The following is a 1,115,410-nucleotide window of genomic DNA, read 5'->3' on the forward strand; positions in this document are numbered from 1 at the left end:
CTGTTCTGCCACCAATCATCCATTCCAAATAAGCAACTTGTATTGTATTCTAAAGAGAATTATGTGCTAACTTTAATAATGTAAAAAGGCCTTCAAACAGACAATTTTTGGTGGAAAGCAATAACTGACAAGTTACGTTTGCCAGACCTCACCCGGCTTCGGCTGTCAAATGAGGGTGCGTGTACTTTTACACCCAAGTGTTTGTAGCGTGCAAGTAACGCACCCACTAGGTAGACGTGAACTCACTTCAAAGCGTTTCCAGCTAATTTTGCAAGTTTTTGAGAGACTGCCATCCAGAAGCAGCCTCCCCACTACCTGCCCTGTGGCCCTCTCCGCCAGCTTCTCCTGTCACCTGTGTCTGCTTCAGTGACTAATGGCTCTCTGACTGCTTCTGTTCTGCTCCCGGCTGTGAGCCCAGGGGCCAGTGTGGTCCCACAGAAACTCAAATGGCATATCTCTCTGCCGTAGGTGACAAATGTGTGTCTTTTCTTTTTAAATTTTTTTTTTTTTAATCTTTATTTTTGAGAGAGAGAGAGAGAGAGAGAGCAAGCAGGGGAGCAACAGAGAGAGAGGGAGACACAGAATCCGAAGCAGGCTCCAGGCTCTGAGCTGTCAGCACAGAGCCCGACGTGGGGCTCCAACTAACGATCTGTGAGATCATGAGCTGAGCCGAAGTCGGACACTCAACAGACTGAGCCACCCAGGCGCCCCCTAACGTGTGTCTTTATTGCCATGTCAATTGCACGAAGCTAGCTGTTCAGCACTCAGCTGTGGGCAACCCAAGGCTGGGAGTCTCCTCCACTGTTGCCTGCACCCCGCCGTCCTCCACGATGCCCGGCTCGCAGAGCTGCCTGTACAGGTCCCAGCTAATGCCTACAGCAGCAGCACGGTCCTGGGCCTAGCACTTACCCCCAGTCGGAGCCACAACGTCGGGCAAAACACTCCAAAACACCCCACGGCTTCCCTCGTTTCCTACTGAGAAATTGTCACAAATTTTTAGAACCACTGAGCAAGACGCTTTGACCCTGAGTACAGAATGTTATTAAATTGCACGTTTTGCCAAGCGCCATCGGCACGCTGCAGGAGCACTTCCTGTGATCAGGGAAGTGTCCTGTGTCTGCACTGTCCAGTGCGAGGACAGCTAGCCACGTGTGGACACTGAATGCTCGAAATGTGGCAAGTGTGGCCGACAAACCGTTTTAATTCAATTTAATTTTAATTTATTGAAATTTAAATGTCCTCCAGTGGCTAGTGGCTGCTACACCGACAGCTCAGGCCTAGACTTTTCCACGATCACCTTTTCACAGGCAGCTTATTTGCCTTTTATAACATCAGGATCATCAGATCAAACCCATCATGCAAACATGTGCTAGAACGGTCTCTCTAAACCCTGGATCTGATTATCATCAGATTGCCTTCATAGTTTTCCTCACCTTCTGCACTGGGCCCTCCTCTGTGTCATCCAAATGTCCTGGCTGGACTGTCAAGGCCTCCTCGGGCTGGCCCCAGCCCTTCTCACCCACCTCACTTCCCAAGATTCATCTACACAACACTGCAAATGAAATTGTTGCGTGAGTGGACCCTGAGTTACGGCGAATCATCTTCCATCCGTCTGTTTCCTGGGGGTAAGTTCATAATAATTCCCTCTTATTGAGCTATCTTCCTGTGCCAGACACTGGACTAAGCAAGTCACTATGTTCTTTCTTGAGATCCTCATAGGAACTGTACAAACTATGCACTCACAGCCCTCTCTTACTGCTAAGGAAACTGACCCTCAGAAAAACAACATTCTTCTAATTTCCACCTTGGATTGATGGGCCCACTAGACGGTAGAGAGGAAGTCCCGCCTTGCCCACACTGTCATCTCATACCTGGAGTAGAACCTGACCGAGTGGACACCGCATTGATGTTCGTTGAATGAATCCATGAGTCAGCTTTTATATCCAGGTCCGTCTACCTCCGACGCATGCACACCTTCCTGACCACAGCTATGCTGCCCGGCAATCGATTATTCCAAACCATTTGGAATTGAAGTCTCAGAGAACGTGGGTGGGCAAAACTTTTCTGTGAAGGGGCCAGACACCAAATGTTGCCTGTGGACTTGGCACCTGGTAAGGTCTCCGTCGCGAATGGGCAGCTGTACTGTGTGTGCCCGGCTGGCACGCACAGCAGGTCAGTGAGTGGGGAAGGTGGCATTGCCACAAAACGTTACTTGCAGAAACAGGCAGTGGCCAGATTTGACCCACAGACCCAAGTTTTTGGACTCCCACTAACTATCAGCAAGTAGTAAATTTTCACCATTTAATTACCACAGAGCTGCTCACGTGCTTTGGAAAGTCACATCCAATAATCTCGTGTGGCAGCTTTAGCTCGAATTTCTTCCCCAGTTGTCATCAAAATGTCAGTAAAGTACTCTGTATTATTTCTTCTTCATTTGGATTACTAGAATAAGGATATTTTTTCTCCTTCACAATTCCCTTGCCATCCCGTTAGTGATAAATACCCCAGAGGCCAGGCTGAAAGTCACATCCACTAATAAGGGTAATCATGTCAAAGAGAAGCTCTGATTCATCTCCCAGATGCAGGCACATAAACGGAATTTCTGCTTCCTCCAGCTCTCAGATGCATGCACTCAACAGTGCGAAAGTATTTTGCCAGCGAGAGAAATAAATGATACCCAGGCTTTAGAAATATAGAATCCAAGGGTGACTTTAAGGTTAATTGGCAAATGAATAAAGACCCAAAGTCTACCCTGGATATAGGCGAGAGCAAGGGGCGTGTTTCCCAGTGTGGTTCGATGCTGAGATCATATCAACTAGGTCTTACAATAATACTCCGGAGCGAACATTCCGTTCCTGTGTTATTTTATTTGTGCTGTTAGGGTTGACTCTGTGCTTGACGGGAAGTAAGTTCAGGTTTTGAAAATAAATTCAGTTGTTAGCATGCTTTTGTTGCAGCCCCGTGAACTCTGCCAGGATCTGTCCACATGTCTGAGTAACTATGCACGTGTTGTCTACACATGTGTATCGTCACCGTCCAGGAATCAGGCAGAAATCATAGAATTCCAGCTGAAGGACCCCAGGCACAGAGGCCAGGTTGCCCAGAGGCCACTCTCCCGCCACCTCGCTCCGTGTCTAGTCTGTGCGTGCAAGCTTGGATGTCCCGGTCAGGCAGCAGATGTGAGTAACCCAGCCTTCGAAGAACAACCAAAGAAGAAAGGCCATGAAGGGCCACTGCCTCGGTCTCTGGGATAAGGGAGCAGTGGGGTCCTGGAGGTACGACAGCCTTCGTGTCTGACAGAGGCTACTTGCCAAGGTTGCCTTGAAGAAATGCAGGCCCTGGGGTTTCAGATCTAATTTCGGGGAGCCGGTGAGCACATTCCCAATGTGTAAATATCAGCGACTCCTAGTTTTTCCCTCCATGAGGAAGGGGCCAAGCTTCCCATATATGTCAGTTGCACTTGGTCAGACGGTCATCACTTATGACCTCTGCTTTGGTGCTCTGAAGACTGTTGAAGTTTTAAGGATCTCCCTCAATAACAAATTAAATAATCTGGAGGGGTACTAAGGTCATTGTCAACCGTTGCCTTCGTGGAAAAGCGAGTCGAGAGTTTCTACTAGCAAACACTGGAGGCAGACAGGTAGGGAAGCCCCAGTGATGAACATCACTGTCCTCACAGGTCGGCCTTGCTGATCCAGGGCAAACAGACCAATGGGCCCATGTTTCCTATGTCTCGATATCGGCAAGTTCTGCACCAAAAAGGCATCAAATGAAAAGTGTTCCATCCCTGCTGCTTCCCTCACAGATGTACCTGCGTGATGACAACATAAACAACGCGTGCAGATTTTTGGTGTAAGGATGGAATGTCAGCAAGCTATGAAAAAGGAGGTGGTTCATATTGAGAATGTCTGGGTGTGCTCTTCACGGTCAGCAATACTTAGGGGAGTGCTAAAATATGAACGCGGAACATGATGATCAGGCAGAGATTTTAAGTTTTTAATACTGCAGAAATATTCTTCTGCAGCTGTTGTGGGCGCCAAGCTGCCTTCAGACCCACAAATGGACAGGAAGGGAGCCGGAGGACAGAGGGCCTGCGCTCCTGGAAAGGAGAACTTGGCCACACCCAGGCTACCCACCACCCCCCCCCACCCCCCCCCCCCCCCCCGCCTCCAAGAGAGGGCTGCATGGCATGCTGACTTGCCCTTTCTCTTGCCACCGAAATTATTCTGCCCATCTGGCAGAGCCCGTCTCTTACACCACACTGGCTCAACCCAAAATCTTCTTTGCATTTGGACACAGTAGGTTGCCATTTTAAAGATATTAGGGAAAGAGCTGTGGAAATATTTTGCTTCGGGTCTGAGGGCCTTGGTCATGAGAACAATGTTTCAGGTAATGGAAAATGTATGCCAGCACAGGGTGCTGGGTCTTGAGTGACCCAGGGACCCACGCACTCTTAAAAAATTTCCATGCATGAGAGAGAGAGAGAGAGATGGGAGGTGCTTTGAAACGCAGGGTCCAAAGCACTCCATCTGCTTGGATTCTTAGAGTATTTCCTGACTCAGACCACGTTTGTCCTATGAGGGTTAAGAAATCTGAACCCACCATCCTGCTTCTTTTCTTGGCTTATAGTATTAGGCTTATCCCACATAAAGTCTACAAAACAGAGGACACTTTTTACTACACATGGGACCTGACCGGTGTCAGGGAAAAACATCCTCTGTTCCGTGGCTGGGGCCCACGGAACAAACTGGTGGAAAGATTCACTGGAGAAAAAACAATTCAAGGAGAGTTTTACAAAGACAGAGGAAGCCAGATGGTCCAGGCCTGTATACACGTGAGGCCACACAAAGGGAGAGGGGCTTTGAGCTTCCGGGAAGGGTCACAAGTCATGGGAAGGTGAGGGACAAAAGATGGGAAAAATAAGGATTATTTTGCCACCTAGCAGAGAGCCTCTCAGGCCATCAGACTTGTTTCCCAGAGTAACTTCCTTCCTCGTATGGAAACACCTTGACCAGTGGAAATTTCCTTTACACAAGGGGAAATTTATTCTCTGTTTTGCGGCAGTTGGCGGGAGGTAAGTAGCTTTTCTTGTGTCTGCCTTTAATGTAAAGTACTCCAGAAGCCGGAGAAGCACATTTTGGGGTGGCGTCTTCTGATACCCATGAGTGACGTCAGCCCAGGTTGTTTTGGGGGGCAGAATATGGCCCTAACAGACTCCTTCAAATCATTATAACTGAAGGGTTAAGGGTGGTTTACAGCAAGATTCTAAATAGAGCAGTCAACGGGGCGTGTGGGTGGCTTGGTCGGTTAAGCGTCCGACTTCGGCTCAGGTCATGATCTCATGGTCCGTGAGTTCGAGCCCCGCGTCGGGCTCTGTGCTGACAGCTCAGAGCCTGGGGCCTGTTTCGGATTCTGTGTCTCCCTCTCTCTCTGCCCCTCCCCCGTTCATGCTCTGTCTCTCTCTGTCTCAAAAAATAAATAAACGTTAAAAAAAATTTTAATAGAGCAGTCAATACAGTTTAATGTTAAAGCACTGCTCTCTAACTATTATACCTGCAAAGGATAAAGTAAGTAGGAGTGGGAGATGTGGAGGGCGTGGTAGAGTTTTGGGGTGTGCCTAACTGGGCGCCACGGCCCCCCATGTGGTGTCACAGTGGTGCATTTACCGCAGCGGATTCCTTCCAGTCGGAGCACTGGCTACTGTTTGCCGGGGGCCCGAAGAGGGAGTCTGGTGACACACACACACTCACAAAACTGACTGCCATGCTTTGTCGGCGGAGGGGGCCCTTGCTGGTGGGGAGACTGAGGGAAATGAAAAGTGCTCCCTTTGTCGGATTTTGGCACTTGATGAGTTAATTGTCTATTTTATGAGTAACTAATGGACAGAGTGGAAAAGTGGCTGAATGAGAGCAGGCCCAACAAAGACAACGAGGCACAGCAAGAAGCCTATTTATTGTCCGGCCTGGAGGCCCAGAAGCCACACCCAGGTAACCGCATCCCACGTGCCCCCTTGCAGTCACAGGAGACACCCTTGTCAGCAACTTCCACTAATAGATCCTCCTCCTTCTTAGACCTGCGGCCTGACGCCGCCGTGATCACCTCTGAGCTGGTCTTCTGGTCAGTGCGCACGCCCAGCGCTTCCTGGTCCCCCGGCCAGCGGGCGCGACTTCGGGAAATCAGGTGTCCACCCCTCACCATCAGACTGCTTTCCCGGCAATTTCAACTGTGGAATTTAATGGGCTATTGTGAGATTTAATACAGTGAAATAGAAGCATAACTAGATCATCACGTCTATGAAAATCGAAAGTTACCTGGAAGAATTCGATAAAAGCAACTTTGTGTTTTACTTTGTTTTGAAATCACTTTTCCGAACGGTTGTAGATAAGGTAGCTGTAAATTTCAAGGCAAAAACTCAAGGCTAAGTTATCTGAATTTAACTGCTGCATAGGGGTTAATAAGTTCTTGCTCTGACATCAAGAAATACAAACCAGAGGAGACAATCCATTATTTATCCTCTGCGTGTATTAATGCAAGAAATACCATGGCAAGTCTGATTAGCAGAAGCATTAGCAAGAACATCAACATGGGTGAATGGGTATTTATATATTTTAAGACATTCAACCAAAATATTTAAGACGTGTATGGTTCATTTGTGTATTTCTGTGCATTAATCTTTTCTTTTTTTCCCTATTAACCAGCAGCCAGTCCTCATCACGGAGGGTAGTAGGATTTCTTTTTCTCTTTTTTAATGTTTATTTATTTTTGAGAAAGAGATGGGGTTGGGGTGGGGGAGAGGCAGAGGAGGGGCAGAGAAAGAGGGAGACACAGAATCCGAAGCAGGCTCCAGGCTCTGAGCTGTCAGCACACAGCCCGATGCCAGGCTTGAACCCATGAGCCGTGAGATCATGACCTGAGCTGAAGTCGGACGCTCAACCCGCTGAGCCACCCAGGAGCCACAGGTAGTAAGACTTCTACTGGGTAATCTTAAGCTTGTGTAGTGAGCACTTAATTGGAAAAGAAGCCTCTGCTAGACCACTCCAGATGTTGAAAGGGACAAGCTTCCCACATAGGAAATGAACTTGTTCCCCAGATGGGGCCGGGCCAGTCACACAGGGCCACTCTGCCTTTCTACTTTTCTTTCATTCCTGCATTCTCTCCCTTTTTGAAAAGACACATTCTTTCGCCAGATAATCGAATTCTTTCCATGAAGTCAGTTAAGTGTAAAGTTAGCCTGTGAGCTCTTCCATTTTCTTAGAGTAACCTTGCACTGATTCTGCTCTGAACCATTCAGTTGGTTTATGATTTCACTCCCAACTGACAGTCTTAGCCTCATTCGTTGGTTGCGTTCCTGGAGACGAACCTCAAACAAGCTTTCATGCATCCCACGGGCGCCAGTCAGTGCACGGAATGACAGGCAGATGTCGGTAGCTTGTTGTGAAGATGTCCTTCATGCTGCCTTTCCTATATATTTCACTTCTCTTTTCCTAGCCTAATTTTTTGAGTTTAACAGCACAATTATCTTAATCTTAAAAAACCACCAATATCCAATATGTTAGACCTTACCTTCAGAAATCTTGCAAGACTTAGGACTCTATGTGACGCTTGGGCCTGATTTCAAAGCTGTAGAGGAAAGAAAGCGAACAGACCTGTATCAACCAAATAGCTTTCTATTGTCATCATCAGAACAGGGTGCTTCCTGTTACAAAGCCTTCTCAGATGCTGAACCCCTTTTCTGAGCCTGTGACAGTGCAGAATTCCTCCTCAGCCCCGTGTTCCTGGTCACGAGTGACGGTTAAAATTTACCCCGTGCTTGGGATTCTCTCTCTCCCTTTCTCTCTCCCTCCCACAGGCCCACACTCTTGCCCTCTGCCTGTCAAAGTAAATAAATAAACATTAAAAAAAAACAAAAACAAAAACAAAAACCCTATTCCCATCTTTTTTTGTTCTGGAAAACCACTAACTGCAAATGACCACCCATTCTTACTGGTCTGGGGTAAGACTCAGCTTCACACTTCCGCAATGACCAGAGAAGACCTTCTCCTTCCTTCTACAGACCCATGGGAGACTCTGTGGTCCACTTGCCCTCGTAGACTGGCCCCTATGAAACCCCAGGCCCCTCCCTTTTCTCCGAGGTATTAGTCATCAGTGAAGGTCCCCCCTATTGCAATCACCTGAAGGAACTTATCTCTGATGCACATTGTCTTCCACGTCTGTCCATGTTTCCATATGTTAAGTGTTAATTTGACAACAACTACTACTCGCTTCCTTACCGGGTTGTTGTAAGGTTTAAATGCAGTTAGCACTTAAGTGCTTAGCAAGATATTTACACACAATCACAGTTATTTTTACCGGTAGCAATACATCGCATTGCAATAACTACTTATATATCATTGCAATATAATCATTGCAATAACTACTGTCAAGACAGGCATTATTTATTCCCATTCTACAGATTAGGAAACTGAGAAACGTCCGTCCATTCATCCAAATCCCTCACCTAAGGGCCAAACCTGGGATTCAAACCCATAGCGTTTTCAATAGTAAGCAGCCTAGAGACAGAACTGAGTAGTCAAATCTGACGTCGCGGAAAAGATAGACTGCCATGCTGATTTGCCCTGTTCCTCCTCCCAGGGCACTGTCACACGTGCTTGGCACCCTGGGCGGCTGTTCCTGAACAGGCCACGGCGTCTCTGACCCCCCACTAATCTCAATCTCGCAAAACCCCTGAGTAGTGGAATCATCTTTGCTGAACCCCGGGAGCTGGCCTGGCAAGTTGCCCCACAACTGAGCTGCCTCCAGTGTATCCACGTGGAACAGAAAGGCTGCCTGCCTCCCGCAGGAAGCTGGGTGCCCCTTGCAATGCTGCCGGTCCCTTGCCTCCACCTCCAAAATGTTCCTGGAGTTTAGACTATTGAGTGACAAAAATAACTAGCCATCAGAATGGATTTGAAAACTTCCTTTTCACAAAATCAATTCATTGAAGGGATTTATTTATGAGCATGTCTACCCTGGCATTCTTTTTTTTTTTTTTTTTACTATAATATCAATTTCAATCCATTGTTAATCCAATGAGCACTAAAAAACGTACTCAATTGAGCAGACGTTTTATTGATGACTTTGCTCTCTGCCGGCGGGCTGCAGGTGCTGCACAGAACGGCAGGATCTTTCAAACAGCAGCCAGTCTAGTGTGGGAGGTGTGGGAAGTGTCATTGGGTAAGGGCGCTAATTCCTCCCTCCTTCTCTCCTCCCTCCCTCCTTCCCGCCCTCCTTCCCCTTCTCCTCCCTCTCCACCCTCTCCTCCTTCCTTCAGCTATTGGCTTAGTATCTGCTGTGCAGCAAACACAGAGTATATACTGCTGAATATATTAGACATCCCTTCTGTTTCCTGGAGTTTACAATAAGAAGAGACAAATGGTAAGTGAACAACATTTAAAAGGGCATTTTCAGGCTCTCACACACAGGGAGAGTATTGAATGGTGGCAGAACAACGCTATATCTGCATGGCCCATACGGCCCGCACAGGAGCTGAACGTCACATGTGTCCCCTTCACCTTTGTGAGCTGGCCTCGGATCCCTCTTAGGCTGAAGCGTGGCCCATCACCATGTCTCCTTGGTGTGGCTCCCTCGACACTTTCTCTTACATACTCTGTGGCTTCAAACAGAAACACTATCTTTCTCGCCCCCTTGGGAGGGAGTTCTTTTCTCATCTGACCCTCCAAGGCATTCTATTCTGTGCAGATGTTGGTGGCAGAGGGTGTTAGAGAGTCAGTCCCCTGGCAGACGAACAAGTCTGTCTTTCTAACAAAAATAAACAGACAGCCAAATGTGACGGAGCGGCAGGGTTGAAAATAGCTTGAGATATTAGGCTTTCTGGCTTTTATTAGAAACACAGCCTTGCTCTGGGAGTGGAGTCCTGGTTGTGACACGTTGGAACGCAGCAAGGAAGTGGCCTTTCTCTTTGGGCTGTCACAGCTCTGGGGGCACAACAACTTTTCCCTGGGACACGGGGGCCCTCGGGGGCCTTTCAACAGTGTGAGGCAGAAACGGGCACAATCTGAGAACCAATCCTGGATGTTAGACTCTACAAGGCTGTTCTAGTTGGTTTTTCTCTGAGTGACAACCTCAGAAACCACGCAAATCCAGACGCCGATCCAGAAGAGATTTGGCAAGCCGTATGAAAATGCTCACCCCCTTCCACTTCGATAGGAAAGAGAAACACACGCAGCCGTGCTCATTGAAACCGCAATGACATACGAGCCCAAGATGTATTCGGAACGAGCCAGGTCTTAAGGGGCGGGGCAAGGGAGCCATCCTGCTATCACCTGTCATCACAGGGAAACCAAGAGATCTTTGGCACTTGCTTCCTAGAGTTAGCATATGGGCTATTTCATCATGTGCTGCGACGTGAATTTAGACAGGTGTTGTTGGTGAAATATATTCACAATTCACATTCAATTTAAGAGACAATCCAGGCTGAACCTCCCTGGCAGATAGGGCCCCTCTCTTTGCTCACCCACTCTTTCTTCTTCTCTCCCCTCCTTCTTTTTCAAGTGATGACACTGTTACCTTCTTTTAGGACAAACCAATAGTCAATAGTAGGGTGAGGGCTCTGGGACCTGGGGCTAACGCCATCTCTCCAGACCACACTGAACTGGGCGATAACGTCAGGACAGGGGAGGCACGGTGAAAGGTAGACCCTGAGTTTTCCAAGGTGAAAAGAGCTTATTTCATTACATATATGATAATATGACCACTGGGGGAAAACTGATAATACTATAAGTGACAAAGAAGAGAAAATCTCTAGTAATCCTTTAGGGAAAACCACCGCTGCTATTTAGATATTTATTCCCAGAAGTTTCTCCGTGTTTGCATATTTGTGTGTATAATTTTTGAAAGGTTGCATTATATGGTTTCGTCCTTTGTAACAGACACATGTTGCATGTATGTGCCATAACATATTTAATAATTCCCCTATTAATGGTCATTGGTTTCTGACACCTGTTCATGAAAAGCAATGCTCTGAACATTCTCTACGTGTATCTGTGCATCTGTCTCTATTTTATCAGATCAATTTCTGCCAGTAAGTTTGCTGGGTCAAAGTTGCTGGCATCTGAATGTTGATTCCTATGCTCAGAGGGCCATGGGAGAAGTTGACAACATAGAACCCCATAACAAGAGCCTGCCCTGTGTTGACCCCAGGCAGAAGGGAGAAGACGGCACGGATTGAAGCTGAAAGATGGAAAAAGGAAGATGAGAAAAGGAAAGATGAAAAAAGGAAGTGCCCTTTTGACTCAGTGGCCCTTCTTCCGCACTCCCGAAAACATCTCGAACAAGTTTCCCTTCAAGACCAGCTTCACTCAGAGTTGTCACCATTGAAAGAAGTCCACTCTACAGCCCCCAAATGTCCCAGATTTCATAATTAATGAGAAGAGACTGCCGAGAGAGACAAAGGTGGCAGAGAGGTAGGCAAGACACTTGCCCGTGTGTGCATATGAGCAGGGAGAGGGTCATGGGAGGGATGAGGTTAAAATGGGAAGTCAAGAGGGGAGAAGTCAGGACAGGGACTTGGGGGTGTGAGACTGAGCAACCACTGGTCAGACAGGATTTAGTCCTTTTTGTGTGTGAAATCGTTCATTTCATTTCAAGCAACAGTCACAATCATCTCTCAAACAACCACTCTTTTGTTCGGCTCATACTATTTGCACCAAAAAAGAAATCTGGAAAGATCCACCCTGAGCATAATGATTTTCTTCTGGAGGGTGGAACTGGAGGGGCAAGGGTAAAATATCTTACGTTGTATAGTTTTGAAAGTATTTTCTGAAGCATCTGAACATTTATTTTGAATTTTATGGTTTCTACATATCAAAATAAATAGGTGCTGGTTGAATAGGTGGAATTTTAGATGGTGGGTTTTTTCTAAGTCTACCACAGGGAAACTGTGTTGGAAAGAAGAGGAATACAGACGCAAAGAATCGCTTTTGTTGAAAAGATCAGGAATAAAAATAAGTCAGCGAGGTAGGGATGAGCACGCTGTGCCTATTTTCTCCCTCACCTATTCCACACGAACAAAGACATGATAAGCGCCAGGCCAGGCCAGGTATTATGCTGAGCACTAGGGACAAAGGGAACAACAGATGTGGTTCTTGCGGGATGGCTAGGAATACTGGCCAATGCCTGTGTGCCAGACACCCCTGTTTCCAGTGCTTTGTGTGATCATCTTTCCTGATTTATCACAAGGGCCAAAGCTTTGGGTATGGCCACACTGCACAGATGAAAGAGCTTGGGCAGTGCAAGGTTAAGTAATTTGCCCAAGGTCACATGATGCTGTTCATCAAATTGGAGATATTATCAAGTGCGAGATAATACCATGATTTTATGTGCTATAAAAAAGAGTTGGGGCTGGGGCGCCTGGGTGGCTCAGTCCCTTAGGCTTCTGACTTCAGACCTCTTGGTTTGTGGGTTGAGCCCCACATCGGGCTCGGTGCTGACAGCTCTGAGGGGGGAACCTGCTTCGGATTCTGTCTGTCTGTCTCTCTCTCTCTGATCCTCACCTGCTCACGCTCTGTCTCTCTTTCTCTCTCACAAATAAACATTAAAAAGAAAAGGTGTGGCTTATTAACAATATAAAATGCCTTTGAATAAATGCCAATATGAACAGGACTGCAAGACTGATTTTAGGGATATTAACCTGTGAAAAATGTGCATCTTTTGTTTATGAAATGTGGGAGTTAGCAGTTGGAACACCAGGACTTCCCCCTGCACTATACAGGCTCTGACAGTATGCTGTTGGACAGGGGACAGCCACCCTGGGAGTGCCTAGTAGGGTTCTTGTACAGAAACACACCCTGACGGTGGGGCAGGGAGGGGGCGCGGCTCAGAGAGGGACAGACACCTGCCAGGATCGAGCTCCACCTAAAAGCCACAGATTGGGTACAGTGCACCAGGAAGAAAGATAAACAGTGTTCTTTTTACGGATGGGACATGGTGCTTTAGAAGAAACGTGTAATCCAGAAAGGGGAAAGCTGACAAATGGGGTGGGGGTGAGGCGGCCAGTGGCCGCCAGAGGAGCAACGAAGGATCTTGCAACCGTCAGAAGACGAAAGTGACGCGCTCAGTTTGCTTCGCATGGTGATGGACTGTCCGGGCCCTGGGCTTCCCGTTAAGTGGAAATCACTGCGTCTATGCGGCAATTGGCTTACTCGGGTTTCTGCTCTTGTCAGCCCAGCTCCGCCCTCAGCGAGGCCCTCACCTTAGGGAGCCCTGCTCTGTTGTGTGCAGGAGGCCTGCCTGGCCGACTGAAGGGTGGGCCCCAGGAGAGTACATGTTCACGGCGCGAGGGTCACAAAGAAAGAGCTGGGCGACCGAGGAGCCAAGGCAGCCTTGGGAGGATTCTTTCGTTTTAATCAAAAAGACGGGTGTATTGACATAGTGCAAAGGGCCCAGGAGTGAGTCAAAGGCCGGACACGGACGAGAGAACTGAAGGCATAGTCTGTGGTTTCTAGCCAGGTGACATGAGAGGTCCCCCCAGCCCCCGGGGAGAAGATGTGACTTTCAAGTCAGTAGGGCAGTTCTGGAAAGGGGAGAGAAGGAGGAGTGGGCACAGTGCCTACAGCGGCCTCCGTGAGCTCGTGGCACATCAGGAGCACCCCGGGAGCAGGGGGGGACGCGAGGTCACGGGCGGCGCTCTGCGCAGGGAGGCCCTCAGGTCCGGTGGCGGTGGTCCAGAGGCAGAGGAGTTCCTGCAGGCAGCAGGTGGTAGGTAAGCGCCCGGACCAGCGTGATCTGGGAGCGGCCAGAGAGGCGGTTAAAATGGAATTTTAAGAAATTGTAACTTTATGACCTACTTCTGGTGACCTCCTTCTTCACCCCCCCGAAACTCAGCCGAAAGCGACCGCTCGTGGCTCTCTCCCCCTTCTTGCGCTCTGTGCACGGGGTCCGCCCCTTGCTCTGTCGGTTCTGAGTCTGGCCGGTTCCGGCTCCCAGGCTGCCTCCTTCTGTCTCAGCCACTTGGAGGTGAGCGTGTGCTGCTCGGAGAACCCTCACCAGGTCAGCAAGGATCTGAGTTACGTTCCCTCTCTCGTGTCCCTGTCATTTCTTACCTTGACTCCTAATGATCTACGTCCTGGTTTCATCTCCATGAGATTATAAAACCATCACATCTGGACATTCCTGCTCTTCCCGTCACGGTGCCCGCAGGTCAAAGAGCAGTGTGGTCTGGCCAGATTAGCGCTGTTCCCCCCTTGCACGTTGCCTTCCAAAGGACATGGCTGGAGCCTGGCTTCGATGGGAGAGCGAGAGAGAAATGACCAAAGATGACTGCTAGGTGTTGAAACCGGGAGACCAGAACGCAGGGGGGCACCACTGGCAAGGTGGGAAGAGTTGAGAGGGGTGGGTTGTGGAGGGAAGATCATGAATTTCTTTTTGGCTTGCCTGAGTTTGGGAAGACACCAAGCAGGAGACCGGATTTCTGACACCGTGTTGGGTGATGCAGGCTGCGGACCTCGCCCCGGCGGGCAGAGCACCCAGTAGCAGCCAGACATCACCCCTGCAAACGCGGGCGAGGCCAGGCTGGCCCTTCACCTCTCCCTGGCTGCTCTCCCTCATCCCAACGCTGGTGATAGTGCAGATGGGAGGAGAAAGGACATCTCATCTCACAGGCGGTGATGAAGGGGAAACGAGAGGAGTTCTGTGGAAACACTTTTTAAGGCTTCCTAGGACGTTTTGTGGTGTATGTCAGTTGTTATTATTCTGACATGTCCCAAACAATGCTTTCTCATGGGAAACAGAGTGAGCTCTGAAGCCAGATGACATCTGGAGAGCCTACCTCCTAGGGTCGTTGTTAAGATTAGATTAAGTTAACGCATGGAAATTTCTCAAGCAGTCTCTGGTCCATGGTGAATGCTTGATAAGTCAGAATAAAACACTTCCTATCAGGGTCACCGTTACTCTTCTGTGTGCCTGGAAACAGGTGAGAACACAGGGGAGGGTCATCTGTATGAAGTCTTTCTGATAACGTAAGACAGGAGTGGAGAACTGACTGGGGACATTTCCTCAGCTGGGTTATTTGGGAGGAAACAGACTTTGCCCCACAGGAGCCACAGCTCTAGGCGGAGTTCAGACACTCCCATTACCATCTTGCTGGGGAAGATCAGGGAAATATGGCCCCGTTGTCTCTCTCTGGAAGCTAAGGACGAAGTTCTTCTCAATCTCCAAAGAAGGCAAAGAAAACAAAGCCTGGAGTGTGTCAGATGCTCTCCAACCGTTCAACCTCCTCGTTTCTCATCGAGGACAGAGTTTAGGGGAAAGGGCTTTGCTTTTGAGTTCTGACTGTATTCTCCAGAATGGATTTCTTTTACCATAGGCAGCTTCCGAGGACACCTTGTAGGGGCTGTGAGCCTCGTGGGCACGGGCAGAGGACCGGAGAGGAGGCTGCCGGAAAGCGAACACGGGGATTATTGGCCGGCCCTGAGCTCACCAAGCCCCGTCCCCAGGCGACATTTAATCCACAGAAAGCTTCTGTCTTCACATGGAGGGTTTCTGCAGATTCTAAATCATCAAAATAATAATATTTAGATGCCTTCACCATGAAGTCTCTTGGAGGGATACAGTCGTCAAAGTCAACCTGGACTAAGGCTTTCTGCGTGGGCTCTCACCTTCACACAGGAGGGCTGGCTGAGCTAAATTTAGCCTTTGGAGGGAAGGCCAACCAAGTGCCTCTGTGGCCAAACGAGTAAGAGTTGGCTATGGTGACTTGTTGTCTGTAGCAATCCAGAGAGACTTCAGATTTCAGTAGGCTCCAGAGCGCCTGCCCTTTCAAACTCACTACTTTTCCCTCACAGCCATTCCGTTATGAGCAGGAGATAAAAGAAATAGTAACCTGTGCTTCCTTTCATCTGAGAATCAGTGTTGTAAAAGAAGAAGGAGGAGAAGGAGGAAGGAGGAAGGATGAAGGTGGAAGGAAGAAGGAGAAAGGGAGGAAGGAAGGAAGGAAGGAAGGAAGGAAGGAAAGAAAAAGGGGAAGAAGAAGAGGAAGGAGAAGGAAAAGAAGAAGAAGAAGGAGAAGAAAAAGGCAAAACAAAACGGAACATCTCTAGGTGACCAACTGTTAAAGAAAGATTTCTTCAGACAGATGCCCAGAACCCTTCTGATAGTTGTGGTGTATGTGTTCGCTGTTTTGCTTTATGACTCAACACTTCTGGGATTAGATTCCCATGAATGTGTCGTTAATTGCTTCAAATTCGCTAGATTTTCAAATACAGTGTTCAGTTGGCTGTCTTCGTATCATGATAATTATTTTGTGCCCAACTTAGCTGTGCTACACTGCCCAGATCTTTGGTCAAACATTATTCTAGATGTGTCTATGAAGGTACTTTTTAGATGAGATTAGCATTTGAATTAGTAGACTTTGAGGAAAGCAGGTTACCTTCCATGAGGTGGGTGGGCCTTGTCTAATCAGTAGAAGGCCCTAACAGGAAAAAAAGCCTAACCTCTCCAGAGGAGGAAGGAATTCTGCCAGCAGGCGGCATTTGGACTCAAGTTGGAACATCAGCAGCTGTGGGACACGCCCACCCCACAGGATCACAATCTCTCTCAAGCTCTCAGGGTTGATGGTAACACGTCAGGGTTCTCCAGGGACACAGAGCTAATTGCATGGTGTAAGTACCCCACATGCTTACACTAAAAACTCATTGGTTGTGCATCTGAAACTCACACTTACGTGGCTGTCCTCTATTTTACCTAGCGGCCTTCATAGGAGGGGCCAGCTCATTCCTTCCTGGGGTTCTCTAAGCCCTGCTCTTTCCTCCACTCGTGCGATCCTTTCTCCAGCCTTCAGCCCTGGTTTGTGAAGCCATCCCTCGCTCGTCACCCCTCAGTGCCCATCCCATCCACCCTGGTCACGGCAACAGAACGAAGCTTTGAAAACCTTTCATCACACGTTTCATAAATTACATCCTTTGCAAGATCAGGGCCACATCCCTTCTGATGCGGTTGGGGACCAGCCGTCACCATATTACTCAACCTGGGGAACACGGCCCTCTGCGGTATCACTCTGCTTTCTCTGTTTGACAGTCCACCCTAGCTAGTCCTGCCTCGTCTGACTGACTGGTCTGTTTCCTGTCTCTAGGAGCATCCGGGATGTTTTCCTGGTAGCAAAGTAATAACACAAGAGAAAATAGGACCAAGATCCATCAGTACAGTCAACCCTTCTCATCCTAAACACCCACTGTTTGCAGAATGAATAAACAATGGTATTACTTAATACCATAGGTCAAGACAATGCTAAAATCTTACAGATAAAAAGTCCTGGATCACCGTTTGTAACTACTTGTCTAACGTTCTGCCCTTTGACTATCCTGTCATCTGAGTGGTAGGGAGCCATTAAGGATAATTAGTAATGATGGCAGTTAATGTCAGTTCGTACTTACCACGTTCGAGGCACAGCAACATTAAGAAGGAGGTACTGATGTCCTCCCTGGCACCTCGGTAGCGGCTACGTTGGTTAAGTGTCCGACTCTCGATTTCAGCTCAGATCGTGATCTCAAGGTTCGTGAGTTCGAGCCCCACATCAGGCTCTGTGCTGACATACAGATCCTGCTTGGGATTCTCTCTCTCTTTCTCTCTCTCTGCCCCACCCCCGCTCATGCTCTGCTCCCCTCACCAAAATAAATAAATAAGTAAACTTTAAAAAAAAAAAGGAGGTACTGATGTCAATGCAAGTTTACAGATGAACAAACTGGTGTGCACATGACTCAGACTTTTGGGGGCGCACTTAGGGAGTCTTGGGCACTGGGCCCGGGCCATTTGGGCTCCAAGTCACCTGCTCAAACACTTTTGGACCTGAGAAATCCTTATTCATGGGCAACGTTTTTCGTTTTTACAGGTCTTTATGAAAAGTGGCTCTCAGATTTTCCTTATTCACAGAGTGGAGCCTGGAGAGCTGAAACAGAGTTTTCTCCAGTGTGCGCATAGGGGAGGGGACAGCGCCCAACAGCACCACACGGAGGGGACAGCATCCAGCAACGCATACACGGGAGGGGACAGAGTCTAGCAGCATGTACACGAAGGGACAGTGTCCAGTGTCTAGAGCAGGACATGGCAATGTTTTCCTCGACCCTGTTGGGGGCCTGGCTGACAAAGACAGACTCACCGGAAAAGCACACACACTTATTTCTCAAGCATTTCATATGAAGTAAAGGGGGCCTTCCTGGGGGAAGGAGGAGGTGAGGCAGCGGAGGGAGTGCTTAGCTGGGTCAGATGAGGGGCAGGCGGTCCCGGAGAAACAGGACAGGCCCAGGGCAGGAGGGGCAGGTGCAAACAGCACAGCCGGCTTGTTCTGATTCTTCCGGAGCCCTTGTGTCTTCCAAGATAAGGACGTGCCTTCCCTCTGGGAACAGGAAGACCACCTTCCGGGGGAAGTTCTGCACCTGTCTCAGGGCCGGGCGGGGGGGTGGGGGGGCGGGGTGGTGTCAGAATGACCATCCTGCTTCAAACACCTTCAGTAGCCTCAGGGCCATATTTGAAATGGGTATCAAGTCAGAGACTTGCCGCTGCTTGGATGTGGGAGGATTCTGTTTCCCTTTTCCCATTGTTGCTGGTCTGCAACCGGCCAGGGAGAAAAGGGAAGACATGGAAGGAGGCTAGAGAGCAGAAAAGAGAAGTCCAGGGGGATAGGATCCAGAGACCCTGGGAGGGCCTGGCCGCTGTCGAAGCCCAGAGGACTCTTGTGTTTGCATCGGCACCCCACTCGCTGACCCATTCGACGCGGCTTCCTCGAGAGTTTTGTTGTTGTTGTGTAAATCTTCAAATCTGTATTCTCTGGTCTGGCTGAGCTGGAAGGAGAGAGGGAACACTGAAATGTGGCTTCAGATCCTCTCTTGGAAAGTCAACCCTCCCTCAGGAATCTCTGCAGGGTGGGGGGCGCTTCCTGTGGGCTGGTCTGGCAAGGGCTCCTTTACCCTAAACAGGCAGGTGCACCTCCCTCCTCGCCCCCAACCCCTGACAGGCTTTGGCAGCCCAAGACTGGAAAATTCCAGGATGAGAGAGAGAAAGCCAAGCAACCCCCAGCTCTGTGTTCTTACTGCCAGTGGTAGTAGTCCTGAAAAGTGAGACTTTTCTCTCAGGAGAGCTTTCCGGTGTGAACAGACAATGTTCCCCCTGGAGAGGGTAGTGTCAGGACCAGGGTCTAGGCCTCCAGAGATCTGTCCATCCTTACCGCAGTGTGTGTCTTCCCCGTGGGGACGGTGGAATAATGCACATCTACAAGGAGCTGCCTTCTGGGACCAGAGTCGCTGGATAAATGGATAGAAAATGTCACACTTCCGTTCTGGACCGGGCTTCTCCCCATGTATTCTCCAGCCCGGCTTCAGGGATGGCTTGCCCTTGCCTTCCTCTGACCATGTGGTCCTTCCTTCCCTAGGAAGGGGCATGCTGGACTGCAGGGCTCTCTCAGGGTGAGCCATGCCAGGAATATGCTTCTCACACCCCTGTCTGTACTGAGCACCGTTCAAACAGGCTGTTCCGTAGACACTGGTCTGGATTTTAAGTGCATCTGACCACCTTCCCACTCTGGGCTCCCCTGGGGAGGGAGGTGGGAGCCTGCCCAGGGTTGCCGTGCTCTGGACCTTTATCCCCCTAGTCACCGTGGAGAAATCCACCCTCCAAAGATACCTGCCTTCGATAAAAAGACAAACATCTCATTTCCATCCATAACTTTCCCCACTGGTTTGTATTCCTCTGGGCTTCTCTTGCAAAGCTGGCTGTGCTTTGAAAATTCCAGAAGATCTGCTTCATTCTTCTCTGTGCCCTTTCACAGCTGCCCCTTCCCTGGCCGGCCCAGGACTCCTCTAGGATGCTCCCAGGGCCTTGTTCTTTTGGTTTCCTGTGAGACTCCTTATTTGAGTGTGTCTGAGTGTGAGTTAGTGTGTGTGAGGATGTGAGCATGTGGGTGTGCGTGTGAACGAGTGAGTGCACATGTGAGTGTGTGTGTGTGTGTGTGTGTGTGTGTGTGTGACTGAGGGCTCACCATCCACCGCGGCTTGAGCACCAGACAGATCCTTTCCACGAAAAGATTACCGAAGGAGCGCTAATTAACTTGTTCTCTTCCTTTTTGATTATGTTTTTTAAAGAATTTTTGTGTCTGACATAGCAAGAATTGGAAGATTTCATTTTTCGTTGGAAAAGAGGTTATGCAAGCTCCAAACTCCTCGCTTCCGGTTTCCAAAAGGTGCCAGAAAGGGCCCCCGAGAGTTAGGCTGGCGCTTCGGGAGCCCAGCCCTCCTTCGGAACAAAGGAGCCCTCGATTTACTCCTCTCAAGGCCGATTTGAGCAAGTTCAATCTTTCCATTAACCCCCGGTAGCCAAAATGACTTCCTAATACCAGTTAATTAACAAATGCTGGTGTGCCAGCAAATGGATTCCCGCGAGGGTCTTTGGTGTGGTCCCGGCCTGCTACAATGAAGTGTGAGCCCCCCTTTGTTCTCCAGTCACTCTTCCAGTGGGCTCACAGCACTCAGAATCTCAAATGAGCTGCCTAATTAATCCCGGGGACTCTCCTGGGGGAGGGAAGGGCCTGTCCATTATCGCCACTTTGCAGATAGTAACAATTTATAGGGCTTGGCGGAGGTCACGGGAGAATTAGCATCTGAGCCGGAATAAAATTCCCAGGTCCCAAACCCCTCTCCTCTCATCCCGTTCCCAAGACAACACGGCTTCCTCCTCTTGCGGTGAAACTTGTAAATGTGCAGGCAGGCCTCCTTGCGTCCAAACGAACGACTGTTCCGTACGTGCGGCCTGGCTGGCATCCCACGGTCAGAAAAGGTACGGAAACGTCGTTAGTTTTGGCACGTATCTTACTGAAGGGCTTTTAGGCCCCACGCGCGAATCTGTGGCCACGAAAGCAAGGCCGCTCACGTGAGCCGGGGAGCCTCTCCTGCTCGGGTATTCCCGTGCGGGGTCCCCGAGAACAGGGGCTCCCGGGTGCCTCCTGCCCACGACGGGTGGGTGGCGTGTTTCCGTCTCTCTCTCCGCGTGGGTCACGGTTGTGCTATGGCCACAGCCACCTCCCGCCACAGCAGAGGAGGAAACGTCTTAACGGCATTGCAGGGCAGAAGTGCAGGCCTCTGCTTTTCCAGAACCAGATGTCTGACTGGAAGGAATAGACACCGAGTTGAATTCATTCAATTCAACAAGCATTCATTACGCACCGTCTAAGGAGGAGCCAGTGCCGGGAGCCGTGAATGGGATCACAGGCAGGCAAATTTCCCAGAGTGACTTTGGGGCGACCTTTCCGATGTGCTCCTGTGGAAAGTCAGAAAGGCCTTGATGATCTCTTGATTCCCTCCAGCTCAAGTGTTCGGGAACACTGTGGTCACGTCAGACATGTTTATCTTAGTTTGGAGGTTCAATTGTCAGAGATTCCTAAGGCTGGACTCCCCACCCTCTCCGTTAACATAAACAAGTTCTTAAAGAGATTGTGGGAACTAACTAATGAGTAATTAGATGCCTTCCGTAAAGTCACTAGGATGAAATTCCAGCAGGGACCCTTTGGTAAAGCAGAGTTCTTTGATAATGCAAACACATTCTTTGCATTCCAGATTCCAGCTGGCCTTTAGGGTGGCTGAGGGGGGGTGCTTGCTTTGGGGAGCTGACGGGAGGAGGGCCTGTCTGACCCTGCTAGCTGTTATTCGGAGGACTCTGGGGAGGGTGGCTGGAAGCAGGAGGATAATTCTGGGTTTTGTTGTATCTGCTTCGAGAATGAAAAAGAAAAAAAAAAACCAACCTTGAATATAGAGATCATACTATTCTACACTCACAGGTTATTACCAACCTGCTGTGCTGAAAAGCTTTACAGTTATTATTAATGTATTTGAGGTGATTATCAAAGAAATAGGCATTCTTTACATTTAGAAAATTGCAACCAATAAGAGGCATGCCATTGGTCATGCATTTAACTTCTGAGATAATGAATCATTCTCCTGATCGTTATCAAAACTGAATGTTTATGGAAGAAACACCCTCTCCATAAATCTTAAAAATTGCATGCCCTTATAAGCGCGTCACATCTCAAAATTTGGAAGTCATTACAAACATTTATGGACTATTTAAAGTTGACAAATGGTAAACAGAAATGTCATTTCCTTCATTAGCACCGAAAAAGCACCTTCTTCCCACCTCCCGCCCCTCCCCAAGTCTGCTGTTCCCTTTGATGAATTGGTCGATTATTTCAAACAATATCGTTGCACAAATAGACATTAACAGGATTGATGGCGGCCTGCCGCTTCTTCCGAATTGCATTCCGGAGGAACACGAATGACAGCTCACACGTGGTCCGCAGGCCCGTATTTATGCAATGAGGAAGGACTTGTTCCGTGGATCACCTCACCACAGGTGGCTCACCTAACTGAGAGACATCTTAGCCTCAGAACTGGCAGGCTTTCTCATGCATAACTCACCTATATTTCCATGGCAACTGAAAGATGACTAATCAGATGGAAAGAGTTAATTTGTTTAGTTTGTCAAACTCAAGAACAAGCCTCAAGGTTTAAGTTTTACAGGAGGCTGCGACTTTTGACATTGGAAAGAAAACCAAGAAAGTGAAGAGAGAGAGAAGAAAGTCAGTGAGAGTCTCAACAAAGAGACTCAGAGATGATGAAGTCTGAGAAATTCAAGGGTAACCCACTCTTTGACATACTGTCAAAGCCCAGCCCAGAGGTGACACAACTTGGCAAGTTTAAAGAAGCGGGGGGAAGGCATCTGGTAGACCTCAGTACAGCTTGCTGGTGCCCGGGACCCTCTGGTGGGGGGTACATGGTCACCCCCGCAGCCTTGAGGCATCAGAGGGTGTCTTGATTTTGTTAGAATACGACAATGTTGAAGGATGTTGCTGGAAAAAGACACCACTGCCCTGTACTGGGAAATGTCATAAATATGCTGGTCGGAATACAAACTGTCCCTGCAACCTGTCCCCAGAGCTGTGGTCCCTCAGTGGCCGCTCAGCCCTGAGCCTGCTCCCAGCCGGAAGCTATAAGGGTAGGACCTGCCCAGCCCCCAAGGCCACAAGCCCCTATGGCAGGCTGGCCTAGGATTCCTGGTGGTGGCTACCCAGAGGCAAAGAGCTTCTGCAAGTTATTCGGTGGGTTGTACTTTCTTCCACATGTGATTTCTCGGTTATGGCTGTCGAGGCATCTTACCAAAGATGTAAGTAAAATACTTTAAAACTGACCTTACCTTGGAGTAATTTTCAGCGACCTAGACTTACTGCTTTCCTCACTTTTTAAAACTCTGTACAAGTACTGAAAAAGTTTGTGTATTGGCCATAGTTTTCTTTTTCCCTTCCTTCCTTCCTTCCTTCCTTCCTTCCTTCCTTCCTTCCTCCATCCCTCCCTCCCTTCCTTCCTTCTTTCCTCCCTCCCTCCCTTCCTTCCATCCATCCTTCCTCCCTCCCTCCTTTCCTCCCTTCTTTCCTTCCTTCCTTCTTTTCTTCCTTTTCTCCCTCCCTCCCTTCCTTCCTTCCTCCCTCCCTCCTTTCCTCCCTTCTTTCCTTCCTTCCTTCTTTTCTTCCTTCTTTTCTCCCTCCCTCCCTCCCTTCCTTCCTCCCTCCCTTCTTTCCTTCCTTCCTATCTTCCTTCATTCCTTCCTCCCTCCCTCCCTCCCTCCCTTCCTTCTTTCCTCCCTCTCCCCCTTCCCTCTTCCTTCCTTCCTTCCTTCCTTCCTTCCTTCCTTCCTTCCCTCCTTCCTTCCTTCCTGCCTTCCTTCCTTCTTTCCTCCCTCCTTTCCTCCCTTCTTTCCTTCCTTCCTTCTTTTCTTCCTTCTTTTCTCCCTCCCTCCCTTCCTTCCTTCCTCCCTCCCTTCTTTCCCTCCTTCCTATCTTCCTTCATTCCTTCCTTCCTCCCTCCCTCCCTTCCTTCTTTCCTCCCTCCCTCCCTTCCCTCTTCCTTCCTTCCTTCCTTCCTTCCTTCCTTCCTTCCTTCCTTTCTTCCTTCTGGAATTTAGAGAATGTTAACTTTTGACTATCTTTTTACCACCAAGAGATCTATTATATTTCTATAGATATAAAACTTTTTTTCTTTAAACTAGTATCAGTGATAAAGCATTTTTAAAGACATTACTTTAAAATTTTTATGGTGGAAATTTCAAACCTGTAGGAATTAGAGGATAATATAAGTTTATGTACTAATTACCCAGCTTCAAAAGTTCACTTGAAGACAGTTTTGCTCCATCTATAATCCTACCTTGTGCCCCTCCCCCCTGAGAATCTTGAAGCAAATTCCACAGGTCATATTGAAACCGTTTAAAAGTATAAAGTTGAAGAAAAATCAAAACAGCTGCACGAATGCTTCAGTGAAGCTCGATTTTAAAGTAACCTTTATAAGGGGCACCTGTGTGGCTCAGTGGGTTAAGTGTTGGACTTTGGTTCAGGTCATGATCTCATAGTTTGTGAGTTAGAACCCCAGGTCGGGCTCTGTGATGACAGCTTGGAGCCTGGAGCCTGCTTCGGATTCTGAGTCTCCCTCCCTCTCTGTCCCTCCCGTGCTCATGCTCTGTGTCTCTCTGTCTCTCAAAAATAAATATTAAAAAACATTTTAAATAAAGTAACTTTATAACATAAAATAAAGTAAAATAAGGTAATAAAAGAAAAGTAAAATAAAGTAACCGGTTTCCTCTCTTCCTCATACCTCCCCTCTTCCCTTCTTAACCTTCTGTTTCAGGAACTTGGTACCACCCTGAAAACACGTTCAGGGAGGCTGTCAGCACATACACAACCCCTGTGGAAACCGTCTGGATCCTGTATTTCCTGTAAAACCCCTCAGCCCCTTCCTTGGGGGTATGGCGGGGGTGGGGGAGGGGGTCACAGTTTTCTGAAAACCATTGTCTGCCCAACAAAGCAACAAAACCTCTGTTCCTCTTTATCCCAAACTCTGTCTTCATGGCATATTTTGTCACGAAGGATGGTTTTCAGGAACAATATCATTTCTTCCATAAATATTTTAATGCCTCTCTGAAAGATAAGGCTTCCTCCCACATGTAACCTCAATACCATTATCACACTCCGAGATTAACAATCATTCCTCACTATTACTAAATATCCACTCAGTGTGACATTTTCCTGATCTTCTTTTCATTTCTTCTGGTTTGCTTGATTCGGGAATCTCATAGAGGTCCGTTCGCTGCAGATGGCTGACCTGTCTCTCGAATCTCTTTTAATAAATACGTAGCTTCTGTTGTTTTCCTTACAGTTTCTTTGTTGAAGGAATTTGGTTGTTTGTTCACATTTTGCTGTGTGCCTGTTGTGTAATTCCTTTGCGTCCTGTATTTTCTGTAAATTGGTAGCTAGATCTAAAGATTTGATGAGATTTGAGTTATAATTTTATTTTATTTTATTTTATTTTATTTTACTTTTTATGTAAAAATTCCTTATAAGCAGTATAAGGGTTTCTATTAGGAAGTGCATGATGTCTGGCCATCCTTCTCTTTGTAAAGATAGCTTCCATTATTAATAATAGGCCCAGAATAGATTAAACATAATTTAGGGCTTGTGAAATGGTGACATATTAATCTGATCATTCCTCTTTAATTTATTGTCTATAATGTGCCTATAAAGAATATCTTTCCCTCACATATTATTGAATTACCCTGAGGTAGAATTCTTTTTTATTTATTTATTTTAATGTTTATTTATTTTTGAGAGAGAGACAGACAGAGCACAAGTTGGGGATGGTCAGAGAGAGAGGGAGACACAGAATCCAAAGCAGGCTCCAGGCTCTGAGCTGTCAGCACAGAGCCCGATGTGGGGCTCCAAAGCACAAACTGTGAGATCGTGACCTGAGCTGAAGTCGTTGCTCAACCCACTGAGCCACCCAGGTGCCCCCCTGAGGTAGAATTCTAACAGAAAATTTACAGAAAATATTATATGTGCTTGATTATACCTTATTATTTACTAGTTTTCAAAACAGCGAGCTGTTTTCCTAGTATGCTCTAAATATGATTTATGAGATGTAAGTATCATGATAAACACATAAATTAGCATCTTTGATGTACTTCAGTTCATTGTATTTATTAACCTTAAATTTCTCCATTGTCGGCTAGCGGGAGTCTCTCGAAAGTGGTTCCTGAATTCTAGTGGTCTTTGCTAGCTCCCTGCTTTCCAGAATGACTGGATATTGTGGACTCACCTTGACCATTTTCTTCCTCAAGCTGGAAGCAGTCGTGTCACCAAGTGTCCTGGTTCCTTTTAGTGGGAAATAGGATTTAGAGACCATAGTCTTGGTACTAGGGTTGCTAATCCCTAGAATCACTAGACGTTTTCAGAGGTCAGAGCTAAACACACACACATCCATAAAGATGAGATACAATGTGAGTTCATACTAATTGATAAAAGCACATTACATTCAGGACTACAGTCATAGTCATCTCAACAGCCTTAATTCTGTACCTTTCTCCATGTTCAATGACAACATAATTGCTCATTTGAGTTATCTCGCACTAGCTACTCATTACACACACAGTGTGATAGTATTGTCTCAGAACGGCTACCTCAATATAGTCACTAGCAATTTGATTATTTAAGAATATAATACCTCCCTCCAGTTCTGTTTTAGCATCCAAACCACTAGGGAAGCACAGATAATTAATATTCTTTAAAGTTACTCGGAATTTTTCCTCTCCGTGTGGATATGCCCTTAACTTGATAAACAGTTAGGGTCATTGTTTTTATTTTGCTTTTGCTTTTTAAAAATCACCTATCTGACATGACTTTTGTTTAAGTATTTGTGTGGGCTTTGTGTTAAATATACAAAATGAACCACATTGAGGGAAGACTGGCTTCTATGGTTGTCTCTCCTACTTTTTCTCTTCTCTACTGCTCATACTGAACACTTCTATGACCAGATGTGAGTAAGCTTTTCTTCATACCAGTCAGTTCTCCAACTCTGCAGCCGACACTGACTGGGTGTCCTTCCTACATTAGCTCATTTCTGACACTATCTCCCAGGAGATGGGCTCAGATCCTACAGGTAAGGAGCTCAATCCTACAAGGTTTGTTAACTCCTTCACTTATCCAGTCATCAAGTTTTGAGTTCCTGTTATGGGCCAGTGTTGTGGGCATCATGTTAATTGGCAGAGAGACAGGAGTTAACAAAGTGGATGCAGTTCCTACCCACACAAAGCTTATGATCTGAGTGGGGAGAGGGCCATTAAAGAGAAAATACACAATACTTTTGTCACAATTGTGATAAGCATTGCTGACCTTGGATCTTCTAGTGTTTTGTATTCAGAAACCTGTATAAAAGTAGATGAGTCCAGCACTATTTTAAGTACTTACAAACATTAACTCTAAGGAATACTGTCTGAATTAAGTTATAGATAACCAATCAATAAGGAAGGAAGATTAATGCATCTTCTCAAGTCAGGTTCTGTCTTTTCTTCTTTGTTAGTCTCTTATATGCACTGACTCATTTCTTTCTTCCATTTATGCCCCAGTACTCTGAAAACTCAGTTCTGCTTTCTCTGCTATTACTGAACATACTTTTTCTAAGAGGCCTCATGAGATTTCTGACTCAGAACAAACTGTAGTAGCTCGTACTGGACTAGCCTTCTAGCAATAGACAGCTAGAAAAATGTTATAAAATATACATTTGCAGATATCAACAAAAGAAAGATATAACAAAAGAAAGTATGGGAACATAATCCACAACAGGAAAGACACAAATGAGGTGATCCCTCGATGCCTTGGCTTTCTGCCTGACTTATTCTTCTGGATTATGGCCCAGGAAGTGGGGGCCCAAGCAGAGCCTGGGGCCTCACTGAGATGAGGTGATAGAGATCAGAACTCAGGGAGGCTGAGATTTCTGGTTCAAAGGTAACTTCACAGGGAATGTACATTTGGAATTTGGGGGGCGGAGTACTTGAGAGCAAGGGGCCACACAGAGAAAGAAATCCAGAGTCTACTGTGAATTTCCTTTGAGTCTTGGTCTGAACATTCTGAAATAGCAGTAAAGTCAAGAACAACTATCAAGGAAAGATAACTACCAGGGGAGTACAAGCTAACACAAAACAAAACAAAACAAAACAAAATAAGCAACAACAACAACAACAAAAATGACTGAGGTTCATATAGAGCTGGGAGACACTTGCCTTCTATCTAGCTTGAACATCCAGGGCATTCAGTAGAGCTTCTAGAAAGGCCATACTGCAAAAGTAAGACTAAACTAGCCTTACCCCAAGTCTACTCTAACAGAGCATAAAAACAACCCATCAAAGAATTATAAAGGGGGAGCTGATGTTCAAATAAATTAGCAGGCTTCCAGAACAAAGCCCAGTGCTCTGAAAGGAAGGCAGGAATCCAGACACTGAATGATACGGATGATGTCAAGTGTCCAGCTGAAATTACTAGACGTAAGGAGAAGCAAGACACGTGGCCCACGACCAGGAGAAAAATCAGGTAATAGAAGCAGAGCTGTGCCATGCTTTCCTCATGATCATATTTAAAGATTTCAGTTTCATTGTGATCTTCCTACTTGCCTGTTGCATGATGCCTGGGACTGCTTCTCTGGGTCTGTGTCTTCTATAACCAGACACGCCTGTCGGTCATTTCCAGCATCCCTGCTGGCTCTCCTTTGCCTGCTCTTGGGCAGGCCTTCTTCCTAAGCATTAGTCTCCATCACAGCTCTTATTTCTTTGGTCTCTTCCTGACTGGCCCTGCAGGTTTTCTTGGACAGTTTTATTTACTCCTATATCTTCAACTAAAACTTTATTCAGAGTAAATTTCAACAGCCACTGCTTTTATTATAATAAAATATGATCGGAACTATTATCTTGTTTCTGTGCGTGAGACTTCATCAGATGTTACACTCATTATTTTCTTTTCATTGTCACGTAACTCCGGTGTGATGAAAAGCTTGGGCACTCCTTAACAAAGAAGGAAAGGACAGCTCAGTGAGATTAAGGTACTTGCTCAAGGTCACCTGTCTGGGAAGTGGTTTGGCACAATCTAGAATCTAGGATTTCTGCCCTTTGTAACATGCTCTTTCCAGATCTGTAGTTTCCTAGAGGAGAAGTTTCATATCCCACGAAGGCTGAACCCATGGTAGATTATCTCATATTCAGTACTCGTGACACCTGCCGCTGAGAAATTAGCTGCGGGTTTCCTTGCATTTTGAAAGGGAAAAGTCTCCTTTTTGGGCAGTGATGTGTAGACGGAGTTCCTTTGAATAATGTCTTTAAATGGACTGAGGCAAAGCCTCTCAGGTGATTCATGCATCACACTGACATTCCAAAGAGTCGGATTGCACAACGCACTTTTGACTTTCTCCCTCTGAGCAATTTCAACTATGTGTGCTCACATGTCCTGTCGTGGAGTTCTGTGCCGATGTGGATGTTTGGTTTCATTCTAGACTAGGATTCTTATCTGTGTGGAAACAGGCAGGAAAGTCCAGGCTAACTCCAATAACAGGCCTTGGGTTGCTTACATTTTTAATTCATTGGTATTCGCTTTCTTTATGGGGTGTTCAGTGCCTTACATAACAAGCATCTGTCAGTGGTGATGATGGCTTCCTTATATAGTTCATGCCCCATCACAGCAGTGAGGAATGCTACACACAGTTTCTTCCCTTAACTCAGGCATCTCTAATATGCTCTTTGATGTAATCCCATAGCATTTGGTTTGATAGCTGACCTGGAAAGTCAAGTGGTTGGACACATTTTGACTTTTCGCAGTTTGCCTTAGCACATTCAAGTATGGGTCAAACTCAGTAGCCCGTAGGAAACAACTGTCTTTCCCCCACCTACCATGCACCCCCACACAGACCCGCCCACACATACACAGTCAAGCAACAACAGAAACTAAAGCACAAACACACAGATAAACAAAAACACTCTGAGAAAACCAAATTTTCACTGAAGCTCTTTTCTGTCCAGATCCATGTTACCATTCAAAATTTAAAGTATTAAAGCAAAACTTCTTCTAAAATAAGCTAACCGTGTTTTAAATTAGTGCCTTTGTTCGATGTGTGCCTCTAACATGTATCTCTTATATTCCTCAGAATTGCACATATGATTGCATATCTAAACTCTGCATACTAACAAAGCTAAACTTGTGTTGTTCTCAAAGAGGAAACAAATTTCATATTTATAGGCATTAGCATTTTCAAATGCTCTAAGATTTATGTCTTAGTGCCCCGTGCGTATAGAGTCTCTTTCAGTGGGGGGATGCAGTAGTATTTTGTAGCTTTGTATTTTTCTTTCTATCTAACACATACGTGCTTGTCAGTAGAAGGTGGAAGTGAGGATTAAATGAGTAGGGTCAGAGAGAGAGTTCACGGTGTGCTTTCTGAGCCCCTTTGCCCAAGTGCCCATGTCTGTGCGACAGGGAAGTGTTGGTTTCTCTTGGTTGTTGAGTTCTGTGTTGAATTCGTCTCACACTTCATCATACCGGGGGTATGCTCGATGCTACACAATTTGAAGCGTTTCTGTTTCCCGAAAGTGCAGCCACACATCACATCCACAGAATGTGCTTGGCAACCAACTGTATTTCCTCTCGCAAATAGCCTAAACAAATAAAGTTCTAGACACTTCTTGCCACCTTGAAGCAATCAGGTTTAAAATGGAATTGTAGAGCTAGCTAGCTGTGGCAATTAAATTGGCATGGGAGCAAGAAAGGGTTTTGTTGACTTGTGTTTCTAGGAAATATACAGTGTAGATGTCACTGGAAAATGTATTTACACCAGTGGTTTAATAAATAGAGGATTGCGGGACTGTTGGCCAGGGTGCACACAATTTAAAGTTGAAACAGGTGATAAAATAGCACTATGTGAGCCCCCAGATCTTAAATTGAGGGCTTGCAAGACTTTTAGCAGCACCAACGTGCACGGAACCTTGATTCTGCTATACACTAAGGACTGTACTGTTTGGTAGAGACTGCTTAGAGCTAAGGACTGATGGCTGCCCCAGGAACTCTGCAGGGATTCGTTATTACCCCATTTTATAAGCAAGGAAACTGAGGTTCATATCATGTCAGAAATTTAGCCAAAGTCAGAAAGGTAGAAAGCAGTAGAGACGAGATTTGAACCAAATCTTCAAAATCCATTCTATATTTTAATAATCCCTCTCTCATTAGGTTATTCTACATTTTAAAAAAAAAAGATGTTTTCCTTTGTTCATTAGTGACTAGAATGCATAGTCTAAGTCCCATAAGTATCGACATCAGATTTCTAATAAGTCAGTTTCTTTAAAATATGCAAATTGTATTCAGATGATGTTCCTTTCAAAGGCAGACAAGAAGGGCTCAGAACCAGGACTCGGAAAACTGGGCACAGAGCTGCAGTGGCCTGTGTTCTGTCTTCGGACTTCTTGGGTTTTTTGTGACTTAGTTCCTTCATCTGTGCAAAAAAGGACTCAGCTCTCTATCTTTATGATCTCCCATTGCTCAGTTTCTGTGATTCTGTGATTCTATGTTGTATCATTGGGCGAAAAAGCATGTTCCCCTTCAATCTCTATGGCTCTTCTACTCCGTAACCAACGAGATAGACTAGAAACAGGTTTGGGTTCAATCATGTAACATGGTCTGTGGGGACTGGCCCCTGGTAGGCATGAGAACTGACCTTTAATGGTGGCCCCAGAGAGAATGCTACCTGTCCCACACAATTCCTTTAGAGATGACAAATGGCCCTGGGTCATAAGGGGGTCGGCCTGTTGCCTCTCAAATCCACCAAAGTGGATTACGTGACTTCTTTCTGATTTGGGGGAGAACTTGTAGAATGAAAAGTTGGTGTTAGCCGTTTGGGTCAGCGTGCAGATTATTTGGCTGAAAACTCCCCTCAATGCGGGAAAATAAGTACACTCAAATCAAACATTGAGCTAAGCTGTATTCTTCTCTGCTGATTTGGTACCAGCCAAAAGAGTGGTGGCCTCTCTTTCCAGTACCCATTTTATTTCCTTTCGGTATATTGATGTCCAATAAATACGTAGGTTTTTTTTAAGGTTTATTTATATTTGAGATGGGGGCGGGGGCGGAGAGCAGAGGAGAGGCAGAGAGAGACAGAGACAGAATCCGAAGCCGACTCCAGGCTCCAGGCTCTGAACTGTCAGCACAGAGCCCGACACAGGGCCCGAACTCACAAGCAGGGAGATCACGACCTGAGCCGAAGTTGGACGCTTGACCAACTGAGCCACCCAGGCACCCCTAAATACGTAGGTTTTAAAGTAAATATGACTGAAAATACTTAAGTATTTCATTGTTTTCTTTAAAAAAATGTGCAACCTTATAGCCTCTATATATTGTTCAATCTCAAAATCTGTTTTGATTCACTTATTTAACAAATATATGAATAAATAAGTGAATATATTATGAAAGTGGGAGTCTCACCGAGTTAGGTTTTGTAGTGTTCTCATCTAGACTGCAAACAATGTACAGGCACAGCTCACAGATATTCCGCTTCCGGACTGCTGCGATAAAGCAAATATCACAAGAAAGCAAGCTGAATTAATGTTTTTGTTTCCCAGTGCATATAAAAGTTATGTCTACACTATGCTGTAGTCTATTAAGTGGGCAATAGCATTGTGTCCACAAAGGCAATGTACATACCTAAACCAAAAAATACATCATTGCTAAAAAATGCTAACCATCACCTGAACTTTTAGCAAGCCATAACCACGGATCACGGATCACCATAACAAATGCAAGAATGATGAAAAATCTCTAAAATATGTGACAATTACTAAAGCATGACCCCGAGACACAAAGTGAGCAGACTATTGGTAACCACAAAACCTCCCGTTTGTGAAAAACACAACATCGGCGAAACCTAGTAACGCCAAGTGCAATAAAACGAGGTCTGCCTGCACTTAACCTCTGGGTCCCCAAATTCTGGTGAGGACAGATGAAGCTAGACTGTGCTCTGGTGATGGACCCCCAAATCTCAGTGGGCGTGACACAAAGTTCTACGTCCCACTTATGGCCCAGACTTAGGTGGGTCAGGCGGCTGTCTCCCGAGTGTAGATGAGAGACCCGGGATCCTGCCATTTTAAACACGTGGCAGAGGGATCACAGAAAAACGCACACAAGTTTGGGTTTTTTTCGGTCATGAGATGAGATTTGGTGGCAACACAGCATCATGTCTGTCACGATCCCTGACGCACCTTTAGCGTGATACTTTCTTCTTTTGAGAAATCGGGCAAATCCATTTCCACACGCCTCAACACCAAAGGAAAGCAACAGACTTGAAATTGTCTAATAGGATGGCAAGAATTCCCTAAAACATACTCATTCGATGACAGTGAAAATTGGTTTGAAATATTTACTCTTCGTGAACACAAACAGATCTGGCTCCTACGATTCCACAGAGGGCGTGAACGCTGATTCCTCAGGCTTGCTACTTGAAGAAAAAGGTTATGCTTCAGACAAGGGGAAACTTGAGAAGGCACACGACTTATTTCCTTCAAAATACAGCTTACAAGGAAAAACGAACAGACAGAGGGGAACCGATATGTCATAAAATGCTTAAGTGATTTATCAACCAATTGCAGTAGTGAGCCTTATTTGGATTCCGATTCAAACAAACCAGAAAAAAATAATGGGACGTTTATGAGACAATTAGAAGTTTGTACACTAACCAGGTATTTGATCACATAAGAAATTATTAATTTTTAGATGTGATAATAAGATTGTGATTCTTTCATTTAAATAAGCTTTCGTACATTTTAGAGATACCTACTGAAACATTTAAAAATTAAATAATGTGATGTCTGGGATTTTTTTTTTCTCTCAAAATAATGAGGGAAGGGAGTGAATGGGGTAGGAATATAACCAAACTAACTTCTTTGGTTTGGTGGTCTTTTTGTAATTTTTTTAAGTTTATTTATTTATTTTGAGAGAGAGAGAGAGGGAGTGAGAGGGAGAATCCCAAGCAGGCTCCACACTGTGAGTGCAGAGCCCAAAGGGAGGCTCAAACTCATGAACCATGAGCTTATGACCTGAGCTGAAGTTGGATTCTCAACCGATTGAGCCACCCAGGCGCCCTTGGGTTGCTAAATTTTGAAGCTGGGGTCTGGGTACATACAGATTTGTTTTATCATTCTGTCTACTTTGCTTATGTGTATTATAACTCACAATAAAAATTTTACAACTCCCCATAACACAGTATTTTATTTAGGGGATTAATTTTTTCACTCTTGATTAATTGTCTCTTTTTTAATATCTCAATTTCTCTTCCTGCTTCCTTCTTTATTTTACAAAAAGCATTCACCTGCTTCACCTCGTCTGTGACTCTGTGTGATCAGAGTCATCTTTAACTGTCTGGGCAGAGAACGAAGATGTGGGTGCTTGAGCAGAACACAAAGATAGGTTTCGCCCATCCTACAGCTGTCCTGGGTATGGATTCGATGCCATCCTGGGCACCTCGGGATGTAGAAGTGGTGTGTGAGATCCTTGCCACAATCGCATTCTGTAGAAGTGGCCGGTGAAGGAATCTTTCCTGCTTTCATCATTTCCCAAGCATCTGCCTTGAATTTGAACAATGGCTCGAAAAAGATTATGTTCCCGAAGAAATTGACAGAGCATTGGTACCAAAAAACAAATGAAAACCCCTTTTATTCCTGACCTAACAAATTGTGCTGATTCAGTAGTGCTGAAAAATATTCTTCTCAAGACATTTGGGGTCTTGTTTCCAGTCCTGAAGCTCTTGAGATTCAGCTACTGACTATTACCTAGAATGTTCTCAGTACAGAATTCAGGGATCTCGGGAGTAAGCTCTGTGGTTCCAGTTAGGACCAACTATTGACTTTCTAGAGAAATAACATTGCTTTTTAATTTTTTTCCTTTGTCTTCAGCACTCTTTATCAAAGGAATGAAGCTTTATTTTTAGTACTTGGAGTAAACAAGGAAGGAAAAAGATTTATAAAGTTACAGTTCATAGTTTAAAATAAGACCAAATGCCACCCATTTTCCTTGCCAAGCTGAGAACTGGATCCCTCTTAAACCTGATCAGGTTCCTGATAGAGAGCACCTAATCATCGTATTGCATTTCAGGCCCTTTAATTGAACTTCAAATTACACATTTAATATGATGACACTTATTCTGATGACACTTCAGTATAGAGAATATGTCTTTCAGTGTTCTTCGATCCTTTCCAACTGGGTTTCCATTGTATCTTCAATATGATTAAAAAAAAAAAAAACCTGTTGTCAGAGAAGAAAATCTCCATGATCTGTTCATTTGGAATGTTCTGGCTCTTCTTGTTACACCCCTACACTCATCTAAAAGACCTTGAATGTGGTACACTTATTTGATGTCATGTAATGGGCTCATTAAATGCCTTTCTGAACTATTAAGGTTAGGGTTTCACTTGGAAAATGTCAGTATTAATTCAAGGAACTTAGAAGAAACCAATTAGCTTCCTCAAATCAACAATTCAGACTTCCAGGTGGTGTTCAGGGGATTCTTGATAATGAACACTTAGCAATATCGATCTAGAAAACACCCTCTATTACTTTAAATAAATCCCATTGGCTCCATAGATAGGGAAGTCAAACTAAATTTGGGTATTGCTCAAATGACAATAGGGAAGAAGGTTGCTCTGTAAACCCAACTAGACTTTTCAGAACCTTTGCCAATCAGTAAGACAAAAAAGTGTCTCTGAGCTTTCACCTAAACAAACACCGGAAATAAAAAGATATAGTTCTAGCTCCACAGTTCTAGCCCCATAAGCATTGCTATATAGCATCTAAAAATTTGCCAAATCATTACAGTGTGCCTGGTTCTTTCCATGCTCAGGGAGCATTAAAGCTTGCCTCTGGAAGAGCTGCGAATAATCAGTGATGAGAAAATGAGTGGAGTAGAAGACACAAGCTGGGTAGTAATAAGATAGACATTTTGATGGATGAGAACATTTTTTACAACTTTTCAAGTGCCACCAAAATGAATGTGTGTTGAAGACCATCTTTATCACCTTTCTTTTTTTTTTTCTGTACGACAAAGGGGTGAGTTTCTCTCAAAGGACACCTGCATCATTAAAGCTGGAGGATTGGAGGCCGTGAGAAAGGGAAAGGTTCCAGCCTGCCCTTGTGGGGTTTCCCGCTCTGGCTGAGTCAGTACGTCCTGTCTTCCCCACTCCATTGCCTTTCCTGTCCGCTCTGTTGACCTCAAGCTGCAGCCCCAGAACTCAGGGAGATAGTTTCCCACTGAGTGTTCCCCCAGCTCCTACAGCTGCCTGAGGTTAAATATCTCAAACAAACCCTTTGTTAAATATGATGGTCTATCACATCTTAGCGACTCTGCCTCCTTGACCGAACACATACTCAGTGAATCCTCTGCTCTGTTCACAGCCCTGCATTTGTTGTCTACCTGGCATTGTCTCATGACCTTGGAGACCACTGGAGACGAAGCACTGATTTATTGGGCCAATCAGTCAGTTAAAAGAGTTAACCGAGGAACTGTCATGTGATAGCCACTCTACAAGCCATAGGGGTACAAACTTGCATCGTTAAAGGGCTCTAGTGAGAGAGACCGACATAAAGAAGACTATTTACTCTGAAGCCCCTAAAGCTTGAGCATTTGACTCAAAGGGCCTCTTCCAAAGCCCCATGGCTAATGCTTCTCCTTTCTTGTTGAAACAGCTTTTCTTAGGTAAAACTGACATGTATTAAATTGTATATATTCGGTGTATAACCTGATAAGTGCTGACGTGTGTGGATGCCTGTGAAACAATCAAAACCAACATAACAACAAGTACATCCGTCAGCCCTCCAAGTACCCTCATGTTCCGTTGCATGGCTTTGTCACTGTGGATTAGTTTGCATTTTCTAAAAACGTATATAAATAGGATCACATGCTTTGTACTATTCTGTCCATCTTCCTCCCCAGCATAGTTACGTTGAGAGTCACCCATGTGGTAGGTAGCGTGTGTCCCGTTCACCCGTCATGATTGCTGAGCAGCTTTTCCTGGTACAGATGCCCCGCGTTGTGTGTATCCATTCATGTGTTGATGGACATTTGGATGGTGTCCAGTTTGGGTCTATCACAAATAACGCTACCGTGAATACCCATCTAGAAGTCTCTGTGTGGACCTCTGCTCTCATTTCTCCTGGGCAGACAGAGAGGATTGGAATGGTTGGATCTTATGAGAAACCTACATCCCCAATTTTCAGAAACGTGTTGATTGTTTTCCAAACTGGTTATATCATTCCACATCCTCACCAGCACTTGTCATTATCAGTCTTTGGCATTTTAGCTATGGAAATTGGGATGTAGTAGCATTCATACCGTGGTTTCACTTTTCCACATGACTGGTGATGCGGAGCATCTTTTCACGTGCTCATTTGTCATTCATACACCTTCTTTGGTGCAGCGTCTGGGTAAATACTTTTTGTCTGTTTTTTGTATTGAGGTGTTTGGTTTCTGATGACTGAGTAAAAGACATCCTGTCTTAGACATTCTGGATATACATCCTTTATCAGTATGTGATTTGTGCCTCTTGTGTATTTATAATCTCTAATGTTATGTGCATAAACTTTTAGAATTATTATATACACTTTTTTAAAAAAAATTTTACTTTAGGTAACCTCTACGCTTCACGTGAGGCTCGAACTTACAACCCCAAGATCAAGAGTCACACGCTCCACTGACTGAGCCAGCCAGGTACTCCAAGAATTATTAGATACTCTTAATGAAATGAGTCTTTCATGAAATGACTTTATCTTTGGTATTTTTTGCTCTATTTTGTGTGATATTCATGCAGTAACTCTAGTTTTACTTCTATTAGTTTTAGCATAATGTACTTCCATAGTTTTAACTTTTTTGTGTGACTACTTTTTTTAATTGTTTTCATGTTTATTAATTTTTGAAAGAGAGAGAGAGAGAGAGAGACAGAGCACAAGTGGGGGAGGGACAGAGAGAGAGTGAGGCAGGCTCCAGGCCCTGAGCTGTCAGCACAGAGCCCCGCACGAGCTGAAACTCACAGCCCATGAGATCATGACCTCAGCCGAAGTCAGACACTTAGCTGACTGAGCCACCCAGGTGCCCCTTGTGTGACTACTTTTAAAGTGAATTTTTTTCAAATGCAGTATAAGTTTGAGTCTCAGTTTTTTATCTAATGTGACAATCTTCCTCCTTTAATTCGGGTATTTAGAGCATTTACATGTAGTATGATTATTGACAGGGTAAGGTTAAGGTAACCATCCCTCTATTTTCTGTTTGTCTCATCTGTTCTTTTTTTCATTTCTCCTTTTTTCCCTGCCTTCTTTTGAGTGGGGTATTTTTTATACTTCTACTTCATCTCTTATGTTGGCCTATTGGGTGTAACCTTTATCTATTTTGTTTGTTTTTTTTTTTTAGATTTTTGGATATAACATTTATATCTAATTTGTTATTTTAGTGGTTTCCTTAGTGTGTATAGCATACATTTTAACCTTAAAGTCAAATGTCCATGGTATTATTATGCCATTTTACAAGTAGTACAAGAATCTCACAATAATATACTTCTAAATAAACGTAGTCATGTATGGGTCGGCATCTTTGTCGGGTCAAAGGGAAGGGGAGAGGAGACAGTCCATTTTAATTCAATGTGAATTAATGCAACTACATTAATTATGAATTACTTATTTTATTATTCTATATTATATACAATATGTTAATTGCACTAGTAAAACTATTCATATCTTATGGTAGTATATGTTATTATTCATTGTTACACATTGAATTCACTCATTGAATTCAAATCTTGAAATTGGAAAGGTTATCTTGAATTAATGTTATGCAGCAGGTGACGACCACTTAACTCCTATCTCATAGCAGTGAGAGGAAAAAAAAGAGGAGAATAGGAGAAAGATGAAGAAGAGAAGGATGAGAAGGAGAGGAATCTAGAGCACAATCATGAAAGTCCATTTTAAGAGATTTTTTTTAAATGTTTATTTATTTTTGAGAGACAGAGAGAAAGTGAGTAAGCAGGGAGGGGGCAGAGAGAGAAGGAGACAGAGAATCCCAAGCAGGCTCCATGCTGTCAGCACAGAGCCCAACTCTGGGGTCAGTCTCAGGAGCCATGAGATCTGAAACCAAGAGTGGGACGCTTAACTGACTGAGCCACCCGGCTGTCCCAGAAACTCCTTTTTAAATATGAGAAGTATTTTTCTCGAAAACCAGCTTTCCCACAGCCCTTCTCTGAGTTGTGAACACACACCAGGCTTGCTTCCCTCGGCCTTACCTGTCTGCTGGCTCATCCCCGGATTCCACCTGGGCTGCTGTCAGGAGCATTATTTATTCTCCCCGTCATGCTCTCCCTCTCAAGACTCTGCGCATGTTCCCTGAGCTCGAAATCGGACCCCCTGCAACAAGTTCCCATCGACTGCCCACGTTCTCTTCCTCACTCCCGTTGCTGTAACTGATCTATGGCTGCGACAGATTTTCACTTTCCTCTTGATGGCCAAATTCTTCTTGTTCTCCTGATGCTGATTTAGGCGATGCTTGCTGTGTGCTCACTCTTTTTATAGAAGCAGAAACAGAAGGAAACGGGGGGTGGGGGTGGGGGGTGGAGACTGGTAGGGAAGAAACTCCCAGGAGGGTGCGATCACCTGGCCCCTCTCCATGCTGTCTCCTCTTCGTGCTCCTGGTCTCCTGGTATCTAAGGTCCAGAGGAAAACGCAGACACAGATGTCTCAGCCTTCCTCACTTCAGAAAAAAAGTCTCAGGGAGTCACAGAGAAATACTAGGTCTTATTTTTCCGTAACATGAAGAAGGCCCACGGTGAGAGATCCTGAATGTAAAATAGATTCGGGTGGTGGCTGCTTTTTGAAAAGCTGAAACTCAAAAGATAGGTTAGAGTAGGCAAATGGTACAGATGGACAAAGGATGGAAGAAAATAGGAGGGAAGGGGACAGACAGATGGCCAACTCCACGCTTCCTGTCTGCTTTTCCTCCAAGATGATTCTTCTGGGTAAGGACCCCAGGGCATTCTAGAAGGGATTTCTCTCTCTTGTTTTGCTTCCATTAGCTTGTTTGTATTTAATCAGGGTTTGCTGTAAACAGTATAGCCAAGTTTCTCTTAATCATGCCTGCCATTCGGGGGGTTAAATACGAAACTCCTACTTAAAATTACAGCTACACTTTGATGAAAAACCTTGCCAACCCACCCCGTTTTACATTCTTCCCATTGGTTTTCTAAAACAGGACTAGAAAGTGCTAGTAGAGTGTTTTGGAACTCCGCGTTCTTTGTGGTTTTCTAAGTCACTTAAAATTTGGTTCTACTTACTGCCTTATCACCACTAATCAGGGCTTATGTGCGACTGGAAAATTAGAACCTTCACACGTGGCAGGCAGGAGACAGAGGCAATGGCCTCAGAAAGCAAACATCTAAACACCGATGTGATTACTAAGGACAGAATATCCCCCTGTGCCTGAGCGGTTCTGGAAGCCACCCAAGTTATTAATAGCTATGGTGACAGGCCCGTACATTATATTGTTTCCTCATCGTCGAGAACGGAATGTCAGGCTGTGGGGAGTGTGACTATGTGCGCTGGCCCTGTTGGGGCTGATTTTCTCCTTTTGAGGGCTTTCTGTCCTTTGTGCTCTGCCCACTGCTGGCAGGCAGTCATCTCCGTGGACGATGAACAAGAAATGACCTCACAGAACCAGTCCAGTGATGACCCACCACCCGTTCCAAGTAGGGGCAGGCACCGGGGCCACCATCCAATGTATACAGAGGGGCATGAAGCCACGTGGTTTGTCCCCGTGCCGGGAAGATCCACTGCACGGGATAATTCTGCACCTGTTACCTGAGTCCCCGCACCACAGTGCTTGCCCCCTCCTAGGCTGGCCCCAGGTTCCCATCCAGTGTTTTTGTGGCTTTGCAGGCACACAGATTGGGGTGACCGCGGGCACCCCCCCCCCCCGGGTGGCTCAGACAAAAACCAGGTCTGGGCACAGATACGTAGTTGGTGCCCGGGGGTGGGGGGGTGGGGGTAAAAGGAAGAAGTGGCTGGAAACTCCCAAGGGGACATTAAAAACAAAAAAGCCCAAGATGATGCCCCCCCCATCAGTTAATGTTAATGCATTTCCTCAGTTGCTTATTCAGAGGGGCGTATTTTACATCCACCGTACAACATCTCACGAGTTTTGCAGGCTTTCCACAGGGCCCTTTACGCTGAGGGATGACATCAGTTCTCATTCATTCCTGCCCCCTCCCAGTTTTGATGGCACATGGTGAATTGGGGAGACACCCTCCCCTGCTCCAGCTTTTATAATGAATTTCCTATCCTCTCCAATCAACCTGTTCTCGTAACGGCGAGATTGTGATGCTTTAAAAGCATTATTGCTGCTGTTCTTTTACTCAACCATCCAGATTTTTATATACTTGAGAACCTGGGGCTCTGGAATTTGTGCACAATTTTTTTTTTTTTTTTTTTTTTTTTTTTTTGGTAAGCCCTGGGACCACTGTAAGCCTACTCCTTCACAGGTGCTCAGAAATATTTGTTGGTCATATCAATGAGCTAAGGTACTCCCTTTGGAAATCTGACATGGGAACCCATTCACTTCGGTTTCTGCCCCTTCAGGATAATCGGTGGGGGGTGGGAGGAGAGATTACCCAGACCAAACAAACACGCAACAGATTAATCTGAAAAAACAAGGTGTACCGTCTGTCTAGTTCAGTGTCGGTTTTGGTGGTATTCTATGTATTTAACACGTGCAAGGGGACAGCAGCTTGGAGCCTTTTGAGCTGCTTTGGTTTCAGGATCCTCCTGGATTCTCTGCAGACCCACACACCAATTCTTTCCATTTTCACTTTACGGTTCTTGCCAGTTTTAGGTTCCGTGTCCTTTGGCACCATCAAATGCGAAAGAAGTGTGCAATTAGGAGTTTTTCGCGTTGCTCCTGAATCCTCCACTTGGTCAGGTTAGATGCTCTTTCCTATGAAATCATTCTTGCAACCTTCCTTGCTATTTTGAAAAGATACTGTTTTGACTTTGATAAGCTTTGGCACCCTGAATTCCTTGTGTTTCTTTGTCTTTTTCCTTGGGCTTGCCCAAGGCAAGGTCTAACACTGTCACGTCAGTAGGGGAGGGCTTGATTTCCAATTCCAAATCATTTTTATTTTTACCACTCAAAAAGAAACGCCATGTCTGGGGGATAAGTGTCAGTGGCCACTTTGAAGACAGTGGGCTCATGTTTCTAGCACAGTTAATCCTTGAAGTCATTTTTCTGGTTTTTTTTTTTTTTTTGTAACATGTATATATTCTTAAAATTTACTTTGTTGCCTTGAATGAGTCTCTAACTAGAGATATGCCTTCCCTTCCTTTGGGATCTATCATTGTTTTTATACTTACTGGTTGGGGCAAAGGAATCTCTTAGCTATTCTCTCTCTCTCTCTTTTTTTTTTTTTTTCAAAATGTCCGTTATCTTATGATACAAATCATAGCATCTTAGAATAATCACTTAGGAATTTGTTATACATCCTTTTCCTTCCCTGTCCCCAACAGATACACACACACACACACACACACACACCTCCTATTAAAAAAAAAAATGCAAGCTAGGGTGCCTGGGTGGCTCAGTCAGTTGAACGTCCGACTCTTGATTTCAGCTCAAGTCATGATCTCACAGTTCATGGGATCAAACCCTGCATCAGGCTCTGCGCTGACAGCACAGAGCCTGCTTAGGATTCTGTCTCTCTGCCACTCCACCCTCCCTCAAAATAAATAAGTAAACTTAAAAAAAAAAAAATGGCAAAAAAATGGCAGGCTAACTACTAAGCTATGACAGAACCTAGATTCCTAAGTCCTGCCCAGTGCTCTCTGTGGGTGATGAATGGATACCGGGCTCCTACGCTCAGCACATTATGGTAGCTGGCCATTAGTTTTGTCTTTCCTGAGGCAAAAATAGAATAACTAATAGGACACATATTTATTCTTTTTCTTCCTTTACCTCAGGGCTTTGTGAGATCAACTAAGAAAAGCAAAAGTCAAGTATTCTTTTGCTATTTAAACATCCACAGAGAGTTAACTAATAAAGCAGTAACTCTAGATAACCAATGTTAGCCCAGTTCACAAAGGACCTTCATGCGTATCATCTCATTTAATAGTTGACTGTATATGGTAGACGTAAATGTTACACCTCTTCTATTTTTGAGCATGTGGAGGTTCAGGTGAATGAAATTTTTTACGTTCTAATACTCATCCGTAGGAAGGCAATATATTCTGACACCAAATCCATTTTTTGTCCATTGTAGGCTGTGGGTTCCTTTCCAAATTCCATTGTCAGTCTGTCCTACACGTCAATAATTTTCTCACTTGGCGCAAGTCTTATATCATGGTTTAAGTATTAAAATGTTTATATGTTATTCTGGGGGATTTAGGAAGGAGCAGAAGGATATCAGGGGCTACAGGCTGACACCCTGAAAAACAGCCTCATTGGCATTCTTTCATTCGTGCATCATTTCGTTTATTGATCCATTAGTAGTGGGTTGCTGCCTCCTCTGCGCCAAAGACAATTGTAGAGTCTGAGGAATACCAATGTCTCTTAAACTTCACAGTTTAGAGGGAAGGTTAGAAATTGTGATACCAGCTGGCAGGTGCCAGAGTGAAGGTATGCCCAGAGGACGTTGAGCACTTGGACAGGAAGAGTCACTTAGCAGGAAGCCGCCATCTTGTCTCTACTTTCCAGGTGGTGTCTGACTGACGCACTCTTCTTCTCATCCTCTGGCTGCCCAGTTAGGTTCCAATATAAGTACTATTTTCAAAAATAATTCCATCACTCCTTTACATAAATTAGATTTTCCTTTAGAGTTTTGTGATGCTCCTCACTTTGCCTTCACAGAACTTGACAACATTGGTTTTAAATAGTTATATGCGGAATTACTTGTCTGCCTTTCTTCCCCAAACTGTAACCTCCTAGGAGGAGGAACTGTATGTTTGATTTGAAAAGGACATTCGAGGCCAAATATGCAGAGGAGAAATTTTAGAAATATGTTTTACTTTCAATAAGTGAACTTGCTTCAGGTGTACCATATGTAAAATTAAAGCATCTTCATAGAGAAAATTTCAATGGGCTTCTTGATGAATTTGGTACCAAAATGTAAGTTCTGCTTCCCAGTTAAAAATGTAGGTGGAGTTCATTAACTACCCCGTGTCTTTCTCACGCTCCACCCCCCTGCCCCCCTACTAACCCAAGACGAGAGTGCAATGACACTCCCTTTCCACAGCTCCTGGATCCCTCTCCCCCCACCCCCCCTCTTGCTCCAGAAGAACAAGGAACCCAGGCTTCTGCCCAGCAGGTCCCAGCCTGTCCTACCCGCCCCGTGGCAGGGGGCGAGGATGTTACTGGCCACACACTATAGCCACTGCTGTCAAATGAAGGACCCACTCCACAGTTTGGACGAGTGACCTGTCCTCTCATATAGAGAGTAAAGTGGGGAGACTACAAAGAGGCCATAGGTTGAGGCAAACTAAGAAACCATAGAACATGAGAAAATATTCAAGAAGTAAAATTTCGAAGGGTCTGCTATTTGGAAAGCCAGTTAAAAATGTTTGGAACATTTCTCACATTGACTTATTTTCCGGGGGCACCCGTCTCCGGGTAAAAGAGTCTAGTATGTTTTCCTATTTAGAGATGATACAGAAAGCATAGACCACACATGAATTGGAATCATCGAGAGCAAATTTGTTTTTGCTTCATTTCACCTGGCGTTAATGGCTCGGCAGGAGCCATGGGAAGGCTTATTCTTGATTTAAGATATGGAAATCCAAACCAATTCAATGTTAAGTATGATGTAAAAACCTATAAACAAATTGCAGATGGAAACTTTGAAACAGGAATAGTTATAAATGAAAATATCAGTGTGACTCAAAGCATAAAGCCAACTCTAGTTGACCCGTGAAGAACACAGGTTTGAACTGTGTGGCCCCCTTGTGTGCAGATGGTTTTTGATAAATAGAGTACAGTATTATTAATGGATTTTCTCTTAGGATTTTCTTTTTTTTAAAAAGTTTATTTATTTTTGAGAGAGAGAGAGAGAGACAGTGCACAAGGGGGGAGGGGCAGAGAGAGAGGGAGACACAGCATCTGAAGCAGGCTACAGGCTCCGAGCTGTCAGCACAGAGCCTGGCACAGGGCTCGAACCCACGAACTGCTGGATTCTGACCTGAGCTGAAGTCGGATGCTTAACCAACTGAGCCACACAAGTGCCCTTCTAATGATTTTCTTAATAACATTTTCTTTTCTCTACTTAATTGTAAGAATACAGTATATAATACATATGACATACAAGATATGTTCATTGACTGTTATCGGTAAGGCTTCTGGTCAACAGCAGGGTTCAGTTTTTGGCAAATCAAGAATTATGCATGGAGGGGTGGGTCCTTAGCCTCTTTGTTGTTCAGCTGTACTATCTGAACATTGAAATTGTGCTAAAAACCCAAAACTCTTGACCTGAGTTATACCCGTAAGAATCAGCTGTGAGGGTGTCATGGCACCCCAGATCGGAGTGGAAGTGCAGGCATAAGGGACAGATGACAGGAAACACTCCTACAACAAATAATCAATTTGGAACCTCTCCTCTTGTTACTGACCCTCTCCAAAGCCAGACTTGAACGAGCACATTTGTAGAAAGTTTTGGTGAGTACTTGCACCTCCAAAGACACGTGGAGTTAAGAATGGTGTGCTTCCTAGGATGGCAGAGGGAGTGAGTTATGGGGTTGGATTCTTAGTCTAGCACAAATTATAACTCTCAGCGCTCAGTTTTACCTGGAGGAAACCTTTGGTGACATCACTCTTCCAATGAGTATAGAAGATGGTTTGATGTGTGTGAGTCACGATTTCCTTAGCTTCAGAATGATAAAAATGGAGATGGTCCCACAGAGGGAGCCAGCGTAAGGAGTCCAGGGCATGTGGTCAGCCTTTCCGGACCACACAAATCACCTGCAGGTCTTGTTAAAATGCAGACTCCGATTCAGCGGGTCTGGGGGTAGTGCTCCTGGTGATGTCATCGCTTGCTGATCCTTAGACAGACACCTTGAGAGGCCAAGAGCACCATCTGATGGGAGTCTCTTGTGGAGATGAGGGGGACCTCAGAGAAGAGAGGCATTTCTCCCAATGCCCATGGGCTCAGCAGGTGTTGTCGGCAGCACTGGGAGTAGAATTGCATCAATGTGCCCAGGACTCAGTGAGAGAGAACATCCGCTGGGAATCGCCTGTAAGAGAAAGGTGGCTTTGTCCACAGCCAGACCCAGAGCGGGAGCCACCGGGCCAGCAAGAATGTTCCCATCTCTTCTCTCAACTCTGACCCATCCTCACTACGTGAGCTTCCAGGGTGGCCAAGGACAAGTTACTCTGGGACATTGGGAAAGGTGGGTGGGTGGCAGCTGGATGTAGGTGGGTCCTGCACTCATGGCTGGTGGAAGGTGAGCTGCCCTAGGCACCTATTGCACGCAAAAGGCAATAGAAAACAGATTTGAAGATATTTGTTCCAGGAGTTCCCTGCCTCATGTAGTGTGACAGATACTGGCTAATTGTTCAACTGGTGACTTCCCCTTCCTCTGGGTCATAGAGCAGGCCCATTTCCCACCTTGCCTTCCAGTTGTGTCATCACACAACCGAGTCCTGGCCATTGCGATACGAGAAGTGACACGAGCCAGTCTTAGGCAGGCTGTGATTCCCCCCTGCCCCGTCTTCTGCGCTCCAGTCCCCACCTGCTGGCTGAACGGGGGAGCCCTCCACAGACCATGAGGAGGTTGGAGACATGAGAAAGGAGGACCGTTGGTCCCTGGATGACTGGGGTCAACAGACTGTGTCATAAGGGAGAAAACTAGAATAGGAGCACAGGTTTATTGTGTGTAGCTACTAGCTCCTGTGATCGTTGGCTAAAATGTTTAGCCTACTCGAGGATAAACACGGGTGGGGTTGGAGACTCACTAGGGCCAAACACCAACCCCTGGGAGTAAAACTGGGTGATGTAGCAGCTTGTACCTTTAGCGAGGTCTTTCTTTGAGTCACTGTGGGCAAACGTTTGGCTTGTGACTGCCCTTGGCACCGAGTCTTCTGTCTTTGTAGGGTTTGCCTTTTCATCCGGGGCTGAAAGGGGTAATGGTCCCTGGCAATCAGCAATGAGACAATGTCACTCCAAATTCCCTACTTTCCGACGCTTGACAACCTTCAGGAGCTGAGGCCATTTACTATATTGGATTTCCCAAGGCTTCTCTTCTCTTCGTCCAGGGAACTTCTCTTGCTTTTTAAAATATGGGATGTTATCTTTTTATAACAGCTTCTAAGCCCAAGAGAATGACAACTGTCCACCAATTGCAAAGTTGTCCGGAGAACTATTTTCCCCGACAATGCACATGTATGTACAACCTACTTACCTACAAAGGTATCCAAAAAGTCACTTTTGTAATACTAGGATTGGTTATTTTATTCAACAGTAATGTTGATGAACCACAATAGGGACCATTGGGTGAAGTGGTTTTTCTTGTTATCACACAAGACCCAGTTAGACTGAAATCAGTTTAACAGATTCCCAAAAATAGGTTCAGCAAAGAAAACCGTTCTCCAGCATGTGACAGAATTTATACACGTTTCAACCAATCGTTTGAGATCATGGACCTCCAGCCCCTTTGTTTGCTGAAATCTTAAAAGATCAAAACCTCAAATTGAATTTGGTTTCATTTCATTTTTCTCCAGAGCTTTGATCTCCCCCTTGGAATTCATCAATAGTTTCATTCTCTTTCATTTTCTTTAGACTTTGGACACTAAGTGGTGACATCAGGAAAATGTTACCTGGGCAGGCTCACGCACCTTTCTTTGAAGCAGTGCATGTTCCCTGGGGCTGTCGGAAAGGCGAGCCCGCAGGTATGCCAGCGATCTGCTCAGGACTAATTCAAAGCAAAGCAAAGGCACATTTGAGGCATTCCTATTGTGAAACAGCAATGGAAATGAATGCATAGATTTATTCGCCTTTACTATTTTCTATGAGAAGACACCTAGATCTGCTTCTGCCATTGTAACAATCAGGGAAACCACAGAAAATCCAGATTGCATTGTGCTGAAGTCAAAGCATACAAAAAAACGTGATTGGTATAAGCAGGCTTTTTAAAAATCTCAAAATGATCTGAGAAATTAGAACAGGGAATAGGGATGTATTATAGGCATCTAATGAGACCTAGCCTTTGAAAAGCTCATCTTTAAAGTTTTACAAAGCATCTTGAATTTTAGAGAAACTTCCTGGGTCCACAATAATGGAGCAGCCCGGGGGGCTACAGTACTTAGGGAAAGTGAACGAACTACAAAGGTAATTCTTTCCAGTCTGTAACCGCGCAGGCTACAACCCGGTGCTATATGGGGATCTTTGTAACTCACATGGGTAGAACATTGTACTAGAATTTGTTTGATAAAGTCATTGCTTATGAATAAGATGTAAAGGGAGTAGAATGGGGGGAGAGAATATATTTTTAGTTTTTGAAAGCAGTGCTACTGTGTTGGGAAACCATGAGCGTTCCAGAGAATTTACCATTGCACCATAAATAGAAATATAATTGCTTTCATCTTCATTACATGGATTTTTATGTGCAGCTAAAAACAATTTGAAAACTGTAATGAAATTATACTAAACTTTTACTTGGAACAGCGTTGTTGTTTTTCCAGCTAATTTGATGATTTTTTTTTGTTGTTGTTGTTATTGTTGTTGTTGAAAATTTCCTGATGAGACTAAAAATAAAAATAAATCCTATTAACTTCTAGATAAAGATATACATTTAAAAGTTGGGGGGGGGGAATCAGTAGTGCAGAGTAATAGCCAGGGGTGAAATATGTCCCACTGCAGAATGTTATTATAAAATAACCTTATGCTCTTTATTGTGACATGAGTTGAGTTTGTTGCTGGAAACTGACGGCAATAGAATTTTGACAGAAACTTATCCCTCTTTGTAGATCGTGGGATTTGTAACATACTTTTTGTCCAACTTATGTAATGTTCATATGTGATACTCATTTACAAATGTCAGATTTTAATTGGTTGTTGCTTTTATTGGGTAGATTTATGTAAGCATAATTCTGCTAAATTAGGTACCACAATTTGAGAATAGTAATAATATATTTTTCCACTCGAGAAAATACATTTTAAATCATTTTAACCCACTATAAACATTTTGATAGTAGTTTTTAGAGACCACTTGTCAAGCATTTTTTAAAAAAGCAATAATATTGGGCAGTGTTTGAACACAGAGTAATAATTCATACCAATTACTTTGCTAAACATAAGGTCTCAGGCCCAATAATATATCATAATTCATACCTTATGGGCTGATAGCAATTAAAATACCGTCATGAAGTATATTGCAAACATACGTAACTGTTGAAATCTTGCTTATGTGGAATAACATTTGGTGTTTTATTAACCAGAATAGTACCTCTGTTTATTTTGTTGACAATGTTGTAATCATTAGAGAACCATTCCGGGAGTGCCTTTAATATACACACAGACTCGGACTTTATGTCATATTATTATGACTCTTAATACTGTTTCTATTGTCACGGCTATTAACGCCTTTGAGTCTGCTGACTATCCAGTCATGTCAGAACAGGTACAATGAGATGGTTCTAAAGTGAGGTCAACACACACCCGAACGCTCCCTCCAACTGTGAAGAAAACAAACCAACTGAACAGAAAGGCCTACTTACTGACTTGGGAAAATGTGTTCTAGAAAGTCTCCGAGGGGTTTGGCCTCTGCCTCTAGAAAGTCAACAAACATTAGATGAGACAAAAGGGATTACTAGATTGAGTACATATAAACTATCCCGGGATGCCCACGGTACCTCTAGCAGGTGGCAGTTGGGTCACCTTACACCTACGCAAGCCCTAACATGAGACCAGTTTAACAGAATAGACAGTGGTGTCGTCTGGACCCACACGTGTTCGGGACGGCCAACTTCCCGTAAGCTTTCCCTTGAGGTCTTACCTCACAGTTTCATACAACACCGTATCCCCAGTCATTGAGTTGGAAGGTTGTAAAGACACATTTTGATATAATAAATAGAAAATTTCTGCACCTCAAGTTAAAATGATGTAGACCTTGGAACCGTAAAGTTGAGGGTTTATGGTTTGACAGCCCACTTAAGGCTCTGAGCTTCAGATCCAGGATGAGTGTGTGTACGTGAGACTTGCCACGCGGTATGTATATATCCGTGTTAGGAATAGTGTGCGCGAAGCACCCAGAGCTGTCATAGCAAGTGTTAGGTGCACATTTGAAACAGGTTCTGGAAAGGTGCAATGCTTGAACAGTTTACTTTTCACTCTAGTCCAAATAAATGTACTGTGTGTGTGTGTGTGGGGGGGGGATCAGTTCAAACTTTTGATCCAGTGTAGACATTAAGCGTCTACAGTATGCAAGGAATGGGCAAGGAACCATGTACATCAAGGAAAGGTGGCTTCTTTCGGTTGCTTGGTGGCTGATATTAAGAAGTCAGGCATCAGGGAGTGAGGGGAGAGAGGCAGCATGTGGGGCTTGGTTGCCGTTAAGCTGGAGGTCAAGCAGAATGCTTCCCTGTTAGGTACATCTGTAACGTTATTCGCTTAACTGCAGGTTAACTTTGCCTTTCCGGTTTTCTGTCTTCTGATGCTTTAACCCCTGCGCCTTGCCAATCCTGGAGGACCTGCCCCTGGGGACTAGTCACATTTTACAGAAAGTAAGCAACTCCCACCACTGCAGAGCCCACACTCAACAACCTCCCTCTCCAGCCACTGATCCTTCCTCCCTTTGCCCCTGCCTGGGGCCAGGTACCAGATAACTAGGGACCACCCTGCACATGAAGCCCTCCAAAATGATTCAAACTTACCAGATTCTATGCCTGCATACCCTGCATCGCCCAGCCCTTCCCAAGGGCATCATAATAAAAGCTTTGGCTCCGAAGTTCCGTGGCCCCCTTCGCTGCCTAGCCGACCCTGAGCTTCTCCCCCTGGCAGGTAAGAAACTATCTGTTTTAATGGAAACTGTCTCCGGATCTGGCGGCCTCATTATTATTCCTAAATGACAATTATTCTTAAAAACTGACATATGCCTACATGGCAGTTACGTCTGAGTAATCCATAAAATCCTTATTGTAAACCACTAGGGCCTGTAGCCTGCAAAACGCCGTAAGAGCAGAAGAAGGTGGGCAGCAGAGACGGGATGGCCTGTCACTGCCCCTGCTGATCGCGCCAGGGAGACAGCAGTAGCAACAAATAAACACAACCAGAAGAACACAGCTGCACCTTTTATTGGTACGGTGACTTCGCAGAGGCTGGTCTGAATACAGAGTTCCTAGTAGCGACACAGCGCGGTCTGACGGCACGGCTGAGGACGTCCCCTCAGCCACAGAAGCACATGGATAAACGGGGTGGTCGTGTTACAGGGGGGTTGAGCACATACAGCAGGTGAGCCATGCAGCGCAGCTCCGAGGGGACGGCCACCCGGGGACGCAGCATCTCTGCCCCAGGCAGCAAGTCTCAGCGAGCTCCTCTGGATCGCGTAGACCTCTCACTGGAGCGACCCTGTCACCCCACCAGCTACGGATGTGAAGCCACACGTGTCTGAGCTCCTGTGACCGATGGTGGCGCCAGGAGAGGCCACGACGGATGGAAGGAGCTCGCGAGGCACGTAAGCAGAAACACAGGGAGGAGCGGCCTCCTCATCAGGGAAATGAAAAACTCGGGACTCCGTGCATGCGTGTACAGGCTTGGCGCTGGCGGGGCTGAAGCAGGGGCACAGTCTCGAGGGCTTTAGGTCCTCTAGGAAAAACAAAGAAAAGCATGTGGAGGAAAGAAAATTCTAGAAACGAGCTCTTTCGAACGGGTGTTTTGAAGGGAGCACCACCAATTGCATAAAGTTATAAAACAGGGTAATAAACATGTACATCGTGATCAGGTTTGTAAAGTCCAAGGAAACACGACACCTACAAAGAAACGGAACGTGTGTCCCGCACAGCGTGTTCTAGAAAAGCGACGGGCCAGCGAGGAACACGTGGGCGGCGCTACTGTACGGCGGGCGCGCCCTTCCTCCCCCCACGCTTTTCCAGGCCCTTCTCCCGCCACGTAGGGGAAACACGGCCCCAGGGCCGCGGAGCCCAGGAGCCAGAACGGACGGATTCCGCCGGAACCGGCGAGAAAGAATGCGCACACGCACGGCGCACGCACGCCCGTGCGCGCATGCGCACAAGCACAGGCGGGCCCTGGTGGCCTCTGCTGGCGCGTCCGGGGTGGCTCTGCGTCCATGCCGCGGGAAGCACCGGGGACGGGGCAGCCTCGGCGGCGGCCACCACCGCGCAGCGTCGCTGGGTCCACCTGCTGTGCGGCCCTCACATGGTGGAGTCCCACAGCTCGGAAGGCAGCCGGCCGCAGGAGGCCCCGTCGGGCTTCTTCACCAGCGTGGGCTTCTTGCAGGGAGGAGGGGGCGGCGCCCTGGGCTCCGAGGGCTGCAGGAGGTGCTGCCAGTCTCCTCTCCCCTCGCAGAGCTTCCGCCTCCAGTCCAGGAGCTCCTGCAGGGCCACGCTTTCGTTCTCCGAGAGCCTCAGCTGATGGATGACCTGGGGTGTGGGGGGAGGGGAGGAACAGCAAACACAGTGAGCGAGTGGAGAGAGGAGAAGAGCCACACCGGGGCCGGGCTGGGTGTGAGGGGGGCTCAGGCGCTGCTTGGAGGCCTCCATGCACTGCTGTCAAGAAACTATACGGCCGCTGGGCAGGGGGCCGCTGAAGTAAGATGGCAGACAATGGTATGTACGACAGGTGCACCAGCCTAGGAGATGAACCTCCAGGCGATTCCAGAAACACTCAAACGTGTGTATGCCCTTCGCCCTCTGTCATTATACATGTTCTTACGACATCTCACACTTTCCCCTCATTTATCACAATTGTAACCCTGTTTGTAATGGGTGATTTTGGGTTCTTCGAGGCTTGCCAGATGCTAGGGTTCAGCCCTCCCATCTGTGGGAACGTGACCCTACTCCTGACTACAGCAGGATAACCCAAGGATGGAGCCCTGCTCCAGAGGGCCCCTTCATGGTCCGTGTTAACAGAGGACCACACTAATATAGAACTGGTTTCCAAGAGTTGGGTGTGGCAAGGGACAGCCACCGCAATATCCAATGGGCTAGTATGACCCGGGCACCTGCAACCCCAATGGAGAATCAGCACATACTCCTTTGCAGCAGCAACTCAAAGCAGTGATCTCAACTAGCAGCTATGTACTCTCTGACCTTGCGCCTACAGAGACAGACTAGGAGAGCATCGTGCGGTGCAATTCCCTCTTGCTTCCTCAGGATACAATTTTTTTCTGGCCATTCTAAAGTGAGTATGCCAGACATCACAGTGGGAACACAGGAAAATTCAGAAGAAACAAGATGTCTCAACCCACTTCCAAAATACCTACTGCTCTGTTCTGGTGCCCCTTCCAGCCTCCCCAACAAAACAAAAGAGAATACAGGAAAGCAGGACATGGCAGTTGGCCCCTGGGTAGAAGCAGTCACTCAAAAGCAGCAAGCACAGTCGGTGCTCCAGGATGGTTCTAGAGCGAACACCTTTAACCTGGACACGTGAGCCTACTGTCTACCCGCAAAAGAAGAATTAAAGCTAGAATAATAAAAAAAGATGGCAGAAGGTGGAGATGTGGTGGTAAACCACAGAAGCCGGGAATTCAAACCCATACTGGGAGTGCAGAACTAGATTTCTGGAGCTGCTTACTAGCAAAAATAGATCCCTCAGACTGGATGTACATATAATCAGAAAAAAACACAACCCCTCCCCCCAAAAAAACCCTAAGTGTGGGAAACAGGACTGTGATGGTCTGATCCCTGAAGCCACCTCCAGGAATCAATGCCGAAGTAGTATCCCCCCGCCCCTTAAAAGGGTATTTTTCTCCAGTGTCCAGGATTGCACCAGAACAACCTGGAAATGAGGCATTCTCCTGCTGGGAAGGCTTTTGTGGAAGCCAGACTGACCCTACAGTCACAAAAGTGAGCCAAGAAAGAGAGGATGTAAAAATTATTATTATTGTTTATTTTGAGAGAGAGAGAGTAAGCTGGGAGGGGCAGAGAGAGAGAGAGAGAGAGAGAGAATCCCATGCAGGCCCCATGCTTTCAGTGCAGAGCCTGATGCGGGGCTCGAACTCACAAACTGTGAGATCATGACCTGAGCAGAAACCAAGAGCTGGATGCTTCACCGACTGAGCCACCCAGGTGCCCCCAAATTATTTTTCAGTAATTATTTAGGGTGCTAAATATGTACCAGGTCCTTTTCTAAGCACCTTAGAAACATTAACTCAGCAGTCGTCCTGAGAATTCTATAAAGCAGTGCCACCCTTTTGCAGATGAGGAAATTGAGGCCTAAAAATGTAAAGTGTAATTTACCCGAAGTTCCATGGGAAATGGTGTAACCAACCAGTCAAGCTCTAGAGTCTGTCTTTTTAAGTATTACTTTATGCTGCTTATCACTGACTGAATAGCTGTGGGGCAGAGTTTGATGTATGCTAACGACCAGCATCCCTATGCTATGTTCTTCTTTGTTCCTTTCCTCAGTGGGGTTCATGTGGAATCTGTATGCTTCCTCCACCAATGTATTTTAACCCCTCTATTCCCTCCACCAGTGTATGCTCAGCGATTGCATTTAGCCTCAATCCTGTTCACTCTATGGTTTTTAAGCATTGTATACATGTTCCTTGACCCATGGTTAGCACATAGTAGCGATCTCTGGAAAATACTGTCATGGGATTTATTCTTGTGAGAGAACATTTAATTCTACCAGTCTCAGCTGATTCCCCCCCCCCCCCCCCCCCGCCAAATGTCCTTGAGAGATCATCTTTCTTAAGTAACTTAGCTTCAGGATGATCTAATTAGAAACAAAATAAAACTTTCATATCTGCATGGGATTTGATAGGTCATGGCAGTTTACTTACTGGAAGGAAAAAAAAAAAAAGAGATAAATTACCCAAATAATATATTTAAAGCATCAGATAGCTCTGGCAAACTGAGAACCAGAAAAACTGAAATTCTGGATGGGGAGACTCTTTCTGAACAGATCATTACCAGCTGCTTCCCCCCCCCCCCCCGCCCCTCCTGGGACATTTGCCAATTCTGAGTTCTTTTGTAGGTCTAGAGAGCCTTTTCTAGAAGAGAGAGGAACCATACAATGTGTTGCAGTTGTATGAGACTAGAGGCACAAATTGGGAAATTGAGGACCCTCAAAGGATGGCCATTTTCCCCAAGGGACATCTGTTACATTCTTCAGCTGTACGCACACGTGGTGACTTAGGCCAAAGGCTTATGAAAAGCAGCGTGAAATTCCCCTGCATGGTTGGAGGCGCTTCCGAAGCAAGTATCTGACCGGGGAGATAGGAGCCTCAAGCCCCTGACTGGTCTGCAGATTTTGCAGCTGAGTGGGGCACGTGGGCCCGGGAGCTCTGAAATGCACAGCTGGAACACATCTGCACTCCATCGGGGCTAAGGAGCACAGACACCTGGCAGGCTCTGGGCCAAAGCATGGCAGGCGGTGCTGCCTGGAGATCAGGGATGGAGTAGACGCAGGCTGGTTCTCTGCTGCAGCTCTATCTGAGACTGGATTCTGGAGGTCCTCCCTGCCTCAGCTTCCTAGCGCGATGGTGGAATCTCTGGGGTAGAAAACATCGTCTGCAGGGGCGCCTGGGCGGCTCAGTCCGTTAGGTGCCCAGGGCATGATCTCACAGTGTGTGAGTTCGAGCCCTGTGTCGGGCTCTGTGCTGACAGCTCAGAGCCTGCTTGGGATTCTCTGTCTCCCTCCCTCTCTCCTTCTCCACCCCTTGTGCTTTCTCTCTCTGTCTCAAAAGGAAATAAGCCAAAAAATAATAATAAACATAAGTAAATAAATAAAACCACGGTCCACAGCATCTACAGTTTGTTAACACACATGCTTACTGTGCGATCAGAAATTACATGCAGAGACAAGGAAATTTACCCGAGAGTCAAAAGATAAAATGGATTCACAGATGATCCAGATGTAGGGCTAGCTGATAACAACTTTAAAGTACTTACGATGAAATGCCTAGGGGAGAGGAAAAGATGGACAAATTGAGGAGATAGCGGAATATACCCACATAAAAGGAGCCCCAGAAGGAAGAGGTGTACAAAGAACGTGGCAAAGCGATATCCCAACAGATAAGTCCCCCAACTTGCAAATGGAATCAATGCACACACTTCAGAGGCTCAGCAAACCACACAGAAGGCAGACCACACGCAGGCCACCACCACCAATAAGAAAACACAAGGCGGATCCTAGGGAAGCAAAGGCAAAGCAGAAAAGCTTTAAAACCTTAAAAAAAGACACATTGCCTTCAGAGGAACAACAGCGAGAGGCAAAACGAACTTCTAAGCAGAAGCCAGGAAACCGCAAATCACAGGTGACGGTACCGGGAGAAAGGAATTCAGCCCAAGACTCTGTTCTCCAATAAAAATACCCCTCAGAAATAAAAATGAAGTAAAGTTGTTTTTAGACAACAAAAAGGAGGATATTTGCCGTCAGAAGTCTTTAATTTTTTTTTTTTTTTAAAGTGAAAGAAAATGATCCCGGACAGAAAAATGGAAATTTAAGAGAGAATTAAAGACACCAGAATTAAATCCAGGGGTAAATAGGAGTAACATGCTTGGAACGTCTTGCAGACTATAAATTTTCTGCGGAACAAGAATGCATGCCAACAGCAACGGCGGGAGCCCCGAGGGGTTACGTGGAGTTTAGAGGTTCTAAGGTTCTAGCAATATGAGGAAAATAGCCAAAGTAACAGAATCCCTTAAGAGTCAGTAAGTCAAAAATGCAGGCTTTCTTCTCTAGTGAGACTACAGGAACGACAGGGGAAGAATGTATAATGAGCCAGTTACATACAGAAAATGTGAAATAAGAAATACTGCGTTAATTAAAAGAAATCAAGGAGGGTACAGAAAGAATATAAAAATGGAGGCCCAGTCTAACAAAACAGAGAAGAGCCTGAAAACTAGACAAACAGAATCCAAATCTCTACCCAGCTGCTGGCATCGCTCTTCCGTGGCGTGAGGGCCCCAGCTAGATCATGTCCTTGCCAGTGCATCTGATAAGCATCCAGCCCTGTCCACTCACCAGAAGCAGAGTACCACCCCTCTGCATGTCTTCTCAGTCCTAGACTCTCTCTAGCAGAGCCCTTCCTAATGACCAAAGATATATGCGAGATGCGACGCTCCGCAAAGACCTTCATGATAGGAACACATTTGCAGATTGAGCCACTGGATGGCAGTCTGTGGAGAGTGCCTTTTCGTGGCCGCCGATCTGAGGCTTGTGGGGAGGGGTCTTGACATAAAATGCCCCAATCCCCCGAGTTACTGCTTCCCTCTTTTGAAAAAATAAAAAACGCACTTTCTCAGAGCTTCTCAGTGTTTACTAAAAATATCTGTATTCCCAAGTATATTATAAAAGGTGAAACTCCTATGCCCAAACCATTAGAAAGCATTTTCTTAATGAGGATATTGATGTCTTGAATAATGGAGTAAGTAAAAAAGACAGCCATCTTTGAATCAACAACCAAGAGCTTTCTGTGCTTCCTTGATAAGCAAAAATTTGACTGATGTTTGCAATAATCAACTAATGCTCAGAATAAACCCTTTCATTGAGAGATCCCATGGAACTGTATTGTCTATTATGGAGATTAATAGGTATTGAGTAAAGTCTAATAGGCACATAAGGATAGTTGCCAGAATGGTATAAATGAGATGTTAAAATACTAACATTATTGATCGTCGTTTAAGAAAGAAAAACAAAGAATTTTCACAGCTTATTCCTTAGATGAAGGTTAAAATTCCAGGTAAGGATACACGATAGGTCACTACTTTCAATGTAACAAAGCTCAGAGGGCATTTTAAAATTACCATCTGTGAGACAATACATAGAAGATCTGCAGATGAGCGTAGTATGCCCGGATGAATGATGTTCAATCTGCTTTACTTAGATTTATTACATTTATTAGACTGTGAGGCAAAAAATCATATTTGTTACAGGCAGAAAAAGAGCTTTAATATTTTAGAATAGCAAACAAATGCAACTACGGATGTCCCAAGGAGGGACACCCGGGTGGCTCAGTCGGTTAAGCGTCCGACTCTTGTTTTCAGCTCAGGTCATGGTCCCGAGGTTCGTGGGTTTGAGCCCTGTGTCGGGCTCTGTGCTAACAGCATGGAGCCTGCTTGGGATGCTCTCTCTCTCTCCCTCTTTGCCCCTCCCCTGCTCTCTCTTTAAAAATAAATAAATAAACTTAAAAAAAATGGTGGTCAGCGCGCCTGGGTGGCTCAGGGAGTTAAGCGTCTGACTCTTGCTTTGGGCTCAGGTCATGATCTCAAGGCTTCATGGGTTCGAGCCCCACATCGGGCTCTGTGCTGGCAGCATGGAGCCTGCCTGGGATTCTCTCTCTTCCTCTCTCTCTGCCCCTCCCCTGCTCAACTCGTCTCTGTCTCTCTCAAAATAAATAAATAAACTTTAAGAATAATGGTGGTCAAGTACTATATAAGCACCACAAAGTATTCACCATATTATTCAGCACTATAAACACATCTGAGTCAATGTTTCTCTATTCTTTAAATTTCCTGCCCTCTTGGTAACAACAATAACCCTCTTCCTCTACCATTATTTCGAGTTTCCTGATAAATTAAGTATTCTCATGAAAAAAAGAAATAATGACTTTTTAAGAAAAACTTTAGTTTTGGAAACAGACTTGTAACTACAGAGAACACACTGATGGCTTCCAGAAAGGGAAGGGGGTAGGGGGAAGGGAGAAATAGGGGCTGGGAATTAAAGAGAACACTATCATGATGAAAATAATTGTTTGAATTTAGTTTTGGTATGGGGGGGGAACCATTTCTTTTCAGGAAGAGAAGAAATGATGCCAGGGATCAGGGATGCAACTGGAAATGAGTGCCTAGCATCTGCTGGCTTGACACCCAGGTCTCACTTACTCTGATTTGTTGTTTGGCTAAAGGATGCCATATGGCTATCTTTTAACTTCAAGCTTGTTTACCGTTGCTTCAAAGATTTATCTCCACCCCATGTCACTTCAGACAGCTAGTCACTTATTTATTTTCTTTTCTGGCATGTTTTATATTATAGTGTTTGGACACAAAATCATCATCTTTCAGAACCAGGAAGCAAGTGTTATAACTGGGAACTTAGAAATTGTCCCATACCTATGATGCTGGATGCCCACACTCTATCACCTCTGTGCCACGCGAATATTACAAATGCTCTACTGTTTAAAATTTTTTTAAAAAATATTTATTTATTTTTGAGAGAGAGGAAGAGAGAGATTGCAAACTGGGGAGGGGCAGAGAGAGAGGGAAACACAGAATCTGAAGCAGGCTCCAGGCTCTGAGCCATCAGCACAGAGCCTGATGCAGGGCTTGAACTCACAAACTGTGAGATCATGACCTGAGCCACCCAGGCGCCCCGCAAATGCCCTGCTTTTAAAGGAACCATGCTTAAAAGTGTATTAACGTGTTGCACATGGCATAGAGATGGAGTTGCTCAAAAAGAAGGAGTTTTTTTAAAACCTTATTTCTCCCATTTACCTGGGAAAGGGGACTTATGGAGGACGGTCTGGAGAAACTTCACAGAGGAGGAAGTACCATTTGATATGAATGTTGAAAGTTGAGGTTGCCACCATTTGGAAAAGGGGGAAAGAACAGGCAAGAAGAGGCATCTCCACAGGACCTGAGGTAGACAAGTGTCAGTAGTGACCCTGGACTCCCATCCTTTCTCAGAGGACCACCAGTCCATGAGCAGATGGTGCTGGCTGGAGGCAGCATGGTGGAAGACCCAGGGTCTACAGCAGTGCTTGATTCAAATCTGAAATCTGCCACCCAGTGACAGTCTGTGACCCAACTCATCATCCTCATCTGTAAAGTGGGACCACAGTAACAATCTACCTCCCCAAAACGTGTGAGGATTTACATGAGTAATGTGTGTGGGCCACATAAAAGAGTATGTGAAAATAGTGAGTGCCCTATAAATGTAGGGCATTATGATCTCATCATCATTCGCTCTTTGACTTGAGAAAATCCTTAAACATTGCTGAATGATGATTATCCTGACGAGTCAATTGGACAACATTAAGTGAAAACTCTTCTCACAACTTAGGGCCTTAAATAAAGATAAAGATAAAAATTAAAATTAAAATTAAAATAGGGCACCTGGGTGGCTCAGTCGGTTAAGCAACTGACTTCGGCTCAGGTCATAATCTCACGGTTTGTGGGTTTGAGCTCTGTGTCGGGCTCTGTGCTGATGGCTCAGAGCCTGGAGCCTGTTTCAGATTCTGTCTCCCTCTCTCTCTGCCCCTCCCCTGCTTATGCTCTGTCTCTCAAAAATAAATAAAAACTTCAAAAAAAAATTTAAAAAATAAGTAAAAATAAATACAAATACAAATAAGTCTCTTCCTTAGCAACACGAAGCTCTCAAAATACTGAGCAACATACTGCATTTATAAAATAACTATGATTTCTGCATATATGATTTAAAACTAAAGAAAGTTGTACAGAAAGAAATGAAAGGTCCGGAGGTCCTTTGAATTTCAGGAGTAAGATAAAAAAGGGTATAAATAGATTTTAGTGAGTAATTTAAACTGCTAAGCGTAATGTTGTGGAAATTGAGATTTGTATATGTACTTTTTCAGGGGTCCTCAAGTTCTCTGGATGATCTAATATATTTCCCATTTTTATTTTCATATTTTTTCAAAAGTAATACAATCATGCCTTGGATCATTTGAATGTCTACTTTTAAAGCCAGTGCTCAGCGAGACTTTATTCTCTAACTTCTTATTTTATTTACAAGCAGGATGCCACAAGGAATATCACTGATATTGTTGCAGGCTAACCAGAAGAGAGTAGATGCATTTAATATGCAAATAAGGCATCTCCCCCAAGAAAGCACGAAGTGATATTTCAGCATGGGTGAGATTAATAGTTTCCCAGCAGTTCAAGCAGAGAAAAGTGGTAGGGCCTTGGGTTAACCAACAGCACAAGACAGTAGAAATGTAGTTCTTGGAATCTGAGTCAACACCACGTCCATATTTTCACCAGGACTCTCATTCTAGCTAAACGCACTCATACCTACCATGAATGTTATAAATTTTAATTGTTGGCTTTTGTAGGTTTTTGCCATGTTGAATTTATAAATTTGCTTCGGTTTTATAGCTGTAATGAGAACAAAGAGGATGAAGACATTTTATGGAACAATGTGTGTGTCTACATTTAATCACCATTATAATAAGTTAACTTCAGAAATGTTAAGGGTTTAGGGGGATTTTTTTTTTTTTTTCGTTTAAAAAGGGTCATATGTAATATGTAAGTGAGAAAATGTTGATCTATGTGGGTAGAATTCCCTGGAGGTAGAATCTGTTGCTTGATCAGATCACGGGTGTCCTTTAGGGTCCCAAATGACTCCCAAATGAGTAAATTAATCTCTGCTCAGCAAGCACAATGCATCCAATGTACTTTGAGAGCTTAAACAGAGTTCGAGTCTGAATGTCTGCATGCAAAGGTTTAAGGGAAGGGAGAGAGTTTTTATCATAATTGACAACCAAGAAAGAATTTACTAAAAATCCAAGCAAACGGGCATGTAGTTGGGCAATTTGAATTGCAATGTGGGAGACAGATTCACGTGGAAACCTGACTCATGCTCCCAGGAAGACAGGGCAGTTACAAAGGCGGAAGGGTGTGAGTGCAGTTCTCAGGTCCTCCAGATAAAAGAGGGGTGGAGAGGAGCGTAACTCAGGTTGGTTGGGTTAAGATGCAAATTAGGGGCTGAAACTTGTCCAACAAATCGCACTGGCTCCTCTGAAAGTGAAGGCGAACAGCTCCTGGTGTCCTGGTGAGGAAGGACTCAAGTCCGGGGGAGGGCTTGCAGCTGGCAAAGAGCTCAGAGGCCCATGAGAACGTGCAGCAATTCCCCCTCCCTGGTGGCCTCCTGATGCTGTTTTCAGAGACGCTTGCAGCCAGGCTTACTTGCTCTATATTGAAATCTTCTTTCACACAGTCTATCAGATTTGTGTTTTCATTTTTTTAAAAAATAAACTTAGGGCCAATTGGGCACCTCACCCCCATCAGGGACAGGGAAGGAAAGGAGGAGAGTGCCTTCAAGCAATGGCGGACTGACCCCGATCTTACACTTGAGATGTAGTTCACATGTCACAGATTCAGATAAGACCCTTTCAAACACCATACAGCCCTGGGAACTTATTCAAAATGCTCTGTTGCTCTGAAGTCACATAGGGTGTGGGTGGTCCCAGACCCATTAGTTACTCGGAATTCAGACATGGCTAGATGGCTCTGAATGGCTAGTGAGTGGGGCCATTGAAAGACAGTGGGACAGTCACTGCAGACTTCAGGGTGGCCAGAGAGTGCAATGCCTTAGACGATCAGACAAGCTTACCCTATGCAGTGATCGGAGAGTTTGTGTTTCCCCCACCCCAGATTCTCATGTTGGGATCCTAACCCTCAGTGTGGTGCTATCTATAGCTGGGGTTTTGGGGAGGTGATGAGGTCATGAGCGTAGAGCCACAGTGAATGGGATTAATGGTTTTATAAAAGAGACGTCACAGAGCCCCCTCACCCCTTCTGCCTCTGAGGACACAGAGAGAAGTCTGCGACCTGGAAGAGACCCCTCTCCTGACCGTGCAGGCACCCCGACCTTGGACTTCTGGCCTCAGAACAGTGAGAAATACATTTCTGTTGTTTATAAGCCACCCAGTCTGTGACATTTTGTTATAGCGGCCCGAGCAGACTAAGACATCCCATGCCCAGAATTATTATTTTTGGATGGCGTGGGGAAAAAAATGATACTATGGTGTAAGAGGTACAACTCCCAGACTTCTAGAAAATGGAGCAGGCCATCTGTCCATTTAAATGCCTTTGAAAACAAAGTCAGTACAGGATCTAATAATATACCTGGAAATTATTCTGTGATTTTTATTTTAAAATTTGACATTCGAAAGAAGTAGGAAAGCTTCAAAGCTTAGGGGCCAGTTGTTATTTGGAGTGGGAAAGCCGAAAGTCACAGTTCATGGGGAGTTGGGACAATCTGGCCCTCAAAGGAACAGACAGATGGAGCCACCTCGCAGCCATGCAAGGCCTGGCAGCATCATCGGAGTGTCCCAACCTCCCCCCACCCCCCCCACCAAGTGGGCTGCACGGGCTGGGGTGGTGTTTGTGATCTACAACCGCTGGTCAGTTTCGACCTCCTCAAACCTGTAGCCTCACGTTCTCCTCTCTGTTCTCAAGGACAGATCAGGGAAGGCAAAGACAAGCCATCCACACTCAATAAACAGGTGCCTCGGAACACCTCCTTTCGAGCTCCCAGCGGGCGCGAGCAGATATACATGAACCACATGGTCCAGGCGTTTCCCTGTGGGCTGCAATACTCATCCTCAAGCAAAATCCCCTCCTTTCTGCAGGGTCTTAACAGGAAGATTACTTCATCGATAGTGTAATCCTTAGAAAATAGTGCCACTTATAACACCTGCTATTACTACATCAACGACTCACTATAGGAATTAAAAAAAAGGGTTTCATCCTGTTTTTGAGAAAATCTTGCCAATTTGATATTTCGAAGTTCAAGACATGAATCTAGTTCTCATTTCCCCGCCTGGACTTGTAAAGTATTTTGTGTCTTCTAAAGTCCAGAGGGTATCAGGGACACATGAAGACAGAATTTGCTAAAAGGATGTAAAGACTGAGTTCATGGAAGGTCTACATCTCAAATGGGTCATTTTCACTAGGTTCCTCCCTTTCCAGGGTCAATGACTCTCTCACAAGCCAGAGAAAACCACAACGTGGTGTAAAGGCTTAATGAGGTTTATTACTTGTATATCTTTTTCATTAATTTTCAATAGATTTCTATTGTGTCATTAATAGAATTCTCGGAGATGAACTAATTAAAAAATGAGATATAAATTTCTTTACTTCCTGTGGATATGCACTTCTATGAATAATATTAATAAATGTAAATTAATAATTTGCTACTGATGTTTTACCTTAAGTCTTTCCCTTCCAGGATAAAAATAGACTTTGTTAAATAATTCATATGTAAAATCATGTTGCTGTTCATTTGTCGCAGAATTGATTTTTCTATTGACTATTCACCCAAAGGTGAAAAGAGGCATTTACTGACATTTATGGAAATTAAAACAAGGAAGCTTCTTGGCTGACTGCATAGTGAATATTAGTGTTTCAAATGCAAATCCCATTCCTACTTGATGCTAACAAGATGTTGGAGGAGAAACCATTAAAAAGTGAAATTTGAAAATCACAGTTTCCAAAGCCAGAGTCTACCTAAATAGAACTGAAAGATGTGGCATAAAATAGCATGTGATTCCAAAAAAACTTTGATGAAAGGGTTGTATATTTTCATTCTTTGAAAAAAAAATTAAGAAAACGATCTGAACGTGAAAGTAGCATTTCTGGTTTAGGCAAAAAAGAGTTGATCCTTGTAACTCAGAAATAGGTATTTATACAAGATTTCAATTGAGTTCATTCTTGCTCCTTTGTTTCTTCTGTTGCCATTTTGTTTCCTTTGTCGCCAAGGGGCCAAATAAAGGGGAAAATATCTTTTTAAAGGCACTTTACGAATTCTATTGTAAGCAATGGGCAACCGGGCAGTGAGGTTGGAGAGAGAGAATTTGAGCTTTTTACCTTATCTTTCAGTTTGATTTCTTAAAAAAGTTACTAACTGTTCTTGACTTTTATAAGTAGTATTATACTGGAACGCATTTAATATCATTGAAATGGACATTTATTTGCATTTGGTAGATGATTTTAGGTTAATAGCTATGAATGAAAACGGACTCTGATAAGTGAATGTATAGTTCTTCCTATTAATGGACAGTTATAAAATAGAAATTTATGATTGTACTATACATCATGCAATGTAATTAATTTGTGACATGCTGGGATATGGATTTTATATGAGCTCTGGTCTTTCACCTCAATTCATTAGAAAAAAAAAACCATGGCAGCATCAGTATGAGTGACTAGATTATAACAAATTGATAACCTATATTTAGGGTATGTTTGTAGTAATGACGTATGATAGTAATGGGGTTGGAATCCAGAGAATATACAGAAAAACATAAATCTATTATATTGGAAACATGGAAAGTAAGAACATTACAATTTTTTTTTAAAAACGTGTTTCTTGGGATTATATGGGAGACTCACCGCCAACAACAGGAGGTATTATTGAGGATAATTAATCTATTAGGTTTGATCTCTCCAAAGAATAAATCTATTCATGTAATTGCTGTGTTCAAAACACTGCAGTGCCGCCATTTTGCCTGGCCTAAACCATCAAGTCTCCGCTCTTTAGCAGGTTATGGAAAGTCCAGTATTTTCTGGCCACGCTGATTATTACTGCTTCGTCACCATCCATTCTCACACGGACTCTCTCTGTCAGCCCATCAGATGTAGCCAGAATACACCTGAAGTTCTGTTTCTCTGCAGTGATCCCATCTGTACACCCAAACATGGGATCCTTTGAGGCTTCTAAGGCCCTATGTCTAACATCGTCTTCATGCTATTATTTTATATTCTTAAAGCATTTTTCACATGTGATTATTCTAGTAGTTTCTCATAACCATGTGAAGTAAGCAGGTTCCGTATTATTAGCCTCATTTCAGAGATGCTGAAACTCATCTTTAGAGCCCAAACTCACTTGGCTAGTACCTGATGCATGCAAGTTCAAGCACACTGAGTTTAGCTGGTCTTCTCGGGTACAAACAAAAGGTCGTCCTTGTGTGTGAACCAGCAGGTCAAACCATGGTAGTGAAGTCTCCAGAGCCTTTGGAGGCTGCATGTAGAAGGATCCTCTCTCTTGTTTGGTTGTTCCGCTCGCCAGGATCCTCATTTGCGTTAGTATGTAGGACACAGTCTATCTGTTAATTTATTGATATCACAATTTTTTTTTTCTGGAAACAACCACAATCTGTGTGTTATGGCAATAAATATAATTAAACAAGAATGAGAAAAGACACTTCAGGAAACTGGATATTAATAAAATAACCTAATCCGAGTTGATTTTTGAAAATCAGATAATTAGGAGAAGGGCATAGTTTAGCAACTCCATTAGCCATGGGATACACTGTGTTGGGGAAAGTTATTCTCTGTCATCAACCTTGATCTTTCCATCCAAAATGGAGTTACTGGAGTTCAAGTTTCCACTTGAAAACTGGAGGTAAGAGAGGCCCTTCTTTACAATCATTACATGCACAAAAAGGTCCTATAAGTATTAAGACATTTCTCAAGGTGCCCAAGTTGTTATACAGGATTAACTTTGTGCCTGGGAAAAATTAAGTCCACAGGTTTTAAGGAATTTCTGAGAGACCAGTTGTCAAGAGTTATAAGCTTTCCTCTCTCTCTCTCTCTCTCTCTCTATTCATTTAAATATATTGGAATATTGCTTACATCCATATATATATATGTATACGTATATATATATGGATGTAAGCAATATTCCAATAATTCTATCATCAGAAGATATAATTTTTGATATCATAAATACTACAGGGGCACCTGGGTGGTTCAGTTAGTTAAGCGTCTGACTCCTGATTTCCACTCAGGTCATGATCTCACTGTTCGTGAGTTCGAGCCCATGTCAGGCTCTCTGCTGGAGGCACGAAGCCTGCTTGGGATTCTCTCTCTCCTCTCTCCTCTCATTGCCCTTCCCCCTGCTCATGTGCACATGCTCTCTCTCTCTCTCAAAATAAATACTTAAACTTTGAAAAACAGACTTCTTTCCAAAAATATATAATAAAAATCACCTGGAAGTGTATAAAATTAATTTGAATCCACTTGGGCTTTAAGATCCAGGCTTTCTATATCATTGACTTCATGAAACTTCTTCCCAATATCACAGTTCAGTTGCTTTAGAACCTATTTCTGACAGAGTCAGTTTTTTTTCCATAAAATAAATTCTTTCACCATAATTAGCTGATTACAATTTCAGCACAATTGAAAACTTTCTGTTCTTTCAGTCTGAATTTTGCATTTAAAAAATGTTAGGCCACTTTCGTGTCCAGAGCACCACATGTAACAAGTCAGGGAATGAGCGACACAGGTTCCCAAGTGACTCTCTTCCAGTTCTCTTTACCTTGAGCGGAAATAGAGCTGTTTGTCTACATTTTCTCCTTACAGAAAAGGCAAGCGATTACCTTTCACTTAGATTCAGAGCAGACCCAAGTTTTCAAACCTGGCAAATGGTTCTCAAGAAAGACAGTACAATAAGAGTCCTAATTGATATTTTACATTTAGCCCCTAGCTGTAGTTTACAATGAGAAAGTCTCCCTTTTCTAGACTTAACACTTATCACGGATGCCGATTCCAACTTGTCTTCATTTAAACATCTAGTAATACGTAGAGTTCGCGCCCCTTCAGCCACACTGGCCACCTTGCAACTCAGGCAAGGTCCTATTTCAGGGCCTTTGCTCTCCCCCCACCTAGAATGTTCCACCCTGACATCAGCATGGCACACTCCCTACTTCTTTGCTCTGTCTTTGCTCAATGAAGCTTTTGTTGACTCTCTTAGAACTCGCTACTCAACCCAACCTCCTTCCATACCTGCTCTTGTCACTCCCAAGCTTGCTTATCCTGTTTACCTTTCCTCATATGTTTTATTACCTTTTAGCATTTTATACATCTGACTTAAATATCATTCATTGTTTGCTTTCCAATGCTAGAATTTAACTCCCAGGAGGGCAAGGATGTTTGTTTTATAGACCAAGGTGCCTAGATCTGTGCTGGACACAAGTTGGTACCCAGTAAATATTTGTGGAATGAATAAATGAACCTCTGAAAATTCAGTTCTGTGCCACCCACTTCCTTAGAATCCAAAACACTATATGTATCTTATTATATGCTTTAAGTTGTTTTATGCATTATGCATAAATATATGCATATGATTGTGCAGAGTTGCATACAAGAAAAGCACATTGTTTTATACATAAAACATATAAAGGTATATTGTTCTTTATAGCCAATATAAGGGATGTTCCAGAGTCTTTTCTGTTCTATGTGACTTTTACATAACACGCCAGCTTTAGAGCCTAATCACCATATAAAATGTGACTTTAATATCCTCCAACCAGTAATGCAACTGCCTGTGATTCTATTTACCAAGTTTATTGGTACATTTTTAACATGAGACTGAATTTAAATATTTGAATAAATTTAGGAAATATTCTATCAGTCTGCTTCTCTTAATTCATCGAAAGCTGCTACCAGATGACAATTACACCGAGTTGGCAATTTATTGAGCGTTTGTGTTGGAATGCAAAAATGATTAGGATACATTCAATGCATTCTCTATATGCTCAAAGTCCCAGGGTCTACACACATGTGCATAATTATAATACAACAAAATAGGTCATATAAAGGAGATATGCACTGTAGAATTACAGGGACCAATTTATAAAGGCAAATGATGACTCTGCTTAGAAGGAGTGCTCAAGGAAAGCCATCAGGAGGCAAGTAATATTAAAGAAGAGTCTAGAAGGTCAGAGATGAATACAGAAAACAGTCCATTTCAGGCAATGTACTCAGCATTGAGAGGAAGTGGGAAACATGGCCTTATATTGTAAAAGGCAGGGGAGAATCGTTATTGGCACAGAAAAATGTAAAACTACATTGTCAATTTACACCATTCTCAAAAATAAAGTCCAGGTAGTTTAAATTCCTAAATGCAAAAAAAAAAAAAAAGAAAAAAAATGTAAAAACAACAACAAACCACACACACACACACACACACACACACACACACCCTAAACTTTAAAACATATATGGAGAGAGAGATCTTTATGGCCGCAGGGTAAGAGAACTTTTGGGGGAGGGCTTTCTCAATGAGAAAGATTTTTTAAACAGTACAACAAAAGCACGATCTATAAAGATAAGGGTTAATCAGTTTGACTATATTAACACTATAAATTTATGTGTGGTAAATGCGTCAGCTGGGCCACAATGAAAGAAGCCCACCTCTGCCTATTTCTCTCAGTAATTATAACTAAACTTTGGACAAAATGCACATCTATCTGAGGACCAGAAAAGTAAACCAAAACAAGTGAACTGTGGAGGGAAATCCAAATTTGGAGAATGCACGCAGAATAAAGACACACTCGGATTAAGGAAAACTAGGAAGTTCTTGAGTCTGATGGAAATGGAACTAGAAGGAGTGAAGCTATAGAAATGGTAAGTACTGGGATAATAAAAAGAAGATTTTTCTCTACTGAAGTTGTCTGAAGCGTGCATGACAGTTTAAGGCAAAACTTACAACACCTCCTAGGAGAATGTGTTCAATGTATGCAGATATAATGTTTCTGACAACAATTAAGTAGATGTAAAATATGTGACAACTATAAGGAATGTAGATGTAATATATTTATAACTGTGTAGACGTATGTAGATGTAGCACATGTGGTGACTATAAAGTAAAGATCAGCGAAAGAGGTTAAAAGGAACAATACGGTTGACTGCAAATAGAGTGACAGGTGTGTATATATTACAATTGCTAAATCAACTACCAAGAAAACACATACAAAGACATATAGCTGAAATGCCAACAGATAAATTAAAATAGAGAGCTTAAAAATACTCAAATAATCTGAAAGAAAGCATCATTGGGAAACAGAAGAACAAAAACGGTGGTGAAAAACAGAAAAACATAAAATGGACAGAGCAAAATCCAATCACATCCATAATTACATTAAATGTAAATGGTCTGAACACACCAAATAAAATACAAAGACTATCAGACTGGATAAAAATAAATAAGACCCATCTATATATTGTTTATAAAAATCACAAGTTAAATATAGAGACATAAATAGGTTAAAAGTAAAGGCATGGATTTTCATTGGGATGGTGAGGAGGTTAATAGTTGTGATAATAGTTGCAGAACCCTAAGAGCTTACTAAAAAACCCTGAATTGTATAGTTTAAAGGTGTGAACTGTATGGTATGTGAATTATATCTTAATAAAGCTGTTTAAAAGTAATTAAATGAATGGAAAAACATACCTTGCACACAATGATCAAAAGAATGGTTATTTTAATTTCGGTCAAAGAAGACCTCAGGAAAATGAATATTAATTATCAGAAGTACAAATGATAAACAGATTTATTCATCAAAAAGATGCAATACTCTTCAAGGTCTACACACCTAATGACAAAACTTCCAAAAATATAAGGTAAAAACTGATTAGCCTGAAAGGAAAAGTAGCCAAAATCTCAATTATAGTTGGAGACTCAGGGTGCTCTTCTCTCAGTATTCAGTGGACAGAAAATCAGTCACGATACAGAAGCCCCACACAACACTGTCAATCAACTTGACCCAATAGACATTTCCAGATCACTATATGACAATAGCAGGATACTCCTTTTCATGGAAATTCCACCCAGATAGCGCCTATTCTGGGCCATAGAGTAATTCCTGATAAATTGAAGAGAACTGAAATTATGCAAAGTATATATTCTGAGATCATAATGCAACTAAACTAGAAATAAAAAACCAGAAAGATATCTGGAAAGTCCTCAAATGTTTGGAAGGCAACAACATTAGTTAAAGAGGAAACCCTAAGAGAAATCAGAAAGCATGAATTGAATGAAAATAAAAGCAAAACTATCAGAATTTTCAGAACACAGGTAACATAGCCAGAGATGGGAGTGTACTACATTAAATACTATTAGAAAAAACAGAAGGCATGAAATCAATGTTCTACACTTGCTAAGAAACTAGAAATAGAACAATTATACCCAAAGCAAGCAAAAGGAAGGAAATATTAAAGAGCACAGAAATCAATGAAGCAGAAAAATAATAGAGAATATCAATACAATCAAAAGCTGTTTTTAAAAGATCAATGAAGTTGACAAACTTCTGATCAGACTAAGAAAACACTATAACCAGGGGTGCCTGGGTGGCTCAGTCGGTTAAGAGTCCGACTTTGGCTCAGGTCATGATCTCACAGTCTGTGGGTTCGAGTCCCGCATCGGGCTCTGTGCTGACAGCTCAGAGCCTGGAGCCTGCTTCCGATTCTGTGTCTCCCTCCCTCTCTCTGCCCCTCCCCTGCTCATGCTCTGTCTCTCTCTGTCACAAAAATAAATAAAAAATATTTTAAAAAATTAAAAAAAAAAAAGAAAACACTATAACCAAAGTGTTTGTCATGCAAGCGACTGATGAGGAATATTATTCAGAATATGTAAAGAATTCTTTCAAGTCATCTAGAAACTCATGCAAACCAGTTCCGAAATAGGAAAAGGATATCTTTGGGCTACTAGGTCTGAGGACATATGAAAACGCTCGACGGCAACCAGGGAAATGTAAAACAAAGCCATAATAAGATCTGTTTTACACTTACCACATCATTAAAAAAATAAAATTAAATTGAAAAATTAAAAAAGAAAGATTAATTAAACCAAGCGACTTTCAGGAAAAAAGGCGGGGGGAGAAACATTCCCTTTTAGAGGTGTGTTCAACTATTTTGGGGAATTATTAGCAGTAACTCCTATGGTTGAAAATGTGCACCCTCAGAAATGCAGTATTTCCATTTCTAGGGGAAACCTTTGGATTTTTTTCCCCCCTAAATTACAAGTTAGGGACACATTCTATGATCTTCACCGTAGCACTGTTTGTAACAGTAATAATTTGGAAACTTGCTTTTGATCAAGTTTTCCACTCCACTTTGTCAAACTGCAAACATGTTGTTTTTAAGAAATGTCATGAATATATCTATGGAAACCCTCTTTCTGGGAAAAGTTTAAAGTGGAGGAGGCATATTGACACCTACAGTTATGTTTTTAATTAAAAAAAAAATTTTTGGTGTTGAAAGGGAGCTTCTAGAGGCACCAGTAAGGATCTGTGCCAAAGCCTTGGTTGTAGCCCTCTGGCAAATGTTTGTGCATCTAAGTCCGTGCTGCCATATTGTCACTGGACATTCAGTACATCCCCGTGCATCTTTCATAGAGCTCACTGGATTAAGATTCTCAGGACCCCCAGAGACACATCCAACCACCTTGTGACGATCTGGAGGAAGACAGTCTGGCTGCCAGAGGCACGGCTGTCCCCTGAGGCTGGAGGCGGCAGCAAGGCGAGACCCACCCTTCCCGCTGGGGCCGGGTGTTCCTAAGGCCTTGTCTCTTCCAATGGACTTGCTCTCTCCCGAGCTTGCTGAGGGAACTTGAATGCAATGTTGTGCTCAGAGCCTGTGAGTGTGTCCCCTGTAATCTCCCTTCCTACTGCCTCCCGCCTACCGCTCCACGTTAAGGCTTTACATTTAACCTTGAGCTAATACTCAGAATGAAACAGCAAATGAGAGCACCATGCATCCAAATGGGGGAAAAAAACACCTCAACAACTAGAAAATAATCTGCAAATCAGTTCAGAGTGACACCTTTATGTACACTGTAAAAGCATACGAATCATCCATTTTTACTTACGGACATGATATAATTTATGGGTACATTCATATTAGTAAAAGTACAAACATGGATGGAGGGTTATGCCCTAATTTCCGGATGGGATTCACCCCGGCGTGGCAGGCGGGGATGGGCTATAGATTTCTCTAAAATATATGGTGCCAGAGCAGATATGGTGAAATGTTACGATTTATTGAAGTTGGGTGTTTTACTCATCACTGTGCTCCCCCCCCCAAATATATAGTATTCCATAGCAAAATGTTTTTGAAAATCACATACATGCCAGCCACATTTTATCAAAATCCCAGAGAAGTGCTGTGTCATGCTGATTCTGTCTAACCCCCTATATATTTTAGATAGCATCTACTATGTTAGAATCAGAATTGATGTTCAGAATACTGACCTTGAAAAAAAAAAAAAGAACACCAAGATAATATAGCAAACATTGTTTATACGCATATATTGTTATATGGCAGGCTGCAGGCTTGACATGTTACATATATTTTCTTTAATCAATTTGAAAACTAACTGCTACTTTCTGTACCTACCTGCTAAATAACAGTTATGGGATTTATACCCATAAATTTTGTTTTTTCTTTTTCTTTTTAGTTTTGTTTTTCTTTTTCTTTTAGTTTTTTCTTTTCTTTTAATTTTAAAAATTAAATCTTTTTAAGGGAATATTGCAGTTCCTAAGTTAACTCGAATTTGTTCTCAACCGCATTTTCTCAGATGCAATGTTACTCCCTCCCTCATACAATGGTATTGACTCACTACAGCCTTCCCATCTGTAAGGTGAGCATGCAGAGATATCACAAGACCTTCTTATTTTGCATTCTTCTCATATTTCTTAAAACTGAATGATCTCCTCATTGATAATAGTCAACGTGTTCACTAGAAAAATATGCATTTGAATGCATTTGGGATAGACACAGGGTGCAATTTTATGGAGGAAAAATACAAAATAGGAGATTTGCTTTTGTCTTTTATTTCGCAAGTTTCTCTGTAACTATACAGGATTCTTCCCTTCTCTTTTGAAAATGCTGCCACTCAACTCATACCATCAAATTAATTTACTGCCTTCATTTCTGGCACGTACTATGGAAGTCATGAGGGGTGCGTGCTGATTCCCTGAAACCTCAGCTGTGTGAACGAGCCTCCCATGCTACGTCTCGTCTCGTGTTTGCAGCTTATAAATGAAATACTTATACCTTGCCTTTTGAAACACTTATCTAATTTCTATTTCCCACCATGTGCTTTAGAATCCTCCCTTAATGATTGAGTGTGTCTACATTTTGTTATTTTATCTAGCACTGTTTCTCTGCCATGATACCTATCAGGCATTCACGTGACAAATACGATGAAATACTGAGAAGGCACTGGCTTTATTTAGTGCCCCCACAAGTCTTCACTTTGTTGATATGTGACATTACAAAAAGGTTTCTTTGCTGGTTCAGTAAAACAAACCACATAACAATTTGTCTCTTGACTGTGGATCAATTGACATTGATTACGTTTCTGCTTTCTTTGGTGGCGGTGGTCTGAGTGGGCTAAATACTCATGCAGCTCTTGGGTGCTGGACTGCCACTCTTTTATCCGAGACCACCAATGATTTCTTACGATGGATATTTGAATATGACAGATATTAATGATAACTTTTTATGCTCTTTAAAAAATCATAACAAAAAGTTTGGTAAATAATATGATAACTGCCCACAATGAAACTCAAAGATCATGAACCACACAATGTCGTCGAGGAGAGCAAAACCTGAGAGGAATCAATGGCGAGAAGTGGACGGTGGTAAAGGTAAAATGAAAATGTACATACATAAGGTACGCTCAAGTGAAAAAAGAAAGTGGCCCATTTGTCAATAGCAAGTGTAGAGCCCTAAACAGGTGTATAAATCGACTTCAGGCTGAGGGCAAGAACTGAGAATTTTATTTTATCCCTTCCCTCCTTGTACCCTCCTGCCTTTGGGTCCCTCCCCCACGGGGTTCATGATTTTGCTCTATTTATAATCCACGGGGTTCCTGTGTCAGGTTACCCGGCCTTCTGAGTCAGCAGAGGATTGCAATCACAGCGAAAAGAGCTAAGTCACTCTGGGTTGGAAGGTGCTCTCAGTGTTTCCCTCACTGCTGAGTCTCCTACCGCTGCGTTACTTCGGACGGATCTTTTCATGCCAAATGGCACACACTCTTTTAAAAAAGCTACTATACATCTCATAAAATAGCCAGTAGATAAATGGCATATTATTTTTATAAACACCATCTAATTTCAAAACCGACCTGGATCTCTGGGATTGCAGAGTTGAGCGCTGGGAAGTGCCACAAAGCCCCCATCAGGGCCAGCGTGCGGGATTGCAAGGTATCACGCACTCACTGCTGGCTGTGTAAGGTCATGGCTATTCTATTTTGCTCCACAGCAAGGACCCACAGAGCCTTCGCTATAAGGAGCAACAACGAACACAGCCACATTCACGATATGGCTAAGGTCCCAGCTTTCATTATTTTCAAATATTTCAAGGGCAATATATTTTCACTACTTTTTAAAAATTGTTGAAGTTTATTTTTGAGAAAGAGAGAGAGACAGAATGCGAGCAAGGGAGGGGTAGAGAGAGGGGGAGAGGCAGAATCTGAAACAGGCTCCAGGCTCTGAGCTGTCAGCACAGAGCACAACGTGGGGCTCGAACCCACGAAGCGTGAGATCATGACCTGAGCTGAAGTTGGATGCTTACCCGACGGAGCCACCCAGGCGCCCCTATTTTTACTACATTTCTGTGAAGTCATTATGTTTTGCAAAGTGTAAGAAATGTTATGATGGAAAAGAACATAAACTACATTGTCTCTCCTCTGCACCTTGAGGAAAGAGACTACTAGTCTTTGCTGAGGCGCTACCCTCATGAGAAAACGTTCCACGTCTATATCGGTGTCAGTGAAAATTCTTATTTGCGAGCCATGAAAAGTAATTCTGGACATCTGAACAGGTGGGACCTTCATTGGAAGGTGAGAGAGAGAGACCGGAGCGAGAAGGAAATTGTGTGGCAAGTGGGCAGGAATCCAAGTGGATTCAATGCCCGGAGGTCATCGTAACACTGCCTAACAGCTGCCCCAGAGGGAAGTCACCTCTGCCACATGTCACCTCCTTGGTGACATCTACTCTTCTCGTCCCTTCCATCATATGTCTCTCACGCCATAATCCACGGTTGACAGATTGGCTGAGCCCCCCTCACACGTATCGTCTACCTCACAAAGGAAGGAAGGAAGGATGAGCCTCTCCCTTTCTGTTTTCATCGTGAGAAATCTCAGCATGTGACTGGCAGCTAAAAAGCCAAGTCATAAATGTCCACCATGGCTATTTAGGTTTTTGTCCTGACCAAAAAGTCTTCAAACTGTGTGAAAAAGTTGGATGACTCCTGCAGTGCTTTTAATGGGGTTTGGTCACGTTCATTCTCAGGAATAGGACATATGATCTTGATATCCATTCAAACCATGCACTCCGAATTTTCCCTATGATCTTTGGCAAATGACCCAATCTGTTTCCTGTTTTCTTTATCTACAATAATGCACATGCATTTTATCTTTCTTAAAGGGATTTCACTAAAATCCTTGATGATGCCAATTAAACTCTAGACCTCCACCAAGAGAAATTCAATTTGTAGTCAACATTTAATTTTACTGCTACATACCCAATCAGTCGAGGGCTGATTTTATAGAATTCTTATCTAATTGCATTAGTAGAAAATTTAAAATGCGATATGCCTGTATGTGTCCATATTTCCTGTGGAATATGTCACACAAGAGTCATTTTCGCAGAAAGACGTGTGGCCATTAAAGGCGCAATTTCACATAACTCTTACAGCTTTTCAACAGCAAGAAACGTGTCCTAGCATGAGAATCCTCACACTTTACAGGGAAGAAAATGAGCCTGGTTTCCTGCTCCCTTGAAGAAAGGCACTGTGAGATGACTGCAAGCCAAGACTGTTCGCATCTGAACAAAAAGTCCCCGCTGACAGGTAGGAATGGACACTAATTCCTCATGATCTTTCCCATCTCTATTTGCTTCTTAGCCGAACCCATGCAAGACCAGGGAAAAAGTTACAGAGAAGCCTGTTTTATGCACCTTCTTTCAAAATTAACCCTTTCTCTATGAACCACGTTATAGTGGGAGCCCCGGAAAGGGTGTCAGGTGGCCGGCATCTGTGCTCTGAAGTGTAGGAGTCAGTCTTCTAATAAAAATCAAACCGGTGTTCCTTACAAGTAGGCTCCCCTGTGAATTCTCTCAGATAAAGCATCTGTAAGGCTTACAAAGTAAAGTCAATACATCTCTAAGGACCAGAGGGGAGATAGGGCGATCCGTTATTGTAGTCTATCAGCATTTTCTTTCTATTTCAGTCCCTATACATCAGTGCAAGTGATTTGAACCTACTGCATACTGTAAGATTTATTTTTAAGATTAAAGTTATTGATTTTTCTCACTACCTCACCAGTGTTATTTGGAAAAAATCTCAGCTGATGCCAATAGACTAATCTATATAATGCCAAGTATGCAGAGGAAAACAGATCAGTGGCTGGGTTGTCGACTTTATGGAAGCATCTGGATACTCCACTGAGTTTTTTAAAAAGATTTTGATGTAGATATTTGACATCATCAAAATGGTACTATAGCTCCATACAAAATAAGAACCCTGTTGCTAAAGCAATAATTTTGACCCTGTTGATAACAAGCTCTTTGATACATTGTTGGGTGTGTTTCACCTTGAAATGCAAAGTCATCTTTTTGAAGATCATGACCAAAAACAGTATTTTAAATATTTTGAAATTCAGCATTAAAAGAACACTAAATTATATGATATAAATCCTTTTTCTTTCTAAACACACTAGTGGTGTCGTTGGTTTTTTGTTTGCTTTTTTCTTGAAGCAATAATCTTCTTTAGTGTGGTGAACTTTTTAAAGCCAAACACATTAAGCATATACACAAAATCACTGAAACATGTCAAAAACGGCTTTGTGAACTGTAATCTCATTTTGGCTTTATAGTGTCCTGATCATACGATACATTTTCTTTACCTATTTTTTTACGTTTATGCATTTTGAGAGAGAGAGACAGAGAGACAGACAGAGAGAGAGAGAGAGAGAGAGAGAGAGAGGGAGAAAACACAAGTGGGGGATGGGCAGAGAGAGAAAGAGGGAGAATCCCAAGCAGTATCCCTGCGGTCAGTGCACAGCCCGATGTGGGGCTTGATCCCAGGAACTGTGAGATCATGATCTGAGTCGGAATCAAGAGTCGAACGCTTAACCAACTGAGCCACCCGGGTGCCCCTAAAGTAAGCTCTATGCCCACGTGGGGCCTGACCTCACGACCCCAAGATCCAGAGTCATGTGCCCCCATATGCTATATTTTAAATCAGTCTGGGCTATGTGGAATTTAGAGGCAGTCAACGAGATAGGATGGCGTGCCGTAACACCACAGGTGCCTCCAGCATTTTATTTCTGTGCGCTTTGCCCTCAGAGTCCTATTTTAGCCGAGGTCAAATGCGGAAACTATGTTAGCATCACTCGGTGGACGTAACATCGTCTTCATCTGACAGTGATTTTTTAAAGACCACAACATAAATTATGTCTACAATATTCAATTTAAAAGTATTACATTTTGTTTGTTTTGGGCATTCTTCTTCTTCCCCTTCTAACCAGCAGAGAGCTAGAGTCTGCTGACAGAGAGAGAGAGGGATGTTGAGCTGGAGATAACTTAGGGACGGAGTGAGAGCAACCGTGTGGTCTAGTCCAGGAGGAATGTACATTCTTGGTCACGCCACACCAAGTCTCTGGTCGTAACTTATTTCCAGCTGTCACTCCAAATGTGAATATCTGAGGGTCCTTACCTGAGTGGTGTGGGTCTCTCTCTGTCTCTGAAACGATGAGGTCGTGAAGGTGCTCACAGAAAATCTGGGGAACCCCTCTTCTTCAGGTAAACCTGTTGAGGTCAACACCAAGTCGAGGTTAAGTTGGGTGTCCTTCCCCCAAATAAAAAAAGCTGTGTACTTACTGCCAAAAAGTCGACTTTTTACATCTCATGGATGGAAATGATGGTCAGCAAATACTCATTGGATAAAAATTTCCTAAGGAAACATGGGAACACAAAATACTGTTGCAATTCCATTAAATAAAAGAGGCAGGATGTTGAAAAAAGCAATGAAGGGATGGTGAGGAAATGTTCCATAATGGCACAAAGTGAGCAGAGAAGTACTGTAGGGGAAACTGAGGATAGTTTGGTGAAGCAGGGACAGCAGTGGGAGGAGCCTAAGGGCCTCAGAGAGTGAACGGGTACCTTGGGCCACTACAGTGGAAAGTTGGCATCTCATTTGGGCCGCAGGGAGGCGAAGAGGGGAGTAGAGGACAGACCAGACATTATCGAGTCTACGTGTCACACGAACTCCATTGGCTAGTGTTCACACACAATGGGGAGGAAGGGGTTGGTGGACTCCTATGAGGAAAAGGCCACGGTAGCTGCCCACCCCCAGCAGACCAATTCATCACCAGCCTTGCAGGACAAATAGAGGGTTCAAGGACATGGAAAGCCCCCACTGAAATACTACAGAAGTCCCCATAGGCACCAAAGGATTTTATCAGTGATCCCTCACGATAGAAACAGGGTTTCTCCACCTCAGCGCAGCTGGCGCTTTGGGCTGGAAGTTTGTCTGTTGTGGGGCTGCCCTGTGCACTGTGGGATGGTTAGCAGCATCTCTGGTCTCTGCCCTATATGGTAGTAACACCTCACAACTGAGAGAGCCAAAAAATGTCCCCCTGGTGGCAAAACCACCGCTGACTCAGCACCAACAGGAGACAGGGGTTGAGAGTCACCACAAGTGACTTGTTCATAAAGATAAAAGCAAAAATGAATGACTGGGACCTCATGAAGATAAAAGGCTTCTGCACTGCAAAGGAAACAATCAACAAAACTAAAAGGCAACCGAAAGAATGGGAAAAGGTGTTTGCAAATGACATATCAGACAAAGGGCTAGTATCCAAAATTTATAAAGAACTCACCAAACTCCACACCCAAAAAACAAATAATCCAGTGAAGAAATGGGCAGAAGACATGAATAGACACTTCTCTAAAGAAGACATCCAGATAGCCAATAGGCACACGAAAAGATGCTCAATGTCACTCCTTATCAGGGAAATACAAATCAAAGCCAGACTCAGATACCACCTCACACTAGTCAGAGTGGCTAAAATGAAGAAATCAGGAGACTATAGATGATGGAGAGGATGTGGAGAAACGGGAACCCTCTTGCACTCTTGGTGGGAATGCAAACTGGTGCAGACACTCTGGAAAACAGTGTGGAGGTTCCTCAAAAAATTAAAAATATATCTACCCTATGACCCAGCAATAGCACTGCTAAGAATTTACCCAAGGGATACAGGAGTGTTGATGCATAGGGGCACTTGTACCCCAGTGTTTATAGCAGCACTTTCAACAATAGCCAAATTATGGAAAGAGCCTAAATGTCCAACTGACAAATGGAGAAAGAAGATGTGGTTTATATACACAAAGGAATACTACTTGGCAATGAGAAAGAATGACCATTTGCAGCAACGTGGATAGAACTAGAAGGTATTACGCTAAGCGAAATAAGTCAGGCAGAGAAAGACAGACACCATATGTTTTCACTCTTATGTGGATCCTGAGAAACTTAACAGAAGACCATGGGGGAGGGGAAGGAAAAAAAAAAGTTGGAGAGGGAGGGAGCCAAACCATAAAAGACTCTTTAAAACTGAGAACAAACTGAGGGTTGATGGGGGGTGGGAGGGAGGGGAAAGTGGGTGATGGGCATTGAGGAGGGCACCTGTTGGGATGAGCACTGGGTGTTGCATGGAAACCAATTTGACAATAAATTTCATATTAAAAAAAAAAAGATGGAAACATGAAAAGAAGAAAATTACCTGATGGAATGAGCTCAATCCAGGGGCCTTAAATTATGAAGTGATAGCTGCTCTTCTCTAAAATTGTAATTAACTAGTATGGTATAATTGATCAGACATATACAGGCTTCCCAAATTCAAGATCATTAGGAAATCACTGCACGCCTTTTCAGATCAGGAGTGAGTGAGCTCCCCAGGAAGTCCACAGAACCCTATCAGCACATAACAAGCCCCCCTACCCCCAGTCAATCTTCCTGTTACAGATACAAAGGCCTTGGCATGGAAAGGTTAGCTTCATCGACACCAGGCACACTGGGGCCAGCACCTGGAAAGGGATAGGCCTACACATGGAAGTCATGGGGCAAGATGGGCCCTGGCCACAAGCAACAGCAATGTCTGAAGTTGGCCAGGGGAAATTATATTAGAGACTGGCATAGCAGGTGTGGGAAAGGGGCCAATCAATCAGTGTTTGAGTGATCTGGAAACTAAACCAGGAGGGAGGAATGATGGACATCTGAGATCAGTCACAAATTGGAATCCCAGGCATCCAAATAAGCAGGGAGTCAGCAAAAACTGGGTGTCCAGGCAGGAAGGCACAGCCGAGTCCGGGATTCATGTGTAGCAGGAGTGTCAGAGGTGTGGGGGCTGGTGGGGGAAACAGAGAGCTTACTGACGAGCAAGGACAGACGTCCACCTTCTGGAGCACTGGGTTCCAGGAATTGGACGGTGGGGGAGAAAGCTGTCATCCATTTTTCAAAACTAAATTATAAATCAGAAGTTTACGCCCCAAATAAAACAGAAACTCAGTGTGCCGAGGATACAGACTCAGAGCCAAATCAATAGCATAATGTGCTATATATCACGTCATAAAGAAAGTTAAGAAGTATTTGTGGTCATTGTCTGAGTAAGGCACTGGGAAATACAATGACTAAAGGAAAGTCCTGCCATTGCACAGGAGTGGCCTTCCACCAGAACACACGGCAGGGTGATTTGTGGGTTAGTCAGCATCCTGGAGAGAGCAGGGGTGAATTCTGATGGAGGGGATTAGGGGAATGTGATGGTGGGGACGCCAAAGGGTCTGGGCATTCCGGGACGAGAAGGCTCCGAATGGTCAAGAAGGTGAGATGGGCCTCCTTGGGAGACCTCCAGGGAAGAAGTTCCAGATGGTTCCATGCCTCAAGAAAGGACCACTGAGAGGGTGCGGCCAGCGGGGGCCCCTGCAGAATGTGCTGGAAGGTAGAGAGATCAAGGGCAAGCACTTCACATGCCATCTCACAGACGTCTGACAGTAGCCTGTAAGCCACGGACAACACTGTGGGTTTCCAGAGGGGATGGGATGTGATGCCATTTTACCTGAGTGGTGAGTGAAGAGGCATTTCTTACCTGTTGACTAAAGAAATCACTGATCCCAGAACCTGTGGCAGGGTCACCAGGGTAGGGACAGAGGGTGTCATTGTGGGGCAGGTGAATGTGTGGGGACCCCGGTGTGGGGGGGTGGTTCAGGGAGAAGAAAGCGGTGCTGGAAAGCTTGCCGTGGATGGTATCTCCTCCCCTTGGGCAGGTGCAGGTTGGGGGAGGAGCTGAGACTGACCAGCCTGGGGTGCAGAAAACCCTGCCTGGATGTCTGTAGCAAACAGGTGGGAGAACCCCACTTGGGCCAATATACCCAGCAAATGGAAGCAGCAGATAAAGTAATAGCCAGGCAGCCCTGGAGGTGCAGAGGATGTTAGAAGGCAGAGTTTTGTTCCGCTTTGTTTTTGACCCAAAAGATTTCTATCTTATTGTCATATTGGAAGCAGCACGTGTTAAAGGCAAATAATCTAACAGTGACACCAGAAGAAAAAAAAATGTGGAGGAAAAATGTATTACTATCTCTATTTGAACATTTAAAAATAAACATATGCCAAAAATAAAAATTTATACATATATAAAAATATTTTACATAAATTATATATATATATATATATTTTATAAAATATTAAAAAATGAAAAAGAATACAGAATATTTAAATACACTAAATAAAAGGCTCTACTGTTCTTAAAACATCCTACAAATCAAAATAAAGGACCTACTGGCAGATTTTAAAATATGGGAAAAGAATATGTATAGAGAGGAAAGAGAGTATATGGCCCCTAAATGATAAACATGTTCATTTTCATTAAGTACCCAAAGAAATGCACATAAAGGTAACAATAGCTTAGCCACCTTATTGGTCAAGATAACAAATATTTCAAAACTTTTTGTTACTGAAATTTCATACACATATAAGAGTCAAGAGAATACGCAAGGAAAGTCCACGTGCCCATGACCAAGCTTTGGGATGTTTGTTATTTCAATTTTGTTTCATTTACTTCTCATTAGCTTTGAAAAAAAGAAAGAAAAGAAAAGATGTAGCAATTGTGTCATTTCACCTGTCAGCTAGCCAAAGACCCCAGAAAAGGCCCCAAGTCTTGGGGTAAAGAATTCTACTGTGTTCCTACCAAGTTAAAGGTTCTTGATCAGTGCTGGGGGCCATCGAAGGTCAATCTGGAACCTTTATTTGTCGACTTCCATTGAAGGCTTCTACCACGGACAATTGCTCGCACATACTCATGAACGTGCTTTCGTTTTCTTGCAGCCACAGCCTTGTCCCCAGACCCCATTCTGTGGTGATAATTCCCAGTGGATGTAGTTCTGTGTCCTCAACACATTCTTACTACAGCGGCAACAGTGGGCCTCAAAATGCTAAGCATGTCCATTTGATATGAAACCATCCGTTTAAGGAGCCATGCTTGTCCAAATTAGAGCAAGGGCTAAGATCTTCTGAAACTGTCCCTGTCCTACCCCCCAGATACCCAGCTCTTCTGTTCAAAGAAAGCATGCAGAGGCTTCGAGAAGGCATTCCCCACCTGCTGATCTGGGCCACGTAACAGATGGCAGCACTCTGTACAACATGCTGTTTGGCACTGGGGCTTGGCAGGGGGGAGTCAGGAAGTCATCAGCCTTGATCCAGGGGCCAGGTAGAGGGAGGAGGCTCCCTGCTCCTCTCCCTGAGCAGTGGGTGCTGCTCAGAGCTTTGTCAATTCATCCTTCCCCGGGATGCTCAGGGGAAGTGGTATTTAGGACACTCTCCTCATCATGTGTGGTGTGGATCCAGGCCCTGGACTTCCCTGAGTTTGTAAGGTGATTTTGCAAAGGGGGAGACTCTGCGGCGGTGAAGTCTACGCATAAAACCCTCGGGGTTTATGTAGAGCCTTCTAAGAAGAGAAGAATAGGGCAGGCTGGAGAGGGTGGTGTGGCTCTGAGTCTTAAGTAATGAACCCCTTAGAATCTTCCAGTCACAATCCCTGAGGCTCTGTTGGGACCCAAGTGTGTTTAGTTGATAGCAATATATGATTCTCCTTGTGTGTCCTCCCAGCTTACCAAATACCTCCGATCTCGAAGTCATGATTCTCCTGGTTTTTGTGAAACTGCATGCTGGCGTTCCCGTCTCTGATCATTTATTCCGTATCTCCACGCCTGTCCTTCTCAAAGTACGTTTCTCAAAGCTTGGCACTCCACATGGTTTTGTGGTCAGATTTTCTCCTCGTTTCTCTTTAAAACTTTTCCTCTGATGCTGCAAATGATCCCCATTTCTCCAGCTCCCGTGAAAATCCTGCCTTCCCTATCTTTCCCTCCTGGAGCTCCCCTTAGACTCCCGAATTATCACCAGCATTTATGTCACGACTGTCTACCACCAGAAGTCCTTCTCATCGCTTGAACTCCAAACCCAACCCACAGGATAAACCTCTCAGAACTCCGCTTCTTCTGTGAAAGAGTGCGCTGTTCTCTCCCTCCTATCCCAGTCCATCCTGGAACATTCTCCTTGGTGTTAATAGGATCAACACACACCTGCTGTTCCCAACCTCGGGTTTTGTTCCACTCTTCACCCTGAGTAACACAATCAGGGAAGTTCCTCCAAAACAGCCAATGTATGGTACCCCACCCTCTCCAAGCAAAGACCAGTCTTCCAGAGACACTCTTTGAACTGGCATTCAACGCCATCTTATTCACTGACCTACGCCATCAAAGTAGCTCACTCCCATCCCGCCACGGAGATATATTTTCTTCCCTGGAAGGTGTGCCCTTCTAGTCTGAATCTCATTCATTTTGAAAATCCCAATCCTCACCAGGAGCATCTGTAAAATCCCAGCCCTCGTGAATCTCTTCCTCCACGTGGTGGCCACACGAGAGCACTCCTTTTTTGTGTGGTTGACCTGACACTTGTCACTGGCTGCCCTGTTCTGTGATCTCTCTTGACACATAATGCTAATGCCCTACATATGCTCTGCTTATACCCAAAGAGCACCCCGTGATTCGCTTAGACTCCCCACTGCTCTGCACGCATTGCACAGTGCCTGCATGCAACTGGTGCTTAATAAATGCTTTGTGACTGATGTGCACCTGCCTCTCACTAGGCTTCTTCAGGCCATTCTGTCCTTTATATTATTTTGAATCTTCGAACCCTCCAAGGGATAAAACAGAACCTTTCCTGGAACGCTCCCATAAATCCCGACGTCCATTCATTCCTCCAAAATGATATGCGAGTTTGACTCTATGCATGTGTGTATTGGGGTCGATGTCATTACCATAGATTCTAGCATTACAGTCTGTCTGGTCTTGGACAAATTAATTCGTGGCCTTGTGCCTTATCGACATCATGCATTTTTGTTTTTATTGGACACATTTTTCAGTGATCTAGCTCCAAGAAACCTAAGCTTTTCTGATATCTGTGTAGTAGGTAATGTATATAGAGCATTATTTGGGGTGGCATCATTGTACCAGATCCTCATAACAATCCCATACGGCAGGTCCCTTGATTATCCCCATTTTTAAGATGAGAAAACAGAGGACCAGAAAGGTTAAGTAATTTGCTCACAGCCATGGAATCAATGAACCTCAGAGCTGGGGCCTGAGCACAGGCAAACAGGAACAATGCAGCGTTGCCAGGAAAGAACAGTCAGCCTTTGAATCCAGCTGTTTTTAATCGGGGCTTCTTAACTACAGTGGAGGAGATTTAATTAAATGGAGTCCAAATTAGCAATTATTCAATATGACTTCAAAATATTTTTAGCCAGAAGGAGTGGGGCAGGGCTTTCTACATGCCCGAGAAGCTGGCTTTCTTTGCAAAGCTACCTTCTGCTGCTGAAAATAGATAATTGCACAATATTCCAGATTGTCAAGTGAAGGCTTGCTTCCTCTGGCAGTCAGCTTTTGAGTCAGACAACAGTATGAGTTCCAAAGAATCTATACAATTCCCATAAACAAAGTGATGTTGTAAAACGTATATGTGAATGTTTTTCACGGGCTCCAACCAGAGGAGCCCTGCCAGCATTCCACATCTACCTCGAGCAGGGCTGACGAAAAGCCGTTTTTAGATGTTTCCAGAATCACTGGGGTTTGGTGCTCCAGTGGCGCTCGATTCAATACGGAATCTACAAAAAATGCAGAGTTCCAGGTCCCAGAGCGTCCTATCCAGTCTGTCCCTACGGAAAGCCCTTTACACCGCAGATAACCCTTACTGCACACCGACGATAAACATAACCCAAATAAAAAGAGAGACAGTCCTCACAGAATGATAAATGTAAAATCAAGTGTAATGACTGTGTTCTTTAGTTGCCATTTGTTTCCTGATGCCCAGCAATAAAATGTATATTCACTGAGCAGCAAGCAAGCAAATCGTACTGAACATAAAATGGCCTGGCTGGAATTTCTTTATGTCTTTATTTCCCCCCACGAAATAAACATCTTTATACTCACAATATTTTGTGTGATACAACGAAAATGTCCTAACACTGAAAACTGTTCTTTAATCTAATGATAAATAACCACAAGTCCAGGGAATAATTAAGTATACCAAAAAAGATCTAAGTCTGTGTTCACATCAGTAAAAGGATGGCAATTAAAGTAAATGATAGCTATAATTACCCACACATAACTATATTTCAGCAAACGAACAAACAGAGAATTATTTCTGGGAAGCAGAGGTAGCATGCAGATCCTGGCATTCAAGATAAATCATTTCCTAGAAAAATAACACTATTTCTGATTCAATTAGAATTCCAAGTTATTTTAAACATTTATTTCCATCTTGTGCCTTTATTTAGAAAGCACACTGACTATCCCTGGTGAATTAGGAATCGGTACCAGTAACCGCTTTCAGAGCGAGGATGGGTCACACCTACATCAGGCGTGGCACAGGTGTAATATCGGGTCAGTTCTTATACTGATGGGCAGAAGTTTTCTGACTCCACACCCTGCACAGAACTTACTGGTCCCTGCGTAACATGCAACATGGCCCCGGTCGGTAAGTGCTTACCCAGTGCTAAGCACTGTGCCCGATGCTGTAATGATGATGGGAAGGTGGCAGGAGACGGGACATCCATGGTGTTCACGAAAGTAGAACCACATAAACGTGGCAAGTGGCTTTGAAAGACTGAAATCCCAACTGAAATAATTTTCCTTTTGTGCGTGTGGCTCCTGATTATTTCCAAGGGATCATCAATTAATGACAACTCAGAACTAGCTTTATTTTAAACTCTGGTCCCTATGAGATTTAAGGGGTAGTGTGTTCTAGGGCCTGAACATTTGCCAGATGCTGAAGGTGAGAAGCCCGAGAGCCCTACATATTTAATGTGATATTATTAATTTCAGGCAATGTATTCCAAAAAAATTTCCATCTGGGGCTAGAGGATTTCTTGTCTGTTCCATTGGTTTTTGACTTTACTTTGATTTTTAGAGTAAAACTCACAGATTTTTGTATGAGGTTTTCCAGGATTATTGTCCAAGCCATAACGTTTGGCTTTTGACTCAAGACACAGACAAATTAAATAATTTGGTGACAAGAAGTTTCTATTTTCTCTTTCTTTATGGTAGGATAAACTTCACCCAAGGAGCTAGGGAGAAGGACACTGGGTGAAATTTTAGCAAAAATGAATGAGAATAAGGTCATCTTTCTTAAATAGATGTGTATTCAGTTTTGGTCATTCTAACATATTTTAAATTCCTTTTTTTGTTGTTTTTTTTTTTTTGTTTAGTGGTGATCTTTAAATCCTCCAAAATTGCAAGGAAAACAGGTATTAATTACTTTCTTAATAGGTACGTGTAGTCCTTGTGAAATATACTTCTATCGCATACTTGCTGGCTATTATTGTCACTCAAATTCCATTTTTATTATATTAAGACTATTTAAGTTCAATATAAGGGTATACAATTGTTTTTGTTATCTTTACCTCCTCACAAAGGAATTACTTCTCACATCAGAGATTTCAGAAAGTAACCATCTTAATTTTTTTTTAATTTAAAAAATTTTTACTTTACGTATGTATGTATGTATTAATTTATTCAGAGAGAGTGAGTGCATGTGCGGTCGGGGGTGGGGCCAGAGAAAGAGGAAAAGACAGAATCTTAAACAGGATTCACACCCAGTGTGCCTGATGTACGGCTAAATCTCAGGACTGTGAGATCATGACCTGAGAGGAAATCAAGAGGTGAATGCTTCACAGAGCCACTCTAACTCCCCAGAAATTCACCATCTTAAAAGAAAGATTGTATCTCAAAAAAAAAAAAAAAAAAAGGAAGATCGTATCTGTATACGTCCAGCTAAACAGATGCACATAGATGTGAACGTCAAACATTGACATGGGGAGTTTTACAAAACTCCTCTTTTAATTAAGATGTTGTCTCAAGGGTGGAAAGGTGGGAGATAATCTTGCTGTCTGACAGCTTATTTACTGTAAATCCTGGCAGCCCTAAAGGATGGAGTGTCATGTACTGAACACACGTATGGCTATCTGTAATCAACTCAGATTTGTAGTTGTTGACAGAGATAGACCACGGTATTCCAAATGGGGGGAGCAGAACAGTAAAACTACATCCATGTATAACTCAAACTTTATAAAAATAAAGCCAAATATACAATGTAGATACACGCATTTGTGTGAAAAAATAAAACTCAACACAATGGAACAATAGACATTTTTGGAGTATTTCTAGGTAATAGGATTGATGGTAGTTTTTATTCTTTATTATTCTTCCCTAAAAGAATTGTTCTTCGCACTGCTCTAAAACATGTAAAATTTTCATAACATGCATGAAATTATAAATGCCACATTAATAATATGTTATTTTTAAAAGCTGTGAAATTCAGTCAGGAGACGATGTTTAGAAAGGTCAAAACTGGGGCACCTGGGTGTCTCAGCTGGTTAAGTGTTTGACTCTTGGCTTCAGCTCAGGTCATGATCTCCCAGGATCAGGATCGAGCCCTGCGTTGGGCTCTGTGCTGACAGGGCAGAGCCTGCTTGGGATTCTGTCTCTCCCTCTTTCTCTGCCCCCTCTCCCCCACGTTGCTTGTGCTGTCCCTCTCTCAAAATAAATAAACATTTTTTTTTTAAAGGCAGGACAATACTATGGAGTCCGAGAGCCTGCATCATTCTTTGCTGAACTTTGGTCTGTTCGCGGTGGCAATACAATTCGGTCAGTGGTTTCCTTTTTCTAGCGGTCTTTCTTGCTGGTAGAAAAATCCTTCTCTATCTTACTGATGTAAGATACTGCCACCCCCCACCCCACACCCCCATTGCACCAAAAAGCCTCTGCCTTGTGATCTGCCTACTTTTGATCATTATTCATTATTCTTGCTTAACATGGTGGGTGAGATTCCTAAACACATTTGGGTTTTTCTCCTTGCATGGATTCCAATGATCTTTTTTCCGAGTGTCAACAGAGAATCCCCACAATGCTCTGGAGACCTTAATGCTCTGTCCCCACCGACTACCTGCCTCTGGTCCCTCCAGGTAACCTGTGACTTGTCACTGCAATGCCCTGCCTGGTTTTCATCCTACACTCGCTGTCCTCCTCCCGCTCTGGACCCTGGCGGAGAGCACACGTGGGTGGGCAATGTACTAGGCCTAGAAGCTGTACCCCCAGCCTCCCTATGTTCTTCTGGACCTAGAGGGACTTCTGACACAGGATGGGGACATCCCTATGGGGGATGCATACAGTCCCTCCCTTCTGGAGCCCCTCCCCCCAGCCCCTCCCTCGCCAAACCCCCTCCTCCTTTCCAGAGTCCCACCCCCCTGGAACCCCTCCTCCCCAGCACCCCCCTCCCAGAGCCTCTCCTCCCGGAGCCCCTCTTCCTCAGAGCCCCTCCCCTATCTCTCAACCTCGCTCCCCTCCCCCAGCTCCCCTTCCTAGGAGCCCCACCTCCCGCAGCCTCTCCTCCCCTGTGCTCAGTGCTCCCATTCTGCAGGTTGTGTTGTGTTGTGTGTCGCTCTCCTGCGCTTTTCATGTGCATTTTCTCTAATTACCAATGAAGCTGGGCTCTGAAAAATGTTTGTGCTTATTAATGTCCAAAAACAATTTCCTATTCAATAGTCTTGTTTATAAGTAAACTCTGAATATGAGTCTTCATTAGTTAAATGTGTTGAATACATGTGTATACTTATACACACACACACACACACACACACACACACACACACACACACAGTTTTTCCCCTTTGTGGTTAGCACTCTTTTGTGGCCTGTGTAAGAAGTTCTTCTTTCTTTTCCTACCTCTGAAGTTAAAAAAAAATCATCCTATATTTTCTACTACAAATTTTATTTTATGTTTGACACTTGGATGTCTAATCCACCAGAAATCTTTTGTGTGTAGGGCACCAAGTAGGGGTCAAGTTCACTGTTTTCCTCACATGGGTAGCCATCGATTATCCTTCCCCCAGCGCCCTGCAATGCCAAGTTCGTCATAAATTAAGTGGTTTTTATGCAAGCTGGGAAGCTTTTCTTTATTTCCCCCTTCTTCTGTATCCCTAGCCTCTGGAAGAGTTTGTGTAATATTGGCATTGTTTCGTCCTTTTTAAAATTTTGAGGCAACTCACTGGAAAAGTCATTTGGGCCTAGTGTTTTCCTCATAGAAAAGTGTTCAATTACAAATTCAATTAATTTAATATTTACGTTACCGTTTAGCCTTTTTTATTTTTTTTTTTGGTCCATTTTGGTTAGTTGTATTTGTTTTTTAATGTGTCTCCTCATCTAAATCCACAAATTAAAAATAAATAAGTAAATTCGCAAAACTGTCTTGGCACAAACTGTTTGTACAATACTCAGTATTATTTTTTCATTTCTGTAAGATCTGTGGCAGGCCCCCTCTTTGTCCCCAGAGTTGGCCTTCTGGGTCCCCTTCTTTATTTCCCTGCCACCCTTGCAGGAAACTTGGCAATTTTATTCATGCTGCAAAGATTGTTTTTGTTTGAAAACTTTTGGGTTTGTTATTTGTTACCTATTTGTTATAAATTTCAGTGACACAGTTCTTACCTTTGTCACATCTTTCCTCCTACTTGCTTAGTGTTTAATTTGTGGTTCGGTTTCCAACTTGTTGACATTTAAAAAACCCAATTTTTGGCCTTTCTTCTTTTGTAATGTATGGGTTTAAAGACATACATTTCCACTGATGAAGACATTAGCAGTATCCTGTGCATTCTGTTATGTTTTCATTGGCATTCGTTACAATATTCTGTATTTTCCCTCACATTTAAATGTTAAGCATCATGTTTTACATGGTTTTCAGAAATTTTAGGCTTTAAAATATTGTATTAATCAATTCACTTTTTAAAAAAAGTATAGCATGTTTTTTAAAAAATATTTAATATTTATTTATTTTTAAGAGACAGAGAGAGACAGAGCATGAGTGGGGCAGGGGCAGAAAGAGAGGGAGACAGAATCCGAAGCAGGTTCCAGGCTCTGAGCTGTCAGCACAGACCCTGACGGAGGGCTCAAACCCATGAACTGGTAGATCATGACCTGAGCCGAAGTCAGATGCTTAACCGACTGAGCCACCCAGGCACCGCAATCAACTCATCTATAATGGAAATTCACATTAAACGGGTCTCTTAAAATTTCATGGATTTCGAGTTCAGTTATTTTCAAAGGTGCTTTTGTGTCTACCATCCACGACCTTTCTATCTGGCCTGTTTTCCAGAAATCTCTGGTTTACCTCTTTTTCGCCAACTTTTGGGTGGACTGGCTTTTATTATTGTTTTACCCTCTCTATTAGTTTGGAAATCATATACTCCACTATTATTCCTTCTGTGGTGGCCTTTGAAATTACAGCTAGTTTGAGTTATCTGTGCGTAATCAGAAACGCTGTTTTACCATCTCAACTTCACTTGGTTTTTTCATTATTTTCCTATTTGTATCTCTGAGAATCTGGGTATGCCTGGGCTTCATCTTCCAGTTCTTACCTTTTTCTAAAACTATCTTTAGCTCCTTTTCATTCTTACAGAAGTTTTTTTATTGCTTATAAAAATCTAGGGACACTAGGGTGGCTCAGTCCATTAAGCAGCCGACTCTGGCTCAGGTCATGATCTCAGGGTTCGTGGGTTCAAGCTCCGTGTGGGGCTCTGTGCTGACAGTTCGGACCCTGGAGCTGCTTTGGATTCTGCGTCCCCCCCACCCCCACCCCTCTCCTGCTTGCACTCTGTCTCTCTCAAAAATAAACAAACATTAATTTTTTTTTTTTAATTCTAGCTTGGCAATTATTTTATTTGAGCACATGACATACGTGACTTTGGTGTCTTTGGGCTTCCATTGTTGCTCTTTGGAACTTGTCTTTTTTTTAACTTCTGGCTGCTTTTAAGATTCACTCTTAGTTACCCGTGGTTCACTATGATATGCCTAGGAGCAGTTTTGTTTTTATTTATTCTACTCAGGCTTTCTTTGTTTCAAGAAAAGTCACATTTATAGACAGAAAGATGTCTATAAATTTCGAGGAACATGTACATTCTTGTTTGTCAACAGCAATTCATGGCCCTCTGCAGTCTGCTATGGTCTGAGTGTCTGTCCCCCCTTCTCCCAAATGTTTATTTTGGAATCCCAGCCTTCAAGGTGATGGCTTTAGGAGGGAGGGCCTCTCGGAGGATGTTAGGTCATGAGGCTGGAGCCCTCACGACTGGGGTTCGTGCACTTCTGAAAGAGACCCTAGAGCACAGGCTCATTCCTTCCAATCTTGTGAGGACACAGGGAGACTGGCAATCAGCCAGGTGGAGGAGGGCCCAGGTCGGCACCGACCGCACCGGCCCCGCTGATCGTGATCGTGGACATCCGGGACTGTGAGCAAATACTTCTGCTGTTGATGAGCCGCCCGGTCTGGGTATTTTGCTACAGCTGCCTGGACGGAACTAGACAGCAGACCATCCCCTGCCACTCATGCAGCCTTGGGCAATGTTGGATTCTTTTTGCACTTAGCGCAACGTGCTTGAGAGGCACCCGTTTCGTGGCGTGTAAGGTTAGTGCCCCCCCCAAACTTTTTTGGCTGTTTATCCACGTGCCAGGCAGCCTATACAATGGCCCCCAGTGAGCCCACCACCAGGCACTCACAACTCATCTAACCCCCTCCCATCGGGTAGACGGCATGGATGACCTACAGACAGAATGTGGCAGACGTGCTGCGTGTCGCTTGCAGGGGTGGGCTAGGTAAGGACCGCGGCCCCCACCCAGACGCTCTTTCTTGGTCTCTCATGGCCAGCTGCCCTGGTTCGAGGCCACCCTTATGGCAAAGGCCATGTGAGTGGGCTGGTGAGGCCTGCCAGTGGCCATGTAAGTGATCCTGAAATTGGGCCACCTTTTCATCAAGCGTCAAGATATCTAGGGTTTTGGCCAACAGTCAGTTGACAGCCGCCTCACAGGGGACCTTGCAACAAAGGCACTCCCCTCAGCCACAGCCAGATTCCTGACCCACAGAAGGTATGAAAACATAGCCTTTTGTTGAATTAAGCCTCTGAGTTCTGGGAGGCGGTAGTTTTTACACAGGAGTAGATAACGAACATGACTCGGTCACCAGTTGAAGGTATCCATTTTAAATATGTGTATTTTTTAATGCTGATTTATTCTTGAGAGAGAGAGAACACAAGTGGTGGAGGGGCAGAGAGAGGGGGAGACACAGAATCCAAAGCAGCATCCAGGCTCTGAGCTGTCAGCACAGAGCCCAACGCAGGGCTCCATCCCATGGACCGTGAGATCATGACCTGAGCCGAAGTTGGACACTTAACCAACTGAGCCCCCCCAGGCTCCTGGAAGGATATCCATTGTAGGTGATTATCAATAATCATTTGCACACAGGCATTCACATGGGCACAGTCTTCTCTGCTGCCTGCATAATCTCTTTCTCTAGAATTCCAATGACTCTCTCACCAAGACTTCCATGTCTCCAAACACTTTCTGGAATCCTTAATCTTCTCTTCGCTTCTTTGTGTTTCATTCCAGATATCCTCTGATTTATCTCCCACTTCCCCAGGTTGTTTTTTTTTTTTTTCCCTTCTCCCAAATGACTGTGTCTAATTAACTTTAAACCCATCCTCTGTTGTACTTAATTTTATGACTATTTCTCAATTTCAGAATTTCCATTTGACACGTTTTTATAGTTTCCCATTGTTTCTGCTGATTCCTTCTTTTATCTCCTTGGACAGAGTGTAAACATACTTATTTTAAAGTATGTGCGTTTGAACTCCAATCTTTCGGGACACCATGGATGTAACTGCAATTGACGGCTATTTCTGCTTGTTCATTTTTCATCTTGCTTTCTGTCCTCATGTGCTCGGGTTTTTTTGACTATGTTTTGAATTATTTGAAAAATGGTCTGTTAGAGCAGTTTGAAGCCTCAGATGCTGTAATTGTCCTTTGGGACACACACACACACACACACACACACACACACTGTCTCCCAGGTACCGGTGGGCCCTGTCAGTCCGGGAGGACCTCCGTCCAACATCAGGGATTGAGATGATCCATAACTGTGCTGTGGCTTCTAGTTGGGTCCACCTGACCTTTGGACACTTCAAAGCTCCAGCCCATGACCTTGGCAGGCCCTGGACTTAGTCTCCCCACAATCCTTGGAGGCAGTCAGTAGTCCCTCCCAGCTTCTGAGTTGCCTTCTGGGGACGAGGAAAGTGCCCTGGACGTCCCTCAGAGAAAAGTCTAGAATGTTGGCCTCCTTGCTTGGCCTCTATACATTCCTTACCGCCTTCCTCAGTGTCTTCCCAGGATCTCACTGTCTTAATAGTTTCCTAGTGCCTTTAATCAGATTAAACAACAAAGAAAGTTTTGGCCAGCTTTTCTGCATGTTCTCAGGAAAAGATTGGTCTGAATCTTCCCAAGATTCAAGTGGCTTTGTCTAAGCCACTATTTTGGATACACACAGTCTAGCCAAGTTCTAGATGATGCATTCATTGATACACTCCAATTAAATGCTTAAGTCCTGTTTGGTGTTTACCATGACTTCAATATTATTTCCCTTCACACCATTCAGAGATGAGAAGAAAAAGGTATGTTTTTTTAAAATTAAAACTTTGTGGGGCGCCTGGGTGGCGCAGTCGGTTGAGCGTCCGACTTCAGCCAGGTCACGATCTCGCGGTCCGTGAGTTCGAGCCCCGCGTCAGGCTCTGGGCTGATGGCTCGGAGCCTGGAGCCTGTTTCCGATTCTGTGTCTCCCTCTCTCTCTGCCCCTCCCCCGTTCATGCTCTGTCTCTCTCTGTCCCAAAAATAAATAAAAAACGTTGAAAAAAAAAAAATTTTAAATTAAAACTTTGTTAAAGCACCTATCTCCTCCTTTGGTCCTGTATAATCTCATTTTATATTGGTTCCCACATATGAGATACTCTGTAACAATCTCTGAAAAGTCAACTAACACCAAATGCAACTGTAATTCTTTAACTTAACCAATAAAATGCTACAATACACCCTACAGTAAAGTTTATGATCTATGTTCCAGTTTTTAAGCCTACTTCATTTTTATGTCTCAAATCCATTCTCCCTAGAAAGTTGATAGAGCTTAATACTTTCATCTATTTACTTCCGAGTTTAAAAAGCACTTACCATTTGAGACAGAATTCCCATTTTCAGCCGTGATAGCGCTTGAGAGTGAATTAGATAATTGAATTCCATGGTTATTTGCATTTCTATCTTGAGTCTCGGATACAATTTCTGCTCTACCAGGATCATCTCGGCCAGTTAGGTTCATGTTAGTCTCAAAACCTAAAACAAATTTCGGAAAAGATTATTCTTTACTGATAAAATGGACTGAATAATTTAATAAAATAGTAGAAGGAAATAATAAAACTTATCAAATGAAACCTTAATTGTATGGTAAATTCATAATCACCGTTAATTAATTTTACAGCCTACAAAATATTCACCGAATTTTGCCACAACACTCTAACACATCATAGGAAATATTAAGTGGTGATAATGAATTTCATAATTTGTTATTTTCAAGCATATCTGTACAGAAAGTTTGATGTCGTAGTCTAATAACCTGTCACTGTAGCCCTGTCTGTCTTGAGAGCACTATTTCCTAAAAGAAGCATGGAAATAAATTCAGAAGTTTTCTCAATTATTAAATTAAGCAGAGCTGAGCCAACCCTCTAGGTTGCAAAAAAATCACAAATATATTTTCAGCATCATTACAAAATTAGTTATTATCCATTTAGGAAGATTAAACTTTACAACCCCACTTCTGGATTCTGTACACTAACCACATTACCTAATTGTTCACTGTCCGTCCCCTATCGGGGGCTTGGAGATCTATGAACATGGAAACTGTTGTCCATATTAGGCCAAAGAGCCAAATGAAGATTTTTTTTTAATTATGTAGGAATAATAAAGTGAAACACAGCAAGTGCCATAGACCAGAGCATGTCAAGCAAGCACAATTGTCCACCACGGGGTCAGGTGTGGCCCTCGCCACCTCCCATTCCCCCAATCGGGACCCCTCTGTTGGACTGGCCAGGTGAGCCGTGATTGGCTCTTGCTTCCCCAGGGACCTCAAAAAGCTCCAACGTACTGGGGGATTTTTGTTCACCCCAGAATAAGCATGCTGCTTCTGATCTTTGTTTGCTGGGACACAGTGGATTGTGACTGCTGTTAGGTTGGCCTTTCTCAAGTTTTAGGCTAACAAATTATTCTAAAGGGATAAAAAGCATAATTCGCTTTATTGTACTTTACATGTGGCAGAACAGTTCATCTCCAGTGATCCCAAAAGAGGGAGGGAGGAAGGGAAGAAGGGGAAAGTTTGGATGGAAGAAGGAAGGATGGGGGGAGGGAGAAAAGGAAGGAGGGAGAAGGATGGAGGGAGGGAGGGAAAGAAAAAAGGGAGAAGGCCAGCAGTCCAGAGCTGTGCCTCCAGGCTGCACCTGCCATGACCCTTTTTAACTCTTCCCTCTAGACATGATGTCCCTTTGCCCTTGACCTTACATTCAAGGGGCGCTGCATATCCAGGCATATCCAGAGCTCCTTACTGACCCGTGTTTCTGTGCTTTGCTCTTTGCACTCCCTGGACCTAGAGCACCCAGTCCTCACCAGCCCTGCCTATTCCTGCCCACCAGTGGGACTCCTGGTCAGAGGGCCCACAGTGACCTGTCATTTACAAGTGGAGTCTGGCCCCAAAGCACAGAGAGGAGCTAGGTCTGCCCAGATGGGAAGGGGTTTTTAGGTAGCAAATGCTGGAAGAAGGCAAAATGGACAGAGCTTTGAAAACCGTGCAGGGGAGTTGAGATTCCAGGGACCGAGGGAGCCACTGCAGCTCCTGACAGGTCGCATTTAGGAACCAGGCAGAAAGGCTTTGGCCCAGCCAGTGTGCATAAGAACAGTGGTGAACGTGACGTCCGGGGGTCAGAACCATGTGAGGTCGCAACAATGAGCAGTTATCGAACAGGCTGGCACTAAATGAGTATCTATTTCATTCGGTTGACTGGAGTTTGCCATTTAAAAAAATCTGAAAGCCAGTAAAACTGGTTTGGATTTAAAGCCATCTCCAGGGTGCCTGGGTGGTTGAGCATCTGACTTCAGCTCAGGTCACGATCTTGTGGACTGAGGTCGAGCCCTGCGATGGGCTCTGTGCTGACAGCTCGCAGCCTGGAACCTGCTTCGGATTGTGTCTCCCTCTCTCTCTGCCTCTCCCCTGCTTGAGCTCTGTCTCTCAAAAATAAATAAACGTTAAAAAAAAATTTTAAAGCCATCTCAAGACATATTTATCTGCCTCTCTTCAAGCTATTTTTTTTTTTTTTCATTATTTAATTCACTTGCCTGCTGAATGCCTACTAGGTGACACTCTTCGGATGCTCCAGATGCGATTATGATGCTCACCTCCCAGTAGGACAACCAAGAAGTAAACGAGCAGATCATTAAAAGTGGCAGCCTCCAGGCTGGGTACAAAGCTGAAGGGCAGCGGGGGTGAGAGTCACCGTGTCAGGCAGTTTGGTCAGGGAAGCATATTTAGGGGGTCACACTGGGGCTCAGAGAAGGAGGGAAAAAAGTGACTGTGGAGAAAGAAGATGTCCCTTGCGCGTGAACACGTAAGGCAGGAACCAGGTTGTAGGGTCCTAATGGGTTGGGCATGTGGAAGGAAGGGGCAGGTGGGACCGGGGACATGCATATGGCCCGGGGCCTGGGAGGCCACTGCAGGAAGGAGCTTACGAAGGGTGTGAGCCAGAAAGCCCCTCACTGGGTAACTCGGGACAGTCCCCTTCCATCTGGCGGGACAAAACTCAACCCTCCAAGATACTGCTTACACTCTTGGTACCAACGCTCAATGCTAGTTTCCCTCATAACTGATTCCCAGCTCGTAAACAACCCACGTATTTGTAGTCAACACCTCCCATTTTGCTATGAGTGTTTTAAAAATATTTCCAATCAGGTTAAACTGTAGCCAAGGACTGATTTTAAATTTGTCCTACACGTGAGGCTGGGATCCTTACACGACCTACTAAAATTTTCTTTATAGTTTTACCTTAAAAGCATATGTCTACCCAAGGATGGCTTTGGACTGGAAAGAGGATTTAAGTTCTTCTTCATGTAAAAGGCAAGCGCTCACGGCCAATCTGATGGTGATCATTCACTTTGCTCTGACAAGAATTAACGTGGCCTGGGGGTTTATGCTGGGCCACCGCTCTGCTAGAGGTGACATCTGGTTTTTCTGATTCTGAGCAGCTGTCTCTTCCACGCCCGTTTTCAAGATGAGCTCACTGAGGTTTGGGGAGGTTACCCACACGCAAACCTTTCTCAATTAGTAGGTGTTGCAGCCGGGTTCAGACCGGGGCGGGCCAGCTCCGCCATCCGCCCACATTCACTCCTCTGCTTGGCCCTTCTATGCAAAGTCTTCCATCATTTCATTTGCTGATCGAAAGGATAAGGCAGCTGTTTTCCTGTGGCTTTATTGGATCACCGTGCCTCGGTGGTAATGAACTGGGAACCGTAGGGTAAGCATTATATTCCAGCCACTGAAAGAGTTGCAACATCGATATAGACGTCTCCACTTTGGCGTTATCCAATATTCATTAATATTAATTGCGGGGATGGTTCTTGGCTTACTAAATTCTGTGTCAGCCTCTGCTCATAAACGCCTTTGCTCCAAGTTAAATCCAAACACGCAAAGGCGTCTGTGCCCCAACTTGTTAATGCCTGATTCAACTACAGTGAGGGTCAAACGCAGAAACGCTCAACACTTTGATTTTGCTGTAAAGGGGCAGTTCGGTACACGAGTGATTACAACATTCCTCATGGAGAGTGTGCCTGGACCCTGCACTTAGGCAGTGAAGGAACTCCAGCAGCGAAAAATCAAGAGGACAGCGGCATGAAGCCTGGAGAAGCCTTACTTATAATTGTGCAAATACGAGTGCATCCTTTATGGAGAATTCTAAGAGGAATCATCCAGAGCAAACCAAGCCACGAAGCCTGTTCACGCCTTCAAGCGGTGGCCGCTGGGGTTTCGAGGGTGAGGAAAAGGCGGTCACAGTCACAGCAAAAGAAAATATCTGAGACTCTCAGGAAATCTAAGCAAACAAATACAGGAGTGTGTGCTGTAAAATCCTGTATAACGATTCGAGGTATGTCTGAATCACTTTTGTATCTGCGCGTGTTGTGTAATCAGTGGTTTATGCAATTCAGTGGCACCTCTGGTTGGCTGCTTCACCACACGAGTTAATTTGAATACCTGTGCTGTTTTCTCCCAGCCTGTAAACAGGACTGCTCTGTGACCCCTGCCTGGTGCTGTTGTTACAGGTACGGGAGAAATGAATCACCCTGGGATCTGACTCAAAGATAAAGCCTTGGCCTTTCCACTGGGATACGATTGTTAAACACAAGCATGCAACGTGGACACAGTTGAGTTGAATCTTAATCTAGGGGGAGAGTTCTAGCAAATCTCAGAAAACAAAAATTCAGTTTTGCTGTGTTCGTTTTTATGTAATGAAAATATCACACTGGGTGGGTGTGATCCTTTGAACACTGGGTTTCAAGAGAAGGTGATATTGCCCACCAGGAGACACGTGGCAGTGTCTGGAGACGTTTCTAGTCCTCACACTGGAGGAGGGGGTGGCTGCTGGTATCTAGTAGGTAGAGGTCAGCGATGCTGCAACGCCCCCAGCAATGCACAGCCAGCCAGCCCACCCCCGCGGTGAGGAATGGTCCTGCCCAGGATGTCCGTGGGGCTGAGGCTGAGAAGCCTAGGTCAGACGGTGCCATTTGCCCAGTCGAGTCTCTCCACTCATTTCTTATTTCATTTAGATTGAGATCCAAAGGCTTCCTGTGGCTGAGACCATCCACCACCTGATTCCCGGCTCATCCTGGACCTCATTTCCAACTACGTCTTTGCCACTTAGGCCTGGGGCCCCTCCGCTAATGCATCCCCCTGTCCGGAGAGAGCATGGACGGAGCTCTGTGTGTAGCTTAGGCTCTGCTCAAATCTGCCCCGAGCGGACAGGTTTTCTGGACCACCTTCTAGAAGATAGCACCTCTCTCCGCCTCAGGTCAGTTTCTTTCCTTACTCCCGGCTTTAGTGCCCTGGGTGGTCCTTCTCACGGCAGGCACATTCCACTCCCTTCATTTGTTTTCCGCCTGCCCCTTGTGGAGTGCAAGTACGGGCACAGAGTAGGTGCTCGATAAAATATTTGCTGAAAGAAAGAAAAAATAGATGGGACGCCTGGGTGGCTCAGACGGGTAAGTGTCTGACTTTGGCTCAGGTCGTGATCTCACGGTTCGTGGGTTCGAGCCCCGCGTTGGGCTCTGTGCTGACGGCTCGGAGCCTGGAGCCTGCTTCAGATTCTGTGTCTCCCTCCCTCTCTCTCTGCCCCTCCCCTGCTCGCACTCTGTCTCTCAAAATAAATAAACGTTAAATTTTTTTTTAAAAAAAAGAAAGAAAAAATAGAATAAAGAATAAACGAATTGCTATGACAAAATTGCTATAGAGACTTTGTTTTCTAAAAGGAAACTACGTGTTGTGTAATTGGAAGAACTGACGAAGTTACTGGCTGAAGAATTCATGTGAACGATGAGGGAGAAAAGTCAGGAACAGTTTCTCCTCGTTCATAAGAGATTACTGGAATTGTGAAAAGACTTCCACTGTTTTTACACGTTTGAGTTCCAATCTCTACTTATTTAAAATTACGAGGTGAAGAAAATTTCACGTTGTGCGAGGGGGACGTTTTCTCCATATTCAAAGGGCCAGAGCTGGTTGTTTTCCACCTGCTTGTTAACTTGAGTGGAGGAAAGGGCTTTGGGATCTTTGAAATCTGTTCCTGACCCACAGTAAGCATTCAGGTTTCCACTACTGTGCTACCAATCAGCAAGGTTTATGCGTGGTCAGGTTTTTAAGACCTTAGTTTACATGGTTTTAGGAACTTTAATGTCAGAGAACTGCAAGGAGCGTGACAGATGTTGGCTCTGGAATCTTGGTGCCTGGACAGGGGCAGAGGGGGGTTGACCAGGAGTCTCGGCCGTGAGGGTCCCAGACTCACACTCACTTGCAAAGGCCAAGTCAGAAACCCAAGGGTCAGTCGGTCAATGCATGTAGTTATCGCTTGCATGAGACAGCTTTGCTTTATTTCCTCATTTTAAATAAACCTTCAATTCACTCCCTAAATTGTTGTCATTTTTATTCTTTTTCTTTTAAAAAAAAAATTTTAGTGCTTATTTATTTTTGAGAGAGAGAGAGAGAGAGAGAGACAGAGCGTGATCAGGGGAGGGGCAGAGAGAGAGGGAGACACAGAATCCGAAGCAGGCTCCAGGCTCCGAGCCGTCAGCACAGAGCCCAAAGCGGGGCTCGAACTCTTCAACTGTGAGATCGTGACCTGAGCTGAAGTCAGACACTCAACCAACTGAGCCACCAGGTGCCCCATCATATTTATTTTTTTTCTTAAAGACACTTCCACACCTGTCCCCCACCATGGTATAATCTTCAATGTCTGGAAAAAATGACTGTCTGGAAAGCCTTTCTGCCCACAGATGAGGGGAAAGGAGGGGAGGGAGGAGAGAAGAGAGAGGAGAGGGGAAGGGCAGAGAGAAGTGGGCATAAGTTTGCAACTTACGCACCGTCACCAGAGTGGGGTCTAGCATGTTCTTAGGTAAGGAAGGGCATAACATAAAGACTGTATTGGGGGGGGGGGGCAGAGGGAGGAAGAGAGAATCTTAAGCTGTCTCCAAGCTCAGCACAGAGCCCAACACCAGGCTTGATCCCATGACCCTGGGATCATGACTGGAGCCGAAATTGAGAGTCGGACCGTCAATGGACTGAGCCATCCAGGTGCCCCAAGACTGTAATTTTTAAATGTTATTAATCTAGCAAAAATGTGTCCAGCTGGATGAGGCTGGAGGAAAGTTCAGAGAAGAGCACAGAGCATTTAGGCTTGGGCAGGGTCAGAAGGACCGGTTGGGCAGGGAGGTCCGAGTTACAGGTCCCTTGGAGCTGAGGGACCTCAGTAAGTCAGCACCAGCCGAGGTGAGTGGACACAGGACAAGTCTGGGGCTGTGCACGTCGACCTTCAAGGGACAGCCACATGCCCAAGGCCTAAACAGAGTGGCAATGATTTGAAGCAGAGCATTTATTAGGACTGAGAAGACCGTGTGTGGGAGAGACTCCAGCATCCCTCAGCAGGGAGGGTCTCTTGCAGGAGAGCGATGCCACCCCCCGCCGATGGGCAGCAGAAGGTGAGGCCCAGTGACGGTGGACACAAGCAGGCAGGTGTGGGCTGGGAGACAGGGCGGAGGGACAAAGGGGGGCTGAGGGCACCCATGCCACTGAAAGGTCGTACAGAACAAGTAAGGAATGAGCCACGGTGTGTTTCTTTAAGATGAATGCTAAGCACGTCATTTCGTTCTTAGTTACCTGAACTCGAGATAATTTTAGAGTGTATTTTGGAAACATAGGAGACAGGATCCAGGTTTCAGTAACGCAGGAGAGAAAAACAAACTATAGCCGTTTGACTGATTTAATACCGAGAGTGCTATGCAAGGCAGAAAAAATGTGAAAATACATTTTCAACTCATTACTCATGCTGGCTGGGATTCATTCCGCAACTCTATAGGAAAATTCCTCTTCTAGAAAGGCTATGCGCAAAGGGAATGTGCTTGCTTTTTCCTCTTTGGCATTAAGGAAAGGTACAAACGGCGAGAGACGTGGCTGGCATAGTCCTGCTACTTCTCGAGTTCTCGTTCCTAAAATTTAGGAGTTACGGCTGGACTGTGCTTACAGATACACATAGATGGTGTGTAATTAAATTTGGATGGGATCACTTAGCCCAAGTCGGCATCTAGTTTGTATTACAAGGAACAATGTCTTTTACGCCTCTGATTTTTCTAAAATCTTAGAGGAAGAAATACAAATAAGGGTTTAGCACTCCCAAATTGCCCTGCGTTCTGCTATAACAAGTTTCTAGGAAGTGAATTAAACTCTAAAAAAAAAAAAAAATACACGATAGCACAACCCAAACATATGGCTTATTGCCTCAGAGAAAGACAAATGTCAAGTGTAAGGATTCCCACAGACAGTGTCTGATCCTAACCTCAAATAAGCAGACAGACCTCATGTGCAGGCTTGCGTAACGAGACGTGAGATGTATGCAGACTGGGGTCTTCCCTACAGGGGGTGTGTCTGCTCACACTGAGGGGTGCACGCTCAGTCTCTATAGCTTTTGTACAGCACAGGTGTAACGGACCCTAAGCCATGTGAATCTGACTTTATCGCCCCTTTGCTCATATTTGCAGAAAGGTGCCAAGGGAGGGCTGCAGGGTCTAACAGTATCAGGGCACTGGAGACGGAAAACCGGACTCCCATGCGATTACCCTTGGGACGCACCTGCGTCCCACAATCCAGTTGTATTTCCATAGGAACTTGATTGCTTAGGAAAACAGAAAACAAAAAATAGAGCACTGTAGCAGTTGCAAAGGCTGCGTGGGTTGAGAAAACATAATTTCCCGACGCTACTGATCTTAAAAGGCTAACTCCGGCCCCCAGTGCACCTTCCTACTCTTTAACAACCCTTATGAAATCGCTGTTCTTGAGTAGATCAAAATCCCCCCTTGAACTTATGTTTTAAGCATTCTTCTGTGCCAGCAAGTGCCACAGACACTGACCCTCCAGGCTAAGTAGGTTGGAACGGCAATGCTTCCTCGTCCCCCGCTCCGAACTCCTGCCACCCTCTCCCCTGCTAAGTGCAAGGAGGGGGTTGCACTAGAAAACACCAACTGAGTCAGGAAATAGAGTGGTATCTTCAACAACATATGTGCTGAGCCGGGGAAGAATAGTAAAGCTAAAAAATGCCTGTGGGTATAAATAGGGCTTTTAGAACCCAGAAATGCACAGAAAATTATGTCGTGCCAATTTTCCTTTAAATTTAACTAGCTGGATCCTTTTGTGCCCATCTATCCATTCTGTCCCTGCCATAATGGGAAACAAATCACGCCAATCCCTTCCCTTTCCGTGTGCTTGGGTAGCTCGCCTCTCCTATAATTAGCTGAATATGCAACATCTAAACAACACGCTGGCCTGGCCCGGAGACCCATTCCTCATGTGTAATTTCATAGGTCATGCGGTTATTTATATTGCTGTTATTTTTACATTTCCCAAGTGCCAGGTGGTAATGTAAATCCAGGAGTCATGGAATGCAGCTCTGTGGGCCCTGGCAGGGGGGGCGCTTTGGTTTAGGGAAATGGGTCCCCCTCACTTTCCAAGGCGAGGAGGATAATATTCTGCTCTTTTATCAGGAACATGTGGTATTTGGGACACCCGTGGGGCATCGTGTGATGGTACACAGAGGAGTCCCATGCCCTTCTACCAGCACACGCATCCTTTCCTACGTCAATGCCCATCCCTGGATCTGATAGAACCTCGGAGGGCATTTATTTAATTTTTGTGAGAACTGTATGGAGTCTATGTTGTCTCCTGGTATTTGCTCGCTTTTATATGTAGCTAGTAATAGAGCCCTTCTTGGATCTTTAATAGATAATCTGCTTTAAGAATAACTACTTTGGGGGCACCCGGGTGGCTCAGTAGGTTAAGCGTCCAACTCTTGATCTGGGCTCAGGTCATGATCTCACGGTTTGTGGGATGGAGCCCTGCGTCGGGCTCTGTGCTGAAAGCACGGAGTCTTCTTGGGATTCTCTGTCTCTCTCTTTCTCTGCCCGTTCCCCACTTGCTCTCTATCTCTCTCTCAAAATAAATAAATAAGCATTAAAAAGAAGTTCATATACATAAAAAAAAGGATAACAGCTTTGGTCCTTAAGAATAATATAATCTATGTTCCTCCATTTCAGGGACATTGGCTCACATTCCAGTCCTACCCTGATGTTCCGAGCCCTCCAGCCAGCCCCGATCTCCATCACATAGACTTAAGCATGACTAGAGGTTTACTGATCCATATGCCTATCATTCCGGACAGGAGAGCTCTCTACTTGCGGACATTAATTTCAACCGTGTGACTGCGGCAGGTGAGAGAGAACCAGTAAAATCAGCAAGAGTTAAAAAAAAAATCGCAGTGATGTATGCTGAGTCTTTTCAAACTCCTTGTTCAGGAGTAATCACAAAATTTGCCCACCTCAACTATTTAAACCCAAAGGGCACGGGCCAACACCAACCGAATAAGCACAAACCATTTACCTCAAGCCCGTTGTGTCAACATCTAACCGAGAAGAAACTGGACAGGCCTGGGGCCAGGACACCCAAGGCGGGATGGGGCGGGTGCTGGGCTTGGGGACCCCACAGGCCCTGAACGACAGTCACTTCCAACTGGTAGGGAGATACTTCGATGTTTCAACAACAGCAACGTGGCACCGTGCTCATCTCTTGAGGAACAGCCCCACCTGCCCACATTGGCTGGTTGGCATTGCTAATTCCTTAGGCCTCTAAAATCATGTGCTCCTGTGCTTGGATTTCCCTTGAGCAGCCGCAATGACATGTCAGAGTGTAGATGTCAGTTACTCAGCGGGAGGACACTGGGACCCTGTAGGGCAAGGCTGCCCCTGTGTCTCAAATGGGTTCTCCTTTCTTCCAGGAGAGCAGGAAGAAACCACCCAATGGCCGGTTGGCAGGTGGGATCCCCTTTCCGCATGCCCCACAACTAAGCATTTCTCATGAATCCTTGCTAAAGTTATATGTTTACATTTACATGAATGTAGAGAAATCAGAGAGAGAGAGACATCTATCCAACCCACACGGCCTCGTGTAGGTACCCCCAAACTTAACTTGACCATGTCACCATGCCCTTGTATAAAACCCTATGACCATAGTGTGCGACAGAGCACACACTGGCCCCTAGCATGAGGGCTGGGGTCCACCTGTCCTGGAGCTACCTCTCCTCATGTTTGGTCTAACACCTCCCCCCCCCCCCACTCCTGTCCCTCCGTATAAACCCCACTTTCTAGACCAGGGCTCCAAAAGACATATTTACAGGTTGGGGAATCAACTTAATGGGTCGTGGTAAGCACCTAAAGATGAAGAAGAATGGAATGAACTGAATAAAAATGCTGCATTGCACACGCATGGAGGGGAAGCGGCGTTCTGTGACACCCAAATGGTGTTTTCACGCAAACCGTTTCCCACCGCCTGGATCCATTGGATTTTTCATGTTTCCCTGCTGTCTGCTGCTTCTGAACAGTCCCCACATTTGACCTGAACAATCCATACAACTTAGCACAATGCCTGACACAAAACAGATCCTCAATGCATTTTTTAAATAAATGAACAAAACTTGGGGCAAATGGCAATACAAAATATCATTGCCAGTTTAATCATTTTGCCCGGTGTTAGTGTCTATTTTTTTTTTTGGGGGGGGGGGCCTGAAAAGAACTGCGTGTTTTGGGGCCATGTCATAGAATTATTTTGTTACCTGAATTAAAAAAAAAAAAAAAAAAAAAGGACATTTCTCCTAAAATCGTTACAAAGGGTTCCTAGGATGGATTCAATCCTCACAGCAATGAAAATGCTCTCTGACTAGCAGCTGGACCACATCACTGGGTTTTCTAACGATCATCAGATTAAAAAGACATTTTTATGATCCCTCATCACCATACATAAGCCCAGAGCCTCTTGCGTTGTGCTGCTCTTTAGTCTCTGTAAATTAGGCACGATTTCAAGGATCGGTAACCGAACGGAGACCCCTGCACATCACAACTGCACCAGTGAAATTCATGTTAACAATTAGAGTTTTACTGTCTTGTATGACACATAAGTGATTCAATCAGCCTCTAGTTGGGCTAAGGTTTATGTGGACACGAGGGGTGGCCAGAAGGCGCTCGAACAGCATGGTAACACCGGAAGGCGAGCCAACGTCTGGGAAATGGAGCATCGTAGAATATTTTTTTCCTTAAGGATTGCAGTCGTTATTTTGAAAGCAATTTATCCATTAAAAAATCTGAGAAGGACTCCATCACCGGATATATGTAAAGGTACAGAAATACCAGGAGACGAAACAGAGTCAATGCAATTCTCATGAAAATAAAATACATTAAAAAATACTCTTTTGCTGCACAGTGTCTTGGGGCTGGGCGCTGGCTGAGTACCTAAGAAAGGACGTGGGAGGGGGCTCCCCCATATCACAGCAGTTGTTTGCACATTGCTGCGTCCCCTCCATTCTGCTGCGAAAACCAGCCTGCCTCCATCCAACCAGTGATCTCACCTGAGAACAAGATCAAGTAAACGTAGCTCCAGTGAATGGATCTGGCGTGACGTCAGAAGGTAATTTAAAAGCTGGGAGCTCAGCTTCACTTTCTGGTAGCGTGGAAATGCCTTTTTGGGGATCCTAGTTTTCCCCCGATGCTTTGTCTCCATCTTCTCTCTCAGACTTACTTCTTCCTGGATTGTCCATCTTTCCACATCAAAGAATAGTAAGACCAAAATCCAAAACATGCACATTTGCCTGGGAAATTCTCTCACGTACCCACTGTGTATACGTCAGTTCTCTGATTCTTTAAAAGGAAACTTTCCTTGGCAAAATTAGGTTTGGTGATGAGCTAGACTTTTGGGTGTGAGGAAGCTGTTTTGTAGGTTTCTCAGCAATTCCGGGGAATGCACCAATTCTCAGGCATCATGGTACAGGGCGGGTTTTACTGTAAAGCTGTGTAATGTCAGATCCAGCCCATGCCTGCCATTGTCTGGGCCCTGCATCCTTGAGGACCCAGTCACCTGAGTGCGGACCAAAAGAAACGAGATTGTTGTTTACTGTCTTATTACAATTACCATGTGTGACTGCAATAGGCCAGTGATTGCAAATGTACAGAGGACGGGTACGAACGTTACAGATTTCAAGGAGAAACCAGAAAAAAGATGGAAGTAAAGCCAGAGCAGAAAGCACCCCGTGAAGCTTCGCACACAGCGGATGCCAGGTGACTGTTGTGGATCCATGGAACCGAGCGCTGGATAAAGTGATATTGGATAGAGCCGGCTTTCAGGTAGTGTGAGATTTTCTAGGCTAATCTGAGGATTAATCATAAAAATGATTCAAGTCGGCATAAAGGACCTGAACGCTGGTAGGCAATTAAGAAATAGGTTTTCCTCTGCCAACACTCTTAAGGAGAGAGATACCATGGCACCGATCCAGCCCGTCTTTAGGAAAACATTCCATGCACCGTGTTGCTTTTAAGCATTTCTTCACAGAAGGAAGAAAACCCCAGGATGTTGTATTATGTGGCAATAATGAGATGCAGATTGTCAGGAAGGTCTTTATTAACTTGCTTAAGGAGAGCTGCTGAGAGCCTCCGAAGATAAAGCCCTGGGCTTCTCTTTGGAGCCCCCAGTGGGAGTTTAATTCACAATCCAGTAGAGAGACCCACAATTCACAATAGCTGCTTGCTTTAACGGGTTGATAGCATGAAAAATATTTACTGGTTATGAAAGATAATCCACTTCTGAAAAGACGACCTCTTTTTTTTTTTTTCTTCAGAATTCCAGGTACAATAGATTCTTCTCCCGCTGACAGTGCATCACAGAACATCCCAGTGGTGATGGCTGCTCAGCTGCCTTTGGCTCATTGCAGAAGTGACGAGCTGTTCATGCAAGATACATGTCTCTGGGAAGACTGGTGGCTACAGACCCACAGCCAATATGTTCATGTAATTTCCCATGATTCCCACTACTCAAAGGTAACTTCTTGATTGGGTTGATCTACATATTTAATTGCCACACCTCTCTTCTTGGTTTTGCTACCGGGTTTCAAAGGATAACGAAACACCACGGTCTAGTGAGCATACCATGGCTGTGAGATCTGTGAGCTTAATATTTCCCCAACAAATCCTTACTGAGGAGCCCTGAATGGAAGCCTGACGCTAGATTTTTGTCCAGACCTATTTCTAACTTCCGGCCATTACCTTCACCTGTTTCTAGGTTGCCATAATTCAGAAACTACTGAATTGCTGCTGCTTGTTTTCATTTCTTTTGTCTAGAACGGCACCAAGAGGTGAGTGATGGAGGCTTTTCTGGGTGTCTTTCTCCTATCCCAATCATGGGGGCAGCTGAAAAAAAATCACCGGAAAGGAAAAGTATTCCCGTCTCTTTTCCTGGTCATGAGTTCCTGTGTAACTTTCGAAAGTAATTATCCTCTCGGACGGGGACTCCACATCTTTTCAAAATCTCAATTGGTTTTCGAGGCTGACAATGGCCTCACAGAACAGAAATAGAAATCTCTCCCTGGTTTTGGAGAAAGGAGCCTTGTTTGATTCCTGACTCTGGGGCCCGTTAGTTCCTGTGATTATGGGAGAATCACTTAATCCCTCCAGGTCTCGGATTGCTCATTAGCAGAGGGGAATGCTGACACCTGCTTCACTGGCCTCACACAGGGCTGAGGATCTGGGGACAGAAGAGACTGTGCGTGCTCGGGGCAACAGGAAAGAACCGTCCACAAACATTGGCTATTAATATTATTAGCAGAATACCATTAACAGATGTTCCACAGCATTTCTGAGTATTTCCAGTTATACGAGGTCACATGCCCATACCTAGAACTGCTATTATCCGTCTGGTTCCTTTCCCTCCCCTGGCTCTTTGCACTCTTGTGGGGAAGGTCCTAAGCGTTCCTGCTGAACTGCCACGTGACCAAGAGAGATGATGGAGACCGTTCAGGACCTTGTCACACAACTTCCAGGTGGAAAGCTCATCCTGCCTTCATCCCAGGCAAGGCGACTAGTGCTTGCTGTTCCATCTCTGTACATTCTTTGCCCTTCACGACTACGCTCTGATGGGACCATGTACCCCAGGCTCACGTGTCTCCGCACACAGCGGGCCCCCTGGCTGCCATGCCTACTCCCCCACTTGTGCACCTGGATGGCCCCATCCTCTCCGGGCTGGGTACCACTCTCCCTGTTCGCAGGGCAGCCCTGGGGTGAGGCTCTCGCACCCTCTCCGGCAGCCACTCACCAAGCACACCGTGCGACGTGTCGTGAGAATCTGAGGAGGTCCAGGACCTCTCTCCACCAACAAGGTACGAGCACAACCCTGGGGCTCACGGGCCACTGGGAGCTCAGTTAATGACCCACCCATGGTTTATGACCTTCAGGCTAAAGCCTCTCTCTTCTCCTAGACTTTGACTCACTGAATTGGATGGGCCTGCCTGCCTCCGACAGTTGGTGAGAGGGCAGGGGCCGGATTTCTCCATTTCTTGACTCCCCGTAGCAAGCCCTGTACTTGCATTAAGTAAATGGGTTAGGGAATTAGCTCTACAAGTTAATGCAAGTCCCTTACGGGCCCCCGGTTGCACAATTTCCCTGTGTGAATTCTCGGGCATTTATAAAGAGAAGGTGCTCTAAATGGTGCGAAGAATGTCACAGCCATTCACAACACACATCAGGCTTTTTAAAAAGTGTACAATTGATACAGAGGACAAACTGCTCTGTGCTCGTCACACAGGTGAGTTGGCTGCTGACCAATTTATTAACACTGAAAGCTCATTTTTAAGCGGAGGTGAACCAAGTATTATCCGGGAAATTAGAAACACTACAAACATGTCCCAAACACAGAGGCCACCTGTTCCTGCAGAAGGGCCAAGAACTTGGTGAAAAACATCCTTTTCTCCCAGAGAGGGATCTTCTTCTTATGTCAAAGCTTGGCTCCCCGGCACTGGGAGAAACCTAGATGGCTCTTCCTCGCCTAATATCCACTCGCTTCTTGGGGATGCTAAGCTCATCTTTCCAAAGGACTTACTCATTTGGAAAATCAGGGACATTTAGTGTTAACTCCAGATGGTTCCAGAACACGGAGGAATGCCTTGTTTCACGGGAAGGAGGCTCTTACGTGATGCAGGAAGGCAGACAGCAACGCATCAGTAAACTATGTGCCTGTCTGTCCACGCCCTTCATGGCTGTCAGGATGCCTCAGGCCACTCCCCTGCCCCCAGGAAGTCACCACAGAGAGAAAGCGTGCAGGGAGGGAGGAAGGCGAATGGCCCTGCACTGGACTGTGCTAGAAGTGTCTGCGTAGAGGCAGGAAGCCTAGAGGAGGCCAAGCCCTGCATCCCGTCACGGGAGGCAGAGACGTGCATAAGGCGCACCCATTTCTTGTGCTGTGATCTCACCAGAATGCGTCAGAGATGAAATGAAGAAAGTGTCCCCAAATGGCAGCTCACAGACACCGTCCTCGAGCAAGTCACAGATCTCTGCCAGGAAGTGCACATTTCTGTGATTTCAAAACATTCTTCTTGTTACTAAACAATGACTGAGTAGCTGTCCCTAACGTGGCATAGAAGCATCGAAACCTCATAAAATATTGATTTCAGAAGCACCTGTAGCTTGTCTTTTGGAACGTTGGTCTTTCACCCTTAGTCTGGGTATAATATTTAGAGATCCACATGTGTGTGTGTGTGTGTGTGTGTGTGGTAGTAGAAGGGGCTCCCTGAGCCAGCTGCCCATCTCAGGGGTTTCCCTCGAAGCTCCTGGGGAAGATCTCACAGGCCAGTAGTGTATTTTCGGTGGAAATCTAACCCCAGAGAATTGTTCTGTCTCTGTCATGAAAACTGATGCCATGCTTTCCGGAAGCAGGTTTCTCTTACTCTTAGGAGCAGTGGATCATGTCTGTGAAGGCTGAAGTGGACGAAGTGGTCCGTACTAATTAAAGTGATTTAAGAATACATCTTTCTTTTTTTTCTAAAGCACTTTCTAGAATAAATCTTTTAGTTTTTCTAAAGGACTTCAATAATAAAATATTTATAAATATTTATTGATAAATTGATTTGACATTGGAATGCACTTCAAAATCATCCAGTAGGGGTGGAGGGGCCCCGGGCGGGATTAGAGACGAAGCGAGACTGGCCGTGGAGAGATTCCATTAATCTGTTCCCTCTGCTTTTGCATATGCTTGATGCCTTCCATACGGCCAACTTTAAAAAGAACTCCTTTTCAAACAAATGGCCCAATGGGATAATATATTAAACGGTGAAAATTCAGCTAACACTCTGATCGGAAAACTCAAAATACTCTTTACTCAGAATGTTCCTGCAGGAAAATAAAGTATTTGAGATGAACAAGAATTTCCATTTGGCTTAGGTGATTCTTTTTAAGTAAAACTGCCTCGAGGGCTGCTTTTTTTCAGGGAGGCTTTTCACCAAATAGGTATTTAATAAACACCGACTATATGCAAAGAGATGTACAGTTTTTGTTGTTCTTTACATCATTTTTGACTACCTATTTATATCTTATAAACTATGGATGCACTATATCAAAAGTAATAAAACAATTTTTGTAAGAACATTCTGCAGATCGGACCCTTCCTTATTCAGCCTGGCTCTCCTCCTTTCTTCTCCAGATATGCTACATTTTTGCCCAACTCCTATCATCCTGGTCTTTTCAATGGGTGGAGAGAACAGCGTGCTGACTTTATTTCACGTTCTAAAATAAACCCAACTAGACGCTGGACACCATTTGGCGCAATGGAGCACCCTAGTGGCCTACACCAGCCGATGACTCTCTCCCTTCATTTGAATTTGGTCTCATAATTTTTGAAACTGAGCAACTAGAAATAATTGGCATAATAATATTAGTCATATTATGACATCAGATGAAAACATTTTGGGACCAAATGGGATAATTGCGTATAGAAAGGCACAGATAATTAAAATCCAGTTTTTCTCAACGTCAAGGGCCAAGTGGCCCACATATGGTATTCCAAAATTGTATATACACCCCAATAGCCGTAAAGTGCATGTTTGGCATTTTTAAATTTACGTAACCCCTTTCTCTACCCCAACCATATGGCTCCCACCTGCTGCGCCTCAGGTAAGCAAATGTGAACTTTCAAAACCTTGTCTTAAAGACAAGAGGTAGGTAAGAGAATTGCCCTGGCGGATGATGGGGGGTTGGGGGGGGGGCAGAATCGTTGTGTGCTCAAGGCATGTCGATGTCTGTCTCCCAGATGGATGGGCGCAGGGCAAGGGGGTTCCTCTCTGTGCCTTAAGTTTCCCATCTGTGCAATGGGGATAATAGCAGCAGACATCTCTTCATCTCCGGAAAATTAACTGGGTTATTAAAACGGTAACTACAGGGCAAGCACTACAACCACTCACTGCTAATATCATTCCTCTCGGGCTACGGGCTCATCGCCACCCCCACCCTTCCGTCTGGATGTGCATCCTGCTCTCTTAGCATCTGAGTGACTTTGCACATCTCAGATCGCACGCCCACTAGTCAACAGAACGTGAACTGTTTTGAGGAAGATCATGTTTGTGAAATCCTACATCTAAGTCTGCGGAGCAGTGACGGAGCAGAATTATACACGGTAGGACTTCGTTACTACACAAGACTCATTGTACTTGATATTTTAACTGGAGATGCCCAGAGCGGGGTACTAATGATTACTAATGTAATCTCCTCAAGGTCACTTTCCACAGAAGCGAGGGGAATATTTCCAACGCTTCTGCAAAATCGGCGGAACAATTTCCCCAGACCACAACCGCAAGAGATGAGGGTAATTAATTCAGGTGCCTGGAGGGCGAATTAGCCACCCACTGGATTATTTGGTAAGAAAGCCATTTCAGGTGAAAATACGGATATCTTTAAATATAAAGAGGGTAAAGGAAAAGATTTAAAACCTTAAAGGGAAGAAGTCCCAAGACTATAGTAAATCATTAATAACAGCCATTCAATTCATTCAGAAGAAAATGGATTACTGACTTCAGGATCAAATTGTGTAAACCTTAATCATCACGTAGCAGCTCTAGTGATTAGTGCCAGCACGAAAAACTTTTCTCTTCTGCATCTTATCTTTCGTCTCTTTTATTCTGCAAGAATAACCTGTAAGATCCCATGAGGACATGCCATGCAAACGTGCCAAGCTATTTCCCACATCACAGACCATCGAGAACTACCCAGTTCTCAACCGTGTAGGTGGAACTCCTGGAATCTGGTGTGGGGGGATGACCTGGTCTCATATTGCTAAGTTTTCGGTTATGAAAACTATGGTGTTTGCACAGAAGCTGCCAATTCATGTGTTTATGAGAAAGTAGTAAATGGCTCAAGCTATTTTTTTTTCAAATTAAGAGTGTTTTGTAAAAGCACACAGTAGAAAAATAGATATTTCCTAATTTTAGGCTTGCACTAACAGTGTTGTACTTGAAGGTTTTTGAATTTTTTTAAATGCTTTTATTTTTGAGAGAGAGAGAGAGACAGAGAGAGGGAGACCACAGAATCCAGAGCAGGCTCCAGACTTCGAGCTGTCGGCACAGAGGCTGACGTGGGGCTCAAACCCACAAGCCGTGAGATCATGACTTGAGCTGACGTCGGACACTTAACCGACTGAGCCACCCAGGCGCCCCATACTTGAGGTTTTGATACGTGTTCTCAAATACTGGTTCATGCCACCGCAGGGAAATGTAATTAGCAAATTCACACACCACGCCGGAGGCCTCACTATACCTCTCACTATGCTGAGTCCTCAGCTCAGAGATTTCCAGAAGACCAAGTGTGTCTAGAAATCCATTCACTTCACTTTCGTCAATAAAGTCAAGAAGAATTCACCCAATTCCTAACTCCAGTAAAATGAGCTGTATGCGGTTTTAATTAACTTTTACTTCTAAAAGCAAATATTAATTTTTTCCTTTAATGCTTTGCTCTTAGATTCCATTTTGTTCCTTTGAATACAATATATGACTCGTGAAATTCAAACATCCCTCTACCTACAAGGATAATTTCATTTTTTAATGGGCCTATCTTTAAAATGTTAGCAAAACAATTCGCATATTTTTTTTTGAAAAATGAAGAGGGAGTAAGTTATTGAGTCATTTGCTAAGTATTCCTACCTTGATCTACTTGTCACTTACTCAGACTGCTTTCTAAATATTTTAGAGTTTTTGTAATTTTCCTGAACAAAAAAGTAATTTTCCTAATCAAATGATGAAAGCTAACATGTTTATATATTTTCTTTTGGAGACACAGCAGGTTCGCGTGTCCATAAAATGTCCACATTTTATTCCCACTCCTTCCACTTGACCTGAAGAAGGCATTTAACCTCTTCACCTTGAAGTTTCCCATCTCAGTCTATAAAGCTAGGATGTTAATGGTTTGCCATTTACCTGGAGGAGTGGGTATCAATGGCATTATGACAAAAGGGACCTGTTACAACTTCCTTAGACAGAAGATATGAATGTATTTCTTCCTTAAGATACAACACATTGGGAAATATTTTGGTTTTGTATAAAAGCCTTAGAATGTCTTTTGGAAGATGAATACATTAGTTGTGATTATTATGAGAATCTGTGCCCGGGGGGGCCTGGGTGGCTCAGTCCTTTAAACATCCAACTTTCGACTTGGGCTCAGGTCAGGTGTTGTGCCCGCCTGAGTGGATGGTCAGTGCAAACCCCCCTCTAGGCTGAGTTACTCAATGAGAAGATACAGGTGTTAACAGAACTGCGTTAAGATGTCCCTGGGGTGGTACCCGAACCCAAGAAAAATCATTCATCCGAAGCAATACAAAGGTGAGCAGTATGCAGTCTAAGGTTGTGAAGGGACAGGTGGTCACGTGGAGTCACCTCCGCCCAGGACACTCGGGCACTCATGGTGAGCTGTGAATGCAGCAGGAATCGGCAATGTGATGCTACAAAACACCACTTCTGGGTTATCACGAAGCATATTATTAAAGAAAAGAGCACCAGCTCAAGCTCAGTCTTGCTCTAACACGTTGAAGTCACTAGACTTTGCTGGGCCCAGTTTTGGCACTATGTATTTTCATATCACGAGGCTTTATGTGCAGAATGGAAATATTCTTACCCCCTTGACCACATTGGTTGCACAAGATGTTTTTAAGTGGGCATCTGCTCGGAATGGCCACTCGGTCCCCCGAAGCCGTGTTTAAGCATCAGACAAGGATGTGTGCGTGTGCAGGCACACGGGCCCCGAGGCGGAGATGCACACCCGTGTGCTATGCACCCCCGCGCGGGTTTCCTCTTTTGCCTGCTTTCGGGGTCCCCGATTCTCCTCCCTGCGGGTGCCTCTCCGCCTACCTCCGGGGTCCCCGATTCTCCTCCCCGCCTACCTCCGGGGTCCCCAATTCTCCTCTCCGCCTACCTTCGGGGTCCCTGATTCTCCTCCCGGCCGCCGACTTGCGTAGCAAGCTCCTTCCGGAGTTGAAGAGGCTGGTCAGCTCGTCCAGGGGGCTGCTGAGGGCTCTGCAGTTCGGGGGGCTGTAGGGCACCGGGGAGGACGGGCTGGCGCTGGCCTTGCGGTGCTCGGGTCTGGCGGCCCTCCCGGGGGAGTAGGGGGCCTTGGGGAGAGAGCTGCACGCGCCCCCCGCGGGCGCAGAGTGGGGCGGCTGGTGCGCCCTGGGCGCATCGGGGCCGGCTGTCGCTCGGGCCGCGGCACCCACGGGCTCCGGGGGGAAGGCGAAGTGCGTGGGCGGCCGGGGGGTCGGGGGCGCGGGGTGAGGCGGCGGCGTGGGGGGCGAGCCGCCGGGCGCGGGCGGGCCGGGGGACGCGAGCCCATCCCCGTCGCTCTTGGGGTTCCTGGCGTGCTGCGGGGAGAGCGGGCTGGAGCCTTCAGCCTGCACGGGGTACTTGAGGTTGGTCTCCAGCACCGGCAGCTTCTTCACCTCCAGCGGCGTCAAGGGCGACTCGTCGGACGCCGGGGAGCAGGTGACGGGGGTCGGGGGGAACACCAGGAGCGGGGGGCGGTGAGGGAGCAGGTTGGGGAAAGGGGCCGGGATGTCGCACGCGTCTCTGCAGGACCCGGCGGCCGGGCAGCCCCTGTCGCCCTCCTCCCCGGGGACGGGGTTCCGACTGTCACTGGGCAGAGCTGGGGGCGACGCGGACGCCTCGGGGGGCGCGAAGTACTTCATCTCCTCGTACACGGCCTCGGCCTGCTCAGGGCTGCCGGCGCGGCCCAGCATCTCGATGTACACGGGCTCGGGCTCGGACTCGGGCTCCGGCGGGGCGCGCGCGGGGGGCGCGGGGGGCGCGGGGACCCCGAGCGCGCACCTCGGGCCGCCTCTGCGCCGCGCGCCCGCGATCTCCTCGGAGGAGCCGCTGAGCTTGGTGTTGGGGCTGCGCTTGGGCTTGCGGGGAGGAATCTTCTTCATGGTGCTGTAGTCGTCGCTGTGCGGCCTGGGCCGGGTCAGAGCTGGAGGGGGCACAGGGGAGGGACGCAGGTGTCAGCCAGGCCCCCTCCTTACCCCCGGGGTCCAACAGCGAGCACCCCGCCTGCCTCCCTCTGCCCTCCAGAGCCCCGGACTCCCAGCGAGAAGACCTATCCAGACGCTGCAGCTGGAGGCCAAGTGTACCGGTTGAGGAAGGCGTCAGGTGGGCAGCGAGGTGGCCCGGGATGGTCAGCCACCTGCACAGGGGAAGGGCGAAGCCCTGGGGAGGGCCTTTCAGATCTGCTTTCTGGAACATACTCTGCCTGCACTCCTGGGGCCTGATACAGCTGTGAAGTAAGTGTGGACTGAACCGACCCTCCCCAGGGCGGGCAGGGACCTTGGCTAGTTAGTGGCATATGGATGCTTCCTGTAGGAAAGGCCTCGGCTCCTTGTGAATGGTATACGGGCGACAAAACACCAACATGTCCTGGGGAGATCACTTTCTTAGAAAGGACTTTCTAAAAAAGATGCCAAGGGTGAGTTTTACAATTAACCAGTATATTTGAATCCTTAACAGAAGCACATATTTAACGGGAATCAAGATACAACATGTCACTAGGAACTTCTAAGTGGAAGGGGGTGCTGGGCTGGCTCAAGAAGAGCCTGGGCAGCTTGATCTCAGGGGTCAGGGTTTGGGCCCCACGCTGGGCTTAGAGATCACTTAAAAAAAAAAAAAAAAACAGAAGGTAAAAACACAAAAACAAAAACAACGTCTAAGATGGAAACTTCTTATTTTTTTAAAGTATTTCAAATTTTTTTAACATTTATTTTTGAGGGGCAAGGGGAGACAGCATGAGCAGGCGAGGGGCAGAGAGAGAGAGGGAGACACAGAATCCAAAGCAGGTTCCGGGCTCTGAGCTGTCAGCACAGAGCCCTACACGGGGCTCAAACCCACGAACTGCAAGATCATGACCTGAGCCCAAGTCCTAAGCCCAACCAACTGAGCCACCCAGGCGCCCCGCCCCCTGAGGCGGAAACTTCTTGTTGAAACAGGAGATATTTAGAAAAACAATGAAAGAAGAAGAAAAACTATTTAAATATGACCCCAACATTTATTAAAGGCTAATTTTTAAAAATTCCAGGGGTGCCTGGGTGGCTCAGTCAGTTCAGCACCCGTCTGGATCTTGCTTCAGATTTGTGAGTTCTCACAGTTTGTGAGTTCCAGGCTCACATCTGCCTCTGTACTAACGGCGTGGAGCCTGTTTGGGATTCTGTCCCTCCTCTCTGCCCCTCCCCCCCTTATGCGTGCATGTGTGTGTGCGCCCGCTCTCTCTCTCTCAGAAAAAGTAAATGAACCTAAAAGAAATGAAAAACTTCCAAAAAAAACTTCTTAAAACGTATTTTTGCTATACATTGTAATCGTGTTCTTGTTCACTATAATGGCTCTGGAAACCGAGATGTTAATTTTAAAAAAACCGCAGAAAGTGTTGCTGAAATAGCAAAAGTTCTCAAAAATCTGGAACTATTTGATTAATGTGGTCTTTTATTCCTCTGAAGGAATCCTTCATAGAAGCACAGCTAATTCTGCTGAGTTCCTGAGCTGTTCAAAGCAGCCAGGTTTTCTGTCACATGCACGTATGGACAGTGGATTTAGGTCCCGGTGTGTTCTCTCCTTCCTGCAGTCATTCGTTTTGTCCTGCACTGACTGAGACACATTTGTGAACACAGACAAAATGTTCCCTACCTTCTTCTGCCCTGGTGGGAGGTGCAGACAATACAGAGTAAAAACAGACAAGTAAATATGCTCACACGTTGGAATGTGCTACATGCCAGGACCAGGAACAACAGGTCACAATAAGTGGTCAGAGAACTGTGTGTGTGTGTGTGTGTGTGTGTGTGTGCATGTGCATGTGTGTGTACATGTGTATGTGTGTGGGGGGGGGATGGCAAGGTGCCAGCTGTGAACTTGAAGGAGGTCATGGGCAAGTCTCTCTAAGCTCCAGTAGAGTCACACACAAAATGATGATGTCAGTAACTATCTCAGAGGAATAAAAAGGAGAGATATTGTATGTAAAGTGGCCAGCTCGTGCTCTGGCACACTGTAATCATGGACCAAATTGGGGGGGGGAATCCAAATGAGAAAGGAAAAGAACAAAATTAATTTTCCAACCCACTGGACATCTTTGTAAGCCAGTATTATACAGGGTTCCCCAAAGCAGCCAACTTTTAACAGCAGAAAATACCAAACATGCATAACTCCGTAATTCATGAGCATTATTCCAAAGGCTTTCAATGTGCTAAAACACAGCAGCTCATAAGCTTCTAGAAAGCTAATGAACCAAACACATTTTTAACATTAGTATTACAGAATTGTTCCGAAGATTTGAATAATTTAAAGGATTTGTGGCAGATTGTATTTGCCAAAACTGGCTTCAGTGGTATTTTCAACCCCACATGCTCTTCCAGAACCTGGAAGCCAGGAGGCCCTCTGTGACTGCCTGCCCCTGATGAATAAACTATGACAAAGGGGAAGCCACCTGCCTTCTGAGGCTGGATCATGGGCAGTACAGCTTCTGTCTGGCTCTTGCACCCTTGGGACACATCTTGGGGGCCCTGATCTTTATGCATGACATCTGTCTACCCTGGAGCAGCCCTGCTGTGAAGCACATGTGTGGAGAGGCCACAGAGATGAAAGAAATACCGGGGGACCCCATCCGCTGTGGCCCTCAGCTGTCTGGGTTTCCCCAGCCTAGACACCAGAAATATCTAGTGAACTGAGTCTTCTGATGATTCCACACCAGCCACCATCTCACCACAGCTGTGGCAGAACCAGGAGGTGGCTTTGCTGAGCCCAGCCAGCTGCTGAGAGAGAACAACATCATGCTTGTTATTTTAAGCCACTGGATTTTGGAGAGGTTTGTTATATGGCAATAGAAAGCTAATGTAGATATCGGTACCTGGAGGGTGCTACTATGAAATTACTTGAAAAGTGTGCCAGTGGCTTTGGAAAATTGGAGGATCCTTGAAGAGCATGTTAGCAGAAGCGTGGTGATCCTTAGGAGTGCTCTTAGTGAGGCTTCAAGGGGAGGGAGAAGATTCTAGAACCTGGAGGAAGCACAGCCCTTTTTATGCCACCACGGAAGGGTCAGCAGCACTGTCACCTGTGGTGGTGTGGAAAATAGAAACCATGCTCTGGGAGGTGGGTGATCTAGTGAAGGAGGGTTGCAGGCAGAGTGCGAAAACTGCCTTCTGGATTATTCTAGCTTCCTCTAGTAAAATGTGAGAGTAAAGACATAAGCTAAAGAAAGAACTAGTAACTATAAAGGAGCCAGGGCTTTCTGGGCTTGAAAATAACATGGCTCTTCACTGCCAGGCTGTCCAGATGGCAAATAATTCCCAAGTGAAGAAGTAACTTCCAAGCAGAGATGAAATCTGGGCCGTTTCCAGGAAAAACAAACATGGGGCCAAGATCATGGCTTTGCGACCCTTTGTTAAGACCTCAGAAAGATTTAAATTAGGGCCTCACGCACCCTTCCAAAGCAGCAAGACCACAGGACTTGTAAGAACATTGAGAGCTTTGCCCCGCAGAACTCCTGGAGAGAGCCCAGAGTAGAGAAGAGATTGTCTCAAAAAAGTTAGTGGCTGTGGCTTTTCACTAGTGGAGTGGATTAGAAACCGACTCACAAGAAACTCACAAAGCTTTTAAGGGAATTGTATCAGCATGCACTGAAAGGAGCAGAGGCGTTACAAAATGGAAAGTTCTGGTGCCTCAAAATTTTATGAGCAGAAAGCAGGCTGAGAGCCCCAAATAAGATGCCTCTTGTGGATCAGGAATTATAAATCGAAGGTGAGCCAAGACTGCAGAACATGGACCTAAGAGTCACAAAAAATCATTTCCAGGCATAGGACTAAATTCTATAGGCACATCACATGCCCAGGTGTCGTACAGAAGTGCCTCGTGCCTCCCAAACTCCCCGCTCCGGTCAAGGGCATCCAAACCCATCCCTCCAGGTATTCCCCGTAAGGAATAGAGAACCTGTCTTCAGATAGAAGGGGGCATCCTGGAAGAGCTGCCTGGCTAAGCAGCTGTCCCTGAGCCCGGGACACCAGGGTCTGGCAGAGATGGATGAGGTGGGGACTTTGGGTCTGGCCCTGGTAGGGGTGAGGGGATGAGGCTTTGGGGAGTTTGGAGGAGGAGTGAGTGTATTTCAGATGCGGGAAGGGTGTGAATTGTTTTGTCCAGTGGGTGGGATGGAACTGAGTTTCCCCCAAATTGGCCACAATAGTGTTTCTAGTCCTATTAAGACTCGGAGTCTGTTTCTCCTTCTTCAACCCAGATGCACCCTTGGGACCGCCTGACAGGTGGAAGCTGGTGAACACGAGATGCACGGCCACTGGGGCTGCCTGGCGCTCTCTTCCTGGAGCCTATGAGCCTTTGCCACACTGATTCTCTACATATGACATCCAGGTACCCCGAAGCCGTCATGCTGCACACACCATGTGGAGAGACCATCTCAAGACAGAGATGCCCAAGGAGTCCTAGTCCTTAACACGGCGGAGGCACGGCGGAGTGCAAGTGACTGGCTTTCGGGTGATTCCAGCCACCAGCCATGGCCTGTAGCTTCACAAGGGACCTTGACTGAGAACCACCCAGAGGAGCCCAGTGAACACCCACAATCCAAGTACTAGCATTAAATGACTGCATTGTATCTAAATCCCTATGTTTTGGATGAGCTGTTAAACAACAACAGGTAACTGATACATTCCCTCAAGGTTTGCTTTTGATGCAGATAGAATGTTGGGTTTTTTTTGTTTCATTTTGTTTTTGTATTAAACTGTTATAAATAGAAGTAGCATGGCTTATTTGGAGGCAATAGAAAGGCTGGCCTCCAAGGCCCCACTGCCTGGGTCCAGAGCATGGATGTGTGACAAGGGACAGGTTATATTACCACCGCTCCCCGACTCAATGTTCTCAACCACAAAAGGGTCACAGTGATGGCACCACTCCACTGGGTAGCTGTAAAGATTGAAGATGCTTAGAATAATGCCCAGCACCTAATAGACACTGAGTAAGGGCCAGATTCTATGGTCATCGTCTTCTTACTTGCTACACAACTGGAAATTAACCATGAGTGACCGGCCGGCTTCCGTGGAGTGTGGGCTGGGCTTCGGCAGCACCAGACGACCTGGGGTGCTTTACTGAGAATGCAGACAATGCATTTGCCCGCCCCACCCCATAACTACTGAATTCGATTCTTTGGGGGTGAGACCTGGAAAGCTTTGGTCTTCATAAACTAAAATTAGAAATCCACAGTTGGAATATTAAAGTCTCATTTGATTTTATGGCTGTGTGTGTGTGTGTGTGTGCGCGCGTGTTCACACAAATGCTTGCTAATAGTTCGTTTGCAAATATGGATGTAAGGGTTATGAAAAGTGAATTTCTGTTAAGAATTTTGTTTAAAAAAAGAATTTTCTTAACAATTGTTTAGTCATAAGATTTATGGAGAAAACACCTGTGACTCCATCAAGATGCGGTCAGGGAGTAATATTTCACGGTCAAAGGACACCTCTAGGGCAAGTCCTGGTGTCCTAACAGTAGCTTAAGTGTTAAACCCTGCATTCTCAAACTTGACTCTTATCTGAGCTACTGTGCAGTAATCTAGGGACTTATGTCATTTTTAGGTTCCGTTAGGAGATAAGAATGTTCTTAGAATACTTGCCCTTTGAAGGTTTGCTAAGGCATGTCAGTGGCTTTGAAGTTGCCATTTTGCTCAGGACACAAGTTATTTGGCTCTATTCTCACTGAAAGCCAGGGACCTACATATTTAATCTATGAGAAAAAATGAACGAGAAGCTTGTTCATCAAGAAAATATTTGCCTCTGTGTGTGTGTATTCCAATCCTTCCAGTGTGATTTTGCCTAGTGTCAGAGGAAACTTAATGCTTAGTTTGGGACCTTGGACATAAAAGATGTCCAGACTAGCTGCATACATGAGTGAATGTAGCATCAATTTACAACCAGCTACAAATTGGAAAAAGGAAAAACAAAAAACAAAAACAAACGGGGCCTCCCCTGAGCCGTGATATATTGTGACCTTGTTATAACATTTTTTTCAGTGGGAGGAGTCTGTAACCTTTGCCATTAACCCATCTTACCCATTGGACTGCACCCCACATGCATAATGTCACTTAATGTCCTTCCCGACCCCTCCCCACTCTCCAGCAAGGGTCAGCCCCTTTGCTTTGCGCTCCACACCATCTGCTGTTTTTGCTGTTACTCTATCTCATAATCTGTTTGTCCACTTATCTCCCCCACTGGTCTCTGTGGCCCTCTGGGGGAGCCAGATCATGGAATATACTGAATTACTATGTGTTGAATGGACAAATGTGTCCATAAGTTGTGAAATCTGCAATCCCGTTCTTCTATATCCAGTGACATATTCTCAGGATGGCGTTCACGGAAGACCTGATTTCTGTCAAATATCATGGAACAGCAAAACAGAATCAAGGGGCTTCTGTGAAAAATACACTGACAGTCCCAATTCAACAAATCCCAAGGGTAAAATTTGAACCTGGCCAAATTGTGCTCATTTTGATTTATCGATAAGAATCAAATTGTTCACTGAGTACGTATTCAGTGCCTACTGTGTGCCAAGGGCTATTCTAGAATAAAGATGTAAACAAGATAGTGAAAAAAGAAAACTGATAACATGTTACTTCCAAGTTAAGTCAAAGATGAACTCTTATATCTATGCATATAAGTTGCCTTGTTGAGAATGGAGTTAGGCAGGATTTGCTTTTAAAAATTATGGATTCCTTTTAAGCTGTTTTCCTTCCTAGTTACTGTTTGCAAAGAACAACCCCAGGCTTTTAAAAAATAGCACAGTTGAACAATGCAGGCAGGTAGGACTACCACACCCCCTCACCCCCCACCCCCCGTGCAGTTGAAAATCTGCATATAACTTTTGACTGTCCCTAAACTTTACTCCTAAATAGCATACTGTTGCAGCCGCCTTACCGATAACATAAACATTCGACTAACACATATTTTGCAAATGTATTAGGCGTACTGTAGTCTTACAATAAAGCAAGCTAGCGAAAAGGAAACATTACTAAGCAGTTTGAATTTTATACCAATGTTAATCTTATCCTCTTGTTATAAAATAATCTGAGAATTCAGCCTAATGGTTTTCCTTCACCTAAAGTAAGCTAATAAAATTTTTCTCTATTACGACTACTTAAAAGAAAAGTGAAAAAAAAAACGTTAGTGAGAAAATCAGAAGGAAGAGAAAATACATTTTCAGGATTGTACTGTACGGAAAAACATTCCACGCATAAGTGGACCCACGCAGCTCCAAACTGCGTTGTTTCAAGGTCAACTAGACTTGCAAATAGTTGGCTCGAGCTTGCTAATAGCTTGTGCACAGGTGTCAACATTTTCTGGCTTATCAAACTGCTTCATGCTTTCCAGGCACAAAGGTGGTGAAAAGAGTGAGCCCTCTCCAGTGCCTCCCTGTATACTGGCTGTGGTGACTGGGGGCAAACCTATAGGAGAGGCATGTGTTAATAAGAACAGGCCTGGGCACAACTTGAATGTAACCTGATCATTGGTTTCTCTAAGATTCTTGGCTCTCATTTTCCAGCAGTTCCCCTTTACCAAAGGACCCTCTGAGCTGACTCGTCGAGTTTTTGGTAGGCCAAAAGGAATGACTCGGGTAAGAACATGACCAGTTGTGGTCCTTTTCTTGTGAAACCAAGGTTCACAGAGCGTTTTATATAGCAATCCGAGTTCCTTCCTGTCTTCTGCAGAAAGATGATTTTGTGACATATTACTAGGTGCCAAAGAACCCAGCGTTGTCCTCATGGTACACACACGAGGCGCGTGGAATCAATGCTGTCTGACAGAAGTTTCTATGATGATGGGAGAATCCACACCCTTGCAGTGTGACTCATGACTGAGGAACTGAGTTTGAAATTTCACTGAATTTAAATGGAAAGAGCCACAAAGAGCTAGAGGCGTCTGGACTGGCCCCCTCCAGCTCCTGTCACAAATGCATAAACGGGGCCAGAACCCCTGTGTGAGGCAGGTTTATCTCTGGAGGGTGTGGCCACCATTGCAGTTACGGACTGGAGACCCATGCCTGGGCCCCGCACTGGCCCCTGACTCCTGATCCTACAAAAACCAGCCGGCACACCTGGCCAATCCAATCAGCAGGTTCAATGAAAGGAGTTCATCTTCAACCGCAGGAGATGAGCGGCGGTCGTAAAGTCCACATTAAGAATCTTGTAAGAGGGGACAAATAATGTGATAGCCATCAAAACACTGCTTTAGGGGGTGGCCTCCAAAATGCCAGTTCATGGGGATGTGATCAGCGGGGGAGACCCTGACAAGTGCCTTAATCACATGCCCGCTGGAATTGGGATCCAAGGACTTATGTTTTACATAAAAATCCTGCCATCTCTTAAGTGAGACTTAAGAGCCTGGTGACTCCCACAGTAGTAGGAATTTCAGAGGCTGACTGTGTGGCCTTTCTCTTTCCTCTTCATTAATCTTTTATTCTGTCATCTTCTTTTTTATATATTTTTCTCTCCTATGGTTCTTGAGTAACCATTTTTTAATAGACATTTTTTTACTCCATCCCCAACATTTCCTCACCCTTCATGGCGATGTGCCTAGTGAGCACCTGACGACTCCAGACCCTGAAGCGCAGAGCAGTGGTTTGTAATGTGCACGCACAGAACTTTCTAGAGGTTACAGACTACTCTGCAGCTGACTTACTCAGAGTCACAGAACCTGTGTGCGGTGTTGGAATCTGGGCAGGGAGCCGTCTCACATACACGGCAGCGTTCAACCTCGTTTCATGTTGCTTTGAACTTCTGAAGCTATCCTAGTCTATTTCCCTTTCTCCTTGTCTTGTTAGTGTTAGCTTGTTGGGCGCTAATCTTCCTCTTCCAATAAAGCCAAAGGGATCCTTCTTCTCATCTCACCACACCTGTTTCAGCTCCACCCTGTAAATCCCGCGCAGAGGTCCCCAAGTAAGGACGGAAACGGGATGTGTTCCCCTTTTCCAGGGAATGCGTTCACGATGTGCTCAGTCTACGGCCACTTCCAGCCTGTGGGCTACATCAGAGGCCAGTGGCCCTTCACCTCCTGTTCTAACACCGTGTCTGCGCTCACATCTGCATCCACCGAAGCCTGACCTCCCGAGGCCCTCTGGAGCGCTATTTTCACCTTTTGTGGCTGTTCTTGCTGCACGGACGTGAGAAACACACCTGCACTCCTCTCCCCAGACTTAGGAATTTCTCCCACATTGCTGACGCCTACGTAGGATCATGGCATGACTCATACAGTACAATAGTAATGGGATTAGGCTTTAATAAAAATTCTCTTAAAGATCTATTCTTTCTTAAAGCGACCAAAAAAAAAAAAAAAAGGCATCTGGGAAGATAACTGGGGCCTTCTCATTGCTCGTGGCCGCCGACCCACGGTCTTCCCACCATGGCATCACCCACCTGCTCCCACACATGAGCGTGTGGTTTTGCTGTGCCTTTGAATCCTGGGCTCATTTGTTAACAGAAGGAATTGTGATCCATCCTGTGTTCAGGTGATACTTCTTAGTGAAATCTAACTCGCTATTTCATGCAGAATCTCACACCCCACCCCACCCCGGCACTATCACCCCTTACCCTGTTTATTTTTCTCGGCAGCAGTGATCTGCTAACAGACTTTATCTATTTACTTGTTTATTGCGCTGAGCATGTGTCTTCCCATGCTAGAACATAAACCTCACAAGGAAAGATAATTGTTTGTTTCCTTTCTTACGTACCCCCATGGGCCTACGACAGGCCTAACTTTCGGTAGGTGATACATAAACTCTGTGGAATTAGTGCCTGTTCTGTCAAGGGGTGCTGCCTCGATGCTTCGCTATTGTAAAAATTAATCATCAGGCAATACTAAGCCCAGGAACTAGTCGACGAGAGATTTCACTGAGAAAAGACCGTGACTTCCTCCTTTCTTTGCATAAATATTTCTAGGCCACCAACGTAGAAACTTCCCTCAGCTAGACCCCCCAAGTTCTGCCTACTGAATTCTGCCGTGGTGGGATTCTCCTCTGCCTGAATGTTTCACTTTCCACATGATAAAACAGACTTAATTTTTGATTAGATTGTGGTCATAGGGAAGCCTGATGCATTTTTTGAGGATTGTGGTCAGCGAACATCTACGCAGACTAGGACAGACACTCCGGTCAGAGCCCCGACGTCGAGGATGCTGACGTGGGGCCGGGAAGTAAGGAAATGATATCTAAGTGGCTTTTCCCTAAGACGCTTAGAGAACTGAATACATATTATTTATATTTAATGATGAAGAAGCTGCTGGCAAGCCAACAGCTGGACGGATTTCTATTAAAAATATATTAGGGCAATGATACTGCTGTGGGCACTCAGACACCGGAAGGCAGAACATCGGGGCCCCAAACAGGCACTCCCCTCCTCTTCTCCACTGACCTTCACTGGCCGACTCCCTTGCCGCTGCCCATAGGCAGGCGCTCACGGCCTCGTAGGAGGCGCTCAGCCGTGTGGTGGGGTCCCTCTTTGGCTTGGGTGGAGGCTGTTTCCGCGGCGACGGGAGGCCACTGCTGTCATCCAGGCTGGACACCGAGTGCAGGGAAGGAGACCGGGTGGATGGGCCGGCCAGAGACTGGATCAGGCCATCCACCGCCATGGGTACCGGGATGGAGGTGTACTGGAAATGCCTGGGTCCACCCTTGTCTTCAGCTCTTGGGGGAACAACACACAAACAGCACCCCACCAGAGGGGCCCAGATGCATTATTCAGATGGTAACAATGAACCCGCTCAAGCAGACACAATCACACCGCGGCCGGAGGATTCATGGGTAGCACTCTGGTTAACCCGGCATCCAGAGAGAGCGGCCCAGCCTTCTGGCCCCAGCTCTATGATGAATGAGCACGGGGGAGATGCATCACGGTGACTTTTTCAAAATCTCACACAAACGCAACCCTTCTGAAGGAGCGCCCCGTTTTCTATCAGGCACTCCCTGAATGAATTTTTCACACTCTGATTATTAAGCAAGTCAGAAAACCAGAATTTCAATCTGAATGATAATTTCGGGGATGATAATATCCATCTTAATAGAGAGTTACTGATGCATCAAACGCAAGGAGTTCATCATTGCCCGTTGGCAAAGAGCAGATACTTGACTTAAAACTGTCAAAAGTTTACATTCCTCTCGCGCGCCCTCTCTCCCCTTCCTTCTTCTCCCCTCATGTAAACTCCGTGAACAAATCATTTCATTATGCGCAGAATTATTATTTTTGTTCTGTTACTTCATCTGGTTGTCCAATGCCAAGCGAACCGCCGCTGGGATCCAGTAACTAAATAGAAAAACATTCCTTCTTCCCTTAATTTTACATCAGGCAAATGAACACGTAATCAAATTGGGAAATTGGGGTGGCGGTTTAGTGCCTGCCGTGAAAATAATAAATATTATTCTGGGAGTCAGATAAAATGAATAGTTATCCGGTCTAAAAAAAAAAAAAAAAATTCCTTCTGGCTTCACATGTCAATGTAATCATGTACTAGTGAGATGTCAATGCATTCATTTTACAAGGAGTCTCCGAGCATTTGTTCTTGTAATTATATCTTTGTGTGGCAGAGCACCAGCCGGGCTGGGATCTACCACAAGGCAGAGCCAGACACCCATGTAGAAAATGAACTAGCTGAAGATGAAAGCGTGGCACTCAGTGAATAATTTGTTTTCCCTGTAATGTTTAATTACAGTTTTCCGTACAAAGGGAATTTTTTTCAGTATTTAATCACCGAGATATTTGAAGCTAATTAGCGAGAGACACATCACCATTTCATCTTTAATAAAAAATCATTTGACATAGGCATTGAAGACGAAGGGGAGTCGTTTTCAATGGGAAACAACCAGATAGCGCCAAGTTCCTGCGGAAAAACAAACATCTGCCCGACGGCGAGTTAGGACCCAGGTCCCTGCCCTCCCAGGGAGGGCGACTGAGGGCCACGGGTGTCCTCGTCATTCACAGACAGGCAAGAGTGACAAACTGGAGGAGGACCAGGTTGCCTCCACATTTCTATTTCGAGCTCAGCATCCGAAGTGAACTTTAAAATCAAAAGCTTTCCCCCAAACCTTCCGTATTGGCGAAGAAAATGTGACAGATTACTAAGGGCAATATAATACATACAACCATTGATTTCACTACTTTTCTGCTTTCAAAAAACAGAATATACCATTATGCCCATTTGGGGAGTCAGATTTCCAGAAGTTTCTACGAGTCACCCTTATATACATAAGATTTGTATAGGGGCACCTGGGTGGCTCAGTCGGTTAAGCGTCCGACTTCAGCTCAGGTCATGATCTCACAGTCTCAAAGTCCACGAGTTCAAGCCCTGCATCAGGCTCTGTGCTGACAGCTCAGGGCCTGGAACCTGCTTCGGATTCTGTGTCTCCTTCTCTCTCTGCCCCTCCCCCACTCACACTGTGTTTCTCTCTGCCTCTCAAAAATGAATAAATGTTAAAAAGAAATTTAAAAAAATGGACTTATATGAAGATGTCAAGCACCAAGTTATATATTTTTGCTACGACAGAAATGTTAGCTGCCTTGAAACTTTGGCCTTGAGATGGTAAGTGATACAAGCATCATAGGGGAAGCGGTGATTATTTCCTCTGGCAAAACTAACACATATAGCACCTATTGCAAGAAAAGAAACCACAAGAGGGGACCCTTTTAGATCGCGAGGAGGTTTCAGATAGCAAACTGTGCATGTATCCACTCTTCTTCCCGTAACCGCTGTCATGTTTGACTGAACTTTGCATTAAGGGCTATCGGAATTTTCTTGGCTCCACGGATCAATTACAAAGGTAATTAAAGTTGCATTCTATCTGCCTTTACCTTTTGGCTCCTTCCTCTGGCTTGTTTCTGGCTTCCGCCTTCTCTTGATGGTGAGTAGCCTTCATTTCGTTCCGGAGCCGGTCATTTTCACGTGCAATGTCGGAAGCGTTCTGAATGACCAGGGCATCGTAGGTCTTCAACCCCATGTCCTCTGTGATCTGCAGGAAGCTGTTGATGGACGTGACCTCTCGCTGTCTGATGCTCCTTTTCTGAAGCAAGTGCTGGCGTGCTAGAAATCCTCTTATAACTTCCATAAAATAACACAATCAGGGGTCAGCCAGAGGAGCAGAAGTGAAACCCCAGACGTGCAACAAACAAAAGTCACAACACATTTATGTTTGAGCAGCTATAAAATAAGACCCGTTTGACTCAGAATAAGAGTTCACAAAACATTCTAATCTCGTATTTGAAAAGATATCGAAACCCAGCAATGATAACACTAGACGCAAATTCCTTAACTCGAGTCCTGACACATCCACACTTCTTTCCCTAACACAGGCTGGATGTGATGGACTGGATTAAAGTCAGAGGGCAGGAAGTAGGTTCAAACCCCAGAGAATTCTGCAGTGGGGCTCCAACTGGACCATTTTAGGACCATTATGTCAGAAATGTCTGAGGCTTATGGAAGTAGTCTTCTGACATATCACGTGATGTGTTAACCAGGCCGTGATTAAACTCCTAGAAAAGCTAACACTGCATTTAAGACATTGGTTTTCCCTTGAAATTATAGATCTTAGAATTCAAGCAGCTCCTTCTAACCATAGAAACTTAGAATTGGAAAGGACAGCATCCTAAGGTCACAGGGCCCACACGGGAATCCCTGCACCTGTCCATAGCACCCAGGGGAAGGGGTCATCTAAATCCTCCCAAGCACACAGGCTCCCTCTCTCACTTAAATGCAGAGTCTGTATTTAAGACTCTGGAAAGATATTATGTAGAAATTTAGGATGTCCTTTCTGCTTTCCGGGGATATGGAGCTAGAAAAATGTGTGAGAACCGGGAGGAATAAGTGGGCGAACATACTTTGAAATCGTTAGCCTGTCACTAACTAATGGTAAGACTTGCAAATAAAGGTAGTCATGCCCACCATTTTAAAGGTACTTTTCATGTGTTAGACCTTCCATCATCAAATGCCAAACCCCGGTGATAATTAATACGCCATTAGGTCCATTTTGCACCCAAAGAAAGAGCTTAGTGAAGTCAAGAAAACTTCTCTGGGTAAACACGACCAATGAACGGGAGAGCCAGGATTCAGCTCTCCGTGCTTACATGACAAACTCACTCCTCTCCCTTTGACCATACAGACGCTGCCTTAGCTCTCCAGAGAGCAGAGCCCCAACGGAGGAGTCATACATAGCAAAGCATGTTTGTGATTCATGTGAGAAGGTGCGTTCTAGCAATGGGCACAGGGTGTAAATGGAGAAGGGCGTCTCGTGAGAGAGGGAGCCCGTGTGCTTGGGAGGATTTAGATGACCCCTTCCCCTGGATGCTGTGGACAGGTGCAGGGATTCCCGTGTGGGCCTTGTGACCTTAGGACGCTGTCCCTTCCAATTCTAAGTTTCTACAGTTAGAAGGAGCTGCTTGAATTCTAAGATCTATAATTTCAAGGGAAAACCAATGTATGTAACAAAGATGCTTTATTTTTCTTTATAATGCGTGTCGGGAGCGGGGAAGGCCATAAAACATGAAGTGTTTTAAAATATTCCCTGGCCATAGAAGAATAAATGTGAGGGTTTTTTATGATACTCATTTTGATGCCTTTACTTGATTAGAAGGTGGAAGGAAAGCTGGACACGACTTTCCACAATTATAGCTGCAGAGGCAAATAATGATCAGACATCCAAAGTGCTTAAGGTAGGGCTCCTGGGTGGCTCAGTCGGTTAAGCGTCTGACTTCAGCTTAGGTCATGATCTCACAGTCTGTGAGTTTGAGCCCTGCATCGGGCTCTGTGCCGACAGTTCAGAGCCTGGAGCCTGCTTCTGATTCCGTGTCTCCCACTCTCTCTGCTTCTCCCCTGCTTGCACTCTGTCTCTTTCTCTCAAAAATAAATAAACATTAAAGAAAAGTAAAATGCTTAAGGCTTTTTTTTTCTCCCCCAAATGGCAATACTAAATGTTTACCTACTCTGGAATGCAGTTGTATTAAGTGCAAAACAGTCATGCTGAACTAATCTAAAGGGGAAAAATATTAAGCCATAAAAGGTACTATCAGACTTTCAGGATTATAAAATGCACAAGTGTTAACCACGCGATGGGCACGTTGAGAGAGAGAAGGATAAGAATTCAAACTGGTCAGTTTGCTCGCTCATTCCTGTTCCATTAAAACAATTTGAGACATTGACTTTGGAAGGGTGAAGGTGAGAGTATATTCCAGATGTTTAATCTTGTGGAATAAAGGGAAGAATTAATGTGGCTCGGCTAGACTTCTTCTGCCCCAGGGAACAGCAGCACTATTCTCTGCACGCTCATTCACCGGGGGTCTATCACTCTGCCTCCGGGGGACACCATGTTCTCACACTTCATACTGGCGGCCTTTAAAAACCCTTTAAACATGATATAACAGTTGCTCAAAATTGGTGTCTTTAATAAGAGGCAACTAGGAAAAATGAATTTGCCACAAATCAATATTGGTCCTCTTGCTGACAATTTAAAAGACTGCTTTTATACACTTAACAGCATGGAGATCCTCACAGACAGCTTTCCTCCAGGACAGAAGGAACACAGAGGGTCCAAAAGAAGCTTCCATGAGGAATAATTTAATATTAAAATGATTAACGTTACAGCTTTCTCCCCAACGCCCCCCCTCCCCCGCAACATTTACAAAAGAAAAATGAGAACGCTTGAAAAACTGGAAATAACTCCAAATTACATACATTTCGAGTAAATTTCACACTAGCAAAAAGTATGGAAGGGGCTGTTCCAAGAGATGTAAAAGTAAAAATCAATAATTAATGCTTTGCATTTAAGAGCCTGTAATTTTAAAGCTGCTTTTATATCCATTATTTCATTTATGTAATCTGGAATTACAGTTTTTATCTTGGTGCCATTTTTTTTTAAAGACCTGTCTCAATTTTGATCCCTAAAGGTGAAGGAGTGTCTAGATTTCTGCTTGTTTCTTCAGTTTTGGGTCAGGGGGGTCAGCTTAATCTTTGCCGTTAAATACAGGAGACCTTTCTAGTGAGCATCCCTGATGGAGGAAGATGCATGTTCTTCTAATTGTGATGTAGGAAACTTTCCAGGAGAATCTGAGACCCTGCTCTATGGACGAATAACATGCCAGCATAGGGACCTCCATTGGCTCCACAGCTCAGGTGTTAGGGCACTGGTCTGGTCCATGGGACCTCCCCAGCCCGGTTCTAGCTGAGGCTGCAAATGCAGATTCCGATTCTCGAGGTGGTGGGGGCCCGAGCCTCTGCATTTCTAACCGGCTCGCAGGTGATGCTGATGCTGCAGGGGCTCAGATCGCCCGGCAGGTGGCCATGTGGGGCTCACTGGCCTGGGGCCCCAGCCTTTCCCTACACAGATGAAGGATGACCAGACTGTCATAACCGAGAGAGGAGCCAGACTTGTCCAGAGCTGGGGGGAGGGTCTGCCTCCGTCAGCTGGGGCTCCCCACGCCGCCCGGCTGACCTCCAGGCTGGTGAAAGTGGCTTCAGGAGACCACGCAGAGAACCAGCCACTCGACCCTGCGGTTTGGAGGACACGGGGGCCGTGGGCCTGAGGTGGGTGCTGGCAGGCACTGACTGCCTGATGGCTCTGCTGGGAGGGGACGTACCTGTCGGGGTCCCAGCCTGTGTTTCTCAAGCACCAGCCTGCTTGTCAAGAAAGAGATGCCTGCTTGGAGTCCTCTAGAGAGGCTTGTTTTAAAGCACTGTCTGTGGTGGCTGGGGCTAAGGGAGAATTACAAGTGACTGTCCCAAGGGGAGCTCATGTCACTTCTCAGGGAGGCAGTGCACAGGAGTGCTGAGGTGCTCCCCTGGGCTCCAACAGCCTTTCAACGCCTGCAGCCCTTCCAGAGAGACCCTGTGCCGGACCGCACAGGTGCCGTTCGGACAGAAGAGCAGCCCCATCCCCTCACTCCTCCCTCTCTGTCGTCAGCCCCAAGGGTCCACACACACCTGCACGGACAGGCTGAGAGCCATGCCCACGCCCCACCTGCGGGGCCTGAGCTGGCCAAGAGGGATGGTTTCACCTGGAAGGGAATTCTGAGCTTCGAACGTTACTTGGACTCGACCTGCCAAACTCTGATAGTTCAGGGCACCAGCGTGTGGCAGGGCTTTCTCTCATCAGAAAATGATGGGACCCCTTGGAGATTTCAAGCAGGGGCTCCATGGACAGAGGCTCAGAGAGAATAAAACCAGTTTCGGACTGAGTTATGCTTGTGCTGGACATTTCCAAAGATAGCAGGGAGCCAAGCTCATGTCAGCAGGTCCACCAAATCTAGCATGTCATTTCTCCTTCTTCAGCCTTTCTTTAAATATTTATTCATGATATATAGTATAATATAATCATTAAGCAAATTAAAAACTAGTTATCTAGTAAGTACATATGCTTTATGGAAAGCATAGTGAAGATTTTTCGAATGTACCCATTTTCAATGGTCACTTGGGTTTTTATAGGAAAAAAAAATCTTTTAAGTTTTTAAAATTAAGTTTATTTATTTGTTTTGAGGGAGAGGGAGAGAGGGCGAGCACAAGCGGGGGGCAGAGAGCAGGAGAGACAGAATTCCAAGCAGACTCTGAACCGTCAGCGCAGAGCTTGAACTCACGAACTCATGAGATCACGACCTGGGCCGAGATCAAAAGTTGGACGCTCAACCCAGTAGGCCACCCAAGCGCCCCTATAGGTACAAAATTCTACATGGAATCTCCCCTACAGCTAAAACGATGCTGTCTGCTATCAAAGGTAACACTCCAATATCCTTGTCACTTCCTAAAGGAAGCTAAGTGTCAGGGATTTCACCAAGGCATATGTAGAATTATGTAAAATGTGGTTTGGTGAATTTGTCTGTTCTGGTCCTCCAAACTCCAGCAGCATATACCAGTGGTGCTGACGGAAATGAGCTAGGACTGTGCCTCATATCTGCGCCTAAGTGCCACACGGCGGATCCCAGTGTGGATTCAAAGGTACATCTTCCTGTCCTGTGCTTTTTGAACAGATCAACAAGCATGAATATTGGCCAGGGGGCGGACATGTACATTGCAAGAAATGAATACTCTCTCTTCCAAATTCCGATTGAGGTGAAAATTTGCTGTAAGATTTCAGATGAAATGACCACCACATAAAGTATGTGCAGTGCGTGCTGGTAGAGAGCTGCCTGAGCCTGAGTGTTTGCCCGGCTCCTCGAAACTGCCCACGCACAGTGTCACGGAAGGGGCCCGCTACCGTGTGGATCCCACCGACATTTAACTCGAGGCGCACTAAATGATTCTGTATCTCACGACTCAAAGACATTCAGAAAGGTAGTGTGTAATTGTTACCTTTTTGGCAGGTTATAATTTTCCTCTGCAGCTGTAGGCACAAATCATTGAGCTGGCCGGCGTGCCAGTATTTTAGAAACACTTTTCGGACTCCCATCTGAAACACAAACAGCAGGGAGACATTAAACAGCATGAAGATGCCAAAAATAATGATGGAAAACAGTCAGGCAAGAGATTTTTCCAGGAGAGGATTAGAAGGAACAAAGCTAACAAAATTAATGCCAGTACATCTTCCTTAATTTTTTTTTTAATGCGATTGCATTCACTCGCAATCCCAAAGGTTTTATTCTAATAAGTGTGTTTGCTGTGTGCACACAGGGTCGCTAATGTTTCCCAATGGCCGCACACTGGAGTTGGGACGGCTGCCCCACGCAGTGCCGGTGAGAAACACTGGCCTCGGTTCCAGCAGGAGAGAAGACCGTTCCTGTCAATGGTCGATGAACGCTCAGATCACAGAGTCAGAGACTTGTCCTCCCTTTACGATTATTTTCCTTTTTCAACTCAAAGCAGGTTGAGTCCATGAAAAAGGAAAACAATAAAACAAAAAGACCAAAACAAACCCAAAAAACAAACAAAAAAACCCAAAACCCCGTAACACTGACATACAGAATTGTTGCCACTCTTTGTTTCCACCACCCCCTATGTGATTATAAAGTGGGTGTGTAGATGACCACGGTTGTAGAGATGTAGCACAAAGGCAAAAGTCTCCACAAAGCCATCGATTGGCGAGAATCTTCTAGGTGATCGTGTGAACAGTAACACAACGAACACTTCTCGCCAGAGCTTTGAAAAAGCATGTCGCCAAGTCGGCTTCTACAAAAGCCTTAGTGGTCTGCAAGCTGGTCTGGATGCGCTGCGATGGAGGAAGGCAGCTGTCAGAGAAAAGTCTTTAAAACCACAGAACAATCGACCACATCCATCCATTTTTAAAGACATCTTCTTGTGTGTTGTGCATGTTTTCTACAAATTCGCAGAATTGAGGTAGGTGTGAGGAATCCCTTCACGACGTAAATTCCCACAGCCTCTTAGGGGAAGCAGGCGTGAATAATTGCAGAAGAGCCCAGTAAGGGCTAACATGAAACGCCGCAGAAGCTTGGAGGGGATCTTCTGCTAGATTAAGACAAAAACACCGCTTAGGCAAACCTTGTGATATGTTCATAATCACATTCTCAGCACTGGAGACAAACACCGGCGCGATGAGAAGACTAACACGTGTGCTCCCAAGCATGAGCTGGGGACATTAAAATGCTAACACCCTCCAGCCCCAGCATACATCACAATGACACCCGAGGCTTGCACGTATGCACACACCATTAGGTACTGGAAGGGTTTATAGGTCAGACTTGTCTCCAGAACGCTTGGCCAGAGGTGGTTTGCGAAGCTTTTCATATGGAAACGGAGTTATTCCAAACAGATGTTGTCACCCGCCCCCCCCCCATCCTTCCATCTAGCTGTCCCCTTCGCCATGATCTGTTGTCTTAATGAAACACGCAGTTGTGCAAGAGATTGGGGCCTGAATCTTGCATTGTGGCGGTCAGGGGGGTTATCAGATCAATGGGGAAAGTTCTCAACTACTGTCTGGCTTCAGAGGCTTCTGGTTGACTGGGTGCTATTCTTTGTTTAGTTTTCTTTTAGTTGGTTGAAATCTGAGACAGTCACCTGGGTGGGGAGCTACAGAGAGTTGTTACTTCCCCCCCTCCCTCCCATTGTATTGCCATTCTCTCTCCCTAGTTATTTTCCATAATTCATCATCTTTTTTTTCCCCCTTCCCAACTGCTGACTTATTTTGGCAGTCAAGAGGAAAAGCAGTTGGTACTGTCTGTGGGCACTGCGGAACAAATCTGTGAGACAGGCACTGGGAAGGAGGGAGCATGGCAGCTTTCCGTTCAGCGCTGACTGCGGTATGCAACTCATTGTGGGAAACTTCATCGCAAAGGCAAAATTCATGCAAACCTGGGTCCCCGAATGAAACTCCAAAAGACTGATAGCCTGCAATACTACGCAATGGCGGGGGCGGGGGAGTCAGTAATGATCACTGGGGGGACTAATCTATGGTGGGGGGGGTTCAACATGGGCAAAAGACCTATGGAATGGAATTAAGAGAACTGGATTCCACTCTCTTCACTAAAAGGAGACCCCGGCTGGACAGGAAGGGAGTTGGGTGGGATGACAAAGATCTCTTAGAGTGACATTTCTAATAGCCATTCAAAACACCAAAGGAGGTTTATTTTAAGATTTATGCTAGATTGGGGGGGGGCGCAAAGGAGGATGGTCTCAAGGGGCTCACAGCGAAGCTTTTGGGGAAGATCAGAAGTAAGAAAAAATGACAGAGTTGTGTCCCAAGGACACCAAAGAGGAAGAAGTGATCATGAATGGTATTAGGTGGGATTCAATGAGAACCAAGTTATCTAAGCCATGTAGTCCTGAAGGATGGGCAGGTACTCTCCAGGGTGTCTAGGGATAGTGGGAGAAGATGAATGTGGGACAGAAAAACCAGCTGTTCCTTTCCTGTGAACAGCAAGGGTCAGAAAACTATCTTGGGGTACAGCTGCATTTATGGTGATAAGGGAAGAGGCCATGCATTGTAAACAGTGGCCACCTCATGAAGAGTCTTCCAGGGAAAATTGGACATTTTCCTAGGAACAGTGAGGATGCACTGGGAGATTTACAGAGGTTCCTAGCTAAATTTCATCAAAACATATTTTTTAAATTTTTTAAAAATGTTTTTATTTATTTTTGAGACAGAGAGAGACAGAGCATGAGCACAGGAGGGACAGAGAGAGAGGGAGACACAGAATCCGAAGCAGGCTCCAGGCTCTGAACTGTTAGCACAGAGCCCGACGCGGGGCGCGAACTCATGGACTGTGAGATCACGACCTGAGTTGAAGTTGGATGCTTAACCGACTGAGCCACCCAGGTGCCCCTCATAAAAATAATTTTTCAGATTGTATTAGAAATTTATAAAGTTCCTTCTTAAAACTGTCTGGAGAATGGGTTGTCAGACTTGGCTTTGGGAGGTCCCTGGTGAAGTGGGGCAATATAAGGTCATCAACGATTTGGATTTGTTGTGGGTCTGTTGGCCAACTCTTACTTATCCTTCACGACTGAAATCAAACCCCACCTCCATTTTGATATCCATGCATCCACTTCTAGTAGGGCTTTGATGACTTCCATTTGCATTCCCATAATATCCTACAGATGATTCTTTGTTTCTCTTATTATATTGCATTGCATATTTGCCATTATGCACATATATTTAATCTCCTGAAGAATATGAAGATATATTCTTGAACTTCACAAGTGGTAAGGATGTGGGGAGGGTTAGATTCAGATTAGAAACAGAACATAAGGAATTGTGAAGTCTTGGTATAAGATGAGTCATAGCAATGGATGATAATGTCTTCAAGGATGAAAATAAGGTATGATGGACAATGAAGGCAGAAGCCGACCCAAAGTTATTGAGTAAGCTGGAAATAAGTCATGGAAGCCAGTAGGTGACAGAACACATGATGGGCGGGGGGGGGGGAGGGATAAAAGGAAAAAGAAAAGTGGGGTGAAAGCTGTCCACAAATGGTTTAGATGTAAGACAGAAGGTTGGGGAGCAATGAGTCAGCTGGCCCCGTTCCTCCACTGAGACAAAGGAAGTGAAGAAAAACTGAATCCTTGTAACAGAGTATTTTCAGGAATGTCCAGGTGTCAGTTCACACAAGGAGGCTAAATTGGAAGAGGAGTAAATATGGATGCGGTAGGCTTTTCTCTCAATGTATTAGAGACGTCCCAGGACCCGACAGTGGCTAGTTAAAGAGGGGTCTGAGTGCTTCACATGGCAGATCTGCATGTCTCCAGGCAGAACAAAAGGAGTCCTTGTTGAGATCCACGGATTGGGATGATGGCAAGGGAGGAACTGGGCGGGAATGCGAGCACGGGGCATGTGAGAGGAGCAATGCTAGACAGACAGATGCTCCTCTGGGAGCCAGAAGGACAGTCCAGCCCCCAAAGCTCCTGGTGAGTGGGTATAGTTATGCCCATGAAAATTCTCCAGAGGTAGAGCCAAGGGCTTTGTAAGTGAGGGAAGCTTCTGTGCTTTCGGTTCAGTGGGAGGAGGCGAGGACGGAAGGCTGAATTCACATCACAAGTATCCCGCTAAGGCAGAGCTGAAGACTTGTGAACGTGGCTGTGTACTGTGCTACCATCACATTTAGATGGGCTAGAAAATTCTTCTTTCAGCTGTTTGGGTACACTTTACACATATCCAATGGGACCACCCGCCCACCCGCCCTTCCTTCCTTCCTTTCCTTCCTTCCTTCCTTCCTTGTCCTTCCCTCCTTCCTTCCCTTCTTTCCTTCTTTCTTTCTTCCCTTCCTCCCATCCTTTCTTTTTTCCTTTCTTTCTCTCTTTTTCCCTATATATATATATTTTTTACCATGTAATTTATTTGTGGTTTGGCATTATTTAGAGACACTCATTGGTATTTTAGTATTTGTTTGAATTTGCTGGTCTTTTAGAGATATCACGTTTATAGTAAATGCCTCTTCTCTCCTTAAAGAATGAAATTAGCCATTTAGTAGTATTTTGGATTTCTTTGTCAGAAACTGTTTTGAATAACACATTTTAGTATTAAGTCCTCTGCTATCGCTGATGCTAAGAATTAGTAGGACATACATCTAGGATTCTTTTTTTTTTTTTAATCAGGAATGAATCTAGACAAGATCACATGAGTTCTAAACCTTCATTGTCTATTAATGATGTTGACTAGGAGAAAAGCGTTGGTCTTTTTTATTTTTTCTATGGAATAAGTTCACGTAAAGTTACTCTGTGATCAGCGCATTAGTGTGCTATACCAAATCCAACAAATTAGGCTTCATTTGAATGCAACCGAATGTCCAGATCACCTACATTTTAAATTTTGGTTACATTCTCTTAAAAGAAGGTGTTTCTTAGAGAACCAGAGAAACAGAGAGGTTAAAACATTCTCCTACAGAGCCCTTTCCCTGTGTGCTCCCCAGACACAGACTGTTCTGATCTGAGATTAAAATGTTAATGTCATTCTGACTCCTGTAAAAGTAAACCATCTGTGAATTATAGTCATTGCTATTTTTATTAGAAAACCATTAGGTTTTTTCTTTTTCTTTTTGAAGTGACAGATTTTCAAAGATTAAGCACAATTGTCATTGATGACTTCGAAAGCTTCAATTACTGTTACTGTTCTCAGGGAGTTTTTAGAGGTGTTGGCTGTGGGAGCTCAGACAGCTGCTGGAATGGCATTTCCATGGAGTGTGGGTGGCCTTGAGGCTGCACGGAGAGAGGTCAAGGGAACCTCCGAGGATGGCCTTCCCCCTTTTCTCCTTGTCCTCCTTCTCCTCATCACTGAATGCTGCCTCCTAGCACAGAGGTGCGGGAAAGCAGAGAGGAGCCAAGCTTGGTGGCAGAGGCTGCCCTCCAGTGTAGTAGAGGGACAGGCACCCACGGTTTCCATGGCAACCCTGCATCCTACTGGCCTTGCCCTTTTAGGAATGTCCCGCATTCACTGACTGGGAGACCCACCGGCAAAACTATCTTCAGAGCGATCTTTCTACACATCAAGCTCATGTTACATTCATGCTTATAATTACTTAAGAGTAGGTCATGATTTTCAGGATAACGTTCAAACTCTCGAAATGCTTATTAAACTTCTCATAGTATGGCTTTACTCAACGCATTCAGATTTGTCTACTCTCAAACTACATCCTGTTGCTTGCTGTTTCAAAACGGGAACGTGTTTTTCTGCTCTGGTTTCACGTATATGATTTCTTTTTCCTTCAATGCGTTTCTCTAAAGCGTCTACTGGATAAGCCCCTATTCATCCTTTAAAACACAGATGACTTGGTGAACTCTAAGTTTAGTGTGTCCCTTACAACAATGAACTCATTCTAACAGCGATCCACATCACTAATGCACCTTGTATACATCTCTGTAATACTACCGAGTTCCTGTTTTTGTCATTATTTGTATACCTGTCTGAATATTCCACGTGACTGTGAGATATGGGTGGGCTAGGACAATGTTGGAAAAATGTAAAGGTCATGAGTTACATCTATTAAGGCGAAAGAGATAAAAGTAAATGGAATACGAAAATGAAGAAAGTAGAATTTCAAGAGTGATTTTAATGGACACTAACTGTACCATGAACTCAGATATTAAAAATATAGTTCATTTTAAATACGTTAAAAAAACCTAAGTCCATTTAAACTATTTAAATGCATTCATTTTGTAAAAACGCATCTACCGCAAAGAGCGAGACACAAAGACGCTACCTTGCACATTTCTGGTGCCACCACATTTCTCATACATGATTATCTTAAGCCGAAATCTAGATTTTATCTCATAATTCTAGATTCAGTAGTAGTTTATAAATAAATAGTAGGTCGGGGCTTCCGGGTGGCTCAGTTGGTTAAACATCCCACTTCGTCTCAGGTCATGATCTCGCAGTTCGTGAGTTTGAGCTCCGTGTCCAGCTCTGTGCTGACAGCCCAGAGCCTGGAGCCTGCTTCGGATTCTCTGTCTCCATCGCTCTGCCCCTCCCCCACTCACCCTCTGTCTCTCTCTCTCTCTCAAAAATAAAATGAAACGTTAAAAAAATTAAATAAATAAATAAAGTAGCTGTTTATCAATAGAGAATTAATTATTTCCCTGCCTTCTGGCCACCTTCCTGACTGTCTCCCATTTATTAATCTTCCAGAAGCCTTCAATGACTCCATATTGCCTAGAAACTAAAATGCGTATCTTTGGGTTTGGCATTCAAAGTCCTCCATAATATGATATTTGTTCATCTCTGAAGAGCTCACACTTTTTACTCTTCTACAACAGATGTTACTGACAGTTATTTTAACTTCTCACACACTCTGTGAGAGCAGAAATCCAACGGGAGACTTCTGTAGACACTATCAAGGGCCAATAGCATTCTTATGCTTGGAATTTGTATTGAATAATGTTACTACTGCTGTCAGCATTATGGCAGACACTGTCCCTCTACATCTATGTCTATAATTATTGAAACAGCTTTATTAATAATTACATAAATTATTTTTTAATAATAGTTTATGTGAATGCTTATTTTTTTGCTACAAACACGCTTTATTTTCATTATTACTGACAAAGAATTAATCCTTAAAAATTTTAATCTCCCTTACTTTAAAAGCATTAGCATTATTCTAATAAATATTTGTCCCATTTAAAGACAAGACATATAATGTTATAGTTGCATCAACAGTGGTCATCTTTCACTGTAATATTAGCATTCCCAAAAAAAAATGCCTGGTATCTCTCCAAGTGCCTACCAAGTAGGTCTGTTCCCAGACTTAAAACGGGTTTCTAGACAGCAGGATGAACACCACACTCTTCCTTTTATGTGTTTTGATGTCTGCATCACTCTCCCATCAGCCTGGTTTTCCTTCCTGCCGATCTGAGGATGTCATTGTGTTCCTCTGAAACACACTTCTTCCTACTTTTACCATGCAAAGCACTTTCTGTGCCTACCACGTAATCCCTTTCAAACAGAAACAGCTTCAAACTCCAACACCTCCACATGCACACCATGACCAGTCCTGCACACATTCGTGGTTTTGTGTCATTTTCACATACTCTCAGGCACATGGTATCTTGTAGCTTTCCCAATTTTTCTTTCTCTTATTTATTCATCCGTCCTACCAAGTGTCTGTCCTCCCCATCTATTTAATCATTTATTCATCCATCCCTAACTCCATCACCCATCCACACATCCATCCGTCCCTCCATCCAATCACCCACCCACTTATCTATCCCTCTGTTCATCCATCCAGCCACCCATCTATCCATCCATCCACCCATCCACCCATCCATCCATCCATCTACCCATCCATCCATCCATCCACCCATCCACCTACCCATCTATCCTTCCTTCCTTCCTTCCTTCCATCCATCCATTCATCCACCCATCCTTCCATCTGTCCATCCGAACATTTGCCAGGGGCTTTCCCGATAGCAGTCACCTTGCCAGGCTCCAGGACCACAAGGACAAATAGAATATAGTCTATCCTTTCAAGAAGTTCAGTAAAACAACCATTTAACTAAAATTCATCTTCTCCAGGCTAAATTCACACATTTCCCTGATTTGCTTCTTGGATTCATTATATTTATAAGGATGGGCATTATTTTATGTGTGTATATTTTATTATTAATATTTCAGTATTTTACATTTTTCATGGTAGCTTTGAACAACTACCAAATGGAAATATTCTAATGTTCAGCCTGGCTCTGAATGTATTTTTAAACATCCTCAGAGGATACATTTATACTAAAATACAAGTTCTCTTTGTTATAAATAGACTATTCTTGAAGTTTAACTTCAACACAGAGAAGATAATTACAGCCACACACATCTAACAGAGTACTGTATCTTCTGGTATTTGAGGAAGGTGGTTTGGCTCGAATTACACATAATTACAGGCTAAGAAAATTAATTACTCTCACCTAGAACAGTATGACCTGTACAGCAAGCAGTGATGAATAAAAACTACTATTTTGAGCTTCCTGGTGAATAACTTACTATGCGATCCTGTATATTATTTCATTACAGAAAGCATGTCGACGTGGTCAAGAGCACTTACAAAAATAAACCTCTTCGTCTCAAAGTCACACATGGTGAAAAGCAAACCAAAGCCAAACCCAAACAAAGCAGACCAGCTTCAAAAGCAGAGAGGAAAGTGCATCGGATAAGTTAATGTATTCATTTCAAGAGCGCCGCCGGTCTTCCTTTGTAACAAGATGGCCTCAAGAACATCACTAGGAATTACCCACCTCATGGAACATACACGTTATAAACGACTAAGAGCAGCAGATACAGTCACAGCCCGTCATGCCGCCTGCGGCACAGACGCCCTGGCAGGGGCCTCCGCCACCAGTGTCCAACAAGGCACTGCCCTTTGCATCTTCTGATGCTTGCTTTACTTCCAAAACACAGGAACCCTCCCGGTCCTTCATCGCGGGCACCGGCTCTTATCTTGCTCATCCTTAAGAGTGTTTTTAGATATAATAAAAAATACATAGCTTTCCTAATTGTCCCAAAAACGTGTTCTGTGGTTGTGTTCACGGGTTCCTTGAGATTCACCTGCATGTATTCTTTCAGCCCCTGGAGGGCCGCGGGCTTCCATCGTTCAGAGCTCCGCACGTATTTTGTGCAGCAAATTCACGCTTGTTAGAGATGCCGGTTTGAAAAGAGATCTCGCTCTTCAAGTGATTTAACAGGCCTATCTGTGGAAGGTCACCGTGAGTCCTCTCCCGCCCCTTCTCCCCTCTTTGTCTCGCCCACCACAGCTCCATGTGCACGGGCTATGACACCCGTTTGTTAACTGGCTTCCTGGCTCTGCGCTTGCCGTCCAACAACACATTTTTTTCACGTTTAAAGCATAAATCATGTCACGTTACCACCCTCTTTGAAGCTCATCGGTGGTTTCAAAGGGAACTTAAAACAGAATGCTGTGTTTTGATGCAACCAAGGTCCCAGGGGCTTGGCCACCGCTCACCGCTAAGCACCGACCTCAAGATGGTGAAACTGCTTCCTGATCTGCAGAAAAACCCTTTGCTATTACAAGGCTTGGGGCATGTAGCAGGTGCTTAATAAAGGCTTACTGCAGGACTAAATAAACCTGGAGCTGGGGAAAATTAGATCGACACACACGAGATGGAACTGGATTAGGCACGGTCGAAACTGCCACGTTTTAGAAGCTGTCAAGCAGTTGTCAATTACCGTCCAGGAAGACTGAGCTTTGGAGGGCCACCAACCAGTGTAATCGCTACGATTTTCTACCCTTCCCAGCAATAAATTCGTCAGTCACTCACATTCATTTTCCTCCCTAGGGCGGCAATAATGAAACAAAGGAGGCTGAGAAAACACTGCCCCAATGCACCGTTCTCTCCCCTCGTCTCCTTGTTCCTGGGGCTCTGTCACCTGCCCCAGCAGCTCTCAGCCGGCACCCTCTGTCACCGCCCCGCCCCTACCTCCTGCTCCTCAGCCTTCAGATCTCAGCCCCCGAGTGTTCTTCTTACAGATGCCCTTCATGACACCTGGCCTGTCTATACCGGGTCCTCACGGGTTGCCCCCCCAGAGTGGATCCCAGCCTGTGCTTATTCGTTAGTTTAGTGTTGTTCCCCCTTAGCCAGTAAGCCCACAGAAGAGGGATATCGCAGTCCTTCTTTACATCACACCCCCTTCTTTATAATCACCCTGATGCAACTACAGGGACATCAGTGGTGCTCTATAAATGCTCCTTGACTGACCAACCAGGAAGTCTGAGCTAGAGGAAATTCGGTTGGTCTCCAGGAGATGAAAGCTGGGTCAGGAACAGACACAACTAGCTCTCACTTGGCAATTATTAAGTGCCTGATTTTGGACTTAGTCTTTTGTGTAAAGAAGTTGAGAGAACAATATGAAATTACTTCCAAGGAGAAACTATCACACATGTCAGTAAGGCTTGACGGTGGATGCCTTCATTTCCAAAGACAGAATGTCGCAGTAAGTAGGTTCGTTCATTCAGTCGACAAATACCGGTTCCGTGTCGACTCTGTGCCAGACCCTGTAGGGGATGTAACAGTGAACCACAAACACACATGCACACGGTGCCTGAGGATATACATGAAAAAAGAGAGACATACTATGTTTCCTCAATGGAGTGCAGAGTGAAATAGGAGAGAGAGGCACTGACCGAGAATCCAATTTTGTAATATTATTTTTAAAAACTGAGTCGGTGAAGACACAGAAGACATTTGGGGGCAGTTATCTCTAGGTAGTTCAGTTGCAGGTGATCTGTACTTTCTTCTTTAATTTTCTCTATTTTTCAAGTTTCTTATCAGAAATAAATACTACTTTCATAATAAAAATGTGTCTGTATATATGTATGCGTGTGTATTTAGTACAAGAGAAAAAGGGAAATAAATATATGTGCATATATATAGTAATTCCCAGTTTATAATGCACACAGTACCAAGAGATACACTAGGATCCCTAACGCTTATTATTTTCAACATTAATAATTCTAGAGGAAGGGAAGGGATATGAGAGAAAGAATAATTTTATGGGCTATTTTCTGGCTTGTACTTACAGTTGATTTATGAAGTGCTCCTTGAGTAATAAAACAAAGGTTATAAACCATTAATTTATTGTGCTAATAAGAGCCAAGGGCTCCAAAACCATTGTCTTGTCTTAGAAGATGTAAAAAAAAAGTGGAAGGTGCTTAAAACTTTAACAGTTTCTTGCTTTTACTTTTATTATCTTTTCTCTACCGTACTATTTTAGATTAATGAAATAATAAATCCTTCATCCAACTGATTTTATTTAATGTTATGGTAAAATGTTAATCTTGCAATTCTCAGCACCGTTAAGAGTGGCTCCTTCAAAGATCATATATTTTACAAAGACACACCACGAAATCTAGGCCATTCCTTGAAAATTACATTAGAAGATGACGATAAAGAACATAATTACTGTAATTTTTTTTGGTTAGTGAGCGCACACAAATAGGAAAAGTGCATTTCGTTAAGATTTGGGGTTTGCCCTTTGTGACAGCCCTTTGTGACTTCTTTCAGAATCTCAGTGCCTCTCGCTCTCTCTCATACACACACACACACACACACACACACACACACAGACATGTACATGCGCACACACACGTACACACATCACACAGGAGAACGAGCAAGTATCATCTCATCTGGGTAGTTGGGACGGAGCTGATGCTCTCATTTTGTGGCTCACTTTCTGTCTGTAGGATCTTGAATAAGTCACCGGAAGTCTTCCTGGGTCTGACTTCTCGTCCTCAATATGTCTGAGGCCATGTAAAATCTGTCTCAATTTCTCCTTCCACAGTTTCCAGTCACAGTGACCATGAGCACCTGCTTCAAGGGAACCTCACCTCACAGGACTCTTTTCTTTGCCTGTCCACAAAGCTACCCCCACCCCAAAGTTTCAAAATCCGTTTGAAAGGACAATGACACTTCTCTGGGAAGGCTCCCCTACATGGGGGCCAGCCAGTCCCCGGCGCTGACTTCCCCTGCGCTCTGAGCTTCTGTGTTCTGAAGCAGCACCCCTGGCGCCGCGTGGACCGACTCTGACAGATTTGTTTCTCCCTTCGTCATCCCACCAGATGGCTTTAAAATGAATATAGCATTCAAATAACTACACAGAAAAAAATCGTCCTATAACCAGTTGATTCATATAAAATGTGTGAAAATCAGATTATACCATTTATTTTTCCACTTAGAATTAGTAGTTTCAAAAGTTTTCACTTTACATAAATGACATAACATTGCAAAACAAGCATGTTCTGCATTGGGGCTGAGTGCCTGCCAGTCACTGTCGCATGGCTTGGGGAAATCAGGGCAGAAAGCGGTTGATTAAACATGCAGATTTTGAGGGATTATTTTCAAAGGCACCTTAAAGTAGGACGGAACTAAAACTGTATCTATTTGGATAGAGAAAATATCTGAACAATTTTGAAAAACAAACAACAGGTTAATAACTAGTGGCTTCGTTTAACTTGTTTCCAAACTATGACTTAATTCAAACTATCTGTATTTTCCCCCCCCACAAATGAAGTAATCTGAAGACTCTGTTTCATAAGGAAAAATACATCTGGTGAGACACAGAAAACACTACTGGAAGTGGGCCATAGTGAGTCTGCTCAGATTAGCTCAAGAACCCTCCATATTCCCCCTTAAACAACTGACTTAAATTCTGCCATGAAATGTGGATCAACCTCTGACTGGTCCACCATGTTTTTCAAACATATCATTTAATTGGAAACAGGGCCAAAAAACCGCGAGCAAGGAGGACTCCTTTGCGGCCGATGCTATATCCTGAGTTTTCTTCCCTTTTGTTCAAAATAAAAGCACCTTACGTGAAAGCGGCGATGTTGACGATGTTGAGAGAATAGGATCATGAATGAGTTTGTCAAAACTCATGGTTACTGCTTGGAGTCATGGGAAAGAAGGCTGGCGTGAGGGTCAGTGATGTAACATACACAATAGGTCATTTTTTGTTTCAAGGCCAAAACGCTTTAGAGCAAAACATGGTCAATGGGACTACATGTTTTCATAAATGCTTAAAATCATTAATTTGGCCCTATGCATTATTCTACCTAAATTGTATTTATGAGGTGGCAACCCGTTTGAAAAATACTTTTTAATTACAGAAGGACTTTATGAACATACTGATCTTCTAATCATAGATCCAAGCTAAAATTCTACTTGGCCATCGTCTCAAAACAATTCCCTAGATATGAACATTGTCAGGTTTGGGTTGTGAATTATTCCAGATTGTAAAAACTCTTGCACGTCTGTGGCATCTGTATAAGATGTATCCTATGGTTTGGCCACTTCTTATGGACAAAGACTCATCCGCTGGCCACGCGCAAAGGCGTGGATGTCTACCCCGTGCCCGCTCCTTCACCATGTGGCGGGGACGTGGGGGCAGACTCAGCATCCCTTCTGATGGAGACGCAGTCAGCAACCCCATAGAAGGTGTGCGGCCTGAGTGGCAAGAGGAAAGCAGAGAAGAGAAAGCAAATGTCACGGAGAGGTGCAGAATGCTGGGAAGTTAATATATGGCCCAGCCAACTACAAACTGGGTAGATTTACCAAAATGGCTTATTATGACCGTTCCCAGACTGCCTTTGCTCTGCTCCAGTCGTGAACTGGAAACCAGTGTTACCCTGACGCCCATCTCCAGGACCATCACCCACAAGCATCTGCCCCCCGGGACCACCCAGGGAATGGCCAGCTCAGCAGCCGGGTCTCAGCTCAGAGCCGGGACTGATTAGAGTCACGCCCTTCCTGAGAGTTCTCTCTTGATTCCAGTCCTTCTCCATCTTCCACTTCTTTTCTTTCTCTCCCCTTTCTCCTTCTTCTCCTTTTCTGTCCAAGATGCAGTTAGGAACGAGAGTCCAAAAGCACCGGGTCTTGAGGGTCACTGGCTGATGGTTTGCATAAGAAAGATTGGGATCAGAATCGGCCCGCGACGGGACGCACTCCGTGTGGTTCTCCTTCATCTACCAGGTGAATGATCAACATAAAAAAGACACGAACCGCAAGAAACAATCTGCTCAGACTAATAAAGGAATCTGTAAGTGCCTTTGATCAAAGCTCACACTACGGTGCATAATCTATGCCTTTCAAGTTCTCTAATCTGAATAAAAGGGCTTCAGATGGTTACATTGAAAGATATAGATCGAGTTCAATGCAGTGGAAAGAACACAGCATCATAGCAAGACTTAGATGCTGGGCTCGGCAAAGCAGCCTTGCCACTGAAACTAAGCACGAACCGCACCGAATGCCTTGATGAGTATGTTGACCCTCAAGACTCTATTTCCTTGTGTCCCACACGAGGCCATTACCGTTCACCCTGGTGACTTTCCTTTTTCTGCGTACAGTTGTTCTTCGGAGTTGTTACTACTTTTAGATCAAATGGAGTCAAAGCTCTGAATAGTTGTAGCACATTCTGTGGATGGGAGGAATCATTGCGTGTGAAACATTAAAAATTCCCATGCCTCACGCACTGATCCCAGACCCCCAACTACATAGGGAATAAACATGCGTGGATCGGTGAACAAACCCAGCAGCTCCGAAAGGAAGATGTGTCCACCGCACCGGAAACAGAAGGAGGTGCTGGGGTTCACGCCACGGAGGCGGTCCCGGGGGTGGGAGCCAATGTTCAATGGGAGAAAATGGAGCTAGAAGCCCCCTACTGATGCCTCTGAGACTTTCCTGCACAGAGTCTGGTTAATGTAAAGGACTGAAGCAATCTCACAATGTCTCCAAGACAAATCAGAGCGACAATAAGGGGATCGTCGTATTTTTAGTTAAGAGAATTGAATTTCTGGCGAATATTCTATGCAGTTTCACGCAGCAAAAGATGGCTCTGATCTCTGTTGTCTGCTAGCGTTGCTTTTAAAACTATGGAAAAGAACGGCGATTAATTCCTGGTAACTGTTCACAGCCAAACGATGAACACTGACTTCTTAATAGAAACATACGCTGTGACTCTTAGCGATTTGGGAACCGTGCCACGGAAACAACAGCCATCCATTAGGAACTTACTGTTGTTTCAACAGCTCCTCATTCGATTTGTCCTGATTAACCACCCGAAAGAGAGACAGGCCAACCCTTCCTGCAACTACCAACACATTTCAAACCAATGCTTTGCTTCTGAAACTGAGGAGTCTGGCTTTCCAGGTCAGGAATAAACGATGGTTTAAAAACCCTTTTGCTCTCTGACCAGCATGAAAGGGAAGTATGAATGTGCTTTATTGCAAGGGAGTTAAAGATTGGTCTTCTGGTATAAAGTATACGAAAAGTTCCATCTTGGAGAAGCTGAAGAAAGCGGTCTGTCCGGACGATTCAATATGCAACACACAAGCAAGCATGCAGGGAATAAATGAATTCATTTATTTTTTCGTCCTGTATTTTTAGCCTCCTTTGGGGAGTTAAAGAGTGAGGAAAATAGACCGGTGTGATGCGATGGGAACCCGTTCCCATTTTGTCTTCGGATGCACTTCTTCCAAAGTCCCAACATGTGCTCCGATTTAAGAGCCTCCCTGCTGCAATGTCAAGAGTCCCGGCACACGCATGAGTGTAGGAGGAACAGTGGCTGCAGGTGAGCCACCAGGTGAGCCACCTGCCTCCCGGGCACCGCCACTCGTCACCCCAGGCTCTCCGCATGCGTATCAGAGGACCGGCGCTCATCACCCACCGTGGTTACCATCTGCTGGTAAAATAACTGTTCTGGATTCCCTCACCTGTTCTCTACGACTCCCAGCTTCTTTTCGCCACCAATAAAACACGTTATACTTATCTGCGAGTGTTTGTGAAGGGAAAAAAATACAGAAAATCTCAGTGACATATTCCTGAACCACTACTACCCAAGTACTTAAGCTTAAAGATGCCGGCAATGATTCAGCGGAAACGACCTCCGTTACCCGTGAGTCTGTCGGACAATTCCATATGGGCGCCCACATCTCCTGTCGAGGTGCCTGTGATCAGTGCCACCGTGGTGAGCAGACACCCCCTGTGTTAGTGATTCCTCCTTGCTCCCTTTCTAATCCGGTCTCCTGGCACGGATGTGTGTCCATGACTACTACAGACTGTGTGTGCTGCCTCCTTCAGACTCTATTTAAGGTTCATCTCCATTATTAGTTTAAGACAAAGAAAAGGGAAAGGACGATGATAAAGGAAGAGACCGGGTGGTACAGTTAAGTCATCACTCACGAATGCTCAAATTCTAGGCTCCTTGTCCTTTGCCACGGGTGACGCGTGCGCCTCCGTTAGCCCAGCAGGGCTCCTCCTGTGTCCCGGAGAGTGGGCGCTTCCGGACACATCTAGCAATTCTGAACCGTCTGAAGGAAGGTCCTCCTCTTTGGCCTGGTCCACGATCTGACGTTGCCTCTTGGAAATGCTCCACTACGTTTTTGTTTTTTTTTTTTTTTTAAGTTCATTTATTTACTTTGAGGAGAGAGACAGTGAGAATGAGCAGGGGAGGGACAGAGAGAGGGAGAGAGAATCCCAAGCAGGCTACACACACTCAGCGCACAGCCCTGTGCGGGGCTCGAATTCTCTAACCATGAGATCACGTCCTGAGCTGAAACCAAGAGTTGGAATCTTAAGCAACTGAGCCCCCCAGACCCACTACTATTTAAAAATGAGATTTATGTCAGGGCACCTGGGGGGCTCAGTTGGGTGACTGACTTCGGCTCAGGTCATGATCTCGCGGTTCGTGGGTTCAAGCCCCACGTCGGGCTCTGTGCTGAACACTTGCTTGGAGTCTGGAGCCTGTTTTGGATTCTGTGTCTCCTTGTCTCTCTGCCCCTCCCCTGCTTGTACTCTATCTCGCTCTGTCTCTTAAAAATAAATAAATGTAAAAAAAAAATCACATTTAAAAAAACAAGACTTGTGCCTGCTTTTTGGTAATTGTTGGGTTTTGCCAAAGCCGCTAGCTGCCATGATCTTTGCTGCCCATGCAAACCTTTGGTTGTTTTATAGCTAGAAACATCCAGGAACTCCTGGTGTCTTGGGCTTTATTCTGTTTCCTACTCCTGCATCACAACGACCTTCTCAATTCTTTTAAGTTTCAAACCTCCTGTTCTCAACACTCGTCACGGATGGCATTCTGATGTTTAATACCTTACAGCGTGTCCCACTGCTTCTGGGGAGCCCCTCCTGGGCTATTCTCTCTCCCTAATGTTCCCCCTTCTGGAAGGAGGGGCTGGGTCCCCACCGTGCCCTGGGACTCTGCCAACTCAGAGGGTCACAGAAAAGAATTAAACGTTTCCAGTTATGTATGAAGCTTCTGCCAAGAAGCGAGGTTGAAGGGACAGTGACATTGTCAGTGTGTGGCAGTTGAGAAGCAGCAAAGAGAAGCAGTAAACAGACACTGGACGACCCCAGAGGGGCCAGGAAGTGGGTCTCCAGAATGCGGATGACCTACCCACCAGAAGCCGAGAAATCAAGGTCCTCAAACTGCCTTCTCTGACTTCTGCTCTCTTTCTGATCCCTCAGGAAGCCTGAATGACAAGGCTGCACCCGAGACACAGGCAAACAAGGAGGCTTCAGGAATCCCACGCCACGCACCCCCCTCCAAGAGGAGCCCGCTGGCTCCCCTCCTGTTCCTTGCCATGCTGCTGACACCAGTAAATCAGAAAGAGTGATGTGTTTCCAGGGAAGACGCTTAGTGTCCCCTCTTGCCAAACACATCAGAGTTCATGCCACTGAGACCGGTGGCTCCCACAATGACTCAGCTCCCTTATTTAAAAGTCCTGAACTGGGACGTTAGTAGCTTGCTGGTCACTAACCTGCCAGCCTTGTAATTTACACTGTTGGAGAACAAGGCGACATTTCTCCTCGGCAGACAGCTGTTTCTTCTCGACCGGGAGCGTGTCGGCCAATGGCTTGTACCTGTGAAAAAGCAGCAGGAACACTGAGAGCCATGACTGAGTTCGTCAAGCAAGTGCTTCTGTTCAACAGGATTGTCTTTGTCACACTGTTTCTTAAATTCTCCCCGGTTCTTACTTTACCCTACGAGTCCCCAAATCTCCGTCCGCCGTGCACGTAACACTGTACAACCGTGAAATAACCCTCATCTGTTGCGTGGAGAATGAGTTTTAAAATGAGCCAAATATGTATTTCAATCCTTTAATGTGTGCTCAACACTATGATCAAGGGTGGATGAAAACCACTTAACAAGAGAAAATTGGAGAGAGAGAAAATGAATGGTTTTCACTGAAATAGTTAGAATGCTCTTAAAAACATACCTTTTAAGAAATCTCAGAATTCTTTATCCCCATTTGAAAGCGAATCTAGATGTAGTTGGAATCCGTAAGAAAGGAATATCAAAACCTCCAGAAGTTTTATCTCAGCGAGAGGTAGAGAAGCTCTTTCCCCACTTACTACATATCGAGCACTTTCCATCTTCTAGAAGGATATTTATTTATTTATTTATTTACTTATTTATTTATTTGCAGCTTCCTCTGAATCACTGGCTGTCATTCCCTAGCCGAAATCCATGGCAACATAATGCTTTTCTATGGATTTTTTTAAAATGCCTTTCAAAATTACATAAGCCACTTAAAAAATCTATATGAAATTTCCGTTGCATGCAGGGTATCTAACCTGATGTGTAAGTAAAACTGTATTAAGGGAAGATGGAGGGGGAGGAAGAGGAGGAAGAAATAGGCAAGGATTTGCGTAACTGCATCTAGTTGCGTGGGTTTACGATTCCCGTGTCGAGCTGCTCTGGGAACTTAATGCCAAGAGGTAAATCACGGAAGTTCCCTGTTATTTCCTGCAAAATATCTTAGCTTTCCATCAAAGTTGGTTGCAGCAAATCTGGCAACTTCTAAAATGAGTTCTTTGTTTCCTTAGAGCAACGGAGGAAGGAAGTGCCTTGCCTCCGGGTCTTTATTCACCGGGCGCCCTCGAGCAAGCTCTGAGAGGCGTGCCCCCCACACACCCCCCGCCCCCGACACCACACCAGAGGGGCCCACACGTCTTTCTGTCTGCAGGTGCTTCGGCGCAGGGAGGTGCCCTGCATCACGGGGGCAATGCTGCAGTCACGGCGGGGCTCGCTCGTGTGGAACGCACACTGAGAAACCATACCTAGTTTGGATTTTTTGGTAGCAGACATTTAATTCCTTTCTTACATCCTTAGCACTGTCACTGAAAACGGAGTTATACTGGTTGCCCTGGGTGGTAGCCATGCGTCAGACAAAATAAATACATCAACATCAGCAACAACCCTTCCTTCTCGTAATACAGATTTTTGCTCGTGCATCAAACTCACGGTGCAGGAGGGTGCAAAAATAGCGGGTAACAGAGACGGAACGTAAAAATCGTAGTGCCAGAGGCAAGGATATGAAAAATCTCGCACATCATTTTGATCCCACTGAATGCACTGAAATGGTCTGTGGAAGAAGTCGACCATTTTTGTTTTGTTTTGTTTTTCTTTTACTGGTCATAGTGTGGTTGCTGCAGAAGAGACAAGGTACCTCCAGGATAGAACAGAACAGAGAAAACGGGTAAAATGAGGTATGTGTGGGGAGGGCCGGGATTGGCAGTCAAGTGTGAGGCAGGTAGCCGGGGAGACCCTCTAAAAGGGATGGCCATCTCTCCACGTGCTGGGGTATGTCGTCTGCACAGCAGTGAGCAAACACGGGTTACGTCGCACCCAGTCTGAACGGGTCAAAAGCGACAGATGATGACCCACACGATGTGTCTTAACAGGAGACAAACTGGAGGGGAGACTAAACACAGCCTCGGGTTCTAACTCTGCAGGGAGTTGCTAGGAGACCCTTGGGCAGCCATCTCACCGGTAATCCCCCCTCTTGGGTCTGCCTGCGTGTGTTTTCAGGACGCGGCAGAAATTCTATACTGCATTTAAAGCATCAGTCTAGGGGCGCCCGGGTGGCTCAGTCAGGGAAGCGTCCGGCTTCAGCTCAGGTCATGGTCTCACGGTTCGTGGGTTTGAGCCCCGCGTCGGGCTCTGTGCTGACAGCTCAGAGCCTGGAGCCTGCTTTGGATTCTGTGTCTCCCCCTCTCTCTGCCCCTCCCCTGCTCATGCTCTGTCTCTCTCTCTCTCTAAAATAAACAGTAAAAAAAACTTAAAATAAACAAATAAATAAAAGCTTCAGTCTAATCCCTGTGTGTTGTGTCCTCAAAGTGTGCGAGCTTCCCCAGGGGATGGGCCATCTTTGTGCATTCCCTCGTGTGTTAAATTGCCTTTGTATGCACCAAGCACAAATAATGATGAGGGGTCAAGAACATGGGCTGGGGGATGGGGGGTGGCAAGGGACATTTCTCCTGCATGGAAAGAGAGCAGGGGGCTTTTCGTATGTTGCCTCTCCTACTCCCCACAGAGGCAGGAGGCCTGCATGGTCATCTTTTGACACTGAGAAAGCTTACGATCACAGTAATCCAGCCACTCCCCTGGGTTCACACAGATGATCTTATGGGTGGAACTGCGCCCCCCCCAAAAGGTGATGTGACTTTATTTGAAAATAGAGTCTTTGCGGGGCGCCTGGGTGGCTCAGTCGGTGAAGCGTCAGACTTTGGCTCAGGTCACCAGCTCACAGTTCATGAGTTTAAGCCCTGCATCAGGCTCTGTGCTGACAGCTCAGAGCCTGGAGCCTGCTTCAGATTCTGTGTCTCCCTCTCTCTCTCTGTTCCTCCCCGGTTCACACTCTCTCTCTCTCTCTCTCAAAAATAAACATTAAAAATTAAAAAAAAAATAAAAAGAAAAATAGAGTCTTTGCAGATGTCACACGGTTAGGATGAGGTCGTTAAGGTGGGCCAGGATCCAATATGGCGGGTGTCCTGATAGAGAGAGGAGGATGCCACGTGAAGACAGGGATAGGCAAGGAGAAGGTCGTGTGACGAGGGGGCGTAGGTTGAGGGGATGTGGCTACAAGTCAAGAGCGCTAAGGGTTGCCGACCGCACCGGCAGCTGGAAAGAGGCCAGGAAGGATTCCACTCAAAGTCTCAGAAGGGCATTGCCCTGCTGACACCTTAATGTGGGACTTCCTGGCCTCAGGAACTGCGAGAGAATGGATTTCTGCTGCTTTAGCCACCTGGTTTGTGGAACTTTGTCACGACAGCCCCAGGACACTGACAGAGGTGGTAACCATGGCTGAGCGGGGATCTGAACCCAGGGCAGCACGACTCCAGAGCAGTCCCTCTGCTGCCACTGCCACACTTTCGGCAGGAACTTACAAGCCCCCAGCCCCAGAGGGCTCTAGGGTGGAAACTTGGAGCAGGAGAGACAGAAAAGATGGACCCCGGCATAGCAGCAGCACACTGCACACCCAGAGACGAGAACTCTCGTTTCTCTGACCTTTGGGTGACTGGGCCTCTTTGATGGTAAACTCGAGCTCATAATGAAATACAGACCCATTCAAGCACTCAGGAAAGCCGGCACGTCCCTACCATTTAGCCAGAGTCACACAATGAAATGAAATCACTCAAATTATCTTTTTATTCCCTTACAATTGTCTCATTCTGGAGCTCTGCTAATTATCGCTGAGAACTGAATTGACATAATTCAAGTATCTGAATACAGTATTAACAAGTCAGAACAAAGATCTTACACTGGGTGCTTTTTCTCCCCTCCTTTTCTATTGTTCTTTTGACACCTAAAATGGTATAATTCTGACATTTCGACTGAAAAGACAAAGACGTCATCTCAGACACGGCGAGGTACTCTATTTTAGTGTAATTAAAAACATCTTGTCTTTTGGAATGTTGAGCGTCATCTATAGGTGGTGTCACTGGTCTATCTCACAGAAACTTCAACCTGAGACCAAGTGGTAATAATGAGCCTGGGGACAGAGCATGAGTCCTGAGCACAGGTGTGATGGAGCTGGGACTTCCATTCCCTAAACCCTCCTCTGCCTCTGTGGTCCCAGGCAAGGTCACCTCGACCCACTGAAGAGCTCTGTATTCAGGCTGGCACCTTTCCTGGGTCCGAGGTAATAAGTTGGCTCTAAGAGGCCAATGTCCAGTCTCCTAAACGACCCACTCTTGTCTCGTCCTTCCTGGTTCAGGTTGAGGTGAATGACAGGGATCTAATTCTAGTCCAGAGTCCAAGCCCCAGGGCTCATTCATTCGGGCTCATTCAGTCAATCAACCAATACTAACAGCAATATTGACTGAATACAAAATTTGGACATGGAACGCAGCAGGGAGCAAATCAGATGAAAATTCTCAACATTTCCTGAGAAAGAAAGAACAGAAACATACATGAGGAAGGAAGGCAGATATGATGAGACAGATGGAGAAAAATGGGGCAGAAAAGGTTTCGCAGAGAGCAAGTACCTGACAGTGAGCTGGGGAGCTCTCTGGGAAAGAGGAATCCAAGTTGAGGGGCAAAGCAGCAAATCCAGATGCCCTGAACGGGGTCATGCATGTGTCTGTTGAAGGAACACCAGGGCAGCGAACGTGGCTGGGGCAGAGCATATAGAGGAAAGGTGCAGGAGACAGGCTCACAGAGGCAAGGATGCGACCATGTAGAGGACTCTGGCTTGCACTCTGAGAGCCCTGGGGAGCGGCAGTTTGGGCAGATGGGTCCTGCCATTTGACCCCGGAAGGGTCACTGAAGCTGCTGGCCTGGGAGGGGGGGGAGCCAGGGAGACTAATTAGAGACTCTTCTCACAGCCCGGGAGGGAAGCAGCATACGTGGGAGGAAGTGGCTGAGCCTTGTCTAGGGTGGGGGGACGCGGGAGGGGTTCCTGATGGATGGATGTGGGTGCAAAGGGAGGAGCGGACCACCCAGACTCGGGGAGGAAACTGACATCCACAGCAGGGGAGCAGGCGGACAAGAGTAGCTGTCTGCCCGACATAGCACAAACAGGAAGGAGCTGGTCAGCACACCCGAGGGGGACCACAAGAAGCATTCTTCTGGAACGAAGGATGGGGGGACCAAACCTCAGTCAACACCCCGAAACACGCCCACTGCCTCCCGGCTGCCAGTTGTTCAGCTGTTGTCAGTTTCATGTGTCACGACCCTCTGCCTGACTGGTGGGGACGGTGCTGACCATCTAGTCGATGGTCGTCACAGTGCTGAGTGCTCCTGTGCCCGTGTGCCTGCAGCCGAAAGCTGTGTTCAATGCCCCGTTTGCCTCAGGAACATGACTGCTGACCTTCGATGTCCCTTCTTCTAGCCAGCCCATAGCCTGAATGGTCAATATTCAAGTATGGGGTTTCACGGCAAGTTCTATCACAGTGACCGAAAAATTCTCCAACTTGCACACTATTCATTGAGTGCTTTCTCTACTTCAAGGATTCGAGTACAAGAGGCTCCCAACACACTCGCACCATCGGACACAGGGTGACACCGAAAAAATACCAGGCGTCACGATGCCTGCCAAAATCGTCGGTGGAAGAACCACCTAGTAGGTTGTATTCACTGGGGGGGTCTCTGTATTCTAAGAGGGATACCCTGAAGTCAGAGAGGCAGACAAGAGCCAACTAATTAGAGGCATACAGCAAACCCTCAGGAATGAGGTATCTACTTGTCTTTTCCAAAGTGATTGTTCCTTCCCCGTTTAAGGAGAACTTTCACATCCTATGTCTTGTGAACCTGGTGACAAAAGAGAGCTTATAGAGTGATCACAGAGGTCAGGTTAAACCAAGTAGTGACTCTCAATTGACTACTTTAGGAAAGGTACCATGAAATCCTAGAACTGTTTCCTCAGAAAAATACAAAGTATGTGTATCAAAGCTAATGCTTAACAAACAAACAAACAAACAAACAAACAAACAAACACCTCAGGTGCAATTTCTCTGAAACTGATTGTCTGCTTTATATCAACTTCATCTCGTCATTGCCAAGCACAATTCTGTTGTGAAAGTTTCGGTCCCCAAATATTTAATTCTATTCAGCAAATATTTATTGAGCACCTATTATGAACAAGATACTCTGCCAAGAAATGCATAGGTTAACAAGACGGGCAAAGCAATGTTCTCATATTACAGCCTATGCTCCAATATAAAGCATGATGTTTGGGGCCAAAATTATATATCAGAAAAGATGTGGTTTTGTTATTTCAAGACCTCATGAAATTTTCTACTAATGGACATATTTTACTAACTTAATCAGGAACAACAAAATAACGTTTGGGGAGCGCCATTAACCTCATCCCTCAAGAATGGGCTGGATAATCCACAGAGAGAGGAACGGGGTGTTTTGGGAGCCCTGGAGTGGAGGTTGGTAGAAAGAGGCAGCTGGCAAGGTGCAGAGGAGGGAGGGGAGGGGCAGGAAGCAAGGCTGGGGCCACGTAATTTCAGGGGAGCCCAGGGAAGGCAGAGTTGGAACTGCGGTCAGAGTGTAAATGTTAAAGCATGTCAACACTGAGAAAGCGTGTGGGTGGGTGACCGGGGAATCCGGGGCCCTGCCAGAGACACGGAAGAAGACTGAGAGGGTACCAGACATGAGCAGATGGCGGGGGGAACACAAGTGCTGGTTCGCAGCGAAAATAGAAGAAAAGGTCAGTAACTTGAGGGTGAAATAGAACCAAGCGAAGTTTCTTGGGCGTTTTGTTTCTCAGGGGGCAAGGAAGAACAGCAGAGCTCGCAGGCAACATTTACAGAAATATACAAAGCCTGCATCCTATTCATGCTTATTTTGGGGTCCGGCTGTTTTGCTCCAGATCATTTTGGTCATTCATTTTTAGCTCTGATGGGACAAGGGTTGCGGTTTCTTCTGGAACCACTCCCTTGATGTTTCCCCACAGTGCACTCCACCTCGCAGGTGCTCCAGACGCGTGGCTCTGTCTGTGGCTACGTAGGGATGCATTTTGCTTGTTCCCCGCACTTGCTGGGACCGTTCATTTTGTTCTACATATGCATGCTCTCACAGCAAACACAGTGCAGGTGCGGAGGGGTGATTTTCTAGCTATTTGGGGCTAATTTCCAGCATTCAGAATGCTGAGTGGTGGGTTGAGTGTAACAGCTGCCTAGCAACGGGCTTGGGGGAGAAATAAAATCTATCTCAGCGTGGGGGGAGCAGACCAGAGAGCAAAATGAGACAGACCGGGACTGGGTTTGCAGAGGTGCTTTTCAACCAAAGAGGAACACTTTTTTTTTCTCTCTCTCTCTCTCTAAAACACATGAAAGCAAATAGATAAAGTTGTTAAAAATCGTCGTTCACACAAAAACGTATGGTGCTCCCTAAGCGGGCACATTCTGTCTCACCTTCCCATGACTTGGGGTCTAATAGCCCTATCTCCCATCGCAGGCTTGTCCAGGCTCTGCCCACCCCCCTGCACTGTCCGTCCTGAGCTGTCCGTCCTGTGCTCACACGACTGTACAGCAAGGGCCCTGCTCAGCAGCCCCAACGGATCCTTTATCACGTGCACCTGCCCGTCACTCTGTCTTCTCCCAGCTCCTCTCAGGGCCTTTGTGTCAAGGCTTATCACAACGCTTCCAGTCCTCCCACATTTCTCTGCACTTGCTGTGCCCTCTGCCTGATCTGTGCCCCAGTGCGTCCGTCACCTATCTCCACCCCTCAGTACCCACGGCTCTTCCTGTATATTTACCAGAAGGACAGGAAGGGGTTAGTAGTTGTGCTTGGCAACAGCTTTTGGGTCTCTTGGATTGTGCAGGCCGGGCATTTGGACTTGAGCTTATTTTTACATCTACTGGGGTCCACTCTGGGGTTATCAGTGCACATCATGATCTGCATACGACTTGATGAAGAGAAAAAGACACTATGACAATCCCGGGCCTCCTGTTGATGCCACTGGTGAAGACTGACTTCCCTTTTCTTTCCAAATTATGGTGAAGAGGCCACTGTCACCTTTAGAAACATGGGTACACCATTCAAAGGCATGGTGGCATTTCACATCCCCATGTGCCTCCAGGCTCAAGAGTCCCCAGGAATGAAGTCCTTGGGAAGAGTGGGGAGGCTATGGGAGGAGCTGCCCCCAGACGTCACCCCACACCCACCCTGGCTCTGGCTGGCAGGATTAGGGGCATCCCTCCCTCCCATGCCTGGTTCTCCAGGATTGGAGATGGAGCAGCGGGGAGGGAGAGACGGAGGGAGGGAGGCAGGGAGATTAACAAAGTGCCTATAAATTCCCGGTGTGATGACAGGTTACCGCACGCCAACACTGAATTCTCACAACAACCCCAGGGTGACATTTAAAGAGGCTGCGGGACACCTTCAGAGTTCGTTTATAGCAGAGCTAAGGGCTAATCTGGCTTCCACGAAGTTTCTGTGGGAGATGAGATAAAAGCAAACACATGCCCCTTTTGTTTCTGAGCTTGAAAGGTCAAAGGTGACCATCGTACAGGATAATGTATAAATGAGGAGTTTTAATAGGACACGACGTGGAAAAGCAAGACTTTAGGCTATAGTCCCTTCAATTCCAAGACGTTGTTCTCTCTCTCCCGACTCACTGCGCAGGTGGCTGTTGCTTCGGTTACTATTATTTTAACAACACGATTATGTTATTATTTTCATGTCATCACATCCATGACAAGGAGGCACTTATCTGTCACAATCCTAAAACACAGCACCGCAAATTCACACGCAACGTCTGGCTTCTACACCACTGCTGGTAGAGACCCTGGGAAGAGGGAGGGGGCAGCATGGAGGAGGGAGGGAGGCCTGGATTCCTGAGTGTTTACTGGACCAGCCCAGAGGCTTCCATGGAGCCCCCCCTTCACCCCCAAGTCCCCAAGCTGACTGCAGCTCTCAGGCTGTGAGTTCTACCAAAGGTTTTTTTGTTTTTTGTTTTTTGTTTTTGCTACACCTGCTGCTGTGTGAACTAGTGTGATGCATTGCTGGCCGGCGGGGCAAAGGTGGTGACTGTGAATGACCACGGCGAGACCCATCCACTTCTACTGTCACCTCGTCCTGGAAAGCATCCCGTGCCAAAGCAGACCGCCCTCCCAGAGACGTGGCCTCATCCCAGGGCACTCATTTATGCCCTGTAATCAAGCCAGGGGGCTCTCCCCTCCAGACAATATGGAGGTGAGTAATAAAAAAGAATGCTAAACTCGACCTCAGCTCCTGGGATTCGCCAGTGCTGCTAGGCAGATAAAAAAAATGAATTCAGAGCATCTGCTAAGAATTTCCATGACAATACTCTCAAGTTCTCTTACTTAAAGCCGGTCTCACCGTTTCATTTTAATTGTGCGATGTAACAACGTTCTGTGTGTTCAATAAACGGATGAAAGGGAAACACTACATTAGAAGTGGCCCGGTGTGAAACATACACCACGTTCCGTTTCCCCCGCAGCCGTCGCAGCCGGTGACATTTACCTTAGCCAGGTTTGTACTCGCTTCGGATACAGCCCTTGGGATTTTCCTGCACACAGGCCCCATCCGGGCACGCACAGCACTCCAGAGCCATCTACCACAGGGGACCCTGAAGACTGCGCCCTTCTGGTGGACTGAGGTTGCAAAGGGGCTGAAATAAATGGTCACAGGCAAACCACCTGATCCTGCGGCTTCTGCTCTCATGACACACGCCCAGGAGGCTGAGCGCCCCCAGTGCCTACACTGAAACTGATGTGCTGGCGTCTTTCCCCTTCTGGGCTTTGCAGAATTTACTGGCTCAGTCAGAGCTTGTATTTATCAGGTACAAGAACAGCTTGTGTAGTTAAACTGAAAAGAACAGATGTTCATTGGTTGTTCAAGCCTTTAAATGAGAGACCTCTTCAAGCTATGTGGTTTAAGTAAAATTATCCTATTTCTAAAGCAATTTGCTTCTTCACCGAATATTCGCCAGGGTCAGTCTGACCACCTAGCTTCCGAGTAGGGACACGAAACCAAGGCAGGTCATTTGTTGGAAATGTTTGTTATTCCAGTGTTTTCTCTCCCTACGAAACAGAAGGCAATTCTTTTCCTTGGGAATGGCTGAAACATTTTATGGAGATCAGTAGCTGATGCCAGTTTTATTATTTCAATAAGTTTATGCCTATTTCGGACATCGAACTGAGGTGCTTACTACCATATGAATCTGCTGTGGAGAATGTCATTGTCGTTATGACTGGTTAGCAGATCATGAAGAAGTAGTATGATCGTCACAGGAACAGTCTGGTCCTGCAACTAGATCTGACTATTTCAATAGTAATGAAACTTTCTTTCAAATATCTGCTCTGAAAGCGTGTGACAGGCTTGAATGATGATTTGGAGATCAGTGTCTGAACCTAACTGCGTTTGTTAATTTCAGAGAGCACCACAATTACCCAGAACAACATGGGTTTGAACTGAGTGGATCCACTTCTATGTGGATTTTTTACAACACACCACATAAATGTTTGTTCTCTTCCTTACGGTTTTTTATTTATTTTTTTTAAATTTTTTTTAACGTTTATTTTTGAGACAGAGAGAGACAGAGCATGAACGGGGGAGGGGCAGAGAGAGAGAGGGAGACACAGAATCAGAAGCAGGCTCCAGGCTCTGAGCCATCAGCCCAGAGCCCGACGCGGGGCTCGAACTCACGGACCGTGAGATCGTGACCTGAGCTGAAGTCGGACGCTTAACTGACTGAGCCACCCAGGCACCCCTTTCCTTACGGTTTTTTAAATAACATTTTCTTTTCTCTGGCTTACTTCATCCTAAGAATATAGTATATAATACATGTAACGTACAAAATATGTGTTAATCAACTGTTCATGTTGTCAGCAAGGCTTCCAGTCAACAGAAGGGTCCTAGTGGTTATGTTTTTGGGGAGTTGAAAGTTATACTCTGATTTTCAACTGCAGGGGGGTTCCAGGCCTATAACCCCCACCCTGAGCATGTTCAAGGGTGAACTATAGTTATATTTTTAGAAACCACTTTGCTGAGGTATGGTTGACAAAAGTTGTATGTATTTAATATATTGAACTGGATGAGTTTGGAAATAAAGGAAAACCTGTGAACTCATCCCCACGATCAATGCCATAAACATACCCATCGCCTCTGAAAGTTCCTCCCACCCTCTTTGGTTTTATTTGTTTGTTTATTTATTTGTGGTAAGAACATGTAATATAAGATCTATCCTCTTAGAAAAATTTTAAGTAGACAGTACAGTGTTGTCATCTGCGGGCACAATGATGTACAGTAGATCTCTGGGACCTATTCATCTTATAGAACTGAAACTTTGTACCCTTTGACCTTCACCTCCCTATTCCTCGCACCCTCAGCCCCAGGCAGCCCCCATTCTGCTCCTGCTTCTATGCATCTGACTTATTTTGCATTCCACATATAAGTCAGCTCATACAGTATCTGTCTTTTTGTGTTTCTATGAACCTCCAGGTTCATCCATGTTGTTACAAACGGCGGAATTTCCTTCACTTTTAAGGCTGAATAATATTCCATTGTATGCTGATACTGCATGGAAAGTATTAACTTTAAAATACAGCCAACCAATACTTATATAAAAGCCAAAACAGATATTCCTGTGGTGAGTCATCAAAAATGAGCAGTAATAAATTCTAACATTAATTGACTGAATTAAGTCATCTTGAGCCAAGAAATGCTAGAAGCATACAGTTTTTTAATTTTTATTTATTTTTTTAATTAATTTTTTTATGTTTGTTTATTTTTGAGAGAGAGAGAGAGACAGAGTATGAGCAGGGGAGGAGCAGAGAGAGAGGGAGACACAGAACGCCTGAGCTGTCAGCACGGAGCCTGATGCGGGGCTTGAACCCACGAACTGTGAGATCATGACCTGAGCCAAAGTCGACGCTCAACAGACTAAACCACCCAGGTGCCCCAAGAAGCATACAGTTTTAAGAGCATATGATCAAAATGATAAATTTAAAATAAGGAACAGAAGTTTTGTTTCTTTTCCGTGAGACACTTTAAATTGACGTGACTTTTAAACAAAATAACAGAGATGCTTTGGTAAGAGTGAGGGGTAAAACGCTAAGCATTAGGATCCAGTACTCTTATATTTTGAGGGAAAATTAAATGAGCACCTAGTTGTCATATCAAATCTTAATTACTTATCGTCACTTATTGTCAGTTTGCAATTATTTCCTGGATAGGTTCAAATGATAAAAGATGCATGATATTTGAGGTAGCTTAATAATGTATGTTTATTATCATTCACTGATAGGTAGTAATATTCCTAATTAAAATTTTAAATAAAAAAAGACATGATTAAAATTGGCATTAACTAGAACCCTAAGGGAATTGGTAACACACAAAATGCCCTGACTCTTCATGTCCATTAACATATCGCACACCTTTGACATAGCACACACTTAAAAGTGTTGGTGTGTATGGTTTTTACCTCTTACATTACTTCCTTTGATAATTACCCATTAAAATGAACACACTGGGTGGCTCCGTTGGTTAAGTGTCTAATTCTTGATTTTGGCTCAGGTCATAATATCATCGTTCATGAATTCAAGCCCTGCATCGGGCTCCTCCCGGATGTCACAGAGCCCGCTTGGGATTCTCTCTCTCCCTCTCTCTCTGTCCCTCCCCCGCTTGTGCACGCGCATGTGTGTGCATATACACACCCCCTCTCTCTCTCAAAAGTAAATAAAAACTTAAAAATTAATAAGTAAATAAAAAATAATACAAAAAAATTGACACATTGTACAACATTCTGCTTGATACTGGGGGCAATGGTGAATAAGACATTGCCTTGCCTTTGGGTATCGTCTCAATAAGATGCTGGACATTGTCCACTGGACCCCTGGAAATCACTTAACTTTACGGAGGTGTGATTTCATTGCTTTTGACTAAGCTATTGTACAACTCTGCAGGACTAGGACGTAAGCTGTGAGAAACTGATCCCGAGGCAGATGGTTCCCCTCCAAAGCAACGCAAATGGTGTTTGCCTGGGCAGCGCAGACAAAATTTGTCAGGAGAGAAGATAGATCTCTGTAAATCAGATTTTCATTCGAACTAGTTTTTAACATCTTATTAGTTTCCTCTTTTCATATGGAGCTCAACAAATTCTGATATGCTTTATATTTGTAGGATAGTCATGATTTCGCCGTTTTGAAAAATGATGCTTAACCACAATACGTCCGGGGGTTAAGGATCGGCAGGGATGGGTGTGCATTCTAGCAACAGTCAAATCCAAGTCAGCTCTTCATCCCCGCATACTCTCCAATGTCTGCAATTCACGTTCCATTCGCATACACATCACTTTATCGAAACATCGTGTGTCAAGATAGCGAACATCTTCTATGTCAAATCCAGTAACTATTTCTGGGCTTTTCCTCCCGCCACACTTTTCTGTTTTCATTACAACCTGATCGCTCTGCAGAGCGTGACACCACCGACTTCGCCCTCCTTGAAACGGCCTCCCCGGCTGCCGTGCCACCAGAGTGTCCCTCCCATGGTCCGGCCACACCCCAGTGTCCCTTTACAGCCAGTTCCTCCAACCCGTTGGTCTGTTTTTCAGCACTCGCTTCTGGCTGTCCTGGAAAAGTCTTCCCCGAGCAATCTCAAACACACTCAAGGCTGTAACCAGCACTTAGGAACTAATGATCTGAAATGTGTGCGTCTGTAAAACACAATAGTCACTTTCCTGAGCTGCAAACCAGTCTGTGGAACTGCCTGCTAGGCGGCACGACATGGATCCCCCAAGTACTCCGGAAGCCTTACGCAGTCCACACCCCACTCCTCCCACAGACTCCCCATTGATCCAACTCCACGGGATCCACCATGTGTCCCCCTCCCCACTTGCCACCAGGAGTCTGCTGAGTCTGCTGAGATGTTGGTCTTGCTTGTGTTACATCCTAAACATCTCTGATGTTTATGCCCTCTCTTTCATCTCATTTAAATTCTCTCTGTAAAGCCTCAACTGCTCCTTTCTCAATTACTGTAATCAACAGTGCTCTGAGACACCTGCCTTGCCCTGTCTACTCAAGTTTTCACACTGTTTTGGCCAACATCCTTTAGGGACCTCCCACCTTCATCATTCACACTACGGGGTCCTTCACGATGCCTTCCTTACTCTATCTTTGTCTAGTTAAACACCTCCCAGCCGTTAGGATCTTGCACTCCAGCCACACTAGACTGTACTGAACTCACTCTTCTTCCTCATTGTGGTGCTTCCACATATGCTTATGTGAACAACTGACCCTTTGATTCTTCTTCTGGTTCATTCTAAGTGGTCTTCAAACCTCAGCTCAATGCCATCTACTCCAGATGAATCCCTTCCCTGGAAACCTACACTGCCTGGTCCACACACTGTCTGCATTCCCTTGTATCACATCGCTCCACATTGTCATTTTCTATGCCCCTGGCTTCTGAGACAGAATGTTCTATGCATTCCATATGTTGACCTCTAAAGTACCCTGCAGTGCCTGGCATGTTGAAAACATTCAACAAGCTGTTGTTGAGTGAGTAGACAAAGGAACAAGAAGAAGAAAAGAGAAATGAGGTAGAATTTTAATGATTATTTAAATATTGTTTTATATAGCAATATAATTAAACCTATAACATTCATGCATAAATAAGTATATTTATCTATAAGGCAAATATAATTAAATACTTTCTAAAATATTTACTATTATCGTAATGATCACTCAGGGATATATTTCTTTCTGGTGACCATCCCCTTCTACCAACATATAAAAACCAGTGACCACACTATCGCACAGTGGATTTTATGAGTCACCAAGATAAAGTGCAGAGTTCCAGAGCCAGCCACTTTTTACTTGTATTTCTAACATATTGAGGGGTTTGACCACTTTTGTCTATCTGGCGCCTGGTCACCCTCTGCAGCTGGAGGTGACTATCTGGTTTGTCGCCTGCTGTCCCGGAGGCGGTGAGGAGGCGTGGCTGTGTGGGCTCCAGCAGCACAAGGAGCAGGTGCGGCCACAAGGAGGGATCTGCAATGCAGACCTTCTTTCCCCCCCGGCCCCGGTGTCCCGCCAGCTCTTCCCTCCCAGGACTCTCTTCTCTTATTCACTGCTTAAAAAGTTTTTTAGAGATTCCTTTTTCTTCAGATGCTACACATGCATATTGAATGCTATTTTTTTAAAAGTCTGTGGCCAATCCATCAAAGAAACCATTTTAAACCGTCTACAGCCAGGACTGCCGAGTAGGTGAACTTCAGTGAAAGTGACAGAACAGACCAACTTCAAGCCTACGTTGACAGGTAGCGGGTAACATGTATGCTGCTCAGAATGGTATATCCTGTGTGACAGCAGGGGTCTCTATTAGAGACAGGAAAAGATGAAGGGTTCAGCTTCACGGATTCAATCCTAGACCCTCCACTTCTTTCACAGATTGATGCAAATATTTGCTGTAATGACGGTGCCCTCGGAAACTCCTGCTGCCTGAATCACCACCTCCCAGGCACGACGTCCACACAGGCACAGGGTTTACAAGAAACCTGCCCTTGTGAAACATTTAAGCTAAGTATCTTGCTCACCTGTGCTATTCTTGGAAATGTTTCTGGCCAGCATTAAGTGCTGACTGTCCTTACAGCATTCTTCAGAGGGCACGGAGTTCTTGACCGCAGTCTCTTCTCTTCCTCTTTTCCCTCATCTCATTATATCTTTCAAAAGTTCTTCATTAGCAACATGCCTTGATCTACACGGATTTTTCTTCTCCCCAGCACCCTCGGTGAGTCAGTCCCTAATTTAGAGATACAGTGGACAATCTGTACTCCTTATGTCTGGCTCTCTCTTCTGCAGAAAACTCTTTTGGTCCCAGTTTCCATCGACTTCATATTCCTGTGGCTTTTCTGACGCTGCGCTCTTTGGTTTGCATCCACAGACCCGGTTATAAGCCGCTGACATTCAAATATACATATTCAGTAACCATCAGCTCTCAGTACCTGAACCCACCACATCCAAACCAGCCACATTCTCTTCCCTCTGACACCTGCTTCTCCTCTGCTATTCCTTACTTCAGTTACGGGTGCCGTTACCCAGTCTGTAACCCAAGCTAGACCTCTAGAAGCCATCCCCAGTCCTCATCTGTCTGAAGCCCCGTGCTCATAGTCACTAAGGGATGCTACCTTCGTGTTCACAATATCTGGTTTCTTACATCTGTCTTTCCAGTCCATTCAGTGTTCCACTCTTTTGATTTCAGCTATGATCACATTCACTTAAAACCAACCCCCACATAGCTGCTCGATGTAGTTCTTAACCAGGGGCGGGAGGGGGAGTATTTTTCCCTCCTGGGGAACATCTTGGCAGTGTCTGGAGACACTGTGGGGCATCATGATGGGAATGGGGGTGCTCCTAGAATCTGGCGGGTAGACCCTAGGTATGCTGCTGATATTCTACAATGCAGAGGTCAGCCCACCCCAACAGAAAATTATCTGTCCCAGAGCATTAAGGGTCAAGGTTGAGAAATGCTCTGCTCACAGATCTAGCTCAGCCGTTAGCAAATTTTTTTTTCTATAAAGAGCCAGATACTACATGTTTTAGGCTTTCTTAGCCATAAATTCTGCATCATAACGACTCAACTCTGCCTTTGTAACATCGAAGTGGCCAAGGACAAGGTGCAAATGAGTAGGTGTGCTCCATACCAGTGACACTCTATTTAATAAACAAGCAGCTAATTGGGTTTGGTCTCTGAACCACAGTCTGTTGTCCCCTGATTTCGCTTAAAGGAAAATAAAACTACATTGTTTTACTGCTTTTAAACACTTAATGCTTATTAGCTGCAGGATAAGTGCCCCATTTTGGATCCTAAAATACAGGTCTTGGCTTTCTTTCTGCTCTCATTTTCTTGGCTTGTTCCTACGTTACTGCAGTAAGAATGTCTTTCCTCATACACCTTATGATGTTTCTCATCTCTTTCCTTTATTGATATTAACTTTACCCAATCTCACCCTGAGGTATCATTCCAAGTCTGAGGTTTCCCCCCATCACCCCCTTCAACAAGCTTACTTCTCATCATTGCTCAAGACCCTTCTAGAAGAGTCTTTTAGACTCTTCTAGAAACTTCTTAGGATCACTGCTCTCCGGTGAGACAACAGGCTTCACTTCCAGGCTCTGATGACACACCACAGCACCCTGAGGAGTCCATCCCCCCAACTCAACAGGGAGATACTCTAGACTTAGGCAACACTTACTCATCTTTGTATCCCCAAACTCAGATCTGCTGCAGGTAGTCTGCAGGAGCTTAGTCTTAAATCGAGCGCATAACTTTTATAAGCAACTTTTTGAGCTTTCAAGCTTCCAGGGTTTTAGAAACACTTGAGCAAGATTTAGGGCAAGAAATAAAATAACTTTTTGAGGGTAACAAAGTACCCTATGCATAATATAACATCTAACTTAATTCAATTTTATTTATGATTGCAACTTTTCTTAATATTAAATACTTGAATAAATAAGTAATGTGTGTGAATCCCCAGGAGAGAATGTAGAATAAATAAAATGGAATGGAATGGCAATAAAATGTAGTAAGGGCCAGAGGTATTTGCTTAAATCTTAATTTTTGAGTCTGATTCTTATAAATGTCTGATTAAACGGCTATAGCAATATTTGCATGTAATGCTTGCTGTAAAGATTTCTGAGATAAAGGTACTTTTAAAAAAAGCATATCCCCCTATTGTCATTACTTATTAATTTATTGGAATGTCTTAAGAATTTGTTGAAGTCTCAGGGTTTAACTGTGTTAAAGCACTAGTATATTATCAATAAGAGAACAGGAGATTTCCTGCTAAGTCTTAAAATTCTACTGTGGGCAAGGCAGGTGGCACTTTTTTCTTGAGCCAAAGCATTTTTTTGGCATGGGATTGAGGGCAGAATGTTCATAAGCCTGTTCAGAATCCCATACATAAATATGCATTTCTGACCATTTTGGTCATAGAAACGTCCAACCCATGAATTCCCTAAGAATAAGAATGAAAGTCATCAGCTTCCTGGACAATTTCTAACGTGCTTAATTTTAGCTTAATTAAAATCCCATGCACGTTCAAACAAATATAGTATTCGCCTCCACTTCCTATCCAAAACTCTTGTCTAGCATCATCATTTCATAAAATACCAGCTGCTCTATGTTAATTTTTATACAGAGATACAAGTCTGTTTAGAAAAAATTAGTATACATAATCTGAATAATCAAGGGAGAAAAGTGTGCCATTATCTAAACTATCAAAATTATCTTTAAAAAAATACAAGTTTTCAAATTATACCATCATTTCAGGAAGTTCTCTGTTTTAAGAATAGATTATAGGTGCTCACAAGATAGCCTAGGAACAACTTAATAGATAAAATTCCCATCTCGTAGGAACCCAACATAAAAAAAACCAAATTTACAGATATCTGCTTTCACGTCTGGATAGGGGAATAGTGCCTGGTCTTACCCTCCATCCACAAACAACTTAAAACCTGATAACACATGTGAGGCAATGGTTCTCAGAGCACTGAGAACCACACAGCAAAGGTAGTGATCCCTGAGAGACAAGAAACAAAGGAGGTAAGCCTTAAGGCCTCCCAGATTACTTCATGAGGGAAGATTCCAGACTGTGGCTTAAAGAGTGATCCCAAGTGAAGCTTGATGATGTCCTCGAATTGAGGAGATGGCCTGGGAAGATCAGGTATACCAAGGTAGCTTGAGTTCACAGAGAAGATAGTCTGAGAAGAGAGAGCTACACCAAGAGAAGATTCCACAGACCTTCAGAGTCCCACTCAAGTCTCCAACAGAATACTGTTAGCACATGCATGTGAATAAACTATCTAAGTCCCATAAAAGACTTATCCAAATGGAAGAGAGGGAACCATCCCAGGGCAAAGATAAAAAGAAGTAAGGCTGTTCCCATCAGCCAGAGTGAAAAATCCCATAATTTATGAGGCACGGGATAGAGAAGGCAATTATTTTGCATAATTAGTATGAAATAATGAGCCCTAGGCTATGTACTGGCCTGGTCCCCCCTAGAAAAACATGAGAGCAAACCGTCAAAACAAAAAACTGTTTCCAAGCAATTTCATTATTTTCCAGACCAGATTCAAAAATATTTGTAGAAATACAAAAATACGTACCATTTGAAAAAGTAACATTCATAATGTCTGGTATTCAATAAAAAATTACCAGGCAGGCAAAGAAGCAGAACTATGTGATCTATAATAAAGAAAAAAATGAATCAACCAACACTGGCCCAGAAATGGCAGAGAATGGAATTAGTAGACAAATAGATACTAAAAGAAAGGCAAAATATGATAAAGATTGAAGGATTTTTGAAAAATCCAAACTTCTATAGGTGAAAGCTATAGTATCTGAGGCAAAAGATGCATTGGGTTGGATTAAGTGTGGATTAGACATCGCAGAAGAAAGGCTTAGTGAACCTGAAGACATAGCAATAGAAACTATCCAAATTGAAACTGAGAAACAAGGCTAAAAAAATGATGAGCATCAGTGATCTGCACTCATCAGTGATGTCCCAAGTGATGGGACAACTTTATGTATCTAATAAACATGTAATTAATTGTAGTATCTAAATTAGAGGAGATAAAAGGGTAGACAGAAAAAATACTTGAGGGAATTATGGACACAAATTTTCCAGATTTGATGAAAACTGTAAACTCATAGACCCAAGAAACTTATAGATCCAGGAAACTCATAGATCCAAGCACCCTGATGAACCCTAAGCACAAGAAAACATGAAGAAACATGCACCACAATGCATCATAGTCAAATTACTCAAAAGTAGTAAAAAAGAGAAAATCCTAAAAGCACACAAAAAGAAAAAAGGCAAATCTTGTACAGAACAGCAAAATTATGAATGACAGCCAATTTCTTCTTGGAAAGAGTACAACACAGAGAAGTAATATCTTCAAAATACTAGAAGAAAAACGTGTCAACCTAAAATACTTTACCTCATATAAATACCTTTCAGAAATGAAGGTCAAAATGTACCATGTTAAGAATGAACTGTCATGTAAACTACGGAATATGAATGACGATGAAGTGTCAATGCAGGTTCATTGATTGTGACAAGAAATGTGCCAATAAATTATATTCACACGCAAGAATTCAGAGAAACTTAACAAAACTCTGCTGGGGGCTGTTGATAATGGAGAAGGCTGTCCCGGTGTGGGGGCAGGTGTGTGGGGGAGAAACTCTCTTTATTTTCTAATCAGTTTTGCTGTAAACTTAAGAGTACTATAAAATATGGTGTATAAAAATAAATTAAACTGTAAAAAATGAAGGTGAAATCTGTATAGCATCCATGTACATACAGCTTGGAGGTGAGCTGTGGGTTCATATAAAATTTTATCGTGTCTCTTTCCAGAACTCCTCCTCCTACCCAGCCTCACTAGGGCTTTTGTGTTGCCCGGACATCCTGTTTCCTGCCCTCTAGCCTGATGTCTGGGGCTTTCTTTACCCCTCTTCTCTGGGCACTCCTGTGAGTGAGTCTGCATCTGGGGCCGAGCTGCAGGTGCCAGGAAGGGGGGATCAATAGGGGTTCACCCTGGCTTCTTGGGACCACTAGTCTTTTGACTGGGGAAGAAGGCTCCCTTCATCAGAGGCCCCTGCCATGGGACTACTCAGGATGGGGTGCAAGAGAAGGGAGGAAATTAAAAACACTGTATTTCCACACATTTGGAGCCTTATGAGTTTTATATCCTGTCTCTTGAGCCTGAAGTAGGGCTTCTCCTGGAGCTGTTTCTGTTTGTGCCAGTGCTGACTTCTGGGTTTAGAGATGCCTGGATTTAAGTCCAGGGGATACTGGGGAAAAATGGTAAACTCAAAATCAGCTTGAAGGTGCTGTTTAGATAAAGGTAAGTTTATATTAATTGCTTATAATTAGAAAAGAAAAAAAAGTTTCATATTGCTAATCTAGAACTTCCACCTTAGAAATGGGAAAAGAAGATCTAACTAAACCTAAAGCAAGCAGAAGGAAAGACACAATAAAGATAAGAACTGAAATCGGGAAGGTGCCCGGATGTCTGAGTCAGTTAAATGTCTGACTCTTGATTTCAGCTGAGGTCATGATTTCATGATCTTGAGACCCAATCCCTGCTTGGGATTCTTTCCCTCACTTTCTTTGCCCCTCCTCCACTCTCTCTCTCTCTCTCTCTGTCAAAATAAATAAATGAACCTCAAAAAAAGAAGATAAATCAATGAAATTACTTGAACATAAAGCGATAGAGATAATCAGAATCAAAACCTGGCTTCTTGAATAAACGAATAAAATTGATAAAACCCTAGACTCGTAAAGAAAAAAAAAAAAAACCAAACAAACCCAGAACATACAATTATCAGTATCAGGAGCAAAGGAAAGGATGTTGTCACGGACACTGTAGATATTAAAAGTATATAAGAGAATGATATAAACAACTCCATATAGATAAATTTGTCAATTTGGATGAAATAGAACTATCCCTCAAAACCCACAAATTACTAAAATCCAACCAAGATAAAATAGGTAACATGAAGAGCCCTAGAATAATATTTTAATTTTTTTAATGTTTATTTTTGAGAGAGAGAGAGAGAGAGAGAGAGAGAGAGGGTGTGAGGCAGGGACAGAGAGAGAGAGAGAAAGAGAGAGAGAGAGAGAGAGAGAGAGAGAGAGAGAGAGAGACAGTGTGAGCAGGAAAGGGGCAGAGAGAGAAGGGAGACATAGAATCTGAAGCAGATTCCAGGCTCTAAGCTGTCAGCACAGAGCCTGATGTGGGGCTTGAACTCACAAACTATGAGATCATGACCTGAGCCAAAGTCGGATGCTTAACAGACTGAGCCACCCAGGTGCCCCAAATAGCCCTGGAATATTAAAGAAATTGAATTCAGACTTAAAATCTCTCAAAATAAGAAATCTCCACACTTAAATGGCATCACTAAGCAAATTCTACCAAATACGGAAAGAAAAATTAATGCCTATTCTACACAATCTTTTCCACAACATAGAGGATAGGACACAATCTTGGGAAAAGTGTTTGCCAGTTAGATATTTAATTCATATGTGTCTTCAGAATCTACAAAGAACTCTAAAAAACAATTAAGCCCAATGAAATGTTAGGCAAGATATTTGAATAGGAACTTCAGCAAAGAAGACCTATGGATGGTAAATAAGCCTATGGAAAGATGCTCAATATCATTAGTCACTAGAAAAAAGCAAAATGAGGCACCTGGGTGGCTCAGTCAGTTGAGTGTGTGACTCCTGATTTCGACTCAGGTCACGATCTTAGCGTTGTGGGATCAAATACCGCATCTGGCTCTACACTGAGCGTAAAGCCTTAGGATTCTCCCTCTCTCTCCCTCTGCCCCTATCTCCCCTGAGTGTGTGTGCTCTCTCTCTCTCTCTCTCTCTCTCTCTCTCTCTCTCTCTCTCTATCAAAAAAGAAAGAAAGAAAGAAAGAAAGAAAGAAAGAAAGAAAGAAAGAAGAAAGAAGAAAAGAAAAGAAAAGAAAAGAAAAGAAAAGAAAAGAAAAGAAAAGAAAAGTAAAGTCACGATGAGATATCAGCACATATCCAGTAGAACGCCAAAACTGAAATGGCTGATAAAACCAAGTGCTAAAGACTGTGTGAGTAATTGAGTTCCCGTACCCTACCAGCAGGAATGCAAAATGCTATGCCCACTTTGGAAGGCAGTTTGGCAGTTTCTTAAAAAGTTAAATGTATACTAACCATATGTCTCAGCCATTCCACTCTTATATTTTCACCCTTGACTCCACCCCCAAAATGAAAACATGACCGTACAAAGACTTGTACACAAAATGTCATACTGGCTCCACTTGTCATCACCAAATGCTGGGGACGACCTAACTATCTGTCAACAGGTGCATAACATACAAAAGCAACACCACTCTGTGAACTACGGATACATGCAACTCTATGTCTGAACATCAACATTACTGTGCTGAGTGAAAGAAGCTAGAGCAAAAAAAGTACATACTTTATGACTGTGTTTGTATGATATCTCAGAAAATGAAACTAATTGATAGTAAACAAAAGCAATGCTTGTTTGGGGCTGGAGAAGCAGGGGTGGGTGGGAAGGCCAGAGTACCAAGGACGACGAGTAATCTTTAGTGGGACGTCAGGTTTGTGGAATGGTTTCCAGGATGTAGGTTGATATCAAAACCTGTCATTTTTTAAAAACCAAAAAAACAGGGGCGCCTGGGTGGTTCAGTCTGTTAAGCATCCAACTTCAGCTCAGGTCATGATCTCGCTGTTCGTGGGTTGGAGCCCCACGTCAGGCTCTGTGCTGACACCTCAGAGCCTGGAGCCTGCTTCAGATTCTGTGTCTCCCTCTCTCTCTGCCCCTCCCCTGCTCACACTCTGTCTCTCAAAAATAAATAAATGTTAAAAAAATTTAAAAAAAAACAGATGTATTTGATCGCATGTCAGTTGTATTTCATTAAAACTGTTAAAAATTTTAGAAATGAATGAACATCCATGCAAAGAACTCAGAGAAATGTAACAAAAAAATATGTTCTGGATGTTTACAATAGGGACCAAAGTACTCACTCCTTTTGATGTTCAGTTTGCATGTAAGTAAACGCCAGAAGAATATCTCCTCTGGGTGGAAGAAAGCAAGGAAAATGGATTCAGAGGAAGTGAGTGGTCTGAGATGTTGATGAAAAGGTAGCTCACGTAACTGCTGGAGGAGTAGCGTACATAACACACGTTCTGACAGTGTGATCAACAGCAAAACCATTAGATGTCAGTCACTGGTATCTGATGTGTTGCATTTTTGATGTTATAAGTGTATTTAATGGATAAGGATTATTCCCAATGGGATATGCTGAAAGGTAGAAAAAAAAAACAGGTTATTTTTTCATGTGCCTGTAAGTTTTACAGAGTAATTTGGTCATAATACGGTTTAGTCCGTTAGTGAGAGTTAATGGACTATCCACATCCTCAATGGCCACATTTACTGTATATGACTGCAGTTGTGCTAAAAGTATATGGAAATACATATCTGTCTAGGAAAATATGTATCTCTATATTTTTCTGTTGGTGTAAGTGGATACCTCTTCTCTCAGAAGAAGAGGACCCAGTTTAAAATGTACACTAAAGAAAATAATTTTTTTCTTAGTATTTTTGAATAAGTGGAGTAGAGATCATCAAATTTAGACTCCATAGTGTGATATAAAGATGTCCCATTCTTTCACTCAACACTCTTACTCAATATTTAGCAATCATTAATGTGAAACAAATAGAAAATGGAAACCTATCTTATACAAATAATGGATTTGAATATCATAGTCTACAAGAATTGCAAAAGCCTTCAATTAGCTAGTGTGGCTAAAAGTTTCCTCTATAAAGGAGATGATCCATAGCTATCTATGAAAGGAAAGAAGGTCAGAGTATGGAGAGAAGGTAAGGGGAGGGAGAAGAGAGAGTAGTGTTTAAAACTATGATCCTGGGAACATGGCATCCCTAAGACGTCAACATTTTTGTCAATTTTCAACATTTGTTGTTTATCTGAAATTTTAATTTAACTAGGTATCCTGTGTCTTACCTGGCAATCCTCCTTACTGCCCAGGCCTCAACCCAGCCATCCAAAAAATTTTTTTAAACTGAGTTTACTGAGCTAGCATGGTTGAGAGGCACTGATTTAAAGAATTTGCTCTAGGGATGCCTGGATGGCTCAGTTGGCTAAGCATCTGACTCTTGATTTCAGCTCAGGTCATGATTTTAGGGTCTTGTGATCAAGCCCCACATCAAGCTCCTCACTGGGTGTGGAGCCTGCTTGAGACTCTCTCTTTCTCTCTTTGCTCCTCCACCCCCTTAAAAAAAAGAATTTGGTCTGAAAAATGTTTGGTGTGTGTGTGTGAATGCCCGAGTGCACGTGTGTGCTCTTAATAATAGGTCTACACACATTAGGAGAGGCGTAAGGAGTTAAGAGCATTCCCTGGAAAATTCCCAGCGATAACCTGAATATTTTGTAATTATTTCAAAAATAGCAACGTAATTATTAGGCCTTGTACCAGGCCCCATGTTAGGTGTTGGGGACACGGTCTAAAATAGGAGACTGGTATGTGTCACTAAGGTGGTATCTAAATAAGACCATGAGAATATATTATGGTATAATGGGAAGAGAAAACTCTTCTTTATTTCAAATCTTTCTATTCCAAGAATAAAGAGCCAGAATAGGAAAAATGCCTTTAACACTGCATTTCTAAGGTACACTGTAGCATGTCTTGTAGAAACTAACCATTCTCAGTGCACACGCATCACAAGAGTATTCACTAAGATTGGTTCACTAAGAGGAACCAATCTGTAGTGTAACGCTAGAGCAACTGTGAAGCAGGACACATGACTGGGACACAGATCTGCAATCAACCACCATGAATAAGGGCACTGGGTTGGGGCTAGGGATGATGCATGTCCTGTATCAGAATGTTTACGCTTCATTTGGAACAATGGCCAAAGCATAATAAAGAACTAGAAGTCAACACATAAAAGTATCTAATGACACAGTGCTGAACTATTTAATTCTGGAGTGGAAAGATGATTATGGCGTCAATGTTGATCTTGACTGTGGGGAGTAGCGGGCATAGAGAACAGATTATTCTGAATCTACACTTGTTCCAAATACACCTCTCTCTCACTGGGACGAGACCAGTCAAATTTTTAATAGACCATGTAATGACTCCTTTTAAAAGGTTTTTTCTTGACAATTCTATAAAAGCCAAGCTTGAAATGATGTGTAGGACATCTCTCATGGATGTCATGATGATCAGATTGGGAAAAAAGTCACATCGCCCCTTATCTCTAACCATCTGTCTGCTGAGATACTTCAAATTATTCCTATTAATGTATTTTCCTCTTGAATCCCTCGCTAGGCGCATTGATAATTTTCAGGTCATTCTGTAGGGCTCCTTTTTCTGCAGATTTCATTGTTTTGAATTTATTATGAGTTCTTTCCTAATATAACTTATCCTATCTCTCCGGTTATGGAGAGAGTAGACGACGCACTATACAGAAATATGTTGGGACTTTGTGTCATAAATGGAGAGATTTGTAAGAATACTGAAGTTTAAAAATATGTTATCATCACCATATTTTGAAAACTATTAATTCCTTAAAACTATGGGTTTCCGAACAATAAGACAAATTGCTTTCATTCTAAAGTTAAATCCATTCTGCTCAAGGTAGAAATATTTATTTCATACAATATAAATATTTGCTTACCGAAATGCCACAAAAGTAAGTTTTCAAGTTTAGTAATTGGGTCTTGCAATAACATAGGTATAGTATATTCAAGTGAGTATATTGTGGAAAGACCACAAAGTGGGTCAGCTCTAACTGTAAGTTACTTCGTTAAAAATAGCGTCTCCCCTAAACATAGATCATCTGTAGAGTCTACTGTGATTTGGTATTTTTATTCCTAAATACATTCCTACTGCATAAATTGATTCTCCACCCGTATGGTATCGCAGAAATTGCCTTTAGTTAAAGCATTTCAAAGAACAGGAAAAAAAAAAAATCAAATGAAGCTATTTCTTAAATCAATATGGGAGTACAAATCCAGTCACTGTTGTATAGTTATCAAATAACTCGAAATTTTGGAGAATGGCTCATGGTATTTTGGAGGGAGTGAGAGAGAATATTATTATACTGTGGCCAAGGCAAGCCGGAATCACTGTCTCATACTAAAGTCTGTAAGGTTGCCCTAAAATGGAAATATCTTGGCATAATTGAAACACGCATTTTCAGCTGGTTAGATACTGACAACTCTTTCGGCCCGCTAATCAATCTTGTATAGGATACCATTGAATACTACAACTTGGACACAAAATTCAGAGCTCAAGTATAAAACTATACAGAAAACTAAAACAGTATTCATTCATGTCTTAGTTTATTCAACGCCTAGTGGCTGGCCACCTGTTACGTGCACACAATAAAAGGTTTTCCTTAAGAGAGCTTGTATCTCCTGGGCACGGCAGAGGTTAAAGCATCCTGGCAATGTGCCGAGACTCATGAAAAGGTGGGTGCAGGGGTGTTAGGGGGGCAGCGTCCTGGTTTGCCAGGGGGCAGTCCCAGTTTATACCTGTATTCCTGTCAAAATTATTAATTGTTCCCCATTTCACTATAAAACATGCCTAGGTTTAATCAAGAGGCTATGCGGTCACCCTTGTCATTGGCAACAGCAAATACTAGATTTTAGAATGATTCTGCCTGTGGTATCCTGCTCCATAGACTAGGGTTAGGTTTCTACATTTAGTGTGTATGATGACGTTCAAATAACCTCATGTCCGCTATTTACTCATCAGACCCTCAATGTGAAGGTGAGAGGAGTCATGGTGCTGAGTCAACACAACATTTGAGGTTGAATTACTCATATCCAGAAGGATGACTACTTATGGACTGAATGTGTTGCCCCGCCCTCCAAAATTCACATTTTCAATCCCTGATACCCAGTATTTGATGACTGTATTTGTCAAGAGAGTCTTTAGGAAGGAATTAAGGTTAGACGAGGTCATAAGGGTGGAGTCCTAATTCAATAGGATTTGTGTCCTTATAAGTAAAGACACCAGAGAGCATTCTTCCTGTTTCTTTTTCTCTGTGCCTGATTCTCACTGTCTCGTTCTGTTTGTGTACACGCTTCCCGGAAAGGCATTGGGAGTTCACAGCAAGAAGGCAGCTGTCTGCCATCTTAGGGAAGAGCCCTCACCAGACACCCCCCCGCCCCCGCTGCCATCTTGATCTTGGATTTCCAGTCTCTGGGACTGTGAGAAAATCAATATCTGTCGTTTAAGCCACCAGCCTGTGGTGTTCTGTGATGGGAGCTCTACAGACCACTGCAGTGACCGACTGCTTGCACGGTTATGCTGAAGGGTCCCCAGCTCAACCAGGGTATCTGGAATCTCTTTAGCTAGTCTCAGCCAAGCAAGAAAATGGAAAGAATCGTTGAGAAATAGAAATTTAACTTATGCATATGAAATTCTGGGCATTTAACTCAGCAAGGCAAGATAATCAGATTTGGGATTTCAATTCCTTTGGAATTGAGTATCTCTGGACTTCAATTTACAGGACGCATTAATCTTTGAACTTTTATTTCTCCCTGGGAACTTAATAATGGAAGAAAATGTAGAGTCAAATTTGGGGAATATCTAGGCTACTGGGGTTTTATTGTCTGAGTTACTCTTTTGTTTTATTTTGATATTTTCATCTAGTCCAGTTGTAGCATCTCTGGGAGACTCAGTTGGACACCGTGTCTAGACAGGGTTTGCAACAGAAAATAAAACGCACTTACAGCCATGAATGTAGAGTGCCCTTGAAGTCAATTAAAGTAATGCACTCTTGGCCCACTTCAGAATCTTTGGGTGCAAAATCTATACTGCTTATCAGGTGCCCCAGAAGTGGACCCAGAGAACCAGTGGGGTGCTCATGATGATGGGAGAGAAGATGGGTTGAAGGACTGGATGTCCCCTCAGGGGAACAGCCACACCCCAGGTTGGTGACAGGCTCACTGGAGGAGTCTAATGTCCCAGCACACAAAATGCCACAGAGATTCACAGAGGAAGCTTCCTCTTCTTTTCTGCTGTCTCCTTACGGTTCGAGGTGGGATGATCCTCTGGCCACCCAATCCTGCACACTTCCTGAGGGAGGTGCAGTGACAGACCAATCGGACTGGCAATTTTGGTGAGAAAAACACATAGCATCCTCAGCTGCTAACGAGCAAACTGCTCGCAAAGACCGTTGGTGGTTTTCCTCAGTTTCTCCAAGCAGCCAGCCTTCCCTGAACAGCCTCCTTCATGGGAGAGTCCAACTGGGCCCACGCTGTCTCTAACTGAGGGGTCAGGCTGCTAATCCTGGGTTGGCCCTATTAGTGGGCACGTCTGTCTCTTTCACCCAGCGCCGTCTACGAAAAGTGATATTTTGACCATTTTCTCTTCTCATCTCAGTCAAAAATTGGATAAGGAAAACGATGCTATTGATTGGGTCCCCTCAAAGATCCCAATGATGCCCTGAGGTTCTCTGTAGACTCCTGAATTGTTGAGGTCGCTCAGATATAATCAGTGAAAACTATACATACTAATGGTCACATTAAAAACCACTGTTGTTGTATAAACAGAATTAAATAGTTTATTAAGTAATGTAACAAGCACCTTGTAAGTAAATATTTAAAACTGGTTTGGCCCTGGAAAGCAACGTCACCTTGTGATTATGTTCTGCCTGACATCACTTACAACTAAAAACATTAAGATATATCAGTGGAGGGAACTGGGGAAGCCCAGGTAAATCAAGTCATAAATAACAAGATTCAGAATTCTGGGACTGAATTTTTTACTGCACTCCCCAAATTGTATTAGAGATGCAACAGAATTGTCAAAACATTGAATGCATGCCGAATGTAGCTTCGTGTCTATTTTCCCGAAGCAGCAATAATGACTCTGATCCCATCAGTTTCTTATTGGATGCTTCCTCAAGTGGAAATGTTTGGTAGATTATTTTAGGCTGGTCGGTTGGGGGTATTGTTTCCAAGGTCTTGTTAGAAAGTTGTAAAATGTTCCTGTTTTTGCTTTCTTGCTATTTTATTTACTTGCTTATTTATTTGTTATTTATTTATATTTGTGAGAGAGAGAGAGAGAGCGCGCACACGAGAAGGGGAGGGGGGCAGAGGGAGTGAGAGAGAGTCTCAAGCAGGCTCTATGCTCAGTGCAGACCCCCGCTCAGGGCTTGATCCCACGACCCTGGGATCATGACCTGGGAAGAAACCAAGAGTCAGATGCTAAACTGATTGTGCCACCCGGGTGCCCCACTCTTTTGTTATTTTAAGTGAAACTGTGCAGTTCTCTGTTTCCAAGGAGAAACGGAGCTTCCAAGGAGCTTTCCTACTGTCTCGGAGCTCCTTTTCCAGAGGCCCTGACTGATGCTCCCATACTGCCTCCACCAGCCTCATGCTGCCATTGCATGGATACACAAGGTCGCTGGGGAGGGTGGGAAACTCGGTGAAATTAACTGGATCAGTTTTCAGGAAACAGAGCAAAGAAAATCCAGAGTGCAGGGCTCTCTGCAGGGCTGAAATTTAGAAATCTCCAGGGATTTACTCTCCCTACTGAGGTAGAGGTGCTTCTGCCTGTGACTGCTGATGACAATGAAGCACGAAGAGGATGCACAGCACGCGGTAGTGGAAGACGTGGATGGGAACACGGCCAATGTCAGTACAAGACCGGTACCGGGGAGAGGCTAAAAACAGTGTCAGGGATGAGAGGTGCGAGCCGGTCCCTAACTCTTGGGACCTGAATTTTCTGGGCTACAAATCAGGATGCGACCACCAGTGCGAGTCATAGGGGTGTGGTGAGGATGTGCTTGGTGATGGCCCGTGCCTACTCAGGGCTGATAAACGCCCTCCAGGCACATTTACATCAAAGCCGGAAATTAGCAATGGCATAATGACTAATATCTGTGTGATGAGAGGAGTTGTCTCAAAAGGTTATTATGAGGAGCAGAATAATGAGTGCAAAGTGTAGATCTGGAGCTTGACCCATTGGGCACCAGTCACACACGGGGAGGATGTCCATGCTGCCACTGGTGACAGTGACTTCCCATCCTGATGACATCGATACAGTAAAATGCTCCAATAACACAAAAATGGGAGGTTATATAAGGAAGAGATAAAAATGAATGAATGGGTGAATGAATGCTGTCCTGGGAGAACACGTGATGCACAAGAGCAGAATTACAGATCTGAGCCAGGTTACAGAAGCAGCAAAGCAAACATCAGTCACCTCTCCCTACCTGCTCCCTTTCTATGGAAACTTTCCCCCAGCTCCACCGGAAGGGGGTGCATGGGACTAGATAAAGGGTCAGCTGCCTTTGGGCACAAGCCACTCACCCCATTTCCTGCCAGCACAGTTGTCTGGAACAGCCCCCCTCACCCATTTGTGCCCACGCAGTCTGGGGCTGTGTGGGGCCACATGCAGGGCTGAGCTATCACAGCAGTGACCGTGTGGCCCGCATGCCTACGACAGTTACCATTTGGTTCCTTATAGAAAAAGTCTTCAGGTGCCCAGAGTAGATTACGGGAGACGTTACGATTCATAATCCACTGAGGAGCACAACAGACTCCCCGCAAGAATATAAACTGAAATGGCTTCTAGAACCTGTGACTTCCGCTTCCCTTTCCTGATTCACATTTCATTGAAGAACAACACATCCCCTCCTCCCAAACTCCACAAAGCCAACCCTGTGGATCGGCTTTAGCAGAAAGAACACAGTAAGCCTTGGCAAAATTAAGCCTGAAGAAAAGATGTCTTTTTCCAGTTAAAGCTTTGGGAACATTGAATAGCTCACGTTTCTATTAAAGACCATCGACAGTAACTGGCAGCACTTGGCGGAAAGAGGGGAACTTTTACAAGATTCCCGACTCAGACCCACAGTTCTTGTGACTGTTCACTGGGCAGCCGCCACCCGTGAATTTAATCCAAGAAACTGAAGTGTGGCTCGCTTCATCCCTCTCCCTGCGCCCGATTTCGTATCACGGCCGTGTTCCTTCACAGCCTGACTGTTGGGCAACGACGGGGTCATTTAAACAAGTAGATGATTCAGACTATTTCTAAGAGGGATCTCATCCAGCCCCAGTGTCAGAGCACAGATCCGAGGGCGTGCTTCTCGCCGACAAGTCCTTCTGAGTCTTTTCCAAATAAAGTCACCTCTTCAAACGGCCAACCCTGGAGTGATGCCGTCCCACTGTCCCCTGCTGACCACAAATGAGTCCACAGATGAATGAGGGGCTACAGCCCTCAAGCTTGCCACCCCACAACCAGAGCTAGATTCCAACACATTTCCCTCCTGTATCTGGAAGAAGATGAAAACATAGAGGCTAGTGCTCCGAGGAGGGCAGAGATTCATGCCACTAAAGTCTGGCACGCGCCTGGATTTCTGCTGGACAGCGGGATTAGTTGCAATGTCCCAAGCACACAGGGCATTAAAGAAAGCTCTGGAGAATGATGGCAGGGCACCTGAGAAGGTACAAGGTACCATTGCTCTAAGGACTCCTCAAAACAATTTCCTCAGCATTGCCTCATACTATTCTTCCCTTGATTCTAGAATTTGGAAAATAAAAATGATGGTATTATATTATTCAACGCACTGAACTCACATATACTTACTGGGGAGAGAGGAGATAATAGAAGTTTATATGCACAGGCATAGCTATGAAAGATTCTTTTTTTTAGCTTTTTAATTAATTTTTAAATGTTTATTTCTGAGGGGGGGGGGGCGCATGAGCTGGGGAGGGAGAGATGGAGAGGGAGACACAGTATCTGAAGGAGGCTCCAGGCTCTGAGCTGTCAGCACAGACCGCGACGCGGGGTCTGAACCCACAGACAGGTGGGATCATGACCTGAGCTGGAGCCGGATCCTTGCACGTTCTCCCTTTAAGAGTATATGGGCGTCGTTCTGGTACTGGCTACTATCAATGGCTTCTCCTAGGGGGAAAGATCTGGGTTGGTTGGCAACTGTTTGACCAAAAAAATGCAAGGGCTGGGATGTGCCCTTAGTTCCAGGCCCCACTGCTAGGACAACTTCAAGCTTCCTTTCTTGCCCCAGGAAGTGTGAGCTGTTGACTAAGAGGTCTGAATGGTTCTGCTGGAGAAGCAGCGAGGCCCTAGACATGTGAGCGAAGAAGCTGTCAGCCTGGCTAACATGATCATCTTCTACCTGGCAGTAGCTTCTAGAAAGACCCCTAGCAAGAACTGCCCAACTGAGCCCAGTTAACTCACAGAACCAGGAGAAATAATGAATTGTCGTTCTATTCCATGAAGCTTTGGAGTGGTCTGATACACCGCAACAGATAAACCGAGCAGGAAGTGCACACATTCGGGGCGCCTGGGTGGCTCAGTCGGTTAAGCGTCTGACTTCGGCCCAGGTCATGATCGCACGGCTTGTGAATTCGAGCCCCACGTCAGGCTCCAGAGTCTGGAGCCTGCTTCAGAATCTGTGTCTCCCTCTCTCTCTGCCCCTCCCCTGCTCACGTTGTCTCTCAAAAATAAATAAGTGTTAAAAAAATTTTTTTTAATAAAAAAAAAAAGTAGACACATTCCCACTCTTTGTTGTGTGTTGTATAGTACCTCCTATGAGCAGAACAATTCTCCACCGTATTCCTTGCTCCACCTTGGCTTTGGCCAAGGGACTGCCTGAAAGCAAGGAATATAAGGTAGTGACAAAAACCACAGCTGGACAGAAGTTGTAACAGCCACTTAGACCTTTTCTCTTCCTCCTCTGACACAGAAAGGGCACGTCCTATGTCTCAGCTCTTCCTGGGCCCATCATGAAAAGGAGCCCCCGGTCAGAGCTGGTCGGAGCTCAGGTGTGCTACGTCTAAATCACAGTCAGAAGAGGGCAAGCGAGAGATAAACCTTTGCTGTTGCAAGCCATGGACGTGGGGTTATATGCTCATGAGAGCGAGCCCTTTGTAATGCCATCTGAACAGTCTCACAAACCAGAGAACCAGACCAACATCAGGGAAAGTCACTGAGACAGAAAAGCACACGAGATCTTTCCCGTTCAGTTTCACAGAGGGTGACTGGCATTCTGTTAGAGCCCAGGCACGCAGTGACACTGGTGCCCCATCCAAGGAGCCTATGGCCCGGGGAGGGCTCACTACTTAAGTATTTTCTGTAAAGGGTCAGAGAGTAAATGTTTTAGGCTGTTGTTTGCCAAGAGACAAGATTGAGGATAGTACGTGGCTATGCATGGAACCATTTAAAATGTAAAGGACACTTTTAGCTGTCAGGCCATATGAAAGTAGGGGACACGATCTGGCCTAGGAGCTGTAGTTTGCTGGCCTCTGGTCTAGTGGTTGACGTTGGTTACATGAGGGGCTATTTCCAGGGTGCATATAATAAGTGTATTACACGAGCCCTTCCTGAAGCTTAGAGTAAGAGACACAAACCAATCTGAGATTTTATGAAGCATTTTCTGAAGGAAAGAAAGCCTGAGTGGATCTTGAATATCCACTAAATGCTGCTGAGTAAATGTACAAAAAGGTAGAAAGGATGAGTTTTTGAAACCACAGGTTATGTGCACATAAACTGTATTTCCTTCCATTAACACAAGAGTATTTTATAAGAAGAACAAGCACCCAAAACTTCCCAATATAACTTGTCCAGGTTTGCTACATATAGACACCGTAGGGACACTCTACAAACACAGATATCCTAGCCAGCCTCGACTGCCATCACAAAATACCACAGACTGGGCAGCTAACCAAAAAAAAAAAACAAAACAAAGTTTATTTTCTCATAGTTCTAGAGTCTGGGAAGTCCAAGATCAAGGTATCAGCCAACTTAGTTTCTACTGAGGTCTCCTCTTGGCTTGCAGAAAGCCGCCTTCTTACTGTGTCCACCAAGAGTATCCTCTCTGATGACTCTTCTTATAAGGACACACCAATCCTATCAGATCAGGGCCCCAATGCCAGTTTCATTCTGAAAACACTGATTAGATACTTGTAATGCACAGGAACTGTTACTGAATATGAGATGGTCCCTACCTAGAAGCCCTGGGACATGTGAAATGCTGTACTTTATTTTAATTTTTTTAATGTTTTTATTTATTTTTGAGAAAGAGAGACAGAGCATGAGCAGGGGACGAGCAGAGAGACAGGGAGGCACAGAATTTGAAGCAGATTCCTGGCTGTGAGCTGTCAGCATAGAGCCTGACGCGGGCTCAAACTCACAGACTGTGAGATCGTGACCTGAGCCAAAGTCAGATGCCCAACCAACTAAGCCACCCATGTGCCCCTGTACTTAATTTTAAAAGATATTCATCTCCTTTGCTTTTATGCTCTTTTCATAGAGATAAACTCAATTCCTGGTTGAGTCTATATGTCAAACTAGACTTGGGAGAATACAAAGAACAAAGGTAAAAACCATTTTCCAATCATTCTATTATATGCTATAGTCTACACACACACTCACGCGCACACGCATGCACAGACTCATGCACACACACATTCACACACACACACAGCCATGGTCACCACCCTCCTCTGGGGGGTAGGGCAATTCAAATAGCCGCTTATTTTAGTCAGCAGCCTCCTCACGCTGGTGGCTCAAGTGGAAATTCTAGACAACAAAGTGTTACATCGCTTTTCTTAAATGAATGTTTTGTCAAATGGATTTTCCATACTAGTTAATTGGTTGGTTTAAAACATAAATGCTAGATTTTATTCTTGTAATATTGATAATATTTTATGCCAATGTCATTTAAAAATTTCACCTTTTTTATACAGGATTACCAATTTCCCTTCCTTCCTTCCTTCCTTCCTTCCTTCCTTCCTTCCTTCCTTCCTGTCTTTATTTCTTTCTCTCTCTCTCCCTTTCTTTTCTTCTCTTTCCTTTTCTTTCTTTCTTTTTCTTTCTTTCTTTCTTTCTTTCCCTCTATTATTTTTTAACTGCCTAAAAAACAAGCATAGTCCTTATTTCACCAGTGGCTGTGTTCCAATAAAACTATATTTACAAAAATAGGTGGTGGGCTAGATTTGTCCCATGAGTGTAGTCGGCCAACCCCTGATCTAAAAAATATTTTGTTCATAGACATAGAGGAGAAAATAATCACACATATATGTTCTTTTAAGTAAAAATTGTTAGGTAAACATTATACACACCAATTTTAGAAATCTTTAACGGCAAGGAAATCCCCTAATTTAAGGTTTGTGGTTTGTGGAAACCATGAAAATGGTTTCCAAGGTATCAAAGTTTAGTAACTTTTGTTTACTCAAGCTGGAAGAATATACTTAAACCTTGAACAAGACAGGTTTGACCTGTGTGGGTCCACTTACATGCAGATTGTTTTAGATAAATACGGTACAGAAATGTAAATGTGTTTTCCCTTCCTTATGGTTTTTCTCAATAACATTTTCTTTTTGCTACCTTACCTTATTGTAAGAATATATTATATAATGCACATAACTAACAAAATACGTGTTAATCCACTGTTTCTGTTATCAGTAAGGCTTCTGGTCAACAGTAGGCTGTTAGTAGGTAGGTTGTGGAGGAATCAAAAGTTACATGTGGGGTTCCAAGTGCTTGGGTAGAGGTGTTCCTAACCCAATCCCCCACTGTTCAAAGAGTCAACTTATATCAGGGCGCCTGGGTGGCTCAGTCAGTTAAGCGTCTGACTTCGGCTCAGGTCACGATCTCACGGTCCGTGAGTTCAAGCCCCGCATCGGGCTCTTTGCTGACAGATCAGAGCCTGGAGCCTGCGTCAGATTCTGTGTCTCCCTCTCTTTCTGCCCCTCCTCTGCTCATACTCTATCTCTCTCTGTCTCTCAAAAATAAATAAAAAAAAAAAAAAAAAAGAGTCAGGGGCGCCTGGGTGGCGCAGTCGGTTAAGCGTCCGACTTCAGCCAGGTCACGATCTCGCGGTCCGTGAGTTCGAGCCCCACGTCAGGCTCTGGGCTGATGGCTCGGAGCCTGGAGCCTGTTTCCGATTCTGTGTCTCCCTCTCTCTCTGCCCCTCCCCCGTTCATGCTCTGTCTCTCTCTGTCCCAAAAATAAATAAAAAACGTTGAAAAAAAAATTAAAAAAAAAAAAAAAGAGTCAATTGTATAAACAGTAAAATCAACGCCCGAAAGAGAGAACAAAACAGAAGATCCTTGCGACAGTCTGGTCAGAATGCAGGGCTAAGCAGTACATACAATGTCTCAAGAGCAGAATTTACCTTGACAGGAAATCCGAGAAGGAAAGGCGAACAGGGTATCCATATCGGATAATCTTCACCATGTCCAGGACTCCGATATATTGTAGTTGAGCAGATACATAAAAATTATCAAAGGTATCTGGCAGCCTTGAGTTATTGGGCTTGATGCAATGAACAAAGTGGGGCGTGCGCTTCTGAAGTTTTCCGATAATATCTGCTAGAGATTTCTAAGGAGAGAAGCAAAACACAACTGATTCTCCAAAGAAGACACTGCCTGAAAATATAAAGAGTTTATCTTCAACCCACAACTCTTTTATTTAGTCTGAATTCTCCGTGGTGTGTGTGTCCGTGTGTGAGTGCTTACTGGTTTCCAAGCGGTCAAAAATGGGGGGGGGGAATGATGCAGAAACCCTCTACAGTTGACAAGATCTAAATCTAAATTTTGGAAAACCGAAAAGTCCACTAACCCTGAGTTGTGATGCAATCGTGACTGGACCTCCCCATTCTAGTCTTTGAAGAAACGAAGAAGTTCCTTTCTTTTTTAATAACTGTAATGAAAATAAAAAGAAAGAAAGGGTGAGCGGATTTATTTACGTAAGTATGTATTGACTGATTTTTAATTGTAGTTGACATTAGTTTCAGGTGTACAACATAGGGAGCGATCTTAGTAGTATTTAACTAAATTGCATTTACAAGAAAAAATTTACCCTCCCATCCACGTAAATTCACTCAGACTGTAAAAATCAGTACCAAATGAGTTTTCTGCGACGGTACTGTGAATTGGGGAAATTGAAACTGCACGTAAAAGAACACCATTCCTGCCAGCCTTTCAAGTACACAGAAGTTGTCGTCCTGTATCTATTTTAATTTTGAGAGTAAACATCGACCCTGCCTTGCTGGGTAGCACAGTCCGCGCACCTGGGAGCCCTGGGTGTATCATCACTATGCGTGTTCATCACGAAGCAGCAGGCTTACCACCAAGCCAAAGGATACTATTTTATGCTATAAAGGTTTGATGTTCTAACAAGCGCTGGTTTATTCCCTTAAGTTTAACCACAATCAATTTCTTCCCATTCCTCCTCTTTTTTTTTTAACTACTAAAAGGAGTTAGTAAATTATCTGTCTGAAAAATGGCAACAATTTGTGTTTTCCTGGATGAGTAATTATATATGGCTCTTAAAAGAAAAAAAAATCATATGTAGCAAAGATTAAATGATAATGGAGATAAAAGAAGTCAGTGGAAATGGAGCCAGTGGGTAAAGAAATAAAGGGCAGAAGGTAATTAATTAAACTCCACCAGGGGTTAAAAGGAACCGCAGCCACTAATGTACCATTTGCATTTCACAAAATCACGCAGACTCAGACCAACGTATCTATACATCCCAAATCATTTATGTTACAATAAAGAGGTCTTGGTAGGAGAAGAGAGCCTGATAAAAGACTCTTGTCAATGTGGTGCTATTGCTACCATGACAGCAGCTGATTTCCTCCCGTTGACATGAACTGTCAGGCTGGAATGACCCATTGTAACTGACAAGGGAATGTAAAAGGAAGCAATTGGTCCAAAACCAACTGGTTTTCTCCAAACACAAAGCCAAGTGTGATGCTCAGTTAAACAGTGGTAGAGCCCTACGCTGCCAGTCACAGGGCTGGCCGTGCAGAGATGCAGCCAGTATGAAGGGAAGTGAGGAATGGAACACTTAAGGAAGAATCGTAATAAATAAATCTCCATCCCTTGAAACTGAACGCTCAATTTCCCTTTCTGGGTGGAGGAACCACTGTGAATTATCTTCGTTTTGCAGTCCTTTAGGGAAAAGACTAATGGCATCTATGCCTGGTAATGTTTAATAATTAAGGTTAAAAATTACAGTGTAGAGGTGGGTGGTGATTTCTTGCTCTCGATTTCCAGCATGATTGAGGAAGGAAGGGCCAGAAGGTTCAGTGAAACCCTCAGGAGTAGAGATCTTCCTTACAAAGAGTAACCCTTTGTCTTTTTTATGTAAAAAATGCTATTTTGTATGCAGTGAGATTGAATTCCTGTGATCACACAGGGCAGAAATGACTATATCAGAGGATCTCTAATTGTAGGGTCCATTGGCTAAACACACACACACACACACACACACACACTTATTTCTAATATGTTATATACATCTTGCCAATCTTCTAAAATAGAGCTGATTCTAATTATGGTTTCATTTTAATTGGTAAGTTAAGTGTATTCTAACAATCTACAACAACCGAATTTCTAAAACCGATTGTCCTGGACAGCTTCCCAAACAGATTTCCCCTCTCTGCAGTTTTGATGGAGACAAGCAAAACAAACCAGGCTACCGTCAGGCACTGAGTCCTTAAAGATGCCACATTTCCTACCTGTTTCCTATCCATTTGAAACACCCCTGCTTAATTTTTACTTCCATGGTACAAACAGAACCTCTATGTTGTGAGTGTAACTGCACGTGTGGAGGGCAAGTCCACACTGGAAGTGAGGATGATAAGAAAGTACGTTTGAAATCTACAAAGTCTACAAATATTCCAGCACCTGAGAAATACACAAGGTCTGTAAGAGAAACCACAATGTACTGTTTGGAGACCTGAAGCCTCAGCAGTGATTAATGTCAACAGAATAAGGTAGCTAAGTTTCTTCCCCGGAAGGCTAACGTTGCTACAGTCACTCCCCATTCGTCAGAGGGACAGTCACAGAGACGAGGCATAAACAGGATGTTGCAGAGACAACCAATACAATTACTAACGCTCTACTTGCTATCGAACTTTCCCTCTGCTGGACTCTCCCATCATGTTTCCTCTGTCTGCTGGTTCTATGTCAGGCAGGCAACCTGTCTTTCATTTTAAAAATCAAATGATTTATTTCCATCAGTTTTCAAGACTGCATTAAAAAAAAGAAGAAATAAACATACTGAGCAAACTTCAAAACAACCAAACAAGAATCATAGAAACTCCTACCTTACTAAGTTCTAGATAATTCCTGTTTTCTCCAATAACTGAAGAAGCCGTCATCTTCTTACTGAGCAGGGCACATTTATGTCCTCTGAACTTAAAAGAAGGATAGGAAGATACGAGGGATCCTGTCTGTGACAGTTTCGACTGGAACAAGTGATTGATCACGACATTTTCACTGGCTAGGAAATAAATAAAAGCATATCATGAGTGGCATTAAAATCAGTATTTTTTTAAAAAAATTTGTTAACGTTTGTTTTTGAGACAGAGAGAGACAGAGCGTGAGTGGGGGAGGGGCGCAGAGAGAAGGAGACACAGAATCCAAAGCAGGCTCCAGGCTCTGAGCTGTCAGCACAGAGCCCCACGCGGGGCTCGAACTCACGGGCCGTGAGATCATGACCTGAGCCGAAGCCGGACGCCCAACCGACTGAGCCCCCCAGGGGCCCCCAAATCAGCATTTACATGAGCAGTAAACACCCCAGTGCTGCTGCCACTACAACTTTCCAAGTGCAAGATGTCACTGAGGGGGTCTGTCTTCCCCTTTGCCCCTATTTTGTTTTCCCCACCGTTCATCGTAACACTTGATGAATTCTGATCTTCCTCTTGCCCTTGGCCAGGAGTCTTAATCCCGGGTCTCCTGTCCTGTACTTGAGCACCTGGCCCTTGGTTCTCTAACTGAGCAACACTCGCTGCTCTCGTAGCCGTGGGAGCCACACCTCACCTTCTAGGGTCTCCGGGCCTTCGGTGCCCTTGGCCAAGTCCTGAAGACCTGTGGCTTCGGCCAGCCGCTCCCCATCCCCAGAAACACACTTCCTCGGATGTAACCCGTCTCCGGGTGGTATTTAAACACCTGTGGGAGACCCTGTCTCATTTGGTTGTATCAGGTGTCAGGGGAAAGAAATGCCCTCTTTTTTCTGATCCAGTTAAGCTACACATGTAAAAAGCTGATATATTTCAGATGTTACGTTATACAAATTCTAATACATTTTGGCTACAAATTGGAATAGCACAGTGAAAACTGTATGCGGCGATTGGAAATCTAGAAGGCACGTTTCTCATGTCCCCTATGTCTGTATGTAGATAATCCTCACGCTTTAGTTTCCTTTTCTACAAAGTGACCATCACATACCCACCTTGAGGATTATACAGGATTAAAGTGTGAAATAATGTGCATATCATTTGGCATCCTGCTTACCTATCAGCTAGTGAGCAGTGGTCAGTGGCAAAGCAGTGTTCCTAACTTTTCCACATCCAGATTATTCTGCTTGCTCAGGCTAACATACTTAGTGGCAATTCGTACAAAGGAAAGTCACCACATTAATAAACAAACAGGGAACCAGGGAGAAGTGTCAGAGAGGAGGGAGAAACAATTATGGAATGCAGGAAGCAAAAAGGGGCTCTGTGGTACTGGATGAAAATTAGAGCTCTCAGGATAAATTCATGATTGTTAAAAAATTTTTTAAAAATGTTTATTTATTTTTGAGAGAGACAGAGACAGAATGTGAGTGCGTTAGGGGGAGAGAGAGAGGGAGACACAGAATCCGAAGCAGGCTCCAGGCTCTGAGCTGTCAGCACAGGGCCCGATGCGGGGCTCGAACTCACCAGCCGTGAGATCATGACCTGAGCCAAAGTTGGACGTTCAACCAACTGAGTCACCCAGGCACCCCAAAATTCATGATTTTTAATATAGGGCTGCATCTCTGTCTGTTACCTGTATATCTTTAATTGTCTAGTTCAGAAGGGGCCTAAAAGCAAGGACAATCCAGTAGCAATGAGCTCACAAGCCCCCAGCCTTCAGTGTTCCTTAATACCATTCTTCTCTATGATAAACCTAAGCGTGTCAGGCACACAGCTGATTCTGAGGCGTAGAAGATGATCCCAGAACATTTTGGAAGGCAGGACTATAAGACAGTGCTAATAAAGATCATGAGAACCTGAAAAAGAACGTAGGGGCTGGCTTGAGGGGATTCTCACTGGCCACGTCTTGAGCAATTTTAGCATCAAAATAAAGATAGTCATAGACTGTGATTCACTGAATGAAAAAGAATCCATGAGTCCATACTGATAGCAGTCTAATTCATCAATGAATGACCAAGGGGAGATCGTACAGTTGAATGTTACTATTGATGGGAAAATTGGTGGGGGGAGCAGAAAATCACAATAGCGCGACCATAAGAGGCATCATTGATTTAGGCAAGAATCATTCTTGCACCCCAGCCAGCAGATGATGGTCTGACAATATTTCCTTGCCTCACCTCCCTCACAAGCTACTTATCAACTACAGAGTAAAACAGCAGCTTTCAATTACGGAAGCCGGAAGGATGCCCCCTTAACAAGGCCGTGCCACCAGTAGGGTCTCAGACTGTCACTGTGTTCTCCAAACAGGAGGGGCTGAGGACCCTCCAGCACCTCTGTGGGGTTCCCACCGAGCAGGGACGGGCTGACACCCACGTGAGGAAACTGCAAATAAATCCAGATTGAGGGACAGCCTTCAAAATAACTGGCCTTTAGGTTTTAAATGTTAGTCACGAAAGAAGAAGAAAAGCAGAGAAAATGTCCCCGATGAAAGAAGACAGGAGGGAAATGGCACTCAGTGCAGTGACTGGCCTTGAACTGGGGGGAAATCATTGTGAAAGACATGGCAGGGGTAAGCGACACAGAGATAGGAACTGGGGGTTAGACATTAGGATCGTGTCAAGGTTCAGAACTCTGATAGTACTGATGTTTTGTAACATACTGTCCTTGATCTCAGGATGCATACCAAGGTGTGTCGGCAGAAAGATGCCTGTGGCTTACTCTCAAATGGTTCAGAAAATACATGTACACACACACGCACACACACATGCACAGGCACACAGAGGGAAGGGACGGGGGAGTAGAAGACAGGGTGGGAAGATGGGAGAAGATAGAGGAAGAGAAATGAAGAGAGGAAAGTAAATCTGGGGAAGGGCATTTGGGTGTTCTTGGTACTAATTTTGTAATTTTAAACTTGAAATCGTTTCAACATCACCAGTTTATGTTGGACTGGGAAGCATCCCCTGCAGGGGTCTACAGACATTATCACATCGAGTGTCTTCCTGCCAGCAAATCGGGATAAGCTAACTTTGGTGTGCCGTTTATGAGCAGGTTTGTGGAGACGCTCAGAGGTAAAAGACACAATAGCTGTTGACCAGGTATCACACAAACAAAGGTATGTTTGTTCAGATCCCGCAACAGACCCTACCACCTTCCCCATGTGTGAGTTTTTGATAATATGAAGACTGAATTAGATACTACAAACAAAGTACCTTGCAAGGTACTCGAAAATAAAAAAAATAAAAAAAAACAGTATCTATAAATTACACTTGCTTTTAACAATTACTTACAACATCAAAACATTTTACAGATTAATAAAATACTATCATAACCATGCCTCTTTTGTTTACATGATAGAATAGGTGAGCAATCATGGCCTGTGGGTCAAATCTGGCTCATGGCCTGTTTCTGTAAACAAAGTTTTACTGGAACGCAGACCTGTCCAATTGTGCTGTCTACACCTGCTCCCTCATTATAACAGCAGAGTTGAGTAGTTGCAACAGAGACCTACAGCTTGCAAAGCCTAAAGTGTTTATTCTCTTGTCCTTTATAGAAAACATCTCCCATTTACCTATAACAAGACACTGTAAATTTCATCCTCTTGTTCAGACGTACCTGCAGCTGAAGGCACTTGGAATACAACAAGACTCACTTCCTTTTTCTTGGAGCTTATTAGCAAGTGTACACAAAAGAATGACTTTAAAATATAGGGACGGTGTTAAGATAAGCAGATAATCACAATATCACTAACCGCCAGGGGCGCCCGGGTGGCTCAGTCAGTTGAGCCTCCGAATTCAGCTCAGGTCATGATCTCACAGTTTGTGAGTCTGAGCCCCCTGTGGGGCTCTGTGCTGATCGCTCAGAGCCTGAAGCCTGCTTCTCATTCTTCTGTCTCCCCCTCTCTCTGCCCCTTCCCTGCTCATCCTCAGTGTCTGTCTCTCAATAATAAATAAATGTTAAAAAAAATAAAAATAATCTGATATCACTAACCACCACATTCTCTTTCAAAATATATATTCTATTGCCTGAAATACAAAAATAAAGAAGGCACGGCACCGACTTCAAAAAACACGCTATAGATTAGATCTTCAAAAAATATATGACTTGAAAGGTCATTTATTTATATGACTCCAAATGGAAGTTGACATCATTAAAAACTAGAAGGAATATATTTGCAATGGTAATTAGTAGGGTCAACTATTTCAATTCTCTCTTTCTACATGATACTCTTTCAATCTCACGCCTGCCTTCCCCACCCGTCTCCGTTTCAGGAGAGCTCGGTAAGCAAAGGTCTGAGAGACAAGCAGAGTAATTCCCTGTGAAAAACTACATTGTGCATCCGCTCTGCTTGATTGGAGGTAAGTATGTGCCTCAAACCAGCGGTGACACGGATGTCTTGTTTCCAGCTCGGAGTCACTTAACTATCTCATGAAGGTCTATCGCTCTCAGGGACCCCGTTCATTTAGAGCAACTTACAGCACAAAAGAGGATATATTTTGATCCACTGAACAGGTTGTTTGGAAAATGAGAAGCCCTGCAGAACTGCTAATAAGAAAAGAATTGCTAGAGGAGGCAGAAGATACATACTGGTTCACACAAACGCACCACATGTAAATGCCATATAGTAACTTACATGTTGCATAGAAACATACATGCGCCTAAAGTGCTAAGATGCACTGAGTAGAGGGGCCTATAAATTTGCACTGATACATGCATCCACGCACGTATGTGTGTGTATATAAATTTGTACACTCCCTCTGCTCCGTGGGCTTTAATTCTTTATAACTGAAAGTACGTAAGAATAAAATACCACCCTTAGGTGTGCTCCAGAGTCATCTTAAGTAATGGAATTCACCCTGCTGTGGCCTAAATAATTTTGGAAGCTGTATTCGTCTTCATTAGTCGTCACAAAAGAGCTTTTTTATATTCATATCGCTAGAGTGGTAAAGGTATTTTATATTTCTATCTGCTAAAAGCTTTGTTAAATTATGGTTTCTACTAGACTCCAAATTAAATTGTAGCCAATGTCCAGTGTGGCAAGATCCATTCTTTAATATTCTGGGCTTTAGGATGTAAGAGATATTTCAATTATTCCGTAGCTGGTGGCATATTACCAAGGACAATGTTCAGAGACGGAGAGACGGAGAAATAAAGAATGTGTGGCATTTTAACCATAGGGGGAAAACTTACTTTTCATTACAAATAGAAGATTCTGTGAAAGGGAGTCTTTATTTTTTTCAATTGCTCCGACAATTTCATACGTTACCTATAATAAAAGAAAATGGCATAGTTACTAATGTTTAAACATGGCCACCAAAATAATTTCCTTTAAAGAATAATTTGACTCAGAGGATGTTTTCAATTATTCATTAGAGAGGCGTGTCAGGTCTTCAAGTTCACGTTACACACAAGTTCAAAGCTCCCATCCAGGTGCCGTCTTTCTGCACATGAAAAAAGGGACACCCCTCCTGCTCTAATTTTCCAACTCCCCCTTCTGACTGCGAGTTCAAGAGAACATGGTGGTGGCTCCCATTCATGCAGGCCCCCTTTATTCTCGAGGACCCTACCCTACTCAGAAAACTCACTAAACCAGGAAGGAGGACTCCGCCATGCCTGGGGAAGGAGGAGTGATTTCGGTTTGGTAAATTCAATGGTCTCTTTATTGAAAAGGTCATTTTGGATCATTTAAACACTTAATCTGAAGTCTTTAAAATCAAGAAAACATGGGGCACCTGGCTGGCCAGGTCAGTAGAGCACGAGACTCTAGATCTCTGGATTGTGAGTTTGAGCCCCATGTTGGATGTAGACATTATTCAAAAATAAAGTCTCTTAAAAAAATGAAGAAAACGTAATGATTCTGAATTAAACATATAAACACAGACCCTCCCCCCCGCCCACACACACACACACACACACGACTACCTGATTTTCTCTAACAACATTCCTTGCTGTTTTTGCTCCTGTTCTGGCCTTGTTTTGTAATGGCCATTTCTACATCCTGCAGTAAAATTCCTGCCGTACCTTAAGGGTAGTTACTATAGACTGTTCAGCTCTGTCTGCCCCCCATACTTAGCAAAATGCCCTGTCCATTGGGCACATTTATTTATTTGTTTTTGTTTCAAGTTTTTATTTAAATTCACGTTAGTTAACACACAGTGTAGTATCGGTTTCCGGAGTAGAAGTGATTCATCAATTCATCAGTGATTCATCACATCCATACGACACCCAGTGCTCACCCAACAGGTGCCCTCCTTAGTGCCCATCCCCCATCTAGCCCATCCCCCACCCACCTTCCCTCCAGCAGCCCTCGGTTTGTTCTCTACAGTTAATAGTTTCTTATGGTTTGCCTCCCTTTTTTTTCTCTTCCTCCCCCTACGTTCATCTGTTTTGTTTCTTAAATTCCACATATGAGTGAAATCATAGGATATTTGTCTTTCTCTGACTGATCTATTTCACTTAGCATAATACACTCTAGCTCCATCCATGTCATTGCAAATGGCAAGATTTGAGAAGATATTTTCAAATGACATATCTGATAAGGGGTTAGTATCCAAAATCTATAAATAATTTTTCAAACTCAACATCCAAATAATAAACAATCCAGTTAAGAAATGGGCAGAAGACATGAATAGACATTTTTCCAAAGAAGACATCCAGATGGCCAACAGACACGTGAAAAGATGCTCAACATCACGGACCATCAGGGAAATACAAATCAAAACTATGATAAGATACCACCTCACACCTGTGAGAATGGCTAAAATTAACAACTCAGGCAACAACAGATGTTGGCGAGGATACAGAGAAAGAGGATCTCTTTTGCATTGTTGGTGGGAATGCAAACGGATGCAGTCACTCTGGAAAACAGTATGGAAGCTCCTCAAAAAGTTAAAGATAAGGGTGCCTGGGTGGCTCAGTTGATTAAGTTCAGGTCATGATCTGACGGTTCATGAGTTCAAGCCCCACGTCAGGCTCTGTGCTGACAGCTCAGAGCCTGGAGCCTGCTTCAGATTCTGTGTCTCTCTCTGCCCCTGCCCCGCTCGCGCTCTGTCTCTCTGTCTCTGTCTCTCTCAAAAATAAATATTAAAAAAAATTTTTAAGTTAAAAATAGAACTACCCTACGATCCAGGATGGGACACATTTATTTTTTTTTATTTTTTATTTTTTTAAACATTTATTTATTTTTGAGACAGAGAGAGACAGAGCATGAACAGGGGAGGGTCAGAGAGAGGGAGACACAGAATCTGAAACAGGCTCCAGGCTCTGAGCTGTCAGCACAGAGCCCGACGTGGGGCTCGAACTCACAGCCCTCACGGACCGCGAGATCATGACCTGAGCTGAAGTCGGCCGCTTAACCGACTGAGCCACCCAGGCGCCCCCAGGATGGGACACATTTAATAAATATTTGGTGAAATGAACAAAAAGGTTGTGTTATATTATGACCAACTATAGCAAAACAGGGTGCTGTCCATTTCATTCAAGATTGTGCTGTTGAGTCTTTCATTTTCACAAGATCATGTGCTTTGGAAAGTTTTCACGAATGGCCCCGGGATGTGGAGACATGGAGAAAAAGATAAAGGCCTCCTGTTAAAACTAAAGTTCAAAATTTCTCAGTTGGGAGACTCCAGCTGGTCAAGTTCCCTGGAAAACAACATCTAGTACACACATCCAAGTACAAATAAATGCTCAGCGAGGGCAGTCTGACGCTCGTAGGAAGCGTGGGGTTTAGCACAACTTCATACTTTGTGTAACATTAGCAAATCTTGAATTACTTTGTGCTATTTTGTGACGATGTCACTCTCAGGGTCTTTCTTCGTGTATGAAATAATACTCTGAAGGGCACTCCAAGTCTGAGAGCATCTGACTAGGGTTGGTTGACCACATATGGACAGGATTTCGATGTACAGCTCAACACAAGTATTAGACACTTCCCACAACAGCATATTTCTTTATCATCACAATATAATAATGCAAATGACTGAGAACACGTAACGTAAAATTGGCATTACTGGAGTGTTAACGTATCGTTCTAAACAATATTTTTTTCTGGGTCCCAAGTCTGGAACGAGATACTTCCTCAAGAAGCCCTTGCGTACTTGAGGAGAAAATCAAATGAGACTCCCTCCTGAACCCTGGAGGTGATTAGCAGCACATTATTGGGGGGGGGGGACTCAATGTTTCTAGTTTTCAGTGGATGGATCCAAGAAGTATACACACCCAACAAACACATAGGTGAGTGTTTAATTTTTTTTCTTTAATCTCAACAATAAAATACAACCAGATTCCAAATTTGGTCTCTGAACCATGACAATTTCTTTACATCAGTGACATTTACTATTGGCTTTGTCAAAGGCAATCTGAAAATCTAAATAAATGATACCCACTCGTGCCCATTTATCACGTCCATATATAACCTGCTACAAACAGCTTAAAATATTTCTGACTTAAGCTTTTAATTTTGAGATACTTGCAGATCCCCATGCGGTTGTAAGAAATAAAACAGACAGATCCTGTAGACCTCTCACCCAGTTTCCTCCAATGGTGACATCTTGCAGAACTATCACGACCAGGGTAGTGGCATTAATGCAATGACATTAATGCAGGACATTTACCTCAGCGCACAGATCCCACGTGCTGCCCATTTATGGCACACTTACCTCCCCCAAATCTGTTGAACATGTTGGTATGAGTCTGCTTCTGGGCCCTTTACTCTGTTTCATTGATCTGTGTGTCAATCCCCCCCCACCACTGTCTTGATTACTGAAGTTTTATAATAAGACACTAAATTAAATGGATGAATTCTTCCCCAATTATTCTTTATAAAAATTGTGTAACCTATTCTAATTTAGTCACCATTCCATATAAACTTCAGAATAACACTGCCTATCTCTATCTCTATGCCTCGACAAATTTTTGCTATGATTTTGATCGGCATTGCATTAAACCTGGGTTGCGATTTGGGGAGAAGGGTTACTATGTTGACTACTATGTAAGTTACTATGTAACTTACATACTATGTATGTTACTATGTAAGACTACTGCCCATACTGTCTTCTAAGCCGTGAACATGATGCGCCTCCTTCTATGCAGCTCTCTGGGTTCTTTCATCAGTGTTTTGTGGGTTTCAGCAAACATATCGTCTGCATGCTTTGTTAGATTTATACCTCTTCACATTTTTTAATGAGCGATTGTAACTGTTATTGTATTTTTAATTTCAGTGCTCCTTATTAGAATATAAAAGTACAATTGATTATTTTGTGTTTATGCTGTATCCTGTGACCTTGCTGAACTCACTTATCGGTTCTATAAGGCTTTTTTCCTTTTTTAGTAGATTCCTTGGGATTTCATACACAGACAACCACATCATCTATAAAGAGGGACAGAGTTATTTCTTCCTTTCCAATATATCTGCCTTTTCTTCCATTTCTTGCCTTACTGAACTTGCTAGGACTTCCAGCATTGTGTTTAATAACAGTGGTGAGAACGGGCATCCCTCCCTTCTTTCTGATCTTGTGAGCAAAACACTCAGCTTTTCACCATCAAATACTATGTTAACTGTAGGATATTCGTAGATGTTCTTTATCAAATTGAGGTTGTGTGTCCTCTATCCCTATTTTCTGAGTGTTTTTATCATGAATGAATGCTGAATTGCCAAATGCTTTTTCTGCATCAAATTGATATGATCATGTGACTCTTCTCTTGTTTAGCCTATTAACATGGTGGGTTATCTTGACCGATTTCAAATATCAGACCAGCTTTGCATCTCCAGAAAAAGAAACAAATTATTCACAGTGGATCATTCTTTTCATACATTGTTACTTGCAGTTGTTAATAATAATAGTCTTTTTGCATATGTGTTCATGAGGGATACTGGTCTTCAGTTTCCTGTGTCTGTGTGGGTGTGGGTGTGGTTGTGTGTACTGTCTTTGTCTGGGTTTAGTACTGGCCACTACTAGCTTCATAAGATGAACTTAGAAGTGCTCTCTCTTCTATTTTCTAGATAAGACTATGTAGTTACTGTTAATTTTCCTTTAAACGTTTGGTAGAATTCTCCTGTGAAACCACCAGGGATTCCAACTTTCCTTTGGGGAAGATTTAAATTACAAATTCATTTCCTTGATGCTTATGGGGACATTCAGTGATCTCTTGCATTGGGTCAAATGAGGTGGTTTGTGCTTTTTGAGAAATTGGTCCATTTCATCTAAGTCGTTTGTGACAGTTGGGTGTCGTATCCCTTCTGATCTTTCTGATGTCTGCAGGGTGTGTGGTGACATTTCTGATACATTGCAGCTTGTGTCTTTTCTCCTTTTTCTTTGTCATTCTTTCTACAGGCTTGCCATTATTTTGGTTATCTTCAAACAACCAGCTCTTTGTTTCATTGATTTCCTTTAACTTGTTTCAATTTCATTGATCCCTGGTCTTGTTACTGCCTTCTCTTTGCTTGCTTTGGGTTTACTTTGCTCTCACTTCTCCAGGTTCTTGAGGTAGGAGCTTAGATCACTAAGACTTTCCTCTTCTCTCACATGTGCATTTAGTGATATAAATTTTCCTCTCGGCAATGTTCCTGCCGTGTCTCACACAGTCGGTACGTAGTGCATATTTTCATTTTCATTCAGTTCAGCACATTTTTTTCCATTACCTGGAGACTTCCTTTTTGATCCATGGATTATACAGAAGGGCACTGTTTGGCTTCCAAGTATTTGGAAATTCTCGTGGCATCTTTCTGGTATTGGTTTTTTAATTTGGTTCTATTGTGGGAGGTAAGCCCACTCTATATAATTCCATTCTTTCTGAACTTCTTTATTTTTTATTTACGACCCTGCATGTGGTCTTTCTTGATACACCACCCTGAATGTGGTCTTTCTTGATACATGTTCTGTTGGAACTTAAAAAGCAGGCATATGCTGCTCTCATCGTCGTAAACGTTCTGTAAACTAGTAGAACCTGTTGGCTGACTGTGCTGCTGAGTTCTTCTCTGTCCTTTCGGAGATCCTACGTAGATGTCCGGGCACGTGTCCAGAGCAGGGCGTCAAAGTCTCTAGCTTAAACTTCTGTTTCAGCTGGCTTCCTTTCATGCCACTCAACAGCCTTGTTGCTGCCACGTGGGAGAAGTCAAGCTCTCCATTCAACCACCTCTGACAAAGAAGAGGAGGGCACTCTCGTCACTGCTGGGCAGAGAGGTGCTCTGGTCTCTTGTGCCCCTCGTCCTCCCTCCCTGGCTTCAGGGTGAGCAGGTGGGAGGGGCTGGCATGCCCCTTCACTGCTTCCTATGTGGGCTCCACCGAGGGGGTTTGGGAGAGGGGAGCTGTGGCCAGGTTAGCTCTGGGTGGTGGCGAAAGTCCCGGCCCCCGACAAGGCCTCCTCTGACATCCCCCTCCAGTAGGGAGGTGGGGGGATAACACAAATTCAGAAACTTAGCACAATACTAACATCTGACCTATGCCTAGCCACCTCAGAATTGCATGCCCTACAAGGAAACTGTATTTTAACAAATGTAACTAAATGGCTGTGTTTGTTTTTGCTTCAAAAAAAAATCAAAGAAAACAAGGTGGTCACAATGAAAAATATATAATCGAGACTAAAACAACACACATTTACTTTACTTTTGTCCTAAATGGACACGAGAATGTGAAGTTAATTTTGAGAACAAATGGAATATAAGAACAATGATCACTCACATCGGATCCTAATCAATCCTCACCATCTGCAGGAAGACGTCCATGTCATCGAACAGTATCTCTGATCAATCCTCACCGTCTACAGGAAGATGTCCACCTCGCCCAACAAGATCACCAGTCGGTATTCACCATCTGCAGGAAGACATCCATCTCACCCGATGAGATCTCCAATCAATCCTCACTGTCTACAGGAAGACGTTCACCTCATCCAACGAGATCTCCAATCAATGCTCTCCATCTGCAGGAAGACGTGCACTTTGCCCAAGGAGATCCCCGATCAATCTTCACCGTCTACAGGAAGATGTCCACCTCGCCCAACAAGATCACCAATCGGTATTCACCATCTGCAGGAAGACATCCATCTCACCGGATGAGATCTCCAATCAATCCTCACTGTATACAGGAAGACATTCACCTCATCCAACGAGATCCCCGATCAATCCTCACCGTCTACAGGAAGACATTCACCTCATCCAACGAGATTTCCAATCAATGCTCACCATCTGCAGGAAGACGTGCACTTTGCCCAAGGAGATCCCCGATCAATCTTCACCGTCTACAGGAAGCTGTCCCCTCATCCAGCAAGATCCTCCCACATGTGACACATTTTCTTTGCACTGTCCTCCTTTCGGCCACACTGCTGCCAAATCCCTCCCTTGGCGCCCATCCTGCCTTTCCCTTTAGCAAACTCTCCAGCTCCTCCAGCTGCCAACGGCCAGTCTGGTGCTCAGGCCCGACGCCTGGCATGCTGCAGGGGAGAAAGCCGCAGTCTTCCGGGACAGCATGCCTGCTGAGTTCCAGCTTCCACAAGTCACGACGCCTGGAGGGTAAGCAGGTCAAGACGCTGGGCCTTCACGACTTCTCATCTATAGAACACGGGCGGTAACGTCAACCTCTCTCCGCGTCCTTCTCCATCTCTGTCTGGCTCTCTCAAGGTGATTTTGAAGACAAGTGAAAGAGGTTGTTTGCACTTAGCTTTGTACCATATCTATGGTTTTCTAGACAACACCCCCCATACCTCCTTCTAATGATCACCTGTGCCTTCTTCTCAGACCCGTTCCAGAACTTTTTACCATATTGACCTGAGAAAAACTCATGAGTCCTGGATGTTATCTGCTCAGTGGGCTGTCCATCCCATAGCTGTAATTTCGTCAGCCAGCATCCGCGTATCACTTCACAAAGGAATTGCTTCCAAACATAGCAAGAGTGTGTGGAGCACGTCAGCCACGTACAGCTGGGCATCTGGGCCTCTAGGAGGCAGAGGGGCAACAAGGGCATAGAAGAGAAACCACAGAAACCGGAAGATCTTAGTGGGACAAACACCCCTGGCTCCCAGAATCCAAAGGGAGGCGAGTCTCCAAGTCTGGTTAAATGGACAGAGAAATGTCTATGAGAGGTAAACGACCAAGGAGAGACTCAATCTGTCCTGGAAATCACACATGGCTTTGTGAGATTGTGATGTCACAAGGACAGATCAAGGTCTGCCCTCTCAGCTGTGTCCCCGAGGCGGAGGGACTGATGGACAGGTGCTGCGGGGGCTGCAGAAAGCAGGTGGGAGGCAGAGGCCTTTCTAGGTCACTCAGGATGGGTGGCTGTCTCTCAGCCATGCCTTGCCTTTCCTTGCTGGTTTATTATTCGGGGATGAAAAGAGAAAAACATCAAAGTAGCAAAAGATAGAGGCCAGTCTACCCTTTCAAATACATTTTTTTTTCCTTTTTCCCCTCTGTCTTTACATAACTGGACCTCCGACTTTTTTTTTTTTTTTCCTCTTAAGGATTGGGAGATAGGATTCATGCTTTAAGTGGCGGCGTCCCTCATGCATGTAATAGAGACATTTATATGCATACGGCACAATACAAATCTTTAAGGAAGCTGTCACGTCTTTAAAGATCTCCTTTGGAAGGAGTCCACTCAATGAAACGACTCCAGAAGACCTAGCATTTTGCTTCTGTTTCAGCAGTGAGCAAGGCTCCTGCAAATGCTTCGGTGTGGGGGGCTGAAGGAGGGGATGCGGTGGGAACCAGGGAGCAGGGGCCGTGCGCCGCTCTCTGGAAAGTACTTGCTGTAACACTCCGGCACTACACTACACACAATTAAGAGACAGATTACGTTAGCTATATATGTAAAAAAATAAAGCTTTCACCATGGCTACGAATCACGCCTCATCCAGCTACCTCGTTTCCTGGGTCCACAAAGAAGACTTAGGAAATGCCAACCACATGCACTCTCTTCCCGACTGAAGGCTGCCATGCTCATTGCTTGGTGAAATCGCCAAGGAACCCGAAGCCAAAGGTGGGAGGGCTCCTGAGCACCTACCATGCACTAATACCCCCAGTGCCTCTGCAAACATGCTTCGCAGATTGCCCACCGGAGGACATTCTCTGGGGCTGAATACACACCACATACTTTAGACTCCCTCCCGGGCCTCTTTACTCATCACTTGTGGGAGTGGAACCAAGGAACCTGCATTTCTCACTCGCTCCCAGTTGATTTCTGGTGCACCTTCAAGTAGGAGAATCACGGCTCCGGGGATCGGTGGCCTAGGCTGCTCTGGGAATTTCCATGCGATGCTGGCAACGAGCAAGGGGGCCCAGGGATGGGGTTTGCAGAGAAGTGTTTCCTGGGCATTTTAGATATAGAACAGTGATTCCAGTAGATATTGGCATATTTTAAAATTGCCGATCAGTTGAAAATGAGACTTACACTATAATTATATGCAATGCCAACCTTTCCCCTCCCCCCCGCCCCCCACTTAGGATAGTTAGCATTTTGTAAACAGCTGTGAGCTCCAGAGACAGGAGTTTCAATTATTTTTATCTGAGACAGTAGTGAGAGAACTCGGTGCTTTTCAACTGATTGTCGTGGTACCCGACTGAAGCCACAGCCCGTGCTGGCAGTTTGGGGAAATGAGAATAAAAAGGGCGTGCTACCGCAGAAGGGGGGGACGGACCCAGGGTCCTAAAGAAGACTTCTCACTCTAGTTTCTACCCACCGACCTAAAACACACTTATGGGATGCCCGGATCCTTCGCTGCAGGCACGGCAGCTTCTCTGAAAATCAGTTCCTTCTTTATTCAATTTAATGTTCACTGGGGCCAGTTCACACTGAAGTTTGGTGATTTTACCAGCATAGCCCACGATACAGGAAATTATTTTAAGGGAATGGGAACGGGCTATGCATGAACAGAGTAAATGGGCACAAGTAGATAGCATCTACTTACACGTTCAGATTGCCTCCGATGTGGCTAAGGGCCAAGGTGACCACATGCAGTCTCCATCAGATTGAGGACATTGTCAGGGTTCAAAGACTGCATTTGGAAAAACAAATCAAGGAAAACAGCTAGGGGCAAGTTTTTTTATAATCTTTTATATTTTACAAACACCTTATAAAATGCAACACACGTGTGTTTATAAAATTGGGAAAATGATAAAAATAATCAAGTGAAAATAAAGTAAAAAATCCCTTTTCTCAGAGAAAGCCAATATTAATCTGTCATCTAGCAAATTGATTCTTGTCTATGCACGCTCTTCAAGAAAAAAAAGGACTGGCCACACATTGTGATGTGATTGGGGATGCCCTGTCCTATTTACTTGCACAGTCTGCTGGCCGGGGAACTGCCCTCGTCTGCCCAGCAATGGTCAGACCCAGGCCTGTAGCCAGGCTGCAGCAGGAGCCACAGGCTGGAGAAAAAAGAGGGGAGAACCCTCAGAGAGACCGTTCTGTCCCAGCACAGTCATTCCGTTCTTAACCCCAGAACCCTCTCTCCCAGGCCCCAGTTCTCCTGGGGCACGCTGCCCTCAGCGACAGCATCCGGGGTATCTCCTCTTCCCTTCTTTTTCTGGTCTCAGAGGTGGTAGTCACTTCCCCTGGGACAAGTCTCTGGTCACCTCGATGTCACTTGTCTGTCTCCATGTTGCCTATGGAAGCTATTCTCCGTACTCTGCTCCTTCTCCTTGACTATTTGGTGCAGTTTCCCCTCCAGACTGCACCCCGACTGACTCCCTGCCCCCAGCCCCCCTGTTCCCAGGTGCTCACTCTGGCTATTCCTGTTTTGGTGCTAATGGCTCAGATGCGCCCACCTGTTCTGAAGCTCAGGAAACGACAGGGATAGATAACCATGTTCATCACTGTGCAAAGCACCTGAAGAAAGAGAACAAAACTTCGAAGGTGAAAAGAAAAGCAAAGAGAATGATGCAGGGCCTGGCAGGGCTGAGAGAAGGCAGTGGAACAAAGCGCTAAGAACTAGTCATTCCCGAAGGACCGTGTGTGCCAGGGCATCTCATGTGTGCCCTTACGTGAACCCTGTGGAGTGAGCACAGTGGACCTCAGCACCCGGACAGGGATGTGCAGCCTCACGGGTGAGAGGAGGAGGAATGAACACAAGCAGACACTGCACTGTAGGCTGGACACGTAACTGTGACAACTCCCAGGCTTTACTGCAGGCGGGATCAGGAGTGAGCAGACAAGCATCTAGGCACCAGGCCACCGTGGAAAATTCTCGGGGGACCTTTCAGGGCCTCGCTCAGAGGTTCGCTACTGAGACTGCTGGTGTGTTCATTTCCCTCCACTTTCACTCTTATCTAGCTAAGACATCGTCCACAGCCTGCACAAAACACACGGCATTAGAATGGGGCAGTTTTCAACAGCAAGCACATTCTCCTTAGGAAGGCAGTGAGCTAAGGACAGACCAAACTGTTAATTAGATTATCATATAAATAAAGCATTTCTTTTTAAATTTTTTAATGTTTATTTATTTGAGAGAGAGAGACAGAGACAGAGACAGAACACAAGTGGGAAAAGGGCAGAGAGAGAGAGACACGGAATCCGAAGCAGGCTCCAGGCTCCGAGCTGTCAGCACAGAGCCCGACGCAGGGCTTGAACTCACAAACCGCGAGATCATGACCTGAGCTGAAGTCGGATGCTCAACTGACTGAGCCACCCAGGCGTCCTGAAACAATGTATTTCTAATATGGAAATCTGCATTCCCACAAAGTTGAAGTGTTAGAAGCTAAAGTTTCTGTAAGGGAGCCACCTTCAGTGACAATTCAGGCATTCCAGGATACCCAGATTAGAGCATGGACAGCTTTTGTGAGTTTCTGGCGGCACTGGTATTCGATTTATGTGTATGTGTGCATTTACTTTGTCTGTCTATCTATCTATGTATCTATCTATCACCATCTATCTAGTGTAACTGATTTATATATCTAGGTCTACCTCTATGGATGTATTGATCTCTGGCTCTCATACCTAGTTCGAGATCTCTTGCTCTCGTACACAGTAGTAATTGCATTAGCCCCATGCAAATATGGCCGTAAATGCTTTTACAGTTTCTCCCCCTGCCCGCTAAGCTTCAGGGGAGAAGCACAAAAACAGAAATGGGCAGGTGATGGGGGCGAAGGAACAGCCCCTGCTTCGGGGACAGGAGCTCTTGTCTGCTCTCGAACGTGGAGAGCACAGAACATATTATATATATTTTTTAATTTTTTAATATTTATTTATTTTGGGGAGACAGACAGAGTGCAAGCAGGGGAGGGGCAGAGAGAGAGAGAGAGAGAGAGAGAGAGAGATACAGAATTTGAAGCAGGCTCCAGGCTCCGAGCTGTCAGCACGGAGCCCAATGCGGGGCTCAAACCCACAAAGTGCAGGATCATGACCTGAGCCAAAGTCGGACGCTTAACCAACTGAGCCACCCAGGCACCCCAAACATATTATATTTCTGATGATCTACAAAGGACTTGTGGTCCATAAGCCCAAGTCACATGACATCCTGGCCAAGGGGACGCGAGCTGGGGCTGGAAATCATGGAGCCCAGGGCAGACAGCCTGTGTGAATGAACACCAGAGAGCAGGGCCAGGTGGGGGCAGGCAGCCCAAGGGCTCAGCGGCACCTAGTGCCCAGGGAGGGTGTCAGAGGTCCCCAGCGTCCCAGCATCTCAGAGACACGTGAAAGCACGGGGGCAGGGCTAGTCCCGAACCCTGAAAGGTGTGGTGACTGTAGGAGACCACGCAGCACAAGGAAGGAGACAAGACAGGACTCCCGTGGCGGCCACTGCACAAACCGTCCTCTGTGGCCGAGGCTGGAGGGGTCTAACCTTTCTAATTACGATAACTAAAAAGGACTACCAGTTCTTCGTTATTGAACCTGGTCTGTGGGTGCCAGTGAAAGCTAATGAAGGGCGTCCTGTTACTGGACAGAGACCAGAAATCTCCCTGGAGCTGCCTGGGTTTTTATCTGCTTCCAAGGAAAAGACCGTTTCTGCTGAACATATTTTCAAATGTGGCCTGAGCCAGACATCAGATGGAATCTGATCACATCCCGACTTGCGTGTGCTCAACTACGAGGTACAGGAAGAGCAAGAGTGGTAGAATGATCGGGAAGATCTGGTTTTTTAAAGGAAAAGCAGACTTTCTTCTTCCAGCAGGGAGACATCAGCTCGGTGGTGAAAAGGCTTACAACACCAGTTTAGGGAAAGCTGATGAGGACGAGCAGCCGTCACTGCCACGAGCCTGTCTGTTATTAACACGAGGAAGAAGAGGAACCACATTTAGCTCTGAAGAGTGCCACCAGAGGAACAGAGAGAGGAACGAAATAGCAGCCGTGAACCCACTTTTAAGGAAAACTCCTCATTCAGTGCTTTATTGGTAAACTAGAGCGTCTCCCGTCAGTCGGTGGCAGGGGATGGGGGCAGTGGGTACGTACGTGGCCGTGAACCAGGGTATTGGAGCAAGAAGGGATTTGGATCCACATTTGGATTCTAGAGTGAGCAGTGGAGACAGGGGCGGGGGGCTCTGTATTTGGCAATTAAATGGGCTTCTGATTTTACCATGAGTTGACAAGTGAGGCAAATATGGAAAATCAGTTTTACTGTGTTATGTTTTTGAAGTGGGTTGAGAGGGAGGGGGGTGTGGGAGGTGGCTAGGGAATCTAGTGCCGTCGCTTCTGGATCAGCTCAACTGAAGACGCCAGCCAAGGAGAGGTCTTAACTAGCACATACGCAGGCGTGAAGCCCGCAGACAAACAGACGGGAGTTTCGGGAGTCACCTCATGCACGACACTGAATCATGAGGGTGTATAAAGTCCTAGAAGGAGACAGAAAATACTCTCCTGGGAAACACTGGTATTTGCGGAATGCAAGCAAATTCACTTCTCAAATTTACAATCCCTTTCTCTACCATGTTATTTACATGATGCAAAATGTAATTTCCAGAGAAGACGTGGTTGGGATTACCAAGTGACAAAAATGCGCAACCTTGGAATATGCTCTTGAAAACAGTACATCACATCAGAATGGACGTAAAGATTGGGTTTTAGGAAAAGAAAGTAAAGATCATCTTCAGGCAGATACAAATGGGTCTGATAATTTCTCATGTGTGGTTTCAGCTTTCTATCTGAGGTTTGCTGAAAAGAGTCTCGATTTCACGTGTAGCGGTAAATTGATCTCTCTATGGCCATCAATATTTATAGGCAGAGGCTTCTGTTTTTTACTTTTCCATTAAGTGATTCTCTCTAACAGTAATGCTTGCTTACATTCTGATTGACTTTAAGTCATAAATACTAATAAAGAAAGTTAGGAGCACATAGTATAATTGTTAAGGGTCCTTATCTGGAATCTGAATATAGACATTGCCTTGAAATTTCTATACCTGAAACTTACAAATAAGCCTCAATGGCTTCTTTCAAGGAAAAAAAAAAACAACAATCAACTAATGATTAGACATCAATAGTCTAGGAAACCTAAAGTTACTTATTTATAACTTTCTGTCAGTCCAGGAAGATAGCAAAACCTATTAAATCTTTGAAGAAACAGTAAGATTCCCTAAATGAGATCCTGCATTTTCTCTTCCAGACAAAACCCTGGATTAGGAAACGTTTCTCATGTCTCCTACAAAAATTTATGCCAAAGGCAAAACTGATACGAGCAACAGAGCACCGGGAGTCTTGTGGAGTTAATTTTTATTTTTCCACAAGGCTGCCCCAGAGGTGAACAAACACAGATGTAAATTACGTTCATCCTGTGTCGGTCAAGATATCTTTGTCAAATATCCTTCAATAGCACTAGTTTGGCTTGGACCAGACAGATTTCATTGTTATGTCTGGGGATTCTGCCTGGAGAAAAGAAAGGGAGATGAATGGATGGCTCCCTATTGATTAGTTCACCTCCTTTTTCTTTTGATTTAAAGGTTCACTTTCCAAGTCTTCTGGGGCACATTGTGTCTCCCACAAATCTCTGGGGTGAAGGCCAGCTGACAAGCTACAGAAGGTGTTCCTGGTACAGGTGGAATGGGAAAATCGAACAGGCTAAGATTTCCCCTGCATACATGTTACGTAAATATGTCTAAGGGCAAGGAGGCTGGCTGTCAGTCTCCTGCAGTGTCCCTGAGACAAAGATCTTGACTTCCCAGAGATCTGAGTAACAGCATCCATTTACCTGATACATTTCAATTTTAGTTTATTCAATGACAGGGGTAGCTCTTCTTCAAGGAGAAGGAAAAAAAAGAAAACACTCAGATGCTTTATAGACTGGCCACAAATCAGTAACATCATCATTCCCTCACATCACTCCTATCAGCAATGTTTTAGTAATATGGTTCTCATAAAGCTTCTCATAAAGGCCTGTAGAAATCAGTGACACGAACACTAATGATCAAGGACTACGTGTCTGGGATTACAATTTTACCTGCAGGGATGCAGTTTAGGGGATGGAAAAAGAATCCGGATGAAAACAATCAAAATCTACCCACAGAAAGACACATCTGCCAGCACATTATATAAGGGGGCAATATATTTTCAATCTTTCATAAAATTACATCCTATAATATGTAGCATACAAGTTGCAGAGCATGCTTTAATTCCCTTAAGGCAGATAATATGGAAAGGATCTTCTAACATCTGTAGTAAAACTTCACATGCCTCTTTGCTCCATTAAAATATTAGTCATAAAGCTAAATGATAAAGAACACAATTTTTTACAAAAATTCTTAGATCAAAGTAGAGCTACTTATGAAAATAACCTGTATATTCGGTGAAAAACAGGATGTCGCTTTAATGTAAGTGAAAACATTATCTAGGGGCTCAGTTGGTTAAGCATCCGACTTCAGCTCAGGTCACGATCTCACAGTTCGTGAGTTCAAGGCCCACGTTGGGCTCTGTGCTGACGGCTCAGAGCCTGGAGCCTGCTTCGGGTTCTGTGTCTCCCTCTCTCTCTGCCCCTCCCCCGCCCATGTTCTGTCTCTCTGTCAAAAGTAAATAAACATTAAAAAAAATTAAAAAATAAAATGAACATTAAACAAATTAAAAAACATTATCTAAAAGTTTTCTCTTCTACTACAATTTTCACAGATAGAGAAATAGCTCTATTTCTGCACTTACTTGCCACTAAAGTTTTTCAAGCACGATAGGAAGAGCAAGAAAATACCATAATAGAATTTTGGTTACATTTTTCCCTATCATCTGCTGAGGTGATACTAATTACACTATAATAAATAAAAATAAATAATCTAACATGACTTGCAAAACATTGCTTTATGCACCGAGTACATTACTAAGATATAAAAATTAACAAATGTACTTTTTAACCACTGGAAGACATTTTATCATTCACTTTATTTGAGCCAGTCAGTTGGGCTCCTAACAGTCTCATCTGAAAATATACCCAGTTGATGAGAAGATCCAGGAAATATTTTCTCTTCTTTATCTGTTATTGAGGAGTTCAAAGTTCTGCTAAATACAGTGGCACTCTTTCATGGAGAGACCTTCAGCTATTGGTGGGGAAATATGACTCATGTTTGATGCAACATCTCAAAGTAATCACACGTGCATTGATTTCTTGCCCAACACGTGACCTTCAGAACAGGTTTATGAGATTAACAGTGATATTCTCTTTTATTTTTAATTTTTTTTTAACGTTTATTTATTTTTGAGACAGAGAGAGACAAAGCATGAACAGGGGAGGGGCAGAGAGAGAGGGAGACACAGAACAGGAAGCAGGCTCCAGGCTCTGAGCCATCAGCCCAGACCCCGACGCGGGGCTCAAACTCACGGACCGCAAGATTGTGACCTCAGCCGAAGTCGGATGCTCAACCGACTGAGCCACCCAGGCGCCCCGTACAGTGATATTCTCTTTAATTACAAACTTTGTGAATGTGGCAGCTGAGGGTCGGTGTCTGTCCTCCTCAAAGTCCTGGCCACAGAGTCCCCATGTACCTTGTGTATCTTCTCTACCACACCACATGGATTCTATGACTACAGAAAACGAACACTTTAAGAAATCCATACACACCATGGTGGAGACGGGGAAACACATGGTCCTGGAAATGGGAAGTGAAATACGGTGTTATGACCCCCACCCCATGGTGGGTTGAGTCGTGTACCCTCAAAACCTGTGTCCACCCAGAACCCCACAATGTGACCTTGATTGGAAATAAGGTCTTTCAAAGGTGTGATTACATCATAAGATGGGGTGGGCCCTAAATCCAACACCTGGCATCTTTAAAGAAGAGGAGAGGAAGCCACGTGAAGACAGAGGCAGAGATTGGGAGTTGTGTCTACAAGCCAAGCCCCGTTGACTGCTGGCAACCACCAGAAGCCAGGAGAGAAGCCTGGAACATATTTCTCTTGGACCCTGCCAAAGGAGCCAACCCTGCTGACCCTTGATTTTGGATTCTGGCCTCTGGAACAGTGGGGATCAATTTCTGCTGCGTCAGGCCACCCTGCGTGTAGGACTTTGCTAAGGAAACCCCAGGAGACTCATGCAAAGTTGTTCAACCCTTGATGAACCTCTGAACTTCACCAAGGCTTACTTACCTCGAAAACTGACACAGCAATGTTTATACACGAGGTTGTGGTGATAATGTCTCAGGAGCACGTTATCATCAGAAAATGCTACGCAAGCATCAGACATCACTATTGATTAGGGAAGGGAGAGATCAATGACATCTGGATTAGGCTAAGAACTTGCTCCTAAGACCGATAAGGTTTGGAAAGATAGGAAAGGGGCATCTCAGGTGAAGAAAACCGCACGAGCAAAAAGAGAGGTGGAGAAAGGTAGGGCTCACTTTCAAATGAATCAAATGTGGTAAAGAAATTTCACCTTTTCTAGCTTCTGATGGCCCTGAAGTTCCCAGCCCTGTGCTGGCAACTCTCCATTCCCTGCCTCCACATCTACATGGCCTCCTTTTCTCTCTCAAGTCTCTCTGCCTCATAAGCATACTTGTCCTTGGACTTAGAGTTCCCCCAGATAATCCAGGTTAATTTCCTCACCTCAAGATCCTGTATTTCATTACATAAGCAAAGATCTTTTTTTTCCAAATAAGATTCCATTCACAGATCCTAGGGATGAGCACATGGCCATATCTTTTGGGGGCTGCTGTTCAGCCCACCACAATATTTAAGGAAGAGAAGGAGGCTGAAACGCAGACACATCATCTCAGGCAAGAACAGTATCACCAACTTGATTTGTATAAACCAGGCCACTCACATAATGGGACACTTATCTGGGATCCAAAGACAATCACTTTGTCATACAATAAATTATCACAATAAACAACTTTCAGACAGAGGCCTTATGAGCAGACAACAAACGTCAGATAGGCAGGTATCATACATTTATAACTATTGCTTTGACCTGTATTTTCATTAATTTAATTTTTATTACTTCAGATTGCTTTAGTATCTCCTAATCTATTCACTTTTCTTACATTAAAATTTAGGACCTTCAAAATACTATTTCCCATTAGAGTTAGTTCAGAATCACCTTAATGGAAATTCAAATTTCCTGAGAGCCAATGTCTTCTTCCAAATCATAATTCTTCTTTCTTTCAAGATTCTTAATTTTAAAAGCCAATAAAATTAGACACACTTCTGGATTTAATGCTTATCCATCATTTAAATCACCAGTGGAAATTCAAGAGCAATTCCTAAAACAGCTAATCCATATATGATTTAAAATTTGCTAAAACAAATAACAACAAAAAACCCCTCTGCCTTCTTTAATTCAGATTCATGCTCCTTAATGAGACCCTGTTAATATTTCATGCACAACCTCTTCCCATTTACTTTAAAATATTTCTGTAATGGAGATTGGAAAATACACCAGGCTCCTATGAGTAATGAAAAATTCAAATGTGTTTAGGAAAGATCTTCAGCTATAATTCAAATAGTGTTTCTTAAACATTTCTAAAAGGACCTATGAGCCTCTGCTCCAGACAAGATTCAGAAGCATGGCAGCAACTTGTACTTAAAAGTAGAACAGTCAGATGGGTGAGTCCACCCTGGGGGGCTAGATGTCAATATCATTACCAGCCTTAATGATCATCCTTCTCGTGAGGGGCAAGTTTCCACTAACAAAACCAGGTAAACCAGTCATGGAAGGGCAGGTAGTGATGGGAGAGACGCTCTAGCCCACCCATCTGGCCAGAGAAGAGGCCACAAAGAAATTCAAGACCCCAGAACCATTGAGCTCTTCCTTGGGGTCAGCTTGATCACCAAAGGGCTATTTAGGAACGCTCATACTACCGTCCAAAACAGACCTTGCGTATGGTCTCTAAACCAATGAGCTCTTTGCTACGTCTCTTGATTTATAAAATGTAGAATATGCTGCTTTTCTTGAAAATGCAATAGCTCAAAATTAAGTATATGTAGCTACATCTGATGATTAGAATGGCATATGGCTTGACATATTGCCACAAATTACATATAATCTATACTGCAACATGTGAACAAGTCCTTAGGGAGTCCTTGGGCTAAGACTCATTAGGAGATCTCAGTGAAATGAGAGATTTTTATAAAACCACAAAATTGACTCCAATTGTGGAAAATCCTGCTTAAAACATAAAGGCACTTTTACAGAAAAATTCATGATTCCACGGGGTTTGGCCCTGTGGCGGCTAATCGATTGATTTGCTCTGCTTTGCTTTATTGGTATCAGAGCTCGAAATAACTGTACTTACTCAAGCTATTCATTGTTTGTTCCCCCAATTTTTAAAACACAATTGAAACTGAAATTCTATTAAGAGCTTGTAGAATAATATTTAGAGGCAAACATAAAATAATTAACAAAATATTATTCCAAAGCTTGGTCTTGTTCAGTCTAATGCAGTTGGCATTTATCAAACAATCTAATACATTTCCAAGATTCTATACATACAGACTTAGGAGGCTGGTCAGGTATAGACTGACTTAAGATAGGTTCCATGACACTTGGAAGAAAACAGGAAAATAATTTTCCAAAATCACTAGTTATATCTTATTGTAGCATTTCATTTAAAGCTTATGAATTCAATAAATGCTAGATATGAAGAAAATATATATTAGAGAATTCATATACAGGACTAGAAGATTGCTACTGTTCTAAAAAAAAAATTAGGGCCGCCTGGTGGCTCAGTCGGTTGAGTATCCGACGTTTGATTTCGGCCCAGGTCATGATCCCAGTGTTGTGGGATCAAGCCCTGCGTCAAGCTCCACACCGAGCAAGGATCCTGCTTGGGATTCTCTCTCTCCACCTGCCCCTTCCCTGCTTGTGCCTGTGTGCATGCATACACGCACTCTTTCTCTCTCCAAAAAAATAAAATAAAATAAATTTTAAAGGCTAACTCTCTCAAATATAAAAGATAGTGAATAAGTTAATAACACTCTGGGAATGTGTGTCTGTGTGTGTGTGTGTGTGTGTGTGTGTGTGTGTGTGTGTAAAATCTCGGTTCATCACACCTCGCCATGCTGCTACAACGTCCCCCCAGGGTGCTCCTGGCCCACCTGGCCTGTTCACGTCTATTTCCTGCTGACCCCATTCCCCCTCCTTTTCTCTCGGTCTTCAGGATTCTCTTTCCTACTACATTTCTTCTTTTCCATACTCTTCTTGAGTGAAATTTTCAAGATACACATTTCCAAAACTATGTCTAGGTTTCTAAAAACAGCCAACCCCTCTTATTTTATTTGTTGCATCCTATTGACATTGCTATTAAAAACCTCAAATTCGAAACATCTGCACTGAATAGCTTTCCTTCCAGGCTGCCCCTTGATTCCCCAGGGTTTCCTCTCGTGGTCAGCACTAGACCTGTCCATGCATCAGTCGGGGGAGAGACCTCTGTCACTTCAAGCGATGGCTCCTCTCCTGCCTTGGACATCTTGTCAGTCAGCATCCCGCTGTCCCCTAGAGAACACCACCTGTGTGTGCCTCTGCTGTCATCCGAATGCAGTCCTTGCTTGAGCGTTTCCATAGCCCCCTTCCTTTCCCCCCAAAATCTGTCGCGTATCGTGTCCTCTGTTGTCCTTTCTTCATCCCCCACGCTGTCTGAAAGTATCTGGGGAGTTAACACTGCCAAGAGGACAGAGTCCTGAGAAGTACATGCATGTTTTTTCATGATTTGGCTAAAAGCGGCCAATCTCTACAGACCTAACTGCACTTCCTATACCATTTCCCAAATGCAGCATGTGTGGACATGGCAGAATGGCCCCCGGCACTCTCGGGAATAGCTTCCTTCTTGTACTGCACACATTAGAAGGCGGGAAAATTCCCAGACTTCTTTGCAGCTAGTGTCTGATTGCTCGTTAGCCTCCCCCGGCCTGGCACAGCATGGTTCCAACAGACTCAGAAAGTAGACATGCTGGGGCTCATGCTTCCTCTCTGTTGTGCCCGATGAGCATATCACGGAGCGTGGAGATCTCCAGGCCTGGTCCCTGGGTCACCGGATTCTTCCACGTTCAAGTGCCAGAGGACGGGCACTTGACTGGTGTCGGCGGTAGCAGGAACTGAGAGTCAGTTCCCATAGCAGCAGGTTCTCAGTTTGGCTGGAAGCTTCCTGATCAAAGACGAGGCCACGGCCATGCTGGAAGGCCCGTCCTGTGCCGGGGTTTTGAGTCATTCCTCAAGGTCCCACTGGGAGTCTCATGACAACTGTCTTCCTACACCACATTATTTTCCACTTGAGCGCTACAGTGGGTTCTGCCCCTCTGCCACCGAATCCTGGGGGGACGCACCTGTCATCCTCCTTTGATAGTCTGTGTCTCCACTGCAATCCTCCTTTCTGTTATCCTTACTGAACTGTAACTCATCCCCGAAGGCCTGGGTCACATTTTCCCTCCTCCGGGAAATATTTCTGCACTTTCTTTGGGAGCCAAATGATTACTTCCTCCTCCAGGGTAATGCAGAACGTTGTTACTGTTACCAGGGTTGTTATAAGCAAATTCTATCATAATTATTGGTTACTTTACCTTCTCCTTATTTATGGAGACTAAGATGTTTGGGGGCAAGGAATATGGTTTATTCGTCTTTGTTTCTCTAATGTTCTAGGTTTAGCACATAGTAGCATCTCAGTAAAGGCACTGAAATGATCCGAAATACACTGTGGTTACTGAAATAGTAACCACAGATGGGGGCTGGATCAGAGGTAAGGGGAAGTAGATTTAAGTTTCAAAAGGTGGCTACAATGTAACCTTGTGAAGAAGACAAGGAGGATAGTTCAAGCTTGTGCAGAAGAAGTGTAAGCCGGGAGGCACACGGAGGAAACAGTGAGTGGATTGGAGAAAGTCAACTGAACAGAGGTTTTGCACAGGGGGGTTGTGACGGATAAGCCATGGCTCAAATCACTGGCATCAGCTCAGAGAAGCCTGGGATATTAGCTCAGCCTAAGGGGGGAGGTTTTTCTAGACAGGTAAGAGGAGGTCCTTGAAGGTGTTTAAGAGAGAAGAGCGTGAGGGCAGCTTTCTTTACTCAGGGTGATGCGTGCTTTAAGAAAAATAATACAATGCTAAAAACTATATTGAAGATAAGTCAACTCAGAAAACCAATATTTGTTTGGATAATGAAAGGATCCCACAGTTCAGAGCAGACCTCTCTGTATTGAATCCAAGGCCCTTGTGCTCACATTATGTTACAGTCTGGGGAACATTACGGAAGGATCTGACTGCCTGCTTTATCACCCACATTCTGAAGACGCAACGTCCTCATCAGGTTAAAATAAAATAGCTTAGAAGAGTAAAACTGTGTGGGTTGTTCACCCAACTTTCATTCCTTGAAATAATAAACTCTAAAATATCTAAAACTTTAAAGCTTGTCCTCAAGACGTTTGGTCCATTACCGCATGTGATAACATCGTGCCTCCACTCGACTTACCCTTCCCGCATAGTGCGTGACTCTGAACGCTGCACCCCGATCTTTGAGCGCAACGTTACCGTTTCCGTCCTTCATGGGGGAATAGACTGCATTTGTGTTTGAAGATTCTAGGAGACTTTGTAGCTTCTTGGGAAGATTTGGTTCCATCGACCACATCATTTGACTTTCTTCATCCAACAAAGAGAGAAATCCAGATGGCTTCTGGAAATCAAGAAGAGATAGTTATGTTTTGTCTTTTACTCAATTTTATGATTTTGTTATTGTTCACGTACGCTCGTTTGGATTTTCATTACGTTCATATAAACTTTTAATACACACTTGTGTTTGCTCACTATTGTAACCCTGACGCCTAACAAAACTCTTGATGTAATGTAGGCCCTAAACAGTATTGATTGATTAGTAATTGATTGATACTGAATAAATAAATTAAAAAGTGTGTTATAATGTCCTTAAAACACTGAAGTTATTAAAAAGTATTTCTCATCTCAATAAGAAACATAAAATTACTAACTAAAGGAGAGGTATTTTTTCTTGACCTATGCCCCATATCCACCACTTCATATTTATGGTGGGTCAGGTAACTTATCCAGAAACAGAACCTACAATCATGTTGAGTCATAAAAATTGTAGAAAACTCCTACTCAGCAGGAACTAGAAGTGACTATAATATTAAGACCTAGAAAAAGTAAATATGGAAGCTGTAACTCGTAAAATTCAAATTAGAAGTCTGATAGCTCGTTAGCTGTCAAACAAGGAAGCTAAAGTCATGCCTAAGCAACCACTTAAAATTAATCTCACGTGAAGGAAAAGGCTGCTTGAAAGAACTTCTTAAGCCCTAACAGTTTGTTCCCTGCACAACAGAACACGGTTGTGCCCACATGGTTTACACATCAGGTGAAGAACTTTTATCCTGGGCTGTGCTGTTTATCTCTTCTTTCCTAGGAGAGTTTTCTGTTCACGTGTCAAATCTACCTTTAAAAACACGGCAATTTACGTTGTTTATTTACCTTATTCTGTCATATATTTTAATACTTCACATCAACTCAGTGTGCTCTTGGAAACGTGAATACCATAAAAATAATTCTTCCCAGGAAGTGAAGGGATCAATACTGACCCCTCTAGCGATTCAGTTTGCGTTTTTACCTGAGGTCACCAAACAGTAGCATCACAGGCCTTTCGTGATGCTATTGATTTGGCCAACAGAAAGCCATTTCTTTGTAGCTGGAATAGTTTAGTTGTCCTAAGCCTCTTAGAGTTGCCTGTTCATGGTAAAGGAAATGTAAAAACTATATATAGATATCTGAGGGCTGCAAAAGTTGAGATCCTTCCAAGGCCACCTAGAGAAGAAAGTTTGGAAGTGGCAGCCATAAGGAGGCTCGGTGGGGGCTCACACACCAGGGGGAACCTTCGGGAACCCTTTGGCAACTAAAGCACCATCTCTGGAACAAGCAGATAGATAGCTTCCCTGGGAAAGGAGGAGAGGAAGAACTGATTGAGAAAGAGGCCTGGGAAGGAACTAGGAAGGCGAACTCCCTGGGTCACTAACACCTTGAGAGACTTTTGTTACCAACAGAAAAATGTATTTGATGAGGAGATTTGGAGAAGGAAGTCCACTGTGTGGTACATGACGAGATTCTCAGAGAGCCAGCGACCCCAGCCAAGAGCCCCGAGATGACAAAAATACACAGGTACACAAAGTGGATGGATAGACACCCTAAAAGAAAAGTCAACATGGAGTTGGCAGAGGACTGGACCTGCCCGGGATGTACTAAGAAGATCAGAGATTCTCCATTTCAATTTATTTGCTGAAGAGTAAGATGTTCATATGTAAGATCAGAAGCTGTTTCTTTACCTATGCTTCTGAGCATCACGCCATGATTCCCCTCCACGTGCTGTTACACTCCCCTCCTTGTTCCCCACCCCCAACCCCCGCCACGAGTCCATACGGACACACAGCGGGAGTGTAAATGGACTAGCTAAGGATGTTGCAAGTGCATGCATATTTCAGGGCCAGTGACAGACCTTCTCTTTGGAGGCTAGAATTTAAAGCTTTAATGGGTGTTTCAGCAACTCAAGAGTCAAGGCCCCAAGGGAAGTGATCAATTCCCAAAGAGCCAGACCACTCTATTTCAAAAGCAAGATGATATTTTCCAAGGATAAGACGATTGGATACCAAGATAATTTGTATTGTCGCCAGAAATTTTAAAATGTGTATGTGTTATGTTTTCTGAACGTTTAATATAAAACCATGAAAGAATGGTGGTAAACAAACTTACAGACTTGGAAACTTGCTCAAGTGTCTGAAGAAGAAAATAGAACATGGAGAAAAAGTCCTAAAAACGACCCTCAATTCCTTCAGCAGTGAGGGTTCAGGAGAGACTGAACTGTTCTCCTGAAGGATATGCCATTTTGCCTCAACAACAGAAGGTGTCGAGCACGGACAGTGTGGTAAAATGCACCTGACTCGTGGAGAGTTGGGTAAGAATCTGGATCTACCCCCACACTTCCTGGATACAAGACAAATACATGTTTGTTGAAATATGAATATGGTCTATGCAAATATTTCAGATATTTGTGAGCAGTAAAGGATTATGGGTACTAAGAAGGAAACAATAAGCTTCCTTGGTATTATCGTAGGGTATGCTTGTCTGCCACACAGACCTGCATATTTGTAGGTAAACACCCAAGTTTCACCCTATACTTGCTATGTCTTTTCATTTTTATGGGCATCAAAGAGAAGTAGCAGTCAGAAATGTCCCTTCTCATTTCCCCCTCATACTGATGAGGGTCCTCCTGTTGAAATAATCACTCCAAGGTGAAATCTCAAGGATGGTCGTCAAAGAGACAGAATTAACGTCATTCTGCCGACCACTGGTTAGCAGTCAAGGATACAGAAGCGAGAAGGAGGGTGGCGGGTACCTGCAGCTTCCCATACATGGTTCACTACATGTTACTGTCACTTTGAAGACATTCTTTAACCTTACATACAGAAGTTATGTACTTTATGTGTCATGATGAGGGAGGGCTTTCTGGAAGAAGAGGGCTTCTTCTATAATTAAAAAAAATGTTGACAGGTTGGTAATAGAAACGAGAATATTTTACATATTAGGCAGATGTATAAATTTGTAAGTCTCCGTTTATACAAATAAAGAGTAGAAAATCACATCCTATGCTCTCCAATAGCTGAATGGTATCAGTTTTCAACAAAGTTTGAGTGTCTTAGAGATATTATTTATAGATGTATATAATATCTTCTTATATTAGTAGGTAGGATATGGTAGATTTTTGTTAGGCAAAGATCCACACCTGCGTAGATCCTGAGGATATGTGGATATATACTTTTTCTTCCAGTGTTTTTCCATATTTTAATTTAGAATCTTTGAAGATAAGCTGAAAAGATTCTATTGAATTTGTTTCATGATCTCGTTAGTCTTAGTATTGTTTTATAAAATACTAATTTTGAACATTGGGCATTTGTAACTGTGCCACAGGAGAGTTTTGGTGACATAACCAAGGCTGAATATCTTCATAACAATACAATCTGGTATTTCCAGTCCTTTCAATGAATTGAGAATCCTTCAAATACCTCTTCAGAAAAAGCTAACTTGTGCTCCTCATTTGACTGAAAAATCATAAATACAATGAAGCCTCATATACAAAGAGATCTCAAAAATAAGGCCCACTGAAAGAAAATTCTTTGTCTCTAGCATATTTAAATCCTGTAAAGTATCTAATTATATTATGTGAATACCTGGAAAAAAAAATCCAAAACTCCAGTCTGGTTACCAGGAGAATAAGCTGTTTCCATGGCAACTCCCTCTTGTACACATTCTGTTTGCTCGTGTAGAAAAAGCACTTCATTGATATAGTGGTGCATCTTCTCATTGGTCATGTTGACACAAAGCTATTGTGGGGAAGAAGAAAACAATTCACAAGATAAGTATGGCCATGCAGATCCACTCCTTCTGTGACCATTTCAGATCGGTGGCATATTGACTCACGAACGTTCCACACCAATCAGTCTATTGCAATAAAGCATTAGGGCACGGCTTGAGAAGCCAAAGCAGAAAGTTTCACTTCATATTGTTGACTTCATACGGTCTGATTATTCCATTTTGAATACATTAAAAAACACAAGAAGTATAATGTACAACACTAACTAACAAGTTGGGGGGTTATATTTGAGTATTTAAAAAAAAATTCCAATTGCCTCTAGTCAACAACTGAGGATAAAAGTTGGATTTACCATGAAAGCCCAGAGAGGGGAGCAACATCTCCTGCCTCCTCATTTCTGTTCCGTACCCACGATGGGCAAGAGAACGTGAGTCTCCTTCAGAAAGAAGAACTTCTCTAAGCATTGTTGCCGAAACTATTTTCTTTACCAGAAAGTTTTTTATATTCCTCCAACTGTCAATTCTTCTGTCCATCGAGAAACAAATATGTTACTTCTTAATCTGAAAAATTATCTTAAGAACTAAAAAGACACAAAATACCACAAATCTTACAAAAATGAAGGCTTACTTCCTCTCTAGGCTATCCTGTCACTTCTCTGCTTTCTTTTATAACAAGAAAACCTCCAAAGAGTTGTCTTTCCTTATTATCTCAAATTCTTCTCCAGCACCCCCCCCCACCACTGTTGAAGCTACTCCGATAAACTTTTGTCCCCAGCGTTCCACCAGAACACCACCAGAACCACGTGAGCATTCCAAAATCCAATGTTCAATTCTTGGTGTTCATTTTCCTTGACCTCCCAGTGATATCTCACACGGATTCCTCTGCCTCTGCTCTCTTCCAGGACACTACAGGCTTGTGGCCTCCTGCCCCCTGGGCCACTGCTTCTCTACCTTCTTTTCTACCTCTACCTGGAGTGGCCCAGGGCTCAGTCTTCTCTGTCTACACCCACATCCTTCATGAGCTCATTTAGTCTCGCAGACCATGTGCATGCGAGCAATTACATTACATCAGATAAAATCCAGAAATCACTGGAACTATTTAGAATTGAGTAAGTCATTGAAAATAATGACAGATGAACAATTTACATAAATCAAAGTAACTGGGAAAAAAAGCTTTTGAAAGAAAATCAGAGGTGCCTGGGTAGCTCAGTCGGCTGAGCATCCAACTTTGGTTCAGGTCATGGTCTTGTGATTCACGAGTTTGAGTCCCATATCAGGCTCTGTGCTGACCGCTCAGAGCCTGGAGCCTGCTTCAGATTCTGTGTCTCCCTCTCTCTCTCTCTCTGCCCTCCCTCTCTCTCTCTCTCTCTCTCTCTCTCTCTCAAAAATAAGTAAACATTAAAAAATTTTTAAAGTTAAAAAATAAAAGAAAATCAGATCTCATCTTCAAAGGAAATAATATCTAGGATTATATTTAATATGAATGTGCTATAGTTATATAGTGAAAATGTCAAAGATTTTGTAGGCCATAGAGACTGAAATAGTCACTGGAGAAAAGAAAGACCACCCTATGTCCCTCTTTCCACATATTCACATTCTTCTGCAAGTCTGGTATCATCATAACACCTGCTAAGTGGGAACTCCTCCTAAACATTCCTGTCCCTCTACTGGGAGCTCATGGCTTCTCTCCTAGACATATAGGAACAATCCTTATGTTTCAGCTTCCTTCCTATCAGCAGGCCAAACCTCCTCTGCAAATGACCAACACCAAGAATTCTTTAATTCTCCATATGGGTGTCTACACATGCAGATAAAGGTGTGGGTATTCATGAATTAAGAATAACCTGAGAATAGGGGTGCCTGGGTGGCTCAGTTGGTTGAGCATCCAACTCTTGATTTCAGCTCAGGTCATGATCACATGGCCATGAGATCGAGTCCCAAGCTGAGCTCCATACTGAGAATGGAGCCTGCTTAAGATTCTCTCTCTCCCTCTCTCTCTACCCCTCCTTGACTCATGCTCTCTTGCTTTCTCTCTCTCTCTCTCTCTCTCTCTCTCTCTCTCTCTCTCAAACAAAAAGAAGAAGAAGGACAACAACAACAACAACATGAACATAGAAAAGAAAAAGCCGTTTTCTCACAAATCCAGCTATTGGGGAGGCTGGGAATTTAAGGGATTCTATAGACATGGAATCTCAGAGGAAGAGGTTTCAGGGAAGAAACAAACCAATCAGTACAGGGCATTGGTCAGAACACACAGTTTGTCCTGAGACCAATGGTTTGCTGCCGGGTTCCATCCTTACTTCTTACCCAGACCAGAATTTCGCGAGTAGACACAGCTCAAATGTCTTTAGGGACAGTGACATGGTGACAGGACTGAAGGCATGGGGCTAGGCTGACCAAAGTGTGTTTGGAGAGCTGAAAATGGGGAGGCTCAGACCTAATCCAGTCCAATTACTTCAATGATGAATGTACATCAGCGTTTTGTTAGAAATGTACCAGGTGGAGAATAATCGACACAGAATTATACCAAATAAAATGTTTAACTAATAATAATTACATTAACAATAAGATCTAAATGCCATGCATTGACACTCGGAGAACAAAAGCAATTCCTATTAACTCCGGGCCAGAAAACGATGGTCCCGGACTACTGCCCTCATTTCCAGTCGCTGTTCTTGCAGCTCTGACTTCACAGTAAAAACAAAAAATCGTTTTTGTAAACTTGGCCATCAGATGAGTGTCTTTAGACTGAAAACGTTTTCCTATTGCATTCTACCACAAAACAAGATGTAGGTTAAAAGGAAAATAACCATGCCGCATCGCTGCTGTGTTGAAATTACTTCAAAACCTAAAGAACTGAGACCATTTGTTTAAACTTAGACTTGACCTTTGCATCGTCTTCTTCCTCCCGCTACCCCTGCCGTGGTCTCTGGGATTTCTTGAGTTTTCTCCCTTCTATCTGATTTGGCCAGTAGTTGCTAGGACTTCTTCTCTCTGTGCCTTTACAACTAGAGTTCCTGAGATACATGCGAGGTTGGAAGTTCTTTGTAAAGTACAAGTATCTTAGATAAAGCCTCACTGCCACCCATCAATTCTCTGAATGTATATAAAAAAAATTACAACCACAGTCACTTGGGGTGACAACATACCGCATAAGACATCTCACGTTTCATGTTTGGTTGTTAAGGGAAAAACAAAACAAGTATGGACACAGACCTATCAGGTTAGCACATTATCGTTGGCAAAGGGAGAGATGGAACTCATTATTTAAAGGCCGGATGAAAAATATTTCCTTCCTTGGTGCTGACACAGCCTAGCACACCCTTCCGCTTGCTGTCCTCCATCAAAACTGCCACCAGCCGACCAAGATCTGTGCCTTTCTTACCCTCCAGTATATGAATCTCCAGAAGTGATTCTGGAAACACAAACCCTTCTCTAACATTGCATAGCATCTGTCCACAGTAGGGGCCCCACTAGGAAAGTCATACATTTATTTGTCTCTCTCATTTGACCATAAAAAAGAAACAGAAATCTCTGAAAATTGTTGTTAGAGAAGAAAAATGAAGAAAGAAAAAAATCGTTCTAAAAACGATTTCACTTTGTTTAAAAAAATAAGATTTTGAGATGTTCCCCAATCTAATAATGTGTTATACTCCTGTAATACTGAAGTAATTTTGTTACTAAAGACGAATAAATGCTATAAAAGGTTATTAAAATTTGAAACAGTTGCAGTAAGTGAACAGAAAATAAATGACTCCATTATGGAATGAGAGCGTTGGAAAATATTCTCTTTAATTATATGATATACACAATTGTAATGTTTCAAACATTTTGATATTAAAACAGACATTAAACCATTTAAGAAAATACAAATAGGTTCTGTATCTCAGCAGTCTGATGTTATGCCAAAGAAGTGGTTTAAAAGTGGGGAGTGTGCCTCGATGCAATATATTTTAGGAAACAGATTGCTCAGGAAACAAATATTGAGGCCATAAAAAATAAGATGATGTCTGTTACCGTGTGAAATGGTAAAAAGAAGTCTGATAGAGGATATCAAAGTATAACATCAGTGGCTGATTCTCTCTTGTGCAAGAAATACCCAAGTTATACGATGTTTACCTTTCCCCTCATTTTGAGACCCTCTAATTGAAAATACTTGGATGTGGCTGTCTCAAACACACAGAAGAGAATTCTCTTATCATTTTGTGATCATGATGGACGGCAGGTCTGTGGTTGCAAAAATTACTTTGGATGACAATCTGACTAAATCCTCGTGCCCCTGACTGTCTCATGGCTGATCATCTCTCTATATACCTGGCTGTTGTCACTGATGTAAGCTTTTTTATAATACGAACAGATATTTCATTTGCTACTATTTAACTAATATTTTATTGAGTGTATTAACTAATATTTTATTGAGTATTGGCTTCACCGAATCGGTCCACTGTTCCGGTCAAAATGGTGATACCAAGTGGGAATGTGGTCGAAGCCAGGGTAAAATTGGAAAGAGCTGGAGGGGGTCCAAGTACAAGTTTTTATTCCTTTTTTTTTTTTTTTTTTTTTTTTGCCCCAAGGAAGGCCTGAAGCAACCTGCCAAACTTCAGCTAACAGAAAAAGGATTTGGCCAGTGCTTCTGGATACAACTCAATTTCTCAGTATCCTGGTCAAGACGACTCATAAAACATACAGCTTCTGTACCCAGCTTCAGCATTCAGAAGCTGCAGTACCAGATGGGGTTTTGTGACATGGGGTGATCCGAACAATAAATCTGAACCTTTTATTGTACATCATGTTCTTTGTATTTGCGGGGGGGGGGGGGGGGGGAGAAGTAATTTATGAAAATCCCATAGGGAAAATTCCAGCTCGGTGTGGAAAACTGAGTAGGCTGGGGAGTGATTTTTGACTTGTAGTCTTTATTACAGTGGCATTTTCTGAACTGGAATATATTTGTATTTCGAACAGAGGAGAGCAGTCCTCAGCGGTAAAGCGTATCACTGAGAGCGCGCACGGTCCAAAGCAGAACGGTTTTCAAACTCACTTTCAAGTAATGCGGACATGATAGTTTTTTACCAAGACAGTTTGCCTGTCCCTATTCTATATTGTTTAAAGCACTCACTGTTTGAGCCAAAGCTAAAATATGAAAGAATTGCTGTAGCATGAACTTCCAAACGGCCAGCAAACATAGCTAAGGGCGCTGATATGAATATACCAGCCTGTGTCAGATACCCAGCTGACACCTGAAAAAAATGCATCCTCCCCACCAAAAGGTGGCCCCAATCCTGGCCAGAACCTGCTTATTCCGGATTTATCTTCGCTAAACTGTCTTTGTTGTCTGTACGTTATGTGGGTACGTATTAAACACAATGAGAGAAATACACAGTGAAAGATTTTTATAGGCAAAGTAGTTTACGTATTGGTCTGCATCAATAATTGAGAATACGATCGTCTTCAATGCAAAGCAATCATTTTTACTTTTTGACTTCATCCATCAGAATCGTAATTGGGTCCCTTTAAATTTCCGGGTATTCCTTAGAGTAGCCTGCATGCGAGTGCAGGTGAGTATTCATAGATGAAAATGAGCAATTATTAAGTACTGCTTAATTAGCACGCACCCTTCTCTGATTAAAATACAGCCTTTGTACATTAAGTGCCGTTGCTAACTGGTTTAATAATAAAAATTATGCACCCCTTGAAAACACTCTTTGGTAACAGAACATTATTGCTTATCCAGATGGCCTATCATTTGTATTAATGACAAACTTAATTTCTTGAGTAAATTTTCACCAACTGTTCTCCCTTTATTTTCATTACTCAGTGAAATATCTCTGAAGCAAAAATATAATAGAGCATGACATTTACATCACAGAATTAAAGTAGGAGGTTAATTAAAGCCGACTCCAGTTGAAGGCACAGCCCCAGGCATTAGACGCAAGTCACATCCCTAACTGCACACTGGAAATGACCAGAAGCTTTCATAAAATGCTGATGTCTGGGCCTGACCCCAAACCAATGAAGTCAGAGTGAGGCTTGATACATTTTAAAAGCCCTCCAGGTGATTTTTTTAATGCTTATTTATTTTTGAAGGAGAGAGAGACAGAGTGTGAGTGGAGGAGGGGCAGAGAGAGAGGGAGACACAGAATCCAAAGCAGGCTCCAGGCTCCAAGCTGTCAGCACAGAGCCCGATGCGGGGCTCGAACCCATGAACCGCGAGATCATGACCTGAGCCGAAGTTGGACACCTAACTGACTGAGCAACCCAGGCGCCCCAGGTGATTTTAATATGCAGACCTGCCTGGTGAACACACTGAAATAGAAGAGGGCACGGAGCATACACTATCTATTAACTGGTTTGTTCATCAATTAGCATAGATACGAACATATAATACACTTACAGAATGCAGTTAGATTGTGCAGGAGCGATGTTAGATTTCAGATATTCTGCATTTTCTGTATGTGCTTAGCGGAACACTAATCGAAGGAAATGTCAATTTATATTATCTAAAAAACGCTAAATCAGAACCCTGTTGGAGAAACCTTGAGTTAAGCTAAGTTAATGAGCTTCTCTGCAGGACTTCTCAGGGCCTTTCCTGTCCCGGGTATACCGTGAATCTCTACCTTCCTTTTTGGAAGAATGCCTCGGGGCTTTCCAGATATGTTCTTTCCCCAATAAATCAATCATTTCTGATGTTGACACGTTATCTGTAAACCAGCAGGTGCAGGGGTTGGTGAGGGAGTAGCATGTCTCTGTTTCAGCTTTTAAATTCTGTAATTTATTTTGCCTTTTTGAATGTCATGCAGGGGCCTTTCTTCTCTCTGTCCTTGTCTGGGAAGGCCTGTTTCCTTTCTCTCAGCCCCATCTGTCTCAACCTGATAGACAGACAACAGTGGCTTGGCCAACACTGATGTCACGTAAATCTAGGAGCGTAAAACACCGTGTAGACGCGGTGTGCTGGGCCCCTTCCCCCAGGAGCTTCAGGCAGCAAGCAGGAGCTGGGCACCCACCCACACCAGGTGCCCGATGCTGCTGTGCAATCTTCCCTGGAATTGCCTGGCTTTTGCCTCTCCCGTCGCCCCGGCCGTCCGCCCCTCTCTGGTGGATTACTCTTTCCTAAACCAAACCTCCTTGCCTCCTCCACTGTCCTCTGAGATTTCAAAGTCAAACTCTGCAGACTAGGTTTTAAGCAAATGGAGATGGAAGTTACTTCTAGGCACAAAAATATAGTTTTTATACAGGCGAAAAACACGTTCTCTCCCAACATTTATTTTAGTGACTCTCTCACTTAGAGCAACACACTTCTAATATATATATTATATATATGTAATATATATATATATATAATTAATAATTTTAATGGGCCTAATTCATACCTGTGTTCTCCTTTAATAGGAATAATTACCACTTGGGGATTTGAGCGAAGGACTGAAAGGGTCAGCCAATAATAAACCTATTGGCTATACTGACTGCCATATTCTACATAATAATCTTCTAACATCACAACTGGAAAATACAAGTGAAAGGAAAAAAATATTTTTAGATATTTTGTATGATACCTTGTCCATAAAATATACCCTTCTGTTTGCACACAAGCCATGCCCAGGTGTTGGAAACATAACTTCTGGTAAAAATTCTCATATTTTAAACCTTCGGGCACTGCACTTTTCATCAGTTTTCAACAAAACGTGTGTGTGTGTGTGTGTGTGTGTGTGTGTGTGTGTGTGTGTGTGAGTGTGTGTGTGTTTGGCAACAAATCTCAGCTTAATCAATATGCCCTCCCTTTTCAGAGCACCTGGGTGACTCAGTCAGTTAAGTTTCCAACTCTTGGCTTCGGCTCAGGTCATGATCTCTTGGTTTGTGAGCTCGAAGCCCCACACTGGGCTCTGTCCTGACAGTGCGGAGCCTGCTTGGGATTCTCTCTCTCTCTCTCTCTCTCTCTCTCTTTTTCTCTTTCTCTTTTTCTCTCTGAGGGCTCTTTCCCATAAAGCTGTCTCAGGAGTTAGAGATCACACAGGAGAAGCGGCTGACACAGTGGGGGGTCGAGAACTTGTAGTCATTATTGATTATTAACAGGAACGTAACTGAATCTATATTCCTGGCTAGCACATCTGGACGTTATATCTAAACAGCCACTATTGTAAATTGAAGCATTTTCTTGGTTAGTCATCACTAAAAAAAACCCTCAATTCACTCTTGTCTGGAGGGACCTGATGTATATTTCCAAACCCATTCATTCTTCTCACTACGTCTTGTAACATTTCCTCTTGATCACGCTGGGATTCTCCAATAAAGAAGACGTGCCTGCATTCTCTAAATTACGTACGCGTGGTAAAAGAATGGGGAGAAACACTCCACTATGGGAAAAAATGATGGCAAATAAAATTTATTGAACGTTTCTTGTTTGGGTTCATTCCCCAGCACCTCCACCAAAAAAGCCAACCAAACAAAAACAAAAACAGAAAAACAAGTTCTTGTTTCTACATTTAATAGAGTAAATAATGTTTTGTCCTAAGAGAAATACAAACAAATATACTCCTGAGCAGGCAGTAGCTTCCAAAAGGTACACCAATACCACACAGTTAAGTCTAGCCTCAAAGAACCTTTGGACCTGGAAACAGCACAGATCATGACTCCTGAATCCAGAGTTTCATGCTGTGACCTTCTTTTTTTTTTCAATTTTTTTAATGTTTTATTTATTCTTGAGAGAAAGACAGAACATGAGTGAGGGAGGGGCACAGCGAGAGAGGGACACGGAATCCGAAGCAGGCTCCAGGCTCTGAGCTGTCAGCACAGAGCCCAAGGTGGGGCTCAAACTCATGAGCCATGAGATCATGACCTGAGCCGCAAGTGGGACGCTCAACCGACTGAGCCACCAGGCGCCCCTCATGCTGTGATCTTCTATGAGTTACTTAAATTATCTGAGCTTGCTTCCGTTAATGCTAACATGGCGACATTATTTAAGGGATAGGTTTGGAGGGGAAAAAAGGTCATTAAATGTACTACACTTCACACAATTAAAACTGCTTTTCCCTGACTCATTTTGTTTCCTCAGAATAACTTTTCTAAAAGTGTTACCTGAAGAAGACTTACTTTTTAAGCTTTATTTTCTGTTTATTTATTTTAAGCAGGCTCCACGTCCACAGTGGGGCTTGAACTCTGAGACCAAGAGTCACATGCTCCACTCACTGAGCCAGCTGGGCGCCCCCACCCCTGCCAACGACTTCTAACCGTACCATTTTTTAAAAGCATAAGAGACTGGGGCGCCTGGGTGGCTTGGTCGGTTGAGCGTCCGACTTCGGCTCAGGTCATGATCTCACGGTCCGTGAGTTCGAGCCCCGCGTCGGGCTCTGTGCTGACAGCTCGGAGCCTGGAGCCTGTTTCAGATTGTCTCCCTCTCTTTCTGCCCCTCCCCTGTTCATGCTCTGTCTCTCTTTGTCTCAAAAATAAATAAACGTTAAAAAAAATTTTTTTAAAGCATAAGAGACTGTTAAAAACTGAGAACAAACTGAGGGTTGATCGGGGGTGGGAGGGAGGGGAGGGTGGGTGATGGGTATTGAGGAGGGCACCTTTTGGGATGAGCACTGGGTGTTGTATGGAAACCAATTTGACAATAAATTTCATATATTGAAAAATAAATAAATAAATAAAAGTAGGACCCAATATTATTGCAAGAAGTACATTAAAATAACATCTCGTTATTTAATTGCTCTTTGCTTCTCTATAGAAACTGAGTGGCCTGCCCTATACCAGCATTCTGCTATGTAAGGAAACTAAACTTTCTTAAATTGTGTTGTATCAGTAGCTTGGTGAGTTGTTGAAATGATTTCGGAAAACTCAACATCCTAGAGCAGAAAATGGTTTAAGATAGAGTTTGATATTTAACGTATGCATGATTTTGGAATCTAAATGTGACACAATGTAACGATAAAATATTTTTTGTTTTTATAGATCCATTGGGTAGTAAGAGGATCAATACTGAAGCCTAATAGCTATCAGGACATTCGACAGGATGAGGATTACACAGGTACTGTCAGACTTGGAGCTAAAATAGCAACGTGTTGCTCACGAAGCTTCCCAGTCTTTCTCCCCTGGTGTCTGATTAGAATTGGCCCTTCTTGGGGTGCCTGGGTGGCTCGGTTGGTTAAGCATCTGACTTCGGCTCAGGTCATGATCTCGCGGCTCGTGGGTTGGAGCCCCGCGTCGGGCTCTGTGCTGACGGCTCAGAGCCTGGAGCCTGTTCTGATTCTGTGTCTCCCTCTCTCTCTGCCCCGCCCTGCTCACTCTCTCTCTCTCTCTCTCTCTCTCTCTCTCTCAAAAATAAATAAAACATAAAACAAAATTAAAAAAATAAAGGATTGGCCCTTCTTCTATTTGCATCCTGTTGACCACACCATGGCACCTGTGTCTGGAACAGGACCTAGAACTTCATTCACATGCCAGCACTGCTGAATGAATGAACTGTAAACTTCATGCACATGAACCAGAAAAAAATTCCCTGCAGGTAATGCTAATACTCTGTCGCAGAGCAGAAACTGTATCACCCACAGGTATCCCTTCTGTAAAATGGGATACTCCACGTGAAGGGTGATAATTTTATCTTAGTATCATTTCTAGGACAGCGATTCCACAACTAAGGATTTTATGGAATTCTTTTTTTTTTTTTTTTTTTTTTTTTTTGAGGTCGACGTTGCCAAACTATGTAATCTCATTTCATAAAATTTTAGAAGTCAAGGTATCTGGCATTTTCCAAAGTCTTTAAACACTTAGCCCAAGCCGGGTTGAATTATTGTTCATCCAGTAAATCTCACCTTTTAGAAAGGAGTTTGTAAGCCGGGAAACGTTTCAAATCTTTGACAACCCTTCTGAAATCAGCTTAGATGGAGCCTGACATAAAGATAGGTCATATATCATAATTTTATCTTCTGCCACAGAAGCTTTAAGTTTCACAAATGTATTCTCTCTTCAAATTCTCTATGTTTGTACAGTAGGTTGTTGCTATGCAATTTTACTAGACTCCATAGCTGTAAGTGTTTCATTATATATAGTTGCATGTTATGAGTGTAGTGGGAAATTTAGGAAAATTATTGAACGTTAAATCATTAGTTTCCACAACTTTGTTCTTTGTGCCTCTGGTAAAGTTTTATAGCATGTAGAGCTTTGCAATACCATTTGTTAGGTGTGGAAATATTCTAGCATTTATGAAAATAATATTTATATAATCTCAAAATATTCTCATTTCTTAGAATACTATGTTATGGACAGTTTTATTTTATTTTTATTTTATTTTTTTTAACGTTTTATTTTTGAGACAGAGAGAGATAGAGCATGAACGGGGGAGGGTCAGAGAGAGGGAGACACAGAATCCGAAACAGGCTCCAGGCTCTGAGCTGTCAGCACAGAGCCCAACGCGGGGCCTGAACTCACTGTGAGATCATGACCTGAGCCGAAGTCGGCCGCTTAACCGACTGAGCCACCCAGGCACCCCTGTTATGGACAGTTTTAAACATAGTCAACAGCAACCAACATAATGAACCCCCATCTGCCATCAATAAGCCTGAAGAATTATCAACAATGACCAACTCATGACCAATTCTGCTTTACATTTTTCTATTACCCTCAAAACTAGACCCATTTAAAGTAATTCTTAGGGTGTCTGGGTGGCTCAGTAGGTTAGGCATCTGACTTTGGCTCAGGTCATGATCTCATAGTTCATGAGTTCGAGCCCTGTGTTGAGCTCTGTGCTGACAGCTCAGAGCCTGGAGCCTGTTTCGGATTCCGTGTCTGCCTCTCTCTCTCTGCTCCTTCCCAAATCATGCTCGCTCTCTCTCTCTCTCTCTCTCTCTCTCTCAAAAATAAATAAACATTAAAAAAAAGAAAAAATACTAAAGTAACTCTCAGACACCATGTCATTTAATTGGCAAGTATTTTAGTATAATTCTCTAAGATATAAGAACTTAAAAACACATCCACAGTACCTTTATCACACATAATTTTTATCAATAATAACTCCTTCATTTCATCAGCTATCCAGATTTTAAGTTATATTAGTTAAGTGGCAATTTTTAGACTTCGTTAAACAAATAAGGATCCACGCCATGTCCATATATTTAACTGATTTCTATGTCTCTTACATCTCTTTGAATCTGCAGGCTACCCTTGCATTTTTATATGCTGAAGAAATCAGGCCATTTGCTCCGCACGGTTTCCCGCACGCTGGATCTTGCAGAGCGTATCCCCATGGTTTGCTTCATCATGTTCCTCGGTCCCCCGTCCCTGTTAATTAGCGGTTGGCTCGGGAAACTTCATTACATTAAGGTTTTCTCTCTCTCTTCCCCTCCCCCCTCCTTCCCCATCTTTCCTTCTTGGCAAGAACACTCGACGGGCATCTTGCCTGTGTCTCTTTCTGCAGCGTTAGCAGATACTCCCTGCCTTGATTCATTACTTCCCAGGAGCTGCGGGAAGGGGCTGCTCTAATTCTGCCATCTGTCTTCCCAGTTATTTGTAGCGGGACCGCTCTCGCCTCCGCGAGTCGGGCGGCCTAGGCAGGACCCGCATCTCGAGACACCAAGCCCTTGTGGCTGAGCGTCCAGCAAGTCTCGCTACCTGCTTATGTGTAATCGTGTGACTTTAGGAGCCCTCTACCCACTCCCTCGCCTAGGCGACCTGCTTCATTTCGACACACTTTGTCTTCCTTTCCATCATGCTCTGGCAAGCTACTTTTAAAGCACCTAAGCGTTATTGGTTTTGTGTGTTCGTGTTGCCCCCTGGCTTCTCCGTCAAGTTCTCTCATTGTTGGTGGCGAGGTTCTCGTTCGCTCTTCTCCCTTTTCCAAACACACAACTGCATCTGGAAGGAGCAATGTCTTTGCCTCTCTCTTCCACTTTCCACAGTCAGGAAGGGGACTGCTTTCTCCTCTCCGACATCACTGGCGCTGTGATGTGCAAGGGACAGCCTTGTCTGGCTCACTACCTTTCTGTTTATTGAGCATTCCACACTTGGGATTGACTGACTGCGTGATGTCGAAGAGTCGCCTGGAGGGGCTTCTTCCCCGGTGTGTGAGGAGATATTTTTACAGAGCGAGAGAGGAATTTCACATGATAAAGGAGAGGGAGGGTTTATAAAATTCAGGATTACATAACAGAGAGTGAGCTGGCAATACTGTAATTACTTAAATAATGAGGGTGGTAGATTCAGATCCTCCTGAATTATACTTCGGGACTCCAATTATTTATACGACCCCCTTCTCCTGATGCATCAAACTACTGCCGAGTTTCTATACATATTATGCCGTATGTATATAATTTTGTATATATAGTACATATATAATACATAAATATATAAATGGATAACCATGCAGAGTATAGAGTTTATATGTATATATATATATATATATATATATATATATATATATATAAGAACATACACATATGTTCTATTTTTTACTCTATATATGGTCTTTATTATAATATATAAAATAGTTCTAGTAGAAACGATTCATTAAAAGTCAAAGAAAACAGGATTAGCATTTCCTATTAACTGAAATAAATTCGTATCTAAGGAACCACAAAGGCCCATCTTTTAGAGTTGCTTGGGGACACTGAGATTGGAGATGCTGAGGTTTTGAAATGCTTTTTAGTTATCTCCTCCGATTGTCCCTGTTCTAAACATTTGTCAGGCTGCTTATGGAGGAACAATTGACATACATACATTTATTCCTGAGTAAGAAAATCGCTAGGAGATCCACTCTGAAGATGTCTTCTTTTGAATTTATTCTTAGGATTTCAACTGAAAACATATTTACTAAGTTTCTGTTATATACAAAACGCGGGTACCAGACACAATTTCAATGCTGCAGGAATTGACATTCTAGCAAATAGCTGATAGATGGGTCAAAACGTTCAAAAGAGAATAAAATACACAGTTATAAAGGCACTAATATTCTTCCGGGTTTGATTCTGAACACAATATTGATTTGTTAAACATTTTGTTGAAAGTTTGCAATGGAATATAAAATGAAGAAGTTCACGTTGTCTTAGCAACTCAAGAATCTAGAATGTAGCATTCAAACCAAAGCTTTTAATATAAGTTCACATTCAGATTTAGAAATCTGCTAAATCCACTATGAGAAGAGATTTGAAATCATCACAAAGAAAATAATTTTATTCTTCTGAATGGCTCCTAGTTGCAATTGTATACCACAGCCCAACAAACTTAGGAAAAAGGTACATTTTTCTAAAGAAAGAAATATTTTTTTTCCCTAACTTAAATCTAAGAATTGGTTTTGAGATTTTACCCAGCCGTGCCTCAAACTACCTCTTGGTATTTAATAGAGACTCATTCTTTAGATCTGAAAACATGCCATGTCTTGCGATATGAAAATATCAGGCTACGAATACGTTCTAAAATATGTAATTAAAATAGCTACCAGAAAGAAAGCATAAGGGGTACATATAATTGTAATAAAACAAATTAAGTTTTAATAAGGAAACAACTTAAATACTTTGTACATCTCGGTCATCAGCACAGACTGGATGGATAACTATGTGGGGTGTAGAGAAGGGGGTTGGGAGTGTGGCCCCACAGAGACTGTGAGAGGACACCGCCCCACCTGTGGTTTCTGCATGTTGCTTACCAGGAGGTGGAGAAACCAGGGAGTGTCATTAAGGGACATGGCAGCTTGTATGTTTTCTAAGGCAAAAATGTCGAGAATCAATACCACCTCCAGACGGCGGTCAACTACTCGTGTTGAGAGATGCATCCCAGTCATGGCCTGCGGACCCACTATCTTACCAGTCAGTCCTTCAACTGCCCTGTACCCCTGTGCATCGCTAGTCTCCTTAGAGTAAGTGACGAATAAATAAAACCACAGTCCCCCTCTCCCTGCTTAGCCGTGGATACAGAAGTCCGAAAGGACAAGAAGTCTATGGTCTTATTTCATAGCAGACTTTTGTAAAGTTTTGTAAAGAACATGATTCATGGTGACTCACCCTGGATTAGGTGAGTCAACATGATTTAGTCTCTATTCACAAGATGCCGCACCAGTGTTTCGGGGGGGGAAAAATAAGGCTGAATTTTAAAAGGTTTTCAAGTGTTCCCATTTACAACAGTTAACAGTGGCCCTCCGCTATTTCTTACACATGGACATGAGTTAGAAGAATGATGCCAGAACTTCTATGCCAGTAACCAGCTTAAACCCCACAGCTCTGTAAGTCTCTTGTAAAGGAGACCAAGGTTCGTTATAGATTTCTTCCTCTTGACCAAGAAAGCTCACAGAATGGGGTTTCAAATTCACATCTGGTGTCATTAACCACCACATCATCTGCCTTGAGAAAATAAACCCAGGGGCACCTGGGTGGCTCAGTCAGTTGAGCGTCTGACTCTCGGTTTCGGCTCAGGTCGTGATCTCAGGGTTCGTGAGTTTGAGCCCCGAATGGGGTTCTATGCTGACAGTGCGGAGCCTGCTTGGGATTCTCTCTCTCCCTCTCTCTGTCCCTCCCTGACTCATGCACTCTCTCTCTAAATAAAGAAAGAAAGAAAGAAAGAAAAATAAACCTGAACAAATGACATAATTATTCAAAGCTCTCCCTAAACACGGCCCACTTGTGATTCTTCCCATGATGTAGCACAGCCTGGTTTTCTCTCTTTCCACCAATACCTCTTTATTGGTTTATCTCTCCTTCCCTGCTGCCCTGGACAAGTTCTCTTTCTACTCTCTTCTTTAACAACTAAAGTTTAGATATGCTTACTTTGATTTCATGAATCATACATTACTAAGGAGATACTTAAAAAACAAGAAAAGACACTAGCACTTTTCAAAGTGCCCTAAATTGTAAGTGGATTAAAAACAATCAGTGCTTCTTTAATCTGTTTTTTTTTTTTTTTTTTTTACGACTTTCCGACAGGCATATGTATGAATGCCACACAGAGCCGAACCTACAAGTAACAGTATTTAGCATGATGGAGTATTTCCATTCTGATTTTTGGCCAAGGTTTTTGAAGACCTTTGCCTTGATTCCACAAAGCGACACCCTCTGTCTCTCAAACCTTGTTGAAACAACATCTCTGTAAGTACAACTCAGCTCAACACTGTCTTTTAAAACAAGTACTTCAGTTTAAAAAAAAAAAAAAAATTATGCCCGTTGTTTACAGGCCACGTAAAGAGGATGGATACGCCCATGAACTAGGGATACAAATTTTAAAACAGGATAGCAAAGGACTTATTTTAATTCTGTATTTGCAAGTAATCATGCAGATAGTCTCTACTGAATAAAGGAGTCAATTTATTAGCTGAAAAAAAAAACCACATTAAAGTGATAAAGTTTCAAAAGAAATGCACTTACTTGTTCAAATTCATTCTTTTGAAATTCTTCAAAACCAAAGATGTCCAATATTCCAATATCCAACGTCTGTGTGCTGAAAGGAAACAGTGAATCAGTGACCAAGCACACACAGAGCCCTTACGTGACCCCTGGCCCCATCCCCTCTTCAGGTCAAAGACATCGGAACACTTTGCATATCACTTTCCAGTAGAACTAAAAACAGCCAACAATTATCTCAGAGTCTCATACAAAAGCTCCGAAAAAGAAAAGTGTTCTTTTAAGGCTTTAATTTAAACACAGATACGGGAGTACAACACACTGATTTCTAAGCTTAGAATGTGACGGTATATGGGTGGCCCCGTATTTGCTCCTCTGAAACAGTCTTTGTGTCTCTACTTCAACTGCACGTGCTTTCCCTGGAAAGAATGTCAACCTGCTGACATGCCCTCAGCAGCTCCTCCTTCTCCTCCTTGTCTCTTGTTAGACCACACGGGCAGTAAGTCCCGCAGTTTCTTCATCACGTGTCAATGCGGTACAAGCCACGATGAAGCTGTGGGCACCTTCTCTGATAGACCGAACTGTGCCACGTCAAAAAGCACAGAGCGACCTTCCTAAAGAAATCCTCATAAACAGAGAAGAACAAAGGAGATGATCCGTGGGCGTACAACTGGAAGAAAGCGGCGTGAGCACCTTACAATACTGCTGTTTTCGGTGAAAACTCTCTCCTGGAGTTTGCTAGCATCTTGGAAGGTCCAGCCACAGATGAGGAACCTCACGTGAGTGAAGAAAGCGGGGAGGAGAACCTAGGGGTGGTGGGAGCCCCGACATCCTGGACTCTGCGGGGAGCGGGGGCACCACAGGGACAGGGCATGAGGTGGCTTCTTACACAGAAAGCCCCAGATGATTCTGGAATGCTGGTCAGCAGGCGGGCACATACCCAGCCTTCCCACTGCCCTGCTCTGGAGTATCATCAGGAGGACCGCTGTCCTGATTCTCTGCCAATGGCTGTGATATTTGATCATCGTGGATTGTTTCAATCCCTTAGTTGATGCACCTTCAACCACCTTAGTTGATACACACGCTGGTGTTGTTTTCTGTCCACTTGACTGGTCCAAACCGCACAACTGGAAACTAACTTTCTTTTTGTGCCTGTATTTTTTTTGCACAATCCGTGCAGAACTGTCATGCTTTAGGGTCTGTAAGATGTCACTTAAATGACTAATTTCTCATAAAAAGGCAAGGTAATGATTCTATGATATCTTGTCACAGAGTAATGATTCTATGATATCTTGTCTCTAGGCTTGGTTCTTGTAGACGGTACAAATATGAGCTTCGTAAGCAGGAAAGACAGTATTTTAAAAGCCCTTAACACAAATTTCACACGGCAGAGAATATAAAGCAGCGAGGGAAAGAGACAGTCATTAAATGGATGTAACCAGGTCACTGATTTAACTTTTCAGAGGGAAAAATAGTTGGCTTTGTACCTCACCCTGTGTGTCCAGATAAACTCTACCTGGATTAGAGAGATAAACGTTAGAGCAAAGAAGCTCTGAAAATGTGCAAGTAAACAAAGGTGATCGTTTTTTCTGCTTTCGGTTCTGAGAGAAATCAAAAGAAAATGGTTAAAAGGACGATGACACAAATACCAGATTCTTTTGTATTTGTAGAAATAAAATTAAAAATGATTAGAGGAAAGTGTTATTTTCAAACGTGTTTTCTCATTTATCTTCATAGATTTTTTTTTTCCTGATTGGTTGACCCACGTGTCCAGTCACACGTCATCCTGCCTCCTTCCACCCTGATGACTTTACAGTGTGACGGGGGACACCAGGGTGACGCTCACTCAGTGGTGGTGGTGCTGAGGTGTAAGATGAGCTGCTGTGTTAGGGGTGTGTGTGTGTGTGTGTGCGCGTGTACGTTTCACATAATGAGTTGCACTGTTTCCGTTGTAGGCACTGGGTGACAAGGGTGACAAAGCTTGCCAGTTTTGGAGATGTTCAGCCTTGGGTAGGAATCCTGGTTCAGACACTTGTTAGTTGGACAACTGTAGGCAAGTTACTAGAATTTTCTGTGCCACAGGCTCATCATCTATGAAACTAAGGCAGCGAGTATTATCTGTCCACCCAGATGGTTGTTACAATTGTCAATAAAATTCTAGGACAAGAGCCTGTAGACAGTGTGTCTCTAATCACTGCAAGTTGCTTTTAAAAAAACATTTCGGGGTGCCTGGGTGGCTCAGTCGGTTGAGCATCTGACTCTTGATCTCGGCTCAGGTCGTGATCTCACAGTTTGTGAGTTTGAGCCCTGTGTCAGGCTCTGCATTGATGCCACTGAGCCTGCCTGGGATTCTCTCTCTCCCTCTCTCTTTGCCCCTTCCCTGATTGTGCTTGTGTATGCTCTCACTCTCTCTCAAAATAAATAAAGTTAAAAAGAAAAAAAAAACATTTCCACCTGCTATAAAAATGAACAGGAGGGCTCACAGAAGAAACATAAAGGGCTAATAGGTAGATCACAAATGTCAATCTCATTACAATTACAAAAGAAATAAAATTTTCAAAATTAGGATGAGAACGATATTCCCACACACTTTTGTTGGGAGCTTAAATTGGTAGAGTCTTCTTAAATAACAATTTGGTTATGAGGCATAAAGCTTTGACACCCTCGTATCATTTGAACCAGAATTTCCATAGACTGGAGCCTATACTCAGATGATTATCAGAAATGCAACTAAAGACCTACAAACAAGGGTGCCCACCATTATCTTCATTATAGTAACAACAACAAAAAGAAGTAACAAAGACCCCACATAGAGACATGATTAATTAAACAGCATGCATCCTCTCATGGGTTAATTTAGTGAATCTATCAAGTTAATAGAAAGCACTATGTAAGTTCTACGTAAAGAATAAGGCCAATTATATATTCAGAAGACCTATGACCTCTTCAGCCCAAGAAGAGAAATAGACATGCTTTTGTTTACTTCTTTTTATTGTTCTGCATTTTCTAAGGTTTCTATACTGAAATACTATATTTTTATGACCAGTTAATATTTGATGTTTACAAAGACACTGCAAAAACACAGAAATGTTCTTGAACAGCAATAAGCTATAAAACTAAAACTAAAACTAAAAAAAAAAAAAAAAAAACCTAAGCTGGAAACAGAATTTATACCATTTGTATACTGAGCGCATTGTAGTATAATTTCACCCATGTTAAAAAGTAAATCTGTGGCACAAAACAAGTAAAGCACCTGTTAGCAATAGATGTCTTCACTGGTAGGCCTACAGGTGGTGTCTTAATTTCAAAATGTTTACTGGGGCTGCCTGGGGGGCTCCGTTGATTAAGCATCCCACGTTTTGATTTCAGCTCAGGTCATGATCTCACGGTTCATGAGTTCAAGCCTTGTGTTGGGCTCTGTGCTGACAGCATGGAGCCTGCTTGGGATTCTCTCATTTTCCCTCTCTCTCTCTGCCCTTCCTCCTCTCTCTCTCTCTCTCTCTCAAAATAAATAAACTAAAATAAATAAATAGAATGTTCTATACTGGATATTAGATTACTCATTATCATCAACTTTTATTAAAAATATATATCTGATGGAACCCATTTTGGGCATTTTATGAGTTGGTGGAGGAAAGAACAACAATTACCTCAGGGCAGAGAGAGGGGTGGAGCCCAACAGTGAGGGCAGAGAAGGGCATCTGGCTTCCCAGGATGGGGAGAAGCAGCAGGGACCCCAGGGTCAGGGAAAGAGAGCAGGGAGTGTTGGTCTCCAGTGTGGATATTTCATGCCAACTTATACCAGAATCTCCCACTCAGGCCTTGACTCCTTGCCCGATTCCCCACTGGCTTTGGCAACAGCGGTACCATATTTATAGTGCATGGTGTTGAGGGAGACTGGGAAAAAGGGAGAGAGCTATCAGTGACCCCATGTCACCACGTATGTCCTTCCCCTTCTCATAAGGAAGGTGACTTCCTGTTGGCATGCAGAGGAAGGATGTGGGGGCCACCCAGGTGTGTTTGGGCGAGCAAAACGTGTTAGAGATTCCAATTCAGCTTCGGGTTGGTAGATGATTAATTCGCAACTTAGAGTAGCATAGATGTGGTTGAAAGAGCACTCCTTCTATAGGGTTTTTCCCCATACTTCATAGATACTGGATTCCAAACTAAATTTGGCCGCAAAAGAAAAACATTATGAAAGAAAAAGATGGGAAGGAAGAAAAAAACCCAACTCGGGGCAGCGAATTAATGCATCTTAAGGATCCATTTTGCAACTACTGACAGACCTAATGTGTTCATTTTTTTTCAAAAATCTATTTCAACCTTTATGATTGAATGAAATATGGGTCTGTTACTGCAATAGCAACGCAGGCAGAAAGGTCACAAGAACTTGTAGCCAGCAAAGTGCCCACGCCGCGTGGCAGTCAGCATTACTGTCATTTCTCTTATTGATATCTTGACTCATATTACACAGGCATTTAACCCAACATCCTATTTCTAGCCGGGAGGGGCAGACAGAGGTCATCTGATCCACCAGGATTCGATCCCACAGGCAGAATTAACATATTAATGAGATGGTCTCTTCACATTCAGCCTTAGGATTCTACTGAAGGCTTTCCCTACGGTTAACAAAACTGCCTCGCTTGCAGTAATTTATTAGTAAAATACAATCCCTTTTATATCAGAGGTGATATCAAACGCCAAGGCAATTGTCTGGTTTCGTTCTTGCCTTTCACGTGTGCAAGAATAGGAAGGGGGGGAAGGTCCGGATTCAAGAAAATGTCTGCCCTGAGACATGGATGAACTAAGTTTATTTGGGCAGAGAGGTCCAGTGGTTTGCATGTCAGGTGCTGTCCTCGATCGTCCCTTGAAAGGTTAACTACAGAGTGATCTTAGGTATTTAGCCATTTTAGGAAACAGCTCAATCCTGCCTGATGCAAAACCCTTAGATGCAGCCAGAACCGAATCAGTCTCTTTGGCTGATCTTTGATCTATAGGACCCCAGACGGAGGGGGGGAAGACTGAATCTAAAATCACTGCAGACTAGAGCAATCCGCCTGTCCAGACACCCCACCCTGGGAATCAGATGCACTTACACGGAGGGGATGGGTGCGAAGTTCCTGAAGATGCTGGGCCAGGATCTGGCCTTCCCCAAGTCTACCACCCAAATGCTAGAGAATTTAGTTAACCTAACCCGCAAGGTGCCTCATTGTGGAGGCCAGTCACTAGTCCTGCAGCCTATCTGAATCTCGAAAGGTGTTCGCTCATCCGTGCCAGGAGGCAAGGGTGGGACTCCAGGGTGCTTGCTTTGGGGAGTCCTTCCTTTTTATTCTTTGACCGAAGCAAAGTACATGAGGTTTATTGTTTTCTGAAAACATGTCAGAAATTAGGGAAAGAGTGTGCAGTTGCTGACAAGCTGAACTGGAACCGGGTGATGGGTGGGGACACTGTCACCAAAGCAGCTGTCTGCCTCCTACTAGCCCACGGATATCACACACGCCTACATGGTTCCAGTCCTTCTTTGCACTCCTTCCACTAGAAAGAGAAGTTAGGGAGTCAAAAGCTGAGACCTCTTGAGATGAAAATGGCAGTTAATTAGCCTGGATATACAAGAAAATCTTGGGCGGGGAGTAAAAATCTGAGCTACCATTTTATGGAGTCGTGTTTGTCAAGCACCGTTAAAACATTTAAAATGCTTTATTTCATTTGGCCTTAATGACTAGCCTGTGAGGTAAGTACAGTGATCACCCCATTCTACAGAAAAGAATACTGAGACAGGGGACAGTGAAGGTCTAAGTTGCCCAACGGCACCCATCAGGATTAGACGGACCCAGAACTTCAACCCAGGCTGTCCAAGACTAGCCCTGCCTCCCAGACTAGCCCTGTGAATTACCGCAGAAATCGACTGCCAGCTGCTGGTCCTAGAACCCAGCCTGATTCTGGCCTACAGGAGCTGGGAAAGGAACCCTCCCCACATATAAGAAGAGCAGAAATAATAAAAGATCACTTAAACCCTCCCTCTCAGTGAAAACTACAACTCACAGCTGGAAAGCATTAACTAGGAGAGGTGAGAAGGGACTCCAGAACACTGCTTTGCAGATGGAAGGAAAAGTCTGGATAGTTCTTCACGATTTCAATCTGTAATTGACAAGTACAGGGAAGCCTCGCCGCATCCTTCAGCCCATCAACAGCTCAGAGTAGAGGACTTGGTGGTGCCCATCCCCAAGCAGCTTGCAGCGAATCTGCGGAACAATGAGCCGGGAGAGGTCAGCCTCAATTTCAGACCACGGTGACTTCTTTGCGTACTAACACCTCCCGAAGATCGGTGTCTGTGAAGGCAGGTAGCTTCGGGCTCTAGGGCTCCCTCCGTTTCTTAAATGAGCCGTTGAGGAGATTCTCCAGTGTGTCCTCTGTCCTGTGGCCATCTGAACCTGCACACTCTTAGCTCGAGTTCAGAGCTCTCCAGCTCACTGTGCTCTCTGCCTCCCCAAGAGAATGGGTAACTCTTTCTTGACCATAAAAACAAAAACAAAAACAAAAACAACCCTTTCTTGAAAAATTGTATTTGTTTTATGAGCTTCTCGGACACTGTCCTAGTGTGAATTTCCTGGTTCTTCCGGTGGTTCTGATCTAAGTAAGGCTCAGGTGGAGACAGAAGATGCAGGGAGATGGAGGAGGAAGGAGAGAGGCAGAATGGAGAAAACAAGCCAACGGTGTATCTGATGCCTGTTTCCATCCTTCAAACCAGGTTAGATCATCACAAATTAGGTAATTAGAATTGTTGTGATGTAGTCTTTGGTCTTGAGATACACACAGTTTTAATAAAAGTGCAACTATTACATAAGCCATCTATACAGGGCTATCCATGGAAAAGTGTTTGTTTTTAATTGTCAAAACAAAAATCAAATAACATGTGACATAAAATCATTTTGACTTTAGCCACCCCAGTCAGGAAACAGTGTGTCCCGAGGTCCTGCAACTCACGGATGGCTGCAATCTATCCAGCAAAACATATTTTAAGAGCTACCAAATATTTGGGTGTAACTGTTGTTTGCCAACTCACCCTGACTGGGAATCACAGACTCAGAGGTCTTGAAACCAAAAACAAACCAGAGGCTTGCAAAGGCCAAGCCTCCATGTACAGGCAAATGGAATATGAACCTTACAATTTTGGGGACTGACACAATTAAGTTTCACAAGGCATAAGTGTCTTACTAGAGCTTTCTTTAAAGTTAAGTGTCAGGCTCAGAATAGAAATCCTGGTCTCTTGCTTCCTTTAACACTTTAAAAAAAAAATTAAAACCCAGATAAAAAGATAAAATTACTGTACTCAACGTAACACTTCAATCCACTGGCTACAGACCACAGGAAAAAGCGATGTTCCATTTTCTCCTTTCCACGCTTTCCTGTTTTCCGCTGGTTCACCGAGATGTAACTGACACACAGCACTGCACCTTTAATGGGTCCCACGTGCTGATCTGATACACACATATACCGCAAAATGATCGTGCTCTTTTAACAGAGCTCCTTTTCTCCCTTAAGAGTGATTCTCTTTGCACCCATGCCCTCCTGTTTATGAGAGCTGGCTTGTTAAGGTTTTAAAGAGCACATCTGGATGTTTCTGGGAAATTTAATAGGAAGTTTTGAGGAACCTAAGTCTTCCTCACCCCAAGGTTTGGGATTTGGGTACCCAGATGAGGGAACCAAGCGTTTGGGAACACTGGGAAGTGGAGAGGTATCTCCGCATCTGTCACATCATCCCTAAGATAGCTGTCTTTCCAACAATCGCCTTCGAATGAATCAAATACAATCTGTGGCTCAAAGTAGGCGCTGTGAAAATTAAATTGATTAGACAGTGATTTGTAGCAAGCAGCTGTTCCTGGATAACCGTCTGTCCCAAAACTCAGTAAACGAAAACATTAAGTATTTATTATGACCCCTCAGCCCTGCCATCAGGTTGAGGCTGATCTCACCCGAGGGCCTGAGGTTGGCTGGGGACTGGCTGGCTAACAGACTATTTCTTATTTTCCACAAGCAACCCCCCAGATGTAGGCACATAGCAGTGACAGGGATCTGAGAAAACAGATCTGCATAAGGGCTCAGAATTGGAATATAGTTATCTTTGCTGTATTCTTTTTTTTAAATTTTTTCAAAAATTTTTTGACATTTATTTATTTTTGAGAGAGACGGAGCATGAATGGGGGAGGAGCAGAGAGAGAGGGAGACACAGAATCGAAAGCAGGCTCCAGGCTCTGAGCTGTCAGCACAGAACCGGATGTGAGGCTCCAACCCACTAGCCGTGAGATCATGACCTGAGCCTAAATCGGACACCCAACCGACTGAGCCACCCAGGCGCCCCAGTTTTAAAATTTTTTTAATGTTTGTATTTATTCTTGAGACAGAAAGAGACAGAGCTTGAGCAGGGGAGGGGCAAAGAGAGAGGGAGACACAGAATCCAAAGCAGGCTCCAGGCTCTGAGCTGTCAGCACAGAGTCCGTCGCGGGGCTTGAACTCATCAACCACAAGATCATGACCTGAGCCGAAGTTGGACACTCAACCGACTGAGCCACCAGGCTCCTCTTTGCTGTATTGTCTTGGCTGGAGCAAGTCACAAGTGCAGCTCAAGTTCAAAGAGAGGGGAAATAGACGTAACTCTTGATAAGAGAAGTGTTGAAAGTCCTACTATATTCCCCACACAGATGCAGAGAAATGAAGGACTGGGACCACTCAATCTACCAAAGCCTCTTCTCTTGAGAGGGGCTTCTAACTAATTCATTTTTTAGTTCATTCACCTTTTCAGTGAATATACACAGAACACTTAGTTTTGCAAAGCCCTGTTCAAGATGTCAGAAGTCCACCTACAAAAAAAGCAGAGAACAACCCTGCTCTCGGGGTCATGTCCATATAAAAATATCTGAAACTTTACATAACGATTTTCTGGGAAATGAAGACAACATCTATATTTGAAAAGGTTAATTTAAAATTTTAGTTTTAAAACTATGCTTTCTTATCATTCTTCTGGCAGTCTTCAATGTGGGAGGTGTTTGGGGGAAAACTTGGGTTTCGATCCCAACATACTTGGGGTTCGTACGTGAAATCCATCATTGCCAGACTGTGTGACTAAGGCCCCTTACTAAACCTGAATTCCAGTTTCTTTATTTAAAACAGGCCCCTTACTAAACCTGAATTCCAGTTTCTTTATTTAAAACAGGCCCCTTACTAAACCTGAATTCCAGTTTCTTTATTTAAAACAGGGAGTCCGCAATACTCACCTCATGGCTAATGTCAATATTAACTTCAGTAATCCTTGGCACAAAGCCCAGCTCATTTATAGGTAATGTCTAATAAATGATAACCACGATAATTGCATCTTTTTTTATAAGTACACCTTTATCACGTATTAACATCTGCACAGTAGCCAGGCTTAGAAATGTATTTTTAATTTTTTTTTAACGTTTATTTGTTACTGAGAGACAGAGAGACACAGAGCGTGAGCAGGGGAGGGGTAGAAAGAGGGTGAGACATAGAATCTGAAGTAGGCTCCAGGCTCCAAGCTGTCAGCACAGAGCCCGATGCGGGGCTCAAACTCACAAACTGTGAGATCATGACCTGAGCCAAAGTCGGTCACCCAACCAACCGAGCCACCCAGGCGCCCCGGAAATGTATTTTTAATGAGATGGTATATGAAGCAAAAAAAAGTTGAAAAACCTGGAGCTGACAGAACCCAAAAATGTTGAAAAGCACATCCTCCTCAATTAGAAAATTGTAATAGAAACAGGCAAACAATATTTAAACTTGCGGTACTGACATTTCCTCCCTGGTGTTTTCTTCAGGGAGAGACAGGGTCACCAAGAGCCAGATTGGGACATTGTGCTCTCATTTCTGAACGGCACTGCAGCATTATTTATTCTGGCAGAACAGCCACTGTGCTCAAATGACAGGCACAGAGGAGCATAATAAATACAGATTTGGTTAACTCTATTGAGCAGGACAGGTTATCAAGGGGTGGAAAAGAGGCCAAATGCATTTCCCGAGTTAGAAGTAAAACAAGAGAGTGGGCATGGCCAGCAGTGCGATGAATTTTATCCTTTGGATAAAATATACAAGCTCTAACCTCTGCAAGCTGGGCTCAAAAAAGAAATGGAGAAGGAGAAGGCTGGGAGGTTTTTCATTAGCCTTCTAAATCACCGAGTTTCTTACACATTTTGTTGAATCTGTTTGAGTCTCCAAAAATATTTGCAAATTATATGATGGTCGTTACCGAAAACGAAAAGCAACCCCTGTTTGATACGAAAAATGTCATACTCTCATAGTTATGACAAATCTCTTTTTCCATCTCCTGAAAACATGTACTTAAGGAAAAGTACATGGTTATTTATTGGTTCAATAATCCGCACTGTTCTTCAAACAATTTATCACACAATCATGATTAATATTTAAATGTATCCATTATTGTGTCCATAGTATTTGGTAACGTTTATAACAAGGGTGGTAAAATTTTAACCATTATTTTGTATGTATTATGTGGCAATTTAAAATTTTGTCTGAGCATTACAATAAATGCTGCTTTGGTAAAACTCTAATATTTTTCATTCCTCTCGATCTTTCTATTGGAAAAAAAAAAATGGATCTCCCAAAATAATGAAAAACAAATGTACAATTACAGAGAAAAGGTTCTTAGCTCTTCAGGAAATCATTACACATATGGGTGTTTTGGTAAGGAAACGGAGCAGAAGGAGAATTATTTAGAAAGCAGGTTTGTCTCAGATAGTTTGCTAAATTGTGTAGTTCTGGTTGTCATGGCGATAGCACCATGATTTAAATAAGTCTACACAGAAATAGAAGTCACTCATACTATATTCATAAGAATCAAAGAAATCTCATTATTTAATGGGGAAAAAACTTCCCAGTTTGGGTGAAGGGAGGGAAAAACATGGTGTGTCAAATTTATTTTTCTGACAAACTGTTTGTTATTTTATCTCTGAAACAGCATAAAGACAAAATATTTAGAACTAAACAACAAAGGGAGCGCTACATGGTAAGCGTCTGGAAGGCACTAGGTCCTTGGGAGATACTTTACAGACTCAGGGTCAACAAAATCATTGAAAAATAGGAGACAAACATTCCACTTAGGAAGTAGGGGGAAAAAAAAACAAAAACAAAAAAGCAACATTCAAAGGAAGTGAAACAGGGATATAATGAAACTGCAGGACCTAATAAAAGGAATAACATTAACATGAAAAATGAAAACAAAAAAGATGTTTTAAGACAAATAATTTTCAGAGGCAGGTTTCAAGCAAGATTCTTCAGTGATATTGGGGCAAAGGCATAAATAAATAACCAGGAATGTCAATGTTGTCAAACTACAGCTACAGGAGAGATTGAAGGACTGTAAAACAAAGCTATGATTTAGTTGGTGAATACATTTAAAATTAAAGTGGACAGTTTTCTACAAAATATGAATGACTTAAAAAAGAAACAAAACCATCTGATTAGACCTATAAACTTTAAAATAATGAGTAGTTGGGGCACCTGGGTGGCTCAGTTGGTTAAGCGTCCAACTTTGGCTCAGGTCGTGATCTCACAGTTCAAGCCCCACGTCGGGCTCTGTGCTGACAGCTCAGAGCCTGGAGCCTGCTTCGGAATCTGTATCTTCCCGTATCTCCACCTCTCCCCTGTTCATGCTCTGTCTCTCTCTGTCTCCCAAAACTAAATAAATGTTAAAAAATAAATTAAATAAAATCATAAAATAATTAGTATTCAAAAGGCAATCCACCCTCCACCACCCGAAAAGATTTTAGAAAGACTTTCACCAGGCATTCAGGGCACATACCATCTTCCTTTAGCACACACCGTTTTAGAGAGGCGAGAAACAGAGAAAGCTATGCAATTTTCTCTTTCACATAAACCTGAGAGCAAAGGATTGGATAAGAAGGAAAAAAAATAGAATCTCTTCTCACTAGTGAAAATAAATGTAAACATCTTTAATAGACACTAGAAAATTGAATCTAGGACATTATGACCAAACATAATTCACACTCTAAATGAAGAATTTTTCAACATAAAAAATATATATATACGTCAACATAGCTTGCTATGTGAGCAAAGAAAAGGAGAGAGTCACAGTACTCTCAATGTGTACAGGAAAAAAGCTTTACATTAAGCTTTACATTGAAAACACTTAGGAAAGATTATCTCTGAAATCCTAAGTAAGCAGATTACTTAAAGGCAGATATTTAGAGGTATTACATTAATTTGGAAACAAGAGAAGAATATCTACTATCACCACAAATTATCAACATTATACTGGCCGTGCTAGCCAATGCAATAAAGGAAGAAGAAATAAAAGACATAAGACACAAAGAAGAGAAAAAAAAGTAATTATGATCATTTACATTAGAAAATATTAAGCTATTCCACAGGAAAATTATTAGAACTAATAAGAAAAGTCAGCAGGGTTTCTAGATAGAAGATCAACATATGAAATGCAAGATTGAGAGTTCCCAATAAACAAATTAAAACGTAATAGAAAAATGGCAACAAAAAGTACAAGAGCATAGAAAAAAATCAAGATGTGCAAGAAATTGACAAAAAAACAAAGATATTTAAGAAAAAATACATGAACAAATAGAAATAAAGATCATATTTATGGCAGAAAAGAATCTAAACAAACCAATTCTCCCCATATTAATCTATAAATGTATTTCTAGTTGAAATCCCCAAAGAATTTTTTTTATGGACTGAGTCAAAGTGATTGTAAAATTCATATGCAAACGTAAAGATCCAGGGATAACCAAAACAGAGAGGAAAATAAAAAGTTATTATATGATGACTTACTTATTAAAACAATATGTTATTGATACAGTTTTAGTGAAACATTAAAAATCAGGAGGGGAAAAAAAGCATTTCAAATAATTGGGGATAAGTGGGGGAGGGATCGTGGAAAATTTGACTAAAAATATAAAATTTTATCAATCCTTCATATGAACAGAAGTAAATTCCTGATGTTTTGAAAATCTAAGGGTTTTAGGAACAAATGGAAGGGGACTTTGAGGTAGGAAAAGGCTGTCTACTAGGGGCCTGAAGTCAGACCACCGCATCCCGGCACAAGATAGCATTTCTTCTTCTTCTTTTTTTTTTTTTTTTAACATTTATTCATTTTTGAGAGACAGAGAGAGGCAGGACATGAGTGGGGCAAGGGCAGATAGAGAGGGAGACACAGAGTCCAAAGCAGGCTCCAGGCTCCAAGCTGTCAGCATGGAGCCCGACACGGGGCTTGAACTCACAAACCGTAAGATCATGACCTGAGCAGAAGTCAGACGCTTAACCAACTGAACCACCCAGACGCCCCAGCATGTCTTCAATTCTTAATGTCTCACAATGTTATACAGATTTGCAACAACAACATCTAAACAAAAAAAAAAAAAAAAAAAAAAAAAAAAACTGTGGGAAATTTACCCAGGATTGATGATATTGCTGTATCTGGGGCGGAAGAGGAAGAAGAAAGGATCTTTGTCAGCAAACAAAAGGAACTTGAGCTTTTACTTGTAATCTCCCTTCTTCTATGTGAAAAGTCTGAAGCGGAAGTGGTGAGTGTTGGCAGTGTTCCTTCTAGATAGGAGGTGAGTGACTGACCTGGCCACACCCTCCATACCCTTCCTGATGCGTACATCTCCCCCCACCTCCACAAAAAGACCCTTCATGAAGACAGATATCATAAAAAACTGGGTAAGTCTATTTTCTTTTTCCCACAAATGCACAGCAGGTGTTTGAGTATTTCTATGAGGCAATTGGGAATGAATAATATAAATTCATTTATTAAAGAATTAAGTACATTATAATTGATAAAGTCATGTACAAAATAACATTTTGCCAACTCTTAATGACTTAGGAACCGATGGTCTGGATTTTTAGATTATCTCTCTTGCAGATGTCTTTTTGATTTGTACTATCCATCAAAGAGTTTAAATCTTGATAATCATTTTAATAAACTGTTAAGGGAGAAAATTAAAACTAATAAGTAAATATTTGGTTTTTAATTGGATTCATTTACACCTTCGATCCTTACTTCAGAAGCAAGTTTCACTTCGTTCCCAGTTTTGTGTCTCTAATTGAGGACAGATAATGTCTCTGACCGTTTTTGAACTTTTAACCAGAATTTATAAAATTCATATCAAATGAGACAGAGACAGAGAGAGAGAGAGAGAGGGATAAGAGAATGAGATTTTACTTAGGATTTTCAAGTGAGGTTCAATACATCATACGGTCAGACGTTTTCTTGGGGAAATTAATTACCAATTTATCAGAATAACAGTGAAAAAGCGTTTAATATCTAGACATTTTTTTCTTACTCCACTTGCCTATCACTTAGCTTACCATTTAGATTGCTACTTCACTTATTTCATCCCCAAAAAGATGGGGGGGGCGTATTTCAAATTCTCTAATCCTTAAGTGTTATGGGGAAGATGTGTGTGATTTGGCAAAAAGATACTTTTAAGTTTATTTACTTATTTTGAGAGAGTGAGCACGCAAGCATGGGAGGGGCAGAGAGAGAAGAGAGAATCCCAAGTAGGCTCCAAGCTGTCAGCCCAGAGCCCCACACGGGGCTCCAACTCATGAACCCTGACATCGTGACCTGAGGCGAAACCAGCTGTCAGATGCTCAGCCGACTGAGCCACCCAGGCGCCCCACCGGCAAAAAGATTTAAGTTATTTTTAATATCCCTTGGCTTTGTGATGGTCACCAAGCCCTGCCCTACCCCACACTGTTGACAATCACTACAGATTGTCCAATCAGCGACGTGGGTAGTTCCCAAGGAGAAGAAGACACTTAAAACTGGAGTCAGGAGATAATCGTACAAGTTCTCTCCCTACTTGGGAGGATGATGGAGCACAGATATTCTGAAAAATCACATTCCTCCTTTTCAAGAAAATCTTTCCTCCTCATCTGGCTCAGGAAGGAGTAAAACACAGCCCACTTAAAGCCTCCAGCTGGAGGGAATGATGGCAAGCCCTCAGCTAACACAGAGGCGACGCATCTGTGGGTAGCATTTGGCAGGGTAATGATGCTGTTGCACCGTTTTGAGATATTCAAGTCACAGTGATGGACCATTCTCATCCCCAGGGACGCTCCCAATGGCTGCCACCTTGGAGCAGACGAAACAGCAAACTTGTAGCTCAAAGACTTAACCTGCCCAAACTGGCCTCGTTTCTTGGCAAAAGATAAAACAAATGGTACTTTCTTAAGAACGTGTATAAATGTTATGGCCACATTGCATAGCCTTTTACAAGTCTTTTTAAAAAGTCAGAGGTTGCACCTGACTTTTCAAAGAAAAAAGAAGAGCCTTCTGGTTAAATAATTTAAGAACAATATAATCACACATACACACACACACGCACACACACACACACCCGATTTGGATTAAGGTCTATGCATCCTGTGGAACCCAAGAAGTAGGTGTATAAGTAATGACAAATCCCCCTCAAGAAGGCAAACAAACAGCCTGGAGACGGGATTTGACACAGTCATAAGGCGGTGGGTAAAGTAGAGATGATCTGTGCAAACAGTCCAGGTATGAACCGTAATCCAAAAGATATTTTTAATGGCTGCTGGAAGTACAGCACAAAGATGCTGTCTCCTTAGCACCACCAGGCCCCCCAGCGCATTATAAACCACCTTTCTGACTTCCTGGCCCTGACAGACAAGATCCTTGCCCCATACTCGGTTATAGCTAAAAATCTAACCTACCAAATATAATCTCACAGACTAGGTCAACATGCTTACTGCCCTATTAGTGTTTGAAAAATCGTTATTCACCTACTAGAAGGTATGTCAGGGTATGTTGTTAAAAATCACAGAGGTTTTCTGAAACTGTTGACGATAATTTTTTAATTAAAAAACATCTCGAGATAGCCACAAAATCATTACCAAAAATACTTTGACTTAGAAATCCTCAAGAACTATCAGGACCCCATCAACCACACTGACAGTGTAAGTTCAGAAGTACTAAATTCATTAATAAACAAATTTAAAGAGCGTTACAGCCCAGGTACATGGATTTTGTTCGGGTGGGTTTGGTCTATTCATCCCCAGAAATTACGCGAGGGACTCTATGTGCAAGTCTGTGTTTATGCCCTTCACCGGATTCTCAAACTAAACTCTGACCTAACAAAAGACACTATAACATTTCGTAAGTACATTAAGCCCTACATGATTGCCTCAAGGAGAGATAAATGGGTGATCACAACAAACTGGCCTACATAATCCAATATAAACGGGAAAAATATTACTTTCTACTTAAAATCCTTGGAACTCCCACAAACGTGTGCCTATGTGCAAGTAAATATTCAAAATGATTAGTATATGAACTGAATTCACAACAGAATAAAACTGAGGAGACTTCCCAGATCAAGGTAAGCCACATATCCGGCTGACCCGGTTAATCCGCTGTATTTTCATTTCGGAGCACCAAGGTCGAGATAGGCCCCCTCCCCCATTCAGCGAGATAGTCTTCAGACCAAATACACATTACCCAAAGTGCTGACACAGGTTCCTTTTGTAACCCAGCCTGCAGAGCTCTCCAAAGCTATGCTTCCATTTTCCCTCCAGGAAATATTTGTTCTCTCTAATTAAGAGAAAAGAGCAAGTCTCATCTAAGGAAGGAGGGCAATTTTTCTGAGGTCTGAACATTAACTTGCTTCTTCCAATCCTACCACGAAATCTCCACGTTCATTTAGACACTCACAACCCTTCCAGGGGTGTCAGATGCTGAGCAGGAGTGGGTTCACCTGCCTCGGTGACAGCACCTGAAATTTATGTCCCCCGGGACGTGTTTCTGTTTTCTCGTTTCAGCGAGTGAGTCATCGGCTGTGGCACGCGGGGTGACACCGCCGTCCCCTGCCAAGACCCCAGCCAGACTGCTGGTTGCCATTTGGTGACTATGCCGATGGGAATCTTTCTGGATATCTAGGATGTTCCATGCTAACTTGCAAAATGATTTTTCTTTATTATCAGAATATATGCATTCAGAAGCAGGGCCAAATACAGAAAACATCCTGCTGATGATTTCAGGAACCAAATCACTGAATTGATATGTGAATTAAAAGAAAAAGAAAAAAAAAAAACAAGAAAAGAACTGAAGAAAACTTCAACTCCTCTCTAAAACAGTCTGGCTCTCTTTCTCACTGGTGTATCTGTTTAACACTTCTGTCTGTTATTTATTTAAAAAAATTTTAACGTTTATTCATTTTTGAGAGAGAGAGACAGACTGTGAGTGTGGGAGGGGCAGAGAGAGAGAGAGAGAGAGAGAGAGAGAGAGAATCCAAAGCAGGTTCCAGGCTCTAAGCTGTCAGCACAGAGCCCAATGTGGGGCTTAAATTCACGAACCATGAGATCATGACCTGAGCCAAAGTCAGATGCTCAACCGACTGAGTCACCCAGGTGGCCCTTCTGTCTGTTATTTTAACCCCACACTACAGTTTTCCTGGGTAGGAGAGGCAGCATTGAAGAGTGAGAAATTTCACAAGTGATATCTTTTCAACAGCCTTCTTTTCTCTTTCCATAATCAATCTTAGTCTGCAGATTGAAGGACAGAGACTCTAGACATTTGCTGGGGTGGTGACCCCCTACCTCCCATGAAAGACAGCATCACTTTCATATTGAAAACCTGGAGCCTTCATTCCAATTTGACCTCATTCTCCCACCTGTCTCCAGGTGCTCAGAGGGCCCCCCACCCTTGAGAGCACCAGCTCTCTACTCAAGTCACAGCCAAAACATAGTCCAGGCACTGCTACTCACCTGTCCACAGCTAGGAGCTGGCATCCCGCCACGTGAGTTTTTCCTCAAGGACCCCCTAACTGAGTGGGAAATATCATGGTTTCTAGCCCACGTAGACCTTATCTGCACAATAATCAAGGACCACACACTGCGCTCTGGACTAGTCGGGCAAGCGAGTCATGGGCGTGTCCAAACAGAAAGGACAGAATATGGAAACTGATCAGGGCAAATCCATTGTCATTGCTTACTGCAAAGACAACGGAACAAACAGAAAACATCCCTCCCATCCGGGAGTGTACGTGAACAGCGACATCCCTATTTCTAGGGAGCAACACAGTTCCCTTACTTGCCACTCCCCAAAACAAACAAGGTCACCAAATCAAAATTCGGTGGAAAAGACTGGACTGCATCTCAGGTTTTCAACATGCCGCCCATCTGCATTTCTTCAGAACCTTCCCTCTCCACAGACAGACTGCCATAAACCAGGAACATTCTTTCCAGCCACTCCCGCCACATCAGGTGCCACGCGGACAACTTTGTATGTGTCCTCTCATTATCCTCAGATCACCCTGGGCACCAACCGAGGTTCTTGGAGGAACCAGGGGGAACGGGTGTGGATACACGAGGACTCAGGATGAAAATGAGGAAGATGAACTGTCAGCTTTGGTGTCTGAAGACACTTTTGGGGAACTCGTCCAAAGTTTCTATAAGTCACTGAAGCCGAATGTAATTAATCATAAAGTTTTTAAATGTTTATGTTTAGCTCAACTAAAATATTGTAAGAACGTAATACAGTGTAAGCATATTTAAGAAACCGAAGGCTCAGTACAAACCCCCAAATCTCCATATGTATGCTTGAAACTCAAGTTTATTTACCGCATACATTTGCATGCCAAATCGTGCTGCCCAAAAAATGTGGATTTCAGAACAGGCAGACAGAAATGAATGAGTGCACAAAGGAATGAAGGGATGAACAAATAAGTAAGTTCGTAAATAAATCAAGCATATGGTCGATCTCACTCTACCTCGTTGGTCTCTTAACCTCCGTATGCTAACCTTCTATAACTTTCAGTCTATTTATTCTTAGGGTGTGTTTAATGGTGAAACAGAAAATGTTGCACAGGTTCGACTTCTCAGGTGTCCTCAGGAATGTAAACCATTGTACTCAGAACACATGAAGAACGTGAGTGAAATTTGGGGAACATTTGGGGGACTCTCCCAAGGTTCCCACAACCCCTCTGAGGTTCAAGAACCTCCTGGCCCATGGGGGGGTCTCTGCAGGGGCCAAGTTTGCACCAGAACTCTGGGGAAGGTGTCACTTTAGGGAAAAGTGATCATTTACAAAAAAAATGTTTTTTAATGTTTATTTATTTTTGACAGAGAGAGAGAGACAGAGACAGACAGAGCATGTGCAGGGGAGGGGCAGGGAGAGAAGGAGACACAGAATCTGAAGACACAGGCTCTGAGCTGTCAGCACAAAGCCCAACACGGGGCTTGAACTCACAGACTGTGACATCGTGACCTGAGCTCAACTAACTGAGCCACCCAGGCGCCCCGAAAAGTGATCATTTTAAATGTAACATTGCCAATTCAGCCGCCAGGATGGAAGTGTTGTACTGTGAGACGGGTCCAAGTTTAGGAGTGGCAAAAATTATTTTATCATTTTTTTTAAATTATGCTATTCATGATACTTTCATTAGGCTCTCCGACATTTATCTCATTTTAGAATCACATGCATGATCCTTTAGAAAAAGTTCATTGCAGTTCAGAGCATGTATTTTGTTTACAAGTTATAAAAAGTGAATAATGAAAATGCTTGTGACTTCTCAAGGTGCTGTCCCATTCCCAAGCCCTCCTCTACCTTCGACCCAGAGAAACCCAAGATGCACACCTGGGGAAGTGTGGGGGCTAGATCGTCTGTGCTGTGAGCCTGCCCTGAGGGGGCTGCCCCAGCACGGGTGGCATGTGGGCAATGAAGGAAGGAAGAAATGCCCTTCTCACACCTTGAGGACTACAGGGGGAAACCTGTGAGCCGCCAGGAAAAGGTCAACCGTAACCATTGTCCAGCTACAGGAAAGTACATCTCCCATGGGAGCCCTTCCCTTCCTAGAAGGCCGTCAGCTACCACACAGAGAGGACTCCCACCTTGGGACACTTTTAATTCCTGTCTCAACACTGGATATTTGGGGACACAAAGAGTTCACAGAACAGTGATTTGGGAGCAGAGCAGCCTTGGGACCTACCTCTGTATTCCCCAGGGTCATAAACATTGTCCTCAGACCAGTCTTTAAAGGAAGGTGAGGCATAAGAACACATGTTTTCATTACGCCACAAATAACACTTATTTACTAGAATGGTTACACCAAGACACGTAGTACTACCACAGATTTGAAGAGCTGTGGACAAGTCTACTTACGTTGACACAATAGAAAAAACATTTTCTCGTGGCCAACATAGTGTGGTCCATCATGCTGCCTTTTCCGATCAGAGATAAACTTAATGTCTCCCTAGTATCTTTTTCAAAAGGTTTGTAATTTTATTAAGTAAAAGAACAACAAATACTTAAGAGCAAGACTTTCTCTTGTGACTGTTACACTAAAAATAGCCAACCAATATCACGAAATGGAGAAGGATTTCTCCAATGATGAGGGAAAATAAATCATGGAAGTAGGGAGGTATTAAGGAAATGTATCCAGAATCCTCTCTATGTCACAAACTTTGTTCATAAGATGATGTTCTGGAACACAGCGGGTGGGGCCCGGAAAGAAACCTACTTAGAGCTACAGGAAGACTCGTGGACAGGAATATAGGAGATGACAGTCCCCAAGTGTTTGCACATCACATCTGCTATCACAAGGCAGACAGGTGATTGAGTCCACTTGGGAAGCGGGGAATCTTCAAGCTGCTGGATACTGCTGTTTCCCAGTCAGGTAAGCTACCTCCGTGGGGAAAAGAGACCCTGGAAATCATCTTAAAGACTCCTGAGAAGAGTAAGCAGACCTCAACGTTGGTCTGACTGCAGTGAACAAAGTGTCCGAGGGAAGACTTCTCTTTGGGGACAAGGGCTATTTCCCCAGGAAGGACCTGGACAATACAGCTTCGGATTTGCTGAGAAAAAACCGGCCAGTGAAGAACGGACTAGAAGGCCAGTGTTTCCAGTATTCTTGGTGGTGGCCAATTGTCTACATACGAAGTTATCGGAATCCACATATGGATGCCCAAGTGGTTTCAACATGGAATTTGTCTATGGCTCCATCAGTCACTAGATGTCAGCTGACAACATGCAGTAGAGTCGAGGCCAAGTAATACTAGAAAAGTCACATACAAGGTAACTACTTTATCAGTGTTTCTATAGAAACTATTCTATATTACTTTAAAATCACACTTTCATTGTTGAAGATTGTCAACTCAATGTGAACAAGCAGCAAGTTATGAGTAAACTGTAAGGGCCTCCTGCATATCTAGTGACCACACCTTGAGGCCTGCAGGAGCACAGGCCCGTCACACCGTAAGACAGATGGGTTCAGCTGTATCCTTTGGGAAATCCAAGGAAAAGCGACCCAGCTCACTCAGCACAGGAGTCCCAAAGCCTACGTGCCTTCTGGCATCAGATCGGCCTTCGGTCTTTCAAGCCGATCAGCTCCTAAATGAGCACTCACATCTTGTTAAGTAGAGATGCTTCCTCCTGGTCCTGGGGTTTCCTCTCACGGGGAGACGTTCCACCGGCTGTAAGTCTCCTGGGCTCTGCGGGAGCACCATCCCCCACCGCGACGTGAAGGAGGAGGCCCTGGCAGGAGGCTGGGGACTCTCCTCCCGGGGTCCCTGCTGGTCTGCTCCCAGCGCTACCTCCGAAAGGCCAACCGGACCACCGGGCAAGCCGGGCCTCGTGAGGGCAGAGGTCAGAAGCAGCTTGCTCACCGTCGGCAGGCATCTCTCGCCTCTCTTGTCTCCTTCACAGACTCCGTGTCTTGGCTCTTAATGCCCTACTCGACTGTCTTACTTCTTGGTTGAGGATCAGACATGAAGGTGAGTGCTATTATATCCTAATGCCCTCCAAAGACCATGAAAGCACTGAGTGAAGAGCTGACATTCTCACAGATTGACAGGCTATAGGACTCCCTTCACTCTACAGGTCAAAGTTATAGTTTAGAAAAAGAAATGTCTTGGAAAGTGGATTAAACACCGACACTCTGATCTGTGTAGAGTGATCTGCCATCTCAAAGGCAGGTGCATTGGAAGGGGGGATAAAGAAGCTGGCCGTCCACGCATCACAACTTTCCAGAGCTGACATTGCTTCCACAATAACATGTTGGTCTTGCCTATTTCACGGGATTTCTTCTTTTTCCTTTTTTTAAGTGTGTATTTATTTTTGAGAGAGAGACTGCGCGAGCAGGGGAGGTGTTGGGGGAGGGCGTTGACAGAGGATCCAAAGCAGGCTCTGTGCTGACAGCAGAGAGCCCAATGTGGGGCTCGAACTCATGAACCGTGAGTTCATGATCTGAGCCAAAGTCAGGCGTTTAACTGACTGAGCCACCCAAGCGCCCCGACAGGATTTCTGCTGAAGCTGATTGATACATAATGCACCTTGTGAACATAAAAGTTTTAAACTGACAGAGGTATTATATTATTACACCATATGTCATACTATATCATATGTAATAATATATATGTCATCTAATAACATATATAATACATCATGTATATAGTCTTTGTTGCTATTTTTATCATTATTCCTTTTTGCCTACTTGAACCAAATCATTTTCAACTAATCCCAATAAATAAAGCTTTAGCGTGTTTCAGTTTCTGGAGTGCCCTGACCACAGAGTGTGACCCCTGGACGAAAGCTGCCCCAGCCGGGTGGGTCCCTGGTGCGGGTAGCCTACGAAGACATGAATACCATAGCGCCCCGCAGGTGGGGAGGGGTCTTTGCTGTGATCTCACTGGCGCGATACTAGCCAATCAGGTACTGCAAAGGCTGCTGTTCATCCTAATTAACTAATCATCAGCATCTCCCACATCATACCCCAGGATTTCAACGTAGAAGCGGCGCTATTTTGAATCTGGGTAGAGAAAGTAATTTTTTTGCTGTTCTGCTGTAATCCAGGAAATGGGTCCAGCATTCCAAGAACAAAAATGTCATCTGCTTCAATTTTGCTTGACTTCTCTTAATAACTTGTTACAGTACATCTTATTTACAGGGATTCTTTCTTGCAGAATTCACCAAAAAAAAAAAAAAAATGTGGTGTGAAAGATACTCCCCTTCAGCTTGAAGGGCACTCACCAACTTTAACCATGGGATACACATTTCTTATATGTTTCTGACATGATTACACATTTCCAAAAAGTGGGGGATTCATAAATAATTGAAACCTAAGTTTATCCTAGTGTTGAGACCTCTCTGAGACTTAGGAAATGGGTCTGTAAATCTACAAATCCTTAAGCTTTCCATGAATTTCAATGAGTTAGAAACACTGCAAACATAACCTTTCTTTGCAGTGTTTTGAGATTTAAATTTAGGTTTGGGTGACCCAGGGGAGAAATGAGAGGGAAAAAAATGAGAAATTTGACTCATCTGAGAATAGTATGTCTTCTAAGTTAAACTTGTAATACATTAAATCACTTCTAATTTCCCACTAATCCCTGTCTTCATTCACTTGCTTAGTAAAGAATTTTAAAAGACAGCACTAACCCCACAAATTTACATATTGACACAGCAGCAATATTCCCACTGAAAGGGAAATATTATGCTTTCCAAGGTTCGTGTGTATATATTTTTCTGTGTGTGTGTATGTAGTCAAACATCAAGACTACGTATAAGTTTTTCCAACTATATACATTTAAGGCTCTGTTAGATTTAAATGTCAAATGGAAATTTTCTAGAAGTTTCTTTGTGCAGCCGGATTGATAATATTAATTTTTTCAATGTCAATTTCAGCAGCGTTGCCAATAATCTTATACAAGATTAATTTGCAAGACTTAGCATATTAGTATCATGCTGTGAATAATCTCCATATTTAAAGGAAAGTTACAAATTAACTGATAATAAATAATTACAAAACCAAGAATCCTCACCATACCAAACCGTAAGGTACAGCCGCTAAAATACAGATGATAACAACCCCCACCCTGCACTCCCACACTGTGCTGTGCACGTGCGGATCAGTGTGCGGTGGGATTTCTAAGTGTACATTTTAACGAGGACTTCGGTACCCCTTTGTCCGTGACTCTTCTGAGAGGTCCATGTTTCTTTAAGAAGCATCCATAATACATGTTGGTTCTAGTGTTTTCCAAGAAACCGCTAAAGGCAGCAATTTTTAGAAAACTGGTGGAGAACTCTATATGGGCAACAAAGACATTCTCAAGGGGTTTCATTCAAAGACGAGCACACGTGTGAATTCTGCTTTCAATGTTGCTCAAAGTCATTGTTAGTGACAAGAATATTAACCAAGTATGCCATGGATGACTATAATTTTTAGACCATAAATAGTTCTGAAAAGCTATCGCTTACGGGCGAGTAAGGCTATGAGTCAAAATGATAACCAGAGAGACGTTTCGTCAAATAATCCACAAAGTGAAGAAAATAGGAAGCATCACTAATCTGAAACACATCATCTAACTGGTCCTAAGACAGACAGGAACTCCTCAACAAATGTAAGTGCTTTATATATTCCTTAACAATATTCTTGCCAGATTTATCTTTTTTTTTTTTTTTTTTACATTTCTCGTGCTCAAAAGGCCATAATATACCTTCAGTCCAGAGAGAATGCATTTGTATCTCTATGCATGAGATATGATTTGATTAATTCATCAATGGGTGCCAGTCCGGGGAGAGGGTTTAAATCTCTAAGAAAGAGTCAATAAAACCCTTTAGGTAAAGTCACTTGTTCAAACGAAATGTTTTAATGATAGTGTAACTTGGGTGTCATGCTGGGTTACAAAGCATCTGTAAGAGGGGAGCCTTTTAAGTCGGTTCAGGACTAAGAGTGCAGACCTGTGTCCGTCCATCCTACCTGCTGTGCTCCTCTTGGCTCTGGAGGCAACAGTTCATGGTATTCACCAAAAAGCTAAACAAACGACCGAACAGGGATTTGGCCAAGAGATCTCGGTAAAATTCAGCCATCTGTACTGTGTGTCGTCGAATGATGGTGTCTCCTAGGACAGCAGAAAGGAGAGGAGAGAGAAGAACGAGGTTCCCCTCATTTAGAAGTAAACAACACCGTGCATGTCACATAGCCTCACACACCAAAAGATGTTCGAAACATGTGATAACTCTAATGAATGAGGTCTCTTAAAATGTTTCCCCAAATGAGTGCCATGTACGTTGCAATCGTACTTGCTACAAACACTGAGCACAGCTTCTGACCCCCATGCAGGCTGTGTAATTTCCTTTCGGTTAGGGAACCAAGGGTTGGCAGGGCCCCTCTTAACAAGCATTCTGATAACAGCTCACTGGTTTGACTATGAATCCTCCCCAAGGCATCTGGAAACCTGGCCATCGGGGAAATCAGTCCTATTTTAAATATTTTCAAAGACATGGTCCAGCTGACCACAATGCGAGTGTGGAGTTTGGGAACAAGTTTGGGCCTTCGGGCAGAAACGTTTATGTTATTCTCTAAGATGTGGGGATCCAAATCTTGAGTGATAAGGCTTTTAGAAGAGAGTAGACTAGAGAAGAAACCAAGAAAAAAAGGAATCAGTGAGGAAGATGTGGAGCTGAGACTATGATAGCTGCTGTGCTCCAGCGCAGAGAGCAGCAGGGGGTCCAGCATTCAGACCGTGTGGCTGCGGCCAGCCTGGCTAACCTGTGCCACTAGTCTGATCAGGGAGTTAAGTAATAGGACGAGGGCTGTGTGAAATGACACCCGAGAGTTTGATCGGTGGAGATGCAGACTCAGGAGGAAAGCTGCTTCTGAGATAGGCTGAGATAAAAGGAAAAAAAGGGAGGGGGGCCCTGGGTGGCTCAGTTGGTTAAGCGTCCGACTTCGGCTCAGGTCATGATCTCACAGTTGGTGAGTTCAAGCCCCGCATGAGGCTCAGCTTTCGGCGCAGAGCCTGCTTGTGCTTCTCTCTCTCCCCTTCTCTCTGCCCCTGCCCTACTCACGCTCTCTCTTTCCCTCAAAAGTAAATAAACTTTCAAAAAATTTACAAAAGAAAAAAAAGAAACAAAACAGCAGGTAAGGAAGACTCCAGGACCTACAGGTTCAAGGCCACCAAGATCAACAAACTAAGTGGCTACGAGAGCAGGTGTGCCCTTGCTGATATCATAGAATTAAGGTCCCTGGAGTCAACATGATGGAGGGTGCTGGAAGGTGAGTAAGGACAGGAGGACAGTGTAAGCAGAAAAACCTGCCTGTAGTAAATTCTAGATATTAATGGTGAGTTCAAGTTTTCTTTAGAAAGTCATGAGAAATGATGAATTTGGAGAAGTGCAAGAAACTTAATATAATTGGATGCAAGGGCTGGTACAAAATGGCTCAGAATACAGCCTAAGTTTGGTGGGCCCGAATCATAAAGGGCCTCCTGGGCCAACCCAAAGAGATGAGGTTCACTCTGGAAGGCCTGGGAGCATCTTTGAAGGGCTGATGTCCATGGATGAAAATCCTACTTGCAGAATATGATTCAGAAAGACTATTCTTGAAGCAGTGTGGAAGGAAGCCAAATGAGATGAGACCAGACAAAAGATGAGAGACAATGCCATTCGGTGATCAAGGGAAGGAATGATATATTGAGGCAGCGGTGATAGAAATAAAGAGAAGGCAATGAGAACAGGAGGTATTTGTGGAGTAGAGCCGGCTTGTGTCTGGTCTAGTCGGTGGAGGAGGAGAAGGAAGAGGTAACTGAGTGAACAATGGGCAGATCCATACAGTTCCGGAACATGGGGGAACTCTCTGAAGACAAGGCACAAATGATAAGCCACATACCTAAATACCTCCAAGGTAGGTCCAAGAGGAGAAGCAGATAAAGACAGTGGTGATTAGAGGAAAAAAAAAGACCAACTGGAGGGTGAGTCCTTAAACTTTCGATACGAGGAAGGGGGGGAAGGTGCTGATGTATGGGGAATAACCAAAGGGCATATAGGAAGACCACTGTGTTTGCCCACTGCATAGACACACGTACGGCATGGAGATTCCCCGTGTCCACACGTGACACGTAGGCGTGACAGCACTGGGTGCTAATTCCCAACAGGCCGTTTACTAGTGATTTGACGTGCAAAGCTATTCATCCTCTTTGGATCTCAGTTTTCTCATCTGTTAAAGAAGCAAACGGCTAGGACCCCTTGGCAGCCATTTGTGAGGATTTTAAAAGTCTGGCATTTACGGCCTGTGGCACATTCCCATCAGTTTTTAAGTGTCCCATAAATGGGAGCGATGATTAGGACTTAAAACGTAGAGGGTATCGTGGCATGACATACACAAATGGTTCTGACGACTCAACTGAATAGATCCTCTTGGGCTAATGACTGGATTTGTCTAAAATGACTGACTGGATAGAAAGGTGACTGTTTCATCAGAATGGTTTCTCAAGAGCTTCACGAGCTTACAAGGCAGAGTCATAATTGCGTGAACAGATGAGTTCATAAGGCTTTCCGCGTTTGCCATTCAGTCCATGGGGGCAGTCACCGGAGGTGGGGAAAGGCAAGGCGGCATTGACTTTCCGTGCCTCCAAGATGGCCACAAACTGGACAGAATGAACGATCAGAGGAGGGTAAAGCTTACCTTTAAAATACTGGATATCCGTTGTTAAAGCAGATACCAATTCATCAGGTGACACTTGCAACAAACCAGCCACTGAAATGAAAGCCGCGTTGAAAAAAATCAAGTTAGAATGTATATATTTTTGATGGTGAGAACACCGTACTTTAGGGCCATCGTTGATAAGTTTTACATATGAGGAACTGTGGGTATTAAAGAAAACTGAACGGCCACTTTAATTATCAAAGTAAATGAGAGCAATCGCTTGGAGTTATCAAAACATTACTGAGTTGGTTGGGCTCCTGTATTAAATCACAACAGGTTTTTTTTTGTTTCCCTCCTCGCCCTCACAGATGGCCCTGAATCGTTCTCCCAGTCCCTGGTTAAATTACTTTGATATGAGGTGAAGATACGATGTTCACTGACAATCTGTGGTTTTAAGGTATTTTGAAAAAATCTGGGAGTGACTAACAAGGCTACTTCAAAGGGGAGAGAGAGGTTTTTGGCAAGACCTCTGAAGGGAAGTAATTATATTGTTTAAAATGTGTGGTTAATAACATGCCCCCAAAATACACTGGGCGGCAGGGTGGGGGTGGAAAATATTCAGAACGACATAAATAAACCCCAGGATGCACCTAAAAATCAGCTCTGTAAACATGGTGGGAAGCCTGAGAACATAATGTGCCCACTGCTCTTCATTCCCAAAACCATTGAAAAGAAAGAACAAAGTGGATACAGCTCTTTTATGATTTTTTTTATTATTATTTTTTTTTCCTGCTCTATTCTACTCCCGAAGAAAGCCTTCTTCCCCCTGCTTTTCTGTACTGTGTCTCCATCTACTGGCCGGTCTGCAAAACTGCACACCCACGAGGTTAGAGAGAGATGTGCTCCACTGACCTTGTTCCAGAAGCTGGAGGTCAGAGACAAACGCGGAGTTGGCCTCGGTCAGAGCAGTGAATCGAATGTCTCCAATATGCAATATTGCTGCTAGGATCACAAACAGATTCTCTACCTCCTACGCGTTTTAGAAAAACAGAAAGCGGAGAGAATTGCTTAGAAGAAAAGATAAGACAAATCCTTGAAAAACCTAATAGGTTAAAAAAAAAAAAAAAATCAATGCTGTGAACTCCGTTAGTGGAGCTGGGATTTTTCAGATCCCGGGGGTCTGGCGAGAGAACTACCAACCTTCCGCTCAAAACCAAAACCTCACAATTCAGTGCACATTTTGTCTACATCAATGTCTCTGTTCCTTAAACAAAAAAAAAGGCGGGGGGGAGGAAGTGACGTTCTGATATAAATCAACAGCTTCTTGACAAATCTCATAATGAAAACTGGATCACCGTGTCCTGAGTCTGGCTGGCTGGACCTCACCGGGGCCAGATCGCCCGCATCCTCCCAGAGCTGGACGCGGAGGCGGCTTCCTTCCAGGATGCCTGCTATATGGTGCGTATCTCTCCCAGTTACCTCCCCTCTGAGATGGACCGAGGCTATGATGACAGAACTTTTCACTCCTGCTGGAAAATTCAGGAAGGCACAATACAAATATCTATGCCTAGATTAAAAAAAATGCTAATTGTGTTTTTAAGGTATTTTGAGGAAAACAGAAAGAAATGGATGTTTGGCCAGAGCCACCTTTGAGCAGAAGGTAGAAGGAAGTAAGAGAACATTTGTTGAAAGACGGTATCTGAGAACGTGGAACTCTGCATAAAGAAAGAAATCAGACCTTAAATCTGGCTCGTGGACCGCCATTCCGTGGCAAGCATGAAAAATCAAGGGAAAGCTGTAGGCTAAAAAATACACTTCTCTAGAAGAACAAATATTTAGTATAACGACATCAATAGTAAAGCTGCGGGGCGCCTGGGTGGCTCAGTCGGTTGGGCGTCCGACTTCGGCTCAGGTCATGATCTCGCGGTCCGTGAGTTCAAGCCCCGTGTCGGGCTCTGTGCTGACAGCTCAGAGCCTGGAGCCTGTTTCAGATTCTGTGTCTCCCTCTCTCTCTGACCCTCCCCCGTTCATGCTCTCTCTCTGTCTCAAAAATAAATAAATGTTAAAAAAAAAAAAAAAAAAAAGAATAGTAAAGCTGGTTAGGTTCCACATTGGGCAAGTGACATAGTCTTCAAATCCTCATTTTCAAAATTTTTTTTTTTTTTTAACGTTTATTTATTTTTGAGACAGAGAGAGACAGAGCATGAACGGGGGAGGGTCAGAGAGAGGGAGACACAGAATCTGAAACAAGCTCCAGGCTCCGAGCTGTCAGCACAGAGCCCGACGCGGGGCTCGAACTCACGGACCGCGAGATCATGACCTGAGCCGAAGTCGGCCGCTTAACCGACTGAGCCACCCAGGCGCCCCAATTCAAATCCTCATTTTCCTAGTCTGCAATTTCGAAATAAAGAGCTGCTCCCTGTGAAAAGTTACTAAGAATAGGTCCTATTCACTTTATAAATACATAGGTGAACATACAGCCCTGGGGACTTCCATGAATTTCCTCCAGATCTTCTGGTTTTCACCACAAAGTATAATTCTATCATCTTGAAAGTGAGAACACGGACAAGGACGGTCTCTAAGTAATTTTTCGGGTATGATACCGTAGGATTGTGGCAATACTTAAAAATGGGCTTGGTAACCCACAAATTACAGATGACGGTCTCGAGTTTTATTCAGTTATGCTCGTTACAATAACATTTTACTTCTTACGCGACCTGACAACTGCTTCCTCCCTTTTCTAATAAATCCAGTAACTTCTCAGTAGCTTTTCCAGCGCCTTGTGAGGTAGGGGCTCTGCAGATGGGGACAGGAAGGCTTTGTCCTGACCTCAAGGATCTCACAGCTCAGCAGTGGAGACATAGTGTGACAGTCGGCCACACTACGGATTACCGTGTGTGGAATCTTCTGCCCTGTGAGCAGAGGCCAGGGACGCTGCCCCGTGTCTGCCAGGACCCAACACCAATCCCCCGCCGTCCCGCTGGCCGGCGATGGCAGTGATGACAGAGGTCGCAGGTGGAGGCACCTTAAAGGACAAGTCTGGATTCAAGGACCAGAAATACCTTTCTTCTAGCCTTACTGAACATGATCTATCCTCATAAGTGCACTAAAATGTCCCCATACCAGACATCCTAAAGGATCACAGTGAAACAATTACTTTCATGTCTTTGTTAAAAGGCACACATTTCTTTCACCAAAGAGGCTGTTAAATTCTCTCTTAGCTACCTCAGGTGGAAAGCACATTTTGGTTGCCCTTCCTTTGAGAATCAATCATGGATTTTTAAAGCCCTGTTTCCAGGCAACGGGCACTTTGGTAGAATGGTTCCTTACCCACCTGTCTATGCCAGTTTCCTATAAGGAAGCAGACATTTTAGGCACAGAAGAAGGGGAAAAAATAACCTAAAAGTACAACTGTAGCAAGTCCAAGGACAGAAACCTGCAAATAGGTTAGGACTTGCTAAAAGAAATATACAGATCATATAATTAGGAAAAAACAAAAAACAAAAAAGAGCAACAAAAAGATACCATATGATTTATGTTGCTAGAATTCCCATCTCTGAAAGGGGCAAGGGTGAAGTGGCCAGAGCTGTTTCATTTAGGGAGAGTCCCCATTTCCTTATCCCTCCCTCCCCACCCCTTCCTAGACCTCCGTGCCCTGTGGGCTGTGTCTATGTGGACTAAGGTGAAAAAGAAAAGAAGCAAAGACCCAAAGCCATCAACTTACTGCCCTAAGAAAAAGGACATATTTAAATCTATGACTAAATCTGGGTTTGGCCACTCCAAAGTTACCCATGCAATCTTACATTCCTTGCTAGTGAGGAAGTCCCCATAATTCAAAATTACACCAAACTGAACGAGGAGGGAACAGGTACTGTGTAAGGGAAAGACAACTTTGAGGGAATTTTGAGGGCACTCCAGGCTTAGCTCGTTTCACATCTCTTGTCCAGGAGACCTGTGGTGTCCAATTCGGTTAACCACACCACACAGGCTACTTAAATTTAAATGAATTAAAACCAAGAAAAATTAAAAATCCGTTTCCTCATTCACACTAGCCACATTTCAAATGCCCACTGGCCACACATGCACCTGCCCTATATTGTGAAGCACAGATCAAGAACATTTCCATGACTACAGAAATTTCTACTGTAGAGTGGCGGTTTGAACCTTTTAAATTGTATTTTTCAGCTTCATAATACCTGCAGGTGTAACTCTTTAAGAATAAGAACAAGCTTTACGTTGCACAGAAAACTTTAATGAGAGATTAGGTTACTGTTCAAAGTGATTCTTAGTAGCAAACAGTTCCTTGCCTTTGTTTTCTCTAGAACTGGTCAATGCAAAGTTCTTTGATCTGTTTTGCTCTCAGGGTTCATCTGGTCAAAGGTCTCCTTGACCACCTTCTTGAAAACAGACGCTCCTCCTCTATTTGTCTAAACAGTACCTATGACCCTGGACCCCGCGTTCATGTCTACCCCCCCCACCACCACCCCGAGAATGTACATTCTAGGAGGCACAGACTGAGTTCTGTCCTCTGCTGAATCATGAGTATTTGCAACAATATCCGGAATATAATAGGGACTCAGTAAATGTTTTTGAATGAAAGACTTGTGTAAATTAGGACAAGGTCGGTTTTCTCAGTGAAATATTTTATGATACGACTCACCATGTTACTGAAGCCAACTACATTCAGGGCTTGTTTCAAAAGAGCAAATTTCTCCCTGTTCACAGAATGCTCTGCTGTTGATACGTCTTCTGGTAGGGACTGGTTCAAATACCTGTTAGGATAAAAAAAGCACACAGCCTTATAGCTTGGCTTGTGGTCAAACTCCAGTGGTTAAAAGTCACTTCCGCCATATTTGGTCTCCAGAATAATAGAAGTCACCTGGACGTTGCGTGCCCTGTGTTTACAAGGCTTTGATACATAATAGCACATGATGTTTCAGGAAGGAAAAAAAAAGTTCTTGCTGTACCAGAACGTATTTACACTGTTTTACTTGGTTCTCACCTTACCTGCACCCTTCCTACCGAAAGGAGAAGGTCACAGGTGTTTTAGGCATTTCATATAGAAACCTGGTGGATCCTATCACAGGCTTTGTAATTAATACTTTTATTAAAGATTTTTAATTTCGAGTAATTTATTATTTCTTCTGGCCAATATCCTTTAATCATGCAGTGGCTGAGTAATTTGTTGATTTATTGCTCTCATGCAACAAACACATAGGGATCATTTCCCAAATACACAGCTGCGGGGGATATAGGTATAAAGGACACGTATAAAGTTAAAGGGCTCATCCTTGGCCACTCAGCAACAACAAAAGCAAATGCATCCCTGTGCTCAGGAAAGAGAGAATATAATATACAATATACAGTATGCAAGCAGAATAATGGAGCTGAACAAGAGGTGTTTGTAAGTGTTCAGAAAAAGGACGGAACCCAGAGTGGATAAAAGTCTACAAGACAGGAAGAGGCTTCCTTTCCAAGAGCCAATACCTGAATAAGAATTTTCCAAGCAAATTCAGGACGTAAGGGTGCCCCTGGAATACTCAGCAACATGTACAAAGGTACCCAGCGTTGACTGTGCCTGTGGTGTATACAGGAGCTCAGGTATGTTGGCAAAATGGTAGCCACGGGTGAGAGAAGCCGAAATTGGTGAGGTTGGAGAAGTAGTCAGAGTTTTGTCTCTCTTGCAAAAGAGCTTCCCTTAGGTCTTAGAAATGATGGGCAGTCCTAAACGTCTTAAAACGAAGAAATGGCACGATCAGATCAGTGTTTGAAAAAGTGTTCTGACAGCCCAGGAAAGATTACCTGGAAAGGGCAAGGGTGCTGGGTGATCCAGGGAGACCAGCAGTGGTGAAGAGGAGGGGAGACAGGTGCCCTGGAGGCAGGACTGGCAGGATGAAGGGACAGACTGGAGACAGAGGAAAGAGAAGAGAGAGGCATTAACGAGGTTTTGCAAGATTATGTCTCAGGAAACAAGGTAGAGCGTGAGCTCATTGAACTAGAGTGTTCTCAGCAAGAAGGATATGTTTTTGAGAAAGCCTTATATTTTATATTGGTCAGGTTGACTTTGAACACCTTGTTGAGATTCCAGTAGGATTCCAAAAAATAATTGGCTGTAAGGATCTGACATTCAGAAGAGACTAGAAAATAAGATCTGGAAGTCATCAACATGCAGATGACCAAACCCTTGTGACTGGATGAGCTCACCCCAAAGAAGATGCTAACATTTTCGGGATGAAGAAAGAACTGAATGTTCAGGAAGGGAGTAGGAAAATTAAAACAAGCCAGAGCCGTCCAAACAAAAGGGTAACATTTTCAAGAATGATTGATAGTGACAGAAAAGAGACCGTAGACACAAGGAAATGGGTGGTGGTGTGGGGAAAGACACAGACTGCTGTTGATGGTGGGGCTGTGAAGACTTCTCTTCCCTCAGTGCTAGCTCTGAAGCATGCAAGTGAGGGAGTCCAGCCTCCTGGGGTGGGGACTGGGAGAGCCTTCAGAAGATTTCCATGCTGAGTTGGAAGCCCACAGAAGATCCTGGATGGAAGGCTGACAGAAAGGGAGGTGTAGGGGGTCTGAGAGCAGAAAGTTGCTAGAAGAGGGGCGCCTGGGTGGCTCAGTCAGTTGAGCATCCGACTCCGGGTTTTGGCTCTGGTCATGATCTCACGGTCATGAGATCGAGCCCCAGATTGGGATCTACTCTGATGGAGTTGGCTTGGGGTTCTCTCTCTCCCTCTATTTCTCTCTCTCCCCACCCCCCTCTCTCTCTCAACATAAATACATAAAAACATTAAAAATAAAGTTGCTAGAAGGGAAGAGGGTTTGGGAATGCAGCACGGTGGAGGGCATGCCTTCCACCACAGAAGGGACACGGCCTCTCGATATGCCAGCTGAGGTGACAAATATGGGTCCAAAGGCTGCTGGCGTCTCAGAGCAGCAAAGAAACCAGCGCTTTGAGGCTTCAGTGTTTCGAGGAAAGGAAGAGGTTGGGTCTAGATGACTAGGCGCCGCTGGCTGGCGGAAGCTGTAAGAATCTGAGGTATTTGCTGTGGAGACAGACATGACTGCCAAGCTGGGAGGCCCCGGAAGCCGAGTGGACGCTGTGCCGGGCCCGGAGGGAGCTGGAGCCCAGCTCACATGGTGCACGCCCCTTCTCCAGGGGTTTCCTCCGCTGTCTGACCTGGGATGGCTGGGTTGGGGCTAAGGCAGTAGAACAAAGGTCAAGGTCAAGGTCATCAATACTAGTGAGGAATTGGGTGGGATGGTCAGTCATTTTGCCCAAAATGTGCAAAACTTTAGTGACTATAAAGGCTTGATTAAAGATAGGAAATTGCAACCGCTGTCGACTCTTCTGGTTCCCACCACAGTTTTCCATCCATCTTCCTGATGCCCTCTTTTCTCTCCCACTTACTTGTTGATCATCACAGAGGCTACTACTCCACTGTTCCATAAAAGAGACCAATGAACCTCCTTCAGAGGACTATGGGCTCCTGCTGACATTATAGAGTCAAATGTGTGAAATAACACCATTTTAAAATTCTTAAAAAATAATCAGTTAACAAGCCCTACCTATGGGCATTTCAATATTTCTTTAAGCCACCCCATCCCCCATTTTTCGTGTCCTTATGGTAGAGAATTTACAGCGGCTACGACCTGCTCCATGAAGCAGTGAGAAGAACCAGCATTTTCACTTCTGCTGAATTCTGGATGGAGGAAGCCAAGTGAAATTAATCTTAGTAGTTGCAGACTGGGCTGTTAAGAATGCAATGGTCCAGGAGAAACTCAATCAAAATCGGATTGTAGAGGACAGTTTGCCTGATGGAGGAATGATGCTTTAAGTTCGGTTGTATGTTCCTCTGTGGCTTGAAAACTTGATGGCATGAAAATGACCAAAAGAAAACTAGAACTCAGTGTCTTCTATATGACTTCAAAATTTCTCCCACTATTCAATCATGTCCAGGATGATTTCACCAGAAATATAGTTCTTAGCTGTTTACAAAACTGTATCTTAAAATGGAAAAGTACAGGGTGGCTCAGTCGGTTGAGTGTCCAACTCTTGATTTCGACTCAGGTCATGATCTCAGGGTTCATGGGATGGAGCCCCACATAGGGCTCTGCACTCACAGCACAGAGCTTGCTTGGCATTCTCTATCCTTCGCACTATGCCCCTCCCCCACCCTCTCTCTCTCTCACACACACACACACACACTCTCTCTCTCTCTCTTTCTCAAAATAAATAAACTTTATTTTTTTAAGTTTATTTATTTTGAAAGAGAGCTCAAGCATGAGTAGGGGAGGGGCAGAGAGAGAGGGAGAGACAGAATCTTCTGTCAGCACAGAGCCTGATACGGGGCTCAAACCCACAAACCATGGGATCATGACCTGAGTCTAAATCAAGAGTTGGACGCTCAACCGACTGAGCCACTGAGGCGCCCCTCGAAATAAATATACTTTAAAAGATTAAATAAAATAAAACGGAAATGTCACTATCAGAAAAAAATTAAGGTTTATTTTTTGAAGATTAAAAGTACTCACCTTCCCTTTGACATGATTTGTTAATGAAACCACACACAAGCAAAGAGAAATAATTGAAAAATACGTCCAGGAATATATTACAACCAAGAATCTGGAGGTTTAGAATCAACTCTTATTTGACCTTTTATGATAACATTTTTTTTTAAGTTTTTGTTTATTTATTTTGAGAGACAAAGAGAGGAGGTGGGGAAGGGCAGCTCCTTCACACTGTCAACACAGAGCCCGATGTGGCACGCCATGAAAGCGTCTGATTCAACTTTTTGTGCTCGGACTCCAGGCACGATATGTGTGTGCACACGCACACATCTGTTTGACACACATGTGCACACGCCTAAACCATATTTGACTTTAATTTATGAAACGTCATGAATACATACGAAAACTCTGTACTCATGAGAACACATTTAGCTCTCAATAGGACTGCAGATAATTCTACTAACAGTCCCGCAGAAAGGCAAATGACTAAATGAGGCCAAGTTAGAGGTTACACATCTTGAGTAACACTCTATGCTAGTTCCACTGTTCAATGGTGGGGGAAAGAAGTGAAAAGACATATTAAACAAGGGAGATGAGGGAAAACAGGAAAAGATTACCCTTATTTTTACCATGTGTTTAAATGTGGATTATTTAGTAGATAACTCCATTGTCTCTGAAGCAGGTAGGGACAAGCTGATTTAGCAGGTCAGTTATGTCCAAAAGTATATTAAGTTATATGGCAGGCAAGTTGTATCCAGCCTGATTTCTGGAAATAGCAGAAATATCCCGCCAAGGAACAGATCAAGGCACCAAGTTTTTCTGAAGATGCACTTCCTCAGAAAAGTCTGTCTTTACTAAATGCACTTAGGTTTCATTAACAACAAAAGGACAAAAGCACTGCGGAAATTAGGTAGTCCCATTTTGTGGAAATTTTGAAAACACTGTTATCAACTATATGAAGTGATATTTTTCAATAACTTTAGATCCTTGATCATAGGTGTTGTCTGAATTGGTAACTACAAGGAGACTTGTGAACTACTGCTTCTCAGCAGACCTTGACTCTGCCACTGTCCCTATTCATTTCTTCCCCCCAAATTTCTTTTAAATGTTTGAGAGAGTGAGAGAGAGCGAGAGCACTCAAGTGAGAGGAGCGACAGAGAAAGAGGGAGAAAGAGAATCCCAAGCAGGCTCTGAGCTAATCAGCCCAGAGCCCAAAGCGAGGCTCGATTCCACACACCAGGAGGTCATGACCCCAGACACAATCAAGAGCTGGGCGCTTAACCAACAGAACCACCCAGGCGCCCCCCTTCTCTCCGAATTTTAATAGCTAGTTAAGCGTGGCCAATCCTTCTCAAGGCAAATTCTAGGAAAACTAACTTTCTAGGTTCCTCATTGACGAATCATACAAAAGTCCTAATTGGTGTGAAATGTGTTACTTGATAATGTTCCATTAAACAGGACTTTAAAAGTAGGTCAGGTACCATATGTTTTCACTGTTATGTGGATGCTGAGAAACTTAACAGGAACTCATGGGGGCGGGGAAGGAAAAAAAAAGAGGTTAGAGAGGGAGAGAACCAAAGCATAAGAGACTCTTAAAAACTGAGAACAAACTGAGGGCTGATGGGGGCTGGGAGGGAGGGGAGGGTGGGTGATGGGTATTGAAGAGGGCATCTTTTGGGATGAGCACTGGGTGTTGTATGGAAACAACAATAAATTTCATATATTTAAAAAAATAAATTAAAAAAAATAATAAAAGTAGGTCAGGACAGAGAAGCAAGCAACCCCAGTTCTTGTCTTCACAAAGCTCAGCATCCAGACCCCAATGCCATTGCGTGCTCCATAACTGCCACGACCGATACGCAATTTTACTTTCCCTTGGATAACTTTAAATCACGAAGATGTATTTTTTTCTCTCTCCACTAGTTTAATAGCCTCAGGAAAACAAAGTGGAAAGACAGAGGGAGAGATGGCAGATTGGAGGTATATTTTCTCTCTCTTTTTTTGTTTGTTTCATATTCTCCAGTTTTCCAAGAATCAATGGCTGTTACGTGTCACCAGGAAAAAATATCTCTATAAAACCATGAATTAAAAAAAAAAAAGGAGCATAATTCTGTAGGGATTCATCCAGTTTGTTGTGTATATCAATAATTTGCTTCATTTTATTGCTGAGTAGTATTCCACAGTATGAATGTACCACAGTCTGCCAGACCAGTTGGTCATTTGAGGAAAATCCAGGTTGTTTCTAGTTTGGAACTATTATGAATAAAGCTGCAATGAACATTCCCATGCAGGTTTTGGGGTAAATGTAAGTCTTTGTTTTTCTAGGCTAAATGCCAACGAGTCCAAGAGCTCAGTCATAGGGTAGTTTCGTCTTTAGACTTACAGGAGAGTGTCAACGGCATCGCTCTGACACGGAGACCACGAATTCAAGGTGGTGGTGACGTGATCTGAATATCAAATACAAACAGTGACTGTTTGCAAACAACCCACCATGGAATTTCAAGGGCCTGTGTCCCCGCTCTGGGACCCGGTACCTCCTGTCTCCCGCTGGTGCCAGGCACATTAAAATAGCAAATGTGCAACTCGTAAATGAAAGCATTCTGGAGATGCCATGCAGGGCATAGTGATCACGGAACTTCAAAACTTCACAGTTGCTAAGAGACTAGATGTTAATTGTTTTCACCCCAGAAAAGAAATACGTAGATGACAGAACACAGGTATTACTATATAATATATATAACGTATATGTTACATACATATATATGGACATGTACACATATGTACATGTATACATACATATATTTGTATGTACATAATATATACATTACATACGTTATACAGTAATATGTAGTACCATATATATTTAATATATATGTATACACATACAGTACATATATACATATACACATACACACACACACACACGTATTAAACCAACACTTGGTACACCTTAAACTTACACAACGTTATATGTCAATCATATCTCAATATAAATTTAACAAACTAACAAACAAAACACAGCTGTCCTGCCAGTGCTCCACCATTCCTTGACACAAAATAACTCTGTGGCTGCATGTGTCCCCAGGATACACTGGGAGGGAAGACTCGAATACAAATAAAAGATATTACTACTTAAAGCCACATGCAAAGATATCGCTACCTAAAGCCACGTGCACAGCCCATTCACCAAGTCAGAAGCTCACAGACTACAAACATGATGTTTTGCTCAGGGTTTTATCTGCCCCTTAAATACAAAAGAACAATGTCTTCTCTATTGTGGGCAGAGCTGCTTTTTACTTGGGGATGTTTAATAAGTAAACAGAAACCAGGTAAGGCAAAAGCAAATACTTGGCATCAGCACAGACAACACTGCTTACGAGGTTTTTTTTTTCTCTTTTTTAATTTTTTTAATGTTTATTTATTGACAGAGAGAGAGGGAGGGAGGGAGGGAGCGGAGACTGAACAGGGGAGGGGCAGAGAGAGAGAGGGAGACACAGAATCCGAAGCAGGCTCCAGGCTCCGAGCTGTCAGCACAGAGCCTGACGCGGGGCTCGAACACACGGACTGTGAGATCATGACCTGAGCCAAAGTCAACGCTCAACTGACTGAACCCCCAGGCACCCCCTGTTTACTAGTTTTCTAGTGAAGGTGGTAAACAACACCTTCTCGCCCACACACCCCCACCTTGCTCCTAAAAAGGAAATTCTTTTCTTTATTGTTTCTAAGCTATCTGGAAAGTATTAATGAATTTTAAATCCCGCCCCCCCTTCAACGGGATATGAATAAAGTTTTTATTAACCACAGGTTCGGACACATAAATCTCCAGCAATGAAAATATTAATATATTAGCCTCAAACTATTTTGTTTGGAAAGAGGAAACCCTGGCCAGTGGTCTTCAGGAAAAAAACAGAATCCATTTAATAAATTATGTATTCAGAAAGACTCTGGGTCTTGTGACATTCCCAGAATAGTTTGCCCATATTTTTCTAATCAGTCAGAGTATTTCTTCAAAACATCTGGTGAAACAAATTCTCAACTCTTACCATCTTTCAAATAGTGAATGCTTATGGGTCATCTCACTTGTTTCTTGAAACCATCTAATTCGAAGAGCTGGGGGTGGAGACCCTAGAACAGAGCGGCCCCACCTCTTGCACAAAGCCTCAGGGCCAGTGTCTGGGGGGCCCGAGCCCCAGTGTGCAGCCAGTCCCCCAGCCTTGTGACCAGCACGGGCCCTTCTGCCAGAGGAGGGGGCGTCTTTCCTTTGCCCTGAAGCCCTCACAGAGAACCATCAATATTAAAATGGTGAGATGAAGGGGGCGCCTGGGTGGCTCGGTCCGTTGAGCGTCTGACATCGGCTCCAGTCGTGATATCACGGTTCGTGAGATTGAGTCCTGCATCGGGTTCTGTGCTGACAGCTCAGAGCCTGGAGCCTGCTTCGGATTCTGTGTCTCCCTCTCTCTCTGCCCCTCCCCTGCTCATATTCTGTCTCCCTCTCTGTGTCAAAAATAAATAAATATTTTTTAAAAATTAAAAAATGTGAGATGGGGAGAGACAGAAGTTGCTGCTCAGAACAGGGCCTTGGTCTGGCCTTCACGAATGGCCAAGGGGCTGCATCTGTGGGGGGTGGAGGAGGGGCTCTCTGCGGTTCATGTCGTCTCCCCCGACCCCGGCCTGCCCAGGATGGCCCCAGCCGCACAGGAGGGCAGTGCAGAGATCTATATAAATACACAAATATGCTTCGGGCAAGGCTGAACGGGCGCTGAGATCCTCCTCGGGGAAAAATGGTCATGGAAAAGCACTGTGCAAGGTCATGGCCATGACGCTGTTGTGCAGGACCCAGTGCACCATAACCCTGGGTTTGAAACACTGACCAGGTAGCATCTGCAGTGACACTCCTCTCACATGTCAGTGTGACAGAACGTGCGACGCAGACACGTTATCGTTGAGCAACACGCTTGTTCGGGGTCTCCACGGGGACCTACCCGCGAACTTGCCTCAAGTGTTCCCTCGGTACTAACTCCGTGAAAGCATCCTGCTGACCATGGCTCACAAACACATCAAGCAACCGCTTCAGACTTCGTAGATCCAACAGGGAGTCCTGCTTTCCTCTCAAATGAATTACAGGAAAACCCAGGATCGCCAGCAACTTGTTCTGTGAGGCTTCCACAAGATGAGCAAACGTCTCTAATACATTGTGACTTGATACATGAGCGATGTCTTGCAATATGAGTCGTACGTGATGCTGAAAGTCACATGATCACAACTGAGCCTATGGTTCTCCTCTCTCTCTCTCTCTCTCTCTCTGCAGGATTGTGGGTGATCGTCTCGCATGCTTGGATGCTCGGTCTCAGGCCACAGTGTTCGGCAGAAATCCGTGATTTTTCAGGACATTGGAGGGTGCCCCCAACTGGCACTGGTGTATTTTTTGTCACTTCAGAGCACCCAGGGACAGTCCTTTGCTTTTCCAGACAAGAGTGAGCTAAGAATGCTTTGCTCCATTCTAGGTCATTGGATAGGTGCCTTGTTAAACTTGCACAAAAAGAAAGATTCCATGGAGTCAATACATAGCAGTGATTCCATTAGTGATCCTGAAAGCCTCCCTACACAATAACCCTCCTCTCTCTTGTCTCCCTCGCACCAGCCGTAAGGGTTTTCAAAGGGAAGTGCAGCTTAATTTCTTTATTTTTCTTTAGATTTTGTACTTTCTTTATTATTTCATATTATATAACAGTATTGTAATCATTTTCATATGAATATTTTTGGGTTGAACGAATCATCTGAGTTTCTATTACTCCTTACGGGGAAATTCGCTTTGATATGCAAGTGCTTTGGATTACAAGTGTGTTTCTGAAATGAATTACGCTCACAAACCAAGGTTTTATTGTACTTCTTTTATATATATATATATATATTTTTAATTTTAATATTTATTTTTGAGAGAGAAAGAGAGACAGAGCACGATTGGGGGAGGGTCAAAGAGAGAAGGAGACACAGAATCCGAAGCAAGCTCCAGGCCCCGAGCTGTCAGCACTGAGCCTGACACGGGACTCAAACCCATGGACTGTCAGATCATGACCTGAGCCAAAGTCGGACACTTAAGCAACTGAGCCACCCAGGCACCCCTACTGTACTTCTGTTACCCACCCTAATTCAGTCTCCCAGGCTGACGGGTAAGAACATTTGCAACATTCAAACTTCTTTCTCCTCCTATACTGTGTAGAACTTCCCTTAGCCAGGTTGATTCTTCATGCACCGTGAATCCAACAGGAGGACCTACATGTTCCCTGTTCCCCACAGCCATCAGTCTCTCAATGGACACCCAGGGACTGTAGTATTCTCTGTCTCCCGCTGTTCAAATCTCCCCAAACACTACAGAAGCTGGTCTCCTGGAATCCATGCCTGCTCACCCCCAACCTAGTTTCTGCACTAAAGGCAAAGTTCTCTTTTCAGAATGTAAATTTAGTGAATGCACTTCCCAAGTCCAAACCTTAAATCCTTCCCATTGCTCTTATTTTTTTAATGTTCATTTATTTTTGAAAGAGAGAGAGAGAGAATGAGCAGAAGAGGGGCAGAGAGAGGGAGACACAGAATCCGAAGCAGGCTCCAGGCCCTGAGCTGTCAGCACAGAGCCCAACATGGCGCTTGAACCCATGAACTGTGAGGTCGTGACCTGAGCCGAAGTCAGACGCTTTACCGACTGAGCCCCGCGGCGCCCCTTTCCATTGCTCTTAAAACACGAATTCCCTAGCGTGGTTCCCAAAGGCCCACCCCATCGGATGCCATCTGTTCCCCAAGCCTCTTCATTCCCTCTGAGCTCTTGCTGCATGGAACTTCCTTTGGTCCCTCAGACAGACCTAAGTCTAGTCCACCTCTGGGCCCTCACTCATCCTGCTTTCTCCACTGGGAACATAACCCACACATACTCCCCATGGAACATTCTGGATGAATTCTATTGCTCTTGGCAACCCACTTTCTCTGGGAAGTCTTGTAGGTTTGGATGTCCTCTGTACGAACTCCCCAAAACTGTGTGTTTCCTCCACAAGAGTGCTTTATCAGACTCCTATCAAAATTGCCTGGACATGTATCCCCATAACAAAGCAAGACGGGCCTTGACAAGTAGTTTTCATTCTGGATCAAAGAGAATGAGTGTGTGTCCAAGCCTCTATCTGATTCATCTTCCCAATGTGTACAGCCATCTAATCACTGTCCTACTCATAAACATTTCACCCAAACAATAAATTCTCTTACATGTTTTGCAAGACTCCCCACAACACGGCTCTCCCCCATCAAACTATTCTTATTTGGTTGTAGTCTGCACATGTCATTGCCCTCCCCGCTGTGGCTGCCACCATGTGACTTCATACTGACCCCTGTTCTTTCTCACTCTCTCACCAGGATTCTCTTCCTGACCAGCCAGACCTGGCACCAGACCAGAAGCAGCTCTCCTGGGTCTCCAGCTTGTGGGTGTAGATCTCGGGACTTCTCAGCCTCCATCATGTGAGTCAATTCTGTAAATGCACATGTACATGCATATGTATATGTATACCACGAATATGTATATGTATGTGTATGTGTATATGTATATGTATATGTATGTGTATATATGTGTGTATATGCATGTGTATGCATATGCATATGTATGCATATGTGTATACGTACATGTATATGTGTATATGCATATGTGTATATGCATATGCACATGTGTATATGTGTGTATGCACATGCATATGTGTGTATATGTACGCGTATATGTATGTATATGCATGTGCATATATGTGTGTACGTGTATGCATATATGTATGCGTGTGTATATGTGTGTATGCACATGCATATGTGTGTACATGTATGCATATATGTATGTATATGCATGTGCATATATGTGTGTACGTGTATGCATATATGTATGCGTGTGCATATGCATGTGTATGTGTATGTATATGTATATATGTATATACACATACCTGCATCTATATTTCTCCTCTTGGTTTTCTCTAGAGAATCCCAATACACTCTCCTTTCTCCACTTTATTTATTCATATATTTAAATATTTACTAGTTCTTATTTAATATATAGAAATTAAAGATCACCAATATTATTCTTTTTAGAGGTCATGCCTTAAAGTTTCCCATGGATTTTCATAAAACCTAAGTCATTACTGATTAAATAGTAGGTTTTATAAACACCTGAAAGCTTCCAAATGTATCTCAAAGTTTCCATATATACCTGGTCAGTTCCATTTATACCTGGTAGGTTCTCAATATACCTGGAAGGTGCCATATGCAGCTGGCTGATATATAAACAGTGAACATAAGCTCTACCCTTCTCCCTGGGCCAAAGATTGGCAAAAGGAAATGAAAATCCGATGTCATAAAAAATCAATCATTCTTTTGTCAAAGCAAACAAAAACCCATAAATGCTACAGTGAAGAATTAATTTAGAAAAGGTTTTAGTGAAGAAAGGTTAGTATAAGAAACAAATATTCAGTAAATCATCAGAGGCAGAAACTTGCCTAAGTCTTATTAGAAGTACTAGGAGAGAAGTATGACAATATGGGAGGCGGGTGAGGAAACCAGAAACGAGCTTTAAAAAGAAATAAACATAGTTCACCAGATAGTTTAATGGCCTTTACTGATAAGATACTTACACAACCAGCAACCTTAACCTTCAGCAAGAAAACTGCATGTGCACACACTTGTGCAAAGACGTGCATCCCACGTACAAAACCTTAAGGCCTGGCTTCGTGATAGCACCCAAATTATGTTAAAAATGTTTGTCATGTGACTAAGAAACATCAGCCCCTCCATTTTAACAAATGGGGAATTTTATGGAGAAGTTGAGATGATTAAAATAAAAATGTACTACATTATTTTTAAAAGATTTTAAAAATACATTAAGGAAAACCTTTTCAAGCACAAGAGCTTATTAAAATGTAGGCTGTCCCTGGGGTGCCTGGGTGACTCAGTCAGTTGAGCTTCTGACTCCTGGTTGCAGCTCAGGTCATGATCTCTCGGCTCGTGAGTTCGAGCCCCGCATCTGGCTCTGAGCTGACAGCACAGAGCCTGCTTGGGATTCTCTCTCTCCTTCTCTTTCTGCTCTTCTCTTGCGGGTTCTCTCCCTCTTCTCTCTCACAAAAATAAATAAATAAACTTAAAAAATATATAGATTGTCCCTAGTAAAGCAATGTAGCCCCAAACCAAGTATCTAACAAGATGATGTCAGACATGGAATATAAGAACTGGCTGTTTCAGGATAGATTCATGAAGTCAACTAAATACTTTATTTCTCATTTTTGCTAAATCTCAGTTATTTTCTTAAAAAATAATATATTTTTAATGTTTCTTTTATTTTTGAGAGAGAGAGAGTTGGGGGGGGGAAGCAGAGAGAGAGAGGGGGGCAGAGGATCTGAAGTGGGCTCCATATGACATCAGAGAGCCTGATGTGATGCTCAAACTCATGAGCCATGAGATCATGCCCTGAGCTGAAGTCAGACACTTAACCGACTGAGCCACCCAGGCACCACAGCTAAATATCAGTTCTCATGTAAAACCTGAATAAAAATGATTATGTTAGCACAGACAAAAACACTCGTTGCCCATAACTGTTCCTAATAAAATCAAGAAGACAAGGATGGAACATGTGAGCTCTACTTTGACACTTTCTATCTACTGTACCCGTTTTTGCTCCTATTTTCTTAAGTTTATTTATTTATTTTGGTGAGGGGAGGGGCAGAGAGAAAGGGGGAGAGAGAATCCCAAGGAGGCTCTGCACTGTCAGCACAGAGCTTGATGTGGGGCTCGGTCTCAGGAGCTGTGAGACCATGACTTGAGCCGAAATCAAGAGTCAGGTGTTCAACTGCCTGAGCCACCCAGGTGCCCCTTGCACCTGTTTTTAATAATTTCTAGTAAGGAATGGCTGTGGACTTATCGTTATCTTTATAAATATGCTACATATGTTCAATAAAATTATACAGAAATATCATCCACAGATGATATTACTATATAGAATATTTCAAAATAGAGCCGGGGTAATCTAAAAGACAAATGATAGAAGGAGGTTGTCAGCACTCAAAGTAAGCTCTGCTGCTCTTGGTTTTGTTCCAAACTTTGAAATAATACAGTGTTCACACCTCAGTGCCAAAGGCAAGCTACTTACTAATAACAAGAAAACACTTTTCATGAAGTAAAAATCCTGTTGTATTGTGCATTTACGTCAAAATCCTTCTACACAGGGGAGCCCGGGTGGCTCAGTCAGTTAAGCATCTGACTCTTGATCTCTGCTCAGGTCTTGATCCCCAGGGTCGTGGGATCGAGCCCCAGGCTGGGCTCTGCACTGAGCTCTCTCTCTCTCCCCCTCTGGCCCTCTCCTATACTTGCACACACACACACACACACACACACACACTCTCTCTCTCTCTCTCTCTCTCTCTAAAATAAAAAAAGAAAAATCATAATATGCGAGAGAATATTTGGAGAAAAGACTCAAGCATGTTGCCTAAAAGTCATTATCTAGACATTTAAAAACTAACTGAAAGGCAAAAAAGTCTAAAAACTTACTCATATCCAAATGATGTGTTTTCACTCCAGATGTGATCTCCAACTTTCAGATGTTCATATGAGAAAAGCAGGTAAGTTACACAAGAATATTAAAAAGTAATCACTTAGCTAGAAAGGTACTAAATCAAGAAAAGACTAGTTTTTCCAAGGATGGGTTCTGGAGCCTTCAAGACCAATAGACATAGCTATTCTGGGCTTAAAATGTTTGTCAGTCCCGAGGAATAATTAGCGTTCTGCCTTAATTTGCCTTCAGACCCTGAGGTAGTGAAATGACATTCCAACCTAGAAGAATCGGTCACCCGTTTACTAATACCTACTACTGTTATCACAACGTGATTCTGTATGGAAATAACTTCATAGTGTCTCTAAACCAGTTCTACCCATTAGAAATGTTTATAAAATAAAATTATAAAGATAAATACAATGAAACTCAGAAGCATCTTCACGGTCAAAAAAAAAAAAACCAAAGAAATTTAAATGGATTTTGGGTGGGGGAGTGTGCTGTAGATTCTTTAAACTTGATAGAAATCCCTCTTTGCTTCTTTCAGCCCAATCTGCTGCTCTAATAACTGCAGTATTTATATTTAAGGTATCACATGCTTCAAAGAGTTAACCTTGAATCTCAACTTTGATGAAAATAAAAGCTCCTAAAATTAGAAAGGCTAAAATCAGGAGATATTTACGTCTGATTTGTTAGGGAATCTGAGGCTTAGAACTGAATTACACATGTAAACTGATAAAGTTAAAAACCATAGACCATAATGATAAAGAAATGACCGCTCATGCCTTATTTCCATTTCCTCCCTGGCTCAACAGATGATGGTCTCAGGAAAGTTTTATTTAAGAATACGAGGTGGGGGGCTGGCCCCCTTGCACCCTCGATCTCTGTCTCCTCCCCGGGAATGGTGCTTTTGCCAGGAGCACTGATGCATGCAGGAGCCTTCTGTGTGGTGGCAGGGGAGGGAGGAGAAATCCAGAGCAGGTGGGGGACGAAGAGGAGTGGTTACATCGCATCCTTGGTCCTGCTTTATTTTCATTACCCGGGCTCGGAGCCTTCTGCAGCTGATTCGCTAACACCAGCTACTCCAAATGTCCTTTTCAGTCTCCTCTAATTTACATTTTCACATAGGAAATCTCTTCCTGTCAAAACTGAAAATACCTCCTAAATGGAGTCAATCACACATTTTAGCCAAAGAGAAAAGAAGATCCATTTAAAAATGTCTGATAATGGAGGACGTTGAAAATGTTGATGAAAGGACATTTATTTAAACAACTGTACTACATCTATATAAGCATCTAGATAGGGAAACTGATGTAGGGTTTAATATGTTAGTAAGTTATTTTGCATTTCAGCACCCACTATGTACTATGATGTGATGCTGGTAAACAGTATTCTTGTAGGTAAAGCAGATACTGGAAAGAAGCACATTAACAGCCATCGTTGGGTTTTCCCAGCGTATGGTGCTTATGTTTGAACAATAAATGCTTTCAAATTTTTCCTCTTTGGGGACAGAATATTCATTTATCTCATTGGATTAGCATTCTTTAAAAAATTTTTTTAATGTTTATTTATTTTAAGAGATGGGGTGGGGGCAGGCAGAGAGAGAGAGAGAATCCCAAGCAGGCTCCGCACTGTCAGCACAGAGCCCAACATGGGGCTCGATCCCATGAACCATGAGATCACGACCTGAGTCAAAACCAAGAGTTGGATGCTCCAACGACTGAGCCACCAGGCACCCCATTGGATGATCATTCTTATCCTCACATTGATAAGCCAAGTTCCATTCATGGATCAATTCATCCACTGTATCTTAAAATGTCTAATTTTAAATGAACCATACTTCACACAGGCCTCAGTCCTGAGTGAAGCAGGGCTCCCACCCTCTCATTACTCACTAGTAGGGAAGATTGTAAGCAAAACTATAAAATATGAAATTTGTTCTAAGAGAAGTGACCACATCACATGAGGTCTGTACTGCTTGAGAGAATCCGAGAGGCTTCTAAAGACAGATCTGGACAAAGTATATGTTGGTGATAGCCTGCCATGCTTTTGTTATCATCAACTGCCAACACAGTAAGGCTTAGGTCAAATAAATGAAATACTGAGTTTCCACATGTGCCTAGAATTGTGATTACTGAGGGTTCCAAGATGAACAAGACACAGTGTTTGTCCAGAGACATCGCACAAGTCAGCACGGGAGACAGATGTGCTAAGACAAAATTATACTATTATGATAACACGCTATTGTATTGCAAACAATACTAATATATATTGTAGCAATGAATACTTGTTAATTATGAGAAAGAAAAGTGATATTTTGTAAGGTCAATTTTGGGTTTTTTTTTGAAACTTATTTTTTATAATTTCATTTTATTTTATTTTATTTTAATATAATTTCTTGTCAAGTTAGCTAACATAGCTAACATAGAGGGTATATAGTGTGCTCTTTGCTTTGGGAGTGAATTCCCATGATTCATCATTTACATACATTTCAGAGAGAGAGAGAGAGAGAGCGCAGGGGGAGGAGCAGATGGAGACAGAGAGAGAGAGAGAGAGAGAGAGAGAGAGAGAGAGAGAGAAACTCAAGCAGGCTCCACACTTGCTGCAGAGCCCAACATGGGGCTCAATCCCACAACTGTGGGATCACGAACTGAGTCGAAATCAAAAGCTGGATGCTCAACCGACTGAGACTGTTTTTTATTTATTTATTTACTTACTTACTTTTAAATACTAAAATTCTGGTGCCTGTTTCCATCAACAACTGGCTTGATCAGAAACTCTAGATGTGCATTTCAATGAGTTAACAGAATAAAATGTTACCGATTCCATAAACGCACTCCCTCTCATCAGCATATTGTCTAAGAGGCTTTATGATCTTGGGGACTCTTCAAATATCACACAAACTCCCTTGTCTAAGGGAAGTGAACGTAGAAGTCATGCAGATATGTAGAGGAAATATGTCTGTAACCGTAACTATAGTGTTTAAGACAGAGAAGCGATAATCAAATAAAAGAGTTATTATTTAAAACAATGAACTGGAACTTAAAACCCAAGATCTAATCAAACAAGAGGTGAAATGAAGTGCCTTCCCTGACATGCAGATCTTTTGGCCTCTCTGGTACTTTCTGGAAGTGAAAAATTGAGTATGTTAACAAACTCAAAATGTGGTACATTTATGCCAATTAAGTCATATAATAGATTGTTAAATGTATGCATAATGAAACTGGCTTCTAGATATTAAAAAAAATTCAAAGTTAATTAAGCAAAACGAGTTCTCTTTGCAACCAGGAGGGGAACGTGTCTGTAGTACCCAAAACAGTAAAACATGACAGTGAACTTCCCTTGCTGCAGTGAGCTTTTCGTTCGGATACCAAAAGGAAGGGACGTTTCTTTCAATTAATCAGTGTCCGGGGAACACTGTCTAAGAAAACAAAGGAACAAAGGGTCATGGAGGTCTATTTTCTGGTTCCTTCGTGCATTTTCATAGCTCATCTTTTCAAGGTGATGCTGTCACATCTGGTAAGATCCTTCTCCCCAGGACTCTATGAAACAGGGAGGAACAGGGAGCCCAGACTCAAGCGGAGGGGAGGGGAGGGCAGGGCGGGGCAGGGCTCCACAGGCAGAGCCCTGCACTGATGCACAGTGACCTCTCCTTGCTGGCTTCTTCTTCCTTGAAGTGGCTCCATCCTGCAGATCCCACCAGGCGTGTTCACCAGGCACCGTCCGCAGGCTCATCCAGAGCCTGTTCTACCGGGAAGCTGAGTGCTTCCAGCCCACCATCCCCGTGGGGGCAGAAACACGACAGCAGGTGGCCCAAGTTCAGCAAAACGTACTACGAGTACGCCTTCTGATGAAATCGAAGTAGAAGCAGTCTACTGTGCCACACAGGACAAAACACCTTATTCTTAAGGGCTTCTCTGTGAAGAACTACTGAGTGTGGTATCAGAACCTTGTCGCCTTGCAGGTGTCCTCTGCTGTTTATGGTGTTTAGGGTCTCTTTTTATTACTAATTTGTTTTGCAGAGGTCATCAGTCGGCAGGGATTTCACAGTGAGGGTTTATAGGTACAACAGGGGAACTATTGTACCAAGCTCATGCATCTGGTGTAAGAGACAATTGAGAAATAAAGTCAGTCATCACCGCGTGATGTGCTGTTTACCATGAAATATTTAAACAGGTGAGATACTTCGATGGAACTGGAGGGTGTGATGCCGAGTGAAGTAAGTCAGGCAGAGAAGGACAGATACCGTATGTTTTCACTCATATGTGGAACTTGAGAAACTCAACGGAAGACCAGGGGGGAGGGGAAGGGGAAAAATAGTTACAAACAGAGAGGGAGGCAAACCATAAGAGACTCTTAAATATAAAGAACAAACAGGGTGGATGGGGGGTGGGGGGGAGGAGAAAGTGGGTGATGGGCACTGAGGAGAGCACCTGTTGGGATGAGCACTGGGTGTTGTATGGAAGCGATGAACCATGGGAATCTACCCCCAAAACAAAGAACACACTGTCTACACTGTATGTTATCCAACTTGACAATAAATTACATAAAAAAATAAAGTAGAAATAAAATAAACAGGTGAGATACTGTAGTGTGCCTAGGACAAACCATTTTGTGCCTGGATATTGTGTTCTCCCTCTCTCTCTCTCTCTCTCTCTCTCTCTCACACACACACTCACACTCACACACACACACACACACACACACACACATACACACACACACGCATACACACACACACACACAATGCATGACCCAACAGGACATTAACAACAGCATGACCTCACTGTGCATAACATCACCCAGTCCCTTCCATTGATACTGATATTTTGAGCGCATTATTTCAGATAAAGGGTGGGATTCATCTAAGTATCTAACAGCTAAGGCTCTGGATTAGCTCTCTCGAATACTATTCCCAAAATAAGTACAGAACTGTTTAGAATTGATTTTTTTAGAAATGTTTAGAATTTGTCAAAATATCGAGCTGTAATCACATTTAGTAACATCCATTTCCTGGGTGGATGTAGAGATGCTTAATTACACACACGTGCACACACACACACACACACACACACACACACACACCCATCATGATCTACCCTACATATATAGATAGCTGATGTATCTGAAAATAGCTTAAGACTACTATTTATTCTGGATTTACAATGAAGAGAAACAATCTCTTCATTTCTTTAAACGGGAAACGTTATCATTAGTGAAGAATACCTTGCTTATTAGTAAACTTCTGTGGACCAAGTAGACCATGCCTTTCAAAGGAGAAGCTGGATCCCGCTGAGTAGGGAACAGTCCCGGTGCCATCCAGAGGGACATCGGGCTAAATCTCGCAGTTAGTGGGAACTTAGACTTATTCTATTAACCAAGGCTCTAAGGGCCACAGGGAAGTAGAACACTCTGTTGGCCTGGAAATTACATAAAGCCAGACAATCACAAGGCTACCACCTCGGTGGAGGGAACACCCTAAAGTCTCTGCCTACAGACGGACAGGCCACAGGGAAACTTATCTGGGCAGATTCTGGGTGGGCAAGTGTCTCCCCTCAGAGAAATCATAATCCTAGCCAGTCTTCTCTTGGTTTTAGTGGTTTAAAGTTAGACTCTGTATATGCCCTTAGGATATTTTAACTAAAGAATTAACCTAAAAATGGCCCCAGGCTGGTAATACTCCTGGAGCATTTCACCAAAGCAAAAAGACAACACATGTCTCTACAAGACTAAGCCTCCATTCGGGCCACTCAGGAGTCTCCCAGCCTGGCCACCACAGGACACCAAATCAACACCCCAATGGACAAAGACACAGAGAAATCATTATCTCTGGGCAGACATAATAAATACCACTAGCAGAGCCTTGAGACCTTCAGATGATGCAACGATCGGTTATGTGTGGCATAAGGAGCATGTTTAAAACAGCGAAAAGAAAGGGACATATAATAGGAGAAAAGAACAAGAAACAATATTTAAGAAGAAGCAGATGTGAAACAGAACAAAGAACTCTTAGACATGGAAAAACAGGTCATTGAAATTCAAATGCAACGCACGCGTTAAATATCACATTAATCACTGCTCAAAAACGGGTTAGTAAATTATAAGAAAGCAGTGGAGAAATTGCCCGGAATGAACCACAGAGAGACAGAGATGGAAAACATAAAAGAGAAGTTAGGAGAGGAAACAGAAGGAACAGCAGGCACCCGAACGAGTTCTGGAAGAAAAGAAAAGGGGTAAGAAAGAGGAAGTAGGAACATTCACAGGGATAACGGCCGAACAATTTTCAAATTTCAATGAACTTTTCAGGTTTGGTGACATAAAGGCAGCTGATGATTTGCAGATGAAAGTCTCAAGCAGAATAAATAAAACAGAATTCATATGTAGAATCATTGTAGCAAAACTACAAATCTATACGGATGCACATGTGCTCACACATAGAACAATGTTTGTTTATTGATCCGTTTTATCCCATAACTCCCATGTGCTAATGATGGTGCCAGGGTCTAGGGCATTAAGTTCAATGAGTCATTGAGTCATGGTCTCAAATCTTAAGATACTTGCTCTCTGAATGAAGACAGTACCATAAATAAACACTACATAGGCCATGATGAGTTCCACAGTAGAGAGATACACAGAGCACATGGGAGTTAGGAACATGGACAGACTCCCGGTGACGATAAAGGACAGAGGAAGGAGTCAGGAAAGCGTCAAAGGACAGAGGAACCCTAAGACGAACTTTTAGAATGAAAATGTTTTCTAGGTGGAGGAGAATCCATGCAAAAGGAAAAGTGTGAAGGCATTCATTCATTCATTCATTCATCCATTCATTCATTGAACATGTTTGACCACATTCATGATGTGTGTTCTTACTGGAGGACAGAGGGCTGGGGGGATTTGATAGGAGGTTAGCTTGGACAAGAGAAGCCAGACCTATGGATAAATAGCTTTTAGGCAGGCTGGAATGCCTGAGAGCAATGGTTTCAGAACTTTTTCCATCATGAAAACTTTGAATCTGAACCTTCAGTAATTCCAGTACATAAAACAGGTTAGAAAAAACAAAAACAAAAACAGACGCTCACATGGAAGGGGAGATGTGTTTGCAAACGTGTCTGTGTGTATAAGTGCATGTGTGCTCATGGCTGGAGCCCTGTGAGTCACAAGTCCTCTCCTGACTGCATATAATTTGTGAGTGTCTTTGTTAGGTCCATCCCATGCACAGATATTTCATATGTTAGCAGCACTGACCAAAGAACCAGTGTCTCCATTTGTCTAGTCTAAGCGGCTTTGGCTGGTGCACACGTCATCTTTCTGTTTTTGCACACATTTGTTTTCTAATTCAAAACGTTATTGAAATATAATATTAGAGAAAATATTTTGCTACTGATGTGTCAGATTTTCTAGGTGGATAATCATTATCTATCAATAATAGTGATTTTGTGTAATCCTTCTCGATACTGTTTATTCTTTTTTATTTTTTTCCCTTATCACGATCCTTCCAGCTTTAAGGTCAATGTTTAAAAAAAGCCTGAATCTATTTCACAACTAAATATCATGTCCACTTAGGACTTAAGATAATTTGTGTGTGTGTGTGTGTGTGTGTGTGTGTGTGTGTGTGTGTGTGTGTGTAAGACTCCTTTAAGTTTGGGGCTCCCACAGACTTGGGAGTTGGGATTTGGGAGTTGACCATTACTGTCTTTTGACACCTTCTAAAATAGTCAATTGATTTTTCTCTTTTTTCTTAATGATGTGATGTATACTAATAATTAAAAGCTCTTAATCTTGATCATTGAGTATCTTTTAATGGAGTGCTAGCTTCTACTTTAATTTTTTTTAATTTTAACATTTATTTATTTTTGAGAGACAGAGAGATACAGAGTGCAAGCCAGGGAGGGGCAGAGAGGGAGGGAGACACAGAATCTGAAGCAGGCTCCAGGCTCTGAGCTGTCAGCACAGAGCCTGATGCAGGGCTCGAACTCGTGAACTGTGAGATCATGACCTGAGCTGAAGTGGTACACTTTGACTGAGCCACCCAGGCGCCCCTGTACAAAGGATTCTTATTCACATAGTGTTACTACCTCTGTGTTTACACATACTTCTTTTTTTGTCACGAAGGATCAATACTTTGTTTTCTAGTAAAGTTTCTATTTGCCTTTACTTCTGGATTTAATGTCTAAATTTATTACATTGTTTACAGAGAATATAGTCTGTACATTTTCTTAATTTGAGAATTTATTCAAGTTTAATTCTATGGCCTAAGACAGGATCAAAATTTTTTTTATCATTTTGTTTATTGTATCCATCGTAAGTGTACTTTTCAATCTTTATTCCTTATTCCCCCCATCCCCCCACCCACCTCCCCCCTGCGAACATCAGCTTGTTCTCTACAGTTAAGCCTGTTTCTTCGTTTGTCTCTCTCTTTTTTTCCCCTTTACTCATTTATTTTGTTTCTTAAATTCCACAGATGAGTGAGATCATATAGTATTTGTCTTTCTCAGACTTATTGCACTCAGAATTATACTCTTTAGCTCCTTCCAAGCCATTGCAAAGAGCAAGATGTCACTCTTTTTTATGGCTGAATACTTTTCCATTGGGCACTTGGGCTGCTCCCATTATGTTGGCTATTGTAAATAATGCTGCAATAAACATAGGGGTGCATATATATTTTCAAATTAGTGTTTTCATATTCTTTGGGCAAACACCCAGCAGTGGAATTACTGGACCCTATGGTAATTCTATTTTTAACTTTTTGAGGAACCTCCGTGCTGTTTTCCACAGTGGCTGCACCAGTTTGCATTCCCACCAACAGTACACGAGAGAACCTTTTCTCCACATCCTCGTGAACACTTACTGTTTCTTGTGTTTTTTATTTTAGCCATTCTTACAGGTGTGAGGTGGCATCTCATTGTGGTTTTGATTTGCATTTCCCTGGTGATGAGTGATGTTGAGCATATTTTCATGTGTCTCCTGGCCATCTGGATGTCTTCTCTGGAGAAATGCCTGTTCATGTCTTCTGCCCATTTTTAATTGGGTCATTTGGGGTTTGGGTGCTGAACTGTATAAGTTCTTTATATATTTTGAACACTAACCTTTTCTTGGATATGTCGTTTGCAAATATCTTCTCCCATTCAGTAGGATGATTTTTAGTTTTGTTGGTTGTTCCCTTTGCTGTGCAGAAGCTCTTTATTCTGATACAGTCCCAGTAGTTTATTTCTGCTTTTATTTCCCTTGCCTCAGGGGTTCATATCTAGAAAGATGTTGCTACAGCTCATGTCAGAGAGATCATTGCCTATGTTCTTGTCAATGATTTTTATGGTTTCAGGCCTCACATTTTGCTGTTTAATCCATTTTGAATTTATTTTTAGATATGGTCAATTTTTTAGTAAGTCTCTGAAATGCAGTATTGATATGGAAAGCTATCATTTGCTTAGCTGACATACCTTTGCTCATTATCTTGCTTATAGGAAATTTCAGCTCAAAAGCAAATACACCTTTAGGCCCGTTCACTTTCTATGACTTTTACTTTAGGGCACTACTATTTGTGAGGCCTCTCGCGTTACACATCTGCCTACATACACTCCTTCTCCCTAACAAATTACTCCATTCTCCTTTTCAGTTATTCGTATGTTCATGTCTTTATATGGATCACAAGTTTTTCTTGTATGTTAACGTCCACTCAAGGTGACCTGCCCAAATGCAAGACTTCCCCTATTTCTGGGTGAGTGCCACATGGCTGCTCAGATATAAAACATGTGGGAGTAGGTCTATTAATAATATAGTATGTGTAATAATATGTAGTGCTTCCTGTAACATTTATACGGAAGATGGTATGCAATATAGCACATGATGGAATCATGTAGTAATATAGCTTGTTATTAATAACTACATGACTGCATTTATTTTGTTTTTAATTTTTTACTAATGTTTATTTTTGAGACAGAGAGAGACAGAGCGTGGGCGGGGGAGGGGCAGAGAGAGAGGGAGCCACAGAATCCGAAGCAGGCTCCAGGCTCCGAGCTGTCAGCACAGAGCCCGACCCAGGGCTCGGACCCAGGAACGTGAGATCATGACCTGAGCCAAAGTCGGACACTCAACCAACTGAGCCACCCCAGCGCATTTTTGATGCATTTATTGATGTGCATTTATTGCATTGCATTTATTCATGCATTTATTTACTGCATTTATTGATGTGACATACAAGGAAGCGTCTGGCTCCTGCCCTTCTGCCTTTGCCCTCAGACTCTTCCAGGTTGGTCCCATCATGTTGTCACTTGTTGTCCTGAAAGCCTCAGGAATTCATCCTCATTTCCTCTCCTTTGCAAGCTCTCTGTCCTCCCCGCCATCCCTGCCTTCCAAGACCAGGGAGAGGAGAAAGCCTGGAGGGCAGGCTCACGATACCTGTCTGCAAGAGTTGGGCTGAACACAGCTGAGAAGAGATGGGCTGGAGGACTAGCAGGGGGATGTCTAAAACACATGTGGGAGGATAGAAAGTTCTAGAAATCTCACAGAGATGTTTCAGGCAGAGCCCCTCCAGAGCAAGTCTTGGCCACTGGACCGAAAATGGGTCTGGTGGAAAGCAGCATGGCGTGGAAAGATAGCATAGCATTGAGAGCTCGTTGGGTTCTGAGTCTCACTGATGCCTTCGGACATTCCAGAACTTAGTTCTCTCTGCATTCTGTTTGTTTCTTATCAGTGGAGATGGCAGGAAAGGCAGCCTTGTGGGGCAGCTGTGAGGACTCAGGTTGGCTGGAATTTCCATGATGTGCTCAACACTTGGCCATCGTGGCTCCAGGGAAATGTTCTGTCCATCTCTTAGGTCTGTTTCCGCACAGCACAACATTTGCCCTGCCTGACTGTACCTTGTCCCAGAGGAAAATCTGCAAACTTTCAAAAATCTTGTAAAGTACAAATACATTTCCAGGTCAAAAGGCCTTATCTGAGAATCATTCAATGAGCTGGGGTTCTCTTTAGGGGTCTCGGGGAACCTCTGAAGGTCGGCGCCTGCAGGGACCACACCATATGACCCGCCAGAGACCGTGGTTCTCATTAGAGCATGTCAGAATCCTGCATAGGTGAGTCCCGATGCCCAGGTCGTGCCCTCGTCCCATTACACCGCAATCTCTGGGAAGTGGGAGGCACCAATGGGCTCAACAGTCCCTGAGAGATGTTGGAAATCACTAACTCAGAGAGAGTTCTCTTGCTGCTCTCTGGAGGAAGGCATAAGACAGAGAAGATGCTAAAATGCAAATCTAACTCATCATAGCTACCTCCGCAGCCAGGAATACTGTGGGTATTTGGACACAACGCTCATTTTCTCCAAGTGTCCTGTTGCTCTGTCCCCTCTCCATCTGGAACATTCTTCATACTTGGTGAACACCTTCCCCTGCAGGCAAGGGTGGACACTAAAGCGACTGAGCCCCCCAGGGCCCCCCCCCCCGAGTGTTTCTCTCAGCGGGACCCTGGAAACTCAGCCCGGGTTATCTTGCACCCTGGTGGTGGTTGCTGCTGACACAGTGCCCTTCACCTAAACAGAGCTGCAATCTGAAATAACTTATTTCCGTGGGGGCTATGTGCTTATCTTACTTATCACCAGCAGTTCACAAGGCGTACTGATGACGAGCCGGGTACGGTGCGTTAGCATTCGTCACTGTGAAGTGCTCATTCTCCAGGGAGGAGGGAGCCCGCCATCAACGTGCGTCACTTATGGCTTTGCTCCTACAGCTCTCCATCTCCAGAAACTACATTAGAAAGCACAACTCCTGTTTCTCTCTGGTGTGGCTGGTGGCCTCTGGGTACTTGCTGCACGTGCGCCCCCCTATCCCCGTGGACGCTGACGCTCAGCTGGTGTCTCTGCTTCTCTAGTCCTGATGCCTTTGCCTATGTGGCATTCAACTGTCTGCTAGGGCTCCTGCCTCTCCCCTCCACTGCAGCACAAAGTCTTCTCACCTGCTCCTGGGGCCCCTAGTCAGATGTTCAGGACACTTCTCACACTGTAACTGAGAAGGCTACCTGCTGATCGCCCAGATTTTGAACATTTTGAGCGGCTTCCGAGTAACGACCGTCTCTTTTTCTACAGCCTTGCAAAAGCGCACTGTGTCTGGGGTAAAGGAGATAATGCCTCCTTTTGAATGAGGGAAGGACAAGGGCAGACTTGAGGACTTGAGTCTCCTGGCTGCCCACAGCCTCTGGATGGCTGGTCTTCCAGGGTCCCCCTTGTCTGCCCAGCAGGCCGTCAGACTCCTTGGCCCATTTCAGCTTGCAAGACCTCGACCATGTGTTGCCACGGTTTAGGCCGGGGTGACAAGAAGGACTGAGGGATGAGCTTTCCAAGCAGGTGGCTGAGTGTGGGCTTCAGAGCATGGGTCCTGTAGCGGCCCAGCCACAGCGGCAGGGACTGGACTAGACATCACGCAGGCGAAGCCAGGAGATCGGAACCTGCTCTGTGCGCTGGGGGCGGTTTAGGCAGGGTGGACAGCGAGAATCTGACTTTTCTTTAGAAAGAGCACCTGACTGTGGAGCAGGGTGTGGGTTGTAGTGGGGCCAGTCAGTGGTGGGAAACCCAGAAGGAAGGCTTGAAGGATTTCAGGTGGGTGACGATGGGCACCCAGCCCAGGACTGTAGTAGGAAGATGGGGAGAGGGGGCCGGATCTGCTGTGTAGGCAGCAGGCATGGCCGGGACGTGTCCACAGACGAGCGTGGGAAGGGGGAGAGTTAAGGACAACGTTTCAGGTGGTGTCATGGGAGGGGAGACTTGGAGGGGGGTTAGATGTGTTGGGGAGAGAAGCAAAATGATGACCCCAAAGCTATTAGAAACTCACAATCACAGTTTTAACACTATTTTTATGATTCCTGTGTGTAAGTCACCTTGTATACGCCCAATCCCTGTCCCCACCAACCACTGGTCAAAGTGATTAATACCACCTCTACATATAAGCAAAAGGCAGGGTTCGGAGAGAGGCCATAACGACCCACGGAGTGCCCACGGCCAGTGAATGGTTTAACTCCGGTGCATGCGTCCACCATACTCTCCCTTCACTGCATCGTTATTTCGGAAAACAGATGCCCAGTAAGAACTTCATTGTTTTAAAGATGGGTCAAACACTTTAGAAGATACCACAGAAAGTCCGGTACTGGTGGGGGCACTGCCATTTCAGAATCGAGGGCACCCCGTTCATCATATGTTAAATGTCCTTAAGCTCTGGGGAACTTCTCTCCGGCTGATGCCCAGCTAACTCTCGCAAAGGACACTGTGCACTTAATTCTGAACAACACGATGTCAGGAGGACACGGGAACTCAAACCCCCTTGCTGGAATGAGCTTTCTTAGACGCCAAGAGTCAAGAGAAGAGATCTCGCATTCAGTGCAACAGAACTCGGGAATCATTCACTTGCTGCTAAGAGCAAACATGCAAAAGTTAAGCTGAACACCTCAGGGTGTGACAACTAGATTAAAATAGACTCGAGGCGCTGAGCAAGATCCCACCAGCCCTCATGCGCGGCAGAAGGTGTGAAACCAGAAGCCCACTCGCGCGCTGTGCCACACTGCTGGAGACGACCCACTGACCCACCTATGTGGCGCCCACTGACTGCTTTTGTGCGACGAGGAAACATTGGAGGTTCTGCGATGCAGAACACTGAAACGATGGGAGAAATGCAGCAGCTGTAAACCAGTAAGTGAGGACAGTTTGGAATATCCCTCCACGAAATGTGACTCCATGGGATTCTGCTGAGACACAGCTGACCCGAACAAGGAGACTCTCGCCCTAGAAAGTTCAGCACCATCGACCCGCAGACAAGGGGGTGAGCAACGCTGTGAGGCAGTGGTTAGGAATCATCACTGGGCAGTTTGTATTTGCAAAGAGGGAGACATCTGTGGAGCTGGGGTGACAGCCCGATGAATGGCCTTCCCCAGGCCTCAGCCAAAGCACAGGCTGGGCTCTGCTGTGTTTCTGGAGCTCTGTTGAGATCGGTGTTGCTGGAAGGAGCCATACAATGGAGGGGACACAGCTCACAGCATCTGAGGTCGGTCCACCCGACCAGGAGTTCCCATGACTCTCCCCAGTCTCATCTCTGGGCAGGTTAACGCAGCCAACAGAAGTAGCCAGACGAAGTAGGTTTTTGTTTTTGTTTTTGTTTTTTAACGATTTTATTTATTTCTGAGAGACAGAGAGCGACAGAGTGCGAGTAGGGGAGGGGCAGAGAGAGAGGGAGACACAGAATCTGAAGCAGGTTCCCAACATGGGGCTTGAACTCGTGAACCGTGAGATCGAGACCTGAGCCAAAGTCAGACGCTCAATGGACTGCACCGTCCAGGCGCCCCAGAAGAAGTTTTCATGTGTATACACACAGATGTTACTGGGTATATTTTAACATATGTTTTGACTCGATGGCCCTAATCTAACAGTGGAAGGCAACAGAAACCCTGCTTCTTCCAGGATTCCGTAAGAAGTTTCACATGGTTGTCAGAGTTCAGTAACAAAGAGAGCTCAGAACAGATAAAACTGGCCAACTCTGAAAATAAACACCCCCAGAGCAACGCTGGAAAGCCCCAGGTTATGGCAAATAATAAACAAGGAACCTCGTGACATTATCCTGAAGGTTTTGTTTTTCTCTTCGGCACAAGCAATGCTTTGGGGAGATAAGAGTAAACATAGCCCATCGTCAATGTGTATTTACTCAGAAGCTATTTTGTGCTGAGAATGATTCCAGTCGTTTCCAAGTTACCAGTGATCCAGACAAGTAAGTATCCATGACCTCGTGCAGCTTAACTTCCCACTGCGGGGACACACAAGGTGCAGCAGGGGCATTCAACCAGTAAATTCCAGAGCCTGTTAAGGTGCTGCGTGCTCTGGACAGAAGCAGAGCCTGCTAAGAGTGACTGGGAATGCGGTGTTTGGGGTTCAGGTGGGGGTTCTACTGGGGGCTCACTGAGACGGGCACAAGTGAGCAAACTCTTGAAGAAGTAAGGAGGTTAGCCAAGGCGGAGTGGGAGGAAGAACATTCCAGGAGGAGGGAAGGGCTAGAGCAAACCTAGGATGGGAAGCTACCCGGGTGCCCCTGGAGCAACATGGGAGGCCTTAGCGGCTGAGTGGGGAGCCACGGAGGACTAGAAGGGAGGTCAGCGCCAAGAGGGACCAGATCACACAGAGCCTTGGAGGCTGTCAAGGGTTGCGACCCTCAGGGAAATGAGGAAAAAGTGCAGGGTCGGCAGAACAGTGCATTGAAGAATGGTTCTGACCATTGCATTGAGTACTGGTTACTTGTGGGGACAAAGGGAGCCCAGCGGGACAGGGACAGGTGGGTGATCGCCCCAGGGCGGTGGCAGAGCATGGCAGGTCACCCGTGGCTCAGGAAGGAAGGCATGTGGAGGCTCAGGGGCGCTCTGGCTGGGGCGGTGGGAGGCTGGGGAGGATGGGGCAGGTGTGGGTGGGGCGGGCCGAGCAGGAGCCCAGGCTGGGGGCGGTCAGGGACAGGGTTCTGCTATTTAGGAAGTGCCTCGGGGGCTGCACAAATGCATCTTCACAGAGGCAGTCGCTTTAAGTATGAGCCCAGCATGCACCTGTCTTGGCAAGCTAACTCCTCCCAAGGCCACTTAAGGGGCCGTAAGTTGCCAGCAGAAGGAAGAAGGCGGGATCACTTTACTTCCCCCAACAGCCCATGGGGAAGCCTCCGAGGCCGAGAGAGCTCGCTCACAGAGATGCCGCTGTCAGAACAAAGCCAACAAAATGACCTGTGACCACACAGCAGTGCCCACACCTACGTCCCCAAGCCGTAGCACAAATGCAGGCGGGGAAAGATCTGGCTGAGGAGGAATTCATGAAAAACACCAGGTCTCTGTGTGTCCATCCACGATAATGTGAACGGGAAGTCCTGCTGTGGCAGAATCCCCAAACAAGAGAAAAACAAAGAAGCCCAAAGTGCCTGGCCCGAATTCTGAAAGTTCCGAATCTACAGGAAAGCAGGGGTGAAGAGGGCAGGGGGTGAGGGAAAGTGTGTGGGCAGAAGGCTTGCAGCAAGAAGGCGAAGTGAAAGTGGGGCAGTTTCGGGTCACGATATGGGGAGAGGGGCCAGATGGTGGGGGCAGCGGAGCAAGGTGAGGGGTGGAGAGAGGTAGGAGGGCAGGGGTGGGTGGAGTGGGAGGTTGAAGAGGGGTGGGGGTGGGGAGGGGTGAAGTGGGGGATGGATAATGGGGGAGGGGGAGGGGTGGGTGGAGGGGAGGGAGAAGGGGTGGGAGGCAGAGAGGGGTACAGTGGGGGGTAGAGTAAAGTGGGGAGGAAGGGGTGGGTGGAGGGGGCTGAAGAGGGGCCGGGGAGAGGTGAAGTGGGGGGTGGAGTGAGGTGGGGGACAGGGGTGGGTGGGGTGGGAAGTGACGAGGGAGGAGAGCAGGGGTGGGTGGAGTGAGGGTGGGGGGCAGGGGGTGGGGCGGGGGCGTGGAGAGGGACCGGCTAGTGGTCAGGCTCTGTCTCCTTTCCATCCTCACCGTAAGTGACCTGAACCAGAACGTGAGATGAACAGCTGACATCGGTGCCCTTGGGCTCCAGCCTCTCCTTGTGTGCGGGGACATTTCTCTGTGAGCTGCCATCACCGTGTGGCTCTTTTTCAAACACTTCCCTGAAATCTTCCGCCTGTCATTTGGAGACCAGGGTTTGAGAGGCAGACGTGGGGTGTATCTAGGGCCTGGCCACGGCCGTGGCTCCTGAGCCACCAGCACGTGCCATTGGGTAACTCAGTCAACCCTGGCTTGTGTCAGGCCAAGCCGCGGATGAGGGGAGGTGACATATGTCAAGTTCTCAGCACAAACGAATGTTGGTTGTTAGGGTTTTAACTGCACTGACGGGCTGCAGATTTACAGGAGCAAACGGCATTCGCTTCAAAGAGCCCAGGGAACGTCACTTTGGGTCTGCGTGCACACACGTGAACACATGTGTCATCACAGGGGTCTACATAAATCCCTCATCATGTTATCGGTTTCAGAACCCAGCCTGTAAGATACACAGTGTGTGTCTGGTTCACACCGGACACAATCCTCTTGAGGAGAACACACGATCGGTAACAAATCATGCATTCCAGAATCTTACTGAGGTCATCATCTCTTGTGATTAAGTGAATGCAGGTTTAGACTTAAAGGAAATCTTTACTTTTTTTTAATGTTTATTTATTATTGAGAGACAGAGAGACAAAAAGCGTCAGAAGGGGAGGGGCAGAGAGAGAGAGAAAGACACAGAATCTGAAGCTGGCTCCAGGCTCTGAGCCGTCAGCACAGAGCCCGACGTGGGGCTCGAACCCAGGAACTGTGAGATCATGACCTGAGCCGAAGTCGGACGCTCAACGGACTGAGCCACCAGGCGCCACCCCTCCCTTTTCTTTTTCCCACTCTGGCTGATAGACAATGACAAAGCATTTGAAGCATTCAAATTGATTTTTTGCCCCGGGGAAAACATGAAACAGGAAGTTTTCCAGAAGTGTACAGGTTCTGCTTTAGGTTGTAATACGACATGCTCTGTTCGCCTGCTGTAAGGGGGTACCCGTGGAGAAGCCAGCGTGGGGTCCTGAGAGCCAGCCCCGCCTGTCACCACCCGGCCACCCTCCTCTCCGCACCTACTCTCATCACCCTCACTGCCTCAAAGGGCTGTGCTGATTGTCATCCAAAGATCCGACTAAATTTCCACCGCGGAGAGATGTCACAGTGACACGTTCCTGTGTGGCACTGCCCCGAGGTCACACCTACACGAAGAGAAGCCTTGCCAAGGTTGCAATTATTCCACGTGAGCTAAAGCTCTAACAGGAACTCATGGTCTTTGGCATCACGGTGATTAGTTATTCACATATGGCTCCGATGGAAAAGAGCCTTCCATTCTAGCAGTAACGACAGAACTGACTCTTCTCTAGGCTCCGGCAGCCGGCCACCCACTCCAACCACATGCACGACAGCGCTGAGGCCAGTCCCGCTTCATGGAGGACCGAGGGGAGGCATGGAGAGGTTGCGCGATTTCCCAAAACGACCTAGGCAAGGAGAGGAGGGTCCCACGGAAGCTGTGTGCTTTCCGCTGATAAGCTCACTGCTGTCAGCAGCCCACATGCCTTTGTCATCGAATACTGACAAGGTAAAAAGCGGTCAGCCCACTGCAAGGACAAAAGCCCCTTAAATGTCAGCAAGAGCAGAAGCGGACTTGACAGGCCACGTCGACGTGCGGTTTTGCTAACAGTTATTCATGGGCCTTGATTTCAGGACCAGGAAGAGCACCGTGTCTTCCCCTGTACTGTGTCCGTCCGATGGCTCCCGCGAACCGCAATCGGGGACCGAAGACCATCGGGGAAAGAGCATGTGGAAAACAAGCAGAAGGAGTATGTGTACGTGTCATAGTCATTGACTCGGCAAGGGGATGAAACGACGCTGGGGCAGACGTGGGCTGGGGTGATGGGGACGGCTCACCCAGGCTCGCCTGTCGCAGGGAGATGGCCACTCTACCTCTGCCCCAGGGGAAGGCCATATGGGGCTGCTGGGTGCCCGCAGTGGAGGACACTGGCAAGCAGGGCTGGGAGATAGAGAAGTGGCACCCACTGCATTAGCCTGACATATATGGTGGGTGGCACACACGTTAGCATGGGATGCTGTTGCTACAGCTGCATGGGTAGGTTTTGTGAAGGAGACCAACTCTCTCTGTCTCTCTCTCTCTCACACACACACACGGAACTGTGAGAGTCTTTCTAAAGTAATAGGGAGTCACCAAGCCAACCCCTGAGCATGCTCTGTGGTTCTTCTCTACAAGCTTCAGGAGCCTACCTGAGCCTCACGTCCAAAACAGATGATATCACCCCCACTGGCGGAGGGGCTCCTGCCTGCCATCTTGATATAGCATGATTTAGAATGCAATAAAATAATTTTTATTCATAAAGGGGAAATAATTCAAACGGAGAGAGACAGAGATGAGAGAGACAAAGAGAGATCGAGAGGGAAGGAGGCTCTTGGAAATGGAAGGGACCCTGCTGTGAGACACCGAGGCAGATGTGGAGGTCATTTTCAGTGAGTGTCTGCCTTAGGTAGGTAAGGTGGGGCTTCCCTTTGGCGAGAAACATCATGACTACCACGGTTCACACCTACACAAACTGGGGGACGCCAGCCACAACTCTTTATCCTAAACTTTTGGACCCAGACATGGTCTGTTATGCAGATGATTTTTCTTTACTTTTGTAAGTTAATGTAGTGTTTATATTCCCAGCAAGATTGGCAGGATGCTTTAATCAAACATTTTAATTCTGGGAAAAACCATACAAATATTCCTAACAAGTGAGAGATACGTGTCAATTCAGGTTTAGATTCTGCTTCAGATAAGTTCAGGTTGTGTCAGTCCTTTTACCAGCATGAGTCAGAAATAAACGGTCGGTTTTCAGAACAATTTTGTCTTTGGGGACTATGAAGAATCAATTGGAGATCTATAGTCCAGATTATTACATCTAATTTGCTGACCGGAAAAGCGAGACTCAGAACATTGAGCTCTCCTAACACAAGAGTGGATTTCTTTTTTCATAACCGAACGGTAAACATGGTCACTGCTCATCGAATGTCACCCGAGTTTATTTCCTCACTCGCCTGATGCTCAGCTCCATTCTGAGGCTCTCGGAGACAGAAGTAGAGGGAATCTCCAAGTACATGTTAATAATCCCTTCCTTCAAATTCCTTAAGGCCTCACCAGCTCTGTTTCCTTGTATCATCAAGAAGATTTTATCTGATATGACAGAAAAGCAATATTTATTGGATACTTCGGAGCTAGGAGGTTTCCAATTTGCTAAATTGGAGTGTACCAAATATTATTCTGACATGAATGTAAAGAGCAAGAATTAAAGAGGCGGGAAAACAATAATCTGTGTAGACGGGATGGGGGGTAGGCCAGGCCTGGCCAAGCAAGAGTGAGGACATCAAATCAGCACTTGGTGATGCATTTAAAGAATGAAGATGTGAGGATATGTGGGTATCTCCTTTCCCATTGGTGCCTGGGAAAATAAAGACAACCAAAGTGGAATTTCAAGGAACAGAAGCAGAACTCTGAAAAGAGTTATAGTAAGAGTAATAGTCTGGTGATGCTGAGAAAAGGTATATTTTCATCGGTTTTCTCCAAATCATGAAGGTGCAGACAATGGAATTAATGTCTGTATGTCAGGACAGAGTGTCAGTTTCCAAGTTCTAAGGCTGGCCATCACACTTGCCCAGGGGACAAACAGCAATCAGGGGCAACCAGTTGAGTCCTTGGGTCCTGGGGGACAGATCACTGGGTTTGAAATCAGGGTGCCCCCATTTCCTTCCTGCACAGCCCTGGGCAAGTTACATATCTGGTAGGTCTCAGTGTGCCCGTTTGTAAAACAGGAGGAGTATTAAGAGCCATCTCATAGAGATGCTAAAAGATTTAAATGATGGGGCACCTGGGTGGCTCAGTCAATTAAACATCTGACTTCAGCTCAGATCATGATCTCATGGTTCGTGACTTCGAGCCCCACGTCGGGCTCTGTGCTGACAGCTCAGAGCCTGGATCCTGCTTTGGATTCTGTGTCTCTCCTTTTTTCTGCCCCTCCCCTGCTCACGCTCTGTCTCTCTCAAAATAAATAAATGTTAAAATTTTTTTTAAAAAAAAGAGAAAAAGATAAAAAATAATACTGTCGATCAGATGGATCACAGAATCGCTTCACCTTCAACCCGAAAAACTATTTTTAGGGGGAAACAGACATAACACAGAAATTACATGGAAACGTGCCACAATTTGTATCTGCAGTTCTCCTGAAATACATTTGCATTATTAATGGTCCTGTATATGGGTAGCCGTGGGGCCCAGCTACCTGGCAAATCAGCAGGGTGAGCTGTGCCTGCCCCCCAGGCCTCCCACAGCTGCGTCTTCACACTGGGGCTGGCACCCTTCTGGGTGGCTGGGGATCAGCCTGGCTGTTGGAGCAGAACAGAGTGGAAGGAACCTGCTTCACGTGGCTGTTTACTTGTGCCCAGCTCCCCTGTCCTCCTCTTTGGTTAAACAGCTCCCATCCTCCACCCTTTTGGAATGACTCAGGGACCAGGGAGGGCCTGAGACCTAAGCTGGGCTGCCAAGGTGGCCTCTTGGAGAGGAAAAGAGGAACTTTGGCTTCCTCTCCAGGGTTCCTAAGATGTGGAAGGTTAGGGCTCTGTGTGTTATGTTCCTCCCCATGTTGGAAAACACAAGCAAAGTAAAACAGAGGGGTGTGTGTGTGTGTGTGTGTGAGAGAGAGAGAGACAGAGAGACAGAGAGACAGAGAGACAGAGACAGACAGACAGCATCTAGTTCCAGGATCTAGTTATATAAGACTTCTTTCTTCTCCAATTAGTTATGTGATTCTCTGAATCCTTCCTCTTTTTCTTTTCTTCTCTTTTTCTTCTTAAATGTGTTCATGTTGGGTATCTGACACCAGCAATCAAAGAGTGCTAATGAACATAAAACTTGAAGCCACACATACCTGGGTTTGGATTCTGGCTTTTTCATTAACTAAACTTACTAGCTAAATGTCTTTGATTAAGTTATGTATCTGTGCTTCAGTCTCATTATAAAAACAATTTAGGGGCGCCTGGGTGGCTCAGTCGGTTGAGCATCCACCTTCGGCTCAGGTCATGATCTCACGGTTTGTGGGTCTGAGCCCCGTGTCGGGCTCTGTGCTGACAGCTCAGGGCCTGGAACCTGCTTCGGATTCTGTATCTCCCTCTCTCTGCCCCTTCCTTGCTCACGTTCTGTCTGTCTGTCTCTGTCTCTCTGTCTCTCTCTCTCAAAAATAAAAATAAAAACATTTAAAAACAATTTTTAGATAAAAAAATAAAAACAATTTAGAATGCTCACAACTCTCCCATAGGATTCTGAAGACTAATTAAAGAGGTAGAACATGTCCCTCATACCAGTGTGGTTTGTTGTTTTCTTTTCCCCTCTCTCTCCTCATCTAGGTGCACGGGACTCAAAAATGGAAAGAAGGAAGAAACCCCTGACTCTGAATCCTCGCTACTGGCTTTTCACAAGTGAAATTTACCTGGCCATTTACAGAGGTTACCCAACCCTTTCCATTATTTTCAATATTCTAACCTCCAGTGAGGATAATGCAATCTCTTATGGCTTAAAATTTTAATTTTTCTACCTGAGAAAGAAGTAACCCAGAATTGCTTTTTATGATAGAGGTGACAGACTCCACAATGTCCGGACTTAGTTTTGCTTAACTAATTCTAAATAAAAACGTGTACGCAAACATCGACCTCGTGCTTTCACTTTCATTTTCCTTAAAGATGTCCCTGACGCAAAGTGGCAAAGCCCGTGGTTGCCAATTTACAGGCCACATTGCTGTGGGCACAATACAGAGGGTGAAGGGTGAGAGTCAGTAGGACTTAGACTCCAGTCTGGCTCCTGGAGGACCTCTCCCTCTTCATGCCCTGGTCTCTCTGATGCAGGAGCGGTCCTTTGCTCAGGTCCAGGTGAGGATTCAAAGAGACAGGGAAGAGAATAGTAGGACGGGGTCTGGAGGATGATGGGCGCTGCTCTCTAAGTTGTCGGTATCACAATTGTGATTATCATGTAGATAACTAATAATAGAGACAGGTAGAGATGCATTTTGATTCCTCTTATCTTGAAACTGTGTCTTGGGAGCACCTTCAAGATTTGCTTGCCTAAAATATGTAGCCAAATGAAGAGTCATCCTCAAATAATAACTTAAGTTTACCCTTACCTATTTTTCAATTATGTGAAACTTTTTCAAGCCAAATTAAATGTGCATAAGAAACCCTGAGCGAAAGAAATGAAGTCTCAGTGAGCGTTAACTGCCACAGCGTCCTCGGTGACAGGTGCACTCCCAGGCAGCAATCACAAGTTCAAATACTGGATGAGTCAGAGTTTCCTAACACACAAGGTTGGAAACAGGTCACAAGCTCTGTCTGAGTCAAGGGCTGCTTGCTCTCAGCTTGTAATTCACAATCTGACCTTTTCTGAAAATGTTACCGTGCAGTGCGGCAATAATTTACGACGCTCATCAGAATGAAGGCAGATTAGGAATAACTTCTTTGCATTTTGGAGCCCAACTGTTCTGGGATGAAAACCTGTAAACGCTGTTTAAAGCACACCGAAGATAAACAATTAACGACTGTGTCTAACTTTCATTAAAGCCCAATCCCACGAACGTGGACTATATTTATCCTGAGATGCAAGGTTAGGAATACGTACAAAGGAGTTTGAAATAGAACTTGAAAAACGAACAAACAGGAAAAAGAAGTAAATCATAGGAAGAACCATAAATCAAAAAGAAACCTTTACTGATGAGCCTTTTTTTTTTTTTTAGCTCCTGACTTTGTGGAGATGGTACCATCTAGTGGAAATCCTTGGTAAATGCAATCTTATTTTCCCTGCTTTAAATGTTAGTGACCCAGAGACTTGTTTTTCCTTGACATCATTGTTGTTGTTGTTTTAACAATCTGTACAGAAAAATCCTTATGCAAAGTGTTATAAATATTGTCTCCATGCATTTCAGCTATAGGAACTCATGGCTGTACCATTTTTATTCCATGGTTAAGCAACAGTGCTATCTGCTTGTTTTAGGTATTGTTCCAATTTTACAAGCAGGAAAGTATTTTTAGGGGCATTTAACACTGAAATAAACCTTCATAAATTTTCATGTGAGACTCTGAAAACTTTTAATTCCAAAAACAGAGTCAAAGTTTAAAAAAAGACACTTATGTAGCTTTAATTATAAAGCATTAGCTCCAGCAATGTTTCCTTCTCTTTGGAGTTCAATTACATAAGAACATATGACGGATACCGAGTATGTCTGCAGCCCCCAGTTACTGTTCCATGTCTATTTTATGTTCCACGCAGGCAATGAGTTGTTATTAAAGAAGGAAAGAGGTACATTTGCAGGAAGCAGGCTCGCAATTCTTGGTATTATTTGCCTTAAGACTCAACATACTTCATCAACATTTCAGTTCAAGCTGCACTGTGGGATGAACATTGAGTAAGCAAAGGCATATCTGGATAGTCTATTTTTTAAAAATTTTTTTAATGTTTATTTTTGAGAGAGAAAGAGTGCTCAAGCAGGGGAGGGGCAGAAAGAGAGGGAGACACAGAATCCGAAGCAGGCTCCAGGCTCTGAGCTGTCAGCACAGAGCCCGATGTGGGGCTCGAACCCATGGACCGTGAGATCATGACCTGAGCCGAAGTCTGACACTTAACCAACTGAGCCACCCAGGTGCCCCTGGATGGTCTATTTAACAGATACCTCAACATCTCTGTAAACAAAATCAAATCAGTAGATGTGATGGTAACAACAGCACTCTTCCTAATAGTCTATTTATACATCGTGATTTTTCCCATACCTGTTGGGTGCTGATTTTAAGGGGGAAACTCAGAAGGGTCACTGGTCTGTGAAAGGTCAGAAAGCTAGCAAGTTGAGATTTACACCGCCGATTGCAAATGACCCAAACAATTTCAAAAATTATGGTCCTTGAGATACATCATTACTCCATAAAGATTAGACCCCAACCCCAATTCAAACGTCAGACAAATACAAACTCCCCGAGCCTTGCCAGCACCATAAAAGGGAGAAGACCCACGCCACAGAAACCCCAGAAACAATGCGATGCACATGATGCATTGTAACTTGCAAAACACCCTGTTTTATTATTAAAGAACATTATGTCTGTGTTATTCTCATTGTACAAACGTCCCAACTGATATTTTTATGAATCTGGAGTGGTGGTGTGTATTTTTATTGAGGAATGTTGTTTTGTTCCCATTAGATATTTATCATACATTTTAATAAAATAACCTCTTTGTTCAGGGGAATTGAATGATTCATGATTTTGCTGACTTCTTTCCTGTTGGAGCTTCTCACAAAGGAACCCCTGACTGTTTGACTTTCTAAATAGCCTGAGTGATTCCAAACTCTCTTTTGCAAAGAGGGATGAATGCCGGGGCGGGCTCCCCCATAAAGGAGACCTTGTTTTCTCTCCCCCACGCCCACACGTTCGGAAAGACGGGTCCAAACCCCAGACCCAGAAGTTAAATTGTTTCTTTGAATGGTAGAAAAGATTCCGGTCCTTTACTCTTCAGTGGCTCTAAGTCCGAAATGCCAGGCACACACATGCAAATAGATACAGACAACCCCCTAAACCAATTATCTGCTGTCTACATTGACTCTGTACTCGTAAGCATGATTTGGAACACAGAAATCCGTAAGACTTTTCTCCCTCGCTTCTACTCCTGAACACCTGACGTGGGGTTGCCCATCCGATGCGTTTCCTCCCAAGGACAACGTCTGCCATTAGAGACACTCAATGTAGCAAAACAAAGGCTCGTTCCAGGGAACAGGTCTTTCAGTGCTGCTGATACATGACATATTCCCTTTGGCACAAGCCTCCTTATGGTTCTGGGTTTGAGTTCCTTCTTCACGAAATGAGGAGATTTGGTAAAAAAAAACATTTTCAGTGCCGTAGGAGCTTAACATTTCCATATTTTTTTTTAAAAATCACTTTTACCTAGGCTACCATGCTCCAAAAGGAGTATTTTTTTTTCTTTTTCTTCTGAATTTCTGTTGTTTGGGAACACAGTAAACCCCCAAAGTCCTTCAGTAAATAAAACACAATTCTGATAAGGCCTTAACTTTTTGATTACTTCTCTCCTGCTCTGCATGACCCATTGTGCCTATACTCCTGGATGTAATATTTTCAAAGAAATTGACTGACAGTGGTTGGTAATGTCATGGTAAGTTAGGACAGGGCCGTTCATCCCCTTCAAGTGGCCCTGTGCCCCACTCTCAGTAACGCCTCACGGCAGTGGCCACGACAGAGGCTGCCCCATTGTCCCTCCAATCCATTCCAGGAGCCCCGTAGACCCCATCACCCCGGAAAAGCCCCATCTCTCACACTTGGCATCTCGACCCTGCAGCCCCAGAGGCTTCTCTGCCTTCATGCCTCAACCAGCAAGACAGGTCCTCCTCCTCAGGCATTCTTTCACTTTTCTTGCAAGGGTTCTCAAAAATTATGAAACACACACCACTCTTCTTGAATCCAATAACAAACACCCAGTAACTCCAAGTCAGATGTTAGCAGGCATCTGAAATAAATCCGTATCTCTTTCGGAGTCTAGTGCCTCTGCCCTGTCCCAGATTTACTAGTGAGCTTGGTCGGTACGCCCAGCTCCCTCTGCTCCCTTCTTGCACCTGTTTTTCTCCCCTCAACGGGGCTCACTCTGCCCACTGTTTTCTTCTCATCCCGATCCAAATCTGGACCAATCCGCATGGGGAGACACATCGGATCTGGCAGGTGGCAGAAATACCCTCAGCGTGAAGACATTCCTCAGCTCCTATCTTTAGGAGTCCCTCACCTCCATCCTGTCCTATGGCCAATGCATCTACATTTGAACAAATGCTTTCTGCCTCCAGGGCAGAAAATGAGCTCCTTGGTTTATGTGCTGTTTGTCTTCATCCCTTATGCAATTTCATCTGTTACTAATGAACGGTGATTGCCACGTAATACTGCCCATTATTTCAAAAGACTGCCAAAGATTAGGAATGCATAACTAATGTTATATCCAAAATACCCAAAGGAACAGAAAGGTTTATATAGACACTCACTTATTAATTCTGATCTGAAAATTAGGAAAACAGAAACACAAGTTAATACATACACAAACCTCAAGACTCTAAAAAAAAAAACAAAAAACTGTTACAATCCTGTTACAGATAGTTGTGACCTAACAGTACCCAATTTTTTTCTTTGACCCACTCTCTGAAAAATCAGGAGAAAATTTAAGACTGCTTAAATGCCACCACGACTTCAGGACGGAATTACCACGTAGAAAATATGCAGTCACTTACCGGTGCGCACATAAATTATTAAGGTGAAGCCCGTATTTTTCTTCAGCAGATAACCCATCCATCAACAGGTAGAAAATGAGAAAATTGCTCTGGCCAAGAGGTTGTGAAACAAGTCTGGATTTCTCGAGCATGTATGTATAAATTCTGGCTGGTTAAGAAAAAAAAAAGGGGGAGATTCTGTTAAATGACATTACTAGTTTCATTCTCATAGATTTACACGCGTTAATGAATTGCACGAGATAATAACGTAACTGTTTCCAAATACAGACCTTTTGAAAAATATCTGAGGCTTTATTTTCTAGGGTGCTTTGTACGTTTCCAGGAAGATTAAGCAGAAAATACCAAGAGCTCCATCATACCTTCTCTCTCCTACCCAGCACACCGCATCCCCTATCATTAACCTCTCGTGTTAGTCTCGTAAATTGGTTAGAATTGATGAGCCAATATTGATGCTTAATATTAATTAAGTATATAAATGTGTGTTGGTATTCACTCTTTGTACACTCCACCGGTGTTAAGACATTCCTAATACCATGTTCTACCAGCACAGTAACAAACAGAGTGGTTTCACTGCCCTAAAAAGCCCATGCTCCAGTATTTATCCCTTCCTCTCTCCCTAACCCCTGATGCCCACTGCTCTTAGTACTGTCTCTACAGATTCACCTTGCCCAGAATGTCATATCGTTGGAATCATACAGTATGCAAACTTCTCAGGTTGTAATCACTTCAGTTTCCTTCATTCAAAGATATACATTTAAGGTTCTTTGTCTTTTCATGGCTTGAGAGCTCACTTCCTAAATCATCGGATAAGAGCCCACCCTACGAATGCACCAGCTGATTTATCCACTCACCTATTAAAGGACATCTTGGTTGCTTACGGTTTTTGCAATTACGAATAAAGCTGCTATAAACATTTGTATCCACATTATGTGTGGACATAAGTTTTCAGCTCAGTTGGGTAAATACTGAGGAGTGTGATTCCTGGATCGTATGGTAAGACTATGTTTAGCTTTGTAAAATATCACCAAACTGTCTTCCAAAGTGGCCATGCCATTTTGCATTCCCACAAGCAATTAATCAGAGTTCCTGGTGCTCCACGTCCTTGCCAGTATTTGGCATTGTCAGTGTTTTGAATTTTAGACATTCTACTGCGTTTGCAGTGGTATTTCATTTTTGTTTTAATTCACGTTTCTTACGTGACCTATAATGTGTAGCATCTTTTCATTTTTGTATTTTCCAGTTGTGTATCTTCTTTCATGAGGTGTCCAGATATTTTGTCCATTTTGTAAATTGGGTTGTTTTCCTATTGCCGAGTATTAAGTGTTCATTGCATGTTTTAGTTAGCAGTCCGTTATCAGATGTGTTTTTCTTGTTTTGCAAAAATTTACCTCTATCTGTGGCTCATCATTTCATTCTCTTAATGGTGTCTTTCATAGGACAGTCATTTTTAATTTTAATGAAGTCCAGCTTATCAATTATTTATTTCATGGATTGCTGTTTTTAGTGTTATATTAAAAACTCACTGCCAAACCCAAGGTCACCTACAATTTCTCTTATGTTATTGTTTAAAAAGTTTTATACTTTTTTTTAAAGTTTATTTATTTTGAGAGAGAGAGAGAGAGCAAGTAGGGGAGGGGCAGAGAGAGAGGGGGAGAGAAAGAATCCCAAGCAGGCTCCACACCACCAGTGCAGAGCCTGATGCGGGGGTAGAACTCAACAAACAGCAAGATCATCACCTGAGCCAAAGTCGGATGCTTAACCAACTAAGCCACTCAGGAGTTCCTATAGTTTTGTTTTTACATGTAGATTTATGATCTATTTCAAGTCATTTTTTTTTTTTTTGCATGAGGAAGTCCTGCTATTTTAGTATAATTTGTTGAAAGAACTGTCATTTCTCTATCAAACTTTGCTCTTTGTCAAAAATCAGTTAACTATATTTACCTGGGTCTACCTGGGCTCTCTATTCTGTTCCATTGATCTCCTGGTCTGTTCTTTCACAGTACCACTGTTCCTGCCACTTTAGAGGAAGTCTTGAATTTGGGTAGCACCAATCCTCCAACTTTGTTCTTCTTTTTAAACGTTGTGTTGGCTTTTCTGGATCTTTTAACTCTCCACATAAACTTTATGTCAATATCCACAAAGTAACCTGCTGGGATTTCTATTAGGATTGTATTGAATCTATAGATCAAATTGGGAAAAACTGACATTTTAACAATATCGAACCTTCCTATCTGCAAACATTGAATATCTTTCCATCTATTTATATCTTCTTTGATTTTTTTCATCAGGGTTTTTATAGTTTTCCTCACAAATATCTTGTAAATATTTTGTTAGATTTATACCTAAGTGTTTTATTTTTTGGTAGTGGTGGAAATAATATTGTGTTTTTAATGTCAAATTCCAATTGTTCATTGCTGATATTTGGAAAGCAATTGACTTTTGTATATTAAGCATGTGTCCTACAACATTGCTATAATGGCTTACTACTTCCAGGAAATTTTTGTTGCTGATTCTTTCCAATTTTCTACAGAGATAATCATGTCATCTGTTAACAAAGACAGTTTCATTTCTTTCTTTCCAATCTGTATATATTTTTTCTTGTCTTATTGCATTAGCTAGGGCTTCCAGTACAATGTTGAAAGCAAGTGATGAGAGGAGACATTCTTATTTTGTTCTTGACCCAACACAGAACTTTCATGCACAAATACAATCTGAAACAAGACGTGTCCCTGGGTATAACAAAGGCACCAAAGTAAGTTTTAGAACTTTCTTCATTAATGTCTTACAATTTGAAAGCACAAGTCATATTGCTATGGTATATATAAACAGATACTGATTATAAAGAGCTCTGCTGTAGACCCTAGCAAGTATTACTATCAACCAGATCAGAAGTATATACAGCTACACTATACAAAGACCAGATACATAGACAATAGTGTCTCACTGCTGAAAATCGTGGAAGAAACCCACTGTAGCAAAGGCAAATATAACTTGAATTTATGCAGATACAATTTGATATACAGAAAGTATACTGGGCAAGTTTCAACATCTATATCAAAATTATAAAAAGGAGCCAAACGATGCTTTATAGCTTAATGGTAAGATAATGAAACAGATGCTTCAATAATAAAGTTTACTTCCCAGTTAAAGAGGAAGACAGGTGATGTGTCTATAAAAAGCGCATGCCTGGATTGAAGAGTGTCTAGCCATCTGCCTAGTTCATTGTGACCTCACATGTCCAGTAGCAAAATACCTAATATTCATTATTTGGAGCTTCTGCTGCTAAAGATTACAAAAATACAAACAAAAACAACCCACATCACAAAAACATGTTGTTGGACAATGGTGGGAGAATGCAGCATGGAGATCACAATCCCGATTTTGCTTCCAGACAGGACTGGCAATACAGAAGTTACTGTCAATCAACATTTATGGCTGGGGCGCCTGGGTGGCTCAGTCAGTTAAGTGTCCGACTTCAGCTCAGGTCATGATCTCGTGGTTCGCGAGTTTGAGCCCCATACCAGGCTCTTGCCGACAGCTCGGAGCCTGGAACCTGCTTCAGATTCTGTGTCTCCCTCTCTCTCTGGCCCTCCCCTGCTCATGCTCGCGTGCGCTCTCTCTCTCTCTCTCAAAAATAAAATTAAAAGATAAACATTAAAAAAAATTAAAAAAACATTTATGACTATATGTTTGGCAGGCTGAAACTTGTAGTTTTTCTGAACTATTCTTTTTATTGGAATTTAGGTTTATTCTTATCATTATGAATGGTCAGTAAACAATGAAGCGTTTCAATTTCAAATGCACTTGTGAATTATTGTAGTTTTCCACTTTGAAGTAAAGATTCACGGTCAATAATTGTTTTGGATCAAAAGGTGACAGTTGTTAGGGAGTCAAATGGACATAGTTATTTCCTACATTTGAACTAGAAACATCATCTTGTATAATGAGTCTGTGTATAATTATTCTAGAGTCCAGCCTCTAAAAGTAAAAAAAAAAAAATGTGAGGTCTCCTGATTTTGGTTTTATATAGCAAATCTACTTGAACCAATGGAAAGACTATTACGTGCTTTCCCTCTAGTAAAGTTCAGTTAAGTGGCCCATTCAGCCTGTCATAATGGTTATAAATGCAAAAAGAAAAAAAAACCCTCAAAATTAGTACTTCTTATTAAGAAAAGTTGTCTTATTAGAAACCTTTTAGAAAAGTTGTCATAAGTGCATAAAGGCTCTTTCAAAATATCCCTTTAATTAGTTGCCGAAAGGTGATGCTAAAGTTAGAACAGGGAAGTGTCGTTTCTTTTCCATTTCTCTTGGAGTATTAAATCAGGTGATAATTTCAAGAAGAGATCTTAATTACTACACTTTATTTCCTCTCTTTTTTCCCTCTCTTAAATTATTTGCTAAGAACATTTTCCACTTAACATTAGCAACATTAACTCTGCTCACGAGGATATTTTTAAAAATCTGTGTATGTAGGGAATAAGCTTCTATAGTTGTTCCTTTGCATTATTTTTTAGTCATCAACTACAGGAATATCAGAGGGCATGGAGTACTGGCCATCACGCTTCTGTATTCAGAGAAAAGGGTGACCCTACGCCCATTTGTCCCAGCCAACATCCAAGCTTCGTTTAGAGGAGCATTCAAAACTAATCAAATTCCACCTCACAGAGTGATTTCAATACCTTTAATCTAAATTCAAAAACAGTGTAATTAGCAATCATCCCAGTTAGCTCATCTCCCGCAGAGAATAAAATTGCTGTGGGTTAGCAGGATTCTGATCGGTAGGATTTTGAAAAAAAAGTATCTTAAAAGAGGCTCTTAGTTAGAAGAAAACACAGAACAACCAAAAATTCTAATTTCTCTGAGACTCTCATATCCTTCCAAATGGAGAAAATGTCAGCCTTTCGTTGTGTCTGAAGTGACACTAAAATAATGGAAGGAAAACGATAGGTGTGGAGTTAACGGGGTTTGGCTCATTCATATAAATGTCCACACACAGAAAGAGGCTTCCTGCTAATTGGTTTTTTGACTTCTCAAGACCTGTATGTTTTAAAAGATATTTTATTTCAGCAACATTCCTGACTAAATAAAATACACCTGTGATCCTCTGTCTTACCAGAAATCTATATATGAATGTGTTTCTCAGAAAGTTCTGGCACAAATGTAGATGTTTGTTGATTATATATGACATAGTACTCAGTAAAATATTTTATAGAGCTATACTAACTTCTGTTCAATTATAAAAGAAAATGGAGGAAATAAATATCTTCTCCTTCAAAAAAGACAAATACCTGCCCTCGATGCCCTTCCACTGACTTCCAGAAACTTCCAGCACTCACTGTCACCATGCCCCGCCCTTCTAGTTATAAATCATGACCAGTTAGGATCTCTTCCCAGAGGCATGTCATGTCTTCATGACCATCATGTCTTCAATTAAAGGTCACCAAAAGCACACTCTTGCTTAATTAAAATATCCAAATATTCTCTTTCCTAAGAAACGCTTATGCGTTTCTTTTGACTTCATTATTCAAGGTTAATACAAGGGGTGGTATAAGGAAAGGTGCCTCAACTAGGAGCCCAAGTGTGGCTCCTGGTCCTGACTCTGGCTTTGTCAATTTCCACGTTTCTCTTTACCCCATACGAATGTGGGGACGAGGAGGTATAAAGGTCCCGGGCTTCCTGTGGCCTCCAAGAGGAAGGGATTACTATTCCATGTACCTGTGGTGCACCAGGCTCTGTGCTGGGGCTTTTCAGACGGTGCCTCATTTAAATCCTCTTGGAGGCCTTGTCACGTTGAAACCCAAGTGGCTGATCACCACGAAAAGATGCTGCTCCTCAACGGAGCTAAGATCACTTAAAGCACTCTGAAACTTCTAAAAGAATGTCCAGTTGACAGGACAAGCCTAAGGCTCACTTAAGGCTCACTTATGATGGAGACGGTCTTCTGGTTCGTTTTCCAAAGGACACAAGCAAAAGCCCTAACAGACTGTCCATTTCATTTGTTTCAAGTGCAAGTTTAAAAGTTTCCCAAGCAGATACTATGGCCCTGGAATATATATTGGGAGACATTTCTGATTGTTAGAAAATTCCAGTTTCCATTTTTTTAACCTTTATTTATTATTAGAGAGAGAGAGAGAGAGAGAGAGAGAGCGCACACAGGGATGGGGTAGGGGCAGAGAGACACAGTTCCAAGCAAGTGCCGTGCTCTCAGCACAGAGCCCGACTCGGGGCTCGATCCCTCAAACCGTGAGATCATGACCTGAGCCGAAACCAAGAGGCAGACGCTTAACCCACTGAGCCCCCCAGGAGTCCCGATTTCGGTTTCCACTTATGTGGATGTGGGTGTCTTCAGGATGCAGGCGGGACAGGAGCCAAATGCCCTTTACGCCGCACATGTGGATTCTGAGTCCCCCTCCCACCCCCCGCAGATCCTTCTCCAATCCCTCCAGGATGGAGTGGGCACTAAGAAGCAGAATGTGGTTCCGTCCTTACCGGACACAAACTGTCCTCATGAAGAAAAACAATCTCTAATTAAAAAAAGAGCCAGAGTTAAGTGTCGGTAACTTCTGCTATCGATTTACGTTCTCAATAATACGCATTCTCTGTGGTCATGAATGAGTTCATGTGGCCTTCACACCACGTCTTCCCTGAAAGGAGGAAAACAGCTGCTGCTTCGTTTTATTGGCTCTTTACATCCATTCCTTAGATTCAGCAACCCAACAAAAGGCAGGGACTGCCGACTCAGCCCGACAGACCAGAGCAGTGCCACCAACAGGCTCATATCCCAACAGGAGACACAGACAGCAACCAACCAGACAGACCAAGAAAAGGACACTTCCAGATATCGACAGGTGCTATGAAAGAAATGAGGAAAGAGCCAGATCCACAGTGAACAGAGCTGGGACCCAGCGGACACATTAGAAAGAGAGTTTGGGGAAGAAGTGACCCGAAAGGACACCAGTGCAGTAAGAATTGCCTACACTTTCCAGGAGAGGGAAGCATCCCCATCCCCTAGGCAGCAAAGAGGAGAAACCAAGCCGTGGCCTCACCACCAAGGAACTTAAATAGTCCAGTGAGGCTGGAGGATGTGAATGGGGTGGGAGGACCCGGGCACAGGGGGTCCCGTGGGCTGTCCTCTGAGAGCCCAGAGTCCAGTCCTGGACTTCACGTTTGATGAGACCAGCGAGGGGCTACGCAGATTCAGAGGGAAATGGCTGAGGCCTCCTCACAGCCTGACGGTAATGGCTGATTTCAATTTCCACTGAGCCACAAAGTGGGCTATCTTCTTAATTCACATTTATGCATTTAAATGAGGCAGTGACTTAGAAAAAAAGAAAAACGAGGCTGAAAACCACAAAGCGGGCTGGCTTTGTGTCTTTAGAAGGGACGGGTGTCCTAAACAAGGTTAAATCGAGAAAACATGGGACAAAGAACCTCGGTGGGGGCACCCAGGCAGTAGAAGCCAGAGTGGAAAGGCTCTCTGCTCACTGACAAGCAGGAAGTTACCACTGCGGAGCCACCGAAGGCCACCAGGATGGGAGACCATCTGGGCAACAGCTCCGGACCCGGAGAGACGGCTGGGAATACCAAGGTGGGTGTCAGAAGTGGGGCGAGGCAGGAACGAGCCAGCATATCCCACTTCTATGACAGTGACTCACCTGCGCGCACAGACCGGGGTGTCCTGGGACAGCCTGAATATATTGCAACACGCAAACAGTCATATTGGTTTGTGCTGGGTTATAAATGACCAAATGACAGGATAGGTGAAGCGGGTTGAAACTATTGGCAAAACGGGAAGAGGCAGACTTTATGGGGAGCTATAGCACATCAAAGCGAAATCAGACCATGTGTTGCAAAGAAAACGTTAATTTATACGAAGCATGCAGAAGAAAGCACTAGAGATAGGTAAAAGCTTACTTCAAAAGAAATCACAACAGAAAAATAATCTGCCTGAATTTCAATGTAATAAGGCTTAAACATTTTAAAAAAAGAGAAAAAGCAGACGAAATCACAACAGAAAAATAATTTGCCTGAATTTCAACATAATAAGGCTTAAACATTTTAAAAAAGAGAAAAAACAGACGAAATCACAACAGAAAAATAATTTGCCTGAATTTCAATGTAGTAAGGCTTAAAAATTTAAAAAAAGAGAAAGAAGCAGACGAAATCACAACAGAAAAATAATTTGCCTGAATTTCAATGTAATAAGGCTTAAACATTTTAAAAAAGAGAAAAAGCAGACGAAATCACAACAGAAAAATAATTTGCCTGAATTTCAATGTAATAAGGCTTAAACATTTTAAAAAAGAGAAAAAACAGACGAAATCACAACAGAAAAATAATTTGCCTGAATTTCAATGTAATAAGGCTTAAACATTTTAAAAAAGAGAAAGAAGCAGACGAAATCACAACAGAAAAATAATTTGCCTGAATTTCAATGTAATAAGGCTTAAACATTTTAAAAAAGAGAAAAAACAGACGAAATCACAACAGAAAAATAATTTGCCTGAATTTCAATGTAATAAGGCTTAAACATTTTAAAAAAAGAGAAAGAAGCAGACGAAATCACAAGAGAAAAATAATTTGCCTGAATTTCAATGTAATAAGGCTTAAACATTTTAAAAAAGAGAAAAAGCAGACGAAATCACAACAGAAAAATAATTTGCCTGAATTTCAACATAATAAGGCTTAAACATTTTAAAAAAGAGAAAAAACAGACGAAATCACAACAGAAAAATAATTTGCCTGAATTTCAATGTAGTAAGGCTTAAAAATTTAAAAAGAGAGAAAAAGCAGACCTCAGGAGTCTCCAAAGTTTCCAAGTTTAAGCTCATACTCCTCTTATTAGACAGCCTGATACTTTGCAAACCACAGCTTGTTTTGTTATCCTGATGAGTGTGCAATTCCACAAGGAAGCGGTTAGGAAATGCACCAGAACCCCGTGTTTCCTCGGATGTGTGAACTTCCAAAAGTCTTCCCGTCAGCGTTTACCCACCAGCATCCTCCTCAATCGTGAATGTCCCAGAGGAAGAGACCACCTCATCACCCAAAGAAGCATCTGGTGGGTAGATAGGTTTGCCCGGGACAGGTGGACCGTTTCGGCTTTGAATGTCTAGTTGCCGGAGGAGGTCTGAGCCTGCGAGCTGGGCTCCAATGCGTCACCTGCAGCAGGGACCAGGCGCACTGCCCACTGACTGAGCTGAGCGCAGGGGTGTGGTGGTGCTCACCCAGCTCCCCACCGCGGTCTCAGCTCAGCTTGCCCTTTCCACGGTGACCAGCAGTGACTGCAAACCGTTTGTAGCCTCCATTGGAAGCCTTAGAAATGTTCAACTTCACAAGGAGTTTCTCTCTAATTAAGTGAAACAAAGCTGGGGACACCTAGGGGGAGCTCAGTGTATTAAGTGTCTGACTTTTGGTTCCGACTCAGGTCATGATCTCACAGTTCGTGGGTTCGAGCCCTGAGTCGGGCTCTGGGCTGACAGCCCAGAGCCTGCTTGGGATTCTCTCTCTCTCTCTCTCTCTCTCTCTCTCTGCTCCCCCCCCCCCTCCCCCAGCTCACTTGCTCTCTCACAAAATAAATAAACAATTTTTTAAAAAGTGAAACAGTGCTGAAAGGAACACAGGAGAGAATGGTCTGGTGTCTAATTTTATAGTTGGGGAAAAAGGGTAAGGACACTCGCCCCATGTGCACACACAGATCCAGCCTGGAGCCCCCTGCACTGTGCCAAGCGGCCCCACTGAAAAATGCTGTGTGCTTTGTGACCTGTACTTCCAAAGACGGCAGAGGTCTGTATCACATTTTTTTAAAATGTTTGTTTACTTATTTTGAGAGACACAGAGGTAGGGGGGAGCGGGGAGAGAGAGAGAGAGAGAGAGAGAGAGAGAGAGAGAGAGAAACAGAGAGAGAGAGAGAGAGAAAGAATCCCAAGGAGGCTCCAAGGGCAGCGCAGAGCCCAATGTGGGGCTCATTCCCACGAACCATGAGATCATGACATGAGCCGAAATCAAGAGTCAGATGGTCAACCAACTGACCCACCCAGGTGCCCAGGTATCGTGTAATTTTGAAGATTTATAAACCAGAAAATGATCCACTGGGGAAAAGATTGAAAGGATACCTTATCATATGTCAAAAGATGGCACATACTTTAAAATGAATGGCAACTTTAAAAGTTGCCCTAAAAAATCTTTAAAAGACCCTAAAAAAAGACCAGCTATGATCTTGATCATGAGAGAAAAGCTGGGAATATGGCATCAATATATTCTCCGCCATTATTTTCATTGGTGCCTTTGAACCTCACACCCGGAAAACCTCTCTGCACTCTTGAATGAAAAATATAAATCATTAGGGATTCAGCAACTACCTCAAGTCCCAAGTGAAAGGTACTGGATGAGTGAAAACAAACCATCACTGACAAAGTTTTCCCAATATTTGTAGGTTACATCCTTACCTATGGGACGACGGTAAGAGGTTTTACACATCACTTCGTCCCGAGCATGCCGATGCATATACCAGGGAACCCAGAATAATTGTATTGTTAAATAAGTAATCAGACGGGAGAAAATATTGGGCTGAAAGCCAGACCACAATGCTATTCATTAATTAAATCTTCTTCAAAACAAGAAACATTCCCTACTTTTCTATAGCTGGTGTTTCATAAAACTAAGCATCATACTTTCTGTTATATATGTATATATATATACGTATATATATATATATACGTATATATATATATATTTCAGATTAGGAAGCTGGCATTAAACTACAAAAGCATGGGGCGACTGGGTGGCTCAGTCAGTTAAACGACTTCGTTAGGCTCAGGTCATGTTCTCACAGTTCATGGGTTCGAGCCCCACACTGGGCTCTGTGCTGATGGCTCACAGCCTGGAGCCTGCTTTGGATTCTGTCTTTGTCTCTCTCTTCCCCTCCCCTGCTCACACACTCTCTCTCAAAAATAAACATTAAAAAAATTTAAAAGGGGCGCCTGGGTGGCTCAGTCGGTTGAGCGGCCGACTTCGGCTCAGGTCATGATCTCTCAGTCCGTGAGTTCCAGCCCCGAGTTGGGCTCTGTGCTGACAGCTCGGAGCCTGGAGCTTGTTTCGGATTCCGTGTCTCCCTCTCTCTGACCCTCCCCCGTTCATGCTCTGTCTCTGTCTCAAAAATAAATAAACGTTAAAAAAATTTTTAAAAGAAAAAATTAAAAAAAAAATAAACTAGGACCAATAGTATCAATGAAGGAAACATGCAACGTCCACTCCACCTTAAAATTTGTAAGATAATGCTTCCTGTCCAATAAAACCCTCACCATTCTTTTAGAAATGTTGATAATTCAAGGGAACCCAGACTACCATAAAGAACAAAATCAACCTGTAGCCTACATTTATTTGACCTAGTTTGAGGTGCAATAGCCTTACTCAAATTTGATTTACTATTTTAGTGAACACTTAAAATTCAGAAGGCTTTTCCAGGGAACCCATTTGAATGATTCAACTCTCTTTAAAATTTGTGTAAAGTAGTTTCAATTAATATGTCTTTTATTTTTCTTTCAGAAAAGGAGTCTGGATAACAGATGTAATTGTTCAAAGGTATCACACTGGCTAGTAGCTTCTTCAAGTGCTTGGTGCCTCCTGTTTGGAGGTAACAATGAGGTTCCTTTTTTTTTTTTAAGTTTATTTATTTATCTTGAGAGAGAGAGTGTGTGTGAGCAGGAGAGGGGCAGACAGAGAAGGAGAGAAAGAGAGAATCCCAAGCAAGCTCTGCACTGTCAGCACAGACCCTGATTTGGGGGTTGATCTCACAGACCATGAGATCGTGACCCGAGCCAAAATCAAGAGTCGGGAGCTTAACCGACTAAGCCACCCAGGCACTCCAACCATAAGGTTCGTAACCTGAAAATAAGTTTAAGAAGTAAAGACAACATAACAGATCCCCTCTAAGGTGGTCTGGATTGTGCCCCACAGACGATACGCCTATGTCCTAACCCCAGGACTCGGGGACACGACCTTGCCTGAAAGCGGGGTACCCGTCCATAGTCTTCAAGTTCAGGTGAGGTCCTGCTGGAGGGCACGGTGCTTCCAGACTGGCATGGCTCCCACTGTCTTGCACATCCTGCTTCATTCAGGTACATGTTCTGCTGGTCTCCGTGGTCTACACTTTCTAGTTTACAAATAAGCCTTAGAGAGCCTCCGTGATTCGATCAAGGTCATAGGGGCAGTGCTAAGGTTGGACCGAAGACCCAGGACTTCTGGAGTCTGAGCTCAGTGTGGAAACATCAGTTGCATGGGCTCTTTGGAGTCAGTGGCCCCTTTACAGTTCTTACTACTTCTTCCCCCCCCCCCCATAGAGTTAGTTAGAGTTAGAGTTACTCCCCTAGAATCAGCCAGCCCTTCATCCATTTATTCTCTTGGCATTTATTGAACATTAACTCCACCAGACACTGTGCCGGACCCTGGAGATATAGCAGGGAATGCAGATTTACACTCTGGTGGGGAAGAGAGGCAGACAGACAGGTCTTAGCTCCTCGACTATCCTGCAAGCCTTCAGCGGCAGGACCCAGTCGAATTTACTTCTGAACTAACAACACAGCAGTATGGACACCTATATGTCCAATAAAACATCAAATAGATTTTTTAGAAAAGATGAAATCGTACTGGAGCAGCACAGGTCCCACTTCATTAAGACTGGTGTTTATCAGGGGAAGAGGAGACAGGCGGGGCCAGAGCGCCTGTGACCAGCCAGGCAGAGACCCGAGTGCGGGAGCCAGGAGCCAGCAAACACCAAGATCTGGCAGGAACCGTCAGCGGCTGGCCAAGGCGAGGAAGGACAGACTCCTAGCGACATCCGAGAGAGTACCATCCTGCAGATCCCAGACTTCCGTTCCAAGTCACCGAGCCTGTCATGTTTTGTTAGAGTGGGTCCTGCCTGCACGGTCACGCACTCTACAGAACCCCTTCCATGCTGACAGGCACCAGGAGATGACACACACTATGAAGTCACTCCTCGGGGTGCCAGAACCCTGCTCATCAGTTAGCAGGTCCTTCGTGGGCAGGCTCTAGAACGTGCAGAATCAGGCAGTGTCTCTAGAACAACGTCGCCCAGGTCCCCTCGAGACTGACTGTTGGGAGCTCTGGAGGGGTCTGCGCCTTCCCCTCCTGGAGCACCCCCAGCATGGGGCGAGAAGGTGGGGTGCATCACGAGGAAGGCGGGTGCGAGGGCCTCGTGATCAGGAAACGTACTTCCTCTCTGTCACATCCACCAACTCTGCGGAGCTCGCATACAGACCTTTGTTCTCCAGACCCTCTCCACCTGGTAGCAAATATCTGAAGGCACTTGGCCACGCTTCCCGAGACTTCTTTTTAGTCTTGCATTTCTTCGCGTGCGCCCCAAAGGGCTTGAACTTTCTGTCTCCCGAGGCACATCCTCTGCACACATGGCTCACCGTTCCCCTTCCACACAGGGAACAAGGAGCTGAGCTCCCATCTGCCCGCTCCGAGCCTCCCTGCTCCTTGTCATGCAGTCTCAGCCGGCACTGGCCCTGTTTGTCTAGCAGTACATGTTGTGTCCTTAAAATCAATCAAAAAAGGAACATAGAACCTTCAGAACAATCATTCTGTCAGATTTTTAAAGGAACAGAGCAGGAAGCTACCAGACTAACAAGCTGGGGCACCAGGGAGCAAATCAAGGATGCTAATGAGAAGTGGATGAGTGGGAAAACAAAACGGGGGTGCAGAGAGGAGGGGGTGCACCTCCTTCCGCGGAGGTCTGGCCTGCTGCTTTCCCAGGGGGTACCACATCCGGGCACCATTCTGCCGAAGGCACCCCACGTCTGCACGCGCAGTCCTGCACCATGCAGAGGACTTTTGGGTCGGGGAGGGCCCCGGTTCCCCCTGTGAATCGCACTCCGGCCACGTCACTGCTGCCTCCAAGAAGCCCTGAGAGTGGTGCCGTGGATGTGACGATGCTGGAGCGTCCTGGGACCCCCGCTAACAGGCGGCCGGTTAGTGCACTGCAGCGGTCCTGCTTCCCCTGCACATGCGCATATATATAGAATGATTTTCTAAACTAACACTCCTGAAGGGGACATATTAGATTCCAACCAGAAAAAAAAAAAAAAAAGCCAACAAAATTAGTAATGGGCAACACCTGCAAAAGCCCCTTAGTGCCTCTCTGCTTTGGCAAGGGGAATGCCGAATCCAGAAAACACAAGGTCATGGGAGTGATGTCCGGACAAGTGGTTTCTCCTCCAAGCCCCATGTGCATAAAAGCATGGCCAGCTCGACTCAGGCTGGAAGAAATGCCTCTCAAACTTGGGTGTTCATACACACCACTGGGAATCTTGTTAAATACAGAACCCCAGTCGGTAGGCCTGTGTTTACGACGAGCTCCCAAGTACCCTGGAGTCACACACAGAGTGGACAGGGGCCGCCTGCAGCACCGGGGACTTCCTCCACCCCCAGCCCCAACCGCTGGGCCCCGAAAGCTCAGGGTTTACGCTCAGAATTGAAGAGGTCAGGCTGAGGGGCGGGGGGACACTCTCACTGCGGTGTGATAAAACCAAGACCTGAAAACCAGACTTTGAGGCTCAAGATATTTCTTGGCTGAGGTCTTCCTCAAATGGTGGACCTTCAAATATAGCTCTTTGTCACAGATTTTTCAAGACATAACATTCCTATTGCAGAAATGAAGCTGCTAACTTCAACATCTAAAGTTATCTTTTGTTACGTCTTTTATACATTTTTTTCTTACCAAATTTCATTTACTAATAATGGATTTTGGCACTTACTGCAAAATGCAGGCTTTTTCTTTCTTTTTAAAAAATGTTTATTTTTGAGAGAGAGAGAGACAGAGCACAAGCAGGGGAGGGGCAGAGAGAGAGGGAGACACAGAATCCGAAGCAGGCTCCAGGCTCCGAGCTGTCAGCACGGAGCCCGATGCGGGGCTCTAACCCAGGAAGGGCGAGATCATGACCTGAGCCGAAGTTGGAGGCTTAACCGACTGAGCCCCCCAGGCGCCCGAGCTTTTTGTTTCTAAGTCATGGTCCAAACCAACTTTTGTTTCTTGAAGCATACTTGAAAACACCAAATAGGACTGATCTCTTTCTAAAATGATTACACTTAGCAATTAATTGGTTGCTAACGGCTGTTATTAATGTTTTTACAATACTTGATTCTTCCAAGTGCATGGGCTCCCCACCTACAATTCTCTTAATTTGCCTGGATAATCTGTTTTAATTAGAAAACTGTAACATCTCAGGTGAATTCTAAATTGGTTTAATTTTAAATAAGGGCTTTTCATCAAGTACACATTAAATATTGAAGCCAAAAAATAGTGTTCTTTGGCTTTAGTTGGGTGCTTATTTTGATGTTTTGATTTAATCCACTCATTTTAAAAATATACATTCACTTTTATTTAAAATAGACTTAAGTGTCTGTTTTATGAAGGAATTATTTACTCCAGTCATAATTTATTGTAATTGGGTGTGTGAGTCATTTCTGTGTTCAACAATTATGATCCATTTCAGCTGTTTTTCGTTGGGTTCCCGATTAGATAGTTTACACAAGAATCATCTTCAAAAAGTTCCCCTCACATTTCTGATATCCCTCAATTCACAAGAAGTTTTGAACTCATAACTTGACATCTCAGGTGTGCAGATAGCCACACACACGCACACACACACATGTGCACGCACACGCACACTGTTGTCACCATGCCTGGAGTTTCTCTGCCCCCTGCTGGCAGCTCCTGAGATCTGCCTTTGTTAATGTTCTACTTACCTCCTGTTAGGTGTTTTTTCCTCTCGCAGAATTGTAGTTCAAAATACTTTATGAAACAACTGGACAGATCATTCAGAGTTGTCCTGGCGTGCCCAAAGGCTTCCAAGATGCATATGACCTGTAGCAAAATGGAAACATTTACTGAGAAACTCGTTTTTAAAAATAAAACAGGAATAGTAGCAAAGATCCAGGAATAGTCCATCATCCAGGAGGTTCTCTGTTGTTGGTATGATACTGTGTTGAATTTTTAAAGTCACTCTTCCTTCAACTGCAAACTACTGCCTCCTTCTGTCTCAGAATACAGCTAATGTTAAGAAGGTAATGATACACAGAGGGTTTCATTTGGCTTTGCTATCTCTTCACACAAACATAATCAACTCAACACATGTTATTTGAGCTTTGAGACTTAATAAAACAGTAGAAATGCTTTTGTGGTTTTTGAGGGAAGGAATTGGATTTAATATTGGTTCTTTTAAAACCAACAAATTAGGGGTGCCTGGCTGGCTCAGTTGTTTAAGTGTCTGACTTCGGCTCAGGTCATGATCTCACAGTTCATGAGTTCGAGCCCCATGTCGGCTCTGTGCTGACAGCTCAGAGCCTGGAGCCTGCTTGGGATTCTGTGTCTCCCTATCTCTGCCCCTCCCCTTCTCTCTCTCTCTCTCTCCCAAAAATGAATAAACTTAAAAAAATGTTTAATGCTGTTAACAAAGATCTTCAGATCAACCCTAACATCTGAAATTCTTAACATGTTTCCTTAAACCTTGGCTATAGGAAAATAAAACACCATTTCTTCTCGCAATTGATTGTGTCTATGATAATGATGATGACCAAGTAATCCTCTAAAAAGTATGAAAATTTGGAAGTTTCCAAGGTATTTTTCTGTATCTTTCAAGTCATGGATGTTAAAAGCAGTTTCTGCATCAGCCGTATGAAGGAGCACACTAATTAATTCATTACTTTATTGATACAGGGGGTTCTTTATAGTTTCTGGTGATTGTGTTTTTTGAGAATTGTATTCTAAGTTAAAAAAAAAACCCAACTTTGCTGCTACTTTTTAACTTTCTGAATGCTGATCTACTAATGCATTCGGTTCACCTGGAAGCATTTCATATACTGAAAAATTATAAAATAATACTTTGAGCCTAATCACAAATCCAAAGTGCTAAAAGTTGTGGTACTAGTAAAATCTTCCAAAATATCTACCAAATATTGAACTTTTGGAGGAAACATGTTGATTTCGGTCTCTTAGTAATAACCTAGTTTTAAAGATCATAACAGTTAATTGATAGTAGTGATGCCAGAAATGTATTCTGAAAAATAATCTGAAATGGTATTTATAAAGGTCCTGTTTTGTTTTGTTTGCTGCTTTTCCAGTAATTCAATACTAAACAAGCATATCATGGAATTGATAGTGTAAGTAAATCGCATTTTCCACATGTATGTTATATCTAGTTTCTCTTCAGATTGAATAAATCTTTCACCCTTTACATTAAATAATTATTTAAAAATTCATAAAGAGGGTTAAAATGAATTTTTAAAAGTATTCTGGATTCTAGTTATTTTGGTGCTATAACTGAAAATAAACTGCTTTTTTGGTATTCTTACAGAGACATAAAAGATAATAACATTGGCCCAAACAGGAAATACAGGGTAATGGTTCAATACACGTTCTTTGTAGTAACAAGTAGATGTGTCCCCATTTCACCTCTGCTAATGATAAATTATATGACATTAAGCAAGTTTCACAAACTCCCAAGAACTGCATTTTCCTTTATTCCACCACAGGAATAACTCCTTCAGTGCTTATCAATGTCGGGTATACAAAGTTCTCAGCATTCAACAAATAACAAAGATGAATTTTATTTTTGCTGATAGTAGTAGAAAACATTCATTTTGTGCCAAGAATTATCCTAAAGTTTTATATATATAACATGTAATATATAATATAAATAAAGTTATATATAAAATTATGTATACCATATATGCACACATACAAGTACACGTGTATGTTTATGCAGATATTTCTTTTAATGCTCATAACTATTGTCTCAGTGAGCCACCCAGGTGGCTCGGTTGGTTAAGTGTCCAACTTTAGCTCAGGTCAGGGTCTCACAGTTCTTGAGTTCGAGCCCTGCGTCAGGCTCTGTGCTGACAGCTCAGGGCCTGGAGCCTGCTTCAGATTCTGTGTCCCCCTCTCTTTCTGTCCCTCCCCGACTTGTGCTCTGTCTTTCTTGCTCTCAAAAATAAATAAAACATACAAAAAAAAAATCTAGTGTCCCCATTTTATATAGAAGGACATTGAGAGATTAAATAACTTCCCCAAGGTTCAGAGATTACAGATAGTGGAGCTGGAATTCGAACCCAGGCAATCTCTCTGCAAAATCAACATGCTTAATCAGTGCATCACCAGGCTATGAGTGCTGGAATAACAATAAGGGAATATAAGGCATAATGTTATATAAATCTAAAACTATTGAACAAAATGCAAAAGCTCATATGGCAATCTTTCATTGTGTGCTGTTGGTCCATAATTCAAGCCTAAGATATTATTGGTTACACTGAAAAATTTTTTTTTATTCTCAAATTAGTTAACATGGAGTGTAGTCTTGGCTTCAGGAGTAGAAGCCAGTGATTCATCAGTTAAATATGACACCCAGTGCTCATCCCAACAAGTGCCCTCCTTCATGCCTGTCACCCACTTAGCCCATCCCCCACCCCTTCCCCTCCAGGTACCCTTGGTTTGTTCTCTATATTTAAGAGTCTCCTATGGTTTGCCTCCCTCCTTGTTTTTATCTTATTTTTCCTTCCCTTCCACTATGTTCTTCTGTTAAGTTTCTCAGTTTTCACATGAGTGAAAACATAGGATACCTGTCCTTCTCTGACTGACTTATTTCACTTAGCATAATACCCTCCAGTTCTATCCACGTCCTTGGAAGTGGCACGATTTCATTCTTTTTCATCCCTGAGGAGTAAATAACGCTTTTTATCTTCAATTATCCACTTGGCCAATAGGTGGCACTAAGTAAATGTGTTAAGAGAAATACCAAAAAAAAAAAAAAAACAAAAAACAAAAAACAAAAAACAAACAAACAAACAAAAAAAACCCCAGCAAGACTGATTATTGTTCCACTGCTCACCTTAACTCTCAAAGAAAATCATAAGAATATGGTACAATACCAAAACTTTAAACAAAAATATAGGCAAAAGGAAGTATGTATATATTTCCTCAGTGGTCACTGATTCAAATTTTACTGGTATGATTTTTTTCGACTTAGGACTGTGTGGGTTTTTTGTTTTTTTTCTTTAAGATTTTAATAGCTTTGCCACTAAAAGTTATGCACTATTATTATGATAGTAGTTAACCTATTGTATTTTCTAAGAGTAAAAACCTGTGTCTTCCTCAATAAAAAAAAAAAAAAAAACCAGCTTACTCATGTGCACCACACCACTGTGCTCTGTAAAAAGCAGTTATTCAATAAATGTGTATTTAAACAACGTAAATGGAATTGAATGTTCCTTAAAGCTGAAAGTCATTTGGGGCAGAATTGGTGAAAAGTCCCAGGCAGTTGTTTTTTTCCCCCCAAACATGATTTTTACATTCCAAAAACCTATTGCCAGGGAAAAAATCTCCTGCTTGTACAGCTTGAAATTCAAATACAGGGATTAAAAACAACAGTCTGAACTGATGGTAGCTGTTTTGAAGCTGTACAGGGGAACCAGAGCAATCTCCATGGTTGTAGGGTTCAAACCCGTTGCGTAAAACACAACCCGAACCGTGTTGCCAGGGCAGAAGGTAAACCCGCGTAGACCTTTCAGGCAGGACAACTGAAGGAGGAGATTAAAACTCAGAAACATGACAGCTGTGTGTCCCTTACAAACACGTGCATGGCCTGTATGAAAGTATCCAGTCCTCTCTGGAGCTCAGTGCCAGCTCTCTAGCTCTCTGGACCCCACCTAAACCTGGTTCTTCCCTCTGTGCCCTCATGGGTCAGCAGGGAGCCAGCTCAGACCCCTTCACTTTGCTCTCTTCCTCCCCATATTCCAGGTTCTAATCTTCAATTATGTCATCGATGGAAACCACAAGGAAGATGCTCTCTTTTCTTCAGCTTTACATGACTCTGCTGACACCACCCCCCTGCGCCCTTCTTTTTACGTCCCGTGTTCCCTATTTTTCAGTAACTGCTGATCCGAATAACCTCTAGTGACTGCTTTTCTTTCACAGTATACTGCGATCCAGGGCAAAATTGTGTGGGCTAGACTCCCCAGGGGAGATGCCCTGTGTGTGTCTGTTGCACACGCAGCCCCACGTGGCCACGTCGTGGATAGTGGTTGCCGGCGTGGGAACCCACAACAACGTCACACCACCCAGTGTGGCCGAACTGCTTTCCTATTCAACTCACCCACCTCTCTCCTTTCAGGCCTCCTAAGGAAGTTTCCTTTCATCCCACCTTGGATTGAACTTTAAGCCTTCTACTGAATCTCAGCTCCACAATCAAGGATGCTCTTTTCTATTCATCTCCTTAATCAGACTTTTCTTTCCCACAAGAAGTACTGGCCCATCCCTGAAATGTACAAAGTTTCACTGAACCCCTGTGATGTTATATTTACCGTCGATTCATATACATTCATTAAATACTTGTATTTAATTCCCACTTGTACACCAGGGTGCTGTGCAAGAACTGTGGGTAAGTTTTGAGAATGCTTTGAACACCAAATGATACTCATCCGGATTGTAATTTAAAGGAAGCCAAAAACAAGAAACAAACAAACAAAAAAAAAAAAACACCCAGCATAACTGATATAAGTTTAAGCCACACTTAATCCTGGGCGATGTTACCTTATGAGGCTAGGAATCACTTATTTATGACATCCTTAATTTGCATGAGAAATGAATAAAACAACAAACAAGTGAATTAGAAATGGTTTTCCTTGAAATTTGCATGGATATCATAATATTGATTCCCAGACGCTAACTGATTTGGAAGAGTTATATCTATCTAAAGAAATGCAACTTAGAATGTATTTACTTAAGCTAAACTGCGAAGCCAATTTACATAAAGTAATCTAGAATGCACTTTAGAAATTGCACAGCCTGCTCTTTCCAGAAGGATCATTTTAATAAATGATTGCTTTAGTCTATAACTTACAGTGAGGACCACTGTTCCTTGTCATTACACTTAGGCCAACAGCTCCTGGTATTCTGTTAGTTAACCTGAGTCTATTTGATAACTGTTCTTTAGAAATTCTCTAACTCTGCTGTCTGTAGCAGTATAGTACAATATGTGAACATAGATAATTATGGTATCCTACCCAAGTCAACCCAAAATGTTAAATTATTTTGAGCTGTGCTGTACAATTATGCAGGTTCTCAGTATATGGTTTGAGCTTAATAAATGGTTATGAGTTAGTCATTAATGAACACATATGTCACCATAGATATTCTTCACAAAGAAAGAAATCTCCAGAATCAGGTGCAGGTTTGGGAATCCGTAAGAGCAGATTTAATTTCTTAAGGACATCTTTTTCAAAAGTCGAAAATAGGAAAAAAATTACATTGACCTATCAATTAAATATACATTCTTCTCATTTCTTTTAAAACTATTTTTTTTAATTTATTTGTTTTGAGATATAGAGAGCAAGGAGGGAGACGCAGAGAGAGAGGGACAGAGAATCCCAAGCAGGCTCTCCGCTGTCAGTGCAGAGCCTGATGCGGGGCTTGATCTCAGGAACCACGAGATCATGATCCTGACCTGAGCCAAGATCAAGACTTGGGTGCTTAACCAACTGAGCCACCCTGGCAACCCAAGTTCCTCTCATTTCTAAATGAGGAATCAGATACTAAAATTTCTAGAATATTGGGGCACCTGGGTGGCTCAGATGGTTAAGTGTCTGACTCTTGATCTCAGTCAGCTCAGATCTTGATCTCAGAGTCATGAGTTCAAGCCCCACATTGGGTTCTGCGCTGGATGTGGAGTGTACTCAAAATAATCAATCAATAAATAAATAATAGATAGATAGATAGATAGATAGATAGATAGATAGATAGATAGATTTTTAAAAATATTTAATGTTTTATCTATTTTTGAGCAAGCACAAGCAGGGAGGGGCAGAGAGAAAGGGGAAAGAGGATCCAAATCGGGCTCTGCACTGACAGAAGTGAGACCGATGTGGGGACTTGAACTCTTGAACAGCAAGATCATGACCTGAGCTCAAGTCAGGTGCTCAACCGACTGAGCCACCCAGGTGGTCCAAAACAAAAATTTATTTAACAAATAAGATTTCCAGAGTATTTTCACGTGCATGGCACCATGGCAGATATCCCTTGGCCCACAGCGATAAGTTGAAAGGGAATGACAGAAAACCAAATACAAACAGCACAATTCTCACAGGGTGATGGGTTTCTACATCTTTATATAATGTGTGAACTTTTTATTTATTTATTTTAAATGTTTATTTATTTTTTAAGAGAAAGAGAGTGGGAGAGAGGCACAGAAGGAGGGAGATACAGAATCCGAAGCAGGCTCCAGGCTCTGAGCTGTCAGCACAGAGCCTGACACGGGGCTCAAACTCACAAACCGTGAGATCATGACCTGAGCCGAAGTTGGATGCTTAACCGACTGAGCCACCCAGGCGCCCCAAACGTTTCAACTTTCAGATGGCTTTGTTTTAGGGAATAATCTAAGATAACAGCAGCTAAGTTTTTGCTCCGATTTAATCAGACACTTTCAATATAAAGTCGCAGAATGAACAGGCAGGTGTCTTTCTGCAAATACATGCCTGGCAAGGCCGGTGCAGGGGTGATTGTGGAGGGGGAGGCGTGCACCTGTCAGGTGACACCAGCACACTTCCCACACCTTGCTATGAAATGTGCACCAAGAGAGAGGGGACTGGAACCACACTGTCTGTCATGTGCATGACGCACAGCACACGCAGCAAAACCTACGGGGTCCCGATGATGGACAAATGGTTTATCCATGTTAAATTCATTTGCTATGTTTAAGTAAATGAATTGAGGTGACTTGGGATAATTAACTGTGTCTTAGGTATGCTGAAAATAACTTCTAGATATCTTAAGCATGTACTCTTTCACGTGCCACATAGTACTTGAGCTCCAACTGTGTGGCGGGCTCTAAGACGCTGTCTCTGAATTCAAGGGACATGCGCATGTCAGCCACTTAAGACATTGTTGAATAAATGAATGAGGGACAGAGGCCACATGGCCCAGCCTGGGGGGATACGTGTTCAAAGGTGGCTCTGGCAAGAATAGGAACAGGGAAACTCTATGAGGCTGGAGAACAGTGTTACCAGGTCAGATTGTCGGGATACTGTGATCATGGGTGAAGCAGGGAGAGGCTGGCATTGAGGCCAAAGCCAGGTTTCCAGTGGGGCAATGAGAAAGTGATTGTGCCACTTATTTGATGGGTGGCCTGGGAGGAGAATGCTGGAGAAACCTGGGAGCCCCTGCGTCCAGCTCTGGCCGTCTTAGGGACGCACACTGTGGGATATCCAGGAGGGCTGCTGGGCAGGGGTCTATGTGGAAAGAAGGGGAGCTGGTGGGGTTAGGATGAGGCGTGACAGCACATGGAGGGGACAGAATCATGGGATCGGACAGCATGAGGAAGTGCAGAGCATAAGACCCCAAGGCCCCTAAAGTAACAGGGCACACATAAGGGAGTCTTATTTTTGTCTCAAGCATAGAATAATCATCATGAACTTGGGTTATTCTAGTTATTTCCTCTACAGTAATGAAATCGGAAGGCTAGCCCTGCAGGTGGAGACCCCCAGGGCAGCACACTTTTGGGTTCTGATCATGTCCCAATTGGTTATTGATGGGCTGTCTTTCCACCCACTAGGGCGTCTGCCTAGCATACGTGTTCCCTGCAGGATCCTTCTAGCAACTCTTGAGTTTGCACTTCCCCTCTACTGTGGCCAGGGAAAACCTGCTAAAAATACCTACCAGGACTGTGTAAAAACAAGACACAGTCAGTGGTGAGCACCCTACAGGTGTATCCTTGGGTAAAATTCCCGAGCTTTATTGTGTGAAATTTCTGACCTTTATCTTCGCGGCTAATAGGCCTTTCTGGTTCCTCCTTGAACCCTGGAGATATTTTAGGCGGATGAAGTATCACCACAAGGAGTCTTCAAATAAAAGCAGGTGTTACTGAATATAACTTAAAATCAGTTTTAATTGCGTGAAGGGAGTCAAAAGTACAAACTCCCAGTTACAAGGTAAGTCAGTCCTGCAGCTGTAACGCACAGCATGGTGGCCACAGTTGGGAAAACTGCAGATTTGAAAGATGCCAAGCAAGGAAATCTTAAAAGTTCTCATCACAAGAGAAAAAAATTTAACTATGTGGAGCGATGGATGTTAATTAAAAAATTATAGTGATGATCGTTTCGCAATACATGCACATATCAAGTCACTACGTTGCATACCTAAAAATACCACAACGTACATCAAACAAGTCAATATTGGAGATGAACTTTTATTACCTGCCCCTCAATAGCATTAAGCTTTCTTGTTATCAGTTCTTTTTTTAAAAATGTCTACTTATTCTTGTAAGAGAGAGAGAGACAGAGACAGAACATGAGCAGGGGAGGGGCAGAGAGAGAGAGGCAGACACAGAATCGGAAGCAGGCTCCAGGCTCCGAGCTGTCAGCCCAGAGCCCGACGTGGGGCTTGAACTCACGAGCCGTGAGATCATGACCTGAGCTGAAGTCAGACGCTTAACTGACTGAGCCACCCAGGTGCCCCTCTTGTTATCAATTCTTTTACATACTTTGAAACTTCACTATCACCTCTCAATAGTCCCCCACAAAATGTGCTAATCGGGCCAATCCCCCAAAAGTGTCTACACACCGAGTGGCACTTTCTATGTGAACAACAGTAATCTCTAAGTATATTACATGTTTTCAATCCAACTATTCTGAGCAACTATAAAAAAAGAATATGTATGTTCAAAATATTTTAAAATAAATCTCGAATGGCATTAATTTGCACCAGGCCTCAATCTTCTTTTTCTTTCCTTTATTTCCACCAACTTGGACCAATTAATAGTCAAGCTTATGGTCTATTATGATGTTCCCTTTTATTCACAAACTACAGGTGTCCCAGCTCAACATATTCTCTGACCCAAACAAGAAACTTACGTGCTTAAATTTGGAATCAAACATAGGCCTGCTGAAGCCAGATCTGCACATCAGGTGTCTCGTTATTTGTTTGCTGGCTTCAGACTTCCCCGATCCTCTCTCTCCACTGCCAGAAAACAGAGAGAAAACTCAAGTTTAGCATCTTGGAGAATGTAGCCAACAATTCAATGAGCAGCCATAATCCTGATACAAAGGTGGTGAGGGAAGGACGGAAGAACCTTTCCTGAGTGCTTGGTATCATCTAACTCTTAGCTTTGATTTGCTCATCCGAAATATTTAGTACATGTGTACTCGGTCACGTGCCCTCTGTCGTTCCGGACGCTGAGGCAGCATATGAATTTGATGAACGTCTGCCATCCAATGTTTTGTGCTCAGCTTTGTAAATGAACGTAAGTGAGCGGGACCCCAAGGGACGGCCTCTACAGTGAGGATGCATGTGTCCTGGAGCAAATGGCCTTGTAAAAGCTTTCTGAGCCTCCCAGGAAAGACATTACACCTTCCTTGGCCAGAGTTGACCAGGAGAGTAAGGTGCCTGGCACACGGCAGATCCTAAAACGGCCACTTGCCTCTTGAGGCTTCTGTCAGTCTGACGTTTCACGTTCTCCATTTTCCTTGAATCCAGGAAATAATAGTAACCAAACTTGTTATCTGTAGTGACATTTTTGATGTTTCTCAAAACTCATCCAATTTCTATAAATAATTGTACTATATTCCTGACATGAGAGGATAGAGGATTATATAAAATTCCAATACAGTTATTACTTACTAAATACCAAATGGTCTAATACAAAATAAAGTGGTTAGTGCTTCCAGATAGAATGCTCAGGAAAAGTCTTTACTCATCTGATAGCTTAAAAATTAAAATATATATATACATATATATATAGCTCTTTACTAGTGCTTTTTTGGGCTTCTCCCCTGATTATTTGTACTAATGAATTGGAGGAAAGGGTGTTTGCCAGAAAAGAAGCTGAAATGTATTTTTTTATCCAAGTCTCCAGCTGCTAACAAAATACTTCCCTTCCCCGCATCCGCGCCGACCATAAATATTTTAATGACTTTCAGAACCACCACTCTGGCAGCCTGAGGGGAGCAGGTGCCAGAGACCCACACAAGATAAGGAGCTCCTTTCTAGGTTCAAGGACATTTGCTTGGAACCTTCTAATTTCAGAGCAGAAACAATTTAGATCACTTGTGATTGAAATTTCACTTCTACCCTTGTATTTGCTGTTATAAATTGGATGGTTTATAAACCTTGATTTTGTAGAGATTCTGCTCACATTTACGCAGGGTTGGATCTTGAAAACACCATTTTCCTTTTAAAAATGGCGCTCGTTCTTTCAGATGAAATTTACTAAGGGCCTACTATGTGCCGGAGTCTATGCCAGGCTGCAGAGCTCAAGAGGTGCATCCGTGGGCAATCTGGGGGCCGTCATCCATCATCCGGAATGCTCTCCAATGAACACCAAGCACATCACGAATGCATACTCAAACTGCAATGGAGCACAGCAAACAATGTGCCAGCAGGTGGAAGAAACCAGGGAGGACTTTCGGGGGTAGGCTCATTCTTGGAGAAAGGGTAGCGGAAGGCAGCCTTCACCCAACATGAAACACTCAACTGGTTCTTCCGCAGCATCTATTCTGAAAGCGGCAACAGGTGGTGCATGGACGATGGTGAACGCAGCTGGCAGTCTGCACAGCTGGGAGGGTGTGCGGCTGCACTGGAGGTCACGTGAGTGCCTTCCCCGCTCTCGCCATTGCGCATGCTCTGTCACTCCACGTGGGGGTAGAGAGAATGATCAATTCTCTTACCTGGCCAAAATCACTAGCAATTTCAACCATCTCATAAAATCTCAAAATGGGCATATTTTATTGAAACGCTGAGTAAAATACAAGGAAGTTTAAAAAAAAGGATACAGCACAGGGCAGGGTAGGATATCATATTGCAACTAAAAATTCTAGCATGATGTGTTCAAGAAATATCCCTTGATCTGAAAACCCAGTATATGATTAAACTAGAAACTTGATGGAGGATTTTGGGTGGTGCCAATCACGGACCCATAGAAATCTGAAAGCTTATTTGAACAGCCTTGTCTGCAAAACCAGCACATGACAGAGGCAGACCTTATTCTGCTAACTTCACAAGTTACTTCTATGTTCAGCTTATAACATTAATTTGGATTTGCTCAACACACTGTTAGGATAATGGATTTTTGTCACATGTGCTCTGATAATTAATTAAAACCATCTATCAAGACTTCAGAAAATTGAAGATAAGATTGATTATGGTGAACACCAGACTCTCAGTTATAACCCACGACAAAGATCTGAAAATTATTAAAAACTGTTTCTCAAGATGAAGCTTTGTGTGCTAGAGAGGCTTATAATTATCAATCAAGTGAAAAATAAAATTGAAATTTGAAAATAAAAGTTAGAAATTCCTGCTCTAGTCCTAAGTTATAGGACATGTATTCCAGGAATATTTGCATTTTAATCTCCAAATCTTAAATTATCCTTTGTAAATGCTGGTTATGAGACACAATAGACTCTTGGCTGTGATCTTTTCTTTCTTTTTTAATTTATTGTCAAGTTAGCTAACATACAGTGTAGTCTTGGCTTCAGGAGTAGATTCTCATGATTCATCACTTACATACAACACCCAGTGCTCATCCCAACAAGTGCCCTCCTCAATTCCCATCACCCATTTTCCCCACCCCGCCAACCCTTCCACCCACACCAACCCTGCTTGTTCTCTGTATTTAAGGGTCTCTAATGGTTTGTCTTCCTCTCTGTTTGCATCTTATTTTTCCTTCCCTTTCCCTATGGTCTTCTGTTAGGTTTCTCAAACTCCACATATGACTGAAATCATGTGATATCTGTCTTTCTCCAGCTGACTTATTTCACTTAGCCTAATACTCTCCAGTTCTATCCAAGATGTTGCAAAGGGCAACATTTCATTCTTTTTCATTGCTGAGTAGTATTCCATTGTGTGTGTGTGTGTGTGTGTGTGTGTGTGTGTGTGTGTGTGTATGCCACATCTTTATTCATTCATCAGTTGATGGACATTTGGGCTCTTTCCATAATTTGGCTATTATTCATAGTGCTTCCCTGCTCTTCTAAACAATGTATTTAGTTGAGTTCTAAACTTACTAATTTTAATGAATTAGTATAATAAATGCAGAAAGCCTTTATCGTAGTCAAGACAATCAAGGAGGTAGAGAAGCCATATAAAAACATCAATCCTGAAAGAAGAAGATGACTAAAATAGTAAGTCCCTGTGATCACACATTTGTTCTTCACTTCTTAAAACCTGAACAGGAGTGCCTGGGTGGCTCCGTTGGTTGTGTGTCCAACTTTTGATTTTGGCTCAGGTCATGATCTCATGGTTCATGAGCTTGAGCCCTGCATTGACCATGGTGGACCCTGCTTGGGATTCTCTCTCTCCCTCCCTGTCTGCCCCTCCTCTGCTCTCTCTCTCTCTCTCTCTGAAAAATAAATAAATAAATAACCAAACAAACATTAAAAAAGAAAAAAACCTGAACGAGGAAAAAAAGTTTTTTCAGAAAGACTGAAATACACATGGCATTATTAGCCTTTAAAAATGTCCCAAAGAGGGGCACCTGGGTGGCTCAGTCGGTTAAGCATCCGACTTCGGCTCAGGTCATGATCTTGCAGTCCGTGAGTTCGAGCCCCGTGTCGGGCTCTGTGCAGACAGCTCAGAGCCTGGAGCCTGTTTCAGATTCTGTGTCTCCCTCTCTCTCTCTGCCCCTCGCCTGCTCATGCTCTGTCTCTCTCTCTCTCTCTCTGTCTCAGAAATAAATAAACGCTAGAAATTTTTTTTAAAAAATAAATAAAAAATAAAAATAAATAAATAAATAAAAATGTCCCAAAGAAATACTAATTCTGCAGAATATTAGCAAGTCCAACTGGAAAAGCAATCCCATGAGGAAATTCATGTAGAAAGCACTGGGTTAAAGATAAATGGGTTTTTATTGAGAAGGGCACCTTTTGGGATGAGCACTGGGTGTTGTATGGAAACCAATTTGACAATAAATTTCATATTAAAAAAACGATAAACGGGTTTCTTTACTAAAAGAATTTGCTAGATATTATGAAATCTGTAGCAGGCAGACTCCCTAAGGATATGATTCTTTGGCTCCTCAGAGCTTCACTAAGACCTATGCGTTTCAAAAGAATTAAGCAGATTCAATAAGAACTTAGGAAAACCCACGGATTTGTGCCCGGTATTTTAGGGAAGGCTAGGTGGGCTGTCAGAAGCCTCCTTGAGCAGGCTGCAGGGGGCAAGCCACGCACTGGTGTCTGGCTGGGAAAGTGGGGAAGCTTCGTTCATGCCCAGAAGCCAGACTATGGGCTCACATCCCACATACAGCATCCACTGGACCCTAGACTAATTAATCACCATTTACTAATTCACACTATTGGGCTCACATCCCAGATTCACTATTTACTGATCACGAGGCCCTAGACTAGTTACTTCTTATAATACACAGTCACCTGACCCATAAAATAGTGATGCTAAAGCTATGGGTAAGGCGATACATGGAAAGTACCCAATGGAGGTCTGGCACTATGTTCTCAATACGTATCAGTTGTTACTACTGCCCACACTATTATATACTCCCCATAATCTAATGGGTTTTTAAAAGTGTTCCCCTTTTCATCAAAGTTACACTAGAAAACCCAACAGAGCAGATAAAAATAGAGTTGCTTGATTGGAGGATGGCGGAGGCCTCCCCTGCTGCCGGTGCCCCTCCCATCTGGGGACACTTCAGCACAAGTGTGAAAAAACTACTTGCATGCTACTTTGAAAATCAGAACATTGAAGTTTGCAACCACCAATCATACACTCCACTGAACTTTTGACCAAAGTGATAATGTAAAAGTATATAAATAAGTGCTTATTTAAGTATTTAGGTGTCTTTTGGGTTCTATGCAGTTGTCCATCTTTACTCACTTCCATTTCACTTTGAGGAGTTATGGAAAGCTTTACCCACACATTTGTTTCCAGTCAACACTACTGATTATAACTCACGCAAAGCCATGAAGGTTACAGAAGTCCCCTCTGGTAGAATTTTCTCCTAATAAGAAACGTATTTCTTGGGACACCTGGGCAGCTCAGTCAGTTGAGCAACCGACTTTGGCTCAGGTCATGATCTCAAGGTTCATGAGTTTGAGCCCTGCATCGGGCTCTGTGCTGACAGCTCAGAGCCTGGAGCCTGCTTCCGATTCTGTGTCTCCCTCTCTCTCTGTTCCTCCCCCACTCACACTCTGTCTCTCTCACTCTCAAAAATAAATAAAGGTTAAAAAATTTTTAAAAAGAAATATAATTCTCAATGCAGATCTTGTTTTAATACCTAAATAATTTTTAATCATTTATCAGTACATAATCACATTTCACCTCTACTCTCTACTTCTTGTGGTACTTGTGTGTATGGAGGAGTGGGGGGAAGAATTTTTGCTCTGATGTAAATTACTGTCATGAGCATCTGGTAATTTATGAGCTAATGCTACCATTATGTTTCAGTATAAAATACTTCCGGGTATATACTTTGGGTAAAATACAAGCAAACATAAATACCCATATGCTTTTCCCAAATGTGGGAAAGCCCACATTTGTAAGGTAATAATTTGTGTTTTGTATTTGAGCAGCACCACATTTTGTGAACCATGGTTTGCTTACAGCAGGTGCCTTTCCTTCCCCAGGGTTTCTAAGGCCTGAAAGCAAAAACACTCTGGTTCTAAGTAGTAAATCTTCCAAATGAATTGAGTTTCAGGTTAAGTTTGTTGGTATTGATTCAGCCACACTTGGGGCTATTTCTAATAACAACAAGGTCTCTCCTTTGTAACGAGTCAAATGTACTTATTGCCAAGACATACTGGACTGCCGGGTGCCGAGGAAGTAAATAAACAGAAACCACGAGAAATGAGGACAGCTTGACCGCCAAGCCTCCAGCATGACGCCGAGCATCCATTCGGCCAGGCGCGGGGTGCACTCACCTGAGAATGAAGCACTGGGACCGCTGCTCCTGGAAAAGCTGGTGGAAGGCCCTTTCTGCACAGGAGAAGATGTGAGGCGGCAGGGAGGAGCAGGGCTGCCCTGAGCTGCTAAGATAAAGCTGGGAGACCTGCAAAATGTGTGGGACACAGATGTCTGTGAGAAGGCTCCAGCTCGTCTACCTCAGGACACAGTGGACTTCTTTCCAATACACAAATGTGACACAGTCTATTTTTGAATCTCATTTGTAACTACAAAACGTCTGGGAAATTATGCTCTTTCAGCACGTTTTAAGGGTTCACCATGATAAAACAGGGGCATATCCTTGATCCTGAATTACTTGGTTCACAGGCTTGAAATTATTCTGCTGTCCTTAAGCAGAGCAACTGACACAAATCCAGTTTAATAGACACCCACGGAGTAAGCTGAACCTGGGCTAATTTACATCAAATGCAATGTCTCTCGGCGACATTTCATTTCCATAACATAAGATAGAAAGGGTTTTTAATCCGAATAGAAAGCAGTTGCAGTTGAAACACAGAAGAATCTACAAATTTCTCAGAAAAACAAAAATTAACTTAATTTCAGTGACACAGTGATTGATGAGGATTGCCATGGTTCCAGTGTTTTTAGTCCTTTTGAGTTTCTAGTAAATTCTGCTACATTAGAATTAATCATTAAATGACAGGGAGGTGTCTGAGCTATGAAGAAATAGCATACTTATTTTTTTTTTATTTATTTTTTTACAAAGTAACTTCCCTGTAGCCTCAAGGATATCAAGGTTGGGAAGTTCAGGAGAAGATAGAGGGATGAATCCAGACAAGACAAAAGGGCCTAGAGGCTCAGTGTGCCTGTCCTGTGATGGTGGCCTGGGTCTTGGACTCTGTGGGCATTATGTGGTGATGGGAAAGACCTGAATGAGGCACCCTGACTCGATGGTCACACTGCATCAGGAGCAATTTCCCGATTCCAATGGTGGTATGCGGGTTACACAGGTGAATGCCTTGGTTTGCACAATGTTTGGAAATGCACAAGGCATATACTCAAGGTTGATGGGACCCCATGCCAGCAAATCATTTGAAAATGGTTGGGGAGAAAAAGTTGTTTGTGCTATTTATCTGCAAATTTTTCATATGTTTGAAGTTATTTAAAACCATAAGGGAAATAATTTTTTTAAATGGACTAAATGATCTACAGCTCTAAGAAATAATTGGATGAATCGCACAAACATGATGTTGAGTGCAATCTATCAGACACAGAGAGAACACTCTCGATGATAAAGTATAAAAACAGGTGGAACTAATCTACACTGTTAAGAAGTCACATGCCCTTGGCAAGCTACTAGTGATTGCAGAAGAGTGAGAGTGTGGCTTCGGGAGAGCCAGAAATGTTCTGGATCTGAGGGCTCATGAAAATGTATCCATCTGGACACTTATAAATCCATGAGTACTATATCTCAATAAAAACTCCAAAAAACCCAAAATCTGTAAACACTCTGGTTCGGGTGCAGAGACCAGAAAAAGAGATCAGTGGAACAGACTAGAGAACTCAACCCAAGCCCTACACATGGGTGGGGATTTGGGGCACAAAATGGGCTGTTTCATGCATCAGTCATATAGGATAGTGTTCAAAAAACCGATATTAGTAAAGGAAAAAAAACACTGATCTCTAGCTCATGTGATATGTAAACATGAATTCCAAATGCATTTAAGTCCCAAATATAAACAGCAAAACATAAAACATTTACACAAGTAAAGAGAATAATACTGTCATGATTTTGGAATAAGTAAATACAGTTCCCAAATACAAATTATAATGGGAAGGATGACTTAATATCACAACAGTACATGTGACAACTGCTTTTCTACCACAAACATCAAACATACAGTAATGATGATAAAAGTCAAAGACAGAGAGGAGATTAAGCTGTGCATAGAATCCATATATTATCCATGTCTTATAAATGACTCCTACAAATATATGCCTACAAAGAAAAACTGGAAATAAAATTGAAAATTGGACAAAGAATATGAACAGAAGAGAATAACTAATAAACATGAGAAAAGATGAGTAACTCTGTTATCCAAGGAAATCTCATTTCAAACAGCAGGGTAATAGATACAAAATACTGGTAACTTTATCAATGGCACAGTAATAATAATAATAATAATAATAATAATAGGGGTGTCTAAGTGTCTCAGTCAGTTAAGCCTCCAACTCTTGATTTTGGCTCAGGTCACTATCTCTCAGTTGTGAATTCGAGCCCTGCTTTGGGCTCTGTACTGACACCTTAGCAGAACCTGCTTGGAACTCCCTCTCCCTCTATCTTCTCACCCCCCCCCCAAATAAATAAATAAACATTCAAAACAATAATCATAATAATAACAGTAATAATGGCTTACACTTGATGTGTGCTTGCTACTGTTCTACTAAGCACTTCATACTTATTCATCTAATTCTTGTAGAAATTACAAGTGGGGTATGAGAATCCTCTCCCTTTTTACAGGTGAGGAAACTGAAGCAAAGAAGTTAGCGACTGGTGCAAGGTCACATGTCTAATTAGCGGTGGGGTTGGTTTCAAAAGGAAGTTTTCGCCAGCACTAGAAAAATGCATCTGCAGTACTGAGGGTTGTTGTTGCTAACTGGAACAGTGATTTAGCAACAACTTCTAAACTGAAGAAGGTAGGCTTGACCGTGAATCTCTCTGAAGAAACTCTTGCACGTCAGCAAAAAAGCACACACAAAACAGTTGTTAGCACTCTTTGTAAAAGCAGAAAACATGGCAATAATTAAAAATTGGTATAGGGTTTAATGGATGAATATAAGTGATTGTGTTTTTAATATGATAAAATACTATAGGACATTGAGAATAAATTATCTAGGTCTAAAACTATCAATATAAAATATTTTTGAAAGCACAGTGGCTAATGAAAATTTTCTTTCTTTCTTTCTTCCTTTCTTTTTTTTTTGGTAAATGGATATGGTTTGATGGTTTGTATGTCCTCTGAATGAATTAAAACAGAAAATAATGAAAAAAATAAAAAATGAAAAATGAAACAGAAAAAAATGGTATATGCAGTTTTTTCTTGCCTGTGTACAGTAGGACCCCCCTTATCCACCAGTTATATGTTCCAGGACCCCCAGGGGACACCAAAAACCACAGAGAATACCAAACCCTATATACACTTTTTTTTTTCCTCTATGGACAGAACTATGATAAGGTTTAATGTATAAATTAGGCACAGTAAGATTACCAACAACAACTAAGAATGAAATGGAACACTTATAACAATATGCTATAATAAAAGTTGGTGGGCGCCTGGATAGCTCAGTCAGTTAAGCTTCCAAGTTTGACTGAGGTCATGATCTTGCAGTTTGTGGGTTCAAGCCCCGTGTCGGGCTCTGTGCTGACATCTCAGAGCCTGGAGCCTGTTCTGGGTTCTGTGTCTCCCTCTCTGCCCCTCTCCCACTCCTGCTCTCTCTCTCTCTCAAAATAAATAAACATTTAAAAATTTTAAATAAATAAATAAATAAATAAATAAATAAATAAATAAATAAATGTTGTATGGGTATGGTCCCTCTCTCAAAATAACTTCTTGTACTCACGCTTCTTCTTGGGATGATGAGAGATGATCAAATGCCTATGTGATGAGACAAACTGCAGTGAGTATCGCAGGCACGTGATGTAGCATCAGGCCACTACTGACTTTCTTTTTTTTTTTTTTAATTTTTTAATATGTTTTTATTTACTTTTGAAGGAGAAAGAGAGAGAGACAGAGCATGAGTGGGGGAGGAGCAGAGAGAGAGGGAGACACAGAATGGGAAGCAGGCTCCAACCTCTGAGCTGTCAGCACAGAGCCCGACGTGGGGCTCGAACCCAGGAACTGCGAGATCGTGACCTGAGCCCAAGTCGGACGCCCAACCGACTGAGCCACCCAGGCGCCCAAGGCCACTACTGACTTTCTGATGCTACATTAGAAGGAAGATCAGTCCCTGGCTGACCGTGGGTAAGTGAGACCATGGAAAGTGAAAGCTCAGATAAGAGGGGGTGATTATATGTGTTTACGTATAAAGATTAGATGAAAGGATAATAGTTTCAGGGAAGTGGTTGTCATTGCTCATGAAAAGGAATTTGCCTCTGTTGATAGCACACCACACCATCTGATCTAAGACACCATATAATTAAAACATAGCTTTATTTTCTGTACTGCACAGAAAATAAATGTTACAGTTAAACCAAGGCACGATGTGTTCTTACCACTTCTTTATAGCTGCATCCCAATCTCAGGAGAGCATTTGAACAAATACGACTTCTTTATTTGAAACAGTTTTGAAATTTTTGTATTTTTGGTTATTCCAGAATTTCAAATGGCTATCAAAATAGTTGATGATAGCGATGTATACACTAAAACTCATAAACTGACCAGGGAGTATTAGCCTAGCTGTGTTTTCTTGTAGGACAAATATCTGTTCTTTTTGAACATTTGTACTAACACCATTTCACATCCCAAGTCCAACATTGGCTTGATCAAACTCTAACAGAATGCTTCCAAACTCAATCTGTAAAATCTTGCTGAGAATTTCATTAAATGTTACAAACAAGGCCAGACAGAAGAGAGCCAGGAGCATATATGACTCCTACGCCATTTCTTCAAACTACTTAGTGTCACATCTTCTATTTAGGCAAAGTTTTACCAGGCATTAAAGGCGTAATGGATCTTGGGTATCTAAGTTTTTTCATGATTAACTAATAACCTTTCTCAGATCTCTTTTCTTATAAGCCTTCTCCTTTCCATGCAGTGTTAGAGTTTACATTGTAGAATACTCCACCGCTACCACCTGGTAAGACTTAGCTTGATGCTGATTCTATGCTTTATATGTAATGTCAGTACAAAATAATAATGTCAATAATAATAATACCAATAATTTAATAATAATATTAAATAGATAATAATTAATTCTATTTTTTCCTAGTGAAGCTTGAAGATTTTCACTGACACGGTTCTCGTTTTCTGACAAGCCATGTAACCTTTAGATTGGCTACCATTGCCTTTAGCATTATTAACATTATTGTGTATTCTCATGTGGTCCAGCAAATATCATCAGCGTCAGCCACTCTCTTTTGCGCGTGCCTTCTCTCTCCGCTTCACCTCATTCTCTCCCCGTCTGCATCATCTGGAAACCAGAGGATTCTGGTCGGCGGAAATTTTAAGTGCTCTGTTGTAGCTCATGGGGGACATGGCATCACGTCAGCCTCACTCATGGGTACCTCCCTGTGCTGGACTCTCTAGTTCCAATAAATAAGGTCTTTCTTTTTTAAAGAAGCTTCCCTCCCTCTTTCCACCACACACGACCCCTCTCAATAAACTGCTGGGAGACTGCAGAATCCTGCCCCATTCAGATGTTTGAAGCCAACCACGCAGTCCCACAGCAGATGAAAGGGCCAGGCCCAGGCCCCCCAGATGTCCGGATCCCATAACCCGTGGAACCTTCCTGACGTCAACAGCGTGACTCACAGGGGCTCTCGGCGTCACAGTATGGTATGAATAGGTCACTCTACTTGTGTGAGTGGGTTACCTACTCATTGTCTACATATCTATATATAGATGACATATTCTGAAAAAAAGGTGTTTTACAAAGGAGCACATATAATAATTAAAAAATTGCCTGAGGGCTTGGCATTTGTGCTGAGAGAAGAGTCTGTCACGCATTTTGCTCTGGGGTTAGGTGACGTGGATTTAAATTCTGTCCCTACCATCGTGGAAGTCTTTCGAAAATTTGCTAAATCCACATGAGGCTTTTATCACCTCCAAATGGAAATAATAATTCTTATACTGATTGCGTTGCCTTTTGTGATTATGTGACGACATATGTGATGACTTTTGCAGCAGGCCTGCCACGTGATGAGCCCTAGACAGCACCAGGTCTCTTTCCAGCCCCACTCGTCCAGAGGCAATGAGCTCTGCTCAGTCCCTCCAGCTCCGCGCCAAACTCGAACATGCAATGGGAATATTAGGAGACCAACGGTAATCAGAATCTGAAAGCTAATGAAGCCCCAAGCCAGGCATCCCACACTAATGTCACTTTACACAGTGGGACAGCTTAATCTCACTGCCAGTAGCAGCTGAAAAGAAAACGGGTACAATCATTTTTGTGCCCTTGTGTATGCAAAACCATAATTTTGAGAGATAATCTCCAGGTAGTTTATCTGGAATGGTGTCATCATTTCGTACATGGGAGATGTCCAGGTGGTAGATCTTTGGTTTATGAAGTCCATGGTAAAGGTAATGGTGAGGAATACCTGAGAAAAGCCTGATGTTGTTGCTTGAGGGGATAATTGTGTATCTGTTGCTGACGTGTTCCCCCTCAGGACGTTCACTTGTTCGCTGGTTTCCGCAATGATACAAACACCAAGATGTTCATCCTTTCTGATTACTACCTCGACAATGTGTTAGATCTGGTTCTTTAGTGGCCGCCATCTGTCTCGTCACTGTTGTCTCTCCATCCCTCCTCCCTCCTGTTCCTCCTCCCCCTTTAACTCTCCTCCTTCTTCATTGCCTTCTATTATTTTTCTACTTCATTCCTTTTTAAAAATGTTTATCATTTTGAGAGAGAGGGAGAGAGCACAAGCAGGGGAGGATCAGAGAGGGAGGGAAAGAGAGAATCCCAAGCAGGTTCCGCACGGTCAGAGAGCTTGCCACGGGGCTCAAACTCACAAACCATGAGGTCATAACCTGAGCCAAAATCAAGAGTTGCTTAACCAACTGAGCCACCCAGGTGCCCCTCCACCCCATTCTTAAATGTGGTGTGAGTCTTAGAAATCTTACAAAATGAAATACTCATGTGAATTATTCCTAGTCTTGCATCCGATGTCAAATCTCAACATTATTTCAATTTAACCTCCAAAAACTTCACATATTCACCTGAATCTGGTTTTTCCTCAAAAATTTTTCTTTTCTTTCATGTTCTTTTTTGTTATGCATCCTCCTAGGCCCACAAATTAAAAACCTGTGTCTCCAACAGATGCCCTTCTCTTTATTTTTTCCTCAAGCTTTTTATCAGTGCATATTTTACCTAAATATATTTATTTTCCTCTTACTTTCTATGCCAGCGTCTGTTGGAAATGATAGATATAAAGGATAATACATACAAGTTATATGTTGCATTCACCATTTTAAGTTTTAATGAACTGTTCCTGCAAAAATCTCAATATATCATATCTTGTTCCTACAACAATATAGAAATATGTTTCTTGATGTGTCTCTCCTTTCTCTATTAATGTGTATTTCTGAAAGAACTGAAAATACAGCATGATATTTGAAGGTGTAAAACTGCCACACTATTAACACCCTAAAAACAAACAAACCACAAAGTCACAGGTTTGTTTCATTTGAGATACACTATATATTATAACATGATAAGTAATGCCATACTAAAATAATTTATTATGTTAAATTTTCCCTAATACTTACAATTTGACCTCTAGGTCTATAGAAGCATTTAAATAAAATATATATATGTATATATATATATATTTTTTAATTTTTTTAAACGTTTTTTTATTTTTTATTTTTGAGACAGAGAGAGACAGAGCATGAATGGGGGAGGGGCAGAGAGAGAGGGAGACACAGAATCGGAAACAGGCTCCAGGCTCTGCGCCATCAGCCCAGAGCCCGACGCGGGGCTCGAACTCACGGAGTGCGAGATCGTGACCTGAGCTGAAGTCGGATGCTTAACCAACTGAGCCACCCAGGCGCCCCTATATGTATATATTTTATTCAATTAGTTAAAACTAGCTTTTGTCTCACCAGAAGATTCTTACTGAGTCTAAGATCAAATGTAAAAACATAAATATAAGCCAGGAACAACACACTAAGTGTCAAGTTTAAATAGCAGGGGTTCTCTCTCTCTCTCTCTCTCTCTTAAATTGAATAATAATGAACTTATGAAATACCAAAGATGAAGAATTCTGTAAAGCTTGTGTAAGGCAAAATAAAAAGCCCCAAATACTTATAAAAGGCAAAAATTCAAAATATAATGTTATAACTTAAAACAACTATCCAAATTAAACTCCAAGAACTTAGAAAGAAGGAGACAACAAAAATAAAGAAGCAGAAATCAATTATATAGAGAATAAATATACACTAGAAAAAAATTAAAAGTCAAGAGATGCTTTTCTTTGAAAAGAGTAATACAATCAATAAATTCCTAGCAAATGGATTTTACAAAGTCAGAGAAGGCCCAAATTACCAACATATGGAATGAAAGTAAATCACTCACATTCTACACACATTAAAAAAATAGGATCATGAATAATTATGTGCCAAAAACTTTTGAAGATTAAATGTAAGAAACAGAATCCTTGAAAAACAAAATTACTAAAAAATGACATCAAAAGAAATAAAAATATGAGTAGTCCATATGTCTATCTAATAATCACAGGTTAATGTTACTCCTCTGGCAGAACTGCTGATCCCTCTTGTCCTGGGCTATCAGACTGCCCAGGGCTACGGCTGGGATTGGGCCGAGTGGAATAAGGACAGTAGGCAAGGGGCAGTGGTTTCAAAGCAACAGTGGAAGGGACTTTGGGAAGAAGGGTGGAGGTTGGAGTAGTTAGGGTGCACTCTTTCTCAGGAGGTGTTTCTGTAAGAATTCTTCAATGATTCCTTGGGAGCTTCAAGAAGGTGATGTCTCTATCCCTTCCCCTCTCCCTCTCCCTCTTCTCCACACTTCCTCTTGCCACCTCCCTCTCCAACTTCTCTGAGCATGTCCCTGTTTCAAGAACCTGTGTCTACTCCTCTCTCCTGTTTGTTATGTTCCTGCTCCCTACGAGGGATTCTGCTTTAACTGGAAACAGCCTTGTGAACAAAAGAGAGAGAGAGAGAGAGAGCTTGCACAATGATATTTTTGATCTCTTACTACTCAAAAATCATACTGTGTTTTCAGTTGCCTGGAATAATTTTCCAAAAGCAATTGCTCTTTTAATTTTGAAAGTCTCATAATTTAAAGTGGAAAGTCATTTGGAAAAAATGTATATATGCAATAATATCATTTCTTATTCTCATGGTTCTATAACATCATAGAACTTTTTTGAAAGAGGTCATGATGTTAAAATAAATACTTTACACCAACTGACCTTGAATTAGTCAGGAAGGAATGGAAAACAGAGTAACGCATTATTTAATTTTAGAAGTCTGTCTAGTGACTACAATTATAGGAAAATTACACATTATAAGTGCAAAGGAATCTTTTGATAAAAATAACATCCCGTTCCATTTTTGTCTCAGGACAAATTAAAGTCACTATTATGCAAATATTCAGTTTAGAATTTTCTGAGAAGTTTCTGACTTTACTTATTGTTTGCAGGTTTCTTCTCAATCGATCATTTGATACGGATAGGTACGTCTAGTGGGTGTTACCCTACATTATTAAATGGCATCCAAAATTTTATACTCACCATGGTGGAATAAATTGGAAGCTCTTTGAATGGGTTAACAAGCAAGAGGATGTCTCCAATAAAAGTCTGTTAAAAGAAAAGGATACAAGTGGTCAGTGGACTATATAAATAGGACACTTAAAATTAAAAATTATAGAATTTTTTAATCATTGTGCAAAATACAGAGAACAAATAAAAGCCGTATTTTAACATTTTGTGATCCTATGGAGAGTTTGTAAATAAAGAAACACAAAAATATAATTCAAATAAAATAAAATTGATAGGCTTGTTCCACCGACCACATAACAACTCAAATAACTGGATTCTAAGAATTTCTTTTCTTAAAGGGGCTTTGTGAGAATCAGAGTGAATAAAAAATATAACATTAAAACACATGGCAAAAAATGCTGAAGGTAATAAAGTAATGAGTTCTATGCTGCTGCAGAACAATAATAAGATGCATAACGCAAATTTAAAGTACAAAAAAGCAAATATAAATACTTTTGCGATTAAAAAAGGACAAGTAATGAGATATAAAGGCACAAAGAACAGATGGAATAAATAGAAACCAAATAATAAAATGACAGATTTAAACCCCAAAACATCAGTAATTACATCAAATGCAAAACTACTGAATACTCTAATTAAACGACAAAGATTATGAACTGGATTAAAGTACTTTAAATATATAGATTAAGAAAATTAGAAAGTAAAAAGATAAAACAAGATACACCTGCAAACAATAATAACAAAAATGTGATTTAGCAATACTCAATTCATGAAAAAAAAAAAATAAAAGTGATGAAAAGGGACATTGCACAATGATAACATGTTAAACCAATCAGGAATATATGGCAATTTAAAATTTCTATGAGACTAAAATTTAGCACAAAATGCATGAAGCAAAAACAGCTGGAAGGAGAAAAATTCAACACAGTAGTGGGGATTTGTAACAATTTGGTTTAGTAACTCATGGAATAAGCAGACAGAATGTTGAAATAATTACCACATTGACTGACTTATACACAACACTGTTAGCAAACAACTGCAGAATATACATTCTTTGAAATTGATCACAGACCAGTTCCATTGTATTTAAAGGACTTGAATCACACAGAGTGTGATTATGGCAGAAATAAGACAGAGATTATCAACCGATATCTAGAAAATTACAAAATGTCTAGGAATTATACAATACATCTGCAAATAACCTATGAGCCTAAAAAGGAGCTACAATGAAAATGAGAAAATATTTTGGTTATCTCCTAATTTGTGAGATGCAACTGAAGGTATATTTAGTATGGAAATTATTGCCTGATATGATATTTATAATGCTAGAAAAGAAGAAAAGCTGGTAATTAACGATCTAATTGTCCTTTTCAAGGAGCACATCCGATCACATCAAATTATACAGAAATAAATAATCAGTATAACAGTAGAAATTAAAAGAATAGAAACAAAAGTCAGAAGGTGGCCTTTTGAACAATGTAATGAAATGGTGAGTACCCTAACAAGACTTTGGAAACAAGAGAAAATGCATAAGCTAGTAGTATCCAAAATATGACATTACTACAGACAGTATAGACACGAAAACAGATGAAGAGATATTAGGAATCATACTTTAGTCACTGTGGCTGGATATTTAGATAATGTGATAATGTGACAACAATCCACCATCTTACCAAAACGAACACAAGAAGATACAGAATGTCTCACGACTTTGTTTTTCTGAAAAAGAACTTTGAATCTCTAAGAAACCTTTGCACCAAGAAAATTTAAACTTCACTGGTGAATTCTTCCCAACATCAATGAACAAGATAAATGTTACACAAATTATTTTAGAATATAACAGAAAAGGAACGCCGTTACATTTTAAGAGGCCTACATAGACTTGGTATTACACGCCTAACTCGTATATTCAAAGAAAGAAAAGTTATAGGTTTCTCTCTTTCGTTAAGTACGTGCAAAAATCGTGAACAAAATATTGACAATTTAAATCCAGTAATACATTCAGCAGATAATCTGTTTCAACCAAGTAGGCTTTATTCTAGTAATGCAAGGTTGGCTTCATATTAGAAAACCAACTGTTACAATTTATAATGCTAAAGAGTAGGGATGCCTGGGTGGCTCAGTCAGTTGGGCAGCTGAATTCAGCTCGGGTCATGATCTCACAGTCTGAGTTTGAGCCTTGCATCGGGCTCTGTGCTGACAGCTTGGAGCCTGGAGCCTGCTTCAGATTCTGTGTCTCCCTCTCTCTCTGACCCTCCCCTGCTTATTCTCTGTCTCTTTCTTAAAAAATAATACATACTAAAAAAAATTTTCCAATACTAAAGAGTAAAGAATAAAAGCCATATGATCATCTCAATAAATGTCAGAAAACATTTAATAGTATTCGATGCCCACTCCTGCCTGAAAATAATAATAACTTTGAAAAGTATTAATATAAGGAAGTTAATCAAATAACATTCAACTAGATCTATGGCAGGGTTACTGCAAACAACGTGCTTAATGATAAAACATTGAAAGCTTTGCCCTGGGATCCAAAACGAGGTAGGGATGCCTAATGTTGTCACTTCCAGTCATCTTTCTATTAAGAGTACCATCCGATGAAATAAAATAAGAAAAGAAAGTAAGGACGCTATCAAGATTTAAAAGAAAAAAATAAAAGCCATTATCTACATACCATATAACGGTATGTGCTGAAAATCCCAAAGAATCTCCATATAAATCCATGTTTACATATGAATTTAGCAAGATTGGCAGATAAAATATGCATATTACAATTGAATTATATCTCCATATTTGTCATAAACAATAAGAAAATGAAATTCCCTTATTTTCAATAAGAAAATAACATTTATTATAGCATTATAGCATCAAAACTTGAAAAATGCCCAGAAACAGATAATATAAAGGGTCAAGAGTTCTACACCAAAAATTTAAAAATGTTCCAGAGAAATGAAACACAACCAAAAGAGGAATATTAACCTTCCATGATATATAGAAGAATTCCATGTGTTAAGATCTATCATACTGCCATAGTGATTAAGATCTTTCAGTCCTGGTTTAGACACAAATGGATCCATCCATACAACAGAATATGGATTCTCCTCCCCATGGTCATCTTGTTATGGCAGTGGGGAAACACTACTCTGGACACTTCTCTTGCACCACTGTGAAATCACTTCCACCCTAGTAACATACCTTAAATGTTAAAGTTAAAACAATCAAACTGCCATAAGAAATACAGGAAACTAGCCTCAGCCAAATTTTATGACCAAGGCCAAATTTTCTTAAGTGGGACACAAAAAACACTCAACGTAAAGAATTTTGTGAAAATTGCAAACTTCTATTCTACACACCTATTCTACAGACTTATACGCAGACGAAAATGGAAGCCGCCAACTGGGAGAAAATGCTCACAACATGTACATCTAACAAAGAAAGAATATTCTGAATGTATACAAATCCCTACATATTGATAAGAAAAAGTAACACGATCTATTCATTTTTAAATGCCAGTATAACTGAACGGTCATGTCCTGAGCCAAAATGGCCAAGTGAGCAACACACACCTACAGGTCACCATCATCAGAGAGTGGGAAGACGTGAGCTCAAACCACAATGAGATAGCAGACACCTGCCAAGATGGCCGGAATCCGTAAAAACTAACAGTACAACAGATAAGACTGAGTATGCTGTGGGTGGGCAGGGTGTGGAATCCTGAGCTGTGTGGTGGGTAAGCACTCTGAAAAAGTATTTGGGTGTGTCTACGAGGCTGAATGTCCCTGTGATGCTGCCATTCCCGTGCTGGGTTAATGCCCTGCAAACAAAGCTCTACATGGCCCCCACAGAAATACGTACTCATATTCGCACGTTGCCAAAAAAGGGCATCAGGATGGTTTCTAACAGTATGATCCACCCAAGTCACATAATTGTAATGGTATATTTCGAAACCAAAAAGCGGAGACAACTCAAGGGTTCCTCAACCGTAGAGTAAATACATAAATTAGGATATATTCATACAGCAGCTTATTTTACAGAAAAATGGGTAGCTATTGCTGCCAGCAACAAGATAGATGATTATCGGAAATATAACAATGAATGAAATTGACAGAGGCAGAAGAGAACACCCCGGATGATTCCCTTTAGAGAAAGAGAGAAAAAAAATACAAAATGAATCTGTAGCTACATATACGCCGAAATCTTTTTTTTTTAATTTTTTTAATGTTTATTTACTCTTGAGAGAGAGAGAGAGACAGAGCGTGAGCGGGGGAGGGGAAGAGAGAGAGAGGGAGACACAGAATCTGAAGCAGGCTCCAGGCTCCAAGCTGTCAGCACAGAGCCCGACGCGGGGCTTGAACTCACAAACCGTGAGATCATGACTTGAGCCGATGTCAGACGCTTAACCAACTGAGCCACCCAGGAGCCCCGATACACACTAAAACCTTTTTAATGATAAGGGTCAACTGGGGAAGGTGCTGCTTATATTTCATTTCTTTATGAAGCTGCTGGTTACTTGAGCCTGTTCACCAGCTGAAAATTCATGATGCCATACACCCGTCACAAGTTGTGCCCTATTCTCTCTACGTGCTGTGATGCAATCCAACATTGACTTAGAAGGCTTGGCCACTGTGTTACAGCCACGTACAGGAGAAAAGAAAAGGGAAGTGATTGCCCCAAAGGGGAAGCTTTACAGTGAAGTATCTGAAAATTGCTCAGAAAAATGAAGAATAAGAGATCGAGGGAGAATTGGGAAATGTGCTAGGGAAGGAAAAATGAGGAACTAAAAAAAAATCAAAACACTTCTAAGTTGCATTTTTCTATTGATATATAATTTTTACTTTGGTCTGATTATTGAAAGCATTTGAGACTGCCTTTGCAAATATATTTTGTGATAAACAAAAACATTGTTCAGAAAAATGTGATCTGAATGTCAGCGATAGATTCCCAGAGTATGAGCTTGTATAAACCTATGCCATATTCTCAAGAGGCTCTGTTGATGGAAGGGAACGTTATAAAATGGTTTTTTTAATTTAGAAACCTACAGATTTCCTTTACCTCACCTTTCTAAAATATCACTTTTTTTTTTAAGAGAAAGAATGTGAGCAGGGGAGAGGGGCAGAGGGAGAAGAGAAGAGAGAATCTAAAGCAGGGTCCAGGCTCAGCACAGAGCCCAACAGGGGCTTGATCCCATAACCTTGGGATCACGGCCTGAGCTGAAATCGAGAGTCGGATGCTCAACCTACTGAGCCACACAGGTGTCCCTTACTTTTTTTTTTTTAATAGCTCACTTCTAGTGCACCTGAGTGGCTCAGTTGGATAAGCGTCCAACTTCGGCTCAGGTCATGATCTCACGGTTTGTGGGTTCGAGTCCCGCGTCGGGCTCTGTGCTGACAGCTCAGAGTCTGGTTCCTGCTTCAGATTCTGTGTCTCCCTCTCTCTCTGCCCTTCCCCTGGCTCATGCTCTGTCTCTGTCTGTCTCAAAAATAAATAAAACATTAAAATAATAAAAAAATAAATAGGTCACTTCTATTAAGTGTTCACAAGGGTCTATAATAGATTGAATGGAGGGACATGGAACGACACGGTAGGTACTGCATATGGTGGGTGAGGCTTCAGATATAGGCTAGGGGGCAGTGCCAGCTTGGGGAAAACGAGTCTGTCTACAGAATTTCCAATGTTCTCCAAGCTAGACAGACTTCAACTTCTGACACAAGCTAGCCTCTTGAGCTGCTCTTAACAAAAAAAAACCTGCTACATCCCACGGGGTTGCCTAGAGGGGAATGTTCAGTCAGTGGCTCAGGTGAGCCAGGCCGCCTACCTGGCTAACCAGATATTATAGGAGCCTGTGTTTATTTTGTGGGGTTCTTTCATTATGAGTCTTGAGTCCTACCAGTGTGTTTATAAAAAGAATAAAGAGAATATTTCTTCCATGTTTATCTGCCATCCACAAAGAAATATGATTGCACAGTCTATTCTCTCTGTTCCAGTTGACCGTAATCATTCAGAGAATGAAATGCCTTTATTCTCTGCATTTCCTAGCAAGCAAACACCTCATCTCTTGCAATTAATTTTGTTTGGTGGTTTGGGCACGTCCTACTGCTACGGGCTATATGGAAACTTCCCAATCTGATATCCAAATGGAATGCTATGCACTTAGTTAAAAGAGTCAGTTACGTTTGCTCCTGGGTTTTGGCACACACATTCACACACACACACACACACACAAAAGACAAAGAAAGAGAAAAAGAAAGAAAGAAAGAAAGAAAGAAAGAAAGAAAGAGAGAGAGAGAGAGAGAAAGAAAGAAAGAAAGAAAGAAAGAAAGAAAGAAAGAAAGAAAGAAAAAAGAAAAGAGAAACCTACAGATTGTTTTGAAAGATCACCTTATATAACCAGTCAGACTACAGCAAAAAGAGGAAACTCCTGGTTAAACAATTAATTCTGCTGACATGTGTTATGTTGGCACTGATGGGCCAGTGGTAGCAGTGGGGGTCCATTCTGCATATATTTTGAAAGGAAGGTTGCTAAGATTTGCATTGAAAACGTGACTTGGGACATGGAAGAAAGACTAGTACCAACACCGAAACTAGGCACTTTGGGCTGAAAGCTGGGGGAGGAATAAAAGGGGCAGGGAGGAGGGAGGCATGCAGGGAGCGTGGTGGGGGGGTGTGCGGGGGGGGGGAGGTCACATGACCAACTCTGAATACAACATCCGCTGAAACCAGGGTTTCTGTATTTGTGGCAAGGAAACTTCCATTTCCAATTCATCATGGACTGATACTTTTGTAAAACGTAATAAAAATGAGTTCCTGTAAATGTGACATTGGAAAAGACAAAGACATACAAAGCACAAGCCTGGATTCTTTTCAGATTCAACAGAAGGAAATGAAACCATCAAATTGCCAGAAGAGGTTCTAAATGCTTACTCTCCCTGCAGAACGGTAATAAAAAGCTCATACACCCAATGGTTCACAGGATACTTTGAAAATCACTTGTTATTATTCAATCAATAATGTTGAAATTGCTTGTCTACCCATTAAAGGAGAGTTCCAATAACATAACTTAGAGCACTCATCACAAAATTGATCCCAGACGATTTAGCTCTTCAATATTTCAGGTATGGAAAGGAAGAAAATCACGTCTCACACGGTGGCAAATTTATATTTTATGTGAGCTTGAACAAAGCAGGGAATATTAATTCTGATGGTCCAGAGAGAAAGAGAAACCCAGTGAGCAGAGAGAGTCTAAGAAGAGGGTCCCGTGTCGGGAGGAGCTGATAAACAGCAGGAAATACCTGTCACTTGCGATTGTAAAGTGCTTGACCAGGCCTCACGGTAAGTAAAATCAGCATGGGTCCTATTCTCACTGAGCCAGAGCCCCGAACAGCACCCAAAGATCAAACAAGGGACCGGTAAGGTATAAAATCACAAGCAGTCACAAGAAAGATCCATCACAACTTTATCTGGGGAGGTTTCCTTGAAGACTGAAGAACTTTTGAGGGGGAGTTTGTGAAGCTAAGTGTTTATTTCATGGGGTAGAAAGAGAAACTTAGGGGAAAGCAAAACAGGCTGAGAAAAACCCTGGTGTAGACAGGAAGGCAGCTGCCGGAGGCCGAGAGCATCAACGCTTAGTGTCCGGGGGCCGGATCGTGAATGAAGATTGTGGCTGTCCTCCCATGAAAAACGAGAAGCCACAGAGAAGTCAAAGAACGGGGGTTTCAAGATTACACTGGTTCATTACAAAAATTACTCTAGCTCCTTGTGAGGTCAGGTGGAGAGGGAACAAGTTTGTCTCTGGACGGCTGGGAGGCGGTTGGGGAAGAGAGGACAGTGGACTTGATGAGAACGGTGACCGCCAAGAAGTAGACTAAGTGGGTATCGGGGAGACAGAGGCACTTGAGAAGCATGAAGGAAACACAGAAATCCAAAACAGTTCAAGCAATGGTCTTCTGGCAATATAATTAAGAAGTCAAAAGGAGGAAGTTGTGGTAGAAGAGAAGAAATCAGCACAATGCTAGAAAAGGTGAGGGAACAGAATAACAACAATACACAAATCACAAGAGTAACAGGGGCCAAGGTCATCAGGTTTCCCCACTTTATGCCAATGACGTAATTCCCTTCATTTTGATAGAAACATTTAATTTTACGTGTATTTGCAGAGGCGGCCAATTCATCCAAGCGTTAAGAGGCTGTGCTGAATTTGCGTAGGTTAATCAGCACCTGGCTATTTATGACTGGTAAGGAAATCTCAGGCTTCACATTTACATGAAAATTACTTAATCAATTTCTCGGTAGACCAGGAGAAAAAGGGGGTTATCAAAAAGGGATAGCAGATATGGGCATAATCAGATTTCCCTACAGACATTCTGATTGAATTGCTATGAGTTGAACATAACAAATTCAAGGACAGAGAGAGTCGGACAGAGCCAGAGACTGAGATTACATGGGGTCTAAATTGTTCTGTGCATTGGAAGAAATAACACATATAAACCAGGGCAGAACCACAGCAAATTAATTCTCCATGCCGTTTGTCAACTGTGTCATATATTCATATCCTGTTATCAGCGATGGGCGTATAAAGTATTTACTTTACAGACAAAGCGTTTCCTGATAACTGAGAGGGACAATAGTTTCTCTTTTCACGCACACTGACCTGAGGAGTCAACTCTACTTCCTCAGCTTTCTTTTCCAGATCGGGCAGGCTATGTAGAACACAGGAAACAAACAGCATTTTGATAAGTGACTTGAAGATCCTTCTGTTTCTAGCAAGATCTTCTTCCACAGCAAACGTGACAACCGGAAAGCTGTCTACCCACAGGGTATTACCTTTCACTTAACAACTCTGAAATTTGGATCTCTGCTGAACCTGCCTTGGAACTCAATCAGAATGAACCCGAACTCCGAGAAATCCACCTTAAGCTGTCAGCATGCCCAGAGACAACACTAAGCCCTTTACCTGTAATATCTGCAGCACTGAAGGGTAAACACTGGCAGCAAGACAAAGGCAGTGCAAAAGGCAATTTCAAGGGCACTTACATATATCTGATTGTTCCCAAAGCGCTTCTGAATTTCATAAAGCAGGCTGCCATCAGTCAGCTCACTGAGAGTTGCTAGGTCATCACTGGGAGCAGGAGGCATCAGCTTGACCTGGGGAAAAACATAAGTGAGATCAATTCTAATTGCTTTCCAATCAACTTTCTTCACAGCTGGATGTCCCAGTTTCAATTACATGTCAAAGGTTTAAAGGCCACGTGAGCCTGAAACCGCTATTAAAAGATGAAATGGTTCACTTCCAAGGAACAAAAAATTCAACAGCCACAGAGAAACGTATTCAGATGAGAATTTCGGTCCTGTGCCCGTGAGTGTGCATGCACGCTCACACACACGCACTGATACGAACACCCCCCGTGTTAACCTTACGTCCCGCAAAGGCATTAGTCTGTCAAAATTATTTCAGCATGTTGATTTTAAATGTAGACACCTGAGTCCTCTGTAAGACAAGCAGCTGAAAAGCTCACATATTTGCAGCGTTTTCCAAAGCTAAAGCAAAAATTTTCATATAACCCTTGTTGGCGTGGTGAAGGAAGCAGTGTGCCTGGAATTTACTTTCTGCATGCATGTAGGAGGAGGCCAGATTTTGAAAGAAGACTCCAGAATCTTGGCTTGGGATCTTTATTCTTTTCAACATTACACTTACAAGGAAAGTAGCTGTGAGATTAAGATAATTCTGCCATCAAGAAAAAAATGCCTCCCTATTCTATTTCATGGAAAGTGACAGAGTTAAAAAAAAAACAAAAAACACCTGGGAAACATTTCAATTAAAAAAGAGATGAATTTGAATTTGGATTAAATGTAAATCTATCATTTACGAGTTAAGAATGGACAATTTTTTTTTGTAATGTTTATTTATTTACTTTAAGAGATAGGGACAAGGGGCCTGTGTGAACAGCGGAGAGGCAGAGAGAGAGAGAATCCCGAGCAAGCTCCACACTCAGTGGGAAGCCCAGCACAGGGCTTGATCTCAGGACTGTGAGATCGCGACCTGAGCCGAGATCAAGAGTCAGACCCTCAAGTGACTGAGCCACCCAGGTGCCCCACGAATGGACAATGTTTAATTTTACATACACAAGATAATGTTGTGCAAACTAGACACTCAATCTACTATGACAGCTTTGGTTTTCTTATGTCAAAACACAGGAGAGCCAAAGAACAAGAATATTGTGATTAACGCCTCTGTGGGCTCGTGGGTGCCCATAGCGAATTTTTAACAGCAGCAAGTTTACTTCTCTTATTTGTGTTCGTGTTTGCATTCTCTACTTGCATTTGCAGTTTGTATTTATAGTTGCATTACAAATTTTATTATCGTACGCACCACTGTTACATAATTTGAAATTAAATATTACTGCTGATCAGCTAAATGTCTATGGCACTGACAATTACAAGTCACTGCCCTCCCAGACTGTTTATAATCCTAATGTATTAATAATGGAAACTCAAATTCTTTACTGGGAATCTCAAATGGTCAGAAGAGTGGTTTGTTTTTTCTTCCAGTTAGGAGGGTGTCATGGCCGTGGGCTCTGGTATTTGAGACACCACCATTTGGGAAAATAGCAAATACCATATTTCAATATGTATTAAAAATGTATTAAAAATTAATTTGTGGGGCGCCTGGGTGGCTCAGTCGGTTAAGCATCCGACTTCAGCTCGGGTCATGATCTCACGGTGTGTGAGTTCGAGCCCCACGTCGGGCTCTGTGCTGACAGCTCAGAGCCTGGAGCCTGCTTCGGATTCTGTGTCTCCTTCTCTCTCTGCCCCTCCCCCACTTGTGCTCTGTCTCTTTCTGTCTCTCAAAACTAAATAAATGTAAAAAAAATAATTTGTAAAATATTCCAGACCTCATAAATGTCAAGAACAAGCCTCTCCCTGCCCCCCAATATTCCCAACAGAGCCAACACTTTGGGTTTATTTTCTCTGCTTTTCTAGCATTTAAAGGAAATATGCCTCAAAATACCTTTCAGAATTAACCTGAAATTAAGGTGCATATAACGTAGTCTTATTCAACTTAGTTGACTAGTTAATTTTAATTAGTTAGAGGCATAGCTTTAAGACGTTGATACTTTCACAAATACTTACTTAAATAGTTGAGCAGCATCCAAAAGCTGGTACTTGTTGCTGACAAAAATAGAAGTCATAATGTTCCACAACCCCCAGTATTTTCTGGGTTGTCAAAATCAGTTTTGGGATTGTGTGATATCTATGTGTGTTTTGTTTTGTTTTTTAACACGATACACTTACTTCTACTTTGAAGAGTCTCATAATCCGAAAATGCTGCCAGGTAAGTAACTAGAAACGTGCTTGACGTACGCTGTGTTTGATTCGGTATTTCGTATCAGTCAGGCTCATTTGGGTAAAAATCTTACATACTGATTTGAGCTTCCCCACCTTAAATGCTAGAAACTGAAGCACATTAAGAGATCGACTGTGTGTGTGTGTGTGTGTGTGTGTGTTGCCTTAAGTTTTTATTTATTTTGAGAGAGAGAGAGAGCACGCACAAGCTGGGGAGGGACAGAGAGAGAAGAAGAGACAGAGGATCACAAGCAGGCGCCTTGCTGTCTCTGCAGAGCCTGACGTGGGGCTCAGACTCACGAATCATGAGCTTGTGACCTGAGTTGAAACCAAGAGTTGGCTGCTTAACCAACTGAGCCACCCAGGCTCCCTTACATTGATTATTTTTGTATTCAATGGGATGAATGGGTTGAAATCTCAGTGGTGTATCTTCCTGGTTGTGGGAATGTGAACATTTTTCTTCCCTAACATTACTAAGTCACTTTCAATCCTCTTTCATACTAGGAAAGATAATGATGAGTCCCTCATTGGACGCTGTGAGAATTAGTTTGCATGAAGGCCCAGCAAGGTGCCTGCTCTGTGGATAAGTGGGGGTGGGGGGTACATTGTTACACAGTTAGTAAAACATCTAGAGAGGGCCGGTGAGCACCAAAGATAAACTTTCTGCCAACTTCCCTGAGGACTGCCTTTGGAGGGAAGAGGGAGGAGGCATTTGTAGAGGGCTCTGGGCCAATCTCTGTGGCTCTCAGCAAAGGCACTCATCTTTCACCTGCTTTAAAAATTGGAGTTCTTTTTCATATATCCCTTTAAGGGGAAGGATCTGCTGTGAAATAATAATTTTAAAAAGTCTGAAATTCAGTGATGTGGTCCTTAATCGGTAGACGTAGAACTTAAGGCCCAGAGAAGCCACACGGTTTCCCTGGGGTCACACAGCTGAGCGGTCAGAAGTGGAAGCCAGGACAATAACCATTAGGTAACAGCGGAGAAAGTCTAGCAGATAATGAATCAATCTGACAACGTATATTCAATAGTTTGCCTTTCGTTTTCTTGCTCCCTGGCCCGTAGCCAGGCACCTTGCTCAAGGTTTAGTACAAAGAGGGAGATAAGGGATGAGGTCTTTTACCTCAGTGTTTACACTTTGCAGGGGAAAAGTGAGGATGGTAAGTAAGAAATCACAATGAGGAAAAGCGCTAGGAGGGAAAACAGGATGCTCTGAAAAGTGACCAAGTGCACTTTGGCTCGGATGGTCTCAGAAGTCCTCTCTGAGGAAAGCGCAGCAAAGCTGAAACAGGACATAACTGCGGGAGGCCGTCCCATGGGGTGTGGGAGAAGACGGACAGGGAGAGGGGAGAAGGGGGTAAGAGTCATAACGTCAGAAAGCCCCCTGGAAGGCGCCCGTGGGCTGCAGGGTGGGAGGAAACAGGGCAGGTGGTGGTGCAGGAGGAGAGGGGGGCATGGGACAGGGATGGGTGGCAGAGGAGGGGAGCCCCCAAACTGCACTGGATTTATTACCTGGGACCCATGTACAAAAGATCAAAGGCTTAGGGGCGCCTGGGTGGCACAGTTGGTTAAGTGTCCGACTTCGGCTCAGGTCATGATCTCATGGTTCACGGGTTTGAGCCCCGTGTCAGGCTCTGTGCAGACAGCTCAGAGCCTGGAACCAGAGACACAGATTCTGTGTCTCCCTCTTTCTCCGGACCTCCCTGCTCACACTCTGTCTCTCTGTCTCAAAAATAAACACTAAAAAAAAAAAAAAAACAAATTTCAAAAGATCAAAGGTTTGCTTATACTGAAAGATACCTGCACTGGGCTACAGGGTCACCGGCTCAAGTGTTTGCCCTTAGACATGAAAGGAACTCAGAAAATAACTACAAATGGACAAGTACGTGTTTCCAAGAAATAAAGACTCCTGGCAAAAGTCTTTATATAGAGAGAAGCATAAAAGAAAACTTTCATTATCAATTTAGGGATGGATGTACATATCTTTTCTTTCCAGTGATTTTGCAATCATTTCCTAAAAGTATCATAATGCACACATGTACATAGACACAGATATTCACCCCCCAAAACAGGTATGTATGTGTGTGTATATAGACACACTTTATACACACACACGAACACACACATATATACATATTCATGCATCTACATGATATGATACAAGACAATAATGGGTTGCAATAAGTTTGAACAATGCAAAAATAAGACAAAAGTCTCCATCAAGTTAGCATCCATATTTAACTCCCACACCATCATAAAAAGGAGACAAATCAAAAGCGAGATTTTTTTTCTTTAGAAGAAATGGTTTATGTTTCTAAGATAAGAAACTTCCTCTTACAGCCATAGCTCTAACAAGCTCAATGTGGACTTCTGGGTGTATGTTTAGAAAGCGCATGCAGAGTATGAACGGAAGCCCGACATTTGTTCTGACAAGCCCGAAAGAGCTATTGCAGACATCCGTTGGTATTTTTGTGGATTTCCATCCACAGTGGCACAGCTGTTTCACAGGGTTAGGGAAAGTACTAGGCTGACAGTAAAAATGTGGAGACGCCTGAGCCTGTCTGCGGTAATGAAATGTGACAAATACAGTGTGAGAGCAGATCAAGGGAAGAATTCCTTGCATTCATCACATCAGGAGCCCAAAATGATCAGGAAGGAGGCTTTGATGATGGATTGTAAGCAAGGTTGTCAGAGGGACACATTCTTTATAAAGATTTCAAAGGCACCGGGGCAGCTGCAAGTAGAAAGAACCAGAAAAACACATCTCCGAATATTTTTATGTTACAGTGGCAGGCTTGATAAGGTCTACTGTCGAAGTCTGCCAAACAATTATAACACAAGATAAAAGCGAGGTGGGATAAATACGTAAAAAAAAAAAATCCTCTCTGAGATTGGCCACTATGATTTCTATGAAGATATATATCCCTATCTATCTGTGTAAAAGGGGAAATCTAGAACATAAAGTAAATAGAGCTCAGGATAGATGGTCAGGAAGAACTTCAGAGAAACACTTTGAGAAATGTTTCGAGATCCAAAGGGAACTTAAGTTTGGGAAACACTCTGATTTCCCTGACTCCAGGTCATCCACACTTGCTTGGAGTGGCATCAGCTTTCCTGTTTTGTTTGTTTGTTTGTGACTTTTCATCCCTGGGAGATTAGCAGTACATGTGCAGAAACCATAAAAGTCCAGAGGACAGAGGAGGTGGTTTGACAAACGGGAGAAAACCATCAGGATCTTGAGGAGGGGAAAAGGACCGAGTATTCATGAATGAAGAGGAGAGAGGAAGTTAGGAAAAAAACGAGGTGGCCAAGAGGTCATAACAGGGAAAAGGGTGATAATCTGACAAAATACTAAGTTTTCCAAAGCTTAAGCCCACCACCGTGCCTAGATAGCATTTTAATTATTTCCCCTTGTTTTCGCTATTCTGTCAGATGTTTCTTTTAATTTTCTTAATGTTTTTATTCATTTTTGAGAGAGATTGAGACAGTGAATGAGCTGGGGAGGGGCAGAGAGAGAGGGAGAGACACAGAATCCAAAGCAGGCTCCAGGCTCCGAGCTGTCAGCACAGAGCCTGATGCGGGGCTCGAACCCACGAACTATGACATCACAACTTGAGCTGAAGTCAGACGCTGAACCGACTGAGCCACTCAGGTGCCCCTGTTAGATGTTTCTAAGACAACAAAATGTATCAGGTTCTTTCACTTCCTATTGCTTCACCTGGCCAAGGGTTTACATTTTTGCGTATGTGAATATGGGTATTTCTTGGACCACAGAAAGAGAATTCTTGCCAACCGTCAAAAGCCCTGTAACGCACAGGCAGCCGTGGCATGCCGACCCCTCGCCTATTGATGGAACCATCGCAAGTCGACAGGGTTCTGCCAGGTGAACGGGGAGCTCCTTGGGGGTGTCCCCGATGAAGAACCAGATCCAGAGTAAAGAAGTACTTGTGACTCTCGGCAATTTGCTTCAGGTTCTGGAATTTGGTCATTTTCAAACTGAATCTGTAACATGAGTGTAAGTTAAGTAATGAAAAGGGATAATGACTTGTCCATGGTGGGATTTTGAGGATTAGGATAATGCAGGTGAATGCATGGTTAAGCACTGAAATGTTAATACAAAGTATGATTTTGTGTTATTATTATCTAAAGTAATCTACATTTGCATTGAAAAAAAATAAAGCGTGGTGGATGTGTTGACTGGAATTAGATCAATTAAGAGCAGATACATTTAGGGGTAGAGAACTCAGCCATTCTGGCAAAACCTAACATACAGTGAATCTATACAAATAATAACAATAAAAATATAAATACATCTTACTGCATTTTTTAAATTTAATGTTTATTTATTTATTTTGAGAGAAAGAGAGCAGGAGAGGGGCAGAGAGGGGGTGGGGGAGAGGATCCCAAGCAGGCTCCGTGTGGTCAGTACAGAGCCCTACGCGGGGCTCGATCCCAGAACTGTGGGATCACTACCTGAGCTGAAATCAAGAGCTGGACACTCAGCCGACGAAGCCAGCCAGGTGCCCCCATCTTACTGCATTTTTACTCTGTTCTTGGTAATTGTGTTATAACCTTTATAGCCCTCTTCTTTTGTCAGCTCTGTAAAAACCCTGTGAGGACTATACTATGTACCCATTTTATAGATGGGTCTTATGAGCTCAAGGAACCTAGAGTCTAAGCAGCAGACCTGAACCAGAGCATCAGTCTTTCTCTGCACTCCCAGGCTACCATGCCTTCACTAAGTGGAATAAAAATTGGACCCAAATTTCAAGTGTGAACTAAATTTTTACGAATATATTCAGAAAGGAAGGAAGCAGAAGAAGGGAGAGAGGGTAAAGTTAGGAAGTCAGGAAGTTAGAGAAGGACAGAAGGAGGCAGGGAGAGGAGAAAGGGAGGGAAAGGCAGAATGAAAAGGAAAGAAAAGGAAGAATGTATAACACACTTCGAAGGAACTTAAGAGGAATTCTCTCTCCATTCTCAGAGATAATACATGTTCGTTTTGGTGATTATCAGAACCGAAAAAGTTTCAATCAAGCCTTGAATATTCATTCACACAGTTACCATTTGATAAAACCTACATTTTAGAAAAACCAAGAAGGAGAGATATAGTGGTTTTGTTTCAATTTGTAAAGAAATTTTCCACATTCCACATTTCCCTTTAAAATGCTATTCAGAAGGCTCTTGCTTCCACAAGCCTTTTCTGAAGCTCTCCTGTGAAACGTGAAAGTATAATTCAGCCAGTGGGTAACGTCGATCTTCCTCTGGAGAGAATCAGGGCCAAGGAGGGATGACAGCGGTGCCTTAAATCTTACCTAACATTCAATCTGTCTACTGTTATGAACTGAATTGCCTTCCTCCAAATTCATATGTTGAGGCTCTCAATGTGAGCATTTGGCGATGGGGTCTTAAGGAGGTAATAAAAGTTAAATGAGGTCACAGGGGTGGGGCCCTGATCCTATAGGATTGGTGTCCTTATAAGAGACACCAGACAGTTCTTTCCTTCTCTCTGTCTCTTTCCTCCCCACCACGACCACCTCCCAGATGAGGACACAGGGAGAAAGCAGCCAGGATGAGGACCTTTATCAGAAGAAACCTCATCAGTTGGTACCTTGATCTTGTACTTCAAGTCTCTAGGACTGTGAAAAATAAATTTCTGTTGCTTAAGCCACCCAGTTTGTAGTATTTTGTCATGGCAGCCTAAGCTGACAAATACACCTTCTAAAATTTAAAAGTATTGGGGCTCCCAGGTGGCTCAGTTGGTTAAGTGTCTGACTTCGGCTCAGGTCATGATCTCACCATTCATGCGTGGGTTCAAGCCCCGCATCGGGCTCTGTGCTGACATCTCAGAGCCTGGAGCCTGCTTCCAATTCCGTGTCTCTCTGTCTGCCCCTCCCCCACTCACTCTTTGTCTCTCTCTCTCTCTCTCTCTCTCTCTCAAAAGCAAATAAATAATAATTTTTAAAGTATCTCAAAATTACAAAAATCATTTATTAGTTATTTTGACATAACAAAAATTAATGAAACTAAAATTAAATTTTGAAAAGATGGCCTTTGGAAAACCTAGCTAAGATGTCTTTAAATTATCCGAAATTAGAGAGAAATAAAACAGTTTCAAGGATTACTCTGACATTTATAAAATTACTCTGCCACTTATAAAACATGAAGCATGTAAAAATCATTTATTTCTGTAGGAATGGTAACAGAAAATACACTAATTTCTATATCTCCCAGCTCATCAGAGTGATCGCCCATAACCTAGGCACTGCAGGACACACACACATACACACACACACACACACACACACACAAAGTACACCACCACAGTTACTTTCCATAAATGACTCTTAGTGGTTGATTTTTCTTTCTTCTTATTATATAAAATAGTTGGATCTTTGAAGGAAACAAAAAGCATACTCCATGTAATAATCAAAATGACGACCAAACACATAACTGGAAGTATTCAGGAATCAGCATACTGGCTGAGCTTATGTTCCTGGTATAGAAGTCAAGGGTATAAAATTAAATCCTTCTAGGGGCGCCTGGGTGGCGCAGTCGGTTAAGCGTCCGACTTCAGCCAGGTCACGATCTCGCAGTCCGTGAGTTCGAGTCCCGCGTCAGGCTCTGGGCTGATGGCTCGGAGCCTGGAGCCTGTTTCCGATTCTGTGTCTCCCTCTCTCTCTGCCCCTCCCCCGTTCATGCTCTGTCTCTCTCTGTCCCAAAAATAAATAAAAAATGTTGAAAAAAAAAATTAAAAAAAAAAATTAAATCCTTCTACAACACAAAAGCAGCTATGTTTAATGGTCAGTATAATGCCATGACAGTGTGTATATGGGAATTTTAAACCAAGTATTAACCTTTAGGTCATGAATTTTTCTTTGAATGGAAATTTGTGGGTGTTTGGTTTTGAAACGTTGGATTTTAAAGCATGATGCACTAAGCAGACCCACAGTAAAGACGTGTTACCTGTTCAGGTTTGGTGGGGACGTTCACTGTGGCATCTTCAGGGACGCTGTCCTGAGACTGTCGCTTGCATAGACCTTTTCTTGCATCTTTGAACATAATGTCTTTTTCCAACATACTGTCTTGCTTGGCAATCGGCAACACCAGGGGACTGCTACAGAAAATAATCAACATTGTAATTAGTCTTCTCTGGACACTGTCGTATTAATCAAAAAAGACCATAACAAAACTGGGCAGTTATAGAAAGGTGTTTTACTCAAATAAGAAACTGCTTCTCGACACGGAGGGGAAAAAAACAATCAACGGGAAATCTGTAAACTTTTCTATTCTAAATTTCACTCAATTTCAACCTTAAAAGAAAAAAATATATTCAACTTGAGAAGAAAATGTTTACAAATGTATATATGACATAAAAGAAAATCAATAAGCAATTTATAAGCAAATTATAAGCTAAGGTTGATACATGGTTGAACTAAGCAAGAGATTTAAGTGGGAAAGTGAATTGCAAACATGTAAAGGCCAAAATTACACAATTAATTAAAATATTGTTCATATACAATTTAAAATATGTTATAGAGGGGCGCCTTGGTGGCTCAGTTGGTTGAGCGTCCAACGCGGCTCAGGTCATGATCTCACACGGTCTGTGAGTTGGAGCCCCATGTCGGGCTCTGTGCTGATGGCTCAGAGCCCGGAGCCTGCTTCAGATTTTGTGTCTCCCTCTCTCTCTGCCCCTCCCCTGCTCATGCTCTGTCTCTCAAAAATAAACAAACATTGAAAAAAAATTAAAATATGTTATAGAATCATGGGCAATATTTAGAGTTTGTAATGAAATATTAATAGGGGAATCAGAGAAGAATGATGTGCTCAAAGGTTGAAATATTACAAACAATAAGTTTCATTACTTCATATGGCTCAAACTAGGCAAAAAAAGAAAATAAAAGCCACTTCATTTTTTTTTGTTCCAAAGACATCATTGCCAAAAGAAAGCCATTATTATATAATGTTCATTAAAAATTAACACAATCTAAATGTTTAATTTGCATTGTAACATTTTATGATAACGAGATTTAAAACTGCATTTCCCTAAATGTTACCATACAAGCAAAAATATATACCTATTTAATCAAGCGCAATATATAAAAACATATTTATTTCATGTATTCTGTTATAGCACTTGTAATTCTAATTAACGCTTAAATGCACTTTTTGGTTTGCAAAAAATTCAGGTTTATTGAGGTATTATTTACATAGAGTAAAACTGACTATGACTCACGTTTTGTAGATGTACATGCATTTGCAGATGTATGTGTCGAATACATATATAGTTGTAAATGGTTAAATATATGTATTTGTGTAGCCCACATAACCAGTGCTATATAGGATTTTTATCATTCCCAACCATCTCTTTGTGCCTGTTCTTTGTTTGTTTGTGTTTTAATTTCTTTAAGTAATCTCTACACCCCGTTGGGACTTGAACTCACAACCCTGAGATCAAGAGTCACACTCTCCTCCGACTGGGCCAGCCAGGTGCCCATATTTGTGCTTGTTCTTTGGAGCCAGTCATGTCCACTCACCTCCTGCCCCTTGCAACCACTGATAATTATTTCTTTCACTATAGTTTTGCCTTTTCTAAAATGTCAGAAAGGGATCATAGAGCACGTAGCTGCCTGCGTCTGCCTTCACTTACTTAGCATAATGTTTTTGAGGTTGGTCAGTGGCTTGTTTTTAGTGCCGACTGGTAGTCTGCTGTGGAACATGCGACACTCGGGCTATCCATGCACCAAACGTTTGGGTTTGTCCAGATGTTGTCAAGTGTAAACGAAGCTTCTACACGCAGCTGTGTACAGGTGTTTGGGCAGACACATGCTCTCATTTATCTTGGTTAAAAACCTAGATGAAACTCCACAAACTGTTTCTGACGTGGTGCTCCCCCCAGCAGTGCCTTGGCAATTCCTTTGCCTCACGGTCTTGCCAATGCTTCTCTCTCTTTTTATTTTTTTTAATTAAAAACTTTTTTTAATGTTTTATTTTTGAGAGACAGAGAGAGACAGCATGATTTGGGGAGGAGCAGAGAGACAGGGAGACACAGAATCTGAAGCAGGCTCCAGGCTCTGAGCTGTCAGCACAGAGCCCTCCGCGGGGCTCAAACCCACAAACTGTGAGATCGTGACCTGAGCCAAAGTTGGACGCCTAACTGACTGAGCCACCCAGGCGCCCCACTTCTCTCTCTTTTTAAAATCCACTCTAGTAGGTTTCTCGCTGTGGTTTCAATCTATATCTTAATGTGCTTATTCAATATAAAAAGCTCTTCTCTGGTAAAGTGGGTGTTCAAATCTTTGTTGCCTGAGTACTGGCTTTATATATTCTGGTTCCCAGTCCTTTATCAGATGCATACATGGCAAGTATTTTCTCCCAGTCTGGGTCTTATCTTTTCATTTTCTTTATAGTGTGTTTCAAAATATGTTGTTCCTTTTTTTTTTTTTTTTCCCTCTTATGACTTGGGTTTCTTGTATCTTATCTAAGAATTCTTTTCTTAACCCAAGATCAAAAAGGTTTTCTCCCAGGTTATATTCCAGAAACGTTATAGTTTTGTGCTTTACATTTGAGTCTATAATCCATCGTGAGTGGGTTTCGTATATGGCGTTGTACACGCATCAAGTTTCATTATTTTTTTCCTATGGCTGGCTGTCCAAGTGTTCCAGCCAATTATCTGGATACCTTTGTTAAGATTCAGTTGACCATATATGTGTGGGTCTATCTGGGGGTACTCCAGTGTGTTCCACTGATATAACAGTCTAGTCTCACACCAATATTGCATTGTCTTGCTTTATTAAAAACTTTTTTTTAATGTTTATTTACTTTTGAGACAGAGAGAGACAAAGCATGAATGGGGGAGGGGCAGAGAGAGAGGGAGACACAGAATCGGAAGGAGGCTCCAGGCTCTGAGCCTTCAGCCCAGAGCCTGACACGGGGCTCGAACTCACGAACCGTGAGATCGTGACCTGAGCTGAAGTCGGACGCTCAACCGACTGAGCCACCCAGGCGCCCCTGCATTGTCTTGCTTTAATACACCTTCACAGTAAGACTCAAAAATCAAGTACTAGGTTCATCCAACTTTGCTCTTTTGTTTTGGCTATTCAAGATCATTAACATTTTCATATAGACTTTATAATCTATTTGTCAATGTTTATAAACACGCCCATTGGGACTTTGATTAGCATTGTGCTCAACCGGTAAATCAATTTGGGGGAGGGTTTACATATTAACGGTGTTGAATTCTGTCACCCATAAGCACAGTATCTTTATTTATTCTGATCATTACTTTTCCTCAGTATTCTTGTAACTTTTGGTATTAAAACCTTCCAAATATCTGTTAGATTTATTCTGTTGTATTGCATGTTTTCGCGCCATTACAAGTGAATTTTTTATTTCAATCTCCTCTTGCTGTATAGAGAAATGCAAATGATTTTGTAGATTAACAGTGCTAGGGGTGGAGGAAAGCATCCTGAAGGGCTTCTTTTAGTAACCACAACGTCTCATTGTTTTACAGCCTGTCTCTGTGCCCTATCTTCCAAACGTACAACAGAGTCTAGCAAAGTGTGGAAAAACAACAACAGTAAATGGGCTGCATTAATGCCAGGCCTTAGAGAAAGGCCCGAGGAACACTTTTACAGAAATGTGAGGTCAGTTATGCATCCATTGAGCTCTGGATGATGATGGTTTACTCAATGAAGACATATTTAAGTAGGTGAGGCGACAGGGGAGCACACTAACGAGGCAGCCTGGTGCAGAACAGTGACAAGTGTACTGTGTCTGTGTCATAAAAGCACAACGTTTGATGCTCACTCTGCCATCCTGGGCAAGCTATATACACATTCTCTAAAACCAATCTGTAAAAAAAGACCGGTGTTGGATTTCCAACATAATGCATACAAAGGGCTTAGCACAATGACTACAGGAATAAGCAGGCAGTGAAATTAGCTATTGTTAGTTGCATGTGCCCAGCGCTGTGAAGTTTGCTCTGCTTACAAACTAACAGGTCAGCTTGGCACTATTTCATGGAGAAGCGTGGGAGACAAGAGATTCCCAGATCTGGGATGGAGGATGTTGTTACTCACAGATGGCACACACACAGTTTCGTGTTTGCACCATGTCCCATGATGGGCCCACACAGGTGGACCTCCACGGACACCTGCACCCACAGTGTGTTGTGTTGTAGGACAGAGTCCCGGCCAAGAGTCAAATACTTTTTGAGTGAGCAGCGAACACTGCACCAAGTAGCTGGTAAGCCAGTGCCACTCCCCTCAAGTGAGTTCTGTGGTCTCCTTGAGCTACTTGGTGGCCTGCACACCAAGTGCTCAAAGCCCATGGCAGACTATTCTTTCCAAGAGTACAGTTATTAATTTTAAAAATTCTTGGGGCGCCTGGGTGGCCTAGTCGGTTAAGCATCTGACTTCGGCTCAGATCATAATCTCCTAGTTCGTGGGTTCAAGCCTTGTGTTGGCCTCTGTGCTGACAGCTCAGAGTCTGGAGCCTGCTTCGGATTCTGTGTCTCCCTCTCTCTTTGCCCCTCCCCTGCTTGCACTCTGTCTCTCAAAAATGAATAAACGTTAAACATTTTTTTTTAAATTCACTATATGATGGGGATGATTTTAATGCTTATAAAAATTTCATATCCAGATCTGCTTGAATACCATCAAGTGGTAAGGTATCCACAACTGCAAAGGGGCCCTATTTCTTCCGTGAACAACTGGGCAACACTGCCCGCTGCCCTAACTGCTATTCATCCTCCCTGAGCTTCCGAGGTGTGTCCCATGCTTCTCTGACATGAGAACCCTTCAGGTATTTGAAGACCATTGCAGCTTCCCTATATTTTCTTTAATCTGAGTGGACCACCCACAAAACATTTTAATAATTACATGGGATTTAAGGCATGGTCATCTCCATTCTAAGTACTCCATCCATACTAACTCTTTATGGAACAACAACATTATAAAGACACATCTACTATTCCACCTATTTTATAGATGAGTACACTGGGGGACAGAGAGACGGACTGGCTGTGGACACACAGTGAGGCAGGACTACAGCTGGGACCTGAGGTCCAGAGCTTGTGTTCTTAGCCACCAGTCACACGGGCCACACCCACAATCCACCCTCACACTTACCAAAATATGTCCTTACTTATCTGGCCTTGTATATCAGCCATCTCTTTCTTTCTGCTTTGTCAGGAAGTTTTAAAAGAAAAAGAGAAAAGAAAAAAAAAAAACTAAAGAGAGGTTTTGCCTATACTGTGCCAAGTGTTTTGAGTATAAAGTGATGAATAAAGCAGTGGTTTGACTAGTCAGGTAGAAACCACAGAAAATCACCAGTTAGAAAGGATTTCTATGTTCCTGTTGTAAAATGTATTTATTTATTTTGGGCACAGAGAGAGAGAATCCCAGGCAGGCTCCAGACTGTCAGTGCAGAGCCCAGTGCGGGGCTCAAACTCAGGAACCGTGAGATCAAGACCTGAGCCAAAGTCAGCCACTGAACCGACTGAGCCACCCAAGCGCCCCACAAAGGATTTCTGAAAGGGAGAAACAGTGAGTTTACTAAAACAGCCAAACAACCCCTTTCCTATCTCAAATCTAATCACAGTGTTACTAGCGGGTTCTATCATATTTCCAACTGAGAGGTATACTCAGAAAGAAGATTGATCCAGGAATACAGTGACCTCTTTCTAAGTCGGTTTCTGCCTCACGTTGGCAATCACCTGACCTTCTAAGCCTTCACAATCTCTGGGCCACAGCTGCGCCTTTGCAAATGCAGGAGTTAGACGAGGCAGTATCTAAGTGTATGCTAAGCCCTACAGTTCTGTGATGCTAACACGTGCTCCCTCCTCCGACGCGTTTTCATCTACGTCTTTAAAAATCACTTCCACACTCAATAACTTAATATCATAGGTCTACTACTAACAATAATTGTAAGTAACTAGTTAAAAATACTCTTATTCATATAAGAAAAACAATGATTCTAAATAATACAGTTGGATCACATGGTAACATATTTGTCATATGCATATTTTCTATAAGAAACTGCAAAGCATGAGGCACGTGGGTGGCTCTGTGGGTTAAGGGTCTGACTCTTGATTTCAGCTCAGGTCATGATCTCACGGTTTGTGGGTTCCAGCCCCGTGTTGGCCTCTGAGCAGAAAACTCAGAGCCTGCTTAGGATTTTCTCTCTACTCTCTCTCTGCTCTTCCTTTGATTGCATGCTCGCTCTCTCTGTCTCTCTCAAAATAAATAAATAAACATTAAATAAATGTAAAGCATGTACCTTGGCTGCCGGCATATGGTAATTTTTTGAATGCCCATGGAACAACTCTTCTTTAAGTTTCCATTCCACTTGTAAAATGAAGGATATTTCATCCATAATCATTTGATTACCTACAGCATTCATCTAAGTTCACTTCTATATATTTAAATTTTCACTGATTATCCATTTGTACACTGTGAAAATGTATGAAAATGCTCTTTTTCTAGAAAAAGGAGTAATAATGTTTAAGTACTCACTGCGGTTTGTTTCAATACATGTTAAATTTTTATCAATCCAAAATATTTATGATATGAGATTGATTTTTAGAAAAATAAGATGTAATTATATAGACAGAACAAGAATTCAATAAAGAAAAAGAAACACATAAAGGATAAGAAGGAATGGACCAAATTAATAGGAGTTTCATTAAAAAGGTAGACTACTGTGGGGGGTGCCTGGGTAGCTCAGTCAATTAAGTGTCTGACAAGATCTCACTGTGGTGAGATCGAGCTCCATGTGGGGCTCCACACTGGGCATGGGGCCTGCTTGGGGTTCTCTCTCTCTCTCTCTCTCTCTCTCTCTCTCTCTCTCTCTCTCAAAGGTGGACTACTGATGCAGATGGACTTCACAGTCTCCTCTCTCAGCTCACGTTCAGAACAGCTTCTCTCCAGCTCTAGACTGCCTCCCTCCCTTTTCTTAGAGCTCTTACCTTAGAGAACGTTCCACTGTAAATTCGCCCTTTGTCCCTCTGAGCTGTAAATATTCTACAACTGGCAACATCCTCCCCCAGGACCTGGGAGCTATTCTCTAGAAATGTAACCATGAGGCTCGTTGAGGGAAGGAGCCCCAATCTCCTGGTCTCTGTGGGAGGGTAGGAGCCTCACTTCCTTAAGCACTAACCAGTGAACTGTGGATGGCCTCCTCACAAGGACCAGCCTTTCTGCTTTTCCAGGCTTTTCCACACACTCATCCCAGTGCTTAAAAGCTCTCTGACCTTTTGTATCAAGAGTCAAGTTCAGTCTCCTTCCCTCTAGTGCAAGAGTCTTGAATAAGTTCTTCCTTTCACCTTTAACTTCTCTGGTATCAATTTTTCTTTTGACATTAATGAGTGAATTTTTTCATGCTTCTATATGCTTTCCTGGACTTTCCAATTTTTCCTCCGTGAGAAAATTTTAATTTTATAAAAAAGGTGTCAGGAATAGAAGTCTATCAGTGAAAACCAGAAAAAATAGGAAGGAAAATAGTAAAAGAAGGCTTAAGTAAGGCAGATTCCACAAACGTAAAGAAAATGAAACAGCTACTATCCAAGAGAAGTTTAGATTAAAAGGGCGAGAGATCACTTTAACCTGACCGTAGAAAAAACCACATGACACTATTCCGGCAATCAATTTCTGAACTCTATTGGATTTAGTCAAGACTTACTTATTTCTAGAAACATAAAAGGCATTTCATGCAGAGCAAATGTGCCTGTAGCAACTGGGATTTTGTTTCTGAAAATGGAAACAGGAAGGTAATAAAACAAAACTAACAAAAGCAACAATCATTGCCCATTCTGACACCAGCAATTTTAGAAAACTATAGAAAACAAACAAAATTGCCAAATGGAGATATAGTAGGCCAACAAAAAAAATCTCATCAAAATAAATGTAAAGAAATGGCATATATGGGGTGCCTGGGTGGCTCAGTCGGTTAAGCATCCTACTCCAGCTCAGGTCATGTGTTCATGAGTTCGAGCCCCACATCGGGCTCTGTGCTGACAGCTCGGAGCCTGGAGCCTGCTTCGGATTCTGTGCCTCCCTCTCTCTCTCTGCCCCTACCCCCACTCTCAAAAATAAATAAACATTAAAAAAAAAAAGGAAATGGCATATGTGACTCGGTTATTGTGGTGGTGATGTACTGAATAGATCTCAATTTTAATCCTAACAACACAGCTACATGAATGACTTACCACAGGGAATTTGGGTTTTTCTGCATCTACAAAATAATTATCTAAAGGTTAATTTTGAAGGAAACAGTTCCTGGACAGCTTTGAATTAACTGCTATCTTTGCCCAACACCATCCCCCTCCAAATAACTTTAGTTTGTGTCGTTAAAAAACTACAATGAAAAAAAAACCACTTTGATAAAATATTCCTTGTGTTTAGGAAACAAAAATGTCAATGTGTCTCATGGTTAAACGGGAAATGACGCTGTTGTTAAGATATTTGATATTCACCTTGTAGTTCTCAACCGATACCTGCAAAGAAATTTTCAGACTCTAAAATAAAGTGAGTCGAATGCGTCCACTCTGGGAATACATGAAGGGAATTTCTGGATAGGCCATGTTATACTGTTATGCTGTCTAGCATGTGTTTATGTTTCTGAGTAGGTATTTAATGAATGATATTTATACGAAACAACATGACTATCGTTCACTTGAATCAAGGAAACACTTAATAATCTGCATTTCTCCATCATTTTTAGCAAGTACATTTGATAGAATGTGGTAAAACTTAAGCCACCAGCATGGGTGTGCCGAGTGAGTGAGAGTATACACACGGCGTATAATATAAAAAGAGAAGAGAATGAGGTGTGTGTGTGTGTGGTAGCTTATGGAATAAATGCTCTGAAAGGTAGTGAGCCCCATCTCTGGGGCAGTTTCAGGTGTAGGGGAAAGAACTGACTAGAAAGGGAAATGCTGATCCCGTCCCTCTACCTTCATGAGTTAGGCAATGTGTCTTCTAGACCTCAGTAAAACCAGAGACTCACGACAGTGTGGTTTGCAACCAACTGTAGAAGACTGACTAGTTATCCAACCATGTTTGAGGGATAGTGTAAATGGTTTAAACTTGGAAATCAGATTAAATAATTCTCCATGTTTCATCGTGTCCCTGGATTGTGTGACATTTCTCTCCATCCCCCACTAGACCATGGAAGCCATTCCTACCTGTAAGTTCATGTGGAACTGACCGACAGCTTTGTCAAGACTGTGTGATGCAAAGCTTCCAAAGACTCCGAAGAATCCAGGGCTGGGAGTGTGGTCTGACTTTATCTCAGGTGAACTTATTTTACTGCAAAATGGTCACAGAAATTGCGCTGATTTTGAAAATGTTCAGGTCATTCAGGGTCAGTAGTAAATGTACAACAACAACCGCCCCACAGGAGAAACCAGAGATGTGGTGTTCCCCCATCGGGGCAAGGCCATTCATTAATGGCTGTAGCACAGGTGTGTCTAAGGATCGAAGAGTAAAAATGCACTTTTCAGTATTGCTTATCCTGAATTACTCGGAGACATTTCTGCAAAGAAAGCCCCATGTGTGGTGTTGAGACATGGGTCGAAGGCTATGTCCTTCATTTGCAACATAATTTTTCTTTTTTTTTTTTTTTTTTTTTTTTAAATTTTTTTTTTCAACGTTTTTTTATTTATTTGTGGGACAGAGAGAGACAGAGCATGAATGGGGGAGGGACAGAGAGAGAGGGAGACACAGAATCGGAAACAGGCTCCAGGCTCTGAGCCATCAGCCCAGAGCCTGACGCGGGGCTCGAACTCACGGACCGTGAGATCGTGACCTGGCTGAAGTCGGACGCTTAACCGACTGCGCCACCCAGGCGCCCCTGCAACATAATTTTTCTAATACACTGCATGACAAGACCGCAACCATGAGCCCAGGGAGATACTCAAGGCAATCTTCTTGAGCCTGTTCCCAGTCAGGCTCAATGATTATTGAAACTGCTTTGATATGCAAATCGTATTTACTGTCCACTGAGCAAGAAAAGGCTGTAGAAGAAATCTTGTGTGGCCACAGTTGGCCTGCTTTTGAATGAATGCATGATGGGCCTCTCTCAGAAAATGTGGCCTCTTCAAGGCTTTCTGTAACATCTACTCTAAGACCGTCGTGGGTCTCAGGTTTTATTGAGGTCAAAGACACATTGCAAAACCCATACTCTGCCCTTTGAAAAATCACCACAGGGTATTTCTTCTCATCAACGGCCACTTGGCTGATGCACCCTGGGGCCCGCGCACCCCCAGCCCCTTGTGCTTTTTTCGTCCTTGGCCCTGCTCAGGTCTGCCTCTTTCCAGACTTCTCCCTGTCACATCTTTTCTCCATCCCAAGTGCTACATGACTCAGAAACCCTGCAGACCCAGCCCCGAAGCAACCTAATCAGAGGACGCACCCGCCCAAAGCTGGTCTTCTCTGAGATTGGATGTTTCTTTCCAGCTTCTTAGAAAACAAGTCTTTCTCTAAATGGTTCATATTCAGTTCGACAGCACCAAACGGCAAGCTGAATTCTATTGTCTCCGCGTATAGCTACAAGGCCTTTCTTCTTTAGATGATTATGCTGACAATTCACAGACGGATGGAAAAACATCTGGTTTTCCTTTCATCGTTTCTCAAGCATGTATGTCGAATCACAGTGAGCCAGAGACGCTGCGCTCTAAGTGTTTCAGAAAGATTGTCACTGAGTTATCAAGAGCACGTTCAAGAGACATCTGTCTCTTGACATCACTGGGTGGCCTCCTGCAGTGCAGTTCTGACACTGACTGTCCACAGCACAGACCCCACAAATGAAGGGCACTGTTTCCAGCAAGGCTGCTGCCCTTACATCAGACACGGCCACGAGTTTGGGGGTCTCCATGCCCACCCACACTTCTGACCAAGTGCCTACCAATGTACAACTCCCTGGGGTTTGATGACTCACTAGAACAACTCACAGCGCTCAGGGATGCACCATATTTACTACTAAGGCTTTATTGCGGAGGGCACAGGTCAGGACCCGCAGTGCGCACAGACACTCTCCCTGGGTGCAGTCCGGAGGGCCCTCCCCGTGGAATCAGGGCATATCACCCGCCAAGCCTACAGAGGTGCTCCCCAATCAGCAAGCTCCACCGGGTCCTCCCTGAGGTTTTGTTACGTAAGCTTGATGGACTCCATCACCGGACTCAGAGTCCAGGCCTCCTCCCGTCCGGGAGCCCAGGCTGACTCAGTGCTCAGTCACTTACTCCCATCGCTGGATATTCCGGTGTGACCAGCCCCCCGCCCTGCGGCGCCCTGGCGGCATAAATTCAAGTGTGACCCCCGGGATCTTAGACATCGGAGACAGTCAGTCCCATGACTTGGGAATTTCAAGCTCCTAGCATCTCTCCTCCCAAGAAGCAGGGAGAAAGGCATGGACAAAGTCTTAACTAAACAACACCCACATTTTACACTTGAGGAGAAAGGTGGCAAAGACTTTGACCAAACTGCCTGAGTCACAGAGCCAGCAGGTGCCAAGCCAGCACCGGAACCAGGATGTATGGCTCTGGGGTCTCTGTCCATAATGGCCACACAGCGCAGGGCCTCACAGGCCGCCTCCGGGAGTCAGTGTAGACGTTCAGACCAAGCAAGACCAAGGGTGTGATAGATAACACGGTAGACAGAGGTAATGGCCCCATGTTGTTCCATTTCACCGGTAGCTTTATCTTGAAAGCAGATCAGGTATCGCAAGGGGCCTTCACGCTTATGGTTTCTGCGGACGAGAAAGGTCTCCCCAGTCGCAGACTATCTTTTAAGCGGTCACACGAAACGCTTCTGCTAAACTGGCAGTGGCCCACAGCCAAAGCAGACTGACCACAACAGCCAAATTCACATCAGCAATTTCCTCTTTCAAGCCAAATCAGAGGTTTTAGCGTTGCCAATAAAAATGACCTCCTCCCTGAACCAGTAGAAGACTGAGTACCTGTGTATGACACGGGTCACCTCCCTTAAGTTCTGAGCGTCAGACTGGGATTTATAACGTGGGGATACAGGAGGAAGAATTTGTGTTGTGTGTGTCAGTACATTCAAACTAAAGACATTTAGCAATCAAGATAAAAAAAACGTCATGGGAATACAAGACAGCACAGGGAAGGCAGCCAATGATATTGCAATGGTGTTGTAGGGTGATGCACGGGAGCTACTCTTGCGGTGAGGACAGCACACAGTGATGCCGAATCACTACGCTGTCCGCCCGAGACTAATGCACCATTGTGTGTCATCAGTACTCAAATTTAAAAATTAACAACAAAAGGGGCGCCTGTGCGGCTCAGCCAATTAAGTGTCTGACTCTTGGATTTGGCTCAGGACATCATCCTACGGCCGTGAGATCGAGCCCCATGCTGGGCTCTGTGCTGACTGCAAAGCCTGCTTGGGATTCTCTCTCTTTCTCTCTGCCCCTCTTGTTCTCTCTCTCTCTCTCTCTCTCTCTCTCTCAAAATACATAAGCTTCTAAAAAAAAATAAAACCAAGTAAATAAAACCTAACAACAACAAATGAGGGACAGTACTTGTGCTCTTCTGAGGATCAAATGCAGTGACCCACACAAACCACTCTGCACAAGTCCTGATGTCCGGCGGCTGCACATGAACTGTCAGCTGTTGTCACTGTTGTTACTGCTTGGTGAAAACCCACAACTGGTTGGCGAACCACTCCGCCCACTAGGTACTATGCAGAATTGTTGCGAATTCGAACTCAAGGACCCCGTGAAATAGCATATTAGAAGCAAACGTTGGCACGTATCAAACTTTTCAGTGATTAAAGACCCTAGGAGAGGGGCGTCTGGGCGGCTCAGTCGGTTGAGCGTCTGACTTCAGCTCAGGTCATGATCTCGCGATTCGTGAGTCTGAGCCCAGCATCAGGCTCTGTACTGCCTGCTTGGAGCCTGGAGCTGCTTCAGATCTGTGTCTCCCTCTCTCTCTGCCCCTCCCCTGCTCACGCTCTGTCTGCCTCTCTCTTTCTCAAAAATAAATAAGCACTAAAATTGTTTTTAAATACCCCAGGAGAGCACTTCCATGTTCAAACACCAAAGGGTGCGTTCTGGCCACGGCTGTTCCATTAGTGGCCATAACTGGACATGAGACCCTGGGATCCATCTCAGGACAGGAAAGACAACACAGGGAGGAGGCACCCAGTCAGAAGTCAAGAAAGAACAGAGGGGGAATAGCAGTCGAGTATGATAACAGTGGTTGCGAATTTCAGGCAGAGAGGAAGCCTGCAAGTTAAACAGATAAGGAACATCGTAGCTGGGAAGGCTTCTGAGTTCAATCTAACACGCTCATTTTGAGACATGCACTTGAAAGTCAGGCAACAAATATACACTTCATCATGTTCACTTAAATAGGAGATATCTTAGAAACGTCGAATGTGGAACAGTTCAACAGTATAGGAATTTCCTATTGATTAAATGTTTCACCACCATTAGGGGTCCAGCTAACAGTGAACCACAGCAGAAGTGTCATTCTTATCCTATCCGTGGGTGAGCACACAAATCCTCATGAGACGGTCAACAAGATCTGACATTTGGAAAGGGAATTTGACTTATGTGCAGAGGTAGCAGATTAAACCGCTCAATCGTTTTCTTAAAATTTTAAGTAAAACATATCCTAGGAAAATGTAAAAGGAGCCAGTCAACTGTAGAACGCAAAGGAATAGGAAGCGGGATTTAAAACCAAAAGATGGGCCATGATAATTCAGAGGAGGTAATGCGTCATAAGTTCTCAGAATGAGGGCTGCTGATAAAAGGTGGGTGAAGAGACTTTCTGAAGAAAAACAACAGATTACACGGAGGAGAGAAGAAGGCTGTTGTAGTTTTTTTTTTCTAATTGTACGCTTCTCATACCAATGAATACGCACTATCTTTTCTGGGGCAAAATAAGGAAATGAAAGGAGCAGTGAGCTTTATTCATTCGAATGCTTGTTCTTGCCTGGAGCAGAGGAAAACTGACCACGAGGCCCCCCTTTGCTCTTTCCCCTTCTTCCTGGATTTTCATTTTGTTCTAATTCCTTCTTCACCTCCCTAAAGCTGAGGGACTTTGGAAATACCTGAAGATCAGGCTTCACAATTAAAATTCAGGTTATCAAACCACTCGAGGATGAGCTTGGTTTAAATGAGGGAAACTTGGATTGTCACAGAACAATGGCGTTTGTTTATTTTAATGGAGGGAACAGCTAGAAAGCGTTTGCAGAAAACTCAGCAATGCTGAGGCAGGAGAGAGAGACACAAGATCAAACCCTCCCGGACACCAGGGCTAAACCACGGACACTCCAACATCTGGTATGTGAACAAATGCTGCTTTGTAAATGACACATAAGAGATCTGCAAAAGAATTACACTTATATTTTCTGTGACTCACACCAATGCTCTGATCCTTTTCCTATATGTTCTCTATCACAAGAGCAGTGTGTTAAAAATATCCTACACATTTCAGTAAGTTTCTTGTCCCAATCAATCACTTGTGCTATAAAATACACTCAAAGCAACAAATGCTTTTTTTCCCTCAACAATGCACACATTTACCACTTTAGAAAAAGTTTTGACCTATACAATGTATGTGAATTTATTTATGGAAGAAATTTGAGTGTCTATATTTGTCCTGCTCATACAAAAGCATAGCTCAGAAGAGCAGTTATAGAAAGTAAAGTTTCAGGGTGCCTGGGTGGCTCAGTCGGTTAAGTGTCTGACTTCGGCTGAGGTCATGACCTCATGGTCTGTGAGTTCCAGCCCCACATCAGCCTCTGTGCTGACAGCTCGGAGCCTGGAGCCTTCTTCGGATTCTGTGTCTCCCTCTCTCTCTGCCTCTCCCTGCTCGTGCTCTGTCTTTCTCTCTCAAAAATAAGTAACCATTTAAAAATTAAGAAAAAAAAGAAAGTAAAATTTCTGCACTAAAATATAACTGTACCTAGTTGGTATACTATCTCATCTATTTGCTGCTGGTTCGTATTTATTAATAACACTACAAAGACAATGAAAAACAGATAACATGTATCACAATCATAAATTATAAAAGACAATTTAAAAATGTACTTAATTATTACCCTTAAACTAGTCAAGTCTATTTGCGATTTTTTTCAGATTAAAAAAAAAGTAAAACTATGATTGATTTGTTCTTTGATTTAATTTTCAATTCTCTCTCTGAACAAAAAGAACAGTGGATTGCAGTGAAAACATAGGTCGAAATTCAATATAAACTTATTGCAAAGTTTCCAAGCTCCAAGTCAGTAAGAAACAATGTAATCAAAACAATTATATTGAATTGGGTAGAATAAATAGGCCGCTTAATAATCTGTTCAAAACGTGTTGCTGAATCAACAATATAAAAAAATATATAGAAGTATCTTTGGGGGCAAATTGGCTGTTATCAGTTCTTTTATTTTTTTAAAGGGAGAAGACATAAACAAAGCTATAGCTGCATGGATAAGTTGATATTTATCCCAAATAACTTATTATGAAAGAATTTGGTTTTAATGCAAACTTGGGATCTGCTTACAGTTTAACAACTCTTTAACTGGAAAGCCCATACATGATTCTAATAGTAAAACAGAATCTGTTGGGTATGGATTTTACTCTCACCATATGAAAAGAAAAATTCTTCCAAAGCAAATGTTTGTATTACTCCTCTCATTCCAGGGCTATCAGTGGTATAATCACGTAAACATGATGTCAAACCATTCCACCTGTTCATTTGGGGTCACTTGATATTTATCCTCTTAACCGTTCCTAACTGGACTCTAACTTCTAGTTCTATGACTTTTTTTGTCCTTTTTTCTCCCACATCCATGTCATGGTATTTTTCTTCCACCTGTGAAAACAGGGTGCGGAAGATCTAGGGTAGGAATGCTGGGCTGTAAATCCTGATGTGTCCTATCCCAGCTCTGTGATCTTGGGAAAATAAGAGACGCTTAATTGCTCTTTGAAGATGGAAGAAGAGAATCCATGAAATTCTTAGCAGAGCGTCTGATATAAAAACAAGCTCTTTTCTAACACAGTTAAAAAGTCCAATCCAATGATGAATATGTGCCAGCATTAAGTGGAGAATTAAGTAAACGTATGCATTCGCACACAACTGTAGCCTCTTGAATTATCAAGAGTAACTTGAAATTAAAAGTATTATTGAATGGCTGTGCTGAAATGCGTGTTTCCCTCTGAGCTTTCTTATTCAGCACAGCCCCCCCTTGTGAGGAGGCAATTGGAAGCATCTCCTCTATTCCCCGGGAAAGGAGATCAAGTCATGCTAAGTCTGGGCATCCATCATCTCTGATGGATGAATCTGGGAAGAGCATCTCCTTAGCTCCCTTCTCTTTATTTGTAGAGCGAGCCTGCTTGTCCCATCCTGTTATAAGCTTTGTCTGGAAGCTCCTCATTTGGGAGATCTGATCTAGTTCACAGGTGCCTTGGACGTGGTCGGTAAAGCTGCCCAATAATGGGATCCATTTAGGGGTGCACAGGTGGCTCAGTCGGTTGAGCGCCTGACTCTTGATTTCGGCTCAGGTCATGATCCCCGGGTTGTGAAATTGAGCCCCACGCCATGCTCCACGCTGAGTATGGAGCCTGCTTAAGATTTCAGTTATCCCCTCCAAAGCATCCCCTATCAGTGATCAGGTGTAATTTGGTCTCCATCATTACAGCTGGATTACTTTTCAGTCTGTCTGAACCCAAACTGTGTTATTTATTCAGGGCACCCTCAAATATTCCAGTAGGAGACAGATTCGCTATTGCCAGAAAAGAAACAATTTCATAGAAAGAACTTTCCCAAGGTCCCGCTGCTTGTATATACCAGATTTTGTTTTTCAAAGCGAAATATTTTTTCCTTACGTAGTTTCTTCTTTTGTTGAGATATGATTCACATAGCACAAAATCCACACTTTTAAAGTGTACAATTCAGCACTTTTTTTTAGCCTATTCATAAATTTGTGTAACCATCACATCTGCTTCTAGAACATTTTCCACTATCCCCAAAAGGAAACTCCATATCAATTAAGAGTCATTCCCCTTTACCCCGTCCCCACTCCTGTAATCCACTAATACACTTTCTGCTTCTATGGATTAGCCAATTCTGGATGTCTTATCTAAATGAGATTATACAATACACAGTTTTTTGTGCCTGGCTTCACTCACTTCACATAACATTTTTGAGGTCCATCCTTGCTATAGTATGTATCAGTATTTAGGAGATATTTTAGACAACAAGAAATCATTAAGCTTTGTACTTTAGAGAGAAAAAGTGAACATCTCTATTTCCTACTTTAGGAATTCAGTCATTTTAACAGTCACAGGAAATCTTACAAATCAGTTCAGCTAAAAATGTGGAGTGTGTTTAAAATCTTACCTTTGGTCCCATGGTGACAAATTGAAACACTAACTAAAATAATAATGTTTAAGAGAATCAGCCAGTTTTCCAAAAATTATGCTAAACTCACGACTGTCAACAGTATTTTGTGGTATGTTGACAGATAGCTTCAATTTTCTAATTCTTTTCATTAAAAGTCCTCTTGACATGGACTGTAAAATGGTGGTTAACAGGGATGGCAAACAAAATAATCAATCTTCAGCGAGCAAGAGCTAGGACATCAGCATTCTACACTAAAGGCACTTACAGCTTGCTGGAAAGTGCTGGAAGGTCGTGGAGAATCTCCTCATATGGCTCCTCAGAGGCCAAGGCAGGAACAGATAAACGTTCTTTAACCCTTTCTTCCCAGGCGATTTCAGCTTTCAGCAGCATTTCCTCAATAAACTCAGAGGCAGCAATATCTACAAAAAACAATACAAGACACAGAAGAAGTAGGAGGCAAGATCACAGAAAACGATTCACTTGGAATAATTCTGATGTGCTTAAAATGCTAAAATTTATCAACACATAGAGCAAAATGAAAAACATTAAAAGTTTATGGTAGGAATAAAATTGCAGTATTGCCATTTTATTTATTTATTTATTTATTTATTCATTTATTTATTTATTTTTAAAACTTTAAAGTTTGTTTATTTATTTTGAGAGAGACAGAGTCAGCATGAGCAGGGGAGGGGCAGAGAGAGAGAGAGAGAGAGAGAGAGAGAGAAAAGCCCAAGCAGGCTCTGCACCGTCAGAGCAGAGCCCAACATGGGGCTTGAACTCACAAAACTATGAGATCATGACCTGAGCTGAAACTAAGAGTTGGACACTTAACTGACTGAGCCACCCAGGCGCCCCATGCCATTTTAAAAGGCTATCTTGTTTTATATCAGTGACGTATTTAATTACAAATGAAATGAAAAATATAAAAACAATAGTCACCAAGTGGTGATGCATAAGATGTAAAATCACGGAGAAGCTAAGCTTGAAGGAACTTAATGTCATTTTATTCTCTGCAACTCTTCCTTCAGCTCGATGAATGAAAAAGATGAAAATAGTTATACCTTCCCGAAGACTGGGTTAGTATAAAACTTGTCGTAGGCGTTCTACAAACATCCTACTAAATGGGTAGATGGACAATAGTCGTGTTATGAGAACAGTAAGTCTAGCCTTTCTCTGTGATCTGTGTTTTTCAATCTGAAATATAATTACATTATAAGTTACAGGTTGACAGTAATATCTGAATATCTTTAGGTGGGCATATCGATGTGCCTTAATCAAATTCGCACTTACTAACAATCAAAACCGGAAGTCAGTCAATCCTGAAGAAAAGTTTGCATTCATAACAATTAGGAATCTAATGGGTACAACTCCTCTTTTTCAATCCTCATGACTGAACTTCCTGGGATCATGACCTGAGCTGACATCAAGAGTTGGATGTTCAACTGACTGAGCCACCCAGGTGCCCCAAGAAAGAAGTATTTTCATTCAATCAACAAAGATTACTGAGAGTCTTTTATCGGCCCATCACTGTGTCACTCATGACCAATAAAGTATGGAAAATGGATTCTATTGATGGTAGACTCAGCATGACCCACATGGGCAAAACTGTGTAAGACAGCCATCATATCCTGAGGTAGCCAGAGTTGAGGCCAGACCAGACATTTAGTCATGCCCCGGGCTCTAGGGCTGTGGGTTGCCTTGGGTGTCTATTTGGGCACATTTAGGTCTAGCTGACACTAGACCTAAAAGGTAGAAGTGTGACAGATGGGAGTCTAGATACTCAAGGGTCAATCATATATTCTCTTCTCTGGGAAAGAAGCCAGGGATATAAACTTGAAAAATGTGATCTGTTGGAACTACAGTAAACAGAGGATGTGACATATTTCACAATACGTATTTTAAAGAATAGGGAAAAAAAACTATGAATTTCTATTTACTCTTTACCATTTTGATTTTTTTTATGTTTAGTTTTGACAGAGAGAGAGAGCACAAGGGAGGAGGGGCAGAGATAGAGGGAGACATAGAATCCAAAGCAGGCTCCAGGCTCCACGCTGTCAGCACAGAGCTCGACGTGGGGCTTGAACTCATGAACTGCATCCTCATGACCTGAGTCGAAGTCAGATGCTTAACCGACTGAGCCACCCAGGTGCTCCCTTTTTAAAAAACAAAACAAAACAAAACACATGCTTTTGTAGTTAATGGTAAGATTACTACACTATCATTAATATTAGCCTGATTCTAAAGTTAGAAACTATAAAGCAATCTTAGAGTTTTGTTCGTTAAATCTTCAGTTTATTTGAGTAGATAAGATGGACTAGGGGTGCCTGGGTGGCTCAGTTGGTTAAGCATCTGACTCTGGATTTTGGCTCAGGTCATGATCTCACAGTTCCTGGGATCGAGCCCCACCTTGGTCTCCACACTAATGATGGGGAGCCTGCTTGGGATTCTCTCTCTCCCTCTCTCTCTGTCACTCTCCAGCTTATGCTCTCTATCTCTCAAAAAATAAAAAAATAAACATTAAAAAAAGATGGATACACTTAAACAACATTTAACTCCAAAAAAATAAGAAATAGAGAAAAACTCTCATTTTGTCATAAGCTGGCAGTTAGTCATGTAATCATACACCTGTAAGTATATCCACTGACAAATCTCAGGCATAAAGTGCTTTTAGATTGTTAAAGTATAGCAATAAGAAGAAACTGAATTAAGTTATTTAGATCAATTACTACCTTCAAAATTTTATATCATTTTATTACTTATGCTATACTTTTCCTAGATTTTTATTTTTATTTTTTATTTTATTTTATTTTTTTAATTTTTTTAAATGTTTATTTTTGAGACAGAGAGAGACAGAGCATGAACGGGGGAGGGTCAGAGAGAGAGGGAGACACAGAATCTGAAACGGGCTCCAGGCTCTGAGCGGTCAGCACAGAGCCCCGACGCGGGGCTCGAACTCACGGACCCCAAGATCGTGACCTGAGCCGAAGTCAGCCGCCTAACCGACTGAGCCACCCAGGCGCCCCCCCTAGATTTTTATTTTTAATAAACAAATAACTGATTAGTATATTTGTCAAATTTTAAAAGCTAGAAAATGAATAAGCGTCTATTTTTTAAATTAGTGTATGTACATATGCAATAACAGTGGTAAAAAGAACTCTAGAAATATTCAAAAAGATACTTATTAAAAATAGTAACATTAAGATTTTCAAAGTTTTAAATTAGCTTGAGAAAGTCCGTCTTGATTTCTACAGTATACCTATCTGTGCAGAAGAAAATATTATTATTGTTTTAAATTACTCTAGCAAGGGGACACCTGGGTGGCACAGTCGGTTAAGCGTCCGGGACTTTTGATCTTGGCTCAGGTCATGATATCACAGTTCGTGAGTTTGAGCCCCACGTCAGACTCTGCACTGACCACAGGGAGCCTGCTTAGGAATTTCTGTCTCCCTCTCTCACTGCCTCTCCCCTGCTGTCTCTCTCTCTCTCTCAAAATAAATAAATAAGCATTTTTCAAATATTACTCTAGTGAACAAGTGCATATTTGAAACAATAAGAAACTAGTTAAATAACAGCAAAATATTTTAAAGTAATTGACATTGAAGGAATCACTGCCTAGGAAATTAAAGCTCAAAAGCAGATTGCACCCAAGTCCAAGGGCACCCTATACACGGAGCCCCTCTGGAATGTCTTCTTGTAAAGGTGTGGGGGGGGGGGGCGGGGCACAGGGGTTTGTGAACAGTGCTTGGACCCGAGCGTGTGCACAGAACTTGCCAGGAGAAGCTGACTCTGGTGATGGTGGATGAACAACTCTGGTAGGAAAGGAAGGAGACGGTAACTGCGGGTGGTCCCAGGATGCTGATCACCTACCTGAGGCCTTCTCTTCATTGCAGTTCAGAAGGTTTGGATTCGCCTGATGCATCAGAAGAAGTTTCACCAGGTTTGTCTGAAACATTAAAGATCATGGAAATAAGAAACAGTGTAGTGGATACTGAGGATTCGTGAGTAGGTGCTATGCAGTCCTGGCCTCCAGGGCACTTAGAGTCTGGTGGTGTGAGAAGGTATAAATATATCCTACGCTAAACGTTTCTTACCCCCTCCACTGCCAGTTTTTTTCCGTTTCTAATATAAAAAAAGTAACAGACACTCCAACAAAAAATTACCTATCAAATGAGGTATAAATCGCTGAGGCTTTGAAAAGGCTCACTTAACGCCTTTCAGGTTTATTTTAGGGCATCTTTTGGGAGGAATCGCATATTCTTGCACGTTTTAAGTCTTTGTTTTAATTTAGCAACTCTAAATTAAAGTCTCACCAGTACGGCCTAATCACGGCAGCCCCACAGGTAATATGAACTAAAGTCACGTGGGAAGATAGGGAAACGTACTCCCAGGCTTTAAGAAGGAAACAACTTGATGAGAGACTAATCTATGTTTTAAATCTTATTATAAAATAGAAATTCAAAGAATACATATAATGTACATGTATCACTGACAGAGGGGAAATGAAATAATTTCCAGTGGGTCCAACTTTTTAAAATGGGTCATTCATGGTATCTTTCTGTGTTTCTTGCCCAAATTATCCCTATTTCCTGGAGTTGACCACTGTCGTGAATTTTGGGCTATTGCTATGTTTTCCTTATAGGTTTAACCCCTACGAACAGAAGTATGTCCAAACTACATACTGCCCGGTTGTATCTGTTTGTGACATTTATAGAAGTGAAATCCTAGTGTCTATATTCATAGATGCCCTGCTCTCGTGACTTAACACTGCGTTTTGGAGAATCACCAGAGGCAATGAATGTGAACAAGATTTTTCCATTTTCTTGGCTGCATGTAACTGCACTGTACAAATGTATCACGATTGGTCTGCCCTCCTCAGTGGACATTCAAGTCATTTGCGGTCACTTACTTTCACAAATAATGTTGCTACAGACACTCTCATTTATTTCTTTTGGGACACAGGTGCAAGGATCTCTTCTGGATACAGCATTTTAGGGGACAGAAATTGCAAGGAAAAGGTCTGGACATCATCAAAGTGGTCAGAGAGCTCCAATTTTTTTTTTTTTTTTTTTGCCGAGAGCTCAAATTTACACTCCCATCCCCAACAAGAGTTCCTGTTGCCCCATATTCTATGTAATAATTTTGTAATTGTACATCTACATATTGCTAGATTCACATGCTCTCCAACACTTGTTTTTGTCATTTTTTTTTAAGCTTAGCTATCATACTGGGAATGAAGTCATATTTTGGTCTAGTTTTACTGATTTCCATGGCAGCGAAGGACAATGAACACCTTTTCATGCATTTAGTAGCCAATCTTAGATTTTCTTTTGTGGAGTGTCCATTCAAGACTTTTTCACCCACTTATTACTGGAGTGTTTGTCTTTTTATTAGTGATCTGTGTTCTTTGTATGTTCTAGATACACTTGTCAGATATGCATATCCCAAATATTTCCTCCCATTCTATGGCTCGCCTATTCATATTCTTGAAAATGTTTTTTTTTTTAAGAACTGAAGGTTATTTTCACTTTGTTTTGCTTTTGTTAAAGTGCAACATCTCTATTTTTTCTCTCTAGAGGTTAGCACTCTTTATGTTCAATAGCTCTTTGCCTAATCGAAGGTCATGACAATATCATGCTATATTTTCTTCTAAAGGCTCTATCATTTTAATGTTTATACTTATGGGCCACCTCAAGTGAGTTTTCACAAATGGCACATAAAAGCTCAAATTTATTTTGGTCCAGCACAAATGGTTGTTTTTCAGCCATATTTCTTAAAAAAACAAAACAAAAAACAAAACAAACAAAAAAACCTTTTTTTCCTCTCATACAGAATTACTTTGCTACCTTTGTAGAAAATTAATGGAATACATATGTCCCTGCCCACTTTTGGACTCTGGTCTATGTTTCATTGATCTATTTGTCTGCCCTTATCTCATTCCCTAACTACCTTGATTAGTGTAGCTTTATAGCCAGTATTGAAATCACATAAGTGAAAGACTTACAGTAAGTCTTGAAAAAAATCTGTCATTTTCTTACTTCTTAAGATAAGTTTGTCCGTGTGGGTACTTTGTGTCGCCATATAAATTTTAGAATGAACTTTTCAATTTCTAAAAGAAAGGGTTTAGGATTTTGATGGGAATGGCTTTAAATAGATACTGTATTCATTTTCTATGGCTGTTAGAAATATCACAAAGGTAGTGCTTTAAACAAAAAGAAATTATCTTACAATTCAGCAGCCTGACACACGTCTCACAAGGTTGAAATAAGGGTAGTGGCAACAGGATGTTCCCTCGTGGCTCTCGGGGAAGATCTGTTTCTTGACTTTTACAGCCTCTACAGGCAACTCATTCCTTGGCTTGTGGCCCCTTCCCTCACCTTTGAACCTGCATCTCTCTGACCATCTTTGCAGAGCCACACCTCTCGCAGACCCTCAGCCAGGAAGAAATGCTTCTCTGCTTTTAAGGACCCATCTGGGTAATCCCCGAAAATCTTTCCATCTCAAAATCCTTAATCAACCACAACGGCAAAGTTCTTCCGCCTTGCCAGGTAACAAATGTATACCTGTAATCCAGGTAACAGGAACTGGGTTATTAGGGTGTGGACATCTTTGGGGGATAATATTCAGCCTTCCACAGCTAGCGCAAAAATATTCACTGTCGCTACACATGAATGTGGCTTTGCCTCTCCATTTATTTAGCTCTTTTCTCATTTCTCACTGCAGTGTTTCATTGTCGTCAGTGTAGAAATCTTTTGTTAAAATATTTTATTAAATATATTATTACATATTTTGTGTTTTCAATGCTGCTGTGAACAACTTGACGTATGCACTTAATGGTTCTAGTTTTTCCATTTTTTCCTGATTCCTTTGGCATTCTTACCTTCCTTTCTCCTTTCCCATCTGTGTCTTTTGTTTCCATTTCTTGCTTTATACTGATTCAAATGAGACTGGCTTTTCCAGTCTTGGGTTTTGCTTTTGTAACATGTGCTGTGATGTTCTCCCCACATGGGGAGCTTCACATCCAGGCACACTGAGGCATCTCCCCACCCACCAATGATAGCTCCTCTTAGCACTCTCATTAAAAAATTAATTAGATTTTAAATAGTCTGCTCATTGTTCGCTTTCCCAAAGCCAATTCAAAAATCAGTGTTTGGTTTTCCAGGACACAAATTACATCAATAACATTTAAATTACGTTACAGTAGAGAGATTATATTTAGAAGTTTATTTTTACTTCCAAGTACACAGTTTACTAAAGAAAGAATCTCTTGAAATCTGAAAGATAAAATACATACAGCAGATGCCCAGGACATTAAAATATGTACAGAAGAGAGTTTGGTTATATTAAAGATCAGAGAGATTTGCTTGCGTTTAAACCAAATGGAAGGGGAGAAGGAGAAGAAAGACGAAGAGCAGGAGAGAGGGAAGGACAAAGGAAGAAAAGGAAGGAGAAAAGACAGAAGAAAAAGGGAAAAATCCAAAATTTAGCTAAGATTGCCTTTGGTTTCCACAAATCTGAAAAAACAGTTAATAAACCTAAAAGCTTTCATATGTCTGCAAAAACGTCAGACAATCACAGAGTCTAACAATTAACTTTACATTTCTAAATTCAATTCACGGCTTCCAGAACTCCAGAGAGAAACTTGCGCAATCTCTCAGCAAACCACTCCTCATCCCCAGCTTCAACTAGAACTACAGAAAGCATTTAAGAAATCAAAGCAAAACGCTTCCTACATAAAAATCTGCAACAATAAAAGTAACTCCATTTTATTTCGGGCCCATAAAAATAAGCATTTGTGTGTGGAAGGAGGAAGCTGTTCTCATTCGGGAAATTTCTTTATTTTTTTAGAGATGGTATTTCCCATGCACTTCCAATTAGAAATCAGGGAAGCACATCACAGAACTAAATTAAACAGGCCAGTGCTAATTTCAATTACTCTCCTCCAAAACATTTGTTGTATCCTCACAAAAGATCTTTAGGTAAATTGCTTCATGTGTGAATAGGTCGAGCGTGCAACCCAATAAGAATTCATCTACACTAGTACAAGACCGTTATAATCACCAAAGGCACCAGAGGATAAGGTGACTGTGCGTGTATTGGGGTGGGGTGGGGGGTGAGTGTGTAAAAGGAGACCATAATGGCTAATAGAAAATACACATTTAAGCTGAGATTTAAATCCATCCAAGATTCACTGGATATGGACTTCATTCGTTGGAGAGTTGTCCTTCGGATTGGATGAATTTAGGAAAATTAATTGCTTGATGGTCATTTAAATTCCCTCTTTGAAGAGTCAAACAGTAGCAATCAGTGGCTATAGCTGGTTTCTGTCTGAGACGCTAAAAGGGATCGTTTCACAACCTAAGGAGAAGACACTGAAACCTTAAAGGTCCGGAACGCACAGTGTGTGCCTCCTACCTCACTGGTGTCTGCTCTACACTGTAATGAGCCACTGCCTCCCACTCAGAACCCCCTGGAGGATTTCAGATCCAACAAACAAAACCAGTTAATAAATGGTTGCCCCCTGCCCCCTGCCATGTGTGGTCCCGCTACGATTTCACATGAAGCACAGATCCTGTGTCCGTTCTTCAGAACACAAGCTCTCCAACTGCTCCAGTTATCTGCGCATCCTTCCCGAGTGGGTCCCTTCTCCCCCCATGTGGCAGCCTCCTTGCCCCATGACCTTCCTGGTCCTGCTCCTTGATTAATGCCTATGCTACCCCACAGGTGTTGCCCATGCCATCTACCCCTGGCTGGACTCCCTTTGCCCGCGCGCTGTTTTCCTGGGGTGCCCATCACAGACGTGTGCGCCCGGTCCCTGCTGCCCCCAGGGCGTCCCTCCCGCAGCCCACTGCCCAGGTGCATGCACAGAGGGCTGGAAGGACAAGCACCTGCCACCCGAGGACCATTGCGGGCCCCCTCATTTGTGGGCGGAACTGCGCGTTCCGGGTCAGGCCCTGTGCTGATGAGAAACATCCCTGTCTGCCCACCCCATTGGCACGCATTAGGCATCGGAGGGCAGTGGGGACAGATGCAACCCGCCATGGTAAGTGACATGGTTCAGAGATACGGGTGCCAGAGCCAATGCAGCCACTGAAGCATCATCTCCTCATGGGCTACCATGTCAGTAAGATAGAACCACTTAACAATCTCAGGAAAAGCAAAGAACATGAGAGGATGCACATGGTGGCATGTTCCAGAAAGTGGAAGTGGCTGGGTATGGTCACCTGTTCCAACCTGGTGGGGGAGGCTGGGAGAACAAAGCGGACTCCCAGGCACAGGGGCTTGCAAAGTGCACTGTGGAGTGGTGTTTCCTGTCCGGGCACAGCAAAGGATGCTATGTGCTGACACTGGATGATACCTGCGTTGACAAGGCTTACATGTGCAGAAGGGGTGGGACAGTGCTGGTGGGCTGGTGGGCCAGGCCCCGCGTAAGGATACTGCTCCTGGACAGGGTGGGGGCAGCGGTTACATCTCACATAGCCTCACACCATTCCCAGGTGGGAACTCATGGACTCGGGTTTATTAGGCACCAGAGATGGGGGCGGAGGGAGGAAGGATGATGCCCAGTTTTGTGGTCAATAAATGATGACCCATAGAAAGAGCAACTCATTGGGGCTGGAGAAAGGAGCTGATGATTCCCTTCCCATATGAGTGGAGGTGGAGGGCAGGTTGGTAGAGATTACCCAGTGGGCACTGGTCCTTGGGGGGTGTGCACAGTGAGAGGGAAACAAGGCAGTTTGGGGAGCCATAGACAGGTAGAGCACTGGGAGCTTCAGGTGAGGAGATTCCCTAAAGACGTATAAACATTCTTTATATAGCCTGCATGGAGCACTGAGCCTGTCAATACTGAGTGCTCAGAGGGGTGGGAGGAAAACCAGGGAGTGACTTTATGTTTTCCCACAGCAAAGAAGAAATATCTGAAAAACAAACACAACAAAAACAAAACTCTCTGAGAATATCTTAATTCTTATGAACCTGGGAAAAAATGTTTCTGGCAATACAAACGACTCCTTTGAACATCAATATACACAGGCTGTGTGATACAAAGTACTTTGGAAGGGAAGGATATTTAGGATGTAGCATTTGTGTGGTTACTTTCTGATGATTTGCTGTAGCATCACCAATCCTACTGTGGGCACTAAAAATACATCAAGGCTAGAATCAAATTTTACTTTATGTACGACTCGTAAAAGAACTATAAAACCAAAAGACATCAGTCACATAAACGATTCAGTTCCCAGTTTTAGACAAGAACAAGCCATCTCTTTTTTTCTCACTGGAAAGTTCATATAAAGGGGAGTTTTAAAATATATATGCCATCCTAGGGGTGCCTGGGTGGCTCAGTCGGTTAAGCATCCGACTTCGGCTCAGGTCGTATCTCACACTCTGTGAGTTCGAGCCCCACATCGGGCTCTGTGCTGACAGCTCGGAGCCTGGAGCCTGCTTCAGATTCTGTGTCTCCCTCTCTCTGGCCCTCCCCCGTTCACACTCTTTCTCTGTCTCAAAAGGAAATAAACATTAAAAAAAAATTTTTTTAAATATATCCCATCCCAGTATAAATTTCAATAAGAAAAACTGTTACAAATTATGAGTTACCTTCTCCAGAAAGGTATTTATATTTGTAAGGTATTTATAAGAAAGTGAAAGTGCTATGAATGTCTCTAAAAATGCCATCAGTCTTTAAAAATGTTAGCATTTCTAAAGCTTTTTTCTTTTCCTGAATGGAAATACATTTACAGTAAATTCCTTTACAGTTCTAAATCTCCCATACACATAACTTGATATTCAAATAAAACCTATTTCTAAAATATTATCTCCAAAATGAATATTAAGTGGTATTTTTACAGATGAACACATTTTAAATATAATCCTCTATATTGTACGGTATTTTCTTGACAAAATAAAAGAAACACAATTTATCCAAAATCTATTAATATAAATCTCTTAGTTGTTGTTTTTTTTTTCCTCTGGTCTGAATCAAGGCACACATTTTGGTTTTGATGTCATGCATTCTAACAGAAAAGCCCCCCTCTGCCTCTGAGTGTTAGTGCTTTGCTTCAAGTTCTTGGTTGATTGATCTGTCTTTCAATTCCTTGGGTTAGTCTGCTGGACACAGAGATAGCATGGAGGGCAAGCAAAAGTCTTCACTGCTTGGAGCTTACATTTGGGTGGAGACCCCACCTGGATAGGTATAAGGGAGCAAAATGGAAAAGCCACCTAGGATCTTTAGATCTATCCTTGGTGCTGAAATGTGTAAGGGTTTAGAAAATAGTGAATTAATGACTAGTCATTTTCTAGAGAAGCTGAGGATAAATGTCACATTACTTTTTAAACCTGCCTCATTTGAAGACTATAACTGGGCAATTCTGGAAACCTTTGTGTCGGATGTCTGTCTGTACAAATTTAGCAACTGAATCAATTGACTAGGACACACCCCAAGTGCTGTCTCATGCATTTGCCTCTGCCATTCCCAAGAATCTCCTGAGCTACAGAAAAATCCCCATTTTAACTGAGGTTGATGGTTCCCATTGATTGAAGACCTTGGGGCCAGACTCTATGGAAGAAAAATTAGTGAGGCTTGTTATGTTCACACAGCCAGTGAGTGGTTGAGCTGGGTTCAGAGCCAGGGAGGAGGCCAGGGGAGTCCTCAGATCAAAACTGGCTTAATCGCTTGGATGGGAAGAATGAAATATAGGTGCTTGTGCGGGGAAGTGTCCAGGAAATAAAGGCAAGAACAAAAAACATATACATCTTTTTTTTAAAAGTTGGGGTCAAATATTTTTCAGCTGGTTTTGAAAGAATAAATTGAGCAATTGGAAACTGTTTCTCCATTCATTTATCACTAGTAAATGATGAGTGTTGGGAAAATCACTGGGGCACCAGAGAAGTAGGAATAAAAACATCAAGCTGAATTACTCTGCATCTTGCAAAGGAAACATAGCTTTGAATCATATTTCCCACATTAAGTTCATAACTGTTTCTCTAGGCTGAAAACAAAGACTCAGAAAACCCGAAGTTTGACAAATTGTTCAAATATGGCAGATAATGGGGTGAGAGTACTAATACCCATGAACTCTCCCTGCTTTATTCGCCAGCCATCCCGTTATCTTACAGCTTGCATGTGACAGGAATCACCGGCAAGCTTTATGAAGGCAGCGGTAATTGTGCCGGGCTCGTGTTTCTTAAATCACCAAGGCACACAAGGTATCATGCTATGTATCTTATACCGAACATATGTATATAGGTTAATCATTATTTTGTATATATGTTGATATATACCAAATGGTATATCTGTTAGCCATTATTTCTTTCTGTTAAAGGTAACTGTGTAAATTAACATTTAAAAGAATCTACTTTCAATTACTAAAACCAAATGCCAATCTGTTTACCATATAGCCAACCTGTTTTATCAGCTTAATATATTCACTAGTCTTGTATCAAGGTTATAGAAAACATGTCTTTCTCCATGATACAAATTTTATCTGACTCTTATCCTGTTTTTTTTTAATTTTTTTTTAACACTTATTTATTTTTGAGACAGAGAGAGACAGAGCATGAACAGGGGAGGGGCAGAGAGAGAGGGAGACACAGAATCTGAAACGGGCTCCAGGCTCTGAGCTGTCAGCACAGAGCCCGACGCTGGGCTTGAACTCACGGACCGTGAGATCATGACCTGAGCCGAAGTCGGATGCTTAACTGACTGAGCCACCCAGGCGCCCCTCTTATCCTGTTTTTTACCACCTAATCATCAAATAGAGCTTAATTGTAGGCCCTTTAAAAATGTAGTTTCTTGGGGTGCCTGGGTGGCTCAGTTGTTTAAGCGACCGACTCTTGATTTCAGCTCAGGTCATGATCTCACAGTTCATGAGTTCAAGCCCCACATTGGGCTCTGTGCTGAGAGCACAGAGCCTGCTTGGGATTCTCTCTCTCTCTCCTTCTCTGCCCCTCTGCTCATGCTCTCTCTCTCTCTCTCTCAAAATAAAGAAATAAACTTTTTAAAAAAATGTAGTTTCTTGGGGGGTGCCTAGGTGGCTCAGTCGGTTGGGCGTCCGACTTCGGCTCAGGTCATGATCTCACAGTCCGTGAGTTCGAGTCCCACATCAGTCTCTGGGCTGACAGCTCGGAGCCTGGAGCCTGCTTCAGATTCTGTGTCTCCCTCTCTCTCTGCCCCTCCCCTGCTCATGCTCTGTCTCTCTCTCAAAATTAAATAAGCACATTAAAAATTTTTTTTAAAAAAAGGAGTTTCTTGGGCAGAACTTCCCCTTTCTGCAGTGGAGGGTTTCCCATGAACCCCTGAAATGTCAGTTCCTTATTTTCATACAAACTCTTGGCCTCTGAAATTGCAGGCCCATAACTGAGAAAAGTATCAGGAGCTACATCTGATTGCCTGAGGGATATAATTTCTGAAAGCTACGCATTCTTTCTGCCTTAATCATATAGCTTCCAGGAAGTGGAACAGAAATGTCTAGATGTTCTTACCAAATAGATCTTGGAGTCAGAAATTGGTCACATTGAGACATACTCAACATGTAGAACCAAAGATCCCCACAGACACCTTATAATGGAAGTTATACAAATGCACCTTCATTTCTCTTCTGCCCACAGATGGGTTTCATGTGAAAACAATAATAAATTAACTTCTTCATCGCTTTAAAACATACCAATTTAGGGGCACCTGGGTGGCTCAGTCGGTTAAGCGCTTGATGCCTGGTTTCAGCTCCGGTCGTGGTCTCACAGTTCCATGAATTCAAGCCCCACATCAGGCTTCCTGTGGACACTGTGGAGCCTGCCTGGGATTCTCTCTCTGTTTCTTTGTCTCTCACTGCCCCTCTCACTCTCTCTCTCTCTCTCACTCAAAATCAATAAATTTTAAAAAAAGAATTAAAAAAAGATTAAAAAAATACCAACTTAGCCTGGTTTCTTCCACATCCTCCCTCCCAATTACAATAACCCCTGGGAGGGGCGCCTGGGTGGCCCAGTCAGTTGAGCATCCGACTCTTGATTTAGGCTCACATCATGATCTCACAATTCATGGGGGCTCCGTGCTGACAGTGTGGAGTATGCTTGGGATTCTCTCTCTCTCTCTCTCTCTCTCTCTCTCTCTCTCTCTCAGATAAATAAACATTAAAAAATTTTAAAAAAATAACCCCTGGAAATAACAAGCAACCCAGGAAGAGGTCTGAATAGGCAAGGAGACAGGGAAACTGGCTCAGGGTCTGCGGAAGGGAGGAATCCCAGGTAACTGAAGGCTAGCCCAGACCCAGTGTTTCCCAGCCCGACTTAGGGACAGAGAGGAGCCTGGGTAGATGCATCCCTCCCACATTCCAACTGTGTTGCTCCAGCAATGGCAGGTGAGTCCAGAACCATGATCTGCTAACATGTAGTGCCAGATCAAGCACTTTTTCTTCCAACCTGCTGAGATTCCCCTCCCCAACGAGAGGCAAACACAGCTGGGAGGGGGTACCTGCAAGAGGGAGAATGCCCCAACAGGCCCCCAGTCCTGAAAGTCTTTTGTCCCTGTGGACATCCACCTACCTCACCCAGAGACATGGGGTAGCCCGGCTTGGGCTTCCACCCTTTGGGAGAATTAGAAGAAAGCGGTGAGAACACCAGGGGCGTCAGATAAGCCAAGTGGACTAAAATGACAACTCAAGGGGTCTGAAAATGAAACTGTCACTGGAACCACAACCCACTCAAGTAGACCAGGCCTTGCAGGCTGAACTTAAACAGGCTGACTAAAACAGAAGATTTACGTAGGACCAAGATTCTCCTAACATAATAGCTGAAGTGTCCAAAATGCAATTAAAAACCCCTCACCATGCCAAGATCAGGACATCACAACTTGAAAGAGACAAGATGATGAATTGGCAACAAGAGCAAGGTGGATGGTGTGGGAACCATCTGATGATGATGGCAAGGCAGCTCTCATAAGAATGCTTCAACAGGCAACTACAAATCCTCTTGAAACAAACTGAAGTCCATCAAAGACACGGAAGTTACAATGAAAAAAAAAAAGCCAAATGGAAATCACAGAACCGAGAAATACAATAACAAATAAAATACCCCAACTCCTACCAAATATTTCATTTGACCCGCAATGCAGTAAAACAAAAACCACACACTGGGTTCTGATAAAAACGATTTAAATGTCCAATAACAGAAGAGGTGATGTAGTTAGTCCGAGGCATGTCTTTAAGAAAAAAAACTTGCTAATTGGGCACCTGGGTGGCTCAGTCGGTGAAGCATCTGACTCTTGATTTCAACACAGGTTTCCTGAGATTCAGCCCTGTGCCGACAGCAGGGAGCCTGCTTGGGATTCATTTTCTCTCTCTGTCTCTCTGCCCCTCCCCCACTTGCTCGCTGTCTAAATAAAGAAACTATATGGGGTGCCTGGGTGGCTCAGTCGGTTGAGCGGCCGACTTCGGCTCAGGTCATGATCTCACGGTCCGTGAGTTCGAGCCCCGCGTTGGGCTCTATGCTGACAGCTCGGAGCCTGGAGCCTGTTTCAGATTCTGTGTCTCCCTCTCTCTGACCCTCCCTACTCATGCTCTGTCTCTCTCTGTCTCAAAAATAAATAAACGTTAAAAAAAAATTAAAAATAAAGAAACTATAAATAAATAAATAAATAAACTTGTTAAATCTAGTCCTATTGCCCCAGAGTACGTTATCCAATAAAAGCAGTTGAAGGAAAACAATTTATTATTCCTTGAAATGATACCTGATCTAAATGCCCAATCAGAAAAGTTGAAAAATTGGGTAAAATGAAAGCCTTAATTAATTAAGTTGTGGTAGCATTCTGTTACATTTTACCAAGCTATCAATCCCTCACTTCTGGATTTAGCTCCTTCCAGAGGGATCCCTGACTACAATAAGCACGTTTTGATAATTCACTGATTACCACTTCTTCAGCTCAGAGCAACAGGTAGTGTTCTAGGAAGTAGCACTTGCTTATATGTTTGCTTCTCTACGTTTTACTAAAGACAAAACCTCTCACCCAGCGTTTTCCAGTGTGCCGCGGTGCTAGAAATGAAGCACGGGTGTATTCATGGTGTACTGAGGTTATTGATCCCCCAGTGCTCCTATGATCTACAGGGGGATCTAGGGGACCTGGGGCCCCTGGGCCCAATGGCTTCACCATCTACAGCCTCGGGTTCCTTAATCTATCCATTTATTTACACATTCACTTGCTAAAAGCACAGTTTGAAGTACTTAATAAATAGCCTGTTAGAAATATTTATTGAATGAATGAACCTTTTCATACAGGAAATGTTGTCAAAGCAAATGATGTTTTCATTAATTTGAAAGACTTTCCCTAAGCAATGTGCTTTTTCTAAAATGATTGAAATGCAAATGTTTTCCATTATTTCAATAACTGCAGTACTCAAATTTTATGATCGCTATTTTTCATAACCTTTAGGATCCAAGAGACTCAACTTGGTATGAACTTAACTTAAGGGGTGTGACTGTCACCCTAGACCAATGTTTGGGAATCAACAAGTTTAACCTCAACTTCCCTATTTATGTAAAATTGAATTATCTTCCCAAATAGTAGTACTCAGGCTTTCTCTAACACAAAATATGGCGTATTTTATAAATAGATTTTGATATTATTATGAACACTGCTGTCATATTCACCCACATAAGTCATTTAAAAGTCAGTTTGCTTCATGATATAATGGTACCTGGTGAGAAAGTAATTTGTGCACTAGTGGCTGAGGTTGTATTAGCTGTAGCCAAAAATCAATTCAAAGAAAAAATATCTGATAATCTTTCTTCATTCATTAAGATGAAATATAATTTATATGAAAAATAAAAACCAAAATGCAAATCTGCTGTACTTCTAACTGTAGAGAACAAATAGAATTTTTAACGACTCATGAAACTGTGAGCTATTAAAAGGACTATGAAATGTTAAGAAAATAACAAGTCCACTCTATGCAAAATGTTTACAATTGTGCATCATTTATCCAACAGTTTTGACTACAACACGCAGAATCCCGAGAATGTATGTTTTATGTATCCTTCCAAAAGACGATGTTTTCTTTGAACCGTAAAACTATTCGTCTCCTAATATGATGCCATTAAAAGTCACATACTTAGCAGACAATTTGAAATGAAAAAATTACATATGAAATGATACATTAATTATAGGTTTTTTCAAAGTAATTTAGGAAATCACTTCACCTGGCCATACTTTGCTGCCAAATGGAGTGGGGTCCAGTACTGATTGTCTACTATATTGAGGTCCCCGCCATGTTCGAGGAGAAGAGACACCACTTCCTTGTAGCCACTGGCACATGCCATATGTAACTGCAATGAAGAAATATTTTGTTATGCCACTTTAAAAAAAAAGCAATGACATCAAAACAATTTATTCAGTGGCTTGAAGAGAGCTAATAAAATACCAGATCCAAAATACCTTTTTAAAAAGAACATACATGCGGTTTTATTTACTTGATATCAGCGGACATCAACCTTCTTTGCAAAACGGCTTACAGGTGAGTTATTTATTCTTTACCTTCTGATACGGACAATGTGCGCTTTTTCATATAATTCCCATTTCCCCTTTTAGTGTCACCTTCTTCTATAATCTGAATACTTTTATTTTTTTTTATTACTTATTTTTGACAGAGACAGAGCACAAGTGGGGGAGGGGCAGAGAGAGAAGGAGACACAGAATCCGAAGCAGGCTTCAGGCTCCGAGCTGTCAGCACAGAGCCCGACGCGGGGCTCAAAGTCACAAACCATGAGATCATAACCTGAGCCGAAGTCAGACGCCCAACCGACTGAGCCACCCAGGCACCCCTGAATACTTTTAAATATAACATACAATCTTTGAACGCTTTAATACTTCCTGCCCATAAGTCACACTCGCTCTGAAATTCAACCCCTGTACTTGGTGTGACCAGAGGAGATTCGAAGATATAAACGACAATAGGAAATGTGACGGGATCATTTTAATGCTTATGAGCAGGTAAAAGGGGTGGGGACACCAGAAAGGATGAGTTAATCCTGACAGACCTTAAAATGATGATGCAGCTCTCATCTGAACATGCTCCCCATTTAGTTTCTGAAAGCAACCTGATTTAGAAATGAAGGCTCAGGAGCCACAATGAGGAGATCAGGGTTTGCAGAAGGATTCAAACTTCCAGATGCGGTAAGTCCTGTTTCCAATGCTGCAGGCTTTATTTATAAGCCAACTATCATCACACTCCAATTTATTCCTTTTTTAAAAATTTTTAAATGTTTATTTATTTTTGAGAAAGAGAGAGAGCACACAAGCAAGGGAGGGCAGAGAGAGAGGGAGATCTAAAGCGGGCTCCATGCTAACCACCCAGACCCTGATGAGGGGCTTGAACCCATGAACTGTGAGATCATGCCCTGAGCCGAAGTTGGAATAACAAACTGAACCACCCAGGCGCCCCCAATTCTTTTTTTAATGTTTATTTTTATTTTTGAGAGAGATAGCATGAGCAGGGGAGGTGCAGAGAGAGAGAGGGTCAGAGGATGTGAAGCAGGCTCTAAGGTGTCATCACAGAGCCGGACACAGGGCTTGAACTCACAAACTGCGAGATCATGACCTCAGTCAAAGTCAGATGCTCAACTGACTTAAACTGGTTCTCAATTTAAATGAGGTTATTAAGTAACCACGTGACTGATTTCCTGAACGTAATATTAAGGAACTATGAGGGAAGGAAAAATAAAAGTAATATAAAAGTAGTAAAAACAGTGAGTTCTTCCTGTTTTTGTAGCATGGGATTTTGTGGCTGTTTTTATTACAAAAACAAAATTACAATAAAGTCAAAAGGACTTATTAAATACACGTACATATATATTAATAAAATCCAGCAAAAACATTTGCTTTTCTACCTCTGGTCCTAGTTATGCTCTTTAACGTACAGTATGTAGTTATATGCTTATTTCTTGTACTTGACTGTACCAAAAGAGCAAATATATCCATCCAATTTAAAACATGAACATTAAGAGATCACATTTCACATCAATCTTCCCATACTTTATTATATATAGAACTTACCTCATTAATATTCTAGCAAACAGTCCCCCAAATAAAATATCCACAAGTATTTTAGAGAAACATAATTTTATATATTTGTTCTCCAAAAAATATCAATCTTTCACCTGCCCCTAAATTTATTCTACATTATTGAATAATCAGTTAATTCGAAGGTTACTCTGAACTATGTACACTAAGATCTGGATCTCAGAAGGTTTTCATTTTTAATACAAAATGAACCAAGAACTATCCATTTGTTGGTCAGCACCTGATACTAACGATGTCAAGTTCACAGGATGAACTGCTTACGAGTAGATTTGCTTTCGACTCAGCAAAACTGGGTTCTGCCATTTCAAACTCAGCCCAGCTCTCAGCCTGTCACGTCAGGCACTGCTCTCAAGGAAAAGACTAGAAGGAAAGTCTTGGCTCACTCGGCAGAAACACTATCCAAAGCATGAGCTCCCAGTGACCTCTCTGGAGACAGACAAATTTAATCCTAGGCAATCTCAAAATGGAAGTAAAAAAACCGTGACTTTGAATACTTTCACACCATCACAAGAGATAACAGAATTTTAAAAATTCATCATAGTAAAATATCAAGAGCTTAGAGCCTTTACCTCAATTCTCCTGGCAACCAAATTCTGAATCCATAAGCAAGCCTACAGACCCTACAGGGACACTCTCATCATTAAGTTAGAGTGTAAAAAATGGCTATTTTCTGAAATGGAAGTTATACCCCTACCTTGCCGCTATTGCTGGAAGCCGTCAGGTGCCAAAATGTGAAAGTGTTTACCACTATGGCGTCTCAGAATATTCCTCTCCCGCTATTATATGGGGTCTTAGGAGAGACACAGAGGTGGTTGTTGTTTCGGTTGACAACTGGCAACAGCCTCTTGGCAGGACTGGAAAAGGACGATCTTGGAAAATTATGGCAAGTTGGAAATTACTCTTCTAACAGACTGCTCTTCAGGAAAGCACAGTGCGCCGTCACCTGGAGCATATAATACGCCTGACCAATCCCTAATTAGCGGGCATTTCTGTATTTGCCACACTTCCGATCTTATACAAGATTGTTCTGTTGATAATCACTATGTTTGCATCTCTGACCATTTCCTTCTGACACATTCCCAGAAATAGAATTGGAATTCTAAAATAATGAACGTTTTTTCAAGTTATTTCTGTAGGCTGTCACACTGAGTTCCAGAATGTTGGTGCCAACTCACACCCCAACCAGGGCTGTAGGCAGGGACGCAGCTTTCTGTGTGCACAGACCCTGTGTGCATAGATCTGTGTGTGCATAGACCCTATGTGCATAGACCTGTGTGTGTGCAGACTCCGTGTACATAGACCTGCATGTGCATAGACCTGCATGTGCATAGACCTGTGTGTGCACAGACCTGTGGGTGCACAGACCTGTGTGTGCACAGCCCCTGTGCGCATAGACCTGTGTGTGCATAGACTCTATGTGCACAGACCTGTGTGTGCAGACCCTGTGTGCACAGACCTGTGTGTGCATAGACCTGTGTGTGCACAGCCCCTGTGTACACAGACCTGTGTGTGCGTAGACCCTATGTGCATAGACCTGTGTGTGTGCAGACCCCGTGTACAGAGGCCTGTGTGTGCATAGACCTGTGTGTGCACAGACCCTGTGTGCACAGACCCTATGTGCATAGACCTGTGTGTGCATAAACCTGTGTGTATGCAGACCCCATGTACATAGACCTACATATGCATAGACCTGTGTGTGCACAGACCTGTGTGTGCACAGACCCTGTGTGCATAGACCTGTGTGTGCATAGACCTGTGTGTGTGCAGACCCCGTGTACTCAGACCTGTATGTGCATAGACCTGTGTTTGCACAGACCTGTGTGTGCATAGACCTGTGTGTCCACAGACCCTGTGTGCATACCTGTGTGTGCACAGACCCTGTGTGCATAGACCTGTGTGTGCATAGACCCTATGTGCATAGACATGTGTGTGCATAGATCTGTGTGTGCACAGACCCCATGTGTGCACAGTCCCTATGTGCATAGACCGTGTGCATAGACATGTGTATGCATAGACCTGTGTGTGCACAGACCGTGTGTACACAGACCCTGTGTGCATAGACCTGTGTGTGCATAGACCCTGTGTGCATAGACCTGTGTGTGTGCATACCTCGTGTACATAGGCCTGTGTGTGCACAAACCTGTGTGTGCACAGACCCTATGTGTACATAGACCTGTGTGCGCATAGATCTGTGTGTGCACAGACCCCATGTGCGCACAGTCCCTATGTGCATAGACTGTGCGCATAGACCTGTGTGTGCATAGATTCTTACTTAGCTTTCTGGTCTTTGCTGTTAATTTCTAAAACAACTATAAATAATTCCAGTGTACTCAATTTCTAACAATGGGTCTCTTTTAATATATTTACAGGATAGTTGTATTTCCTTTAGTGAAATGACTCTCTTACTTGTTTCACTACTGAGAGAGGGTCATCTTTTTCATTCATTTCTATGAACACTGCATATTTGAGAAATATCAACACTTTGGAAGAGCCATTGTAAGCATTATTCCTGGTTTATTATCTGCCTCTTAATTCTGCTCTTGTTTGATGCATAAATTTTCACTTTAATTTTTGTCGTAGTCAATGATATCAGGATTTCCCTTTGTGTTTTCTCCCCCTATTTGTATAGCGGAAAGGATTCCACCACTTAGAATTAAGTCTTTTTTATTGCATAACATGGAAAATGGGCATCATGTTGTCTCTCAGTCTTGTATTTGTGCACTTAATTTTTAAAAAGAAGCTATGTGTGAAATTTGAAATATATGCCCACTGAATGTGGTCTTATTTAAGGTCTGTGACCTCTGCCGCCCTACATCGGGAAGGTCACTCTAAGGTTAATGCCAAATTTTGATGAACATGATGTTGGGAGTAAATAAAAATCAGTCTTGAGGAATAGCTATCCAAACACCTACAGAAATGAGTCCAGGTTTTGAACCAATAATTTCACATCTTCTCCTATTCTACTTTTATGTCAGAATATTAACAGAGGATTATTCCTACCATAGTTTTGACTGAGTGTGAATATAATATATATCCTATCTCAAACTAAGACCATATATATATACATATATATGTGTGTATATATATACATATATATATATGTGTGTGTGTGTGTATATATACATATATATATGTGTGTGTATATATATTTGAAAATAGTTGTCCAAAAACTGCCTAGATTACTTTTGACCTCAACCTCAAGAGATAAAAGGACAGCGTACATGTGGGTGTACCTGTGCTGGGGGGGGGGGGCCTGGGTTCCTTCCTAATTCACGTCAGGAGAGCCTGGCTATGGTGACCGCCCACGGAAGCCATGTGTCCTCAGCGGCACGGTAAAGACACTGTCACTTAGGTTTTGATTCCTGCCTAGAAAAAGTAAAGGGCAGCGATGGGCTGGCTCTCCGCTCGGTGGGCTGCAAGGGGAGGTCGCAGACACCCTGGCATCCACTGGCCCTCATGAGTTCACAGGGGCAAAAACAAATGCGGGCAGATTTTTCCAGGGACGAGCTGTGTTCGTTTTTGGTTCTGTATCAGGGGGATGCCTGAGGGGGCGAGAGAGACAAGCTGGAGCACCTCAGATTCCCTAGAACTGAGGCAGGTGTCAAGGACCATCTGGAGATCCCCAGTGATGGTGGTGAGGAGGTGATATCTGAAGAACCTCCACATCCTCACAAAGGAAGGGGTCCGCTTCTAGCCCAGAGAGCAGGACATTCTCTCAAGGAAGATCAAGTCAAAGCCCTCCAGCCCCCACTGCATCACCTCCTGCCCATCTGTCTCCTCCCATCCTCTCCCGCAACTTCTGCGACACTGAAGAGAAGGCAGTGGCAGAAAGGGAAACAGGTGATCACGTCTACCCTCCCTTCTACGGACTTCCTGATATACCAGGAACAGGTTCAAGATGTAGCTGAACTTGAGGTCCTTAATGCCTGAACCCACCAGCCCCTGTAGGAACTGTGCATAGATTCAGGGGGTTTGCAAACTTGGTGGGAAAACAGTTTTATTTTTTTCTAACCCCAACTGAAATTTAGCAAATTCTTCAACGGTGAACATAGGGTACACAGCTGTGATGCTCTCTACCATCACAAGAAATATTGTCATATCACACTGCTGTCCTAGCAGAAATGTCCAAGTATCACCCCGGTTCAAATCTACTCTAAAATCATGGTAATGGTTAAAGCTGTTACTCGGTGCATTAATAATGGAGGATGTGCATTAATATCACAAAGTTAATTTTAATATTATGATTATGATGTTTTGATAGAACTGTCTTTCCTTGTAATTCTGGGTACCATTTTTATTACATTAAAAGCACAATTTTGACAAGGAATCCACAGCTACACCAGGGGGGTTAGAAGGTAATAGGACATAAAAAGACCAGGGAGCCCTGACTTCATGCCAGCAGGGAGTTTTCACTGTCATAAAGGACCACACATTCTAATCTCTAAATTGAGGCTACGCATCGTGATATAAACTGCGGCCAGAAAGCTGATAGCATTGGCTAAGTCCTCACCCAGAAGTAAGGGATAAACCAGCACTACTGACATAACAAAGGGAGTCAGAAATAAAATTGTTTGATGTTTGCATCTCATGAATAATTCTTTTCCAACAGACCAAGTAAATACGTCCCAAGGCCAGATGTTATATATCAAAGTCTGGGACAAAAGAGTGAAGAACCAGCATCTTTATAATGTATCTGAAAGTCATTACTGTAGATGTTCAAAGAGCATCTATGCACTCAAACTCAGGAATGCATTTCCATATCCTCTGTAACAAGGCTTTTCTTGGGGGGCGGATTGTATCCTTTTCTCAGGTTTTGTTTTCTTTTAAAAAGGGTATCCTTGTACAGCAAGAGATCTTTTTAAGAGAGCTACAGTAAGTTTGGTAATTTTGTCGCATGTTCTAACAAAGGAGAAAAAGGTATTGAGCCTTTCACTGATAGCTTCGTCTTCTTTTGCACAATTTGACAGTGTGGGAAATGATTCTGAACCACAAGCGACAGTCCAACTCAGGATGTGGAAATCTGTGGACTGGCGTCTTCTTACTGTCGACCAACAACAGACAGGAACACACAATCCAGAGGAGAGCTCTGGGAAGGCAGTAATTAACATGATAGACTGATTGATTCCAACCAAAGAATCAAACTACATTACCGCTTGCTAAACACTGTGATCTTCAAGGGACAACTTCCTAGCCTCCCGATCACTACTAATTTCCTTGTGAAAAGCTCAATGATCAAAGATGACCATTTAGTTATTATACAACAATGATTTGCAATGTTTATGCTCTCTGCTCAATAGAATAAAGTCACAAAGAATGTCAAAATTGAAGATGGTGGAACTCGATCACAATTTATTGTTCTGTGTTGATTGATTCTTCCAATAGCTTCACTTCCAAAGTACGTGGGTCCTTTGATTTGGCGATATTTGAAACACTTATGCAATTTTTATTTAGCAGTGATTTTTTTAGAGGCATATAATTCTGCAATATCTTAAGCCAAACAAAGACACAAAGGTCTACTGGGTTTCTGCGCTGTGTTAGGCATTGGTGCGTTACACGCATTAAAAGAACTATTACCCACTACAGTTTGGATTTTGAGCCCACCACTCCACTGCATTTTTCCTCGGTGAAAAGACCAGTGACCTCCCAGTACACAGTCCAAAGGTCAATTCACCACCTCCAGTCATTTGACCTCTCAGTGGTTATCTGATAGTCAACCGTTCCCCCCCAACACACCCCCTCCTTCTCCCCCCCCCCTCCTCCTCATCATCATCATCATACTTCCTTTCCTTGGCTCCTGGGACATCTCATTCTCTTGGTTTTCCTCCTACCTTGAGAATTTCTCCTTCCAGTCTTATTTCTGGATCTTCCTCTCCTTCCTAAGCATCGTGGCTCGGTCCTCAATTCTCTCTTCTTCTTCTGTGTCAGAAGTGTGATTTTATCCAGGGTCAAGGCTTTCAACGTCACGTATATGCTAGTGTTCCCAAAAGTGATTCTGCAGTCCAGACGCCTCCTGAGTCCCAGACTCCAATATCCAACCACAAACCCAGCGTCTCCATGAAGAAGGTTCAGAGTCACATCTAGCTCTGTGTTTCCCAAGCTGTCCTTGTCTTTTCTGCTCCAAGCTCATTTGGTCCTCAGCCCTCTCGGTCTCACCGGACGCCAACTCCATCGCTGCAGGTGCTGAGGCTAAAAGTACGTGGAGTCCTTCTGCAATCGTCCTTTCTCCTACACCACCTGGCCATCAGGAAAACGCAGTGGATCTTCTTTTCACACGGACACAAGTCAGCCACTTCCCACAGCTTCGGCTTCCTGTAGCTTCGAGCTCCACCACCAACCACACCTCTCACCTGAACTCTCAGTGTCAGCCCTGCCCTTTGACAGTCCATCCATAACACAGCAGTCAGAGTGAGTGATGCTTTTAGAAGTGAAGCAGGGCTGTGCTCTCCTCAGGGCCCTCCCATGTGTTTCCGTCTCACTCAGAGTAAGTGCAGAGTCTTCACACAGGCACACAAACCCTGCAGGATCTGGTCCAGCTACCTCACTCCTTTCCTTTACTCTGCTTAGCTTCACAGGGCTCTGTGCTGTTTCTAAATCTTAATACACCCACTCCGGCCTCAGGGCCTTTGCACGTACCACTGTTCAGCCTGGAATGCTCCTAGGCACCCCTGCAGTGTGTGCAGACTTCTCTCAGGTCATTACTCAAACTTCCTCGTCAGTGAGATCTTACCTGTGTAACTCCCAGCACGTCCTTATCTTATTCTTTTCTCCTTTGTGTTTGTCATTATTAGCATGTTACACATTTAGCTCATTTATATGGTATATTATGTATCTTCCCCAAAGAAATGTAAGCCCATGATAAAAGGGCTTTTGTGGCTTTGTTCATTATTATTTTGTTCACAGGTTGGGGTTAATAAATTACTTCCTCAATAGATTAATTCGAGTATTTTTCCACTTGAATGTGATTTTTCAATAAACTGTAAACACGCTTTGTTCTCTTTGCTTATAACTTGGAGTTACGTTCTTGACAGTCTTTAGAAAACCTACAGTCCAAAGTCCGAAATCAGTATCTAGGAAGATTATTCTATCCAGAGGTCTCAGGGTGTTCGATTTGCATTTAATAAATCTAAAACCGTATCGGGTCTCACACAAATTTTATCCATTTAGACTAGCCATTTCTCCCATCACTGTGTTCAACCTCACACCTCCGGAAAAATGCAGAGTAGAACCTGAATCACTGGCTCCAGAGGCTTCTACGCATCCCACGCTCTGAGCGTCATACCCCCTTCTGCTAATCTACCTTCTCTCAGTGCTTCCCCCTGAGCCTCAGTACATTTACTTCCACGACAGTTAACTTTAACACAGGCATGCTCAGTGCAAGTCAATAGTGCCCAATGTTTCTTATTTTCATGACTAGACATTATGCTTATATGAGAATTAATCCACATTTAATTGTACTGGTTTTTCATTACTGCCACTGTGCCCAATAGCTGTGGAAAAAAAGCAGTGACAGGATTTCACTTGGATTTAGAAAGTCATTCCCCAGAGTGACCCGTAATTTGTTTTACGTAAAATGAAAAACGAAAACATTCTCCCATAAGTTCCATTTCAACAAATCACACTGACAAAGTAATGCCTAAAAATTATTCCAAGGGTGCCTGGGTGGCTCAGTCAGTTAAGCGTCCGATTCTTGATTTTGGCTCAGGTCGTGATCTCACAGGTTCGTAAGTTCCAGCCCCAAGTGAGACTCCAAGGTGACAGTGAGGTGCCTCCTTGGGATTCTCTGCATCTCCTTCTCTCTCTGTCCCTCTCCCGCTCTCTCAAAATAAATAAATACACTTTAAAAAATTACTGTAAATTTTTTAACAAAATGGAAGGGAGGCTTGAAGAAAATACATCAGCCTACAAACACTGGTTTTTCTCTGAGTGGCGACATAAGTGATTTCTGTTTCCGTCTTTGCGCACTTAACGTGTTTTCACGATTTTTACAATAAATATGCAGAACTTTTATGATCAGAAAAAAGGACATTTGTAAATGTTAATTGCATCCAATTCCAGGCTTTAGAAATCAACTTAAGTCCTCTACATCAGCAATATTTCTGAGTCAGTTATATTAACTTACCAGCGTCACCCCGTCATCATTTTTCTCATTGACATTTCCGCCATCGGACAAGAAGTGTTTGACATCTGTTAGCATGCTCACGGGTCTCTGCACCTTCAGCTGGCACAGTGAGGTCAGGTCCACGCCTACGGGGAAAACAGCCTTTGAAACAGAAGGCAGAGATGCTTCTCAGCCGCTGAGGGTCAAGCCTTAATTTTATCTCACTGTTCTTCCAACGTGTTCCTCTCTGAAGCCCCTCTTCTGCTTTGAATTCAAAGTCTGCATAATGGTTTCTCTCGGCACGCCTTCTATTTACCGCTAGAAAATAGTCTGGAATCATTTTCCTCTGATTCTATCCCAAAGATGTGACATGACACCTTATCCATGGTAGGCTCTCAACGTTCGCCTGTCTTAGTATGGATCATCAATGTGCACTGCCCTAAGTAGTTTAAACCATTTGAATGGAACTGAAATGAGTTCTAAAACATGGTTTTTGCTCTCTATAATTTTCAGGCCAGAATAGTTGCTCCTAAAAGCAATAGAATAGAATAGAATAGAAAGAATAGAATAGAATAGAATAGAAATCTCTGGAATAGAAAACCACCTTTGGTGGGAAACGGAAAAATGTGAACAAAGTCTGTAGTTTAGTGAGTAGCATCATACCTGAGCTAACTCCGTACTCTGGATAAACGTACCATGTCTGTGTGGGGTGTTGGCGTGGGGGAGCAGGGAGAAGGTGTACGGGAACTCTCAGGGATGTTTTGACAACTTCCCTGCAGATCTCAAATGTTTTCAAATTAAATGTAAAAAGATTCTCCAATCAAACATTTCATGGCTGTTCGCGTTAATAAAGAGAAATGAACTGAAGCTGAGGGAAGTCTGGAAGTCAGCCTTGTTGAGGAGGGGGATGGGCCATGGAAAGGTCAGGTCTGCTCCCCTCCTGTTGGTACCTGTTGTCAGCATTTATTCTCACCCAGGCTTTCGTGTGAATCTCCATGGTAGCTCAGACCTTCACATTTATGCATCCCGTTCCCAGGATTGGTTCCTGGACATAACAGGTGTTTACCAAGGGGAAATAATCCACCTTATTCTCAGTGAAAGTATGATGATGATGATGATGATGATGATGATGGTGGTGATGATTAACACCTGCCTCTCAGCCAGTGGCTGCTAGAAATCAGCCACCTCCCTGATTCTCTCTCTCTCTCTCTCTCTCATGTGACTCAGTCCTTGCCACAAACAGGGAGGCTGGGTCGGCACAGGGGACCCAAGCACCAATGCCAGAGTGTTCCTTCTGGCCATGCCAGTCTGTGCCTGACCTCTCCGGGCTGACTTTGGGAAAGGTATGTAACCTCTCTGGTCTTCTGCATCCACGGTCACTCAGGGAATGATATATATCCCAAAGAAGTGCAGCTACACTCACTACTTACGAGATCTGTCCACGGGGCAGAGATCATTCAACCCGTTGCACATCTGCCTTCATTTTCCCCTTAGAGCCTGGAACCTCCGCCCCCTGGTCCAGCTCTCTCTCAAATCCCGGATGAACACTGGGTGTCAGGCTTCCTGGATTTTAGTGTCGTGTCTTCTATTACTACTAGTAATAATAGTAGTAATAAGTATAATATATTATATATTCCACATATATTATGCATATTTTATTAACATAATATAATAAGTATAAGAATATAATAGGTCTATTTTATACTAGTGCCAATGGGAACAGGTAACTCATCTTCTGCCTCAGTTCCTCCATCTGCAAAATGGGGCTGCTAGTTTTTGCTTCACCAATGGTTATGAGGACAAACGACAACACATCGAGCACCTAACACAGTATTCGGCTTGCTGAATCGAGCAAGTACTCGCTAGATGTGAGCTGTCCTTTATAGTCAGCTTTCTATTACATGGGCTGTACGCCATGCATTTGTTGTTTTTCTTTGCAATAAGGAGGCAGGCAAGACCCAAACAGAATAAAGCAAAATGCGCTATTTGAATAATGTGGTTTGTTTCAAATACTCTGTCCAAAGCAAACCCATTTCACTAGGAGGATGGGAGGGGGGAACCAATTACCAGCTTTGAAATTTCCACACGCCATTTCAGAAGAACTAACAGATTTCCCTAAGAGTTGCTTTGAGGTTTGTTAAGAACCAACTAAAACTATCACTCTATTCTCATTTTTAGGATTGTCGAATTTGACGTGTGAGTTAATTTTGGAAAATACTATTTCTCAAATGTCAGTGTTCAATTTTGCACACTGAAGTCGAAGAATCTGATGGCTACGTTATTCTAAGTTCTATAACATTGCAGTGTTTACTGGAGTGGTACGTATCTTTTAGAGAATCATTTGCACACATCATTAAAACTGAGCTGTAAAAGAATAGAGGTCAGTGATAAAAGACACATTAAAGCAGATTAGAGATCACTCATTTACCACATGTCATGAGAAAACAATCTATTTCAGCCACTGTTGTGAAGGTATCAGAGGGGAATATTATGATATTGTATCTTATTATTTTCAAACTTCATTTTGAGTCAAATATGATACCATGTAAGATGCGATTTTAGATTTTTGATATATGTTCAGGAAACAAGCAGAAGTCTATTTTCAGCAAGACAATGGAACAGAATTTCCCTCTCTTCTTGCTCAAAAGTCTTAAGCTACTCCAGGAAAAATATAACCAACAGACCATAATAAGCCTATTTTATAATGGATAATAGGCCAAGCCTGTCTTTTTTAAAAGAAATTAAGTTTTATTTTCATCCTGTTCTCTGAAAAAGAAAAAAAAAACTAATACAGGTCGTGATTGGATTTATTATTTTGACAGGAATTCATTAATTTTTTTTCAAAATGAACACATTTAGGAAATATTTAGGAAATAAGAAAAACATCATTTGCTTGAAATTTACAAGTTATTACATGTGATACTAATTACTATTGCCTGAGTACATTTGATAACATCAGGTGATATGTAAAACTGAAATCACATTGACACGTCAAGTCAGTCTAAACCCTATCTTAACTTTCCTTAACTGTCTCTCTCAAGACAATATTGTTTTTTTGTAACAATTCAACTTTTCTTTTTCTCCATTACCCATTTTGTATTGGGGGTAGTCTGTCACTCTGATGTGACCCGCCCTGTGACTATAGCACATCATTTTCTTAGTTTCTAGAATTGGAACTAAGGATGCTCTGAGCAAGCAAATAAAGGGAGATGATTCTAGAAAAAAGAAACAAACATGCTCAAGCCAAAAGGCTGTTATAACCCTCTACCCCATCCCTCCCATCAGTCCTACCAGATGCACAACGTAGGACCGTCCCCAGCAAACTGGGATACACTCCCACCTTGACGATGGGTGACTCTGAAGAGGGTGGTGCAGGATTGGCATTTCAAATTAATTTCACTAAGTGGAAGAAATATACAAGGTCACTATGGACTGAATAATCCAGGAGTCTCTTAAGGAATTATCAGGGATACTACTCAGCGGTGAAAACGAATGAAATGTTGCCATTTGCAACAACATGGATGGAACTAGAGGGTATGATGCTAACTGAAATAAGTCGGAGAAAGATAAATATGTGATTTCACTCATATGTGGAATTTAAGAAAACACAACAGATGAACACAGGGGAAGGGAAGGAAAAATAAGATAAAAACAGAGAGGGAGGCAAACCATAAGAGACTCTTAAACACAGAGAACAAATGAGGGTTGCTGGAAGGGAGGTGGGTTGGGGGCTAAATGGGGGATGGGCATTAAGGAGGACACTTGTTGAGATGAGCACTGGGTGTTACATGGAAGTGATGAATCACTGGGTTCTACTCCTGAATCCAATACTACACTGCATGTTAACTTACTTGATTTTAAATTAAAAAAAAAAGAAAAGAAAAGAAAAGAAAAGAATAATCAGGGAAGGCTAAGCCAGTTTCTCAGGCTGTTTCCACAACAGAAAGCCTAGGGTTTTAACGAAGGCAGCAACGGCACAATGGGTGAGGGATGCAGACATATCAGGGGGATGTCACGGAAGGAGAATCTATAAAATTTGGTGACAATTTGATGTGAGGGATTTAGGAAAAGAGAAGTGACATTCAGATACTTGGATTCCTGGCCGTAAAGGTAAAATGGACTCTTGGTAGGGCATGAAACTTCCATATTGGGCATGTTATCCCAAACTGCCTGATATCCAAGGCAAGATACTTAAGAACAGTGCACACGACAAGGCAGAAGTTCTTCTAAGAGATTTGAGCCACAGGAGTAATCTTGGGAGCAGGCAGGCTGTCACAACACAAGGAACAGGGAGAGATGAACCAGAGAACATTCTGGCATCTGCCTGTGCAGTCACACTTCCAAAGGAAGTAAGTGGGAGCTCAAAGAGAATGGAGGACGGTATGGAATGATCACTGCAGGTGAGCGAGGTTTCGCGGGAGAGTGTGATGGAAGTCAAGGGAACACTACAGGGCGATGAGGGAACACAGACAGGAGAACGGAAGGGTGATCAGCCAATAGAGAGCCAAGCAGGCAATGGCCATCTTTGGAAGGACATTTCCAGCAGGGGCAGAGGCTGAACTTCAGTGGGCTAAGGAGAGGAGATTAGGAGCTCAGGAGAATAAGTGTGAGCTTTTTTTTTCTAAAGGATGAATTTCGAAGGAAGGAGAAAGGGCATGCACAGCAAAGTGAAAAGATTCCATGTATATATCTTTACCCATGCATCTGTCCTGGACCACCTTGTGCCTCCCCCCGTCCCCCCTGCAGTGCTTTCTTCCCTCGCTCGATCATTTTGCAATCGGTTGCCTTCTCTGAAAGCCAACTGGCTCGCCTCGCTCTGCCGATCCAATATGCATCAAGTCCTCAACCAGCCCTCCGTGGCTGTCTCGTTTTCCAGCCCAGGAAGCCCAGGCGGTGAGCTGAGGTTAATTGCTGTGCCCGGGTGTATGCTGTATGTCGGTGGTGACAGTACAATTAGAACCTGTGACCAGCGATTTGCCATGTAATCAACTTCCTCACAACCTCGCCTGCCTCCTGCCACACGCGTCCTGATGGGACAGCATGCTAAGTACTCAGCCTGGAAACTGTATGGTGCGCAGAGAATATTCGAGGATGACAGCCGCCTGGTTCTGAGAATGTGGTTCTGAAACACTGAGCGCCAAACGGTAATATGCATCGAGTCAGGGAATCTTAGAAATGTCTAAGGATGTCAGCCCACACTGTCATGGCAGATAACCCTGAAAGCACGCCAGCAAAGAGGCCAGAGAATAAATCGAATGGGTGTGGCAGCTGACACAGACACGTAGGAGGGACCCAGGCAGAATAGGAGCACACCGTGCACGAGGCGAGGGAGGGGCAGACGGTCGTGAGGCACAGGCCAGCACACCAGCAGTGACAAATGGAAAACAGAATTAAAAATTCAGGGGATATTAAGTTGAATCTGTTCCAGCAAACATGTATTTTACAAACTGATTGTGACAGCCATTGTCGTGACAGATTTTCTCCTAACCATCGAGAATCTGTGCCTCCCTCTCTTTCTTTGCCCTCAGTCACGTTCAAAATCACTTATTTTTCTTTGCATAAGATAGGTAATACTGCCTTTGTAAATATCAAATTTTCTTATCGAACAAAATCCTTGAATGAGTGGGAAAGGTTTTTAAGTCAAGTTAGTTCTTTTGCAAATAAAGGTAACTTCATTTCAGTTTTCAAAGAGAACTATTTACTGCCGTGGCTATTAGAAACTCAGAGTAAGGAAGGAAGAAATCTGCTAATAGAAGTGGCTCAGCTAATAATACAACTGAGCTGTTTGTGCAAATTCAGAAGCGTGCATGGTGAAGTCCAAGTTTCACAAAGGCCGAAACAATGAACTTCACAGCAGTGGGGTGTGCAAACATAACTTCAAGTCTCAATCCCTTTAGCAATAATGGAACCTGTCCCCAGCAAGTTGCCGCTGACAAGAGGTCCAGAGATCTGAATGTGACCCTCACATAAGGAGCAGATACAAGGAGTGAGGGAGGTGCCTCCATCACCCCGGCCGGGACTCGGTGACCTTCCATAGGACAGCTGGGCTCACGGCTCACATTGTCCCTAATGAAGATAACAGTACTTAACCCACTCTCAGAATTCATGAGATTACTTTTTAAGAACCCCTGGCTGTGAAGTGCTAATTATTATTATTATTCTAAGCCATCCTCAGAATAAACCTTTTGATACGAGAGATCTGGAGGAGGCAAAGAGCACAGGGAAAAAAGAGGCAGATGTGAGGGCTTTTCTTAGAATCGAGAAGGACAGAGTGACAAGCACTGTGTGGCTCTTAAAACTTTTAAACTTCTCTGACAAAAGATCATACTTGAAGGGTCTGGAATTTCTTTGTTGTTATTTATACCTAAACAAAAAGAGGGGGCGGGGAAGTGGCAAACTTCTTCAGTCGCGTACCATATCGGGCTCAGGATTTCAAACACCTCCCACTTTGCCAATGCTGAACTTGCTCATGAAATTATACGTTTAGTCTGTGCAATTAAATATTCTTTGGGAGGGAATCTATCTGGGAGCTCTACTCATCTTTTCAGGCTAGCAACATGACCAGGGCGCTTCCTTCTGACATTTGTGTTATCACGTGTCACCAACAGTGGATGCTGTGCAAGCTGCTCTTGACTTAAGTCCTCCCTCACTGGCACTCACGAGGACTACCCGCTCCTAAGAGAATACACTTCAGATGACCTCGCTCTCGTTAACTCAGAATTCAGTTATGCTGGTTCACTTCCCTTGCCCTCCCAGTGGAGAATAGATTATAATTACAAACCCAGTCCCACTAATTATGGACTTTAGATGCTTGTTAAAATGTTCCTTCATTCTTGGCCTCTAGATTTCTGCTGCCTTGCAAAACTGCCTTGACTCAACCAACGAGGCATCGCGGGGGGAACAATGAAATTCTATATAGAGAAAAAATACTTCATTTTACACAATCTAGGGAAACCACATCGATCTGAAATCGTGTGTGCGTGCCTAAAAAATAGATAAATTATACATTTGTAATTCTACCACACTGTCTTTAAATCTATCCCTCTATAGTTTTTCACAGCAACTGCCTACCATTTTCATCCAGATAGGTCAACAGGATGGAACTAGATTCTGTCCCTTCCATGGCATAATCCAAGGGGATATTTCCATTAACATCCTGGAGAAGGACATTGGCTCCAGCCTGTAAGCGAAAAAGAACAAATATAACATTATGTATACTGGTAACAAAGAAAGCGGGTTTCACTTCTGCATTAGTTGGGAAACAGATCCAGAAAAGTCTGTCTTAGATAAAACCCTGTAGAAGCATGTGGGACACTGTAATTACTTTTTAAGACAAATGTAATAAATACTTTGTGAGAAACTCCAACAGGCTAAGAATGTTCAACTGACGTTGGCAAGGCCTTAGCCCTGGCTTCTTCCTCCCACCCCTCTTGCTACACCCAAGATATCCGATCCTTGCTGTGGAAACAACCGCACCTCTGCGTTGGTTGCCTCGATTCTAACAGAGCAGAAGGTCCCCATGCCTTTGGAGGGTCTCCACAGAGAACTCTTCCGTGAACTTTGATCTTCCCCCCAAACTATCCTATAAGCTCTTCAAGCACTTTGCTCTCTACAGAAAGTCATCGGAGAGCTGTTCTCACACTACCATGTTTTAATAAAGGCCTGGGCTAGTGGCTTCTGGTTGTTTTTCTTTTCTCTTTACAGAAACTATTTTTTTTAAAAAGCACAATCTGTAAATATTAATGAAATATATTAAATATGGCCATTACATAGCTTTTTGCTTCAAAGCACCCTTCATCAAGCACCTCTGAGGATGCATGTTTCCCTCCCGCCCATCCCAGCTTAAACACAATGACGGTTTTACTTTCCCTTTTCTCCAAGGACATGGCACAAGCACATACCACTGACCAAGGGATGAGTTCACTGAACTCAGGCCAGACGAATGAATGTCTTCCCCTATTCTTTTTACTGAATACAAGTCTGTGATGCCATATTTATAAAGTTCATATACTGTCCAAGTTCACGTTACATAAAAAGGTATATAACATTCATAATCTTATATACTACAATGTGGGATTTTGCCCTCTGTGATTCTAGATGTATATTCAATAAACAACCCTCCTATACATTACCAAGTCCGCACAGGTTTTCCAAAGGGTTGCTCTGGAGACATTGTAAAGACGGAAGTAAACATAGGCCAAAGTGGCAAAATAGTGTACCTCTTAATATCTGCCCTGAATAAACTATGCCACTCACCTCACCATCTTGAGTGTGCCACGTTATATTTTCTGTAACCACATGAAGATACTCCTCTATTTGAACAAATTAAGTTATATATTTCAGATTTTCACTTCGGTGAGGAAGCATGTGCTTTTAAGGTCTTGAAAACTTCAAACTAAGTGTTCGTAGTGCATTTAATATTTTTAGTTATTCAGAGTTTGAAAAGAAATTATTCGAGGCAACATTGTTCAGTAGACTTTGCTAATGATTCCTTTCCTTTAGTGGCCAACCAGGAGAATAAGATTTTGCATACCTACCCAAGGATCAATTGTTAAAGAGCCAATTAAGAGAGAACTACAGGGTCTCATTATTGATTTCAATACAAATAGGCAGAAGTAAATCTAGTTATTCTCTTTTCCCAATGCATAAATGTTTCCGATATAACCTTATCTACGCCAAACATCTGGACGCAAGGCAACAGCGAATATACGTATCATCATGTATCGTCAATAACAACAGAAATAAGTAGGACACAACCTGGTGCTGAGGGAGACTGTGCACTTCGAGAGAATACGTTCTACTCTACAAGAAGTAATGAGGCTCTTTCAAAACAAGTCTGAAGGTGACCTCTGATGCTGAATATAGTCGCGGGGCTCGTTCGCTTCAATTCCCACCCACTTGTCACTCAGCAGTCTGCATCGCTGAACTCTCAGGGGTTCCCTGTACAGAAGCCCATCTTCCCGGGGGGCAGGAACTTCCCTCATCAAAGATCGGAGTTTAGTCCCCATTATCTGCACCCCCTCTCCCAACCTGCCTCAGTGCCTGGCACATACAAGGCACTGAAAAAAGATTGAGTGAAACAAACTGAAAAATAAGGAGCCAAAAACCGAACTTAAGCTAATTATTACAAATTAAGGCAGAGAACTATAATTTTTAGCTAAATTCTTTTTAACTAAATTTCCTGACCTTTATTTTCAAGGGCGCATGAATAAAATTACAAAAGCACTATAGGCATACTTAAATTTCCTGCCTTCACTCTTTTTTTTTCAATATATGAAATTTATTGTCAAATGGGTTTCCATACAACACCCAGTGCTCATCCCAAAAGGTGCCCTCCTCAGTATCCATCACCCACCCTCCCCTCCCTCCCACCCCCCATCAACCCTCAGTTTGTTTTCAGTTTTTAAGAGTCTCTTATGCTTTGGCTCTCTCCCACTCTAACCTCTTTTTTTTTCCCCTCCCCCATGGGTTTCTGTTAAGTTTCTCAGGATCCACATAAGAGTGAAAACATATGGTATCAGTCTTTCTCTGTATGGCTTATTTCACTTAGCGTAACACTCTCCAGTTCCATCCACGTTGCTACAAAGGGCCATATTTCATTCTTTCTCATTGCCACGTAGTACTCCATTGTGTATATAAACCACAATTTCTTTATCCATTCATCAGTTGATGGACATTTAGGCTCTTTCCATAATTTGGCTATTGTTGAGAGTGCTGCTATAAACATTGGGGTACAAGTGCCCCTATGCATCAGTACTCCTGTATCCCTTGGGTAAATTCCTAGCAGTGCTATTGCTGGGTCATAGGGTAGGTCTATTTTTAATTTTCTGAGGAACCTCCACACTGTTTTCCAGAGCGGCTGCACCAATTTGCATTCCCACCAACAGTGCAAGAGGGTTCCCGTTTCTCCACATCCTCTCCAGCATCTATAGTCTCCTGATTTGTTCATTTTGGCCACTCTGACTGACGTGAGGTGATATCTGAGTGTGGTTTTGATTTGTATTTCCCTGATAAGGAGCGACGTTGAGCATCTTTTCATGTGCCTGTTGGCCATCCGGATGTCTTCTTTAGAGAAGTGTCTATTCATGTTTTCTGCCCATTTCTTCACTGGCTTATTTGTTTTTCGGGTGTGGAGTTTGGTGAGCTCTTTACAGATTTTGGATACTAGCCCTTTGTCCAATATGTCATTTGCAAATATCTTTTCCCATTCCGTTGGTTGCCTTTTAGTTTTATTGGTTGTTTCCTTTGCTGTGCAGAAGCTTTTTATCTTCATAAGGTCCCAGTAGTTCATTTTTGCTTTTAATTCCCTTGCCTTTGGGGATGTGTTGAGTAAAACACTGCTACGGCTGAGGTCAGAGAGGTCTTTTCCTGCTTTCTCCTCTAGGGTTTTGATGGTTTCCTGTCTCACATTCAGGTCCTTTATCCATTTTGAGTTTATTTTTGTGAATGGTGTGAGAAAGTGGTCTACTTTCAACCTTCTGCATGTTGCTGTCCAGTTCTCCCAGCACCATTTGTTAAAGAGACTGTCTTTTTTCCATTGGATGTTCTTTCCTGCTTTGTCAAAGATTAGTTGGCCATACACTTGTGGGTCTAGTTCTGGGGTTTCTATTCTATTCCATTGGTCTATGTGTCTGTTTTTGTGCCAATACCATGCTGTCTTGATGATGACAGCTTTGTAGTAGAGGCTGAAGTCTGGGATTGTGATGCCTCCTGCTTTGGTCTTCTTCTTCAAAATTACTTTGGCTATTCGGGGCCTTTTGTGGTTCCATAGGAATTTTAGGATTGCTTGTTCTAGTTTCGAGAAGAATGCTGGTGCAATTTTGATTGGGATTGCATTGAATGTGTAGATAGCTTTGGGTAGTATTGACATTTTGACAATATTTATTCTTCCAATCCATGAGCATGGAATGTCTTTCCATTTCTTTATATCTTCTTCAATTACCTTCATAAGCTTTCTATAGTTTTCAGCATACAGATCTTTTACATCTTTGGTTAGATTTATTCGTAGGTATTTTATGCTTTTTGGTGTAATTGTGAATGGGATCCCATTCACAGCTGCCTTCACTCTTTTAGATGGACGTTTGTGACTTCCTTCCTTCCTTCCTCCCTCTCCCTCTCCCTCTTCCCCTCCCTCTCTCTCCCTTTCTCCTTCTCTCTTTCTCCTCTTCCCTCTCATTCTTCCCTCCTCTTCTTCTTTCTAACACTGGACAGTGTGAGCGCCCCACCTGCATCAGGGGTCCTGATGCTGGGTATATCTTGAATTACACTTCTGAAATCTTACCTCTGTTTAAAAAAAAAAAAAAACAAGAACAGGGAAAAAAACCCACCATTGAGAAGATTCATGACTGGTTATTACTCTTAGTGTGAATGGCTCAAGTGTTAATGTGCACTTTTAGTTGTTAAGGGATCCCATTGGAACTGAAGGGTGAGGGCTTGCAAAATAGGACTTCTCAAAATGTCAGAGACTTGCCACTATACCATCAGGATGGTCTAATGTCCAGAAAACAGAAAGGGAAGTGAGGTTGGGAATTAGCAACATTTATAAGGTATTGTGTTAGTACTTGTTTTTCTTAAAAAATACTTTGAGGGGCGCCTGGGTGGCGCAGTCGGTTAAGCGTCCGACTTCAGCCAGGTCACGATCTCGCGGTCCGTGAGTTCGAGCCCCGCGTCAGGCTCTGGGCTGATGGCTCGGAGCCTGGAGCCTGTTTCCGATTCTGTGTCTCCCTCTCTCTCTGACCCTCCCCCGTTCATGCTCTGTCTCTCTCTGTCCCAAAAATAAATAAAAAACGTTGAAAAAAAAAATTTAAAAAAAAAATACTTTGAGCCACTCAGTAATATAGAATGAACTTTTCTCAGTTTTGCAAAGCGAGAGCCATTAAGTGATTCAATAAAAGTATCAGTCTGACATTGTCCATTTTTAATATGGAAATTTCAAAACACATGTATTCTAAAATATATTTTTTTTTTTCTCTTCTGGACATGATATTCCTCAATGCTTTTTAGAAATGTTCCTTTTACATTTCAAATTTCATTCCACTGATGCTGAGTCCACCAAGTCGTTTTTCAGCTAGGAGGACAAAAGCCGGGGAAAAGTGCTCGTGAACTGGTGCACATATCAATTACAGTGTTTCCGTGGATACGGGGCTCACTATTTTCAGTACAGAACGTGGGCAACAACAGCAAACTTTAATTGCCCCACGTGTTGGTGTGTGTATCCCACTGTAAGCACACTCTTTTATTTCAGGGCATGAGAAGCAGGACGAGGGGAAGGTGTTAGACTAGATTTTCAAATACAGGACAAAGAATGCCCAAGGTTGGGGGGGGCCTGGGTGGCTCAGTCGGTTGGGCGTCCGACTTTGGCTCAGGTCACGGACTCGCGGTTTGTGGGTTTGAGTCCCGCGTCGGGCTCTGTGCTGACAGCTCGGAGCCTGGAGCCTGCTTCGGATTCTGTGTCTTCACCTCTCTCTGTCCCTCCCATACTCATGCTCTGTCTCTTAATAATAAATAAACATTAAAAAAAAATGCCCAAGGCGGCACTCGTTCTATTATACAAGAACAACAGCCTTAGCCATCACCACACATTTTCTAAAACTTAAACAATATTTTTTAAATAACCGAATGCTGTACTTTATAAAAACATACGGCTTAGGAGACAGCTGCGTTAAAAGGCTGGTGAGAGCGAGACTAGATGGAAGAGATAGATACTTTCTCGTTTATATTCGGTGCCCATGAACACCCTAAGTCCCGGGGCGTGTGTGCGTGTGCGTGTGCGTGCGTGTGAAGCATCTTCCTAGTTTTACATTCCTACGCCTAATCACCAGATGTCAGATTTCTTATCCTGACGGTAGTTATTATCCTTTAATGAAAGAAGGCATTCCAAATTAAGAAAAACGTGCATCAGTGGGAACAGCTCAACCAAGATGTTATATTCGTGCGATATAGACTGTGAAGCAAGTCCTTTGGTTTGGTTTTGAGAGCATCAGTCATACAGTGATTGGTTTCCATTGGGCAAGTGAAAGCAGTCGATGTTATCTATGCCAAAGCCCACTCCTCACATACTTTCTGCAGGTGCGGCCTGAACAGTTCTCACAGGGAGCCCTGAGGACATTTTCTCTAAGGAAGGCCACCCCACCTCCAATTGTCCTCACCTATGTCCCTAGAGTATTGGAAATGGAACTGAAATACATCAACCCCCCACCCCTCCTCCCAGACAGGAATCTCACCTCTTGCCTATCAGATAACCTATGAACCCATAAGTGCACCTTTCTTGTAAGCAACATTTTCCTGGTTTGCTTTCTGTAACAATTTCATGTCAGTGAATATACTTGCCAATTCGTTCATTGAGTAGTGATTCTCTAACACATGAATACTGAAATTGATGGCATCTGAATATTTGCTTAATTGGCTTCAGCAAATACCACTTTTTATACGCCAACACTTTCTGGCAACTTTTTATCTTGGTATAATTTCAAATTCAGTTAAAGCTGCAAGAATAATGCCAAGAAACCCTGTGTACCTGTTATGAGTTGAATTGCGTCCCCCTACCAAGAAATGTGGACATCCCAGGGGCCTAGTACCTGTGAATGTGGACTCATGTGGAAACAGGACGGGTGCAGATGTCATCAGGTGAGTTAAGAGGAGGCCATGTTGGAGTAAGTAGTGGGACAAGTATTCTTATAGGGAGAGGGGCTTCGGGGACGCACACACACAGAGAGAAGGCAGCCAGGTGAAGACAGAGGCAGATATGGGGGACGATGCAGCCACCAGCCAAGGACCCCCTGGAAGTGGACCAGATGAGGAAGGAACCTCTCCTGTAGGTTTCAGAGGGGGCGCGGCTTTGCAGACCTTGACTCCAGCCTCCAGAACTGTGGAATGACCAACTTCTGTTGCTTTAAGCCCCCACACCAGTTTGTGGTAGTTTATTACGGCAACCCCAGGAAACTAATACTCTGCCCTCTACCCAAATTCGCCAATGTATACTTTCCTCCTACTTTTGCACTATTTTCCCCAAATCTCTTAAAAGTGAGTCAACAGGCACCACACATCCCTTTACCTCTAATATTTTAGTGTATATTTCATAAGAATAAGGATAAGTCTCATGCATACAAGTTATCAAAATCAGAAAATTTAGCATTACTAACTACTATTATCTAAACCACCCTGCACACCCAAATTGGCGTTACCTTCTCCTACTGTATTGTTGACCGCTATTTCCCCAGCCCGGGAGGTAACCCACGATCCCCCGGCACAGATACTTGTCCTTTTTCTTTAGTTCCACCCAATTTGGGACACCTCTTCAGTCTTCTCAAGACCTTCTCTCATATGTGTTACGAGGTTTTTGGCAGGGAAACCAGAGAGGGGATAGCATATTCTTCCCATCATACCCTATCAGACGGCACAGGATGTCCCTTGGTCCCATCAGTGATGAAGTGAACCTTGATCACTGGCAGGGGTGAGGTTTGCCAGGTGTTTGCAGGGCAGAACTGAAACTAGGAACCCATGCGTGCATGCCCATATCGACAGACACATGAATGCCTGAATACAGGTCTTCCTTACAAGAGATACCAACTCACCCAGGCAGACGGCATGTCAAGGTTAGAATCCGGCATTCGTTAGAGTAATAACTGATTTCAATGGGAGTCAGTAAGGGATGGTAACACTACATTCCTGCGTGCCGGAAAGGCAGACATTTGAACGAAACCATGATGAGGAACAGAATATTTACACAGTCTTCAAATATCCTGCCACAAAATATTCCACTTACATATAAAAATGTTGGCATCTAACCTGATAGGAAAAATAGAAAATTCTGTGAGTGAATGTTTTGTGCTTTTGAATTGCAGATGGGTCTTCTTCTTTCTATAGAAACTTCTGCATTATGTGCTAGCAGGATAAGATGAAGGCTGTCCCAGAGGAATGTATAATGTGCAAGCAATTATTTTGGGTCACAGCACATGATTGATATTAGGAGTTTGCAAACGTTCAGTTTAAGGATACGGGGAACTGTATGGTGAGATCACCCCAACTTTTTCTCAAGACTTCAAGGGCCTGTGTCATCCAGACCCCAACCCCTTAAACGTCCAAATATTCTGAATTCACTTGACCAAAAATACTGTATTTGGGAAGCGCGACAATATTCACTGCTGAACTATTCATGGAGTCTCATATTAACTGAACAATAAAAGTTGCTATCCAACAAGAAATGCACATTCAAAACAAAGAAACACAGATTTAGATAAGAACAAGAAGTCTAAATGGGGTTTCTGAAATAGAAGAAGTCTATAAATTTTTAATGACGTACTTCCGCTATCTTGCATTCATTGAGATGGTAAGTTTAGTGACACTATTCAAAAATGGAAAGTGGTGAGGCGCCTGGGTGGCTCAGCCACCCAGCTTCTGGGCATCTGACTTAGGCACAGGTCATGATCTCATAGTTCATGGGTTTGAGCCTCACATCGGGCTCTATGCTGACAGTTCAGAACCTGGATCCCGCTTCAGATTCTGTATCTCCCTCTTTCTCTACCCCTCCCCTGCTCGTGCCCTGTCTCTCTCTGTCTCTCAATAAATAAATGTTAAAAAAAATTTAATGAAAGTGGAGTATCAGCCTTCAGAGAGCTGAAAAACAGGGACACATCTGTCAAGGAGCGCTTGAGTGAGAGGTAGCAGGAAACAGGAGAAGGGGAGGGAAGTTCTCCTGGTGTCACAGAAGCCACGCTCTGAGTGCTGGGTTACTGCTCACCGATTTCAGGACCGAGGACAAAACACCTAATTCTGTCCATCAGCTTGCAAGGTGGAGCCAACTCTTACTACTTAATGTAGATGCCAGTTAACCTCGGTATAAATGTATGCAGTACCCAGCACAGTGCTGACCTACAGCAGCCACTCAATAAACTGTACCTGCACTAATAAACATAATCAAAAGAGAAAGAATATCTTATTAAATACAACATTTGTGGGATGCTTTGGTGGCTCAACTGGTTAAGCGTTCGACTTCAGCTCAGGTCATGATCTTGAAGTTCTTGAGTTCGAGCCCTGCGTGGGGCTCTGTGCTGACAGCTCAGAGCCTGGAGTCTGCTTCGGATTCTGTGTCTCCCTCTCTCTCTGCTCCTCCCCCGCTCATGCTCTGTCTCTCTTTCTCTCAAAAAAAAAAAAAAAAGAAAAAAAAAAAAGAGTTGGTATTCTCAGGTCGCCTGGGTGGCTCGGATGAGCGTCCAACTTCAGCTCAGGTCATGATCTCGTGGTTTGTGGGTTCGAGCCCCACGTCGGGCTCTGTGCTGACAGCTCAGAGCCTGGAGCCTGCTTCGTTCGGATTCTGTGTCTCCCTCTCTCTCTGCTCTTCCCCTGCTCGTGCCGTGTCTCTCTCTCTCAAAAATAAATAAACAATTTTTTTTTTAATTTTTAAAAGTACAGTATTTGTAAAACCACCATGAGCTAGAGTCTAATACGTCACCCACCCCTCTCTGCGTGCAGTATTTGGCGGGGCCCTGAATGCAAGCTCCAAACAGCATAGGCAGAATGCAGTAGCTGAAGGAGAGAAGGAAGGGCAGTTCAGCCCCAGCTCCTTGAAATGCTGAGGATGGTAGTTCTGGTTTGATTCCTTCCCTTCTTCCCCTCACTCTTACCATATGATACATTTGACAAAAGCAGCAATGAGGAAGCAAAATAATTTCAAAGGCAAGAAATGGTTCTAAAGCTCCATGCCCAGTCTATGCAGCCCAACGGTGGTAACAGCTTCAAGTATAGCATCTGAGGCAAACCAGAAAAAATGCCAGAATGCCCTCTCTTATGACCGTTACTGACAAAAAGGCAATGTGCCCTGAGGTATATGAGAACTCTTTGCAAATCTGTTCCTTAAAGAGAACCCACATGGAACAAAATACTTTGGTGAAAGATTGAGTAGAAACTTACAGGTACTTCTGAAAGAGATCTCCAAAAAAATCCAACCGCTTCGCTTATTTCCAGGTAACTTACCACTTAGTTTCTTTGAAAGTCTGTCCTCCAGCCAGTGGCCCCGCAGAGCACAACAGACCCTTCACTATTGCTTAGGAGCAATTATTTTCAAACGAAAAGAAAACTTCCTCACAATTCTGCCCTGTCTTCAAGGACAAACTCCAAAGAACTGCTAAAGCTTCAAACAAATCAGAGCAAAGATAGCAAACCATTTTTATAAAAAGACAAGCAAAACTGTAAGAGTCCCCCCAAAATGAAACTTAACATCACTGAACAAAAAGAATAACAGATACTGATCCAAAGGGCAATCTAATGCAAACAGGAATAAGAAGGACATGTTCTCATGAAACACCTACTCTCTATGCCCTGCATCATTTTACATTTATCATTGTTGTTGGATTGGGAAATCGAGCAGAGATGCTATTTTATGAGGTACATTCAGCAAGCAACCCCTCTCCTTCTGAAATATTCATGCCACCGAAGGAAACAGGTGAAGAAACTGTTAAACCTCAAAACCTCAACACATTCAATTGCCATCTCTCTTCCCAAAACTCAGCTGAGACATCATGGTTGAAAGCCCTGTGGCAGCCAGGAAGGAGGATGTCAGGTGGGGTGTGCACCAGCAGAAACCTGTAACAGAGCGGATTACCCCAGATGACCACCAATGAACGAGGCCGAAAAGGAAGAACCCATCGTCTTGCCACAGGACATCCCTCCTGTACTTGAGTCGGACCAACCAAGGGACCGTGGGGCTTCTATCTGCCCACAATCACGAGAACTTAGGGAACTGAATCAGAAGATTCATGCATCTCTGGTCTCAAGCAAAGACTTTCCCATGGGTTCCCACTGTTTAAGCAGAGAGAGAAAACTAAAAGCATTTAACTTTCTCCAGATGCTAGAATGTTGGCAGATAATGCAGGAGGCGATACCATCCGGGAATCCATTCATTCATTAAGAACTATGTATTAAGCCTTTATTATAATTAAAATGTACTTTGATTTTTAAATGATGGTAAATCTTTATGGTAATAAAAATCTCAAAACCTGTATTACAACCATTTAAAATTTTATAACAGTTGAGATGATATTGGAACACATTTTTACAGCTCCCGCTGTAAGCATTCTGAGGTCAATAATTATTACGCTGGGAGCACATAAATGTTTATTGTGGCCCTGCTGTCATGCGAAGTTACCAACCATGTCAAGAAAACAAAACATGTAAGAAAGAAAGGGTAATTGTAAAATGCCAAGTAAACGGGTGTGGATGGCATTTACAGTCACGCTGGAGAAGTCTGTACACGTTTCCACATATGACATCACTTTAAAGGGACACAGGGGAGGACGGGCACCTAGCAGTGGGCAGACCTGTTAGGGCCTGGGTCTGTGGCACCAAGAGCTGAATCCCCATCTGCCAGACAAAAGATGAAAAGCCAAAGTGTAGCAATATAAACATAGTTATTTAACACGAAATAGATATTACCAAGATCGTGAATAATAGTGTTGTAAAAACAGAGAAAGTAACGAAAATTTGGATAAAATGTCTAAAATAGGAGAATACTTGGGGCGCCTGGGTGGCTCCGTTGGTTAAGCATCCGATTTTAGCTTAGGCCATGATCGCAAGGTTCATGGGATCAAACCCCACATCGGGCTCTGTGTTGGAAGTGCAGAGCCTGCCTGGAATTCTCTCTCTCTCCCTCTCTCTCTCTCTCTCTGCCCCTCCCCGGCTTGTTCTCTCTCTCTCTCTGTCAAAGATAAATCAACATTAAAAATAAAATAAAATAGGGGCACCTGGGTGGCTCAGTCGGTTAAGCATCTGACTTTGGCTCAGGTCATGATCTCACAGTTAGTGAGTTCAAGCCCTGCATTGGGCTCCGTGCTGACAGCTCGGAGCCTGGAGCCTGCTTTGGATTCTGTGTCTCCCTCTCTCTCTGCCCCTCCCCTGCTCATGCTTTGTCTCTCTCTCTCTCTCTCTCTCTCTCAAAAATAAGTAAAAACATTACAAATAAAATAAAATAGGGGCACCTGGGTGGCTCAATCAGTTGAGTGTCTGACTTCGGCTCAGGTCATGATCTCACAGTTCGTGGGTTGGAGCCCGGCATCAGGCTCTGTGCTGACAGCTCAGAGCCTGGAGCCTGTTTCAGATTCTGCGTCTCCCTCTCCCTCTTCCCCTCCCCCACTTGCGCTGTGTCTCCTTCTGTCTCAAAAATAAATAAAATTTTTTAAAAATTAAAAAAATAATAAAATAAAAAATAAAGGAGGAGAATACTTAAATAAGGACATTTATATGACACAACTGCGTATTACTAAACCACCACGTAGAAGAAAATTTTAGGACCCGGGGATGTGCAGAAAGAGTATATAAAAAGAAAAGCTACCAATACATACATGTACACATCATATCAGGTAAATTCTGTGTAAATTCTGAGATATGGGGAGGGGAGACACAGAGGACAGAACACATCAAAACATACTCAGTGATTAGCTCTATGTGATGGAATTATTAGTGATTTTTAATTTTCTTCCTTACATGTATGGGTTTCCTTCAATTTTCTACAATAAATGTGTGACATTTATATTGAGAAAAGTATTCTTCAAAATAAACAATGAACAACACTCTGAAACAAGATGAAAACACAGGGCTGTTCTCTTGGGTCCCGGATGAGTTTCAAATCTACTGAAGTCAAAGGTGAGGAGTAAAACTTTAGACAAGTCAATGATTATCTGGCAAGCAAACCTGAGTAACGTTTGAATCAATGAGTGGCCACAATATAATTAAAGGTCAACCATCCAATTAAAAGATACAATTTCATAAGCAACCACGGTGAATGAGTGTTTCCGAGAAAAAGCTGAGACAAGAAATCATGGGTTCCACGTTAGTAAAGAGCCCCCTATGGTGAGGGTAAATTGAACATAATTTGAAGGTATTGTGCAATTCACTTATATTACGTGTCCTACTAAGCCACTCATTTATTTCCCTTCGTATCATGGTTTTGTGTGAACCACACACTATTCATTGACAAAGACCTTGCACGAAATGAGGCAGTGTCTTTCTACCTCACTGATTTTCATTTAATTATTATCTAATACCAGTCAGTGTTCCCTGCTTTTTAAAAGGCTTATTTTCACTGAGATATCACCTCACACAAGTCAGAGTGGCTAAAATGAACAAATCAGGAGACTATAGATGCTGCAGAAGATGTGGAGAAATGGGAACCCTCTTGCCCTGTTGGTGGGAATGCAAATTGGTGCAGCTGCTCTGGAAAACAGTGTGGAGGTTCCTCAAACAGTTAAAAATAGACCTACCCTATGACCCAGCAATAGCACTGCTAGGAATTTACCCAAGGGATACAGGAGTGGTGATGCATAGGGGCACTTGTACCCCAATATTTATAGCAGCACTTTCAACAATGGCCAAATTATGCAAAGAGCTTAAATGTCCATCAACTGACGAATGGATAAAGAAGATGTGGTTTATATACACAATGGAATACTACTTGGCAATGAGAAAGAATGAAATCTGGCCATTTGCAGCAACGTGGATGGAACTGGAGGGTATTATGCTAAGTGAAAGAAGTCAGGCAGAGAAAGACAGATACCATATGTTTTCACTCTTATGTGGATCCTAAGAAGCTTAACAGAAGACCATGGGGGAGGGGAAGGGGAAAAAAAAGTTACAGAGAGGGAGGAAGGCACACCATAAGAGACTCTTAAAAACTGAGAATAAACTGAGGGTTGATGGGGGGTGTGAGGGAGGGGAGGGTGGTGATGGGCATTGAGGAGGGCACCTGTTGGGATGAGCACTGGTTGTTGTATGGAAACCAATCTGACAATAAATTTCACTAAAAAAATAAATACATAAAATAAAAGGCTTATTTTGTTCATCCGAACACTCCATACTTTGCTTGGAGGAAATACAGCTTTTTCTGGTTTTGTTTAGCGGCAAACTGTGAATATGGACAATTGATATTTTCTGTCCCTAAATACCTTGCGTTAATGGTCCTCACGTGTGATTTATCTCTGGTGCCTTATAGTATCAGCTCCTCTCTTTTTCTTTCTTTAGTCTAGCATATTCTATTGCAGTTTTAATGTTCCACGCTGCGATATTTATACACATACGAAAGGGAAATGACACAGAGTGTATATGTCCTTGCATTTGAGCTTGGGACACAATTTGAAACTTTCCTAGCATTTACTTCCCCATGTTTGAATGACTAGCTTCTCCCATTAATTCCCACTCCGCCATCCACAAGGAAACTCTCCAGCCATGTTTCCCCTGGACACTCACGACAGCACCAGCTTCTGGTTTGCCTTCTAAATCTGGCTCCTCTCTTCCCCTTTTCTCTGCAGCCTCCTGTTTCTCTAACAGTCTTTTAATTGGTATACTTTGGACCATCTTTCAAATGTTCTTTCACTTTTTTTCATTTCTTTTTATTTAAAAAATTGTTTTAATGTTTATTTATTTTTGAGAGAAACAGAGACGAATGCAAGTGGGTTAGGGGGAGAAAGAGAGAGGGAGACACAGAATCCGAAGCAGGCTCCAGGCTCCGAGCCGTCAGCACAGAGCCCGACGCAGGGCTCGAACTCACGAGCTGTGAGATCATGACCTGAGCCGAAGTTGGACGTTCAACCGACTGAGCCACCCAGGCACTCTAAATGTTCTTTCATTTTGACGGGGTGACCTGATTTACTCGAGGGCTTCTGTTCCCATGTGTGTAGATGAGACTCTCTATCGAGTTCCAGAAACAATGCCTCCTGGACGTCCCCCGGTGGATCTTCCATGGATTCTGACCTTGACATGTTCAAAAAGGAACGCATAGCCCTCCCACAGAAAACTTTTTTTCTCTGATGGGTCTTTGCACCACCCCTTCCAATTTCCCAAACACAGATGGCTTGGAGTCATTTTTAAATTCCCTCTCCTTCTTTGATGTTAAACGACCCACATTACTACTGATTTCACCTTCAAAATATGCCATCAGTATTTCCTTCACTCTCATCACCACATCCTAAGCCCAGAGTGACTCATCAGCATTTCAGGTCATGTTCTTGCACAGGCATTGCTTCCACTGAGGGGCCTCTTCTGTCTTAGTCCACGTGTGCGCAGGGCCACGGGGGTGAGGGCCACACACAGCCTACTTACCCCATCCCAACCCTCACCGGAAGCTGAGATTTGATGTGAGGCACGCATAAAAATATTGATGTAAATATATTAATATGTATACACTAAGAAACAAATTAGTGTTTATGCTCACTCTCACCTTCTCTCCTACACAGTATCCACGTTTAAGGCCAAAGACCCTTTGGTTGCTCTGTTGCTCATGTATCCTTAGGAGCAAGCCTAGCACACAGTACACAGCGGACCCTCAATAAAAAATGTATTTAATGAATGAATGAATGAATGAATGAATGCACATAATTCGCCAGAGATATTTTTAAAAATAGTGTTTCCATTTTTATCCTGAGTTTGAGGAGAAGACTCCCTCGCAGCTTATTGAGAATGGCTTTTTTTTGTTCTAAAATATCATCAGAATTCGTACTAATCCAGTGCGAGAAGAAGCAGGTGAATCTGACGGCCATAGGAAAGGTGAAACCCGTCAGGATTCAAAGATCCCTGAGCAGATCCATCAATGGCGTTGTGCCAGGTGGAGCGGTGGCTTCCTCTCCAAACCCAGCCCCAGACCCCCGGGACAGTTCAAATAAGTCTTTCGATGAGATGATGTGACAAGGTCCCTGCCAGACTCTGCAATCCCATAACCCTATTCCATGTTTTGAGGTCTCTTTCGCATCTTCGTATCTGCAGTTCTCAGATGAGGGTGCAGAAGTGGTATAAAAATTATAAGGCAAAGAAGCTACCTTCAAGGTATTTACAGTTTATTTAAAGGGTCCAGTTAAATTTACGAAATAATCCCCATCCTCATCAAAGCCCAAGAAAGGCAGTAGATACAGAAGCGTGGCAGAAATGGGACGGACATGAATTTTGGAAACAAACCCCAGGTGGATCCTCACCTGGTTGTGTCGCTGGCTGTGTAAACCCCGGGCAATGACGTCATTAAGACCGACTGTCATCTCACTCGGAGAGGAGACGGAAGTGAAGTCTCTTAAACTATTCTATTGTTGAGAATTTCTCGTTATCAGTGACCTTCCAATTAACTCTCCCCAATCTCAGACTGATGCTCTCAGAGTTCTGTCCCTGCACATTTTCACTGCCGACTAAACTCTGCTCAGAGGAGGTAACAGAGGTGAGGGCACTGGATCCTGGTGGAACTAGCCCCTCACACATCGATGTCCTTTCTCCTCTCCAGCTTCACTGAAGAGCTTCTGCGACTTTTACCTGCATTTCATGGCACAGTATGTTTTTAAGAGATGTCTCCAAGGTGTCACAGTCAAACGCATTTGGGGTCCCTACAGAATCTCTTAGAACTCCACACCGCCCCAGAGCGCTGTGAAGCCTCCACCTGCTGGACGGGTCACAGTGAGACGGGAAGCCCTGGGCCAAGTGCTTGGGGCACTACTGAGCTAGACTGAGTCCCAGGGACAGTCTGTAAGGACCTCATCAGGAGGCACCTGGACCAGGGATGCCCAAACCCTTTTCTTTAATGGTAACCCTTTTAGTTACCAGTTTCATTATTTAAGAATGGAGGCAGGTGGTAACTGTGTCCCCACGGATGAGGGCAGCAGGACAGGTGAGTGTCAGAACCAAGGACGTAATTCTAGAACCGATGTTTGCCGATTCTGAGAACCAGTCCGTGTGGAAAGCAGCACTCTGGCCTGGACCTACTACTCACGGCCCCTAAGGGGAGGGCCCCGTGCTGCACAGGCTCACAGCTGTCATAGCTGTGTTGTCTTGTGCTTCCTGGAAACATTATTTTATTTCTGCCCCCAGCCTTAGAGTCATGTGGAAACTTCCATGAAACACTTCTCTTGCTTCTGTTAATACTTGCAGATTTATTCCCCTTCTACTTCTCTAGGCTGACAGAAAATACTGGATGGTGACTGGATTTTTCTGTGGCATTGTTTTGGCTTGGCTCCCTTCTTTTTTTTTTTTTTTTAACTTACTTTCTCAAGCCAAAAAAGTCATCTTATCTTTTATTATATTCCTTATTCCTATATACACTCCCACCTGACTCCTAGTCTGCCAAGTTTTAAGCCAAAGTTTTTAGTAAAAGTCTTCAATTATTACAGAAAAGGGTGAAAGCACTTCTGTCTGCCAAATGGTTCCCACGCTAGGTTTTCTTGCATACTCTGCGTACCCCGGGCAGTCAGACGGAGCGAAATTCAAACGTGTCTTAGTTTTTCTACACTTTTCCCACATCACATCTTTCCTCCTCATTTTCCTTCTCAGTTGCCAGGTAAACGCAGATTGCTGATTTCTCCTAAATCTCAACTGGTCAAAGATTTAATAAATGGCATGAAATGACATGTGCCCACCAGACAAAATACCAAAAACACATGAATGATAGCAAACCAGGGGATAAAGTGTGTTTTCTGAGACACAGTGTGTTTTCTTACTCCCGCCCCATCTCCACAAAAACAACTAGTAGCTATTCAAGTTTTAACACAGAATCCTGAAATTCTGTTACATTATCTGCAAATTACACAATTCTTAAAGTTAAAACCTTCTTAGGTGTTAGGATTTTTTTTTTTAAACACAGACTACAATCATTAAGGGAACAGAGCCTACCAAGTCTTTCAAAGAGTGATTTCATTTGGCAAGTCCTGGCTCAAGCTTTCTGAATTAAATTTTATATATATATAAACATATATACATATATACATATATACATATATATGATATCATAGAAAATTATAGATAGAGATTATATATATATTAGATATCAGAAAATTATAGATAGAAATTATATATATATTAGATATCAGAAAATTATAGATAGAAATTATATATATATTAGATATCAGAAAATTATAGATAGAAATTATATATATATTAGATATCATACAAAATTATAGATAGAAATTATATATATATATTAGATATCAAAAAATTATAGATAGAAATTATATATATTAGATATCATAGAAAACTATAGATAGAAATTATATATATATTAGATATCAGAAAATTATAGATAGAAATTATATATATATAGATGTATATATATATCTATATATATATCTCATAATATCTTCATTGAAAGTGAAAAAAAATCTAAAGACTAAATTACCTAACATCATATTTCTGTGAATATTAAAATACCCAGATCTGGTTGTTGTAACAGATATAATATTGAAAAAGAAATGAGGGTGTCAGGAATCATGAATGACAACAATGGTATTACAGGAAAGCATCACCAGAAATATGCACTGTCCTGGGTCTGTGTTTACGAGCCCTCCCAACACGAGCAAGCACTGTGCAGTATCCTGGTACAATAATGTGCTTTTCCAATGTGGTTTAAGGACTGAATGTTTCTTTAAATTTGACTGTGAAGGAATTTCTTATCTTGTGGAGCTTGATTTATTAATAAACATTGCATCCAAGTCCCCGGGATGAGTTCGGAATTAAGTAAAAAACACTCTGTCACCCACAGCTAGCAGCCAGTATGGCGGTCAGGCATGCTCTTCCAATGGAGGTAAAGAGGGAGACGTAATGACTGGGATCAGAAGACCAATGTTTCTCCATGCTCATGGGAATGTCTTGACCCTTTTCTCTTCTCTTTAGCTGAACAGACTGTATGAAAATCTAACCACCTCAGAACTATGGGGTCATCGAAACAGTGATCACTTACAGAAGTGGTTCAATGCAAGTCATTGCTAATAAAATATAAACTCCTAAGCAATGCTACATAGAGGGCACACAGTAGGGGAAAATCTGCATGGGATACTGATCATCGACCTACAGGGAATGAACACTGAGAAAAACACAACTTGAACCAAAAGTCAAGGCATATGATAGCAGGTTATTTTCTTTCACTGCTCTATACACAATCCAGCGCTACCTACGTAGAAGGCACATTCCAAATCGAAAGACAGTCATATTGTATAAGGACTCCCGGGCTATGACACCCACAAAGGGGTGATATTTCATCATCCCAAAGCCATTCTTGAGATGTAACCTTGAACACAAGGTCGGGGGGCAGGGGGTGAGAAACGAAGCAGAGCAGAAATGCCACATGATGTTTCTAAGTAAGTACGTCCAGGCATATCTGACCCTACATTAGCCCATGTCCCACACAAACTTGCTGTGGGGCACGATGGCACAGCCCTTCTCATGCAGGGTTCTGGACTTGGCCAGTTTGTCAGTCTTCCAAGGACTGAACTATTAGATGCACTCCAGAGGTACAGGCCAGCCATTTCACATGAGGAGTGTCTTAGAGCATCACGGTGTAATTCTTATGCTGAAATCCAGTTGGCAGCAGCTAGGAAAAACTCAGTTACGTGCTTCTAGTTTAGAAAGAGCCAGATGCGTAGACATCCGCATCCGTCCTCAGAGCTCTCTTTAGTTGAACTTCTTCCACTCAGTCATGGAGGAAATAAAACTGATGATTATGTTCCATTGTAAATAGCAGCTCTTTTAAATTACAAATTACTCATCATTTTTAAGCATGAGAAACTGGAAACAGCTGAAATTCCCCAAAAGTATTACAGCATCTAAACTCTAGAACACTGTGCAGCCTCTAAATACACGTTTCCACAAAATATTTTAAAACATGGAATAATTTTGTGATATTGCAAAGAAACCGTATGGACTAAGTGGGTGCTACACTCACCCCCACAAAGAACCAGGAAGCTGTGCATTAAAATGATAACGTTGACTTTCTCTGAGCTGTGGGATTGTGGGGGACTTTTATGTTCTTTTGGTTTTTCTATATTTTTCAATGCTTCTGAAATAAATGTGAATTGCTTCTGTGATTAGAAAAATATCACATCTTGGGCTCAATTGGTTAAGTGTCCGACTTCAGCTCAGATCATGATCTTGTGGTTCGTGGATTTGAACCCCACATCGGGCTCTCTGCTGACAGCTCGGAGCCTGGAGCCTGCTTCGGATTCTGTGTCTCCCTCTCTCTCTGCTCCTCCCCTGCTCACAATCTCTCTCTCAAAAATAAATAAACATTAAAAAAATTTTTTAAAAAGAAAAACAATATGTCTTACTAAAAGGACATTCAGAAATTAAATCTAAATGCTTTACAATATTAAATTATTAAATTTTTTAAATTGTCTTAAATGTAGATGAAAAAAGGTTATAATGGAAAGCACTTTTGAAGAAGAAGTATAATTTACCAAAAATGGGAGCTTACATAAATGAACAGGGAAGCCTAAGGAAGTTTTCCTTATGCCTTGGACGTGGACACATGTGTGTCTCAAACTTTCCAAGCCTGGGAAAAACCAAAAGGACTCATGTTTCTGTCAGATGCCTATGAAAGTGTATTTCTCTGTCCTTCAAAGAATTTTATGTCAAGTCATAGAAAAATCACGAAGCACACACTATTGCCCGTTTTCTGAAATCCCTTTCATGGTCTTAGTCTCAGTGAATATTGAGTGAGAATTTTCACCGTAAGGTCAGGATGGATTTTCACTATACATCTTAGTGATGGGAAGGTTTAGGCCATGGTAGGATGTACAACAAACAGAAGTCAAACTCCTAGAAACACAGAGGAGAAGGGTGGTCACCAGGGGCTGGGGTCGGGGAGATGGGGAGCTACTGGGCAGAGAACCAGCCTCCAGTTACAGATGGATGGATGTGCTTTCCGGATCTAACATACAGCATGGTGACTGTGAGTAGTAACATTGTTTTGTACACTTGAGTTTTGCTAAGACAGTAGATCTTCCTACCACATTCTTACCACAACAGAAAAAGAATTACTGGCCACTACGTGAGTTGGTGGATGTATATTAATTAACCTGAATGTGGTAATCGTTTCACAAAGTATGCTTATATCAGATCATCACGTTGTACACTTAAAAAATATACAATCATGGGTCGCCTGGGTGGCTCAGTAGGTTAAGCATCCGACTTTGGTTCAGGTCATGATCTCACAGTGTATGGGTTCGAGCCTCGCGCCAGGCTCTGTGCTGACGGCTCGGAGCCTGGAGCCTGCTTCCGATTCTGTGTCTCCTTCTATCTCTGCCCCTGCCCTGCTCACCCTCTGTCTCTCTCTCTTTCAAAAATAAACATTAAAAAAATTTAAAATGTATGTATACATAATCACGTTTATCAAGTATACCTCAATAAAGCAAAGAGGGTCTTAGGTTTAATGGCCACGAACAGGGGCTAAAAACCTGGATGTCCGCCCAAGTTCCTTTTTTGACCCACTTGCCTTCAGATCTAGTGAAATAAATTAAGTAGGGTAAACAATAAAATGTGCCTCCCGAGTCCATCACAGCGATGCCAACCGTGTTCTTGGCAAGGGCCACGCTGTGGTCCTTGCATGGACAGCAGCCAGCCTGGCCGCACCGAAGCATGGCCGAGAGGTGATAAGTGGGTCAGCAAACACACACTGCTCTTCAGAGAAGCTTGACTATAAAAATGAGAGAGACACTGAGGTGACAATTACAGGAAATACATTTGATCAGGGTTTTCCTTATTTTCTGAATTAATGGAAGATCCTGGGACCTAACTATGAATTTAAAAGAAGAGTCCAATAGAAAGACCCTGGAAATGAGAGATGAAAAAGTGAGGAAGAAATCCTTCGAAGGGTGGAAATTAGTTGAATCTAGAGAGGACGAATGAGCACATAGTGTAGAGAGACGAACACACACCTTTTGGAATGGAACAAAGGCTGTGAATAAATGGGTGGGGGGAGGAATCAACAGTTTGTTGGGTGAAGCCAAACACATTCAAGCCTGAAAACTTATTTTTTCAGTGGAGTTGAAGGCAAGATAAACTGTTAAGAAAGAGGTTGAATATCATATGTAGGATCATTTACATAAAAAGAGGGGGCACCTTGGTGGCTCAATCGGTTAAATGTCCGACTTTGGCCCGGTCCTGATCTCATGGTTCTTGAGTTTAAGCCCCACGTCGGGCTCTGTGCTGACAACTCAGAGCCTGGAACCTGCTTCAGATTCTGTGTCTCCCTCTCTCTGCTCCTCCCCCACTCAAGTTCTGTCTCTGTCTCTTTCTCTCTCTCTCTCAAAATAAAACGAATAAATATTAAGAAAAAAAAATTTTTAAGTTGATAAAGACATCAGCTCTGCCACAGGTCTTGGAGAATCAGACTTACCCTGAACCATCTGGAGTTATAGCTCATTTTCTAGGGAGAAATATAATCTTAAACAGCAGGGTGCCCCATATCTTAATATTTAAATCAAAGTGATGGGAAAGATAAATTGTAACGAAACAATATAAAAACTTTATACTAGTATAGAATGGTCCAAGCAACTAACGAGTAAAGTCTGGGAATGCGTTAATTTTGACCTCTCAGTTGAAGCCACCTAACACAAAGTAAGCAACATGCTTTTGAAATATCATTTACTGTTTCAGTTATGACAGAATTGTTAGTTCCCAGAAACTAACACCCATTAAATGCAGCACCCATTAAAATGATCTGGTTCCACACTGCCCACCAGACACGGTCCACGACACCCTCTATCCAACAGGCAAAAAAATCGTGAACATCAGACGTTCAAACACAAAAAGCCAAGGATCGAGAAAACGTTCAGTGTGCGTTGTTGCGGCCAATGGTAAAGATACTGCTGAGCTCCCCCTGGTAAATGATTGTCCACCTGCTAACATTTTCCCTGCACCTGATTTCAAGGAGTTAAAAGCCCTTGAAACATCTCCTGGGAGTATGTAACAGAAAAAATTCACCATTACCCTGGAGCACCTGGGGCGCTCAGCTGGGTTAACTGTCTGGCTCTTGACTTTGGCTCAGGTCATGATCTCGCAGTTCTGTGCTGGCACTGCAGAGCCTGCTTGGGGTTCTCTCTCTTTCACTCTCTGCCCAGCCCCTGCTTATGTGCTCTGTCTCTCTCGTTCTCAAAATAAATAAATATTTTTTAAAAAAATAATAAGCAAATAAATAAAACTAATTAAAATGACACTGTATCCTTCAATTGTCTATTACTTCTTGTAATTATGTATCAGAGCTACCCTTTATAGAGTAAGATTTATTAAATAATGCCAGGACATGTGGAATATCAAATTATAGCCTCCCAAGTTTTTCAACAGGAAAAGAGAAAAAGCCCGAGATGATCTGTCAGTAACACGGGTGAATCATTTTCTCCAGTATAAATAAGCACCCCGCAGTGTTTGACTCAATTAAATTATTCTCCTTTCAAAATAATGAGCTCCAAATGAAAAGGATTTGTTTCATATGGTTCCAAATGCCACGGGCTGTTACAGTGTTCAGATTTGCCCCGGCTTTGGAAGGGGCTGCACTGCGCCATCAGATGTGAAAATTCAGAAAACCGCAATAAATGCAAATCTTTTATCCAAAGTCACATGAGGAAAGAGGGGAGAAGAGAGCAAGCGGACCCAGAGACCACCCTGAGCACAGTCCCGTGGCACCTGATGGCAGAGGGAAGCCGGCTGGTGAGCCAAGTGCCTGAGCAGGTTCTGAGCGTATCCTATAAGCGCTAACTCATCGTGTGCTTCCAGACACAACGCAGACACATACATGTATAAACATGTTGGGATAAATGTGAAATTGAGACTTTCAAGAGAATAAATCCTGACATGACTGGAGTTCATCAATTATCAGCTTTTGAGATTTATTCCTAATAGAAAAGCTTCTTAAAATCTGGGAAATGGCAAATTACCTTGAAATTATTAAAAAAAAAAAAAAAAGAAAAACAAGGTAAAAGTTTGAGCTATAGAACATTAGTGTTCGAATATGGAGCAAATCAGAAAATATTTTCAAAAAATCAGATAATGTAAGATGAAAAATAAAAATGTACATATGGGAGATGCTCAACAACCACTAAAATAAGGTAAGTAAAAGAAAATTCTCAGCGGACAAACTATTATGATATATATTATGTTATATATATAATTAAATGCACGTATTTATATATAACATAAATATATATATGTATATATATATATATTTGTATATAAATATAAAAAATTATAGTGCATTATTTTATTGGGACCCAAAACATTTAGATTTGAGATTTTATTCTATTATATAACCTCTCTGATATCGGATTTCTTTGCATAAAAATAGAGATTATATATTAAGTGTGTTGCTCACATCATAGAAATACTCTATTTTCCCAGTGAGATATTTGTAAAACTTCGAAGAAACTCCAAAGCCCTATTTAACTACATGCTGGAAATTGTAAAAATCATATTTCTTTTGGTCTAAGTTTTGAAAAGTTACTGCAGAAACCCATCATTTTCTTGGACCCACCCCAATTCCGAAAATATACTGGGTTTAGATGATTTCCATTTCATACTTAAAATTCCAGAAAGTATCAATTGTCTTGCTTAGTAATAAACACAGTGGGTCCTCATTATTCCTGTTTGCCTAATTATTTTGTAACACCAAGATGAGCACTTCAGGTACACGTCCATGGCCATTCGCGCATATGCGCGAACATTCCGGTCACCCAGTGCACATGCTGGGAGCCGAGCTCGTGTGAGATGATGCTGCGTCTTCTTGGTTCAGGGTCGTAGTGAAAAAAAGTCTTACTGTAGTCTATTTGGCGTCATGTTTTTCACACTTTTGTCCTTTTGTCAGTGATTTTGTTGCTTAAAATGAGCCCCAAGCATGGTGCTGAAGTCCTATCTACTGCTTCTAAGCGCAAGGAAGCTATGATGAGCCTTATGGGGAAAATATGTGGGTGGATAAACTTCCTTCAGGCATGAGTTACAGTGTCACTGGCCGTGAGCTCGATGATGTTTATGAATTACCAGTACATATTTAAAAATGTGTCTTTACGGGGCGCCTAGGTGGCTCAGTTGGTTGAGTGCCCGGCCCTCGATTTTGATTCAGGTCAAGATCTCAGGGTCGTGGGATCAAGCCCTATGTCAGGCTCTGCACTGGGCTTGGAGCCTGCTTATGATTCTCTCTCTCCCTCTGCCCCTCTACCCATCTCCCCCACTCACACTCTCCTTCTCTCTCTCTAAAAATAAAAATTAAATAAAATAAAATAATAAAATAAAATGGTGTCTTTAAAACGAAAGACATCGAAAACAAGGTTCATACGAGGGTGCCTGGGTGGCTCAGAAGGTTAAGCATCTGAGTGTTGGTTTGGGCTCAGGTCATATTCTCAGTTTCATGGGTTCGAGCCCAGTGTTGGGTTCTATGCTGACAGCTCGGAACCTGGAGCCTGCTTAGGATTCTGTGTCTCCCTCTCTCTCTGCCCCTCTCCCACTCATGCTCTGTCTCTCTCTCTCTCTCTCTCAAAAGTAAATACATATTTTAAAAAATTATAAAAAACAACAATGGGAATGACTGCCTTAGTAGTCCACTCTGGGGACTTCTGGCTCTGTATGAATTCTAGCATTAGCAATACGACAACAGATCACAGGGACTGGGGTTCAGATTAGGACACCAAACCTGGTCTCAGACACTATGTTCTGGCCTGCAACATATGCACTGCCCTCTCTGAGCACCCGTCCCTCACCTATCGAAGGCAGGTGAAAGCTAGCACATATGTAGTAGGGTGAATTAATCCTTATGAAGCCTGTAGAAAAATATCAGGCACATATGAAGTGCTGTATAATAGTCAAGTATTAATATCTTCTAGAATTTTGTAGATCATTTGGCAAGAAAACTGACAATATTCACAGTACCTAAACCTACTCCATAAACACAAACCACTTGTGATCCAATTAAAGTAGAAATGTTCTAATGCTGTTCAGGATATGACAGCAACACACACATTCACACATCTCTACTTCACAAAACCCACAATACGTAATTATCTCAACTCACCGAAATCTTTTTTTTTTATGTTTATTTATTTACTTTTGAGGGGATGGAAGAAGGCAGAGAGAGAGGAAGAGAGAGAATCCCAAGCAGGGTCCGTGCTATCAGCAGAGGGCTCGAACCCACGAACCGTGAGATCACGACCCTGAGCCGAAACCAAGAGTCAGACGCGTAACCAACTGAGCCACCCAGGTGGCCGCCCCCTTTATAAAAATATGTTTATTTATTTTTGAGAGAGAGAGAGAGAGAGAGATGGAATTGTTTCTCTAGACAACGATTTCCTGACAAACTTGAAAAAGATGATTCAGATGCTTTTAACACAAATTCCAACCCTCTCGTCCTCGCACCAAAAGGGGCAGGCCATCTGTGACTCGTGTTCTTTCTCTCAAGCGCTAAATCCAATCCCACACCAAACACGGACAGCCTGACCTTGCACACGTGCAGATGCCAGTCACGTCCCACCACCCCACCGGGGCTAGCCTGGCGGCTGACAGCAGGGTGCTAAGTGCCCCCCATCCTTCCCCTCCGCTTGTCTGTTCTCAACACAGCAGCCAGTGGCCTTCTCAGACATAAGTCAGATTGCATCATTTCTCCACCCAAACTCTCCAAAGGATCCCCGAGTCACCCGGGGTGAAAGGAGATTCCAATGTCCCGCCCACTGGTGCCAGTAGATCCACCGCCTGTGTCTCCGACACTGGCCCCCCCTGCCCCCACCCGCTGCACTCCAGCTGCACTGGTTTCCTTGCTGTTCCACAAATACAAGACCCTTGCTATCCCCCACACCCTGCTCACCTTGTGACTACCCCTCCATGTGGCTCATGGTTCATGTGTCAGTCACCTTCTCCATGAGGCCACCCCTTAATACTCTCTACTCCTCTCTTCTTGTCCTTCCAACGGTTCTCTGTGGGTGACATCCTGTGTATTTGACTCATTTGCGTGTTTGTCCTTCTCCCCGGTAGAATGTAAGCCCCACGAGGCAGGGATTTCTGCAGGGATTTCGGCTACTTTTGTTCACTGCTGACCCTCTTGGTACAGAACAAAAGGCACTCAAATATTTACGCAGTCTCTTACACATCAATAATATTTGGAAAACGGAGAGAATATTGGACAATGCAGCGCTAAACCAAGTACAATGGCATTTAATTCTGGAAACAAAATAAATCTCTCGTTTGGGGTTGTTGATGGGTACACGTTTCTATAGAAATTACAATTTTTAGGACAATGTGTTTCATCCATATTTATTTAAAAGTAAATTATTCCTGTGGGTGGCTGGCTGGGCTGGCTCTTAGATGGTGGCAAGGAGACTATTCAGACTTGCTTAAGCCACTAATCAAATTTCTCAGTCTCGCTTTACTTGCTTTGGTTTGTTTTTGCCACGCTCTATAACGTCCAATGTCTTTTCGCCCACTGTGTAGCACCTAGAACATAGTGGTTATTCAACAATTATTTGCTGAATGAATGAATAAACTGTAATTTCCTCAAAGGCAGGAACTGTGTTGAAAGTGATAATCAATAAATATTAATTAAATGCGTGCTCAGTAAATGAAGGTCACTAAGATAACTATCAGAAAGAGAACTATGCATACGATGTGAGAAAAGGGAACTGCAGAACCAGGAAAATGTTAATTTGAAAACTACAGATTTGACCTCCAGCTCATACATGCAGTAAAGTCAAATTCTGTTGCTCAGTTCTGTCTGTTAAAGAAACGCAATGTCATCAGACATTGAGAGGCACATGTTTTCAAAAAAATCCTGCACAACTTCTTAAAACCTTTGTTAGAGCTAAACTCATCAGAAAAAAAAAATCCCCAATCCTAATTCCAAAATAATTAAAGTGTGGTGTGAGGGTCAATGTCAGCGTCTAAGCTCTACCCGAAAACAAGAGCAACAAGTAAATCCAGTGTTTGTTATACTGAACGTTTTCATTTTCTCATAAAGAAATGTTGTAGATACTTCTTTACTAGATGTCACCAAGAGGATAAGATTTAATAGATACCGTGTGTCTAGTTGGCTAAAAATTAAGAAGAGAATGGACTGTGGACTTAATGAAACAACACTTCTCAAACCATTTTCGTTAAGACTGATCTGCAAATATGAAGGCTTATAATTTCCCAGAAAAGGCAGCATAGCTTCACATGACATCTATGCAATTTGTTTTATGAACTATGTGACCCACAACCTTAGTCTCTAATTATCTTGTAATTCCAGGAAAACAAACGATCACACACACACACACACACACACACACATTTTTTTATCAACCAAAGTATTACATATTGTGAAATGTTACTAGTTAAATACACAGCCTTTTATATGCCATCGAACCATCAAATGGTAATAAACCACATTGCTTTACTTACTAATATAAGCAGCAGGACAATGTCAGGGTTATCACAAGCACAGGCGATGTGCATTGGTGTCCAAAAGTCTTCATCCTGGTGGTTGACATTGACCCCTCTGTCAATCAGGATCTCTGCAATGAAGGCATTATCATACCGAGCACACTGAAAGAAAGAAGAGAAAAGGAAATATATTTCAAACAGTGATAAGGTTTATTGCAAATGTCCATGAAAAAAACTCCACTGGCAATCTAGAGGTTGAGAGATGGGGCTAAATGGAGAAAGAATGTATTCATGTTCTCCAGCTCACGTAAGGGGCACGTGGAAGGCTCAAGGGGAAATTACATCCATACACAGTAGAAAGAAAATAAGGACAAACATTAGGAAGGGGGGGAGATTTTCACTATTTGGGTCCTCTTCTCGTGTGTGTGTGTGTGTGTGTGTGTGTGTGTGTGTGTGTGAACAAACTTTATTATTTTTTATATGAAATTTATTGTCAAATTGGCTTGCATATAACACCCAGTGCTCATCCCAACAGATGCCCTCCTCGATGCCCATCACCCACCTTCCCTTCTCTCCCACCCCCCACCAACCCTGAGTTTGTTCTCACTTTTTAAGATTCTCTTGTGTTTTGGTTCCCTCCCTCTTTAACCTTCTTTTTTCCTTCCCCTCCCCCCATGGTCTTCTGGTAAGTTTCTCAGGCTCCACATAAGAGTGAAAACATATGGTATCTGTCTTTCTCTGTATGACTTATTTCACTTAGCATCACACTCTCCACTTCCATCCATGTTGCTACAAAGGGCCATATTTCATTCTTTCTCTTGTCATGTAGTATTCCATTGTGTATATAAACCACATCTTCTTTATCCATTTGTCAGCTGATGGACATTTAGGCTCTCTCCATAATTTGGCTATTGAAAGTGCTGCTATAAACATTGGGGTACAAGTGCCCCTATGCATCAGCACTCCTGTATCCCTTGGGTAAATTCCTAGCAGTGCTGTTCATTTGTAGATAAGATTATCAGAAAATCTTGGACAATTTACCATAATTATCTTTCTGAAATACACATTTCTTCACATGATGTTTCTGCTTTAAAATGTACGGAGTTTGTCACTGACCAAAGAATAAAACTTCACTACTGCACTGTATCCAAGGCAGACATGACCCTTCACGATCCTTCCAAATTTATCCCCCATCATACTCAAATGCAACCCTCACACCAGTTGCATAGCACAACTAAAAACTCCACAGTGCCAACTTGTAACAGCGAACTATTATAATTTCAAAATCTTCTAACATAAATTTTAATCACTGTATAATACTGTGCTTTTTGGAAATTTCATAGACTACTAAATGAAACTCTCCAGGAAATCGTTTGCTTCTTTTATTTACTATTTATAGGTAAAACGCATAAAAATATGCTGGTCAGCGCTGGCTTCACGGGTGCACGATCTCTGCAGTCATGCGTAGATGGGTCCTGGACTGGGTTTAATGCTCTGTGGCCATCATTAATTTCCCATAATTTTTGAAGAGTCCCACATATTCATTTTGCCCTGGACCTTATGAATTATCTGGTCTACAGAAGTCTGATTTTTTATATTTATATCTAAAAGGCTACATTAATATCAAATGCATATTAGTTAATTAGTTTAAAAAAAGACGTAAGCCAATAAATCAGCTAAATATCTATTAGCAAAATTTACAGGTTGAAAGATATATGTTTTTTATAAGATTTCGATGCATAAAACAAGTTTCCGTCCCAAAAGAAACAGTAACCATACCACCACCAGAAGTATTGCCATGTCAACTTACCAACCTATTCACTGGATAGTAGAAATTTAAAAAACCACAGGAGCACTTCCCTTATGAGTAACAGGGACCGGATTTACATTCCTGCCTGAATCAGCTGAAACAAAAACAAAGCCACTCAGAAAAAATATGACTTCTGAGAGCTGGGAAGAAAAGGAGGCGGTCACATTGTTGCTGTCACTCCAGCTCACAGCCTTGAAGGCATTCCCAAGCTGCAGCACAGAAAGAATCTGTGTCACCCACGGCCTCTCAAGAGGAAACTGAACCAAAAGTCTAGAGACCGAGCTGGCCAGTGCGCACAGGACAGAGTCACAGAGAGGACAGAGCTGCAGAACTTCAAAGATCTACAGAAGGCCCCCCTCAAGTACACAGAAGAGCTCTGATCAGCGTCTGCACCCCAGAAAATGACACAAGGTCCGGGACAGAACCCCCTGAAAAGGGAGAGGAGTCAGAGTTCATGCAATGCCATAAATAGCGTCTGTTTCAGCAGCCAGAATGGAAACCTAACTGAAGGTGGCCTTGGGTGGAGCACACACATGTCTTGTTTCAGTGCAGGTGTAGAAGGGGAGATAGGAGCCCTGGGCTGGATGCTACTCTATTCCCACCAAGAAGCATTAAATTCAAGTTCTGAAAGGATCACACTGTTTCCAAATAACTCCAATGCCCCCCCAAACAGAGCTCAAGATTATTTACAGAAATACAAAAATATTCAGTAACCAACAAGGCAAAATTCACTATGTCCAACATCCAAGAAGAAATGACCAGATATATAAGAAAGCAGGCAAATAAGACCCACAAGGAGGAGAAAGAATGATCAATGGGGAACCAGCTCAGAAGTGATATACCTAACAAAGGACCAAATCTGTGTGTTAAACTGTTACGATAAGCCACATTCTGTATGTTCAAAACACTGGGAAACCTTTGAACACAGTAAGTAGAGACATGGAAGATAGCAGTAAGACTCAAATTTTACTCCTGGAGATGAGAACTACCATGCCTGAGATAAAAACTACACCAATGAATGGAACCAAAAAATGAACAAGATGTTGTGGAAGACAAGACTGGTGAACCAGTAACGTAGATTCCACAAAGGGCGTGCGAGCAAAAAAATGACTTTAAATAAGTGAACAGAGCATTGGTGAGCTGTGAGACATCTCCAGACAGTAACCACACAGACTGAAATGGGGACTATGTGGATTGATTTATGTTTTTCCCTTAGTATTTAATTCTCATTAAAATTAGTAATTAGAAGATAGCCCAATTGTTAACTGATATTTCACAGAAAGAAAGAAAGAAAGAAAGAAAGAAAGAAAGAAAGGGAAAGAAAGGAAGGAAGAGAGAGAGAAAGGAAGGAAGAAAGAAAGAGAAAGGAAGGAAGGAAGGAAGGAAGGAAGGAAGGAAGGAAGGAAGGAAAGAAAGAAAGAAAGAGGGAGGAAGGAAGGAAGGAAGGAAGGAAGGAAGGAAGGAAGAGGAAGGAAGGAAGGAAGGAAGGAAGAGGAAGGAAGGAAGGAAGGAAGGAAGGAAGGAAGGAAGGAAGGAAGGAGAAGGAAGGAAGGAAGGGATAGGAAGGAAGGAAGGAACAAGGAAGGAAGAGAGAGGAAGGAAGGAAGGAAGGAAGGGAGAGGAAGGAAGGAAGAGAAAGGAAAGAAAGAAAGAAAGAAAGAAAGAAAGAAAGAAAGAAAGAAAGAAAGGAAGGAAGAGAGAGAGAGGAAGGAAGGAAGGAAGGAAGGAAGGAAGGAAGGAAGGAACAAAGAAAGAAGTATGAACTGTGGTTCACAAGCATAATACAGTCATGGAAAACATTCATATTTCCCTCCTTGAGACCTGGAGGTCTCAAGAACATAGTCAATGTAATGCAAAATCATGGCACACGTCCCATAGAAAGGAAGATAGAAGCAGGCATCAGTATTGGGATGTGTGGACGCATGTGGGGCAATGGCGGATGTGAAATCTGAGGGATTAGTTTCAGGTCTGAACCAAGATCTCTGCACATGTGATGTACCGTGTCGTGTGTAACCGTAAGGAAGACGGTATGAATCGTGGCCCCGCCGACAGTGGCTGCAGGTTTGGATACGATGACTAATAAGATACGGATCAGAGTATAAAGGCTCAATAAATAGGTTTTAGAATTGGGGCCTGGATCCAATTTATTTTAGGAAATTCACATGCAGGTCATTCCTGTTCTGTTCTCTTTATCATTTTGATAACTCACTGCATAATCAACAGTGATGCGACCCCTCCTTCCGTGTGTCTGTCAAGATATCCTCATCCTGCACCTCGGGAATCCGCATTTACAATTCAGAGATACCTACAGTTTGCCTCTGCGGTGTCTTTTACCAAAAAAAAGACTTAATTAGATACAGTGCTGAAAATGGTATCAGCCTCTCTCAAGTAAGGTAATTTTTAGATCCACATTTCCACGGATCATGAATAATAATTTGACAGCAATAAATACCTTCTAATCACACTTGTCTGAAAAGATTATGATGGTTGAACATTCCTGTTACAATGTTCTTACAACATTATCGTTAGATAGTAAAGCTAATTCTCGCTAGAAAGAATTTTCTTCAAGCAAATCTTCCTCCCAGTTCAGGCTCCTTTCATCACTTCAACCTGTTTCTGGCAACAGCTTACAGCACCAAGAAGGTGGCTGAACAGCCACTCTGTCACCTTCAGAGAGCTCTGACAACACCAGTCCACCTTGACTGCCTGGAACCAAGTCTCCAGCTCCTCCCGTCCCCTTCCCCTGCCTCTCTAAGGTCCTGGCAGGACTGGCTGCATAATTTGTGGGACCCAGTGCAAAAGGGAACAGTGAGGCCCCTTATTCAAAAATGTCTAAGAATTTCAAGATGGCGACAGCACAACATGAAACCAAGCACGGGCCCTGCGGAGCACAGTCTCCCGTGTGACTGAGCTGACCGTGTGCCCATGAAGCCCTAGCTGAACTGCCAAACCTCTCAACCAGCCTGCCCCCAACCAGGTCCCTCAAGTCCACACACTGCGCTGCCTTCCAGCCAACTTCTGGTTCATTCCCTCACCTGGAAATGTCCACAGAACCTCAGTGGAAATCGATCTCTCTGGAAACAGCGTCTCTCCTGCAGCCTTCTTCGGTGTAGAGAAACTTTTCTCCTATCAGGCCCTGAAAAGGCTTGGCTATTTTCTGAGCTTATTGATTTTTTTTTTTTAAGTAAGCTTTACCCCCAACATGGGGCTTGAACTCATGACCTGAGATCAAGAATCGCACGCTCCACTGACTAAACCAGTCAGGCGCCCCTTAGCTTATTGATTCTTTTAGAATCATTGTCTGTTCACCTTAAAGTGCTTCTTTCTAAGATTCACTCTATCCTTACATACTACCCCTCTTCTCCCAACCGGGTCACTCTCCTCTTTCATCAAAGTTAGGGACTAAGATCACAGTCGTCCCCATGGTCTGAGGACATCAGCAACACTGGGTTACCCCCCTCTCTGAAAGCGTGAAGTGCCTTGACTCCAGGACCCCACAAACCTCCACCACGTTTTACTGGAGTTACCGCCCCCTGGTTTGCCGCCACCAAGACTGGCTCCACGCTAAGTCGTAAGTCCTAACATCACAGCCCGTGATGACAAAAACATCGTGTTCTACCTCCTAAAGCATACTTAGAGAGCAACAGGGCAAATAAGTCTTCCTCCAAGACTGTTTATTGAGTTGGCCAGGATTAGTGACAGAGAACACTCTCCACACCAAGTCAGCAGTCCACAGCTTCTCGGTGACGCATGCTTCCACTTTGGAACTATTTCTAAACAACGGTAACATTTCGCAAGGTTCAAACCCCATGCAACACGTATTCCTGATTCCACTGAAAAGACCTGAGAAATCATAGAAACCAAATAAACAAATACAGACAATTTTAAACTTAAGATGTTCTGCCTTCTCCCCACATCTTGTCATAAGGGATATCTTAGGTATTTCAGTCCTTCTGGTTAGCTAAGGAGTATGTCTTGAACAACCCTGAAATCTATCACTCAGAAAATCGAAAGATTTCTCCAAACACTGAATTCACACATTCATCGTGCATACATGAAAGTTATCACTTGCAAGTTTTTGGCTGTTTTTTGTTTTTTTTTTAACATGAGTTGGATATACTGTGATATTAGCTTTCTCATTCTCGATGTCTATACATTTTCAGCACACACTTCCCTTTTTACTTTGCAGTGTTGATTTCAAAGCTGCTGGGGCAGAGGAGACAAGCAAAAAGTTACCGGGACAACATCTAATTTGATCCAGATATCAATTATTGAGTGGATATCATGTGCTAAGCACAAGTCTACTATTAAACAAAAAAATTATGGCTGAACTCTCTGGAAGGGGTGGGGGGAGGGGAAGCAATATGATTTACACAATCAATTTGTTTTCATCATTGCCCATTTTTCCTGTCTTATCTGTATGAGTTCTCAGCGATTCAAAACATTTCTACAACCAGACACAGATGGAAAGAGACAGGGACACACACGTATAGAGATTTCTATCAGTAGCAAAATGAATTTGAATCTGTTGCAATTTTTAAAGTTTTTGAAATCTCTCTAGAACTTCCATATGGCCCTTTGTACTGAATACCAATCCCACCGGCCAGCCTTTCCAGCCAGTGCCTGGATCTACACAAAATCACTTCGACTTATCTGCCACTATCTCACATTGAGGAACTGCACTCATTACACGCTCTTGACCATACCTCTCATCATTTTTGCTTTTCACGTGCAGATGGTCTCGGACCTACCATGGTTCAACTTAATGATATTTAGACGTTACGAAGGTGTGAAAGAATTTTGAATTTGGATCACGTCCAGGGCTGGAGACACGCAGTTCACCCTTTCGTGATGCTGGGGCAGCAGACGCAGCCCCCACGCAGCCACGCCATCGTGAGCAGAGACAACCGAGATGCTGACAACCATTCTGCACCCAGGTAACCATTCTGTGCGTGTCGTTTTCAGTAGAGAATTCAATAAATTACAGGAGGTAGTCAACATTTTATTAGGAAATGAGCTTTGCGTTCAATGATTTTTGCCCAACTGTAGGCTAATGTCCATGGTCTGAGCACATTTAAGGCAGGCTAGACTCAGCTATAATGTTCAGTAGGTTAGACGTATCAAATGCATTTTGACTTAACGATATTTTCAATTTGCGTGGTTTATCCAGACATAACCCCATCGTAAGTCAAAAAAGATCTGTATCTTCTCCCTGGTAAATACTTGTACTGCAGATTACCTTGCCATACAGAAATGACCCAGAACATCTAAAGTTGAATTATGGTTATTATTATTGCCACCTGCCTTCCAAACACACATATCTTCCAGCCAATTGAACCAAACTCTAATTATAAAACCGGCTATTTCTAAAGAGATTCAGATGTACCATTGATGCATTTCCAGAAAATTTTAAATCCTAATCAAACTTTTATCCTTTTAAGTGAATGTAAACTCTGCCCCTTCGGCTGCAATATTGGTTTGCTTCACTTTGGATCACCAAGATTTTGTTAGGCAACACTCTATTCCGGGTACTGTGCTTGGAAATGTACATGTAATGTTTAATGACATAGTAACTACACTTGTTTAATGTAATTTAATTAAACATTTAATGTTTAATAACACAGTACCAGACAACCCACTTAAATGAGATTGAGGGTGTTCAGAGCATTCTATAGAGTCACGGTGGGGGCTACCAACAGCCTGAATAGAACTGGAATAGTACTCCAATATGGGGTACTCAGCACAGGATCTGAGTCTTGAAGGATTGTGGGGGAAGGTGGGCTGAGACATTAATCATAATTGATTAATTATTCACTGAAGATCTACCATACCCCCAGGGTGGTGCCATGCCAGAGTTGGTCTATGAACTAGATACTGTCCCTAGTCAATAGCCAAATTCAAGAGGGTAATGCAGTCAAAAGAGAAGTATGATGGGGAAGTCCAGTGAGCTGTGGGGCCATCTCAGAGAAGCACCCCAAAGTAGGAAACAGCATGAACAATCTGGAGGAGGAATGAAAATAGCTCTTTGGGGAATTACACATCATTTGGCATGGAAGGCCTTTCTAAGCAGAAGAGTTTCAAGCTGATACCTCAGGGAAAACCTTTCTGGGTGCAACATCCAAGTTCCAGTTGGGAAGGCTCTGTCCCAGTGCTCTCCATACTGGTTGGCTGGGATTTTTCTCAGAAGGGCTCACAGATCAAAGACATCTGTAAAGAATTCCTCACCCATCTGCCTTCACCCTGTCATGCAAGATTCTGATTCATTATAAACTGGGTTCTATTATTGCAGAAACAAAACAAAATAACAAAACAAAAATCTCACTGGTAACTTTACTACAGAATTTTTTAGAATTTTTGAATGAACCAGTCCTGTGGGGTACATTCGCTCAAAAATGAAAACTCACTCCCTTCAGTTTCTGGTGACCTTCTGAGAAATGCCACAATGTGCACTTTTACCCCCTAAGCCATGCACGCAGGCAATCCAAATAAAAATATACCCGCAGTATAGATCAAGGTTAAGATTTTCATTCAAGATTCAGATGGATACTCTATGAATGATAAAAAATGCTGGACTCAGACTTTCCAGTTATGGATAACATGATTCTCACAGACAAAAGAAATGTTGGATTTTACCATGCAAAGTTGGGCCACAAATTTGACTTTTGGGGCACCAGTGTGGCTCAGTCGGTTAAACATCCTACTTTGGCTCAGGTCATGATTTCACTGCTCATGAGTTCAAGCCCTGCGTCGGGCTCTGTACTGACAGCTCAGAGCCTGGAGCCTGCTTCGGATTCTGTGTCTCCCTCTCTCTGCTCCTCCCCTGCTCACGCTCAGTCTCTCTCTGTCTCTCAAAAATAAGTAAAACATTTAAAAAAAATTGAATTAGGGGCGCCTGGGTAGCTCAGTCGGTTAAGTGTCCGACTTCGGCTCAGGTCACGATCTCGCGGTATGTGGGTTCGAGCCCCGCGTCGGGCTCTGTGCTGACTGCTCAGAGCCTGGAGCCTGTTTCAGATTCTGTGTCTCCCTCTCTCTCTGACCCTCCCCTGTTCATGCTCTGTCTCTCTCTGTCTCAAAAATAAATAAACGTTAAAAAAAATTTTTTTTTAATTGAATTAATTACATCCTTGGAAAAATTTAAAGGAGTCATGGTTTCCAGGCAACAGAAACTCTACTTCTAGCACTTTCTAGCATTGTCCTCAGACTGCAGAATGGCTAGACTCTCCTCCTCAATGACATGATCACTTGGGTCCATCTTGCTCATTCAATTGCCTCTGCTTCCTGCTGTACCATCCTGTATCAATGTCCCCTGTTCCCCATCACCCAAGAAACTCCCAGGGACAGTCCCTGGAGAGGGCACATTTTCTTCTGCTATAATTCATTTCTTGCCAGCATTTGGCCTTACAGCTTTCCCCTTATACCTTCCAGGAAAGCAAAGGAGGGTAGAGTAACCTGGTGGATGCCCAGACGCTCCGGAGTGGGTAGGCAGGGAAAGTGTAGACAACTTCCACATATCTATCCACCATGTTTGCTCTTTAATACCTAAATCAGTTTTAAAATAAAATCTTTCTTGGGGCGCCTGGGTGTCTCAGCTGATTAAGCGTCTGACTCTGGAATTTGGCTCAGGTCACAATCTCACGGTTCGTGAGATCGAGCCCTGCACCAGGCTCTGTGCTGACAGTGCGGAGCCTGCCTGAAATTCTCTCTCTCCCTCTCTCTCTCTGCACCACCCTCTCAAAAGAAGTAAATAAACTTTAAAATAAAATGAAATATTTCTTTAGACGTTTCCTCCACAGTCCTAATATACACATCACAACAAATACTCTGAGCACAAGAGCCCAGATATATGCCCATTTCACAGATGGGAAAAATGAGTCTCCATGAGCTTCAGCATCTCCTCAAATTTAATGAAAGGAATAAGTGTACATGAAGTTACATAGGAGAGGAAAAGACCAACAACAGCTGGCCTGTGACTCTTTTCAAAATACACTATTTTGTCCTCAATTTAAAAGATACTAAGATGTTGAAAAGCTGCTACTGTGGTTATTTTCTAATTACTACTGCTTCTCCCAGCTCCTGAAGCTTGAAAGACGTGTATAGTGAAGTCCAATGAACAGCCAATTCAGACACCAGACTTTCTCGTAAGAGCAGGAAGTGATTAAAATTTAAGCTTCTAATAAAAATGCAGCCATAACCACTTTGATTAATTTCTTCTATTGTGTGAAAGATACATGCTGATTATTGTAAATGATCGAGCAATATGTAAAAAGACAGAGTAAAAATGAAAAGACTTTGTCTCCTTTCCCCAACCTGAGTCACTGTTAAAAATTTTTCTCTAGCCATCAAGATTTTCTCTGCTTTTGAAAACGTTTCTCTCTTTCCCTCGTCTCATCTATCTACCTTACTGTACTAAATACACTACACTCTAACATACTTTTGATATTTACCAATATGTCATGAACAGATTTCCATATCTGCTGTGGCTCAGTATTTTTGATAGCTACCTGATGTCCACCATGCAAAGACCTGTCTTCATGTCAAACTAGAATCCACCAGGTCAAAGAAAGTATTGCCCATTTCTAACATATTTCACTTAAGCTTCACTGGGGTCTGCTGCTGTCACATTAAAAGAATTTGGATTTCATACCCCATTCAAGAGGGTTTGGTTACCATCCTGAGCTCCTTCTCAAGAGCTCATTTATTAGCGGTCAGAACATAAAACCCTGGACAGTATTTCAGCAAAACCTATGTGATTCTGTTTCCGAATCCATAAATATCATAATTTATTTTTTTAAGTTTATTCATTTATTTTGAGTGAGAGAGAATATGAGCAGGGGAGGGCAGAGAGAGAGGGAGAGAGAGAATCCCAAGCAGACTCTGAACCGTCAACACAGAGACCAATGTGGGAGTCTAATTCACAAACTCTGAGACCATGACCCTGAGCCGAAATCAGGAGTCAGACGTTTAAGCGACTGAGCCACTCCGGAGTTAAATCTGAGTTTTCATCTATTTGCCCTCCCAAGACTAAATGCCTGGGGTGCAGATCCAGTTACCTGCTGTCAATATTTCCCCCCTGTCTCTCACAGGAGTTGACACCTGCCATATGTTTGATATGTGAATTATTTAATGAAGGGCAGGTAAACAAGCTAATGGGAGGCATTGGTTGAAAGTGTGAAAATTAGATAAAACTAAAGATTTTATATGATAAAATACACTAAAACCTTCTTCGCAAATGTTTACCTGTAATCCAATGGCATTTGTTCATCTCCAGCATCAAAGTTCTCCTGGCACTTCTGAGAGAAATGTACCGAAATCTACACTTGGAATGAGTTCACTCAGCGTTAACTAAGTTAAACGAACAAAACTCCGGAAATCTCAACAATCTCCGCAGCTTATTCTCGGTGGCCCACACAAACATATGCTGCCTTTTTTCCCCAAAGACGTTGATCTGAGCATCTATAATTAGAGCTTCAGTGCTGATAACACATCAGGCTTCCTAACGCAGGATGCCCCCAAGGTGGGGCAAAGAGCAGACAGGCTCAGTTGACATTTCAGATGCCTAAATTGCCTTTTTCAATACCTACGGCATGTTGAAACCCTGTAATTTTCTCCCTCTGGCAACCTGCAATTTTTCATTTGCTTTTATTTACTCGGGAACCCCAGCAAAAGGGGACTCAGCACCATGCCCGTAGCCGGTTAGCTGTCACCGGGCTTTCTCATGCGCACTCCTCCTGCGCCTGCCCTTTATCTGAGGCTCACAGCCGTGCCTCACGGTAGAGAAACGCTACATACGTGCACTGAGTGCGAAGTTGATGCAGCGTTTCCCTCTATCTTATCGCTTTAATCCTCTCCTTTCTTTTTTCCTTCTGATTCCACCATTTCTGAATCTTTATACTCTGTGACCTGGGCCTCAAATAACTAACTTCACATTAGCCAAAGAGATCCTCACGTCCTTGGAGCCCAGGCATGCATGCATGCATGCATTCGTTCATTCACGGATAATGGATTGAGTATTTCCTATACATCACACGCCAAGGACATGAAAGTATCTAAGACAGTCACAGGTTTTGAAAATTCAGGCTAGCAGAGAGAAAAGGCATATCATCCATTAATGAGAAGCCATCATGACAAGATTGCTAGAATCCAGGACGGTGCGCTAGGAGATCTTCGATAAAAGGGTAATTAAGTCTGATCAGGAGGGTGGACAAAGGTGTCCGAATGTTCTCCCCAGGCAGGCGTGGCCTCCTTATCTTTCTCTTTCACTGTTTTCTGTTTACCCGTATTCTGGGTCTTCTCCAATCGGTGTTTGTTTTTCTCTCTCCCTCAGAAAACTAAACTCCATAGGGGCACAGAATGTGTTCTGAGCCTTCGCACCCCTAATACCTATCACAGCATCAGTTATTAATTAAGTAGTTAACGCATCAACTTTCCTACTCAACAAACCTACTGAGCGTCGTCTGCGTGCTGGGCACCCCCCAGGCCCAGCAGATAAAATAGGCTGAGGAGAATATGCCCAGTGCCTGCTCTCAGGGAGCACACAGTCTAATAAACAGAACATTATCGTCGGGTCCGTAGTCTGTTTGGTGGCACCAGAAAGAAACCAGCAGTCAGTTGAAAGTCAGGTTGGTCGTGGAGTCGTGACGGCAGGCTGCTACATCCTCCAGGGCAAGCCAGGGGAGCCTGTTGTGTTAGAGGACTTCTGAATAGAGACCCAAGCAAATGAAGGCATGGGCTGCGTGGACACCTGCGGAGCAATGTTCCAAGTAGAAAGGACTGGAGCAGGGAGCACCTGTGAACATGGTGGGCACAGCAAGGAGCCACGAGAACAAGAGGGGAGTAGCTGGGGCGGGGCCACAGTGGAGCAGGTCACGGGATGGCTCTACGTAGGACTTTGGGTTTTTCTTGGAGCGGGAAGGAAAGCGTCTGGGATATTCGGATGGATGAGTGACGCTGATCGGGCTTCTGCATGGGAACGGACTTCAGGGTAGGCGAGGAGGGTTGGGGAGAGGAGAGATGATGCTCCCTACCCAGGGAAGGGATGATGGTTTAAGAGAGGGTGGCCGTGGTCCGGGGGAAGGGAGACAATGGCATCTGGCTGTGTGTCAGATGTCCAGAAAGCAACCGTTGATTTGCCGAAGGCTAGGATGCACTTTCATGGGCTCGTTACCCTCAAGTGCATAACATATATAAAGAAGTGGCTGTTTCTTTCTCTCTCTCACAAAGACACACACTCAGTAATAATGCATTCTTGGCAATATTAACAATGCATTGACGTGATTTGTTCGCAGAACAGGTCTTCCAGCACTCGGATTAGAATAACGGTGTGTTCTCTGAAAACTTAAACGAACAGGTTGCAGGTGTCATTGGAAAACACACGACAAGAATGTTGTATTTGTCCTCAGAGGCCAGAGGGGAAGCTCTGTACTGTCTGCTACTATGTGACTCTGGCCAAAGTGTTTCATTCTCCTGTTTTCTCATTCCAACTAGGAAGGTAATAGAGGCATATTCCCAACCACACTGAGAATGAAAAATTAATTCATATGAAAATGCATCATAAATAATACAATATAATGTATATGTTGATCAATATCTAACATATCAGAGGCACGTCGTGGCTTAAAAGTTATTTTGGTATCTATTTGATCATCACGACGCATGCAGCGGTAGGTACACATCACAACAAATACTCTGAGCACAAGAGCCCAGATAATCTGCCCATTTCACAGATGGGAAAAATGAGTCTCCGTGAGCTTCGGCATCTCCTCAAATTTAATAAAAGGAGTAAGTGTACATGAAGTTACATAGGAGAGGAAAAGACCAGAAGCATCTGGCCTGGGATCTTATCCTCTCCCGATCATCTTTTGATGGGGGACATAGAGACAGGGGTAGACACTCCCGAGGAAAGAGCGTAGAGCCTGGCCTGGTCTCTTTTGAACATGCTGATCACTGCACCTCCTGGTAGAGAGATAATCGTATCGGCCAAGGGGAGGATGCTTGTCTACAGAAAGCTGTTAGCAGCACGTCCCTGGCCTAGGATTATCATCACCATCAGACCCGGGACCCAGGGATTAATGAGGCAGGGCCCCACAGAAACATCACACAAGCCACGTAATGATCTGAGTATAAGATGGAGAGATTTCAAGACCAAAACACTGCAGAGAAGGAAAAAGTAATCTAGACATCTGTCTCAACCAACGCTGGAGAGAAACAGTTTACCTTTCTTCTACAGACTGTCACCTATCAACAGTCTGAGTTATTTTTCCATGCTGCTGAGTGCATAAGAGGATTGTCTGTATCCCAGATATCCTGAGTCTTCTGTGGGTACAAGTTTCTCTTGTATGCACCGGTTCTCAGCCTAGGCTGTAAATTAGAATCAGCCGGGGGAGCCCAGAATCGCTACATCCCAGAAAAACTAAGTCAGAATCTCCAGACATGGGGCTACGGTTGGGAGGCGGGTGTCGGCCTTTTACAGCTCCCGGGTGATTCTAACGTGCAGTCAAGGCTGAGAACCCGTGCCGAGTCCTGAAGCTTCCGGCTGTTTGATGTATCGCCTTCTTTCACATAGTTCACAGTACCGCGAAGAAATACAGCTGATCTCTGACCTTGGTAGATGATCCTAAGTGAGGGTTTTCACGTTATGTTAATTTTGATATTTTCCAAAATGAAGTCTTGAAGACCAGTAAATTGAAACCTTTCACTTAATTTTTACCTGAATCAGTAACAATTTCTTGCACAGGAACCTAATATTCTTGTGTTCATGCAATTATTTATTTGTTGATTGACTTATTCACTGCTTGGTCCCCAAAAGAATGTAGGTAAGCTTTATTCACATTTATGTGAACCTGGTCACCAGCAGAGTATCGAGAAAGTTCACGGCAGCAATAAAGGCAACTTGTAGAAGCAAGAGAATGATTGCCTAGGAGTCTCCAATGGATACAATACCATCTACTTCTTTTTCTACAGCATCTTCTTGAGGGCAGGAGTTCTGACTCCATGTATCAAAGATTAATTACAAACGTCAGTGCAGAAGTAAACACTGCAGGTCAATATCTGAGCCTGATCATTTGGAAACATCATGTGTTGACCAGCCTCTGGCACGTGTGCATTTGGCAACTGAGTTTGGAACCCAGGACTGAGTCTCCCCCCTGCATCCCCCCAGGCCTGCCCAGGCCATACGGTTCTCACCAGATGGAGCAGGGACCCTCCTGAGGAAACGGGGGTGTGTGGATCCGCGCCCTCCTTCAGGAGCCGGAGCGCTGCAGGACGGAAAGAGGAGAAGGCGGTTAGAGCACGTCTTTTATCCACCCCGTGAATACAAAACCTGTAGCGGTTCGTTCAGCTCTAAACTGCAAACAGCCACAAAAGCGAAAGAAGACACATTGATCGCCGTCTGACCTCAACTTCGTGTATGGAGGGCTGAGGGCATCTAACTGCACATTCAAACTTAATCCTCTATTTGTCCGTATAATTTCCTATCACAGCTGTGCAAATTATTCAGAAAAAGGAACACTTTTTCTAAAAAAAAAATTGTATTTACTTCAATTCAAGTTAGTCAACATACAGAGTAGCCTTGGTTTCAGGAGCAGAACCCCGTGATTCATCATTTCCAACGACACCCAGGGCTCCTGCCAACAGGTGCCCTCCTCAGGGCCCGTCACCCATCTAGCCCACCCCCCCCCCACGCCCCTTCCAGCAACCCTCCGTTTGTTCTCTGTGTTTAAGAGTCTCTTATGGTTTGCCTCCTTCTCTGTTTTTATCTTATTTTTCCTTCCCTTCCCCTACATTCATCTGTTGTGTTGCTTGAATCCCACATATGAGTGAAATCACGTGATATTTATCTTTCTCTGACTGACATTTCATTCAGCACAATACATTCGAGTTCCATCCATGTTGTTGCAAATGGCAAGATTTCATTCTTTTCGATCGCCAAGTAATACTCCATTGCATATATACACCACATCTTCTTTATGTATTCACCAGGGGATGGACATCTGGGCTCTAACAAAGCCGTACTTTGGCTATTGTTGATAGTGGTGCTATGAACATTGGGGTACATGGGCCAGTTCAGTTAACTTTATTTTTTAATCTCGTTAGGACCCATTGGTTTAAAATAAAGTTTATACTTTGCATGTTAAACCTCCTTTCATGTGACAGTAGTGTACCCATCATTCCCAGAAGCACTATGGGACAAGGCCATTTCTATCTAAATTACTAATGCCGGGGGTGCCTGGGTGGCTCAGTCAGTTAAGCGTCTGGCTTCGGCTCAGGTCATGATCTTGTGGTCTGTGGGTTCGAGCCCCATGTCGGGCTCTGTGCTGACAGCTCGGAGCCTGGAGCCTGCTTTGGATTCTGTGTCTCCCTCTCTCTCTGCCTCTCCCCTGCTCGCACTCTGTCTGTCTGTCTCTCTCTCAAAAATAAAACATTAAAAAAATTAAAAAAGAATAATGCCAAATAGGTCAAAATATATACCAATTATCACACTAAATGCACAGTTGGAAGGTGACCTGTGTTTCCATTTAACAGCAAAGGTGAATTCATTAGTACAAGGAATTCCCGGGGCATAAGGAGACCTCTGCTTCTTCCACTGGCTCCAGGGCCAGCCTCGCAGAAAGGCTCATCAGCTCCCCAAAGCACTCTCGTGGTTTCCACAGTTAACAGCAGTATCACAGTCTCAATAAAAAGCCGTTAGTGCATTTTCCACAAAAACTATAATTAAAGCAACAGTGACTCTTTTTTTTCTATTGTAACATAGAACTGAATGAAATGGCTCAGATTCAAACTCGTGCCTCACTGAACACACTCTCTTTCCATGAAGTTTCTTGGCATTCTGGAGTGCTACCTGAATGTACCTTCTTTGCTATGGCACCCCAATTCTTTAATGTGTTCCAATCCCCAGCATGTCCCCATCTTCCCCAAAGCTAGCTGCACGTCAGAAGGGGTGCCACGGGTCCTGGTGGACATGGCTACTCCAGCAGTCCCCTCTCCAGAAAGGCCATCCCTTTAATGGCATGTGCACTGGAGGTGAACAGGGAAGCAGAAAAGCCTGTCCAAAATGAGGGTAAGATGGTGACAGCAGAGGCCATCCACACCCAGCCCCGCGTGCCCTCCAGACAGCCCTTCCTGAAATCAGAGTGCCTTTGTCCAAATGTCTCTTCCCAGGGAACTCAGACACATTCCTGTGCTCGGTCCACAGCGGTCACATGTGGCTTCTTGGATCTGTACCTGCTGATGCCCGTCCGCACCCTGATAGCATCCTTAGTAGGAGAACGTCCACACCTGTTCATCTTCCAAATGGCTTCCTCTTGGGATGCTCTTTCTCCAGTGAAGAATTTAATTCTCCTCGTAAGACAAATTCTCCAAATGTGGGTAGTTTTTTACAACACAACTTGCACAAGATGGCTGTCTCACGGGATCGAGAGTAACCTGACAGCACGTGGGGCATCCATTTACTTCCTTGGGCATCCTGCCCCTCGGCCACCAGGACAACATCTAGGAAGGTATTGCCTTTCCTGTCCTCTCTGTATTTCTAGGAGCGGTCCCGCCTGGCACAACAGATGTCCTTTTGCCCCCCGTTCCTGGCTCTCTCTGTGCACACGAATTGTAAACGGACACTTTCTGTTCCCTCACATCTTCTTACCCTTAATTTTTAAGAATTTTTAAATGTTAATTTATTTACTTTTGAGAAAGAGAGAGAGAGAGAGAGAGAATGAATGAATGAATGGATGGATGAATAGGGGAGAGGCAGAGAGAGAAGATCCCAAGCAGGCTCTGTTCTGTACCATCAGCGCAGAGCCCGATGTTCCTTGAACTCAGGAATCGTGAGATCATGACCTGAGCCGAAATCAAGGGTCAGACACTTAACCGACGGAGCCACCCCAGCGCCCCTTCTTACCCTTAATTTTGAAAAGCCCATTGCCGACAACAGAAAGTGAATTCAACATGTGTATCAATGCTTTCTTCAGAAGATGAATAGCACTTTTACCTGAATGTTCATTTTTTTAACAAATGTACGTATTCATCTTGAATTAACTAATGTCTATAGAGTGCTTTTACAGCTTCTACAGCCAAGCTCTTGAACTACAAATACAGTAGGAGGCAGATTATATCACTTATGACATGTGTAAAACGCCATCAGATTTCTTGAATCGAATCCACCTTGCACATGTGTAGTGAGTTACACATAATAGGAGCCGGTGACACCCTGGCCTTGGGGTTCCACAGACTTGGCTCTGGGGCCTGGCCCCAATGGGAGAGCGACTGAATCCTCTGTGCCTCCGTGTCCTGTCAGATCAAAATAACGGACAGTCACTGGACTCAGGTCATGGGGGCCCTGAGAGAATGGAAAGGGGACGACAGTACGGCATATTCATTGTGCCCCCGGCACTGGGTACCGATCTCCAAAGGATTCCTGTTAGTATAATTATTCTAAGTCACAAAACCCCATAATAACAGACTTTAGAATCCATAACTTAAGGTTTGTTCTCAATTTTCTCAAAACCTTCTGATTTTTAAACGTCGAATGTAAGCGTAGGACATGAAGAACCCCAACCTTGCAGCATTCACCCAGAGGATGCGTGTGTGATGTGCCAACCATGAAAGGGGTGAAAAGGATAAGGCAGGAGGCCGTGAGGACCGTGACCTGGGGAGTGGACAGCTCGGAAGACCGTGCCACAGAGGAGACTACACCCTACAGGATTTGGACACCAGTTTGTGGGCAACAAAGTAGATGACAGGGTTTCAAGCAAAGGATTTGAAAAGATTCATGAGCTAAGCATAATATGGGCTGAATGTGTGTGTCCTTCCTGAATTCCTGTGTTGAAGCCTCACCCCCCAAGGTGAACACATCAGGAAGGGGGCCCCCGGGGGCTGATGAGATGGGAATGAGGGAGGTAATGAGGACCGAGACCTCCTGGTGGGATTAGTGCCCTTATTCCGGTACGAAGAGACCACAGCTCACCCTCTCTGTCCTGTGGGGACACAGTGAGAAAGGAGGCCATCCATAAATGAGGAAGCTGCCCTCAGCAGCGGCCACGTCTGCTGGCACCTTGATCTTGGACTTTCTGGCCTCCAGAACCGTGAGGAATAAGTGTCTGTTGTTTAAGGCCCTGGTCTACAGCATATCTGTTACAGCGGCTGCTGGAGGGCAACACAAAGGCCCGAAGGGGTCTCTTGCTCCCACCCTCTGTGTAAGTACTGGATGCAGGGTGCCTAAGCGGCTCAGTCGGTTAAGCATCCTACTTCGGCTCAGGTCATGATCTCATGGTTCATGAGTTCAAGCCCCACATCGGGCTCTGTGCTGCCAGCGCAGGGCCAACTTCAGATCCTATGACCCATCCCCCTCCCGCCCCACTCACACTCACACTTTCTCTCTCGCTCCCTCTCTCTCTCAAAAATAACCATTTAAAAAAATAGATGCATTCTGAAAGCAGATTCATGATCAGGCAGTGGGGTGGCAGTCACAACAGTGAGCGTGCACAGCTTTGTTGTGGAAGATAGAGAACACACTAGGCAGGCGGGGACACAGCGGGAGTCTGAGCTACATGGCATGGGTGGGGGGGTGGTCTATAGAGCACAGACACCACATCCAGGGAGGACAGTCTGTAGGGTGTAGAACATGGATGAGTAATCAAGAGGCAGGGGGAGCCACACCGGTGTGCTGGGATGGATGGGGATGGAGATCTGGATGGATGCAGGGATGGAGGGAGGGAGGGAGGCAGGGAGGAATGGGTGGGTGGAGGGAGGGATGGATGGATGGATGGATGGATGGATGGATGGATGGATGCAGGGATGCAGGGATGCAGGGATGGATGGATGAAGGGAGGGAAGGATGGATAGAGTGATGGAGGGAGGGATGGATGGAGGGAAGGAGGGATGGAAAGCTGGACAGACAGATATGCCTTTATGTGTTTACTACACATTTTACTGATACAAAGGCTGTGTAACCCGCTCAATGTTGTAAATGCCATATAGCCAATTGATCTCACAGAATAATTTTGATGCTTTTTGTTGAACTGTTATATCCACAGCCAGTCTGTGGCTATAATTAGTGCATATGACCTTGACATTTGGGTAGATATTCTCACTGACACAGGTGAGTAGAGCTGGGGGGGGGGGGGGATGTAAAACTATGGCTGGCAGGCCAAATCCAGCTGTGGATTTTGTAAGACTTTAAATTAAAAATGATTTTTACATTTTCAAGGCATACATAAGAAAAGAAATAAAAAATAAAAAAAAAACAACCAAAAAATCCAAGAAGACTGGGCAACATAGACTTTATGTGGCCTGTAAAGTCTGACATATTTTCTATCTGGCCCTTTCCAGAAAGTTCGCTGACTCCCCTGAAGTATATCAGATGTCACTCACTTATCAAGGACCTGAGAAACATCTGTGGAAGTAAGACCAGGGTTTTTAGACAATGTATCATATTTTGTCACATTTTTGGTGCTGACAAAACACATTTATTTTTAATTTTTTAATTTTTATTTTTGAGAGACACAGAGATAGAGCATGAGCAGTAGATGGGCAGAGAGAGAGGGAGACACAGAATCCAAAGCAGGCTCCAGGCTCTGGGCTGTCAGCACAGAGCCCAACGCGGGGCTCAAACTCAGGAATCATGAGATCATGACCTGAGCCGAAGTTGGATGCTTAACTGACTGAGCCACCTGGGTGCCCCTGACATAACGTATTTGTAAGTGTAGCCCTGAATGAACACATCCTCCAAAACTTCTTAATTCTAGACGATCAGTAAGACAGTAAATGACGCCGACTTTCGTGGTGTAATTCTCTCATCTCAGGCCCCCAACAAGAAGTCACCGAACCCAGGGTTGGAAAAAGATGTGACACATGAGACAGCACATGATTGGGGGGCACTTCCAGCACTCACCGCAAGACACAAACGTGACTTCGAGGGCCTAAGTGAACTAGTTAGGAAGTGATGAGTGTTGCGTGTTACCCTTGGTTTTATTGCCATCTACCTAACTGTAAGTTTGTATGCTTTCACTTTTCTATAGGCTTTGTTTCCCTGGTGTACAACCAACTGGCAAATTCCTGAAAATTTAACAGTGGGCTCTCAGGGGCTAGGAAGGTAAACTCAGCCCGCCACGGGGTGGGGGAAGCCCAAGGTCAAGAAGGAGGGGGGCCAAGAAGGTCCAGGATGAGGCAGGCACAACACCCACGAGCTCCAGAACTTTGTGCCACAGTTACAGACAAGGAAGTCCCACCCCTCTCGTTTGGGCCACACATCAGCCTACGGAGACAAGAGGTGGGGACCATTTGAGCATGGTTTTTCTCCCTGCATAGAATTTGAGCTATTGTCCCAACGGGCTGATTTACAGCCCTGAATTCAAACCACGGGCTGCACGCTAAGCGGGTTGCCCGTGGAGACCAAGGTGGGGACTCAGCTATTGACAAAATAAACATGTTTTCATATAAACACACACACAAATGGTAGAGTGAGCTAAATTCTAGGTCTCTGCGAAGGGTTAAAACCAGACATTGTAAAGAACTTAGATGCTAAGATATAATGAAGAAAATGCTACTTGCATCCTGATTATTTCATCACAAAGAATTTCAAAAGAGGAGAGGGTCCATTTTTCCAATGCCAACATAGCGGAGCACTTTTCTAAGTACTTGGGGTCTGACAGGCCAAGAACAGCAAGCAGGATAGAGAAATTCCAAAACCAAGACACGAGTCAAAATCCATTTTCAGGCCCTCCCATTACTCCTTTTGGGTAAACCTACCAAATGTAGGTTAAAATACTTTCTCCCCAAAGGTACACGTTCACGGCAGCCTCGTAATAACAAGATTCCAATCGCCAGTCAAGTGAAATGGCAGTGTCTTTCTGTGACAATAAAATCCGCAGGAAAACAGCCTGAGGAAAAACAGCCATCTGGGGACCAAACAGAATAATGAAGCTGAGGCTTCCTTTTATAGTGTCGCCGCTTGGAACTGATTCAGCATTTATTGTATATTTGTGGCTTCGTCATCAAGCTGCCACAGAGCTCCGCCGAGATGTCTGTGTGCAGGGCATGATTTGATATTTAAAAAGACACATTCGGTCTTTAAATCTTCAGCTGTAGGGGTAAAAAATGGATGAAAAGACATCATAAAATTTTGCTAAGGAGCTTTACTTGAATATGCGTAGGCTGTCCCCACTCCACGTCCCCACCATCACCAACAATCCCCAAGCCCAAGAGTTCAGCTGGTAATTAGCACTTGTTCCAAGTCTCCAGCTATTACTGTGACTTATCTGGGTGGATGCCACACATCACATTTAGGATGGTTACTGGACAGCAACTGGGGACAGTAACTGCTTTGGGGATCCTGTGAACTGATATGGATACCTCACTGCAGCAGCAATCAATGCTCATGTGATTTTCATGATGAGAGCGGGTCTATACTCACAAAGATTTTATGTGTAAAATCAATGCCTGGGTGGCTCAGTGGGTTGAGCGTCCGACTTCGGCTCAGGTCATGATCTCACAGTTCGTGGGTTCAAGGCCCACATCAGGCTTTGTGGTGACAGCTAGGAGCCTGGAGTCTGCTTCTGATTCTGTGTCTCCCTATCTCTCTGCCCCTCCCCTGCTCGTGCTCTGTCTCTGTCTTTCAAAAATAAATATCGTTTAATTTTTTTTTTAAATCAACAGAGGGAAGGATAAATGAAACACACTATAATCTGGGGTTCTAGTTGTGTTGTAAGTCCAGTGAAAGCATTTTCTAGAGAGAGGAAAAGACAACTCTTAGGTGATAAATGTCAGCAAGTGGCAGGCTTGGTTGGGGGGGTGGGGAGGTGTACAGGAGTTTTTTATTTCTTTGCTCAACTCTTCTGCGAGTTTAATTTAATTTCTAAATAAAAAGTTACAAAGAATGACCACAAAAAATCAAGGCAGTGTCCTTTTGCCCCTGAAAGGATGGTAAACACATCAATTTAAGACTTCCAAAAAGGTTGGGGAGCCTGGATGGCTCCATTGGTTCAGCGTCGGACATCGGCTCAGGTCATCATCTCTCGGTCTGTGAGTTCGAGCCCCGCATCGGGCTCTGTGCTGATGGCTCGGAGCCTGGAACCTGCTTTGCATTCTGTGTCTCCCTCTCTGTCTCTGCCCCTCCCCCGCTCATGCTCTGTCTGTCCCTGTCTCAAAAATAAACAAACATTAAAAAAAATTAAAAAATAAATTTTAAAGACTTCCAAAAAGGTAGATGTGAGAATTTCCATAACAATCGATAGTCTTCTAAGAAATGTTTTAAAAGGTTTATCTTATCAATATGTCAACAAGGAAGGGAAGCAGAAAGCAGGAACAGAGAGATTAGGTTATTAACCCCACAGGCATGTCTGCTTGCACAGCAGGAAGGATTCCCCGCCCTAAGTAGAACTCAAATTTTAGGATGTCTAACAAGGACTTGAGTTTGTTTTTTGTTTTTTTTTTAGATTTTTCTAGTTCAGTGATTCTCAACCTACTTTTCATTATCACTTCTTCTCTGTCAACGTCTACCATGAAACTGTACTACCACAGGCATTCTGTCCATCTGTTCAGGTGCTGTGACCTCTGGAGGGCAATAGCCCATTGGTAAAGTTAACACTTTTCTCCCCCCAGAAAGACTTAGGGCCATGTCTCCCCAACCCTTCAGAATCATGCCCTAGTCCTATGTCCAGATACTGATTCAGGCATCCAGGGATGGGATCCAAAACTCTGCATTTCAAACACACACTCCAGGAGATTCTGGTGCAGATGGCCACCCAAATTCACTTTGAGACAAAGTGCTAGGATTTTATAATCTTGGAAAATTACCTCCAAACACCTGACTTGGAACAAGAGAATTCATGGCAATGTTAAGAACTCACAGCAGATCCTTTCCCATTAATTGGTCATTGAGAACGTGGCCCCTGGCACTGCTTGAACCACGGGAACCCTCAGAACACACTATTTATTCTCAATAAATGAATACTTAGCCAAACCTGTCTGAGCTGAATCTTGGTTTAGGGGGCGATCTGAGAGGTCAAGGTCCGAGTCAATGGGGAGGCCTCAGGTGGTGCTGGAGTCCAAGTCTGGGGCAATGATGCTCAACCCTCATTATGCTTAGAACGTCTCCCAGAACTTAAAAATAAATTAATCCCCCGGTTCTGTCACCAGATTCTTAAAATCAGGAAGCGCCCAATTATGTATATGTTTTTAAGGTCAAAGTACCTTGATGATTATGATACTGGGAAGGGTGGGAAGCAGTGGAAATCAGCATCCAAAGGGCTGGCTGGCCTATTTGCACCCCAGCCCACAGCTATCTGAAGAGGGTTTAGTAGGTTCTGAAGCTCGCCTTGAGGACCTGCTTGGGTTCTATATTCAGGGGAGGCGCTCAGTCACACATTAAGTGGTTGCTTCTGATTTGGATCAGGTCTACCTATGATAGAAGATAGGATCCAGTAGGCAGAGAGGGAAAGATTAGGACCTGAGGTCCCTGGGTGGGGAAAAACACCTATTTGGGAACAATGCTGGGGGTGTGTGGCCACAGCAAACCCCTTCAGGCTTAAGGTTCCTCTTAACAATGGAACAGACCCCACCTACTCTCCCCCAGGGTTCCTTCGGGAATTTGATGAAAGACCTAAGTATGGCCAGAGACCACCCCTCCTACGATGGAAATGAGCCCATCAGGAATGGACAACCCAGCACCTAGAGCGATCCAGCCAGTAAGGGTAGAGCCTGAAAAGGACCAAGGGGGAAGGGATGGGGGAGGGGGAGGGCTGACCAGAACCTTATAAAACAAGGACCCTCCCCTACAGTCCTCCGCATTCACTTTCCAATGTCCCCTCTCAGAAAAGAGAGCTTTGCTACTACTCTTCCCTTCTGATCTTACACTTTTAATAAACTTCTGCCCGCTGCTCATTCTGTGTCCCCCTCTTCCTTCTTCGAAGCGGCGAGACAACGAACCCCGGGTATTGTGGTGAAAAATCCTGCAACAACCCACATCAACAAGACATTCAAGAATGCCACCAGCCACTCTCCTGGAAGAGGAGACCCAGGTGGTCAGGGATGAGTTCCGGTTCTAGGCTTAGCAAGAGAACTACAGACAAATCAATCACGTGCACTGAGGACCACCTCAGTCATACTGACCTACTGGGCTTCTGGTAGTTAAGGCTAATTTCGTATTACTTTGCAACGAGTTTTTGTTGTTGTTGTTTTTTTCCTTTGTGTTTTTGTTTTACTTTGCAATTAGTTTAAGAGTTCTGCTTTCCTACTAAACTTGGTCAAAACTGGATCTGATTAAAATCTGGAAGTTGTGAGACTGAGATCCAAGATCACCATGGCCAGGCTGATTCAAAGCCCCACCTAACCCACTTGTGCGGCTGTGACTAATGCAACAAATGTCCAGTGTGTGTCTTTTATGCGCTAAGCACTGTTTCAGGAGTTGGAGGTATAGCAAAGAAAAGAACAGAATAAATCCTGCTTTCATACAGTTTATAATGTTGTGGGCAACAACACATGAAGACAGAAGGCAAACAAGCAATTATTGTATATTAGAAGGATTTGTAGTTCTCGAACACTGGTTGGATATGGTGACTCTTTTTGGAAAATGATTTGCCATTTCTCTCTTCAAATGTTGCTTGTAACCCCTTTCCTCCCTTCCCCGCCTTCAAGGCCATCACTGGCAAGGAGCTGAAAAAGTATTAAAAAAAAAAAAAAAAAAGGCTTCTATCAAACTCACCTGTTCTGTAGAATTTCAACATATATTACTGTGCTTATATGCCTGGCAGGAATGAGGAGTGGCCTCTGTACCTAAACCAATCCTAAATCATGACCTCTCTGAATATTCCAGAACAGACCCAAAGTGACGGTTTTACAACCACACACAGTTAACTGCACCCTATTTGTTCAGACTGCGATGGAGGTATAGTAAATCCAGAATGTACACAATATAAATACATGCTTTGCTTTTTATTTTCTCTCTATAATCCTCTCAATTTACAACACATCACTTCAAAATGGGCTTTATAGTTCAAATTTTAGAAGTAGCCTTAGCTTAAAAAAAAAAAGGATTCATCTTCCAAAAATGGTAAAACAAATGACGTACATAATTGACATTGCTACTAATCTAGAATTCTCTTTACATCTTATGGTAAAAAATGGTAAAAAAAAAAAATGGTAAAAACATGAGGTACACAATTGACGTTGCTACTAATCTAGAATCTCTTTACCTCTTAGGGCAGTAAAGAAAAAAAAAAGAAACAATAATATAAAAAACATCCTTCAAAGTTACTAAAATGTGATTTACTTGAAATGAAAAGTAAAACAAATATTTACCCTCTTTTAAAAGTAAGGTAAAGGGGAATGGTGGGGGGCGAGCAAAATAGGGGAAGGGCAGTAAGACTACCGTCCCCTGAGGAGCCCTGGAATAACACACAGAATTGTTGCATCATTACATTGTATACCTGAAGCTAATATCACATTGTATGTTACTTTTACTTGAATAAAAATAAATCATGACAAGCCAGTTTCAAAAAACTAAATCTTAAAAAAAAAGAAAAAAAATAAGGCAAAGGGGAGAGAAATACCTGAGTATTTATGCCACTGACCACGACCTAAAGATAAACTCAGACAGAAGAGAGCAGTAGAAAGCATCCTAGGCTAATCCTTGATTTATTGGTAGTTGGGTAGATGTAGTCTTTTATTCTTTCTTATTTTCCCTCCAGTCTTCCTCACCAGGTAACTGGCAGACATAACACTGAGTGCAGGGTATTTTGTGAATTCCAAGTGTCTCACAGATATTCTTGAGTTTTAAACTCATTTCAAAAGTGAAATTTCGGGGCGCCTGGGTGGCTCAGTCGGTTAAGCGTACGACTTCGGCTCAGGTCATGATCTCACGGTCCGGGAGTTCGAGCCCCGCATCGGGCTCTGTGCTGACAGCTCAGAGCCTGGAGCCTGCTTCAGAGTCTGTGTCTCCCTCTCTCTCTGACCCTCCCCCGTTCATGCTCTGTCTCTCTCTGTCTCAAAAATAAATAAACGTCAAAAAAATTTTAAAAAAGTGAAATTTCATATGAGCAAAGTTTGCTCTGCCAGCCTCAACAAATTGGAGCAACAGACTCCCTGAAGAAAACTGGAAAGGCTCAACAATTTTTTTTTTCAATGCTTTAATTTTTCAATGAGCTAAAAATAGAGTGAAGTATTACACGGAAAGACACCAGGTACCTTAAAGCTATCACAAATGAAAACACTTGAGAATTGGTCCAAGAATAGGCAATGTATGAAAGAATAAAATGTCTACCACCGGAATGTTTCCAGGTTTGGTCGATTATGAATATAGCTGTTCCCAACATTCTTGCACAAGTCTTTTTGTAAAATAATGTGTTCATTTTTACAGGGCACATACCCGGAAGTGGGGGTGCTAGAATACAAAGGATGCACGGATTTGAATGTACTAGGCATTGTCAGAGCTTTCACAAGTGGGTTATACCATTTTACACTCCCACCAGCAATACACCATGTTCAAATTGTTCCACGTTCTCATCAATGCTGGATACTGGCTATTTAATGGAGCCATACTTATGGGGAGGACGACCTCTCTCCACGTGGTTTTCATTCACAGCACCCTCATGAGTTTTAAGGTTGAGAATCCTTACGCAAGTATTAGTCACTGGGAGATCCTTTTCTGTGGCTCCCCAGTCTCCTATCCAATATTTTATAGTGGATTTTAGTATGTTTTCTTACTGGTTTACAGCAGTTCTGTATCTATTGCATATCATTGCTGTTCCTTTATTTGGCTAACGTAGAAAATCACAGTACTTTTCAAATGATAAAGTAACCTTGCATTCGGGGGTACAGACAATGGTCTACTTTGTTTGCTCGGTGGTGATTCCATGAAATTCACTTTTGATAAATCACAGGTGCACCTTTATTGCCAAATTTTACTGTGCGTTCTGTTTCACACTAAAAGATTAGAAAATGAAAAAAAGGTGCGACAGTACTGTTAAAATAATGAGGTGCTAACGTTTCAAAATCCTGGATACTAAATAATAACTATTCTTTGGTAAGTCTACCTACAGCAGCTAACATCAGTGAGAACAAAAATGCTCTCCAGAAACAAAAATTCTTGTGTGCCATGAGATGGCACGTTTCTCCTTCATTTCCCAGGACATTCTTCATATCAAGGAAGCCGTGATATATCCCTATGAAAACCCCAATGCCCCTTTTTTTGAAAACATGGAAAGCTGATCCTAAAATTCACATGGAATTACAGGGGGCCCTGAATAGCCAAAACAATCTTGAAAAAGAATGAGAGAAAAGAAAAAGAAAGTTGGATGCCTCACGTTTTCTGATTTCAACCCGTAATAAAACACTACAGTAATCAAAACAGTGCGGTACTGGCATAGGATAGATGTACTGACCAATGAAATAGAATTGAGAATCCATAACCCGTAAACCCATACACAGATGTTTAACAGATTGTCAATGACTATTCCACATCATTCAATGGGGGAAGGAATCGTCTCTTCAACAAATGTGTTTGCGGGGACAATTGGATGGCCACCTACAAAAGCATGAAGTTGAACCATTATTCACAACATATAAAAAAATTAAGCCAGCAGACCCATAAATACGGAGAACAAACGTTAAAAGATTTAAGTGGACGCTCCTCCAGAGACGATATACACACATGACCACGAAGCACATAAAAATGCTGAACATCATTAATCATTAGGGAAACACAAATCAAATGAAAACCACAATGGTACCACTTCACACTCACTAGTATGACTACAGTAAATTTTAAAAATAAGAATATCAAGCGTCGGCAAGGATGTGGAGAAACTGGAACCCACCCACATTGCAAGTGGCAATGTAACTCTGATGGTTCTTCAAGATGTTAAATACGGATTGCCATGCTAACCTTCCTACTCCTAGGTACAAACCCAAAAGAGCTGAAAACAGGTACTTGAACAGCTACTTGTTCATGAACGTTTATAGCAGGGCTATTCACAACAGCCAAAAGGTGGAAACAACTCAAATGTCCCTCAAATGACTGATGGATAAACCAAGTGATTATACCTACAGCATGGAATAGTATTCGTCCATGAACAGGAATGAAGTGCTACACGTACAACACAAATTAACCTTAAAAGTGTTAGGCTAAGTGAAAACAACCAGACAACAGGCCACATACTGGGTGATTTCACTTACTTGAAATATCAGCAATAGGAAACCCACGGAGATGGGAAGCAGATTAGCAGTTATTAGGGTTGGGGAGGGGTAAATGGAGGGTGACTGCTTAATGGGTATGGTTCCCATTTGGCCGGGGCGGGGGGGGGGGCAGTGAAAATGTCCAGGAACGAGATGGTCCTGATGGATGCACAACACTGTGAAGGTGCTCACTGCCACTAAACTATACACTTTAAAGCAGTCAGTCGGTCAAGTGTCCAACTTCAGCTCAGGTCATGATCCAACAGTCCGTGAGTTGGAGCCCCGCATCAAGCTCTGTGCTGACAGCTCAGAGCCTGCAGCCTCTTTCAGATTCTGTGTCTCCCTCTCCCTCTGCCCCTCCACTGCTCATACTCTGTCTCTCAAAAATGAATAAATATTATTTTTTTAAATAGTTAAAATGAGACGTTTTATTTAAGATGTATTTTACCACAATTAAAAAGTCATCATCCCCCTGTTGTAACGTCTTGAACTTTATAACCTTCTTAAGCCACGTACATTTTATTACAATTAAGTTTTATAAAGCTATATTTACGGAGAATCTAACGTCACGTAACTTTATTTATATAACTCCCATTTGTGTTTTTCGATAATTCTGAGGTAGAAAGGGAACAACTTTGGGACATAATTAAGTCTTCTTATCTGCATAATATTCATTTAGAAATTTTTTCTCCAATGTGCTAAACGTCTACACACTTTAGTTCCCGTAACAATCTCAGCAGAATAATTTTGATTTCATAGGTATCGTTTCTGGTCACACAGAGCTAGTCTGGTCAGCACCATGGACACCAGTTTTTACAATTTTCAACTCAGCCTCAAATTAACCACAGGCTCTTAGCTGTCCCTAGACCCACCTATCCTGCTGTTTCCCAGGTTCCTATTTCAACCACTTACTTCCTTTTGGAGTCTCATTAATCATTACATTTTTCTTTTCTATACTCAGACATATGCCCCATTAAGCATTTATAACTGTTGTCCCCAGAGAAGCTCATGTAGAAAAATATGTACCGTGTGACGCATTAAGGCAGAGAGATTAATGCCGCCCCCTAGGAAATTATCAATTCCAATTTCAGTACTTGCCAGAGGCTTCAACATTCAACAAAACTGAGGGAGCCCGCCCCTTCCCGGGATGCTGATGACTGCAGAAGCCGCCAGACAAATCTATCTAGCGATGTTAGGTCTTCCCATGGAAGGACTGCCCGCCAAACACAAAATCGACAGTATTTAATGTCCCTGCACGTGGAATAATTTAGTTTGGATTCACCAATTTGCAGTGTGTGTCTTAAACATTTTTGGAAATCCAATATTATGCACACCGGTGAAGTTACACTGGTGAGTGGTAAGTACCTCAGCTTGTCCCCAAGGTACCAAGGACACTTCTGTTCCTTGAAACACCAAGGCAATATAAGGCATGCATGGTGGAAATCATTCTTGAAAGAGCAGCCTTTTCCTGGTGTCCACGTCTGACTTAGCCAAACCCCATATTGAGCGTTTACGTGTGATTCGTGATGTTCTTTGTTTAAGGATTCGTTACCAAATGTGAAGAGAAGGCCAAAAACGTCAGCGGCAAGGGTAAAAATGAGTTAAGCTGCAGGGAGATTTCAAAATGTTGTCCCTGGAAGTGGTGCCTCTGACGGAGAGACACTAGAGACAAATGGGCTTTTGTCCTAAGGTGCCATGTGGTCAGCCTCCAAACCAAGGTCTGGTGCCCTGCTCTCCTGAAGCTCACGTCTGCGGCAGTGGGGTTAGTCTGGGCTGTTTTCCAGCCTGTTGACAGTCATCAAATACACAAGCAACTAGTGTCGTGGATCATAAAAGTCATCTCTCTTCAACCCAAAACTCCCTAAAACAACAACAATAGAACACTGGTTTAGCCAGAAACTGGAATGATGAAGTAAATGACAGAGATCACTGAATAAGTACATCTTCCATCAGTCTGGACTCGACACGTAGTAAAAACAAACAGCAAAACCCAAATGATCTCTCTTCCTCCTCTTCTTCCCCCTCCTCCTCCTCCTCTCCCTCTCTCTCTCTGCCTCCCCTTAACTTTTCTGCATGACCCAACCAGACCACGCTTATTCTCTGGTTTTCCTTCTGTTATTCAAGCTACAACCTAATAGGCAACACATGGACAGACCACATACAAAAACCGGATCCTTTCTGAAAGGAAGAAATTTGAAGTAGGCGTCACACACTTCCCCGAGCCTCACACTTATTTAGGGGACACAACCACCCAGCTGTTACCTGAAAACATGTTGGACACAGAATCAGGCCAACGCTTCTCAAGTCCACATAGGTCAACATTAGAGCCTGACTCTGATTTGGACACGTAAAAAAAAAAAAAATGGAAAAGTATAAATAATAATCTGTTAATACCTCGGTACGTGAAAACTAATAAAAACCTACAATAAGAATCATGATTTTACAAATGAGGGAATGGGGACTGAGGACACACAAAAATGTTCAGTTACATTAGAGGATAGCGGTGACTCAGGCTTTGATCCCTAGCAACGTGAAGAGTTAATTCCAGAACTGAAGCTCCCCTCGTCTCCCTAATTCCATGCCTTTCTGAGAATGTGTCCTTGGGGGCTATATTATGTGTTATATAGTGTTTCCTTAAAAAAAATTCCAAGAAAAGTTTTACATATTTTCATAAATGTTTTATATTACAAACATTAATTTGTTATTAACACAAAAGTGCCATGAGTTGACATTTCATCACACAGATGTTGTGTTCCCCAAGAGAGTCCTGGAGGCAAACAGCTATATAACTCTGAGATTTATGGCCACCTTTAAGACAGGAACTTAAATTAAGTAAATACATGGCACTTGATCTATTTTAGGAAGACTTTGCCCTTCTGGAAATCAGTTGAACACCTAACTATATTCAAATGTATTTTTTTGAGTTTATTTATTTATTTTGAGAGAGAGAGAGAGCAGAGGAGGGGCAGAGAGAGAGAGAGAGAGAGAGAGAATCCCAAGCTGGCTCTGCACTGCCAGCACGGAGCCCAACACGGGGCTCAAACTGACAAACCATGAGATCATGACCCGAGCCAAAATCAAGAGTCAGACGCTCAACCGACTGAGCCCCCCAGGTACCCCTGAAATGTATTTTCTAAGCTTATGAATCCAGCGGCCACTTGATTGTTCCCAAGGCATGAAATGAAATTCCCTGTGGCCCGCACGGTCTTCCTGCCCCAGAGCAGTGGCACCACTGGTGGGATGCCTCGTGCAACACAAAACCCCACAATCCCATCCCATTTTCCTTAGATTGTAAGTTCTCTATCATAGTTCTAACAACACCATTTTATAATAATTATTTACACAATGTTCAGACTTAAGGCCTGGCCCCACCTACTGCTCATCGTTGCATCAAATTTTGGTCTGGCGCATCCAGACTCTGGCTTCTGAAGTTTTAAGAAGTTTACTTTTTGTACTAGGCTACAATCTTGTATTTTCTTATCATCAAAACAAAATTCAGATCATTATCACATACCCGAGGTTCTGAAAAAAGGATTTATCATGAACATTTCTCTAGGGTTTCTACATGTATAATTAGAAAAAAAAAAAAAAAACACTGAAGCTCCAAACTAAGAAAAAGATAGATTTTTATTCTCATTGGATCAAAAGATTAGCCCCTTTGAAGCCTCTGGAATATACTGGAAGTTATAGTCCAGAGTAGAGCTGACAGCGAAGATAGGCAGCTAGCCAGAAGATTAAGGGATTAATGATAGAGTTGAAAGGCACAGATAAGTCACATGCCTCCAGAATGAAATGGCTGAGACATCGTCAGGGAAGCAGTGACATACAGAGATAGCGGGAATGCAAAATGGTGCAGCAATGGAGAAAGCACAGAACCACAGAGACGCTAAAGAAATGGACGGTCCATCAGCAAGTCCAAGCACAGGTGGCCACAGGCAGGAAGGAAAGAACACTCTGAAAATAAAGCCTCTTAGGCACAAAAGTCCAAACGTGCATGGTTATTTCACAGCATGATTACGTGCGCGCGCGCGTGTGTGTGCACGCGAAATCCAGTATTTTGTGCAAATGTGATCAGCTTAATTTCACTGATGACAATCACTCTCAACTATCAGAGCAGTCAGTTCAAGCAGTTTAATTAAGAAGTTGGTGTAACTATGTAGACAGAACAAAGTTTATAGAACATATCTAGGAAAAAAAATTAGTAGACAAAAAATGATTATACAGATCTACTATTTGGTTCAATATCTTTCGTGGTAAGGTGATATCTGGCATAAATGTGTAATATTCTAGTCTTGTCTAACTTGCCTACCCTTTAAAATATTCTTTTTTAATTTTGCTTTTTCCTCCCAAAGGAGTTCTTTTTTAATCTAACTTGATCATACAATCTAGTTGTTACTTTCAATAGACCTTTTTACTCTGGTTTTGTAATAAAGATCTAAAAAAGTAAGAAGGTGATTTAAAATCAACACTGAAAGAACTAGTATTTGAGAAATAAGAATATAACTCAAAGTGTGAATTTAAAAAAAGTATATTCCGAGGCACCTGGGTCGCTCAGTTGGTTCAGCATCTGACTTGGGCTCAGGTCGTGATCTCATGGTTCGTGAGTTCGAGCCCCACACTGGACTCTGTGCTGACAGCTCGGAGCCTGGAGCCTGCTTTGGATTCTGTGTCTTCCTCTCTCTCTCTGACCTTCCCATGCTCACTCTGTCTCTTTCTGTCTCTTAAAGGTAAATAAATGTTAAAAAAAAAATTTTTAAAGCATATTTGTAAATCCTTTGTCATGAGTTGATTTTTTTTAAGTATATTTATTTATTTTGAGAGACAGAAAGTGTAATCAGGGTAGGGACACAGAGACAGGGTAGAGAGAGAATTCCAGGGAGGTTTCATGCCATAAGCGCAGAGCCCAGTGTGGGGCTTGAACTCATGAACTGTGAGATCACGACCCAAACCGCAACCAAGAGTCAGACACTTAACCGACTGAGCCACCCACACGTCCTGAGTTGTCTTATTTTATATGTTTCAAATTACATACACTACTAAAACAAGGAAAAAAATATGCAGTGAGGAGAATGATTTTGCACTCTGGGAGTGGCATATATCAGCAGGAGAACTTTCCTTCAAGGTTGACACTATAAACATTTTACAAAAAGAGTTTTAAGTGTTCTGAATGGTATTTAATTCACTTAATTCTGCAAAGGCCTTTACAACTGTTTCAGGGTTAACCCCACGTATTACAAAAGATATTTTTTAAACTTTATGTTAAACAGAAAGTTTAGCTTAACGAAATAAATTTTGAATTAATCTCTTTAGAGATGTGGAATTCAAATGACTAACAGAGGGCAGTGTGCATAAGTGTGTGTGCATGCGTGTTACAGAAATGGAGACAGACAAAGAGAGACCTCTGAACATGAGCATTTATTACCAAGTTCTAATCATGAAAAAGACAGAGCAGATGGTCAGTGGGCATGCTCTAGGGTGATCCCCAGAATCTTCGCTTTCTGGTGTTCATGGTCTTTTATGACTCCCTTGGAAAATAAAACAGGTATTTTAATCATTTGCAAAAAGCAGAAACAAGAGAAAAGAAGGAAAAGGTGAGGGAAAGACAGACACAGAGGACAGCTGAGAAACTGACACACCCCATGTCCCAAGCCTTCCCCGGAGCTGGAGGCATTCACAGAAGGTCCTCCACAGGTATTTTCCTCTCGCGTTGCATCATCCTACAGAGGGCCCCCAAGTTTCACCTTTATAGTAAAAGGATTTGAGTGTATCTTGTAGAAGGCACTGGACTTCCTATCTGAAAAGTGAGGGTTTTAAACAAGACACAGAGAAAGCTGTGGAGGGTGAGCCGAGAGCCAGTTCATATGCAGACCGCGTAACTGACAAAGGCACGTACATAATTCATTATATTCTGTGAAAATACAGGTGCCATTCTCAGCCCCCACTGCAAGGTGTTAGATGTAGAGTCTCATTTTGAAGACTGTTTATGTATTCTGTTCTCTCTGTGCCTCAGTTCATTGGTTCTTTTCCGCCAGAAATGAAGTAACTAGAAATACGTTGGCTGACATGGTTTTGAAATCCATTTTGGTATTGGATAAGCTTTTCTGCTTCGGCTTCTTTGCTGCTATTAGGTTTTTATCGTTTGCATTTCAAAGGCTCTCTCAGGGCACTTGGGTGGCTCAGTCGGTTGAGCATCTGACTTTGGCTCAGGTCATGATCTCATGGCTGCTCAGGTCATGATCTCTTGGCTCCTGTGTTCGAGACCCGGGACGGGCTCTGTGCTGACAGCCCGGAGCCTGGAGCCTGCTTCGGATCCTCTGTCTTTCTCTCTCTCTCTGCCCCTCCCCCAATACTGCTCTGTCTCTCTCTCTCTCTCAACAATAAATATTAAAAAAATTTATTTTAAATATTAAAAAATTTAAAAAACTCTCTGTGTTTGTTCATGCATTCACTTTTTAAAGAAATAGCAGTTAATAAAAACAGAATAGGCAAGAAAATAGGTTATTTGTCTCCGTTTAAGTTAGATAAGCTTTGACAATAAAAGTTTGGTCAATCCTTACCAAAAATAAACATTGAAAAAATAATCAAAAAATGTCTACTACTCGTATAGAGAACTTTACAGGTCATTGAAGTAAAACGATTCATTTTGACTACTGTAATACAACCTCATGATAAAATTTTGCGCCTTTAAAATTATGAATTCAATTAGCTACTAGGATCTTTTTAAATGTCTGATTGTGACATTTAAGAGCAAATATACATACACTAGGATAACTAAATTTACAGTTATCCACAATATATTTTTCAAGGTTCCTCACAATAAAAATTGTGGTATAATATAAATTTAAAAAATCACATTGCCAATTCACATGCCAATGATTGATTCCAAAACTTACTATCTTTGCTAAAATTTATTTTCATGAAGCACTTTAATAAAGTCATACAATTTTATATCCCCTCCCCACGGCCCGTCCAGTGCCCACCTGCACAGAACATTCGGGAGACGGGAGATGAATTTGTTAGGAGGCTGTTCTCTGCCTGCATCAGTTTCTACTTCTGCACTGAAAATAATTTATACTTGAAGTTAAATCTTATGAGAAATTTGATCCTGAGATTTTCAAGAATTCTAAGGCAATTCTGTGGCAGCTTCCAGTTGTGATGGGAGCATGTAATTATTCTGGTATAAAGACCTGGAGAATCATTCTATGATAATATTGTGGGAAACTCTATAAAAATCAGGCAATCCAAGTATGTACAAAATAATAAATTAAGAATAGCAGTAATTGTAACTTACACTTACAAAACTGCGAATTCACATTCATGTATTTACAGAGTAGGCACCATTATTTTAGATGAGTAAACCAGACACTGACAGATTAGTTAACTTGCCTAACTTGCACACCACCTCCCAAGGCAGACCGTTCTGAATACATGAAATCACTTCCTTATGTAAAGCTAAAAAAATTATGTTTCCACGCAATGGCAACCCCCTGGATTTCTCTACCCATTGGATCCCGCTGAGAACAAGTCTAAGTCACAAGAAAAAAGTAAAATAATAAATAAATAAATAAATAAATAAATAAATAAATAAATAAATAAAATAAATGAATAAATAAGGAGTAAGTTCTACATGGCAGTTCTTCAAATGCTCAGAGCCATTCGTCCCTGTTTGAGCCTTCTCTCCCCTCAGCCAAACACACGTTTCTCTTTGTCTCTTCCTCCCTAAAATGGTTTTAGGCCCTTCACTGTTCTCACGGTTCTGGTGAGCTACTCGATCCTTATGTACCAAGGCCCCCGTGTTAATTTACATTACTCCCTGACTTCTGCTTCTCTTGGTTTAGAAACTGTACTTCTATCAGTAAAGCTTTTGATTTTCCTAACTGGGGAAGGTAGAACACGAGTATCACAGCAAATCACATCTCCCAAAGTGAGTCATCGTTATTTTAGAATGTACATTTGCCCCAATTAATTTTCCTGTTGGTGGATTAAGTACACGGTTCAAATCCATAAAGATTTTTTTTTAGATTCTCTTTCTATATTCAATGTGTTTTCAACTCATCCCAGCTACACATTTAGGAAATGCATGCAGGCCACAAATAACAGGTTTCAAATGGACAAAAAGCAAAAATCCCAGAGGCGGCAGGAATTCTGAACCTGAGGCTGATGTGTTCTGCATTTGGCAGATCAGCTCTGATCAGTCTAGTGTGGTTCAACGTGAAGAAAACATCCACGTGGAATACACAGAAGAGTCTGTGATAATAGTTATCTAGGGCATCAAAAACTTGACACCAAAGCCAGGCCAGGGACTTGCCCATGACCTTACCTTTGCGATAACTGTTACCAAAACATTGCAGTTAGTCTACTAATTAACAGAGGAGGTGGGCTTATGTTCTAGTTATACTTGGTTGTGTATATACCTACACTTAATGTAACTCCTTAGTTAACTGCATAGTATTCTTCCATAGCATAGAATCAGTCATTATAGAGGTGCCTGGGTGGCTCAGTCAGTTGAGCATCAGACTTCAGCTCAGGTCATGATGTTAGAGTCTGTGAGTTCGAGCCCCATATCAGGCTCTGTGCTGACGGCTCAGAGTCTGAGGCCTGCTGCAGATTCTGTGTCTCCCTCTCTCTCTGCTCCTCCCCCATTCATGCTCTGTCTCTGTCTCTCAAAAATAAATAAATATTAGAAAATTAAAAAAAAAAACTCAGTCATTAAAAATCAATCTTTTTTAAGGGGCAAGGTCCAAAAGTGGTAAGTCTCCTTTTACAATTCCATTTACAATGGCACCAAAAAGAATAAAATACCTAGGAATAAACTTGATCAAGGAGGTGAAAGACCCCTACTCTGTAAGCTATAAAACATTGATAAGTTGAAAATGACACAAACAAATGGAAAGATATTCTATGCTCGTGGACTGGAAGAACAAATATCATTAAAATGTCTGTGTTGCCCGAAGCAATCTACAGATTTAATACAATCCCTGTCAAAATACCAACAACAATTTTCACAGAAGTAGAACAAATAATCCTAAAATGTGTATGGAATCACAGAAGACCATAAATAACCAAAGCAATCGAGAAAGAAGAAGCAAGCCAGCGATAGCACGATCCCAGATTTCAAGATATACTTCAAAGCTGTGGCAATCAAACCAGTCTGGTCCTGGCACAAAAACAGATGATCTTAGCAACTTTCTCCTAGACATGACTCCTGAGGCAAGTAAAACAAAATCAAAAATAAACTATAGGCACTACACCCGAATAAAAAGAGTCTGCACAGTGAAAGAAACATCAACAAAAGGGTAAGGCAACCCTGTGAATGGGAGAAGATATTTGCAAATGATATAACTAATAAGGAGTTAATATCCAAAATATATGAAGAACTTATACAGCTCAACACTAAAAAAAAACAAAAACAAAAACAAAAAAAAAACAGACAATCCAATTAAAAAATGGGCAGAGGACCTGAAAAGACATTTCTTCAAAGAAGACATCCAAATGGCCAACAGACACATGGAAATAAGTTCAGTATTACTAACCATCAGGGAAAGGCAAACCAAAACCACAATGAGATAGCACCTCACACCTGTCAGAATGGCTAAAATCAAAAAGACCAAAAACAACATTGTTAGTGAAGATTGTGGTGAAAAAGGAAACCTTATGTACTGTTCGTGGGAATGCAAACAGGTGCAGTCACTGTGTAAAACAGTATGGAGGTTCCTCAAAATACTTAAAATAGAAACAACATATAATTCAGTAATTACACTACTGGTTATTTATCCAAAGAAAAAGAAAAGATTATTTCCAAAAGATATATGTATTCCTATGTTTACTGCAGTATTATATAATATATATCACATAATAATATATTACATATATATATGTATATGTATATGTACATATATACATACATACACACACACACACACACGTATATACTGAAATACTACATGGTCATAAAAAAGGTTGAGATCTTGGAATTTGCAACAACATGGATGGACCTACAGGGTATTATGCTAAGTGAAGTAGGTTGGACTGAAAAAGATAAATACCATATGATTTTGCTCATATGTGGAATCTAAACTACAAAACAAATGGGGCACCCGGGTGGCTCAGTCGGTGAAGCGTCAAACTTGATTTTTGGCTCAGGTCACGATCTCATGGTTCATGGGATCGGAGCCCCAAGTAGGGCTCCACTTGGAATTCTCTCTCCCTCTCTCCCTGTACCTCCCCTCCTTGCATGCTTTCTCTCTCTCTCCCTCTCAAAATAAATACATTTTTAAAAATTTAAAATTTAAATCAAAATTAATTTAAAAACCAAAACAAATGAATAAACAAAAAGCAGAATCGGACCCATAAACATAGAGAATAAACTGATGGTTGCCAGAGGGCAGAGGTGAGGGGGGATGAGCAAAATGGGTGAAGGGGAGTAGGAGATACAGGCTTTCAGTTATGGAACCAATAAGTGATGGGGATAAAAGGCACAGCACAGGGGACACAATGATACTATAATCGCGTCGTATGGTGACAAAATGGTAGTTACACTTGTGGTGAGCGCACATGACATATGGAGATGTTGAATCACTATGATGTACACCTGAAACTAATGTAACCTTGTGTGCCAACTATATTCAAATACAGTATTAGAAAAAATTAATAAAATAGGGGTGCCTGGGTGGCTCAATCGTTTAAGTGTCCAACTCTTGATTTCAGCTCAGGTCTTGATCTCGAGGTTTGTGAGTTCAAGCCCCGTGTCAGGATCTGTGCTGACATCTCAGAGTCTGCTTGGGACTCTCTCTCTCTCCATCTCTCTCTGCTCCTCCCCCACTCATCCTTGCTCTCTCTCTCTCTCCAAATAAACATTTTACAAAAGTAACTTTCAGAAAAATACAATAAAATAAATTTTGAGAATAAGCAACTAAACCAAAATTGGATCATATAAACTTGGTAACTATTCTTGGCCCAAAATGGTTGCGTATTGGAATGTCACAGCATCAATCTGTAGCAGCGGCCAGCTGTGAGATCCAAAGGGAAGATCAAAGGGACTGAGGTGGGCACATGTGGCAGAAAGCCATTTCTACAGGACATCATGTGCCCCTAGATGCCCCTGTCTGTTTATCACCCACTACACATGGCTCCATTTCCCTCTGATCAGATCAGATCAGAAATAGTGTTTGCGATCTTCATTTTATGAGAACAAGAAGGTAACCTTGTTTAGTTATAGAATCACCTCCAATCGTGAAGGAAACGAAGGCCACTGTCAAATCTACGTTGCCCCAGGGTGTTCACCAACGGCTTCTAGAATCGTACAGCTGGAACGAGCCGGGATTACGGCTTCTTGTATCACGCACCAATTCTGTACGAAGCAGTTCATTTATCAGAGGCAGGCTTCTTGCTTGCAGACGCTTCCTGCGAGAGTTTGGTCGTGGACTGCAACGGACGGTGTTTCCTTTTTTATCTTTCTCCTATCTCCACACACCTCGAAGTCAATCAGTGGTGCTCTGTGTTTCTAGCATTGTGAGCCGCTACAGTGCAAGGGGTTGGAAGGGAAAAGTGGTTTCTGCTACGAGCCTCTCACAGGCCAGCCACTCTGCTGGGGACAGAAAAGACACAGTCCTGTCCTGAGCTGTGCAGTGTAGGGAAGAGGAGACAGTTCTATCAAGAACTATAGCAGAAGGCAAAGACAAATAAGCACATTCCAGATCCACGGACAAAATGCCGGCGGGCATATGCAGAAGTTTTATTCTTTCAGTCGAGGAAGTCAGGGAAGATTCCTGAAGCAGGTACTGTTTAATTCAGGCCGTGAAAGATGAAGACAACAGGGACATTTTGGGATAGGAATCAGGGTAAGAAATGGAACGAGGAAACACAGAAGGGCGGGAGATCAGCCATAGCATTCCAAGCACCACAACATTTCTGCTAGACCAGGTTCATCCTGTTGTCCAGAGGGATGGCTGGGTCACTGGAGACAGGACAATTATTTTTGTTTGTCACTGTCCTACAGGTTGTACAACATTTAGCATCTCTGCCCCCTGGGCAGAGAATTTCAGTAGACCCCAAGAGTATGACACACCTGCCCAGTTGAGAAGCTCTAGAATCCAACTAAAACTTCGGGATCCCCTGGAGGGCGTCTTAAAACACCGATCCCTGCCGCATTCCCAGTAACTGATTCAGCAGGTGTGGGATGGGACCCGTGAATCTGCATTTCTAACAAGCTCCCAGGTGACGGTGACCCTGGTCCTTGGGGAGGCGTATGTATGATGCACAAAATAGAGACACAGAAAGTAATACTGGCATGAAAGTCCAGAACGGCATGCAGATTATAGGGAGAAAGCATCTCTGAAGACAAATGCCTCCCTACATTCCTACTATTCCATTCAAAACTTAGACCAGAAAGCAGCTGTGTGTTTCAGAAATTGTCTCAGGAGAAAACAAGACATATGTTGATCTCTTATCCCTTTGAAGCAGCATTCCATCTGCCAGCTGAGCAAGAATTCACATTCCTGATGAGAGAGAGAGAGAGAGAGCGCGAGCGGAGGAAGAGCAGAAAACCATACCAAGGGGTGGGGTGGGGGGGCTTCTCATTCTGGGCTGTAATGCACACCGGCTAAGGACCGCACCTGCCTGTGCCCGTGATTACCCTCCCTAGCGTATAACACCCTCCTGGGCACAAATATGCACTGAGAAGATACATGTGGGGAGTTCAAGAGTGAATGGGTGGAGGAGAGCTGGTAAAACATCAGAAACAGAGACACAAGACAAAGAGTGAGCACTAGAGAAGTTTCCAACAGCCTTTCAGGCAACAGTGAGCAAAACGCAGGGTGGGGGTCGGGTCTGTGACCGAGACTCACTAGTGGGATCTGCAAGGGAGGCATTCAAGGCCCACGATCGGTTCAGACAAAAAAATATCAAAAGTAACTACTAGGTTTCAAACTGGAGTTTCTGGGGGAAAACAATCCCCCTATACTGACAAAGAGCGTGCAGGAGGAAATTTGTGTAGAGAAAGGAGAGCGGGGGTATAGGAAACAGAGCCGCTTTAGGCACAGTTTCAGATGCCTGTGTGGGTTTTGGAGAAAAATACAAGAGGAAAGATTAGAGTCATGCCCAGACTTTGGAAAATTAAATTTAGAAATTACCCCAAGGCCATGAGAGACATTTGACATTTTTTACTCAAAAATCACACTGACAACTGTTCTGCATATAAGGCCATGGAGATATATTTTTTTAATTTTTTAAATGTTTACTTATTTTTTAGAGAGAGAGAGACAAACACAGAGTGAGTGGGGGAGGGGCAGAGAGAGAGGGAGACACAGAATCCGAAGCAGGCTCCAGGCTCTGAGCTGTCAGCACAGAGCCCGATGCAGGGCTTGAACTCACAGACCACGAGATCATGACCTGAGCCAAAGTTGGATGCTTAACCAACTGAGCCCCCCCAGGTGCCCCAAGACCATGGAGATTTTAATAAAATCACTGTCATTATGGAATGTCACATGAAATCCCTACACAAAGGTATAATATAGGCGACAACACCATCATCCACACATAATCCGGGACCTCGATGAAGCATGTACTTCCCTCCTACAGTGAGGTTACAACATCAGGGGTGAACCCTCTCACTGCACATGGTGGGATCCAGTCCACAGCAGTGGGAGGGGGGTGTGTAATGAGAGTGTTAGGGGTTTTCCCAAAACTATGCCTTCTCCTCCCAGGTCGTCTTAGGAAAGTCCAATTCCCGATATGGATGTAACTGCTGGAAACACCAGAGATGGATCAAAAGTGCTTCAAGGTGTAGCAAAACAAGGGTAGTTTTGATTGTACTCATAGCAGGAATTAGGCCCTCTCTCTACTTCCATGAGAAAACAAACAAAGAAGGCAGCAAGTCTAGACACAGCCTGCATTCCAGAGGGCTGGCGAGGTTAACCCAGAGACCACACACTGACCTTGGGTGTTTCGGTAAATACTAGACACAGGACGCATTCAGTACGGTGAGAAGAGCTGTTGAGTTCGTTGCGCTGTAGAAACAATGTGTAGCTGTGTGGAGGTGTTTTATGTTAACTTGCAAAATGAAGATACAAAACATAACGTGCATGGCTGAGCGCCTACGCTGCCTTAGGTGCCGGGATCCAGGGGGAGAGGTGACATCCAGGTCCTGCCCTCCGTGGAGCCCACAGTGAGGTCCAGATGCAGAGAAGCAAATGAGCCATGTCATACATCCAGTGACCCACACTGCAACAGGGACATCTCAGGGCACCCTGGGAGCCGACCTGGGGACACAGGACTGGCTTCTGCATGGAGGTGCCCCAGGCTCGAAGCTTTGAGGTAGACGGAGACCTAAGAGTGAATGGGAACCATCCGGGGGGGAAAGGGCTGGGGGTGTGGACTGCTGTGTAACGTTCCAGGGACGAGACAGTACGAGATGCTGGGACCCAGGATGAGGAGCCAGGCTGCGTGTGGGGTGGGGTGGAGGAAGGTTGTGCATCAAGGAATCACTCTGGAAAGATCAATACGACTGATCAGTGGGAAAGGAGTCAGGAAACTAATATTATCAGTAAGAGTTCTGCATAGAGGAGACAAAATTTCTGTTTGTGTTTTGGAAAGACTGTAATGTTCAGCATGTAAAGAATGAGCCAGGGGAAGACCAAACTGAAGGCAGGTGATTGGTTTATGGACAAAGGCACTTGTCCCTAAGTGGAGGTGACAGTGGCCACAACAGGCAGTGGGGATTTCCAAGAGTGGTGCATTTTTGGTAGGGTCCCCTCCCTAAGAAAAAAAAAAGGCAACCTGGCTGTATGTGTACGTGACATCCCTCACGACCTTGTAACGTGAGACCACCTACGCGGACTGCGTGTTTGTGTGTTACCATATATGGGAGACAAAGAAGTAAAAATGTATAAAAAACTGTGCCATGTTCGGGGCTCAGTTCTTTGGGTACGAACCCAACTAAGCGTCACCGGCAGGAATAAAGTTGCTTCCTGGAGAGAAAAGCCTCAGTGTCAGGACTCTGTGTGAGAATCCGGCTACACGTTCAAAGATGCTTAGGAAGAGACCGCATCCCTGTCTGTATTCACTAAACACATGCTATGGTTACCTACTTCCTGCAAGCATTGTTCTAGAAGCTGTGAAGGGACAGCATTGAAGGAACAAAGCTGTTGCTCTTGTAGACCTGCATTCTCCTGGGAGATCTCACACACACACACACACACACACACACACACACACACACACAAATGAGGGATTGGCTGCACAGCGAGAAGTGCAATGAAAACAAGAATCCAGGGTGGATGGAGAGGGAGAGGGGGCTGGGGAGAAGCCAGCTCACCCAGGAGTCAGAGAAAGCCTCTCCGATCAGGTGACATTCCAGCAGAGAGCTCAGGAGGTGAATCTATGCCCTTGTAGGCTCTAGAGCCAAAGGTACAAAGGCCCTGAGGCAGGAGCGGGTGTGGCATTGGTGAGGAAACATAAGAAGGCCAGAGAGGCTCAGGAAGAGTGTGCGTGAAGTTGCAATCAGGAAATTGGCTGGAGTGAGGCAGCACAGAGGGCAGATGCCATGGTGTCTTCTTGCCCCTGGCAATGACTCAGATGCCACAGTTGGTGAGCCCAGAAGCCACTGAAGATGTGGAGGCAGAGAGGGGGTGCTGTGGGAGGCTGTTGCCATAATCCACGTAAGACATGGTGATGGCATATGGGACAGTGGCCACAGAAGCAGTTGGAGGTGGTCAGATTTGGAATCCCTCCAGAGACAGAGGGAACAGAACGTGTGCCTGGATCAGACAGCGTGAGGGAGAGAGAGGGGGGAGTCAAGAAAGCACCTAAGGCATTTGGTGTGAGCAGGGAGAATTCACGGAGTGGGAAAGACACGCATCCGGTGTTGTCAGGGGTTGGGGTGGGGAGCCCAGAGTGTGCAGAGGGCAGGTGTGCACATCATGCTACAGGGAAGTCTGACGTCCAGGAAGAGGTCTCGGCTGGGAATAGACAGTGGGATTCACGGCATCCACGTGGCCTGGAATGTCATTTCCTAGAGGGTGGAGGGTAGACAGAAGAGAGCCCTGAAGTTCAAAGTTTGAAGGCTGAGAGTAGCTGCCCAGAAGACGGAGAAGCAGAGACCAGCAAGGCCGACAGGGAATCGAGGAGAGAAAGGTCCAGAAGCCAACTGAGCAGGAGACATGACCTGGGACACCACCCAGAGGATGCCCCTTCCAGCTGACAGTGAAAGGGACAGGGAATAAGTCCCAGCTGGCACCGAGGAGGTCATGGGCAAGTGCCGGGAGAAATCCCAGCAGCGGTGTTTTCATGGAAACAACAGACGACAGAGAACAGGACACAGAGTTCTTCTGGCCATGAAGCATCAGCGAATGAAGGGGAGGGGGCTTGGTTTAGTCTAGAGCTCTTTCCCTTTCCACTCTGGACAACGTGAAGCATTTTGCTTCCATGGAATGACCCTGCGCAATGGACGATGATGGGGCAGCTGGAAGAATGGCAGTCTTGAGAAGCCCGAGACAGAGGGGTCCAGCGGGCAAGGTTGACCTTGATGCCAACAGGATGCTTTACAAAACAGCCCTTATAAATTTCAATTCCTGGGGTGCCTGGGTGGATCAGTTGGTTGTGCGTCCCGCTTTGGCTCAGGTCATGATTTCGTGGTCTGTGAGTTTGAGCCCCGCATCGGGCTCTGTGCTGACAGCTCAGAGCCTGGAACCTGCTTCAGATTCTGTGTCTCTCTCTCTGCCCCTCTTCTGCTCTCTCTCTCTCTCTCTCTCAAAAATAAATAAAACGTCAAAAAATAAAAATAAAAAATAAATAAATAAATGTCAATTGCCTAGAAATTGTGTGTTGAAAACCCTCAGATAATCCCTGATGATCTATTCTGCTCTGTCCATTCCCACACACACTAAATGACTTGTCTCATCTCATAAATGGCAAATCTACAATCTGCCTGCAGAACATTCTTCCTTTGGACTGTCGCAGCTGCACTGTCAAAGGCAAATGCGATCTACAGACTGTTCTGGGGCTGCACTGGTACACCGAGCAGCAGTCCGGGCCTCCGACAGATTGTGCCTTTTTCCTCCAAAAATTACAAGTCTCTTTTTCTTCTTTTTTTCAGAGGCTGTTCGGAGCACAATGAATCAGAAAACTCTTGGTTTATGCCCGCAGCAGCAACACTGCCTGAAATTTGACGGGTCAGAGACCTTAGCTGCAGTATTAATTTGGTGACCTAAAAAGTTTGTTTTTCAATGGAGTCAAAACTAGAGGGGCGCCTGGGTGGCTCAGTGGGTGAAGCATCCAGCTTCAGCTTAGGTCATGATCTCACAGTTCACGAGTTCGAGCCCCGCGTGGGGCTCTGTGCTGACAGCTCAGAACCTGGAGCCTGCTTCGGTTTCTGTGTCTCCCTCTCTCTCTGCCCCCCCCCAACTTGAACTCTCTCTCTCTCTCTCAAAAATTAAAAAAAAAAAATTAAAAAAATAAGAATGTGCAGAGTTACAACGCACAGATTTCATATTCTGCCATTAATTCTCCCTCGACATTTACGTTTGAAGACAGCAGGTCCAAGAAGTAATATCGTTTGAGCAAGAAAGTGAGAGCAGTAAGAATACAAAACCAGGAGACAATATGTTATTGTGCCAGTATCCACCATCTGCCCCCCTACCCCGTGAAATATGAAAACTTACTAGGTTAAAAGTTTTCAATGTGTTTTTTCCATCCGCTGTTTCCCTCCCACACTTTTCCTGACATTCACACGAGAAAACAGGTAGCAAGTAAGGAATGAGACCTAAAAGACTAGTTCCCCGCCTTCATATTCTTGCGGCCATGTTGCCATTCCTTTTGGAAAACCAGAAAGAGCCTTAAATCACTGTCCCAGGCAGGTTAGGGGCTGCGACGTCCACGCTGAGAGTATGAGGATTCATAACTGTCTAGAGTGTCCACCTACAACTGAACACACTTGGGTAAAACCAATCTTCTTCCTCTCCTCTGTTCCAAATGCCCAGCTCCCTGCACGGCACTGAAGGTCTCCAGAGACCGTGCTCAGCCTCCCCCAGCCCCAATCATATCCAAGTGCCTGCAGTTCTGGAACATTCCATCCTTCCAGGACCTCAGGCCTTTGACCAACTTTAGCTTTGGCTCAGTGTCCTGACTCAGAAGAGCCGAGAGATGCCAGTCCCCTTCGCCTCACGCTCCCCCTTGACCCACCGCCCTCACCGTCCATGTTCCTTCTCCCATAGATGTTAAGTACTGTTGGCCTTTGTCTGCTGCAGCTGTCCCTCCTGCCAGGCTGCTGAGAGCAAGCTCTACTTCTCTCGGTGCTCCCCATCCCTAGCCCAGTGTTGGGCACACTTGAAAACATGAGCCCTTAATTCTGAATGAATGAATGAATGAATGAATGAATGGACTCAACACCGATCCACTTATGTTGCCCCGCACTAGGTGCTATCAGAATCTATTTGGAAAAACTACAAGAAGCAAACATTCACCAACGATGGGGAGGCTATAGTCCATGAATACTAGTTTCAACAGGAGGCAAAATGTCCTGACTTTTCACATAGACGATCATACAATATCATTAGGGAAAGTATTTTGCTCTTTAACTAATTAATTCCAAACACTTGTACCGACCGCCTGGAGAGTTTAGATTTCACGCGTGTGATTATGACGGAGAACTCTCACAATGGCCTGCTATGTACCTAATGACTGGGCTTGCCCAAGCCCCTCTGCCCAGGCCCCTGGACTCAGGCAACCTCCTGTGGAAGCAAGCAGTATGGGGCCGAACACCTTCCCTTAACAGCTCATTCCAAAAATAAGCTGTCCACAGGGAGACAAATGTCCCGCTAACACACTCAGTCCTGCTGCACACCAGCCCGACCTCCCGGCCCCCCTCCCCAACATTCCTGCTGGTCCTGCTAAGCCCTCCCCAGAAAAGCAAAGCTTCTTCCACCTTGATTTCGAGATGCTTGCAGATCTAAGGCCAATGTCCCCCCTATTGCAACAGGCTTCATATAAGCCTCCTGACAAACCCAGACTTGTTTCTATTGGTCAGGAGGCTCTGGGGCTTCACTGCCTGGCTTTCAATCCAGGTTTCCATCTGGGTCTACCATAACTAGCGACGCGGGCTGTGACAAGTCCCTTCACGGGTCCGAGTCTGTGCGTAGGCCTGTTCTGGGATCACAGGGTCACAACGGGGAGGAAAGGAGTGAAGACATTTTAAACCCTTAGAACAGTGCCTGAACCATGGTAAATACTCAATAAACCCAACTCGTATTAGTCCCCTGTGAACGCCTGTGACGGTGAATTATATATGTTAACATACCTAAGCCACGGTGCCCAGCTCTCTGGCCAAACACGAGTCTAAATGTTGCTGTGAAGGTATTTTTTCAGATGTGACTTAACTCCTCAGTCAATTGACTCTGATTAAAGCAGATGGCCCTCCACACTGTGGGTGGACCCCATCCCATCGGTGGAGGATCTCAAGAGCAAAGGTGGAGGTTTCCAAGAGAAAACGGAATTCTGCCTCGAGACAGCAACACAGAGCCCTGCCTGAGTCTCCAGCCTGCAGATTTCAAACGTGAGACTGCGACCCCAACTTCCACTTGAATTCTCCGCCTCCCAGCCCACAGATTTCAGACTCACCAGCCACCACAACCCTGGGGGCCAACCCTTTAAAATAAATCTTCCCCACCCCGTGTGTGTGTGTGTGTGTGTGTGTGTGTGTCTATCGGTCCTATTTCTCTCCAGAACCTTGACCAACACAGACACCCTCTATGCTGGGAACAGGGGTAGGAATATCACAGCGTTTAATAGGGCAGGAAAAGAAAATACGCTTTCTGATCGTACCTCTGCTCTGTCTTTTCGTTTTGCCCAGAACCCATTCTCCCCTTTTTGTCGATTTCTAGCCCCGAACATGGCGCACGGCAGATGGCAGGAGGTCAGTAAATATGAACTAAGTAATGGAATGGATGCTGAACAAGGAATGACCGTTTTCTTACATGGCAACCGTTCCAGTAGAAGATGCAACCGTGGAAACCTCAAGGAATCATCATAGGCAACACAGTGGAGAAAAAGATTAGTGCTGCCTGAGAATGTCAGAGAAAGTTCCCCCAGGGAAAAGAGGTTCATGTGGAAGAAAAAGGTGGAAGAAGGTTCTAGGCAGAGGACAGAGCTTAAATAAAGACCCCAGGGACACAGCAGTGAGAAAGTACATTTCCCATGCTGGGAACTGCAGACCACAGACGCAGCAGAGTCCAGACAAATTTCTATCAATTCATTCTCTCCCCCCACCTATTTATTGCCTGGGATCAATGGAAAGTAGTTGGCCTGGGGCAAGAACAAGCAGCAGACGCAGAATAATGAGGAAAGAGACAACTTTCCCCCTAATCACCAGAGAAGGAAAATGGCCTCAGCATAGGTAAAGAAGAGATTGATTCTCGTTAAAATGCTTTAGAAAATTCTGGAAGAGAGGTTCCAAACTGAGGATTTGGGACTAGATGCTTTCCCAGTGTCTTGTAACAACATAATTCAACTCTCCCCTTCTCCGGAGGCCTGGATATCAGGACCACGGGGCTGCAGAGGAGGTCAAGGGAATTGCAGGGGCGAGTTGTAGGGGAAGAAGGGAGCAGGGGACTGGGGGCCTGGGGGCGGGCAACACCAGGCTAGAGGAGGAGGGAGCGGGGCTTCGCAGTTCACCCAGAGCAGCCCTGTAGACTGAGTGGAATTGAATGGCAGAAGGACCTCCCTCCCATGGAGATAGAGTCCTGGCCCTGAGCCCTACCTGCATGGCCCCACACGGCTCTGGGCTGGCGCACCTGTATCCCAGAACCCAGCCACAGAGGGGCCACACTTGTCCTCAAACATCTGCTTAATGGCAACGTGTGTCCCAGAGGAAACAGAGTGTCAGACATCCCACCAACAATCAGAGTCAGAGGATGGAGGGAAAGGATGTCTGGTAACCGTGAACTTTCCATGGCTCGCAGGTGGCTCTCTGCTGGACAGAGCGCCCATATTCTCGTGCTGCTTTGCGAATGGCCTCCTTTCCTCACCTGACCATCGGGTTAAAGCAACTGGCTCAAACAGTTCAGAGTCACAGAGCCACAGAGCTGGAAGAGCTCACACACAGGGACGCGGGACCAGCCCGGAGCCACCATCAGAGCTGCTATGGCAGGCAATCTGAGGCAGCACAGGGCAGCGCTGAACGCTAGGTTCACTCGCAGGTGGGTCTGAATCCCCCCTCTGTCCCTGATTAGTGCCCTCATCCTGAGCAATTTGTTTAACCTCTTTAAATCCAAGTAGCTAATCCATAAAGCTGGACAGTATTTGCATATGCTTGCATTGATTCCAAGGGCCACTATACAAAGTCCCACAAACGGGGCCAGGAAACAGGAACCTCTTGTCTCACGGTCCTGGAGGCTGCAGTCTGGAACCCAGGAGTCAGGAAGGCCTCCCTCCCTCTGAGGCCCTGAGGGAAACCCTTCCCTGCCTCTCTCCTTGCTTCTCAGGGCCACCAGCCATCTGTGGAGTCTGACATCTGCCTTCGTATTTGCGTGGCCACCTTCCCTCTGTGTGTTTCTGTGCCCAAACTCCCTCCTTTCATAAGGGCACGAGCCCTTGCTGTAAGACCTACCCTCATCGCGTGTGACATCATCTTAGCGTCAGTGCATCTGTAAGACTCTAATGAGGTCACATTTGCAGGTTCTGGGCGGGCAGGAATTAAGGAGATCACTATTTCACCCAGCACAGTGGCTCACAGGGTTATTTTGAGGGTTAAATGAAACAATGCATTTAAAGTATTCGGGGCACCTGGGTGGCTCAGTCAGTTAAGCATCTGATTTCGGCTCAGGTCACGATCTCAAGGTTTGTGAGTTCGAGCCCCTCATCAGGCTCTGTGCTGACAGCTCAGAGCCTGGAGCCTGCTTTGGATCCTGTGCCTCTCTCTCTCTCTCCCCTTCTCCCCGCTCTGCCTCAAAAATTAAAAAAAAAAAATTAATACAGTATTGAGACAGATGATGGTCACATATTATGCTCTCTATATAAAACTATATACACATGTAATACATGTGTGCATATATAAAAACACACATTATATGTAATATTTCATATAAAAACATGCATTGCCCCAGCAGAAAAGGATGATGAAGACAATGCTCAGCTTAATAATGTGGATTTTTCCCTTTCTATCCGTTTCCGAAGGTACTATCCATCTGCTGTTTCTCATTAACTCATGTTTACAACCATGCCCTGAGCTTATCTGTCTATCTTGCCTTTTTTTCTATTTCATTATAATTTATAATACGGTTGCCCAAAACCTTCCTAATGCTACGCTTTTATTCCTGTACATTAACACCCGCTGCCATTGTCTTTGAACCCCACGCCAGTCAGGGTCATTACCAGCCACTCGTGACTGTTGCAACACTACCTCCTAATTCTCTTCTGAGCCCGAACAGCGGCCAACACACTGACTGTGCATGTAATAAGACATGACAGATGTCACCTGAAGTCCTCTGCGTGAGTTACCTAACTAATCCTCACAGCCACTTCTGAGAGGTTTGCTCTGCCTCTCAACCTTATTTTCAGGGCACAGAAAATGCCCTGGCCAGGCTCACACAGCTCATCGTGTCAGGGGAGGAAATGACCCGCCCTCCTGACTGCCGGGTTAGGACCACTGATGCTAACCCCCGATGATGCTTCCCTCAAGATGCTCTCCATCAGACACCTGACTTTCTCTGCCTCTGTCCCTGCATTCCAGCTGTTTTTTGCAGCCAAAGCGTCCTTCTCTCCCCTTCTACCAAATGAAAATCTTCCCACAGAGCAGTTTCAGATTCATCTCATCCGAACCTCACCCCAGTGAATGCCCTCTGTGATTCCTTTTAAAGGGATCAATTTCAGTTTGTTTGTTAAAGGACAGTGTATCTTTCCATTAAGATTATAAAAGCCTATGCAGCACGCTTCTTTCTCTTTTTCCCCCCAATTATTTTCACAGTACCTGGTAAAGTTACGGCTACAAAGCAGGTGGTTAAAATAATTAATACTTGTCAGGAATATGAATTCGGTGTTGGCGAAATACTAAGCTACTCATTAAATTCATACAGAATCCCTCAGATTTTAAATGCACTTAATTTCCAGCTCTTTATGATTCTATAACTCGTTCTGAAACGGGTCCCTTTAATTACCTAGCCACTATTACCTATTAATTGGAAGCATCATAGTCCAGTGAAGATCACTCTGGAAAATTCTCTGTGAAACTCTCAAATGCCCTGGGCTTCTGGATTCAGCATTTCCACAAGCAATATTCATTTAGCCTTCCAGATTTCTGATGTGAACACATGTCCGGAGCCAAAAAAAGCATCCTTTTACTTAAATTCTAGAAGTGGTCCCTTGGTTCCTGTGTCTGCCCCACGTAATATCTTACCTGAGCTACCTCTTCCAAAATGCTGGCCCTCCTCTGCCAAATGAGAAGAACAGGTTCATTCATAGTTTCTGTTCCCAAATCACTGAGAAATCAACAAGATGGAAATGGTTCTAATAAAGCTGTCATTTCTCTCCCTCCGCCCACATGTGGTACATTCTAGATCATGGAAGGTAGAGACAGCAGTATACTGCTCATCTTTTCGCTGAGAATGTTCCTTTCCCCAACCTCTTCCTTAAAGATGGGGATGATGCTTTATATTTCCAATCCCAAGTATCCAATGTGTAAGACATTCATATTGGCTGAATCCCACCCTTTCGGGGAGGGTCTATCTACATTTGATGCCAAGTATATATTCCTAATTTTGAGTTTTAGAAGTACGTATTCTTGTAGAGTAGTTAACACACATCACACTCAATTATGTTCATAGTAAATGCATATAGAGGACCAGGATTGGATATCTGTTGGGTAGCTCTGACCCCACTCTAAAGGTGGAAGAGTCTTGGTTTCAATTTCTCTAGGGGTCAAATTAAATCCATTTATTGGCTGTCACATTTTCTCATTGCCTATTTGTGCAGCTGGATATGGGGAGGTTAGGGAGACAGAATGAGGCTGCATTCCGTAGAAATCCAAAGCCACCACCAGGAACCAGGGCCATGGCAGAAGGGTCATCTTCACAAAGATAGGATGGGAGCAGCAAAATATTATCATTGGCTCCTTTTACATTTATACTCTAGACATTAAAATATAAATAGAAAATAAATTTTAGAAAATAAATAAATTTATGTAGTAATCATCCACTTTATCATTTTAACCTCTGCATCAGTCCTAGCAAATACAAGGAGAGGGTGTACTAAGTACTAAGTACCCACCAGTGCTAAGTCAAAGGGAAGCCTCATTTCAAGTTTCATGTGTGAAACACTTAAGAAATATGTGAAGTTTATTCTCTGACCCAAGACTACACATTGGGGGTATGGGTGGGAAGGGGAGAGAAAACTTGGTCCTAATGATTTACTTATAAATGTCTAAGTAAGCTGTCCAGCCATCAATAGATAATTCAATACATATTGGACTAATGTATCTGCTACATTCTAGGTATATTCTTAGAGGGCTCTGGATAATATGCAAGCAGATAATACTTCTGTGAATAATTCAGGGGCAGTACAGGCATCAGTGTTTTACAAATTTGTATGTAAATCAACACAACTTTGGGGAGCTTGAGTGGCTCAGTCGCTTGAGTGTTCAGCTCTTGGTTTCTGCTCAGGTCATGATCTCATGGTTCGTGAGTTTAAGCCCCATGTCAGGCTCTGTGGTGACAGTGCAGAGCCTACTTGGGATTCTCTCTCTCTCTCTCTCTCTCTCTCTCTCTCTCTCTCTCTCTCCCTCTCTCTGCCACTCTCCCTCCCATGTTCCCCTGCCAGTCTCTCTCTCTCTCTCTCTCTCTTAAAATAAATAAATTTTTAAAAATCAACACAACTTCAAGATTTTGGGGCCAGAAGCGAATGAAGGTGACATTAACTGAAGTAGAGAATAGAAGAAGAAATTTTGGTTTGGGAGGAGATAGGGAAGGATATTCAAAGGTGAAGGTGACAAGTAAGGAATGTAAGGATCTGGAGCTCAGCAGAAAGGTCTGAATGCAGATTTGGGAATCACTGGAGTGGGGGACAGGGAATGAAATGAGAAAAGGTAACGCCTTCTAGGAAAAACAAGTGGAAAGAGGAGAGAGTTACAGCCAGAGCGTTACGCCACGGCCCTTAACCTCAGCCCTCCATGGAAACTGGGGCCAGCATCTGAGGGGTAAGAGAAGGAAACAGAGTTTCACATTGTTATAATTTGATTCTTCCTAAGAGTCAACTTCTGATCTAAGTGAAGCTGGACATTACAAATCTGCAACTACACTTCCAAGTTCTCTTGTGGCTGGAATAAAAGGGACTCTCAGAAAATATCTGGCATATAAGTTAATAAGTCTTCTTAAATTGTAACCAAAAAGGGGGGCATGGGGAAGGGTCTGAGCAGAAAAGGAGGGAAAACATCACAGCATAAAGAATGTCTGTCCCCATCCCTGTCCATTCCTTTGACAGTGAGGAGAATTCAACTAGACAAGAGGAAGAAAGGATTCCAAATGGCAGTGGAGGCAAACCCACTCGTGTGGTTGATAGTTTAGTTCACTTACCATCCAAGGCCAACCTGAGAGGTGATGTGTTAAATGTTCTCACCACCAAAGAAGAAACCATTTAATTTTTTTTTTAAATAAAGGGACTGGTGGAAATTTGGGAAAGTGGTAAGTTTATGACCATTCTGGTGATGCCTTCACAAGTGTATACTTCTCTCCAAACTCATCAAGTTGTACACACTAAATGTATACAGCTGTTTTATGCCAATTGTACCTCAGCAAAGTTGTTAAACAGACAAAACAATAAAAAAAAGAAGCTGACTTGAAAGACAGGATGCTGTTGTGGACAAAAAGATGGTTTTTTAACTCAGGTAGACCTGAGAGAGCAATTATTTCTTGTAAGGCTCAATATCTGCACTCATACCACAGGAAGAAAATCCAACCGACTGCATATGTTCATCAGGACAGTGAAGTGACAAAAGTCATTTAAAGTATAGACATTCACAGAGAAAGCCTGCAAAGTGCTAGATACTAAAAGCATAATAAAGTCACTCCGTTGCATTTATTCTGCATTTAGTAAGAACATATTGTGGATTAGTTAGTAAAAGCTGACTGATATTTGGGAGGAGAAATTCTAACAAAGGAACTGCATTCCATTTACATTTTCTCTACGTAGACACTTCCTCTCTGTGTCCTTAGCTCTCCCACTCTGTCTTTCTCTTTGTGTCTCCCTCTCCCTCTCTCTTTTCCTTTTGCATGGTATATGTCAAAGAAAGTGAATTAAAAGCCCTAAAACAAAATGTAGAACATTTTTTTAGATGGAAAAGAATGTCAAACACATTTTACATTGGTGTAGTACATTAAATTGACAAATTAACACTGAAGTATCACCAACTCTCAGAAGAGAACAATAAAGCATTGAAGATACTAAATTTGAAATTACAAAAATGCAACATTTAGAAAATGAAACAAAAATTCTGAATTGCTTCTCAATGATATAATACAAACCTTAGCATGAACAATATGTTGTCCTTTGAAAAAGTATATTTGATTCTTTACACTCAGCCTTGGAATTATGACAGAAAATGTATTTGTTTACACAAAGGTAGAAGTATAAAGTTTGAAATAATAATTTAAATGGAAAAAGTTGGTTCTCATGGCAATATTTTTATGTCTCAATTTCATAAACATGTACATTTCACTATTTGAGTAGTTTCAAGATAATTGAAAATATGACTACCATAATTGAATAAATACTTTTTCCTGACTACCTTTCTAGAAGTACAACATATGCTAGAGAGATTATACTGCCTCTAAAGAAATTGCTTACCTTTTTCAATGCAATTACATTTTTTAATTTTCAGAAATTAATACTTTTCCTGTGAAACACTGAAGTCTATTGGTACTCATATGGGAGTTTCCAAGGTAGATGAGAGACTCAAAAAAAAGTACTATTTCATTTGTTCATACTTAGGCCAGGTCCAAGGATAGAATTAGTATGTCATCTGCGATAGACTGAGTTTTTGTGCCCCCCCCCCACCCCGCAAAGTCATATATGAAAGCCCTAAAACTCAGTGTGATGATATCAGGAGTTGGGGCCTTTGGGAGGAAAATTAGGGCTAGATGAAACCATGAGGTGTAGCCTCCATGATGGGATTAGTGCCTTTACAAGAAGAGGAAAAGACCAGAGCTACCTGTCTCCACCACCTGAGGATACAACGAGTAGGTGGCCATCTACCAGGAGGTGGCCAGGAATACCACTCTCACTGATGATACCCCCTCCCGTTCTGACTTCCTAGACGCACCCCTAACTCTTCTAAGAGCACATCATTCTCCTAGTTGTTTGGGCCAGGACACACTTGCTGTTATCCTGGAGTCTGTTACTCCCTGTGGCAGGTAGGATTTGTGTTCCATAATTTTGCCTTCGGTGCTATGCCTGTAAATATGGTATAGTATCTGGGGAAAGGAATTAAGGCGGCTAATAAACTGAGCTTAAAACAGGGAGATTATTCTAGATGATCCAAGTGAGCCCATGGCCCTGAAAACACATGCACCTTGGAAGTGGAAGAAGGCGGCAAAAGATTCAGTCAGAGAGACGCAAGGACAGAAAAAGAAACAGGAGAAATTCCAAGCAGGAGACGGACACTTCAGCGCCCCTTCCCGACTCTGAAGATGGAGGAGGGGTTACGACTGATGGAACACGATGGCCCCTGGAGACTGGGAAAGTCAAGGAAAGCGATCCTCCCTTGGAACCTCCACAGAAAGCACTGAGGCCTGATGGCACCTGGATTTCAGCCCAGTGGAACCCAACCTGGACTTCTGACCCTTGGAACTATAAGATGAGGCACTCACACCCTCTTCAACCATGTACTGAAGCAGTGGTCGTTCGTTATGGCAGCAGTGTGAACTGATACACTCCGCATCAGCATTTCCTGTCCACTCTACCCTGAAAGTACATCCCCAATGGACCATTTCTCAGCACACCCTCGCTCCACTTTGGTCCAAGCCACCCATTCGTGCCCAGCTCACTGACAAAGGCTCCAAACCGATTTCTCTGCTTCTGCCCTCACGATTCCTCATTAAAGTCAGAGTGCAGCAGCCAGGCTGATTCTGTTCATTCCTATGTGCTACCAGGTCTCTCTTCTGCTCAAGACACCCCAGTGGCTTCAGAACTCACTGAGCGCAAAAGCCAAAATGCTTTCCCTGACCCTTGCAGTCCCTATCTGCTGGCTTCTTGCTTTCCATCGTCTTCATTTATTTTTCTGTTCCCACCACACTGGTTCCCACTGCCCCCCGCCCCCTCCCCAGGCTGGGATGCTCCCCCTCATGGCTCTGCACTCACACGAAATGCTCCTCCTCAGATATCCATACGCCCAACTCCCCACCTCCTTCTGGTCTTCCTCCCTCCATATTCCTCGTCGTCCACCACATTGTATACCTAACTCTACCTCATTATTTATGGTCACACACACTAGACAGTTGGGCATCCCAGAGCCAGATTTTGTCTGCTTCCTTCGCAGTTGCCTGCTGCATAATAAAGACTCAATAAATATTTGATAAATTAACACACTTTTCCTATGAAATACAGCTTCTGAGTTAGTTCTTTGGTCCTATCCCTACTGCTACTATCCCAACCCAGCTCACTCTAACACTGACTTGCCATTCCTGGATTCTCAGTCGGTGTCTTTACCCATACTTCTTACCTTTACCCTTCAATCCATCCTACAGGTAAACACCCCTGATTAATATTTGCTAAACGCTATTTGCAGCATGTGAGTTTTCTTCTTTGGAACATACAATGGCTCCCATTGTGTTCTGCTTCAGGGTGTGAAGTATCCACAATAATCCTATCTCCTGGAAACCAGTTTAGCAGCCGCCCTCTTCACCCCTGCCCCTTTCTGACAAATCTCCATGCCTGGAACTCACGCTGGCAGCTGTTGGCCACACTGCCCAAGTGTGGTTTCGGCTTTCCTTCCTTCAGAGCCCCCGAAAAAACACCTTCTACCACCAACCACTCCCATTCTACCAGACTTCATTTCTACTGATCGTTTTCTACTTTATTATGAGGACTTTTCCCCTCTCTACTGAGATTAGAGGTTTTCTAAAGACAGGATTCATATCTCTTCCTGTTCTTGACCACCCAAGTGACATGCCTACCTCAGTATTAATTCAGATTTTATGTCTTCAATGTCTTCCCCTAATATTATATCTTATTATAAGTGTTACATATTATACATATATTAAATAGTTCCTCTTGTTCTCTGGGTTTATTATTTTGCCATTCTTAACTTTTTTAACCCAAACTGAGGCATTATTTGCCCTGTTGATACTTTACACGAGAGACTTTATAACTTTGCCAAGAAACTTTGTGGTTGCATTCCTTTTAAATCAATATAGGGCTTATGTCTACCTGCATTCTAATTTAGACCTGTTCCAACAACCACTGCTTGGTGAACTTGAACAAACTGCTTCAATTTTTCACTCAACAGCACTGGAAGGTACCAGCACCAGCAGAAGGGCCCAGTGAACCTGGCTGAGAGCACCACTGCCCCTCGTGTTGCTTCCAGCTCCACAGAGAAGATGGCTGTTACATGAAGAGCTAGAAGTGAAATATGAATAACAAAAAAGGAGCTACCTCCTACTCCTCTGGTATTCCTACCCATGAAGGAGACAATAACGAATTTTGCAGCACAATCTCATCCTCAAAGGAAACAATTTCATTGGGGGGGGGGGGGCGGGGGAAGAAAAAGGTTCATTAAAAATTGGGGAAATCACATGCTTTCCAGGTAGGCAGTTCTTTAAAAAAATATATATACAATAATTTCACCAGAAGTTTGCATTTTGTTCATTTTACTAAGAGACTTGGAGGTCTTAACTGTGTTCATTAGAAAGAGGATTTTTGGGGCGCCTGGGTGGCTCAGTTGGTTAAGCCTCCGACTTCGGCTCAGGTCACGATCTCACGGTCCGTGAGTTCGAGCCCCGCGTCGGGCTCTGGGCTGATGGCTCAGAGTCTGGAGCCTGCTTCCGATTCTGTCTCCCTCTCTCTCTGCCCCTCCCCCGTTCATGCTCTGTCTCTCTCTGTCTCAAAAATAAATAAACGTTAAAAAAAATTAAAAAAAAAAAAAAAAAAAAAGAAAGAGGATTTTCCCTGGACGATTTCAGACCTTCAGTAAAAAGCCCCAAATATTTAGAAGAAATGTTACCCTTCATCTCCCCACCAGGAAACCCACACAAGAAAACGTGTGTGCCCTGTACCTTCTTTGTCATCGTGGTGGATAATTGCATCCTGTATCATGTCAGCGAGGTTAAAATGAACTTTTTGATTCTTCCCATGCTTCAGCTTTTTCAGGAACCCTTCCTGCTTCTGAAACGCCTTCTCTCTTTCATAGTAGGCTTTGATCTGCTCACAGCGCATGCGTTTCACCAGCCGCTGCCGTTGGCCGAGGGGAAGGGACTCCAGCAGGCACTGGTCAATTTCCATCTCATGGGTTCGAAACACGTTACATAGCTGAAAGCAACCTGCGAGACACACGGTGAGAAAGTCAGTGGACCCACTGTCACGACAATACGGCAGCACCACGGAGCACGCTCGATTTCCCATTACCCACCCCAGAGGTCAGAAACTCACTCACTCCCCTTTGTGCTTGGCACGCAAGCACGCAGGCCAGCTTACAGACCAGGGGAGAAGCGAAGGGAACTGGTGTCACACTCAACATTGCATGGTGATAAAACAAATAAGAAAATTAGAGACAGATGTGTGGCTTTGCACAACGCAATTACTGGCAAACCATCCTTACTGTTTCTGTAAAGGCCTAAAAGTTTTACCGATGCATTAAAGCCCCTTCGTTGAATAATGCCAACTAAACTGTGTGTGAAATTCTGGCAGAAAGCCATTCCCAGTCTTTGAGCACAGCCTAATAAAACTGGTTTTGTATATCCCGATGACTCTGTGTATCTAATGGAATAGAACCTATGTAGCCTAGCAACTGTTCATGTGACACGCTGGATATTTTCCACCAACATATTGCTAAACACTTTTCTTAGTGATTGGTAATATCCCTTTCGAAGAGACCTAATAATGGTTAAGCAATGAGACAGATTTTTCTCTTGGCAATTCAAAGTCGTGGATAGAACTGTTGCCGTTGTGGTCTCTGTCTTATTAACATAGTGATTAACAAAGTGAGCTCTCCTTCTTGAAGCTGAAAATCTTCCCTTTCTTTCGCTAGGATATTCCTTCTTAATGCCACTCAAAACACCTGTAACGGAATCGTACAGACCCCTATGTTTACCACTAGAATAAATGTTACTCTTGGCAGAAAATTAACACTGAAAATTCTAGAATGTAATGCACAGGCTCAGATAAGCGTGGTATGTTCTTCCATTCAGATATCTATGATCTTAAGTCTCAAGCAAGTAAAAGCAGCGACGTGTGCCCCAAAGTGTGGTTGATCATACACTATATCTGGAAAGATCACTCAGAAAGGGGTCTGTTTCTTCGTCTTTGGAGATGTGCCCAATTCCTCTGAAAGGGCCCCAAGTTGTGACAGTGCAAATTCCGTTTCTGTCTCACTTGAGGCTTTGCAAAGTGTCATTCTCACAACCGCCAGGCAAGACCATCTCTCTTTTGCAAGTAAGGAAAACGAAGTTGAGCGAGGCTGTGATTTGTCCAAGACCAAAAAGAGGACTCTGTGACAGCCACAAATGTTCCATAAAGGCTCAAGAAAAGGACAGACTAAGAGCCGGGGATTCCCTACAGCCAGATACTTAACATCCATAAGGGGGACAGGGGAGAGGCAGAGTTGGGAAATTTTGTTTTGGTCGTTTTTTTAGCATTTGACAACATTTTAGAATCGTATTAATTTCATAAACATCTCCATCTTTGTGAGTATTTGTAAGTGAGGTGTTGGAAAAAACACTATACATAAAGCATTCCCTTTCCAGTGACCTAACCACAGAGAGACAGCAGCAGTTCTGAAATAATGACAAATCACTCTGAAGTCTGTGTGATAAAAGCCAGGATCACCGTCACAAACAGATCCTCTGGGACAGCTCATTAATAACGGCAGGAAAGATTCTCTGCTTTGCAACCTGTACCGAAAACTGTACGTGGGTTCCCGGGACACTGTGACTCCCGTGACCTTCCTGATTGGTCAGCAGGTGCCCAGGGAATCAGCAGAACCACGGGAAAACCCAGAGGGTCAGACCAGTGACCTCACAGAGTGTTACGTGCTGATCAGCAGGCAGTCGAAGGTGCAGGATAACCCAATAAACACAACAGTCTTCTAGTGTTCCGCTCATGAGAAAAACCTTCCTGTGAAATTTTCAATTAACTCTGAAGGAGTCTGTAGTGTCAGCTCATGATTTATCGAGCAGCCCTCTCGGGTCTGTCAGAAAGGAGCGCTGAGGGATGTTCATAAATTAATTCTCTCACAATTTGGAAAATCAGAGGCCGAGGCTGTGAACTCCCACGTCCATCCATGTATAAAATGTGAATTTTTCACATATTTTCTTGTCAAATAATTCCCCATGCTTTGACTTCAAATGGTCTGAACTTCGAGATTTATTTCACGTTCTACAAGCACATCGGGCATTGTGACTTTCTTTTTGTCTAATTCTGGATGGACCAGCTGCATCATGTATACGTGCTGTAGTCAGTCTGTAAGACACCACACTAAAAATGACATAGTAATGGTAAATGGAGTTTTGAGGCAGTCCACCCAGAACCTGTGGAACTTGGTCACCAGGGCACTAAGAATAGCAGTCATTAGCACCTCAGGTGACAGTCTGGGCAGGCCAGGCAGGCAGGGGGGTGCAGCTGAAGAGGAACTACGGTGTCTGAGCTGGACAAGGCTGGCTGGCCTCCCCAGGCGGGGGGTCCCGGGCAGGCACTGGGTCTCAATTGTCCTGTAGCAGAGTTGACCTGGTTCTGCCTGCCCAGCGGCTGGACTGAGTGAGGGCTCTTCCCTGGAAAAGACTTTAATTCTTTCCCGCTATTTTGGCGCTCTTCACCCACCAAAGGCTATGCGTGCACTAACACCATTTCCACTTCACACAAACCACCTTCTCACAATAATACGTGAGTTCCTTAGGATACAGGGCACGTGCTGTAGTAAAACAGAGCATATTTTCATTGTTGCGGCAGAGACTGACTAGGGAAACCCGTTCTCTTCTCTCCTTAAACACGTAAGTTGATGTCAATTTTGACCTTCCCAGGGCTGGCTCATAAAAAGGAAAAAAAAAAGCCCACATGCACTTTAACATGTTCTAAACCTCCTACAGCCTATGGATATGGCAGCGTGGATACCACATAGCAAAGATGGTCCCAGGTAAGGAGCCTCGGTCCCCCCCATGGCTCCCTGGAGCACCTGCCACGAACCAGCCCCTGTCCTAACTTTTCATCTGACAAAGAAATTCACTTCGATTGTAGTTAGGCGCTGATATTTTGGGTTTTAACTCTTCCAGAAATTAACATCACCTTAACTAGAGGGTGCCGTGGTTCAGAAGTTTGTTTGGTTTTCTTTGACCGTGTTAAATGGTGATCAAGGGAACATCCAAAGCTCTGCAGAATTTTGAATGACAGGACTGGACCATTGCTACCTACCAAGCGGGGTTCTAGCAAATTTGTAACAGTCAGTAGGGGTGGAGTGGGAATGAAATCGTTGACTTATCACATCTGCCTTTTACCACGGTGCACAGTTCACAGTCAATTCCAAGCTACCACTGTCGCATTACTAAACAGAGAGATGAGAATATGTACTCTCTCCACCTCAGTGTGGGGGCCAGCTTCCACACAACCACTGCATCAAGCCCACCATGGAGACTCATGGCTTCATTCTTGCATCGGAATCACAAATACTCAGGAAAAGATATTCCAGAAAGACCCCCAAGGTGTAAGAGAAGCAGCATCAAGAATTACCCACATCTCAAGAGAAAATAACTATAACATTAAGCATAACTGTGTGTGTGTGTATGTGTGTGCTACCCATTATATGTGTGTGTGTGTGTATGTGTATATATATATATATATATATATATATATATATACACATATATTTGGGTCTGAGTCATCATAGGAAGCAGACAAGAGACCATATGCTTTAAATTCCTAATCATCAAAATTATTCACTTGTAGAAGGTAATGTTAAATAACAGAAAAACTAGAAAAACTAAAACTGAGTTCCAATTGTAGGTATCACATTTTCTACTTATGACCTGGGGTGAAATTTTCAACATTTCTAAGATGCTTGAAATAAATAAAAAAGAGCTGGTGTTTCAAGTTTGCTGAGATACTTAAAAAATAGGAGATAGTTTGCAAAAAAAAAAAAAAAAATGTCCGGCACAAAGTAAATACTCAATGAACGGTAATTATTTTTATGAGGAATATATCACGAGGATCTGTGTGTATACATGGAATACGTTAAGAGAACTGAAGAAAAGGGAATGTGTTATATGGAGAGTTCTCTCTCCCTTTTTTGCTCTTTCTGGTTCTACCATGAGCCAAGAATGTTCCCGGCACAAGGTCTTTGTACCTGCTACTCCCAGTGCTTGGAACATTCATCTGATGGAGGGAGGCTAAGTGGTTAGCATCCTTCCCTTCTCCTGGTCTTAGCTCAAAATCTCCAACCTCGTGATGCTTTCACAGGCCCCTTTATTTCTATTTGCAACTGTTCCCTAACAATATTTCCAATTCCTATTTCTTGCTTTTTCTCCTTAAGTTTTTATCACCCTGAAATATATTTCTACAGCATCAATCATCACACTTAGACTGTATATTATACTCATACCAATGCTGTTTGTAAAATACACCAGATATTTTGTTTATCTATAAGCCCCCCCACCAAAAAGCATGAACTTGGACTGTTTTATCAGCAGTTGGAAGAGCAGATATTAAATATTTTTGTTGTTAATTAAATCAATGGCAGAAATATCATATGCATTACTACAACCTGACCCAGCACTGACATATAGTAGGTAGCAAATGCTTATGACTTGACCTACCCTTCTTTTGGCATGCGGGTTATATACATGGCTAATCTGAAATCCTAGATAAAAATTTAGAGACGTTTGGTGTGCCTGGGTCGTTCAGTTGGTTCAGCATCTGACTCTTGGTTTCGGCTCAGGTCCTGATCTTGTGGTTCATGAGTTCAAGCCCCACATCAGGCTCCAAGCCAACAGTGCAGAGGCTGCTTGGGATATTCTCTCTCTCATTCTCTCTCTCTCTCTCTCTCTCTCTCTCTCCCTCCCTCTCTCTCTCTCCCTCTCTCAAAATAAATAAACTTTTAAAAAATATTTACAGACATTTACCATAGGCAGAAATCCCTGCTCAGCAAATATGCATCTCCATAAAATAAAACTTGAGAGCCGGCAAATTAAATACATGAAGGAAACAGCAAAGATCTATGTTCAGAAATCATTATGGAACATCTAGTAAAAACTAGCAGCTTTGGTCTTGGAGACACTGTGCTGTGATCTCAGGATGCTGTGTTGTAGCAAGCCAGAAATATACAGAATAAAGTTAAGGAAAAGGCAACTAGGAAAATGAGGAAATTATTCTGGGGATACAACTGCCAGAAATGCCTTCCTCTCCATTAGACTCAGAACCTTCATGTGGTGGGGCGCCTGGGAGGCGCAATCGGTTGAGCATCTGACTTTGGCTCAGGTCATGATCTCATGGTTTGTGAGTTTGAGCCTCGCGGCAGTCTCTCCACTCAGCACAGAGCCTGATTCAGATCCTGTCTTCCTCTCTACCTCTCCCCTGCTCACTCTCGCTCACTCTCTCTCTCTGTCAAAAATAATACACATTAATTTTTTTTTTTAATATTTAAACGAAATCTTCATGTAGCCACAGCACACTCACTGCGGGAGAGTTTTTGCAAAGTTATCCGTAAGTGCTAGATAAGAAAAAATGGTAAAAGCAAGGACATTTCCAGAAACTTGGACCCACTTTCAGGGGAGCAGACATTCGTGGATGGTTTATGAAGTTAACTCTGTCTTAGGGCACAAAAATTTAGGGCTTCAAAAATTTTGAAGGCAAATTTCAAAAAATGCTTTAGAACTGAAATTATATGGACACCTTCTTAACACACTTGAGAACTGGATTTCAACTACAGATGTGGAACCACACCTGCCAATTTGTTCAGAAACTTACAAAGTCGATTCAAAATAAAGCATATATAAGGAAGAAAGCATAATGGAAATAATACTTTTTTAGAACCAATCGTTGATCATAATTTCACAGATGAAACTAAAACCGTTCACAGAAATAAATCTACAGCTTTAAATGTATATGTTAGAAAAGACTGTATTCTTAGCATCAGTGACCAACACGTGATTCATAGAAAAGAACAGTAAAGGAAGCCCAACAAGAAAGAAGAAAATAATAAAATCATGGTACAAATGGACAGAAACGAAACAAGGACCGAGCAAAGATGAAGGCATGAGAAACAGAAAATATCTAGAAAAATATATCTTACCAAAAATGACTCAAGAAGTGAAAACTTGAATAGATTTATAATCATTACATGAATTAAATTAATTGTCCTAACGCGGGTGAAAGGAGGAAAAATCAGTTACGTTGTAAACACCATTATCCTCGTAAGAAACCAAACACATTCTATGACTCAGCCGTTAGAATTCATATCAACACAAGTCAATACACACACACAAGAAGAAAGTTACATTTTCAAACCTAGAAATTGATGTGCACCCTTACTAAGGTCTAAAAAAAATTTTAAACCTATCATTTCACACTCATTTGATTGACAGTGTTGTCCCATTACTATGAAAGAGAAAATTGGAAGTACTTTGCTAAACTGAAGATATATCTCTCCCACAACCGCTGTAAGTACTCTAGAAACCTTTCGATACATGTTGCAGATAAAAATAAACACACACAGGGCCACCTGGGTGGCTCAGTTGGTTAAATGCCTGACTCTTGATCTCGACTCAGGTCATAATCTCGGCTCAGGTCATGATCTCATGGTTCGTGGGTTCGAGCCCACCATCGGGCTTCGTGCTGACAGTGTGGAGCCTGCTTGGGATTCTCTCTCTGTCTCTCTCTGTCTCTCTCTCTCTGCCCCTTCCCTGCTCATGCGCACATGCACTCTCCCTCAAAATAAATACACTTCAAAAAAATAAAAATTAAACAAATAAAAAATAATATGTAATGAAAAAGATTACAAGTACCAAAAGTCAACTCTGAAAACAATCCCTTTTCTGATTTTTGGAGGAAAGAAGTCTATTTTGCCACATGTACCCGTCGGGATTTTCTGCTATTGGTACTGGCAGGAGGGACACCTAGATCAATGGCACCTGAAAAGGACAACCTGCAAAGACTTCCGCACACAGGCGGCCCGCTGTCCGTGGCAAGGTGCAGGTGCAAGCCAGAGAGAAGAGTCTTCCCAAAGCGAAGGTGGGGTCCCTGGACACCCTTAGGGAGAAAGGAACCTCGACCCAAACCTCACACCTCACACAGAAATGAACCCGAAACGGATCACGGATCTGAACGTAAAACAAAACTGCAGTGCATCCTGAAGGCCGCAGGATGGAACCGCTGCGCCCTGCTTTAGACTTGACCTGGAAACACGGCCCATAAAAGAAAAGGAAAGAATGAATTGGATTTCATCTGAAAACACAACAGGGCTGTGTGAAAGCCACGCTCAGGGTGGCAAAGTGGGGAAAAGCAGTTTTTTTTGTTGTTTTTTGTTTTTATGTTTATTTATTTACTTTGAGAGAGATAAAGAGTACAAGCAGGGTAGGGGCAGAGAGAGAGGGAGAGACAATTCCGAGTAGGCTCCGCGCTGTCCTCGGGGCTCAGACTCCTTCACTGTGACATCAGGACCTGAGGCGAGATCAAGAGTCGATGTTGAACCCACTGTGCCATCCGGGCACCTCTGGGCAAAAGTACCTGTAACCACCTGTCTCACAAAAAATCACCTCTAGGGGCACCTGGTGGCTCAGTCTGTCAAGCGTCTGACTTTGGCTGGGGTCATGATCTCACCGTTTGTGAGTTCAAGCCCCACGTCGGACTCTGTGCCAGCAGCTGGGAGCCTGGAGCTGCTTCGGATTCTGTGTCTCCCGCTCTCTCTCTCTCTCTCTCTCTCTCTCTCTCTGCCCCTCCCCTGCTCTCGCTCTCTCTCTCTTTCTCAAAAGTAAATACATATTAAAAAAAAGAAAAAAGAATCACCTCTACAACACACATACACACACACACACACACACACACACACACACACACGCCTTAACATTCAGCAGCAAAAAGGCAGGTGGTCCAACTGGAGAATGGGAGAAGAGTGACGGATGTTTCAGGGGCACAGATGGATGACGGCCAAGCACAGGAAGAGACCTCTGACAGCACCAGCCATTAGGAAAATGCCCACCGGAAGCAGTGACCCATCACTATGCATGTATCAGAAGAGCTGAAACAAACATAAAACTACTGGGGGGCCCCGTGGGTGGCTCAGTCGGTTAACTGTCCACCTTTGGCTCAGGTCATGATGTCACAGTCCGTGGGTTCGAACCCCACGTTGGGCTCTGTGCTGTCGGTGTGGAGCCCACTTCAGATCTTCTGTCTCCGTTTCTCTCTGCCCCTCCCCAGCTTGTGCGCTCTCTCTCTTTCAAAAAATAAACAAGCATTAAAAAACTTAAAAAAATAAAACTAGTGACAATACCAAATACTGGCAAGGATGTGGAGAAGCAGGATCTCTCCACCTTGATGCTGGGAATGTAAAATAGTGCAGGCATTCAGGAAAACAGGTTGGCATTTTCTTTAACCACATTCTGTGGCAACATGTCAAGGAGAGATTACGTGGCTCATCAAGACCATTCAGGATGGACTCTGACATGCTGCGGTCAGGGCAGGTTCCAAATTCCAGGAACCAGCATGAGAACGGTTCCTTCTTAGAACACTGCCCACCTACTGTTTGGTGCAGGACAGCTGTCACCACAGGGCACCAACAAGGCAAGAAAGTTAGCAAATGGTGCCCATTTTGCTGGACTCATTTTATTATTATTAATTAATTAATTAATTAATTAATGAACTAGATATTGGTGGATATGCTTTTGTCTTCCAAGAGTAGACCTCAAAAGGCTGAGAATAGACTGGATTCTGGCCAAAGGTCCAACATATTGTGGGCACGCTTATAAAGAAAAACTTATCACCCTGTTTTTCCATGAGGATAATGAATCATCAGAATGAAATAAAAATAAAAATAAGTGCTCCAATTTTCCCCGTGAAAAGAACGAAAATACATTTTATCGTTTGTAGGTAAGAATGTGCATTTATCTGAATTTACAGGTACGAATTCGACGTCAATTCCACCAGCTTATGTTTGCAATTTGGGGGATGCCTCCTCTCAAAGACCTCAAATGTATACGATTTCTGTTCTATGCCTTGCTTCCCTCACTCCCTATGGGATTTCCCTGATGAACATTCCCTCTGCATATTGCCTTGTGCTCCTGAAGCCCTCTCCCAAGACTCTGCTTCTAGGGAACACAAACTGATACAAGTAAGATTATATATTTTTTTCTCTCATTTTCTATTAACTTTCACGGTTTACACCAAAGAGAAGACATTTTTTTGGAGATGCGAAATGTATGTCTATAGGCTGAACATACCTAATGATGTAGGTTTCCAAAATCTACAAGTCATAGCAGCACAAGAAATAATAAGACGCATCTGCAAAAGGATAAAGTTGGGGGGTGCCTGGGTGGCTCAGTCAGTTGAGCATCGGACTCTTGATTTCGGCTCAGGTCATGATCTCACGGTTCATGGGTTCAAGCCCCACGTTGGGCTCTACACTGACAGTGCGGAGCCTGCTTAGCATTCTCTCTTTCTCTCTCTCTCTCTCTCTCTCTCTCTCTCTCAGCCCCTCCCCTGTTTGCACTCTCTGTCTCTCTCTCAAAATAAGGAAATAAACTTAAAAAAATTTAAAAAAGAATAAAGTTGGGCCCTAACCTTCTATCGTATGCAAAAATTAACAAAAATTTATTAAAGCCTTAAACATAAGACCCAAAAGTACAAAACTCATAGAAGAAAACAGAAGTTTTAGGACACTGCACCTGGCAATGATTTCTTGGATAGGACACCACAAACACAGCTGACAGAAGCAAAAATTGACAAAATGGATGAATATGCAAATTTTTGTGCATCGAAGGACACAACACAGTAAAAAGGCAACCTAAGGAAGGGAGGAAGATACTTGTAAATTATATATCTGATAAGGGGTTAATATCCAAAATATAAAAAAACACCCTTACAACTCAATAATCTAAAAATTAAACAAGCAAATTTAAAATTTTTTTAAACGTTTTTATTTATTTTTGAGACAGAGAGAGACAGAGCATGAATGGGGGAGGGGCAGAGAGAGAGGGAGACACAGAATCAGAAGCAGGCTCCAGGCTCTGAGCCATCAGCCCAGAGCCCGATGCGGGGCTCGAACTCACAGACTGTGAGATCGTGACCTGAGCCGAAGTCGGACGCTTAAAAACAAGCAAATTTAAAAATGGGCAAAGTTCTTAAACAGACATTTCTCCAAAGATGATACACAAATTTCCAACAAGCATATTTGTTAAGAATATTAAGAAGCTCACAATTCTCAGTGAACTGCACATCACAACTACAATAAATCATCACCTCATACCCATTAGAATGGCTCTTACCCATCACCCACCCCTGAAAAAAAGGGGGGGGGGCAGAAAATAAGAAGTGTTGGCAAGGATGTGGAGAGATTGAAACCCTTGTATGCTCTTGGTAGGAATGTAAAATGGTTTACGACGGAAAACAGTTTGGAGTTTCCACAGTAAATTAAAAATGGAACTGCCAGAGGGTCCAGCAATCCCACTTCTGGGTATATCCAAAAGACTGAAAGCAGGATCTCTAAAGATACATTTAAACACCTCTGTTCACTGCAGCATAGCTCACAATGGCCAAGAGATGGAGGCAACCGAAATGTCACTAATGGATGAATGGATAAATAAATGTGGTCTATCCATACGATGGAATATTTCACAGCCTTAAAAAGGAAAGGAATCCTACCACATGCTATAAAATGGATGAACCCTGACAATATGCTATATGAAGTAAACCAGGCACAAAATGACAGATACTGTGTGATATATGAGAATAAGAAATGAGAATGCTGGTTACCAGAAATAAATGAGAATGCTGGTTACCAGGGGCTGGAAAGAGGGAGACAGGGAGAGTTGTTGTTTGATGAGCCCAGAGTATCAGATCTTAAAGATGAAAAACTTCTAGAGCCCTGTGTCACAACAGCGTGAATATGCTTAACTAGTGAATGATACACTTAAAATGGTTAAGCTAGTAAATTTTATGTGTTTTACCACCATTAAAAACAAAGTGGGGGGAAAAAAGAGAATAAAACACAAGGGGCTGTATCACAGGAGTTTAAAAAATATATATAGTTTAGGGGTCCCTGGGTGGCTCAGTTGGTTAAGCATCTGACTCTGGATTTTGGCTCAGGATCAAGCCCCACATTGGGCTCTGTGCTGAGCATGCAGCCAGCTTAAGATTCTCTCTCTCTCTCTCTCTCTACCCCTCCATTCCTCTCCCCTGTTCACATGCCCTCTCCCTCTCTCTAAAAAATTTTTTTCTAAAATAAATAAAATAAAATGGTTTAGGTATTTCATGAAAATAGTTGCAAACTTGCTTATCCCACTTAATAAAATGTTTGTTATGAAGTATGAGAAGCATAAGTCAGTTGTCCGGGGCGGAAATTAGCATATGTGCACACACAGGTGTTGAGCACGCCCGTGTGTGTGTGTGTGTGTGCACACGCACTCACGTCTATGCGCCCAACCATTGTTGCAGAAGCTTTATTCTCAGAATCTATTGTTATAACGTGCTTCCAGAGTTATTTTTACTGCATATACAATGACAATGAAACAAAGGAACAGTGAGGATTTTCAAAGACAAGAGTATAATCAATTTCAACATACTCCCCCAGAGCCTTAAAAAAGAAAACTTCTTCTGAAGGGTTGAAGTCTTTAAAAAGTGCTAGATTTTAACATCTTTGTAATCAAGCTGCAGGTTCATATCCCTCTTCGTGGAGTGAAAAATAGTAAAAAGAAATTACATTTGGCAAAGAAGATCTAGATGCTGTGCCCTAAAATATCTCGGGATGTAGGTCTACAACGCCTGTTTTGTAGAATCCTGCACTGAAACATTTCTCTGAATAATGGAGAGACAGACTCAAGTAATTTAAATTCTTTTTAAGAAAATCAACAATGCTTTTCATCTCACTACTGGCTGTCTTTAAATTTTTTCATTTACATATCAAGGGATCACTTCTTCGGTTTCTGTGCAATTATTAGGGCATGCTTTTCTAATGAGAGAATGTGAAAAATGTTCTCTCTTTAAATTAAATTGGAAATAAAACAAATACAGAGGACATAGAAATTCCTGCATACTCTGGAGTATATTTTTTTACACATCAACCTATATTTTTCTACATTTAATATTTCCTTATTAACAAGTGATTTGATTATGATAAATAGCTTTTTGGTAGACTTATAGTCCTAATTCTTTCCAGAATTTGTTTCAGGGTAACAATAAATCTGAAGGTTATCACCTTGAGGTAATGTTTCCGGTTCATTATCCAAGTGGACCCACATGTCTAATCAAATCTATGGTTGAAGGAAGGTCATGTCATAACTGCTCTATACTGTGTCATAGGTGGTTCCAAAATCATGCCCGTGTGCTAATGCCCAGAACCAAGATTTATCTTGATATGTAGAGCACTGAATGACCAGGCTCCTTTTCAGAAGACAACTCAACGACATTTAGGATCCCCAGAGTCTGGTCATTTGGAGCCCCACCTCTAAATATCAACTAGCTATTATATCAGATATACACTCAATGAGAACTTGTCTGGAGAAGTCTGGACCCTTTAAGATCAGAACTGCCTACTACTGGCTGTTCTCAGACACTTCTGATGGCATGCCATATTGCTAAAATCAAATCCTGACTTTTCCTGAATGCCCTGCCTTTCTAAACACCATGGTCCCGCTACTGGGTGTCACCAAGATGGCTGTGATCACTTCCCTATCCATCCAAGAGACGGCGATGCTCTGGAATTAAACAGTCTCAGACAAGCTCGAATTCCTGGGGAGCTCAAAAGAGAACCTCTCTTTTGGTTCATTCTGAATAAAACAGATTTAGACCCTCTACCCCAAATATACATGTTTGGGCCTCCAAACTTTAAACAATTTTCTGTTCTTAATCCACATCCGCACATTTCCTTTCCTAGACACACATCTTTAATTCTGGCCAGAAGAGACTCTGCTCACTCTATTCCTGCCGGGCAATGTTTGTAATAGGCAAATTCCCTAGTGTTCCAGACTGTCTCAGAATGGGATACCTGCCAGTTTCAACCCACTGGTTCCTCTTTAGGAAGCTGAGCCCTGACTGGCTCCATGACCCCACCAGTCAATCACGCAGCTTCCTGGATGCCTTTAGCCTAAGTCCTGAAGCAACGCTATAAAACAAGCATTGCAAATAAAAAGTAGACAGCAATGACCAAATGCTGTGCATTAACAGCTCCTCTCCAAATGTATTTACTTTTATTTGAAAGCTTGTGTGTATGTGTCAGTGCAACTGTAATTTCATGGCCATAAGTAATTTTTTTTATCTCATCATTTCCCTAAGCCCTGCAAAGATTTTTGTTTCAAATGTTACTTTCATATAAAATATTTGATAACTGACACTATTTTGATATAAAATATTTTCAATCCTGAAATGAGCTGAAACAAAACTGAATTGCACATTTAATATTTAATTTTGGCTTTATAGACTCTGGTTCCCCCCGCCTTTCCTTGTAATAGGATAAATTTAGGGGAAAACATCATATGCTAAAATGTCTATCATCGTTTCTAGGTTAAAAGAGAATTTCTAGTTTATAGTTTGTGTTTTTAAACGATTTCCACTGTCCTTTGCAGTAATTTGTAAGGTACATTCAGATAAAAGAAATTCTTCAAGATCAACTTAAAACACAAGGTCAAAACACAAACTATGATTCACAGACAAACATCCCCATGTCCAGCATAAGGACCCTCCTCATCTCAAGTCGTAATTATTGCATTAAACATCCTTGGTTTCTTTCACCACTCTGCTCTGCTCGTGGTGAAAAAGAAAAAAGAGAAAGCCTGCCTTAATACTAACCTAAAATAATGATATAAGAAACAAAGCTCATCAAGTCCTCAAGCCCTTCATCCCTGGGTTCCACCTTGCCCACTGAATATTATTATTAATTAGTGCACCATACAAACCAACCAGTCTTTTCCATGCCTTGCATCTTTACTCATGACTTCCTGATACTCTGGTACAGAATCTGAGACTATCAGTGAGCCCCATTATTTCTTCTGGGAGAACCTTCCTTCTGGAAATCACCTCCCCTCTCTCCCTGCACGTGGTCCTAGTGGGGTTTTTACAAAGGCTACCCAACTCAACTTGCTGGGCTGGAAAGATGACCTAGGTTGGGCCCATTGCAATGGCCTATACATTGAAGATCGATGACTGGTCCCAGTACAGGATATGATCCTAGTGTGGACAATTCAGGACTCTTCCATGAGATTTAATAGAAGAACATAAGGCGATTAGAAAAAAAAAAGACCCTGTCTTATTTTTTATTATTAATCCACTAGGATGTAGGTATGTGCTATCAAGGCTCCTATCTTCTGACTCAGAGAAAGAGAAAAATAGAGGCAGAAACAGAAAGAGAAGAAAAAGAGACAGACAGAGACAGAGAAAATAATATAAGTTAAAGCCCCCAGATTCCAAATTCATCAGTATATGAAGCCAACTGAATTGGACTTTCCAGGTATAAGGGCCATTTTCCACATATGAAAGCCAGTAAATTCCCTTCTGTGCTTAAACCCTTATGAGTTGATTTTCTGTCAATGGGAACCAGGTGACTCATATAACACAGAAGTCCATGATGATATTTCTTTTTTTCCTGCTAAAGGATACATCCCTTTAGAGCCCAGACTTTTCTCTTCTGCCATGAAAATGTAGGTTATTTCCACTAGTAGAAGGAAGGTTTAAACTTCTATATCATAGTGAATATTTATTGTTATAATTATAGTGAATATTTATTATTATATATTACTTATTTTAAAATAATACATTTTTAACTTTCAGGAAGCTTCCCCCCTCTGCTCCTATATGCTGTGCGCGAACATTCCCGTCAGTTAGTCAGTCCTCAGTAAACGAAGTGAGGGCCTTCAGTGCACGTGGCTATGAACCAAGACATAAAAAGGTAGAAGCAAATGTCCCTGGTCACAAAGATGTAACCACACAGTTGAGCATTCATACACATGAGGGAAAGTTCCGGCACAGTGACAGTACTCTGTGCTTCTCACGGGGTACATGCCAACATGGCTGACCACCCGCAGAGGGTGTTGACCCGCCGGACCAGAGAGCACACTCCTTGAGCAGGAAGGTTCAGTGTCCCCCCTCGGATGCTAGCACAGACCAAGAAGTCCAATTCTTGCGTTTTAATTTTTCCAGCTCCACGTACCTGACATGGGTGTGAAGCAGTTTCCCCGTACAACCCTATTCCCACGACTAACTGGACACTTCAGTGAACATGCTTCCCTTCTCTCCGCCCCCCCCCCCTTACAGACCACGCACCCCTTTAGGGAAGGACCGCCTCTAGTTTTGCTCAGAGGTACATCCACAGAGCACCCCAAGGGGCCTGCCATGCAAGGGACTCGACCTTTCATTCACTCGTTCAAATATACTATGAAGAGCCTGCTACATGCAAAGTTCAGTAGGCACACATTTGATGGCTACAAGTGTCATCAGTCACCGCACTGCACACCTAATGCTTATTCCCCAGGGTAAAGAGGACAGTCCTAAACATACCTAGCTTTAAAGAAAAACAGATAAAGCGCTACGTTAATTCTGATGTAAGGACAATTGAGTACTTGGAGGCCGAGTACAACTCCGTGGCATGTGACCTGAACGCTGATAACAAGCAAAATCTGAAAATTCAAAGACAAGAAGACATTTCTCCATTTCAAATGGGGGGGGGGGGGCAAAAACAGAAGAAAGGCAGCAATCACAGAAAGCCTGAAATCATTCACAGAGTTCATTTGGATCAACCCAAACACACATTAAGGCGGAAAGTCGAAAATGAGACTACAGCAAGTGGAATCAGAACATTTCCAAGGGAGGAAACAGTCCTCCATTTTTCACTCTGCCACAGGGAGCCACCGAGGACCTGTCAACAGCATGTCCAATCACAGCAGTGGGATCTGTGGAGAATCAGGAAGCTGATGGAGGAGCTCGTAGGGCAGATGGGGTGGGAACACGCTTTCTCGGAGCTGAGGCGTCAGGGTCCCAGCCTCACCGGAGCAGGACCTCCGTGGAAAGCATGGGAGGTGAGAACATTAGGAGAAGAAAGACTAGGGGCTCGAACTCATGAACCGTGAGATCATGACCTGAGCCGAAATCAAGAGTTGGATGCTCAACCGACCGAGCCACCCAGCCCAAGACAATTTAATCCCACGCCTTATAAGGATTTCTTTCTCACACTGTCTTTATAAGCAGCTCGGTATGTGTGCACCACAGTCACCATTGGTAAGAACTACCATGAAGCCTTTACCCCAAGAGTCCACGCAGACCAGTGAGATGGTGCTCCTTACTCTTTGGGAGGTCTGATGGGGAGGGGAGCAAGGAGGTCTGTGCGAGACTGATGTCTCTGCATGTCCAGAAACACACTGGGGCCTTAAGAAGGGGCCAAGAAACGGAGTATGTACTAAACGTTACAAGGTTCAGAGGTCACTTGCAACACAAAAAAATTATTGTAGACCAGGGAAATATAGAGCAACACCGTTTAAAAGATGGTTTCATTAAAGCATATTAATGATGGTCATTGTGTGAACTAATTACTATTGATGACTTATTTTCATTTATCAAATATTACTGTGTCATTAACATGTCCCCGATATTATTTTTTTTAGAAAATTTTTTTTAGAAATTTTTTTTAATTTCTTTTAATGTTTATTTATTTTTGAGACAGAGGGAGACAGAGCGTGAGTTAGGGAGGGGCAGAGAGAGAAGGAGACACAGAATCTGAAACAGGCTCCAGGCTCTGAGCAGTCAGCACAGAGCCCGACGTGGGGCTCGAACCCATGAATCGTGAGATCACGACCTGAGCCAAAGTCGGACGCGTAACCAACTAAGCCACCCAGGCGCTCCATGTGCCTGATATTATTAATGTGAATTTGGTTCTAACACCAAACCAGGTTCATTGGATGATTGCTCTTTCTTTGCCTGAGGGGCTCCATACCCTGCCAGACCGGGTGCAGCCTCAGCATAAGCAGGTGATTTAGGGAAGACTCGGTCCTGAATACAGAGACGGAGGGATGCATGGTGGGTAAAGGGAGTGGAGGGGGAGAGTAATGAACTTCCTGACTTCCACAGATACCAGCAAAGTGAATAAGGATGGTGTTATTGGCTATACTTTTCAAACGAGGACATCAAGAACCAAGCCCTAGAGAAATTAAGTGAAATGCTAAAGATTAAACAGAAAAAAAACAGGGCAGTTGTTGAAACATGCTAGGACTGGCCCAAGTGGTCCTATAAGTAACAGGTGGCTGTGGAAGACACAAGCTGCCTCCATCACCCACGGGGCCATGCTTGTGACCTCAGTTCACCTGGACAGAGAGTGCCATGACACTTTGCTGGGCCCATCGTCAACTGGCTTCGTGGCCCACCACACACGTTTCTACTCCATGGATTCCAGGTGAGAAAACAAAGAGGTTAACACTTGACCAGGATCAATCTAGCACCGTATGTTAATTATACTGGAATTTGTTTTTAATGTTTTAAAAAAGACTTGTCCAGGATCTCCCAAGATGAGAAAAGGCAAAGTGACGTGTGATTCTAGTCACGAGTGCTCTGTGGGAAGGGTTTCAGTCAGTCCCCAGAGCTGAACCTCACAGGTAAAGTTGTTCAGAGGAGAGCATAATGAACCAGAAATTTAGGAAACAATTCAACCTTCAAATGATTTTCTCCTCTCAAAGATACTCCACAGAATTGGCTTTTATGTGCTTAAAATACGAGGCTCCAAGAGGCATATCCCTCATCCATGTCAGATGTGTTTTCAGCCACTTAGATAAATGTCTTCCTCTTCTGCTAAAAGCCTGAATGAAAAGGAATGGCCAATTGATTTCCACAAAACCATTCATTCATTTATGTCTGTCTCTGCTGTCACTCCTCCCCTCCAAATAATAAATAATTCAAGCCTCTTCTATCTTCTCCTTACTCAGAGGACCCTGAAGCTTTCGCCTTTTACTTATTCCTCCCTTGACCACTTCCTATGAGCCAAAGACCTTTTTTATGCTGAATCAAACAAAACTGGGAGCAGTACTGAGAACGTACCATTGATTCATGCGGTGTCGTAGTTCCCCTTTGGCTTTGTATCATCCTGTTTCTAAGTGGAGCGCGGCTCCCAACTCACTTTTTTTAACGACATCTATCTGCAGAGATGACATGTTTACTGAACTGTCCACAACGACCTCTAGAGAGTTTTCAAAAGATATGTCAATAAGAATCATTCCAACAGACTCGGTGCGTGTATGACACTTTCTCCTTAGAAGGGAAAAGAAAACCCTACTGTGGATTGGAACAGAAGTTTTCAAAGCGTGGCACAAGAGGGTCGTTTCCATATAATGACCGCTCTTAGAACATGATGTTAGAGGTACTGATCTCGCATGAGTTTATTTGTGGCAATTGGTGAAAACCTGTTTCCCCTACGTCAAGGTTCTTCTGAAACTTCAAGGTCATCACCGTTATCGCCATTGTTTTGTCATTATTTTAATTTCTCCAGCAATTGGACGATGCTCAAAGAGTTTTTTTTGTTTGTTTGTTTGTTTTCAGTCCCAACACATAGCCTAGAATGACAACAAGTGGAGGCATAGATGGGTTTGAGTTTTCAAAGATGAAGAAGTAGATACAGTGAATTAAAAACCCAAGTATTTCCTAGCTTAAAAAAAGAAAAACTTTTTTTGAGAACCACATCTCCACCCACCAATTGACCTTAATCTCCTTTTTCTTTTAGAAACCAAAGCACATAGTTGAGGCGCCTGAGTGGCTCAGTGGGTTGAGCATCCGAATTTGGCTCAGGTCATGATCTTGCAGTTCATGGGTTCAAGCCCCACATTGGGCTCTGTGCTGACAGCTCAGAGCCTGGAGCCTGCTTCCGATTCTGTGTCTCCCTCTCTCTCTGCCCCTCCCCTGCTCCTGCTCTGTCTCTCAAAAATTAAAATAAAAGATTAAAAAAAAAGCACACAGTGGTTTTCAACTCCTCTCCGATGATGGCTCAAGACACTACAGTCTGAATGCCACTCACTCTTGTCCATTGACACTGCTCCTTGTCTGTTGTCCCAGTAGATGCTCCTCAAACATGTGCCCTAATCTTGTCACATCACACCGGCTGCTCAGCAGACCCTGCCTCTGACACTGTGATGCTCGTGTTCTTGACCAAAGACCTCCTCCTCCCTTTGCGAACGCCTTTCGTCTATCTGCATCCCAGAAGTGTCTGACCTGAGCCATGTGTCTCCGTTGCCTAGCTCCTCCTGTAGCACGGCTGAAATAAAACCAGTATGTTCATTACCCTGTGTCTCTAAATAGACATCTCCAGCCTGACGTCAGACCCATATATACAATTGTATCCTGGGCAGCTCTCCTTGGACATCACGGGACCCAACGTGTCCTGGCCTGTCTCTCTTTCTCTGGGGCACAACTGAGCTTAATGAAAACACCATACACATAGTCGTTCAAGCGAAAATATTAAGTGCCAGTCCTGAATATTCCCTCTCTTTCATCCTCTGCAACTCCCAAATCAGTCCTATAGCCTAAGATTCCTTAGTACTCAAGTCTCCTTCAAATTCATCCACTGTTCTCCATTCTGAGGTCAATGACCAACACGGACTTCCCTCCACCTGGGTGTGGACTGCCACAAGAGCCTCCTAGCTGGTCTCCCCCACCCCACTCCTGCTCCCCTCCTCTTGCTCTCCATAGTCAACCCCACTAACACCAAGCTTTGCTCTCCACTCTAATGGGTGAAAGATTTTAATGGATTCCAATTACTCTTAGGAAAGATCTAAACATGGTTACATAGTGTATTGGGCCTTCACGATCTGGACATTCAGGCTTAGGAAGGGAGAGTGTGGACCGAATTCGGACGTTCCAAGTTTGAAGAGCTGGTAAGATACAGTGGCCTGCTTGGGTTCTGACCACATGTACATAGAGACCCTGATAAAAGCAGAGCCACAGATGTTTTCCTGGAATCTACCCACAAAGATGCTGGAAATGAAATAACCGAAATAAGACACATTTAAAGAAAAAGAGCAAGGCAAAGCACAGAAATTTTCACTAATCAGACAGCAAGTTCTGTTCATTCTTTCCCATAAATACTTCTCAAATCAGACTACGCCTCATCATCCCTATGGCCACCATTCTGATTTCAGCTTATTCTCCTGTCTGTTCCCCTTTCCAATCTCCCTTTTAATCCACCCACCATATCGCTACAGAATGACAGTCCTGAACGCAAACCCTATCACATCGCATACTCTTCAAAAATCACCCCGTGAACTCTCTCGTGTGATGAATACCATAAAAATGCATCCTATCTGTCCAAATATTGCACATTTGTTCTCCCCCCTCCCCAACGTGGGACTCTGTCTGTTTGTTCTTTGAATGCACCATGCACTCTCCATGATGTATGTCACAGAGAGCGTCTCCTCTGCCCAGGTTCCTCACCCGTCCATCATCAGTAGATGCCGCCCCACCCCCTTCCTTCAATGCCTGCTCGCTCACTTTGAGAAGACTGGCCCTCTCCTCACACGCCTTCCCCAGAGCAGAACCAGGCACCTTGCTCTGCATTCTCCCCTAACTCCAAATTACAGAAACATGAGTGCTCACTTTCCAATCTCCCCTCTAGACTGTGAATTTCCCGCACCAAAGAAACCTATCCACCCGTAGAAGCTGGGTGTCCTGCATCATGTCTGGGCATAAGTGAATGATGGAAACTTTTGAAAGCAACAGGTGTGAAGTAGGGAGACAAGCAAGGAATCTGGAAGAAAATGAGTCAAAGAGTTCCACCGGCACTTTTTTCAGTCAAGGAAAAAGTTAAGAAATTAGAGATGATCACAGAGTCAAAGTAGGTAAACATTTGGAGGTAAATGAGGCACATAAAAGAGTTTGATGTTTCAATGCAATAATGAAGCGGGAGCTAAAACGTAGTCATTAGGTAGGAAGGCATTTGAGGGGCGTATATAAATACCTATTTAAAGAAGTTTGGAAGGTAGAGAGGGAGGGAGCCAAACCATAAGAGACTCTTAAAAACCGAGAATAAACTGAGAGTTGATGGGGGGTGGAAGGGAGAGGAGGGTGGGTGATGGGCATCGAGGAGGGCACCTGTGGGGAGGAGCACTGGCTGTTGTATGGAAACCAATTTGACAATAAATTTCATATTAAAAAAAAAGGTAACCTTCAATTTAAAAAAAGAAAGAAAGAAAAGTTTGGAAGTAAAGGTAAGTGGACTTACAGACCCTTAGCTTGAACAGATAGGAGCAATGAAATAAAAAATAGTATTTATCTATGAGTTTGGAAAGTATTAAAAAAGTGTTTAGAAAAAAAGTTAGCTTCCGAGAGCCTAGATTCTCTGAATTAGCAACATGTCCATCCCGGCCTCAGGGCCTTTGCACTTACTACTCACTCTGCCTGGCACACCCTTCCCACAGATAGTCACATCCTGGTTCTTTCACTTCATTCAGTCACTTAGAGGTCATCCTTTTATAAACTATTTAAAATGGACTTTCACTCCATTCTGCTGCCAGATCACTTACTAAATCTTCAAACTTCTTTGTTTTCTTCACATCAGTTGCTGCCACCAAAATTTTTTTTATCTACATCTGCTTGTTGACTAGCTTGCTCTGTCTCACCACTGTAATCGGAATTTCAAGGCGGGAGTGATGTTAGCTGCCTTGATTGCCCTTGGATTCTTAGCCTGCAGACCAGTCCTTGGAAAAGAATAGGAATTCAGTATATCTTTACCGAATTCATAAATATAGGAATGAATGGGATAAAAGAAAAAATGTAATCAACTTAATCTATTCAACTCAGTTAAGTTCCCATGGCATGCTTATGTCTCTAAGGTGACATGAGGTGTGAGGCAACCACTGGGAGCATAAAAAGCCCCCTTTCATTCACCAAACAACCTACAGAAAGAGAGGGCATCACATTAGACTAACAGATGTCAAGTGAGACCACAGGTGTGGAACCCTCCGTACATAATGATAAGCCTTGAATAATGGAAGGCCAAAACTGCAGCAACACACAAAGAGACTGGCATTGGATGCACCCCTGGGACACAGCAGCCATGACATTCCCGAGTCTGTATAAAAAGTGAAACATACGAACAATGCAGTCAAATGTTGAATAACAGACATATCACTGTACTGATTTTATCATTTTATACATATTCTTCAGCTGTTCACTTTACAACTGATAACAGAAATATATATATACATGAAATATTTTTATATTTCTATATTGTCATATAGAGAGATATAGATTAGATTTGGAGTTGTACATAGATATAGACATGTGACATTAAACATAAAGATCTTTATGGATGCCTGGGTAGCTCAGTCGGCTAAACGTCTGACTTTGGCTCAGGTCATGATCTCGCAGTTCGTGGGTTCAAGCCCCGCATCAGGCTCTGTGCTGACAGTTCAGAGCCTGGAGCCTGCTTCAGTCTGTGTCTCCCTCTCTCTGTCTCTACGCCCCTTCCCTACTCATGCTCTGGCTCTCTCTCTCTCTCAAAAATAAATAAACATTGGAAAAAAAAAAGATTTACCTTCAGCAGCATATTTAATTTCTATCTTTTTCTTAATTGTGTTAGGTTGAGGGGTCCTAGATTATCACTAGTATGAGAGCTTTATTCATGTTTTCTTTCATTTCGATAACATTCAATAAAGCAGTGTTCACAAGATATTAACTCATTGTTATAATTCTTATATAAATACTCATATAATATTAATGCTGTTATAAAGAGAAGTATCCATTTAGAACAGTTGTGCTATGTATTAAAACTAATTTTAGTAGAATCGTAGGTGCTATTGATCTACAGATCTTATTCTAAGATTACAAAATTTGGGGCACCTGGGTGGCTCAGTTGGTTAGGCATTCGGCTTCCGCTCAGGTCATGATCTCGTGGTCCGTGAGTTCAAGCCCCGCATCGGGCTCTGTGCTGACAGCTCAGAGCCTGGAGCCTGTTTCGGATTCTGTGTCTCCCTCTCTCCCTGACCCTCCCCCATTCATGCTCTGTCTCTCCCTGCCTCAAAAATAAATAAACATTAAAAAAAAACTAAGATTACAAAATTTAAATTGCAAGGTATGGGGCACCTGGGTGGCTCAGTAGGTTATGCGTCTTAACTTTGGCTCAGGTCATGGTCTCATGGTCCCTGAGTTCGAGCCCCACATCGGGCTCTGTGCTGACAGCTCGGAGCCTGGAGCTTGCTTCAGATTCTGTGTCTCCCTCTCTCTCTGCCCCTCCCCTGTTCTCTGTCTCTCTCAAAAATAAATAAACATTTAAAATAATAAGTAAATAAATAAATAAATAAATTGCAAGGTGAATTTTTTTTAAACCTGGTTGAGAATTTTTTTTCACTTCAGATTAGTTGAACAATTTAATACTGAATGAAAACATAAGTATTTGAGAACACCTAACAAAATATTTTAAAAATCAGAACAGTATGCTTATGAACGAGGCAAATAGATCAGTGTAACTGAACAGAAACTAGAAATTTATGAAAGGACATTTTGGAATTAAAACATGACAAAAATGGAATTACAATTCAGTGGATACGACACATATAGAAATAGAAGGGGGTGACTTTGATCTCACACCACGCCATACATTAACTTTTACAAGGATCAGAACTTAAAATATAAAAATAAAAGCTTAAATAAGACAACGACTAACCATTTAACTTTAAAACAGACAACCAAAAGCAATAAATAAAACCAAAATCCATAGGAGACATTGTTTCTATAAATTACTACAATTTTAGATGCCAACCAACACCCAAAACAAAAACACAAGAGAAAAATAGGAGAGCTCTCTTCAGCACACGCTCAAGGAAATATTGGTATTTCCTAATGTAAAAGATAACATACAGTTGATAATGAAAAGTATAAACAATCCAATCAACAAATGAGAACAAGTATGAAGAAACAGGGCTCATAAAAAATGGGGGGAACTCCTTCATTATTAGTAGAATAAAATTACACCTTTGGGAGAAGGTGCTGACAGCATCTGAAGAAGGACCACATTCCGGGATGCCAGAGATGCAGGGATGGGCTTTCTCTGCTGATGGTGAGAATCTGAAGTGCCACAGCCTATTGGAGAGAAATCTGGCAGTTTCTACGCCACTTAAAATGGCACAGACCATTTGATTCAACAACACTGCCCTTGTGAATCAATACTTTAGTAATAGAAGCCCAAATCTTAAAACATAGTGTTTTATTTCCTATCAAAAAGGGAAGTCTAGGGGCACCTGGGTGGCTGAGTCATTGAAGTGTCTGACTTGTGGTTTTGGCAGTTCACAGGTTCAAGCCCCACTTTGGGCTCTGCACTGATGGCATGGGACCTGCTTGGGATTCTCTCTTCTTCTCTGTCTGCCCCTCCTCTGCTCATGTTCTCCCTCTCTCTCTGTCTCTGTCTCTCTCTCTCTCTCTCTCTCTCAAAATAAGATAATAAACATTTTTTTTTTACAAAAGAGAAGTCTATAAATAAATGGCTTAATAAATAATTCACACGCTATGGAATATTACTTAGCAATCAAAACAAAAATAGTTAGACATATTTACCGGCCAGAAAAGATGTCCATGTGGTTAAGAGAGAAGGGGACACATCTGAGTTAAAGGTAGTTATTGGGAAAATACACATGAGGTTTAAAGCCACAGGAATGGATGAGTCAACCAGGGACTTTGCAAAGTGTCAGGGCCAAGCTCTAAGAAGAGAAGCCCGCAAGGATTCAAAGGAAGAGCTGCCACTGAAACAGGAGAAAGTCCCAAGAATTGTCAAAGAAGAGGCAGAAGTGGAGTGAGAAATTAACGAACATAAGGAAGGACCAGTGTCCACCGGATTTTGCCACATAAAGAGGGTTTAACTAATATGGATTCGGTGGCGTGGTCAGTGGAACAATCTGTAGAGTCAAAGGGGGAGTGTGTAGGCAATTTTTCCAAGAGTGACCATGAAAGCAAAGAAATGCATTAGCGGCCAGGAAGGTCAAGGGGGACTGATTCCCCAAAGTAAGTATATTGGGCCCTGTATGTACAAAACACCTTCCGAGGAGAAGCGACTGAGGGAGCAGAAAGCAGGGGTAACTGAAGGAGGGAGGCAAGAGCGGGTAGGGTTTAGAGCACCGTGTCTTTCTTTGGACACACACAGAGCAGCAACTCATGGCAGGCAGAGGGAAATTCACACACCAGCACCTTCACAGACTTATCGGTGGGAAGATGCCCAAGTTGCATCTGACGGCTGTTTTCTTGGGCGGGAAATTTAAGGATCTTCTAGGTGTGAGCAACCACGCGCAGCACGGGAGGAGCGATGGGGACGTTACCATCGGACACTGACATGAAACGAGCCTGCGTTCGCCCGGACCTCGCCTTCAGGGATCATCTAGCAGCTAGGTGTGCGCACACACAGGCCGGGCTCAGCTGGGTTAGGCATGCGTTGCTTGAGTGCAAGGGGGAGGTGAGGCCAAAGGAGTGGTTTCGTGGAAGGACCACAGGCCTGACCTGGGCACAGGGTGCGCCCAGAGGGTGAGGCGGTCCCGGGACCAGCCTCCCGGCATGCCGGTGGGCTTGCAGCATTGCAGCAGGGGGGGAAAGGGGGGCTCTCAACACCTGAACAGCAGGCACAACCAGTGAAAACGAGCAGGGAGGACCTTTCGGTGGAAGGAGCGTTTATGAAGACGAGCGAGGAGAGGAAAACTAAGGTGACCTTGGTATTGTGGAATTTTTTTAATATGCAAAATAGCAGCCTGTGTTGTAGAATTCATCTTTGGGTGCCGGGAGTGAACTAACGGTTCTGGAGTATATTCATGTGAAGTAGCTTCCGCTCCCTTCCTACTGCAAACAGTGCTGTCCGGCCCCACAGACTCGGAGAAGTAAAACCGGGAGAGACACAGGCCAGGCACAGGTCCTGTTCCCGAGGCACGGAAGAGGCCGGAGCAGGGCGGACCTCACGCTTGTGCCCGTGGTGAACAGTAAGTCCAAGGACAGCTCCGGGCCTTCATGTGGCCCAGAACTCTCATTCCTCCCTCCCGCTCCTGCCTGCACCTCACTGAGGCACCTGCCAGGTTCACTCGCCACCCACCAGGCGTGACTCAGACAGAATCGCACGACAGACCCGTCCAAATGCACTTCCTGGCCACAGAGATCCCGGAAGCATCAGCACTTTCTGCGGTGGTGCTCCAGAGGTTTCCAGCGATATCATGCTTCCATGGGAAATTCTTATACTCTAGTTTTCAACTCTTCTATATAAGAGATATGGAACATGCAGAATTAGGCCAGAGCCCACGCCATCCGAAAGGAATGTGGGTGGAGATGTGGGTCCAAGCGATTTCTTCCTCTATATATTCTCTGACATGCTCTTAAAGTTTTCTTTCCGACTATGAAAGTAAAACATGCCGGGGCGCCCAGGTGGCTCAGTCGGGTGAGCGTCAGACTCTTGATTTCCGCTCAGGTCATGATCTCACAGTTGGTGGGACTGGGCCTCAGCACAGAGTCTGCTTGGGATTCTCTCTCTCCCTCTTTCTCTGCCCCTCCCCCGCTTGCCCTCTCTTTTTCTCTTTCTCAAAATAAATATACTTAAAAGCATTTTTTTAAAAAATAAAACATGCCCACTATAGACAATTTAGGCTAATTCATAAAAGTAACAGAGAATTCCATAGTTATAATTAATTACACAAATAATTATATTCAGTATATAGTCATAATTAATATCTAATACTTATGTCTTCTATTTATATATGAATAATTATAACTACAATAATTATATGATATATACAATTATACTTATAAAAACTGAGTATTGCATCAGCTAGACTTCCACTGTTAGAATTTGAGTTTAGACCTTTCAGTATTTTTTTTAATGTTTTTTATTTATTTTTGAGAGAGAGAGAGACAGATAGACAGACAGACCGTGTGGGGAGGGACAGAGAAAGAGGGGTACAGAGGATCCAAAGTGGCCTCTGCACAGACAGCACCGAGCCTGATGTGGGGCTTGAACTCACAAACCGTAAGATCATGACCTGAGCCGAATTCAGACCCTCAACCGACTGAGCCCCCCAGGTGCCCCTAGACCCTTCAGTACATACATGCTTTAACACTGAATAATGAGTATTTCCCCAGATGAAGTTAAAAGTTCCATGTAAGCATTCTTGATTGGTCTCCCGACATCCAGACATAAGGCTCCCTTACTAGGCCCACAGGGGACTCTTTCTCGCAAGTTCTTACTCCTGCCCTGGAATTCGACCACTTCCTGCATTGCTACCTGGTTGCAAGCGGGCACAGAGTGGCGACAAACCAGGGCCACAATGAAAAGACGGGCATGTGGACGCTGATGCCAGGAAGAGATGACGTGAGGAACACAGGCCAATTCGCCTTGTCAATAGATCATTCCCAATATGAGGATCAAGGGAACACAATACGGAAACACCTGATCCACTGAGAACAACAACAAAGCTGTGGATTATGATCCTTATCGACAAACCCTCTGACTCTGTATGCCCCCCACTTTTCCTTCTATATTCTTTTCATCCTCCAAGATCCAGCCCAATTGTGAAGCGCCCTTGACCAGTGGCACACAATGAAATATAGTTTCTGACCTCCATTAGCACACCATACCAGTCCGTTTTTGACATTTCCCTGTTTCTTTTCCATTTTATAGATATTACCAAACACCGAACGTAGGACGTGGTCCGATCTTTTGTAAGCAGTATGCAATTACTTTGATAAATTCATCAGGAGCGTTTTCCCCAGGTATTTGAAACATTTCACTGTTCTTTCATTTTACATTTCATCTAGGCTGCAAGAATTAACTCCAGTCACTACCATTGACTAGACATCATCGCTTCTTTTAATTTTCTGAAATTCTAAACTCAAATCATGCAGCTGAAACAAAAGTAACATAAGGCAGGAAGGGGCAGCTTCACGTTGTATTTGGTGACTAACTGCTCTCGGAACCGCCCCAATTCATGCCCCTCTGTCCCTCTGTCCCTCTGTGCTTCTGCCCAGCTCTCCCGGCTACCTTCCACCAGGTGTGTTCACTCTGCCCGGCGATCACCCAGGTTCCTTGTAGAAATGGTGCAGAGGGTTGAAGGGATTTCCTCTGCAGAGGCACAGGAAGGAGAAATAATGACACTGTGCTAATGCAGTGCTATCCTACATATATTTCACCAAGACAATAACCCCAGGATTTCAGGGATTAAAACAAAAAAACTATGCTCATAATTCCTAAAGCTGCTGCACATCCCCAATTCTATCAATGAAAGAGTTAATCTTCAAACTTACAAGCTGATCAATGAATTCCTTTTGGAACTAAAATTATCCTGCAAGCCAGACGCATGCCTCTTTGGGGTCTGGTGAAGAGTAAGACGTTTTTTGTTCTCATTAATCATAGATTCTTTTTCATTCCTATATACATCCCCCACAGAAGACAAAAGAAAGGTAGAGATTTTTTCCTTCTCAGTTATCATTATCTTTCACTGTCCTTTAGTGCAAAACTCAAGATCCGTTCAAAATGTGTTCCCTTGAACAACGTTACTTTACATGGAACATGTAATGAATGTCCTTTGCCAACCAAACCCTCCTCCTAAGAGGAAACCATTTTCTACTAATGTCATCTGTCACTTTAAGACGAGGACATACATGTACAGAAGTTTTCAGAAGTGCCACAAGAGAAAGCATGTGTGTCTGGCAAGCCATTTTTGCTATAAATATGTTTCCCTCTTCATGATTATCTTCCAGAGAAGGTTCAGATGCAGCTTTTTATCTAGCTCAGAAAATCGTTAAAAAAAATCAGGCATTGAAGAGAGCCTTTGTGGACTCATCAGAAAAGCCAGTGACAAACTGTTTTCACCATGCTAGCGTCCATGCAGAGCATTTGGTACAGATGTCACTCGAGTCCCTGAGCACTCCAAGGTAAACGATGCAAGGACAAAAGTTTACAGTCAAGGATAATGGGAAAGATCAAGCTGACAAGTTGAGCTTTGAAGCAGGAAGAAGCAGTAAAATTTGAAAGAAACACAGTAACCAAATGGTTTCAGCCCTACATTCGTGAACTAAGTTTTTCTGCAAACACTGCATTATCATAGGCTGATACCCAGAAATATCCTAAAAATCCCTTTTCACGAATTGCTAGGTGTTTTTTTTTTAATTGCTGTGTGTATATTTCCTGAAAAGGTCAAGTTTTAAAGATTTCTGTACCATCAGTATTTGGATCACAGTGTAACAATTTCTGAACCTGAAATTAAGAGGAAATACATTCAAGCATGTAACACATCTTTCAAAGTCACCGTTCCATGCCCCCCTTCTGCATGTGGCATGCCGGAAGACCAGCCCTGATGCTGGCACCTGCACAGAATAATATTTCAAGAAGACAGCCATATGAGCAAAATGTCAAGCTTACTTACAGCACTTGATAAAATGATAGTGAGACATCTTTCCAGCTCAGACAGCAATCTCGCTCCGGGTTCCAGCATTGTCTTCGGCTACAACTGGAGTCCCCAGGCAATGCATTATTCAGAGCCCTTCCTCAGGTAACAGTTTACCCCGGGATGGATTATCGAACCGAGGCTCTGTTCCATGATCCTGCAGAAAGCTTCAAACTCATTCGCATGCCGCAGCTGGAGTTCGGAGAAGCCCCTCCCGGGTGGATCTGGGGCCACCACTGCTGCACGTGCTATTGTAGCGCCGATGATTGACAGGGCTCCGAGTGCCACAGTCCCGGGGATCGTCCGCTCTAATTGGTGCGCACATGCAGCCACATTCTGCCCGCACAGAGGTGCTGCAGTGCGGCTCGCCTGGTCCTGCCTGTTAATGGCTTTTCAATAGCTTGCAAATGGCAGCAAACTAGCTGATGAGTGGGCTGGAGGCAAGAAACCCAACCAGGGATCCTAAATCTTATTCGTGCACATTGTCCGTGAGCCCAGTGTGACCAGATTCCTAGCCGGTGGCACAGCACACTATTTTTAGTTACCACCAGTTGCTGTGTGTGAACACGAAACGGAGAGCAGGACCTCAAAATACCACCTCTTAGAATCGGAGGTCGTAGGGTCCGCCTCTTCGTAATGAGGAAATGACATTCCATTTCACAACACATCTTTTCGGTTTTCTACACGCAGAATGTCAAACTTCAGTTAGCCCCCAAAAAAGCTTTTGGTTTGCGAAGCTTTACAAATTTAGGATTCTGCTACCTCTGCAGACCGTGATGGATATCACTGTACGACCGGATGAACGAAGTCTGACTGAATTGGAATCCGAAAGAAAGAGATATGTGGTCTTCAAGGATTACTGCAATAAGAATAAATAACATGCTTATCCTGCAATAGCCACGTTAGCAGAAGACGAAGGTCATGTTTAAGTCACTTACAGAGGCAAATTAATTGTTCTTATAAATTGAGACTTTTTATCATGATCTCTGCAGGTGATTTGACACAGTCTAGAATTTGTGTTTCGGATTTTGAGGGCATTGGAAAGACAAATATGAACAAGTAGGTTAAATGTGTACATCCTTTTATGGCAAAAGCTTAGGTGTGGGATTCCCTTACTAAGCATAACTTTAAGAGAAACACCTCCATTAAGCAGAAAGCTTATAAAATGCAAACCTATGCAACAAAGGGTCGTGACTTAAGTTTTCAATGAGAAATCATTCCAGCCATTAATTTTTTTTTCTTAATGTTTATTTATTCTTGACAGAGAGAGACAGAGTGCGAGTGAGGGAGGGGCAGAGAGAGAGAGAGGGAGACACAGAATCCAAAGCAGGCTCCAGGCTCTGAGCTGTCACCACAGAGCCCGACGCAGGGCTTGAACTCATGAACCTCGAGATCATGACCTGAGCCGAAGTCGGATGCTTAACCTACTGAGCCATCCAGGCACCCCCGTTTCAGCCATTTAAATAGTATGATGTCTAGAAGAACAAGTTCAAGGTCTGGGTCAGGACGACCCAAGTTCAGATCCAGATTCGATCACTTAACTGGAGTACCAACTTGAACAAGTTATTTTATCTAGAGCCTCAGTTTCCTCACGGACACATGGGAAGTACAATTCCTAACCTTTGTTCCAAAGGTCGGAAAAACATCTACAGAGATTCTAGTTTGTACTGTCGGCATGCACTAAAAGGCTACCATCAGCATTAACAAGGAAACGACAGCATATACTGAATGACTGCAGTGGACACAGTAACTTGTTTTCCCGGGAACTGGAATGAGGATTTTGAACTGTTACCAGTCATACGTATTCTTCATTCATTCTCTCATTCATTCATTCATTCATTCATTCATTCTACAATTAACTATTGCCTTTATATACAAGGAAGATACAGCCTACTATTTAAGATTTCCTGTCTGTTTCAAGAACACACATGCCTGTTACCCAACAGAGAGCCAGGCTCTCTCTCACCTCGTGACAAGTCTTCATATACACAGACAGGAATTATGTGTATGAATGTGGCCCAACATCGCTGGGGAAGGTGCTATCTACCTAGATATCACTACGCCCTCCTTTACACAAAGGTATGTCGTCCACCTACCTTCCCTAAATATACAGATTTCTTACTTTTCTGCAGGTTGCATGTCTTCACATAATACATTCTCAACAAACGGCATAAGACAACTGAGCTCTATCACACCATTTCCTCTTCGAAAGGAAAAATTAATGTAGGAGACTCAGATTAAGCATGGTGTGTGCTTGGCAAAGAAAATATGCTATTGAAACTAGGATTGATTGGGGCCCAAAAATCTGTTATTAACGAACACAAAACCCCCTCAAGTCAGAACTCTAAACAAAATCCCCAGTGAACACTAACGTCTCTCCCCATACTTGAGGGGCTTGTTACCAAATGCGTTTGTGATTCTCTGTTTCATTTATTCCACAGATATCTGGCAAGTCATTGTCCACTGAGACACCGGGAAGGCTGGTGTCGTTCCTCCCCTCATAGCGCTTGTCACCTGGTGAAATCTAGACAGTCACGCAGGGCAGCGCAGGGCAGTGCGCTAGAAATTACAAGATGGGAAACATGGATCTCTGACCCAAAGGAGTAATATACGATCCGCTTAGAGCTGAAGGAGCCTACCCTAAGAGATGTATTCTACCTTTATTATAATACTCGGGATCTGCTTCTTACGCATGAGCTGGATATATAGATAATTCCCCCAGATTAAGAAGTTCTCTCCTCTCTTTTATCTCTGAAAACCACATACTTGTATTCAAAACACTAGTAGAAGTATGTTCAACCACAGAGAAATACAGCTTTATGTTTATCTTCATTAGGAAACAAAAAAAATGTATGCAGGCATTAATAAAAACAGAAAATAATTCTGGCTCTCTTCACTTCACTTCCTTTTATAAAATAGAAAACTACTGGTCATTTACAACTGGTTAGTATTTCATGATCTCTGCCCACCCCTAAGAAGCACAAACTCAGTGTTAGGAGATCAGACTGAAAGGTTCAGGATTCTTTGGATCTGATACAGTAAACATAACATCACCGATGGTGATGGTAGTCAGGAAAGACTTCGATGGATTAGCTGCATTATTAGTAACTTCTCTTGCTGACTGTGGTCAGCAAGTACATTAAAAGAAGTTGCTTTTCTCAGTCACAAAAGTTACACCCTCACAAAGCATTTCATTATCTTTCAGAATTATCACAATGACCCATTGTTCTCTTTGAATGTCACACATAATATTTCAAAAGCAATTTGGAATAACAGAGAAATTCTTTTTTTCTCTTTTATGCGCCCAACAGCTGCTCACTATTCACACTATTTCTGATGAAAACACATGATTTCTTCCTTTCAAATGTTAGCATCATTATACACCAGATTTTTTTTCAAATAACTTCCTGGCCCCCCCAAAAAAAATATATGAAAGGAGAATGATTCTTATGCCAGACGAGCATTTGAAAATTACGCATTTATTAAATATCTTTTTTTTTAATTTTATTTTTTATTTTTTAAAATTTACATCCAAATTATTACTAAATATCTTTTAAAGTGGCATGTGTGAAATACACCAGTTTCAAAACAGTTTTCCTATGAAAGCTCACAGGTGAGATAGCATTCTGCTTAGTCCTCTATTGGGACAGATCTATTATGCCAGTCTTTTCATAGACAATTTCTACATCTAATAGTCCTGTAAGTTTCACACTGTATCAAACGATGGGAGTAAAACTCAAGTTTACAAACACCACTAGTTTATGTAGGGTTCATGTATGTAGTAAATTACTATAAAAATGCCAAGTGAGGCTATAAATCCATGTGTAAATTGTAATTCAAATTCAAGCTCTATGATGTAGGCATCTTTGCCTCTGCTCTGGGAATAGGTGGGGGCAGAGAAATATTGGGGTTTGGTGAAACAAATCACACACAGGTTTTGCTCCATACGTAACCCCCACAAAATGGCTGGGAATTAAATTTACAGCATCACCTGTCATGCATACTGAATGCTTTTAGTCTAGTAGATGGGAGCCACCGCCTTCTCTCCTAAGAATAATGGTGGTTTAGTAAGTGGAGGCCCTATAAGACTTAAGGGGGCTTTTTCTGAAGAGTACAGAGAAAGAACAACGTGAGCTGTCAAAAAGAAAGAGCATCACCAAACTCAGTATTTGCTAGAAAATCGGTCTCATTGGTCATCCCACAGATGCCTCGGGACCAGGATCAAGCCTGCCTTGCCTGACTGATCAGACCCCCGCCTTTCTAACCGGCTCCCTCTTCATAGTCTGCCACCTGTTGGGACTGATCTATATTTCACCCAGTATGTTAAATCACTGGCTCCCCACCTTCAAACAGTCCCACAAATCTCCTATCAGAACAAGCAGACACTTAACTTAGATGCAGGCAATCGTGGGGGAACAGAGGAAGGAATTTACAACCTGGATCTGCATGGCTGGAAAGACAGGACAGGTTAACATGGACCACCCTTTCTATAACAGCAGAGCAGTTGATGATGCTAACCCAGCTGAGCACTGCTTAATGCCTGAATGTGAACATGTAATATAAAGGCCGGAAAATATTCATCAGTATTAGCACTAATATTTTCATAGAAGAGCAATGCAAAGTAAAAAAGAATGAAATTTTAAAATTGTTCTGGAGCACCTGGGTAGCTCAGTCAGCTCAGCCCCCGACTTCGGCTCAAGTCATGATCTCACGGTTCGTGAGGTCGAGCCTAGCATTGGGCTCTGTGCTGACAGCTCAGAGCCTGGAGCTGCTTCGGATTCTGTGTCTCCCTCTCTCTCTCTCTGCCCCTCTCCCACTCTCTATGTCTCTCTCAAAAATAAATAAAAACATTTAAAAAAATTTTTTTAAAAATTGTTCCACAAAAGAGAAGATGCTCTTTATGTAATGCAATATAGAGTAATATAACTTATGCATATATGTGCACTGAAATGGATATATATATATATATCAATTTATACACACACACACACACACACACAGGCTATATGTGACTCTCCAGTTGTTCCATAGAGGCATCTGGTTACTCACACTCCCTTTGTGATTTCTATCTCCCTAATGAAAATGAAATGCTTTGGATTCTAATGAGCATGAATTAAATGAGCTATCTAGGAGAGGACACCTGCAAACCTTTGCAAATGGATTCACCTGAACATTACCAGCACTTTGAAATCTTCTCCAGCGTGTGTGGAGCAACCATCCAGGATGACCCGCCCACTTTCAGACATTGCTCTAATTCACCAAAATTTCACAGTGAACACGAGTTTGCATCCCTACCCGTAAATGAGACACGGACAGTGTTAATGTCTGTACGACTGCAGTAGGTTTGTGTGTGTGTATGTGTGTGTGTGTGTGTGTGTATGCAGGTACAGGTGTGCAAAAGAGGAAGTAAGCATTCTCTGCCTTGTTTTTCAATCCATTTGCGGGAGTACACAGCTTTCTGCAAGTGGCGGGCAGCCAGAAGGGACTTTCCATGACGACAAAGGTAACTGCAGAGATCACCAATGGCTTAAGTAATGAGGCTCAACTAGGTGGGCAGACATATTCACAATTGTCACTAAGGAGACAATTCCGGGGCAGTATTTTGAGGATGTAAAAGATCATCTCGATTTTCCTGAAAAATATGAAAGAAATTTTGAGGAAACTGACTTTGGAGCCTCTCCTTCCATCTTCAGTAATGGGGGCAGCTCTCCATAACTACTTCCACATACCTTCAGTCGGGGCTGTCGAGTCAAGGAGCACTGTCAGCCTTGGGCTAATGGTTAACATGCCCAAGGATACAATCACACCTTAGAAGGTAAAGTTAGAGCATAACTCTGGGGAGATTTGGGGAGTAATCACCCCAGACTCATTTGCTTATAATATATTATATTATATATTGTTATATTTTAGGGTGTTATAACTGGAGACTTTTCTTCTTGCTGGAGAAGAGTTGTTAACATATTCTCTCTCTCTCTCTCTCTCTCTCTCTCTCTCTCTCTGTCTGTCTCTCTCAACACCCCCCACTTTTCTGTCCCAGGGATAACTGGAGGAACTTCTCAGAGTGAAGCTATAAACACAGGTAAAACTCTGCAGGCAAAATGAAGCCCCAAGAGCAGATGGCACCTCCTTTCTATTACCAAGGCTCCTCCAGTGGGTGGCCTCTTCTTACACTGACCTGCGGGAACAGGCTTAGATCTGAATCCTGTCTCTGCCACTCCCTAAAGGTCACACTACCTCTTTGAGGTTCAAATTCCTCAGATGAAAACTGGGGATGATGATACATACTACACAGAATTCTTATGCACAGGCTGGCTAGGCACTGGACCTTCCCAGCCATTATTTTCCAAACGACGTGTACACGCCTGAGTTCCACTGACCTAGTGCTATCTTTATATTATTGAAAATATTTATTATGTGATCTGCCCCGAAGACATCACCACCCTTTGGTATGGCCGTGCAGACATCCATGACTAGTGAAACCCAATCTCCATAAACATTTATTCCATGTGTGTTATGAGCCAGGCACCAAATACATGGCTCAGCTTCACAGAATTCCATCAATCCTGGAAACACGTGCATGCACTATGCATGTGACAGTTACAAATAGGGCCTAGACCCTGCCCTAGGGAGCTTACCAAGATTGTAGACCAGGAAGTAGGAATTATTGAAAGACTCTGCACGGTATCTTGAATGCACAGTCTTATGAAGCTGATCACCAAAGCTTGAGGGTCTGGATAATACTCCTGAAGAAGGGGCGTCTCATCAGACACCCGAGCGTGAGTGGAAAGAAATCTGGCCAAGGAGGTGGGCAGACAGGGTGACATGGGGACATTCAAGACAGGCTCAGACTAAAAAACAAAACAGTTGGGTGTGACTGCAGGAGAAGTTCCTGGAACGGCCAGGTGACAGGTGAACCCAGGAAAGTCAGCAGAGTCCAGGCTGGAGACAGGGGTGAGGTGATTCTATTCCTTCACGTGGGTGCTGGAAGGGGATGGTGAGAGGTACAATTTATGAGCACCACTGGCTGGAGGGAGACGTGGCAGCAGGAGACAACAAGCAGGGCGGGGTGGGGGGGAGGTCATCTCAATGGGCACCTGTGCAGGGAACACACGGCAGGGGGGCTGGAGGCTGGAGCAAAGGTAGTGGGGCGTGGGGAGAGCAGACGGCACATCCTTCAACCAAACCAGAAGCCCCTTCACCTGTGTCAAAGTCCCCTCCCTGAGTTTGTTTTCTTCTTTATAAGCCCTCCTTTTCCGACTTTCCCAGCATCCTCAGAAAGGGCAGACTTAATATGATCTAATGTGCCATTTTCACTGACCTCCCGTCACCAATTCTAGAATGATCTCTAGGAGCCCAAACTCCACAAGTTCTGCTCCTAGAAATGTCATCAGAAGAGAGTCAGGGGCGCCAGAAACAGTCACCCGAATTATTCCTCCCCCTGTTTTTCACCCCTCCCCTGTTGCCTTCAGGGTGGCTTGGGTCCCAGATATCAGAATCGTCCTGAAACCCAGGTAGTCAAAAATATAAATACACACAGTGTCATTCCCTTTAGCACTTCCAGAATAAATATTCAAATCAGTCGTACAGAATAAGTAAATCATGAATAAGCTTCTCGGTGAACAGTTTTAGGAAGTGACTTCAAATTTCTTCTGAAGGCTTAATTTCGTACAGCAATTAAAATGTGCTTAGCATGTAGCAAGCACTATTCTCATCACTATCACGTACCAAGTTACCTAATCTTCATAACCGACCTCCAGAGTAGGTACTATTGTCTTTTTCTTTTTTTGAACAAAAGAAGAAACTGAGTCACAAAGACTAAGCAAGATGTCCAAAATCACACAACAACGAGAGCACATGATGGCCCACCAAGACGCTCAGGCCACAGTATAAGTCACACCCTCTTTCAAAGCTTGGGGATCAAGCCTTCCTTTCAGATTCTAGAGCGCATCAGAGACTCTCAAACCTGAGCACATACTTCTTCCGTGTGGAACGTTCCTTACTGCCTTTCGCACCACCAACCTCCTTTGTTTGATTAACTCAGCCCTACCTATTATGTACCTAATAGAGAGAGAAGAGAGAGTGAGGGAAGCTGCCCATAGAAAGGACCTACAGAGAAGGAAAAGGTGAAGAAGGCAAGAAGGTGGGGAACAGAAGGTAGAAAACAAGCAATTGGGGATCAAACATGGGTGAATCACCTCCCCTTTCTCTGTCCCCCACCCCTTGGTTCTTTGCCTGGGTGAACTATAGTTACTTACGAGGGCCATACCTTCTGCTTCTGCATCCCATTATGGATTATTTATGTCCTATGTGGGCTTTCTCTCAAAATGCTAATATGATGCTAATACAATGATGTTTACTCTTAAGCCCTAGCATATCCATCATGGCAGCACTGCGGTGTGCAGGGTCAGTCAACCATGAGCACAAACGGAAGGGAAGTGTTAAGAAAAGATCTACAGATAAGTAGTAGGACTTACTAGAGGGAAGAGGGATACATTTTTATATACAGGATTTAAGAGGCAGAGGTAGGGAATTTTAAATTCATATAAAGTAGCTAAGCCATAACAACTTTAATAGACTTTTCTTTCAATTTAACATAGTACAGCTGCTAGCAATCATAGGCAGGCTGTTAATATTATAGAATTATTTTCAGAGCACGGAGGATGTTGATACACATCTCTAGACCCCAATATGGAGGTGTTAATTAAGTGGTTTAAGGTAGGATGTAATGCCATGGGCGCGAAGAAATATCACCAAAATAAAACTCTCACATGAACCTGACAGGGTATTTTGAGGGTGTCAAATGCATAACTCTTCATTTACATGAAGTTCAAGACCATGTAAAACTAATTTGTGAGGACAGAAGTTTTAAAAGTGGACTATTGCAGAATGATGGAAAGGTTTCATATTTTGATCAGGCATGTTTTGACACAAATATAAATATAGAGAGATATAAAGATATACGAAGCTTTGAGCCGTAAGATCCATGCTTTTTACCATATCAAAATTACATCTAAAATGTTTTTAAGGATCACAAAAAGTAACATAATTCCAAACACAGCAGCAAGAGGTATATATAGCAAAAGAGATTTCCAAGGGGGTATAAAACAAAGGTAGTTCATCTTACATTTATCGTTTCGACAACCACTGGCTGACAGGCTCCACAGATTTACGCAGATGCATATACTTATAAACACAGACTAGTCACTGCCCTTAAGAGTGATTTCCTAGCATGGTAAACTGGCAATTATAATAGAATACGGTCAATGCAAAAGCAAACTATAAACACAGTGTCATGGAAGCTAAGCGGTAAGTGTCATTCAGGAAGAATGGTGCTCACAAGAGGTAAGAAAAGACGGTTTCCAGGACAGGGCACAAAGCAAAGGCACAGCGCGTCAAGACTCCTATACGCCAGCTGGATTTCGGGGACATGGGCACTGAGGCTTAAGAAGGGGTTAGAGTTGAACCTGAAGAGACAGACAAGAGCACATTACTACGGATGCTGCATGTGGCCACAAAATGCTTCATCGTCTCGGCCATCTTTATTTAATCTCGAATCCCACAGCCTTCCACAGACTCTTGCCAGAGGGCCCACAGCTTTCCAAAGGGATCCCTGACCCAATTGAGACCCTTCTTGAAGTTGATGGAGAGTGGTTAGCAGATTTTAAACAAATGGGTTAAATCGTGAGACTCTGTGAAGGAGAGCTCCCAGGGAGACAGGACGGGCAGAAGGGAAGTAAATTAAAAGCTCTGACAAAAGTCCAAGCCAGACATCGTGAGGCCTAGAAAGAGAGCCGTGGCGGTGGGGACAAGGCAGCCAGGACAAATTCTCAGGAAGGAAGCAATGACTGTGAGCCTGCCAGGGCGGGAGGGGAGATGCAGAAGGGAGAAAAGGAGTGGTGCCCCATTTGCTTGGTGAGGTCATCAGTGGGACAGAGGAGCAGAAAAGCAAGGGGTGGTTTGGGGAAAGGCAATACGGGATTCTGTGCAGCTGGAAAGTCTAAGTAATGTCCCCAGTAGAATACAAAGTACATACAGGAGGTGTTCAAAAGGTCCTCTCCTTCACTGGGGCGCCCGGGGGGCTCAGTGGGTTAAGCATCCTACTCTTGATCTCAACTCAGGTCGTCACCTCACAGTTCATGAGTTCGAGCCCCTCGCTGGGCTCTGCACGGGCAGCATGGAGCCTGCTTGGGACTCTGTGTCTCCCTGTCTCTCTGCCCCTCCCCTGCTCAGCTGCCTCTGTCTCTGAAAAAATAAGTAAATAAACCTAAAAAAATGTCTTGTCCTTCAATCCTTGTAAAACCATTGTTTGTCAATTCAACCAATAATTACAATGCCTCTGCCATGCACAGGGCCTGTGCTGCTGCTGGGTTTTGGTCTCCATTCACTCCTTCTTTTACTTAGCCATTAGTAACTGTTTTTATGGCGTCCATACTGTGAGGCAGGGTGGCGGGTCCTGTGGTAGAGCCGGGGGACAGATAGAGACGCTGCCTGTGACCACCTCTCAGACAGAGAAAATGAAATGATATGCTTTTCTGGATTCTTTAAATTCATACTTAATAAATAAAATAAAAAGGAGGAAATGAGGCAGTCTCTAATCTATTGAGGAAGCAGATTTTACAAAATTTGGGGGCAATTCATCATCAGGGTTTGAGAGACTGCAGACGACCAGACCACCCAGGGCACTGAGGACCAGGGTGGGGGGTTACAGACATCAAGAGCTCAGCTTAGACACAGTGAGTTAGGGTTGCTTCTTGAATGTTAGGGAAACGTTCTAGCAGAGAGTGGGTTATTTGGTCTACATAGCTCTTAGGAGGCAATGGATTGACAACGGGCACTTGAAATCCATAGTTGATAGATACTCTTTGGGTCCTTGGACCCATTCCAATGTGGGGGGTGTGGGGTGTGCTTCTCATACAACACGGTCCACTTGGAGACAGTGTGAGATCCACACATTGAGGGCTGAGTCCCTCAAGACTGCTTCTTCCCCCTCCCCTGCCCCACTTCGGATGCCAGTCACCAGTCCCCGTAACTCTTGCCTGTACTTCTGACCCACTGGCTATAAGTCAGAGCTTCCAACAATCCCCTCCTTCATTTGCTACATAGCTGCTCACAAAACTCAGAGAAACACAGTACTTGTAAGATCACCAATTCAAGAACTCAAGAAAGGCCAGAAAGGACAGAACTCAAGAAAGGCCAGGTGGGAGAGATGTGTAGGACCAGGTATGAGAGAGAGGCAAGGAGCTTCCAAGCCCTCTCCAACGGAGCGCACCAGCGTCCCCAACTCAGAAGCTCTCTGAGCACTGTCCTTTTGGGTTTTTATAGAGGCTTCCTTCTATATGCATAATTGATTAAATCACTGCCCAAAGGCGGCTGATTGAAACAGCCCGCCCCCTCCCCTCCCCTCAGGTGACAGTGGGACTGAAAGTTACAACCCTCCAATCACATGGTTGGTTCTCCTGGCAACCGGCCCCCACCACAGGTGCCTTCCAAAAGCCACCTAATAAACGCAACGAAGGACATCTTCCTGGCTCTCACCACTTAGGAAATTCCAAGGGTTTTAGGGGCTCTGTCGCAGAAACAGGGAGAAAGACCAGATATGTACAGCGGACCCTGAATAACCTGGGCTTGATCTGCCGCGTGCACCTACACAGGGAACATTTGCAGCACAGCAATGTAAAGTATTTCTTCTTCCTTATGATTTTCTTTACCATTTTCTTGTTCCCTGGCTTTCTTTACCATAAGAACACAGTATATGATACACAGCATACAAAATATGTGTTGATCGACTGTTTACGTTACTGCCAAGGCTTCCGGTCAACAGTAGGCTGTGAGTAGTCAAGTTTGGGGCAGTCGAAAGTTATACACAGATTTTCAACTCTGTGGGGGGGAGGTCGGCGCCCCTCCACCCCTGTGTCCTATAAGGGTCAACTGTACTTCTTATGAATCACAGGTATGAAAGCCTCGGGTGTGAGAAGATCACCAGGGAGAGAAAAATCTGAGGAGCGGGGGGGAAGCCTTAGCACTGACGCCAGAAATGGAGATAGCACATGCACAAAAAGAGGAGGAAAATAATATACAGCAGGAAAGATGTGAGCAGGGAGAGGTATCTCCCTCCTACTCAGCTAGTTTGCTCTGCTTCTATTAGATCATACATTTTGCACACTGTAAGTCTTCCATTTCCTATTTTTCCTGCATTAGCCTACGAACGCAAACCTGGCCTTAGTTTGTCTTTGAATCCTCCCTGCCTAGCACATGGTTGTTTGATCAACACACTAATAAAAAACAATGTGTACCTGGTATAGTTAGGATACAGTAATGGTGGTGTTTTCATTAATAATAAACGTCTACTTAGGTCATTCTTTATCTTTGCTCTGACGCTCTCCTGGGGCCCCTGCATCCAACTGTAAGGAGAGAACTGATTAGGTTCTAACAGCTTTCTCCTCTGCCTTTTGTCTCTCGCACTGAGTTACTGATAGATTCTGATACATTTCTCAAAAAAAAAAAATTCCTAAAATAATATGGCATTTAAACGGCTTAGGGTAGTAAGGAAGAAATTCAGATCCTGCACTAAAAACCTTCATAGTTCCCTTAGGGGCAAGGAGAAGAATCTTCAGTTTAACTCACTCAGAGACTGGTTTACACACAAAGGGAAAAAACCAAACCAGCTGCCTGAGGACCGATTCTGAGTTAGTATCATCCTATGCCCCATCACCAGCAGGCTAAGGGGCAACTAAAAGAGAAAATGGCACAGGGACTGTCCACTATTTTCGCAAATACCAAAAGCACATACAGTAACAGCGAAGATATTAGAATTCACAAGACAAATTACGATTGCACTTAGTTCAAAACATTTCATTTGGTTCCGAATGCCTGCAAATCGGCTTTGTTACTTGGGAATAAGATATTGAGAAAGGGAACAGACTTTCTCCTTAATGTCTATTACATATTCAATTTTCATTTGAACATGTTACTCTTCAAATACTCAATTTAATAACAGTCATTGAAAGACCACTGGGCACAAAACCCCTTCCCTAGAGGCTAATTTGGACAAGATGACCGACAAAAATGCATGGGTCCCATCCTCAAGGGACCTACAGTGTCTTGGGGAAAGGAGGGTATGCATGAACGTCGTTAGCTAAATCTGGCACAATTGTTTATGCCAAATAAGTGCTTCATGCTGTGCTATGGGAGCCCTGAAGACAGAGTGACTCATTCTAATTTGGGATAGAAGGGGATGGAGTTGAGCTGAGCAAAGAAAATGGATAAGGAAGTCAGGATCGCAGAAAGGTACAGTCAGCTCAGGAAAGAGGGAAGTTCGTGCTTTATTTGTGTAACAACAGATTTTGTAGTAAGGAGGTAAATCATCTTAAGTCAGGTTGTTTGGGAAACTAAACCTAGAATAACCTGAATGCCTCTGGCAACCGCTCATCTACTTTCCGTCTCTTTAGATTTGCCAATTCTGGACTTTTCATAAATGGAATCAAAACCGTATGTGACCTCCTTGTCTGGCTTCTTTCACTTAGTGTAATGTGTTCAAGGTTCAAACGTTTTGTAGCACAGATCAATACTTCGTTCTTCTTTATGGTAGAATTAATATTATGTCATATGGATATACCACATTTTGTTGATCTATTTCAAATGATGGATATTTGGGTTGTTTTCACTTTTTTGCTATTATAAATAATGCTGCTACGAATACTTACGTAGAGGTTTCTGTGTGGAGATATGTTTTAAGTTCTCATGCTATATATCCAGCGATGGCATTTCTGGGCCATGTGATAACTCTGTAGTTACAACTCTGCACAGCTACCAAACCATTTTTCCAAAATGCGTGCACCATTTTATAATGCTATCAGCAGCATACCAGACTTCTGATTTCCTCACCTCCTCGCAAAAACGGGATATTGTCTGATTGTCTGCCATTTTCATTGTAACTACCCTAGTGCATATGAAGTGCATGTCACTGTAGTTTTTGAGTTGCATATCCTTAATTATTAATGATGTTAAGCATCTTTTCATGTGCTTATTGGTCATCTGTGTATCTTATTTGGAGAAATGCCTATTTAAGTTCTTTGCCCATTTTTTAACTGGGTTATTTATTGTCTTTTTATTGTTGAGTTATAAGAGTATATATTCCGGAAAAAAAGTCTCTCATTAGATACATAATTTTCAAACATCTTCTCCCATCCTGTGGGTTTTATTTTCATTGTCTTAAAGGTATCCTTCCTACCCCATGCATATTAACTTTGATGTAGTTTACCCTTTTTTTTCCACTCATGATTTTGGTGTCATATCTAAGAACTCATCACCTAATCCAAGGTCATAGATGTTGACTCCTATGCAAGCCAGCCACGGGGAGACTAGTAGTCTACGATCTCATTCCTATGTGAATCTAAACACTGCAACCCCAGAAGCAGAAAGTAGGTTGGCAGTTGCCAAGGGGAGGGGGAAATGAGGAGATCTTCATCGAAGGGCACAGGCTTTAAGTTGTGAGATGAATAAGATCTGGGGATCAGATGTCCAGCATGGTGACGGCAGTCAATAACACTCTATAATACACTTGAAATTCCCTAAGTGTAAGTCTTAACCGTTCTCACCAAAATAAATAAACACACGAAAAGATACCCCTGTGAGGTGATGGATATAGTGCTAAGCTTGGTGTGGTGCCCACTTCACAATGTTTGCATGAATCAAGTCAACCCACCGTACACCTTAAATATACACAACTTTATTTGTCACTTATACCTCGGTAAGCTTGGGGAGAAAAGAAATTAAACTTTATTTTTCCTGTATTTAAAAAAAAAAAAAAAAAAGGAGGCACCTGGGTGGCTCCATCGGTTAAGCATCCAACTTCAGCTAAGGTCATGATCTCACGGTTCGGGGGTTCGAGTCCCGCATCAGGCTCTGTGCTGACAGCTCGGAGTCTGAAGCCTGCTTCAGATTCTGTGATTCCCTCTCTCTGCCGCTCCCCTGCTCACATTCTGTCCCTTTCTCTTTCTCAAAAATAAATAAACATTAAATTTTTTTTAATTAAAAAAAAAGGATTTACTGGGGCACTTGGGTGGCTCAGTCGGTTAAGCCTCCGACTCTTGATTTCCGCTCAGGTCATGATCTCATGGTTCATGAGAGCGAGCCCCACTGGCAGTGCAGAGCCTGCTTTGGATTCTTTCTCTCCCTTTCTGTCTGCACCTCCCCAACTCACGCATGCATTCACACACACGCACATGCTCTCTCTCAAAATAAATAAACTTTTCTATTTAAAAAAAAAAAGATTTACTCCCGTGCTTCCTGCTAAAAATGTTATAGTCGTAGCTCTTACACTTAGGTCTACGATCCAGTTTAAGTTCATTTTTATGTATTTTATGAAGGACAAGCTCAACTTCATGTCTCTGCATAGGGATATTCTGTCGTCCTGGCATCATTTGCTGAAAAGCCTACAAATTCCCATCGAATGGTCTTGATCACCTTGTCAAAAATTGATTGATCACAAAGGTAAGTAAGGGTTTATTTTTAGACTCTTAATTCTATTACATTTATCTCTATATCTAGCCTTATGCCAGCACCACGCTGTCTTGATTGCTGTAGTTTTGTGGTAATTTTGAAACTGGGAAGCATCAATCCTATAATTTGGTTCTTCTTCAAGATGGTTTTTGGGGCGCCTGGGTGGCTCAGTCGGTGGAGCGTCCGACTTCGGCTCAGGTCATGATCTTGCGGTCTGTGAGTTCGAGCCCCGCATCGGGCTCTGTGCTGACAGCTCAGAGCCTGGAGCTGCTTCGGATTCTGTGTCTCCCTCTCTCTGCCCCTCCCCTGCTCATGCTCTGTCTCTCTCTGTCTCAAAAATAAATAAACATTTAAAAAAATTAAAAAAAAATGGTTTTGGCTCTATGTATTCCTTGTACTTACATATTGAGTTCAAGTTTAGATCGTTGATTGAAAAACACCACCTGTAATTTTATCTCATTTTATTTTTAGGTTTATTTATTTATTTTGAGAGAGAGAGAGAGCGGGGTAAGGGGCAGAGAGAGAGGGAGAGAGAGAGAGAGAGAGAGAGAGAGAGAGAGAACACCAAGCAGGCTCCACACCATTACTGTGGAGGTCAATGCAAGGCTCAAACCCACAAACCATGAGATCATGACCCAGACCGAAGTCATGACTGAGCCATCCAGGGGCCCCCAAAAAGACCAGGTATAATTTCAATAAGAATTGCATTATTTATTTATTGTTTTTTTAAATATTTATTTATTTTGAGAGAGAGAGCATGTGAGCAGAAGAGGAGCAGAAAGAGAGAGATGGAAAGAGAGAATGCCAACCAAGCTCCACGCTGTCAGTGCAGAGCTCAAATTGGGGCTCGATCTCAAATCGTGAGATCAGGACCTGAGCTGAAATCAAGAGTTGGACCCTTAAGCCACCCAGGGGCCCCAGAATTGCATTTAATCTGTAGACCAGTTTGGGGAACACTGCCATCTTTCCAACATTAAGTCTTTCAATCCATAAACGTGCAGTGCATTTCCATTTACCTAGGGCTTCTTTAATTTCTCTTAACAACCTTTATAGCTTTACAGGCACAAACATTGCATTTCTTTTGTTAAATGCATTCCTAAGTATTTTATTCTTCCTGATGCTATTTTTAAGTGGAATTATTTTCTTAAATTCATTATCAGGTTGTTCATTACTAGTTAATAGAAATACAACGGAGTTTTGTGTACTGATCTTGTATTCTGTAAAAGTGCAGAATTCGTTTATTACTTACATTTGTGTGGTAGGGGAGGGGGGTCCCTAGGACTTTCCGTATGCAAGATCATATTACCTTACAACAGATCATGTTACTGCTTCCTTTGCAATCTCAATCCTTATTTCATTTTTCTCGCCGTATTTCCCTGGCTAGACCCGTCAGTTCGTTGCTGAATTGAAATGATGAGAGCAGACATCCTTGTCTTGTTCCTAATCTTAGGAATAAACTTTTCACTCTTTCACTATTACATGTCATTTAAGGTGTGGGTTCTTCATGGATGCAGTTTATCAAATTGAGCAACTTTCCTTCTATTCCCAGTTTATTAAGTGATGCATCCTGAAAGACTGTTGGATTTTGTCACATGGTTTTTTTCTAGGTCTATTGAGATGATCTTGTAGTTTTTGTCTTCTTTTCCATTAATATGATGCATTACCTTGATTGACTTGCACATGTTAAACCAACCTTGCATTCCTGGGATACATTCCACTCGGTCATGCTGTATAATCCTTTTATATGTTTCTGGATTTGGTTCATGAGTATTTTATTGAGGAATCCTTCTCTTTGTATATTCACAAAAGGCACCTGTGCATCATTTTCTGGGAACAGCTTTGTCTGGTTTCAGTATCGGGGAAACACTGGCCACATGGAATGAGTTGGGAACTGTTCCTTCCTCGTCTGTTGTGATGTTAAGTTTTAAGGATGTTTTGTTACACAGTAAAGCTAACTTACATGAGCATGATCAGCAGACATGCTAATTGGGTGTCAGGAATTAAAAAGAGGGAAGGAGTGAAGACGAATTTGAGAATGTCTCAAGCATATCCAGAAACGAGGGCACATTTGGATGCAATCCCTCATTCACACACTCTCAACGTTTCTACAGGCAGAATGTCAAATCCAGAAAGGTTATGTAGATTTTCCCAGACACCAAAATGTGTCCTGCTATATCTAGAAAAAGCTGAAAACAAGTATTTTCACATCTTCCTCAAATCTAATTGAACTTTAGCCATCCTCAGACAATGTGTCTCAAGTGCTTTCTCGACATTTACATATGTTCACAATGAACCCCACCTTTCCAAGCTGGAAAATTACTTTAGAACTTCAGTCAAGGTGACTTCTTGTTCCTTTCATCTGGGGCTCAATGATCTACACAAACTCTCACTTTCAGACGGGCAGTGCTATTTCTTGATTCAGAGTCTGCCTTGGAATAACCCCCTGTCCTCATCCTGGCTCACACATTGCATCCCGGTTGAATTTCAAGACCTCGCTCAAAGAAGAACTAACCTTTCTTGGTTTCTAGGCTCATTCGACAGGGAAGACATGGTCTACAAACAGAGACGCAAGAACACGAGACAGGTGCCACTGCTGATGACCTACATGACATTGCCCACAGCCTGAAAGGCAGGAGTGAGCGCGTAATTAGACAAAGAGCCATCCGGCCTCAGCCCCCACCACCTCTGTTCTCACCCAGCCAAGGTCACTGCCTCACACCAGCCGGTGCTTCTTCCTCTGAGCTGCTCTGTATGTGACGTACATGGGATCTTAGCATCTATCGTACTGTCCCACTTATTGTACGTCTTCCCTGCACTCCTCGTGGGCAAGAACCATGTCTTATTGGACATTTTAACCTAGGCACATGGCACACATTAAATATTAAATCAGTACACAGTGAATTTGAATTCTGAAAAGTGAAGGCATTCATCTGTCAAGAGTGTGCAGATATGAACTAGACCCTTCTCATTAGTGTCGACTGCCCAAATACGCCATCACATGTAGAGTCTTTTATTACAATGATCAGCTCCAGGGGCGCCTGGGTGGCTCCGTCGGTTAAGCGTCCGACTTCAGCTCAGGTCACGATCTCACAGTGTGGGAGTTCGAGCCCCGCGTCAGGCTCTGTGCTGACAGCTGGGAGCCTGGAATCTGCTTCAGATTCTGTGTCCCTCTCTTACTCTGTCCCTCCCCCACTCATGCTCTCTCTCCCTCTCTCTCTTTCTCTCTCTCAAGCATAAACAAATATTTAAAAAATGTATAATAATCAGCTCCAGTAAACCCTTGATTCAAGCATATTACCACTTGTTTTCCTGGCACCTTTTCTCGGCACCTTATCCCTGTTTTCTTTTGTCTTCTTGAAGATTCCTCTCTCTTTAGACACTCATTCACTTCTTGACCAGGCCATGCGTAAGACACAGGACCGTAAGATGTGCAAGCCCCAATGACCATCTGTGGAAGCCTCTGCAGAAGCAACTAAATGGGAAATGTAGCCATTATAATGGTTACAACTTATCCATGAACTAAAGCTTGCAGTTGATTACAATCTCCACAAAGATGTACACATATGCCTGCGTGTTCGGGAAAAGTAAAGCACGCACTTTATCGGCACATATCACCTGCTTTCTATCTAGCTCACCTTCATTTACAACCAGAAGGTGAACATTGGGCAGGCACGGTTAATTTCTGGGTCATGCCTCTTGTCTATTTTGTTGAGTCATTGTTACGCCTCAAACCACAAGTTTGGACTTGGAGGCTTCCATTGCGGTTCTCCTCCACTTGCAAGGGAGAGGAATACGCCCCAGGTCCTTGCCTTCTCTGGGCCTCCATTTACTCATCTGTTACATGGAACAGAAGACCCTTTGCTGGGATTCTGTGAGGTTTTGTAGACGACAGACCTTCTAATGCAAGGTCTGAGTCCCTCAATCACAGACGCAACTCATCTTTTCAGTAATCACTAATTACTAACTCGATTCCCAGACAAACACCAACATTATTTATCCTGGTTTTGTGTTCTTTAAAGAGCCTTCAAAAAGCTGTCCTCATATGGGAATCTCGAAAGTCTGTAGTATTCAAATTTTATAGGGCTCTTGGTGAGGCAGATGGTAGAACATAAAAGTTGTTCCGATTTTAAATTGAACGGAATCCAGTACTGGCTCTGTGTCATTTTTCTGGTGGTTCCAAATTAATTCCTTTCTCATTTGTTTCAGTGTGACTTCCAACTTGGAATTTTTTAAATGATTAATTTGATTCACTGAATAGGTGCTTTTTCAAGGTCTTTTTTTTCCGCCCCCCTTTCTTTCTTCCTTGGTCTCTTTTTTGTGATCTCACGCAGGTGGAGACAAAAGTCAAGGTTCAGCAGCCAGTCTTGGAAACTAGAAGACTATCAGATATTCCTACAGCAGTGTCTCCTTACATGTTATGCTGATTTTTTCTTACTCACGGATAGCTAAATTATATGGACTTCTTGATCACTGAAGTGGCACTTCTTTCAAATTTAGACAGAAGATATGACATCATTTTACAAATGATATATGCAATACCTAATGAGTATTTTTAATTTTTAAAGTTCGTGTAAGAATTCATCATTCCATACATATGGCTTTTGTGTCACTGAAGGCTTTCCTATCATCTCTTTATTAAACTTAATTTTTTACTGAAGCATCTGGAAATGAACTTGCAGCAGACCTTTGTTTATTCAGAAGGGGAAAACAATACTCTCATACAGTCAAGGTGAAAGAAAAGGCAGGGGAGTCTGGGTGGCTCAGTCAGTTAGGCATCTGACTTCGGCTCAGGTCATGGTCTAGCGGTCCGTGAGTCCGAGCCCCACGTCGGGGTCTGTGTTGACAGCTCAGAGCCTGGAGCCTCCTTCAGCTTCTGTGTCTCCTGTCTCTCTCTCTGCCCTCCCCTCCTCCACACGCTCTGTCCCTCTCTCTCTCTCAAAAGTTAAAAAAGAAAAAAGATTAAAAGAAAGAAAAGGCAGATGCTCCTGGGGCACCTGGGTGGCTCTGTCAGTTAAGCGTTTGACTCTTTTTTTTGTTTTTAAGTTTATTCATTTTGAGAGAGAAAGAGAGAAAGGGGAAGGGGCAGAGAGAAAGGGAGAAAGACAATCCCAAGCAGGCTCCACACTGTCAGTACAGAGCCCCACAATGGACTCAAACTCACAAACTGGGAGATCATGACCTGAGCCAAAATCAGGAGTCCCAACCGACTGAGCCACCCAGATGCCCCAAGTGTCCGGCTCTTGATTCCAGCTCAGGTCATGATCTCACGGTATGTGGGATCAAGCCCCTTATCAGGCTCTACACTGATGGCATGGAGCCTGCTCCAGCTTCTCTCTCTCCTGCCCCTCCCCAGCCTGTGCACAGGCACATACTTGCCCTCCCCCCCCCCCCTTCTCTCTCTCTCAAAAATAAACACCTAAAAAAAGGCAAACTCTCCTTTGTTAACCATGCCCAGCTCCGTGCTCTCTCCTCAACCTCAAGGTCCCCGGTCTCTGTGCTTAGCTCCTGCCGTTTGCTTCGCAGAGCCTCTGCCACATCCAACAATACAGAAGCCAAAGGGAATCCAAGATACAGACGAGGATTTACTGCGAGCCGCAGGGTGACTGCAGCAGAAAGGGAACACTCACAGGACTTCTTCCCAGACCACTCCCATCGGCATCTCCCCAGGCATGTCAGACACCTTCCTGAGGACACCTCTGTCCCCAAACCAGGGCCGGATCTGTCCGTGCCACCAGACGCACAAGCATCCACAGGGATCACAAAAATCACGGAAGAGTGCTCCTCCCCACAAAGCACTCACATGCCCAAACATTTTGGGCAACAGTCTCAAGAAAAATAAATTCTAGCACAGCATAATCATTAAAAGGGAGGCCGGGGCGCCTGGCTGGCTCCTTCAGTAGAGCTTATCACTCTTGATGTCAATGTCATGGGTTCAAGCCCCACGTTCAGCATGGAGCTTCCTTAATAATAATAATAATAATTAAAAAAGGGAGTCAAAGAGAGGAAATGACTGAAGCAGGCAAATGTTAGGAAGGAAATCGGGTACATTAACATAAAGGCCTCCATCTGGCACCACCCAAGAGTAAGCGTGTACGTTACGCCCTTACTAGGCAGGGGCCTGTCGCTCTGCGTGCTTTCTTTCCTTTACACATCACCAAATCCCTGTGAAACACGTACTGTCACTCCCTCCACTTTACAGACGAAGAAATGATGCGTGCCGAGGTTACTGTTCAAGGTCAAACAGAGATGATGCCCTGGGCACCTGTTTCAGGCAGGGTGGTCTGTCCCAGAGGGCCACATGACCTTCCTTCTGCTCCTACTAAGTCATTTCCTGCTTCTCCGATGTATTTGATGAATTACATTAATGACTATTTGTTTTTTGTTCTTTTTTTTTTTATTTTTGTAAACGTTTATCTATTTTTGAGAGACAGAGAGAGACAGAGCACGAGCGGGAGAGGGGCAGAGAGAGAGGGCGACACAGAATCCCAAGCAGGCTCCACGTTCCCAGCTGTCAGCACAGAGCCCCACGCGGGGCTCGAACCCACAAACTGTGAGACCATGACCTGAGCCGAACTTGGAAGCTTAACCAACGGAGCCCCCCAAGCGCCCCTGGTTAATGGCCATTTGTGAGCACCCGGGCGAATCCTCTCATGTAATACACACACTTTCTGGGTGCTGCACAAGCTCGGCTGAGCACGTGTCTCTGTCCACCAGCCCTTGTGTCTATCATTTATCACCTCCGATCTCTACTGGTGGTGTCAACTCCAGCCCATCTGCTGAATGATACGGTGCAATTTCGTGAGACTTCTACTCCGATCAGGATCCTAGAATGTCGATCAGCGTTCCTACACTTTTTTGCTACAGATGGTAGAGGCCATCGTGGCCTGTACTAAAAACAGAGAAAGCATTTGTATCCGATTCAGTTCAGATTTCACACCATATTTTTTTTTTTTTTTTTAATTTAAGACAAGGAGGGAGAAGTGAAGTTTCCATCCTAGCAAACACAGCTGAACCGACTTCTGTTCCACCCCGCGGTGTGGAAGTCCTCCCTTCTCCCTCTAGCGTCCCCACTTTATTACTGCACCGCACCCAGCAGCCCAGGGGCGCCCCTCCACCGCTGCTCCTCCACTGCTGTGCTCAGCCCGCGCCACTGAGGGCCTCCTGTGGGCTCAGCACCGTGATGAGGAAATGCGCCCGTGAACCACACCGAGGGGGCCCCTGCGCTGGGGGCCGCGGTGACAGGCATCAGGGTCACCCAGAGGCCTGGGAGCATTCCTGCCACCTCCCCTGGCTCCACAGCCCCCCTCTGAATTACATCACCTCCAGCACCTTCTCCCCAGGGGCGACCCCCGCGCCTCTCCGTCTACACCGCAAGACCAGAATGGCCAGCCCTTCTGGAGAAGGACACAGAGGAGGGAGGACGATGTCCCGAGCGGTGCCACAGCACTTTGCCAAGAAGAAACAGATACGGGCCTGACAGGCAGAGTCCGTCTGAATGTCCAGATATGATGGGCAAGGCCCAGGGGGACGGTCAACATTGTCCAGCAAGTGAGAAGGCCTGAAGCTGCTTTCCGGGAATGTCAGGAAAAATCAGGCAACGAAGAAAACAGCTTGTAAGGAGTATCCCTGGGGACCACACGCTCCACCCCTTTCGCTGCCCTTCAGTAAATGGGGACAAGGAATCTCTTACACCGAGTATATTCCTCACGTCGACATAGGGTACAAGGGTGTCATTTTTTAAATGTCAGTCCCTGCGCAGAGTAGGCAGATGGGTTCAACATGCACTCAGGCTACACAAACCTATACGTACGTAGATAAAATCTGTGAACAACACAGTGAAGGTCAGGAGCAGGAGAACGTAACAGAGAAGACAACAGAAGAAGAGGGACTTGGTCGGGGGTTTGGAGAAAGGTGGGTTGGAGCACACGTGAGGCACAGGTGTGCAGGAGGAGGGCCTGGCCCGTGTGAGGCCCAAGCCCTGCCGTCCCTGGTGTAGGGGGGACAATGGCAGATCACTAATCTATGAGCTGGAAAAGCACCATGGCTGCCATGGGCGAGGACGTGGGAGTTTCTGGGAGAAGCAGCAGTTAAGTGACAAAGGGCATCTAACGCGTCCTGTAAACACAGGTCACAGGGAAACACTGCCTCGGCCGCTCTGTGTGATGGAGACATTAATACAAACCTTCCAAAACAGGGATGGGGGCTAACGTCAGAGTTTCCAGAAATCTGCACAGCTGAAAGTGGTAATTATCGATCATTAAAGTCACAAAATGCTGTGGGAAAGCGATCCTGACCAGCTAAGAAAATCCAGGAAAGCTTAATGGTGTTTGCAAGGCCTATTTAAAATGGGCGGTTCTCAGACAAGCTGTGGCTGACTGAGGAAGAGCGGTGGGGGACCAGGAACCGTGGGGGAGGCCGAAGGGAGGGGGAAGCCCACACGCAAACAGCCAGGAGTCCAAGTTCGGCAGTGGTGTTGAGTTACAAGGACAAGCTCACAGCAAGCTGTGTGGTAGCTGGAGACACCCCCGTATGCGGGGTTCTGTCCCACGATGTTCCCTGGGGGACAGTAAGGGCAGGCAGGTTCCCTCCCTTCCATACCAGCACCATCCATCCAGGAGTTTGGGGACCAGTCTTTCATCAGATGTCAGAACGGGGTGGTGCATTTGGACATTGTGGGTCATCAGAACACAGTAGGGCATCAGGACACGGTGGGGCATCAGAAGAGCAAGGGGCATCAGGACATTGTGGGGTTTTAGGACATCATGGGGCATCAGAACATCATGGTTATTAGGACATTATGGGGGATTAGGTCATTGTGGGGCATTAGAAACTGTGGGATACTGGAATATCCTGAAGGATTTTTTTTTCTTCACATAGAATAAGTCAGATTGTAGTCCCGTTAGATAAACAAAAGGAAACACTCCTAGATACGTTAGGAAGACAGGCTCCTTAGAAACACTGGTTCTTGGCACTCAAGGCCATATTTAGCTCCAAGGTGCAGTTTTTTGTTTTGTTTTTTTTTTTTCACGGGAGTCCATACTGTGCCAATGAGCTAGTCCTTCAAAAATGAGGTTAACACGTGACTGTGAGAAAGGATACGAGGGCTTGGCTTATAATCAGAACCCGATCCCTACTCCCAGATAGAACGTGTTTCCTACAGAACAGCTGCTGCAGAAGCAGAAATGTTCACACGAGGATCACACGTTGCAAAAGTGCAGCATCCTACTGGAACGTTCCAAATCTACTCGTCCCTCCAGACGTCAACCCAACCACCCCTCCATGTTACCTTCCTGTCTTCGGCTTCTTACTGTATTCTTTCTCTGCCTGTTACAGTTTATACATTTTAATCCCTCCCTGGCTTTCCCAGTAGGGAGTCCCAGGGTTAGATTGTTGGTACAGGGATCTTTTCCACCAAAATATCCTTAGTATCCCTTAAAATGCTACACAGAATCCAGGAGGGGAGTCAATACATTCACTGGCTGTATTTGTTATATCAATCAAAGATCACTCACAATTAAGGGGGGGAAAAGATTGGGAAAAAAGGAATCTACTGAGGCTTGTCTTAAAAAAAAATCGCATCAGAACATAGGTGAAATTAGTCGATTAACTGCTTTTGTCCCTTTTATCTAGTATGATCATAGCCATAGAACAGATAAATATAACTAAATAAGTTCAGTACTATGAAAAATCAGCTACTGAAGTGAATTTAGTCACAGAAAATTAACAAATTAATCTGAAGAAGTTAATAGTATAATTTAAAAGAAATGAATAAGTAGTTTTAATTTAAATTTAAAAACACTGACCGTTTCAAACATCAGAAGTTACTGGTAATAATTCAAATATTTTAAATCAGGGGCACCTGGGTGGCTCAGTTGGTTAAGAGTCTGACTCTTGATTTTGACTCAGGTCATGGTGTCACAGTTTGTGGGATCAAGCCCTGTGTCGGGACTGAGCCATGGGTCAGGCTCCCAGCTGAGAGCACAGAGACTGCTTGGGATACTCTCTCTCTCTCTCTCTCTCTCTCTCTTTCTCTGTCTCTGCCCCTCCCCTGCTTTCAAAACAAACTAAAACAACATGTTTAAAATTCTTCAAATATTTTAAGGTTCAACACCTCAAATCAAGAAAAGAACACCAAGGTTTTATACCAAATAAAAGAATAATATTTTAGAGTAAGCCCATAAATGTTTTCTACCCTTGGCTCATTTTAGAATCAAATATAACTAATCTCAATTAACAATTCAGAACACATGCATTACCCTTGTTAGGCAAAGTAGACCGTTTAATGCTTCACAAACTGATTACAACATTTTAGGATGATGTAAATATGTCCAGGATTTTCTGTAATTAGTAAAACTGGCTGTTTCCCTGAACTCTTCATTCCCAGCATGGTCAAGACACAGAACAAATCTAAATCAGTCCACTAGATTTTTTTTTTAATATTCTACATGTTTATTCCTTTTTGAGAGAGAGAGTGAGAGAGAAAGCATGAGCGGGGGGAGGGGCAGAGAGAGAGGAAGACACAGAATCCGAAGCAGGCTCCAGGCTCCGAGCTGTCAGCACAGAGACTGAGGCAGGGCTTGAACTCACGAACTGTGAGATCATGATCTGAGCCTAAGTTGGACACTAAACCCACTGAGCCACCCAGGCGCCCCCCAATCCACTAGATTTCAAGCAAGAGGTTTCATGATATTTCACAAAAACTCCTATCAAAATCTTAAAATCTAAACGTGGTGTTTCAAGATTGCAATTACATGTAAAATGACTACCAAGCGTAGTCATTAAACGCATGCATAGACCGGAAAGATCCCAAATGAGTAGAAAGTCACCGATACAACACTGTGTGCCTGTGTAATTAAGAAGGGTCAAGACCACCAATGAAAAGATCACACTTTCTCAAAATCACTTCAAGTCCGAGGAACCAATTACTTAGCAGTGTTAACCTAGTTCCTGGCTAGGTTAACTTTTTTTTTTTTTTAAGTTTTAATTTATTTTGAGAGAGAGAAAGACAGCACATGCTCACATATGTAAGCTGGGCAGGGGCAGAGAGAGGGAGGGAGAGAGAGAGAGAGAGAGATTGAGTCTCAAGCAGGCTTCTCACTCTCAGCACAGAGCCTGACGTGGGGCTCATTCCCACGAACCATGAAGTCGTGACCAAAGCCAAGATCAAGAGTCTAACACTTAGCCCACTGAGCACCCAGGCATCCCTTGCCTGGGTTTTTCTAAATGGTGAGGGAAATACAAAGGATAGACTGGGGGCAGGCTGGGGGAGTGGGGCCACAGTCGGGGGTACGCAAGGATATGCTCTAAGCCTCTGGGTCTTTGGGATATTCTCATAATTTCTCCCATACACAGTCTCCAAATATTATACAGAAGAGCTTAGAATCATCTCAAAATTTGAAAAAATTACTTTTATTACCATTAATAACAAACCAATAAGACTAGCATAACGAGTTTTAGGTACCATATGTTTACAGTTCTCTAAACAGGGAAGAATTATTTTTTCCCCTTTTTTTCCCTATGTGACAAAAAATCACGTACCTTCTCATTAAAAAAAAAAAGTCTGTTGGGATAGAACCTACTGAAATTTCCAATAATTTACTCTTATGATGCAGTGTAGCTACAATAAATAGCAGAAAATTCTGTAACATGGGTTTTAGGAAGCTTTCTAATTTTCCACTTTTCCACAGCATGGTCCAAAGTCCATCAAATACTCGTTTCCAGAGCCTATATTTCAGTGCTCCATGGGACCCGCATCTCCAAAGGAAACAAGTGTGCTGAACGGAGGCACTCGGTTACAATCATCTCTGACCTTCCTCTCAGAAAAGTGCTCTTTTTTTCTGCAAGGTTGTTATATGGGTCAAAACACTCTACACACTGAGTTCAAAGTCATCTAAGAACCACTCAAGTAAAAGGGACTTCGAATTACATTTTTTTCCCTCTGTCCATATTTCTTTCTGTAAAGCAAAAAAAAAAAAAAGAGGAAGAAGAAGAAAGAGAAAGAAAGAAAGAAAGAAAGAAAGAAAGAAAGAAAGAAAGAATCCTCATGGTGAAAAATGTGTCTCTGATATTTATTTCCCCAGCAGTCAAAAAGTCCTGCTTTTTAATAAGACCTGCTGGAAAATGGAAAGTTGAGAAAACTAATTTACTTATAAAAACCATAGTGCCATGAGTTCAGGCAGGACTGATTTCACCATCAGAGACCTGTCACAGGCTACCTGTCCTAAATGCCCCAAAGCGACAGAAAAATGAAAGAAGAAAAAGGTGCTGCGGCTGATATAGCGGTTGCTAAGTTTCAAAGTATTTTCACTTCAAAGTACTAGAATTTCTAACAGAAAGTCAAATGGTCCAGTCATGACAGTGAGTCTAATGTACCATTTCTTCTCCCCCACCTTCTCCTGTGCATTTTCAGTTTGGCTTGACTCCCTCCTAGTAGGCTATTTTTAAATGTACTAAGTTTCATAGTAGCAAAAATTTCTAAAGATGATGGACACGCCCTCTGGGTGTGGAAGGGTCCACAGCACCTACTCACACGGTATCATCACCTATGAGTCGCCTACCAGGGTTGGACACGGGTCTATGCACCTTGCACGGGGTTCGGTTTGCAGGTCGCTGAAGCAGGTAAAATGTTACGAACATCACGCTGCACTGGAGGAGATCAAAGCTTAGAGAAGTTTGGCAAATGAGCCAATATCTGAGATCGGCAGGTATGAGAGCTGAAATGCAAAGCCAGTTGTCTTACATCGTCACCCCCGCCCCCACCGGCAGCCAGGTTCCCCTGCCATGTCACACCCTCTCAGAGCCTTGCTGCCACATACTTTGCATTAGAATCAGAGTACTAAAAATGTAGCCTTACAAAGTCGAGAGTTAGGGGAAACAGCAGTAATCAGGAGTGCTGGCTTTGCTCAGCTGAATAATTTTGTTTGTGGAAATAGGTGTTAGAGGTGCATCCAGGGAGAGGAGGCTGTGCAAGTGGATGGCCCGGTCGCTGCACATAAAGACTGAGGACATTTCCCAAACGTCGAATAAAAGTCTGGTAACATCACAAATGGATTTTCTTCTTCTCTTTTTTAATGTTGAATTATTTTTGAGAGAGAGAGAGGGGAGGGGAGGGGCAGAGAAAGAGGGAGACACAGAATCCGAAGCAGGCTCCAGGCTCTGAGCTGTCAGCACAGAGCCTGATGTGGGGCTCGAACTCACAAGCCGTGAGATCATGACCTGAGCCAGTTAGACGCTTGACTGACTGAGCCACCCAGGCGCCCCGCAAATGGATTTTCTTCTGTTGATTTGTCCTTCCATCAAGTAAGAGGATGCAAAACCAAAGAACCCCATTTCGTTTCTGAACTCACTCAGTACAAAGCTGGGAGAGCACGGACAGCTTTGTGAGACAATCTGGACATTTTTATAACTGATGTAAGGAGCAATCCTGAGCCAAAAGGAACCATAACACTGGAACCCACCCCCCCAGGAATTCCCAGAAATTTCAAAGGCATTTGAATTTTTTTTTAATGTTTATTTATTTCCGAGAGAGAGAGAGAGAGAGAGAGAGAGATTGAGTCAGAGCATGAGCTGGGGAAGGACAGAGAGAGAGAGCGAGACAAAGAATCCAAGGCAGGCTCCTGGCTCTGAGCTGTCAACGCAGAGCCCGACAAGGGGCTCGAACCCACCAACCGTGAGATTGTGACCTGAGCTGAAGTCGGACGCTTAACCAACTGAGCCCCCCAGGTGCCCCCTCAAGAAGGCATTTGAGTTTTTAGGTCATTGAGTGGGGTGTCAGTTAACTACATTCACTGATTCCAAACATAATTAGGGGGCTTGCACTGTACATGAGATGCTCCACCTACTGTGTTGAGGGTCTCTGTCACGGATAGAAGTGCACTGTGGCCTCTGACTAGCACTGGGTTACAAATTAATGGCCTAAGTGAACACAACCCTTGCTGTTTTCCCATGATATTTGTGAAAAGGAAATGCCTACATGAGGAGAAATTTAAACCACACATAACTTTGCTCAATATTTCCCTTGTTCCAGGGCACCTGGGGGGCTCAGTCAGTTGAACGTCCGACTTCAGCTCAGGTCAGATCTCGCGGTCTGTGAGTTCGAGCCCTGCATCCGGCTCTGTGCTGACAGCTCAGAGACTGGAGCCTGCTTTGGATTCTGTGTCTCCCTCTCTCTCTGCTCCTCCCCTGCTTGCACTCCATCATTCTCTCTCTCAAAAATAAATAAACACTGAGCCAATACCACACCATCTTGATGATTACAGCTTTGTAGTAGAGGCTAAAGTCTGGGATTGTGATGCTTACTGCTTTGGTTTTCTTCTTCAATATCACTTTGGCTATTCGGGGTCTTTTGTGGTTCCACACAAATTTTAGGATTGCTTGTTCTAGCTTTGAGAAGAATGCTGGTGCAGTTTTGATTGGGATTACACTGAATGTGTATATTGCTTTGGGTAGTATTGACATTTTAACAGTATTTATTCCTCTAATCCATGAGCACGTAATATTTTTCCACTTCTGTGTATCTTCTTCAATTTCCTTCATAAGCTTTCTATGGTTTTCAGCATACAGATCTTTTACATCTTTGGTCAGGTTTATTCCTAGGTATTTTATGATTCTTGGTGCAATTGTGAATGGGATCATTTTCTTTATTTCTCTTTCTGCTGCTTCATTATTGGTGTATAAATATGCAACCAATGTCTGTACATTAATTTTGTACCCTGCAACTTTGCTGAATTCATGTATCAGTTCTAATAGAGACCCCAGAATTGGACCCACAAATGTATGGCCAACTAATCTTTGACAAAGCAGGAAAGAGTATCCAATGGAAAAAAGTCTCTTTAACAAATGGTGCTGGGAGAACTGGACAGCAACATGCAAAAGAATGAAATTAGACCACTTTATTACACCACTCACAAAAATAAACTCAAACTGGATGAAGGACCTGAATGTGAGACAGGAAACCATCAAAACCCTAAAGAAGAAAGCAGGAAAAAACCTCTCTGACCTCAGCTGCAGCAATTTCTTACTCAACACACTTCCAAAGGCAAGGGAATTAAAAGCAAAAATGAACTATTGGGACCTCATGAAGATAAAAAGCTTCTGCACTGCAAAGGAAACAATCAACAAAACTAAAAGGCAACCAATGGAATGGGAAAAGATATTTGCAAATGACATATCAGACAAAGGGCTAGTATCCAAAATCTATAAAGAACCCACCAAACTCCACACCTGAAAAACATATAATCCAGTGAAGAAATGGGCAGAAGATATGAATAGACACTTTTCCAAAAAAGACATCCGGATGGCCAACAGACACATGAAAAGATGCTCAATGTCACTCCTCATCAGGGAAATACAAATCAAAACCACACTGAGATACCACCTCATGCCAGTCAGACTGACTAAAATGAACAAATCCGGACACTACAGATGCTGGAGAGGATGTGGAGAAATGGGAACCCTCTTGCCCTGTTGGTGGGAATGCAAATTGGTGCAGCCGCTCTGGAAAACAGTGTGGAGCTTCCTCAAAAAATTAAAAGTAGAACTGCCCTATGACCCAGCAATAGCACTGCTGGGAATTTACCCAAGGGATTCAGGAGTGCTGATGCACAGGGGACTCGTACCCCAATGTTTACAGCAGCACTTTCAACAATAGCCAAATTATGGAAAGAACCTAAATGTCCATCAACTGACGAATGGATAAAGAAGATGTGGTTTATATATACAATGGAATACTACTTGGAAATGAGAAAGAATGAAATCATGCCATTTGCAGCAACGTGGATAGAACTGGAAGGTATTATGCTAAGTGAAATAAGTCAGGCAGAGAAAGACAGATACCATATGTTTTCACTCATATGTGGATCCCAAGAAACTTAACAGAAGACCAGCGGGGAGGGGAAGGGGGGAAAAATTTACAGACAGGGAGGGAGGCAAACCATAAGAGACTCTGAAGGACTGAGAACAAACCGAAGGTGGATGGGGGGTGGAGGGAGGGGAAAGTGGATGATGGGCATGGACGAGGGTACCTCTTGGGATGAGCACTGGGTGTTGTATAGAAACCAATTTGACAATAAATTATACATAATATAAAAAAAGAAAAATAAATAAACATTGAAAAAAATTTTTAAAGGATTTCCCTTGTTCCTGCACACTTTGTTCTTCTGTTCTCAAGGCAGAGGACAAGTCAAGCCAGAAATCTGCTTTAGGTTCCAGTGAGTAATCATATAAAAAATCAACGCTTATGGGTCAATTCCTCCCTAGTTTGCCATTAAAACCATTTAATGGAACAGCAACAAATAAATGGATAATTTCAACTCCTATAACATAGGAACACTTTAGAAAAAAACACAGGGGCTCCTGGGTGGCCCAGTCGGTTGAGTGTCCAACTCTTGATTTCAGCTCAGATCATGATCTCATGGTTCGTGAGTTTGAGTTCTGCGCTGGGCTCTGTGCTGGCAGCTCAGAGCCTGGAGACTGCTTCAAATTCTGTGTCTCCCCCTCTCTCTCTGTCCCTCCCCCTGCTTGTACTCTCCCTCTCTCTCAAAAATAAACATTAATAAAAAATTTTTAGGGGTGCCTGGGTGGCTTAGGCAGTTAAGCATCCAACTTCAACCCAGGTCATGATCTCATGGTTTATGAGTTCAAGCCCCACATCAGGCTCTGTGCTGTCAGCTCAGAGCCTGGAGCCTGCTTTGGATTCTGTGTCTCCCTCTCTCTTTGTCACTACCCACTCACACTCTGTGTCTCTTTCTCTCTCTGTCTCTCAAAAATAAACATTAGAATTTTTCTTAAATTTTTTTAAACAGAAAAAAAACAAACAAAATGTAATAATCTTTAAGAGCAGCCTTCAAAAAATGTTTTTAACCATGAAAAGGCCATTCATTTGTTAATATCAATTTGGAATTTTAAAAATTATGGAAACATAAAATCTTTCCAAACCAGTTGATACAAATGAAAGTTTTACTATCCCTTTTGGAGATGAGAAAACTAACTATGGGTAAATTGGAGTAAAAAAAAAAACGTACGTATATTTTATCAGCATTTGGTAAACAACAACAACAACAACAACAACAACAAACCAACTTTCCAATCACAAGGAAATCTGAAGCTCTAAAATCTCAGTGAATTTGGGCAGAATCCTAGCCTAGGTAACACACACACACACACACACATACACACACACACACACTCCCAGTCCAGTTTATTTTGTAACAAACCATAAAACAACTAACAGTAGGGTATCATCTCCTTGAAGCCAGGCACCTGTGTCTCATGTATTCTTCTACAAAATGCCAGTGTCTGGCATAAAGTAGGTGACCAACAAATACCTGCAGAATCAATAAATGAAGGAACACTGATACTGGTCACTGCCCACCTCTGTCATTTCTCTCCCGAATCCAGCCATCTACAAAAGGCTAAAGACTACGATACTACAAGCAGCACTGAGTACATGTCTGGTACTTTCCAAGGTGCAGCAACGGTGTCTCTCGATAAGAAAATGGTGGCCTGTTCAAAAGGACAATCCACGCTCAGGTAAAGAAGGTACGTGGCCCATAAAGGAGGAGTTCATCTTTCTCATTGTGAGTGCCTGTTTCTAAAAATACACATATAGTCATTACATTATCAATAATATTCACTGGATTTCCATTTTAAAACCATCCCATAGAGGTGGAAAACTTAACAGTGGTTACGAAAGGCAATGTACCGTATGTCTACCATGAACACGCCATTTTTGTCGACCAAAAGCAACTGCCTATCGGCAACTTCATATACTTCAAGCTGATCAAAATCAAGGTATGGCGGACAGAGACTGGAAAACAGAGGAGAGACAGAACTTCAGGAAAACATGGGGGAGCGAACAACAGCAGGTTGCAAAACGGGGAGATAAAAAATATCATGTGTATGGACAGAATAATAAACAAAGGTTTAGGTATGGTTTTGAGGTGACACAGGTGACTGACCAGGAAAAACTAACGCTAATAGTACATGTACATTAAGCTGAGTGGGGGGAAAGCAGATCGATGGAGGACAGCAAAAATGATGGCGTAGGATGAGCTAAATCCTCACCCCAAGGAGCAGGACAGCAGCAGACGGTGCCCAAATAAAATAAGTGCAGTCATGGCATATTGTTAGGAGTCTGGAGGTATCTCCCCCAAGAATTAAAAACAGAAATAAACGCACCTCTTTCCTGTGCAAAACTAGGTGAACACATTATGGGCGAAATCACAGATTTTTATCATGAGCCCCTCGGTATCATGTGGTTTATTTTAACTATGGTATGTTCCATTGTGATATACATGCATTTCAAGTAACAAAAATGCCTAACTGATAAGTCTGTTGTAAGCGTATAATGAGACGATGCATATAAAGGACCAACAGTGCCGGGCACCGTCAATAAATGGTGGCTCTTACCTTTTTTTAAAAGCCATTGTCAACTGAGAACAAACTAAGGGCTGATGGGGGGAGGGAGGGGAGGGTGGGTGATGGGTATTGAGGAGGGCACCTGTTGGGATGAGCACTGGGTGTTGTATGGAAACCAATTTGACAATAAATTTCATATATTTAAAATAAAATAAAATAAAATAAAATAAAATATAAAATAAAATAAAATAAAATAAAATATAAAATAAAATAAAATAAATAAAATATAAAATAAATAAAATAAAATAAAATAAAATAATAAAATAAAAGCCATTGTCAAGGTTGAGCAATGCAATCACATACTATGATCTACACACACACCCTGTTTTGTGAAAACAAAGGCAAATGTGTGCAGTTTTAAGTATATTATAGACATTATAGAGGTACTTAAAATGTTTATGTGTTCTTGAAGAAGAAAAGAGTCTTCCTTCCACGGCAAGCTTCAATTTTAGGTCATACATAAGAATTTGCTGAAGCGCGTAGAATTGAGAAAATCACCTTCTTTCCTTCTTTGTCTTTTAGAACTTTGCCAGTGTTTCCTTTGTCTAATGTAGGAGTTCCTCAGGAAGATTTTCAGAATTTAGATTTACTTTATTTTTGTTTTTAATTAGAACTATGAATTTAAGAGAGACTGAGCTAAATCTATCAAAAAGCCAAAGCAGAAAGAGAGAACCAAAAACAAAACAAAACAAAAAAGTAAAAAAAAAACACAAAACAAAACCAAAAAAGTTTGATAGTGAAACATACACATCCTAAGGTTAAAATAAGGAAATTAAAATTAGCTAGTGGAAAATGCAGGGTTAATTCTGCATGGGGCGGGGGAGGGGGGTTCCCTCCTCCTAAAGGAAAGTGTGACCCAGAGCTGACCCACTTACCACAGCGTGGATGTGGATGAGAGGCTCAACCAGAAGGAAAATAAAACCTCTGGAAATCTCTTCCCTGCATTTCCTTAGTCTCTCCTTGCAGCTCTGGTCCACACTGGGCATCTGAGACATCCCTCTCCCTCCCCTACTGCTGCCACCCCCCTCCAGGCAGCTGATGGGGATTCCAGTAAGTCAAAATCTGACTTTTTTTTTTTAAAGTCATTCTAGAAAACAAAGACACTCAGGTCGACCTAAGGGCAGCCCTACATTCAGCCCCACAGCAGTCGGCTCCTGTTGTCTGGTGAGCAGTGCAGATCTTTAATTAACAAGAAGGGGAGGTTAAGTCTACTCAAGGTAAGGGGAAGAAGCAAAACAAAACAAAACAAAACAAAACTGAAGACTTGAATCTGTAAAGAACTCTGACTTGTGCGCTACTTTTTAGCTCCAGAAACACCCAGAGACTCCAGCCTGATGCACATCAAAGTCGACACAGTAAATCAAGTTTAAAGGTTTACCAGCCAGAGCAGCCTGCCAGAATGGAGTGGAGGGGGTCAGGGGAGGGGAGAGGAGGTGTGACCATCGGCAGCTTTGTTTATTGGAGGGATCAGAGGCTGCTTGCTGCTTGGGGCCAAGTCCTTGTCGTGTGTCCAAACAGCCCAGCAGGTGGAGCAGGGCTCTGCCCGCATCGTGATTAGAGAGACCAGAGGCTGGCCGAGAGTCCGGGGAGCAGGGTGAGCAGAGGCCGACTAGCCTTCCGCTAAAAGCATGTCACCGCTTTAACTGCGGTCCTTGTTGAGCCCTTGGGACTGTAATCTTGTGGGATATTCAAAACTGTCTTTGAGAAAACCTAAAAAAAAAAGAGAGAGAGAGAGAGAGCGAGAGCGAGAAAGGAAAAGCCCAACTGGGGCTCTGAGTCAGACCCCTCGTAACCCACATGAGACCCAGACTTTTTTCTAGTCACGTTGGGGTTGGTACATCTGGCTTGGTTCCATTACTCCATTCAACTTCGTGGAATAAATTAAACAAGCCTAATACTCCTATGAAGAGCCAATACAGGAAATGTGAACTGTGATTTTCTGATGTGACAGTCCAGGCTTCTGCGACTGGCCAATGAAAGAAATAAAGCTCTACATGTAAAACAACTAAAGTTAACTAAAAAGGAGAGGAGATGGGCAGGAAGAACAAATTCTCAAGAGAAGTCAGGACTTGCCTATTTATATTTCAGAATTATTCAGGCAGTCAAAATGCCCATGAAATATATAGATTTTAATCTATTTAAAAGAGTTCAGGGGCCCCTAGGGTGGCTCAGTCAGTTAAGTGTCTGACTTTGGCTCAGGTCACGATCTCACAGTTCATGGGTTCAAACCTCACATTGGGCTCTGTGCTGATGGCTCAGAGCCTGGAGCCTGCTTCAGATTCTGTGTCTCGCTCTCTCTCTGCCTCTCTCTGTCTCTCTGTCTCTCTCTCTCTCTACCTATCTCTCTCAAAAATAAACCTTAAAAAATAAGAGTTCAAAGTCTAGCGTGCCTAGGTGGCTCAGTGGATTAAGCGTCCAACTTTGGCTCAGGTCATGATCTCACAGTCTGTGAGTTCAAGCTCCACGTCCGGCTCTGTGCTGACAGCTCAGAGCACAGAGCCTGCTTCGGATTCTGTGTCTCCCTCTCTCTCTGCCTCTCTCTGTCTCTCTCTCTGTCTCTGTCTCTCTATCTACCTCTCTCTCTCAAAAATAAACGTTAAAAAGAAAAAGAGTTCAAAGTCTAGGGGTGCCTAGGTGGCATCTGACTTTGGCTCAGGACATGATCTTGAGGTCTGTGAGTTTGAGCCCTGCATCGGGCTCTGAGCTGACAGCTCAGAGCCTGAAGCCTGTTTCAGATTCTGTGTCTCTCTCTCTGCCCCACCCCCACTCGCACCCTGCCTTTCTCTCTCAAAAGTAAATATTAAAAAAAATTTTTTGAGTTCAAAGTCCAGAAAGGAATACACTACTTTTTGATCTATATGAACCAGAAGTCATTGTGGCCTATCTTTCAGCAAATGCAATCCATAACTGATCATAAAGAATCAAGAAAATATTCCTCTTAACTCCTCTGCCTCATATTACAGAAATTTTGATTTAGAACAATGCTAATGACGGCTTCAGCCTCCTTCCTGCACAAGGATCCCACACAGCGCATGCCTGAGTATTTCCAAGGAGCTCACCAGAATCATTTATGTCAGGCCAGTGCTGGTACAAACCTATCATTTGTTCAGCAACTGGGCTGGGAGTGCCTGAGAAAATTAATCCAGTGACGGGGACTGTGCCAAAGAACACTACGAGATGCATTAAGTTCTAGAGTTCTCTGGAAGGGTGTTCGGTCCCCAAGTATCCCATCGGGGGACAGGTACAGGTAAATCGGAGCCAATCACCCAGTGATGGATTCCAACACATTTGTTAAAAGATGGCAGGGTGTCTCAGCCGTAGCAATCTCTTACTTGACACATCCCCAAAGGCAAGGGAATTAAAAGCAAAAATGAATTACTGGGACCTTATGAAGATAAAAAGCTTCTGCACAGCAAAGGAAACAACCAACAAAACTAAAAGGCAACCAACGGAATGGGAAAAGATATTTGCAAATGACATATGGGACAAAGGGCTAGTATCCAAAATCTATAAAGAGCTCACCAAACTCCACACCCGAAAAACAAATAACCCAGTGAAGAAATGGGCAGAAAACATGAATAGACACTTCTCTAAAGAAGACATCCAGATGGCCAACAGGTACATGAAAAGATGCTCAACGTCGCTCCTCATCAGGGAAATACAAATCAAAACCACACTCAGATATCACCTCACACCAGTCAGAGTGGCCAAAATGAACACACCAGGAGACTATAGATGCTGGCGAGGATGTGGAGAAACGGGAAACCTCTTGCACTGTGGGAATGCAAATTGGTGCAGCCGCTCTGGAAAACAGTGTGGAGGTTCCTCAGAAAATTAAAAATAGACCTACCCTATGACCCAGCAATAGCACTGCTAGGAATTTACCCAAGGGATACAGGAGTACTGATGCATAGGGGCACTTGTACCCCAATGTTTATAGCAGCACTCTCAACAATAGCCAAATTATGGAAAGAGCCTAAATGTCCATCAACTGATGAATGGATAAAGAAATTGTGGTTTATATACACAATGGAATACTACATGGCCATGAGAAAGAATGAAATATGGCCTTTTGTAGCAACGTGGATGGAACTGGAGAGTGTGATGCTAAGTGAAATAAGCCATACAGAGAAAGACAGATACATATGTTTTCACTCTTATGTGGATCCTGAGAAACTTAACGGAAACCCATGGGGGAGGGGAAGGAAAAAAAAAAAGAGGTTAGAGTGAGAGAGAGAGCCAAAGCATGAGAGACTCTTAAAAACTGAGAAAAAATTGAGGGTTGATGGGGGGTGGGAGGGAGGGGAGGGTGGGTGATGGGTATTGAGGAGGGCACCTTTTGGGATGAGCACTGGGTGTTTTATGGAAACCCATTTGACAATAAATTGCATATATTGAACAAAATATAATAAAAAAAAAGATGGCAGGGTGTTAATCACCCGCCTAGGAGGTGTGTGGCAAGAGGAGAATTAGCCAGCTGGGGTCCAAGAAGTGGCTTAATTCTTCGGGGGCTGAGGGAAAAGCACACATGAATGTCCATTCCCTCCAGCGGAAACCCCCAGAAGCACTCCTGAGGTTGGGCAAGTTTGGGTCAGCACTCACGCACTCCAGGGGACTGTGCGGCATCTCAGTCACAGAGACTTAGCAGGACTGGGGCGGTGCCAGGTGGCTTGGGAGCGGGTTCAAGGATGCAGGGTTTTCTCTGGAGCAGATGACATTAGGACACTGGGTTAATGCTAAGGGTGTTGGGGGGGTCCACACATCTTATCTCTTAGGAGGGAAGAAGAGAGAGAGACTAAAGCTGGAGCTGATGTGAGCATCTCTCGTATCCTATCGTGGGGGAAGTTCATATCTGAAGCTTGAATAAGGTCCACGTTTCTGTCTGTGTTCACAAGGATAACGGAGGGATCTCGTGTTTGTCTTGATCCTTCACGGACACAGAGTGTCTGATGTTGGCGTTTGGTGAAACTGTCTATGTTCGGCAGAAGAACAGAGACGTAGAACACAGAACATGCCCATGTGTGTGCCGGGCAGGACCTGCGTGGAAGGGCCGCTGTGGTGTCCTCAGAGTAAGCGGAAGAGACACTTCCATGGGACAGGAGATGTGACCTGCTGCCCAGGACCTGGGAGCACGTGGGAACATAGCAAACATCCCATGTGGTAACATCCTAAGTGCCACTTAATCACAGCTGTTTGAGGGGTGGTGACCCCGATCCTGAGGGGAGGGGGGTTTCCCTGGATTCACAGTAGGCTCTGAGGAAGGCAGGGCTGGGGCTGGGGCTACCAGCACCCTCACTAGCTAGTCCGGCCCACCCTTGTCCGGTGTTCTCAGTAACACTGTCCCGCGCCGTAGGTCAAAATATCATAGGATGCAAACCATAGCCTGTATTCCTCACTGTTAAAATATACAGGGGAGCTATTTATGTGTCAAGCCGCAGATTCGAAAGCAGACAGTACCATTCTGTCCTTGACAGTATCTCAGATGCGTCCAGATCAAGGAAGCTACACCTGCTTGAGGGCAGCTCACGCCTGTCCCTATAGCTCTGTTCCCAGGCAATTTATTCCCCAAATCCGTGACTGGGATTCTCCTGTCTGTTGGATTAACCCAACCCCAGGGCTCCTTCTGCACTTTCCACACAGTTTAACTCAGACTAGCACTGAATCTTCTGTTTTCCTCGTAAGCTACTCTGGAACAGTTCCTTGAGTATTCTAGTTTATGTGAATCTCCTTATATGTTGTGTTGATACTAAGCAATGGCTAATGCATTTTCCCCCGTCGCTAAAAGCCGTCAGCCCATTTCGTAAGCATTTTATTCAGCCCCACTTAACCTCTCTTCATTTATTCACAGATTTCAAGAGACAAAAATATTACCCTCTTAGGTAACATTGAAATGATAGTGTGTGAATCTCCTTATGCTGTAAGGTAGGCAACATTGCATTCCATCCAAGCTCACCAGAACTAACAACGGAGTTCATCAAAAGAGTTCAGTTTAGGGGCGCCTGGGTTGCTCAGTCGGGTAAGCGTCCGACTCTTGATTTTGGCTCAGGTCATGATCTCATGGTTTGTGGGTTCAAGCCCCACATCAGGCTCTGCGCTGAGAGCACAGGGCCTGCTTGGGATTCTCTCTCTCACTCTCTCTCTCTCTGTTCCTCCCCCAGTCATGCTCTCTCTCTCTCTCAAAATAAATAAATAAATAAAAAGAGTTCAGTTTACATATAACTCCATAGACAAAGGGATTTTTTATTTAGAGGGAACTGTAGTTACTATTTTCTTTGGAAAGGAAACAATGGCTTACAAATTCAAGTAAATTAAAAATTATTAAAAGTCTTCCATTTCAACAGCAGCTCATATTTTAAAAAAAGTTGTAACATTTATTTATTTTTTGAGAGACAGAGTGTGAGTGGGGGAGGAGCAGAGAGAGAGGGAGTCACAGAATCTGAAGCAGACTCCAGGCTCTGAGCTACCAGCACAGAACCCGACGTGGGGCTTGAACTCACGGACCGCAAGATCATGACCTAAGCCGAAGTCGGACACTTAACCAACCGAGCCACCCAGGCGCCCCTCACTTTGTTTTTTTAATTAAAAACAAAAAACAAAAACAACCTTCAGCTATCAAATCCTATTAAGAATGACCCCACGCTGCTACCAAAGCATTTAAGATAGAATGAATCCTACGTAATGAAGGGTAGCAGAATGTGCCAGCCCAAAATATGCCACTTTGCTATGCTGTTTCAAGCTGTAGACACCTGCAGAGAGAGCCCTTCTCTGAGGGCCTGTCCCTGCCCAAAGACAAAAGAACTCAGTTGCCATAAATCCCCTCCCCAAGAGTTTCATCAACCTGGGAAGACTGACTCTTGTCACAGGCAAGGGGACGAGAAGTTGACCCCCCACCCAGACAAACTTTGTCACAAACTTTCGTACCTACCGTCTGTTCTTCTAAAGCCCCATTCATCCTTCCTAAAAATCATTTCCTCTCCCTCTGTATCCCCCTCCACTTCCCCTATTAAGATGGCATTCGGTCCCGAATTCTTGGTCACCTCTTAGACTTACGCATTTTTTCCTGCATATCTACCAGGCATGCACGCGATATACATGTTCCAAAACTTCCCTTTGCTTTTCTCTTGTTAATCTGCCTTGTGTCACAGAAGTCCCACCTAAGAACCCAAAAGGGAGGAGGGACAATTCTTGTCCATCCCTACAGTAGCTAACATACCACACCGCACACACACACAATGTGCTCCCTTACAGAGTTGTTCTATCTCAAAAAGTGGGTGAAATCTTTTTCACCTTACTTCTGATTTTATTTTTAACTCAAATTGTTGCTATTCATGGACTGCAAATATTGGCAAGTCTCCTGCTCTCCCTCAGAGCAGGAAAAGTCCTGGGAGTGTAGCAGTAAAAAGAGGGAAGACAGGATAAGCTCTTTCTTTTCTCTCTACACTCAGCCATGTTATACTCAAAGTCAGGACCTTTTCCAAATTTGCTAGAAAAAGACAGAATCAAGAGCCAAATAAAAGCCTATTTAACTTCTTTTTATTTGAAACTTCAAAGTAGGTCATTACACAGTGGAGAGGACAAGGAAGAAGAAAGAGAAAGCAGTTAACATACAAACGAAGGCTCAACAACAGAAAAACCCAAATCCAAATGCTTTTTCTTCTAAAGCACATCATCCAGTATTGTCAGGAAAAATAAGTCATGAAACTGGCTTTTGTTGTAATGTTCCCTTCCGATCATTATGAAAGGCCACTAACTGTAAGCTAAAAATGAAAAAGAAAAAAAATGTAGCTCAGCACGCAAACTGAAAGGATGCAGACATTAACCATTTATGAACCTGAGAGCCAATTTTTTTTCTTCTAAAAACAAGTGAGGGCAGCCCGGGAGGCTCAGTCAGTTGAGCATCTGACTCTTGATATTGGCTCAGGTCGTGATCTCACAGTCATGAGATCGAACCCCGTGTCAGGCAATGTGGGGCCTGCTTGGGATTCTCTCTCTCCCTCTCTCTGCCCCTTCCCTCTCTCTCAGAATAAACAAATACACGTTAAAAAATAAAATAAAAAAATAAAAACAAGTGAATTCCTATTTTCTGCTGAGCGCAATTTTCAGCTATGTTTTCAAATACCTGATGTCCTTCCTCCGTGTTTAGCAAAAAACTTCTGTTCTTTGCAACTAACCAAATTGCATGAATGACTGAAGCTCTAATTCATCTCAAAAATTATTTCTTGGCTGTGGCAACCAAGCTCATGCTTTGGGGTGCCTCATTACGCCCTTGAGCCAAGACTTCTCAAACTGCAATGTCACATGTATCACATGGGCTCTTGTTCATATGCAGACTGGATTCAGGACCTGTGACTGCTTTTTCACCAAGTTCCAGGGGATATTAACAAGGCTGGCCCATGGACCAGGGAACTGGGCTTAGAGAACTCAGTAAACATTCGGCAACCCATGATCCACATACAGAGACTAAGACAGCAGGGCCTGAACCTCTTTATTCTTAATGAACTCAATAAATGACCTGAAGGCATTCTATCAACATCGTAGGGTTCCTGTAACCAAGGAGCATGGCTGGGTGGCCCACAACCACAGAAAGACATTCTCCCAGTGCTGAAGGCTTAGAAAGCCAACAAAATCAAGGTTCCGGCAGGGTTATGCTGTCTCCAAAAGTTCCAGAGAACAATCCTTCCTCACATCTTCCGCGTTCTGTGTGGTCGAGAGGCCTTGGTGGTCCCTGGGTGGTAGATGCCCACCTCACCTCCACCTCCATGCCCACACAGCCTTCTCTCTTTTGTGTCTCCTCTGTCTCTATGTCATCACATGGCGCTTCCCTCTCTGTGTGTCTCCTGTCCAAACTTCCCTCTTCTTATAAGGACACCAATCATTAGATTAGAGCCACCCTGCTCCAGCATGACCTCATTTTAACCAATCATGACTGCAAAACTCTGTTTCCAAACAAGGCCACATTCACAGGGACCAGGCATTATAACTTCACAACGTGTCTTCTTGATAACACAATTCGACCCAAAATGTGGGAGCCCCAGAGTTTAGGATCCACTAAAACTGTGTTTCTCCACACTGATGACCCATTAGGATTCCTGTGGAACCTTCAAAATCCCAGCAATGCTGGGTCCCAACCCATTAAATCAGACCTCACAGGGATGAAGCCAAGCATCACTCTTCTTTAAAATTCAGGTAGTTCGAGTGCGCTCTAAGAGTTCAGAACCTCTGTGCAAGACTCAGATTGTACACTTTCCTTGTGAAACTGTGGACTGTTTTTAAATGCAGTGTTTGTAGTTTTTTTTTTTTTTTTCATGAGCATGAATTGGGAGAAAAATACACCAGTAATTTAGCCTATGCTAAAAACATGTTGTTTAGAAAACAGAGGTTTTTTGAAAATGCTCTTCAAGAACCCAAAGGTTTCTCATCCATATGACAACAGATGTTCAATTATTTCTTCAAGGTGAGCATAATATGGGTCATGAAATGGCTACTCTTACATATATCCATCACAGACATTTGGAAATAAAAGTCAGGAAGAAAGTGCATGTGAAAGAATTAAATCCAAGAAACTTGAACTTGGGAAGTTAATCTGCTCAAGTTCGTGACTTCAACGCTGTTTTCAAGTCTTTCTCACGGTCTTCTCTAATTTTGCTCCGAAGGACTACAATATAGGACTATATTTGGACTATTCTTGCCAAATTGTCCCCAGTTTTTCCAGAGTCGTGATTTCAGAAAACACTTGGAATGGTTTCTAAATTTTTAAAATAGAGAGATGTAATTTCTGGGTAAAAATGAAAAAAGAAAAAAAAAAGAACAAGGTGTTCAATACATACAGTCAGCCTGGAGTTCTTAGAAAATACTTTGAAAAAACTTAAATGAGTAATATCGGGTGTCACTTTCCTTCTGGATTGACAATAATTCTATATTGGCATTTGCTTTGCTGTTACAGTGATAACTGGCTAAATAATCACAACACTTTTATGAAATAATAAACTTCATTGTGTTTGTTACAAGATGGTGAGAAGTCAGGAGCTACAGAAATACTAGTGTATTATAAGGCAGAGCAAAAGGCACGGTACATTAATGAAAATACCAGGTCCATCGAGAGATACAGTATAATAAAACACGAGAAGTAAAATACTAATATGGAAGTGTACCAAACATATTGATCAGGTTAATAACAATAAACAAATCACACAACCTGTTCAATAGGAAAGGATAAGAATAAAGAGGTCAACATGTTGTTCTTTTATAGAGCTACCGCATAATTCACCATCCAAAGGGAGAGAAGTTACCGTTAATAATTATACAAGGATGACAGGTGCATTTAGGGACCATCCCCAAAGCCTGAGATGTGTGGTAACTGCATTTTGTTCTTGGTTTCCCTTCCCCTGCCACTGCCTTAGCCTGTGAAACATCTTTCTAATGTCTTTTCCGTGATAAAATACGAAAGATCGAATATGTAAGTCAATACCGATTCCAAAATGCTGGACACAAAATCCATAGATGCCAAACCATTTTATGAGTAAGAACGAGTTAAATTATGCTGTGGTGAAATCAACCCCAAATCGCAGTGGCTGAAAACAGCCAAAGTTTCTTTGTCTTTCGTGCTACCTGCTCATCAGATGTGGGCAAGGTGGGGGGGGGGGGGGTCTCTATTCAGCTTAAGCTTGCACATTGCCAGTCACCCTGCGGGAGGAAGGTTTCCAAGGTCTCACACCAACCAGTGACTGGCATGCCTGGAAAAGACACAGAACACCTCCTCACACCTCCTGTGGCCAAATTCGTCACATGAGGCCACCCAGCCACGACAGGCCTAGAAAGTGCAATCCTACCTCGCCTCTGAAAGAGGTGAAGTAGAGAAATTTGCAAATATAATTCACGAGTCCTCTAAATGCACCTTCCTCATTCAGTGTCTTCTCAAGCCTTGCTCTTACTACAAAGACCTTTCTAGCTCTCTTGGGTGTATTGTTGTTTTAGAAGGGTGGCGGTCTACCATTATGCTTTATTCTTCGGTATGGTTTTCTCCCTGATTTCTGTCTTACTCTGCGCTGTTCTTACAACTTTCTACTGAGTGTATCTAAGGCTGCTGCTACAAAGACGCTGCGGAGCAAGTCACATTTTACATACGTCACTTTCTGTACTGAGTCCTTAACTCTTAGCAGGCAACGATGCATGTCTTTGCCCAATCTCCATGATCAGTACACTCTGGAAAATAGCCACATTCATCAAAGTAAAATTTGGTAAACTTCCTTTCCCAAACAGACAGGGCAGTGATTGTAACACACAGGTAGTGTCCCTTTCAAGACATAAATATTTGAGTAGATGGCACTTAGCGTTTCGACAAGCAGAGAGAGCACACAAAATCCCATACACAGGATGATCCCCACCATGGAAACTTAATATGGGTATATGATACATAAGCTCGGAAAAAAGGATCTTCAAGGATGTTATTCCTTAGCAATGGGATTGCAGGCCATTTAAATATATGTATTTCCTTCTTTAGATAGTTTTTTTGTTTTCTAAATACCGTGCAGTAAATTTGTATTTATTTAGGGGGGGAAATTGTGTGTCCTTCAAGTCTTGGCTATATTCAGATGTATTTGTTGTTCTCTGAGAAGGTTGATTTATGGCCCAGATATTAATCTCTACTTATGGGCGTGTTATGGCTTTGAGCTATTTTTAGAACACTGTTTGACTGTATGGTTATAATAACCCAGTGCTTTACAAATAGAGTCAGATGCTATGGGAAGTCATCCCAGTATAATATTTCAAGTCCACTATGCTTACTTGTGCTGTTCATACTGAAATATGAGGTTGAAGTCTGTAAGATACTAACATTTTACATTTTAGTAACCCAAAAGAATATTATAATTAAGGATCAGGAAAACCTTCCCGTCTAAATCAACACTCTTCTAGAGCCCTTCGCGTCTGAATACAGGAAGTCCGAGGGAATAATGCCATCAACCCCGTCCACTTGATGTCTGGGTCCTTTTTCCACCCCAGGATGATTTACGAATATGCTCCTAAAAGTAGTTCTTATATAACCTCTTACATAGCTTCCTTGATTGAAAATATGAAGAAACTAAATGTGTACAAAAGACAAATCCTACTTACATGTTTTTAAGAAAGCAGATATAAAAACAAGAAATCATTAGTGCTCCTACCATTTTGTTTAGAATGTAACAGCCAAAACACGCAACATGCAATTTTACAAATCCTCAAATGTTATTGTTCTTTGAAGGTTTTCATTAATATCCCCATATTTACTTATAAATGTGACCTACAAATCTTTTGAATGTAAAATACCAATGTTAAAGTTCAGTATTATTATAACTTTTGCAATTTGTATTTTTTTTAAATCCTTTTCTACACAGGATCCTATTTGAAGTGGATGACCCCATAATCCTGGGAGGTCACTCGTCACCTGTCAAAATCGTTCATAAACATTGAGGCAATGACTCCATGTACCCTAATGTTGCTTAATGCAAGCCTGTCTTCCTTATGTACAAAGGAGTCCTCAGTTCCCCCCAAGCCTCCCTAGCCCCATTCTCCCCCGACACACACTCACAATCCTTTATTTGGCCAATCTCTATTTATCCCCCAAGGTTAAACTCACTCTTGACAACCCACTCGTGACATAGAAGAAGCCATCTCTAAATTGGCTTGCCAACTGTCTCTGCTGTCTGTTCCCACAACACTACTTTCCGATATTGACACTGTGAATTGAAATGTTCTGCCTAGGCATCATCCATGGTCCGCTGGCCGGGTCTGGGTGTGCTGGGTGCTGGGTGAGGGTATGCCACCTCCCTCCCCTGGTCAGAACATCCTCCTCCTCCTTGTCGACCTGCAAGTTTAGAAATGTTGTGTATTTCCCTTTGTGCTTCCGGTATCTGTGAGACAGACTGGATTTATAAACGTGGACCTAGACAGAACAGGGCCAGACTGAGATGTGAGGTCAAGAGTCAGGAATAAATACTCTGCGGTGCTATAGCACGGAGTACAATGTAGTTTCTCGGCATCCTCTCACCTCTTTGAATCTGAAATAGTTCATCACCATCAAGAGAAGGTCCTGAAAACCAACCCATCCTGATGAAAAAGACTGGGGAATCAGAACGGACTTGCAAGAAAAATGTGTTCCAATTAGGAAAAATTTCAGGTCTTCAGCTCGCCCTAAAAGGGCTTTAATGATATGCAGAAAATTCATTACTGAATGAATCTAAATACTCTATACTCTCAAACGGAGACAATGAACATGCATTAGTTCCATAAACTCGTTGGAAATGCCGGCAGGATCCAAGCAACCCCCTGTGATTATAACACTGTTGACACACTTTGCCCACTTGATAACAATGCCTGGGGCTGCCCTTGGGGAAGCAGTGGCCAGTAAGCCCCAGGGGGCCCATGGCGATAAGAAACGCAGGCAGTGTATCTAAATAGACCAGAAGAAGGGTGGAGGTTTAGAGGGAGGAAAAGACAACACCCTCAATTACTGAAGCCATCTTCGAACAAGAATTTGACAGTAATAGAGTCTGAATATTTTGTTCAATTTAGCTTGCATATTGTATGTATATATCACATGTATAAGATTCAGGATGCTGACAGTCGAAAAGAGTTTCAAACTAGAATCATTAATAACAGTCACATTACTAAGGTGTGATTCTAGAAATCTGTATTAGATAACACATACACTTCACCATTTTGCTATATGATTTTAGTGGATCATAATAAGCTCCTATGTTGCTTTTTGCTCACCTGAAATACTCAAACCGTGACACCCTAAAATGTTTACACTTATTGTATTAATTATATGCATCCATACGACATTATATATTCATTCAATATAAAGTTAATTTAATTAAAATACCACTCACATCTTCTGCCATACAGAAAAAAAAAATCAAAATTTCATTTTAGAAAGAAACATGTGAGTTAAAGCCTTAGGAAACAATTTATATACATTTATTTTCCTCAATATTCTTAGATTCTCTCTGCAGTCTAAATGTTGTTATATAGGGGCGCCTGGGTGGCTCAGTCGGTTAAGCGTCCGACTTTGGCTTAGGTCATGATCTCACGGTTTCATGGGTTCAAGCCCCGCGTCGGGCTCTGTGCTGACAGCTGGGAGCCTGGAGCCTGCTTCGGATTCTGTGTCTCCCTCTCTCTCTGCCCTCCCCCACTCCTCTCTCTCTCTCTCTCTCTCTCTCTCTCTCAAATAAACATTAAAAAAACTAAATGTTAAATACATTTATATAGTATTTTCTGGGCTGCTAAATTGTTCAAAACCAGCGGCTACTCTAGGAAGAAGTCTGTAACTGATTTTCCTTCACCAGATCTCCTCCATCCTGATCAATGTTGGTAACGCCCTGGGCTCACACTGCCTCTAGACTAGTCTCCAGTTAGCCTGGAGACTTCCATTCCCATCTGTAGAAATGTAAGCTTTACCAAGTTCCTACCCAAAATCTAGGGGGTCCCAGCTGCATCCTGTAGTTACTACCTCTGTTTTACACCTTACTATTTCCTTTGTATTGTTTCAATCCTTGACATCTAATTATTAATTCTTTTTTTAAGTTTATTTATTTATTGGCAGGGGAGGGGCAGAGAGAGGGGGAGAGAGAGAATCCCAAGCAGACTCTGCTCTGTCAGCACAGAGCCCGATGTAGAGCTCGAACCCACGAACCGTGAGATCAGGACCGGAGCAGAAGTCAAGAGTCTGACGCTCAACCGAAAGAGCCACCCAGGTGCCCCTAATTATTAATTCTTAATATCGAATTCTATTGATACAACAACTAATGTAACTCCGTCTCCTGTCAGGCTGACACACCCACCTCCTCCTGTCCCCTCCATTTACATCATGAGGTTGGAGGGGGGCTTAATGGCAAATTCTCCCGCCCTTACACCTGTGGGCTGGGGCAGAGGAGAAAGCTCAGCATGTTTCAGCAGGGGCTGAATTATTACAGAACCAGAAGGTTAAAAGCAGGATTATATCAGAGGAGACGTGCTAATGAGTAAAGAAATGAGTAAAAGACATTCAAGAATGAGTAAAGACATTCAAGAAAGTCGTCAAAGCCAAGGCACGAGGCAAACCTTGATGGGCACTGGATGGATCTCAGAAAGCCCTGTGCTGCCCTGTGTCAGGAACTACAACACCCAGGAAGTTGAGGGATTGAGGTTTTCAAAGACTAGGAAACGTTCAGGAGGTCATCCTTCCCCAAGAACTTGTATTTAGGAGGCAGGGAGTACAGAGCGGTGATGCCCAGGATAGGTAGTGTTGGAGTTGAGGAGCCAGGGGAGATCACAGGTGGATATGCCACCACCGTTAGAGAGGACACGGGAGGAAGACTGAGATCCCCGAGGTGGCCCACACCCCACCTAGTTTTTTATTTGTACTTAAGACTGCACACCCTTATTGGTGTGGAGGTAGCCTGTATCTTTTGTCTACATCTTTGGGGTCCATCAATCACCACTGCCTTGGGACAAGCTCACTGACTAAAATTAGAAGCCATTAGAAGTTTCCTATCAAGAAGGATAATGCCAAAGGGCAGTGGGTTGGCGCCTGGAAGAGAAGCCAGTCTGTATGTCGTAGGACTTTAAAGACATGATTCCTCAGCAGCTATGCTTACAACATTCTGATGTCAGAGCAATGAAATACACACGAGAGCTACAAAGGTATACTCAACATACCACACACAGGATTACGTCATGATATGGGACCAAGAAAGAAAGCAAAGGAGCAAGGACGTGAAAATATCCCATAAAAAGGGTCATGGTGCTCTTAGTGATGTATATCCCGCCCAGGACTGTCCATATTCTGAACTTGTACACGAAAAACTGAGTGGGCATCAGGATGCCAGAGGCTTCGTTACAACCAGACATCTCGATGGGAAAGCTGACCCACAGATGGGTGGGTGTGCATGAGCTCTGGTAAGACCACTGCAGCTCTCTTAGAAAAGAGATGCTTTCGGGAGGCCCCTGGGTGGCTCAGTCAGTTGAGTCTCAGACTCTTGATTTCGGCTCAGGTCACGATCTCACGGTTTATGAGTTCAAGCCCCACGTTGGGCTCTGTGCTGATAACGTGGAGCCTGCTTGGGATTCTCTCTCTCTCTCTCTCTCTCTCTCTCTCTCTCCCTCTGCCCCTTTCTCCCAATAGCACTCTACTTAAAAAACAAAAAGAAAGAAAGAAAAAAGATGCTTTCTAAACACAGAGAACCAACCCAACAAAGAGATACAGAATCATGGGCCATGTGCCTCTCTGATAACATGTCTTTTCTAAGTGGTCATTTCTAGTCTTCCAAGACTTCAAGTGGGCGTCCAGTCCTGGCAGCTATCTGGATCTTTTACTTTCTAAAATAATTCCCACTTCAGTCTATTCTGTGAAATGGATTGCAGTTAGAAAGTTTGTTATATAAACAAGTTCCTCAGTAGCTAGCTTTCACCTTTCAAATGGCAGTTATAGGGAGCATTTTTAGTATTTTAATTCTTGAGCTAAACCTCTCTGGTCATAGACATTAGCACCTGTTGTGATTACAGACCATGTTGAACAACCTGGAGAGAAAGGAATTCTTGGTAAGGAAAGAACCTCTCTTTCTCTTTTACTGGCCATCTGTCTTTCTCCCTCTCTCTTTCTCCCTCAGTAATACTTATCAGGGCCCCAGCTGCAGAAAGGGAGAAAAATTTAAATTGAAGTCTGCTTCAAAAATAGTGCTGATTTCCTGGCACTGGACATCTGAAGTCCCTGAACTGAAACTTTATTGAGAATCAATGTGCTATGGGCCTTTCTGTGATATAAGAGTTCATAGAAAAGCCATCAGGGCTGCCAGAATTTTCATCCAGTAGCAGAGGAAACACTGTCATCACAGAACACGTTTGATGGTTCATAGGAGAGAAAGTTTAAAGTTTATTTCATGACTCCCCGTCAAGGAACATGCGTGCTCAGTAGGCTACTGGTAATACGAGGGTACTTGGTTCTTGCAGCTACAACATTCCCCAGCTTGCTGAGAGAGAAGACTTAGAAAAATGATGCAAAAAAAAAAAAAAAAACAACAAAATATAAGCAGGTGAAATCCAGATACATATAAAAGGGATTATACACCATGACCAAGTAGGATTTATACCAGGGATGCAAACAGGCTTAACACGTGAAAAGCAATCAGTGCAAAACACCATATTCATAGTAGAAGCACAAAAAACCGAAAAACAAAAAACCCACATGACCATTTCAAGAGATGAAGAAGAACATTTGATAAAATCCAACAACATCCTTTGCTAGAAACACAGCAAAACAGAAAGACAAGGGAAGTCCCTCAACCTGCTAAAGGGGCATCTACAAAACCCGTGCTAGCATCACACTTAGCGATGGAAACCAGCAAGTTTTCCCACAGAGGTCTGAACAAGACAAGGATGCCTGCTCTCACCACTTCGCAACACCGCAACGGAGGTTCTAGCTGGGAAACGACGGTGAAAAGAAATGGAAACCATCCAGACCGGAAAGGAAGAAGTAAACCTATCTCTACTGAAAAGGATGTGATGTCGTGTATAGAAAGCCTGAGCAATTCACACACAAAATCTATTACAACTAACAACTGAGTTCAGCAAGTGTGAAGAATACAAGATCAACATACAGAAACCGACTGTTTCCTGCACGCTCATGGATAAATCAAAATAAAAATTTTAAATTCTCTTTACAGTAGCCACAAAAGTCATGACAATACTTAGGAATAAAGTTTTGGAAGTCCAAGATTTATACGTTGAAACCTACAAAACATTTTTTAAAAATTAAGGATCCAAATAAATGGAAAGACATTTCATGCCAAAGGGTCAGAATCCATCATCTTAAGATGGAGATATTCTCCAGAATGATACACAAATTCAACACAAACTCTCTTAACATTCTAACTGGATTTGTGAAGAAATTGGCAAGCTCATCGTAAAATTTATATGGAAAGGCCAAGGACCCAGACTAGCCAAGACAATCTTGAAAGAAAGGATAATATTGGCAGGCTCACATTTGCCAATCTCAAAACTTACAGAACAGCGACAGTAATCAAAACAACGTGGTACAGGAAGGTGTGGCTCAATGGAGTAGTATTCCCTTGCATTTGTGGTCACCTGAATTTTGACAAATGAGGTGCAAATGAGAAAAAGACCAGTTTTTGAACAAAAGAGGCTGGAACAACTTGGTAGCCACACGCAAAAGAATAAGGTTGGACCCTTCTTAAAACCAGACACAAAAATTAATCCAAAATGGATCATAGACATAAATGTAAGACACAAAAATACAGAAGCCTTAGAAGAAAATGCAGGGATACATCTTTGTGGCCTTGGATTAGGCAATGTTTTTTTTTTTTTTTAGATATGAAACCAAAAGCACAAGTGCCAAAAAAAAAAAAAAAAGGAGATTATTTGGACTACAGCGAAATTTTACACTTTTGTCATGCAGTTGATAACCATCCACAAAATGAAAAGACAACTATATAGGATGGAGAGTATTTGAAAAGCATATGCTTTAAGGGACTGGTATTCAGAATATATAAGGACATTTACAACTCAATAAAAAGACAACCCAAGTCCTCAAAACCCTTGTTCATGACCACTCATGACCACATTATTCATAACAGCCAAAGAAGGGAACAACAGAAATGCCTATCAACTGATCAATGGAAAAATCCAATGTGGTATATCCAAACAAAGGAAGACTAGCCAGTGTAGACAATGGAGATTTGATGCATGCTACAGGGCTATATTATAACTTTACGTTAAGTGAACTAAGCCAGTCACAAAAGGCCACACATACATGATTCCATTTATAAGAAATGTCCAGGAGAAGCAAGAAATCTATAAAGGCAGAAAAATGTATCTGCGGTTGCTTGAGTTAGAGGTAGGTGGGTTGGAATGGGAACTGCCTACTAATAGATACGGGGTTATTTGGTGGGGGGTAGGTGATGAAAATTTTCTGGAATCAATTGTGAGGATGATTGCATAACTGTGACCATACTACAAATTGTTGAACTGTACACTTTGAAGGGGTGAGTCCTACGTTTTGAGAACTGTATCTTAGTGAAGATGGCAAGAGTTGACTTAGCCATGTCTGTTCATGTTTTACTGTGGCCCGTGACATAAATTCATACACCCTGTTTCATTCACCCAGAGTTCTTCACGTTACCACTTGTAGCTTGTAGGCATTCGGACTATCTTTGTGGTTCTCCTTAGTGGTTTTCAGGGAATCAAAAGACATCTTTACATGTTTTTCCATGCCCAGATTTTGTTTTCACATCTTCAAATGTCTACTGGCCATTTTTATTTACAGTTTTTGCTGTATCTCAATGCAGGGAACAAATCAGCCTGGTCCCCTGGGCTGATGCAGTTACTACCCTTTACCAACTGCCCACAAGCAGTCAAGAAACCTTCTTTTCTCCAGGGGACCCGGCTGCAAACTCTGGAGGTAGTATCTGCAATCCCCTCGCCTTTCATACTCACTCGTCACATGATGTCAAAATTCCCTTGATCCCTCTCTTCATCATCCTTCCCTTTCTCCTGCTGCCACCATCCTGACTCTTTATCTTCTAGCCACAAGGCCAGATTATTTCGTATCCTCCTTATCCTTTCTCCTGCCCATAGTTTCCTTTCACCCAACTCGTATTAAAATGATTACTAAAATATCTTTCTCTGTGGAACCCTTTTGGCTCAAAAATAATTATTTCCCCATTGCCAAGGTTAAATTCAATCTTTTGGCACTGAAATGCCTCCGTAAACTGCCACATCCCATTTTCCCCATGTTAGTTTATAGTTTTCCACATCAACTAGTCTTCTACCCTGGTCAAGTTGTTCCCATTACCAATCTGAGCAAACCTGACAGCCTTCAACCCCCACATCTGCAGATAACATTTTGCTTCTGCTTAGAAATTCTCCCTGCCTGTCTCCACTCATCTATTTTATATCAAGTTAAGTGTCCATTCCGTTAAATAGTTTTCTCATCCGTGTAGTGAGGAGAACCTGAGGTTTAGAAAAATATTTGAATCCCAGATCCACCATTTGTGATAACAAAACCACTCTCTGTATTTTTATTTCCTCATCTCTAAAATGAAAATAATATCACCTACTTTAGGGGGTATCTTAAGAATTAAGTAATATAACGAAGGTGAAAATCCCTGCATGATGCGCAAAATATGTTCAGTACTCAGCAAGTGGCAGGTGTTTTGTTGTCATTATTCTTGTTTTTCACCATCAGAATCAGAACTGTTTTCACTTCCAGACAAAAACATTCTGGATCAAATATGTTAGAGTTCATATTTATCAAACTATGTCATTGGATCTTTTGAAATAAATAAGCCCTTAGTCTGCACCAATGTTTCTTACATGATCTGTGTGTGTAAACTTTTTTTTTAAATTAATTGTGGAAACATACGTGGTACTGCCACTGAAATCAGGATCTTGAAGAGATACCCGCACTCCCATGTTTTTTGCAACATTATTCACAAGAGCCAATATACGGAAACAACCTAAGTGTTCATCAGCAGGTGAATGAATAAAGAAAACACCACGGACTATCACCCAGTGTTTGCAAGAACACGGCAGGATGGACCTAGAGAACACGATGCTAAGTGAAATAAGCCAGGCACAGAAAGAGATTTACTACGTAATCTCACCTACACGTGGAATCTAAAAGCGTCAAACTCATAAAAGCAGAGAGCAGAAAAGTGGTTGACAAGGGCTGGGGGCAGAGGCGAGGGTCAAAGGTACGAAGCTTCAGTTCCGCAAGATAAAAAGCTCTGGCAAGCTACTGTCCAGCATGGTGCTTGTGGTTGACAATACTGTTCTGTATACTTAAAATTTGCTAAGAGGGTAGTTCTTATTTTAAGCGTTCTTACTAGACGCACACGCACACACACACGCACACACACACACACATACACACACAACGACGGCAATAATAACAAAGAGGGCATGAGGAAACTTTGGGGGGAGATGCATACACCTGTGGCCTTGATTTTGGTGATGGTTTCACAGGGGTACACTTCTCCCCAAACTCACTGAGTTATAGACACGAAGTATCTACAGCTTTTTGCATGTCTATTATACCTCAACAAAGCAGTGAAAGGAAATGTGTGGTACTGCTCAAGTATGAAGCTCGCACCAACTGCAATACACCCTACCTGGTCGACATCCATCCCATGAATCCCCGGAGCAGGCAGCCGGATGTTGCAGCAACGCCACATTGGTCTACACACTTCTAAGGACGTTCTGTCAATGCCTGTACTTGATATAGAACAGCTCTGGGTCACATAGGCATGCCAAAATACTATCACAGTTGCCTATGAAGCCATTTTTATGTTACTGGTTTTTTTTCTTTTTTTTTTTCTTTTTGAGAGAGAGAGAGAGCAAACACGAGTGGGGGAGGGGCAGAGAGAGAGGGAGACACAGAACCCAGAGCAGGCCCCGCGCTGCAAGATGTCAGCACAGAACCTGACGCGGGGCCCGAACCCACAAACCGTGAGATCATGACTTGAGCCGAAATCAGATGCTTAACGGACCGAGCCACCCAGGCGCCCCTATGAAGCCATTTTTAAATGCAAGTACCCTAAGCGGTATACGTAGGAAGTTTCCTAGAGATGGAACTCATCAATAAATCGTGAGACGCTTAACGTCAACGTCAATGGTGTTCCAGCGTGCGCTGTAGCAGTGATTTTAAAATGGATAATGCCTGTTTCTCCACTTCCTGCCTTTTCTTATGTCCTCTGACAGCTAGGTACCTTCCGTGGGAAAGCTTCCTTGGCCAGGTAAAACCTGAAGGTCTAGTTGATTACGGAGTCGATATTCCGTGCACTAGTAACACACTGAGGGCCTGAGGTTGTATCTAGAAATACTTTCCTCGTCTCCTGAGTTCCCGTTTTGAATAGGCTTACTATCTTCACACAAGAACGTGCACCATTACTCCAGAAGTGACTTTGTGCCAGAAGATTTGTTTGATTCACTTGCTTGTGCGGCTTATCTTGTTTGGCTATTTCCTGGACACAATTTTCCATGAGTATGGGTGTCCGCAGCCCTCCAGTAGTTTACACGTAGGCAACAGGTAACACCGTCTGCACAGGAATGGATACTTGTGTGGCTGCGTTCAAAGGACCATCTCATCTACCCCATCATGTTAGGGTGCTAGCGCTTCCAAATAAATATCAGGGTATGAACAGCTTGGGGTCACGAAACAAAAAGAAACACATTGCACCATACCTCAGCCCAGTCTCAGTTCAAACTATCTGTACCCTTTCGTAAGAAACGTCCGCGGATCCACATGCAACTCTTAGAAAGTCATAAAAGCATTCAGGCAGTGCTGCTCTGGTTTAGAGAGCTCTGCTTCTCCTCCCAAGGAGAAATGCATCATCAGCAAGCATTTTGCCAGGATCTGGCAAACGTTGCCCTTGGAAGTCTATGCCAAGAGAATAAGAGAGAGCAAATATTGGTTTCTGTTATGTAAACAAGGTATGCCCTTCTGTTCTCCAAGTTGAACTAACAGGAAGGTAGACCGCTCTTAGCATGCACGGGCCCCTGGTACGAGACGGGCTCTAACTTCATAGTGATTATTCCTTACAAATACATCTGGTGAACAGAAACTATAGAAGCTACACTGCATATCAGACAGAGGTAGGGCAGTACCTGCCACATCACAGATAGAACCTTCTCCTCCCTCCAGTGTTTTCAGTTTCATGGGATAGACAAAGCCTAGTGTATGCATTATAAGTAAGACAAGAAAGGAAGCAAATCACATCCATTATATCAGATTACTTTAAATAAACCACTTATTATAAAGGATTACAACAATCAAGGCTTCCTACCTAGAATAACACTGTATAATGACTGCATGCTGAAAATGAGTTCTGAACACGATAATATATCATGTGAATAAATTATTTTCATAAGGCTTGACCACAGGCTGCATAAATATCTTTTAATGTTTATTTCTGAGAGAGAGAGACACAGGGCATGAGTGGAGGAGGAGCAGAGGCAGAGAGGCAGACACAGAATCTGAAACAGGCTCCAGGCTCTGAGCTGTCAGCACGGAGCCTGATGTGGGGCTCGAACTCCAGAACGTTGAGATCATGACCTGAGCCAAAATCGAACACTCAACTGACTGAGCCACCAAGGTGCCCCAGGCTGCTTAAATATTAAAATATTAAAACTTGTTTAATTTTTTTTTATTTTTTAAGGTTTATATCTGAGAGAGACAGAGTGTGAGGGGGGGAGAGACTGAGAGAGGAAGACACAGAATCTGAAGCAGGCTCCAGGCCCTGAGCTGTCAGCACAGAGCCTGACGTGGGGCTTGAACTCGCAAACCGCGAGATCATGACCTAAGCCGAAGTTGGACCCTTAATCGACTAAGCCACTCAGGTGCCCCAAGACTCGTTTAATTTTGGATTGATGTGTACTACTGATGATATTTTGCACTATTTTCAAATACTGTTTTATTGTATCCAAACTAAGTCTTTAATACCATATTCATCGTGCCTATGTGACTAAAAATGCAGTTTCCTCCCAGAAATTTCATCCTGAGAAATTTGGCTTGAGCATATTCCTGAGTACAACTGAATCAATTTCACACTTACTCACCTCCCTGTCTCTGGGAGGTGGTCCATTCATTGGTTTGCCATCGCCATGGCAACTGTGCATCATGGTAACAGGCCAGCCAAGCTCTGCTGTTCACGTCCCAGCGTATGGCGAACTGCCTCATGCAAACAGAAACCCTGCACCTTTGCAGACGGGCCTTTCTATTCATTCTTCGCCTGATATTTTAACCTTGATGTTTTAATTCCAATTCAACACTAGAAAAGAAAATCTAAGATTAATTTTTGATTGCGAATCGTGATGAGTTTGGCGGTATGACACCTTGGTTTCTCTCATAGAATCTTCCTGGTATAGTGACAGATGTCTGTATTCGTTTCTTAGAGCTGCCAGAACAACGTACCACAAACAAAGTGGTTTAAAACAACACAAAACTAGTGTCTCAGGGTTCTCGAGGCCAGGAGTCCAGAATCAAGGTGTAGGCTCGGCCATGCTCTAGGGACAATCTGTTCCATGCCTTCCCCTCTGCTGGTGGCTGTCACCAATCACTGGCAATTCTTGGTTTGTACCTGTACTTCCTCTGCCATTACACGGCTGTCTTCTCTCTGTGCCCAAGTCTGTATCTGTGTCCCCAGGAAGGACACCAGTCTCATTGGATTCTGGCTGCTCCAAGAACTGATCTTAACTAAGTATTTCTGCAAAAACCCTATCTCCAAATAAAGTCACCTTCCGAGGTATGGGGGTTAGGACTTCAACACTGCTATTGAGGGAACACGTATACAAAATGAAGAAGAATCAAACGTCTCACGGGCGCACTGTGTCATTCATCTGTGAGGAGGGGCTGCCGCAGGCACATGGTGGGCTCAGAACAGTGGTGGTCGAGCAGGAGCCAAGGGACAAGCTGGGACACGCGCCTCGGAGTTAGCGCTGCTCTGTCATTCATCCCTGCACTCGGGGTATGGCCAGGGACCTCCAGCAGGTCCCCCATCACTATGGGGGAGCATCAGGAACAAGAGGGAGGGGCCAGCTCTGCCCAGGGGCACCTGTATGTCCAGCCTTCCGAGGAAGCTGGGTGGGTGGATGACCTCGGCCGCACGACAAGGATGCCTCCCTTGTGGCCACAGCGTTTCACACAGATGTCATCCGCAAACACTTCACAGAGCCTCCGCCCTGCACTTCTCTCCACAGCTACAGATCTTGTGGGAGAAGACCCCGGCTGAGAGCCACTCGCTCAGGGGACCCGGGCGGCAGGCAGCAGCTTCACCGTGGACTCAAGGGCGCACCGCACAGGAAGCCCCACTCACGCTCCCAAATGGGAGAGGCCGGAGAGCAGGAGGCAATTCAAGCTCTTGGTGGAAAACGGTTTTTCCACAATGGGTTTTTTTTTTCACTGCAAAACTCCTAATATTTGGAATCCTTTTATAAAATTAAAAATGAGATTTTAATAAAAGAGTACCTTAATTACTCTCAAAGGATGCTTACTGTTGGTGCCTTAACTCAATCTAACGTGTAGCCCCACTGTGCAATGACGTATGGGCATATATGCATGTACATCTATCATCTACTTGTTTACCTCCCTACCAATTCATATCTACATATATATATGAATATATATGTATATATGTTGTACAAATATATGTACAAATGCTTTTTATTACTATGTAACAATAAAATTAGAGAAAATGCACGTGCGGTCCCTGAGTTTCTATTTGCATAATCCCCTTCACCTTTCTAAGTGCTAAGCACGCATTCCAACTCTTTCTTTTGAATAACTTATTTACCTATTTTCATCCATTCCATTTGTACAATTGAAAATTTTGCTTCTCTTCTAAGGCTGTAGAGTAAACATGCCATTTCCCACTTTGAGCTAGAAATCAACAGCAATTGTCCCCAGCTTCCAGTAAACCATGGTGGTTTTGTTCACAGTGTGGTTTTGATACAAACTTAGTGGGTAGTAACTGGCATTATTTCTAGACTTGAAACTATCAGAGTCTATCTCGTATGGTAACAAACGCTGTTCAGGAAACTTTTGCTTCAATTATAATTTATAGTTATGTCTCAGTTATAAATTGTGTGTGTGTATGTGTGTGTGTGTGTGCGTGCGTGGTGTATAAATATGCTTGGCTTAGCATTCCTTCAGGGAATGTTCTCATTCTGCTTGTTACACTGGCCAACGTAATGTGAGTTCAGTTTACCCGTGTGCCTGTGACTCCCTTTGTCCCCTTACAGAGTTATAGTGCATGAGTACTTGATGAAAACTTGTTGAAGGATTGGAAAAAATGAATAATTGGCTTAAGGAATACACACAGATCCAAACATTTCATGACCTTCTTTTAAGAAGCACCCGTTAACGAACAATTACTTAATAAACACCTGCTAGGTGTTCAATGCCAGCAAATAAAAATAAATGCACGGATTAGATTTCTGTGTGGTCTGAGAACTTTGCATTTGTTAGATACCATCCAGCTCTCTAACACACTCATGAGAGACCATCACCTAAAGAGGGAGTGGAAACGCTCCACTTTTGGATGAAAGATGATAAATGTAGATTTGATTTGGGAAGCTAGTATAAGCTGGAAAAACGAACCTCCAGCTCACAAGCACCACTCACTAGACAGTAATGAGAACATGATTCGTACTCAGTTAAGATGGCTGGAAGAGTGAAATCAGAATTGTGAACCAAAACCATAAAGGTGGCAACTCGAGGCAAAAGCAGGCCGAACACTCCGAGACAGGTATTTACAGAAAAGTTTGTGAGCTGAGCGCTGACCTCAGGTTTCTGCCTTGGGTTGAAAAACAACCAAAGAAATGACCCAAAAGGCCAAGAAAGGAAAAAAAAATTTAAGACGGTCAGAGAAACAGGACAGTATCACAGAAGCCAGACTAGAAGAATTTCAAGAAGGACAGGTATTATTGCCACGGTAGACCATTTCGGTAATTGTTGGCAAGTCAACACAGCATTGACGTGGGGGATCTGTGAACAGCATATAGAATAAGGAGAGATTATTTGCGCCCAAATGCAGAGAACCCTCCCCAAGGGGCTTCATAGGGCCCATCAAGGAAAAGCCAGTGCTGCTACAATCCGGGGAGAGCACAGCGGCTTTGGGACGTGGCAGTGTGTGCCGGCCATGGGGCAACTCTAGGTCAGAACCAGCACCAAGAGATGCACTTTGAAACCACTTCTCATCTCTGTCCCCGGAGCCCCGGTGTCGCCAGCAGCAGAGCACGTGAGGAAGGAGAGGAAGACGGATACACAGCACACCCCACGGGGCGGCCTAGAAGACTGTGCGATGGGCACATGGAGGGTGGGGGAGGCACTACCGTGAAGTGGAACCAGAATGTGTGCAACTGGGGGTGGAAACAAAACTACACACATGCTACACACACGCTGTCGTCAACACCATCCCCTCCCCTTCCCGCCGTGGGAACAGGGCAGCCCAGAACACCCACAGATAAAACACAAGATCTCCCCCCAAAGTGGTTCCCAGGGTAATGAGAGCGAATGGAACAGTACGTGTGCACTTAGGGTAAACTAGGATTAAAGACCGTGACCAGTGTAGACAAAGGCTCCCTCTAGGGCTTCTGATCCAGACTGGTAGGCTCACGGAAGCTTCCTGGGGAGGAGAAGCAAGGACCAGTCCCTGAAGGGTGAATGAAAACGCCTGGCTGGCTCAGTCGGCAGAAGGGTCGACTCTTGATCTTGGGCTCCTGAGTGCAACTCCATGTTGGGTGTGGAGACTACTTAAAATAAAATTTAAAAAAACTTAACAAGAAAGCAATGGCAAGGGGGGAGGAGGCTGGGCCATGGGGCACAGCCGGTGTCCAGCCACCACACAGGTGAGCACTGGACATTGTGCATTTGAGAGCGTGTTTCACATTTCATTCTGCTGTAAAGACGAGATACACAACTGGGCCGGATGGACGCTTGAAAAGCGTTCAGAGTAAACTGTCGGTAAGCTGGTAGTGTGTGAGGCGAAGGCAGAAAGCACCTGATCTCCTAAGTGCAGGTACGGGGCTCAGAGGAAGCCAGGCAGAACAGAGACGAGAGTGAGCAAGCCGTGAGACAGGCCAAAGACAGATGGAATAAATAAAAATAAAATATGCTCCAGCAAACAAGACTGTGTCTCTAGGTGGCAACGACGGCAGAACTAAGCCATTAACTTGTCACTTCCGGGCTGACAGCTCTGTCATCCAAATGTGGTCACCCACTGGTGACACGTGGTACTGGCCCCACATGTGCTTGACCTAAGGAAAGTGACAGCAGCCTAACGAACAAGCGACAGCTGTAGCCAGATGGCCGTGCTCTCCAATTCAGGAAGCACGTGGCATTGACCCAGGACACCTTCTATCCCCAGGCTGCTGGACTAAACCTCACCCTGGATCCTCATAACCGCATCAGCAGTGTCCTAGGACTCAAAAGAGTATGGGCTTCTGCCTCCTTGCGTTCTCTCCTTAGACATCAAATCAGTCAAAATTTCCCTTGCTCTTTGTGTGTGTTTCAAACTGAGTTGGGAAACAGAATGATACAGGCATTTTACTGTAGTGCATGAGCTCTTTTGTTCTGCCATCTTGGGGACCCGCTGGCTGGTACGGCCCTTGGAAGCAAGGGCTGCCTTGCTTCAGGATCATCCCCCACACAACAGTAGCCACGAGGAAAGCACAGGAAATGTGGTGTGGTTAGAATGACAGACGATACTTGTGGAGTCATGAGAGAGAGGGTAGAGAAAAATAGGGGTCGAATCATAAAAGGCCTTTCCTTCAAAGCTTAGGGGTGAAGAAGGAATTCATCCCCTAGGCAATGCAGAATCACGGGAAGATGTACAGAGCAAAAAATAAAAAAATAGTAGGATGTGTGGGAAAATTCTGGACTAACTATGGAGAATGCACTGAGGGGAGTGAGACTAGAAGACAGTACTGCTCAATTCCAGAGGGAAATGAGGAAGACTTGAGTGAGAGTCTCAACCAGAGGACGGATGAGAAGGAAATAGTCAAGAGCCAGCAAAGTGGGCAAGACCGGGTGACAAGAGAATTAAGAAGGAGGCACTGGAGTTAGAGCCAGGTAGGTTCAGCCACTCATACATGGGACAAAGGGGCAGAAGGCAGGGGGTGGGCCATGAGTTCAATCTCAGACCAAGGCAGCTGACCACAGAAAGGGGTCTACTAGATGGTTGGGCAGAGGAGTTGAAAACAGGAGATAGATGTGGCTGAAGACCTAGGGAAGGAAATTTCCAGGTATGATTTGCAAGATGAAGCAAGGGAAAAGATGAAATTACTCCAGGGGATTGTGTGGAGTGAAAACAGATAAAGACGGATTCTTTGAAATCCCAATATTAAAAAAAAAAAATGGATAAAAATGAATGTGTGAAGGAAAGCGAGGAGGACGTGTTCATCAAGGTGTCGATGTGATTTCGATATTACAAAAGGCAAGGAAGAAGCTTCCGTAAAAAGGCACAGGCACAATGCCCAGTACCAACGCATAATTAGTTTTTATCAAATGCCTAAGATATCAGGTGCGTTTTCAGCCATGCATTATTCCTGTGGATACAGTATTTCTCTGTGAGATGCATTCTCAGAGAGCAAGTTAAGAGGCAAAGAGGAAAAGAGAAGAATAATGCAATGCTTTCTCCCAAATGCAATAATGCATTTTCAAAGCATTAGCAGGGAGGGATCCGATGAATGTGTTTTAACTGAAAAAGCATATTTGGAAGAAAGGCAGAGCTCAGGGAAGGATAATGAAATAAAGACAAACAATGATCGTTACTTTCCTCTTTCAATCTGGTTCATTTCTATTACAGACCCACAGACATTATGACTTGAATAATCTCAACGTGCTATAAACGATTCACTATTATTTGTCTTAGTTAAAAGTCACGGTGGAACACACCCGGCAAATGTGACATTGCCAGCTTGCTTTTCTATTTCAAACTCTGTTTGTACTCTAGCAGGTGAGAGGAAAGCTATTTTTCTACTTTCTTTAAGGAACAAAAGACCCCATCTTTAGGTCCAAGGTGTTAAGTCGAAGTAAAGTGTCGGTATCACTTGGCGAGTCATTTTCTAATATTATTGAGCACACACACGCTCTGTGTCTTTACCCACAGGCGATATTTGAGTTCAAAGCTCGGGGTTCAGTGGGGCTGGACGACCAGGCAACTGCAAAGACTGTTCTTTCTGAGAGCCCTGTGCACAGCTGCCAGGGGGCTGACCCTGCTGGAAAGAGCAGCCCAGCAGCTCTGGGGCTCAGCAGATGGGGGAGGGGCCGTGTCGCCAGTGGCTAACCGGCCCCCAGGCCTGCTGTCGCCCCTCGTTGCTCACATGCTCCACCTCTCCCTGCCCACTGGCAATCTAAGCCGTGGGGGCCCAAAGAGAGTGAGCTGGCCCGCCAGCCAGCTGGCCCTGTCACCGTCATGGATGTGGACCAGAGCTGGATCCGGCTCCAGCCGTGCGGGCGATCACCGAAGACAGAAGCCCAGACTATCCAGCCCACGGAGGAGCCAGAGAGCCTGCACCCAAGTCCACTGCAGGGAATCCGGGCGCATGGTTTCCCCTTCTGCTTGGCGTTATTGCCAAAATCAGCTGTTTTGTCAAATTTGTTAAGATGTTTGTTTGTTTGTTTCCAGACTTATTTTTTAGAGCAGTTTTAGGTGCACAGTAAAGTTGGGGGGAAGGAACAGAGGTTCCCCATATTCCCCCCCGCCTCCACAGTGCACAGGTTACCCCATTATCAACAGCCCCCTCCACAGTGGTACATTGGTTACAGTTGATCAACCCGCACTGACACACCATCATCACCCAGAGTCCATAGTTCATGTTAAGTTCACTCTTGGTGTTGTACATTCTGCGGGTGTGGACAGATGGACGGTGACCTGTGTCCACCATTACAGTATCACACAGAGCCTTTTCACTGCCCCCCAAATCCTTCATGATCCGCCTACTCATCCCTTCTCCCTGCCCCTCCTCCCCCTGCCAACCCTTAGCAACCACCTGTCTTTTGACTGTCTCCATACTAATGCCTTTTCCAGAATGTCACAGAGTTGGACCCCTACGGTACATGGCCTTTTCAGATTGACTTCTTTCACTTAGTCCTCTGCATATCTTTTCATGATTTCATAGCTCGTTTCTTGTTAGCACCGAGTAACTGTCCGTTGCCTGGACATGCCACAGTTTATTTCCCCATCTGCCTACTGGAGGACACCTTGGTTGCTTCCAAGTGTTGGCCACTATGAATAAAGCTGCTACAAACATCCACGTGCAGGTTTTCGCGTGGACGTAAAATTCTGACACGTTTGGGTAAACAGCAAGGAGCACAAAGGCTGGATCCTGTGGGAAGAGACAGTCTGGTTTTGTAAGAAACCACTAAACCGTCTTCCAAGGAGGCTGCACAAGTTTGCATTCCCACCAGCCATGAATGAGAGTTCCTGTTGCTCTGCGGGCTGATATTTCTTAACCTTGAATCACTTTCTGATGCCTCCCGGTGTCCTGGGAGTGGTATTGTTTGTTTGGTTTTTTCTTTCCACAGTGGTTTAAATCGTTTCCGTTATTTCAATCTTCTAAAAGTTGGATCCCAGACATCTACCAATGCCAGCCCTCCCGCCTCCCCACAGACACCACACACTAACGCAATGCTCTAATGGTTCTTTGTCTTCCTAAGACTGATGTCCCCTCATGCACTTGACATAAAATGCAATATGCCTCTTCACATGCTCCATTCTGTCAGTCATTGCTGACACATCAAATATTCACTCTCTCCTCTACATGTTTTGTATTGATTCCTCATTGCCACTGTAAGAAATTCCTACAAATTTAGAACAAAAATTTATTATTTTACAGTTCGAGTATTGAGAGGTCCAAAATGGGTTTTCACTGGGGGGAAAAAAAAACTCCACCTGTCAGTAGTACTGTACTCATTCTTTTTCTTTTTTTAATTTTTTTAATGTTTATTTATTTTTGAGAGGTGGGGAGGGGCAGAGAGAGAGGGAGACCCAGAATCCGAAGCAGGCTCCAGGCTCTGAGCTGTCAATGCAGAGCCTGACACGGGGCTCGAACTCACGAACCATGATCTCATGCCTTAAGCTGAAGTTGGACGCTCAAACAACTGAGCCATGCAGGCACCCCAGTACTGTGTTCATTCTAAAGGACCCGGACGAAAATCTGCCCCCTTGCTTCTCCAGCTTCTAGAGGCCGTCTGCATTTCTTGATTTCTGGCCCCTTTTCCATTTTCAAAACCAGCGGGGCACCGTCTTCAAATCTCTCAATCACTCTGACACTCTTGCTTCTTTTTATAAAGACCTTTGGATTATAATGGAACCACCCAGATAATCCAAGATCTCCAGATCCTTAATTTACCCACATCTGCAAGGGACATGTTTGCAGGTTCTGGGATTAAGACATGGATATATCCTTGGGGGAGCATTTTTCTGCTTGCCTCGTCTGGGACTCTAGCCACCAATAAGGCACTGCTGTGATACATATATGAGATATACATATATATGATTTTTTCAGAATCATGAGAACGAAGCCCAGAATTCAAGTTGGAAAGAGGCATGGCAGGGTAGTCAGACCTTTTTGGATAATGGGATACACACCTTGATTGTCAACGGGTGAGGAATAATCAATTGCATAATGGGTAGGATTGATGATAGAGAAAGTGCAGGGGGGAGGGAAGCCACACAGAAGATCGGCCGGTGGCTACTTGCTCTCTTTTCGTTGCAGAATAAGGAAGGTGGAATCGAAGGAGAATGAAGAGTCGCCAAAGGCTTGAGGCAGGAGAATGATCTGTCCTTAGAATCAATTACTGTGACAGCTAAGTGGTGGGTGGATGTGAAACCAAGACAGAAGTAGCTGGGGGCCTCTGCCTCGTCGAGGTACAAGATAGAGGTCTGACCTGAGGCGGTCACGGGTAGAGTGAGGAGCCGTGTGGAAGCACACGTCTGCTAGGAAGCTTCCAGCACGAAGCCAGGGCACCCAACGGGAGAAATGGCCCCAGGCAGAGGCCAAGGAGAGGGGTGTGAACTGTTCACGGACTGCTGTATGACTCTCGTCAGTCTCAAGTCCAGGCGAATGAGGACAGGGCTGGCAACAAAGATTAAAGACACTGATCGTCAGGGCACCGGATTGGCTCAGTCGGTTAAGTGTCCGACTCTTGATTTCTGCACAGGTCATGATCTCACGGTTTGTGGGATCGAGCCCCACATCAGCCTCCGTGCTGAAAGCGTGGAGTCTGCTTGGGATTCTCTGTCTCCCTCTCTCTCCGCTCCTCCCCTGCTTGCACACAACTCTCTCTCTCTCTCAAAATAAATAAACTTTAGAAAAATAATAAAAATAAAGCCCCAGATCATACCGGATATTTCATAGAGGTTCCCTGCATTGTGTCCAGAAGGTCTGAGCACATGGGCCACACCAGACCCTCTGCTCTCACGTGTGTGGTTTCAGGCACACAACGCACACCCCCTTTTCCCGGACACCCAGGTGAGACTCTGGTTCCTTGGAAAAGTTGCCAGGCCCATCTGTTCGTGGTTAAATTCAAACTTGCCTTCTCTCTATGCCTTCCCGCCTAGGCTTTCCCTGCACCTTCAGCCTGTCCAGGCAGCTCTCGTTTGAAAAGCTCGTATCACGGACAAAATCATCAGTGATGTGACCCATACGTTTACCACGATATATCGCCTTTTCGGAATCAAAATGCCTCTCCTACCTGCCTCTCTTATCACAGAATCAGCAGCAGCGTCTCTTGATTGAGCGTATTTTATTTTATTTTATTTTATTTCCGGGAATTTCCCTCCGTGTGGAGGGAATTATGTCGGGTACTGAGAATATAAAGAGGCACAACAAATACATGTTTCTGAGTTGATTCATGAGAGTCAAGAGTCATTCTCAAGGTTTTCAGAAGACAAAGCACCCACTAATTTTAGAAGTAAGACAATCAGTTGCCCTTGCTTACGTTATTAAGCCACCACTAAGCATAAGGAGGTGTTTGGAAATCTGCCTGGGAAAGGGATCTAGGGTGCGTTGCACTGTGTTTTGTCTTGCTAGGATTTTTTTTTTTTTCTTCAGGAACACAGAGACAGGAGGCCTGCCCTCTGGGGTCACTGTGAGAATTAACTGAGGTAACATCCCGAGAATCATCTGACCCCCGGCAGGCTCTCAATTTAAGCCAGTTTCTCTGTTTTGTGTAAACACCCAGCTCCCTGGATCAGACAGAAAATGCAAACGCTTTCCGAGGCCAGAACCGATGAGTAGTGCAAGAATCCAGGCGAAGGGTCACACAAGAGGAGACGTCGGGGCTGCGACGTTCCTCGGCCGCCCGCAGGAAGCACCTGGTGGCATGTGGTCACGCACCTCGGGCGGGGGAGGCTTGGGGCCACCAGCTCCGCCAGCCTACCCAGAGAAGTCGGGGAGATCACCGGCTTCGTGCGGGTACCACCTACCTAGAAAAGACATATACGCACCTCGTTCAGGGAAGGATCAAAGACGTCTGCCGAATTTGCCGTAAGTTACCAGTCTGCAATTTCTGCTCTAGAATTTATTTGCTCAAGGTTAATTATAATAAACTTGCCTTAAATATAAGTAAAGACCAATTGTGGAGATACTAAGACCCCGCCCGAAGGTAGGGGTGTGCTCGGGAGGGGTGGCAGGGAGGGAGGAAGCTGATGTGTACCTTCTTTTATGGATGCCACGAGTACAGCTGCAGTATTTATTGTGTGCCATGGGCTGTGAACAGCACTGGGGATCCAACACTGAACAAAACAAGTTCTCCCTTCAGACTATAATTTTTAGGGAGAGAAATAGATAATAAAGAAATGTACCGTGTTTCAGAATTATAGAAAAAAAGTGTTTCACAAAGGTGTGAATGCCCATATATATATACATATATATACATACGTATATATAACATATACATATACATATATATACACACACATATATAACAACAAATTTCCAAAACCTATATGAGGAAAATTGTAGCACACTCCCGGAAGACATAAAAGTAAGCCTGAACAGATGGGGATACATGCCGTGTTCCGGGAATTTCAGTATTGTAAATACTCTCTAGCATTAAAATAGCATTTTAAAAAAAGCATAAAAATGCACAGGTTTAGATACCATAAATTATATGAAATGATAAGAGAAAGTACTATGGCATTAAAAGATTACACGAAATATAATTCACCATGAGTTAGCTTATGCCTCAAAATATAAACAAACTTCTCAAGGTCTTCTTGGACAAAAGAAATTTTTTTTATATGCTAAACGTTTTTAAGGTAAATCGATGAGCTAAAATTCATAATTAGATTATGCAGTAGTTATTTTTTTATTAACAGCTATAAAACTCCTGATTGATATAAGCCCAGAAAGACATATCAAAATTTATAACCATACATGTTAGGCAATATTAATCTCTGAAAAGGAGCACAGACTTCACCAGCAAGACTGGAAATCTGCGTGAGGAGAATGTAAAATCTGACCAAACAAAAACCAGTTGACAGCAAATAAATTGGAACCAATAAGTAATCATCATACCTTATCATTTAATCTTGGCGAGAAAAAAAGACAGATATTCTGGACCATTCCTAGCCAACAAAAAAACCATTTAAAACCCTGATTTCTATTATAGGGTGTACTTGGCATTGGGATGTACTGTCATGGTGTCACACTTATTCTGATTGATTACCCTCTTTACCATTTTCTCCTAAACGAAATGACTCACCGTTGATAAAGTGCATGTATGTGCGCATTCGCACACGTGCGCGCACACGCAAACATCATATTCACCCATCCCCGACAGCCCCGTGTAACTTGTGGAAATAACAAGGACACAATTTAGTCTTTTTAAAATTTGTACTGGAAAAAGACAGATTTTTACATTTTTCTCATTTTTAAGTGATACAGTGATAGGGAATGAAAATGAAGCACAATTATAGCATCGATTAAAGTGTAAACAAAGTTCCTATATGGTAAGAAAGACATGTGCAGCTCTCCACAGACACAGACACGCAGCCAGGTTCCGTTTGTCTAATATCCCTTACGTCAGGCATGGAACCACATCAGGAGCAGGATATTTGTAAATGTCAGGCAACTTTTTTTCCCGCAAGGCCGTAGTTTTCTATATAGAACACGATCTCTTCCCTAATAATTTCTTTTTCTTTCTTTTTCACCTTATGGGAGTGTTACAACACACAAAAGTCAACTAAGGGGAAGAGAGACCAAACGTTAGTTAGTAAATCTCTGATTGCTGGAGGGAATGCTGCTGCCGTCAGCGCCTCTGCCCCGTGATGTGGAACAGGGCCATGGAGACTGCGCCAAGGAGGGCCACCTGTGTCAGGATTCCTTGCCTGTGTTGTTCTACAAACTCTTAGAAGTGCACCTAGAGACTCGATTTGCTACTTTTGAACCTGAAAGACCGGTGGGCAGTTGAAGCAAGAGTATTTATGAAGAGCCTGCCATCGGCAGCAGCACTGCCGGCACCACCACTATGCCATCGCCATCGTCATCACCACCATCACCATCATCGTCATCACCACCATCACCACCAGTGCCTGTAGTATCAACACCATCCTGCCACCACCATCATCATCACCACCATCACCGTCACCATCACCACTACCATCATCATCATCATCATCATCACCACCACTGCCTGTATCATCACCACCACTATGCCATCGCCATCGTCATCACCACCATCACCACCAGTGCCTGTAGTATCAACACCATCCTGCCACCACCATCATCACCACCATCACCGTCACCACTACCATCATCATCATCATCATCATCACCACCACTGCCTGTATTATCAACACCACCATCACTACCAGCGTCTGCATCATCAACACCACCATCACTACCAGCGTCTGTATTATCAACACCACCACGCCATCACCATCGTCGCCACCACCATCACCATCATTGTCATCACCACCATCAACACCAGTGCCTGTAGTATCAACACCATCCTGCCACCACCATCATCACCACCACCATCACTGTCACCGTCACCACTACCATCATCATCATCACCACCACTGCCTGTATCATCACCACCACTATGCCATAGCCATCGTCATCACCACCATCACCATCATCATCATCACCATCACCGTCACCGTCACCACTACCATCATCATCATCATCATCACCACCACTGCCTGTATCATCACCACCACTATGCCATCGCCATCGTCATCACCACCATCACCATCATCATCATCACCACCATCACCATCACCGTCACCACTACCATCAGCATCATCATCATCACCACCACTGCCTGTATTATCAACACCACCATCACTACCAGCGTCTGTATTATCAACACCACCACGCCATCACCATCGTCGCCACCACCATCACTGCCATCAGCCCCACCAACATCATTATATCTGCACTAATGGATGCAGCCGCAGCATTACAGCATGGTACACTTGTGAGCTGATTTTTGTCATTGGGATACCTTGCTTGTCCTCCAAACAAGCTTGGGAAGTAAGCCACAACTTTTCTAAAGGACTACACCTGTTTCATATGCGAAGAAAAGTTGGATTCAGACAAGTGAAGGCATTTAGGGACTTGCCCAACACCTTCTATCTGAAGGTCACGAATCAGCTCTTTCACCCAGACCTTCTGGGGACTCCGCGCTCTTTCCTCAAAACCACAAGGTCCCTTGGAAAGTACAAATGAAGTAGTATCTGAACTACAAGGTCCAGTGACAAGTTCAAAAGAATGATCCCGATTAGGGGCACCTGGGTGTCTCAGTCGGTTGAGCGTCCGACTTCGGCTCAGGTCATGATCTTGCAGTCCGTGAGTTCAAGCCCCGAGTCAGGCTCTGTGCAGACAGCTCAGAGCCTGGAGCCTGTTTCAGATTCTGTGTCTCCCTCTCTCTCTGCCCCTCCCCTGCTCATGCTCTGTCTCTCTCTCTGTCTCAGAAATAAATAAACATTAAAAAAATTAAAAAAAAAAAAAAAGAAAGAAAGAATGATCCAGATTAGAAAAGGAGGGTGGGGACTGCCCTGGTGATTCCATTTGCACACTGCAGATTTCTACTTATTTCAATTCCAGGTTTAGTCCAAACCCTGCTCATCCAGCCTTAAGTGATCTCAGCCACCTGGCATTTGTATAGCAACGGCTAAACAACCGGTGCCTAACTCCAGCATGGTGCACCCCTTGACGCATACCATTTACCTATTTTATTGACAGACACCGTAACCCTACTTCTTGTCCACCATGTTGCTCTTGGAAATGACCCGATAAAGATCCAGGGAACGACTAGCTAACGATCCAGAAAGGTTTACTCTTGGGTTTAAGGAATACTATGTGGCAGCCATCTTGCAACAGCCCTCGAGAGTCAATGGTACACATCTCTCCCCAACTCTGTGTTCAGGAACATCATGTTGGTAGCTTGGAACCAGCCATGGGGGAAGTAAGCATCCTTCAGAAACCAGGAAATGCTACCATCAGGGTTCCTTCTCCCCAGTCAGTTGTTGAGCGTCATGCATACGACTGCTTGCAGTCACGGGTAAACTGGCAAGGGGCTCAGGGCTCACCAGTCCTGCATTTTCTTCAGAGTCCTCGTCTGAGCTTACTAAGTCACTCTGGGCCAGCTCTGACTTCTATTCTCTGACTTTATCCTGGAGGAGGGATAACAGCTACCACTTACCAAGCTCACTCAGGGCTCTTTCTTGAGCGATCTAAAAGTCAGTTCTGAAACGCGTTCTACAAACACAAAACTCCATTATTTTGATCATACCAAGAAACAAGTATGAGGTGGGAGTGGATACACCTCCATCGGGCGTCTGTTTGTATCAGTGTGTACTGGGAGGAATGGAGTCCACGCCATCTTGTACAGTGAAGCTTCCCCGGGGCTTAGTTATCAGTCCAGTGCTCTTGTGGTGAGTATTTTCTCAGTTAAACTTTCAGAAAGCAAATGGGGGAAAATAAACATTTAGCACTGGTAAAGTGCCAGCCAAGCTTTATAATTAGCTACATTCAGGGCTGTGTGGTGTGTGTGTGTGTGTGTGTGTGTGTGTGTGAGAGAGAGAGAGAGAGAGAGAGAGAGAGAGAGAGAGAGAGATTACACTTCCATGCCACACACTTCAAAGTTCTTAGATGTACCTTCAAGGTCTCCTTGATACATTTCAAGACCCCTAAAGCTGGCTCTCCTAGGAGAGCCTATCTTCAGAAGAGCCCCCCCACCCCCCGCAAAGAGGGCAGTTTCTGCTTTCTCATAACAAGAAACCAGAATAAAAGACAGGTACTGCCCCCTGAGAAGCGAGCTCAGGAAATAGTCCGTAGGGTTTCTGGCCAGAAGCGACCACTGCTGCCTCCCAAACCCTCTGTCATCCAAATGGCATTCCTCTCAGCCATGTGCAGGCAGTCCCTGGCCTCACTGGCCTCGGTACCCACATGTCACATAGTCAGAACACACGCAGACCTGGGCAGTGTGTAACCATGAGGGTCAGCACTCACGAAAGAAATGGTGGCACAGCATAGCGAGAAAGAGGGACCATCACGGCCAAGGGTCACAGTCTCAATATCAAGGCAAACGTTACCACCAATTCCTAGTGTCCACTGGGAGTTTATGACATGGCAGATGATATCTACACATGTTTAGGTGGGAACGTCATGGAAACTTTGAGGCAAAAGCTAGAAGGGGGTCTAAGCACCCACAAAGTGGTGAAACCAGAACCCACACCTAGTCCTGACTCGAGATGTCCACGTCTTGGTCATACCCCATGGTGTGAACCAAACTCCGCCCCCTTCCACCGCTCCTTTTATCTAAGATGTGACTCAACATGTCCTTTTTCCTCATGTAATATCTAAGGTTTTGCACAGTTGGGAAGCCCCCGGAGCCTTGTTCCTCACGCAGAGGACTGATCTCCACATTCTTCCTCTAATAAGTTAGATCACAAACTGGAATATTAATTTAAACATATGAGTACACTTTAATGCTTGAAAACCATTAAAATCTAACACTGCATATAGTAGGGGATGGGAGAAACAACTAGAAAGAGTATCGCCGCTCTCTTTTAACAAAGTGTATCATCAAAAGCATTCATTGAGGGGCGCCTGGGCGGCTCAGTCGGCTCAGCATCTGACTTTGGCTTAGGTCACAATCTCACGGTTTCGTGGGTTCGAGCCCCGCGTCGGGCTCTGTGCTGACAGCTTGGAGCCTGGAATCTGCTTCGGACTCTGTGTCTCCCTCTCCCTCTGCTCTTCCCCCACTCGCGCTCTGTTTTTCTCTCTCTCTCTCAAAAATAAATAAACATTAAAAGATGTGTATTTCCACAATGGAGTATTACGTGGCAATGAGAAAGAATGAAATATGGCCCTTTGTAGCAACGTGGAAGGAACTGGAGAGTGTGATGCTAAGTGAAATAAGCCATACAGAGAAAGACAGATACCATATGGTTTCACTCTTATGTGGATCCTGAGAAACTTAACAGAAACCCATGGGGGAGGGGAAGGGAAAAAAAAAAAGAGGTTAGAGTGGGAGAGAGCCAAAGCATAAGAGACTCTTAAAAACTGAGAACAAACTGAGGGTTGATGGGGGGTGGGAGGGAGGGGGGGGGTGGGTGATGGGTATTGAGGAGGGCACCTTTTGGGATGAGCACTGGGTGTTGTATGGAAACCAATTTGACAGTAAACTTCATATATTGAAAAAAAAAGTGTATTTCTTTAAAAAGAAAAAAAAAGCATCCATTGAAAGCAATTAGTTCGCCTACTACATTTACTTGGGTCCAATAAGAAAACTGTGGATTCCATTTTGCTAAAGTCAAGTCTTAGGTCATTAATGTATATCAAGCCTTAAAATATGGTGGAATCTCTATTATCCTGCATTTTACAATCACAATAAACACAGATTATTGTAATTAAACTTTAATTAAGCACTTTAAAATTTCTTCAAATGAAGCTTCCTGAGGAATCATCCTTTATTCACTCAATAATACATTTTCTTATCCTTTCCAAATATCCGTTTGCTACCTTCCATAGAGAGAGGCATGTGTACTCGATACTGAAGAATGTTTTTTTCTTAAAACAAGCAAGCATGGCCATTGAGGATGAAATCAAACATCTGATTTCTGCAGAACACAAGACAATGTTTTATCTGCTCCCATCCATCTTCAGGTTGATGTTGATGTGCTTACAAAAAAACACCACATCTGTTACAGAGCAATAAAATCTTAATGTAACAATTAAAAGCGTACTTAAAAATCAGTAACGGCATAAAATGCAGATGACCTCATCATAATTTTCCCTGATCCAGTTATAGAAAACTGTTTCAGAAGAATATTATTAAAAATATTATTAAGAATAATCATTTTCTTTACTGTTATTACAAAAAAATGTTCCAATACTTAGTCAAACTATCAATAGTAATATTTATATGATCTGCAGGGCATTTCTACTTTCTGGGAATTTGTTTTGTTTTCATTTTTTTAATATTTATTTTTGAGAGAGAGAGAGACAGACAGAAGCATGAGTGGGGGAGGGACAGAGAGAGAGGGAGACCCAGAATCCGAAGCAGGCTCCAGGCTCCCAGCCGTCGGCACAGAGCCCAACACGGGGTTCGAACTCATGAACTACGAGATCATGACCTGAGCCAAAGTCGGATGCTCAACCGACTGAGACACCCAGGCACCCCTACTTTCTGGCAATTTGTAGATAAGATTTCAAAATGAAGGCATTCCATGGATAAATGAGCATATTTAACCCATTTCAAGAAATAGTACAGGATTCAAGATCCTGAAGAAAGTCACAGGACCAAAAATCCCAGTAACTTTTGTTAAGAAATAAATGTGCATTGTTGAATATAGAGTATCTGAAGGTTTGCTATACTAGTATCTTTATTTTCAAGTATGCTGAAAATTTTTCAGGTAAAATGTTCAAAGAAAGATGAAAGAAAAAGTTGAACCCATGACCTTTAAAACAGAAAATGAAAAGTTTGCAGTGCAACAGCCACGTGGTTAAATCAACTGTCTACTGAATGTTTCAGTGCATTAAATGATGCATTCCTTATAGAATAATGTACGTACAGCTATCTTCATTTTAGTATTTTTAAAATTTTTTTAATGTTTGTTTTTGAGAGAGAGAGAGAGAGACAAAGCGTGAGTGGGGGAGGGGCAGAGAGAAGGGGAGACACAGAATCCGAAGCAGGCTCCAGCTCAGAGCTGTCAGCACAGAGCCTGACGCGGGGCTCGAACCCATGAACTGCGAGATCATGACCTGAGCCAAAGCCGGAAGCTTAACACACTGAGCCACCCAGGTGCCCCTTCATTTTAGTATTTATACAAATATACATAAAGATGTAAAATGAATAAATATACATAACAGAAGTCTTTAAAGTCAGTTCTAAGAAATAGGTACATGTTTATTTTGGTTCCCTAACTCTGATTTAAATAACACCCTGGCAAACAGCCCATAGTAATGGGTCACCCAAGGGTGTTGAGAAATTCTCAGTGACACACATTCGATCATGTCAACTTCCCTTCAGAGTCTTCTTAGCAAGTCCAATCTCAGGCCATGTCGAGTAAAGAACATCCACTTGATCTCAATATTTATCTCACCTAAAACTTTCCTAATCTTCAAGTGTCCACTTGTCACGTGTGGTCTAAGTAATACAATTAAGCTTTATCATTTTTAACATGCAGAGAATTAAAATTTTGCTATCACTCTGTAAGTACAATTCTCTTGCTTGGCTAACTGACTTTGAGGCCACGGTCTTAGAATAGTTCCGGTTCTGGAAAAATATAAAGCCTTACACTTCTGATCTAAGCCAATCCACTTTGATTTCTAAGAGTAGCTCTTTGGTACCTGCCTCTGAGTTTGGAAATGGGTGCAGGGATGAAGACTGGGCATTCCTAACTAGGAAGGTATACCCCAAAACCAAAATTAATACAGGTCTCTTTTCCCTAAGTAGCGAAAAAGTCTCTAGTTTTCTAGCCTTTAACAAAAATGAGTCTTGAACATAACAGCTCAGAATCACACGAGAGCTAAATAATCTCTTGTAGAGAGAACTGTCACTGACACCGTCCACCAGCCTCCTTCAAGGTGCTCCCAGGTCATGCCAGGCTCACTTCTTTTGGATGACATCTTCAAGTGCCATCGTTGATGAAATAAAGGCTTTTTCCAAAGGGACAAAAGAAAAATTTTCCAATATCTTCCTTTCACACAAGAGCTATTGCTATTTAATTGTTCTACAAAATGCTGACTTTGCCACAAAGTAAAATCCATAAAAACACGGCATTTAAAATGCAGGCCGCAGGGCGGCCTGGGTGGCTCAGTCGGTTAAGCATCCAACTGTGGCTAAGATCCTGATCTCCTGGTTGGTGAGTTAGAGCCCCGCATCAGGCTGTCAGGGTGGAGCCCTCTTCAGACCCTCTGTCTCCGTCTCTCTGCCCCTCCCCCAATCGTGTGCACAAGCATGCACGCACTCTCTCTCTTTAAAAATAAACATTTAAGAAAATTAAAATATTTAAAAAATAATAGAAATGAAAATTAAATTCATATTGCATACCACTTGGCATTCTTACCATTAGGCTGACCACTGCATACCTCTGCATATGTTAATATGAGAGCAAATACCTTCCCACCTGTGGCCTTCATTACAGTCCAGTGTATGTAGAATCTAATTCATGCATTGTATCAGTAAAGGGATGAAGCTAGTTCCATAATTATAGCAATAAGCTGATCATTGCCCCTAAAGTTTCAAGTCTATTTTCTTAAGGTTCTGTCGATGGTGCATGCATCCTCTGTTACAGGGCCGTTAATGTGAAGTTTAGTGGCAAACACTCGTTGCGTACTCTCAGCATGTAACTGTCATCTTGCAATGACCAAATGAGCGAATACTCTTTTACCACCCTCGCCCCTCTTCTGCACCCCGTTGAAAATCATACAAGTGTAGAACGAAACAGAAATCAAGGAGGACATGTGTGTATTTCCTCCCATTAGATTACTAATGACCAAAGACCAAATAAAATATCGATCTAGTCTTTTGATTGAGTTTTCTGAGGTCTGCCGCCATTCCCTTCTTAGCTATGGACAGAGCAAAGCCAAAAATTGATTATCACTCATTTCTGGATCTGAGCCTCATGGATCTTCAAAGGCTGACTAGTTAATTAAATACGGTAACAGAATCCCTGATTAGAACTTTCTTCATAAGCATGCCATTAATAAACCCATTTTTCAATGTAAGAAACATCTGCGCATAACCAGCGTAATATTCCCCCTTAACCACAGCATTTCATTCACCGCATGACAGATCGTAAGTTATCTGACCCACAGGGAGGCAGATCATCAATTTATAGTTCCTTGCTCGGGTTTCCTGGACAAACCATGAAGTTTAATACACGTTGTAGGTCATTCATCCTTCATTTGCTCAAACGATAAAATGCCAGCTCTCCAAACACTGAAAACTGAAAGAGGAGGGGTCCGTACAGATTGTTATTCAACTGATCCCACCAACGTAAGCCTGTTCTGCTCTGCCGTGTTCCATGGCGAGGGCACAGACTCATAAACAGTTTATGCTTCTGCAAAACAGATATTGAACATGATCTGCCTGTGCGCCCCGTAAATTACCGATGTTAAGAAGGGTGTTTTCTTAGCAAGAATCTTTGACGAACACCGATCGGATCCATTTCTCTTAACTCAAGTACCGAACATGAAACACTGGCAATTTTTCGATAAATGACAACTCAGCGTGGTATGTTGTTAAATCTGAGCGTAGCCAGAAAGCCGGAGGTGATGCATCTAGGCTGGGAAAAACACACGGGTGGAAAAAAAATACAGTGGCGCAAGACGCAGGCAGGAGCAATGAGATGTGACTTAGCGACGTGCCCTTTACAGTTGAGGAAACTAGAAAATGAAAGTTGAAAACGTATGTCCATTCTGCGTGGAATTTAGATGGAATGTTCTTACAGGCAGTGGAGAACGCATCCAAGTTTGGGACTGGTACCCAGAATGGCACAGAAACCAGCCACGTGAGACACTCTTATTTCTTCCACAAAGAGAGTTGGAGTGTTCTACCCACTGTGCTAAGCACTAGAGACAAAGAGAAAAACAAAAGAAAGCGCCTCTCCCTTAAGACCTTAGACTGGGGTTGGAAAGGAAAAGTTTAGGAAAGGTTTAGGTTTTAAATATGTCTTACTTCCTTCAGTTTTTCTCATAGTCATCAAGGCATTCAGTTATTGATAAATAGAACAGAAAAAGTGAAAGTAAGAAATGAGAAAGTCACAAAGCCTAGGTCATATTACAAGCTTTAGATTTCCATTCATCAATTCCTCTTCCAAAATTATTGCCAATGAGTTAAATCAGTTGCGTTGCATCCCAGATCCTCATTATGAATGAGGCACTGGATAATACATTTCTTTTCTCCATCTGTGGATGAGAAAACCAAGACACGGAGAGGTTGTGTGACTTTCCCAAGGCTGTACAGTTTGCTATGGTTACTGGTGAGATTCCAACCCTATACCCTGACTCTGTAAAGTCATAGGATGCATCTTCAAGAAACACAAGGATTCAATGCATTTTATAGCCTAAGCTATTTGCCATCTTTTGGAACATTATTTGCAAAAGTTTTCTCCTCCTCTGCTTTCATAAATTCGTAAACTTCTCCTGCTGTGGAAGTCCAACATGTGGCTGCAAAACTAAATCTCTGAGCTAGAACAAGTTAGTTGTAATCTGTTGTCCACTGGACCCAAAGAGGTTACGTTAAGACTCTATTCTCAGAGTAACCCACGTGAGGCAAAGCTGAAGGATATCACTAGGGAGTGAATATGTAACTACTCTCACTTGACCTGAACCATGTATTCTGATGCCATCGGTCCTTGTGAACTGCCGAATCTGGCGAGGCTCCTCTACTCAACAAAAGTATACATACACCTGATAAATGTGGCTGAGTTCCACAAAAGTGAGGTTTTCTTGGACCAGCTTGACAGCTCCGAAAAATTCCTATTCCAAATTTTCTGGACAGAGGGTATCAAGGCAAATCAAACCATTCATTAATCCATCATTAAGTAAAACCTTGGAATGTGTCTGGCTTTTGCAAGGAGCAACGGGAAATGTAGACAAAGAATAAGGCGTGTTTCTCACCTCCAAAAACTGAAACTGGCAAAGTAATACAAGTGTGGAATACTAGCTTGACCAGGACCCCCTAGAGTAGAGACTCTATACCCCAGCCAGGTTCTGTAGCAAGGGGAAGCCACCGAGTAAATTTCACCCACCGGAATGTAAGAGAAAACAACAAATACAATTCTGAAGACGTTCCCTGGAAAGGAACTTTTCCTCCCCTTTCCTTCACCATGACAGCTGAAATACAAGAACGATCAGCAGGGCTGGAGCTCCCATCTTGGACCATGAGAAGCCACCAGATAGGGATCCCAGTCCATGATGAGGCCACCATGCCCGCCCCATGCTGTGCATCCTAATACATTAGAGAGAAAAATAAGTATCTCTATTATTCAGGCCACTGCGATTTTGGATGTTTTTGCTTCTTTGGCTAAGCCTGTATATACTTAAGTAACACCAATGAAGAGAACTGAGATCTCTTGATGCTTGGAGGGTCCTTTCCCCACACTTCCTGTTCCCTCTTTGCAAGGAAATAAGAAAAAGTTAAGAATTCCCAAGTGTTTTTACTTATACCTACAGAGGCTTGTCAGCTGCTGTTCGTGAGCTGGTGAGGGGCAGAGGCTTCTCCTTCCAAAAGTCCTCACCCACTAGTACGACAAGTAGGGATTCCACTTCCCCCACTTCACCCTCCCTGAGGGAAAACTGGAAAAATGACTGTTCCCTACACGAAGGGTTAAGTACCTCTGAGTGTACAATCAAGGGGAGGACCAGATGCCAGCAGCTCCAAGAGCCAGCAAGAGAGTGTGGGATGTTCTAAGCACTGCGCTTCTGGAGATGATGAACATTAAATCGACAGTACAGAACTCTTTCCCCGGAAGCTACAGGATGGTCAAGATGAAACCATCCGCTTTTAACAACATGTATAAAGGGTGGCCCAAGGGAGATAAATGGTATCCAATTACAACCCGAAGGTTACCACTAAAACAGCATTCTTGTTTGGGGGCCCTCTCCCGAATCCCCCATTAGTGTAGGTGAAGCAGTAACTACCATCATTAGGCACATGCACAACTTACAGATATAGGAAATGTAAAGCCAGAGCAGAAATGCAAAACAAAACAAAACAAAAACCTTAAAATCAGAACAGGCAACATTTCGATTATTACACAATGATTATGATAATTAGTCCGAGTTCTAACACTTTCAGGAATACCCAGCCTACCTGAGCAAACATAAATAAAATATGCTTTTACAGCCACACAAAACTAAGGAGGTGGAGAAAAGCCATGTGAAGAGTCCAGTACAAAGTCCCAGTCCAAAAATCAGAGACTCATTTTCCAGGTGCTATGTGTATTCAGTTGAATACAGGCCGTTGGACTCACCACCCAAAAAAAACTTGCATCTTTTTATTCAAGGCAATTTTTAATTCAAGGAAATATGCATTCATTTCTATGGGAAACAAATGGAAACCTTTGTTTTGTTTCCAACTCATTGTTATTCATCAGAAAATGCTCTGGACAGACTATACATGAATCTACACGGCTATCCACCCTGGCAAAGACCCCAAGGGTAGAAGAGGTGGCCCGGGATGGTATTCCAGCAACTCTGTGCCTGTGCCCGAGAATCTCATTTAGTAGGCTGCATTTATTTTGAGAGAGAGAGACTGCAAGGGAGGGGCAGAGAGAGAGAGAAGGAGAGAGAGAATCCCAAGGAGGCTCTGCCCTGTCGGCACAGAGCCTGATGGGGGCTTGAACTCACAAACCGTGAGATCATGATCTGAGTCGAAGTCAAGAGTCAGGCGCTTAAGTGACTGAGCCATCCAGGCGCCCCAACCTCTGACTGTCCTTCTAATTCTGTTGTCACACATCCTCCCGGACCCAGAACTTTTCAGTCTCAGCTGGCTTTTTCTACTTCCTTGAAACTGCCTCAACGGGCCACCTCTAGGTCTGCACAAGTGGCCCACCCCACCCAGCAAGGCTGGACTGTGTAGGACTCATGATTCTGCACTTAAGACAGTGAAAGAGACCACCAAAGAAAAGATCCATAACTATGAAGATAAATTAAAATACGTCCGTTTCAAAAAGGTATCATACACAAAAGTAAAAAAAAAAAGAAATCTGGAAAACATTGAAATACTCACAGAAAAAGAGTGAACTGCATCACGTAAATAAAAAAGCTAAGATAACTAGGTAAAGACAATCTTCCAGAAAGGAAGCATAATGATTAACAGTCATTAACAAATGTCAGACTTGCTACTATTTAGAAGTGCAGCATCACAAATATGTGATATAATTTTTTATTATACTTTGAAGATAAACCTAAAAGTTAACGTTTTGCCTTAAACGAGACACCTAACTCATACTCAGGATATGGTGGCAATCGACTAGATACACCCTCTGCCTCCACAGAGCCTGTACTCCAGCAAAGTGGAGACTTACTAACCAAACAATCACATATAATTAATGTGCTCATGACACAATGAAACTAAAAATCTATTTTTGAAAATCAGGGTCCCATGATTAAATGTGCGTGTGCTCCGCTCAGCTAATACCATCCTAAGACTGGTTCTGTTGAATCGAGGATCATCAAAAGAGGTGTTTGGTATTCCCACAGCGTTACAAATGAGAACCCTGGTGGCTCATCAAATCAGCATTAATTAAATAAACATTATTCAGGATGGAGCTGTATTATTTTTTTCAGGATCAACTGTAACTTACTCAGCTAATTTAGTAATGTACTCCACAAGTGGGTATCAGGTTCAAGAAAAAAAAAAAAAAAAACGCCTTGAAGATGACTTTCCTGGGGTATATAGACTGTCCCTGATGTCCCCGATGATCCATTTGGTTTTACCCAACATGTTTAGTCCATGTGTGTACGAAACATTGCTGGCTGTAGTAGGGCAAGGGGCTGGCCCTGATGGGGTTTTAATAGAGGAGATACAAATCCAAAATAAACAACAGAGATTTTATTTCTACCCCAGTAGAATATCTGTGAGCTTCCAAAAGAGGGCACTTTATTAAGTTATAAAAATGGGCTTAAGGTGGAAATATGTGGGATTTCCAGATTGACAGTTCAACACATGAAAAAGTAACATATTTAATGAAGAATGTATTCTCTCCAAGGGTCATGGTAGAGGTCTTGAGTGAAAAAAAAAAAAAGTGCATGAAACTCTCCCTGCCCTAAATCCCTCCGTAGTCCTTGTGACCTAAAATCAAAGACCAGAACAAGATACACAAGGAGATATAGGTAACAGTGAAATCGATACAATGCAACACATAGTTAGTTGCTTGACAGTTAAACTGCAGGCATCATTGGTGGCTGATCCTAGGGTTTGGAAGTGAGGAGATCATTGCAAATTGGGGCGAATTAGTAAGGAAGGCTTTCTGGGGGAAACTGTATTTAAGTTATGACGAATTGAAGGATTTGAGTGTTTAAGTTTTGAAAGATTTGTAAAGGTAAAAAGAAAAACATAAAGAGATTTTTTTTTAAATATGGCGGCGTCCTTGGGGACAAAGAAACAACGAGTTCTGTGAAGCAAATCCAATCCGTTGGGTTTTAAGTTAAGGAAACACAGACTGAGACTAGTTAAGTGCATCCTCCCTCAGCTGGTTAGCACACCCCTGGACTTAAAGCCTGTTTCCTAGACAGAAGCTGTATCTGTTCTGCCACTGTGTTCCAGTGAAGACCTAGCTCGGCCAGCGTCTCAAGGGTAAGTCTCTACTTCCACTCTGCTGATCTTCTCTTTGGTCTCAGAGTTTTCTTGGACTTGAGACATTGCTATTAAACTATCTGTTGTGACCTGGCACCCTAGACTGGTTTAAACACTTGACCTGTCTTCTTTCCTCTTTACCTTACTTTCTTATCATTTGGTTAAGGCACTGTCATTTCTTTCCAGCCCACATCTTTTTAGAAGAAAGTGTAGAGAGGAAGGAAGGAAGGAAGGAAGGAAGGAAGGAAGGAAGGAAGGAAGACAGGCAGGCAACAGAGAGAAAGAGGAAGGGTGGGAGGGAGGGAGAGAGAGGGGGATGGGGAGGAGGGAAAGGAAAGAAAAGGAAGGAAGGAAAAGGAAGGAAGGAAAGAAGGGAAGGAGAGAGGAAGGAAGAATACAGAGAGAGGGAAGAAAAGAAAAAAAGAAGAGGAAATAAAACAAACAAAAAAAGACTCCACACTGTTGCCAAAACGTATGTTCACTTTTGCCCAATTACCATCCCCAGTCCCAACTCCTCCTGACCGTGGAATACAATTTAAGGAACTAGGTTGATTTCCTAGTTAATACAAGAAGCTGCGCTTTAAACACTGCTGTATTTATTCAAGCGGGATAAAGCCATGTCTCCTCACTGTTAGTTTCCTGTCTTATTCTTGGCATTGGACCTCATGTTTCTTGTCCCAAATTCTACCCTCAGATCTTGATAAATAGCCTCAAGTTGTGCCATCTGGCCAAGAGGTTAACTATTTGTTGTAGGGCCTGTCCCTTTATGGGATTTTGCCCTTCATCTCATTCACAGTGCTTTCACTTAAAATAAAATAACACGTAAACAAAAAGCTGTCCGATGTGGTAAATACCGATGCTAATTTGGCTCCATGAAGCAGTTCCCCCTAAATGCTTAAAGCTCCACGTCTGTACACGCTCGTCACTTTTTTTCCGCTCGTCTTGTTTACTGTAATCTTACTTCCTCGTGTCTCAGCGGATGCTCGGGTATCCTACGGTTACCAACGCCCCATGTGTTCAACTTAATGGGATCAGGTTCCAGGCAGTGAACTGACACTGTGGAGATGTGTTTACTCCCCAGACACATGAAACATGAGGGAATCCTAAAACACGGAGCATATTTTGGAAGTCCACTCATAATGATTGTAGGGCACTGCCGCTAGGAATATCGTAGGAGAATTCTTGTAAGGGTGTATTGTAACACCCTGGGTTTCAAAGAATTCCCTCATTAGCATACCTGTTAACACAGAGATGTGAGAAAGGCTAATTTAAAAAGAACTTACAAGAAAAAAGCAGGCAACACACAACAGGATTATTACTGAATTAAGATTCCCATATTCATGATCCTTAAAAAAGAAATAAGTGAGTTGGGAACCTACCCTCTCACATTCAGAGAATCCTGTTATTGGCATATACTGTTTGCTGAGAAGCTTGAAGTCCCCTCTACGCAGAATAACTCATATACAATAAGCTCAAATCGCCACGCAGTTTTGAGCACCTACAGGCATCTGTGCTAAATGATTTCTTCAATGAGTGTGTATGGAAACACTCTTTGCTTCAGTCTTGACTCAAAACTATCACTGAAGCCAGAGGCTATAAGCTTTAATTAACAGTCTAATAAGGAAGCATGAAAAGAATTGAGAGACTATTAATGTAAGTAATTTGATGAATTGAAGCGTGCATTTATCTATTGTATCTTCTTCATAAATAAAAAATGTATGTCAAAATTCACTTACCAGCGACCGTCAAACTCAGGTTGGCTCTACATGTGATCTGTCACTTACTGTAAACTTTAATTGGTATGGAAATTCAGTTTCTTTGTAAACTAAAAAAAATTTTCTACAAATACCAAAAGAAGTTTAAATAATTTAAATGTTCCAAGGACCATATTTAGGACTGCTTGTTTTAAGAAGCTACATTTGTCGGAAGTTTGTCTTTGAAAACTGTGCTTGCTCACCTAGCAGTACAAGCCATTTTGTCATAGAAGGTTGATTTGATCCACCAACCTCATGACAATTAGCTCGCCATCTGTGATCCCAGTATTTTGCAACTTCATCCAAATTTAATAACTTGACCTTAATTGACAGGGAGATAACAAGATAGCACCTTACAGTGGCTTTTTCCAAGTCAGACGGTTGCAGAACAAAGATTCGAACCTCGGCAGCTGGACAGTAAGTTTGTGCTTTTAACCCTGACATTGTAGTGCTTCTTCACAAAAGGAAGTGACAGACAGAAATATTAACAGTGACAGCATCTGGTGTCTAGGAAAGAAAGGCAGAAAGGAGATAGAAAATTCATGGGAGGTTCCAACAGACCAGTTAAAGAAACACTTTGACCTAAAGTCACATTTAGGGGTTGAGGAATAAATGCAAAGCAAGGTATTCGAGATAATGTGTAGACTCTATTTGTGAGACTAAGAGCCTTCCTTCCAACCATATAGTTTAAATTGATTTATATGAATTAATGTATGTCACTTATAAGATTTATTAACGCAGTAATAATTAGGTCAGTAGTGACCCTTAAGTTCTTCTAAAGACTCTGTTTCAATGCAATTAAACCATTAACTTATCGGGGTTTGGGAGCGGGATGTGTCTCCCCCAGAATTGTTGCCATGAACAGAACACACACATTTCAAGAATTTAAGAATCACTTAAATGAGGCTGAGATCACTGTTTTTCCAATCCAATATAAGCAGAAAAACCATTCTTCACATATCTGAGAGTTTTCTACTTTTAAGACCTATATGCTTTAATTCTGAGACTGTATTTTTTGGAAATGTATTTATTTGCACATTTGTATTTAACGGAAAAGCAAGTATTACCAGAAAGTTAGTGATTGAATAAACTGTGGAACGAATGCCTGAGGCAATGGCTGGTGCCGTCTTAAATTCTCATCAGATGTGGCATCTGTAACCAAGCTCCTAGTGTCCAAATCCCCCCAAAATTGCAACATATGCTTCCAAGAAAAAGAATAAAGTGTCTGTCCAGTTACTGGTAATCTTAATAGAGCCAAACAGCTGCCAAAATCATTAGAGGTTGGTGACCCACGTGTGCCTTTTTTGAGGGAAACAATCTGTAATTAATTCCGCATTCACCAGCTGGTATCATTCCTGCTCCTTTACCCCCCCCCCCCCGCCGGTGCCCCCCCAAATAAGCAAACCAAACGTAGAAAGATGGAGAACAGCATCTATTGCCAGACTTAAAAGAAGAAAAAAAATTGGCAGTATTTGCTCAAGCAATACACATGACAGAGCATAAAATGAGTAAAATGCAATTAATTTCATATCATTTCAGTTATGTGCAATCCACTGATTGAAGGAATCATAAATGTACGGGTTCTCCTTTCGGGATTTTCGCTAAAGCCCCATTAATAAGATAATAAGCCTACCTGGCTGATGCAGTGACTCACGGAGTAGTTGTTCTCCGGTAAATATACGGCCCCTCGATGTGATGAAAAATAAGATTATGGCACTGGGGCTGATATCTAGATCACTGGTTTTCACCTGGAGGTGACTCTGCTCCCTACACACTCTGGCAATGTCTGGAGATGTTTTTAGTTGTCAAAACCATGAGGGGGCGCTGCTTCTAGCATATAGGGTAGAGGCCAGGGATGCTGCTAAACATCCCACATGCACAAAACAGCGTCCAAAACAAAGAATGACCTGGTCCAAAAGGTCACTAGTGCCGAGGCTGGGAAACCCTGCTCTAGACATCTATATGCTAATGAATCCACCATTTCCATTTCTAGAGTGATGCTTCTAAAGAATCAGAACATACCAGTTGGATCAGGAAATGCGTAGACGTTACACAGCAGCCACCTGATGACCGGTATCGGAGGCTGGGGGCTCAGAACTCACTTCTCATATGGAGCCTGCCTCTTCACATGGGAAGTACAAAACATAAAAGGCTACTGCAAAACAGGCCTTCCAAACGCACATACAAATGAAATTACAAAACGAGGCACCGTCACATCATGGTCCAAGACTGTGAACAGACCATACCTTTCACAAGATTTGGTAAACAGTATTCGTTATTTCATTAATTTGATTATTTCCATTGTAGATTCCAAGTGGCTAACACCAGACGACCATTTCAAAGGTGGCAGCTCGAAATAATCTAGCTATGCTTTTGCTTCCGAATACGTGTATTAAGTAAGGTTATTTTTGAGGCAGTAAAGCTCCACTGTAAAACATACCGACGAGAGAAGCAGACAAATGGAGGGAGGCCCCCATGCACCATCTGCTCGGTCACATCTTATCTAACGGTGCACTAGGGTGATTTTGACTCTTGCTCCCATTGGGACCCGGTGGGGAATCTCTGTGCCTATTATGTGTAGACCCTCAGTCCTCACACTCTGGACATGGACTAGCCATATTACAGTAGTTTGGGGTTTTTTTCTTAAGTTTTAAAAACATAGGGGTGCCTGGGTGGCTCAGTCGGTTGAGCGTCCAACTGTGGCTCAGGTCATGATCTCGCAGTTCGTGAGTTTGAGCCCCGCGTCGGGCTCTGTGCTGACAGCTCAGAGCCTGGAGCCTGCTTTGGATTCTGTGTCTCCCTCTGTCTCTCTGCCCCTCCCCCACTCATGCTCACTCTCTCTCTCTCTCTCAAAACTAAACATTAAAAAATTTTTTTAAAATATATAAACCACAGAGCAATCATTTTAACTTGAAATCAGAAATAATATCCACTAGGCAAGCGGATTTTAAAGTCATCTTCATATTTGCAAAAATTAATTTCACATGAAATACCCATCTTCCTCACACCCTTCAACAGAAGCCTTTACATCCACATTCCACTTACATCTTTTTCTTATATTCTGCTACCACCTCAATCTTGATTTCATCATTTCACTCATATTTGCCCCTGTCCCTGTCAGCACAGCACAATCCTTCATGCACGTGTTCTCATCTGAGAGCCACAGTTTCCATAGCACAGGTGGTAGCACGCAAGCCAGGTCTTGAATGATGGGGTGAGGGCGGGGAGGACGTGGGAGAGGGTAAAGACGTCTCAGAAGAAGATGACATAATAGCGGCACAGACAAAGATGCAGAAGTGAGAAAGCACGCTGGCGAGATTGAAATGGTCGTGACCACAGGTCATGTGTGTGACAGGGAAAGCTCCTGGACCCTGGGGCAGACATAAGACATGACCACTTAGCTGAGATGTGGCTGATGGATTCATGCATTTGGTAGAGACATCAACCAGGTGACTTCTGAAGTCCATCCTCAAGATGAGATTCTTTAACTGTACTGAATGTTGACATGAGAAGCATAGGTTGAAAACACAGGCTATGAGGAGATTTGGGGTAGAGAGCTTGATTAGGATTGGTTGGCAGTCAGAAGATACTTTAGTCCTGGGACCTGGAGAGCAGTGACCACACAGGCATTATGGAGGTAAACTGGGTAGTGACATGCAGGACGGAGGACGAAGGAAGGATGAAAAATTCAGGGATATCACAGAAAACCATCAGCCGTGTCCTTGGCATTCTGGAAGGAAGCTCTGACGTGGGGCAGCAGTGGTCCAAATGTAACAGAGGGAAAGGATACATCAATTTTGTGAGGAGAGAAGAGAGGACATTCCCGATCTAAACGGATCTGATAGAGGAGGCAGAAGACTCCGATTCCGCTGGTTCCGTTAATAGAACCAATTCGATTCAACTGATTCAAGGGAAGGGACAAGTTTAGTTAGAAAAATTGAGTTCCCTTTAAGATAAATTAAATTGGAGGTTCACGTTCACCAAATGTCTACACCTCTTTCAATGCTCAAGCCCCATCTCCTCTGCGAAGCCTTCCCTGATTTAGCGCAACTAGAGTGGACAGCGTTGTCTTCACTACTATCTCTGCCCTTGAGACCTCTTCTCATCCCGCTATTCCCCTTACTGAGTCTGTTATATCGCACAGTCTGTATTTAATCTCATGCTCTGTCCAGATAGCTCCGGTATAGAAAGGACTGGGGACTTTCTTTGACATTCTATACTGGGTTGAATTCTGTACCGCTTCACCCGACCCAGAAATAACATATGCTGAAGCCCTAACTCCAGTACCTCCGAATTTGATCTGCTTTGGAAACAGGGTCATTGCAGATGTAATCAGCCACAATGCCAAAGACTGCAGGCTAAGCACCAGGAGGTAGGGGAGAAGTGTGGCATAGATCGTTCCTTACCACCCCACCCCCAGAAGGAACCGACCCTGCAGATACCTTGACCTTGACCTCCCAGTCCCTGAACTGTGAGACAATGAATGTCTGCTGTCGAAGCCTCCTAGCTTTGGTACCCTTGTTATGTCAGCCCCAGCAAACTGATACATGTGTGAAAAAATTAGATACTGGTATGTTCTTAGGAATTATGGGATCCAATAAGTAGATTCTCCTGAAATACAATTTTAAATCCATGTGGAAAAGAAGGAACAGGTACTAAATAGGATTTACTTCTATTCATTTGTTCATTCATTCAGTAGCCGAACAGGAATACACTTGCCAGATATTTGCTTTCTGGCACATTACTGGATCACATAAATCATAGAAGTCATTACTTTCTGAATAGGGAGGAATTTGTGTATCTCCGAACTTCTGGCCCCATTCTGGACAACGCCAGAGCACATGAGAAAGACAATCTTTTCTAGTACATCATCAGTACCTATGCAAAATAGTCTCTGTACTTAAGTTTCTTTTCTTCCTCCCTTTATGACTTTGATTCCGCTTCAACATGTGGAAAATAACTGATAACTAGTTAGCACCCTTCGTACACGATACCGGCTGTATCATATTGGGGAGAACTGTGTAAAAATTGCAAAGGAGCATTTATATAAATCTGCAACATATTTATGTTGCTTGAAATTAATATCAATGGAATTGTGCTTAATGTAAATCTAGAACAATGTATAATATATGCACAATAAGAGCAGTATTTTCTGAAATGTATAATGCTCACATTTCCTTATTTTTTTCCACATTAGGATTCAGTTGACGACCCACAAAAAGGAAAAACCATTGTATTTACAAAACAGATCATTAAATATAATTACATTTACAGGCAAAACTACTTAAGGTCCCAAATACCAGGCTCAGCGGCAGATTATCAGACAGAAGGAGAACAGTTATCAGTTTGAATAGTGCCATTTACCACGCAGCTGCACAGAGGTGAGGCAGAAAGCAGGCACCTAATACATTTATATTACAGCAAATTAAGTCTGAGAAAAAAAAAAACAAAAAGCAAGACTCTCCTCCTGTAACAGACACCATGTGAGAAAAAGTCTTTGTAGATAATTAAACTAAGTTGGATTCCATTTTAAAAGCAATATGGGTTTGCCCTACTTGTCGCCTAGCACTGAATTGCAGAAAATCATTCATAAACGACAAGATCTTATCATCGAACCTTGACTTAAGTATCCACAGAACATCACAGTTTTTGTCCTGCAGGCATCGCACAAGACCCACTATGTGTCGTCCGTGAAGTCTCCCGACCTGTTGCCCATCTCACTGACCCACCCTCTCCCCTAGTGCCACTGGCACTCGCTGTCTGTCTGCTCCCCTCTTGCAGGGACAGACAGACACTGGCTTTCACTCTGCCTCCGTTCCTGTGCTCACCTGCCTCTCTCCACCTGGACGGCAGACCTCGCTAGGTCAGAGGACATGTCTTGTGCTGTTTCTGCCTCGCACTTGGCACAACAGGGCTACAGATGCCAAGTTCAAGGAGAAAGGGAAGGAAAGAGAGAAACTGGAGGAAAGGAATGGAGAGAGAGGGGAGGGGAGCTGGGGGAGAAGAAAGGAGGAGGAGGAGGTTAGGAGGGAGAGGACACAGACAAGATGGGTCTTGCCCATCACAGGGAGTAATCTGAGTTCTCTGGGGAACCCGCTTAAATGACAGTCCCCTGCTCCTGGAGGACAGGTGTCAGGGCACCTGCTGGAGGCTTTGCTGGGAGAAACGAGGCTAAGAGCCACTGCGACAGCTTTGCTTCTGATGACACACACCCAAGGAAGGCATTTAAATTGCCTGTATCTGTGCTACAAAGAATGGGAAAAGCTTACGGACTCACACACCTCTGAGACTGAAGAGAATTTCAATGTATATTATCATTTGATAGAACTGTAAAAATATATCAGATCAACAGATTTTTACCAGCCAATTTTCCCCTTGACAAGTACCAATTTTGTTCCATGTGTCATATTTTTACTAATTCAAGGTATCACGATCAGGAACTCCTCCAAACAAGTAGTTATTTACAAAGTGTGTTTTTTAATGAGAAATTCAATTCCATAACGTTGACCTAAAAACTAATTTCTAATATCCAAATAACAGAAAGAGTCTGACTATATCTATTCACACATACAAACTGCGGGGGTTTTTTTCATGTAAAATGACCTGTGGTTTCATTATGATTGTAATTTTTGCTCACATATATAACTGTTTAGAGAGTTGATTGATAAATAGATAAGTGATAAATAGATAGATGATAGATAGATAGATAGATAGATAGATAGATAGATAGATGATAGATAGATAGATGATAGTTACCTGTTTACAGAGTGTATACTATAGTTTTGAAAAGGACTTTCACATACATCATTTCATTTGATTCTCATTAAAGCTGAAGCGACCCAAAGATCTCATGATGCACACTGTATAATTCAGACACTGTCAGACAGTGGTGTTAAATGACTTGCCACAGATCACGGGGAGGGAGGGGAACAAGGAAGAAAGACGAGGGAGAAGGCAAGAGAAATGAGAAGTCAGAGAAAACGAGTATGTTAGAAGTTTTATCCTCATTTTGCTAATTTCCTCGCTGACCATACACTTAAAATTCTGGTAAGCTGCTACCTTAGAAACTGCTGGTCCCAAGGTCACAGTCTCGGGTCACAGTCTCAAGGACGAAAGGTAGCCTTCCTTTCAATGTGGCTTTGTTACATCAAATTTCTCATTAAAACAGATACAGTATGAAAGTGCACACATGCTTAACTTTTCAAAACTCGTATCTTGAATTCGTTTATATAATGCCGGGAACTTCAGGTCCTTCTTTTCGGGGGAAGAGGTGATAGGAAAGCCACTCCCTGGCACATTTACTCATCCCACATTTTTACATGCTGTCCTTTTTTGAGACCACTTCTGTAAACTCTTAAGAAAACATAGGATTTTGGATGAAAGTTGTATTCCCCCCCCCCGATATACGTGTATGCGTGTGTGTGTGTGTGTGTGTGTGTGTGTGTGTGTGTGTGTGACATTTTGCATATGGCTTATTGTGGTCAAGTAAATCTCATTCTTATTTACATTGTTCAAATTTGTTTATATCTATTTAAGTATCCAACTTGCTTCTATTTGCAGTACTTTTACACAAACAGGAGAGTGACTGAGTACAGTTCAACCCATACTTTGGAAGAAAGAGAAAGGAAAAGAGGGAGAGCGGCAAGGGGAGAGATTTCTCTGCTACAGAAAGTCACCAGCCGGTTTTATTTTTATAAAGCAGGTTGCACTCCAAGGAAAGAGCTGGCTGCCTTATATTATCATTGGTGTGTTACAAATTGTTGTTGGCCACTGACCTGCAGCCATCTGCTATGCAAGATTAAACTATTCTGTGCTCACCTGTGTGAAATCTGGACTTCTTGCCTCTGGTAAGACGATCTTGATGCAGATTTAAGAAATTTATTATGCTACTGATCTGTAGAGAATGTGCAAAATCATCTAAGCACCAGGAATTCTTTCTTCTATTTTCTTCAACACTTTAAAAACAGCACCTATTCCAAGATGCTTAGGGATTTTTTTTTCTTTTTTTTAGGTGTATCAGTGTAGGTCACATCATTGAATTTATGTCTCTTCTTCGGCCTGGTAGAGGTTTTCAATTCTATTACATTATTTTAGAAAGTTAAAATCATCATTGACTTTTTTCCAAAGCATCTTGAATTCTGACAGTCTCTTTTCTCACTGAGAGATGCCTGCATCGTAATTCCTGCTGCTATAGATCAAGACTGTTCTGAAACAAGCAAGCCAGAACCTCAAAGAACACCCATATGAGGTTATTTACTATGGAAGGCGATTTTGTACATCTTTTACATATCTATCCTTAGGGATTAACTGTCCCTTTGTTTTGACTTTATCCCTTTTTTCAAGTAGTAACTACTGGTATGGAAAACAGGTGCAGTTGTCTAAGTCACATTATATATGGCGAGTGGAAGCTGTAATTTTAGGACTAAGAAATGCCTCTCTGTTCAAGACACAGAGAAATGCTTTGCACAGGACACTGAAGGTTATCCAGCATTTCCCTGGTTGGGGCTGTGAATTTTTCCTGCCTTGCCTGCAAGGGAGATATACTGAGAAGACTAAAGTTACCACCTAGACCCAGGACATCTAGACATCTCAGGAATATGGTTTTTCCATTTCTGTTTGAAACATCTTTGATAATGAGCTCTCTATATTTTAAGATCATCCCTTCGTTTATTAGAGGCCACATTTGTATTAAAATATTAGGAATTTCTTTGTGTCCTTTTCAATTTCTTTCCTAAGTGTTCTATGGTTTTCCAAGTATAGATCTTTTACCTCTTTAGTTAGGCTTATTCCTTGGTTTCTTACTGTTTTTGGTGCAATTGCAAATGGGAAAAGTATGGAGGTTCCTTAAGAAACCAAAAATAGAACTACCCTAAGGTCAAGCAATTGCACTATTTTGTATCCAAAGGATACAAAAGTACATATTCAAAGGGATATATGCACCCGAATGTTTATAGCAGCATTATCAACAACAGCCAAATTATGCAGAGTGTCCAAATGTCCATCAACTGATGAACAGATAAAGATGTAGTGTATGTGTGTACACACACATACACACATACACACACACATACTGACAAGATTTCACTCTTTTTGAGTGATATATATATATATATATTTATATATATATATTTATATATATATGTATATATAGCCATCAAAAAGTGTGAAATCTTGTCATTTGCAATGACGTGGATGGAGCTAGAACGTATTGAAATAAGTCAATCAGAGAAAGGCAAATATCGTATGATTTCACTGATGTGGAATTTAAGAAACAAAACAGATGAACATATGGGAAGGGGAGGGCAAGAAGAGAGAGAAACAAACCACAAGAGACTCTTTATGACAGAAAACAAACCATGGGTTGATGGAGGGACATGGGTGGGAGGTGGGCCAGATGGGTAATGGGTATTAAGGAGGGCACTTGTGATGAGCCTTGGTTGTTGTATGTAAGTGAGGAATCAGTGAATTCTACTCCTGAACCAATATTGTGTTGTATGTTAACTAAAATTTAAATTAAAAAAATACAAAATGTATGAGGCTAGTGAAGCATTCCTTCGTACAATCTTCTCCCACCCCACCCACTGGTCCAAGGCCGACCATACAGAGATAACAAAATAGGTGTAATGATTTTCCACATGAAAAGTACAACATGCTCTCTACCATTTTCTAGGGTAGACCCTCCCAGGACAAACTTTCCACATTGCTCTTTCTAGACTTTAACCATTCTGGCCTATTTTCTCTGTATATACTCCAGATATACACCTCCTCCAAATGAATACAGTACTCTAAATGTGAACTCATCCACTTAGGATATTAGATGCTAGGTTTCCATATTGATCGCCTATCTGCATTTATGATGGCTCATGACGCTAAGCATTAATCAACTAATACCCACAAATTTATTCCAAGTGCTCTGTTGTCAAGATAGGTCTTGATTTTCTGGACTTGTGCATAACATTAATATTTTTAATCAGCCAACAAGGCTTAAAATTCTCCCTAATAAAGCCTTCCCTGTTATTCTTAACCCCAGATATCGGCCTGCCAAGATCTTTAAAGTGCTGATCCAAATCATCTAAAGTATTCGTTTTCATAACCCAGCCCTTGCCTTCTAGGTATACACCATACCTACATATGTATACATGCATCCCAGGACTTCACAGAGTAGCATCATTTGTACTCAAACTGCAAATGCAAACCCCCAAGCCCAGCAACAGCAGAATGGACAAATACATTCTGGTATACCCAGAAGAAGAAATATCCAGCAATGAAACTGAATAACCTACATCTCATGCAACAAATATTCAGCGATTCCATTCACACAAAGTTCACGATCAGTCTGAACAAAACTCCATCCCTGCGTGTTCAGGGATGCAAAAACAATAACACTATACAGAAAATAAAAAATAAATACTATAAAAGTAAAGACAGTGACTAGTGGAGCTGCTTACAGGGGTTTATTTCTTGATACATGTGTTTACCTTATAATAATTCGTTAAAGTTGCTGTGTATGTTACATGCATTTTTTCTCTTTTGAGTGTCATAGTTGTCAATAAAAAAGACTAAAATTAACTTAAGAGAATTAATGAGAATGACTGTCTTTCTACAACCCACAAAATTAGAATCAGAAGTAGTTTGCATGGGGGAGTGTGTAGGTGTGATCTGATTACCATGTTAGCACCTTTTTTTTCTCATTCGCCTTCTACTGTGTCTCATGGTAGTTTTCTTCAGAGGCCAGTTTTTGTCATGACAGCAACATGGCTGCAGCAGGACAATATAAAGAGGGAGAAAAGGGGGAGAGAGGGAGGGAGGGATAGACAGACAGATATATAGACAGATAGATAGAGGGATAGAGACTCAATAATGGAAGAACCATTTGGTTGGATCAGTTCTTAACCCTGAAAAATCACCAGAGCAACAGATTACTAGTATGCTGATAAACCTGAGCTAAATCATGGTCTACTTCCAAAGTCTGATTTGGTTCAATTTCACCCAAACCATTTGGGTACTAAGTAATGGGGAAAACAGGAAAATGAATGGTGACTGATACACATTCACACGAATACTCATATACATAATCATGCATAATGTTACACATCCATACATACAGATACTGTTATGAAGGAATATACACCAAGGTGTAAAAGGTATATTCCCACAGAGTAGTGGAAATGTGAACTATTTCACTTTCTGTTTTGGTTCATATGTACTTTGCAATGTTTCTATAATAATCAATATTCCATCTCTAATGTGTGTGTGTGTGTGTGTGTGTGTGTGTGTGCGCAACTTCCACTCATGAAGTGCCTTCATGTTGTACGTGTATCTTACTGGTCTCGAAGATCACTTGGAATCCCATTTCAGTCTTCTGTTCCTCAATGTTTTGGCCTTGATCAATCCTCTACTTACATTTCTTCCTATAATTGTCACACCTCTCTGCCTATTCTTTCAGCTATGTCTCATTAAAGTTGATCTTTGATTGCCCAAGACTGACACCAGTCAATTAAATACTTTGCCCTAAAGGCAACTTGCCTCAATTAACCTCTCTCACCTCACCCAGAGTCTCCTATCCACAGATGTGGGTCACAGCTGATCAAGGCAATGATGCCGTCGGTCAAATCCAAAAAAGTTGGAAAGCCTCCTTGTTAAAATCAAACTAAACTCCAGCCTATTGAGTGGCATCAGCAAGATGATGGAATGAGAAGCCCCATCTCTGGTTCTCCCACAGATTCACTGACTTGACAAAAATAATAAATAGACCAAAATGCCCCACAGTAGTTACTGTAGCCCAGCCAGGCCCAATGCCAAGAATAGCTGCATTGAAATGAATAAGAAAAGCCTTTGGTTTCTATCCACAACTGCCCTGCCCCCAAGTTGGCACAGCCCCTCATGATTGGGAGAAAATTCCCAACCCATACCTTCTACCTCAGGAAGGAAAAAAGAAGAGAGGAACATGCATGGAACATTGCAGCTTTTGTAGGCTGCCTGGGGGACTAGTTTCTGTCTAGCCTGACGCGGGGCACTGACTGAACCAGCACACCCTGGATGCCTAGGAACCACTGAGAATGGAAGAGAGCTCCGTGACTTCCTCCAGCACCAGAGAGCCTGCCGCATCACAGACACCAGAGGGAGGGGGAGGTTACAAGCTCCTGAGAAAGAAGCTGGTAAACCTCTCCAACTGGAAGATCACACAGAGAAGATGTATCCCCATAAAGGCTAGGGGACTCCCAGAGTCTCTAACTAGGTTGATCGGTGAAGGTTTGACCCTGTACATAGCCAGACTATGAAAAGTAGGGTAGGTGGCTGTTTTTTCATAATCCCAAGTCCCAGGAAGGAAGGAAGGAAGGAAGGAAGGAAGGAAGGAAGGAAGGAAGGAAAGAAAGAAAGAAAGGGAAGGAAGGAAAGAAGGAAGGGGAAAAAGAAAAACATGACACAATCAAAGGAAAATCAAGTCTCCAAAATCAATCTTAAAGAATTGAAAAATCAATGAAATATCTGACAACAAATTCAGAATAGCCCCATTAAATAAGACATTAAAAGGAGATCAATATACTCAAATGGGATTCCTAGAAGAAAGACAAACAAAAAAAGAGTTTCTTTGAATAAATACTGGCTAAAAATTTTCCATGTCTAAGGAAGGAAATGGACATATTTAAGAAGCTCAATGTATTCCTATTAGGATGAACCCAGAAGACCCACATTGAGACACACGATCAAACTGTCAAAAGTCAAAGATGAAAGGAGAATCCTGAAAATGGCAAAAGAAAAGTGACTCATCATATACTAGGGAGCTCTCATAATGTTATCAGCAGATTTTCCAGGATAAATCTTTCAGGTCTGAAAGGAGTGGGATAATATATTCAAAGTACTAAAAGAAAAAAAAAACTTGCCAATTGAGAATATACCCGGGCACCTGGTGGCTCAGTCGGTTAAGCATTTGACTCTTCATTTTGTCTCATGTCACGATCTCTCGGATCATAAGATCAAGTCCTGCATGGGGCTCTGCAGTGAAGTCAGGGATCCTGCTTGGGATTCTCTCTTCCCCTCTCTTTCTGTCTCTAATCCTCGCTCAAAATAAATAAAATAAAACATTTTAAAAAACAGAATATACCCAACTGTCCTGCAAATATGAAAGAGAAATAGACTTTCCCAGATAAGCAGAAGTTGAGAGACACAGTACCACGAGAACTGCGTTACAAGAAATGCTAATCAGAGTCCTTCAAACTGAAGTGGAAAATGCTCACATAAAAAAGAAAGCATGCAACAATGTAAAACTCTCTGGTAAAGGCAAGTATGTACTCAAACACAGAATCCTATAATACTGTAATGATAGTGCTTACATCACTTTTAATTACAGTATAAAATTCAAAAGACCAAAGCATAAGAAATAACTATAAAGTTATGCTAATGGATACACAGTATGAAAATGTAATACGTGGCATCAAGAACATAAAATGGCAGGGGGTGTAAAGGAGTAGAGATTTTCTATAAAGTTATTGTCAGCTTAAAATAGATCTTTATATGATTTTTTTAATCCCCACATAGATAACATACAATGTTATGTTAGTTTCAGGTGTACAATATAGTGATTCAGCACTTCCATACATCACCCAGGGCTCATCACAACAGGTGCACTCCTTAATCCCCATCCCCTAATTCCACCATTTCCCTGCTCACCTTCCTTCTGGTAATTCTCAGTGTGTTCTCTGTAGTTAGAAGTCTGTTTCCTGGTTTGCCCTTCTCTCTCTCTTTCTCTCTCTAATCTTTTTAATTTTATTTATTTATTGAGAGAGAGAGAGAGAGAGAGAGCAGGGGAGGGGCAGAGAGAGAATTCCAAGCAGACTCTGCATGGTCAGCACAGAGCCCATTGTGAGACTCGAACACACAAACCACGAGACTGTGATCTGAGCCAAAATCAAGAGTCGAACACTTAACCAACTGAGTCACCCAGGCAACCCCCCTCTTTCTTTCCATTGCTCATTTGTATTGTTTCTTAATTTCCACACATAAGTGAAATCATATGGTATTTATCTTTCTTTGATTAATTTGTTTTGCTTAGCACTGTACTCTCTAGCTCCATCCATGTCCTTGCAAAGGGCAAAATTTCATTCTTTTTATGGCTGAATATTCTACCTCTTCTTTATTCATTCTTCTATTAGTGGACACTTGGGCTGCTTCCATATTTAGCTATTGTAAATAATGTCACAATAAATATAGGGGTGCATGTATCCCTTTGTGTTTTTGGGGGGTGGGGATAAATCAGTAGTGTGATTACTGGATCCAAAGGTAATTAAATTTATTTTAAATTTTTTTGAGGAAACTTCATACTGTTTTCCACAGTGGATACACCAGTGGGCATCCCCAATAACAATGTAAGAGAGCTCCTTTGTCTCCACACCCTTGCCAAAACGTGGCTATTTCCTGTGTGTTGGTGGTGTTGTTGTTTTTAATTTTAGCCATTCTGACAGATGTGAGGTGATATCCACTACAGTTTTGATTTGCATTATCCTGATGATGAGTGATGTTGAGCATCTTTTCATGTGTCTGCTGGTCATCTCTATATCTTCATTGGAGAAATGTCTGTTCATGTCTTCTGCCCATTTTTAATTGGACTATTTGTTTTCTGAGTACTGAGCTGTAAAAGTTCTTTATACATTTTGAGTACTAATCCTTTATCAGATAACATAACTTGCAAATGTCTTCTCCCATTCCATATGTTGCCTTTTAGTTTTATTGATTGTTCCCTTCACAGTGCAAAACTTTTTTAGTTTGCTGTAGTCCCAATAGTTTATTTTGCTCTCATTTCCCTTGTCTCAGGAGACATGTCTAGACAGATGTAGCTACGGCCAGTGTCAGAGAAATTACCGCTTGTGCTCTCTTCTAGGATTTTTATGGTTTCAGGTCTCACATTTAGGTCTTTCATCCATTTTGAGTTTATTTTTGTGTATGGTTTAAGAAAGTCGTCCAATTTCATTGTTTTGCATGTAGCTGACCAGTTTTTCCAATACCATTTGTTGAAGAGACAGTCTTTTTCCCATTAGTCTTTCCTGCTTTGTCAAAGATTAATTCACCATTTAATTAGGGGTTTGTTTCTAGGTTTTCTGTTATGTTCCATTGATCTGTGTGTCTATTTTTGTGCCACTATCTACTGTTTCAACTACAGTTTTGTAATATAACTTGATGTCTAGAATTGTGATACCTCCAGCTTTGCTTTTCTTTCTCAAGATTGCTTTGCTTATGCAGGGTTTTTTGTGGTTCCATATAAACTTTAGGATTTTTTGTTATAGTTCTGTAGAAAATGCTGTCAATATTTTGATAGGGATGGCATTAACTTTTTAGATCGCTTTGATAGTATAGACGTGAACAAATTTTTCTTCCAATCCATGAGAATGGCCTGTCTTTCCATTTTCTTTGTGCCCTCTTCAACTTCTTTGATCAATGTTTAATAGTTTTCCTAGTATAGGTCTTTATCCTCTTTGGCTAGGTTTATTCTTAGGTAGCGTATTATTTCCGGTGCAATTGTAAATGAGATCATTTTCTTAATTTCTCTTTCTGCAGCTTCCTTATTAGAGTGTAGAAATGCAACAGATATCTGCACATTGATTTTGTGTTCTGTAACTTTACTGAATTTATGTATCAGTTCTAGTACTTTTTTGGTGGACTCTTTCAGGTTTTCTATATATAGTATCCATGTCATGTGAAAATATTACTTCTTCCTTACCAATTTGAATGCCTTTTATTTCTGTTTGTCTGACTGCTGTGGGTAGGACTTCCAGTTCTATGTTAAATAAGAGTGATGAGAGTGGACATCCTGATCTTGTTCCTGATCTTAGAAACCTTTCAGTTTTTCCCCCATTGAGTATGATGTTGGCGTGGGTTTTCCACAAACAGCCTTTATTATGTTGAGGTATGTTCCCTCTGAACCTACTTTGTTGAGGCTTTTATTATGAATTAATGTACTTTGTCAAATGCTTTTTCTGCATCTATTTCAATGATCATATGCTTTTTATCCTTTCTGTTGTTGATGTCATGCATCACATTGACTGATTTGCAAACATTGAATGACTCCTGCATCCCAGGAATAAATCCCACTTGATCATGGTGGGTGTTTTTTTTTTTGGTTTTTGTTTTTTGGCTTTTTTTTTTCAATGTATTGTTGGATTTGACTTGCTGGTATTCTGTTGAGGATTTTTTTATCTATGTCCATTAGGGATGTTGTTCTGTAGTTTTCTGTGTGTGTGTGTGTGTGTGTGTGTGTGTGTGTGTGTGTGGTGTCTTTATTTAGTTTGGTATCAGGATGATACTGGCCTCATAAAATAAATTGGGAATTTTTCCTTCCTCTTACACTTATTGGAATAGTTTGAGAAGAATAGGTATTAACTCTTCTTAAAATGTTTGGTAGAATTCACCTGTGAAGCCTTTGGGTCCTGGACTTTTGTTTGTTGGGAGTTTCTTGATTACTGATTCAATCTCCTCTGCTGGTAATCAATCTGTTCAAATGTTCAATTTCTTCCTGCTTCAGTTTTGGTAGGTTATACATTTGCAGGAATTTATCCATTTCTTCTGGGCTGTCTAATTTGTTGGCATAGAGTTTTTCAAAATATTCTCTTAAAATTGTATTTCATGGTGCTCTTTTGTTATTTTTCCTCTTTCATTTGTGATTTTTTAAGTCTTTCCTGCTTTTTATGAGTCTGCCTAGAGAGATTTATCAATTTTGTTGATCTTTTCAAAGAAACAGGCCCTGGTTTCACCGATCTATTCTATTGGTTTTTTAGCTTCTATGTCATTTATTTCTGCTGTAATCTTTATTGTTCACTTCCTTCTGCTAGTGTTGGCTTCTGTTTGCTTTTCTAGCTCCCTTAGGGGGAACACTCAGTTGTTTATTTGAGATTTTTCTTTCTTCTTGAGGGAGACTTGTGTTGCTATAAACTTTCCTCTCAGAACTGCTTTTGCTGCATCACAACAGTTTTGGACAGTTGTGTTTTCATATTTGTTTGCTTCCATGTTCTTTTTTATTTGATTTCTTGGTTGACCCATTCATTCTTTAGTAGCATGCTATTTAATGCCCAAGCATTTGTTTTCCCTCCAGATTTTGTTGTTGTTGTTGTTGATTCTTAGTCTCCTAGAATTGTGGTCAGAAAAGATACATATGACTTCAATCTTTTTTAATTTCTTGAGGCTTGTTTTGTGGCTTAATATGTGATTTATCCTGGAGAAAGTTCCATGTGCACTTGAAAAAAATGTGTACTCTGCTGTTTTAGGATGGAATGTCCTGAATATATCTGCTAAATCCATCTGGCCCAGGGTGTCATTCAAAGCCATTGTTTCCTTGTTGATTTTCTGTTTGGATGATCTTTCCATTGACGTACTTGATTTGTTAAAGTCTCCTACCATTGTTGTATTACTATCAATTCAGTTCCTTTATGTCTGTTATTGTTTTATGTATTTGGGTGTTCCAATGTTGGATACAAAAATATTTACAATTGTTATTTCTTGTTGGATTGTCCCATTTATTATTATATGGCATCCCTCTCTGTCTCTTGTATAGTCTTTGTTTTAAAGTCTATTTTACCTAAGTATTGCTACTTCTTTTGATATATCCCTTTGCATGATAAATGTTTCTTCATTCCATCACTTTCAATCTAGAGATGTGTTTAGGTCTTAAATTAGTCTCTTGTAGGCAGCATACGGATAGGTCTTATTTTTTTTATTCACTCTGTCACCCCATGTCTTTTATTGGAGCACTTAGTGCATTTACCCTCAAAGTAACTACTGATAGATAGGTATTGCCATTTTCTTACTTGCTTTGTGGTTGTTTTTATAGTTTTTCTCTGATCCTTTCTTCTCTTACTGTCTCTCACGGTTTGCTGGTTTTCTTTAGTGATATACTTGGATTCCTTTTTATTCTTTGTATGTTAGTGGCTTTTGATTTTTGATTAGTGGCTTTTTTTTTTACCATTAGGATTGTGTATGACATCTTCTATAGCTGTCTATATTAATTTGATAGTCACTTAAGTTCAAACACATTCTTTACTCCTCCCTCCCCAACATTTTAGATATATGGTGTCATACTTTATATCCTTTTATCTTGTGAACCCCTAACTATTTTTTATAGAAATACTTATTTAAACTGTTTTTGTGTCTTCCACTTTTCATACTCTCACTTATAGTCTTTTCTTTCCACTCAGAGTCCCCTTTAATATTTCTTACAGGGCTGGTTTAGTGGTCATGAACTCCTTTAGTTTTTGTTTGTCTGGGAAACTTATCTCTTTTTTTTTAATACTTTATTTTTAAGTCATTGTTACACTCAATGTGGGGCTCAAACTCACAACCCCAAAATCAAGAGTCATATTCTTTACCAACTAAACCAGTCAGGTGTCCCTTATCTCCCCTTCTATTCTGAATGACAGCTAAATAGAGTATTCTTGGCTGTAGATGTTTCCCTTTACACCTTGAATATATCATGCCACTGCCTTCTGTCCTGCACAGTTTCTGCTGAAAAATCCACTAATAGCCTTATGGGGATTTCCCTGGTATGTAACTGCCTTCTTTTCTCTTGCTGCTTTTAATTTTTTTTTTTATTTATCACTACTTTGTTTACCATTTTGATTACTATGTGTCTTTATGGGAACCCCCTTGGGTTGATTTTTGTTCTGTTTCATTTTTTCGAGAGAGTGCACATGCTAGTAGTGGAGGGGCAGAGGGAGAGGGAGAGAGAGAATCTTAAGCAGGCTCCATGCCCAACGTGGAGCCCGACAAGGGGCTCAATCTCATGACTGTGAGATCATGATCTGAGCTGAAAAGAACAGTCAGGCATTTAACCGACTGAGTCACCCAGGCACCCCCTCCTTAGGTTGATTTTTAGGAGATCTCTGTGCCTTCTGGATCTGGATATCTATTTCATTCCCTGGGTTAAGGAAGTTTTCAGCTACTATTTATTCAACTAAATTGTCTGCCCCATTTGCTCTCTCTCTTCCTTCTGGGATCCCTATAATGCAAATGTGATTATACTTGATGAAGTCACGGAGTTCCCTAAGTCTATTCTCATTTTGCATAATTCTTTTTCTTCTCATTTGTTCAGCTTGATTACTTTCCATTATTCTGATTTCTAGTTCATTAATTTGTTCCTCTGTTTCTTACAGCCTCCTATTTATTCCATCAAGTATATTTTTAATTTCATTTATTATGTTCTTCATCTCTGATTGGTTCTTTCTTATATAACTATAAGACATTTTATGTAATCCCCATGGAAACCACAAAGAAAAACAACAACAGAAGATCTACAAAAGAAAATAAGGAAGCTAAGTATGTCACTACAAAAGATTGACAAAACGTAAAGGAAGGCAGCGAGAAGGGGAAAAAAAGAACAAAACAACTATAAGATAAACAGGAAACAATGAACAAAATGTCATTAGTAAGTCCTTCCCTGTCAATAATTACTTTATATGTAAATGGTTTAAACTTTCCAAACAAAAAACATAAAGTAGTTGAATGGAAGTAAAAAAAAAGACTCCCTTTTTTTTTTTATTTTTTAAATCTTTATCTTTGAGAGAGACAGACAGAGCATGAGCAGGGGAGGAACAGAGAGAGAGGGAGACACAGAATCTGAAGCAGGTTTCAGGCTCCAAGCTGTCAGCACAGAGCCAAACCCGGGGCTGAACTCATAAACCGCAAAATCATGACCTGAGTCAAAGTCGGACACTCAACTGACTGAGCCACCCAGGCACCCCAAAAGGAGACTTACTTTAGATGTAATGGCACACACAGGCTGAAGGTGAAAACATAGGAAAACATATTCCATCTAAAGAGTCACCAAAAGAGAGAAGAAATAGATATATTTATAGCAGATAAAATGCATGTGAAGTCAAACACTGCCAAAAAAGACGAAGACATTATATGATGACAAAAGGGTCAATTCACCAGAAATACATAACAATTATAAATATGTATACACCTCATGTCAGAGCCCAAGTACTTGAAAAAACTGCCATAATTTAAAGCAGAAATAGATCGTAATACAACAGTGGCAGGAGATTTCAAAAGCTCATGTGATGGTTCATTCTGTGTTCATTTGGGTGGGCCATGGGCTTCCCAGATTAAACATGGTTTCCGGTTGTGTCTATCAAAGTGTTTCCAGATAAGATGAGAATTTTAACTGGTGAACTCAGAAAGAATTTTAACTCAGAACTCAGAAACACTACCCAGTGTGGTTGGGCATCATCCAATCCATTGAGGTCCTGAAGAAAACAAAAGGCAGAAGGAGGAGGAATCTGTCCCTTTATCCATGCCTCACTGAGCTGGAACATTTCACTTCATCTTCTGCCCTTGGAGTAGGATTGATACCATAGTTCTCCTGCTTCTCAGGCTACAGGACTCAGAATGAATAACATCATAAGCTTTCTTTCCTAGGCCTTTGGTTCACAGAAAGCATACCATGGGACTTCTCAGCTACTAAAATCACATGATCCAATTCCTGACAAAAAATTTCCTTTTCTTTCCTTAACCCTGACTAATATAGCCCATTTTCAATAATGACGAGAACAGCCACACAGAAGATCAATAAATGAAGAGAGGACTTGAACACGACTGACCAATTCATCCTAGCAGACATACACGGAACACTCTACCCAACAACGACAACATACACACTGTTCTCCAAGTGTACGCAGACATTCTCCAGGGTAGATGATGTATTAGGACATATTAGCCACAAAACAAGATGTAAAAATTTAAGAATATTGAAAAACAATTAAGAATACTGGTATGCGATCATACCAGGTATTTTTTTTTTACCACAACAGAAAGAAACTAAATATCGGGAACAGGAGAATAAAGTGGAACATTCGTAGGTATGTGGAAAAAACACACTCCTAAAAAACAATGAGTCTAAGAAAACATCACAAAGGAAATTAGAAAATATCTTGAGACAAGTAAAAATGAGAACACAACATAGCAAACCTATGAGACACAGTAAATCAGTAGCAAGAAGAAAGTTTAGAGCAGTAAACACTGACATTCAAAAAGAAGAAAGACCTGAAATTAATAACCTAACTTTACACATGAAGGAACTAGAAAAGAAAGTGAGCCCAAAATTAGAAAGAAGGAAATAATAAAGATTAGAACAGAAATAGATAAAATGGAGAATAGAAAAAAATACAGTGAATGAAACTAAGAGGGGAGCTTTGAAAAGATAGACAAAACTGAGAAATCCTTAGCTAGACTAAGAGAAAAATGACTCAAATAAGTCAGAAATGAAGAAGATATATGACAACTGAGGCCAAAGAAAGAAAAAGATTTATAAGAGACCAGTATGAACAACTGTATGCCAACATTGGATAACCTAGTAGAAATGGATACATTCCTCAAATATACCAAATACACCAAAATATACCAAAAATACATCAAAAAATCTGAGCTGAACTATACCCAGTAAGGAGATCTAATTAGTAATCATAACCTCCCAACAAAGAAAAGCCCAGAACCAGATGGCATCACTGGAGAATTCTACCAAACATTTAAAGAAGAATTAACGCTAATCCTTCTCAAATTCTTCCAAAAAGTTGAAGAAGAAACACTTCCAATCTCATTTTATGATGCTAGTATTAACCTGATACTAAGGCAAAGATACTACATGAAAAGAACACTACAGACCAATATCCATGGTAAATATTGATGAAAAATCCTCAACAAAATAGTAGCAAACTAAATTCAAAGCACATTAAAATCAATATATACCATGACCAAGTGGGATTTACTCCTGAGAAGCAGGAATATTTCAGTATTTTAAAATCTATTAATACAATACATCCCATTAATAGAACAAAGGGCAGTGACACCTGGGTAGCTCAGTCCATTAAGCATCCAACTTCAGCTCAGGTCATGATCTCATGATCCATGAGTTTGAGCCCCACATCGGGATCTGGCTGACACCTTAGAGCCTGGAGCCTGCTTCAGATTCTGTGTTTCTGTCTCTCTCTCTGCCCCTCCCCTCCTCGTGCTCTGTCTCTGTCTCTCTCTCTCTCTCTCTCTCTCTCTCTCAAAAATAAATAAACATTAAAAAAAACAAATTTAATAGAACAAAGGGCAAAATTTACATGACCATCTCAAATGACACAGAAAAAGCATCTGACAAAACTCAACACAATATCCTTCCATAATAAAAATGTTCAACAAGGTAGAAATAGGAGGAAATTATCATAATATTTTTTAAAAGCCATATATGAAAAGCCCATGGCTAACATCTTACTCAATGGTGAAAAACTGAAAGCTTTTCCTGTAAGACCAGGAAGAAGGAAAGGATACCCATTCTTACCACTCTTATTCAACAACATACTGGAAGTCCTAGCCAAAGCAATTAGACAAGAAAAAGAAATCAAAATCATCCAAACTGGAAAGGAAGAAGTAAAATTATCTCTGTTCATAGACAACATGCCCTTATATGTAGAAAATCCTAAAAACTCCACCTAAATAACTATTAGAATAAGCAAATACAGTGAATTTTCAGGATGCAAAATCAACACACAAAAATCAGTTGTGTTTCTGTATACCAGGAATGACAAATTTTTTTGAGTGAACAGTTTTAAAAGAAAATTAAGAAAACGATCCCATTTACAATAGCATCAAAAAGAATAAAATACTCAGGAATAAACGTTACCAAGGGAGTGAAAAGATTTGTACCCCGGAAACTACAAAATATTGTTGAAAATTTTTAAAAAGACATAAATAGGGGCGCCTAGGCGGCTCAGTCGATTGGGCATCTGACTTCAGCTCAGGTCAAGATCTCACAGTTTGTGGGTTCAAGCCCCGTGTCAGGCTTTGTGCTGCCAGCTCAGAGCCTGGAGCCTGCCTTGGATTCTGTGTTTCCCTCTCACTCTGTTCCTCCCCCACTCATGCTCGCTCTCTTTTTCTCTCTCTCTCTCTCAAAATTAAATAAAATTTTTAAAAAATTAAAAATAAAGTAAAATAAAATAAAATAAAATAAAATAAAATAAAATAAAAAGACACAAATAAATAGAAAGACAACCCACGTTGATGGATTGGAAGACTTAGTATTATAAAATGCCCATACTTCCCAAAGTGATCTATAGATGTAATTCAATCTCTATTGAAATCTCAATGGCATTTTTTGCACAAATAAAAAAGTCTATCCTAAAATTTACGTAATGCCAAAGGACCCCATATAGTGAAAACAATCCTGACAAAGGACAAACTAGAAGTTTCATGCTTTCTGATTTCAGAACATATCACAAAGCTGTAATGATCAAAACAGTATAGTATGGCCCAAAGACAGATGTGTAGACCAATGGAACAGAATACAGAGCACAGGAATAAATCCTCCTGTATGTGGCCAAATGATCTTCAGTGAGGGTGCCAAGATTACCTAAGAGGGGAAGGGTAGTCTCTTGAGCAAAGATGCTGGGAAAACTGAATGCCCACATACAAAAGAATGAAGTTGGATCCTTACTTTATACCACATACAAAAACCAACTCAAAATAGACTGAAGACCTAAGCATAAGCCTTGAAACTATAAAGCTCCCAGAAGAAAATATAGGAGATCAGCTTCATGGCACTGAATTGAGCAGTGGTATCTTGCCTATTCCACCAAATACACAGACACCAGAAAGCAAAAATAAACAAATGAGACTAAAGCAAACTTTAAAATGCCTGTACAGCAAAGGAAGCAATCATCAGGGTGAAAAGGCAATCTAGAGAATAAGAGAAAATATTTGCAAAACCTATATATGGTAAGGGGTTAACATCCAAAATACTTAAAAATCTCCTACAACTCAACAAGAAAAACTATATTATTTAAAATGAGCAAAGATCATTTCCAAAGATGATATATGACCAACAAGTATATAGAAGGATGCTCAACATCACTAACACAAATCAAAACCACAACGAGATATCACTTCACCTGAGTTATGATGGCCACTATCAAGAAAACAAAAACTAACAGGCTTTGGCAAGGATGTGGAGAAATTGGAACCCTTATGAACTGTTGGTAGGAATGTAAAATGATGCAGCCATTATGGATGATAGTATGGAGATTCTCAAAAAAAATCATATTCCATTATAATAATATTCCATTATATATATATAATATATATATAATATATATATATTATATATATACACAAGTGGATGTATATGACATGTATATGTCATGTATATGTATATATGGCATGTATATGACAAATTGATGAATCTTGAGGTCTTTAGGCTAAGTGAAACAAGTCAGACAGAGGAAGACAAATACTGTATGGTCTCACTTATATGTTAAAACAAAATTTTAAAACAATCTTGCAGAAACAGAGAACAAATGGGGGTGGTTGGGGTGGGCAGTGGGAGCTGGGAAGTAGGGAGATGACTAGTGGTGGGCAAAGGTTAACTTCCAATTATAAAATGAATAAGTTCTGGGATGCCTGGGTATCTCAATCTGTTAAACGGCTGACATCGGCTCAGGTCATGATCTCATGGTTCGTGGGTTCGAGCCCCATGTCAGGCTCTGTGCTGACAGCTTGGAGCCTGCTTCAGATTCTGTGTCTCCCTTCCACTCTGCCCCTCCCTGGCGCGCTCGCTCTCTCTCTCTCTCTCTCTCTCTCTCTCAAAACATTAAACATTAAAACATTTTTAAAAATTGTAAAGTGAATAAGTTCTGTGATGTAACATACAGCATGGCGACTATGATTAACCATGTTATGTTATATGTAAGTAATAAGTATAAACTGTAATATATAAGCAAGAGATGGATATTTAAAGTGCTCACCACACAGGCACATGCAAAACTGTAACTATGTAAGGTGATGGATGTGTTGACTATACTGCGGTAATCATTTTGCAATATATACTTGTATAGAGTCCCTTCCTTGGGCACCTTACATTTGCACAGTTATGTCAATTACATCTCCATAAAGCTGGAAAAAAATTTAAAATAGGATTATCAGACAATTTAGTAATCCCACTTTGAGATATATGTCAAAAAAGAAACGAAAACGGGATGTCAAAGGGATATTTGTACACCCATATTCATCTCAGCATTATTCACAGTTGCTAAAAGGAGAAAGAAAGCGAACTGTCCGTTGATGGATGATTAGATAAGGAAAAGACAGTGCATACACACAATGGAATATTATTCAGCATTGGGGAAAAAAAACCAAGTCCCGTCATACGCTACAAAAAGGACACTACGCTAAGTGAAAAAGGCAAAACAAAAAGATGAAAAAATACAGCATGCTTCTGTTTATATGAGGAATCTAAAGCAGCCAAACTCTGAGATGGAAAGTGGGGTGTGGCTGCAGGGGTTGCCGGCAGGGGAGGGAAACTGGAAATTGTCATTCAAGGAGTATAAGATTTCAGTTGTGCAAAGGGAAAAACTAGAGACCTGTATGCTTAAAAATGATTGTGATGGTAAACTTTCTGTTAGGTGCGTTTTGCCACTATGAGAAAAAAAAAAAAGCTGATAACAAAAAAAAAATCAAACTAAACTCTACCATAAATTCTTATAAATAGGAACCTTAGAAATTAATTCACCTAATTTTATACATGGGCTAAATGCAGATTAATTGTAATTCGCTTTTCAACTAAGCAGTCAGGTTAGTTTGTAATGACTTACTTTTGTGAGCTATTCTGGTTCCTTGTGTTTCTCTAATGGCTTAAAAATTATCTGTGATGAGGGTGTGTACCTAATACATATAATGTATTATTTGGGATTGGAACCTCTATACCAATTTATAGTCTCTAGGATACTTTATGAAGCTTGGGACATCGGATCTGCCCAGTTCTCTGGGGTCTCTGTCATTCTCCATCATGTTCCAGGATTGCCAAGAGCACCCCCAATCACACCTGATGTCCTTTTAGTAACCTGGCATGTGACTCACCTGAGCCTCACCTGAGTTTATTTAAAAGAAATACATAGGGGCGCCTGGGTGGCGCAGTCGGTTAAGCGTCCGACTTCAGCCAGGTCACGATCTCACGGTCCGTGAGTTCGAGCCCCGCGTCAGGCTCTGGGCTGATGGCTCGGAGCCTGGAGCCTGTTTCCGATTCTGTGTCTCCCTCTCTCTCTGCCCCTCCCCCGTTCATGCTCTGTCTCTCTCTGTCCCAAAAATAAAATAAAAAACGTTGAAAAAAAAAAAAAAAGAAATACATAGGGGCCCCTGGGTGGCCAGTCAGTTAAGCGTCCAACTTCAGCTCAGGTCATGATCTCACAGTTCGTGGGTTCGAGCCCTGCATCGGGCTCTGTGCTGACAGCTCAGAACCTGGAGCCGGCTTCGGATTCTTTATCTCCCTCTCTCTCTGCACCTCCCCTGCTCATGCTGTCTCTCTCTCTCAAATTAAAAACAAATCTTCAATAAAAGAAATACATACATAAATTTTTGTTTTAATTTCCTCACCTATCCTGGGCTTTCACCCAAGATTCTGGTTTGTTTTCCTCGTGTAAGCTCATTGTCTTTGATGAAGAAGATGGGGACCAAAATTACAATGAGGAGACCCATCTTTACGTGACCTTTACTTTTTACATCATCAGTCCCTAGCAGAGGCGACCATGGCCTTGGCCTTCTTGCCCTACACACTGCGAAAATAAGCCTGTTTATGATCTCCAGCATTTTTTTTCAAACCTGCACTGGTGATGAGAGTTAGCCCTGACATTCTTCATGTGGGTTCACATTACTCTTTGTCGATTTGGGTGGACATTTGCTCCTTCTCCACCTCGTCGGCACGTGCTCACCAAATGTCACCTCACGGGCGGGCCTTAGCGATGTGCCGTTTCTACGCGACTTCTTTGGCTTCCCCGTAATGACAGTGTGACTGCAGAGCCGCGAGGCTGCTTTGTGTCCCCCATGCCATCTACACCCCACCTGATCTTCCGGTCTCTGTCCCCGGGGCTCTTTCCTCCCAGCATCTCAAACCCCCCTGCCCTTGGGTCCACTATGCACCAGACTATCTCAACGTAGCACGGGACGGTGTGATCATTTTCTTCCAATGGTTTCACCAAGTTTCTGTCACCAACGAGCAGGCTCAGATCCCTCACAGCACTTCCTCCCAGGGTCTTGCCGCTCAGGAAGAGCTTCTTAATTAGCACCCCAACTTGTTCAAGGAACCCAGACGTGCTCAGAACAACACTTCAGCAGAAGTCCTAGCACACCGACGTCTCCTCCAGGCAGGATAACACGACCTGACCTTCAAAGAGCTCCTGTGCAGTGACAAGTCCCAAGCTAAGTGGGTCCAAGCAGGTTTATCTCCCTGAACCCCACATTTGACCCCGGAAGGCGGCCACTCTGTGGACTCCGTGTCACAGAAGAGGTCTAGAAAGGTTTTTCCCCGTATTTGTGGTGCCGGAGAAGTGAGAAGCAGACCTGGAATTTCATCATCCGCTGTCCACTTCAAGTTCACCTCCTCGCTGACCATTTACAGTGCACTGAGCATTCACGCTTCATTTCACATGTACGCTGGATCGCACACTCAGTGTGCCGCACACTCACCGTACTGCTCACTTACACTGCACCGCACACTCACCATGTCGCACACGTACGCCGCACTGCGTGCTCACCGTGTCGCACACTTATACTGTCCTGCCTACTCACCGTATGGCACACCTATGCTGTCCTGCACACTCGCCGTGTCGCACACTTACACTGCACTGTAATTTCTTGCCCCAATGCCCCTTTTATCACCTACATTAGGAAAATTCTACTCATCATCCTTATGTGAATTCTCACGCGTGTGTAGCTTCAGCAAATAGCATGCTTCATTCCACTCCAGAAAACGGTGACTTGCTCCTTTCTACACACTAGAAAATGAACGCAGTAAGCTCAAACCTATATAAAATGCCTTTCACAGTATTCCATTCTACTAAATTCCTCTGTTTCTTATGCCAAAGTTCTTTTGTCTTGCTCTTGCATTTAGTTTTAAATCACTGAAATGAATGTAAAGTTAATGACTCACTGTCCCAAATCATAAAGATAAAAGGCATATTAATAGACTTTTTAAAAGAAGATTTGAGAGCTCATGGAATGATTTCTACCCAGGGACTCTCGAACCACGTACAACTGAACTGCTTATAACCAAGAATCTAAATTAAAAAGAAAATGAGTACACCCAGAGAAGACTTTATCATTCTTAAAGGAATTATTTAATATTTCAAATGTGTTCATTAAAGGCATACAGTCCCACATGCTAGCGGCTGTAACCCACCAAGTTCATTTTTAAAACACTAATTCTAGTAATAGTACAAAAGAAGGCATTCAACACTTCAGTTGTAGAAAAGGAATATACTCAAATGCCCATTTTTATGTGTAATTCAATTTAGCTTATGAGAATTTGAACATCAAACTCACCTTTATACCTACCTCCAAACGTTATTTTTTGTAACCAAAAACGTCCTCCGCAATTTTGAGGGACACAACTGACTTACTTTACTTACATTACTTTAATAGTGATGCCGTCTATCATAGGAATCGCGTGTGGGTAAAGGAGAAGCATAAAAAAACTTAAGAAATGAATATAAGGTATCAAGCATTTGAATGAAATACGGGCTCTGCCTTCATGTTTTTTCCTCTTAAAATTCAGCTACAACTGAATTACAACTTAAAAATAAGCTACAACTTATTTTTTACATGTCTTTTTTTAGGGGGATGATGATTATTTACCAAACTCAGGTTCCACGTAAATTACACTGAACGTGACCTTCAGGCCCCACCGTTTCTCCTCATCGACTCAGCAGACATCTTCCAGAAGGGGCAAGATAGCAAGTATTTGAGGCTACGAGGACCACGGGGTCCCGGTGGGTCACACATGCTCTGCCGTGCTGTGCTGTGCTGCGTGGCTTCTCCTGTCCTTTAAAAATGTAAACACCACGTGTAGCTTCCAGGCTACAACACAACACAAAGAAGTCACAGGTCACTCCTGCCCCCAGCCTCCATTGTGTTGCCACTGGCTGCTGACGGTTTTCCGTGGGGCACTTGTCAAAGAAGCCAAAAACAAAAAAATGTTTTTCTCTTAAACAGAAAGAGCCAGATTTTTGCCTAGTGATAAGAGCACAGAATTAATAACCAGACCTTTATGCAAGTCCTGATCTATCCTGAACTAGCAGGTGTGATTCTGAATACATTACTCCGTCGTCTCTCTAGGTTTCTTTTCCTTATCTGTAACATAAGGGGATGATTTTCACTGGAGGGAGAAGGACACAGTGGGAGGGATCCGTGGGGTAGGGTCTGGGCTGGTGGCAGAGAGGAGAGGCACGGTGAAGTGAGACGGACTCCACGTGGATGAAACACACACAGCGGTCAGTGCTGGAGTCTCCAAAAGGCATTTCCAGGGCTCTGAGTCACCTGCCTTTTGCAGGGATTCTATGCATTCATATAACAGCTACCAAGCCACACGCGAACACAGAGACACTCGAGGATGGAGAGCGGAAGTCAGACATTCAAACACAGCAGGCAGCACTAAGGACAGGCACAAGCCGTGCGTGGAGTCGGAAGGGACATCTGTGGGGTGTGGGTGTTCTGGGAAGATGCTCTGGATCTGACCCCAGCTGGACAGAGTGAGAAGCAGGTTCGCGGCACACAGAATGAATAAAGTCTGCGCATTCGGAACTGCTGAATTCTGGGTGGGGGGCCGACAGGCAACTCCGTGCCGTCCAAGGTAGCAGACGTGAGTCGGGACCGTGGGGAGGCCAGAGGGTGGACGGGACGGGGTCAGAAGCCACACAGGCTGTGTGCAGAGCGGCACGGGCTCGGTGCCGTGGGTAATGGGAAATCACTGAAGCCTTTTCAGTCACAGGCCTCCTGGCCAGATTGGCATTTCAGATAAATCACTCTGGCATCTGTGATCAGATCTGAGGGCACAGCCTAGCCCAGCAAGTTGAATTAGGAACTCAGCCCTCAGCCCCACAAGGAGATGAAGACTTGACCAAGCATAGCCGGTAAAGGTCAGAACAAAGAAGGCTCCTCTCAGCAGTGTTTGCAAGATCAACCTTGAGGACCTGGGGACCAAGAGAAGCAGGAAGCAGGGGTAGAGGGGGTGGGAAGGGTGGGTGAAGAGTGCTGCAGAGGCAGCTTCCGATGCTGGGGCAGGGGAGAGAGGGGCGGGAATAAGGGAGGTGACCTGGAGAGAGGAAGAGACATTCCGAACTCTGCTTGAAGTCAGACAGGCAGGCATGGGGCCTCCAGGTAAGGGGCCCTGCAGGCAGATTTGGGCCTTAAAGCACCCAAAGAGGAAGCCATGGAGGTGCAGGTCTGGAGCTGGGGCTGGGCCACATGCAAGCGGAGAACGTGACAGGGAGGAGAGGAGAAACAGGGCCCATGGGGAGAGCCAGCTGGAGGAGATTCAAGGGAAGAAAGGCCACGGAAGGAGACAAAGGAGCCAGGAGCTGCTAAGGGGTGAGAGGTCTGCTGTCCACGCTGTTCAGCAGCAAGGATGAGGGCAGAGGACCGTCTCTCTAGCAGGGTCTGAGAGGAAGCCGCACTGCAAGGGGCTGAGCAACCCTAATGAAGGGGGTGGTCTAGACAACTCTATCCCGGCTTCCTCCATATCCAGGGACACAAGTGCACTGCAGGAATTATAATGACCGGGTCATTTAAAATCGTTCTTGTTAACACAATCATACAGAAAGAATTGCAATCCAGCAGAGAATACAAATCAGCTTGATGTGACGGTGCCACTTGAAATTTACCATCTATTAGAAAACGGCAACCCTTTGTCTATGCGCACGTTTAGTTACAGGCGGATAATGTGAAGCGAAACTTCCTGAGACCCTCCTGATATACTGTCAGGTCTTCCCAGTTACTGTAATCAAACGGGAGAATAACCAAGTTATCTGTGCAGACTACTATCTGTGTTGGGAAAGCCAGGTAATTCTAGCTGGTGGGAGCTGGCAAAATGTGAACTCCCGAGCGCCCTCTGCACAGAGCTTCTAAAATGCAGTGCTCACGGAAATCACTCAGGGCTGGCTGAAGGGATGGTCCTGGGTCCCACCCAGATTCTCGTGGGTTCAGGAAACCCACTCTTACCAGGCTCCTCCGGGGGACCTAGATCAGGCAGCCCAGGCAGCACATACTTAGTCCCTGGAGATGTGCGACCTTCTTTCCTAGGTCAAGTGCCTGTGTACTTGAGTGACTGCCCATTCTCAGGAAATATCACAACAAAAATGTTAATGAATTTGTATCACTTTCCATGGGCTAAAACTCATCAGCATATTTCCCTGAAAAAAGAAAGTCGCTGCTTCAAGAAAGAGGCCAGTGAGTCCAACCCACCACAGGGAAGTTCTGGAAGAGCCCTGAATTTTGCCCGGGGTGGGTCTACAGAAGGAGAAGGAACAGAATTCAGTGACAGGAAATTGGGAATGTGGAATGAGTGACCACGTCCACTCTCACCTTCCAGGGGCGGCTGAGAGGATTGGAAGAGAACCCAGGTGGGAAAACAACTTAGAAATGGCCCCGGCGTTGCTTCTCAAGTTCTAACGGTAAAGACGCTTGACTTCCTATGACTGCTTCCTCGCCTCAGTGCACCTTGTGTGAAAGGCATCTTTTTTTTATTACCTGGCCTTTTTTTAATCCATAAAGGTAAATTACATATGCATTTCTAAATGAAATAAGTAATTTTCATTTAAAGGTCTCCTGTTCCCTTGACAGCCTCACCCTTTGCTCTGCAAAACTCTTCCAGAGTGATGTGTTATTCCTAGGACAGAAAGGAACAGAACAGCGGAATGGCCAGAAGGCTTGGAGAAAAGGGAACAACAGGAGAAAAGGGTGAGGATAGAAGAGATCAGTCACTGCTATTAAAATGCACCATCTCAGGACCTCGTCAAGATAAAAAGCTTCTGCACAGCGAAGGAAACAATCGGCAAAACTAAAAGCAACTGACAGAATGGGAGAAGATATTTGCCAACGACATATCAGATGGAGGGTTAGTATCCAAAATCTAAAAAGAACTTATCAAGCTCAACACCCAAAAAAACAGTCCAGTGAAGAAATGGGCAAAAGACATGAATAGACACTTCTCCAAAGAAGACATCCAGATGGCTAATAGACACGTGAAGAAATGTTAACATCACCGGACACTGCTGTTTGGTAGAAAGACGAAGTCCCAGTAACCTTGCCAAGACCTAGCTCTCTGACCTTGAAAAAATGACCTAAGTCCTCTGAGTCCTGTGCCCTGGTGAGAGGATCCCAAAAAGGAAGGTACATGTTTGAGGTGCTCAACTCACCACAGGTCAAATATAAAGAAGTATCATTTTCAAACATCCTGGTTCCAGTGAAATTTATTTTCTCACTTAGGCAAATGTTTTAATACATTACACGACCCGCAAGTTATGTACACACATACACATACACATATATATTAGGATCGCAAGTGAAGCGTATATCATGGTTTGACTCCACACGTTTTATCTCCTGATTGCTTAACGGGGAGGAAATGCTTCTTTTCTTCAAGAACGTTCATGATCTGCAGTGAGCTCACATTTGCCGGGCAATCTTCTTTATCTGCAGGAGTACTGACTTATCCACAGATCCTATTAATGGCCTGGAGCTTGTATGTTGAAGCATTCTCAGATCAGAGGGGATGGGGGGGGCGGGGCGTATTTAAAGTATTATTTCACATGCAAAATAAAACTTTAGTTTTTTTAGTATGCACTGAACAAATTTCATTCCCCCAGTTCTCAAAGGACACAGATAAACAGAAACATAGCTTTATGCCCTCTAGATGAAATCGTATTGATTAAACTTATTTCTCCTTTGGTAAGTAAATATCACACTCTGAATGATTTTTACAGCAAGTAACATATCACAGGGGGCGTATTAACACTACCGCGAAAGCAATGCCATATATTCTGGTTTCCAAAAAGTCTATCACACATAAACCTCCTCTGCTCACACAGGTTGGTTACACGGGGCAAGGGGCCATAGCTGTTAGCTACACTACACAGGCTTGTGTAATTTCAATAAACTAAACAACTGCAAACAGACAAATTGTTCTGGAGGACCCTTAACCCACGGTTGCCAAATTACCTTCAAAGCCTTTTAAAATACCAAGAGAGAAATGTAATTTATTCTGGCAGCTATGCAGTGATACCCTAGAGAGGAAACCTGATGGCCCAAAAGGTCTGCCCTTTCCCTGGCCTCAGTCATGTGGCTTCGGTTTAGGGAGCTCCGCGGTGACTCTGGGGTCTCTTGTTGTTAGTCTCCTTTCGAAGTGGAAGTCACCAGGAGATGCATGGATGGACTGCATCCCCAAGAACCCAGGGCAAACTTGCGCGAGGCATGTTAACCCTCATCGGAACAGAGACCCCAAACATTTCACCAGATCTTCAAAGCAAGCCAGGACTGAAACAGGAGAGCGCGCCCCGGGAGCTTCTGCGCTGGGCAGGATGGAGACCGCCTGTTCTCCAGCCTTGCTGCTCAAGGTCTCTCCTCCCGCCGGTTCAGAGCCGTTAAGTTTTACTCGGCCCTGCTTAGCAAAAGCCAACCCCTTCTCCTCCAGGGGCGAAATAATTCTACCAGGTGGCAAAGGATGGACACACAATTTACACGTATTGGCTCACTCCCCAAACAGAGAGCTGAGCCCAGCGAGTGGCTCCAGCTTTTCAGTGTGACACAGATACGCCCGGAGAACTTGATGAAGATCACCCCCATTACCTGTCGGGGGCGTACAAGGCACCGGCCAAACCCAGCACTTGCACCCAGCCGGTGGGTCCTCCCCAGCCCCGGGGAAGGTGGGCGGCGCCCGCGGGAGCGGGGGCCGAGAAGAGCCCCGGATGGGTACCACCGCTGCCCCGCCACTTGGCCCGGGCCCTCCCAGACAATGGGGCGGACGCTGTCCGGCGGGGGTCACGGCCAGGGGTCAGTGGGATCAGTGGGAGAGGCGACGGCCAGGGAGCCCTCCTTCACCCCTACATCTTTGTTCTCTCAAGTAGTGGCCCCTTCTCATCCCCAAAGAGAAAAGGAGGACGGCCCCCTGCTGCCTTCCGGGGAGGAGTGGGGCTCCCCTAAGTGCCCGCGCCGCTGCCCTCACCTCCCGCCGCAACCACAGGCTTCCAGGTCCCTGCAAACTGCCAGTTTCGCCTCCTCTCCTGGGCTACGTCCAGAGTTGGGAGGCTTCCGCGGTCACACACCTCCCCGCGTCCCCTTCCCCGGAAAGGACCGCCAGCCTCCTCTCCACGCCCCCCTCTCCACGCCGGCTCTCGGGCCGGGCACCCCGCGACCTCGGCGCGAGCACCCCCGAGCCCTCCCGGAGTCGCCACCGGCGCCGTGGGGCAGGGGTGCCTCTGCGCCCCGCCGGCCTCCTGACCCGGACGAGGCTGCTCGGCCAACCGCTCCGCGGCGGGGACCGCGCCCCACGCCCCGAGCCCCGCCGCCCCGCCGCCCCGCCGCCGCCCTACCTGCCGAGAAAGGTCCGCGAGAGACGCGTGCAGCCGGGGGCGCGAACGCGGGATCAGCTCCGGGCGCGGCGCGAACGCGGGGATCCGCTCCGGGCGCGGCGCTGCGCGTGTGCGCCGGGTGCGCGTGCGGCGGGTGCGCGGGGCCCCTGCTCCCAGGGCTGCGGCGCGCTCGGGGCGGGCGCGGTGCGCGCAGCCGGGCCGGCGGGAGGCTGGCCGCGGCCACTCGGAGCCCGCCTCCGGGACCCGCGGCCGCCTTCGCCCCTCCCTGCGCGCCCCGCCGGCCGCGGGGCTCGGCTCCAGGCCCCGGGGCGGGGGGGGGGGGGGGGGGGGGGGGCGCCGCCTGCCCCGCTCCCGCCACGGCCCCTCGGCTCCCGCCGCCCTCCGCTCCCGCCGGGGTGGTCGCCCGGGGCTCCGGCCGCCCTGCTGCCCACGCTCTCCCGCGCCGAGACCGCGCCTCTCTCCGCTCCTCCGATCCCCCCCTCCGGCTTCTCCCTCCCCTCGCTTTGCTGACAGGCTAAGAATGGGGCTCCCGCGTCCAACTTTTCCTTCCCGACTCCAGCAAGAGGACTGGGCGCTGGATGGGGAAGGAGGTGGCCCCGGCGTGGGTCTCCTGCGCCGTGACCCAGAGTTGTGACCTGGGGCGGGCATCCCCCTTCCCACCCCCCCGGACAGTCCGACCAGAACAAAGGCCATCGCGGGGACTGTGGCAGTTGTCAGTAGATGAGATGAGATGATACAGAGGCCATACGGAGCCTTGAGATTCCCCTGAATTCTCGAAAATAGGAATTTCAGGTGGGACAAGATAATCATGGGCAAGGTCAAGGCTCTCTCTGGGCATCTGGTCTCTGTTATAATTTTCATGACAGAGTAGAAGACGTGCCCACCCACCCCCACCCCCAAATTTTGTTCCTGCTTGGCCCTGTAAACAGTCCGCATTTCGCCAAGAGAACTCTAGGCTGTCTTAATTCTGAAGTTAATGTGGTGCATGCGCCTGCACACACACACACACACACACACTATAGTATATAGTCGCAAAGGGTCTTGTATATAACACATAACTTTATTCAAATGACTTTATAGTCATATTAATTATTCAGAATATTCTTATCCAAAATACGTGATACATGAATATGTAAAAAACAATGTGGCGTTCAGAAAATTTCCTACTTACGTGGTGTTAGCCCCTGCATGTCCGGGAGTGGATTAAAGGACGATTCTGAGATACTGCTGTGATGTTCACTTAGATTTCCTATTTTTCCATGCACTGAGATAAATTTTGTGAATTTTAAGGTGTCTTAAGGATCGATTGAGTTACCCTCTATGCTATGACATGACGTATATGAAGGTGTTTTCCACACATAATGTGACAAGAATGTAGTCCCAACTCAGATTTCATTCTCACAAAAATAATTTACAGAATCAGTGAATTTATGAAAGCAATTCAACCGTGGCACTAAGGATAATATGGACTAGTAAGAATGATTCTGAATTAAAAGTAAAATAAATACTTCAGCACATAATGGTTTTCTTGGCATTTTATACACTGGCACCAAGAAATAGCAAATGTGCTGTGAGGAGTATTACCCATTTCCATACTTATTGTGTGGCATTTTATCTGAAACCATTCTGTTTCTCTCTATATTGTTAAGTTTCTTTTTTTTTTAAGTTTATTTATTTTGAGGGGGGGGGGGGGGTGGAGGGACAGAGAGAAAGAATCCCAAGCAGGCTCTCAATGTCAGTGAAAAGCCCAAATCGGGACTCAATCCCAGGAACCGTGAGGTCATGACCCGAGCTGAAACCAAGAGTTGGTCCCTTAACCACTGAACCACCCAGGGGCCCCTATATTGCAAGATTTCTACAGTAAGAGAAACTTGCACAAATTTATCAAAAGTTAGTTCTGGTAGCCAGCACCCAAGACTATAATATCAAACAAGAGATGCCAGTTAATATACTAAAATGGATTCAACAGGACAGTTTATGTTTTATAACACTAAGGTGCTTATCCTTCTCAAATATAAGTTATATATTTGATAAGTGTTTATATCTGTTATATATCTAAGTTTCTATGTTAGTACCTTATGAGAAAAAAGTGTGAAAGAAATATATAAAGAAAACCCATTGATCACAAACAATATCGTATTTGTATTCTAACTATTCCCATCACACTCTGCCTCATCAGTCACCACAGTGGCTTCAAATACACAACTGACTTTGATAAGGTTTTAAAAAATGATTCTGCTATCCAAGCATAAAGGCAATATATTATTAAGAACGTCAATATTGGTTCAGTTCCCGAAGGTAATTTTCCTCTGTAAAGTGAGATACAAATGCTGGTCTGCCGTTGGCGAGCCCTCTGTTTACATGGAGACATCGGATTCTGAAATAGTAATTATTTCTCTCTTGCAGAAACGGGCATGATCCAGCTCGGCAACCCCCTGAGGGACAGGCTAGTAAAAGAAGAATGTCTTAAATAGAAACCCCAGAGAACCTGGCTACGTGCACGTCTTGACTTAAAGTTTTTGTCACTTTTCAGAACATCAATTACTCAGTCTCATCCCATGGAAAAGTGTGTACAGTGACTTCTTTGTACTTTACTACACTCCTAATCTGTCCTCTAATAGACCGTTCTCAAACTGGAAATTTAAGCACAGAAATAATTTGCTAATTCTTAGTAGTTTGGGACATAGAGACACGCATTCCCAATAAAACAACACATCCACATTAGTCGTGTCCCTACAAGCATTGGTAGGAGTCAACAAATGGAGAATGTCATGTGTATTACCTAGAAACAGCGTTTTCTAAGTCACTGCACAGTTACACGCTGCAGGGATTACCCTGCTTTACAATTTGTATGAAAGTCTGGTTTCTCTATCTATTTGCTATCGACTGAATGTTTGTGTACTCCCAACATTTGTATGTTGAAATCCTAACCCCGGTGTGATGGCGTTAGAAGGAGGGGGACTTTGGGAGGTGATCAAGTCACGAGATGGAGCCCCCTTCAAGGGGATTGGTGTCCTTATGAGAAGACACAGTGAGCTTGCTTGTCAGCTCTCTGCCCCATGGGGACACAATGAGAAGACAGTCCCCTGCAACCCAGAGGAGGGTCTTCCCCAGGAACCCCCATGCCAGACCCTGATGTCAGACCGCTAGCTTCCATAAGTTTGTGTTGTTGATGAGCCACCCAGCCTGTGGTCATTAGTCATAGCGACCCAAACTAAGACACCGTCTTATCCATTATTCGGGGGGGGGGGGGGCGGTCGCAATCCCCAGCCATAACCATGAACTTCCATATTTCTTCATGCAGACCTGTCGGTTTTCATGTCGCGTATTTAGAATTTCTGTTTTCAGTGCATAATATGTCGAATTGTCACGTACTCCTAAGAAACTGACCCCTTAATCATTTGGAAACAATCTGCTTTATCCCTCGGAATATTCCTTGAGATGAAATTTACTTTTTGTTATACTGATACAGCCACCCAGCTTTCTTTTGATTAGTGTCAGCGCCATATCTCATTTCATCTTTTCACCTTTCAACTATTTGTAACTTTATATGTAAAGTGTGATCCTGTTGGAGGTGGGTGTCAAGAGGATGTGACCACCAGTTGACCTGTGAGTTGGCCCCGGGGCGATCAGAGGCCCCCACACCCTCCCCTGTTCTTGGAATGTACGTTCTGTCTTCACGGACGCAGCCCCTGAGCAGCATTGTGCTGTTAAGATCACCGGGATGGTCCCCGTGCCTGCATGCCAGGTAAGCCTCTATATAAACTTTAAGATCCTGGTAAGGAGATGGAGAAACCTACTGATTTTGCCACAGCCCAAGACAAGCCTCCAAGGTAAAGTTTCATGCATTAAAACTTCTTCCTTCCCATCTGGAACAGCCGGCCTCTTCCTTCTGTCTTTCCTTGACCTCTGGGTACGGGAGCCAGTTCCAGATTTTACCAGAGAGGCTTCCGACTTTGTAAACCAACAGATTCTTGTAAAAACCGTATCATTAGGTCTTGGTTTTTTGTTGTTGTTTTTTTTTCAATCCAGTGTTACAATCTCCGCTTTTTAATCAGACAGTTGGCACAATTCACATTGATCTCAGGTGGACATAAAGTATGAGAATTTTACATCAGGATTCTTCCACATACTCCATATATGGACTAAAGTCTCAGGGCACAGGAATAGGGCTATGGCTTAAAGCCTGCCTACATCTGATTTGCCCATCCAATTAGGAGGTGTAAAGACAGTAATTTCACTCAGTGTAAATCTCTTGTGGAAAGGTCTCTCTGTATAATATGTGCATTGCTACACAAAAGGATCTTTACCTAGAAACATATGCAAATCAGGGGCGCCTGGATAGCTCAGTCAGTTAAGCGACTGACTCTTGATTTCTGCTCAGGTCATGATCTCCCAGTTCATGAGCCCCTGAATCAGGCTCTGAGCTGACAGTGTGGAGCCTGCTTGGGATTCTCTCTCTCTCTGCCTCTCCCATGCTCGCTCTCTCTCTCTCTCAAAATAAATTAATTTAAAAAATAAGAAAAGAAAAGTTAAAAAATGCAAATCAGAAGAGGCCAATTGACATCTACTTTTTTATACCAGACCATCTATAAAATGATATTAAAGCCACAGAGGTGTCTCAATGATATCTTTAAGTTACCTGTCATTTATTCAAGAGATAAATGTGAACAGTGATTAATGAACAAATGCCAGAAAATAACAGCAATTAGCTAATTCTCAGAGTGGAAACATTTATGTAGCTTACCAAGTCCCTTGGTATAGAAATGCCACTCTCCTCTCTGACGAGTTAAGTCATTTGTTACAGCCACGGGTTCATAGTCACCTCCTGTTCAAATAGTCTGCGTTTTGCTTAAAATCAAATAATGCCTTGCCATTAAGACATGTTCTTCAAGAAACAAATCTCTAATTAATATTGAACACAAGGGGTTAAAAATTTAGTTTTTTAAAAATTAATGAAAGTTGTTAAAACATTATCCTGGAAACATACCCCTGCTATAACTTTTCTTTTACAAAAAAAATTGTTAAGTTTATTTATTTTCGAGAGAGAGAGAGACAGAGAGCAAGTGGGGAAAAGGCAGAGAGAGAGGGAGACACAGAATCTGAAGCAGGCTCCAGGCTCTGAGTTGTCAGCACAGAGCCCAAGATGGGGCCAAACCCACGAACCGTGAGATCATGACCTGAGCCGAAGTCGGACGCTTAACCAACTAAGCCACCCAGGCGTCCTGCATGTACTTTAACTTTGAACTTTTAAACTATGACAGTTTCAATTACATCCCTCAAAAAAGTATGGATATTTCATGAAAAGACAGAATGACGGTCCTGAAAAAGATCTTAAAGGTAAGTTATGTTATTGATGAAGAGACTAAAGTCTGCAATAAGTGAGATGCATTGGCCCCAAATTTATTCAAATATATCGACCTGAAAAGGATCAAGAAAACCCATCACTCAATTTGTATCTTAATCATGATCTTCAGAAAATCATGAAATGTCAATGGCAGAATTTCTGAATTTGCATCTTTTTAATAATTACGTAAGCCCTGCACTAACTCTAAACGGTCAAAAGGAATCAAGTCAGGTATCTGGTATAACCAGTTTCTCAGTACTAACCAATAAAAGACAGTTTTTGGAGACCACTGTTTTTACAAAGGAAGGTTAGAGGAAGTGTCCACAGGAAGACACTTACTACGTTAGACGCAACAGTGCAGGATAGCCAGTTACTTGCTGGATTTCCACAATCTGCACACGCAAAAGAGGGCTGAATACGGAAGATTCTCAACCGAGGCAATTACCTGGTCCATCCCCATCTGTTGAAGTGCGAGGATTTTCATTTTTCCTTAGCGTATCCACCCCGTAACTATTATGATGAGAAATGAGAAACATTTAGCTGGCAAAATGACAGAGAAAATGGCATTCCATACTTAGAATCTGGTTTATTTTCCGCTGAAGTCCCTCTCGTGGGTATATATTCTGTTTTGTTTTGTTTTGTTTTGTTTTGTTTTGTTTTGTTTTTTTCCTGGCTACTTTATCAGAGAATAAAAGCAGTTATTTAGACAAAAAAAACTAGAATGCTGTTGGGAACAGTGTTCCGGCTGTCCTGTCCGTGAGCACCCACTCTGAATCCTCTCATGTCTGGGGCTGCTGGAGAATATAACAGTGCACCTTACTATCGCGTGTCCATGTTCCTCTGCAAAAGCTATCCTCACCTGTAGGCACTTCATTCCACTTGCCCAGCAGAGATTAGCAGAGGCCTAACCTGTTGAACTTGGGATGGGGCCTGAGGTTTCTGGGTATCAAGGTAGCAAAGATCTTTGCTGCGTGCCTGACCGTTCAGTGCTTTCTGGTGACCAGCTCTGCCATCCCCGAAGTACAACTGAGTCACGATTGGAATGGCTTGTGTTGAGCTCTTGTTCTGACTTGATGGTAGTTTTTAATCTTCCCAAGAATCTGATACGAGGGTAGTCCACCTTGCTGTATTCAGATTCGGGTAAGATAATGAACTGACACATTGCCATTCACAATCGTGACGCAAGGTCTTGATGTTTTCCTCTGTGTGAAGAACCCATTCGACCAAAAATGTATATATCGTTTCCTGCAAGGAGGCTGCGTAGAAACTTCAGTGGCTCCAAAATGGCGTTGTTGCTTCAGATTCCACTTTTGACAATGACATCGTGGCAAGCGCCGTGTATTTCCCTAATAACAAGTTTTTCAAGACTTCCAGAATCTTTCTTGCAGTAGATGATATCTGCGTGGCTCTCAGAGAAGGCACGCTCCCTTGAGCCCTGGGAAGGGTACAGCCCACGACCACAGAACCATTCTGTGGCTCCAATTTATGGAGATTATTTAAATATTTGGGAGCCTGGTTGTTCAAATCTTCACCTTTATTTGCCAGGCTGTGAAACAAATGACTTTTGTAATCATTTAAGTAAAAGGTATGTCTGGGGGGGGGGGGGCACCTGGATGGCTCAGTCAGTTAAGTGTCCAACTTTGGCTCAGGTCATGATCTCATGGTTCATGAGTTTGAGACCCACGTCGGGCTCCATGCTGACAGCTCAGAGTCTGGAGCCTGCTTCCGATTCGTGTCTCCCTCTCTCTCTCTCTCTGTCCTTCCCCTGCTCGCGCTCTGTCTCTGTATCTCAAAAATAAATAAACATTAAAAAAGGAAAGAAAGAAAAGGTATGTCTAATTAGGACAAGAAAATAAGAAGATGGGGACTGAGTTTCCCATTTCTGTCATAATCAACAACTTGGTTGTAACTAACATATTACCGTACCTTCCACCTTCAACCTAATGTCAAATATAAACATTCCGTAAAATCACACACAAAAAAACCCATAGGGAGCATAACCTGGATGATGTTTCCTCTGACAGTTGGTGGAAATCCTTGACTTATAACAGTGTTGTAGACACACACCCAAGGCTCATCCACAATGGCCATTCCCCCATTCTGAAGATGAGCAACCAGACGACCACAGCACTGTGGTCTTGCCAAGCACAGAGGATTGGCCTCTAGGAACTGTCTGAATGTCCCTGTCTACTACTTCTGTCATCTGGTTTGGTTTCCACTGATTATTTTTTCTTACTATTATGGGACACATTTTCGTATTTCTTTGCATGCCTGGTTATTTTTGATTGCATGCAATTTTCCTCTTTGGTTGCTAGATAGTTTGTATTCTTACAAATATTCTTGAACTTTGTTCTGTGATACGGTTACGTCACTTGAAAATTGTTGGGTCCTTTTGGATGTTACTTTTAAGCTGTCATTTTGGACACAAGACAAAAGAAAGGTTCAGTCTAGGTCTGACTGTCCCCTGCATCTGAGCTGTATGAGTATCTACGTGAAGTTCTCTACCTCGTGCTCCTCAAATTAAGGGGTTTCCCACTGTGACTATTGGAAATAGAAATTATTCCTTGCCCAGTGTGAGCTCCATTGATTGCTCCCTATAATTTTTTGAGTAGTTACTTTCCAGCCTCCGGTATTTTCTTCATGTGTGAACAGATCAATACTCATGTGAATAACTGAGGAGGGCCACCTACAGATTTCTAGGGTCCTCTCACCTCTGGCGTGCCGTCTGTGAACTTCGGTCAACATGGTGTCCTCAGACTCTCAGCCTGTTTTCTCGGCACAGGAAACGACAGGGCTCCACCTGGGTTCTCCTTCCTGCACCCGACATCTTCTCAGGGCAGTAAGCTCAGTGGTCACTGTCTTTTATTGTAATCTTGAAAAGTATTATTCGTGCATTCATGTCTTTTGTCTTACTGTTTAGTTGTTTTAGGCTGGAGGGTAAATTTGGCTTGTATGAGTCCTTCCTGGTCAGAAGTAGAAATCTTTGCTTATGTGTTGTCAGACCTCTCGTAAGAATTTTCTTGAACAATCAGTACCTGTGGTGAAGGGAAATGAAGAAAATCAGTTTAGGGAAATGAAGGAAATCGATTCAAATATAAAAACTTCTAAAAATGCAAACTAACCGAAAACCTCACTTGTCTGTATATTTCATACATTTTGAATGAACCAGCTAAAAATAAAATACCTCCAGTGTACCTCATAGCAAAATACCCAGAACAAATTATAAGAATTCCAGCAATTGGACTGACAGCTCGGAGCCTGGAGCCTGCTTTGGATTCTGTGTCTCCCTCTCTCTCTCTGCCCCTCCCCCTCCCCCCCCCCTCAAAAATAAATAAACATTAAAAAAAAAGATTCCAGCAATTATCCTGTCATTGTAATCCAAATTTTAATTCAAGTTCTTCTAACAATTAATATTCCTACTCCATAGTAGACAGTCTTGGGGCACCTGCGTGCATTGGTTGAGCGTCTGACTCCTGATTTCAGCTCAGGTCATGATCTCCACGGTTCGTGAGATCAAGCCCCAAGTCGGGCTCCGCGCTGACTTGGGTTTCTCTCTCTCTCCCTCTCTCTCTGACCCTCCCCCATTCTCAAGCATGCCCACACACTCTCTCTCTCTCAAAATAAGTAAATAAACATTTAAAAAAAAATAGTAGACTATCTTTCACCAGTCTTTTCAAAGAGGATACTGTGCTGTAAATGAGTAAGAGATAAAGACACATTCAGATTCTCTGAACCCTGAGTTGCCCTGAGATACAGGATTTGTGAGGTTCCCATTCTCCCCTAAACTGTAAGAATTTGGTTTCTCCAGAAAAGTACTGGGGGCTACTTTTCAGGCTTCCTAGCCAAGTGAACATCTCCTACCATGTTAATCTCACTCTCATCTTTTCTTCTTAAATGTACCCATTCTCTGCTGAAGGAGGTGAGCACGGGATGCCCTGTGAGCTGGCTCCGGGCACTTGGAATGTCCAGTCCTCTCTTCTGTCCTTGGAACATACACGGCGCTCACCATTCCTACAGGAGGAGAGGAGCCATTTTCTAGGACAAGCGTTGAGAGAGTAATGCGTTGCTGAGATCACAGGGGTGGGTACGCGACTGAACCCTGTTAAAGCCTCTCTCTGGAGGGCTGGTGCAGAAATCTGCTTGTGTTGCGGCTACCCCAAAACAAGCCTCCTATCAGTTCCCTGGCCCCTTACGCCTACCACCACCAATCTGGTGGGGAGGTGGGGGGGTAGGGGGGTGGGTTCTGCTTCTTTCTTTGGTCCCTATTACCCTTCTGTAAATGGCAGCCCAGTTTCAAATTTCACCCTCCCTACCCTGAGGTTGCAAACCAACATTAACATGCATTAGTTACCATGGAGACACTAATGTCATTTGTATATGCACAACTTCTTGACGAAAAGATGACTTTTACAGACAACTTCAGACATGACCTCGTGGCTACTGAGACCACATATACGGTGTGAAATCTACTTGTAAATCTAGGAGTTGTTATGAACTTATATCTTATGTTATGAACTTATATATCTTATAAACATAACATTGACCTGGAAACGTTTATTTTCTTAAATTTGAGCCTAGCGGACACACAGCGTTAACGTTAGTGCAGGTGTACAACTTAGTGATTTTGACAAGTTTATACGTTACGCCACATTTATCACAAGTCCTTCCGGAAACATTTTTCCTTTTAAAATATTCTTACTTTAGAGCACAATTTTATAATTTAAATATATTTCCCCTATTAATGTATAATTACGCATTATGTTTTCTTCTCATTCCTTTTGGATTCGAGCAATCGGCATAAGGCAAAGATCAGTGGTACTAAAAGCCCCTGGGGTAAAGAAGATGTGTTTCTGCTAAATTCTCTTACTAAGCGAATGTTCGGCATTGCTACATGAGTGCAATTTACATTAAAACTATTTCAGGGACATCAAAGGGTCCAACACTCAGATATGTTTCACTTTATCAAACAAAGGGCAGATTGCTTTCCTAGAGTGAGCTTCAAGCTTGTTGACCTGTGACCCCATGGATGTGTTTATCATGTGAGCTCTGCAGTCCAGATTCATCACATAAAGCCACACGCCAGCTCCCTTCCTCCCGGGGCCCTCGTTCCGTCCTGCTTACTCGTCTCGTGGGTCTTACTGCCTCAGGCTTAGCCCCTTCCAGGCTTTCTGGTCACACAGACTCTGATTCCAGCTTAATTACTCCCTCAGTTACCCCTCTCTGTTCAGATAGAATTTTTATACACTGACTTAAAATGGGATGCGTTTCCTGAACCAAGACTCTGAGCCTTGTTTTCATTCCTAGTAACACTTTCTTCCCAGAGCAGCACCATCATGCTGAAGTGGATTCTGTCTCCACTTTTTTTTTTAAGTTTATTTCTTTATTTTGAGAGAGACAGAGACAGTGTGAGTGGAGGAGGGACAGAGAGAGAGAGAGAGAGAGAGAGACAGAGAGAGAATCCGAAGCAGGCTCTGTGCTGCCAGCACAGACCTGTTGGGGGGTTCGAACCCACAAATGGTGAGATCGTGACCTGAGCTGAAACCAAAAGTCAAGACGTTTGACCAGCTGAGCCCCCCCCCCCCCGAGGCGCCCCGATTCTGTCTCCAACTTCATGAAGTCTGCTTAAGCTATAACTCTGTGGTTCATTCTGTTCTGACACTGGTATTTTACCTGTTGTGGCTAATCTACACAGGACAGCAAGATTCTCTGCCATTTCTCATTAGTGTTATCTACCTATTTTGAAAGATATGATTAAATGACCAGGATAAGTGATCATGAAACCTTATTACAATTCCAACAGTTCTTAATATTTTATTATTGCAATAAACAGTTTCAAGCAGCTGAATCCGACAGACTTAGGGATTTATGCAATTGCTATGGTAGGCACTTCAAGCTAATCAGACAAGGTAAGACGTTCATTTAAACTGTTGTAGTTAACATTATTTTCTAGTAGCCACAACAGCTTTCAGTTTCTTCTTGTGGGTTTTTTTTTTAATCTTACACTTATAACTTAGTTCAATAGAATATATTCTTTGTGATCATTACCATCTTATATATTTTTAAAACATTTTTAATGTTTGTTCATTTTTGAGAGAGAGAGAGACAGCATGAGCAGGGGAGGGGCAGAGAGAGAGGGAGACACAGAATCCGAAGCACGCTCCAGGCTCTGAGCTGTCAGCACGGAGCCCAACTCGGGGGTCGAACTCACGGACCGTGAGATCATGACCTGAGCCACCAAGGCGCCCTACCATGTTATAGTTTAATTTTTTCTTCTACGGGGCACCTGGGCGGCTTAGTCAGTTCAGCGTCTGACTTCAGCTTGGGTCATGATCCCATGGTTCGTGAGTTCAAGTCCCTCCTCTGCTGGCACTCTGTATCTCTCTCTCTCTCTCAAAAATAAATAAACGTTAAATATTTTTCTTCTAGGAACATTTTTGATACTTACTCTTAGATATCTTGAGTTCTCCTGTCCCTATCCCATCTCCACCATGATCTTGGGTCTTAGATGACCTTACAAGTTCATCCATGAGAGTCTATCCAATCTTCCAGATTCCCCAAACACCTATCGGACAAGGCATTTAAAATTACTCTTCCTGCGCTCTGTGGTCAGGTCAGAACTGTAAGAAACTGTGGAATCTGAGATGGTAAAAATGGAATGAATGCGGGGAAGTGACAGCATGCTTGCTTGGGACACGAATGGGAAGCAAAAGCAGCTGGTGGAGGAGAGGCCATCCTAGGAGGTGGTTCTAAGGGGGGTCGGGGAACTTGCAGGGGAGGGCCCTGTTAGGAAAGCTGCCCAGAAGGAAAAGTAAAGGGACACAGCAGAGCTGTCTCGGAGTCAGCAGCCAGCTCACCTTCTGGGTTCTGCCGTCTTCCTTCTCATGCAACCATGAAAACAAGCAAGCAGGTTCACTGTCCTGCTGCTTGTAACTAGGATACCGTCTTAGGTAAGAGCATTGTCCTCCTGTTAAAAAAACAAAAAACAAAAAAACAACAACAACAACACTCTGGGGACACCTGGATGGCTCGGTCCATTGAGCATTCGACTTCAGCTCAGGTCATGAACTCCAGGTCTGTGAGTTCGGGCCCCACATCCAGCTCTGTGCTGACAGCTCAGAGCCTGGAACCTGCTTCGGATTCTGTGTCTCCTTCTCTCTGCCCCTCCCTCACTTGCACTCTGTCTCTCTCTTTCTCTGTCTCTCTCTCTCTCTCTCTGTCTTTCAAAAATAAAAATAAACATTAAAAAAAATAAACTCTTACTTTCATGCTAGCTGCCATTTCTTAGCAACAAACTCTTTTCTTCCAAAAATAGAAAGAACACATTTAACAACAGAAATGTTGGAGAGACTGGGAACTAACATAAGACCAGGAAATTCCCTGCTAATGGGGCAGAAGTAAAGATACAATGTCTCTTCCACTTGCTACAAAGTCCTGAGGTACCCTGCAGGGGAAGTACAATACACAAGGTGCCCCTGGAAGATGTGAGAGAGCCCAGAAAAGGCTGGAAATCCCAAAGCCTTGTTTCTGATTCTATAAGGTTTCTGTTCATTCATAATAAGGAGTTTGTGGCAGATGGAGGTTCCTCCCGAAAGCATTTCACATCCACTTGGCTCTCGGAAAACCATCCCCTACCCTGGGGCCGATGTGCTGGAGGCCTGATGGGGTCTCAACCAAGGTCAGACCCCTCTGGTACCTGTGCTCCTGCCTTAACCAGAGGTGCCAGTGTGCAACCGAGACCCCATTTGTCCCAGTGTGAGAACCTCTGTCATCAGGCATTTCTGCTTTGTTTCAAATCCATGGTGTACCTGCCATCACCTCTGGGCATTTCAGGAATATCTTTGTACTAGACTACGCTTGCCAGAGAAAATGAGGCATCGCTTCAAACAAACCTCTAGAAACCGAAGGGGTTTGTTTTAGCCACTAGATTTTCATGTGGTTATTCTTTATTCCTATTTTATTAGAAAATTGCTAAGAGTAAAAGGAAAAACATTATTATTGATCTCTGAAAACACAATGTTCACAACTTGACTTTTAGCAATTACATCTCATGGGTTTTGTTTAAATGTTTTTTTTTAATTTGTTTTTAATGTTTATTTATTTTTGAGAGAGAGACAGAGACAGAGACAGAGCCTGAGTGGAGAAGGGGCAGAAATAGGGAATCACAGAATCCGAAGCAGGCTCCAGGCTCTGACACACAGAGCCCGATGTGGGGCTGAACTCATGAATGTTGAGATCATGACCTGAGCCGAAGTCAGACGCTTAACCGACTGAGCCACCCAGGCACCCCTCTATCTCGTGTTTTTAATAATACCAAGTACAATCGTGATATGTGATTATTACATTACTCAACATTCTCCATTTGCTTCCACCATAAAATGTATTTAAAAACCTACATAATATGCATATCTATAATGCAGATACATAGTGCACATCTATTGCAGACATAACTTGCTTATGAATGGTATTCTGATATATCTATTTAGTTATTTTTATTTTTTCTTCTGTTTCTGAAAGGACGTAAGATCGCTTATAAGGAGAAAGAGTATAAAGTAGGAAGAGATGCACAGGATTAAAGAGATGCACAAAATAAAGGCAAAAGAGAAATTGAGGCAAAACCATAAAATGAGAGAAGGAATCGGCACACAGCACTGTCATCCAGAATGGCATCTATAATAAATAAGAGATTAATAATATTGTGAGCATGAGTGGCCACTAGAACTGGACCTTACAGTTGTGCCACTGTAAGCCATAAAAGTGAGTGTATATATAATTATAAGTTAAGATAAATAAGTGAATGTATATATAATATATATAATATAATATAATATAATATAATCAATTATTATATTATATGTGACATAATATGATATAATCAATTATTATATTATATTATATTATATAAAAGTGAATGCATATATAACATTAATATATAATAGAATACTGAAGACGTATATAATATTAATATAATATAATAGTGATTGCATATATAATATAATATAATAATGCATATATAATATAATACAATATAATTTATGAATGCATATATAATATAACATAATACAATAAAAGTGAATGTATATATACTCTCTGTTAACATTTGCATTTTTCACGTGTACTGCTTGTTGTGGAGAAGCCACACATTCTTGTTATTTTGGCCTGGGAAAATACCTTCCATGGGGCATTTTATTTAGAGACACACATAACAGAGCAGTCTAGGAGGCAGGGTTTGGAGAATGACTGTAGCTAATTTTACCTGTCACCGCACACAGTTTTAGAAAGTGTCAAGCATTTCAAGGTTGGAAACTCAAAAGTAACAATGTCCATTACTAGATAGCCTACAAATCGCTTTTATATACAACAGGTCTTTTCATCTTACCTGGAAAAGTAGGGTGATTGTCTGTCCCATGTGATGTGTGAGATTGCTAGGCTTGCAGCTGTGAGCGATTGGCCTGACTGGACGAAGGAAAGATCGAGAGACTTCAGCTCCCACAATGTACCAGCTTCACATTTACCACTCGTGAATTTGAGGCATAAACTTTTATTCTAAACATCGCTTCCATTTTTCATTTACATTAGAAAGGTTTTCTTCTGAATTTTGGTCTTCTCAATGCATCGAGAAAAATTTCAGGAGCACATGAGCTCAAGAAATTCTCAAGTGTGGAAAGCAAGGAGTCTCCTGTTTCCCAAGGTGATTTAAAAAACTCTTTCTCCCAGCCTGCCTGTGAATCACCCAGGAATCTTGTTAAAATACAGATTCAGATTCAGGAGATGGCAAGGCCTGGCTGACATCGTGGAATTTTCCAACATGCCGTGTGGATCTCTGGAGCTCCCTCACTCTTGGCTCATGTAGGCTCTTTTCCATTTACAATTTTCTTTTAACTATGTACTTATTTCCTTATTGTTTTTTTGAGACAGTGCACAGGCGAGTGCAGGGGAAGGGCAGAAAGAAGGGGAGAGAGAATTCCAAGCAGGCTCTGAGCTATGAGCCCACAGCCCCATGCTGAGTTTGATCTCACCAACCGTGAGATCATGACCCCAGCCAAAGTCAAGAGTCCGAGGCTTAACCGGCTGAGCCACCCAGATGCCCCATTTACAGATCGTAGGATAGCGTGTCTCTATCGTAGGATAGAGAATTTCCCAGCAACTTCTTTAATGTGTAAGCTTTGAATTGTTGTTATTGGTCTCATTTTACCAATGAAATGGATCTTTCAAGGAGGTCAACGGGTGCTCGAAACCATCCCGCTGGCTAGAGAGGCAGTTTTAAAGGTCTGGTTTTCTGATCCCAAAGTTCTCTCCACCCTGTCACCACCCCCGCAGAGGAAGTACTGTGACACTCTCCCGTGGGAGGTGATGCGGGCCACAGTGGGTTGGCAAATGCAGGGGTGGGCGGTCAGGCCCGGCTGGCTGGGGACACCCAGCATCTCTACTGCAGGAGGCTCTGTTCATCCCCTTACAAGATACCCCTGTCACATGCCCCACATGCCAGGTGCTGCTTTCCGGATCATGCTCTCCCCTGGTACCTCGGGTTCCACCTGTGCTGAATCTACCCAATTGGCCCTTCTGTGCCCACTTCAGTCTTGGCCCAGGCCGATGGTTCTCCTGGTCACCTCTCTCTGCCCTGACTCTTCATTTAGCTTTTTTTCAACCCCATCACTTCCCTCGCTGCCCCTTAGTGATCATCACGGTCTTTCCTTGTCTCTAATTCAGCTTTGCCTCCCTTCTCTCTATTAAAGCTACAGAAGAGGAGAGTTTCCTGTATGATTAGCAAAGTGGTTGGAAATACATTCTTAGGTGCTTAGTTTTTCTTGGGGGAAAATGCAATACGTCAGGGTTGATTTTCTACGTTTTTGCTCTTTAATCTCCTATTTTGGGTTTTACCTCCTATGTGGTTTTCTTAGAAGATTGCCTTCATCACGGTCAGGAGAATACATTGCATTTGGCTGACTGATCTCAGCTGCGAGCTGTACCTCAGGGTCCCATCCCCACACTGCACGGCCCATAAATGTTGAATGATGGAAACGATGCCTGCAGTATCATTTCATGGTAAGCGCACAAGGTGTGACTGGCAACTGCCCGTAAGAGAAACACTATATCGGGACGCCTGGGTGGCGCAGTCGGTTAAGCGTCCGACTTCAGCCGGGTCACGATCTCGCGGTCCGTGAGTTCGAGCCCCGCGTCGGGCTCTGGGCTGATGGCTCGGAGCCTGGAGCCTGTTTCCGATTCTGTGTCTCCCTCTCTCTCTCTGCCCCTCCCCCGTTCATGCTCTGTCTCTCTCTGTCCCAAAAAAAAAATAAATAAAAAATGTTGAAAAAAAAATTAAAAAAAAACAAAAAAAAAACACACTATAAATTCCAGTGAAAAAACTACAATGATATACAACGACGGCAAGGTGACACCTGCATCCAGGGCAGTGAGGCTCTCATGGAAACCCACACTGTGAACCTGGTGAGAGCCTCGTGATGTCCGTGGCTCATGTAATTAAAGGAATACAGCTTGCAGATGAGGTTTGTCATCACTGAAGGAGATTTAGAAAGGAACACTACAGGGGCGCGTGGGTGGCTCAGTCGGTTGAGCGTCAGACTTCAGGTCAGGTCATGATCTTGTGGTCCAGTCTGTGAGTTTAAGCCCCACATCAGGCTCTGTGCTGACAGCTCAGAGCCTAGGGTCTGCTTTGGGTTCTGTCTCTCTTTCTGTCTCTGCACCCCCCCTCCCTCTCTCCCTCCCTGTCTCAAAATAAATAAACATTAAAAAAATTTAAAAAAAAGATGGGGTGCCTGGGTGGCTCAGTCAGTTGAGCATCCGACTTTGGCTCAGGTCATGATGTCGCAGTTGGTGGGTTCAAGCCCCGCGTCGGGCTCTGTGCTGACAGGTCAGAGGCTGGATCCTGTTTCGGATTCTATGTCTCCCTCTCTCTCTGCCCCTGCCCTGCTCATGCTGCTTCTCTCTGTGTGTCAAAAATAAATAAACATTAAAATTTTTTTTTAAAAATTTAAAAAAAGAGAAAGGAATGCCACATACTGCCGAACTGTCTTTTCTTCCCCCAGTTCATCCAATTAGTTAGCATAACAGACACTGAGGATACAAAAAAGGATAGTATAATTCCTTGTCCAAAATAACCTTAACAGAATAATTTTATTAAAAGAAAGATCAACTATATCCATTTTTATATACGCACTGTGGATATGTGACTGCATATATGTATATATGCATACGGGCACTGCGGATACGTGACTGCATAGATGTATATATGCATATGGGCACTGTGGAGACGTGACTGTATAAATGTATATATGCATACGTGCACTGTGGATATGTGACTGCATAGATGTATATATGCATACGGGCACTGCGGATACGTGACTGCATATATGTAAATATGCATACAGGCACTGTGGATATGTGACTGCATATATGTATATATGCATACGGGCACTGTGGATATATGCCTGTATAAATGTATATATGTATACGTGCACTGTAGATATGTGAATGCATATATGTATATATGCATACACGCACTGTGGATATGTGACTGCATATATGTATATATGCATACGGGCACTGCGGATACGTGACTGCATAGATGTATATATGCATACGGGCACTGCGGATACGTGACTGCATAGATGTATATATGCATATGGGCACTGTGGAGACGTGACTGTATAAATGTATACATGCATACGTGCACTGTGGATATGTGACTGCATATATGTATATATGCATATGTGCGTACATATATACACATGCATAGATATGCACATATATGTAGCAGAGTAACTATATACATACATGCATACTTACATATACATATGTGAGTTTTAAAATACAGGTGTTGCTATTATTCAGGCATCGTGTGGCCAATAGGTCCGGAGATGACTCATTGAAGAGATGGGTTATTATACTCTCAGAGCCCAAGAGGAGGGGGCGTACCAGGCTGTGCAATGCACACAGGGCCCCATGGGGAAGCACCAGGGTCGGCCAGAAGGCAGAAGCAACGAGGGGAAAACATAGGCTGGCGCCTGTATTGTGATTCCTGCCGGAAGGAGCAGAATGGGCAGGGTAAGGAGATTTAGGACCCGCTGGTGCGAATAATCTCCCTGTGCTCTGGAGTAGAAGAGAACTAGGCTGAATTATGGGTGGGTTCCAAAACAGGTTGAGCCTATGGATTTGTCAGGCAACCACTGTTTTTATCTACTGATACACAGCCAGTTACTCCAAACTGGCAGCTTGAAACAACAGACACGGGTCGTCTCAGTTTCTGTGGGAGCCCCGGTGGCTTAGTCGGGTGGTTCTGACTCCTGTTCACTCAGAATGTCAGCCGCATTCCAGGCATCGCCACGGTCCTTTGGGAAGGATTACTTCCAGCTCGCTCACGTGGACATCTCCACAGAGCTCTCTCCTGGGTTCTCCCGAGAGAGAGGGAGGGAGGGGCAGAGAGAGACAGAGCGAGCGCTGAGGACAGAAGCCACAGCCCTTTTGTCATGAAATCCTGGAAATGACATCACAGGCAAGGCAATACGTCCAGCCCGCACGCAACAGGAGGGCCTCACACAGGGGCCAGGGGGTGGGGAACATGGGCCGCCTCGGAGACCACAGACCACACCACGAAGTCAGGAGGCATGAAGGAAACTATGAGTCCTCACGCTAGCCCTTAAACCTTACACATCTGCAGGCTCAGACACTGAAGGACGGGTAACAGATGGAAAAAATAGAACAGTTCACGGACAGCTTGTTAGTGGCCTAAATATGCAAAGAACTCTTAAAAATGAAAAAGAAAATAATTAAATTCAACAGCTGAGCTCCCAGGAGACAGAAGGGCAGTTCAGAAAAGAAGAAATGCATATTTCCACCAAACATATGGGGGGAAAGTATTCAAGCATCGCCGCAGTTAAAGAAACACCAGTTGGGGCGCCTGGGTGGCTCAGTTGGTCAAGCGTCCGACTTCGGCTCAGGTCATGATCTCGCGGTTCGTGGGTTCGAGCCCCGCATCGGGCTCTGTGCTGATGGCTTGGAGCCTGGAGCCTGCTTCGGATTCTGTGTCTCCGTCTCTCCCTGCCCCTCCCCTCTCATGCTGTCTCTCTCTCAAAAATAAACAAACATTAAAAAACACAACAAGCAAACAAAAAAGGAACACCAGTTAGAAAGAGATTATGCTTTCAAATATCAGAGACGTAGAAATTAAATCGAATTAGAACATCCAGAAGAAGACAGGTTTCTTCACATAGGCTCCTAGTGGAGGTACAAAGCGGTATAACTTTTCTAGAAAGCAGGCTGCCAACAAGTGTGTGTTCATACATTTTATATAGAAATTCTCGTTCTCGGTGTCTAGAATAAGAAGACACAAAATGTAGATGAAGATTTAGCCACAAAGATGTTTATCATAGAGTTACTTGTATTGGCAAAAGAAAAAAAAAGTGGATGCAGTTTAAACACTCGACATTGGAAGAATTATGTAAATGGAAAAACCACCCCCTCTGCTAAATGAGAAGGGAAAATGGAAGGATTCTCTTCTAAGTCAGAGAATGTTCAAAGAAAGTGGCTCAGCTCAGCTCAGCAGCAAAGGCACTGCCACAAGATGAAATGTGTCCCGAAATAAAAAGAAGAAACTCAGGTTTGCTCTGGAGAGAAAAGGGGCAGAAATGGAGGAGAGGGGGAAGGAAGAGAAATTTGCCGAGAAATTAAGTATCAACTGAAAATTCCTCAACCGAGACCTGTCTGAAGAACAATGATGTCTTCAGGAAGCATCAGGGTGTCTTCACTGCAGCAAGGGGACCCCCCACCTTCCCCCCCCCAAATCTTCGGTCACACACACACAAATGCCTTCTGCGATGTTTCTATTAAGGAGAATACCTGGAATTCATATTTGGGTCAATGTGGTGCCGACAAGGAGACCTTAGGAGAGACAGTGCGGAGGCTGCAGAGAGAAAATAATTGAATGGAAGCCTGCACATAGAGTCAGGATTAATGGTGAGAAAATGACACCGCTCGTCATTTACAGAAATCCCGCTGAGGGCAGTGAACTTTCTACCATAGACATATGGGGATGCGGAGCCAATCTTACCTACAGCTCAGAAAGTAGGGTGACCCCAATTGTTACTTCCATCACCCAAATCATAGAATTCTATGCAGCCCTCATCAACGAAGCTTTAGAAGAAAGCGTGATGGCAGACGAGGGCATCTGAGCCTTGTTGTTCCGCGGATAAGCAAGTGCGGAATAGCAAAGCTGGTGTTTAATTTCGTAACATACGCATTGTTACACGTGGAAATGGCATGTCTAAAACACATCAATATGCCTACGTGCAGGTGCCGGGGCGAACGCGATTTTTGTCTTCTTTGTTCATCCGTATGCCAAACAATAAAAAGCAGTGCTTGCTTTCTTAGGCGATCAGATCTCTAAGCCCCTGGTAAGGCTGGCTGTGTGTTTCCTGTCTCAGGATGGGCTCTCAAGAAGTAGAGCCTGAAGGAAGGATCCTTGCTTAAAGGACTCACAGCTCCTAGGGGAGAAGCAGGGCAGGGCAGGTGGGAACAGTAAGGAAGAAGCTTAAGGTATCTCAGGCATGCAACGATATTCCTATTTTCCCTTTAAAACCGATTCTTACATGGCTGTTAAACTCCACACGTAGAGGATTTATTTCACAAAATGAATACGTGCTCATGTTTGGTGCAAGCTGTGTGGATTTGTTGTTTTCTGTGAATGGTCATTTAGAGACTTAACTGGTGACACGTAGGGAAATAATCCGTCAAGACTGCTCTGTTCTCCATTGCCTGTTCTCTGACGCTGCAAAGTAAGTGCCTTGGGTAATCTGATATCAGGTTTAATCAGAATAATGTTGTCCCCCATGACAATGAAAATACCAATATACGATTCTACCTTTGTTTGGTGGTGAGAGCCTCAAAACATCTCCTTATGACCCATTTGTTCATTGCTGTTTTATATCATCCTCTGGTCTTACCTTGAGTGACCTCCACATTACCGTCTCTGCTACTCTTACCCCCATCACAGTCCATTTTCACATAGCAGCTAGAATGATCCTTTTAAAATCCAAGTTGGGTCTCGTTTCCCCTTTCCTGAAATCCCTCCAAGGCTTCCTATCCATTTCCAAGAACTGAATGGTCTTTGCCCTTATCCTCACCTCCCACACCTCCCCTCCTTTTCTGGGCTCCACAAAGTCTGCAAGTTCTTCCCTCTGCCTCCCCCGTAGGCATGTGGTTCATCTGTTCAGTTCCTTGGGTCTCTTTCCAAATGCCACCTCGCCAGAGAGCCCTTCCCATGCCCCACTAGCCAACCTTTCCCCTCTTTCCTCCTTTATTTTCTCAAGCTAAGTGTCCTCACTGGCGTATTTCATTTTAACTTGGAATTCTGCCCCCTGAAATGGAAAGGAAGCTCCCTGGAAGCAGGAACATGGTCTCTTGTTCATTTCTGTGTCCTCTGTGACTAGTGCTCATTGTTGTAGGTTCATTATTTTTTGAATGAACACATGTGTTGATAACCTACAGACATTTCCTCCCATTTACTCCATGGTCCTGAAGCAGCTTCTGTCCTTGAAAATTAAGGACTCCTTTTCTCCATGCCTAGAACTCCAGAAACATTTCCTAATCCTGCCTCACTGGTCCCTGGGAATACGGGAAAGACCTATTCTCTTTACTTAAACAGGTTTTTTGGGAAGGAATAAGAGTAAAGATCAAAACCTAAGCCTTAATGAAGGGGAAAACATTCCAACGACTGACATTTTCCACAGCCTTATTGAAGTATAATTGATTATAGCGACCTGCACACATTTAAACGTTTATTGTGTATCCCCATGTGATCGTTGATATAGACGATCATGTCATCTGGAAATCTCGGGACTGGAGAATAGTTAGCCCTAGACTAAACACTGCTCTGCCCTTTCCTGCCGAATCTCAGAAGGAAGACTTAGGAACATCAAACTTAACTTGTTTCTAACCTAGATGCGTTACATTTCTCTTTTATTCCTTCTTCAGTGGGCTGAAACCTCCGATATAATACTGAAAAAAAAGTCACAGGAGCTGACTGGCTGTGAGTAACAAAGGATCCTAGTAACTTACATATTATTAGGCCAAGTGACCATGTGTCACAGCTCACTGACGCTCTCAGCATCTGGGGCCTTTTGGCTCTATCTCCATGTTTTATTTTCAGTAGTTTCCATTGTTATGTCTACAAGTTCAATGATCTTTCCTTCTGCAGGTTTTTTTTTTAATGTTTATTTATTTTTGAGAGAGAGAGAGAGAGAGAGAGAGAGCATGAGCAGGGGAGAGGCAGAGAGAGGGAGACACAGAATCTGAAGCAGGCTCCAGGCTCCGAGCTGTCAGCACAGAGCCCGATGCGGGGCTGGAACCCACGAACTGTGAGATCATGACCTGAGCTGAAATCGGACACTTAACTGACTGAGCCACCCAGGAGCCCCCTTCCTTCTGCAGTTTTTTAATCTGTCATTAAAGTCACCCATATATTTTCCACATCAGACACTGTTAGTTTTTATTTCTGAGAGTTAAAGTCAAATATTTTTATATTGGTGCATCTTCCGCATAGCTCTGGAATACACAGAATACCGTTATAATACCTGTTTAATGGCACTGCTTTCTGATTTGACATCCCTTTCAGTTCTGGCTTCACTTTTCTCCTCATTATGGATAGAATTTCCCTGCTTCTTTGCAAGCCTGATCATTTTTTATTGAATGCCACATACCATGAATGTTACCTTCTGCATGTTGGACATCGCTTCGTTCCTCTAAATATTTTCGATATTTGTTCCAACACGCGGTTTTGTTACTTAGAGCCAGTTTGGTCTTCTTAGGTCTTGGTTTTAAGATTTGGTAGGGGAGGCAGGGCAGTGTTTAGTCTAACTATTCTCCACTCGTGGGACCCAACACTTCAGTTTGCCCTGTGGACACAGCCGCCAGCCCCAGCTTGCGTCAGCTTCAAGTAGAGTTCCCTCTGATTCTTTCAAGTACTCCTTTCCCTGCCCGACAATTCCCTGCCAGTGACCGTGTGGTCTTCAGTGCTCTTCAGGACCATCAGTGGGCACCTGACACGTGTTTGCAGGACACAGCTCTCCACGCGTTCCCTTCTCCAGCAGTCTCCCATGGGAAATTTGCCCTCACTCTCAACCTTGACTCTTCCCTTCCATCTTGTCTAGCCAAAGAGTCCGCCAGGCTCTGCGTCGTGCCTCTTTGTCCTCTGCCTGCTCCGCAGTATTCCCAGGGCTCCCCTCGTTCCTGTCTCGCCGGGATCACTCTCCTTCATTGTCTGATGCTCAGATTCTTGAAAACTATTGTGTCAAATATTTCGTCCTGTTGCTAGTTGTCTCATGTGAGAAGGTAGACCCAGTCCTTGTCACTCTTTCTTAACTGTAACCAGGATTTCACCACCCTTCCCCCATATATAATTTTAGCCCATGTGCAACTGAGAGGGAGTCCAGAGGGTCAAGTCTGACGGATGTCTCTTGTGTGTGCTCCTATCATGCCTTCCCGTGTCTTTCCAAGACCAACACCTGCTTCTCCACCAAGACTCCCTGCCTTCTCTGGGACCGAACTCCGCAACGGTCTCTGTCTCCTGTAGCTTTTACTTCTTTTCTCCACTGGTTTTGAATACACTCAAATCTGTCCCAGGAAACTGTCCTCCAATCACTGGCCAACACTACTGAGTTGTTATTACTCCCTGCCATTTTTCCTCTTCATGATGTAACTCTGTGTATCTCCCCATCTCATTTTCTGTCCTCTCCTCACACCATTGAATTATGGTGCCCATCTCCAACACTTGGTTAGAGCCACACTTTCCATGGTCACCAATAATCTGTACATTGTCAAATCCAAGATGGCACTTTTCTGTTTATTCTGTGTGACCCCCAATTGCCCCTGTGACTAGATCCCTTCTTCCTTCCTGAAAGAGTCTTCCTCCTGGGTCTTGGTAACCATCCCCTCACTTAGTTCACCTTCTGCTTCTCTGTCTTCCTCCCATATTCACGGGCTTCTCTCTTCCTGTTCAACCCAAAGGATGCCAATTTGGCAGGGTCCACTCTTAGCCTTCTATTGAATCTATTCCTTGTGCTGTCTCACTGTTTCCAAAGTCAGAGAGTCATTTTCCCTTAGATACCGTTGCTCGAAACAAGCAGATTGCCCCAAACAGAAATTGTGTCTTCAACCTCTGCCATTTCTGTCCCATCGACCCCAAGTGGTCCTCTATGCCCAAGAAGGCACCATTCTCATGCCAAAATCCAGAGGCGTTGTCCATATTTGATGAGTCAATAAATCCGGTTGAGTCTGCATCTTAAATGTTTCTCAAATCTGTATATTCCCATTCACCCTCCATACTACGAGCTTCATTCAGGATTTTCTTACTTTTTGCTTAGATTACTGCCATTGGTTTTCCGTGGCCTTCCTGTCCACAGTCCTGTCCATGTTCACTCATTCCTTCGTTCAACAGATACTTATTGACTGCCTGGTATGTGCCAAACTCTATTCTCAGCAATGGTCAGGCAGACGCGGACCTCCTCCTGTGGAGATTTCATTTTAGATGGGGAGACTGGAGTCCCCCAAACAAACAAAACAAAGAAACTAACAACCAGCAAGTCAAATATCAGTTAGCGGCAAATTCTATGCCAAGAACTTAAGATTGTATGGAGACGGAAACATCTCTAAAGAGACAGTATTTAAGATATGATCTAAATAGCATGAAGGGCTCAGCCATGAAGAGGGAGGGCCAGGGTCCTTTAATTTTCTATCAGAGTTATTTTTCCAAAATGAAATTTTGTCAGGCCACATCCCTCAATACACACCTCTTCCCTGTTTGGCTTCTGGTAGAATCCAGGTCAGCTCCTTATCTTAGCATATGAAGTAAGTCCCTGTACACATGGCTCCTCCAGCCTCTGTAGCCTCATTAGTCTCAATCTTAGTTACTCTTGCTTCTAGAACAAACTATCCCAGACTAGGGGACTTAGAAACGGCAGAGGTGTATTTCTCCTATTTCTGGAGGCTAGGAGTCTGAGATCAGGATGCCAGCGTGGTCGGATGAGGGCCCTCTTCTCACCATGTCCTTATGTAGCTCTGTGGGATCTCTTTTATAAGGGCATTAATCTCATTCCTGAAAGCCTTGCCCTCACATAATTATCTCCCAACCCACCTCCTACTACCATCACATTGGTCACTAGGTCTCCAACAGATGGATTTGTGGGGGGTGGGGGGGGGGACACAAACACTCAGACCATAGCAAGCTCTATTGTTTGTTCTTTCTTTCAGACCTCGGCAATGCTCGTTCCTGAAATTCACCTCTAGTTATCGCCTCCATTTCTCACACATCGTCCTTCCCTTTCTAGAAAGTTATTGCCCACCTGCCGAATGTGTAAACACTGAATGACTTGGTGAGGTGGGAGCCCCTCACAAGTTGTCCGTGCCCTGCCTACAGCATACTTTAAACCAAGTCTTCATTACCTGGAATGTACTCATGATGGGGTTTGTGCACATTCTTAGTGGAAAAGTTAATCCGGTTTCTGGCTCCTAGAGTTCCTGTGAACAACTACAGCAAATATTTCCAACGTGAAGGCGAAGCCAAGTGTAAAAGTAAATTAAAGTTGGGACTCATGGAGGAGAATGTTCAAATTTCTATTAATGGGCAAAAGAAAATGTAATGTAGCAGTTCTTTCCTTTTGCTCTTATACTTAAGTGGCAATGAACTTTTAATAGTTCTAATGTAAGTATACACCCCATTACAACATAAAGACACAGAGGTATGTTTACAGTGATACTAAGCTAGTGTTCAGGTTCAGGTCACGATTATTTTGGTCTTCATTATCCGTTAACCCGGTCTTGTCTTTCTGTTCAAATAAAATAATGAAAACCATACATCCACTGGAAATGTACTGTTTAGGTTTTTGTTCTTGAATATAAAAGAGGAAGGATGATTACTATGGAACGAGTTGTGTCCCAATCCCCCTAATTCATACGTTCCAGACCTAACACCCAGGGTGATGGTATTCAGAGATAGGGCTTTCAGAGAGAAATTAAGGATAAATGAGGGCTTCGGGGTGGGAATCCAGTCCGATGGCACTGATGTCCTGTAAGAAGAGGAGGAGATAGCAGAACCCTTCTCCCTGTCACAAAAGAACACAGCCAGAAAGCAGCTAACTCCAAGACACGGAGAGTGTCACCAGAACCCAAAATTCCCAGCACTGGCACTGTAAAAACAAAAAACAAAACAAAACAAAACAAAAAACGATTTCTGCTGTTTAAACCAATGTGTGATACTTAGCGGGGACCGCCTAAGCAGACTGACACAACGATACAACCTACTGAGCAAAGTGAGCTGTAATTTGACAGTGACCCTTGCTATGGAATCATCCTGAGTACAAGCAGCATTTTATTTTCCACAGTAATCCCTTCCACGGGCCTGTGAGGACCATGCGAGGTAAAAGGGTTAAGTACTGTTTAACCAGTGTGTATACTCAGTCCCTTTTATCTCCCTGGGACTTATTAGCACACGGAGTATCAATCCGCTAAGAATGAATAATACCTTGGATGACATCAGCTTCCGCCAACATGTGGGGGTTACTATGGTAATGGGGAAAGTTTTTCAGAGCACAAAACAAGCACCGTGCTTGATATATTAGTCAGCCCGGGAAAGCAGTCACATATAAGCTACAGCATTCATTCAGTGAATAGTCATTTATGGGGCATGCGTGTTAGCAATTCCGCTGTTTTTCTGAACATCAAAACTTTGGCAGTTGTATTGAGGATCTTGGCAGATGTACAAAAGCGTTAACACTCATTTTCAGAGCCCAGTTGTTTGGGGGCTTTGTTTTGTTTTGTTTTGTTTTGTTTCAGTCTTTATTTCTTGGAACCCATATTTTCGACAGGTTCACAGGGTTTGGAAACCAAACACCAAAGTGAAAGTCCTGTACAAGAACTCGACTCCACTGTCCCTACAAAATAAGCAGTTTCTTCCCCTCCTAGTCACTTAGAAAGTACTTTTCTTGTCGTTAATTATATTGGTCTTTTCTCGTACAACGTTTTATCACGCTGCCGCCCTCTCTAGTTTTTCTAAAAATGAAGTATGCTACACCAACATATCTCCCCTCTTCACACTGTTTTATACTGATAGTGCAGACCAAAACCTCATAGCGGATCTTGGTTTTAGCCATGCATTTAACAAGCTCTCGTATGATTTCTGTGCATAAACTTCCCAAATCCCGGCTCTGGCAGGAATTTCTAGCTCTGTGACCTTTGGAACAGGTGGAAGGCAAGTTTTGCAGGTTGCAGGCCACACGCTGGGCCTTCAGGAAGAGGACCAGAACGTTGATATGCCATCACTACTGCCCGTAAAAGCTGCTAACGTGTGACACTGGCATCAGAAGGGCATCAGAAGGACACTGGCATCAGACCTGGGTGGGCTGGAAGTCACTCTATCGACAGACCACTCTGGACTTGGGATTATTCGAAACTGGGGGAACACAGAGTCTTGCCTCCTCGCCACACTTCAGCTAATGGTTCGGTGAAGGACACAGACTGAGGAAACCATCAGTGAATGCCTCCAAGCACCCTTGTCCCTACCCCCATCGAGATGGATATTGCTGTTGAGAGGGGACCTCGCAGTGACTTTTTGCCTTTAGACATTTATTTCGTGTAAAATCGGCCAATTCAAAATGTTTTGTCAGGAACGAGGGCATCAGTCACAAAAAAGTAAGTTTCAAAAAAGGATTCATGCAGTTATGTGTTGGACCTACCCACATCTCCCCCAAAATGTAATGACTCTTCTAAAGTAATAATTAACTTGCTCGAGTTATCAGCCTTCTCTCTGACTGATGCAGTCCTAGCCACCTCGTGGCTTACTGATCATTTCGTTTTTAATGTGGAACAATGGTGGGGCGCCTGGGGGGCTCAGTCGGTGAAGGGTCTGACTTCGGCTCGGGTCATGACCTCACCGTTCATGGGGTCGGGCTCTGTGCTGACAGCTCGGGGCCTGGAACTTGTTTTGGATTCTGTGTCTCCCTCTCTCTCGGCCCCTGCTCTCTCTCTCTCTCTCTTTCTCTCTCTCTAATATAATAAATAAACATTAAAAAAAATCAGTGTGGAACAATTGTCAATAGCTTTGGTGATGCAATGACTCTGAGGTTAATTTCACAATGATAGAGCCCACACTTCTACCTTTATAGGTAAAAAAACATGTGGGGAATTTGAAGTTTGTTTTACTTGCAGATGAAAACAAATGGACTAGAGTATCATTTTTAAAAGATCATCAATAATGCATAATAATGTGTTTGGGGTTTCAGAACTCTTGATTGTATTCAATTCAGAGCAGAAATAAGAAGAAATGACCATCAAGCCACAAGGGCTGATTTCAAGAACAACTAGAACAAGGAACTTGGCTCTAGTGACTTTCCCTGAGTATTGTCACCAGACTGATTAACACGCAGGGCAGAGGACCCCCAGAGACCCCGAGCACACGGGGTGCGGGAGTCTTTGGTCGCGCGTTCCTGGCTCGTGAACTCTTACCTGCTGGGAGATAGTGCCCGGAGTCCACAGAAAGGGGGGAGTCCCCCAATTCTTTAACCCGGGGGCCAAGATGAACTGGGATTTGCAGGCAGAGCTGCCTTTTCCACTGCCGTGGCTGAAGGTAGCGCAAGGTGGCGGCCAGTCCAGCAGCCCTCAGTGGACACTCCCTGGTACATGTGTACAACCCGGATACTTGTGTGTCTCAGGTCCTACTGTGTCTTTAGGCCTGCTGTCCTTGTCGGAGAAAAGGTCTGGGCATAGCCTGCCATAAGCAGGATGCTCTGAGAAACACTTCAAACCACTATTAATTTTAAACTGGGAAATAGGTGAAACTATTGGTCAGGAAGCAGCCAGGCTAATATACCAAAAGGACAGACACTATTCCAAATAAACTGTGGGGTGTAGGAAAGCCGTGACACGAGATTTCCTACTTTCCTTCAGAAGAAAAGTAAGGTGGCACAAGGGTCCACTGATCGTCATGATACGCCTGAGGTACCTGGAGCAGGTGCGTGTCCTGGGTTAACGTGTACAATGTGCGGGTCTGTAAACATGTGGCTGGGGCTACAGTGTACCGGCCCTGGGCATGCGCTATGGTTCCACAGTTGTGCCACTGAAAATCAGAGTGTCCTTGTGCAAGGAGCTTAAATACTCTGAGCCTCAGTTTGCATATCCGTAAAATGGGCATAATAACAGCAACTGCCTTTTAAGTTTGTTAAGGGAGCAAATGAATTAATGCATGTAAAGCCCTGAAAGCCTGGTGCAACTATGTAAATTAGTATCACGACTAATGCAAGATGCCTGGACTGTACAAAGTGATCTTTAACCTCTCTAAATCCAGGTTGAACTCCACTGCCATCTATCTATCCACGACCAAAAATGTTCATTTTCACTGTGACGGTCCTGCTTTTCTTAGCTCTTCCTTTTGAAATACATGTTGGGTGAAAAGGACCACTTAGTCCCCTCGCTGTTGAGTCTTGCCGCCATGGTCCTTCCTGGTGGAAGCGGCAAAGCCAGGGGGCGGGTGCACGTCTGGAAACTTCCTGGAGCGAGAGAAAGGAAAACAGAAGTGAGATGGGGAGTTCTGAAAGGAAATGAAAAAGGGGCCATAAAGGTCCCTCGGCGCATGTGATCCTTGATCCTCTAGGCAGTTCTCAAGGTTCCTGAAGAATGAAATAACGGCAATGGTAATATCATAAGGGCAGCCGCAGAAGCAGCCGCACTGTCGGGCACCGGGACTGTTCCAGCTGTACCCACACACGTGCCCACATTCAATCCCAATGCTAGTGCCCCCCTTGCTAATTCTCACTTTAGAGTAGAATCTGACAGAAAGAAATAACTTGCTCAACGTCACACAGCTTCCGATTGGGTCGTCAGACATCAAGACCACCTTCTTAGATAGTACCCCAAACTGCCTCCCAGTGATTACCTGAAATTGAGAGACACAGCAGGAATTTTGTTAGAAATCCTAGAGTCATTGAGGAAAAAACTCAATGTTGTGCTTCTGAAGATGCATGGCTCAGCCTTCCAAGAAGGGGTAATATGAAAATGCATTTCGCCTTCTTCGGAAGCAACGATTTCACTGTTAAGCTTTAGTGTTCACATGAAGAGAAACAAAAGTAACTATTAGAGAAGTGTAGATGTTATGTTCAAAAGTAAGAATAATACAATTGCTCCTCTGTCTTCATCATTATCACACTTCCTCTGTCTTCATCATTATCACTCTTTTTTTTTTAAAAAATTTTTTAATGTTTATTTATTTTTTTGAGACAGAGAGAGACAGAGCATGAACGGGGGAGGGTCAAAGAGAGAGGGAGACACAGAATCTGAAACGGGCTCCAGGCTCCGAGCGGTCAGCACAGAGCCCCGACGCGGGGCTCGAACTCACGGACCGCGAGATCATGACCCGAGCTGAATTCAGCCGCTTAACCGACTGAGCCACCCAAGCTCCCCCATCATTATCACTCTTAAAACACATTACGAAAATCACTAAGGCTCTCAGTGGTCTAAGAGAAGCTGTTTGCTTCGGGATAAGAAGCAATTCTCCCCCAGGACTTTGTAATTCCCCCTCACAGATAAATGCAAGGTCTTTTGTCTTAGATTGACTGTTTTTGTTGTGGCAAAAATACATTTTATACTGTTCTAATCATATACTTTAAAACCCGGTTTTGTTTTTCTTGTCATTGAATTTCCTTTTCCACTAAAAGGCTTATAATAACCCAGTTACACTTGTGATTATCTGAACAGATTTTCAATGTCACTGACTGCATGGCAAAAACATTCATTTCTTCTTCCGCTAAACAGATACATAAGGTATGAAATGAGTACACAAGTACCCCTAGGAAGCAGACCGGCCGCCTTCACCAAATAAACATCTTAGTAGGGGAGAGAAATTATAGAGAGAAAAAGAAGAATATTAAAATTTTTGTTACGACTGGGTGAGAAAGAAGACGCCCATTCTCCTGGAGGTGATCGGCACACAGCTACTTTGGGAAGGTTGATTAGAGAACACCACCTGTATTTGTGAATCAGATTGTAAAACAACATCTATTTCTCAATGATGAGAAAGACAAATTCTATTCACGTAGTCTAGTTTTCATTTGCAGAAATAGGTTTTAAATGTCAGTAATTTCCAGATAGGCCCCCTGCAACATGATCCAAACATACTTTAAAATAATCCCCCCACTTTTTTTTTTTTTTTTGCCTTTTCTACCCAGAATGGCTCATTCCAAGATCTAAGAAAGAAATCCCCTGCACCTACGTACATCCTAGAGAGGCACTGACTTACTCATTTTCAGTGTACGTTGCAAATAGTATTCACAAGAACAGTTTTCAACATTAACTCCTTTTCTGTTTTTTGTTTGTTTGTTTCAATAATTTTTTTTAAAATTTAAGACTGAGTTTTGACAAATCAAGACTTTTAACCTGCAACTGGTCTCACAGTTTTCTATCTGATGAAGATCTCCCACCTAACATCTGCCCACGGTGACCACCTTCCCTATCAATCACCCAGGCTCCAGAATAATACTTGTGAATATTTTAGAGATGTGCACAGCTAAGAAGAAGAAGAAATAATAGTTTCTTCTCTCCTGTTCCAAAATATATGTATCTGTTTTCTTTCTTATAAAACACAAGCCCAGATATCTCCTATTTACTTGGAGTAAATACTCCAGCTAAAATCTATTTACTTGGTGTATTGTTTCAACCAACAATTAAATGTGCCTGCCGAGTAATAATTTTGAAAATCAAGTATTTGATCACTGCAGGAGACCCAGAAGAGGTACAGATTTCATGCTCTGGAAAAAGGGCAGCACCAGGCTGCTTACCAGACATTTTTATTCAGTGAGTTGTATGCCCAGGCTGCTTCCTAACTGGGCCTGTGTATTTCCCACTTGTTATGAAAAATCTTTATTTTTTTCCTCTGCTACCATAAAAGCAATGAATGAATAATGTGGAGAAATTGAGAAAAATATCAAAAATATAATGTATTTATATCTCCGACACCCATAAAACATTTTTTTAAATATGTAGGCATGTATTTGTCAAACGATCGTCTTACAAAATTGGAGACATACTATTCTTAATAAGTATAATCTCCATTTTTATTTTAAAATATAACAATTTTCCTATATCTTTGGGGCACCTGGGTGGCTCCATCAATTAAGCATCTGACTCTTGATTTTTTTAAATTACTTCTTAATGTTTATTTTATTTTTGAGAGAGAAAGGCAGAGAGTGAGCAGGGGAGAGGCAAAGAGAGAGGAAAACACAGAATCTGAAGCAGGCTCCAGGCTCTGAGCTGTCAGCATAGGGCCCAATGCAGGGCTCGAACCCACGAACTGTGAGATCATGACCTGAGCCGAAGTCAAAGTTGGTGGCTTAACCAACTGAGCCAACCAGGCTCACCTCTGACTGTTGATTTTGGCTCAGATCATGATCTCATGGGTTCATGAGACAAAGCTCAGCACTGGGCTTTGCACTGACAGCTCAGAGCCTGCTTGGGATTCTCTCTTTGACCCTCCCCCACTTGTAGGTGTGTGTGCCCATCCCCCCCAAAATTAATAAATAAATAGTTTTTAAAAAGTAGAAAGAAAAAGAATTTTCCTATATCTTTAAATATTCTTCAAGAAGGTAACTTTTAATGTCTTAGTGAACATGTTTAGAATAAAAAAAATTCTGGCTGCAGAATATTCCATCATATAATGTACCACACCTTATATTTAACCATGGTTCCAGTGTTTGACATTTTTTTTTGCAGTTTCCAAACTTTGTAAATAGAACTGGGATTGACACCCTTCTTATATGAAGATGTTGAAGTATTTCTAATCACCTTTTTCTGGATAAATTAGGAGTGTCATTATTGAATGAAAAGACATAAGTTTACACTGTATTTTCTACACGTGCCCCAATTTTTAAAACATGTCTGAATTCACACTCCCACTGGCCCTGGATGGGAGTGCTTACCCTCATCCCTTTTACAGGGTCTGGCTTGACTTTGCTGAAATTTGATAGACATGTAGTATTTTCAGGAGAAGAAAATACATGTTTCCCTAAGTAACAGAAATTTAAGATGTGGGTAATGCAGGGCTCAGATAAGATTCATTGACCTAAACCATTAATTGCATTAAATAAAAATGGATTAAATAAAAAAAGAAGAGGTTAAAGGGATGCCTGGCTGGTTCAGTCTGTAGAGCATGTGACTCTTGTAGAGAATGTGACTCTTGATCTCAGGGCCATGAGTTTAAGCCCTGAGTAGAGTCTGCCTTTTTAAAGTTGTTTTTTTTTTTTTTTTAACGTTTATTTATTTTTGAGAGATAGAGAGAGACTGAGCATGAGCAGGGGAGGGGCAGAGAGAGGGAGACACAGAATCAGAAGCAGGCTCCAGGCTCTGAGCCATCAGCACAGAGCCCAACGCAGGACTCGAACTCACGAACTGTGAGATAATGACCCCAGCCAAAGTCAGACGCTTAACTGACTGAGCCACCCAGGCGCCCCATGGAGTCTGCCTTTTTAAAAAAATTAATTAATTAACTAATTAAATGAACACAATGAGAAAACAATTTTTTTTTAAAAGAAACAATTAAATAAGGCATTTCCTGGGAATTTTAGCTAAAAGCATGGCAAAACAAAACAAAGGAGAAGATAAGAACTAATGATATGTTTTTGTTAAAAAGAAATGAGCTGGGAATTTAAAAGTTAAAAGAGAAGTGAAACAGCAAAGGAGAGATGAAAGTTTATTCTTTGACTGTAACGTGATGGTACCTCTTATCTACTCCAGGAGAACCTCCAGTTTCACCTCCTTTGTCCAGGAGAATCTGGGGGCCACATTTCTCAGTATGCCCCTTCCCATGAGACTTTTGAGCCCACCCGTAAGAGTGTGTCACTGTCGATTTGAAAGTCCAGGGAAAAACACAGAGAAAAGCATTATTATTATCTCCGGGGAGTTGCTGGGATAAGTGATCAGAAGAAGCTTCGGTGGCAGAGAAAGAGAAGTAAAGCATGTGTGGGTACCTCGCAGAGTAACTAGACTCCAGCACATGTAAGAAGAAATGGCCCCACGCAAAGGGCTTCATTCCTGCAAGGCAATTGTCCTTAAGTATGAGGCAGGCAAAATATTAACATAAATCACAATGAAAACACTCTCTTGTCATTGCCCTTGACGCAAGCATGACAGGAGGAAAATTGTGACACTGTGCCTGATTAAAGAACAACATTTTTATGAAATAGAAGCAGTTAAATATTCCTCACTGGATGAGAGCACCCGTGAAGTCAAGCTCCGTGTCCTGCTTAAAGGACAAGAGCCAAGAGCAGTCGGGGGGGCAGCAGGGTCATGGCAGGAAGGCCTCTGTGGAAAAAATGTGAAACTAGGAAGGAGGTAGCGAACGTGTCATTTACGGGGGTGATAACTCTATACCTAAACACAACAGAATTAAATGAAAAAGAAATAAACTATTAAATACAGATACAATAAAAACATTAAAGACTATTAAATGCAAGCCAGAAAGTGGTTGGTTCATTAAAACACCTAAACAAAAACACTGTTTACTGTTTTTATCTTTAATTGAAAAGCAAATATCAGGTTCACAATAATCCCCCTTCCCCTGAAAGGGAGGTTAAATATAGCAAGAAATATTCAGTACATGTTGGGGAGAATTTTAAAAGTATACCTAAAACAATATAGCATTCCTATGAGAGGAAATGACATGTTTTAAATTAAAAGAACGGTTAAAAATTGACAAAAAAGTAACAAATTACCTTCCACGAAAGTAGCAAGGGATATTCCAAATAATACACAGAAAAAGAAAGTAAAATGCCCAATAATCTACGGAAAGATGCTTACCTTTACTAATGGTAAGAAAAATTTTAAAACGTAACAATGAGATATGAGGTTTCACAATGGGAAAAAAAAAATTAAATGAAATCGAATCCCAGATTGACAATGTAGAGACACAGGAACTCATATCCCTGCTACTGCTGGTCTTAGCAATATTGTTGCCGCGAGTGTAAAAGTCCCCCCAAAACTGAGAGAACTTGAAAAAAGCATCTACCAAATTTTTAAAGTATACACAGCGTAAGTTGCAATTATAACCTTTGACACAATCTTCACCTTAAAAATGTCAAACATGCATGATATCTTGGGGTTGTGAGTTTGAGCCCCATGTTGGGTGTAGAGATTACTTAAAAAATAAAATCTTAAAAAAAAAAAAGTCAAACACGCCTGACCAACAAGGCACCCATCAAATGTTCGCACCCAGGAGCATTTCACAACCAGCTTGCTTGGAGGAGTTGGCCAACAGAGAACCTTGTCTGCCGTGCACACAGGCCTATCACTGCTTTTGGGAAAGTGGTTGGACCCCTAGTTTTCCTCATTAAATCCTGCACTCCCTGTGCAAAACCAAACAGAATGGGCATTGACCCTGATAACCAATCCATGCAAAAGGGTCTGACTCCTGCGGGCTGGGCCACTGCTCCCCTACCTGCAGAAGAGTGCACCTTTGCACCCGTCGTGGCCTCCAGCAGGCACCTCCCCTTGCAAAGGAGCAGATGGCCTCTCTCTTCTCCAAATTGGCCCATTGACCTTCAGGATCCGTTCTCTTTGGGCCCTTCAAAGTCCTCAGTCCATCAGTTGTCCCACTCTGCTCTGCGTTTCCATTTCTTGTCTCATCAGTATTGATAATGATTAAAGTCTCTCCCTTCCTTAAAAAAGGGCAGGGAAGATGGCAGATGTGCTCTTGAGCCTTTCTGCTTCCCAAGCTACACAACAGGTAAACTGGAAAGATACATCCACTCTCACTGGCTCTATCCCTCTACCTTCCAGTCTCCCATTTACTGACATCTAGCAACTTCCCCTAACACTTGACTGACACTGTTCTCTCTGTGGATATTGATGGACAGACACGCTTGGGGTAACCAACGGACTTTACTGTTTTAACTTCTTGATTTCTCTGTAATAGTAAAGAACAGGACATCCCGCTTCTCCTTTAATCATTTAATCCATGGATCTGCTTCTGGGACAGCACAGTCTCAGGTGACTTTCATTCTCTATGTTTCTGTGCTTCTCTTGGAAGTTACTTTTCTCCCCTGGCTGCTCTCCTTGTATGCTCCCATGCATACACCTGTTGTCTCTACCAACCACAACCCGATGATTCCTAAACGGCTAACGTCACTGCAGGATTGTCCTCTGAGCTCTGACACTTAGAGCTGATTTTCCATGTCTCCATCTATAGACCCATCTTGTTCTATAGGTCATTCAAACTCAGTTAAGTTCAAAATTGAACTGTGTTCTTCCTCCAGTGTTTCCTGTCTCAAAAAAGGGATACATTGGCACAGACAATGCTGTGCTACCCTGGTTTCTTGTCCAACCAAATGCAAAGAAAGACCATGTTCTCCAGCCCTCCCCGCACCTAGGGGGATGGTGTGACCGAGTTCTGGCAGAGGACCACGGACAGCAGTTTTGTGGGCTCCTTACAAGCCTGGTCCTGAGGTCTTCCCCATTATCTCACATACTTCTCACGTGGCCCCCAAAAAGATGATGCTTGGTGAAGAGTCACCCCACTTGCATCAGACTGCCCTCTGGGTGCTAAATGAAATAAAACCACATGGTGTTGAGCCCCTGAAGCATTAGGCTTTGTTACAGAAGCTTTGGTTTACTCCCTTAATACAAACACCAGGTTGAAAACCTGAGCAACATCTGTAACTTCTCCCCCTACCGTGAGATTCAGTCACTGTGGGGTCCTCTCCTGCCTTCATCCGGTGAACAGGCTTCCCGGTAGAGCCACCATTTTCCTTGGTCTGAAGCCCCCCCCCCCCCGCCCCCCGTTAGCCCCACCTTTAGAGTTGACCCCACCAATCAGGTTCCACACTGCAGCCAAAGTGCCCTTTCTAAATGCAAATTTCATTCTGCCTTATCTGAAACCCTTCCTTCATTTCCTGTCCCTACTGGATAAAAGGCTAACTCCTTAGCAGAGCTTATAAGGCCCTTCATTATGTGTTCCTTGCTTATCTTTTCCTCCTTCAATCTCACCAGCCCCCTTTCGCATTCTACAATTACGCAGTCTTCAACAGCTTGGAATACCTCCAGTTTTTTACCTTAGGCCTCCAGCCTTGTGCATAGTTAGTCTTGCTGTGAACGAGCCCTCTCCCCTACCTCTCTGATTCCTCTTTATCCTGCCTGCTGGGGTCCACGTGTCACCTTTTCCAGAAACTCCTCTGTCCAACCCCTTGTCCTCTCCTCGCCTCCCTAGGACCATCCCACAACCTCGGAATGGCCTGTTGACACGTGTCTCTCCCACCAAGCCCTATTGCACACTTCTCCAGAACAAACTGTGTGTCTTTGTGTTCTGAGTCCCTCCTGTGGTGCCTGGTACCCAGTGCAACAGAAGTGATCGCCGAATTAATAAACGAGTGATGTTTGCATTCACTTACTACGGTATTTGATATTACTGAAGATGATATGTCCTCATAAAAGTATGTGTTGACTCTGCAAATAAGCAGAACTGGTTAAGCATGGTTCTATGTGGATTATATATGTGAGTTCACGTATGACGTATGTGAGTTGTATGATATGAATCACAATGTCAGGGCGCTCTGACCTTTAGTGAGGTGACTGAGATAAAATGCCGCTTAATTTTTTCCAACTTCCCTAATTTTCTCAAGTTACTCCTTTGTCCGGAGTGCTCTCTGCCTTGTCGCTACTCAAAACCCCTCCTTTCCCTGCAAGGAGCCCCGAAGGCTCGCCCCCCTCTTAGATGCCCACCCCTATTTCTCTAGCATCAGTGCCCGCAGCTCTTTCTGGTGCCCTTGGCTTTTGTTTCTTTTTTCTATCATTTCATTAGGATATATTGTTTTCATATATTGAAGGTACCCTCCAACTGGCTTGTACGTTCTTTCAGAGAGGGTGAATATCACTTTCCTTTTTATATCCATACGCAGACTGGTAGAATTGCGCACAGCGTAGGCACTTAACAAATGTTATGTAAATTAAATGTTAGGGATTTCAACATCAGAATCACCAAGGTAGTGGGAGATTCTTCACTACGCCAAGGCCGTCCAGTGCAATGCTTCAGGAACAGTGCTAAGAGTTTTTCACGTTCTTTTTTTTTTTTTTTTAATTTTTTTTAACATTTTTTTTTTTTCTGAGAGACAGAGAGAGAGACATAGTGTAAGCGGGAAAGGGGCAGAGAAAGAGGGAGTCACAGATTCCAAAGCAGGCTCCAGTCTCTGAACTGTCAGCACAGAGCCCAGCACAGAGCCCAACACAGAGTTCAAACCCATGAATGGTGAGATCATGACCTGAGCCCAAGTCGGATGCTTAACGGACTGAGCCACCCAGGTGCCCCAGAGTTTTTCACATTCTGAATTCCCACAATAGCCTTGTGTGTGAGTATAATTAACATCACCATTTTGTAAATTACAGAGATAACATAACTTGCCAAAGTGTGCACAACTGATAAGTTGTGTGAGCCTATCCACTATGCTATATATTTAGGGTAGTTATATAGCAGCAGTTGAATTTTTTCCCTGTTAAGAGGAGAGGGGGAGAGATTGGGGCAGGGAGGGAGATGTTTCCCTTTAGGTAATTCAGTTCAGTTGATTTTATCCAAATATTAAAAGATATCTTTTTGAGAACTTCGTTAATTTGATTGAGTTTTCACAGATATATATAAAATATGGCTGTGTGTATGTAAATATACATGTATATATGTACACATATAAGATATAAATAGACATTATGTAAAATATTTTAAGTTTTATACACACACACACACACGTAAAATCTATAATGGATAAGTAAGTGTGAAATAAACCAAATTTATTGCAAGGATCCAAAATACATCAGGATGCTTAGACGTGAAATTACATCTACTGAGTTATTGTAACTCTGAGATGTTTGTTCCCTTTGGCTGATGTGGTTTGGATTCTAGGGGCGATCAGGCAGTTAGCTACCTTTGCTTTCTCTTTATAGATGATTAATCGGATTAGCCTCTCCCCAAGTAACAAAGGACCTGCTTGCTACTCTGAAGAAACCCTAGCAAGTCTTAATTATGGGATCTACAGACAATAAAGGGCCCCCTGTGTTCTAGGACACCCATTAGTTCGGTGTTGTCATGGCAATGTTCTTTTCTGGGCTCCAGAGAAGTGGTCTCCCCGTGCCTAATTCCTCCAGGTTGGCAGGGATCTATTTCTCAGTGCTGCCCCTGCCTGATCGAAGACATGGCAGGAAGAGTCAGTGATGGAGCGTTGAGAGCCTGGCCCTTTCTGCCCCCTGCCCCCCACCTCCCCCTCTCCCACACAGTGGAGCTGTTTGCTCCCTGGATCCATGTGCAGCTGAGCCCGGTGTTGGGAAGGGCTGTGTGGTAAAGGGGAAGTCAGCACAAAACAACAGGGTGTCCGAACCTCCCAGGGAGGTGTAACGGCTAAAACGATGCAACCTAAGCTGCCCTGAAGAAAGTATGACCACCCAGCTCCCTGGGGTTGCATTTGCTTCACTGAGATCCTTTTAAAGACCCTATTCATTGATAACATGGTTGGATTCCTGTCTTCACTCTGGATGCTGGTGACAGAACCAAGATGGCACCAGTTTGCTGTGCCCTGGGGCGACGTGTTAGCTTGGACACCTCAGTGGCTTGATTCTCCACACCTTGCAGTGTCTCCAGTTTGGCCACATGACTTGCTTTGCTGGTGGCCTTGAGCCATCGGTGTGTTGGGTCTTGCTGACTTCTGTCACAGCCATGAGCACGTGCCCAGGCGAGCCCACTGCCCACTGGGAGACAAAAAAGACATGGGGAGCAGAAAGGAGTCAACCCGGTTGAGACCTTCCTCCATCAGCCACAGACATCTGGCTCCAGACAGGAGCAAGGCCAACTGAGACCAGCCGATATTACTAAACTCATGAGGTGAAGGTACAGGAATGATTGCACTTATTAGCTTTCAGAATCACTTGTTACTCGGCGTGGCTATGGCTAAGATCACCACTTTCACTGAGAATGCTTTTGGTGCACAGATTTCTTCTCATCGGTTCATCTCAAGTTCAGCGCAGAGTGCTTTCTTCATAAATTACTTGGCAGGGAAATGGTATATTTTCTTGAGCATCTCAGTACATGGGATGCTCCTCAAAGGCACAGATTGCATCCAGTTCACTCTTGTGGCCCCAGGGCCTGGCACACACTAGCCGTGTGATACGTTTGTGATGGGTAAGTGAATTCGTGAATGACCTAGAGACATGGTGTTCTTTGCAAGCTGGCAGTAGGAAGGGAACTGTTGGATCCTCCTTCAGTTGTGGGTCAAGTAGAATGGAGTTGTCTGTCCCATTTCTGGCCTTTTATACAAAGGAGATGCTTCCTGTGACTTGAGACCCCATGAAGACTGGAGAATGAGCATCAGAGGTTGGTCCCGACTTGAGGTCCCGCCTCAAGTCCCAAGGCTACTTTGCTATTTAACAGTGAGCCCCTGACTGCAAACCCTGTGCTCTCTGTTTAACCCTCTATAATCTGTTTCTGCCTGTCTCCATCTCTGTATCTGTGTCTCTCCATACCTCCGTTTTTATTCTGGCAGTCTAGGTGGGTATTGTCTTTGACTTCTTTCCACTCTTCTTCTCTGGCCAGTTCAGCTGCCCTACTTCTGAAATCCCTTCACCAAGTGATTTGTTTCCTCCTTGGCCTGTCTTGCTTCCAGTCAACTCATCATACTTCATAGTCCGAGTTTAAGTTGCAGCTAAGAGTTTAATTCTCTGAGAATGACTCTAGGTCCTGCCAAGAAAAACGCTGTACTGTTGAGGAAAGAGTGTATGAAACAGACCAGGTAGTAGGTGAGCTCTACTCAGCTCCCAGGGAAAAGCCTCAAGATTCCCTTCTTGCCTCAGACCAAGACCTGAATCATTTCTCTGTATTTGCATCCATCAGGAAATTGGCAATGACACTCACCAAATGTTAAAGTTGTCAATCCACATACAAGTTTTGGAGAGATTTTTCTTTACTTTTCCATTAGAAAAAAAATGTCAAACTTACTGAAAATAATTCACCATGTTAAAACAAATCTCATGTGTTTATCATCCAATTTGAACTTTTATTAACATTTTCCCAGTCTTGTCTCATGTCCCTCCCAACATTGAAAGCAAATACCAGACATAAGGCCACTTAATCTCTGATAACCTTGCCACCTTCTTTTTTATTTTTTACATGTTTTAATCAAAAAAATTTTTAATGTTTATTAATTTTTGGGAGAGAGAGAGAGACAGAGTGTGAGTGGGGGAGGGGTAAAGAGAGGGGGACACACAGAATCCGAGCTGTCAGCACAGAGCCCGATGTGGGGCTTGAACTCACAAACTGTGAGATCGTGACCTGAGCTGAAGTGAGAAGCTTAACCGGCTGAGCCACCCAGGTGCCCTGCCACCTTCTTAATGTTCCAAATAGATTGTTTTTTTATAAATCTGAATTGGAGTAATGACTACAAGTAAGGATCAGAGTGTAAGAGGTTAGGTTCATAATGTTACCTATATTTTTCCAAAAACAATCAAACACAAATACAGTGGATTTTTCTCCTACCTCTAATGTCCTCAAAATAACTGAAGCCCCACAAAATCTGCTTAATTTAAATCTTCATCCACTTCATTATGAACAAAGCAGTTGGTAAGGTTTTATGCTTGGCCCTAACCAACTTGATAAACTCTATTTGAAAAGACATATAAAGTGAACCTGTTTCCATAAAGTCAAGACCATAAAATAAAAGCCAAACAAACATACTCAGTAAACACCTATTTCCAGGTGTCAAAATACTTACGTGGCCTGAGGCCTGTGTAGAGTCAGAGGGTTTAGATTCAGGTCCTAGCCTGCTCAGTAAGCTGACATTGACCTCGTTACCTGATCTCGGTGCAGTGTCAGTATTAGTCTGCAAGGCTATAACAGAGTGCCCTATTCAGGGCAGCCTGAACAACAGAAGCCGATTTTCTCACGTTACTAGAGGACCCAAGTCTGAAATCAGGGTGTTCCTTTGAGGTCTCTCTCCTTGACTTGCAGACAGTCACCTTCTCCCCAGGAGCTCACACGGTGTTGCCTCTGTGTGTGTCTGTATCCTGATGTCTGTCTTTTTTTAAAATCTTTACTTATTTTTGAGAGAGAAACAGAGCATGAGCCAGAGAGAGAGGGAGACACAGAATCTGAAGGAGGTCCTAGGCTCTGAGCTGTCAGCACAGAGCCTGATGTGGGTCTCGAACTCACAAACCACAAGATCGTGACCTGAACCAAAGTTGGATGCTTAATCAACCGAGTCACCCAGGCTCCCCTCCTGATCTCTTCTTAAAAGGAGACCAATCAGATTGGATTGGGACTGCCCCACATGACCTCATTTTACCTTAATGACCTCTTTAAAGGCTTGGTCTCCAAATGCAGCCACATTCTGAGCAACTGGGGCTTAGGCTTCCGCATAGGCATCTTACAGGGGGATGATGCACTTTAGCTCATAACCCCGTCCCAGCTGAATGAGATAACATCTACAAAAGTGGCTGTAAACACTTTACAGAATGTGTTTATTGTTTGGTCATAATGCATTTTTTAATCCACCAGAATTTAATTATGCGAATCAACTCTATTCAGTGCTGAGCCGGCTGCATGTGGAATTGTATTTTAAGAATTCATCATATTAAAGAGCATCATAATTAACACATACTCAATGAAAGGCATATAAACCAGCCAGGTGTGTAATAGGTACAAACTTGAGTAACCCAGCCCACAGAAGGGAGCTCTCCCCATAAGTGAGCAGAGTGGCATCAAACAGGATTTTGAAGGAGAGTTGGGATCTTAAATGGTGGGATCAAGAAGTCAGAACAACGGGGATGCCTGGGTGGCTCAGATGGTTGAGCGTCCAACTCTCGATTTCGGCTCAGGTCATGATCCCAGGGTTGTGGGATAGAGCCCTACATCAGGCTCCACACTGAGTCTGTCTCTCTCTCCTCTCTCTATAAAATAAAATAAAATAAAATAAAATAAAATAAAATAAAATAAAATAAAATAAAATAAAGTAAAATAAAATAAAATTAAATTAAGTAAAATAAAATAAGAACATGAGATCACTGAAGACTTCTTCTTCTTGGTAGAGAATTAGGTCTAACTAGACCCTACTCTGTACTGAGAAATGGTAGAACTAAAGTTAAATAGACAGGGCCAGATTAAAAAAAAGACTTTAAAGTCAGGCAGAGGACTTGGGGGATAATGAAGAAAATTATGTTGACACCATAGATATAATTATTTCTACATCATTGTGTTCATTCTTGATTGAACCATTGCCTGCTAATAAAAATAGACACCCCTAAATAAAGAACACAAAATAAAACTCTTCAGTGTGATGGTATTATCTGGATATGATTTTATTCCTTTTGCTTTCTGTTCACAATAATATTGGGCCAGTGTATAAGGCATCTATTGCTGTATTGTAAATTACTCCTAAATCTTCCTAAGTCTCACATAGTTTCTGGGGTCATGGACCCAGTGTCCCTTAACCATGTGGTCGTGGCTCGAGGTCTCTCAGGAGGTTGTAGTCAAGCTGCCAGCTTAGGTGGTGCCATCATACATGTCATCTGGTGCTTAGGGATCCACCTCCAGGCTCACTCATGTTGTGAGGAGGCCTTGGTTCTTCATTTTTGGCCAGAGATCTGTGTTTATTGACATGCAAGTCTCATGATGGGCTTCCAGAGCATACTTACAACATGGCGGCTGACCTCCACCTGATCTGGTGGTCTGAGAGAAAGAGAGTATGTGTATGTGCGTGACAGAGTGTGAAAGTATGTCTGAAAGAGTATGTGTGTATGTATGTGACAGTATTGAGTGAGAACAAGTATGTGTGTGAGAGAGAATGTGTGTGAGAGAATTTGTGTATGTGTGAGAGTGTGTGTGGGAGAGGGTACATGTGTATGTTTGTGTAAGAGAGTATGTGTAAGAGGCAATTGTGTGAGAGTATTTGTGAGAGAAAAAGAGTGTGTGTGTATGTGTGTGTGACATAGTATGTGTGAGAACGAGTATGTGTGTGAGAGATAGTGTGAGAGAATTTGTGTGTGTGTGTGTGTAAGAGAGTATGTATAAGAGACAATTGTGTGTGAGAGTAAAAGAGTGTGTGCGTGTGTGTGGTAGAATGTACGTGTAAGAGAGAGAGATAGAGAGAGACAGAAAAAGAGAAGTATGAAGTATGTTCTGGGGACCATTTGGAAGCCATCTTAGAAGCTGACTGTCCCATCCAATAATAAGGATGTCCCGTGGCTTCAAAAAATGTTAGCTTTTTTCAATATTACACAGAAATTTGTTCTTTACATTATCAAGGTGAAATGAGTTTTCACCTGTTTCTTTTCATTATGAAAATAGCTCAAGGTTAAAATCATTTGGGAGTTTTGTTTGCTGTTCAAATACCTTCCTTTGTGGAATTAATTCTAAGTTGAGGGTTTGCATCATCTTCAAGTGTATCAACCAAAATTAACTGCTTTTGTAATTCTGTAGGTGAAACGTTGGTTATAGAATGAATATAAGGAATAGATTCACATAGTTGTGAGGGTTAAAAATATACACGGGGAAGAACTCACTCCTACCAGTTCATTAGCAGAGGAAGAAAAGGTTGGTAAAATATTCAATAATTTTTTACTTAAAAACTATAAGATATAAAGTATTTTAAAGGGCTATTTAGTGCACACATTAAGATATCTACAAAATTTAAGCACAGAACCACAGTCCTTGTAGTGCAAGTGATGCTTATTATGTTAAGGGGCAATGAAGCTGGGTAATAAGGGTTTGGATTATATTGGTAGGAGGCATCCTGAAATGTTGGTTCAGGGGACAGATGGAGAATTCATGATTTCATGAAATGAAGTAGAAAGGGAAGAATCTGGAGCAATTGTCACTTTTAAGTTCTTGGATATGAGATCTGAATTGGATGTCAGGCACAAACACTGCTATCCAATATAAATAAACTAAACTTTTTTTTATGAGAAAAATTATACATTGCATTTCTTAAAATATACAAAATGAGGAAGGAATAAATCTGAAGTTTCTTGATTGGCAAAGATTAAGAAATACAGATGAACATAAAACAATGAGTTCTCCATCACTAGTGTTTCTGAAAAAAAGGTAAAGCATGAGACGCTCTGGAATACATGATGCGTTAGCTTCTGTGGATGATCGACCATCGGAGACTCATGAGTCTCATCGTGTGTAGAAAGGTGTAAAGTTCTTCATACTTAGGGAAGGCAAGAAGCATCAGGTTCGTTTGGACGGTGGCAATATTATATGAGAAAAATGCGCGCGTGTGTGTGTAGTGAAAAGACCAACCAAGTCAATTTTGGGGTTGACTAGGGATAGAGGATATAATATAACCATGAAGCCAAATTTTCCCCAAATGTGTAAAACTAGTCAAGGAAACTAGTCCATTCGGGAATACACGGGCACCTTTCTCTTCTCCTAAGGACAGAAATGGAGACCTGGCAAGGAAGTGCTGCCATGTTGGACACACTGAAAGGAGAGCTGTCTTCCTTCAGGTCAGCACTTCCGTTGCTAGCTGAGGAAGCTGAAGCTCATGAGCGGAGCTGGCGCTTGGTGGGAAGACTTAGTTGCCCAGGGGCCACACGCTTAGGAGGACCGGTGCTTGGTTCAATGCTCTGCAGTCACTGCTGTGAAATGGTTCACAGATTTGAACAAGGGGCCCCTGATTTCATTTTGCACTGGGCCCTGGCAATAATGCAGCCATTCCAGGAACCTGGGTTAATGTTCTTTCCATGGTTGGGAGAGGGGTCAAGTTGTTAAGAGGGCCACTGGCTCTACCTACTGCCTATATGCCTTGGGTAAGATCCTTAAGTTCTCTGGCCTCTGTCTACTCACCTCTAAACTGGGGTTGTGATAGGACCTACTTCATAATCCCCAAACCACTATGGGCACAGAGCTCATTGTTATGCCCGTCACCGGTAATGGCATGCACGTGTCAGCTGCCCTTTTGATTGTTTTTTGTTTTTTGTTTTGTTGCTGTTAGTGTGAAACAGTTAAGGGAAAAAAATCCAGTCCAGACTGGCAAAAGCCCCGCCCAACCAGCACTCAACTCCCCAAGTTGCGTGTGTAAAAGTGACAAGAATGATCAAAGACTCAAGGTCACTTTTTACACTTTTAATGAAATAATTGATTTGACCGGTTGGTTATATACCTTCTAGATACATCAGATACATACAAGAGAACAGTTACAGCTGTGAGGACTTAAAATTAGCCCTATCAGTGGAATATAGATAGGTGTTTGTTCCGCTCAAAACAAATACTAACCATTAGTAATATTCTCATTATCCAGTTGTGCGCCATCTTGAAAATAAGAAGGGGCAAGCACTGGGGTCTTTGGAGGAAGGGCGAGGTAGGCAGCAGGTGGTGACAAGGACGGGAAGAGCACACCTGATAAAAGGTGTGGCGTGGGGAGGACATGAACAAGAGATTGTCCTCTGAGTCCTTCAGTACTAATAACTAACATTTGTGTTCAGTGAATCCATAGACCCACTATCCCATTAAGTGTCCCCATGGGAATAACCTAGATGGCCCCATTTCCTTTGACTTTCAAGTCCAAGGAGATAGCATTCCATAGACAGGACCCTGTTTCTGTGAAATAGTGAAAGAGTAAGTTCAAAGTCCGTACAGAGTCCTCTGTAAATTCACAAAGAGCTGACCAAAAAAACGTTTCACGTCCGATGTGATGGCACAGGAAGACATTACTTTTTGCTTATGTTTGAAGGGAAAGCACATTTAGAGTTCACCTTCTTTAAATACATTAATTGTCAAAGTGCAGTTCCGTAAAAATTAATATAGTAATTAGATACACGATGAACCAATGTGTAGGGAATTACGAGTTCAATTATTATACACTTTTTTTCCCTTAAATTAACTAATTTGAATCATAATGTCAGCCAATTTGCACACCCCAATGTGCTTCTTCCCTGGCAGAGAATAACAAAACAGACAGCCAACCTAATGGAAATGTTGCATGTAATGAAACTCGAGAGGGTCATGAGTCCCCTGGGTGACAGGTGTTATTAAAATTTGAAAGGACATTATTGTTACAGTTGGGCAGGGAATTTCAAATATTGGCGTTGCTGGGCACTAAGGCCATCTGTCTTGCACAATGCGCCTAGTGATATTAGCGAAAACGGGTACAAGCTGCTATATATTTGAAATAAGGCAGAATGCTTAAACCACTTATCTCGAAACACATGCGTCCTCAATATGTGCCATTTCTGTGCTTGAAACCCTAATTCTGCCTAAACGAATCAACCCATTTTCCTCCTTCCTGTTTACATCTCTCCGATATTTTCAAGTGGAAACCTCACATGTAGAGATTGGAATGCAAATGACTTATGCTCTGAGTCTGAATCTATCATTTGCACGCAATTAAATGATTCACATAATATTGTGCTCTTGGAAAAACATCCCCTGAAAAATATCTTCATTATTTTTTCCACCACACATAACACAATAGGCTTGAGTATTCACGTAGACTCCGTTCTCTGAAAATATTTTCTAAGCCAATTGTTTTCTTCCTTTGATATTCATGTTCTTATATCCCTCAAACCTTATCACATCTTTATGCCACGGAGGTACCCTGAATGTCATATAGTTCATTCTGTCTACTTAGAATCCTCCAACTTCATTGGTATGGCAGACGGAAGGATTGTACATACCTCAGGGTATGATGATTTCTTGGTGATAGCTGAAGTCACACTGGATTTGCTCACTCTCCAATTGCAAACTATTTTGCATAAATGCCTTTTTCAGCACTGTGGCTCATGACTTTCTAAGTGTATTCCCTGCTGATCAACTGGGGTCTGGGTTGCTGGTCCCTGGATCTATTAACGCGAATTACCCGGGCTAAACATTACCTTGTTATTTCCCGTGAGAATTGTTCACTTTTCTTGTCCCATTTAAATATTAGGCTCTTCCCTTTGGTGGTGATTACAAAGCTTTCCAAGTTGGGATGGGTTCAGAAAAAACAAAGCAATGGCTGTTTGTCCCCATTTTCCCTGCCAAAAATAAAGACGTATAATCAGTTCGGAGTAGTGTTAATCTTTCGACAGTAACTTCTCTTGAAATCAGTCCATCATAATTCAGCTGAATTTGTCAGTGTTTGGCTCTTCCCTTCTAAGTAATTGTGAGCTAATTTCAGTTCTTCAGTCTATCTTCCTACTTACGTAACATGTACCGCATATGATGAAGTAGCTGCAGAGATTAGTTTTTACCTTGAACGCTATGTTGCACCATGCTTTCGTGTAGTAGCAGTAAATCGGCTGGTATGTGTTAACATGACAGGCTGGCGAAACTGGATTGTGCTTAATAGTGTTATTTCAGCGCACAGGAGAGGGCCCTCCCAGGGTGCAAGAGTGGGGAGGAGATCTAATAACTAAAGATGACAAAACTGGAATACATTTCCTTGCAAGGTCTTGATCTCTCCACCATGACAAATTGAGCAGAGGTTGTGGATGCTGTACCCAGCTTGTTCTTGCACTAGGTTGGTAAGATGGCTGTAGGTGTGTGTGTGGGGGGGGGGGTGGTATCTCTGGGATGATTCTCTATTATTTTGTCTCTTATCTGAAGTTTAGAAAATTGTAAAAGACATGGAATCCATCAAAATAGGAACACCTACAGTGACAAGAAATTGATAATCAACAGAATATCCTGTTGGATTGGAATGCCTTATTTTGAGTTTTCCCCATGAATTATCGTATGTGGTGCTCTTGGTATCCAAACCTCAGGTGGGGGAGACCTTAGATGTCCTTTCTCAAGGATTAGTGCATATTAAAGGTGGTTCTGATCACCAAATTCCAATGTGGGTGGCGATGGGGAGAGCTGTTCACCAAACCAGCAAGGAATTCTCAGTAATACCAGCTCGGTGTCCTACAATTCAACTCAATCTTGACACTATCTGCCTAGAGATAGGATCAGATTCTGCAGGTTAAGGGCTCAGTCCCACAAGACTCCCCACTTCAGATGCCCATTGCAAGCCCAGGCTGTCACCTGTGCTTCTGACCGACCAACTATATATTGGACATCCCAATACCTCCGCCTTGGGTTCAGTAAACTTGTTAGAGTGGCTCACGGGAATCAAACATTTTACTCACGAGATCATTGGTTTATTATGAAAGGATACAGCTCAGGAACAGCCAGACGGAAGAGAGGCTTAGGACAAGGTATGGGGAAAGGGTACAAAGCTTCCATGCCCACTAGGAGCACAACAGTCTCCCCAAATCTCCAGGTGTTCACCAGCAGAGAAGCTCTTTAAACCTCATCTTTAATGGAAGCTTCATTGCAGAGGCATGATTGATTGAATCTTTGGCTGTTGGTGATTGATTCAACCTCCAGTCCCCCTCTCCTTCCCAGAAATCAGGAGGCAAGACTGAAAGTTCTCTATTCATAGTGGCCCTGCTGGCAGCAAACCCCCATCCCTAGGTGCTTTCCAAAAGTCACCTCATTAATGTAACAAAAGACACTTTATTACTTCTTGGCCTGGGAAATTCCAAGAGTTTTAGGAGCTTTGTGCCAGAAATGGGGATGGTGACCAAATATATAGTTCTTATTATAACTCATGATATCATAGTGTGTCATAGCCCAGACACGTCCTTATCTCTGCCTACCCTTAAACCAGCCCATGGTTTTAGCTGAGTTGGAGAAGGTACCCAAAACTAGTTGAACACATCAGTGGGATGAACACAGCATCAGGATGGACAGCTCCTATCAAATTGTACACTGCAGGGAGTTGTGTGTTTATGACGTATTGCAACTCTGAGGAATGATTAGGGAATTAGACGTAACTTCTTTCTAAAACAAAGATGCAGATGTGGATTTTGACCTTATATATTACCCATCCAATTAGTTTAAAAAAGCGATTTGGTTATAAGAATAAAAGCCTGGCGACCGTTTCTGGTGATAACAAGCACCAGTAACTCTTTCCCTGCCGCTGGTACAATTCCCTCTGAGGGAAGGACATGTGGGTCACGTAGGTGACGGCCCCTGACGACATTTTCTGAGTTGTCAGAACACAAAGAGACCCCTCTAATTAATTAGCTGCCCAGCTGGCATGAACCCATAGTTCGACTCATCGTGAAGACACAATGACGATCAGACATGCCTGTTGGCAGAGCTCGGATAGGGACAATCTCAGAGAGTTTGTTCTGTATCTAGACTGATTCAGTCACTGGCCAGAGCCCCTGGCATTTGCAGCCTGAAAGCAGACATAGGCAATGCAAGCCAAAGAGCGTAGCTGTGTGCCAATAAAACTTTAGTTACGGACATTGAAATTTGGATTTCATATAAACGTCACGTTTCATGAAATATTCTTTTTCTTTTGATATTTTCCAACCATTTACAAATATATAAACCACTCATCGCTTAGGGGCTGTACAAAAAAATGGGATTTGGTTTGCAGGCTATAGTTTTCTGACCCCTGTTGTAGCATGTTAAAAGAAGAAACAAAACCTACTGCCTTATTTTAAAATAGTTTATAGGGGGGCGCCTGGGTGGCTCAGTCCCTTGAGCATCCAACTTTGGCTCAGGTCTTGATCTCATGGTTCGTGAGTTCGAGCCCCAATTCGGGCTCTGTGCTGACAGCTCAGAGCCCGGAGCCTGCTTCAGATTCTGTGTCTCCCTCTCACTCTGCCCCCCCTCTCCACCCACCCCCCACTCTCAAAAATAAACAAGCATTAAAAAAATAAAATAGTTTTTGGATATGATCCGGACATTGTCAATATCCAGAGAATAATTGTAGTGATTAGGATAGCCATTGAGTGTGCTGCCGGAAAGGGGCATTTCAAAGCATGTCCGCAGAGCATATTGAGCAGTGCCGTGATGGGCTGTTGAAACTGCTGTTGGGTAGTCAGCTCTGGGGCAGCCCTATAAGTGTTAGCCTCTCTCTCTCGCAGCTTACGTGTCTGTTGCACAACCACCCTGGCTGGCTCCTGGAGACTGCCATGTTGAGCATAATAACCTGTGCCGTGTAGCAAGAAAAGCAGAGTTTCATTTGGGAGAACGGAAATTTTAAATTTATGAAGTCCAAATTAATCGGAGAAGTGGACTCTACCCATATGACAACAAAGAAGCCTCGATGATATTGTGATCCCATAGAAAAATCTAAGAATAGTTTATCAATCTTGTTTCAGTAGAATCTGCTAACTGCTGAAGGCAGTACGATAATGACACAATTCTGTGTGGACACTGCTGATTTCTCTGACATTGGCATAATCCGGGAAGGACAGTAGGGGCTTTCACTTATTCATAAGTGTTTACAAGTAGGTAATGGAAAGTGACAAGGTTATCTAAATACAGATTCAGTGTGGGCTTAATCTCATTCGGTTATAATAGGAATTTCAGCCAGGAGCTGGCTGTGCTGAAAGACACCTTTTTCCAAGGGCCATGGCTTCTATTTCCATCAACGATTCAAAATACCAGAGAGACAGAAATTAATAACGAATGACATCTGCAACAATACACTGTTGTATTTACAAACTAAAATGCCCTAGGTATAAAAAAAAATGCAGAAACTTGGCAAAAATAGAGAGGAGCTAGCATTTCCGAGCCAGGCAAAGAAATGTGTGATGTACTTGAAAGTCAAGTAGAACCAACAGTGTGTCGTTGACAAATCATGTAGTCCATCGAAGCTTCAGGATGGAGATGAGACGTGAAGGCACTCACAATTTATTCAGTGGCAATTTAGGCCGGAGCCAACATAATTCCATCTCAAAAGATTCCAGTCGTCTCTACCAATGGCAGAAGTTCAAGTTGAGTGATAGCCCATTTCCAATCGCAAAACAGCCTAGTTGAGATAAATGCTTATTAATTTTTTTTCCAGGATGCTTACATTCTTAGCTTCTCTGAATTCTTGCTAGGACCTGTTGGCGTTGTTATTTATTCTCTTCCTCGGATTATATTCTTAAATCTCATGTGGCTGTCCCACTTTAAATGGAAACAGAATAGAAACAAGAGTTTTACCGATAAATCAGATGTGGACGTTTCCTTGTTTTGAGAAACTACACGAGGCAGGGGTCGAGGAGGGCATGGCAAATAAGGCAGAAATGAGAGTGTGATTCCAGGAGCAGGGAGGTGTTAAGAGCTGCTTAGACAGAGTGTACAAAGTTTAAATCATAGGCCCTGCTTTTTATTGTTGTAAGAAAAACATCATGGCAGCTCACCTTTGACTGAGTCCAGTTTTCAGTTTGAATAACGGCAAAAATGTAAACATACATTTTAGTATTGGGCCCATTGAGGTGGCTCATGGGCGCGTGTGTGGTATGATCGGTCTATATCTGAACCCAATTTCCTGCCTTATGTCACAGTTACGTGGTTGAAGATGCCTGTTTTGTGTTCTTATACATGTAATGTTTGTATTTAGTCATTTATGAAATTAACCAAATGCTATTTTGAACCTTATGGAATAACATTTTAAGAAGCAGGGCCGTACCGGCTGAAGGGCATTCAGTGTCCTGATTCATGGAGGTGACCAAGGTGCAGCATTTCCTCTGAAGCTTTGGCTTGAGCTATTCCAGGCTCAAGGTTTGGGGTGTTTCTGGTTCAGGCAGCAACCAGTTCCATTATTAAGCATCCCTAGTTTTTAAGGGTTATTTCTTTGTAATTAAACTTCTTTTCTCTCCTGTCTCTCAAGGCTTCATCTACCAGTGGAAAACACATTGCAACCAATCCAATGTTGTATCGTTAGAATTGACGTGCATCTCATCTCATTAAATGCCCTTTGGTTTTCCCTTGTGGAAGTTCAGGCTCTCTGAGGCTCATTTGTCGGCTTTATGATACTTCTGTGCTTCTGTTGCCTGGGCTCTCTGGGGTCTTCTCAGACTGTCAAACTTGTTCAAAATCCGGTAGTCTATAAAGTTAGAAGAATGTCTAGAACTTGTCTATATGGTTCATCCAAAGATATATGGCCAAACACTGAGAGTCTGTAAAGCATAATATGTTTCATATGTATATTCAAATATAGATTTCATGTATATTCACATATATTTCATATGTAGTATATGTGAAATGCCATGTGTACATGTATGTATGTACATACACATACACTCATATATCATGTGGCATATGTGAAAACACTATTTGCTCAATAAATTTACTGGGCATCTACTCTCTATGAGGCACAGTTCTAGGTGTTCTGAACAATTTGTGTGATATATAGAGAGGTATATAATTGTCTCTGTGTTATAGACCGGTTCTTTTTTTTACTTGCTTTGCTTTTTTCCATATTTTATAGTAAACCTAGTATATTTTAGGCATAATATAGATATATAAGAATGAATTATACATATACATATATATATTCATTCATGTATGAATATGTGTCTTCAAAAATATTCATTCTTTGAACGAACAATTTATTTCAACCCAGGAATGTATCCTAGGGAAATTATCAGATTTTTCTTACAAGAATAGCTGTTGAAGCATTACTCATCAAGAAAACAAAGAAAGGAAATAAGTAACTAATGCTTTCAGTGAGCCCCTTCAATTTGAACACCCCTTGAAGGAAAACCCAAGTCGTATTTTGCTGTTCCTGAAATTAGCCATTAAACCCGTTAAGGCATATGGCTATTTCATGCTTCACTAGGATTGAGCCAACTGAGGCCCTTCAGCCTCTATAAGTATAGAAATACCAGGGAGTTGTTTGAAGGGCAAGAAAATTAGAATTGAAAGCCCTGAATTTCTTATTCCTTCTGCCACTATACTCACTCACCAGACCTCCCTCTTTCTCCTCCCTTCCCTTCCTGTGTTGAGCAGCTCAAGCCTAGTGCCATTGCATGGGCTAAAAGCCAGGTCATTTCTTGCTTAGAGAGTGGAGGGTGAACAGGCACGGGGGCTCAGAGAGGGGCTCTCTGCCGGAGTGTGGTGGTAGGACCCCTCGGGGAGGGAGCTGTCTGCCATGGGATGCCAGGGCCCCGGCAGTGGGAAGAAGTGGTCTCCCTTGAGACGTGGCCCGGCCTGGAGGTTGCAGCCCAAGCAGGTTGACAAGGGAAGAGAGTAGCAGGGGTGACAGGAAGTTGGTAATCTACAGGGAGAGTGACCCAAACGGTGGATATCTTAAGGATGATTAGAACTAGTTTGTTGTTGTTGTTTTGTTTTTTACTCATCAGACGAGGAGTTACAGAAAAACAAAAACAAAAACAAAAGGAAGCCACTAGAATGGAACTCTCAATGGTGGTTTTGTTGGACGTGTTGGCGTGAACTCACTGTTCTTGATACCTGTATCTAGTTACAGAAATAAATATAAATGTGCATGCAGTGGGTGTTGCCCTAGCTCTGTCCACCGAGGGAAACTGAGAGCAGCCACACTCCCATGAGAGTTTTTCACTGCAAAGAACAAAGAGTCTTTGGAGAAACGGTTGGCTTCAGGGTTGAACCAAAAACATTACCTAATGAACACACAAAATCTTGTATTGCCAGAAGAAGAGCTCCAAGTATGGAAGAAATGTCTCGAGGACCCAAAAACCGGTTTGAAGGTACAGCACTGGTCAGCTCGAGGATGAGTGAAGCATCAAAATACAGAATGAGTGTAATAATGTGCAATCTACTGAATAAAAATGAGGACTCTTAGCGCCTACAACCCTGGAGATCTATAGCCAAAACCAAGTTGATAGTTTGAAAGTATGATGAATAACAGACTATTTGCATATTTTCAAAGTATATGCTTGCAGAGTATGTGCTGGTTATAAAGGAGAAAAGAGTAGCCTAGCAGTGGAAAATCTGGAAGACACCACCTTATTTCCCAATCAAAGTGGACATCATCAGGGCGGACAGATCAACATCTCGCATCGCCTGAATGTGAAGAACACAGTGTTGCTTCTGTAGTTCTCTAGCCAAAGACCCAGACCCTGAATCAAATCATGACTAAGTAGCAGATTCGTGTGGCAGACTGTCCTGCTAAAGAACTGTTCCGTGAGCTTCCAAAGCATGGAGGTCATGAATTCGAGAGAAGACTGAGTGAGGACTTTTTCCAGGCTGAAGAAGATGTGACAGCTTCCTGTGACAATGTCTGCTTCTGATCCGTTGATATAAAAGACATTATGGGTACAGCTGGCAAAGCCTATATGACATGCCTGAGGATTTGAAGGCAGGGTTACTTTCCCGAGCTCGATGCTGTGTTTTACTTTGTGCTTCCCTTGACACCACAGTATTCAAGGGTGGATGGAACGATGACTTGCCTCCTTACTCTTAAGTGGCTCTGGAAAAAAAATTTTGTACCTTAATCCAACTTTTCAGTAAAGCTGTGATTGTTTCAAAGGAAAAAAGAAATACAGTAAGACCTTGGTTTACGAGCGTAATTCATTCCGGAAACATGTCTGTCATCCGAAGCACTTGTATATCAAAGTGAATTTCCCCAAGAGAAATAATGGAAACTCAGATGATTCCTTCCACAACCCCAAAATATTTGTATAAAAATGATCACGATACTGTAACATAATACAAAATAATAAGGAAAATACAAAATATAAGGAAAAAAACCCAAATTAACCTGCACTTACCTTTGAAAACCTTCATGGCAACTTTTCTCCATCTTCCAGAACACGTGGCCATTGCTTTGATATTTTCGTGACTCCTTTGAGGCATCTAGCCCCCTTATTTTCTCTTCTTTAGTTGTGTGCAGATGGTCGATGTAGACTTGTTATAAAATCTTGCAATTTCAGCCACTTGCATACCTCGTTCATACTTCTTGGTGATTCCTTCTTAACATCCACCGTAATTATCTCTTTCTTCTTACCTCCTTTCTTTTCAACCTTTTTCTGCATGGGGGCCATTGTATATGCTCTCATGGATGTTGACTACGGTACGGTATTAATACACTCTTGTCATAGACTGTATTCGATGTAAGTGGCAATAAGGCAGCAGAGGAAAAGGTCTTTATTTGCAGGCAGCCTGACCTAGAATGGAGCAAAGCATTCCTAAGCTCGCTCTTGTACAGAAAAGCAAAGGACTGTCCCTAGGTGCTCTGAAGTGACAAAAAATACACCAGTGCCAGTTGTAGGCACCTTCCAACGTCCTGAAAAGTCACTGATTCCTGCCAAACGCTGTGGCCTGGGACCGAGCATCCGAGCATGAGAGATGATCACCCACAATCCTGCAGAGAGAGAGAGAGAGAGAGAGAGAGACAGAGAGAGAGAGGAGAACCACTGGCTCAGTTGTGATCATGTGACACTCAGCATCACAACCTATTCGTACTGCAAGGCATCATCTGTTTATCAAGTTCAAATTTGTTAAAAATGTTTACTCATCTTGCAGAACACTCGCAGAACAAGTCACTCACAATCCAAGGTTTTACTGTACTTGTTTATACTGGGTAAGTTCTTTAATCTCCCTTACCTTTGGTCTCTTCTTTTATACGGGTGAAGAAAAAAATAGGATAGGAGAATGCATATCAAAACACCGCAGACTGTAAAGACTGTCGGCGTAAGTTATTGCTACAAATCGTCATCGTCATAAGAGTAATGATAATACATTGTGTTAACAAAACCATTCGTCCATCTTGCCTTCATTCAGTTATTCAGCACCTAGCAGACATATAATTGGTGTCAAGCATCTTGCTGGGTGGAGAAATGCGACCTCGAACAAGACGTACAGGAGCATGAGGTGCAGTGAAGGGAGAGGATTAAGTCCCCGCTCCCAGCAGGTGCGACATGGGCTGTAATGAAGTAAACTGCAAGTCGCAACTGGGGAGGGAGGCGGGTGGAGCCCAGAAATCACAACGTAGCATCAGGAAAAGGCTCATCAAACCACGATGCTTAGATGGAGTTGGGTAGGATAAGATACAGCTAAAGAAAGGGAGTGAGCCCACACGATGGATGACGTCTGAGAGTCATGAAACACGACATAATCGGGGACCCCAGGAGGTGCAGGAAGTCCTGGAGTGATCGGTGCCTCTGGGAGGGGTCAGGAGAAGTGTGTACGCGAGACAGGTGTATAGGAATGTCACCCAAAGGACACCCGCTTCTGAACTAAAACAGGTGAGGGGCGCCTGGGTGGCTCAGTCGGTGGAGCGTCAGACTTCGGCTCAGGTCGTGATCTCGCGGCTTGTGAGTTCGAGCCCCGCGTCGGGGCTGAGCACACGCTGGATTGCCAAGATGCAGACAGAGCACTGCCCGTCGGTTCCAGTTAGCACGCCCATGGCTCCTGCCCCCCAGAAAGGAACTCAGGGGGCTGCCCCGGTCTCTGAATCACAGACGCCGAGCTGTCCTTGCCAGGGTGCAGCCAGAGTCCCAAGCTCTCATCCCATTTGAATTTCTCCCTGTCCCCGGCCGGGCCTGCCTCAGGCTAGGAAGTCCACAAAGCAGAAAAGGCATCTGCCCGGCGTCTTTCCTTAGCCTCTCTTCCCTCATCTCCTGGTTCCCACACTTGACTTTCCCAGGATGACGCCCACGGTGTGGAGCAGGTGAGGGGAATGACGCCATCGTACATTCCCCAGTTATGACCTGGCGTTGGCGCCCCGCAGGTGCGGTGGATGGGCGCAAACCTCGCTTTCCTAGCTTTTGGGAGTATCTCCAGCTGGGGACCTTCAGGTGCGATTTCTTCGGCACAAGCCTCCTTCACTGATGGCTTAAGAGGTGTCTTCACCCTGGATTTCTGAGGCCCATCCCTCCGGCGGGCCTTTTTCCACCCCCCGGGGCCTCCTGTCTTGAGTGGGATCCCTTTGGGTTAGCTGCAAGCCAGCCGCCATCTGCAGGGTTCATGGTTGCCCCGGAAGCTCAGACATTTCCTCACACTGGGGAAGCACCAGCTGGTGTCTGCACAGCCACCTGGCTTTGCTTTTCAAACATTCAGTCAGCAGCTCCGCCTCTACCCTCTTGCCTTTAGACCTTTTAGGTATGAACCAAATACCAGGGGTCGTGCCTCTCGCACCCAGGGGGCACCAGCCGAGCCCCCAAAGATGCTCTTGGTGTCCCTCTCATTTGGCGTTGGGTGAGGGGAGTCCCCCCGCCCCCGCCCTCACACAGGTAAGGAGAGAACTGCCACCAGAATGCAACATTTTTCTCACTTTCCGGTGTCTTCGATTTCACCTCCTTTTTATCTACAAGGTGGAAGATGGGCTGGCAGAAACACTTCACAAACTCAAAGGGTTCCTGTTCGCATATGCGTGTTCTTGGCAACTGTTGGTCTCGTATCATGCTCAGAGTTTAGGGCCTCTGCCAAGACCCTGCAACATCCTCTTTCAAGTGCACTGACCCGGGCTAGAAATGTCGACGTGGGGGCTAATGACTCCAGGAAAATGTGTGACTCTGAGAGATCACCGTGACGTATCTGTGACAGCTGAAGGTTGGCATTCATCCAGGAGTCCCAGAAAGACTAAGTTCCCTGGATCATTCTGTCTTCCTCTCTGGTCAGCTGCCATCAGGTCATCACTGGCTGCTTACTAGGTTAAGGTGATAGCTAACCAGCATGGGTAAGTCAGGACACAGAAAATAGCATTAAACACACGCACTCACTCAGACACTGGGCTCTGTACTTTCTTACCTCCTTCCGTAAACACTACACACTAAACACTAAAGGTTTTCAGACCCGTTTCACTGGACACACAAGGGCTAGAGAAAGGCTGTGTGTAGGCTGTGTGTGTCAGTGGGACAGCGTCCCCGTAGCACACGAAACACAAGACGTCTGGGGGCCACGCCTGCGGCACGAGCTGGCTTCCCAGCACCTCGTTCTGAGCAAGAGCAGACATGTCGCGTCGGTGAAACTCACACATTGACCAGCAAACCGTGACCTCAGCTCCACCGGGGACGGTTCTGTACTGTGCTTCCCATAACGCGGGCAGTGGAGACGAGGGGTTTTTATTTTTCCCAATTTTTGTTTTGGTTTTGTCTGGTTATGGCACTCCTTGATCCTTTACCGTTTCAAAGCGTGTTTCCTGACAACAGGGCCTTCTCTTCTTTTACGCAACCACAGCACCGTTATCAAATTCGGAAGATCTAATCTTCATGTAACACTTTAATCTGCCACGTACATTCCAAATCTGTCAGATGTCTCGGTAATGTTCTTCGAAGATTCTTTTGGTTCTGTTCTGTTTTGTTTGTCCTTTACTAAAGAGTCGACTCCTAGATTTGCCCAGTACCAACCCCTCTGGCGGCTTCCTTGTGTTCTTAGAAGTTTCTATGGCATTTGTTTCTTTGTTTGTTTCTAGCAACCACTCATCTTTTTACCGTGTCTGTGGTTTTGTCTTTTCCAAAAGTGTCTGATAGTTGGAATCATAGTCTTTTCATAGTCTTTCTCACATAGTCTTTTCGGACTTGGCTTCTTTCACTTAGTAATATGCATTTAGGATCCCTCGATGTCTTTTCATGGCTTGATACTTTATTTCTCTCAAGTGCTGAATGATATCCCATTGTTGGGATGGACCAGTTTATATGTCCGTTCACTTACTGACGGACATCTTGCTTGCTTCCAAGTTTTGGTGATGATGAATAAAGCTGCCATAAACTTGTGTGTGCAGGTGTTTTGTGGATGGAAATTCTCCAACTCCTTTGGGTTAAACACCCAGGAGCATGATGATGGTAAGAATATGACTAGTTTTATAAGAAACCCCCAAACACTCCAGTGTGTGTGGCTGTGTTCCAATGCCAAGTGATCACATGTATCAATTTTTTATCTTTTTATTGTTATTTTATTTTATACTTTTCATCTTTATTAAGCTAATTACTTCACGGCTGCTGTATAAATGACCAATTCTTGAATTTGTGGATTAGTTATAGAATTTCTGGACTGGTAATTAACAAAAGCATGTATACTCATCTGTCTCTCTTTCTATAGAATTACTTTATTTTTTTAAAGTTTATTTACTTTGAGAGTGAGAGAGAGAGAGAGAACAAGCTGGGGAGGTGCAGAGAGAGGGGGACAGAGGATCTGAAGTGGGCTCTGAGCTGTCAGCAAAGCCCGACACGGGGCTCAAACTCACGAACCATGAGATCATGACCTGAGCTGAAGTCGGACGCTTAACCGACTGAGCCACCCAGGAGCCCCTATAGAATTATTTTAATTGCTTGGGTAAGAATCTCTCTCTACAGTTGAATTTTTCCTTCTGTTTTCACTCAACATATATTTCATTCCTGTGCATTTTCTGATATTTGCCTTAAGTTCATTTTCCACTTTGTCTGTGAAAATTCTTTGGGGCTTATTTTAAGGCTACATTCCTCCAAAGACAGATGGCATTTGTTATGTCAGCCTTCTGGGGTCACTACCATCCTGGGATGACTTTAAGTTAAATTCCTGGGTTTGGTGTATTTTTGGTGTTTTTTTGTTGTTGTTGTTGTTGTTTTTTTGGTTTTTGTTTCTGTTTTTGTTTTTGTGTTTTTGCAGATTTATAGGTAGTGTTAATTCATGCTGAAAACTGGCTGAACAATGAGTCTGTGGTTTCAAATTGTCGGAATATTTCCTTCCCTTTCCACCTAGAGTGGCTATACATTCCGGCCTGTTAGAACATAATTATGTGTCTCTTCCCCTCAAAAGCGTCCCTCTTTGGAAGATACGTTATATGGTCACTCAAGGCAGAAGTCATGCAGGTTAAGTTTCCTTCCTGTCCCCTCTGGCGTGGCAGATTTATTTGTTTTCCTTCGTAGAATATGTGCTAACCCTTTGGGGATGGCTCTGTTCAGGGATTCCTACAGGACTTTCTGACCTCAGATGGCCCTAGGCTCCCTCTCCTGACCTCGGTCTCCTTCGCCCTATGCAGCCATCACAATAAAGCTATGTCCAGGGCACATGTATCATATATACCAGAGTCCAGGGTACAACACTTGGGACACAGTTTTCCGGCGCCATTGGATTCATGGCGGTCCTAGAACTTCATCCTGGATTGAACAGTAATCGCCATGAAGTGACTTTTTTTGTCCTTTGGTAGTTTTGTCTTGCCTTCAAACACAATCTCGTGATCCCTGAGTTCTTTTTGTATACATTCGTCAGTTACTTCTTCTCCTTTCCTTTAAGCCCAATGACTTTTTGTAAGTCAAATACTCTAGACTGTATTGCTTTGAGCACAAGGTTGGGCTTAGGTTTTTGATCAAAACAAACATTTTCATTCAATTAGTGTGTCTCATTTTCACTGACATTTATTGATGTGACGGGAATGTCTGACCTCAGTTTTCTCATCTTTCTTAAATTCTTTCTCATTTCCTTCTGAGTGATTCCTCTATTCTTTTTTTTTTCTTTTTTTACCTCATGGTATCTGTGTTTGTAACTTAGTGTGTTTGAATGTGTGTATCTCTCTTTTGCGCGTTTCGCAGGATTTCGGTCTGTGTTTATTTTGTCCTGAAAGTTCCTTTAAAAATTTTAATAATAGGGGTGTCTGGGTAGCTCGGTTGTTTAAATGTCCAACTCTTGGGGCGCCTGGGTGGCTCAGTCGGTTAAGCGGCTGACTTCAGCTCAGGTCATGATCTCGCGGTCCGTGAGTTCGAGCCCCGCGTCAGGCTCTGTGCTGACAGCTCAGAGCCTGGAGCCTGTTTTGGATTCTGTGTCTCCCCCTCTCTCTGACCCTCCCCCGTTCATGCTCTGTCTCTCTCTGTCTCAAAAATAAATAAACGTTAAAAAAAAAATTAAAGAAAAAAAACGAGTAAGTTGAAAACATCTTAAAACAACACAGTTTTTAGTAATGTTAGCTCCAAACTCAAGACAAATGAGGGTAAACACAGGCAACTGATGTTTTACGTGACCCCAGCAATCTTGAAACCATGCCAAGAGCCATTAAATAAGTAGGAGGCCAGGGAGCAGAAGAAAGTCATACTCTGGTCAACATTTCCAGCAGAAGGAACATGCATAGCACTTCTCCATGACATGCTTCTACAGTGTATTCAAATAATAGAAAACCAAAAGTAGTTTTAATTTAAAAAAAATCAAATTGCTCAAAATAGATATTATTACGTTCAAAAATATTTCCTGAGCAACCACGATGTTGCTGACAGTATTCTAGGCACTGGGGATGCAGTGGTGAACAAGACAGATGACGCCTTTTCCCCAAAATCTTACGTTGTCTTGGAAGAGGGTCTGGGCGGACATGTGTTGCCTTAAAGCGGGCGTGTCCCCACACTACTCCATTCACTGCTGATGCCAGGCCGACTCCCAGAGAAGGACTCTGCCCAGTCTCTACCTCAGCTCTCGAATGACTTCCCTCAGCCTTCGCAATAGTAAATAAATATTATGCTAACCAACCAACCAACAAATCTCGCCGGACCCTCTTTGTATTATGCTGTTTCTGCATGATTTTCCACCAGGTAAATTATGTGAGTATTATGTCTGCTCACATAACATGAGCAGGTGACTCTGGTATCAATCAAGCCTTCTTACTGGAAACAGCGATGATTTTTAAGCAATGAAAAGACTTTCAAGCCCAAATGAATGATGCCACTCACTTATTTTTAGCATTTTTCGAATCAATAGTCTTCTGTCAAATTATCACTTTAGACGTCGTCTTCAAAGTACTCTGTAGCAGGGATTTTTCGACGCTGATAAACTATTTTTGAACCAGTTTATTAAAAGGTATGGGGAAGGCCTTGTAACCTCTGTCCAGTGATGTGCCAGCTCCCGGGTATGTACTCAGGGACTCAGGTGGGAAAGAGCCAAAAATGAAGTCTTTCTCTTGGAGACCAACGAGACATGATAAAAGATTCAATAAGTCTGGCGTGACTATTATCGATCAATATCTTGATTTCAGGTTATTTACAATGCTTTCCACTCATCACTGCTAAATTCTCATATGTAAGACTTTTACCAAGCCAGGCATTTGAAATATGAATTACAAAAGATTTTTTTTTCAAGATAAAGGGGAAAAGGTAAAAAAGGAACACTTTAAAAGCTAGCATGTTCCTACTGCTAGATAAGATACTTCTGCTTTCCGGTTCACTTGAATGGAAACAAAGAGTTTCTTTTTATGTATTTATTTGTTTTTTGTTGTTTATTTTTGAGAGGGAGAGAGACAGAGCGCGAAAGGGGGAGGGGCAGAGAGAGAGAGAGAGGGAGGGAGACACAGAATCCGAAGCAGGCTCCAGGCTCCGAGCTGTCAGCTCAGAGCCCGATGCGGGGGCTCGAACCCACGAACTGTGAGATCCGGACCCGAGCCGAAGTTGAACGCCCAACCGACTGAGCCCCCCAGGCGCCCCTAAACAAAGATTTTAAAATATATACGAAACATTCGCACCTCAAAGTCCAGCTACAGCAAAATAATCAGCCTCTTTTCATACATAGACTGATAAAGTCTTGCAACATTGGCTGTACTGCTGTCTTAGGTAAAATATATTTGAATTCAGCCCTCTTTATAAGCTGCAGAAAAAACAGATTTTATCATAATCTGTACCAGCTTTAACTGTTAGCTTTTTGTAAACCTGGACCCAGCAACTACTTTCTCCTCAGATGAAAAAATAAAAGCAGAAAAGATAAGAAAAGAAATACAAATACAATTTATTGTATGAAAGACGATTGCTCTTTTATTTTTATAATGTATTCAAATTCTGCATAGAGAAGAAACTAATTTTAGCTAAATTCTCAAAGAAAAGGCCCAGACACAGCTTCTTAGATGAGTAAGAATCCTACATTATACTCCCTCCCTCTTTAATCAAGGAAAGATTAGACTTATTTGTGTGTTAATACCAAATGATGCTCCTGGTCAATATTTGAATATTCTTTTTATTTTTGTCTGGATTTACTCTTCCTCGTTGCTTACAGTTTTCTCCGAATTAAAAGAAACAATATTCAACAGAGGCACAATCATCATTTCCTGTTATTTATTTATTGAGGCTGAACACGAGTCAACTTCTCATAATAGAGCAAAGGTATCCACAGAAAGACAATGATACAGAGCACGGGCTAGGGGCAGCGGTGTTTCCTAATGGGTGCCCCAAGAGATGCAAAGTAGGTGTTCCTTGTGGGCAAAAAGACTCAGAGACCAGCCCTTCTGGGAATGAATCAGATGTACTTTGTACGGATTCCAGACGTGAGGTGAAATAGTGATGGAAGGGGTCCCATGCAGGCTGTCTGGTCAGACCCCTGTGCCTCGGCTCTACACGCAGCCAGGACTGAAAGTCTAGCTTCAGGAAGAACAGGCAAGCTGTGGGTTAGACTCTTAGCAAATTTATTGAAGGACAAATTTCCTTACGGAAAACTAGGGATTAAAGCGTTAGTCGCACAGCAAAGGAAACCATCGACAAAATGAAAAGGGAACCTACGGAAAGGTAGAAGGTATTTGCAAATACTGTATCTGATAGGGAGTTAATATCCAAAATATATAAAGAGCATGCACAACCCAATGACAAAAACCCAAATAATCCAATTAAACCATGGACATAATACGTAATTTGTAAAGAAGATATAAAACAATGGCCAGCAGGTACGTGAAAAGATGCTCAGTGTAACTAACAATGAGGAAAATGCAGACCAAAACCACAATGAGAGGGGCGCCTGGGTGGCTCAGTCCATTAAGTGTGTGGCTCTGATTTCAGCTCAGGTCACGATCAGCTCAGGTGGTTTTTGAGATGGAGCCTTGCGTCTGGCTCTGTGCTGACACTGCAGAGTCTGCTTGGGATTCTCCCTTTCTCCCTCTCTGCCCCTTTCCCACTTGTACGCCCTCTGTCTCTCTCTCAGAATAAATAAACTTAAAAAAAACCCACAATAAGATATCACCTCACACCTGTTAGAATGACTGTCATTAAAAAGACAAGAAGTAACAAGTGTTGACAAAGATGTGGAGAAAAGGCAAACCTTGTTTTTTTCTTAAACTTTTTCGGTCTTTTTTTTTCAAGTTTATTTATTTTGAGAGAGGGAGAGAGCAAGCGTGAGAAGGGGAAGGGCAGAGAGAGAGGGAGAAAGAGAATCCCAAGCAGGCCGCCTGCTGTCAGCTCAGAGCCCCACGTGGGGCTCGATCTCATGAACTGGGAGATCATGACCTGAGCCAAAATCAGGAGCCGGACGCTTAACCAACTAAGCCTCCCCGGAGCGCCGAAAAGGCAATCCTTGTGCAGTGTGGGTAGGCATGCAGACTGGTGCAGCCTCTGTGGAAAGTAGTCCGGAGGTTCCTCAAAACAATAAAAAATAGAACTATCCTATGATCCAGCAATCCCACTTCTGAGTTTCTAACTGAAGGAAACAAAATCACTCTCTCAAAGCATTATTTAGAACAGTCAAGTTATGGCAATAACCTACTTGTCTGTCCACAGATGCCTGGGTAAGGAAATTGTGGTATATATACAATGGGACGTTATTCAGCCGTGAAAACCAAGGGTCTTAATGCCAAGGGAAATAAGTTGGAGAAAGACGAATACTGTATGATCTCACCTATCGGTGGAATCTAAAAAGCCCAAAGTCATAGATATAGAGAATAGACTGATGGTTGCCAGAGGTGGGGGATGAGGGGTGGGCAAAAGTAGGTGAAGGTAGACAGAAGTTATAAGAATATCTGAATAAGTTATAATTAATATAAGAATAATATGAGCCACTAAACAATGTTTCTGGCCTTAAAAACAATGAGCGTAGTTGAAGGAAAGAAATGCTGTGTTTTCAATACTGAAGCAAACTGAAATACAGCACAGAGATAATCTGTCCGTGCCATTTTTTATCGAGATGTAATTCACATATCATAGGATTTACCCTTTCGGTGAGTACAATGCAGTGGTTTTAGTGTATTCAGAGAGGTGCAATCATTACCACCGTCTAATTCCAGAACAGTCTCACACCCCAGGAAGACACACCCTCTCAATTAGCAGTAACCTCCCACTTCCTTCTCCCCTTAGCCCCGGACAAACACTAATCTCCTCTGTCTCTCTAAATTTGCCTACTCAGAACATTTTATACAAATGAAATTATAAAATATGAGGACACAAATTTTATACTCTCAGACGGACTTACTCGAATAGAGATGTGTCTTTGCACCTTCGTTCACTGCCACAGCCTTATTTTCTTTTAAAAAGTTGTGTTATAAGTTAGTGCATGAGTAGGAGATCCTTGGGTCAACTGGCTGAAAGCAACCGGTCTTATAAAGAAAAGACACCTAATCATTGATTGACCTTATTTCGTCCCTTTCTCTTAAAACCAAATATTCCAAAGCCATCCCATGGTAACTCCAGTGGATCAAGGACAAACCATCAAGTTAACTGATTTAAGCGGTCAAATTGATTCACCTGCCTGGTTGTTTAAGGGCCCCAAAACAAATTCGTAATAAATATTAGGCTGCAACATATTCTGATTAAAGAACGCGTTTACTCTGTCTTTACTGGGACCAACTATTGCAAGAGAGCCATTCCTTCTGCCTGGGACAGAGGGGGAAATCATGTATGGGAACCGTGCAAGCCTCTCAATGCAATGGAAGGACAATGACTATAGTAGAACAGTTACTACAGGATGGTGTGGTTACTCTCCTTCCGCTGGAAGCGAAATGGATACGACCATAATAAGTGCGGCGGGCTTAAAAGGCAATTGGTAAAAGGCAGACCCATGCAGCTGTAACCCTCACTGACCATGGCGGGTGGGGTGAGAGGGAAATGTCTCCTTTATGGAGCTGTCTTCCCACCAGGAAAGCACACTCTTCCGACTAGGATTTACTGATGTGAACAGAGAGAATACAAAGGCAGTATTTCCATCAGAAATATTAAGAGGGTGGCTCAGTTGCTTGAGATTCCAACTCGTGGTTTAGGCTCAGGTCATGATCCCAGGGTCATGGGATTGAGCCCCATGTCCAGCTCTACACTGAGCATGGAGCCTGTTTGAGATTCTCTCTCTCTCTCTCTCTCTCTTATCCCTTCTCCCCTACTCGTGCTCTCTTTCTCTCTCTGTCTCTAAACTAACAAAAAGAAATATAAAGCAATAAAAATAAACAGCAGAAACAGAGAAGCCCTTTCTCCTGCCCCAAGCCACCCCTTTCTTTTTGCCTTTTCTATCACCCACGCACTTTCCCCCTGGTCAAGTCTGACCTAACAGATTTAAGTTAATGGCCTGAGTTATGGGCTTGATTCTATCAACCACAAGATGTCATTCCAGTGGCACGCTCTCATTGTCATCCTTAGGGTTTTGATTATTATTATATTAACATGGGGTCTCTACAAGCCAAGTACATTAGCCAACACAGACTTCTATGGGACGTTTTCTTGCTAAGTTCCATATGAGAAACCCTGGACACCTAGGAAAAAAGGGCGGCTCCAAGAGTGGAGGCACTGAGGAATAAGGACAGATTTACTGTCTCACACATAGCTGACAAGCTCCCGGATCCTGCTTTGCTCTGGGCACACAGGGATGATGAAGACAAAACCATTGCTTCAAAAACCCAGTCTACTGAATGGTGGTCATTATCTCTAAAGGCAGCATAAAATTTAAAATACAGGCAAATACAAAACCTTAAGAGGATTGCTTTAAGTTCCTGTGCATATGGACACCAGACCTGAGTCTTGAAGCATGAATTAGCATTTAGCAAAATGAGAAAGTGAAGGACATTCTACAGAAGAAATTACTTACAGCGTAATGGACAGACAAGGTCAAGGTCAGAAAAACGCAAATTACTCGGCATGCTGGCAGCATAATCAAATGTACAAAGTAGGAAATAAAGAGACAGGCAAGGGCTAGTTCATTAAGGGATTTTTTTGTGAGTATGATAATAAAAGGGGTTTGTAGATTTTCTACAAGGCCGAAGAGATCCATTGGATTGATTTGTAGAGAAAAGCATTACAACCTATGACAGAAGTCATTTTATCAGGAATAGTATAGAATTTTATCAGTTAGATTTTCAAACTCGATCAAGACGTTGCTTTTATAATATATCACCTTATTTATAAGAGGGAGCTATTTGCTGATTTTCTAAATTTTTCCTTTGGTAATTTCTTTTTTACATTTCACACATTTTCTGAGGTCAACGTTAAACATTTCATTTTTCCTAGATAATCATCATTTCGTCCAATTTTCAAATTATTAGCCTGGAGTTTAGCAGGGGCCGGAGCGCTTAAAATTTGGAGGATTGTTTTTGTTGTTTAAAGTGGGAGCTGCTTGGGGCGCCTGGGTGACTCAGTCGGTTGAGCGTCCGACTTCGGCTCAGGTCATGATCTTGCGGTTTGTGAGTTCGAGCCCCACATAGGGCTCTGTGCTGACAGCTTGGAGCCTGGAGCCTGCTTCGGATTCTGGCTCTCCCTCTTTCTCTGCCCCTCCCCTGCTCATGCTCTGTGTCTCTCTGTCTCTCAATAATAAATAAATGTTGGAAATATTTAAAAAATAAATAAAAAAATAAAGTGGGAGCTGCTCAAACATGTGTTTCTACAGAAGAGGGGCAATGGACCGAGAGAGGAGTGTTTAGGGTCAAGGGACCCCAGAAAATGGGAGGCATTGGTCTCTGCAGAATTGCTCTTTGCTCCTCCCCTGCTGGCACTCTGTCTCTCTCTCTCTCTCTCAAAAAACAAATCAACATTAAAGAAAACAATAAAATGATCTTGACTTAGAAGGTGTTGACTGGAAACATTTGCCCGCTCTGTAACAGAACTCAGGAAAGCACTGTGGCAGCTTGGTGGACTTGACCTGTGTGGGCATGAGGCTCACTCTGGGAGCCAGGACACCTCTAGCTACCCCCTCCCCCTCCCCAGGTTCTTTCTTGCTTCTCTGTGACCCCCCAGGACAGGGACCACATGCTGAGCACCTCCTGTATACAGGAAGCCTTGCTGGACTGCAGGTTTTAAATCATCTTTTAGTTGTTTTGTTGGCTTCAGAGGCGTGTTTGTCCTTCTCTTTTAACTTGATGCTATGGTTTTATTTAAACTTTGATTTTAAATTAGACAACCAATCTTTGTTTTCTCTGATGCTTTCTTGCCGTTAGCATTTTCACTGTGGTCCAAGTTTGACTTGCTTCAATCTGCTTTCTTTATGTGGCCAAAATAAGTTATTGAAATAGGATATTGTTTTGATCCTTCCTCTAATTTTCTCTTTCTCCTCATTTTGAGCAAGTAGCCAAACCGGGTAATTCTCTTATTATGTCCCTCCTCTGGGGATTTGGGCTGGGATGAAAGCAGAGGGGATCTGTCTCTCCTCATCTATTATAAAACCTAAACCGATTGGAGATACTACCCTGGTTTTTCTGGAGGGGTCTGGGCAGGAGGACAGGCTTGAAAGACAGAAAATGGGGTAAGGGGAGTCCCAGCACACCTGGAGGTGGGGGGAGATCAACGGGTTATGAGAGCAGAGTCTCCTGGCCAGCGGCTTGGCTGCTTTGATGCCTCCTTACCCTTGAAGGTAGTAAGACTCAGATGGAAATCATGTCTGCGTACCTGGAAGGGTGAGTGTGTAGGACCCTGGCACCCCCTGCATCATGCCCACAGGGCCCATGAGGGCCAAGAAGACGTGTGGTTGGGGTGATTCAGGTAGACTGATGGGTAGAAAGTAGACATGCTACTCATTGCCTTGATGTTTCATAAGACATGAGATATGCACACTGCTTCATGGCCTGAAAAGAACTGAAATCTACATGTATCTGGCTGACATGAGTGGATGGATTGAGAGCCATACCAGCTACATTTATAAAAAGCCTTGAGGGGTACCTGGTGGCTCAGTCTGACACTTGATTTCAACTCAGGTCTTGATCTCAGGGTTGTGAATTCAGGCTCCACAGGGTTGTGAATTCAGGCTCCACACTGGGCTCTGTGCCGAGCTCTACATTGGACATAAAACCTACTAAAAAAAAAAAAAAAAAAAAAGCAGGCTTTGAATTTTGTTGATTTCTGTGCTCAACATTCTACTATATATACACTATATTACTCCAAACTTCCACTTCTTAAAGCTACAGGCATATTTCCCCCAGAGCTTTTTTCTTGAATGGGGTTTACTGTTCAGGGCCCTGTCACTGTCTCAGATAACAGGAAACAGAAGGAAGGACACAGGGCATAGCTTTTTCTACCCTGATCTTGATTCATTTGAGTCCACATAAAAAAGCAAACCAAAAAAAATGTCGATTTTTCTTAAACTTGTTACAATGATCATTGCAATTATATGACAAAATGGTCTCCACCCTTTTTTAAATGTTGATTTATTTTTGAAGGGGGGGGGTAGGGGACAGGGAGAGAGAGGGGGACAGAGGATCCAAAGTGGACTCTGGCTGACAGCAGAGAGCTCGATGCGGGGCTTGATCTCATGTACCATGAAATCATGACCCAAGCCCAAGTCAAAAATGCTTAACCTTAGGCACCCGGCATCTACTCTTTCTAAGAAGTAACCACTTTTAACAATGCTATGTATGTTTTAAATTTATTTGTATAGGAACATGTACACATTTATTAATGAGCTCACGCTAAATTTACTTAATTCTCACCGGCCATATGTCATGACAGCACCCCAGACGCATTCTTTTATTTGCCGCCCAGTATTTTTATTGTATAAAATGAATATTCTTTAATTTATATAGTTCCACACCCTTATTGATGGCATCCATTTATTTCTTTTTTGTGTGTTTTACCTTTCAAAACATCCTTGTAGGGATTTTTGTGTGCACCTGTATGAGTAGATAAATCTAGAAGTGAAATCTTTGGCTGAGAACACACGTCTATAGTTTAATTTGTATTGCTTCTGCCAATTCCACCTCCATAAAGTTAGCTCAATTTATATTATAGCAAAAGAAAAAGAAAGAAAAGGAAAAAAAAAAAGCACACAGGTGGTGTGAATCCAGGCCCCATAGCGACGGAAGGACAAGGTGCTGGTTTACCTTTCTGGAGACTTGGTTCTGGAACTTTTGAAAACTGAGAACTCTTTGTATTTACTTGGGGCGAAGCCATGCATTAGAAGTCTGAATGTATGATCCGGCATCTTTTCAGTATTTTGTGGTGGGGATGTTGTTTAGCTTTTATGGTTGGCCATAGTGCCGTAAATGGAGACCTCGTCTTTTTACTTGGCTTCTGATGTCACCTTCTGTACACAAGTTGTAAATTTTTATGTAGTCAGATTTTTCAGTCTTACATTTGATAGTAAGGGTTACAACTGGTGACATTTCTATTGGCCTATATGAAATCCTATGGGTCTAGAATTAGACAGGACTTATGGAACCCTTCCTTGTCTTTAGGACTTTGGGACTTTTGTTGGTGCTGCATTTACCTAAAATTACAGAGTCATGTGTATGACTTAGCCTCAAAAAACACCTAAACACCCAAATGTGTGCGTGTGTGTGTGTGTGTGTGTGTGTAACTTTCTAGTTGGAGGGAGTCATAAGAAACTATAAAATAACTTTATTAAAATGGCGTCAATATATGCATGGCTATAATTTTGTCTCAGCTCAAATGCATGTCAATTTATATCTCTAATTTTTTGTGCGTATAAACAAATGTGTACCGTTTAGACAAATTTCATCTGGAACATTTTTGATTACTGAAAACCCAATTCCTCATCTATTTAAATTTACACTGAAAATCTCTGAAGTATTATAACTCTTCACCACAGAAGATGTATATGCAAATGTAGTCTCAACATACCCTGAATGTAAAGCCAAATTCATCTAAAATTCTGTATGGCTGAGAACCCACAGCCATAGTTCTATGAATACTTTAAAATCAAACATTAGGTTTTTGCATTGTTTCATCCATTAACTGGTCTATTAAGGAAAGAATATGGCAATGTCATAGAAATCGAACAAGAATGTGAAGGATCAAAGTTTTCATCATCTTGACAGGTGAGTAAAGTAACACCCAAAGGATATAAGACCTCCAAAGACAAGTCATTTTGTCTTCACTCAAAACACTTTACCTCTGACAGTATGCAGTTCGATTCTCCTACCTTTGACTGAAGGCTCAGGCTTGAATTTTCTTTAGTGATATGCTGTGTGAGCTGAAAGGGTTCAGTGAGTAGATGACATTGTGTAGTTGGAAATGATGTCCCCACATAACAATCCCTCAGTTGTGCGATTACAAATGAAACAATTATTAAGCCAGGAATGTTTACTAATAAATTCACTAACAAGCATGCTGCTTTTAAGTTAATGGTGTACAATTTAATATCAGTTGAATTTAACAGAAGAAAGAAAAAGTGAAACTAAAGACATTTTTGAACTTCAGGGAAATGTTCCTTTACTGCAAGAGAAGTAAATCTATATTATTAAGGATAAGCAAAAAAGCAAAAACAAAACAAAAGAAAACAAAAAACCAACATTTTTTTTAAATATTTGCAGTCCTGTGCTTGGATTTTGTTTTTAATGTTATTTATTTTTGAGAGAGAGAAAGAGGGAGCAAGTTGGGAAAGGACAGAGAGAGGGGGAGAGAGGGTCTGATGTGGGCTCTGTGCTGACCGCAGACAGCCTGATGTGAGCCTCGAACTCACAAACAGTGAGATCATGACCTGAGCTGATGTCAGACATTCAACTGACTGAGCCACCCAGGTGCCCCACTACTCTAGGCTTTTTGAAGCTGTATTTCAATATCAGACAATATTGATTGATTTCGTGGTAGAAAGATAATGAAATTAATATACATTTATTTCTTTCTATGCCCCACCGTGAAGCTACGCTTACTTTCATGATTTTATTGCTCTACTGGGTTTATAACAGTTTTTTTCTGATTAAAAACTAAAGTTCTCACAGGTATACAGTCTTATTCCCATGGTTAAACAATTGATAGGCTTGTCCTTTTTTCAAAAGCTTCTCTTTTTTTTTTAAGTTTTATCCCAGTTAGTTAGCATACAGTGTTATATTACTTTCAGGCTTACAATATAAAGATTCAACACTTCCATAAATCACCAGGTGCCCATCATGACAAGGGTCCCCTTAATCCTCACCCCCTATGTCACACATTCCCCCACCTACCTCCCCTCTGGTAACCATCAGTGTGAAATCTATCGTCAAGAGTCCGTTTCTTGGTTTGTCCCTCTCTCTCTCTCTCTCTTTTCTCCCTGTTGTTTGTGTTGTTTCTTAAATTCCACCCATGAGTGAAATCATTTGGTATTTGTCTTTCTCTGACTGCCTTATTTCACTTAGCATAATTCTCTCTAGCTCTATCCATGTCATTGCAAATGGCAAGATGTCATTCTTTTTATGGCTTAGTAATATTCCCTTGTATATATACTACATCTTCCTTATCCATTCATCAGTCCATGGACATTTGGCTCTTTCCACATCTTGGCTGTTGGAAATAATGCTGCTGTAAGTCAATAGCTTCTCTTATTCTGAGTTATACCACTATCTGTCTTTATCCATCCATCCATCATCCATCCATCCATCCTGTCTTTACCCATTCATCCATCATCCATCCATCCATTCATCCATCATCTATCTAGACATCCATGTCTCTATCTAGCCATCAATCTATCATCTATTAACCAGAGAGATAGTTTTCATCTTCTGCTGGTGTGTATGCATTTGTTTGTTTCTCCAGAACTGCCTCTAATTACCGTAAATACTACATCATTCGTGATTAGTTACTTTTTCTTCCTTGTATCATTTGTCTTTATTGTTTTATTATATGTTACAAGTTCTAAAATAGAGCATCAAAAATCTTATATGTCCTCTTTTCAATATAACTATCTCTTGGAGTCCTCTCTTCTCCTTGACTTTCTAAATTCTTTGTGTCTACTATCTGCCTACTATTGTTTTATGTTCCCATACCATTATTCTAAGAGTGATTACTACTACTGGTATCCAATTATTAACTCCATTTGGGGAACTATCCCTTATTTCCAAAGAGCACATTCGAAAGTGAAGATGAGCAAGAATAAATTTTGAATCCTTGTAATTGGAAAGTGTCCGTGTTTTAAAAATGTATTTCACGGAAAGTCTTGCTGCAGCAAAATTCTAAGTTAAAATTATTTCTTATGTACAGTTATGAAGACATCAATCCTTTTAATTGAAGTTTTGTTGTTAGTAATGAGAAAATTTGATAGTTTTCTGCTTCCTATCTTCTTGTGGTGATTTTTATTTTAGAAATTTTAGAAACTTATTTTTAAACTCACTCTTCTCAATTATTGTGATGATATACCTTTTTTAATGTTTATTTTTGAGAGAGAGAGAGAGAGAGAGAGAGAGAGAAAGAGGGAAAGCAGAGAGGTACAGAGAGAGAGGGAGACACAGAATCTGAAGCAGGCTCCAGGCTCTGAGCTGTCAGCACAGAGCCAGACGCAAGGCTCGAACTCACAAACCATGAGATTGTGACCTGAGCCAAAGTCGGATGCCCAACCGACTGAGCCACCCAGGTGCCTCCCCCCATGATGATATACTTAATGTGATTATTTCCTCATTCATTTTGTTGGGCATTTGTTGGTCATCTTTTACCTCTGACTCCTGATCACTGGCTCTCGGAAGTTATTTTGTGTTCGAATTTTTATCATTTCCCCATCTATTTTTTTCTGTTCTTTTCTTGAGTGCAATTCTTGGAATTGAGTGCAAACTGAGTGCAATTTTGGGGAGTGATTTTTCATATTGTTTATCTTTTCACTTATATTTTCCATGCTTTTGATTTTTATTCCACTTTCTAGGATAGGTCCTTTATTTCATACTCCTACTACTATTATTGAATATTTTAAAATCTCTTCAGTGTAGTTTATTTTGCTTGTGTTGTTTGGTTTTCAATTTCTTATAGCATCTTTTTCTTATTTTATGGATGAGCCTTCTTTTTGAAACTTGTCTTCTTGAATCTTTCCATAGACTTTTTTTCCTCTTTGGCTCTCATCTATTTCCTGGAGTGGCAATTGCTCCTGTGATCAGCCGTTCTGGTTAATCTTGGAGCCTTTGTTATCACAAGGATTTTCATTAAGTAATCCAATGGCTTACTTATATTTGAGATGGAAACAATAAAAGCTACGTGGAAGCTCTCTTTGTATGGGCAAGTCTTATCAGTCAGCAGCCTTATCTTTGGTAATTATTCAGGAAGCGGGAGAGTAAATTGGAAGGCTATGATGTGAGTATTTGGGGCCAAAGTTTCTATAAAAAAGACCTTTGTAATGTTTTGTCTGGTGGTTAGGCATCTAGGTGCTGGGGTGAGATATGGGGGGGGATGGTGTCAACTGACCTAAAAGCAGACTTTATGGTAACCAGTCCTTATGCGTTAAGCCTCACAGAGGACTCTTTTGTAATGGGAACAGATACTGGATTTTCCTACCTGCTCTTTTGCTGTCAAAAGCTTATTTTATATCACTTATGATGTCCTAATGTTGGACTGAACTTACATTTCTAAGATGAACCTAATTGATGATGGCCTGATCGATGATAATTGTATACATGCGTAATACGCATTGGGTTTTGCTTGTTTGTGTTTTGCCCCCTTGTTCTGCCAAAGTCTGAAGGTAAAATATTACCTTTATGTTAACTAAAACCTTGAGTTTCTAACATTTTTAGATATAAATATCTAATGTAATCCTATGTGGTGCATGAATAGGGTTATATCTTGGCTCTGGACCACATGTGGCCCACAGACATGTTTTGTTTGGCACACACGATATTAAAAACATTGAGTCAGCTCCCATAAAAATGTGGAGATTTCATGTTATTTGAAAACCCTCAGTGGGTGACCTGAGCTCATCTCAGCAGAAATCAGCAGGGGTTGGTTTCTAGCCGCCCTTTGGGATAGGGTGTGTGGGCTCCAGATTGCTATCATCATCGGCACAGTTGTCATTCAGTCACTGATGCTGCCTTCCTATTGCTTGGATGGATGTAAGCTTGTAACCTCTGGAGTTAAGGTGAGAATATTTATATGTTCATTGCACATTTATGACTCCATTTTGTCTGTTCTTACATGGTTTGCATTACTTCTTTATGGATTCTGTTTTCTGTGTGTGTGTGTGTGTGTGTGTGTGTGTGTGTGTGTGTCTTGATTTCTACCCTTGGCTTTGGACGAGGACCAATATTTGACACTTGTTGAGATGAAAAATGAGTTTTGGGTCCTGATTTTTTGACCACTCGTGGTTGAACCTTCTCAAATTTACTGTTGAAAACCAGATGGAGATGCAAACACCCAACTCCAATTCCCAGGTCCAACATGCAGTAGGCGAATTTCCTCTATCAGTGTCTTCTAGCTCCACCAGCCACACAGCCAAGGCAGCCCCCCAGCCTCCACCCACCACCTTCCGTGCAGGGAAGAGATCTGAGCACAAGGGAGCCGAGATTTATAGCTGCCTCTGGTACCAGGCTTGTGCCCATCTACCTATTCTGGGTATTGTTTCTTTTGGGGTTCTGTATCCCTCAGAATGCACCACACCACTGCCAGCTTGGCCCTGGGTCGTGTACGTTTGTTTCGTAACACAGTGTCACTCACACCATTGCCAATCCTGAGTTATTTCCTCGCCAGGTCTCTGAATCACAGGCAAGATGTCACAACTGACAGAAAATACTGTCTTTCCTTTTCTCAGGTGTTGTCTGTTTTCTGAAGAGAAAGCAAGATCTTTCATGAGCTGACTAGGTTGCCCTCAACCCTCCACACCCACCTTATTGATAGAATGAGTTCTTCCCATATTCTGTCATTGAGTTGACACTGGGCCTCACATCTCAATGGTGATGAAAGGTTTTTAGTTTATCATAAGTATTTATTGGTAAGCTGAGAGTGGTTATAGACCAGACAAGGGCAGAGATGATGAGGGTGGTGATGATGTTCATAATGTCAATTGACACTTACTCTGTGACAAGCTCTATCCCAAATCTTAACATACCCAGAATCTCCCATGGGATCCAAGGCTTCATTTCAATTCTCTTGCACATTCATGAAGTTCACATTTTATGCTCATGATGCCTCTATTTTAATTTCACTTGCTGAACTTAGCTTACCATGAAATCTTGTGGAGCTGGGATTTGGTTGCCACTTGTAAACTAAAATAGAAACATCACACTTTACTGAACACCAAATTATGTCAAGCATCATTCACTACATTGACATGAAGGATTTTATTTAACCTCTCTAAGAAGTGAATACTTTTCATTTAATTCCAAATAATATCAAAAACATATGAAGTTGACTTACTTAATGCAGAAAATACAATAAGAAATTTTTCCTTCCTTCAAAACACCTAAAATCCTGTGACTGTGTGTGTGTGTGTGTGTGTGTGTGTGTATGAGGGATATAGTGTGTACATTTAATAATTAAATTCTCGAGGGATGCCTGGGTGGCTCAGTTGGTTAAGCGTCCAACTTTTATTTCAGCTCAGGCCATGATCTTACAGTTTGTGGGTTTGAGCCCTACGTTGGGCTCTGCTCTGACAGTGTGGGGCCTCCTTGAGGTTCTTTCTCTCCCTCTGTCTGTCCTCCTCAACTTGTGCTCTCTCTCTCTCTCTCTCAAAATAAGAAAATAATCTTTAATAAGTAAATTCTTCTATTACACAAGATATCACAGAGTATTGTCAACCAGACATCTTTCAATGAGGTATGTATACCACTCTCCTCAAAATAAGTTAATTCATTTTTGCAAATAACACTCACCAATAATTTTAATAGTCTATATGAAATTATTCTCATATAAATACAAAATTCAGCAAAAATTGTTTTCCACTTAGATACACCCTGTGAAGAATTATTTACCATGTTTTTAAAAGAGTAAATGTTATATTTATATTCATTTTCAATGATTGATTATGATATCCTGACACATTAGGTTTATTATGTATTGTTTTACATTATGTTAAAAACACATATAAGGATTTCATTAATTTAAACAAAACCAATGTCCTATATAAACTAATTTGAATTGAATAACCTTTTCTAAAAAGCCAAAGTTTTCAATTGTAAAACACCAATTTAACGCATGATATAGTTTACTGTTAATATCCAAGTTAAAAAGAAGAAGAAGACAACTGTAATGTAATATCCTGGTATGTGGACATACGGTCATGAATTAAACTGATGGGGAAATTTTGATTTAATTTATGTTGCTCAAGTTCACTTTCATTATTCCGATTGCCCAATAAAAGCTTTGCAGTACTTATCTGCCCACCAAAGTTGTTCCTGCTTAAAAGAAAAGTTCTGGGGGGAGAAATCAAGCTTCACTAGAGATAGCTTTTCTGGTCACCCAGACAGAGAGCATCCTTCAAGAGGTGCTAACTGGGTATAGTCACCCAATTCCAGGGCTGGTGCCCATTTCTGTGGGCTTACACATTGGATTGCTGGTGTACCACCTTCCAGCATTCAGACATCACTGAAACTCAAACTGACATAAAAAGTCTCTACCAACTGGATGGGGTATTGGGTACTCCAATGATCACTCTTGCCCCATACATAGGACATCACGGAAGCCAAATTGTGGCAAGAGCAGTCCGTTGAATGACTTTGGCCACCATGTTGTGATAAAAGACCGCATCATGCAGTCTTGTGTTACTTCGATGTCACTAACCAGATGTTTAGGTTCATGGGCTACGTCTTTTCTTATCCACTGTGAACAGCTTGGATACTTAAATATCTTAATACTTTAAGTGCCTCAAATGGCGTTGCAGGTAATGTGTGTAGGCGTTCTTGAGGTATTATTTATTCTTGTATTTAATTTGCAACATTCTTGTCATCCGTTCTTGTACGGCCACAAATATGTTGGTTTGTAGCTTGTTGCTCTGCAAGACAATCTTCAAGATAAATAAAAAATGGTAACTCTAAGGAAGATACAGTTTTCATGATTTCACATACTAACAGTTAAAATTTGTTGGACCATTGTTAGCTGATAAACAGTGCTGGGAGAACTGTGTGGATGTTACCCCAGTTAGCCGTGCAAGTACGCTGGCTGGTAGATGCTGTCTCCTTTTTGCCCACGTGGAAGGAAACAAGGCACATAGATGTCTCAAAGCTTCCCAAGGTCACACAAGGTTACACAAGTGCCCTGCACCAAGACAGCTGTCTCCAGAGTCTGTAGTTTTGGGCATCATGACCTCATGCCTCCTAAGTACATCTCTGCCCCTCCCTGCAAAAGCCTAGCCATTTCTAAAGGGAATGCAGCTTACATAATCAAATTGCTAATGGGTCTGCACAACTGGAAACTGATTGCAACCTTTCTTTCATGTTTGAGTCACCATACCTGGGACTTAGGGGGCCAACATCAGAGTCTTCCTCGGCTCATTTTCCTGTAACAGCTGCAGGTCCTTATGTTAAGTGAATTTTGTTTGGATTGCTCTCATGTGAACACTGAGTGCTAAAACAGTGTAATCGGAAGCTAGAGTTAATTACCAAGACTTGAAACTTTTTAGAAAGGAAGGCTGGAAAAAAAGGACATTGCTGTATTGTTAGTTGGTCTTAACTGACAGAATTCCTGATCAGCACCAGGAAATAACTTCTGGGTAATAATCTAGCTTTGGTTTATAAGTAGAATTGTTATAAATGTGTTTCAAGAGTGATAATACTCTGGGTTAATGTAATCTTCCCACAGATAAGTCGTAGTAAGCAATTAAAATACTCGAATCCTCTGAAGTGATCTAATATTGTACGTTTTTATGACTACATTATGAGTTGGAAGAAGCCTCAATTTTATATATTCCACTTTCCCTCTTCCAGCCAGCCTAATGATGATAAATTTGAAAAATGAGTCTCCTTTTATTTTATACATGAAAAAGTCAAGACCAAGAAGCATGGTCAAGTCAGGGGCCTGGAGAGAATTAAAGTCAGGATGACACAGAGGCTTCACCTTTAGTCCCAGCTTGATAAATTTGCAAAGAATCGGCTGCCCTGAGGCTGTGTGATCAAAGAACCCCACCCTCACTAAGGCTGGAGCGGTGATTGATTGGTAATGTCTGCAAGTTCAGGGGGTGCAGGAGGGATGCCAGCCCCCTTCACTAACCCACATTCCAGACCTCCCTCCTCAACCTGCTGCCAAAAACAATCAAAATGTAGCTTGCATTTGCTACACTGATTGCAGAACCACCTCAGCCAGAGCATTTCCCTGAGTAAATGTCACGGAGCAGTGCAGACACGTGGCCAGGAGCTCATGGGGAGGGAGGCAGTGCTCAGTGCCAGCAGACCGCCAAGACAGATTCCCCCTTTCCTGGGACATTTCTGAATTCTGCTGTGGGCAGATATGAAAGAGCAAGGTCAAGGCAATTAACGTCTTCGTCCACAGCCAGCCAGTGCAGAGAGGCAAAGGAGAGAATGATCTATTTGCAGGCGCTTTGTCTCAGTACTGAAAGAACTTATGTAATGTAAATGTGTTTGAGTTCATCCCGAGGACTAGTCCAGCTTTGTTCAAGTCTGCTAATCTCTTTGGATGTTCCAGCAACAATGGTAGGATTTGAAAGTGGGCGCCCCCCTACACACAAGCCTCCCACTTTCAAGCGTAAGCTGTGTCCCTGGGTCTGTAGTGCTTTCCCCAAACCCTTCTCCTCATAACCCACCTGTGGTTCTGTACCTTCTCTGCGCCCCTGGCTGCAAAGTTGAGGAGATTCTTCACAGCGAGTCTCCTCCTCAACCACTAACAGACTCCTCTCTTGGGCTTTGTAAGCAAAAAGTAGCAATGAAATTAATGGTAGACTTTTAAGCTAAGGAGGCATTACAATTACATTCTTTACTTGGGCGTATTTGTTTTTGTTTTAGAAATCTGGAGCTTTTAAGTACAATTTCTTGCAGTCACTGGCAAGTCCCTTTGTCTAAATACAACGGTGAAAGTCACCTTCCCTGAGATAAGGAAAGATGGATCACACTCCTATGACAAAAGCTAGTGTGCAGTCAACATATTATTTACAATTCTCTTAACAATGATTTCCAAAGAAAGAAGGGATCATCACAAAAGTGGTTTGTTTTAACACCACTTCTCCCGTACCATTTTCACAAGCAATTTAAAGAAAAAAAAGAAGGATTTAAAATTTTGTATTTTTAAATAACATTTAAATTGCACTGCCATGGTGCATACTTTTTGAAATTATGAAAATATTTCTTATTACTGCTGAGTTGCCTGAGGCTAAGAGTGAAAATGTTCAGATATGTAATTTACATGGTATCGCTTAAATTATATGGCATTTTTAAGAGTGAGAATGTTAAGCTATATAATTTACAAGGCATTGCTTTCCAATAAAAAATGATCATAGAGGGGTGCCTTAGGTGGCTCAGTCCGTTAAGTGTCCAACTTGATTTTGGGTCAGGTCCCGATCTCTCACTTCATGAGATCGAGCCCAACATCGGGCTCTGCGCTGACAGTGCGGAGCCTGCTGGGGATTCTCCCTCTCTCTCTCTGCCCATCCTCCACTTGGACACACTCTCTCTTTCTCTCAAATAGATAAACGAACAAACAAAAACAATCCTAGAACAACAGACGCCATTGCATTTCAATCACACTCCTGAATCTTTTCTTTAACTTTTTATTTGTTTGCTTATTTTCGTTATTGAAGTATAGTTGACATACAATGTTATGTTAGTTTCAGGTGCACAAGTGTGATTCTACAATTCCATACATTGCGCAACACGCTCACTATGACGTGCAGCCACCATCTGTCACCGTACCGTGTTATTACAATATAACTGACAGTATCCCTTACACTGTGCTCCCGTCTCCATGACTTATTTATTTTATAACTGGGAGATTGGACCTCTTCATCCCCTTCACCCATTTCACCCACCCTCCACACCATTCTCTATATTTATTATTCTGTTTTTCGTTGTTGTTGGTTTGTTTGTTGATCGGGCCCTTAGAACTTAACTAGTTCTAATAGGAATGAAAGGTTTTCTGTCACTATCTGAAGGAAACAATTATGTTCTCCATTTAAGGTCTAACAAAAATCAGTGTAACTTCATCTACAACATGATAGAGAGGGAACGAGATAGAGTTAGATTCGTAGTCACCGGTCTCTTGTAGGAAGATGAACAAAGTAAAAGAGACCGGTCGCACATCCCAATGATTAAAGACTTCCTGCTGGGTACTTACAGGGATGTAAATGAGTTCCAAATAACCAGAATAGAATCATTTCATAAGTGAATTGCATAAAATCACACCACTGAATATGAAGATGTGGGATTCTAAAATAAGATGACTTGAATGTTTTCATACGATTCCACAAACAGCTGCCCTATAATAGCCCATTGAGATCAGCATGAAATAGAAATACCAGCAGCCAGAAAAATATACTCGTCTATGCAGAAAAATATACATTTTATAGCAAAAATAAATCACAGAAATAAATAAATTTGGCACGTGTGGGTAACACATGATTTTTATGTAATCCACGCCTGCAAAGAGAGATTGGAACGTTTGGCAAATGATACGGCATTGGGAAATTTCAATACATCACTTGATATAAATGTGCTGATTTTAACATGATTTTTCTGAGACATGATTTTTTTCGTCTTTGGTGTAACAAACCTCGCTGCCAAACCGAAGTCACAAAGTCTGTACAAACATAGGTTGCAACGCAATGCTGCTCTTGTCTAACGCAGTCTCAGCTGGGGACACATGTGCTCCCCACCCCTCAAGGGCAACTAGCAATGTCTGGGGACATTTCTCAATCGTCATGATGGTGGGGGGTGACGAGTGGGAGTGCCTCTGGCATCTCGTGGGGGAAGACCAGGGGTGATGCTAGAGATCTTACTGTGCACAGGACAGCTCCCAACAGTCCAGAATGTCAATAGTGCCACAGTTGAGAAAACCTGATTTAACTGGTTTACAAATCTGAATGGAAGTATGTAAAACCTTTCAAATTCTTAAAATATAAGCTCATTCTGTAGTCAGTGAATAGGCCACCACTTACTTAAGATACCCTCAAAATACACTTTGCAGTATTAGACTGTAAAAGTTGTGTTTTTTTTAAAATTTTTTCTGTTGTTTTTTAGAGTTTACTTACTTTTGAGAGAGGAGACACGGAGCATGAGCAGGGGAGGGGCAGAGAGACAGGGAGACACAGAATCAGAAGCAGGCTCCAGGCTCTGAGCTGTCGGCACAGAGCCTGACGTGGGGTTCAAATTCGGGAACAGCGAGATCACGACCAAGGCTGAAGTCGGACACTTAACCAACTGAGCCACCCAGGCACCCCTAGATGGTAAAGCTTTTAAGGGAGAAAAAGTTTTTAGAGGAGGATGTGATAATTGAGTAAATAAAACTGGATGCTTTTGATACCCAATTTTCTGACTCCTATGATCTAGCCACTGTACTCACAGAGAGTGAAATTGTCCTCCCATTAATTACTGTGGACACAATGCCATCAAGCAATGTAAAAGGGCACCTCTGTTCTTAGCCTTAGCAACTCCACCCAGGAAGTGCCCTGCCCGAGCCCCTGGGTTTCAGAGGAAATGCATGTCTTATAGCCCTTATGCTTCTTAAATGATTCCTGTGCTGGCGTTTCTTCCTCTGAAGCAAACCTAGCACTTTATCCAAGCTTGAGTAGTAAGACAACTGCGATGTGGATGTTCTAGAAGGTGGAGCATCTCAGAAATACTGAGCGTTAACACCCTAGAGCCTTCCGTGCACCAATGTGTTTAGCTGCAAATGGAGGTCTGACTTGTCCCAAGCCAACTTTAGAGTGTGTGGATACCATGTATTTTCAAACTTTTGTTATCAATTGATACTTTCTTTTCCTTAGTGCATGTGCTGTGAATATACAGAGCAGGTACTTAAACTGAAACACGGTAAGACTTAACTCATTGACAACTACTCCCCATAAAAGCATCACCTAGAAAATTGAAATTACATTTGAGAAACATATTTCATTTCTTTAACGAAAGTTGGATTGGTTGTTGACTTCTATCTCCCACACCCACAAACATGGAATTCATGGTCAAAATATCCATTCATCTAGGGAATGTGTGTCTTTAATAGGTACTTTTAAAAAATAACAAAGACAAAAGAAAACCCAGAATAACAAAAACAAAAAACGAAACAAACCCCCCAAAATAACAAAAACAAGACCCTCAGTACTGATCTTTCTCACTTAATAAATTGATTAATTAAGAAATTATTCTTTAACAATTGCTAAAATTAACATTCATATCCGGGATAACTAAAATCCACAGTAAATTTAAGACTCGATTTATATGAATAGTTTCAAACTTTTCGCGCCCGATCTCGTCTGATCTCGGAAGCTAAGCAGGGTCGGGCCTGGTTAGTACTTGGATGGGAAACCGATTTAACAATCAAGAGCTTAAATACTTGGGTGTCAAACACTGGGCAGCTCTTGGACAATTTCCTCCTTCTCGGAGAGAACTGGCTAGCTAATCGTCACTGAGATCTTTTTTTTAGAAAAACATGAGACAACTTTCAATACAAGATATAGCCCAGGCCAACGCAGGGCAGTAATTGGATCTGGACTCCCCAGTTCGAGTCTTAGGACAGTGAGGTAGTTGGTGTTGAGGAAAGGTCACCGCAAATCAAACAAGGAAGGAAGATGTAAGTTCTTGGGTAAGGTTGTAGGTACAGACAAGCCGATTCTAACACTCACTGCAAAAGACAAAGTAACTGGAATAGGCAAAATTATTCAATTTTAGCTCGTACCGTAAGGCTGTTGTAATCATGACAGTATGGTGCTGGCCAAGGAACAGACATGTAGATCCATGAAACGGAACACAGAGCAAGCAGTTCTGTGGGGACAAGCAATGGAGGGAAGATGATCTCTTCAACAAATGGAGGTACAACAGCTGAGTATCGATATGTGAACAGACAAACACCAACTGCAAAATAGACCTCACGTGTTACAAAAAAACATTCAGTGGATGGTATAATGAAAATAAAAAATAAAACTCACCTTTGGGAAGAAAACAGATAGATTTGTGACCTTGTGTTAGGCAGGGGATGCTTAAATACAACACCAAAAGCAAAATTGATGAAAGGAAAATAAATTAGAATTCATCAAAATTAAAAATATTTTCTCTGAGAGAGACACGGTTAAGGAAATGATAAGGAGGGGTGCCTGAGTGGCTCAGTCAGTTGAGCGTCCGACTCTTGATTTTGGCTCAGGTCATGAGCACAGAATCGTGGGATTGAGCCCCACATCAGGATCTTGCTGGGTATGGAGCCTGCTTCTCTCTCTCTCTCTCTCTGTCTCTGTCGCCCCCCTCCCGCCCCTCTCCCCAACTCACAGGCACTCTCTCTCTCTCAAAATAAGTAAGTGAACTTAAAAAAAATGAAAAGACAAACAGATGAAGAGAAGATATTTGCCAATTACATATGTGACAAAAGACTTGCATTCCAATCCAAACATTTTTTTTTAACTTATTTTTTTTATTGTTTTTATTTTTGAGACAGAGAGAGACAGAGCATGAACGGGGGAGGGACAGAGAGAGAGGGAGACACAGAATCAGAAGCAGGCTCCAGGCTCTGAGCCATCAGCCCAGAGCCCGACGCGGGGCTCAAACTCACGGACCGCAAGATCGTGACCTGAGCTGAAGTCGGACACTTAACCGACTGAGCCACCCAGGCGCCCCCAATCCAAACATTTAAAGAACTCTCTAAACTCCACAGTAAGAAAACAATCCAATAAAAGAAATGGCAAAAATTTGAATATGTGCCTTATCCAGTGAATATACAAGCTGTGTGCAGATGTTCAACATATCTAGCTATAGGTAAACGCTAGTTAAAATCACAAGAGAGCATGACACATCAATTAGAATTGCTACAACTTTCAACAAATGAACGGATGAGTGCATGAAGAATTGACAATGCCCAAAGCTGATGAGGATGTGAAGTACCTGGGATTCTCACCCCCTCCGGGGATGCAGAAAGTCATGGCACTCTGGAAAACAGTTCAGCAATCTCTTCTAAGACCAAACATACACCTGTCCTATGACCAACAATACCACTCCTAGGCATAAAATTAGCTTCACACAAAACGTGTACATGAATGTTTATAACGTTTCTATTCATAGTGGTCAAAAAACAAAGACAGCACAAATGTCCTCTAATCAGGGCCTAAATGGACAGACTGTGGTCCATCTATGCAATCCCAGAACAAGAAAGAATGGACCACTGGTACCTTCAAAAGGGTAGATGAATCTCAAAAGCATACACTTCATGTAAGAAGTCCATCTCAAAAGGTGACATCTGATATGATTTTATTTCCACAACATTCCAGTAGAGGAAAAACTCTAGGGCAAGAACAGATTAGTGGTTGCCAGGCAATTGGGTGGGGAGGAAATCTGTCTACAAAGAAGCATCATGAGTGAGTTTTGGGGGGTGATGGAATTGTTCTGCATCCCGATTGTGGTGGTTACACAAAAATACATACGTGTTAAGGCTCATAGAACGTACACAACTTAACAACTTTACGTAAATTTCTAGAAAATGAAAATATTTGGTAACTAACTGGTTAACCGGATAGTTTGCTAGAGCGTCTCACCGTACTGGCTAACGGTTTGGTTGATTCAGCAGCAGTAACAGCTGAATGGAGGTTCCCAAAGTCCCAGACAGGAAAGACAGGGTGTGCCCCCACTAATTTAGGTGATACCTCCATGGGTCATTCAATATCACTTCATCACAAAGTGAAAACTTTTCTTCCAATTTCACTTCTCTTTAAAATCATGAGATAATGTCAAGGAATAAGTCTAAATTGAATGTTAGGATGTGTTAGAACACTAATCTCCCTTTCTAGAGAAGAGAGAGCAGATTTAGGCTTAGAGTGCTGATTGATAATAGCATCCACCTAAAATTGAGTAAAACTATTTTATGTGACACCTTCAGTTCATCGCCTGTGCAGGGACGGACCTCAGGTGGCCCTGAAGCTCAGGTTTGCCACGAGATGCTGCACCTGGGGACTGACCTTGGATCCAATCTACTAACTGAAGTTTGCTGGGAGAACCATTCCTCTGCAGTGAAACTTGAGAACACATTGGGGGTTTCTTGCACCAGTTACCTGTAGTCGACATGCAGAGACTTATGTAATTGGGGTCTCCAGAGCGATCCAAGCTATCATTTGTTCTAACCAGGATGGCATTAAAAAACAAACAACAAAAAAACTTCAGAATGGGAAAAGTAAGCTTCTGACATGTAAGAGAATTCTCACAAGCGCTGGGAAGTTGTGAGACCCAGTAAAGCCGTATTTTTATCTCCATTTGTGAATATGCTGAATTGTCTTCTGTTTCACGTCATACACTAATTTCCCATCGTTGGCCAAATAAAATTCTAGTCCTTTGATTATCTGTGGCTTTCCTTCAATCTCGCTACTGTCACCTTGGTAACAACACAGCAAACAATGACCGTTTCCCTTTTGGGTTAGAGATAGATATAAGGTTTCTTTGTAAAATAAATGGATTTAAGTCAAATAGAAAACACTTGCATCAAAATACAAGTGTTAAGTAAACAGCAGAACCCGTGGCGCATAAATATGACTGGAGACCTTGAAGATGGCACTTGATGGAATGGGCGTGGCAGAAATCCTAATGGCGGCTCCCAGTGACTGATGTTGGAGAAACGCCCACACGACAGCACAGAGTGGACTCTGGCTCAGAATTCCTCTTCTTAAATCCCGTGTTTAGTATTTACCATCCCTGGAATCCCAAGCAAATAAATCCTCTAGTACTCAACTTTGCCATTATCTAAATCGGAGTTAATCATACATTTCACCTTATAAGACAAAGAAAGGGTTAAACAAGACCTTGAATGAGAAACCCTTAGTCAAATATCTGGCATCTAATAAGTGCTCACCAGAAGAGCTCATCACAAAACATCTTCTCCAGCATAGAATACACACAACAAGATTTGCTCTCTTGTTAAGCAAATACTCCTGTCTATTAGCTACTTGGCAACAATTCATATTAAACCACCACTGGTTCATACTATGGACCATATTTTAAGTATTCAGATTTGGGAGTAGCTGAAAATTTTTCCATACAGTCAATATATCAAAAGTAAATGGCATAGTGCTCTGAGAACACACACACACACACACACACACACACACACACACACAGAACATCTATCACTAGCCTCCAAATAAAACGTAATGCAAACCACACATTTAAAAGGACACTAATACCTGAGCTCTATGAAAACATGAGAAGTTCCTGGCATTCAGTTCAAGTAGACTGTGTAATGAGCCCTCAAAACACCAAAAGATAGTAGGAAACTGTCGGCACACCTGACTTTTCTTGAATAGCCCGATGAAATCAATATTCTGCCTCGTGTTCTACAACCGTCTGACTCTTCACTCTGTCTCACCACTCAGTTGGCCACCAGGAGATGTACCCCCTGTTGGATCAATTTACGTGCAATAACTTGGAACGTCTGTTCAAGTGACAGATTAAGAATATTCTCTTTTCCCAAATCTGATGTAAGTTAAAATAAAGGGTGGGGGGGGGGGGAGGGGGAATCCACAGGCACATTAAGCGGAAGAGATAGAGGTATGAGCCATCGGAGGACAAGTCATTTGACCCAGTAGCCAAAGGCAGAAAGTGGACAGAGGAGATCCGGATGATGAAGTGGCCTGTGGAGTGGTCTCAGGATCAGAGGGGGAAGCCAACCTTCTGCACAGAGCCCACGAGAGGTTTTAGGTGTGAGAAGAGGCAGATTTGGGGGGAGATGTTCTACAGGCTCTCTCTGAAAACGGCACACAGAACACGTGCCTTGGGATAACACCAAAAGCATAAATGAGACAAAACGATAAATGCTACAGTTTTTCTCTGAAGACATTTTGAGGGTAGAATAAGGAAAAAGGAGATGATTTTAGAATCCCAGCATAAAGATGATCCGTTTTTCATATTTAAGGGTCCTGGCACTTTTCCAGTCACCAGAGACTGAAGTCTGTCTAGTGAACAAGCCCACCGACATATAAGGTTTCCATTCAGCTTTTTTGTCACCGTTTTCTTTGATGTGAACAGTAGAGAAAGCAGTTATTTTAAGAACCCCTCTAATATGACAGGGGAAATCCAAGACAAAAGACAAAATGCCCAGGAGGACCACTCGAGGAACAGAAAATAAAAACAAGAACACCAAGAAAGCAAACTTTAATAGGGCAGCACATACAAATTCAAGAAATGAAAGTGGAAAAAATGATGAGAGCAAGAGAAGCGACATAGACTGTCTTTACAGGAGGCACGATCTACAGTTTATAGCAATTTCCAAAAAAAAGAGGGCAATAAATTATCAGAGCGAAGCACGATCATTTCCAAAGTTGAAGGGCAGAGGAATTCAATAGGAAAACGCCACAGGGAATTTCTCAGGACTTTGCAGCAGAAAATGTCAGGGTCATTACTACCCGTGTCATTCCTATTCTCCTGGGACATACCACTGAGCTCAGAGGCGGGCATCACACAGCCACCCGCTGCCGAGCCAACGCTGTGAGGGAGCAAGACACAACCGTTGTTATGTTAAGCTGAGATTTGGGGGCTTTTTTTTCAGCAGTTCAGACATGCTGACTAAAATAGAAATTGGTATGTTGACCTGGGTGGGTTCTGTAACAAAAACCTAAATTATGTGGCCCAGGCATTGCAGCGATGTGGGGGTAGTCGGGCAAAACTTCTGCAGGTTGGTCACAGGAAATGCAAACATTTGGTGAAACCACATGTTTGGTGAAACCCGTGGATCTGGGTAAAAGGTAAACTTCATTTAGCCACAAAGTACAAGAAACAAATGGGCTCCAGAAACAACTGGAGAACAATAGGCATACAGAAACTCTTGGAATAGGGAAATTCCATGAAAACTGGATCCTTGAAAGGTTATAGAAGTCTAGTTTCTAGAACATAGTAATCAGGAAGACAAAAAAAAAATGCGGGGTGGGGGGCACAGAATGCAAAGGGCCATTCTCAGTAGAATGCATAAATAAGTTACGGTGTTTTAAAACAATGGAATATTGACGAACCATGAAGACAGCAGACGGTGAGCCAGGCCTGATTTAAAATGCCTCGGAGGGCGCCTGGGTGGCTCAGTCAGTTAAGCGTCGGACTCTTGATTTCCGCTCGGGTCACAATCTCACAGTTGTGAGATCAAGCCCCACATCAGGTTCTGTGCTGACCATGCAAGGCCTATTTGGGATTCTCTTTCTCTCTCTCTCTCTCTGCCTCTCCCCTGCTCATGCTCTCTCTCTCTTTCAAAAAAAATTTTTTTAAATAAAATAAAAAAATAAAAGCAATATAATAAAAACAAAAAAAATAAATAAAATGGTAGCCACGTTTTTTATTTTTGTTTAATGTTTATTTATTTTTGAGAGAGAGACAGAGCATGAGTAGGGGAGGGGCAGAGAAAAAAGGAGACACAGAATCTGAAGCCGGCTACAGGCTCCAAGCTGTCAGCACAGAGCCTGACGCGGGACTCGAACCCACAAACCATGAGGTCATGACCTGAGCTGAAGTTGGACACCCAACTGACTGAGCCACCCAGGCGCCCCAGCATTTTTAAAAAGTATAAAGAGACAGATAAAACTATTTTTATACACTTTATTTAACCCAACATGAAATCACTATAGCTACTACTGAGATATTTTAGATTTTTTGTACCAAGTCCTTGCAACCAGTTTTTTTTTTTTTTTAATGTTTATGGCCCTCCTCAATTCAGATGCTAATTTTTCAACAGGAATTCTTGACCTATACTTGCATTTTGTACATAGAAAAGTAGAGTCACACACTCAGGCTGTTCCCAGTGTACTTAAATGTTGTCCAATAACTGAGCCAATTACCAGTTTTTGTGAGCAAGGCCAGTGCAAATGCCCAGTGGCCGCTTGGTGTGCTTGAGAGACTGCATGGACAAAGCTGTTCTATAGCTCAGCCTGCATGCCAGTTACTTGGCTGTGCTCACTCTGCAAAAATCCACCTGGATACTGATAATTTGTGTCTTTTCCTGTACATACACGTGATTCTTCAACTTAAAAAAGAACTTACTGCTTTGGAGTAAAGGCTGAGAGTGAGAAACCCTGGACCAGGGGACAACGTCCTTTTATCGTAAGTCCTCCAGCATCATTTGCTTTCCTAAACATACGTGTAACTTGTGGGACATTCCCTTAATTTTATATTTAAAGAAAACTTTTCACATTTTGTTTGTTTGTTTGTTTGCCGCATTCCTGGTAATGAGATGAATACCATCCATGAAATTGAAGCTTAGTCTGAGCACCGTACCTCTGTCCCTGAGCTAATTCACTTGATGAAGCGGCCGGACTGGAGGAGCTGTAAGGATTCAGTGGCTTCATGGTGGTATGTATTCATCTACTTGCTTAAAAGGCTTTTGAGAAAGTAGTAGCTGCTATCGATTTCTGGTTTCGTGTTTTTCTCCAAAATGCATGTATTTGACCCTCACAACGACCTCATGAATCGTTGCCGTCATAATCCGGGTGCCCACACGCGGGAGCGGAGGCACAGAAAGGGTAGGTGATTGCCACACATCCGGGAGGCGGCGGTGCGACAAGCGTTCAGACCCACATGCTGAATGCAGGCGTGCGGCATTGAATCAGCAGCACACTGTGTAGATGAAAGTACGTGTGGATGTATACACACCCGTCCGTTCTCTGCTGTACGTTAGTACAGGGGACACAGAGGTAAACAAGAATAAACCCACTCCTTGCCGGGCTCTACATTCCACACCCGAATACTGGAGGCCGCGGGGCCGCTCAGACAACTGGTCACTCATTTGTCACGGCCCCGTCATGACAGTCCCGGCTGTGTGATCTCCCACCACCTGCTCTTTCCCACCCATCACGTGAACAACTGGTGTGGCCGCCCTGCACTGAGACCGGCAGGTGCAAGACGCGCTAACCACGGCCAGCGCCCTCACCTGTCGCTCCAACACTTGGCCCTCGTGTGTCCTCAGCTGGTCTTCCCACCTGCCCCCTCCGCATCGCCACTGGCTCTGCTCCTGTTTGGAATCCGTTTCACCCTCACATTCCACAAGGCTTATTTTCTGCCTAAGGAAGGTGGCTGACCACTTTGCTCTTGAACAAAAACTGCATCAGTTCTGTGTATATTTTCAGAATAGAAACAGAATGCTCGATCCCCTTCCTCCAACAGAAAGCCGCAATGCCCTCAGTCCCCCACCCCTCTGGGCCCTTTTAGGATGCCCAAGAGCTGGGACTTCCAATACATCCATTTCCTGTGCTTGCCCAAGAGTTATCAGCTCGATGGTGTGAAAGGGACCTGAGAACTCAAAGTGACATTGATAAGTAATAAACCTCGGGACTCAGTTATGGGAACCTGGATGATCTAAATAATTTTCAGGTATTTGCTTGTCACATTCATTCAGGCAAAGAGGAGTTTTCAGGTGTGTGGATGACAAGAAGGCATAGGATATAAGACAGGTTTATTACAGCTCATACACCTGCCCTGCCTTTCTTACGGGACCTGTGCAGACAATAAGTCCCAGGCACTCAGCACCTGCTACTCCGATTCCTGTGTCGTTTGCTCATCCCCAAAACAAAATTCAGAGGTTAAAGGCAGACCCCTGCCAGATTTATATCCTAGCATTGACAGCCCTCTCTGTCCGTATTTATGCAGGATGTATCCGTTACATGAATATTGTTGCTGAACTTGATGAACCGTGACAGAGGGAAGGCAAAGTCCACGCAGAAATTGCTTTTCCTGGTGCTTCAGACCGACTGTGAAATAGTATCGTTGACACTCCTGTCTTGTAAATGGGACTGCTAACTGCTAATTGCTCCGTTGATGAATAGGTAGCTGCCGGCTGCCTCCACAAAAATGAATTGCTGTCTTTCAAGGACGTCTTTAAAATCTCCTTGGATCGTGTGGACTCTCAAGGATTGAGTGGGTAAACATTTTTGTGCAGGAAATAAATATTTAAAACTTCTAACGCCATCCGGATAGCCTACCATACCCATCCAAAGAATAACTGAGTCACCTCATCAAGAGCACAATTACAGTCAGTAAGTTCACATTGGTTCTAAATTCTTCATTTATGCCTTAACTGTCTCCACTCCCTAAATTTGGGATAATCTTTAAAAACCATCTTCCAAGTGTGGTGATGTTAACTAGGTTTATGGGGGTGACCATTTCACAATATGTACACAAATATCAAATCATTACATTGTGCACCTGAAACTAATATAATGTTGCATGTCAAGTGCAGCTCAATAAAGAAATGAAAATTTTTTTTAACGTTTATTTATTTTTGAGACAGAGAGAGACAGAGCACGAACGGGGGAGGGTCAGAGAGAGAGGGAGACACAGAATCGGAAGCAGGCTCCAGGCTCCGAGCCATCAGCCCAGAGCCTGATGCGGGACTCGAACTCACAGACTGCGAGATCGTGACCTGAGTCGAAGTCGGCCGCTCAACCGACTGAGCCACCCAGGTGCCCCAGAAATTAAAATTTTTAAAAATTGAATCTTGAGGGGCACCTGGGTGGCTCAGTCGGTTGAGCATCCTACTCTTGGTTTTGGCTCAGGTCGTAATCTCATGGTTTGTGGGTTTGAGCCCTGCTTCAGGCTCCTCACAGTGTAGCGCCTGCTTAGGATTCTCTCTCTCCCTCTCTCTGCCCCTCCACAGCTCACCCTCTCTCTCTGTCTCTCAAAATAAACACACAAATAATTTTTTTAAAATTGAATCTTGAAGTATGCACAGAAATTAAATAAATGGCTCCTTCTCCCATGGGTCAGAAACATTTCATTATTTAGACACTTCGTATTTTGAACTGGCTCTTGGGGAAAAATGTGTAACATGTGTTTGTCTCCTAGACATCATGCCATCCCTCCTTTGTAAGTCCTCTCTTTAGGCTTCAAGTTGTCAGCGGGTCCATGCTATCCTGTAATCTGTGCAGATCCACCGGAGGGAGGGCCACAGCATTGGGTACGGGTATTGATATGTCTGAAGCCGAGGTCTTCTGGGGAGAATAGCCTTCCTCAGTGACCGTGGAGTCATGTCGGGAGACAGCACATTATGCAGTAGATGTCCTCTGGAAATCCCCCAACCCTGTGAGCCTCAACCTTGGCTCCACAGGAGAGTCCCCTGGGCAGTCAAGACAAACCATGTTTTCTTCATTTCAACAGAGTGGGAAACCTGGCCATAGAGACTCTGGGTTGTGTCCTGACAGGCACAAAGCAGAGTCTGGGGGTCAAATCGTAGGACTCAAGGTCATCACAGGTGTGAGGGCCCACAACGTAGGAGGTATCGTCTCCAGCCCTGATCACAGGTCAACCATCCACTACACAGGGAGATAAACTTCATTTTGCCCTTTAAGGCCCATTTTTGTGATTTCTGTTTTTGCTTTTCTACATGGCTGTCATCACTGACACCAAGGCCATTAAAGCCAGGGGTAATGCAAGAGAAGTGAGGAGCTCTCAGAGAAAATCCTTGCCGCGTGATTCACTGTCACACCTCTGCCCTAGCCGAATACATTAGCGTTCCAGCAAAACGGCATTAGCAGAAATTAATTCAGAGCAAATATATGGGCGCTCTACAAAGAGCACTATTATTCTTAATTTTTGGCTATTGTTGAAATGCCTGCTAAGTATACACTTTTATAGTTATACAGACAGTTTGTCTAATAATGTGCCACACGGAATGTCATTGTCACCTCCTTTTAGAGGTAAAAACAGTAGTGCCAGTCCTTTTGTGATTCAAAAATCACAACCTGTTCTTTTCCGTGTGCCCTCTCTCTGGTATATAGGTGATATCTGTGCCCTGCTGTTGGAGGGTATGCCCTGGGAGTCTCCCCCATACCGTGCATGGATTTGGGGGCCACACCATGTGAATTCCCTTCACTTCTCTCGTCCTTAGTTTGGACTGCTTATAATTCTGTTTTTAAATTGAAACTTTATTTTAGTTAAAGTGTAATTGACATACAGCGTTATGCTAGCTTCAGGTATGCAGTATAATGGTTCAGCAGTTCTAGACATTTCTTAGTGCTCGTCATGGTAAGTGTGCTCTCAATCCCCTTTGTTTGTTTCATCCAGTTCCCTGACCCGCCTCCAGCAACTACCAGTTTGTTTTCTGTATTTAAGAGTACATATTTTGTTTGTCTCTTTTTTGTTGGTCATTTGTTTTGTTGTTTCAAGTCCAATTACGAATGAAATCATGTGGTGTTTGGCTTTCTATGACTTCTTTCACTCAACAATATATACAACCTGTAGGTCCATCCATGTTGTTGCAAACAGCAAGATGGCATTCTTCTTGTTATGGCTGAGTGATATTCCATTGCGTGTGTGTGTGTGTGTGTGTGTGTGTGTGTGTATCACATCTTCTTTATCCATTTGTCTATCAGTGGACTCGGGCTGTTTCCATAATTTGGCTATTGTAAATAATGCTGCAATAAACTAGGGGTGAATGTATCTTTTCCCATTAGTTTTTTCATTTTCTTTGGATAAATACCCAGCAGTGGAATTACTGGATCACATGGTATTTCAATTTTTAATTTTTTGAGGAACGGCCATACTGTTTTCCACAGTGGCTGCACCAGTTTGCATTCCCACCAACTGTGCAGGACGGTTCCCCTTTCTCCACGTCCTCACCAACACTTGTTGTTTCTTGTCTGCTTTATTTTAGCTGTTCTGACAGGTGTGAGGTGGTATCTCATTGTGGTTTTGACTTGCATTTCCCTGATGATGAGTGATTTTGAGCATTTTTTTCATGTGCCTGTTGGCTATTTGTATATCTTCTTTGGAGAAATGTCTATTTAAGTCCTCTGCCCATTTTTAATCACATTATTTGTTTCTGTTTTGGTGTTGAGCTGTATATGTTGTTTATATACTTTGGATACTAACCCCTTATCAGATATATCATTCGCAAATATCTTCTTCCATTCCTTGGGAGAAGACCTTGCCTTGTCCTTGTGTTGATCGTTTCCTTTGTTGTGCAAAAGCTTTTTATTTTGGTGTAGGCCCAATAGTTTATTTTTGCTTTTGTTTCCCTCTCCTCAGGGGACATATCTAGGAAAATGTTGCCATAGCCCATGTCACGAATTCGTGTCTGTGCTCTCTTTTAGGAGTTTCATGGTTTTGTCTTTCACTTTCAGGCTTTTAATCCATTTTGAGTTTATTTTCATGTGTGGTGTAAGAAAGTGGCCCAGTTTCATTCTTTTGCATGTAACTGTCCAGTTTCCCCAGCACCATTTGTGAAAATTACTGTGTTTGTCCCCGTTGTATATTCTTGCCTCCTTTGTCATAAATTAATTGACCATGTAAGTGTAGGTTTATTTCTGGGTTTTCTAGCCTGTTCCATTGAGCTATATGTCTGTTTTGGTGCCAGTACGATACTATTTTGATTGTTATAGCTTGGTAGTATATCTGGAAGTCTGGGATGGTGATACGTCTCACTTTGTTCTTTTTCAAGACTGCTTTGGCTACTTTGGGTCTTTTTTTGGGATTCATACAAATTTTAAGATTATTTGTTCTGGTTCTGTGAAAATGTTGTTGGTTTTTTTTTTTTTTTGAAAGAGAGAGAGAGAGAGAGGGGAGAGAGAGAGGATGAATGGGGGAGGGGCAGAGGGAGAAAGACTCTTACGCAGGGTCCACACCCAGAGCAGAGCCCTATGGCAGGGCTCGATCCCACAACAGTGAGATCATGACCTCAGTTGAAATCAAGAGTCGGATGCTTCACCAACTGAGCCACCCTGGCACCCCTGTTGTTGGTATTTTGATAGTGGGTGCATTGTCTATGGATTTCTTTGGGTTTTATAGACGTTTTAACAATGTTGGTTCTTCCAATCCTTGAGCACGGAATACCTTTCCACTTGGCTCGTGTCACGTTCAATGTCTCGCATCAGTGTTTTACAGTTTTCAGAGTACAAGCCTTTCACTTCCTTGGTTAAGTTTATTTCTAGGTTCTTTTTTTTTGGGTTCCATTTTATTTACTTTTTTTTATTTTTATTTTTTTTCAATATATGAAATTTATTGTCAAATTGGTTTCCATACAACACCCAGTGCTCATCCCAAAAGGTGCCCTCCTCAATACCCATCACCCACCCTCCCCTCCCTCCCACCTTTTTGGTTCCATTTTAAATGGATGGTTTCCTTAATTTATCTTTCTGCTACTTCATTATTAGCGTATAGAAATGCAACAGATTTCTGTATATTAATTTTACATGCTTAGATTGTAACTCATAATTTTATATTGTGCACCTGTAAAAACTGAGGTTTTGGCTTGGGCTCAGTACTTTACCCTATGTGAGGATACGTTCCCCACACCTATAAGAAGTGGAAATTAACCCACATTCCAAACCTTGTCGCATAGACCACATGAAAGCATGGATGTCAAAGGCCCTGGCAAAGCGCCTGGGTGGCCGTGGGTGCTCAGTAAATGTTATTTGAAAGCACTCAGTTATGGCCCAGACCAAGTCACTAAGGCTGATTTGGGATGACCAGCATTCGTGCTTGCCATCTGTATTTTACCCCTTTGTAAACGAATCTGCAAATCTACTTAAGATTTTTGGCCTGGCTTCCCGATTATGTCTCTCACTAGCAGTTTATGCAATTATGCTCTGTATCTTTCTTTAGCTTTTCACTGTCAGTCCCTCCACTGCAACTCTGCAGACGCATCATTTATGCACCTCATTAGACCACGGCATGGGATCGTGAGGGGTTTTTAAAGGAGTCCGTGAGGCACAAAAGGCCTAATTCTGTTGTTACCGGTTCAGTTTTTTTTAAAGAAAAAGAAAACCTTTGTTATGGCAGTGATTAGCAACTGGTCCTCTGGTGGAAAGGATCAAAAGTTTACCCCCGAACAGCTGTAATTCCTGCCATCCACCCCCAGCTGTCCCAGATGGTATTTTTAGCAGCACACTCTCTAAATGCGGGAGGCATGAGTCAAAATACAGTTTAAGAAGAATATCATTATGGAGGCTCCAGGAAGGGAATTGGGTTTTTTCTCTTTTTTTTTTTTTTTTTTTTTTTTTTTAATTTGTGTTTGCTGCAAATAAGTAAACCCCAATAGGGGTGAAAATAGTTCCTCATCGGCTGGTCAATAAGTAACCACCAGAATACACTGGTGCAAACGGAGATCATGCAGACACCTTCTGGACGCTCGTCTGCGACACTAGTGCAAACCGGGACCACGTTCGCTTCCGGTGAAAGAAAAACATGTGACTATACACTTCCTATCTCTTCACGGGAAGGATTCATCGCTTACCAGGTAGTCTAACCTTCCTGTGAATTGTGAAAAGAAATATCCTTTATCTGTCAAAAACAAACCCAAACAAACACCGCCACACCCGACTGTCTAGCTGTTAACCCCGGGGTATGAATGAGAGAATCGAGAACAGACTGAAATGCTCAGTTTTGCGGCAGAGTGTTTCCACAGGCGAATACAGTTAGTGACCTTTGTGACCGGATCTTTGCGTCGGCGGAACTGCCAGTGAGCGCACACTTCACCTCTGCTGCCTCAGTCCCCTCCTCTGCAGACAACGAAGACTTGGAGCCTGTAGGTCTGAGATATTCACACCCAAGATCCACCTTTAACCAGGCCAGGTGAGCCACTGTGAGGCTGGAGTAGACGCCGCTCCCAAGGCTGGTGCTTGGATTCCTCTGACATTCCTGTAGCCGCCCCGGGGCCGGCTCGGAACATGCCAGGGTGGCCAAGCCTCTGCTGCCATCTCTGCCTCTTTGTCTTTTCTGATGAAGATAAAAAAAAAAAAAAAAAAAAAAAAAATCAGGGGCGCCTGGGTGGCTCAGTCGGCGAAGTGCCCAACGTCAGCTCAGGTCACGATCTCGCGGTTCGTGAGTTCTAGCTCTGCGTGGGGCTGTCCGCTGTCAGCACAGAGCCTGCTTCGGATCTTCTGTCCCCTTCTCTCTCTGCCCCTCCCCCTCCCCCCCCTCTCAAAAATCAACTTAAAAACAATTTTTTTTTTGAATTTTATTCATGCTCTAGCTGGTATCACCTGGTTTCACGGTGTTACTGTTTGCTGATGAGTCCCGACTGTGCATCTATAGTCTAGGCTTTTCCCCAAACTCCAGGAACCATACGTCCACTTGTCTCCTGGTCCTTCCATCGGGAATCATCGGAAACCTCCCCCCTAACGCAGACTTCTATATTCCTGCCAACAGGGTATCACCCCATGACTTTTCCCAGCCTCAGGCAAAGGCAACCCGGTCCAGCAAAACCCTCACTCTTGAGCCTCCCCACCACTTTCACACCTGCATTTCCCCCCAGCTGTAAGTCCTGTTGTCTTTCCCGCCATCCTCACGGCCAGCTCTTTGGTCAAGGCCATCACTCACCCTGGGTTTAATCTTGCCCTGACTTCTAACTTCCTGCCTGCCTCTGCCACGGCTTCTCTATGGTATATTCTCCACACAACCATCAGTATAAACCCGTTAAAATATATGTTGGCATTGCTCTGTGCACTACTCAACAACTGATTCCCATCTCAGAGAAAAAGCCAAACTCCTTTCCATCCCCATAAGGCCCTCTCCCTACGGGCTGCCCTGGCCCTCCTGACCTCACCTCCCGACCTCTCCCCACATCCCCTCCACCCCAGTGTTCAGTTCCCCAAACATGCCAGGCTGTCCACCAGCACCTGGTCCACTATTTGCCACATGACCGGCCCTACTCGTTGATCAGTTTTAACTCAGAAGTCACTCGCTCTGTGAGGCTCGCTGTCTCTGTACTACTGAACTATCAGAGACTCTGAGCTCATTCCTGCTTTGGACTCAGACATTTCATAAGCCTCCTCCCTCTTTTATATCTTCTCCCAAGCACATGTTACTAATATGTATAATGTGTGCTTTATGCATTCAACCCACTTGTTTTCTGTCGCCCTCCCTGGAATATAAGTGAAATCGCCAAGCAGAGGTTTTGTCTTGTTTCATACCACATCTCCCAAAAACTAAAACAGGATGACACATAACAGGCTGCCAATTAAAATCTGTCTCATGATCCCCCACGTGGCTTGGAGGGTGAATCTTCAAGAGTTATGGTCCAGAAAGCAAGGCACGGGACTGTGGTTTTACACAAGCAACACCAAAACAGAAAATCAAGGGATGATGTTCAGCTAAACAAGTGAACAAAGAAACAGAGTTGCCTCATATTGGAATCCACTCATGTGATCAGTTAACTCAAGAGCCTATGGAGACATAGACTGTGTATCCCTTTTCCTGTTGGAGGCGTGAATGGCCGGGTTTCAAATGTATCAGGAGCTTCCATGAGTTTGACTGTTTAGATATTTCTCATGTGTAGAAAGCGGGGTTCGCTTGGGTGGCTCATTTGGTTGAGGACCTGAGTTGATTTCTGCTCAGATCATGATCCCAGGGTCATGGGATTGAGCCCCATGTCGGGCTCCACACTGAGTGTAGAGCCTGCTTGTGATTCTCTCTCTCTCTCAAAAATAATTAATTAATTAATTGATTAAAAAATAAATAAGCAGAAGGTAGAATGGATGTTTCCAGGGGTTGGGGGGAGGGGAGGGAATGAGGAGGAGTTGTTCAAGGGACAGGAGATTCCAGCTCTGCAAGATGCCAAATAAGTTCCAGAGACCTGGGGTGCCACACGGGCCTATAGTTACCAATACTGTATAGTACACAAAAATTTGTTAGGAGGGTAGATCTCACGTTCTCTGTTCTTACCACAGTAAAGGCAAACTGTATCTGGGAGAGAGTATTATATGGATTTGTCTCCTGAGACCATGGAAACACCTTCACATCAATGAGAGTTTCTCAAAAATTATTTGGTTGGTCAGAGAAGTGAAAACACCCCCTTCTCTCAGGTAGAGATGGGGCATAAGAATATACAGCAACAGGGGGTATCTGGGTGGCTCCGTCTGGGTGGTTAAGCGCCCGACTTCAGCTCAGGTCGTGATCTTGCAGTTCATGGGTCCGAGCCCCACGTCGGGCTCTGTGCTGACAGTTCAGAGCCTGGAGCTTGCTTCGGATTCTGTCTCCCTCTCTCTCTGCCCCTGCCCTGCTCATGCTCTTTCTTTCAAAAATAAACAAACATTAAAAAAAAATTTTTTTAATATATTGCGACATCTTATGCCTGGCCCAACATCCTTATAAAATAAAAAAGCATAACGGAGCTCATCACTGCCAAGAGCTCTAAGCTGTAACCATTCCTCAAATGGCTAAAGAAAGTGCTTGCTGACCCTGAGTGTATCTGCTGCCTGTAACTCAGGAGGGGTGTTAAACACTAACAGCAAGCAGTTGGCCACCTGCGCTAGAGGTCATGACACCCTCCTGGATGACTAGTCCCTTGTACGGGATGCCTCCTCGGGTTTCACCTGCAGAGGAACAGAGCCCAACACGACCATGTCAGGGAGTCATCAGATAATACTGCAGGATTCCTGCCCAGCTGCTGATGGCTCACAAGTGCAGAGCTAGGTTATCAGGTAACAGAGGTCTCCCCGGATCCATTCTGTGGGGGAGGGAATCTAGCGCCCCCCCCCCACTGCCGCTGAGTGTTCGTTGGGAAGAGGGCCCGTGTCTTTTCTATTTCGAACGCCGTGAGTCTAACATACACGTTGCGTGTACTAACAAATGACTGCTAATGGAACGACTCATGGGAAGCTTTCAGAATAAAGCATTGTATACCAACTCTCCATTTAATATGTTCAGTAAAAGCTGATGTGCCCCCAAGGTAAGCCCGTTAGAGCAAAGCCAGTGGGCAGTGCTCACCAGCGAATCTGTTAACCTTACTCACGATTTTTCATCCAGGGGCTGTGTTGTTAGTCATCCTGTCAATAGTATATTGATGAAAAGAAAAGCTGAATTCATCTTCCTGTCTTTTTTTTCTCTTCAGGCTTCAACTCACTGAATCTTCAATTACCTAGACTCAACGACAGGACACTTTTTACTAGCCTATTTCCTGTACATCAAAGTTCAAAATATGTCAGATGCTTCCCACAATCTGTCTTCTTTGACGTTAGGTAGTTTTGAACATTTGTGTATATCACTTTGGACATAAGTGCCTTACTCAGCGGAGAGACCTCTCACAGCCACCGGGGAGAGGTTAAATGCATCCCTGGCTCTGTTTTGGCTTTAAATAGAATGGCTCTCAGAGGATTACCCAAGAAAGCATTGCACTTGACAGAGACTTTGAGCTCTATTTTCAGGCTAACAAAATTGCCGAGGCACAATGGCGTCCTTTCTCCTCTGGTCTTCATAGAATTCCAGGTTCTTTGAAACACAGCCAAATGAAATTTGGTCTCTTTGAATAAAGAATGGTATCCCCAAAGGACGAAAAGATAAGCTATAGTGGGGAGAGGCAGTGAATTGTTTTCTGGAGGAACCACACCGAAGTCTCTGGCAGGAGAATCACACGATTTCCATCCACAGACCACTACAATGCACATCTGCCACTTTCCGGAAAAATCGAACCTGAATACTGAATTCTCTGGATCTCTTCTTGTTCTGGGTCATGTGGGGCTTCTGCCCCTTGGCATTTAAGGGCACCCTTTATTTCCACCCCAGCCCCTGCTTGTCGAGCTGAGACAATCCATAATGACTAATTGATTTATATCAGTCCAAATGGATTTAAAAATTATTATTAACACTATGACCTCAAGAGATAAAAATGACAATATTAAACACTAAAAAGTTCAAAGCTGCCTATCAGAATGGTTTCTTTCTCATTATGTCCTCACCGTTTTCTTGCCAAGCTTTGTATGTTTGCATTTAGAAAAATTTTGCCTTCAGCTCTCTGTGCACTTGTCTTGCTCTGTCCCTTCTTTACAATGCCAGACTGCGTCAATGACCGCTAGCCCGAACTTCCATTTCGTGGGACTTTTAAAGAAACAGATGCCAGGTGACTGAGATCTGAAAATGTTCCAAGAGTATCTTACAACCTATCAATTTCTCCCTCTGTTTACTCTAGTACTGAGATTCCACTATAAAATGTTCATTTGGGGGGTTAAATGCCATCCTCACCGATGAGGGAGCATGGGGCAAATTGAAGGCAGAGTACAGGCTAACCGTACCCTCCCCCCACCCCTGCCAGGTGGGATCTGTGTGACACTCCTCAAACACTCCTGGCCACCCAAGAACAGGGGAAAGGAAAAAGGAAAGAAAGCAGATGGTTGACTGATAGCGATCACAGTCATTCAGGACAGGGGTCCCCTTCGGTTTAATGGTAACTTACTAAACTGCAAGAAAGAGGCAATTTATCCAGAGCCCAATCTCTGGAAACCTATAGACTCTGTCTCCTGAAGCCCTGATATCACCCTCATTAAGATGTAAGGGGTTTAAGTGCTTGCCATGGTGATGTGGGAAGCTAAAGCAAATGAAAATGTAAATTCCCTTACTGCCTACAGCCCACTGACAAGTCCTTGAGACCGGCAGAGTGACCTCCCTCAGCTGCCTCGATGATGACACTTTTCTGGGGACAAAAGAGAATCTTGGCTTCACATGATCCCAACCTCAATGACCCTGTAAGTCTACTTCCTTTATCTCAACTGCCCCAAGGTACATGCTGGCGATCATGCTATAAGCTTATGACCCCCCAATATGCATCTGAAGGGTCTCATAACTGAGGTTTTATTAAACGGTAATAAGTGGCATTTCCCTGGCAACGGATAGCCCCTCAAGGTCCTGGAAACCTTGCTTCTAAAATACCTTAAACACTTACTCTATCCCTAACCCCCTCCCAACCCAAGGGTAGATAATAATGAGTTAACCCATCAGGAACCAGTGCAGCTCTACCTGGCCACGGGTCTTGTCCCCGTGCTTTAATAAAATCACCTTTTTTGCACCAAAGACCTCTTCAAGAATTCTTTCTTGGCTGTCGGCTCCAGACCATGCTGCCATCACCCGAAAACTTCATCACTCACCACAAAAGCATTATTTAAAATGTTAAGAATAAACTTTTAGGGGTCTAAGAACACTCTAGATCTGAGGGGGTAAGTATGATGGAGAGGAAGGAGATTGTTGCTTTCTTAGTGGGTATTATTCTCTAGATTTGTTTACATCTATTCTTTTTTCTTAATTTTTTTAATGTTTATTTATTTTTAAGATAGAGAGAGACAGGGTGTGAGCAAGGAAGGGGCAGAGAGAGAGGGAGACACAGAATCCAAAGCAGGTTCCGGGCTCCGAGCTGTCAGCATAGAGCCCGCCACGGGGCTCGAACTCACGGACCACGAGATCATGACCTGAGCCGAAGGCGGATGCAAAAATGACTGGTGGTGAAAACGACACCACCCAGGTGTCCCTACATTTATTCCTGTTCAATGTCTACAGCAACCATTGATGAGTAAACAGACGTTTCAAAAATTTAATAGCTTGTCCTAAATAATAGTGTCATGACTGCTGCATTCTAAATTTGGCCAGTAAGCATGGGTAAAAGGAAAAAAGCTGGAGATGGTGTCACCCTCTTCTGATTCAGTGCTCACAACAACATGACCAGACGATTCACCCAACTGAATTAAGATTACAGGCACAAAAGCAATTTGCAATAAAGGGAAAATGCCTGACCAAAATTACTCTGACTTTTCTCTATTTGAACTAGTTGCTTTGGCCTGACTGGGAGGAAATATAATGTGGTAGAGTGTGTTCCTTGGGTTACGTACACTTGTGTTAAATGGCAAAGTTGTCACTTCTTAGCCGTGTGACTATAGAAAAATGACTAATCTTGCTACTAAATAAACATCGTTCCGGGAATAAAATGACTTGAAAATGAAGAATATAATGAGAATAAATACTCCCATTAAAATCCCTGGCACAAAGTATTTATCGAAAAATTAATGTAACAATAGTAATGATAATAAAGAGAATCATAATAGGAACCCTAAGAGGAAAGAGAAGGCATTGTTCTTTAGATCTTTCAAGATAGTCATAGTATGGTTTGCAAAACATAAAACAGAAATCCTCATAATAGCCCGAAGACACGAAGACATTTATTTTCAACATTGCATTCGGTTCTATGTTCCATGTTTTTACGAAGGCCTTTGGCATCGTGAAATGTTACTGGATTTCGAGACTAATCTGGGCTTCATTATTGGAAAGATTTACACCTCAGCCATCCCAGTCAAACAGCTGGAGGTCTGTTGTGTCCGACTGGGTTTCACCTGCTCCCTCAGACAACCAGCTGCTGACTACAAGTTGTGGATAGAAATGTAGTCCTGCCAGTCGGTGTCATCACTCATTGACATGAAGCAGCACTGGGGCTCTCACCTTCCCTTATGCTTGGAAAGAGACCTTTGGTGGCTAAGAACACATTCTGCATCCTTTGGGTCAATGCAGCTGTCAAACAGGAGAGAAAGAACTCGGGACCAGGAATTTTCTTGAAAGGTACATGGCAGGGGAAGAGAAGGAGTCTCTTGGCAAAATGACACAGCAGGTAAATTCTGTCTCAGGGGTTTGTTCCCAGTTGGCAGAGCTCGGCACCTGAGTCTTGAGACACTACATTCCCACGCCTTGTCTCCCCAAACCCTCTGGCGCAGTTTCTTGCCACAGGAAGTCTCTCCCCTCCAACAGAGTCTTCACATGTCTGCCAACTCTGTCCTAAAACACATGCGATTGTCTTCTTTCTGCCTAATAGGAAAAACAGTCCCTGTTTTCCTACAAGGTTCAATTTTACTCCCTCTGTGACGTGGGAAGACTTCCACAGTCTAAAAGCCACGTCGCTTGCTGGCCTGACCACCTCCGTTCCCTCTGACCTCTGCTGGGACCCTTGGCTCCGTGGTCTAAGATTCTCTCTTCCATGTGGAAGGGCAGCTGGGTCAGTACCACTTGTCAGATGAGCCACCCTTGCTCCACGGAACTCAAATACCATTTTTGTCCGGTATTTTATCTCATGTATATTGGGCGGAATTCCTGGATTTCATATGGCTAAAATTATTTGGTTTGCTCTTGGGTTAAACGGATCTATTTATCTATCCCCATGCCAACCCCACATTGAGCCGATTCCACTAGCTTTGTAATATCTGCTGACAGCCTGACAAATAGACTTTTCAAAAAGTTTTGTTGGCTATTCTGGAACATTTGCATTTTCATACGAATTTGAAGATCATTTCATCCAACTGCAAATCGGATAAACTCTTGTAATTGTTGTTGTAAATTTTAGCAAATTTACATATTAATATTGACAGAATTGACTTTCCTGGTATAAATAATGCTCTTTATTATGCTTGGCTTTTTGAACATGTCAGATACATTTTAATTTCTTTATAAAAGGCCTTATTAATTTTTTTTACCAAAAAACACAGGACAAATGAAAGTAGCCATTTTGGACATTCAAAAGGTATTTGGGCTTTTTATAGCTTTTTTTGAGAAGACGGAAGGAAAGATAGTGTTAAAAGGAAGTGTTGGTGGTGGGGAACTTCTGGGTGACTGAGGTAATGACAGTCCCTTAAATCTGCGTCACTTTGCATATCCTCCCAAACTCTATGCAGATCACCAAGAGGGACAAATAGACCCACAAAGCATCATGCCTTTAGCAAAACTACATCAAGGAAAAAGCAACAGTTTCAACAAAAATAACACGACAGAGCTGAGGGCAATCATATCAGTGCCATCGATAGCAAGAGCAGGTTACATGCCACACACACACGAGAGACACACGCCAAACGGTGATTCAGCACGGCTAACACGAGAGGAGGTACAAAGCACACAAGGCCCGTGGAAATAACGAAAATGTTGGAACGTTGATCCTGATAGAGACAAAGTAGAATTTGAATCAAAAGCCTTCAGTGAAACAAATTAAATACCATTTCATTACTTTAAATATTTTATATTAAGACCCAGAAGGCATGAATACGTAGACACTAAATCACACATTTACTCCTTCATGAGACAGAAACTATGGGAGGTGGAGGCTAAATAGTAACACACTCTTGATGCAGACAGATCCAGTGGACAAAAAATATGGAAGAATGTTAAAGACCCCAAGTGTAATTCTAGGTAAGTTTCCCCTTCGCCAGACGCTGTTTCCACCTATGATGAAAAACAAACAAACAAACAAAAAAAAACACCCATCATGAGCAGGAGTTAGGGAAATATCACAGGGATGGATGGGAGCATTTCGAAGGGGTCAACTGAAAGAGCCCCAGTCGCCAAAGCTGGAACAGTTAGAGGAAGAACAAGAAAAGGGGTCTTGGATTATAACCCAAAGCATCAAACGACATCCAAGAGTCCATCTGATACAAACAAATGATTGAGTATATTAATAGATACGGGAGAGGAAACAAATCCGCCATGCAGAAGAATTTCAAGTAATTTAAACACATACTCTACCCTCAAATGAAGGCAACTTCTCACTAGGGTGTGGGCTGAACATGGTGATCTCCTTCCAAAGTAGAAAGTGGAGGAATCTGACATACTGCCTCAGCCAGGCAATCGGGGCCAACATCTAGTCATAAATCAGGCTGATAACATGTATACTCATCAAGACAGGATGACAATGGTTCTTTGTGCCTATGGTCTTCCTCTCAAGAATCCATAACCCCTGTCTCATCATGAAAAAAAAAAAATCAGGCAAATCCGAATAGAAAAGCATGCCGCACAATGCCTGAGGAACACTCCTGAAAACCATCAGGGTCCTCACACACAAGGGAGGTGTGAGAAGGGGTCACGGCCAAGAGAAGCAAGAAACAGGGCAGCTACGTGTGATGTGGGACCCTGGATGGGACCATCAGGTAAGAAATAGGACATAGGAATAGGAAACCAGAAAAGGACATCACGTAAAAACCAAGAAAATATAAATAAAGCATGGGTCATAGTTCATAATCGTGTATCAGCACTGGTTCATTAATTGGGATGCATGGTACAGGCCAAATGAGAATTCTGTACTAACTTCCCATTTTTGCCTGTAAAGCTAGAACCATTCTCAAAAAGTCCACCAGATTTAGGGGCCCACATAGTGTTTTCCTGTTTCCACCGAGGTATTTTTCAGGAATTCCTGCTAGCAAAGTACGCTCAGGTGTTTTGAGTTCGGGGGATTTTTTTTTTTTGGTCCGTGATAGACGAAAGATGAGACATATTTTGAAGCAGGTCCCCCAGAGCACAGCATGCAAGTGTTCACTTGCTTAAAAAAGCTGGCCTCATGTGAGGGCATGTCTTAAGTAAATGTCTTGTTACTGTTGGGGAGAACAGATTTACGATTATTGGCCATGAGGGAGCACTTCGGTGACTTGGGAAGTAACAGAATGTAAGGCCATTTTTACCAGCCTCTCCTACTTAATCGTGTAATCAATGGCTTCTTTTATAACAAAACCTTAAAATAAAGTGCCATCTCTGTAACCGAATGTAAAGGACACTCCAACTGACAAACGATCTCCTAGTTGCTGAGATGTGTTGGCAATGCCTGTTCTTATCTCCATGGATGTCGTTACGCACGTGCGCCACGAGACTAGCCGGGGCGCCGGGCAGGGAGCGGAAGCAGGTCGTTTCCACTTGATCACGCTACCCAACCAGTGAGCGAGCCACAGACGACACAAACTGGGCCAAGGCTTCAGGTGGACACAGAGCCCTCTCACTCCGCAGGGCTCTCGGAAGCCAGCGGGAGTTCATGGTCAACGCAGTCTGCGTGGGCCGGAGAGGCCCCCAACCACAGAATCACGCCTTTTCCCATTCGAGGCTGGGGAGGAGGCCAGGACTGCACCAAGGTCCTTCTCGCGGTGCGGGTCACACGCCTCGCTTAGTTATCTCTTTCTGAGCCTGGGGTGGGGGCGGGGGGCCCACGGCGCCGGCCAGCGCGCGTCATCGGAATGGCGCTACCCCACAAGTTACCCGCTCTGCCCACCGGTTCTACTGCCTCCTCCTCCGAGCGACTGCCAGGGTGCAGAACTTCCCGATGTTCTTGTTTCCTCTCCCACGGTGACGAGCCAACTACTGCAGCGCCACCAACATCATCTTACAACTAAGAACATCGCTTCCCCTTCAAAAACAAGCCAGTCACTTAACTCCCATCGCCCCCAACGGGCACGTTAAACTCCCTGACATGTCCCAAGGGGATGTGCTCTCCCAACAACGTCCTTAGGTTTCCTGGGCAGATGGAAACCCTCCGTTACGTGATGCCTGCCTCCAACCCTGACCCCAACACTTGAGCCCTTTGAGAACATCTCCCTAGTGTGTACTGTTAATCTCTTTGCCTATAGGGATATAAAACTCCTGGAATTTAGGTGTTCATGTGAATGTTAGAAGGTCTGTAGGCTTAACCTTAAAACGATGGATGAATTGTTGGTTGAGTTAATTAAGACCTCCTAAAAACCTAGGGGCGCCTGGGGGGCTCGGTCAGTTAAGCATCCGACTTCCACTCAGGTCATGGTCTCACAGTTCATGGGTTCGAACCCATCAGGCTCTGGGTTGCCTGGAACCTGCCTTTGATTCTGCGTCTCCCTCCCTCTCTCTCTCTCTCTCTCTCTCTCTCTCTCTCTGCCCCTCCCTTGCTCACACTGTGTTTCTCTGTCTCTCTCAAAAATAAATAAACATTAAAAATAAAAAAACTCCTGAAAACCTTTCAAACCGAAGCTGTTTGAGGAGAATGACAATATTTCACAAGCCCTGACTAGGTGTTAGACTCTGTGCTGCTCACTGATGTAAGATAGAAAACATAAGACCCCCTGACCATTGGGTCTCAACAGTCCCACCTGGATGTGAATAACTAATGTCAAATTGAAGTAAATGAAGTAAATAAAAAAAAAATCTAACATTTACTGAACACTGTGATGGCCAAGCTGAAAGGCATTTTACATATTTGATTTCTGCTAAGCCTCAAGAAGATTGACGGTGCATCACATGATTGGCCCCGTGACAAAGCCCAAGGGGAGGTCCCCCGTGGTACAGCTGGGCAACACGGGACCTGGGATGCAGTCCCCAATGTGGCTGCTTCCAAAGCCCTTGGAGAGTGAGAATTTGCAGCATACTTTGGAGATTGACTCTATGGTTCCACTCCACAAACACTGCCCAAGGGACTCGCGGTAAGGACGGATCACTCAATTTTTGAGTGGATATAATATGGAAGTTGAGTTGGGTCCTAGTTATAATAAGGTCTGTGCTGGAGTTTCTGTGTCCAGCCCAGGGATATTCCTGCCCAAGTCTATATTCTCCCTGCTCTACGGGGGGCTGGAAGTCCGCAAAGTACATTTCCCAGCTTGCCTGCAGGATTTTAACTTTGATGTCACCACTGAGAGTGCTCTCGAAGAATCGGGGGAGGAATTTGCTGAGGGCGCTACAGGCTCCGGGGACCCTCCTGTAGGTCACTTTCCGTCCTGCCATTCCTGACCTCCTGAAGCCCAAAGCCATTGTCCTTCTTACTTTATCAGGCGTAGAAGTTCAGATTTATGCGACATAGTCAGGGATTGATCATTTTGGGTACCGGAACTCCTCAGGGCGACCTGTTACTTTGGGTTTTTCCCAAGGTGCAGAGTTTGTACCGGTCTGGTGTTTGCTCCTTTCTGACAGTGGGGCATGTGAAGTTCTTGCCCGTGAGCAAAGTGTCCACTTCTGCTCTCGCACAATGTAAGCACCTTCCATTCTGAGTTTTCCTTTTCTGTCCCTGACAGCAAAGATGAAATGTTACAGCTAATCATGGCTTTGGAGAGTTTAAGGCTCAGGTCTGCATTCTTTGTTCTTTTAGATAAAATATTAGAATATTATTATTACGTGCTCACCTATTCTTGGGTCCCCACATTGCCCACACTCACATGTCGCCCCCTGCTCTGTCAGCACTGGGGGCCTCAGCATTGTACACATTTGTTGCAGTTTCTCAGAAAGAACCAGAAGGCATGGAGGCACCAAGGACAGCGCAGATGGCTCTCCAAAAAACATGGCCCCAGTAAGACATGAGATCGGCTCAATGGCAATTAAACCTCTGAGTTCTCATTGTAAAAATACGATTCACAAACTGTATGGATAGTTGAGTTTACAGTTTTTGCAGTTCCTGAGAAGAGCGTTCTGTTATTAGCCACCGAAGAGCTGGAGAAGTAGGCCCTGTCATTGCGCCCCATCTAGTGGGTCAGCACCAGAGACAGGAGCAGCCTTTTGTCCTCACAAGTGAGGACCCAGCTGGGACCGAAGCCAAGTTTTCTCATGCCTTCAAGTGCTCCCTGTCAGAAATCAAACCACCTGGAAAAGTAGATTAATTTTTTTTAATCCATTAGAGTATTAGCCAGTGAAACTTAAGACTGGTGCTTAATGAAGAAAAGTATGTCTTCAAATACTTGAATTAAATGTGATAATTTTCAAAGGTCATTCTATCCCACAATTAGCTTCAAGAAATCACCGTTTTCCTTTTATTGTGCTCCTTCCCTCTTCCCAGAAGAAGGTGTCTTTTTTTTTAAAGTGTATTTATTTTGAGAGACAGAAAGCATGAGCGGGGGAAGGGCAGAGAGACAGAGAGAGAGAGAGAAGAGAATCCCAAGCAGGCTCTGTCCTGTCAGCACAGAGCCCGACATGGGGCTCAAACCCCTCAACCACGAGACCGTCACCTGAGCTGAAATCAAGAGTCGGATTCTTCACCAACTGAACCACCCAGGCACCCCAGAAGCAGGTATCTTCAATATAATTTTCTCATGCAGGAAGTTAGATTTCTGGTCAGTACCCTTTCGCTGTTAGTGTCCGTACTAAGTGACCCACTTTTGTGCAGGTGATTTTGTTAAAGGCTTACACTTTATTAGACAATAACAGATATTGGGAATGGCTTGTAATTTCAAAACTGTTTCTCAATCCTGAATTTTTTTCCTACCAACTCCAAGCAAACGATTGATTTATCCCTAAAGACCATCTCTCTAATGAAAAAGAATCCTTTAAGATCACTTCAATTACCTGGTAGCAGCCTCACACGGCACTGTGTTAAGAAATGGTGTATGATTAGGTGGAAAGCAATTTAGCCAAAGCAGTTTGGATTATGGTGGCAGGACCAAAAGTACGATGTTTGACATAAAAGCCCAATTGAAAATGAATATTCTTCCAGTGATGTGTTTGTCTTTTAAGTACAGTGCTCCTGAAAATATCTAGGTGCTATTAAGAAATGGGGGGGGGGGGATTTCTACTGTATTCTTTTGTAATTTACTTTTTAAAAATCTATATTCTTCCTGCTTTGCTCTCTTTGCAGTAGCAGAAGTGTGGAAAACCCCAGATACCCACACAGTGAAAATTGTGACATCTTTAAAATGACTATCTCTGGGTCGTTAATATTGCAATGCGGTCTCTGGAGGGGGGATGATTTTATTTTTCTCCCTCAATCTATTTAAAATAGAGCTAAATCAATTAGAAAAATTAGGACAAAGAAATCGAAGGTATTGACAAAGATCTGAGAATTTGATGAAAATATTCAAAGACAGAATGAGATGCAAAACTCCAATGATGCAGCAAAAGTATCACTATTCAAGGAGTTTGTGTGTGTTGATTATTATCTCTAACATTATTATTCTGACTAAATTATCGCAGGGCTGAGTTTATGCTTGGCCAAAGGATATTGATCAAATCAGCGATGGGCAGGCAGGATGGACCGAAAGCCACAGGGCTCAGCCAGGGAGAACAATTAGATTGATCGGAGATGTCAGCAGGTACTGGAAGGGGAACTAAGTCATGATGGTCACTCAGGGGCGAGAAGGCCAAAACACTTGCCCCGGAAAAGAAACCATATTTCTATAAACAAAGAGAAAATGTTTGGAGAGCTTGTCTTGCCATCTTCCTGCTGCAGTAAAAATAACAAAGGGATCAAAGAATTCCTCTCACTTTAGCCTTTCCTTGGGAAATAGAACGTAAAATCTTCTGCCAACTCAGACATCAGTACAGAGAGAAAACTGCTGTATTACTGAAGCAGCGTTAAATCAGAAGGTGGTGCACATAACAGGTGATCTGCAAGGTGAGAACGAAATCTCACCCTCTTGTGCAGCGGAACAGGTGCAACCTAGTACATTCGTGCTCTCAGGATAGACAGTAACTAGTCCTCAAGTGACAGGACTCGACAGCCCTTCTTGCCCCACATGGTTCATCCTACATCCACCTGGTAATCAGGTGACCATCCGCGTTAGTTAAATGGCTTTATACAGAGGGAAATAAACTACCTTTGTGCAGGGAGATGGGGCGACCATCTTTCTTGATGTCACGTCTCATAGAGAAGGCTCCAGGTCCTTGAGAAAGACTTTTCCGGGCTGGGAAACTGGCAAGTTCAGCTTTTAAAAAGATTGACATGCATTCAAAGAGACAGAGAAAGAACCTGCAAGGTTTCTAAAGAAAAAAAAATGCTCTAAGGAAAAAGAGGAGAGATGTGTCTCCTTATTTTTAACAGGCAGGATTAAACTCTGAGTGTACTTTTTATTTTCCCTACAGCTTCTGCTCCTGTTAGATCGCACAGCAGACCCACTGCCTGTGCTGCCCTGCTGTCTTTGCATGCCAGCTGGGCAGTTCTGGGTGGTCGTCTCCTCTGGGTGGTCGTCTCCACCCTCAGGGAACCTGCCTTCCAATGTCACCCCTCCTTCTGTGGTTCCCACAGCTGCCTCGCCTCCTCTATCGCAACTTCTCTGGGACTAAGCTGCCAGCACTCTGCAAAATTGCGGAGTGCTTTAAAATAACAGCTATCATGGATAACTTCACTGGCTGATGCTGTTACACGATCTGTAATTTCTTTGTATATTTCAGCACAAACGTGGCGATGTGTGTGTGTGTGTGTGTGTGTGTGCGCGCACGCAAGTTGCCTTTAATTCACGCTGGAGGATTGAGGGGCAATGGAGGAAGCACAGAACAAACCTCAGGGTGGGTGACTGAAGACCCTGGTCAGGACTCCAGAGGCTAGGACATTAAGCTCCATGAGTAACACCATCCAATCTGCCCTGGAGGGCTATTAATTAGCATATTTCACTGGAGAAATGAGTGGTGTTCACGCTATATGGTTGCTGACAATAGTGTTAGGCACCTCGGCTCTTACGAGATCATGTATAATAACCTGGTGAGTAAATAGCTTAACCTTCCAAGTGGCGCCAAAGGTCTAAACCTTTGGTTGATCCTGTGACCAACAGCTTCAAAAACTTTGGTATATCTACCGTCAGACATGGTTGATTTTGTAACTGAGTAAAGTTTTCATGCAAACCACTTATTGAAGTACCTAAAAAGACAGAGGACTGATTGTCTGGTTGTGTGGCCGAAGTCAATACGCTCTGTCTCTCTCTCTGTAGTATTGTCTCCTGGTAGACATTTTGCTGGGGGTGTGGCAGTGGGGGCTACCTCCAACTGTTAGAAAGCTACTGATGCTCGAAAAGGATATGGCAAGTATGAATCGCCAAACTGACTTGTGTCACATTTTAACAGGTATATATCTGTCTCAGGAAAAACTTAATTCATGAAGCAATGATAGAAACAATAGGATGTGCCAATAGGAGACACTGAATGCAATGAACCCAAAATCTAAGAGGATAAGTAAAGCTTCACTGTTTTCTGGAAAAGAAAAAAACGCACATGTTAGTAATAAATAAATGAAAACTTAATTATGTAAAGGGAAATAAAAGCGATTCCACAAATTTTGAATCCACCAACAACTTGCAATAATAATCTTAAGGGGTGCCTGGGTGGCTCAGTCGGTTGAGCGTCCAACTTGGGCTCAGGTCGTGATCTCGCCGCTCATGGGTTCAAGCCCCGCGTCGCGCTCTGTGCTGACAGCTCGGAGCCTGGAGCCTGCTTTGGATTCTGTGTCTCCCTCTCTCTCTGCCCCTCCCCTGCTCATGCTCTGTCTCTCTCTCAAAAATAAATAAACATTAAAAATTTTTTTTTAATCTTAAAAGATCATTTGGTAGGACTTGTCTTTTGAGCCACTTATTAAAAAAAGGGGGGGGGGGGGAGGTGCCTGTGTGGCTCAGATGGTTAAGCATCTGACTTCCACTCAGGTCATGATCTTGCAGTTTGTGGGTTCCAGCCCCGCTTTGGGCTCTGTGCTGACAGCTCAGAGCCTGGAGCCTGCTTTGGATTCTGTGACTCCCTCTCTCTCTGCCCCTCCCTCATGCATGCTCTGTCTCTGTCTCTGTCTCTGTCTCTGTCTCTGTCTCTCTCTCAAAAATAAACATTAAAATTTTTTTTAAAAAGATCAAATGATAAAAGATTTGATAAAAGATAAAAAGATAAAGATGGGCCTACAAAATAAGCAAAGTTCTCACTTATTGTCACTTTTCTGACCTTCATTTCTCCCCATGCTTATTTATTTTGTATCAGGAAATACTTCCGTGCAAACAGCATTTATAATTTTGGGTATTTTATTGTGGATGTAATTTTATGAATTACAATCCATAACTGTGGGCTGGTGAATTTCAGGAGTTGCCCAAAATGGTGTTGGCTGAGCTCGAACTGCAAACTCTATTTCTTGGTCAGAGGTCTGGTCTCATTTCAGATATTCTGTTTTCAGTTCTGTGCTTTGAGTCTATTCTTTGCATGCCTGTGTCAAGGGTCAGACAGAGAGGTGGGTGGGTGGGCCTTGAAAGACCCTGTCCTTTCAATATCCTTCAACAGCTACGTTTTACCAGCTCTTTTCTGACTTCCTAGAGAATATGACTGGATTTTTCAAAAATTTTTAATGTCTATTTATTTTCGAGAGACAGAGACAGAGAGAATGAGCGGGGGAGGGGCAGAAGAGGGAGCGACAGAATCTGATGCAGGCTCCAGGCTCCGAGCTGTTAGCACAGAGCCCGACGCGGGGCTCGACCCCAAGAACCGTGAGATCATGACGCGAGTTGAAGTCCAACACTCAACCGACTGAGCCACCCGGGTGCCGCAAGACTGGATTTTTCTACACGTGCCCCACAACCCCTGGAGAAAGTTCCTGGTAGAACTCTCATCTCCCATCCCCCGCCCCGCAAATGCACACCCCCCACCCCCACGCTTCTCCTCACACACCACAGCCTCCAGGTAACGGCTTTGTGCACATCCAGGTTTTATAGTTGTTTTCTTCTGGGGGTTTTGTCTAGTGGAGACTTGGTCTTTTAGTGGGGACATCATGGAGGTCCTGTAGCAGAAGTCCCCCGATTACTTCTGACCATACTTAACATCATTACCAGAACCTGTGGAAGGAGAGTGTATGCGCAGTGAAGAGGGGGGAGTAAGTCAAGGGCCTACGCCCTAAGCTTCCTAATTCAACCATGCAGATAATTACAGTACTTTACCAGTTTGCCTGTTTCTAAGACATTTAAATCCAAGAACAGAGATGACAGGGGTAGTTGTCAGAATCTCTCATAGACCTTATCCATAAGGAACAAAAACAGTATCGTCAAATCTTTGCCTCAGATCTTTGTTACCTGAATGGTGACTCATCTGGAGCCATTGTTATTACGAGCTTCCTGACAAGTGCTTCCTTGACCCCGTGAGAATTGTGGATACAGGAAACAACACCTCACTTAACACACTGTTTGCCCGTATCTTAATTCCCTTTATTTACTTGAAATGTAAAAAAAAAAAAAAAAAAATTTTTATTCCTCCCAATAAGACCTTAGATGATGCAACGTGAAAGTACCTTACCTGTTTAAAAACTGACGTCATCTATAGAAAGAAATTGATACAGGACGAGAAAGTGGCTTCCCAGGTTTTCCAAAGTTAGAGTTTACAAGGACTTCCTTCCTTTAATAATTAATGTCCTCAATCAAGAAAAACAGAAACCGGCAACTTTTCTAAGCAAAACACCCACATGGGGAGAGATGCAAAATCCTCATGGCAAAGAAAGTGAGTTCCTAGCCACACAGAGATACTAGTATTCGATTCTGAGTTAAACACAGCAAAATGGAAGTGATTCCATCCCAGCTGCCATTTTAGAGACATACACAGACTGTTCCATGATTATTAATTCGTAGCTTGGAATTTCCAAGACAAGTGTGGGGGTGAAGATTTACAGAAGGTTTTTTTTTTTAGTTCAGGAGTAAAACGTGTTTGATTTGAAACATCAAATATGCCCTGCGTCGTCTCATTGTTTTGGTCTAGTGCGTTAATTTAAAAGAAAACCAATCGTTTGGAACTCCGAGACAGATATGGATAAGACAATCATTAAAGTGATAATATTTCTAGATATTGACAACATAACCATTAAAATTCTTATACGTTACAGCCTACCATTAATACAGTTCACAACATAGACGAATCTGTTGACTCCTGGTGATGTGTGGTTCATCCAGTTCAAGCTAAAGTAAGTGAAATTCAATGAGGCTGCCTCAAGGCTCGGGGTCTATTAAACTTAATTCATTATTAAACTGAAAAGCTAATTAGAAATGAAGAGAGACAGGGCCGTCGATGCGTTCCATCCCGCGCCAGCCCGGTTCCGGAGACAACGTGGGGGCACGATCATCGCAACTCGAATGGAGTGTTGCACATTGAGACTTGCAAGAATCCTATTTATAGGAACTGTTTTGTCACCATTCAAAGGGAAGGTGATGAGGCTAGGGCGTGCTGGGCGGCTCGCTGATGGACAGCGGGGGTGTCCACCGGGCCAGGGGCTGGGCCGGGAGGAGGAGGGTGGAGATCTCGCAGGCAGCCAAGGGCACTGGGGGGCACAGGCTGCTTCTGCCCAGAGGGCGACACAGCCACCTGAGCCCCGACTCCTTGCAGAGGGGCCCAGGAAGGTGAGAGCCTCAGCCCCAGCCCTGCAGCCTCTGTCTCGGTGCCATCAGGATGCTCAGCTCCCACCAGCCAGCAGAGCGAGCTCTCTGTCCAGCCTGGCTCCTTCTCTGTCCCTGCCTCCTGCATGCTCCGTGGTCAGATTAGTCCCTGCTGCCTCAAGTAAAGCGACCTCTGAAGCCGTCTCTTTGCTGGGATGCTGGACGCCACCCTCTCCAGCATCGTGCTTCACTTCCCTCTTCTCTGTCTTCACACAGACTCCCCTCGGGATCCAGGACCAGGGCCTGGTGTGAGCCTGAAATCCTCCCTCCAGCGACTGTCCTCGTTCCCTTTCATCTGCAGACGGCTTGGAAACGATTCTCTTTGGTCATCAGGACGGCTTGAGATAATACGCCTGCCCTCTGCTCTTCCCAACTCCCACCTGTAACTTGACCCACTGCCAAGTGACTTCAGACTCCACGCTCACAAATTTCCGCTTTTCTCAGATGTTCCTCTCGGTCCTGGGCGCCTGGCGGAGGCTGGGCCTCCTCCTCCCCTCCCCTCTCCTCGTGGCCGGCACTGAAGCCCACAGGTTAGACGGTCAGCTCTGTGCCACAGTGAGTGTGGGCCAGGCTCACCAACCCAGACTCTGACGGGTGGTGAGGGGGCAGTTGCATTTCCAGAAAGAAGTTTCCTTGTGTGGAAAGAAAAATTTGCCTCAGATTGAGCCCCATTGTGCTCTTTGGAGTGAGGCCGAACAAAGAAACTACTGCTGTTTCTTCAAGAAAGCACTTCAGATAGTTGAGGGTAACGCCACGCTGCCCTATACCCCCCATTTTACTTTCCAACATCCCCCCTTTTTTCAATTTTGTTTTTAGAAAAATTGGTAGAGTTGACAATGCATTCACAACACTGTTCATTCACCTTTCTGTGTTTGATTAAGTGAGTTTTTCAGCTCTCTCCCTAGAAATTTCCAGGCCAAAGTGTCTGAAAAACAATGCTGGTTGACCCCACGCTTCTACTCCTGCATATCCACTACCATTTCCTCCAACAAAACAACTAAAATCCCCTTGGTTAAGTTTCATTGGAATTTTATGCGACCCTTCCAGAAACCATTCTGTTCCCTGACATTGAAAAATCCCCACTGTTGGTCTGAATGTAACTCTTTTGAGGCTGGATTTGATTTTATGGTACTTAAAGGTCTATTTTCAAGCACCCCTATTGCATTTCTAAACAGGCATTAGTATCTAGAGTAATGTGAATGGAAAACGGACGAGTATCAGGGTCTCATCATCATTACTGACCTCAGTCACGCACAAACAGCCCGTGGTGCCCAGCTAATGAGCACGGACTATGGGAGCAAAGAAGCCACCCGCCCAACAGACTGACCTGTCAGGGTTCACAGTTCAGAGTGTTTGAGAGCTTGGATGAGACACATAACTTCTCCGGGATCCCATGTCCTCCGCTAGTTATAATAACCCCCATATCACTGAATTGTTGCACACACTAAATTAGATAAGAGAGTATGAAGAGAAATCACAGACTAGAAGGAAATCTTAGCAAAACACCCCTCTGACAAAGGACTTGCAGCAAAAACACACACAGAGCTTTTAGAGCTCGGCAGTAGCAGTGGGCAAAAGAGCTGAACAGACACCTTGCCAAAGAAGACCACCAGATGTCAGATAACCATGTGAAAGTTCCTCCACATCCTGTGTGGTGAGGGGATTGCAAATGGAAACAGTGAGATGACTGGACTCACCTATGAAATGGCTCAAATCCAACACCAAATACTGGGGAGGGTGTGGAGCGACAGGACTCTCATTCATGGCTGTAGGGGATGCAAAATGGCGCCTCCATTTGGAAGGCAGTGTGGCCTTGTCTTACAGAGCTAAGCATGCTCTTACCCATAATGTTCCAGCAATCGTGGTCCTTGATACTTGCCCAAATGAGTTGAAAACGTATGTCCCCACAGAAATCTGCACACAAATGTTTATGGCAGCTTTATTCATAATGGCCCAAATTTGAAAGCAACTCAAGTGCTTCAGGAGGTAAACAGATAACCTGGACCATTCATATGATGGAATACTATTAAGTAAAAAGAAACAATCCAACAAACCACAAAAAGGCATTGGAGAACCTTAAATGCGTATTACCAGGTGAAAGAAGCCGGTCTGAAGAGAGCTACATACGGTATGATCCAAACCGTATGATATTCTGGAAAAGAAAAAAACTAGGCAGACAACAAAAAGATCAGTGACTTGTCAGGGGGTTGGAGTGGGGAGGGGTGAATAGGTGAAGCACAGAGGACTTTCCGGGCAGCCAAAGATTCCGTGTGACACTGAAGCGGTGGGCACGTGACTTTCTGCATTTGTCGAAGCCCACGGAACGTATAACACCAAGAGTGAGCCCTGACGTAACCTGTGAACTTCAGTTAATAATCGTGCATCAGCGTCGGTTCATAATAGTAGCGAATTTACCACACTAATACTAATGTTAACAGTAGGGGGAATTGACTGTGGTGATTGGGTGTCTGGGAACTCTGTACTTCCTGCTTAATTTTCGGTAAACCTAAAACTGCTCTAAAAATAGTCTGTTGATTTTTTTTCACTCAAATTAATGAAACCAGTGCAAACTGGTTCAGTGCCGTGAATATACAAGCCACTTAAAAATCCAACAGACGTCGTACGTCACGTGTCGGCATCAGACTACATCGCTTACCACTTCCTAGTAAGAAGTCAGAGATGAGAAGAGATTTCTACAAATCCTGGGCCAACTTAGGAGGGAGAGTTGCTCTTCAACTTCCCTCCGCCAGTGTCTCCCTGCCATTATCTCTCCGTCTGCCCCCAACTTTTGGGGATAATACCCTTGCCAAGGTTCCCAGGTTCACAAACCATTTCGTAAAACTCAACAGGAATCAATGGCCGTCACATAGGGACAGAGTAGAGATTGTGAGACTGCAAATGTTCATTGAAAGTTGAATACGACGTGAGAAAACACTAACGGGGTCTGGTTTGCCTTTTACCGTTCCTCCAGTTCCTGGTTTTATCATTCTTAATATTTCTCCCTTTGACTGCCCTGGAGTAGAAGGCAGATGGTTCACGTTCATTGTTCTAGTGCTTCCCTCTCGTGGTTGCACGTGGGTATAACATCTCAGCAAGGCAAAGGCGGGACTCCGTTCCGTTGCCCCAAAAGAACATTTTGTGTTTTGTTTTGTTTTGTTTTTTCCAAACAAATGCAGCATATACAGGGAAATAGTCTCATGACTAGAGAAACATGTGACTTTAAAAGCGGTCTCTTGGGAACTCGGTAAACACTACCAGGCCAGGTGGTCCTGTATCTCTGGTTTGATAGGAGGTGAAGGGTACTTGACCCCTTCGGTCTTCTTCCCCCAGAGGCATACTAAGCCCGTTTCAACCGTGAGGAAAATATCAGGCAAACACAGACCAAGGGACATCCTGCAGTGCAGCTGCCCCCCCCTCCCCCAAACTTCGAGGGCCGTGAAACGAAGCGAAGTCTGAGAAACGATCACAGAACAGAGGAGACAAAGGGGACGGGACAGCTGAGGTCAATGTGGTAGCCTGGATTGGATTCTGCAAAGAAAAAGGACAGCAGTGGGAATACCAAGGAAATCCTAACCAGGTGTGGAGTTCAGCCAATCCGTCTAGTTTCTCGGTTGTGAGGATGTAAGACATTAACAGTAGCGGAGCCTGGGTGAGGTGTATCTGGAACTTTCTGTGCTGCCTTTGTAACCTCCTATAAACCTAAATCTAGTTTAAAATTTAAAAAATATGTATATACTTCACACATTTTCTTTTCCCTTTTTCTAAATGTTCTTAAGTTTAATTTATTTATTTTGAGAGAGAGATCAAAAGCATGTGTGAACAGGGGAGGGGCAAAGAGAGAAGGAGAGAGAGAATCCCCAGCAGGCTCCACACTGTCTGTGCAGAGTCGGATGCGGGGCCCGAACTCACGCACCCTGAGATCATGACCTGAGTCAAAATCAAGAGTCAGGCACTTAACTGAGCCACCCAGTTGCCCCACACGTTTTCTTTAAAAGATTTTTTTTTAATCTTCCTCAAAGCCCCTCCCCTTCCTTCCTGGCAATATAATTTCAAGTTCCTAATGTTTTTAATTAAATTCTGTAACTTTCTGCACAGCTCGTCAAATTCATTTAAAAAAGCCATTGAGTTTTGCACCTTAAGTGAGTAAATTTTACAGGATGGAATTTGTACCTTAATACAATTTTTTAAAAGAAAGCAATCCTGTAAGGCCTATGCATTGATTCTAACTTGATTCCCTAGCCCTTTAAATATGGAAAATGTTTCTTCCTTCTTCCCGTCACCCCCTTCCTTCTTTTCTTCCTTCCTCTTCCTCTTATTCTCTTGTTTTGGGTTTCTTGGGGCAGGGGGAAGTCTTTCTTTTTAATCTTGTCCTCTTGTATCGAAATTTCTTTTTCTTTTCTCTTTCTCTTTCTTTTATGCTTCATTCGTTGGCAATTTCTGTGCTTTTGACGTCAGGCATCGTGCTGGGAATGCAGGGACTTCCACGGCACAGGTAAAGGCAGGATGGGCTTTCATGAGACGGGTGTGGTGCCCGCTCCCCACGACGATGCCCAGCCAGCAGCCGGAACTCCAGCTAGTCTCGCGTTTCACAGACGAGCATTACCCCCACGCGGATGGGTGGCTGGACGGATCCTGCCGGGGAGGCAGCCACCCCCCTGTGCGTGTTCCCACCCGGCTTGCTCTCCTGGGATGTGGGGAGACGGGCCTCTGGGAGCACAGACCGGGTCCCGCTGGCCTGCAGGACATGTGGATGCCTGCACAAAGGCAGCCTGTCTCGTCTGTAGGAGTTTGCCCCGAGGCTGGACAACAGCTCCCAGGGTGGTGGAGAGGGAACCTCAGCAGGCAAGGCTGCTTAGAAACATCTTGTACAGGGGCGCCTGGGGGACCGACCTCAGCTCTGGTCACGATCTCGTGGTTCGTGGGTTCGGGCCCCGTGTCGGGCTCTGGGCTGACGGCTCGGAGCCTGGAGCTTGCTTCGGATTCTGTGTCTCCCTCTGTCTCTGCCCCTCCCCTGCTCATGCTCTGTCTCTCTCTGTCTCAAAAATAAATAAATGTTATAAAAAAAAGAAAGAAACATCTTGTTCATTTCTGCTGTGGTGTTTGAACTCTAATCTGGCAGCCCTGGCCACTCTGTGGTTTACCCTTAAAAAATGAATCCATTTGTCTCATCTTCCAAGGGAGTCAAATTGCCACATGTTATGCAGTAGACTTATCTGAAATGCGAATAAAAATGTGGCTGTTTTTCGTTCCCAGGTGACACTTTACCCACACCGCCCTGTTCACACCGAGGGTGGCTTCTAGTCCAGTGGGTGACCGGGGACCCCAACGGGATGCTCCCTCCCTGATGAGCGAGACCCTGCATGGGGATCAGCTGTTCCTCAGGTTTGGAAGGAGGCAGTCAGGGCGATCCTGAGGGGGTGTGAGCAGAGCCCCCTGGTCTGCTCACACCGCAGGCTGGGCTTGCATGGGTGTCTCCAGACCCAGGAGAATCGTTTTTGAGGACATTTTTTTTCTCACCAAACCCCACCCCCTTTCCGAGTTTCTTGCCACTGGCACCTGATCCCCTGAATCCCGGTTCTTTCGCTCCTATCAGGTTACATTTAGGATGACCTCGGCTCCCTACGGATGCTCTTGCCCCACCTGTCCCTGAACCTTGGAAATGCTTAGTGTCCAGGGCAGGGTGTAGTCACAACTGTTTTTCACTGGCACTGTTGGGTAAGGACAGGTGTTCTTCTGGGACCTGAAGAAGGGCTGGACAGAGTGGTGTTCCCAAACCGGGGTGGGGGGTGGGCAGAGGCCTGTTCTCTCTTTCTTGTTTCTTTCTTTCTTCTCCCCTTCCTCCTCCTCCTCCCCCCTCCTCCCTCCTCCTCCCTCCTCCTCCCCCTCCTCTTCCCCCTCCTCCTCCCCCCCTCCTTCCCCTCCTCCTTCCCCCTCCCTCCTCCTCCCCCCTTCTCCTCCTCCTCCTCCTTCTTCTTCCTCCTCTTCCTCTTCTTCTTCTTCTTCTTTTAGTTTTGGTCTATTCAAGAAAACTTAAAACCAAACAACAAAACCAGATTTCTTCAATTTCCTGCTAATTTATAAAACCAAACAGTGCGTGTCTCTTTACTTCTTTTGAATTCCAATGGCAACCCCTCTTCTGTGTGTGTGTGTGTGTGTGTGTGTGTGTGTGTGTATCTTTTAAGCAACAACATTTAACACATATAACATGCCAGGCACCATTCTGTTCTTTCACATGTTCATTTCTCCCAACAACTCGGTCACCTGAGCAGTACCCCTACCCCCGAATCCCAAACAATCCAGCCAGGGAACAGCCCAGAAAGGCCTTGAATTCCAGGGGCACCGCCCTCGAGAGGAGCCCTTACTCACCACCCTGTACTCCTCTCCGCGAGCTCCAGGCAGGACCCCTCCGGAATTTTCAGGGCCCAGTGCAAAATGAGAAGGCACAGCCCCTTGTTCAAAAGTATGACAAGTTTCAAGATGGGGACAGCAGAGGACTAACCAGGAACAGCAGCCTCTGCAGCCCAGAAGCCAGTTCCGTCGCCAAGTGCTGCTTTCGGTCGTGAGGTCCAGGGGTGCGTGTGGAAGTGTGTGTGCGCCTGTGTGTGCCTTTGTGAGAAGTTACTGCCAGTTTTATAGAGAGGGAAGAGGGAGACACAGAAATTAAGTTGTTCTGCTGCCTACCAGGCATATGGTTGTTTGGTAGTGTAGTTGTTTGCTCCTCTGCAACGACTAGCCCCTGGGCCCGTCTCAATGGACAGGTCGGTGTCATAACAGGATATGTGATTAGCTTTAAAGACAGTGTGTGGGGGCGCCTGGGAGGCTCAGTTGCTCAAGCGTCTGACTCTCGATCTCAGCTCAGGTCGATTTCTCAAGGTTTGTGGGTTTGAGCCCCGTGTCAGGCTCTGTGCTGACGGTGCGGGGTCTGCTTGGGATTCTCCCTCACTCTGCCTCTCCACTTTCTCTCTCTCTCAAAATAAATAAATAAATAAGCCCAAAAAACAATAAATCCAGTGTGCCCTAAAAAATTAGATAAAACAAAACAATTTGCCTAACATCTTTTCTTTTCTTTTTTCTTTTCTCTTCTTTTCCTTCCTTTTCTTTTCTTTCTTTCCTTCTTTCCTAATTTATTCACTTATTAAGATCTAATTAGCTTTATGAAATGATTCAGCCAGCATCTCATCTAGCAAGTAGAAGGGACCTCCCGCCTAACAGCTTTTCACACATACAAAACGAAGTGTCCTATATTCTAAAACATTTTTTTAGTGTTTATTTATTTTTGAGAGAGACAGAGAATGAACGGGGGAAGGGCAGAGACAGAGGGAGACACGGAATGGGAAACAGGCTCCAGGCTCCGAGGTGTCAGCACAGAGCCTGACGCGGGGCTCGAACTCACATACCGTGAGATCATGACCGGGGCCAAAGTCGGACGCTTATAACCGACTGAGCCCCCCAGTCGGCCCATGAAGTGTACTATATTCTAAATATTGGTAAGGATCACACCAGGATAATGTTGCAGGATTTTTCACCACAATACCTGGGGTTTGTTGTCTTGCCACTTGGAAGAAGGAAGAGGGGGACACAGAATGAGCATCGGGCAGAAGTTTATTAAAAGTGTAAGATCAGAAGGGAAGAGTAGTAGAAAAGCTCTCTTTGCCGAGAGGGGACATTGGAAAGTGAACGCCGAGGACTGTAGGGGAGGGTCCTTGTTTTATAAGGTTCTGGTCAGCCCTCCCTCTCCCCCATGCCTTCCCCCTCGGTCCTTCTCAGGCTCTACCCTTGTTGGTTGGATTGCTCTAGATGCTGGGTTGTCCATTCCTGATGGGCTCCTTTCCATTGTAGGAGGGGTGGTCTCTGGCCATAAGTATGTCTTTCATCAAATTCCCGAAGGAACCCTGAGGGGGAGTAGGTGGGGTCTGTTCCATTGTTAAGAGGAACCTTAAGCCTGAGGGGGTTTGCTGTGGTCACACACCCCCAGCATTGTTTCCAAATAAGTGTTTTTCTGCAAGAAGGGCCGGGTTGGGGGGGGGGGGCGGGACGGGTGGGGGACTGACAGTGTTCCATAGTTAGATTTGGGGGTGGCTACAGGGGGATGCCCACTTTGTAAAAACGTGCCACCAAGTTGCACCCCCGAGGTATGGCATCTTATTGCATGCATGTTTTGAAATAAACGTCCGTATTTCAAAAAAGAAGTTTAAACGTCCTGTTTCACATAGTGAGTCTAGATTTCTATCTTAGCAACCGAGTGGAAAACTGTAAAGCAAGGAGGGAGCCGAAGCCCGTCCTGCGGCGCTGCTCAGGGGTTACAACCTCTCCTCCAGGGCGGGCAAGCCGGATTCCTAACCCAAACTACAAAAGGGTTTATTCGGTTCTTCTATCAGTGAGCTGATGCCCCCAGAGCAAACCAGGCTGGCAGGTCCCCTCTCTGCACAAGGACTGAGAAGTACAGCTGATTTCTGCAGGCATCAGGTGGGCTGCACGTCACTTCATCGTGGACACTTGCTGGCTGCTGGATGGACTGTCCCCAACAGACGGCAAGTCCACACCCTCGAGGAGCTATTTACTAGCCCGATCCTGACTTTTTAAGACCAGGGCGTCTGGTTGGTTGGGCCCACACACTTAACCTTGCAAGCGCTGTCACAGGAAGTCCCAGGGTAACCTCATTTTTCCTAAAGTCAACTGGGGGCAGGATAGAAAAGAGGGAAGCGGGACCACCGGTGCATTGCACTGGAACACCCCCGCCCCCGCACCGTGTCACCTCACCTCCGACCCACGTCCTCATTGCTAAATACACTCCCTGAACCAGTCTCACTTTCTGCACAGTTTCACACTCGAGGAAGACAGGATTCACATTGCAATGCTGGTTTAAACTGTAAGTATAGTCTATGTGGCTGAATTCTGCACCTGCTGATAAATGATGTTAAGTCATCAAAGAAGAACAAGGCGGCCAGCTGTCGATCACAGTAGCTTGGTGTGCAAGCCTGTGGATCCGTAGCATGGCCTTCTTTAACCGTATGCTCCAAGAAATACTCAGTGTAGATCTTTATATATATAGTATTGATGTGAACAAATCCTGTTTGAAATATGTAAAATATTCATAATTTCAAATACTTTTTTTAACATGTTTTTTTAATGTTTATTTTTGAGAGAGAGAGACAGAGACAGAGCACAAGCAGGGGAGGGGCAGAGGGAGAGGGAGACACAGAATTGGAAGCAGGCTCCAGGCTCTGAGCTGTCCGCACAGAGCCCGACGCGGAGCTCAAACTTGGGAACGGCGAGATCATGACCTGAGCTGAAGCGTGATGCTCATCCCACTGAGCCACTCAGGCACTCCATTGCCTGAATTTTTAAAATGACATTTAGTTATATGGGGACAAACCAAAAGAGGGGTAGTGTCAGCCAAACCCAATAAAAAAGCCAGGCAGAAGGCACCGAAGATTTTTATTCGGTGACTCACGTTAGCAGCAACACTAGGAAAATGACTCACCTCCTCGATCAGGACTCTTGCTCTGCCTATACTGTTTAATTATACTTTTGTAAAACAAAACACGTTGCAAAATATATTTGACTTTAACCAAAAAGCCAAAATTGTGGAAATCAGAGTTCTAAAGAAAGTTTAATCTTGAACGCAAAATACAAATCCTTCTCTGTGTTGTCTTGAAAAGCACATTGTTAACAACACTTCAGTGTAGACTGGAGTGAATTACTGTAGCCCAGGGTCTATTCTTGCATTTACTGTTTAAGCTAGAGAAGGACATTGTTGAATGAAGTAAACTCTTTACACCAGTGACATTTTTAAAAAGACAAGCAAAACAAGGGAGACTGACGTTATAAAGATAGCTATGCCAGCATCCACAAACGTGATTCCCTATTAGACAAAAATGAGGATAGCGTCCCCAGCGTATCAGGATCCGTTTAATAAGCACATGGCACGTAACATCCTTCAGGATGCCAAGAACCTTAGTGAAGCCTCGACTTCTGTAAAGCTAATAACATGAGTGCTCTTTTGAAAGGCTGGGATACCAGCAGCAGTTTACAAAAAAGAACAGATCAAGAGAAAATACATTCCATTATTGTAAATGTACTCATTAACTTCTACCGGAGATTTTATTTTTACAGAATAATTATAGGTATTTTTTCGCTGAATGCTTATGTGCATGAGAATTGGAATGACCCTACAGGAAAAGTTTCTGAAGTAACTGAATAAGCTAGGAAAAATGCGTGGTAAGTGTTATCTGGTGTTCCATCAGGTGATACGGAATATTACAGACAAAAATTGCAAACTTGAAATAAACCAAAAACCTTTAAATAGTGCTTGTATTTTATTTGAAGTCCAACCGTATAACACATTTAAATGGAAGCTTTATTTAATTACTTTTTTAAGTGTTGAACGCAAGATTTCTGTAAGGTTTTTTTTTTTTTTTCTTACTTCCTACAACGTTAACTGGAAGAGGTGGGGGGGGGGGAATATTTAACATAGAGGGGATGAATCCTGAGATTTCCCAAAATGTCTCAAGGTCCTGCGGACGAGGGCACTTGTTCCCCGGCGCACAACGGAATGCCGTTTAGGAAGAAATAGGATTATCGCCCCTTGGAAACCTGTGTTTGCTACCAGCCAAGCCGCGATGCCTAAGTTGCTCAACGCTTTTATAGTGAGAGGGCTACTTCTATCTTTCCTCAAATGGGTTCTATTTCTTGTAATTCACATGACACCCCTGGGCTGCGGCTGTCTGTTCAATTTCCTGTTTTGCTCTAGGTTCAGCAAATCAAAACAAATAGCTCACAGAAAAGAGTTCGGTAACTCCTGGTTTTCGTCCTCTGGTATTTCCAGTGAAGTGTTCTCTCCTTAGAGGCACAGAGAAAGGAAGGAATTCGCCATGAACAAGGTAGAAGTAGGTCACAGAAGTTTCAATGCTCCAAAAAACGTGCCATCTCCATCTTGCGATATTTTAGCGTCTTCCCGCGGTATTGCCAGTTGGAGTTCATCTCCTTCTTCCAGCTTTGCGATGCCTGGAAAACAGTGATTTACAGGGACTTTAAGTGGTTGCACGATGCGGGGGGGGGGGGGGGGGGAGGGGGGAGGACGCGTATTAAATAAAACTAAGTCATGTTGGGAAAATGCTAACATCGGCATGCACACCTCAAATCACACCGGTAGACGTCTGAACCAGTTACACCATTCCACCAGCCGGAAAACAGAAACAGCTAAAGCAAATGAGCAGAAGGAATGACAACAGATATAACTGTGTTTACCACCTACTGTCGATAAAATGGAGACGCTGAACGGAAACCAATGTCTGGTGGTAAGAAAAAAAGTTAAGTAATCATAGCACGTCGTCTTGATGGGATAGTATATGGTTAAAAGTGGTTTTGCTTCCTTGTATTGACAAAGAAAACTATTTATAATAACATTAAGCAAAAACACAAAATAGAGATAGAAAAAAATGACACACACCGTGCAGTGTGGGTACGCTGCACGTACACACTTAAATGTGCACATAAAATGCACACATTGTTAAAAATAAAAAACAAAACACCATTCATTAGCAAAGCTTATATGCTAACATAGTTTTCTCTTCAGTCCAGACCATAGGATTAGGACTCATTTGCATTATTTTTTACAGCCTTCTATATTTCACATTTCCTTAAATGACCATATCTGACTTTATAACCAAAAGCACGAAAGTACTTAGCTTCTCAAAACTGATCGATAAATCTGTGTGTGCCTAGTTTACAGTGATGTGTCCTGTGATTCAGGAATACAAAACACAACTCGGGAACTACACTCAGTAAGCACAACGATGCGGACCCCAATACGGACCCCATATTAAAAGGAAAATAGGAGGGAAAAGGAAGGAGGAGAAAAAACAAAGAAACCAACAAACAAAATAATATCAAAACTGCTAATACTTTCAACCAATAATTTAAAAGGTAGTTGCGTTTTCATGAATATGCAGTGAAAATGTATTATAGAACTATGTTACATATGTTAACATCCATCATCAAACCCAAAGCACCCAGATCTCCTCAGTGACAGTGGACAGTCAGTGTTTATTTACTGAATACTTAATGATGTGCCAGGCACCTTTCAAGACACACAAGAGCTGTGATCAGAATTACAAAAGATTCTGTCTCCAAGGATCTTGGGTGTTTGTTTGTTTGTTTGTTTGTTTTTGTAATGGACTAAGACAGACAACAAACAAAAGAACATAGTTTCAGGTACTGTGAAGGGTAATTGTACACTTTTCAGGATTAGCAAGGCATTTGATGACTACGTTAAATAGTAGAAAGAAAAAAAATAGATTGGAATTTATTTGTTGAAGAAATCAGTTGTTATAAAGACTGAAGATAATCTAGTTATTTCGGAAAGGCTATTGATCACAGAGCATTAAGTAATGCTAACTCTCAAAGTCAGTGTGAACTATTTTCAAGTAGGTTCTGTTTAAAATTCTAATGCTGAGTTATTGGCTATTTCGAGTCTTCCAGATTATAGCTATCGGCTGTACCTTCTACAACAGACACACTCAGTTTGTTCATGAGATAGTGAGTAAGTGTGTAAAGAGGCGCCTGGTCTTCTGCTGGGCTTCTCACATGGACCACCTACATTTTTTCCAGGGTATTCTGTATGGAAGCGCTTCACGCACTCAGATACAAATCTGTGGTTTTTAATGGTTTTAAACCGATTTGCCCCAGAGCAGATTAAAATTGCAAACCTGAGGTGTCCTAGAGAACGGTTCTCATGGATGATACTACGCCACAGGCATTGAGACTCAGCTTTACGGCCCAGTTAACTACTCTTAAAAAGCGGGCAGCTAGGAAGTGTGGCCGAGACTGTGAACGCGGAGGGGCAGATGACCAGAAAGCCTCCACGAGCAGCTCGCGAAGCCGTAATTACTGCTGCATGTGACCAGCACAGATGGGGGGGGCGGCCTCGCCATTTCCAAGGATCCTGCAACAGCAGGACATTGGTCATCGCTGGGCACAGGGGAGCTTTTCTTTATGAAAATGAGGGAGTTTCAATTTAACACACTTCCTCGTCATCCCGTAACATCTATTTAAGGCAGTGGATCCAGAATGACAATCGTCTCCGTTTTTATGAACTATTTTCCTTCCTTCCCAATTGGTTTCTTGTGTACTTGTCGGCAGACAGCTTTGCGAGTTAGTGCTTCAAATAGCGTGGCCAGTCCCCGGGCCTGTGTTTCACGCTGTCTTTTCACGGGAACGGTCTGGAACTGAAGACATTCCTCGGGGTTCTCCATTGGATTTGTCAAAACCACCAGGGAGGAATCAATGTGTTTAAGGCAAATATGGGCTCCCCACACCCGCCCAACACCAGCTTTGATGAATTCACCCGCACCACGAAATAAAGACTATGTAGGCAAATACAGCCCAAAGGCCTGACACGAACAAATCCCACCCTTCCTCTTTTCTCTCTGCGTCTTCAGGGCCCCTGGGCTGCAGCAGCCTTGCGCCTACATGTTCACATCCCAAAGCCATCTGTCTGCTGTCCCTTTCCACCAGAGGCCACCTGCATGAGGCTGAGAGAAAGCCACTGTGCAACTTGACCAGACCCTCAAACCGGCCAGGGCATTCTCTAGCAGCCCTTAAAAACAAAAAAGAAAAGAAAAAGAAAAAAGAAAAGCTTTGGGGGCTCCCACTCTGGGGTCACACCGGATGGTTTATGCCAAGTTCTGGAACTTAGAAACTCTGCAAGCTAGGACACCATGTGCTGCCTCCCTGTGTCTGGATTCCGCCTCCCTTCAACAGGGCGGATCCTGTGAAGGAGCACAGGTAAGGGACAGACAAGGTCGCCGGGCACGTGGTGACCGTTCTCGTTCTATTATCACTGCTGTCGTTATTATACAGTTTTACCTGCTGAAGAAAACGCAGTTTAGAATTGCTCTCAGTGTTGACAGCTCTGAGTTTGTGCCCTCTCTCAATGTATAGAAACGGGATAGAACTCTTAGTAACGATTTTTTCTGTTTCGATTAAAAGGAACCAGCTCATCACTCAAGAGGATAAAAAATGCACAGCATATCAAGGAGTGTCTTTCTGTCTATTTATACAGAACTGTTATTTACCAGCGGAATAACAGGAATTATTGGGTAGTGTTTCAGGCATATTTTGAATACATCGGAACAAATTCACCAGACTCAGTTCGTCCCCAAAGACATGGACTTTTTTCCTCTGTATTAGGTGTCCCATAGCAAAGGTGTTATCCGTGTATAAAACCTGAGGAATAAACCAAAGAACTCTGTCAGAAGCGAGCACAAAAAGGAGGCACTGGGCGGTGGCACAGGTGGGGCGTTGAACCTACCTGCCCGTATATAAAGAAGTAACCGGTTTCTTTCACCAGGATTTTATTTTCCTTTTCTTCCAGGGCCCTTCCTCTTTTAAAGCTGAGCAGCCACGGAACGAACGTGTAGGCTCCTATGATGGAGAGAGTAACTTGTGAGGAAAGCAGTTTTTCACCTCCGCTTAGTTGCTAAACTGAGTCTGAAACTTAGAACTGAATTTCATCTTCAAGGAAAAAAAAGAAAAAAAAAAAGAGGAAAAGAAGACAAATCAGGGCGCTCTGCTGGTTTTTCAGCTGTGCTTGCCACATTAACCCGGACAACCATTGGAGACAGGAACCTGAGGGCAAACACTTCATAAGAATGTTCTGCGTTTTCTTTTGTTCTTGTGTATTGCAGCAATTTTCATCACGGAGCCCGGTCTGCATGGCAGAGTTGGAGGCAAAAGAAAAAAAAATGGACCAAATGTCTCTGAATAACACTCTTACACAAGTTTTCTGGTTGTTCCTTGCTTCCCAGAGAGGAGGGGGCTAGCAGGGGGAGAATTTAGGGAAGGGCATCAGGGGAGAAGCCCCTTCCCCAGTGCACTGGGCAACAGAAGAGAGCTTCCAGAGAGCGTGGGAAGTTCCCAAGACATAGCCTTTCCTAGGACATGGTCAAGGAACTTGGCAATGTCCCTCTGTAATATCCAAGTAAAGTGGTTTGTGCTCAGCACATGAATTCTCCTCCGGGACCCCTCCGGCTTCCCTGGGGAGTGATAGGGGAGCTGTGGTGTGGAAGAACCCCAGGAAGGGTGCAGACAACAGCCAGCAGCTACAGAAAATGGGTCGGCAGGAGGGGACCCGATCTCTGTGCCAGAACATGGTGCTTCGGGCCAGACACCCTTGAGGAGGGTATAAACGCTCCTCTCCTATGAATCCACAGTGTAAAGTCACTGGGTTTCTCACCGTCATGTAAAAATTGGAGTAAACGGCGAACCCTGAGGCCAGATTAAGAAATGTGGGGTTGGGGGGGAGGGTAGAAGTAAAATAGCATAAAATAATTGAAAAGAAGATGAGGGAAATGGTAACATACAGAGAGAATAATAAAATGAAACTGTGGTGGTCTAAAATAGTATAAAAAGTGTTCCCATATGATTGGTCATGTTGGACCACACGCGTCCCCAAGCTTCACCTCGGTCGTAGCAAAAAGGGAAACAATAATCAAATTCAGAGTCCATGGGACAATATGCCAGAAGCTCAAGAAAAAAACAACTTGTCCTAGACTGAGTTTAAAGAAAATGTTCCCTGGGGATTTCTGAAAGGGGCTGCACGGTAGGACACAGCAGCTGGTAACGCTTTCACATTCGTAAACACAACTGCTGAGTGCGTGCACCCACTTCAGCGAGCTCCCCGAAGGCCAACCCGTCACATCTGAACTTTTTCCAAATGGGATTCTTGAGGGAAAAATTTAAAACGAAAACTACGCGTTTTCTGAATGTTTGGAGGAGGAAAGGACCCGAGGTGATCACACAAAGCAAACTACCCCTTGAACCTGAGTTCAGTTCCCTAAGGCAGCTCTCCCAGTTGACATGCCCACAGGTGCAGGGTGGGCGCTGGGAGGGAGAGCCAGAGAGGAGAGACAGGTGCCCTTGTCCCTCCTCTCGTGTATTCCCAGGACCTGCCTCAGTCCCCCAGGGGAGCCAATGCCCCCACAGTATCCGGCAGGCCCCTCACCACCTCGCTTTGCTGTTCCCAAGGTCTGTGAGGAAGCTTTACTTCAGTAAAACCCACCAGTGCCACTCTGGATGGTGACAGTCCCTGGACAAAAGATCTCCCCAGTTACAAGTCACAGAGACAAACTCATCGTCCCGTTTTGATACTGCATCATTTCAGTGACGAGATGACAATAAGGTAGTTTCACATTTGTTTAAATGAGATCATGTACCCGAGGCACTTTCAAAGACAGCTGAAAATACGAGGAAGAATTAATCATCCTGGTTGTTCTTACTGAAGGCGGCTGCTCTCGTGGGTTCCGAGGGTACCTACTTGATGCTCTGACCAAAGAAAGGCGTCTTTTCCCTTCAAAACAGTACACATCTCGGATCCCGACTTCTCTGGGTTCAGACACTGTTTATGTTTGGTTCTCTGCTGTTTGCCCAGGGCCTGACACCATGCCTGGCCTCCAGCAGACATGCAGCAAATATTTACTGAATTAACTAATTCAACTTTAAACATAAGCTAATTCAAAATGGCAGGGCGTTCTCTGCAACTACCCGCCAGCATCCGATCGTTTTTTAAAAGCATTCTGTTATTTATGTATTTGTTTATTTACTTTAAAAGCATTTTGTGAGCTAGTTACTGAAACCGTGTGAAATGCTACATCACTCGTGAACTAAAGTAACACACAGAGTTCTAAAACTGGCTAGAGATGTTTACTTACTAAACATTTTTTTTCAATGTCGTAGGTTAATTTCCTATTTCTTTACACCATACTTATATCTATAAAATCAGTGAGGTGCTTTTTACCCAATTCCGCCGCTATATTGTCAGCAAAGAAAGAAAAACAAATAGTTACTAGGTATATATTCTTACGTCCTCTCGGCATTTTCTTTTGGCATTTCATCCTATCTTGCTGGGAATGTTCTCATTAAAGAGAGTCAGTGCATGGTTACCTGTTTTAATGTACTGCTGCATTTGTCCCCCACTGCACACACACACAGCACACACACCCACATACACGCACACACGCGCACACGAATTATACTCCCTAAGGCCAAATGCCAAGAATACAGCCCAGCACAGTATATGCACTCAGTGAATACGTGCTACTGAATGAGTGTCGAATCCTTTAAGCAAACAGACAAAACAGTAAATTAAAAGTAATTATAAACTTAAGCATAAATATTATAACGTGTTTCTACATCTTAAAACGTGCTTAGATTTTTCACACGCAAATTAGACTACAGAGAAATGCTAATGAAAAAAATACACATGAAGTGCCTATTCTGTAGGATGCTTTTCTTTCTTTTTTTTTCGTTTTTTTTTAACATTTATTTGTTTTTGAGAGACCGAGAGAGACAAAGCACAAGTGGGGGAGGAGCAGAGAGTGAGGGAGACACAGAATCCAAGGTAGGCTCCAAGCTCGGAGCTGTCGGCACAGAGCCCGGACGCAGGGCTCGAACCCATGAACCACGAGATCATGACCTGAGCCGAAGTCAGATGCTTAACCGACTGAGCCACCCAGGTGCCCCTGTAGGATGCTTTTGTAAACCAGAATGCATTACTACTTATAGTTAGTATTTGAAAATTCAGAAGTATACTCCAAGAGTATTACTGCTTATTTTATCTTTGCTAGTCCACAGCTAAAACACCGATGTGCTGTGGTGTATAAAAAGGCTGAACTTCCCACCTCCACTCAGCTGTACATACTTGATGTACTGATCTGTTTTTGAAAACTTAAGAAAATTAATGTGTGCAACGACCTGCGAAATTCAATAAAAACAATGCCAGTATTAGTTTGTGAAAATAATTTACGCGTGCACTGGAAAGTGTTCGCTCTTAAAAGAGTAGATCTTTCCTGTTCTGACATATAACAAATACATAAATTTTAGGTTGGCAACATTTTATAGAAGAATCAGACATATTTCATTAATATTTGGTTTTTATTCTATTTTCTGAATTGGACGTTTCCTTGCAAACATTCGTACCCCCAGTGTTACCTCCTTCAACAGCTGAAAATAGATGCTCAGACGGCAGCTGTCGATCAGAGCTGCTACATTGGTGACGTCTCTTGATTTTTAAATGTTATTATCGTACAGCTCCTGGAAGTAGTTTTAAGGGATAAAATATTGATAACACGTTTTTAAAAAGAGAAAGTAAACCAGTTCAAGACATCGTGATTTTTTTGTATAAAGCGAGTATAGTGTGGCCTGGAAATCCATAGTTATCGTAGGCTTGATTCCATAGCTGAGGTGGAGCAAGGGAAATCAGGAGAAAACAAATGCAGCCGGGCAGGGCCGAGGGGCAGAGCTGTATGGAGGGCAACTGGAGGGCCCTGTAGGGCTGTGAGCAGTGGAGAGAAATGATTATTCCATCTTTTAGAAATATCACGATGCGGCTTCCAGGCAAGAAAAGGTACAAAAATGGGGGCAAAGAACCAGCCAAGGTGGGAGATGATGGCCGTCTGTACCAGGATGGTGAGATGGGAATGAGCGAAATGGATTAATGCAGGTTGGATTCATGGGGAATAACTCGTAGGGTTTTGAGATTAACGTAAGGTGTTAGCAGGAACAGTCAAGAATGACACCCAGCATTCTGGGTTAGAGAAGGGAGGACACAGCCATCACACTAAATGACAGAGGAACACTGCAGGAAGGGATCTGGGGACAAGTTCTACAGTGAGGCTGAGGTGCCACCAAGTTGTAAAGGAAGAGATGTGTACAGGCTTGGAGCTTGGTGGCTCAGGCTAAAGATCTACATCCAAACCATCAGCATGTGGCTGGTATATGACAACGCAACACGGTATTTAAGAACATCACAGAAACAAGGTGAAAACAAAAGAGAACAGGACTACATCAGAGGTCTTGAAAGACACCAATATGGAGGAGATACATTTAGGAGTAATTTGCAAAGAGATTTAAAAGGAGACACCGAAAAGAGAATGGTTAGAGAAACAAACTTCAGGAAGCCTGTGTTTCTAGAAGAAACAGTCATCAAGTGTTAAGTTCTCCTGGGAGATTAAAAGTAAATCTCATCTTCGCCTCTATGAAATAATTACGAAACAATTATGTAGCAAAGCAGAAATAAACAAGGGACTTCTGCCATCGACATGATTGAGGAAAATACATCTGCCCTTTCTTTACCTCTGTTAAGTCATGTGAAAGAAATGGACAGAAAGAAATGGCACGTTTTCCAGAGTAACTTGAAAGGGTAACAAAGTCACTGAGCTCACACCTGGGCTGGGTGTGGAAGGGGAGAGAGGAGGCAGAGAAAATAGCGACAGGTCCCAGCAATGGCCAACTTCACAAAGAGCCAGCAAAAGTCAACTCCCTAAAGGTGAAGAAGCCCTCACATGTACACAGAAATCTAGAATCTTACCATCCTGGAAATTTCAGTGCGGGTTAAAAGAACTTGGAAGACGAGGAGGAAAAATCCTCATTTAAATGAAAATAAAAAGTTTCAGAATGGAAAGTTGGTTTTACCCAAAAGAAGATGGAAATAACGAGTTTAGAATTTGAGAAAAGAATGTACAGCTATAGAATATGTAAGACAGGTAAAGAATTACCATCCTACACAGAACTGGAACCCTGAAAAAACCAGCAACAACAAAAGTCTGAGAAACCACATCCTGGGCTCAGAAAGTTTGATTCCAAAATTCACCAGTTCCATGTGGCTGCTGTAACAAATTACCACAAACTCAGTGGCTTAAAGCAACACACATGTATTATGTCACAGTGCAAAACATGAGAAGTCTCGCTGGGCAAAACTCAAGGTGTTGGCAAGATAGTGCTTCTTCTGGAAGTTGGAAAACCCATCCATTGCCTCTCCTAGCTCCTCTAGTCCATCTACTTCCCTTGCCTTGTGGCCTCTTCTATTTTCCCAGGCAACAACCACATCATTCCGAGCTTCGCTTTCATCACCGCATCTCCTTCTTGGACTCTGACCCTACCAGCTTCCTCTGTGAGGACCCTTGTGATTACACTGGGCTCGCCAGGGTAGTTTCCTCACATTTCTTATCTCAGTCACATCTGCAAAGTCTCCTTTGCCACATGAAGTAAAATGCTCACAAAAGTTTCAGGGATCAGGCTGTAGACACCTTTGAGGGCTGTTATTCTACCTATCATAATAGCCAAACCTGACATATACAGCCAAATAAGTTTTGCCTTTTTAAGGTAAATAAATAACTCTTTGTACAGTCAGGCAAGAAAGTCAAGCCACTTATGAGACGAAAAATTTCTCTTACCTTAGTTTTCTTTAATGTGCATCTAATGCCCAAAGACAGTGGAGAAATTCCTACAACTCAAGAGAAGAAATGGGAATTTTGTATCTAGACAGCTGTCCCTAATGTATAAATGTTTAAATGTTTATTTTTGAGAGAAAGAGAGATAGTGAGCAGAGGAGGGGCAGAGAGAGGGGGACAGAGAGTCCCAAGCAGGCTCAGCACTGACATCAGCGAGCCTGATGCAGGGCTCGAACTCATGAACCATGAGACCGTGACCTGAGCTGAAGTCGTACGCTCACACCTACTGAGCCACCCAGGCACCCCCAAAGATACAGTTTTATCAGTGCAAAAACTTTGTGAGCATTCTTTTCATGAGCCCATTTTGGGTAAACTACTCAAGAATGAAATTCCAGAAAGTAAGAGATGAATGAGGAAAGCACAGTACAAGCAAGCACCTGCAGTGGGTATTGAATATATTTATCTGTAAAATCCCAAACAAATGAAAGCTTGTAAAGAGAATGACGGCTTGACAGAAAAGAATGGAATCGGGGTGCCTGAGTGGCTCAGTCGGTTAAGCGTCCAACTTTGGCTCCGGTCATGATCTCACGCTTCGTGGATTCAAGCCCCGCGTCGGGCTCTGTGCTGACAGCTCGGAGCCTGGAGCCTGCTTCAGATCCTGTGTCTCCCTCTCTTTTTCCCTCCCCTGCTCGCGCTCTGTCTCTCTCTGTCTCTCAAAAATGAATAAACGTTTAAATAAATAAATAAACAAATAAATAAATAAACAAATGTTCCGAATGATGGATTATGTCAGCAAGATGGCAGTGTAGGGAGCCTTACACATCATCCCTGCACAGAAACATTGATTTAACAATAATATTGGTGCTGAGATACCTTGAAAAGAAATTCAGAATCCAGCTAAGAAGTAGAAGCTAAGTAGTAGAGCACAAACTGAGAAGCAGTCACATTTTTATAGGTAAGAGGAGCGGTTTCAATTTATTCACCTTAGTCCCTCCCCCAAATAGGCGTAGCTCAGCACCAAGAAGGCTGCCTCAGCCTGTGAGTCCTCCATGGGGGGTGAGATTGAAGGGTGCACCTGTGCCCTATGGCCTCTCAGAGTGCCTTCTAGGGAGCTGGTTTCCATCATCTCACCCTGTACTTAGTGTGGAATAACCAAAAGAGCTTGGTGCTTGATACAGTTAGAAACAAAGAAAAGGACAGGACAGTCTCTTATACCCAGCATTTTGTTTTGTTTTGTTTTGTTTTGTATGACTGAGGAGAAGCAGAGAACAGATTCTTTTCCTCCAGGAAGGAAAGGAGGAAGCAAAGGGGACCTTGCTCCTGTCTGGCCTTAGAGTGGCTGATATCAAGCACTGCTGACCAATGAAAGTGTCTTCCAGGGAAAGTCAGTCCATGGGGAGTAGGAGAGGTAGTGCTTCTTCAAATGCAGAGGTAACAAAGCAACTCTACAAGGAACATGAAGAACCAAGAAAACCCAACATAAATAAAGGGATAAAACAAATCTTCATAAACCTGAAAGAATTGGCTATCGTGAATTATAAATCACTTTCAACTCTAGTATAAAAGTTAAAAGATGAAAGTATTAAAAGAATTATAACTATAGTAATTGGTTAATAGATACACAACATAGAAAGATGTAAACAGGCATATATCAGTAACAAAGTGTGGGGGAGGGAGAAGTAAAAGTGTAGTTTTTGTAGGAAATTGAAGTTAAGTCGCTATCAGCTTAAAATAGACTACTGTAGGGGCGCCTGGGTGGCTCAGTCGGTTAAGCGTCCGACTTCGGCTCAGGTCATGATCTCACGGTCCGTGAGTTTGAGCCCCACGTCGGGCTCTGTGCTGACGGCTCAGAGCCTGGAGCCTGTTTCAGATTCTGTGTCTCCCTCTCTCTCTGACCCTCCCCCGTCATGCTCTGTCTCTCTCTGTCTCAAAAATAAACAAACATTAAAAAAAAATTTAAAAAAATAGACTACTGTAACTAAGCTGTTTTAATGTAAGCCTCATGGTAAACACAAATAAAAAACTTGCAGTAGACACTCAAAATACAAAGAGAAAGGAATCGAAGCAACCAGTACACAAAATAAGCAGCAAAGAAAGACAGCAAGAGAGTAAGAAAGGGACAAAGGAGCTACGAAACAGCCAGAAAACAATTAACAAAAGGAAAATAATAAGTCCTCACTATCAATAATTACTTTAAATGTAAATGGATTAAATTCCCCAATCAAAAGGCATTGAGTGGCTGAATGATTTGAAAGAAAAACAAAATCCAACCATATGCTGTCTACAAGAAAGTCACTCAGCTTTAACGACACACATAGTGAAGGGCAGGATAACAATATTTCCTCCAATGGTAAACAAAAGAGACAAGAAGTGGCTACTCTTATATTAGACAAAATAGACTTCAACAAGTCAAAACATGTCACAAGGGATGAACAAGGTCATTACATGATGACAAGTGGATTGATTCATCAAGAGGATAAAACAACAACTATGTATATACATACACACACACACACACACACACACACACACACACACACACACATACACTCAACATTGGAGCCCCTAAACGTATAAAACAAATGTTAACAGATTTGGAGAGACAAATAGATAGCAATACAATAACAGTAGGAAAATTCAATACCCTACATTCAATAAAGGATAGGTCATCCAAAAGAAAATAATAAGGAAATAGTGTGCTTGAACAACACTACAGAGCAGTTGCACTTAACAGATATGCACAGAATGTTTCATTCTACAGTAGCAGAATATGCACTCTTCTTAGATGCACAAAGAAAATTCTTAAAGATAAATAAAATGTGAGGGCACAAAACAAATTTGAATAGATTTAAGAAGACTGAAATCATACCTAACATCTTTTCCAACCACAATGGAATGAAACTAGAAATCAGTAACAGAAAAATTGGAAAATTCACAAATATGTGGAAATTAAACAATACATTCCTGAACACCTAATGGGTCAAAGATAAATCAGAAGGTAGGGGCACTTGGGTGGCTCAGTCAGCTGAGTGTCCAACTTTGGCTCAGGTTATGATCTCATGGCTCATGGGTTCAAGCTTTGCGTCAGGCTCTGTGCTGACAGCTCAGAGACTGGAGCCTGCTTCAGGTTCTGTGTGTGTCTCTCTCTCTCTGCCCCTCCCCTGTTCATGCTTTGTTTTTCTCTCAAAAATAGATAAATATTTAAAAATATATATATTTAGAAGGTAAATTAAAAAATATCCTGAACGAAAGGAAAATGGAAACACAACATACAAATACGTATGGGATGCAGGAAAGCAATGGTGCTTAAGTGCCCATGCCCACTAGCAAATACATGTTGTTCAAGGCTTGCTGGTCTCATAAGGCTGACCCATGGGTCCAAAGAGCGAAGCACCCACACAAGCACCCTTCAGCCAGTGGAGATCATGCATACTACTCTGTGCAAGTCATGTTCACGATCAAGTAGCAGCCTCATCTTTTAGAGTGATTCACGGCATTTTTGTTTGGGCCAAATGTGTGAAACAAACCTTTTCTAAGTCATATGTTAAAGATTTTATCTTTGGTCCTAAGGTCTTCTTCTGACCTTAGTTTAATCCTTAGTAAACAGTCTGCTGCCTATTAAAGGTTGCAACCGTATGACTTTGGAAAATGCAGAGCAATAAATAATGGAATCTCAAATAGTTCAGTATCTGCGTTACATTCAGGATAATTAAAGTCACAAAGAAAAACACAGATGGAAGATAGCACTCTTGGCAATCATTACAAAGGCCAATCCAAATTCATTCTCTGGGCTTCTTCTTGTTTCCCCATTCCTGACCCCCAGCTTAACCCTCTGACACTCATGAACTCCCTGTTCTGGTTCACCGCCCAGACATTCCCCAGCCCCTCGCCTGCTTTATTTCTCTCCATCGCACTTAATTTTTTCATTCTACATTTTACTTGTTCATTTGCTTTTTCTTTTTTCCTGTTTTCCCGTCATCAAAAGGTAAATTCCGTGAAAGCGAGGAACATAGGTATCTTATTCATCGCTAAGCCCCACTGCCCACACAGTAACTGGACGTTGCATGTTCTTAACCAATATACGTAAAATAGAAAGCAATCATCTCACATTGGATTGTCATAAAAGTGTTATGTTTATTTGCACATACGATATATTTATTAATAAATTAATGAATATAAAATATTTATGACCTGTTCAGTTCTATCTTCATCCTGTTAAGATCTCTAAAACCTAACAAATAGGAGAATTAATACTTGTGAAGAAGATCTCAAGTCATTAGAGAAGCCAAAATGATTTCTAAAAAAAAAAATTGAGTTTGGCTTAGTACTGATTTTGGCTTAGTACTAATTATTTTAAATCTCTAAGTGTTAGTGTCTCTAAGATAAGTCGGCTTGTTGGATTATTACATTCACCTAAATATTTATTACCCAATCATTTTGATAACGGTTAAGTTTCTTACTTTACACCTGATTCTAAGAAGTTGAGGAAAACAGCTGATTCGTGATGAAGTTTGAACAGAATCTTAGAGGTGTGAGTAGAAAAGTTACGGGGGGGCCATCTCATTACCTTTTCGTATAGTAGGTGTGTCGCTGTCTGCGATCAGTTGCAAGCAGTCTTGAATGACTGAAAAGCAAAAATATATCCTTTTAGTTACTTGAATAGGAACAGTAAGGGAAGGAAGAAAAGTGCTTGAGTCCACAAAGCTATTTTTCCAGAAACACCGAGCCAATTCTACCTCCTACGGATCCTGCACATTGTTCTACAATTACTTTGTGAAATTTGCCCACAGATATTTATTATAAATTTTACTTAAAATAGAATATGTCCTTGAAGTTCATGGTTTAGAAAAACCCTACACACTGTTGAAAAACGGTAAGTATATCATCTTTATTGTTCAACGTAACTTGCCCTCAAATATTATGCCTGGACAGAATGCGAGTTTATCATGTGTTTTTCAAGTCTATCATAGATATGAACCAAACTACCAGAATATTCCAAAGTCATGGTTTTTTTTTTGTTTAAAAAAAATCCCTAACGCTAATTAATAAGTCAGTGGTCGTGCTAATAATATTAACATTACTGAAAATAAAAACAATTGCTAACATTTATTGAGCGGATATAAATACAGGCAACCTCACAAAAATCCTAAAAATTACATCCTGGAAACTAAGTCCTGCAAAGTGTAAACAACTTGTTCGGGGCCTGCAGCGGGAAGTGACGGGGCCAGAATTGAAACCATGCCCATTTCACTCTGGAGCCAAAGTCAGGCTTTTGGTAAAGTGTTTTGGACCCAAAAAAAAAAAAAAAAAAGAAAGAGGGAACATCGTTAAAAATAAAATGGGAGATTTCCCTGAAACTGCATAATCAGTAAAACTTCTGGGAAGCATCAGTTCGCATCGCATCACTTATCACATGTACAATATTCCAGAAAATATTCAAGGAAAGAGAGAACTATTCTGTTAAATAAAGACAAATGCCTCCAGGTGAACGCGAAATAAGGACATTTTCCATGGGAACAGAAAACAAAGCAGTATATATCTCTGAAAATCATAAAACAGAAATTTAAGCATGCCTCTTTGAAATTAAGAAAATATTAGTTTAGAGTTTTTATTATCCAGTAAGTATTTTATTCCGAGTTGAAGTGGGATATTAAGAACATGCTTCTCTCTGTATACATTTTAAGAGCTTGACACAGTGAATTCTGCTTCAGTTGATTAACTGAAAACATTCTGATATTTACAACACGGAGTAACAGAGGTAATCGTGATAAGTTCTTCCCAAGCTGTGCAAAGACACAGGCCTGCAAAGAATACAACGACTATTCACATAAGAAAATCTGTTATCAAGTTTCCCTTGGTATTTCAAGGTGGAAATATCATGTGAACAACTGCAATTCTTTTATGACTCTGAAACTTTTCTACCACGTTTTCATGTAAACCTGATCATTTTGACAGAGGCAGAACATTCTGGACTATTCTGTGATTCTTTTATTGATCTGCAAAACAACGGGGGCCATGTCTATGCCATAGGGAAAATGTGACCCAGTGTTGTTACGCTGACAGACCTTCTGCCACGACAAATATGTCAAAGCATCAACAGTGGCAAGATGGTCATGAAGAAGGGCGGCTTGAGAGAAAGGATTTAACGAAACAGCCAAAGCAGTGAAAGTCTGAGGAGCGTGCACAGGATCTAGGGGAGCCCTGCTAAACCTATTTGAAACATATTCCTATCTCTCTAACAAACACTTCTTAAGGGCTTACTGCTCAGTTCTGTGACGGATGCAAGGGTCAATCAGAGCATGTGAAGCTTTAATCTTTCTTCCACACAGAAGAAGAGGCGGATGTTGACACTAGTCAAAGTCAAATTTCCAAACGTTCCATCTTTCCTTTGTGGCACATGTACGCGTACATAGAGATTAAATGAGATAATGCATGTGGAGTATTGCGTACTACTCCTGATACGCAATAATTGGGAAATCAAGCTTGGTTATTACGGCAGTCGCCGTGTTAGCACTCTTGTTCTTGTTCTTTACTGAACCCAGTTAACTGGGCACATGATGGAAGCCCACGAGGAGAGCACAAAGATCCAATTAACCCAATAAAGAGAAAACCAGGTTACTCCCTGTTTCAACTGACCCTTTTCTTGACCATTTACCCAAAACTCCACAAGAGTTTGGAGAAAGACTGATGCCTTGAGGCTACCAAACTGATAAGAAAACATCTAAGTTTTAATCTCCGCAGCCCAACTCCAGTTGGCTACAACCTACACGTCAAGAAACAATGATCTATTCTATCATGTAGTAGCAGAAATCTAACTTTTAGAAGAAAACACACTACGGAGGGAAAAGTGTGTTTCAAGAAATACTCTTCAGAAAGGAAGATGGAATATTAAAAGAAAAGTTCAACAATAGTATTTGAATTATACTCACTGAAGCCAGTGCCATTCATTAATTTTCCTTACTCCAGAGAAAGTCACCGGGCTTCTGAAGGAGTTTTGTTGGAAATCAGCAGAGGACTTCCCATTCTGGCCTCCAGAGATGCTGCTTGAGTCCTATCAACCTTATCAGTGTTATTTACCTCTTCACTTTCAGCTCTTCCTTTTTAGAAAATTCCATATCCATTGTCATCTTCTCTCTCGTACAACAGTCCTTTAGGACTTTCCCATTCAACACAGATGTGACCTTAAACTACAGATTGTCACTCACAAAAAGTGGGTCAAAATAGCAACACTTTTTCATTTCTCCCAGTAGCAAAGATATCCAACCACAAGAGTTCTGAGAATGCACAGTCTTGTAAGAAACACAAGATTGGTATGATGTTCACCGACTGTGTTTAGTTTTTAAAAGTCTTCATACATCTTTCCCTCTACTACAACGGAAGGAAATTTGAAGAGTCTGAGAACAATTTATCTTTGTAACGAATCAAGGCAATAGCATACATTAAAACTTTCCTGTGTGTGATGGGGTCACACATATTTCTAAATGTATATATTATATATTATAATGATGTGTGAAAAAAAGGAAAATTGATCTTGTTAAGTACAAATTTACAGCATAATATTTATCCATAATATTAAACTTTGTGTAAAATATTTCTAAAACAAATATATGATATTGACGGCCAAAACAGTTCACAAAAGAGAATTCCTAAAATAAGAGTTTTCAGAACAAAAATAATCTGCTATTGCTCAATATCTGATACAATAAAATCCAACCAACCTCACAACTAGACTAGCGTTGAAATATTTTCCCTACGGAAAACATCTTGAGTTTGAAAGCCATCTCTTTACGTATAACCTTTATGTTACATTTGAAACACCATTTAAATAGAAAAAGGGATTGGAAAGTTTACAGGATTGCTGCTATCTGCTGTATTGTTTTCTGTATTGGACCCAAACCTTTTCAAACTGGGATCGGGTTTATTCTCTTTATTTCAACAAAAGTTCGATCTAATATCAACCACCATAAATACTGCAATTACGCAGATTATACGTAACTCCAGTGGAAAACACAGAGCGCTTCCCATTACATTCGCCCCATCCATATGATCCACACCTACTCCTCCTTCGTAGTCCTTTTTACTCTTCTCATTCAACCTTCTTCCAAGCTCTTCAGTCTGGATGAGATGTCCTTCCTGCATTTTCCTGTGTCCCTTCCTCCTTCTGTCTTCTTACTTACTGCACCACAGGTTTTAAAGAATGTGGACTCTGAAGGCGATGTCTCTCTTTTATTTCTGTATACCTTACCATTCAGTGTATGAGGTCACGAGAAATACAGTTTGATTTTTCCTGAGCTAGTTTTGAATAAATAATCAGTGGCTGGAAAAGTTCAACCAGGATAAATTCCATAAAGACCCCAATACTGACCTAATGATGAACACAGATTTATGAGGAAATTCAAGAAAGCATGATTTGGGGAAAAACATTTCTACTGGAATGGGAATACAAGAATTTAGGGGTGAAAAACTAGATTATAAATTCTTATTTGATTGGCGATAAACAGTTTGCCAATACAAGTTAACAGAGTTTTAAAAGTATGTCTAGAGAGCTAAATTGAGAAGTATGTATTTGACTTACCAGGAAAAAAAAATAGAAATTCCTAATCTTCAGAGGGGCCTGCCTGATATATGTTGTGCTTGAGAAACATCATACATGTGTCCTCGTGGAGACTAAGTTGCCACACGGAGAAGAGTGAAAACAAAGGTTCAGCTGTTGACTGGCATAAATATAATATAAGGGTGATTTGATCCCCAAAGCAATTATATAAATACAGCATCCAAGATAAATTGTGAAAAAAAATTAAAAGTTTGTGACCGAGTGTGTGTTTGAAGGAGAATTAAAAACTAATAATAAAAACGAATTTTCAATTCTGGGTAATTCAGAAAGGTGGTAGCACTACAATGGCCCTGAGGAAGTAAAAAGGGGTGCTGGTTCTTTGGGGGTTTTGGAAAGAAGTTGACAGAGCAAAACAGAAATCACGACAGTTGATAGCAGTAAAGAAAGATATTATCTGAATGGAAGACTGTGTGTGTGTGTGTGGGTGGGTGTGCGTGTGTGTGTGTGTGTGTGTACAGAGTCCTAAGCATTAATTGGACATTGTCACACTGCCAGGTACCACTCCTGATTTCAGTATTTTCTATGCCTAAAGCACTGTAGGATATATAAAATGGCAGTCCTTTGCCTTGGCTCATAAACACTAAGAGTAAAAACACAAAACAAAACAAAACCCCAGGAAACAAAATGCCATCTTCCTAAGTTATTTCATTTTACAATTGATGAAACATTTTAATTTAAAATGACTAATTTTATAGTTGAGTCATCATCTCCACAGGATATGGCTTTTTCCCCCCTTTTACCATGAATTCCTTGCATCGCTTTAGAACACTTCTCATTATTAATGGTGTATACTCATAAGGCACTGGGTATAGGTAACTTACCAGTGATGAAAATTAGCTTCATGACACGATATGCACACATACTTGAAGCCAAGGAAGGTAAACACAAAAATATACCTAATGCTTGGAGAAAGCTATCAGTGAATTGCACAGCCAGCCCTTACACCTTCCGCTTCGCCTTGGACATCTCTGCCTGGCTGCCACAGTGACGATTCAACCTCAGCATGACCCAAATTTATTTCTTTGTCTTCCTCACACCCACACGCCTCTTATGCTTCTGTTTTCTCTTAGTGGATATAAGTATCCTCTGAGTTGCCCAAGCTAGGAACTTTGTAAACATGCCTGATTCCTTCCTCTGCAATCTTGAAATCCAACAAATAATCAAGTTCTAATGGTTTGAATTTTTCAACTTTTGCTCAGTGTGGATTCTGTCTGTCATTTATCTCATCCACCAGTTTTACTGAGCACTAAATTTAGGTCATATGTTGTGCTCGGAATAGCAAAAAAAAAAAGAAAAGAAAAAGAAAAGACACTATCTCTACCCCCATGGAGCTTGCGATCTAGGGGGAGGAACAAGTATGAATGAGAATCCGAAAGACACACTGGAAGTTGCAGCTGTAAGAGCAATACAGTGGCCAGACTTTGACCCAATCAGGAAGGCTTCTCTGAACAGTGATACTTAAACTGAAATTAAAAGAAAGAAGGGGCGGCAGGGTGGGGAAGGGGGGGTGGTGGTGGTGGTGGGAGGTGGGGGTTTGGCGTGCCTGGGTGGCTCAGTTGGTTAAGCATCTGACTCAACTCAGGTCAAGATCTCCCAGTTCATGGGTTTGAGCCCCGCAATGGGCTCTGTGCTGATGGCTCGGAGCTCGGAGCCTGCTTCGGATTCTGTGTCTCCCTCTCTATCTGGTCCTCCCCTGCTCACCCTCTGTCTCTGTCTCTGTCTCTCTCTCTCAAAAATAAGTAAACATTAAAAAATATTTTTTAAAAGAAAAGAAGAAAGAAGGGGGTAGGAACATCCCACACAAAATCAATAGTTATGAATATACACAAAGGCTAAAGTTGGAGGGATACAGCAATATGGCTGAAGGGGGTAGAGACAGACAGACAGACAGAGACTGAGAGAATAATCAAACCCGACAAGAGGAGCAAGCGGGGTGGGTCCGTTCAGATCTTTACTCTCACTGTTCTCCTGACGCTAACACTTGCTCACCAAGTTGTGCCTCTTGGCCTTTCTACTACTTCTACTCCATCGCTTGCATTTCCTCAGATTTGCCTTCCTAAACCAGAATTTTATCTTGCCTTCTAATTCTTATAACTCCTTCAGGTGGGGTTCCCCTGCACACAAAACCCAAACCTCCCTTCACAACCCCACGACCTCTACCCTCCCATACCTAGAAGCACAGAAGTTCATCCTCCCGCTCCCAGGACTGCGTATGTGCTATTCTGCCTGGCTAAATACTCCTCACCTTAGTATCTGGTGAAACCTGTCCATCCCTCAGGGCTCAGGCCAAATATCAACTCTTTCCCTGATCCTTACAGCTAACTATTTGATCCCACTACACTTTGCACATACATCTATTGAAATAACATTTCACTATATATCCTAATTTTTTCTATTACTGTCTCTTTCCCTAGGCTGAGTCACTTGACATTAAGAACTATCAGTTACAAATTTGCACAGCATCTGGTTTATATCAGACCAAAAACAAAAAATCTGTGGCACATATGGAAGTGATGAATCACTAAATTTTACTCTTGAAACCAACACTACATTGTACATTAACTAGCTTGGGTTTAAATAAAAATTTTTTTAAATGCTTAAAAAAGAAAAAAGAAAGAGGAGGAGAAAGCCTGAACTTGTAAAAACATCGCAGTCAATAAACACTTGCAAAAATCCAAGCAAAGGAACGATACCGAGGTGCTAGTGTGTATTTTGATGGTTCCACCTACTACAGTAAGACCTCTTCTTGTGTTTTTTCTACTTCCTGTTCCATTACTGTTCCCATGCCCTGGAATACTGTCTCTTTTTCCCTGAGTTGAGTCAGTCTTCAAAACTCAGCTCAGCTCTTATCCATCATGGTCTTAATAATCTTTCAATCTGTGATCTGAACTAACATCCTATAATACCATAGATCGTTGTCCTCTTGTTGGTCCTAATGTTAATAACGGTCTAGGTTTCTTCGAGACCCAACAGTTTTTGTCAGATCTGGTGTATTACGCAAACATTAAGTGCATATAGCTCGCACAGTGGAAAACAACTCAGAATTTATAGTTAGCATATAATGAATGTAAACCTTAGTTCTCAAACCAATTTAGCTGTTTAATCATGAAATTAACACTTAATATGAAATTAAAATATTTTATCTCTAGAATAACAATATTTTTCTCATAGTGGTGTTGTGAGAACCAAGTGAAGTCATAGTTTACACATGCTTTTTGTAAAGGCTAAAGAGCTTGTTTACTATTTTTAAATTTACATTAATTTTGTTTAATTTCTCCAGCTCAATATTTAGCTTGTGGAGAGAAGGGACTGATTATGTCTTGGCTTCAAGTCTCTTGTCTAAAATGAGGACAATAATGCCAACCTAACAGGGGTTACTGAGAAGGTAAATGATGTCATAGAGCCCAACCCAGAGCTTGTGTGTGGAAGACACCCAGTGACTGAGTCTTTTTCTCCACTTTCCTATATATTCTTGAGTGTCCACCCCAGACCTTGGCCCAGTGGATGCTTCCTGTATATTTGAGCAAAATCTGTTTCTTCTCTAGCTCTTAAAAAATGAGAATACCTTTTATTTATTTTTATTTTGTATTATTTAAATTTTAGTTAGTTAACATACAGTGCAATATTGGTTTCAGAAGTAGGAGTAGAATTGACTCATCACTTACATACAACACCCAGTGCTCATCCCAACAAGTTCCCTCCTTTAATGCCCATCAACCATCTAGCCCGTCCCCCCGCCCCATCAAAATCTGTTCGTAACAAAGATATAGCTGTCCAATACAGTTCTTTAAATAGGACTTGACTTATAAAAATAATAAACATTAAAACCAATATCCATTCCTACAGGATTACTGAGAACAACACATTCCTCAACATTATGGATTTATTTCTTAAATATCTACCCATTTCCACAAAAGTTTTTTAAGGTGATAGAATAAAGAATGATTGAATCTTCAGGAAGAAACAGAAAGACTTTTCCTGACCTCTCCTTACACATCTTCTCCCCTCCTCACCCTTCACACTGCCGAATCTGTTAATTCTGCCTTAAATCATTCACTTCTTCATGATATTTGCCATTTTCTAGTATTGTTACTTACTCATTACTCATGTTTATTGACCACTTTCTGTGTCTTTCCACCTCACTGCAATGCAATCTCCAGGGGGCAGGAAACTTTTATCTGTTGTGTTTTCTGATCAACCCTCAACACCTAGAACAGAGTTTGAAAGCTAGTAGGCCCGCGGCATACATGGAAGAGACACAACATCACTTTTGGCTGCTTTGATTGACTCATTTCCTGGTTCTTCTGCTTCCCAAAACTTTAAACTTGACAAGAACAGGGTTCAGATATTTGGTTGTGAGGTCACTATTTTATTTTATTACTGCTTTTGAAATTGAACGGGAGCCAGCTCTTGCAACACTGAAAAAGAAGTCATTATTGAAGCAGGGGGGGGAAAATAGCACTTGGGGAAGATTCTGGTCAAAGATCACCATGACAACAGCCAGCTGTTTCTGTTCTAGGAAGGAACACACCCTTACTGGGTAAGAGCCTCCGGTTAGCCTAATTCTGGTACGAATTGGATGGTTGAGTTCTACACTATATATGCTTTCGACACTCACTTTACAGTCTTGTAAGATACAGCCCTGTCGGAAATCTCAGTGAAACAAAGCCTGGATGCTACAGATCTTTCCGACCTCCCATCTTTCCTTACAAAGGAGAGGGACTATGGGTTTCATGAAAGAACACTCCGAAATGGAGTTCAGCTTTTAGTTAAGTACCAACGTTGGCTTCGCAGTTATGACAAAGGATGGTAACGTAAGACAACAGGAGACACTGGATGAGGGGTATATGGCAACTCTCTGCCGTGTTCTTGCAACTTTTCTGTAATTCTAAAATAATTCCCAACTAAAAAAGTTTATAAAAAGAGAGAAAAAGAACGTAAAGCAGATTGACCAAAATCTTACAATAAATATTTATTTAGCAGAGGAAAGATGGGTAATTTTTTTCCCACTCTTGTTTTTATATTCTGTTCCATGTTGTCAACACTATTTTACTATTTTAATGAGACACGTATAATAAACATTATCAATAAAAATAATTTTTGTACTTCTATCATCTAAAACACATGAACTTCTTTTTTTAAAATTATTTATTTATTTATTCTGAGAGAGAGAAAGTGCAAGGAGGGGAGGGGCAGAGAGACAGGGAGAGAGAGAACCCCAAGCAGGCTCCACACTATCAGCACACAAACCATGAGATCATGACCTGAGCCAAAACCAAGGGTGGGAGGCTTAACCGACTGAGCCACCCAGGCGCCCTAAAACACATGTATTTCTATTAACTTTTAAATTCCCTACTGAATAACAAGGGGGGAAATATAAAGGTCACCCGATTTTATTAATAAACTGTTTAGTAATAAATAAATATAAACTGTTTATTAATAAACTGTTTTAGCTCAGCGGGTATCCATTTGAAAGAATTCATCGTCCTGATGGACTCTTAGGATGCTTATCTCTAGGTTCTTAGAGCGAACAGGAGAGCTGACAGCATTGATCATTATGACTCCATTTGTGAAGAAACTTTAACATGTAATATTTCAAAGCCATAGCGCTTTCATTATTATTTTTAATTAGGAATATCTCCAAATACACTTACGGGCTTAAAAGTGAGCTTTTTGGCTAATATGAGCCATCTGGCAATTCTTTGATCCTGGATTTCCCCACATTTCTGTTTGTTCTACTACAATCAGAAATTATCTTATGAAACACAGAAAACTTAATAAGACCTCCATTTGAAACACAACACCATTAAGAAAAACAAAACAAGAGCCAAATAACCAGCCTGCGCAATTAAATAAAAGCATTTACCCCGGGGAGGAGTGGATGGAGCACCGAGTGGGCACGCAGGCTGACGGTGATGTCCGCCCCTTCAACTACTGCCATTCAGTCTGTGAATACCCCCCAAGCTGTACCCTTAAGACATGTGCCCTTCTCCGTATGTAAACAATACTTCAGTTAAAACCAAAACATTAAAACCAGAAATCCACGAAATTAGAGTTAGATTGCTGACTATGAGAGTGTCTCTATGACTTTTAGTGAGCCCAAACTGTGCCTCTACCCGGTGAACCAAGGCGGGGGCAAGGGGCTCTCAAACTCTCCCTGAGACTCTCGCCATGTGATCAAATTCATTCTTTGGCGAATTCGTTGTTTTAAATGTCAAGTTAAAAAATTGCATAAGATGGCCTCTGATCAAAACCTGAGAAGTGAAGAAATATGGGAAAAATCCCCCCTCCCAATGATTGCCAAATCACAGCATCTTACTTCATAGTGAGCCCAAGATCCATCAACAAATATTCATAGAACACCCACTGTGTGCAAATACCACGAAGAATGTGCAGAGGAAATATGGCCCATACCACAGAAGCCTCTACTCTTTAGTTGTACAGACAGGACACGTACAAATGACAAGGCAAAAACCCCACAGGTGGTATGTGACACTTACCAAATACTGATGTGATTCTAGGCATGCTGTGTGCTGAAGGGAGGCTTTCTAGCCCAACACACTGGAGTTTACTCACAAACCGAATATACATGCAGTAAAATTGACGTGCCTGAGTGAAATTTAGGTTGGACTTATAGAAAAATAAAAATGGGTGACATTCTGGAGTGTCATTTAGCAATACTTAGCTCTGAACCTTTTTGACATAGTCATAAAATGATGGCAACTAACGTTGAGTAGCAGAGGTAGAAAGCAGAGTATTCTAAAAAAAGACTAAAATAAAATTATATTTCTGTTAAGTATACATCCAATATGTGTGTGGATGTGGCTTAAAAATAACCATGTGATTGAATGCTGCATTCGTTTTTGAGAATTCTGTACATTTTAATTTTTATTATTTTTTTAATGTTTGTTTATTTTTGAGACAGAGAGAGACAGAGCACGAGCAGGGGAGGGTCAGAGAGAGAGGGAGACACAGAATCCGAAGCAGGCTCCAGGCCCTGAGCTGTCAGCACAGAGCCCGACGTGGGGCTCGAACTCACAGACCGTGAGATCATGACCTGAACCAAAGTCAGACGCCTAACCGACTGAGCCACCCAGGCGCCCCGTGAGAATTCTGTACATTTTTAAAGAATTTAACGAGCCATTTGAAAATACCAGGACTCCAAAATTGCAAGAAAACCTTTTTTAACTAACTGTGAAAGAATCGTAAAACCTATATAGGGAAAATTGTATCCAATTGGGAAATTTAAATTTTTTTTTTTTTTAATTTTTTTAACGTTTATTCACTTTTGAGAGAGAGAGACAGAGGGTGAGCAGGGGAGGTTACAGAGAGAGAGACACACACAGAATCTGAAGCAGACTCCAGGCTCTGAGCTGTCAGCACAGAGCCCGATGTGGGGCTTGAACCCATGAACTGCAGATTCATGACCTGAGCCCAATCAGATGCTCAACCAACTGAGCCACCCAGGCACCCCGGGAAATTTAAATTTTGATATTTAGTAAGGAGATATCATGCATTTAAGTATTCTTGGATATATAAATAAAACACTGTAAGAATTCATTTTCTTCCACAGAATTACAATTTTTATAAAATTCCAACCAAAAATGTCAATGGATCTATAAAGTATTTGGAAAATTAATACATAAGAACATAAATGGACACTTTGAAAGTAAAAGGGAGAACCTAAGGTTTTTTAAGCCTTACTTAAATCAGAATAGAGTAGAATAAACAGAAACAAAGAAAGCTGTATAGATTCAAATTGTTCAGCATTTTCTCAACTCCCCCCCCCCCAAAAAAAAAAAAAAAAAAGGATGCTACCAAACAGAAAAATAAAATCATGGACTTTCAGAAACCCTCTTGGTTATATACATATTTTTGTAGTGCTAAATAAAATATGTTTTCCCTGCATGACAGAAAAACTGAGAACAAACTGAGGGTTGACGGGAGGGGGGGCTGGGGGGGAGGGGAAAGTGGGCGATGGGCATCGAGGAGGGCACCTGTTGGGATGAGCACTGGGTGTTGTATGGAAGCCAATTTGACAATAAATTTCATATTAAAAAACAAACAAACACATTATGAAATTTTACTGAATGTGATAAATATACTACGGGGAAAAATAAATAGAAAATACATGAAATAAGAGAGAAAAAAAAGAGAATGGCGTCTAAAACGACATTCAAGCCAGTTTCACTGAAGAGGAAGGAGAGCAGATATGAGCAGTCACTAAGGTTCTCCTCTTCAAACCTTTCATCTCAGATCTATGAATGTTATGAGTATATATACAAGAAGAGAAAGAGAAAGAGAGAGATGTACTATATACTGTATATATACATATATAGGATATATCCATATGCATACATACTGTATATATGTATACTATATGAAAGGTTTATAAAAATCTTAGGCAAACCATGATCACGACAATAGCAATTACATCTGGGTTTTAGATACTAAGTAAATTTTGATTCACTTGATAGAATTCTCTATTACTTTCCAAACTTTCTAAAAATTACAAATTATTTACGGAAAAATTTTAATCAGTGTATCATTTGTGGATGCCATCAAATCACAAATTTGTAAAAATGTACACATGGGAGGAAATTTTAAAATATAATAGAGAGTATTTTGAGGAAGTGGGACTCCGGAAGTTAATTAATTTCTTACTCAACGTCCTTTCTTCTTAAATCTGCTGTAAGGAGCCCGTATCCTCTCTGCAATGGTAAAGTTAAGGTTTATTTGTAAGATGAATGGGCAAAGGCTGAGGAGTAGTAGCACAGAGGTTGAAGAAGATTGAGGCATTCTGACCCTACTAGATATTAAAGCTCATTATGTTACAAAATACTTAAAATATTTTATTTAATACAGATAAACAGAATAATAAATCAGTGAAAAAACAGTCTCAAAATAGATTCATGAGAGACTTAATATTAACACAGTAAGCTTTCCAATGCAAACAAGTTGAAAATGAGCATCCCATGAAATTAGCTATATTTAATAGCAGTTTGGTAAGAAAACATAAAAGAAGAAGGGAAGATAAAGCTGGTGTGATGTGATCCACCAAATAAACGCCACAAGGATTAAGGAGTTAAATACCAAACTAAAACACTAAATTATGAAAAAGTCAAAGTAGCAGGCTGTAGAATAGGCTGTGTAAGAGATTACAAATACATATATTTTCTGCTTTGATATAGTAGAGGAAATCAAAAAGAAAAGTTTATCACATTAAATACATAGATGTAAAATCTCTGCAGGAATTTTAAAAAGCAAAATATGAAAATAGTTACACCCAAATTTTGTTAAACAGTATGTCTAACATAGAGCTTGTTCAAAATCACAAAAAAAAATTAGGATAAATGAGGGAAGCCATAAATAAAAATTAGCAGGTGACAAAATTAGAAGTTACCCAAATATGCAGAAACAAATTCATCCTTCTCTTCGAGCAAGCAACAGATTACATTTGAGATACTGTTTGACAACTACTAAACTAGCCAGAATAAATTTTAATAAAATGCTGTGAGAATGTGGAGACCTTGTGCACTGCATTTCTGACTGTACACATTTATAACTCACTTTGAAAGCAACATGGCAGTAATAAATGTTCATCCTCTTTCGTTCTGATATTTCATCTATGGAATTTATGTGGAACACATAAAATTCCTCGGAAATGAGAGATCCGCGCAACAACTTTGGAAATGATCATTGTGACATAACTGCATGATAACGAACTAACGTGGATGTGTGAGAATTACTTAGAAAGAAGGAAAATGCTTATTGTATAACGATAAGTGAACGCAAAAATATGCCGTAGTATATATATGGTGTTTTTTAATTGTGTACAAAGTACAGATGATAAAATGCAAAGTATGAAAACAATTCACCTGCTCAAGTATAGTAAAAATATGAGTGTTTCGTAGTCTATATTTGCTTAAAGTCAATTGTGTCTAATAGACACAAAGCGATACTAAAGGTAATCGACCCAAAGCATTTATAAAAATCATGGTTTTGCAAAACAGGAAAGACTTTTTTCCATGAATAAGGCAGTCAGTGAAAAATACGTTTACAGTCAGAGCATCGTGTGTGTGTGTGTGTGTGTGTGTGTGTGTGTGTGTGTGTGTAAAACAAAGTCTGTTTTAAAGCTAGAGCAATAAACACAATGAATCGCGGCCGCACACCTGCTCCCGGCGTGATCCCAGGGCGCGCAGCGCATCCTCAGGGAAGGTGTATCTATACCTGACCCTCCGGGACTCAGGTGGACACAGCGCGCGGCGCTCTTCTCCTCGAGTGACGGACACGGCTTTTGACGCAGGTGTGTCCCATCCGAGGAAGACCCTGTGACCCCTCCCCTCCTCTGTGGTTAAGGCAGGGCCCAGCCCTCCAAGTCCGCTTGTCGGGGACAGACACCTGCCGGCGCGCCGGCTGTGCCACAAAAGCCACACGTGCTGTAGAGGCCACTTGCACAGCCTCCGGGCACCGCTCAGCGCTCGTGGAGGGGAGGGGGTCCCCAACCCGGAGGCCGGGGTCCACACCCGCACACCCGCGGACGCCGGCATCCCGTCTGCTAAGTGCTTCCGCGCCCCAAACGTACCTGTGTCTTCGGGACCCAGAGCGGCGCGCTTCCTTCTGCCGCTCTGGCTGGAGTTGCTCTCTCCCGCCGGGGCTGGTGCAAAGATCCCCTGGGGAGACAGAAACCCCAAGTTACAGCCCCGGCGTCGCAGGGGCGCGGGGGTGGCGGGGGGCGGGGGACGGGCTGCGGCGGCTGCACTCACTTTCAGCGCGCTGGGTACCGCGGGGGCCAGGCGCGCGCCGGACGCCCCGGGGGTTGCAGCCCCCGCCCGGGGAGGGCCCGGCTCAGCCCGAAGCTCCCGGGGCTCCCGGGGCCCCCGCAGCTCCGCCCGCAGGCTCCCCAGCTCGGCTTGCAGGACGGCCACCCTGCACAGGGACACCACCGACAGGCAGCAGGACGTGAGCGCCAGCAGCAGGGTCACGGCCAGCAGCGCTGCGTCTTTGGGGCGCGAGCCGGGCGGCTCCTTCACTTTCATTTCTTCTCCCCTCTCCGGGCGAGGACGAAGGCGTGACCGCTCGCCTTCCACGCAGCCCTCCATGGCACTCGGGGGACTTGGAAGGTCCGGGCCTTTCGAGAAAGTGGCCGCAGGGAAGGGATCATTTCCTGTGAGCGGTGCTTGCTGAGGTCCCACACCGACTACATGGCCTGGCTGTGCCGTGGCCCCCGGGAGAACTCCCCCGGGTCTCCCCGCGTCTGCCCGGCTGCATCCCGGCCCCCAGTGGGTGATAGGGCTTCCTGGCACCGGCCCTTCCATCCGATTGCCCAATCATTTCCTCATTTCACTTTCAGTATCTGTAAGAATTCTAATGGCATCTACACACACACACACACACACACACACACACACACACACACACACATATACACGGGCCCTTGGCATCTCCCCGCCAGGCGGGACTCAGGGTTTGGACCGGCCCACCCGGGACCTGTGGAGCCCTGAGGTACTACAGGAGCTCCCTGCGGTGTGGCCCGAGCTGGGCCACTGGGGGCCACTCTGCGAGGGCAGGGGAGAAAGAACGAGGTTCCTGCTGGTGTAATAGAATTAATGAGCAGGTCAGATAAGCCAAGTGCTTAGTACTGAAGTGCACTCTGCTGCAGAGTGATTCATGAACGGTCTCTAAGTGGGAAAGAAAACCAGATGTCCTCAGAGGCCGCAGGGACGTCCACTGGGGAATATTCCCTTTATTATCGTTGGAGCATTGCCGTAAGAAGAATGGGGCTACACATTGGAGATGTCTTTACATTGGATGCGAGGGGGTCTTTCCATGCAGGGGATGCTGCAACCAACCCCAGGAGCGCTCCCCCCAGGTCCCGGCCGGCTCAGCCCCACGCTGGCCGGGAGAAGTGGCTTCGACTCCAGCTCCAACGCTTCGGTCCAGACCCACCATGAATTGCCCTTTCCCTAAAGCAGCTTCTCTACTGGGCCCTATTAGGTTGACTGCCAGAATCGAATGGCTATGTGAACAGCCCGGCTTGGCTCATTTCACTTTCAAATCTCTATTGGTGGACCCAGAGTCACTGCAGAGACACTGGTCCTGCCTGGTCTCCATGGCCAGCTCCTGGACATTTCCCGGTTTCTGGCTCTTTGCCTCCGGCACCTGCAGGTTGTGTAAGGAGCTCACACTTGGACAAATGTTACCGACCACTTGCCAAATTCTGGCTACATGACTCCCCCGTGTGCTAGGGCTACTGAGCGGTAGCCTCATCCCACCTCACTGTCCCATGCCAGCTTCACAAAGAAAGTGACTGAGATAGTGTGAGGACAAGGGCTCCCAGCCAGGGTGTGAGTCCTGGCTCCACCCTTCACTCTCCTGGGGCCTCTGGGATTCAGTTCCCTCATGGGTGAAATGGGATGGTGACTGCCCCCGGGAATTCTAACCAGGCGTATACGAATATGGAACAAACTATATTCGCGATGCTCCCACTTTTCATCCGTTTTCCTTCATTACATGAAATATTTTTCTTTACTACACACAGCACTAGCACACACACCTTTGTACGTGTCTCCTTGTAACACCTGCCGGGGTTTCCCAAACAACTGCTGGAGAACGGGCACATCTTCACCTTCATCGGGAGTCACGGAGCTGCCCGTGGATGAGTTCCCACTTCCTCACTGTGTCACTAGGCATCATGTCATGAGACATTCGTTTTTACCTGTTAGGACTATGTTATCTTTTCCCTTTGCGTCTGCAAGTTCTGAGACCTTTTTAAAACGACTTGTCTGTCTCTCTCTCTCAAAAATAAACATTTAAAAAAATTAAAATGACTTGTAAAGAACATTAAAAAAAACTCTAAGATGATCTTTTAATGATTACCTTGGTCCCCCAAGTCAGCTCTTGTCTAATCTCTGGCCTGGAAGGACATCATTTGTGAGTGTGTGTGCACAGTCCTTCATGTCAGACATCGTGTAATTCAAGTCTTCTGTCACAGCCCTTGTTTTCAGGCCAATCAGGCTGACACACACTACATAAAGTTGAAAGAAAGAAAGAAAGAAAGAAAGAAAGAAAGAAAGAAAGAAAGAAAGAAAAGAAAAGGAAAGAAGGGAGGGAAGAAAGAAAGAAAGAGAGAAAGAGAAAGAAACAAAGAAAGAAAGAAAGAAAGAAAGAAAGAAAGAAAGAAAGGAGGGAAAGAAAGAAAGAAAGAAAGAAAGAAAGAAAGAAAGAGAGGGAAAGAAAGAAAAAGAAAGAAAGAAAGAAAGAAAGAAAGAAAGAAAGAAAAAGAAAGAAAGGAGGGAAGGAGGGAAAGAAAGAAAGAAAGAAAGAAAGAAAGAAAGAAAGAAAGAAAGAAAGAAAAGAAAGAAAAAGAAAAGGAAGGAAAGAAAGAGAAAGAGAAAGAAAAGAGAAGAAAAAAGAACAGAAAAAAAGAAAAAAGAATTAGTTTGGGGATTATATGAAACCCTTCTGACTAACAGTAAGTGCAACCCACTCAGGTTATATGTGTGCGTGTTAATATTACCTAAATTCATACAGAACTACAAGAATTCAAGGCAGTGCCTGAAACTGATGACTCTCTTCTTTTACTCAGGATGCTTGGCCGCCGCGGCTTCTTTCTGTAAATCAAATTTCTTCCACTTCTCATGGGAGATTCTGCTCTCCAGATGCTGCTGTAAAAATTCCAAAGAAAGGGAATAATTTGATTGTGTTAGAGAATTAACTCTGTTTTTGTTGCTCTTGTGGGCAGAGGCCTTCATGCCCAACTGACTGGAGAGAGCGCCACCGACCAGCTCAGGGGCAGGTAGTGTCTCCTCTTGGATCAAGCAGTGGGCATCCTAAGCACAGAGAGGGAGGGCTGGGGCTTCTTCCCTGGAAGGCAGAGGGCAGCAGCTTCCCTCCACCCAGATATGAGGCTAGCTGTCACTGCCATGTGCAGTCCTCCACAGCGATCACACAATCGAATTTCTCTGAAGGCAGGTAGAAACTACGTGGCGTTGGTGTGCTCTTGGATTTCTTATTAGAGGAACAAAAGGAAGTTATCACTCCATAAATCAAAGATCTGTTTCCTGTCAAGGAAATGGCTTGACAATAATTTAACTGAAATTCTGTTACGCAACTTGCATGCCATTCATTGAACAACAGGCCCCACCACAAGGATATTCAGTGAAGGAAGCTGGCATACCTGAGCCAAGGAACACTAGAATGTCCTCTGTCTGGACTTAGCCACTTTTTACCCACTTCTTTTTCTCACCTGAAATGTAAAACATTCCCCTGGAACAGCTATACCAAATGTAATAAGCAAATACATGTTCCTCGTCCCGTCTGCTCAGAATTGCCTACCTGGGAATATGGGACAGTATATTTGAAAAGAATTTAATTTTTGAGTTTAACCAGGCGTATGACTCAGAGAATAAAGCAAACAGGAACTCTGGCTGCTTGCTTCTTATACTGACAACCTCAAAATATCCACAGAGTTTAATTAGAACCTTCTAACTTGATAGTATTATGACGAATTAGCTTCTCTTATACACCTTCTATGAGGACAAAAAAAGTGTCCTTCCTGAAGAACTGGACGATTCTAGCATGTAGACAACAACTCTTCTAGACATGTGGATAGACCTAACAATAGATCTCAGTAAAACTGGCTTCTGAAAGTGCTCAAAATACGATAAATAGTAGGATACAAATAATTATTACATTTGAGAAACAATCACATTGTTTTCTGTTGGAAATATATACGCAGTCAGTGAAACTTGATTTGGAAGGCTAAGTGCTAATCACTCGGTAACTTAACCATGAACTGATGAGATGTTACCGAAAATACACACCTCTAGTCATTTCACATATGAAAAATGATGTTGGCAATGATGATTTCTATTTCTCAACAGTTTTACTAAAAAGAGGAATGTGCATTTACTGGAGTTTTGTTTGTATAACTGGTGGGAAAAACATCCACTTTTGTAAGAATTCAGTTTCATTTGTCAATGTCCTTAATTCGTTGTGGGACTGCGTTCAGATGTAACGCTCTTGAGTAACGGTGGTTAAGTGTGAGCTCTTAGAAAATTTCTGTTTACCTCAATGCTACTTTCAATTACAGAGGTTTAGTTTGCAGTCTTTACGTTTATAATACCCACACAAATAAAGTTTTACTTAGTATTAAAATGGATATGTATCAATCGAGGCCATCATCTGCCTCCTTCATAGGTAGATGAATTTTTCTATTTCACGTATACAGACACAGAATACACACTGACACATCGGGACACCTGAATAAAACCTGGTCCAATTGAACCACCTCAAAGACATTGGGCGAAATGATAGAGCAATTCTACCCAGGCAAGAACTAGAACTCTCTGCCTCTAAAAATTGAGGCAGAGCTTGCAAGCATTTAAGATAAGTTCTTTGTTATTTTGCTCCGTCAATGTTGGAAGAAAAATGATAGGGGCCAAGGGCACAGGCTGAGTCAGACATATCTGCGCGCCCCAGGCTGCTTTACCATCTGGACAGACACTTCCCTGCCCTGAATCTACAAAGTGATTTTGTTTAGATGTCTGTCTTGGTGGGATGCTGCCCAGTCGGACGCTTAAATCCTAATCATTGAAAACGCAGCTCTGGTGACTCCATGCACATCGTCCCTGTTTGCTAAGTGTGGACAGACTAGCGAGGTTTCTAACAACCGTGTGTGAGGGGCTCATGAGAAGGAGTTCATCATGCGTAAAGAGAAACAAAGGAAACACTTGCTCCATCACATGGCTGTATATGACAATCTAGAACCCAGCCAGCAGTGTGCCAGGCTTCCAGGCTGAGGGCACAGGGTCCAGGAAGAGACCTGGGTCTCTAATGGCACTACCTGCTGCTGAATTAATCAACTCTTCATGCTCCCTGTTCGGGGATTTCGCATATTAAGTACTACATTTTCCTGATTCTTTAAGCCAATTTGCTACATGATTAGACGTTGATGCACCCAGAGACATCCCAACTAGCTCTGCTAGCTAGAGGATGTTTATAGACTTTCTGTACAGAAATTAGACTTTCTGTACAGAACAGTTTTGAACATGCTTTCAGAATTTTTCCACGTGTCCACATTTTTAGAACTATAATGTAAAGACAGAAAAGGTCAGCACCCGCAGCTGGGAAAAACAGACTCATTCACTAAGAGTCTTCTTTCTGATTTCACTTATTTTTTGACAATTTCAGTTATTTCATCGTGTTGGGAAACTTAAGAAACAGACACCTTTGGAAATGCTACTATGTGTAATGGATCTGTCTTTTCTGTGTGGAACTAGAAGAAACCCAGTCACCTCTTTCTGAAAGGAAACCATGAAATCAGAATTGTGAGTCTCTGTATGGGGAGGGAGCCCCCTCAAACACACACACACACACACACACACACACACACACACACACACAAGCAAAGGGGAGCCCAGGGTGTTTGGGGGCAGTGTGAACCATCTCTCTGTCCTTCTTACCAGCTCCCGATTATCTGTCTTTCCCTAGCCAAACTGCACGACAGCCCAGAGACAGGTAGACAGTAGTGATGCCTTGAGCTCTAACTAGTCTGAGACAGATGGATGGGGCAAGGCTTTCCTCCCTGCTCCGCCCCTGCAAGTGAGAGTTTACATATTTATGTGAGACCAGAGAGTAGGGGGCTCCATGTGTCTGTGAAGGAAAGGGTGAGCCGACAATGGTTACCATCAGCCCCATGGGGATAAGCCACATCTCCTGGAGCCCCAAGCATGGGTAGAGTCAGTCCTCGTGTCCCAAGGCTGGGAGAATATAAGGAGAGCCCCAGTGCCCATCAGCAGACTGTGGTTTCCCTGGGGTTCAGTGGTGGCTCACGGGGTTAGAGACACATGATCTCCCACCAGCTGGGCCCAGACTGCCCACCTTGCCCTTAAAGGGAGCCAGTGAGGTGTTTAGGAAAGGTAAGCAGTCCCACAAAGAAACCGAACACAGAAATGCCCCTGCACAGACCCAAAAGAGAGGAGACAGACAACGTGAATTTTAAAGTTGACAGAAGATTCAATTGCAGGTAATTTTTTTTCAGGAACTGAGAAAGCTTCCCATAATTTTCCTAGTAAACAGTTTAATAGGAGGAAAGGACAGTCACTTTGGAGCTCTGAAACACTGGCCTGCGGGCTCCAGTGGGAGCAAAATGTCAGAACACAGCACACAAAAGCTAGCAGATGTAAGAGGGTAGATTAAAGACACAGTGATTCAAAAACATGAAGGGGAAAAGTTCTTTTTCCTAATCCCATAAAGACCTAAAACCAGTTTGAAAATGCTCACCAAGTGGTAACTCCAAGAAAAACAGACCCAGGAAAGCCTGATGAAATTCCTGAACACAGCAAAATCCGTGGGATATGTAGAAAATAAAGCGTGTCAAACTTTGTGAGATGCATTTAAAGCTACTTTTATGAAAAAAGTGATAGCTTCGATTGTGTATTTTGGGGAAAGGTGAAGGATTTATGTGATCTGCAGAGAAACATATTCCAATTGTATACTTTAGAAAAGAGTGGCCAACAGTGTGCTAAGCATACAGGCCAGACTCCTGAGAAATTGAAGAAATAAGGGCAAATGAAGCTTAAAGATAGAAGAAAGACAAAAAGAACATAAGAAATTAATAAAATAAATGGCAAGCAACCATACAATGGAGGGGATAAAGGAATTTGGTTATTTGAAACAAAAAATAAAACGAGTAACTTTTAGGAAGAACAAAGAAAAAAAGAAAGTACAAGCTTGCGTTAACAGAAATGAAACCTGGGGCATTTCTAGAGCTATTACAGATGCCAAAAAGGTACTAAGAGGTGGCGATGAACAAATTTTTGCAATCATGATAAAGGGAAACAGGAGTTTATATTATTTCTATTTTCTGTACAAGAAAAATGAAATAATAAATCAGGGAAAGCAAAGGCCAGATGAATTACCATTCACCCGTCATTAATGCTCTAGGTGCTAGGGATGAGAAAGAAAGACAGACAGAGAAAGAAAAAAGAAAAAGGAATTAAGAAAGAGAAGTTAGGGGCGCCTGGGTGGCTCAGTCGGTTGAGAGTCCGACTTCGGCTCAGGTCAAGATCTCGCGGTTCATGAGTTCGAGCCCCGCATCAGGCTCTGTGCTGACAGCTCAGAGCCTGGAGCCTGCTTCTGATTCTGTGTCTCCCTCTCTCTCTGCCCCTTCCCTTCTTGCACTCTGTCTCTCTCTCTCTCTCTCTCAAAAATAAATAAACATTAAAAAAAATTTTAAGAAAGAGAAGTTGAACCTTCCCGCTCCGTGGAGGTTAAATTCTGTTGTGTGTGAGATCATTCCTTTCAAACAATTTCGCATTATAATAGAGATGCAAAATGGTTTCTTATCTGGTTTTCAATTTATTTTGTATCTATGGTTGTCTTTTACTGTGTTTTAAATTGTGTACTTGAGATTTCTCCCTTTATTTCATGAAGGGATAGCTAAAACTAATTTGTTTATGTACTGTTGGCTAAGAAATCAGCAGAGGGTTTTACTTGTTATCTTTAGGATTTGCTTCATTCTGCTTTTCTTGTTTTGTTGCTCTAACTTCTGCTGAATGCCTAAATCACTCATTTCCTTTCTTATTTGATACCGAAAAATAGGCTAGTATATGTCCTAAGAGCACTGCTTAGCAAGATTCAATCCGATTTGACAGGCAATGTTTTTATTATTCATATTTTCAAGAAAAATCTCACAATTTGGTTTGTTTTTCAGCCGTGACTCAAAAGCCATTTAGGAGATATTTGCTAATTTGTTTTAATTTCCAGGCATATTTTTTCATTTTTCTTACCCATTTCTAGTTTATTCCATTGCGTTCTGATCTTCTCCTCTTCCTATTTCTATTTATACAGTTTAACTAATGTTTCTTTGTAGATTCATAATATTTTCATTTGTGTGACTATAACACAGATCCTTTTATTTTTTACATCTGCAATATCCTTTGATTTGCTTGTTTATAATATGTTACCAACTGATGAGATGGAGGAAAGTCTCCTACAACTAGTGTTTTATCTGTGCATTTCCAGTTATTCATCTTGTGGATTAGAGTTATGGGTACTGATGCTCTAATACTCAAAGTTACATTATTTACCATTATGTATATTATTAGCATAAAGATATTTCTTAAAAAGGAGGATAATGACTCCTATCTATGATAAAGAGATTTTTTTTCCCAAACGTTCAAGAAACACAAAATTTAGTCAACATTAACCACCCTCAAAAGGGAGAATTTTTTTGGCTTTGTTGCTGTTGGGTTGTTGTTGTTTTTGAGAGAGAGACAGAGAGAGAGACAGCATGTATGTGAGAAGAGGGAAGGGGCAGAGGCAGAGAGAGAGAATCTCAAGCAGGCTCCACACTCAGCGTGAAGCCCGAGGCGGGGCTCAATCTCAGGACGCTGAGATCATGACCTCAGCCAAAATCAAGAGTCAGACGCCCAATCAACTGCGCCACCCAGGCGCCCCACAATGGCAGAGTTTTTGTACAAGCTGCTGTGAGGAGTAGTTTTGGAACACGGTGAGAATAAACCCTCCGGTGGAGGTCCATTTGCCATGTGATTCCGTAGCTCTTCCTATCACAGAGTTTCTCTATTTCCTTGCTTCCTGAATCTGAGCTGACCTTGTGAGTTGCTCGGACCAACAGAATATTGCAGATGCGCTCCATTTCCAGTTTACGCTCTCTTGGACTGCTTCCCTGAGACCACCATGTAAGAAAGTCAGTCTATCCCACTGGGGGATGAGAAGATAAATGGAGAAGCAGCCCAAAGTCCCAGCCCAGGGCCAGCATCTGGTGTCAAACATGTGAGGGAGGCCATCTGGAGCCTCGCGGCCCGCGGAGCTGCCAAAGGCACATGGCCACAGTAGTGACCCACAGTGGGACCAGCAGATGCATTGGCCACAAAGCCACAGAATCGCAAAAAATAAATCATCACTGTTATAAGCCACTAAATTAGAGTGGTCTGTCACTTAGCAATAGAGAACGAAAATATCACACTGATTACAGTTTAATAAAAATAGAAATCATTTAAAAAGCTGGTCAAAGAGTTGTTTACTTGAAAATGTAAAACTATGTTCACAGATAAAATCTGAAACAAAGAGGTATACAAAACTGAAGTTAAGAAACTACCTTGGGAAACAATGAGAAGAGAAACAATTTACATTAAAACAGCCAGGCTACAGTCACTAATGAAACCCGACCACTGAAAACAAAGCTATCATCAAAACACAATCCTGGGGCGCCTGGGTGGCGCAGTCGGTTAAGCGTCCGACTTCAGCCAGGTCACGATCTCGCGGTCTGTGAGTTCGAGCCCCGCGTCAGGCTCTGGGCCGATGGCTCGGAGCCTGGAGCCTGTTTCCGATTCTGTGTCTCCCTCTCTCTCTGCCCCTCCCCCGTTCATGCTCTGTCTCTCTCTGTCCCAAAAATAAATTAAAAAAAAACAAACAAACAAACAAAAAAAAACACAATCCTATTCTGAAGAAATCAGAAAGGGAACAAAATAAGCCAAAATAATTCAGGAAATGAAAATTAAGTAACACACATTGATGGTTAGTTGTTAATTATGTACTGCTAGTTCGAATGGGAGAAAAGAGAACTCCTTCAAAAATGCAAAATTAAAAAAAAAAAAGTTGTTTTGGAAACCAATCTAGCAATACCTAGTAACACTGAAAACACAAAAGCACTTCAACTCAACTGCTGAGAATTTATCCATGGGGGTGGGGGGCGGGGGTGGGGAAGGAAACGGTAGCAAAGGACTTACATATATACTGTCTCAAGTAAAATCAAATTCCATTTAGTCCTCTGTTGGGAATAGTCAACTTCTTCTGGTGTGTTTTCAGGCTACTCAAAATATAAAGCTACAGAGTCTATTGTACTCAAACTGTTTTATTACCACGTCTGATTGTCCAACAAATTTATAAGAAAATTTGTAAAAGCCGTATTAGATAATTGCGGAGACTCCTAAGACTCATCTAATATGTTAGTAAGAATTCATAAGTCTTATTGTCAATTACTTTTGAATTTCCTGCATTTAAAATGAACTGATTTTTTTTTGTCTATTCGTCTTAAAAATAAGTCTCTTTATCCTAGTTTAAAAAAGAGGGTGATTTCCAGAATTTTAACCAAAAGCATAATCTGTTATCCCAGAGCTTTAGCTGTTTACATATTTTAAACTGAATAACGAGCTTCTAATACTTTCAAAAATTAAACACAATCCAGACCCAAGTTGGTGTTTCCACACTCAGGAGAAACAGTCGTGAGGCAGTGCAAAAGTCCTGTGAAATTTTCCTTATCACTTATCAACCAGCAGTACTAATAATTAACCGAGGATAACAAGGAAAATCGAATAAAGTATAAATTGTATCTGCTAGTGACTATTAAAATCCTTCCCCTCTATAGGGACACCTGGTTGGCTTAGCCGGTAGAGCATGTGACTCTTGATCTTGACGTTAGGGTGGTGAGCTTGAGCCCCACACTGGGAGTCCAGATTACTTAATAAATAAAAGTTAAAAAAAAAATCCTTCACCATTTCAGAACACTAATCTTAAATCATGAACTGTAGACATTTTTTGACTTTTTATAAAATTGCATTAACATATTCATAACATAAGGGGCGCCTGGGAGGCTCAGTCGGTTAAGTGTCTGAAGGCAGCTCAGGTCATGATCTTGCGGTTCGTGGGTTTGAGCCCCACATCAGGCTCTGTGCTAACGGCAGCTCGGAGCCTGGAGTCTGCTAAGGATTCTGTGTCCCCCTCAAAAAAAAAAATTAAAAAAAGTGTGGGGGCGCCTGGGTGGCTCAGACAGTTAAGCGTCCAACTTCGGCTCAGGTCATGATCTCACGGTTCATGAGTTCGAGCCCCGCGTCGGGTTCTGTGCCGACAGCTCCGAGCCTGGAGCCTGCTTCAGATTCCGTGTCTCCCTCTCTCCCTGCCCCTCCCCTGCTCACACTCTGTCTCTCAAAAATGAATAAATGTTAAAAAACATTTAAAAAAATTGTGTGTCTCCCTCTCTCTCTGCCCATCTCCTGCTCATACTCTCTCTCCCTCTCTTTCAAAAATAAATAAACATTAAAAATTTTTTTCTTTAAAAACATACACAAAACATAAAATTTACCACCTTTATAAAGTCACTCTTCAATTTTTCTTTAACATAGGTGGCTTCTGAATTTATAACTGTCACCCAAATGCAGACAGGGAAACCTATTGCACTTTGGGAAACCTCTGGATGTCATGGATTTTGTGGCACAAAGAGGATTTATACATCATCTCGGGCTCTAGAAGGCTGGCAAAAATGGTGGACCATTCCACTCTACGTGGTAAAGAGAAATGTGTTTTGATTCCCAGGAATATCCTCTGCCTCTAATGCCTCCTCTGGTCCTACATTGTTTTGTTTTTTGTTTTAATGGTGGGAAAAAACATACAACATAAAACTGACCATCTTAACAACTTTTCAGTTACAGTTTAGTAGTGTTACGTACATTCCCACTGGCAGGCAGCCGTCACCACCATCCGTGTCCAGAACTTTTTCATCCTGCAAAACCGAACCTCTATTCTCACTAAACAACCGCGCTGCTCCAGCCCCCGATAACCATCATGATCCTTCCTGTCTCTAGGATGCTGACTACTCTAGATACTCCTGTAAGCGGACTCCTACAGGAGTCTTTGTCTTTTTGTGACTGGCTTATTTCACTTAGTATAATGTCCTCAAGGTTCATCCCTGTGATGGCTTGCATCAGAATTTCCTTCCTTTTCCTGTCTTCACATGTGAACAAAAACATCGGCTCTTCTGGGGTCTTGAGCCTGCGAACTTGCAGACTGGAACTTACCGCACCAGCTTTCCTGGATCTCAGGTCATTGGATTTGTAGCAGACAACGTACCTATATATACATATCCCATTGTTCCTGTCTCTCTGGAGAGCCCCGGTGAAGGCAGTACCATGTTGTTCATCCAATCATCCATCAGGGAGGGATGATGATCGACTCGGACTGCTTCACATTTGGGCTATTGTGGATAAGGCTGCTAGAATATTTGTGTGCAAATACTTCCTGAAGATTCTGTTTTCGATCCTTTTAGATACATACACAGTAGTGGAATTCTCAATCTTCTGGTACTTCTATTTTTAACCTTTTGAGGAAGCTCCATATTGTTTTCTGTAGTGGCTGAACCACTTTTCAGTCCCATGAACAGTGCAAAGTGGTTTCAATTTCTCCACATCCCTGCCAACACTTGTTACTTTCTAATTTTTGTCAGAAGCCACCCTAATGGCTTAGCTCTAATTCACATTGTAAATAAATTAGCATAGAAAAGTTAGCATATCACTTTACAAGTTATAGGTCATTGTGGTTTTGATTTCCATGTCCCTGATTAGTGAAGAACCATGGACAATTTTTAAAGCTCTTTTAAAAATCTCCTTAAAATTAGCACACATGCTAACTGGTTTACACTGTAAAATAAAGCTATGGACAGACACATAGTTCTTGCTCATTGATCGGCAAATTTTCTCAAATATGCTTGTAAAGAAAACTTCTGTCCTCCGCCCCGTGTATCTCTTTGGCTCTCACATGACTACCACACTCACAACATTTCTGATAACAGACGTGTGTGTGTTTCCCCCCATCAGCAATTCTCTGCAAAACCAGCTAGGTGTCCTACAACTTAACTCAGTTCTGACTGACACCATCTACCTGGAGAGAGGGTCAGATCCCACAGGGGAAGGACTCAGTCCAACAAGATTGCCTCCACCCCTCTTCTGATGCCAGTCATAAGTCCGCATTGTCACCTGTGCTTCTGTTAGATGTGCTGTAAATCAGAGGTCCCTAACGCCCCTTCCTCTGGTTCGATTAATTAGTGAGAGCAGCTCACAGAATTCAGGACGACAGTTTACTCACTGTTTACCGGTTTGTTCTAGAAGGATATGATGAAGCATACATGTAAACATCCAGATGGGAGAGGTGCATATGGCAAGGTATGTGGGAAAGGGTCTGGAGTTTCCACACCCCCTCCAGGAATAACACTCTCCCAGCACCTCTATCCAATGTGGCCATGCCTGCTTGATAATTAGAGTATGTGCACTTGGAAGACGTCAGTCTGACGTTCTCATCTAACTTCCTATCTGGTTGCTAGGTGGAGGGGTTGGTGCTCATGAACTTTTGCCTCGAACAGCTAGACAATATAGACACTCACAGATATAAGGTGATGACAATCTAAAGCTGGTGATCTAGCAAATAAATTTCACAGGTCTGTTGAAGGGACTTGAAGTTTGAAGTTCAATATAAAGTTTTGTGTACCCAAATTATATTTAGATCCTCAAATGTTCAACCATATGAAAGTGCTTCTCTTACATTTTTTAAATACTCCTAAATATTTTAAGTGAAAAATACATGGTAGAATAAATCATGTATAGAATGCTACCATTTCTCTAAGAAGAGATCAGTGTGGGTGGATAGATAGGGGATACATGGAATATATTATAAATACAGATGTATGTGTACGTATAATGACAGTTGTTAGAATGGTAAATCACAACTGAAATATTTAAAATAACTTTCCTTTATTTCAGGCAATTTTACAAGCCACAACGCCCCAAACTCTAACACCGTATTCCTAGAAAAGACTTCTGTAAAGTAGGGGAGGGGAAAATTATTAAAGCAATCACACACAAAAACTCTCCTACATTATCTTTTACATACTAAGTACAACAAAACCTGTATTTTTGTGTAAAGATCCTTTTTCTGATTTAAAAAAATTTTAATGTTTATTCATTTTTGAGGGGGGGCAGGGGCAGGGAGAGAGGGAGACACAGAATCCGATGTAGGTTCCAGGCTCCGAGCTGTCAGCACAAAGCCAATGCGGGGCTCAAATTAACGAACCTGAGCCGAAGTCAGAAGCTCAACTGATTGAGCCACCCAGCCTCAGCCCATGTCTAAAGATCCCTTTTATTAAACATTATTTCATTTATACTTTAGGTCAGTACAATTTTGAATTCTATGCCAGTTACTGATCTTTCTTCTTTCTCCTACCTACAGCAATCTATTTCCCTGACATGTAATTAATACAACAGCTTAATGTGTCTACTGTGTATATTATATGCGCGTCAGATAACATGAATTCTATACCAACACTCCCCTCTGTGTGTATGTATGTGTGTATTTTTGTTTGTGTTGAACTTTTAATGAGAAAAAAATATACTGAGCTCAAGGACACTGTAAGGTATATCACTGGGTCAAGAGTTGGTATACACACACACACACATCATGTACATATATATATACATATATATACATATATATATATACATATATATATACATATGTGTATATATACATATATACATATGTATATATACACATATATACATATATATACATATATATACATATATACATATATATACATCTATATACATATATATACATATATATACATCTATATACATATATATGTACATATACGTATATATATTCTCTAATAGACTATTACTATTCATGTTGCACTGCATTCATGTTGCACTGCATTTTCTCCAGTAAATATATCATGGGTACTTTTGCAGATCAAAAAGTATAGAGTTAACTCCTTCTGTAATGTATTCTATTATTTCCCACTGATGGAGGTTCAAGCCATTTTGCAGGTTTTTTGTTTGCTTGTGTGTTCTGGCTGCTACAAAAATGCCACATGAAAATATAATTTTACACACGCCTTCATCTAATTATATTTTGGGGACAGACTCCAGAGTGAAAACACTTGGTTGAAAGTGATCAAATGAATCTTCAAGTTGAATACATAGATGCAATTTGGTCTCCAAAATTAACAGTTCACAACAGCTCCAGCAACACTGCCTTGTACCCTTGTCAGCATGGGGGCTTATCAACCATTTACATTTTGTTCCTGTTAACCCTGAAAAACAAAACAGTGTGTTGTTCATACACTGACACCAAATTAAATTGTTACTCCAACTACCTCCATATTGAAATGTCCTAATCCTACATTAATTTTACTAAAAATTAAATTCTTATGCTGTTAAAAGTCTATGTATTTTGAAAGAGGGAGGGAGAGAGAGAGAGAGCGCATGAGCACAAGTGTGGAAGGGACAGCGAGAGGGAGAGTCCCAAGCAGGCTCCACGCCCAGCAAGGAACCCAATATGGGGCTCGAACTCACGAACTGTGAGATCATGACCTGAGCCAAAACTAAGAGTCAGATGCTTAACCAACTGAGCCATCCAGGCACCCCAAATTCTTATGGTTTTAAAATATAATTGCCAGCAAATCTTTCTAGAACTCATATATTCCAAAACAAATATATTTGTACTAAAAATGCTATAAAAAAAAAAAAGCTTATCATGTCCTCTTCCCTTTTCCTATGTTCTCTAGAGCAATTAGGCAAGAATAAGAAATAAAAGGGATCCAAAATTGGAAAGAAGTAGTAAAATTGTCCCTGTTTACAGATGACATGATCTTATGTGTAAAAAACAGTAAGATTCCATAAAAACCCTAAACAGAACCAATAAATAAATTCAGCAAAGTTGTACAATATAAAATGCACACACAAAAAATCAGTTGTGCTTCTGTACAATAACAATGAACAATCTGAAGGAAATTACGAATATAATCCCACCTACTATAGTATTTAAAAAGAATGAAATAATGAGGGTTAAAGTTAACCAAGCAAGCAGAAGACGTGAACACTAAAAACTACAAACCGATGCTGAAAGTAATCAAACAAGACACAAATAAATAGAAATACATTCTGTATTCACAGACTGGAAGACTTAATATCTTTCAAATCACCGTAATACTCAAAGTGACCTACAGATTCAATGCAATCCCTGTCAAAATATCAATGGCATTTTTTTTTGCAGGAATAGAAATAATCATATTAAAATCCATATGGAATTTCCATGGGTTCCTAATAGCCAACACAATCTTAAGGGGAAAAGACAACAAAGCTTCATCTCACACTTCTTAAATTCAAAACATAGCATAAAGTGACAGTAGTTAAAACAGTGTGTTACTGGTATGAAAATAGGTATATAGACTAAGAACAGAATAGAGAGCCCAGAAATAAGTGTATGGCCATGAATATGATCAAAGGATCTTTGACAAAGTTGCCAGAGGCACACAGTGGGGAGAGGACTCTCTTCAACAAAGGGTGCTGGGAAAACTGGACACCCACATGAAGTGGGACCCTTACATCAATTCCATATACCAAAACGACCTCAAAATAGAGTAAAGACCTAAACTTAAGACCTGAAACTATAAACTTGTAGAAGAAAGCATATAGGAAAAACCTTATGATGCTGGATTTGACAAGGATTTCTTAGATATGACACCAAAGGAGCAGGCATAAAAAACAAAAATAGACAATTGAGACTATATCAAACTTAAAAACTTTTTCACAGCCAAGGAAACAGCAAAATGAAAAGGCAACTGACAGAATGAGAAAATATTGCTAGCCACATATCTAATAAGGCAGCAATATCCAGGATATATAAAGAACTACAGCCCAGCAAACCCCAAACAACCTGAGTTAACAATGGGCAAAAGACTTGAATAGACATTTCTCCAAAGAAGATATACAGATGGTCAACACGCACATGAAAAAGATGTTCAACATCACTAATCATCGGAGAGATGCAAATCAAAACCACAGTGAAGATAGCACCTCACACTCACTAGGATGGTCACAAAGCAGAAAACGAAATGTTGGCGAGGATGCGTAAAAAGCGGTACCCTCGTGCTCTGTTGGTGGGAATGCAAAATACTATAGCTGCTATGGAAGGCAGTATGAAGGTCCCTCAAGAAATTAAAAATAGAACTAGCATATAATCCAGCAACTCTCACTTCCTAGTATACATCCAAAATGATTGACAACAGGATCTCAAAGAGACATGTGCACACCTATGTTCATTGAAACATTATTCACAATAGCCAAGACGTGGAACCTTAATGTCCATCGACCGATGAGTGGAGAAAGAAAATGTGGTGTCTACATACAATGGAATAAATACTATTCAGCCTTAAAATAGAAGGAAACCCTGTCATCAGTTGCAACACAGATGAATCTTGAGGACATTGTGCTATGCGAATGTCAGTGACAAAAAGAAAAACATTGCCTACTCCCACTTAAGTGAAAAATCTGAAGCAGCCAAATTTATAGGAACGAAAGGTTGAAAGACAGTTGTCAGGGGCTGGGGGGAAAGGGAGAGGGGAGTCACTGAGTGGGGACAGAGCTCCAGTTCTGTAAGATAAAAATGTTCTAGAGATCCGAAGCACAAGGTGCATATTGCTAACGCTACTGTTCATTTAAAAAGGATTAAGATTGTACATTTTGCTATGTGACTTTTACCACAAAAAAAGATAAATAACTGATGACAAAATAATAATTATGAAATGTATAAGCCTCATAGAAGCAAAATAGCTGACTAAAATAGCACAAAGGCAAGAGAAGGAAAAATGTAAGTACTATTTGAAGATAAATTATAAATTTAAAAAGGATGCTGAGAGAACTTAAAGCCTAAAGATGAATATTTTTAGGATGTTAATTTGACTGAAATTGATAAATAGTTCATCAATTTGCAGGCTTTTTCTTTTTAGAAAGTAACATGCTGATTTCAGTATGTGTATGGAAATGCAAATGATTCCTGACAGTCAAAAAATCTTGAAAAAAATAAATATTGAGGATTTGCACTAAATGATTTCAAAACTTTCTATAAAGATTCAATAAGAGAGTAGTACTGAAATAAAGATAGAGAAGTCAACGCAACAAAATAAAAAGGCCAGAGATAGTCTTTCTCAACCAACCAACCTCCCTGCCCCGCCCCCCTACAATGGCAGCACAGAGAGTCAATACTGGAATAGACTGCCTTGATCTTCTGCTCTTGGTTAGTGACTGGTTGTAAGTCAAAACAAACATACAAACAAACAAAAACTTCATCTCGCAGTTCGTGGGTTCGAGTCCCTCATCGGGCTCTGTGCTGACAGCTCAGAGCCTGGAGCCTGCTTCCAATTCTGTGTCTCCCCCTCTCTCTGCCCCTCCCCTGCTCACGCTCTCTTTCTCTTTCTCTCTCTCTCAAAAAATAAATAAAACACTAAAAAATTAAAAAAAAAAACACAAAAAATTTCAAGGTAACTGAAAGTCTAAACATAAATGCCACTCTCTTTCTACACTTGCTTGTGAATACGTTTGTTTCTGGAACCTCTAAGTATCCAGCTAAGGAAAAACAGAAAAGAGTTAATTTTGCCATCATTTTTATTGTCAACCTAAAGAAGTTGATGTTATTAATTAAATAAAGGTGTGGTATTCCAGTAGTAATGAAGGTTATTGATAATGACCTAAATCCATGCATAAAACTTACTTAATAGACAAGCAACCCATCGAATCAAAGTATGCGTTGAGAACGTGGTTATGGGTTAAGACTGTTAACCCAAGTGCTTCAGAGGTGGCGCCTTGCTTCTTGTCACATGCAGTGACAGCAGGATGGGGCTGAGAGCCGCCTGCCCCACTTTAGTTCCTGTGGACTCTGCCCTGTGATAAAAGAAGCCGTTCTTTCCTGCGACGCCAATTTGCTAATCTTTTTCACCAGGATACTATCCACCAACTTTGATAACTCATGCGTATTTGCATAAGCAATCAATAATCCACAGCCTCAGAAGCCCTCTAGTTGAGCATTAAGCTCATTCATTCATTCACATGGTGAGCAAGCCCTGTTCTGAACCATCAAGTGCCAGCTATGCAGAGTCCAACAAGACGTCTCATTCTCTTTCTCCTCTAGGTAGATCTTCTCCTCTCGTATCGTTTAAATGTTCAAGTTCCTCAGGGTAGGTCCTACCCTTCCTTTTAGACATTTGCCCTCAACATTCTCTTTCTGTCTCTCTTTCTCTTTCTCTCTCTCTCTCTCTCTTTTTTTTTTTTTTTTTTTTTTTTTTTTTTTTTTTTTTTACACTGCGGTAAAACATACATAACATAAAATTTACCACTTTATCTGTTTTTTAAATATACAGCTCGGTGCATTAAGCACACATTGTCATGCACCACCCATTCTTGTGGGGTCATTGATGGCTACGCCAATGCCTAGCTTTAGATCTCTGTCCCAGAACCTAATGACCTGTTGGATGTCGTGTCCTTCAGGCTTCTCTTGTTTTTGCAAATGACAAAAATCATCTCTAGCTAACTAAACAGAAAAGGATTTCCCTGAATGGATTTGGGGTAACTTCCAGAATCTTTGTAAAGAACTAGGGAATCATGCTTGGAGGCTCTGTATCTATATATCCCCTCCTGATCACACTGCAGAATTGGGCCCACAGGAATACCTCTGCTGCTGCCATTAGCACAGGCCCTTGAGCCTACACCGCCATGTGCATTCCTGTATCTGGGAAACCGTCAGAGCCACGGGCTCTGGAGCCTCTGAGCGGCTGCTCATGGCTACCGCCACGGTAGTGTGCATTTTGTATGGCCTTCCTTTTCCATGTTACCACCCTCCACTTCCAAGTCTGGGGCAAGTGTGTCTGGTTGACAAAGTCTGGGTCACAGACAGAACCTGCACCTTTGCTGTGAGAGGAGCATCCCACACTGGGAGACCAGCTCTGACTCATCCAATAGAACTGCCAGAGCAAAGGATGGGTGCTGTGCAGTCAAAAGAATGAAAAATGCTCATTATTTTGTTTTACAGGCACTTCCAACTCATTATAAAATCAACTGGAACTCCTGGTGTTTCTCTCAAAACCTTCTTGTGTTCTCCTAATCATCCAGGTATTAAAGGCAGAGATACAGAACTATTCATTCTGTATTCTTCCACACTCCTCCCCATCAGCTACATCCCAAGTATATCTTGAATCCAGCCACTTTTATCCAGATCCAACACTATCATTTGAATCCAAGTTTTTTTGTTTTTTTTTTACTTAGAATATTCCTAAATGCTCTCACCTATTATAACAGCTTTATTGAGATGTAATTTACCTGCAACACTCTTCACAGGTTTAAAGGTGAAGCCTTTTCATATAGTGAATACAGGTAGATAATATCTATTTCAGAACATTTTCATCACCCCAAAAAGAAACTCTGTATCCATCAGTAATCACTCCCCATTTCCCCTCAGTGCCTCTTTTAGACAGCCATTTATCTTTTTTGTCTCAACAGAGGCACCCATTTTGGACACTGCAAATGAATGGAATCATATGGTACAGTTGAACGTTGAACAACGGAAGTTAGGGGGCTGAACCCCCACACAGCCGTAAATTCATATATAACTTGTGACTCCCCCAAAACTTAACTACTGCCTACTGCTGACCAAAATCCTTACCAATAACAGTTGATTGAAGTATACTTTGTATATGTATTATACACCGTATGCTTATAATAAAGCTAGAGGAAACTAGGTGTTAAGAAAATCATAAGAGAAAATTACATACTGTATTTCTATTTAAAAGATCCGTGTGTAAATGGATCTGCGCAGTTCAAACCTGTGTTGTCCAAGGGCCAGCTATACACAGTCTTTTGTGACTGGCTTCTTTCACTTTGTATAATGTTTTCAAGGTTCATTCATGTTATAGCATCTAGTAGTATTTCATTTCTTTTTATTGCAGAATAACATTACATTCATGTATGGGCACATGACATTTTGTTTATTCAACCATTACTTAATGGACATTTGGATTGGTTCCACTTTTTTTGCTATTATGAATAATGCTGCTATGAATAATTGTGCACAATCAAGTTTTTTGTGACCAGATTTTCAGTTCTCTTGGATATATACCCAAGAGTAGAAGTCCTGGGTCATATGTTAACTCCATTTTTAACATTATATGAACTGCTAGACTGTTTTCCAAAATGTCTCCTCCCTCTTACATAACCACAAGCAATGTAAGTGTTGAAACTTTCTCCACATTCTCGCTGACACTTATTGTTTTCTTTTTGATTATATCCATCCTTGTGGGTGTGAAGCACTATCTCATTGTGGTTTTGATTCACACTGCCCGTATTACTAATGACATTGAGTATCTTTTTACGTGCTTATTGGCCACGTGTGTATCTTCTTTGGAGAATGTATTCAAATCCTTTTGTCCATTTTTAAATTGGGTTGTGTTTATATTGTTGTGTTGTAATGTTTGCATGTTCTAGAAACAAGTCCCTTATCAGATATGTGATGCCTACATATTTTCTGTCATTGTGTAGGTTATTTTTCTCACTCTCTTGATAATGTTCTTTGAGGCACATTTTAAAAAATTTTTAGCAAGCTCAATTTACCTATTTTTTTTTTCTCTTTTGCTGCTTGTTTTGGTGTCATACCTAAGAAACCATTGCCTAATCTAACCAAGGTCACAAAGATTGTGGCTACATTTTCTTCTAGGTCTTCGTTCCATTTGGAGTTACTTTTTGTACGGTGTGGTGTAGGAATCCAAATTATTCATTTGCATGTGAACATCCAGTTGACGCATCACCATCCGTTGAAAAGATTGTCCTTTCTATAATGAACTGTCTTGGCATTTTTGTCAAAAATCCGTTGGGGGTTACACAATTCAACCCACAACACTGTCATGTTTGGGCTATTTATTAATGGTACATAGATATAAATATTTGTGCACCTTAATCTTGAATCCTGAAACCTCAATGAACTCATTTATTACTTCTGATTTTAGTGGATTCCTTAGGATTTTCTATATACAAATCATTTCACCTAGAAGTATAGTTTTACTTCTTCCCTTCTGATCTGGATACTTTTTATTTTCTCACCTAATTGCTCTGCACAGAACCTCCAGTATAATGTTGAATAGAAGTGGCAAGAGTATCTATCCTTGTCTTGTTCCTGATCTTAAGGAGGAAGGCTTTCAGCCTTTTACCTTGAAATACAATGTTAGCTGCATTTTATAAATGTTCATTATGAGCTTAATTTTCCTTCAATTCCTAGTTTGTTGAGTGTTTTTCATGAAGAAAGTGTGTTGGATGTTGTCAAATGCTTTTTCCTGTTCATATGGTATCAGGGACTGAATTGTGTCCTCCAGAAATTCCTATGTTGAAGCCCTAACCCTCAGTGTGACTGCTTTGGGAGATATGGCCTTTAAAGGGATAAAGTTAAATATGGTCATAATCGTGGTACCCTAACTTGATAGCTGGGATCCTCGTAAGAAAAGGAAGAGATCTCTTTACATCAACTCACAGACGAAAGGCCATGTAGGACACATCAAGAAGACCATCTACAAGCCAGTAAGAGAGCTCTTTCCAGAAATCAAATTTGCTGGCTCCTTGATCATGAACCTCTACCTTCCAGAACTGTTAGAAAATAAATGTCTGTTGTTTAAACCACCAGTCTGTGGTATTCTGTTGAGCAGCCCAAGCTGACTAATGTATAGCATTAACTCAGGTTCTAAACCAATCTTACATTCCTATGATAAGGATCACATGGTCTTGATCAGGGTCCCTAATCCTTTTCTATTTTGCTGGATTCAGTTTGACAGTATTCTGTTGAGGGGTTCTGCACCTACACTCAATAAGGAGACCCTTTTCCCACAAATGATATTGGAATAACTGGCCAAATATGAATGAGATCTGAGAAGTAGGTGTAGTAATGGACTTGTGTTAGTTTCCTGGTTTTATAGGTTGCATTACCAGTATACATGCAGGAGAATGTTCACTAAAAACACGTTGAAGTATTCAGAGAGGATGGGGCATTCCCTTGGGAATTTACTTTCAAATGCTTCCTTAAAAGTTTTTACCTTACCTTTACCTTTTCTGTAAGCTTCGGATTGTTGAAAACAACAAGAATGACATAATGAAAGGGTGGGTAGAGAACGAACAAGTGGGGGTGGGACGAGAATTGAAAGACTAATGTCTCCAGAGGAAGAAGTGAGAAGTTTAAGCAGGAAAGGGGAATCCAACAAGATGCCACAGGGCTCTTTAATCTTGAGGGAAGTAAAAAAGAGGGCTACTTTCTGTGCCCCATTATAATCTAGGTCTGCACTTTTTTCACATGCCAGGATCATCACTCCTTTGCATTTTCCCAAAGCTCAGGATGAGATAAGAACACCCTTCGCTAAAATGTCCTATTTCTCAGGTAGATTGGCCCCTCGTCCTTTCTTCTCCTCCAGTTCTACTAACAATAAGGAAGAATTAAAGGGCAGTGAGTTACTCCCCATTAATATCTATTTTCTTGGGGCGCCTGGGTGGCTCAGTCGGTTAAGCGGCCGACTTCGGCTCAGGTCACGATCTCGCGGTCCGTGAGTTCGAGCCCCGCGTTGGGCTCTGTGCTGACAGCTCGGAGCCTGGAGCCTGTTACCGATTCTGTGTCTCCCTCTCTCTGACCCTCCCCCGTTCATGCTCTGTCTCTCTCTGTCTCAAAAATAAATAAACGTTAAAAAAATTAAAAAAAAATATCTATTTTCTTAAATTTTAGGCTCTAAGCAACAATCATTCTAATAAGGGAAACACATGACACTATTAGAACACAAATGGTTTGTATTTTGGATTAGCTCCCCCTTGAAAAATGAAAGACAAATAATTAAGATATGCAATATACGTATGCCAAATATGAGGTCGACCCGAGAAAACTGGTCTTCATGGGACAGTTCTAGTAGGACCTGTAGGACGATGGTCTAGAACCTACAATTCATCAAGAGTATATGAAAATGTTTAAATTGCCCCTCAAGAATTTCTATTTCTTTTAATGGAAAGACAGTGTAAAGCATTATTAGCCACCTACCCCAACTACTTGGTATTCTAGTAAACACAGTATGTCACGCAAGCTAACCTTTCTCTGTTTCAATGATGAAAATGTCACTTACACTGGCCCCATGACCTTCATAATCACCCTAACTTCAATACTTAGATGAACCCTGTAATGCGTAGTGCAGCCTTTTGAGGACTGCTCTTGCAGATGTCTCTGGAGTGCAGAGGTATTTACATCCATTTTCCATCAATATCATTGTAATTGGAGTATTTGCTATTTCCACGGGATATTTTTCATTCACCTGGTATTTCTTGGATGCCAACTCTGTGTCCAAGGCAATGGGAGAACTGCTACAATTGTTTACCAATGGTCTCCAGAGATTTTGAGCTTCCCTCTCCCTAACCCAGTCTGTTCTGGGTTTAGAGGCTTGCATGGTCTCTAGAGGAGCCTTGAACTCACTTATACCCCAGGGAATATGTCCTGGGAATAAAGGCCACAAACATACCAATATGCCACATGAGATGCATATCTTATTGGCTTAAAAAATAATAATAGGGATCACGATAAAAAAATTTTATAGGGAACTCCAGGTACGTGATTATAATGGAAGATAACAAAACTGGGGCATAATCACTACCAACCAGAGTAGAAATCTCAAGACAAGGGGTTCTTTGGCTTTCTGCCAGCATGCCTGCTAGCTTTGTGGTCCTTCTTGTCTTACCCTATACCACTTCTACTAGTCACTGCCAGGCTTAGTGATCACATCTCTTCTCTGTTCCATACCCACCCTCCCTGCTCCTTGTCTCTTTTTAAGTGTATTTTCACCTTTGTCTCCCTCCTCTGCTCAGCTTGAGTTACAGCCTGCAAGTGGCATGCGTCCTGCATAATTATTGCTTTTTCTCCCCCCTCTGAAGGGTGATTTAATCACCGGGGCAACTTCTGATGTTTCTACTTTAATCACCGGCTAGGTATGTGTGTGTGGGTGCATTTCCTTTCCCTTACAAGTTTTGTCTAAACCTTAAAGAAATACAAAACATTCGTGTATCTTCGTTCTTAGAGAAGGAAAAATGTGGGCTAACTTTGGTGAACACATTCCACATGGGACACCTACTAAGCACCAGAAAGGGCTCAGCATGGTGCTAGGTGCTAGGTCAGACACAAAGAAATCACACTGCAGCCTGTCAGATCTTGGTTTATTGCAGAAGAAAGACATACAAAAGGGAAATCAGACAGTGAGTAACAAAGAACTGAAGTGAATATAACGAAGTATCAAACCATAAAAGGTAGTGAGGGCAACTGCTCTACAGAAAGGAGAAACTATTCCTAGAACTACCAGGAATTTGGGTTATGGGTGTGGGAGCCTAACGAGGTGAAACGGCATTCGATTTAGAGGTGAAAGCCCCTGGCATGCTCAACTACATAGAAGAGAAAGGAGTCGGACTCCTGAAAGAGTCGCCACCTTCTAGAACATGACTAAGTTTACTTTGTGAAGGACCCTACGGACCAAGAAGTCTGACTCTAAAGAGAGATGGCAGTCACTAAGTGCCCTTTGTGAGGGAAAGGTGTGTTGTTTTGGCAAGTTAGAACAGGACAAAGATCAAGGAGTGAGATCAGTGAAGTTGGAAACCAGTTCTACAAACTAGTCAGCGATCAGGAATAAAGAACAAAAAGGAGTCAGGACAGTCCCTGGCATGTCACAAGCATTCAACAGAAGACCTACCTACTGTGAAATCATTTCACGGCAGTGGTGGTTAAGGATGCAAAAGAAATCGGACTGGAAAAAGAATCAGTTTCCCAAGTATCTATTTCAGTACACGAGGAAGAGAACTCCCCTATTTTTTTCAGCTTTGGTGATCTATTATCTATCAAGGGCTGAAAAAAGAGAATGAGAAGTATTTCAAGGCTAACTTCTAGCTTTTCCTACAGAAAAACAAGTATTTTGGGGAAAGTGTGGTTTGCTGCGTAATATTTCTCATTTTTGATTGACAGCCGAGTTTTTTGGAAGTGCTCCTAAAGAGTAAATTACTCCTGAGCAAATTACTCAAAGGTTTGTTGTGGGGCTTCAATAGTCACTAGCATGCTCTACACTCGGGTCTGAACACTTGTAGGTATTCAAAAAATGTCTTTCCCTCCCTTGTCCTTAACAAGGTAACTGGTCTATTCTCTGAACAGACCCAACTGTTGATGACTTTTAGCATGCAACAGAATGTAAAACAAGAGTTGGAGAGTGAAATGGGAATGTGAAAACTTTTTTTTGGAGAACAAGAACTGAGGAATCTCAAAACTACTTCCTCTTGGGATTCAGGTTGGCAGTCTCAGGGAAATCTACAGGAGATCCTATCTCCCCCTACATCTGTTCATGAAGGGTGGTCTCGAATAAGTGAACTCTTCATCTCCACTGGCAGACAGCCATTTAGGTTTGTGACATTTTGTATTGTACTGTAATTGTAATACATTTCCTATTATCCAACTGGTTCTGACACTACTGAAGCATGTGAGTTTCTTGTCAGGGAAAGCAAGCTACAGACTCTTGAAAACTGAATGAGCATCAGGCAATTTTTAATCATCTTCAACCATCAACTCAATAGTAATGGGAGAAAAATAAAAGACCAGAATTTTGTGAAAAGGCACTTATGAAATCTGAACACAACAGGACTGTGAACAGTTAAAATTTATTCATTCCCAGATTCATTTAACTCATCAAATGCTTTGGGGCCTATTCATTCACCAGCAGCTCATATACAGAAAACATTTACTATTAAATTAAATGTCTGTGGGAGAATATGAAAAAAGAGAATATAAATCTAACTTACACTTATCATCCACACCATTACTACAATAAAAATTCATTAATTTCCGCACAAATTCAGAAATTTTATTTAACCATTAAGGAAACCTTAATGTTCTACCATATAATTTAGGCTAATAGAAAACTGGGGGGGGGGGGGGACTAAATACAAACTATCTTAAGACATTAATCAAACTTTTAATGTTATCAATTTATTGCATATGTCAGTACAGAAAAATAGAAAGTATATTCTAAAAGAAATCTATTGTAAATGAAAAACCAAATGTAAATGTTTGCTTGCTATGGCTAGTACACTGTGTACTATAACATTCAAATTTGTTATAAAATTGTATTACTGCTTCAAATAAAATATGGCAAATAACAAAAATATGATTTACATCATGAGACTGGGTTAACTTCTCTTATCCTGAATGTACCTAGATGTGTTGAAAACACATTTTCAGTATTCACTGTACTGACAGAAATTGTTATAAATTATATGAAACAACACACACTCATCCCTGTTACATATGTATATATGGCACTTTTTGTAAAAAGTGTCTCTTATACATAGTCCTATTTTTAAACTACAATTTTAAGATACAAAATATAAATGGAGGTATATTTGCACCATTTGGCAAAAACGTGTTGACTATAATTAGGATGAATGCATTTATTTTGCTATACAAATGAATATATTATGTCTGATTAGCTAAGATGATTGCATATATGGTAATATAAATAAACAGAAGTGCTTTTCATTTTCTACCCTATTGATTTAAAAAATAGATGTCTGTGCTCTGTCATTTCCAACTTTACCTGAGTGATATGAAAATACACAAACTTAAGTGGATAATCCAAAAGCATTATAACTAGTATTTTTCACAGTTTTTTTTCTTCATAATTGTTGTCAAACTTAATAGGAAAAGTGGACGGGAGTGGTCACTGGAGGAGCTCAATACATCTCAATCATGACCTAATTTTAAAAGTGACTTCTGTGACATCCTTTAAAAAGTTTACCCTATTTTTTCCTAACCTTAAGGAAGAAAGGGACTCAACAATGAAACTTCTCTTAAACTGAGATTGGGAGATAATTTATATAAAATTGAATATGGCCTTCATTCCGTATTGGACCAAACAAACCTATTCCCACCTCAAACCAAATCTTACAAAAATAAGAAATGAATATAAATGCATCGGGTGGTATGAATTCTCAATGAGAACCACAATGCAACTGACACATCACCAAAGCTGGAACTTGGGTGATTACCAAGTGTCTACAGCTCATCATGAAAAAAAAATCAGTTTAAGCTGCCCTGTAACAAAATCGAAAATACCATTTTGATAAAAATGCCAATTTTACAGTCAAGGTATTTGCAATGTCAGGTGCTCTAGTCACTTTCTTGGTTAGAGGCGACATGCATTCGAACGTTTTGTTCTGCACAGTTAGGCAGCCTTTTCGCCCAACCTTATGGGTTAGTCATTTTGTCATTTCCTGGATCGACACTGAAGAACCACGTCACGTATCCCTTTCCAGCCATTTCTCTTCATTTAGCACCTTTTATGCATCACAAACTATTTCTCCCCATATTCTACAATCTCCTTTTGAGTGTCCTTTTTGCCATCCCCCACTCGCCCCGCCCCAATAATCCCTTTTAAAATATCGAAACTTTCTCTAAATGAATTGTATCTTGACAGATTTAAAATCATTCTAGGATTTCCAAGTTTACAGTAGCTTAAAAACTTAAAATTCATTCATAAACTCTTACTACAGCTGCTCTTGCAAAATGAGCCAGAAATTAATACACGAGGTGGACACACTTCTATTCCCACTAAAACCTGGGTCCCAATGAAGGAGTGACTCATGAAGAATTCACATTTTATTAAGACCAACTGCTTTGGCCACAAAATTAGACATGTTGTGAAAAAACGATGTCACAGGCTCCATGGACCCCTGACCACAAGAGTTTGTTTTCTGCCCTCTTCCCATCTAAGGAAATCTCAGATACAGAAGCCAGGAAAGAAAGATGTCCTACCACCCTAAACACAGTCCCTTCCCTCTGCTGCAGGAACAAATGCCCCTTAATCCGAAGAGAATGAAGGTGGGGGTGAATACACGAGTACTGTGCAACTTTTGAAAGCCTGGCTTTAGAGGGGGGAAAAAATTTGTTTATAAACCTTAAAAAAAAAAAAGCAGCATAAGAACAAAACACTGATGAAGAAAAAGCTTTTATACTTCATCAGCATAATACTCACTACAACTAAAGTGGATAAACCCCTTCACAAGTACTACGCTAAATGGTTACAGGGAAACATACAAAGGTACTCCAAACCTTAAAGATGATACAAGCTAAGGTGCACCAAGTAAGCTCATGTCTAAGTACACTACGATTGTTGTATTAACTTTTTTCTTTTGAATACACTACTATTTAGGAGAGTCATTCTACATCGCAATGACCAATAAGATGAAAAGTATCCTTTAATTGTGGGGAATTTATACATAAAAATACGCCTTCCATGATATGCATTACCAACTTTTTTTTTAAAGCATGACTTTTAAACAATAATTTATAGAAAAACAGGAAATCATACTTGCTAGAATTTTTCTAAATACTGACATAAAGTGAATAAGAATGTTATTTGGCAAAAGTATCTCTAGCCCTATCTCCATGGAAAGATTCTAAAATTAAGGTCAAGAATATTGACCCATGATTTCTCTGCTCTAGCCGCTTGCACAAAGCCAATAAATATAGCTAAATATTCAAAATATTCTATGTTAAAGCTGACATAATGTACAGAGCTCAATTACATCTAATTTTTGAGGACAGCCTGAAACAACGTAGCACAATTATACCCCATAGCTTATATTTTTTAAGGTATGTTCTGCAAGTTTTACGGGGCTCTTTTTGTTTTCTTACTCTTCTCTATGTCTAAATACTACTTTTCACTTCTAGCCACGTAATTGTTAAATGTGGTAATAGGTTCTGTAAGAAAAACTTCTTGAGTTCCTTCATTCCCACACTCCTATGTGGAGGAGAAAAAGAAAGAAAACTTCCTGAAACTGTCTTTTAATGCTCTATATAAGAACAACTGAAACATTAAACCAAAGAACAGGTTTTTTGCTTTTGATTTTGTAACTTTTATTTTCAGAAAGTCCAATAAATGATATCTTGGCTGTTGTGGGCTAGATATACCTAGATACTGTACTTAAAACTCAAGTGTGGGAATTTCTGTAAAATAGTCTGTACAATCATGTAATGATAAGCCTCGCCAATTTATTTCTTAAACAAGTTCTAATTGTCATTATGATCGCTATTAGTGGTTGAGCTGTAGACTTACAAAATCGACAGAAGCTAAAATTCTCTTTGCCACCAAAATTACAAATGTTAAAAAGTTCAAATGTGCACATCAAAGCTGCAGTAAAATTCTAAATTTCTATTTTTACATGCTATGATCCAGACTGTACCTAACAAAACACGGTACATTTATATTGGAAAATGGGGTCCCATTTACTTGTAAGAAAAAGCTGGATCTCAGCATTCACCAGAGCAAAATGCAATGGCAGCCGGCACACAGGCCTCGACTTCACTTCTCGCCGAAAACAAAATAGAGTTTACATCAAAATAGATATAACCCAGGTTACCGTATACGTCGGTCAATGACCAGTGCTATTTACAGTAAAAACGATGCATTGCATAATTCAAGGACTAAAATACCATCATGCATTTCATTTTAACTTTTAAGGTGAAGAATGCAGTTACAGAACTAAGTTTGCTTGCCATGATTGTCCCGGTACTTACTAAAGGAATAATACTCAAAGGTTTCTCGTTGGCAGATCTCCTTCCACACCCAGCCACGGATCCAAGTGCCACACGAAGCACATCATTTTGGCAACAAGAAACTTTTGAATACAATATGCTATTATACTGGCATATTAAACGAAAGATACGGATACATGACCACATTGAAAGGTTTGATGAAAACTATGAAATAATCCCAAGAATTACAGTTCTTCACATGTCAAAAACTATTTGGATCGTCTCAAAGGAGCACTGAAGTCCTTTCAGGGTTTAATGTCACTCTTCAGACAAGTACAGACATAACACACTTGTAGAAAGGAACATTCTTGACCGTTCCGCGCAAATTAAAATACAGTGCGTTAATCAAACAGAAGAGCATCATATAATCGTGACGTTGGGTGAGGTCTGTGCCATGTCTTCGGGAGAACGGCTTTTTATTGCTTCTCGGATGAAGTGTTCCAGGGCAGTAAAGTAGCCCTGGCACTGCCACGTATCATTATGAGTCCCGTCGGGAAAAATGGCTAATCTCTTAGTCCGAGACGGGGACAGTTCATAGAGTTGCTTCATCATTACTGGTGGAATTAACTGGTCGGAGAGCCCAGAGATGAAAAGAGAAGGCATTCTGCACTGAGCGATTTTTCTGTAGGATAAGAATTTGTTTTTGTAGCACCATAAAGGAAGGTAACGCATTGGGAAGAATGAAAATAAAGTGCTGGCCATATGCGGTATGCTTAAAAACGTGTTCTCCACCATAATGGCCGAAATCCGATGTGAATTTTCGGAAGCCAGATGGATAGCCACCGCTCCTCCCAAGGAACGGCCAAAAAGAAAAATTTTTGTTTTGTCAAGGTCAGGTCTAGTCATCACGTAATCTAGCACAGCTTCAGAATCCAGGTAGAGTCCCTCTTCACTCGCTTCTCCTTCGCTTTTTCCGTATCCTCGATAATCAACAAGCAAAAGATTAACCTTGAGGTTAACCAACATAAGCAATGCATTTGGTAACCTGTGACCTATGTTGCCTGCATTCCCATGAAAATAAATTATAGTCGGGGAATAGGGCGAATTGTCTCCAGTGTATCTTATCAAAATAAGGTTCAGACGCACTCCATCTTTGGTTCTGATGAAAATGTTTTCATGTGGAATACCAGTGGGCATGGGAACATAAAGGCGTGAAGAAGATGGCTGCTCTGGAAAATAAAGCAATACATCCTGGAATTTATACAGAATACCTGCTATTGACACGAATATTAACAAAAGTAAGATAATGCCTCCATACAGATGAAAAGTCACTATTAAAGGTAAAAGAGAAATACGGCAAAGGGCCCAAGACCACGAAGCCAAAGCTATTAGCCATCTTTCAACAAAGTTCCACAGCATCCAGGATTTTTCCATTGTAGCTCTCCGTAAGTGTCCTAAAGAAAAAGAGAGAAAGAGAGAGAGAGAGAGAGAATCAGTAATTCAACTTACGTTATTTTAAAAGTTAAATCCATGTGACAGTAAATCACGGCACTAAGAGAACCCTTGGAAGGCTACGTCATTCCATCCACCGTTGTCCAAATTCCCCTGTTCCTTCTGGTCTCAACAGTCTCCTTTCTGCTTCCACTGCTAGGATTACAAAATACAAATATTCATCAAAATATATACATTTTTCTAAAAAAGTGCTTAATTACTGTCAGGGACTTTCATTAATGCATCCTCCTTGATTTGACACAAAAATCAGCTGATGCCCTGTTCCCAAATTTTTATGAGGCAACGGAGGCTCAGGGGCGTAAGTCGACGGCTGTGCTCCCAGCTCCTCAGGACGAAGAGCCCAAAGGCCAACGAGCATGATCCCGAAGCTCCTGGTGTGCCCACCAGTGGGCTAGGTAGGTTGAGAGAATTTCTTTTTTGTATTGAGGCATAACTGACATACATTTTATTGTTTTCAAGTGTACAACGTAAGGATCTTTGTCTATATTGAGAAACGATCACGGTATGTCTAGTTAACATCTGTCACCAAACATGGCTGCAAAATTTTTTTTCTTGTGATGAGAACTTCTATGATCCACTCTCTTAGCAACTTCCAAGTATGCAATACGGTATTTAAAAAAAAAATTTTTTTTTAATCTTTATTTTTGAGACAGAGAATGAGCAGGGGAGGGGCAGAGAAAGAGGGAGACACAGAATCGGAAGCAGGCTCTAGGCTCTGAGCTGTCAGCACAGAGCCTGACGTGGGGCCCGAACCCACGAACCGCAAGATCGTGACCTTAGCCAAAGTTGGACGCTCAACCGAGCCCCCCCAGCACCTCATGAGTATGCACTACAGTATTAATGATAGCGGCCAAGCTGTACCTAATGTCCCCAAACGATTCATGTTATAACTGGAAGTTTGTACATTTTGATCCCCTTCACCCATTTCCTCCATCCCTGCCTCTGGCAACCAGCCACCTGTTCTCTGTATCTGTAAAATTGGGGTTTAGGTGTTTTTCTTTCTCTTTCTTTCTTTCTTGTTCCACACATAAATGAAATTATACAGATTTGTCTTTCTCTGACTTATCTCACTTAGCATAATGCTCTCAAGTCCATCTGTTTTGTGGCAAATGGCAAGATTTCATTCTTCTTTATGGCTTGGTAATATTTCATTGTGTGTACATGTCATATTTTCTTCATCCATTCATCCGTCAATGGATACTTAGGTTGTTTCCATATCTTGGCTATTGTAAATAATGTTGCAATGAACATGGGTGTCCGTATAGCTTCCTGAGTCAGCGGTTTTGTTTTCTTTGGATAAACAGCCAGAAGCAGAATTGCTGGATCATATGGTAGTTGTATTTTTAATTTTTTGAGGAACCCTCCAAACTATTTTTCCTTGGCTGCACCAATTTACATTCCCACCAACAGTGCCCGAGGGTACTTTTCTCCATGTCCTCGTCAATATTTATTTCTTGTCGTTTTGATAATACCCATTCTGACAGGTGTGAGGTAACATCTCACTGTGGTTTTTCATTTGCATTTCCCTGATCAGTGATGCTGAACATCTTTTCAGGTACTTGTTGGCCATCTGTATGTCTTCTCTGGAAAAACTTCTATTTAGATCTTCTATTTCATAATCATATTGTTTTGTTGCTACTGAGTTGTGTGAGTTCTTTATATACTTTAGATACTAATCCCTTATCAGATATATGCTTTGCAAATATATTCTCCCCTTCAGTCATTTCATTTTGTTGATTTCCCTTGCTGTGTAGAAGCTTTTTAAGTCTGATGTAGTCCCACCTAGTTATTTCGCTTTTGTTGTCTCTGCTTTTGGTGTCACAGATCCAAAAATCATTGCCAAGACAACGTCAAGGAGCTCACTACTTTGTTTTCCTCTAGGAGTTTTATGGTTTCAGATCTTAAAGTCTTTAATCCATTTTAAGTTAATTTTTGTGTATGGTGTAAAGTAGTGCCCTAGTTTCATTCTTCTGCATGTGGATGTCCAGTTTTCCCAGCACCATTTGCCCCAATTGTGTATTCTCGGCTTCTCTGTTGTAAATTAATTGACCATCTATGTGTAGGTGTATTTCTGGACTCTATTTTGCACCATTGATCACTGTGTCTGTCTTTATGCCAATACCACACTGTTTTGACATAGCTTTGTAATATAGTTAGAAATGAGGGAGTATGCCTCCAGCTTTGTTTTTTTTTCTCAAGATTGCTTTGGCTAGTTGGGATCTTTTGTGGTTCCATACACAAATTGTAAGATCACTGTTCTATTTCTGTAAAAATTGCCATTGTAATTTTGGTAGTGATTGCACTGTACTCGTACACCGTTTTGGGTAATATGGACATAATAACAATTCTTATCCATGAAAACAGAATTATCTTTCCATTTATTTGTGTTTTCTTCAATTTCTTTCATATTTGTCTTATAGTTTTCAGGGTAGAGGTCTTCCCCTTCCTTGACTAAACTTATTCCTAGGTACTCTATTTTTTTATGGAGTTATAAACAAAACCATTTTCTTTAATTTCTCTTTCTGATAATTATTAGTATAAAGAAACAACAGATTTTCATATATTGATTTTGTATCCTACAACTTCACTGAGCTAGGCAGGTTGAAGGCAAATTTTATTAAAGAGATAGTTAATATATTCTAATTAGTCAAGATCAAGCTGATCTAATTTATTGTCAATTTTCTTTTTCACATTATAAATTGTACCTAAACAAACTGAGGTAAGAATAAAATATTTTCTTCTCTACCTGAAGGACTTCCCAGTTAAACAATAATTTATTTAAATTGACTACTAGTTTCCAGCATTGCATCATTTTTGAGAAAGAGTTCAATAATTTCTTTCACACTGGATTAAAAAGAAATTTCAGACTGCTAGTATCATGAAATAAGGTACAATCTTTTATATAGCCCTTATTACAATTTCCCATCATGAGTCAATCCAGATTAGTATGACGTATTGGAAAGGCCATAAACACCTGGGGGAGAAGTGTGAAACGAAGACACAGCAATTCTATTTGAGAACCAGAGAAAAATGAAGAAAATGACTTATTGGAGAAAAATGTTTTTAAAGATTTCTGAAAATTATAATTGATAAAAGAAAATACAGAAGAAAAGCACTTTAAGTCAATATCTTTTGGTTATCAAGTAAAAAACTTTATGCATACTGTCTTAAAAAAAGCAAAAAAAGTGAGGTACGTTGTAAGCTTTCTTATGTAGCAGTCATCTACTTATACGTTTGCCGAGTTTTAAAAAATATTAAATCCTCTTTTACTCGCAAACAAAACTACCATAAAGAAGTTATTCTTAAATTTCATAGATAATTGTTAACGACTGATTTTTAAAATTTTACTGTATTCCATAAGCTAATAAACTTGACATTTTTGTTCACTGAATTAAATACTGAAAAAAAATATCATAAAACCAAATTAAATTAGATTGGCCACAAAGGCAAGTTAGATGATTTAACAGATTTGACATTTCACCACTACCTCACCAAACATACCTTACTTACTAGCTCGCTGAACATACACTTTCAAATTTGAATTCTTATTCAAATGACTCTCTCTGAACATAAACCAACAGCACAGCATTTTCCTGAAGTTTCTCTGTGGTCAACACTGCCACCCAGCTATAGCAAGTTTTATTACATGAACACCATGGTGAGCTAGAGAACAGCAGATACAGAAAGTCAAACAAAAAATTCAAGCTTAAAAGCACCCGAGCACTGGGTGTCACGACCTGGTTAAAAACCAGAACTGCGAGGGGCTGCTTCAGAGCAGCCAAATAGGCCAATATTCCAGATCGCTCATCAACCAATGCCTCTCATAATAATAGCCTCTCTGACGGCTATTTATCGACAGCTTGGATCACACAGGGCTACGCCACATCCCTTCAACGCAGTGCGCGAGTCTCAACAACATATCTGGCCCACTTAAACTTTTCATCTCATGTTTACTTACTTTTATTTATTTTTTTTAAGTACAAATGATTGTCAAGGATTTTCATTTGTACCAAGCGCTGTACTGGAGAAAGGTGAAAACACATCATTGTTAACTTTATACATCAAAATAAAAAAATTCTGTGTAATGATTAGGATTAACAAGGTCTGGGATAAAAAATTCCAACATACTAGAGCACTGCACTATTTGGAAAATAAGATACCACTTAAGGTATGTCTTCAGTGAACAATTTTACTGTCTTTTTCATAGTTAAAGCCAATCATTTGTGACAGTGGTATCAGAGAGAGGAGTAATTGAAACACCATTCATTTGGTGATTTAGTAGGAAAAAACACACGGCTAAAATTCCATGACCCTAAAATTCTGCTCTACCACATAGCTGCTGAACAATCTTGTGTTTATCACTTATTTCCAGTCTGAATTCCCTTTTCAGTGGAATAATTTTTTAAATGCCTACATATAAGGCTGGTCAGCATCACCAAATGAAACTAATGTGAAAAGCATTTACAGATATTATAGATAAATGAACTTTATTTGCCTTTGTGACTAGTGTTTCTAGCTACACCACTATGTTCTTAACCATGTTCTGCTCAAATTAAATTCAACATCAGAATGTGCCAAGCAAATCTAGAAATTTGATAAGGGTTCCTATATCGTGGATAATCAGGAGTTGACTCAGTTTTCAAATCAAACAAAACTGTTACCAAAAACTACTTGAACATTTCATATATACATATATATCAAACATACAGAAAAAAGAGTTACAATTTTCAATTATTCAAACTTGGAAAAATTATCTTTTTCAAAGTAGCCTCTTTAATTTCTAACTTCAACATATAATATTGAATTTAAATCTATAAAGCCAAGAACCATTTTTCTCTTTTTCACTACTGTTATCTCTACTGGGTAGGACACCACTTGACATATATTCCAAACTAAAATGTTTTTTAAATGAATAAATAATGCATGTACATTGTTAGCCTTCTAAGAAAACATAACTGTATTCTGAGTACTGGGAACATATATTTAAGACTGGACATTAGAAAAATGGCATATGTGAGTCCACTTTTGGTTAGAAATAACAAGAGTTAAACTTACGGTTTTCCAGAAAGCATTCCTGAAAAGGCACCTTAACTAAAGCTCTTTGTGATAAACAAAGGAAATTTTATAATCTTAAACGGTGGAAGCCAGAATAAATGTCAATCCATTTGGAGGAATCTCAAATGGAAATCAATTCTAAGGACAGATTAATAAAAACTGCTCTCAAGTACACACTTGAGAGTGTGCTGTCCCCTTTTTAATACGCTTTGGCATATTTATTGGTGGTTTAGACAGAGACCTCTACTCACAGACCGCCTTACTCTTACCTGACCCAATTTGATAGTAATTTCTGCTCCCCAGTCTGTGTCACACCTCTATGCTCTTAAGGGAACTGGAACAAGCAAGCCTCGAATAGGAACGATGTTTTTATTTTTATTTTTAAAAAAATTTTTTTAATGTTTATTTATTTTTGACAGAGACAGAGACAGAATGCGAGTGGGTTAGGGGCAGAGAGAGTGGGAGACACAGAAAGAAGCAGAAGCAGGCTCCAGGCTCCGAGCTGTCAGCACAGAGCCCGACGCGGGGCTCGAACTCAGGAGCTGTGAGATCACGACCCGAGCCGAAATCGGACGCTCAACTGACTGAGCCACCCAGGCGCCCCAGGAAGGATGTTTTTATTTACTAAATTTGTTGAAACCATCAGCAGAACACAGTTACTGGAGTCACCTGCTGGCACGTAAAAACAATTTCATATAGACCCAGATGTTACGAAAGTCACTGCCAACGCGCAGTACCTCTGAAACGGTACACCGCACGGATCCTACAGCTAGTGGTATGTAAGTCTGCCATCTATTTTGCCAATAAATTCATGTAGGTAAAGGGTTAACAAAACCTTTTCTCTAGCATGAAAAAAATGACCTCTGGTTAACCTTCTAGCACTGTTTCCCTGGAAACCTGATAAAGGTGGGATAGCAGCCGTTTCTAAGCAACATTGTGCACGGTAAACTTGACCCCTCATGGTGAGCTAAATGTGGATGAAGCAGGCCCTGAGTAGGGCGACACATGTCCAAGGGGAAGGATGAAGAGGGGCTTCCGGCAGCGGGGATCTGACCCGTAACTGGCGTGTCCTCTGCCGAGTCGGACTCAGTGTCCACGTGCTATTACAAAAGATACTACTTCCCGAGGAGCAAGAAGTAGCCAAGTCAGGGTGGCATCTGCTCCCACCCACATGTCCCCTCCCTCTCCACGGCCTGAGCTATTATTACCTGGGGACAACACACCTGATGCTGACGTGCTGGGTTTTCTATCCCATGTCCTTCAACAGAGGGGACAGAAGTGGTGCCAGGTATAGTCTATCAGGTCTCCAGAGTGCGGCTATCCAGCCGCCGGTCACGGACAATGCGCAAGGCAACTGGCTACACCCGAGAGTGCGTTTTACCGGACAGTTATCAAATGTGCTGCCAGAAGACATCGATTTACTTGCCGGCTTCTTTTGCGTGCTCAAATGCGTCACGTTAGTATCATAAACAATCCACAGAAATGGTGAGTTAAATACGTTCAAAGTTAAACCAAAGTTGACACCAACTAGAAAGATGCCTCGAGGGAAAAGGCATTCGTTAGACCTGAAGACGGCAGAAACTCAGCCAACCAACAGACACCCTGTCACCTTCCAGGCCTCTCCGTCATTATCATGTTTTCACCTCATGCCTACATCTTGAATATGTGACTTATTCCCAACCCTCAGTTCTGCTCTTGCCACTTTATCACACCAGGCCTCGCATGTCAAATGTCTCTACAGCCCGTCTACCTGTGGCTTAAACCACCCCAGTAACTACTCACTGAGAATGTGATGCGCAAGCTCCCACCACGATCTCTCACAAAAAGTGCATCTCACCTGCTAACAAATCCAGCAAATTCTCTCAATCCACACCGCAGCCCCAAAACCCTAAGCAGCACCGAACGCGGACTCTCCCTCAGCGTCCAGTAACTCAAATTCCAGAGTTGCTCCCTCTGACCCACCCCAAACAGAGGCATTTCCCAAGGTCCTGTCCATCTACCTCCTTCCCCTCAGCAATTTCATTCTTTTTCATGCCTCCGAGTATCACACTCGTGTATAAATCATTCTGATTCTCTATGTTTACTCCACCTACAATCTCGGTTTATCCGTTCCTTGAATACCTGATATTTCACTGACACCTCAAACTGCTCTACAACTAACCACAACCTTCTCTGCCTCACATTTTCCATGCTTTACATTACTTACAAACAAACAAAAAAAGCATGATGTATAAACAAATACTTTTTCAAAAACCATAGGTAAAATTCTGGGGCTCAATGTATAATAATATGTTAAACTAAAATTTAATTACTGTGTTATAATTTCAAAAATAAGCATATTATCATAACATGCACAGGTCTTGACTCTGAATGAAAAACAATCAACCTAAAAAATAATTTTGTGTTTTTTATTTAGACCAAGTGATTAGAGGTATCATAGTGATATTAGTAAGCACGTCTCAAGAAATAATTTATTGAGGGGCGCCTGGCTGGCTCAGGTTAAGCATCTGATTTCGGCTCAGGTCATGATCTCGTGGTTCTTGAGTTCGAGCCCCACATCGGCCTCTGTGTTGACAGCTCGGAGCCTGGAGCCTGCTTCGGACACTGTGTCTCCCTCTCTCTCTGCCCCTCCCCTGCTCGTGCTCTGTCTCTCAAAAATAAAAATAAATAAAATAAAATAATCTATTGAAAACATGACTAATTTTTATTATGATTTTATTATGACAAAGTAGAAATAATTAGGATAGTTTTCCTTTCAGAAGAATAGTTTTGAAGCATCAGCAACATCTTGATGTACTATATAAGCACTTTAATCCTATGAATACAACTTACAGGTCTGGTGACGATCATCTTGAGAATTTTATGGTCCTGATTAACTTGTTTTATTCAGCTGAGTGCTCCATATGCTTCAGGTATTTAAGTATTAGACCATTATAAGTATACAATAACCAATTTAAGACTAAAAAACAAAAACAATTTGAAGCTGTAAATGTGTCAGAACCACCAGGTTGGCTAGTGTGAGCAGAGTGCGAAGTCAGCAGGGTTAGTGAGGGCGTGCTCCTCTGATCTCCATGAATTACCTCGTGCGTTCCCTCATACGTATGTCCTTGAAGAAACGCAAATGCTCCCATTCCGAGGAAAAATATTCAAATAAAAGAGATCAGTACGGAAGTCATGCCCATCCTCAGTGACACGAGTCCTTAGGACACTACCGCCAAGCCCGGGGGATTTCTCAAAGCCAGCCGGGCCACTGAAGCACCCATACTTGGTTTCCCAGCCTCATCAGATTCCAGTGTGTCCTACCACACTATTTACAGATTAAAGACAATGCCACACACATATGTGGACCCTACCGGGTGAATAATAGTGTTTAGGCACTACAGACTATTTAAAAATTGTAAATGTACAGCCCCTGTTCTCAAGTGGCTCGTGATCTACTCAGGAAACAGACATGGGCATACATAACAGTGCGTGTCTAACGTAAGTTCATTTCAGTATAGAAGAGACAAAGAAAATCAAAGATCACAACTGTCCTTAAATACACCAACAGAGGGGCGCCTGGGTGGCGCAGTCGGTTAAGCGTCCGACTTCAGCCAGGTCACGATCTCGCGGTCCGTGAGTTCGAGCCCCGCGTCAGGCTCTGGGCTGATGGCTCGGAGCCTGGAGCCTGTTTCCGATTCTGTGTCTCCCTCTCTCTCTGCCCCTCCCCCGTTCATGCTCTGTCTCTCTCTGTCCCAAAAATAAATAAAAAATGTTGAAAAAAAAAAAATACACCAACAGAAAAATAAAACCACAACTATGTGTCCTTTACAACATAATTTTTAGTAATCCCTGCGTTTCATCATGTTCAATTACTTATAGAAAACAAGTGGAAATGTACGCAAATTCTTAAAACACAGGACAAAGCATAACTCCAGGATTAAGAATTTCTCTTACTTGCCATCAAAGAACTGTCTATGCCACTTATTTTTACTCAGCACAATTACTCACAGGAACTGGAAGTATTTAAGCATAACTAAGTAAACACCTGGCAACCCCAGTGTAGAGGAAATCAGAGCAGTTGAACTGGATGATCTTTGAGGTCCCTCTTAAACCTGAGATCTTCCTATGCCAATGCAGACTCGCAGGGGTCACCAAGACCCTTTATAGGGTCTTCAAGATCAATATTACAATTATACCGTATTTGCCTATACTCTATTTGGCTTTTCACTGTTGGACATTCGCATTTATGGTACAAAACCAATGACAGGCAGCAAGAATCAAGGCAGAGGCACCACGACTTAAGAATCATATTCTTTATCCCCATGGATTCCAGGAAGGGAAGAAAAGTCATTTTTACATAAGAATGTCACTGAGAAAGCCGCAAAAATTATTAATGTAATTATATGTCAACGGGTGAATATACATCTTTAATATTGTGTGACAAAATGGGAAGGATTATATCTCAACCAGTGAGTACACATCTTTAATATTCTGTGTGACAAAATGCGGAGGACACAAACAACACCAGCGCTGAATGCTGAAATTCTGAGCTGTGAGCTGACCCAGCTGCTTTTCTAGGTGACAACATTTTTACTGATACAGCCACCTGATAAAGTATGGTCATTCAGACTTAGATGTCTAGTAGACATTTTATGAAAAATGAATGTGAAGTGGCCAATAGCATCCCATGACTTCGGAGACTCTTCTGATGGCATCGTGGTGGTGACGATATTAGCAAACGTGACTTTTGACAACCTACGAAATGACTCAACATTTGGAAGAACCTGCCCAACACGGCAAAACTAGTATTTTCCAAGTCACCAATGAATGATGTCCCATGATCCAGCATGGATAAAAATTCATTATAACATAAGCTTTTGGATGTCAATGTGACAAAGACGAAAAGTTCTTTGATACAGGCTTCGGATTCTACAGTGTGACTACCATCTGTTGAATACTGCAGTTATCAAAGAACAGCCACGATACTCCTCCCTTGACAACTACAGGGTTATGTGAGCCCAATTTTCTTCAGAGTTTACCTAAAACCACCTACCTTAGGAGAATGAATGCAGAAGGATGATAATAATCTGCCAGCCTCCATTTAAGCAGACATTAAAGATATTTACAGAAATGTAAAACAACGCCACACTCCTCATTAATTGTTCTGCAAAGACAGCTGTTTTGGATAAAAAAAAATTGTGGGGGCGCCTGGGTGGCTCAGTCAGTTAAGCGTCCGACTTCGGCTCAGGTCATGATCTCACGGTCCATGAGTTCGAGCCCCACGTCGGGCTCTGTGCTGACAGCTCAGAGCCTGGAGCCTGCTTCGGATTCTGTGTCTCCCTCTCTCTCTGACCCTCCCCTGCTCGTGCTCTGTCTCTCTCTGTCTCAAAAATAAATAAACGTTAAAAAAAATTTTTTTTAAAAATTGTGAATATGTAAGGATTTTTTTACTGCCACTTTAAAATGACGTTATATATTTTATAAACTCCTAGCTTTAATTTCTAACACAATAAATCTGTGTATAGTACACATGTCAAAAACATTTTGGCATCCTTGACAATTTTTTAAAATGTAAAGGGGTTCTGAGACCAGAAAGTTTAAAAACCACTGTTCCATACTGCCTAACCCTAGAACCTTACTGCCTTTCCCTCTGCAGATGTGTCACCCTCACATTAAGAATGATGTACTACAGGGAGAGGAGGACGGCGGCACTTGTCTTGGCCCAGGAACACAACCAGGTAGCCATCAAATCACCCGAAATACGCTGGAAATCGACCCAAGGACTGACAGAAGAAACTCGATGACAAAATGGAGAGAAGAGGCCACACTGAAGCCTCCTACAGCTGGCACCCCCAGTACTAGAACACTAAAAGTGAGGCGAATGGACTTCCTGGTCGTGTTCCTGATCTTAGGGGAAAAGCATTCCGTTTTCCACCACTGAGTACAATGTTGCTTTGGGATTTTTATATACATGGCCTTCATTATATTGAAGTGTATTCCCTCTATACCCACTCTGTTGAGAGTTTTTATCATGAAATGATGTTCAATTATTTCAAATCTTTTTTAAAATACATTTTTAAATGTTTACTTATTTTTGAGAAGGGGGATGGGGGAGGGGCAGAGAGAGAGGGAGACGCAGGATCCGAAGCAGGCCCCAGGCTCCGAGCTGTCAGCACAGAGCCCGACGTCGGGCTCAAACCCATGAACCGCGAGATCATGACCTGGGCCAAAGTTGGACGCTCAACCAACTGAGCCACCCGGGCGCCCCTCAAATGATTTTCCGAATGTCAAAATGACCATATGATTTGTCCTACAATTTGTTAATGTGTTGTATCATGCTGAGAATACTGAAATGTTTTTGCAGCCTCAGAATAAATCCCTGAAACTAGTGTAGCACTGTATGTTACTATGCTGGAATTAAAATTAAAAAATAAATAACGTAACGTAACGTAACGTAACATAACATAACATTACATAACACAAAATAAAATAAAATAAAATAAAATAAAATAAAATAAAATAAAATAAAATAAAATAAAATACAGAATTCCCCCACCTCCAAAAGAATGATGTACTCTTTTAATTTAAATACTCTGCATTGTAATACGCTGTTACAGCTTGCTAGATTCTGGAAGATAAATACCTTTAACAAAAACACCTAACATTCTTCAGGTTCCCAAGGATCACAAACATAAGACAAACGACAAGCTTTGGAGAGAGAACTTTCAGCTCAGGCACAAGTTCTGTGTCACCTGGGTGAGGCTTTTACCCAATGAACCCTGCTTCACACGTTCTCAAATCACTAAGTCCACATTTAAGTATGGGGACCCTGAATAATGGGTCTTCCTGTCTATCACTTTTTACCTTCGGTATCAGTTTCCGTATCTGTTGAACCAAACTGTTAAACTGAATAATCCCTAGGGTCTCACAAATTCATTTTACAGGTGACAGAGAAAAATGAGAGGCAGAACTGGAAAATAAGCATTAGATTACAAAATACATGGTCTTAACTGACTAGTAGAGGTTGGAGGGCCCAGTTGACTTTAAGGAGTAATTGAAAAGTAAGTGAGAGAGGTTAAGTATGCACCAAGATTAAAAATGAGTGTCCGGTCACCTGGGTGGCTCAGCTGGTTAAGTGTCTGACTTTGGCTCAGGTCAGGATCTCACAGTCCTTGAGTTCAAGCCCCGCGCCAGCCTCTGTGCTGACAGCTCAGAGCTGGAGCCTGTTTCAGATTCTGTGTCTCTTGCTGTCTCTGCCCTTCCCCCCACTTTGCTCACACTCTCTCAAAAATAAATAAACATTAAAAAAATTTTTTTAAATGAGTCTCTAGAAAACTCAGATGCACAGAGATACAGTGATTTTATATTTCAACTGAGGTTTGTAAGATATTTTATTCATCATATATTTCAGTCTCCTTCCCAGACCACTACTATCAAAGAAACATATTTTTAAAGAGCACACACTTAAAATTGTAGAAAATAAGTTTGGCTACACAACCTTCACATAAAACAACAGACCCGGCCTGTTTTAGGAGTATTACTGGGCAGAGACAAAGAAAAGCCAGGACTATATAAGGAACTATCATGAGTTGCTAGGAACACTGCAATGCTTTGCTTTTGCTTTGTTAATGGAACTCGGGTCATTCTCTCCAGTGAAAGTAAAGTACACGATGGCAAACACTACATTAAAGATTAATTTCAAGTCCAGAGTAACAACCACCATCAACTTCCTCCCTGCCAAAAAATATTATTGCTTGCCCACTGAAGCTGGTAATCTATTATCAACTCCTTATCCAAAATTTAAAGAGGAGAACAACTTAAATATATCAAGAACTAAAACTCAAACTATAGGGATACATTTTTTTTTAACTTTTCATTTTGAAGTAATTACAGATGCAAAAGAAAATGCAAAAACAGTAAAGAGAGGTCCCATGTACACATCCCCCAGTTTTCCTCCACAGCAACACCTCCCATCACTGGAGAACAGCATCAACACGGGAAGCTGACATCCATACATGTTCTAGGTCATTCTATCACATGCAGATTTGTGTCACTGCCTCAGCAATCAGGAATTGACATCACAGGGGTACCTGGCTGGCCCAGTCACTGGAGCCTGTGACTCTTGATCCTGGGGTAGCAAGTTCAAGCCCCACGTTGGGGGTAGAGATTAAGTGAAAAAATAAATCTTAAAAAAAAGATGGGGCGCCTGGGTGGCGCAGTCGGTTAAGCGTCCGACTTCAGCCAGGTCACGATCTCGCGGTCCGTGAGTTCGAGCCCCGCGTCAGGCTCTGGGCTGATGGCTCGGAGCCTGGAGCCTGTTTCCGATTCTGTGTCTCCCTCTCTCTCTGCCCCTCCCCCGTTCATGCTCTGTCTCTCTCTGTCCAAAAATAAATAAAAAACGTTGAAAAAAAATTTAAAAAAAAAAAAAAAAAAAAAAGAATGAGCACTGTCATAATCATTGAATAGCTGAATATCCTGCCAGGCACACAGCACGCTCTCTGCCTCTCTTCACTAGTGAGAGTGAAAGGAGGCACGATTAACTGTGACAGGGCAACAGGTACAAACTGGGACTGTTCTGGGCACAGCCAGATATATGGTCACCCTAATATTTCCTCGTGTAACGCCTTTAACTTTTCAAGATAGGTACCAGCCACCCCCACATACAGATGTGCCCAGGGTCATGTGGCTGGGGCACATGGGGCACATGTGGGGGGGGGAAGATGCACAGAGCTGGCACCCAGGCGGTCTGGCTGCTGACCTGGACCACCACTGTTGAAAGGAACCATCACTACCCCACGGATCACCTCTTTTCTGGTTAGGCATGGCAACTGGGTTCTAAAGAGAGAAGGGACTGTCTTGTCCAATGTGCTCACCGACCTGGACTGGGGTTGTGGTGCCAGAGCCTGCACCCTGGGCATGGCGTGACATGGTATGGCATGGTGTGACATGCTGGGTGGTCAGCGTGAGCCGGGAGTGGCAGTGCTGAGGGGCTCGGCCAAAGGGAACTTAGTTCTGTCGGGGGGCTGGGAGCCTGGGGGGAGGTGGAGTGGGCGTAAGAAGCCCCTGACAGCAGGTGGCCCCTGAGGTAGTGAGTGGGTAGGCAGTGGGCAGAGGGGCCCCTGGGGGCTGGGGGGCAGTGGGGGTTGTGGTGGGAAGGAAAAAGTGAGAGGCCGCTGGGACCATCTGGGTCCAGGCCTTGGTTGAAAGTAATGGATCGGAAGCAGCTAGCCTTGAAAAACACCTTGAAGGGGGCCATGGAGTCAGGCAGAAACCCGAGACAGAGGTACAGGGATGCACACACGGCCCACCTCATCCCTTTCTGGGCCTGAGTTCTGGGGTAGTCTGGAGCAAGGAGGGCCCTCAGACACCACCCCCTCCAGTGCCATTGGACTGGGCCTGGCAGGTCACATCAGTACCATGCAGGGAAGGGGGCTCTGATTTGAGCCCCTCTCACATCACATGCCTGACACTTCTCATGTGTGGTTGCCTTTTTTTTTTTTAATTAATTAATTTTTTGACTTACCTCTAAGTTAGTTAGCATATAGTGCAATAATGATTTCAGGAGTAGATTCCAGTGATTCATCCCCTACATATAACACCCAGTGCTCATCCCAACAAGTGTCCTCTCTAATGCCCCTTGCCCATTTAGCCATCTCTCCACCCACAACCCCTCCAGCAACCCTCTGTTTGTCCTCTGTATTTAAGAGTCTCTTATGTTTTGTCCCCCTCCCTGTTTTTATATTATTTTTACTTCCCTTCCCTTATGTTCATCTGTTTTGTATCTTAAATTCCTCATATGAGTGAAGTCATACATTTGTCTTTCTCTGACTAATTGAATACATTTTTTGATTATTGCCTCAATAACTAGCAGAGTATGTAAGTTATTCTTTTAATCACACTTAAAATTATACTTTAATAAAGGCTGGAATTCTCACACAAAAAAGTAAATGCCAATTATTCTATTTTTTTAACTGCAAAAGTTTACATTGCATTACTGACTTACTGATTCTGCCGACAGAAAAAAGGTCTTTGAAACAATGTTTACCTAGACGTGACACACGAATTCCCCCCAAACTAAAGGTTAACCAATTATAAATGCAACTAAGAAACTCCTAATTCATCAATGTACTATTACTTTTAAAGACCCTTGAGTCCATCTCAGATTGATAATTTCAGGAATAGTTTTAAGAATAAAAACTAATCATACATTAAAAAACCTACCTACAAGTGACAGAACAGCATGGAGGTTCACAAGAAGACTGTAAAAAGTAGAAAGCAAATTCTAACAGCTGCTAACAGCTGTACAACAGGGGAAGAACGAGTATCCCGCGGTACTATTAAGGACTCTAGGGGAATTCAGTTTCCAATCACATTTCAAGTAATGAAGAATGCAGATTCAGCCTTCCCGCATAGATATATCCCCTTCTCTGCTAAGCGCTGGAAAGGGAAGAAACCATGCCAGCTGCACAGCTGAAATGGAAACACAAAAAGCTATCAGAGTGTCGGGAGACACCACAGAATGAATTATCTATTTCCCTAACGGTTACCCACACGTCATCAATAATGAAGAAGTGTGTATTAATAGCCCCAGGGGACAAATGAAGCGCCAACGGCCTACGAAAATGGTGGACAGCAGACTAGTTCAGGGACTGAACTCCGCTTGGGCAGGTATCTCAAACACACCAGGTGGCGACACAGAGCATTTTTGTGCCTTCCCCTTTTACTGGAAGCATGGAAGGGGTGGCAGATAGAGTCAACTGACAGAACAAAGAGGACAGCTCACTGCCACTGGAAGCCAATCACAATCTGTTCTGAGATTACAAATATCTGTAAGAAAGAAAATCATTTAAAAAAAATCCACGAAGGCTAAAAATGCAAATAATGATGTTAGAATTAAGACTAATAATGAGGGGCGCCTGGGTGGCTCAGTCGGTTAAGCGTCTGACTTCGGCTCAGGTCACGATCTCACAGTTTGTGAGTTCGAGCCCTGCGTTGGGCTCTGGGCCGACAGCTCAGAGCCTGGAGCCTGTTTCAGATTCTCTGTCTCCCTCTCTTTGTTCCCCTTCCTTGCTCGTGCTCTGTTTCTCTCTCTCTCTCTCTCTCTCAAAAATAAACACTAAAAAAAAAAAAGACTGATAATGAAATTTAGTATGTTTCCAACTTATGAAGTGGTACTGTTCTAGACACTTCACTATAAACCAGATGGATGGAACTGAAAAGTCATTTTCTTATAACAACACTGTTACAGAAAAGGTAAGACCCTAGTCTAACTCATTAATGCATATAGTGCATGCCCTGGAAATAGTACACCTTTGCAATTTTAGTAGAATGCACTGCTGAAGGAGTTAAGACCCATAAGAAACATTAACATAAACTATAATAACTTATCATGAAAGGTATCATTTTGAGGGGCAAAAATCTTAATTAGAAGAATTAGGAAAACTAACACCGTTTTTGGTCAACATCCAAGAAGCATATATAAGGGCCCCAGGCATCCCTGAGGTGATGAAACAAGGTTCGGAAAGATTTTAGAATCTGAGTAATAATTGAGTTCTAAATTAGTGGGAAACAGAAAAATAGGAAAAGAATCCCATGAGATGAGTAACAAGAGAGAGGACACCCTAGAAAAACGCCAGGCTGGACAGCTTCCTGAACCTATCACTGAGTGATCTTGTTAACCCAGCACAATCTGGTTTGTAAATCCTGTCACTCAGAGGGCAAGGGGACAGAAGCAGGCCCGCGAAGGCATGTGGTGTGCCTGGGTCTGGACACACAGCCGTCCCTAAGCAGGTTCACAGTCATCATTTCTAATCAGCTACCAATGGGAGGCAGCGTGGGGCAGTGGAAAGAGACAGGTTTCCTGGCCTGGTCTGCTAATAGCTAGGTGGCCTTTGCCAACTCACTTTAGCTTCTCTGAATATATACTTCCTCACGTCTAAAAGGGAGACGAAACATGTAACAGAAAAACTGCTGGCATCAAATGTCATACGTAGTGTGTTAATGCAGCCACTTCTAGAAGACGAAATTTAAATATTCTAACATCCACTAGAGCAGGGTGAATGAAAGTAAGCACAACTACAAGTTCTGCTAGACTTGGATTAAATAATGGATGAGACTCACTGGAGAATACCGGAGGATGTGCACACAGGAAATAAATAGGGCAATGCGTTACCTTTCTGTCAAAACCCAGTTCAGGTAGCAGCTCCTTCAGAAAGCCTTTCCTAGACCTCTACTCCCCCCTACCAACCATTCCACATCCTGCAGTTGGTACAAATTTATGTGGTGACGCTTACTACTGTAGAATAATTAATTCACCTGTTTTACACAGACTGGGAGCTCCTCGATGACCGTGACTTCATCTATTTGATTCTCTATTTTCGGTAGTCAGTGCCTGGCACATAGTAAGTCAACAATTAACTGAATTGAGCAGTCTGTTTTAGGTGGCATAATTATGAGATCCCATTACATGCATGGCAGCAAATTATCGTTTACTCAAATAAAATGCAACTTCTTGGTAAAAGACATGTGATTAATCTAAGTATGGACACAGATAAGTATTCACCCGGGCCAAAGAAACCAGGACAGGATCAATATAAATCAAACATCAAAACTGGAAGCCTCTTGTGCCTTAATGTTCAGTTACTATGACCTAGTGAACCTATGTAAAACAGCCGAATAAAAGATGTGTTTTCGGTTATGATGCCCCGGGGAGTATCACTAGCATCGCATTTTGCAGAAAGCAAACGCTGACAAAAATCGACGGCAAAGTCGACTTCAATTGCGTGGGGTGCACTCGCGCCGTTTCTTAGACACCCCAAACTTGCTGCCATGCAATCCGCAGGTCTACACCTGTCGGTGGCGGGGAGCGGCCGGGACTCTGCGGGCCCTCTCTGACCGCGCAGCTGGGGGAGTTCGGTGTCACTTTCGCCAGGAGCGTGGGAGGGCGCGGGCCGCGAGGGGCGAGCTCTAAGTACCGGTCTGTGCGCGCTCCTGGCCAGACCGCCGACAGGCTTCGGAGACGCGCTCCGCGTCCAGCCCCGCACGGCAGCGCCGGGCGCTCGGTAACCGGCGCGCCCGCTCCCGCGACGGGCCGCGGGGCTGCGGAGCGGGTCCCGCTCCCCCGGGGAGGCGGTTCGGGTCCCGGGCGCCCGCGAGGCCCCGCCGGCCGCCCCCCGCGTCCCTCCCCGGCGGGAGCGCACCCGGCGGCTCGGCGGCCGCGCACCGTACTTACTTAGACCTGCTCGCAGGCTGCGCAGTGGGCCGCGGACACGGAACCCGTTGCCGCGCGGCAGCGTCCCCCCGCGCCGCTTCCGTCGCTCCTCATCGTCCTCCTCCAGCCGAGGGGCCGCCGCCGTCGCCACGGTCTAGCCCGGAGCTCTTGCGGCGCCGCTCGCGGCTCCTCCACTTCCGGCCCACGCTCGGTGTCGCCGGCAAATGTCCCCGCCGGCTCCCACATCACCTGCTCCCCTCTCCGCCTTCCTCCTCCTAGTGGGAACCCGGCCCGCCCTCCCGGGCATGCGCACAAACCACAGTCGGGGGAGTCCCCGGCGACGGTAGCCGGCACGGACAAGATACGTTGGAGCCTGGCCGCCGGCAAGCTGGAACTCGCGGTGGGCGACCTGACCCGGCGGCTTCTGAGCCCGGGGCACCTGGAGGCCTCCTGCCCCTCATCCGAGGCCCCCAGGGTGAGTGTTGGTAACGCACCAGATTTCCTTTTGGGACACAGCTCTAAGCGTGTACACAGATTAGGATTAATTACCTAAAACAGCGTGTCTGCCCAATAGAGTTAGGAGGGGTATGTACCGTGGGTTCCGGTACTTCATTAAAAACGCATCCGTAACTTATTTTGTTTCTGTTTTCTCCCAACCCAGCCCTCCCCTACCTCTATCAGAATGGACCTTCACGGGCAGATGGAGGTTTTATGAGGCCTGAACGTGAGGAGATTTAGAGGGCCTTTTAAAGAAAAGGAATGCAAAATTATCTTACTTTTGCAACTTTTCCAAAAGCACAAGACCAGGGAACACTGCTAGAGCCCAGGGCCTGGGACGTGTCCACACAAAGGGGCCAAGGCACCAAGTTGTACTAAATTGTTTATCTACAGATGTCTGATCCCCCCCACCCTCCGTCATTCCCTATTCTCTGTCCCCTATTTTATATATACAAAGAATATTTCATATTTAAAAAAACAAGACAGAACAAAACAAAAAAACATGTATCTTGCCGTCAGATGGAGAGCTTCAGGTCAAAGCCAGGCTCTCGATATTAGCTTCTTGTTGTTTGTCACCTGATAAATGCCAGGCACTAAGATAGACCACTTAACGGAAATAAACTAATAATCACAGCAACTTTAGAAGATACTTAATGAAAAACCCTTGATTATCTTTGAATCAAGGATTAGAAAGGCTAAAATATCATGGACTAGGATTTGAATCAATTTGGAGTTTGGTTTCATAATCCATGGTTCCTCTCTTCCATCAGTAATACAAAGTGCAAACTCTGACATTATAGGAGCTCAGTAGATGCTGAACAAGGTATAAATGCGCACAAATGCCCTTTCATAAGATGGACTCTTGTGGGGGGTCCGTTACCAACATTGTTGGGTGCTACTCCAAAATAAATTGATAATTCAGTTGAATAGTAGTTGGAGAAATTACCATCAAAAGAGTATCATGTGACTTGTAAACTTCATAGCTGATTTCAGAGAAATATTTGGATAAATTAGGTGCATTCGACATAAAAGGAAATTAATTGAATGTTGTTGGGCTAAGTCTAGCTCTGCTACAAACAAATGCTGTGAATTAAATAAGTGACAGTTTTGTAAAATGAGATTTTTGAACATTAGACAACCCCAAAGGGCACTTAGTAGCTCTAAAATGTTCTCAGAGACTGTTGCAGCAAAATATCACTTTCTTAAAATATCACCCCTTAAAGCAACAGTATTTTATGGCAAGAGGAAATAACTCTCAAAGGTGTTTCCACCGTCATGGATAATTTTTCAGTTCTCCATGAAAGAAGACAAACCAAAACAAAATATTAGTAGAAATCAACAGTTCCTGGAACATAAGGACTGAGTTTGTTTTTATCTCAATCTTGAATGCCTAGCAAATTACTATATCATGGTTGGTGCTCAGTGAAGATTTGCCAAATAATTTTATTTTGACTCCTTGGACAGACACTAGAAGAATCCATAGTTCATTTCCAGGCATGCAACTCTTTATGTCTGTATTACGAATTATATATTATGTATTTTTATGAATTATGTATTATTTCTGTATTAGGAGACAAGAACTCACATCCAAGCTATACCATCATGAGAAACAAATAGGAAAGGACAGCCTTAAGCAATTTTGCACAAGCCTATTTTTCCATTTAAATGGAACGTCTGATGTTTGGGGAGGCAAGATGCCCTTTTCAGTTATGGGCACTTTCACAAGCAACCGATGAGATGAGTATTGGTACAGTTTACATAACAGCAAACAGAACTCTTCGAGGCTGTCACTTGCTAGTGAGCAGACCAAGGCCAGGGAAGACTCAGGTTCACATTCCAAGGAAGGAGCCAGTGCACAAAGTGCTCTTGGGAGACAAAATCCTCGCTCAGACAAAATCCACTCTCATGGGTGAAGCACTGGCAAAGAGCACCTGCTGCTTTGGGAGGCTAACAGGAGTTGTATTTGTGGTCACGCTGCCACCAGGCTCCCTAGAGTCCTCCTCAGCCATGCAAGGCGGACCAGTTCCCAACCCGAACGTCACTGCGCGTGCGCACATCATCCCTGTGCCCTCAAGGCCTGCAGATGCGACTGCGCCTGCGCAAACGTCTTCTTGCTGTCTGTGCCTCCCCGGCCTTAAGTGGAGATTGCGTCTGCACCAGGAACAGCTGGTGGAACGGGCTCCCTGGGCTGCGGCTTCCGGTTTGGAGAACGCACCTGGGGCTTCGGGTCCTGTGGGGTGTTTGTGCGGCTGCGCGGCCCAGGAGGGGGCTCGGAGTCCCCGGAGCGAACGGGGGTGGGGTACGTTTGGCAGGCAGACACTGGGCTGGGGTGACCCAAGCCGGAGGGGATCACCCCGCGTCTTTTCGGCCCACCGATTGCTTATAGTCTTTAAATTTTTTTTCTTGTTTCGGGACAGGAAGTCTTTCGGGCCATTCGTCCCGGCCGGAGTCGCAGGTGAGGGTCGCGGGCCGCCCTGGCGACCGCGCTGCGGTGGAAGCCGGGTCTTTGGTTCGGGGTTCTGGGTCTAGACCCGCACCCTTGGGATGCGGGGGCAAGGGGCCTGCCTCTCGGGAACGCAGCTGGCTGCTGTGATGCTGTGATGCTGTGGTTGCGGACTGTCTAGTTCTGGGGACCCCCTCCCCCCAAGCCGGTGCGAGTTCACCCCGGATCCGTTGCGGGTTTTATTTGCGGGGTTGGGGGAGTGGTGTGGACCCCTCCAGAGATTTTGCAGGCCTGTCCCGGTGCAGTTGGAGAGAGATACAGTATCCTTAGAGGGAACCACCTTATTTCTCTTACTTTTCGTCTTCTGTCAACCTCCTGGCTTCTGGCTTTTTCCTATCACAAGTTTCTCTCCGGTTAGAGTCTCCCCAAATATCACAAGTGTATAAAGGCTGCTGTAAACCCCTTGTCTCACAGGGAAGCGCATCTTCTTGAAGGGGCTGCAGGAAGGAAACTTAAATTGTACCAGTCACTTTGTCTGCAGTAAAATACCACTAAAGCATCATATTCACTGAATGCAACCTTGCTGGTATGTTTCATTGTGTCACTTTAGGATAATATAGGCAGTTGCTGAATGGACGATGAGTCATTATTGTAATATCAATGATCTGTATTCAGTCTCTTGAAAGTTGCTTATTCTTTATCAAAAAGTGAAGCATATCCCTCCCTTATTTCCTTAATATTTTATAATATTTATATTTTAAGAATTACTTGCGTCAACAAGTAGTATAGTCCTAAAATTGATCAAGGATTTACCAGCTACCAACTACTGTGTTAAGCACCTTATGTAAATTATCTGAGTTCATCCTCCTGTTACCATCTGCAGTTATTAACCCCATTTTTCACTTAAGGACACGGACTCTCAGAGAAATTAAGTGGTTTCCCCATGTCACACAGCTGTTAAGTTTTGAGTCTAGAATTGAACTAACATTGGACTCTGAAAGCCTGAACCCTAACCACAAACCACAAGTCAAAAACATCAACTAACAAACCCAGAATCCAGAAGATAAAATTAGGGAACATGTAAAAGCAGTGGTACAATTTTATGAGTAAAAATATTTAAAGCTGTTCATTTGTTACTAGTTTTGGAATCCTTGTTGTATTTATAGCAGTTTTGGCATACATGGGTGTCCACCCCATTACCTAGATTTCAGTGTTGTTATAAAGTAATTTGAGTCTTTGCCTGGAACTTGTTGAAGGAAACTGAGACCAAGTAGAATATTCAGAAAGATCAGAAACTGTATTCCCACCTTGTACATTCAAAGAAGAATTTCTCATTCTTCATTTTTTATACATTATATATGGATTGTAAATATAACATTATATACCACAGCGTACTGACTTAAGGGGGCATGTTTTGTGAAGTAAGACAGTAAACATAAGCAGGTGGTTCGGTCAGTTATGCTGATAAGACACCTCAAGAGGAAGCAGTTACTGTATTCAAAGACAAAAGTCTCAGGAAAGTTGTCTCTCATGGGTTTATTTCTTGGTCTTAACTGACCCGACAGAAGTTGAGTTTCCTTTGTTAGGAATTCGACTGAGAAGTGGAGCCTTTTCCCCTAAAGGCCACCAAATGGCTGTTGTGGAACTCGCCCTGTGCAGTCATAGCTGCTAAATGGTTTTGACCAGACTGAATCCCACCAGGCATAGTGGGGAGTGAATGCGATCAGCCCCTGGCCTTTTCTCGTGTGCTTTTCCAGGAACTCCACTCTAGATGTTGAGTAATTCGTTCAGCAAACAAACCTACTAAATGCCAGGCACTACTGACACAAATTACAACTCCTGACCTCAGGAGACTGGTGGGGTAGTAACGGCTGTACCATAACCAGCCATGTGATTTCTTATGCCAGATGTTAGGCAACGTAGCCTCGTACTGATGGTGTCTGTGGCTTGTTTGCTGCTGTGTTCGCCCTCCCTGAGACCGCTACGGGGCTCCCTCCTCCCTGTGCAGCTGCTCTGAGACTTGACGGGGATGTACCAGGAGGTGTCTGAAACCACAAGATAAAACATGGTTTTTATTCCCAGAACACACATTTTACGTGAAGTCTTTGGTTTTTTTTGGAGAGTGCATGTGTGTGCGGAAGAGAGGCAGAAGGAGAGAGAATCTTAAACAGGCTCCACGCTCAGCATGGAGCCCGACACGGGGCTGGGTTTCACGACCCTGAGATCATGACCTGAGCCGAAATCAAGAGTTGGATGCTCAGCTGACTGAGCCACCCAGGAGCCCCTTCTTGAAGTCTTTTTTGGAAAAGTTAGTTGATTTTAGTGTTCTATGGTTTACATCACATAGTAGCTCTGATATCTTATAGACTCTAATAGGACTTGCATGAATATTTAAAACTTTCAGGAAATTTCACACTTGTGGTGACCACTTTAGGAAATAGTCTAGACCCTAGCCCAGCAAGGTACTCATTATTTCCTCTGACTTTAGAAGATACTTCAGTGGACAACTGTCTCGTGACAATTCACTTTTGTTACAGCACTTAGCATTTTGTAATTAGTTCCCATCATACCCCCTTTTTCTTTACAGAACATATGCTCTCTGAAAGCAGAAACATAGCACGGTGCCTGGTGGATATGTGGTCGGTGAATTGTTAGGGGTAACAGGCATGAGATGAGAATATGAACCCAAAAAATGTACTACTGAATTTAAATTTATGAAGCTGTAAATAGTTAGACGAAATAGTTAGAAGAGGTAAGTCAAGTAAGGATTTCATGTGGAAGTTATTTTGAGTTGGGATTTGAATATTGATTGGAATGATTGGGTAAAGCTAGTGGTGATGTGAAAGTGAACACAGACAGACATAGGCTTTGTTTGGCCTAAAGAAGAAGGTAGCTGTTTTTTGGGGGGTTTTTTGTTTGTTTGTTTTTTGGGCTTTTTTTTTTTTTTGTGGTGAACTCCTACCTGTGTAGGAGTCCAAACTTCCTGCAAAGCCAAATTCAATTCCATGAGCTGGTGGTTTGTTAGAAACATCTGTTTCTGAGGCTGTGTGGTAGTCTGACAGAAAAAGAGGAGAAATAAAAGGAAAGGCCTTACCTCAGAAGGCCAGAAATGAAATGCATTGAGCCTTCTTTTTCTGTTGTTATTCTTTTGCATCATGCACTGAATAAGGAACGGAATAGTTAATTCAATAGAAGTTGGAGTTTACGGAGAAAGACAAGGTAGTCAATTTCAATATTGCTAATGTAGTGAGTGGGGCTGCTGATACTTTTAGTAATAAATACAGAATAGAATTGAAGTAAAATAGTTGATTTTCATTAAATGTAGAAGTGGAAAAGGGAAAGAATTTATAAGCATTGATTCACTTTCATTTTGCAAATGTTGATAAATCTTTTATCACGAACGAAGCACTGTCTGTGAAGTCTTTACGTTAAATATTCAGTTGAAGTTTATCTTTGACTTAAAGTTCTTCTTTTTTCCTTATTAGTTAAAGCAGAGGATTCCGCATCGCTTCTATGGCTACCCCACAGACTTCACAAACTGTTGCGTCTCACGTTCCTTTTGCAGATTTATGTTCAACTTTAGAACGAATACAGAAAAGTAAAGGACGGGCAGAAAAAATCAGACACTTCAGGGAATTTTTAGATTCTTGGAGAAGATTTCATGATGCCCTTCATAAGAACCAAAAAGATGTCAGGGACTCTTTTTATCCAGCAATGAGACTTATTCTCCCTCAGCTCGAAAGAGAAAGAATGGCCTATGGAATCAAAGAAACCATGCTTGCTAAACTTTATATTGAGTTGCTTAATTTACCTAGAGAAGGAAAAGATGCCCTTAAGCTTTTAAATTACAGGACACCCACTGGAACTCGTGGAGATGCTGGAGACTTTGCGATGATTGCGTATTTCGTGTTGAAACCAAGATGTTTGCAGAAAGGAAGTTTAACAATACAGCAAGTAAATGACCTTTTAGACTCAATTGCCAGCAATAATTCTGCCAGAAGAAAGGACCTAATAAAAAAGAGTCTTCTTCAGCTTATAAGTCAGAGTTCGGCACTGGAACAAAAGTGGCTTATACGGATGATAGTAAAGGACTTGAAACTTGGCTTTAGTGAGCAATCTGTATTTTCTGCATTCCACAATGATGCTGCCGAGTTGCATAATGTCACCACGGATCTTGAAAAAGTCTGTAGGCAACTGCACGATCCTTCCGTCGGACTTAGTGATATTTCTATCACTTTATTCTCTGCCTTTAAACCAATGCTGGCTGCCATAGCAGATATTGAGAGAATTGAGAAGGACATGAAACACCAGAGTTTCTACATTGAGACCAAGCTAGACGGTGAGCGTATGCAAATGCACAAGGATGGGGATGTGTATCAGTACTTCTCCCGGAACGGGTTTAACTATACAGATCAGTTTGGAGATTCTCCACGGGAAGGCTCTCTTACACCATTCATTCACAGTGCATTCAAAACAGATGTGCAAAACTGTATCCTGGATGGTGAGATGATGGCCTTCAACCCTAATACACAAACTTTTATGCAAAAGGGGAATAAGTTCGATATCAAGAGAATGGTGGAAGATTCCGATCTGCAAACTTGTTACTGTGTTTTTGACGTACTGATGGTTAATAATAAAAAGCTAGGGCGTGAGACCCTGAAAAAGAGGTATGACATTCTCACTAGTGTTTTTACACCAATACCAGGTAGGATAGACATAGTGCAAAAAACACAAGCTCATACGAAGAAAGAAGTAATTGATGCTTTGAATGAAGCAATAGACAAAAGAGAAGAGGGAATCATGATCAAACATCCTCTATCCATTTACAAGCCAGACAAAAGAGGTGAAGGATGGTTAAAAATTAAACCAGAGTATGTCGATGGGTTGATGGATGAACTGGACACCTTAATTGTGGGGGGCTATTGGGGTAAAGGTTCGCGAGGCGGAATGATGTCTCATTTTCTGTGTGCTGTAGCAGAGAAACCTCCTCCTGGTGAAAAACCCTCCATGTTTCACACTCTCTGTCGTGTTGGTTCAGGCTATACCATGAAAGAACTGTATGATCTGGGTTTGAAATTGGCCAAGCATTGGAAGCCTTTTCATAAAAAAGCTCCACCAAGTAGCATCTTATGTGGAACAGAGAAGCCAGAAGTGTACATTGAGCCTTGTCATTCTGTCATCGTTCAGATTAAAGCAACAGAGATCGTCCCCAGTGAGATGTATAAAACTGGCTGCACCTTGCGTTTCCCCCGAATTGAAAAGATCAGAGAAGACAAAGAGTGGTATGAATGTACCACCCTAGATGACTTAGAACAACTTCGAGGGAAAGCATCTGGAAAGCTTGCATCCAAACACCTTTATGTTGGTGGTGATGATGAACCACAAGAGAAGAGGCGGAAAGCTGCCCCAAGGATCAAGAAAGTTGTTGGAATCATTGAGCACCTAAAAGCACCTAACCTTTCTAATGTAAACAAAGTTTCTAACGTATTTGAAGATGTGGAGTTTTGTGTTATGAGTGGAACAAACAGCCATCCAAAGCCCGATCTGGAGAACAGACTTGCGGAATTTGGGGGTTATATAGTACAAAATCCAGGCCCAGACACCTACTGTGTGATTGCAGGGTCCGAGAACATCAGGGTGAAAAACATAATTTCTTCCAATGAACATGATGTTGTCAAGCCTGAGTGGCTGTTAGAGTGTTTTAAGACCAAAAGCTGTGTTCCATGGCAACCTCGCTTTATGATTCATATGTGCCCATCGACGAAGCAGCATTTTGCCCGTGAATATGATTGTTATGGTGATAGTTATTTCGTTGATACAGATTTGAACCAACTGAAAGAAGTGTTCTCAGGAATTAAAAATTCCGGCGAACAAAGTCCTGGAGAAATAGCTTCCATGATTGCTAATTTAGAATATCGATATTCCTGGGACCACTCCCCACTCAGTATGTTTCGACACCACATTATTTATTTGGACTTGTATGCTGTTGTTAATGACCTGAGTACCAAAATCGAGGGGACGAGGTTAGCTTTTACAGCTTTGGAACTTCGATTTCATGGAGCACAAGTAGTTTCTTGTTTAGCTCAGGGAGTGTCTCATGTAATCATTGGGGAGGATCATAGTCGTGTTGCAGATTTGAAAGCTTTTCGAAGAACTCTTAAGAGAAAATTTAAAATCCTGCAACAAGATTGGGTAACTGATTCAATAGACAAGTGTGAATTGCAGGAGGAAAATCAGTATTTGGTTTAAAGCTAGCTTTTCTAGTGAGGAAAGCCTGTGATCTGGTGGACACGTCGTAACAGGTGGTAAAGATAAAATTTTAAACTACATTTTGTTTTTATCCCTTCAAATTTATGCTTAAATGGTATTATTAGAATAGGAAAACAATATTTTTAAGTTTTGAGATAGGTAAGACCCTGAATAGCCCAAAGCCAAGAAAGAAAGAAATCTTTTAGCAGTGTAATATTTGATGACTTTTAAAACCAAGATGAAATAAACAGTTTAAAGAAGAGGTGTTGATATAATATCGCTATAGAAATCTACAATTTTGACTCCAATATTAATAAAATACATTCAGAGGCTTTTAGAGTCATTAAAAGCATTGATCTAAATGGATTTTCTGGAGTCAAATAAAAATTTTAATAGTTGTTATATAATAAAGCATTGCAAGAAAGAAGAATTGTTATAGTTAGACTTGTAAAAATATATCTTAAATTGAAGACTAAAATTCTTTTAAGTTTGAAATGTTGTAAACAAATTTGTTTTTTAGGGTTAAGGGCAAGCTCATAAATGAAACCTGTTATTGATGTAACTAGGTAAATTAGGGGAAATTGAATGAGACTTGATGGTCTAAAAACTTAAAATTAGATCAGTTTGATTAAAAGAAACTTACCATTTTGCAAGTATTGGGCCCACATTTATTGTTTCTCTAAAATAGAGCACGTTTCAAAGACCATGTTTTTATGTGAACTTTACTCCAAGATGAATAGTATTCACAAAGAGTGATTTTCCTAGATGTAATCCACATGTCAAAATAGCCTATGTGTTGGGACTTTCATTACAGAGAGGTAAATTGCTCTACTTAAAATGATTTTTATCTTAGGTTATTTAAATTCAGTGTATATAATATATATTATGTCTGGATTTATATACTAAATTTTGGAATACAGTGTATTCATTATGAAAAATATATTTTCATGACACCTCTGAAATACTTAAAATATGGAACCCAAGGAACTGGGTATAGATTATTTGTATGTAGTTTTAGATTTTATTGAAATGGTGGAACAAATGTAATTTTATTTCTTAATTTAAATAAAATATTTAATATGCTATTGAAATTTATGGTGGTTGATGGATTGATTGATTTTGAGAGAGAGCACGAGCTTGAGCCAGAGAGGAGGAGAGAGGGAATCCCAAACAGGCTCCACGTTGTCAGCACAGAGCACGATGCAGGGCTCCAACTCAGGAACTGTGAGATCATGACCTCAGGTGAAATCAAGAGTCAGATGCTTAACCAACTGAGCCACTCCTATGATGTATTTATTTTGAGACAATTTGCAATAGTTATTTCAATCAGATTAGATACTATGGTATCTATAATTTTTGACTGATTCAAATCAGGTTCCTATTTGAGGTCCTTTGTGTTTCATATTATTGAATGAACTTTATTAAAAATTTAAACTTGGGGCACCTGGGTGATACAGTTGGTTAAGCATCCGACTTTGGCTCAGGTCATGATCTCACGGTTGGTGAGTTTGAGCCCCGCGTCAGGGCTGTGCTGACAGCTCAGGGCCTGGAGCCTGCCTGCTTCGGATTGTGTGTCTCCCTCTCTCTGCCCCTCCCATGCTCATGTGCTCTCTCTCTCTCTCTCTCTCTCTCTCTCTCTCAAAAAGAAAATTAAAAAAAAAATTAAAAATGCATTAAAAATTAAACTTGCATATTTTTATAATACCTATTGAGAAAAACTACAAAATAGATAACCAGTAAGTGCAGTGGAAAGAAAAGTACATAATTTTACCACCAAAGACAATAACATTCACTACTTCAGGTTTTTGATGGTAAGGAAAGCACAAAACACGGATATACAGTGTAACAGAAAAGTGTAAAACTATAATGCTTTATTTGATCAGCTTTTCTCAGTGGGAGAATTTACAGGCAGGCCACTAAAATATGCCTACATCACTTTAAATTGCTGTTCACTATACCATTGAATGTAGTGTAATGTGTTCAGCTAGCCCATTATTGTTCGATTTCTAGGTTATTTGACCTTGCCACCTTTTTGTTTTCCTAACGAACATTGTAATCAATCTGTACTGTAGTCTGTGTATTCTAGTCCTGTTTGTTTCTTATACATCCTTAGAATGGAATTGCTGATTCAAAGGTACATATTTTTTAGTAAATGGATACGCATTTCAAAAACTTGGCAACATGCCTTTCTAGATTCTTCTCTTTCCCATCTCTAAATGTTGGGGAGTTCGTTTTCTTAGTACTGGACCTGTTTTCTGTCTTTACTCACTCTCTACACATTCTCATCCATCCCCTGACTTTAAATATGCTGATAACTCTGATGTATTTTTAGCCCTGGTTTCTTTGCTGAACTCCAGTTCATGTATGTATCCACATAACGTCTCCACATGAAGTCTAATGAGCCTCTCGTACTTAATGTGTCTAACTAGAACTATAAAATATTTCTCATAGAAAACATTTTAAAATATGAAAGAGAATGGTGCAATGAATGTACGTGCTCACCACTCAGTCTGAACAACTGTCCTATTTACAGACCTCGGGATTATTTTGCAGTCATTTAGATTACCTAACAATTCACAAGTGTTCTGTACAGAACTCTGGATTTCTGCAATACACTTAACGCTCCTCCCCAGTGTTCCCCTCCTCACAAAATGGTGCATCTATCCACCCAGCTGCTCAAGCTGAAAACCATGCTGTCATCCTTGGTTCCGTCTGTTCTCACGTTTCCAATTCACAGAAAATCTTGTTGCCTGGAGCTTCCAAATAACCCAGAATATGACCTCTCACCACTTTTCCCAGTAACCATAGCCTGCCACCATTATTCACAGACCACGATCACCTCACTGGCCTTCCCTTTTGCAGTCTTATTCCACTACTGTCAGCTCTCAAGGACACTCACTTTTACTTTCAAAGATGCAGTCAATTCATGTTCCTCCACTAGCCAAAACTACTGAATCCCCATCACTCATAACTTCCAAAGTCGTAAATGGTCCATTGGAGGTGACCCCGATTACCCATCTTCTGTTAGCTCTCTGACTTGATTTCCTATCACTTACCCCCTTGCTCACCACACTGTAGTCTCATCGGTCTGTGTGCTTTTTCCTTGAACTTCATTCAGGGCTGGTGTATGTTCCCCCACCCACACCCCCAACACCATCCCTTCATTCTGCTTTATTTTTTCCAAAGCACTGCACCTTTATTTCCTACCACTAGAATAGAAACTCCGTGAATGAAGTCACTCGGTATGTTTTGTTCACTGTTGTAATTGGTCACTCAATAAATATTAATGGAATAAATTCTCTGAATTATACTGAAAAGCCTACTTTGCTCTTCTCCAAGACTATGTGTTCTTGCCAGAAAGCAGGCAGGACAAGACACTGTTCAAGAACTCCACCTTTTTCTGCATTCCTGATGACATCACCATCCTGAAAGAGTTGCTTTTTGTTTTTTGGGGTTTTTTTTTGTTGTTTTTGTGGCTGATGGCACCTTCTTTGAAGATCAAGTCGCTACCCTAACTGCTTCATAGTCATCATAGGCATGCACTCTACCTGGCATTAGAGTGAACAGGTCTGGCTTGGAAACTTGGAACTCTTGTTTTGGGGGAAGTAGGTTGGACATAGCTTTAAAATATCTAATATGAAGTTCTTTGAGCACTAGAGCTATTTTATAAACCGTTCCCATTCAATTTCAACCAGTATATATTAAGTTCTTACTCTCCTTGATAGTCATTGGAGTGAAAAAATGAACAAGACAGTCTCTGCTTTTAAGGAACTCAAAGAGTACTGAAAGATAAAAATAATTGGAATACAAAAGATAAGTGCTTTCCTATGAAAGAATGATGGATTCCCTGGAAAGCCATACGCTGTAATGAAATGAATACAAGTTTTAGAATCTAGTTTTCCTGGGCTCAACTCCAGTTCTGCCACCAATTGTCTCTGTTGTCTGAGCAAATCACAATTTCCTTAAACCTTAGTTTCTAAACTTTCAAATGGAAACAGTATCTACCTCACGCAGAATATATGAAAACAGGGACACCTGGGGTGGCTCAGTCGGTTGAGCATCCAACTCGATTTTGGCTCAGGTCATGATCTCCTGGTTCATGAGGTTGAGCCCCACGTGTGACTCTGTGCTGACAGTCCAGAGCCTGCTGGGATTCTCTCTCTCCTTCTCTCGCTGCCCTCCCCCCACTCATTTGCTCTCCCTTTCAAAATAAATACACTTGAAATAATTTTTAAAAAGCATGTATGAGAACAGAATTATAGTGCCCAGCATACAGAAAACTCTCCAGCTTTTATCTGCTGCTCTTATCCAGGCCTCCCCAGTGGGGGTTCATTAATCCAATGGGGGTTAATAAGGGAGTGCATTCTGGAACCATAAGTAGAATTCCCTCAGGCATATTGGTATGGAGGGTTTGTCCTTGCAGAGGGAAGATTATAAATACAAGCATGGGAGTACAAACATTTGGGGGAGAGTGTTTGTAAAACATTCAAATTTAGGTGGGAGGGAGAGGTATAGGTAAATTAGGATAAATTTTGAATGATTTCAAATGCTACACTGCAGAACATGCGTTGTATCTGGTGCTCAGGAAAAATGCACTGAAGAATTTTTAGCAAGGTATTTCAGGTTTTTGTCTAAGGCTGATTTCTTGATTCTCCCTCCTCAGTTCAAGCTCATGTAGCAAAAATACCATCAGCCAAGTAGCTTATACAACAAACATTTCTTTCTCACGTTTCTGGAGGCTGGAAGTCTGAGATCAGTGTGCCAGCAAAGTTGAGTTCTGGTGTGGGCCGTCTTTCTGGCTTTCAGAGAGCCACCTTGCTCCTGTATTTTCACGTGCTGGAGAGAGATCTAGCTCTGGGCTCTTCATCTTATAAGGGCACAACTTCTAACATGGCGCTCTACCCTCATTCACTCATCTCAACCCAATTACATCCCAAAGACACTCCCCCAACACATACATGCCCCACTTCCAAGTATCAGATTAAGGATTAGGGCTTCTAAGGATTAGGGATTCTGAGGGAACACATTTAGTCCACAGCACCATCCCTTACATTTTTTAATGTAAACGTTTACAAATATGAGTGTCATCTAAGTACCTGGGCAAACAGCAATAAACACAATGGGCAAAAATTCTTGTCAACATATCATGATTTACTTTCATTCACTTAAAAAAAAAATTCAACTTGGGGCCCCTTGTGGCTCAGTTGGTTAAGCGCCTGACTCTTGGTTTTGACTCAGGTCACGATCTCACGGTTTGTGGGTTCAAGCCCCGCGTTAGGCTCTGTGCTGACAGTGTGGAGCCAGCTTGGGATTTGGAATGCTCTCTTCCTCTCTCTCTCTGCCCCTCCCTTCCTCTCTTTCTCTCTCTCAAAATAAATAAATAAGACATTTATATATATCTCTTTAAAAAATAAAAATAAATTAAAATGTATTTACCAAAAGGCAAAAATTGGACTTCTGGGTATTGTTCCTGTTCCTATGACTGCATAGCAAGTCAACCCCAACCTCAGTGGCATAAAACAACCATTTCCATCATGCCCACATATTCAGAACACACACGAGCAAAATGTCTTGTCTTGTTACCACTGTGATTACAGACTCAGCTCCAAGAGTCTCCCTCCCCGTGTTGGCTTTGAAGGATGTGCCCGGGGAAGTGCATGCTGGCAACAACCACGAGTGCAGAAAAGGTGGTTCCCCAGCTAATCTTTCAGATGAGAAGTTGGCAATAGGAAACTAATACAGATTTTTGGTTCCAGAAGCGGGGTGCTGTTTAACAAATGCTTACAAAGCAGCTTTAGGAATGGGTGATAGGCACAGTCAGGAAGAAATGCAAGAAACACTATGGGGTAAAGCCTAAAATCTCCAAGGAGACTATTGGTAGAAATCGGGATTTTAAGGATGCTGCCAATGAGGGCTCAAAAGGAAGGGAGGAAGAGGCGTCGTGTTATGTGGTGACAGAAGCTTAGTGAAATTGTCTCCTGCACTTGAGTAAAAAGAAGAATGTGTAGGTGCTGAACTTGGATGTATACCTACTTGCAAACAAAGTGTCCACGATGCCACCTGAGTTCTCACTGTTTACCATAAAATGCAAAAGAATTTAAACAAAATCTGCTTTTTACAAAAAGAAACCACAATTTCATGACTTTGAAAATTCTCTGCTTCTCCAGCTATAAGGTCTGCTGAAATTAATGAATTGCTTCAAAATTGTCACATACAGAAAAAGCCAAAGGCGTGGTTGCACAATTTCTGCTCTAACCTCAGAAATACCTGAGGCTCGGGGCACCTGGGTGGCTCAGTCGGTTGAGCATCCCACTCTTGATTTCGGCTCGGGTCACGATCTCACGTTTTGTGAGTTCAAGCCCTGCATGCAGTTCAGCTCTGACAGTGTGGAGCCTGCTTGGAATTCTCTCCCTCTCTCTCTCTGCCTTTTCCCCCACTCTCTGTCTCTTTCTCTAAATAAATAAATATACTTAAAAAAAAAAAAGAAAAAAGAAACACCTGAGATCAGATTATTCAACTTCACAAAGCATGATTTCAGATGACAGCCTTCGATCGTCTCAAGCTACAGGGCCTGCGAGATGAGCTGTGTTGTGTTCCAGAACCACCTCAGCAGGAGGCTGAAGCAGAGAAGATCTCATCTTGCAAAGGTCTGTTGTGTGCCTTTTGCTGAGAGGAGAGAACCCCACTGAAATCCTCAGGAGACCCACGGGATTCTTCGGAAAGTTATTTCAGCAGAATCATTGCCAGTATGGATTGAAAGAAAGAGAAAACCGGGGCGCCTAGGTGGCTCAGTCGGTTAAGCGGCCGACTTCGGCTCAGGTCATGATCTCGCGGTCCGTGAGTTCGAGCCCCGCGTCGGGCTCTGTGCTGACCACTCAGAGCCTGGAGCCTGTTTCAGATTCTGTGTCTCCCTCTCTCTCTGACCCTCCCCCGTTCATGCTCTGTCTCTCTCTGTCTCAAAAATAAATAAAAACGTTAAAAAAAAAAGAAAGAAAGAGAAAACCACCAAAGCTCTACTGGCAGGAACCAGTCTTGGAATGTCGTAGATTCTGGGTCTGGAATTCTCTCTTGTCCAGCAAGAGGGCAGATGCAGGATTAAAATGAGAGAGAGGCTAATGTCCTGGAAGAGACAAGAGCCCTGAGTAAGTGTCCTTGCTCTGATTTTATTAGGATCAGAAGGCTTACAAGCGCAATGGATGTGTACAAAGAGACAATGAATCCATGAACATTAACTCATGGGCGTGGGGGGGGGGCGGGAAGGGGGTTTCGAAGATATGCGGTGTTAGGGGTTTGGGTCAATACAAAACAAAGTCCTGGTGCTGGGCAGATGGTTGTCTATGGCAGGTATGAGACGCCAGCCTGTTTATCTTAGCTTGCCTAGGGGATAAGACAGAACATGCTACCTCAGGGTCAACAAGGCACCTTTCTTTTGCTAATTAGCTCTCCTCTAGGCAACTTGACCCTGCTGCAATCTATAGCCCTATTTACCTGTTTACCTAATTTGGTCCTTCCTTCCTGTGAAAGCAGCTTCCTGCTATTGTACTAAGTTGGGGGGTTGCTTCTGCCCTGAATACCTCATCTTGATTACCTCATCTTGGATGCTTTCATCCTGAGGCTTCCTATTCCTAAACCTTGTTAACCCAGGGGTGCAAGCTCAGGGAATTCCTAAGCTGACTCCCCACATTGGAAGACTACTCAGCTGCAAACAAGCCTTCGTGCATGAACGAAGGAAGGATGAGTCTGAGGGCGGAACTACTGAGTACAGAGAGTCAGGCCAAGAGCCACCGAGAATTATTCCCAAGCTTTGAAAACGAATCCAGGAATTCCCAGCACGAGCTTGGCTGGATTTCAGAACCGCTATGGACAGACGCTCCTTTCTCCCTTCCATTCACTCTCCCTCCTGAAAGGGAATGTCTACAGCTGCCTCCTTACGTCTCCGTCACCATTGCACGGTGGGTGTGTTGGGGGCAGATTATGTGGGTCTTCGATTTTGCAGGGCCACAGATGGACAGCTGTACCAGGCCCCTCATCTGCACCTGATTTGAGGCATGAGTTTTATACTTTGCTGCTACTATAGTAGGTTGAAATTCTTGGAAACCCCAGGAGGGGAGCACATGCATTTTGCATAAGGGAGGGAGGCCAATCATTAAGGATCAGAGGATGGACTTTGGTGAGCAGAGTGTAAGGCAGTTCCCCTGATCCCTGGATAATGGTGTCCACACGCCTGTACACTCTTCTTCACTTGATTGTGGGCAGGACCTGTGACCTACTTCTTATCAATTGAATATGACAAAGAGGACAGATTGCCCCATGATTACGTTACATTGCGTGAGACTCAGTCTTCGGGGCAGACTGTCCCTACCTTCTCTCTGTCTGCCTCCCTCCCTCCCTCCTTCCATCTCTCTCCCCCTCCTTCTCTCTGCTGTCACAGAAGTAAGCTGTCATGGATCCTACAGCTGCAGGAAACTGAAGGCTGCCACAGCCATGAGAACTGGGGAGCAAATCTTTTCCCGATTGAGCCTCCAGTTGAAAATGCAGCCACGGAGAGTGAGTACACACGTCATCACGCTCTCCTCTTTCTGAAAACCTTCATTAAGCAGATAAGGAATGTATGTCAAAGTGCTAGCAGTGTTTAGTGCATAAGAAGCAGTCAGATATTTCCTCCTTCACCTTCTCTATTTGCTCCGTAAGGCTTACTAGAAAAAAAAAAAATCCAAATTGATGGTAACACATTTATAACCTGACCTCAAGCTCACTTTTCAATCTTGTCTTTCTCTGCTTCATCAATTCCAGCCAAACTGATTCACTACAATTAGCCCTTTCTGCCTCCACGAATATCCTGTTTCCTCTTCAGGAATGCCCTCTTTGTGCACCTGCTGTGACAGTCTCCAAATTTTAGATCCTACTTGTCTTTGAAGAGCTGATACGCCATTTTTATCTCGTGATCTGCCCTAGCCACCCGGTCGTGACACATTTCCCTACCATCCAAGAATTTATCAGTTTTGTGCTCCTCAAAATTTTCTGCCTCAAAATATATTTATCTGATGTTATCTTTTGAGTTAGCTCTTCAAGGGCACGAATAATGCTGTATGAACCTCTTACACTTCAGTGTGTCTTGTGTTTATTAATGTCATAAATATTATTTGGAGTATAACTACACAGAGCAGCTTCACTCCTCTCTTTTCTGGCACTTTCTTCTTTCCTTATCGGTAGTGCCACTGTTGTTTTTAAGAGACCTTATAGTGACATTTAAGACATTAGCGGTGTTCCCTGCTTAAAAACTCTCTGCTGGAGGGGCGCCTGGGTGGCTCAGTCGGTTAAGCATCCGACTTCAGCTCAGGTCATGATCTCACGGTTCATGAATTCGAGCTCCGCATCAGGCTCTGTGCCAACGGCTCAGAGCCCGGAGCCTGCTTCGGATTCTGTGTCTCCCTCTCTTTCTGCCCCTCCTCCGCTCACGCTTTGTCTCTGTCTCTGTCTCTGTCTCTCTCAAAAATAAATAACCATAAAAAAAAAAAAAAAAAAAACAACAAAAACCAAAAAAAAAAAAAAAACCTCTGCTGGAAATAACACACATACAGGTAATAACTCAGTGGTTGAGAACACAGACCCTGGAAACAAGGTTCCTGAGTTTGAATCCAGACTTCTGTACTTGGACAAGTTAGGCAATTTTCCTTGCCTTAGTTTGCTCTTATATAAAATAGGGTAATAATGGTACCTAGTTTACTGAGTTGTTTTGAGGACTAAGTGTGTGTGTGCGTGTGTGATGCATGCGTGTACACGCCTGCATCTGGGTGTGTTTTAAAACAATATTTAGGACAATGTCATATCAGTTATTATTTTTGTATGTAACGTAGAAGGAAAATAACAGGTGCAGGGGTTCTGTGATACACAGTAATAACAAAATGTGAATTGGAGAAAAGAACTGCATTTGTAAGGAAACCTTGTAATAGAGTCAGTCACTTTTTGCCCTTTCTTCTACATAGTGGTTCACAACGGGGGCTGGTTTTTGTGCACTCCACCCCCCCAGGGTTTGGCAGCATCTAGAGACTTTTTTACTTTTATTTTATTTTATTTTTTTTTAATGTGTGTGAGAGAGAGAATGTGTACAAGCAGGGCAGAGGGGAAGAGGGAGAGAGAGAGAGGGAGAGAGGGAGTATCCCAAGTAGGCTCCATGCTCAGAATGGAGCCCAACACGGGGTTTGATCCCACAACCCTAGGATCGTGCCCTAAGCTGAAATCAAGAGTCAGACACTCAGTTGACTGAGCCACCCAGGTGCCCCTCTAGGAGTCAAGACTGGGGACGTGCAACTGGCATCTAGTGGGCAAGGACCAAAGACGTTGTTATATATCCCACAATGGACAGAAAATTCCCCCGCAACAAACAACTAAACCAAAAGGTCACTAGTGCGGAAGTGGGGAAAGTTGTTCTAGAATCATGTGAAATGTAATGGGAGAAGACATATTGCTTGTGAGTAACGCCTTCACATCAGGCATAATTACAGCTTTATTGCAAGTCAGCTTGTCATTCATAAAACAAATGCTCGTTCCTGCTTAGTTCTTTTAAAGGGGTCAGTTATGTGGGTTAATTAGTGTTTGCAAAGTCCTTTGAAGATGTAAAGTCCTATGTAAGTGCTATTTCTTATTAATTACCATTCTGGCAGACCTGTGCTGTGACCTAGTTCGTTCATTAGCACAGCCAAACCTCAAAGACCTGAGCGATACTGAAGGATTTTTGATAAGTTGAAACTTTTAAAATGAGAAAGATAGGCGTCAGGGACCCAAGCCAATTTCAGATGGCTGGGATTTGAGTGTATATAAATTGCCTCATTAAAATCAAGAAAACTATAGGTTTTGATTTGGGGTCTATTTGTTAAATTGGAGTAAATTTCTGCCAACTTTGCAACACTGTATATAGCAAAGGAGGGTGGTAGCTGGGTTCCCTAATACAACTTTAATAATTGTGAAGAAATGAAAATAATTCATAGGAAAAATTATATTATTTATATTTATAAACGGATCCTTTCTGGCCCATGAGTCACGGTGTAATTTAGACTGTCCAATAAAATAAAGACAATAAAATGGTTTGCAAAAACCTCAAGAAACCAGGGCACTGGGTATAGTACAATACGCTTTTTTCTCTAGGTATGAAATGTAAGTAAGGTCATAAATACAGTTTTATGCTTTCACTGTATAAATGTGTTTACATTTCAATATAGCTCTTAATCTCACCAAATGTGACCTTTTCCTGTTAGAGCATGGTAAATCTAGCCTGTAGATTTACATAGCAATGTTATCTTCAACTCAGCATCAATCTGGATAAAATATTTGTTGGCGACATACTGGGGTATACCTGGGTTGGCTAGCCTTGTTAAGGCATAAACCCAGGTGTATGATTTAGCTTTGTCAAATTCTGATGGGTTACTATGTGCAAGCTTCAGTGTAAAAGGAAGGGGACAAGGCATGTCAAAGGGGAAAACATGGATTATTTAATAAAGAGGAGAAAAGTACGCAGTTGTCTAGAAAAAAAATAGACGGTTTGGAACCCTCATTGCTTAAACGAGACATATTTCATATAAACCAGATATTTAAAAGCAGGAAAACAAAGCCATACAAACAATACAAATTTAGGAGGAGAATGTTTTAAGTGTTGAAAACGAAAACAAAATAGAAGCCAGAGAAGAAAGATTGCTAACTTTAATTTACAAAATTTATAAAAATACTCTGCACTAAATACTGAAAGTAAGTCAAAAGCGGTGACACAGCAGGGGAAATACTTGTAATGAAATAGTAGAAAAAGTAATGAACAAGTAGACTTTTTTCTTTGTGATGTGAAGAGCTTCCTAAAGAAAGTCTATTAACTATATAATAAATAACAAATGCAACTTTATATAAAAAAATGTTCAAAAACACAAAAACGTATGTAAAAAACCCCAGCTATTAAACTTATAAAAAGGTAGATTGCTCATTCATAACAAAGACATACTGAAGTATATTTTTCTTTTTGCTGTAGAATTTATAAACCAGGGGCACCTGGGTGGCTCAGTCAGTTGATCGTGTGACTTCTGCTTAGGTCATGATCTCACAGTTTGTGAGTTCAAGCCCCACACTGGGCTCTGTGCTGACACTCAGATCCTGGAGCCTGCTTCAGATTCTGTGTGTGTGTGTGTGTGTGTGTGTGTGTGTGTCTGTCTCTCTGCCCCTCCCCCGTTTGCACTCTGTCTCTCTCAAAAATAAATAAGCATTAAAAAAATTGAATAATAAAATAAAATTTACAAAGCAAAACTTTGATATTTTGTTTCAATAAGAATGTGATAGAACAGATATTCTCATACTTTTTAAATACAACTATTTATATTTATTTATTTATTTATTTATTTATTTATTTATTTAAATATTTTTTTAACGTTTATTTATTTTTGAGACAGAGAGAGACAGAGCATGAACAGGGGAGGGTCAGAGAGAGAGGGAGACACAGAATCTGAAACAGGCTCCAGGCTCTGAGCTGTCAGCACAGAGCCCAACACGGGGCTCGAACTCACGGACCGTGAGATCATGACCTGAGCCGAAGTCGGACGCTCAACCGACAAGCCACCCAGGTGCCCCTATATTTATATCATGTATATTATTGATCCTCTATGGGGGCAAGTGACAATATTATCAAAATTTAAAATGCATTTATATTTTGGCCAATTTATTCAATTTCCAGGGCTTTATCTTATAGATATAGTTACATATGTACAAAAGACATATTTATGAGGATAGTTACTGTAAAATCACACCATGAATGAAAGAGAAAACATACATGTTAACAGAAGTTTAATTAAATAAGTGATGGTGTATCAGCCCATGAGAACATGAAACTCTGGTATACATAGAAATGCCTTTTCTAAGAGTTTCCTTTTTTTCTACTTAATATATCTCAGGAAGCTGTAGGACACTGGGAGATTCTTTGACCATTCGTATGTTTTTAAAGGAGATATAATCTGGTATGCTCATACAGGTTTCCCCCGATAATCCAAAAAGTACAGCGTTCCTATGAAAACTTTCCTAAGCTTTGCCTAAAGTGAAGACGTGAATACCATTAATTTATACAGAAATATTTTCGAGCATTCCCCTGCCCAGAAAGTCATCTCTCTTTGGCTTTTCTGAGACCTTAGGACACATCTTGGTAACAGGAGCACAAAACAAATCGAGGGAAAGCCCAGATGCTCACAGATGGTACATTTCAGAGCTGGGGTGGGCCTGATGGGAAAATGCTGAGGAGGGGGTTCCTGGGGAGGGAGCTGGGCAAGGCTGTGCTCACGCTCAGGACTCACCCTAACCCCATAGGGGCTCACTGCAAAACCAATACTGAATGCGCTCTCCCTCTCTGTCTCTCTCTCTGTCTCTCTCTCTCTCTCTCTCTCTGTTTGTAAAAGTGAAAATCGTCTTCGGGTTTCTTAGTTAGCAAAAACAGCTTTCTCAAAAAAGCAAAGTGGCATCACACAAACTTGCAAAACGTTGGAGCTACTGGTACATGCTCTCCCGTCTCTTCAAGGTCACACAGGAACTGTCTCCTCTAGAGAAGGAAGCTGAGACTCTAAGTAGACAAGAGTGAGAAAGAAAATGTTCCCCTTTTCTTTCCACTCATTTGTACCTTCTAAATTTTGACTATGTACATACTATCTATGAAAAGCGATGTATTATCTATTGAAAGGCAGGTCAGGTGAACTACCTGTTCACAACAATAACTATAATCACCAAAGCCCTTAGCGTTTTCCAATATTTATGCCACGTCACTGCTCAGGGATGTAGGAGATATTGTTGCCTTATCTACGTGACTGTGGCATAACCATCTTTCTGGTAGGAAAATGAACACTATTTTTATATTTACTTTGGTATTGAAAAACGATCATATTTGGTTATTCAGTACATAGAAATAAAAGATCTTAAAATAAAAATGTTTTGTTTATTGAAAAAAGCCATGCAAATAAACGATGCCACTTCAATCACATAACATAGAAATTTCGTTGAGTCAAGAGATGTCATTTAATTGATATGGCCTAGATTAAGAAGACTTGTCTAGGGGCGCCTGGGTGGCGCAGTCGGTTAAGCGTCCGACTTCAGCCAGGTCACGATCTCGCGGTCCGTGAGTTCGAGCCCCGCGTCAGGCTCTGGGCTGATGGCTCGGAGCCTGGAGCCTGTTTCCGATTCTGTGTCTCCCTCTCTCTCTGCCCCTCCCTCGTTCATGCTCTGTCTCTCTCTGTCCCAAAAATAAATAAAAAACGTTGAAAAAAAAAATTTAAAAAAAAAAAAAAAAGAAGACTTGTCTATTTTCTTGATCCATTTTTATATTGACTAAATTTACCTGAAATTCATGTTTGGCATGAGAGCCAAGCTAAATTCAAACTATGCTCTGTGTTTGTTTTTTCAAAACTAAGTGCTAATTCTAAAAACTCTGTCTGATCACTTAATTTCTCTTTCTGTTGCTTCATTATTGGTGTTTAGAAATGCACCAGATTTCTCTACACTGATTTTTTATCCTGTGACTTTACTGAATTCATTTATCAGTTCTAGCAGTTTTTTGGTGGAGTCTTTCGGGCTTTCTATGTAGAGTATCATGTTATCTGCAAATAGTGGAAGTTTTACTTCTTTCTTGCCTATCGGAATGCCTTTTATTTCTTTTTGTTGTCTGATTACTGTGGCTGGGACTTCTAGTACTATGTTCAATCACAGTGGTGAGAGTGGACATCCTTGTCTAGTTCCTGACCTTAGCTGAGAGCTTTTTCCCATTGAGGATGATATGAGCTGTGGGTTTTCATATATGGCCTCGATTATGTTGAGGTATGTCCCCTCTAAACTTACTTTGCTGCAAGTTTTTATTATCATGAATGTCTGTTCTACTTTGTCTGCATCTACGGAAATGATCATATGGTTCTTACCCTTTCTTTATTAACACGGTATATCACATTGATTGATTTGTGAATATCGAACCACCCTTGCAACTTAAGAATAAATCCCACTTGATCATAGCGAATGATTTTTTTAATGTATAGTTGGATTCAGGTTGCTGGTATTTTATTGAGAATTTTTGCATCCATGTTCATCAGGGATGTTGACCTGTAGTTCTCTCAAAAAGTTACAAATAGAACTACCCTATTATCCAGCAATTGCACTACTGGGTATTTACCCAAAGAATACAAAAATACGAATTCAAAGGGTTACATTCATCCTGGTATTTAAATAGCAGCATTATCTACAAAAGCCAAATTATAGAAGCAGCCCAAGTGTCCATTGACTGAAGAATAGATAAAGAAGATGTGATTGATATATATATCAATGTTGCACACAGTGGAATGTTACTCAGACATAAAAAGAATGAAATCTTGCCATTTGCGGGGCGCCTGGAAGGCTCGGTTAGTTAAGCGTCCGATTTTGGCTCAGGTTATGATCTCAGGGTTCATGAGTTCGAGCCCGGCATCGGGCTCTGTGCTGACAGCGCACAGCCTGGAGCCTGCTTCAGATTCTGTGTCTCCCTCCCTTTCTTTCCCTCCTCTGCTCTCTCTCTCCCTCAAAAATAAATAAACATTTTAAAAAATCTTGCCATTTGCAATGACATGGATGGAGCTAGAGAGTATTATGCGAAGTGAAAAAGTCAGAGAAAGGACAAAAGCTGTTATCATTTTACTCATACGTGGAATTTAAGAAACAAAACAAATAAGTAAAGGGAGAAAGAAACGAGAGAGAAAGACCAAACCAAGAAACAGACTGTCAAATACAGGGAACAAACTGATGGTAACCAGACCGGAGGTGGGTGGCAGGGTGGGGATTAAAGAGGGCACTAGTCATGACGAGCCGTGGGTGATGTTGAATCACTCACCTGACACAACGTTATTACGTTAACTAACGGGAATTTAATAAAAACTTAAAAAGAAAAAAACACCAACCTTGTCTAACCACAACAGAGATCCACCGCTTTCTCTCCTTGTTATTTTTGCACTGACAATGACAACACATGGATAGTGGTTCTTTTACGGTGACTATAGATAAGAAGATATATATAAGATCTGGCTCATCCAAAATGGATACTTTGGATTAAGGATGAGATGGAAAATTATAGCGTATAGTAATTGCTAAGTGAATTAGCCTCCATTCAACAATGGCTGCCTTTCTCTGCCCCATGAAACCAGAGGACACACTTGGAGAAGATACACTTTCCTCCTCCACGGTATCCCTCAAAATGGCTGTTGTCTAGCGCATCCTGGTCTGTAATATAAATGTATTATTTGAAGGAGCTTCCCCTTTTGTTGAGGAAATCCCAATGTACCATCAGTTTAAACTCTTCTCGCTAGAGAAATTTGGTCACATATTCCTTGCAATATTATCTCCTAGGAATAAGTTCATTAGAAGATAATCAGGAAAATACTTTCTCAGACAGTCTGTTAACAGCCAGGCATTAATCCTTGCCTCGGTGGTAGCAGCTGCCAGACTCATGATTCACTGAACAGGACAATAAATTTTGACCTTATTTGATTTTGTTAATGAGTGTAAATGAGATCAGTGTAGGCGCAGTTGCTAATTATCAGCTACCATCAAATACCTGATGGGAGAGATAGAGACGATATGCATCATTTTAATCATATCCATTTATTTGAAGATAGTGAGAATGTTCCAGTTCCTGGTTAGCATCACTCTAATGAAATCCCACGTATATAGATGGATGGATGGATGGATGGATGTGCACAGATGCTCATCATAGTATCACTTGCAATGGAATAAAACGGGGAAAAATCTAACTGGTTATGTAAATAGAGTACTTCATATAATACTGTGATAGGCAGCCATTAAATTATTGAAGAAGGAGTTAATGGCATGCAATGTATGTAATGTATATACAGTATGCAATTTTTAAAAAGCATATTTTAAATGCATAGAAAAAATACAACCTTATTGATCTTCTATCAAAATAGGAACACCAATTATTTGTAAGTTCGGTAGTTACGACTGCCTTTTTTTCCTCTGTGATTTTGAGTTTTTCAGTACTTTTGTACTGAGGGGAAAAGCTCCAGTAAAATGAAATTAGTATGAACTTAAAAGTGACACACTGAGCTCTGAAATTGAACACCGAAATCAGAAATCTTATTTTTCTCTCCTAGTGGAATTCATAAGATATGTTCACTCTTTTCCTCTTGGCTGATTTAATTCTTCGGACCTCTCCTCCTTTATAATGATTCCTGAATTTATTTCACAAGTTTTTACTTAGTGGGAAAACAGGAGTTATGTTTGAATCGAGTCCTAAACTGATAGCACAATCCCGTTCCAAACTCCATGGTGGTGGTGTTGACACCAGTCTGGGACTGCTGGATCACAACCCCTCTCCTCCACGCTAGTCCCACCTGCCCGGACGCCTAGCACCTGCACCCGAACTACCAGATGCAACAGTGTGAGAAGGAGCCTCGTAGACACGTTTCCCTCCTGCTGCTTTCTTTAAAAAAAGAACTGATTTTGTAGTACAACACATTCGAGTGAATAAGAAATAGAAATTCACCAGGAGTCCTTTGTGTAACTGACAGGAACCATAAATTTGGAAGCCAGGAATGTACATCAAATGCATTGTAACTCAACCACAGGATTCTCAGTTTCTTCAGGACTGTCTCGGGAACTTTTAGGATGAGTTTAAAGACTGGGTTTAGCCTTCCTATGTGAATAAAACATCAGCTCACAAGTTGTGCCTGTTAAGGCCCACAAATAAAAATCAGAAGAGAGAGGGCAGGTAGACAAAATAATGGCTTGGTCCTGAGAAACCATTGAAGGAACGTTATTTCCTGGTTGTGGGAGGGGCTCTTCCATTCACCAGTATCCCCAACAGCTTTCGCCAAAGCTGCCTCCTCAGCAGGAAAACTTTGTTCTAATCAACAGGCGTCCCATTGGCCCATCAGTCTTTAATAAATGATTTCTGGAAACAGACAGGAAAGATACACACCTTGTTATTACTTACAGCTTCTCCTCTGTGTTCACAGAGATTTTGGAGTTTGTTTGGTCTCCGTCTCTGCCTCTGAATGTGCACCTATTTTTGCGGTCCGTTCCCACCCTTACCTGTCCATGTGTCGTCCTCTAATCTCTTTAATTTCCTCTAATCCTACTGTTATTAGCCTAAACCAAACAAGTTGATACATAGTCCCTCTGTTTTACTATAGTGATAGTAATCTTAGTAGGTCTTTCAGGGAGATCCAAAATTCCACCTACATTTTCAGGGTTTTTTCCCCCCACTTCAGTTATAATTTATAGAGGTACATAGCAAACACCTATTGGTTAGCCGATTAGATATTATTGTACTTTTATATTTCTATTTTTATCCAAGGAGTGTAAAACAAGTAGGAAATAAAAATAAATAAGATAAAATTAAAAAAAAAATAGTTCTAGTACTGAAAAGTTGGTAAATGAATGTTATTTCATAGCCTTACTGATGGATAATTTATGGAATTGATACTTTTTGTTAAAGATTTAGAAAAATCAAAACAAACTCCCTGGTGGGGCAATGATGTCTAATTTCAAAGGCAAAAAAAAACAAAACAAAACAAAAAAAAAACACCAAAAAACAAAAAACAAAAACAAAACTGGGCTATTAAGGAATCGGCAGACGGAGGCACTGAAATTTACTCTAGAACATAGTCAAAAACTAACTGCAGACATCAGATGCTTTGCGTGTGTTTGGAGTGGGGTCTGGGGATTGTTAATGGCAGGAAACATCTGCTACCAGTTTTAAGTTGTGCTGTGTGGTGGTTGCAAGCTGGACTGAGTTCGTATTGCTGGCTGATGGCTCTGGACTGCTAACTTAGTAGCTTTGAGCTGAAGCACACTTCTAGGTAGAAGGGCTTCTCTCAAGGGATAGTAGAGAAGATTAGAGTTAATACCTGCAAAGGATTTAAAACCACTGCCAGGCACCAGGGACAGATAGATAAATTTTTGTGGAGGCCTAAAGCTTATAAAACTTTCCAGCTCTTCTATAACAAAAAAATTTTTTAAATGAACACAAAATTAGATATGCCATCAAGTGGTATTGTTGGGAAAGGCAGAGTAATGTGCTTCCAAAATCCTCTCCTCCATAAAAGCAACAAGAAAACTTGCAAAACTTGTCAGGTTCAGCTTTTTTTTTTTAATTTTTAATTTTTTTTTAAGCAACCTGGTAATTAACTAAAGGTTTGCAAAAATCGAGGGGATGTTTATCTAAGAAAAACGGCTCAATTTTGTTAAGACTGGTGAGCTTTGGGGGCGCCTGGGTGGCTCAGTTGGTTAAGCGTTCAACTTCGGCTCAGGTCATGATCTCACGGTTTGTGGGTTCAAGCCCTGTGTCGGGCTCTGTGCTGACAGCTCAGAGCCTGGAGCCTGCTTGGATTCTGTGTCTCCCTCTCTCTCTGCCCCTCCCCTGCTCACGCTCTCTTTCTCTCTCAAAAATAAATAAACATAAAATATTAAAAGAAAAATAAAAAAGACTGGTGAGCTTTGTGGTGTTTCCACTTGTCCTGTCCCCGATGCCCTTACCCTAACTCCATGGCAGTCGTAAAAACCAAAATCCACAGTGACGGTGAAAAGCAGCAATCCTGTAGCCCGAGGAGGGTCTGGACAGACCCTTTGTCAGAGACTTGTCCTGATTTGGCCCATGTGGCAGCTCCCAGGAAAACCCAACTGTAAGGCTAATTTTAATTTCACTAGATGCAGACAGGGTGCCGGGCAGGAGGGCACTGATGGGAAACAGTCTGGGGCAATTGTTTAACACTGTGGCTGCCTGAGCTGGAATGACTTTGGGACAGACTGCAGGCTAACTAACCACCTAAAAGGAAGGGAAAACCGTAAATAGCAAGGCAAGTGGATGTCCTCAGAAGCCTTTGAAAAACTCCCAGACCCAGGGCTGGGCATGTCCTCAGAAACCACCTGGAAAGACCCCAAGTTCTCACCTGTGGCTGACCTTGAGGCTCTGAACCAGTGGGAAGTGAAGCCGAGAGCAGCATCGTCAAGGCCCGGCTGAGCGTGCAAGGCACCCTCCGACCCACACACAAAGCGCGACCTCCTAAGAGACCTTCCGTGAAATAAAACCCTCTCAGCTCCAACTTGATCCCCGACCCTCTCGGCTTCTTTGGAAGCGTCTCGACCCCTAGGTGTATCAACAGAAAGCAGCTCTCCTTTATGCGCTGGAAATAAGGCATTATTGAGACAAAACAAGAGAACTACATGTATCAGGTACCCCACTATGCTCCAGGGATGCTACGTTTTATACAGGTGAAATAAGAAAGCAGGTGTGATAGGAAATTATTTGTTACTCACGATTTTCCAGTCTTTAAAAAGCTCAAGCCATGATCTCACAGTCGTGGTATCAAGGTCTGAGTAGGGCTCCGTCCTAAACTCAAGAGACTGCTTAAGATTCTCTCTCTTCCTCTCCCTTTGTCCCTCCCCTGCTTGTGTGTGTGCATGCTCGCTCTCTCTGTCTCTCTCTCTCTCAAAAAATAAAAAAATAAAGAAAAAGAAAAAAACAAGGAAAGTCTGAGAAACTGTCACAGTCAGAGAAGCCCAAGAGAAGTGATAACTGAGTGTCATGTATCCCAAATGGGACCCTGGAGGAAAAAAATGTATTCGGTAAAAACTAAGGAAATTTGAATAAAGTACGAACTTTAATAATAATGCATCAGGATTGATGCATTAATTGTGAGAAATGTGCCATACTAATATAAGATGGTAATAGTTTGGGAAACTAGGTGTGGGTTTGTAGGAACCCTCTGCATTATCTTTGCACCTTTTCTGTAATCTATAACTATCCTAAAATAAGAATGTTTATTTAAAAAAATTCTGGAGACTGTTATGCTAAGTGAAATAAGTCATACAGAGAAAGACAGATACCATATGTTTTCACTCTTATGTGGATCCCGAGAGACTTAACAGAAGACCATGGGGGAGGGGAAGGAAAAGAAAAAAAAAAGTTAGAGAGGGAGGAAGGCAAACCATAAGAGACTCTTAAAAACTGAGAATAAACTGCAAGTTGATTGGGGGTGGGAGGGAGGGGAAGGTGGGTCATGGGCATTGAGGAGGGCACCTGCTGGGATGAGCACTGGGTGTTGTATGGAAACCAATTTGACAATAAATTTCATATTTATAAAAAAACGCCTTAGAGGGGTGCCTGGGTGGCTCAGTTGGTTGAGCGTCCCAGTCTTGATTTTGGCTGAGGTCATGATCTCACGGTTGTGACATGATTAATCCTTGATTAAGATTCTCTCTCTCTCCCTCTCTCTCTCTCTCTCTCTCTCTCTCCCTCTTTCCCTCTTTCCCTCTCCCCTGCTGGCACTCTCTGTCTCTCTCAAAGCAAAAACAAAAATGCCTTAGAGAACATTGTTAGTATATGGCAGAAGGGAGATTCAGATTCATGATCTTCGCGTTATACACAGCGACTATACCGTCTCTCTAAGGCTGCCATCACAAAATACCACAAACTCGGTGGCTTAATCCCCAGAAATTTACTCTCTCACAGTTCCAGAAGTTAGGAATCCAGTATCAAAGGTTTGGTTTCCCCTGGGGCCTCTCTCCTTGGCTGGCAGATGCTGTGCTCTCACATGGACTTTCCTCCCTACAAACATCCCTGGCACCCTCTGTGTCCAAATTTTCTCCCCTGGAAGGACATCAGTCAGACTGAGTTGGGCCCAGCCAAACAGTCTCATTTTAACCAAGTCACTTTTCTAAAGGTCCTGTCTCAAATAGAGTCACATTCGGAGGGACTGGAGGTTAGGGCTTTAAAACGGGAATTTGGGGGGAGATACAATTCAGCCCATACAGGTACTTTTCATTTGGGGGGCTATTTATTTATTTATTTGGTTAGTTTATTTATTTTTGAGAAAGAAAGAGAGAGAGCAGAGGAGGGGCAGAGAGAGAGGGAGAAAATCCCAAGCAGGCTCCGTGCTGTCAGCTCAGAGCCTGACGTGGGGTTCGATCCCATGAACTGCGAGATCATGACCTGAGCCAAAACCAAGAGTCGAATGCTTTAACTGACTGAGCCACCCCGGTGCCCCACATTTGGGGGGATAAAATCATGTATATTTAAAAGCTATCTTAAGTATGTTTCCATTTTCCATTGAAGACATTTACTCTTGGCAGACACACTCTGTGAAAATCTGGGTTGGAGCTGCCAGACCCTGCTTTCTGTGAGCGTTTGCCCCAAATCTACAGACCTTGTATTTTCTCCCTTTCACCTGCCTTTCCTCTCTGGCTTTGCATTTTATCCTCGTCTGGTATCATTCCTTGCCTGAACTTAACGTACCCATACCTGAAGATGTCCTTTCCTCCTGACTGAGGCTTTTTTTTCTGGGGGACTGAGTTACAAATTTTTATTTTTTACTCCCTGAAAAAATCAACGTGTACCAGCACTTTTAAAGAAATATTTAGAAAGTTCCATGATATTTTTATGATAATGTAAACCTTTTCCTTCCCTCTTCTAAGTCTGAATACCAATCCCAGGATTCATAATCTCTCATTTTCAGAGCTGTCTGGAGGTAATAGATGGGTGGATTTTTTTAATGCTCTAAAATCTTTGGAAATTATAGCTGCATGAGAATGTTTCATAGGAAATATAAAAAGGTCAAAAGATGCAAAATGCCAATAATAATTTGAACTGAGGAATGTTTTGATTAAGCTTTCAAATTATGTTATATAAATAAATTATATGGGTTTCAATGAGCTGTAGGATTTCCCTAAACATCTAAAGAATTTTGAAAGAGGGAGGATATCTATAATTAAACTAGTAAATCTTTAAATAAGCAGTACTTAAATTATGGAGAAGCTCTTGAAACACTTACTGGAAATAAAGATGAGGCAAAGAGTTAGGGTGTGCATAGGTAAGTATATATATGTATAATTATATATATGTACTTTTTTGGTTTGGGATGGTATATTTCTGAAACATTAAATATATTAAATATTTTAATACTACAAGTATATTACACAAGCGGTGACAAAATAGATTAATATGTTAGTGTCACAGGGTTCTCTGGAGGCTTAGCCATCCTATAACTTCTTACTCTTAATTTAATAATGAGAAAATGGAGACCCAGAGAGACTGTATACATTCCTCAATTCCAACAACAATATTCACAAACCTAAATGTGTTCCATCTTATGAATGCAATAGTCCAGTTGTTGTCGAAAACTGATCTCCATGCTCCAGAACCAAAATGTAACATGAAGACAGAATTTGGGGCTAAGGAGGAACAGTTTTATGCAAAAAACTCCTTTTTTAGGCAAAGGAGGGCACAGAAGGCTAATGCCTTCAAAACTGCAGACCCATCATGGTAAAGGCTGGAAAATACAGGATCTGGGTGGTTTCTATAGGAATCTGGTACATGCTACCAGCCGCATTTGTCATGGCTTCAAGGTGGTCTCATGTCTATCACTGGCGATGGCCATCGGAGTCTTGGTACCAAGTACGGATACCAAGTTCCTAGAACAAAGGATTCCTTTTTTCTTAAGTTTATTTATTTTTATTTTGAAAGAGAGAGAGAGAGCAAGCGGGGGACGGGCAGAGAGAGGAAGAGAGAGAATCCCAAGCAGGCTCTGCCAGCGTTGAGCCTGATGTAGGGCTTGGTCTTACAAACTGCAAGATCTTGACCTGTTAACTGATGGAGGCAGCCAGGCGCCCATGGAACAAAGGATTCTACAGAAAAACAAGTGACGGGAAGGGGGAGGCTTCAAGAATGAGGAAGAGAAAAATTTGTTCAGAGTCAAGCATTGCTGGGGCATTAGTGTGTCCATCTTAACTTCCGTCCATCTTCACATTTCTATAGTGATTTCAAAGTGAAATGGAGAGTGATGCAAAGAAAGTCAAGTTGAAAACATGACCCATTTTACAAGGTAAAGAAGTCGATATGAAGATTCCAGTCCTTCCTACCCCTCCACACGAACACATACACACACACACATGCCCCTATTCCATGACATCATGGTTTGCTCGCTGATACTTGCCGAGAGACTCAGGATGGCTGTGTATTCCTTGACACCCTCCCTGGGGGGAGGAAGGAGCTATTCCTCCGTCCTTGGACCCTGGGCTGGCCTGTGGTTCTGCACTAATAGAATATGCTGGAAGAGATGCCATGCTAGTTCCATGCCTCTAAGAGGGCTGGTGCATCTACCTTGATCCTGAATCCTGAACCAGCATATGAGATATGCATTTGCCCTGCTGAAGCGACCATCTAGAGTGACCCTGAAACCGAGGAATAAGACAGGGACCCAGCGGAGCTCAGCCTTATAGACACATGAGTGAAGGCACGTGGTGACCCCAGGCAGTGTCTGCCTGAATTCCTGGCCCACACAACTGTGGGATAGAGTGAAATTACTGCCATCTACAGGCAGTAAGTTTGGTGAGAACTTGTTACACAATCATAGATAACTAAAATACTACATTTTGATTTAAATTTAGGAAAAGCTATAACATTAATTTCAGGAAATGACTATATTTACAAAAAATAATCAATATGATAACTTACCGAGGCATATTAAGATAAGTGGAAATATAATTAAGAAATACTCAAGCCTTGGGGCGCCTGGGTGGCTCAGTCGGTTAAGGGTCTGACTTTGGCTCAGGTCGTGGTCTCACAGTCCATGAGTTCGAGCCCTGCGTCCGGGGCTCTGTGCTTCCAGCTCAGAACCTGGAGCCTAGAAACTTCTTTGGATTCTGTGTCTCCCTCTTTCTCTTTCCCTCCCCAGCCCATTCTCTCTCTCTCTCCCTCTCTTTCTCAAAAATAAATAAACATTTAAAAAATTGAAAAAAAAAAAGAAATACTTATGTCTTTAAGATTCGATCAGACGCTATGTGAACCCATTAATGTACACTGGCACGGGTCCCTCTTGTCTTTAAAGTCCTGGAAATAATTGTACTCCAGAGTGCATCACCACCAGCCTCACTGGGGAGATTGTTAGAAATGCAAGTCGGTTTCTGGACCTGCCCCAGACCCCAGCCTCAGAAGCTGCATTATAACAGGTGCCTTACCTGTAAATCTGTAACACTGAACACGGAGAAGCACTGGTTTAGATAGTTTTATTAGAAGAAATGGAAGTTAATGCAAATGAAGGTGGGAAGAACCTTCTTCATTTTACTGTGCCATACCTCTTTCTCTAGAATGTTTGGACTGTGGTTAAATCTGAAGGGAAAATTGTTCACATTCACTCTCCTCTTCCTCATTCAATTGCAAAGGTTGCTAGTTTTGGATACCTTGATTTTCCTTTAATATCACATCCTTGTTACATGCACAATTTCTTTAGACCACAAATATTCAAGGATAGGAGAGTGGGGACGCCTGGGTGGCTCAGTAGGTAGAGTGGCGGACTCTTTATTTCTGCTCAGGTCATGATCCCAGGGTTGTGGGATCCAGCCCTGCATTGGGCTCTACACTGAATGTGGAGCCTGCTTAAGGTTCTCTCTCCCTCTGCCCCTCTCCCCCACTTACTCTCTCTCTCTCTTTCTCTTTCTCCCTCTCTCAAATAAAAAGAAAAATTGAGGGGGGGGGGAAGAATAGGAAACTATACTTTAAAATTGGGGCGTGTATCCTATACGTATTTAAGCTATAGCTTAAATTAGATGAATAAAATACATAAACCCTTTTATCAGTTCTTTGAAAATAAATATTTTACAGGCTAGGCTAGTGAAGAAATAAATCCAACAGAAATACTATTACAAATGGAATCATTAACCCCGTTCTGATTTTATGGTGCTGGAAGAAGATGCAGCAAATCTGGCAGGTGTCCAGAGAAGAGAGACTAAATTCATTCAGACAATAAAGTGACCTCCTCTGGCCAGACTGGTTGCCCAGCGGCACACCCAGCAGGGGAGGACCTGGTCAGGTCACCGAGGTCATTCCTTTGATATCGTTCCACTGCTGCCATCTACTGGTCAAGAATGAATTTTCCTCTGTTGGCCTTGCTGTTTTAATATTCACTGGTTTATGTGTTTGTCTTTCAATAATTCAGCAAATATAACTGAAGGCCTCTTGTAGGATAGGCACTGGAGATGAGGCAGTGAGACACGGGGCTGGCCTCAGAGTTCATAGTTTGGTTCAAGGAAACATCGGGGCCAGGCAATGACCTCGAAGGGGTGACCCAGGATGAGAAGGAGCAAATGGGAGAGACATGGAAGCAAGTCTTAAGGAATTTAAAGAAGAAGTACAAAGAGATGGTTCAAATCTGGGCTCCAGGGGCACCTAGGATGGAAGTCCCACTTGTTATTTTGGGGAAAATGCCAAGCTCCTGTCTCAACTTTCTCATCCTAGAATAGGGACATTTAGAGCACCGTCCTCAGGACGTCTGGCTGGCTCAGTCTATTAAGCACCCACCTTCGGCTCAGGTCATGATCTCCTGGTTTGTGAGTTTGAGCCCTGCATTGAGGCTCACTGATCTCAGCGCAGAGCCCAGTTCGCATCCTCTGTCCCTCCCCAGCTCGCGATCTCTCAAAACATAAACAAAACAAAACAAAACAAAACAAAACAAAAAGGAACATCAGCCTCAAAGAGCTGCCTGGGAAGAAGAAAGAAAATACAAGCAAAGGGCTTAGAAATGTGGGTCAGTAGTAAGGGGCCAAAAATGTTCATTGTAGCCTGATTCAATAGTATTCTTCCTGGGCTTAGGGCAAAACATGTAGGCAGTTTAAGAGCCTGCCTACTGGTTGCACAGCATGAAAGAATGTGTACAGGTGCAGTTTGCCTGGGACAAACATGCTACCCAGGTTGAAGGTTGTGGCTCACCGGGTCATCATCCTGCCTTACCTTTGTCAGGCCAGCCGATTCCTCTTCTACGTCAGGTGGGTTTTTTTTGTTTTGGTTCTGTTTTTGTTTGTTTGTTTGTTTTGGAGAACCAGTTTTTGTTTTGTTTTGTCTTTCACCATAGTTTCCTCACCTTTGTGCATGGACTAAATATCTCTGTTTCCTTTCTTCCCCAAGTGGAAGTTACGAACTTACTCTGATTTCACATCCCGTTGTCTGCATTCTGGATCCCTTATTGAGTGGAGACGGTCTGGAGTCACTGACATTAAAAAGTGTGTGTGTCGGGGCGCCTGGGTGGCTCAGTCGGTTAAGCAGCCGACTTCAGCTCAGGTCACGATCTCGCGGTCTGTGAGTTCGAGCCCCGCGTTGGGCTCTGGGCTGATGGCTCAGAGCCTGGAGCCTGCTTCTGATTCTGTGTCTCCCTCTCTCTCTGCCCCTCCCCCGTTCATGCTCTGTCTCTCTCTGTCTCAAAAATAAATAAAAAACGTTAAAAAAAATTTTTTTAAAAATAAAAAAAAATAAATAAAAAGTGTGTGTGTCTACCCATTGCCTGTTACACACTTTCCATTTCAGAAACGCCTCTCATCCTCATGCCAGCCCCTAACTGTGCATTCTCTAAGTTGCTCCTAAACGCTTTAGTGTTTCAGATTCTCACTACGGTTCACCCACTGCTCTGTGTGATCCCACAACACCACGTGGCCAGTACTCACCAGCCTGTCTAAAATAGCCTTTGCCTGTAGCTTAGACCCCACGTTGTGTTTGGTTGGATTATTGTACGTTCCTTGGGGACCACTGGATGGAAGGAACAACTTTCTTTGTTGTGTTGGTTTTTTCTCAAATACCAGAAGTTGTATGAATGAATATTCCTGTTTGCTCAGTGTTGTGGTTGTGGTTGTTTTTTTCCTTGGGACACAAGCGTATTGCAACTTAGAGTGTCTCTGCTTATTCAAGTTCCGACAGGGGGTGAGGCCAGAATCCCCAGGTGAAGAGTTATTAGAAGCCCTGCCTTGAGTTAGTTTTTTCTGTGGAGGTCAGGTATTTTAAAACTGACACAGAAGAAGAATTACTTCATCTTCATACCTAGATACTGCCGTGTATTTTAGTGGAGAGCTTCTGGGTGCGTGTGTGTGTGTTTGACGTCCTTCATGAGAAAACACGAGACCCATGAGAAATAATAGTGAGTCCCCAGAGTTAAATCTCTCAAACAGAAGAGCCCCAGACAGTTTCCTGGGGGCAGTAAAGTCACCCTGAAGGAGGCAGGAGACAGTTGGTTGAACCCTGGGGTACAGGTTGGTGTTCAGCTCTGGGGAGATGCTTCTGGAAGGCACACTGGGAGGTCACCCAGCCCCGGGACAATCAAAACTCTTTATGAGAAGGGACAGTAGAGAGGGAATGATTAAGGCCACCTCAATAGCACATCCAAAAAGCCGTCCCCACCTGGATGAGAACAGCATGCTCTCTCTGCTACATTCCAGGTTCCGTGGGAACAGGATTCAGGCTTACTTCCCTCACATGACTGTCCCAGCAGCTGGCCTGGTGACTGGCATAGAGCTCCATAAATATTTGGTGATTGACTAACTAACAAGAGGAATGGCCTCACTGGATGATAAGGACACAGAAACCTGGAGAAAGGGGACAGGCCAGTAGCAGAGTCAGGCTGAAAGGTGGGGCCAAAACAGCCTCTGCACGCTGCACGCTGGCAGAGGAAGGGCTGACCATGGCTGAATAGAGACTGGCACCCACAGGGAGAAATGGAGAATTTTCCTCCCTGAAACCAAGAATCTCCTGTCTCAGCTTGTTTTCTGTGAATAGGAGAGGTCTTTGGGTGCAGGGGAATAGTATTCGCCTTGCCCATTTTGTTGTTGGCTCATGACTGGTATGGCCTAGGGAAGCCAAGCCACCATTCAGCTTCTATTTCTACAATGTCTTGTGATAAATGATTGTTCCTGGTAACACTTGTATTCTTATATATCTCTTTCTCCAAGCCCAACTCAAGTGCCCTTTACTCTACACGCACATAGTAATGATAAGGAGTAGATGTGCTATTCGTCCTATTTCCACGTATCGATGAATGAGATCATCAGTTCTTAGTTGTATGTAAAGAAGAACTCAGGGAGGAAGAAGAACTGAAATCCGTATGGCTTACAGAAATTGTATAAAGTGAGGTATAAATCTATTGATCAAGAAATATTATTTGTAGAAAATACACAAAGGAAATGGTTTTAGTATGAGTCACAGAAAGAATTTAAAGATCTTTTTCTCTCCCACAAGAATGAATGAAGAGTAAACAATCTATATTCCTCAACAAATATTTATTTATTTACAAATTAAAGTATAATTGACGTTGACATTGTACGCGTTTCAGGTGTACGACATAATGATTCGATATTCGCATATATTGCAAAACGACCACAATAAATCCGCCTAGCATTTGTCGCCACACAGAGGTACCAAATTTGTTTCTTGTGATGAGAACTTTTAAGGTTTACTCTTTTCACAACTTTCATATAGGCAATTCACTATCATTAATTATAGTTACCTTCCTGTACATCACACACCCATGACTTCTTTATTTGTAACTGGAAGTTTGTCCTTTTTGAGCCCTCTCCCAACCCCCCTCACCTCTTATGCATGGCCCCACTGTTATGTTCTCCTCAGATATGAGCTTGGCTTTTTGTTTGTTTGTTTGTTTTAGATTGCACATATAAATTAAACCAGACAGAATTTGTCTTTCTCTGTCTAGCTTATTTCATTTAGTATAATGTCCTTGAAGTGCAGCCGTGTTGTCACAAATGGCAAGATTAAAGTCTTTTCGTGTCTCACTGGTATTTCATTGCACCCATATACTTCACCTTATGTATGCATCCATCTTTGATGGAATGAATATTTATGAAACATCAACTGTGTACCAGGCACGATGTGGCTTCTGGGAATTACATAGTGATCAAGATAATGAAAATGTTTGCTTTTGTTGTTTCTACAGACTTAAAGAATACAGAAAAATAAGCCAGAAGTCACGGTAAAGTATGAAAGTGTTTAGATTGGGGAAACAGGGGCTGGAGAAAGGCTTCCTACAGGGTATGGTGTCTAAGTTGGCGAATGGTGATGAATGGGGATGGGATGTGTGGGTAGAGAAAGAGGGTCCCAGGCAAAGAGAACAGCATCAACAGAGACTGGTGAGGATTTTACTTTCATCCTAAGAGCAATGGGGGTTTTTAGAAGGGGAGTGATACATTCAGTCCAGCTTGCTAGAAAACTGTATCTGACCCTAAGGTGGAGAATACTTTGGAAAGGAGGAAGGCTGGGGATAGGATTACCTGTTTGAAGTCTGTTTGTTATTTATCTTGAGGTCATTACAAGGGGTGTGCCCCAGGAGTGTAAAGTATTCACCTTGGTCTGCAACAATCACTTGACTTTTAATCAGTGCCTCTTTCCCCTATATGTTAACACTCAGTTTTCCTTCAATTTTATTCCAATAGTTGGGCATTTTTCCTTTCTTGTAACTCTTCATCAGCCTTTAATGAAACCAATCACATCTAATGTTGGCTAACGCTCACAATGTGCAAAGTCCTGTGTGTTTTTATTTGATGTTTTCAACATTCCTTTGCAGCGGGTGATTTGCACGCACAAGAAAGTTTCAGAAGCGTTGTTCTAAATCTTTCAAAACCCTTATCAGTGATCCACAAACCTGTGACCCAGCTACATCACAATTGCCTGATGTGCTAGTTAAAAAAAAAATGCAAATTCTCAAGCTCCACAAAAACCACACTGAATGAGAAACTCTGGACATAGGAAGGAGGCATATAGTTTTAGAAATTCCCCATGTAATTCTGATGCATAGACATATTTTAATCCTAGTATAAGGTAAGGAAAACCTCCAATATCTGCATTCATTTCTATAGTATGTGTGAACAAACAAAATTGTTCTTCTCACAGAATATTTGGAGCAAAAACACCACATAATTAGCTCCCACTTTATTTATGAATTTGTTTAAAGAGTCATTCAATTATGATGTTAAGGATATTTTGCAAGTATTTAAGAACATTCAAAATGGCTCCAGGAGAATATATTAGAGAGGTTCCATTGGGTAATAAATATCTGTCTGTAGACAATTGACTGTCTTCAGAACTTGTAGCTACTCATACAAGAATCAGGGAAGCTCTGTTTCCCATTCAAATTCACAGCGTGCCTGACTTTGTAAGGCATTTAATCACAGAGTTTCATAACACACAGATACTAAATTCGGATTGTGGAAACCCAGTGTTTTAAAAATTTCCATTTCTATTAAATCATCACCTTTGAGGGTGTTCACGCCAACAAGGGAAAATAAGTGAAAAATGCACAAAGGCAAATGAAACGTGCTCCTGTCTGTTATTAGCTTCAAAGCAGAATATTTCACCAGGACGCCATTGTTCTGTCACCTTTTGTGTGACGTAGGCCAGGATGCCTTGATTGCCTGCAATGGGACATTTGTACACAGAGCTGGGTGACAAGTGCTCCCTGGGGACCGCCGGGGGCTTTCCATGCTCCAGTCTCAGAGAATCACATGCTTATTAGAATCGGGCCACAACCGTAACGAAAGAGGCATTTTCTTTGGTGTCTGAAGTGTCTGTGTTAATATTCTAAGCTTTATATCATCTTGTGGGTAGACCAGTTGTTCGTGTAGGAAATTAAAGCAATTCTACCACAGGGAGTTATTTAGCTGGGGATGATGTTAGGTTTTACCAGCACGTGCAGTGCCTTACGCTGAAACTTGCAGTGGGGATATGTTTTGAATGCTTCACACACAGTTTTGAGAATCTTATATTTTAACCAAGATGATTTGATGCCCAACTGGAAGTCAGCTGTTTGTCCTGCGTGGTTTTGGAAGGTTTTCTAACATTCCCACCACCTCCCCTTCTCTTTAGTAGTAAAATCTAATTCCCTTTTGGGCTCTATGTTCTGATTTCAGGTAAAAATGAGAGGACCCCTAGGTAGGGGGAGCAGGGCGTTTCAAGAGCTGTTGTAGCTTATTAGGAATTAATGTCTCAAGTTAATTCTTCGCTGGCAAGCGTGCACAACGGGGGCAGGAATGATTAGCTGGACCGCGGTTCATGTTGTCCATCCATGGGTGGGTGTCCTAGCTGGGAGGGTCTACACTTCCCAGCCCCTCAGCATGAGGTGTGGCCATGTCACTCATTCTCTAATAGATGGTGAGTACAAGTGACGTGTAGCATGGCAGAACCAGGGGTTTCTAGGAGCGGACACTCCACCTTCACTTCCTCCTACCTACCATTCTCTAGAGGAACCACAGAGGGAAGGAACCTGGATCCCGAATGAACACGAGCAGGAAAGCTGCTTGGTGACTTGGAATACCCACCTGACACTGCTTTCTTTTTTTGACCGAGAAATAAGGCACTACCGTCCTGAGCCATTATCCTCTGGGGACTATATCTGAGCACAGTTTAGTGTCTCTATTAAAATGGAGAGAGTGGCTTGCAGAGGAAGAGAAGCCCTGTAGGCAAATGGCGCCACCTGGAAGGAAGGAGACCGTGGGGATGGCAAAGACGGACTCCTGCAATCCACACATTTGTCAGGGGCTGGTCCTCACTTTCAGTAAGTGTTGTAGTGTTTAGTTTTGATGTTATGCCATTTTTTTGATCCAGACTAATGTAAATAGTAACTGTAAATAGTAAATAAATGTTCTTATTTGCCCACATTTTCAGTAATAAAATATTTCCTGAGTACTGACTATACAACGGCCCAGTATATGCTGGGGGATGGGAAAAATGGCAACCGAAGACCAGCTCCCAGCCCATAGGCCTTGATGTCCAAGGTTTAGGCCAAAGGAATTGAAGAAGGGCAGTAGAGTGGAGTAGAACAGAATCACCTTAGAATATCATCAATGCTCTAATGCAAAGAGGTCCAGAACGCTGTGAAAGCCTCAGGAAGACAGTGGTTCTACACACAGGCCATTAGGAATGATTCATGAACTTGCAACTTTCAGTGCTTAGGATGAATGAGTCAGCTATCTTTAGATGGAGGATATTTTTAGTAAGCAACAAAAGTGAAAAATAATTGCAACAGGTTGGATAAAATTAGAATACTTAGCTTGAAATACTTGGGAAATATTTGCAAATGGAAACCAGAGAATGGAGAGAGCGGAAGCGGACAGCAATCCGCTGAGTGTGAGTTAATGATGAGACTTCAGCAGGACACTCAAGAGGGATCTCTGATGTCTTGGCATTTCTCTCCCCTACCGGCCAGTAGACATAGCACAGAAGGATAACAGCGGTGGGCAGCGACGAAATTCTTTATCTTTGCTGTCACGGGTTTTATCAGCACCCTTCTTCTATTACTTCCACAACTCTACTGTCTACTCCTCTGCTTGTCACGTTCCATACTAGATTTTGAGGATGGAACAAGGTGTTGAGCATGAATGGAAGTCAGCTACCTAATTTGCATAATTTCTAAGTTTGCTGACATTCCAATTTCTGTTTAAGGAATTATTACTTAATGAAAACTCTGTCCAAATACCTGTTCAATGAAATCGTCGCTGATCTTATTTTTTTAAAGATGGAACCTTCCCAATGAAAATTTTGTGGTGTTACTACCACATAAAACTGGGCATCTCCCCACCAAATTATGTGTGTCTGATATGAATCAAATGAAGGTACACGTAAAACAGCCAAGATTTTGGTTTTCTTATTTTTAATTTTTCAAATGTGTATTTATTTTTGAGAGAGAGAGAGAGAGAGCAAGAGAGAATCCAAAGTGGGCTCCAGGCTCTGAGCGGTCAACACAGAGCCAGACGTGGGGCTCGAACCCACGAACCACGAGATCATCACCTGAGCTAAAGTTGGACAGTTAACCAACCGAGCCACCCAGACACCTCAGTCAAGAGTGTGTAAAGGTATTATTTATTAACCCAATTTCTTCTTTCCCCTCTTTGTTTATCTACATGTACATGAGAATGTGAACCATTGATTGATGCTTATAAGAAAGGAAGGAAGGGTGGGCAAATGAAAAGGGATATAGTAGTTCCATATGCGCAAGTGAAACCTTTTTTATGTTATTAATTCTAAATTTAGAAGAGGTTTTATGAAAAAGGCCAATGCAAGGCTGAAACATGAGGAGTGCGTCTGATCTAGATATGATGAATCAGGGCATCAAGACTTGAAATTTACAACTAAAGATGCTTTCATTTTAGCCCCTAATTATGGGTCGCCTCTCTGCAAAGTGATTTGTCAACCCAGCTCCAATAAAAATATACGGAGTCAAAGAACAAGGAGAAAGTACATTTGGTGGAAATCTTGAGCGTGGAGCCGAAGAATATGCAAGGAAGGCAGACAGAGGGAAGAATGCCCCTGTAGAGGGCAAGTAACTTACAGAGGAAGGAAATATTTTTCTTGAGTCCCCATGCTGTGGCGTTCAGGGAGACAGTGAGATTTTCACACAGTGTCTCATTTCATTCTGTGGCCCTGCAAGATAGACAGCACCATCCACTCCAACCCAAACCCACGTTACCTGACCCTACGGGCATGTTGTTTCTGCTGTCTGCATGCATTGCAAAGAGGTGACTCCCAGAAATCAGCATTATTGGTACATACTGTGGGATCCACATTTTGTAGGGCTATGAGCCTGAAGGACAACTTAGAGAGTTTTTAATTCAATAATGTCATCTTACATTTATTCATCCATTAGAAAATCACGTCAGCAACACTTTAGAAATCTATCCTGAATCCCACCCCCCAAACACCTCCACTGAGATCGCTATTTTGAGCCACCATCATTTCCCTGACTTACTGAAATAGCATCTAATTGGTTTCTCTCTTCCACTCTTGGCCCCTTAATGTCTCTTCTTCACACACTATCCATGATGACAGTTGTCAAAAGTAAATCTGATCGCCTTCTTCCTCTGAACAAAATTGTCCAAAGATTTTGCATCATGCACAGAGCAAAAGAGAAAATAAAATACAGATTCTTTCTTACCAAGTCCTGTATTAAAAAGCATCGAGACATCTCACTGATTCCATCTCTTCCATCCCTTACACTCACTGCTCCAGCCCTTTAACTGTTAGCCAGACATGTCAAGAACCTCCAAACCTCAGTCCTCTGCAAATATGAGAAATACAGGAGAAGAAATAAAAAAGATAAGGCAGAGATGATTCAAAGATTTTTGTTCACAGCAACTGAGTTAATGATGATGCCTTTTATTTGGATGGTGAGGAGGTAGTTTCTTTTAAAATTTATATTAGGGAGAAAATTTAAACATAACCCAAACTAGAAGGATAGTAATATAAAATCCACATCCTCAGCTGTGATCCGAACACTGTTGCGAGCTGGTGCCTAGGCATTTCACCGTATGATGCCCCTGCTCGCCCCCGAGTCTGGATGGACACTCACAGAAGGTTCTGAGAGTAGGAGTCCTTCCCCAAGTCCCCATATTCCTGGAACACCTTTTAAAATAACCACTTAGAGGGGCGCCTGGGTAGCTCAGTTGCTTGAGTGTCCAACTCTTGATTTTAGTTAGGTCATGATCCCAGGGTCATGGGATTAAGCCCTACAGTGGGCTCCGTGCTGAGTGTACAACTGGCTTAAGATTCTCTCTCTCTCCCTCTCTCTCTCTCTCTCTCTCTCTCCCCCTCTGCACCTTCCCCAGCTCATATGCTGGGGAGAGAACGAAGAGAGAACGAGCAGGGGAGGGGCAGAGAGAGAGGGAGACACCGAATCGGAAGCAGGCTCCAGGCTCTGAGCTGTCAGCACAGAACCTGATGGGGGGCTCGAACCCACAGACCATGAGATCATGACCTGAGCCGAAGTCAGACACTTAACCGACTGCATCACCCAGGTGCCCCACAATCAATTCATTATTACATGTATTATGCATCTAACAAGGAATCTTTTTTTAAACAACCACAATGCAACTATCATTCCTAAGAAATGAGCACTAATTTCCTAATATGATCAAGTATTTATTCATGTTCAAATTCAGAAAAGCACCTTTGATGAGTCACAAGAATCAAAAGTTTTCCTGTATATTAAGTTTTAGATGCTTATTGGGAACTTTTTCAAGATGCCAAGTAAGGAGGTGATCGGATGAATGTGGAGTCTGGGGACTTTGGGGTGAGAGATGTGAAATTTGGAATCAGCAGCATGTATATATAAGACAATATTCAAAATTTTTTAATGTTTATTTATTTTTGAAAAAGAGAAACAGACAGAGTGTGAGCTGGGGAGGGTCAGAGAGAGAGAGAGAGAGGGAGACACAGAATCCAAAGCAGGCTCCAGGCTCCGAGCTGTCGGCACAGAGCCCGACGCCGGGCTTGAAGTCACAGACCACGAGATCATGACCTGAGCCAAAGTGAGATGCTTAACCGATTGAGCCCCCAGGGGCCCCAAAAGCAGTTTTTGTCTAGAGGGAGGCTTTGCGGGCAAAGGGGCCGATTTGTCGCTAAGTGGGAAATCTGGTAATATCGTGAAGCTATCGTTGCCTCGGACTGTGGTCCTCCAGCAGGGGAGGAGGGATTTCTCAATGACGTTGTGGAGTGGCTCAGTGAAAGGTGAGCACGAAGCCTGCTGAACCTCTCGAGAGATCATAGTAACATCTCTACGGCACCCCAGACTTAGGACTGATCTAGAAAATCATCAAGTGCTCTATGTCTGGTCTTCTCTCTTGGAAAAGTGACACCCTTAGTACTTGTGGAACCAATTCAAAGTAAGGTCTTGTTCACAAGTAGAAAATCACTCCTTATAATCAAAACTTTGAGGGCAAGAGGGTCTCAGGACAGCACAATGTCAGGTGTGCTAGCAAGGAGACACTTGGGACCTCACAATTTCTTTATTAATTCACATTTTGTGTCATCTTGGGGCACCTGGGTGGCTCTGTCAGTTAAGCGTCCGACTTCGGCTCAGGTCATGATCTCACGGTTCATGAGTTCAAGCCCCACATCTGTCTCTCTGCTGTCAGCATGGAGTCTGCTTTGGGTCCTCTCTCCCTCTCTCCTTCTGCCCCTCTCCTGCTTGCCCACATGCTCTCTCGCACTCTCTCTCTCTCAAAAATAAATAAACGTTGAAAGAAAGTTACATCATCTCTTGGATTGCATCTTTTGAAGCAAGAAACTTACGGTTTGAACTTATGGTTCTGTTTGGCTTTGTAGCCATGATGGGCCAAAGACAGAAGACGGGCTGCTATGACCTTTAGTGGGCCCTTTTGTCTGCGGAATGGGAAGCTAATGGCTGTAGAGAGGAAGGACCACAAGGAAATGACAATCTTCTTCATTATCAAAGGTTCATTCGAATAAAATCATTGAAAGCTTTAATTACTGAGGGATCATGAACCCCGAAATTAGTCGTGGATACTGTAGTTAGCACGAATGAGTTAGAAAAAGAAATGAAGCGATTTGGTGCTCCAGCAGATGTTTTTCTGAAAATATGTACCAAAAGGTGGAAGGAAGCTCAAGCGTATGGTGTCTCACAGAAGAACAAAGCAATCACATTCACTGCGTCACATTTGGCGTCCACATAACACCTTTCTTCTGACAATTGCAAATTAGTTGGCTAATCATATCAGATCTCCTCCTCAGTGAAGTTAAAATATCAATGGACCAAATATGGGGAAAGAGCCCGATCCTATCCGCACCGGTTTCAGCCAAGCAACCGTGAGAATGGACGTAGTAAAGAGACTGTCGCTGCCGCATGTACTAAGACGTCTGGCTGGCCTTCAAACAGGACATGAGACCCCGTGAGCCCCGGCTTCCTCATCTGTAACACTGCCCTCAAAGGTCGTTGTCAGATTTTCTTTCTTTATTTATTGACTTACTTATTTACTTATTTATTTATGTTTATTTATTTTTGAAAGAGAGACAGAGAGACAGAGTACAAGTAGGGAAGGGGCAGAGAGAGAGAGGGAGACACAGAATCAGAAGCAGGCTCCAGGCTCTGAGCTGTCAGCACAGAGCCTGCCGGGGGGCTCAAACCCACGAACTTCGAGATCATGACCTGGGCCGAAGTCAGACACTTAACCGACTGAGCCACCCAGGTGCCCCTGTTGTCAGATTTAAAATGAAAATGTGTGCAAATACATATATAGCTTACACAAGTGTCCGGTGTACGGGAGGTGATCCGATTATTAAAATCGTAAGTTTGGCCACATTTTGCACCCACTTGTCAGCTATGCCTCCTGAGTGCTCAGAATAAGTGCCTAGAAGAACACTCCCTGTCCGTCCTGTTATTCTTGAACCGAGGTTCATGCTTTCCCACGATGAGCCTGCCACCCGAGAATGAACGCGACTCTGTGCCCACTGGCGTGGCCAAATACAAAGAAAGCAAAGTGCTCTTGTGCGGTAGGATTTGGGAGTCAGGCTCTCACTTTGTGGTCTAGAAATAGACTCAAAGAGCCATAAATATATGGATCATTGGGGATTCACAGCAGACCACGAGCAGGGAGTTCGGATGATATCAGGGCCACTTCTTTTAACGTGAGACTGTGAAGGATGAGAAGCACCAACCGTTAACTTGATGAGACAGACGGAATGGGAAGGTGAGAGGGACAAGCCTGTTTCTGACCAACGTGTGTCCTCCGCATTGGAATCACTGCCAGTATGCGTGGGCACAGGTGCCCTCCCCAGAACTTGCGTGGAAGTTCTGGGGCTTCCTGATGGTATCAGGAAAGGTCTTTCTCTTTGGGTGCCCGCGTTGCACACCAGCATCTGGAGAGCAAAGAAACAGGAAATGTGCACAACCGTTTTAAGTTATGTTATTCTTCCAGCTCTGTGGATTTTCCTCTTACATACCTGGATTAGTCATTACATTCCAGTATGTATATATCTATGCTTTATTATAAAGGATCTATCCACGATTACAGAGGCTGAGAAGTTCTAAGTTCTGAAGTGAGCAAACTTGGAAACCCAGAAGAGCCGATGGTGGAAGGTCCAGTCAAAGCCCAGGTCCACAGGCAGTTGAAGACCAATGTCCCAGCACGAAGACAGGCAGAGTGAAATTTCCTCATCCCCAGCCTTTTTGTTCTATTAAGACCTCCAGTGGATTGGATGAAGACAAACCACACTAGAAAGGGCGATGCGCTTTCCTCAGTCTACTGATTCACAGGTAATCTCATCCATACACCCTCACACACCTGGAATCATAGGTGACACGTGTCTGGGCATCCAGCCAAGCTGACACCTACCAATAGCCATCACAATGCCCCACTCCTTGCTGGGACACATTAGACCAAATTTATAATCTGGAGTTTAGTATTGGAAAATTTCTTACATATGATACGTTCATGGATTCTTTACCCTTAAGAGATCCAAGAAAGAGATTCAGGGGTTTGACAATTGTGTGTGTGTGTGTGTGTGTGTGTGTGTGTGTACATGGATGTGTATGCATGCATGAGTGTGTACGTGTAGTGGATATGAGAATTTCGGGGGGAAGAGCTCCAGAGCCTTCATATGACTCTCAGTTGAGGTCTTGATACAAAGCGTGTTAACCACAATGTGGTTCGATACCACAGGATACGGATCAGAGTCCTGCGTGGGGCAGAGGCGTGTCTACACGCACAGACCTCTTCAGCAGGAAAACTCGGAAGGGAGGCGTCACATTTTCCACCCTGGTGTTCATGGCCCTAACCTTCTGTGCTCCTTCCAGACAGAGAATTCCATATTTAGTAATTTGATGCTTATTAAGGCTAGTGTGCTGATTCACTAATATAACTAACTGAGAAATGTTACTTGGGATTTGTGTCCTTTGGGGGACACTTTGCCGTCTTTGAGTACTCAATGATGAGAGATGTCATTGTTCTGAGTCTCTTTGGGGTTAAGTAATTTTAAATCATGGAGCTTTCTTTTCGTTTTTTCTTAATTTTTTAAAAAATTTTTTTATGTTTATTTATTTTTGAAGGAGAGAGACACAGAGCGTGAGAGGGGGAGGAGCAGAGAGGGAGACACAGAATCCGAAGCAGGCTCCAGGCTCCGAGCTGTCAGCACAGAGCCCGACACGGGGCTCGAACCCACGGACCGTGAGATCATGACCTGAGCCAAAGTCGGACGCTCAACCGACTGAGCCGCCCAGGTGCCCCTGGAGCTTTATTTTCTAAGCTTTACTTATGACATTCTGCCATATTATTTTGTAGGCTTCCATATGGTTTTGTCTCTCACTTTGACTCCAAGCTTAGCCACAGTATAGAACAAAAATGTCGTTCCCATTACAGGACCCTAAACCCCATGAAACAAAAATCTGAGAACGAATGCAAAATAATGGAAAGCCTTTAAAAGTACATTTTATATTTTCTTCAGAAATCTGAAGGGATTCTTAATGTTTTATCTCAGTGTCTCCTATTTGTTTAACCATTTTCCTCATTTTATGCTGAAGTATTTCTAAATAACAAGAGGAAAACGGTTTTATGGTATCAATAATTTAAATTCCTTTTAATTTAAAAACTGCAACCTTTTAAATGTCGCATTTGTCTCAAATTCTACTTTTCATTACAATATTCCCTGAAGCGTGGATCTTATAACTAAGAGAGCCTTTGTAGTCATTATCATAAATATGAGGGTGCTCGGAATCACATCGGTGTGGGCTTTTCACAGCCTACGCAGCGTCACAGAGCATTTAAAGATGGCATTTAGTTAGCCATAGAGCCACCCAGTGAGAGCAATCGTTCACATGGATGTTGGTGGAATGCACGCTTCGAGTAATGTATTTTACTTGCTTTATTCGGTGTTAACGTGAAATTGTATGAAACATCACGGCTTGGATCATCAGTTCATACGATGGGAACAATGCCTGAGAGCCCCAGCAGGTGGCAGCAGATAATATCGCAAAAGGGGAGGGGAGCCTCTAAAACATCCAGGCCCCCACAGGCTCTTCTCTTTGCTGTGACTGAGTCCTCCCACCCACACCCCCCACCCACCCCCCAACCATCCTCAAACGTGCAAGTACCATGCGTGTACAGGCGGATGAGGAAATAGCTTCTCAGGATGCAGATAGCTATCATATTAAGGCAATAATAATAAAAGTAGCTAAAATTTATTGAGGGATAAGTCGTTCTCGCTGTCGCGAGCGCTTACCATGTATCACTTACCTAATACTCACAACACCCTTTCTGTTGGTGTGGTTATCATGCCCATTTCTACTCCGTTTCTACAAAACGGAGGCCGGGGGCTCCGCCCAAGCCACTGAGTGGAGGAGGTAGGATTTTAGACCAGGTCGTCTGGCTCCAAGGACCAGTCTTTTAACTGCACTTTTATGTTGCTTAACGGTGGGATAGGTAATGATTGATTACAATTAAACGTGTTAGGAAAAATACAATGAGTCTTCAGGAAAGAAACCCGATTATTAAAGATACTCATTTGATGATGGAGAAATTATGCTGTCATTAGGGAGTCATCCAGTAAGAAATAAAGAAACTAATGAGTAAGACTTAAGTCATTTGAGCAGGGGAGAACGTGGGATTTCAAGAAACCCTGGAGTTCTGTGGCATGAACCCTGAAGGAAGGCGGAGAAAGGTGGTTTGGAAGGGCAGGACAAACAGGGGAAACTGGTGAGGGCACACAGAACCTCGCAGGACCATTGGGGGCCACAGAGAGGCCTCGGATCTGGAGCGTGATTGAGGGAATCCATTGTTGCCGTGTCCGTGTGCTCTACTCGCCCTAGTTCCAGGACGACTTCTACATCCCAGTGCGATCTGTGCTGTAACGAGATTCCGTAACCCCACCGTAGAGGAACAGGACAGAGCTTAGGGGACATCTGCACCCACACCTTCTTTGTGTGGACATTGGGAAGATCAAGCAGATTCACAGATGGCCTTTGATTTAGCTCTTTACTGACATACCTACCAATGTCTTCTCTGCCTAAAACCTCACCCTCACCCCGGGACACTTATTCTCTGAATACATCCCTCACGTCGGTCCTTCTGTGTCTTTGTTGATCTTGCTTTCCAGAACGTAGGAAAGATCCTAGGAAGAACATAGGAAAGGATCCCTCCCTCCCGGGGCCCCTTTCAATAAGGGTTATTGGACGAATGTCAGGACTGACCAAGGAGAGGCAGAATGACGGGCTGGAGAGACAGGGGCCGAAGGCTGTCGGAGAGGCTGGCATGTAGAACCGGCTGTGTCTTCAGAGCAATGCGACGCAAGTCTTGTCTCGGCACTGTTAGCTCTCTGGTGTAAGAGTCCTTTCCTGGCCACACAGTAAGTCCCTTCGAGAGGTGAGGCCATGCTTTCTTTAACCTCGAGTCCCTCCCAGCCTTCTCTGCGAACACCTCACGCCGCCTGGTGGCCGGCGGGAGCTCGGTGGCTGGTGGTCGAGGGAGGGGGTGTGCAAAGTGGCACCTCGGCCGCGTCGGCTGGACACGGGCACCACTTACTCGGGTCTCATGGCAGCCGTGGGCCAACGGGGAGGTGGCCAAGCTGAAATGGGGCACAGAGAGCCTTTCTCTAATTTGGAGGTGAGAACGAACAGCTACAAAACGTGGCCATGAAGAGCATAGCCAGGTGGTCGGAGCCACAGTTCACAGGGTGAAGAATGCGCTCAGGCAGGATCTGCAGGCCCCCGTCCAAACCAGGAGCTCCGCTCACTCTTTCGCTCATCAACTGCACGGAAAATTACAGCCCCCCCCTGCAGGAGGGTGGGGTGGGCCGTATGCAGGACAGCCTCTGTCAGGGGCTGGAGCAGGGGGTCGGGGTGGCATTGAGCCTCTGGGAGGAAGGCTGGGAGGCTCTGAACAGCCTCAGGAGGACTCAGCTGTTAGCTAGGACCAACTCCCAACACCAGCACGCAGGGGAGCCAGGAGCTCCACACGCCAGTTTGCGGGCACCCTAAGTTCAGTCCATAACTGTTACCCCGGGGGGGGGGGCACAGTACGTAGGATCTTTGGGAGCCCCTGCTTTAAGAGCATTACTGACTTGGGGCGCCTGGGTGGCTCAGTTGGTGAAGCGGCCGACTTCGGCTCAGGTCATCATCTCACAGTTCATGAGTTCGAGCCCCGCGACAGGCTCTGTGCTGACAGCTCAGGGCCTGGAGCCTGCTTTGGATTCTGTGTCTCCCTCTCTCTCTGCCCCTCCCCCATTCACGCTCTGTCTCCCTCTGCCTTTCAAAAATGAATAAATGCTATATATATATATATATATATATATATATATAAAAGCATTACTGACTTTAGAAGTCAGGTTTAGACAACTTGTGGATATTTCTTACTCTACCCTCTTAAATAATCTCTCTCTCTCTCTCTCTCTCTCTCTCTCTCTCTCTTTTCCTACTCCTGATGGTCTTTGAGGGCAGATACTGTTTTTCTAACCACACTCGAATATTCTGGGATGAATTTATATGTCCTTTAAAACTGAATAAAAATGCAATTGCGCGTAAAAGTAGAATACACTAAGCAAATGAAGGACGAACCACCACGGATGTCGCCTGAGAGAGCCCAGTGATGATGTGTGAGTACAGGAACGACCCGACAGTATACGTCTTAGACAATGTCTTGTTTTCACTTAAAAAATATTTGGTTCAGACAACACCCAAGCCTACTGGTATATGTAAAACAACATGAAGAGTAGGATAATAAAAACTTACCTGGGTCCTCTGAAGTATTTTTCAAAAACCTGAATGCAATCACACCTCGATATCTAACTTCCAATTTCTGTTCTGGGCGGGGACGAGAGGAACAAGTAAAATGACAAGAATGCAATCAGCCAAATTGAGGATGTGGGGACTTCTACATGAAAAAAAAAACACTTCTCAAATTATAAATGAAAATGACAAAATAGAGGGGAGATTGTTAGCGCTTAAAAGGAGCATTAAGAAAAGACAACGTTTGGGCATCACTTGCATCTAAATTCATTAAACGATTTTTTTTTAGACATTTGAGAAGATGTGATGTGACCATAGACTTGATATTAGATTATGTTGAGTAATTATTTTTATAATAGAATATAATAGATATAATAGATGATAGACTTGTGTTAAATGAAGACAACATCGTACATGCTGATAGTACATATCAAAGTATTTACAGACAAAATGATGCAGTAACTTGGATTTCCCTTAAATATTCCCTCAGATGCTTGTGTTTTCAGCTATGACAGACCAGATTCCAGTAAAACACACCTTCCATCTCCTCCAAAATTAGAAAGAAACATGTAAAATAACCCGTGTCACCCCCCCCCCACCCTTCCAAAAAAAAAATCTGTTCAAAGACCTCAGAAAGCAGCCCAAATGTGAGGTCCAAGATCACTGAGAGAAGAGAAAAATCAGTGCACGGAGCCTCACATTCTATGCTGCGACCCAGAAGGCATTTGCTTGTAGTTCAAATAAGCTGGACAAGAGGCGGAGACAGCAAGGAGAAATCTGAGCAGACAGCAGTGACTCTCCTACAGCACAAGGACACTGAAACTGAAATCCAGCATACCAAACCAGCTAGGATCTGGGGGGCCAGTTCCCCAGGCTGCTGTGTAAGTTTCACCAGCCTGGAGGAATGAACTTGAGTTTGGGCTTCCCCGGGAGGAGGTACCCTCTTAGACAGCCCAGACCCTCAGGTGTGATGCTGGAAAGGCTACATTGTAAGAAAAGTGTAAACCCAAAATTGACCATGTCTTTCAAAGTCTGAAATCCAAAACTCACTCTTGTAGCCACAGACTGGAGAGAAAACAAAATCATACCTTCCACATCAGATGAGGGGGCTCTGTCTCTGCTCCAACTGTTGTCAAAAGCCAACTGTTCACACAGACTACAATTATGTATATTAATATCCAACATTTAATCAATAATCACCAAGTATGTCAGAAAGCAGAGAAAAGAAAAAACAAACCATAGAAGCAGGTGATCCAGATGCCGGACTTCTTAGACACAGTCCTTACAATAACTGTGATTGTTAGGTTCAAGAAAATTGATGACAATCTGGAGGGTTTCTCCTGAGAATTTGAGTGTAGTAAAAAGAATTCAAAGATCTTCAAAAAGACAGTAACTGAAGTGCATGGCTTTAGTTGCAGATTATATTCAAGTGCAAGGAAGATCTGTCCATTGAAATACCCAGAGAGAAATGATATAAAATACAGAAGGGTACATAAAAGACATAAGAAATGAAAGAGGTCTCATGTGAAATTGAAGTCAGAAAGGGGAGAACAGGGAATAGGGCAGAAATGATAGAATTTAGAAAATAATTACGTAGTATCTTTGAAGCGCAGAAAGAAAATAATGGCTATTAAGAATTCCATACTCAGTGAGGGGTGCCTGGGCGGCTCAGTTGGTCGAGCGTCCGACTTTCGCTCAGGTCATGATCTTGCAGTTTGTGGGTTTGAGCCCTACGTCAGGCTTTGTGCTGACAGCTCGGAGCTTGGAGCCTGCTTCAGATTCTGTGTCTCCCTCTCTCTCTCTGCCCCTCCCCTGATCATGCTCTCTCTCTCTCTCTCTCTCAAATAAATAATAAAAAATTAAAAAAAAAAGAATTCCATAGTCAGTGAAATCGTCGTTCAAAAATAAAGGCAGAATGAAGGCATTTCCAGAAAAACTAATACTGAGGTAATTTGTTGCCTATGGATCTATACTAAAGGAAATGCTAAGGTGGGTTCAGTTGTAAGGGCAATGATCACACATATGAGACAACTTTTCTGTACAGAAGACCATATGTTAAGGAAAACATGAAAAACAACAGATTGAGTAAATATCTGAGTAAATCTAAAGAACATTGACTGTACAAAATAATGGTAGTAAATGTCTATATAATTTAATATGTACATAAAATTAAAATGCAGACAACAATTACAAAATGTTAAGAAAAAGGGAATACATGCAATGAAGATATTCTAAGGTCTAAGAATTGTTAAAAAGTACCCGTCTTTACCCTACTTTGATAAGCCAGGGAGGTAGGTTATAATTTCTAGAATGATCACTAACAAAGGACAATAGAAGCTAGAACTGACAAAATGAAGGAAGAGGAATGTGGTAAAAATATCTAATTAATCCCAGCGCCCCCCATTAAAGCAGAAGAACATAGAACAGGTGAGATACATATAAAACAAAAAAGTACATTTAAGCCCAAATAAAATGTGAATTGAAGACTTTATATTGTGAATAGGGCAATATGCCCTAAACTGATATACAGATTCAATCTAATTCCTATCCAAATCCGTGCTGCCTTTATTTTTATTTTTGGCAGAAATTGACATGTTAATCCTAAAATTCTAATGAAAAAGTAAGAGATCCAGAAGAGTTAAAACAAATTACATTCTTTGTTTTTCAAAAATAGTTTAGAATATTTACGATACGTCTCACACCTTTCTTGTTAAATATATTCCTAAGACTTTGTGTGCAAGGAGAAGGAGGAAGCTCTGAGGCCTCTTTGTCTTCTTATAAAGGCCCTAATCCCATCTCGAGGACTTCACCCTCATGGTCTCACCCAAATCTAATTACCTTCCAAAGGCCCCAGATCCAAATTCCATTAAGCTGGGGATAAGGGCTTCAACATGTAGATTTTAAGGGTACACAAATATTCAGTCCATAAGGGTGAATTTGCAAAATTGCAAGTAACACAGAATCACTGCTGCATAAATTGCAGATGGAGAAGAAAGTGGATGGAGACTAAAAGGTGGGCAATATTATGTCTTGAAAGGTCTTACGAAGGAACTTAGATTTGATTATATAGGGTATGGGACGCTATGGAAGACTTTCCACAGGAGAGTCGCGTGATCAGAGCAACATTTTCGGTTTATTTAGGTAGCAGTATCGGCATGGATGGTTGATAGGGAATAGTGTTGGAGGCCTTTGGGAAGCATGTAATTAGAGACTGAGCCAAAGCAGCGTTTGACAATGAGGATGCAGGGGACAGAACGGCGGTGACGTGGGCGAAGCAAAAGCCACAGGACTTGGAGAAGACTAGACAGAGGAGAGAAAAGAAATGAGGGATGGACTGTTGACAGCAGCATCACAAACTCAACCTGGAAAGAGAAGAGTTAAGAGAAGAAAATTCCATCATACAGGTGGTTAAGCTGAGAGAGGAACACACATTTGGACACAAATATACATATACACACACACACATATACATATATATATATACACATATACATACATATATACATATACAAATATGTGGATATGGACTTGGAAGACAGAACTTTAAAGGAGGACAGTAGATAGTATCAAATTCCAGAGAAAAGTTAGGTCACATAAGGACAAAACACTAACCATTCGATCTAGCAAATGAGGTGTAGCATTGTGAGGTCGACAAGGCCCTTGTCAAAGTCAGCATAACTTTAAAGCACAGTCTAACACATAGCTGTGGAAAAAGTTCAGTGTATTTATCTAGAAGTGGATTTATCCAGGGGACAATTTACTGAACAGTAAATTGACTGCTCTCTACTCAGAAAGAGTGATTTCCAGGTGACGTGGAAGAGGCTGGTCGTGTGAGCTTGGGCCCACCAGTACGTGCCTCAAGTCAAGAGTTTTAAGTGGTTGGATATAGTTCAGTTTAACTTTTAGCTACTTAAGCTAAAAGTTCTTAACTACCCTTATTCCAAAATGGATAAAACCAATATGCCTTCTAAAGGTCATGACTAATATCCATGTGAAGTTTCTAGAATAGTATCAAATTAATTTATTTTCGTCTAATCTACTTTGCTATCTACCTCTTAAAAAATACTAAAATTGCAGTTTATGTCACTATTTTCTCATTGAGCTTCCCTGGCACCTGTTATTAAAACTCCCAGTGAATATCTTTGCTTATTGTCAGAAAATACTTTTCAATTGCCAATTCCCTTGCTGGCTCATTAACCAACATTGACCAGTGGGGCCTCTTAGTAATTTAATATCAAGGTGAAAACCAATTTGAGATGCCAGGGCACCCAACAGGAGCACAATTATTTCCTATGGGGATTTCATCATTCTCGAACTGGAACGAAGTCTCTACAAGGAGAATTGCCCTTTTTCTTGGGAAACCATGACTTCCTTTGCTGTTAATATTCTATGCACTTATATTCAGTTGGAGGGAAAAACTGTTTTGGCTGATCTGAAAGCACTTTTGCGAAAAACTGGAGGTGGTTTACATAGAAAAAGAATGTTCATCCAGATTTATTCAGTTTCGAGAGGTTTTAGGGCACATGAAACCGAGGCGCTAATAACTTTAGCTTAATTTATCTATGGTCTGCTTTTGCTTTTCTTTGCCATCTATGCTCCTTAGGCGAGGTACGGTAGGCAAACTAAAAAGGAAAGGAGTTTTACACAATCCTCTCCTCAACGTCTTGGGTTGTTTGTCAGCAAAGTTAGTGATTATTTTCTATGAAGCTCATTACATAAGTGTAAGTGCATATGTGATGGTGTTTAACGTTAACAGTACCGTTCGGATTACAACGTCTGAATTTATCCATACGTGAACATGTTGCCTCATTATAATGTACCGAGCGTTATCCCAGGCTCAGGGGTCACGGTGTCTGGGCTTGACCCCGGGCGGGGCTGCTCCAGAGCTGAGTGAACCTGGACATGTTACCCAGCCTCTCGGTGCCTGTGTCCTCGGTGTCCTTGTGCCTTCCCTGTGGCCACGGTACATTGCTTGGAACAGTTCCCTGAAAATTATAGGGGCCCCAAATGTTTAGTATTCTTTTTTCCTCTCTCTTCTTTTTCTTTCTTCCTCTTCATACTGATTTTACAACTATTATGTTTCAACATCTGCTTTGTTAATGTTTGAAATACACTTGGGAAAAGCATCACAGCCTTAGCCTATATGGAAATATCAATGAGATGTTTCCAATTTAGTTGGAGGAAACTATACTTACTTTTGAAGGTTTAGAAGTAACTGCCTTTGGTGTGATCATCACTTGTTTTGCACAGGGTTGTTTATTTCCCGGAAGGAAAGAGTCTATGGTTTTAATTCCCTCATTATCTGTGCCGAGCGGTAAGACTAGTATTTTGTTTCTGATTTTCTTACGCGGTTTTCTTTCTGACCGCCAACGTCCTTTCTGGATCGGACCTACTTGTTAAGATTCAAAAAAATAAGGGTCGCCTGGGTGGCGCAGTCGATTGAGCGACCGACCCTTGATTTCGGCTCAGGTCATGGTCTCGTGGTTTCGTGAGTCTGAGCCCCGAATTGGGCTCTGTGCTGACAGCACTGAGCCTGCCATGGAGTCTCTCCCTCTCTTCCCCTCTCTCTGCCCCTCCCCCACTCACACTCTCTCTCAGAATAAATAAATAAACTTCAAAAAAAAAGGTTCAATAAAATAAGAGGCTAAGAGTCTGTTTGGTGAGAGGAAAGGTTGTTTATTCTGCCTGATAGATACCAAGCCATTTCTTGAGGGTGCACTGAGCACCTAATACTGGATTAACCTGTAAGAACAAACATTCGAATGAAACAGTTTCTTTCTTCAAGAAGTTTCTAGTTAAAGTGGCCAGCAGGTTGAAGCAAGCCCAGTTTACCACATGGTAAATCCTTTGACATAAGATACATACAGAGCTGTGGGTAAGGAGAGGAAGTTGTTTTAGGTTGAGAGGACAAGAGCTCAGGTGGCCATGAACCCGCCACAGGGTGCCTTTGGGGGTTGTCAAAGCACAAAGAGATTTTATTCAAGGTCATCGCAATAGGAGAGAAAGGCCAGGGCTCTGCCTGAACTTCACTCCACGAAAACAAGGGGCATGGGGTTGTTAAGCCACAGATGAAGGGAGGACATAGCCACCTGTGTTTGCTATTGGGTGTCACCCAAAGAAAAAGTAAACCTGTGTCCTTGTGACAGGAGGTGGTTTTGCCACTAGGAGCAAAGCGCCCACCAAAGTTAGGCTCCTAACCTCCAGTAAAAACTGGGAGATGTTTACACTTCAAAGGGATGATTCCAGGTCCTTGGGAAAGACAGTCTTGGGTTCTCCAACTCGCACAAGGCTCTAAAAAAGATTAGCATACACCACAAAGCAGCAGACAGAGAATTCACCCGTTTTCTAAAGTACTGTAAGCAGAGTGGGAAGAAGCCTGACTCAAGTTTCCTCTTCCTGAGAGAACATTCGGGCTGTTTAGGGCCGCTCTCCATTCTGGGCACATGACAGGAAGGCGTGGCCAAGTGACTCGAAGTGAGAAGGCCGCCCAAGGCCAGATCATGAATGATCGTGGAAGTCCTGGGGTGGAGTTCAGGCTTCATTCTGCAAGCACTGACACATTTTATGCATGGGAATGAAATGATGAAACTTACAGATGAAGAAGCCATGAAAATTGGCATATGTGCAGGAAAGAAGAATGCAAGAGGGTAAGACTGGTCACAGGAAGAATAAGAATGTGGTAGAGTGCTTGAAACTCTGACGTGGGTGTTTATTGTTCCCACTTTCACGTGATAAATTCAAGACTCAAAGTATGCAAGGAACTTGCCCAAATGCCATGTATTTAGTAAATGGGGTAGTTTCACACCTGTCTCCCCACCGGCCCGTGAGCTCCCCACTTGCTAATGGGGCTGCAGAACCAGCGACCATCAAACAGAAAATGTGGGTTTGCTCTGGGAGATAGGAGGTCACTTGTGAGTGGCGATCATTCTGGATTTATGGCACTTGCATGATTATGAGTACTGCAAAGTAAATCAATACCAACGTCGGGTGCATTGGGATGGATGTCACCTCTTCCAAGCAAATACTCATAGGATCTTGGCCATTGTAACCTTCTTTTGGTTTCCTAGATTGAATGAGATAATACACATAACAAGGCTTCACAAATTGTGACATCCTAAGCAGTGAAGGATATTACTTTCACGTTAGAAGTATATAAATGGTTTATAAATCAGTTTCCATCTTAAGTGCATTGGGGTGTATTGTATTCAGAGGAGTCCCACTATGGATTATTTATAAAGTGAGGAATTACTTCCCGTAGTATTATTGTGGATTTTCATATTTAGGGAAGGCTGCCATGGATGAGTTGAAAACCCTCCCTGAAAGCCAAAACACTGCCTTGAGAAAATGCCTATTTAAATATGTATCAGGGGGCGCCTGGGTGGCTCAGTGAGTGAAATGTCTAACTTCGGCTCAGGTCATGATCTCACGGTTCGTGGGTTCGAGCCCCGTGTCGGGCTCCGCACTGGTGGTGCAGAGCCTCCTTGGGATTCTCTCTCTCCCACTCTCTCTGCCTGTCCCCTGCTCATGTTCTCTCTCTCTCTCAAAATAAATGAATAAACTTAAAAAAAAATAAATATGTATCACAATGTTCTGCATTGCAAGTGGTGGAAACCTTAAATCAAGTTGTTCTAAACAACACAGTTAATTAACGGGGCTTGTAACTAAAATCTGGCATTGGGAGAGCCTTTAGGTAACAACTCAAGTTACATGCCCAGAGTCACATTTTGTCCTGACTGTGTTCTCTGCCTCACTCATCGTGGGTCTCACGCTCTCCCTGCAGGCGCTACATGGCCTCCCTCCCAGCCACTCCACCTGGCGCAGCAAAATGGCTTGACCACCTCCAGCCCTCAATTCTCGCATTACCTAGGTCTCAAGAAGAGAGAGCGTCTCTCCTAGTATCTTCCGTGGGAAGAAGAGAAAGCTTCCCTTTCCCAGAAGACCTAAGTGAACACACCTTCATATCTCAGAGTTTCCCTTTGGCTACTGGACTTTCCCTGAACAAACCTTGTGACCAGGGAGTAAATAGGCTTCCCTGACTCCTATAAGGCAGTTGGCCCCTCTCGCCGTCACCCCTGCAGCTGAGGTTGGTGCAGTCCTGCCCCAACGCAGTGGTCGCCAAATGCTAGGTAACTATGATAGGAGGCAGACAAAGGCATTCCTTGCGGATCTTTGTGTTTGAACTGAAATTCAGGCAATTTCATCAAATGGAACAATTTTCTTTGAGATTTCCTTTTTAATTACTTTGAAGATCATTAGAATCTCCCCGAACAGATTTATTAAAGATTCAGTTCTATTTCCTTCAAATTATTCTATGCTTTAATGAATAGCTTAGTGTTTTGTTTAGTTGACTCTAGAATTTGTCTGCAGTTTGTTTTGGCGTAATGACAAGTGCAGATGCAAGAAGACCTTTCTTCTTTTTCTTTCTTGCTTTCTATTTTATTTATTTAGTTATTTTTGGTCCAAACCGTTCTATGTTCTTATTACCCTTTATTGAAAAGCTCTTCCCCGCGTGTTGTGTTGTCTCCCTTAATGTATATCTTCGTAGGTATCTGTTTCATTTTATTTACGTATTGACCATTCTCTTGCCATAACTCAAATTTTGTTTATTTTAAGCGTTACCCGATTCTTTTTAGCTTGCTTTTCTTTTAAATATAAATGCAAGATGTTCACATGGTGATTGCTTCCAATCAAGGGTTTATAAAACAAAAACCCTTTTCTATACCCTCATGTCATTCCACAGAGATAACAATGTATTACATTTCCTTCTGGAAACACTCATTGCCATCTATTCATACATATATATGTAAAAATCTACAAAGAAGACTTTGCACTGCACACTGTTCTAACCTGCGGTCTTTGCATTAACAACGTCTGGAAACTAGTTCCCTATTAGCAAGTAAAAATCAACTATATTCTTTTTTTTTATTTGTTTTTAATTTGAGAGAGAGAGAGAGAGAGAGCTCGAGTGGGGGAGAGGGACAGAGGAAAGGGAGAGAGTGAATCTTCAGGCAGGCTGAATCCACACTCAGCGCTGAGCCCATCAAGGAGTTCAATCCCATGACCCTGGGATCACAACCTGACCCGAAATCAAGAGTCAGATACTCAACTGACTGACCCACCCAGGTGCCATAACATTATTCTTTATAATATAGCCACAGATTATGTGAATTTATGGATGTACTATAGATTAAGTAACTGGCATTCTCTTAAGGGACCTTTAGTTTATTACTGTTCATGCTTTGAGTATATTTTCATTCATGTGCAAGTAAATTAAGAAGATAAATCCTCCAGGTGGGTAGCTGGGTCAAAGGACAAACAATGTATACACTTTGGAGGGCTAACTTTCCTGTCTTCCTCGTTCCGGGGGCAGGGTATGGCAGGGTATGCCTCACACTGTCTTCAACATGGAAAGTCAAGCATTTTAAACTTTATCAAGTAAAGTTTGAGGGTAACGATGGTATCTTACTTTTAAAGTTTGTATCTATGTAATTCTATTTTATAATAACACCTGATTTTCGTGTTTCTTCCTTATAAGCAATTTGTTTCCACTTGGCTTATGGCGGGGTTGCCTTTTCATAGTTTATAAATGTTTACATGTCCAAGTTTTTCCTTATTTTCCTTCATGCCTTCTGGTATTTGTTTCCGTTTTCCCGAGCTTCTCTGTGTCAGTCTCTTGATTATCGCTGCATTAAATGTTTTAAGATCTTGCTCTCTGTGTCCGCTTGTTTTTAAGAATTCTTGTAGCTATTTTCTCGATTCTCTTTTCCCTGCCTACTTTGGAATCCGGATGCTAAGCTACCCCCCAGATGCAGTTGGTATTCTTGTTGGGAGTTTTCAAAAGCATAAATCTCCAGAAGAGAGAGAGAAAGAGAGACAAGATGGAGAGGGTAAAAATTTGCAAGCTGGAAAGCAGATGTATGCTAGTAACTAAGGTTGCACGAACAGGAAACATAAATCTTAAACTAAAAAGTGGCCAAAGCCAAGGAGCAGCCAGACTCACACAGCTGATCCTAGAGAGGCTCAGCATTGGGGGACAAATAACCTCAAGTGCACGATCAGAGGCTGCATGGGGAGAACTGTTTCTTCAGCACTTACATACCATCTGTCCTTTTCCTTGCAAAAAATACCCTTAAAAGAGGGTAAAAACAGAGATTTGCTTCATGGGTCAAACCAGGCACAACTGACTGTCAGAATGAGCTAATGTATTGTTCAAATACCTTGATAACTCTCTTCCCACACGCTTCTCCTGACTTTTCCAACAAAGCCCTCACCTAGTTGTACCACAGTGATTGTTGGTGAGGACGCAGGCCAGCGGGGCCTGGAGCTCACACAGTTTGGAGAACCTTCCCATGGGCTGAATGTTGTATCAGTCAAAATTCATGCCGTGGCCATAATCCCCAGCGTGACGGTATTTGAAGGCGGAGCCTTCGAGAGGTAATCGGGAATTAGATTAGTCCAGGAAAGTGAGACCCTCGTGATGGAATCAATGTCCTCATAAAGAGGAAGAGAAACCTGAGCTCTCTCTCTCTTTCTCTCTGCTCCCTGTGAGGACCCAGGAAGTTAGGAAGAGGGCCCCTTGATCTGGGACTTCCTTGCCTCCAGAACTATGAGCAATAAATGTTTGTTTTTTAAGCCATCCAGCCATGCTATTTTGTTACAGTAGCTTAAACGAATCAAGACACCTGTCTTCAAAAGAAAAAAAAAACAGAATTCAAGATTATAAACTTTCAAAATCAGAGGACCATGTAGACACATTGCCCAGGCCCCCGTGGGGGCCTGGAAGGGGCCCCATGTGCCCAGAGGCTATGCCTCATTAGTCCCCTCGGTCTCTCCCTCAGCACCACGTGGTCCCAGGGCTGTTTCTCCCTAAGACCTCCCTCCTCCTCCTCACCACCGCTTCTCCACCTCTGCGCAATGCTTTTCATTGCACTCACTCATTTAAGCCCGATCGAATTTAGCTTCGGTTTGGGCTAAACAGACCAGACATTATTTTACTAACTGAATTTTGCTACTTGCATTTTTAAGTTTCCGTTTCATCAGAAAAATTCAAATAAAATTCTGAGCAGCAACTTCTCCACAGCATTCGAGACCCCGCATCTGTGACGATTACTTTTTTAAAAAAGGTTTACTTATTTATTTTGAGAGAGAGAGAGAGAGACAGAAAGTTTCTGTGGGCAAGAGCAAGGGAGGGGCAGAGAAAGAGGAGAGAAAGAATCCCACACCGTGACACGTGGAACCCCATGTGGGGCTTGAACTCGTGAACTGTGAGATCATGACCTGAACCAAAATCAAGTGTTGGATGCTTACCCGACTGAGCCACCCAGACACCCCTGTGATAGTTACTTTTAATTTTTTTAACTAAATGTAGTTGCTGAAGGAAACTTTCTCAGACAAAACTACATTACTGTCTTCTGGATAAAAGGACACTTGGGTAAATATATATGAGGGAAGATTATTCTAATAAAAAACAAAGTAACCATAATTCTGCATCAAGCAGTTCTTCTGAAAAATATTCGTCCAGAATTGCCTTTTAATAACTACTATACTTTCCCCATAATGTATTTTGCTCTGCCAAAATTTCAGGATGACAATTTAAATACTGTTTAGTTCTCTCTGACTTCATCTTGTAGAAGCTCGCAAACCTCTGGTCTAATCGCGTACTGGTATCTTTGAACAGCTTGATAAATTACTGAGGTGAAGGAAATTTGTAAATGGTTCACTTATTTAAAAAGTTCGTGTACCTTTCATTTTAAGGGCAGATTTGTATAACATATGTGGTATAAGCATCAAAATTGGATTTTTAAAAAAGTCTGTGGCAATAATAGCCATTTCTGTCCTGAGGAGTTTGACACGTATAATCTCATCTAATCTTTTCTACAACCCCAATGCATCCTATTATTACGTCCATTTAACAGACGGGGACCAATGGCGCAGACAACGTGAATATATATACTCCAAGATCCACATAGCAGTGGAGGACGAATTCCATGCGGGTCTTCTGATTCCACATTGAGTCCTTTTCATAACCCCACGCTATCGCAGCCATTGCACTTGAACAGTGAGACTCCGTCAGTTACTAGGGAATCAAGGGACGTTCCTTTTGGATTAGCCCAGCCCTTCACTGATGGACAGTCATAAAAGAATGGAGCCATGTCATATGAAAACTGGTCAGCAAGGCATCACGGGGGGTTATTTTTAGGGTTCTTCCTTCGCTGTAATGTTACAGTGATATCAAACTAGCAAGAATGCATCTAAAATAGTAGATAGTTTAAATACTACTCCTATATTTTAATTTTCTGTAGCTCACCATACATACATGAACTATTTATATATTAATGTTTCAATGAGTTGAATGTTTTTTCACACATATGCCTGTTCCTGTATATATATATTCCTGTATGTTCTATCCTGGGCCGGCTAACTTGGCTATTTTCACACTGATTCTCTTCAGCCATATGGGCACTTGAATGCGGAGCTAGTAATGAAACCACATAAAGGAATTTGTCAGGGAAGACGGATACAGAGCACCTCGCGCTGGGCCACACACAGAGATAACGATAATGTCTTCCACTGCATTAGCAATTCAGCCAGTGTGCTGGGCACTACTCATTTGATTGTGCTAATATTTCACAGCAACCCACCGTAACATGTGCAAGGTCAAGACTGGGCACACCTCGCTGATGTATCATCGATATTTCAGAGTATTTGCTCTCTCAAGCTAGAAATGACAAATAATGCATCTTGTAACTATGCAGTTTCTAATTGCATAATGAACTTGCTGCCCAAGAATGCTCTGTATTATATAGAGATTCCACTGAAAGCATGGAGTAAAACATAACATTCCTTCTGAGAACCAAGGTATGAACAAACTTCTATCCCAAGCACCACATAGTTTTGGCCTTGCAATTTCATCAATCCCTTTGTTGTTGGAATATCAAACTGACGAAGGATTTTGATGAAATGAAATGCTTAATCATGTATTTTTCCCTTGAGCAATAGCTTAATCATGTATTTTTCCCTTGAGCAATAACTATTTTCCTCGACAAGCTTATGTGAGTCTTCATTTGAAGTGTGCATTGGAGCTTTTGGGGGAAATAAAGTGAACAGAAATTATAGAGGGAGATACCAATAGTGAAGACAATCCTCTGCATGGTTAATAACCTAATTATCACTATACTTTTGATAAAAGTATATTCGGATAGTGGATTCTCTGCTTTAGAGACTTAGTTAAAACCCACTTCTAACATCCGTTATTTTTATGATTTCACTTATCATTTTGACCACGATAACCGTTATTTAAGACTTTTATTTTTAAGAGACATTTTTTTCTCCATTACTTGACTCTTTCTGTTAAATGTATTTTAAGTATCGTTGCTAAACTCTAGATTTCTTCCCTCAAGTACTGTCACATTTTATTTGACTTAGAGATGCTCTACAGTTTATCCTTGTTTGTTCTCCCTGGAAATATATTATTTTAGAGCTTTCAGAACTTCGTACTTGCTGTTATTTATATCCAATGGGCACCAAACAGGAAACATCAAATAAATGTAAAATTGAATTTCTTATAGTTAATGTATTAAGTCCTGAGGTGACATAGCACTAAAAATAGGAGGGCATAATAGACAAATGTTAATGATCATACTTTCTCTGAAATATTAATAGGCCTTTAATCTTGTCATTATCAAGAGCTTTGTGCCCTTTCTAGGGTGAATTAAGCCTTGTTCCTTATCACAGAATTTGACTAAAATTTTAATTATTGATATAATACAGCCCTTTTATAACATAGCTCATTATTCAAGTCAGATCTACTAATATATATTAAACACCCATTTTCCACTGGCACCATGCAAGGTGCTTTGGGGACACAGATTAAAAGCAAAAGATAAAATGTCACAATATTTGGGCTTTTTGAGGTATCTAGATATACAGTAGTCCCAAGATTACCCCTTGAAATGTTATAATCACGCATCGCAAAAATACGAACCAATATGGAAAGCTCTTAACTTAATGGCGGAGACAGATTCACAAACAGATAATTCTAATCTTGTATCGTTTTTCTTTTCTTTTTTTTCTGTCAGTGATCTGCTCAGGTCATAAGGAATGGCACTTACTTAGGGTTTAGGAAGGCATCACTGACCAAGCAGTCCTGTCTCTGCGTCTTAAGAGAGTTTCTGTAAGCAGTGGAAGTTTGGAAGACTTTGCTCAAGTCCACATGAGCAGGATAGATATCGCGTGTGTGTGGACGTAGAACCTTAGCTGTCTGATGTAGGAGGAGGGTGAGACGGTTTGAGATGAGGCTGGAAAGCTGAGGATGTCCTTCCCTGCGCTCACTGAATTTTACTTGGCTTTGTTGCGTTAACAACTTACAAATATTGGTCACTTGACCAACTACGAGTCGATGGTTTAATCTGGTAGTCTGCTAGGTAGTGAGACAAATCGCCAGCCCTATTACAGCATGCAAACCATCACACTGCCATTCCAGGGCCAGGAATACACATCAGAATATAGGATCTTGAGAGAGAAATCGATTTTCTAACCAAGTCTCCCCCTTGTGGGAGAGCATCTTTCCAGGACACACAGACGAATAAATTGGACCAAAAGAGAGGCCAGTTCCCCAGTCTATCACAAGGGGTCGCAGTGAGAAGGCTTATGAAGCTGCAAATCCCTCCTCTTCTACCTTAATGCCCCCCCCCCCCCCCCCCCCCCCGCTGCTCTCCATTCCCAGTATGATGGCAGGTAGAATTCCTTAGGGAATGGGGCTGTTTTTTAAATTGCTTTAATTTGAATTTCAAAGTCTTGGGTTAGGATTAACACAACGCAGGACTCGAAAGGTCCTCTCAGTCAAGGTTAGTTTCCCCTCATCTCTAGCCCCAACCAGGTGGGGAAGAAAGAAAACTTATTTATTAGCTGGCAAACCAAAATGTAACCTCGAGGCACAAGCAAGCTGTGCATTTGATGATCTAGGTTTTAGGGAAGGACATAGCAATTTAGCACATTACATGTCAACCTGAAGTAGAGAGCTGCAACAATTTTTATTCTTAAAATTTATTAAGCAATTAATCACATCCATACTATTAACATCAGCTGCTTCCATACGTCACGACTAGGATTCATATTTTAATGTCTTATTTCCAATCCTGGCTATAATGCCCTCAAATCCAACAGCCTTGTTTTATATCTATTTCTTAGTGGCAAATTTGCTCAGAGTGCTTCACACATCTTTAGGGATGGTAAGAGTCTTGTTTTGCCTTATTTATCATCTGCCGTGCTATAATTGTTTTCCTGTTCGTCTTAGACCTAGTTTGGGATTGTTTAAAAAAATGTATTTTTAACATTTTATTTATTTTTGCGAGGCAGAGAGAGAGAGACAGAGCGTGAGCCAGGAGACACAGAATCTGAAGCAGGCTTCAGGATCCGAGCTGTCAGCACACAGCCCGATGCGGGGCTGGAACCCGCGAACCTGAGATCATGACCTGAGTTGAAGTGTGACACTTAACCAACTGAGCCACCCAGGTGGCCCGGGATTATTTTAAACAATAATTTATCCTTAATATTAAGAGTATGTGGGACCCATATGTGAACATAGCTTCTGGTCTGAGCTACAAAGGAGTCGGGGCACAGTGCAGCTGTATTTTAATAGCATAATGTGTTAAAAAAGATAGTTAGGAAAAGAGTGAGAAGGAACATTTTAATCTAATCATGAATGTCCTTAATCAGAGCCCTGCCTTCGGCAGGAGGTTAACATTGGGTAGCTGGAACAGAACACACATAGTCTCCACCTCATTAGGGAGTAAAAGCAGAGGAAATGATGTCAGTGGCATACTTCAGGGCGCAGGATGAGAAAGCTCTGGAAATGAAGCTGGAGGGCATACTGAGGAGGAAAGGGCCCAAAGGGAGGCCTCTCGGCAGGACAAGAGCTAACCTCCTGAAGGAAGTGCCTTGATTTCGCTGCCTCCCAAAGGTACTGATTGATTTAGTACACTTCTGGTTTCATGAAATGGAGGTCAGAGAAACGTCAAGAACATTACCTGGGGATAATTAAGGGATTAGTAATAATACTAAATAGGATAAGATTTTTTTTTTTTGGTCCATATTCATGCATTGAATTGTTTTTAACCATCTCTTATTTTTTAGCTTGGGAAGATAATTGACATTTAACTTCTTAATGTTTTAGGAATACCATGATGGTGAAGAGAATTACTCATGAGTTTCCCTCAACGCACAGTAAGCTTTCTTATTTCTGCTTTCCTACAGGTGTGCCTTTGGCCTGCCCCATCTCTAAGAGTTCAGAGGTGACCTCTCATCTGGATCATTCTTTAATCCACCCAGGGAATGTCAGTAGTACATGCCTGTAGCTGTAATAGTCCTTACAACGCAAGCCTAGAATTAGTAACTTACTTTTCCTTTTCCTGTGAGGCCCGCCAGGGTGGGAATGATGTTTTCTAGTTGTTTTGACATCCCAGAGGTTAGCCTGGTGCATAAATAAAGTAAGAGATTAAGAAACATAAGGAGAGAGAGTCAAGATCTTGAGCCAGAAAGAGGTCTTGAAGTCGGAGCCACAGTGGAATGGGTTTATTTCACGGATTCTTGATTGTCTACAATTCGGATTCATAAATTGAAACTCAGCCTCCTTTTCTCAGGTCTGAGGGAAGGGTAACTCAAGTTTGGGCTCAGAAACTCAGGTCTTGTGGTGGGGGTTAGTGGATAGAGAGACTTTGGTGTGACAGCAGTTGTAAAAGGAATGGGCTTAGGCATCCAGAGAGGTGCACCCTTTATTTGAACGTGTTCCCCTCTCGTTTCTCTCCTCAGATGACCCCATCTGGTTTCTCCATCCTCTGACAGAAAGCTTGTCTTAATGGTCATGATCGCAGCCCAAGGCAGTATGTTGTAAAGTAGATGTTGGTTCATTTGTGAATAAAGAATAAGAATCACAAGTGAAACACAAACAGCGAATAAAACTAAACATTTCATAAAACAAAGAAAACAAATTTTAAACAATAACTGATAACACTTCAGTAAGTAAGAGAATTGGGACAGCTTTAGAGGTATTTCCGTAATATAATTTCCCGATGACTTCTCCATCAAAAGCAGAACAGTTCGATTATTTACCCACGTAACCACCTTTCACTCCCTTTGCACTAACAAGTACGATGAATGTTTGTATGATCTTTTAAGGCTTAAGTGAGATTTTCCCAAAACCAACAGTAAACTCTGGTCACAATTAGCTTTCCTTCATTTCACTAGTTTCTAGGGCGGTAGGCAAATTACTTTTTGAATCCAGATTACATCTCACGTAGAACATTGAATATGTACCCAAAAAAAGGGACACGATCTCTGGGTGAACTGCTTCCGTGTGGTAGTAGACTAAGCTATCCATTGTGTTAAGCAAGCCCTCAGGAATTCACACGTATCACACACAAAAGACTACTCACTCTACGATTCCATTTATCTGTTATTCTAGAAAAGGCACAGTTGTATTGACCGAAAGCAGAAACAGTGGTTCCCGGGACTGGGAAAGGGGTATGAAGGGACTCTGGAGGTGATGGAAAAGTCCAGTGTCATGTGGTTGTAGTTACATGACTCTACACATTTGGAAATCTCATCAGATTGTACATTTAAGATTAATCATTTTGGGGGCCCCCAGGTGGTTCAGTCAGTTAAGCCTCTGGCTCTTGATCTCAGCTCAGGTCATGCATGATCTCACGGTTCATGGGATTGAGCCCCATGTCGCACTCTGTGTCGACAGCATGGAGCCTGCTTGGGATTTCCTCTCTGTTTCTCTCTCTCTCTCTCTCTCTCTCTCTCTCTCTCTCTCTCTCTCATTCTCTCTCTCTTTATCTCTCTCCAAATAAACATTAAAATGAGTCCTTTTTATTGTAGGCCAATTCTACTTCAGTAAAGCCAATAATATCTATTGACCAAGCAGGTACATTATAACTTGTCATTCTTCTAATTCCTCATTAAAATTTCCTTGTTTCCAAGTTATGTCCTGAAGAAATTTAGAAAACCCGTGTTTCTCACTCTACTGCGGGCAATGTTATGGGTGACAAGTGGACTAAAGTAAAATCAGGTTATAGAGTAAACAGTTGAAGATGGGAGGAAAGGAGGAAAAGTAGGGAATGGAAATTAGTATAGTCCCTGCCTTGTTTTCTGGAATAAGGATTGAGGGCATTACTAGTGTATTACCCTGTGAGGCTACTAACTCCCAAAGCTTTGCTTTTTGTAGTGATGAATCCATTCTTATTCAGTCATGTTGTGTGAGTACGTGTGTGTGTGTGTGTGTGTGTGTGTATTCACATATGTGTGCACACTCAAGCATTGTGTTGTGGAAAAGACATCAATACTAGCCTATTTTCATCACTCAGTAGCTGTGTGGCCTTCTATTTCTGAGCCTTTTCTGAAAAGGGGGCACAGTGGAATTAAAAACAAAATCCAAACACCCAATATCGTGAGAGGTTCAGATGATAGTGTTACTTTTACTATCAAAAGAATAATGAAGTGAGCCAAACCCTAGGAGAGTTTACATCCTTAACGTGAAGGTATTTGTTGAAGCGTTTATGTGTTCTTTCTCCAGCCTCCTAGGAACAGGTGTGAGTTTTGCCATGTGGTGACATTGACACTCTTTGTCCGTCTTCTTGTCCTCACAGCTAGTGACACATTTTAATAATCTGCTTAATGACTTCAGGTGTTGATCTCTACGAAGTTTACCTCTGCCGTGCTCATCCTCTTAAAATACACAATTAGCACTATAAAAGGTTATTAAAGAATGTGCCAGTTTTGAAACCACGTTAACAGACTCACCAATGGAAAACTTTCTATTTCTCAGAGTTAATGTTTCCGTTTGCAGAATAAATCCAAATATAGAATAAGTATAAATATGAAACGTGTATATCTATTCCTCAACCTATTATCACAATACATTTTGTGGTTCTGCTCCATCCCTCCTTCCTTTTTAAGTGGGCCATGTTCCAGGTAACTTACTGAAACTATGGTTTTTCATTCTTGCCCTTCTTGCTCAATAAAGAATTCCTTGTCTCACGTGACTTTCTGGTGGGTAAAAGCATACTCAACCCATAAGCCCCAACACTCCTGGAGCATCCTTCCTGAAACTTCCTCTGCTGTGAGTCATATTAACAGATCTGCTTCATGGGCCTTGAGATGGGCCTTGAGGAGGGCACCTGTTGGCAGGAGCACTGGGTGTTGTATGGAAACCAATTTGACAATAAATTTCATATTTAAAAAAAACAGATCTGCTTGACTCTGTACTTCTATATTTATTTATAGCCTTTATTGTTTGTTTGTGTTCAATGTTTACTGGGGGTAACATTGCCTTTTGATCTGTAAGTAACATTTATTACAACTTACTTTTTGCTAGGCACTTTACATGAATTACTCAATGAGTTCTCTGTATAATCTAATGAGGTAGATAGCAGTGTTTCTTTGATTTTATAAACAAGGAAATCGAAGGAAATAGATGTCACATATTTGGCCAGGGTCTTACAGCCGGTAAATGAAGAAAAGAAGATTCAAAGAATCAAAATGATAGCCCTTTAGCATGTGTATTTGTTTAAATGCCTGTGCCTTTAGGTAGACTTGAATCCCTCAGGGGCAAGAGGTTCTTCTTCCTTCTGTCTCAAGGGCTTAGCACAAGGCTTCACCCATAATAAACTCTTGATAAGTATTTGTTGAATGACCAAATGGAAATACGTATTTACAAATTATGGCAACCAAAATTTATTACTCTTAATAAAGGGAGAATAAATATGTATAGCAGATCAACAATGGATGAATCAAGTTAACAGGGAAGGGGATTTGAGATTTTCAAAGGAAGTGCAACGAAAAGTAAAGGTAAACCATGTTCAGTCTCATCAGAAATTAAAAGTGAAAAGATCAATTTTCATTTTTTACTTACCTATTGGAAGTCAGACAACCACCCTCTAGATGGCTAGAAACCATCCTCTCTCAAATGCCTGGCTTGGTAAGCCAACCAAGTGGTTAAGAACACGGAATCTGAAGCCAGGTTGACCAGCCGTAGGTCCCAGCTCCGCAGCTTGTTAGGAACATCTCTGGGCCTCAATGTCCTCATCTGTAAAATGGGGTGGCCATAGCGCTCTCTTCAGAGGGTGATTGTGAGGATCCAGTGAGTTGAGATTCGTAATTTTCATAATATTGACTGGCACAGAGTATGTTACGTAAATGCTCATTTAACAGACAATTCTTGTGTTTTCAGGAGAGACAAGATGAGATCTTGTATTTGCGGACTGTCAACGGTGTTCCAGGGGCCTCCTCCCAGCTTGAGGCAGGCACCATTAACTCTCTCCTGTAGATGATGAAACCATGGGGCAAGAAGCCATTAGTTCGCCCAGGAGCCACATTCAGTCGTGGATCTAACGTGACTCCCAACCCCGTCTGTTAACACAACACCCTCCCTCAACTGGCTGTAAGCTTCTTGAAATTGGAAACCTGGACATTTAATTTTGCTCTATGCACTACTCATCACAAGGTACTTCACAAACTGTAATTACTGATAATCATTGAAGGAACACATATAGACCGAGTACCTGAATTAGGTTTCTGCCCTTCAGGAACTTAAAATGTATTTGGATAAAGAAGATACTTCAGGAGAAAGCTAAGGGCGTACATAAATTTGACATAAATGCCAACTGAATTAGAATTACAAAGGGCTTTTAGGAGTTCAGAGACATTCCCTCACATGCTTATTGAATAGTTTTGTTTAAAAGGTAACTTACTTAAATCGCTATGCTCTTCTTTCCATCTCTGGGATCACGCAATTTGCCGAACGGACTTCCTTTTGTTTTGGTTTTCCAGGATGGTGTTCATGGGTTTACAGCACTTTCAATGTTTCTTACTCTGCACAGATAAACATAGTTCTGCTCATGTGGCCTTAAAGACCTCCACTTTTCTTTTCATACTCCTTCACGAAAATGCAGTGATAGGAGACCCCGGCACGCTACGTGACACAAGGCGTGACACAGAACTCCCTTTGTCTTCTGAGTGCTGGAAGCCATGCTTAATTCTAAGCAATCTGTTATCAATTAGCAGAGGAGCGTAAGGAGGCAGATGAGACTCTGGTGACAGAAGACAAAGTCGATACGTCTCGATTCGAACAACTGTACTGAGGGAAGAGCTGAGCACATGGGGCAAAAACAGTGACAGCTTGAACAGGTCATGTCTCCTCGAATAGGGGCACAGAGGGCACAGTTGTGATATGCAGACAAGGGGCTGGGGGCGTACCCAAGGATGGAACGCCTTGTCCAGGCCACTTCCTCCCTGATGACCATCCTCGGACACGGAGGGTGAGGAGCTCATTGTTTGCACAAGAATGTCAAAAGCAACAGAAGCTCAGGATTTGGAGAACCAAAGGGGGTTTATAGATCCTCACGTCTCAGAAGAAAACTGGGACCCCAGGAGGTTAACTGATGCTCTCAAAGTCATGCAGTTACGTAAAGCCAGATCTGGAACTGAAATGTGAAATAGGACCTTAATGGTTAAAATCGTGTATTTAGGGGCGCCTGGGTGGCTCAGTCGGTTGAGCATCCGACCTCGGCTCAGGTCGTGATCTCACGGTCTGTGGGTTTGAGCCCCGCGTCCGGCTCTGTGCTGACAGCTCAGAGCCTGGAGCCTGCTTCGGATTCTGTGTCTCCTTCTCTCTCTGACCCTCCCCCATTCATGCTCTGTCTCTGTCTCAAAAATAAATAAACATTAAAAAAAAAAATTTTTTTTTAATTTAAAATCGCGTATTTATGCTGGATCCTGCATTGGCCCTAGTAAACATTACGCCAAGCAGAGTGGTTTTTAATTATTGCTTTTTCTCCATTTACCACCAATCTACCTGGGCTGCCGCCCCCACCCCCATTTCCTCTTCCTGTATTGCCTTTAGCTGAAAATGGCAGTATTAATTAAGGCTGGACGTACCGGTTGAGAGGTGGTACTGGAAATCTGTGAGGTTTCGGAGCCCCCCACCTACCGCCACAAATGGGGCGCTGATCCGAAACGGCAAGGTGTGGGCTTGTGATTGCAGACACACAAGGGGCAACACTGTCATCCGCGGGCATTGGGGAAGGCAGGAAAGGCACCCGGTTTACCGCGTGATCCAGCAGAGAAGACCTCCCCCCAGGTGTTGCTAGCGCATTACCTGGTTGCTCCTCATAAAATGCAAGAGGGCGGGACTACGTAAAGGAAGGGCTTGCAACGCAACCAAAAACCAAATCGTGACTTGCTGGCTTGGAACGCTCCCAGCTCTCCAGATGCCAAACCAGGCTAAAATTAACAAATGGCTTCTGAGCAAATACCCGATCCAGAGCCCTGTCAGGAAAGCCTGGTGCTAGGATGAGGGCGAGAAAGTCGCCGTGAAACGTTCGGTTAAACCTTGGAAAGGTCGGCCTCCGTCAGACCCAGGGCCCTGGGAGGTGAGGGGGGTGGGCCACACTGTCCTTTCCACCAGACAGGGGACTTCTTTCCGGAAGAAGGCGGGTCAGCAGAAACCCGAGGGCTTATTTTGCGTGCAGTCTGGGTGAAGTGTCACAAAATTCAGTGACTTGGTTCCTGGCCAGGGTGTGAGGCAAGTTGTTAAATTGTGCAGACTCCTTGGCAGAGCTGGAACGTAGCCTCTCTGTCAGAGCGCCTCCAAGCAGAGACAAGACAGAGCCCGAAAGGAATGAGCCCCCCGCCCCTCTCGTTCTGTAAATGGTATGCCCACACGTTCCCTTTCTTCCTCCCAGCAGACCCAGGGGAGCACAGCTATGTTGCATCCCGCAAAAGCCAGCACCTTATGTCCGTTCTTTGTTGTGGCCGAAGCTCCTCGTGCCTGGCGTCGCGTGGACCCCTCTCTCCCCTGGTCTCACTGATGCTTTTTAGGGAGCAGGGGAGCCCTTGCCTTGGGAAAGTTTTTACTTTCAGACTCTGGGGAGGTTGAGGTAGAGAAAGAAGGAAACAGAAGCAATGTGGGCAGCTACAAAGACTCCGGAGTCTAGACACTCCAAAGTGCTGATACCCATGGCCCCGGAGAAGCATGTCTTAAAGAGCATTCCGGGACTCATACAACTTCCGTGGGCAAGTTCCGGGTTAAAATGTAAAAAGGTTATTTTTGGTAACATGGGTTGGATTTCTTATATTTACTTTTTTGAAAGTTACAAACGCTAGGTATTTATGCAAAGGATACAACAATGCGGATTCGAAGGGGCACATGCACCCCCATATTTATAGCAGCACTATTGACAAGAGCCAAATTATGGAAAGAGCCCAAACGTCCACTGACTGATGAATGGATAAACAAGAGGTGGTATAACATAAAATGGAATACTTCTTGGTTAGGTTTATTCCTAGGTGTTTTATGATTCTTGGTGTAATTGTGAATGGGATCAGTTTCTTTATTTGTCTTTCTGTTGCTTCATTATTAGTGTGTAAGAATGTACTGATTTCTGGGAATTTACTCAGGGATACAGGAGTGCTGATGCATAGGGGCACTTGTACCCCAATATTTATAGCAGTACTTTCAACAATAGCCAAATTATGGAAAGAGCCTAAATGTCCATCAGCTGACGAATGGATACAGAAATTGTGGTTTATATACACAATGGAATACTACGTGGCAATGAGAAAGAAGGAAATATGACCTTTTGTAGCAACGTGGATGGAAGTGGAGAGTGTTATGCTAAGTGAAAGAAGACAGGCAGAGAAAGACAGATACCGTATGTTTTCACTCATATGTGGATCCTGAGAAACTCAACAGAAGACCAGTGGGGAGGGGAAGGGGGGAAGAAGTTACAGAGAGGGAAGGAGACAAACCTTAAGAGATTCTTAAATACTGAGAACAAACTGAGGGTTGTTTGGGGGGGGAGGGGAAAGTGGGTGATGGGCAGTGAGGAGGGCACCTGTTGGGATGAGCACAGGGTGTTGCATGGAAACCAATTTGACAATACATTTCATATAAAAATATATATACAATGAAATACTACTTGGCGATCAAAAAGAATGAAATCTTGCCATTTGCAACAATGTAAATGTGACTAGAATGCATTACGCTAAGTGAAATAAGTAAGTCAGAGAAAGACAAATATCATATGATTTCACTCATGCAACAGATGAACATGGGGGAAAGGAAGGAAAAATAAGAGAAAAACAGAGAGGGAGGCAAACCAGAAGAAACTCTTAAATACAGAGAACAAACTGAGGGTTTCTAGTGGGAGGTGGGTGGGAGGGATGGGATAAATGGGTGGCGGGCATTAAGGAGGGCACTTGTTGGGATGAGCACTGGGTGCCATCTGTGAGAGATGAATCACCGGGTTCTACTCCTGAAGCCAAGACTACGCTGTGTGTTAACGAACTTGAATTTAAATTTAAAAATTAAAGTTAAAAACAACATGTATATATAACCTGGTTTATATATACACACACATATACTTAAAATAAACTTTTCTCAAGTGTACTCTAAAGCATTTATAAAAATCGTGTCTGGCTCATAAAGCAGGTATTAACAAACAAATACCAAATAAAGTAATTGGTACTATACAGTCTCTGAACCCAATGCATTTTATTCGAAATAAATACAAGACAACCAAAGGAAGAAAGACCTCCTAATTTTATAAATTTGAGCATAGTCCTCAATAATACAGACTTACATTCCACAAAGCTGAACCGAGGCCAATGCTGCTCAGGACCTACTCTACCAAAGCAGAGACAGACCCCAAGTCCCTGATAAGGCCTGATTCCCTTGAGGGCCACTGGCTACTTAGTGGCAGATTGACTCCACGGGCTCATTTTCATTATAGCGGGTCCCAGATATCTACTTTCAATATGGATTTGACTTCCATGTCTGCTATTCCAGGACCACCACTGTAAACTTATTGAATGTCTTATTCTCTTTTGTAGTATTCCATACAACATTATTTTTTCCCCAGTACATTATTTCTAATTAAGTATCTCTTTTTTTTTAATGGCAAAATACAGAAGGTAATACACTTTACCATGGCATTCACTCATGTTGTATACCCAGTTATTAGATGCAGCTGGCTCATGACAATTCAGCTTACAGACTCAACTGAGAGAAAATACCTTGTGAGTGTGGGCTATTGTCCTATGTATATGCACTGAAAGATCAATGAAGAAACAATGCCGTTTCCTCCAGAGCCAGAACATTGGACTGAGAAACCAATGGTAAAAGAAGAAATGGCGCCTCTCACTCTTACACCTAAGGGCCATTTGCAAAATACTTGTTATCCATCACCATGAATTTAGACTCTGCTCTGTCAGAAGTCTAGGGCTTAAGGGAGAGATGATTCATCACAGGATATAACAATGTTTCCACTGAGACCGTGGACCTGCCATTTTGGTTTCCTCATGCCATTGATTCAATAGCCCCCAAATATTTTATTAGCTAGGCTTGTTTATCTTGTCAAGCGTGGGGAGGTGGAGCCTCTGCTGGCAACGTGAGTTAGTATGAATGTGTTAGAATCCTAGATAAACATTTGGGGTACCTCATTTCAATGTCATGTCCAGTGGCAAAAATTCATGAGAGACTTCAGCAAGTCCATAAGGACAAGACCACGAGAGGCTCAGACCCGGTGGGAATAAAGATTTGTGTCCCCCACCGCAACCCTTAACACAAATAAAGAACCCATCCAGCTAAGATGCTGACTGAGGCAATGGAAATACATGACGCGTGGAAGGAGAACACTTTTTAAATATCAGTCGCAATCTCTTGATTAATTGCAGAAACTAAGACTCTACTAACTACCCTTATTTTCATTTTGCTTTCTTAAGCGTGGATTTATAAACGTAAAGCAATTTCCTCTCCCCTTTTTACGGCATGAATGAAAGGAGTGTTGATGGAGGTTGGCCATTAAGCCCTGAGGTCATAGGAGAGTAAGGTGGGATTACGACTTATGACTGACCTGGAAGCGTTATCCAGAGCTGTGCACACTGATCGATGGACTATGGTCTCCCTTTTAAGGGAGTGGGAGTGTAACAGGAATGTTTGAAAGCGCAAGTGTCTGTGGAAGAGAATGTACGGGTGTGGAGGCTCTCAGCACACCTTCCAGTGAGGCTTTGCAGAAACTTGAAAGTAGAAAGTGGAAAGCTTCCCTCACAGGTAGGGTTCTGAAAATGAATAAAGCCCTTCCAGTTGGATAAACATATGAGATCCGGAAGGTGGAAATTAGGTGGCAGCCATGCTCCTGAATGTTTTAGAAAGCCAAGTCAGGAAAGTCATACTTTCTTGTGTGAGCAGTCAAGGCTCCACTATGCCAGCATTTTCAAATATCTTATCAGTACCCAATGCTCTATGGTAACTAATTTCACGCTGAAAATACTTGAAGTGGTTTCGTTTCCTGTAGTGGAACTTTACTGACACAATTTTTAATGGACAAATGTTAGAGGGATTCCCCTTAAAATAAGAAAGGAGACCAAATGGCCATGCTTACCGCTTCCGCTCATTATGAAGAGTGGAGTGAGACACGAAAAAGAAATAGCGTTTGTAAGAATTGGAGAAGATGAACTAAAGCTCATATACTGTCGATAGATAACTAGCAGGAAATACCTGCTCTTGACCATGAGAATGTCTTCTCCTGGGTGTATCCCCTGAGATATTCTCCCTCATGGATCCTGATGTTCATAACATTATTGTTTGCAATAACACAGAGTTGATTTTATTTTATTTTTTTAACTTTTTTAAAGTTTATTTTTTATTTATTTTGAGAGCAAGAGAAAGCAAATGAGTGGGGGAGGGGCAGGGAAAGAGGGAGAGAGGATCCCAAGAAGCCTCTGCATTATCAGCATGGAGCCAGACGTGGGGCTCAAATTTACGAACTGGGAGATCATGACCTGAGGCCAAATCAAGTTGGGTGCTTAACTGACTGAGCCACCTACGTGCCCCACACAGAGTTGATTTTAAAATTCATAGATGTCACTGAGTTGAGAATTCTAATCTCTTTTTTACCTGTTAACAACTGGACAAAATATTTCACCAAAGAGTATAGTTTATGACTGTACATTTTGCAAAGGCCGAACGTTCTATTTTTGAATGGGCAAAACTCTCAGACTTCAAATTATTGGTACCAATTCCAACTCCACAAATTCTTCAGATTCACAGATTTAGTCCCTCATCTACATTTTAATAGTCGCGTTTTTCTTTTTCTGGCTAAACATAATCCTGCATTTAGATAGCATAGTTGGAGATTATCTTGAATTCTGACTATTGATCTCCATTTAATATGTTCATGCGTCCTTTTCCATCTTAACATTTATGCCAAGAACATAACATGACATTTTTGGTGCGTGCTTGGTAGTTCAAAAATGGAGTACTGATCACATATTTTATTCTCGATAATACATTTCTATTAATCTGTTCTTTTTAATGAAGATCAGGGTTGGGTAACCTACGGTAGCCATGTTGCATTGTTGACCTTATATTCCACTTTTATCTTCCCTAACATCATTCTGCTAGAGGACATAGCTGAAATAGCCAATAAACATTAAAATCACCACTTTCATCTGTGAGAGGGGAATACATCGCCCTGTTGAAGCTTGGTATCTCTTGTCCTTAGTGGGAATTTTTTTCCCTTCTACACTTTCCTGTATCTAGAAGCACCACAGAGTCACCTAATCTCAATATCTCACACTGTAATTTCCCAGCCCAATAACTGACCTCCTCGGACTCTGATTTATACTCTGTTTTTAAAAAATGTTTATTTATTTGAGAGAGAGAGTGTGTGTGTGTGTGTATGAGTGGGGCAGAAAGAGAGGGAGGCAGAGAGTCCGAGGGCTCTGTGCTATCAGTGCAAAGCCCACTGCAGGGCTCAAACTCATGAACTGTGACATCATTACCTGAGCTGAAGTCTTCCCTCAACCGACTGAGCCATCCAGGGGTCCCACAGTGTACACTCTCTTATCTCGCTGGAGATGAACTCCCACTAACTCATTTGGCTGTGGCTCTAATAACCTGTCTATTCATTTCCAGTCTTCTTCCCCATGGGGACGGAGGTATGACCTGTACTGAAGAACTGTCAGGATCCTCGTTAATACCACCGGGAGAGCATGAAATTAGGAAATTTTACTCATCCGACTGATATAACTCAACACCTCAAGCAGCCATGTAGCATAGAAAACTGTCCCCACGCACATCTCCTGTGGTCTGGCGGACATTGCCATCTTTCTTTCCCATCCTATTGCCCCATGAAAGAATCCTGCTTTCCAATGGCAGAATAAAGCTCTATGGATAGCTTCGTGCCCCGGAATAAAGCACCTTCCTCATGAGTTCCTATCTTTTTGGTGCACCTAGTTACCTTTCCTTTTTATGTACATTCCCATTGCTATCTTAACTCACTAGAGAACAGCCTGTACAACTACAAAAGCCTCTTCAAATAGATATTAATTTTTTTCCTTGGTTAGGTCATATGCTAGTATATCTTCACAATTTCATTATGAGAGCCTTCCATCGTTCTCGAGCCATTTTCCCTTTTAAAGTCCCCTGCTGTCCCTTTTAAAGTCCCCCATACCTACATTTGCTCTTCGGAGTTTAGAGAGACCCTGAATCTTTTAATTTATTTGATTCAGCCCAAATCTCTGGTGATACAAAAATCAATGATCCACTGTGCCTTTGATGACTCATGCCCGTTAAGTTAAACGGGCAATGTAAGACAGCACCTTACAGTGTAAATTGGTATGGGCTGTGCTAGATGGTCTCAGCAAGTATGTGAGGGTACCGAGGAAAGAACAAGGAACCCAGCAGAGGTTTTGAAAAGTGAGTAAGAGTTTGCCAAATACAACAAAGAGGGTGGAGCATTTCCGACAAACGGGGCAGGATAAAATGATGTTACGTGAAAGACTGTTTGTGTCCAGACAGCAGGAAAGACGTTGTTATGGCTGGAGGATGGTGTATGGTGGGGGAGTGATTAGTAAGTACGGAAGGAGCAAGACTACGAAGAATGTCACTTTTCCTCCTAGAGTCTGAATCTCATCAGGAAACAAGGATCCACAGAAGGATCTTCAACAAAGAGAGGCGCTTGGGTGGCTCAGTCTGTTAAGTGTCTGACTCTTGATTTTAGCTCATGTCGTGATCTCACGGGTCCATGGGATTGAGCCCCACATCGGTTGTCAGCACTGAGCCTTCTGGGACTTCTCTCTCTCTCTCTCTCTCTCTCTCCCTTTTTCTTTGCCCCTCCCCCATGCATGCGAGCATGCTCCCTCTCTCTTTCTCTCTCTCTCAAAATAAATAAATAAATAAACAGATGTTGGTGAGCATGTGGAGAAAGGGGAGCCCTTTTGCACTCTTGGTTGGAATGCAAACTGGTAAAGCCACTCTGGAAGACAGTATGGAGGTTCCTCAGAAAATTAAAACTAGAACTACCCTATGACCCAGCAATTGCACTACTAGGTATTTATCCAAAGGATACAAAAATGCTGATACAAAGGACCACCCCAATGTTTATAGCAGCACTATCAACAATAACTGATTTAAAAATTCTTTTATGTTTCTTTATTTTTTGAGAGAGAGAGAGACAGTAAGCTGGGAGGCGTAGAGAGAGAGGAAGAGAGAGAGAATCCCACACAGACTCCCCGCTATCAGTGCAGAAATGGACAAAGGGCTCAAACTCACGAACCATGAGATCATGACCTGAGCCAAAAGCAAGAGTCTGATCCACCCAGGTATCCTCAACAATAGCCAAATTATGGAAAGAACCCAAATGTCCATCCACTGATGAATAAAGAAGAACACATTGTGTGTATATATAAAGTGTGTATATATAATAGATAAAGAAGGTATACATTGTGTGTGTGTGTGTGTGTGTGTATACACACAATGGAATACTACTCCATGATCAAAAAGAATGAAATCTTGCCATTTGCAACAACGTGGATGGAACTAAAATGTATTATACTAGGCAAAATAAGTCAGTAAAAATATGTGGAATTTAAGAAGCACAACAGATGAACATATAGGGAAAGGGAAAGAAAAATAAGATAAAAACAGGGAGGCAAACCATAAGAGACTCTTAAATACGGAGAACAAACTGAGGGTTGCTGGCGGGGAGGTGGGGGGATGGGCTAAATGGGTGATGGGCATTAAGGAGGACACTTGTTGAGATGAGCACTGGGTGTTACATGTATGTGATGAAGCACTGGGTTCTACTCCTGAAACCAATATTACACAGTATGTTAACTGACTTGAATTTAAATAAATAGACAAAAATTTTTTTAAAAAAACAAATACATTACCAAAAAAACCCAATCTTCAACAAAGAAATGATAAACTCTATGTTCTTGTGGGGAAAAACTCTCTAAGATCTTACAATTTGTTTGGAGGAATTCTAATCTTTTACCTTTATAGGACAGGTGGGTTGAAACAACTCTTCTTGGAAAGCAGCTAACCTTGCTGCCGTGATTGTTGGGCAATATTGACATATGATGGGAATCCCAGTTTATACTGTTAGTGTGTTCTAGGCAGTTATCATCCCTATCTCTACCTGAGCACTCCCCGTGTCAGCATCCACATCCCAAGGTCAGCCACGAGGAGCAGTCTGATGGACAGCAACTGAAATTGCATACTAAAGCGTATTTCGGGATGGATGCAAGTGTTGAGTCACTATAGTGTATACCCGAAACTAGTATAACACTGTATGTTAACTACCTGGAATTAAGATAAAATCTTTAAAAAATTATTTTGGGACCATGGGAAAGAATGGGTTAAACACTGTCTTCACTTTGTAAGGGGTCCCTACATTACCCCAGCCCATCTTCCTGTGTTCTTTAGATGCTACAAAAGCCATGTCCGTAAATACGGTTTGAGCTTCTTCGGTATCGTAGCACAAAAGAGTTGTCACAGGACGTAGAAGGTAGCAGGCATTCAATGACATTTATCACATGAATGAAAGAAACAAGCCAAAGTCTCACAGAGCCCCACTGCATCCTTGGAGAGCCGTTGGTGAGAAGTCAAATAAGGGATTATAAAAGTGATGGAAGATTCTAACAGGTTTGTGTCAGGCGGGAATGTGGCAGAGCCCTGAATCTTTCTCTAAACTTGACCTTGAAATATTCTTCTTCTTGCCGCTACTGTCAAGAGACAAGGGGGGGCAGAATTTCAGGTAGGGGAATTGTCTAAATTCAGGAAGTAATGTAAGGTTCAAATGCAAGTTGAAAGATTCCAGAAGGTTTTAGGAAAAGGTGGTTTTTCACTGCCTGTCCTTTTCATTCTTCCCTTCTTGCTTATGCCTGAGTTATGGAATGCAGAAATATGAACAATGGCTGAAGGTATAAAATAAAAGAATAAGGTACCTGTAAGGGAAAGACTGCAGGACAGAAGGATACAAAGTATGTCCTTGTCACTGGCTGTCTCCTTCTTTTCTGAGTCTTATCTATCTTTAAAACAGTTAATGTTAGGGGCATCTGGGTGGCTCAGTCCATTAAGCGTCCAACTTCAGCTCAGGTCATGATTTCGTGGCCTGTGAGTTCCAGTCTCACTTCCGGCCCTGTGCTGACAGCTCGGAGCCTGGAACCTGCTTCGGATTCTGTGTCTCCCTCTCTCTCCATCCCTCCCTCCCTCACACTCTGTCTCTGTCTCTCTCTTTCAAAAATAAACAAAACATTTTAAAAAACCCAGTTAATGTTAAATCTTCTGCTCTTTTATTCATATGCTCAGCCTGAATTTAACAACTGCTATTACCATAGACAAGCTTTGTGTTGAATGAAGTTACTTTTCTTCTTATGTGCACGTCTACCTTTTCAAACTTGGGTTTCCCATAGGTCCCATCACCTTGCCATCTTAACTGCCACACAGTAACTTTTATGTTGATTGATTTCATCACAAGAGATAGAAACTCTTTAGGGAATAGCACAGGCAAGATTCAGCCATTTCCCCATTGGTGGCTGAAGCCTTGTGTCAGGTCAAGTGCAATGTCTTTACCTACTTTGCATAAAAGGTGTGAGCCCTCTACATACTATTCATAGACCATGAATGCCGGCAGGTGCAGATAATGATATAATTTTATCTCTGGAAAGGCACTTCCAGGAAATGTAGGCTCGCCCTATGTTTTACTTGGGAGAAATAAAGACTGCGAGAAGTTACAGTCAAGTACCCCAAACCACACACTTAACTGATATCCAAGTCAAGACAAGAAACATGTCTTGTTAATCCGATGTTGTTTCTGTAATAGTCTGTGATGGTCACTGTTCTATGGGGTGCTAACCTGCAGAGCATATGTTTTCCACAGCATGTACCATCATAGAGTAGTCATTAATCGTGTGATTTCAAGCATTACTAATTATAGCTGCCATTTATAAGACGCTTTTTGTATACAAGGTACTTTATGCTCCTATCTGGCCTATTCTTCATGACAGCCTCGTATGACAGATACTCCTTCCTATTTTATAGGTAACAATAGTGAGGCTTAGGAAGTCAGTACCCTCCCCTCTGGCCATGCTCCCGTTAGTAATGAAATGAACACCCTAACCCAAACTTCATCTAACAAATATCGCCATGCCCCTAACAAGGGGACTATGCTCCTGAGTCAGGCTTAGCTCTGAAATGAAGAGATAGGATAAGCCCATGTCTAAGATTCCTTTCTACTTAAAAAAAAAAACAAACAAACAAGAACGACAAAAACAATGATTTGGTTCCAGGTATCAATTATGGAAACTTATGTGCTCAAAAGCGATCGTTAACTCTAAATTAAAGCTCTTGGAAATTTCAGTGTCCTTAAAAGTTTTACTTGCAATTTTCCCTTCACAAACTGCAATGCCCCTGATCTCAAAGCCTCTACATGTCAATTTGATGTTTTTAGTTGTCACACCGAGAACGCAGGACAAACGGACATGGCCTGCAAGTTGACCCCTGTTTGTTGTCCATTAACATTTTTACCTGTTTGTAATTGAAAGGATGGTTGGTCCATCTACACTTTTCCTTTTAAACTGCACAAGCATCATGCTGACAAACGTTGATCTTTTCCAAAATACCAGGAACGCGTAGCTTTAAAAAAGATTCCACCTTCTTGTTATTCCAGAGGGAGAGCTAGCTCTCTTTGCGGGGAGAGGGTGAGCCCGTTAATTCCTCTGCCGTGGCCCGTGTTCCTCCGGCTCTTTCTTGTTCTGTTCCCTTTGAAAATGTTGTGCCCATTAACATCCTCACTGCACACGGGGGAAAGGCAGAAATGAGCCTGGGCTTTTCTCTTGCCTGCTTCAAAGCAGCAAAGTAGATAAATAAGGGAAGTGAAACAAGGATCTGAGAGAGAACCTCGTGTTTGTCCATATTTACACCATTTCTCATCGACATCAGTTTTGGAAGTCACTAGGAATGTTTAGCTTCCTAAGAGAAGCAGAGAGTAGCAAGAAAATCAGCAGCAATGGGTCACAGGATTATTTAGAGCCTTGATGACGTATTTCACCTCTCCCACCAGTGTCTTACTTTTGAATTTCTCAACGAAAGAAATGCATTCTGGGAATTCACTTAAGAAAAAGAACCTTAGGGGCGCGTGGGTGGCTCAGTCGGTTATGCGTCCGACTTCGGCTCAGGTCACAATCTCGCGGTATGTGAGTTCGAGCCCCGCGTCGGGCTCTGTGCTGACTGCTCAGAGCCTGGAGCCTGTTTCCGATTCTGTGTCTCCCTCTCTCTCTGACCCTCCCCCGTTCATGCTCTGTCTCTCTCTGTCTCAAAAATAAATAAATGTTAAAAAAAAAAAAGAAAAAGAACCTTAATATTTTTATTAGCTATTATGCTCAGAATCTGTAATGTCTCCAACTGTGACCCCAAGCCCCCTCCTAGCCGGGTAAACATTCTCAGAGGCCTTCAGTTTGTCCATATTTTTATATTAAGTGTTTGTAAACATTTAATAGGGGCACCTGGGTGGCTCAGTCGGTTAAGCATCCGACTTTGGCTCAGGTCATGATCTCCCAGTTCATGGGTTCGAGCCCCGCTTTGGGCTCTGTGCTGACAGCTGGGAGCTGGGAGCCTGGAGCCTGCTTCGGATTCTGTGTCTTCCTGTCTCTCTCTGCCCCTCCCCGCTGGTGCTTTCCCTCTCTCTCAAAAATAAATAGATAAATATTAAAAAACAAAAACAAAGGAAAAAACATTCAATAGGTAGCCTATTTCTGCTACAATAATACCTTTGTGTTTAACGTCGCCTCAGCTAAAGAGGCAAATGTAAACATCTGGGGGACAGTGTAGAAATGAGGGTTTTGCAGGAATCTGAGAAAAATGGTGGATGAATTGGGCCATAACACATCTCCCACGGGCAGGAAACGAGTGAGTTCAAAGAGACCTCTGCCATCACAGACGTTTCTACCTTCAGATTGTGAGCAGACGCATTTGTCAATTTGCAACACTTTATTTTCAGTGAAGACTCTTCTGCTCCCGGTAGTGGCGAAGATTGCCATGAAATGCAGAATTCAGTAATGCAGCTATGCAAACTTTATATCCAAATAACACATGAATTCTGATTAAAATCGTTACTAGGGAAGCTTTTGTGACAGTTTCATTAAAGTGAGAAGCTTGATTAGCTCAAGCGGCCAAGTCAAAGTTATTAATATTTTATAAAAGTTACCAATGCAAATAAGCATTTTCTCTATTGCATATTTAAGTCAACGTGAGACTTAAATGTTCAAATAGAAATAGGTGGGGCAGACTTTTCCGTATGATTAAGTACATTATTCTTTATTGTTAAAGCCATCATTTGTCGTTTAATTTCAGCAAAATAATCTAGGTGAATAAATATTACCGACTTGAAATAAATTTATTTTTCTAGTTTTAATTTCATTTATTTATTTTTAACTTCTTTGGATTTTATAGGTGCACTGGACTGTTAGGAATAAGGATTTCATACAGTTTACGCAGACTTAGGTTGCTATATGATGAAAACATGAGGAAATTTTTATTTAAAAATTTTTTTGATGTTTATTTATTTTTGAGACAGAGAGAGACAGAGCATGAACGGGGGAGGGTCAGAGAGAAGGAGACCTTCAGAGAGGGAATCTGAAGCAGACTCCGGGCTCTGAGCTCTCAGCACAGAGCCGGACGCGGGGCTCGAACTCACGGACCGTGAGATCACGACCTGAGCCGAAGTCAGACACTTAACCGACTGAGTCCCCCAGGCGCCCCGGAAATTTTTATTTTAAAGGAGATTGTATGAGACTGAGAATATGCTGTTATATGATTCACAAATAGCAGATATTTTTTAAGTAGTTAGAGCTCATGTCCAGATCATATAACAAGTTAGTCATGCAATCAAGTAATGTTTCTGAGCTCTTAATGTTTCTGAGCTCTTATCCTCAGTGCTGAGAATAAAATATACACAGGAGGCTAGTGACAGAGCCCTATTTGGAACCTACATCTTTTAGGACAAAGTCACCTGTTTCTCTTTGTCCATAAATCTTTCTAAGCCTGCCAGCCAAAATGAAGCCCAGTGTCTTATGCAGAAATCCCACAATTCATGGGCACTTCTTCCATGCACACCACAATTAATTTTCAAGTTAGCTGAGATTTTCATTTTAGTTGTAGAGAAAGAGAAGCAAGGGGATGAGTTTGAAAGAAAAAAATCGACCTCAGACCAGCCATACAAAATGAACTGTGGCTCTTTCTCAATCAAAGACAACGTTGCATTATTTTGATATGCAACAACCAGGCTTCATTATCCTCCATTGGCCTCTCCAATTATGACGACAAATGACAAATTAAAATGGAAAATTTGCAGATCATTGAAGGTGTCCATGTTATTTCTACGCTCAGCCTTTGGGAACAAGTTGCAAGGTGATATGTTGTGTCATGGGGCGTTTGATATAAGTATCAAACTTCATTTGTCATCAGTGTTCTAAGCTGTTCTCATTTATGTTTGAACTGTTTAACCTTGAATCTCTAGAACTTAGGTCCAAGAGGCCCGGAGAGTGGTGGGTGTTTCCCTTTCCACATTTTGTAGTGAATCTGATAAATGGAAAGTTCAAAGTCCAAGTGTGTAGTGTTATGACGTGGTTTTTGTCAAAAATGCTTGCTTTCATCCAAGGGGCTCTGAGTCAGTGTGACAGTTGGGTGAGAAGTTACGAGTTCTGGCTGGAGACACAGAGAAAGCCATTTTGTAGTTGACACTAATACCCATCACCTAAAGTCCCCAGTTGTCCTTCCTGTGAGCGTGGGGCAGGATGGCTCTTTGTGATCGCTGGAGGGTCTGGCCCTGCCGTCTACTCTCTTATGCAAAATTCCACAATTGTTTTATTTGATTGAAATCTAGAGAAACACCTCTGATCAACTTAAGGAAGAAAGGCACTCATTGGAACGAGAGTGAGTAACTCAAAGAATTGAAACAGGATGGGACAAGCAGGGCTCAGGGAGGACGAGAATGAAACAGCTCAGGAACCAGCAGCAACGTTCTTGAGCATCTATCTTGTTCATTGGTTTTGAACCCAGAATGAATCATGGCTACACAGTAGACTCACCTGCAAAACTTGTAAAAAAGCACTCAAGTTAAAAATATGGAAATAACTTGGGGCATCAAGTTAAGGGCCCCATGGCTGAAATTGATTAACAGCAATACAAAGGGAGTATTTTCAAGTCTCCATCTGGCAACTAATACCTCGTGTATGCCAAGAATTCCTGGAGATTAACAATAAATCAAAAGCAATATTTAATCAATATTTAGTAAAAAGCCAAAATTTAAACTCTGATATCATGGTGAATGAAGGTCCTGAAGGGATGATCTCCGTAAGAAAAAAAGAACCCAAAAGCTCACCAACTTATGAAGAGATACTCAGAATCATTGACAAGTATAGAAATGAAACATAAAACAAAAATATCCCCCTTGAAATTTGAAATGAAAAAAAATTAACATACTGGTTGTTGCCAAGAGTTAGTGAGGATGCGAACATATAAAAAACTTCATGCCTTGCTAATGAGAGTGTGGACTGGGGCCGCCATTTGTAAGTTATTGGGCCATCCATCATTTAGCCACATTCTGCACACAACACAGTAGTCCTCTTAGCTGTCTACCCCCAAAGAAATTCTCACACGGGTCCCCAAGGGAACGTGTTGAAGGATATTCATCACTGAGTTAATTGTGTTATGGTGAGTTGGTTTCAAACTGACATCCCTGGGAGAAAGGAAAGTTAAAATTAATAGATATACACCAACGGGTATATTGTGCAGCAGTGAGAGGCAACAGGGTTTATATAAATGCAAATGTAAATATAAATATACAATTGAGAGTATGAGCTGATGAATGTAGATGATAGATAGATAGATAGATAGATAGATAGACAGACAGATAGATAGATGGCTTTTAAAAGCTTAGTGAAGAATCAGTGAAACATATCTAGCTCAATACCATTCAAAGATTTAAAATGCATACACACCAAACAAAGATACACATTTTTTTCAAGAATGCATTAAACAGAACAGTTTCCTATAGAGTAAGAGAAGATAATTAGAATGTAATATAAAAATTTTTATGAAAATTTATAAAAATTTCAAATAAGGACTAATGACTGTGTTCCACCCTAGGACAATTCTCTCTCAATCTCTCTCTCCCTCCCTCTCTCTCTCTCTCCCCCCACTCCTCTCCCTCTCCCTCTGTCTGCCCCCCCACTCGTCTCCCTCTCCCCCCACACACACATTTTTAGAGAGCTACCCAGGTGATTACAAAATGTGCAGTAAGAACTACTATTGAACAAGATATGAAAGGTGAAAAAAGAATAAATAAAAAGTCTCCAGTGGTTTCTACCCCTTTTTTGTTCCATTTTCTTTTTTTATGTATACATATATTTTTTTAATTTTATTTTTTATTTTTTAAAATTTACATCAAATTAGCATATAGTGAAACAATGATTTCAAGAGTAGATTTCCTTAATGCCCTGTACCCATTTAGCCCATCTCCCCCTCGCACAACCCCTCCAGCAACCCTCAGTTTGTTCTCCATATTTATGAGTCTCTTCTGTTTTGTCCCCCTCCCTGTTTTTATATTATTTTTGTTTCCCTTCCCTTATGTTCATCTGTTTTGTCTCTTAAAGTCCTCATATAAGTGAAGTCATATGATTTTTGTCTTTCTCTGACTAATTTCACTTAGCATAATACCCTCCAGTTCCATCCACATTGTTGCAAATGGCAAGATTTTATTCTTTTTGATTGCCGAGTAATACTCCATCGTATAAATATACCACATCTTCTTTATCCATTCATCCATCGATAGACATTTGGGCTCTTGCCATACTTTGGCTATTGTTGATAGTGCTGCTATAAACATGGGGGTGCATGTATCCCTTCCAAACAACACATCTGTGTCCCGTGGATAAATGCCTAGTAGTGCTATTGCTGGGTCGTAGGGTAGTTCTATTTTTAGTTTTTTGAGATACCTCCATACTGTTTTCCAGAGTGGCTGCACCAGCTTGCATTCCCACCAACAATGGAAAAGAGATCCTCTTTCTCCACATCCTCACCAACATCTGTTGTTGCCTGAGTTGTTAGCCATTCTGACAGGTGTGAGTTGGTATCTCATTGGGGTTTTGATTTGTATTTCCCTGATGATGAGTGATGTTGAGCATTTTTTCATTGTTGGTTGGCCATCTGGATGTCTTCCTTGGAGAAGTGTCTATTCATGTCTTTTCCCATTTCTTCACTGGATGATTTGTGTTTTGGGTTGAGTTTGATAAGTTCTTTGGAGTTTGATAAGAACTTTGGATAAGTTCTTTGGAAGATTTTGGATACTAACCCTTTATCTGATATGTCATTTGCAAATATCTTCTTCCATTCTGTTGGTTGTCTTTTAGTTTTGCTGATTGTTTCCTTCGCTGTGCAGAAGCTTTTTATTTTGATGAGGTCCCAGTAGTTCATTTTTGCTTTTGTTTCCCTTGCCTCCGGAGACGTGTTGAGTAAGAAGTTGCTGCGGCCAAGATCAAAGAGGTTTTTGCCTGCTTTCTCCTCCAGGATTTTGATGGCTTCCTGTCTCACATTGACATCTTTCATCCATTTTGAGTTTATTTTTGTGTATGGTGTAAGAAAGTGGTCCAGGTTCATTCTTCTGCATGTCGTTGTCCATTTTTCCCAGCACTACTTGTTGAAGAGACTGTCTATTCCATTGAATATTCTTTCCTGCTTTGTCAAAGATTAGTTGGCCATATGTTTGTGGGTCCATTTCAGGGTTCTCTATTCTGTTCCATTGATCTGAATGTCTTTTCTTGTGCCAGTACCATACTGTCTTGATGATTACAGCTTTGTAGTATAGCTTGAAGTCTGGGATTTGATGCCTCCTGCTTTGGTTTTCTTTTTGAAGATTGCTTTGGCTATTCGGGGTCTTTTCTGGTTCCATACAAATTTTAGGATTATTTATTCTAGCTCAGTGAAGAATGCTGGTGTTACTTTGATAGCGATTGCATTGAATATGTAGATTGCTTTGGGTAGTATTGACATCTTAACAATATTTGTTCTTTCTATCCAGGAGCATGGAATCTTTTCCCATATTTTTGTGTCTTCTTCAATTTCTTTCATTAGCTTTCTATAGTTTTCAGTGTAAAGATTTTTCACCTCTTTGGTTAAATTTATTCCTAGGTATTTTATGGTTTTTGGTTCAACTGTAAATGGGATCGATTCCTTGATTTCTCTGTCACTTCATTGTTGGTGTATAGGAATGCAACCGATTTCTGTGCATTGATTTTATATCCTGCAACTTTGCTGAATTCATGAATCAGTTCTAGCAGTTTTTTGGTGGAATCTTTTGGGTTTTACATATAGAGTATCATGTCATCTGCGAAGAGTGAAAGTTTGACCTCCTCCTGGCTGATTTGGATGCCTTTTATTTCTTTGTGTTGTCTGATTGCAGAGGCTAAGACTTCCAGTACTATGTTGAATAACAGTGGTGAGAGTGGACATCCCTGTCTTGTTCCTGACCTTAGAGGGAAAGCTCTCAGTATTTCCCCATTGAGGGTGACATTAGCACTGGGTCGTTCATACATGGCTTTTACGATCTTGAGGTATGATCCTTCTATCCCTACTTTCTTGAGGGTTTTTATCAAGAAAGGATGCTGTATTTTGTCAAATGCTTTCTGTGCATCTATTGAGAGGATTATATGGTTCTTGTCCTTTCTTTTATTGATGTGATGAATCATGTTAATTGTTTTGCGGATATTGAACCAGCCCTGCATCCCAGGTATAAATCCCACTTGGTCCTGGTGAATAATTTTTCTAATGTATTGTCGGATCCAGTTGGTCAATATCTTGTTGAGGATTTTTGCATCCATGTTAATCAGGGAAATTGGTCTATAGTTCTCTTTTTTTAGTGGGGTCTCTGGTTTTGGAATCAAGGTAATGCTGGCTTCATAGAAAGAGTTTGCAAGTTTTCCTTCCATTTCTATTTTTTGGAACAGTTTCAAGAGAATAGGTGTTAACTCTTCCTTAAATGTTTGGTAGAATTCCCCTGGAAAGCCACCTGGCCCTGGACTCTTGTTTTTTGGCAGATTTTTGATTACTAATTTGATTTCCTTACTGGTTATGGGTCTGTTCAAAATTTCTATTTCTTCCTGTTTCAGTTTTGGTAGTGTATGTGTTTCTAGGAATTTGTCCATTTCTTCCAGATTACCCATTTTATTGGCATATAATTGCTCATAACATTCTCTTATTATTGTTTTTATTTCTGTTGTGTTGGCTGTGATCTCTCCTCTTTCATTCTTGATGTTATTTATGTGGGTCATTTCCTTTTTCTTCTTGATCAAACTGGCTAGTGGTTTATCAATTTTGTTAATTCTTTCAAAGAACCAGCTTCTGGTTTCATTGATCTGTTCTACTGGGGTTTTTTTTGTTTTGTTTTTTTTTTGTTTGTTTGTTTCGATAGCATTAATTTCAATTCTAATCTTTATTATTTCCTGTCTTCTGCTGGTTTTGGGTTTTATTTGTTGTTCTTTTTCCAGCTCCTTAAGGCATAAGGTTAGGTTGTGTATCTGAGACCTTTCTTCCTTCTTTAGGAAGGCCTGGATTGACATATACTTTCCTCTTATGACTGCCTTTGCTGTGTCCCAGAGGTTTTGGGTTGTGGTGTTATCATTTTCATTGACTTTCATATACTTTTTAATTTACTCTTTAACTGCTTGGTTAGCCCATTCATTCTTTAGTAGGATGTTCTTCAGTCTCCAAGTATTTTTTCCCTTTCCAAATTTTTTCTTGTGGTTGATTTTGAGTTTCATAGCGTTGTGGTCTGAAAATATGCACGGTATGATCTCGATCTTTTTTCACTTACTTAGGCTGATTTGTGTCCCAGTATATGGTCTATTCTGGAGAACGTTGCATGTGCACTGGAGAAGAATGTATATTCTGCTGCTTTAGGATCAAATGTTCTGAATATATCTGTGAAGTCCATCTGGTCCAGTGTGTCATTCAAAGCCATTGTTTCTTTGTTGATTTTTTGATTAGATGATCTGTCCATTGCTGTGAGTGGGGTGTTGAAGTCTCCTACTATTATGGTATTACTGTCAATGAGTTTCTTTATGTTTGGGATAATTGATTTATATATTTGGGTGCTCTGACATTTGGCACATAAATGTTTATAATTGTTAGGTCTTCTTGGTCTATAGACCCCTTGATTATGATATAATGCCATTCTGCATCTCTTGATACAGTCTTTATTTTAAAGTCTAAATTGTCTGATGTAAGTATGGTTACTCCAGCTTTCTTTTGTTGACCATTAGCATGATAGATGGTTCTCCATCCCCTTGTTTTCAATCTCAAGGTGCATTTAGGTCTAAAGTGAATCTCTTGTAAACAGCACACAGATGGATCTTGTTTTCTTATCCATTCTGTTACCCTATGCCTTTTGATTGGAGCATTGAGTCCATTGACATTTAGAGTGAGTACTGAAAGATGTGAATTTATTGCCATTGTGTTGTTTGTAGAGTGGAGTTTCTGATGGTGTTCTCTGGTCCTTTCTAATCTTTGTTGCTTTGGGTATTTATTTATTTATTTATATTTTCATATTTTCTCCCCTCAGAGAGTCCCCCTTAAAATTTCTTGCAGGGATGGTTTAGTGGTCACAGACTCCTTTAATTTTTGTTTGTCTGGGAAACTTTTATCTCTCCTTCTATTTTGAATGACAATCTTGCTGGATAAAGAATTCTTGGCTGCACATTTTTCTGATTCAGCACATTGAATATATCCTGCCACTCCTTTCTGGCCTTCCAAGTTTCTGTGGATAGGTCTGCTACAAACCTGATCTGTCTTCCCTTGTAGGTGAAGGATATTTTTTCCCTTGCTGCTTTCATGATTCTCTCCTTGCCTGAGTATTTTGTGAATTTGACTATGATATGCCTTGTTGATTGTTGGTTTTTGTTGAATCTAATGGGGGTCCTCTGTGTTTCCTGGATTTTGATGTCTGTGTCTTTCCCCAGGTTAGGAAAGTTTTCTGCTATGATTTGCTCACATAACACTTCTACCCCTATTTCTCTGTCTTCCTCCTCTGGGACCCCTATGATTCTGATATTGTTCCTTTTTAATGAATCACTGATTTCTCTAATTCTTAAATCGTGCTCTTTTGCCTTAATCTCCCTCTTTTTTTCTGCTTCGTTATTCCCTATACGTTTGTCGTCTATATCACTGGTTCTCTGTTCTGCCTCATCCATCCTTGCCGCCGCTGCATCCATCCGTGATTGCAGCTGAGTTATAGCATTTTTCATTTCATTCTGGCTATTTTTTACTTCTTTTATCTCTGCAGAAAGGGATTCTAATCTATTTTCGACTCCAGCTAGTATTCTTATTATCGTGATTCTAAATTTTGGTTCAGACATCTTGCTTGTATCTGTGTTGGTTAAATCCCTGGCTGTCGTTTCTTTGTGCTCTTTCTTTTGGGGTGAATTCCTTCCTTTTGTCATTTTGAAGGGAGAAAAGGAATTAATGAGGTAGAAAATTGAAATTAAAAAAATGAAAATTAAAAGAATATTAAATTAAAAATTAAACACACACCCACACACACAAATCTTATAGATGATGCTAGATCCTAGGTGTGTTTTGGTCTGGGTGTTGAAATTGGTTTGACAGATTAGAGAGAAACAAAGGGGGGGGAGAAAAAAAAGAAAATCATTTGAGAATTTGAGAAAATGAATACACTGAGTAGGCTAAAATGAAATGATGGGGGTAAAATAGAATTTGAAAAAATATACACAAAAGTAAAGAATATACTAGAAAAAATTAAAGAAAATATTTTTAATAAAAATTAAAATAAATATGAATTTTTTCATTTTCTGTATTTAAGAAAAAATTAAAGAAATGAAAAGGAGAAAAAAGATTTAAAAAAGAAAAGAAAAAAGAGAAATCGTCCAACAATTTGAAAAAGTGAATACACTGTAGTAGACTAAAATAAAATGATGGGAGTAAAATAGAATTTAAAAAAAATTACATAAAAGCAAAAAATATAGTAATATAAATTAAATAAAAATATTTTTAAAAGAAATTGAAGGTAAAAATGAAGTTTTTCTCTTTCTGCATTCAAGAAAAAGAAAAGAAATGAAAAAGAAAAAAAGACAAAGAAAGAAAAAAAGGAAACTGAAAATTTGGAAAGATGAGTACACTGAAGTAGACTAAAATAGAATGATGGAAGTAAGATAGAATTTGAAAAAATTTTACGCAAAAGTAAAAAATATAGTAAAAAATAATTAAAGGAAAAAATTTTTAATAAAAATTGAAAATGAAATGAATTTTTTTCTTTCTGTATTCAAGAAAAAGAATAGTTTAAAAGAGAAAAAAAGAAAAAAAAAGAAAATTGAATAGATGGACCTGCTAACAGATTGAAATAGGACTGAAATTACTTCGTTTTCCCCTAGAAGTGAGACTATATAGCGCTTTATAGTACATAAACTAAGCCGGCGGTGAGACTTGTGCTCTTGAAGAGCGAGGTTGGCCCCGTTGGGCGGGGCTCAGTGTAACGGCTTCATTCTCCACTAGATGGCGCTGCTAGCCTACTGGGGTGGATTGTTGCCGTGCTTGTAAGGGGCCTATGCGCATGCGAGGGAGTGGTAAAAATGGCGCCACCCAGCCCCCCAGTCTGTTCTCCCAGATCATCAATCGCGCACCTGTCCTCTGTCTTTAGCTCTCGTCCACTCCCCGTTTTGTCACTGTCTGTGACCAAGCCCCAGGCAGTACCTCTCTCCTGAGTTTTGTCTCAGTGCGGCTGTTTACCCCGGCCCCTTACTTCCGAAGGACTGTGGCTTTCACCCGCTCCACCCCTCTGTGGGAGGGTCTCACCGAGCAATGGCCAAGTGAGCAATGGACAAATGTCGGCCTCACGCAGGAACGCTTGCCAGACCCTGCTGCTGCCGGTGCCCCGAGACTGTGGCCAGGTGCCAGCCCGTCCCAGAAAATGTTCACAAGACAATGTAGCAGCAGCATCTCAGGGATTATGGAAAATCACAACACACATCCAGCACCAGGCTTCACCCTCCACGACCTTGTTCGAGCACCAGCGAATGTGGCCGCCTTCATCCCCTGCTGGGACCAGGTGGCTTCAACAGTCCCTACCAAATGTCCTTCTAGCAGTGGAGTCGCTTTTCCCCGTGTGGCCCAAGAACCTCCCGGACCCTACTCTGTTCCTGGGGATTCGTCCTTCTCAGCAGAGCACTGCCAGGTATGGAGCTGCGGAGTTGGAGCCTTTACATTCTTTTTGTTTACAGTCTTAATGGAACTTAAACCCTCTCCTTTCTCCTTTCTCCCTTTTTAGTTCACTGTGGCTGTTTCTAATTTTCCACTTTCTCTCCAGCTGCTTTTGGGGAGGGGCGCTTTTCCCGTATGCTCCCCCCCACCCCAGTCTGCGTCCTCTCTCAGCCCGCAAAAGCGGCTCCCTGCGTGCCACCGGGTTTTCCCTCCCCAAGTTCAGCTCTCCGTGCCACGTACCTGCTGAATTCTGTGGTTCAGGTTATGCAGATTGTTGTGTTAATCCTCCAGTTGGTTTTCTAGGTGTGTAGGATGGTTTAGTGTTGGTCTGGCTGTATTTCACGGACGCCGGTTTCTATCCCTTTATCAATGTGTTCACACAAGTTGCCAACACCCCTGTGGGAGGGTCTGCCCCCCTAAGTTCCCGGACTCCTCCTACCTGCATGTGCAGTGAGAGGGGCTGTTTCCTGTGGAAAGAATGCTGGACAGTCCCAAACCCCACATGGGCTCTGTAGCACCCAAGACTAATTAGAGCAGATGTTTGGACATCTCCATTCTCAAAATATATTTAAGACAAGATCTTTGATTCCAGGATGATAAAATTAATTAGCGTATTGACAATGAATCTCCATACATTCAGGATTCAATTTATTTCACTTGAAATAATGAAGTAATCTTGAGTGCTTTCTTACTATGGTAAGTGCAGGAGACAAAACATAAATATATTTTGGATCTTTCCATAAGAAATTCTAAGCTGGTTGGATTTCTGTCTGTCAGTGCTACATAATGTCTTAGAATGAGATATTTATCACATGTTTGTAAATGATTAGGAAAAGCTACCCAAAAGAATGACTTGTGTGAGGCTTTTAGGCAAACCCTGCAACATTTGCTCTGAACTTTCCTGACATTGATCTTGAATCTCCAGCACTGGATGGAACTCAGGTCCCTAGGCCCTCCTCCATACTTACTCAGGCAACAATTTATTGATCATGACTTTGTGCAAATCTCCATTGTAATTACTGTGGATATGTTCTAACAATAGAAACATGTTTAGATCCAGAAGTGATCTTTGTTTTTTTTTTTAATCTCCATGTTTGCTTTCATAAAAGAAAGAAAGGAAGGAAGGAAGACAGAGAAAGAGAGAGAGAAAGAAAGAAAGAAAGAAAGAGAGGGAGGAAGGAAGGAAGGAAGGAAGGAAGGAAGGAGCTAAAATCCAGAGAAATGAAGTCACTATAGCTAGAAGGGAGAACCAGGGTCTCAATCCAAGCTTTCACTCAGATGTCAGGACAATTTCATGGTTCTCCCCATGAGTGTCTTCCCCAGGAAGTGATGGCTTTCTGGTGCATTCATGGTGGATGATACATAGTGGCCCAGAACCTTCATGTCTGCCCAACTGATACTGAGGTGCTCTGTCACTTTATTTTCACAGCTTACTTGTTTGATGTACTCAAGCTCCAATGCTTTCAGTCATGAGTAATGTAGTATTACTGAGCCACTGAATGCATTTGTCCAGTGTGCACATGTATGTGTGTGTATGTGCTATGTATACGTGTACGCATGTCTTGTATGTACCCCTGTGTACATGTAACCTTCTATGTCCAAGGCACTAGTCTAGACATAGGGAATATCATGATGAAGAAAAACAGATACAATTCATGTCCTTAAGGAGTCACAGTTGAGGGGAGATGATTTCTATCAAAACAAGAAAACAAAGCAGACCCAACTCAGAATGTGATGTGGCTTTGGTGTTGAAGTGTTCGTGCTCATACTTGTGATGTGTGTGTGTGTGTGTGTGTGTGTGTGTGTGTGTTTGTGTGTGTGTGCGCACGTGCACTTTATGATGAAGCACAGGGGTTTTGGGTAAAATGCAGCTTTCTGATTACCATGTATTATTTGGTGTTCAGGGCAGCCCACGCACAGGACCCCGATTACTTAGTTGACCTCCTCTTGCAACTTCTCTCCAAGTTGTCCTCAAACCTATGCCCCATTCTTCTCAGAACACCACATCCCCAGCAGCCCTTTGTAAATTATCCCCCCTTCCAAATCCTCACCCATGGACCATTTTCCAAGCATGAGTCTCAACAGTCCAGACGCTAGTGAGCATTTTCACTAGCAATTATTGACATGCACACAACCATACATTGATTTTTCTGAGACATTAACTGCCCTGATTTCTTCGTTTCTACCAAAGCTCCGGCATTCTCCCGGTCTTTCAGGTTTAAGAACTTGAAAGCATTTTAACTCATCTGACATTATGACTTCTTATGTCCATTCCATCGCCAGACACCTCTGATTCTTTCTTTGCAATCCTTCTGCCTGAGAAGGAAGTAAATTTATGGCATTCTCCTAAGAAGGCACTGATAGGCTGACAGACACATGGGCACCTACCACTGGGAAGGATGTGGGTTGCAATCACCTGTCCCACAATATTGTGTACGTTTTGCTTTGGTCCTGATTTGGGGGCCTAGGCTGGAGACTTGACTGGCTTTCATCTGATCTTTGGGAAAATATTTTTGAAATTCCAAGCAGGTGAATGAGTCTTGGGGATACCTTGCTGTGAATTAGCCGTTACTGGTAAGAGATCTCTAGAAACCATGTGACCTTCTTCTTCGGGGGCAGAGGGCAGTTCTTTCCTTATACTGGTGCCAATTAGCACCACCGACGTAGGCGATCATGCTCTCAGATATGAGTGTGGAGGGCGGCTGGTACCCATCCAGGCAGCCGCTGTCAGGAGCCTTGTAAGGTTGGCGCACATTCAATGTCCACTTATTAATTTTGCAGAGACAAGAGCCCGAGAGACACCTGTTTCATCGCTCTGGCCTCTGAGTCAGAAAGCTGTTCCTTTACGGGTACAGCTGCCACCCGGTTCCATGAGTCTGACGATGCCCTTCTGTCCCCTCCATCAGCAGCTTTGGCAAAGTGAGGTGTGCAGAGAAAATATTACAAACATCTCTGCTTTACCGCCTCCTCTTTCTGTGCATAAAGGTTTTTTCCTCGAAGGCTAAAATTTAAAAATCACATATGGTACTTTGCTCTATTTAATGCCTTCAGCCTTGAGTTCCATATTATCTGATGTGAACGTAACGTCTGGGACTTTTCATTTCCCTTTGCTTGGGATGCCCTTGCTGTCCATCTTTTCTCCCCTTGTCACCTCTTTTTGTGTGTTTTTGTAAATAATAATAAACAATAAAGGACTTTTCTTGTTTCTAGTAGAGTCTGACACTCACTGTGGAACAACATTTTAACCTGTTGACGTTTTGATAAACTTACTCTAAATCTTTAAGCGGTACTTATACTCAGTAATTATTTGATGCTATTTTCTCTTTTGCCCTTTCTTTGTCTTCGTGGCTTGAATTCTTTTCTTTTTTTCTTTTGTCTGTGATGTTGGAGGTTTCCTGTGTGCTTTCCAAGCCTGCTTCCTATTTCATAAGAACATATCGATGCTAAATAATTCTTGCATGCCCTCCCTCACACATTGACTTGCCATCTTCCCTGCTCCGAGATGAAATCTTGAGAATACTTTGGACTTTCCCGTCTCCTCTTTTCTCCGAGAGAGTCTAAAATTGCTTCTTTCCAGGATGTTAAGCTCACCCTTATGGCACATCTCTTTTTCTTTAGGAAGCTTCGCATGACAACAATTTTTTTTTTCAAATTCCCACGTTCATTGTAGTTGTCCATGAATGTGTAACCATCCATTGCGAGATCCATCGTTCCTGCACTTTCTTCCTTTTGGTGTGTCTGCAGATATCTGCTCTGATCCCACGGTCATTTCTCAGAGTCCCCGCTATATAGAACAATGGCAAGTATATCAGGGTCTCGTTGGTGGGATACAGTCAGCAGGACGTGGTTCAGTGGCTGAGAAACGGGTCACGGCCCACCACCGGTGGCAGAGGTGTGGGGGGCGGGGAGCAGTGACAAGGAGCAGCCATTCCACCAAGGCTGGAGGGATCGGGGGAGGAGGTGGTCTTGCCAGAACCGTGGTGGGGCTGGAACCATAAGAGAGTCAGTGCCAACCAAGGCTGTAACCCGAGGTGGAGAGGAAGGGGAAGAGAGATCCTGGTGTCTCTTCTCCTCCTCCTCTCCCATGCAGTATCATAGAGGCAGCTGGCAAGGGGACTGGGGGGGCAGACCCTGGGGAAGGGCAGGGCGTGGGGCGGGCTTACAGCCAGCACCAGCTCAGGCCGACACTTCCTGAACTTCATAATCCCAAGACTCTATTTTGCACGGGGAGATGGACACTAGCCTGGCCACGGTATTTGCGGTCCTGGTCTTGATCTCTCCATAACTGATAATATGGCTCTGCTGCCTCCCAGCTACCAGCTTTTCCATAAAAATCCGATTTCATTTTCATTCTCTCAGTTTATGCTTCCCATCACAAAGTGCGCATTGTAATTTCTTTTCTCTTGGAATTCAGGAAGTATACCAAACAGGTCACCAAATAATCCTAGGATTTGGGGATGTCTTTCAAACTGCAGATTCAACTGTGGTTTTTTTTTCCACCTTTGGCTAATTTTCTGTATTTTTTGGTGTGTTTTTCCTCCTTTCTGGATTCCCCTTACTCATGCATTCTCTCCCCAGTATCTTTCTTCCAAATCTCTCTCATCATTATCTTCACAAACTCAACTATTACTTTTTTTTTTTTTTTTACCTTAGAGACCTTTACCACCTGTTTCTCAAAACAAGGAATAGGGTTTCTAAATGAGGATTTCTGGGATGCTATCATTTCTTTATATATTCAAACTGTGCAGCTCATGGCAGGTGCTTAGTAGATATGTATGGATAAAAGAATATATCAATTAGTAACATAACGGTTTTCAGTTTACAGAATATATGGATGTGGGTATAGAGGTATAGTGATGTGGGCGTACATGTGGGTGACTATTAAAATATAAAAATAATGCTGCACTTGCAAACATTTGGATTTCTAAGAGTTACACAGAATACACAAACTAAATAGAACTCTTACATAAAAGAAATCAAGGAATAACGAACAAACAAATATAAACTTTTCAGTACTCTTCCATTAATTTCTTTCTTTTGTAATTCAAAACAGGAAGCAATGGTATGCATAAACTTATTTAAAATTGTACTTACAGAAATATATGTGTTTCATGCCTCAAGTAATAACAGAAAAAAAATTTCCGAGTTGTATTTTTTCCTATTAAGCCATTTAAAACGTTACTCAGTTTTCTCAACTGGGAATGAGTATAATAATACTATTCTAAGGAACCCTTTTTGAAATGATATACAAGAGACTAGAATTTTAAAAGAGAATCTATGCGATGTTTTAATCATATTAACATTAAAGTCCCTTTCATGGGGCACCTGGGTGGCTCAGTCGGTTAAGCGTCCGACTTCGGCTCAGGTCATGATCTCGAGGTCCGTGAGTTTGAGCCCCGGGACGGGCTCTGTGCTGACAGCTCGGAGCCTGGAGCCTGCTTCGGATTCTATGTCTCCCTCTCTCTCTCCGCCCCTCCCCTGCTCATGCTCTGTCTCTCTCTGTCTCAAAAATAAATTTAAAAAAACATTAAAAAAAATTAAAAAAAAATAAAGTCCCTTTTATAAAGCATCTGACAGCCGTGTACCCACTTATAATGAATAAAGAAAATGGAAGTGATTCCTTACATGTTGTAGGCACATTATTTGATTTATAAATGCACCTGTGTATGGAATGCTTCATCTCTTACCCATTAACTTGAATTTAGAAATAACAAATATCAAAAGAAACTACGGTGTGTGTCTCTTCCTTCCAAATTTCTTCTTTCGCTTTATTGAATGGTAGACTGTGATATAGAACACTATCAGAAGACTGATTATACATTACACCTTACTATGGCAGACAGTTTAATTGCATCACCGAGGTATTTCTATTAAGTGATTTATTTGTTAATTTATCGATGTATTTATTTGTTTAGAATTTATATATAATCAAAAGCACAGACCTTAAGCATTCAGACTGATGATTTTTGACCTGAGTAATCATCACCCACATCAAGATGTAGCACATTTCCCCCATCCTATGAAGTCCCTGAGAGGATCCCCAAAGCTGTGCAGGGTACCCCAATGCCCTTCTGGGTCATGGTCTGTCCAGCCCCTGGGACAATAGTCCCTCCATGCAGTCAGGTGGGCTCTGACCTCAGTGAGGGGACATCACCCACACCACTGTGAAAAGATGCTCTCACCCAGGAACCGAGTCTTGTGTGAAGACCCAGGGGTTAAGGCTGCGGAGGATTTTCACTCTGACGACAATGCCAGAGAGTGGTTCTGACCCCTGGCTTCATATTAGGATCACCCGGAAGCTCTCAAAAAAGACCGATGCCCCTTTCTCCACTCTCAGGCTTCAGACCTCACGTTCTTTGATCTTTCATTTTATGAGCCATTTTCCTGAGACGAAGAAAATAATCAGGCGCCGGCTTCCTAGAATGGGAAAAGAAAGTGAAGCAACAGTAGCACAATAAATATCACTTATCAAAACTTTTCTAACGTTTTGATAACGTTATCATCACGACTGCGCCATGCTAAGCAGTTTAAATACATCATCACACGCGCCTTACAAGGTACGTGCAATTGTTGTTACCATCTCCGTTTGAGTCTTAAGGATATGAAGCAACGTGCTTGGAGTCCTCATTTACCAACTGCTGGAAACGGGCTTGAATTCGGTTCCGTCTGAAACAAAATCTCGTAGTCTAAACCACTCCGTTGCCATACATAACGTTACAGTTGATTTACACGATAATGCCATAGTTATTCCCACAATTCTTAATTCACCTTGACGGGGAGAAAATTGAACTTGAAGTAGGTTTTTTCTCTTATAAAAAGACTAGATCGCACATATAACTAGACGCAAAACAAAACTGTAATTAAAAGACACAGGGGCGCCTGGGTGGCTCAGTCGGTTAAGCGTCCATCTTCGGCTCAGGTCATGATCTCATGGTTCGTGGGTTCCAGCCCCGCATCGGGCTCTGTGCTGACAGCTCGGAGCCTGGAGCCTGCTTCAGATTCCGTGTCTCCCTCTCTGCCCCTCCCCTGCTCATGCTCTGTCTCTCTCTGTCTCTCAAAAAATAAATAAGAATTGGAAAAACATTAAAAAAAAAACATATTTTGTTGACAATTTGAAACCCGGGATTCTATAGACAGCTTCTCTTTAAATGCATTGGATTTCTACAGATAGCCTCCATAAAACAGGCTGGTCTCTGACAACATAAGGCATCATGGCATATGCATTGTTTTGGGTCATTATGTTTAATTTCCATGCACGAATTTCTCTCATTGGCCACATTATCGCTAATGTCAACATTCACAACGAGATCAAGAACAACAAAGACAAGAAGGAAGCATTGGTTTTGCGTCGGGTGTCATGCTCAGCAAGCCACACCAAACCTCAGTCTCTAGACATTACTCACAACCTCCAGAGAAAGAAACAGCAGTGTGATGTGTTTGTGCATGTGTGTATGCGTGTGTTTTGTGGTACTTGCTGCTGTTTGAGTTCAAGTCTATGAAAATTAGGAAATGAATAACAAAATACCTGGGAAGTTGCTGTTAGAGCAAAGTAGGTAAAATCCTTGGAATCTGTCACACTGCCGTTTCTAGATTTTTCTCCCCAGCAGGGACGATGAACTGAAAGACATGAAATCTCTATGGAAAGATACAGCCTAGATTTGGTTCCTCATGGAAGCTTTCTAGAAGCCTCACAACAGACAGGCACCTGGCCAGAGAGGGACCAACCCAATGTACCCCTTTTACTGTCCCACAGACCTCAGTCCCTGACCCCGACACATTGGGCTCCCCATCTTTACAGTCGGCTCTCCCTCTCCTTTGGGGGAGGGGGAGTCAAAATTATACAATCATGGCCTCTTTATCATTTTTGTCTTATTTCCACATGTCCCAAAGTTGTTTTAATCCAGACATATTCCTTAAAAGATTCAGTCATTTTGTATCATTCTATTGATTCATACAATTTCTCCCAACAAATCCTGATACATAAAATATTTCCCGATATGCTTTAACACATACAGAAGCTTTTAAATTAAAACTGATAAGATTTCCCACATATAAACTTAACCTGATGATGTCTATTTTAAGCCAATAATTGTCCTCCCAATTGGAATTTTCCATCAAAATCTACCCTTTATTCTAGGGAAATTCTATGTCAAGTCTGATGAAAGATATTTTGCTTTTCTTTAGTGATTTGTATGTTAGTATCAAAACGTGATGCAGCTTTCACTTTTTGTCCATCCTGAAAATCTCTCTGCTCCCTTCTGGACATTCATACTAATAGCACTCAATGTGTTGCTTTCATTTAAATATTATTCCTGCTTAAAGTCAACCTAACAGATGCCCTCTATGTGGCATAAAGAAACCAGAAAACCAGTCTTTTGAGGACAGTCTAACTCATAATGACCGACTCACTTATTCTAATCAACTCTAAAGTTTCTATCCTGAGTCACGATCCCTATTCATGTCCTATGTGCCCTCAGTCAACATCCATTACATCAATTGATAGGAGCTATGAGGGAGTCATCTATTTGTTCAGTCTGTACAAACATAAAACGTATCCTTTAAATTAAAAAAATTTTTTGAATGTTTATTTATTTTTGAAGGAGAGAGAGAGAGACAGACCATGAGCAGGGAAGGGGCAGAGAGAGAGGGAGACACAGAATCTGAAGCAGGCTCCAGGCTCTGAGCTGTCAGCACAGAGCCTGATGCGGGGCTCGAACTCTTGAACCATGAGATCGTGACCTGAGCCGAAGTTGGACGCTCAACAGACCGAGCTACCCAAGCATCCCGCATCCTTTAAATTTTTAAAAAAATTTTTCCCTGATGAAACAAGTCTGACATGGGCAGGATGAGAATCAGGCAGATATTTGGAAAACGTAATAATGATTAGAAACTGATATGACAAAGAAGGACACAATAGAACTCATTTTACATTTAACCTTTACCATAATGCTTTAAAATTTTTTTAGATTTTCTTCTGATGGCTGAATTATTGAATGACACCAAGTACAACAGAACTCTGAGAATAAATGTCACTATGATAGTTAATGAGGAAATGATTACAGACTTAATTGTTCAACGTGTGCCTCTTCATTATGAGGCAGTAAATCAGAATGAGCCTGCCCCTTACAGGGGCCTGTGAGATTAAAACAGTCTGACATACACCAGTATAAACAAGACCTATTCTCGGGGTTTCCCCCAAATTAAAATAAAACAGTATATTTGAACTTTGATTATATGACACATTCATTTTGAATAATTGTAATTTAGTAAAAATAATTGACTTGGGGTCATTTTTCTCTGTGTCATAATGAATTTCTATGAATTTCGGCGAACAAAGAACAGATTGATTTGTTATCATCAGTGACCCCCTCAGTTTTTCTTCAGAAAAATAGTGATCTATTAAACTTCCCAGATTAGTCAAAGGTACTTGGAAATTCAATCATGTCATAAATGGGAATATTGTAATTTAAAAAGTACAGCTGGACATTAAGAATGCAATCGTGTTTACTTCTTTAAATACTCTTTCGTAAGTGACTTGTGTGGGAAGGCAATGGGGAGAGGGAGATACGGCTGGTCTGTGCGGAAGCTGTTCAGAACCACTCTCGAGGATCATGGGTGCCAAATAGGAGTTACCATTGTGAAACATCTCAGAAGGACTTACTGAAAATACAAAATGGGCATGAAAAGTAGAAAATAGAAAATAAGGATACCAAAAAAAAAAAAAAACCCAAAACATTTTCTATCTTACTTTCTACACATCTGAACCCTTATGACCCTTGAAAACTCTGGATTGGAGGCTATCAAATCATCCCTGTTTACAACACTGACGGCTTCATTGTACATAGACTCTCCCAACAAGGAAGATTCCTGTGTGCTTCTAGGGGTGCTCAGGGCATTGCCGCTAAGTGACCCATCTACGGGAGGGAGGCCAGGTGGAAGGAAGGAGCAAAGCCAGCCATCGAGAAACAGGAAAGAGATTGAAAAGTTGGAAAGTCGCCTATTGGCAGAGTTGACCAGATGTCCAAGTGTGGCCAGGAATGGGATTCAGCAAGATTTACAGCAAGCAAGCCACGCTCGGGGTAAGGCTCAGCTAGGAACAAAGAACCGGGAGAGGAAGGTACTGGGGTTACAAGGGCAGACTGAGTAGTGACAAGATCTTGCTTTTTGTGCACAGCCCAACTTCCCTTCATTAGATGGGCTTATCTGTAGCATCTTAATGTGCGCAATTGATTGCCCGATAGACTGACAGCTCCTATAGGCTTTTATGTCTTAGTCACTGAAGTAGGTATCAGCTGTGAGAAGAAATCTCAGCAAAAGCCTTAAATAACCAACCTTTCCCACTCCATGGAAATGTACTGTCTTCAGTCCATTTCCTCACCATGTAATCCAAACATTTTGTTAGACACACAGATTTTGCTTTTAAATACAAAATGCTTTGGGGGGATATTTACCAACGTGCTGATCGTAAAAATAAACCTCCAAATTTTGTGTCTGTAGTCCCAGTGGGAATCTAACAGAGCAGCTCACATACTGTATGGGAAAGTTATTTGAGATCTCTAAGGCACTGTATCATATCAATTAGTATTTCCATAATTACAGTAGAGAGAAGTCACTTGCTTTTCACGTTTCACTCAGTGTGCACTTTTAAAGTAGTGTCAACTTCCTAAAACCCATTGTTTTGTATCTTGTTTTTCTTTGTTCAAGAAAACGTCAATGTCAGCATCCTCCATAAAGCACGCCCTGACTTCTCTAGCCCAAACTAGCTTCTTCTTTATGAATTACTTTTCACTGTGGCCAGTATTACAAAGCCTGGGACACAATTGCCGTGGCATTGTTTCCTGTAGATCCTCATTTAGACTAGAAGATTTTCAGGACTGTGTGATGGTTCATTTTCTGTGTCAACTTTACTGGCCACAGGGTACCCAGACGAAGCATTATTTCTGGATGTGTTGGTGCGGGTGTTTCCAGATGAGAGGAGCTTTTGGATTGGTGGACTCAGTTAAATATATTGCCCTCTCCCAGGTGTGTGAGCATCATCCAATCCACTGAGGGCCTGAATACAGCAAAAGGCAAAAGGGAGTGAATTCCCCTTTCTGACTCCTGCCCGTGTGACTGAGTTGATACGTCTCTTTCTCTACTCTGGCCCTCAGACTGGAATTTTCACCATCAGCTCCCTGGTTTCCAGGGCTTCAGGCTCAGATTGAATTACACACCAGCTTTCCTGGGCCTCCAGTTTGCAGATGGCAGATCGTGGGACTTCTCAGCCTCCATAATCACTGAGCCAATTTCTCATAATAAATCTCCTATATATATCCTACTGGTTCTGTTTCTTTTGAACTCTAATAGAAACTGAGAACAGGTTTGTTTTTTTAATAATCATAAAATCTCTCAGAGAATGTCCATAGAAGATTAGAGGCTTCACTACGAACATGGAACTTTAAATGGACAGAGGAAAAAAGTGACATCTGGAAGAAATAGGGCCACGTCAGGTCAGATTTTGCCTGTTCTCTTGAAAGCAATGCAAAAACAAACAAGAAAATGGAAAGAAAACAAAAACAAAAACACCCAAACAGACTTCTATTTCTGTCAAGATCACAGATTCCAAAACATGTTGAGGAGCTGTTTTAGTAAAAGCAGCTAAGATCGGGTAGAAGGCACCAGCAAGGGGAATAAAAGAGTAGGAACAGAGACAAGGGTAGAGTAGTGTCTGATGTCTGATCTCAGCAAGCTTGAGCAAACACACATTTCCTGAAGAGTAAGGACTCACCTGAGGTAGAAATACTATACTTCTTCTTTATGATACTGAGAATCGAATCTGAAAGGAGAACCATGAGTCAGGTTTCTCCTAAGCTGAGCTGAGTTGGGGGATGTGGAAGAGCTGGACCCCGTGAGGACGCAGACAGATGAGGCACATTTGCTGGAAGCAGCCATTTTGACAGAGCTGTTCCAGTGCCATGACTCCTATTCCCCCACCGGTGTCCCTTCCCCAGTGACCTACTGGAGGGCCACGAGTGAGGTGGGGCCGAGTTACTCTGCCAGAGAGTTACCACCACTTGAATAAGGAACCATGGCTGTCTCCCACCATCAAATAACTCTCTTAACCACCATGGAGAAGATAAGGAGGTTGGATGAGAGGCCGGGAAGTCTTGGAGGAAAACTTTCCACTTGGAAACCCAGGCAGAGAGAAATGATCAACTGCCATCACAGGAATTATCATTATTCTTGATTGTCTAAGAAGTGTATTTTTACTGAAACCATGGGAAAAAGGAGCTACCGTGTTCGGAATACCTACTAAGGTCAACGTACTTCCATCTGTCTTATTTTATTCCTATCCTAATCCATCTACCTTCTGAGAAACTAAGGTTTTGGCAAGTTTCATCTACAAAAATTATAGAGCGCTCAAGCGCTGATGATGGGAATTGGACCCAGATTGTCTGTAATATCCTATTCACCACAGTTTTCTGTTTCCTTCTAAATTGTGTGAATTAATGGAGGGCTTTCCTTGTTTCAGGGAAACTAAGATGCCATGCATTAAAAATTACACTAGGTTGTCGTATACCAGGAGGAAAGGCAATGTACTGCCAGCTGAACTGTGATAAGCACCAATGATAGGGATGCATCGGATTATCAGCTATTAACTTAGGAAAAGAAAATTAGAACTGGTAAAAATCTGGTATATTTAAGCTGATGAAAAATTCAAACTTGTAAAATAACTTAATGTCTGAGAGAAATTATTGGACTTGGGTTAAATTTGGTGGGTAAGAACATTGAATGGGCCCAGCCTTTTGATAATAATCATCCAAAGAATAGTTTGACTGCTGATCCCTGATACACAGTGTGACTCAACTTCAGTTAATACTGGAAAATTGTGGATTCATTTTTATTTGTGTGTCACAAGAATGAAATAAAAGTTAGATACATAAACAAAATCCTCTCCTATAAAGTACACACTTCCGGATAATAGATATTCCAGAATATAGGATGGTTCTCGCTGCTAAACCCTCACTTCTAGTCAATATATTTTGAACGCTTGCAATTTTGACTCTTGCCTTAGTCAATGAGTTTTACCTTTCATTCTGTTGAATAAATTAACCTCACAGGGCTTTCTTAAAAGGGTTAAGGCTTTGTTGCATTTGTTGGGCACATTATGTTAAATATGACCTCAAAGATTCAGGCTCCTGCAGAGAACAGTGTGGGAGAATATGGAGTTTAGAAAGATGCTGAAGTCAAATCCTTTCTAGCTGTTGTGATATCCTTCCAGTGCCAGGAATTTCAGTGAATGCAGCCCTAGGGGTATGTGTGGGTCGTCATAATGACCCCCGCTCCCTCCTACCACTTCCCAGCACAGTAAAGTCAGCCTTAAACTATAATGCATCTTTTCTAAAGTTGTAGCAATTAGGGAAGAATATATAAATTCAAAGGTATTGTTGTAGCCAGTGTGACATTGTACATTTCCAATTTAATACCAGTATGAGTGAATTTAATGCTTGTGAAAGTTACTCATGTAGTAAGGACTATGTTGTTTTTTTTTAAAGTTTATTTATTTATTTTGAGAGAAAGAGACAGAATTCAAAGCAGGTTCTGATGCAGGGCTTGAACTCACAAACCATGAGATCATGATACGAGCCTGACACTTGACTGACTGAGCCAACCAGGTGCCCCAAAACTATGTTTTTATTTGCAGATCAGTATAGAGAGCATGAGAGTCTCTGTTCTGACAATTCACTTTACCCATAAAGGGACCAATTCCTTTCGCTTCAAGAAAATTATTCCATATTTGTGCCAAAAAAATAATTTATATAATTCTTTTTATACAAAACTCAAAATGTTCTTTTAAAAAAATGTTTCTTTATTTATTTTGAGAGAGACAGAGAGCAAGCAGGGGGAAGAGACACAGAGAGAGGGAGACAGAGAAGCTCAAGTAGGCTCTATACTGCCAGTGCAGAGTCCAACGAGGGGCTCAAACTCACGAACTGTGAGATCATGACCTGAGCTGAAATCAAGAGTCGGACACTTAACCGACTGAGCCATCCAGATGTCCCAGAACTCAAAATGCTCTTAATTCACTCATGTGACATATCCATAGAAAAATATGGTCTGTATTATGGACCGAACTTGTCAGGGTCAGAGAGTTGATTCAAGGGCATTATGGCTAAACTCTAAAGAGGATCTGGCTCCAGCCCAGCACCCTGAGTACTCATTCCGACATGCTAATGGGTATAAATACTGCATGTTGCACTACTCTGGCTCTGACCTGGATGCTGCCTGAAGTAAAGGCACAATTCTGAGATGCCATTTCACCGAGAAGATCTCATTGGAGTGTTACTCTGGGCAACAAGAGCAGTGCTTTGGGATATCATTAGGAGTCAGAAAAGCTATAAAACTTAAGGCCAGCCACTGTAGGTGAGGTTATCTCATCTTTCCAAGAAAAGCAGAAATACCATTGAGAGATTTCTTACTGTCCTCTGAGGTCACCTGATATCCATAGCCAGCTTATCGGATCCCATGATGGAAACCCCTCTGCCAGAGTGCCAGCCAGTGCCCAGAGTTAACATCCAGGAAGATAAAGATATTATTTTTAAAACCCAGGAGGATGTTAAATGCTGTAGGGCAGATTCAAACCATTCAGCAGAGAGCCTTCTGTATACAGACACTGAAGAGTGGGAGTCCTAAGTAGAATAATCCATTAGGGTGTTGGAAATCAGAGGAGGAATCCAGACCTTGAATACTGAGTAGATTCTGTCCATTAGGGACACTGACCAGGAAGCACTTTTTACTTCAGTTAAAAGATATCATGTCTGTTTTACAGATGAGAACACTGAACCGTGCAATGGTTCAGGATCCTCCAGAGACGGTCCAGGGGATTCAAGCTGATGTAAGTTAGTACCTCTGTCTCTAAGACCCTTCAACGGCAATATTAACAGATGAGAATATTAAAAACAATAAACAATGGAAGAAGTTGTCAAACCATGTGCATACAAAGATCTCTGGCCATTCTTCCTAAGACTCTGTAACAAGGATGTTGAAGATCAGATTGTGATGCTGGCATCAGAATCACAGAGACTGGCGAAAAGAAACAGAGCTGATAGAAACTGAGGCTAGGAACAGAGATTAGGATCAAGTAGCTAAAGTAAAGGCCTGAACACTCAACGTATATGCCCATTTGACGGCCACTGTTTTCTGGGGCCTCTGTGGAAGGCTGTGTGCTCCAGCAGGCTCCTCGGAGCTAAGGCTGTAGCAGCCAGTGGGGGCTACAGATGAGGCAGATCACAGGTTCTATCTTCCACCAACTCCATTCTGCTTCGGGTAACAGACCCATCTTTCTTGTGTAGAACTCACTTGACGTGGCTCACGTAGCCCTGACTCTTCTCCCAGTCTTTGGAGTTGGGCATCACTGGGAACTGTTCGCAAAAGCCCTGTATCCGCCTGGTAGACAGTAATTATCAGATGGATCAACATTTAACCCAAGCAAGGCTGAAGAGAATCCCCCCAGGTCATCTGCTGGATGACATCACTGTGATGTGACTTTGATCTCCCTGGGCTTGTTAGCCAGGAGGATGACAGAAGCAGGCCCTTCCTGTCTCCATCTTGGCCAGCACATGAAGGCAGTCAGAGAATGAGATTATTTTAACCTTTGGCACAGTGGAGCTCTAGGACTGACCCACAGCATGCCAATCAATTCCTTTTACTTTGTGGAAACTAATGTGTCTTGGGTTTGTGTCACTGGAAACTACCAGAGTTTTAACATAGAAAATAAGAACAGTTAAACGCAATGGTTCCATAACCTTGCTATTCACTTAAGCTGGGAAATTTTTGTGCAACTTTCTCTTCTTATACTAGTTTGTTATGGGTTTTGATGATGGATTTCTACTTTGGTCCTACTGTCTGTCTATGATGTGAACATTGAGCCTGTCCTATATTTACTATCTAAATCTGTATATCACATTCTTGAGTTTTCTTAATGAAAAGAAATGGACTAATACTTTATGATGCTGATTAAGTAACATGCTAAATGTTAATATATTAGTTAACATCCTTAATGGAGAAACCCAGACAGTCACTTCTGCTCTTAGAAGTGGCTGTCCACACATAGCATGACTCCATAGCATACACGTGGCATTTATGCTTACTGTATGCACGAATGGCATTAAGCTCTCTGTATGCACGAATGTATAAGTGTATCATTAATAACATTGCTAAGAAGGAAAATCTAGGTAGTTGCCTAATATCATTTTTTAAAAGCACAGTGAACTGTAGGAATGCTGCATAAACAGAAAGTGACACCTTTCCTCAGCTTCAAATTAATGGAAATGTGTTTTAATTTTTTAAGTTTATTTATATATTTTTGAGAGAGAGACAGAGAGAGAGAGAAAGAGAGAGAGCAGGAGGGGCAGAGAGAGAGGGAGAGAGAGAATCCCAAGCAGGCTCGGTGCTGCCACCACAGACCCCATTGGGGGATTTGAACTCACCAACCATGAGATCATGACCTGAGCTGAAACCAAGAGTTGATGCTTAACTGACTGAGCCACCTAGGTGCTTCTAATGGAAACATGTTTTAAAGTAAAGGAACATAGTAAGTATAAAGACATAGGAACAGTGGACTTTTGTGTTTTCAACACATTTAAAAGGTAGCAGAAAAGGCAGGGATATCTTCAAGCAGATGATTTCAATAACCAAAATGTTAGACAATGAAAACAAATGAACAAATGTAAAACAATTACAATACAAGCTTATTTTTCACTTTAGGAGTATTTAAGTGTTTTCTCATTTTAGAAGCAGTATATAGATGATGACACAACCTTGTTAGAGATATGATATCGTGCAGAACAAAGCCACCCCAAGTGAAAAATAACCTCTTGAAAGAAGTGGATGTCAGGAAACTGAATTAACCCAAGCCAATTGACGCAACCTGGCTGATGAGCTACACGGCAACAATCTCCTCTAGCTTACTCTACCATAGATTGGCAACAAATCATCTGTCAATCACGGTGCCCTTTGCTGTAATTATCCCGAGCCCCTTCCCCAGGACCATCACTGGGTAGGTTTTATAGCTTATTAATTTGGGGCAATATATATGATGAATCTGTGTGACACCTTAAGGTCTTCATTAAGACCGCCATAACTAGAGATTTTAGAGCAAACAAAAAGTTGCATGGTGATACTTTGGGGATGTCTCTTTTTGTCTTTGGCAAACTCAAGTCTATGAACATGAGTGGCCACCTTGTACAAGCATGGCATTAGCTACGTCATAGAAATGTGACAGAAGACAGCCCGTGTTCATGAGATGTCTGTGGGTTAGCTGAGAGGACAGACACACACTCAAAAGCAGATGGTTATTGTGCTTTGCACATATATCTCACCCATTGTTTAAAGAAAACCCTGGACCAACATTTCAATATCGTGAGAGTTTTTCTATAAATCTGGGCTTACAAGTTCTCTTGACTCCCATTACAAGGGATGCTCAGTATTAACTCAGAACTTCTGAGTGTTCTGGTTGCCTAGCCCCTCACTCATGGGTCAGACAGTCCCTAGAGTGAGTGCCTCTGGGCTTCATTGAATTTCTACAACAAGAATGAAAGACCCATGATAGCCATTTAAGAGATTTAAGTGAGTCTTCCCAATTAAACATTATGGGACCAAAATATTCCAAGCCTCTTATTGATGCTTTGATTTTTTTAAATCCTTTATTTTATCTTCATTAGATACATAAAGAATGAATGTAAAAATAAAGGAGTTCAAAATACCACCTTGGAATTGTTAAAAGGGTATATTTATGTTATGTGTTTTTGACCCCAATTAAATAAATATAATATTTAATATGATTAACATAATATATAACATAATACGATATAATGTAATACAATATAATATATAATCAATATATACAAAATATAATATAATATAATATAATATAATATAATATAATATAATATAAATACACAATCAATCACACCGGGCATACATAATTACACATGGCAGACTGGAGCAGTCCTCACTGATAACTCTAACACAGAAAGAACAACACGCTCAGATTAAGGAGTGGAATATGACTAGGGTCAACCTTATTTATTTCCAGCTTCAATAAAATAACACTAACTAGAAATCCCAAGCTGTCATATCCTCCCCAGTTCTCAACAATCACCCTTATTATTCCCGATCCACATAGGAAACCATGTTACTTAACCAGCTTTGGTTACTAACCAAGCATCTTTGACTTAGAACGTCAGTGTTTCGTGACATCTGGATATCAGATGTTCTTCTGTATCTCTGGTGCTTAGCTCTAACAGGACACTCCAGTAAGCATTTGCAAATGACTAAGTATTTTGAAATTAATTTTCGTTAAGGAAATCAATGGGCCAATTAAAATAACCTTTCACCGAATCTTGTCTTTACATCCAGTAACCAACCTCATGAAAAATGCTCATGTCTTGAAAAATACAATATTTGCAATGTCAGTTTGGCAACTCATTGTCCCGAGAATTTATAAAATTCATGTGGCAATTAATCAAAAGTAGCCTTGCCAAGCACAAACTGCCACTGTAAATTAAGAATACTTTTACCCACAAACAACTTATCATTGAAGTTCTTCTCTGGTGTGATTCATTTGCTTATGTTTATATCCACTCAGGGAAAGAACAATTGTGTTTTGTTCTTAAAATAAACAAGTTTCTCAGAGCTGAAACTTCCATTTTCCTCTTGGTCTTAACTTTTCCTCACAGCATCTGCGTTTTCCTCTAAAAATTTCTAGGCAGCTTAAGAATTCAATTTGGTGAAAATAAACTGGGATCCAACGGACAATATAGTTCACAGTTGAGAGTTTTCTGTGCGATATTGTTGAGCGATTGCTGTATGTTGGCACTAAAATTTTTTAAATATCTTGGTGACAATATATAGAAAACATTAAGTAATGGGCCTGGTTTTGGGTTTTGTTTTCATTTTCTGTTTTTGTTTTCATTCTGTAAATAAATTCTTTATGGAAGGGGAATTAAGTTCCACTTCCTGGAATAAGGAGTTAACTATATTATTTGGAATTCTTTTGTAAGAAAATCTTGTCCCTCTTTGCCTGTTTACTTGTATCTATGTGAACTCCTGTTCACAAAGTTTTTCTGTACTTTGGGATATAAACCAATTCTACACTATTCATTTTGTCACTTAAACCATTCCAGATTTATGCACTGGGAGATCTTTCCGATTGGCTCCTATGTCCTTCAACACATCTCCATCATTTTATATGTTTGTTTTCGTTTTGAGCCTTTTCTTACACTATGGAACCACATATGTAGGATAATCTTACATCTTCCCTGCTCCACTCCCAGAATCAGGCATTTCTCCAAGGGGTCTTGGTTCCTTTTAGTGGATAACAGTAGTTAGAAACCAAGAATTGGGTGCTGAGTGCTCTTTCACTATATTGGGGTGTCACTGCTTCTAGACTCTCTTAGCAGACAGAGCTAGGAAACTGTGTATGCATAATAACCCACGCATACACACATCTACAATTATTTCTTCATTTTCTATATATATGTATATATACACATGTAATCATATTGATGTCTGCTTCTAATCCATTCTAGTGCTCATTCTAGCTTTCCCTTCCTTGATTAGTTGTAACTTCTAACAGTTGTTTTTTAACCAATAGAAACCTCATGTATTTTTGAACAATAGTTTGCACAATAAAACTGTTTATCCAAACCCTCTAGATAATGGTTACTAAAGGTTCTTTCTTATTATAGATACTATTATTAATTAAAACAAAGTTTGAAGTAACCAAAAATACTTATAATTAATAAATCCTTAATAAATAGCTCTTCATTCTTCCATATTTTTTGCACTTTTGTACAGTGATATTCAATATTCATGTTATCACAGAGGCAAGGTCCTATAGGATTAGAGGTAACTTCTTAATCATCCGAGAAAACTTATCATTGTTGGCTGCAAACTCAATGAAGTGGTCACGTGGTAAAATATTTACAAACTGGGTTTAAATTGTTTTAATACATGTAATTAAAAACTTAGAGAAAATCTACAATAACACAGAGAATTCCTGGATACCTCTTATCTCAAATCCCCCAATATTAACATTACTACATCGATTTTATTGTTCTCAACCAGTTCAGAGTAAGTTGCAAAGATAATGTTCCTTTTACTCCCAAATATTTCACTGCATATTTCCTACTAATGAATCACCTCATATGTTTTGTCCTGTTTGATTACTTTCAGTAGGAGAAAGGATACTAAGTTCAGAGGCAGAAAAACTGCTTACTTGAACAACTAAAAATTACTGTGGTGATCTGCCTGGGCAAATTACATTACCTCTCTTGGGTAAAATGAAATAAATAAAGATGATGTGTAATTCCCATTTCAGGATCAAGACAACAGGGTCATAGTCATGATGGTGGTGGCGATGGTAACTATGATGAGAAAAATGTGTTGCAAGATATTGACAATGTCTTGACCAGTGGCCTCACATATACTTGTCCACTGAGACTGTGGAGAGATCCATACAAACTACTAGTAAAAAGGAAAAAGCACTAGGGGCACCTGGCTGGCTCAGTCTGTTAAGCATCCAACTTTGGTTCAGGTCATAATCTCGTAGTTCATGAGTTCGAGCCCTGCGTCGGGCTCTGTGCTGACAGCTCGGAGCCTGGAGCCTGCTTTGGATTATGTGTCTTCCTCTCCCTCTGCCCCCCCCCCCCACACTCTGTTTCTTTTCCTGTCAAAAATGAATAAATGTTGAAAAATTTAAAAAAAAAAACCACTAGTTGCTAGTCTAGTTGCCAGTTGACTAGCAAGTCAATAATCTTTTGAATAGAAGTTTTGTAGTTTTGTTTTTTTTTTTTTTTTTTGGGACAGAGAGAGAGACAGAGCATGAACGGAGGAGGGGCAGAGAGAGAGGGAGACACAGAATCGGAAACAGGCTCCAGGCTCCGAGCCATCAGCCCAGAGCCTGACGCGGGGCTCGAACTCACGGACCGCGAGATCGTGACCTGGCTGAAGTCGGACGCTTAACCGACTGCGCCACCCAGGCGCCCCAGTTTTGTTATTTTTGATTATATTACAATAATGACAATGTTTGTTCTAAGTGTACATTAAATGCCAAATTGTCTCAGTGGTTTGAGTTGTCCAACTCTTCAATTAGTATTCTTCCTGAACCATCATATTTTTAATCCCACTTTGATTTCTCTTTCCATTTAAGTCAGAGTTGCAAAGTTTTTGCTTGACATAACAAAAATCTTATGTAACTATTGCTGACACAGTGGCACATTTTCTTCTCTTGAATAAGACACTAAAATAATGAATTTTTATTATGCTTGTCTCTGGACAGTAGCTCATGACTCCTTTTTTTTTTCTAGAGGGTATTAGCATTCTTTTATGGGTTCATATTAATCACGGCTTTAAAATTGTTTTATGACAAATAGAGAGTGGTATCTCATTATAAAAGAACAGGCTAAACATACATTCTATGTCTGACATTTGAGGAGGCTTAGTCTGCTAATTTGTTCAGAGCAATTAATGGTGAAGTGTTTGGCACTTTTCACTGCCACCAACTCACTTGTGTTTGCAGGCAAGTGTTCTGCCATTCATCGTTTAAGAAATTTGCCAGATTTTACAGGATGGAAAAGTTTGCTCTGCTCTTCGACAGTGAATCTAGGTATAAAAATGTCACTTCTTAATCATAACTTACATTTAGAGAGTTCTTTTGCTTCTTAACTCTGAAATATCATCATTTTTGCATTAAAAGCCCTTTTGAATGAAGATTTAATTTCAGGTAGTTAGGTCATTATTATAAGTCTCTACATTTTGCTTAGGTAGCAAAATGTCTTAGTATTTTTTTTTATGTGTGGCCTATTAGATAAAATTGAAAAATCTCTAAGAAGTAGTAGAACAAGGATTTAAATATATTTTATAAGCGTACATAGATCATATTTGCATTTTACGGAATTGTTCATGAGCCTATGCTTGTAAAGGTTTTAATCAAAGTGATTGTGCAATTAATCAAGATTGAGACAGATCATATGTATATAATTATCAAATCAGATAGGACTTCATTTGGGAAATCTACAAACATATATAAAATTTATTTGCCTAAAAATACTATTCAGTCTTCAAGCATCATCTGACTCATCGAGAGAGATGTGTGTATCAATAGAGATTATGTTGTGTAGTAGAAAGAGTATGAAACTTGGAACCAAGCAGAACCAAATTCAAATTACCTGGAAGTAATTTTGTCACTGTAAAATGGGGACAGGATATTGGCTTGTGAAGACTGACTTTAACAAATGCCAAGATGGTGTGCGACTTTTGGTTCTTTGAGGAGCGGATACCATGATGGGACCAGATATGCAAAAAATGTATTGAGGGAGATATTTGTGATGAATAGAGAAAGAAGGATCAGGAACAGACAGTGAGCAAGGAGGCCTCCAGATCATGATGCATGTCAGACCGCCATGGCAAGAGAGGGAGAACACCCCGGGTACAGAGACTGTCAGATCATAGTTACTCAATCAGTGAGGGGTTCTCAAGCAAGTCTGCCCATTGGAGCAGTCTCATGCCAAGTAGGGACGGGCCAGCACTAGTACCCCCGCCCTGTTCATTCATTGATTGGTGGCAACCCAGAGAAAGCATGGCCTCAGCATAAAGCTGGTACGGATTCAAGGCGTCAACGACTGGAGCTGACAGTCAGTGATGCTCTCCACAGGGAGATCTCAGAGCCACCATCTCTGGCCACTTGTGGTGAGGGGATTCAATAGAGGGCAGTAAATATTGAGAGGTAACATCGATCAGAAAGAAGATGCTGGATTTCAGGGGGGAAAATGTTGATTCACATTGTTAGTAATTCAAGAATCTATTATGTCTGTGTAGTTGAGGAAGGGTATCCTGGCCAATAGAGCGGTGTCAAGAAACAGATCAGGAGGCAGAAACTGTAGAAGGCTTACATTTGGCAAAGGAATGTGCTATAGAATGAATTGTGTCCCTCCAAATTCATATGTTGAAACCTACCCCCCAGTGTTATGGTATTTGGGGGTGGGGGCGCTTGGGAGGTGATTAGCTCATACCGGTGAAGCCCTCAGAATGGGATTCTTGTAAAAGAAATGTCACAGAGTCTTGTGTTCCTCATGCCAGGTGAGGACACACCCGGAAGGTAGCCGTCTTTGAACCAGAAAGCAGCCCCCACCAGACGCCGGATCTGCCAACACCTTGATCTTGGACTCTCCAATTTCCAGAACAGTGAGAAACAAACTTATATTGTGTAGAAGCCATTGAATCTATGGTATGTTTGTTATAGCAGCCTGAACAGATTAAGACAGAGTGAAATGGCTTTGAATGTAGGTTGATTTGAGAGAGAAAAAACATAGTCCAGTTGGATGGATCCCAGGCTGTAGCTATATTTATAACTCTAACTACCTCAGTTCTGAACCAAGAATCCCCTCCTCATGACAATAATTGTGACTCTGAGAAAAATCATGTGCAAATACTGCTAGGAATTTATCCAAGGGATACAGGAGTACTGATGCATAGGGGCACCTGTACCCCAATGTTTATAGCGGCACTCTCAACAATAGCCAAATTATGGAAAGAGCCTAAATGTCCATCAACTGATGAATGGATAAAGAAATTGTGGTTTATATACACAATGGAATACTACGTGGCAATGAGAAAAAATGAAATATGGCCTTTTGTAGCAACATGGATGGAACTGGAGAGTGTGATGCTAAGTGAAATAAGCCATACAGAGAAAGACAGATACCATATGGTTTCACTCTTATGTGGATCCTGAGAAACGTAACAGAAACCCATGGGGGAGGGGAAGGAAAAAAAAAAAAAAAAAAAGAGGTTAGAGTGGGAGAGAGCCAAAGCATAAGAGACTGTTAAAAACTGAGAACAAACTGAGGGTTGATGGGGGGTGGGAGGGAGGGCAGGGTGGGTGATGGGTATTGAGGAGGGCACCTTTTGGGATGAGCACTGGGTGTTGTATGGAAACCAATTTGACAGTAAATTTCATATATTAAAAAATAAAAAAAATTAAAAAAAAAGAATGAAAAAAAAAATCATGTGCAAATAAAATGCTGGTAGCTAAAATAAATGCACATGGACTGGTTCACTCCAACTGAGAAGATCGTGCTCTTGAGAATGCAGTCCACAGTTTGAAGGTCTTTTGTGCAATATTGTTGAGTGATGTGTGTGTGTGTGTGTGTGTGTGTGTGTTATTTACCATGTTTGGTATTTTCCAAGATTCTCAGATCTGTGGCTTGGTGTCTGTAAGTAATTTTGGAAAAATCTCAGCCATTTTTTCTTTAAAAAAATTTTTTTCATGTTGATTTACTTATTTTGAGAGGAGAGGGCAGAGAGAGGCAAAGAGAGATAATCCCAAGCAGGCTCCAGGCTGTCAGCTCAGAGCCGCACGTGGGGCTCGATCCCACAAACTGAAAGATCATGTCCTGAGCTGAAATCAAGTGTTGGACACTCAATGAACTGAGCCACCCAGGTGCTCCTCAGCCACTCTTTCTTCGAATATTTCTTCCATCGTGTTCTCTCTTTCGTCTCCTCTAGTACTCCAATTACACGTGTGTTAGGGTCTTTGACATCACCCCACAGAGTCGGGTGTCTCCGTTCTGTTTTTATTAGTATCTTTCTTTTTTCTTTTGCATTTCAGTTAGGGTCAGTTCTCCTGACCCATTTCAAGTTCACCATTTATCTCCTCAGCTGTGTTCAGTCTACTGATCAATCTGTACAGCTTCTGTCACTGTGCTTTTTATTTCTAATATTTTCCTTTGACTGTTTCTTATAGTATTCATCTCTCAGCCTCAATTACCTTCTGATCTTGCATGGTATCTGCTTTTTCTGTGTATAGCCTTCTACATATTAATCAGAATTATTTTATATTCCCTGTATGATAGTTTCAACACATGTTTCCTAATGGGGTTGGGTTATAATGATTACTTTGACCCTTCAGACTGTGTTGTTGTTGTTGTTGTTGTTGTTGTCTCTTTCCTTTCCGTACACCTCACAGTTTTGTGTTGAAAGCTGGACATGTGTGTGACACTAGATACCAGGACAGGCGCTTTCTCTGTTTCTTCTTCTATGCCTTCAGTATGGGGTTTGCTTTCATCTAGGCAGGATTGGGTCTGGATTTCAAGGTTTTATTGTTCTAGTTACTGGAGTTGAAATGTGTTGCTGTTTTGGACACCACATACTTTCAACTGCTCTAGTGATATCTTGTTTTTATCTCCCCGGTTGGTGTTGGGTCTTCAATTTGTCTTTCTCTCTTGAGAGAGTTTCTCTTCTGCTGGGATCTCCCCTTACTTTTGCTGGAGGCTTCTTTGCCATGACTGTGGAGTGGAGAGGTAGAAAGGAGGTGGGCTTTCAATCATATTCAGACTAGATTTCAGATTTAGGGAAGCGTTGGGCAGACGTTGGGTGTGTGGACTTCACAAGACCTCTTGTCCTCCTGTGGTTGTTACTTCTTTCCCTTCCCTTCTCCACCCCCAGCTTCAGTGTCTGAAGGCTACCTGTCCCTGGTCTTCTGCAGATTAGCCTTTGTCTATTGAGGAAGTAAGGGAGGAGTGAGTCCGTGCTGGCCTCTGTCCCCTCTTCCAACTGTACAATCTGTGTAGATTCAGGCAGTGTTTTCTTTAGTGAGGAAAGTGGATTTTCAAGGTGGGTAGCCAAGAGGAGAAGTGGATTCTTTCTGATTTTGCTTCAGATCCTGGTGGATGTGTCCTGGAGCAAAGGCTCTTAGGGATGTGACAGCCCCTCTATGCCAGGGTCCTCCAGGGGTTTCACACTCACAGGAGAGCCTACATTCAGCTTTTAGCACCTTCTTAAATAATTCTACTTAAACTTCCTAGCAGATCCATATTGCACCCAGACATGTCTGCCCCCAAGCAAATGCGTAGGTTCTATTTCTTTCTGCAGCCTTCTGGGTCTCTCCAGAATTCAGAAGGATTGTCTGCCTTGTGGCTCTGTTCTCTGATGGGCTCAAGAAAGTCATCAATTCTCAGTTTGTCTTGCTTTTTTCTTCTTCTAAAATGTGACTGATATCCTTTTTCAGCTCTGTGTCACTCTGAGGCATCTTTTTGTTACGGATGAAATGGCAGGGTTTATTTTAAATGTTTTATTGCCATCTTGATTAAATAGTTAAGCAGGTGGTGCCTCTCAAGGCACCCATATTCCTGTCTTAATCAAATGTCCACGTTTTCTGTGACAACTGTTTTGATTTTTGCATCCCCACATTGGATCTTAAATATAGAAAAATTACAATTTTCAGGATATCTTTTAAACCTAAAAGTAGCTCGAGGTTTCCCAGAGGGGCCCTGGATAATCACAAAGATTTGTTCACTCATCTATAAAAAGAGATGAGCTGGAAATCATTAGGTTTATTTAATATGTTACTATTATAGTTGCATGGGAACACTCGTCAGATCGAAAGAGATGCTGACGGAGCCTCACAGAGAAAAAAATGTCATTACTGTAAATATTCCAGAAATTGCATACTTTGTAGGAAGTTTCTAGATACTTATCAGTACCTGCACTGTCTGCAAGAGGTTTTTACTTATTAGAGTTGTGTTGTGTTTTTTTTTTTTTCCTGATGATATTAAGTGATATCAGTTATCGGTCGTATGTTTAGTTATTATTTAAAATTCTTACTTAGGGGGCGCCTGGGTGGCTCAGTCGGTTAAGCGTCCGACTTTGGCTCAGGTCATGATCTCGCAGCTCGTGAGTTCGAGCCCCGGGTCGCGCTCTGTGCTGACAGCTCAGAGCCTGGAGCCTGCTTCAGATTCTGTGTCTCCCTCTCTCTCTGCCCCTTCCCTGCTCATTCTCTGTCTCTCTCTGTCTCAAAAATAAATAAACATTAAAAATTAAAAAAAATAAAATAAAATAAAATAAAATTCTTACTTAGCCATAACCTTAAGTACTTAATTTGAGTCTGTTACCTAAAACTGGATTCGCCTTTTGGTTGGGCATTGAACCCCAAAACACAACCAACCCAAAGAATAGGACAAGGTAGGGTTTTACTTGCAACAAGTAGGAAGAACACAGGGGATCTTTCCCAAAATAGTATCTCCCCGGACAACAACAAAACTGGGAAGTTTAAGCTAAGGGTGCATGCATATTCATGAAAGGGCTCACACAGTGAGAGATTCAGCAAGGAATTGGGCAAAAGTCACCTTTAGGTGGCAGAGGTCAGGTCAAAGTCTTGAAGGCTGCCAAGGTCAGCACCATTCTCTGGCCCCGTTGGTCCGGAACCTGAGTACTCAGAGATTCAGAACCTGCGGAGACAATCCAAGAATGTGAGTCAGGTCAATCCTCACTTTTGAACCAGCACTGGAGGTTTTACCACCGACTTGTCCTTGATGTGACAGGCCATCTCCTGGGCCATGGTGGCTCTTTGCTCTGATATTCTTTCACAAGAAAGTCGGAGACCTAGAATGACTTTTCTTATGTCAGGAAAGCCGTGTCTTGTCTTTCTTTTGGGGGAGCCTCCTAACTCTGCTTACAAATGTAGCATCTTGTAGGCCAGATACTCTCAATCACTGATGCACATCAGACCTACCCATGGAGTTTTATTAAAAAACCAATGATGGGGCCTCCTCCAGACTTACTGAGTCTCTCCACATGATAATCAGATTATATTTTGAATGGCTGGGGAGGGAGGGGAAGACCTCTGCCATCGAGGTCTTCCAGTTGGACTGAGAATTCAAGTTACATGAGACACATTAACAGGAGAAAGAGGGGCACCTGGGTGGCTCAGTCGGTTGAGTGGCCAACTTCGGCTCAGGTCATGATCTCACAGTCCGTGGGTTCGAGTCCTGCAACAGGCTCTGTGCTGACCGCTTGCTCAGAGCCTGGAGCCTGCTTCGGATTCTGTGTCTCTGTCTCTCTCTGCCCCTCCCCTGCTCACGCTTTGTTTCACTCTGTTTCTCAAAAATAAATAAATGTAAAAAAAAGTTTTTTTTAAAACAGGAGAAAGAAAAAAACATTTTATTTCATATGCACTAAATACTCATAATGAAACTGAGACCCAAAGAAATGACCAAGGCAGGCACTGTTTACACATTTTAGACCAAGAGATGATAAATTTGTGATGAATTTGTAGGATAAGAAAAACAGGTGTTTGAGAGCTTTAATTAACAAGGAATTCTAGGCAGTATTTGGGCTGAGGTAGTAGATTAGTAAAAAAACTAACAAGGTTTATTTCTACAGCTTTCTTGACTTCAAAGGCCCTGTCTGTAGCAATAACAATGTCTTATTTCTTAGCAGAGGTAGGTTATTTTTCCTGTGGGAGATTTGTTCCTTGCTTTCAAGGTGCAGAGGAGGGCCTGCGTGGCCTTGCATGGGCTGTTCCTCAAGTAGCTTCAACTCAAAATAAACAATATTATTGATTCCCACAACTGTGGCACATTTTGGGGCAGCCTTACCTGGTCCCAGACAGTATATTATATATATTAAGTCTCCAAATAATTGCATCTTACATATCAAGATTTTTCTACAATAAAATGTATATTTATGTTTCAAAATCAGATATCAGACTCACAACCTTTTTTAAAAATTGCAAAAATTGTAGACATTTTGTTGTGGGGTTTTTTTTGTTTTTTTTTTTTTTTGGTATGGCTTTATTATTTAAGATTTTTTTTAATGTTTATTTTTGAGAGAAAGAGGGCGCGCGCGCACACTAGCGCATGCGCGCATGACCAGGGGGAGGGGCAGAGAGAGAGGGAGACACAGAATCCTAAGCAGGCTCCAGGCTCTGAGCTGGCATCACAAGGCTCCAACCCACAAACCGTGAGATCATGTCCTGAGCCGAGGTTGGACGCTCAACTGACTGAGCCACCCAGGCGCCCCTATGAGACTTTATTATCTTTGTCTGTCATGACGTTAGGTAGCTCTTCCTTTTTTGACACTGGAATCTCATTCCCCGGCATCCCCAATACTTGTTTACTCCTTGTAACGCGCAACAGGCCTTTTACGTATTTGAAAGCAGCACTTATTTTTCTTGTATTGCTTTTCTAACTGCTTCACCCTATGAAATGAGGTAATGGAGGAGAACGTCCCTCGGCCCAGCGCCCAGCCCCACTGCACAGTATTAGTAAGCACACACATCGCCCAGGACGGTGGGGGGAGATTTCAATGTGCTAATCCACTTAATTGCCTTTGTTTTTTACTTTGTCCTCTGATTGGTCTCCTCTTTCATGTTTAGAAGCCCTAGTCAACTCTTTGCCGCCCCAACCACACAGATAACCTCCTGAGCACTGGTTTTAAACAATTCTTGCAAACATCTCTTTCATCCACATCCACAACAGGCACACACACACACACACACACACACACACACACAGACCACATCTTCCTAACAGGTACAGATGCTGCTATAACCATAGTAATAAAAGCTTCTTTAAAACAGTATTGAATTATGTCTTTTAATCTCCAAGAAGCATCAAAATACACTTGTGTCATTGATGTCTCTAGACATTTTTGTCAAGTTTGGAATATTTTCATAAAAACGAGTTTTCGGGGCTCCTGGTTGGCTCAGTCAGTTAAAGCATCTGACTTTGGCTCAGGTCATGATCTCACGGGTTCGTGAGTTCCAGCCCCACGTCAGGCTCTGCATTGACAGTGCGGAGCCAGCTTGGGGTTCTCCCTCTCCCTGCCCCTCCTTTCTCTCTCTCTCTCTCTCTCTCTAAATAAATAAATAAATAAACCTTAAAAAAAATAAAACCCTGAGTTTTCATCTAAATGGACGATTTCGGGAGAGGAGAATTCACCACCCACAGACAAAGGAGCCTATAGTCGATCATACAGGCGGTTCTCAAGTAAGTTATCAAAGGGGAGTTTGTGTGTGTAGAGAAGGAAGCTTGGTGGCCAGGAGCCCCGGGGCCCAGTGACAGGAGGCCTCAGGCAGCGAGCTTTATCTTGCCCATCCCTGCACCGCATCTGTATGCCTGCATTTCCCCCAGTGTCTCCTGGGTGTTTTTATTACCCAAGGATTGTGAGTTCCCCAGGGTACAGTTCCTGTTTGCTTCCGGCTCCTCAGCGTCTATAACCAAGTGCACACGTAACCTTGTTATTTCCATTTTGAGCTAGTTCACAACTTCTAGAGAACTGCTGAAAACATGTAGAAACCTACCAAACCATTGACAAGATCTTTCACCAGATGCCTGTGGCATAATGGGAAATATACTCTTTATCCTAACACACACATGTACACACAGGAGACACACACAGACACACACACATGCAATACACACACAGAGTGTTGAGCCCTGTGTGAAATCCCTCAACCACTCCCCAGAGCTTTCAAGGATTAAGGCAAAATGACCTTCCTGCCAAACACACACCTTGACACCCACCCAAAGGGCATTTGGATGGCAAGGCTGGCCTCCCTGCCTCTCCAGCCCTAGTCCTACTCCCTGAACCTTGGCCTCCGCACTGTCCACTCTGGCACTCTGTGCCCCCACCACTGCATTTGCACACACCCCCTCACCCCCCACCCCAGCCCTCTCCCCATCGCTCCCAGCTGCCACCATCCTTCCTTCCACATTATGCCTGCCTCCCCCAGAACACGCCCCTGGCCCCTCGGCCTCCGCCAACTGAACCCTCCTTCTTTGTCCCGCCATTGTGCCTCGCGCGCTGGCCTCCGGATCTTGATTTACTTGTCTCTCTTTCTCACCAGACACAATTATCTTTGAAAGCAGAGGCTGTGGTTTGTTTGACTCTGTGTCACCAGCACTTATTTTAGTTCCTAGCAGCAATATTTGTAGAATTAATGAATTATTTATGAGTGAATCAAGGCAAGCAAGAAATAAATTTGACTTAGAAATCCCTTGCTCCTGTGTCTGGGAGGATAATAAGATGAAGACAGGATAAGTGGGTGTAGAAACAGGCTTGGGGAAGAAAAGGTGAATTCAATTCAGACTCTGGAGCGCGAGTCCACGGTGCAACACCTAGGCAGGTAGTTAATTACATCCAACAAATACTTATTCAGAACCTACTGATGGCCAGGCCCAACACTCTGCATGAAAAGGGGAGTCGCCTTGCCCGCGGGGCGTGGCCCTTTCTCTCTCTCTCTCTCTCTCTCTCTCTCTCAGGCAGCCAGGAGGCCAACAACTGAAAGGCTGGCAGAGGGGTTGTGGGGGCCAGCTGGCTTGCCGGATGAGCCCCGGGGGGCCCTCCTCTCGCAGACCTTCTCTGGGATCACAGTGGGGCCGCTTGCGCTTAACCGTGGAAGTGAGCCTCTTCCGGGTCTTCTCTAGGATCCGGCGCGCAACCCAAGTGCTACCGGGTGTTTCCGAGTGTTGTTCTTTTGGAATCACGTATTCTTCTGCAGACAAATTTTACACACAAGCTATTTTAAGAAGCCACTGTAACAGGTTTGTAAAAAGAAAGTAAAATGCCTCTCCCGTCGGAGTTTATATTCTAAAGAAACACACACCCACCCACACACACCCCATAAAGTATATGCACCATCACCCTCCACAGACATATTTGCTCAGAAAGAACTGAGCACAACGTCTGTTGAGAGTTTGGGGACATTCTTGTATATTTCAGCATTGTCCCTTGAAAAAGGAACTTTAGGAGCACAATAGCATGTCTTCATAAATAATATCCTCTAATTTCCACATTTCTTGTTATCTGCTGCTGAAGTGCAGTGTGATTATTAAAGAACATTGTTACCTGCTGTATGTGACCTTGACACTCAAACACTTGATATTTGTTTATCGGAAAACACTCAGTGAATCATGGAACTCATCACCTTCGCCTCTAATGGACTTTCCTCGTGTCACCAACCCTATTTTCCCTTTACCAGAATACTTAGTTCCCTACTCAGATCTGCGTACCTCGTCTTTCTATCTTTCCATAACTCAGGTATTATCCTTCTCTCTTGGAAGAAACTTCTTTTCACCCATCATCACCCATCATGAATAGATTTAAGAATTATCCCAGAAGCAAGTATTTGTGATACTGTCTTAGATATTCACATGAGAAAGAAGGAATATTTTGGGGGGCCTGGGGGGCTCAGTCGGTTAAGCGTCCCACTTCAACTCAGGTCATGATCTCACGGTTGGTGGGTTTGAGCCCCACGTCCGGCTCTGTGCTGACAGCTCAGAGCCTGGAGCCTGCTTCGGATTCTGTGTCTTCCTCTCTCTCTCTCTCTGCGCCTCCCCAGCTCACAGTCTCTGTCTCTCAAAAAAATGAATAAAAACGTTAAAAAACTTAAAAGAAAGAAAGAAGGAATATTTCTATAGATATCTTTATCATCTACACTCTTACTAGGTTTATGAACCAATTGAGTGGAAAGAGCATTATTTTGATATTGTTTAACATTTATAATTGTAATAAAACATTACAATACTTTGGCATCTTGAAGGTTCTATATTATTTAACAATATTTACATAATAAAATCTTTCATGTAGTTTGGAAATAGTGAAAAAATTGTAGTCTTGAATAGTATAAATACTTATGAATGAATATAGAATAAAACATATCAACAGATTTTACGGTTCTGCATCATTTTTAGAGAACTATAGAGACGCTTCACTGAAGACATTTAAAAATGTAATAAACTGGTAAATCACTACTCTGTCCTTCTCTTCCTCTCGTCCCTCCTCTCTCTCTCTCTCTCTCTCTCTCTCTCTGTTGTATAGGTTCATTGAGTAGACATTAGTAACCATGCATGCACTTTGAGAGAGATCAGTGATGTGAAATTCTATTTTTCTAAAGCAAAGCCTTAGATGGTTTATTTTAACTCTGCATTTATTTAGCACATTTATAAAAATAAGTTCACATGGAAACATTAGGAACAAAATTCACAAGTTTACAGGAAGAGAAGGAAGATTCTTTTTTTTCCCCCCCCCTTCTAAAGGTTCTGGTAATTAGATTTCTCATTTTATCTAGTTCCATTGCTGAATAGTCTTATTTAGAGAAATCTTAAATAGTGAAATTTTTGGCAACAATAATGACTCTTACATATATTACCTCTGCTTTAACTCATAAATGTATAATAGGAGCTAATTTTGTTTTGCTTTTATATAAAAATTTTATTATGATTTTAACACAATTTTGAAATGAGACAAAATAGAAAACAAAGACACTCATAATTTGATTACCCTTGCACAAAATTGTTAATATGTTTTTAATTATAGGACAAATATGTTTTTTATTGATTTGGTCTTATGTAAACATTTTGCGTATTGTTGTACCATGATTGTATCTTCTTAACCATCTTAACTTCTTATTTGAAATTATTTTATATAACATCCTACTGACTAATTTCCTTTACTATTTCATATTACTGAGCAATCATTTTGTTTCTGATTTTAATTATATTCAAAATCTATAAAAATCTTTCTGCATATAGGCATCATTTATATTTAATAATGCTTCTTTTGGATTGATCACAGAATATAGGATTATTAACAGCATGAAAATTGTAATGTTTCTTACTGTGTACAGACTTTGCATTTCAAATCAACAATATGAGTTTATAACATGTTTTAGCAATGTCCGAGACAACCAGAGTCACTAACATTTTCAGGCATTAGGCATTTAAACCTTTATAAATGCCTTGTCAATATGTCAAAAGTTTTATTTCAATTCAATTATAATTTACATGAAGTTGAATATTTATGTATATATTCATTTACTTATTGTTTTTACATTTATGTAAATCATATATTATGAATTTTACGAATTAATCTTCTGAAGTTATATTAGCATTTCTTATGAATTCAGAAAATCTTCCTATGTGCTTAAGCTTCCAGTTTTCTTCATAGCGTTTTTCTTTTTACTAAGGATATATGTATATATAGCTGTTTCCTGTGTAATTATTTTAAAAATCTATGTATCAAACTTTTTTTCCTTTTTCCCATTGTGGTTTCTTCTATAGAATCTAAATTTTATAGTCTTTTCTAGCAACCTGGTAGGAATATAATATGTATTTCTTTTACCAACTCTCCATTGAATACATTTTCAGTTTTATCTTTCTAATTTTTAAAAAAGTTTTATTTATTTAAGTAATCTCTACACCCATTGTGGGACTTGAACTCAAAACCCTGAGACTGAGGGTCAGATGGCTGTCCTGACTGAGCCAGCCAGGCAACCCTTATTTTTCTAATTTTTAAAGGGTGACACTTTCATATTGACTCAGAAAACAATGCGTTTTAACATTGAATTCAGGAAAATGGAAATATTTTAAATTAATTTAAGAATGTTTGGCGGTTGGGGCACCTGGGCGTTTCAGTCAGTTAAATATCCGACTCTGGGTTTCGGCTCAGGTCATGATCTCACGGTTTGTGAGTTTGAGCCCCACGTCGGGCTCTACACTTAAGAGTGCTGAGCCTGCTTGGGATTCTCTCTCCCTTGCTTTCTCTCTGTCTCAAAAATAAATAAATAAACATTAAAAAAGAATGTTTAGTTATTTTGTCCACATCATCATTATATTATCTTTATTTAAAGGAACATCAGCAGTCTTTGATTACAAATCTATGAACATTTCAGTGCAATCTGTTAGGAAATGTTTTCAGTCCTTGATATTAGTAACTGAAAATTGAAACATAGAGTCCCAAGGAAAACAACACATTTTTTAAATATGTGGATAATTCAATTCAAAATTACATATTCTTTAATATGTCTAAGATTAATATAATCCATTCTGTCTTTGTCATTGCAATATAGATTTTATGAGAGATTTACTTAGAGATTTCCGCTTAAGGATGGAAGGATTCTGTTGTTGTTGATTATGGAATATTAAAGTGAAAGTGAATAGAGAAAGAGAGCAGCTTAGAAAAACTTCATATCAAGAGCTCAGCTGGCCAAGTGTCAATGTATGTGTTAAAAAATGAGGAAATGTCATGGCATATCCTGCTGATAGGAGATATGGTGGGGTGATCATTATCAAAAATATCTTGACCTGGGAAAGATTAAATACGAAAAAGCTTAAAAGGAATAGAATCTCTACTTAAGTAGAATCTCTCCTTAAAATTAAAAAAAAAAATTATAAGGAAGTTTGTTCAATTTTGCCCAATACTTTTTCTACATCCTTAGGTAATTATTTCCATCATTTTCTTAATGTGGTGAGTTACACTGATTATTTGAATGTTAAACATTATTGCAGGATTTGTTGTTTCAGCCCTACGTGTAACGATCTTGGGAAGTCCTGTCCTTACAACAAGAAAAAACTAACGAAAAGAAAAAAATAAAAAACAAAAAAAAACCCCAACCTTTCTTGGGCCAGGCCAAGAAGTCAGGTCACAGTGAGAATGACCACCTCCAACTCTGGAGAAACAGTAAATGTAGAGAATCAGAGGTGAGATCAGTTTACCTGCACAGAGCTGGTTGGATCCACAAGCTGGTAAGAATTCACTTACATGGTAACTTTGACCAAATGCTGTAGGTGAGGGGGAGCTAGCACAAATGAGAGACCTGGGGGCTACACTCTGGGGGACCCTGCATTTGCAGATGCCCTAGATCTGGAAAACCCACTGGACAGATGTAGTATGTCATATACAGGGTAGATATCAATCTAAACATATCAATAGTCAATTTAAATGTCAATAGCCCAGGGGTGCCTGGGTGGCTCAGTTAAGCCTCTTCTTCAGCTGAGGTCATGACCTCATGGTCTGTGAGTTCGAGTCCCACATCAGGCTCTGTGTTGACAGCTCGGAGCTTGGAGCCTGCTTGGGATTCTCTGTCTCCTTCTCTCTCTGCCCCTCCCCCGCTTCTGGTCTCTCTCTCTCTCTCTCTCTCTCTCTCTCTCTCTTTCTCAAAAATAAATAAACATTAAAAAAAATTAAATGTCAATAGCCCAAAGACACCAGTGAAAAGGCAGAGATTGTCAGAGTGGATTATAAACAAACAACTATGACCTAACAATATGTTGTCTACAAGAAACCCATTTAAAATTTAAAGGCAAAAATCAGTTGCAAGTAAAGGGTTGGGGAAAGATACCATGCTAACACAAATCAAAGAAGACCGGAGTCGCTATATTAATTTCAGATTAGAATACTTCAGGACAAAGAAAATTGTCAAAGATCAACAGAAGGACATTACATGATGATAAAGCAGTCTATTCTTCAAGACGATGTAACAACACTTCCTGTGTGCATACCTAATAAAAGATCATCAAAATATGTGAAACTTGCTATCTCAGCAAGTATTTTGAAATCTACAAAGACAGTTTACCTATTTTCTTTTTTTAAGAAAAGTGATCTCCTCACATGACTTTTCCTTTTACTTTAATTCTGTTTTCCACGAATCAACTCAACTTGACTCCTTCAATGGGCAGCAACAACAAGAAAATCCAAAGGCTTTATTTTGGGGGGTGGGAGGTGGGTGTAATTTTATAAATAGTTTCACTTCAATCTCTGAAATTTAATAATTTAAAATTATTTTAACTAAGAACATGTATTGGTTATAAAAAATAAGAAATTTGCAATATTAGTTTAAAATCATTGCAAATTTCTAAGACACTGAAGGAAATTTAAAACTTCCTGATGCCATTGAAGCTTTTGTTCCAACTGAGGGACCTTCTAAAGAATGACAATATGTGTCAGAAACTCTTGATTTCAGAATCAATAGTACCAGTCAGTGTAGAATGTGTCAATTTTACTTTCATGAGAATGTAAATCTGCCTTAACATTCATTATTTTTCTCCTGTGGCAGAAAACCCAAGCATAGCTTTGCCTTTGTAAACAATTTAGAAGTATGCAAAATTTGAAGAAAAATCACGAGAATAGTTTTCAAATAATAAGAAAGGAAGTTTTAAAATAGGAACAACATTCAAAGAAGATGTTTTTGAAAACTTCTTGAAGATGGGAAAGTGTATCTGAAATAATGGGAACTTCTGGGAAGGGCTATGCTGTTGCTGTGTCCCAGTTTATTTGATGGAGTTCAAGATAAGCCGACTAGGATAGGATCCACACTTCAGCTGCATCAGAGGGTATATTTTAATAGTCCAAAAGAAAAAAAATGATTCACTAACCTGGATTTTAAAATTACAGACCAATCTAAGTATTGATCTCAGTGATTGCACCATTATATTGATTTTTGTTCCTGTATTTCTAGCTATGTCTGTGGAGAGGTTAGTTTTACATAATTTTAATAAAATAGTTTAATGGCCTATTATAAGTTATAAGCTGTTCCAAGAAATGCCCTTTTTCTATCACATTATGATCCAGAGTATTTTAAAAACTAGAAAGCACTGCAAATATGGGGGTGTATGATGTGAAGATCATTATCTCCTTTCTGTAATGTTGTGCATGCATGTGAAAGTTGGTATGTCATGGCTTATTTTATCAGCAGAGTTTTAAAACTGAATTTTGGAGCAGGTTTGAATTTTAGACACATTACTAGCAATGAAAACAGTTCAACTTTGGACTACCTCATAAGGCGTAGACAGACTCCTTTTTCCTTTCTTGTTTCTGTGCAACACAAATTCTTTGTATCATTCTGGTCCTTGTGTGCAGGGAACAGTGTGAGGGGACTATGGGTCATACCCATCAGAGTTTTTGGCTACAGTACCTAGAATTCTGGCAGGCATGATAATGGTTAAAAGGTATTTGGGGATTAAACATTTCAGCAGAAATTTTCCAGTGTAACTCTTCTTTCGCTATATTGAAGCTAGAATTCATGGTTATATGTTTCCATTTCAAAAAAGTCAGTACCAAAGATGAAATCAAGCCCTGGAAAGGGGCTTCATGTTTAATGGCCTTGATGTACTATATAAAATCAATGTGCTTTTCACTTATCAGCTGCTCTAAATCCTCCTCATTCTTTAGGAAATGGAAACGTGAACTATAAAACTTCCACTGTAATTACTCCAGATAATAGAAAAGTCTCTTTTGACCTGGTTTTTATTTTCTTTCTTTCTCTTTCTTTCTTTCTTTCTTTCTTTCGACTGGGCCGCTAAAAAAAACTTGTCTCTAACCCTGATGTAGGGAAAGGACTACAAAGAGCTACCCCTTTGATCATAATAGGGAACAGCCTCCTTATCCTTCCAATTAGCCTGTGACAGACAGGGTGGTTTCAGTCACTTGGTCGGAAGGATCTAGTTTTGGGGGATGATTCTCTGTTGTTTCGATGTATGAAACATTGGGAAGAGTGGCTTATCGTTGTGCATACAGCAGTCACTGCATCTGTACTTTCTAATATACACTCACAAACTTGTCACTGATAATAATGTGTGAGCCTAAGACAGACACAACTATATGAAACATTGCTCTATTCTCAATGGATGAGTTATTGGCTCTATTATTTTTCTCCCTCCAAATAATATTACTATGGAATGAGGCAGAAGATGTATCCAGGCCCCAGTGTGATAAGTAGTCTTAAGCAGCTCCTTCCCAGTGGCAAAGTTCAACCTATTAACACCCCACTGTTTTGTTGGACACCTTTGCTTGCCGTTAGAGACAAGACACTGGGTCTCAGGGTGAAGAACCGTTCAAGGGAACGACTCAAATAGATGAGGTTCCCTCGTGTTCCCTTTATTCAAAGCCACATTATTACAGAGAAACACACCCCGGGGTGTGGGGTGGGGGCTGGCTTTGGTCTGTGCCTATAGGCCCAAACACATAAACGTTATAAAGACACGGTGGTTGGATTGGGTGCGTCTGAAGTACCAGGTGCTGGTTACCAAATACCATCTTCTCACAAAAGGTTCACAAAGTCAATGCTGTCATTGTACCTCATGCTGAACAATAAAGAAAACCAACACACAAATGGTTAATCGTCCTAGGACCTGAGCTTTCCCTGTCTACCCCAGAGCTGAAACTCTTCACCACCACACTCTGTGGCCTCCCCATGTCAAAGGCAAAAATTCAAGACATTATGACGTGGGGCGCCTGGGTAGCTCAGTGGGTTAAGCGCCCAGCTCTTGATTTCGGCTCGGGTCATAATCCCCATGTTGTAGGATCAAGCCCTGCGTTGGGCTTCACGCTGAGGGTGGAGCCTGCTTGGGATTCTCTCTCCCTCTCTCTCTGCCCCTCCCCCACTCACACATGCGTAGGCTCCTTCTCTCTGTCAAAGTGAATAAATAAGCATAAAAAAAAAGACATGATGACAGAGTAGAGTAAACCTACTTCAAGGTTGATATCTTCTCATGGAAAAAGCCAAATATCCTCACCAGGGGTGATGGGACAAGAGGGGGGTGGGAAGTGGAATGAACCCAATTACTTTTGCTAAAACAGAAAATGGCCAGACAGTTCTTTGTTCGTTAAAAACACTACAGAAATGTTTATTTAATTGAACTTGTCCTGAACATGTGAAATTGCCTGCATACATTCAAGCCAAGGAACCATCTGTTTTCCTCCTTTTTAATGAGTTTGCCAGCACGCGTTTTTCCAACATTTGTGCAGAATTCCCAAGAGCCTTGTAGAGACATGCTAAGGATCCCCATGGGCTACCTTTGGAACACCAGGTAATATGTTATGTTCTGATTTCTGTGAAGAAAGAAAGAGGCTTTTTAATTGTGTTAAAGAGAGAGAGACCGATATGAAAGGCCAGCACAAGTTTCTCGAGTCTCATGTAAAAGCAAATCTGCTTGACCTGACATGCTCTAAAATTGGGTGCAAATGTAAAGCCTTGCAATCTTTGGTTTCAACTGAAAAACATCTTGCAAAAAGACTTAGTACTTTTTTAACGTTTATTTATTTTTGAGAGAGAGAGAAACAGAGCGTGAGAGGGGGAGGGGCGGAAAGAGGGGGAAACACAGAATCTGAAGCAGGCTCCAGGCTCTGAGCTGTCAGCACAGAGCCCGATGTGGAGCTCGAAGTCGTGAATCAGGAGATCGTCACCTGAGCCCAACCAAGTCAGATGCTCAACTGACTAGCCACCCAGGTGTCCCAAGACTTAACTATTTTTGTAAAGTTTTCCTGGGGGGAAAAAAAACAAAAATATAATATTGTGTCAGATGAGCTGGTCTCTGTGATTTAGTTTATCTTCGGCCTACTTCTTGCGGCATTCATCAAACAAATACTTCTTATGCACAAAAATGCGCATTAGAGATACGACAAGACTGTCAACATTTATTGAAAGAGAAAGTTTATTATAAGGGTCTAGATTAACCTGGTTATAAATACTCATAGAACTCCATACACAGATACCTAAAAATACATTATACTCACCATCATGTTTTACCTCATTGCCTTTATATTTTTGTGTTTGTGTGTCTGCACAGCGCTAGGAAGCAAACACATGTAAGAACAGTCTGGTTTGAGATAAGAAAATAGAATCACACAGCAGATTGGAAGACAGTCTGACACTTATTCCCTGTGCTGTAGGCCATCGGGAGTATGTTCAGGCCACCTGCCCTCTTGTTGGCTCTCAAGGAAATGACATAAGCAAGCCCAAGTCTTTCACTATGTGTGTATGGATACACGTGTTTTGCTTTCTACCAACACACTTGTATTTGCAAAACCAGCCATTTGTATGTAAATAGGAGAGCAATGATTTAGATGGCAGCTGCTATGATACAACCAACATATATGGCTGTTAACTAACATTGTTTGCATGCCATTCAATATTTTAGAATGCAAAGAGGATGTCACAACTTCAAAAGAAAGATGGATGGAAAGAAGTTCAGGGGGCGCCTGGGTGGCTCAGTCGGTTAAGTGTCTGACTCTTGGTTTCGGCTCAGGTCCCGATCATTCACTTTCGTGAGATTGAGCCCTGCATCAGGCTGTGCACTGGCAGCACAGAGCCGGATTGGGATTCTCTTTCCCTCTCTCTCTGCTCCTCTCCCCAGACTTCTGGTTTGCTCCTTCCCAGGACATAAATGCAGATTTCAGCACTTCACAGATTGTGATTCCCTCCTGTATTCATTTTGATGTTTTCATGGGGCACCTGGGTGACTCAGTCGGTTAAGCGTCTGACTTTGGCGCTTCAGGTCACGAGTTCAAGCCCTGCGTCAGGCTCTGTGCTGGAGTGTGCTTCAGATTCTGTGTCTCCCTATCTCTCAGCCCATCCCCTGCTCATGCTCTGTGTCTCTCTGTCTCTCAATAATAAATAAACGTTAAAGAAAATTTTTTTTTAAAAAGAAGTGTTTAACAAGGCTCATTCAGCAAGATACTTTTATTCATTTATCTATTTTTAATGTTTATTTTTTGAGAGATAAGGGAGAGTTAGCAGGGAGAGGCAGAGAGAGAGAGAGAGAGAGAGAGAGAGAGAGAGAGAATCCCAAGTAGGCTCTGCAGAGCCTGACAAGGGACTCAAACTCACAAACTGTGAGATCATGACCTGAGCCAAAACCAAGAGTTGGACACTCAACTGACTGAGCCACCCAGGTGCCCCAGCAAGACACTTCTAGATAAAAGAATGATACAGTGATCATAAAAAGGAATGCATTATCCAGTTTTCATGTTTCTGCAACCACAAGAGGAAGGAATTAAGGTCCAATTTGGGGAAATTCATACCAAGGAAAATCCCTGAAGTAATGGGGAAGTGATCGGCAGGGTAAGTAAACAGGAATATACTGAACTTGAAGATTTCTTGAGACCACCTTGGGCACTGCTCAGGCTGGTCGTTCGTCTTGCTTCACAGAGAGATGAGCACAAACGCACTCTGGGCTCGGTCTGTCTCCTCTATTGCTACTGTTGCCCGGAAGGACGCTCTAGGGAGCAGGGCAGGAGAGTCAACTGTCAAAATAGATTTCTTTTTGCATTGTTAGCAGAGACAAATTCAGTTGGGATATACAGAAAATTATTGCCACAAAAGGAGATGAAAGCATATGCCAAGAACACAGGAAAAATACACATTTCTGAAACAGATTTTTTTGCGAAACCAGAATTATAGTAGGGTGTCTTCGTGTTCTCAGTAAAAAAAAAAAAATTATGTGGGATAAAAGTACAGGTCACTCTAGAGACAGTAAAAGCAAAATTGAAAATAGTTGGAGTGGAAAATGTTAGCAAAGGTTTTTTGAAAAAGAAGACAGACACGATGTTTTAAAAAACAGGTTTTATATAACAGAAATTGAATTAGTGACTTAACACATCTGTGAACCAATCACAGAGAGGAGAGAAGGTAAGTGGGCTAGGATAGGGTATAAGATACTGAATAAATGACATATCCCTTGTAATACATAAGGAAGAATGGAACAACTGAAGGAAAAGATGTAATCAAATAGAGGAAAAAAAGGTCTGTGGATGAATAAAAGAGTATCTGATTCTGTAGAGGAAAGGTTGCCAAGGTTGAAGGTTACATAACGTGAAGAGGTGCACCTGGTCGTAATCAGGTGATTACTTTACTGGCATTCATGGTTTTAAAAAGAAAATTTAAAGTTATTTATAAAATAGTGCAAATAAAGTGACTGTGCTTCTTCAAGTTATTTAACAAACCAGAAAAATAACGCCGTGGTGTCTACAAACGCTGAACCAGTACAAACGTTTGAGCCAGGACATCCATACCCCTCACAGATATTTAGCTCATTGCCCTGAGCTCCCATGTTCAGTTCCCGAAAATATTATTTGAAGTCTGAGCCACTGAGAAATGAGGCATATTATGTAAGCATATATTAAAATAGTAGAAAATGCACATATGAACGTGCATACCAGTAGCAGACCAGCCATTACCTGAAATCGTATAAAAATCAAAGCTATCTAGGGGCGCCTGGGTGGCTTAGTCAGTTGAGCGTCCGACTTCGGCTCAGGTCATGATCTCACAGTTCGTGAGTTCGAGCTCCACGTCGGGCTTTGTGCGGACAGCTCAGAGCCTGGAGCCTGCTTCAGATTCTCTGTCTTCCTCTCTCTGCCCTTCCCCCACGCTCACACTTTGTCTCTCTCTCAAAAATAAACATTAAAAATTTTTTAAAAAGGAAATAAAATTGTCTAATACGATTGAAAAATTGAATGCTAAAGATTAATAATCTTTTAAAAATTCATTTGTGTTGTTGTCAAAATGATAACATTTACAGTCTTAGATAAAACCAAGAAATGCTATTTCAGTTTAGAAAATGGAAGTAGAATAAAATAAACCACTCATTTTTGGTGAAGGAGAAATATTCAACTTGACAGCATATAAAATGTGTTTAAGAATTCACTGGTTTCCAGAAACTGTGGGTTTATTTTTTTTCAGAGTTCTGGAAAATTCTTAGTTTTTATCTCTTCAAATATTTCCAGTGACCCATTTTTTTAACCTCTTCCAGAATTCTGGTTTGATATGTTTTTGGTGTTCTCTCTCCTTCTCCCATGTCTCCTACCCCCCTCACTTTTTTATTAAGATCACGGAATTTCCTCAGGCTTCGATTTTAGGTTTTAGGTGAGTGTTTTGGCCTAACCTCTCCTTTATATTTTCTATCTCTTTATCCATCTGTTCTGTATTCTGGATAATTTATTCAGATCCACTCTCCAGTGCATGAACTCTCTTTTTTTTAAATCTGTTTTGTTTTAATTCCTGTTTATTGTTGAACAGCATTATTTCATGCATGCATATAAAACCCAGGGCCTTGTTAAAATAATCTTTTATTTTTGTCAATGTAATCATCCATTGTTAAGATGAATTGTTTCCTATACTGCCGGATATAGCTCCTCCTTGCCAAGTCCTCCTCTGCTATGATATTGGAATACTTGGACCATAATTTTGCTTTTGTAACTTTTGGGTTTCATTTTACCAGGATAAAAGAATATTTCAAAACTTTTGGCTTCTGATTCACTTAAAAATGGGGTGCCTGGGTGGCTCGGTCAGTTAAGTGTTCAACTCTTGATTTCGGCTCAGGTCATGATCTCATGGTTCATGGGATTGAGCCCCACGTCAGTCTCTGCACTGACAACACAGAGCCTGCTTAAGATTCTCTCTCTCTCCCTCTCTCTCTGCCCCTCCACTGCTCATGCTTTCTCTTTTTCTCTCAAAACAAATAAACTTTTAAAAGACTTTTAAAAGCAGGGGGCGCCTGGGTGGCTTAGTGGGTTAAGCGGCTGACTTCAGCTTAGGTCATGATCTCACGGTTCATGAGTTGGAGCCGCACGTCAGGCTCTGTGCTGACAGCTCGGAGCCTGGAGCCTTCTTCGGATTCAGTGTCTCCCTCTCTCTCTGCCCCTCCCCCACTCATGCTCTGTCTCTCTCAAAATTGAATAAAAGTTAAAAAATTTTCGTAAAAAAATGATTTTAAATAATTTTAAAATACATAGGGTTTTTATTTTAAAATTACTGTTAAAGATTAAAAAAAAAAGCAGAGACTTGGTGTTATGAGTTATGTCCTCTCCAAAAGATGTGGTAAAGTTATAACCCCCAGAATGTCAGAATGCGACCTTATTTGGAAATAGGGTCTTTACAGAGATGAGAAAGTTAAAATGAGAGCCCTAAGTTATAGGTTAAAATGAGCCCTAATCCAGCATGACTGGTGTCCTTACAGAAAGGGGAACATTTGGACGCACCTGACATAGAGGAATGACAACACGAAGGGAGGACAGCCTTCTTACTGGAGTCACACATCTAGAAGCCAAGGAGTGGCAAGGATTGCCATCTAACACCGAAAGGCAGAAGAAGCCAGAAGAATCCTGTCCCAGAGCCGTCAGCAAGAGCATAGCCCTGCCAGCACCTTGGTTTCAGACACCTGGTCTCCAGAACTGTGAGACAATAAACTTTGGTCGGTTTCGCCACCCAGTTTTTGGTGCTTTGTTATGAGGTCACGTCTCCTCTTCTTCTAGCTCATCCCAGTTCCCAGGTTTTTCAAATCTGCTTCTTAATTCTTCATACTTTCTTTGTCCATATATTTTCAAACCTTTTGTAAAGTCCACGAAGCATATAGAACACAGCTATTTCATAGTTTCCCTCTGATAGATCAAATGTCTTGTTGTTTCCTTAACTTTCTCTGTTAAATCATAAGGCTTCGCCTGTGGAGTCTCCTTTCTTTACGCTTATTCCGTGGCTAGGTTGCGTGTTTTCTTTGACATTTCTTTGTGGCCCCCAAACAGGGGCCAGGAATGAGAATGTAGTTTTCAGAGAGGGTTTTCATGTGTGTCTGCCTGGCACCTGGGGGACAGGAGGGCCAGGGCGAATCATATAGGATTCTAGGCTTTGCTCAGGAGGGCTCTAGAATGTAAATCCGCAGAAGAGCACCTTGTCGTCTTGTGTTCTGAGATGTAATTGTCCCCCCTCTGCACAGCCTCAGGTGCTGATTTCTCTTGCACTCCTGGGTGTGACGGGGGTTGTAATGAGGAATAGTAATTTCTATTTATGTCTATCCTGAGGAAGTAGCTGTTTGGGGTCCCAATTTATGGGAGAAGAATCTCCTATTAGATTGCTTACTTCATGAGTCCTGGGTTCATCTGACCCTAGCACACCGTGAACCTAAAATATCTTTATCACAGGGACACCTGGGTGGCTCAGTTGGTTAAGCATCTGACTTGGGCTCAGATCATGATCTCATGGTTTGTGAGTTTGAGCCCCGTGTCAGGCTATGCACTGACAGCGTGGAGCCTGCTTGGGATTCTCTGTTTCCCTTTCTCTCTCTGCCCCTTCCCTGTTTTCTCTCTCTCAAAATAAATAAATAAACTTAAAAAAAAAAAAACCTTTATCACAAATTTCCTGATTTGGCAAATGCTCTGGTAATCAGCATCCCACTCTCTGTGTTCACGAGTTTGACTCCTTTTTTTTTTTTTTTTTTTTTTAGATTGCACATATAAGTGACATCATACAATGTTCGACTTCCTCTGGCTGATTTCACTTACAAAATGTCCTCTGTTTTTATTCCTGTTGTGGCAAGTGGCAATTTCCTCCTTTCTTGTGGCTGAATAATATTCCGTTGTGCATATCTATATCCCCCACACCTTTATCCATTCATTCATCTGTCTGCAAACAAATCTTCCAAATCTTGTCTATAGTGAATAATGCTGCAGTGAACATGGGGGTGCGGATATTTGCTGAAATTATGATTTTCAGTCTTTTTAGCAGCTTGTACGAGAGGGATGTAGCTGCATGGGCTACATAAGCCCATGAGCTGCATGAGCCCCCACCCCCAGATAAGCAATATTATTTGGATCAGCTTGGGGGTGGGGTGTCAGTGCCTTCCCTTCTCTTCCTGGGGAATCCCACCCCCCTCACAGCAGCAGATGGCCCCCTGCTGGGTCCTCTCCGACCCTGCACCTGCTCCACATTCTTAAAGAGGTTTCTGGACTTCCAATCCTCTCATTTATTTCTCTTCCAGCCTCCCTGATTTTGGAAGATTATGTTTATTCTTGTTCAAATGCAAACAACCAAGTGCCCTGTCTAATCCCTTCTAGTGCTATGGCAGAAAGTTCCAAAGGATGCCACATTGATCATTCTGACTCAGTGTTGCTTAGTGGGGCATGACTGGCATTTGGGTACAATGATTCTTTGTACCTGTGGAGCCACCAGACGCCAGCTGCAATCTTGAGCCAATGATGCCACCAAAAAAGAGAGACACAGAGATTTCCAAATGCCCTTTGGGTTCAATACCATCGCAGTTGAGAATTCCTGTAGTTGATGCTATCAAAAATCAGCTCAGTGTTGTTCTCTGATTATGTGTGTGCGTGTGGACCTCGTCATCTGAGGAGTGGGTGACTTATTTGGGGGAGAAGGGAGTAGTATGAAAAAAGCAACTCATGTTCGTGTGATGTGTAGTCAAAACTGTAAATACATTCATATTATAGGAAACATACAAATAAGGTGTATTCTCCTATCCCTCTTGCATCCGGCTCACAAGGGGTGGCTCTGTGCAGATGTGGAGGAGCAAGGTGGGAGTCTACAGAGAGAATTTACAAAAGAAGGTAGAATGGCTAACAGGAGGTTTGAGTAGTGACTAGGGAAAGCGGAAGAGTTTGTAGGTTTGAGGGATGAGTGTAGAAGCAGAGTATTTGGGGCAGATGCCAACCCCAGGAAGATGGCGGGCTGGGCTCCCACGGTAAGAGAAGATTTGGATACTTCTCAGCAGCAAGTATGCATTCCACTCTCCTCTCTCTTTGAATAAAGAGAGAAATGTTTCTAGTTTCTTTTGATTGATGTGTGCAATTTGATGTACGTCTCGGGAGGAGACGGGAGGAAAGTCGTACCAAGACTCGGCCACACAGATATTCATTAAGCACGCGATTGTTATTAAGAACACTAATCCTATTTTCACCAGCATTTTCGTATGTTTGAAGATATGTTTTTGAAATTGAGAAAATCTCCTTTTAAGGTCATGGCATTTTCTTTATTGGACCTTCATTTAAATAAAGACATAATAGGAAAAAATTTCATTTGAGCATTTTCTATACAGACAATATAATGTATCCATTCACCAGGATAATAATAATTATTATTATTATTATTGAAACCCTTGAAAATGACTTTGCAGTTGGTTTGTTTCAGAAAAATGATTATTTTGGAGTTTCTGAAACGAAAGCTGATGCAAATACTTTTCTTGTATGTCTTATTTCTATATAATATGCCATGAAGAAATATTTCATTAATCCGACATAACTTAAAAATATTTAAAATTATGAATTGGTATTTAGGAAGATATAAGCAGGCATTGTGTTAACATAAAATATTCAGAAATACTGCTTGGCACGTGCCCTAGTATTTTTATGAAAATGGATAATACTCATTGCATTCTCTTTTGAATATCAAGGTACTGGCTCTTGTCTCTCGCCGTTCATATTGTTACGATTGATTTAGCAACATGCATAGAAATAGCACAAATAATCACCTTAGCACAATACAAAGTAGGTACAGAATGATGATGGGAATGTGTCGCCTCATGCGGCATTTAGAACGGGGATGTTTTAGCCAGATGATACTGAACATTAGCCTCTTGGTTTCTAATCGAGTTGATATCAAGAAGCTCTATCTGTATTTTGGTCACATTATTGAAATTAGTTCAAAACGTTGACACCTTAAGATTGAGCTTCACCCCCCTCGGCCCCAGGACACTGATGGGTGTCGTTTAGTAACACATGTACCACTTCTCATACACCGGGGCTTAGATGTTATATTAAGTAGCAAAGTGATTTTTGTGTGATTATAAATGGCTAGTACAGGGGGCGCCTGGGTGGCTCAATCGGTTAAGCATCCAACTTCGGCGAGGTCATGATCTTGTGGTTTGTGGGGTAGAGCCCCGAATTGGGCTCTCTGCTGTCAACGCAAAGACTGCTTCGGATCCTCTGTCCCCCTCTCTCTGTCCCCTCCCCGTTCATGTTCTCTCTCTCTCTCCCCCTCAAAAATAATAAATAAACATAAGAAAAACAAATGGTTAGTATAGTAATAAATGTATTGGGTTCTAAGGAAGAAGATGTTTGGTTTTTAATTTGTAGAACACTTCTGAGCTCTGCCTAGGAGAAAGTCAACAGCTTTTCAGAGGACAGAAGTTTCCCCTTGCAGGTTCACACGTGTCAGAAGAGGCCTGGTGAAACTGTCGGGCAATAGCATGCTGGGGTGGGGGTGGGGCAGAGAGTGGCCACAGCGCACTGTGGTTTCATAACACGGAAATTCTGTATTTCTCTAAATTTTCATGACAGATTCTGGCAGGGCTGGTGTAGGATGGAGCGAGCTATTTGCCTACAGCTGGGAGGAAGGGCTTAAGAGGACAAAAGGAAACTGTAAACAGTATCAATCCAAGAAAACAGAGAGAGGACTTTGGGGGCCATCCACCTGCCCGCCATCTGCTCACTCATGGGCAACGTGGGACAGACACCCTGCTCGCAAAGGACACGTGTGTCAGGAAACACACTGGCAGCCGGGTCCTACCCCGAGCACAGGGGAGATGTGAGAAAACGAGCTGTCCACGCTGTCACTTCCAGTCACTTCTTCGGGCAGGAAACTAGCTGAAGCCAGCCCTGTGCTTTCCCAGGGATACTCTTATTACTGTTGCGGTGAGAGTGAAAGGCTAACAGATTGGCCCTGGAAGAAGAAAGATAAATTAGGGAGTCTGCAAATCTGAGAGCAGCTCCCCGTCTGGTAAATACGTTTTCCCTCAACTTGCCGAGCTGTTGTCCTGACCGAAAGAATGGCTCCTAGGTTTCTGCCTCAGTCATGTGACCCATCCTGAAAGGTACGTGTCATGTCCTGAGACCCTAGGGAGATGATACGTGGCTGTATTTTGAAAAGTAAAATGAATTCTGTGTTTTCGGGGGCCCAAGTTGCATACTGAATTTAGGCAAGAGGACGTGGTTACAATGACTCGGGCTCTAGGACTTTCTGGGTAGTGAAACACGTAAAAACCTTTCCCTAGGGTTTATTTTTGTAAAGTTTAAATCCAGTATCTTATAGGTAATTTTATATTTTATTATTCATTCATTCATTCATTTATTTAATGTTTGTTTATTTTTGAGAGAGAGAGAGCATGAGCAGGGATGGGGTGGGGGCGGGGGGGGGCAGAGGATCTGGAGCGGGCTCTGTGCTGAAAGCAGTGAGCCTGATGCGGGGCTCAAACTCACGAACTGTGAGATCATCAGCTGAGCCCAAGTCAGACTCTCAACTGACTGAGCCAGCCCCTATTTATTTACTTATTTATGTATTGAGAGCATGAGCAGAGGAGAGGGGCAGTGGGGGAGTGAGAGAATCTCAAGAAGTCTCCATGCTCAGCATGGGGCTCTATCCCACAACCCGGGTATCATGACCTGAGCCGAAATCAAGAGTCTAATGCTCAACCAACTGAGCCACCCAGGAGCCCCTTACAGATAATTTCACTTTTTTCTTTTTCCTTTTAAATTAAACTCAAGTTAGTTAACACACAGTGCAGTCTTGACTTCAGGAGTAGAACCCAGTGATTCACTGTTTACATATAACACCCAGTGCTCACCCCAAGAGGGGCCCTCAATGCCCATCCCCCATTTAGCCCATCCCCTACTCACGGTCCCTCCAGCAACCCTCAGTTTGTTTTAAGAGTCTGTATTTAAGAGTCTCTTAAGGTTTGTGTTCTTCTCTGTTTTTATCTTATTTTTCCTTCCCTTTGCCTACATTCATCTGTTGAGTTTCTCAAATTCCACAAATGAGTGAAGTCATATGATATCTGTCTTTCTCTGACGGACTTATTTCACTTAGCATAATTCCCTCTAATTCCATCCACATTGTTGCAAATGGCAAGATTTCATTCTTTTTCACTGCCCACTATTATTCCATTACATATATATCTCACATCTTTTAAAAAAAATTATGGTTTTATTTTATTTTACTTTTGAGAGAGAGAGAGAGAGAGAGAGAGCACATGAGTGTGGGGGAGGGGCAGAGAGAGAGGGAAACACAGGATCCCAAGCAGGCTCCAAGCTGTCAGCACAGAGCCAGACACGGAGTTCAAACCCATGGACCGTGAGATCATGACCGGAGACAAAATCAGACACTCAACCAACTGAGCCACCCAGGCGCCCCTACCACATCTTCTTTAAAACAAATTCCTATCAGGGCACCTGGTGACTCAGTCAGTCAAGAGCCTAGCTGCAGCTCAGGTCATGATCTCACGGTTCGCAAGTTCGAGCCCGGAATTTGGCTCTGCTCTCACAGCTCTCAGCCTGTTTGGGATTCTCTCTTTCCCTCTCTCTCTCTCTGCGCCCCCCTCCCCACTCTCTTTCTCTCTCTCCAAATAAATAAATAAACTTAAAGAAACCCAAATTCCTTTAGAATGTTTTCTGTTATTGCCCAAGCCATAAAATTCATAATACTTATTCCAACTCCTTCTATCTGATAGGTGAGGAAACGGGAATTTGTTGTTACCGATGAAAAGTGAGCAGAGGAAAAAGCTAAAGCACAGTATTTGGGGAAAATAATTAAAATGTGAATACAAGATAAGATAGAAAATTGATCAGTTGATCATATCAGAACAGGTGATCCAAGAAGCCCTCTGGTACATGTTTTTACCGATTATCCCAGTTCCCAGGAGCCAGTCTTTGCCACTTTGGCACCTGTTTGCTACACCTGGGCGGGAGGGTTACCCTCCCAGGTCCTCGCTGGGGTGCTGACAGAAGGCCACGGTGACAGTGGGTCCAGGGGATACACGACTTCCCCCCACCGCCCCCACAAAAACTGAGGCAGGGAGTGTTCTCAACATAGAGAAGGGGTTCACGGACATACCGGTTCTTCCTTGTGCTCACCCACAGCCTCATAGACGGGTGTAAGTCCCGGAGAAGCTAGAGATGGTCTTTTTTTCATGCCCTGGGTGATGGAGTTTTTTAGAATCTTGTGGATCCCTTGTGGGTTTCCCCATCCTTGTTTTTGTAACTATAACCTGTTACATCGGCCATGATTTAAAAACCAAACCTCTAGGGGCGCCTGGGTGGCTCAGTCGGTTAAGCGTCCGACTTCGGCTCAGGTCATGATCTCAAGGTCCGTGAATTCGAGCCCCGCGTCGGGCTCTGTGCTGACAGCTCAGAGCCTGGAGCCTGCTTCCGATTCTGTGTCTCCCTCTCTCTCTGCCCCTCCCCCGTTCATGCTGTGTCTCTCTCTGTCTCAAAAATAAATAAACGTTAAAAAAAAAAAAAAAAAACACCAAACCTCTAAAGGTGTAAGAGGGAAGTCAGTTGGTGGGTTTTCAAGAACTCCAACACTACATGACCATAAGACTGTAAAACTCACTATAAAACTGTTTAAAAAAAACCCATAAGGTAAGGAACGGGGATTGTTTGGTTGAAAATTTGTGCATTGTTAAGTGACATGTCTTAACATATTTTTTTATTCATTTCAGTATCAGAAATGACCACTGGACTTTTCCTCGTTGTATATACTTCCTTTATAAATTTTCTCTGTTATAAGTGCCTCAAAATTAAATAACATTAAATAACAAACACTTGGGGCACTTGGGTGGCTCCGTCGCTTAAGCGTCCGACTTCGGCTCAGATCATGATCTCATGGTTCGTGGGTTCAAGCCACGTCAGGCTCTGGGCTGACAGCTCAGAGCCTGGATCCTGCTTCCGATTCTGTGTCTCCCTCCCTCTGTGCCCCTCCCCTGCTCATGTTCTGTCTGTCTCTCTCTTTCAAAATAAATAAACATTAAAAAAATGATTTGGTGTGAGAAAAAAAGTTATTTATCTGCTGTCCATAAGCCGAGGAAAAGTTTGCCTGCTGATCTTTATAATCATTACTAACATAATTGCCCAATGAATAGAGAGTGTCTAGGACCTAGTTTTGTTTCCTAAAAGACTATGGGAGGGGGACAACCTAGGAAGCCTGTTTAGTGAAAATAAGGAGAATTTAGTATAACTGCGATACATTTATGTTCACAGACTGTTTTTACTAATAGGCTTTCAAATTAGAAGTTTGACCCCTGTATCAGACAGGATCAAGTCGGGAAAACAGAAACCCCAACAGTTTTTGTTTTTTTTTAACCTGAGAGAATTTAATACAGGATATTGGTTAAACAGGTATTGGAAGACGGGAAAACAAAGAGGAAGTGGGGCAGAGCCACCGTGAATTATGCCTACGAGCTACTGATGAAAGGAGCAGCAGTTGGGGGGTTGCAGAAAGTGCACCCTCACCTGAGGCGGGCTGTGGACACAGACCTGGACTCCCAGCAGGGAGGTGGCTCGCCACCACATCCTGAACCTGGAAAAGTCTTTGCTGAGCTGGGCCCTGACATCGAAGGAAGAGGCGCTGGTGGACAGCTATTGGGACCTCAGGATCTCACACAAGGGCCTGAACGTCTGAGGGGTGGAAGGTGCCTGCCCCTGGGCTGGTGCTACTGCTTCTGGAAGGTGTGATGAAGTGGTTCTGGGGTGAGGAAAATGGAAATAGAGCCAGCTGTCATTGGACCCCACAACTGCTGCCAAAGGGAAGGGACATTACTGGTGGAGAGGCTGGAAGGGCAAACCCAACCATCAAACCCACCTCCTCCTGCCTCACCTTCTCCCCTGTAGGCGTGAGCTAACGGAGAGCTACCTGGCACTTAGCTCTAGCGTCCGAGCAGAGCGCAGGGGTGGCTCGGAGGGAGGGAGGAAGAACCCTGCAGCAGACACAGGAGCCCCCTGTGCTGGGCGCTCAGCCGCCGCGCACCAACGTCCACGCTCACGTGCGACCCGAAAGCAGCCATAACACTTGCGTTCTTTTGCCTAATGGGATGAAAGTGTCCTTTATACAAATGAAGAGCTCTCGTCCTCTCTCCAAAAGGAGTGGGGGACAAAGAACAAAACAGGAGTCTATGAAATCTGTATTCCTCAGTTAGGGTAGAAGAACTCAGGAGGTCTTGGTCGCTATTGTACGATGTGGGCAGGGGGAGCCTGTCCTGGATTCAGGGATTCTCCGGAACATCTCTTAACCTGTCACGTCACGCACTGACAGGGAATGGAAAACTACAGCAATCAAATCGAGCTAGGGCCTCGGAGCGTTTAGGAAACACTGAAAGTTCCAGTCTTACGTTAGTTAAAGACACCTGCTAGCTAAGGTTCCAGGAAGGGGCAAAGTCCAGCCCCTTCCATTAGCATGGCTAATGGAAGAAAGAGGTTGGAGATGCTCAGTTATAGAAGTGAGAGCTGTGGTTTGGTGGGTCATTTGTCTCTCATTTGTTTGATATATGCATGTTCGTGTGTGGACTGTGTTCTTGCTTATTATCTCCTCCCTTGTGTGTGTGTGTGTGTGTGTGTGTGTGTGTGTATGGGTACCTACCATTTATCTGTCATCTATCATCTATCTATCTATCTATCTATCTATCTATCTATCTATCTATCATTTATCTATCTATCCATCACCTATTATCTATCATCTATCTATCTATCTATCTATCTATCTTCATTATCTACCTGTCATCTATATATTGATATTTTCCTGTTTCCTTTCCCCTTATTAATTTGCATAAGAGTTGCAGGTAATAACTAACTATAATTTAGCCTTTAAGTGATAGAGTTGGGGCCATGATTGAATTTGAGGAATAATTAACTTTGCACTGGTGATAAATACACTGAATGTTGTTATAATATGATATGCGTGTTTTAAGAGAGATGAAACCCTAAACCCCCATGAACTGGGCTATTAGTCAGGCATAAAAATGATAATACGATGAATGTTGGCTGGTGTTAAAAGTTATTTGTAGTGTGTTCTTGGATGATTTTTTTTTAACATTTATTTATTTTTGAAAGAGAGAGACAAAGCATGAGTGGGGGAGGGGCAGAGAGAGAGGGAGACACTGAATCCGAAGAAGGCTCCAGGCTCCGAGCTGTCAGCACAGAGCTGGATTCAGGGCTGGAACTCACAGACGGTGAGATCATGACCTGAGACGAAGTCGGACGCTCAACCGGCTGAGCCACCCAGGCGCCCTGGGTGATTTTTTTTTTTAAAGTGCCCAGAGCTGTGTGAGATTTCCATTTCATTCCACAGTGGTAGCAGATTTGCTCTCTCACTGTAAACAACTGAAAAACTGGACAAGATGTTAAACAAACATTTTCCAGACACGAGAAGAGAGGCAGACAGGAGACAGATGAGGGAAGCTCCTCGGTGCCCTGCCTGACTTTGTGGCCGAAGGCACATTCCCGACCCAGTGCAGGACTGGCCACCAAGCAGCCCACGGTGGGCTCACCGGGCCGAGGAGCAGGGATGATTTGGGAGCACCCTCAGCTGGAGGCAGGAAGGCATGGGGGGTGCGGGTCCACAGAGACTGGGGGCTAGAAGTTTATTAGGGTTTAAGTCCTTGCCTGAGGACTCAGCTGTGTCTGTATTGCTGAAACCTCATGAGGCTGAGAGAGGAGTTGTTACTGTTGTGTATCTGTGACTGGACAATTCCCAGAGCCCCGAGGAGCCCCAGAGAAGGAGCTCCTGCCCCCTGGGGTGCTCAGCTTCCTAAGTAAGGCTGCTGTTGATGCAGGCTGGTAAGCTCACGAGGAAGGCTCCCTGCTTCTCCTGAACGCGCCGTGGGGTTGCAGCATTGTTCTGGGCCTTCAGAGGTTTTAAGCGTGCCACATCTACTACTCACTCTAGCCTCGAAACAGCTCAGCGACTTAGACACTGTCGTGCTCCCCGTGTCCCCGGCAAGGAAAGGAAGGCACAAACAGGCAGGTGCCACAGCTGCCGGGATGTGTACCTCCACGGGCTGACCGGGGTCCTCCCCCGCAGCAACTTTCTCCCCTGCCCGGAAGGGGGGAGACCAGGATATTAACAATGACCATGTCCTTGCAGTGGGATGACGCTTACTTTAAAACGCTCCATAATTGGCTTATATGCATTTTTAAATGTTTCTAAAATGAGCAAAGTCTGAGATTATAATACAAACAGATTTATTTTAGCTAAGAATATAACAATGGTTGTGAAAAACGTACATAGGTGCAATCTTTTGAAAAAGCAGTTTGGCAGGAAGAATCTGGAACAAAAATAAAACCATTTGCATTGTAGGTAAAGTTGGATCCCACTTTTTAAAAAATGCACAGGACATATAAACTGAAAAACTGAGGACAGGATAGGATTATGAATCATTCCGATTATTTTAATTCTGCTTTCTGTGCCCTTGACTTATATTGTACAAGGAGGTATATTGAATATTAATTTTGATGAAGGAAAATAGTATTTTTTAAGTTCACATTATTTCACGAGTAAGCTCATTTGTAGGAACGTTTGATAATAGATATTTAAGATTGTATTGTTTATAATAATAAAACCTCGTGAGGTTTCACATCCCATATGTGAAACATTGAGATTAATTAATTAAACAATGGTATAGTTATATAATAGGTTATTATGAAGACATTAAATAATCATGTTTCTGAAGGATATTTAAGGACTTGGAAAGTAATTCAGAATGTGTTACTAAAATTAATATTTTCAACGACACATAACCTCTGTTTCCAGTTTGGTAAAAGCAAGTTACAAAGACAAACATCGCTCCACCCACACCCTACCCCTCACACATAACCTAGACAGACTCCAAAAATATAATGAGTTGTTCCTTCTGGATAGTGAAATAAGAGTCATGTTAATTTCTCCTTTATTCTTCTTGTTATTTTCCCAAGTTTACCATGAGAAAGTTGTCTGGTTTTCCCTCCACAAACAATTGATATGTACTCTTAATGCAGAGGCAAAACATAGAATTCTATTTTTATACAGTTGCCAGGAATTTAGAATAGATAGAGAAGCAGTTTTCTGCTTCCTTGGTGCCTACCAGTGACTTAGGGATATCAGCTTCCTTATGTAATGACAAAAAATTCCAGCTTTTTTCTTTGCCAGCAGTTTTATAGTTTTGATTTGGATGAGAGTACATCTAACAATATTGGGGGAGAATATGAAGACTTTTGGTTTATCATAGAATTAGCTGAAGGCTAAAATATGTGTATATTTTAACACTTTCAGTATGAAGTTCCAGGTAATAATTTTTAATCCCCCAAGAAAAATAAATCACTACTGTTACCTGGTATTCAGCCAGCATGATGAATGTACACATTTTGCGTGCTGATGTTTGTAAAATAAGAGAGGGCAGCGCACATTTTCATCGCTATTTGTTTTTCTCCTACGTGGTATATTTGCAAAATTGTTTGTAGCATTAGTCTCCGGAAAGGTCATATTTGATCGCTATGTTTTGAACCTTTATCGTTTCAGCTTTATTAGTTCTTTTGTCTCTTTTCTCATTTCATTTTAGAAGAAAGCAGCCACTGCTCCCTCCAAGGCTGAAATGCTGGATTGGCAGACACGCCTATTACTTTTAAGCACAAGATAAGAAGAGTAAAAGAGAGAAACATTTTAATGGGTAATAATAAATGGCAGAAACTGAAATCCTGAAAATCTGAAGATGTTTTGTGTTTGAATTATCTGAGAAAACGAAACAATCACGACTTTGGTGAGTTTGAGGGACTATCAGAGTTTCAAAGATAACCCCAAGGAACATTTTAATAAATATTTGTGGATTATTTGAGTTCTTGTCTGTGCTGTTAGCGAAGGTGGAGTATGCAGCTACATGAGTATCTTTAGGTTCTCACACTGATGCAGACTGGCTAACGTTTCCTCAGCTACAGTTTGCAAGCAGGCTCTGTAGGTAGTTTCTAACGTAGCATGATCATCTACCCTACTCCAGGCATTTACTTTTTAAAACGTTAAAAAAAAAAAAAAGTGAGTTTCGTAGGAGTAAGAATCAATATTGTTGTGTCCTTTGTAGTATCCTGAGCGCCTGGGGTCTGGACCGCCTGGTGGGCTCCCAGCCGATAGACGGTGAAATAAAGAAATGAATGTGGCCCCACTTTAAGGGAACATAGTATAGACTGTGTCTATGTGATGTAACAGTTTCTCACATGGGCAGGAAACTGACTTTTTCTGTTGTTATTAAGACTCTTAGGTTTGCGAAAAGGCCACCTGTTTCCCTGGAATTTAAATTTGGTAATTGGAGCTTCCACATTCCATTTTTATATGTAAATGACTGGGGTAAGTGAATTTTTAAATATTATAACTTACTAATTAATAGGGTAAATTAACACACGCACGCGGTAAATTAACCTACGCGCATTTAACACCTATGGAGAAGGGGTTTCTATTTTCTCCAACCAAGAATCAAGATTTAAAATATCTGATCTGACGTTCCCATGTTCTTTGTAGGAAATCAGAGTATTTGAAATAAAGGCTCCTTCTGAAAACCAAGACGTTTTCTGCCATACTTTTCAGTGGCTTCTCTTTTGCATTCGTACTATTACCGCATGCACTGGTGAGGTTTTAGCGGGGTGGTCGGCAAAGTCTATTAAATAATGTTGTGTATATCATGCAGATTAGACACCCTCAGTGGCTCAGGCAATTCAGTACCAGACAGCTGCCCAGGAGCAATGTCCAAACACAGAACGTCCAAAGAATTTAAGTTATTTTGCAACTAAACAGTTCTATTTCTTTTTTTTTAAGTTTATTTATTTATTTTGAGAAAGAAAGAGAGGGAGAGAGAGTCAGAGAGAGAGGATCCCAAGCAGGCTCCGTGCTATCAGAGCAGAGTTGAGACCTTGAGATCATGACCTGAGCCGAAATCAGCAGTTGGATGCTTAACTGACTAAGCCACCCAGGCGCCCTGGAACTAAACAGCTTTTAAAAGGCATTCAGGTGAAGGAGCTAAACAAAACAAACAAACAACAACAACAACAAGCACAAAAACACAAACCCCCAAAAAAACAAAAACAAAAAAAAAAAAACAAAAACAAAAACAAACCCCCAAAACAAAACAAAACCAAAAAACCCCAGATAATATCAAAACTATGGACACGTTTTTTTGAATGCATGAAATTCCAGGAAACAGGGACACCCCCTCTTCAAATTTAGAGCTAGGCTTGAGGCTTTGCGTTTTAAAAAATATTATTCAGGAAGTGAAAGGGATCGTACTGAGCTTGCACTTAATATATAGTCAACTAGGTAGTTCGGGTAGCCTAATTCCTATGTCCGGTCTTCAACTCTGATCATCAAGAATTAACTATACACTTTGTAGTCCGACATCCAAGAGGTTACAACTTCTTGCTCTGAACTGCTGTCGTTGCACCACACTCTACTCCACACAACCCACTAGCCACAGGAGACTGTTTACATTTACATAAGTTAAAGTGAAATTACTTTTAAAGACTCCGTTTCTCTTTTGTCCTTCCCCCATTTCAAATGCTCAACGGCCACTCGAGTGTGAGGCTACCACATTTCCATCATCTCAGAAATTTCTATTGGGGAACCCATAGCCAACCTCCCCGAGAAGGACAGCGATGGGAAGCGGGCCCCTCAGATCTGGGAGACAGCGCCATGTCGGAAAGACAGCCATTGTGCGTTTTACCCTTTTGTTTATCACATCGTATGTCAATATCATATCAATATATCGTATTGTCATCTTCATGGTGTAAAGAAGGATATTGGAGTTTAAAGGGCAAAATAGTTTGCCAAGGATCATAAGATTAGTTGGTGGCAAACCTAAGACTTGAACTCAGGTCTCTTGCTTCCCCATTCAGTGTGTAGGCATCACTGTAGTAGAACAGGATGTCCAGGAAGAGCAGAAACGTGTCGCCGAGACATAGGGTAGACTTTGCTGTGTGTGGGTGTGGAATGGAGGAAAGTCTGGAAGGGGCTGGGGTAATTCAAAGATTTAAGTAAGGTGACATTTTAACTTGTATATTTTTGTCTGGTAGAGATGCAAGTGACTTTTCTCCAGAGAAAAGCTAGAAGTTTTTGTGTATATGGCTCTTTTGACATTAGTCAGTTTTATATATTAACCCAACACTCTTACCCTATGATTGCCAATTTCGTCTGCCTTCTTCAGGGCTTTTTTTAATGTTTGTTTATTTTTGAGAGAGAGACAGAGAGACAGAGAGACAGAGAGACAGAGAGACAGAGCACGAGCAGGGGAAGGGCAGAGAGAGAGGGAGATGCAGAATCCCAAGCAGGCTCCAGGCTCCGAGCTGTCAGCACAGAGCCTGACGCAGGGCTCGAACTCATGAATTTCGAGATCATGACCTGAGCTGAAGTCGGACGCTTAACCAACTGAGCCATCTGGGCGGCCCTTCTTAAGGGCTTTTTGAATTGGGTATAATATCTTAACCAGTCCCTTTAATTGATGGATTAAACAAATGTTTGGTATATATTCATCTTACTTTTATAAATTTCATTGAAAAAGCATATTTGAAAATGAGACATTGAAAGTTTTGGAAGTTTCACCAAGAAACCCAACTGGAGCAAAGTGAATCGTGCTGTTTGGGAAAACACCTCATGGGCAGTTGAAGTCCAAGTGCCCCTTTTCTCCCACCTTGGAGTGCGTTCCAGGCAGCAGTTAAACTGAACTCCCTGCTTCCCTCTCCTTGAATGTTTTGTTTCTGTCTTGTGCATGGACAGTAAGTCATTTCCCTTCAGTGGTAGCATTCGTGGGAATTTGATTCAAAGGTCTGGGTATTTGGTGATCCCTACTGGGTAGAATTTGGACAGCTACTTTGTGCTGGGTGAGAGAAGGTAGAGAATTCAGTTTGTCAGTCTTTTGGGTTTTGTCTAATTGTGACTTTGATTAGGTCCATTAAGATGTTTGTGTCCAGTCAGAAGGGGAATGAATAGCTCTTTTGATCTGGTGTCATTGTCTTTCTGTGTATTTCTTTTCGCTGCTAGTTCAGGTTGGACAGTAAGGTTATACACTCCTCATGGATCTGTGGCCCTGCCTGTCAGTGTTTAAGAAATAGTCCCATAAGGGGGCGCCTGGGTGGCGCAGTCGGTTAAGCGTCCGACTTCAGCCAGGTCACGATCTCGCGGACTGTGAGTTCGAGCCCCGCGTCAGGCTCTGGGCTGATGGCTCGGAGCCTGGAGCCTGTTTCCGATTCTGTGTCTCCCTCTCTCTGTGCCCCTCCCCCGTTCATGCTCTGTCTCTCTCTGTCCCAAAAATAAATAAAAAACGTTGAAAAAAAATTAAAAAAAAAAAAAAAAGAAATAGTCCCATAAGAGTGTGAACTATTTTCCTAACTCCAGAGGACATGAATAAATATGATGTAACATCTTTTGAATCAAAGATGCTCTCTTTGACTGGCTTATACAAATTTTTAAGAGTTTTCAAAAATCTAGTAATTTCAAATTTCACCAAAAATGAAAAACTTATGATTCTGTACATGTGCTAGACTTTGAAGAAAAAACACCTGCTGGTTCAGATATATATTAAGAATCTAAGACAAACTGGGGCACCTGGGTGCTCAGTCAGTTGAGTGTCTGACTTCAGCTCAGGTCATGATCTCACGGTTCAGGAGTTTGAGCCCCGTGTTGGGCTCTGTGCCGACAGCTCAGAGCCTAGAGCCTGCTTGGGATTCTGTGTCTCCCTCTCTCTCTTCCCCTCCCCTGCTCCCACTCTGTCTCTCTCTGTCTCTCAAAAGCAAATAAAAACATTAAATAAAGGAACCTAAGACAAATAATTAGGGTAAATATTTTTACTAAATAATACCAGCTTAATAATTTTTGCTTAAGAAAGAGAAACATCTTTGATTTATTCATGTGAAGTATAATGCAGCTGTATATTGATTTTAAAACTAAGCTCTGGGTTTGTTTTCTCATGAAGAAAACCTCTACTAATCTGAACTTCCTAAACTTTTCTTATGTGTTTACTGGTCAAATAAGCTAACAATATACCTATGTAATATATACAATTACAAAAATTCATTTATTTTATTTCACTACATTGAATCATTATGTTGGCAACTCTTTAATATCCACAGTAATTATGTGTTATAGTATGTCAGCTTAAACATAATTTTAAAGATAACTTACAAACTTGGTTTTACAATACATGGAGATAGATTGATGAATACTCTTTGTATATCTAAATAAATTCTAAGTACGGGTGAGTACTAAAACTTTGACTGTTGGGGCACCTGGGTGGCTCAGTTGGTTAAGTGGCCAATTCGGTGTCGGCTCAGGTCATGACTTGTGGTTTGTGAGTTTGAGCCCTACTTCGGGCTCTGTACTGACAGTGTGGAGCCTGCTTGGGATTCTCTCTCTCTCCCTCTCTCCCTGCCCCTTCTGCCCTCTCTTTCTTTCAGAATAATAAATAATAAACTTTAAAAAAATAAATAAAATTTTGACTATTAAACATTATTTGGTATTTATTTATTTATTTATTGAGAGAGAAAGAGCATGTGGACAGGGGAGAGGAGAGAGAAGGGAGAGAGAGAATTCCGAGCAGGCTCAGTGCTGTCGGAGGCAGAGAGCCCGATGCGGGGCTCGATCTCCCAACTGTGAGATCATGACCTGAGCCAAAATCAAGAGTCATGTCGCTAAACATGGGGCAAATGTAGCATCCGAGGGTGTAGAAAGTTGTGCAACAGCTGTCCAACATTTGGTAATGATAGCATATTACACACAGTTCTCAAGATAAAACTTCCAGTTATATTTTGTGAAATATAAGTGAGTTACTTTGGCTAAAAGTTTAATGAATATAGATTGTTGAGACTATACCGGGAGTTACAGTGACAGACATTCAGCTGTGTATGCAAGCTGTTAAAGTGAGCTTTTATTTCCCCAAAGAGAAAAAAATATTTGTCATGAGGTATGATTTCCCCAGAATAAAAGAGAAGAGTGACAGACACAAACGTATGGATAGGAAATGTTATAGAAGGTGGGCAGGAAGGAAATTAATTTTTTTTTCATTTATAATAACTGTAAATAATGAATCTGAAAAGAAGAAATAAAATGTCTTAAAGTTTTTCCCAAATTGGCTCTTACTCATAAGGAATAAAAAGCTTGTGAAACTGTACAAATATTTAGTAATGCAAAACCAGATTTCAGCTTTCTGTGTTAAAACTATCAGCTGGGCTTAGAGTTCTTGACAATGGATTAACAGAGGTTCTTAATTGCCTTCTAGGTAATCTTCCCAAGTAGCAGAGAATCCATATCTCACTAGAATAATTTACCTGCTGCTAGTGCTGACTTTACTGTATCATCGATTTTCAAAAATTATCGTATGAAAAAAGTAAATAAAATAAATAAAAATAAATTAAAAAATTATCATCCGACTCCCTCATTTTTGAATGAGCTAAGACACCTCACAATCTCATTGTCACATTGAGGAAATAGGTATCCAAGTATTCTTTCTCAGGCATGCGTAATCCTACCTTAACCAAGTGAGCTGCCTTTCATATATCATAACATACCTTTGGCAAAAAGAAAAAAAATTTCCATCTATATTTCACATAGGAATCTATCTCAGATTTTCTAAAGTCCTGGAAAAAAAACATCACCTTAAGGAAAGAGTGAGGCTAGATATAACTAAGTTTGTTTGCATATGGATATTAAATTGCTCTAATATCATTTATTGAAAAGATATCAAATAGATGGGTAAGGAGAAGGGTTGGTTAGGATGCGGAGAAACCCTAAACCTTGGCCTTGCTAGTGAGAATGTAAAATGGTACAGACACTGTGGAAAACAAGATAGTTCTCAAAAAATTGAATACAGAATTACCCTATGCATTTCCACTTCCGGAATATGTCTAAAAGAATTGCAAGCTGGGACTAGAACAGATATTTATGGCCCCAGGAGGGGAGAAACAATCCCAATGTCCGTCAACAGATGGACCGATAAACAAAATGTATGAACAAATAATGGAACATTATTCAGCCTTAGAAATGAATGGAGGCGAACCATAAGACACTCTTAAATGCAGAGAACAAACTGAGGGTTACCAGAGGGGAGGTGGGTAGGAGATGGGCTAAATAGGTGGTGGGCATTAAGGAGGGCACTTGTTGGGATGGGCACTGGGTGTTACATGTAAGCGATGAATCACTGAATTCTACTCTTGAAATCAGAGAAACGTGAGATTGTGACTCTGCTGTAGTATCGATACCTTGAAGACACTACACCAAGTGAAATAAGCCAGACACTAACAGGACAAATGTTGTATGATTACATGTACACGAAGGACTTACGTAACTGTCAAATCCATAGAGAAAAAGTAGAATGGTGGTCGCCAGGCGCTGGGAGATTGGGGAGTGCAGGGTTCTGAGCGGAGGAGGGGCAGAGAGAGAGGGAGACACAGAATGGGAAGCAGGCTCCAGGCTCGGAGCTGGCAGCACAGAGCCCAATGCGGAGACTTGAACTCATGAACTGTGAGATCATGACCTGAGCTGAAGTCAGACGCTCAACCCACTGAGCCCCCCAGGGGCCCCATCATCCCTGGTAATTTCTTATTGGATCCCAGACACTGTGAATTTTACCTTACTCGGTGGTGAACAATATTATATCCCTAAAAGCATTACTGTTCTGTGTTCTAGGACAGAGTTAGCTGGAAACAGTTTCATCCTTCCAGATGTTGTTTTTGAGACGTGTTAGGCAGGACCGGAGAAGTGGCGAGTCTAGGATCACCTGCTGCCAGTCCTGAGGCAAGACCCTCTGCACGCTGTGCCCGCAGCCCCACGAATCATGAGATCGCCAGTCTGGCCGGTGTGAGTAGATACTGCTCAGAGCCCTGGGCAAGAACAGGGCCCTATTTCTGCTAGACTTTTCTGTGGTTTTCCCACTGACCACATGTCTTATGTCACCTGCCTTTGTTGACCAGCTGGCTGCTGGAGGGGTCCCTCTGCTGATCTCTGGAATTCTCTCTCACCGTCTTTTCTTATTTGGTATTCTCTGAACCCCAGACCTAGCCTGGACATGCTCTCAAAACAGTCATCTCAGGGAATCAGAGGACTCGTTTACTTGTTACCGGTCTCTTGGGGTTAACGTCCTTTTCCGCCTGCTGTTCAGAGTGTAGAAAATGGTTACTCCATCTTGACCTGAAGTGGAAATCTTGGTAAGTTCTTTTTTAAACTCTTGAATGTGTGGTTGAAGAACCACCAGATCTCCAGCCACTGTTTCTGATAGTTCATTGATTTCTTCCTTTTCTTTCTTTAGTTAGCATCAGTCAACGTTGGACATGCCGAATATTTCTAAACAACTAAAGATTCTGCATCATGAAATGCTCCCTGAAAATAACCCTCCTGGAAAACAAATGCTGTGAAGCTGACAGCAGTAGGAATTTGCAATGTCAAGTTTTCTGTTTGTTGTATCAATAGACCTTTTAAAGTAATACAGATTTTTAACATTTGTGGTTAATCTTGGAAATCCTTTAGAATAATAATGAGGTTGAATTTATTACTTATCCTATTAATAAGAGAAACTGGTGGATAATCAAACAGCATTTTTCAGAACTGAAGAGGAATGAAGCTAACGGGATTTATTTTCCTCAGTAAAATCAAAATGTGCACAACGATTTTATTTTCAAGTTTCCCTAAAGCACACAACTCTGAAAATACATTAAAAAATACTCAGTTTTCAGGGGCACCTGAGTGGCTCAGTCAGTTGAGTGTCTGACTTCGGCTCAGGTCATGATCTCACAGTGTGTGAGTTCGAGCCCCGCATCGGGCTCTGTGCCGACAGCTCGGAGCCTGGAACCTGCTTTGGATTCTGTGTCTCCTTCTCTCTCTGCCCCTCCCCTGCTCATGCTTTGTCTCACTCTGTTTTTCAAAAATAAATAAATATTTTAAAAATTTAAAAATAAATAAAAAATAAAAAATACCCAGTTTTCTTTTAGTTTATTAAATTAAAGGAAAACACCCACTGATGAAGTCACTTAGAGACTCTGAAATAAATGGCATAATTCATTTGCTCCCCAGGATTTGATCCTAGTAGAGTCTGGTGTATAAATCACAGCAGAATGCTTTCACATGGTTTTATGTCTTCTGTAAAGAAAGATCAGTTACGTTTAATTCACAAAGCTAAAACTCTAGTGATTTTAGGAGACCAGGAAAATAAATGAATGCTTCTGGGAAGGTATCACAAGAAAAGTGGAAACGCTTCAAGGGGAGAGCACGAGGGGTCCAGTGTTGTAGCAGGAATCTGATGTGTGATATATAATTTGGGAGGCTCAGTTTTCTATGAGGATACTTCTTTTAACTGTTGTTCATACTGCAAAGCCCCTAATTTAATTCATGTGAAAAAAGGAAAAAAGTGTATGTGTAGACCAATATAAACACAATAAGCAAAGGGATTTTTCTTGCCTTTACATATTTTATTACTTTTTTTAGAGAGAGACCAAGTGAAGCAGGGGATAGGGGGAGAGGGAGAGAGAAAGAGAGAGAAAGAGAGAGAGAGAGAGAGGAAGAGAGAGAGAGAGAGAGAGAGAGAGAGAGAGAGAGAGAGAAAGAGAGAATCTCAAGCAGGCACCAGGCTCAGCCTGAAATCCAACATGGGGCTCAATCTTATGACAGTGAGATCATGATCTGAGCTGAAATCAAGAGTCAGACACTAAACTGACTGATTTCTCCTTTTCTCTTTAATACATGAAAAATAAAATAGGTTTCTACTGAGTTTTAAAAGGGACCCCCCCCCCCACCGGCCATGTCAGCAATCTATAATTGTAATTCAAAATGGCAACTTAGATGTGCATGAAAGCATAACTCTTAAAAGTTAGTGGACTTGTTCCTAGTTACTGATTCAATTTTGGAAGTATGTTAGTTTGGATACTGTCTAGTACTTAATTAACCAGCTTTGAAAATGAAATAAACAATTCTTAGGTAAATGCATCGCCTTTTCCTTGGAAATAAAAGTTCAAAATCTATTTAAAAATCCTTTCATTTTAGAATTATTCTGAGTTTATTTATTTAGATTTGAAGTGTATTTATTTTGAGAGACAGCACAAGAGTGTGAGGTGGGAGAAAGGGGCAGAGGGAGAGAAAGAGAATCCCAAGCAGTTCCCACGCTCAAGCCCTCCTGTTCGTGAGATCCTGACCTGAGCCGAAATCAAGAGTGAGACACTTAACCAACTGAGCCACTCAGGAGCCCAAGAATTGTTTTGAGTTTTAAAAAAAAGTTATGGGGCACCTGGGTGGTTCAGCTGATTAAGGGTCAGATTTCAGCTCAGGTCACAATCTCGAGTTCGAGTTGGAGTTCCTGAGTTCGAGCTCTGCGTCGGGCTCTGTGCTGACAGCTCAGAGTCTGGAACCTGCTTTGGATTCTGTGTCTCCTTCTCTCTCTATTGTTTCCTGCTCACTCTCTGTCTCTCTCTCTCTTTCTCTCTTCCAAAAAAAAAAAAAAAAAAGAAATTAATAAAAAAATTGTTTAACAGTTGCAAAGAAATGTTGAGTTCCCATGTGTCATATACTTAGTTTCATTTACTACTGACATCTTTCATGAGTATTATATATCTGTCACAGTTAACGAATCAACATTAATACATTATTGTAATGATCAGTTACTAATTATTAATACTATTAATCAGGCATTGAGATAGTTTTGAAACACCACACTTTAAATATTGACTTAACTCCTCTTTAAACCATGGGGATCAACTTCTTCTGTTTCACAAACTGCCCCCTGGGAATGCTAGCAACCTTTCTCATGTCATATTCTGAAAGCTGCCTCCTCGTATCAGGCAGCATGCTGAGGTTTATTAGATCATGTCAGATTTCTCTGGTGTCATGATCCTTCCTGGCATTTATTTCTACTTCTTGGTCCTTTCAGTATTCAGTCAAATAAAGTATCATGTTCTTTTCCTGGAGGAAAGTTCGAAACAGGAGAAAGCAAGAAAAAGGTGCCTATCTATAGCTTTTAGAGAACATTGCAAATTTTCCTCAGCATACCTCCCACGACCTGCTTAATGGTCCTTGGGGTTGATGGAAGAAGGAGAATCAGAGGCCAGCGGGAGGTGTGCGGACCTGGGGGAGATAGGAAGAAGCCTTGAGACGGGGAGGCAAGAATGAACAGGAAGGTGTGTGGGATCCAAGAGTGTGTGTTCATTGCTCCAGGTGGAGCCCTGGGAAGGCGGTGAGACAACGGAGGAGAGGCTGAAGGGTGTGTCAGGAAGGACAGGCCGGAAGCAATCCTACAACATTCCCCTCACACTATCAGTGCACAAGAGAAACACAGTAACTTCCATGGTTCCAAAGTAGAACTGAGTAGGGGCGCCTGGGTGGCTCAGTCGGTAGAGTTTGAAACTCTTGATCTCAGGGTTGTGGGTTTGAGCCCCACGTTGGGTGTAGAGATTACTTAAAATTGAAATCATAGGGGCGCCTGGGTGGCTCAGTCGGTTGAGCGTCCGACTCTTGGTTTCTGCTCAGGTCATGACCTTGCGGTTCGTGAGTTCGAGCCCCGCGTGGGGCTCTGCACTGACAACTCAGAGCCTGCTTGGGATTCTCTCGCTCCCTATGTCTCTGCCCTTCCCCAGCTCATGTGCACTCTCCCTCTCTGAAAAATAATAAATAAACTTAAAAGAAATTTAGTTGTAGAACAGCAGATTGAGTTTTATTTCACTTTATATGCTTAAAACTTCACTGAATATTTTATTTACGAATGAAAATGGAGGCTTTTGCGTGTGTGTATGTCCCTGTGACTGTCTATATTCAGACCTCATGTTCTTTTAATTCTTCTTTTGTTTATCTTTCATCACTTTCAAAGGCATAGAGTATTTAAAGGAGTGTTTAAATTTATCTTAGAACCATTTTTAGATGTTAAAATGTTCTGATTGCCAATGTGGTTTCTTGCTCTGTTTAAACAACAGCTGTGCACTGACATCCCGTGTTTTTCTTTTGTATTTTAATGGTTCGAGCTACACCCTAAGAAACTGGCAGTACAATTATTGCTGTGTTACGATATCGATAAAAACAACTGGAGCATGGAAGTTTGAAATTAAGTTAATTTGGTATCAAGTTTCCCATATGTGTAAATATTAACACGGGTAATTAAATGGCCCACGCTACATACAGTTTCACCGAGAAGCGGTCAGACTTGTAAATGCAAGCATACAGAGATGGATGAAATATAGACTTTCTTCTGGGAGTTCTCATGAGTGCTTTGTTCTGAAATTATATAAAGTGTGCAGACAACTTTTAAAACCCTGTCATTTCCTATCTATCCTATGGATCCGCCATGAGTCAGTGCCTAGAAAATTACTTTTCACTCTAGAAGCAGGTTGTGATCGTAGCTAACAAAAACTGAGTACTTACGATGCACCAGGTATTGTGATAAGCATTTTCATGTATCAAAATATTGAAAATTCACGATAAACTGTTACATTTTTACCATTCTTCTGTATTAATTTGTTGTAAGTGCACCCACGGGGGTTTTGGATCAGAGAGAGGTTTATTCCTTACCCCAGAGCACACAGCAAGGTGGTTCCTTCTCCTAGTTCTTATCCCTGGACCATCATGAGGAGAGCCAGGGCAAGTGTCCTACCTTCCCGCCCCCCCCCACCCCCCCGGGAGTCTGGTTTAGGCAAGGAACAGAGGAAAACCAACGTTACCTGAGTAGACTGGGAAGGGGACAGACCACTGCTCCCTCTCCCTTCGTAGAGTCTGCTTTGAACCATCTTCCTCTAACCCTTTGGGGCGGAAATAAACCTCCCCAGAAAGTGACAAGCCTGGTTTCTCCAGTGTTCCAGGACATAATGATGTCGCCGTGGTCCTGGGCCACCCCACCCTGGAATGTCGACGTGTCTATCTAGGTAGGTCTCGAGTTCTCAAAGACTAGACAGTGGCAAATCCACTTCTGAAGCTTGCTTTCTGTTCAGGTCCAAGTTCCAGTAAGATCTTCTGGGAAAACATCCACATCTTTTCTCACAACACCACCCACACCCCGAGTTATTTTTCAGATGAGGCAAATTAGAGTAGTGAACTTGCTCTGGGTCAAATTTAAGTTACAGAGAAAGCCAAGATTTTGACCGCATCTAAATTTAAAGCACAAACTCTTCCATATTACAGTATCTTGCTTATCTGTTGTTTGGATAGAGGAACAAACCCGTAAAATGGCCATTCCTAATTGCCACAAGTATCTTTTACTTCATAGGCTCTTCTCCCTCACCACCACCACCCCGCCCCCTGCCCCCCGCCTGCTGCCCTTTTGAATGTGGCCTCCTCTCTATGGTTAGCCATGGAGAGTCTGTTCCCTGGAAATCTCTTCACATTTTTTTTAACGTTATTTATTTTTGACAGAGAGAGGAAGACACAGTGTGAGTGGTGGAGTGGCAGAGAGAGGGGGAGACACAGAATCTGAAGCAGGTTCCAGGCTCTGAGCTGTCACCACAGAGCCCGATGAGGGGCTCAAACCTGTGAACCACGAGATCATGACCTGAACTGAAGTTGGATGCTTAACCGACTGAGCCACCCAGGTGCCACCCCGCTTCACGTTCCTTTTTTAAAACTTGTCTCACAATAATGTAGAAAAGTGGCTGTAACTTACAAACTGGGTTGATATCACTTATTCATTCATGAGAATGAATTCTGGTCTAGGGGCAAAAGTGAGGCCACATGGGATCATTAAATAGAGGGAAGAATCAAGTACGTTGGGAAAACCAATACAGATGAATTACAGATTAAAAAAAAAACATATTTCCTGATCTCTCAAGTGGATTATGTAATTTATTAAATAAACTGAGAAGCATTGTGTCTCACACAGCATAGATGCCTGTAAGTAATAAATGAATGAAAAACGAATACAAGAGTGGGACTTGCTTGTAACATCTAGGCATACATGAGCGTCAAGAATGGCATGGGTAAATAGATTTTTGTTGTAGGTCTTTTTCCATATAAACCCAACAATGCATTTAAATGTAATATTTGGCTTTGTCATCTACTTTTCTCCTTTTTGCTTAAAATTTCCCCTGAGGAAAGGATATTTAAAATCAAATATTTAAGGTATTTACATTTATTATGCACTTTCTAGACAACAACACTTTTCTCTCTCTTAGAATAAAGGACATTTAGAGTGAAGAGTTGTCTTAACATCTGGCAGTTAGTGATAGGTTGGGACTACTTTTGCCTTTTTTTTCAGTATTATTGGTTTCTTTTTTTTAATGTTTATTTATTTATTTTTGAAAGAGAGAGAGAGAAGGGCAGAGAGAGAGGGAGACATAGAATCCCAAGAAGGCTCACCACTGTCAGTGCGGAGCCTGATGTTGGGCTCAAACCCAGGAACTGTGGGATCATGACCTGAGCCCAAATCAGGAGTCAGATGCATAACCAACCGAGCCCCCCCCCCCCAGGTGCCCTTGATTGGTTTCTATAGTTGGTAAAACATAGTGTGGAAGGAAGGTAGAGTGTAGTTCAGATGAAACCACCATTTTCATGCCTTACCAGAACTATGATAATTTCTGGAAAGGAAAGAGAATCTGTGATTTCAATACAATCCTAAAACATTTGCTCTTCAAATCGGGACATAATATGTGGGTTTTAACACAACTCCTTTGAGGAAATATCTACTGAAATACTAGCAAATATTGATCACATAATATTATTATTGTTGTTATTATTGAATTTAATAAATGCTAGGCACTTAGCAAGGTTACCATGAGTATGTCTTCCTGAATACTCATGGACAAACAGGGAAGAGAATCCGTGTGAGTTAGAGAGGGTGGCAGTTTCATGGGAAGGAGGAATATCCATAGACTATAGAGATTTGGGGAGTGGTCCACTATAATTCAAGGGCATAGCACCACAAAAATAGAACAGATCCAAGGAAATGATGCTGAAGATAATAGAGTAACTTCCTTACTTGGTTGTCAAGGAAGGAGTAAAGATAAAGTGGCCAATGGAGGCTGAAACCATCATTCCCATTTTATAGATGAGAAATTGAAATCATGGAAATGAAGTAACTCTCTGAGGGAGAAGTAAATAGTAGAGCAAGAATTTACAAATCTATTTACCATGTAGATTTTCTCTATCATACCAAACTACCTCCAAGAGTCAATTCTATACATACTATTTTTCTAGTAAGTTCCATTTTAAGTCCCCAAGGCTTTGGCAACAATGAATCAATCTCACTAATAGACATGCTATTGCCTCTCTTTCCTGAAAGTAACTATGTAAGAATTTATAATTTATATTACATCTGACAACACAGATGTGAGTGCAAAATTGCAAAGAATCAGGATTGCTGAAACCATCAGCGTTGCACAGAACTGTAGATGGCCTTGATGATAAAATCAGTAATTAGACAAATGTGGTTAGAAAATGTTGATCTTCCATAAAGTAACAAACGAAATGTCAGTATGTGTTCTATCTGATTTTCAAAAGAATTTGAGATCGTATCGGTAAATCTACGAAAGCCAACTACAAGATTCTCGAGAGTGCATTTAGGGAAGAACAAAGCCAAATATGGACTTCCAGTCCACTTACTCCTTAGGAAACTTCCCTCCTTTGTGGGTTTTCTTTGCATGGAACTTCCATTCTGTTTGCTAACATCTTTGCTTGATACCTGTATCTGTCATGTATCAATCTAAAAACTGTGGACCACTACCGGAGCACTAAGTCTGCTAACGTGAAAAACAGGCAAAGAGGCCATGGAGTCAGATGCCTGGGACAGTTGCTTTGTATTTACCAATAGAGTGTTGAGGGGGGAAATGGCGGGTGGGGGGCCAAAGAAGAGAATCTAATTACGTTTATAGAGAATTCTAGAAGGTAGCAACTTGACATGCTTTATACAGCTTATATCAGAGAAGACTGATATCTTTATACTTTGCAATATACTTTGGATCCATAACATTGTGCTCTAAGATAAAAAGTTGGTGATGACAACATACTTAACTGACACTAGGGTTGCATCCAAGTTTCATGGGACCTGAAATTTATATCATTTGGATAGCCAACGATAAGAGGGAGAAAGCACACCCAAAGTTAGAAATAAAAACACAGGTATCGGGACTTGGAAGGAACTTGTGTAAATGCGGGGTCTTGAAACTTAAAGTCTCTGACAGATACACAGAAATGTTTTTGAGATTAAAGTTTTATTCTAAAAGGAAACTTTAAAACATTTTAAAGTAGGGAATTTAGTAGTAAAGGCCCTAGAAGAAACCAGATTCTCTAAGTAAATGGCACTTTTACCTCATTGGTTTGAAATCCATTTTGCTCTAGGAAACCTAGCCCTCAAGTTGAACATACTGAAGTAATCCTGCCCTGTTTCCGTGAGTAGAACCTCTAATTTGCCACCTGCGGATGACGGACGGCATTAAGTGATGATTCCACACTTGTGGTCTGACATAGGATCAAATACCATGTAGCAAACTAAAACTATGTTGCTGATATGTTACATAATTCTTCATGAATCCTTTTTGAGTGGTTTACGCAGTGTCACTTCAACAAATAAAACATATCTCTAATTTGACGAGAGTTGGGTTTTATTTCATTCTTCATGTTTTTCCTATACTTTTTAGTTGTTAGTTCTTACCTTATGATTTGTTCAGGTTTTCTATACTTTCTCCAATAAGCAGGTGTCATTATTTATTTTATAATACATTATTAATTAATAGAATATTGTTATTTATTTTGTAAATACAAAGTTTTTAACGTTGAGACAATGGTGAAAAGTGAGCTAACTGTCAATCCTTTAACTCAAAATAAATGAAGACAAATTATTCTCATGAAATGGTATAAGTAGAATGTCTGTTGAATCAACAGTGCATTATAACCTCAAAGAAAATTTGCAATATTGTGTCTCTGCACAAGTAAAATCTTGGTAACATATGTGAGAGCATTCACAATTTTCTTGGTGTGAAAAAAACTACAACTGTCCTATTTTTATTGCCTGTATGCAATAAAAATACAACTTTTCCTTAACTGACTGACACACATAAATTTGCTGTATGTTAAAAAAGAGAGATTAAACCAGAATCTACTCTGTTTTTATCTTATATACTCCCAGCCATTTGTTACACTCCCACAGTAAAGGTTTCTAGTCAATTATGTAAGTTTGAAGTTATCTTTTTTTTTTTTTTTAATACCATTTAACCTCGATTTAGTACTTAGCAATCTGGTTCACATGAGCTTCTAGCTTATACAGTGGCTTAATCTGTAGAACAATAAAACCACAGGTTGCTTTTGGCATACAACAGATTCCGATGAATGAATAACTGAAAGCTAAGGCATGGATTAAGCACTAAATATTCAGATATAAAAAGCGCAACAGTTTAGAATATACTTTATATGTTTAAGGAGAAACAGTAAAGCACTGTGCAAGATATTCTCTCTTCTCTCACTCTATTTGTGAAACTTTTGTAAAGCATCAATGCATATCAAGTTTTATTGGGAAACATTTAAAAAGAAGACATATTAATGTATGTCATTTGCATGTATGCCTTATGCCTATTCCTCCGACCCCTTTCAAAACATAAAATAGAATAAGTAATCAAAAGCTAAACGTAAAGAAATGTAACACAGATGATAAGGTGTTAATTTTTATAATATGGAAAGTCCTCTTTGATAATAACAAATGAACAAATTAAAGAAAAAAAGTGGATAAAAAGTTAAATAAGAATCCAAGTCTGCAAGGGTCACTATGAGAGCCGGTGGCCATTGGTGGCCATTTACATTTAAATTGATTAAAATTTGGGCATCTAGGTGGCTCAGTGGGTTGAGAGTCGGACTGAGGCTCAGGTCATGATCTCACACAGTGTTCGTGGGTTCGAGCCCCATGTCGGGCTCTGTGCTGACAGCTCGGAGCCTGGAGCCTGCTTCGGATTCTGTGTCTCCCTCTCTCTCTCTGACCATCCCCCGTTCATGCTCTGTCTCTCTCTGTCTCAAAAATAAATAAACATTAAAAAAACAATTAAACATAAATAAATAAAATGATTAAAATTTAAAAAATTAAAAATTCGGTTTCTCAGTCACGTTGCAGCATTTCAAAAGATATTTCTGGCATCTGAAATTTTTATTGAAGAGTGCTGTTTCAAATTGTCAGTTTATACAAGAGCAAATGCAAATGTCCAACTGGCCGACACAAAACAATGTCCCCGTTCGCAAGGAGTGCAGGCAGCAGTGATCTGGGAGGCGGGCACCACGCTGGCGAAACTTGAGAAGAACAAGAATATTCCCTCTTCCTGGGATCAATTTATTCTCACTGTTCCCAGAGAACTATGCATCAATGCATCATTTTTATTTATTTATTTTCATTTTTATTTAAAACATTTTAACGTTTATTTATTTTTGAGACACAGAGACAGAGACCGAGCATGAGCAGGGGAGGGGCAGAGAGAGGGGGAGTCACAGAATCGGAAGCAGGCTCCAGGCTCCGAGCTGTCAGCACAGAGCCCGACGCGGGGCTCGAACTCACAAACCGCGAGATCATGACCTGAGCCGAAGTGGGACGCTTAACCGACTTAACCCAGGTGCCTCTCAATGCATCATTTTTAAATGCAAAATAATATTTACTTACTACGTGCTTCATAACATGTATGTGCCACATATAAATCTCGACAGTGCTATCAACTCTGGCAAACTCTCCCGCAGAAATAAAAGTCCAAGAACAAATGACAAAAGTGTGCAGGTGTTTATGAAGGCCTTGCATGTGATGTCCCCTCCCCCCAAACAAGAAAGGAAAAGACACAAAAGCAAAACCTAAAATCAAAGAGTGCCCATCAGAAGAGAAGCGGCTGAATACATCCCATTGTGCTCACATCTTGAAATAGTCTCCAGCCATTGAAAATAAGTTAAAACATCACAAGTTGACTTGGAGTGGTGCCCACAAGGAGCTCTGAGTGCAAAAGGAACAACTGAGAAAAAATGTACACGGGATGAACCCGTTTTTAGCAAAGCAAAATGAGAAGCGATACATGTATGCACATAAACACAATATACACGTCAGTTTATGCATATGCATGCGTGAGTATGTGAGCAGAGAAAAGGAGGAAGATTCTGTGCCAGGCCACTCCCCTGGCTAACATGTGGAGGTCAGCTCAGAGATTGTGATATAGGAAAAGGGACAGTTGAGCATAAAGGCACTTAAAAAGAAATAGGGGTGATATTTCACACAGCCACATGCAATTATATATGCCTAGATATGTGTGAAGACATTAAGACAATTTAAAACAAAATTCATGCTTTCGAAATCCAGGGAACATTTAAATTATCCAGATCGAATTTTAATGCACATTTCTCTTTCAAAACACCCAGATACGATTTTTTCTTGCAGCTTATTGCTTAATTGCTTTATTTAAGTGCCAGTCAGGCTTTCTGTTGTTTACATAAAGATTTATTTCACACATCTGAGTAAAAGCATAATTTTATTTAAGTAATCGTGATTAGGAGAATTAACACACTAGAGAAGTACTTCCAATAGAAATAAATACAAGGCAGTTTGTGAGAGTCACATGGGTAATTTAAAACTTTCCGATTGCCGTATTCAAAAAGTGAATGTAGGGTTGGGGCGCCTGGGTGGCTAGTCGGTTGAGGGTCCGACTTAGGCCCAGGTCATGATCTATCAGTCTGTGAGTTCGAGCCCCGTGTCGGGCTCTGTGCTGACAGCTCAGAGCCTGGACCCTGCTTTGGATTCTGTGTCCCCCTCTCTCCCTGCCCCTCCCCTGCTCTCGTTCTGTCTCTTTCTCCCTGTCCCTCTAAAGAGTAAATAAACATTCAAAAGATTTTTTTTTAAAGTGAATGTAGGGCGCCTAAGCAGCTCAGTCTGTTAAGCATTCAACTCTTGGTTTCAGCTCAGGTCATGATCTCGCGGTTCGTGGGATCAAGCCCTGTGTCTGGTTCTATGCTGACAGAGCAGAGTCAGCTTGGGATTTTCTCTCACTCTCTTTCTGCCTCTCTCTCTCTCTCAAAAATAAATAAGTAAATATAGTTTTAAAAAAACTTGAAAAAATAAAAATAAAATGTGAATGGAAACAGGTGGATTGGAGTAATTGGAGTAATTAATAACTTCAGCAATATGTTTTGTTTAACCCTAAATATCCAAAACATCATTATGTCAATAAGTAGTTAGTATGCAAGTTATTGAAATACTCTACATTGTTATTTTATACTAAGCCTTTGAAACCCCGGGTTGATTTTACACTTTGAGCGCTTGGCCGTTTGCTCAGCCACATCCCCATCGGTAGCTGGGGCACAGGACAGAGCTGTACTAGTCAGCTGGCAAAAAGGAGAGGTCATCAAACACTTGCTCACGAAACAGAGTCATTTAGAACCCTCAGATTTTTTTCTGTTCATTGGCACACTGCATGGAAGTGACAAAGAGCGTCTCCAGAATAAAAAACCTGGCCAGTGTTTCACAAATGGTTTCCTTTTCTCCCTATTTCTCGTGTGATGCGCTTGGTACGTTGAAGGCACACGGCTGGATGATGAGACCGAACACATATCGTGCAATGACCGCCGTGAGTTTAGCTGACATCTGTCATTTCATATGTCAAGAAACAGTGTTATTTTCCCCTCTTGGAATTCTTGCAGTCCAATTCTCTCAACTGTCAAACGCACCACACAACAATGGCAACTGTCGTCACCATGTTGGCAAAGCTAAAATTCTTTCATGAGGATCCGCGAGGACGTTTTTCCTTAGTGCCTGCAAAGCGACCCTCCTCTGTGCAAGTGGTAATTTTAGGAAGAGGGGTGCAATGGAGAAGAGTGTGTGTGCAGTGCCTCTGTGTTTCCTGTAGGCTGTGAACTTTCTCCTTTAACTAAGCCATTCATTCCAATCATCTGGAGAACTTCCATTTCTTAAAATGCAGAATCTTGAGCCACTCCAAACTCCTGGATTTAGGATATTCCCAATGGGTAGGTAGGTGCCCACGGTTTCACTTAAAAAAAAAAAAAGCTCATGTCAAGACTCTGAAGTGATAATCTCGACTCGGTTTTGATGAACCCTGTTTTAGAGCCTCTCGCGACCATCTGTGGCCTGCGGGCATCTCAGCGCCTAAGCTGTAAACACTTGGCTCCTGTGTCTTAGTGTTCATTCCAAACTGGATTCATTGTTTTAAAATCCCACCGTTATTCTCCTCTCACCTTGAGAATGAACTCGGCTCACCTGATACTGACCCGCAGCACATTTTCAATCTGAGTTTTTCAACAGAGAAAATCCTGAGAGGTATTCATGTGTCTTTGTGAAACATCCTTACAAATGCACAACTTGAAGCCTCCTGGCCCCAGGCGGTTCATTTGCCTGCAGAGAAGATGAGTAATGTTACAAGAGGAATGCAAATAAAAAGTCTCTGCTGCGAAAAACAGGATTTTGGAGCAAAACAATTCATCGTGCAAGCCCATTTGTCATGTGGCTAAACACACCCATTTATTCCATTTCTCAGTGTTTTGTATCCATGACCACGCCCACTGCTGTGTGCCCTTAGAATTCTCCTAGAAAGCAGAAGTTCTATCTGCGACAGTATGGAAGTAGGGGATATGGCAGGATAGAATACAAGAGGAGTCCCAGGGCCCTGGAAAGAAATCGGGGGGGGGGGGGAGGTGCAGGTAGCCAATATCCTGATGCCCAGAGTTGGGGGGGTGCGCATTCAACAACTGAGACAACATTGAGATCCCGCTTTTAGGATTGTGGATAGCAGCTTCCTGTCGGCCGGCACTTACCAACCTGGGGGACAGAGTCCAAAGGAAGCTGAGGCTTGCAACACAGGCAAGCGGCCGCCTGCTTTTGTGCCTCCCCCCGCCCCCAACTTCTCCCTCCGTCAGACGTGTGCAGGACAGCGTGGACTGCAATGTGCTCAGCAACCTGGTTTAGAGAGAGAAAAAAAAAAAAAAGTAAACAATTCAATTGTTCACAAATGGAAAATGGACAAATTATGTCCTCAGACCGCGGAGTACAATATAGCAATGAAAATAGACACAGTATTTCTGTCACTTAAGAGCAGATCAAAGGGGGAGCCTGGGTGGCTCAGCTGGTTAAGCATCAGACTCTGGATTCGGGCTCAGGTCATGATCTCATGGTTCGTGAGTTCGAGCCCTGCATTGGGCTCTGCGCTGGCAGCAGGGAGCCTCCTTGGGATTCCCTCTCTCCCTGTCTCTCTGCCCCTCCCCCCGCCTCTCCAAATAAATAAATAAGCATTAAAACAATTTTATAAAGCAGATCAAAGTGAATGATACATACCTTAGAGATTGAATAGACAGTAAATTACAAAAGAAAACACAGAAATGGCTAACATGAAACTGAGATCAGGGGTTACATCTGGGTGAAGAGTAATGGAAGAGAGAAGAATTCAGGAGGCACCAAAAACACTGCTCATTTTCAATTTCTTAAACTGCACGGGAGACAGCAGTATACTACTTAATATTATTTTTAACTGCGTGTGTGTATATGTGTTATATACAAGTCAAATACAGTCGCATATATACTTATGACATTTTATAAATATATTTATAAATTTTATATACGACATTTAAAAATAAATTAAAAGCTTAAGATCATGGACTTTGCATGATTAGAAATTTGAGTTTGCATTCCAACTGAGCCATATTCCAGGTATGATCCTGAGCACTTGCAAACCAGTGTCAGCCCACTCTTTCCACTTTCTAAAATGGGAAGAATACTTAATTTAAAGGGAAATAGTCAATTAAAACATTTTTTATTTCTAACACTTTCTCATTTTCTTAAAAAAAATTTTAACATGAAAAAAGTCAGGTTTGGTAGTGTACTGATAAAGAGTCCTGGGGTGCCTGGGTGGCTCAGTTGGTTAAGTGTCTGACTTAAGTGTCTGACTCTGGCTCAGGTCATGATCTTGCCGTCCATGAGTTCGAGCCCTGCGTTGGGCTCTGTGCTGACAGCTCAGAGCCGGGAGCCTGCTTCGGATTTTGTGTCTCCCTCTCTCTTTCTGCCCCTCCCCAGCTTGTGAGCACGCTCTCTGTTGTCATCTCTGCATAATTTAAGCTTTGTTGATATTATTATTGTGAAAGGGATTTCACTTAGATGGAAAATGTAGTCGTTCACTGGTCCCTAAATTAAGACCTTAGAAGAAGTCGAATCGAGACTGCACTCTCTAACATTTCCAGCAATCAGTTCTTCAAATTTTTGAAATAGAATTCAGTCAAAGAGCAGCCTTTGCCAAAGTGGAACTTTAAACACGTAGATTCTGTTCATTTATAGAACTTAGAGGTAATATTTCTTCATGGATTCGGATGTAAGTGGGACACACACAAGTTTTGCGTGATTCACTGGATATTAAATGGCTAATTACAATAAAATTGGTTCTGTTCGTAGTTTCTGTGACTTTTCATGTTTTTCTCTTCCTCATATCAGATATTTCACGAAGCAGCTTACTCTTACCTCTCTCAACCCACACAAAGTGAGCAACCACATAGGCAGCTAGACTTTCTGTCCATGGGGAAGGTCGGCCTCATCACTGCCTTTCTGCTACTTTCCTGACAAGGCGTAACCAAGTGGCAGTCCGCTGCCCATTGAGTGTGGCTTCTGCACAGGCCCCTGTTTTCATTCCTCCTGAGGACACTGGTCTGCATCCAAGCCACCGGCTCACGTGGACTTATTTGGACCTTCCGGACCAAATCACACCCGATCTCTTACAAACCATTTCCCGCATGATTAGGGATGGCTGTTGAGCACGCCCAGTCTTCAGGTGTTGGGGTCAGATGCCATCCGTTCATGATGGGCAGTGGTTATGTAAAGTCTGAAGAGACATGCATTCAGTCTTTGCTGGGTCTCAGGAGAAGCCAGGAGCAGTTTCCTTAATGGAGCATCGTTATATGTGCAATGGCAGAAACTTTTCTCTAGACGTTGAGAAGTCTGTGTTGGTATTATTGGAGACTTCCAGAAGCAAGTCCATCTCCCCTAAACGCCTCAATTACCATCGGGTATTCTGGCTTTTAAGGCCCACATGCTAGAGAAGCTCCAGCAGCCTGGACCTGATGGAAAGTCTGTATCTTCTCTCGTCCTGGGCCTCACTCAAAATAGCTATTCAATGGGACACGTAGCACATAGATCAATACAGCCCCCAAAATATACTATATGCTGGCTACAGAGGTAAAAAGGACCGACATATATACTGTGCCACATTTGAGTGCAATGTATAGCATTTTATCTCCCACTTCAGAAGGGTAGACACACATTCCAGATCCTTGGACATTCAGAGCGATGGGCTTCTGAATTTTCAGGGGGTGTATCCCACATACTCTGCCACACGTGTCTGCTGGTAAAGGCATTTTAGTGTTTTGCCACCGCCTGCTCATCAGGTTCAATTAGCGTGACTTCATCAATACAACAGAGTAGTGAGATGTTCTGTAGTGAAAATATTTGCAGACTACATTAGGGTGAATTCAGTGGGTCCTTGCCAAGTAGTAGAAAGAAAATGGTATTTTTCACATCAAAGGCAGAGTTAAAGGACCAATGTTGATTGGCTATGTTGATTAGAGAATGAGCAATACAGGAAAACAAAGGAGATCTTAATACATGAATGCATGAAGGCAAAAATCTAATGAGATAGAAAATAGAGATTGAAGAGAGTAGTAAATAAACCCAAAAGCTGACTTAAAAAAAGTTAATATAAAAAATATATAAATTTCTATCTAATGTAAAAGAAGAGAGTCAAAATTTTGAATTTTGAAATTTTGGAAAAGAATGAAGTAAAAAAAAGATAGCAAGAGGAAATAATTTAAAAAAATCATAAAAGTCACGGCTTTGGACATTATTTCCCATGATTTCCTTATTTGCTGCAGATTAAGTTTACTATGTGCACAAAAAAAAAAGAATCATAATAGAATAACTTTTTTTTAAAAAAAATTTTATGTTTAAGTCATCTCTGCACCCGACATGGGGCTCGAACTCACAACCCCGCAATCAAGAGTCACCTGCTCTACTGACCGAGGCAGCCAGGTTTCCCTAGAATGACATTCTTAAAACTGTTACTGATCTATGTTTTAATCTGGGTGAAATACTTTACTGGAAATATATGATTTTCTAAGATGATTCTACGAATGATAGGAAATATAAAGAGCCCAATTTAATGAAATAAATAGGAGAAAATGTCACTATTTTACTTAAATATAAAGCACTGGGTTCCCCGGGTATGCACAGCATTAAATAGTATACAGTGAGCCTTCTTCTGAGGCCTGTAGTGCTCACAACTAAAGCCAGTGCTGTTGCTTTTGTTTACATTGTACTAAAAACATGTCAGTCTACTTCGATATTATCAATACACATTTTCAGCTTTATCAAGATGCATTTTTATCAAGAACAGATTTTGGATCTTAAAATGTTCTTCCAGGGCTAATGGAGATCTTTTATTTTTCACTTTAGATCTGCAAGCATGATGCATGAATTAATACATTTCTTAATTCTAAAAAAAAGAAAAAAGAAAAAAAGAAAACTTGTATGTTTTGGATTCACCCAAATTTAGTCACGTTCTGTTATTCTTTTAAAGTTTTTGCTGGATTCTATGTGCTAACAGTTAGGATTTTTGTTTCCTATTTATAAAGGGATTGGTCTGAAAGTAGCTTTTTGGACTCATCTTTTCATTTGTTTTTTATTTTTTTTAATGTTTATTTATTTTCGAGAGACAGAGAGAGATCAAATGCGAGCGGGGGAGGGACAGAGAGGGAGGGAGGCACAGAATTCGAAGCAGGCTCCAGGCTCTGAGCCGTCAGCACAAAGCCCGATGTGGGGCTTGAACCCACAAACCGTGAGATCATGACCTGAGCTGAAGTCGAATGCTTAACCGACTGAGCCCCCCAGGTGCCCCTTTTCATTTTTATTATTTATAGTTATTTTTCTTCAAAGAAGTTAGCCGCTTTTGTTCTCTTATATAATCTTAGTAGTGCTGCCCACCTCTTTGAAGCCATGCTTCATTGAAATCCTTTGGTTGAATAGACTCATACTCATCTATTATATTCATAAGGAAGCTTAGTGTTACTTTTCCAGATCACACATAGAATTTGATCTAAAACTTCTGATACAAAAAAAAGTAAAAAACAAATAAAACTTTTGATTCAAATATGCCAGGATTGGCTACAACATTTGTAGGACCCAGTGTGGAGTAAAACTGTGGGCCCTTTGCTCAAAAACCACCAGAAACGTTAAGATGATACCAGAAACAGAGTAGTGCACGAAGCACGGGGCTCTCCTGACTGCAGGGCCCTGTGACTGCAAGCATCAGACATCCATTGGCCAGCAATGGCAACCCAACACAACTCTCTCATAAAACCAGGGATGTGGAGCCAGAAGGGACCTGGAAACGATATCTTAAGTTCATAGAAACTTGAAATAAGGCAGTTCTCTTAAGTCATGCTTTCAAAAAGTCTTGCTTTGTGGCATTATGTGGGGGTACAAGGTAGGAGTGGGGGAGGGTTGACAGCAGTCCTAAACATTCTAGAGTCAAGTTCCAGGCATTACCCTGCCATACCTACCTCTGGTTTTGCTGGGTATGTCCTCCTCCTCGGTTGGCAACATATTGTTGATGGAACCACTTGTATGTGGGAAAGAACATTCAACAGCCTGCTGTTAATGCTACATGGACTTAGAAGATGTTTCTACTCTCCCCACTGGTGATGTGTTTACCACCCATCACGAAGTTGTTTTCAGACCTTATGGAATTTCGGTTCCGGTACTCGTGATCTCTTTAAAAATGACCACAGAGCTGTTCTTGAGAACTAAATAGTGTCACAACACCGATACTGCCCTCTTTGAATTACTGCCAGGCAAATCAACAGTTAAAGCCAGTAAATGTAAAAGGTGGGTGTGAGGGTTTTAAGGGAAAAGCTTAATAACAGCTCTTAATTCATGAGCTGCAGAATGAGAGCCACTCCAAAATGGCCAAATTAAGTCGTCAAAAATGGCTGGCCGTGACAAGCATCAGGAATATGGTGGTTTATTCCCAGTGAGCAAGGATTTTTTTTTTTTTCCACTAAGTTCTGTTTTCTATTTATTATGCAGAACTATGGCATAAATGTCCACTGTTCAGTCTCAGGGGACTGAGAGTCAAGCTTTATGTCACCGAAGACCATTTATTTTCAACCCTTTCATTGAACAATCTTTAGCCTTCTGAGTGAACTAAGCCCTTATTTTTACTTTAAGTGGTGTTACGACATTTTGTCCTTGATGAGTTATTGTCATTTGAGCTCGAACATCGTTTAAATCACGAAACATATAGAGCTTTGAGAAATAACTAGCAATTATTCTAGATGGAGAAATTATGGCACAAATCCTTAAATCCTCTCTCCAAACACAAAATCAAGGACCAATATTCCACACTGGTCAAGCCCCAGCATTACCACAAGTACCCCGGGTTTCTCCAGTACAAATGATCTATTTTAAGATTTTGTATCAGTTTAGTTTTTGAGTTAACTTTTAACATTGCATTGTATAAACTCTTTTGAATGTGTAACGATCACAAAATACTGTGATAATATTATCTTTATCCAAGGTTACAGAACTCCACGTGGACTAAAGAAGCAAAATAATTTTTTTTTTTTCAGAAGGGAGACAATTTCAGCTTAGGTTTGTACGAAGCTTGTACAAGCACGCACATTTCTTGTAGCTGTAGATTACTGCCCTGGTGGGACCACAGAGGTTGAGTAAAACAACCTCTTCCTTCTTTGAACAGTTAGGGAAATTGGAGCCCTTCCCTCCCCCACCCTGAAATAAAGCGCCTTCCTTGAGGGCATGTAATTAGTACCTGGCAAAGTGTTAGGATTTCTGACTTTAATTTAGTGCTGACACACAGCGCCGCCTTGATAAAACGCAAAGAAAAATAAGTCAACCTGACTTATTTTTGTGTGTGTATTAAGGGTCACACTACTATGCTTTAATCATCTGATTGCTTTAACCACAGTAGAGTCTCCATCATTGTACAGGTTTGGTTATGTCTGAAAACTCAAGAGCCACAGGAAAAGGGAAGTGCTTACGATGATCCCAATATAGTGCTGAATTCCAGGTATCACAAATACAGGTGCTTTTGGAAGCACCCTGCTGTCACTTTTCAGAACTTTATAGGGGCTGGGGAAGTCCAATGCCCTTAGCAGGGCTTCGCGACATGAGAGAGTTTTGGGGTGGGGAAGGAAGCAGGGGTCCTTCTCTGCCTTGGTGGCCTGTGGGAACAGGGGCTGTCCTAGGTGAATGACAATTAGTATGGGGAGGGGGGGGGCAGTGAAACTGTAGACAACCCGTGACCCGTGAGGCCAGCTTTCCCTGCACGGCTTTGTGTCTTCATGAAGTTTTACAATCCATGGAAGCATGACTGTGCCTGGCCCTTCAGCCCGGTGCAACAGTAGAGGAGACCGTATCTGCCTATCAGTGAGCGAAAGAGACCACAGCTGCAACACAACATTGCACACGCGTGGAAAAGTGGAGGCTGAGACCCCAGAGGAAACACAGGGGGAGGCGGGATGCTGGAGTCATTGAGGTTGGGGAACTGTGCACTTACCCAGCACTCTAAGCGTAGGCAGCCCCAAACTGCACCCGGGGCCTAATCTGGGGTCAAGAGAGGGGAAACTGGGAGGCGAGTTGGGGGGTTTAGAGAGTGACTCTGTGGAGGGAGCACTGGTCCCTGGAATGCTGTCCCCAAATCAGAGGCGGGATGAGGACGCTGCATGAGGTTCTGAGATGATGTCCTGTCCATGGGCAGTTACTTCAGAGAGCCTGACACGGACGTAGGAAGGAGGTGGAACCCAAGGGGAAGGAAGGAAGGAAGAAAGAGAGCGAAGTGGGGGAAATCTAAGGAGGAAATGAGCAAGGGTTCCGTCACCCCCATTTACAAGGGAGGACATGGGAGTACTTAGAGTATAAGAAACTGTGTCTCACTTCTGTGCCTGGTGCTTCACCACCGAACTCTTCAGCTAGTTAAGAAAATACTCTGTACAAAGGACGGCAAAAAAGGAGCCTGGGAATCAGTGGGTGCCACAATCTCAGCTGTGTAGGTGTACGGAGACATGGGACCAGAGAGCTCAGGTTGAGGCAGATGTGACTCAGCTCCCCGTGACTGCAGCCTCCAGTGACTCTTGTCTTATAGCCATATTTTCCACAATGAGTATTTATTGTTCAAAAAGGTAAGAAAAAAGAAATACAGGATTTTTATTTGAAAAACATACATGTATGGCACATGCATTCATGTGGAGACGAACCTGGGATATTTTTTTGAGTTTTTTTCTCTCCTCTACTCTGTAAACGCAGTCAGGAACTTTTGCTCAGCTTGTCTCAGGTGTTATGAAAGTAAATATGTGCTTACAAGTGAAGACCAATCTAAAAATGAAATTGAGAATAAAGATCCATTCAAAACAGCATTAACAATACTTATAGTAAGTTTAAGGAAAAGAAGTGAAGACTTATAAACCGAAAAATTACAAAACTTTGCTAAGAGAAATTAAAGAAAGTATAAATAAACGGAGATACACTGCACACTCATGGGTTGAGAGCCTCCATATTGTTAAGATGGCAATTCTCCCCGAATTTGATCTGTACTTTCAATTTACTCACTATCAAAGCTGCAGCATTTTAAAAATGGAAATAGACAAGCAAATAAAAAAAATTATATGGAGATGTAAAACACATATAATAGACAAAACACTCTGGGAAAAGGTAAACTTGGGGGTCTTTTCACTTACCAATTCCAGAACTTGGTAGAAAGCTCCATTTACCAAGAAAGTAAAGATAGACAAATGGGCAAATGAGACAGAATTAAGAGTGCAGAAAAAATAATTGTATTTATCGTTCTATTTGTGACAAAGGTGGCAAGAATATTAATTGAGAAAAGGACACTCTATTCAACAAATAATGCTGGGACAATTGGATATCCATAAGCAAAAAGATGAACTTAGACCTATACCTCATGGCACCCACAAAATTAACTCAAAATGGATCATAGACCTAAAGGAAATAACTAAAACAATGAAACTTGCAGGAGAAATCGTAGGAGAAAATCCCTGAGACCTTGGGTTAGGCAAATATTTCTCAGATGTGGCACTAAAAATACAGTCCATTAAAGAACAAAAAAAGATCCACTGAACTTCACCAAAAATCACCATTAATACACATCCACTAGAATGGCCACAATTCCTAACAGTGACAATATCAAAGGCTGGAAAGGATGCACAGCAACGGAAATCCTCACTCCCTGCTGGTGGGAATGAGAAATGGTGCAGCTACTTTGGGCGACGTTTGGTGGTTTCTTACAAAGCTAAACATATGATCTGGGACTCACACTCCTTGCTATTTACCCAAAGGATTTGGAAACTTATGTCCAGACAAAAACTTGCACATGAATGATCATAGCAGCTTTATTCAGAATTGGATTCAACCAATTGGATTCAAATTTGGAAACAACCAAGATGTCCTTCAGTAGGTGAACTGATCAACAGTGGTATATCCACACAAGGGAATACTACTTAGCCCTAAAAACAAATGAGCTATCAAGCCATGAAAAGATGTGGAGGAATCTCAAACGTATATTCCTAAGTGAAAGAAGTGAGGCTGAAAAGGCCACATACCATGTGATTCCAACCATAGACCATTCTGGAAAAGGCAAAACTATGGGACCAGTAAAAACGCCAGTGGTTGCCAGCCTGGTGAGGGGAAAGGGAGGGACGAGTACGGAGAATACAAAAGATTCTTAGGACAGTAAAAACACTCCGTAGGATATTATAATGGTAGATACATGCCATTATACAAGCCATAAAATGCACACCACCAAAAGTGAACCCTGCTGTAAATTCCAGGCTGGGTGATTATGATGTGTTCAGGCAGGTTTATCCATTGTAACAAATGTACTACCTGGTGCGGGATATTGATAATGTGGAGGTTGTGAATGTGTAGGGGCAGGGTGTATGTGGGATATCTTTCCACCTTCTTCTTAATTTTGCTGTAAACATAAAACTTCTCTGAAAGAAATAAAGTCATTAAATAAAATCACCGTTAAGAAAATGAGAAGATAAATAATAGATTCAGAGTGAATAGAACACTTATCTGATAAAGGACTTAGAGCCACAATTTACCAGGCATAATTACAACTCAATAAGACAAACAAACTGATAAAAGAAATAGATGGAGAGATATGAACAGGCATACAGAATAAGGTATATGAATGGCTAGTAAACACATGAAAAAGATGTTCAAAATCATTTATTATTAGGGAGAGGCAAATTAAAACCACAATGAGATACAGTTGCACACTTACAAAAATGGCTGTATTAAATGATAGCCCAAAACAAGTGTTGGCAGGGATGTGGAGAAATGAACACCCTCATGCACTTCCTGTGGGAATGTCAAATGGGACACTTTGGAAAATCTCTTCAGCAATTTCTCAAGAAGATAAACCTAAAACTACTGTATGAGCCAGTATCTCCACTGCTAGTTATTTAGCCAAGAGAAAATAAAACTAAGTCCACATTAAGACTTACATGTGAACGTCACAGCAGCTTTATTTCTAATACCCCAAACTGGAAATAACCTAAATGTTCATCAACTGGGAATGAATAGACAAATGCGGTACATTTATACAATGGATTATTCTCCTTCAGAAAACAAACTACTGACACTCTGCATCATGGGATGACTCTCAAAACATTATGCTAAGTAAAAGAAGCCATATACAAGATAATGCATATTGTATGATTCTATTTATGTGAAATGTGCAGAAGAAATTTATAGAGACAGAAAATAGATTAGTGGTGGCTTGGGGCTGAGGGCTAGAATGGAGTTTACTATGAATGGGTATGAGGAATGTTATTTGCGGGATGGAAGCATTTTATAACTGATTTTTGATGGATTTGTTATCAATGAAGCTGCTAAGAAAAGTAATACATGCATGTCAGATTAATCAATTTGGATATTAATTGTTCTGTCTCAATGAAGAAATCAAAGTCAATAAGTTCTGAATGGAACAAATTATGTGATTGGGCTTCTAGTAGGAAATAGTAAAGCAGCCCATATCTGCACATCAATTAGCACAAAGGGGACCGACCTATTGGAACACATCTGGTCTGTAAAATTTCACATCCCTTGTTTTTGAGATTTCTAATAATTGGGGAGATCATTTCTCTACTCAGCAGTGCTGACATCAGAATGGTTAAGTCGGTGAAAAATAACGTTAAGAATTATGCCACATAAGGGCACCTGGATTACTGTTTACATTATTATTAGTATACGTCAAATGATGCCTACAAATAATGATCAGTTTTCAAGTCGTTTATGTCCTCTTTTGAAGCACAGAATTGTGAATTCCTTTTAGATATCCTGACTGCCTTGGAACAATCTGATAATTTGTCAATAGCGAATCAATTAAAACTGTACTTAACGTTTATTTTCTCACTTTCAAGAAAGGCGGTGAATGATGGGGAGAAGAGTCTGTCCATCCACAGGTAAAAAAGAGAAGGGCTCACTGGGGAGTGGAAATACTAGGTGTGGTAGTGATTAAATAAATGTAAACGTGGTTAGTAAGGGCCCACACTTGGTATAATGGCCTGCTGCTGTCATCTTGATATTCAAGGGGCCCCACCTTTTTCTTTCCCACTGGGCCCAGCAAACCAGGCAGCCAGAGCCGCAGAAAGACAACAGTATCCGAGGAAAGTTGGCCCTGCAGCATATCATTTCTGCTCTAAGTGACCTCCTCTGCTGAAGCGTTTCCTCTCCCTGTGCACCAAGGGATGAAAACGCGTGCCTTATTGTGGGTGCAAACAGCCGAGATCATTCGTGCAAACTTCTAACTCAGAATCATCATTTTGTTCCATTTGCTTAATTCTCTCAGCAGATAGTAGTGCAAGGTGGTAAGCAGTCCTTCTTCGAGGACGTGGCAGAGCCATCCTGTGGGACTCAGCCCGCACTGGATTTGCTTCCCAGGCAGCTCCGGGAGCGATGTACCCCCAGCGGGTACCCTGAGCCAGAAGGGAAGAAAGGCTGTACAGATGTCTCGTTGCTGGAGGCCACTCTGCTCACAGTTGACACTTGGGGATGGAGAAGACGAAGGAGGAAGAGGTGCCAGACAGGCTAAATGGTGCTTATTTTGAAACTGAAATCCATAAATTATGCTATATTAAACGCACTTGTGAGAGCAGGCTGCTGTCATCTGCTAATGACGGTTTAGTGGCTGTAGAATTGCACGAAGGCTAGCGAAAGCCTCTTACAAATGAATGAAACCTGTACCAGGGAGCATGTATTTCCCAGGAAGTAAAAACGTATTTTCTCCCAGCCTCATACGAGACAATGCTTTCTTTTTCTATCTTTTTTCATCTCCTGACCCACTCCATCTTTCACTCCTTCTGGAGGAAACTGCAGTTCTAAGTCCTCCATAACCCTTTCACTAACACACACACACACACACACACACACACGCACGCACGCACATCACCAGAGTAACCGTGGCCGCCTCAGGGCTGAGAGAGAGAAAACTCTTGCCTGAGCTCTTGTCAGCAGGAAAGTGAGTCTACTGATTAACCATGTGGCACCCTGGGGAGGGATGCTCATGGTGGAGACCCAGGGGAGGGAGGTTAAAGGCAAGCGAACCTTTTGCTGATCTCCAAGAGGGATCTGCTCTACTCCTACCGACCAGCCAAGTGCCCTGCAGTTTGCAATTCCTTTCCATTATTTTTTGCAGAAACACCGAGTTAATCAATGCGTCGCTATTTTACATTCCCTGACAAAGCCACTGTTTGATGCTACGAGGGATGAAAGCCCGAAGTCAGCCTGGAGCCTGACTCTAACCTCGACTAGTGCAGGGAACGTGACTGAAGTGCCAAGTGAGCATTGAGGCCTCTCGACCTGGCCCACATTTTCTCCCTCCGGAATGCCCTTGTTCACGGAATAATTGCATTCATTCTGCAACCTAGCCCAGGAGTCCTCCTGCCTTTGGCGGCTCAGGTCACTGCATTCTTGCCTTTGTTTTCACTTTTGCTCTTTTCACTGTCAATAGTTAGGTGCTTCTGTTCTAAAACGGAGAGCCTCGCTGAGCACCTAAACAGGCTTTAATTAAGAACACTTAATTTTCAAAAGACCTACTGGAGAAAGGCTGTAGTTTGGCCTTTCAATATGAACCACAAAGGCGTTTATATGGATGTATCCATGTGACTTGACCTTACATAAGAAGGCATGAAGGGACCTGGGAGGCTCAGTCAGTTAAGTGTCCAGCTTCAGCTCAGGTCATGATCTTGTGGTTCGTGGGTTTGAGCCCTGCATCAGGCTCTGTGCTGACAGCTCAGAGCCTGGAGCCTGCTTCGGATTCTGTGTCTCCCTCCCTCTCTGCCCCTCCCCTATTCGTGCTCTGTCTCTCTCTCTCTCTCTCAAAAATAAACATTTAAAAAAATTTTTAAAAAAAGGCATGAACAAGAAGTGTTAAATCATCAGTGATCTGTTGCTGAGATTGGGTGAAATACTTAGACACATTGTTATTTCTCTCAATTTACCTCCTTTACCATATCAGAGAGGGTCTTCAATTTGGTGTTTACTAATCATTTGTGAAGACCTTGTATTAGTTTCCTAGGACTGGTATGACAAAGTATCATAAACTGAGTGGCCTGGCACAACAGAAATGTATTGTTTAACATCTCCAGCAGTGGGAGGTCTAAAATCAAGTTCCACAGGTCCATGCTGCCTTTGAAACCTGTAGGGGAGAATGCATTCTTGTCCCTTCTGGTGGTCTGCAGGCCATCTTTGACACTCCTTCGCCTATAGATTCATTTCTTCACATGGCTGGCTTCTTATAAGGACACAGTCATATTAGATTAGGGAGACCCACTCTACTCCAGTACACTTATAATGTAATTAATTACATTTGTAAGACCCTATTTCCAAACAAGGTCACATTCTGAGGTAGTGGAATTTTGGACTCCAAAGATTTTTGGGGGTGGGGGACACAATTTAACCCGTAACTGAATTTACAGTCATACATAACATTTCTAAAATGCTTTCTACTACAGCAGTGACGTCTTAAATTCCAAATTGAATATTTTCAAATATTAATTAAAGCTTCTAACTTGATCACTAGTTAATTATAGAAAATTATCTTTTTATTTTTTCCTGATTTAAAAAAATTTTTTAACATTTATTTCTGAGAGACAGAAAGAGACAGAGCATGAGCAGGATAGGGGCAGAGAGAGAGGGAGACAGAATCTGAAGCAGGCTCCAGGCTCTGAGCTATCAGCACAGAGCCTGACGCAGAGCTTGAACCCACGGACTATGAGATCATGACCTGAGCAGATGTTGGATGCTTAACTGACTGAGCCACCCAGGAGCCCTATTTTTTTTCCTGATTTTGAAACATAGCTGGACCTCACTAAGGTTTAACAAAAGTAACATGCATGTTTACAAACTAGAATAATTTGGTGTGTATTTTCAATGATAACATATTGTTTTTGATTCCTTCTGAGCAAAGTCCCTTATAAAATAAATCCAGGTTTGCTGATGTCTCTAGGAAATTTAGTGTGGGCAAGATTCAAACATCATGTTATGAAGAAAACCATGAAATATTCTATAGAATGTTAATCAAATGCAAATTAATGTTTTACTAATTTTGAATAGTTTAAAATAGAGCTGACCCTTGGACAACTTGGGTTTGATCTGTGTGAGTCCACTGGTATGTGGATTTTTTCGATAAATGCAGTTTAGTACTGTTTCTGTATGTTCTCTTCCTAATGCTTTTCTTAGTAACATTTTCTTTCTTCCAGCTTACTTTATTGTAAAAATACAGCATATAATACATATGACAAACATAATATATGTTTATCAACTATTTACGCATGTTATTGCAAAGCTTCTGGTAGATGGTAGGTTAACAGTAGTTAAGTTTTGGGGGAGTCAAAAGTTACACTCTGATTTCCAACTGTGCAAAGACAGATATTAGGAAAACACTTTCATCCTGGGTTCTTGGAATTCACTTCCTCCACCTTTGAAAGAAATTTGCTGTACCAATATTAGTGATGATAGTGAGATGGTGTCTCTTCTTGGAGTTGTACTATCAGGTATCAATTTTAAAAACCAGTGAAGTGACTTTGGGGTGCTACATAAAGAATAAGTCGAGGACAGGAAACCACCTTCATAGTGGCACAGGCAAGCCTCAGTTCATAGAATTGCCTATTCAATTCGGCAGCCCCAACCCTAGAGTTGTTCGCAGGTCAACTGTCGTAGTATTTCAATTATGTGGCTACAGCATTGCTTTGCCTTTGTTATCTAAATAATTGGTTCAGTTTTCTACTTTATATTTTGTATATATAGTATACATAGTATGTATAGTATACATACTATATATGTACAATATATAGTACATTTTTGTTCAACAAAATTCTAGTAGAAAATGATGTGTTTTAGCATTACTTTCTTCATTTTTTGCAAGGCTTTTAAGTATAAGAAATGCTAAAACTCAAAGAGCAGTCATCAGCAAAACAGCAGTATCATATTAGCTTGAGTGAGCCTGTGATTAATAGCCATATTGGCAATCACTGAAGCCTAGGTACTCGGATAAAAATCAACGCAAGGGCTGATGATAATGTACCATTCATTCTGTAACCAAGATAAAAATGAAGGTTGTCATAGACAACCTGTCCCATACATTATAGCACCCACAAAATTCTGCTAGCTTCACATAGGAAAAATGGGTGAGTTGTAACTGAAGACTAGAAAAGCCTACTCTAACAATGGAGGCAGATGTGACTGCTGTCCTCTTTCTTAGACCTGGGTGCGTCCTTTGTGTTAGCACATTCGTTAGTAAGGGAACAAAAGGGAAAAGTGTAAACTGAGCCCCAAATTTAAGCAGGAATCAAGAGGAATTACCACCCATTTCACAAACAGTACTTCAATCCAGTGGATAAAGTTTGCTTAAAAGGAACTTTTGTGGGGCACCTGGGTGGCTCAGTCGGTTAGGCAGCTGACTTCAGCTCAGGTCATGATCTCGGGGTTCGTGGGTTCGAGCCCTGTGTCGGGCTCTGTGCTGACAGCTCGGAGCCTGGAGCCTGCTTCAGATTCTGTGTCTCCCTCTCTCTGCCCCTTCCCCACCCCTGTTCTCTCAAAAATGAATAAACGTTAAAAAAGAAAAAAAGAAAAAAAGAAAAATGTGGGAATGAAATGCATATTCAAAGAGCAAAGATAGTTATACAAAGATATCAATATGATTTTCGGAGGTACTTTTAGAATAAAAATTGCTTTACTGAGGATGGAATTAAGCAAACATTCCAAAATAAAATGAATAATCCCAACATTGGCTTATGCTAGTGTGTTTGTATCATTAATATTTCCGGTTACTTTTACCTTTGGAGACCTTGAAGTTAAGTCCAACACTTCTCACAAATTCACTTGATCAAGATTGATGGAGTTCTTGCCAGAGGGCCACACTGTTTATGACATAATCATAATCCAGTGACTCACACAGGAGTAAATTTGATGTTGAAGATGGTGTTTCTATTTCTTTATCAGTCTTCAACCATAACATCTCATGTGCTTAAAGAATAAATAGGTTAAAACAAAGAAGGAAAGAATTCTAGTCTCTTGGTTTTGAATATGTACACCTTCCCCAATCATTGAAAAGGCATTAATTATAAGTCTGCGTTTTGGCTAAAGAAGCGATATTCCTGTCAAATCCTCAGTGTCCTACAGCCTAGAGTATGTTTTGCATAGATCATGAGGCCCATCTAATACCTGCAATGATATCTGCATCGAGGTTGATAACAGGTTTATTTGCAAGATGCAGGGAAGAGAATATTATGGACTATTTGCAAACAACATTGTGAGTATCAGTGAAGTACTATGATCACAGGTGATGTAAACCTGTCCAGATTGGGGTAGGGGAGTGAAGACAGGACCAACTCTTGGCAACCCTTGGAACTAGCTAGAGGACTTTTTTGGGGGGATCCTATAAATATTTGATCCATCTGTACTGTGACTAGACCTCTTGACGTTCTGTCATCTTCTGCCTTCAATTTTAATATGACTTGTGCTTTATAACTGGGTTTTGTCAGGACTGTTTCCTAATACACTGTACTAAATTCCACAAAGTACACACCTCAGAGCTGTTAATTAAAAGGGCCTGCTGGTATAAATAAACACATATGCTGCTGGTTAGCCACCCTTTAGGGGTCAACAGTGGGGGACTCCTGCTGGGCTCCTGTTAATTGTCGTCCAAAATCTTAACAGGAACTGTCTAATGATCTCTTATGGCTTTGGCCATCTGGTCCTCTGAGTTCACTTGCCAGTAAATAGCCAACCATCGGAGAAAGAGAGAAATATCCCTTACCAGGGGAATATCTTAGAAGATATAACCTAGCCATCCACATGTGTATGTAAGGATTGATTTGCTTCAATTCACTAATCAAACCCAATCTGTCTTGTTTAAATTATCCTTTAGATTTATTTTGATGTCAGCTGCTTTAATATTAGCTACAAAATGAATGTTTTTGCTTTTCTTACATGAGCAGCATTAGGTGCAGTTAGGACCTGTTTGTAATGCATATTATATTTAGGGTCAGAATCAATGAAGGGTGTTTCTAATAATTAGTATTTCTGAATCACATTTGACAATGTTAAGCGGTGGTACCTCTTTTTTCTTCCAGTGTGGTACTGTGGAACTGATGACCAGGTGCAAAATCTAGTTTCACATATTCTAAAACAGGCTTAGGATCTGGGTTGGTATTAACCCTCTAAATGTTACAAAGCTGCACTATTGGCTGGTTTTTCTCAACATCAACTCTCCCATTTTTAGATAAATGTTACATAACAGAAATAATAGATTTCAAGGAGCTAAAAAGAGAAGAGTGTTCATTCATAGTAAGACATTGTTTTAGAAAATCTGTCTTATTTGTCTCATTTTCAAACACAGATAAAAGTCTGGATATAGGGGAAGAAGTCCTTCAACTCAAGGTGCATAAGTGCGTATTTTTTTTCACAGATAATTGTGTGTTAAAGAGAAGAACATACCTGGCTATCTTTACTCTGATATGCTTAATCTGCTAATATACTATGAAAAGAGATCTGCCAGCACTCTAAAATTTACCTAAGCAATGGAAAGAGAAATAGGGTAATGTTTTTTGTTTGTATTTCATCTTATTGGTATGTTGCCTTGTATCAAATAGATTCTTTTCTCTCTAAATTTTCAAACTACTCTCTTTCCCAGAGGATAGATTTTTTCACCTAGGGCTTTGATTAGTTGGTGAATATTATTTTAAGGAGACTAAGTACAGGCAGAACAATATTCGTGGCAGTGTTCATGTCGGCATACGACTGAACGGAGGGTGAAATACAGCCAGCCTGTGACTGTCAACTGTAAGAGACATCATGATTGTGTTTTAGTGATGTTGCCCTGATTATGAAAAAAAAAAAAATAACAAATTTTTTTATGAAAAAAAAAACAAATTATTTCTAAGGTTTTACAAATACACTTTACATGAAGAACAGAATGTAAAAATCTTTCATTTTGGGTTTTAGTCTGCTTTTCTTTCTTCTGTGGTAGCTGTTACCAGATCTGAGGGATGAACAGGAAACAAGGAAGCAACTCAATTAGCCACCATTTTTTTTTCTTGAATTTGCTTCACCCAAAAAATATCCTTCAATACACTTTCCCACTGCAAAATCAAACATTTCTTTCTAGATATGATTAAAAATGAAACAAAGAAAATAACTCTTGAATGACTGGTTTCCTCTAACCTCCACATCCTTAGGGAACCCAGAACCCAGGAAGCCTGCTACTTCTTATTTTGCTTCTTCTAGCACATCCTGGTTACATCATTGGTAATCTTCTTGAAAAATCAGTGAGTCTTCTTCTCATATTATTTTTCTTCCACACATTTATTGCTGAGTGATTTTCCAGGGTCTCTCCACAGCGTCACCTAAATAGTTAAGATGTACCCATTCACTTAAATATTTTGCCCTTGTCAACAGTACAGAAAACAAGGTACAGATTTCAGGATGTAGACTTCTTGCCACATTATTTATTCTTTTAAAAAATATGTATTTTAAAAAATATTTATTCTTTTAAAAAATGTCTGCCAAAGAGATTTCAGTAAAAAACATGACCAACTGAGGTTACAAAAAATTTATTCATTACTGAAGTTATCTGCTAACATTTGAGTGATTATTCAAGCAGGCAAAAGAAGACAAGGTAATTACACATATTAATACTAATGTATATTATGTTTACATTAATGTTCCAAAAATAATTGTGGTAAGTGGAACGAAATAAAGCTTTAGATGATATAAAAAATAACCTCAAATCAGTATTTAATTGATTGAGAAATCATTAATATAATCTGTCAGGACCTATATTGAGTATTTCCATTGTACTGTGAACTTTTTTTTTCAAATTGGAGATAAAATTCATATAACATAGAATTTGCCACTCAAGCCATTTTGAAGTGTACAACTGAATGGCCTTCAGGACACTAAAAATGTTGTGCAACTATCAACACTATCTAATTTCATGATATTTCCATCACTATGCAAAAAGACCATTTACTCATTAAGCAGCCACACCCCATTTCCTGCCCTGCCCTCAGCCCTTGGCAACTACGATATCTGTTTTCTATCTGTGTGGACTTCCCTATTACAGAAATTTCATAATAATGGAGATGCACGATATGCGCTTGGCTTCTTTCCCTGAGGATATTGTTTTTAAGATTCATCCATGTTGAAGCATGTATCAGTATTTCATTTTTATGTTCAAATATTTTGTTGTATGGTTACACTTTTTGTGTATCTACTCATCACATTATGAACGTATCAGTTGTTCTCACTTTTTAGATATTATGAATCATGCTGTTATGAACATTCGTGTATAAGTTTTTATGCTTGTTTTGAATTCTCTTGGGTATATACCTAAGAGTAAGATTGCTGGGTTATATGGTTACTCTGTTTAATATTCTGAGGAACCACCAAACATTTCCATAGTAGGTTTACTGCTTTACATTCCTATCAGCAATGTATGGGGCTTCCAATCTCTTCACATCTTTGCCAATACTTGTTATTTTTCATATTTTCTGACTATTTCCACCCTAGTGAGAATATTTTCATGTGTTTGTTGGACATGTGCATACATTCTTTGGAGAAATATCCATGGAAGCTTTTTTCTCATTTTTTAATGGGGTTGTTTGTCTTCTGGTGTTGAGTTGCAAAATTCTTTATGTATTCTGGAAACTTGAGTCTTATCAGATATATGTTTTACAAATATTTTCTCCCATTCTGTGGCTTGTCTTTTGACTTCCCTGATAGTAATCTCTGAAGCACAAACATTTTTAGTTTTGATGATGTCTGATGTATCCATTTTTCTTTTTTTTCTTGTGCTTTTGGTGCCATATTTAAGAAAGTGTTGTTTACTAAAAGGTCACAAAGATTTACACCTATATTTTCTTCTCAAGGTTTGATAAAAGTTTTTAACTCTTATGTTTAAATCTCTGATCCATTTTGAATTTTTTAAAATAATGTGAATGAGGGATCCAAATTCATTCTTTTCCATTTGTCTATGCGTTGTCCTAGCTTCATTTGTTGAAAAGACTATTCATTCCCCATTTTAATTGCTTTTTAATTTTTAAATTTCTGTATACTCTGTAGCAATGTCTACTTTTAGTCCTGATTTTAGTTATTTGAGTCTTCTTTCTTTGGGGAGTCAGTCTAGCTAAAGATTTGTCATTTTGTTGGTATTTTCAAAGGTGAAAGTTCTAGAACTTGATTATCTCTATTGTTTTTTATTCTTTATTTGGTTTATTTCCATTCTAAACATTTTTTCTTATTAACTGGTTTGGGTTTAGTTTGCTCTTCTTTTCCCTGTTCCTTAAGGTAGGAGGTTAATTTGCAAACTTTTTCATCTTTAATGTAGGTATTTACAGTTCTGACTTTCTCTTGGAATACTGATTTTGCCATATCTCATAAGTTTTGTAATATGGTATTTTCATTTTCATTCATTTCGCAGTATTTTCTAATTTTACTTGTTATTTATTTTTTGGTCCAGTGGTTGCTTGAGAGTGTTCTTGTTTTGTTTTGTTTTTAAGTTTATTTATTTTGAGAGAGAGAGTGTGCGCACACGTAAGCGAGGAGGGGCAGAGAGAGAGAGAGAGAAAGAATCCCATGCAGGCTCTCCACTGTCAGTTGTCAGTGCTGAGCCTGATGTGAGGCTGGACACGGGCTTGAGCCCATGAACTGAGAGATCATGACCTGAGCCAAAATCAAGAGTCTGAGGCTCAACCGACTGGGCCACCCAGGTGCCCTGAGAGTAAGTTGTATAATTTCCACTTATTTGTGAAATTTCCAGATTTCCTTATGTTATTAATTTCTAATATCATTTTCTTGTGGTTGGAAAAGATGCTTTGTGTGATTTCAATATTTTTACATTTATTGAGACTTGTTTTATAGCCTAAGATACATGACAAATACTGGAAAATGTACTATGTGCACTTGAGGAAAATGTGTACCCTGCCGTTGTCAGGTGGAGTGTTCTGTGTAAATCTGTTAGGAGGAGTTGATTTACAGTGTGGCCAAGTCCCTTAGATTCCTTGTTAATCTTCTGTCTAGTTGTTCTCTACATTGCAAATGGGGTATTGAAGTATCCAATTACTGTTGCTGAACTGTCTATTTGTGCCTTCAACTCTGTCAATGTTTGCTCCATATATTTTGGGTCTCTGTTGTTTGGTGCATGTATGTTTACAACTGCTATATTTTCTTGATGCATTGACACTTTTATCAATATATAATGTCCTTCTTTGACTCAATGACAATTTTTGACTTGGAGTCTTTTTATATATTAGTGTAGCCACCTCAGTTCTCTTTTGGTTACTATTTGCATGGACTATCTTTTTCTATACTTCCACATTCAACTGACCATGATATTATAACAAAGAAATTCTGTTTTATCCTGTAGAAAAGAAAGAGGCTTTGAAAAAATTGGAAAGGACAGTGACATAATTACATTTTCATGTTAGAAAAAGAACTCTGAGAACTGTGTGTAAGATACATTGAAGAGGGTGTGACTGAGGCATTCTGGCCCCTGCCAAATAATGTGCCTTAAAGATAGCTTCTTTCTTATCTGGATGCATTTTCCCAATATTTTTCATATTCTTCAGAGGCCTTGGTACATGTCACAAAAATACTGGCCCATGTTTGGGTCAGCTATTCCAATATGATTTTATTGTGAAATATAAATGATATGTAAGATATATATGTTTTTAATATTACATAATACTGGTTTTGTTCTTTTGAGATACTTCATTTTAGAAAAATGCTAATGCCTTCCTTCTGAATTGAATACATCTCCAGAACATTTTTATTTCCTGTACACGCCCATGTGTTTATGCATACATAATGAAAACTGTACTATTCTGGTATACACACTTTTTATGTAAGCATTATATATTCTAAAGAAGTATTTTGAACAGTAAAAGCAATAGCCTTCTGACATAACATGGAGTAGAATCAGTCAGAATTGTAGTGGATATTCATTACAACTCAGTATGTGCTAATATCATACATCACTTATTAAATTTAATTTATTATTTTTTCTTCCTTGTGTGTATTAAACATTGGCCTGCAGTGCTGGTTGCTGCTCTGTTTGTAATGAAGGATTACCCGTATCATGCAGGTTCTTGCAAAAATATTTACATGTATTTTAGATCAATAATCTCATGTGAATTTTATGTGAAAACACATAAGAAAAAAAACGGTTCCAACTCAGACATCTTGCAGCAGAGTACAAACAGGAAGACTAGCATTTTCAAATTCCTTTGTAAACAGAAGACTCACATTACTGAACCACAAAATATGTCAAGAGAGTGTGCTTGCTTATTTACTTTTGTGTTGCATATGATATTGGGCCTTTCCTTAAGTTTGTATTTACATAGTGTTAGGCATGCAGAGAAAGGAGTGTGTCTATTTGCATTTTTAACATTTGGTATCTTTGGCACAAATGAAGGTAGGCCTTCATATTCCCTCAATACATTTCTTGTCATGAAATATCTCCCCAGTGATTCCCTAATGTGGTATGTAGAAGCCAGAATATTAGCGAGACAATCTTCATATATCACTTAAAAATTTAGGCTCTTAGTTTAATTTACATCTCAAATGTAATTTTTAAAATGCAATGATGAGATTTAGTCATGCCCTCCTTCCTGAGAAACCCATTCATCACCCCCAAACATTCCATGTGTTTGTTGATACAAAATTTTTCCTGACTCAAATTTATGTGTGTAACTACAAGGAATGGTACCACTTGGAATCTCACAGTAGCTCAATAATATACTGATTCATTTAAACTGATCTTCTAAGGCATAGGACAGTTTGAATGCAAACAGGAAAAACAAACAATTGGATAGCTGTGGTGTGTTGTGAAAACAGCAGCCCAAACTGGAAATTAAGGTATAATTCATATATGTACTAAATGAACAGCACAGATATATAGGCCACAGATACAAAATAGTGGGCTCAAATCCCAGTTTTGAGACTAACTGGATGAATTCTAGTAAACTCCCAATTTCTTTATTCATTTTTCAAGCAGAAATCGGTTATTCAATAAATATTTAAAACAACCTATGATGAGGGGTCCTGGGGTGACTCAGGTGGTTAAGCATCCGACTCTTGGTTTTGGCTCAGGTCATGATCTTAGAATTTGTGAGTGTGAGCCCTGTGTCAGGCTCTGTGCTGACAGCCCAGAGCCTGCTTGGGATTCTCTTTCTCTTCTCTCTCTGCCCCTTCCCTGCTTGTATCCTCTCTCTCTCTCTCTCTCAAAACAAATAAATAAACTTAAAACAAAAACCAAAAAACAAAAACAACCCATGGTGAGCCAGAATCTTACCTACCAGAATCTCATGTTATCACACCTATCCTGTCCCTTGGTTTTTAATCCTGTGTTAAAGACTGAACACGTATGTGTTACATATCTGTGTTACACGCTTAGCACAATGTATGAGACATTCTGGGGGACTTGACCCATATTTGCTGAGTGGATGGATGGATGGAATAGCATTAACCAGACATGAAAATTATTCTGAAATTAAAAAAAAAACACCTTTCTTAGTATATGAAACAATCTTTTTAGCTAAGAACACATTAGATTGCATCAGCCTATTTAAACGTTCAAAGAGAAACCAAACAAGGAATGTTTATAGTTTCTGTGCCACTCACAATATTTCATCCCATATACTTTGGTTTTCAAAATAATTTTGTGACTCAGTTTATAAGCACTATCATACTATCACTGCATGGACAACTTCATATAATTTTTATTAGTGGTATTTGAAACATCAAAATGCATGGTGCAAACTTTTCAAACCCCTCACAGATGGAAGAATTGTGTGTATTCTTTTCAGAAGTATTTTCAGAAGAAAATAAGAATGTGCCTCCACTCATGTAATTTCTATGTTATTGGCAATAATGAAAATTTTTCTTGAGCATGTAGTGTGTTACTTATGAAAATTTGTTATGTGACACCCATTAAGCAGAGAAAATCCAGTGATTATAATAAATATTTATATACATATTTTATAAACGTATAAAAATATGTTGGGAAATATATTGTGCATAAAATCACGTGTATGACAAATATGTGAAGTTCAAGAATAAGGATACAACGGACCAATGCTTCACTAAAGTGAGTATGTTAGTACTTTGAAGTATCTGTGGCATACTCCCCAGTCTTGTTCCCAGGGTTCCATCATACCAGTATGAGCTCTTCTTAATTTAGTGATAATTATTTCCTCTTATATCTTTGTAGATTTGTCCCTAGAAAATACATACATGTTTTAATTTTGCTTTTTTGTCAGCTATGTAAAAATGGACTTGTTCTGCATTTATTCTTCTCTGACCATGCTTTTTATATCTCAGCATTGTTTTTAGATTCACCCAAGATGACGTTAAAAAAAAAATAAGGTTTATTTATTTTTGAGAGAGAGAGAGAGAGAGAGAGAGAGAGAGAGAAAGCAAGAGCGGGGGAGGGGCAGAGAGAGATTGGGAGACACAGAATCCGAGGCAGGCTCCAGGCTCCGGGATGTCAGCATCGAGCCCAACGTGGGGCTCGAACTCACAGACTGTGAGATCGTGATCTGAGCCGAAGTCAGACGCTTAACCGACTGAGCCCCCCAGTCACCCCTCATCCAAGACGAGTTGTTTATCCTATTTCAACATTTTCATGTAGCTCAAAAATAGTGCTTCTTGAAACTTTTGGTCTCAGGAGTCCTTTTTCTTCTCTTAACAGATGGGTAAAATTATTTTCCCTGCTGGTTACAGTTGGCCATTGTCCACATCATCAGCCCAACAAAATGAGCATCCTTGCTGGTGCTCGTATTCACATTTCTGTCTCCGTTTTTGCATGCTCCACCCCTCCTCAGCCAATGCATGAAACATCTAGGACTCTACATCTGAATTGATAAGGATCTACATCGGTTGCTTGCTTTTTTATTTTATTTTTCTCCTTGTTTTATGTGAAAACATTAAATTTTACTAAGTTATGTGAAACCATTACTTCCATCTGCCCTTACCATCCCTTCGTGATACTGCTTTCTTCTTACTCAAGTACTTTCCTAAGACTGATTGTAAGTTGATCTTGGTATGGTAAACCATCTGATGCCTTGAAAAGCTGAACATTTTGTTTTTAATGTTTATTTATTATTGAGAGACAAAGCGTGAGCAGGGGAGGGGCAGAGAGAGAGGGAGACACAGAATCTGAAGCAGGCTCCAGGCTCCGAGCTGTCAACACAGAGCCCGATGTGGGGCTGGAACTCACAAATTGCGAGATCATGACCTGAGCCGAAGTTGGACACTTAACCAACTGAGCCACACAGGTGCCCCCGAAAATTTCTTTATTTTAACTCTCATTGTCTCTAATAAATGGCATATGTTTAGACTTGATGGTTTTTTTCTTTCTTTTTTTTTTTTTTTTTGGACCAGTCTAAGTATTGGTCTTTTTTTTTTCCTTCTTCAATTATTTATTTAATTTACTTAATTCTAGTTTCAAGAGTAGAAATGAATGATTCATCACTTACATACAACACCCAGTTGCTCATCACAAGTGCCTTCCTTAATATCTATTTTCCATTTAGCCCATTACCTTTCCCTCCAACAACCTTCAGTTTGTTCTCTAGAGTTTAGAGTCTATTTTATGGTTTGCCACTCTCTCCCCGCCACCCCCAGCCCCATGTTCATCTTAAATTCCACCTAAGATTTGTCATTTAAGAAATAAAATAATCCACGGGCATCTGGGTAGCTCAGTTAAGCGTCTGACCCTTGATTTTGGCTGAGGTCATGATCTCAGGGTTAGTGGGTTCAAGCCCTGCCTCGGGCTCTGTGCTGAGTGCGGAGCCTGCTTGGGATTCTCTCTCTCTCCTTTGTCTCTGCCTCTTCTCTCTCTCTTAAATAAATAAGCATTTTAGAGAAATGAAATAATCCAGTGATGATTGAGCTGAATACAAAACTACAGTTTTAACATTGTTTACTTACACACTTGAAAATACTACCAATTTTCTTCTTCTATTAAAATTGCTTTTGAAGTTGGAAAACACCCTCTAGGGGGGCACCTGGGTGGCTCACTCCGTTAAGCGTCCGACTTCAGCTCAGGTCATGATCTCACAGTCTTGTGAGTTTGAGCCCTGCCTCGGGGCTCTGTGCTGACAGCTCCGAGCCTGGAGCCTGCTTCGGATTCTGTGTCTCCCTATCTCTGTGCCCCTCCCTTCCTCACACTCTGTCTCTCCAAAATGAATAAATGTTAAAAAATAAAAAAAATAAAAAAGAAAGAAAGAAAACCCCCTCTAGTGCTACACCTGGCTTCACGTCATTCACAAAGCTAGAATCTGCCTTTGAGTTGACAACGCGTCCTGGGCCTGCTGTGGTCTGAAAGATACAGGTGCAGGTAAAAGACCTCCCTGAGGGATCTGCCAGGACTTACCCTAACATGTGGGCATCAACAACATCCTGTCTTCCCAGAGCAGGTCTGGAGGCTCTTTCCAGCTTCCTTTCCCAACTCCAGCCTACTCTGGGCCCGCTTGCTGGGAAACAAAAGCAACGTCTGTCCCACGGTGGAAACCCAGGTCCCGAGGCACAGGCCCCTGGGACACAGTAATCCCCGGTGTCACATAAACATGGGCTCTGCACCAATCAGCACAATTCCCCGACAGTCTCAAAACCATAAAACAATGTCAAAAAGAGATGCCTTGTCTCGTCCCACCTGGGGGAGGCCCTCCTGCGGCCTCTGTCCTTAACTCTCCTCCCGCCCTAAAGTTTCAGCAGCGCATGCGCCCATCACTTCCAGCTCTCTCACTGCTGGGTTTGGAGCCCACCCACTGGGGCCCATGCCTACCCTTTACGGGAACAGGCCTCAGGCTGCAGAGCTCCAGTTCGCTGCCTGCGGGAGACCCTGGTCTTGGCCAAACCCCGGCAGCCCGACGCCCCCCAGGCCATGTGGCTCCCGGAATGCAGCGCGGCACCACAGCAAAGGAGGTGGCCGGAAACGCCCCAGTCTCCTTCGCTGAAGTGCGCAGGCGCGGATGTGGCCCCTCCTTTGTCATAGGCCCCGCCCACCGCTCCCAAAGGGATGAGGCCAAAGGGAGGTGGCTTGTGCTCGCCCTGCCGCTGCTTCTGGTGCTTTCCCGGGCCCCCCAGCGGAGCTCGCGGTGGCTGGGAGACCCGGGCTGGGGTCCGGAGGCCTCCACCCTCCCTCAGCGGACGTTCAGGGGAGTCGCGGTGCAGGGCCGAGGACGAGGACGCTATGCGGGGCACGGGGTGCAACAGGTGAGACCTGGGGGCGGGGCTGCAGTCCCACCCTGCAGCTCGCGGAGCACGTGGCGCCCAGGCCCTCGCTCGGGTCCCTCCGTCGGTGGGTGTGCTGCGCCAGCTTTTGTAAACATTGTGCGTGTCCTTGGCTGCTTGTGATGAATTTAGGGCGTTTCGGGCAAGTCTGGAGACAGAAGTTCTCCGGCATTCTACCGCTGCGCCTCCGACCCTGCACTGCTGTTTTTCAAAGGTCATCTTACTGCGTCGAGGTCCTCTTGCGTTTGAGGTGGCAGAGGTTTAGGATCTAGTTGATGCTGAAATGTCAGCCAGTTGATTTGTACCCACTGATCACCTCCGTCCTTTCTGAGTTCCACACTGCGGTGATGGAGCCTGTGGTCTTCCCCCAGCAGTGCTGCGGCGAGAAAAGGGCACACCCGAATCTGTCCCCCTTCCCCTGTCCCCGTCGCTGGTCCAGCCTTCTCTTCCCCTGCGACCCCTCCCTCCCTGGGCCAGCCTTCGTCCAGCCTTCCTTCATTCTGGTCTGACTTCCTGCTTCACACCATCAGCCAGACAGTTTCCGTGGCCTTATACGCTGTCAACAGGCCTTTTGTTAGTTGGCAAATCCATCAGTCTCCCTCCAGTTCTTGGCAGGGGTGTGGGAGTCCCTGCTGCTTCATCGTGCTCAGAAACATCAAGCCTACTGCTTGATAAACTTGAGATGAGTGACTTTGTGTCTTTGACATTCCCTTCTCCGTGACTGATGGATGTAGAGGGGAAGTTGGGCTGGTAATGCTCAGATGCTCTCTTCTAAAGTAACTATTTTTATCTTAATGACAGGAGTAATAAGATGTCTGTATGGCATTCGTTCAGCATGTTAGACACCCAGACAATTGACGCAGGGGATGATCCCATTTCCAGTAGCAAAGTGGCACTAGATAAAACCCTCTAGACACAAGGAAATCATTTAGGAACACTGCACAACATTGTGCTATCCAGTGGGAGACCTGAGAGGATTTGGCCAGAAATCAGGTCAATAGACAGCCACAGGCTTGCATTTGGTAAAGGGAAAATTTTAAGTCTAAGGATAATCAATGGGTAACTCCAAGAGGGGATTTATAAAGGCATATTTTTGAAGAAGTGAAAGATAACGTTGTCCTGAAAGTTCAGATAAATGGACCAAAATTTGTTCCTTTAGGATTTGTAACTTTGCTTGAAAACTTGGTACAAATATAAAATGTAATTAAAACTAAGTATAGGAGCCAATTAAAGAGACAGTAGAGCTGATGTGAAATTCCCGGGTGACCAAACTTGGCTGAAAGAATGTTGCATTTGTAGAGAAGCTGTCAACCCTCAAACAGATTTCATCCTGTTGGGTTGGATGCCTAATGATAAGGAAACTAGCGCGTTGACCAGAGGCCAGGGTCTTCCCGGCTGTCTGGACAGATAGAAATGCTGAGGTTCCTCTGATAAAAGGACTTGATAGGGAACCCTGAAAACAACACTTCTCTCCAGTCTCGAGGAGAGGGCTCTTCAGGAAGAGTTGGTTTGATGATATAAATTAAAAAGTGGTACTTCTTTAAAAATTTTTTTAATGCTTATTTTTGAGAGAGAGAGAAAGAGCATTAGCAGGGGAGGGGCAGAAAGAGAGAGAGGACCCAAAGCATGTTCCACACTGACAGCAGTGAGCTCGATGTGGGGCTCAAACTCATGAACTGTGAGATCATGACCTGAGCTGAAGTCTGACACTTGACCAACGGAGCCACCCAGGTGCCCCTTATTCTTTAAATGCTGTAGAGAAATCCAGACCTGACACATGTGCACATACGTGCATACACGCACATACCCATAAAGACCATAAGGGAAAAATAATCCAAACACGAAACATTAAAAAAAAAATGCTTCTCTCTCTTACTAGTGGGAATAAAGGGAAGCAATTATTTTCTTTATACTTTTATGCATTTTTTTACAGTGAGCACGGAATACATTTGTTATTGGCAGAATATTTTTAACAGGAAGACTATAACTGGCCTATAATCATACTTTCTGCCTTCATAGAGCTGTTGGGAAAAGCCTGCCATGCTTTTTTTTCTGAATTTAATCATCTTTCTCTTATTAAGGCTGATTTTGAAAATGAACTATATTGATAATGTGGATGTTAATTTATAATGAAGGAAGGACAGAGGGGAGGTATACCACAGGGAAAAGGCCGTGTGGTACGTAGAACGTGGCACCAGGCCATTTCTGATACATGGCCCGCATCTCTGATCTTTTCTTTTACCAGTGCTCCAGTGCCAAAAGACTGGATTTTCATCGTCAGTTTAGCAGTTTTTCCTGCAGACATGACCCTAAATTTTAAGTATTTGCCATTCTGGCAAGAATCATGTAACAAAAATGTCTCAGGGCAATGTGCTGCCTAATTTGTATAAATTGTGAACAGACAGCCATGAAAAATGAACACCAGACAATAAAGATTGTGTGTGTGTGTGTGTGTGTGTGTGTGTGTGTGTGTGTATGGCTCTTATTCAGACCATCATATAAAAAACAATTTGGTAATTCATTCAATAATTATTAACAATTAATTGTTAATAAATTTTATGCAACATAAACTTTTAGTGTCTAGGTCATCAGAAAATGTCCCTGACTTCACAGAGCTCACATCCAAGGGGCAGAGGCAAATAGAAAGCAAGTGTCCAAGTAAGAACCCTCAATTACAATTATCTGAGTGATGCCCTAGAATCTGACCTCTGTTCTCTAAACCCACCATGATGACCAATGAGATAAGCCCAACATTCAGCAACTTCAGAATTTTATGTAGAAATGGAAATATTGCTTTGACATAATCCAGCCTTGTTTTGTTTTTTGCCCCTCCATTTTTTTTTTTTTCTGTTGTAACTGGGGCAGAAACTAATCACCAGGCACATGAGCACATATGTATACAGGGACAGACACTCAGAGTACTTAGATTCCTTGATTCTGCCCTTTCCCTTCCTTCCACAAGGTTTGGCCCCAAAGGCATGTCTTAATAAACATCCTTCATGCTAAACTCTCTCACAGATTTTGCTTCTCAGGAAACCCAAACTACAATGCATAGAAAATTAGGTTCTGGAAACAGAGCGGCCTTTCGTAATTGTCTTGAGTTGGACCAGTATAGCCAGACCTTTGTAATTTCTCACCAACCTGTCTTTGTCTAAGGGCCGCGGTGGAAGAGCTGTGGTCTCGGGCCAGGTATATGGCAGCCGTAGCCGATGGGCTGTTCCCTCCTGGGTCATAACTAACTCGGGCATCCTGAACCAGAGGCTGATGCCTCTGTGGTCTTCCTCCTTCCAGGGAGATTAGCGGACGTAGGGTTGAAACTCTAGTCAGTGAGGTTGCTGCAGGAGGGAGCGTTGGATCCACAACAAGATGGGCACAAAGGTATGGTGAGAGAACACTCCATGGATGTCTCTGGAACCATGAAATCCTCTGGGTTATGTGCATGGAGGAAAGGAAAGCAGTAAAGAAAGAGTGTAGCCAAGCCTCATAATGCCTATCGTGACCCCATTGGAAAATGATTTACAAACATGCTTACTAATAAGACTTCAGTGATGAAGGGACTTTTATTCCTCCCCAAATGATCATGTCTATCTCCATGCAATGAACATTTTCTTTCTTTCATTACACAATTAAGGATTAAAATCGTTAATGTGGAAATTTTGCATACAAGGAAAAATGAGTTAGGGGTGCCTGGGTGGCTCTCTGCTGTCAGCACAGAGCCTGCTTCAGATCCTCTGTCTCTCTCTCTCTCTCTGCCCCTCCCCTGCTCATACTTGCTCCTTCAAAAATAAATAAATATTAAAAAGAATCAAGTAAACATAAGTTAAATCATGCCAATGTAAGCATCAGATTCTTCACTATTTTGAAATAGGAATTCTGAGGATGGAATTATCACCAGAAGAAAAAAAATGGAGTGAAAGAGAGAAACATGAATATTAAAAGCATGGTTAATTGTGTTATTGGCCTATTTTAATTTTTAAGGTAATTTTTTTTAAAGGTGAAATGAAGTTAACTGGCATTTCCTGAATTCATACTTCTTTTTTTAAAAATTTTAAAAATTTCTTATTTTTTAGAGATAGAGTGCTTGCCCGTGCATGTGGGGGAGGGGCAGAGGGGGAGAGAGAGACAGAGAGAGAGACAGAGACAGAGAGAGAGAGAGAGAATGAATCCCAAGCAGGCTCCATGCTCAGCACAGAGCCAGATGTGGGGCTCAATCTCACAAGTCTGAGATCATGACCTGAGCCTAAATCAAGAGTCAGACATGTAACCAACTGAGCCACCCAGGCGCCACTGAATTCATACTTCTAATAAGAAACTTTAAGAATATGAGGAGTTGAAGATGTCAGGGGGAGAGAATACCTACTCTCATGGGTGCAGACCTGGATGAATTTAGAGTCCATTCTTATTTAACAGTGTCACTTATGGGTATCTTTGAAAGAAACTTTGACATCTTTTTTTATTACAAGGTAGGATTTACATTTGGAAACCCAAAGAATGTGCAAACATTCATCATATAATTTGGAATTAAAAGTGGCCTAAGAGTTCATTTCAACGTGAGAGGTAATCAGATAAGCTCCACTGATAGGACATTTGTGATGAGGTTTAGGAGTGAAGTAATCTTGAGAGTTGTGACGAGTAGGACAGCTTTACCTTCTAGAGACAATGCGTTATAAAGATATGAAATAGAATATGTTCATGAATAAGCTAGTTTGGTTTGATTGGACAATACAGTAAATGTTTTAAAGTGTGGCAGGTAAGTCTGCAAGGCTAGTTTGGGGACTGTATTTTAGTAAGCTTTGAGGATGACATGGGAAGCATGATGACTTTGAGCCAGGGGCTAGTGTTCTCAGAACTGCATTTTGGAAGCATAATCAAGGATCAAGATTTGGGGTGAATTTAAGTGGTTGGAGGTAAGAGGGTAAGTGAACTGTGAAGCAAAGTAGAAGAAACATTAGAATAAACATGGAAGAACACAGGAGTCCCCCAACTTGTAAATTATGTGACCCAGTTGAGTTTCTTAGTTGGACTCAGTCTTAATTTTCAAATATCTATAAAGGGAAGCAGAATAACTATTTCACAGTTCATATAAGCAAAAAACGACAAGAGTCATAAAGTATGTATTCCCAATAATTGCTAGTTCTGTCTGTCCAGATCTATCAACTGTCCAGACTCCTGTCTGTTATAGCATTTTGGGAGTAAAAAAATATGTGCCATTGAGTGTTAGTGATGAGGATTGTGGGGAATAAGCTTTAGGAATTCGCTGAGCTTGCACTGATGGTTAACAAGGCATAAAGAAATAGAAGGCTACAGGATGAATGCACCCAAGACTAGGTAAATAAGATTAGGTAAACAGGGAAAAGGCCCCCAGTATAGGACAAAGGTATAGGAATAGGAAGCCTCAGGATGAAAGCATCCAAAATTAGGTAAACAAGATTAGGTATTCAGGGCAGAAAAGCCCCTCAATTTAGTACAATAGCAGAAAGCTGCTTTCACAGGAAGGAAGGACCAAAATAGGTAAATAGGTAAACAGGACTTTAGAGGCAGCAGGGTGAAGTTGCCCTGAGTGGAGCTAATTAGCAGAAGAAAGCTGCCTTGTTGACGCTGAGGTAGCATGCTCTCTCTTGTCCCCTAAGCTAGCTAAGATAAACCGAAGACATGGTGCCTCAAGCCTGCAGTAAGTAACTCCACACCAGGACTTTGTTTTGTATTGACCCAAACCCCTGACATTGCGTATCCTCAAAACCCCCTTTCCCTCACACCCATGAGTTAATGCTCACGGTTTTATTGTCTCTTTGTGCACACCCGTCACGTTTGTAAGCCTTCTGATCCTAGTAAAAACAGAGCAAGGACCCTTACTCGGGGCTCTTGTCTCCTTCCAGACATTAGCCTCTCTTGCATTTTAATCCTGTGTCTGCTCTCTTGCTGGACAAGAGAGAACTTCAGACCCAGAGTCTATAATTGCACCCCAACAGAAAATGGTTCATTAACATGAATGACAATTATGAAATTGTGGCAAATCAAACTGGAACTTCTTTTTCAATGAAAATTATTAGTAGATAAAGAAACCATGGTTATTTCCTAAAGGACCAGTTAAAAACCTGTGATAACCCATTCATTGTACCTTATTTTTTCTTCATCTTGGAAAATTTGTGGCCAGAAAAATTCTGGATATGGGGTTTGATAGTCTGAATTGATGCCCAAACCTAGGGCTCAAAATGAATTTTGAGAATCGTGAGTTAATTTGGTGATTCTGACAAGAAGAAACATTGTGAAGACATTTTTGGCCATGTATCAAATGGACGATCAGAATTTAAGGAGTGATTACCTGGGGAATTTTGTCCTTTCTTTGCAAACAAGATTGGTCTTGGTTATGAAATGTACCAATTTAAACTATTGCAAGGGAGAAGATTGTTTTTAAGCCGTCTTGTTTCATTTGTCAGTGTTTTCACACAATAAAAAAACAAATTATCTCCACTACTTCTCTCTTGAGATGTTCCCAAAGGCTTACAAGAGGAGAGAGAAGAAAGCCACAGAAAGAGCAACGTAACACTGAAACAACATGATAGAATTATGCAAGAGAATGAAAAATAATATAAATGCATATCTGTATATTGAAGATACTATGCTGTTATCTTAATATTTATCTCTGTGTGTTTATGTACATGGTTGTGTACATATCACAAAAATGTTGTTGAATCCATGCTTAGGACAGAAAATACATCAAGAGGACTAGAGCACTAATAGGACCAGTAGTGCCAAAGGCAGAGAAGGATAATACGTAACAACTCCCTACAATAGCTTGGACCAAACAGTTTTCTCTCCGAATTTAAATGTAATATGTATTTTTTTTTTAAAATTAGAAAAAGATGAATTAGAAAAAGATGAATCAAAAAAAAAAAAAAAAACCCAACCTAACAAACATTACCCTAAGATAGTCACTGTGCAATAATGGGATGTGTGTTGATTTTCTTTTTTTTTTTTTTTTTAATTTTTTTTACATTTATTTCTTTTTGAGAGACAGAGAGAGACAGAGCACAAGTGAGGGAGGGGCAGAGAGAGAGAGGGAGACACAGAATCCGAAGCAGGTTCCAGGCTCTGAGCTGTCAGCACAGAGCCCAACACTGGGCTTGAACTCACAAACCGTGAGATTGTGACCTGAGCTGAAGTCAGACGCTTAACCTGGAGCCACCCAGGTGCCCCAATTTTCTTTTTTTTTCTTTTTATAATTTTTTAAATCTTTAAAAAAATATGTATTTATTTTTGAGAGAAAGAGCAAGCGCATGTGTGTGCACATGAGTGAGAGCAGGGGAGGGGCAGAGAGAGAGGGAAGAGAGAGAGAATCCCAAGCACGCTCCACACTGTCAGTGCAGAGCCTGACGTGGGGCTTAATCCCACAAACTGTGAGATCGTGACCTGAGCCAAAACCAAGAAGCTGGATGTTCAACCAACTGAGCCACCCAGGCACCCCTGTGTTGATTTTCTTTTGAATACTTGTATGGGTTCATAAGGTAATAGCACATAAGTAATATATATATATATATATATATATATATAATATATATATATATATTTCTACCTTTATTATTTAAAATTCTATTAACAGCTTAGCCATATATTATTGCCTTTTATGCAAAAAATGTTTTATAGAGGCTTCATGCTATTCTGAGAGACCATATCAACTCTTTCCCAATATTTAGACATTAAGATTTTATCTATTATAAACAGTGCTTCGTATAATCAGCTTTGTTCCAAAAGCAGTCAGATTTTTAAGTGGATATGCTGTGTTACCAAAAGTGGCTTTTTTAATAACAGACAATAAGATTAAGCTCTCTTATGCAGGCCTCCCTTTGCAGAGGGAAGCAGTGTGTGTGGTTGATGTTTATTTTCAGTGTGGTTAGTGGGTAAAAGAAATCGTTCATGAAAGATAGTGAATTAGTCTAGATTATCACAAAGAGACTTTGCAATGACGTTTCACATATTATTACTCACCATCAAGTGAGTAGTTACACACAGTATTCTAAACCCTTTATACGTAAAAACTTACTTAATCTTCACTATTACTCTCTGGTTGGCATTTCCATGTATCCTCATTTTATAGGTGAGGAAAATAAGGCACAAAAATATTATGTCACTCAGCCAAGGTCACTCACCACTAAGCAGAAGTGTCAGGGTCTGGATCACTTGGTCCAAGAGCTCTCATGCCACATACCTATCTTGCAGCAGCATCAAGGTATTTAATACTGACTCTGCTTCAACAAATTTATCATGAACCGCATCATCAGAATTCTTATTTACAATCCTGGAAACTAGAAGGCAGAGAAACAATGTTTAAAGATTATTCAGTGACAGAACTGCCATCCAAGATTATTGCATATGCAGTATAGCAATCATCTGTGACAACAAAAGGATATAGTCTGATGTGCACGTGCTTAGTAGGTGTACCATCCATGGTATTGTGCTGGAGAAATTGACCAGGTAATTTCTCTAACCAAAAGGACATAGCATCAAAGCAAGATTGAAAGATAAAAACGGAAAACTTGTGCAAGAAAGAAAGCGTGTCTAGTGAATTTTATTTTTGTTAGCTCAATTTAAATGGGTAGAAATTTGCCCCTAGCTGTGTTGGAGTGACAAGGGCTCCACTTAACCTACTGTCGTAACTAATTAGAAAAATAGCAAGAACACATGAAACAACTGTTTTCAGACACTGGATAACAAGTAGCCTCTGTGAGCTTTCAGAGATAGCAAACAAACGAGAGGAGTCCTCTGATTGTTATCCAACTTGTTGCCTGGAGGCAGTTTTTGGACCAGGAGCATAAGAGGCCATGCAGACAGAGCCCAGACTTGTCATAGGATGGTAGAGAAGGAGATAGGAAGTTCAAAAGACTGAGGGGCCTCGAAGCTGTGGGACAGAACTCTAGAAGGAAGGAAGTCTCAGGGCAACGGAGTGTTCGCAGTCCGCACAGGAATACCTGTGGAGGCTTTGCTCACTCAGTACAAGGGCATGCATGCGACGGGTGGACAAAATGCTAAATGAAGAATTACCAAGGGACAGTAAACTGAAAGCTCCCCAGAGCTCACACAAGGTACAGAATTGGTCTCCAGTTGGCGGGACCAAGTGGAGAATTCTCAGTGGTTCATTGAGGCAGTTAGCAGAAACCCTTATGATCATGCCTTGTGGAAGAGAAGAACTTTTTATGGAGTAAAGGCTACCCTGTTCCTGTACTAGCAAAGCATGAAAGTAGACTGCAGAGGGAACACAGAATTTGTTTTTTCGTACAGAGTTTCACAGTGAAAAGCTTTTTAGAAATCCATCCAGTTTTCTTTTTTACATAATTTTGGAAAAAATAATTGAAATTTCCTTCATAAATTAAAAACAGATACATGAAGTGGTACATAGTAAATATTTCTATTTTGGGTTCTTGCTCAGAATTTTACTGGAAGAATTGTACAATCTAAAGATGATATAGACCAATTGTTCATAATACTGTAGGGTAGAATTCAGTCTAAAGGTCCAATCATAGTGGGCCATTTAAAGAAGTTAGGTGAATTGATTTAATAGATTACTATGTATCATTAACCATCTAATTACGTGGAAAATAATTGTATTTTCTAGCAAGTGAAAAAAGCTTAAGAAAGCACTTAGAATATGAACATTTAATGTATATTTTTATGTTTTTGTATGACTTGAAAAATGGAAAGTTATATACTGCAATGAATATAGTGTTAATTTTATCTGTCTGTGTATCTAGCTTCTATTTTTTTTTGTTTGTTTACTTCTGTCATTATTTTTCTGCGTTTTCTGTAAGTACATGAATTTTGTAATTAAAAAATACACAGGTATTCAAAAGGCTATGTCATATTTGCATTTATGACACTCATATTCCCTAGACTATTGCTGGAATTCAATTTATATTCAATGAATCTATGGATGGATATGTGAATTAATGAATAAAAATTTTATTCTGAAAAATTATTCTCAGAGATAAATATATTATTTTGTTTTCTAACTAAGCAACATTATACTAAGTATTCAAAAATAATAATTTAAAATTCTGAGTAGTCATCTTCTGTTCTGTGCTTAGATATTTTTAAAAATATCGATTGTGCTTGCACTCAGCTTTTCTTCTCCTTGCATGTATGTGCATGGCATTTTATTTATTTTTTTTTAATGTTTATTTTTGAGAGAGAGTGAGTGAGGGAGGGGCAGAGAGAGGGAGACACAGAATCCAAAGCAGGCTCCAGGCTCCGAGCTGTCAGTACAGAGCCCAACGTGGGGCTCGAACCCACGAACCACAAGATCATGACCTGAGCCGAAGCTGGACACTTAACTGACTGAGCCACCCTGGCGCCTCTACGTGCATGACATTTTAAGAGAATCTGGTGGTCCTCCAGTAGTTCATTAGCATTGAAGGCCTTTTCAGCGTTAATTGGTTGTTTGAGAACCAAAGTTGAAGCTGATCACAGACTATTTATGATGCTCTAGTTCCCCTTCAGTTGCTACAGTTTTCATTACATTATATTTATAAAACGGAGTTGTTAAGGGTGATGGATATCGTGACTCAATGAATTAATGCAGAGTGTGAGGGTGGGGAGAAGACAGCCTATCTGAACCCTATATTTATCTCACATAAGGAAAATGAGGGAGAAGAAAGTGAGGAAGGGGGAATAGAAGGAAAAAACGGTAGAGAGAAGACTGCAGTAAGTAAAACAAGCAGAACCGAGCTATGCTCGTCGTGTACGTTATTTCCATGCCGACGCACCACGTTTCGTGGTATCAAAATTCAGTGAAGCCTCACTCATGACTTCCAGGCCTCTTGCTCTGATCCAGTGTATCCAACTTGAGAACAGATTAAAGACACATCCAGAGAAACACACAGTTGTGTGGGGACACCAGCAAAATTTGTAATATGCAGACAATTCATGAAGAACTATTTATAACTAAAATAATTTAATGTTTCTACATAATTATCATTAATCATCATCATTTATTAACTCTACATTTATTTAGAAGACATTTCTGATATTCAGTTTGGACTTACATAATTAATTGATATAAGTCAGAGAAAAGTAAACTACAGCATGTATGTATAATAATGTTTTAGTTGCAAAGTTGACTAACAGAACAAAATTACAAAAATTCCAATCAGTCAGAGGAAGAGCACACACACAAACACAAAAACATAGGCAATATGTTAAAAAATAAGAAACAATAAGAATTATAAGAAATATTAATGCAAAACCAACAACAGCCATGTTTTTCATATCAGGAAACGTTGATGGTTTCATCTAATCTATTAAAATAAAAATACTCCCTGGGGCGCCTGGGTGGCGCAGTCGGTTAAGCGTCCGACTTCAGCCAGGTCACGATCTCGCGGTCCGTGAGTTCGAGCCCCACGTCAGGCTCTGGACTGATGGCTCGGAGCCTGGAGCCTGTTTCCGATTCTGTGTCTCCCTCTCTCTCTGACCCTCCCCCGTTCATGCTCTGTCTCTCTCTGTCCCAAAAATAAATAAAAAAACGTTGAAAAAAAAAATTAAAAAAAAAAAATACTCCCACATAGCATCGAAGAATAAAATGCAATTGTGTGTTTCATGTAAACCACCAAAACAAAGTGCCTTGAAAACACTGATAATAATCATATGTTTGAAGCATGGGGCACAAGTTGAAGGCAGTAGCCCTGATACCAGGCAGTGTTAAATTTATTGAGTTATTAAGCCCTATAGGACACAAAGAAGGGCAATTAGTACCAACTAAGTGTGAAGTCCACAACAAAAATCTAATAGCAATTATGCATGTAATGAAAAATCATAAACATTCATGAAACAAAATAACAGACAATTCAAGGAGAAATAAAAGCAATGCAATAAATACCTTGATGCATACCTTTCTTATGACACAATATGTATACAAAATAATGACAAAGGTGGCCCAGATAATTTTATGAATAAAAGGACCTACTTGATATAATGAATTCTGTACCTTGAAAACAGAGAATATGCCTTTTGTTTTTCAAGTGACCATATGCTCATCCACAAGTCCGAGGAAACTGTAGGTCGTTTTAGGCATTTTAAACGTGACCCTCATAGCTGTTTGGAAAATTGTCCCCTGTCCTGGTTCTCAACACTAAAGTTATGAACTGGCTTGGGCCAGATTGTACAACCTGAGTCTGTGAATGATGGATGAGGACTTCTTCAGGTCTAAGGGCACTATTACCCCGCAGTGATGAATTGCACAGGGTGTCTCAGAGATTGATGAAGCACACCTGGCCCAGGTGAGATGTCCTCTGGCATGGATTCAGATTTGACTACTGGTAGGATTTCTAAAGCCTAATATACCAAATTGGATCTAGAAGGAACTCAAGCTCCAAGGAGTTCTAGAGCAACCTTCATTCACTCACATACTGTGAGCATTCTCCAGCCCCGTTTTCTCCAGGGAGGAATTTTGGGGCCAAGTGTTCATCTTGTCTGTAAAAACATTGCTGATCTCTTTGCTACCTGCCCGTAAGTGTGCCGACAAACACTGGTTGATTTACCTGCACTTTACCTACTATTGACTCTTGTCAACAAAGTGGCCGTTCATCCTTCAATAGTCACAAAACTTGACAAAGAACACCTCAAACCATCCCCAAAAGGACGAATAAAGATAGTATCCAAATGCAACAACAATGAATGAAGAAAAACAAGAAAATAAACTCAATTACCATCCAGCATTTGAACACTTTCTTTAAAGACCTTTGGCTAAGACTGGAGGCACAGGGGTGGTGGGCGGAGGAAAAAGGGTTACTGCAGAGTATCTCTAAAACAATTACAAAAAATATATATATTATAGTTTGATCTTTGAAGGAGTAAAGGGCATCATAAGGTCTACAGATTGTTAGCTCACTCTTTCCAAGGAAAAAATAAACAGGAGGACAGGCAAAGCACAACTGTTGAAATCCAGACATGATAAGAGCTAACTACAGACAGGGAATTTAAACTCGTGAGACTTTTTTTTTTTGTTCAATGCTAAGCAAATAATTTTGAAAACATGGGTGAGAGGCAATATTTTCTAGAAAACTAGAAATGACCGGAACTAATCAGTGAAGATCTAGAAATCCTAAACAGACCTATTTTATTTTAATAACTATGTTTTAAATTTATTATTATAAAACATTAAGGGAAATTGTCCAACAGCAAAAACTTGAAGGATGTTTTAGTGCAGATGCTTTTTCTCGGCGGAGAGTGGTGAAGTCAGTGTGGGTGAAACGTTTGGATTATTTAACATTTTATCGTATGGAAATGAAACAGACTTTGATGAAAAGGCCTTTTTTTCTGACATCTGATTCTGGTCATTCTAAACCTTGCACTCAAAGCCTTATCAAAAGTACCAGTTAAATAAATGAGGTGCTGGTGAGAGACAGGAAATCTCCTGGGAATTCTCTAAAAGAACAGGATTCCTGGGCCTGGAACAAACGAGTAGCAGCGCAGGAGATGTTTTTAGTAAACGGGGTGACACATTTAAGTGGACATAGCATCCCAGTAGGCATCAGGAGGGTTAGGCTGTACACTAGTTCCATTACCCAATGACCGACCTTGAGCAAGTCATTTAACTTTTTTGTGTGTGAATTTCATGTTCTCTGTGCAGATGGAAGGTATTTGGATTTTTAAAATACTGTATAGTAATTGGTTTCCCACCAGTGTTTGAAGGATGCTGAAATAGTAATATGTGGAAATATTAAAATAATAGAGAACATTTAATGTCTTACCTAAGTGGTCCCACTTAAGATTGGTACTCTCTGTGGGAACCTTGCCTTGGATTGCTAAGAATATTTTATGGAAAAGTCATGGGTTTATCAATACCATACTCAAATGTACAAGGTAAACTTAGCTTTCTTCCTTCACCTTTTTTTTTTTTTTTGAAGCATTCCTTTCTCTTATGGCTCATTTCCAATGGCAAGTGGGAAAATAGAATTTAATCCCAGTATATTAAACTCAGTCCCATGGGATAATTCAAATAGTCCTTTGAGGAATTGCTTGGTGTTTTTAGATAAACATATTCTGTCTCTCATATTACCGCCCCCCACCCCCCGTTCCTCCATCCAGGACGATGCCCACATGTATGACGGAGCTTCCTGTAACACATGACAGCAGAAGAGTAGGGTTCTTCCATTCTCCAGTGACCTTCTCTATAGAGTAGTTGGTTAAGGTCACTCCCTGGTCATTTGGGCTGGAATTTCTGCTAAAAATGGTGTCTGGTAGAGCATGTAGCCCATTTCCTTTCAGCTTGACCGAAGCCTGGTCATCATCTTGCTGACATTATGCACTTGGGTTCTTGCTGGTTCTGCAGACCCTCTCTCAGTTACCTCCACTGCCACTTTCTGTCTTCTGACTAGGCTATCCATGGCACAGATTGATGGTAAGGTCATCACTCCCTTCAACAGTTCGGACTCCACCAGAAGACCTGAACCAGACTACCTACCTCATAAAGAGACCCAGCAACTTCTTGGATTAGTCTACACCACTCAGGAAAATTGGGAAAGCAAATGTCCAGCCTGAGAGAAAAAAAAAAAAAAACAAAACAAGGACATCTTATAGGTGGCATTTCTCTATTTTGGGACTCTCCTAAGTTGGTGTGGGATAAATAAAAGCACATCCAAAGTGTTCTAGAGGCTCAGTTCCTTCTATCTTCTAGAAGTCCACCAAAATCTGACTCAGCATATACAAGTTGATTCAATGGCAGCTTTGGAAATTCTTACTTTCAAATAAGGTTATTTCCTCAGCAGGAAGATGTCATTGTTGCATAGTGGACTTCATATTCTTTGTTCTTCTTCCTCTATAATACACAGGCTGATATGGAGGGTTGGATCCTTTTATTGTGTACTTCCTTGCTGCGGTCAGCCCTGCCCAACACAAAGGTGAGAGTGGTGAGAGAATGGGAACTTGGCACTATACTACTTCTCTGCCTCTAATTTTCTGAAAATCCCTGGTTTTACGAGTGAAAGACACCCCGTGTCTCTTGCTACGTGTCTGTGCCATAGTTGTACAATGAGAGGAAGACTGCCCACCTCTTTACTCAGGCCAGGAGGGGCCATTTAAGGGAATCAGGCAAGATACCCTTGGCTCACTGTAATCTAGGGCAACATACAGAGCCAATATCCAGTGGTATGCTGGAGCGGGCTCCTGCCCCCTCATGACAGATGATTGTTAAAGTTTTAAAATAGCCTTTATTGCAAATTAAATTATATAAAATTAAATGAATTTTATTAAAACCAAACTAATACTCCAGACGCATCACTTATTAACTGTTTTATTATCTGTGCTCTTAAGATTACTGACATTTATCATATCTCTGTGATGGATCTACTGTATCACGGTGTACTACTGTGCATTTCTTCCCAGGTCTGCACTCGGTGACCTTGTGTTATCACCTTGAAATTGGTCACGGCAGGCGTATTTACCCTGTGGAAAATGGCAAACACTGCAAACATGGGCTTTATTTTTTTCTCCTGGAGAGCTGGTTGTTAAACGTTGGACAGCACACCACTGGTCTACCTCTCCCAGAAGGGAGATTAGTGTTTGTTGATGACTAGGAGCCAAGAACAGGAAGCTCTCAACATGACTGTCAGACTCAAAACTTGGCTCCAATGAAACCCTTTCTCTTACATAGGAAACACAGAAGACTGTTTCAATACTGAGCTGCAACATAGCCACTCTGCAAGATATAGAACAAAAGCTCACTTACATATACTAATAAGAACTATGAGAAGAAAAATAATCATTTAAGTGTGGCTTTGTAATTCATCATCTACCTCATTTGGCAAATTATTTACCTTTCCAAATGTGTTTAGTTGAACTCGATCGGATGTTAAGCATCTGAGCAAATACCTTTGACAGAAGGGCTCTGCAACCTATCTTGGGAGAAAGGAAAAGAGACTGATTCACATGTTTTACCACAAATAATACATTCAAGAAAAATAGTATCCTTGCAGTTCCTTTCATGCCAAGATTTCTAAAGTTGTTTGGAATTAACTATTCTTTGGTTTCTATATTTTTTGATTCTTATATAAAAGCCTTAATCTATTCTTTAATTTTTTTTAATATTTACTTATTTCTGAAAGAGAGAGAGAGACAGAGTATGAGCAGGGAAGGGGCGGAGAGAGAGAGACACACACACAGAATCCGAAGCAGGCTCCAGGCTCTGAGCTGTCAGCACAGATCCCGACGTGGGGCTCGAACGCACGAACCGAGAGATCATGACCTGAACTGAAGTTGAACACTTAACTGACTGAGCCACCCAGGCATCCCAAGTCTTAATGTATTCTTTTATCCAACACACACTTAAAAATTATGATGGAGGTTCAAGGATTAATAAGGAGTGGTTTCTGCCCTTAAAGATATCATGGTCAAATTGGCAGTGAAATCCAGATAAATGGGAAATACCCAACACCAAGTGAATGCAGTGATATAAGTGAAGGATGGTTTGTGGGAGCACATGTGTAGATAACTGTATCTTCAAGTATGTACACTTGATATCGCCTTCCTCTCCTCTCCTCTCCTCTCCTCTCCTCTCCTCTCCTCTCCTCTCCTCTCCTCTCCTCTCCTCTCCTCTCTCCTCTCTCCTCTCTCCTCTCCTCTGCTCTCCTCTCTTACTCCTTTCCTGTATTTTCTCAATGCTCCTGCTGGGTAAATCCATCTGAAATGTATGGTGATATCCCTCATCCTTGGTTGCTTCATGCGATACTGTGAAAACAAAACCAATTTTAGCATCAAAAGATATTTTCAAGTATTTTTCTTCAGTAGGCAAGCTGTAAGAATCTTCAGCTGTTTTGTTACCATGGTGAGTGGAGTGGAAGCGATATTTCTAGTCAGAGAGGAGAATCTAGAAAATGAATGCTGATATGCAATAAACTAACAGCCACCATCCTTTAATGCAGGAAAGTTAAGTGTGAGAGTCAGCACCTCTTCTCAGACACTCAGGGAAGCATGTAATGGTGCATGAAGATTGGGGGTAGGGGTTGTCCATTGTCTCCTCTTTGCAAATTCCGTTTTGAATACATCCTAAGCTATAAGTTTTACTTTATTTCAAGAATGGGCTTAAAATTTGGTTGTAGCGAGAAGATCATTTTTATGGGAACGGAGAAACTAGATTCCAGTCATTCCTGCAGAAATTATATCATCTTCTGTTTGGCCCAGGGAAATTCATAAATTTTCAGGAGCTCAGTTTCTTCATCTATAAAGAGAAAAAGAAAAGAAAAAATAGAAAAAAAAATAGGAAAACTTATAATATTGTCCTCACAGAAATATTTTGAAAGTCAATAATATAATGTATTCCAAAAGATTTATAAACTGTTAGGAACCAGACAGATATTTAATCTTGCTGTTATCATGTGGCAGTACAGCACACAAAAGGTGTATTATTGACCACAACCTGAGGCAATAAATACAGAGTTATAGCTGCTCAGTGAAATTTTCCTCACTCTTTCAGATAACCTATTCTGTGCCTTTCTTGACAGAGTTTGTGAGATAGTGTGGTTCTTTATGGACTTTTGTAGCTATAACTATATTCAGGAGACCAAAGAGGTCTTTTGCCCATTTAGAGGGAGGTTTTATCTTCTTGTTACTTAATTGTAAGAATTGGTTATGTATTCTTTCCTGTTTGGAAATTATACAAAAAAGGCATAGGATTGGCCAATAAACACAAGAACGGGTGCTCAAATGCATTGGTGTATAGGGAAATGCAAATTAAAATCATAATGACATCCTATTTCACAACCAGTAGAGTGGATACAATTAAACAGAGTATTGGCCAGAATATGAAACAACTACAACTCTCCTATTTTGCTAATAGTAGAGTAAAATGGTACTTTGGCAAATTTTACTGCATTTTCTTTAAACATACGCTTAACATAGAACCCAGAAATCCCTTGCCTAGGTATTTTCCCAAAGGAAATAAAAATGTGTACAAAAAGACTATCACCCACAACTACCACTTATTCATAATAGCTTCAAATGGAAATGATCTAAATATCATTCCATAAGTGAATGAATACATAATTTACATTTATAAAATATAATACTACTCATCAAAAAAAATAATAAAATGCTGATTTACACATCATTGAAACTCAAAAACACCATGCTATATGAAACAAGTTAGAAACAAAAGAATACGTACTTTGCGATTCTACTTATGTGAAGTGCTAAACCAGAGAAAATAATATATTGGGATACAAATCACATAAATTGGTTAGGTGACAGGTGGGCTGGGATTGCATTCAAAGTAGGCAAAAACACTCTATGGAATGACAGAAATGTTACATACTTTGAATGATATGGTAGCTACGTGGGTGTGTGCCTTTGTATACTTTAAAAAGTATACTTTATAAAGGCAAACTAAAGAGCTTTTCAGATAAATGCTGAGAAAATTTGTGGACAGGTGGGCCCACCATAAGAAATGCTAAAGGAAATTCTTCAGACTGAAAAGAAAAACTGCCAAACGAAAACTCAGATCTCCCTAAAAACTTTTATATTTAGTCTTTGTCTTTTGAAACTATTTTTGGGGGGCACCTGGGTGGCTCAGGTGGTTAGGCATTCAACTCTTGGTTTCAGCTCAGGTCATGATCTCATGGTTCTTGGGTTTCAGCACCGCGGTGGGATTCTTTCTCTTTCTGCCCTCCTCTACTTTTCTTTCTCTCTCTCTCTCAAAATAAATAAACTTAAAAAAAGGATTTAAAACTATTTTTTAAATTTATTTATTTTGAGAGAGAGAGAGAGAGAGAGAGAGAGAGAGAGAACAAGTGAGCAGAGGGGCAGAGAGAGAGGAGAGAGAGACAGGCTCCACACTGTCAGCACAGAGCCCTAGATGGGGCTCAAACTCACAAACTGATCTCACGGTTCATGAGATCATGTCGTGAAGAGAAATCAAGAGTTGGAAGCTTAACCAACCGAGCCACCTAGGCTCCCCTAGTCTTTGTCTTTTAAAGCTACTTTGTCAAAACTAGGGTTTCATGTTGGTAATTTTCAGTTTCATTACTTTAAAGATGTCATCCATTAACTTCGTGTTTCCATTATTTCTGATGAAATGTCAGTTATTCTTACTGTACGGTCTATGAATGTGAAAAGTCACTTTTCTCTGATGCTTTTAAAATTCTCCTCATTTTTAGTGTTTAGCCTTGGCTACAATATACGTGAATGTGGTTTTCAGTGGTTATCTTCCTTGGGCATTGCAAAACTTCTTAGATTTCTGGATTGATATCTTTTATCAGTTTTTTTTTTAAATTTTTTTTTTCAACGTTTTTTTTATTTATTTTTGGGACAGAGAGAGACAGAGCATGAACGGGGGAGGGGCAGAGAGAGAGGGAGACACAGAATCGGAAACAGGCTCCAGGCTCCGAGCCATCAGCCCAGAGCCTGACGCGGGGCTCGAACTCACGGACCGCGAGATCGTGACCTGGCTGAAGTCGGACGCTTAACCGACTGCGCCACCCAGGCGCCCCTCTTTTATCAGTTTTGATAAACTTAGCTCAATATCTCTTCTGACCCTTTTCTACTTCATTTTCCTTTCTTTCTGGAAATCTAGTGTCAAGGATGGTGGGTTTATTTGATTTCCTACACATCTCTGATACTATGTTTGATTTCTTCTTCTTTGCTTTATTTTAATGTTTTATGATTTGAATACTTATTTACCTTTTTTCAAGTTTGGTGATGATTTTTTCTGCTATGTCAAGTGTGTTGTTAATGTTGTTATATATTTTATTGATACTTTTAATCTTTTAGTTCTGTGCCTATTTAGTTTTAGTTTAAAGCCATTGTTTCTTTGCTGAAATCTCTGTCCACACCTTCTAACCGTCTTTTCCTATAAATTAATAATCCTTGTCTTCGGTAGTTCTATCATTTAGTTAGTTAATTGTTAATGAAATCATTTAGTTAATTGTTAATGATTTTATCTTAGCCTTTAATTTTGGTTTCTTTTCTTTTTGAAGTTTATTTTTTTTGAGAGAGAGCGAGCACACACGCACGTGTTGAGGGAGGGATAGAGAGAGAGGGAGAGAGAGAATCCCAAGCAGGCTCCACGCTGTCAGTGCAGAGCCCGATGCTGGACTCGATCTCACCAACTGTGAGATCATGACCTGAGCCGAAATCAGGAGTCAGATACTTAACCAACTGAGCCACCCAGGCACCCCTCAACACTGAACGTATTGAGTTGACAGAGGGACTGCGTCTGTTTGTAGCTTGAGTTGTATTCAGCTTAGCTCTAATTTCAACTCCAGTGATGCCCTGTTTTTCAGCTCTGCTCTGCCTCAGTTAACTTAGAAAATTCCAGGGGAGAAGAACTGTCAAGTCAGGATAACCTTTGTGTGTGTGTGTGTGAGGCTCTTCCAGTTACCAGCAAGATTTTCCAGGCAACAATGTTAATAAAAGTTTGGCCATTTTCTCCTTGTCCTAGGAAGGTCTCTCTAGTTTTAGCAGTCACGTATGCTTCATAGTTTAGGCAAAAGTTGCCCTAGTTTAGGCAGCTGTCTCTCTTTGCTCCCCAAAGAAGGCCTTATTCTCTCCATAATTTATTTAATTTAGATTTGTTTGCATACATAGCTCTTGGTGGTGTTAAAGAGAAGCATGCTTTTATTTTACCCAGTGTTTTCTTGTTTCAATGGGAGCAAGAGACTTTCACATGAACTCAGTTTCTATTTTTATTTTGCACTTTGCTTTCTTCTTTAGCTTTAACAGTGTATGTCTCCCCTTAGCTTCCTGAAGTGGATAGATCTCTAAATTAGTGCATGTAACTCTGCTGCATTGTCTACGGTGGCTGAATGATATCTCACGTTCTGGCAACACCAAAACGTATGGTGGCCAAAAGGATGGGATGAACAACCATACACATATGAGAGATACGTTTGTCTCATACCTTGGTGTGATTATTTCCTTTGGTAAATAACTAGGATGGGGATTGTTGACTCAGAAACAACATTAATTTTAACTGGTTGTAAATATATCCATATTGTACTTATAAATACTAAAAATATTAATAAGTTATTTAAAAATTTTATGCATGCTGCTTGCTCCAAACTCCTATCCTTCTCACCACTGTTGTATCTCATTCTTTTAAATTTTGCCAAATTGATGGGGACAAATTTCTTCGCTCACTTTTTTCCTTTAATATTTTCTTGTTTTGTTAGTGAATATCGCCTTTACTAGTAGCCAGTAGTGGAGCTTTATCTGTGGACCGTTTACCTTTGCCCGATGCTCCTTGTATTCCCTGATGACTTTTTCCCCTGAAGACTGTGGATATGTTAACATACTTACTGTTAGTTATTTCTGTGCCTGTATTCTTGCTAGGTTGGGAGCTTACTGACATTAGGTAAAAATTTATATTAACTTTTTAAATTTATTTTATTTATTTATTTATTTATTTATTTATTTATTTATTTAAGGTTTATTTATTTTTGAGACAGAGAGAGACAGAGCGTGAACGGGGGGAGGGCCAGAGAGAGAGGGAGACACAGGCTCCAGGCTCTGAGCTGTCAGCACAGAGCCTGATGCGGGGCTCGAACTCACTGAGCGTGAGATCATGACCTGAGCCGAAGTCGGATGCTCAACTGACTGAGCCACCCAGGCGCCCCTATATTAACTTTTTTATATCCAAGAAAATTATAGTCACCTAAAGTAGACATTCGAATATTGGCTGAATGAAATGGACAGAATGATATATTCCACAATTATTCCTTTAATAAATAATGTGTACCCTAGGTGTCCTATTACATACACAATTGGCTTGTTGCATTAGGCTCCAAGTCTTTTCTACCTTCTGGTTTGGTAATTGTGGTTATCCGTGTGCTTTTCAGTGAACCACACGATTATGAGTCTGTTTTTTTTTTTAAGTATTTTTAAAAATTTATTAATTTTTTATATTAATTTTTATAAAAAATCTGTAAATTTTAAAAAATTTATTTATTTTGAGAGAGAGAGCACAAGTGGGGGAGGGGCAGAGAAAGAGGCAGACAGAGAATCCTAAGCAGGCTCTGCGCTGACAGCAGTGAGCTTCATGTGGGGCTCAAACTCATGAACCGCGAGATCACGTCAGACGCTTAACCCAGGCGCCCAAGTAACTCTTAAGCCCCAGCTGCCTCGTCCTCTGGACTACCCTCAATGGCCGTAAAAGCATTGCCTATCAGTTACTAATGATCTGCCTTTTTCTGGTGTATCACTTGTTCTTTCTTACATGATCATTGCTCATACTTACAAATACAGACATGACGTAAGAACCCTACAGAACTGAGTGTGATCAAGGCACCTACGTAGAGTCTGATGATAAACCATATTTCAGCCTTATTGAATCCAGTTAAAAAGAACTCTCTTACTAGTATGTATACGTAGAGACATGACCCTAATACGTTTATATCTCTATCGTTGAAAGCTACCCATGAGACACATTGGTTGAAAAACTCCACTGAGAATGGCGGAACATCACAATTGAAGCAGATGTTTTGCTGAAAGAGCATCAGGTGTTCATGCTGTAGTTTCCTATGGAAACAGCTTTTGCTAGCAGAGTCGGGATACACCCGTGTCTTGATGGGTTATTGAATGTGTGGAGAAGATGCAAATCTCAGCATACAATTCCAGGTGTGCAAAAGACATAATTTTTTCCCATTATTCAACTTAATATTTCATTCAAAGCTTCTGTTTTGTTAAAACAGAGTACCGTTAAAATTTACACCTTTCATATTGGGGCACAGCCATATAGTTACATACATTGCAAATAACTGGGGCCAGGGAGAGTGTGGAGATTAGGTAGAATATGTTTCTTATTCATTGGTCCATGTATGTCGCTGAATACTTTCACCCTAAAGGCTAATCCCACTTTCCTGTCCTGCCGTACCTGGGTCCTTAGTTAATGAGTGGAGAACCACTCATTATGAGAATGAACACAAAAGATAATGTTAAGAGGGAGAGGGAAGATAAAATCAACAAGGTGATAAGAAATTCACTACTGAATACTGTGAATTACTTGCTTTTCAATAAATATAGACACAATAAAACAGATGTAAGTTTTTCCTCAAATAATAGGGCTCACTAACTTGCATTCCAGAATTGCCTTTTCGAATTGGAGAGATAGAAGCAGTTTACGCAAGATGCAGAAATATGTGCATACCAAAAATAATTGAAATATGTAGTCAGTTACTTTGGGTGAATACTGCTGTTCCTTCACGATTTGTAGCAAAAAAAAAAAAGTAGATTGATTTTTTTTTTTCCAACAAAATTAGCAAGGTTGGATATAGAAAATCTGGATGTATCACGGACGCGTGTCACACATGGGAATATCTTCGTTTATGCCTACAGCATGAAAAAAATGTGTGGAAACTACTATTTTATAGAGCGAAATGTAATGGGGTGTGACAGATGACAGATCCCAGTTGTAACAAACAAATGAGTTAGGAAGCATACATTTAACTAGACTCATCAAGAAAAAGTTTTCAGGAAATAAATGGACAGAAGTAAAACAGATGGATTGTTTGTCTTTCAATTGAATATATACATTTCATTGTCTCCTTTGTATTTACTTAAAAAATGCGTTTAATGGGAACTAGATATCCAGGCATGGGAAACAAGGTCCTGTGAACGTCAGGCAGCAGTAACTATGGGTAAGTGCAGGACCGTGTCATGTTCTGCATTAAACCGTAGTGAATGTGCTCACCGGCCATCCATTGTTATTAGCTTAAATTCCAAAATCTCGTGAGGTGCCAGTCAACTGGCCAAGACTGCCTCATGTGTGCCTCTTGATTATACCATCGTGAAGATGAGGATCATGTCTCTGTCTGTAGATGGAGGCAGCCATTATTTCCCAAAAGTAGTGAAGACGTTAACAGGAAAGAGACCAGATACTGCTTATCCAAAATATGAAAAAGGTCTATTACATAGGATCACAAAAACTGTAACACTTGAAATCACATCAGTAAATTGATCCAGATTGATTCTTTTTCTGAAAACTTGATTCTGCTACATATGTACACATCATAATTTATTTGGCCAGCCTTTGTTTATACGGCTTATTAGATCATGCTTCCCCACCCCTTTAATGTTTGCTATTATGTTAAAAATTCTAACGGACATCTTTGAACATAACATTTTTGTTTTGTAGCAATATTTTTTTTTCAGACTGTTCCGTGGAAAAGACCATTTTTGAATCACATGTGCTCATTTTACATTTTGATATATATTGATAAGCTGGTCTCCGGAAAGGTTCTTTAAGTTTATACAACCATCCACAGTGCTTGGGGGAGACCATTTGTACTCCCTGTTAAGAGCACTCTGGCAGGAGAGGGTGATATTCGAAGATGGTATGAGAGCAGTGAAAATTCAAGAAGGGAGAGTAGTCTTGTGGCTGGGACTATTACTGCTTCTTTTGTGGTTCTGTATAGAGTGTGGTCCCTCTACTAAAATTTGGAGTTGGAAGAATAAGAGATTAATTAGAAAAATTGCAATACAGAACAACTGCTTTGAGAGTTGGAAGTGAATCAGGATGAATGAAAGGATTACAAAATGGTAGAAAGGCAAACTTAAATTTCAGAAGCATGAATCTGCAGTAGAACAAGCCACCACAATTCTGCTTCTTCCTTGTGAACTACAAACACCAAAGAACAAATGAGTTGCTGCTGATAAAGTAGTGTGAGGTCTCCAGTTGGTCACTGTATTCTGAGCTCATGGACAGGGCTGGGTAGGGGGAATTTAGGCATCTGGGGTACTGGAGAAGGTACCATTGAAATAATTAGAGCATCTAAGACAGTCACCAGCATAGCCAATAACATAAGCACTGGGCTGGGGACACTGGGGAAAGGTTAAGAATTGAGCATGTTCCTAACTAGACTCAAAATTCCTAAGGGGATGCTTCATAGTGCCCACCAAGCCAGACTTGCGTATTTAGTGCTTAGTAAGTATCTGTGAATAGTATTTTCTTCAAAGACAGCTAGAAGGATCACCAACAAGGTGGGGCAGGCACCTGAAAGAGACACACTCACTGCTCAGGGTTTTTAACCTAGAACAGAGGGTAGGTGGAAGATTTCAGTATGGAGACACAGCAGAAGGAAAGAGCCGGGGAGATGGTGGAGGCTGTCCACTGCTTCATAGAACCCTCCCTGTAAACTTTTACTCATTCAGAAATGTACAATATCCAAAGTATGGTTGTGGAAAGGCCGTGTTGATTGGGACCTGGATAGGCTGAGCAGAAATGCAGCCAAGGCACGGACATAGAAGCAGAGCAGGAAAACAGTTTCTTACCAGAATACAATGGAAAAGATGAAGGTTTTCAGAGAAATCCTAGAGACAACTTACATTTTCAAAGCTATGGAAGAGGTGCTCAGAGCTAAAGTTTTCCATTCTTGAAGTATCTAGGAGTCTTCAGTGACATACCTTTTCATGTAGGGTTTTTGCGCTAAGATGAAATAGCAAATATGTGTTAGATTAAACCATCCCTTAGAATTAAATTGGGGGGAATGGGTGGCTCAGTTGGTGGAGCATCCGACTCTTGATCTTGGCTCAGGTCATGACCCCCAGGGTCATGGGATCAAGCCCTATAGCAGGCTCTGTGCTGAGCTCGGATCCTTCTTAGGATTCTCTCTCTCTGTCTGTCTCTCTCCATCTGCCCCTCTGCCCTGCTCATGAGTTCTCTCTCTCTCTCTCAAAAACAAAAGCAAATGGACTCTCACCATACCTGTTAAATACTTGCATGTGAGGTGACCAGAAGATGAGACACGTGAGGCTGGGCCTGTGATGATCCTTAACACACCACCTCCAAGTCAGGACACTGTGAACAGTCTGAGGTCTTAACTGGAACTTTGATGAATTGTACATTCTAAGACTTGGTGTTTCAGGCGAGGAGACAGGCCCTGGAGCCCTGTGTGTGAGTTTACTAGAGAAAGGCTAAGAAACCACGTGGTGATAGGAAAAGGTGGAAACTGAAGTGTAAACAGGCTTTGAGAATGAAAACTTTTATCAAGAGATTGGAGTTGTCTTGCCATCGGGCAGGATGTTTGTGGGCCCTGCACGTGCATCGTGTCACAAAAGCCCTTTTCCCTGAGGACTCGGGAGACCCTCAAGGCTGGCTAGCTGCTGAGGGATTGGCTCTCAAGCATAGTTCTGAACTCCTGGTGTTATCAGAACCTAGAAACATTTGCAGGAAACACGGTGCCAGAAACAGGAATGCAGAGTTGTGAGTTGGCGTTACAATATGTCACTAAAATTTTAGAGAAATGACAGGCCTTATACAGGAAGTGACAGATATAAATGGAAAGTTTGCAGGGCCTGGCATTAAGAATTATATCTGGTCGCATACCCTCAAATTCCTCCGTTTCTCAAGTGATGTGCAGAGCATGTGAACTAGTATGAAGTGATGTGGAGAGTTCCCAGAATTTTGATGTTCATTTTCTCGCGTAGCAAAAACTGCAGCAAATACCTCAGCTATAATGCAGTTTAGAAAATCAGCCCTATCGATAAAACTGCTGTGGAAGCAACCTCTTTATATATTAAAAAAAAAAAAAGTATTGAAAACAAAACAAAAGAGGCTTCTGTGAGAGACCAAAGAATATTCTACACCCTTGCAATGATGGAAGCGAATGCAGGAGAAACAAGAGAAGAAGGCATTGCAAGGCAGAAAAACAGTGATGTTGGCCTCTGCAGCACCATCCTGGGATCCAGAAGCTGGGGTTGGTACAGGGGTGACATGGCCCCAGTGGACACCCACTGCTGTTTGCCCCGCTCAGGACTCTGGCTGGTGACCAAGGATTTCTTTCTGATGTAGGAGCTGGTCACAAATGGGCAGGCTTGAGCTCATTTGAATTTACTGCCTGACTCCTAAAAGACTTCAGTGGGATTCATCCTAGAAATAAAAAAAAAAAAAAAAGCAAAAAAACAAAAACCATATCTCCCTAGGGGGTCTCATGACGATCCTTGTCCTATATCGTGTCTAATTTTTATCTTTTCAATCCTGTGCAAAGACCTGATCAACTTTTTAGCCTCTCAGCTGTCATTGTGGCTTAAGTGTCTCAGTTTCAGAATTAAATGAGCAGTTTTCTGATGGGAAAAATGACACCAAATATCAAGCTCACTTTTCTGGATGTTCCTTTTTAAAAACAAAAATATTTTGGGATAGACCCAAGGAGAGGATTTTTCTAAACCAATCTACCACATTATTCGCAGGAAGCCCAGCTTCCGGGTCATGTTATTTGGGCTCATTTTCCTTCTGCTCTACTGGAGTATTTAAGGTTTGTTTCATGTTTCCCATTTCACTATTTCCATGTGGATTTTTTAAATATAAAATTTGATAAGTTTTGACATATAATAATACCTTCGTATCTCCATGATATGAATCATTTCTGTCTTGGTAGGAATTCCCATTTTTCTCCCATTTAGTGAAACGTCACCCTCTATAGATAACCACTGTTCTTATTTCTAGCACTATAGATTCATTGATTTCATTCTTCTTCTTGAATTTCATATAAACGGAATCATTTAGTATGTACTCTGGCGTATGGGTCGGTACAGTGGTTTTTCAGATTCATCCATGTTGATGCACACGTTGGTACTTTCATCTTATTGGCAGGAATCCATTTGTTGTGTGAATATGACACAATTTGTTCATTCATTTTCCCATTTACTCATTCTCCATTCTGTTGTTTCAGTGCCATTTGTTGAAAATAGTCTCTTTTCCAATGTGAAATCTCTGTTCTGTCCTTTTCCTGATACCACACTCTCTTTGACTACTATAGATTTATAGTAAGGTCTAAGATCAGGTATATAAATCCCTCAGACAGGTTTACGTTGTAGTTTTGGCTATTCTAGATCCTTTCCAGTTCATTTTTTTATTTTAGAATTAAATATCTTTTTAAAAGCCTATGGCAAAGGGGTGCCTGGGTGATTCAGTCGGTTAATCATCCGACTCTTGATTTCGGCTCAGGTCATAATCTCGCCTTTTGTGGGATTGAACCCTGTGTTGGGCTCTATGCTGAAGCACAGCCTGCTTGAGATTCTCTCTCTCCCTCTATTTCTCTCTCTGCCCTTCCCCCACTTGCAGGTACACTCTCTCTCTCTCTCTCTCTCAAAATAAATAAGCTTAAAAAAAAAGCCTATGAAGAATTTTCATTGAGGTTGCATCAAATCCACAGATACATTTGAAGGCATTTGACATCTTAACAATTATGAGTGTTTTATACCAGAAACATGGTACATATCTCCATTTATTTCAGTCTTCTTTAATCTCTCCCAACAATGTTTAATATTTTTTCAGTGTACAAAGGTTTCTTGCTTTGTATTAAATTTATTCTTGAATAGTTTATATGTTTATGCTACTGTAATTGGAGCTTTTGAATTTTACTGTCTGAATTTTATTGTCCGAATCTTACATCTTGAATTTTATATCTTTCATCGCATGCATACCCTGATTCAGAATGAGGAGGTTCCCTTATCTCTTAGTTTGCTGAGAAATTTTTTTTATCATGAATTGATGTTGAATTTTGTCAAATGCTTTTTCTGAATTTATTGGAATATTTCTATTTTTATCCTTCATTTTGTTAATATGTTGAATTATTTATTGATTTTCAGTTGTCAAGTGAACCTTGCATTGCAGGGATAAAACCACATGGTTATCATGGATTGAACTGTGGATTTTTGCTTGATTCGATTTTCTAATGTTTGTTAATGTTCATGAGGGCTCATCGTCTGCAGTTCTGTTTTGTTTTGCTTGTAATATCAGTGTTCGGTTTTGGTAACAGATACGGTAGCCTTATAAAACGAGGGCACAGGGTTCCTTCTGTATTCTCTGAAAAATATTTTGTATATCACTATTATTCTTTTCTTAAGCGTTTGGTAGAATTCAACAGTGAAACCATCTGGGACCAGAATTTTCTTTGTGGAAAATTTTCTGATTGTGAATTCAATGTCTTTAACGTGAAGCTATTCAGACTGTATTGTGTTAGTTTGGGTTAAGTTTTGTGTTCCAAGAAATTTGCCAATTTTGCCTAAGTTGTCAGGTTTACTGTCATAGAATTGTTCATAACGTGTCGTGTTATTCTCTAGTGATTATAGAATTAGTAGTAATATCTAACCTTTCATCTTTATATTAGTGATGTTGTTTAATATAAGTAGTTAACATTTGTTGTGTGCCATGCATTTTCAAAGTAACAAAAGTAAATAATTGTTGGACAGTCACTGAGTGCTAAGCACTGTTGTAGACGCTCTTGTTGCCTAAACTTTGCGACAATAGTGTGACCGAGTTGCCACTATTGCCCTGGTTTTACACACGAGGACACTGCAGCCGCTCAGGGTCTCAAGGCTGGTAGAGATGCAGCCAGCATCTGAGGGCACAGCGACTGGCCCAGAATAGGCACTTGGAAGCTTGTCACCGCAGGTGTCTTATTTAGCCCTCACAACAGTTTTGGGAGCGAATACTCTCATTCATTCCGCCTTTACAGATGAGGGTGTTGCATTTCAGTTAACCTGGGCTAATTAACCTGTAACAAGTCACAAACGTAGTAATCTGTGAAGACAGATTTAAACCTAACCGTGACGTCAAAAGCTTCTGCTAAGCATGTGGGGCTGTGTTCATTGTGCTTCAGGACGTAAGGGATGGCAGTGGTGGGTCATATGCCCTGAGACTAGCACGGATGGTAACAGTAAGTGGAAACCAGTGCCAGAAGGATAGGTAACACATAAGGAAAAACTTTGGGGCTTTGGGCGCCTGGGTGGCTCGGTCGGTTAAGCAGCGGACTCTTGATTTTAGCTCAGGTCATGATCTTGCGGTTCATGAGTTTGAGTCCCGAGCTAGGTTCTGTGTTCATAGCGCTGAGCCTGCGCTTCAGATCCTGTCTCCCTCTCTTTGCCCCTCCCTCATGCTCCCTGTCGTGCTGTCTCTCAAAAATAAATAGATGTTAAAAATTTAAAAAGAAAAAAGAAAAACCCCGGGGAGGGGGGGTCAAGACCCACTTTGCTTCCTGCATTTCAAGTATAGAGGTATTTGGATTTTGTTTAATTGTATACCACATGCAAATGTCAGAGGCAGTCAGAGGTAATCACCACAAGATGAAATTGTGGGGTGTCACAATTTGATAACTTATGGGACGTTGGGTCTCTTAGCTGCGAGGGACAGAAAAATCACATTGTCCTAAGCAAAGAGTCAGCTTGTTGGCCCAGATAGCAACCAGTCTGTTGTAGATGTAGGTTTTGTCTAGTTTAGATTCACAAGTTGTGATGATGGGTCTGAACACACGGCCCCACATCGTCTACTTCTAGCTCTGCTTCACTGTCCTTGTCTCCCGTAGTTGCTATGGCAATCCAGCCACTGGCATATCCTGTGCGAGTACTGTTCTCTCTTCCCAGGAGTTCTAAAAATCCTCAGATTTGAACCTCATTGGCTCTTTGGAGTTCAGGCCCTTCTTGTTAAACAGTCTCTCCCTTTCATCAGATGTGCTGTCGATGGAGAGGTCTGGGTTCCAGGCTCCCCTCTGGTGGATGCGAGGGAGTTTATACAGGACTCAGAAGAGGAGCGTATGACCCCTTTCTCCTTTCCCACTGGAGATAACTCTTACCTAGGCATATTTCTTTTTAGTTTTACCAGCTGTGTGTATCCCTGAACAACATACTCTGGAGCTATGGTTTTATCTGTGCACACTGTTGTGATTTAGTCCTTGTCATTGATGTATCATATTCCAGTTTACGGGACAGACAACACTTTATTTACTCGCCTCTAGTGTGCATGGGACATTTTTGGGGTTGTTTCCAGCCTGAGGAAACTATAAAAATAACGTGGAGATCACACGCATATAGCCTATATGAAGGACACACATTTCTCAAGAACGTGTACCTAGAACTGAATTTCTGGGTCACGGATATGCATGTTTTTACATTTAGAAATAGGGTCAAACTATGATCTAAAGTATTTGCATCCATGTACACCTGCTACCAGAAATGTGTGAGAATTCTTTTGCTTTACATCTTCACCACTCAGTATTGTCAGATTTTTAAAAATTCTTTGTCCATCTGTTTGTATATAATTGTAATCAAATTGTTGTTTTGTGTGGTAGTTCTCTGATTAGTGAAGTTCAGCAACCTTGACATATGTTTATTAACCATGTGAATGTCCTTTTTTCTGAAGTACCCTCTTTATTCTTTTGCACATTTGTGTTGGATTTTATGTCTTTCTCATATATGTGCTGCCAATTTCTCTCTTTCTACAGATTTAAGTAATTTTTTTTTGTATTAGGATACTAATTCATTCATGCCTAAATAATAGAAATTATGGGTAGTGTTGCTTGTGTCTTGCTTAAACAATTACTTCCTATCTTTAAGTACGGAAGGTATTTTCCCGTGTTCTGAGTTTTATCACTTTCCCTTTACAGTGGGTTTTAATCAACTTGGATGTTGATTTTTGTTTTTGTAAGGTTAATGTCAACCTTTGCTTTTACCATATGTTAATACAGTTTATTCTGTAACCATGTATTGACTTCAGTTATGAAAATGTTCATTGAAACATTTTCCACTGTCTGGCATGGCAGTGTCTCTCATACATGAAGCTTCTACCTAAGAGGGATCTGTTTCTGCTTCTGTACCTTCCATTCTTTCCTTTGGGTCTGAATGAATATTTGTCATCCAATACTACACTGTATTACTTATTACAACTTAATAATGAAGATGGCTGTGTAATTTGTTTTCCAAACTAGACAGCTATGAGAATAAAAGAAGGCACAAAAAATAAAATTATGTGAATTTTTGGAAATATTTATTTATGTGCAACTCAACTATTTTATATTGGGGAACCTATAGAAAGTTCTATTCAAAATTATTTTTAAAAATAAAAGTATCTGTGGCTTGGGGGATGGATCCAACAGGACATGGAGATTAAAGAGTATACTTAATCATGCTGAAAAAAAATAAAAATAAAATGAAAAAAGGAACCTAAAAAATAAAATTATTTCTGAAAAATAAAGTAGCATTTATACAATATATCCATGGTCTTAGTCTGTTCCAGCTGCTATAACAAAATACCATAGACTGAAGAAATTCATTTGTCAGTTCTAAAGTGTGGGAAGTCCAGGACTAGGGTGCCAGCAGATTCAGAGTCTTCCTGATTCACTGTGTTCCCTGGTTCCTCTCGTGTTGGAAGGGGCAAAGGAGCTCTCTCCAGCCTCTTGGGAAGGACACTAACCCTCTTCCTGTGAGCTGGGCGTCTCCTGATCTAATCACCTTTAGAGGACCCCCTTCCAAATACCATCACCTTGGGGATTAGCTTTCAACATATGAATTTTTTTGGGGGGAGACACAAACTTTCAGTCTATAGCAATATTACACATATTAAAGCAAGTCTTTAAAATCTTTTTTGATTGTCAGCATTAAAAGGTAATAAGAACAGAATAATTAGTCTTGGTAATAGTTACAAAATCATTTCTTACCTATATCTGTTTGTAATAGCCTGTCACAGTTCTTTTTCAGAAATGAAGTTTTTGTTTTTCAACCCACTGTTATGTATAATTTATTGTAAAATCTACTGAAATCTTCAAATCTTTAATGTATGGTCAATAATTTTGTTTGTTGAGATCTCTGGCTTTCCTCTGTAAACCCAAGTTTTTTGGGGAAAATGCTCCTTTCAGGAATTGACTGGTAGGATTATAGCAAATTCTGTTAACTGGATAATTTTCTTGTCTCTTTAGAAAACATTAAATGTGTAATTATTTTACCAAAATGTTTTCCAGGTACTGTTTTTTAGTTTCTATGCAATAATCATCTTTCTTTGAAAAGAATTTTTTATAAAAAATCACTATAAATCAGTGGATTCTTATTTAGGATCCTTTTGAATGTTTTACCAAATTGATATGTTTGGAAATCATAGGCCGCCTCTGTTTCATTCTGTCCCAGTCAGAACATAAATTTACTCAATTAAAATAGGAACTTCATCAAAAATTCTTCTCACAATCCAAGATATTCCAAATCGCACTTACAGAAGTTCAGAATTAAATTCTGTGTGCCATCTGAGCTCTCACTCTTTGATATGTTCCCTTTTTCCCTTCCTTTTGTCAGAGTAATTTTCAATGTCTTCTCGCTGGCCAGGTCTGTTTTCAGTAATTGCAAGTTGACCGGTTATTCAAAAGCTGAAGCTTCTTAGCACTCTATTCACTGAATATTTGGATTAAAGATTTCTAACCAATTCTAAACAAAAGGGGGCTGATGTTTCAAGAACCTGTTTACAAAATAATTCAGTAATTAGGCTTGATCCATCCACTCCGTTTCTGAACTTTGCCACTTTTGATTGGTTATCTGAAGGCTTTGCTTTCTTTTTTTAATGTTTATTTATTTCTAAGACAGAGAGAGACAGAGCCTGAGCAGGGGAGGGGCAGAGAGAGGGAGACACAGAATTGGAAGCAGGCTCCAGGCTCCCAGCTGTCAGCACAGAGCCAGACGTGGGGCTCGAACTCACAGACTGTGAGATCATGACCTGAGCGGAAGGCGGAAGCTCAACCAACTGAGCCACCCAGGTGCCCCTGAAGGCTTTGCTTTCTTAATTCTTCTAGAACACTATTAATTATTAGGCTACAGTTCCAATGCTTTGTGGCCACATATTTCTGGTGTGTTTTCACTATCTGTCAAAATGTTAATAGGATTATTTTTACCTTTCTCCTTGTAATTGTCCTTGTGACTTCTGCATGGATTAGAATCTATTCTCTTTTATCCCTCTGTTGCAGGAGGTGAAGGGACGGCCCTGGGGTAGGGAGGCTTTGCCCATTTCCTGGCTGGCTCCTGGGTTCCCTGCTCTGTTGTCCTCCTGCAGATTTACAGTCTGGCCTCCCTTCTCTCAGGTAGCTGTTCCTTGGTGTCTCAAAATGAGGTCTTTTCCAGGTCTTTTTTCCCCTTCTGCCCCATGCTGCACCCCCCAGAGCTCATGGGTTTGCTGCCTGGGAGCTGCCTCTCGTCTTGCTTCCCGGGACTTCTGGGACCCGCTCCTCCTGGGAGTCTCCCCTTTGGGCCGTCGGCACTCTTCTCTCCCTCGTCCTCCTTCTCTGCTCAGTTTGGACTTTGCCTCTCTTGTTGTCCCTTGGCACGAGTGACCATCTCGTCTTCTGGAGGAAAGCATTTGTGGGAATTTCAAAGGCTCTGGGCCCCTTTCTGCAGGTGGCACTGTTCGAAGCCCTGCCCCCCTGGGTATTTGTGCTCCCCAGCAACTGGCCGGCAAGCCTGGAGGGCTTCCTGGTGTTCCTGTAGCTCTCAGCCTTCCAGACTCCAGGCTCAACCCCCTCTCTGGGGGGCAAGAAAAGGTTGACCTTACAGTAGTTTCTGCAGCACTTACAGGTTGTGGATCAGTTCGTTTCTTGTCCTGTTTAGTTTATTCCCACCCCCCAGATACTGATTTATGCTGGTTTGACCTCACGCATACGTTTCCTGGGGTCTTTTGAGATTCTTACTCATCTGGCTGTGTGGAATATACCGTCATCGTTTTTCCTTTCACGCTCCTAATTGATTCCTTTTCAGAAAGAATATTTTGGATATTCAAAGATTATGCTGCCAAAATGATTACATCGCTGGCTAATTACCCATTAATTTTCATTAGATGATACGAAGTAGAAGTTCTCATTCTGCCTTTCAAACCCACCCCTCAGAGACAGCCACTGTTAAACTTCTTTTTTTTTTTGGACTTTTAAAATATTTTATATAAACTTAAAAACAAATATATTCTGGTTCCTATGCACTGAAATGTTCCATCCCCAAATTTGTATGTTGAAGCCCCAACCACTACATGTGATGGTATTGGGAATTGGGGCCTGGGAAAGTAACTAAGGTTAAATGAGGTCAGAAGGTAGGGTCCTTGTGATGTGATTAGTGCCCTTATAAAAAGAGACAGTAGAGAGACTTCTTCCTATCTGTCTCCACCAGTGAGGACAGAGTGAGAAAGTGAGAAAGCCACTGTTAGCAACCCAGGAAGAGAGCCCTCACCTGAGAACTAAATAAACACCTTGATCTTGGACTTTCTAGCCTCTAGAACTATGAGAAATAAATTTCTGGTTTTTCAAGTCATCCAGTCCATGGCATTTTGTTATGGCAGCCCAAGCTGACAAAAAAATCGGTATATTCGTGTTTTTACTGTATGCAATCTCATACATGCCGGTTTTTTACATAACAATCTATTTTTAAATACTGACGTTTAGAGATTACTAATGACTGTTAAATTACTTTGCAAAACAGTTGTATCAGTTGACATTCTCCCTAATAATGAATTTGCTAAGAATGACTCTGCTTCACACACTACCTCTAGTGTTGAATTCAATTAATCCGAGATGAACAATGCCAGATGATTTTGTATTTAGATGAAGCCTGAAGGTATTATTTGAACTAGAATGGTAATACTGTGACAAATATAGTGCTGTTTGTTCTAAAGTTAACATCTATCACAGTTCTGTTTATGACCCGTAGTCGCTAATTCTAGTCCATGGAAAAACATGCAATGGGGGGCAAAACTCTAAGAATTTGAATGGGCCTGAAAAAAACAGATGAAACAGGTAAAATAGATAGTTAAGCACGCCTTGTAAATATCGAGACTTAGGGCATGCACCTGGAGAGCAAGCATTGGAAACTTAGTTGGAAAAATTCAGGATGTTAAAGGCTACGGGAAGGAAGGAGTGTCATCAGGTTGACACTGGTCTGTCTGACAACAGGGACAACTCTGCTTTCAGCCTGTGATTGCAAAAGCCTTAGCTGTCTAATAGCTGGGATCTTGCCTGGTTGGAAAAGCCAGACCTCCGGTCCTAAGCTAACTTAGAGAAAACGCTGGCAAGGAGGGGAGACCTTGAGATGTGTCTGGCACCTGAGAGAACCCTGATTCCCAGAGTCCAAGCTCGCACCCCCCTGCCCATTTGTGCCAGAAGAGGAGCTCATTATAGTCAGGACGGTGCTGGGATGTAGCTCAGGGGCAGAGGAAGATCTGTGCCTTCTGACCCCAAGCCGTTGGTCCAGCATTGATCCAAATCGTCTGGAGGCACAGACTAAATTAGAGACTTGTAATTCGAAGGTCTGAGCCTTGATGCTTGTGAGTAAAGAAATGCACATTCATGGGCCAGATTCTAAATTCAGAGATTTTAATAATTGAGTGAAGCACCTGCATGTGAGCAGAGCCCACAAATTAGAAGTCAGAGCACAGATGTGGACAGTAAAATTGGCCGGGAAATCAGTGCTCACCCCAAGAATACAGCTATGCCTGGAAAGGAGTTTACCCTTGGATTGTTCAGTTACCTGAGCCAATAAAATGATCTCTGTTTGGACCTGTTTAGGATTCTCCCCCGTCCCCCCCCCCCCCCCCATCACTTTCTATAGAAGGAATCTTAACTGATGCTGCATGTGGCTAGCTGTCTCTGGTATAGTTGCATTATACAGGCATAAGCATCTTTCATGAAGCATGTATTAGAAGAAAAGATAAGTGATGGGGCACCTGGATAGCTCAGTTTGTTAAGCATCCAATTTCGGCTCAGGTCATGATCTCGCAGTTTGTGGGTTCATGCCCTGCATTGGGCTCTCTGCTGTCAGCTCACAGCCCTCTTCAGATCCTCTGTCTTCCTCTCTCTCTCTGCCCCTTCAATGTACTCTCTCTTTCAAAAATAAATAAACATTAAAAAAATTTAGAAGACAGGATCTGTGTGGTCCTGTTCAATTATTCTTTACACATACACACTTTCACTCAATAAATGTTGATATGTGCTGTTACTCTGTTAGCCGCAGAGTAAATGGAGAAAGACATTCTGCCCCTGAGGAGCTTACAACAAAGTGTTTCGTTGTTGTTGTTCTTAGAAGAGCAGATGTATAAGCAAACACAGGCAGTATTTATAGGCATATATCAGGATAGAAAGGTCTACAACAGATAATGTTCATCTGATATGAATGACTCATGATGGGGTTTTAGGAAGTCTGTGAACCCTGCAAAATTATGGGAAAAATATTGAGTATATGAGCATATAAGTAATCTTTTTTGGGGAGACTCTGAAGAGCTTTTGTCAGATAGTCAAAGAGATACCTCACCCCCAAACTGATTAAGAAGCACTGCTGTGTAGATTATTGTGGAACCACCAAAAAAGGGAAGTAGTCAGTCGTAAAATGGCAACTCTATTTAGAACACATTGAAGACATGCTCGCATTTATATTCCTCAAAAAGTAAAGAGTATATAACTCAATATATATTGGTTAAATGGATCAACAAACAAGGAGCTCTATCTGGAATGGTAAAGCAGCACTTGGGTGGTTCTATGAGAATGTCACTGGGAAATACTGTACCAAACCGGAGAATCCATTTGTATAATGGTGAGACTCTTCTTTTCTTTTAAAAGAAACAAACAAAAATCCTTGAAAATGTATTCTTAACCACTGCCACGTGACCATTTATTATATTATTTTCTACTGTGATCTTAAAAATCTTTATTTAGAATGACATCTAATAATAATCACTAAATTTACCTTCTTTAAAAAAAATTTCCTTTGTTACATTAACAGCTTCATCTGGTAACCTTATAAACATCTAAAACCAACATTAGTGGATATTATTTTTTTAATCTTTTTTTAACGTTTATTTTGGCGAGAGAGAGAGGACAGACAGAGACAGAGAGACAGAAGCGCAAGTGGGGGAACCATGAGGGGCGCCTGGGTGGCTCAGTCGGTTAAGCATCTGACCAGCTCAAGTCATGATCCTCATGATCTGACAGTTCATGAGTTGGAGCCCTGCATTGGGCTCTGTGCTGCAGCTCAGAGCCCGGAGCCTGCTTCGGATTTTGCATCTCCCTCCCTGTCTCTGCCTCCCCTGCTCACATTCTGTCTTTCTCTCTCTCAAAAATAAATAAACCATTAAAAAAATATTAAAAAATTAAAACACCCCAACTGAGATCATGACCTGAGCTGAAGGTCGGATGCTTACCTGACAGAGCCACCCAGGCGCCCCTTAGTGGATATTATTTTAGGGATGTATCTACTTCCCTTATTGGTAAGTTTGAAAGAAAATAGTTCCTATAACATGACAGATTTTGTAAGGATTCAAGTATAAGGTAGCTCCCCTCTGTTAAAAGGGATAATTTCTTTCAGGAAAAATAATCTCACCTTGTTTTCAGGTATATGTAAATTAACTTGGAGAGACTTTCCATCTTTATAACAATCATCTTCCTATATAGACACAGGCATATTTTTCCTACTGTTCAAATCTTTTATATTCTTCTCTAACTTCTGTTCATTTCTCCATATGGACCTTGCTCTGTGAATCTTGGAAGACAATGCTTTATCCTTGTCACTTTTTTACTTGCAAAACTCTATGTGTGTGTTGACATACATACTCAGCACAGTATTTGGCCAAAAATAAGCAATTTCTATGATGATGATGATCTCATTATGTGTGGTGCACTACCTGCATTCGGTGGAAAGCATTCATGGAAGCACTTAAGTCTATATGTGCTAACTCTTAATCACAAATAATATTATTTAGCATTACATTCTCCAACACTCTGAATCTTGATATTGTTTTAGAGTGCCTATTCTAATTTGACTAACACTGGCCACTCTATCCAGTGGGGCCTTCACCTTGAATAGAAGGATTCATTGGTTGTGCGAAGTTATCAAGAGGGACTTTTGAGGAATGCAGTTTCCGGACCTCATTTTAGTCCTACTGAAGCAGTCTGTGGGGAGAGGCCCAAGATTACCAATCCCTACTTGACTCTCTGCCCACCAGCCTTTGGAAACCAATGAGCTACATCACCTTGGAAGTATACAGAGAGGGAACAAGTTCTAGTTTTGCTCAGTGAACCTAATTGAGTCCAGGTCAACTGAGGCCATCAAGAGACTCTGGCACATTGTTGCTAATTAACCAGGAGTCCTCAGACACCTGATGGTGCCAGAACCTGCCTTTTTCTTTACAGAGAGGTTATATTAGTAAACTCTAGTTGGCCTAAAAGCTAAAGGTTTAATCTTATCTTCTTTATAAATAAACAGGCTACTCTTTATTAGCTCTTTATGTTTAATCTGCTTTTAAAAATACAGATATGCTGGTCAAGAATTTGCACATTATCTATGAATTGTGAAAGCATAACATTCTTTTCCAGATCATAGGTATATAAGAATGCAATTTATTTTCACTTATATGTGGTGCATAAATAGTGTATAATAAAGTCAAAGAGGATGTGCCTATTTTTGTGCACCAGAAGACATTCAAAATGAAAAAAGAAAATGTCTCAGGGTGGTTATATATTTGATTTATGGGGGTGGAAATATTCAAGCAGCAATTCTCACCAGAAAAAAAGATGTTAGATTTCACTTTTCTCTGGTAAAATGGTTTGGCAGATGTTAATTCTAAGGAATTGGGGCAAATGTTTGAGAAGACAACCAGTGTATTGTTTATATATTTTATAATGTAAAAACAGAGTAAGAAAACTGTCTCCCTTCTGATGCATAACAAACGTTGCCATTTAAATAGGCATAAAAGTACAGATTCCCATGAAAATAAGTCTAATCATATAGAACTTTGAATTCTTTTAAAGATAGAAGCATAGATGCCATCCTGAACACAGTACACATGGAGTTCTGTTCTGTGTGTAGATAATTTCTGCAGTGTTCTCTTGCAAAAAGCTCATCCTGTTGCCAGATCCCTCAAGATAATGTATTTGCAACTGTGTACTAGTCAGCACCCTCCTGAAATGTGCCTGTGCTATTAAACTACTCTGTGCCATTAGTCACACTCTCAGGTGAAACCCACGTAGGAGTTTCCAGACTCCACAGCCTGCTTTTTCTGATAAATGAAACCTACATTCCAGCCAAGCTATTTGCCCTTCTTTTTTACTGTGTTAGATTTGAGCTGATAAGCCAACAAGGATCAACATTTACTAACCTGGTTAACACCTTCTCTGAATATATTTTAGTATCATGTTGATTTTAATGAACAGTGATGTTCCTGAAGACAGACTTTCAAAGCATTACCTACATTTCCTCAACGAATCCTGACCACATTCAGAAGAGCCAGTTTGCTTTATTATACAGTGTCACTCATGATGGCACTCCATCCCTTCTCTCTAGTCTCGTCCTTGATACCCCCACATGCCCTAGACTCTAGCACAGCCCACTTGCCCATAAAATTCTCCCTGCTGGGTTCCTTCAAGCACCAGAGCCTTTGGACATTGGAGGTCCTTCTTCAAGAATCCTTCCTAATGTCATTCCATGCCCCTGATAGCTTTCTATCCTGGGGTCATCTCAAATCAGATTGGAGTCAAGCCCTCCTCCGAAGTCTCCTAAATTGGTAATCCTTGAGCGTTCCTTATTGTATTGTTCCTTATTGTATTGCCAGACTAGTCTTTTTCTCTTGCTCCTTGACTAAACTTCCCAAGGTCAGACATCTTGGTTCTCCCAGAGAACTGATGTATAATGAGCAGAATAGGACGGGTTGTTGGCATTTTACTTTCAGAGGGCGTGTACCTTGAAGTGTCTTACTTTAAAACATCTTAATTCATGGAACTGTTAGAGGAAGGCAAGGTTCAGATTCCTTAAAAACAAAGAACAGACTATAGTCTTATTGTAGAAAGAATGTATTTCTGTCCCAATTATAAAAAAATCAGATAAAACAGTATTTTAATGCAGTATATCAGACTTTTACTAAGCATCATTGAAATATTTTGTGAGACATAATTTGACTAGATATGAATAACAACAAGATAAAAATAAACAGTGCCTGGTTTGGTTCTTCGCCTTGTTTTGAGAGTAATGGACCTTTAATTTTATATATTCATTTTTTTTTTAAATTTCCCCATTCCTAGTACTCTTTGTGATTTAATCACACACACACACGCGCACACACACACACACACACACAGAGAGAGGAGAGAGAGAGAGAGAGATGCTAATGTTCTGAGACACTATTAGAATTTGTGTGGTCTCTGATTAAATTAACAATGCAATACTGAAGAGAAATTTGCATTATTATCTAATAAATGTGGATATGTATGCTATGATACTTCTGACCTCAGTCCTTAAAAGTCTGGTTTAGTAAGTGTCACCAAATGGGATTTATATATAAAAATAAATGCTAGATGCTACAGAGTGGGAAACAATGACTATATGTGGGTGTTGGGATTACTTATAACTTTTAAAATTGATTATTTGTTGTAATTGTCTATAATGTACGTACAGTAGTTGTATAATAACAATATATATGAACACACAGATTCTGACATTGACCAGATTTAAACGATAATTGTCAATTACCCGCTTAACTTTGTATTAGGCAGAGAAGTTAAGAGAGTTCAGCATTTTCTAGTCCCTTAAAAATATTCTGTGATGAGGTGGTGATTCTCAGGTGGAGGAGTTCTGAGATTATAAATTCCTTGAATATAAAGAAAAAGTTACAGTTTCATCTTGGATGCCAGAACATCTCCCATACAGATGTGAATTAAGTAACTATTACTTTGGTGTGTTCCTAGAGCAGTGGTTCTCAGCTGCGGTGATCTCAGCTGCGGTGACCTTGCTCCCAGGCATTTGCCAATGCTCGTGGACATTTGAGTGGCCAGAACTGGGGAGAGGTTGGGTGTGCTACTGATGTTTGTGAGTAGAGAATATGAAGCTTGCTGAACCTTGTGCAAAATGTAGGACAGTTCCCTCCTCCCCCCAAAAGAAGATTATCTGACGCCTGAACCTCAATAGAGGTTGATGGCTGAGAAACACTGTTGGAGTAATTGTGATAGCTTGATCCCAATAGTAGTGTTCGTCCTAGCTTTAAAATACATCCCTTAGGAATTTCTAGGAGTCTGTCAATAACGGGAGCATTCACTGAAGCACAGCTTCAGGCTTGCTACATGAAACTTGAAGCTGAAAGTAAACATGAAGTGGTTGTGTGGGGAAGGGAGTTAGTAGAAGATGACAGTATATTGGACTTGGGAGAAGAAGAGTATCTATTTAAGAACAAATACGAGGGTTCCTTTCAGCAGAACTTTTGCCATATTTTTCTTGCAAACAGAAACTTAAGGTCTTTTCATATTCAACCAAGGAGCTTTCAATTACTGTGAACAAGAGTTTGACCTGAGCTGAAAGTCCAAGCTACCAGGCTTGGAGGCACATGGGGTGCAAAGGGCACTGGGTTGGGTGGCAGTGGGTTGCTGCACAGCTGGGCAGTGGTTGTCTGTGTAGGAATTTCAGCCTGAGAACCCTTAACAGCAGTCACTGTGCTCACCTTTTCCCTTTTAGGGTAGCAGGAGGGCTCCAGTGGATTTCCATATTCATGTTAAAATGCTAGCTGCCTTCAGATCATATTTGTGTTTTGGAACTCAGTCTGGTCTGCCTGTGAGCCTTCTGTGTGAGCTTTCTTAGCTCAGGGACCCTGTGGGCTTCCCGAGCCAAGCATTTTCTGAACTTTCTATCTCGCACAGGAGAGCTCAAGAGAAATATAAACCTGTCAAATTAGGAGAAACAAACTGACAAAAAATGAAGGGTAGATAGGAGAAAGCAGTGAAATTAAATCATGCCACCCAGGTTTTAAACAACTAAATCCAGAGATAGAGATAAGGATAGATAGGCAACAGAGATAATCAAGAAAAAGTCGTCTAACATTAACCTAAAAAATTTACAAAAATCCTCACGTTGAGTTTATAAGAAGAAAGGCCTTGAATTATTGCATTCCATCTAGATTTCATCACAAGGGCACAACCGGTTCAAAACGACAGGAAGAGAGATCATCTCAGGATTTAGAATGTGATATGTTCACTTTCAGGTTCTGCAGAATCTCCTATTGCATAATAGCAATGCAGACTTCAGATAATATCTTCCGCATATATTTATTTATACAATAGAAAATGCCAGACCTATACTCAAGTCCACAAGCCGACTTTATGTTGTATTTAAATCTGGTTTGGTTTAAGAGGGTTGAAAATTTAATTTAAGAGAGAGTAATCCCGACAAGAGGGGGAAGAATGCTTTCTAAAATTTTAAGGGATTTTTTCCAAAGGATATCGTGGTCTACGTCACTCGTTGAGAAAAGAATATTTTATTCAATGCCAAAATATCTAAGCTATCAGAAGAGAGAAGAATTCAAAGACTATCTCTTCAGCTGAAGCTGGGTTCACATACAAAGCTCAGAAAAAAAAAAGTTTTATCCATGTTTAATCTTTCAACAGAACCTCAATTTTTGCTTATTAAAAAGATGCTTTGAGGTAAGGATAAACTTGCCATAGGATATATATATCGGTTAGTTTCTATATCTCCTATGTAGTTAAAAAAATTTAACATGTGAAATCCAAAAGTGCCAGAATGATATACCTACACGAATGGTCTTTTTAACACATTACATGACACGGAAAAATCAACCAGCCCTCAGACTGCACCAGGCTTTGATGGTTACCGTGTACGTTTTATATGAACTTAGGATTCATGTTTAGTAAAATTTAGTATTGTATCTTATGCGCGGAAAGGGCTGCCTGGTTGAATCCTGCCCATTACGGTTTTCAACTTGCCATTAAAAAAGAAAAGACCCCCTTCTCCATGTGCCACACTCACAGCCCCCCTGAGAGGAAAATGAATACGAATGGGGATCCATCCTTTTGGTTCTCCCGAGATATTTACTTAGAACGATGGCACATAGTATTGCCCATGTGAGTGTGCACCGGACAGAGTATGTAGGTCATTAGGAAGCAGAGGAAGGAAGGTTGACCCGTAAGTGGCCCGGGTGGGAGCAAAAACCCCTGCCCTAGGTGACAGCTAGAGAGAGCTGGAGATGGCGCTGCGCTCTGGGTGTGCGCACGGGGAGCTGGCCCCACGCGGCCTCCTGTTCCGCCGCCCGGAGGGGAGCGGGGGGGGGTGGGGCGGAGTGGGCAGGCCTTCGGGTTAAAACGATACGTTTGCCCACAGTTTCGTCCGGCACGGCAGGAGCCGGGAGCGAGGGGGACCCCAGGTTTTCCCAGCGCGTCTGTTGCTTTGCATTCTCGGAACTCCCGGAGCCAACGCTAAGGGGCACCAGAGGCTCGGGCTGCAGCGGCCGCCTCTGGGGCAGCCCGCTGCTGCGGAAGTCCTGGCGGTAGCGAAGCCGGACTCAGGTGGGGGCTGGGGCGCACCCCTTCCGAGGGGGTGGTGGTCCCGGGGGTCTGGGATGCTCCAGATATGAGGAGGAATCCTCCGTGGTCAGGACGTCGAACCGGGAGCAGAGCGCTAGGCGGCCACCCCCGGTAGCCAGGTCTTCTTAACTGTTTTTTCCTAAGACCCTGTGAGGTTGCCTGTAACCTCACCTAATTTTATTTTTGGAATATGTCGCTGTAACATACGCAGCTACGACTGTAGATAACAGGTGCACGCACACACACGGCATCCCTTCCAAACACTAAAATCATCTGACAATTCAGTACACTGGAGGCTGTTGATCTCCAGTTGTCTGGGGCTCCCTAGGCACCTGCAGAGAGCAAATGTCCTCGCCTGTCTTGTCCAGACCATTCGTATTTACTCTCTTGCCCCATCCTTTCATCTGACCTCCATCATTCCTTAGTGGAGAAGGCAGTACCCAGACCCTCGCCCCGCCGGAAACCTCCCAAGTGCCGCCCGCCCGCCTGCCGCTCGGACTTTCTCCGGAGGCAGAGCGGGGAGCGGGAAATGCTGTAGACATTAGCCGGCATCCTCGGCCGTGCGCTCGGCATTCTGACCTCGGTCAGTGGGAGCAGAAGAGAAAACCCTAAAGCGGCCTCGGAGCTCCGGCGGGGCCCGCGGGCGCAGCCGGCCCCCACCCCGCCGGCCCCCACCCCGCCGGCCCCCGAGCGTCCTCGCCCTCCCGCTGCGCCCGGGGCCAGTCCGGGTGCCAATGCGCCAGGATGGAGAGATCTCCGCGCGGGAGGAGATGACGCAAAAGCCAGTGCTCCCCCCCAAAAAAGTGTTTCTCCAGGACGAAGATGGCGGCAACTTAGCCGGGGACTGAGATTGACTGTGGCTCTCGGGAGGCCCAGCCCAGGCGATTCGGCCCCGAGGTCCCGGGGGAGGCGGCGTCAGCAGTCGGAGCCCGGCGCGGCGGCGCCCGCGGGCAGACTGCGGGGCGGCGGCGGCGCGGCGGCGGCGGCGGCGGCGGCGGCGGCGGCAGTTCGAGCGCGGGGTGGGGGGTGGGGGGGAGGGAGAGCCCTGCCGGCGGCGGCTGCCCAGGCTCCGGACTCGGGGAGAGCGAGCGAGAAGTAGGAGCAGGCGGAGGAGGAGAGAAAGGAGAAGGAGAGGAAGGAGGAGGAAGAGGAGGAGGAGGAGGAGGAGGAGGAGGAGGAGGAGGAGGAGGAGAGGAGCGGAGCTGGGGAGGCGCTCTGGTCGCCGTCAGTGGGCAGCGGAGACGCGGCATGCCCCTGGCAGGGGAGAGCGGGCTGTCCTCAGCTGGGGCCATGGGGACCCGCGCTTTGACAATGCCTGGGTGAGAGGATCAGCGCCAGCCACCCCGCCACCTCCACCATCACCTCCTGCACTCAGCTCACCACCGGC

General features: G+C 42.5%; 4 protein-coding genes and 1 long non-coding RNA gene across 11 annotated transcripts; 2 read left to right on the forward strand and 3 right to left on the reverse strand.

Moving 5' to 3' along the window:
• Positions 1-51,205: 51,205 nt before the first annotated feature.
• MYO16 (myosin XVI) lies at positions 51,206-661,174 on the reverse strand. Of its 3 annotated transcripts, none has more exons than XM_053889237.1 (35): positions 660,890-661,174; positions 512,046-512,309; positions 467,821-467,891; positions 452,847-452,990; positions 424,782-424,890; positions 417,732-417,856; positions 407,734-407,859; positions 394,420-394,495; positions 390,818-390,971; positions 373,155-373,305; positions 363,882-363,992; positions 354,864-354,929; positions 345,409-345,536; positions 339,391-339,496; positions 330,241-330,358; positions 314,473-314,620; positions 273,218-273,329; positions 269,470-269,587; positions 268,597-268,668; positions 265,891-266,032; positions 241,130-241,202; positions 224,654-224,806; positions 220,903-221,103; positions 198,307-198,382; positions 193,048-193,223; positions 190,551-190,631; positions 190,105-190,310; positions 153,425-153,527; positions 135,573-135,669; positions 130,094-130,340; positions 127,664-127,935; positions 116,156-117,202; positions 95,225-95,383; positions 78,297-78,388; positions 51,206-52,526 (listed from the first exon to the last, which is right to left on the reverse strand). In XM_053889237.1, exons 2-35 carry the CDS (start codon positions 512,269-512,271, stop codon positions 52,299-52,301), a joined length of 5,514 nt encoding a protein of 1,837 aa, XP_053745212.1. In that variant the 5' UTR covers positions 512,272-512,309; positions 660,890-661,174; the 3' UTR covers positions 51,206-52,298. The 3 variants fall into 3 exon arrangements, with proteins under 3 accessions (XP_053745212.1, XP_053745188.1, XP_053745173.1); XM_053889213.1 differs by lacking the exon at positions 660,890-661,174 and adding an exon at positions 541,524-542,047 and having other exon boundaries at positions 220,903-221,100; XM_053889198.1 differs by lacking the exon at positions 660,890-661,174 and adding an exon at positions 541,524-542,047.
• On the forward strand, positions 99,372-105,069 carry LOC109264076 (uncharacterized). Its single transcript, XR_002078570.2, has 3 exons — positions 99,372-99,507; positions 99,911-100,152; positions 104,933-105,069. It is a non-coding gene; the product is annotated as an uncharacterized LOC109264076 (long non-coding RNA).
• A 126,645-nt stretch (positions 661,175-787,819) lies between the features above and the next one.
• Positions 787,820-818,641, reverse strand: TNFSF13B (TNF superfamily member 13b). The gene is made up of 6 exons (XM_019443917.2): positions 818,010-818,641; positions 817,829-817,916; positions 803,197-803,253; positions 792,713-792,825; positions 792,477-792,627; positions 787,820-789,405 (listed from the first exon to the last, which is right to left on the reverse strand). Exons 1-6 carry the CDS (start codon positions 818,559-818,561, stop codon positions 789,293-789,295), a joined length of 1,074 nt encoding a protein of 357 aa, XP_019299462.1. The 5' UTR covers positions 818,562-818,641; the 3' UTR covers positions 787,820-789,292.
• A 25,905-nt stretch (positions 818,642-844,546) lies between these two features.
• Positions 844,547-868,490, reverse strand: ABHD13 (abhydrolase domain containing 13). 3 transcript variants are annotated; one of them, XM_019443919.2, is made up of 4 exons: positions 868,220-868,490; positions 867,304-867,379; positions 865,210-865,458; positions 844,547-849,893 (listed from the first exon to the last, which is right to left on the reverse strand). In XM_019443919.2, the coding sequence occupies exon 4, from the start codon at positions 849,871-849,873 to the stop codon at positions 848,860-848,862; it is 1,014 nt and encodes a 337-aa protein (XP_019299464.1). In that variant the 5' UTR covers positions 849,874-849,893; positions 865,210-865,458; positions 867,304-867,379; positions 868,220-868,490; the 3' UTR covers positions 844,547-848,859. The 3 variants fall into 3 exon arrangements, with proteins under 3 accessions (XP_019299464.1, XP_053745433.1, XP_019299463.1); XM_053889458.1 differs by lacking the exon at positions 867,304-867,379; XM_019443918.2 differs by lacking the exons at positions 865,210-865,458; positions 867,304-867,379 and having other exon boundaries at positions 868,220-868,489.
• Positions 868,491-868,520: 30 nt separating this feature from the next.
• Positions 868,521-878,479, forward strand: LIG4 (DNA ligase 4). Of its 3 annotated transcripts, XM_019443914.2 has the most exons (4): positions 868,521-868,673; positions 870,267-870,995; positions 871,114-871,151; positions 874,625-878,479. In XM_019443914.2, exon 4 carries the CDS (start codon positions 874,653-874,655, stop codon positions 877,386-877,388), a length of 2,736 nt encoding a protein of 911 aa, XP_019299459.1. In that variant the 5' UTR covers positions 868,521-868,673; positions 870,267-870,995; positions 871,114-871,151; positions 874,625-874,652; the 3' UTR covers positions 877,389-878,479. The 3 variants fall into 3 exon arrangements, with proteins under 3 accessions (XP_019299459.1, XP_019299460.1, XP_019299458.1); XM_019443915.2 differs by lacking the exon at positions 871,114-871,151; XM_019443913.2 differs by lacking the exons at positions 870,267-870,995; positions 871,114-871,151.
• Positions 878,480-1,115,410: the final 236,931 nt, after the last annotated feature.

The sequence above is a fragment of the Panthera pardus genome, unplaced genomic scaffold (assembly GCF_024362965.1).
Source record: "Panthera pardus isolate Hobbes unplaced genomic scaffold, ASM2436296v1 HiC_scaffold_1, whole genome shotgun sequence".
NCBI lineage: Eukaryota > Metazoa > Chordata > Mammalia > Carnivora > Felidae > Panthera > Panthera pardus.

Coding starts and splice junctions, on each gene's coding strand:
- TNFSF13B (XM_019443917.2), bottom strand. CDS start 818,561: ATGGAAGGGCCGGTGCCAGGAAGCCCTATCACCCACTGGGGGCCGGGA. Junction 817,917..818,009: donor CGGTACCCAGCGCGCTGAAA/GTGAGTGCAGCC, acceptor CTGTCTCCCCAG/GGGATCTTTGCACCAGCCCC. Junction 789,406..792,476: donor TAATTCCTGTTATTCCGCTG/GTAAATAACAGT, acceptor ACTGTTTTCCAG/GCATCGCAAAGCTGGAAGAA.
- ABHD13 (XM_053889458.1), bottom strand. CDS start 849,873: ATGGAAAAATCCTGGATGCTGTGGAACTTTGTTGAAAGATGGCTAATA.
- MYO16 (XM_053889198.1), bottom strand. CDS start 541,551: ATGTCTCACTATCATTTTATCAAGTGCT. Junction 193,224..198,306: donor TCTTCTATTTGTAATGAAAA/GTAAGTTTTCCC, acceptor TTTATTTCCTAG/CCAGTGAAAATGTCGTGATC. Junction 130,341..135,572: donor AATTATAACCTGCCAAAAAG/GTAACAATTACA, acceptor ATTTTATGGAAG/TTATAAGAGGATTTCTAGCA.
- LIG4 (XM_019443914.2), top strand. CDS start 874,653: ATGGCTACCCCACAGACTTCACAAACTGTTGCGTCTCACGTTCCTTTT.